The sequence below is a fragment of the Triturus cristatus genome, chromosome 10 (genome assembly GCF_964204655.1).
Source record: "Triturus cristatus chromosome 10, aTriCri1.1, whole genome shotgun sequence".
Classification (NCBI taxonomy): Eukaryota; Metazoa; Chordata; class Amphibia; order Caudata; family Salamandridae; genus Triturus; species Triturus cristatus.
The window spans coordinates 13,408,982-14,562,414 of NC_140593.1; the positions used below are offsets into that span (position 1 = coordinate 13,408,982).

At 46.2% G+C, this 1,153,433-nt stretch overlaps 1 protein-coding gene across 1 annotated transcript; it reads left to right on the forward strand.

Moving 5' to 3' along the window:
* The first annotated feature begins 237,216 nt into the window (after positions 1 to 237,216).
* On the forward strand, positions 237,217 to 933,161 carry LOC146788727 (vomeronasal type-2 receptor 26-like). Its single transcript, XM_085630946.1, has 5 exons — positions 237,217 to 237,269; positions 239,408 to 239,705; positions 503,024 to 503,863; positions 862,890 to 863,013; positions 932,254 to 933,161. Exons 1-5 carry the CDS (start codon positions 237,217 to 237,219, stop codon positions 933,159 to 933,161), a joined length of 2,223 nt encoding a protein of 740 aa, XP_085487072.1.
* Positions 933,162 to 1,153,433: the final 220,272 nt, after the last annotated feature.

The window sequence follows — 1,153,433 nt, forward strand, 5'->3', positions numbered from 1 at the left end:
CAACTTTCTGCACATCTCTTCTGCTGTCTACACCTCCCTTCTTTCTGTATCTCTATTGCTTCTATTTTCTGCACCTCTCTTGCCTATTTCTACGCCTCTGTTGCTTTTTCTGCACTTCTCATGCCTCATACTGTACCTTCTTCGATCTTTCTACACCTCATTTGCCTCTTTCTACACCTCTATTGCCTCTTTGAGAGAAGTGGAGAAGTGTGGCTCAATGATTAGAGCGGCAGACCCTGATGCAGAGGTCTAGCCCGGGACCAGGGTTCAATTCCCCGCCTCGGCAGGTCTTGGGCTCAAAAATTCCACGGACCTGATAATTCTCGCCTCGGTGCCATTCCAATCATGGAGTCCCACTCTGCAACTCTGGGCAATAGCTTGCTTAATCTCCACAACGGCCCCCACAACGCTAAGGATGCCTGGCCTCCACCTTGGGGGTGCCCAGGAGTGGACGCCTCACAGGGAAAGCCAGGATGGGTTCCACAGCGGTATTCGTACAAGCGCCGAGAGACCTCTGGTTAGTCGTGCGCTATACAAGTATCCATACATTTACATCTTTCTGCACTTCTCTTGCTTCTTTCTGCACCTCTCCTACTTCTTTCTGCACCCCTTTTGCCTCTTTCTGCACCTCCGTTGCTTCTTTTTGCACTTCTCTTGCTTCTTTCTGCACCTCTCTTGCTTCTTTCTAAACTTCTCTTGCTTATTTCTGCACCTCTCTTGCTTCTTTCTGCACCACACTCCCCCCTTTCTGCTCTCCTCTTTCTGAACCTCTATTGCCTGTTTCTGTATCTCTCTTATCTGTTTCTGCACTTCTCTTTTGGCACTTCTCTTGCCTCTTTCTGCACCCCTCGGCCTTTCTCTTCACCTCTGTAACTTCTTTCTGCAACACTATTGCTTCTTTCTCCAACCTTCTTGCCTCTTTCTGCACACCTCTTTCTAATGTCTGCATCTCCCTTGCCTATGTCTACACCTCTTTTACCTCTTTCTGCAGTTCTCTTGCCACTTTCTGCATACCTGTTGATTTATTCTGCACTTCTGTTGCCTCTTTCTACCTGCCTATTGCCTCTTTCTGCACCTTTGTTAGTTATTTCTGCACTTCTCTTGTTTTTGTCTCCATATCTCTTGTTCTTTCTGAAACCCCCTTCCCTCTTTCTCCACCTCTCCTGCCTGTTTCTACAACTATCCTGCCCCTTTCTGCAGTTCTATTGCCTCCTTTGGCACCTCTGTTGCTTCTGTCTGCACTTCTCTTACCTGTTTCTGCACCTTTCTGCCTGTTTTTGCACATCACTTGCCTCTTTCTACACTTCTCTTGCTTTTACTCCACATCGCTTGATTCTTTCTGCAACACTCTTGTCTCTTTCATCTCTTCTCTTACTTTCTACTGCACCTTTGTTGCTTCTTTTTGTATTTCTGTTGCCTCTTTCTGTTTCCCACTTGCTTCTTTCTGTACCCCTCTTGCCTCTTTCTGCACCTCTCTTCCCTCTTTCTGGATCTGTCTTGCCTCTTTCTGCACCAATGTTCCCTCATTCTGCACATAGTTTGCCTGTTTCTGCATCTCTCCTGCCTCTTTCTGCACTTCACTTTCCTGTTTCTATACCTCTGTTGCTTCTGTCCACACTTCTCTTGCCTCTTTATGCAGTTGTGTTTCTTCTTTCTGAACTTTGCTTGCCTCTTTTTGAAATTCTGTTGCTTCTTTCTGAACTTCTCTTGCATCTTTCTGCACCCTTCTTGCCTGTGTTGCACCTTGTTGCTTCTTTCTGAACTTCTCTTGCTTCTTTTTGCACCTCTCTTGCTTCTTTCTGCATCCCTCCTGCCTTACTCTGCACCCCTCCTCCTTCTTTCTTTTTGCGCTTCTCTTGCTGCACACCTCTTTCCTCTTTCTGCACCTCAGTTGGTTCCTTCTGCACTACTCTTGCCTCTTTCTACAGTTCTCTTGCCTCCTTGTGCACTTATGATTCTTCTTTCTGCCTTTTTCTTGCTTCTTTCTGCACCTTTCTTCTTCTTTCTGCACATCTCTTCTGCTTTCTGCACCTCCCTTCTCTCTGCACCTCTCTTGCTTCTATTTTCTGCAACTCGCTTGCCCCTTCCTGTACCTTTGTTGTTTCTTTCTGCACTTCCCATGCCTCTTTCTGCACCCTCTTCTCTTTTCATGCACCTCTCTTGCCTCTTTCTGCACCTCCCATGCTTGTTTCTGTACTTCTCTTGCCTCTTTCTGTACCTCTCTTGCTTCTTTCTACACCCCTTTTGCCTCTTACTGCACCTCTGTTACTTCTTTCTGAACTTATCTTGCTTCTTTCTGCACCTCTCTTGCTTATTTCTGCACCCCACTTTCTTCTTTCTGCACTCGTCTTTCTGCACCTCTGTTGCCTGCTTCTGCATCTCTCTTGCCTTGTTCTGCACTTCCTTTGCCTCCTTCAACACCCCTTTTGCCTCTTTCTGTAACCCTCTTTCTGCACTCTTCTTGCCTCTTTCTGCACCCCTGTTGTTTCTTTCTGCACTTCTCTTGCTTTTTCCCCACCTCTTTTGCTTTTTTTCTGTACTACTGCTGCCTCTTTCTGTATCCCTCTTCCCCTTTCCTGCACCTCTTTTGCATATATCTACAACTCTCTTGCTCCTTTCTGCAGTTCTATTGCCTCCTTCTGCACCACTGTCACTTCTTTCTGCATTTCTCTTGTTGTTTTCTGCACTCCTCTTGCCTGTTTCTGTACCCCTCTTTCCTCTTTCTCTACCTCCCCTGCCTGTTTCTGCAACTCTCTTGCCCCTTTCTGCAGTTCTCTTGCCTCCTTCTGCACCTCTGTCGCTTCCTTCTGCACCCCTCTTACCTGTTTCTGCACCTCACTTGGCTGTTTCTTCACCTCTCCTGCCTCTTAGTGCACCTCACTTGCCTCTTTCTTCTCTTCTCTTCCTTTTTCTGATATATATCTCTAGATTCTTTCTGCACCTTTGTTGCTTCTTTCTGTACTTTTCTTGCCTCTTTCTGTACTTCTCATGATTCTTTCTACACCCCTTTTGCCTCTTACTGCACCTCTGTTTCTTCATTCTGAACTTATCTTGCTTCTTTCTGCACCTCTCTTGCTTATTTCTGCACCCACTTTCTTCTGTCTGCACTTGTCTTTCTGCACCTCTGTTGCCTGCTTCTGCATCTCTCTTGCCTTTTTCTGCACGTCTTTTGCCTCCTTCAACACCCCTTTTGCCTCTTTCTGTAACCCTCTTTCTGCACTCCTCTTGCCTCTTTCTGCACCTCTGTTGTTTCTTTCTGCACTTCTCTTGCTTTTTCCCCACCTCTTTTGCTTTTTTTCTGTACTACTTCTGCCTCTTTCTGTATCCCTCTTCCCCTTTCCTGTGCCTCTCTTGCTCCTTTCTGCAGTTCTATTGCCTCCTTCTGCGCCACTGTCGCTTCTTTCTGCATTTCTCTTGTTTTTTTCTGCACTCCTCTTGCCTGTTTCTGTACCCCTCTTTCCTCTTTCTGTATCCCTCTTCCCCTTTCCTGCACCTCTCTTGCCCCTTTCTGCAGCTCTCTTGCCTCCTTCTGCACCTCTGTTGCTTCCTTCTGCACTTCTCTTCACTGTTTCTGCACCCCTCTTGCCTGTTTCTGCACCTCATTTGCCTATTTCTTCACCTCTCCTGCCTCTTAGTGCACCTCACTTGCCTCTTTCTGCTCTTCTTTTGCTTTTTCTGCAATATCTCTTGCTTCTTTCTGCACCTTTGTTGCTTCTTTCTGTTTTTCTGTTGCCTCTTTCTGTACCTCACTTGCTTCTTTCTGTACCCCTCGTGCCTCTTTCTGCACCTCTCTTCCCTCTTTCTGCATCCCTCTTGCCTTTTTCTGCACCCCATTCCCTCTTTCTGCACATCTTTTGCCTGTTTCTGCACCTCTCCAGCCTCTTGCTGCACTTCACTTTCCTCTTTCTGCATCCCTGTTGCTTCTGTCTATACTTCTCTTGCCTCTTTATGCATTACTGTTGCTTCTTTATACACTTCTCTTGCCTCTTTTTGCATTTTGGTTGCTTCTTTCTGAACTTCTCTTGCATCTTTCTGCACCCCTCTTGCCGGTATCATCACCCTGTTGTTTCTTTCTGCACTTCTCTTGCTTCTTTTGGCACCTCTCTTGCTTCTTTGTGTATCCCTCATGCCTTACTCCTCACCCCTCCTCCTTTTTTCCACACTGCTTTTCCCTCGTTCTGTACCTTCTTTTGCCTCTTTCTGTACTTCTCTTGCCTCTTTCTGCACCTCTCTCCTTCTTTCTGCACTTCTCTTGCTTCTTTTTGCACACCTATTTCCTCTTTCTGCACCTCAGTTGGTTCCTTCTGCACTACTCTTGCCTCTTTCAGCAGTTCTCTTGCCTCCTTGTGCATTTATGATTCTTCTTTCTGTATTTTTCTTGCTTCTTTCTGCACCTTTCTTCCTCTTTCTGCTCATCTCTTCAGCTTTCTGCACCTCCCTTCTCTCTGCAGCTCTCTTACTTCTAATTGCTGCACCTCTCTTGCCTCTTTCTGCACCTTTGTTGTTTCTTTCTGTACTTCCCATTCATATTTCTGTACCCTCTTCTCTCTTCCTGCACCTCTCTTGCCTCTTTCTGCACCTCACCTGCTTATTTCTGCACTTCCCTTGCTTTTTTCTGTACATCTCTTCGATCTTTCTGCACCCCTTTTGCCTCTTACTGCACCTCTGTTGCTTCTTTCTGAACTTATCTTTCTTCTTTCTGCACCTCTCTTGCTTATTTCTGCACCCCACTTTCTTCTTTCTGCACTCGTCTTTCTGCACCTCTGTTGCCTGCTTCTGCATCTCTCTTGCCTTTTTCTGTTCTTCTTTTGCCTCCTTCAACACCCCTTTTGCCTCTTTCTGTAACCCTCTTTCTGCACTCCTCTTGCCTCTTTCTGCACCTCTGTTGTTTCTTTCTGCACTTCTCTTGCTTTTACCCCAACTCTTTTGCTTTTTTTCTGCACTACTGCTGCCTCTTTCTGTATCCCTCTTCCCCTTTCCTGCACCTCTCTTGCATATATCTACAACTCTCTTGCTCCTTTCTGCAGTTCTATTGCCTCCTTCTGCACCACTGTCGCTTCTTTCTGCATTTCTCTTGTTTTTTTCTGCACGCCTCTTGCCTGTTTCTGTACCCCTCTTTCCTCTTTCTCTACCTCCCCTGCCTGTTTCTGCAACTCTCTTGCCCCTTTCTGCAGTTCTCTTGCCTCCTTCTGCACCTCTGTCGCTTCCTTCTGCACTTCTCTTCACTGTTTCTGCACCCCTCTTGCCTGTTTCTGCACCTCACTTGCCTGTTTCTTCACCTCTCCTGCCTCTTAGTGCACCTCACTTGCCTCTTTCTGCTCTTCTCTTGCTTTTTCTGCAATATCTCTTGCTTCTTTCTGCACCTTTGTTGCTTCTTTCTGTATTTCTGCTGCCTCTTTCTGCACCTCACTTGCTTCTTTCTGTACCCCTCTTGCCTCTTTCTGCACCTCTCTTCCCTCTTTCTGCATCCCTCTTGCATTTTTCTGCACCCCATTCCCTCTTTCTGCACATCTTTTGCCTGTTTCTGCACCTCTCCTGCCTCTTGCTGCACTTCACTTTCCTCTTTCTGCACCCCTGTTGCTTCTGTCTATACTTCTCTTACCTCTTTATGCATTACTGTTGCTTTTTTATACACTTCTCTTGCCTCTTTTTGCATTTTGGTTGCTTCTTTCTGAACTTCTCTTGCATCTTTCTGCACCCCTCTTGCCGGTATCATCACCCTGTTGTTTCTTTCTGCACTTCTCTTGCTTCTTTGTGTATCCCTCATGCCTTACTCCTCACCCCTCCTCCTTTTTTCCACACTGCTTTTCCCTCGTTCTGTACCTTCTTTTGCCTCTTTCTGCACTTCTCTTGCCTCTTTCTGCACCTCTCTCCTTCTTTCTGCACTTCTCTTGCTTCTTTCTGCACACCTATTTCCTCTTTCTGCACCTCAGTTGGTTCCTTCTGCACTACTCTTGCCTCTTACTGCAGTTCTCTTGCCTCTTTGTGCATTTATGATTCTTCTTTCTGTATGTTTCTTGCTTCTTTCTGCACCTTTCTTCCTCTTTCTGCTCATCTCTTCAGCTTTCTGCACCTCCCTTCTCTCTGCAGCTCTCTTACTTCTAATTGCTGCACCTCTCTTGCCTCTTTCTGCACCTTTGTTGTTTCTTTCTGTACTTCCCATTCATATTGATGTACCCTCTTCTCTCTTCCTGCACCTCTCTTGCCTCTTTCTGCACCTCACCTGCTTATTTCTGCACTTCCCTTGCTTTTTTCTGTACAGCTCTTCGATCTTTCTGCACCCCTTGTGCCTCTTTCTGCACCTCTGTTGCTTCTTTCTGAACATATCTTGCTTCGTTCAGCACTTCCCTTGCTTCTTTCTACAGCCCACTTTCTTCTTTCTGCACTCCTCTTTCTTTACCTCTGTTGCCTGCTTCTGCATCTCTCTTGTCAATTTCTGCACTTCATGTAGGAGAGTAGGATCTGCTTCACATGGGTACCCCCACTTTTTGCTGGTGTTTCACTGTCTCTCAAACTTAGTCTGGCTGTGGCCCTGCTAATCAGGACCACAGCCTAACTGCTTCCTCTCTAAAATGGTTTGCATGTACATTAGGTACATATCTAATTGGATTCTGGAGTGCATTATAAGCCCCAAGAATATGGTATACTATGTACCTAGGGCATAGGTACCTCAGAGGCCTACCAGGGGCTGAAGCATGTATTATGCCACCCCTGGGAAGCACTGCAAAATGGAACCACAGTTCTGCTACTGCAGGCTGGGTAAGGGTGTGCTTGCACCACTTACAGTGGTATAGGCTACCTATATCACTACCATTGCACACACATATAAAACCTATAAGTAACTCCTACGGCAGGCCTTAACAATCCTGAAGGCAGAATGCTTGGTTTTTATGTGAGAGGGTGCCCCTGCATGAGCAGAGCCCCTCTGCAGCGTTCGGAGTATCTCCACTGATGCTGTTTGTGGTGCAGCCTGACCATATACTCTTAAGTGCATTATAATCTTGCGGTAAATGCTAACTTTGGATGGCTACACGGAAACATGTTGTGTTTGGTGTCATATGCTTTGGAATACTACCCCCCCCCCCACCAGTTCTGGTGGCAGAGGTAGCATTCCACCCTTCTAGAGGGAGAGTCATGTTCACACTGGTCTAACCTGGTAGTACTTTCTAGAGCCCTGGCATCACAAAATGGATGCCTCTGCCACAGACACGGGTCTGGCCTCCTGCTGCTGACCAAAACCCCGGCAGGGGAGGTCTGGAGAATAGGTTTCCTGCCCCAGGGAGGTGTAACCACTTCCCCAGACATGCAGATGTGTATTGGGGCTGGGCGGGAGCACTCTCAGGTGCTTTGAAGTCCTGCACTGGGGGCACACTTGCTGTCCCTGTGCATAGTCCAGTTCAAACCAGGTGCAGGGGCTACCTGCCCTTGCTCTGGTATGAAACTGGACAAAGGAAATGGGTGTAACCACCCCTCTTTCCAAACCCTCCCATAGGTGGGCCCTAGAGTATGTCCAACCCCCAGAATTTGTATAAGTATGGGAACCCAGTCCTTGCAACTTTAGATTTCCATGGATGATACTCTGCAATATATATCCTGGACCTTTGACATTCTATCCTGACTAGAAGACTGACGAAAACTCCCTTGGAGTCAAGGAGTGACTCCTCTGCTTAGTAGGCACCATAGAAGCAACTGTCCTGTCTGCAATTCCGAAGCTCCCGCTAGACGCCGAAGTCTCTGCATCCCCAGAGGTGGATTTCCTGACTTCCCCGAGGCTACCCTGAGTCCACAGCAAAGCTGAGGCCCGTTGCTATTGTGGGTTATGAGGAACCATGACCCATGGGCACCACATACTATTGCTGGTACATCAACTTCCTGTTTATCCTTGAAGTTCTGCTTTGAGTAGCCCCAGCCTAGAGCACTGACGGCTCTGAAGATCTCTGGGCTCCACTCCACGAGTGACCCGTGGGCTGGGTTCCAGTGCGACCGTTTGAGGCTCCTTCGCGATCGCTAGCCCATTGGTTAGTTGGTCTCCAAGAAGGCAACTCCTGTTCTGCTTGGGCTTCCCTGGTTGCTCCAGACATGCCCTGATGAGTCCCTTAGACCTTGCTGGTCTGCACCATCGTCCTTCTTCTCTTTCTATAAGACTTACCGTTGCCAAGGCTTGTTGGGTCCAATCTGGTCACCAACACTGCAGCACTTGACAAACATTGTGGGACAGCTCGAATCTGGCTCGTGCACTTTGTCGATACCTCCTGGACCTCGTGGCTGAAGAGTCAAGACACCCATCAACTCACCTGAAGCACCCGACATCTCATCTGTGGGCATTGGTCCATCCTGCCCTCGGTCACTGGCAAGTGACCCAGACTCTGTCCTTTCTGCTTTCAGGTTCCTTCCATCCTAGATCCAGGCTTGGATCCCTTCGGACACTTCTCCCCTTCATGGCAGCAGCAGTTCTTCACCAGCTCCCATTTTAATCGACTACGCGATCCAACACCAAAAGACACCTATGCACCCGGCTTCCCTGGGTGAGGTAACACAAGTACTCCGGTGCTCCCGTGGGTGCTAGCCCTAGAACTTCTTAAGTCCAAAAGGGTTTGGTCCTGACTTGATTCTAAGGGTCTGTAATCTTTAATTTTCCAACCGCGACATTGCCCATGGAAGCTAACGGGAATCCATGGTTGTATTTACACACTGCACACAGTCCCCGTGGGTCCCCTGTGTCACTACCTTGGGTGGTTCCTTGGGGTCCCAGCAATTCTACAGGCTTTAGACCTTGTGTCTAGTTCAGTTGTGGTTCTTATACCACTTTATTGATATATTGTTTTGTACGCCCCTAGGGCCCAAATGTGTATTTGTGCTATTAATGTTGATTGCTAATTTGTTAATTAAGTACTTCGAACTCCAGTCTCATAAAGAGACTAGAGGGGTGTGTTTTATCTTAAGTACATATATTTTAAATATATACCTGGTGTGGTTGTCCTTCATTTGATCATTCAAGAGATTATAGACTGGTAAAACAAGCTGCTTTACATTCCTTCAAGACTTAGCCTGAAGGCTGCTCTCCATAGCTACCACTAGGATAGTTTTCAATAAAGGTTGTCTTTCATCTATTCACCATAAGGGGTTGGTTGGACTGATACAAGGTGCCCACTAGAACTAGTGGACAGCATATATCAGGCCACCTTCTCACACTGGACCTTCGATGTTCTACTTTGCTTAGAAGACTAAAGAAATCTCCTTTGGGGACAAGGAGTGACTCCCCTGCTTGACAGGCACCAAAGAAGCAACTGACAGGTCTGCGTCGCTGAAGCTCCCGCCGGACACCGAAGTCTTTGCATCACCAAAGGTGGATTTCCAGACTTCCCCGAGGCTCCCTTGAGTCCACAGCAAAGCTGAGGCCCGTGTCTATCGTGGGTGATGTGGAACCGTGACCCCTTGACACCGTGATATATTGCTGATCCATCATCATCCTGGTTTTCCTCGAAGTTGTGATTTAGGATTCTAGTAGCCCCAGTCTTTAGCATCTCCTGCACCAAAGATTTCTGGCCTCCACTCTACAAGTGACCCGTAGGCCAGTTTCCAGTGAGAACGCTTGAGGCTCCTTCGTGATTGCTAGCACATTGGCTTGTAGGTCCGCATGAAGGCAACTCCTCTTCTTATTGGGCTTTCCTCATTGCCCCAGATGTGCCCTGACTTACCCTTGCTGGGTGAGTTCCCCAGACCTTGCTGGTCTGCACCGCCATCCTTTCTATGATTCCAAGTGACTTGCTGTTGCCAAGGCTTGTTGTGTCCAATCTGGTCTCCGACACTGCAGCACTTGACATACTTTGTGGGGAAGCTCAAATCCAGCTCCTAGTTATCGTTGGTGCCTCCTGGACCTCGTACCTGAAAGTCAAGCCACCCATCAACTCACCTGAAGCACCCGACATCTGTGGGCATTGGTCTATCATGCCCTTGGTCACTAGTAAGTGACCCAGACTCTGTTCCCTCTGCTTTTAGGTTCCTTCCATCCTAGATCCAGGCTTGGGTCACTTCAGACACTTCTCCTCTTCACGGCAGCAGCACTTCTTCGCCAGCTTCCATTGAAAATCGACGACGCGACCCGACACCAAAAGACACCTATGCACCCGCCTTCCCTAGGTGAGGTAACACGAGTACTGCAGTGCTCTCATGGGTGCTAGCCCTAGAAATTCCTAAGTCCAAAAGGTTGTGGTCCTGAATCATTTCTAATTGTCCCTAATTTTTAAATTTCCAACCGCGACATTACCCATAGAAGCTAACGGGAACCCATGGCTGTGTTCACTCACTGCACACAGCCCCCGTGGGTCCCCTGTGTCACTACCTTGGGTGGTTCCTTGGGGTCCTAGCAATTCCACAGGCTCTAGGTCTTGTGTCTAGTTCAGTTGTTGTTCTTATACCACTTTATTGGTATATGATTTGGCACGCCCCTAGGGCCCAAACATGTATTTGTGCTATAACTATTGATTGCGAACTTGTAACTAAAGTAATTTGAACTCCAGTCTCATAAAGAGACTAGAGGGGTGTGTTTTATCTTAAATACATATATTTTAAATATATACCTGGTGTGGTTGTCCTTTCATTTGGTCATTCAAGAGATTATAGACTGGTAAAACAAGCTGCTTTGCATTCCTTCAAGACTTAGCCTAAAGGCTGCACTCCATAGCTCCCACTAGGATAGCTTTTAATAAAGGTCTTTAGCCTATCACCATAAGGGGTTGTTTGAACTGAATCAGGGTGCAGACTATCAGCATAGATCAGGCCAACTTCTTACACTACACTTGCCTTTTTCTGCACTTCTTTTGCCTCCTTCTGTACCCCTCTAGCCTATTTCTGTACCCCTCTTCCCTCTTCTTGCACTCCTCTTACCTCTTTCTGCACCTCTGTTGGTTCTTTCTGTACTTCTCTTGCTTTTACCCCACCTCTTTTGCTTTTTTTCTGCACTACTTCTGCCTCTTCCCTTTTTCTGCACCTCTCTTGCCTGTTTCTGCACCTCTCTTGCCTGTTTCTGCAACTCTCTTGCTCCCTTCTGCACTTCTCTTGCCTGTCTCTGCACCTCATTTACCTCTTTCTCCACCTCTCCTGCCTCTTTTTGTCCCTCACTTGCCTCTTTCTGCACTTTCTTTTACTTTTTTCTGCACATCTGTTGTCTTTTCTGCAACTCTCTTGTCTCTTTCATCACTTCTCTTTCTTCTTTTTGCACATTTGTTGCTTCTTTCTGGATTTCTGTTGCCTCTCTCTGCACCTTACCTGCACCCTTCTTCCCTCTTTCTGCACCTCTCTTGCCTCTTTCATCACCCCTATTCTCGCTTTATGCAAATCTCTTGCCTCTTCTTTCTATAGTTCACTTTCCTCTTTCAGCACCTCTGTAGTTTTTTTCAGCACTTCTCTTGCCTCTTTCTGCATTTCAATTGCTTCTTTCTGCACTTTTCTTGCCTCTTTCCCTACCCCTCTTGCCTCTTTCTGCACCTCACTTGCCTCCTTCGGCACTTCTCTAGCATTTTTTCTGCACATCACTTGTTTCCTTCGCAATACTCTTGTCTCTTTCATCACTTCTTTTGCTTCTTTTTGCACCTCTGTTGCTACTTTCAGCACTTCTGTTGCTTCTTTATGCACTTGTCGGCGGAATTTGCAAAGTTGCCTTTTGCAAAATTCCGCGAAATGACAGGAAATCTCTGCAAGCACGCAAAATTTTGCATGCTTTTGGAGATTTTGATGCGCCCGTCAAGTATCGCCTATAAAGTGGTGCTACTGTGTTTGCGTGAGAATAAAACCGACCTGGTCACCGTGTCTTGCTTTATTTATTTATTTATTTTTCATGTTTTCTTGAAAAAAAAATTCCCGCCCTTCTCCATCCAGACATGGGGGTAAATCGACTCCTGTTGAGTGACTCTTGTATACCACTGCCTGATATGGATGTCTCTTGCACAATTCTGTATAGCTGAGAGGGGTTGCACAATAATGCCTGCTGGCTGCGTCTACTTTACAATACTGTCTAATGCGGGCAAGTGGCTCTTCACAAGACCAACTGACTGATGAGGATGAGTTCTGACAATCCTGGTTGATGGAGCTGACACTTGAACAATACCGACTGATCGAGGGTGGCCATTACAAAAATGAGTAATGGATTTACTTCTGTGCAAAACGAATGTATTGGCAAGGAATTGTGTCCAGCAATTATTAGCATGGAAATGTTCTTGCAGAAGGAATTTAATGCATTTCATGGACTGTAGAGAGATGTTCTCAGCAGGTGGGAGAAGGACGATGGCTGAGTAAAAATAGGTGTTTATTCAATCCCCTTACATAAAAAAAGGGAATGAAAAATAACAAATCAATAGTGAGATGATTTATCAAAAAAAATGTCGCCCTTCTGAGGCCAGCCGTCTGTAGCCTCTTCTCGCGCCAGGTGCACTGAGCCTGACAGTGGAATCTGACTGTAAATCTCATTCTTTTTCACCCAAAGAGCACAGAGCACAAGAGTCTCTCTTTCAGCCCCAAAGGGCTCTCTGCTGGGCTGCACAAGGGATCATTTCCTGAAGGAGAACACATAGAGCAGAGAGGGGTAAGTGAGTGTTTGTAGGGCAGCAGGAAAGCAGAGGAAGAGAGAGAGGGAGGGATGGAGGGAGGGAGGGAAGGAGGGAGGGAGGCAGAGAAGTGGACACTCGGGCTCCTGCAAGTTTCTCCATGCAGATGCTGCAATTTGAAAGAGAAAAATGAAAGAAACAGACTGCTTTTCCAGCAACAGAGTTTCATTCGATGTTGTATTCATTTTACTGGGGAACAAATGGAGGAAGTTAGCCAGCAAGTCAGTAGGATCGAGATCATCGAGGTAGAGATGGACGGAAAGAAAGAGAGAAAGGGAGGGAGGGAGGGATGTAGGCAGAGAAGTGGACACTCGGGCTCCTGCAAGTGCTTCCTGGTGAGGTTTAAAAAAACCTCATGCCCCCCGAATTCCATTCCGCTGCGGATCGTGGAAGTTTTGACATTTTCGCATTCTGCGCAGAGTGCAAAAATGCAGAAATTTCGCAAGTTCCGCAAGTGCAACGGAATTTGCCGCCCACCCCTACTTGTTATACACCTCTCTTGCCTCTCCATGTCCTTCTCTTGCCTCTTTCTGCACCTCTATTGCTTCTTTCAGCATTTCTGTTGCCTATTTCTGCACTACTCTTGCCTCTTTCTGCACTTATTTTGGTTCTTTCTGCACTTCTCTTGCTTCTTTCTGCTCCTCTGTTGTTTCTTTCTGCACCACTCTTTCCTCTTCCTGTATCCCTCTTCCCTCTTTATGCACTGCTCTTGCCTCTTTCTGCACCCCGATTCTTTATTTCTGTACCTATCTTGCCTGTTTCTGCAACTCTCTTGCCTTTTTCTGCAGTTCTCTTGCCTCCTTGTGCACCTCTGTTGCTTCTTTCAGTACTTCTATTGCCTCTTTCTGTACCCCTCTTTCTTGTTTCTGCACCTCACCTGACTCTTTCTGCACCATTTTCCCTCTTTCTGCACCTCACTTGCCTCTTTCTGCACCACTCTTCCCTCTTTCTGCACCTCTCCTGCCTCTTTCTGCACCCCTGTTTCCAAGATCATGCCTGTGTCTGCAACGCTTGTGCCTCTTTCTGCAGTTATATTGCCTCTTTCCGTACCTCTATTGCTTCTTTTTGCACTTCTCTTGCCTCTTTCTGAACCACTCTTACCTCTTCTGCACTTATGTTGGTTATTTCTGCACTTCTCTTGCTTCTTTCTGCTCCTCCATTGTTTCTTTCTCTAATCCACTTTCCTCTTTTTGCACCCCTCTTCCCTCTTTATGCACTGCTCTTCCCTCTTTCTGCAACACGGTTCCTTCTTTCTGCACCTATCTTGCCTGTTTATGCAACTCTTGTGCCCTTTTCTGAAGTTCTCTTGCCTCTTACTGCATACTTTGTATCTCTTTCTGTACCTCACTTGCCTCTTTCTGCATCCCTCTTCTCTCTTTCTGCACCACCCCTGCATCTTTCTGCACCCCTGTTCCCCTGATCATGCATGTGTCTGCAACTCTCTTGCCTATTTCTGCAGTTCTATTGCCTCTTTCTGCACCTCTGCTGTTTCTTTCTGCACTTCTCTTGCCTCTTTCTGTACCCCTCTTGCCTGTTTCTGTACCTCACTTGCCTCTTTCTGAGCCTCTCTTGCCTCTTTCTGCACTTGACTTACACCTTTCTGTATTTCTCTTGTTTTTTTCCGCACTTTTATTGTTTCTTTCTGCAACTCTATAGTCTCTTTCATCGCTTCTCTTGATTCTTTTTTCACCTCATCTGCTTCTTTCATCACTTCTCTTGCCTCTTTATGTACCCCCTTGCCTGTTTCTGTACCTCACTTGCCTCTATCTGAACCTCTCATGTCTCTTTCTGCTCCTATCTTGCCTCTTTCTGACCCCTCTTGTCTCTTTCTGCACTGCTCTTGCCTCTTTCAGCACTTCTCTTCCTTCTTTCTGCACCTCAGTTGCTTCTTTCAGCACTTCTCTTGCCCACTACTGCACTTCTCTTGCTTCCTTATGTACCTTTCTTGCCTCTTTCTGTACCTCTCTTCCCTGTCTGTACCTCTCTTGCCTTTTTCTGCACTTTTCTTGCTTCTTTCTAAACCTCTCTTGCTTCTTTCTGCATCCCTTTTGCCACTTTATGCAGCCCTTCTGCTTATTTTGCTTCTTTTGGACTTTTCTTGCTTCTGTCAGTAACTTACTTCTTTCTGCATCCCTCTAGCATCTTTTGCACCCCTCTTCCCTCTTTCTGTACCTCTCTTGCCTCTTTCTGCACTTCTGTTGTCTCTTGCTGTACCTCTCTTGCTTCTTTCTGCAACCTTCTTGCCTCTTTTTGTATCCCTCTTTCTGCATCACTCCTGCCTCTTTCTGCACCCCGGTTCCTTCTTTCTGTACCTATTTTGCCTAATTCTACAACTCTTTTGCCTATTTCTGCAGTTCTCTGGCCTCCTTCTGCACCTCTAATGCTTCTTTCTGTAATTCTATTGCCTCTTTCTGTACCCCTCTTGCCTCTTTCTGAACCTCACTTGCCTCTTTCTGCACCCCTCTTCCCTCTTTCTGCATCTTGTTTGACTCTTTCTGCACCCACTCCCTTCTTTCTGCCCCTCTCCTGTCTCTTTCTGTACCTCTGTTCCCTTTATCTGCACTTATCTTGGCTGTTTCTGTAGCTCTCTTGCCTCTTTCTGCAGTTCTCTGGCCTCCTTCTGCACCTCTGTTGCTTCTTTCTATAATTATATTGCCTGTTTCACCCCTCTTGCCTCTTTCTGAACCTCAGTTGCCTCTTTCTGCACCCCTCTTCCCTCTTTGTGCACCTCACTTGACTCTTTCTTCACCCCTCTTCCCTCTTTCTGCTCCTCTCCTACCTCTTTCTGCACCTCTGGTCCCTTTATCTGTACCTATTGTGTCTGTGTCTGCAACTCACTTTCCTCTTTCTGCACCTCTCCTGCCTTTTTCTGCAAATAACTTACCTCTTTCTGCACTTCTCTTGCTTTTTTCTACACCTCTCTTGTTTCTTTCTGACACTCTCTTGTCTCTTTCATCACTTCTCTTGGTTCTTTCGGCACCTTGTCTGCTTCTTTCATCACTTGCCTCTTTCTGTACCCATCTTGCATGTTTCTGAGCCTCACTTGCATTGTTCTGAGCCTTTCATGCCTCTTTCTTCACCTCTCTTGCCTCTTTCTGCACCCCTCGTGCCCCTTTGTGCACTACTCTTCCCTCTTTCATCACTTCTCTTCCTTCTTTCTGCACCTCTGTTGCTTCTTTCAGCACTTGTCTTTCATACTTCTGCATGTCTCCTGTCTCCTTCTGCACCTCTCTTGACTCTTTCTGCATTTCTCTTGCCTCTCTCTGCACTTCTCTTGCTTCCTTCTTCACCTCTTTTACCTCTTTCTGTACCTCTCTTCCCTGTCTGTACCTCTCTTGTTTCTTTCTGCACCTCTCTTGCCTTTTTCTGCACTTCTCGTGCTTCTTTCTGTACCTCTCTTACTTCTTTATTCATCCTTCTTCCCCCTTTCTGCAGCCCTTTTGCCTCTTTTGGACAGTTCTTGTTCTGTCCGTACCTCTCTTGCTTCTTTCTGCATTGCTATAGCATCTTTCTGCACCACTCTTCCCTCTTTCTGTACATCTCTTGCCTCTTTCTGCTCTTCTCTTGTCTCTTGCTGTACCTCTCTTGCTTCTTTCTGCAACCTTCTTGCCTCTTTCTGTATCCGTATTTCTGCACCGCTCTTGCCTCTTTCTGTACCCCGGTTCCTTCTTTCTGTACTCATCTTTCCTGTTTCTACTACTCGTTTGCCTCTTTATGCAGTTCTATGGACTCCCTCTTTACCTCTGATGCTTCTTTCTGTAATTCTATTGCCTTTTTCTGTACCCCTCTTGCCTCTTTCTGAACCTCACTTGTCTCTTTCTGCACCCCTCTTCACTCTTGCTGCACCTCACTTGCCTCTTTCTGCACCCCTCTCCCCTCTTTCTGCACCTCTCCTGCCTCTTTCTTCACCCCGCTTCCCTTTATCTGCACCTATTGTGCCTGTATCTGCAACTCTCTTGCCTCTTTCTGCAATTCTCTTGCCTCTTTTTGTACCCCTCTCATCTGTTTATGCACCTCACTTGCCTCTTTCTGCACCTCTCTTGCCTTTTTCTGCACATAGCTTACCTCTTTCTGCACTTCTCTTGCTTTTATCTTCACCTCTCTTGTATCTTTCTGACACTCTCTTGTAACTTTCATCACTTCTCTTGGTTCTTTTGGCAACTCTTTTGCTTCTTTCAGCACTTCTCTTTTCTCTTTCTACTCCTCTTTAGTCTCTGTATGCACCGCTCTTGCCTCTCTCCTTACTTCTCTTCCTACCATCTGTACCTCTGTTGCTTCTTTCATCACTTCTCTTGCATTTTTCTTCACTTTTCTTGCCTCTTTATGTACCTCTCATGCTTTTTTCTGCATCCCTTTTGACATTTTCTGCACCACTTTTTTCTTCTTTCTGCACATTTCTTGCTTGTCTGTAACTCTCTTGCTTCTTTCTTCACCCCTCTTGCATCTTTCTGCACCCCTCACCCCTCTTTCTGTATCTCTCTTGCCTCTTTCTGCTCCTCTCTTGCTCCTTTCTGCACCCTTTTTGCCTCTTTCTGTATCACTCTTTCTGTACCTCGCATGCTTCTTTCTGTACCCTGTTCCATCTTTCTGCACCTCTCTTGCCTCTTTCTGCAACTCTCTTGCCCTTTTTCTGCAGTTCGTTTGCCTCCTTCTGTACCTCTGTTGCTTCATTCAGCACTTACTTGTACCTTTCTACACCCCTCTTCCCCGTTTCTGCACCTCACTTGCCTCTTTCTGAACCTCTCTTGCCTCTTTCCGCACTTCTCTTGCTTTTTTACGCACCTCTCTTCTTTCTTTATGCCACTCTCTTGTCTCTTTCATCCCTTCTCTTGCACTTTCTGCACCTCTGTTGCTTCTTTCAGCAATTCTCTTGCCTCTTTCTGAACCACTCTTGACTCTGTCTGCACTTATGTTGGTTCTTTTTGCACTTCTCTTACTTCTTTCTGTTCCTCCATTGTTTCTTTCTGCAATCCTTTTTCCTATTTCTGCACTGGTCTTCGCTCTTTATGAACTGCTCTTGCCTCTTTCTGCACCCCGGTTCCTTCTTTCTGCACCTATCTTGCCTGTTTCTGCAACTCTCTTGCCTTTTTCCGCAGTTCTCTTGCCTCCTTATGCACCTCTGTTGCTTCTTTCAGTACTTTTATTTCCTCTTTCTGTACCCCTCTTTCTCGTTTTTGCACCTCACTTGCCTCTTTCTGCACCTCTACTGTCTCTTTCTGTACCCCTTTTCCCCATATCATACCTGTGTCTGTAACTTTCTTGCCTCTTTCTGCAGTTCTTTTTATTTATTTTTATTTTTTATTTTTATTGAGATCAGGACAGGAGATCGGAACAACAAAAAAGAATAAAGATTAAAGTATCAGACAATCAAACAAATCAGACAAATCATACAGACAAATCAAAAAGGACATAAAGATACATATCGGTATTCCTGCCAGCATTGTCCAAGTCGACCAAATTACAAACAAATTTAGGTACATCAATCTTAACATAAAGTTGAGGAGACCCAGATTCTATCTATTTTTTGGAGAGATTTGTGACCTCTAATCCTAGCTAGAGAAGTTTCCATAGTATGAATTTCTTTGACAAGAAGCCACCACTCCATCACATGTGGTGGGTTACTTGAGATCCATGTCCTAGCAATGGTCAGTCTGGCACAGCCAATCAGAATATTGATAAGGTCAGTTTGTGAGGCTACAGATGAGAAATTTAACAGTGGAATGCCTAACAGTACATTAGCCAGACTTAGTGTGATAGGTTGTGACAGAATCTGAGCCATACCCTGGATGATTTTAGACCAGAATTCAGTAAGTCGAGGACACGTAAACATCATATGTTCAAGATTAGCAGCTGATAGGTCACATTTGGGGCACCTTGTCCGTTCGCTGTTGGAGCGATTGCTGGACCATTTTGAAATTTTTTCTGGAGTATAGTATAGCTGGAATATCGTTTTATATTGTTGTAGTCTCAAACTTGAAGACTGAACCGAACGGTTGAAACTGCTTAGTGAAGATGATATCTGATTAGCAGAAATATTCAAACCCAAGCGAGAGCTCCATTTTGCCGCAATATTCCCACAGTCGTCCGGTTTAAGCGAGGTTAAAGCTTTATAGCCAAGACTAATAAGTGATCTAACCTGATTAGAGTAGAAACAGTTCCAAATATCTGAATCTAAGATATTTAATAGCTTTATTTTACGTATTAAATAGTCGTGTATTTGAATATATTTAAACTGTTCAGTTAGAGGTAGTTTATAGATTGTTCTTAGTGTCTTGAAGGCCAGAAGACCGTCGTTACCATAGAGGTCCCCGAGTGTTTCTATTCCAGCGACTTTCCACATATAAAATATCCTATCATGAAATATCCCCGGAAGGCCAGGATTGGCCCATAGAGATAACTGAGAATGAAAAAGAGACGTATTACATTTAACCAGGATAAGTTGCCAAATTTTGACAGTGTCTCTGATAGTCTTGAATTTTACCCGTTTGAAATAATTTGGGTCGTTAGCTTTAGCTAAAAACATATTAGAACCCTCGCCTAAAGCAAATTGATAGCAAAAAGGTGCTTGCTTGTCACGGATGAGCAAGCAGCGAAGACGACTGAGGAAAGCAGAGAAAAAGTATAATCTGAAGTCGGGAAAGGTCAGACCCCCTTGATTAAAAGGTAATTTGAGAAGATTGATTGACCTACGAGCCTTCTTGTAACCCCATATAAAGCTGCTAAAGATCCCATCCAGCCGTTTGAAATATGTATTGTTGACGAGGAGAGGTATGGACCTAAATAAATATAGAAATTTAGGTAATATATTCATTTTAATTAAATTGATCCTACCGACCATACTGAGGGGGACCTTATGCCACTTTTTAAGAGTTGTAACAGTTTCTTTAAGGAGAGTCTCGTAGTTAAGTTTAATTATCTCGCTAATATCAGAAGAGATTTTAATGCCAAGATAAGTGGCAGTTCTACAGGTACCTACTATCTGAGTCGGGGGTTTGTGATTCACAATGACTTGTGTTTTATGTGAGTTAAGTTTGTAGCTGGAAACTGAACCGAATTTGTTAGCCTCCTCAGTGATTCCCAGTATAGCTGTCGGTATATTGGTTGAATAGACCGCAATGTCATCGGCGTACGCCGTAATTTTTAGCAATTTCTGACCGTGTGTGAAGGGGATAATATTGGAATTAGCTTGTAAAGCGACAAGAAAAGGTTCCAGCGACAACGCAAATAGCAAGGGTGATAATGGACACCCTTGCCGGGTGCCGCGAAAGATTGAAAAGCTAATAGAAGTTAGCCGAGCATAACAGAGCCTAGCCGTGGGGTAGTCGTAAAGAGCCTGTAGCCATTTAAGAAATTGGCCGTGAAAGCCCATAGTAGTCAACGTTGACCAGAGATATTCCCACCCCACTCGATCAAAGGCCTTTTCGGCATCCAAGAGAATCATACCGAGTGGGGTGGGTCTAAACCTGGCTACGTCGAATGCGGTGATAGCCATATTAATATGAGCAGTAGTATCTCTTCCCATGACAAAGCTGTGTTGATGAGGAGATACCAGATGAGGGATAAGTGGAGCTAATCGAATTGCAAGTACCTTGGCAAAAATTTTAGCATCTATATTGATAAGTGAAATGGGTCTGTATGACCCACATTGGTCCCCAGGTTTACCCTTTTTTAGAAAAAAAACAATCCTGGTGGTGTTCCAGGATTTAGGAGCCTCCCCAGTGATCCCAACATTACTGATCACATCAGCAAGTAATGGCATCATATCCTCAGAGCATATTTTGTAAATATCTAATGGGATAGTATCCTCTCCAGCGGCTTTGCCTGAGGGTAATGTAGCTATCGCTTTTCTAATCTCTAGCTCAGTGATATTTTCAGAGAGCAACGCCATGTTTCCAGTCTGTTTACCCTTAATTAAATAGGTATCCAAATATTCTTGAATCTTATTCAGAGCAGGCTGCTCATCTGGGGTATATAGTGCACTATAGAAAGCTACGAATTGCTGGAGAATCTGCTCAGGTTGGGTATAAACCATGTTATTTGGACCCTTAATTTCTTTTATAGATGTTCTAGACTTATCATCGGCGATTTTGTATGCTAAAATTTTACCAATCTTGTCACCACTCTCATATTGAGATAAGTGAAATTTATGTAGACTATTCATATTTTTCTCCAAGAGTCTGGTTTTGATGTTGAGCTTAGAGCGAGCTAGTTTTTGGCAAATATCAGATACATTTGATAGACCCTGTGTCAAAGCCTGTGACAGCTGTTTTTCAAGCATAGTTATAGTGTTACTCATAGCAGCCCAGCCACATTTATATAGAGAGTTCTGCTTTAGAACGAACTGCTGTGTAAACCCGCGTATGCTAGCTTTAACTGTATCCCAAACTATGCTGGGTGAAGCTGAGTTTATATTTATTGCAATAAATTCGCCTAAGTGTGCTTTCAATTTTGAGATATAGTCCTTATTGGACAGTAAGTGTCTGGGAAATGTAAATGTCCTGGGTTTCCGACTAGTCTGTGGCATACTGAATGTTAATATAATTGGATTATGATCCGAAGCCACTCTTGGACATAGCTCCATGTCGCTATTCTTTATGATATTGTCTGAGGCCCAAGCCATATCGATTCTTGAGCAGAGTTGGTGAGGTGCAGAATAATATGTGAAACCAGCAATAGAGGGGTATATTGTTTGCCAGACATCTTTTAGGTTATGAATACGACCGAGTTCAATAAGAGCGGCTCGGGAACGCCTCATCCTCTGAAATGCTCGATGTCTAGTAGTGTCAATATTATAATCCATAATGAGGTTAAAATCCCCCATTATGATAAGTTCTCCGCTGCTGTCCAAGAGTTCTATATTTAACCTGTCTATAATGAGAGGATCGTCAATATTCGACCCATAAAATACACAGAAAGTAAAAATATTATCATGCCAAAGTATTTGAGCAATAGCCCAACGGCCGGCTTTATCCACCTTAGTTTTGATTAATGCTATATTTAATCCTTTCTGTGTTAAAATGGCAACACCTCTAGTTGGGATACTGCATTCTGAATGCACTATCGCATCGTATCCTAACTGCCCAAGAAGTTTACGGTCTTTATAGGAGATATGTGTTTCGGTGAGCAAGGCTATCTGGGGCTTATAAAGATTGAGCTCTTCAGAGACAAGCCGTCTTTTATTCCTAGCATTAAGCCCCGCAACATTCCAAGCCAGACAACTAATTCTATGCGTCATTTCGACATGTTAAGACCCTTTGCCCATTTTTGATTTTTCGTACAGTGTTGCAGAGAAAAATTGTAATAACAAAATACCTTCCCCTCCGACCTGATCATTTTAACATTTTTACCCCCCCCTAACCCACCCCGACAGAACCATCCTCGGAGGTTCAGCATGGAACCCCAATCCCAGAGAGGAGGAAAACCTCTTATACCCAGCTGCCGGTGACTGGGCAGCGCAAAAGAGAGGCAGCAGCGGTGATCAACCTGCTAGACAAACAAACAGTGGATCTATCTTTATTTATATAAGTCTAGAACAATTAATATAGTATAATTGTGAAAGTGCCCCTACCACCATTTTCCCCTTTCCTTTCTTCTCCCTTTTTCCCTATCCTACCTTTTCCCTTTTCCCTTTTCCCTTCCCCATTCCCGTAATCCCTCAAACATTATTTGCTCCCTTCCTTTCTCCTCCTTCTCCTTTCCTCCATACCAGCCAACCATTTAGATTGGACACCAGCCTTGATAAACAATTTGAGCAATTTGAACAATCCCTGTCCTCATTCTCCCTTATTGAGGTATGTATATGGTATCCTAGGCCAACGCTTGACGCTGGAAGTCAGGTATTGGTAATCCCTAAAAAAAAAAATATATATATAATACCACTTTTTCCCCTGACTTAGTAATGAAAAATAAAGAATGAATCTCGTCTATATCTAAGGTGTTAGTTTGGAGAGAGCCTGTTCTGCCTCCTTCTCATCTGTAAATGTGTATGTCCGCCCACAATGGATGACTTTTAAGCGAGCTGGTTCCTGCAGAAAAACCTGACCACCCAGAGCCTTAAATGGATCGATAAGCTGACGTAGCCTCCAGCGTCTATCCATAGTACTTTTACTGAGATCAGATCTTACAAAGAAAGTGATATAATCAATCGTAACGGGGGAATTAGGCCTAGCTTTAAGTGAAACAGCCTGTCTAAGGAGAAAAATCCCAAAATTAATCACAAAGGGGCGAGGAAATTTGCTCGCCTTGTTAGCTGTAAAGAGAGGAAGTCTGTGAACTCTCTGGAGCTGGGAGTCCCAATCCCAGTCTGAGAGGTCCGGGAAGGCTTTCTGGAACAGTGACACCATATATGCCCTTGGGTCAGCCCCTTCAGACCCTTCGGGTATGCCAAATAGTCTGAGATTGAGACGTCTTTGTCTTTTTTCCATATCTTCTATCTTATCCTGTAGCTTTCCGATTTGTTCCTGGTATCTGTTAACCACACTCTGGTGACAAGCAGTTGTTTCTTCCACGTTCGAAACCCTTTGCTGTAAGGATTCTATGTCCTGAACAACCCCTCCCACTTTATTATTCAGATCCTAAATAGAATGCTGAATCTTGATATTATCCTCTCTTAGTTGAAGAAACTGTAGTTGCGTTTCCTTATGTTGATCAGACAGAGTCTGCAGGATGATATTGAGAGGAAAGTTTTGTTTTTCAGTTCTATCAGAGTCGAGGTCTGAAGGAGGCAGGAAGTTTGTGTGAACGGGAAGAGGGACATCCGAAGGAGTGAGAGCCAGAGTTTGCTTAGAGGTAAAGACATTGCTGATAGATGTTTGCTCCTGAGTGGATGCGATAGTGGAGAAGCCTAGGCCATTTGGTGAATTAGAGGCGGGCGGGCAAGAATCAGTGGATGCAGGGAGAGGGGGAGATGAGGAGATTGTTAATGAGTCCGCATGTACTTGAGATTGTATCGGGGATGTTTCTTTTGCTTGGTCTCCCAACAAGGAGCTGACACCAGACAGGCGTAGAGCCATCTTCCTGACATTTCCATTGGCCTGAATCCATTTACGAAGAGGGCTATTCTCGACTGTGGGCTTCCCTTGTGGCTTCCCTTGTGGTGGCAAAGTGATAGGGCCGGCTTTAAAAGCAACTGTGGTTTTACCCTTTTTTAGCTTATTTTTGGTCTTAGATCTCCCCTTTTTACGTGTAGTTTTTTTTCCAGTAGCGTCAAAGAGGGTGCAAATGGAGTCCTCCCTACTTCAAACACTCTGGTGGTCTCACCTCTGATTAACGAACCGCCGGAGCTTCCTTTGCTTACTCGCGCTGCCCCGGTTCCGGGGCTGGGCGGGTCGGAAGAGACTCCCTGCGACCTGGAAAATTCAGACCCAAGCCATGACAACGATGCTGAGTCTGATGAGGAACCTGAAATCTCCCTCAACTCTCTGTCAGATTCTCTTTCTGCAGTTCTATTGCCTATTTCTGCGCCTCTGTTGCTTATTTCTGTACTTCTCTTACCTCTTTCTGTACCTCTCTTACCTGTTTACGCACATCACTTGCCTCTTTCTGTACCTCTCTTGCCTCTTTCTGCACCTAAAATACTTCTTTCTGTACTTCTCTTGCTTTTTTCTGCACCTGTTTTGTTTCTTTCTGCAACTCTCTTGTCTCTTTCATCATTTCCCTTGGTTCTTTCGGCACCTCATCTGCTTCTTTCACTACTTCTCTTACCTGTTTCTGTACCCCTCTTGCATGTTTCTGCACCTCACTTGCATCTTTCGGAACCTCTAATGCCTCTTTCTGCACCTCTCTTGCATCTTTCTGCAACCCTCTTGCCTCTTTCTGCACTGCTCTTCCCTCTTTCATCACTTCTCTTCCTTCTTTTTGCACCTCTGTTGCTTCTTTCAGCACTTCTCTTTCTTCCTTCTGCATGCCTCTTGCCTCTTTCTGTACCTCTCTTGACTCTTTCTGCATTTCTCTTGCCTCTTTCTCCACTTCTCTTTCTTCCTTCTTTACCTCTTTTGCCTCTTTCTATTCCTCTCTTCCCTGATTGTACCTCTCTTGCTTCTTTCTGCACCTCTCTTGCCTTTTTCTGCACTTCTCTAGCCTATTTCTGTACCTTTCTTGCTTCTTTCTGCATCCCTCCTGCCACTTTCTGCAGCCCTTTTGCTTCTTTTGGACATTTCTTGCTTCTGTCTGTACCTCTCTTGCTTCTTTCTGCCTCCCTCTAGCATCTTTCTGCACCACTCTTCCCTCTTTCTGTGCCTCTTTTGCCTCTTCCTGTACTACTCTTGTCTCTTGATGTACCTCTCTTGCTTCTTTCTGAAACCTTCTTGCCTCTTTCTGTATCCCTCTTTCTTCACCGTTCTTGCCTCTTTCTGCAACCTGGTTCCTTCTATCTGCACCTATCTTGCCTGTTTCTGCTACTCTCTTGCCTCTTTCTGCAGTTATATGCCCTCCTTCTGCACCTCTGTTGCTTCTTTCTGTACTTCTATTGCCTCTTTCTGTATCCCTCTTGCCTCTTTGTGAACCTCACTTGCCTATTTCTGCACCCCTCTTCCCCCATTCTGCACCTCACTTGCCTCTTTCTGCACCCCTATTTCCTCTTTTTGCACCTCTCCTGCCTCTTTCAGCACCTCTCTTCCCTCTTTCTGCAAATCTCTTGCCTCTTTCTGTACCCCTCTTGCCTGTTTCTGCACCTCACTTGCCTCTTTCGGCATCTCTCTTGCCTTTGTCTGCACATAACTTACCTCTTTCTGCACATCTCTTGCTTTTTCTTCAACTCTTGTTTCTTTCTGACACTCTCTTGTATCTTCAGGTTCAGGTTTTAAGGTCTTTATTTCGATAATAAAATCATAAAAGACAGCAAAATCAGCGCATACAGTTTGGACCATGCTTTACAATCACCATATACTGTCCAGTTTACAAGTATTTATTTACACACAATAAAAACAATACATTAAAAAACCCTTGTTAAACATCCCATTTATATTTAGACAACCCGTCTATGTATTTTTTTTAAAAGTATAAAAACAGTAGATAAAACCGTCTTAAACACTATACAATATCCATCATTAGATAAAATATTTTAAATACAATTCATATGAGCAATCCTTTCTACCTGTTTTTTAGCTCTGATAATCCAAACCCAGCCAAGAAATTTCGCTGTGCTCACCACAAACAACTCTGAGGTATTGGTCTTTAATACCCGGATGGCCTCCGCAGACCTACTGCAGGTGAGGCGTTGGAACAGAGGTTTTATCCATTTTCTACGTGGGTCTTGATACATGGAACAGGCAAATAAAAGATGACCCTCAGTCTCCTTATGGCCAGGACACCACTGACAAAATTCGGTTACTCCAGAAGCCCAATTTTTAGTGAATGAATTCAAAGGCAGAGATCCCACCCGAAACTGATGGTAGAGTTTCTTGTCAAGAGGCCTGGTAATAATATCCCAGTAATTCTCGCGGGAAAGATCCAACTTGTTAGCCAGGAACCTTCCTGTTAGACTGGTAGAGCTAGAAGCAGACACTAGGGTTTGTCGAACTGAGGCCCAATACAATGCTTTAAATTCTTGTTTGGTGGGAAACACATTAGTTTCTGGAGACACCCACAGCTGTTCCAATCCCATTTCAACCAAAATGGTTTTTACCGTGCGTAGCCATGGTGATGAATACAAGCCCCAGCTAGGCCCGCAAGAGACAAGGGTTCGCTCTTCTGTAACGAAATCTATAAGGAAGTTGGCACGGAAACTGCAAAGTACAAAGACAACGTTTATTAACCCTTAAGGGTGGTCCTACAATCCACACAACACTCTTCAGTATTGCAAGGAGTAGCACACCAAACTTGCGTACACAGTCCCCTTTTATACACAACAGAGGGGCTCATGAGTGGGTGGATACCACATGAAGTCGAAGAACATTACCATTTAGGGTCATTCTCGATACTGAATCAATACATGGGCGGAGCTAACACACTCCTTAGGCCCGTGAAAACACATGGTCAAGCAAAGCTAATTATAACAGATGTGGTCAAGTCTGGGCATGCGCCAGATGGACAAGAGAGCTATTTATAACTGTTGCTAGGCAGATTACAAGAGCAACTAACACAGAGGTCGGACTCTCCTCGTGGTGAGCACATGGCAGCATGTCAATACAAAATGGAGTCCGGACTTCGGCCAACATAATGAGGAAAACACGATAAAAGGGAAACACTAATGTTTTCAGTGAATGCTTAATCACATTCTGCCTTAATTTACAACAGACGACCCTTTCAGCATTTACTGAAGACATCCGGTTTCCAAGAATAATCATCGTATATGTCAATTATCATCATTCCTTTAACCTCTTTAGCTAGACCCTTCTGGCGGGCAACATCGGCAATAGCTTTCTTATCTGGAATGCAAAATGAAATGCATACGGAACAGCACAATGGTCCACATTGAATACACATACAAAAAAGGAACAGAATTGCTACAATAATACAGAGACCAGTTAGAACCTTCCAACCCCAGGCAGTAATCAACGCCCAAAACCATCCAGAAAAGGACCAAGTGCCGTTTTCTGTGTGGATTTCAGCTGCTATTTTATGTAGCTTATTAATGGCGTTATAAACGGATGGCGTATGATCAGGGATGAACACACAGCAGCTACTTCCAATAATTTTACAGGCTCCTCCTCGATCAGCTAGCATCACATCCAATACCATACGATTCTGCAATGCAACAATCCTGGTTATTTGTAATTCTTCCGTAAGATTCCCAAGAGCAGCAGCAGTCTGATTAGTCACAGCTTCTACCACTCTTGTTAATCTCCGGATCTTCCTACTATTCAAAGCAGCTCCAACAAAGAAAAACAGTCCTAAGTTGAAATCAATATACTGTTGCAAACTAGTATCGGTTTGATCCACCTCATTAATAGATAGAGTACGTTTGTATCTATTTACAGTCACATTATTCAGCAATTTCAAATCCTTATGGTATGACGCGGGTGCTAGAAATACAGGAGGTAATAGGAATGATACATAGCATACCCCAGACCACCCAGCCGGCAAACGGTAATAACCTTTATTTCCACATACAAAATAGGTATTATGGGATGCTAGGAAGGTGCTATTATTTAACCCATCAATGTTTAACACAGTTATACAATCACTGACACCAACAGGGATAAAACCCACACTCTGGACACACAGGTCCGCCTGGGCTTGTGCCACTTGGATTACAAATTTTTCCTTCCCCACAGTGTCTCTGGTATTCGTGAAGATATAGGGAATGGATTCATTGTCCGGTCGGTACTCGTCCCATTCCCAAATTGTCCCATTCGCTTGTGGATATCCATTCTTGTCCTGATGGCATTCTTTATTAAGTCTGAAAAGCAATCGTCCCACTGTCGGTTTTCGAGTGGCAAACAACAGAGTGTACCATGCTCTACAAGAGCCATTGTGAGAGAAAGGAAGGGGTATGAATGGCGTACCTCCTTTCTTCTGATGGGCTGGCATCATCCCACATATCCAACAGTTCGTAGCATTTGTAGCAACGTGGGTGTGATGCAGCATCTGAATGAAAGTGTTATTCAAATAGGATTGTCGATGCTTCAACTCTTGGTATGGCAATGTGTAAAAGTAGTGCTCCGCAGGCACTGGAGTCGTCAACACAAGTGTCTCTCGGGCAGGAGTTGCCTCCTCCACAAACCATGTGGTTATACCAATGATAGCTACTGTTAGCATGAACCCCAGTGCACAAAGAATTTTCTTCTTCTCCATGTCAAAGGAAACAATACCCTGGTATCTTCCTGAAACTAAAAAGGTCTGTCAGAACTCTTCCCCTTGGGCAGCGGTTGATTTCTTCACCAGCGGGCCAAGACGGGTGTCACTACACTAATGCAGGGCTGATCCCCCCCCCTTGCCTCATCGGCTCTCCGTTTCACTAACCCAAGGGCCGTTCTGACAGTATGTCCCGGTACTGGAAACCTCACTTCCTTGGTCGCAGATGATATCGCCTTCCTCCAGAAGTCGTGTGGTCCGAAAAGAGCTCCTCAGTGTCGTTTGGCTCTGCAGCACGGCCTGTCTCTGCTGCTAAGATGTCTCGTTGATCGGTCAGCACGGCAGATTCCACCAATCCGGGCGGTACCTTTCGACAGTGCAAGGAATGGATCCAATTCTTCCTGTTCGAGACTCGCACTGCCGTCCTCGTGGCAAGAAGAACTTGCTCAGGTCCGACCCATCTCGGCTCCAAACTGTTCGTTCTGTCGAAAACCTTCAGCATGACATGATCCCCAGGCCGGAGACCATGTCCTTCACCGGTAGACCGATCAGGGAGCGCCTCTCGGACCTGTTGATGAATAGAAACCAAGTTATCCGTTAACTGTGCCAGATAATCACTCATCATTACACAAGGTACATCATACACAGCCTTAGGTCTTGGTGGACCCCAAATATTCATTGGGCGTCCAAATACAATCTCATAGGGTGTAAGGCCGGTTCGAGAGTGTGGCACTGACCTAATTGACAATAACGCCAGTGGCAAAGCGTCTGGCCAAGTCAAAAACGTTGAAGCTTGAATTTTGGCGATCTTAAGCTTCAGTGTACCATTATATTTCTCGACTAGTCCTGCAGACTGAGGGTGGAACACGGCGTGGAACTTCTGGGTGATGCCTAGGCCCTTCAAGACATACCTTATAACATCCGCTACAAAGTGAGGGCCATTATCACTCCACAGAAGTCTACAGACGCCGTATCGGGGGAAAAACTCTTTCAGCAATAGCTTCGCTGTAGTCATTGCAGTATTGTCTTTCGCAGGGTACGCCTCGACCCATTTACTAAAGGCGCAAACCACTACTAGAACATACTTCAAATTGTTACAGCGCTCAAGCTGGATGTAATCCATCTGCAGAACCTCAAAGGGTGCAGTGGGTGTCGCAAATCCTCCTGCTGGAGTTCGCGTGCCTTTCCCTGGGTTATACTTCAGACAGATCATACAGGTCTGCACCACCCTCTTTGCCGTGCTAGCAATCTCTGGATGCTCCCAGACTTGGGTAAGCAATTTCACAATTGCGGAAGCTCCAACATGTGCTAGCCCATGTGCCATCTGGACCATAGGTTGTACAAAAGCCGTGGGTAATTTCCATCTATCCATCTGCTTATTTCTCCAGCAACCCTCGTCATCCAGTTCTCCTTCGCTAGCCCATTGTTCCCGCTCTTTGTCAGAAGCGGTCTTTTGTATTTCTCGCACTTCCTCCTTCGCATCATGCCATCTCTCCACCTGTGACTTCACTACATACATGGCAGTAGTACCGGGCTGCATCGCAGTCTCCCGTGCTACTCGATCCGCTAACGCATTCCCTTCTCCAACCTTATCAACCACTTTCCTATGGGCGCTACACTTAACAATGGCAATTTTCTTTGGGTATGTCAATGCAGTTAAAAGATTGTGGACTAACTCCCCATGCATTATCTGCACCCCATGTGACGTTAGAAACCCTCTCTCCTTCCAGAGTAGGCCGAAATCGTGCGCTACTCCGAAGGCATAGCGGCTATCTGTGTAAACATTCACACACAATCCTGTGCTGAGCTCACACGCTCGTGTTAACGCTATCAGTTCCGCTGCTTGGGCTGATTTCTGTGGTATGCGTGCTGTCTCCACTATCGTCTGTAACGTGGTAATTGCATATGCTGCTGAAGTCGTACCATCTGGTAGCTTCAGGCATGATCCATCTACCCACAACTCTCCATCTACCTCTGAAAAGGGCGTATCCTGGAGATCAATACGACCCTTTGTTTGTTCCTCAGTCACAAGAATACAATCATGCGCTTTCTGTGCCTCAGGCTGGGTCTCGGGGTATGGCAACAATGTGGCCGGGTTTAATGTCACGCACCTTTTTAACGTAATGTGAGGAGCTAAAAGCGTCAACTCATATCCCGTTAAACGGGCACTGGTCAAATGCTGCGTCTTTGTTTGATTAAGCAGGGCATCAACAGCGTGGGGAACTAACACCAACAGTTTATGGGACAATACAATTCCTTCACTCTGCCGTATTGACACAGCTGTCGCCGCAACCGAGCGAAAACACCCCGGCAATGCTCGGGCGACAGGATCAAGTACAGCCGAAAAGTATGCACAAGGGCGCTGCTTGTCGCCGTGCATCTGTACTAAGACTGACAATGCACATCCATCTTTCTCATGCACATACAACGAAAAGGGTTTTGTATAATCAGGGGTCCCTAACACTGGTGCTGAACAAAGGGCCTGTCGCAATTGCTGAAAAGCAGCATCACACTCATCTGACCAAGGGATTGGGATAGGCGTGTCTTTTGTCAAGAGCGTTAGCAATGGCTTAGCTATGTGTGAAAACCCCAATATCCACTGTCTACAAAAAGAAACGAGGCCCAAAAATGCACGCACATCCTTCTGCGTGGATGGCCTCGGTGTGTCCAAGATGACTTGGATACGATCTGGTGTGAGTGCACGCCCCTCCTTAGACAAAAGGTGACCCAAATAAGTCACCTTTGGTCTACAGAATTGCAGTTTCTTCCTAGAGACCTTGTGATTGTGGGAGGCTAAAAAGGAAAGTAAGGCTATTGTGCTTTTCTCGCACAACTCCAGGGTGTCAGCCGCCAACAGGATGTCATCGACATATTGAATGAGGGCGACCCCCTCGAGTAAAACAAAGGAATCCAACTGTCGCTTCAAAGCCTGACTATAGATACTAGGGCTTTCTGTGTAGCCCTGGGGAATTCTACAAAAACGATAAGATCTATTGTTTAGTGTGAACCCAAAAAGAAATCGGCTATCAGGGTGAATGGGAATAGAAAAGAAGGCATTTTTCAAATCAATCACTGAGAACACGGTTGCCGTAGGCGGGACCAAGGTAAGCAACGTCGTGATATCGGAAACCACCGGGTACTGAGGTATCACGATCTTGTTTACCTCCCTCAAATCAATTATGAACCGATAAACCTTTGCATCCGTGTCCTTTTTCAGAATAGGGAGAATCGGACTGTTACAAATATTATAGGGAACTTCTTCCACTACTCCTACTGCGATCAAATCCTGCACAATCTGTATGAGAGCTTCCTCGCCCTCCTGGGAAATACGATACTGTGGGAGGCGTGGTAGCACCGCCCCCTCCTGGACACTAATGTGGACCGGAGGAATCACCATTTGTCCGACATCTGTGTCTGAAGTCGCCCATAAAGCTTGGGGGAGGGTAGCCAACAACGCATCCTCAGAGATCGTACACATCCGCCCAGATCGGGGGTAGTTGTCATTTAGAATCACCCTCACACCCTCAGGGGAACAACGAATTGTAGCCCTAAAGTACTTTAACATATCAAGGCCCATAATGTTATCCGGTGTGTACGGAGCAAGCAGAAACGGACAAGGCGCAGAAAAACAATCAACTTTAAATGCAAGGGGCTGTGAAAGAGGGCTTCGGGAAAGCGTACCGTCAAACCCTACCGATGTAACTATTGAGCCGGATGGGGGAGCCCCCGGAACCAAGTACCTAGACAATGCACTACGTGTCGCTCCTGTATCCACTAGGAACTGATCAGTAGAACCTAAAACCTCAGCCGATACATAAGGACCCGTCTGATCGACCGGCACCTCAACTGATTCGGACCCCCATCCTACGCATTCCTATGCATGCTGAGAATCATGATATCCTAAGCGATCGATGTCCGATACATGATACTGATGCTGGCGATCGAAAACATTTGAGCTATCTCGGTGCTGCCCAGCAGTGCCGAAACGGACATCATCGTTAGAATTTCCTCTAAAGTTCGAGAAGCCCCCTCTACCTCTCTGGCCACCCGGATTGTGCCCCTGCCGCGAAGCACGCAATGCTGGGCACTCCCTGGCCCAATGGCCCAACTGCTTACAGTACGCACATTGGTTCTTATTCAAATCAGATCGGCCCGAAGGGGGACCATAAGATCCGCCCCTTCCCCTATTATTATTACCCCGGCGGGGCGGGCCATATACTTGTGCTAACATCACTTTGGTTTTGAGATCTTTCGATTTCTTCTCCTCCTGGCCCTTCGCCTCGTGCTCTTGACGCTCATAATACTGAGCGATGGTCAGAAGGGCCGTCGGTGTCGCGGAGGACCAAGAACTCTCACTCGCTTTTAACCGGGCCGCAACTGCCGGCAGCAGATTGGCCACATATTTGTCCGCGAAAAGGTGGCGGCCTGTGTCGTCGGTAAGCGACTGGCCACTAAAGTCATGGAACGTTTCTTCGAAGCGCGTGAAGAAATCTGCAACTGACTCATCAACTTTCTGCTTACATGCCGCTAACATATTCCAGTCAATCTTTTTAGGGGGGATTATTGTTTTCAATTTAGCCACAATAGCAGCAGGGAGATCTAGAATATTCTGGGGTGGTTTCTGTGCGGGCTTCCGTTCCCTATCCTCATCCTCAAGCTCAGACCACCGGGCCTTAAAAGCAACTGCATCATCCACCTTTCGGACAGACCGCCACGTGTCCGGTGGTAGAATAAGGCCAAAGAACAGATCTATATCCGCTAAGGTCATAATGCAAGAATTCAAGGCCCCCTCGACTTCTTCATAGAAGGCAGCTGGATTCTTGCGGGGGTCAGGCAATGCATTCTTTAACGCCATAACATCGGCCCTATGCCAAGGAGTATAAACCCAATTATACACAAAATATCCCCTAGCATCGGCAGAGTTAATGTCCGAGCTAGTCCCTGCTCCTTTCGGAGGGACATACAAAGGTGCCGCCTCTCGCATCGGTTTAGCATGCACTACATTATCCTTATCTGACTGGGAGGCGGATGGGTGGCCCCCTGCCGCAACTGAATCCGACCGCTTCTCCTCCTCCGCTCGTTGGCGTGCTTTCTCTCGAAGGGCCAGCACCTCGTCCCGCAAGGCGAACAGCCGCCGAGCCGCCTCAGGAGCCTTAGAGGGAGAAAAAGCACCGTTACGTATTGCTCTGGCATCCGAAGACACTTCGTCAGGCTCAAAAACATGAGAATATTTTCGGAAAGCATTAATCACTTCATCCGCGAAATGACCCAGAAAATACACTTTATCTCTCTCCTGCCATGGCCCCCAAATTTGAAATAAGTCCTCCATGGATACCTTGCCTTTAAGCGCACGGAAGGAAATTTGCCGAAGCTCAGCCATTTGCTCGGCCGGCAGCATGGACCGTGTGTCTACCTTACCCAAAGCCGGGTCAGAATCTTGCGGCCGCGGAGCGGATGCGCCAACATAAGGGGGCGGAGAGCGATCTAGCAAATAAAAATCATCATCAGGATTATTAAGGACAGGATAAAGCGGCTGGCGAACAACATATTGACCCGAAACTTGCAGCCTACGCTCTTTCTCTTGTCTGTCCGTTTGCTCTTTGTCCTCCCGATGCTTCGCTTCCTGCGCTCGCATATGATCATTCTTTCGTTGCTCCTTATCAAACAGCGCTTTCTCACGTTTCTCTCGCTCACGCACTTCCTTCACCCATAATCGCACACACTCAAACATATCCTGACGAGCACGTCGCTTACACATACACTGTTCCACATACTCAATCTTACGTATATCAAACGATCCATACAAAGGCCATCGCAACTCAGGATCCTTCCTAGTATATTTCCTCCATAACGTGCTGTACATTATGGAAGAAAGACCATGCTTCACGTACATATCCCTATTAGGAGTCCCCTCTGGGGGAGCTGGAGCAGATTCCTCGAGGTTCAACCGGTTACCCAAACAGCAGCACCACTTACGGAGTGCGCTAAAAGCAGGCATGCTGGGAATAATGCAAAATATGCAGTATTATCAAGAAAAATGGCACTTAATCGTTGCGCCGTTCCAAGTTTACACAGCTCCGGAGAAATTTCTCCACATTACCTGCCTATATGTGTTGCAACGCATATATTTTCACAAAGACAAATTCAAAATATGACTAGTCACCATCAATCAAACTCAAATAGCCAGACCAGGCTTCAAAACTCGGAGCAAGTACCGTACAACGGTTCTTACCAATCAAGAGTCCAGGTTCCAACTGCCAAGCTCCACAATCGCCCAAACGGCTCTCACGGCAGGACCGACAGAAGAGGTCTCAGTCGATGACCGGCGCCACCCAGATGGTCAGCTCGGAAGAGAAGGAAGAAAAACCTCGGGATGCCAGGGCTAAGACGCCGCTGGCAGTGATCACGTCCCCGGCCAAACTCCTCACCTTCGTCGCGACCAGTCCTTCGAGCATCCGAGTCGCCGATGAGCCCCACGTTGGGCGCCAATTGATGAATACAAGCCCCAGCTAGGCCCGCAAGAGACAAGGGTTCGCTCTTCTGTAACGAAATCTATAAGGAAGTTGGCACGGAAACTGCAAAGTACAAAGACAACGTTTATTAACCCTTAAGGGTGGTCCTACAATCCACACAACACTCTTCAGTATTGCAAGGAGTAGCACACCAAACTTGCGTACACAGTCCCCTTTTATACACAACAGAGGGGCTCATGAGTGGGTGGATACCACATGAAGTCGAAGAACATTACCATTTAGGGTCATTCTCGATACTGAATCAATACATGGGCGGAGCTAACACACTCCTTAGGCCCGTGAAAACACATGGTCAAGCAAAGCTAATTATAACAGATGTGGTCAAGTCTGGGCATGCGCCAGATGGACAAGAGAGCTATTTATAACTGTTGCTAGGCAGATTACAAGAGCAACTAACACAGAGGTCGGACTCTCCTCGTGGTGAGCACATGGCAGCATGTCAATACAAAATGGAGTCCGGACTTCGGCCAACATAATGAGGAAAACACGATAAAAGGGAAACACTAATGTTTTCAGTGAATGCTTAATCACATTCTGCCTTAATTTACAACAATGGAATTCTCCGGGATCCCTCAATGGACCTAACTCTTGTATCTTTCATCAATTCTCTTTGTTCTTCCAACACCTCTTTTGCTTATTTCAGCACTTCTTTTGCCTCTTTCTGAACTTTTCTTACATGTTTATGCACCTCTCTTGCCTCTTTCTGCAGCTCTTTAGCCTTTTTCTTCATCCCTCTGTTGCCTCTTTCTGCACCGCCCATGCCTATTTCCTTACTTCTCTTCTTTCCTTCTGCACCACTGTTGCTTCTTTTAGCACTTCTCTTGCCTCTTTCTGCACCTCTCTTACCTCTTTCTGCACCTATATTTCCTCTTTCTGTATTTCTCTTGCCTATATCTGTACTTCTTTTGCTTCCTTCTGTAAATCTCTTATTTCTTTCTGTACCTATCTTCCCTTTCTGTACCTCTCTTGCCTCTTTCTGCACCCCTCTTGCTTTTTTGTGTTTTTGCACTTTTCTTGTGTCTTTATATACCTCTTATGCTCCTTTCTGCATCCCTCATGCCATATTCTGCACCCCTTTTGATTCTTTCTGCATGTTTCTTGCTTCTGTCTGAACCTCTATTGCTTCTTTATGCACCCCTTTAGCATCTTTCTGCACCCCTCACCCCTGTTTCTGTACCTCCCTTGCCTCTTTCTGCACCTCTCTTGTCTCTTTCTGCACTTCTCTTGCCTCTTTCTGCACCTCTCCTGCTTATTTCAGCAACCTGCTTGTCTATTTATGCACCTCTAATGGCTCTTGCTGCACTTCTTTTGTCTCTTTCTGAAAATCTCTTGCCTCTTTCTGCAACTCTCTTGCCTTTTTCTGCACCCCTCTTCCCTCTTTTTATACCTCCCTTGCCTCTTTCTGCATCCCTGTTGCTTCCTTCTACTCCTCCCTTGCCTCTTTCTGCACCCCTGTTCCCTCCTTCTACACCTCTCTTTCCTCTTTCTGCACCTCTCTTGCCTCTTTATGCACCTCTATTGTCTCTTTCTGCACTTCTCTTGCCTCTTTCTGCACCTATCTTGCTTCTTTCAGCAAGCCAAATGCCTCTTTCTGCACCTCTGTTGGGTCTTTCTGCACTTCTCTTGCCTCTTTCTAGAAATCTCATGTTTTTGAATGAAAGCATTACAATGCACACTTACTTAAATCTGTAATGCTCATCATCTGATTGTCCCCTTTATATCCAATTATATTCTGTCAATTTATGAAGACATCATCTGTAATAATTCCATGTACAGAGTACTTGTCTAAAATACATGACATGTGCACTGTGTTTTATCTCAGTTATTATTCACTTATATTTGCAAAGCTCCCCTCACTTTATCAGTGGTATTTTTGTTCAGATGTTGTTTAGTTCTTTGGGAATAATGTGTCTCTCGATTATTCTTTTTTCATTACCCTATGATACTGGGCTCTGAAATTAATACCATAGTGGATTGTAGACTTATGTTCTAAAAATCAATGTGGATGGGTTACTTCGTCACAATGGTGACGGATATCCCATCCGCTGAAATATTAATTCCATTATATCCTATGGGATTTATATATCGGGGGAAGGGATATCCGTCACTCTGATTACAGAGTAACCCCTCCATCGAGATCTAAATCAGGCCCTTCATTCCTTTTTAATAGAGGACTACCAATCCTACAATATTGACAAACTTCGCGCAATCCAGCAGCCGAGAAATTCTGTGATACCCTTCTATTGGTACAGTTAAATATCTATCCACTAAGTCCAACAAGCCCATCTCAATCCAAACGTAGTTCTATATATGACTCCTACTAATCAAATTACTAATTCTGATATCCAAGCTCAATTACCTGACCCCCTCCCCATATATTCGAGGGCACCAAATGTAATTTGGCAGAAAAAAGTATTAGAATACACAATCCTCTACTTTCACATTACTACAAACCAATGGATCTTGCTGCCATGGTCCCAAAACACTCATAGATTATAGCGCATACTGAACTCCTAATAATCTTGTTTACCATTAGTGTATTTCATAGACTCTCCTTCTCATGGGAGAGTCCTCATATTTGAATACTACCATACTATAAATCTACTCCATTGTTTCCTAGTGTGACACTTCTCTCTACCCATTAAACTTCTGAAAATCAAAACGACAGCCTGTTGCAAAATGAAAGCAATGCAACCCTAAGTCTACCCTTACACAACTCTATCTCATTTGAGACCATCCTCTTCTCTAAGGCAGATTTCCGTTTCTCTTAAAGAGTGCGCTAACAGCAAAACTGCATCCAACTGGTGGAAAATGTTTTCTTATTCAAAAACAGTTAGTCCCTATCAGTTGCAATCCTTGCCATAATAACTCTGTGATTTCCATCACTCCTATTGCGACTAACTAGCAGCTTATAACAGATAGCTACACACTACCTTTCTGTTAAAATTGTTTCATCAAAAAGTCTTATGAGTTGTCGAATCCAGATTAAAATACGCAACAACCTATATAAACAGAAGGAAACATATTTTTACTCAGAGTTTTCTCTGCTATTGAATGATCAAACCCTAACTTTATAATCATGATCTCTGTACTACTGGGGTACTTGCCCTCGTATCCGAAGTTTAGAAAGAATATATGTACATGCTTACCAAAAAAGAAAAAGGAACAAATATATATATTTGTTCAAACTGGGTTACCTGCTCCATAGGAAGATCAAACTGAAAGACTCCAATCATCATCTACAAGCCTGTTGCTCAGTTAGCTACCTACCACTTAGCTACCTGCCTTCATATCAGAAGTTGAGAAAAATATATATACATACTTTAGAATTACCTCCCTCTGCAACAATTTATTAATGTTCAAAAGCTCCAAAGGTACTAATCACCTAATGTTCTGTAACACTCAGTGTAGGAGAGTAGGATCTGCTTCACATGTATACCCCCACTATTTGCTGGTTTTTCATTGTTTTTCGACTTTAGTCTGGCTGGGACCCTGCTATTCAGGACCCAATCCTAGCTGCTTCCTCTCTAAAATGATTCCATGTACTTTAGGTACATTACAGATTGGATCTGGGGTGTCCTTATGAGTCCCTATCATATGGTATACTATGTACCCAGGGCATAGGTACTCCAGAGGCCTACCAGGGGCTGAAGCATGTAATATGCTACCCCTCGAAAGCCAGCCAAAATGCCTCCACAGATCTGCTACTGCAGCCTGGATAAGGTGGTGCATACACTCCTTACTGTGATATAGGTTACCTATATCACTACATATATACACACACATAAACCTATAAGTCACTCCTATGGCAGGCCTTAATAATCCTGAAAGGCAGAGTGCTTGGTTCGTATGTGAGAGGGTACCCATGCATGATCAGAGCCCCTCTGCAGCATAAGGAGACCCTTCTCTGATGAAGTTTGTGGTGCAGCCTGACTATATACTCTTAAGTGCATTATAACAAATGGTAAATGCTAACTTTGGACTGGCTGTACAGAAACATGTCATGTTTGGTGTCAAACAACTTGGAATCATACCCCCACTCCAGTAACTGGTGTGGGAGTATGATCCCACCCTTCTAGAGGGAGAGACATGACTGTACTGGTCTACCTGGTAGAAACCTAATAGAGCCCTGGCATCACAAAATGGATGCTGCAGCCACAGACACGGGTCTGGCCTCCTTCTGCTGACTGAAACTCTGGCAGGAGAGGCCTGGACAATAGGTTTCCTGTCACAGGGAGGTGTAACCACCTCCCAGACAGGTTTATGTGTTTTGGGGCTGGGTGGGAGCACTCTCTGAGTACTTTGAAAACCTGCACTGGGGGCACATTTGGTGCCCCTGTGCATAGTCCAGCTCAAACCAGTTCAGAGGCTTCCAGCCCCTGCTCTGGCACCAAACTGGACAAAGGAAATGGGTGTACCCACCCCTCTTTCCAAACCCTCCCATAGGTGGGTCCCCTGAGCTAGTCCAACCCCTTCCTTAGATATAAGTAAGGAACCTCTGTAAACAGAACTTTATATTACCCGGGATGAAACTCTGAAGCCAAATCCTGGACCTTTGATGTTCTGCTAAAGACCAGAGGACAATAGAAATCTTCCTTGGGGTCAAGGAGTGACTCCCCTGCTTGGCAGGCACCAATCAAGCATTTTGCCAGTCTGCATAATCAAAGCTCCCGCCAGACTCCAAATGGAAAATGCTATCTGTGGACTGGCTGGACGGAAACATGTTGTGTTTGGTGTCAAACACCTTGGAATCATACCCCCACACCAGTAACTGGTGTGGGACAATGATCCCACCCTTCTGGAGAGAGAGACATGACTGCACTGGATTACCCTGGATGAAATTCTGAAGCTGAATCCTGGACCTTCGACGCTCTGCTCAAGACCAGAGGACTGAAGAAATCTCCCTTGGGGTCAAGGAGTGACTCCCCTGCTTGGCAGGCACCAACAAAGCCATTTGCTGGTCTGCTTAATGGAAGCTCCCACCGGACTCCAAAGTATTTGCAGCCCAGGAAGAGGATTTCCAGATGTCTCAGAGGCCGACTCAAGTCCCCAGCAAAGCTGAGACCCGCAACCCTGGCGAGTAGCGTGGAACCGGAACTCCTGTTCACCATGCGTTTCTGCAAATGCATTGACTTCTTAACATCTCTTGAAGTCATGCTTGGGCTGCCTTATAGCTCCCACCTCGAGCACTGAATCCACTGAAGATTGTCGGCCTGGTTATTCCGAGTGACCAGTGGGCCGCCATTTTGTGTTTTGCCTCAAGGTCCTTTCGTTATCCATGGTCTGTTTACTGGTGGGTCCCTGAGGGGGTAACTTTGAATTTCCTTGGACTATTCTGTTTGCTCCAGTGGTGAGTCCCTCAGACCTTGTTGGTCTGCACTGAAGCATTTCGTTTCTTTCTGCGTTTGTTGCTGTTGCCAAGGCTTGCTGTGTCCTATCACGTCACCGATGCTGCAGCACTCGACATCCTTTGTGGGACAGCTCAAATCCAGCTCCTGGTCATCCTTGACACCTCCTGGTCCTCGTGGCTGAAGGGGGTAACTTTGAATTTCCTTGGGCTTCCCTGGTTGCTCCAGATGTGCCCCAACTCCCCACAAAGTGGTGAGTCTCTCAGACCTTGCTGGTCTGCACCGAAGCATTTCTTCCCTTTCTGCGTGGGTTGCTGTTGCCAAGGCTTGTTGTGTCCAATCCGGGCACCAATACTGCAGCACTCAACATCCTTCATGCAACAGCTCGAAACCAGCTCCTGTTTGTCCTCGACACCTCCTGGTAGACGTGGCTGAAGAGTCAAGCTTTACCTTCTTCGCCTGAAATCACCCGACATCGGTGGGCATCTGTCCATCGCCTTCCTGGTCACTGGCTAGTAACCCAGACTCTGTCCCCTCTGTTGTCAGTTTCTTCTCCTCTTCGATCCAGGCTTTGCATCTACACGGCTGCAGCACTTCTTTGCCAGCTCCCATTGAAATCGACGACGCGACCCAACACCAAAAGACACCTATGCACCCGGCTTTCCTGGGTGAGGTAACATGAGAACTCCGGTTCTACCAGTGGTGTTAGCTCTAGAACTTCCTAAATTCAAAAGGGTTTGGTCCTGACTCATTTCTAAGTGTCCCTAATCTTTAAAAATCTAACTGCGACTTTCCCCATAGAAGCTAACGGGAGCTTGTGGCTGTGTTCACACACTGCACACGGCCCCCCTGGGTCCCCTGTGTCACTACCTTGGGTGGTTCCTTGGAGTCACAGCGATTCGACAGGCTCTAGGCCTTGTGTCTAGTTAAGTCGTGGTTCTTATACCACTATTTTAGTATATGGTTTGGCTCGCCCCTAGGGCCTGACGTGTATTTGTGCTATTTTACTGTAATTATTGAAGTGTAACATGTGTTTTGACCTCTAGTCTCATAAAGAGACTAGGAGGGTGTGTTTAGTAATAAATATATATATTTTATATATATACCTGGTGTGGATATCTTTCATTTAGTGACTCAAGAGATTATAGACTGGTAAAACAAGCTGCTTTACATTCTTTCAAGACTTTGCCTGAAGGCTGCTCTCCATAGCTACCACTAGGATAGCTTTAAAAAAAGGTTGTCTTTAACCTATAACCAATAAGGGGTTGTTTGGACTAATACAAGGTGCTCACTATAACTAGTGGACAGCATATATCAAGCCAACTTCTCACACTCAGCAAATTCCTCATTGTCTCAAAGGTTGTCTTCATGTTAGTCTTCCATTAGGAATGGTTTCATTGTGTACATAGACGTTTGGCTAACCAATTGAACTACACCGTAGTTTGTAAATATTATAATTCTTCCAAAATGCATGACTATTAAATCACAGCTTCAAGAAACTACTTTGTGCTTTGATAGTCACTAGTGATGTGACCTTTTATCCTTCAGTTCCTATGAGTCAGTCTTAGTCCTCTGTAGTCCCCTTACTCTTTTCACGAAAGGAATGATTAACTTGGTTCAACTCCTCATTACGCTAAATGTCATATTTCATGAAAAAAATGACTGAATGTAGTATTTTTTGTAAAATCTGTTCTCTCAGAAGTTTTCATCCAGATACTCTCAGTGGAAACTGCCAAGTGGATACTAATACACATGTGCCTGTCCTAATGTAGACTTCTTTTGTATTCCATTAAATCAGCATGTACAGTTCACCGTCTACATTCAGACCATATTGTACACCCTGTAGCTTGTTTATCCAAATGGTTCCTGTGCTCTTAGTTTCTAGTCTAGGTCACCTTCACTCCAGTCTAAAGTTATGTGTTCTATACCCATGAAAAGGATACCATCTAATTGTGTCTATTTATGATTGTCTCTAAAGCTTATGGCTATGGTATATTTTGTTTCACAATTTTTGTTTGCCCTTATATGTTCCTTCCATTTAGTTTTGAGTCTCCTCATTGTGGAATCTATGTATATTTTGCTACAAATGCAAGTCATAGCATGCACACAGATACACATGTTGCAGTTGATAAAAGAAACAATATTTATGAGTCATTATTCCCTTACTGTCTGAAAAGGTATTTTTTTTCAATATGCTACATGTTTACAGCAGATACATTTACTGCATCTGTATGAGCCTTTAGGAGGCATTTCCAGTCTTCACTATTCTCCTTCTTTCTCTTTTGTCTTAGAAATGTTCTCAAAGTGGGCTCTTTTCTATAAACCACTACCGGATTAGGAGGCAAAAAGTTGTAAGATCCATGTCAAGGTTATACCAGTGTTTTTTCAGAGTCTTATATACCCGTTTGTTTCCTTCACTATAAGTGGTTATAAATTATACGGTGTTCTTATTCTGGATTGTTTTTTTTTAATTATCTTTGAGAAGTACCTTTCATAGGATATTCTGTTCTCGCGTTTTTGCTTTCTTGATTGCTCCCACATCATAGCCCCATTTTCGAAATCACTCGTAGATATCTCTTGCTATTTTAACATACTCTTTGGAATCACTGCAATTTTGGTTTGAAAGCAAGAATTCCCAGAAAGGTACATTATCTGTTTGCTTTTTTAAGTGGCCTGAATTTGCATGGATTTCGGTATTAATTGCTGTGGATTTCCTATATGATCTGTATTTTAACTTCCCTTCCACTGCAAATATATATATAAATGACTATATGTGAAAGTGAGAGATTGTGAGAGTGGCTGTATGGTTGAGTGTGTGGTTGTATCAGTGATTGTATAAGAGAGTAATTATGTGTTAGTATTTGTATAAATAAGTGAGGTGTTTAACTGTATAGGTGAGTAAATGGGTATGATTGATTCTTTGCATGACTGAGTAGGTGTGTGAGTAAGTCTATGGATGAGTGGCAGTGCTTGGGTGTATATATAGGTATATGTGTACATATGATACTGCTGTATTGATCAGTGATTGCTTGTATGAGTTACTGTTTAGGTAAATGAGTGGATGTGTGTATAGACCTAGGAATGAGTAAGTGAGTATGTAGTGAGTGGTATTGTTGTGTCTATGATTTTGAACATGGTAGTCTCTATTTTAGAGTGGGTGTATCAAAGGTTATATTAAGGTGTGAGGAGGTGCTTCAAATTATCACATGGGCATGAGTTATAGTTAGCTCTACTAACTATAACAGACAAATTTCTCTGGTTACGTACAAGTGAAATGTCCAACTAACTATAATGTCATTGAAACCTATGGGTTTTTCAATGAATTTCTAAGGTTTTTTAAATACTAATTTCTAACTATAACATGCCTGAAACCTATGTTTTTTTCAGTGAATTTCAAAGGTTTTTTAAATGCTAATTTCTAACTATAACGTGCCTAAAACCTATGGTTTTTTCAGTGATTTTCAAAGCTTTTTAAGTGATATTTTGTAAGTGTTATATGTAAAAAATATTTTTGTACCTATCTTGGTGGTTACGTGGATTCAAGCCGCCATATTGCTAAAGTCGTGGTGGTTGCGTGTTTGGTATGTGATGGGTGCGATGTGTCAGGCCTTGCATAATGTCACTTACGTATGCAGTCGTGCTGGGTGCGTGACTCCCGTAAAATGTTTAAATTTGAAAAGTTTATGTAGATAGTTTTCATATGTGTATGAAAGGAAGAGAATATCTAAACTAAATATTAAAATCACATATTTGTAATTCCAATAAAGGTATATTATTGATAAATATATTTTCCGAGAGTCGCGACTGATGCACGTTTGGTTTGCGATGGGACCGTGAGGTTCTGTAGCGATCCGAACCCGTGAATTCGGTATCGTAGTACTGACACGATTCTGGTACCAATGAACCGCAAATGATCCATTGTATACATGACAGTGTTTTCGCTGCGCAACTAGCATGAATTCACTGGAAAACAGGGTATTCTCTCGTAAAAGTCACGGCATCCATTTTAGTTACGGCATCCATCTTGTTTCTTGCCCTCACATAGTCAATGAACGGACGATGACCCCGGCAAGATCACCTTGTTAAGGACACGTAAGCTCGAGCCCAAGAAAGGCTGACGCTGCATGACTCGGCAGAATCAAGCTGCCTCCCTTGCTTGAGGCCAGTCCTGCTATACTGGTTCTCGTGTCCGTTGTTCTGACTGAAAGGCCGAAGACGATTGCTCTGCCCGTTTATGATCCATAAACACCTCTTATCCTACATTTCAATCCTTTGCACCTGGCACTGCTCCTTTCCTTCTGGGCTTTTACAATGGGGAGGTTACGATTTTTATGACGGGGAGGATCAAGTAGAGAATGGAGAACTGACAAGAGAGCCTGATCGAATACCGAAAACCTACAACTAATCATTGTTTGATATTTATTTATTGTCTGTTTGGGATACCGGGTTGGGCATGAGAAATATTCGTGTAATGTTGCCCCAAGACATTTTTCTTGTATTTAAGAAACAACCCACTTAATGCAATTTGAACAGTCTCCTAGATTTTGCCTCTGTGTGGTTCCTATGACTTCTGTGTCCCTGCAGTAAATAAACCTTGGTCTTTGACGCCGCCATCGAGAAGCCCGTGTCTCTGTTTATTTGTGCACCGGGACAGGGGGAACTCAGGGGTCTTCGGGTGTTGTTTCCCTGACACCCCTGGACTCTTAAAAGTCCAGAACCTCAATTTGGCGCCCAACGTGGGGCGACGTCATCCGGTACCGGTCCAAAGCCTGAAAAGTTCGAGAAGTTTCGTGTGAAGATTCCGGAGGGAGGTACCCCGCTTCATCGATCCCTGCATGTCGTAAAAGTGGCCCGACGATCTCTTCCACGAGGGTTCCCGTTCCCAGACGGCTACAGAGGACCGCTGCCTTGACTGTCGCCCTGTCTTGGACCCGAGGTGCAGACCTTAGTACGGCGAGACGTAGACGGGTTCTCCTTGGTGACGTCTTCCACATTTCAGTTAAGTATTAAGTGGGTTGTGCTCAGTCTGGTTATTTGGATACGTTTGTTTTGGATTTGTAGATTATCATTGGTTGCTCTTGTTAAGATAATCTCTGTATTTGGTATTGGTTCATTTTGGTAGGCCTAAGTTCTCTGCGCATTTTGGTTGGAATTTGTCTTTGTAGTCATGACTAAGGATAAAAATTGTTTCTTGTCCTTATTACGTTGCAACGGGGATTCACGGTTGGAGGATTCGTGTTCGGTTCCTCCGATTGGGACTCCTACATATGAGCTCTACTGTAAACATGGTGTGGGTCCTATTACATATAATGAAGTATGGGTCCGTTATACCAAAAAAGATGGTGTCCTTAGTTGGCCACCGCATGGTAGTTTCGAAACGTAAATTCTAGATAATTTAGAAATGAAGTTGTTCAAGAAAAAAGCCCGGCCGGCAATGTTTGATTCTTTTCGCGTATGGCGCAAAGAAGCCAAACAGAGAGAAATTAGGAAAACGAAGAAAGAACAGAAAGAGAAAGGGTTGACCTTAATGGAGTCTGCTAGGCAGCTGCATGTCAACGAGACCGAAAAAGCAATAGAAATAGCGAATAGAAACCATAATTTGGCGATCGATAAATGTTACCCTGTCTTGCCATCTTGTCCTGCTAAGCCGATAGAGGATCATGAAAAGGATCCCCTGTTGTCTTACCTGTTGAGTTCACCTCCACCGTATGCACAGGGTATTACAGCACCACAGTTACTACCTGTTGTACAGCCAGCTGCTGGTCAGCATGGAATAGGTGCTCCACTTCCTTTGAATCCAGCTCCTGTCTTTCCCGTGATCAATGATCCTACGGCACCCCCTCTTCCTGGGTCGCCTGTTCCGCCTTTGCCTATCGTTTCGCAAACTGCTTTACCTACTACTCCCACCCTTACTATTTCATCTGCTCCAGCTGCTCTGTTCCCGAACCCTGTAAACATTCTGACTCCGCTTTCCGTTCGTCGGAAAATAACCGACTCTGTAACTAATATCTTAACTCCTCTCTACAGGTCTTTAATTGGGACCCCCGTTTCTGACTCCATACAGAGACGTAGCCAGCTTCCTGGTCCCGAGGAACGAGACACGTTAGATTCGACAGCTCTTAGGTGGATGTCGAAAGCTGCGAAGTATGATGCACGAAGAGTGTTAGAAACATTTATGCAATGGAATGAACCAACTCAACGTTATGTTTTTGACGTGATGTGTTCTCTTGTGCGTGAAGAATGGGAAGATGATGACTTAGATACAGTCCCCTCTGATTTAATAAATATTCAGCAGAAATTCGCCGCAGGAATTGTGATAGGTTCAGAAGTAGGGAGAGCGATAGAATTGATTTTAGCTTATAGGGATGAGTCCCCTTTTCGGGCGACAAGAGACCCTGATGGTACACCGATAACTAGGAAAAGACGAGGTCAGTATCCGATGAGGGAAGTTCCGCCCATATGGCGCGAAGCAGTTGCCGCTGATGGGGCTAATAATATTGTAGCTGCCCCAGCACAATTCCAGAGAGTGTGGATACACATCCCTTGGAAACGGGCTGAAGTATTAGCAGTAAAGCAAGCATTACCAGACCCTCGTAAAAATCCTGCTGGTTATTACAAAGAATTAACGCAGACAGTCCAGGCGTGTATCATGAATTTGGCAGACATTGAAATGCTATTTGGTAATGTAGTGCCACAGCCTATATGGGCCAAGATTCGGCAAGAGAACCACCCAGTCGCCTTAGGAGGTGATTGGCCAGCTATCGTAGCGGCAGACGCACAGCAGGTTGGTGGAGCTAAACCTGAACCTCTGATTGCTGACTTACCTGGCAGAATAATTAATCTGATGAAAACGCTGATGCCAGCATTGCGAGTAAATTGGGATAAACTATCAGCATGCAAGCAAAAGAAGGACGAAAGTGTCTCTGACTTCTTCACTAGATTTGAAGAGACCTTCGTAGACCACAGTGGGCAAGATATGAGTACTGAGGGAGGCCAGAGATTGTTTGTCGATAAGTTCGTGTTTAATTTACTACCTGAGCTTAGTAACAAGTTAAAGGATTCAGAAAGTGCATGGGCAGTGTCGACGACAGCACAGATACTTGCAACTGCTCAGTATTACGAGAATAGAGAGAAAGAAGAGAAGGAAAAATCAGAAAAGAAAACAAAAGATTTAAAAACCAAAGTTCTTTTGCAACAGGCATATCCGCCTCGTTCGAATCAGTCAGATTCACAGCAGCGACCCCAGTTTCAGCAGCAGCTACAATTCCAGCAAGGGACGGCCCAAAGATTTAATTATAATTTTCCCCGACAACAGTTAGCATGGAATCAGTGTGCTTATTGTAAAAAGGAGGGCCATTATAAGAATGAGTGTCCAGTACTACACCCACAAACTAGTGGTATCCCAGCTCAGAGAGGTAATGTTGGGTTTATGCAAGCTCCTAGAGGTAGAGGGCGTGGTACAATGACACCACAGGCTGATTGCCAATCGAATTATTTTGACCAGCGAAATATACAACCTACGCAACCAGGTAGATCTCCACAGTATCATGTTGAAGATTACTACGATCATAATGAAGAGATCCATAGAAGCGAGCAATAGGAAAGCCGCAGGCAGAGAGAGGGAGTAGTATCAGTTCCAGTTGATCAGAGTGGACCTTATGTCGCAGTAGTTACCTCAGGCGTGGTCGAACCGTTTCTGCTGGATACTGGTGCGGCAAAAAGTTCAATCATGCGTGCAAAACTCCCTGGCGCACCTTTGTCCGGCTTAACGAACACTTCAGTAGGTTTCTCAGGCGCCCCTATTCACAATCCTGTGTCTAGTCCTTTATCTATCTCTGTTGGGCCATGCGAGCTAGAAGCACCCCTTATCCTAACAACCGGTTGTAATGAGAATCTGCTTGGTCTAGACCTGTTGAAACGCCTGCATGCGACGTTGTACTGTTCTCCTTTGGGAGTACAGCTCACATTAGGTAAAGGAGTCATCTCCCCGATGTACATGTCGATGGACAAGCTCCCACCGGAGCTGCGTTCTCTCCCTGATACTCTTTGGGCAACTGGACCTAACGATGTAGGCCTCTTGGAAATTCCCCCGTATGTGGTGAGTCTAAAAGCGAATGTTAAATTTCCACGAATCCCACAGTATCGGATTTCAAATGAAGGTGAACAAGCACTCTTGCTGATTGTGAAAGACTTGATACAGAAAGATGTAATAGAGGAAACGAGAGGAAATGTCTGCAATAGTCCTGTCTTGCCGATTTTGAAACATACTGACCCTTCCAAACCTCCAATCTACAGATTTGTGATTGACCTCAGAGAGGTTAACAGAATTGTAATTCCACAGTTTCCAGTGGTACCAGATATCACTGCATTATTGACGTTGATTCCTGCATCGGCATAATGGTTTACGGTGATCGACTTGAAAAATGCATTTTTCAGCATTCCCATAGCCGAAGAAAATAGAGACATTTTTGGTTTCTCCTTAGGAGGACGCAGTTTCAGATTCAAACGCGCTCCACAAGGTTATTGTGAAAGCCCTTCAATTTATAGCCAAGCATTAAAGAGTCAATTAGATGCTCTTGTACTTCCTCATGGTGTTGCTCTGATCCAATACGTAGCCGATCTTTTACTAGCCGCTGACGACAAGGAAACTTGCAAAGCAGCTACTATTTCTTTATTGCGTCATTTGTCAGACTTACATCACAAGGTGTCACCTTCTAAACTGCAATATTGTTGCCAAGAAGTGACCTACTTAGGTCATCTTTTGTCAAAGGAGGGAAGAAGGTTGACCCCAGAGAGAATCAAAGCAATTTCGCAGATGACTGTACCAAGCACACAGAGAGAAGTGCGTGCGTTTTGGGGTATTACGTCATACTGTAGGCAATGGATCCCAAATTTTTCTCTCATGGCAAAACCATTGGTAGCCCTGACTGGAAAAGGTGTTCCGAGCCCTTTGCCATGGTCTGATGAATGTCAACAGAGTTTCTCTGACTTACGTGATGCGCTGTGTTCAGCTCCTGTGTTGGGTACTCCTGACTACAGTAAGCCGTTTACACTATATGTCCATGAAAGAGAAGGTTGTGCATTAAGCGTATTAACACAACAATTTGGTGACAAACAGCGGCCTTGTGCATATTTCTCATCCACATTAGATCCGGTAGCCAGAGCATTGCCAAGTTGTTTGAGAGCTACAGCAGCAGCTGCAGTGTCTATTCGACAGTCTGCTGGACTAGTCATGAACAACATGTTAGTAGTTATGGTTCCACATGCTGTGGATACACTCATGAATCGAACGAAAACTCAGCACCTCACCAGTGCTAGACTATCAGGCTATGAGCTGACGCTTTTGGCAAGTCATATTCAGATTAAGCGATGCAACATATTGAATCCAGCAACGCTGTTGCCGATTGCCCAGGAGTCGAGTGATTCAGAACCCCATGATTGTTGTTTCAGAACTGAGGAAGAGACAAAAGGTAGAATTGATTTAAAAGATACTCCGTTATCAGACCCAGACGGCACGTTATATGTCGATGGGTCCTGCTTTAAACTCCAGAATGGTGATGTGACGGCCGCGTATGCAGTTACGACTTTGAGTACGATTGTTGAGACTGCAAGAGTGAGTCAGAATTCTGCCCAAGCAGCAGAATTAATTGCATTGACAAGAGCGTGTGTTTTAGCTGAGGGAAAGAGAGTGAATGTGTTTACTGATAGCCAGTACGCCTTCGGCGTTGCACATAGCTTTGGACGTCTCTGGAAAGAAAGAGGTTTTCTCACGTCCCATGGAACTAAGATCCAACATGGACAGCTAGTCAGCGATCTATTAGAATCCCTGACCCTACCGAATGAAGTTGCGATTGTGAAGTGCAGTGCACATCGAAAGATTACGGATGATGTTGGTCGAGGGAATGCGTTTGCTGATGAGGTCGCTAAAGAAACGGCCAAGAACATGATGAGCCGAATGTACGTTGCAACGTCTGCAAGATGGATTGCTGAATCAGGAATGTGTGAGAATACGATTGACAGTGTGAAAGCAATCCAGAATGAGGCTACTGAAAATGAGAAGAATGAATGGAAGGAGAAAACGGGTAAAATGGATTCAAGTGGATGTTGGATTGATCTGTCTGAGCAGCAACGTTGGATGTTACCCGATGCGTATGTACTTGCAGTAGTCATGATGGCACATGGAGCGGCACACATCAGTTCGAAAGGGATCTGTAAAATGTTAGCTCCAGTATGGAAGAATGATGGAATTACTAAATGTGCAGAAAGAGTTGTGAAAAATTGCATGGTATGCCTGATGCATAATCCTGGCAAGGGAACCCCAACCCCATCTGGCCATTTTGCTCCCCCTTCTTGTCCCTTTGAAGTGATTCAGTTGGATTTTATCCACATGGACAGGTGTAACAATCTCAAATACGTTCTAGTGGTAGTCTGTGCCTTCTCAAGATGGATTGAGGCATATCCGTTAAAGGATAACACTGCCATGTCCACTGCCAAAATCCTCCTCAAAGAATACTTCCCTAGGTATGGTATGCCACGGATTGTTTGGTCGGACAATGGAAGTGAATTTGTAGGGAAAGTTATGAAGAGTGTGTGTGCGGGCCTGGGTATTTCCCAGAAATTTCACAGTGCGAATCATCCACAGTCAGCAGGTTTGGTGGAAGGGTATAATGGCACCCTGAAGCTGAAACTTGCAAAAATTCAAGCTTCCACTGGTCTCTCTTGGCCAGACGCACTGCCTTTAGCTTTACTGTCCACCAGAGCGACTGTACACTCTCGAGTAGGGCTTAGCCCATATGAGATTGTGTTCGGCCGCCCTGCTAATGTTTGGGGAGTCCCTAGGCCAAAGGAATTCAAACAGATAGAATACCTAATGTTGATTGATTACCTTCATGATCTGACTGCTAAACTGAGCCTTATTCATCAACAGGTATTCGAATCCTTGCCTAAACTGCCGGAGAGTCCAGGCCATACGTTGAAACCCGGTGACTAGGTTGTGGTGCGGAACTTTGAACGTACCCGAAACCTTCAGCCAAGATTCGTGGGCCCGTTCCAGGTCCTCCTTGTAACCAGAACTGCAGTACGCCTGGCTGGCAGGAAAAATTGGGTATACGCCAGCCACACGAAGCGTGTCCCTCTTCCACTCCCCTATGACAACTGGGTTAGACAGGGAATTGGTGTATCCGAGACAGAACCTGTTCCTAGGCACATCCCTTTCACTGATGCAGAGTACCTAACGGACCATCCACGAACTGAAACGCAGAACTTTGACACCTCAGCAGAAACCGCTCCTTTGAATCCTGAACCGAGTATTGCACAAAGTGAACACTTGTCACCTGTGGAGTCGAACATTTCTGCACCTGTGGACCAGCTATTTCAAGACCAAACAAGACCTGGAAAGTACAGATATAATCTTCGTTCTCATGTGATGAACTGATGACATTGCATTACTACATGTCTGCTTGAAAACTGTAAAATTGTTTTGATCGCATTGCATCCCGTACAGTCAGGAAGTTTGCTTTTTTTAAATTTTTGTTTTTACTATCCTCTTACCTTGCCGTCTGGGTTACCGTAGGGTCGTAACGTGTGCCTTGTTTTAATTTACAGGGAATCAGACATTAGGTCGGTTTCTTCTGTTTGTCTTGGGAACTCCCAGGATAAACAGAGGTAAGTTTTTAACAGGTACAAACCATCCGTTGCGAACGGTTGTAGAAGATGGAGCTTCCTGAATTACGACGGGTTAAAGTCATAAATGTGCACAAGACAAAATGATATGACATATTGTACAGTAAATGTTTCCTAATGCAATGTGCTCTGACACTTCTGATTGTTTTTATAACTCTAGTAGGCGGAATTATTTTTGGTATTCAATTGATCTTTGCACCTGTTACGTCTACAGTACCTCCCCATATTTCTGTTTCCCCGACTATTGGTACTATTCATTCTTTCCACCCTTTTCCTGCTCACGAGCAAGCTCGACGCTCTGAGTTTATAAATAACACTTTCATTCAGCTCTTGCACCAACATCAACTAGTGGTTAACACAACAAACTGCTGGGTATGTGGCCTGATACCACATACCATGGACAAGGGCATCCCTTATTTGGTTCTGCCTTTCAGTTATAATGGATCATTCTGGGCATTTCAGACCATGTTCGCCTATGCTCTAGAGACCTACCCTCCACGACCTCCGCGTTCCACCCGGTATAACTCTGCTAATAGAGCCTTGGTAAAAGGAATCACTGACATGGTGAGAGATGTCAATAATACTCCGTACATTCCCAAGGATGAGTTGCGAGTTTACATGGGGTGGAACATTACAGAATATGGCATTACTCTGGGCGAGAACAAACGTAAGAGCTCAACTCCGATATGGGTCGTACCCCACCAAGGTCAGGTCTGTTTGCAAGGAAATGGGAGGAATCCGAAAGCTCGACTGGGGAAGAGTGACTGTATTGAAACATACGTGTTCCCGTCACAATCTTCCCCTGCATTCTTAGCCGCTAAGGTTACCTATTTTGTTTGACAAGACAGAGCATATACATGGCTGCCCGCTGACTTCTCAGGCTCATGTTATATCGCTCAACTGTTACCTCCGACATACACTGCTGCACGGGACTATCACAAAACGAGAGTTGTGAGAGGTGTCTTCAGTAAAGAAGATACTGCTGGCCAAGAGGCAGGAAACTTTTTCAAGGGGTTCCTCCCATTCTGGGGGCCTATGGCCAACAGTAGAAACTTACGCCAACTAACACGGGTAGTTGAATCCACCATCACTGAAACTGCGGGTGCCCTTAGTAATCTGACAGCTGAGCTTCAAGCGGATCGCCTCATGATGCTACAGAACCGTATGGTTCTTGATGTGTTACTTGCAGACCGAGGTGGGGTATGCAAGATGATCCAATCAAGTTGCTGCGTTTTTATCCCAGATAATGCGCCAACAGTATACAAGGCCATCTCTAAGTTACATAAAATCTCCGACTCCATTCACGTAGAGGAAGGTAACTGGTCACTAATGGGATGGTTCTGGAATCTGTTATCTGCATGGGGGTGGAAGGTTCTAATGGTCATTGGTGTTACGTTAGTATTTTTATTCTCGTGCTGTCTCATTATTCAGTGTGGCCCTGCCTTATGTAGCGTTTGTGTTTCATCATGCGTAAGAAGACCACCTGTATTCAGAGATACGCCACGGGATAGAGTAATGCTACAACAACATATCAGTGACCTAATGAACATAGAAATGGACTCTGACATAGAGTGAGTTATTGCCTATGTAAGGGCAAAAGGACGGTCTGAGGTTCTGTAGCGATCCGAACCCGTGAATTCGGTATCGTAGTACTGACACGATTCTGGTACCAATGAACCGCAAATGATCCATTGTATACATGACAGTGTTTTCGCTGCGCAACTAGCATGAATTCACTGGAAAACAGGGTATTCTCTCGTAAAAGTCACGGCATCCATTTTAGTTATGGCATCCATCTTGTTTCTTGCCCTCACATAGTCAATGAACGGACGATGACCCCGGCAAGATCACCTTGTTAAGGACACGTAAGCTCGAGCCCGAGAAAGGCTGACGCTGCATGACTCGGCAGAATCAAGCTGCCTCCCTTGCTTGAGGCCAGTCCTGCTATACTGGTTCTCGTGTCCGTTGTTCTGACTGAAAGGCCGAAGACGATTGCTCTGCCCGTTTATGATCCATAAACACCTCTTATCCTACATTTCAATCCTTTGCACCTGGCACTGCTCCTTTCCTTCTGGGCTTTTACAATGGGGAGGTTACGATTTTTATGACGGGGAGGATCAAGTAGAGAATGGAGAACTGACAAGAGAGCCTGATCGAATACCGAAAACCTACAACTAATCATTGTTTGATATTTATTTATTGTCTGTTTGGGATACCGGGTTGGGCATGAGAAATATTCGTGTAATGTTGCCCCAAGACATTTTTCTTGTATTTAAGAAACGACCCACTTAATGCAATTTGAACAGTCTCCTAGATTCTGCCTCTGTGTGGTTCCTATGACTTCTGTTTCCCTGCAGTAAATAAACCTTGGTCTTTGACGCCGCCATCGAGAAGCCCGTGTCTCTGTTTATTTGTGCACCGGGACAGGGGGAAGTCAGGGGTCTTCGGGTGTTGTTTCCCTGACACCCCTGGACTCTTAAAAGTCCAGAACCTCAACCGCGGTTTCTGGCCCCGCATTACGCCACGAACGTATGCAGTCGCGCCGGGTGCGCGACTTCCCTAAAATGTTTATCTTCTACAAGTATATATATATATTTTTGTTCTTTGGTGAATCTATCTGTTTGAGTCACTTCTTGCTTGGATATTTTAATATCATTGTATCCTTTGGGATCCAGATTTTTGCCCTGGCTGGCTGTTGTTTTCTTGTGATCCTTCATCTTCAAGTATAACTTTAATATGTGTATTAAAGGAAGAGATTATCTAAACGAAATCGAAAAATCCTATATTTCTATTGTTAAATATATTTGTGCCAGCTGAAGGTGCTAGCTAAGTGACACGCCCTCCTGGTATGGTGCTACGCGGCTTACTTGCACTTTTGGTGTTCACATGAGACTACAACGCGTCGCCCCCCCGGCGTTTGATTTCCACGTGGAGTTTATCACCAGTATGGGGAGAGAGGAGGCAAAACTGTTTGCCTGACAAGGGGGACACAGGATGGCTTTACCACCCCCAGGGCTGCGGCGGCATGTGGATACAGGCCAACACAGTTTGGGACATCACTTGGTGTTATAAGAGACCCCGTCATTGTATGGGCTCTTACGAAGGACTACGCTAACCAGAATGCAGCAGTGCGGATGAGGAGCGCCAAGTGCCTTGCACCTGTGAGGCATAGGAGGGCCAGTAACCATGTGTCTGGGAGTGGTCACAGGTGGAACAACTTCTAAAAGAACCCCCTGAACAGCAAAGAAACAATCTGGAATGGGCACTGATGAAGCCATTGAGGCGGAAACGCATCTGCCCTGCGTTTCCAGAGACACTTTAATGACAGCGCTTGCAAGAATATAAAGCTGTTCTTTTCTGACCCCCGGAGCAGTGTCACACTCTTTTCATAGGAGTGCCTGGTTGGTGTATACATATATATATATATATATATACATATATATATATATATTACCTACTGGCATTCGCCAGTAGGTAGTTATAGTTAGGACCTATTATCCATAGGAAATCCGCAACATTCTATTTGGAATAACTTTGGCGCTGGTTGACGAATCTTGTCAAACTTTTCAAAATTCGTGGTCCACTCCGGTCCGCTACAATCCTGAGAGACACGGGGTGATTCGTCAATCGGGGGCTGAGAAAAAAGGGGGGTCCCAAAACGTGTTTTCCCCATGTAATTTTCCATAGGGACAGTTAGTCGCAGCTACAGCCTGAACTGCTTAACGGAATTACACCAAATTTGGCATAGAGGTAGCCTTTGGTTCACACTCATGCCTTTTGGTTCAATGATGTAAATACTTCAGCAGTTCCTGAGATATTAAAAAGTAAAAAGATAGATATATCATGGGCCGCGGATCCTCCCAAGCACGAGCTTTATACTAATTGGCTGTCAACACTTCAAACCAGGAAGTGTTGGCAGCCATCTCGTGCCTCGGTAACCGAGGCACAAGAAAGAAGTGAAAAAAATGCAAAAAACACAAAAAGGGGGCAGGGTAGAAATACCCTGAACCCCTGGGCCTGCTCAGGGGGTCCCACAAGGACCCCCAAGACCAATTTAAAAAAATTGCGGGATGCGCTTAGGATGCGCGCATCCTGCAGTGAAAAAAAAAATTAAGCGCGGGATTCTGCGCTTTGTTTTTAATTAGCCCCCAAGGGGGCCAAGTCCTGGGGGCAATATGCATATTTAAATGGGGGGGCCAGACAGGCCCCTCAGCCCTGGGGACCGCCACCCCCGGGGCTTTAGTGAATTATGGGGGGGCTCTCACCTCTCCCCCAGCCCCAGGGACTGCCACCCCCAAGGCTTTAATATACATAGGTGGGGCTCAAAGGCCCCCCCAAGCCACTGGGACCGCCGCCCCCGTGGCTTCAAAATGACCCTGTGTGGGGGGGCTTGAGCCCCCCGCTACCTCCCCGTTACGGACCCCCATGCCCCAGGGACCACCACCCCCCGGGGCTTTAAATTAAGTGGGAGGGGGGCCACACGGCCCCCCTCCTGGAGCCTTGTTGTGGCCCTGGGGACCGCCACCCTCCAGGGTCGGCTCCTGCAGTGTCCCAGTGTGCTCACCCCTGGGACACTGTAGCTTCCTGCAGGGAAACCTGCTCTCGCTTCAATGAAGCAAAGCAGATTGGTTTTCCACATGGGGAGCAGCATGTTAGCTGCTCCCCATGTGGAAAAGCAATGCCGGCTCCCGCAGGAGGCGGGGAGCCGGCTGGGACCATGGGGGGTTTGGGGACCCCCCCACGGTCCCCAAAGGAGGTGGCCAGGCCCCGGGGGATGGGGTCCCCGGGGCCAGAAGTGGCCACCAGTACCCATCTGAAAAAGTTGAGGGTACATGATGATTTTGCAACAAGGCCTCTTTCTGCTCCTCTGTTTGTTCTTTCTGCATGTCTTCCTTTTTCCTGCACTTTTCTTCGTCTTTCTGGACTTCTTTTGCTTCTTTCTGCATTTCTTTTTCTTCTTTCTTCATGTTTTTTCTTCTTTCTTCACATGTCCTACCTCTGTAGGCGTAGTTAGAAACTAGCATTTAAAACATCTTAGAAATTAACTGAAAAAAACATAGGTTTCAGGCACGTTATAGTTACAAAATAGCATTTGAAAAACCTTTGAAATTCACTGAAAAAAACATAAGTTTCATGAACGTTATAGTTAGGAATTAGCATTTGAAAAACCTTAGAAATTCACTGAAAAAACCATAGGTTTCAGGGGTGTTATAGTTAGCTGGACATTTCACTCTTACAAAACCATTGAAATTCCTCCGTTATAGTTAGTTCTGCTAACTATAACTTGCGCGCCTGCAATCCTCTGCTGATGATGTCACATATTACATCATTCATGACATGGTCAGTGACATCACTTATGACATCACTGATGACATCACTGATGACATCACTGATGACATCATCCACGTGACAATCAGATACACCTCATCATACACTAGTATAACCTTTCATCGCTTACTGTAAAATACAGAGTACCATATTTGAATCCATTAACTCACCAATACAAGTTTCTAAAAACCCACTCATTGATTCCTAGATCTACACACAGATCTAATGGCTTACCTATAGATTCACTCATACATGCTGTCAATGATCAATGGAACACTATCAAATATACTTATACACCTATATCGACATTACACACCAGCACACATCCTATTCACTTATGCAGTCATCCTACTCACTTATCCAAACAATGGATCATACTTACATTTAGTCAGCTACACACTTCTACAATCACCACTTCATCTATTCATATAGATAGTAACTCATACTTAGTGTGTTATAAAATCACTGTTACAAGTATACAGTTAGCCATACAGTCACTTATGCAATCACTGAGTTTTATGTATAGTTATTTATATACAACAACTATCACATACACTGCCTTATATTTTTCTAGTTTGTTGGACTTGTACCATTGAGAGATATATTCACACAGTTTCATCACTATCCAATATATTTAGTGAGACACTATAAATTAGTCAAGTAAACAGTCAATCACACTGCTACTAAATCCTCCATCCAGATATTTATATATCCACTTATTCATCAATGCAGATTGCTATATATATAATACATATTTAAATAACAAACCAAACCACATTCACTGGATGATGTCATCAGTGATGTCATCAGTGATGTCATCAGTGATGTCACTGACCATGTCATGAATGATGTAATGCGACATCATCAGCAGTGGATTGCGGTTGCGCAAATGATAGTTAGCAGAACTAACTAGAACGGAGGAATTTCAGTGGTTTTGTACGAGTGAAATGTCCAGCTAACGATAACACCCCTGAAACCTATGGTTTTTTCAGTGTGTATATATATATATATATATATATATATATATATATATATATATATATATATATATATATCACCTACTGGCAGTCGTCAGTAGGTAGTTATAGTTAGGACCTATTTTCCATAGGAAATCCGCAACATTCTATATGAAATAACGTTGGCGCAGATTGACGAATCTTCACGCAATTTACCAAACTTTTGGCCAGCTCCGGTCCGCTCCTATCCTGACAATTTCACGGTGATTCGTAAAGCGCGGGCCGAGAAAAAAGGGGGGTCCCAAAACGCGTTTTCCCCATGCATTTTCCCATAGGACCTGTTGACGCAGCTACAGCCCGAACTGCTGAACGGAATTACACCAAATTTGGCAAAGAGGTGGTCCTCAGTTCAGACTCGTGCCTTTTGCTTAAATGGTGTAAATCCGTTCAGTAGTTCCTGAGAAATCCAAAATCAAAATCACATTTATATCTGGGCGGAGCCTAACCACACATCTCATCGTGAGATCTGATTGGCTGTCAGTACTTCATCCAAGAAGTGTTGGCAGCCATCTTGGGACCAATATACATGATAGCACCTCTTTAAAAAGCATTGCAGTTAATAGAAGGTTTTAAGACTTTAGTTACATTATAAATCATTTGTTGATGGTACCATACTCATTTTAGGAATTGTGGTGTGTTCTAAGTTGATTTTACCATGTGAAAATGCCTTCTGCTGTGATATCATGAATAATGTTTGACAGAAAACTATTTTCTTATGCTTTTCCGACAGAGGTTTGGAAGGTGATCTATAAGCTAAACTGAGAACATATTTTCTGTAAATTCACATTATCTTTCTCAGTCATGTGAGAAGGAAAGTCTGACATTCTCAGTAAAACATATACATCCAACAAGGGCAAAGACTGTCAGTTGATTCCTTTGTGTTCTACTGCATCTTCCCAGAGTGTTCTAAAGAACAAATAGAGCACTAAAAGTCCTACTTATGACAAACGTATTGCACACCTGAAGCCATCTTGATTGGAATAAAGTGGTAACTCTTAAAACATTTAATTTAAAAAGGAACAAAATGAGGGGGTTCATTTTGACATAAAAAGCTTGATTAGTGCTGCAGAAAGAAAAATTAGGGCACATTTTGAGTGACTTCTCAAATCCTCTTCTATTTCATTAAAAAATTCTGACATGCAGACTGAATCATGCACTTTCAATATCAGCAGCAGACTTCCCTGGTGAGCAGTAGCTTTACTACAGTGATCTAATAAGTATTTCCTACTGAGGAGACTGTAGTAAATGAGGAAATTAGGAAATTTCATAACAAATAAGTCTTCCAAAATAGCCACTAGAGACAAAAGAGCCCAAATGTAGCCCAAATATCACCCAGATGTAGCCCAAGTATAGCCCAATGACAGAATGTCCCAGACTGTTCTAATGAACAACTAGAGCGCTAACAGTCTTACTTAAGACAAATGTATGGCACACTCAAGCCATCTTGATTGGAATAAAGTGGTAACACCTAAAACATTTAATTTACAAAGGAACTAAATGAGGGGGGTCATTTTGCCATAGAAATTATGATTAGTGCTGCAGAAAGAAAAATTAGGGCACATTTTGACTTCTCAAATCCTCTTCTATTTCCTAAAAAAACATCTGACATGCAGACTGAAACATGCACTTTCAATACCAGCAGCAGACTTCCCTGGTGAGCAGTAGCTTTACTACAGTGATCTAATAAGCAACTAGAGTGCTAACATTCTGAATTTATGGCAAATGTGTGACACATCTGAATGCCTTCTTGATGGAATCAAAGGAAAAAAAACTGAAAGTATTTCCTACTGAGGAGACTGCAGTAAATGAGGAAATTAGGAAACTTCATAACAAATATATCTCCCAAAATGGCCACCAGAGACAAAAGAGCCCAAATATCACCCAGATGTAGCCCACATTTAGCCCAATGACAGAAGTGTGCAAAACACTTATTTTTTGTGCATTTGCCATTTTATATAGTGCAGACTTGTCAGGTATTGGATTGCTTTACATGAGCATTGGTTACATCACACAAGATCAAATTCATTTTAGTTGTAGACATGGGGAGATTAAGTGATTTGACCAGAATCACAGAATGTTGAGCTGAAGCAGAAACTCCAACCTGGTTCCCCAGTTGCAAAGTCTGCAGCTCTGGAAGTAACACCACATCCTCTCCCCTAAGTGCAACATTTAATCAAGTGGTCAACTGGATAAAAAAATTTAAAGATTACAAATAATTTAAATGTTCTTTGTCGCTATTTGAAAACTCAGAAAATATGTCCTCATTTTAGTTTTTTAGAGCACAAACCATCATTTTGATGCAAATAAGACCCTCTCGTATATGTAATTTCTAAAGGAAATGCTCTAGGTATTACAGTTTTGATTACATCAAGATGACGTCAGGCGTTCCACACTTTTGTAATAAATATAGAATGTTAGCAATCTAGTTGTTCATTGGGATACTGTTGAGAATCAGAGGCCAGGGGCACAGACTCTGAAAATTGAAGGCAGGTAGGAGAGTGCAGAGGCAACAATTTGACCACACTGGGTAGGCAGGAAGGGCAGTGGCAGCACAACAGACTATGGAGGGCAGTGGAAAGGGGGGCAGGGGCAACAAACCAACAATACATGACTGGCAAGAGAGGCTGTGGCAATATAATAGAGCATTGTGGGCAGAAGGAAGAGGCAGTGGTAGTACAACCATACATGGCAACAGACCCGTTTCAGCCACGAAACGTCCAATGTTTTTAAGCTCAAATGGGCTTTATTTGATCTGTCTCCTGTCTACAATCTCGTCTTTTTCAATGTAACTCAAAGGGGCAAACCAATACCCCATTTTTTTAAAAAAATCTCCCTCTTATCAAGTTGAAAATGTTCGCAAGTATGGTACATTGGATCATGGTAGGCAGGAGGAATTGGGGTAGGGACATGGACTCGGATAAATGAGAACAGGAGGGACATGGAGAGGTGCACCAAACTGACCCTACAGGGTAGGCATCAGGGTTTGCAGTAGCACAATCCATAGAAAGTAATAGGGAGGACGACAGGACCATGCACATGGACAGCAGAGAACAGAGGGGAAAGAGGCAATGGTAGCTAGCTGACCATAATGGACAGACAGGAGAGAAAGCTGCAGCATAACAGACCATAAAGGGCAGGAGGTACGGATCAGGGGCATTACAATGGAACAGACAAGCCAGGAGGGAGGGAATAGGGGTCTGCACATGGAAACAGAGGGCTGGGGCAAGGGGGCAGGGCAGGAGCAGCAAGATGACCATGGAGGTCAGCCAGGATGGGCACTAGAAACAAGACACACCATGGAGAGCAACAATGAGACCATGATGGCATACACACAGACCATTGAAGGGAGGTGGGAGGGGGTCAGGGGCAGCTAGCTGACCACACAGGGAAGGTGGGAGGGGCCATGGCAGCACAGAAGACCATGCATGGCAAGCGGGAGGGTTAGTGGCAGCACAGTGGCTATGATGGTCAAGAAGGAGGGTGCAGGGGCATGCACAAAGGAACATGGAGGATAGAATGGAGGGTCAGGACCTGGGCACAGACAAGAGAGTTCAGGGGAAGGGGCCTCACAACAGACTGCGCGGGGCAGGCAGGAGGAGCAGTTGCAGCACAACAGATCAGGTAGGGCAGAAGGGTGTGGCAGTACAATGGACCATGTAGGACAGGAGGAAGAGGATAGGGGCATGGCATGTGGACAAGCAGGGTGGAGGTGGCAGGGACAGGTTACAGTCATCTGACAATGCTAGGCAGGTGGGAGGGGAGCGGCAGCTCAACAGAAAACTCAGAGTAGATAGGAGTGGCAGGTCCATGGAACATGGTGGGCAAAAAGGATGGAGCAGGGGCATGCACAAAGACATCGGAGGGCAGGGGGAAGGAGAATAGGGGCAGCAATCTAAGCACAAAGGCTAAGCAGGAGGTCAATGATGGGCCATAGAATTGGGCAATGGAGGGCAGGAGGAGTGGACTGGTACATCATGCTAAATGGAGGGCAGAGGCAGCACATCAGACCATGCATGGCAGGAGAGAGGAGGCTAGTCCATGGATTCAGACAACAGAGGATAGGGAGGAGGTGGATGGGGCAGCAAGCTAACTGTTTAGAGAAGGTGGGTATTAGGAACTTTATTGTTTTTAAAATGTGTGTCTGTGCGAACTACTTAAAATATGAACAAGTATGCATCATAATCTCACTTTTATTCTGGAAGAAGAGGACGTTTGTGACTGTGACTCCGGGCTCACTTGGCAGAAACACCCCCTGACCCTCCACCCTCATCGCAAAATGTAATGCCCGTGAAAAGGGTAGGTGGACGCAGTGTTATATAGAACATAGTCCTGAGAGCACGATTGAAAATGAAAACTAGATATAGTCTATAGTATAAACTATGCACCAAAAAGTGTGTTATGAGATGAACCAGGCGTGAAATGTAATATGCAATACATTGTGCGCAATGACAGATTAATTGGAGAGCACGAGATAGCATAGGCACTAGCGCGCTATGCGATATGTGCCTTGGAGTGTAATATGCACAGGGCAGTGTTGTGTAACCTAACTAGTCTCTAAAGCTGTAATATAAAATATGTGCTGGGGAGTGTAAAGTTGCATATGCACCGTGACAAAGATATGGATCCCAGATTGTAATATGTATGGCATACCACTGTGCGTTATATCATAGGCATTGAGGAAGGCACGTTAGATGGGGCAATATAATCCGTGCAAAGGCAAGTGTGGCATGACATATTCACAGGGTGGTGTTACAGTACACATGGGCTGGAGAGTGTCATAGCTTATGCACTAGCTGGTGGAATACAACACAGAGGTGTGTGGCACTCGGCGGGCACTGGTGGGTGTAGCACAGCATTGGGCCCAGCCAGGAGCACGCTGTGACTCTCAAGTGAGGTTTGTCTCCTTTCCAGAGTGTAAAATAAAAAGTATTACACATTCGGCGGTGGATGTGTGTTTTATTAACCTTGAGGGGGGTTTCTTGCATAGTTTGGTCAAATTTTTGTCGAATCCCCTTTGAATGGCTTGGTGTGCGTGTGTATAAATTGTGCCCGTCAATAGCTACCCATGTTTGTATAAATAAACGACAAGGGTGTCTACTTGGAGAGTACCCACCGTCGGAGGTGCCGGGATTAGGCACGGTAGGGCGTCAGACACTTCAGAGCTTCACTAGCGGTGTAAATACATTCCACTTGGATTCATTGTATGCATAGTCGCCTTTTAATGAATATCACGCAAATCGTCATGGTGATAGATACATACGGTTTGTCCAGCATGTCCTAGGTGTTTCTATATATATATATATTTTTTAAATAATAAAAAACAAAGGCCGGCCCCGGGGGATGGGGTCCCCGGGGCCATAAGTGGCCTGAGGAGGGGGGCAACGCAGCCCCCTCCTAAAGAATAATAAAAAAAAAGGCCATGACCCGGGGGTTGGGGTCCCCGGGGCCGATTAAGGCCTTGGGAGGGCCAAATTAATTTTTATCAACAAAAAAAATTAGGATGCAGGCCCTGGAGGATGGGGTGCCCAGGGCCAATAAATTAGAAAAATAAGGGGGGCCACACAGCCCTCCTTCTTAAAAAAATAAAATAAATAAAAGACTGGCATCGTGCCGGAGGCCACGCCCCCTCCTTGCAACACTCTGCAAATATGCCCCCTGGCCAGTTGTAAGTTGGGGAATTAATTCCCCTTCAATACTGAGGGTCCCTGAGGGCCAACTCGCCCAACAGGTATCTCCATTATGCGCCAGGGAGCTGTGTTGCAGACAGGTGTTCTGAGGCCACGCCCCTTTTTACACCTCTATGCAACGCAGCTCTGTGGTGCTTACTGGAGGTACCTAGTGGGCTAGTTTGACCCTAGGGACCCTTAGGATTCAAGGGGACTTAATCACTCAACTGAGAACGGCCACAGGGCGCGTTTACACAGTGGTGAAGGGAGGTGACGGGGCCTGAGGTGACGTGTGCAAACACGCCCTGTGGCGCGTTTTAAGTTGGGGAAATAATTCTCTTTCAATCCTGAGGGACCCTGGGGGCCAACTAGCCCAGCAGGTGCTTCCAATGAGCGCCACTGCTCTGCGTTGCAGAGAGGTGGTGCAGGCCATGCCCCTTTTTACACCTCTCTTCAATGGCGCTTACTGGACGTACCTAGTGAGCTATTTTGCCCCTAGGGACCCTCAGGATTCAAGGGGACTTAATCTCCCAACTTAAAAAATGGCCACAGGGCGTGTTTACACAGTGGGGAAGGGAGGGGATGGGGCCTGAGGTGACATGTGCAAACACGTCCTATGGCATGTTTTAAGTTGGGGAAATAATTCCCCTTCAATCCTGAGGGCCCCTGGGGGCTAACTAGCCCACCAGGTGCTTTCAGTAAGCTCAACTGAGCTGCGTTGCAGAGAGGTGGTCCAGCCCGTGCTACTTTTTACACCTCTCTGCAACGCAGCTCTGTGGCGCTTACTGAAGGTACCTAGTGGGCTAGTTGGACCCTATGGACCCTCAGGATTCAAATGAACTTAATCTCCCAACTAAAAACGGCCACAGGGCGTGTTTACACAGTGGTGAAGGGAGGGGACGGGGACTGAGTTAACGTGTGCAAACAAGCCCTGTGGCACTTTTTAGGCTGGGGAAATATTTCCCCTTCAATCCTGAGGGACCCTGGGGGCCAACTAGCCCACCAGGTGCTTCCAGTAAGCACCACTGCGCTGCGTTGCAGAGAGGTGGTCTAGGCCGTGCCCCTTTTTACATCTCTCTGCAATGCAGCTCTGTGGCGCTTACTGGAGGTACCTAGTGGTCTAGTTGGACCCTAGGGACCCTCAGGATTCAAGGGGACTTAATCTCCCAACTTAAAACGGCCACAGGGTGTGTTTACACAGTGGGGAAGGGAAGGGACGGGGCCTGAGGTGACGTGTGCAAACACGCCCTGTGGAGCGTTTTAAGAGGTAGTTTTAATCCCCTGCCCTATTATATACTAAGGGCTTACAGAGGAGGTCATGCTAATCACAGGGGGACCCCACCACATAGTGTTCCCTAGTGTATGTATGTGTGAGTGTCTTTTAACATAGCACTGGCTCTAGGACTGGTTAGTCAGACTCAGTTACCACCAGAATCCGTCTGAAAAAGTTGAGGGTCCAGGATGATTTTGCAACAAGGCTTCTTTCTGCTCTTCTGTTTGTTCTTTCTGCATGTTATCCTTCTTCCTGCACTTTTCTTCGTCTTTGAGGACTTCTGTTGCTTCTTTCTGCATTTCTTTTTTTCTTTCTGTGCGTTTTTTCTTCTTTCTTCACATGCCCTATCTCTAAAGGCATAGTTAGAAATTCGCATTTAAAAAGCTTTGAAATCCACTGAAAAAACCATAGGTTTCAGGCACGGTATAGTTAGGAATTAGCATTTAAAAAAACTTAGAAATTCACTGAAAAAAACCATAGGTTTCAGGGGCGTTATAGTTAGCTGGAGTTTTCACTCGTACAAAACCATTGAAATTCCCCCTTTATAGTTAGTTCAGCTAACTATAACTCGCGCCCCCGCAATGCACTGCTGATGACGTCACATATTACATCACTCATGACATGGTCAGTGACATCACTCATGACATCACTGATGACATCTCAAATGACATCACTGATGACATCACTCATGACATCACCCAGTGAATGTGTGTTTTTCTGAAAATTACATATGTTTTATATATGTATATCTCAAGGTGGATGGAAAAATAAATAGGTATATAAGTGTCTAAATGGATGAACAGAATTACTTGAAATTTGGCAAAGAGGTAATCCTCAGGTCAGGCATGTGCCTTTTGCATATATGGTGTCAATCTGTTCAGTAGTTCCTGAGAAAATTGCAGTTAAAAGTACATACATATCTATAGGCGCGCACTGTGCGCGCACCGTGCGCGCACGGTGCCGTGCGCGAGCGTAATTCTGATTGGTGGTTACATGTCAGTCAACATTCGAATCGGTCGAAATCAGGAAGTGTCGGATGCCATTTTGTGTGTTGAGTGTGTGACAGGCAAAAAGAAAGGTGGAGAAGGTGAAAAGGGGGCAGGGTTGAGAGTTCCTGACCCCCTAGCCTTTGGCAGGGGGTCCCTGAAGGATCGCAAAGGGTAAAAAAAAGATATATTTTTTTTTAAATCGTGGCGTGCGCGCACGTTGTGCGCGCACGGTGTGCGAACGGTGCGCGAACGGTGCGCGAAGGGTACGCGAATGGTGTGCGAGCGGTGCGCGCACGACAGCAATAAATTCATAAAAAAAATAGAATTAAAAATAAATTTTAAGTGTTTAGATCATGGTTGGCTCTAAAAAGAGCTGTTGTGTTCATTGAGTGTTTTTTGGTACCTACAAGTAAGTACCGATGCACAGTCTAAAGTTCAAGAGGAAGACTCTGTTCCCTTCATCTGTAAAATGTACACCGTCTCTGAGGAAAGCAGAAACAGACTTATTGACGTGCTTTCTTGCTTTGTCAATCTGCGGACAATATTGGTTGGACCAGTTCCACTTTTGCCTTTGGCATATATTAGAATATACAAAGGTAGTTTGTGGAAAAAGCAACATCAATTGCACAAATGTGTCCTTAACAAGCATTTCCAGACCTACCCCAGTTAAAGTGCCTAGGTCATTTCCACCACAGTGCACAATTATGAGGTCAGGCTGTGGGAGATGTAGAAAGGATTTCACCAAAGGCATTAATTGGTGCCACTTTAACCCTCTCTGACCAATCCATTTAATGTCTACATTTGGCAAAGCAAGGTCTTTCACAATACCTCTTTTTCTGCATACTTTTCACTCCAGAGACATAGCTATGAACTACAATCCACACTGTGAACATCTTTCAAGGAGATCTGGATGCACTCAGACGGTGTCTTTCAGTAGAATAGCAATATGAAAAGAAAGATAGTTGTAAAATTGAGGCTTACATACTTTTTTTTTAAAAAAAAGAACTCATTGGCTGTTTCACACCATTCTACACTAAAAACTAGGCTGTATGTTTACATTTTTACAAGCATGTTTTGTATTGGTTCAGAAACATGTGTTTCCATAGAACATTACTTTGGATTTGCTGTTAGGTTTGAAAAGTCAAGCACTCTTGCGCTTTGGATTAGAAACTTTGTGTGCTGAACTTCTGACCTCTCTGCTCACACCAGTGTTCCATGACCTGTTGCTATGCTAGCAGGCAGAAGTCATGTTGGGGGTAGGGATCAATTGGAAAGGGTTGACATTTGAAACCAATAGAAATGTGTGCTTCTATTTGAAAAAATGTGGGAAGCACTGTGATTTGAAGTTAACATGTATATGTGTGAAAAAAGAGAGGGAAAGTTTGCCATTTACTGGTTCTGGTTAGAGGTGTACAGTTCAGAGATTCTGGCTCTGATAATCTGCTGTGTGAGTGCCACATTTCTTTCTCAACTAACTACTTTTAAAGGTGAGTTATGAGTTTGAGAGGGGATGTATGTGGTGAATTTTGATATAAATAATAGAAATGTGATTCTTCTTTTAAAGTTGTGTTTTACATTTTATGTTTTGGGAGATATTTAACTGCCTTGAACTTGTAAGATATTATGGAGTATGTCTTCACCATAAGTTAAGGTGTACTGGTATCACTCAGGAATTTTGTTTTGTGACTAGAATCACATCATTAATCTGTGTGCACACAGGAAATGTTGTCAGAGATTTAATTTGTGTTGGTCTGGTTCTGTAAGACTTGCATTCGTAGGAAAGGGGCAGCTTGTTTTCTTGAACTGTGATGGTTAGCATTCAGCCCAAATCAGTATCTCACAAATGAGAGGCCAATGCTAACACATTTGAAATCGACATGGTAGATTTTCCTTCCACTCCTGCAATGGGTGAGGTTGTTCCTACATGTTCAAAACTTCAATTAACCCTTACCACACATGTACACTCACATGCATCTCTCCAGACTTCATGCAGTTGTGCAAGCGTCCATGCAGATCTCTCTTGCACCTGACAATACACAGTCTCCAGAAGCACACTCTTAGCACACAGCCAGCTGCTTCTCCTGCACTCTCATACTTACTATTCAGAACTGTGTGGTATTTCAGGTAGCAGTGAGTAACGCTAACACATTCAACATCACCAAGGCTCATTTCCTTTGCTGTTGTCTAATCACTCACCCAGGTTACACATGCTCATGGTCTCAAGTAGCTGTTAGGACATGTGCTCTTTTCTGCTTCTCAAAACTATAAGGAAAATGTGTCAGGCTGTAACAGTAATTATCACTTGCAAAACCACAGTAGTAAATGTGCTTTCAAATTGCCAATCAAATATCGTTTTCTGCCTAGAATCACACCATGAGTCTGATTGCACACAGGAATTGTTGTCAGAGATTTAATTCGTGTTGGTCTGGTTCTGTAAGACTTGCATTCGTAGGAAAGGGGCAGCTTGTTTTCTTGAACTGTGATGGTTAGCATTCAGCCCAAATCATTATCTCACAAATGAGAGGCCAATGCTAACACATTTGAAATCGACATGGTAGATTTTCCTTCCACTCCTGCAATGGGTGAGGTTGTTCCTACATATTCAAAACTCCACTTAACCCTTACCACACATGTACTCTTACATACATTTCTCCAGTCGTCATGCAGTTGTGCAAGCATCCATGCAGATCTCTTTTGCACCTGACAATACACAGTCTCCGAAGCACACTCTTAGTACACAGCCAGCTGCTTCTCCTGCACTCTTATGCTTACTATTCAGCAGTGTGTGGTATTTCAGATAGCAGTGAGTAACGCTAACACATTCAACATCACCAATGCTCATTTCCTTTGCTGTTGTCTAATCACTCACCCAGGTTACACATGCTCATGGTCTCATGTAGCTGTTAGGACATGTTGTCTTTTCTGCTTCTCAAAACTATAAGGAAAATGTGTCAGGCTGTAACAGTAATTATCACTTAAAAAACCACAGTAGTAAATGTGCTTTAAAATTGCCAATAAAATATCGTTTTCTGCCTAGAATCACATCATCAGTCTAAGTGCACACAGGAATTGTTGTCAGAGATTTAATTCATGTTGGTCTGGTTCTGTAAGACTTGCATTCGTAGGAAAGGGGCAGCTTGTTTTCTTGAACTGTGATGGTTAGCAATCATCCCAAATCAGTATCTCACAAATGGGAGGCCAATGCTAACACATTTGAAATTGACATGGTAGATTTTTCTTCCACTCCTGCAATGGGTGAGGTTGTTCCTACATGTTCAAAACTCCAATTAACCCTTACCACACATGTAGTCTTACATACATCTCTCCAGTCTTCAGGCAGTTGTAAAAGCATCCATGCAGATCTCTCTTGCACCTGACAATACACAGTCTCCAGAAGCACACTTTTAGCACACAGCCAGCTGCTTCTCCTGCACTCTCATACTTACTATTCAGAACTGTGTGGTATTTCAGATAGCAGTGAGTAACGCTAACACATTTAACATCACCAAGGCTCATTTCCTTTGCTGTTGTCTAATCACTCACCCAGGTTACACATGCTCATGGTCTCAAGTAGCTGTTAGGACATGTGCTCTTTTCTGCTTCTCAAAACTATAAGGAAAATGTGTCAGGCTGTAACAGTAATTATCACTTGCAAAACCACAGTAGTAAATGTGCTTTCAAATTGCCAATCAAATATCGTTTTCTGCCTAGAATCACACCAGGAGTCTGATTGCACACAGGAATTGTTGTCAGAGATTTAATTCGTGTTGGTCTGGTTCTGTAAGACTTGCATTCGTAGGAAAGGGGCAGCTTGTTTTCTTGAACTGTGATGGTTAGCATTCAGCCCAAATCAGTATCTCACAAATGGGAGGCCAATGCTAACAGATTTGAAATTGACATGGTAGATTTCCATTCCACTCCTGCAATGGTTGAGGTTGTTCCTACATGTTAAAAACTCCAATTAACCCTTACCACACATGTACTCTTACATACATCTCTCCAGTCTTCATGCAGTTGTGCAAGCGTCCATGCAGATCTCTCTTGCACCTGACAATACACAGTCTCCAGAAGCACACTCTTAGCTCACAGCCAGCTGCTTCACCTGCACTCTCATACTTACTATTCAGAACTGTGTGGTATTTCAGATAGCAGTGAGTAACGCTAACACATTCAACATCACCAAGGCTCATTTCCTTTGCTGTTGTCTAATCACTCACCCAGGTTACACATGCTCATGGTCTCAAGTAGCTGTTAGGACATGTGCTCTTTTCTGCTCCTCAAAACTATAAGGAAAATGTGTCAGGTTGTAACAAAAATTATCACTTGCAAAACCACAGTAGTAAATGTGCTTTCAAATTGCCAATCAAATATCGTTTTCTGCCTAGAATCACACCATGAGTCTGATTGGACACAGGAATTGGTGTCAGAGATTTAATTTGTGTTGGTCTGGTTCTGTAAGACTTGCATTCGTAGGAAAGGGGCAGCTTGTTTTCTTGAACTGTGATGGTTAGCATTCAGCCCGAATCAGTATCTCACAAATGAGAGGCCAATGCTAACACATTTGAAATCGACATGGTAGATTTTGTTTCCACTCCTGCAATGAGTGAGGTTGTTCCTACATATTCAAAACTCCAATTAACCCTTACCACACATGTACTCTTACACACATCTCTCCAGTGTTCATGCAGTTGTGCAAGCGTCCATGCAGATCTCTCTTGCACCTGACAATACACAGTCGCCAGAGGCACACTCTTAGCACACAGCCAGCTGCTTCTCCTGCACTCCCACGCTTACTATTCAGCACTGTGTGGTATTTCAGATAGCAGTGAGTAACGCTAACAAATTCAACATCACCAAGGCTCATTTCCTTTGCTGTAGTCTAATCACTCACCCAGGTTCCACATGCTCACCTGACAATACACAGTGTCCAGAAGCACACTCTTAGCACACAGCCAGCTGCTTCTCCTGCACTGTCATGCTTACTATTAAGCACTGTGTGGTATTTCAGATAGCAGTGAGTAATGCTAACACATTCATCATCACCAAGGCTCATTTCCTTTGCTGTAGTCTACTCACTCACCCAGGTTACACATGCTCATGGTCTCAAGCAGCTGTTAAGACATGTGCTCTTTTCTGCTTCTCAAAACTATAAGGAAAATGTGTCAGGCTGTTACAGTAATTATCACTTGCAAAATCACAGTAGTAAATGTGCTTTGAAATTTCCAATCAAATATCATTTTTTGCCTAGAATCACACCATGAGTCTGTGTGCTCATAGGAATTGTTGTCAGAGATTTAATTTGTGTTGGTCTGGTTCTGTAAGACTTGCATTCGTAGGAAAGGGGCAGTTAATATGATAGGATTTGAAAAGCTCCAAAAAAATATAGTAATATATTTAAATTACATAAAGGTATTTTTTTTGTTTCTTTTAGGTATTGCTGAACAACACTGAAGTAAATTAAACATGCCTATAAAATCAAGAAAGAGAACAGAACAGCAAAAACATCTATATTTGAAGACAACTGGACAACCCAAATTAGTTGAAAAACTAAAAGAAAAAGTCTTCTGGTAAGCAGACTAAGGATTTTTAAAAAAATATCATCAAACAAAGAAAAAATGTTAAAAATGTATCCACTGCAAATAGTGTTTCAAGTAGAAAACAACAAGACAATAGTAAGAAAATACTAAATGCTAATGTACAATCAGAAGCAATAAAGAATGACTTAAAAAGAAAAAGAGAATTTCAAAACATTCGTAGAAAAATGTATCAGAGAAGAGTGATGTTCAATTTGCTGAAGGATGTGAAAAAATATAAGAAGCAAGCAAAATTTTATAAGAGAAAGAAATATTTTGAATCAATTGTTGCAAAGGCTTTGGAATTAAAAAGAAAACTATTCATTTTAATTTTGAACAGGATCCGTACATTAGATAAAATGGTCAATGTAATGAAGACAAAAAGCAAAAGGAAAAGAGTAGTGAAAAAAATAACTTTTGTAAAGTGTTATTAGGAGAATAGAAGCATAGTTCAAGTACTGAACCATTTTTTTATTGAAGAGAGTTATCTTCAAAGTAAGAGTTTGCTACATGCAGTTGACACCAGAGGTCGTGCTTATGAAGTTAAAGAAGGTTGTGTAATGGGAAAGGAGAAAATGGTTCCAAGAAATGAGGAAGAAGTGTTAGCTGATGAGGTTATGGGGAGACATCCTAAAGCCCCAGTGTACACTTGGAATTGTAGTAGTATTTGTACTGTAAGACAAGAATCTATTGATAAATTACGTGACTTTCTAAGAGAATATATTAAAAAAAAAGTGTTAAACAGAAGATTAAGTGGCTTCAAAGACTAGATCCATGCAGAGTAAGAGAGAATACTGGTTTGCAAGGACATTCTCTAGCTTGTCTTTCTAGGAAAGTTTGTCAAAGTGTTTTTCACCATTTTAGGATGCTGGCTGTTCATCATACTGAAATGAGAAAGTTTGTGAGAAGATTGTATTTTGCTAAAAGTCCAGCACTAAAGTTAAATGAGTTGAATAGGGCTCTGTTCCGTGGATCTGTATCAGATGTAGAGAAGGTTACTGATGAAATTCAGTTTTGTTACTTTGGTCCAGAACAAGAAAGTGCAGGAAATTACACAGTTATTGAAGAAAATGTGGAAGAGAATGTAGAACCCACTGTTAGTAAAAATGTTGAAGATCAAATGACAAAATTGACTATCATCTCTAATGAAAGACCAAATATTACTTGTATTTGTTGCCAGAGAAGCCATTATAAAACTCAAACAAGGAATGTTGATCTCTATAAAAAAAGTGAAAAAGAAAATAATTATGAGTGGAAGGATTTTGCTACATATTTGTTTCTGGAAAATTGTTTTGATTTGGGTGAAGATCAGCGTATTTGTAAATACTGCTATAACAAGTTAGAAGAAAATAAATTGCCAGCTAGAGCGGTACATAATAATTTATAATTGGTTGATATTCCTGCAGAACTTAGTGATTTAAATACGTATGAGTCTATAATCATTCCATGTGTCCATCCTTTTCATACTATAGTTCGTATGGAGCCCAAAACAGGTAAATTACCTCCTTCAGATTTACAAAGAGGTTTAAAAGGAAGAGTTGTCTATTTGCTGTTAGATTTGAAAAAAAATATTGAAACAATTGATGCAGATAGTTTGCAAACTGAACCATTAGTTATTCTGGTTAATGGTGTACCTACAAAGAATAAGAAAATTTGGCAGGAGCTAGTAGATGTACGAAAAGTACAAAGAGCAAATTTATATTTGAAAAGAAATAATAAGTACTATGAATCAATTTATATGGATGAAGATGAAGAAGTTTCACTAGGAGACACAGGAATACCAACTGGGCAAATTGAAAAAGTGGATAAGTCAAAAGAAGAAGAAATTTATGAACATTTCCTCTTCATTCTAAAAAAGTTATGGCAAACACTATTGATCAGTTTCAGGTGAAAAAAGCAAAAGGAACTCCCGTGAGTGTATGGGAGGAGAGCTTGGAAGCTCGATGTTTTCCCCAGCTGTTTCCTACAGGAAAAGGTGGACGATATGAAGAACGTCCAGTACAGATTCCTGCTTCTGAGTATCGGACTACAAGATTATATGCAGAAGATCCAAGATTTCGTCAAAGTATTCCTTATTTGTTCCATCTTTTATTTGAAAGTGACTTGTCTGCACTATCTTATGCAGTAAAACACATTTTAAAGAGTGGAGTACATGCACATAATGTGTCTGCAAAGGACTTTATGAACAAAGTGCAACAGCAAGATGATCATTTGGAATCTCAATTGATTAATCTGATGGCTTGTCAGCGTGGAACTAATGAATATTGGTACCGACGCCATGGAGAATTGAAATGTATGTTACGGAATTTAGGAACTCCTACATGGTTCCTTACCCTAAGCTGTGCTGAGTACGCTTGATTTTCTTCGAGAGGCAAATTCAAATATTGAAAACATCCAATACAAGACAGCAGGAGAATTGTGCTCATTGGATCCGGTTAATGTTTGCAGATATTTCAATCATAGATTTGATGCTATGATGTCCTTCATCTGCAATAAAAAAAATCCACCTCTTGGAGAAGTTGTGGAATTCTTTTGGAGAAAAGAGTACCAAGCAAGAGGTGCTCCTCATATTCATATGCTGCTGTGGATCAAGGATGCCCCAAAATTTGGAACAGATTCTGATGATGCAGTTTTAACTTTCATTGAAGAATATGCAACATGTGCTATACCTAAAAGCACAGAAGAAAAAAACTTAAAAGAGCAAGTTTTACGTTTCCAAAGTCATCGGTGTGGAAAATACTGTCGACGAAAGTACAAGAGTAAAGATAAATTCTACGCAAATTGTCGATTTGGATTTCCACGATCTGTTCTTTCAAAAGGAAGAGTAAACAGTTTTATGTCAGCTGTGCGACATAACATTACAAGAAAATCTCCGAAAAATACTTACAACCTAAGAAGAAAAGAAGAGTCAAAATTTATAAATGACTACAACCCAGTCATTTTATCCATGTGGAATGCTAACATGGATATTCAGTATATAGCTGACAATTCTATTGCTATTGCTCGGTATGTCACATCTTACATCACTAAATCTGAGAAAACGGAATTGAAAGAAATGTGGGAAGAGATTTCTCATGAGAAGACTGTCAGTAAAAAGCTATACAGTTTCAGTTTAAAGATGTTATCGCATCGAGAAATTGGGTCAAACGAATGCTCAGATAGATTATCATCTGCAAATCTGTACTCCAAATCCAAAATAATAATTTGGGTAAGTTTAGGCCTTGCAGGAATGCGAAATCGGGTACTGAAATCTGTTCGAGAAATTGAATATTTAGCAGAGAACGAACCGGAAAGTACAGACATTTTGAAAACAAATATGTTGGACACATATTACCCAAAAAGAAGTCATCATCTTGAGAACATGTGTCTCTATGAAGTGCTGCAGAACAAACTTTTTACACGGAATGCCACAGAAGACATCAACAATGGAAAATATAAAGTCATTGGTGAGGAAGGATGTTTGGTGAAACAAACAAAAGGAAGTTTGATTAATCACAGGAAGCTGAGTTGCGACTCTCCTGACAAAAAGGAATTTTACTACTTAGCACTTTTACAGCTGTTTAAACCATGGCGTTCAGAGGATGAATTACTTGGAGATTTTCACAGCTATGAAGATTCCTTTAATGCATGTAAAGATAGCATAGAATGCAGTACTTTCACAAATTATGTACAAATGTTAAATGAAGAAATTGAACAAGAAGCTACAATTGCAGCTGAAGTAGCTAGAGACAGTTCGCAAGACAGTCAAAGTTCTGGAACGCTCAGTCAAGATCCCCTAGGACAACCAATCGTAGAAAATGAAGCTGCAATAGCCATGCCTAAAGTGGAAACAGCTATGAATCAAGCTCAGGAGGATTTTATAGACTTACCAAATTTGGTACAACAACTGAATGATGAACAACAACAAATTTATGAAGAAGTCACAAAACAAATTGATCATGGATTACTACATGAAAATAAAGAGTGCTCCTGCACATCATTTGAACCAATCAGAATGTATATGAGTGGACAAGCTGGAACTGGAAAAAGTTTCTTAATTAAAGTAATTAGAAGCTACCTACAGAAAAAAACTGATTCACCTTTGTCTTGTGTTGTTACTGCTCCAACTGGGTTAGCAGCATATAACATAAAAAGGAATTACCTTATATCGTTTGCTAATGTTACCAGTAGAGCATGAGAACAAAATAGAATATCACAAGCTAACAGGAAAAGCATGTTTTGAAGTTTCAAGAGTGTTGAAGAAAATGCAAGTTCTCATTATTGATAAGGTAAGCATGGTATCAAACTTAATGCTTGCCTTTGTGCATTTAAGAATGCAGCAAATTCTAAAGAGAGACTATGACGTGTTATTAGGTGGAAAACATGTTATAGTTTTTGGGGATCTACTCCAGCTCACTCCAGTTAAAGGACAACCAGTATTTAATACTGTTACACATGAAGACACGAAAAAGTCATTAGGAAGTATAGGTGATGTGAATGTTTGCTCATTCTTTGAGTACAAAGAACTCATTACCAATATGTGGCAAGCAAATGATGATGATTATGCAAGTATTCTCAAAGATATCAGAATTTGGCCTACTCACAGAACATGGCAGAAAAGCTTTACAGAGTCGATTGCTATGTAATTTGTTTCCAACAGAACAAATCGTTCCAGAGAAAATATACAAGAAAATTGCATTGAAAAATACTGTAATCTGCTTAATGCCAACACTACATGAATGCTCTATATTCAATGAAGAACTTTTGAAATTGGAAAATGAAGAGATAATGAAAATGGAAGCAGTGGACAAAATACAGCATGAAGGAATAACTATTACATTGACAGGCTATTTGAAAACTAAATTGGATTCTATAGAGAAAAACATCGAAATCAGCTGGTTTAGAAAAAAATCTTTATGTATGTATGAACTGTAGAGTAATTTTAAGACGTAATTTGAATGTAGAAAAAGGTTTAGTGAATGGAGCTATGGGTAAAGTTGTGGGTTTTGTTAATTACCAGAAAAAAGATGGAATTGAAATTTTTTATTTTTTTATTTTTTATTTTTTAAGAGATCTTTTTATTTAAACCAATTCGGCAGTCAAACAGCATATAGACATTGGCAGGCGTAATCAGTTACAATAGGCACACAAATTATACATCTCAATACATGTATCCAACGGAGTATCCTGTTGATTAGGGGGTTACATGAGCCTCGTCTGCAGCTAGTCTGCTTTGTGGGGGACACACATCTCCTCTGTAGTGGTTCCAAGCTCCCCACACTTTACTCCACTTTCCGGGAAAACCCCTAGCCACATACACCGCCTTCTCCCTCCACATGCACCAGTCTAAATCCTCCTTCCACTTCCCCAGACCGGGTGGCTGTACCGCCCCCAACAATTGCGCAATGTTCTGCTTCGCAATCATGAACGCCAGCATAGCCCACTGTGTAGTGCACACGTTGAGGTCCGTAGGCTCCCAGACATTAAGCAGGCACCTACGTGCCTCTGGGTGGATGTCAATCCCTAGCATGGCCCGCATAATGTGGTGCACACCTCTCCAATACTCCGTTATCTGCTGGCACTCCCAAAGGGTATGGAAAAAGGTCCCTAGTTCCCCGCACCCCTGTCTACACTCCCCGCTTTCCGCCCTTCCCATACGAACCAGTCCTGGACCCGTTATGAATGTCCTGTGCAAAATATTGAGCTGGACCAGCCTAAGTCGGGCCTGTGTTGCTATCACCCTGGGGGAGGAGACCGCCTCCTGCCAATCTTCATCGTCTAATTCCAGGCCTTCGGCATTCCATCTTTCCATAAGGCGCACCAGCGGATCTTCCATGTTATTGATTAGCTTCTTATAAATAAGGGAGATGGTTTTCTCTGGGATATGTCCGTCTAGGACCCTAGCCTCCAATGGAGACGCCTCTGGCAGCGACCCACCCTCTGGGATCCTTGCCAACAACGCATGCCTGATCTGCAGATACTGGAAGTGCTCGGTGTCCGCCATGCCATACTGCTCCTTGAGGGCTGGGAACGATAGAACCGTACCCTGAACCCACATGTCCTTGATGTGCGCGATCCCTATAAGATCCCACTTGTCAAAGCCCTTGGATTTCCAAAGACTACCCAGTTTTTCGGAACTCCACAGAGGTGTGGCCTGTGTTAGCTTACCGTCCCATCCCAAATGCTTGTTGACCGCATGCCACACCTGGACTGCATGGGCAGTAGGGCCTGTCAACGGGAATCGACCCGGCCTAGCGTACAGCGCCCTAGTATAGTCTTCCCCCGGTATCTTCCACCTATCCATGGCATACCCGGGATCACCAGGGCCGCCATGTATCCCATGATTAATCGCAGCCAGCTGGGCCGCCCAATAGTACTTCCGAATGTCTGGGAGACTAATCCCCCCATCATACCAGTTCAGGGTCAGTTTGGTGAATGCAATCCGCGGTCTACCATCCCAAAGAAGCTGCCTCTGGAGGCCCTCAACCTCCTTAAAGTAGGACCCTGGGACCGGATCCATCGTGTTGTGGAGCACGTACAAGAAACACGGGAGCGCCATCATCTTGAAGAGGACGGCCCTCCCCAACATAGAGAGAGGAAGGGACCTCCAACTTGCGACATCCGTCCTGAGTCGCCGCAAGGGCGGGTCCAGATTGGAAGCAAACCGCCGCCCCGGCTCCAGGGACACATAAATCCCGAGGTAACGGAAGCTATCCGCAGCGATCGTAATTGGGCAACCCGGCGGTATCACTGGTGGATCACCTGCCAGCACATAAATGACCGACTTAGACCAATTAACCGTGTATCCGGAATATCTGCCAAAAATGACTAAGACGTCCAACAAGCAAATCAGCGACGCCCCTGGGGAGGCAAGGTAGAGCAGGACGTCGTCCGCGTATAGGGAGATCTTGTCTTCCCAGTCCGCGGTCCACTGCAGTCCCCGAATAGATTGGTTTTGCCGAACCCAGGCCGCCAGTGGTTGGAGTGCCAATGCAAAAAGCAGCGGCGACGGGGGCAACCCTGACGCGTGCCTCTGCCTAGCTTGAAGTCTGCGGACTTCCGATTGTTCACCACTACCCGGGCCATCGGTTCAGAGTACCCAAGACGGATCCAGCCCAGGAACACCGGCCCAAAACCGAATCTGCGCAGCACCGCAAATAGATAGGGCCACTCTACCATGTCGAAAGCCATGGTGGCCTCCAACGAGACCAGGGCCGCCACTTCCCGTATCATCGGCACCGTACTCAACACCCCATGCAGGTGGCACAGGTTAAGGGCCGTACTACGATGTGGCATAAACCCCGATTGATCCGGATGCACGAGCGTAGTGATTACCTTCCTTAGCCTCGTGGCCAACAATTTCGCCAGTATTTTAGGGTCTGCGTTAAGGAGCGATATAGGCCTATATGATCCGCGGTGTGTCGCCGGTTTACCCTCTTTGTGTATGACGACTATATTGGCGACCCGCTGATCATATGGAAGCCATCCCGCCTCTCTGCTGCACTCAAACATTGCACGGATGTGTGGGGCGAGTTTAGTCGCCGCCAGCTTGTACAGTTCAACCGGGATGCCGTTAGGACCCGTGGCCTTCCCGGAGCGCACCTCACGAATCGCCTGCGCCACCTCCTCATCCGTCAACTGAGACTCCATATAGGCCCCGTTTTCATCCGAGACTATGGGGAGCTTTACATCCCTCAACATCTCACTATTTTCTTCTTCTGTGTACGCCCCGGAGGCACTATAGATCGTGCGGTAGTAGTCAGAGAATGCATCGGCTATGGCCTGTGGCTCGGTGATAGGCTGCTCATCATCACCCTGCAGTTCAGGCACCAGACGTGAGGCCCACTCCCTCTTGTCTAGCCACGCTATCAGCTTACCAGCTTTCCCCCTAGTTCGTACACCCTGCTCTGGATCTTTCCGCTCTGAGCCTGCGCCCTATTTTTAGCAACAGCACTTAACTCTTCCTGCCGCAGTCTCAACCGGTGGAGGCCTTCAGGGGTCACTCCCCGGGCCATCTGCTCCTCTGCCCTCAGCACCTCTTCCTCCGCTCTCATCAGCTCGGCCTGCCTGTCTCTCTTCTTCCCGGCTACGGCTGAAACCATCTCCCCCCTTATGACCATTTTATATGCCTCCCACAGAGTCTGTGCAGAGTGCACCGTGTCTCCATTCTCTCGGAAGTAGGCGTCCGTGGCTTTAATGGCAATCTTGCGGACAATGGCATCAGCCAGGTGCCAAGGGTTTACCGGGGCTATCTTACCAGCTGCGAAGGTTCTCATTCGCATTTGGAGCCACACGGGGGAGTGATCAGAGATACCACACCCCAAGTGACGGATCTCCTGGACGGTATGAGCCTGTGACGCCGGAACCAGGATATAGTCAATACGAGACATACTACGGTGTACTCTCGAAACATGTGTGTACTGAGTCCCATTGGGGTTGAAGGTACGCCACCCATCTACCATTCCCGTTGTTTCCAGAAATCCGGACAGCCACTTCTGGGCGGGCTGCAAACCTCTCGGCGGGTGCCTGTCCATCTCCCCGGCCACCACTGGGTTAAAATCCCCACCTAGGACTAGGATCCCCAATGGGAGTGTCAGAAAAACGGAGCCCAGATCCTTAAAGGCATCTGCCTGCAAACCGGGTGGGACATATACGGAAAGAAACGTCGCCGTTCTCCCTTCCCACTGACCCGAGATCCCAAGATATCTACCACGGACATCCATCCATGTTGCCGTTATCGCGAATGGGAAGGAGTTCTTCACAAGGATTCCCACCCCTCGAGACCCAGACGTGAACCCCGAGTGCGCCACCATTCTGTACCCACAGGGCGCGGCAGTTATTCCCAATTAAATGCTACTCCTGAAGAAGGACCACATCCGGAGCGTGTCTCTTAACAAACTGGCTTACCATCCCTCTTTTCAGTCTATCCCCCAACCCGTTCACCTTCCAACTGAGGACGTTGATCCCCAGGTCTCGCTCAGTCCCCATTTCTCCGGTGTGTCCGATGTCCCTCACGTTCCGCCCACCATTCTGACATTGCCGAAAAACACAAAACAACAACAAACAAACTGTCGCCCTAAACCCTATCCCAAACACAACTAAACGTAGAAAGGAGGAGGTAGCCCACTCACCACCCCCAGGTCCCCATCGTCTAAAGAAGGTCTGCCCTCCGTGTCCATCAGGAGTCCATTGCTGCGCTGCCCAGCTCCCACTGTTCGAGTCCCTCCGGGGGTCCGCGACCCCCATACCTGATCACCAGGGTAGGGTCCAGAGGGCAGTCCGGCAGCTTCAAGCCTGCCCCGATACTCCCTCTTCCTCACCTCCGCGCCTGCCACCGGGCCCCCGATCACGCCGCCCCTCGATCCAATCCGCGTCCCCCTTAGGGTTGTCGAAAAACCATATCCTCCACTCACTCTCCACTCGTAATCGGGCCGGGAACATCATGGCATACTTAATCCCTTTATCCCGGAGCTGTTTCTTGACCCCCATGAAAGTCTTCCGCTGCTTCTGCACCAGTTCGGTGAAATCCGGGAAGAAGGAGAAGGTGGCTTTCTCATAACGGTGAGGGGGCGACTTCCAGGCTGGCTGCAGGATAGCGTCCCTGTCTCTAAAGTTAAGCACACGTGCAATAAGAGGACGGGGGGGGCGCCCCCGGCCTGGGGCGTCCACCCGGGACCCTATGCACTCGCTCTATGGTGAAAAACTTCCCAAGGCCCCCGGGCTTGAGGTGGTTAGGAATCAAGTCTTCTATGAAGAGATCCGGCGCTGGCCCCTCCGATTTCTCAGGAACCCCCAAAATTCGAATGTTATTCCGTCTAGACCTCCCTTCATACTCGTTCAACTTGCGCTCCCCCAATATACAGAACACCTTGAGGTCGCGGACCTCCCACTGGAGATCCGCCACATCTCCTGTCAGGCCGGCCGTTTTAACGTCCAAGGTCTTGACCTTCTCATTGACTTTGGTGAGATCCGCCCTGATCAGGTTGACTTCAATGGAGACCGTATCCAGTTTATGTTCCAGGGTCTCCATCTTACATTCAAGGGAGGATTTGACCCCACCTATGGCGCTCATCACGTCCTGTAGGGTCAGCTCCGGGGGGGGACCCCCCGACCCCCCCGGCCTTCAAAGGCTGGCCCTGGTCCACCGGCGGGTCCCTGGGCTGCGTGTAGCGATCCAACTTGTTTGTCTGGACCTGTTTAGCACCTTTGCTACTTCTGGGCTGGGACTTGTCGGGCTCCACTCTGCTCCCCATGACACCGGCTGGTCACTGCGACTCCTTTCCTGCGCCGGGGAGCGTCTTACTCTGGCTCGCAGCTCCGACACCGCCACAACACCCGTCTGCCCTCACTTCCCGCCGAGCCCGGCGCTGCACCACTCCGGGCTACGATGCCACTTGAAGATCCACCAAGGATGACCACGTCCAGTACCCCCGCAGCTCCGACGTGCCACGTCTCAGTATATACCAGGACCGGGGGGCGGAAGACCAGCCAGCCGGGCCACCCCTCCGGCACCCCCGACCACCTCGTCAGGGGTACGCCGCCGGCGCCACCAGGGGTTCACCTCCAACTCGGCCCCTCACTGCAGCAATGCTTATGCCGGCATGCCCAAGTGGCATGCTCCCTCAGGTACCTTACGCCCCCCGGGCAGCTCCGCAGGTCTTCTCACCGGGCCCCCGCCAGCAACAGGAGCGGTCCGCTATATTTTCTACCGCCAGCAGGGCGCCTCCATCCAGTGTGGCCCGAGAACTCTTCCTCGAGGCGCCTCCGTCACGGGCACCTCGCGAGTTGCACCGCGGCGCCTGCAGTCCACCGGCCCGCCTCTCCACTGCTGCCAGCGGGAGGCGGGCGAGGCCAGCACCCGCTGCAGGAGAGAGGCGCGGGACCTCCAGCCGCTCCCCCCAGCCAAGAACGGGCAGAAAAATTGGTTTCGCTTTCCGGCCGGGCCCTCCGGGCAGCGCCCCCGTCTTCCTCGCCTCTCCACTCCGCCTCCTCCACAAGTGAGCCCCCGGCTTGAGGGCTCGTGTAGGCCCACACGAACGGCGCAGGTAGCTCGGCCGCTCCGGGGGCTAGAAGGACCGCAGTTGCGGGACCGGGCACCACTTCCGCCACGGCGTCAATTCACGGACCGGGGGAACAGGATATGTGTCAGGATGGTGGGTCCCCGGGCCGGCGACCATGGAGCTCGGCGCTCAAGCAGCCATCTTGGTCCGACGCTTGGCTCCTCCCCGGAATTGAATTTTTAAAAATAAAATTTGATCAGATTGAAGAGGTTAAAGACATTAGTCATTGTTCAGTTTGTTTTTTGCTTGTGAAAGACTTATATGTACGTAGGAAGCAGTTTCCGTTTTCTCTAGCATATGCTGTAACTATTCACAAATCTCAAGGATTAACTGTAGATAGTGCTTTTGTAAACATTGGATCTAGTGTGTTTAAAGAAGGTATGGCATATGTTGCTTTGTCATGAGTGAAAACATTATCTGGTTTATTCATGATAGACTTTGATGACTCAAAAGTTAGTGCTGATGCAAATTGTGTAAAGGAGTATAAAAAAATGAATCAGGAATGTAGTAGTGTACCCAAACTGGGAATGGACCGCACATCAATTAAGTATCACAAAAACAGAGTAAAGACAAGCATAAATATAGATTCAAAATGTCAAGGGGTGCTTAAGCCAAAAGCACTTACTACCTAGAAGTGCTGTAGGCAAAGTGAAATCACAAATGCCAGAAAATTGTCCAAAAAGATTTGGCTTAGGCAGCACTCCCGTGTGTAACAAGCTAGGTCCTTTGTACTCCATATACATATGTGTAAAGGAGTATAATAGATTAAGAAGAAGCTATGCTCCTCATTTAGGTCAGTATCCGGTGTTTGAAAAGGAGAATTGAGAATATCTGTAATTAGGATGTACAGAAGAGAAAACAAAAGGAGAGTGATGTGATTGCAAGCAAAAAGAAAAAGGACAATGTTGAAGAGGTTGTTGGTTGTCATTTTGAAAATAGCTCTGGTGTCAACTGCTACGCTAATGTAGTGCTGAATGTTGTATTTTATCTTGAAAGTTTGCAAGAGCAGATAATACTAAATCATGAAAAAAGATTTTGTTCTCTGGTGAGTTTCCTCTATGAGAAGCTGAGTAATGATAAAACTAAAATAGAAAGTGCTTCTGATGTTAGAATTCTTATAGATGTGTGTTGTCAAGAATTCCTGTCATGCGAGGGGAGGAAAACGGTAACCAGCGTAAACGGACTACATCTCCCAGGATGCTTAGCGGTTGAGAGGTTATGTAAACAGGAGAGCTGTTACATAACTCAAGGAAAACACGCCCTTATGTAAACAGGAGAGCTGTTACATAACTCAAGGGAAAACACGCCCTTATGTAAACAGGAGAGCTGTTACATAACTCAAGGGAAAACACGCCCTTATGTAAACAGGAGAGCTGTTACATAACTCAAGGAAAACACGCCCTATAAAGGGAGGAACCGGGAGGTACAAGGCTGTCGGATATTGTGTTTACACCGACGTACCTGCTTCGTGAAGAGCAGTGTTCCGGAGTGGTGCTCCAGTAAGGCAAGAACGGAGGTAGGTCGAGTCGTTACTCCCTGGGCCGTGTCTTGCCCCATCGTCACCTGTGAAGGACCCGGAAGCTCTACCGGTCAACCATTGAGCTTCGCTTTTTGACTCGGCTGAGTCAAAGCGCAGTGGCGCTTTTGCTGGTTGGAGTCGTAACTCCCAGCCCGACCAGAGATACAGGGACTGCCAGCTGTAACGCACACCAGGAGGTGTTTGCCGCGTTACAGACTCGGAAGTCCACAGGATCGATCGAGCGGCTGCTCTCGGTTCAGTCTTCTTGCTTTTGATTGGGGTATCGGTGACGCATCACCAGGAGGTGACTCCGCGTCCCGGTGCAGTCTGAGGAAGAGGTTGAGCGGCTGCTCCCTTCAGGTAGAGACCCCGGCTGGGTGTTTCCCTGACTCCTCGATTCTCCCCAACACTCGTCGTGCCCCTCACAGCCTACCGATTGGCATTGTCGGCCATTTCATTTCTGCCCTCTGTTGGCATACGCCGGGATCGGCGTATATGCAGAGGACGGGTAGGACCATCCGTGCTGTGGGCTGGTAACGTACTTAGCCTGGAGGATTCCAGTGACTATAACTTTTGTTTATTCGTTGTATTGTTTTTGCCTTCATTAAAATAACTAACCCTTCACAAGTGGTTGCGTCCTCATTATCGTGTCTGTTAAACGATCCTGAGACGTTCAGGGCGTTACATGTGTTCTGGATGTACACAGTTTACACAAAAAGTACAGCAAGATGCACAGGAATTCTTAATGTATATGCTTATGGTACTGGAAGATGAAGGGTTAGAAATAGAAAATGTGTTTGGTCTCTCTTATAAATGGGAACATTGTTGTGAAAACTGTTTGAACACAAGCAGTAGTAATGTTGATTCTGAAAGGTTCATACATTTAACATTACATTTAACATTACCACAGAGTAAATCAGTGACTTTTAGTAAATTAGTTAAAGATGAAAATCACAACATGGAATGTTCTCAATGTAAATCAGAAATGTTATCAACGTTATTTTTAAAGAAATATGGACAGTATGTAATTTTAATGATGCAACGTTTTAGAGCTGATGGAACAAAATTGGACACTTTAATAAAGAAGTTTGTAGGAAATCAATTATCAATATCAGGAAAGACTTTTGTTGCAGTTGCAATAATTTTCCATGATGGACCTTCTATAACTTCTTGTCATTACACAGTTTATCTAAAATGTGAAAAAGGCTGGACACTGTGTAATGATTCTCAATTGATTTTCAAGCAACGTTTGCCTGCGGAATTACCAAACTCCTACTTAATTTTTCTAAAACCAAAATTTTAGATACAAATTGCAGCATCTGAAGAAACCATTATTTCGATTTTATTGGATTACCATTGGATATTTCACCTAAAAAGGATTTAAAAATTACCATTTGGCCCCATGGAAAGGTAACTGATTCTATTGTGGACTTCTTTGACAGATAATATTTTGGTGTATGTGCTTAAGCAACAAGATTTACAGATGTTATTTATTGTAAATATTTATTGTTCTTAGAAGATATTTTTAATACATATGTTACATTTCTATCAAGGTATGTTTTACTGAGGATAGATTCAGGGCTTTTTTAAACAATCTTTCAAATTGTTAATTTTTTTGCCCGCTGTTAAGTGATGAATGCAATTGATATCACTATTTTCAGTGAAAATCAATATATTCTGAAAACAGCAAAAAAAGGGCAAAAAATTAATTTTTTAAATATGAAAATATGTGTACTGTATTCTAAAATGTATTGATAAATATTACTACTTTTTTTCTTTTTTTTCAGATCGAGAAAGAAAATCTAGGAAATTGAATCCATTTTTCACTTTCATGCTCCCTTTTCTTCACTTCTCCTCACTCTGCTTTTCTCATTCCCCTTCCCTCTCTCTTCTTCCTTTACTGCTCTTTCATAACTCCCTCACTCCTTCTCTACTGCTCCCCTAGGTTTACTGCCTCCATCACTATTTTTTCAACCATGTTTCTCTCCCTGTCTCCATATGTCTGAGTTATTCTAACTGCCTTACTCCTTCTCCTTGCTCTCTGTCTCTGTTACTGTCTCTCTCCCTTTGTCTGTCTTACCCTTAATTTCCTTAACATCTCTGGGGCAGATTTACAAGCCCCCTGCGCCACTACTATGTCACTTTTCATGACATACTGGTGGCGCAGGGGCCTCCTCCATACTTACAAGGAGAGGAAAAGCCACCCTGCGTGACTTTTCCTCTCCTCGTAAATACAGCCACTTCACACGCAGCAATGTGCGTTGAAGGGGCATTCAATTGGTGTTGTTGTGGGTTTTCCCACACAACACCCATAGAACTAGACCAGATTTACGAGAAATCGTAACTCTGGAGATGCATGTGAATGCTACGCCACCCTAGAGGTGGCGTAGCGTGGCACACCGAGGAGAAAAGTTTTCATTTCTCCTCGTTTTTTCCTCTTTCAGTGCGTGCTGCATGCTACAGCACACATTGAAAGAGGAAAAAGCCTCTTGTAATTTTTTTTTTGCAGGAACGTGTCCCTTCCTGCAGAAGAACAATCTCCCCACCATGCAGGCATGCTTGCAGCATGGTGCAAGGGAGCCTGCGCCGGCGCATGGCTGCAGTTTATGCGCCAGCGCAGGGGAAGCATAGAGATGCGACATATTCTTGTAAATATGTTGCATCTTTGTGCTTCCAAATTAACGCAGCACGGCGCAGCAAAATTACTTGCTGCACCGTGCTGTGTTAGTTTGTTATAAATCTGCCCCTCTGTTTCTACCACTCCTCCTCTCTCTATCACTCATTTTCCATCTTTGTTAATTTTTTAACCTTCTCCGTCATTCTCCTTCCCCCACCTTCCCTAACTGTCACTATCCTTTACTCATAGTCACTCCTATTCTCCTACTTCACTTTCTCCTGTTTGTATCTCACACCCCTTCACCTTTTCGCATTCTTTCCTTCAGTCTCCCTCACTCTCCTTTGCTATATGTTATAGTTATAGTTAGCTGGACATTTCACTCGTACAAAACCATTGAAATTCCCCCGTTATAGTTAGTTCAGCTAACTATAACTCGCGCACCCGCAATCCACTGCTGATGACGTCACATATTACATCACTCATGACATGGTTAGTGACATCACTCATGACATCACTGATGACATCTCAAATGACATCACTGATGACATCATCCATGTGATAAATTACCACATCTTCTCACACCCTAATATAACCTTTGATACACCGACTCAAAATTTCAGAGTTCCATTCTCAAAACCATACATACTACAATACCAATGACTACATACCCACTTATTAAATCTTAGGTCTACATACACCTACACTCATTCACCTGTACAGTCACTCATACTTACAGTCACTCCATACAAGAATATCATATGCATTTATACACCTATATAGACACTCACACACCACCAATCATCCATTGAGGTACTCTCACACCTAGTCAGTCATGTAAATAATCACACTCCCATTTACTCACCTATGCAGTTATACACACTCAAGTTCACTTACTCATAAAAATAGTACCATATTCTAACGCTCTTATAGAATCATTGATACAAGCACACACTCATCCATACAGTCACTCTCACAATCACACACTCTCACATCTACCCATTTATATACTCTTACACACATATATACTTCCTTTCACATATGAACTTAGTCACAAATGTACCACTGAGATATACATTCAATCCCTAATACACCCATACATACATTCACTCAACCATACAGTTCATCACAGATGCACTCTTAAAACCATGCACCCACTGAATCACCCACTCACACATCTAGTCACAGAGTAACACACACCCTACCCACACAAACACTCAGGAACCCATATAGATACTCAGACAACCAATCAATAACCCATATAGACACTCATATAGCTATTTACAAAACCATGCAGTCACATATACACCAACACACAGACACATACAGACATTTACACAGTTTAGTCAGTAGTCTGCAGTAACATACATTTAATGACTCACGTATAGAGTCAGTTACGCACCACAGAAAATCATCAATTTACACACTTGTACACCCACTTATTCTTCAATAGGCCTTTCCCTATAAATATTAAACATATTAAAACTGTTTAGAAACACATACTCAATGGATGATGTCATCAGTGATGTCATTTGAGATGTCATCAGTGATGTCATGAGTGATGTCACTGACCATGCCATGAGTGATGTAATATGTAACGTCATCAGCAGCAGATTGCGGGCGCGCGAGTTATAGTTAGCTGAACTAACTATAACAGGGGAATTTCAATGGTTTTGTACGAGTGAAATGTCCAGCTAACTATAACATGTGTGAAACCTATGGTTTTTTCAGTGAATATATATATATATATATATATATATATCACCTACTGGCGGTCGCCAGTAGGTAGTTATAGTTAGGACCGTGTTTCCATAGGAAATCTCAAAATTCTATTTTGAATAACTTTGGCGCCGGTTGAGGAATCCTCACGAAATTTTCAAAACTAATGGGGCGCTCCGCTCAGCTCCTACCCTGATAGTTTCGGGGTGATTCGTCAAGCGGGGGCCGAGAAAAAAGGGGGTCCCAAAACGCGTTTTCCCCATGCATTTTTCCATAGGGACTTTAGTCGCAGCAACAGCCCGAACGGCTGAACAGAATTATGTGAAATTTGGCAGAGAGGTAGCCATAAGGTCCATGAAGTGCCTTTTGCAGGTTTGGTGTAAATCTGTTCAGTATTTCCTGAAAAATTAGCATTTAAATCAATATATATATCTGTACGCGCGCAGAGTGCGCGCACTGAGCAAGTCCTGAGCGCGCACCTTGCCGTGCCCGAGCGCACTTCTGATTGGTTCTTAGATGTTAGTAAACATTCGAATCGGTGGAAATCAGGAAGCGGCGGCCGCCATTTTGTCTCTCGCATAAAGAGGGGGTGATAAACAAAGGGGGAGAACTTGACCTCTCTTCACAGCAGTGTTCCATGACCTGTTGCTATGGTAGCAGGCAGAAGTCAAGTTGGGGGAAGGGTACATTTGGAAAGGGGTTGAAGTTTTCAACCAATAGAAATGTGTGATTTCATTTGAAAAAAAGTGGGAAGCACTGAGATTTGAAATTAACATGTATATGTGTGAAAAAAGAGAGGGAAACATTTTCATTTACTGGTTCTGGAGAGAGGAGAGAGGTGTAGAGCTCTGATATTCTGACTCTGATAGTCTGCTGTTTGAGTGGCACATTTCTTTCACAACTAACTAATTTTAAAGGTGAGTTATGAGTTTGAGAGGGGAAGTATGTGGTGATTTTTGAGAAAAATATTAGAATTGTGAATCTTCTTCAAAAGTTATGTTTTACATTTTGAGGTTTGCGAGATATTTAACTGTTTTGAACTTGTAAGATATTATGGAGTATGTTTTCACAATAAGTTAATGTGTACTGGTAAGAATGAGGAATACTGTTTTGTGCCTACCATCAAACCATGAGTCTGTGTGCAGAGAAGAATTGTTGACTGAGATTTAATTTGCGTTGCTGTTGAAAAGTAAGACTTGCAGTTGAAAGAAAAGGACAGCTCCTTTTTAATTGTGATGGTTAGGATTTAGCAGAAATCACTTTGAAAGAAAAGAGAGGAAAATGGTAGCACATTTGAAATTAGCATTAGTTCTGTAAGAATTGCAGTCCCAGGAAAGGGGCAGCCTGTGTTTTGTGCCTACCAACACAGCATGAGTCTGTGTGCATATAGGAATTGTTGGCTGAGATTTAATTTGTGAAGTTGTTGTTCTGTAAGGATTGCAGACCCAGGAAAGGGGCAGCCTGTGCTTTGTGCCTACCAACACAGCATGAGTCTGTGTGCATATAGGAATTGTGGCCAGAGATGTATTTTGTGTTGCAGTTGTTCTGTAAAACATGCACTTGCAGGAAAGGGACAGCTTGTTTTCTTCAAATGTGGTGGTTAGCAGTCAGCAGAAATCACTAAATCGAAAATGAGATGCAAAAGATACAACATTTGAAACCAATAGGGTAGATTTTCAAATCAAAATAGCAAAGGCACAGGTAGTTGCCATATATTCAAAACTGAAAATAACCCTTAGCGCACATGCACTGTTACATACATCCCAGCAGTCTTCATGCAGTTTTGGAAGACTCTTTGCTCATCTGTCTTGTACCAGACAATACGCAGTCTCAAGAAACAAACTCTTGGCACACACGCAGCAGCTTCTCTCACACTCCCATGTGTAGTACTCAGGTCTCTGTGGTGTTTCAGATAGCACTGTGTAACGCAAACACATTCAACATCATCAAGGCACATTTCGTTTGCTCTAGTGTAGTCACTCACCCAGATTGCACATGCTCATGGTATGATGTAGCTGTTAGGACATGTGGTCTTTTCTGCCTCTGTGATCTAGAAGGAGAATGTGTCAGGCTGTAACAGTAATTATCACTTGTTCTACCACAGTAGTAAATGTGCTTTGAAATTGCAAATCAAATTCTGTTTTCTGCTTAGACGCACACTATGAGGTTGTGTGCGCAGAGGAATTGTGGCCAGAGATGTAATTTGTGTTGCAGTTGTTCTGTAAAACATGCACTTGCAGGAAAGGGACAGCTTGTTTTCTTCAAATGTGGTGGTTAGCACTCAGCAGAAATCACTTAATCGCAAATGGGAGGCAAAAGCTAAAACATTTGAAACCAACAGGGTAGATTTCCCATTCAAAATAGCAAAGGCACATGTAGATGCCATATGTTCAAAACTGAAAATAACCCTTAGCACTCATGCACTGTTACATACATCCCTGCAGTCTTCATGCAGTTCTGGAAGTCTCTTTGCTCATCTGTCTTGCACCAGACAATACACAGTCTCCAGAAACACACTCTTGGCACACACGCAGCAGCTTCTCCAACACTCTCATGTGTAGTAGTCAGCTCTGTGTGCTGTTTCAGATAGCACTGTGTAATGCAAACACATTCAACGTCACCAAGGCCTCATTTACATTGTTCTAGTCTAATCACTCACCCTGTAACACATGGTCATGGTCTTAAGGAGCTGTTATGACATGTGCTGTTTTCTGCTTCTGTAAATGATAAGGGAAATGTGTCAGGCTGTAACAGTAATTTGGTACTATTCAGGAACACTGTTTTGTTCCAAAAAACATAGCATGAGTGTGTGTGTATACAGGAATTGTGGGCAGAGATTTAATTTATGAAGTTGTTGTTCTGAAAGAAATGCAGTCCTAGGAAAGGGGCAGCCTGTGTTATGTGCCTAAAATGATGATATGAGTCTGTGTGCACACAGGAATTGTGGGCAGAGATTTAATTTGTGAAGTTGTTGTTCAGTAAGAATTGCAGTCCCAGGAAAGGGGCAGCCTGTGTTATGTGCCTAAAATGATGGCATGAGTCTGTGTGCGCACAGGAATTGTGGGCAGAGATTTAATTTGTAAAGTTGTTGTTCAGTAAGAAATGCAGTCCCAGAAAAGGGGCAGCCTGTGTTATGTGCCTAAAATGATGGCATGAGTCTGTGTGCGCACAGGAATTGTGGGCAGAGATTTAATTTGTGAAGTTGTTGTTCAGTAAGAAATGCAGTCCCAGGAAAGGGGCAGCCTGTGTTATGTGCTTAAAATGATGGCATGAGTCTGTGTGCGCACAGGAATTGTGGGCAGAGATTTAATTTGAGAAGTTGTTGTTCAGTAAGAATTGCAGTCCCAGAAAAGGGGCAGCCTGTTGTGTTTACACAAATTATCCCTTAGCACACATGCATTGTTACATACATCCCTGCAGTCTTCATGCAGTTTTGGAAGTCTCTTTGCTCATCTGTCTTGCACCAGACAATACACAGTGTCTAGAAACACACTCTTGGCACACACGCAGCAGCTTCTCCAACACTCTCATGTGTAGTACTCAGCTCTGTGTGCTGTTTCAGATAGCACTGTGTAATGCAAACACATTCAACGTCACCAAGGCCTCATTTACATTGATCTAGTCTAATCACTCACCCTGTAACACATGGTCATGGTCTTAAGGAGCTGTTAGGACATGTGCTGTTTTCTGCTTCTGTAAATGATAAGGGAAATGTGTCAGGCTGTAACAGTAATTTGGTACTATTCAGGAACACTGTTTTGTTCCAAAAAACATAGCATGAGTCTGTGTGTATACAGGAATTGTGGGCAGAGATTTAATTTATGAAGTTGTTGTTCTGAAAGAAATGCAGTCCTAGGAAAGGGGCAGCCTGTGTTATGTGCCTAAAATGATGATATGAGTCTGTGTGCACACAGGAATTGTGGGCAGATATTTAATTTGTGAAGTTGTTGTTGAGTAAGAATTGCAGTTCCAGGAAATGGGCAGCCTGTGTTATGTGCCTAAAATGATGGCATGAGTCTGTGTGCGCACAGGAATTGTGGGCAGAGATTTAATTTGTGAAGATGTTGTTCAGTAAGAAATGCAGTCCCAGGAAAGGGGCAGCCTGTGTTATGTGCTTAAAATGATGGCATGAGTCTGTGTGCGCACAGGAATTGTGGGCAGAGATTTAATTTGTGAAGTTGTTGTTCAGTAAGAATTGCAGTCCCAGGAAAGGGGCAGCCTGTTGTGTTTACACAAATTATCCCTTAGCACACATGCACTGTTACATACATCCCTGCAGTCTTCATGCAGTTCTGGAAATCTCCTTGCTCATCTCTCTTGCAGCTGACAATACATAGTCTGCAAAAACACACTCTTGGCACACACGCAGCAGCTTCTCCAACACTCCCATGCGTACTACTCAGGTCTGTGTGTAATGCAAACACATTCAACGTCACCAAGGCCTCATTTTCTTTGCTCTACTCTAAACACTCTCCCAGGTTGCAGATGCTTATGGTATGAAGTAGCTGTTAGGAAATGTGCTCTTTTCTGCCTCTGTGATCTACAAGGAAAATGTGTAAGGCTGTAACAGCAATTATCACTTGATCTACCAGAGTAGTAAATGTGCTTTGAATTTGCAAATCAAATTCTGTTTTCTGGTTAGAAGCACACCATGAGGCTGTGTGCGCACAGGAATTGTGGCCACAGGTATAATTTGTGTTGCAGTTGTTCTGTAAAACATGCACTTGCAGGAAAGGGGCAGCTTGTTTTTTTTCAACTGTGGTGGTTAGCACTGTGCACAAATTAGTAAATCACAAACAAGAGGCAAATGGAAAAACATTTGAAATTAATGAAAAGTAAAAAAAAATATTTTAATGAATTATAATTACAAAAAGGATTTTTTTTTAAGTTCCTTGCAGGTATTGCTGAGCAACAGTGAAAAAAAATGCCTTTAAGGACAAGAAAGAGGAAAGAAAAGCAACAACAAGTATATCTGGACAAAACTGGGAAAAAAAAATAGGAGGAGAAGCTGGTGATGGCAAAAAGAAAAAGTCTACTGGTAAGCAGAGCAGAGATTTCTTAAAAAAGATTTTCAAAAAACAAAAAAATGGCAAAAATAACTGTAAAACAAACAGTGTTTTATGTACAAAGCAACAACACACTCAACAGCAAAAAAAAAGCTAATGTACAATCAGAAGTATGTCAAACTGATTTAACACGAAAATTAGATTTTAAAAACATTCGTCAAAAAATGTTTCAGAGAAGAGTGATGTTAAATTTGCTAAAAGATGTGAAAAAATATAAGAAAAAAACAAAATTTCTAAAGAAATTTTTTTTTATAGAAAATATTGTAAGTAAGGCTTTGGAAATAAAAAGAAAACTTTTTATTCTAATTTTGAATAGGATGCGTAGATTAGATAAATTAGTGAATGCAATGAAGTCACAAAGCAAAAGGAAAAGAGAAGTGAAAAAAAGTAACTTTTGTAAAGTGTTCTTGTGAGAATGGAAACAGTTCAAGTACTGAACCATTTTTTAATGAAGAGAGTTATCTTCAAAGTAATAGTTTGTTGCATGCAGTTGACACCAATGGTAGAGCATATGAAGTTAAGGATGGTTGTGTGATGGAAAAAGAGAAAATGGTCCCAAGAAATGAGGAAGAAGTAATGGCTGCTGAGGCTATGGGGAGACGTCCAAAAGCCCCAGTGTACACTTGGAACTGTAGTAGTATTTGTACTGTGCGTCAGGAATCTATTGATAAATTACGTGACTTTCTAAGAGAATATAGTAAAAAGAGTGTAAAACAGAAGATGAAGGTGCTTCAAACACTAGATCCATGCAGAGTGAGAGAAAATACTGGCTTGCAGGGACATTCTCTGGCTTGTCTATCTAGAAAAGTGTGTAAAAGTGTTTTTCATCATTTTAGGATGCTGGCTGTTCATCATACTGAAATGAGAAAGTTTGTGAGAACATTGTATTTTGCTAAAAGTCCAGCAGTAAAGTTGAATGAGTTGAATAATGCTCTGTTCCGTGGATCTGTATCAGATGTAGTGAAGGTTACTGATGAGATTCAGTTTTGTTACTTTGGTCCAGAACAAGAAAGTGCAGAAAAGGACACAGTAAATGAGGAAAATGAGGAACAGAATGTAGAACTCATTATTACTAAAAATTTTGAGGATGAAATGACAAAATTTACTATCACCTCTAATGAAAGACCAAATATTACTTGTATTTGTTGCCGCAGAAGTCATTATAAAATTCAAACAAGGAATGTTGATCTGTATAAAAAAAGTGAAAATGAAGATAATTATAAGTGGAAGGATTTTGCAACATATATATTTCTTGAAAATTGTTTTGAATTGGGTGAAGATCAGAGTATTTGTAAATACTGTTATAACAAGTTAGAAGAAAATAGAATGCCGACCAGAGCTGTACATAATAATTTAGAATTGGATGCTATTCCTGCCGAACTTTCTGAATTAAATACATATGAGTCTATACTCATTCAATGTGTTCATCCGTTCCAGACTATAGTACGTATGGAGCCCAAAACTGGTAAATTACCTCCTTCTGATTTACTGAGAGGTTTAAAAGGAAGAGTGGTGTATTTGCCCTTGGATTTGAAAAAAAATATGGAAACTATTGATGCAGATACTTTGGAAACTGAACCATTAGTAATTCTGGTTAATGGTGTACCTACAAAGAATAAGAAGATTTGGCAGGAGCTGGTAGATGTACGGAAAGTACAAAGAGCAAATTTGTATTTGAAAAGGAATAACAAATGGTATGAATCAATTTATATAGAAGAAGAAGAAGAAGATTTACAAGAAGACACAGAAACACCAACTGGTCAAATTGAAAAATTGGACAAGTCAAAGGAAGAAGAAATTTATGAACATTTTAGCATACATCCTCTTCATTCAAAAGAAGTTATGGGAGACACTATTGATCTGTTTCAGATGAAGAAAGCAAAAGGAACTCCCGTGAGTGTATGGGAGAAGAGCTTGGAAGCTCGATGTTTTCCTCAGCTGTTTCCTACAGGAAAAGGTGGACGATACGATGAACGCCCAGAATAGATTCCAGCTTCTGAGTATCGGACTACAAGACTATATGCTGAAGATTCAAGATTTCGTCAAAGTATTCCTTATTTGTTTCATCTTTTATTTGAAAGCGACTTGTCTGCATTATCTTATGCAGTAAATCACATTTTAAAAAGTGGAGTACATCTACATAATGTGTCTGCTAAGTATTTTATGGAGAAAGTGCAGCACCGAGATGATCATTTGGAAACACAACTGATCAATCTGATGGCTTGTCAGCGTGGGACAAATGAATATTGGTACCGACGCCATGGTGAATTAAAATGCATGTTACGGAATTTAGGAACTCCTACATGGTTTCTAACCCTAAGCTGTGCCGAGTACGCTTGGGATGATTTACTGGATTTTCTACGAGAGGCTGTCACGTGGTTTTAGGCCACTCCCTATTTACAGTGCTAAGTTAGCTAAATCACGTTAGCTGTTGGAAAGCCATCTTGTTGCTTTTGCTTCCTTTGCACCCGACACTGTTGTTACATGTTATTCATTTGAGAAATGCAGACTCGCTCTTGTCGCAAGTGAATGTTATTTATACATCCTTAACAGTTGCTAGTGCCCTTGGTCTGTACATCGAGTAAAGAACTGTTCTAGGACACTAGACCGTGCCGGCTGATTGTGTTCAGGGTGATCGTACCACTGTTTAGTCATAACATGCACGCAGCTGCAAATACCAGAAAGTCGGGGGCTTTAATATGACAGCGCAGCATATTGTGAGGGCATTCGATAGAAGAGCTGTTGCAGAGAACACTGAGCTGATCCTGTGATGTGATCCACCTAAGCTGATCTATACGGTATGGGGTCCCCTATGCAAGCCTATGAGACCTTCTAATAGTCTAATAATATTTTATTAGTTGCTAGAGAAAGGAGGGTGGTTGTTTTCCACTGTCATAATTAATATGATCGCTCCTTTCATTTTCTATGGAATTGTAACAATGCTAATGGTAATGATCTTAACCATTTGTCTGCTTATGTTAGCCAAAGTACTGTATAACAGGACTCGAGGTTTATGAATAAATTCTTTAAACTTTACTGTGTCTTAGTTATTCTGTTGTGGACTGATATATATGTGCAAACGGGTATTTCGGGTTCCCACCATTCCTGAGAATAACTAAGTCGCATGTTCTGGGTTGTCTATACATTGGGACCGCCGAGCTAAATCTCGGATAACTAATGTGACACTAAGCTAGTCGGATAAGGGGTTCTTAGTTCTGAGGGGAGTTTCTGGTACACCACAATTCTCTAAGGTTCTGGTTTCCTGCGCATAGTTCTGTGCATACGCAGAATCCCTACAACATGGCGCACCTAACGTTTGGTCTTAATATCTGAGATGCCTTAGTAGTGCTTTTTATTAGTCCACAACGCCCTCACTCTGGTTTCCGGATAACGGGAGTGACGGTTTAACCTACCTAGGTTTTAGGCTATAGGTTCTTTCAAGCTTGATAATAAAAAAGGTTACACTTATCTAAGCCCAAGTGCTACTAAAGACCTCGTTGTATCTTCTTTTTAGTCCTAATGGCGGTAGAAATTCCCGCTCATAGTAGGGTGTCTCTACGTGCTCATTTGAGGACGTACGGGGTGCCTGATGACGGGATGGCAGTGGTGTTTGTCGTAAGTGCAAGTGCCACTTACCCTTATGAGTTGTTTTACTCTTGGGTTACCTTTGAGGCTGTGGAAGATGTCGATAAAACATTCCACAAATACACTGCCACGCAGGTGCCTCTACATTATACCCCATATATGGCTTTGGAAATCCCTATTTCAACCTGGCAACACACTATTTGGTTTAATGGCGCCCTCCCCCACACGGTCACCCCGGCGAGACTGGGTCCTTTGTCTATTGAAGGAGCTACTTGGCCGGTGCTGGCCGGACATACACCTCATCCACGCTACCTGACGGTAGGAGTGGATAGCTTACGTATACTACACACTACCCTGATTACGGTCCATAGGGCGTTAGTGCAGTATGTGTCACGCATTGTACAGGTGGGGGAACCTGCAGTTGCGGGACACGGGGCTGATCACCATCATGCGGTTGTGATCAGTCCTGTAATGGTAAACGCGGTTGTTGGCAAGCGTCCCCAGAATAAGGATGAGTATCCTTATAGGCTTGCAGAAAAATTCGATCAACTAGAAGCCGTGTTTCCTAACACTAGTCCTGTGGAAAAAACACAGGATACTCACTATTACTTTGCGGAAAGAACTAGTCCCAGACATTGTCGATTGTGACAATTGGGGCAAGGTCTTTGCCGCGACCTATTCGAAGTGCTTCGGCACTACGTCTATGTCGGTACTACCTTCCGTTATCAAGAAAGTCCAGGAGGACCATGGTGCGGAAGCAGCTATTGAATTGGGAATGCGGCTTATCGACAGCTTTGATGTGGTATGTTCCATGATTATGGGAAATCTCAAAGGAGATGCCATGCAGTTTCAAGTGGGAAACATGATGGAACTAATTGCGGAAGAGGATAAGCCGAGGGAGTTTGCAAAAGTTATTGCAAAAGCCTATAGGATGGTTGGACGTAGTGCCCTAGGCGTGAAACCCGTCATCAAAATTCCTGATGTAGTACAGCACACTAAAGTGAGTTCATCTACAAAAGACGATAAACCCAACTTTCCAAAACAAAATTGGCGAGCTAAAAAACAAGAAAAACAGCAACAGAAACAGGAGACTCGTCCAGCGTCCCCAGTTCAGGCATATGTTGAACGCACTTATGATTTGCGTGATCGTTCTCGTATTAAGTCACCTGATAGGTTTCAGGTTCCTGACCAGCACTCTCCTCGTTCTTCACAGGAATCAGCGGCTTCACACTTTGGTGGCGGAGACCGTGGGAGAGGCCGGAGTGCTCAAGGACGTGACCAGCCCCGACAGGCGGACGTAAAAGGCAAGCAGGAGGATTCTGCACGTCCGCGTCCTCCGTTTCAGAAAAAGAAAGTTGCTGCTATCTCAGCGAAGTATGCCTCAGATGGTGCGGACACAGCTTCTGAACATGAAATGGGCGCTGACGCTGCTAGACAGCGCGGCGGAAGTTACAGTAGTGCGGGGAGCACTGCGTCCATTTCTGGAGGCGACAGCAACTAAAATCTATGTAACAGTAGAAACTGCTGATACTCGCGTAGCCCCCCCTGAGAGATTATTTGACGTAGTCCTCAATATTGAGGGTGACATACAACGCAAAATTAACGTGGTATTTTGGGATAATCTAACAACCACCTATGATATACTATTGGCAGAGAAAGATTGGCCCCCGGCTTTCGTTCTAAACGCTCCAAGGGGGGAAGAAGTCATTCTTCCTTCTTTTGGACACGTAGTGCCCAAGGAGGAGTCTAAGAAGTTGGCCGAGGAGTGGGCGCGGGTGCTTGCACCTGCGTTGTATCGTAATCAGGTGGGGTGGGATAAAAGTTCTACCCTCCATGAATTTCCATTGCGGTCCGACCCCCAGCCTCAACCCCAATACCCTATGCGTCGTGAGGCTAGGTCTCACGTCGCGGCTATCCTTGAACAATTGGAATATCAGGGAGTAATTGAAACGTGTGTGTCATCCATGAATAATCCTTTATTCACTGTAACGAAGCCTGACGGATCGTACCGCCTAGTTTTGGATTACCGGCACTTAAACTCGCACTGCCGGAATTGTGCGGTGCAAAATACCCATAGTTCAGCTCTCGTAGATAGTCTTGTGAGAAAAAGATTCAAAACCACACTCGACTTATCCAATGGTTTTTATTGCCATAACATATCCCCTCATAGTTATGAGTGGACCGCTTTTACTTCGGGTGGTAAACAAAAAGTGTTCAAAAGGCTACCAATGGGCTATAAAAATAGTCCTGGGGTATTTGCTGCCCGTGTGGTCTCTCTCTTAGAGATGGTAGACCCGGAGGCGTACTCGTACGTTGATGACATCTACTTAACAGACGAGGAGTTGCTTCCACACCTTGCTCGCGTGGACAACATAATTACTGTGTTTGCGGACTTTGGTTACAAGTTTAACTTTAAGAAGTCCCACATTGCCGAGTACACAGTTTTATTCCTGGGGTACGAACTCAACAATGAGGGCCGAGGCTTGGCTCCGCAGTTCCTTGAGAAATGCGCACGCCTTCGTATCCCTACGACACTGAAACAACTACAATCATTGCTGGGCTTTCGGAATTTCGTTCGTACCTACATTCCTGAATATGCCCAGCGTATCAAGACATTATATGCCTTGGTGCAACCAACTTTTACCAAATCTTGCTGGCTGCCAGAACATTCGGCTGCATTACACTCTTTGCAGTCTGACCTTCTTACTGTGAAATATTTACAAACTCGTGATAACCACACAAACCTGGTCATAAGAATTGTACTGGGTGTGGAGGGGTTCACATACTTGACATACAATGAAGGTGACACTGTCCCCATTGCTTACAAATCTCATTTATATACTTCGGCTGAAATGCGTTTCTCCACTGTCGAAAAAGTTTTGACAGCGGTTCAGATGGCAATCCTGAAAGAACGAGCGCTATCGCAGGGGAAACGCATGATGGTGGTGACACCATTTCCTGCCCTAGAGGCAGTCACTAAAGCAAGTGTGCCGAATTCTAAAGCTTTGCATCCAAGGTGGATACAATGGGCTACCTCCTTAGCCTCGCCTGACGTCGAATACATCTTTGATGCAGGACTACAGACTCAGGAGAGTTTGGAGTATGAATTAGTTCATCCGGCTCCACTTACATTGCGCCCTTTGGAGGAGTTCCATTGTGTCATATACACTGATCGGTCCGCGCAGCCCGCAACTGGATCAAGGCACGCTTATTCAGCGGCTTGCGCAATTGTTGTTGGTACTTTCGTGAATGGAGAATTCGTTCAGGATGCGGTGCATACGCAGACTTTGGGTGATTGTACCGCACAATTGGCGGAGCTTAGAGCTCTGGTGCTTGCACTGGAGTTTGCTGATTACAGAGTCACAACTCTTATAGTGAGTGATTCTTACTATTGTGTTCAATCTTACAACGACAATCTGATGTTTTGGATCACAAATGGTTTTCGTGATTCAAAAGGTAGCACAGTGAAACATAAAACGCTTTGGGCTAGGGTGGCTGAACTAAAAGGCAGTCGACCCCTTGTGAGTGTTATTCACACTCTTGGTCACCAATGAGTTGGCGTCCATGCTGTCGGTAACAGTTTGGCTGACGAGGCAGCTAAAACAGCAGTGGCAACATACTTAGTAGCAGCGGTTACAAGATCCAAAAGTAAGATCGATGATGACATCTTGGCAGCTATTGCTGCATCAGAGACTGGGACAAACTTCCCTAGAGGTTTCCCTTCTCGATACCATTATCACTTAAGTCCTGATAACGTCCCGTTAGTGAGGATTAATGATGTTGGGGATAGAGTTATTCCAAATTCGGACTGCAGGCCCGCATTGGTACAAGCTGCGCATGAGGGTGTTGCGTCAGCGCACGCCGGAGTGTCCGCAACTGTGTCACTGTTGCAACAGCGTTATTGGTGGTACGGTTTGTACAAACATACGCGGACTTATGTCCTCAATTGTGGTATTTGCCAACAAATAAAGCCATCTACGGTGGCGCGACCACCACAAACGCAGCTGCATATATCTAATCAACCACTAGCTTGTGTTTATTTAGATCACTGCGGTCCTTTTTCCTCTGACACTGCGTACAAGTATATCTTGGTTGCAGTAGATTCGTGCACACGTTTTCTTTGGGTGTGGCCACACAGGAGTGCTGACGCCCTGACTGTCATCAAAGCATTGCGTGTCTTTATAGGGAGTTTTGCATGTGGAACCCTTCACTCTGATCAGGGCCCTGCGTTCGCCTCTAAGGCTTACAAAGAAGCTATGAGAAGTTTGGGGGTCCAAGTCAAATTTTCGTCTCCATACCGGCCTGAGGGCAATAGTGTTGTGGAACGAATGAACCGTGACCTAAAGCAATCACTGACAGCCAGGGTGTTAGGTACTGGCAAAAACTGGCTAGCCCATTTGTATGACGTCCAACGTGCACTTAATAATCTCCCTAGAAGGTCTCTGGGTGGGAGGACCCCATACATGATGCTCTTCGGGGTTCGAATGTATGTCCCTGACCTTGAGGGTCTCGACATGGCGGCGGCGGCCGCGCCTTTTGACTTAGATGACCACTGTACTGTCTTACAGAATCTTCAAGAGACAAGAGACACTCTAGCAAAAGAGCACATATCCTCTGCGACCGAGGCTGGACTTCAGATTCCGGTAGTCGGCTGGCTACCCCGAGTTGGTGATCTGGTCCGTGAGAAGGTGGAGAAGAAGAAGGAGTTTGGACCCTCTTATCGTGCACCAGTGCCGGTGCTTGGAGTTGAGGGTACCCGCACAATTGTTTTGCCTCCACTTCCTGGTCACAGAGACAACAGGTACATTTCAGTTGACAATGTCAAGCTACACAGGGTGGCCGATACTCCATAGTCTGACACTTTCAGTTTCTTGCCCTTCCATGATGCGCAGTTCTGTTGTGGTTCCACCATGTGACATCGTGCCTGAGGTTGCCATTGAAATGCAAGTACTTTCTGATTCTGCTGTTTCACCTGCAGATGGTGCTTTGCCTGATGATCCTGAGTATTCTTATCCTGCAGACGTCCCTTTGCCCCTTTTGCATTCAACTGACATTGTCCAGTCTAATTCTTCCTTTGGAACTGAATCATTGACTTCCACTGCCCCTTCCAAATTTTCAAAAATTTTTGCCTGGTTCAAGAGACAATTTTTGGTTCCCCCCTGGATTTACATTTGGCTGGTGCTCATTTGCATTTTTTTATTCATGTCCATTGGTTTTGTGGTGGTGTTTTTTAGGCTGATAAATGGACACTACCTGAATGAACGTTCTACAATTAGATTAATTAATGGAACTTTGGCCCCACATTCATCGTCACACATCATGAAGAGGGACCAGACTTTTGTGAATATCACCGCCTGGCCTGTCCGTGATGGAATAGCATGGGATGCAGTAAAATTTCAAATTCATGGGCCCACGGAAGTGATTAATGTACCATCTGTGTACCGTGTTTCTATGGGTGATGTGGTTACACAGAACATTCGGTCTGATGATTGGGATGTAAAAACTATAGAGACACTGTTTTCTGATTTGAAATACTATGCCGCATTTGATGCTGAGGATTTGTATTTGAATACTGAAAACTATGCAGAGCAGTTTTGTTATCAACATTATGGTACCCATTTTCTTCATAGGGCTAACACATTTCGTAGTTTAGTCAACTTTACTCAGTGGGAACATTGCCCTGCCCCGGGGATTGGTAGTTCAAAAACATTGGTCGACAAATTTTCATATTTTTCGGATTTCGGTGTATCAAATAATGCATCCTTTTATTTTAAGCTTAAGGATGAACCTATTTCAAAGGTGCGTTTGACACACACTAAATTGTTGTTTTACAAGTCCTTTATGGACGATTTGGCAATTGGAGGGTATGACGTTTGGAAAGATGCTATTGATCTCAAATCGGTTTGGGGAACTAAGTCTTGGCAAGTACAAGGCACAGAAGCTTTACACCGTGCCTGCCTTATCCCAAACCACATGTTATTTTTAAATTCCACAATTTTTCAGACAACCTGTTTTGGATTGGCTATTTCTAAAAAATTACATTCCCCCTCAATCCCGGATCTGGGTGCTTATCCTGGTTGGGAGAATCACACAGATCTGTCCCTTACTATGTTGCAATCTTTTATTTCCAATTCCACCTTTAATATTAGTGCATTGGACCCTAAAGGTTGGTTGGTATGGCAGAAAAGTTCGGATACCTGTCAACGTATATTTTTTCGGGTTGATTCCCGGGTACATACAGGATAGAGTAGACCCTCGGTTTTTGTCCTCACACACTGTCACTACTTACTCGGTGGGTAAATTGTGTCAGTCATGGTTGCAACATTCCACTTTAGATTCAGTTAAATTTCACTTGTCACGTTTGCATGACAAAATTGATTTGAATGATTTTGTTAAAGGTCCCGCTTTGGGAAGATCCAAAAGATGGGTGTATGCTGTTTACAACGAGGTTTGTAAGTTGTCACAGATTGAGGCTGCTTCCAGGCTCCGTGCTATTGCCCAGGCCAATATGGAAAAAGTATTTGCAGTAATAGATAATAGTATTAATACCTTATCTTCGAGAATATATACATTGGATAACAATATTTCATCTGTTGTAGATATTGTCCAGGAAGATGTGTCTGTGTTGTATCATGGTCAAAATCAATTATGTTCGATTATGCAATTTGCCTGGACTTTGCAGACGTTAAAGGCGGGGAAAGTACCTTGGGATTATATGAATATTTCTTCTTTATTCCGCCCATTTAATCTGACAGCAAAGCAGCAATTCATGTCCATGAAAGATGCTGCGTATTCACTACTACATATAGAAAAGTTAGAACCATTGCCTTTTTCTGTAGCTGAGTCTAATTATGCTGTGTGGCTTATCCATGGGATGGTCACTCTGCCAATTTCTATGTATAGATTTAGTTCGTGCATGAAACATTATGCCTTAGGCAGATATGAAAGACTGGGTTCTGCTTTCTTGCATGAAGTCTGGTCTCTCCCATTCACATATCGATGTGAGAGAGACGGCAAAGAAGTTTATTTGAAGGGCGAGGAGTGTACGACTGCTCCTGATCATTCAGTAGTGTGTAGACATATCCAATTACATGGATCGTGTAATATGAATGCACCTAATTTAGCTTGCTTATTGAAGGGCATTCCTGTGCCAGTTATAACGCCGTCATTTACGCTGCTTGCTAATGGTAGTTATCTGCTTCTAAATAGTGAGGCTTGCTGTGGGATGTTAGCTGGAATTCCCTATATTGTTTCAGTTTCACGAAGGGTAGTTTGCTGTAATAATGTGCTTTTCCCACCCCCGCAAGGCCGACTGGATATATCCATCTGGCCGACGATTCCGACCTTGAAAGCAGAGTTCAATAGGATGAGCAGAATAAGGGCTCTTTTGTCTCAAAAGGAGGTTGCGTTGACTTCGTCACGTGAAACATTTCTCCTTCATGTGGCGAACACTCGCACGGAAGTTCAAGCTCTGTTGAATACTGACCTCCCCCTACATTTTGGCACATTAATACACACTATCTTCAATGCTTCTTCTACGACTGGTCTGGTACATTTTTTTAAAATGGTAGGCTCTGGCCTTGTGACGTCTTTCCAGTCTATCTTTGGTATAATACCGTCTATTTTCCATTCTATTTTTTCTGGGGTTTTCGGAGGGTTTCCTCTGATTCTCGCATTAATTGCTGGCATACTCCTGTTGGTCTGCGCTCTACGCTATGGATGCACGACTTGCGCTACTAGACCACGGATTCAGTCTGTTCCATCTGCGTAGCCGGATGTGGGAATCCTATGGGACTTTACCACTGGCTACCTTGAGTGTCGCTTATGGATTATCCTTCCGGTTCCCGTTTTTCACTTGTGTACAGCCTGTCTTTCACTGTCTCGAATGTCCGTTCCAATGGGCTCTGGATATGTGTCTGTCAAACTTGGTTCACCTGACCTGGATTATGATCGACTGATGTAGCCCTTAGTGGTTCATGAGTTTGACTGTTCTGGAGTCGGGTTTATGGCCTTGGGTGCGGCGCATGGAGTCCTTGGATTATGGGATATCGAGAAAGCAGCAGTTGACTTCCTGGCACGAAGTTACATCGAGATGCCTGCTTCTTGTCCACGTGGAGTGCTTGATGCTCATTTCCCTGTGGAACACGTGTGTTCTTTTACTTTGCTGAATTGGATGACAGCCAATTTTGCGGATGACTCAAATGATTTTCTACTGGAAGCTGTGGCTGCATATGCTGCTTATACTTTCCTAAATTGACTGCCGGATGGCGAATTCAATGGAGTGAATTTTTTTCTATCTTCTCACAAACGATCGTTAGCCTTTATGGACGATGGATTGTGTTTTTACAATTTTTTTTCACACTATTTTTTCTTCGATAAAAATTTTTTTTCCCTCTCTTTTTCTGAACTCACATTTCAAGCTCTTTAGTCTGCATCGTTGATCTTGAACTCTGCGTTCTGCTAAAATATTCTCCCCTGTTTATACAGTGGTTCGATCAAAGGGGGATGTCACGTGGTTTTAGGCCACTCCCTATTTACAGTGCTAAGTTAGCTAAATCACGTTAGCTGTTGGAAAGCCATCTTGTTGCTTTTGCTTCCTTTGCACCCGACACTGTTGTTACATGTTATTCATTTGAGAAATGCAGACTCGCTCTTGTCGCAAGTGAATGTTATGTATACATCCTTAACAGTTGCTAGTGCCCTTGGTCTGTACATCGAGTAAAGAACTGTTCTAGGACACTAGACGGTGCCGGCTGATTGTGTTCAGGGTGATCGTACCACTGTTTAGTCATAACATGCACGCAGCTGCAAATACCAGAAAGTCGGGGGCTTTAATATGACAGCGCAGCATATTGTGAGGGCATTCGATAGAAGAGCTGTTGCAGAGAACACTGAGCTGATCCTGTGATGTGATCCACCTAAGCTGATCTATACGGTATGGGGTCCCCTATGCAAGCCTATGAGACCTTCTAATAGTCTAATGATATTTTATTAATTGCTAGAGAAAGGAGGGTGGTTGTTTTCCACTGTCATAATTAATATGATCGCTCCTTTCATTTTCTATGGAATTGTAACAATGCTAATGGTAATGATCTTAACCATTTGTCTGCTTATGTTAGCCAAAGTACTGTATAACAGGACTCGAGGTTTATGAATAAATTCTTTAAACTTTACTGTGTCTTAGTTATTCTGTTGTGGACTGATATATATGTGCAAACGGGTATTTCGGGTTCCCACCATTCCTGAGAATAACTAAGTCGCATGTTCTGGGTTGTCTATTTATTGGCACCGCCGAGCTAAATCTCGGATAACGAATGTGACACTAAGCTAGTCGGATAAGGGGTTCTTAGTTCTGAGGGGAGTTTCTGGTACACCACAATTCTCTAAGGTTCTGGTTTCCTGCGCATAGTTCTGTGCATACGCAGAATCCCTACAACAAGGCAAATTCAAACATTAAAAACATTGAATACAAGACAGCTGAAGAACTGTGCTCATTGGATCCAGTTAATGTTTGCAGATATTTCAATCATAGATTTGAGGCTATGATTTCCTTCATCTGCAATAAAAAAAATCCACCTCTTGGAGAAGTAATGGATTTCTTTTGGAGAAAAGAGTACCAGGCAAGAGGTGCTCCTCATATTCATATGCTGTTGTGGATCAAGGATGCCCCAAAGTTTGGAACAGATGCTGATGAAGCAGTTTTATCTTTCATTGAAGAATATGCAACATGTGCTATACCTAAAAGCACAGAAGAGAAAAAGTTAAAAGAACAAGTTTTACGTTTCCAAAGTCATCGGCGTGGAAAATACTGTCGACGGAAGTACAAGACCAAAGATAAATTCTACACAAAGTATCGATTTGGATTTCCTAGACCTGTTCTTTCAAAAGGAAGAGTCAACAGTTTTATGTCAGCTGTGCGACATACTATAACCAGAAAATCTCCGAAAAATACATACAACCTAAGAAGAAAAGAAGAGTCAAAATTTATAAATGACTACAACCCAGTCATTTTATCCATGTAGAATGCTAACATGGATATTCAGTATGTGGCAGACAATTCTATTGCTGTTGTTCGGTATGTCACATCTTACATCACTAAATCTGAGAAAACAGAATTGAAGGAAATGTGGGAAGAGATTTCTCACGAGAAGACTGTCAGTAAGAAGCTGTACAGTTTCAGTTTAAAGATGTTATCGCATCGAGAAATTGGATCCTACGAATGCTCAGATAGGTTATCATCTGCAAGTCTTTACTCGAAATCCAGAAGAATAATTTGGGTAAGCTTAGGCCTTGCAGGAATGAGAAATCGGGTACTGAAATCTGTTGGAGAAATTGAATATTTGGCCGAGAATGACCCAGAAAGTACAGATATTTTGAAAACAAACATGTTGGACACATATTACCCAAAAAGAAGTCATCATCTTGAGAACATGTGTCTGTATGAAGTGCTGCAGAACTACATTTATTCACGGAAAGCCACAGAAGACATCAACAATGGAAAATATAAAGTCATTGGTGAGGAAGGATGTTTGGTGAAGCAAACAAAAGGAAGTTTGATAAATCACAGGAAGCTGAGTTGCGACACTACTGACAAAAAAGGAATTTTACTACTTGGCTCTTTTACAGCTGTTTAAACCATGGCGTTCAGAGGACGAACTACTGGGAGAATTTCAAAGCTATGAAGATTCTTTTAATGCTAGCAAAGACAGCATAGAATGCAGTACTTTCACAACTTATGTCCAAATGTTAAATGAAGAAAATGAACAGGAAGCAAAAATTGCAGCTGAAGTAGCTAGAGACAGTTCTCAAGACAGCCAAAGTTCAGGAACACTTAGTCAAGATCCCCTGGGACAACCAATCATAGAAAATGAAGCTGCAGTAGCCATGACTGAAGTAGAAACGGCTATGAATCAAGCACAGGAAGATTCAATCGACTTACTAAATCTGAAACAACAACTGAATGAAGAACAAAAAGAAATTTATGAAGAAGTCACCAAAAAAATTGATCATGGATTACTACATGAAAAGAAAGAGTGCTCATGCACATCATTTGAACCAATCAGGATGTATGTGAGTGGACAAGCTGGAACTGGTAAAAGTTTCTTAATAAAAGTCATCAAAAGCTACCTACAGCAAAAAACAGCTTCAAATTTGTCTTGTGTGGTAACTGCTCCAACTGGGTTAGCAGCCTATAACATAAAAGGAATTACCTTACATCGCTTGCTAATGTTACCAGTGGAGCATGAGAACAAAATAGAATACCACAAGCTAACTGGAGAAGCATGCTTCGAAGTTTCAAGAGTGTTGAAGAAGATGCAAGTTCTCATTATTGATGAGGTGAGCATGGTTTCAAATTTAATGCTTGCCTTTGTGCATTTAAGAATGCAACAAATTCTTAAGAGAGACTATGACGTGTTATTTGGAGGTAAACACGTCATAGTTTTTGGAGATCTTTTACAGCTCACTCCAGTTAAAGGACAACCAGTGTTTAATACTGTGACACACGAAGACACGAAGAAGTCATTAGGAAGCATTGGTAATTCGAATATTTGGTCGTTCTTTGAGTACAAAGAACTCACTACCAATATGAGACAAGCAAACGATGAAGATTATGCAAGTATTCTGAAAGATATCAGAATTGGACTACTCACAGAAGTTGGCAAAAAAGCATTACAGAGTCGTTTTCTACATAATTTATTTCCAAATGAAGAAATAGTTGCAGAGAAAATATACAAGAACATTGCTGAAAAAAATACTGTAATCTGCTTAATGCCAACACTACGTGAGTGCTCAATATTCAATGAGGAACTTTTGAAATTGGAAAAGGAAGAGATTAAGAAAATGGAAGCAGAGGACACAATTCAGCATGAAAGAATTACTTTTACATTAACAGGCAAACTGAAAAATAAATTGGATTCACTAGAGAAGAACATTTCCAAAACAGCTGGATTAGAAAAAAATCTATATGTTTGCATGAATTGTCGAGTGATTTTAAGGAGAAATTTGGATGTAGAAAACGGTTTAGTGAATGGAGCTATGGGAAGAGTTGTGGGTTTTATTAATTATCAGAAAAAAGAAGGAATTGAATGTTTAAAAATAAAATTTGATCAGATAGAAGAAGTTAAAGACATTTGTCGTTGTTCAGTTCGTTTCATGCTTGTGAAAGACTTATATGTACGTAGGAAGCAGTTTCCGTTTTCTCTAGCATATGCTGTAACTATTCACAAGTCTCAAGGATTGACTGTAGATAGTGCTTTTGTAAACATTGGTTCTACTGTGTTCAAAGAAGGTATGGCATATGTTGCTTTGTCACGAGTGAAAACATTATCTGGTTTATTTATGATAGACTTTGATGACTCAAAAGTTAGTGCGGATACAAACTGTGTAAAGGAGTATAATAGATTAAGAAGAACCTATGCTCCTCATTTAGGTCAGTATCCTGTGATTGAAAAACATGTTGCTTCTCGGAAAAGGAGATTTGAAAATATCTGTAATGTGGATGAACAGAACAAAAAAAAAAAGGACAGTGATGTGATAGCAAGGAAAAAGAAAAAGGACAGTGTTGAAGAGGTTGTTGGTTGCCATTTTGAAAATAGCTCTGGTGTCAACTGCTATGCAAATGTATTGCTGAATGTTGTATTTCATCTTGAAAAGTTGCTAGAACAGATAATAGTAAATCATGGAAAAAGATTGTGTTCTCTGCTGAGTCTCCTTTTTGAGAAGCTGAGTACTGATAAAACTGAAATAGAAAGTGCTACTGATGTTAGAAATCTTTTAGATGTATGTTGGGGTTCTACACAGTTTAAAGAAAATGTCCAGCAAGATGCACAGGAATTCTTAATATATATTTTGAGTGTACTTGAAGATGAAGGAGTAGAAGTAGAAAACTTATTTGGTGTCTCTTACAAATGGGAACATTGCTGTGAAAACTGTATGAACACATGTAGTAGTCATGTTGATTCAGAAAGGTTCATATTTTTACCATTACCAGAGAGTAAATCAGTGACTTTTAGTAAATTAGTTAAAGATGCCAATCACAACATGGAATGTTCTGAATGCAAATCTGACATGTTTTCCACGTTATTTTTACAGAAATATGGTCAGTATGTAATTTTAATGATGCAACGTTGTAGAGCTGATGGTTCAAAATTGGATACTTTAATAAAGAAGTTTACAGGACAACAATTATCATTTTCTGGAAAAACTTTTGTTACAGTTGCAATAATTTTTCATGAAGGACCTACTGTAACTTCTGGACATTACACAGTTTATCCTAAATGTGAAAAAGGCTGGACACTGTGTAATGATTCCCAATTGATTTTCAAGCAACGTTTGCCTTATGATTTACCCAATTCTTATTTAATTTTTCTGAAACCTAAATTTTGAAAACTAAAAACTGCATCTGAATAAAGCATTTTTGTAATTTTAAAGGATTATAATTGAAGATATCACTTAAAAAGGATTTTGAAATTTCTATTTGGCCTAAAGGATAAGTAATAAAAACAATTGTGGACTCCTTTGACAGAAATTATTTTGGCATGTGTGCTTTTGCGACAAGGTTTAAAGACGGTTTGTCTAGAAAAATGTTATTCATCTAGAAAAGTACTTGTAATATATATGTAATATTTCTAACAAGGTATATTTTAGTGAGGAAAGTTTTAGGGCTTTTTTTAAACAATCTTTCAGATTGTTTTTTTTTTGCCCGCTGTTAAATGATGAATACAATTGTTTTCACTATTGTAAGTGAAAAATAAAAAATTCTGAAAACAGCAAAAAAAGGGCAAAAAATTGCTTTGTAAAATATGTAAAAACATGTAATGCTTTTTGTAATGTATGATTGAATATTAATACTTTTTTTCTTTTTTTGCAGAACTGGAAAAAAAAATTCTGTTCCCTTGCAAAATACTTTTAAATTTTTTTTTTCAAATTTTTTTATTTTTTTAAAAAAATAAGTGAAAAATATTAGTATTACTCAATCCTCCCTTTTCATGCTTCCATTTCTTCACCTCTCTTTGTACATTAATTTTTTTTTTTTTTTTTAAATTTTAAAAAAAACCTTGGGTGCGCGCAGGGTGCGCGCACTCCCAAAAATAAATAAATAAATAAATCCCCCGAAAAAGTTTTTGGGGTTTAGTTTTTAAGTGGCTCTTAAAAGAGCCCTTGAGTTAATGGAGGGAAACAGGAAGAGAAAAACGAAAAAAAAGAAAAAACATCTATGGCCTACTGCACTCATGGGCATCAAATTTTCTCTGAATGAGATCAAGACTGGTCTCACACACAGAAATAAGTTTACCGCAATCAGTGCAGCATGTGGACAACCTCGCAAAACAAGGTGGTCCAAAACGAGGTGTGGAAGAAGGCAAAGGCACCACTGCAGAAGAAGTGCTCGGCTGAGCTGCCGAAGATGTGCTCGGCTGAGCTGCTGCAGATGTCGTCGGTTGAGCAGGTGGAGGGTTTGCTCCAGAAGCTCGACGAAAAGTCACTGGATGCATTTTGTCAACATGCCTCAACATAGTGTGAATGCTAAAAGAATATTTCTTGTTAGGATTCCCACGTGACAAGACTTTTTGACAAAGTACACATGTAACTTTAGGTGCATTTACCTTTTTTTGTCCCTCTGGAAAAGTGAAAAACTGCCATATAAAGCTGTCTTTCTGCTTCCTGCTCCTCTGCCTCTCAAGAGTGTCCTGGTCACTGTCTGAAGATGGTTGCTGTTCAGCCATTGTCTCTCAACAACAGAATAGCTCCTTCTCCAAAGGAATCAGAACTAATAATGTGGGGAGTAGGTGTGGTTTGGGAAGAATCTGGAACTGAAAGTACTTCAAACCAATCAAAAGTGATGATTCTTGATCACATGACTTGCCATGAGGGGATTGGGTGTGGTATTGAAACAATCAGAAACTGAAAGTAATGATAACCAATAAGAAGTGTTGTTTTATTATGCATATAACCCGAGGTGCGCGCACTGCGCAAGCTCCGAGCGCGCACCTCGTGATTACGCATGCACGAACACGTAGGTGCGCATGTGCATACGTCATATGCGCGTATGTAGCGCGCATACGTTGAACACGCGTATACGCGAACGTTATTGTGCGTAAATTAAGCGTATGCGGAAGTAAACCGCGTGGAGCGCGTAGGACGCACGCACGCATACGTACGTACGTACGCATACGTACTGGGTGCGCGCTCCCAGCGCGCACTATGACGTATATATGCGTACGTAAATAACGTACGACGGTATTCATAAAAAACGTACGAAACTGTACTTGAAATTTTTTTTAAAAAGCAAAAACAAATAAAAGAATACAGATAATATATAAATTGATACATAGGAATTTTATTTTTAAAAGAACATTTTTTTTTTAATTAAATAATTCAAAAATTAGCATTAAAAAAAACGTACAAATTCACTGAAAAAACCAAAGGTTTAACACACGTTATAGTTAGGAATTAGCATTTAAAAAACCTTGCAAATTCACTGAAAAAACCATAGGTTTCGCACATGTTATAGTTAGCTGGACATTTCTCTCATACAAAACCAATGAAATTCCCCCGTTATAGTTAGTTCAGCCAACTATAACTCGCGCGCCCGCAATGCACTGCTGATGACGTCACATATTACATCACTCATGACATGGTCAGTGACATCACTCATGACATCACTGATGACATCTCAAATGACATCACTAATGACATCACTGATGACATCATCATTGTGATGGAGTGGCAGACCTCCTCTTCCCTTAATATAACCTTTGATACACACATTCAAAAATAGAAACTACAATGTTCAAAACAATGGACATACCAATACCAGTTACAACGACCTATTCAGTAATTCTAAGATCCACATACACATACACTCATCATTCACCAACAGTCCTATACAGTCACTCATACATGTACTCACTCATCACATGTACTCACACACCTATACATCCTGTTACACAATGCCACTCATCCATAGAGTTACTCACACACATAGTCACTCATTCTAATAAAGAATCAAACATCCATTTATTTGCATATACAGTTATACACACACCACCACACTTACTTCTACAGAAACTTACACATACTTAGGTGCCGATTACGATCCGGTAAAAACCGGGTATGAACCGTCGGTCGGAGCGTATTCTCCGTCCGACTCGTACCCGGTTGTAAAACATTACAAACATGGAATTACGATTCGCACGGAAACACCATTTCCGTACGAATCGTAAAAAACACCGACCGACGAAAATATGCATACTAATGTGATCTGGGAATGCTGCGACGTGACGTCGGGACGCTTCCAGGCAGCGTTTCACGACCCAGGAATTACGATTCGAACCGACAGCAGTCCGGACGGCAAAATTTTTACGGCACCCAAAAAGTGCCGGAAATGCGAAGTACGGCGTGAAACGACCAGAGTAGGTGGCCCGGTAAGCGCCGTACCCCCCCCAGCCCCCGCATGTACGCGCCGTACCCCCCCCAGCCCCCGCATGTACGTGTCGAACCCCCCCGTGTATGTACACCCGAGTACGTGTCGAACAGTACGTGTCGAACCCCCACGTGTATGTACACCCGAGTACATGTCGAACTGTACGTGTCAAACCCCCCCGTGTATGTACACCCGAGTACGTGTCGAACTGTACGTGTCGAACCCCCCTGTGTATGTACACCCGAGTACGTTCGAGTCGTACCCCCACCCGTGTATGTACGGTGCGTATCCCCAGCGCGTAGCGCTGGGGGTACGCACCGTACATACACGGGTGGGGGTACGCCTCGAACATACTCGGGTGTACATACACGGGGGTTTGACACGTACAGTTCGACACGTACTCGGGTGTACATACACGGGGGGTTCGACAAGTACTCGGGTGTACATACACGGGGGGTTCGACACGTACATGGGTGTACATACACGGGGGTTCGACACGTACACGGGTGTACATACACGGGGGGGTTCGACACGTACTCGGGTGTACATACACGGGGGGGTTCGACACGTACTCGGGTGTACATACACGGGGGGGTTCGACACGTACATGCGGGGGCTGGGGGGGTACGGCGCGTACATGCGGGGGCTAGGGAGGGGTTCAACGCATACATGCGGGGGCTGGGGGGGTACGGCGCGTACATGCGGGGGCTGGGGTGGGTACGGCACGTACCGGGCACCTGTTTGGACGTCTCCATGGTTGTTATAGGGGTTCGGTGCGGACGGTCTTTTAACCATACGGTTGTACATTCGGACGCCCGGGACGGATCGTGATTCCCCGGTCGGACTTCGCTTTTCACGTTTGTACGGTAAATCGTCCGAGGACGTGTCGGACACTTTTTCCGACCCGAGGACGTGTGGGGAATTATTCCCAATGCGATTCGTATGGTCTTTTTCCCATGCGAATCGTGATTGCCAGTTCGTACGGCACTTGTACGATTCGTACGGTAAAAAGACCGGATACGAGTCGCACGGGGAATTTTTTTACCGGATCGTAATTGGCACCTTAGTCTTTTAAACAATCACTTATAGAAACACATACTTATTCATACAGGAACTCTTTCAATCTCTCACTCTCACATATACTCACTTCTATACACCAATAGTCACATATACTAGTTTAAATCATATGTAGTTACTCATAAAGACACTATTGAGACAGTCTATCACTCACTAACACACCCATGCACACACTCATCCACCCAAACAGTCCTGCACACATGCTGTCTTCAACACATACAAACAGTGAGTCACTCATTCATGCACCTATGCACTACGTAATACCCCCACCGAACCATACAGACACTCAGACACTCATACTGATACTCAAAAAACCAACTAATAACCTATATAGACACTCATGTAGCTACTCACCAACCCATGCAGCCACTTATACACAAAGTGAGAGACTGATACAGATATTTACACATTTAAACATTACTCACTAAGCCATGTATTCACTAAGATGCACTTAATCAGTCAGTTATACAATCAATTTTTCAAAAAGAAATCATCCATTTAGACACTTATATACCCATTTATTCTTCCATCGACCTTGAGATATACATATATAAAACATATGTAATTTTCAGAAAAATACACATTCACTGGATGATGTCATCAGTGATGTCATTTGAGATGTCATCAGTGATGTCATGAGTGATGTCACTGACCATGTCATGAGTGATGTAATATGTGACGTCATCAGAAGTGCATTGCGGGCGCGCGAGTTATAGGTAGCTGAACTAACTATAACGGGGGAATTTAATTGGTTTTGTATGAGAGAAATGTCCAGCTAACTATAACATGTGTGAAACCTATGGTTTTTTAGTGAATTTGCAAGGTTTTTTAAATGCTAATTCCTAACTATAACGTGTGTGAAACCTTTGGTTTTTTCAGTGAATATATATATATATATATATATATATATATATGTATATATATATATATATATATATATATATTACCTACTGGCGGTCGCCAGTAGGTAGTTATAGTTAGGACCTATTTTCCATAGGAAATCCGCAACATTTTATTCCCAATAAGTCTGGTTCCGGTTGACGAATCTTCGCGAAATTTTTCAGACTTTTGGCCACCCTCCGGTCCGCTCCTATCCTGAAAGTTTCGTGGTGATTCGTCAAGCGGGGGCTGAGAAAAAAGGGGGGTCCCAAAACGCATTTTCCCCATGCAATTTCCCATAGGACCTGTTGACGCAGCTACATCCCGAACTGCTGAATCGAATTACACCAAATTTGGCAAAGAGGTAGTCCTCAGTTTAAACTTGTGCCTTTTGCATAAATGGTGTAAATCTGTTCAGTAGTTCCTGAGAAAATTAGAGTTAAAAAGATAGATATATCTATGGCCTCGGAGGATCTGCGCACCCTATGCGCACCCTGAGCACACCCTCTGCGAGCCGAGCACGCACCCTCCCGATCATGCACTGAATGCTAATTGGCTGTCAAGTGTCTGTCTACATTCGAAACCAGGAACTGTTGGCAGCCATTTTGTGCCTCGGTAGAAACGAGGCTGATTAAGTAAGGGAAATAAGTGTGTGAAAGATGTAAAGGGGGCAGTGTAGAAATACTTTGACTCTCTAGTGTTGCTTAGGGGGTCCCAGAGAGACCCCCTGGGGCCCCCTTTTAAAAAAAAACAAACGGCAAAATGCGGGCAGGGTGTGCGGATACGGACGAAAAAAAAAAAAAATCGAAGTGCGGGCTTCCGTGCTTCCTTAATATTTAGCCCTGGGGGGCCAAATCCCGGGGGCAAAATCTGTAAAAATGAATGGGCGCCCCCGAGCCCCGTTGACCGCTATCCCCTGGGGCTAGCAAATAGACAGGGTGGGGGGGCTGAATGGCCCCCCAAGCTCCGTGGACCACCACCCCGTGGGGCTTTATTGTTTGAGGGAGGGGGGCTGTGTGGCCCCCCTCCTGGAACCCTTGAGGGCCCTGGGGACCGCCACCCCCCAGGGCCGGCTCCTACCGTGTCCTGGAGTGCCATCCCAGGACACTGTTGTTTGATATGAGAGGGCGGGAGTCTCCCATCCTCCCATAGCAATCTTTGTTTGGATTTTGAAAGAGAGAGCAGGGGAAACCTGCTCTCTCTTTCAAAATCCAAACAATATTGCTTTTCCACACAGGGAGCTGCATGTCAGCAGTTCCCCATGAGGAAAAGCAATGCCAGCTCCCGAAGGACACGGGGAGCCGGCTGGCTCCCCCACGGTCCCCAACATTTTGAATTAAACCCTGGGGGATGGGGTCCCCAGGGATAATAAAAATTAGTGATAGGGGCTATTTTTTATTTTACGGTAAAATTAGGAGTCGCGCATCCTAACACGTTGGGTGCACGATTTCTCTCGCATATGGTGCGCGGTTCCTAACGCGTTGGGTGCGCAGATCCAAGTAAAAAAAACTGAAATTTTGGGGAGATAAACATCAATCTTAAGTGTTTCGTTCTTGAGTGGCTCTAAAAAGAGCCGTTGTGTTCACTGAGAGTTTTTGTTACTTATAAGTAAGTACCTATACAGAGTCTAAAGTTGTTGAGGAAGACTATGTTTCCTTCATCAGTCAAGTGTACTCCATCTCTCCTATACATCTCTTGCATATGAAAGAGCAGATTGTTATTGTAAATGGACCCCATTCTATAGTCTCGGAGAAAAGCAGAAACAGATTTATTCACATGTTTCCTAGCTTTCTCAATCTGTGGACAAAAATGATTGGACCAGTTCCATTTCTGCCTTTGGCATATGTTAGAATACACAAAGGCAGTTTTGGGAAAAAGTTAAATCAATTGTGCAAAGGTGTCCTTCATAAGCATTTCCAGACCTACCCCAGTCAAAGTGCCTAGGTCATTGCCATCACAGTGAGCTATTATGAGGTCAGGGTGTTGGAGATGCATAAAGGATTTTACCAATGGCATCAATTGGTGCCACTTTAACCCTCTCTGTCCAATCCATTTAATTTCTACATTTGGCAAACCTAGGTCTTTGTGAATCCCTTTATTTTCTGCATACCTTTGGCTCCAGAAAATATAACTGTGTCCCACAATCCACACTCTAAGCATCTTGAAGGGAGGTCTGGATGCACTCAGATGGTCTCTGTAAATGAAATGGCAGTTTGAAAAGTAAGATTTTTCTAAAATGGTGGATAAGATGCAGTTTTGAAAAAAGACAAGAAATCATTGGTTGTTTGACAACCTTCTACGCTGAAAACTAAGGTGCATGTTTCTGTTTTTTAAATGCATGATTCTTATTAGTCAACAAAAACTGATTGAAAGGAACATTATATATGATACGCTGATATGTTAAAAAGTCAAGCACACTTGCTGTTTTGATTAGCAACATTGTGTGCTGAACTTGTGACCTGTGTGCTCAGTTCAGTGTTCCATGACCTGTTTCTATGGTAACAGGCAGATTGGGGGTAGGGTTCTAATTTATGTCATTTGGAAAGGATTGAAATGTTTAACCAATAGGAATGTTTGTTAGCTTTTGAATTAATGTGGGAAGGAATGTGATTTGATGTTTACATGTATATGTGTGGAAAATGAGAGGGAAACTTTGCCATTCTTTGGTTTTGCTGACAGGTGCACAGTGCAGAGATTCTGTATAAGAAAATCTGGTGTGTGACTGCTATACTTCTTAATCTACAAAACAACTTGAAAGGTGAGTTATTTAATTGTGAGGGGATGTATGTGGTCTATTTGCATTTTAATCAGACTAATGTATTTCTCCTGCTAAAGTTCAGGGAGTACTTTTTTGTCTACAATCTTATTGACATTGTGTGTGCATGTAGAAACCATTCTGTGATAAGCATTTGTGTTTTTCATATGTTTGCAGACAGATAACTGTATATTTTGGTAGAATTAGAAACCAGACATTGTTTATGAATTTGCAAAATGAGTCATGTTTCTACCCAAAAATGTAGCACTTGTAGATTAAGAAATGTGTTTTGGTATAGTGCAAAGGATAGTGTTGTTTATTTAGAATCACACAGTGAGTCTGTGTGAATTTAGGAATCATTTTTAGAGAAGGAGTTTGGTACTAATGTGTAGTAGAACATTTTCTGTAATGTGTGGAGTCACCTTAGATCTTGTAGACTAGTAAATGTATTTTGTACAAGGGATAGTTGGCTGTCTACAATCACACTGTGAGTCTGTGGGCATTTGGGTAAGGATTGTGAGAGAAGCATTTGGTAACATTGTGTATTTGCTGATAGATAACTGTTTTAAAACCTGTCATGTTGTCAAGTTTTAGTAGCATTAGAAGCCAGTCTTTGCTTATGCATTGATAAAATGAATCAGGCTTTGACACTAAAGTGCAGTACTGAAATATGTAGATTCTGTGCAGTCCCCTTACCCCTTCCACAGTAGTGAATGAGTTTTGGTAAATTCCTAGGGATAGTGTTGCTTGTCTAGAATCACACTGTGAGTCTGTGTGCAATTGGGTAACCATTGTGAGACAAGCATTTGGTAACATCGTGTATTTGCTGACAGATAACTGTTTTAAAACCTGTCATGTTGTGAAGTTTTAGTAGCATTAGAAGCCAGTCATTGCTTATGCATTCATAAAATGAGTCAGGCTTTGACACTAAAGTGCAGTACTGAAATATGTAGATTGTGTGCAGTCCCCTTACCCCTTCCAGAGTAGTGAATGAGTTTTGGTAAACTCCTAGGGATACTGCCGGTTGTCTAGAATCACACTGTGAGTCTTTGTGCATTTGGGAACCACTGTGAGAGAAGCATTTGGGTACTTCACATCTTTGCATACACATAACTGCTTAAAAACCTTTCCTGTTCTCAAGTTTTGGTAGAGTTAGAAGGCAGTCATTGCTTATGCATTCACCCAGGAACTGTCCTTGCAATACTGTAAACATTCAGTTAATATCTAAGTAGTAACGGAGTGAGGCAGGCCTTAGCACATGCGTTGATTCAAACGCTTATCCACTATGCATGCAGTCCTCTAACCATCTACACAGTTCTCTTTCACACCTTTAATTCCACAGTCAGTATCCATATGCTTCCAGCAAACACCCTGTCACTCTCCTTGTACTCCTCTAGTGACCCATTCAGCACCATGTACTAATCCATTCACTGCGCCAAAACCCAAACACCTATAAATTCACACAGGCAGTGTCCTGGCAGTACTCTAATCATTCAGTCAGTACCCAAGTGCTCATTCAGTGACCAGGCCTTAGCACATGGACTGCTTCAAACCCCTATCCACTATGCACGTAGTCCTCTAACCATTTACACACTTGTCTTTCAAACCTGGAATTCACCAGTCATTATCCATACACTTCCAGCAAACATCCTGTCACTCCCCTTGCACTCCTCTAGTGACTCAATCAGCACCATGTACTAATCCATTGACTGCACCAAAACCCAACCATTTATAAATTCACCGAGGCACTCTCCTTGTCAGTCCCCAGGTACTTATGTAGTGAAGCCTGACTTAGCACATGGACTATTTCAAAAGTCTATCCACTATGCATGCTTGCCTCAAATCACCTATATAACTATCTTTCACACCTTCAATTGCCCAGTCAGTATCTATATACTCTAATAAATATCCTGTCACTCTCTTTGCACACCTCCAGTGATTCATCCAGCACCATGTACTAATGTATTCACTGTGCCAAAACCCCAAAACTTAAAAGATTCATGCAGGCACTCTTCTTGCAGTACTCTAATGATTCAGACAGTACTCAGGTACTCACACAGTGACCCACGCCTTAGCCCATGGAGTTCTTCAAACGTCTGTCCAGTATGCATGCAGGCCTTTAGTCACCTACACACTTGTCTTTCACTTTTTCAATTAACTAGTCAGTATCTATAAACTCCAGTAAACACTCTTTCAGTCCACTTCCACACCTCTACTGACTCATCTGGCACTATGTAGTAATCTATTCACTGCACCAAAACACAAAAACTTAAAAAGATTAATCCAGGCACTCTCCTTGCAGTAGTGTAATGATTCAGTCAGTACCCAGGAAATCATGCAGTGTCTGAGGTCTTAGGTCATGGACTGATTAAATGTCTATCCACTTTGCATGCAGGCCTCTAGTCACCTACACACTTGTCTTTGACTTCTTTAATTAACTAGTCAGTATCTATATACTTCAATAAACACCCTGTCACTCATCTTGCACTCCTCCAGTGACTGATCCAGTACCATGTACTAATCTAATCACTGCGCCAAAACCGAAAAAGTGTAAAGTTTTACCCAGGCACTCTTCTAGCAGTAGTCTAATGATTCAGTCAGTTCCCAGGTACTCATGTAGTGAACCATGCATTACCACATGGACTGCTTCAAATGTCTATGCAGTATGCATGCAGTCTTCTAACCTACTATACTCTTGTCTTTAACAGATTGAACTCCCCAGTCAGTATCCATGTACTTCCAGCAAACACCCTGTCACATCCCTTGCACTCTTCCAGTGACTTATTCAGCACCATGTAGTAATGCATTCACTGTGCCAAAACTGAAACACTTATAAATTCACCCAGGCATGCTTCTTGCAATAGTCTAATCATTCAGTCAGTACCTAAGTACTAATGGAGTGAGGCAGGCCTTAGCACATGGATTGAGTCAAACGTGTTTCCACTATGCATGGCGGTCTCTAAGTACCAACACAATTATCTTTCAGACCTTCAATTTCCCATTCAGTATCTATAAACTCCAATAAACACTCTGTCACTTCAATTGCACACCTCCACTGACTCATTTGGCACTAAGTACTAATCTATTCGCTGCACCAAAACCAAAAAACTTAAAAAGATTCACCCAGTCACTCTGTTTGTAGTACTCTAATGATTCAGTCAGTACTCAGGTAGTTTTGCAGTGATCCAAGTGTTACTTTATAGACTGTTTCAACGTCTATCCACTATTCATGTAGGTCTGTAGCTACCTACACACTTGTCTTTCACACCTTCAATATCCCAGACAGTATTCATACAGTTCCAGGTAGTTTTGCAGTGATCCAAGTGTTACTCTATGGACTGTTTCAAACGTCTATCCACTATGCATGCAGGTCTAGCCACCTACACACTTGTCTTTCACACCTTCAATATCCCAGACAGTATTCATACAGTTCCCGCAAACACCCTGTCACTCCCTTTAAACTTCTCCAGTGACTTATTGAGCACCATGTCCTAATGTATTTACTGCACCAAAATACAAATACTTATAAATTCATCCTGGCACTCTCCTTGCAATACTCAAAACATTCAGTCAGTATCAAAGTACTATTGAACTGAGACAGTCCTTAATATATGGATGGATTCAAAGACGTATCCACTATGCATGTAGGTCTCTAATCACCTACACACTTGTCTTTCACACCATCAATATCCCAGTCAGTATCCATACACTTCTAGCAAACACCCTGTCACTCACCCAGTGTCTCTCCTTATAGTACTGTAATCATTCAGTCAGTTAGCATGTAGTCTTTTAGTGAGGCAGGCTTTAGGGCATGAACTGCTTCAAAGTAGTATGCACTATGCATGTAGTGTTTTAACCATCATCACACTTGTGCTTCAGGGCTATAGTTTCTTAGTCAGTATTTATATAAAATGTGTTTGTACAGTAATACATTTATTTGTGATTATTTTTTACAGATACTGTTTTCACCATTAAAATAGAGAAATCATGCCAGAAAAAAGAAGAAAAAGAAAAGAATAGAGACAGGAGAATAACTTGAAGAAACATCAACCACAAGTATTGAATGAACAACATAATGTGGCTAAAAAGAAAAAATCTTCTGGTAAAATCACAAAGCAATTGATTAAAAATGTTTGTAGGACCAAACAGAATATACAGAATGCTGAAACCTGTGAGAATGCTTCAACTAGAAAAAAAAAATCTAAATAAGACGAAAAGCAAAAAAGCAAATGGACAGTCAAAGGAGACAAAGTATGGTAAAAGAAGGCAAAATCAGTATAAGGAAATAAGCAAAACAATATTTTACAAGAGAGTAGTACATAATTTGCTGAAAGATGTGAAGAAATATAAAAAGAGAGCTCTATTTTATAAAAAGAAGAAGCATATTGAAACCATGGTTGAAAAGGCTTTTGAAGTAAAAAGGAAACTATTCATTTTGTTATTAAACAGAATTCGATCACTAGATAAACCAATCCATTTAATGAAGGCCAAAAGTAGGAGGAAAAGAGTAATTAATATTTTTAAAAAATGTGATTTTTTGGGGAGTAATGGAAACACAGTTCCAGTTGAGAGCCTTTCTTTAATGAAGAGAGTTATTTACAGAGCAATAAATCATTGTATGCAGTTGACACCAGTGGTAGAGGTTATGAGGTTAGAGATGGTTGTCCAATTGACAAAGAGAAAATGGTTGAAAGAAATGCAGAAGAAGTGATAGCCGATGAAGTTCTAGGGAGACGTCCTAAACACCCTGTGTACACTTGGGATTGCAGTAGTATTTGTAGTGTACAACAAGAATCTATTGATAAATTATGTAGTTTTTTTACAAGCATATAGTAAAAAAAGTGATAAACAAAAGATTAAGGTGTTGTAAGGACTAGACCCTTGCAGAGTGAGAAAAAATACTGGTTTACAAGGTCATTCTCTGGCTTGTCTTTCTAGGAAAGTTTGTCAAAGTGTTTTTCACCATTTCAGGATGTTGGCAGTACATCATACTCAAATGCGGAAGTTAGTGAGAAGATTGTATTATGCAAAAAGTCCAGCACTAAAGTTAAATGAGTTGAACAGTGCTCTTTTGCGTGGGTCAGTATCAGATGTGAAGAAGGTTTGTGATGATATTGAGTTTTGTTACTTTGGTCCTCAGCCAGAGAGTTCAGAAACTGACACATTAGTAGAACAAAATGTTGAAGACAATGTAGAACCTCTGATTACAAACAATTTTGAGGATGAAATCAAAAAGTTTAAGGTAATTTCAGGTGAAAGACCAAATGTTTCTTGCATTTGTTTTTGGCGAAGTCACTATAAAAATCAGACTAGGGGTGTCAATCTGTATTTAAAAAGTGAAATAGAAGATAATGATAAGTGGAAGAAATTTGCAACTTATTTGTTGGTAGAGGATTGTTTTGATTTGGGATCTGAGCAGCGTATTTGCAAATATTGTTATAAAAAATTAGATGAGAATAAAATGCCTGCTAGAGCTGTTCATAATAATCTAGAGTTGGTTGCTATTCCTCCAGAGCTGATATATTTAAATACGTATGAGTCTATTCTCATTCAGTGTGGGCACCCGTTTCAGGCTATTATTTGTATGGATCCTAAAACAGGTAAATTACCTCCATCAGAGTTACAAAGAGGATTGAAAGGAAGAGTTGTGTATTTACCGTTAGATTTAAAGAAAAATATTGAAACTATTGGTGTAGACCATGCCGAAAATGAACCACTAGTCATTCTAGTTAATGGTGTTCCTACTAAGAATAATAAAATCTGGCAAGGGTTAATGGATGTTAGAAAAGTGCAAAAGGCATCATTGTATCTGATAAAAAATAATGAGTACTATAGAAATGTGTTTGTGGGAGATGAAGAAATAGATTTAGCAGAAGATACTGAAACATTAAGTGGACAAATTGAAAAAGTGGACATGTCCAGATGTCAAGAAATCTATGAACATTACAGTGTACATCCACTTCATTCCAAAGAGGTGATGGGGAATACGATTGAGTTGTTCCAAATGAAAAAAGCAAGAGGAAGTCCCATGAGTGTATGGGAAGAGAGCTTGGAAGCTCGTTGTTTCCCGCACTTGTTTCCAACAGGAAAAGGTGGACGATATGATGAACGTCCTGTACAGATTCCTGCATCTGAATATCGGACAACAAGATTATATGCAGAAGATCCGAGATTTCAACAATGTATACCTTATATGTTTCATCTTCTGTTTGAAAGTGACTTGTCTGGACTTTCATATGCAGGGAATCACATTTTAAAAACTGGAATGCATCTGCAAAATGTAACTGCAAAGGATTTTATGGATAAAGTGCATCAGAGAGATGATCATTTAGAATCTCAGTTGATTAATCTGATGGCATGTCAGTGTGAGATTAATAAATATTGTACCGTCATCATGGAAACTGAAATGTATGCTACGGAACTTGGGAACTCCTACATGGTTCGTTACACTAAGCTGTGCTGAGTATGCTTGGGATGATTTACTTGAATTTCTTCGAGAGGCAAATTCCAATATAAAAGATATTGAATATAAGACACCTGGAGAATTGTGCTCTCTGGATCCTGTTAATGTATGCAGATATTTCAATCATAGATTTGAAGCTATGATGTCTTTCATCTGCAATAAAAAGAATCCTCCTCTTGGAGAAGTTGTAGATTTCTTTTGGAGAAAGGAGTATCAAGCTAGAGGTGCTCCTCATATACATATGTTGTTATGGATCAAGGACGCCCCCAAATTTGGAACAGATTCAGATGAAACAGTTTTGTCTTTCATTGAAGATTATGCCACATGGGCCGTACCAAATAGCAGAGAAGATAAAAACTTAAAACAACAAGTCTTACGATTCCAAAGCCATTGGTGTGGAAAATACTGTCGACGAAAGTACAAGTCAAAAGACAAGTTCTATACCAAATGTCGTTTTGGATTTCCACGTCCTTTTTTATCCAAAGGAAGAGTGAACAGTTTTATGTCAGCTATGCGACATACCATCACAAGAAAGTCTCCAAAAAATACCTACAACTTAAGAAGACGCGAAGAATCAAAATACATAAATGACTACAATCCAGTTATTTTATCCATGTGGAATGCTAACATGGATATTCAGTACATTGCGAACAATTCCATTGCTGTTGCTCGATATGTAACGTCCTACATTACTAAATCAGAAAAGATGGAATTGAAAGAAATGTGGGAAGAGATTTCTCACGAGAAGACTCTAAGTAAGAAATTATACAGTTTCATTTTGAAGATGTTATCGCATCGTGAAATTGGAGCATATGAATGCTCAGATCGGTTATCATCTGCAAGTCTATATTCCAAAAGTAGAAGAATCATTTGGGTGAGTCTAGGTCTTGCAGCAATGCGAAATCGGGTACTGAAATCTGTTCAAGACATTGAATATTTAGCAGAAAAAGAACCAGAAAGTACAGATATTTTGAAAACGAAAATGTTGGACACATATTTCCCAAACAGAAGTCATCATCTTGAGAACATGTGTCTCTATGAAGTGCTGCAAAACTACACTTTTAATCGGAATACTACAGAGAACATCAATGATGGAAAATATGCAGTGATTGGTTCCGAAGGATGTCTGGTGAAACAAAGGAAAGGAAATTTAATTATTCACAGGAAACTGAGTTGCGACACTGCTGACAAAAGGGAATTTTACTATTTAGCCCTTTTGCAAATGTTCAAACCGTGGCGTTCAGAACTTGAATTACTTGGAGATTTTCAGAGCTATGAAGATTCATTTAATGCTTGTAAAGATAGCATACAATGCAGTGCTTTATCAAATTATGTGAAAATGTTGAATGATGAAATTGATCAAGAAGCTACAATTGCAGCTTAGATTGCTAGAGACAGTTCTCAAGACAGTCAAAGTTCTGCTGCACTGAGTCAAGATCCACTAGGACAATCAATTGTTGAAAATGAAGCAGCAATTGCCATGAATGAGATGGAAACAGCAATGTATCAAGCTCAAGAAGATGTAATACAGTTAGGTAACTTGGAAGAACAACTAAATGTTGAACAGAAACAAATATATCAACAAGTGAAAGAGCAGATTGACCATGGATTACTTCATGAAAAGAAAGGGTGCTCATGTACATCATTTCAACCTATCAGAATGTATGTGAGTGGTCAAGCTGGAACAGGAAAAAGTTTCTTAATTAAAGTAATTACAAGTTATCTGCAGACAACAACTGAGTCACATTTGTCTTCTGTTGTCACTGCTCCAACTGGGTTGGCAGCACATAACATTAAAGGAATTACTTTACATTGTTTACTAATGCTACCAGTAGAGCATGGGAACAAATTGGAATACCACAAGCTATCTGGAGAAGCTTGTTGTGAAGTTTCAAGAGTCTTGAAGAAGATGAAACTTCTCATTATTGATGAGGTGAGCATAGTCTCAAACTTGATGCTTGCCTTTGTGCATTTAAGAATGCAGCAAATTCTTAAAACAGAGTATGACGTGTTATTTGGAGGAAAACACGTCATAGTTTTTGGAGATCTACTGCAACTGACTCCAGTAAAAGGACAACCGGTATTTAAAACACTTGCACATGAAGATACCAGAAAGTCTCTTGGTAGTGTTAGCAACGTGAACATTTGGACTTAATTTTAATACAAAGAACTGACAACAAATATGCGACAGGCAAATGATGCTGAATATAGAAGTAATCTTCAAGATATAAGAATTGGAATTCTGACAGAACATGGCAAACAAGCTTTGGAGAGTCGATTACTTTGCAATTTGTTTCCAAATGAAAATGTAGTTCCTGAGAAAGTATACATGAAAATTGCAGAAAATAAATCAGTGATCTGCTTAATGCCAACACTGCGCGAGTGTTCCATATTCAACGAAGAACTATTGAAACTGGAAAATGAAGAAATTATAAAAATGGAAGCCATGGATAAAATAGAGCATGAAGGAATCACTAATATTTTGATGGGAAAGTTGAAAACAAAACTGGATTGTTTAGGAAAAAAAATATCTAAAACAGCTGGTTTAGAAAAGACACTATATGCATGTGTAAACTGTCGGGTAATTTTAAGGCGTAATCTGGATGTAGAAAAAGGTTTAGTTAATGGAGCAATGGGTAAAGTGGTGGATTTTGTTAATTATCAGAAAAAATAAGGAATTGAATTTTTAAAAATTAAATTTGATCAGATTGAAGAAGTTAAAGAAATTGGTCGTTGTTCAGTTCGTTTTTTGCTTGTTAAAGATTTATATGTCCGTAGGAAACAATTTCCATTTTCTCTGGCATATGCAATGACTATTCATAAATCTCAAGGATTAAGTGGCATATGTTGCTTTGTTGCGAGTCAGAACATTATCTGGTTTGTTTTTGATTGATTTTGATGAGACAAAGGTTACTGCAGATGCAAACTGTGTAAAAGAGTATAATAGGTTAAGAAGGGTGTATGCTCCAAATTTAGGTCAATATCCTGTATTTGAAAAGCGTGTGGTTGGTCAAAAAAGAAGGTTTGAGAATATCTGTACTGAAGGTGTAGAGAAGGGAAAAGAAAAGATAATGTTGTGATTGCAAGTAAAAAGAAAAAGGACACTATTGAAGAGATTGTTGGTTATCAGTTTGAAAATAGTTCAGGTGTCAACCGCTATGCTAATGTAGTGGTCAATGTTGTTTTTTATCTTGAAGGTTTGCAAGAACAAATTATGCTGAATCAGCAAAAAAGATTTTGTTCTTTGTTGCATTCTGTTTATGAAAAATTGACAACAGATACAAGTAAAATCTGTTTCAGATGTTCATAATCTTTTGGATGTATGTTCTGGTTCTACACAATGTACACAAAATATCCAACAAGATGCTCAGGAATTTTTAATGTATATGCTTACCATTTTTGAAAATGAAGGTGTAGAAATAGAAAATATTTTTGGCCTTTCTTACAAATGGGAACATCATTGTGAAAATTGCATGTATACATGTACCACTAATGTAGACACTGAAAGATTTCTGTATTTAACATTACCTGACTGTAAATCAGTGTCTTTCAATAAATTAGTTAAAGGTGCAAATCAAAACATGGAGTGTAGCCAATGTAAATCAGAAATGTTATCCACATTATTTTTAACAAAATATGGACAATACATAATTTTAATGAGGCAACGTTGTATAGCTGATGGAAGAAAATTGGATACTTTAATAAAGCAATTTGTAGCAACACAACTATCAATATCAGGAAGGACTTTTGTAGCAATTGCAATAATTTTCCATGATGGTCCTTCCACCACATCTGGACATTACACTGCCTATCTAAAATGTGACAAACGTTGGACACTTGTAATGATTCCCAGTTGGTTTTCAAACAATGTTTGCCTAGGGAATTACCAAATTCCTACCTAATATTTTTAAAGTCAAAGTTTTAGGAAGATAATTCACTCTCTGAGGAATTTATTGTTATAATTAAGTAGGCTTACCATTGGACAATTTACATAAAAAGGAGTGCAAAAATACAATTTGGACTCAAGGAAAGGTGTATGTTTGAATTATGTCCTTTTTCGTGCTCATTGACTCGGTGAATATTTTAAAGTGGCAACATTTACAGTTTTTATAAGTTAAAGTTATAACATTTTGTCAGCCATAAGCATTTCATATATGTGTGATTTGTATTTTCTGGTATTTTACTGAGAATAGCATGTTGGTTTGTTTTAAACAATCTTTTTGATTGTTTTTTTTTTGCCCGCTGTTAAGTGATGAGTATGATTGAAATCACTATTTCTAGTGAAATTCAAAATATTCTGAGAACATCAAAAAAGGCAAACAAATTACTTTGTATAAATTATGCTGTGTTGTAAAAAATGTATTATTACATGTTATAACTATTTTTTCTTTCACAGATCCTTATTCTAAAATAAGCAATTTACCCCAATTTACATTACAAAAAAAATCTGAAAAAAATGTGTACCCTTTTTAATTTCTGTTACTGTGAAGGTAAGTTTAACTAAGTATTAATGTGCAGAATGGGCAGATCTGCAAGAAGCTACAAAGTTTGAACACGTTTTTAAAAACACTCTGTTTATACCTCTGTAGATTTGAAATCTCTCTGTCATCGGATATCATGTGACTTCCAAAAAATCAGATTTGAGTGGTTCATAATATTTCCCATTGTACCTATTGAAGGACCGCAATCATTTCAATCATTCTTCTTTGAGCATCTTTGCAGACAAAACTCTGTGCTTACCTTCTATCATTCGCAAGCAATTTTCAAAACAGAAATATGTCACTTTTTGTAACATAGTTATTGCGCAAGACACTCTTTCATATTTACAAAGAGAGGAAAAGGCACTCTGTGTACTTTTTCTACTCCATGTAAATACAACCTCATCATACACACCACTTTGCATTGAAAGGGTGTTCTATAAGTGTTGTTGTGTGTGATTGCACTGAAAACTCATAGAACAAGACACATCTCCAGATTTATCAGAAATCATGAATCTCGATATGTGTGTGAATGCTGCACCATTCGTCGATTGGTGTAGGAAAGCACAACAAGGAGAATTGTTTTCGTTTTTCCTCATTTTTTAATCCACAATGCAAGCTAAAATGTTCAGCATACATTGAAGGAGAAAAATGTATTTTCTGATTGTTTTTGTGCAGGAAGGTGTGTCTTCCTGCACAAAAACAAACACCACATGACACAGATATCCTTGCACCATGGTGCAAGGGTGCCTGTGTCACCACATGGCTGCAGTTTAGGCAGCCGTGCAGAGAGAAGCATAGATTTGCAACATATTTATGTACATATGTTGCATCCCTGTGCTTCGGAAGTACTACAGCTCACTGCAGTTAAAGAGGTTACTGTGTGAAGCTGCAGCACTTCCTCATAGTTCTGCACTTATACATTCACCATACGCTACTAATGCATTCATTCAGTCAATTACATACAACACATACATTCATCTAAACTTTCACACACTAACAAAGAAATATAGCTCTTTTTTTAAACCAGGAAAGTTAGTTCTTAGAAGAACTTTTTTTTTCTTCTTTTTTCTTTTATATTTTTGGGGTTTTTTTTGAACAATTTTTAAATGTGGGGGGTTTTTCTTCAATAAAAAGGAAAAACAGATCTGGAGGAACAAAACAATGAACTGCAGGACAAAAAAAATAAAACTAGCAATGATGACTCTAATTAAAGGAATTGACACACTGAAATAGAAAAATGTAGAAATCCAATGAAAATCATTAAACATAATAGCTTTAGAGATAAGTTATAGATAAGAATTAGCATTTAAAAAAACCTTTGAAATTCACTGAAAAAACCATAGGTTTCATGCACGTTATAGTTAGGAATTGGCATTTAAAAGACCTTAGAAATTCACTGAAAAAACCATAGGTTTCAGGGGTGTTATAGTTAGCTGGACATTTCACTCGTACAAAACCATTGAAATTCCCCCGTTATAGTTAGTTCTGCTAACTATAACTGACGTGCCCGCACTGCACTGCTGATAATGTCACATATTACATCACTCATGACATGGTCAGTGACATCACTGATGACATCACTGATGACATCTCAAATGACATCACTGATGACATCGCTAGTACACACAATATGAGGGTAGAGGCTATAGATACCGCACTTTACAAATGAATATTGTTTTCTATATAGGATTCTTACAGTGCAGAGAACCAAGGAACACTCCCCTCTATGTTCCTCACCAGGAACAAGTCCTGTCACAAAATTGCATACAAAGGGGTTCAGTACTGTTCAAAGAAATCAATAGGTATAAAAGAATATCCAAGGCGTCAATATGCTTTTCTTGAAAAAATCCTTTTCTTTATTGCATAATCACATAAGCATGAAGAGTCATGGTCACATAGACATGAAGAATCTTAGCCGACGCCTTTCATCTCTAAAAGAGAGTTCTTCAGGGCTAATAAAAAAACATACATAAAATGTAATTAACTTATTAAGAAATATCAACATATATACAATTACAGACAAAAAAAATAATTATATATACACCGAAACAACATCATCCAGTGACTGTGTGTTTCTGTAAAGTTTAAATATGTTTTATATATTTATAGTAGGCCTGGGCAAAAATTTCGTTCCGTTCGCGGAAATTGCGATAATTTGACATTTTTGCGTTCCGCGGAGAGCGCGAAAATGTCAAAAATTCCGGTTTCCGCAGCTTGGCGATAATTTGTTTCTTGCTCGCGCTGTAAAATGATACATTCTCGCGCGCGCGCGATCGCCTTACCTGAATCCCTGCGTTCGCCGACAAGTTTTCTTGATCCGGTCGCGTTCTCCATGAGATGTTGTATTGTTTTTAGCCATTTGCGCTGTCTCGCGACAGTTCGCGCCCGCAGTGACGTCATGCGTCGCGCGATCACGTCTTTCTTCTCGCGATCATGCACCGCGAGAACAACTCAAAACAAGATGGCCGCGCCCGCAAGCAACCACATGGGTAAGTTGGCGACCCGCAACCATGCAGAAAATCTCGCGAACATGCCGGAAAAAAACTTCCGCATCTTCGCGATATTTCTGCTTGTTTGGGATAATTTTAAACATTCTCGCGATAATTTGCGAAGGTTAATTCCGCAAATTCCGCCCACCCCTAATTTATAGGGAAAGGCCTATGGAAGAATGAGTGCGTGTATAAGTGTGTGAATGAATGATTTTGTAGATGCGTGACTGACTCTACAAGTGAGTGATTAAATCTTTGCAAGTGCGGACTAGTGACTAAACTGTGTGAATGTCTGTATCTATCTGTCTGTTGGTGCGTAAGCAGCTGCATGGGTTTGTGAACAGCTACATGAGTGTCTATATGGGTTATTGATTGGTTGTCTAAGTATCTGTATGGGTAGCTGAGTGTTTGTGTGGGTGGGGTGTGTGTGACTCTGTGCATAGATGTGTGAGTGGGTGTTTCAGTGGGTGCATGGTTTTAAGAGTGCATCTGTGATGGACTGTATGGGTGGGTGAGTGTATGTATGGTTGTGTTAGTGAGTGAATATATATTTCATTAGTACATGTGTAATTTACTACATATGTGAACAGCAGTATATATGTATGTTGGAGTACAGAAATAACTATAACTGAGAGTGTGTGACAGTGTGATTGGCTGTATGGATGATTGTATAAGACCATAAGAATTTGATAGTATTTGTATGAGTAGTTGAGCTTGTGCGTGTATAATTGTATAGGTGAGTAAATGGCAGTGTGATTAATTACTTGCATGACTGAGTATATGTGTGAGTAACTCTATGGATGAGTAGCAGTATGGGAGTGTCTATATAGGTGTATGAGTGCATATGATAGTCCTGTACTGAGTGACCATAAGTTTGAGTGACTGTACGGGTGAGTGAGTGGATGAGTGTTTAGACATAAGAGTCAGTGATGGAGAATCTACTTATTGGTGTTGGATTGTCTATGGTTTTGAGAGTGGCAGTATGTAATTTAGAGTGGGTGTGACAAGAAGCATCAAATGATCACTTGAATGACATCATCAGTGATGTCGTCAGTGATGTCATTTGAGATGTCATGAGTGATGTCATGAGTGATGTAATATGTGACATCATCAGCAGTGCATTGCGGAGGCGCGAGTTATAGTTAGCCGGGGTGATTTGTCAAGCGGGGGCAGAGAAAAAAGGGGGGTCCCAAAACACGTTTTCCCCATGCATTTTCCCATAGGACCTTTAGACACAGCTACAGCCCGAACGGCTGAACAGAAATACTTGGAATTTGACAGAGAGGTAGCCATAAGGTTAAGGAAGTGCCTTTTGCAGGTCTTGTGTAAATCTGTTCAGTATTTCCTGAGAAAATAGCATTTAAAAGCATATCAATATCTATACGCGCGCACCGTGCGCGCACTGTGCAAGCCCCGTGTGCCCACCCTGCCGTGCGCGAGCGCAATTCTGATTGGTTGTTAGATGTCGGTAAACATTCGAATCGGTCGAAACCAGGAGGAGTCGGCCGCCATTTTGTCTCTCGCAGTCTGAGGGGGTGAAAATCAAAGGTGGAGAACGTGAAAATGGGGCAGAGTGGACAGTTCCTGACACCCTAGCCTTGGTCAGGGGGTCACAGACGGACCCCCAAGCGGAAAAAAAAACCTTATTTTTTTTTTTTAAATCGCGCACTGCGACCCGTGGGTGCTCGGTGCGCAAAGCGCACCGAGTGCCCACAGAGCACGCACGGTTCGCAGTGCACGCTGGGAGCGCGCACCTCGCTATTTAAAAAAAAAATAATAATTTCCCTTGGGGACAGTGTAAAACCTGAAAAAAATAAATAAATATTACATAACTTAGCATTTAAAAAACCGTACAAATTCACTGAAAAAACCATAATGTAATATCTGACGTCATCAGCAGAGGATTGCGGTCGCGTGAGTTATAGTTGCCTGCACTAACTATAACGGGGGAATGTCATTGGTTTTTTACGAGTGAAATGTCCAGCTAACTATAACATGTGTGAAACCTATGGTTTTGTAAGTGAATTTGCAAGGTTTTTTAAAAGCTAATTCCTAACTATAACCTGTGTGAAACCTATGGTTTTTTCAGTGAATATATATATATATATATATATATATATATATATATATATATATATATATATATATATATATATATATATATATATATATATATATATATATATATATATATATATATATCCAAAACAAGAGTTGCCCCCAAGATGAAGCCACATCACAGCGTGTTAATCCATTTATTCCAAGGATTCTATCAGCCTGGTTACAGCACACAAATATTGCCAAACGCGTTTCGGGCGTGACACCGCCCTTGATCACTGGCATAGGAGACCCAACAACTCGAGCAGTCCACCTGAGCACAATTTAATGTCCCGCCCATGTGGGCGTGTGCTATAGATGTCATCAGTGATGTCATTTGAGATGTCATCAGTGATGTCATGAGTGATGTCACTGACCATGTCATGAGTGATGTAATATGTGACGTCATCAGCAGTGCATTGCGGGCGCGTGAGTTATAGTTAGCTGAACTAACTATAACGGGGCAATTTCATTGGTTTTTTACGAGTAAAATGTCCAGCTAACTATAACATGTGTGAAACCTATGGTTTTTTCACTGAATTTCTAAGGTTTTTTAAATGCTAATTCCTAACTATAACGTGTGTGAAACCTATGGTTTTTTCAGTGAATTTCTAAGGTTTTTTAAATGCTAATTCCTAACTATAACGTGTGTGAAACCCATGGTTTTTTCAGTGAATTTGCAAGGTTTTTTAAATGCTAATTCCTAACTATAACGTGTGTGTAACCCATGGTTTTTTCAGTGAATTTGCAAGGTTTTTTAAATGCTAATTTTTTTTTTTATTCTTCATTTTTTTCAAACATATTTTTAATTTAATTTTCTTTCATTTTATAAAGACTATGCTTAAATTTTTAAAATCCTTAAATATTTTTTTTAATATATTTTTTAAAATAAACATGTAAAATTTATTACCAGATTTTTTTTTTTATAGTACGCGTACCGTAAGCTTACGGTAAGCGTACGGTTTACGCAACGTCCGTAATCTATCTACGCTGCTTGCGTATAGTTACGCACTTTGCGTAGCCGCGCGTACTGCGCGTGGGACGCGTGCGCGCTTACGCAACACGCGCACGTTACGCGGAAGTACCGGGGAGTGACTGTTATGCGCATGCGCGCAAGCGCGTGTCTTTTTTACGCGCATGCGCACTTTTGACGTAAGCGTACCGTAAGCGCACCGTAAGCGTACGGTAGGTCATGTGATCTTGAAACACAACTTTTGATTGGTTGAAACTACTTTCAGTTCTAGAACTCTCCTACACCACACCCATTCCCCTCATTTCTGCTTGTGATCCCTTGGGAGAAGGAGCTGGTTTGTCTTTGGGATATGATGGCAGAACAGCAGAGCTCTTCTGAGAGTGAGGCTAGCACCAGCAGCACTGTCTTGAGGCAGAGATCGAGGAAACAAAAGCCTTCTTATGTTTGGGATTATTTTACTTTTCCAGAAGGCCAGCAAAAGGTGAATGCACCCTTAGTTACTTGCAAGCTGTGTAAGCGTGTACTTTCTAGAGGTAATCCTAACAGGAAGTATTCCTTTGGGAATCACACCATGAAGAGACACCTCCAGGATGTACACAGAAGGACACATGGTCATCTTTTTGGAGGTAACTCTTCAGAAAGACGAGCCAGTACATCCACAGCAGCTCAGCCTGGACCATCATCTGCAGGGCTGACTCCTTCTTCTGCAGGTCAGGTGAGCCCTTCATCTGTGGGGGGAGAATCTCCTTTTGCTGGCCCTCTGGAAATGAACCTTCGATTTCGGAAGGTTGATATTCATTGCACATTTTGTAAAGGTCTAATTTGTCATAGGGAGACCAGTGTTTCCCTAGTGAACAACAAAATAGATCAGCACATTTGTAGCTTTGAATGATTTTCCCATGCTTCCTTTCCTCTGTCCCTGCATGAACACAACGGTTCTTTTAAGAGCCAACCTTATCTTTCATCTTTTTTTTACATATGTTTTTTAAAACCTTTTTTTTTTTTTTTACCGTACGCGTACAGTGCGCGTACCTTTTTTTTATTTTTTAAAAAAAACACTAAAAATCAATTATCACATTACAAGGTCCTTGAGAGACTACAATTATTATTATTGACTTACCATACTCACTCAAAAAAATATTTATTCATTTGTTTTTTAAAAAAATAGTTTTAAAAATGGTTGTAGTTTTCGAAAATTTTCTATATCGATCTGAAAAAAAAGAAAAAAGTATTAATATTTTTTTAACAATTTATAATACAGTATACATATTTACATTTTTTTCAAAAAAATATTTTTGCCTTATTTTTGCTGTTTTCAGAATATATTGCATTTCACTATAAATTGTGAAAGCAATTGCATTCATCATTTTACAGCGGGCAAAAAAAAATAACAATCTCAAAGATTGTATTAAAAAAGCCCAGAATCTCTTCTCACTTAAACTTATCATTACAGAAATGCATATTATTCTAAAAAAATATCATCTAAAAACAATACTTATTTCTTTAAAATACCGTCTGATATGTTTGTTTCAGAAGTATAATCACAATATTATATCTCAAATAACTCCAAAATACATCTGATTTCATTTCCTTTAGGCCAAATAGTATTTTTTTTTTTTTTTTTGGAATAAATTTCCAAGGGAAATCCATTAAAATTCTAAAGTTTAATCTGTTCAGATCTCACCGATTCTCTGTAACATTTTGGTTCACGAAAATTTTTTGAATAATTTATTTAGTCCACAATAGAATTGCTTACTTTTCCACATGGCCAAATAGTAATTTTTTAAATCATTTTTGAAAAAATTTCCAATGGCAGTCCAATAGCATTCCAAAATTTAAAATGTGCAGAAGTTACCGATTATCTATAAATTATTGGTTTTTCAAAATTGCATTAAAAATTAAAAAAGTCCACATTACAATTGGTTATCTTTCCTTTAGGCCAAATGATAATTTTAAAAATATTTTTTCTACAAAATTGCAATGGTAATCCAGTAAAATGGTAAAATTATTTTGTCCAGATCTTGCCAAGTCTCTCTAAAATTTAGGTTTCAGGAAGATTAGATAGGAATTTGCTAAATCAAAAGGCAAACGTTGTTTGAAAATCAATTGGGAATCATTACACAGTGTCCAGCCTTTTTCACATTTTAGATAAACTGTGTAATGTCCAGAAGTAACAGTAGGTCCATCATGGAAAATTATTGCAACAGTTACAAAAGTTTTTCCTGAAATTGATAATTGCTGTCCTGTAAACTTCTTTATTAAAGTATCCAATTTTGAACCATCAGCTCTACATCGTTGCATCATTAAAATTACATACTGTCCGTATTCCCTTAAAATTAATGTTGAAAACATGTCAGAATTACACTCACCACATTTCATGCTATGATTAGCATCTTTAACTAATTTTGCAAAAGTGACTGTTTTACTCTCTGGCAATGTCAAATAAATAAACCTTTCATTATCAACAATAGAGCCACATATATTATAACAATTATCACAACTATGTTCCCATTTATAAGAGAGACCAAAAAAAATGTCAATGGGAACTCCTTCTTCTTCCACTACCTGAAGAAAATACATCAAAAATTCGTGTGCATCTTGCTGTTCATTTTGAGAAAACTGTGTTCGTCCTGAACATACATCTAAAAGTTTTCTAATATCAGTAGCACTTTCTATTTGAGTTTTATCTTTACTCAGCTTTTGAAAAAGGAGACTCAGCTCTGAACAGAATCTTTTTCCCTGATTTACTATTATCTGCTCTTGCAAACTTTCCAGATAAAATGCAACATTCAGCACTACATTAGCGTAGCAGTTGACACCAGAGCTATTTTCAAAATGACATCCTACAACCTGTTCTTCATTGTCCTTTTTCTTTTTGCTTGCAATTACATCACTCCTCTTTTTTTTCCTCTTCTCTATATCTTCATTACAGATATTCTCATTTCTCCTTTTACGAGAAACTACACGTTTCTCCAACACAGGATACTGACCTAAATGAGGAGCATAGCTTCTTCTTAATCTATTATACTCCTTTACACAGTTTGTATCAGCACTAACTTTTGAGTCATCAAAGTCTATCATGAATAAACCTGATAATGTTTTGACTCGTGACAAAGCTACATATGCCATACCTTCTTTGAACACAGTTGAACCAATGTTCACAAATGCACAATCTACAGTCAATCCTTGAGACTTGTGGATAGTTACAGCATATGCTAGAGAAAACGGAAACTGCTTCCTACGTACATATAAGTCTTTCACAAGCATAAAACGAACTGTACAACGACAAATATCTTTAACTTCATCTATCTGATCAAATTTTATCTGTAAACATTCAATTCCTTCTTTTTTCTGATAATTAATGAAACCCACAACTCTTCCCATCGCTCCATTCACTAAGCCTTTCTCAACATCCAAATTTCTCCTTAAAAATACTCTACAGTTCATGCAAACATATAGATTTTTTTCTAATCCTGCTGTTTTGGAGATGTTCTTCTCTAGTGAGTCCAATTTATTTTTCAGTTTGCCTGTTACTGTGACAGTAATTCTTCCGTCCTCAATTTTGTCCACTGCTTCCAATTTCCTGATCTCTTCCTTTTCCAATTTCAAAAGCTCCTCATTAAATATTGAGCATTCACGTAGAGTTGGCATTAAGCAGATGACACTTTTGTTTTCTGCAATATTCTTGTATATTTTCTCTGCAACTATTTCTTCCTTTGGAAATAAATTATGTAGCAGCCGACTCTGTAATGCTTTTTTCCCAACTTCTGTGAGTAGTCCAATTCTGATATCTTTCAGAATACTTCCATATTCTTCATCGTTTGCTTGCCTCATATTAGTTGTAAGTTCCTTGTACTCAAAGAAGGACCAAATATTTGTATTTCCAATGCTTCCCAATGACTTCTTCGTGTCTTCATGTGTCACAGTATTAAACACTGGTTGTCCTTTAACTGGAGTAAGTTGCAAAAGATCCCCAAAAACTATGACGTGTTTTCCACCAAATAACACGTCATAGTCTGTCTTCAAAATTTGCTGCATTCTTAAATGCACAAAGGCAAGCATTAAGTTTGATACCATGCTCACCTCATCAATAATGAGAACTTGCATCTTCTTCAATACTCTTGAAACTTCCAAGGATGCTTCTCCAGTTAGCTTGTTGAATTGTATTTTGTTCTCATGCTCCACTGGTAACATTAGCAAACGATGTAAGGTGATTCCTTTTATGTTATATGCTGCTAACCCAGTTGGAGCAGTAACCACACAAGACAAAGTAGAATCCGTTTTTTGCTTTAGGTAGCTTCTGATGACTTTAATTAGGAAACTTTTTCCAGTGCCAGCTTGTCCGCTTACATACATCCTGATTGGATGAAATGATGTGCATGAGCACTCTTTTTTTATATGTAGAAATCCGTGATCAATTTTGTTTTTGATCTCTTCATAAATGTGTTGCTGCTCTTGATTCAGTTCAAACTTCCTTTGGTTTGCTTCACCAAACATCCTTCTTCACCAACAACTTTATATTTTCCACTGTTGATGTCTTCTGCAGCTTTCCGTGAATAAATGTAGTTCTGCAGCACTTCATAGAGACACATGTTCTCCAGATGATGACTTCTCTTGGGATAATATGTGTCCAACATGTTTGTTTTCAATATATCTGTACTTTCTGGGTCATTCTCGGCCAAATATTCAATTTCTCCAACAGATTTCAGTACCCGATTTCTCATTGCTGCAAGGCCTAAACTTGCCCAAATTATTCTTCTTGACTTCGAGTAGAGACTTGCAGAAGATAACCTATCTGAACATTCGTAGGATCCAATTTCTCGATGCGATAACATCTTCAAACTGAAACTGTACAGCTTCTTACTGACAGTCTTCTCGTGAGAAATCTCTTCCCACATTTCCTTCAATTCTGTTTTTTCTGATTTCGTAATGTAAGACGTTACATATCGTGCAACAGCAATGGAATTGTCAGCTACATACTGTATATCCATGTTAGCGTTCCACATGGATAAAATGACTGGGTTGTAGTCATTTATATTTTTTGATTCTTCTTTTCTTTTAAGGTTGTAGGTATTCTTAGGTGATTTTCTTGTGATAGTATGTCTCACAGCTGACATAAAACTGTTGACTCTTCCATTTGAAAGAACAGGTCTAGGAAATCCAAATCGACATTTAGTGTAGTATTTTTCTTTGCTCTTGTATTTCCGTCGACAGTATTTTCCACACCGATGACTTTGGAAACGTAGAACTTGCTCCTTTAACTTGTTCTCTTCTTTGCTTTTTGGTATACCACATGTTGCATATTCTTCAATGTAAGATAACACTGCTTCATCAGTATCTGTTCCAAACTTTGGGGCATCCTTGATCCACAGCAGCATATGAATATGAGGAGCACCTCTTGCCTGGTACTCTTTTCTCCAAAAGAAATCCACTACTTCTCCAAGGGGTGGATTTTTTTTATTGCAGATGAAGGACATCATAGCCTCAAATCTATGATTGAAATATCTGCAAACATTAACCGGATCCAATGAGCACAGTTCTCCTGCTGTCTTGTATTCGATGTTTTTAATGTTTGAATTGGCCTCTCGTAGAAAATCCAGTAAATCATCCCAAGCGTACTCGGCACAGCTTAGGGTAAGGAACCATGTTGGTGTTCCTAAATTGCGTAACATGCATTTTAGTTCACCATGGCGTCGGTACCAATATTCATTTGTCCCACGCTGACAAGCCATCAGATTGATCAGTTGTGTTTCCAAATGATCATCTCGGTGCTGCACTTTCTCCATAAAATCCTTAGCAGACACATTTTGTAAATGTACTCCACTTTTTAAAATGTGATTTACTGCATAAGACAGTGCAGACAAGTCGCTTTCAAATAAAAGATGGAACAAATAAGGAATACTTTGTCGAAATCTGGGATCTTCAGCATATAGTCTTGTAGTCCGATACTCTGAAGCTGGAATCTGTTCTGGACGTTCATCGTATCGTCCTCCTTTTCCTTTAGGAAACAGCTGGGGAAAACATCGAGCTTCCAAGCTCTCCTCCCATACACTCACGGGATTTCCTTTTGCTTTCTTCATCTGAAAGAGATCAATATTGTCTCCCATAACTTCTTTCGAATGGAGAGGATGTATGCTAAAATGTTCATAAATTTCTTCTTCCTTTGACTTGTCCACTTTTTCAATTTGTCCAGTTGGTGTTTCTGTGTGTTCTTGAAAATCTTCTTCTTCTTCTTCTTCTTCTATATAAATTGATTCATACCATTTGTTATTTTTTTTTCAAATACAAATTTGCTCTTTGTACTTTCCGCACATCTACCAGCTCCTGCCAAATCTTCTTATTCTTTGTAGGTACACCATTAACCAGAATAATTAATGGTTCAGTTTCCAAAGTATCCGCATCAATAGTTTCCATATTTTTTTTCAAATCCAAGGGCAAATACACCACTCTACCTTTTAAACCTCTCAGTAAATCTGAAGGAGGTAATTTACCAGTTTTGGGCTCCATACGTACTATGGTCTGGAACGGATGAACACATTGAATGAGTATAGACTCATATGTATTTAATTCAGAAAGTTCAGCAGGAATAGCATCCAATTCTAAATTATTATGTACAGCTCTGGTCGGCATTCTATTTTCCTCTAACTTGTTGTAACAGTATTTACAAATACGCTGATCTTCACCCAATTCAAAACAATTTTCAAGAAATATATATGTGGCAAAATCCATCCACTTATAATTATCTTCATTTTCACTCTTTCTGTAGAGATCAACATTCCTAGTTTGTTTTCTATAATGAGTTCTGCGGCAACAAATACAAGTAACATTTGGTCTTTCATTAGAGACTATTGCAAATTTTGTTATGTGATCATTAAATATGTTACTTACAGAGGGTTCTACATTCTCTTCCACTTCTGCCTCATTTACTGTGTCCTTCTCTGCACTGTTTTGTTCAGGACCAAAGTAACAAAACTGAATTTCATCAACAACCTTCTCTACATCTGATACCGTTCCTCGGAACAGAGCCCTATTCAATTCATTTAACTTTATTGCTGGACTTTTGGCAAAATACAACCGTCTCACAAACTTTCTCATTTCAGTATGATGAACAGCCAGCATCCTAAAATGATGGAAAACACTATTGCACACTTTTCTAGATAGACAAGCAAGAGAATGACCCTGCAAACCAGTATTCTCTCTCACTCTGCATGGATCCAGACTTTGAAGCACCTTAATCTTTTGTTTTACACTTTTTTTACTATATTCTCTTAGAAACTCTCGAAATCTGTCAATAGATTCCTGACGCACAGTGCAAATACTACTACAATTCCAAGTGTACACTGGGGCTTTAGGACGTCTCCCCATTGCCTCATCTGCCATCACTTGTACCTCATCTCTTGGAACCATTATCTCCTTCTCCATTATGCAACCATTTTTTACTTCGTATGAACGACCTCTGGTGTCAACTGCATGCAGCAAACTATTACTTTGAAAATAGCTCTCTTCATTAAAAAAAGGTTCACTACTTGAACTATGCATCCACTTTCCTAAAAACACTTTACAAAAGTTTGTTCTGTTCACTACTCTTTTGCTTTTGCTTTGTGATTTCAGTACATTAACCATTTTGTCTAATGTACGCATCCTATTCAAAATTAATATGAATAGTTTCCTTTTTAATTCTAATGCTTTTGCTGCAATGGCTTCAATTTCTTTTTTTCTCTTGAAATATTTTGCCTATTGCTTATATTTCTTTACATCCTTTATCAAATTGGACATAACTCTTCTCTGAAACATTTTTCTACGTATCTCTTTAAACGCTGTTTTTCTGTTTATGTTAAACTTTTCAATTGCAGAAGGTATATTTGCATTAACTAAATTCTCAATTTTTTGCTGTTCTCTATGTTTTGTTACATTTTTCCGAGGACAGACATTTTGTACATTTTTCTTTGTTTTGAATATTTTGTTAAGAAATTCTTTTTTCTGCTTACCAGAAGATTTTTTCTTTTTCCCAACATGAGCATCTTCTACTAACTTTGGTCCTCCAGTTGTCTTCAAATATAGTTTTTTTTTTAGCGTTTTTTGAGCTCGAGATTTTGTAGGCATCTTAAATTTTGTTCACTGTTCTTCAGCAATACCTGAAAAAAACTAAAAAAAAAATCCTTTATTGTATTTAAATATATTACTACATTTGTTTTCACAATAGTCATAAAACAAAATTTCTTTGCCAATTTGAATGCACACAAACTGCTCTTTTTTTTGGGCAAGTGAAAATCTCTTTTACAAACTGTCACATTATGAAACCACTTTTCAGATTTTTTAAAAAGCCCATGTCCACAGTGCTACACTCCAGCAAGGGCAACCAGCCTTAGTGAAGCTCAATGTATTTGCATTACAGACTGAAACCTGAAAACCCCACTCGCTTGTAAATACTTTGCATGACTATACACGGCAAGCACATGGGTGTGTGCTAAGACTCTGCTTCTTCCCCAAAAAATTCGCTCCCCCTTTCCATCTAATGCAACTGTGAAATCACCAGAGCAAGACGCAATAAATCTCTGCCTATAATTCCTCTATGCACACAGAGTCATGTTTTCACATTAGTCCCAAAACGAAATTTCTTTGCCATTTTGAAAGCACACTTACTGCTCTTTTTTTTTCGGGCCGAGTGAAAATCACTTTTACAGACTGACACATTATGAAACCTTTTTTAAAAATTTATTTAATTGCACATGTCCAAGCTGTTTTTTTTTCAGACCACCACCATGTGTATTCTCTGTGTCTGCCTACACTCCAGCAAGGGCAACCAGCCTTAGTGATGCTGAATGTATTTGCATTACAGACTTAAACCTGAAAACCTCACTGGCTTCTAAATACTGTGCATGACTATACATGGCAAGCACATGGTTGTGTGCTAAGCCTCTGCTTCTTCCCCAAAAAATTCGCTCCCCCTTTCCATCTAATGCAACTGTGAAATCACCAGAGCAAGACGCAATAAATCTCTGCCTATAATTCCTCTATGCACACAGAGTCATGTTTTCACATTAGTCCCAAAACGAAATTTCTTTGCCAATTTGAAAGCACACTTACTGCTCTTTTTTTTTCGGACCAAGTGAAAATCTCTTTTTACAATTTGAAATCACTTTTACAGACTGACACATTATGAAACCACTTTTTTTTCTTTTATTTAAATGCACATGTCCAAGCTGTTTTTTCAGACCACCACCATGTGCATTCTCTGTGACTGCCTACACTCCACCAAGGGCAACCAGCCTTAGTGATGCTGAATGTATTTGCATTACAGACTTAAACCTGAAAACCCCACTGGCTTCTAAATACTGTGCATGACTATACATGGCAAGCACATGGGTGTGTGCTAAGCCTCTGCTTCTTCCCCCCAAAATTCGCTCCCCCTTTCCATCTAATGCAACTGTGAAATCACCAGAGCAAGACGCAATAAATCTCTGCCTATAATTCCTCTATGCACACAGAGTCATGTTTTCACATTAGTCCTAAAACGAAATTTCTTTGCCAATTTGAAAGCACACTTACTGCTCTTTTTTTTTAGGGCCAAGTGAAAATCTCTTTTTACAATTTGAAATCACTTTTACAGACTGACACATTATGAAACCACTATTTTTGATTTATTTAATTGCACGTGTACAAACTGTTTTTTTTTCAGACCACCACCATGTGCATTCTCTGTGACTGCCTACACTCCACCAAGGGCAACCAGCCTTAGTGATGCTGAATGTATTTGCATTACAGACTTAAACCTGAAAACCCCACTGGCTTCTAAATACTGTGCATGACTATACATGGCAAGCACATGGGTGTGTGCTAAGCCTCTGCTTCTTCCCCAAAAAATTCGCTCCCCCTTTCCATCTAATGCAACTGTGAAATCACCAGAGCAAGACGCAATAAATCTCTGCCTATAATTCCTCTATGCACACAGAGTCATGTTTTCACATTAGTCCTAAAACGAAATTTCTTTACCAATTTGAAAGCACACTTACTGCTCTTTTTTTTTAGGGCCAAGTGAAAATCTCTTTTTACAATTTGAAATCACTTTTACAGACTGACACATTATGAAACCACTATTTTTGATTTATTTAATTGCACGTGTCCGAGCTGTTTTTTTTTCAGACCAACACCATGTGTATTCTCTGTGTCTGCCTACACTCCAGCAAGGGCAACCAGCCTTAGTGATGCTGAATGTATTTGCATTACAGACTTAAACCTGAAAACCCCACTGGCTTCTAAATACTGTGCATGACTATACACGGCAAGCACATGGGTGTGTGCTAAGCCTCTGCTTCTTCCCCCCAAAATTCGCTCCCCCTTTCCATCTAATGCAACTGTGAAATCACCAGAGCAAGACGCAATAAATCTCTGCCTATAATTCCTCTATGCACACAGAGTCATGTTTTCACATTAGTCCTAAAACGAAATTTCTTTGCCAATTTGAAAGCACACTTACTGCTCTTTTTTTTTAGGGTCAAGTGAAAATCTCTTTTTACAATTTGAAATCACTTTTACAGACTGACACATTATGAAACCACTATTTTTGATTTATTTAATTGCACGTGTACAAACTGTTTTTTTTTCAGACCACCACCATGTGCATTCTCTGTGACTGCCTACACTCCACCAAGGGCAACCAGCCTTAGTGATGCTGAATGTATTTGCATTACAGACTTAAACCTGAAAACCCCATTGGCTTCTAAATACTGTGCATGACTATACATGGCAAGCACATGGGTGTGTGCTAAGCCTCTGCTTCTTCCCCAAAAAATGTGCTCCCCCTTTCCATCTAATGCAACTGTGAAATAACCAGAGCAAGACGCAATAAATCTCTGCCTATAATTCCTCTATGCACACAGAGTCATGTTTTCACATTACTCCTAAAACGAAATTTCTTTGCCAATTTGAAAGCACACTTACTGCTCTTTTTTTTTAGGGCCAAGTGAAAATCTCTTTTTACAATTTGAAATCACTTTTACAGACTGACACATTATGAAACCACTATTTTTGATTTATTTAATTGCACGTGTCCAAGCTGTTTTTTTTTTCAGACCAACACCATGTGTATTCTCTGTGTCTGCCTACACTCCAGCAAGGGCAACCAGCCTTAGTGATGCTGAATGTATTTGCATTACAGACTTAAACCTGAAAACCCCAGTGGCTTCTAAATACTGTGCATGACTATACATGGCAAGCACATGGGTGTGTGCTAAGCCTCTGCTTCTTCCCCAAAAAATTCGCTCCCCCTTTCCATCTAATGCAACTGTGAAATCACCAGAGCAAGACGCAATAAATCTCTGCCTATAATTCTTCTATGCACACAGAGTCAGGTTTTCACATTAGTCCCAAAACGAAATTTCTTTGCCAATTTGAAAGCACACTTACTGCTCTTTTTTTTTCGGGCCAAGTGAAAATCTCTTTTTACAATTTGAAATCACTTTTACAGACTGACACATTATGAAACCACTATTTTTGATTTATTTAATTGCACGTGTCCAAGCTGTTTTTTTTTCAGACCACCACCATGTGCATTCTCTGTGACTGCCTACACTCCACCAAGGGCAACCAGCCTTAGTGATGCTGAATGTATTTGCATTACAGACTTAAACCTGAAAACCCCACTGGCTTCTAAATACTGTGCATGACTATACATGGCAAGCACATGGGTGTGTGCTAAGCCTCTGCTTCTTCCCCAAAAAATTCGCTCCCCCTTTCCATCTAATGCAACTGTGAAATCACCAGAGCAAGACGCAATAAATCTCTGCCTATAATTCTTCTATGCACACAGAGTCATGTTTTCACATTAGTCCCAAAACGAAATTTCTTTGCCAATTTGAAAGCACACTTACTGCTCTTTTTTTTTTCGGGGCAAGTGTAAATCACTTTTACACACTGTCACATTATGAAACCACCATGTGTAACTACAACAAAAACAATTTCCATTTCTATTATTCATTTCTTAAGTTACCACATACATCCCCTCTCAAACTCTAAACTCACCTTTAAAATTAGTTAGTTGTGAAAGAAATGTGACACTCAAACAGCAGATTATCAGAGCCAGGATCTCTGTTGTGTTCACCTCTCTCCTCTCAGCAGAACCAGATAATGGCAAACTTTCCCTCTATTTTTCCACACATATACATGTAAGTTTCAAATCTCAGTGCTTCCCCCTTTTTTTCAAATGTAATCACACATTTCTATTGGTTGAAAACCAACCCTTTTCCAAAAGTACCGTGCCCCCAACTTGACTTCTGCCTAGTACCCTTCCCCCAACTTGACTTCTGCCTGCTACCATAGCAACAGCTCATGGAACACTGCTGTGTGCAGTTAGGTCAGAAGTTCGACACACAATGTTTCAATTCCACAGAGCAAGAGTGCTTGACTTTTCAAACCTTACAGCAAATCCATAGTACTGTTCTTTGGTTACACATTTTTTTGTACCAATACAAAACATGCTTCTATTAATTTTCACATACAGCCTAGTTTTTATTCTAGAATGGTATGAAACAGCCAATCAGTTCTTTTTGTTTTAAAAAAATATGTATGCCTCCATTTCCAAACTGTCTTTCTTTTCATATTGCCATTCTACTGAAAGACACCTCCTGAGTGCATCCAGTTCTCCTTTGTAGATGTTCACAGTGTGGATTGTAGGGCACAGCTATGTCTTCTGGAGTGAAAAGTTTGCAGAGAAAACAGATATGGTGAGAGACCTTGCTTTGCCAAATGTAGACATTAAATGGATTGGTCAGAGAGGGTTAAAGTGGCACCAATTGATGCCATTGGTGAAATCCTTCATTCAAATCCAACACCCTGACCTCATAATAGTGCACTGTGGTGGCAATGACCTAGGCACTTTGACTGGGGTAGGTCTGGAAATGCTTATGAAGGACACCTTGCACAACTGTTTACACTTTTCCCTAAAACTGCCTTTGTGTTTTCCAACATATGCCAAAGGCAAAAATGGAACTGGTCCAATCATTTCTGTCCACAGATTGACAAAGCAAGAAAGCACGTCAACAAATCTGTTTCTGCTTTCCTCCGTGACTATGGTATGGGTGCCATTTACCACAACAACTTGCGTTATGACATGCAAGACATTTATAGAGGAGATGGTGTGCACTTCAATGATGAAGGGAACAGAGTCTTCCTCTTGAACCTTAGACTCTGCATCGGTACTTACTTGTAGGTACCACTAAAAAAATGACTTCATAAACACAACGGCTCTTTTTAGAGCCCCCTAATATCTAAACACTTAAATCTGCATTTCATTTATTTTTTTATTTATTTTTTTACCGTACGCTTACCGTACGCGTACCCCGTGATTTTTTTTAAAATCAATAAATGTTTTTTTTGTACTTTTCTGTCCTTCTTTGACCCCCTTACAAATGTTAGGGGGTCTGTAACTCTCCTCATTGCCCCCTTTTCTTGTTTTCACTCTTTTTTTTTCAGAGTGAAACACAGAAAATGGCGGCCGCCGCTTCCTGGTTTCGGCCGATTCGAATGTTTACTAAGATCTAGGAGCCAATCAGAATCGCGCTCGCGCACGCCACCGTACGCTTACCGTAAGCGTACGGTAAGCGTACCGTAAGCGGGCTCAGATATATATATTGATTTAAAGGCTATTTTCTCAGAATCTACTGAACAGATTTACACCAAACCTACAAAAGGCACTTCCTTGACCTAGGGACTACCTCTCTGCCAAATTTTGAGTAATTCTGTTCAGCCGTTCGGGCTGTAGCTCGTTCTAAAGGTCCTATGGAAAAATGCATGGGAAAAACGCGTTTTGGGACCCCCTTTTTATCTCAGCCCCCGCTTGACGAATCCCCCCGAGACTTCCAGGGTAGGAGCGGAGCGTAGCGCCCCACCTATTTTGAAAAATTTGCAAGGATTCGTCGACCGGCGTCAAAGTTATTCAAAATAGAATGTTGCGGATTTCCTATGGAAACGTGGTCCTAACTATAACTACCTACTGGCGACCGCCAGTAGGTAATATATATATATATATGTAAAAAAAAGATGAAAGATAAGGTTGGCTCTTAAAAGAACCGTTGTGTTCATGCAGGGACAGAGGAAAGGAAGCATGGGAAAATCATTCAAAGCTACAAATGTGCTGATCTATTTTGTTGTTCACTAGGGAAACACTGGTCTCCCTATGACAAATTAGACCTTTACAAAATGTGCAATGAATATCAACCTTCCGAAATCGAAGGTTCATTTCCAGAGGGCCAGCAAAAGGAGATTCTCCCCCCACAGATGAAGGGCTCACCTGACCTGCAGAAGAAGGAGTAAGCTCTGCAGATGATGGTCCAGGCTGAGCTGCTGTGGATGTACTGGCTCGTCTTTCTGAAGAGTTACCTCCAAAAAGATGACCATGTGTCCTTCTGTGTACATCCTGGAGGTGCCTCTTCATGGTGTGATTCCCAAAGGAATACTTCCTGTCAGGATTACCTCTAGAAAGTACACGCTTACACAGACAACAAGTAACAAAGGGTGCATTCACCTTTTGCTGGCCTTCTGGAAAAGTAAAATAATCCCAAACATAAGAAGGCTTTTGTTTCCTCGATCTCTGCCTCAAGACAGTGCTGCTGGTGCTAGCCTCACTCTCAGAAGGGCTCTGCTGTTCTGCCATCGTATCCCAAAGACAAACCAGCTCCTTCTTCCAAGGGATCACAAGCAGAAATGAGGGGAATGGGTGTGGTGTAGGAGAGTTCTAGAACTGAAAGTAGTTTCAACCAATCAAAAGTTGTGTTTCAAGATCACATGACCTACCGTACGCTTACGGTACGCTTACGTTACGCTTACGGCAAAAAGTACGCATGCGCGTAAAAAAGACACGCGCTCACGCGCATGCGCATAACAGTCACTCCCCGGCACTTCCGCGTAACGTGCGCGTGTGGCGTAAGCGCGCACGCGTCCCACGCGCAGTACGCGCGGCTACGCAAAGTACGTAACTATACGCAAGCAGCGTAGATAGATTACGGGCGTTGCGTAAACCGTACGCTTACCGTGAGCTTACGGTACGCGTACTATAAAAAAAAAAAAAAAAAAAAAAAAAAATGGAAATAAATTTTACATGTTTATTTTAAAAAATATATTAAAAAAAAATATTTAAGGATTTTAAAAATTTAAGCATAGTCTTTATAAAAGGTAAGAAAATTAAATTAAAAATATGTTTGAAAAAAATGAAGAATAAAAAAAATAAATTAGCATTTAAAAAACCTTGCAAATTCACTGAAAAAACCATGGGTTTCACACACGTTATAGTTAGGATTTAGCAGTTAAAAAACCTTGCAAATTCACTGAAAAAACCATGGGTTTCACACACGTTATAGTTAGGAATTAGCATTTAAAAAACCTTAGAAATTCACTGAAAAAAACATAGGTTTCACACACGTTATAGTTAGGAATTAGCATTTAAAAAACCTTAGAAATTCAGTGAAAAAACCATAGGTTTCACACATGTTATAGTTAGCTGGACATTTTACTCGTAAAAAACCAATGAAATTGCCCCGTTATAGTTAGTTCAGCTAACTATAACTCGCACGCCCGAATGCACTGCTGATGACGTCACATATTACATCACTCATGACATGGTCAGTGACATCACTCATGACATCACTGATGACATCTCAAATGACATCACTGATGACATCACTGATGACATCATCCAGTGAATGTGTGTTTTTCTGAAAATTAAATATGTTTTACACTGATGACATCATCCTTGTGATAGAGTGGCAGACCTCCTCTCACCTTAATATAAGCTTTGATACACACATTCAAAAATAGAGACTAAAATTTTCAAAACAATGGACATACCAATACCACTTTCAACAACCTCTTCAGTAATTCTAAGATCCACATACACATCCACTCATTCACCAACAGTCCTATACAGTCACTCATACATGTACTCACTCATCATATGTACTCATACACCTATACATCCTGTTACATAATGCCACTCATCCATAGAGTTACTCACACACATAGTCACTCATGCTAATAAAGAATCAAACATACATTCACCTGCATATACAGTTATACACACACCACCACACTTACTTCTACGGAAACTTACACATACTTAGTCTTTTAAACAATCACTTATAGAAACACATACTTATTCATACAGGAACTCTTTCAATCTCTCCCTCTCACATATACTCACATATATACACCAATAGTCACATATACTAGTTTAAAACATATGTAGTTACTCCTGAAGACACTATTGAGACAGTCATTCACTCACTAACACACCCATACACACACTCATCCACCCATACAGTCCTGCACACATGCTGTGTTCAACACATACAAACAGTGAGTCACTCATTCATGCACCTATGCACTACGTAATACCCCCCACCGAACCATGCAGACACTCAGACTGATACTCAAAAAAACAACTAATAACCTATATAGACACCCATGTAGCTACTCACCAACCCATGCAGCCACTTATACACAAAGTGTGAGACTATCACAGATATTTATATGTTTAAACATTACTCACTAAACCATGTATTCACTATGATACACTTAATCAGACAGTTACACAATCAATTTTTCAAAAAAAAAACATCCATTTAGACACTTATATACCCATTTATTCTTCCATCGACCTTGAGATATACATATATAAAACATATATAATTTTCAGAAAAACACACATTCACTGGATGATGTCATCAGTGATGTCATCAGTGATGTCATTTGAGATGTCATCAGTGATGTCATGAGTGATGTCACTGACCATGTCATGAGTGATGTAATATGTGACGTCATCAGCAGTGCATTCGGGCGCGCGAGTTATAGTTAGCTGAACTAACTATAACGGGGCAATTTCATTGGTTTTTTACGAGTAAAATGTCCAGCTAACTATAACATGTGTGAAACCTATGGTTTTTTCACTGAATATATATATATATTATCTACTGGCGGTCGCCAGTAGATAGTTATAGTTAGGACCGTGTTTCCATAGGAAATCTCAAAATTCTATTTTGAATAACTTTGGCGCCGGTTGATGAATCCTTGCGAAATTTTCAAAACTAATGGGGCGCTCCGCTCAGCTCCTACCCTGAAAGTCTCGGGGGGATTCGTCATGCGGGGGCCGAGAAATAAGGGGGGTCCCAAAACGCATTTTCCCCATGCATTTTCCCATTGGACCTTTAGTCGAAGGTACAGCCCGAACGGCTGAACAGAATTACTTGAAATTTGGCAAAGAGGTAGTCCTCAGGTCAGGGATGTGCCTTTTGCATATATGGAGTCAATCCGTTCAGTAGTTCCTGAGAAAATCAAAAGTAAAATCATATATATATCTGGGCGGAGCCTAACCACACATCTCATTGTGAGATCTGATTGGCTGTCAGCACTTCATCCAAGAAGTGTTGGCAGCCATCTTGGGACCAATATACATGATAGCACCTCATTAAAAAGCATTGCAGTTAATAGAAGGTTTTAAGACTTTAGTTACATTATAAATCATTTGTTGATGGTACCATACTCACTTTAGGAATTGTGGTATGTTCTAAGGTGATTTTACCATGTGAAAAAGCCTTCTGGTGGGATATCATGAATCATTTTGAGAGAAAACTATTTTCACATGCTTTTCCCACAGAGGTTTGGAAGGTGATCTATAAGCTAAACTGAGAGCATATTTTCTGTAAATTCACATTATCTTTCTCAGTCATGTTAGAATGAAGTCTGACATTCTCAGTAAAACATGTACATCCAACAAGGGCAGAGACTGTCAGTTGATTCCTTAGTGTTCTACTGCAGCTTCCCAGAGTGTTCCAAAGAATAACTAGAGCGCTAACAGTCTTACTTATGACAAAGTTATGGCACACCTGAAGCCATCTTGATTGGAATAAAGTGGTAACATTTAAAACATTTAATTTAAAAAGGAACAAAATGAGAGGGTTCATTTTGCCATAGAATGTATGATTAGTGCTGCAGAAAGAAAAATTAGGGCACATTTTGAGTGACTTCTCAAATTAAAGAATTCTGACATGCAGACTGAAACATGCACTTTCAATACCAGCAGCAGACTTCCCTGGTGAGCAGTAGCGTTACTACAGTGATCTAATGAGCAACTAGAGTGCTAACATTCTGAATTTATGGCAAATGTGTGACACATCTGAATGCCTTCTTCATTGAATCAAAGTAAAAAACTGACAGTATGCCTACTGAGGAGACTGCAGTAAATGAGGAAATTAGGAATCTTCATAACAAGGTTCCCAAGATGGCCACCAGAGACAAAAGAGCCCAAATGTAGCACAAATATCACCGAGATGTAGCCCAAGTATAGCCCAATGACAGAAATCCCAGAGTGTTTTAAAGAACAACTAGAGCGCTAACAGTCTTACTTATGACAAAGGTATGGCACACCTGAAGCCATCTTGATTGGAATAAAGTGGTAACATTTAAAACATTTCATTTGCAAAGGAACAAAATGAGGGGGTTCATTTTGCCATAGAAATTATGATTAGTGCTGCAGAAAGAAAACTTAGGGCACATTTTGACTTCTCAAATCCTCTTCTATTTCATTAAAAAGTTCTGACATGAGACTGAAACATGCACTTTGAATACCAGCAGCAGACTTTCCTGGTGAGCAGTAGCTTTGTTACAGTGATCTAATGAGGAACTAGAGTGCTACCATTCAGAATTTATGGCAAATGTGTCACATCTGAATGCCTTCTTGATGGAACCAAAGTAAACAAGCATTGAAATTGCAATAGGTCTCGCCCTCGTTTAAGTTAAAGCAATTCTGTTTATAATTAGGTGGCTTTTTAGCTTTGCTTTTATTAGTGTTTTTCAAAATTTCATATACATACCATGCATATGTATGCATATATGTATATGTTTGCATGAATTTATATTTATATAGATATGCAGATTATATGTTTATATATGTATATATATATTTATACACATACATATATAAATGCATATGCATATATATGCATATATATGTGCATAGGTGTGCATGTACAGAGAGGTAGAGAGGTAGAGGTGTATAGGTAGAGAGGTAGAGGGTAGTAGAGAGAGAGGTAGAGAGGTAGAGAGTAGAGAGCGAGTAATAGAGAGTAGAGAGTGAGTAGTAGAGAGTAGTAGAGAAAGTATCAGGGAGTGAGTAGTAGAGAGTAGTAGAGTGAGTAGTAGAGAGTGAGTAGTAGAGAGTGAGTATTAGAGAGTGAGTAGTAGAGACTAGTAGAGAGTGAGTAGTAGAGTGAGTAGTAGAACGTAGTAGAGAGTAGTAGAGAGTGAGTAGTAGAGAGTAGTAGAGAGTGAGTAGTAGAGAGTAGTAGAGAGTGAGTAGCAGAGTGAGTAGTAGAGAGTAGTAGAGAGAGAGTAGTAGAGAGTGAGTAGTAGAGAGTAGTAGAGAGTGGTAGAGAGAGTAGTAGAGAGTGAGTAGTAGAGAGTGAGTAGTAGAGAGAGTAGTAGAGAGTAGTAGAGTAGTAGAGCGTGGGTAGTAGAGAGTGAGTAGTAGAGAGTAGTGGAGTAGTAGAGAGTGAGTAGTAGAGAGTAGTAGAGAGTGAGTATTAGAGTGAGTACTAGAGAGTAGTAGAGAGCAGTAGCAGAGAGCAAGTAGTAGAGAGTGTGTAGTAGAGTGAGTAGTAGAGAGTGAGTAGTAGAGAGAGTAGTAGAGAGTGAGAAGTAGAGATAGTAGTAGAGTAGTAGAGAGTGAGTAGTAGAGTGAGTAGTAGAGAGTAGTTGAGAGCGAGTAGTAGAGAATCAGTAGTGGAGAGTGAGCAGTAGAGAGTAGTAGAGAGTGAGTAGTAGAGAGTGAGTAGTACAGAGTGAGTAGTAGAGAGTAGTACAGAGTGAGTAGTATAGAGTAGTAGAGTGAGTAGTAGAGAGAGAGTAGTAGAGAGTGAGTAGTAGAGTAGTAGAGAGTGAGTGGTAGAGAGTAGGAGATAGCAGTAGAGTGAGTAGTAGAGCGAGTAGTAGAGAGTAGTAGAGTAGTAGAGAGTGAGTAGTAGAGAGTGAGTAGCAGAGAGAGTAGTAGAGAGTAGTAGAGAGTGAGTAGTAGAGAGTGAGTAGTAGAGAGTAGTAGAGAGCGAGTAGTAGAGAGTGAGTAGTGGAGAGTGAGTAGTATAGAGCGAGTAGTAGAGAGTGAGTAGTTGAGAGTGAATAGTAGAGAGTGAGTAGTAGAGAGAGAGTAGTAGAGAGTGAGTAGTAGAGAGTAGTAGAGTGAGTAGTAGAGAGTGAGTAGTAGAGAGTAGTAGAGAGAGAGTAGTAGAGAGTGAGTAGTAGAGGGAGAGTAGTAGAGTAGTAGAGAGTGAGTGCTAGAGAGCAGCAGAGAGTAGTAGAGTGAGTAGTAGAGAGTAGTAGAGAGTGAGTAGTAGAGAGTGAATAGTAGAGAGTAGTAGTAGAGAGTAGTAGAGAGAGAGAGTAGTAGAGAGTGTAGTAGAGAGTGAGTAGTAGAGAGTAGTAGCGAGTGAGTAGTAGAGAGTGGTAGAGAGTGAGTAGTAGAGTAGTAGAGAGTGAGTGGTAGAGAGTAGTAGAAAGTAGTAGAGTGAGTAGTAGAGCGTGAATAGTAGAGAGTAGTAGAGAGTGAGTAGTAGAGAGTAGTAGAGCGTGAGTAGTAGAGAGTGAGTAGTAGAGAGTGAGTCGTAGAGAGTAGTAGCGAGTGAGTAGTAGAGAGTGAGTAGTAGAGTAGTAGAGAGTGAGTAGTTGAGAGTGAGTAGTAGAGAGTGAGTAGTAGAGAGTAGTAGAGTAGTAGAGAGTGAGTAGTAGAGAGTAGTAGAGAGTGAGTAGTAGAGAGAGAGTAGTAGAGAGTAGTAGAGAGTCAGTAGTAGAGTAGTAGAGATTAGTCAGTCAGTGTCAGTCAATGTCAGTCAATGTCAGTCAGTCAGTCAGTGTCAGTCAGTGTCAGTCAATGTCAGTCAGTCAGTGTCAGTCAATCAGTGTCAGTCAGTGTCAGTCAATCAGTGTCAGTCAGTGTCAGTCAATCAGTGTCAGTCAATCAGTGTCAGTCAGTGTCAGTCAATCAGTGTCAGTCAGTCAGTGTCAGTCAATCAGTGTCAGTCAGTGTCAATCAGTGTCAGTCAGTGTCAGTCAGTCAGTGTCAGTCAGTCAGTGTCAGCTAGAGCAGCTCTGCTGACCTGGTTCTCTGGCTCTAAAGCAGCTCTGCTGACCTGGTTCTCTCTCTCTAAAGCAGCTCTGCTGACCTGGTTTCTCTGGCTCTACAGCAGGTCTGCTGACCTGGTTCTCTGGCTCTAGAGCAGCTCTGCTGACCTAGTTCTTATGCTACAGAGCAGCTCTGCTGATCTAGTTCTCTGGCTCTACAACAGCTCTGCAGACCTGGTTATCTGGCTCTAAGGCAGCTCGTTGACCCAGTTCTATGGCTCTGAAGCAGTTCTGCTGACATGGTTCTCTGGCTCTATAGAAGCTCTGCTGACCTGGTTCTCGCCCTCTAAAGCAGCTCTACTGACCTGGTTTCTCTGGCTCTGCAGCAGCTCTGCTGACCTGGTTCTCTGGCTCTAGAGCAGCTCTCTTGACCTGGTTCTTAGGCTCTAGAGCAGCTCTACTGACCTGGTTCTCTGGCTCTAAAGCAGCTCTGCTGACCTGGTTCTATGGCTCTAAAGCAGCTCTGCTGATTTGGTTCTCTGGCTCTAGAGTAGCTCTGCTGACCTGGTTCTCTGGCTCTAAAGCAGCTCTGCTAACCTGGTTCTCTGGCTCTAAAGCAGCTCTGCTGGCCTGGTTCTCTGGCTCTAAAGCAGCTCTGCTGACCTGGTTCTCTCCTATTAAAGCAGCTCTGCTGACCTGGTTTCTCTGGCTCTACAGCAGCTCTGCTGACCTGGTTCTCTGACTCTAGAGCAGCTCTGCTGACCTAGTTCTTAGGCTCTAGAGCAGCTCTGCTGACCTGGTTCTCTGGCTCTACAGCAGCTCAGCTGACCTGGTTTTCTGCACTCACGACGCACGCACCCGACTTCGCGAAAATATATTTAAAAATAATATAAGTTTCTTATAAGTACAAATATATTATTTTGATGAATATCTTACATAATCTCTTGCCTTAATATGTATATTAAAGACACATACATATCATTTTGGAACATACATTTTTTTTGCGGGAGTCGCGCACCCAGCGCGCCCCAGCACGTATATGATGTCACGTGGGACCCGCAAGCGTGCAAACATCTCGTACCATAATGCGCATGTGTCGCGAATGCACGGGAGCAGGAGTCGCAGACCGGTCGCATACCAATCGCGCATATCACGTGATATTAAATGTATATGATGTAACTGAAAAACACGCAGCCGTCGCACACCATACGCGGATCCTTCATGACTTTTCTAAAATGGCGGCTAGAATGCGCGCACCCACCGTGATGTGAACACTTTGAGTGCACGACTGCGAAAAAAATTGGAATTTATTTTTTAAAGAAAATGATATAAATATATTAAAATAAAAAATGAAAACAAGAAAATTAATCAATATTTCAGTTTTAATTAAAAAATGTTTTTTTGCAATTTTCAAACAAATATATGTTATTTAATGAATAAAATATTTATAAATAAACAGTTAAAAAACTGTAGAAAATCAGTACAAAAAAATAGATATAACTACTATCACACTTCAAAGTTAGCATTTAAAAAACCTTTGAAATTCACTGAAAAAAACCATAGGTTTCAGAGACGTTATAGTTAGAAATTAGCATTTAAAAAACCTTAGAAATTCACAGAAAAAACCATAGGTTTCAGGGGTGTTATAGTTAGCTGCCCATTTCACTCGTACAAAACCATAGAAATTCCTCCGTTATAGTTAGTTCTGCTAACTATAACTCACGCGCCCGCAATGCACTGCTGATGATGTCACATATTGCATCATTCATGACATGGTCAGTGACATCACTGATGACATCTCAAATGACATCACTGATGACATCATCCACTTGACAATCCGATACACCACATCATACACTAATATAACCTTTCATCACTCACTGTAAAATACAGAGTACCATATTTGAAACCATTGACACACCAATACCAGTTACTACATACCCACTCACTGATTCCTAAGTCTACACACACAACTACCCATTCAACAACAGAATCATCTATACATGCAGTCATTAATTAATAGAACACTATCAAATGCACTTATACACATATATAGACATTGACACATCAGCAGCCATCTTAGTCGGTTATGCAGTCATCCTACTCACTCATGAAAAAAATGTATCACACTTAAATTTACTCACTTACACAATTATCCAATGATACCTCATTTATTCAAACACATAGTAACTCATCGTTAATATGTTAAAAAGCACCATTACAATTATACACTCATTCATATATTTACTCACAATCACTGACTCTTACACAAACATATTTATATACACCAACTCTCACATACAATGCATTTTATTTTTTTACTTTGTTGAAGATGTACAACTAAAACATATATTCGCTCACCAACACACAAATAAATACACTCAGTCACACAAACAACTGTTTCCACATGCACTCTTAAACCCATATACCTTGTCAATCAACCATTCACACATCTATGCATAGAGTTACACACACCCCATCCAACCACACACAAACTTAGTGTCCCATACAAATACTCACCCAACTAATCAATAACTAATATACACACTCATGTACTTAGTGACCAACTGAGGCAGCATGTTATACAACAACAGAGACAGTGCTGCACACATTCACATAGTTTAGTTCCTAATCCATGTATTAAGTGAGACACTTTTAATTACTCACTTAAAAAGACAGTCAGACAGCTACTAAATCCTCCATCCAGACAGTTATATATCCCTTCAATCTTCAATACAGATTGGTATATATCTAATACATATTTAAATTTCAAACTAAACCACATTCAGTGGATGATGTCATCAGTGATGTCATCAGTGATGTCATTTGAGATGTCATCAGTGATGTCATCAGTGATGTCACTGACCATGTCATGAATGATGCAATATGTGACATCATCAGCAGTGCATTGCGGGCGCGTGAGTTATAGTTAGCAGAACTAACTATAACGGAGGAATTTCTATGGTTTTGTACGAGTGAAATGGGCAGCTAACTATAACACCCCTGAAACCTATGGTTTTTTCTGTGAATATATATATATATATGTTTTGAAAAGTTACCCCGCAAGGTGGAGGCACACCCAGGATAGCACAGGTCCCCAAGTGACAGCCTCTGCAATCTGTTGCTGCTACGCGTTTCAAGCCATAAGCCCTTCCTTAGGCAGCTGTGTTGAAAATGAAATGGCAAAACGACCACCAGCAATGCCCATCATTTATGTTTATTACTCCTTGATTACCCATCACGGAATTCTGGGACTGGTAGTCCAAACAAACAATCAGCCCGAAATCGGGTGCCATAATAATTCCTTTTCAATAAAACAATCACCTTTTGAGGAAACAAAGTCATGTGGGGAACATACAATTTCAGCCAGGCACTCCCGTCTCGCAATGCCGCTCGGTGCTCCGGCGGCGGGGAGCCCACACTCAATCTGTGGTGGTGCCGTCCGTGACCAGGGGTCGGTCACTGATATGTTTTGAAAAGTTACCCCGCAAGGTGGAGGCACACCCAGGATAGCACAGGTCCCCAAATGACAGCCTCTGCAATCTGTTGCTGCTACGCATTTCAAGCCATAAGCCCGCCAGTAGATATATATTATCTACTGGCGGTCGCCAGTAGATAGCTATAGTTAGGACCTACTTTCCATAGGAAAAGCGTTTTTTCTTTTCCCGATAACTTCGGCGCCGGTTGACGAATCTTCGCAAAATTTTCAAAACTTGTGGGGCGCTCCGGTCAGTTCATTTCTTCAAAGTTTCGGGGTGATTCGGCAAGTGGGGGCTGAGCAAAAAAAGGGGGTCCCAAAACGTGTTTTCTCCATGTTAATTCCCATAGGAAACTTTAGACACAGCTACAGCCCGATCTGCTCATCGGAATTACACCAAATTAAGCACAAAGGTAGCCCTTGTTTCAGAAACAACTCTTTTGTTAAATGTTAGTTCCTGAGACATTAAAAAAAAGAGGTCGAAAAATGCATTTCCCATAGGAAACTTTAGACACGGCTACAGCTGGAACTGCTGAACAGAATTACATCAAATTTGGCAAACAGGTAGTGCTTGCTTCAGAAAAGTGTCCTTTTTTTAAATGGTGTAAATCCATTCAGTAGTTGCTGAGAAAATCAAAAAATAAAAGTTTTGGTATTTAGAGGCAAAGAGGATCTGCGCACCCTCCCGATCACGAGCTTTATTCTAATTGGCTGTAAACACTAAAAACCGGGAAGTGTTGACAGTCTACAGAGTCACAAGAAAACAGGGAAACAAAGGTGAAAAAAAAGAAAAGGGGGCAGGGTAGAAACACCCTGACCCTAGGCCTGCTCAGGGGGGTCCCACAAGGACCCCCAGGGTAAACAACAATATTTATTACGTATTCCACATCGTTATAGGCCCAAGCTGCAGGTTTAGGGAATGTAACAGGCAGTGTAGTGCTCCCAAGCAGGATATAAAGCTATAAAATGTAACACGACCGTCAGTACCTTTTCAAAACAATGTATAGTTGTCGCTTATACCTTCAGCCTAGTCTGTGAAGCAATAACACTAAAAAGAAGGAGGGAAAATAGTACATAACATGAGGTATTGAGTGTCCCTCCCACAATAGCACAGAACTGTCAAAACTCCCTTGTAAAAACAACAAAATAGCAACAGAAGATTTCCGTCCAAACCCTGAGCGGAAGCGCTGGCATGATTCCATTGTTTGTGTGGGCGCTGGGAGGCCGGAAGCGCTGGCATGATTCCATTGTTTGTGTGGGCGCTGGGAGGCTGGAAGCGCTGACATGATTCCATTGTTTGTGTGGGCGCTGGGAAGCCGGAAGCGCTGGCATGATTCCATTGTTTGTGTGGGCGCTGGGAGGCTGGAAGCGCTGGCATGATTCCATTGTTTGTGTGGGCGCTGGGAGGCCGGAAGCGCTGACATGATTCCATTGTTTGTGTGGGCGCTGGGAGGCTGGAAGCGCTGGCATGATTCCATTGTTTGTGTGGGCGCTGGGAGGCCGGAAGCGCTGACATGATTCCATTGTTTGTGTGGGCGCTGGGAGGCCGGAAGCGCTGGCATGATTCCATTGTTTGTGTGGGCGCTGGGAGGCCGGAAGCGCTGGCATGATTCCATTGTTTGTGTGGGAGCTGGGAGACTGGAAGCGCTGGCATGATTCCATTGTTTGTGTGGGCGCTGAGAGCCCGGAAGCGCTGGCATGATTCAATTTTTAGGTCTCGCCTGAGCCAGCGCTTTAGCGCTGCTCTTGTGAGAGCTTTTGTAAATGGGGGATTTGAAAGTGCAAACTAGTGCTTTCAGGCCACCAACTACAGTGCATGTGCGCCGGGAGCGCCCACCATTTGGCAGCCTGCATGATCATTGAGCCGCACGGCTTCTGAGAACATCAAAGCGGCCGCAAAATGATTACTCTCACTTTAGCGGCCGCACGGCCACTTTGCATAGCCAATAGGTCTCACTTTTGGGACCTTATAAGTATTTAGTTATGCAACTATTGCATAGCTAAACACTTATAAGGTCCCAAAGGCGAGACCTATTGGCTATGCCAATGCTTGTTTTTGTGGGCGCTGGGAGGCCGGAGGCGCTGGCATGATTCCATTGTTTGTGTGGGCGCTGGGAGGCCGGAAGCGCTGGCATGATTCAATTTTTTTGTGGGCGCTGGGAGGCAGGAAGCGCTGGCATGATTCCATTGTTTGTGTGGGCGCTGGGAGGCCGGAAGCGCTGGCATGATTTCATTTTTTTGTGGGCGCTGGGAGGCAGGAAAGCGCTGGCATGATTCCATTGTTTGTGTGGGCGCTGGGAGGCCGAGCAGTGTCAGCAGTTTGTACCACGTTAGATGAGGTGAATAAAACCCCCATTTCCCAAAAGGGTGCTCCGGTCAGTTTAGCACCGCCGGGCCTGACAGCAGCGGGCACACAATTCAAAGGGACAATTAGAGCCAGCAAGGAGCCGTGTATTTGACTCCTGCCCCGGGGATGTGTTCATCAGGGGCGGTTTTATAACCACTGCCGGTACTGGCCCTTCTCATTTTGCGCAATCTCGTTACATGTGGCTCGCTTCGCTACTTGACTCGGGCCCCTTTAGGAATACATACTGGAAATCATGTTTGCGATCTAGTTTTATTGCCGAGCTGAAAACATTTAGTTAGACATCAAAGAAGCAGAAAACGCTGACACGGGGATCCTTAACACGCCAAGTCTATCCTCTTGATAGCTGAAGGAGGAAGAAATGCGATATTCTTTATTTACAACCGAATTTCGAACATTTTGCAAGGTGTCAAGGTGAAATGTGTTTAGATTATGATACATTCACTATCGGTAGCTCCTCGTTTGCAATGACACAATGCACGCTCAAACCTGACAGGCCAGCACAGTGGTTCCTGAGTGAGTCAATACTGCGTTCCCATCCTTTCCATCCCATACCGCTCTCAGATGCCTCACATGGCGGATCCTGGGTCGCATTCCTTTGCTCTCATGAATATTCATAAGGGATGAAGGCAGGACGCCAGACCCTTTCGTGACCGCTGCTTGTTCTAAGGCTGTGGTCTCAGATCAGAGGTCTGCCTTGGAGTTAGGCATAAGCAAACTTCACTTCCTCTTCCCAATCATAATGAAAACATTGATCGATGACATCATCCATAATGCAGCTGTTCGACTCAATAACGTACAAAGGAGAAAAGTCAACCAACACGGAAATCAGCTGAATTCTCCTCGTACCTAAACTTTCCACACAGTGTATTCTGAATCTTGTGCCCACCCGAGCTCATGCCCACACTCGTTCCAGTTCTTTGGTGAAAAGAACGGCAGGTTACATTAGCGTAGCTAGGGGGGGCTCGGGGGGGGCGGTCGCCCCTGGCGGCACTCTTCTGAGGCGGCGCGGTGGTGGAGGCGGCTGTGCCGCACACATGCTTGAAGCGCAAGCGCAAATGCTTGCGAACACTGCTGCACACACGTTTCCAGGCCGGCCTTGAGTCTCCTGGAGACGCAAGGCACGCTGCTTCCAGCAGGCTTTGGGGTTCGGTAAAACTGCTCACGGGCAGCTCTAGCTGCTAGTGACAATTTGACCACCAATCATCACGTCCTGCCGCCCGCGGCGTGTGCAGAGCTAGGGTCAGTTGCAGTTCGTTGGCTGCTAAGCCTGCTGCTAGCAATCGCTGTCTGGGGTTGATCTGGAGCTGTCCTCCAGTCAGTACACTGTACAGTACTGCAGCACCGACCGTCTCAGACTAGTGACGTCAGGCAGCTCAGCATAGTTGTTTTGTGCACGGGGCGCACCTCGACGCCGGGCGTGGCCCCTGCCTCTCCCTGGGCCCTGTGCTGCTGGGCAGGATGATTGCAAAAACAACAATTGATGGACAGAATGCAGAACAATGTCATACATTCACCCCAGTACAGAGATCTGGGCCTAAATCCATCGTTTTTTTGCTCACCATGCCTTTCCAGTTTGAACCCAGCCATATGCAAATCAGTCTTGACCCTGTGCCTCATGGGAACAATCCAGCCCGAACTGCCAAGCCAGGTCCTCCCTGGATTGGAAACAAGCATCCTAGGACCGGTTTCAGGGTTTCACCCCTCTTCAGCCAGGATAGCTTGATTCCAGTGGCATGGAGAGCACGGGACCCACGTCTGGGCATACCCTTCCCACTCGGGGTGACAATTGCAAAAACAACAATTGATGGACAGAATGCAGAACAATGTCATACATTCACCCCAGTACAGAGATCTGGGCCTAAATCCATCGTTTTTTTGCTCACCATGCCTTTCCAGTTTGAACCCAGCCATATGCAAATCAGTCTTGACCCTGTGCCTCATGAGAACAGTCCAGCCCGAACTGCCAAGCCAGGTCCTCCCTGGACTGGAAGCAAGCATCCTAGGACCGGTTTCAGGGTTTCACCCCTCTTCAGCCAGGATAGCTTGATTCCAGTGGCATGGAGAGCACGGGACCCACGTCTGGGCATACCCTTCCCACTCGGGGTGACAATTGAAAAAACAACAATTGATGGACAGAATGCAGAACAATGTCATACATTCACCACAGTACAGAGATCTGGGCCTAAATCCATTGTTTTTTTGCTCACCATGCCTTTCCAGTTTGAACCCAGCCATATGCAAATCAGTCTTGACCCTGTGCCTCATGGGAACAGTCCAGCCCGAACTGCCAAGCCAGGTCCTCCCTGGACTGGAAACAAGCATCCTAGGACCGGTTTCAGGGTTTGACCCCTCTTCAGCCAGGATAGCTTGATTCCAGTGGCATGGAGAGCACGGGACCCACGTCTGGGCATACCCTTCCCACTCGGGGTGACAATTGCAAAAACAACAATTGATGGACAGAATGCAGAACAATGTCATACATTCACCCCAGTACAGAGATCTGGGCCTAAATCCATCGTGTTTTTGCTCACCATGCCTTTCCAGTTTGAACCCAGCCATATGCAAATCAGTCTTGACCCTGTGCCTCATGGGAACAGTCCAGCCCGAACTGCCAAGCCAGGTCCTCCCTGGACTGGAAACAAGCATCCTAGGACCGGTTTCAGGGTTTCACCCCTCTTCAGCCAGGATAGCTTGATTCCAGTGGCATGGAGAGCACGGGACCCACGTCTGGGCATACCCTTCCCACTCGGGGTGACAATTGCAAAAACAACAATTGATGGACATGGCCATGTCTGAACTGGGGTGGCGTAGTGGGCAAAAGAACGATGGATTTAACCCAGATCTCTTGACTGGGGGAGAATGTCTGCATTGTCAGCATGCCGTCCATCATTTGTTTGTTGTAACGCTTTTCGCCCTAAGTGGGATGGGTATGCCCAGACGTGGGTCCCGTGCTCACTACGCCACTGTAGTCAAGCTATCCTGGCTGATGACGGCTGATAGCCAGAAACTGGTCCTAGGATGCTTGATTCCGGTACAGGGAAGACATGGCTTGGCAGTTCGGGCTGGACTGTTCCCATGAGGCACAGGGTCAAGACTGATTTGCATATGGCCATGTCTGAACTGGGGTGGCGTAGTGGGCAAAAGAACGATGGATTTAACCCAGATCTCTTGACTGGGGGAGAATGTCTGCATTGTCAGCATTCCGTCCATCATTTTTTTGTTGTAACGCTTTTCGCCCTAAGTGGGATGGGTATGCCCAGACGTGGGTCCCGTGCTCACTACGCCACTGTAGTCAAGCTATCCTGGCTGATGACGGCTGATAGCCAGAAACCGGTCCTAGGATGCTTGATTCCGGTCCAGGGAAGACATGGCTTGGCAGTTCGGGCTGGACTGTTCCCATGAGGCACAGGGTCAAGACTGATTTGCATATGGCCATGTCTGAACTGCGGTGGCGTAGTGGGCAAAAGAACGATGGATTTAACCCAGATCTCTTGACTGGGGGAGAATGTCTGCATTGTCAGCATTCCATCTATCATTTGTTTGTTGTAACGCTTTTCGCCCTAAGTGGGATGGGTATGCCCAGACGTGGGTCCCGTGCTCACTACGCCACTGTAGTCAAGCTATCCTGGCTGATGGGGGCTGATAGCCAGAAACCGGTCCTAGGATGCTTGATTCCGGTCCAGGGAAGACATGGCTTGGCAGTTCGGGCTGGACTGTTCCCATGAGGCACAGGGTCAAGACTGATTTGCATATGGCCATGTCTGAACTGGGGTGGCGTAGTGGGCAAAAGAACGATGGATTTAACCCAGATCTCTTGACTGGGGGAGAATATCTGCATTGTCAGCATGCCGTCCATCATTTGTTTGCTGTAACGCTTTTCGCCCTAAGTGGGATGGGTATGCCCAGACGTGGGTCCCGTACTCACTACGCCACTGTAGTCAAGCTATCCTGGCTGATGACGGCTGATAGCCAGAAACTGGTCCTAGGATGCTTGATTCCGGTCCAGGGAAGACATGGCTTGGCAGTTCGGGCTGGACTGTTCCCATGAGGCACAGGGTCAAGACTGATTTGCATATGGCCATGTCTGAACTGGGGTGGCGTAGTGGGCAAAAGAACAATGGATTTAACCCAGATCTCTTGACTGGGGGAGAATGTCTGCATTGTCAGCATTCCGTCCATCATTTGTTTGTTGTAACGCTTTTCGCCCTAAGTGGGATGGGTATGCCCAGGCGTGTGTCCCGCGCTCACTACGCCACTGTAGTCAAGCTATCCTGGCTGATGACGGCTGATAGCCAGAAACCGGTCCTAGGATGCTTGATTCCGGTCCAGGGAAGACATGGCTTGGCAGTTCGGGCTGGACTGTTCCCATGAGGCACAGGGTCAAGACTGATTTGCATATGGCCATGTCTGAACTGGGGTGGCGTAGTGGGCAAAAGAACGATGGATTTAACCCAGATCTCTTGACTGGGGGAGAATGTCTGCATTGTCAGCATTCCGTCCATCATATGTTTGTTGTAACGCTTTTCGCCCTAGTGGGATGGGTATGCCCAGACGTTGGTCCCGTGCTCACTACGCCACTGTAGTCAAGCTATCCTGGCTGATGACGGCTGATAGCCAGAAACCGGTCCTAGGATGCTTGATTCCGGTCCAGGGAAGACATGGCTTGGCAGTTTGGGCTGGACTGTTCCCATGAGGCACAGGGTCAAGACTGATTTGCATATGGCCATGTCTGAACTGGGGTGGCGTAGTGGGCAAAAGAACAATGGATTTAACCCAGATCTCTTGACTGGGGGAGAATGTCTGCATTGTCAGCATTCCGTCCATCATTTGTTTGTTGTAACCCTTTTCGCCCTAAGTGGGATGGGTATGCCCAGACGTGGGTCCCGTGCTCACTACGTCACTGTAGTCAAGCTATCCTGGCTGATGACGGCTGATAGCCAGAAACCGGTCCTAGGATGCTTGATTCCGGTCCAGGGAAGACATGGCTTAGCAGTTCGGGCTGGACTGTTCCCATGAGGCACAGGGTCAAGACTGATTTGCATATGGCCATGTCTGAACTGGGGTGGCGTAGTGGGCAAAAGAATGATGGATTTAACCCAGATCTCTTGACGGGGGGAGAATGTCTACATTGTCAGCATGCTGTCCATCATTTGTTTGTTGTAACGCTTTTCGCCCTAAGTGGGATGGGTATGCCCAGACGTGGGTCCCGTGCTCACTACGCCACTGTAGTCAAGCTATCCTGGCTGATGACGGCTGATAGCCAGAAACCGGTCCTAGGATGCTTGATTCCGGTCCAGGGAAGACATGGCTTGGCAGTTCGGGCTGGACTGTTCCCTTGAGGCACAGGGTCAAGACTGATTTTCATATGGCCATGTCTGAACTGGGGTGGCGTAGTGGGCAAAAGAACGATCGATTTAACCCAGATCTCTTGACTGGGGGAGAATGTCTGCATTGTCAGCATTCCGTCCATCACTTGTTTGTTGTAACGCTTTTCGCCCTAAGTGGGATGGGTATGCCCAGACGTGGGTCCCGTGCTCACTACGCCACTGTAGTCAAGCTAACCTGGCTGATGACGGCTGATAGCCAGAAACCGGTCCTAGGATGCTTGATTCCGGTCCAGGGAAGACATGGCTTGGCAGTTCGGGCTGGACTGTTCCCATGAGGCACAGGGTCAAGACTGATTTGCATATGGCCATGTCTGAACTGGGGTGGCGTAGTGGGCAAAAGAACGATGGATTTAACCCAGATCTCTTGACTGGGGGAGAATGTCTGCATTGTCAGCATTCCGTCCATCATTTGTTTGTAGTAATGCTTTTCGCCCTAAGTGGGATGGGTATGCCCAGACGTGGGTCCCGTGCTCACTACGCCACTGTAGTCAAGCTATCCTGGCTGATGACGGCTGATAGCCAGAAACCGGTCCTAGGATGCTTGATTCCGGTCCAGGGAAGACATGGCTTGGCAGTTCGGGCTGGACTGTTCCCATGAGGCACAAGGTCAAGACTGATTTGCATATGGCCATGTCTGAACTGGGGTGGCGTAGTGGGCAAAAGAACGATGGATTTAACCCAGATCTCTTGACTGGGGGAGAATGTCTGCATTGTCAGCATTCCGTCCATCATTTGTTTGTTGTAACGCTGGGCAGGATGAGGCATGCTGGGTTGCTTGCGCGCTCAGCGCCGCTGCCTGCGGCTGCCTGCCTAACGATGACGCAGAGTAGAAGAGCTTGGTGTTATCGGTGAGTGTCACTCCCAGTCTCACACTCCAGTCACTCTCACTCACACGGTGACGTGACTCGACTTGAGAGTTCATTATAGGCTCGTATATTTATTACAACTAATCAAGGTCCTAAAATATATGAAAACAATTCATTGCCCTTTGGCGGAAAAGGGAGGGAGGTGTAGATATTCATCAAGTGGCTTAAATGCACAATGTGTATTTCAAATCACTGGACCAAACTGATCCTAAACAAATCACTGTACTACGCTGTCGCTCATTTGTGAGTATCAAATCTGAGAGCACTTTGAAGGGCTGAGTTCTGGGTGTGTGCTATTCAACATCCCTTCTTACTGTGGTTTACCAGACAATTATGGTGGCGCGCATGCATCATTCATAGGGGCATCTATAGAGTTCACTTTACAAAGTGTCTGAGCCCTCTTGAGTCATTCATGACAGTGCTGCCAGGGCATTGGGTGGGTGGCGCGGTGGGGGGCTTAATATTTACATTCTTTCACTTTAAGCAGATGCCAATCCGGTGATGCAAAATAATGTATTGAAGCGACACACACAGGTTCAAGAAATAACCTCTTTAGTCTGAAAGAGCCTTCGTCTGAGCACCTCTGCTACTATCTGGCACTGGTTGGTTAATCTTCTGACGCACATGTGCACTGGGCTGCCTGGCATGGGCTGCCTGGCCTGGGCTGCCTGGCCTGGGCTGGCTGGCCTGGGCTGCCTGGCCTGGGCTGCCTGGCCTGGGCTGCCTGGCCTGGGCTGCCTGGCCTGGGCTGGCTGGCCTGTGTCACTCTGTGTGCACTTACTGCACTGTCTGCTGCCACAAGTCGCTTTGCTGCCCCGGCCCCAGCCTACAATCCTGTAACTCCTTGAGTTAGTAGCTGCTTTCTTCATCTTCAGGACGACGCCACGAGTGGACCAGGATGGTTCGGTTGACTGACTGTATCCTGCCCTAATATAAGTAAGTGACAATTCATTTTTATCTCTCCCTTCAGTCTCCCTATACAGTAGGAGCTTTGTCTAGGTTACGATTCATGCCACAGAGGGGTGTGGGTGTGTGTGCACTGACCGATGCGTCGTTCCATTTTTCAATGTATATTTTTATTATGTCGCTGTCCTTTTCCCCCACACCTCCCCCCCCTACCTGCCATGGGCTGCAATCTGGGGGATAGCCCCGGGTGCCAGAAACTCTAACTATGCCACAGGCAGGTTATAAGCTCCCAGTTTATAATGCATTAATTCAGCGGTTCAAGCTATTTAGTGTCGGCAGTGAAACATTTCATGTCATTTAATTGCTGTTAGTTAGGGTATGTCACAGTAATTTTATGTATCAATTTTGGAGGAACGTGCCCACGATAGCTTTAAATACAGCGAGCGTTACTCTGACGAACCCTCTATATTTGTTTTAAGAAAGGAATAACAAAAGCTTTGGCAAACAGCAAAGGCTGTCTGGGAGACTTGAAAAATGGTTATGATGAAGAAAGTGACACACTAAGATTCTACATTTGAGGGACTGTGGGTAGTATGTGGGAAATATTTTCTGAAAAGAAGTTGACCTTTCATAAAGCTGTAGGTAAATATCTGGAAAGCATTACAATCTTGAGTGTGTGGTACTATCTTGTCACTATAAACAACGCCATAAGAACAAAAAATGACATTAAAAAGGTTTTGGGAGAAATGCAACTTCTAATGATATCATAACTTCCTAAATGCGTGCATCAGTCATTTGATTCATGGAGCACACATTAAACCTTGCATGAATGACACACAACAAACGCACACACAGAACACACATGCAGGTACATACACCACACACAGCACAAGCGCACACACACACACATGCTGGCGCGCACACACAAAACACACACACAACAAATGCACACACACAGAACACACACACAGGCACACACAAATCACATGCAGCACAGGTCCCGGGGCAATATTTTATATATATGTGAAGTGCTGTCGGTAGCACTCCTTACTCAGACACCTGTGGAATACGAGAAAGTGAAGGGAGGCCATCTTATCTCCAAACCGGAAGACGCATCAGAGTGGAGGCTTAATCAACCAACCTGTGGAAGGGATGAATGAATGGGCGCGTCTAACTATGCAGCAATGTAAGTATTAGTGCCACTGTAAATTCAAGATGAGGGAGGCCAGGCATCAGAGTGCTTCCGAGCAAAGCGCAAACCCACGGCCATTCTGCAGAAGCGTGTTAACATAGACCAACTCCAACTAAGGAAAGGATGACAGGGGGCAGAGGGGGTCTGACGGACATCCTTTCATACACAGTCACCGAAAACAAACTCTTAACAGCGGCGCCCATAGGTCATTTACAATTAAGCATGTGCTGCTGCGTAATATCCAGCACGTGCCCGTGAATCCCAGGGGTGGTGACAGAGTACAAAGATTGCGGCGACTAGAATCCCGCTATATAATCGATTTACACACCAAGGTCCCTTATGGTTTAAATAGCGGAGAGGAACTAGCTGTACATCTGGGAAGTTAACTGTGACCTGGATTTCAAAACTGGTACTATGTAAATAATGTTCCTTGATAATTTATACTTTGATACATGAAATATTGCCGGAATTTTAACTTTGCTGAGATTTAGTCACTGCTATATTTTCTTCATGTTTCCTCTTTTTTTTCGTTTTCCTCCTTCCTCCCTTCTTTCCTCTTTTTCCCCCCTCTTTTCTCTTCTTTCCTTTCCATTTTTTGATGCACCAGTATTGAGAATAGGAGTGCTGCTTACGATATGAGCTCAATTGATTGATGTGATGATTTGTTGTCCGATGAAATTTGTTTAGAATATCGTCACAGTAAGAATTATTGCCAATACATGGCTTTATTATGATAGTGCAGTTCATTCAACAAATCGATAAACGGTTTTGTTAGTTGATAAAGTTGTTTTCGTATTGACGGGATTAACTTTAATCATTTGAACACATATGGAATTATACCATCTGGTTCAACCGACATCACATATAGTATTACTCATCTTGTTAAGATGTTTGATATTTAATCATTATAGTTAAAGCACACTGTTGATAATCAAAAAATGGAATGTATTTTATCAAGAATAGTGAATCTTTCATGTGATACATACCATTCTAAGATGGCCACCTTGTTGTATTGTAATAGCAAGGCGAATACCATCGTCATTGTTTTTGTCGCGATGCTAATGACGCTAATGAACTTAAATGCTGACGCGCGGCGTCTGAAATCAGACACTGATGAAGGAATCTCTGAAATGCGTCTGTCTTTCTGTTTGGTTCATCTGCTAACTAAACAAGAGCCGATACAAACCCCCTCCGTGAGTGCTTGACTTTGTTAACCACGACAAAGTTTGGGAAGCTGGAATATATATATATATGTCAATATCTCGCGCTGCGAACAACGCTAGAAACAGTCGCACTCAGGATAAATTTAAGCAGATAAATTATTTATTGACTTGACGCATTTCGACACACTGTCTTTGTCAAAAAGTCATACATTGGATAACGGGCAGCCATGTCTTTTTAAAGAAGCATTTCCGGGTTATCATCATAAACATAGAAGACATATTTACATCTATGTAGGTGTATCCTGAACACTTGTTGGAAGAAAGACAATATAATTCAAACAACAAAACTTTATCGTTAGTAATAAGCAACATAGTCACAAATTATTTTCTAAATAAGACAAATTAAGAATTCACGAGTGAATTAATTATAATTGCTCAATCAACAATAAATGGCTCGTATGTAAGAAAATACATGAATTCAAGCAAATTGAAGAAATGCCAAGTGGCATATATCTGAAAACAAACACTCGGGCCAGTGCCCGTGGCATATTGTATAAGTGTTCAGGATATAAAGTTTCAAAGGGAATGCAAATAAATCAAAGACCTAAAGTCAAGTCTGCCCATGATCAGTTTTAAATTAGAATCATAATAAATCAGTATCAGAATGGCTTAGAAGCAAACACCGGGGCAATAGAGAAAACACAACTGGGAAGGGGGATATAAGCCTAGATTAGGCATAATCAGACCCTGGTGTCTTAGCTGCATGTGCATAGTACAGACAATTAAGGATCTCACAGCCGTGAGGATCTAACGCAGTGGCGTCCTAATGTCGTATGTAAATGACAAATAGCACAACTACACAAAATTATAGAGAGGAGAGAGAAATTCAGCCTAGGTGGACATGGAGATCTTCCTCATGGTTGAGGCCTCCTGGAGTCTTGCTTTGTAACTTCACTATTGTACTCTGATTCCAGGCGTCGCCATTGACATTCCCGGTCTCCTCCTCTCGTGGATGACACAACCCTGTCAATGCCAAAAAATGAAATTTTAGTGCTAATATCTTTGACATTAGGATGTACCTGATCACAATGTTTGGCTATGGCATAAGACAAATCGCCATTTTTGATCGCGCGCAAATGTTCTAGAACACGCTTCTTCACCGGGAAGATTGTGCTTCCCACATAACGTAGGCCACAAATACATACCAAAACATAAACAACTCAGGTGCCAATTACGATCTGGCAAAAACCGGGTACGAACCGTCGGACGGAGGCTTTTTTCCGTCCAACTCGTACCCGGTCGTAAAACTTTACAAACATGCAAGTACGATTCGCACGGAAACACCATTTCCGTACGAGTCGTACAAAACACCGACCGACAAAAAGATACATACAAATGGGATCCGGGGAAAGAGCCGACGTGACGTCGGGACGCTCTCAGGCCGCGTTTCACGACCCAGGAAGTACGATTCGAACCGACAGCAGTCCGGACGGCAATATTTTTATGGCACCCAAAAAGTGCCGGAAAAGCGAAGTGCGGCGCGAAACGACCAGAGTAGGTGGCCCGGTAAGCGCCGTAACCCCCCCAGCCCCCACATGTACGCGCTGGACCCCCCCAGCCCCCGCACGTACGCACCGTACCCCCCCAGCCCCCGCATATACGCGCCGTACCCCCCCCAGCCCCCGCATGTACGCGCCATACCCCCCCCAGCCCCCGCATGTACGCGCCGTACCCCCGTGTATGTACACCCGAGTACGTGTCGAACCCCCCGTGTATGTACACCCGAGTACGTGTCGAACCCCCCGTGAATGTACACCCGTGTACGTTCGAGTCGTACCCCCACCCGTGTATGTACGGTGCGTACCCCCAGCACCGTACATACATGGGTGGGGGTACGGCTCGAACGTATATGGGTGTACATACACGGGGGGTTCGACACGTACAGTTCGACACGTACTCGGGTGTACATACACAGGGGGTTCGACACGTACTCGGGTGTACATACACGGGGGGTATGGCGCGTACATGCGGGGGCTGGGGGGGGTACGGCGCGTACATGCAGGGGCTGGGGGGGGTACGGCGCGTACCGGGCATCTCTTTGGACGTCTCCATGGTTGCTATTGGAGTTCGGTGCGGACGGTCTTTTAACCATACGGTTGTACAATCGGACGCCCGGGACGGATCGTGATTCCCCGGTCGGACTTCGCTTTTCACGTTTGTACGGTAAATCGTCCGAGGACGTGTCGGACACTTTTTCCGACCCGAGGACGTGTGGGGAATTATTCCCAATGCGACTCGTATGGGCTTTTTACCATGCGAATCGTGATTGCCAGTTTGTACGGCACTTGTACGATTCGTACGGTAAAAAGACCGGATACGAGTCGTACGGGAATTTTTTTTACCGGATCGTAATTGGCACCAAAGTCTGTATTGCAGTTTATAAAACAGCTGATTTTCCCTGTTTTACCATTAGCTAAGATGAATGTCTTAACATTTGTACTGCTGTTGCATGCTTTGCATCTCCCACATTTGTGGAAACCTGGAAGTTCTTTTAACCAGGTTCCACGTGGCCTTGACTTGATTGTGAGGTGGCTATGCACCAAGATGTCTCTTAGCGACTGGCACTTCTTGTATGTTATATTTGGTGTAGGACTGACCTTTTTACCAATAACAACATCATTTCTGACTATATGCCAGTGCTTTTTTACTATTTTGTGAATCTCCTGTGAGGCATGATTAAAGGTGGTAATGAGTCTTATCTCATGTTTATCACTGTTCTTTTCTTTAGGTAACAGTAGGCTGTTTCTGCTTATTTTCTCTGCTTTATCAGTTGCTATTCTGATAGTCCCACCATACTCTCTGTTTTTAAAGCGAGCCCTCATTTGTTGTGCTTCTCGCTCGAAGGCATTCATAGTGCTACAATTACGTTTAGCTCTTAACAATTCCCCATAGGGGATACTGTTCTTAAGTCCCGTAGGATGATGACTGCGTGCATGTAAAATGCTGTTACTGGACGTGGGCTTTCTGAAGAGGCTCGTATTTAATGTTTCATGTTCGACCTCCACTAGAATATCAAGAAATTCAATTCTTGTTTGGTCGGTTATGCTGGTAAACTGTAGGTTTAATTTGTTTACCGACAGGCCTTGGATAAAAATATCTAGAGAGCTTTGTTGTCCGTCCCATATTAGAAAAATATCATCTATATAGCGGGTCCTCATCATAACATTGTCGATGTATTGTATGTTATTATAATGCCACAAATGTTCCGCCTCCCACCACCGCATAAAAAGACATGCATACGATGGAGCAAAGCAACTTCCCATCGCGGTACCTGTATACTGTTCATACCAGTCATCTTCAAAGAGGAAACAGTTATTGTACAGACAAAATTGTAGCATATGCAATAGTATTTCGGTATGATCGTACATAGTGGTGGGTCTGTCCCTAAAATAGTATTTACATGCTTGTATGCCCAAATCATGTTCGATACAGGTGTATAGTCCAACCACATCAATTGTCGCTAAGATATACGTTTCCTTCCATGGAATTTCCTGTACTTTAGTTAGAAAATCCATGGTGTCCCTACAATATGATGGTAAATTCAGGAAATAAGGACAAAGAAAATAATCAAGATAAATAGAAGTGTTTTCGAGGAGACTCTGTTTGGCCGATATAATGGGTCTCCCGGCGGGATCTGTTGGGTGCTTGTGCACCTTTGGCAGCATGTAGAATACAGGAGTTACAGGTTTCTTGACCAGCAAAAATGAATACTCGTTTTGGCTAAGCATGTCATCCTCACGCCAGCCATTCAGAAATTTATGGTATTCTAAGATAGTCTTGTTGTATCTTGCCAGGCTGGATCTAAGGTAGCAACCTGAGAACTCAAGTTGCCTCTTAGCCTCTGTTCGGTACTTGTTAATGTCCCATAGGACCACGTTACCCCCTTTATCAGAGGGTTTGATAACAAAGTCAGTCGCTGCTTTTAAGGACTGCATACCAGTCTTTTGCGCAACAGTCAGATTCCTGGCAAAATTGTTGCCCTCATTTTTTCCAAAGGGACAACAGGTCAAGTAAAACAGCCTCATGAAATGTGTCTAATCCATCATGTAACGTTACAGGGTTAAATTTGGAAATGGGTTTAAAGTAATTTCTAGATCTTTTACTGATTTCCATGTCCAAACTCGATCTGTATCCCAATCTCTGGTACCAATTTGTATTTCCCTCATATCAGCCATAGTGTCAATATCCCGTATGGCTAAGGTGGTATCAGCGGGGGTCTGAGACATTGGACGCCTTTGTTTGGAAGTATATAACTTCAGTAGTTTTAATTTACGTAAGAATAAAAACAAGTCAATACGTGTTTTAGCAAAGTCAAAGTTTGCAGTTGAACAGAAAGAGAGGCCTAACTCCAAGACCGATCTTTCCTGGGGGGTCAGGGTATGTTGAGAAAGATTAATGATAGTAAAAATAGAATTTGGTTGCTCACCCATCACTTGTTTCTCTTCGATCGCCTGATGCCTCTCCCATGTGGCGTTAAATTGTCGCTGGCCTTCGCCCCCTCTCCTGATTCTTCTCCTTTGTCTTTTGCTCAGCCTCCTCCTTTTCCTCTTCCCCGTGTCGGTTTTTTGGTGGCACTGAGGCTTAGTTGCATAAAACGGTACTCCTCCAAAGATGTAAATGGTCCTCTTTGTAATATTGAAGTGGTATTCCTGTCCTCGTCATCAGACGGAGCGGCGGAACGTGAACCTGATGTTTCTGATTCTAGAACTTGGATTGTTTCCATTCTCTTGTAATCCTTCCTAATTGCATCATATTTTTTGCTGAAGGTACGAATGCGTCCTTGCGCATAATCATTTCTGTCTCTGATGAATTTCCACCGTTTCCTGACCTTAATTCCATCCTCATATTTTGTTAATCTGATCTCCATTTCCTTTATAAAATTCATGATTTCCTCCTGATTGGGCAATTTATTGAGTGCTTCACGGAGCTCTTTCAGTTCCTCCCCGATGAGTTGTAGCTCCATAGCCGCATATTTGGAAAGGAGACCAAGCATCTGTTTGCACGTACCTGCCATTAGGGCAGACCATTCCTCTAAAAGTTTAGGGTTGGGATATTGGTACGTGGGTGTGACCAAGATTCTGAGCCCCCTCGGGACATGTCCCACTTCAATATAGTTGTCGAGGGAGATAACTTCCCAACTGCGGTTAATCTCCTTTTTGCACAATTTTTCAAGCTTGGTGAGGTCTTGTTTTAAAGACCGATTTTCCCACTGTGTCTCCCACAGTCGGCCTCGTGGTATTCGCTTAATTTGCATCGTCAACCTCTAGGAAGATATATGTTCCAAAAAAGCTCAGAGCTTTTGAAGATGCACTCCACAAGGTAAGTTTGACAAAACCTGTTTATTCCATGAAGCGGCATTATGAAACCCAGTTCAATTATTCCACTGACGTGTTTCAGTGCTTCCAGCACCTTAATCATAGGGTTGGCTTGTAGGTGAAACAAAAACGGACTGCCTCATTTTAATACCCCTATGGCAGTCGCTTTTCAGCAAGCGGTATGCCGGGAAAGGTAGTCCGAATTCTTCCTCCTCGGTGAGGTCGTTTCACAAACAATGTTTAACTACCAAATATTTCAATTATTTTTGCAGGCCCTGGACGAACTTTACAACATTCATTTTTTTTTTGTCGTGGCATTGATTCAATGTTCCACTTGTCTATTAGTGGTGGAACGCACCTTTAGCAGGCATTTTTTTTATTGTGAAACAAGTATTGCTAGATGGTTATACACGGTGATTGTGTAGGTAAATTGAGGACAACTGCTGGGCGGCTTAGCCCCGCCCGTCTTACTCTGACGTGGCTTGGATTTCTTCTCGTGAAGCGAGACTATGTGTTTGAGCCAGCGTACGTATACGCATGTATTATGACATTGCATTACTATGTGTACATTTTATTTTTGTGCACATTCTGAGACTTTAACCATCGATATGTAAAGGAGATTATATTCTTACCGTTACATCACGGCTGCCAAGTTTCTGTTTATTGACATGTCCTCTTTTGATTTCTAGTGTTTGTACTCGTGCTAAAACTTAATTAACTACCGCATCCTATGTGCTCTTTTCACGTGATCAAGGCTGTTTACATTCGAAACGTGTTGTGGAATAAACTTGGATATACTAAACTGGTGTCCTGCCCATGATCCTGAGAGCGTACTTTATTTGGACTTTTTTCATTGGAGATAATATTGCCGGTACGCTCTGCTGCCGTGTACACCACTCTTTTCGGGTCCCTGCCCTCCAGAAGGAGCTACGTGTGTTTTTGAGATATATATATTACCTACTGGCGGTCGCCAGTAGGTAGTTATAGTTAGGACCGTGTTTCCATAGGAAATCTCAAAATTCTATTTTGAATAACTTTGGCGCCGGTTGACGAATCCTCGCGAAATTTTCAAAACTAATGGGGCGCTTCGCTCAGCTCCTACCCTGAAAGTTTCGGGGGATTCGTCAAGCGGAGGCCGAGAAAAAAGGGGGGTCGCAAAACGCGTTTTCCCCATGCATTTTTCCATAGGGACTTTAGTCGCAGCTACAGCCCGAACGGCTGAACAGAATTATGTGAAATTTGGCAGAGAGGTAGCCATAAGGTCCATGAAGTGCCTTTTGCAGGTTTGGTGTAAATCTGTTCAGTATTTCCTGAGAAATAAGCATTTAAATCAATATATATATCTGTAAGCGCGTATCGTGCGCTAACTGAGCAAGTCCTGTGCGCGCACCTTGCCGTGCGCCAGCGCACTTCTGATTGGTTGTTAGATGTCAGTAAACATTCTAATCGGTGGAAATCAGGAAGCGGCGGCCGCCATTTTGTCTCTCGCATAAAGAGGGGGTGATAAACAAAGGGGGAGAACTTGAAAAGGGGGCCGAGTGGGGAGATATTGACCCACTAGGCATTGTAAGGGGGTCACAGTAGGACCTTGTAGGGCAAAAAAAAAGATTTATATTTTGAAAAAAAATATCGCCGAGTGCGCGCACCCAGCGCACACCCGAAAAAAAACTTTTAAAAAAAAATAATAAAAAATCGCATTTAAGTGTTTAGATATAAGGTGGCTCTAAAAAGAGCCCTTGTGTTTATTGTGTGTTTTTTGGTACCTACAAGTAAGTACCGATGCAGAGTCTAAAGTTCAAGAGGAAGACTCTGTTGCCTTCATCAGTGAAGTGTACACCATCTCCTCTATAAATGTCTTGCATGTTGTAACGCAAGTTGTTGTGGTATATAGAACCATACCATAGTCTCTGAGGAAAGCAGAAATAGATTTGTTGACGTGCTCCCTTGCTTTGTCAATCTGAGGACAAAACTGGTTGGACCAGTTCCACTTTTGCCTTTGGCATATGTTAGAATATACGAAGGCAGTTTGTGGAAAAGCGACATCAATTGCACAAAGGTGTCCTTAATAAGCATTTCTAGACCTACCCCAGTTAAAGTGCCTAGGTCATTACCACCACAGTGCACAATAATAAGGTTAGGCTGTAGGAGATGTAGAAAGGTTTTCACCAAAGGCATTAATTGGTGCCACTTTAACCCTCTCTGACCAATCCATTTAATGTCTATATTTGGCAAAGCAAGGTCTCTCACCATACCTCTTTTTTCTGCAAATTTTTCACTCCAGAAGACATAGCTGTGACCTACAGTCCACACTGTGAACATCTTCAAAGGAGATCTGGATGCACTCAGGAGGTGTCTTTCAGTAGAAAGGCAAAAAGAAATGAAAGACAGTTGAAAAATGGGGGCACACATACTTTTTTTTATAAAAAGAACTCATTGGCTGTTTCAAACCATTCTACACTAAAAACTAGGCTGTATGTTTAAATTTTAAAAAGCATGTTTTGAATTGGTTCAGAAAAATGTGTGAGCAAAGAACATTAGTTTGGATTTGCTGTTAGGTTTGAAATGTCAAGCACACTTGCTCTTTGGAAATGAAACATTGTCTGCTGAACTTCTGACCTCTCTGCTCACACCTGTGTTCCATGACCTGTTGTTATGGTAGCAGGCAGAAGTCAAGTTGGGGGAAGGGTACATTTGGAAAGGGGTTGAAGTTTTCAACCAATAGAAATGTGTGATTTCATTTGAAAAAAAGTGGGAAGCACTGAAATTGGAAATTAACATGTATATGTGTGAAAAAAGAGAGGGAAACATTGCCATTTACTGGTTCTGCAGAGAGGAGAGAGGTGTAGAGCTCTGATATTCTGACTCTGATAGTCTGCTGTTTGAGTGGCACATTTCTTAAACAACTAACTAATTTTAAAGGTGAGTTATGAGTTTGAGAGGGAAAGTATGTGGTGATTTTTGAGATAAATATTAGAATTGTGAATCTTCTTCAAAAGTTATGTTTTACATTTTGAGGTTTGGGAGATATTTAACTGTCTTGAACTTGTAAGATATTAAGGACTATGTTTTCACCATAAGTTAATGTGTACTGGTAACAATGAGGAATACTGTTTTGTGCCTACCATCAAACCATGAGTCTGTGTGCAGAGAAGAATTATTGACAGAGATTTAATTTGTGTTGCTGTTGAAAAGTAAGACTTGCAGTTGAAAGAAAAGGACAGCTTGTTTTTAATTGTGATGGTTAGGATTGAGCAGAAATCACTTTGAAAGAAAAGAGAGGAAAATGGCAGCACATTTGAAAAAAGCATTAGTTCTGTAAGAATTGATGACCCAGGAAAGGGTCAGCCTGTGTTTTGTGCCTACCAACACTGCATGAGTCTGTGTGCATATAGGAATTGTTGTCTGAGATTTAATTTGTGAAGTTGTTGTTCTGTAAGGATTGCAGACCCAGGAAAGGGGCAGCCTGTGCTTTGTGCCTACCAACACAGCATGAGTCTGTGTGCATATAAGAATTGTGGCCAGAGATGTATTTTGTGTTGCAGTTGTTTTGTAAAACATGCACTTGCAGGAAAGGGACAGCTAGTTTTCTTCAAATGTGGTGGTTAGCACTCAGCAGAAATCACTTAATCGCAAATTGGAGGTAAAAGCTAAAAAATTTGAAACCAACAGGGTAGATTTCCCTTTAAAAATAGCAAAGGCACATGTAGATGCCATATGTTCAAAACTGAAAATAACCCTTAGCACACATGCACTGTTACATATATCTCTGCAGTCTTCATGCAGTTCTGGAAGTCTCTTTGCTCATCTGTCTTGCACCAGACAATACACAGTCTTCAGAAACACACTCTTGGCAAACACGCAGCAGCTTCTCCAACACTCTCATGTGTAGTACTCAGCTCTGTGTGCTGTTTCAGATAGCAATGTGTAATGCAAACACATTCAACGTCACCAAGGCCTCATTTAAATTGATCTAGTCTAATCACTCACCCTGTAACACATGGTCATGGTCTTAAGGAGCTGTTAGGACATGTGCTGTTTTCTGCTTCTGTAAATGATAAGGGAAATGTGTCAGGCAGTAACAGTAATTTGGTACTATTCAGGGACACTGTTTTGTTCCAAAAAACATAGCATGAGTCTGTGTGCGCACAGGAATTGTGGGCAGAAATTTAATTTGTGAAGATGTTGTTCAGTAAGAAATGCAGTCCCAGGAAAGGGGCAGCCTGTGTTTCTACCATTCCTCCTCTCTCCATCACTCTTTGTCCATCTATGTTAATTTTTTAACCTTCTCCGTCGTTTTCCTTCCCTCACCTTCCGTAACTGTCACTATGCTTTACTCATAGTCACCACTATTCTCCTACTTCACTTCCTCCTGTATGTATCTCACACCTCTTCTCCTTTTTGCATTCTTTCCTTCAATCTCCCTCACTCTGCTTTGCTCATTGACATCCTGACTCCCTTTCTCTCACTCCAGTTTAATGAATCCCTCCATCCCCTCACTCTCCATTTCTCACTTTCCCTTACCCTATTTTCTAATCCTCATGGCCGTAAAAAAAAAGAGAATTAAAAATCAAATTTAAGTGTTTTGATGGTGGTTGTCTCTAAAACGAGCTGTTATCTTTTTTGAGAGTTTAAGTGTAGCTACAAGTAAGTACTGATGCACAATCTAAACTTCAAGAGGAAGATTCTGTTCGCTTCATCTGTTAAATGTACACCGTCTCTTTTATAAATGCCTTGCCACTCCCCTCACAATTTCTTCTTGTTTCTTTCCAAAAGGAGCTGAAAAGGTATCAATTTTCCTTTTAAATTGTAGAACAGCAGTCTAATTCAGGGAGTGAGGAGGAGACCTGGATCCACTCAGAAGGTTTCTTTCAGTAGAATGTGTTTATGAAATGAAAGATAGTTGTAAAATGGAGGCTTACATTTTTTTTTATATTAAAAACAAGTCATTGGCTGTTTCAGACCACTCAACACTAAAAACTAGGCTGTATGTTTACATTTTTAAAAGCATGTTTTAGATTGATTCAGACAAATGTGTTCCCACAGAACATTAGTTTGAATTTGCTGTTACTTTTGAAAAGTTAAGCACTCTTGCTCTTTGGATTAGAAACATTGGGGCAGATTTACAAGCCCCTTGACCACTTTTGCGGCTCTTTTTCAATATTAAAAGTGACGCAACAGTGGCACAAGGGGCTTGTAAATCTGCCCCATTGTGTTGTGAAGTTCTGATCTCTCTGGTCACACCAGTATTCCATGATCTGTTGCTATGCTAGCAGGTAGAAGTCATGTTAGAAGTATCCATTTAAAAGAAAGGTGGAGAACATGGAAAGGGGGCAGGATAGAGAATTCCTGACCCCCTAGTCTTTGTCAGGGAGTCCCTGAAGGATCACAAAGGGTAAAAAAAACGATTATTTTTTTTAAAAAAAATCATAGGGTGCGCGCACCCTAAAAAAAATGGACAAATAGATGTAAAAAACAAGTTTTTGTGTTTACTTGTTATGTGGCTCTAAAAAGAGCCCTTGTGTTAATGTAGGGACAGAGGAAGAGAAAAACGAAAAAATGAAAAAAACTATGGCCTGGTGCATGAGTGCTGCTCTAATTTCCTCTCAATGAGATCAATACTGGTCTCACCCATAGAAATGAGAGCATGACAGTCTATGCACCGTGTATACAGCCTCCGAAAAGAAGGGCGTATATCCAGAGGTGTAGAAGTAGGAGAAGGCACCACCGCAAAAGAAGTGCTGGGCTGAGCTGCCAATGGTGTGCTCGGCTGAGCTGTTGCGGATGTGCTCGGCTGAGCTGCTGGTGGGTTTTCACTTACAGCTCGAGCATAAGTCACAGGATGCACTTTTTCAACGTGCCTTAACATTGTGTGAATACTAAAAGAGTATTTCTTATTAGGATTCCCACGTGATAAGGTCCGGTGACAAAGTTTGCAGGTGACTTTGGGTGCATTCACCTTCTTTTCGCCTTCAGGAAAAGTGAAAAACTGCCATATGAAGGAGTCTTTCTGCTTCCTCTGTCTCTGTCTCACAAGAGTATCCTGATCACTCTCAGAAGATGGCTGCTACTCTGCCATTGTATCACAAAAACAAAAACAGATTAGCTGCCTCTCCTAGGGAATCAGAAGTAATAATAACGGGAGTGGGTGTGGTGTTGGAAGAATCTGGAACTGAAACTACTTTGAACCAATGAAAAGTGTTGTTTCTTGATCACATGACTTGCCTTGAGGGGAGTGGGTGTGGTATTGGAAGAATCTGAAAGTGAAATTAGTATAAACCAATAAAAAGTGTTGTTTTATAATCACATAACTTCGGGTGAGCACTCCGTGCGCGCACGGCGGATCAAACACGCATGCGCGAACGAGTACGTGTATTATGCGCATACGATGCACGCATACGCATTACGCGCGCATGCGCGAACGTACTACGTGCAAATGTTACACGCACGCGGAGTACGTCTGTGTGCGCGCACGGAGCGCACACTATGATGTACGCATGCGTACGTAGATAACGTACGCATGCATACACGAAAAACGTACGCATGCGTACTGGGTGCGCGAAATATGACGTACGCATGCGTACGTAGATAACGTACGCATGCGTACACGAAAAACATACGCATGCGTACTGGGTGCGCGCACTATGACGTACGCATGCGTACATAGATAACGTACGCATGCGTAGGGGTGGGCGGAATTTGCGAAAGCGACTTCCGCAAATTATCGCGAAAATGTTTAAAATCTCCGCAAACACGCGGAAATATCGCGAAGATGCGGAAGTTTTTTTCCCGCCCGTTCGCGGTATTTTCTGCGTGTTCGCGGCTCGCCAACTTACCCATGCGGTTGTTTGCGGGCGCGGCCATCTTGTTTTCACTCTTCTCGCGGTGCATGATCGCGAACTGGCGCAAATGGCTAAAACAATACAACATCTCATGGAGAACGCGACCGGATCGAGAAAACTTGTCGGCGAACGCGGGGATTCAGGTAAGGCGATCGCGCGGGCGCGAGAATGTATTATTTTACAGCGCGAGCAAGAACCAAATTATCGCAAAGCTGCGGAATGCGGAAATTTTGACATTTCCGCGCTCTCCGCGGAACGCGGAAATGCCAAATTATCGCAAATTCTGCAAACGGAACGGAAATTTTGCCCAGGCCTACGCATGCGTACGCGAAAAACTTACGCATGCGTACTGGGTGCGTGCACTATGACGTACGCATGTGTACGTAGATAACGTATGCATGCGTACACAAAAAACGTACGCATGCGTACTGGGTGCGCGCTCCAAGCGCGCACGGTAAAAAAAATCCCCCCCCAAAAAAAGAATTAAAATGTATATAAGTTAATAGAAGATATTAACTGTGCTGTTTAACTTTATCCAAATAAAAAAAAAAGCTTAGCCATTCCAAATTAAAGGATACACATAATCTATAAATATATACATAGGTAACTTGTTCTAAAATAAATATATAAAAAATATAATAAAAAATTCATAAATTAGCATTTAAAAAACCTTTGAAATTCACTGAAAAAACCATAGGTTTCACACACGTTATAGTTAGGAATTAGCATTTAAAAAACCTTGCAAATTCACTGAAAAAACCATAGGTTTCAGGGGTGTTATAGTTAACTGGACATTTCACTCGTACAAAACCATTGAAATTCCCCAGTTATAGTTAGTTCAGCTAACTATAACTCGCGCGCCCGCAATCCACTGCTGATGACGTCACATATTACATCACTCATGACATGGTCAGTGACATCACTGATGACATCACTGATGACATCTCAAATGACATCACTGATGACATCACTGATGACGTCATCCATGTGATAAATGAGTGCATCTTCTCACACCCTAATATAACCTTTGAAACGCTGACTCAAAATTTCAGACGGACATTTTGAAAAGCAAAGGTAGTGCAATACCAATAACTACATAACCACTCATTGACTCTTAGGTCTATGTATATCTCCACTCACTCACCTGTACAGTCACTCATAATTACAGTCACTCCATACAGGGCTATCATATGCATTTATACACCTATATAGAGGGTCACACACCGCCTATCATCCATTGAGGTACTGACACACCTAGTCAGTCATGCAAATAATTAATCACAGTCAAATTTACTCACCTATACAGTTAAACACACTCAAGTTTACTTACTCATAAAAATACTAACAGATTCTGACGCTCTTACACAATTACTGATACAAGCACACACTCATCCATACTGGGACTCCCACAATCACACACTTTCACATATAGATAGTTATATACTCTTACACAGACATACACTGCGTTTCACATATTTACTTACTGACACATGTACAACTGAGATATACATTCCATCACTAACACACCCTTACAAACAGTCACCCAACCATACAGTCCATCACAGTTGCACTCTTAAAACCATGCACCCATAGAATCCACCACTCACACATCTATGCATATAGTCACACACACCCTACCCACACAAACACTCAGGTGCCCATACAGATACTCAGACAAGCAATCAATAACCCATATAGACACAGATATAGCTATTCACAAAACCATGCAGCCACTTATACACCATCACACAGACACATACAGACATTCACTCAGTTTAGTCACTAGTCTGCAGTAAGATACATGTAATGACATAGTTATAGAGTCAGTTACGCACCTAGAAAATCATCCATTCACACACTTGTACACCCACTCATTCTTCAACAGGCCTTTCCCTATATATATTAAACATATTAAAACTTTACAAAAAGACATACTCACTGGATGACGTCATCAGTGATGTTATCAGTGATGTCATTTGAGATGTCATCAGTGATGTCATCAGTGATATCACTGACCATGTCATGAGTGATGTAATATATGATGTCATCAGCAAGGATTGCGGGCGCGCGAGTTATAGTTAGCTGAACTAACTATAACTGGGGAATTTCAATGGTTTTGTACGAGTGAAATGTCCAGCTAACTATAACACCCCTGAAACCTATGTTTTTTTCAGTGAATATATATATATATATACATAACTTTAATTTGTGTATTAAAGGAAGAGATTATCTAAACTAAATAGAAAAATCATATATTTCTAATTGGAATAAAGTTATATTATTGTTGAATATATTTTCCTGAAGTCGCGCTGGGTGCGTGCTCGTTGCGCGCCCAGTGCGCAAACCCCATACGATTTGAAAGGAAAGCATCTTATTAGTTTACAAGGTTTTGTTTCTAGAATTAGAAGGACCCCCTCCCTTTTTTCATTCCTTCATCTACATCCTAGGAGACACTCCTGTTGTGTTTGCTAGCTACCTCGCACCTTTTGGGGGTGTTTTTTCATCTAAAAAATGGCTGCTTCAACTGATGTCAATTGGTGACAGAGGAAGAAGAAGAGATTAAGGAGGAAGTAAAAAAGAAGAAAGAATCTATTATTTGGGCCTTCTTCAGAATTCCTGATGGGGAGAAGAAGGTCAATGCTAGAAAAGTAAGCTGTACACTGTGCCCAGGAGTGCTCTCATGCGTAAGCGTTTTTTTTTTCCTGTGACACGTCCAGCATGCTCAATCATCTCCAGACACTACATCCTCAGCATCTGGCCCGCGAACAACATCGTCGCGCCCAGAAAGCTGTGCAGCATGATGACCATGATGCTAGACCAAGCACCTCTGTAGTAAACCGTGGATCTGACATTTGTCTAGAGTTTGCTAATCTTAAACAACTTTGCATCAAATGCAACGCTATAGTGTGTTTCGGCGAGCAGTCTGTTCATGCTGTGATTTCTGCAACAAGAAACCACAAATGTTTTTTTTTTTTTGCAAATTTGGGCACTTTGTTCTGTTGTTTTTCCTTTTTTTTAAAACACTTCAAAAATGTACAAAATAGTTAAAAAAACACAAACAAAATTATAAAAGTGAAAAAAGCCCAGTTCTCTTCAGAACCACCTATTCTGTTTAAAAAAGAGCAATAAGTGTATGGTAGTGCCTGGATGATTACATGGGTACATATGTAGAGCTTGAGTGACTGAAAGAGTGCATGGGTAGTGCATAAGTGATTGCATGAATGCATCACTAGTGCTTGTGTGATTGGATGAATACATTGGTAGTGCCTGGGTGATTTCATGAGTACATGGGTAGTCCCTCTGTGATTGGACACGTGCATTGGTAATACCTGACTGATTGCATGAGTGCATGGATAGTGTCTGGTGATTGGACGAGTGCATGGGTAATGCTTAGCTGATTGAATGGGCGCATGGGTAGTGCCTGCATAATTCGATAAGTGTATGGGTAATACCTGGCTGATTGTATGAGTGCATGGGTAGTGCCTGCCTGATGCGTAAGTACATAGAAAATGTGTGGTGATTGCATAAGTGTATGTGTAGTAGGGGTGGGCGTAATGTGCATAAGAGACCTACGTGGAGAGGCACGGAGAAGAAACCAATCTCCGCACTCTCTGCATAGTTCCCATGCGCAGTTCCCAGAAGAAGACGCGCTGCAGAAGGATCAGAGCCCGGGGACGCCGCCGACAAGGTAAGGTTACTCTTAACAATTGTTATTCTTTTTTTTTTATTGGAAGCAAAATTCAAACAATCAGTACATCTCTAATAATCCAACACAGGAGAAAAAAAAGAGCGTGGAGTAGAGAAAGCGTCAAATACTTCAGCAATACAAGATACAGTTGTAAAATGAAAATAAATAAATAAATAAAGATTACATGATCCAGAATGCATTTAGACAAAGAGATATATATAAAATATATAGACATCAAATCTATATGAAATCGTTTCTAGCCATTTAGTAATCGGGGACCAGATTTTATGGCCCCGTATTCGTTTCTTCAGGCCACATCTTTTGTGAACAGATAGTTCTAAATTATATAACCGGAGAATCCTTCCAATTACAAAAAGTAGGAGCATCGGCATTGATCCAGTGGGTGGTTATACATAGTCTCGTAATGGACATAGTAATAAAAAGAAAGCTAATTTGAGCACTTTCACTGGATATTCCTTCCGACTCACTCTCCACCCCAAAAATTACCAACTCAGGGGTCAATATAACAGGCATTAATAGAATTAGATTTAAAAAGTGATTAATGTCTTGAAAGAAAGCTCTTAAGCTGGGACATAAAAAAAACATATGAATAGAATCAGCCCCATATAAACCACACCGATTACAGAAGTTATATGAATTCCCCTGGAAGTGAGTCCATTTAGAGATTTTGGCAGGGGAGTAATACAACTCGAAGACAGACGAAAAATTTTGTGATTTCAAACTACCAGACAGAACTACTGAATTTGCCAATTCCAGTGATTTAACCAAATGTATGCCACCTTTATCTAGTTTCCTCTCCCAACGAGCACATTGCGATATTAAATCGTCGGGGGATTCCGTCAACAGGGTCTGATATATTACCCTGATACGTGATTGTCATAGAAGCATTTCAATTATGCTAATTGGACCTAGATTCGCCTGCCCTACTTGTAGTTTAGAACAAAGAAAACTCCGTATTTCTAGAAATTTAAAAAAATCATATTTAGGAAGGCCGAACTCCTTTTGTAAGAGAGTAAATAGCTTCAAGTTTCCGTCTAAGCTTAGATCACCAATAGTCATAATCCCCAAATCAGCCCATTTAAATGTAGTCCTATCCTGAAATATTGACGGTAGTAGAACATAAGCTGAGAAGGGGGTATATAAATTAATATTGAATATATTAAATCGTTTCCTAATTTTCTTCCAAGCAAAATATGCAGATTTGATTATCTTCAATCTAGTTTTCTTGTAATAGCTGGGTTCAAGAGTTTTAACTAATCTTTGTTCACCTAAGAGCATCTCATAAATTGTAGGGTTAGTAGCTTCAGATCTAATTCTTTTGGCGGTAACAAGTATCTCCTTATGCTGCAATAAAGCAGCCAGATGGTATAATAAAAAATCCGGCATACCCCAGCCTCCCCTTAATCTTGGAAGGGTCATCCATTTTATAGCCCTTCTAGGCTTTCGGTAACTCCATAAGAATCGACAACAGATCTGTTCAATTTTAGAGTAAAGAGAGGGTGGAAAAATTAATGGGATTGTTTGAAAAAAATATAAGATTTTTGGAAAGATAGACATTTTAATAACATTGCATCGACCATATAATGACAAATGCAGATGATCTAGTCTCTCCAGAGAAGTATTAATAATATTAATGATAGGTAATATATTGCATTCGGGAATACGGTCTAAATCCGGCATAATCCTGACCCCCAGATAGGTAGCCTCAGAGGTTATAATATCAAGGGGGCAGGATTTATCCGAATGCAGACATTGCATTTTATCCACGTTCAATTTATAACCAGAAAAATCACCAAACTGTTTAGCGCAGATATCCACAGTTGGGAGAGCGAGTCGTAAATTGCTGGTAAAAATAGCTATATCGTCTGCATAGGCCATAGTTTTATACAGGGTGTTGTTCACAATTACAGGCTCAATATTAGTTTCCCTTTCAAGTTTTTCTAGAAAAGGATCAATATAGAGCGAAAATAATAGTGGAGAGCATGGGCAGCCCTGCCGGGTACCTCTGGTGATATTAAGTGTTTGTGAATTTTGACCGGATATACGGATAGCTGCTTCTGGGGATGTATACAGAGCTTAAATGGCTTGAATAAATTCGGGTGAAAATCCTTTCCAGTGCAAGACAGACCACAGGAACCGCCAGGAGACCCTGTCAAACTCTTTAAAATAGGTTTTAACATTTGCCGAAATTTCCTGAAGAACTCTAAGGGGATTCCGTCCGGCCCAACTGCTTTACCAGTTGCTAAAGATAAGATCGCAGTCTCAATTTCATCCCAAGTAATTGGAGAGTTAAGAATCTCGTTTTGTTCCATAGTTACTTTATTCGTGGTTATTCCATTTAAAAATCCCATAATGCTATCAGTAGCAGCTTCTTCTTCGGCCTTTTAAAGTTGACTATAAAAGTTGTGAAATACCTTTAGTATTCCTTGCGGGGTATCCACAATTTGATTGTGCTTATCCTTTATTCTATTGATACCATTATTCACAGCTCTTTGTTTTATACGTTTAGCCAGAAGTTTCCCTGTTTGCTCCCCGAATTCAAAAATGTCTGATCGATATTGTATATATTTAGAAGCAAGTTCTTCGGCATAATAAGAGTGTATTTTGGTTTTAATAACAGAAATTACATTTGAACATTCGTCAATGCGTTGACCCGCACTAATCTTCTTGATAAGCTCTAGCTCTGCTATTGTTAATTTGTCTATCCAAGATTTTATCAACTCTTTGGTCTTCCTCTGGAGGTGTAAAGAAAAGCTAAGTGTTTCCCCGCGTAGAGCAGCTTTGAATGCATCCCATATAATGATTTCAGAAGCGGTGCCGTTACTGATATTAAAAAATTCGAGGACCCATTTGGCAATATGTTGGCAATAAGCCTCTTCCAGTAAAAGTTTTTTGTCAAATGTCCATGTATTTGTATGCCTAGGAAGACCGTATAGTGGCATCTCAATAATTAATGGGTTATGGTCAGAAATAAGTCTCGGATGTAGATTAATGTTGACTTTATCGGCTAACTGTTGTGAGCAAAAAAAATATTTAAGACGTACAAGTTTTTTATGTGGTGCTGAAAAAAAAGTATATCCGGGCTCTCTGGAGTTGTATCGGTACCATATATCCACTAAATCATACTCATTGACCAAGCCCTGTAGAGCCTTAAATGTTTTGTTCTTGCGGCCAGAATATGGAATGCTGCTGGTTAGATCAAAATTATGTTCTAAGTGAATATTGAAATCGCCACAGATAACCAGAGGCGACGGCCAGGTAGCAAGTTCAATATTGATATTGTTCAGAATTTCTGGGTCATCTAAATTGGAACCATATATGGAACAAATAGTAAAAAGAAAGCCACTAATATCTGCCACAAGGATCACCCAGCGTCCTAGCGGATCCTCTTTCTTACGCCTACAAATGATAGTCCCATGTTTTGCTAAAATTGCGACCCCACGAGTGTTGGTACCCTGATGTGTGCAAGCTAAGAGATCAAGGCCCAGCTCTCTAAGTAGGTTGCGGTTGCACCAAGAAATATTTGTTTCTTGTACACAAAGTATTTCTATTTGTAACCGCTTAATTACTTTAGTAAATAATTTCCTTTTTTTATTGTCGTTAAGCCCACAAATAATGATGGTACAGATTGACAATTTGTCTCTAGCCATTCTCAAAATGTAGTAATTGAATCTGCATTTGGCCAGGGTCAAAATTTCCCGTAGATTTTTTGAATATTGCTGAATTCATCATTATAAATGTTATTTCTCTGTTCGTATAAAGATGTACACACAAAAAAATATATAAAGCATGTCATTTGCCCCTTTTCCCCCGCCACCCCCAGACCCGGTGCCCTGCCCTCCGTGAGATCCCCACCCCCATCCCTCTACCCAAGTCACGAGGCATAGGGAAACCAGTCCCTGGTGATGACAAGCGAGACTCAGCCCCGACCAGCGTAAACCCCTTCCCCTCTCTAAGCTAAGGCTAACCAAACATTGTTACGATAAGTATTCCTAGCAAAGCTAAATGGAGGACAGAAATTCTTGAGCTTGAATCTCAGACATAAAAAAATGAGTTTGCCCATGAAAGATAATTTTTAGCCTTGCAGTGTTTAGAAGAAAAACCTGAGCCCTTTAGCTTGAAAAGCAGGTATCAATTGGCGCAAGAGCCATCTTTTCTCTACGGTAGCCTGACAAAAGTCAGGTCGAACAAAAAAATCGCAGCCTTTGGCCTTGCGCTTTTTATCAGTTCTAGCTAGATCATGTACTGCTTCTATAGCTACAAAGTTATTAAGTGAAATAAGGATCGCACGGGGTCTTTGCTCAGTTGATACATCAGTTTTCTTGCGGATATTAAAAGGGAAGCGATGAGCCCTTTGGATTTGTGTTTGCCATGTCCAGTGTTGGAGCTCAGGAAATGCTTCGGCAAAAAGTTCTACCACAAATTGTCGGACATCACCCCCTTCTTTCCCCTCGGGAATTCCAAGAATGCGGAGATTGTTCCATCTTGCACGATTTTCAATATCCGTCAGTTTCCACACAGTATCATCCTTGATGGTCTCAATTGTTTCTGTGTGTGATTTTTGGGAAATTAACTCATCCTCTAATTGGGAGATCCTCGTTTCAGCTTCCCCCATTCGAGTAGAGAAATCAGAACAGGACTTGGCAACTTGTCTAATAGAGTTTTGTAGTTTACGGTAAGCCCCCTGTGCTCTTAAGCTCTCAGATTTAGTTTCCTCTCTGAGGGCCATAATGGTTTGATATATTATAGGAAGCGTGACTTCGTCTTGAGCCAAAACCTTGTTATTACCCGCCAGTTGAATCTCTACTGGGATCCCATTGCTGTTCAATCTAGGCGAAAAGGAATAATCTTATGTCATAGAACCAGTTGCCCCCTTGAGTTGGTTTGCTGATACCTCAGAATCATGCGGTGCGGCAGTTGCACCTTAACCCAGCAGGGTTCTGTCATTCTCCTCCTCCCAGTGAGGGCTATTACAATCGCTTTCATCAGCCACAGAGTCATTGGCTGAATGTTCATCGTCGGAGGAATGAGAATAGTCTGAGAGGGAGTAGAATTTATCAGGCGCCTCCTCATCTTTATGGGTTAAAGACACTTCCTTACCCAAACTTGTTGGAAGCACAGACATGGGATTAAACTGGGAGTTACCTGAAGGGACTACAGTACCCACAATGCATTTGGTTTGATGTTCTAGGGTGCCCATACCATTATTATTATCTTGGAAAGTGCTGCAAACAGATTCAGGTGTTTCCAAAACCCCAACAGCAGTTAGTTCATCAATAGTATGTTTCAAAGGCTCCAGAGTCAGCTCAGATGCTGATAAGTCAGCTGATAGAATTGCAGGACTTTGCAGCGTCAGCTGAGGCACAGTTTGTGCTGCAGCGGTAGATACCGTGAATGGTACATTGATAGATGCAATCGCCGGGTTGCCCGAGTTCGCTTTCCCTTTCCCGTCACATTTAGGAAGTGTCTCTCTATGCTTAACTCCGTGGGCTTTGAACAGGGCGCGTACCATTTTGGGATTGTTCTTATTTATTCCCCCAGCCCCTGAGAGACCCCCGGCGGGAGTACTCACGGAGCAGCGTTTGGTTTCGGTATTCGCTTTGATGTCAGGAACTGGAGCAGAGTTCACTGAAGGACCGCAATTCTTTGATCCTTTCGTCCCGGCTTTCGACTGCATCTTTTCCAACACGTACACGCTGCGTGTAGACACAGAGACAGTGCTAAGGGCTTTCCAGGGCACCAGCTGGCACGGCAACGGTGCCTCCCAGAACCAAAGCCAAGATCGCCAAATCATGGAGTACAGATGGGCTTGAAGGTGAGGAGAGGGGGTTTTCACAGCCGGTAGAGGAAGCGAGTCAGCTCACACAGCCACAGCAGCAGCCGCCATCTTGCCTCCTCAATGTTCAACACAATTGTTATTCTAATGTATTTAAGGAGGGCGGGAGGCAGGAGGCGGGAGGCGGGCAGACAACTTCCATTATGCCCACGAGTGTGCGGAGATTTGCCCTTTTTCTCCACCTATTATCGCAGTAGGCAGAAGGGCAAATCTCTGCACATTCCATGGGTGGCACAGAGTTGTTCGCCCACCCTTAATGCGTAGTGCCTGCGTGACTGGACGAGCTCATGAGTAATACTTGGGTGTATGCATGGGTAGTGCATAGAGGAATGAAGCAGTGCATGTGTTAGTGACTGGGTCATTGCATGAGTAGATGATTAGAGTACTGCAAGGAGAATGTGTGGTTAATTTATAAGTGCTTGGATATTGGTGGAGTGTTTGGTTTTGTACATGGTAGTGGCTGGGGCTGCAGGAGTGCATGGGGAGTGACAGGGTGATTCCTGGACTGCATGGGTACTACCTGGTTAATTGGAGGAGTGAAGCAGTAGTGTGTCGGTGGTTAGAGTACTGCATGGATAGTGCACATGTGTTTGTAGCACTGCATGTGTTAGACCCTGGGTCATTGCATAAGTACATGGGTACTGACTGGATGATTAGATTACACTAAGGAGAGTGCATGGTGAATTTATAAGTGCTTGGTTTTTGGCAGAGTGATCGGTTAAGGACATGGGACTGGCTGGGTAATTGGAGGAGTGCACAGGTAGTAACAGGGAGATTACTAAACTGTATAGGTAGCACTCAAAGGATTGTAGAAGTTCATGAGTTAGTGCCTGGCTAATTGTATGAGTACATGGGTACTGACTGGATGATTAGAGTACTGCAAGGTTAGTGCATGGTGAATTTATAAGTGCTTGGTTATTGGCAGAGTGATTAGATTAGTACATAGTACTGGTTAGGTGATTGGACAAGTGCACGGGGAGTGACAGTGTGATTGCTGGTCTGCATGGGTACTACCTGGGTAATTGGAGGAGTGAATCAGTAGTGTGTAGATAGTTAGATGACTGCATGGATAGTATGCATGTGATTGTAGCACTGTATGTGTTAGTGTGTGGGTCATTGCATGAGTACATGGGTAGTGACTGGATGATTATAGTACTGCAAGGTGAGTGCATGGTGAATTTAAAAGTGCTTGGGTTTTGGCGCAGTGATTAGATAAGGACATGAGACTGACTGGGTGATTAGAGGAGTGCATAGGTAGTAACAGGGAGATTACTGAACTGTATATGTAGTGCTGAATGTATTGTAGAAGTGCATGAGTTAGTGCCTGTGTCATTGCATGAGTACATGGGTACTGACTGGATGATTAGAGTACTGCAAGGAGAGTGCATGATAAATTTATAAGTGCTTGGGTTTTGGCGGAGTGACTGGATTAGTATATGGTACTGGCTGGGTGATTGGAGGAGTGCATGGGAAGTGACGGGGGATTGCTGGAGTACATGGGTATTACCTGGGTAATTTGAGGAGTGCATGAGCAGTGTCTAGGTGGTTAGAGGACTGCATGGGTAGTACACACTTGATTGTAGCAGTGCTTGAGTTAGTGCATGGAACATTGCATGAGTACATGGGTAGTGACTGGATACTAAGAGTGCTGCAAGGATACTGCATAGTGAATATATAAGTGCTTGGGTTTTGGCAGAGTGATTGGATAAATACATGGTGCTGACTGGGTGATTGGAGGAGTGCATGGGGAGTGACAGGGGAATTGCTGGACTGCATGGGTACTACATGGGTAAATAAAGGTATGAATGGCCAGTGTCTAGGTGGTTAGAGAACTGTATGGATAGTGCAGAAGTGAATGTGGTAGTGCATGGGTAGTGTTGGGGTTACTTAATCTTACTTTTTTGATAGTAGATATGAAAATCTTTGAAACAATTTTTTCACTTGTTTATTATAATTTAAATTTAAAAAACATTCAAACTTTATAATTTGGGTCTGTAAAAGAGAATAAAAAATACAGTTATAATCTAATATGTTTTTGATCAAGATGAGGAAGGCTGGGTTTCTGTATCTAGGAGAAATGGGAGTAGGGGACATGGGGCAGGTAGAGAGAACCCGACTATAGGTTTCCCCCGATCAGATCACGTTCAAACTCACAACCGATTTAGCTGTCTAGATATGGTGGATTGACCGTTCGTGCCATAGGGTGCTGGCGCCACGAATAAAAACAAGAACAATGTAGTCAACAGTCAATTAGTACCTTTGAAAGAGAAGGAGCACTCTCTCCACACTAAAGTTTATCCAGAGGGAGGATTAGGGACTACTCATCTAACCTCTATTCCACCTTCTGAGTGGGTCAATCATGGAAGTAACCATGGTTTGAGCCAACTTCGGAGGATGGCCTCGGAAGAGGTTGCATACCTAAGTCCTTCCCCCGTGGCAGATAATTCCTCCTCCCTTAGGATTTTATCTTGTAATGTCGCAGGCTTAGCCAACAAATTGGACAACCCGTCTTGGAGCTCCTTCATTGCCCAAGAGACGTGGGCAAGAGAAGACATCACCCACACGGGTTTTGCAACATTCTCAACTCCCGCATCCTGGGGGGTAGAGGGCGCCCTTCTGGCGGCCTCGCAATATGGGTTGCCACCGACCTGGGTTGCAGGGCTGATGTACTTCCTACTAACTCGGCAGATATTCTTGCTGTATTGTTGGAATGACCAAATGCCCAAAGCCTCCTGTTGATTAATATCTATTCCAGGCCAATCAACATCACCCAAGAGTCACCCACTATTGGGGAGCTTGCTCTGTTTTTGAACGACATAGCAGAGGGCACCCCTTATCTCATAGGAGGAGATTTTAATTGCCACTATGAGCCCCTCTTGGGTACCATGGAAGGCCTGGCTATGGAGGAGGATCTCCTCTGGCATATACCGCCCCCGCAGGCTCCGGCTGCAAAAACATGGTCCCCCCTGGCCCTACAAATCACCTCTCTAACTTTGAAATACGGCTTGCGGGCATGCAATGGAAGGTTTAACTCCGATATTCCGGCAAGATGTACTTTTAACAGGCAGTGTAGCGAGTCTAGGCTGGACTACATTCTGGTCCCCTTGCCCTCCTGGTCGCATATTAAAGATTTTTGGGTTACCAACAGGGACGATAGCGATCATAATGCCCTCGAATTAAATTATAGCCATCCCGGTCCCACGGCTACGCGGGAACAAAGGGAGGCAACTGAGGAGACCCTGGTCCTTGGGAATAATAGGCGTAGTATAAAGTGGGAGTTAATATCTTTCCATCCGGCCAAATTACCCAATTTATATGCACAGGTAGTACCCGTTCTAGAAAAGGTGGAGGTGCTTATGATGAAAGAGACCACCGTGGACACCCATTTCAAATTAGGACAGCTGCATGCTGCCCTTGCTCAAACCCTCTCCGAATTTTTTACTAAAAAAATAACCAGGTCCAATGGAAAAACATCTGGCCCTCTCTGGTACAATGGGGCCAGCCGCAAGGCAAAAACTGATCTTCTTAGATCAATCAAAGAAGGAAAGGGTAGTGAGGACATCAGGGCGAGGCGATTGGCATACAAGTATTTGACCTCAAATGCCAAAAGTGAGTGGGAACATGATAAATGGATTAAACTTACCAACTCCCTGACCTGTGCGGACTCGCGCAAATTTTGGCGCTGCGTCAACACAGGCTCAGAGGAATTGACATCTGCCATAGAACCCAATATCTTACCTAAGATATGGCAGAACCATTTTCAATCCCTCTACAAATTACCTGAGGACGCCAGGGCAGAGCCTAGCCATTCCCACTGCCCCGCTGATACTGGCGAGCCGTTTACACTCAAGGAGGTACGTGTTGCCGTCCTTGGACTCGCATCAGGAAAGGCCCCAGGGCTGGATGGGCTGCCGGGTGATTTGTTTAAGCAGGAACCAGATGTATGGTCTCCCTACCTTATGACTCTCTTCAATGCTATTCTGGGAGGCATGGCCATGCCAGGTACTTGGCTGGGCGCAGAGATCATGCCAATTTTCAAAAAGGGCTCGCCTCTGCTCCCAGCCAACTACAGACCTATTAGTCTTATAGACGTTCCACAGAAGATCTTTGGCAGACTCATTCTAAATCGACTCCAGGAATGGATTGAAGATTCGGCGATCATGAGCCATTATCAAGCAGGTTTCAGAAGAGGTATTTCTACCACTGACCAAATCTTCCGTCTAAATCTTTTATACTGGAAGACGGTGCTGATCGAGGGCGGCAGCCTGTACACAGTTTTTGTGGATCTTCGCGCCGCCTTTGACCTGGTGCCCAGGGACAAATTATGGGCGGTGTTAATGGACCTGGGGGTTCCTACTGACATTCTCTCAATTTTGAGAAGATTGCACCACGGTAATTTTGCCAAGGTCAGATGTGGAAGAGGAGGCACTCTATCGGACGCTTTCCCCATTGACAAGGGGGTTAGACAAGGATGTGTCCTTGCTCCAACCCGCTTCTGTATTTTTGTCAACGGGGTTATAAATCATCTCAGCGCCCTGAGTAACATCGATGCCCCAAAGTTGGATGGCAGCAGGGTTCCTGCAATTATGTTTGCAGATGATACCCTGCTGCTTTCCAAATCCCCTATGGGTCTGCAACGGGTCCTGGATGGGTTCGTGAGTTTTTGTGTGGAACGCGGTTTGGAGATCAACGCTGCCAAAACGAAATACATGATCTTCAACCCGCCCCTTACCACACGCGCGAGCCCTACCATAGGGGCCTCTAGACTAGAGAGGGTCTATACCTTTGAATACTTGGGGATAATCATTAATCAGTCTATGACCTGGGACGCACACAAAACAAGGGCAAATATCAAACTGACTCAGTTGGTGGGTGGCATTGCCAGGATGACCAAAGGATTGACCTATAGGCCCCTAGGCCCTCGTATACAAATCTACAAAGTACAGGCTAGAGGGACAGTGATCTGGGGGCACACGCTAATGCAGAAGCTTCAGGTAACGGAGAATACTTTCCTCAGGCAGTTGGCAGCCCTGCCTGTAAGTACACCTCTCCTGCCACTTAGACTATATCTGGGTCTAAGACCGATTTCAGAAGAGTTGCCCCTTAAACCCCTAACCTTCTGGTGCAAAATCTGGTCTTCACCGGAACTCTCTAAATACAGAGCCGAGTTGGCAGAGATTTTGCGTCTTTGCAAGAATATACATATTCCATGGTTAAGTTATATAAAGCATACTTGTGAGTTATTAGACAGATCAGATATGTGGCACAACCCTGGAACAGCATGCCCCAGGGTCTCTCGCAAATTAATCTCGAAGGCTTATTACGAGCACTGCCTACGAGATGCTATATCAAACGTGCGGGAGGGGTCCCACACTGCCCATTTCTTGGCCCTCAAAGATTCATACTATCTAGAGCCGACTTTTAATGACATGGGCCCACCACTAACAAGGAAGCTTTTTATGCAATGGCGCTATAATACTCTGCCTCTTAGGGCGTACACGGCACATTGGGTACACTCAGTTCACACAGTCCTATGCCCATTTTGTAAGCACCAACAAGAGACAGATTTGCATGTTATATTTTTCTGCCCAGCGTACCAAAGACCAAGGATGTACTGGATTCGCCCTTTGCTTAGAAATCTGGGCTTTAGACAGTATCTCCCTGCCTTTAGAATATTGAAGACAGATCTTTCGGTTTCAATAGCCTTTGCTGTTGCTAAATTTTTAATGTCTATGTGGTTCATCCGTTTGCGTTATCTTAAATCACTTCAGTAGATGAACTAACTTGATGATTTATTTTAAACTGAGTAATTTCCTATTTATTTTAATGAAATATGAATACATCTATATTGTCATAATTTTATTGTATTTTCTGTATTATTTTAGGGTCTGAGAGACCGAAATAAAGATAAATAAATGAAATGAAATATGTTATAGCTTTAAGAACACAACATAATTCTACCATTACATAACATATTCAGTATGCCTTTTTTGCTGTTCTCAGAATCTATTGAATTTCACCATATACAGTGATTGCTCATCATGTACCAGCAGGCAAAAAAATACAATCAATAAGATTGTTAAAAAAAAACAAATCTGTGTTCAATATATTTACAACAAATTTAACGATCTCTTCACAATTCTTAAAATAAACATCCTCAATAACATTGCATATAATACAAAGATCAAATATATGAAATATTTATTTCTAAAACAATTTTGTAAATACAATACGAAAGAACAGAAACCATAATTGAATCAGCAATTCTAGATATCTTCTCTTTAGGCCGAATGATATTTCCGAAATCATTTGTATTGGGAATATTTAAAATAAACTTCTTAATTCATATTCACATCTTCCTGATAGGCCGAATGATGTTTCTGAATTTGTTTGTATTGAACATTTCCAATAATAACCTAATTAATTCCTGTTAACATCTTCCCAATAGGCCGAATGACATTCTCAGAACTTTGGAATCAAAAATATTAGATATGAATTTGGTAATTCATAGGGCAACCGATATTTGAATTGCAAATGGGCATCTGTAGGAAGGTGGAATCTGACTGCATGGTTGCCCCCACTTTTTCCTGGTGTTTTAATGGTTTTTGACTTAGTTTGGCTGGAAACCTGCTATTCAGGACCCCAGCCTATCTACTTTCTCTCATAAATTGATTCCATGTACTTTACGTACACTCCAGATTGGATTCTGGGGTACCCTTGTGAGTCCCTAGTATATGGTATACTATGTACCCAGGGCATAGGTACCCCAGAGGCCTACCAGGGGCTGAAGCATGTATTAAGCCACCCCTGGAAAGCCACCCAAAATGATACCACAGGACTGCTACTGCAACCTGGGTAAGGTGGTGCATGCACCCCTTACTGAGGTATAGGTTCACTACACCTCACCTATCACTGCACATACAAACCTATCAGTCACTCTTATGGCAGGCCTTAACAATCCTGCAGGCAGAGTGCTTGGCTATACGTGAGAGGGTGCCCAGGCATGAGCAGAGCCCCTCTGTAGCCTTCAGAATCTCTTATTCGCAGTTGTCAGTGGTGCAGCCTGACCATATACTCTTAAGTGCATTATTGCTTAAATGGTTAATGCTAACTTTGGACTGGCTGCACGGAAACATGGTGTGATTGGTGTCAAACACCTTGGAATCATACCCCCACATCAGTTCTTGATGTGAAGATATGATCCCACCCTGCTAGAAGTAGCGACATGGCAGTACTGGTACACCAGGTCGAAATCTAACACAGCCCTGGCATCACAAAATGGATGCTGCAGCCACAGACATGGGTCTGGCCTCCTGCTCCTGACCGAAACTCTGGCAGGGCAGGCCTGGACATTAGGTTTCCTGTCATAGGGAGGTGTTACCACCTCCCAGACAGGATTATGTGTATTGGGGCTGGGTGGGAGCCCTCTCAGAGTGCTTTGAAGTCCTGCACTAGGGACACAGTTTGTGTCCATGAGCATAGTCCAGCTCTGATGAGAAACTGGACAAAGGAAATTGGTGAAGCCACCCCTCTTTCCAAACCCTCCCATAGGTGGGTCCCCAGAGATAGTCCAACCCCTTCCTTAGGTATAAGTAAGGAACCTCTGTAACCAGAATTTTAGATATCCCTGGATGAAACTCTGAAGCTGAATCCTGGAACTTCAACACTCTACTAAAGACTAGAGGACTGAAGAAATCTCTCTTGGGGTCAAGGAGTGACTCCCCTGCTTGGCAGGCACCAATGAAGCATTTTGCCGGTCTGCACCTACGAAGCTCCCACCGGACCCCAAAGTAATTGCAGCCAAGGAAGAGGATTTCCAGACATTGTAGAGGCTGACCCGAGTCCTCAGCAAAGCTAAGACCTGCAGCCCTTGTGAGTAATGAGGAACCGGAACTACTGGCCAGTGGGTACTTTTGCAAGTGCATTGACTTCTCAACGTCACTTGAAGACATGCTCAGGGTTACTTATAGCCGCCATCTCAGGCAGTAGATCCACTGAAGATTGTTGGCCTAGTCACGCCGAGTGACCCATGGGCCAGAATTTTGTGTTTCCTCTCGAGGTCCCTTTGTGATCGCTGGTCTGTGGACTGGTGGGTCCCTGTGGGTCCCTGAGGGGGTATCTTTGATTTTCCTTGGGCTTCCCTGGTTGCTCAAGACGTGCCCTGACTCCCAACCAAGTGGTGAGTCCCTCAGACCTTGCTGGTCTGCACCAAAGCATTTCTTTCTGCATGGGTTGCTGTTGCCAAGGCTTGTTGTAGCCAATCTGGGCACAGACACTGCAGCACTTGACATCCTTTGTGGGACAGTTTGAATCCAGCTCCAGGTTGTCTTCGACACCTCCTGGTCCTCATGGCTGAAGAGTCAAGCTTCACCTTCTTCACCTGAAACACCTGACATCGGTGGGCATCCGCCTATCACCTTCCAGTGACCCAAACTCTGTCCCCTCTGCTTTCAGGTTCTTCTCATCTTCGATCCAGGCTTGGATCTCTACAGACACTTTGCATCTTCCCGGCAGAAACACTTCTTCGCCAGCTCCTATTGAAATCGACGACGCGACCTGACACCATTTGACACCTATGCACCCGTGTTCCCTGGGTGAGGTAACACAAGTACTCCAGTGCTCCCATGGGTGTTCACCCTAGAACTTCCTAAGTCCCAAAGGTTTTAGTCCTGACTCATTTCTAAGTGCTCCTAATCTTTAAAAATCGAACTGCAACTTTCCCCATAGAAGCTAACGGGAGCTCTTGGCTGTGTTCTCACACTGCACACGGCCCCCGTGGGTCCCCTGTGTCCCTACCTTGGGTGGTTCCTTGGGGTCCCATTGATTCTACAGGCTCTAGGCCTTGTGTCTAGTTAAGTCGTGGTCCATATACTACTATTTTAGTATATGGTTTGGCTCGCCCCTAGGACCTGACGTGTATTTGTGCTTATTACTGTCATATGTGAAGTATTGCTTATTTGTTTTGACCTCATGCCTCATAAAGAGACTAAGAGTGTGTGTTTAGAAATAAATACATATATTTTATATATATACCTGGTGTGGTTGTCTTTCATTTAGCCATTCAAGAGATTATAGACTGGTAAAACAAGCTGCTTTAACCCCTTCGGTGCTCATGACGGAACGGTTCCGTCATGAGCCACGGTTGAGCTGTGCTCATGACGGAACCGTTCCGTCATGACCACGCCCGCGCAGGAAAAGATCAGCACAGCAGGGGAATCCGTCCAGCATGGAAGGGGTTAAATTCCTTCAAGACTTAGCCCGAAGGCTGCTCTCTATAGCTACCACTAGAATAGCTTTCATTAAAGGTTGTCTTTAACCTATAACCAATAAGGGATTGTTTGGACTGGTAAAAGGTGCCCACTATATTTAGCGGACAGCATATACCAGGCTAACTTCTCAAAGCATCATTACAATTTGTCCATCCTTAATTACATTTTAAATACACAGTGTAGTGTCCAGATCTTGTAGATGCTCCATCATGGAAAATAATTGCTACTGCTTTGAAAGTTCTTCCTGAAATTGACAGTTGACTTGCCGAAAAATCTTTAATATTAGTTTCCAATTTTCTTCCATCTGGTCTGAAATGTTGTATCATTAAAATTACATAATTGTCCAAATCTTTCTACAAAATATTGTGATAACATTTCAGATTTGCACTGACTACATTCCATATTTTGATTTGCTGATTTTACTAATTTTTAAAAGACACTGTTTTACAATCTGGTATTGTCAAATATATGAATCTTTCAGTGTCTATTTCCGTGGTAGAATTAAAGGTACAGTCTTCACATTTATGTTTTCATCTGTAACGAAGTACAAACAGATTTTCCATTTGTATTCCTTCATCTTCCAATACTGCAAGCATAAACATGAGAAATGTATGAGCATCTTGCTGAACATTCTTTGTAAATTGTGAAGAACAACAACATATATCCAGAAGATTCCGAATGCCAGCAACTCTTTGGATTTTAGTTTTATCAGTACTCAATTTTTGAAAAATAGAATACAACAAGGAACAAAACCTTTTTTCTAGGGTTGAGCGGAATGTGCATAGTCGTGCTAGGCAAAGCTCCGCTAAATGGTAAAAAATCTCTGCGAGCATGCAAAAGTTCAGCGAACGCGCGGAATTGCTTGTTCCGCCTGTTCGAGATGCTTTTTTCCTGTTCGCGACCGCTGTTTGCATGCTCAGGGAGAAATATCTTGCGAACACGCATTTTGAAAGCGCAAACAAGCAAAAAATTCTGCGAAGCCGCAGATCACGGAATTTTTGGCAATTCCGCATTTTCCGCGGATCGCTAAATTACCCAAATTACACAAACTACTCAAGCAAAACAGAAATTACCGCCCAGGCCTACTTATTTCTTGATTGTCCATTATTTGCTGTTGGACATTTTCTAGAAAAAATACAACGTTCACCACTACATTAGCATAGCAGTTGATACCTGAACTATTTCCTAATTGATTTCCTGCAATCTCTTCAACAGTGTCCTTTTTAGGTCTCACCTGAGCCAGCGCATTAGCGCTGCTCTCGTGAGAGCTTTTGTAATCGGGGGATTTGAAAGTGCAAACTAGTGCTTTCAGGCCGCCAACTACAGTGCATGTGCGCCGGGCGTGCGCACCATTTGGCAGCCTGCGTGATCATTTCGCAGCCGCTTTGATGTTCTCAGTGAGCCGCGGGACCACTGAGATCATCAAAGCGGCCGCGAAATGATTACTTTCACTTTAGCGGCCGCTTTGATGTTTGATCGCGATCACTTTCGCGTCCGCACGGCCGCTTTGCATAGCCAATAGGTCTCGCTTTTGGGACCTTATAAGTATTTAGTTATGCAACTATTGCATAGCTAAACACTTATAAGGTCCCAAAGGCGAGACCTATTGGCTATGCCAATGCTTGTTCTTTCTGTTTGGAATCTCAACATTGTCTTGATTTTTTTTCTTCTTTCCAACTTCACTACAGAAATTCTCATATCTTCATTTTTGACCTACTACACACTTTTCATATACAGGATATTCACGTAAATTGGGAGAATACAGTCTTCTTAACCGATTATACTCACTTACACAATTTGCATCTGCACTAATCTTTCTCTCCTCAAAATCAATCAAATACAATCCAGATAATTTCTGACTCGGGACAATGCAACATATGCCATTCCCTCTTTAAACACGGTACTTCCATTTTTTACCAAAGCACTGTCTATAGTTAAAACTTGAGATTTTTGAATGGTGACCGCATATTCTAAAGAAAGAGGAAACTGTTTGCTACGAACATACAAATCTTTAACAGGCAAAAAATGAACAGAACCACGTCTAATATGTTTTACTTCTTCAATCTGATCAAATATAATCTTTAAAAATTCAATTCCATCTCTATTTTGATAGTTAACAAAATCAACAACTTTTCCATTGCTCCATTTACTAAACCTTTTTCCACATCCAAATTACGCCGTTAAATGACCCGACAGTTTTCACATACATAATTTATTTTCCAAACCATCAGTTTTAGATATAGATTTTTCCCAAAAATTCAATTTTATTTTTAATTTTCCATACAAAATAATAGTAGTTCCTTTGTGCTCTATTTTATCAATGGCTTTCATTTTTATTATTTGTTGTTTTTTCAGCTGTAAAAGTCCTTCATTGAATGTAGAACACTCTTGCAGTGTTGGCATTAGGCAGATTATAGATTTCTTTTCTCCAATTGTTTTGTATATTCTTTCCGGAACAACATTTTCATTTGGAATCAAGTTTGAAAGTAGCCGGCTTTGCAGAGCTTCTTTTCCATGTTCTGTCAATACACCAATTCTTATATCTTCCAGAATACTTCCATAATCTTCATCACTTGCCTGTCGCATATTTTTCATAAGTTCTTTGTATTCAAATTATGACCAAATGTTGACATTTCCAATACTTCCCAAAGATTTTCTGGTGTCTTCATGCACAAGTGTTTTGAAAACTGGTTGCCCTTTTACAGTAGTAGGTTGCATTAGATCACCAACAACTATCACGTTTTCCTCCAAATAACACATCATATTCTGTTTTTTAAAATTTGTTGCATTCTGCACAAAGGCAAGCATTAAGTTTGAGACCATGCTCACCTCATCAATAATCAAATGTTTCATTTTCCTTAGTACTCTTGAAACTTCTAAACAAGCTTCTCCAGAAAGCTTGTGATATTCCAACTTGTTTTCATGTTCAACAGATAACATTAGTAAACGATGTAAGGTAATCCCTTTAATGTTGTGTGCTGCTAACCCAGTAGGAGTAGTTACAACACAAGATAATGTGATTCTGTGGTTTTCTTTAAATAACTTGTCAAAACTTTAATTAAGAAACTTTTTCCTTTACCAGCTTGACCACTGATATACATTTCAATAGTTTTAAAAGATGTGCAGTTGAATTTTTTTTTCATGAAGTAAACCATGGTCGATCTGTTGTGTCACTTGTTCATATAGTTCTTTCTGTTCAATATTTAGTTGCTCTTCCAAATTTCCTAAGTTCATAATACTGTGTTGTGCTTGATACATTGCTGTTTCCACTTCACTCATGGTGATTGCTGCTTCATTTTCAAGCATTGGTTCTCCTAGTGGATCTTGACTCAGTGGAGCAGAACTTTGACTATCTTGAGAACTGTCTCTAGCAAACTCAGCTGCAATACTAGCTTTCTGTTCAATTTCTTCATTCAACATTTGGAGATAATTTGGAAAAACTGTGCATTCAATGCTATCTTTACATAAATTAAAATAATCTTCATAGCACTGAAAATCTCCAAGTAATTCCAGTGCCGTACGCCAAGGCTTCAAGAGTCGCAGAAGTGGTAAATAGTAAAATTGCCATTTATCAGGAGTATGGCAACTCAGTTTCCTATGATTAATAAGATTTCCTTTACTATGATTCACCAAACATCCTTCTGAACCAATCACTGCATAGTTTTCTTCATTTATGTTCTCTGTAATATTTCTCCTAAAACTGTAATATTGCAGCACTTCATAGAGACATATGTTTTCGAGATGAGGACTTCTATTTGGATAGTACGTGTCCAACATGTTCATTTTTTTTTTTTTTTTTTTTTTTTTGAAACCGTTTATTACAAGACTCAAAAATATACAAATATGGGCCTACAACCTTCCGGCCGGCCGCTAGCAATGAAAGGAGCATACGATATACATTTATAAAACACATGGTGCTGCGGCCGAGCATGCACAGGAAGTAACATCGTTGCGAGCCACACTGTCCAGACCCCACTATACGGTTCCATTTTAAACTTAAAGAACAACAAATACAAACAAACCCACAAGGCAATCCTCAATCGGAAATAGCAACACGTGCTCCCCTAGAGGGGGGATCCTAGCCATCCATAGGAATCTCAAGAGGGGGGAGAGATCAGAACTAGGGCTGGGTACACCTAATGCCCAGGTACCGGGGGGATGAGTTGGCTAAGGGGACGGGGCCGGCGACGGATCGGGCAATAACGGTGGAGCACAGATTCCCCCGCGGTAGGCGTTCCAGGGGCCCCACACTTTCACCCATGTCGCAGGCTTACCTCTCGCCACATACACCACCTTTTCCCGAAACATGCACCAATCCATATGTTCCTTCCAGGCCGAGACAGTCGGGGGCCTCTGGGATCCCCACAGCTGGGCAATATCACGCTTGGCAACCATGTACCCCAGAGTCGCCCACCACGTCTGCGGCACCGAGTAATCGGTAGGCTCCCACACATTCAACAGGCATCTCCTCGCTTCGGGCAACAGTGCCACATGCGTGACCACTCGCAGCACCTCATGCACACCACGCCAGAACCCCTCCACCTCCGGGCACTCCCACAAGATATGCAGAAAAGTCCCCAGCGCACCACACCCACGCTTACACAAACCGTCCTCAGCGTAGCCCATACGCAGGAGCTTTGGCCCCGTCATGTAGACCCTGTGGAGTATCTTGAGCTGGACGAAACGAAGGCGAGCCGGTATGGCCACCTCTTTCGGGGAGGCCACCGCGGAGATCCAGTCCTCGTCGTCCAGCTCCAGCCCATCGGCTACCCAAGCCTCACGAAGGGCAGTCAACAAGTCTGAGCGGTCGTTGATCAGTTTTTTGTAGATCAGTGAGATCGTGCTGTCAGGGACGTATCCATCCAGCACTCTATCCTCCAGGGGGGAACACTCCGGGATGGAGGCAACGTCCGGAAAGACGGAGCCCAGCGCATGCCGGACCTGCAAATACCGAAAGTACTCGCTGCCCTGCAGCTGAAATTCCGTCTGCAGCATCTCAAACGTTTTAAATCCTCCCCTCGTCCAGAGATCCCACACTTTGCTAATGCCTATTAAGTCCCACTTCTCAAAGCCCTTCGAGGTCCACAAGGAGCCCAACCGCTCAGACGCATATAGTGGTGACGCCCGGGTCAAACAGTCCTTCCACCCCATAGCTGCATTGGCCGCGTGCCACACTCGCACCATGACACGCGTGGGGCCCGTTAGGCGAGCGTCGGGCGCGCTAGAGTAGAGCGCTCGATTACGGTCACCACCTGGAAGTAGCATCCTATCCATTTCAAACGCCGGGTTTAAGGCTGGCCCATATAGGCCCTGATTAATCGCAGCTAGCTGGGAGGCCCAATAATACCGTTTAATATCCGGGAGGGCTATCCCCCCGTCATACCATGGGAGCGTCAGCTTAGCCAGGGCAATACGTGGCCTCCCGTCCCAGAACAGGCGGCGCTGCAAACTCTCCACTTCGCGGAAGTAGCGCGCTGGGACGAGGTCCATAGTGTTCTGCAACGCGTACAGGAAACGCGTCAGCGACATCATTTTAAACAATGCCGCCCGGCCGAGCGGCGAAAGCGGCAAACGCCGCCAGCGCGCGACATCCTCTTTCAGACGCTGGAGGGGGGGAAGCAAGTTCCGATCATACCGAGCCTCCGGGTCCAGAGTAATGAAGACACCCAGGTACCTAAATCCCTGCGGGGCGACCTGGATCGGACAGCCCCGCGGGAGGATAGGAGCCTCCCCGGAGAGAACATACACACACGATTTAGCCCAGTTGATGACCAGACCGGAGTTACGACCGAACGAATGCAAAACATCAACCAGTACTATGAGTGATTTACGTGGGGAAGCTAGGTACAAGAGGATGTCATCAGCGTATAGGGATACGCGGTCCTCATACTCAGGGGTCCAGCGGAGACCACGGATGGAAGGCTCCCACCGCAGCCACTCCGCCAGGGGCTCCAAGGCAAGTGCAAAGAGGAGCGGCGATAAGGGGCAGCCCTGCAGTGTGCCCCGGCCCAGCTCGAACGGAGCTGACACTCTTCCGTTCACCACCACCTGCGCCAATGGGCCCGAATACAGCAATTTGACCCAACTGATAAACCCTGGGCCGAATCCAAACTTCGCAAGCATCGCCCAGATATATGGCCACTCAAGCGTGTCAAATGCCATGGTGGCGTCTAAGGACGCCAAAATGGCCGGCTCCCGTATGAACGGGGCACGTGCGAGCACACCGTGCAAACGCCGCAGATTAAGGGCTGTGTTGCGATGGGGAATAAAGCCAGATTGGTCCTGATGAACCAAATCGCCCACCACACCGACCAGCCGATTGGCCAGTACCTTGGCGAGAATCTTGGGCTCCGCATTCAGTAGCGAAATGGGCCGATAGGATGTAACCCGGTCCCGAGGTCTCCCCTCCTTGTGGATGACCACGATTGTAGCCAGACGCTGGTCCAGCGGGAGGGAGCCCACCGAGTGTGCCGCCAGGAACATAGCCCGGAGGTGGGGTGCCAGCGTATCCGGTCGCAACTTGTACAACTCGATAGGGAGACCATTCGGACCCATGGCCTTGCCGGAAGCAACCGAGCGTATGGCGAGGGCGATCTCGTCGGAGGTGGGAGCGGCGTCCAACGACACCCTGTCATCCCCGGAAAGGGACGGCAGCGCGATATCACTGAGCAGGGCACGGGAATCCTCTTCCGAGCAGGGAGACACCGGGGAATACACCCCACGGAAATAATCCGCGAAGCAGGAGACAATTTCTTCTGGCTCAGTTACACACACACCATCCGTTTTCTCAATCAGCGGGACCACACGATTCGCTCTCTCTTTTTTGTCCAACCACGCTATAAGTTTACCAGCCTTATCACCCACATCATACAGTCGCCCCTGTTGCTCTCTACTGAGGCCCCTGGCCGCCTCCGTGACGAGGGCCCTATAGGCCGCTTGCTTGAGTTGGAGGACATGTAATGCGGCATCCATCACCCCACCTTCTAAATTACCCTCCAACTCGGCTATTTCAGCCTCCATCCGGGTCACCTCCTCCCGCTCGCGCCTCCGGGCGTGGGAAATAAGGGATAGGGCCTCCCCTCGGAGTACTGTCTTGAAGGCCTCCCATAGCGGTACAGCCGAAGGCACGGACCCCACATTCTCATCAAAATATCGCTGAAGGGATTTAATCAATTCAGCGCGAATGGTGGGGTCGCGCAGGTACCAAGGATTGATTGGGACCACCCTACCCTCACCCCTCGGAAAGACATCAAAGTGCAGTAGGAGCGGGGAGTGGTCCGAAATACCCCGTGGCAAATGGCGCACCTCTCCCACCCTCCCAACATAGGCCGCCGGGACAAGGACATAGTCTAGTCGTGAGAGACTACCATGGGCTCCCGAGTGGAAAGTGTACTGCAGCTGCGTGGGGTGTTTTAAACGCCAGCAGTCCACTAATCCAAATGTATCCAAGAGGCCGGGTAGCCACGCCTGTGCCCGGGGAGGTCCCTAGGGGGGTGACGATCCACAGACCCAGATACCACCGCATTAAAATCCCCCCCCACAACTAAAAGCCCCCCCGGAAGGCCAAGGAGAAGGCGCCCAAGGTCCGCAAAGGTGGTCGACTGCAGCCCCGGTGGGATGTATACTGACACAAAGACAACCACTTTGCCCTCCAGTCTTCCCACCAAGACCGTGTAACGTCCCCTGTCATCGTGGAGCACCTCATCAAGCTCCAACGGGAGCGAGTTCTTCACCATGATGCCCACACCCCTTGAGCCGGACGTGAAGCCCGAGTGAGCCACTAGGCGATAGCCACGCCGATTCATGGCGCAGAAGGAGTTGCCAATAAGGTGTGTCTCCTGCAGAAAGACTACATCGGGCGAGATTCGCTTCAAAAACTGCAGGACCACACCCCGTTTGATCCTGTCCCCCAGTCCATTCACATTCCAAGACAACAAAGTTAGTTCCCTACCCCCCATCATATACAGAAGCCATCATTCGTCCCCCGGAGAGCACTTTAGAACTAACACAAAAATACGTTTGCCTTGTGATAAAAACGAACAACACCCAATCCCTACCCACCCACCCCAACAGAACTCCCCCCTCCCTGCACCCCTGCATGAGCCCAAACAGCCCCCCCAACGTGCAGTGTGCCTGTCGCCCCATATATAGTTAGACTAACTAAACCCCCTAGAGGAGGAGGGAGAACCCCCAATAGACCCAACACAACCCCCATAGGAGGGGAACTTACAAAAAACTGACGCAGAATCAAAAGTGGCAACATTTTCGTCCAGAGTGAGGCCCAATATTAGACCCTCAGTCCCGATCCAGCGTGCTGTCTCCCCCCGCCACCCCCCCCCCGCCCCCCCGATCACGATCCCCGGGCAGAGTATCCAGCCAGTCCCCGGCCGCTTCGGGACGATCAAAGAAGTGAGTGCGACCATCCACCTCCACACGCAGCTTGGCCGGGAAAAGCATGGCGTATTTGAGGTTTAGGTCCCGAAGACGGCGTTTGACGCCTAGGAAGCTCAGCCTCTGCTTCTGGACCGCTGGGGTGAAATCAGGATAAAAATTAACCTCCATATTTTCAAGCTTGACCGGTCCATGCAGTCTGGAGGTTTGCAGGATAGCGTCTCTATCCCGAAAATTGAAAATCCGGGCGATGAGAGGTCTCGGAGGGGCTCCGACCTTCGGCCTTCCCCCGGGAACCCTGTGGGCCCTCTCCACAGCGAAGAATTTGCTCAGCCCCCGTGGCTGGAGATGGGTAGCAATCAGGTCCTCCACAAAGAGATCCGCTGCCGCCTCCTCGCGTCCCTCGGGCACCCCAATAATGCGGACGTTGTTCCTCCGTGCCCGACTCTCGGAGTCCTCCAGGCGTCGATCCATAAGCGCACTTGCCTGACTAAGCCGGCGCACCTCTGTTTGCAAGGCCGCCACAACTGTCGTTAGGCCCGATGCGGTGTGGGCCAAAGAATCTACTCGGTCGTTGGTTTTGGAAAGATCGGCCCTCACCAGGCCAACATCCACAAGGACCGAGTCAATCTTCTGCGCCAGTGTATCAAACCGCTGGCCCACCGAGGCCTTCATCTCGGCAATGGCGCCCATGACATCTCGCAGAGTCAGATCTGCGGGCAGGTCTGGGGCATCAGGAGGGCTCTCAGGGGACTTGCGCGGTCCATCGGGAGATCCCTTCTGGAGGGTATAACGGTCCATACTGTTGGCCTGATGGACGGCGCCACGCCGGGTCGATTTGGTCTTTGCCCGGTCTCCATCTTGTTTCGTGGCCATGGCCACCAGTCTCCCAGTCGCACCAGCCACGTCGTGTAGGGCAGGAAAGCAGGGCCACGAGCTCCGGGGGGGCCCCCTCAGAGCAGCGGGGTGGATCACAGCCGGCAGGCAGGCAGGGTCTCCCAGCAAGGCCACACCACACCAACACCAAGGGCTCCGCGACCCAACCTCGCAGAAACGACAAGGTGGTGCGAAAGCGAAAGCGAAAGTGCGGGGTACGCGAGTCGCCAGGCCCTGCCTGCCGCTGTTGTTCACTTTGTCACTGGATCACCCCACAGCGCAAATCCGGGGTCTGGCGAGGGGAAGGCCGCAAACCTCAATCGGTGCTCACTCCGGTGTCCGAGGTCCGATTCGGAAGCGGGAAACGGGTGCCACCTCAGCTCGGGTTCACCAACATAGTCCCCTCATCCAGGACAGGATAATTTCAGGATAATCGTAGGAGGTTGCGGAGGTCCTCGGGAGCCTCGCACCTACGCGGCCATCTTGGTTGCGCGCTAGGCTCCTCCCCCCAACATGTTCATTTTAATAATATCTGGGCTTTCCTCCGGTTCTTTACTGCTAAATATTCAATTTCCTGTATAGATTTAAGTACTCGATTCCGTGTTGCAGCAAGACCTAAACTAACCCAAATTATTCCTCTTGACTTTGAATATAAACTTGCAGAGGACAACCAATCCGAACATTTGTATCCAATCTCTCAATGGGCCAGCATCTTCAAACTAAAGTTGTACAATTTCTTACTAAGACTCTTCTTGTGGGTAATTTTTTCCCACATTTCTTTCAACTCTGTCTTTTCTGATTTTGCTATGTATGACGTTACATACCGAGAAACAGCAATGGAATTATCCTCAACATACTGGATATCCATATTAGCATTCCACATCGACAAAATAACTGAATTATAATCATTAATATACTTTGATTGTTCACTTTTTTTAAAATTGTAAGCATTTATGGGAGATTTTCTAGTGATGGTATGTCTCACTGCTGACATGAAACAGTTGACTCTTCCTTTGGATATTACTGGAAATGGAAACCCAAAATGACATTTGGTAGAAAACGTTTCCTTCAACTTGTATTTCCGTTGACATTATTTACCACATAGGTGAGTTTAAAACCATAAAACATGTTGCCTTAAGGTGTTTTCTTCTCTTGTTTTTGGTATAGCACATGTAACATAGTCTTCAATAACATATAAAACAGTCTCCTCTGAATCAGTTCCAAATGTGGGTGCATCCTTGATCCATAAAAGCAGATGTATATGAGGAGCACCTCTAGATTGATACTCCTTTCTCCAAAATAAATCAATAACTTCTCCAAGAGGAGGATTGTCTTTATTGCAGATAAAAGACATCATAGCTTGAAACCAATGTTTAAAATATATGCACACACTTACAGGATCCAAGGAACACAGTTCTCCAGGTGTCTTGATTTCAATGTTTTTAATATTTGAATTTGCTTCTCGAAGAAATTCAAGTAAATCATCACATGTGTATTCAGCACAACTTAGCATAACAAACCACGTATGGGTTCCTGAGTTCCTTAACATATATTTAAGTTCTCCATGACGACGATACCAATACTTATTAGTACCACGTTGACACGCCATCAAAATAATCAATTGAGATTCTAAATGATCATCTCTCCGATGTACTTTGTCGAAGAGTTCCTTTGCAGAATGATTTTAAGGATGAACTCCTGTCTTTAATATGTGGTTCACTGCAAATGAAAGTCCAGACAAGTCACTTTCAAATAAAAGATGAAATATATATGGGATACATTGTTGAAATCTTGGATCTTCAGAGTACAATCTTGTCTGAAATTCTGATGCGGGAATCTGTACTGGTCATTCGTCATATCGTCCACCTTTTCCAGTGGGGAAGAGCGGTGGAAAACAACGAGCTTCCAAACTTTTTTCCCAAACACTCATGGGGGTCCACTTCACTGTCTTCATTTGGAATAATTCAATAGTATTTCCCATCACTTCTTTGGAATGTAAAGGATGTACACTATAATGTTCATAAATTTCTTCAGTTTTGGACATGTCCACTTTTTCAATTTGGCCCCTTGAAATTTCGCTATCATCTCCTAAAAGTATTTCTTCTTCTTCCACCTACACATTTTTGTAGTAATCATTGTTTTTTATGAGATATAACGTAGCCTTTTGCACTTTGCTCACATCTAATAATTCTTGACATATTTTCCAACTCTTCATAGGAACACCATTAACTAGAATAACTACAGGTTTAGTTTCCTCTTTCTCTACACCAATAGTTTCAATGTTGTTTCTTTAAATCCAACTGTAAATACACAACTCTTCCTTTTAATACTCTTTGTAAATCTGTGGGAGGCAACTTACCTGTTTTAGGCTCCATATGAACAATAGCCGTAAACAGGTGCACATATTGAATCAGAATGGACTCATAAGTATTTAAATCTACCAGCTCCAGAGGAATAGCTACCAACTCTAGGTTAATATTGTAGTGTCTGCACTTCATACTTCCTTTCCCATAGTCTCCTGCCTAGCCCTGTAGAATGTTGTCATTCTTATGATGTGCTAAAATGCGCATAGCTCGAGGATTTCAGTTGAGAGTTAGGGCTGAGCTGGCACCATCCTGCTCCTGGTGGGGTTTTATTTCCTTTACTTTTACTTAATGAATGTACTCTTATCCTGTACCATCTTACTTTAAATAAACATACTGCATGAAATTATGTGGATCTTGAGCATGCTTCACCACACATTTTGGTGACGATTTGGACGATCTTCAGCCTCGTTCTGAAATGGACCTTCTATTAACAATCTTCAACCTTCTACCTACAAGGACTTTCAATTTCAAGCAACTACAAGATAATGAACTTCGACTTCTTCCTCATGCATACTGGCTAGCCCCACCAGTGACCAATCCACCAGTTGCCCTCTTCCTGAAACTGCCAGTCTCTTCTGTAATTGATGCCCTCTTGAAGCTAACATCCCAGACCTTGGTGTAATTTCCTGCCTAAGAAGAACACCTATTTCCTTCCTGATACCTTCGAAGTGTGTTTCTTCTAAGCGCAGTTTACTACATCAGCCCTCACCTTCCTGCTCCTTTTCCTCATGATTGCCTTCTACAGCAACTAACTACTTCTGCCTGCCTTCGGCATGCCTATCTTGTCTTCCTTCTTTATTTTTCCATCTTTATCCTGTGTTATGTTTTCCTTTTTCTCTTCTAAGTTTTTGTTCTCCTTTTTCTTACACTTGCTGTTCTGGTTTTGTGCCTCTTATATAAGTGTGTTTCTTAATGTTTCCTCTTAATGTTCTTCACTGTGTCATTATGTTATTGCTATGGTTATATTGTGTACTTTTTGATTGTGTTTGTAAAGGGGGAACATGTGTAGTGTCTGCACTTCATACTTCCTTCCCCATAGTCTCCTGCCAAGCCCTGTAGAATGTTGTCATTCTTATGATGTAATAGATTGCTGCATAACTCGAGGATTTCAGTTGAGAGTTAGGGCTAAGCTGGCACCATCCTGCTCCTGGTGGGGTTTTATTTCCTTTCCTTTCACTTAATGAATTTACTCTTATCCTGTACCATCTTACTTTAAACAAACATACTAAATGAAACTACGTGGATCTTGATCATCCTTCACCACAAATATGTGCAGCTCTAGCTGGCATTTTGTTATACTCTAATTTGGTATAACAATATTTACAAATACGTTGATCACTCCCCAAATCAAATCAATCTTCTACCAACAAATAAGTTGCAAATTCCTTCCACTTATCATTGTTTTCTTTTTCACTTTTTAAATACAAATCAACAGTCCTAGTTTGATTTTTATAATGAGTTCGTTGACAACAAATACAACAAATTACCTTAAACTTTGTAATTTCTTCTTGAAACTTTTCAGTACTACTATCTTGCATGTCTTCTTCAACACCTACTTCTATGAATGTCTCACTTTCTCTACACTCTTGTTCAGGACCAAAGTAACAAAACTCTATTTCTTCACAAACTTTTTTTACATCTGATACTGACCCATGCAAAAGAGCATGGTTTAAGTCACTTAAAATTATTTCTGGAATTTTGCGTATTACAATCTTCTGACTAATTTCCACATTTGAGAGTGATGTACTGCTAACATTCTGAAATGATGAATAACACTTTGACACACTTTTCTAGAAAGACAAGCCAGAGAATGACCTTGCAAACCAGTATTTCTTCTCACTTTGCAAGGATCTAGTCCTTGCAGAATCTTAATCTTTTGTTTAACACTTTTTTACCATACGCTCGTAAGAAATTTAGTTAAATATCAATAGACTCCTGTCGTATACTACAAATACTGCTACAATCCCAAGTATACATTGGGGGCCTCATTTATGAAAAGTGACGCATCACTGCGTGAAAACAGTGATGCGCCACTTTTCAGTGCGCCCTCCCTGCGACTCCAGTGATGCGTCATATTTACAGTATGACGCATCATGTCGCAAGGAGTCACAGATACGTCAGTATTTCTGACGTATCTGTAGGCGCAAAAGTGACGCATCGCTGGAGTGTGTCACAAAAGTGACGCAACTCCAGCAATGTGTCCTTTCACATGGGGCAAGCCCCATGTGAAAGGGCCTGCGTCAGTCGTACGCCTGCTGTGAGGCAGGCGCAAGAAATTGACGCATTTGCACACTAGAAGTGGCGCAGTGAAATCTCGTAGATTTCACTGCGTCACTTCTACGACCCTTTGTTGCGTCAAAACGCCCCCCTTGCATACATTATACCTGGCGCAGGTATAATGTGGCGCAGGGGTTTGCAAAGTGACGCATCTACCTAGATGCGTCACTTTGTAAATATGGCGCAACATGGCGCATGTTTTATGCCACTGGTGCGTCACAAAAAGTGACGCACCGGCGGCGCAAAAGTGACGCAGGGGCTCATAAATGAGCCCCTGGGTCTTTACTACATCTCCCTAGAACTTCATCAGCTATCACTTCTTCTACATTTCTAGGAACCATCTTTTCTTTTTCAATTGGACAACCGTTCTTCACTTCATAAGCACAACCACTGGTACCAACTGCATACACTAATGTATCGGTTTGAAAATAGCTCTCTTCATTAAAAAAATGCTCTGAACTTGAACTGAACTTCCATTCACCCAAAAAAATATCACACAAGTTATTTCTGTTATTTAGTCTCTTCTTTTTACTTTTGGCCTTCATAAAATGTATTGCCTTATCTAATGATCAAATTCTGTTTAAAACTAAAATTAATAATTTCCTTTTTATTTCAAAAGCCTTCTCAACAATAGTTTCAATCTGTTTCTTCTTTTTATAAAATGCTGATCTTTTTTTTATATTTCTTGCCATCTTTTAATAAATGAAGTGCTACTCTATTGTGAAACAATCTTTTCCTTATTTCATCAAATTGATTCTTTCTCCTTTCACCATAGATTGTTTTTTGAAAATGTGATTTTCCATTAATTTCCCCTTTTTTCTTTTCATTCTTCTTTGTTGTTGAGGTATTCTTCCTACTTTCTACATTGTGCAAACTGTTTCTAGTCTTTGAAAGTCTTTTGATACATTTTTTTGTTTTTTATTCTCTTACCGCAAGACTTTTCTTTTTTACCACATGTTGTAGTTCATCCAATTCTTGCTGTTATCTTTTCTCTCAATCATACTCTTTCTTTTGTTGCTTCCTCTTAACTGTTTTTTTAGTCATGGTAAGTCTTTTTTTAATGATGATGAAAAATATCTGGAAAAAAAGTAATATTTTAATATAAATCTATAAAATATACCATTCTATTACTAAACAAACACGTTCTACATAAAAACCATTTAAACGCTTTGTTTTGAAATCACAATGCATTTACTGCAGTACACAGGTACAACTGGATAATTGTAGGAGTGAATGAGTAGTGTTTAGGTGTTTAGAAGACTGAATGGGCAGTGGAATGAGGATTGTAATAGTGCATGTATTAGTACCTGAGTAATTGCATAAGTACATGGGTAGTGACTGGATGATTAGTGTACTGCAAGGAAAGAGGATGGTGAATTTATAAGGGGTTGGGTTTTGGTACAGTGATTAGATAAGGACATAAGACTGGCTGGGTGATTCGAGGACTGCATAGGAAGTAACAGGGAGATTACTGAACTGTATGGGAAGTGCACAGGTGATTGTAGAAGTGCATGTGTTTGTGCCTGCGTTATTGCATGAGTACATTAGAGTACTGCAAGACGAGTGCATGGTGAGTTTATAAGTGCTTGGGTTTTGGTGGAATAATTAGATAAGGACATGGTACTGTCTGGGTGATTGGAGAAGTGCATAACTAGTAACAGGAAAATTACTAAACTATATACGTAGTGCTTAAGGGATTGTAAAAGTGCATGAGTTACTGACTGGGTCATACCATGGGTAGTGACTGGATGATTAGAGTACTGCAAGGGGAGTGCATGGTGAATTTATAAGTGATTGGGTATTGGCGGAGTGATTGGATTAGTTCATTGTACTGTCTGGGTGATTGTAGGAGTGCACAGGGAGTGACAGTGTGATTGCTGAACTGCATGGGTACGATCTGGGTAATTGGGCGGATGAATCAGTAGTATGTAGGTGGTTAGAGGACAGCATGGAAAGTGCACATGTGATTGTAGCACTGAATGTGTTAGTGCCTGGGTCATTGCATGAGTACATGGATAGTGACTGGATAGTTAGAGTGCTGCAAGGAAAGTGCATGGCGAATTTATAAGTGCTTGGGGTTTGGCAGAGTGATTTCATAAGGACATGGGACTGGCTGGGTAATTGGAGGAGTGCATAGGTAGTAACAGGGAGATTACTAAACTGCATAGATAGCACACAAAGGATTGCAGAAGTGCATGAGTTAGTGCCTGGGTCGTTGCATGAGTACATGGATAGTGACTGGATGATTACAGTGTGGCAAAGAGAGTGCAAAGTGAATTTATAAGTGCTTGGGTATTGGCAGAGTGATTAGATAAGTACATGGTGCTGGATGGGTAATTGGAGGAGTGCATGAGCACTGACAGGGCAATGACTGGACGGCAAGAGTAGTGCTTAGGGGATTGTAGCAGTGCATGAGTTTGTGCTACTGCTTTTCCATTCTACAACTACTTTTAATATTACACCTAGCCAAATAGAAAGCAGGAATCATTCTCATGTCTGAAAACATGCATGGATATCTCTGTACCACAACACTACGTACACCTCATAAATTAACAGAACAAACTTCAAATTTAAATCAAACGCTAAAAATGATATGGCATATTTCAACAGTACCTCTCTAGAGACTTATGAAAAGCTAGTCTAATCACAAATACCTTAACTCAACATATGCAAGCAGAGACATACCTTACACACAACTCTATGCACACCTTAAAGCTTGACAGACTGCACTACCAATTTGAAAGTGACACCTAGAATTATGAGGTATACTATGAATGTACATGTGATTTTGGTGGAAAGCGCGATGGAGTCGTGAATCCCACCGAAATTATTTTAATATTGAAGCGCAGTACATGTGATTGGAGAAGTCTAAAGTTAGTGCATGTGCACTGCCTAAGTGATAGGAGGAGTGTCAAGCAGAGGAAAGCAGAGGAAAGATAAGATCCTAAGAGAACAATAGGATAATTTGGCCAGCGAGTTTAAACAACACAAATGGCTTTGGGGCATATGTTAAAAATATGAGAACCATGGGTTAGAATTTATCTCCTCTAAGCTGTAATATAACCAGTAGCACATTTTTCAAAAATATATACAGCTCCTACTCAGAATGAGGCCCATATAGATCTTCACGTTGCTACACGAGTCCAGATATCGATAACTGAAGTTGAGGATGCTATTGATCAAAGTCTAGGTAACTAGGCCCCTGGCCCGAATGGGCTTTATATTGATATTATCAAGCATTAACCGGAGTTTTGGGTACCACCTTTACTCAATGTTTTTAACAATCTAACAAATTCTCATATCCGCAAGACATGGTCAACTAGTATTATAGTCCCGATTTTTAAAAAGGGGGACAGGTCCAACCCTAGCTGTTACAGACCGATCTCTGTAATTGACAACACACTCAAGATACTTGAGTGGGTATTATTTAATAAAATTAGGAGCTGGGCTGAGGATGAAAGTATTTTAGATAAATGTCAGTTAGGTTTCAGAAGCAAATTGGGAACTGTAGAGCAATGCCTTAATCTAAATGTAATTATTGGCGAATACACGATAGCTCAACAGTCCCCAATTTACCTGGCCTTCATGGACCTCGCCTCAGCATTTGATTTTGTAAATAGATCACGTCTTTGGCTATGTCTTTTAAATTACGGGCTGGATGAGGCCTTAGTACACTTTTTGGGTTACTTACACAGGGATCTGGGGGCTACGGTGAGGATCAGTAGAGACGGGGCAGTATCAGGTAACATTGTGATTGACAGAGGCTCAGGCAGGGATGCGTACTGCCCCTCTGCTCTTTATCCTATATATTAATGAGTTGAATAATGAGTTGTCTAAATTGACTAAGGACGTCCCGTTGATCAATGGCAACAAGCTACCCTCCTTATTGTATGCGGATGATGCGGTCCTAATGGGCCACACACCCAATGCATTGCGCGTCTTAGTTGGGGGTTTTGTAGATTTTATGAATAAGCTGGACCTTTGTACAAATTAAAAAAAATCTTTTTTAATGAGTTGCGGCCCCAAAAAATATTCTGTCAATGTAATCAGCTCTGGTTCTGAAAAACTATTATGCACATGCACTTTTCCATATCTGGGCTTGGTATTTTCAGATTTTGGCTCTTGGGCTGCTCATTTGGCACATAGCAGGAGTACATTTTTAGAGGCTACCAACTCGATTCTGTGCTTCCCCCAACCGAGTAGAACTGCGGTAGTGTTACCCCTACTGAAAATATATAGAACATGGGGGCATATCATCAAACTGGCGCTAAAAAATTATCGCCGCTTTTGCAGCCGTTTTCGGCCGAAAAGCGGCGATAATTTTATCGCCTAATTAGCAAGGCCACGCTAACGCGTGAAACCTTGCTTTAGCGTTGGGATTCCTAACGCCCAGCTTTGCATCTCTAATGAGATGCAAAGTGGGCGTTCCTGACCTGACATGATATGAGAAATGTCACTAAGTGACACTTCTCCTATCATCAAGCCCCACGCTATGAAGCATAGCGGCAGGAAAAGTAGCGATAACCCCTGTTATCGCTACTTTCCTTACGCCTGCTTCAGGATTGACTTAGCCATGATATCCTATGGAAGGTGGACATCATGGCTAAGTTTGTGAGTCCCTATAAGCAAGCTAACGCCACACTACATGAGATTATCGCTGGGTTTCCAGCGATAATCTCAAGTTAGGCAGTTAGCGCCAGAAATTTTTATCTCTTTTGAGATAAGCCTTGCTAATAGCACGCTATCTCAGCAATAAAAATCCACGCTAGCCGGCGATAATTATCCTAGCGCTAAGTGCGCTTAGCGATAATTATCGCCGGTTGTTGCTGATATGCCCCTCAGTGTTTACCTACTGCAACAAATGGAGCGGAAATTTGGGGCCATGCGAACTGCAACAGCATCCAGGTAGAAGAAAATAGATTTTGTCGGAGAGTTTTGGGGGCGTCGATTTGTTCTTCTTCCTTTGATTGCCATCAGGAGTTAAAATTACCCTTTATTGAGGACTACACAAGGACACGTCCAGTCATTTTCTGGATAAAAGTATGGCAAAATCCAGCAGCCACGTAAACTAGAGACATCATAGTTGATTGCATTAATTGTGATAAGGGTAGTGACATACCATGGTTGGTGGCTGTCAAGGCTAGCCCGACCACTGTAAATCTGTCACACATTTTTACAGACCCAGGGAATATGGCAGGCATTAAAAAAAGATCATCCAGGGGGCCCTGTGCGAATACTATGATGACTTGAGTCGTAAGCCAGAAACTTTGAAATCCTCAGTCGCCCGGTACATGGTGGATGCCGATGGCCCCCCCACAAAGCTTCCAGCCAGTTATCTTTTAAAGATGAGTAAACGCTGGGAACGAATCTTGCTCTTTTGTCTTAGGGATGGCACTTTAAAATATTTACTTTGCTTCCCCTTAGGATTTAATATTAATCTTGAGCAAATGCTTTGTCCCTGTGGAAATCGTGGCAGCCAATCCATGGTATACTTTTTATTTTCTGTGATTTTTATCAAATATATAGCAAGCAGCTGCTGATCCCTTACTTTAAGGCTTCGGCCATTACTGATTTTAAGGTGGCATACAGAGATATTGTCATGCTCAATGGGGAAAATGTAACCCTTCATGTTAGTACCTTTCTGAGACTGGCTGTTCGCTCCCCTGCCTCTATGAGTACAGTATAAACAGTTTCAATCGCATGCCCGATATCTGAATTAATCAATATGCGGGCCGCATCAATATCTTGCTGTATGCATTTGATTGTATTATGTTATGTGTCAAAGTGTCTGCAATTTAATATTTCATGCTGTTATATTCTAAGTATTATATTGTTACTACCTGTGATCTAACAATTTAAATTATAGAACCATGATGAATTTGTTGCACTGACCTTTTGCACTATATATATATTTCTGTGTATTTATAGCACCGTGTTTATCGCACTCATTGTTTTTAACTTCTTATTTATACATGTACCGATTTAATGTTTTGCTGGTATTTTTTATTCTGTACTTTCATGGATATTTCTTTGTATCCGAATAAAGAATTGAATTGAATTGATAGGAGGAGTGCATAAATCCTGACAAGGTGATAACAGGAGTGCACGGGTAGTGGCTGGGTGATGATTACATGATTACAGAAGTAATGTCTGGGGATTAGAGGAATAAATAGTTAATGCCTGTTGATTCCATGAATGCACAGGTAATATGTGGGGCATTTTAGGAGTGCAAAACTAGTTCCTGGGTGATTTTATAAGTGCTTAGGTAGTGGCTGTGTGATCGAAGCACTTCAGCAGTAGTGGCTGAGTGATCGAAGGAGTGCAGTGGTAGTGCCTGGGTGATCGCATGAGAACAAGGGTAGTGCTTGGTTGATTGGAACAGTAGTAGGGTAGTACCTGGGTGATTACATAATTGCATAGGTAGGGCCTACGTGATTTTGAAACTGCTTCAGCACTGCCTAAGTGATTGGAAGAGTGCTTAGATCCTGACAGTGTGATTGGAGCAGTGCAAGGATTGAACCAGTGTATAGCTAATGCATTGATGAATCAGAAGAAGAAGCGTCTGGGAATTACACAAGTACATAGGTAATGCCTAGTGATTCCATGAGTGCTAGGAAAGGTCTGGGACATTTTAGGAGTACATACAAACTGCTTGACTGATAATATCTCTACAAATATAATACAAACCTCACTTTTAGACTGCCGCTTTACCATTCTACAACTACTTATAATGTTACACCGAACCAAATAGAAATCAGCAACCGTTCACATGTCTCTGCTATAAGTCTCACCATATTTCTGAAAACATGCATGGATATCACTGTACCACAACACTATGTAAACCTCATAAATTCTCAGAAGAAACTTCAAATGTGAACCAAACACCAACATTTTTGTGGCATATATCAACTGTACCTCGCTAGAGATTTATTAAAACTAGTTTAATCACAAATACCTTAAATCAACATATGCAAGCAGAGACATACTTCACACACAACTCCATTCACACCTTAAAACTTGACAGACTGCACAACCAATTTGAAAACGACACCTAAAATTATGCGGTATATTATAAATGCACATGTGATTGGAGAAGGCTAAAGGTAGTGCATGTGCACTGCCTAAGTGATAGAAGGAGTGCATAGATCCTGACAGGGTGATTGCAGGAGTGTAGGAGTAGTGTCTGGGTGATTGAACCAGTCTATAACTAATGCATTGATGATTACATGATTACAGAAGTAATGTCTGGGGATTAGAGGAATACATAGTTATTGCCTGTTGATTCCATGAATGCACAGGTAATATGTGGGCCATTTTAGGAGTGCAAAACTAGTTCCTGGGTGATTTTATAAGTGCTTAGGAAGTGGCTGTGTGATCGAAGCACTTCAGCAGTAGTGGCTGAGTGATCGAAGGAGTGCAGTGGTAGTGCCTGTGTGATTGCATCAGAACAAGGGTAGTGCTTGGATAATTGGAACAGTAGTAGAGTAGTGCCTGGGTGATTACATAATTGCATAGGTAGGGCCTACGTAATCTTGAAAGAGCATCAGCACTGCCTAAGTGATAGAAGGAGTGCATAGATCCTGACAGTGTGATTGGAGCGGTGCAAGGATAGTGCCTGAGTCGTTGAACCAGTGTATAGCTAATGCATTGATGAATCTATGTTTGCAAAAGTATGTCTGGGGGATTACACAAGTACATAGGTATTGCCTAGTGATTCCATGAGTGATAGGGAAATGTCTGGGACATTTTAGGAGTACATACAAACTGCTTGACTGATAATATCTCTACAAACATTTCACAAACCTCACTTTTGGGCTGCTGCTTTACAATTCTACAACTACTTATAATGTTTCACCTAACCAAGTAGAAAGCAGGAACCGTTCACATGTCTCTGCTATAAGTCTCACCATATTTCTGAAAACATGCATGGATATCACTGTACCACAACACTACGTAAACCTCATAAATTCACAGAACAAACTTCAAATTTGAACCAAATACCCAAAAGTGTGTGGCATATTTCAACTGTAGCTCTTTAAAGACTTAAAAACTAGTATAAACACTAATACCTCGACTGAACATATACACTTCCAACTTCAAAGCAACACCTAAAATCATGCCGGATACTACAAATGTACGTATCCACACACTGAAACAAAATACCATAATCAGTAATAAATGTTCCAAAATACAGATAATACTATACAGAATCTATATTAAACAACATTTAAATATATTACAACAAACTGTAGTAAACATTTCTACATTTAAAAATATACGTCAAATTTCAAAGTTTATGATTTATATTTTACCTTTAAAAACAAAGCCAACACATAATACAACTCACACATTTGTAACTCACCTTTCAAATTGATTTCTACATTATGAAATATCAGAAACTCTGAAAAGATTTTCCTATGCACATAATCAATGTAAGGCACTGCTCTTAGCAAAGGAAAAACAGTAATTTGCAATGTTTCCCTCTCTTTCTCCACAAATATACATCTAAATAACAAATCACATTGCTTACCAGAATATTTCAAATTCTAAAACACATTTCTATTGGTTACACACAAGAACCCTTGCCAACTGACTTCTAAATGAACTCAAATTGCTTCTGGAATTTTTTTGAAGTCGCGACTCCACTGTGCAATGTAAACGATGGCACTGCGAGTCCAAAAATATATTACAAATAATGTTACCACTTCTTTTTTAATAACACACCACCTCTAAAGATAGCAGTAACTTGGGAAATCTCACTGCAATAAGATGTTACTTTAATAATTATAAGAAATTCACATTTTAATGCCACACTTAACTGTCAAACCTACCCCCAATCTGCTTCATTCCTGTTTCCATAGCAACAGTTAATGGAACACTCAACTGAGCTCACAGGTCACAAATTCAAGTTTTCAAGTTCACCACACAATGTTTCAAATACACAGAGCAGGTGTGGTTGAATTTTCAAAATATGAGCTTATCCTATGTAATGTACCTTTTAAACTTTCTTTTCTAACCAATAAGAAACATGCTTCTTAAGGACAATAACATGCACCCTATTTTCGAATGTACAATGTTCTTAAACAGCCAATCATTTATCTTCCTTTTTAAAAACTGCATTTCGTCCACCATGTTAGATACCTCTCATTCTACCAACTGACTACTTCAGCTACAGACATCTTTTCCTTACAGACAGACTTCCCTTCAAGATGCTTAGTGTGGATTGTGGGACACAGCTATGTTTTTTGTTGCAAAAGGTATGCTGAAAACAGAGGTATTGACAAACACCTAGCTTTGCAAAATGATGAAATTAAATGAATTGGACAAAGAGGATTAAAGTGGCACCAATTCATGCCTTTGGTTAAAAACTTTTTACATCTCCAACCTCCTGACCTCATGATTGTCCACCGTGGTGGCATTGACCTGGGCACATTGACTGGGGTAGGTCTGGAAATGCTAATGAAGGACACCTTTGCAGAATTGATGTTGTTTTTCCCCTAAACTGTCTTTGTATACTCTAACATATGCCAAAGACAGAAATGGAAGTGGTAGATTCAATTCTGTCCACAAATTGAGAAAGCTTGAAAAATGTCAATAAAGCTGTTTCTGCTTATGTCAGAGACCATAGTATGGGCTCCATATACAACAACAATCTGCGTTTTGAAACGGATGGCATCTACAGGAGTGTTGGTGTACATTTCACAGATAAGGGAAACAGAGTCCTTCTCAACAACCTAAGGCTCTGCATCGGCACTTACATGTAGCTACAAAAATCTCCCAATAAACACAAGGGCTATTTTAAGAGCCAACCAGTAACTCAACATATAACTTACTTTTAGAAAAAATATCTTGATTTTTTTGCTTGAAGTCGCGCACCCACAGTGACTTCAGGAGCCGAGCACCTTTCGTGTTCCCAATAGGGGGCCGCGCAGAGAGCTGCATATCCTTCGTATACACACAAGGGGGCCACACTGAAAGTCGTGCTAGGGTCGGGACTCCAATTATTATTTTATTTTTTTTAAAAACATCCACTTTCACTAATTTACATTCGCCTTGGGGACCCCATCCCCTGAGGCATGCCCACATCTATGTGGCTTCCCTCCTGGGCCACTTTTGGCCCCAGGGACCACATCCCCCAAGGCCAGGCCTTTACTTTGGAGACTGTGGGGGGAGCCCCAATGCCCCCACGGTCCCACCAGCTCCCCGCCTTCTGGGGGAGCCAGCATTGCTTTTGAGCAAGAGGAGAATCCCCTTACTCAAAGCAATCTGCTTTGCTTCGTTGAAGCAAGAGCAGGTTTTCCTGCTCTCGCTTCAACAAAGCAAACCAGGGTTTGCTATGACAGGACGGGAGGTGTGCTCCCACCCTGTCATAGCAAAGAGCAGTTTCCGGAGGGTGGGCACCCGGGACAGTGCAGGAGCCTGCCCTGGGGGGTGATGGTCCCCAGGGCTATCGAGAGCTCCAGGAGGGGGGCCGCGCGGCCCCCTCCCAATGTGTTTGATGCCGGGGAGGTGGCAGGCCCCAGGGCTGGGGGGTCCATAACAGACCCACAAATTTAAATATTAAGTGCCCCTGGGAGGTGGTGGTCCCTGGCGCAGTGTGGGGGGCTTGAGCCCCCCACACACTATTTTATATTTATAGCCCTGGGGAGGTGGCGGTCCCTGGGGCTCAGGGGGGTCCCACGAGGCCCTCCCACTCATTTTTATTTCTACCCCGGAGAGGTGGCAGTCCCCGGGGCTGTGGGGGCCCCCACATGACCCTGCTCTGATTGATCTGGCAATGCCCCTGGGACCTGGCCCACCCAGAGGCCTAATTTAAATGAAGCGCGGGAGCCTGCGCTTCATTATTAAAATAATTTCGGTGGGATTCACGACTCCATCGCGCTTTCCGCCAAAATTATAGGGGTCAGGGTGTTTCTAACCTGCCCCCTTTTCTTGTTTTTTTATATTTCTTTTACTGTTTTCTTGTGACTCGGTTCCACCGAGTCACAAGATGGCTGCCAACACTTCCTGGTTTGGAGTGTTGACAGCCAATCAGAATGAAGCTCGTGCTCGGGAGGGGTCATGAACCCACCGCTGCCCTAGATATCAAAATGTTTTCTTTTTCTAATTTCTCAGGCACTACTGAACAAATTTACACAATTTAACAAAAAGGACTCTTTCTGAACCAAGGGCTACCTTTTTGCCAAATTTGGTGTCATTCCGTTCAGCAGTTCGGGCAGTAGCTTTGTCTAAAGTTTCCTATGGAAAATTACATGGGGAAAACAAGTTTTGGGACCCCCTTTTTTCTCAGCCCCACTTCCCGAATCACCCCAAATATTTTAAGACAGGAGCTGACCAGAGCGGGCCACTAGTTTTGAAAAGTTTTGTGAAGATTCGTCATACGGCGCCAAAGTTATTGGGAAAACCAAAAAAAACGCTTTTCCTATAGAAACTAGGTCCTAACTAAAACTACCTACTGGCGACCGCCACTAGGTAAAAAATAAAATAAATATAAATATATATATATATATATATATATATATTCACTGAAAAAACCATAGGTTTCAGGGGCGTTATAGTTAGCTGGACATTTCACTCATGCAAAACCATTGACATTCCCCTGTTATAGTTAGTTCAGCTAACTATAACTCACGCGCCCGCAATGCACTGCTGATGACGTCACATATTACATCACTCCTGACATGGTCAGTGACATCACTCATGACATCACTCATGACATCTCAAATGACATCACTCAGTATTGAAGGGGAATTAATTCCTCAATTTACAACTCGCCAGGGGGCGCGTTTGCACAATGGTGAAGAAAGGGGGCATGGCCAGAGGTGACATGTCTGCAAACAAGCCCGTGGCGTGTTTTAAGTTGGAGAATTAATTCCTCCTCAATCCTGAGGGTCCTTGGGGGCCAACTAGCCCACCATGTACCTCCAGTATACACCAGAGGGCTGCGTTGCAGGGAGGTGTTCAGAGGCCACGCCCCTTTTTACAGCACTCTGCAACGCAGCACCGTGGCGCTTACTGGAGGTACCTGGTGGGCTAGTTGGCCCCCAGGGACCCTCAGGATTGAAGAGGAATTAATTCCTCAACTTAAAATGTGCCACAAGGCGTGTTTGCACACATGTCTCCTCAGGCCCCCCTTCCCTTCACCACTGTGCAAACGTGCCCCATGGTGCGTTTTAAGTTGGGGGATTAACTCCCCTTGACTCCTGAGGGTCCCTGGGGTGCAACTAGCCCACCAGCTACCTCCATTAAGTGCCACAGAGCTGCGTTGCAGACAGGTGTAAAAAGGGGCGTGGCCTCAGAACACCTCTCTGCAACGCAGCCCCCTGGCGCATACTGGAGGTTTGTGGTGGGCTGCTTGGCCCCCAGGAACCCCCAGTATTCAAGGGGAATTTGTTCCCCATCTGCAAACGCACCAGGGGGCGAGTTTGCAGAGTGCTGCAAGGAGGGGGCGTGGCCTCCGGCGCAATGCCGGTCTTTGATTTATTTATTTATTTTAAGAAGGGGGGCTGTGTGGCCCCCCCTTCTTTTTCTAATGTATTGGCCCTGGGGACCCCATCCCCCAGGGCCTCCCCCTAATTATAATTGTTTTTTTAATTTGGAAGGGGGCCACGTTGCCCCCCTCCCGAGGCCTTAATCGGCCCTGGGGACCCCATCCACCAGGGCATGGCCTTTTTTTTAAAATTCTTTAGGAGGGGGGCTGTGTTGTCCCCCTCCTCAGTCCACTTATGGCCCCGGGGACCCCATTCCCCGGGGCCGGCCATTGGTTTTTTGTTTTTTTTAAATTTTGGGGTGTGGCTCCCCTGCCGGGCCACTTGTAGACCTCATCCCCCAGAACTGGCCCTCTCCGTTGGGGACCGTGGGGGGTCCCCAATCCCCCCATGGTTCCGCCGGCTTCCCGCATCCCTCGGGAGCCGTAATTGCTTTTCCACATGGGGAGCTGCTAAGATGCCCCCACACAGGTTATTTGTTTTTTAAAAAGCCCCGGGGGTGGCGGTCCCCGGGGCTGTGGGGGGCAGTGTGCCCCCCCACAATAACAATTAAGTAGCGGCCCAGGGGGTGGCAGTCCATGGGCTTGGGGGGCCTTAGAGGCTCCCCAACATTAAACTAAGAAGCCCCGGGGGTGGCGGTCCCCAGGGCTGGGGGGGCTGTGAGCCCCCCCGCAATTATGTTTGAAAAGCCCCGGGGGTGGCGGTCCCCAGACCTGGGGGGCCCCTTTGGGCCCCACATCCCAATTCAATTATTACCCACTGGATTTGGCCCACCCGGGGACTAAATAGTAACGAAGCGCGGAGCCTGCACTTCATTTTTTTAAAAAATTTTGGCCAAAATTCACGCTGGGTGCGCAAATCTCGCTGATTTTCTTTTTTAAATAAATGCTTTTTTGGGCCGTGGGGGTCCTTCTGGGACCCTCTGAGCAGGCCTAAGGTGTCAGGGTGTTTCTACCTTGCCCCCATTTTCTCTTTTTTTGCATTTGTTTTTCTGATTTCTTATGCCTCGGTTCTACCGAGGCACAAGAAAACTGCCAACATGAGGCACAAGATGGCTGCCAACACTTCCTGGTTTGGACTGTTGACAGCCAATTAGCATAAAGCTCGTGCTCGGCCGCGGCCCTAGATATATATGTGTTTTTACTTTTGAATTTCTCAGCAACTACTGAACGGATTTACACCATTTAATAAAAAGGGTTCTTTCTGAACCAAGAACTACCTCTTTGCCAAATTTGGTGTAATTCCGTTCAGCAGTTCGGGCTGTAGCTGTGTCTAAAGTTTCCTATGGGAGATCGCATGGGGAAAACATGTTTTGGGACCCCACTTTTTTCTCAGCACCCGCTTGACGTATCGCCCCAAAACTTTCAAGATAGGTGCAGACCGGAGTGCCCCACGAGTTTTGAAAATTTTGCAATGCTTAGTCAATAGGCACCAAAGTTATTTGGAATAGAATATTGTGAATTTCCTATTGAAAATAGGTCCTAACTATAACTATCTACTGGCGACCACCAGTAGATAATATATTCTCAACTGGTGGTCACTAGTAGGTAGGTAGTTAGGTCTGCTTTTCCATGAACAGAGAGTTTTTTGGTTTGCTAGTTTGGCCCAGTTTGTCGAATCTTCACAAAACATTCCAGTTAAAACCTTAATCCACCGCATCTCCTTCCTGGAACATTTTGGAGTGATCCATCAAGTAGCAACCAAAGTAAAAGGGGGTTCCAAAACTTAAACTCCTTGTGCATTCTCAATGGATTTCTTTAGACATGGCTAGATTGAAAACTTCAGAATGGAATTAAACAAAATTAGGATGAAAGCTAGATCTTGGAATGCATATTGTACATTTTATGACTTGGTGTAAATCTGGTTAGTAGTTTTTGAGAAATTTAGGGTAAATATAATTGTATATTTGAACGGTTGGGCTCGCAAGAGTCCCACAAGCCTCCTGCAAGAGCACAAATTCAAACATTAAGCCCTGTGATTGGTTGAGAGGACAGTTTTTCCTGTGAGCTTTCACCCTCTCATGGGAGCGAGAGGCTCCCACAAGTCCCTCAAGAGCAAGTGCTCTGATTGGCTGGCTGTTGGAATGTTAGAAATTAAATCGTGCGATTAGCTGTTTTCTGTTAAACAATTTGAGGTGTTGTGGAAATGGAGTAAAAAACTACATAAGGAGGTAGCAGAAGGCAGCAGAAGGCCACATCTCATAGAACTCTCATGAGATTGTAAATAGCAAAAATGATATAGCTCCATTCTTTAAAACCCTACTACACTCTATGCCACTCTACAGCACTCTATCCCCATTTACTTCACTGTCCATATTTATACTCAGCTCTATGCCCGTACACTCTATTGTACAACTCTCTTCTCCACTCTACGACAGTTTCCAACACTGTCTGACACAGCATTCCACTCTACTGTATGGCACTCTATTTTATTTTATAATAGTTTACTCAACTCTACACTGTGCCACTTTAATGTACGCCACTCCACTCAATACTAATCCATTATACCCTACTCCATGTCACCCCACTTGACTGTACATCACTCCATTCTATGCTATTCCACTATAGGCCACGTCAATCTTCTATGCTCCTCAGTACAGTACACTCCTCTGTCCAGTAGCCCATTGTGGGCTACACTATGGATATCTATTCTATGCCATTGGATGCCTTTCCACTCTACCCCACTCCACCATATGCCAATCCAGTCTACAGCACCACTACACTGTATGCCACGCCACTGTGCTTTTTTCCACTCTAAGCTATTTAACTCTATATCATTCCACTATAATCCACTTTACAGTAATCCACTGTATGTCACTCTACTGTACGCCACTCGACTGTATGCTATTACACTATACACATCTTCAATCTTTGAAACGCTAATGTATGGCATTCCACGGTACTACACTCCTTTGTACACCACTCCACTCTATGCTATTCCATTGCACCTCACTTCGCTGTATGCTATTACACTCCACTAAATCACCACTCCATTTGATATCACTCCACTGTATTGTACGCTACTACACTATATGCTATTATACACAACAGCACTTCACTGTACAATACTCCACTCTAAGCTACTCTGCTGTATGCCACTTCAGTCTATGCCACTCCACTGTACACCACTCCACTGCATGCTACCACACTATGATCTTTTTAATTATACTCGCACTCCACTCTTCACAATTCTACTGTATGTCACTCCACTCGATGCCACGCCAGTGTAGGATATCCCTCTGTATGCTTCACTAGTGTCCCATAGAGTCTTCTTATTTCTGAATATGCTGTATCACTGGACACTCCCTCATGTTCACCTTTGCCTTTATAACACTCACTGTGAAGTACTTATTGAAGTCATAGTTTTTAATCATAAACCATCAGTACACTAAGTAAGAGGCAAGTCAGTTGTCATTTTAATGCTGTAGGTGGTGCAGATTAATATAGAGTAAGTTCTGAGCAACATAAGAAATACCTTTGGGTCAAGTTATCGCAGTCTCTATATAATAAATGCAATTACTTACTGGCTGAGCTGTACAAAATGAAACCAGAGAAAGTGGATACATTGGAGCTTACCCACTTAAATTGTGTGATCTTAGGCATGTTATCTTACCAATAGCTGACCAGTATTCCTTTTCTCTTTTATTCTGTATAAAAGCCTTTTCAAACATGTGGGGTCATTCTGCTGGGGGCTGCAGGTCCCAAACGTCATTGGGGCAGAGGAGGAGACCTGCTTTATATTGCACCTGACTCTGCTTGCTTGTGCTATATGGAGTCATCTGTGCTCCCACAGTACAGGCACATGCAGGCCATACCGTGTGAAGCCCAGGCCAAGGGCAAGACCATCCTGTACCTCTCAGTGCTAGGAAGAGGCAGGGCAGGGCCATCCCCCTCATGTCCGCTTTGGGCTCTCTCGTCCTCTCGCCTTCTAGATGGGAATTTAATTTCCTCCACGGCTCATATGGCCCTGCATTTCTATGGGCAGGAGGAAGGCTGCAGAGTCCCTGCCTGGGAAAAGGACAAAAAGCTCAAACATCTCCTGGCCCAAAACTCCTACTCCAACCCAGAGTGCCCCAAAGCCAGAGGATATCAACAGGTTGATAGAGAACATTGAATCCATACTGGGGGGGGGGAAATTGAGATGTAAGTCCCAAGTAAAACCAGCTGGAAGAATTGTTCTCTTATTTACCAACAAACTAATACACGCTTTGCCAAGTCACTCAGGTGAACTCATTGGCGTGGACCCTGTTTCGACAAGTGCACTACAGGGGGACCCAGATATGTCTGCCATGGCCCATGGACCTCCTGCTCCATTGGCCCTTGCAATTGTTGTGACAAATAGATTTGTGACCCTTCTGGCCATCACAGCGCCTCAAATGTAATACCACAGCGGTTAGTAACAGAGGAGAGTGGGTGGTGTATCCTGCATGGGTGTCTGCAATGTGACCAAGGGCTCGCTATGACGGAGATTCTACAAATAAAGGTTATTTATTTGAAGGCCCAAGTGTCGGCTCCAGCCAATGAAGTAGGGAATTTAAAGAAAGTTAAATCTCCCAAAATAGCCTCGAGGATACAGCATGCCTGATACAAGCCCTAAACACACTTGTATATCTCTTCATGATAAGCGCAATCTGTGCAAAAATCATAAAGACACAGCGGTCCAGGTTAAAGGGAGCCCAAATAAGAGACAGCGAAACTCTGACACCACCCCCTATACTCATCAGTCAGCAACACCTACGCATGGGGAGAAGTAGTCCAGACCATCGATGTTTAATCAACAATCACACACATAGTGAATGCCAAACCGCAAGGGATGGTTTGTTTTTAGAGGAGGCAATAGAGCAACCTTGCTTGGACATCCAACTGTTTTTTTACCAATGTTTCAAAGTATCTGCTGGGGTAAGTGAAGGCAAGGATTTGTTTCAAAATAAATGCATACATTTGATTAGACACATACACAAATGTTTCTCTGTAATCCACTCTGACGTAGTACAAGAGATATGGTTCCACGACCCCTCAAAAACAAATTGGGATTACTTGTAGCTCAGAGTAAAACACGTGCAATTGTTGGAAGCCTTGTTGGGCATGGGGCCACGCAAAAATGTTTCCTTTGGCTCATCAATCCAGTACAAGCTTAGCCCACCCGTGAGCCACCAGCAGGCCACCTCGGTCTCCTCTGATATCCCACCCGGCAATGAGGCACTCCAGGCTTCCTTGATCGACTGACTCTCCTCGGATACCTCCCAGCCTTCTTGGTAGTGGAGATTTTGACTTCCATTCAAGCCCCTATGGCAGGGCATTTAATGAGCAGTGCCAGCCTCATTGAACCTCTAGGGAGGAGAGGGGGGTTGTCTGGAGTATGCATAGTTGAGTGTCTACCTGCCCTGGCATTTGAAGTTGACAATTACCTGAAACATATCAGTATCTAATCTTGGAATGTTGCAGGCCAAAAAACGAAATTGGGCAACCCAGATTGAGGACAGTTCATAGACCAATTAAATGTGTGTCTTTTTCAGGAGACATGGTGTGTGGAACCAGTATATATGGTGAGCTATTGACACTTTAGCATTCCTGCACCACTGCCAGGAAGTGGCCCTCCTTCTAATATGAGCTTGGCTCTCATTGGGTGCAAATACAAGGCTTCTCTGATTTTCAAGGCATTTGTGTATCAAGGAATGAGTGGGACCCTTATGCATCTATGATATCTACAATCGAGAGGTCAGATGGGTATTTAAGCATTTTTTTGGCCCATATAAGAAATCCTTGATCCAATGACCATTTGATCATCCCAGTGGATTTAAATACCACCATTTAGCCCTTGAATAGTCCAGATGAAACTCTGGTGAGACAGAGGATGAGGAATGGGGAATCCCATTGCTGGACATACCTCCCATTAAGAGACACACAGCGGTATCTTATAAGATGCTATCCCCTACACTAGCATGTGACTTGTAGCTCTCCAGTGGACACATCAAATCAGATTCCCATGAGCATCGTACATATATTATGCAAGGACACACTAGCAAGCTTGACTATTTGCTTGTATCCCTGCCTTTATGTGGTTGATATAAAGGAAGTAACAAGATTAGAAAGGCAGCCACAATGCTATTCATTGGACGATGGCTGAGATCACACTTCACCATTAGCCCCCTCCTTCATCCCTTAGTAGGGACTTTGGCCATGCCAACAACAGATAGTTATAAGTTGTTATCCATCCCGAGACCCTAAACAGTATAAACAGGGCCTTTCTGATTTACTTGGAGAGCACAGATAATGTCTTTGACTCAGTCACAAGAAACCAGGGCATCCACACCATACATAAGGATTTATGTTTCTTGGTTAGCAACCATTTCCAGTCCTATTATAGGAGGGCTTGCCCCTAATCCACAGCTAATGACTCTTGATTCAACAAGGATTACCAAAAGGAAACTCCGCTCAGCTTTAAAAAGTGGAAACTGTGATCAGATGGATGCAGTATAAAGCAGTGCAGCAGAGGCGCTGTAGTTTGTGGATTCCTATTTATGGGATCCTATTTCCGATGTAGTTAAGTCCACCGACTTCAGAATATTTTGGAAGCTAGTGGCCAAAGGTAGATGACCTGCAGGAACCGCCATGTCCAACCATATCCTGCGCCACTCCTGGTGGAAAGATTTTACATCACTCCATGAGAGAGTAGGGGAGGCAGATTTCCACATCCTGGATTTATGCAGTCAAAAGAGGCCTGGCCCATAATTGTACCTCACTATAAACGTTCAGACAACTAGGAGTGCAACAAGGAGTCTTATCCCTGAGAAAGCTGCGGACTGGACAGAATCCCCGGGGATCTCTTCATTGCACTTATCGACAAGTAGTTGAAGTATGTGAATAAACTTACTCAGGCACATTTGGGGGCCCACAAATTCCACAATTTTGGCTAGTGACTGAAATAGTCCCCATCCATAAGAAGGGCCCAAAGGACATTCCACTCAACTACAGGCCAATTAGCCTGTCAGACTCCTCCCAAAAAATATTTACAACGCAAATCCTTTTCTCCCTTGAAACCTGGATTGAAGAGGTGGGCACCCTTTCTCAGCTCCAGGCAGGGTTCTGAAAAGAAGTCAGTGCAATAGACCAGGTTTTCAGATTTATGACTAAATACGGGAAAATGGTGGCTATTCAGAAGGAGCATCTTTATGTCATCTTCATAGATGTAAAAACAGCTTTTGACTGAGGTTCCTGAGCCAAGGGGACTCCTGCTCCACCTCTTGACACCTGAATGTGTCTGCACTCGGATACCAGTGCACAAGTGCAGTGGGGGCAACAAGGAGAGCGCACAGGTCCGATTAGGGTCAGACGAGGGCTGTGGATTAGCTCCTACCCCCTTTGCTCTATACGTGAATGATGCTGTGGCCTCTACGGGCCAATGTAGGGGTGATGAGCCGCTGTTAGTTGGGTGTAGAACACTGAATATGTTATTTGCTGAAGATACCTTGTTAGTGTCAAGCTCCACAAGGGGTTTACAGGCTTTGATGAATCAATTTGCTGACGTTTGTAAGGATAAAGGCCTTCTAATCAACCTGAGCCAAACAAAGTGTATGGCCCTTAATCCTCACAGATCTTTCAGAGACGGATTAGTTTAGAAGTCGCCAGTTTGGAAAGGGTCTCCAAATGTGAATATCTGGGTATTAGGCTCCATCCACATGCCCTGGATCCCCCAGGTTAGAGAGTCATTTGTCCCTTCATGCCTCAAGGGTGTTAAAATGTTACCATCTTTCTAAAACTAGGCAGGTTTCACCTGCTTTAAACATACATCAATCAAAAGCAGTAGCATGCGCTCTGTATGGGGCCGAACTATAGGGGCCATCTGGGGCTTGCACCCCTGGCAACCGGAGAAAAAATCTTTCTTAGTTCACCCCTAAACCTCCGTGTGAGCACTCACACTTTTGGACACCGGAGTAAAGGCAATAACAAAGAAAGCTAGGTTTAGACCAATCACTCATAGGCAAAGACTGAGGTCCGCTCCAGCTCTGATTAGCCACTTTCAAGCCTTCCAAGGGATAAGGCTATACTTTCTTAAGTCAAGCATTTCCTGCTTATAAACCTTTGGGGCACGAAGGCTTGATTGAAGAAATCTGTATTGGGCGTGTGTATGACGAGCAGGGGTGCGTGACACAAGCGTAGCCGCCTCACCATCGATGTCATGGACCACGAGTTAACCTGTAAGGGGCAGATTTACAGGGCCCTTGCGCCACTTTTGCATCATTTTTAACATGGGAAAAGTGACACAAAAGTGGCACAAGGGGCTTGTAAATAAGCCCGTAAGTCTGGAGTATTGTTGGATCTTATCTCTGCACAAATAGCTAGGACAGCTAGGAAATTATGAATCCAATTCCACTTTTTCACTCTCTGTGTGCTGATGTTTGTCGAGAATGGAAGGTTGCCGCGAGCTGCGGCACTACGTGCCCGAGCTGCCTACCGGAAGGTGAGTTCTTTTTGTACCATTTCTTTTTCAGCCTGGGCTACCCACGCCCAGGGAGGAGTTGGCTCACACCAATCTTGGCATGAAACACTGTTTCATTGCTCTTAGGTTGCTGCCTGCTGAAACAAAACAGGCAATTGTGTGTGCATTAGCCAAGTAGCTTCATAGTAGTTGGATTATATGAGCAGACAAAAAATGTAAAACAACCAAAAAGATTCTTCCATTTACTACTAACGTTAATATATCCTTCCGAATCTGAAACTCTTATATATAGATGGATGGCTGCAATGAGTGTAACCCAACGAATTGACCAGGGAAACACTATGTTTTTTTTTGATAACCCTCACACACCAAATGCTCATTCGGTGTCATGCTTCATCATCAGGTTCTTCCCGCCCTGCTGCGGGACCGAGCATGCTGAGACCAACGGAAACGCGGGAGCACTTTTTTGTGAAACGCAAAGGGTCTCATGTAGGTAACATACTATTTACCGATTCATAAATACCGAATTTTACCGATTCGGTATTTAAGAATCGGTAAATAGTATGTAGGTAAAAAATCGGTAAACTTTACCGATTCGGAAAGTTTCGGTATTACTGATTCGGTATTTACCGAATCGGTAATGAGGCATACCTTCCCATTGATTCCTATGGGCCTGGAGGCCTATAGGAATCAATGGGAAGCCAATCACCATTACCGATTCGGTAATAGGGGGAGCATATACAAGGGTGGCAGGGTGTCACATTGACACCCTGTTGCACCCCTGATTCGTGCATATGTGCACATGTGGCGCACATACATGCCCTAAGGGCATGTATGTCTGCCACATGGCACTGTCATAACAGCGGAAAATAGATTATTGACAGGTATTCGATATTTATCACCAACCTATATTTGGTGGTAAATACCGAATCCTGAATACAGTCAAACACTCACTTGACTGCTCCCTACATATGAATTAAGGATTCGGTAATTTACCGAATCTGTATTTTACCGATCCATTACCGATTCAATAAATTACCGAATCCTTAAATCATGCCTCATACATATCAAATGCCTAAATACCGGTCGGTAACGGGATATTTACCGAATTTAGGCCGTTACCGACCGGTATTTAGCTACCTACATATGGCCCTATGTGTGGTGCAGATGTGAGAGAGGTAGGGTCAAAAGGATTAGTGGTGCTAGTTAAAAGTTATCTGGCTAGTAGAAAAAAATGATTTATTGCTTTCCATAGCTGGTAGCACTAAAAAGGGGAATGGAGGTGATCTATTGTAATGAGATATCACCTTGTAGGTCGAGATGTTTCGAAAGCCATCCCCTTGGCTTTCTCGTCAGGACCGTGAAAGATTCCTAGTCCACTCAAGCATAAATTAATAATAAATATTATGTGACTATCAATGTAAACTTCGCGCTCACCGGGGTAATACCTCAGAGGTATTACACCGGTGAGCGTGTAGCCATGATGACTGTCTGACTACAGATGCCCTCCCCTCCCGTGCATAGCTCACAAGGCTATAGATATTCTTGAGTAATATTAGTAGTTTTGAAATAGATTCCAAATAGGTATGGTTTTGCATGCATAATTGACCAGCATGTACCGAAGCAAGAAAAAGCGCTGCATGGAATTTTAACGAATGTAACAACAACTTTGCTTTTTGGCAATGGAGGCAAAAGTAAAAGGAACAGAACTCTGATGCCCTTGATGAGAAACCACCGCTCTTTAGTTGTGTTTTTTCAGGGCCCCAGCTAATGAAATCAAAAGGTCAGTTGAATTTTAATCCAGTTTCAGATACTGTCAGGACGCTCAGCATTATGTAGTCTTTGATCCGGTCAAAGAAGTTGGTTTGTTAAGTCTTATATAAATCTGCATATCATCTGCATGTTGATGGGAAGGGAGACTCTATGAGTTAAAGAAATCCACAAGAGTTTCCAGATAGAATTTAAAGGAGATGGAGGGGGTAGATCCTTGTGTAACCTCCAAGAGTGTTTACAGAGTACTAATCACAAGGGGATAAAAGGGATAATGAAGAGTGAGGTTGATTTTTATTTCAAAAATAGCAACTCTATAAAATTGAGAATATTATCTTCAAAAGCCACCTGCATAATAAGTAACTCAAAGTAATGTATTTTTCTTTCAGCCTTAACCACCGTTACTTTCGACATTTCTTCGCCTTTTTTTTTGCCATTGAGGAGATTAACAAGAATCCTGACCTTTTACCCAACATCACCCTGGGCTTTGAGGTCTTTAATTCATTTCTCAACGTGGCCCAAGTGACCCTAAGCACAATGGGGTTATTATCAGGAAGAGAAGATTCGGTCCCAGTCCCTAACTACAGATGTCGGTCGAGAGGGGTCCTGGCTGCTGTCATTGGTAACATGTTATCAACCACATCTGCTGCTATGGCAACCATCACTGGGCTCTACAGGCACCTGCAGGTAAGAAGAAGCTTACTTATATGACATGCCTTAGAAATTCTTTATTCTGAAACCAATACAAAGCGAATTTATGTTTCCTTTTAGGCATAATCTCCAATCAATCAATCAGACATTTGTTAAGCGTGATTACTCACACGTAAGGGTCTCAATCCACTGGGGGTTAGTAGGTTCCAGTCCATCAAGGGGGGCTGTCAGAGAGCCAGGTTTTGAGGTTTCTTGCGAAGATGGGGAGCAATGTTGTCTGTCTGAGGTGGAGCGGAAGGGCGTTCCAGGCTCTGGCAGCGAGGAATGGGAAGGAGCGGCCTCCCGATCTGGTCTTTCTGGTGTGGGGGACCACGGCGTAGGAGAGCTGGGCTGATCATAACGTCCTCTGGGGTTCGTGGAATTTGAGTCAGCTGTTCAGGTATGCTGGTCCGGTGTTGTGGAGGGCCTTGTGGGCATGGGTGAGCATCTTGAAGGTGACTCCAGCTTCGATGGGGAGCCAGTGGATTCTGTGCAGGTGCAGGGAGATGTGGCAGTGTCTTGGCAGGTCGAGAACCAGTCTTGCGGGTGCGTTCTGAATGTTCTGTAGCTTGCGGGTGAGGTTTTTGTTTATTCCGCATAGAGTGCGTTGCTGTAGTCGAGTCTGCTGGTGACCGGGGCATGAGTGACGGTCTTTCTGTGTTTTAGGGGGATCCATTTGAAGGTCTTACATTGGAGGCGGAGGGTGAGGAAGCAAGAGGATGAGACGGAGTTGATCTGGCAGTCCATTTTGAGCTTGGAGTCCAGGATGATTCCCAGGTTGCTTGCGTGGTCCGTGTCGGTGGGCGGGCTTCCGAGAGTGGGAGGCCAACAGGTGTTGTTCCAGGTGGTGGGGTTTGGGCACATGATGAGTACTTCTGTTTTGTTGGTGATTAGTTGTAGGCAGCTGTTTTTCATCCACTTGGGCAATGCTTCCATGCCTTCTCAAAAGTTGTGTCTGGTGGTATTAGGTTTGTTGGATAGGGAGAGGATGAGTTGGGTATCGTCTGCGTATGACACAATGTTGAGTCCGTAGGTTCTGATGATGGGGGCGAGCTGAGCCATGTAGACATTGAATAGCGTAGGGCTGAGGGAGGACCCCTGGGGGACTCCGCATGTGGTTGGTGTAGGGTCGGAGAGGAAAGGGGGGTGTCTGACCCGCTGTGTTCTGCCGAAGAGGAAGGAGCGGATCCAGTCCAGGGCCTTGTTTTGGATCCCTGCATCGTGGAGTCTGCATATTAGGGTGCAGTGAGAGACTGTGTTGAGTGCCGCTGAGAGGTCGAAAAGGATGAGGGCTGTTGTTTCTCCTTTGTCCAGGATGGGTGCGGATGTCAACTGTTGCAGCGAGGAGAGGGGTTTCCCTACTGTGTTTTTTTCTGAAGCCAGATTGGGAGAAGTTGAGGATGTTGTGCTCTTCGATGAATGTGGTGAGTTGGCCGTTGAAGGCTTTCTCGATGACTTTCAGTGGGAACGGGAGCAGGGAGATGAATCTGTAGTTTTTGAGGTCGGTGGGGTCCACCGAGGGTTTCTTCAAGACGGAGTTGACCTCGGCGTCTTTCCAGTTGTCGGGGAACGAGGCAGTTGCCAGGGAGCGGCTGATGGTGTGGCAGAGCATGGGTGCAATGGTGCTGGCGGCGTTGTTGAAAATGTGGTGGGGACAGGGGTCCATTGGGGCCCCGGAGTAGATTGACTTCATCATCTTCAGTATGTCTTTGGTGGTGAGGGCTGTCTAATTATCGATCACTGGCTTCAAGGAGTCGGGGTGGTTGGTGAGGGCTCAGTGTGTTGGTTGTCTTAGTCGAAGTTGTCGTAGATGCTCTTGATTTTGTGGTGGAAAAAGGTGCTGGGTTTGTCGCAGAGGTCTTGTGAGGGAGGGATGTCGGTGGACTTACTGGTGGGTTGGGCGAACTCCTTTATGATGTTGAAGAGTTCTTTGCTGTTGTGTGTGTGAGTGGAGATTCTGTCTTCAATCACTATTTTCTAGGCCTGGGCTAAATTTCCGTTCCGCTCGCGGATATTGCGATAATTTGACATTTTCGCGTTCCGCGGAGAGCGCGAAAATGTCAAAATTTCTGCATTCTGCAGCCTAGCGATAATTTGTTTCTTGCTCGTGCTGTAAAATAATACATTCTCGCGCACGCGCGATTGCCTTACCTGAATCCCTGCGTTCGCCGACAAGTTTTCCCGATCCGGTCGCGTTCTCCACGAGATGTTGGATTGTTGGTAGCCATTTGCGCTGTCTCACGACAGTTCGCGCCCACAGTAATGTCATTCATCGCGCGATCACGTCTTTCTTCTCGCGATCATGCACCGCCGCGAGAAGAGTGAAAACAAGATGACCGCGCCTGCGAGCAACCGCATGGGTAAGTTGGCGAGCCGCGACCACGCAGAAAATACCGCGAACAGGCAGGAACAAAACTTCCGCATCTTCGTGATATTTCCGCTTGTTTGCGGAGATTTTTAACATTTTCACGATAATTTGCGAAAGTCACTTTGGCAAATTCCGCCCACCCCTACTATTTTCCTAATTTTTCTGATGAGTTGGTGGTGGGCGTTGATGGCGGCTCTGAAGTTGTTGTGGGCGTCTATGGATTTGGTGTTCCTCCAGGTCATTTTGAGGTGGCGGCAAGTGCGTCGGGACTGTTGAAGTTCGGTGGTAAACCATCTGGTTTTCTTGGCATGGGTGTTGTTTTTTTTTGAGGGGGGCTATGGTGTTGGTGCTGTCGGAAATCCATCTGTGCAGGGCTCCGGCTGCAGTGTTGGGGTCGTCTTTTTTCGCTATGGTTAGGGTTGAGTTGCTGAGTGATGAGGTTAGCTGGTTGTCAGTGAGTCTGGTCCAGTTTCTTTGTGGGAGCATGTGCTGGTGTCTATGATGGTGGGTGTTCTGAAGGTAAAGTGGACGCATCAATGGTCAGTCCATGGGAGTTCGGTGGTATGGCTAAAGGTGATAGAATTTCCTGTTGTGAAGAGGAGGTCGAGGGTGTGTCCTGCTGACTGAATGGATTTGGTCACGATCTGTTGGAGTCCAATGTTGTGGAGGTTGTCCAGGAGGGATGTGGTGCTGGGGTTCAGTTGGTTTCGAGGTGGAAGTTGAGGTCTCCGAGTAGGGTGTAGTTGGTGGCCATGATGGCATGTGGGGAGATGATGTCCATGATGGAGTTGGCGACAGGTCTGCAGGGTCCAGGGGGTCGGTAGATGAGGGTTCCTTGGAGGTTGGTGGTAGGGCTGGCCAGTATCTTGAAGTGAAGGTGTTCCATCAGGTCTGTGGGCTCGTCGGGGAGTGTTCTCAGGTGGGGGGTGGATCTGAGGGTGATGTTGATTCCTCCTCCCTGGTGGGTGGGGCGGTCCTTCCTGGAGATCTTGTATCCTTGGGGAATGACGATAGCGATGTCCAGTTCTGAGGTGGAGTTGGTCTATGTTTTGGTGAAGAACACTAAGTCATGGGTGGTGCTGTCGAGGAGGTCCCAGACGTCGGTGGCATGTTTGTGGAGGGATCAGACATTGAGGAGGATGCATTGCAGGGACTTCGGTTTGGGTGTGGTCTTGCGGGTGGGTTGCGCCGGGTCCGTGGTCTTGGCGATGCTGCAGGTCTGCTGACAGTGGTGACAGCTGAAGGGTCCGTGGGTGTCAGCTGGTGATGCTAGCTTGCAGTTGTTGTTTCATCCTGGGTTGAGAGCGTGGAGTGCCTCTGGGTCATAGTGTCAGTGTTGCGGAGGTCCAGGGTTCCTGGCACTGGTCATGGTCGGGTCGCGGACAGGCGCATACAGGCCTACCTTTGGCACGCATTTGGCATGCCAGCGGCACACCCACGCAGCAGCCGCCATTAAGTAGGTGTTGGGGAGGGCTGGACAGATGGGAGGCCAGAGCGGGGAGAGGAGCTGGATTCAGCCGGTTACGTTGGTCGTGCTGTGGGGGTCACGGGGGCAGCAGCGGCACAGAAAAACAGGCAGAAAAAGGCAAAAAGAGAGGAAAGAGCAGAAATGAGGCAGTGAAAATTTCAAGAAAAGTGGAGGAAAGAAACAGAAGGAGAGTGAGAGGGGGAGATTAAATCAGTGAAAAATGAGTAAAAACTAGGGGTCGGCGGAATTTGCGTAGTCGCGCTACGCAAAGCTCCTCGAAACGGTAAAAAAAATCCGCAAGCAAGTAGAAATTCTGCGAACACACGGAGTTGCTTGTTGCGCCCGTTCATAATGCATTTTTGCTATTCACAAATGCTGTTTGTGTGCTCGGGGGAAATATCTCACGAACACGCATTTTGTACACTTAAACAAGCAAAAACTTCCGTGAAGCTACGGATCCCGGAACTTTTGGCAATTCCGCGTTCTCCACAAAATGAAAAATTACCCAAATTCCGCAAATTCTGCAAGCGGAACGGAATTTACTGCCCAGCCTAATAAAAACAGAGGAAAGACACAGAGGGGGAGTGAAAGGGGGAGATTGAACTCAGTGAAAAACAAGAGAAAATGAAGGAGAGACAGAGAGGGGGAGTGAAAGGGGGAGATTGAACTCAGTGAAAAACAAGAGAAAATGAAGGAAAGACACAGAGGGGGAGTGAAAGCGGGAGATTGAAATTAGTGAAAAATGAGTGACAACGGACGAAGGACACAGAAGGAGAGTAAAAGGGGGAAATTGAAATCAGTAAAAAACGTGTGAAAACTGAGAGAAAGAGCGGAGCGAGAGGTCCACTTGACAACCAGGGATGAGGCGCAGATAAAACCTGCGGGTGGAGGAGGGCCTCGAACACGAACACTCGAGAGTGCAGGGGCTCGGGGGAAGGCCGCACTTGATGGTGGAGCTGCGAGGGAGGGAGAGCAATTTCATGACAATGAAGTCTGTTTAAAGACTTTCAGTGGGTCTGGACACATGTGAGTCGGGACAGAGGGTGTTCTGTCCATCCACCTCCTCAGCTCTCAGTAGATCCCATGAGTGCCCAGGAGATGGTTCTCGTAGGAACAGCATGGATTATAAGAGAGGAAGGGGGAAGGATGCCTCTATAGTAGGGAGGTTTATATATTCATTATCTATTTATTTATTTGTAGTTTTGTATAGTGCTAGCATTACCTGAGGTTATCAGAGCACTTCACAGCAATACATGTTGGTAACAGTTCGCTTATGCAATCATTTGAGTTGAATTTAAACAAAACACTTCAGATTATACTCATTATGGTGTGTGGCTGAAACTTGCATTTTCTTGGGGAGATGGAGGGCTTTAAAGCTGCAGCCTCCTGTCCAGTAATATCCCACTGTCAACCTTACATTTAAATTTTGTTAAGTAAGCAGGGGGTGCAAGGGGCATGTATGATACAGGTTAAAATGCATGTTTGCCTTCACGCTCACCCCCTACAGATACACCTGTTTGCATCTTCCAGTTACAGTCCTTCACTTGCAGAAACAATCGCAATGGACCGCACTCCGCTAGCCCCTTCTCCGGGTCGCCCCTAGGGAAGCTGGTGCATGGAGTTCTTGAGTGGTTCACCCCAGTGGGTGCAAGTAAGTACTTGTTGGACTGATGATCTCTAGACCCGATACATGTCCCGGGTTTTAGAATATCGCCCGAGACATGGCTCGGGTTTCGGGATAACTTCCCTCATCAGTAGAGAAAATAGATAGGGGTGGAAGAGAGGGCCGCCAAGCAACCGTCAAAGGCCTCAGTGCCCGCACAGGCACGCAGGTGCGTCGTCCAGGAGCTCGTCAGCTCAAAGCTCGAGGGAGCCATTTTTAGAAACAATCGCAATGGACCACACTCCGCTAGCCCCTCCTCCGGGTCGCCCCTAGGGAAGCTGGTGCATGGAGTTCTTGAGTGGTTCACCCCAGTGGGTGCAAGTAAGTACTTGTTGGACTGATGATCTCTAGACCCGATACATGTCCCGGGTTTTAGAATATCGCCCGAGACATGGCTCGGGTTTCGGGATAACTTCCCTCATCAGTAGAGAAAATAGTTAGGGGTGGAAGAGAGGGCCTCCAAGCAACCATCAAAGGCCTCAGTGCCCGCACAGGCATGCAGGTGCGTCGTCCAGGAGCTCGTCAGCTCAAAGCTCGAGGGAGCCATTTTTAGAAACAATCGCAATGGACCGCACTCCGCTAGCCCCTCCTCCGGGTCGCCCCTAGGGAAGCTGGTGCATGGAGTTCTTGAGTGGTTCACCTCAGTGGGTGCAAGTAAGTACTTGTTGGACTGATGATCTCTAGACCCGATACATGTCCCGGGTTTTAGAATATAGCCCGAGACATGGCTCGGGTTTCGGGATAACTTCCCTCATCAGTAGAGAAAATAGTTAGGGGTGGAAGAGAGGGCCGCCAAGCAACCGTCAAAGGCCTCAGTGCCCGCACAGGCACGCAGGTGCGTCGTCCAGAAGCTCGTCAGCTCAAAGCTCGAGGGAGCCATTTTTAGAAACAATCGCAATCGACCGCACTCTGCTAGCCCCTCCTCCGGGTCGCCCCTAGGGAAGCTGGTTCATGGAGTTCTTGAGTGGTTCACCCCAGTGGGTGCAAGTAAGTACTTGTTGGACTGATGATCTCTAGACCCGATACATGTCCCAGGTTTTAGAATATCGCCCGAGACATGGCTCGGGTTTCGGGATAACTTCCCTCATCAGTAGAGAAAATAGTTAGGGGTGGAAGAAAGGGCCGCCAAGCAACCGTCAATGGCCTCAGTGCCCGCACAGGCATGCAGGTGCGTCGTCCAGGAGCTCGTCAGCTCAAAGATCGAGGGAGCCATTTTTAGAAACAATCGCAATGGACCGCACTCCGCTAGCCCCTCCTCCGGGTCGCCCCTAGGGAAGCTGGAGCATGGAGTTCTTGAGTGGTTCACCCCAGTGGGTGCAAGTAAGTACTTGTTGGACTGATGATCTCTAGACCCGATACATGTCCCGGGTTTTAGAATATCGTCCGAGACATGGCTCGGGTTTCGGGATAACTTCCCTCATCAGTAGAGAAAATAGTTAGGGGTGGATGAGAGGGCCGCCAAGCAACCGTCAAAGGCCTCAGTGCCCGCACAGGCACGCAGGTGCGTCGTCCAGGAGCTCGTCAGCTCAAAGCTCGAGGGAGCCATTTTTAGAAACAATCGCAATGGACCGCACTCCGCTAGCCCCTCCTCCGGGTCGCCCCTAGGGAAGCTGGTGCATGGAGTTCTTGAGTGGTTCACCCCAGTGGGTGCAAGTAAGTACTTGTTGGACTGATGATCTCTAGACCCGATACATGTCCCGGGTTTTAGAATATCGCCCGAGACATGGCTCGGGTTTCGGGATAACTTCCCTCATCAGTAGAGAAAATAGTTAGGGGTGGAAGAGAGGGCCGCCAAGCAACCGTCAAAGGCCTCAGTGCCCGCACAGGCACGCAGGTGCGTCGTCCAGGAGCTCGTCAGCTCAAAGCTCGAGGGAGCCATTTTTAGAAACAATCGCAATGGACCGCACTCCGCTAGCCCCTCCTCCGGGTCGCCCCTAGGGAAGCTGGTGCATGGAGTTCTTGAGTGGTTCACCCCAGTGGGTGCAAGTAAGTACTTGTTGGACTGATGATCTCTAGACCCGATACATGTCCTGGGTTTTAGAATATCGCCCGTGACATGGCTCGGGTTTCGGGATAACTTCCCTCATCAGTAGAGAAAATAGTTAGGGGTGGAAGAGAGGGCCGCCAAGCAACCGTCAAAGGCCTCAGTGCCTGCACAGGCACGCAGGTGCGTCGACCAGGAGCTCGCCAGCTCAAAGCTCGAGGGAGCCATTTTTAGAAACAATCGCAATGGACCGCACTCCGCTAGCCCCTCCTCCGGGTCGCCCCTAGGGAAGCTGGTGCATGGAGTTCTTGAGTGGTTCACCCCAGTGGGTGCAAGTAAGTACTTGTTGGACTGATGATCTCTAGACCCGATACATGTCCCGGGTTTTAGAATATCGCCCGAGGCATGGCTCGGGTTTCGGGATAACTTCCCTTATCAGTAGAGAAAATAGTTAGGGGTGGAAGAGAGGGCCGCCAAGCAACCGTCAAAGGCCTCAGTGCCCGCACAGGCACGCAGGTGCGTCGTCCAGGAGCTCGTCAGCTCAAAGCTCGAGGGAGCCATTTTTAGAAACAATCGCAATGGACCGCACTCCGCTAGCCCCTCCTCCGGGTCGCCCCTAGGGAAGCTGGTGCATGGAGTTCTTGAGTGGTTCACCCCAGTGGGTGCAAGTAAGTACTTGTTGAACTGATGATCTCTAGACCCGATACATGTCCCGGGTTTTAGAATATCGCCCGAGACATGGCTCAGGTTTCGGGATAACTTCCCTCATCAGTAGAGAAAATAGTTAGGGGTGGAAGAAAGGGCCGCCAAGCAACCGTCAAAGGCCTCAGTGCCCGCACAGGCACGCAGGTGCGTCGTCCAGGAGCTCGTCAGCTCAAAGCTCGAGGGAGCCATTTTTAGAAACAATCGCAATGGACCGCACTCCGCTAGCCCCTCCTCCGGGTCGCCCCTAGGGAAGCTGGAGCATGGAGTTCTTGAGTGGTTCACCCCAGTGGGTGCAAGTAAGTACTTGTTGGACTGATGATCTCTAGACCCGATACATGTCCCGGGTTTTAGAATATCGCCCGAGACATGGCTCGGGTTTCGGGATAACTTCCCTCATCAGTAGAGAAAATAGTTAGGGGTGGAAGAGAGGGCCGCCAAGCAACCGTCAAAGGCCTCAGTGCCCGCACAGGCACGCAGGTGCGTCGTCCAGGAGCTCGTCAGCTCAAAGCTCGAGGGAGCCATTTTTAGAAACAATCGCAATGGACCGCACTCCGCTAGCCCCTCCTCCGGGTCGCCCCTAGGGAAGCTGGTGCATGGAGTTCTTGAGTGGTTCACCCCAGTGGGTGCAAGTAAGTACTTGTTGGACTGATGATCTCTAGACCCGATACATGTCCCGGGTTTTAGAATATCGCCCGAGACATGGCTCGGGTTTCGGGATAACTTCCCTCATCAGTAGAGAAAATAAATAGGGGTGGAAGAGAGGGCCGCCAAGCAACCGTCAAAGGCCTCAGTGCCTGCACAGGCACGCAGGTGCGTCGTCCAGGAGCTCGTCAGCTCAAAGCTCGAGGGAGCCATTTTTAGAAACAATCGCAATGGACCGCACTCCGCTAGCCCCTCCTCCGGGTCACCCCTAGGGAAGCTGGTGCATGGAGTTCTTGAGTGGTTCACCCCAGTGGGTGCAAGTAAGTACTTGTTGGACTGATGATCTCTAGACCCGATACATGTCCCGGGTTTTAGAATATCGCCCGAGACATGGCTCGGGTTCCGGGATAACTTCCCTCATCAGTAGAGAAAATAGTTAGGGGTGGAAGAGAGGGCCGCCAAGCAACCGTCAAAGGCCTCAGTGCCTGCACAGGCACGCAGGTGCGTCGTCCAGGAGCTCGTCAGCTCAAAGCTCGAGGGAGCCATTTTTAGAAACAATCGCAATGGACCGCACTCCGCTAGCCCCTCCTCCGGGTCGCCCCTAGGGAAGCTGGTGCATGGAGTTCTTGAGTGGTTCACCCCAGTGAGTAAGTACTTGTTGGACTGATGATCTCTAGACCCGATACATGTCCCGGGTTTTAGAATATCGCCCGAGACATGGCTCGGGTTTCGGGATAACTTCCCTCATCAGTAGAGAAAATAGTTAGGGGTGGAAGAGAGGGCCGCCAAGCAACCGTCAAAGGCCTCAGTGCCCGCACAGGCACGCAGGTGCGTCGTCCAGGAGCTCGTCAGCTCAAAGCTCGAGGGAGCCATTTTTAGAAACAGTCGCAATGGACCGCACTCCGCTAGCCCCTCCTCCGGGTCGCCCCTAGGGAAGCTGGTGCATGGAGTTCTTGAGTGGTTCACCCCAGTGGGTGCAAGTAAGTACTTGTTGGACTGATGATCTCTAGACCCGATACATGTCCCGGGTTTTAGAATATCGCCCGAGACATGGCTCGGGTTTCGGGATAACTTCCCTCATCAATAGAGAAAATAGTTAGGGGTGGAAGAGAGGGCCGCCAAGCAACCGTCAAAGGCCTCAGTGCCCGCACAGGCACGCAGGTGCGTCGTCCAGGAGCTCGTCAGCTCAAAGCTCGAGGGAGCCATTTTTAGAAACAATCGCAATGGACCGCACTCCGCTAGCCCCTCCTCCGGGTCGCCCCTAGGGAAGCTGGTGCATGGAGTTCTTGAGTGGTTCACCCCAGTGGGTGCAAGTAAGTACTTGTTGGACTGATGATCTCTAGACCCGATACATGTCCCGGGTTTTAGAATATCGCCCGAGGCATGGCTCGGGTTACGGGATAACTTCCCTCATCAGTAGAGAAAATAGTTAGGGGTGGAAGAGAGGGCCGCCAAGCAACCGCCAAAGGCCTCAGTGCCCGCACAGGCACGCAGGTGCGTCGTCCAGGAGCTCGTCAGCTCAAAGCTCGAGGGAGCCATTTTGAGAAACAATCGCAATGGACCGCACTCCGCTAGCCCCTCCTCCGGGTCGCACTTCACTTGCAGCTGACCCATAGGAGGTGCCTTGAGGCAGTTGCCTCACATCACCTTATGGATGCCTGAGCTGGATGAAAGGAGATCCCTGGATGAAGGGAGTGATCTGGCTCAAGAGCCGGACATTCTGATAAAACACTGGCCATTGCTGTACCTTCAAGTCTGCCTACAAGCCTCCCTAATGGTGACACTTGGGTGACTGCACAAGAGCAAGCAGTTCAGTGCCTCTGTGCAGACAAGAAGGAGCTATTCCATCACAACCCTGATGAAGGATGCAAGAATGTCAATGAAGTGAGAGGCATCAGTGTCATGTATTTCATTAATGGCCCGCAGCAGTTGTGATAATGTTGTCCTAACTGTGCCAGTTGTAGGCTTTAATTTCCTTTGCGCATGTTACTATATAAATCCGCTTGCCTTTGTGCCACATTGTTCTTTCACACGGAACCTGCATATTTTTTGGCGTTCTGTTCTTTTCCTGGGATTTAGTCTGAGCACCACCTACAATGTCAAACAACAATGCTCCCTCCCCACTCACCTCACACCCTTGGTTGTAGACCTACTTCAGTGAAAAGGGATTTACAGTCATAAATTGGAAAAGCCAATCAATCGTGCTTTGCTGTTGACAACAACCAAGAAATTAAAACTTACAATACAATCATGAAGCATATGGGTCAAAGAGTGATGTGTGAAAACTGACAAGGGCTCCACAAAGTGCAATACTGGGCTGCATATCCTAGCACCCTATGATGCTAGTTTGCAAACTATGATTGTTGCATGTTTATAAGACTTTTCTGGGAATGGAGTAGGAAGGGACTGGTGGGCCAGTTGCCCCAGGCATGATTTCCAGCTGTACCAGCATGTATTTTCCATGGAGAAGCATGATTGGGCTATTCTCCAAGGGGAACCAATCACGCTTGGTTTAGAGGGTAGGTTTTTCCTTCCCTATTATTGCAGGTACAGTAAAGGTATAGGAGGGCAACAAATCATGTTCTACAGCAAAGATTTGTTGAGGAGGAACCGAATGACCATCACTTTGCCATCGCTTGTTCTAGCGTGCAATAGAGCTACTGTTCTTCCAGCCAGAACAACTTTTATTTCATTTGAGTAATTTCATCAGACTTGAGCTAAGTTCAACTGTACTCTCAGAGTTATCTAGAGCTCCTATGTCCAAATCACAAGTCTCCACAGAAGGTTGATCTAGATGTGTTCTCCACTTTACAATATTCACAGTTGTCCAATACATCCAACATGAAAATGTAGCCTACACGTGTTTCATCTATGTTAGGTACACCACTGACTTCATCAGGGTTATTGCAAATGATCTGAAGTCGTACAATCAAGTTTAATAGTTAGTGCCTTCCAATATCCACATTATTATCCATGGCTGACAACCCATATCACAGGGAATGGCTCCAATTAAAATAATTTATATATAACTTGTAATAATAGGTCTCTCACAAGAGTGTGTTCCAATCATTGGCCAACATATTTATCGATTATCTCAGCTGGCCCATTGAGTATCATCTCTTGGAATGTTGCAGGCATCACACCCAATCTGATAGACCCAGACTGGATGCAATACCTAGAAGACTTTGATAGAAGACTTTGAAATCTGCATGTTCCAAGAAAGCTGGGCCAGGGAATCTTACCCTTTACAAGCAGAGCTACAGAGGGATACAGCGCACGTCGCCCTCCACTCAAAACAAACCTGCTATACATCGGGATAAACATCATGAGCATCTCCACAACAAAATCTTGGTTCAACTGCTTCGGGGACAGCTTAAGAATGCTGTACACACTGGGTCCTATCCCTTACTTAAAAACATTTCTCACGGCCAACATTTTTGCCATCATATCCCAAAAAAAAATGTGTGAAGGAAGTGAAGGCCCCTCACGGAAACACCACCATAGGAGCTACTGACAGGTTCTCATCAGTGTGCTCCGATTATCATCATTGGCAATCTCCACAACCAAAACATGAAAATGTGCACAAATGAATTAAAAGTGTGAAAAAGGTAAAATACGAACCCCGAAAAGTATGTGTGTGCCTATCAACTCAGACCCCCTACTGTCAAAGCAAAGAAAAATAGTTTTTCTTGCTTCTACAACATAAAAACGAGCTAAACAGTCACTAGCACTACTGCCAATTTTAATCACTGCTGTGTGTTTGCTCACTTTAAAACCAAGACCTACTGTCACACTCCATCAGTTCATTATGAGAAGCCAGCACGTTTCATTGCCATTTAATAACTTTCTGGCAATTTCTTCAGGGCTAGGGGTCAATCCTCGCCACACTGTGATTTCAATAATGTACCCGGTGGTTGCCTACACCTTGCATACCAGCAGCCACCTTTCAAGGTATGTGTACGCGTCCAGAATACCACAATGTACTTATTACGGTTGCGCTCTGTCAGCTGCCCTTTAGTTAGCGTCTGTCCTAATCACTCCGCGCCCCACAAAAAAGGGTATATCACCTATCAAGCTAATGCCCTTCCCTCTACCCATGGAAGGGCATCTGAGTGGTTATCAATTTGTATAAAAATACACCTCAACCTCCATATTTTGAACTTGGACATAATCTCCCCAGATGTTCTGGGTTTAAAAATTACTCTTCCCAAGGAGAGCTGCTTATACATATACAATGTGTATTGCAGGCCTAGAAGCAGAAGCATGGAATCCCCGACTCTAGCCATCTTGCAAACGTCTGTGTGCTTAATAGTTCCAAGTGACCATATATTGATAGGGGGTGAACTCAATATACATTCCGAACCCATATATAGCTATGACAAGATTTTAGAATAGGAAGTTGAGAGTTGGGGCATTCCATCCCTTAATACAAAGCAGCTCGTTCCCAGTTCAGTCGCAGCATTGCAGGTTGTAAGCTTTACGCTGGTTGAGAGTCTGCAATGGCAGGTCTACCTCCAATTACAGGGAGCTCAGACATATAGGAAAGGCCAGTATCTTTAAAAAATAGATTACATCATGATCAGGGCTCCTATGTGGGACATGCTGGATAATTTTCATGTAGAGTCCAGGGCGGAAAGTGATCATTACCCCTTATGTCTCAAATTATGGTGTCATGGCACTCAATCCCATCCTATAGTTGCTTCACTAACTACAACCACAACACTGGCGAATAACCGCAGATCCGCTAACTTGCCTGCTTTACTAAATAGCACAGGAACCCTCAGAGAAATATATAAAGCCTTTGCAGAGGTGTTCCCATAAGACACCGCCCTAGCCTCTCTATGTGCTCCCACCACAGATGCACAAACTAAACTGCCACTAGCCTTGAAATCAATCCTGACCAGGCCCCCTCTAAAGAAAACAACACCAAAGTAGAAAGCAACCTACGGTACATAAAAACATGCCCTGAAGCAAAAAAGGCTTTAATAATTGCTCTAAAAATACTAATTTGCAAGAGGTGTGTGTTCTAAGATGCCTTCATAAGACACTAAGGGAAGCCCGGTCAGCCCGGTCAGCCTGGGAGGAAGCATGCTGGGAGGACCTTGTGATGGCTAAAATGGGGGATAATGCCCTCTTTTGGAAAATGATCATGATTGGAGTAGGACTGCAACTCCAGAGATAGACTGCCACCTGAACCCAGGGGCCTGGGTGGCTTATTTCTCCCATTTATATGAGCAACCCCTGATGGACACCCAGGCACAATCCACTCTTTTTATTGATCACATTAGTTCAGATCCATATTTTATGCCTGAGGAGACTAGGTTAGACATTCTCTCAATTAAACTTGGCACGGCCCCAGGTCCAGCTAAAATCCCTGGAGATGTGTTCCATCACGACTTGGCAGTCCGAGTTCCCTATTTCCATTGGTTGACTAATGCAGTAGCAGCAGGAGCCCCTATCCCTCACACTTGGAAAGGGGTAGAAATCATACTCATCTTTAAATCTTTAAAAAGGGGGAGCGGGGAAACTCAGCAAACTACGCACCAGTTAGCCTACTTCATACCCTGCAGAACGTCTATGCATGACAATTGTTAAGAATTATTAAGTAAACTTAACGATTGTATTCAGGAACTAGAGATCTTTTCCCCATACCATAGGGGAGTGAATCAAGGATGTGTTCTGGCCCCTACCCTTTTTTCTCTATATATTAACAACCTAGTGATAGCTCTCCCCCTAGGGAATATAGATGCATCTAAACTGCACTCCGATTTGCCATTGCCCCAGACCTGATGGACAACCAGCAGCTCTTGACTAATTTTAACTCTTTTTGTCTAGCTAAGGGCCTCGAAATCAATATCTCAAGAACCAGATTTATGACTGTTAGACCACACAAAACATTAAACAAGCTATCTCTCTTGGAAATGAAAATATGGAACAAGTATCGATATTTAAGAACCTGCAGAGAGGTGTAAAAAGGGTCGAGTCCTGGACCACCTCTCTTAAACGCAGCGCAGTGGCGCTTACTGGAGGCACCTGGAGGGCTAGTTGGCCCCCAGGGACCCTCAGGATTGAAGAGGAATTAATTCCGCAACTTAAAACGCGCCACTGGGCATGTTTGCACACATGTCACCTCAGGCCCCGTCCCCTCCCTTCACCACTGTGCAAACACGCCTGTGGCGCATTTTAAGTTGGGGGATTAAGTCCCCTTAAATCCTGAGGGTCCCCGGGGTCCAACTAGCCCACTAGGTACTTTCAGTAAGAGCCACAGAGCTGCATTGCAGAGAGGTATTAAAAGGGGCGTGGCCTGGACCACCTCTCTGCAACTCAGGCCTGTGGCGCTTACTGGAGGTACCTGGTGGGCTAGTTGGAATTAATTCCCCAACTTAAAACACGCTACAGGGTGTGTTTGCACACATGTCAACTCAGGCCCCACCCCCTCCCTTTACCACTGTGCATACACGCCCCGTGGTACGTTTTAAGTTGGGGAATTAAGTTCTATTGAGTCCTGAGGGTCCCTGGGGTCCAACTAGCCCACCAGGTACTTCCAGTAAGCGCCACAGAACTGCGTTGCAGAGCGGTGTAAAAAGGGGTGTGGTCTGGACCACCTCTCTGCTACCGAGCCCTGTGGCGCTTACTGGAGGTACCTGGTGGGCTAGTTGGCCCCCAGGGACACCCAGTATTGAAGGAGAATTAATTCCCAAATTTAAAACGCGCCACAAGGCGTGTTTGCAGAGTGTTGCTGGGAGGGGGCGGGGCCTCCGGCACGATCACGGTCTTTTTTTTTTTAGAAGGGGGGCTGTGTTGAAATAAATATATATATATATTTATATATATTTATTTCAAAATATATATATTATATATTTTGTATTATTCATTTCAATATATATATATATATGATATATATATATTTAAAACCCTAAACCCGCCCTGAACCCCAAAAATACCCCAGCACCCCAAAACCTAAACTCACCCTGAACCCTAAAATTAGCCCCTACACCCCAAAACCCTAACCCACCCTGACCCCTAAAAATACCTCAGCACCCCAAAACCTTAGACCCACCCTGAACCCTAGAGTTACACCTTACCACCCAAAACCATAACCCACCTTGACCCCTAAAAATACCCCAGTACCCTAAAACCTAATCCCACCCTGTACCCTAAAAATACTCCTTACATCCCAAAACCCTATCCCACCCGGACCCTTAAAATTTCCCCTGTACCCCAAAGCCTAAACGTACCATGAACCCTCAAAATACCGCAGCACCCCAAAACCTTATACATACCCTGAACATTAAAAATACCCCCTACTCCCCAAAATTAACCCATCCTGACCCTCAAAAATACCCAAGTACTCCAAAACCTGAATACACCCTGAACCCCAAAAATACCCCAGCACCCCAAAATCTTAAACCTACCTTGACCCCTAAAATTACCCCAGCACCCCAAAACCTAAATGCACCCTGAACCCCAAAAATACCCCAGCACCCCAAAACCTTAAACACACCCTGAAACCTAAAAATACCCCTACACCCGAAAACCCTAACCCACCCTGACCCCTAAAAATACACCAGTACCCCAAAACTTAAACACACCCTGAACGCCCAAAATATCTCAACACCCCAAAAAATTGAAACCCACTGTGACACATAAAATAACCCCAGCTCCCCAAAACCTAAATGCACCCTGAACCCCCAAAATACCCCAGCACCCCAAAAACGTAAGCCCTATGCCACCCTGACCCCTAAAAATTCCCCAGCACCCCAAAACCTTAAATACGCCCTGAACCCCAAAAATACCCCCTACACCGCAAAACCCTAACCCACCCTGATATCTAAAAATACCCTAGTACCCCAAAACCTAAACGCACCCTGAACCCCAAACATACCTCAACACCCCAAAAACTTAAACCCACCCTGACCCCTAAAATTTCCCCAGCACCCCAAAACCCTAACACACCCTGAACCCCAAAAATACCCCAGCACCCCAAAACCTTAAACGCACTCTGAACCCTAAAACTACCCCCTACACGCCAAAACCCTAACCCACGCGGACACCTAAAAATACCCTAGTGCCCCAAAACCTAAACACACCCGGAACCCCAAAAATACCCCAACACCCCAAAACGTTAAACGCACCCTGAATCCTAAAAATACCCCCTACACCTCAAAACCCTATACCACCCTGACCCCTAAAAATATTCCAGCACCCCAAAACCTAAACACACCCTATACCCCTTAAATACCCCAGCACCCCATAACCTTAAACGTACCCTGAACCCTCAAAATACCCCCTGCACCCCAAAACCCTAACCCACCTTGACCCCTAAAAATTCCCCAGTACCACAAAAACTAAACGTACCCATGAACCCCAAAAATACCCCAGCACCCCAAAACCTTAAATGGACACTGAACCCTCAAAATACCCCCTGCACCCCAAATCCCTAACCCACCCTGACCCCTAAAAATACCCCAGTACCCAAAACCTAAAAGCACCCTGAACCCCAAAAATACCCCAGCACCCCAAAACCTTCAATGCACCCTGAACCCTAAAAATACCACCTGCACCTCAAAACCCTAACCAACCCTGGCCCCTAAAAATACCCCAGTACCCCAAAATTAAACACACCATGAACACCAACAATACCCTAACACCCCAAAACCTTAAATGCACCCTGAACCCTAAAAACACCCCTACCCCTAAATCCCTATCCCACCCTGACCCCTAAAAATATCCCAGTACCCCAAAACCTAAATGCACCTTGAACCCCAAAAATACCCCAGCACCCCAAAACCTTAAACATACCCTGAACCCTCAAAATACCCCCTACACCCCAAAACCCTAATTTACCCTGACCCCTAAAGATACCCCGGCACCCCAAAACATAAATGCACCCTGAACCCAAAAAATACCCCAGCACACCAAAACCTTAAAAGCACCCTGAACCCTAAAAATACCACCTTCACCTCAAAACCGTAACTCACCCTGACCCCTAAAAATACCCCAGTACCCCAAAACCTAAATGCACCCTAAACCCTAAAATTACCCCCTACACCCCAAAACCATAACCCAATCTGACCCCTAAAAATACCCCAGTACTCCAAAATCTAAAGGCACCCTGAACCCTCAAAATACAGCAGCACCACAAAACCTTAAACGTACCCTGAACCTTAAAAATACCCCCTACACCCCTACACCCTAACCCATCCTGACCCTCAAAAATACCCCAGTACTCCAAAACCTGAATGCACCCTGAACCCCAAAAATATCCCAGCACCCCAAAACCTTAAACCTACCCAGAGCCCTAAAATTACCCCAGCACCCAAAAACCTAAATGCACCCTGACCCCCAAAAATACCCCAGCACCCCAAAACCTTAAACACACCCTCAAACCTAAAAATAACCCTACACTCCAAAACCCTAACCCACCCTGACCCCTAAAAATACACCAGTACCCCAAAACCTAAACACCACCTGAACGCCCAAAACATCACAACACCCCAAAAAATTGAAACTCACTGTGACACCTAAAATTACCCCAGCTCCCCAAACCCTATCCCACCCTGAACCCCCCAAAATACTCCAGCACCCCAAAACCTTAAATGCACACTGAACCCTCAAAATACACCCTGCACCCCAAATCCCTAACCCACCCTGACCCCTAAAAATACCCCAGTACCCCAAAACTTAAATGCACTCTGAACCCCAAAATTACCCCAGCACCCCCAAAACCTTAAAAGCACCCTGAACCCTAAAAATACCACCTGCACCTCAAAACCCTAACCCACCCTGACCCCTAAAAATACCCCAGTACCCCAAAACCTAAACGCACCCTGAACCCCAAAAATACCCTAGCACCCCAAAACCTTAAACACACCCTGAACCCTAAAAATACCCCATTTACCCCAAAACCCTAACCCACCCTGATCCCTAAATATACCCCAGTTCCCCAAAACCTAAACACACCCTGAACCCCAAAAATACCCTAGCGCCCCAAAACCTTAAACACACCCTGAGCCCTAAAAATACCCCATGTACCCCAAACCCTAACCCACCTTGACCCCTAAATATACCCCAGTCCCCCAAAATCTAAACGCATCCTGAATCCTAAAATTACCCCAACACCCCAAAACCATAACCAACCCTGACCTCTGAAATTACCCCAGCACCCCAAAATGTAAATGCACCCTGATCCCCAAACATACCCCAGCATCCCAAAATCTTAACTGCACCCTGAAACCTAAAAATACCCTTACACCCCAAAACCCTATCCCACCCTGATCCCTAAAAATATCCCCGTACCCCAACACCTAAACGCACCCTGAACCCCAAAAATACCTCAGCACCCCAAACATACACTTAACCCTAAAATTACCACTGGACCCCAATAACATATACCCCTACAGACCAAACCCCAAACTTACCTTATACTTACATGTAAAAAATATACGCTTTTACCATTCATTCATTTACAACTAATTTTGTTGTAAAATCATGTGTGGTAAAAGCATATAAAATGTAATGCCATGCGTTGTAATGGCATTACGGAAAATTGTATTTGCGTTGTCATGGTATGCGGGGTGATGGTATGCGGGGTATAATATTGGTTGTAATAGTTGTTTACCCTCCATCTCCCATTGAGCACTCCCTAAATACCGATGTTCTACGATGTAAACATAAAAAGAGTAGGAGAAGTAATCAGACTAAGGCCCCTTTTGTACTGGTATCAGGGTTTGTAAAGCACAGCTACTCACCTGTGAGGGTCTCAAGGCACTGTGGCAGGGGGGATACAGCGGATTTGACTGAGGGGCTGATTAGGATGTACCATATGGCTGTTAGGGTCATTGTCGACATTGCTATGTTATCATGAGCTCTGCTGTCTTGATGCTGCTTTTGCACACGTTACTACATGACTTTATTTTGCAAGACTGTTTGTGTCTTTCACATGAGAACCGTCTGCTTTCTGCGTTCTCTGCCTGTTCCTGGAGTTTAGTCTGAACACGGAGTGCAAGGTCGATAAATAATGCCCCTTGTTATTCTGTTCTGGTCAGTCATTAGCATTTAGACAAAACATGTTAAGCACAGCTGCGGCTGCTGGAACCCGGTCCCTTGATATCGTGGGTATGCATGTTGGGTTAAGACACACTTGGAGAGGGACTTTTCTAGGGAGAAGAGCTATACCGCTCCTATGATGTAGAAATACCATCTAGGCACTAAGGTATGGGGTCTGCTAACAAAGCCCAGAGATCTTCTTTTATATAATAAAACTTCTTCTTTCCAAGGGGAGGGTGGTTCGGCCTTATAGTCCTTTATCCACTATCTATGTACGATGATATCCCCTTTCATAATCTATGGGCTTGCTACAATGCTAACTGTATTAGGTTTACGCATTTTGTTTCTGGTAGTGGCTTGTATACTGCATTATTGAGCACTATAGTTAAAACAAACATTTTGAGCCATAACAGTGAATCTGTCAATTCTTATTGGGGACAAGCATGAGTGAGTGAGCGAAAGGGTACGTCTTGCTACCTCCATTCCTGAGAGAGTCGGTAGTGTTGTTTTTTGGGTTGTCTAATCATTTGTAGCTTCGTACTTATGTAGGAGAAAGAATGATGAACTACTATCTAGTCGGTTCTTGGATTTTGGGAGGTAAGAAGGCTTAGCCCCGTACCCCGAGGTCCTGTTTTCCTGCGCATAGTTATGTGTATGTGCTGAATCCCCGCAACAGATGGTAGTGAGACCGCCACCAACAGGCTGTCGGTGGCAGTCTCCCCATCATTTTAAGCAGCTTTCACACCCTCCATATTTTGATGGCAGGTTGTGTGCTGGCGGGCAGAAAGCCTGACCACCATGGGTCCTACAGTATCAATCAGTCCGATTGCCTGTTGGACCACTCCACATCCCCCAAATGGTGGCAGTGCCTACCAGGCACCGCCATAGGGATAACAATTGTCCCTTCCTGCCAACCTGCTCACTGCGGTTCATCTGCCATGAAAAGGCTTACGGGGAGGGACATTGGGCAGCCGTAGTGGGCCCCCCTTCAACTCCTCCTCAGATATGGGATCTGGGGGGAACCTACAAATCCCTGTATCATGTGACAGGCACTGCATGGTGCCTGTCACATAGAGCAGGGAAATGTAAAACAGAAGCGCAAGCCACTTTCTCCGGTCTCTCCAGCAGCCTTAAACAGCATCTTACACTTTCACTGTCAAAGTGAAAGATGCTGCTTAACGCTACTGGAGGCAGCGGAGTCAGACAGTTTGACCACATACAAATTCCACTTTAGTCTATGTTCTGTTGCTAGCATTATAGCAGTCTGCTATGAACTTCTTTTCTCTGTGGCCAGTATTGAAAAGACTAATTGCATAGTAACAGAGAAATTATTGAATATGCATGTGATTGCACTTCTGCAGTACAATCCGATTTTTTAAAAAACAGACCAACGTGAATAGGTTCCTACTGTGTGAGAGGGTAATAATTGGGGGCACCAGAATTATGTGGAAGTGGAGGGCAAAATATGCCGCAGGGTTGAGTAAATTATGTGGCAAGAAAAGGCAAATTACGAGGCACAATGCCACACATTTTGTGACGGTATTACTGCATTATTTTGCCATTTTGTAAACATGCTAACACTGTCTGAGCTTTGGCTCCACCTCATTAGTACCAGTGGAACACCTAAATATAGCAATAAGCAGCAGATAGGTGATCAGTCAGGCTTTGTAAAGGGCTTTCAGCAGTGCTGCAAGGAAATGCATGGGTTCTCGGATATCCACTTTCGGCAGTGCCACATACTTCAGTCCATGTTAAACTAGGATAGGCCCAGGTGATGTGACATTACATTAAACAAATATATGCCTGGGCCTCCGGGTGAACAACTAGGAGGAAAGATTGCGGGCTTTCTCCCCTGGTCTGTTTCCTGTTGTGAAAAGATTCCATTTTGTGTGGGGCATCTGCTTTTGGTGAATATCACTCCTGTGCACGAGTGCCTTCTCGTGGGCTCTTAGGTCTTCACGATCTGGCTGGGGAGCAGACTTATGCATGGCCCTGTGGGACATTTTAAGTCATGACTATGGTCACTGCAAAATATTCTAAAGGAAAACATCACAAAGTTATTGAAACATATCTGTTAAGGAGCGTAAATAATCGTAGCACAATAAAAATAACTTGGCTCTAAAATGCATTGAATGGAATCATGTTATGTGTTCTGGAGTGTTAATGTTCTTTCCAAATTAGTTATGAGATTTAATTTAAAAAACGTAATTTATGAATTTCAATCTTTTGTTACATATTGTTATAGCCTGCTTGCAGAGCGCACACATTCAAAATCAGTACGGATAACAGAAATATTTGTAGTGCGCAACACAAATGCTCAAATAATAATACAGATAACATTTTTAATAAAACAGATTGAGGTAGTTCGTTATTTTATGAGAGGTGTAATTAGATGTATAAGAATCACGATATTGGTCTTGTATATATGGGGGCAGATCTATATTGGAGATGCGCCACTTTTACGCCGCCGTTGCGTCACTTTTGTGACGCAGCGGCGGTGTAAACCCTGCGCCACGTTGCGCCATATTTACATCGTGACGTATCTATGGAGATGCGTCACGATGTAAAGCCCTGCGCCACGTAAAACCTGCGTCAGGTTTCACGTGGGCGTGTCGACAGAGGGGGGGGCGTTCCGTCGCAGGAACGCCCCTGAAAAGTGACTCAGTCAAATCTATAAGATTTGACTGAGTCACTTTCTCAACGCTGATGCGCCAAAACCCTGCGCCTGCTTGAAGCAGGCGTAAGGCTTGATGCACCATGTTAGGGAGAGGGTAGGTTGGAACAGTGCTAGAGTTGCGTCGCGCTTGCGACGCAACTGAAGCACTGCGCCAACCTTACGCCATCGGATGCGTCACGCATCTGTTTATTCCTGCGCCATGATGCGCCGCATTGTAAATGCGGCGCATCATGTGTGGCGCAAGGGTAAACTTGCGTGACGCATCATTCCTGGCGCATCCTTGCTGATTTGCAGGGATGCGCCAGGAAACATAAATCTGCCCCGAAGTTCTTAAAGAATCTTTTGTATTTTAGATGCCCCTGATGAAGGGAAATCCTGAAATGCATTGGGCAGTTCTCAATAAAGATGAGACGTGTGAAAGCTATCACCGCTCCTGTGTTTATGTGATCATCTCTGCTCTGGATTATGAATGGATAAAATGAATTGAAGAAAGAGAAAATTGGTGAAAAAATATTGAGTAAAAAGATTGGATTAAATTGAAGAATAAATTAATAATTTGATTCATTGGATTCATTCAAATACCCGGCTGTGCGGCTTGAGTTGGGTCCATTGTGTTCAGTTATAGTTACAGCACTATTGGGTGGAGCGCGAATCAAGCAGGCATGCCAACAATAATAAAATTCAGTAAAAAAACTTGGAATATAGGGTGTGCATCTCACTATTGTTGAATTCTCACAGTATGATTTTTTCCGTCCTACCAGTGAGTTTGCAACCAAGGACGTAAATGTTTTATGGAAACGTGGAACTATTGGTATAATATGCACATAAACACAAAGATAAAGTACACAGAAGTATGGCTTCTGGTCACAAACGACGATGAGAATCGTGAAGAGAACAGACATTTAGAAAATGAAAAATAGGACCTTTTTTCTAACGAACACTTGTTGTTTTTTTAACGAACACTTGTCGTTTTGAACACATTCGCAGTAATTAGTCAATTGTATATATTTTTTAGGGGTGATTATACTTAAGGTCATAAACCATTGACAATATATTATGCAAATTTAGTTAGTAAGATGGTCTTATTGTTATTTGGGTTGGGGAGAGTGCAACATAACCCTTAAAGGTTCGGAAGGATGCATTCTGGGTAATGTAGTATAGCTTGGTGAATTAAGTGATTGAGGGCGCGTCCGGAAGATGAAAAACCTGTGGTTTAATGCAGAGATTACACGTGACTAATCACCTGGTTGAAGTTGGGGAGGGGTGATAAAGCAGCCACATTTGATCGCAACATTTGAGCCCATCATGAAGGTGAAGGAGGTCCGTGCTGCAGCACCTTTAGAAATGTTAACATACTGATAGGAATTGAGCATGTTTGTTTTGGAAGAGTCGGCATGTTACAAGCTACAGTGGCAGAATTATAGACGTCATGCAATATGAGTCACGTGAGTAGATTTAGTTCCGAGTAGTTCCAGGACTTGAATAAACATCTCGAATAATTATGGGAGATATGATAGTTACGCTTTGCAGGTTTCAGTTTAAATGCAGTTTCTTCAGTATCATGTCCATTGTGCCGCTTAGATCCGGTTTGACTTTGATTGGCGAGTCTGAGAATGCTGGTTCTGGCTTTGCCTTCTTATACGAGGTTCTGCTTTCTTTGTCCGCCATTGCAAAGAGGGTTGAGGTGGGTACCTTTACAGTTACTTAGATGTTAAGAGTAGTGATGCTTCTGATTTCTTTCTGATGGCGTCTGATGATGTGGTGGGTTAGAGATTATTCAGAGTAAAGTCTGCTCTTAATAGGCCGCAGAAATTCAGCGTCAGGGAATTAATTTCGAGTTATAGAGGCGGCAGGGCGTAGAGGGTGTAGGGTCAAGACCAATTTTATGACAAAGTTAATCTATGGCATAGGCAGTGCACCCTGTGCAATGTGATTAGACACAGTAACGTGTTAGATAGCAGGAAAGGGCGATTGTCGCTTGACGCCTCACTTTATTGCTTCGCTTGATGTAGCGCCTTTATACTAAATAGTGCTGTTCAGTACTGCTTAATACTGTTATATAATTGTTAATGCTGGTGAATGCTGCTGATGCCTAATACTGTTTATGCTTAATACTGTTTACTGCTGCTTAATGTTGTTGGGCTTAACACCCCCCTCAGCGAGCTTCAATAGGCACCAGCTGTGCAGCAGAGCATTGTTGATCCAATTTGGCAACGGACACCCTCCAGGTCTTCATTGCATTACAAGCGTCGCCATCATCGACAACCCAGGCGAGGTCCGTTTGCTGCACTCCTCGTCATTACCATGTGGGTGACTGAAACCTTGTTATGATGTACATGCTGGTCTCCGTTTCAGATGCTGGTCTCCGTTACAGATATTCCCGCATAATCAGGAACCGCCGCTGCTTGTCGCTACCCCCTCAGAACTTCAGCATTTGCCCCGCCATCTTGGAAACAGGCTACTCGAAGTTTTTCTCCTCTAATGCCGGCGCTGTGGTTGACACTGGGTGGTGGGTGATGGCGGGAGGCAAATGCGGGCAATCAGCGTAATCATAGTCGCTCTTCGAATGTTAGTGTCGTAAACATTAGCACAGGCTGTGAGGTGAGGTTGAGAATGAGGTATGAATATCTGCTCACAGGGCGGCCATTGCAGGGTCAGGCAAAGCGTTCTGCTAGCTTGTGGCGCTGAGAGATTTAATCTTCCTGCTGCTGCAAAGCGGTTGCAATTTTAGCATATAGCACCCACCTTCAAGGCTAGAAGATCACACGGGTTGCTGTAGCGAAGCAGTGTAATCACGGTGTGCGGTAGAATCGCATCTTCTTGGTCGTTTTGGGCATCACCGCCATTTTGTGCAATCCAGGCGGGCTCCGCTCGTTTCTAAGTTGCCGATCTTCCGAGCAGTTAGAACGTTAGTACTCGGTCACAGAATGATCCCCACACCATTATGGGAAGAAGTCTGGTCTCCGCTTCGTTGTTTCTCGTTTTTAACCCCTGATTGCCGCCTGAATCGCTCCTCCGTTTTGCCGAGCGACGGGATTAGGCAGCCATTACCGCCGCCGTCCAAGCCGGGTGATTTTCTGAGGTTGATCGGCAGGGTGTTCCATGTATTGGAGATGAGGTAGTAGAAGGACATTCCTCTGGTTCTGGTCTTGTGGATTCGTGGTAGCCAGGGAAAGCTGGGCAGAGATGAGGAGTCTGTTGGGTATGTGGAATTTGAGACGGTGATTCAGGTATGCAGGTCTGGCACTGTGACGTGCTTTGTATGCGTGGGTGAGGAGTTTGAAGGTTATTCTTCTGTCGACTGGGGCCAGTGGAGGTCATAGAGGTGTTGAGTTATGCAGCGCCACACTGGAGAATGTTGAGTATTTGTATTCTGGACATTCTGGATTCTTTGGAGGAGATTCTTGGTTCTGAATTCTCGGTTGCCACCTCGGCTTAATTTAGGTACTACATCAATTACATAGTACCTAAAATGACTAAGGTTATTATTGTGATGTTGTTTAAAGTGATGGGCCATCAGATAAGTACGATCAGAATGTACTATGGCTCTTATGTGTTGTGGTATTTGTTTGTGTACTAATTTAGGGGCATATTATCAAGGACGGAGTTAAAATTATCGCTGGTTTAGCGGCAAAAAACTGCCGCTAAAGCAGCGATAATGGGCTTGATAATATGCCCATGAGAATTCCAATAGAAGCCCATGTTCACACCAGAACATGGACTTCTATTGGAATTCTCAAGGGCATATTATCAAGCCCATTATCGCCGCTTTAGCAGCAGTTTTCTCCTGCTAAACCGACGATAATTTTTAACGCCGTCCTTGATAATATGCCCCCCAGTGCTCCCAATGTAACGTAACTTACACGAACAATCAAGAGCATAAACTGCTAATTCAGTTTTACGCATGAGACATTTGTCAATCTTGACAGGTCTATCATGGAATGGGGATGGGTACTGGGTCATGTTGGTGCCAAATTGGCAAGCTCTACAGGAATTACATTTGTAAAATCCCTTTTTCGAATTCATTTGAAATGTCATCAGTGATGCCCTTTTCTTTTCTGCCCCCCCCCCCCCGAGTCCCAGAACCATGGCCAAGGGAAAGGGCAATGGAAAGGCCAAGGGAAAGACTGCTTGCAGTCACAGCCACGACCACCTTCCCTGCGGAAGGCGGCTCCCACATGGGGTGCAGCCATGGGCCTTATTTAGTGAGGCGGAGGTTGCTGCACTTGTTTTTTTTGTCCATGCGCCACCTCCCCTTAACCCTGGAGGTAGGCCTGGGTCTGGGTACGGGCTCCGGGAGCATCGCCAACGGTGGGCAAAGGTGCGCCGGGCAGTGTTTTGTTTCTCTGGTGTCCGGCGCACCGATAACCAGCTGACACACTGGTGGTCCGATATCCTGGACCAGGAACAGGACCTGCTGGACCTGCTAGAAGTGCAGGTCCCGGGGCTTGGTGAGTAGCTATTTAATTATTACTACTTTGTGTTCTTCTGCTCTGTGTTATATATTGCGAATATATATTTTTTCTGAACAGCAAAAATGCTGCTGCTTACATTGCAGGTAAATTACGTTTAAAAATCTGCTGTGATTGTTATGACATAGGTGCTTGGTGCTAACAATCTTACTTGTTTGCAACTTTGCGCTCGCTTGGCATGATTATGTAAGAGTTTACTTTAGAGAACTTAAGTTAGATAATGCTAGAGAGACTCTAGTCCTTTCTTTGTCCTCCTGCCACTAAGAAGAGATAGTGGTGGATTGATAGGTTTAGTTACTTATTAGTAGGTAATTTTTAGTGGTGTTCATGACGCATCTTCTGTCACGTCACGTGCTGCTGAGTGCTGCTTACCCCAGTCCTTAGTAGAACCTTTTGTAGTTTGTTTAGTGAGTGGTAATAGGCTTATCACTAGCAGAACATCAGCAGCAACCAACCAGCAATTTTAGTGTATGCCAAAATGTATGCACGTCCTTCATCAATGCATTTTTGAGGACCAAAATAAATGGAAATGCAGACTTAGTGAACAATTGGACCATCTGGAATAGGTGGGCTAGGTCAGGTGATACTTAGGCTTAGTTAGTATTCTGAAATCAGAATGGAACACTGGATTAGTGATCATAATAACTAGGCGGTCCATGAATCCCGCAATACTACTTATTGCAGTGGTTGTTACCAAAAATGTGTTTGGAGCGTTTTAAATTAAAAAAAACAACATTTTATTTGTTTCACACCAATCATTATTGTTTGTCTCTTTCTTTATTATATCTTACATGATCAGCACCTAGGGGCAAGAAGACGGGGTCAGACTCGGCGGGAGCAGGACAAGATGCCTCCCAAGGCCAGGACTGCTCCTCTACTGCGGGCTCTGCTGCTGGCCCCAGTAACTCCTCCAGTGGTTAATATTGATAATTATATTTCCCTAACTTTTACTGCACCGTATTTTTTTTGAAGTATTATTTTGGTTTCCTAATTCTATTTTTAACAAAATCTTCTTCGATATAGACTATCTGTTTCTAAATTCTTGTTATCCCTGCCTCTAACTGCTTCTGCTATGACTCTTGGTACTACTACGAGTAGTCTGTCTGTAGCTAAGCTTGCCCAGTTGGCCAATCTTTATTTAAAAGGTTTGAAATAAAACTCAGATTCACCAATAGCTCTAGCCACTGAGTCCAGTCCTTTGGGTTGTCCTCTTCTAGTCTTCTTAATTTTGAGGCTTTTCGACAATTCCCACCAACAAAATGCCCAACCAGATATTTTACTCTTTTTGATAGGATAGTACATACTACTACTGTTGTATGGATTCTGCACATACAGAACTATGCACAAGTAAATAGGCTGCTGGTGATGGGAGGTTGGACCTTCCTCACTCCCCAGAACCCACCACAATCCCCTGACCAGCTTGCTATAGTGTCCCATTAGCGCCCGAACCCCCGAAGAAACCCAATGATTAGACAACCCAGAACATAACACTCCCGACCTCTCTGAGTTGCAGAAGCAATGCACACCCTTTCGCTCACTCACTGGTGTAAGTCCACACCAAATACCACAGAGTCTATGTAAGTTCAAAAGATTTATTTTCAACTAACAAGCTCTGTACGCTGTTCTATAATGCAGTATACAAGCCACCACCAACAGCAAAATGCATAAGATTAAAACAATAAACATTGCTACAACCACAAGTCCATAGAAGACAAAAGGGGAAATCGTTCGCAGGCGAGGACCTAGTCACCTGTTTGCTGCTGTGGAGTTCTCTGATCCCTGGAGGAGCTGTGGGGGTATCGGGACTTTTCGCGCTTCCTTGCCTGAAAGGCTGTCACCCGACACTGGGACTGCGAGGCCCAGGGTGCTCGTGGACATCGCACCTGGCGCCTCTTCCCGGCCCCTCCCCTCATTAACTCTCCTTGAAAGCGCCTCACGGCCCCCGCTTCGCGGGAGCCGTTCGCAGGCGAGGACCTAGTCACCTGTTTGCTGCTGTGGAGTTCTCTGATCCCTGGAGGAGCTGTGGGGGTATCGGGACTTTTCGCGCTTCCTTGCCTGAAAGGCTGTCACCCGACGCTGGGACTGCGAGGCCCAGGGTGCTCGTGGACATCGCACCTGGCGCCTCTTCCCGGCCCCTCCCCTCATTAACTCTCCTTGAAAGCGCATCACGGCCCCCGCTTCGCGGGAGCCGTTCGCAGGCGAGGACCTAGTCACCTGTTTGCTGCTGTGGAGTTCTCTGATCCCTGGAGGAGCTGTGGGGGTATCGGGACTTTTTGCGCTTCCTTGCCTGAAAGGCTGTCACCCGACGCTGGGACTGCGAGGCCCAGGGTGCTCGTGGACATCGCACCTGGCGCCTCTTCCCGGCCCCTCCCCTCATTAACTCTCCTTGAAAGCGCCTCACGGCCCCCGCTTCGCGGGAGCCGTTCGCAGGCGAGGACCTAGTCACCTGTTTGCTGCTGTGGAGTTCTCTGATCCCTGGAGGAGCTGTGGGGGTGTTAGAAAAGGTAGACGGACCGGGAGGGTCGGCCGGGGTCAGGAGGAGAGGTCTCCGGGGAGAGCCGTCTCCAGCGATCGTACAGACAAGTAACTTCCCCCCCCGCAAACGAATATCACACACGGATAAGGTTCAGTGATCTTTATAGTCACTTATTTAAGGTACGGTGAACTGGTACAAGGAGGTCTGGACTCAGGGGTCCCCTCGATTAGAGTCTCGCAAGGTAGGGAAGGGGGTAGCGGGACAGTCTATTTACCAATCAAGTAGTTCGGTTGAGGTGATGATGAGCTCACAATCCTCGAGCTTGGTGGTTAGGTGGTATGGGCCGCGGCAGCGCCAGCAGGTCCCGGTGTGGATGGTCGATACAACGGGCCGCGGCAGCGCCAGCAGGTCCCAGGAAGATGAATGTTGCAGAAGGGCCGCGGCAGCGCCAGCAGGTCCCGGTGAGGATGGTCGCTACAACGGGCCGCGGCAGCGCCAGCAGGTCCCAGGAAGATGAATGTTGCAGAAGGGCCGCGGCAGCGCCAGCAGGTCCCGGTGAGGATGGTCGTTACAACGGGCCGCGGCAGCACCAGCAGGTCCCAGGAAGATGACTTGTTGCAGAAGGCCGCGGCAGCGCCAGCAGGCAGGACGATGGTTCACAAGAGCGGGCTACGGCAGCGCCAGTAGACCGTCAGGGTTGAGTTCACTCGGTGTCTCTCGACTCCAGGATACAACTGCCTTCCTGCTCCGGAGCTGCCTCTGTTATAGGGCTGGTGCCCTTTGATGTCCGGACCCTCGCACTTGGAGGTCGGAGGGTCCGGGATGAAGGTGTCCAGACACCCAGCAGGGGGTGGAGCCAGTGCCTGGGGGAGCTGGGGGCGATCGGCACCTGGCGGGGGAGAGCCCTTGACACTTCGGTCTCCCATTGACTTGCCAAGTGGTCCGCTCACCTCCTGGGCGGATAGTGGTGCCGGGATGTCGGGGCCGGCCAGGCCCGGGGTTAGGGTCGAGGGGAGGCCATGCGGCCGCGTGGTGCAGGGCCCAAGATGGCGGCTTGACCCGGCCGGGAAAGCCGGTGGGGCTGGACCCCGTGATGAGTAGGGGTCCGAGGGCAGAGGGTCCGTCGGGAGACGGAGTACAGGTGCTTGTCGCGGGGATATGCCAGGTGGGCCGGAGTTCGGGCCTTGTCGAGCGGGAAGGGAGCGAGCCGTCTGTGAGGCCTGTCCAACATGCGTCCCCCCCAGCTGAAGGCGGGGAGAGTCACCCATCTCCTTGGGGACTCTCTTCGTCGAGGCGGAAAAAGCGGGACAGGCCATCCGCGTTGGCGTGGTCTTGGCCTGGTCGGTGCTCCACGGTGAAGTCCATTCCCTGCAGGGAGATGGACCAGCGCAAGAGTTTTGGGTTCTCCCCCCGCATCTGCATCAGCCATTGCAGGGGTCGATGGTCGGTTTGTACCCGGAAGTGGGTACCGAAGAGATAGGGTCGGAGCTTTTTGAGGGCCCACACTACTGCAAATGCCTCCCTCTCGATGGTGCTCCAACGCTGTTCTCGGGCCAGGAGACGTCGACTGATGAAGGCCACCGGCTGGTCATGACCTTCGGGGTTCAACTGAGAGAGGACGGCTCCGATGCCGTGGTCGGAGGCGTCGGTCTGCACCACAAATTCCCGACTGTAATCGGGGGCCTGGAGCACCGGGGCGGTGCACAGGGCGGCCTTCAGCTCCTCGAAGGCCGCTTGACAATCAGGAGTCCAATTGACCCGCTTTGGCTGGTTCTTGGATGTGAGACCCGTGAGGGGCCCCACGATGCTGCCGTAGTCCTTCACGAACCGCCGGTAGTAGCCGGTGAGCCCCAAGAAGGCTCGGACCTCGGTCTGGGTGACGGGGGGCTGCCAGGACTGGATGGCAGCAATCTTAAGTTGTAGTGGGGCCACCAGCCCGCTCCCTACTTGGTGCCCAAGGTAGGTCACAGACCCTTGGCCAATCTGGCACTTGCCGGCCTTAATGGTGAGGCCGGCCCGCTGGAGGGCTTGTAGGACCTCTTGGAGGTGACGGAGGTGGTCGGACCAGTGGCGGCTGTATACAGCGATATCGTCCAGGTAGGCAGCGCTGAATTCTTCAAGCCCCGCCAAGACCTGGTTCACAAGGCGTTGGAACGTGGCGGGGGCATTCTTCATGCCAAAGGGCATGACCTTAAACTGATAGTGGCCATCGGGGGTAGAGAAGGCTGACCGTTCCTGAGCCCTGGGGGTGAGGCCGATCTGCCAGTAGCCCGCCGTTAGGTCGAAGATACTGAGGTAGCGGGCGGCCCCCAGCCGGTCGATCAGCTCGTCTGCTCGGGGGATGGGATGAGCGTCGGTCCGGGTGACAGCGTTCAAGCCCCGGTAGTCGACGCAGAATCTTAGTTCAGGAGCGGAGCCGGGGGCAGCGGCCTTGGGAACTAGTTCGACCGGACTGGCCCAGGGACTGTCCGAGGGCTCGATGACCCCGATCGTGAGCATCTTGGCCACTTCCTCCTGTATGCAGGCCCGTACCCGATCTGGTACGCGGTAGGCCCGGTGCCGGACAGGGGGGCTGTCCCCGGTGTCTACGTCGTGCAAACACCAGGGGGTGACCCCGGGGGTGAGGGAGAACAGGGCAGCGAACTGCAGCAGGAGGTTCCGGCAGTCCTGGCGTTGCTCCGAAGTGAGGGCGTCAGAGAGCCGGACCCCGTCCACGGAGCCGTCCTTCTCCTGAGTCTTCAGGAGATCCGGGAGGGGCTCGGAGTCTTCTTCCGTGCCACTGTCTGTAGCCATCAAGAGGCTTAGTTCGGAGCGCACAAAGTGCGGTTTGAGCCGGTTGGTGTGGAGGACCCGAAGGGGGTTCCGGGAGGACCCCATGTCGATGAGGTAAGTGACGGGGCTTTTGCGCTCGACCACTTTGAAGGGCCCCGTCCACTTATCTTGCAGGGCACACGGTTCGGTGGGGGACATCACCCATACTTGCTGCCCAGGCTCGAATTCAACGGAGGAGGCATTGTGATCATACCACCTCTTCATGTCCTCCTGGCTGGCCTCGAGGTTCGCCTTGGCCATCTCCCTGAAGCGCCGGGTCTGGTTTCGTAAGGCCAGGATGTATTTGAAGACGTCTGGAGGGGTCGTTAGGGGGGACATCTCCCAACCTTCCTTGACTAGGCTGAGGGGCCCTCGCACAGGGTGTCCGTATAGGAGTTCAAAGGGGCTAAAACCGAGGGACTTCTGGGGAACTTCCCGGTAGGCGAAGAGGAGGCACGGGAGCAGTACATCCCACTGGCGACGGAGAGGTTCTTCCAATCCCCCAATCATCCCCTTGAGAGTGCGGTTAAAACGCTCCACTAGTCCGTTCCCTTGAGGGTGATAGGGGGTCGTGAATCTGTAGGTGACCCCGCATTGTTGCCAGAGGGACTTCATGTATTTTGATATGAAATTCGTGCCTCGGTCGCTGACGACTTCTCGGGGGAAGCCTACCCGGGAGAAGATCCCCATCAGGGCCCGGCCAACCACTGGAGCGGTCACTGTCCGTAGGGGCACCGCCTCGGGGTAGCGGGTGGCATGGTCCACTAGTACCAAGATGAACCTGTGTCCTTGTGCCGTACGGGGGTCCAGAGGTCCCACAATGTCTATCCCCACCCTTTCGAACGGGGTGGTGACCACCGGGAAGGGTTGTAGAGGGGCCTTCAGCTTCCGGCCACTCTTCCCGCTGGCTTGGCATGTGGGGCACGATCGGCAGTGGTTCAGGACGTCATTCCTCATTTTCGGCCAGAAAAAGTGGGTCACCAGTCGACTGTACGTTTTATCCTGGCCCAGGTGTCCAGCCAGGGGGACATCGTGGGCTAGGTTGAGCAGAAAGTCTCGGAAGCGGAGCGGTACCACCAGAACTCGACCGGCCCCCAGCTCGGCGATTCTTTGCTCGCTGTAGAGCAGGTCGTTATCCCAGTAGACCCAGTGGGTTCCGGTGGTGTCCCCGGCGTTTTGGGTGCTGGCTTGTTGGCGGAGTCCCTCGAGGGAGGGACAGGTCTTTTGCTCTTGGCGGAACTGTTCTTGGGTGGGCCCCCCTTCTTGCCGCCACTGAGCCAGATCCGGAAGGTCCTGGGGTTGCGCGTCTTCTTCGGTAGTCTGGTCCGGGAGGTCGGACTCGCCGTTGTCCTCTACGGGGGCAACCGGGGGCGGAGGTGCTGGCCATTCGGTTTCTTCTGAACGGGGGGCGGCACGGCCGGCCATGGATCGGGTGGTTATGCAGGCCCAGTCCGGAAGGCCCAGCATCCCCAAGTGCTCTCTTCTCTCGACGGTGGCCCACGGGGAGCTCTCGAGGTCATTCCCCAGGAGGCAGTCCACGGGGGCATCGTCCCGGACCGTCACTTTCAGTAGGCCGGAGACCCCTCCCCATTCAAACGGGACGCAGGCCATCTTACACATGCTCTCAGAGTTATCTGCCGAGCGGACGGGGCAGAGAATGTTCGGCAGGATCTGCTCGGGCTTCACCAGGTGACAGCGGACGGCCGTCACGCTGGCGCCGGTGTCACGCAAGGCCTCGGCTCTCTGTCCATTAATGGTCACCCACTGACCGTATTTTCTGGTGTTGGCGGGTAGGGGAGCCCGCGGAACCATGTCTCTTCCCCCTAAGCATGCCAGGACCATGGCGGCCGGTTCCCACCCGTGCTGGTCCGGCTCACACTCCTCGGGTCCCTCCGACGACTGCTCTTCCCCCAGGGCAGCGGCAGCTACCTGGCGGGGCTTGGGTGTTTGGTTCAGCGGGCAGTTCGGATCGTTGGCGTAGTGGCCTACTCGCTGGCACCGGTGGCACGTGACGTTGGCTCGGTACCCAGGCCGCAACGGGGGGTTGCCCCGGCCGGCCGGAGGCGGGGTGCTGGCCACGGGTGTTGCTGGTAAGGCGTCTCTCCCTCGCCCCTGGCCCCCTCCTCCTCCCCGAGGACGGTGCTGGCCTTGGTTGCTTCAGTTCTGGTCGTGTGGCCCTTTCCGGCCCACCCGGGTGCTTTCCCACCGGTCAGCTTCGGCGGCGAGCTGCCGGGGGTCAGTCAGCTTACTGTCGAGTAGGTGCTGCCTGAGCTCGACGAAACAGTTGTTTGACAGGTGCTCCCATACCATAAGGTTGAAGAGTTGCTCGTAGGTGGTGACCTGACTTCCCTTGATCCAACCCTCGAAGGCCCGGCTGAAATAGTTCACGTATTCCACCCAAGTGGTACCTGGGATCCGGGTGCAATCTCTGAACCTCTGGCGGTACATCTCGGGCGTGAGGCCGTAGCGGGTGAGGAGGGCAGCCTTCATGTGGTCGTAGGACGACATTTGGTGATCGGGGAGCTGCAGCAGGGCATCGCGACCCTCGTTGATAAATCTCCCCCAAAGTCCGGCTCCCCAATCACTCCGGTCGATCCGGTGGGAGGTCATTGCGATCTCATAGGCTTTGAACCACTGTTGTATGTCGTCTTCTCGGACATACTCGCGGACCACATCCTTGGGGATGTGAACTTTTTTCTCGATTGGTCCCGGGGTGTGTGGTCGCTCAGGCACCCCCAGTTCCTTATTCTGTTTGCGCAGTTCTATTTCCGCCAGTTGGCGCTCGTGCTCGAGCGTTTTTTTTTTCTCTTCCAGCTCTCTCTGTCTCTGCTTTTCTTCTCGTTCCTCTCGAAGCCGCATATGCTCGAGGTTGAGTTTCTGTTCAGCTAACTTGAGCTCCCCATCCATCTTGAGTCGTGCCATCTCTAATTCGTGTAGTCTGACTCTGTCTCTTTCTCGTATCTCCTCCTGTGAGAGGCCCGTTCCCCGCTCCTCGGGAGTCGTGGCGTTCTCCTCTGGTGCGATGCTGTTTTGGTCTGGCGTGACGCTGCTTTGGTCGGAGGGTCTTGCGACCCCAGTTTCTGTCCACGACTCAAGAGCGCGCTTCAGATCATCCTTGGTACTCAGGCCGGTGGTAGCAATGCCAAGTTCTATGCAAAATTGTCTCAGTTCGCGGTGGTTGTATTCTTCTAATTTCTCCATTTGGAACTTCTCGGTGGAGCTGCTATCTTTGGTCGACATCGTGCTTTGTCGTGGGGCGAGCTACTCTCTGTACGATTACGCGTTGATTCGGATCGCGCCGCTGGCCACCAATGTTAGAAAAGGTAGACGGACCGGGAGGGTCGGCCGGGGTCAGGAGGAGAGGTCTCCGGGGAGAGCCGTCTCCAGCGATCGTACAGACAAGTAACTTCCCCCCCCGCAAACGAGTATCACACACGGATAAGGTTCAGTGATCTTTATAGGCACTTATTTAAGGTACGGTGAACTGGTACAAGGAGGTCTGGACTCAGGGGTCCCCTCGATTAGAGTCTCGCAAGGTAGGGAAGGGGGTAGCGGGACAGTCTATTTACCAATCAAGTAGTTCGGTTGAGGTGATGATGAGCTCACAATCCTCGAGCTTGGTGGTTAGGTGGTATGGGCCGCGGCAGCGCCAGCAGGTCCCGGTGTGGATGGTCGATACAACGGGCCGCGGCAGCGCCAGCAGGTCCCAGGAAGATGAATGTTGCAGAAGGGCCGCGGCAGCGCCAGCAGGTCCCGGTGAGGATGGTCGCTACAACGGGCCGCGGCAGCGCCAGCAGGTCCCAGGAAGATGAATGTTGCAGAAGGGCCGCGGCAGCGCCAGCAGGTCCCGGTGAGGATGGTCGTTACAACGGGCCGCGGCAGCGCCAGCAGGTCCCAGGAAGATGACTTGTTGCAGAAGGCCGCGGCAGCGCCAGCAGGCAGGACGATGGTTCACAAGAGCGGGCTACGGCAGCGCCAGTAGACCGTCAGGGTTGAGTTCACTCGGTGTCTCTCGACTCCAGGATGCAACTGCCTTCCTGCTCCGGAGCTGCCTCTGTTATAGGGCTGGTGCCCTTTGATGTCCGGACCCTCGCACTTGGAGGTCGGAGGGTCCGGGATGAAGGTGTCCAGACACCCAGCAGGGGGTGGAGCCAGTGCCTGGGGGAGCTGGGGGCGATCGGCACCTGGCGGGGGAGAGCCCTTGACACTTCGGTCTCCCATTGACTTGCCAAGTGGTCCGCTCACCTCCTGGGCGGATAGTGGTGCCGGGATGTCGGGGCCGGCCAGGCCCGGGGTTAGGGTCGAGGGGAGGCCATGCGGCCGCGTGGTGCAGGGCCCAAGATGGCGGCTTGACCCGGCCGGGAAAGCCGGTGGGGCTGGACCCCGTGATGAGTAGGGGTCCGAGGGCAGAGGGTCCGTCGGGAGACGGAGTACAGGTGCTTGTCGCGGGGATATGCCAGGTGGGCCGGAGTTCGGGCCTTGTCGAGCGGGAAGGGAGCGAGCCGTCTGTGAGGCCTGTCCAACAGGGGGTATCGGGACTTTTCGCGCTTCCTTGCCTGAAAGGCTGTCACCCGACGCTGGGACTGCGAGGCCCAGGGTGCTCGTGGACATCGCACCTGGCGCCTCTTCCCGGCCCCTCCCCTCATTAACTCTCCTTGAAAGCGCCTTACGGCCCCCGCTTCGCGGGAGCCGTTCGCAGGCGAGGACCTAGTCACCTGTTTGCTGCTGTGGAGTTCTCTGATCCCTGGAGGAGCTGTGGGGGTATCGGGACTTTTCGCGCTTCCTTGCCTGAAAGGCTGTCACCCGACGCTGGGACTGCGAGGCCCAGGGTGCTCGTGGACATCGCACCTGGCGCCTCTTCCCGGCCCCTCCCCTCCCCTCATTAACTCTCCTTGAAAGCGCCTCACGGCCCCCGCTTCGCGGGAGCCGTTCGCAGGCGAGGACCTAGTCACCTGTTTGCTGCTGTGGAGTTCTCTGATCCCTGGAGGAGCTGTGGGGGTATCGGGACTTTTCGCGCTTCCTTGCCTGAAAGGCTGTCACCCGACGCTGGGACTGCGAGGCCCAGGGTGCTCGTGGACATCGCACCTGGCGCCTCTTCCCGGCCCCTCCCCTCATTAACTCTCCTTGAAAGCGCCTCACGGCCCCCGCTTCGCGGGAGCCGTTCGCAGGCGAGGACCTAGTCAACTGTTTGCTGCTGTGGAGTTCTCTGATCCCTGGAGGAGCTGTGGGGGTATCGGGACTTTTCGCGCTTCCTTGCCTGAAAGGCTGTCACCCGACGCTGGGACTGCGAGGCCCAGGGTGCTCGTGGACATCGCACCTGGCGCCTCTTCCCGGCCCCTCCTTCTCCTCCTACTAAAGCCACGCCCTCCATCGCGCGAGCGGGACGCGCGCGGGTCGCAGTCCGGGGCGAAGACCGGGCGAAGACCGGGCAAAGAGCGGGCCGTTTGAGGCCGTTCGAGTACGGACGAGGGAGGGCGTGGGGCACCTCAGTCTGTCTGTAATTCACTACATACCAGGTGCTGTCGGTGACATTATGACCACGAGAGAAACCAGGAGCAAGAGTGCTATGGCGACGGGAAGGCCAACAGGTACATTGGATACGTACTTTGCTAAAGCTGGGTCCCTTCTCGTGGATGAGATTTCCATTCTTGAAAGACGTATCTCCCAAGAAATAGACTGGGTGAGGAGATCCTCCCTGGGACCCATCGCACATGCTGCCACCCCCGCCAAGCCACCAAGTCTCGCAACACTTCCGGCAGGGGGTGAAGCGGGGCTGCCTGCTCTTCTAGACCTATCTGATACCAACTGCTCCATTACCTCCTCCATTGACTGTGAAAATTCTGAGCATGCAGAGCTTAGCATCCTACCTCTCCCAAACTGCAAGGGCCCCTTAACACACACCACTGCTGAGGCAGCTGTCACTGAGCAGTCTATAAGCAAGACCCAGCCCACACAGCGGGAGAAGGAGGGAGCAATCCCGAAAACGGATAAAAGGGCCAACAAAACTAGGGGGGGTATTTCTAAAGCTACTAAAGTTAACCCTAGAGTTAGGGGAACTAAACAGGACATAGCTAGCAAAGGGCCGGCCTCATCCCGCAAACACGAAGCCATCCATCAACACACCCCGGAAAAAAATCCTCCTAGCAAACAAAACGCTGCAGGGATGTATGATAGTATGTTCTCTGATTTACGCACTCTTCTGAGGGAACTGCTTAATCCCCTAGAAGACCGTCTGGCCAACATTGAAATCTGCCTAATAGACTTGCGCAAGGGACTATTAGGTTTAGTATCAGACCAAAGAGCAGGTATGCATGCAGTAGGTGGGCACTCTAGAGGGGTTCCCAATGTACTTAACTTACCTTCAGATTCCATCATCGCGTCCCCCCTACCTCCGACAGCCACCTTATTGGAAAATGTGCAGCCGGCTCCTTTGCTAAAACCCGCCTCTGCACTACCCGTCACAGGATCTTCCAATAGGCTGAATTTATCTGGTACGGCCTCTGGTATTAATCAGGTAAAATCACCAAATGACGTAAGGAACCCCAAAGATAGGCAAGACAGTCTACAAGATCGGCGCAAAGTGGTTAATTTGCCTCCCGAGGCTGCAGCCTATTCTGTCGTCTTGAAGGGAGTACCCCCGTTTGAGGGAACCGCGCTGGAACCACACGACGCTTTACATAACAAGGTTACTAGTTGGCTTAATACTCACAGGCCACTGCCACCCAATATTAGGGGAGAAATTCTCATGGTCAGAAGAGTCCCTTGGATTGGCCACACCGATAAGAAATGTGTTGGTGACTGTATAATTGTAAATTTTAGGAACCCCAAAATCGTGTCCTATATTTGCAATTGGACCGGGAACAAAGGGTCTACATCTATTGAAGTGGTCCCCCCGTCATATTTTTATCCCAATACTTTTAAGCCAATTTTGACCATTGACAATGGTTGGACCCGGGTTGGACTGTCCACGGATGGCTGCAGAGTCAGGCCCACCCGTAATGCTTCATGCACAAACTTTGGTAACCTTTTTCATCCCAATAGATACAGCTGTCTTGAACAGACGGATTGACTCTCTAAGGGTCAGGGGCATGGCGTATGTGAAATAGATATCGCCATTCAAGAATATGGCGCCCCCCAACGGGTGAATTTGACATCTATTAACCCCCACGGTGAAGAAACTGAATCATCTAAAACTAAAATTGTCTTGGGTGGTACAAATAATAAGTTAAAATTGCCAGTTCCAACGCATCATAAATCAGACCCGAAGGAACCATCTACTGTGGAAACATTCCAGCCCAGTCTTACGACTGTACAATTGGATGTTGCTCCGCTCAAAAGTGCTGGAAGTGTCCCTGACCCGCTTGACATCCCTTTAAAGGTTCTCTCCTGGAATGTCGCTGGCATTGCAAATAAACTTGACACGAGCGACTGGGAGTCCCTGATAGCTAACAGCGACATTTGCCTCTTTCAAGAGACTTGGGCAAGGGAGCAACTATCTAGAGTGGGGTATGCTGTGTTCGAAATCAACGCGACTTGGTCAGGAAGAGGGAGGCCCTCCGGAGGGTTGGCGATCTGGGTGGCTAGTCACATTGGGTGTAATGCGGAGTGTTTACCGACGCATTCGCAGGACATCCAGTGCGTTCTACTCAGGTGGCCTAACGCTTCGAGCCTAGCAATAATCAATGTATACTCCCGTCCCACCAAGCTGGCCATGGAATCTCCCACACTTGACGATCTTACCAGCTTCCTGGCCACCCTCCCTAATGACTCTAAGATAGTCCTGGGAGGCGACTTGAATTGCCACTTTGAGCCCTTAGAAGGCCTTAAGGAAGGAGCCCTCGTTGCGGAAGACGACCTCTGGGGCGTACCGCGTTGTCAATCGCCATATGTTAAAATCTGGTCGCCCCTAGTAGTACAAATTCTGTCCTTAACGTTAAATTTTTCTTTAAGGGCATGCAATGGCCGCAGTACCTCAGATACACCCTCTGCATGTACTTTTAACAGGGTGAACCAAGAATCTAGGTTAGACTATATCTTTGTAGATATTAGTCTCTGGCCTATGGTTCAGGATTTTAGAATAATACCAAGAACGGACAGTGATCATAACGCACTTGTAATGTTTATGGCGCACCCTAAATGTGCTGATCGATCACTTGCCGCTAAGCCCAGCAAAGACCCCGGGAACTTGACAATTAGTTCCAATAGACGCAGGATCAAATGGGGGAAATTGGCGAGCTCCGAAGAGTCCCTAAGCAAGATTTTTCGGCTAGCACTCCCGAAGCTAATAGAAACGGACAATCTAATTTCACAGCCAAGAAATTTGGAATTCAACAAGAAATTAGCCCACATACATGAGGAACTGGTGGCCCTTTTAGGTGAGGTCTTTTACCCAGTGTTACCCCCAAGGAAAAATACAACTCGAACTTCAACCTGGTACAATGCATCTTGTAAAAAGGCTAAGTCCGAACTCCTGAAGGGCGTCAAAAAAGGTGCGGACAAGAGCAAACTTGCTGAGCTAAGACGAATCTACAAGAAAACAATGGCAGCGGCACGAGCCGAATGGGATTGGAATAAATGGCAGGATCTAACATCAGCACTGGAAGCGAAAGATCTGAGGAAATTTTGGTCCCTGGTAAATACTGGTATGCCAGACCCCAAAGCTGCAATTGAGCCAAATATTGCAGCATCTATATGGGAGGCCCATTTTGGCCAATTATACCAGGAACCACCCCAAACTGATGGTGGGAGGGACATGGTCTCTACTGTTGCTCCTGCCTTAGTACCAGCCCTAGAATTTACTCTTTCCGAGGTGGTCAATGTCATTCTAGCCCTTTCGAGGGGGAAGGCCCCTGGTCTTGACAGGTTGCCTGGCGATCTTTTTCGCTCATACGCAGACATATGGGGTCCCTATCTCCTTACACTCTTTAACGCTATTTTGGGTGGGATGGAGATTCCTTGTACTTGGCTGGGGGCTGAGATAGTGCCCATTTTCAAAAAGGGTTCGCCTCTGCTCCCAGCCAACTACAGGCCAATAAGCCTCATAGATGTCCCCCAGAAAATTTACTCGCGCCTACTCCTAAACCACCTTATGGAGTGGATGGAGGAAAATAAAATTCTCAGCCCTCTACAAGCTGGCTTCCGGAACAACACTTCCACCATGGATCAGATCTTCCGCCTCGTACTCCTATATTGGAAAACTGTGACCATTGAGAGGGGAAGGCTGTACATGGTGTTCGTGGACCTGAAGTCAGCTTTTGACCTGGTCCCCAGGAAGAAACTATGGGAGACACTAACGGGGCTGGGAGTTCCACCCCATCTTTTAAATGCCATTACTAGGCTCCATGAGAACAACTTTGCACAGGTCAGGTATGGAAGGACGGGTGCGCTGACATCTAAATTCCCAGTTCGTAGAGGGGTCAGACAGGGTTGTGTCCTTGCCCCGACCCTGTTCTGCCTCTACGTTAACAATGTAATTGCATATCTTGACAAGGTTCATGACAATGACGCCCCGTCTTTGGCCGGCAGGAGGGTACCGGCCATTATGTTCGCGGACGATACCCTCCTGCTGTCCAAATCCCCGATGGGGATACAACGGATTTTAGATGGCTTTGGCCTTTTCTGTAGCCAACATGGCTTGGAAATAAACACAGGGAAGACCAAATTTATGATATTCAACCCCTCAGCCAAAACTAGACCTAACCCATCCCTGAGTTCAGTTACACTGGAGAGAGTAAAAACCTTTCAGTACCTAGGGGTAACGCTGCATGAGAACCTATCATGGGAACCTCACGTAGCAATCAGTCGTATGAAACTTGCACAACTGTCTGGGGGAATTTTGAAGGTAGCAAATTCCTCCACCTACAAACCAATTAGCCCGGCAGTTGTAATGTACAAGTCACAAGCTAAAGCAGCCGCATCCTACGGTGGAGAACTCTGGGGCTACAAGGCGGGTACAGGAATTATTAATGCAGAAAACAATTTTTTAAGGCGTCTCCTGGCCCTCCCCCGAGGCACACCCCTTCTTCCTCTAAGAATGGATATGGGTTTACCCTCTATAAAAGAGGACCTGGAACTTATGCCATTAAGGTTCTGGCATAGGCTCTGGTCCACTGTTGAGCTTCTACACTATAGGCAAGAGCTTGTACATGTTATGAATCTGAACTCCTGCGACAAAATTACCTGGCTAGCCTCGATAAAGAAAGAACTCTATAGGCTGGGACTCCCCGAACTATGGGACTCGCCAGAGCAAGGCTGCCTTGGGGTCTCCCGCAAACGCCTTGCGGGTATATATAGGGAACAACGTTATGCCTCCCTGGTCTCGGCATCTAACAAAGGGTCCTTGACTGACCGATTTTTGACTTTCAAGGACCATTATCAGTTTGAGGGATTTATGGACATTATTTTTCCCATCCTATCTAGAAAATTGTTTATACAATGGAGGCTAGGGACTCTCCCTATTAAAACTTTTACCCACAACTGGACAATAAAGAATGATAAAATGTGTCCAGGGTGCTGCAACCATGATGAGGTAGAAACCCACATTTTGTTCTTTTGCCCAGCTTACAATAGACCAAGAAGATACTGGCTAGTCCCACTATGCAGAAATCTGGGCATTAGGAGTCATCAGCAGGTGTACAGAATACTGAAAACGAACACTGATCCGCATATAGTGTTTGCAGTTGCAAAATTTTTAATGGCTATGTGGCATATAAGGTCTAACATAAATAAGAACTGTGTTGTTTAATGAATTCCATTTCCTAGATGCCCGTAACATTTGTACATTGATTTTACTGCTTTTATCATGCTTGTATTTTTAGTGATGTTTTAAATGTATTGTGTGATTCTATCTTTTATGGCCTAATCGGCCGAAATAAAGAAATTTTGGATTGGATTGAAATCATGGTAACCACCCTCCCCTGGGTAGGAATATAGTTTATATAAAATTATAAATGAAGGTCTCTAAGTGAATTCTGGGGGACCCCTCACCTTGGAAGAACCTAGAAGTACTGGTTACATCATAAGCTCTGCAAAGCTCTGGTCCGTAGAAGGGAATCTTCCACCTGTTATGAGAAAAATGGTGCATGTTAGTATATTGCAAGCATTTCTCAATTGTGACAAAAAGTGTAGCATGTTATGGCTAAGCAATATGGACTGACCACCAAAAATTCCATAACAAAGTGGCTTATTTTTTTACCCTGCACGCAGTGCTCAGACAGTAGCAGTATGAGCTCATGTTGGCTCAAAGGCGTCTTACACAACAAGCTGTGAGGTAAGATGCGCAAAAATAAAAGACAGTTAGAATGGTTGTATGGCTCAGACTAACTTAGTAATGACTAGAATGACCCTAGGGACCATATAACACTACTAGTGTCTACTCTACTCTTGTACCTGACTTGCACTAGTGATGTATGTTGTATATGTATGTATTAACTTTTTTTCAATCTTGCTAGTGAAAAAGAATAAATAGGGGGAGGTGAATATGGCATCTAAAAAATATGTAATGTTTTTTCTGGGCGCACTACCAACCACCAGTGCCGGGGCCAGTGGCGATGGCGAAGCGGCCACTGAGGGAGCAGGAGATGTGGCAGTTGCAGGAGGAGCTGTATGGGGTTAGCCATCAGCAGTGGCGAGCGGTGGAAGTTATATTCCTTACTTATTGACATTACACTCGCTGCAAGAGTGTACACTGTACTATTGAGGGAGACTAAGTTGTTGTGAACAACAGCTGAAGAAGATGACCTTTACTTAGCATTAGCAATAGCATTAGCTGCAGGAGTTGAGTAACTAGTAATGGCCTCTTCTATCTGAGTTCAGGTGAGCTGTGAAAGTATTATGGAGAAGATTAAATGTCGGATCAGATGACCTTGGTGGATGGGTTAAACGAAAAGGGAAAGAAGGGTGGAAGGAGGAAGGACGGGCGAGATTAAATATTTATGACTGACAGAGAAGGATATGTAGGATGCATGCATAGGTGGCTGATAGGAATCAGATGCATGGGTGGTTGAAAGCCTGAAACTCCCACAAATGTTAGGCGCCAAGGAAGTGGGAGGATAGATAGGTACAACAATTGTTATATACTGTGCTTGCTCGTGCTACTGTTCCACTATGTGTAGAATTAATTTGTCTTACTGTTTTGCTAAGAGTATATTGTTACAATAGTCTTGTTTTTTCTTCTTGATATAGCTACTCCTTCCAAAGGGAAACCAGACAGGAAGAAGTTGGCAGCCATGGCCCGACGCTGGAAGCTAGAGGCCAATCAAACTGAATACCGGCGGCGGGTGGTTCTGGCGGAGGAAGAGGAGGCAGCAGCAGCTGCAGCCACCTCCAATGTCCTGGGCCTCAGCCAGTCCCAGGCCCCTCCAGTGTTACAGCGCAGCCATCTGGCAGCTGCACGCTGCTGCACTTCTTTATCTAGCACTGCAGCCCCCGTGTGGATGCAATTGTCAGGTATTGAAGCGCCACATGGCCCACTAAGAGGAGCGTAATAATGTCCTGGAGAAGTGAGCCCGCCGATGAGAGTTGAGACCCATTTTGCTCTTTTTTATTTCTTTTTTGGTGGGTGGAAATTGGGCATTGGGGATTATGGACATAGACAATTGGTTGGACCTTTTTGTTTCGGACATTGGTTGGGGTTTGGGAGAGGGGTTGGTCAGGTGTTGTTGTGGGATTTTGTACAAAGTTTATTTTTGTTAGGGAATTAAATTATATTTATAATTTACATACAATGTTGTTAATGTTTTGTGGGGGTTACTGTTTTACATCACACTGTTTCCTTGCTGCTGCAGGGCCACAGCCAGTGTTTGTTTTAAATAATTGGCTGATTTTGTAAGACACAACAAGATACATGTGGTACCCCTCACTGAGTGACTTGTCCTACTAGTACTGTCAGTCTCTCCTCCTTGTCTATGCATTCTGCAACTGGACTCAAGGGGTGTGTGAATCAATGAATTAATTTCCATTATTAATTATGCCTCCCCTAATCTTCTTCTCTTACCTGTGCTTGATGTTTAACTTAGGCACAGCGATGGCTGCATGGTGAAGAATGGTTTGGTTTTGCCATGGTTGTGGTGGTAGTAGTAGACACTTGCAGTAACATTTGCAAAAAAGGGAAAATGAGACAGTCAGTCGCCTGAGAGAGACTGCAGGAGGAGTAGTAGAACGAAGTACAGTACAGTAGACAAGAAGACTGCCAAACAATAATAATAATGATGATTAGCAATTCTAAAGTAAAATAAAACATAATTGTGGCGGGGATAGCCTAGTACAACAAGTTACAAATTGTAGTTGTGTCGAGTCACTCGACTAGGCCTACACTCGACACAAGCGTAACCTTTAGTGCTGCGATATGAACTTGGGCTATACCTTCGAAAGAACAAAACTTAATAAAGAAATTTGGAGAAAAAAAAACCTTTAGTGCTGTGTAGGAGGATGACAAATCCAATCAACGCCAGCAATTAATGATGATGGATTAGGTTCCTTTGGAAAAAAAAAATTGACCTTGCAAATATACTGATAATGGGTGAGCAAGCAGAAGAAGATCCTCGCCTCGCCTTGAAATTTAATTAGTGTTGCTTTCACCACATCCGCCCCAACAAACGTGTGATCAATTATTGGTGTACATTTAATTTAGTCACACCTCAATAAATCACACAGCCCGGGGAAAGAGGGTTAGGGTTTGATGAATGGTTGGGAAGGGGGGTTTTGGGGAAAGGTTTGACAAAGAAAAACACTACGCATGGACAAACAACAAAACACAATCTTGGCAGACAACCGTATCCATAAATCTGTTAAGGGAGAAAAATGAAATGCATGCATGATGATGATAACTTGATGGTTATTGATAAGCAGTACTTACTATCTACTACTAGAGAATTAGACAGTACAGGGCAGCAGTATATTATGCAATTTGCCTTGCCTGTCTGCCCTCAGAGAGACACAAATTACATACAGTTTCTGTTCTGCTGTACCGTGCTTACTTTAAAAGATAGCAAGGAAAATTAAAAAAGACCTGTAGGGATGAATTACAAGCAGAAAACAAACATAATAACAACACACATTCGTAATGATTGAAGATAACAAATTAATCAAATTATTTTAAAAAGATGATGAATGTTGATACTGTTACTGTATCTTATCCTGGTCAAATTGGGGAGTTGCATCTCAGCATTCCTCTTGGTCCTCCCTTCCAAGGCTGCTCCGTCCATCAATCTTGGGTGACGTCACTGCCTGCCTGGACGATGCGGGTTGGTAAGGTAAGTGTGAGTTGTTTTTCCCAGTATAGCACAGGGTAAGGGTCGGTCTGTAATTGTAGATGGAAAAACAAAAGGGATGTTAAAAAATCGAAGAGAAAAAAATGCATACATTACGGTGGAGTGCAACAAGAACACTTTCAGAGGTGGCATGGATACATCATGTCCATTCTGTTTCCATCATTAACCTAAAACAACAACAGGACCGAGCAGGCCCACGGCACCCGTGACCCATCCTCCATTTAGCGTACATTTTGACAAAGGCAGACAAAGCACATATACAGCCACATAGCATTTTCCAAATTAAGTGACTTAATCAATGCACCGCTGTCAGTCATACCACTACACTCGACTCTACCACTACACAGACATGTAGGTCTGCTGTGGTTGTTGTTGACTTGTTTACCTTTTATGCCACTCATGAAACGCCCTGACTTATTCCATCAATCATCTCTGATCCTACTGAGTGACTGCGAAGATATTATGTCACTGTGGTCATCATCATGGTGTTGTCCAACTCAGTGTGCAGTGTACAGAGTAAGTCCACATGCCATATTGAAAATGCAATGGATCGGCCTGCAGTAGAAGTGCAAGTTTGTTATTAAAAACAAGAAGGGAAACATTGACTTGAGTTACTTTTAGTGTGTAGATTAAATATTAGTACACAGTGAATTCACTTCATGCAAAACAAACAACAACAACACAAATCACTCAGTCAACGTCCAATGCATGCCATAATTCATTACCTGTTCCTTCTCATCTTAAGTTAAGGGGCAGTCTCTCACGACTCGGAAAGGAGGATAGCTATTGTAGGCATCATGTTCCGCTTGTTTTAGAGGGACTCAACAAGGCAACATTTTCTTTTTTCTTCTATTATTCTACATCCAATCATCATCTGGCTTGAGGGAAATGGATTTATGGCGAGTCAGGAGGATGGAGGAGCAGGATGCGGAGAAGTGGACTTCAGTTAAATGCAGACAGGTGCAACTCCATTATGGCAATAAAAAGACTAGACGACAGTGGTGATGGATTTGTTGTGATTCGAAGTTTCGAACCCGAAAGACAGACACACACAAATAAAAGTAAATAAGGAAGGAAGAAAGTAAGAATTTCAAGCCTAGTTGTCAGGGAAGTATAGCTCGTCCTCAAACTCTGGGGGTTCAACCAGAAGTAGGTAATCATCTAACACACTACTTCTGTCACCTAAGTCTCTCTCCTCATCTTCCTGCATTGATTCACGTATTGTGGAATTTGGTGGTATAAAGTGCTGATTTATTTTGATCATGATTAACCTCTCCACGGTTTTGGGTGAGAGACTGGTCTTTTTCACTGATACAATGACACTAGCAGCACTGAAAACACATTCAGAAGAGGCACTTGCGACAGGGCAAACCAGATAGTTTATCTCCAGCCTGCTGAGCACTGGCCATTGGCACCTTTTTCCATACCAATACCGCAATGGGTTTTGATCAATGTAGACCTCTGTTGGGTCATCCAAATAGGCCTGGACCATCCGCTCAGTGTTCAGGGGTGCTGCACTTTGTTTGGACTCTTTGGTCTTTGCATCAGCACTGGACTTAGCAAGCCCTTGCTGTAAATACCAATCCTGTGCCGATATTACTAGGGCTGATGACCCGGTTCTTGCTGTTGTCAATAGTGTTAGTGACTATTCTGAGCCAAAGGCACTTTTCTCAGGCTCTGAAGTAAATCTTGACACCGGATACCCTGCTGCAGTACTTGTGGAATTGAGTAGCGGGCCTTTAATTGACAGCCGTTCATTTTCAAAGTCACTGGCTGCCTCAGCTATCCAAGTTTTGTACCGGGCAACCTTCAGTTCTGAAGAAGGAATTACTGTTCAGTGCCGCTTTGTACCGTGTATCCAGAATTGTGACACAAATGTAATGTTTTTCTGACACATTCTTAGTTTGCACCCTTAGATTTTCAGCTAAGCAACGGGATAAGCTTTCCACCAACTCATATGCTTCATTTTTTTCCTCCACAACTATGTACGCTTCAAACACCTCCTTCAGCTGTTACTCTAGCATGTGCAACAACGGGTTAGCTTGGCCCATAGTACAGTCCTGCTTGCTGACTTCATGTGTGAAGACCTCAAAAGTAAGAAGCATCTCTGTTAGGCACTTAACTAGGCACCATTGGTTCATCTGAAGGGTCATACCTTTCACAGTAGCATCCCCTCTTTGCATAACATATTCATTGATTGGTCTGTACTGCTCAAACAGACGGTCAAGCATGTAATAAGTTGAGTTTGAATGTGTTGCCACCTCCTGGATGAGTGCTTTGACTGGCATTCTATAGACACATTGAATTATCCTCAGCTACTTCCGGGCTTTAAAAGAATGGCTGAAATGTGTGCATATTCATCGGCAGGTGGTCAGTAAGTTGCTTACTATGGCTTCTTTTTTTCAGAAAGTCTTGAACAATAATGTTAATGCAGTGCACCAAGCATGGGACCCTGACATATCTACCATCCTCCATGGCCTTAAGTACTGCCATTATCCGTGACAACAAAACCAATCTTAAGCCCTTTTGGGTGCATCCATTCAAAGACCTTGCTGTTAAAATCTTCTAAAATATTTGCAGCAGTATGAGATTTCTCCGCGCCGAACATGGCTACAGTTGCATGTTTCCGAGTAGCATGAAAAATCTCGGCAGTGTCAACAACACCTGCTTCAGATATCTTTTCTGTAACCTCCACAAAAGAGATCCAGTGTGCAGTGATGCACATGTAATCAGTGGCTTCGCAACTGGTCCACGTGTCTGTTGTCAGGTGTATATTGTGAACAGCACTCTGCTGCAAAATCGTCCAAGCAATTCTAGCACATCATGATGTAGAGCTGGAACAGCAACTGTGGCGAAATAGGACCAGCTGGGAACCTTCCATTTAAGGCAGATGGCTGACACAAATTCAAGGAAACCCACCTCTTCCACAAAAGGAAAAGGGAGAAGGTCTAGCGCTAACATTTTAGCCAGCTTTGCATTGTACAAATGTGCCATTGGGTGGTTACGTTTGTACTGCCCCTCCAACCTAAGCATGCTGTCAATGGTAAGCTGAATTACTTTCCTTTGTGGTGCAGCTGTCTTCTTGAACCCAGTTAGGCTCAACAACGCACTTTTTTTCATTGCAGTACTCTTTTACCTTGGTGTCTCAGTCTGACTCTGAGTCTGACTCTTAGTCTTCTTACTGCGGTCCCACTGAGATGTTGCTGAGGATGTTGGCGGTACCACTACACTGCTGGGGACAGGGCTAGAAATATCTCCCTCTTGTTCACCTTCCACCGCGATCATCATCCCCCTTTTCTACATCTACCTCCATAACTCTAAGGCTTTCTGGAACCTTCCTTTTCACTAGCCTTGTCTTGTGGCATGCATCACTCTCATACTGGGCTGGTGGCTTCCAAGTGGCATCTAGATCATCAGAAGTGAGGCTTGAAGAAGAAGTTGACGGACTAACCCTCCTTTTCCTTGCTGGGGATCTGGAAGACAATGGATCTTCTGAAAGTGTGGCTCGCTCCTCTTCGTCTGCAGGAAGCTCGATTTCCTGAACTGCCCTTACCTTAGGAGGAACAACTACTATTGTGGGGTGTTGTTGCGGCTGTTGTTGCGGCTATTGTTACCCACTTATCTGCTGAGTTTCTGCCTGCGTTGATTGGGTACTACTTTGCGATAATGACATTTCAATATCACTGCTAATTAGTAGACTGGCTACCTCTGCAACAGTCTTGGGCTAGGGCCTAGGTTGGTGGGGTGAGCCCGCTGATGTGGAGGTGAGGCTCCCAGCTTGGTCCCCAGACACCGCTGATGCAGGCCTCATTTTCAGTATCCAAAAAAACATCTTGGCCGGCACACTAGTCTTGGTAAGTGCCACTTCCTTCTTCTGTTCCTTCTTCTCACTGGCAACTTTCTTGGTACTGGCGGACTTGGGACCTTTCTTTGGGGCCATCTTCTTCCTTCCGATGTCAGCAGAATACTGGTGCACAAGTTGGAGAGATGTGTGTGGTCACACGTTAACGTGACGTGGTGTGCAGCAGAACGTCTGTCTGGCAGTACAACGGGTGATGATGACACCTCCTTCTCTGTCTTTTTGTGTACCCAAAAGCAAACAAGCTAGGAGAAGAACATCAATGAAATGTGGCATTTGTTGTTGTGGTTCAATTACTACTAGAACAAACAAACAAATATAATACGTTACTTAGTGTGTGGTGGTCACACTTGTTAGTTTTATATTATTACATTTTATTAACACAGTTTAAGTTATAAAAACATAACAGTGTAGCTATTTGTGAGATTTTGACAACAAGGGATTTCATGGTATACTGTGTACACTCAGGAAGGATAGGAAAGAAGAAGAACAAAAACAAAAATACAAGTGTAATGGAAGTGGAACCTGTTTGCCATTAATTTGCTCATCACATCATTCAGGGAGCTGCAGCTGGCAAAGGGGATGGAAGCAGTAACCAAGAGGAACATAGGAAAGACATAAAGGCATATATGGCAAAAGCAGCACACTACACACTACTAAAATACCACCAGAAATGGCCACCAGACACATGGAAATTCGCAGTAACAAGCAACAAGCAGGAGGCCTGGAAAACAATGAACTGAAACGGGCCTATAATAGCCAGGCAAAGGAGGCATGCAAAACAACACAGCTTTAATGCAATAAAATGCAAAAACGAAAATCTACAGGGCTAAACAGGGTGTGCAAGTTACACAACAAACACACCACATACACACAGCAAAGGCATTTATTTAACACACACCAAAAAAGTTAAATGCCCCCCCAAAAAAGACATTTTGCAATTCAATCCAATTCCATCCATGCCCTAAATGATGTTTAAATTCAACAGAACATACAGAAACAGTTGTTTCATGCACCCATCACTACATCTGAGCCTACTGGATGAAAGGCATATTGGCAGGCTGGGGCACAAGCTTGCAGACCTATGGCAAAAGCACACTGCCTGGCTTCAAAACGGCCACCAGCCACATGGCCAGGCCCACAACAAAAAGAAACTAAAGGGAAGACAGACAATGCATGCCTATGGCAAAAGCACACTGCCTGGCTTCAAAATGGCCACCAGCCACATGACCAGGCCCACAACAACAACAATTCTAGGACAAAAAGGAACAAAGGAAACACATGCAGGCCTATATGGCAAAAGCAGCACACTTATAACTACCACCAGAAATGGCCACCAGCCACATGGACAATCACAGTCACAACAAGCAACAATCAGGAGGCCTGGAAAACAATGAACTGAAACAGGCCTATAATAGCCAGGCAAAGGTTGGATACTAAACAACACAGCTTTTAATACAATAAAATGCAAAAACAAAATTCAAAAGGGCTAAACAAGGTGTGCAAGTTACACAACAAACACAACACACACACACACACACACACACACACACACACAACAAAGGCATTTATTTAACACACACCAAAAAAGTGAAATGCCCCCAAAGAACACATTTTGCAAATCAATCCAATGCCATCCATGCCTTAATTTATGTTTAAATTCAACAGAACACACAGAAACAGCTGTTTCATGTACCTATAACTACCTCTGAGCATACTGGATGAAAGGCTTATTGGCAGGCTAGGCCACAAGCTTGCAGGCCTATGGCAAAAACACACTGCCTGGCTTCAAAATGGCCACCAGCCACATAGCCAGGCCCACAACAACAAGAAATTAAAGGCAGGACAGGAAATGCAGGCCTATGGCAAAAGCACACTGCCTGGCTTCAAAATGGCCACCAGCCACATGGCCAGGCCCACAACAACAAGAAACCTGGGCCTAAAAGGAACAAAGGAAACACATGCAGGCCTATATAGCAAAAGCAGCACACTTATAAATACCACAATAATTTGCCACCAGCCACATGGACACTCACAGACACAAGCAACGAGCAGGAGGACTGGAAAACAATGAACTGAAACAGGCCTATAATAGCCAGGCAAAGGTCGGATGCTAAACAACACAGCTTTTATTACAATAATCTGCAAAAACTAAAATCCAAAGGGCTAAACAAGGAGAGCAAGTTACACAACAAACACACCACACACACAAACACAACAAAGGCATTTATTTAACATGCCCTAAATGATATTTAAATTCAACAGAACACACAGAAACAGTTGTTTCATGCACCCATAACTACCTCTGAGCATATTGTGTGAAAGGCCTATTGGCAGGCTAGGCCACAAGTTTGCAGGCCTATGGCAAAAGCACACTGCCTGGCTTCAAAATGGCCACCAGCCACATGGCCAGGCCCACAACAACAATAAATTAAAGGGAGGACAGGCAATGCAGGCCTATGGCAAAAGCACACTGCCTGGCTTCAAAATGGCCACCAGCCACATGGCCAGCCCCACAACAAGAAACCTTCATCTTTAGATAACAAAGTATGAATAAATATTCATAAGGCTACTTGGAAACCAGGCAGGGGCTATTGTCAGGAATCACGGGAGGTTTCCTCCCTCCACCTCCACAGTGGCTACCATTTTCTCTCTACAAACCCATCAAAAAGCAAGTAATCCCTTTAGTTGGAGTACTTGTTGGCACCGCAGAAATTCCAATATGGCTGCCAACATTCTGACACTGCAACTGCACACCGCTGTTTAGCAGTCTAGTGTTTCTAGCATCAACTGCCTGAGGAATGTTCTTCAACATTCCTCTGTGCACTTCACTGAGGAATTCAGAGGAAGAGCACCTGTTATCACAGCGTCGTGGAAGTTAGTCAGGGTAGTCGCGGTTCCACGGGGTTAGATTCGCCGGTCAACTTACATACTTAAAGAAAAGGTTAGCACGTTTATTTCTGTTTAATTTAAAACTAAAAATTCTGTGAGGAATTAAATAGGTCAAAGTTGGCGTGTTTATATGCAAGCCGGTAGAAAAGACCTTGTGGTATTTGTATTCCTGAGACATTTCTTAGTCAGTCTTCCTTGTCTTCTCCTTGCAGCGTCTGTCAGGAGATTCTGAGTTGGCCAAAGGTTTGTTGACTGGAATGTGGGCACTTCAAGCCTTCGTGCCGCATTAACAATGTTATGAGGAATAAGGTAGTTCAAAATTAGAACGCACCTGTTGGGAGCCCTCCTCTGACGGCTCTCGAGATATTCCTATAGCATTTTAAAATAAAAGAAAAGAATGCAAGGGGTTGCCTTTCGGCAGAATTTCTAGGAAACTTAAAATTAAATGCGAAGCCTAGAGAAATAAGACGCTTCGTTACAAAATCAGAAAGGGCATTATATTACTAGCTAAATATAGCTCAGTTTGTGGTGAGCTCGTTTGTTGGGAAGGCTAATGTAAAAGTGCCTTCCAAATTCGAAACTTCACATTATTTATCGAGGCTAGTTTAAATGCAGCAAAAGAAAAAATTGTATAACTGCAAGCACAAACTTAGTATATAGCGCCACCTGCTGCCCTAAAACGAAAGTTTTTTCCAGATTCTCTGAGTTACTAACTAGCTGGAGATTTGGAACCTGCTGATTAGAAGAAGGGTCAGGAATACATTCCTGTTACTCCAAATAAAGACTTCACGTTCAGTTCTTCACAGTGAGTAGGCCAAAAGAAAGAAACAATAAGGAACATATACAATTAGTAGATAATAGAAGTTCATACTCACCGGTTATTTCTCACCTCACGACAATGTAGATCAGGAGCTGAAGAAACCTGAAAAAAACAAGCGAGAGAACTGAGTGAAGACTTCTCATACGAATAGTCAACCAACAAGGAGAAGTAAGAAGAGGGGCAAGCTCAAAACTCCTTCCTGGTAAGATAAGTAATCCATTGTAAAATATAAAAGTAAGTTTAAGGTTTTCACAGAAATTTATGAATGTAAATGTTTAATCTAGACGGAGAGTAAGAAGTAAGACGAAGCAGTACTAGCAGAGTTTTGGATCTGTCTCTACTCTGTCCCAACCCCTTTCCCCCCTTTGAAACTTACCTGCGATGGAATTCTAAATGACTAGCAGGGGAGGTTCTGAGAGGGGCATTGGTACTTAGCGTCATTCTGCTCCTGTGTGATATACATAAATTGGAGGTACTGGCCTTGACAGAGTGAAGTGCCCACGTTGTCATAAGCACCCAAGCAGAATGGCGGAAGGTTTAGATTTAAAGAAATTAGGGCAGATTTTGAATAATATACAAAGAGACTTGGAGGCAGTCAGAGAGGAAAATAAAATATTAGGACAAGAAATTATAACTTTTAAAACAGGAGCCTCAGTCCAAAGTACTAGTCAGGGTACCACACCTTTCGGAATCACAACCTCAACTCTAGTACCTCGACCCTTGCCCCCACTCAAGTCATCCACTCCTTATCCCAAGTAATCCTCTAGCCCCTCCAGAAAGATTTAATGGAGACCCTCAAAAGGACCAAATTTTTTTGACACAATGTTCTCTCCATTTTATGTGCCGCCCCACGATTTTCCCCGATGCTCAGCCCAGAGTGGCATTCATCCTATCCTATCTTAGTGGAGATGCCGCCTCTTGGTCCATGCCATTGGTGACCAAGGATGACCCAATCTTATATAGTTTGGATGAATTAAAAAAAGAATTTCTTCGCATTTTTGACGAAGAACAGCCTCTCAAGCATCAGACCATGAATTGTTAGAGCTGAAACAGGGAAATTGGGAACTTGTGGCTTACCTGGCCCAATTTAACAAGTTAGTCGTAGAGGCCAACTGGCCCGAGGATAAAAAAGCAGCAGTATTCTACAGGGGATTGCGAGAGGAATTGAAGGATGCTCTATCGCAAATCCCAAATCGTCCCACAGACATTTCTGCATTGGTCGATTTAACCTTGGAGATTGATTACAGACAAAGTGAACAGAAAGGAGAACGTAAGAGGGAGTTTAGATCTAGTGTTCCCCACTTCGATCGAGTCAAGACAGAATCCATGAGGTCAGCAGAGAATACTTCAGGAACAGAGCCAATGCAGATCGGAGTAGTCAGAGGTCCACTCTCTAAGGAGGAAAAGGAAAAAAGAAGATTAAATAAACTGTGTTTGTATTGTGGCGGAAGTGGATATTTTGTTAAGAACTGTTTAAAAAGACATAAGTTGCCGACAAAGGAGAAGAGAAACTAGAGGCACCACAGGTAAGCGGAGTTGGACCTGTGGATGCGGATGGAACTACAACTCCAACAAGTCATCAATTGGCAAACACAGTACAAGTCTCTTCACCCCATCTGGTAATGGCTGTAACACTAAGGTTCAGGGGTAAAATTTTAACTGGAGTAATCGTTATGGTTGATTCAGGAGCTACTGGAAACGTTAGTGACCTCAAATTCGCTGGCCACATCGGTTTACAAGCTGTCAAAAAGGAAAAAAGCGAAAAGGTCCGTGCAGTGGATGGTACAGAGTTAACTTCCGGACCTATTACTAGTCACACAGAATTAGTACATATGACTACAGTCGAAGGTCACCAAGAAACATTGCAGTTTAATTTAATAGACGCCCCCCAATTTCAATTAATTTTAGGTCTTCCATGGCTAACCGAACACAACCCGTTGATTGACTAGGTAGCCCGAACTATTCAACTAAATTCAGACTACTGTACAAGCCATTGTTTTGAAAAATTTACAAATTCTACTGTACTTGGTGCGGTTACTCAGTTATGCACAAATGGCACTTCCGTATGTGTGATCCAAACTACGGAGATACCAAAACCATATCAAGATTTTGTAGACGTTTTTGATGAAATCAAGGCCGAGGCACTACCTCCCCATAGGCCTTATAACTGCCAGATCGACATGGAGCCGGGAGCTAACCTACCCTGCAGCAGAGTTTACGCGTTAACTGAGAAGGAAAATATCTACTTGAAGGAATATTTAACAAAAAATCTCGAGAATGGATTTATCCGACTGTCTCAGTCCCTAGTCTCTTCCCCCCTTTTTTTTGTTCCGAAGAAGGGGGGGGGATCTCAGGACTTGCATCGACTTTAGGGCAATCAACAGGATAACCGTCAAAAACCGATACCCATTACCTCTCATATCAGTTCTAATTGATCAAGTAAAAGAAGCAAAAATCTACACTCGTTTAGATCTACGAGGAGCATACCATCTCGTTAGACTCAGAGAAAGTGACGAGTGGAAGACCGCCTTCAGAACCAAATTCGGGCTTTACGAGTATTTGGTAATGCAGTACGGTCTTTGTAACGCACCTGCAGCGTTCCAGTACTTCATCGACGATGTTTTAAGCGAATTCATTGATCAATGTGTTATAGTGTACATCAATGACATTCTGATTTATTCAAATACGACTGAAGAACATCATGACCAGGTCAGAGCAGTTTTACAACGTCTACGAGAGAACTCTCTATACGTAAAATTGGAGAAATGTCTATTCAATACTGATACAGTGGAATTTCTGGGCTTTGTGTTATCGCCTAATGGAGTTCAAATGGATGCGCAGAAGGTGAAGGCAATAACTGACTGGAAATCTCCTACCTGTGTCAAGGAGGTTCAGAGTTTTATCGGATTTTCCAATTTTTACAGACGATTCATTCATGCGTTCTCTACTAAGATATTACCTCTGACTCGTCCTCTGAAGAAAGGCGTTCCGTTCCAGTGGTACGAAGAGGCGGAACAGGCCTTCCAGTTGATGAAAACCAGTTTCATTACTGCACCAGTATTACTCCATGCTGATCCCTCGGAACCGTTCTATTTGGAAACAGATGCTTCAGACTTAGCCATCGGAGGAATACTCTCTCAGAGGCATAAAGACACTGGACAATTGCATCCAGTGGCTTATCGGTCACGCAAACTCAACCCTGTGGAATGCAATTATACAATTACGGAAAAAGAACTCTTGGCAATTAAGGATGCCTTCAAGGAGTGGAGGCATTACTTAATGGGGGCTAAACACACTGTAACGGTGTTCACAGATCATCGCAATCTAAAATTCTTGCGATCTGCTCGTACTCTTACACCACGCCAGTTACGTTGGTCCCTGTACTTTGCGGATTTTGACTTCGTTATCACTTTTCGTCCTAGATCTAAGAATGGAAAAGCTGATGTCCTTTCTAGATTGGATACAGAGAATCAAACCCCAGTCATTGACAATCAACAAATCATACCTGATGACAAATTCATCTGAATGATTTCTTTGGAACCCTTTGAACAACATGTTCGAAATTCAATGTCAGACCTGGAGATGAAGACTTGGGCCTCAGACGATCCTCAACGTCTCATCCGTAATGGCCTTCCCTACCAAGGTTGCACTCTCTATTTACCCACCAAGGAACTCCAGTTGAAAGCAATGCAGGAATGCCATGACAACCCTCTCGCTGGTCACAAGGGAATTAAAAAAACCGAAGATTTGCTCAAGCAAAGTTTTTGGTGGCCCTTCATGTGTCGAGATGCTCGTCAATATGTTTTGAGCTGTGAACCTTGTGCAAGGGGAAAATCAGATAGGCAGGCCCCAAAAGGTCTCTTACAACCCATGCCCACCCCCCCATATCCTTGGCACACGGTTTCACTAGATTTGATTATTGACTTACCTTCATCTCATGGCTATGACACAATTCTTGTAGTTGTTGACACCTTCAGTAAAATGGCACATTTTGTTCCCTTCAAGGGGACACCTACTGCCAAACAACTGTCCCAACTTTTTAATCAACACATCATCCGCCTTCATGGGATTCCTAAAGTACTCATTTCAGACCGGGGCTCCCAGTTTCTCTCATTATTTTGGAAGGCTTACATTCAAGGTCTTAATATTGATCATCGCTATTCCACTAGTTTTCATCCTAAAACAGATGGTCAGACGGAACGCGTTAACCAAGAACTAGAACAACATCTCAGACTATATTTGTTAGATGAGGAGGGTGACTGGCCTGACCATTTATGGACTGCTGAGTACGCCTATAATAATGCCCTTAATGTATCCACAGGTTTCTCCCCTTTCTTCATAAACTCAGGCAGACATCCCAATTCCTATGCAAATTTTGATAATCTTCACATCCCTGCTCTTCAAGAGATTGCCCATCAGTTATTTAAAATCCATCATTCAGTGACCCAGAATTTGTCAATAGCAAAGGCACGTTACAAACATTTTGCTGATCGAAAACGTAGAGAACAACCTGGGCTTCTTGTTGGGGATTTAGTATGGTTATGTACTAAAAATCTCAGACTTAAGGGTCCCCGTAAATTTCAGCCCCGTTTTATGGGCCCGTACCCCATTGAAAAGGTCATTAATCCAGTCACTTATCGACTTTCTCTCCCTGGCACTACCAAAATTCATCCTGTCTTTCATGTATCTCTTCTAAAACCAATTCACCCGGGGTTGCGTAGACTTTCCCCTCCTGACCCTCTGACTCTTAATGGTGAGGCAGAGTATGAAGTTAAACGAATTCTAGACTCTAAATTAATTCGCAACAAACTTTTCTATCTCATTGATTGGACAGGCTATGGTCCTGATGAACGTTCCTTGGGAAAAGAGTACTGATGTCCATGCTCCTCGTCTAATTAAAGCATTCCATGCCAAATTCCCTAATACACCTCGTCAGGAGGAAACCCCGTTGGGAGGGGGTACTGTCAGGAATCACTGGAGGTTTCCTCCCTCCACCTCCACAGTGGCTACCATTTTCTCGCTACAAACCCATCAAAAAGCAGGTAATCCCTTTAGTTGGAGTACTTGTTGGCACCGCAGAAATTTCAACATGGCTGCCAACATTCTGACACTGCAACAGCACACCGCTGTTTAACAGTCTAGTGTTTCTAGCATCAGCTGCCTGAGGAATGTTCTTCAACATTCCTCTGTGTACTTCACTGAGGAATTCATAGGAATAGCACCTGTTATCACAGCGTCGTGGAAGTTAGTCAGGGTAGTCGGGGTTGCACGGGGTTACATTCGCCGGTCAACTTACATACTTAAAGAAAAGGTTAGCACGTTTATTTCTGTTTAATTTAAAACTAAAAATTCTGTGAGGAATTAAATAGGTCAAAGTTGGCGTGTTTATATGCAAGCCGGTAGAAAAGACCTTGTGGTATTTGTATTTCTGAGACATTTCTTAGTCAGTCTTCCTTGTCTTCTCCTTGCAGCGTCTGTCAGGAGATTCCGAGTTGGCCAAAGGTTTGTTGACTGGAATGCGGGCACTTCAAGCCTTCGTGCCACATTAACAATGTTATGAGGAATAAGGTAGCTCAAAATTAGAACGCACCTGTTGGGAGCCCTCCTCTGACGGCTCTCGAGATATTCCTATAGCATTTTAAAATAAAAGAAAAGAATGCAAGGGGTTGCCTTTCAGCAGCATTTCTAGGAAACTTAAAATTAAATGCGAAGCCTAGAGAAATAAGACGCTTTGTTACCAAATCAGCAAGGGCATTATATTACTAGCTAAATATAGCTCAGTTTGTGGTGAGCTCGTTTGTTGGGAACGCTAATGTAAAAGTGCCTTCCAAATTCGAAACTTCACATTATTTATCGAGGCTAGTTTAAATGCAGCAAAAGAAAAAATTGTATAACTGCAAGCACAAACTTAGTATATAGCGCCACCTGCTGCCCTAAAACGAAAGTATCAATTAAAGGTTTTTTCCAGATTCTCTGAGTTACTAACTAGCTGGAGATTTGGAACCTGCTGATTAGAAGACGGGTCAGGAATACATTCCTGTTACTCCAAATAAAGACTTCATGTTCAGTTCTTCACAGTGAGTAGGCCAAAAGAAAGAAACAATAAGGAACATATACAATTAGTAGATAATAGAAGTTCATACTCACCGGTTATTTCTCACCTCACGACAATGTAGATCAGGAGCTGAAGAAACCTGAAAAAGACAAGCGAGAGAACTGAGTGAAGACTTCTCAAACAAATAGTCAACCAACAAGGAGAAGTAAGAAGAGGGGCAAGCTCAAAACTCCTTCTTGGTAAGATAAGTAATCCATTGTAAAATATAAAAGTAAGTTTAAGGTTTTCACAGAAATTTATGAATGTAAATGTTTAATCTAGACGGAGAGTAAGAAGTAAGACGAAGCAGTACTAGCAGAGTTTTGGAGCTGTCTCTTCTCTGTCCCAACCCCTTTCCCCCCTTTGAAACTTACCTGCGATGGAATTCTAAATGCCTAGCAGGGGAGGTTCTGAGAGGGGCATTGGTACTTAGCGTCATTCTGCTCCTGTGTGATATACATAAATTGGAGGTACTGGCCTTGACAGCTATACACCACCTTCCTAATATCTACGCACAAGGTTCATCACACACATCATCCTCATACCCAACAATGGCCAACACAAGAACAAGGGACAAAGGGACTCTATATACTTGACTATATAAATACAGCACATCTTGCTAGCAGTAGTTAGAGGGAACTGAGACTTCCAGGCCGACACACTGACCAGAGACGCAGAGGCTCCTGAATGCAGACACTCCAGCTGACAGTGGTCTGAACATCCATTGCGGGGTGTCCAAATCGAGACCAAGAAGGGCTCTGACATTTCTCAAACTTCAGGTAATGGGTTTGACTAAATCCTAGAGGGATTCTTGGCTTTTACACCTACTCATATGCTAGGTACACTTAGGTACATCTAGATAGGCAATGTAGGAGTACACGCACTTTCATTATGCATTTTTATTTATTCATGCTAATTGCACAATCGTAGAACTGTACTATCCGTTTATATTCATAGTACAGCTAATCATATATCTCTGCGACTGTCTAATGGTTGTTACTAGGGGTGGGCGGAATTTGCGTTGTTACACTATGCAAAGCTCCGCGAAACGGTAAAAAATCACGCAGAAATTCCGCGAACACGTGGAATTGATTATTCGCGATGCTTTTTTCCTGTTAGCGAATGCTGTTTGCTTGCTCAGGGGGAAATATCTCGCGAACAAGCACTTTGAGAACGTGAACCATCAAAAAATTTCGGGCAATTCCACGTTCTCCGCGGAAAGCAAAATTGCCCAAATTCCGCAAATTCCACGAGCGGGACGGAATTTACCGCACAGGCCTAGTTGTTACAGCTCATATATTCTACACAAGAATAACAACTGTTCAATAAACCTTTTATTACAACACCCAGACTGTTTATTCTGTGTACCTCTGAGATAACCTAAATGTGCACGAGTGACCGAGCGAAAAGTAGTACATTTTTTCCATGGTCTTGAGAGATCAGGGTTGTCATGTTTTGAGGCTGCCAGAAACGAATCTCTCCCCGATAAGAGGAGGCACTAGTGGCACTGTGAGCTAGCATATATGCAAACAGGCTAACATACGCCATGGGGTGCTTAGAGTTAGTCTGTCACCAATCCTACAGTTTATGTTATCCAACATGCAGGTCCTGCATTGGTACTATAGGAACTACACGACGAGGCACCACCAACGTTGGTAAGGCACTTATTTAACAGTAGAATCTGAGTAGTTCAGTCATGCTAATTCTCAGAGACCCCTACTCTCAAACACCAGAGACATCTGGAGTGGGTGGGCACAAACTCCGACACAGCTGAGTAGGCAAAATATCCTCGCTATTGGCTGCTGGTTAATCAAGCTTGAAGGACATAGTGTCTTTAAAAAATGACTGAGACTGGAGCTGAAAATAACACAGTTATAAATCTACACCTCTCGAAGCAGAAAAAGAGGTGGATGGAATTCTGATTCCACCTAAATTCAGACGCACTATCACCCTGAGACTACTCGAACATGGTTTAAAACTAGGGCTGGCTTAGAAGTCTTTGTGATTGAAGCACACCAATGAAACAAAACAGAGGTATTCTATTTGTTTGTTACATTCCCAGACGCAGATGCTAGAACACACACTTTTCACTCTTACACAGAGGGAGATGCACCAGCGAAATATGGTCCCTGCGAGGACATAGAGGTTCCGCCCACGTACCAGGAACATTTTTACTAGTTTAAAGGCGTCCTACCCCACTTAAGAAACAGAGTAAGATTAGGCCCACTCGAAGAAGACGAGTCAACATGGCCCGTACTAGCAGGCTACACACTGATACAATGCCACAACCAGACTTACTCACACAACACAAAGATTTAATTAGAATCTATAGAAACTTGACTCAATACATCATGAGGACTTTCAGTTGGAACTAATGCTACTCAATCCCAGGGTACACCAACTAAAATAATTTCACAAAATTGCACGGGGTAATGGACAAAATGCCCACGAAACACGAACAAATACCATTCTGGGTAGTTCAGAAAATTCAGCTCCAAGCTGTATTTTCAAATACTAACATGTTTGAAAAACACAGAGGTGCCAACTACGATCCTGTAAAAACCGGGTACGAACCGTCGGACGGAGCATATTCTCCGTCCGACGCATACCCGGTCGGAACAATATACAAACATGGAAGTACGATTCGCACGGAAATACTATTTCCGTACGAATCGTACAAAACCCCGACCAACGAAAAAAAACATACAAATGTGATCCGGGAAAGCGCCGACGTGACGTCGGGACGCACGCAGCCTGCCTTTCACGAACCAGGAAGTACGATTCGCACCGACGTCATCCCGCGCGGAGAATATTTTCCGGCAGCCAAAAACTGCCGGGAAATCAGGACGACGCGAACAAGGAGTACCTGCACGCGACGGACAGACATGGACCCGAACCTACGTGTCATCCAGGCCTCATAGCAGTCGACCTCCTCTACAGGTTCTGACGCAGACGCCGTAGAAGGTCAGAACAACAAAGGGAGGGGGGAAAGGGGGGGCAGGAGCAGGGGCAGGCCACAAAACCCCCACCCAAGTCACACAGCACACATGCCCTGGACATACCTGACCCCCAGGCCCTGGTCACCACGAGGGGGTGTGGGCGTGTCCAGCAAAGCCAGCGCCCGCCACAACGGAAGTGGTTGACAACGCGAACCAGTAACACAACAATACAGGTACGTCCCGTACCCACGCCTTAAGAGCGTGGGTACGAGTCGTACCACGCCCACACCTACGTCACCCCAACAATGGCAGGACTGCTCGTACCCACGTGGCAAAGGCCTGGGTACGGCCCGCACAAGCATTCCGCAGTGTGGGTACGGATATGTACGGACCGTACCCCCACCCGCGTATGCATGGAGCGTACCCCCCACCCCAACAGTGTACGTACGGACTGTACCCCCACCCCCGTATGTATGGAGTGTACCCCCACCCCAACAGTGTACGTACGGACCGTACCACCCCCGTATGTATGGAGCGTACCCCCCACCCCAACAGTGTACGTACGGACCGTACCCCCACCCCCGTATGTATGGAGCGTACCCCCACCACAACACCGTATGTACGGACCGTACCACCCCCCGGATGTATGGAGCGTACCCCCCACCCCAACAGTGTACGTACGGACCGTACCCCCACCCCCATATGTATGGAGCATACCCCCACCACAACAGTGTATGTACGGACCGTACCCCCACCCCCGTATGTATGGAGCGTACCCCCACCACAACAGCATATGTACGGACCGTACCCCCACCCCCGTATGTATGGAGCATACCCCCACCACAACAGCATATGTACGGACCGTACCCCCACCCCCGTATGTATGGATCGTACCCCCCACCCCAACAGTGTACGTACGGACTGTACCCCCACCCCCGCATGTATGGAGCGTACCCCCCACCCCAACAGTGTACGTACAGCCTGTACCCCCACCCCCGCATGTATGGAGCGTACCCCCCACTCCAACAGTGTACGTACCGACCGTACCCCCACCCCCGGATGTATGGAGCGTACCCCCATCACAACAGCATATGTACGGACCGTACCACCCCCTGGATGTATGGAGCGTACCCCCCACCCCAACAGTGTACGTACGGACCGTACCCCCACCCCCGTATGTATGGAGCGTACCCCCACCACAACAGCGTATGTACGGACCGTACCCCAACCCCCGTATGTATGGAGCGTACCCCCACCACAACAGCGTATGTACGGACCGTACCTCCACCCCCATATGTATGGAGCGTACCCCCACCACAACAGCGTATGTACGGACCGTACCCCAACCCCCGTATGTATGGAGCGTACCCCCCCAACAGTGTACGTACGGACTGTACCCCCACCCCCGCATGTATGGAGCGTACCCCGCACCCCAACAGTGTACGTATGGACTGTACCCCCACCCCCGCATGTATGGAGCATACCCCCCACCCCAACAGTGTACGTACCGACCGTACCCCCACTCCCGTATGTATGGAGCATACCCCCACCACAACAGCATATGTACGGACCGTACCACCCCCCGAATGTATGGAGCGTACCCCCCACCCCCACAGTGTACGTACAGACCGTACCCCCACCCCCGTATGTATGGAGCGTACCCCCACCACAACAGCGTATGTACGGACCGTACCCCCACCCCCGTATGTATGGAGCATACCCCCACCACAACAGCGTATGTACAGACCGTACCCCCACCCCCGTATGTATGGAGCGTACCCCCACCACAATAGCGTATGTACAGACCGTACCCCCACCCCCGTATGTATGGAGTGTACCCCCACCCCAAAAGTGTACGTACGGACTGTACCCCCACCCCCGCATGTATGGAGCGTACCCCACACCCCAACAGTGTACGTACAGACTGTACCCCCACTTCCGCATGTATGGAGCGTACCCCCCACCCCAACAGTGTATGTACCGACCGTACCCCCACCCCCGTATGTATGGAGCGTACCCCCACCCCAACAGCGTATGTACGGACCGTACCCCCACCCCCGTATGTATGGAGCGTACCCCCACCACAACAGCATATGTACGGACCGTACCCCCACCCCCATATGTATGGAGCATACCCCCACCACAACAGCATATGTACGGACCGTACCCCCACCCCCGTATGTATGGAGCGTACCCCCACCACAACAGATAACGTACGGACCGTACCCCCACCCGCAAATGCATGGAGCGAACCCACACCTGTGTATGTTCAAAGCGTACATATCCTGATATAGGAGGGTTGGGTGCAGAGTCCTCCCAGCAGTGCCCAGACGCAGGAGGGGTGTGTGCAGAGTCCTCCCAGCAGTGCCCAGACACAGGAGGGGTGTGTGCAGAGTCCTCCCAGCAGTGCCCAGACACAGGAGGGGTGTGTGCAGAGTCCTCCCAGCAGTGCCCAGACGCAGGAGGGGTGGGTGCCTAACACTCCCAGCAGTGCCAAGACATAAGAGGGGTGTGTGCAGAGTCCTCCCAGCAGTGCCCAGACACAGGAGGGGTGTGTGCAGAGTCCTCCCAGCAGTGCCCAGACGCAGGAGGGGTGGGTGCCTAACACTCCCAGCAGTGCCCAGACACAGGAGGGGTGGGTGCCTAACACTCCCAGCAGTGCCCAGACATAAGAGGGGTGTGTGCAGAGTCCTCCCAGCAGTGCCCAGACACAGGAGGGGTGGGTGTTTAACACTCCCAGCAGTGCCCAGACACAGGAGGGGTGTGTGCAGAGTCCTCCCAGCAGTGCCCAGACACAGGAGGGGTGTGTGCAGAGTCCTCCCAGCAGTGCCCAGACACAGGAGGGGTGTGTGCAGAGTCCTCCCAGCAGTGCCCAGACACAGGAGGGGTGGGTGCCTAACACTCCCAGCAGTGCCCAGACATAAGAGGGGTGTGTGCAGAGTCCTCCCAGCAGTGCCCAGACGCAGGAGGGGTGGGTGCCTAACACTCCCAGCAGTGCCCAGACACAGGAGGGGTGGGTGCCTAACACTCCCAGCAGTGCCCAGACACAGGAGGGGTGGGTACCTAACACTAACAGCAGTGCCCAGACATAAGAGGGGTCAATCAATCAATCAAAGCATTTATATAGTGCACTACTCACCCAGAGGGTCTCAAGGCACTAGGGGAGGGGGGTCCGCTACTGCTCGAACAGCCAGGTCTTGAGTTGCTTCCTGAAGGCGAGGTGGTCCTGGGTCAGGCGGAGGTGGGTCGGGAGGGAGTTCCATGTCTTGGCGGCGAGGTAGGAGAAGGATCGTCCTCCTGTGGTGGCTCTTCGGATGCGGGGGACGGTGGCGAGGGCGTGGCCGGTCGATCGAAGCTGGCGTTTGGGAGCGTAGAAGTTGAGGCGGCTGTTGAGGTATCCTGGTCCTTGGTTGTGTAGGGCTTTGTGTGCGTGGGTGAGGAGTCGGAAGGTGATTCTTTTGTTGACTGGGAGCCAGTGCAGGTCTCTCAGGTGTCCGGAGATGTGGCTGCGGCGGGGGATGTCCAGGATGAGTCGTGCTGAGGCGTTCTGGATCCGCTGAAGTCTTTTCTGGAGTTTGGCGGTGGTGCCGGCGTAGAGGGAGTTGCCGTAGTCCAGACGGCTGGTGACGAGGGCCTGGGTGACCGTCTTCCTGGTCTCGGTGGGGATCCACCAGAAGATCTTTCGTAGCATGCGCAGGATGTTGAAGCACGACGAGGAGACGGCGTTGACTTGTCTGGTCATGGAGAGGGAGGAGTCCAGGATGAAGCCCAGGTTGTGTGCGTGGTCTGTTGGTTTGGGTGCGTTGCCTAGGGCGGGGGGCCACCAGGAGTCGTCCCAGGCGGAGGGTGAGGCTCCCAGGATGAGGACTTCCGTCTTGTCCGAATTCAGTTTCAGGCGGCTGTTCTTCATCCATTCGGCTACCTCTTTCATCCCTTCGTGGAGGTTGACTCTGGCGGTGGCGGGGTCGTTGGTGAGGGAGAGAATCAGCTGGGTGTCGTCGGCGTAGGAGATGATATTGAGGTTGTGCTGGTGTGCGATGTATGCGAGGGGGCTCATGTACACGTTGAAGAGGGTAGGGCTGAGCGAGGAGCCTTGAGGAACGCCGCAGATGACTTCGGTGGCTTCAGATCTGAACGGGGGGAGGCGGACTCTCTGTGTCCTGCCGGCGAGGAAGGAGATGATCCACTCCAGTGCCTTCTCCTGGATTCCGACGTTGCTGAGTTGCTGCACTAGTGTACGGTGGCAGACAGTGTCGAAGGCCGCGGAGAGGTCTAGGAGGATGAGGGCCGCTATTTCTCCGTTGTCAAGCAGAGCTCGGATGTCATCGGTGGCTGCGATCAGGGCGGTCTCGGTGCTGTGGTTGGCCCGGAAGCCAGACTGCGAGAGGTCGAGGGATCCGTTCGTCTCGAGGAAGGCGGCCAGCTGCTTGTTGACGGTCTTCTCGATTACTTTTGCAGGAAACGGGAGCAGCGAGATGGGGCGGTAGTTCTTGAGGTCGGTGGGGTCGGCTGATGGCTTCTTTAGTAGAGCGCTGAGTTCGGCGTGCTTCCAGCTCTCCGGGAAGGTAGTGGTGTCGAGGGAGGTGTTGATGATGTCCCGCAGGTGGGGTGCGATGACAGCGTCGGCCTTGTTGAAGACGTGGTGAGGGCAGGGGTCGGTAGGAGATCCGGAGTGGATGGAGTTCATTGTGCGGACGGTGTCTTCGGTGCTGATCGGGGTCCAGGCGCGGAGGGTGGTGGTGGGGGGCGGTGGTTCGGTCGTGGCGTGCGTCGGTTGGGAGCTGAAGCTGTTGTGTATGTTCACGATCTTGTTGTGGAAGTAGGAGGCAGGGAGTTGCAGAGGTCTTGCGAAGGGGTGATGTCGTTGTTTCCGGCGTTGGGGTTGGAGAGCTCTTTAACGATGTTGAAGAGTTCCTTGCTGTTGTGTGCGTTGTTGTCCAGTCGTTCCTTGAATGCGGTTTTCTTGGTGGTGCGGATGAGTTGGTGGTGTTTACGGGTGGCGAGCTTGAGGGCAGTCATGTTGTCCGGTGTTGGGTCTCTGCGCCAGGTTCTCTCGAGGGCTCGGCAGTTCTTCTTGGAGCTCTTGAGTTCGTCGGTGTACCATGGGGCTTTCTTGCTACCGGGTCTGCTAGGCGGGGTCTTCAGGGGGTGAGGTCGTCTGCGCAGTCGCTGATCCACTTCGTGAGGTTGGTGGCCGCTTGGCTGGGGTTCGTTGCGCTGGTGGGTGGGTTCTTGCTCAGGGCAGTTGCGATCTGGTCGGCTGTGATCTTGTTCCAGCTTCTGCGTGCAACCTGTTGCTGGTGATGGTGGGTCGTGGTCCTTCTGAAGCTGAAGTGGACGCAGTTGTGGTCCGTCCAGTGGAGTCCAGTGGCGTGGCTGAAGGCGATGTCCTTGCTGGATGAGAAGACGGGGTCGAGTGTGTGTCCGGCGTAGTGGGTGGGGGTGGTTACCAGCTGCTTGAGTCCGAGGTTGGCGAGGTTGTCCAGCAGGGTGGTGGTGTTGCGGTCATTGTTGTTCTCCAGGTGGAAGTTGAGGTCCCCGAGGAGGATGTAGTCAGCGGAGGGGAGGGCGTGCGGGCTGATGAAGTCGGCGATGTCTTCGCTGAATTGTGTGCGTGGTCCCGGGGGTCTGTAGATGAGGGTGCCTCTGAGGGTGGTCTTGGGGTTGATGTGGACCTGGAAGTGCAGGTGTTCGGCGGGTGCGATGGTGTCGTCGGTGTTGGTCGTGATGCGGATGGTGTTCCTGTGGATGATGGCAATGCCTCCTCCGGTGTTGTTGTTGATGCGGTCCCTTCGGATGATCTTGTAGCCGTCTGGGATGGCGATGGCGATGTCGGGCGCTGACGAGGCGTTCATCCAGGTTTCCGTGAGGAAGGCGACGTCTGGTGTGGTTGTGTCGAGCAGGTTCCAGAGCTCGACGGCGTGTCTGTGGACGGAGCGGGTGTTGAGCAGGATGCACTTCAGGTGGTTGCTGCAGTTGCTCGTCTTGGTCTTGGGTGGTGCTGGAGTGGTGCAGGTCCGGATGCAGGTGAACTTGCAGGAGTTGCAGTGGAAGGGTCCGTGGGTGCGTCTCGGGGTGGCTCGGTAGCATCCTGGGATTCGACCGGCGTTGAGTGCGTTGAGGGTGGCGGCGTTGTACGTCCGGCGGGTGGGCTGGGGTCTGCGGGGGCCAGGGGTCCTGGCGCTGGGCGCGGTCCAGGCGCGGACGGGTGCAGACGGGCTTACCTTTGGCGCACCTTCGGCGCTCATTCGGCGTGCCCGCTGCTCGTGCACGCTGCGCTTGGGCCACTCTGCCATGTGTGGAGAGTGGGGGGGCGGGGCGAGGGAGGGGCAGCTGGGAGGCGGGGAGCGGGACGGCGAATGGGGAGGGTTGCAGAGGAGAGGGGCGGGGAGCGGGGAAGTGGCGGGAAGCCCGGCAGGGGCCGGGGGCGCCGAAAGCACAGGGGGACAATATTACAGTACTAACAGAACGGGGATACAAAAATAAAACAGGGGGCTGACAAAACTACAATACTGAACCAGAGCGGGGATACAGAAAATAAAACAGGGGGCTAGCAGTACACCGGGGGAAACAGCGACGGAGTTACAGAGGTACAATCTTACCAGGAGCCGAAGCACAAGGGGAGACAGGAGGAACACGGTAACAGCGCGGCGCAGGCGGGGCAAGGGCAGCAATCAGCGGGTACAGCTGGCAGGGTCCCGGCTGCGGGCAGCGGCGGCACTGGAAGGAGCGAGGGGCAGCCTGGTCGCACTCACGAGGAGTGTGCGAGGTGCGTGGGGGTGACCGGCCCAGAGGGACAGAGGTCACTGCACAGCGCCTCGCCCGCCTCGTCCCATATGGTCCAGTGGGAGGGAGGGGCAGCTGGGAGGCGGGGAGCGGGGCGGCGAATGGGGAGGGCTGCAGAGGAGAGGGGCGGGGAGCGGGAAGGTGGCGGGAAGCGCGGCAGGGCCGGGGGTGCCGAAAGCACAGGGGGACAATATTACAGTACTAACAGAACGGGGATACAAAAATAAAACAGGGGGCTGACAAAACTACATACTGAACCAGAGCGGGGACACAGAAAATAAAACAGGGGGCTAGCAGTACACCGGGGAAAACAGCGACGGAGTTACAGAGGTACAATCTTACCAGGAGCCGAAGCACAAGGGGAGACAGGGGGAAAGCGGTAACAGCACGGCGCAGGCGGGGCAAGGGCAGCAATCAGCGGGTACAGCTGGCAGGGTCCCGGCTGCGGGCAGCGGCGGCACTGGAAGGAGCGAGGGGCAGCCTGGTCGCACTCACGAGGAGTGTGCGAGGTGCGTGGGGGTGACCGGCCCAGAGGGACAGAGGTCACAGAGGGGTGTGTGCAAGTCCTCCCAGCAGTGCCCAGACACAGGAGGGGTGGGTGCCTAACACTCCCAGCAGTGCCCAGACACAGGAGGGGTGTGTGCAGAGTCCTCCCAGCAGTGCCCAGACATAAGATGGGTGTGTGCAGAATCCTCCCAGCAGTGCCCAGACGCAGGAGGGGTGGGTGCCTATCACACCCAGCAGTGCCCAGACGCAGGAGGGGTGGGTGCCTAACACTCACAGCAGTGCCCCTGGAAAGAAAAGGGTGGAGTACCCACAGATCCAATGCCCACAGTCAGGTGCACAAAGATCCTGCAGTACATGTACCACATGTGTGCGAGGCTGGGAGTATACACATGCATAGCGCCGAAAAGAAAACATGTCCACATGAAGTCATGTCAACAGTCTACATACACGAGTACAGTTACCACCAAGGACGCCACGAATGATGCAGGTGGAGACATCGCTCAGCATGCATGGCCAAAGTCTAACGAGTCCGTCACACACCCAGCCAATGTAGACACAGCTCAGCACCACATATTGGAATGACCCTGCAGGGAAGATGTCAGGTTACACAGAGGAAGGAACACACCTTGGGACGATGTCACCATGCAGTAACTGCTTACATGAACAAAGTTATGTAGCCAACAGCTTGTGATGGCACACAGATACCAGGGTCCACCCTATGACCAGCACAAGACTACAATTCCCACACACCCAACACATCATCACCACCCAAAATAATGGAGCAGGTCCACCAACAGCAATACCAGATAAACAGTAGTGTACTAAGGAAAAATAAATTGCTTTATTCAGCATCCAAAAATCTGTTTGTCCCTTGAAAGTTCAAAATGTTCAATGCCCATAGGGCAATCCAAAGTTCAAATCCAGGTGGGGGACAAAGTGGGACGTGTGTCCCCTAGCTTGCCTGCACAGTCAGACTCCTTTGTCTTCCAGAGGGGGGGGCATCATGTGGGGGGAAGGACCAGGCACCGCAGGGACATGAGGGCGAAGGGTAGGCGTCGTGGGTGCAGGGATGGAGGACTCCACCACAGGGGGTGGGGCAGTGCCAAAGGCGGAGGACAGGATGGCGCCGCACACCTTAGCAAGGTCCTCCAGTGACTCCCCTGCACCCGAAGGAACCACAGGCCACAAGGAGGGGGGGGGCAGAGGGATGGGTCGCAGCGTCACTGGGGGAGGGTGTGGACAGGGGGGGGACTCAACTCCCCTGCCGGTGTCCTGCCTCCACCGCTTGCGGGGTGGTGCCACACTGGGGCTGATGGACAGACTCGCCAGGACGGACCCTGTATCGGACTTTTGGCCAGGAGAGCTGAGGGGAGGGGATTTGGAGGGAGTGGATTTTGTGGAATGCGGACTCCCACTCTGGCTGCGTGTCGTACGTTTGCCCCCCGACCCAGTGGGTGTGCCTACTTCACCCTGTGTGTGCGTGCCAGGAGGTGTGCGTTTGACCTTCCCAGCTGGTGTGGTGCCTGTGTCTGTTGTGGTGGGTGCATGCTGACGTCTGGGTGTACGTGGGACAGGCATGGGAGTGGGAAGTGTGGATGGGTCAGGGGTAGGGGGTTGGACGAAGCGCTGCAGGAGACCCACTGCTGCAGTCAGTGTCGAGTCAATGGACCTCAGCAAGTTGCGTTGGTCAGCCTGCGATGAGAAAATGCCCTCCAAGTATGCCTCCATGTTGTTCAGCACTTGGCTGTGGCCATGGAGGACATAAAGCATCGCAGCCTGACCAACCTGCAACTGCCGCTGGATGTCCACAGACTCGGCATTGGTGGCAGCAGTGGAGACAGGGGCAGGGGGTGCGGCGCCTGGCAGGAAGGAGACATGTGGTGACCGGGCACGCTGGGAAGGGACACGAGCAAGTGGGAGGCGGCTGATGGCAATGGAGGGGGCGGGGAGAGATGTTGTGCCGCTGTCAGCTGGTGGTGCAGCCTCCGCCCACTCGGAGAGCTCAGCCTCGGACCCGTCAGCTTCATAATCTGTGGTGGCACTGGACAGGTCCTCGGCCTCACTCCCCTCCGCCTCAGTTCCACACGATGTGCCAGCCAAGATGTCACCGCTGGCACTGGTGCTCGGTCCCTCCGCTCGGTCTGTGCTGATGTCTCCCTCCATGTCCCCCGACGATGCTGTGGGCAAGGTGAAGAGACAGGAATTAATCATACACCTGTATACATATGTCACATGAGTCCAATCTACCTAGGTTACAGTGCATAGCCTGAAAAGAAAGATGAGTAATATCTACAACACAAGGTACATATGTAGGCCCTGCAACACACAGTTAGTTGACCCACCATGCCACTGAAAAACTATGGAGAGCATGACACAATTGCAAATGACATGAAATAGATATTGACAGAGGAGCCAGCCTCTGGGGACAATCCAGCACTGCATCTGCACCACACAGCGTTGCCGAAAATAGGGATGAGCAGGGACCAAATCCATGAACTTGAGGCACATGCTGCATAGGTAATACTGAAAACATGCCCACCATGACTGGCTCACTGCACCTTGAGTGTATGTCCAGACAAACATCACACACTGGCCAGACCTAGCAAGGAGATTTCAGGTTTTGACATGTAGGCCTTGCCCGCACCAACCACCCCCTACATGAGACAATTTGTTGAGACACAGGAAGCACTTACATCTCTTAGTCTGGGTGAAATACACGTGGGCTGGAAAAAATCAAGATTGGACACAATACCCAAGGTGCGCCTGTCCAAATAATCATGTACAAATGGGCATCATCAGATGATTGTAACAAGACACACAGGCACTGGCCACCGTGAGTATGAACAAGGAAAATCAGGTCAGGCTGTACAGTGGACACATGCACTACATTTTACGTCAATATACATGGTGCCAGGGGACAATGGCACAGAGCACAACCTATGCTGTAGACACTGAGAGTGTCCACATTTAGTGATGACACACATGACACCTAGGAAAATATGCCCCAGGGGACAGTAGTGGCCACACAACTCCATGGTCCTGAATGGGAATGACTGCAACACACGCCACCATCCCTGCACTATGCACATCATGTCACAAGCCACAACATAGGACATGCGTGCTGTAAGGCATTACACTTGACAGACTAACTCCCATGTCTGGACTCAGCATCAGTGCCAACTGACATGGAACCCACAAGTACTGAACTGGACAGGGCACAGGCAAGGTCCCAAAAGCTGTTACACACCATCCCCACACATGATGCTACAGGCATTGGTCACTGTTGGACCCGGCCTCGTGGCGTGGTCCTTACCCCCGTGGATTGTGGCCGTTCCCCGCCCCGGCCTTCACGGGCCACCATTCCGAACTGCACCGAGACCCCTCATTCCGAGCCGCACGAGGTCGCATACCCCTCGGGGCTCCGCCATCTTGTTGGCATCCACGTGACTCTGTGCGCCAGCCGGCGCGACCCCGCTCAACCCGGCCTCGGCCCCAGCGAAGCCCCGACATCGAGGCACCAAGAACTGGCCAGGGGGTGCCACTGGAACCATTCACCGCCCCCGGCGGAGGACAGTATCGATGAGACCCCCAACTGTCCTCCCATCCCTAGGTGTGATCGCCCTGTAACTCTCTTGGGCCTGGCGCCTCTCCTGCTGGGCGTCTGGCCACCTCCACCTGGCCTCTCCGCCCCCCCCGGGCGCCAGGGTCCGGACATCAAAGGGCTCCAGACCTATATCTGGGGCAACCCCGCCACAGATCGGCAGTTGTATCCCGGAGTCGAGAGCCCTGCTGATTGAATCACGGCCGACCCTACGGAGAAGAACTCTTGCTTGAACTATCACGAGCCCTGCAGACTGCGTCGCGGCTCCTTCTTGTGGAAACCTTGAAGCCCCCCGGAACATCGGGGCCCTGCTGACGCTGTCGCGGCCCAACCTCGCTGAAACCTCCCTCGGAGCCCTGCTGACGACGTCGCAGCTCGAGCTGAGCAGAAACCATCTTGAGAGCCCTGCTGACCTGATCGCGGCTCCCCACAAACTGAACGCCAGAGCCCTGCTGACGCCGTCGCGGCTCGACCCCTCCGAGATCCGGAGGTCCTCCAGCTTGAGGATAAGAACTGGGCCCCAGGTACCCTCGTACGGAGCTCCTGCCAAAGACTGTCCCGCTACTCCTACCCTTTGAAAGAGACACTGAGACTTTTGGTGGATCCCTCGATCCCTTTCGTGTAAATATTGATCTCGTAACCTTTTTAATGCTGATAAAGAATTGCTCGTCTTGAGACAACCTCCTTGAGTCCTGTGTGGTGGTGTTACTGTGCTGGTACATGATAGGAGAAGGATCTCTCAGGAGGCTTCTCGGCAGCGCTCAGCTACTTCGTGCAGTGTGAGGGCCCACCCCCCTTGGTGGTCTCGCCGACTCCTCGGGGTCCGCCTTCCAACATTTGGTGGCCAGCGACGGGATCCGAGCCGAACGCAGTACGTACCAGCCAGTACCCACTAGCTACCCATCCAGTCGAACAGTAATCATGAGCAGCCAGGAAAACAACGCGACCACGGAGTTCCAGCCCGAACGGTTGGAGGAATATACGCACAAAGAATTAAAACAGTTCTGCAAGGACAAAGGCATTGCAACCACCGGCCTAGGTACCAAAGAGGAGATGCAGAAAGCTCTGAGGACCTGGCTGGAGGCCGAGGCAGGCCACTCCCAAGAAGAAGGTCCCTTGCCCCTGACTGAGGCCACATCAACCGCACTGACTCCGGCAACCGGAGGAAGAAAGAGCCTAGAAACCGGCCTCTCCGAAGAAGAAATACGAGAGCGGGAGAAGGTCCGGAACCACGAACTGGAGCTCGCACGACTGCGGCTGGACGGCGAACTCCAGCTGGCGGAAAAGAAACTGGCCCTAGAGCAGCTACGGCTTCAAGAGGAGATAGAAGAGAAGAGACGGCACCGAGAGTTGGAGGAAAAGAAACTGACCCTTGAGCACGAGCGAAGTCTCAAAGAGCTCGAAATCAAGGCCAAGAACGGGGGGACCAACACCCCCAGTACTAGAGACACCCTACCGCCTGCCGAGGCAAAGGTACATATCCCGAAAGAGGTCGTCAAGGAGTACTATAAGAATGACGACATCCAACAATGGTTCAAGGCCTACGAGGTGGCCATGACCACTCATCGGGTGCCCCGAAAGGACTGGGGCGCCGGCCTGTGGGGGCGATTCCTGAGTGAGGGTCGAGACACACTGCTCCAGCTGCCGGAGGAGGTGATGACCTCCTACGATCACATGATGGAGGCCCTGCTCACCCGCTACGGGCTAACCGCGGAAATGTACCGCCAGCGGTTCAGAGACCGCAAAAAGATCCCGGGTACCACCTGGGTGGAATATGTGGACTTTTTCAGCCGGGCCCTAGAAGGGTGGATCAAGGGTAGCAAAGTCACCACCTACGGGCAGCTGGTCGACCTCATCGTGTGGGAACATCTCTCCAACAATTGCTTCGTGGAACTGAGACAACACCTCCTCGACAGCAAGATGACCGACCCACGAAAACTCGCCGTCGAGGCCAATCGATGGGTCAACTCCCGGGTCCCCCGGAACTCAATGGGGGAGTACCAGAGGAACCCCACCGGACCCCCCCGCCAACGCGGTGGAGGGGGAGGGCCGAACAGGAACCGGGACCCCCCCGCCGGGGCCCCCAGGAGCCCCCCTCGAGGGCCACCGCAGCAACAACTCTCCCCGAGCCTAGCCCGAAGGGGGGCGACCCCGGCCAGACCCGGACCACGGCCACCAGTAACATGCTACGGCTGCCAACAAACCGGACACTATGCCAGCGACCCGGTCTGCCCCCTGAACCGAAGAAGCGGGGCCGGCGGGCCCCCGCCCCAACAGCTGGCGGCCGCCGCCCTGGGAGAGGGAGAAGAGGAAGAAGAAACCCTCGACCGAGGGACCACCGAATGGGAGCCGGCAGCCATGTCCCTGGTCTGCCTGGGTAGCCGAGAAATGGTGCCCCGCACCCCCATCCCAAGCAACTCCCAGAAGTACAGGCAGCAGGTCACCGTCAATGGACAACGGGCCGAAGCCCTTCGTGACACCGGCGCCAGTGTCACCGCTGTCCGCTGCCACCTTGTGACCCCCGAACAGATCCTACCCAATGTGCTGTGCCCCGTCCGGACGGCCGACAACAGCGAAAGCCTGTGCCAGATGGCCCTGGTCCCCTTCGAGTGGGGAGGGGTGACCGGCCTGCTAAAGGTGACGGTCCGCGATGACGCACCCGTAGACTGCCTCCTGGGGAACGACTTGGAGAGTTCCCCCTGGGCTCAAGTAGAGTGACGAGAGCACCTCTGAATGCTGGGACTATCCGACTGGGCCTGCGCCATCACCCGGTCCATGACCGCCCGGGCCCCCCGCTCATCCTCGGCCCCCGGTGCCGCCCAGCCCGAGGGGCTCGCACCACCCCCCGCCGGCGGCGAGGGGGAGGCGGACACCGACCCTGGACCTAGTGAATCCTCCCCCGAGGAGATTGCTTCCCCGTGCGCCCTACCAGAACTGGCACAATGGCGACACGAAGGGGGCCCCACCCGGGAGCAGTTCCAGCAAGAGCAGCAGTCCTGTCCCTCTCTCGAAGGGGTCCGACAACAAGCGTCCGCACAAACCAACGGGGACCAGACCGGCACCCACTGGGTCTACTGGGCCGAGGGCCTGTTATACAGTGAGCAAAAAGTGGCAGAACTCGGGGCCAGCCGCGTGTTGGTGGTCCCCCTCCGCTTCCGGGAGTTCCTGCTCAACCTGGCACATGACGTGCCCCTCGCCGGACACTTGGGGCAAGACAAAACTTACAGCCATCTGGTGACCCACTTCTAATGGCCCCGGATGCGGAGAGACGTGGACAACCACTGCCGGTCCTGCCAGACCTGCCAAGCCAGCGGGAAGACGGGGGGTCGGGTCAAGGCCCCCCTCCAGCCCTTTCCAGCCGTCAGCACCCCGTTCGAACGGGTCGGAATCAATATCGTGGGGCCCCTGGACCCCCAGACCGCCCTGGGCCACCGCTTCATCCTGGTCCTCGTGGACCACGCCACCAGGTACCCGGAGGCGGTCCCGCTAAGAACTATAACGGCCCCCGTGGTAGGCCGGGCCTTGATGGGGATCTTCTCCCGAGTGGGATTTCCCCGCGAAGTGGTGAGCGACAGGGGCACGAACTTTATTTCAAAATACATGCGGTCCCTGTGGCAGCAGTGCGGGGTCACGTACAAATTCACAACCCCCTATCACCCTCAGGGGAACGGACTGGTTGAGCGGTTCAACAGAACCTTAAAGGGAATGATCCAGGGCCTGGAAGAGCCCCTCAGGCGGAGATGGGATGTCCTGCTGCCGTGCCTCCTGTTTGCCTATCGGGAGGTCCCGCAGAAGTCCCTGGGGTTCAGCCCGTTTGAACTATTGTACGGACATCCGGTCCGCGGACCGCTCAGCGTGGTCAAGGAGGGCTGGGAGACGAAGCTCCAAGGCGCCCCCCCTGACGTCTACCGATACCTCCTGACCCTCCGAAACCAGACCCGCAAGTTCCGAGCCATGGCCGAAACCAACCTCGAGGCCAGCCAGGAGGACATGAGGCGGTGGTACGATCGGAACTCCTCTACCATCGAATTCGAGCCAGGCCAGAGAGTCTGGGTCATGGCCCCGGTTGAACCCGGCGCCCTCCAGGACAAGTGGACCGGGCCCTTCAAGGTAGTGGAGAAGAAAAGCCCCGTCACCTACCTAGTCGACCTGGAGTCCCCCCGGAACCCCCTCCGGGTTCTACATGCTAACAGGCTCAAACCCCACTTTGCCCGGACCGAACTGAGCCTGCTACTGGCGACCGACGAGGGGGGCGAGGACGACTCCGAGCCCCTGCCCGACCTCTTGCAGTCCAAAGTCCATGACGGATCCATCAAAGGTGTCCAACTCGCCTCTTCCCTGACCCCGGAACAGCGTGACGACTGTCAACAACTGCTGCAGGACTACGCAGCCCTCTTCTCCCTCACCCCGGGGGTGACCCACTGGTGCGTCCACGACGTCGACACCGGGGAGAGCCCCCCCATGCAACACCGAGCCTACAGGGTACGCGACCGAGTGCGGGCTTGCATCCAGGCCGAAGTAGCAAAGATGCTGGCCCTGGGGGTCATCGAACCCTCCGACAGCCCGTGGGCCAGTCCTGTCGTCCTGGTACCAGAGGCCGCGGCTCCCGGCCACCCCCCGGAGTTACGATTCTGCGTAGACTACCGAGCCCTGAATGCGGTGACCAAGACGGACGCCCATCCTATACCCCGGGCCGACGAACTCATCGACCGCTTAGGGGCCGCCCGCTACCTGAGCACGCTGGACCTCACCGCCGGGTACTGGCAGATCCAGCTCACCCCCGGCGCCCAAGAAAGATCCGCCTTTTCTACCCCGGATGGGCATTACCACTTTCGGGTGATGCCCTTCGGAATGAAGAACGCCCCGGCCACTTTCCAAAGACTCGTAAACAAGGTTTTGGCCGGGCTCGAGGCCTTCAGCGCGGCCTACCTAGATGACATTGCCGTGTACAGCAACCACTGGGCGGAGCACCTCCTTCACCTCAAAGCCGTCCTGGCCGCCCTCCAGCGGGCCGGGCTCACGATCAAGGCCAGCAAATGCCAGATCGGCCACGGATCCGTGACCTACCTGGGCCATCAAGTGGGAAGCGGGCAGGTGGCCAGCCAAAAATCGAAGCCATCCAGCCCTGGGAACCCCCCACTACCCAGACGGCTGTCCGGGCCTTCCTGGGTCTCACCGGATACTACCGGCGGTTTATCCGGGACTATGGGAGCATTGTTGGCCCCCTCACAGAGCTCACGTCCAAGAAGCAGCCCAAGAAGGTGCACTGGACACCCTGCTGCCAAGCAGCCTTCGAAACCCTCAAGACAGCGATGTGTACTGCCCCTGTGCTGCAGGCCCCTGACTACAGTAAGGAGTTTGTGGTGCAGACGGACGCCTCCGAGTATGGGATCGGGGCCGTCCTGTCCCAGGCCGATGAAAAGGGGCTCGACCGACCAGTGGCCTTCATCAGCCGACGGCTACTGCCCCGGGAGCAGCGATGGAGCACCATCGAGCGTGAAGCCTTCGCTGTAGTGTGGGCCCTTAAGAAGCTCCGGCCCTATCTCTTCGGTACCCACTTCCGGGTCCAGACCGACCACCGGCCCCTGCGGTGGTTAATGCAAATGCGGGGCGAGAACCCCAAGCTGCTGCGGTGGTCCATCTCACTGCAAGGGATGGACTTTGATGTTGAACACCGGCCCGGCAATGACCACGCCAACGCCGACGGCCTGTCCCGCTTCTTCCGCCTTGACGAGGAGAATCCCCAAGGAGATGGGTGACTCTCCATGCCTTCGGCTGGGGGGGACGCCTGTTGGACCCGGCCTCGTGGCGTGGTCCTTACCCCCGTGGATTGTGGCCATTCCCCGCCCCGGCCTTCACGGGCCACCCTTCCGAACTGCACCGAGACCCCTCATTCCGAGCCGCACGAGGTCGCATACCCCTCGGGGCTCCGCCATCTTGTTGGCATCCACGTGACTCTGTGCGCCAGCCGGCGCGACCCCGTTCAACCCGGCCTCGGCCACAGTGAAGCCCCGACATCGAGGCACCAAGAACTGGCCAGGGGGTGCCACTGGAACCATTCACCGCCCCCGGCGGAGGACAGTATCGATGAGACCCCCAACTGTCCTCCCATCCCTAGGTGTGATTGCCTCTCCTGCTGGGCGTCTGGCCACCTCCACCCGGCCTCTCCGCCCCCCCCCGGGCGCCAGGGTCCGGACATCAAAGGGCTCCAGACCTATATCTAGGGCAACCCCGCCACAGATCGGCAGTTGTATCCCGGAGTCGAGAGCCCTGCTGATTGAATCGCGGCCGACCCTACGGAGAAGAACTCTTGCTTGAACTATCACGAGCCCTGCAGACTGCGTCGCGGCTCCTTCTTGTGGAAACCTTGAAGCCCCCCGGAACATCGGGGCCCTGCTGACGCTGTCGCGGCCCAACCTCGCTGAAACCTCCCTCGGAGCCCTGCTGACGACGTCGCGGCTCGAGCTGAGCAGAAACCATCTTGAGAGCCCTGCTGACCTGATCGCGGCTCCCCACGAACTGAACGCCAGAGCCCTGCTGACGCCGTCGTGGCTCGACCCCTCCGAGATCCGGAGGTCCTCCAGCTTGAGGATAAGAACTGGGCCCCAGGTACCCTCGTACCGAGCTCCTGCCAAAGACTGTCCCGCTACCCCTACCCTTTGAAAGAGACACTGAGACTTTTGGTGGATCCCTCGATCCCTTTCGTGTAAATATTGATCTCGTAACCTTTTTAATGCTGATAAAGAATTGCTCGTCTTGAAACAACCTCCTTGAGTCCTGTGTGGTGGTGTTACTGTGCTGGTACATGATAGGAGAAGGATCTCTCAGGAGGCTTCTCGGCAGCGCTCGGCTACTTCGTGCAGTGTGAGGGCCCCCCCCTTGGTGGTCTCGCCGACTCCTCGGGGTCCGCCTTCCAACAGTCACGTGGATTAACTGCCAGGCTAGATAACCTTGTGAAGGAGTGACTACACACAGACCAGGGAACACATTGCAAGGAGGGGAAGGGAGGCAGGAGAGCACCGCTATACTGTGGGTAACAGGATATGCACAGCACATTTAAACCCTGGCAGTGTATCCATGCAACTGCGCACTTACAAATGCTGGTGACACAGAACAAACACACATGTACCTACCCCCTTCCTGCTGCTGCTTCTCCTGTAAGCGCCTGTCCAAGTCTGGAAAGACCACCGCCAGCACACGCTTGTGGATGTGGGTCAGACGGCGGCGCCCACGGTTCTTATGGGTCTCAGGTGAGTCCCCCAGCAGGACCCGTGCAATCCTCCGCGTCCAGCACCGGATATCCTGCCAGCATTTTCTCACCTGGGCCAGGCGCCGCTTGCGATCATCCGTCCTCCTCGCGGCACTGACGGCGTTCATCCAGATCTGCTTCTTGGCAGAGGCGCCTACCTGTGAGGATGAACAAGTGACACAACATCAATACACCTGGCACATGTCACAGATACACATATTAGAACAATTTTGCTGGTTACAACAAGGCATAGTATGCAGCCAACGCATTGCACCTTTGTCATAGGGACATTATCCTCTGGGGAAGGGCAAAAGCAGTACGTGCCATTGAAAGTACACAGGTGGAATGAGGGCAACGACACAATCAATGATCCAGGCTCACACTGTGCATCACAAGCTACACCAGGATTATGTGCAGCACCTCAAAGCAGTCACATGCCACAGGCCACTGACGCTGCCTCAGCAGAGTACACAGACACACACAGGCACAGGACATTCACCTGCAATTGGCAACTGCAGCTACAAACCTCACTCTGCACATGTGCCACTAGATTGGGTGGGGTTACAGGTGTGGGGATGGCTCATCACGGCAGACACACATCACTGTTCCGTGCACACAGCAGATGGCCAGGGTATACCCATCCCTCATGCAGCTGGGGTGCTACCCTCCACATATGCACCCACCCACATGACAGGGGACTCACACACACACCAATGTCCAGGGTACGAACACATCATGTGGACACTCTCAGCACAGCTGCAAGACACAAACACACATCTGTGGGTACAGTCACCTGTCACACTGGGGTGAACACAGAATCACATGAGGACTGTAGAAACAACATTCCATGGAGGATTAGAGAGGCATATTGTGGCAAGCACCATGCAGTGATTGTCACTGTGAACACAATGCAAGTGAGGACAGCAGACATGCACCACAGCATGTTCTGGCTGGGAGACATCAGGCATTCCCCCCCCTGGGACCCACTCTACAGTACAATGCATGTGTGTCACACCTGGACACAATGCCAGAAGTGACAGTCACATAAAAGGGACACAGTCTGTGCTAGTGCACTCAGCACTCATCTGATACCCTGGCCGGCCATACAGCAAGGGGTACTGTGGGAGGATGACATCCAGCAATGCCAGATTCTCCTCCAGGGTGAAAGGCTGGGCCCTCTCCACAGACCTTGACATGGTGCCAGGGAATCACGAGCAGCAGCAGTGTAGTAGAATCCAAATATATGCAGGCAAGTGCTCTCTCATGGGACCTGGGTGCCTTTTATCAGCCTTGCTGGCCTGTTGCATGCACAGGAGTACAGAGTGATTGGTCATTCACATTTGCATCCTATGTTTCCTCCAATCCCTTTAAACCTAGCACAGTCAGTGGGTTTTGTTTTTTTCTTCTTGAGCATGATTTCAACTCCACAACCACTTTGCAACAAAGTAGATTCATTCAAACCGACTTTTGCTGTGGACCTGCTGGAAAAAAATTCATACTTTAAACTTGGTCTCCATGACAACCAGCATGCATGTAGACCTTTATACTTGTCCCTCATGTGTCCCCTATGTAATTTGGAGATTCACACACAGGTACGGTGCGTTCCGGGGCCCTAGGGCACCCCAAATGCATAGCAACGGCCCCGTACAGGCGTGTGTACGGTCCGCATCACTATGGGAGTGCTGCCGTAGTCCTACCCATAGTGATAGTGAGAGTACGCGCATATGTACGGTCCGTATCACTATGGGTATGCATACGCGAGCACACCCATAGTGATAGTGAGCGTACAGGCGTGTGTACAGTCCGTATCACTATGGGTGTGCTCGTGTATGCGTACCCATAGTGATACGGACCGTACACACGCCTGTACGCTCACTATCACTATGGGTGTGCTCGCGTATGCGTACCCATAGTGATACGGACCGTACACACGCCTGTACGCTCACTATCACTATGGGTGTGCTCGCGTATGCGTACCCATAGTGATACGGACCGTACACACGCCTGTACGCTCACTATCACTATGGGTGTGCTCGCGTATGCGTACCCATAGTGATACGGACCGTACACACGCCTGTACGCTCACTATCACTATGGGTGTGCTTGCGTATGCGTACCCATAGTGATACGGACCGTACAAACGCCTGTACGCTCACTATCACTATGGGTGTGCTCGCGTATGCGTACCCATAGTGATACGGACCGTACACATGCATGTACGCTCACTATCACTATGGGTAGGCCTACGGCAGCACTCCCATAGTGATGGGGAACGTACACACGCCCTCAGGGCGAATGTACGGTGCCTTACACACATAACAGTGGTGACAGGCAGCACACAGAAAGGAATAGAGCTGACATACTTGTCCATGGATGGACATCAAGGCATTGTCTGGCCAGTACTACATGTGTGAGGCACAGGTGTGAAAGGCTGTGAGGTGGCACAATACTCCTGAGTTGTGAAGGCAATAGACGTATGATGAGAAGTGTACAGATGTTATGTGTGACGGTGCTATATGTGCCAGACATGCCCTTCACTCCTTTGACATGTGTGCATGTCGTACAGCACACTTGAGATGAGCGTCACTGGCGTGGCACAGTCAACAACACACGCACGTGTCCCCTGATGCCCGCTACAGGGGTTACCACACCAGACATGTCACTACCCACGGTGCACGATGTGACTATGTCATGTATGGGTGGTGTGTTCACATTAGCTTGATGTTGGTGTTCCCTCAAAAGCATCTGCTGTTGCTGCAACCAACATGTGTCTGTGTGTAGATGGACATGGCACACTGTTACGCACACCAGGCCACATGTGGTATCGGATGTAAGGTGTGTATGTATGCATGGGACACGGAGTAGCGTAACAATGACCTGTCTGCATCCTCTCAATGTATGTGTGGTCAGTCATGACATGTACACCTTCATGGCAAGGTGTGTTGGCTGTCCTAGTGTAATGTCATGTGACCTGTGGCTCTAGTGTTCCGCTACCTGTCTCTGCAATCAACATCCTACTTCTGCTGATATGTTGATGTATGTCACTCCTGTATTGCGTCTGGCTGTTCACTTACACTGGGACACAGCTAGTCCCATGCCATGGGATGTGGAGGTTCACAATCTCCGTGTGTAGCTGGGTCTTGGTAGGAGTGTCACCTGGCAGCCATACGTGTCCAGGGCATGTAGCACATATCTGACTCCCTATGTAGCATATGTGTATTGACAGATTAACATGTGCTCAGTACATATAAATTGTTGTTGTAGTGCACTCACTCTTCCTTGTCACTTCCAAATTACTGCAGAGCGCCGCTTCTTCCCTGACCTATTCCAGACTTGGCTGACATGCGGGAGAATGACTGTATACGCTGCTACCGCTTCCCCCAACCGTTGATTGAGGAGTTGACGGCAAGGCTGGCACCACACCTGCAACCGCTGCACAGGTATCCTACGGCACTGACAGCCAAGCTGAAGGTAATGGCAGCCCTACATTTTCTTGCCACGGGTACCTTTCAATATACCATAGCTCATGTTGGTGGCATGTCCCAGAGCATGTTCAGCCGTGTGCTGCATGATTTTTTAGAGCCCATGTTGCTTCACCTGGATGAGTTCATCCATTTCCCAACTCCTGAACTATTGACTGGTGTCAAGCGTGGATTCTATGCCCTGGGAGGGATGCCCCATGTCATTGGGTCCATAGATGGGACACATGTGGCTTTGTTACCACCACGGGCACAGGAGGTAGCATACAGGAATCGCAAGCACTACCACTCCATCAATGCCCTTGTGGTGTGTCTGTCCAACATGGTAATTTCACATGTCTGTGCTCGTTTTCCAGGATCAGCACACGATGCCTACATCATGAGGCGTAGCAGGGTGCCTGAAATGATGACGCAGCTGCGCAACGAACGAGCATGTGTTGTTGGTGGGTACACTCTGTCTGTCCTGTATTTTGCGTAGACTTCTAGCCCGACCGCTTCCCCTGTCCTACTTATGTCCATGTGGTTTCCATGTAGGGGACGCTGGCTATCCCAACATGCCATGGCTGATCACACCTCTCCGCAACCCCATCACGCCGGCCCAGCTCCGCTACAACACCGCCCATGGCCGGACAAGGCGAGTGATAGAGAGGACATTTGGCCTCCTGAAGAGCCGATTCAGGTGCCTACACAAGACCGGCGGTGCACTCCCATATGCCCCGGCGAAGGTCTGCAAAATCTTCATGGTCTGCTGCATGCTGCACAACATGGCAGTTGAGAAAGCTGTGCCACTCATCCTGGATCAAGATGATCAGGACCATTCACCCGTGGAGGACGAAGGGCTTGGCAATGGGGCTAGTGATGTGGAGGATGTGGTTCCACAAGAGGACATCCGGAGTCGCCTCATACGCGACTTCTTTGCTTAGTGGTGAGTACCAGTGTCTGAGTGTGCACGCATTGGTCCCCGTGGGGCATGTGTTGCATGTGTGTGTCCATCTGCATGTATGCCACATGAGTCAGAGGTGTGTGTGGATGTGTCATTCGAGTGATGGTGCCAGTGATGAGTGTATTTCCACAGTCATAATTGTGACCTAGCATGTTGTCATCCTTACATGTCTCGAGTACATGCACATGCAAGTGGATGTGCTTTTTGTTGCTGACTTCTTGTGTGTCTCTCATCCCCAGGTACTTGCGCATGCCGTCTGCTGGTTGCATTGTTGTGGCACTGCTATTCCGCATGGACACGTCATCGTGTGCTGACTCAGCGTTACACGCACGGACAAGTTTGGAAGTCTCCTTAGGGTAAGGGATGCATCAGGGGTGTATTGGGTGTGGCAGTTGTTCACGATGTGTGCACACTGCCCCTGTCGATGTTTGGTTCCTCTGCAGACATGTCGCATCAACATGGGACACATGACATGTAGGTGGATACACCTGAATAGATGGTCAGACTTGTTGACAGTCATCTGTAATGGGATAGTGGATTGTGATGATGGCATCAATGTGTGTAACACTGCCCTCAGACACATACGGTTTGTATTGGCTTGACATGGCGTGGGACTTCCACATCAGAGGATCTATGTTGTATGGCAGCCTCTCCGTGAGCAGCAGGGGGTGTTTAGCTGTTACCCGACACTTGTGTGCCAGTTCCATGGATATCAAGCATTTGTGGTGCAGAAGGGGGGTGCCAGTGTTGGACCCACATGTTACTCAACATGACCTGTGTATGTGTACTCCGAGTTGCCTCTGCATTCAGGAATACATAACTAATAAAGGTGTCCCTATGCCTCCAAGGTGCCTCTTCTCAGTCAATGCTGGTGTGTTGCCACGGTGCATACGGCATGTCTGGCATGGTTTTCAGTGATAGTGGCTATGTGTCTATGTGTAGAGTAGCAAGATGCATGCTGTTTGTCTGGGATTAGACTCTGTGTTGTGCATGATGTCCATGACTGTGTGGGTATTGTGACATGTGCCATCCCCATGCATCCAACGTTGGCCAGGCCACCATTCTCTGCATCCACCTCAAGCTTGCAGGACATGGTTCTGCCACCTGTCTACACATGCCTGGGTGCCCCCCAGGACACTCCACATGTTCCCTGACCTCTGTGCATGACTGTTGCTGTACTCACTATGTCTGTCGGCACGGTTGTGCGGCCACTCCCTCAGCTGGTTGGGCACATCACGGGTGTGTCTGGTGCTCCATGTCTGTCTTGCCTAATACATTGTGACCCATGTGTGTCCTGTGCCAGACTCAGGCCCCAGGGTATGGATGGTTGAAGTCATATGGGAACTCAGGCATGGTTAGACTTTTCAAGACACATGTACGGTAATAATGCAAAATGTAGCCATCATCTCTTGATCGTGTAAGTTTTTATTTGTTTTGGGGTACGTGTTGTAAGTTCACTGGGGGAGTTGGTATCCGTGCCATTGGAAATTATCAGAGTCGATGGCACAGTCTTTGTGAACATTGGTCAGACATTGACCAGCAAGTCCATGTGGCAGAAAATGTAATTTGCTGCTGTGCTGCTGTTGGGCCAGTGGGCCAGGTGCCAGGTGCCAGGCCAGGTGTCCTGGGAGATGGTGCTGTTGCGCCGACCCTTACGGTCTTTTCCGTGGATGACCCGCCCTCCTGCGGGGACCCTCAGAAGCAGGCCGTGACGATGTCTGGGATGCTCCGTCGGATGTATCCTCCTCCTCCTGATCCCTCCCTGTGGGTGGTGATGTTCTTCGCCTGGTGGCACAGGGAGGGTTGCCCATGTTGTCGGCTATCCGACGGAGTGAACGGTCAAATCCCGTGAGCACCGTCACAAGCTCAGCCTGTCTGTCCTCCATCCGCCCTTGGTGTCGCAGTAGACAGGCATGTTGCTCCGCATGTTGCTGGGCCTGCTGGGTCTTGATCTCCTCGAGGGTCCCCTTCATCTCATTGAGGGTGAACACAACCTGGCTCATGCCCGTGTTGTCCTGCCGGTATGTGTCCAGGATGTTTCGGACAAGTGAATATACCGGTTCCGCAGCCAACTGGTCAGGCTCGCGACTCCGCCATCCTCCACTCCCACCACCCCTGCCCACTTGCGCCTGGCCTGCCCTTGTGGGCACATCGGGTCTCCGGGACCCCTGAGGGGTGGCATTTGCATTGTCGCCTGCCTTCTCCTGGGTGCCCAGTACACCGTGTCCCTCCTGGTCAGCCTGGCTGCGTTGTGGTGGTGGGGCAGGGATCCTGGGTGTCTCCTGGGATGTGGCAGGAGTTGGGGTGGTGGTTGGCCCAGTTGTACCTGACGCAGGTGCTGCAGGTGGTTGGACACCAGAGGGGCCAGGTTGGTCGGGGTCATCCACAGAGTAGTGAGAGTTGTCGCTGCCGGTGGGCTCGTCATCCGGCAGAGCCAGGTCCTGTGAGTCTTCCCCCCCAGTGTTGGGGGATGATCCACGACGTTGACCTGTGTGTGAGAGAGACAATGTTATTATTGTTCCATGCAACATCCATGTTTCATTAGTTTCAACGTTTGCACATTTCCTCTGGGTATTTGGATATGTCTTGCATTCCACTCACAGTGCACTTGTGCATGGGTATGTCCCTTGTCCACAGCTTTTGAGACTTTACCTATGTGTGACACAGTCTTACTTGCTGCTTCAATTGTGACTGCAGTCAGCAGTGGAGTGAGCACGTGTGGCGAGCCATGCATTGGCGCCTTCCGTGTTGCACTGTACGTGGGCACATGGAGTTGTTCCACACACTTATATAATGCAGGTAGCTGGCGTTGTGCTCGTGCACAGGTTGAGACATGGCCCAGTGTTTTGCCATGGAGAAGAGAGGGGGATTCAGGCACTGGCCACCCTTGTCTACATGCACGCAGTCCACCTGCTGACAAGCAGACATTCCCACACCACCTAAGGCTGGATTGGTCTCCCTGTGTATCCCTTTCTCACTCCCTCTCTGTCCCCCTCTCCCTCCCTTCCTGTGTCAGCCTCCTCCCTCTGTCCGTCTCCCTGTGTCTTCCTCCCTCTCTCTCCCCCTCTCCCTCCCTCTGCGTGTCACCCTCTGTCACCTCAGCCCAGCTTCCTAGGCACACACTTTTTGAAGATCTTTGAATGGCCCTTGGCTTGTTCATGTGAGTGTGTTTGTGACCTCCAGGCACCCATTGGGTGTAGTGTCTGTGTCTGCGCTGCTGCTGTGGTGGTGTGTGCTGCCACTCTTTCACAGTGTTGGCTGTTCATTGGCTGCTGTCATGTGCAAAAAGGTGCCTTCAACCCCATGTCTTAATGCAAGGCCTCCGCCATTTGCAGGCAAGTCTTTCCTGTGTGGAGACACACTGTTTGGCTGGGTGTGACCTAGGCCATATGGGCAGAGGGCATTGTTGTCTGTTTCTGAGTTGCACTATGTGATTTTTGAGGCCCACACTCCCGCCATCCGGCTTACCGTGTCTTGTGTTGGTGTTTTCTGTGGCCTGTGACTTGGGATTGTCTAGCTGGGTGCATGGGGCATGGTGGCGCTAGTGGCATGTGCGTGTTTATGGAGTGTGGTTGAGTCATGCGATAGCTTTGGGGTGGTTGCGTGCATGATTGTGAGTTTGGTTGTGGATGACGTTCCCCCCATGTGAGGTGAGTTGTTTGTGTACTCACCAGGCTCTCAGAGTCCTTCTACTCCATCCACTGCCACCACCGGCAGTATGGCCATCACCCTCTTCTCCCAGGGATGGTATTGTACGCGTCTGCGGGGCGGCCCTCCTCCAGTGATGTTGGCCTGGGTGTGGTCCTCGGTCATTTTGGCTCGGACCCTCCTCCGCAGATCGTACCAACTGGCTTGGCATTCATGCCTGGTCCTTCTGGTGGCCGCAACAGCATTCACAGCATCGACAATCCTCTGCCACATGGCTGTTTTTTCGGATATGCTGGTCTGTCTGACTAATGTTCCAAAGAGGTGTGGCTTGACTCTGAGGATTTCATCAACAAGGACCTCCAACTCTCGGCTAGTGAACTTTGGATTCTTGTTAGTGGGCATGGTGAGGGGTGTGGGTGTGGATGGTTGTGGGGGGTGTGGGTGTGGATGGTTGTGGGGGGTGTGGGTGTGGATGATTGTGGGGGGTGTGGGTGTGGATGGTTGTGGGTGTGTGGGTGTGGTTGTGCAGGTGTTTGTGAAGGTGGTTGTGTGAAGGTGTGCAGGTGTAAGGTGTAGTGGAGGTTGTTGTATGGTGCAGTAGTTTCTAGGGGTGGGCGTAGTTCGAGAAGTAGCACTTCGCGAAGCTACGCAAAGTGAAGTTCGCACTACGCGAGCTACGCGTAGCACTTCGCGAACTGCGTAGTAACATGTTCGCACTGTGCAAGATGTTGTCCTCAATGATTGCACAGTGCGGACAAGCAACCGGCACTGTGCAATCATTGAAAATGGCATCTTGCACAGTGCGAGCTGTAGTTTTCTGCTGCTCGAGTAGATTTTTACTCGAGCTTCAGCTTTCTCAACGCGAACTGGTAGTTTCTCATCATGAGCGGTCGCGAGCATACGCGACCACTCGCAATGAGAAACCTGACCTCCTCGCGTTGGGAATCTCGCCGGGAGGTTTATTTTCCATGCTCGCGATCGCCAACTTGCAGTTGCTGATCGCGAACAAGGAAAAAGTCTCGCCGGGATGTCATTTTGCTTGCTCGCGGTCGCCAACTTGACGTTGAGGACCGCGAGCAAGCAAAAAATGACCGCAGCACTACGCAACACTACGCTACGCGTGTTCGCACTGTGCTACGTGCAGTTCGCGTAGTGCGAAGTAGCACGAACTTCGCAAACTACGCGAGCGTAGCGTAGTGCTTCGCCCAGGCTTAGTAGTTTCTCTGTGTGGTCTGGCAGCTGTGGGTCTGTTGCAAAGGATCATGGTTTGTGTGTGTTGGGCCTTTTTATTGGTCCATTTGTGGGTGTGGCTGTGTTTGAACTTTGGGTGGGTGGGTTATAAGGTGTGGTTGTGTTTTGGTCCTCTGTTTGGGAGTTTGGCAGTTGCAGGTCAGTGAATGTGTTGTATTTGTGCTTGTTGGACATGTTTTGTGGCTTTGTGAGATTCAAATGGAGTCTTCTTGTGTATTTTGACTTTGTCCTGGTTGTGTACGTGCGTTTTTAGCGTGTGTATGGTGTGTACATCGGCCATTTCATTGTACAGTGCTGTCCTTGTCTCTGGCTTGGTACGACTCGTACATGCGCGATGTTGGGTGTAGGTGCTGGTGTTGGGGCCTGGGGTGCGCTCCGTACTTAGACTGTTGGGGTCGGGGTACGCTCAATCCATGCACGGGTGAGGGTATGGTCCGTACGTACACTGTTGTGGTGGGGGTACGCTCAATCCATGCGTGGGTAAGGGTACGGTCCGTACGTACACTGTTGGGGTGGGGGGTACGCTCCATACATACGGGGGGTGGTACGGTCCGTACATACACTGTTGGGGTGGGGGTACGCTCCATACATACGCAGGTGGGGGTACGGTCCGTACATACACTGGTGTACATGCACGGGTGGGGGTACGGTCTGTACATTCACTGTTGGGGTGGGGGTACGCTCCATGCATACGCGGGTGGGGGTACGGTCCGTACTTACACTGGTGTACATGCACGGGTGGGGGTACGGTCCGTACATTCACTGTTGGGGTGGGGGTAGGCTCCATACATACGCGGGTGGGGGTACGGTCTGTACATACACTGGTGTACATGCACGGGTGGGGGTACAGTCCGTACATTCACTGTTGGGGTGGGGGTATGCTCCATACATACGCGGGTGGGGGTACGGTCCGTACATATACTGGTGTACATACGCGGGTGGGGGTAGGGTCCGTACATTCAATGTTGGGGTGGGGGTATGCTCCATACATACGCGGGTGGGGGTACGGTCCATACATTCACTGTTGGGGTGGGGGTACGCTCCATATATACACGGGTGGGGGTACGGTCCGTACATACACTGTTGGGGTGGGGGTATGCTCCATACATACTCGGGTGGGGGTACGGTCCGTACATACACTGGTGTACATGCACGGGTGGGGGTACGGTTCGTACATTCACTGTTGGGGTGGGGGTACGCTCCATACATACACGGGTGGGGGTACAGTCCGTACATACACTGTTGGGGTGGGGGTACGCTCCATACATACGCGGGTGGGGGTACGGTCCGTACATACACTGGTGTACATGCACGGGTGGGGGTACGGTTCATACATTCATTGTTGGGGTGGGGGTATGCTCCATGCATACGCGGGTGGGGGTACGGTCCGTACATACACTGGTGTACATGCACGGGTGGGGGTACGGTCCGTACATTCACTGTTGGGGTGGGGGTACGCTCCATACATACGCGGGTGGGGGTACGGTCCGTACATATACTGGTGTACATACGCTGGTGGGGGTACGGTCCGTACATACACTGTTGGGGTGGGGGTTCGCTCCATACATACGCGGGTGGGGGTACGGTCCGTACATACACTGTTGGGGTGGGGGTATGCTCCATACACACACGGGTGGGGGTACGGGCCGTACGTGCACGGGTGTATATACACGGGTGGGGGTACGGTCAGTACGTACGGGGGTGTACATGCACGGGTGGGGGTTCGGCACATACATACGAGGGCTGGGGGGGTGGTTGTGCACGTACATACGGGGGCTGGGGGGGTTGTTCGGCGCGTATGCGGGCACATGTCTCCATGGTTGCAATGGGAGTTCGGTGCGGACGGTGTTTTATCCATACGGTTGTAACATCGGACGCACGGGATGGATCGTTCTTGCGCGGTCGGACTTCACTTTTCACATTTGTATGGTAATTCGTCCGGGGATGTGTCAGACACATTTTCCGACCCGAGGACGTGTGGGGAAATATTCCCAGTGCGAATCGTATGGACTTTTTCCCATGTGAATCGTACTTGCCAGTTTGTACGGCACTTGTACGATTCGTACGGTAAAAAGACCGGATACGGGTCGTACAGGGAAATATTTTCCAGGATCGTAATCGGCACCAGAATGTTAACAATCTGCTTGCACATGGGGATAACACCACAGTTAGAGGATTGTACCACAGTCTTTGCTGCCATATATACCAAAACTAGGCCTGGGCGGTAAATTCCGTTCCGTTCGCGGAATTTGCGGAATTTGGGTAATTTCGCGTTCCGCGGAGAACGCGAAATTGCCCAAAAATCTGAGTTCCGCGACTTCGCGAAATTTTTTGCTTGTTCGCGTTCTCAATATGCGTGTTCGTGAGATATTTCACCCCGAGCACGCAAACAGCGATCGCGAACAGGCAAAAAGTATCGCGAACAAGCAATTCCGCGTGTTCGCGGAATTTCTGCGTGTTCGCGGAGATTTTTTACCGTTTCGCGGAGATTTGCGTAACGCGATTGCGCAAATTCCGCCCACCCCTAACCAAAACTCATGGTATTCCTTCATTAACGGTGATACCTGATGTATTGAGACAATTACAGAACGAGTACGGAGCAGAGCCTGCTCTGAACTTAGAGATGAAGGGCCCGATTCACAGAACTAACTTAAGACAAAATCCTAAACTTACTACCATTTTGGTATTCACAGAAGGCACTTACTCATTTTGGTATTCACAGAAGGCACTTACTCATTTCGGTATTCACAGAAGTTAGGAGTCCTAACTTTAGGACTCCTAAATGCCTTCTGTGAATACCGAAAGTCTTAAAATTAGGATTTTTCGCAGTTTAGTAGTAGTATAGTTAGGACTCCTAACTTTAGGACTCCTAAATGCCTTCTGTGAATACCGAAATTCTTAAAATTAGGATTTTTCTCAATTTAGTAGTCCTAAATTTAGACTTAGGACTACTAAATTGAGAAAAATCCTAATTTTAAGAATTTCGGTATTCACAGAAGGCATTTAGGAGTCCTAAAGTTAGGAGTCCTAACTATACTACTAGTAAACTGAGAAAAATCCTAATTTTAAGACTTTCGGTAGTCACAGAAGGCATTTAGGAGTCCTAAAGTTAGGAGTCCTAAACTTAGGACTACTAAATTGAGAAAAATCCTAATTTTAAGAATTTCGGTATTCACAGAAGGCATTTAGGAGTCCTAAAGTTAGGAGTCCTAACTATACTACTAGTAAACTGAGAAAAATCCTAATTTTAAGACTTTCGGTAGTCACAGAAGGCATTTAGGAGTCCTAAAGTTAGCAGTCCTAAACTTAGGACTACTAAATTGAGAAAAATCCTAACTTTAAGAATTTCGGTATTCACAGAAGGCATTTAGGAGTCCTAAAGTTAGGAGTCCTAACTATACTACTACTAAACTGAGAAAAATCCTAATTTTAAGACTTTCGGTATTCACTGAAGGCATTTAGGAGTCCTAAAGTTAGGACTCCTAACTTCTGTGAATACCGAAATGAGTAAGTGCCTTCTGTGAATACCAAAATGAGTAAGTGCCTTCTGTGAATACCAAAATGGTAGTAAGTTTAGGATTTTGTCTTAAGTTAGTTCTGTGAATCGGGCCCGAAGTTATTAAATAACTATGAACAGGTATCAGCCATAATACTGGCTAATATTAAAGGGGAAGCAGCGTCAGTGGCAATCTTCCAACGCCTAAGGGAGCTTGATCCTTTAGATCAACAACACGAACTACCCAAAATAATTGAAACTGCATACGCAGAATTAGGCAGAGACAGTTTGGGTGGGAAAGCTTTAAAACCACAACTGATGGGCAGTCCTGACAAGGACACTTCTAAGCAGAGACCTGCTTCTTCTTCTTCTAAAAAGAAGTGGGATAATAAAAAACAAACAAACTATACAGAAAAGAGATCTCAATCCTGAGGTAGATCTCGTCCACAGGAGCCCTCTGAAAAGAGGCACAACCTTAGGAATAGGGATAATATTAGGAAACCTGATACACGTTCCTCTCGTTCCTTTCAGGGCTCAATGAAAACTACTGAGAGAGAAGGACGGTCAGAACACAGAGAAGAGCGTAAAAAGTCCACAGACAAGCAACACGCTCAAGACTATACTTCCAAAAAAGAAGACAAGCCAAAATCACAACCTCAATTTAAGAAAACAAAAGTTGCAGGTCTGAAGTTCAGACATGCCCAGAATACTGAGGATGCAGCTTCTGAATGGGGAATGGGCTCTGGCGATGCTAGACAGTGTGGCAGAAGTAACAATAGCTTACCAGAACCTGATGGAATTTCTGGTGACAGCGGACTTGAATGATTACATGACAGTGGAAACACCAGACACCTGGGTGAGCGTCCTACATTAATTACACAAGATAATATTTCAGATGGAGGGGGACAAGCCCGGGAAAGTAAAGGGTCTCTTTTGGGAAAATCTGTCACCCAGGTATGGCATCCTATTAGCAGAACAAGATTGGCCGCCAGCATTCGTTATGGAGTGCCCAAGGAGAAAAAATATAATTTTTCCATCTTTTTCCGACTTCGTTCCGATACATCTTAAACATGTATATGCACAGGAGTAGGCAGTAGCCCTACCTCCAGCATTGTATAAAAATCATGCCATATGGGATGAGGACTCAACTCACCACATGATCCTGTTAAAAGTTTCACCAAATGCTCAGAGGCAATGCACTATAAAGCAAGAAGATAAAAAACAGGTCAGGGAGATCCTAGGTCAACTTGAATACCAGGGGGTGATCGAAAATTGTACCTCACCTATTAACAATACTTTGTTTCCCGTATCAAAACCAGATAATTCATAACATCTAGTTTTAGATTACAGACATTTAAACGCTTGCACAAAGACAGTTGCTGTCCAAAACACACACAGTGCAGTATCGATTAATAACATTGTGCGGAAAAAATACAAACTACACTTGATATCTCAAATGGATTTTTCTGCCAAAATACAGCACCTGAAAGCAGGTATTTGCCCGCATTCTCAGCGTTGGGGTCCCAAAGACAATTTTGTCAACTCCCCCAAGGGTATAAGAATAGCCCCGGGGTATTTTCACCAAGAGTAACTGAGTTACACCAACATTTTGATGAAGAAGCATTGTCCTATGTGGATGATATTTATCTTACAGGCGACGACTTAGAGAGACACTTGAGCAGAGTGAGAACAATTATTATGGGATTCACTTCTGAGGGCTACAAATGTAACTTTAAAAAAATCAAAAATAGCCCACCTCAGTGGCCTGTTTTTAGGATACGAGCTCTCAAGCGAAGGAAAAAAGTCTGTCAGCTAACTTTTTAGAAAAGTGTGCTCTGCTCCATCCTCAAACAACATTAAAAAAAATTGCAGTCAATCTGGAATTCCTAAATTTCTGCAGAACATACATTTTGGATTACGCAGAAAGAATATGGGAATTAGACCATATTAACGAAGAAAAATCACCAGCTGTGGTAGACAATGGTTTAACAACCTTGTCCTCCAAGATATATTCTTTAGGCAACATTGCGTCTTCTGCGATAGACATCCTAGAACAAGATTTGGCCATATTACAACATGGGCAATCTCAATTACGTTCTATCATGTCATTGAGCTGGATGCTGCAATCTTTGCGTACAGGCTTTGTGCCTTGGCGTTTTATAAATGGTACGTCTCTGTTTTCTGAATATAATCTAACAGATAAACAGGTTGAAATGGCACAAAGGGGAACAAAATATACAATCCTGCGTTTTGAAAAACTGGACCGACTTCCATTTACAGTAGCGGAAGCTCAATCTGCTGAACGGCTTGTCCATGGCCACATAACTCTACTGGTCACTACTATTCAGTTTCAAAATTGCCTTCCAGTGAAATACACTAATTTTTAAACACAAATCTCTCTTTACATTTCAATGAACTGGCACATTGTCACTTGTGGGCACGGACTTGTGACATCTTTTAAAACTATTTTTAGAGTAATACCAACTTTTATACATTCTATTTTTTCCAGTGTGTTTGGTGGGTTCCCGCTGCTGCTCATCTTGATTTGTGGCATTATAGTGCTGTTCCTGCTATTCACTGCAGTTGTAATTGAGCACATGCTACAGCACTTTGGAATGGTGCCCCTGGACATAAGGAGTTTTGTTTGACCTTCCGCTATGTTTACTTTACCTCTGTGCAACCTGTGTTTCATTGCATCCGGTGCCCCTTCCAATGGGGCCTGGACGTTTGCCTGGCTACGCCTCCATATGCTGCGCAGGATTTCAAAATGTTGATGAGTCCCTTAGTGGCCCATTACCGGGACTGTTTCTTGGGCATGCAAATTGTCCAAAACCCAGTGCTATGACCAGTGGCTGGAGATGATCCCTGTCCAATAGCACCGCGTCTTCTAGATCTCAGTATCATCAAAATCAACACAGGTTGTCCCAAGATGATCTTGTCGACTGCTGACATCGAAGAGCATCTTTGTTCTTGAGATCGGCTCACTTGGATGGTTGAACATTTTTCTTAGGAAAGCTTGGATTTCTTGTTGGAATAATTTGCTTTTCACTTGTCATCCCATGTCAGTGGCCCCGGCGAAATGCTGTAATTGATTTCAAGGATTAAAAAATATATATTTTTGCAATGGCCCGTGTCTGTACAACAATGTCTGAACTATTTTTTCAAACGCTTTGGATAGGCCTAAATCCTGATTTCTGTTGTCACTTTGATGCTGCCATCCTGACCAAGGGGAGGGTGTCATATGTCTCATGCAGCCCCACTGTTGTGTTTTCCTATGTTAGCCTCAGGACATTGATTGCTACACTTTGCAATGCACACGTTACTATACAAACATATTTAGCTTAGTTCCAAGCTGTACTTTCACTCAGAAACCACTGCTGTTTTTGCATTCTGTTCTTTCATGCAATTTAGTCTGAACACCATAGATAAGGTCAAACAAAAATGCCCCTGTTCAGGCTCTAGCAGCTAGACAAAACACACAATTGCAGTTATTGTTTGGGAACATGAACTCTGTCATAGGTATGCACAGACAAACAAATACACACAGAGAGGCCCATTAGTATAGTGGGCAGATCGCCAACCACCTGTATGGCGGTGGCGATCTGCCCACTAAAAAACACCGCCCGCTTCAAAATTCCCCCGCCATATTAACATGGTGGGGGGGACCCCGGTGGACGAAAAGACTGTCCGCCGGTTTTGTGCCCGGTCGCAGGGTCGACCAGGAGGAAAAAGAGCTAACATGGTGGCGGTGTCAGGGAGACACCGCCATCCATATTAGCATACATGCGGGCATGTGCCTTTGCCGCCACAGAAAGACAGGCGGTCTTTGCCATTGGGATTCTGGGGGGTGGCGGTGCACATGGGGGGTACCCACCTGCAGTTCCATGCACAACATGGCAGGCACCACATGGTGCCTGCCACATTGTACATGGAAGTGCATGACATGACTTCCTGGCATTGCGGCGGGCTGTGCTGAGTGCACCGCCCGCCGCAATGTTAGGAATGCAGGATGCACCTGCCAGTGTGGCGGGCGCATCCTAATGTCTGCAAAGGGACCCCCGCACCGATGGCAGGGGGTCCCATTCCCCGATAGGATGGCGGGCAGACAAAGTCCACCCGCCATCTTAATGACCCTCCTAGAGAGGAGATTGCAACTACACCTGAGATGTAGAATGCTCATCTGTGCATACTAAGGTATGAGGTCCACTGCAGATACCCAGAGATCTTCTAATATATCGTCACTTTGCTTCTGTAGAAGAGGAGGGCGTTTAGTCTACCCTGTCTAATATCATAACATCTTTTATGAATTATGAATTATGAATTACTTACTATGCTGACCATATTTGTGTTAGGCGTTTTCTTACTTATTGTGGCATGTATACTGCATACTACATATTTTAAACTTTTCTCAAGTCTCTGTCCGATCTTATTGTGGAAAACTACGAGTGTGAGAGTGAAAGAGTGTGTCCTATCACCATCATTCCAGAGAGGGTCGGAAGTGTTGTGTTCTAAAATGTCTAATCACTTGTCCCTCTATGAGTGATTAGGAGGGCAAATGAGACATTATACCTAGTCCGTCCTGGGATCACGGGTACTAAGGTTGCAGGATGACTCAGTCCCTGTCTGCAAAGGTTCTATGGTCCCAAGCATAGCTCCGTGACTCCACAGAATCCCTGAAACAGTTTGAATGCCGAGCACAGACCATTCAGGTGTAAGTGGGGCTGTACTCAGCTCCGCCCCATCCTGCCAGTTGCTGCTCCATTGAGGCACACCTAATCCCTTTATTGTGTGACTGTCTGGAAGTAATTCAATAAGTATAACTGTCAGCTGCACCCAGTAATGTGACTAAAGACAGGTTGCAGGCACAAAGGGCTAAGGGAAGGAAAATGCCACCTTTCTAAAAGTGGCAGTTTCAAACTTGTAATGAAAAATTCAACTTTACCATTAAGGAGGATTTATCATTACAGTTTCATAGGTATACCAAACATGACTTATCTACATGCTCCCAATTGGAAATTACACTTATTAAATGTAATGAGCAATCCCCACTGTTATCCTGTGGTGGATGTAGACCTCACAGTAACGAAAAACACATTTAGAGTGTGTTTCACTACCAGGGCATGCAAAATGTAATAGTACACAATAGCGGCCCATGCAGGTGAGCGCTTTGGGGTGGTGCGGAAAGGGCAGGGCAGTGGTGGGTGGGGGTGACAAACAAGGGGATAGGGAATATAAAATAAATATTTAAATATTTAAATAAGGCCACCTACCTTGCGCTCAAAGCATCTCCGGCTCAGCCCTGGTCCTGAGTTGTGCTGCTCTGTGGAATACAGCCTTTCCACTGCCATGGTCTGACTAGCCCTGGCATGTTTCAAAGCACTGACAGGGACCCCATTCACCTTGACCTGGTGGAATTGATGACTCCTACCCTTATGCATCACAAGTCTCCTACCCTTATGGATCACATTTTCCTCTGAGTTCACACCCCTACTAAGGGAGATAAGGGCATGATCTACTTCCTGCCCTGGAGTCTACCTACCCCTAAGGCCATATTGGCCAACCCTGTAGAGTTTTCAAGATGCAGAGGATTCTTACCATGAACTTGCACAGGAAAAGATGTTGCCTTTTCCCAACTCCATCTCAAGGATACTCTGGAGACCGTTTACAACTTGTCTCCAAAAGACCCCCAGGGGGGAGGGGCAGTGGATAAAATAACAAACAACAGAAGAGGCTGATTCAGGACCACTGATTTTTTCAATTCCTCTCTTCAGTAATGGTTCGCTCTGGATTGTTGTTGGACTGGGAATACCTGAGGAAACTAAACATGAACAATTACTGCAACCCCTTTTCTACTCTATTCTTTCTTGCGTTAATTATTTCCTTATGTGCTTCCAACCTACTCAGCATCCTGAAAGACTGCGCTTCTCTACTTTTATTTGTATTCAGTTCTTTATACTGTAGTAAAGTCTTTTTCTTTTTATTCAGTAAAGAATTCAAATGGTGTTATCCTGTAGTATATTTATTTATATATCACAATTTATGCTGTTTCTGATCCATTCTTATTCCTCATGAAGTGCCTATATGTATGCTAATATTCTACCTACCCAAACCTTCTGAAAGTTGCATTTCTCTTCAACCACTGTGTAAGTTCTTTTCTTATTATATTCATGATTGAATCTGAATAACTATTTTCATGTGTTACAGATATTGCTAAAATCGTCACATTTTACAGGTAAACTTTCTTTTTCTTATATTTATAAATGTATGTATATAAGTGCTTTAATGTGACTCCTTCTTAGAATTTCATGAAGTCTATATTTGGCCACTTAGCTTAATTTTCTTTTTCTTCGCAGAAACAGAGGAAAATGCTACTGAGGGTCTTCTCTTCTTGCTCAATTCATCCGAAGACACTCTGAGATAGATGGGAGGAGCAACGTTCGTGAGCGATGCCCAACACGGGTCCTCACTTCAGGAAATAACGAAGTGCGCAGACTCTGTGACTGAACAGTACAGGAGGTCCTACTCCAGATGAGAAACGGGACGGAACAAAAACCGAGAGCAGATACTGTCGAATATCTAGGGAATTCAAATGAGGACACGGAGCAACTTTGATAAGGTACTCACTCTAGGACTACTTCAATGAAGTTGGCTGTCACTAGGGAGCACATGCTTCACCACGATTGCAATCAGCTCGTGGAGAAAAACACTAGACTGCAATATGGGTAGGAGGGTCGGCAGCCATCTTTAAGTTTTTTTTATGCCACAACGTTTTCCAAATGAAGTCTTTGGTCTGATCTCCTCTCTTCTTGCAGCATTTCCTGATCAGTAAGGCTCACACAAATCTAGTTAGGGGATCTAGAGGTCTGACAAGAGGTTCCACCAGTGGGTGGTTTCTTTAGATAGACAGATTCTCCCTCCTTGTGTCCTACACGAGAACAATCAAAGCAGTGGTGTTAGAGATGGGGCGCACTGGGCCACTTTCTACTGGAACCTCCATCTTTCTTCTCGGAATGCGCATAGGAACCCTTTCCTTCACCCTCAGTCTGGGACTTGTCTGTGTCTCCCGTGACTTACCCCTGACTCTGCTGGGGGGAACCTGAAACACTATTCCCGGGTACCTTTTTGGACATTCTGGTGCTGACCCAGATGTCAGCCTCCTCAGCAAGCTTCCTGGGGCCAGTCAGCTTACAGCTAGGTGTTAAAACAGGTATCGAGCATGTGTTCCCTTAGAATTAGGTTGCACAGCTCAACAAATTCATTTACCTTGCTGACCCTTACCCAGCCATTCAGTGCCTTGCTGGAATAATCTAAGAAGTCCACTCAGGTCTGTTTTCAGAATTTGTGGCTGTCCCTGAACCTCTGTCTTTACTTCTCAGGAGTCAGCCCAAATTAGGTAAGTAGAATGGCCTTCATGGGGTTCATACTTGGGTTGGTCCTCTACCTCAAGTGTCAAGAATGTGTCCCTCCCCATCATGGGCATGTAGCGCCACAAGCTACATTCTCAGTACTTCTCTGAGACCTTGTGTGCTGTCAGATCTACTTTGTATGCAGAGAACCATTTCATTATATCATCTTTCACCACATAACTTACCACCAGATCTTTTGGTATGCACACCCTAACCTCTCCATTGTACACTGCTGGTACACTGCCACCAATATTGCTGGACTCCATCTGGTTTCCTTCAAGTACAACTTACCATCCCCCTCTCCTCCATGGACAGTCTCTTTTCCTCCAAGAGTCTCTCAGCCTTCAACTTCTCCAGTCTACTCATCATGTTTTGGAAAGGCAAAAGGGACCACTTGCAATCACAGACCTGTGTGCAAACACCTGGCACAGTTCATATCAGCCTTTTGTCCTGTAGTTGCCGATACAAAATACTGTTGAATTTGGTAATAGTTATGACATATTATCAGTGTTTGAGCACAGTGAACTCAACAGGCTGCAATACCTTATATTTAATCAACTAATAATGATCATAAAAAAGATTTTCTCTGATGGTAGAATGGGCCACACATGCCTTCAGATGGCAGCAACAGCATATTTAGGTACTTAGAAAACAAAATAAAGTGTTAGATTGTACTTCTCAAGCAGCAGTCAATCGAGAAGGTCTTGACTGCATTATATGTCTGCATTGTACAATAATACTTAGATAGCGCTTACCATCAACAGTCCAGCACGTTGAAACACTTGCCTGCGTGGTATGTCTGCTACTCCATGTAGAGTGAGTGGTCCTTGGAGGGTTTATTTGGAACACCACCGTGCATAGTAAGGTTACACCAGTGAAATATAAACTGACTTTTTTAAGAACACAAGTTTGTTTCTGTGGCAAGACAGATGAATGTTGTATTATTAGAGGCGTTTTTCTGAAAATGCATGTGAAATATAGCATTACATGATGTTGCTTTGACAATTTAAATGCAGATACAATAGCAATAGTCAATTCCTAAACCTATGACAGAGCTACAAGAATTCACTTTCCAGGCCAAATGGCATTCAGAGTGACACCTTTCGGATCAGCGTTTGTTCGGCAGCGCCATGTGAAAGATGCACTTTTTGAATTATTGGTGTAGTTTGATCCATCTCTGTATGTCCCTGAACACCAAACAACTGCCATTTAATGACGGCGCTCAGGATCGCGATCTGTCCGCACGTAACAGCGACCAACACAAACATTTATAAGACACACCGCTTATACAGGATGTTTCGACGCAGCCGTCTCTCTCCGTAAGAGGCTTGATAAGATTGTACAAATGCTTGCAGACTCGCATGTAAATAAATCTCGTTGTACTTTTCACAGTGGACTGAGGCTGTCCTGTCCTCAATTTCCTTTGGCAGCAAAGCAGTTCACAGCCTGTCTGAATCTTCCTGAGCCCTCAACCCTGCTGTGCTCTATCTTTAAGGCCTGATAATTGGCTTGTGTGCAGCCTACATAAAGGGGCTTGCTGAAAGTAGGCACTTTCAAATGCAAGCGTTAAAAGTCAAGCCATTTGTCAGGACATAAACTAACAAAAACACAGGGCCTGGTGGTAACAGATTCCATGTGTTGGCACTGACATGTTGCCTTAGGCTGTACTCCTTTTCACTGTAATCTAATCTTTGAGAAAGGAACTCCCAGGAGACCACACTTGCCTTTGGTGCACTGTGGTCTTGTTAACAGGCCACTGCACTGAGTTAGCACTGCGCAGGTATGTTACTAATGGTTATACTTAATAAGCAGCTACCTACATCATTTTCATATGAAGTCTCTTCATTGATGTCATAACTACACTTTCACAATTGAATAATTGACATTCTTACTTTCTCAAATGTGCTTCAAAATGCACCATTTGCCCACCTTTTTTTCCAAATTTACCCTGGGGGAGAACTCTCCCATGCCTCCCTAAAGGCAGTCGGGCTTGGTCTCTTCACACGCTCTCCACATGGCACTCCTGGAAATCTTTTATGCCACACCACTTTCAGATGTCACCAGCCACCAGAACTTATTTCCTGGATGGAATGAGAGGATGATGGAGACAAAATATAGGACAGCCCTAGACCCACACAGGTCCCCAGGTTGCATTCTCTTACAATATCTTCAAGAAGGAACTACTCACTGACATCCAGACTGGACTAGATGGTGTAGTGGGGTTAGACACCAAACCCTGGGGGGAGATACAGGTTCACATATTGCATTATCGATGGAAGAAACAGCAATAGGACAAGGAAAAGCAGGAGCAAGCCCAAAGAAACACCACCAAATTGATGCAACACAAATTGAAGAAGACCACCCTAGAAGGGGCCACTTTGGCAACTAGCATAAAGAAGAAACCACCAGTCTTAAAGGGAACTTCACCCCAAGACCCTAGGGGATATTCACCCAATCCTAGCGACTGGCGTCAGGGAAGCTGGCCACAGCCAAACCTCATGGAATGCCACTATTGTCACAGACCAGGTCAAATGGTCAATCGATGTCTCCTAGAAGCATACCACAAACAAAAAGGCATAATCCAAGGACAGCCCACATAAAATAGCCATCCACAAAAACAAGCCCAGAGCAATGCCATTACAGCTTGCAGTCAGCCCCAGGGAAATAAGGCTACCAGTGCCCCTCCACAGCAGGGATCAGACTGTTTGCCAAATTCATGTCAACAGTCACAGCAGACAGGGAGCCCAGCCAAGAAAGGTCCAGGCCACGGCTGCAGCACAGAGGGGGTACTGTTTGGGGAGGTACAGATACATGTACTTACCTACATCCATAACAGCTGTGTAGGGTGCAAACTACTAGTTCGATCAGGAGGCCACACCAGAGTTGCCATCCAGGTGCTTACAGGAGCCTAGGCCTCCCCCCACTATTGGTCTCCCATGGTGGGGCTGACTGACCACACCTGAGGGGAAGACAGTCTGACAAGGAAGCTAGGTGCCCCCCAAGCTGGTGCATAAAAGCCGACAACCAGGATCAATCATCCAAGTCCAACTTTGGGTGATCTACATGTGTCTTGCCAATTTCAAGGTTTTCTACCAAGTGGAGGCACTTTTTTAGTTCCAAAACCAGGCAAATGCTCCAATGTCGGGAGCCGTGTTCCGTACATGCATAGGGCAAAACACAGAAAAACACAATCACCCAATCCCAGCCTTTAGAGGAGAATCCATTGAGTTCATTAACATTACCCACATTGGACCAAGCACGACCAGTCTCTGTGGTACACCGACCCTCCATGCCGCCATGGAAAGGGGGGTGGGGATTTGCTTTTGGTGCCCATTGCGGACCCCAGAGGGGGTCGGGGTGAACTTGGGGGGTACCAATGGTACCCCCTCCATTTCCATACACAAGGTAGCAGGCACCGCTCGTTGCCTGCCACATTCTGTGTGGAAATGCACACCATGGCACTTTGGCATTGCGATGGGTGCTGCTTACAGCAGCACCCGCCAAAATGTGAAACATGCAGAATGCGACTGTCAGGGTGGCGGTTGCATCCCAATTAGCGGTGCAGGACCACAGCACGTCTGGCGGCTGGTCCCAGCCCCGCGAGGATCACCCACCATCCTAATCACCCCCATAGTTGTTAAAAATATTGTTTTTTTAGTTAGCATTATGTATTTTAGTATGTATTTTAAATGTATGTACTCTATGTTTTTTGTCTAAGTATTGCTTTTGTTTTTTATATATGTGTTAAATTTTTAGTAGTTATTCATTTTATTTTAATTTAATTTAATGTTGTGTTTTAGTTCTGTAGCGGGTTGTGGGTTTATATGGGATTAGGGTGGGAAGTAATTTCATTATAATAAATTAAATATAGATTTTTATTTATTAGTATTTATTTGATTTAGAAGTTATAGTGTTAATTGTGTGAATTAATTTATTATTAATTAATTAATAATTGGCTGTTAATTTTTATTAAATAATTAATTGGTAAATATGTTAATTGTGTCATTTTATAAGGAGCCGGTTGTGGGTTTATAGGGGAATAGGTTGGGAAGTAATTTAATTATAATTGAATTATTATTTTACATTAATTAATATGCATTTATTTAATATTTTATGCAGTTAATTGAGAGAAATATTTCATTATTCATTGTTTATTAATTGTTTGGTAATTATTAATAATTAATTGGTATTTATGTTAATTGTGTCATTTTTTTAGGAATGGTAGTGGGTTGATAGGGGAATACAGTGGGAAGTTATTTAATTTTAATAAAAGTATTAATATTTTTACATGATATTAATGTAATTTTTTTTTATAGTGTTAATTGTGTGAATACATTTATTCATAATTATTTAAAATGTGCTTTTTACTTGTTATTAATTAATTAATTGATTCATTGTTAAATAATTATGTTAATTGTGTTAAGTTTTTAGAAATGGGTGGTAGGGCTTATAGGGGAATAGGGTGGGAGGTCATTTATTTATAATTAATTAATTATTTTTTAATTAATGCTACTTAATTAATTAAAATTTAAATATAACAATTGTGCAATTAATTTGATGTGTGAGTTGTGGGGTTTATAGTGGTATATGGTGGGAAGTATTTTTTTTTATTAATTAATTATTTGTGGTGAATTCATATTAATTTCTTAATGTAAATTTAGTTCGGGAAATTGTGTAATTATTTTTAGGTGTGTGTTGTGTTTATTGGGGTAGAGGGTGGAAAATAATTTAGTTTTATATTAATTAACAATTATTTGTTGATTAATATTCATTTAATTCTTGATAAATATTTTTGGTAATTGTTTATTTTTATTTTGTTTGTGGATTTTGGTTCTATAGGGGTAACATTTGGTCAGTACATTAAGTTCTACCTTTTTAATTATGTTAATTATGGAGGTACACTTTTTTTAAATTTAGATGTGTGTTGTAAATTGTTTAGTGTTATAGGGCAGGAACAACAAAATATTTAATGGATGTAATAATTGATGTTTTTAATAAAAAATATTTTTTTTTACAAAATATTCATTTTTGTTATTTTTTTTAAATTGTTTTAAATTAATCTTTGTATGTAATCTTTAGATTTTTTACCATTATAATATGTTTATAAGTTTTCTATTCTTTTTAATTTTTATATATGTTTTGTTTTGTTGTTTTTTATTATCTTTTGTAATATAGTTGATATTTTGTTTGTTTGTAAACTGGAATAGTCCTCAGTTGGAATAGTAATTTATACCCCTCCGCTATCCAACACTTTCCCTACTGTTCCATTCGCTGCAGTATAAATAGAAATGTATACCACTCCACTATCCAACACTTTCCCTACTGTTGCACTCACTGGAGTGGGAATAGTAATTTGTTCCTCTCCGCTATCCAACACTTTCCCTTCTGTTGTACTAGCTAAAGTGGGAATAGTATTTTTTACTCCTTTAATATCCAACATATTCCCTACTGTTGCACTTGTTGGAGTGGGAATAGTAATTTTTACCCCTCCGCTATCCAACACTTTACCGACTGTTGCACTCATTGGAGTGAGAATAGTAAATTATTACCCTCCGCTATACAACACTTTTCCTACTATTGCATTCACTGGAATGGGAATACTAATTTTTACCTCTCCACTATCCAACACTTTCCCTACTGTTGCATTCGCTGGAGTTGGAATAGTAATTGTTTCCCCTCTGCTATCCAACACTTTCCCTACTGTTGCACTAGATGGAGAGGGAGTAATAATTTTTACTACTTTGCTATCCAACATATTCTCTACTGTTGCACTCGCTGGAGTGAGAATAGTAATTTGTTCCCCTCCGCCATCCAACACTTTCCCTACTGTTGCACTAATTTGAGTAGGAATAGTAAATGATTCCCCACCACTATCCAACACTTTCTCCACTGTTGCACTCATTGGAGTGGGAATAGTAAATTGTTCCCCTCCGCTATCCAACACTTTCCCTACTGTTGCACTCATTGGAGTGGGAATAGTAAATTATTCCCCCTCTGCTATCCAACACTTTCCCTACTGTTGCATTCGCTGGAGTTGGAATAGTACATTTTAACCCTTCGCTATCTAACACGTTCCCTACTGTTGCACTCGCTGGAGTGGGAATAGTAGTTTATACCCCTTCACTATCCAACATTTTCCCTACTGTTGCACTCAATGGAGTGTGAATAGTAATTTTTTACCCTCCACTATTCAACTCGTTCCCTACTGTTGCACTTTCTGGAGTGGGAATAGTGATTTTATCCCCTATGCTAGCCAACACTTTCCCTACTGTTGCACTAGTTGGAGTGGGAATAGTAAGTTTTACTCTTCGGCTCTCCAACCTATTATCTACTGTTACACTCGTTAGAGTGGGAATAGTAATTTCTACCCCTCCGCTATCCAACACTTTCCCTACTGTTGCTCTAGCAGGAGTGAGAATAGTAATTGTTTCCCCATTTCTATCCAACACTTTCCCTAGTGTTGCACTTTCTGGAGTGGTAATAATAATTGTATTCCTTCCGCTATCCAACACTTTCCTTACTATTGCATTCACTGGAGCGAGAATAATAATTTTTACCTCTCCGCACTCCTACACTTTCTCTAATGTTGCACTCAATGTAGTGCAAAATGTAGGTTTACAAAGTATCAATTATTTAGGTGCCGATTCCAATCCGTTAAAAAATGTTTACGTACGACTCGTATCCGTATATTTTTACGTACGAATCGTACAAGTGCCCTACAACCGGCGAAGTACGATTCGTACGTGAAAAATACATACGAATAGCGTCGTGGGAGCCGGACATATTTACGTGCAAATCGTAAAACAGAAGTCCGAGCGCGCAATTACGCACCGTACCGCCCGTCCAAATACACAACCGCATGTAAAAGACCCCGTACGGAGCGAACGCAGTAGCACACATGTACACGGGTAAACTTGTGCACGGATACGAGTTGTTTAGCCCCTCTCCCCCCGCATATGTCAGCACCGTACCCCCTCCTGTCCGCACTGTACCTCAGCCCCGCACCTGTATGCGCCACACCCCAGGTCCGTACCCCAGCCCTGTGCTGCACGTGCCGCACACCAGGCCCGAACCCCAGCCCTGCACCTGTACGCGCCGCACAACAGGCCCGTACCCCAGCCCCGTACCTGTATGCACCGTACCCCAGGACCATACCCCAGCCCCGCACCTGTACGTGCCGCACCCCAGGCCCGTACCCCAGCCCCGTACCTGTACGCACCGTACCCCAGGCCCGTGGTGCCTGTACGCGCCGCACCCCAGGCCCATACGCCAGCCCCGTACCTGTATGCGCCGCACCCCATGCCCGTACCCCAGCCCCGCACCTGTACGCGCTGCACCCCAGGCCCATACCCCAGCCCCATACCTGTACGCGCATCACCCCAGGCCCGTACCCCTGCCCCGTACCTGTACGAGCCAAAGGAGGTTGTGTAAGTTAAGGTGTAGTTAACTACACCTTAACTTACACAACCTCCTTCACAAAGACCCCCTCTTCACATTCACACCCACACTGTCACATTCACACCCACACACCCACAACCATCCACACCCACACCCCACACCATGCCCACAGACAAGAATCCAAAGTTCACAAGGGAGGAGCTGGACATCCTCGTCAACGAAGTCATCAGAGTCGAGCCACAGCTCTTTGGAACATTGGTCAGACAGACAAGCATAGCTGAAAAATCACGCATGTGGCAGAGGATCGTCGATAGGGTGAATGCTGTTGCGCCCATCAGAAGGACCAGGCATGAACGCCAAGCCAGGTGGTACGATCTGCAGAGGGCAGTCAAGCGGAAGATGAATGAGGAATGCGCCCAGAGTAACATCACTGGAGGTGGGCTGCCCCACAGACGGTACATTACCATCCCTGGGAACAGAAGGTGATGGCCATGCTTCCGACGGTGGAAGTACATGGAGTTGAAGGAGTCGCAGAGCCTGGTGAGTACACAAACAACTGACGTAACATGGGGGTAATGGCATCCACACCCCAACTACACCAAATGCACGCAACTACCGCCAAGCCCTCTCCGGACACAACCACACTCAAAAACCACGCTCATGCCACTAACATGTCCATGCCCCATTCACAAAGCAAGGCCATGCCATGTCCCAGGCTACACAAACCACAAACCCAAGACTGGATGTCCGGGATGCTGGGAGGGTGGGGCTCCCAAAACACATTGTGCAACTCAGAAGCAGACACCATTGCCCTCAGCCCATATGGCCCAGGTACATACCCATGCACCATGCCCAATGCACAGGGACTGGCAAAGTACTGACAAGGTAGCTGACACTTGGCCCTGCTGTATGCAGCACAAGGCCTTCCTGTGACCACTGTACACTCAAACACCAACTCCACAAGCTCATATATCTAGCACAGGAACTCACATTCACGTTCATGCCAGCATGCACCATGAGTGGACAGACACATCACCTGGGAGACCCAATGCCAAATCACACTACACACAACAGCTCCCCCGGTCACACACCCCCCTTACACAAGCACACACCCCTGGGGCAGACAACGGATTAACCCACTCTCACAATGGACATGTGACACAACAAGATCAATCCATAGCCAAATAAGCATCCTAGCCAAAATTCTACAGGTCAAACTCAGGAGAACATATCAATCTGTCCCTCACAATATACTCATCCACAAGTGGACATTGAGAGGAATGCTAGGCACATCTAACTACCTGGAGGAACTGTGCCGACTTGAATATGTATGAAACATGGATGTTGCATGAAACAGCATTAACATTGTCTCTCTCTCACACACAGGGCAACGTCGTGGATCTCCCCCCAACAATGGGGGGGAACAATCACAGTCCCAGACTCGGCGTGAAGATGATCCCACCGGCAGCGACGACTCTCACCACTCCGTGGATGACCCCGACCTACCTGCACACTCTGTTGCTCAAGCCCCTGCAGCACCTGCTTCAGGTACATCTGTGCCAACCACCACCCCCATTCCTGCCACGTCCCAGGAGACACCCAGAAGCCCTGCTCGCACTAAACAACAGAGCCAGTCTGACCAGGAGGGGCAAGGTTCTCCGGGCACCCAGGAGGAGGCAGACAACCCCGCAAATGCCATCCTTCAGGGGTCCCATAGACCCGATGTGCCCACAACGGCAGGCCAGGCTCGTGTGGGCAGGGGTGGTGGGAGTGGAGGCAGGCGGAGGCGCGAACCTGACCAGCCAGCTGAGGGAACAGGTATGTCACACATACGCCACATCCTGGACACATACTGGCGTGACACCAGGGGCATCAGCCAGGTAGTGGGGACCTTCACTGAGATGAAGGGGACCCTCGACGAGATGAAGAACCTGCAGGCCGATAAACATGCCAGTCAACAACAACACCAAGGACGGATGGAGGCAAGACTGGCTGAGCTCCTGGCGGTGCAAAGGGACATGAGCCAATCACTCCTTCGGATCGCCGAAAACATGGGAAACCCTCCCTGTGACACCAGCACCAGCCACAGGGAGGGAGGAGGAGGAGGAGAATTTGTCTGACGGAGCATCCCAAACATCGTCAAGGCCTGCATCTGAGGGTCCCCGGAGGAAGGTGGGTCGTCCACGGAAAAGACCGTGAGAGTCAGCGGACCATCCACATCTCCCAGGTCACCTGGCCTGGCACCTGGCCCTCTGGCGCAACAGCAGCACCTCATCCAATGATATTCTCAGCCACATGGACTTGCTGGTCACAGTCTGACCAATGATGACCAACACTGTGGTCTGGACTCTGATGACTTGAAATGCCAAGGATACCATCTCCCCCTGTGAACTTTGGATTCTATGCACCGGGTAGAGCACCTTATTTTATCTACCAAAACACGCACCCCACCGCAAATACATTTTTTTTTTTTAATGGGATGTTGCAGTCATTTTGCATTAGTGCACAACATATGTGTGTGTAAATGTCAAACTATGCCTGAGTGTTGAACTAACTCCACCCATCCACACCCTGGGATCTGAGTCTGGTACAGGACACACATGGGTCACAATGTATCATTCTATGCAGACATGGAGCACAATACTCACCCGTGATGGCCTCAAGCTGCTGAGGGGGGGGGCTTGCAATACTGTGCGGACAGACCTATTTGGAAGAGTATCATTAAGGCGTAGAGGTCATGGCTCATGTGGAGGTTCCCAGGGAGGGAGTCCCAGGTATGTTTGGCCAGGTGGGAGAACTATGTCCTACATGCCGGAGTACGGTGGGTATGAAGAATGGTGGCCAGGGCAAGGTTGGATGCACAGAGATGGCCCAACGGGGTCTCGGATGACAGACGTACAAGGTTGGTTCTGGGTCGGGGTTGTGGACTGCCTCCTGAGTGTGGGTGGGGAGTCTGAAGGTCATCCTGAGGCAGGTAGTGAACCATTGCAGCTATCTCTGGTAGATGGTGATGTGGCTGGGGCGCCGGATGTTGAAGCTGAGGTGTTCAGATGCACCTTGGATGTGGACAAGTTTCCCGGGAGTTTGGATGTACTTGCCCGTAGAGGGCAGGGCAGTATTTGACACGGATGTTGTCGTGAACCTGGGGGAATGTCTGTCTTTCTTTGGAGTGGATCTATCTGTGGATCATGTGCATAATGCAGAGGGTGTTGCAGCATGAGGTACAGATGCTGGGTATTAGTATGGCAAATGTGAGCGAGCAATACATGATGCACACCATCTTGTGTGCGTGGCCACTGGGTGCTTATGCAGGGCTCTTGCGGGTGGGACACAAGCAGTTGACCCAGCTGTAAGGGGACAATCCTCAGATGATCACCTCAGTCCTGTACAAGTCCAGCCTCAGGTGGCTCATGTTCAGCCATTTATCAATGGATCTCATGCATCCTTGTATATTGCAACTGGCAATATCTGCGTCTTTGGTGAGGGTGAGGAGCACCTGGCTGTCAATGGCATACAAGCTGATGATGAGGTGCTGTGTGCATGTGATGGTGGAGAGAGGGGTCCTGGACACATTGTAGATTGACACGCTGAGAGATGATACCTGTGCCATGTGCCAGATGACGACACCATACTATATGCTGAAGCCTTGAGTCCCACTCCCATGGCCTTGCTGGGGTACAGAGCTGGTGGGGAGTAGGAGGGACATGACCTGATTGGTGTGACAGGGCCTGGTAGGCTTGGCAGCACTGCGTAGGCAGTTGAAGTTGCACACTCATCATGCAAAGGTGTTGTGTGTGCGCTTAGGGTATGCCTGAGAGCAGGCGGTAGATTTGCGGATGGACATTGCTTGGAGGGTGGCTGCACCATCAGACTGTAGTGTGATGTGGGTCATGCAAGGACATGAGGGTTGTGCAATGTGCACGTTGCATGTGCTGACGGTCCAGCCTTTAGCACCGCGTGGCCACAACAGTGGCACAGACAAGCTGATCACAGCCAAATGAATGGGTCGAGGGAGGAAGGGAGGAGCATCTTTGAGGTGTGTGTGTTGCCAAATCTGGATACTTTGTGGGCCCTTGCTGCAGGGGCCGCGGCAGCAGGCGGCATGTCCTGGAAAATATGCCACAAGTTGCACACAAAGACAAGGATGTCAGAAAGGACAACTGCAACAGGCGTATGTAAAGGAAGGAGTGTCCGGTTTACCTTGGCACACCCAGAGACAATGCATGCACAATCACCAAAGATGACTGACACAGGATCAGGAAACTAAAGTCCGAGCTGAGCACAGGAGACACACCCTCAGCAGGTGTTGACGGCCCATTGTGGGGACCAACATGCCCAAATACATATACAACCATGTACTTCATACACAATAGAGATCATAATCCATGAAGAACTGCATGCATGTTGCTAAACTACACATGGACTCATATGCACAATCTTTGACAACTATGCCAGAGATGCTGCATGCAAAGTGGAAAGAGACCTGCATTGACAGAGATGAGGCACCTTGGAGTGTCAGGAACACCTTTATTAGTCAGGCTCACACTAAGGGAAATGCATCAATATGAACAGACTCACAGGTCATTTGGCTGACCATGTGGGACCTACACTGGACACCCCTTTCAACACACAGATGTGGTAAATCCTATTGAGCTGGTACACAAGTGAAGGGGCTGAGCCAAACACCCCCTGCTGCACACGGAGAGGCTGCAATTCCCCATTGAGCCTCTTATGGGGATGTCCCACACTATGTCCACCATTAGCATCCCGTATGTTCCTGAGGGACGTTTTACACACATTGGTGCCTTCATCAGAATCCACAAACCATTACAGATGACTGTCAGGAAGGGTGACTATCAATTCATGGGAGTCATGCTACATGTCATGTGCCCCATGGTTAGTCGACATGTATGCATGGTAACACAACATGCACAGGAGCAATCCCCACATATTCCAAACACGTACCACCCCCAAAATGCCTTGCTGCACTCCTTACCCAAAATGACTTTTCACCATGTCCGTGCATGGAACGCTGATTCAGCACACGTTGCAATACTCATGAGGAATAGCAGGAGGCCAACGATGACACGAGCAGACGACAGGCGCAAGAACCTGGGGATGACAGGCACACAACAAGTCAGCGAAAAGACAGTTATCCGCAGACATGGTCATGTACTCTACAGGAATAATGTTGTCACCATGCTAATTTAAAAATTAGTGTCTCAGCTAAAATGTGTGGAATGACATCATCACTCGAATTACACATCAGAACACACCTCTAAGTCACTTAGCATACAGTCAGCTGGACACACACATTGCAACACATGCCACACAAGGCTCAAAGCGTGCACACTCAGACACAGGGACTCACCATTATGAGAAGAAGTTGCGTATGAGCTGACTCTGGTTGTCCTCTTCCTCCTCCTCCTCACTTGCCTCGTGCCCAAGCCCTTCATCATCCAAAGATGGATGTTCCTGCTCATTGGGATCGAGGATGAGTGGCACTGCCTTCTCCACTGCCATGTTGTGCAGCATGTTGTGCAGCATGCAGCACACAAGGAATATTTGGCAGACCTTCACCGGGGCTTATGGGAGGGACCCGCCTGTCTTGTGAAGGCACCAGAATCTGCTCTTCAGGAGTCCAAACGTCCTCTAAATCACGCGCCTGGTCTGCCCATGGGCGTCGTTGTAACGGTGTTCTGCGGCTGTTCTGGGGTTGCGGAGAGGCGTCATCAGCCATGGCATGTTGGGATAGCCAGAGTCCCCTATATGGAAACATCATGTGAAGAAGTGTGTCAGGAGATGCCGTAAGATACAAAGATAGTGCTAACCACAGGACAAACAGAGTATACCCACCAACAAGACATGCTCGTTCATTGTGCAGCCGCAGCATCATTTCTGGCACCCTGCTACACCTCATGATGTAGGCATCGTGTGCTGACCCTGGAAAACGGGCACAGACATAGAAAATCAGCATGTTAGGTAGACACACCACAAGGGCATTAATAGAGTGATAATGTTTACGGTTGCGAAAAGCTACCTCCTGTGCCTGTGGTGGTACCAAAGCCACATGTGTCCCATCAATGGCCCCAATTACATGGGCATCGCTCCCAGGGCATAGAACTCACCCTTGACACCTGTCTATTGCTCACGAGTCGGAAAATGGATGAATTCATCCAGGTGCTCCAACATGGCTTCTAAAACATCATGCAGGACACGGCTGAACATCGTCTGGGACATGCCACGTACTGGTTGCAAAAAGATGTAGGGCTGCCATCACCTTCATCTTGGGATACCTGTGTCGCGGTTGGAGGTGTGGTTCCAGCAGCGCAGTCAAGTGCTCAATCAACCCTTGCGACAAGCGGTATTGTCTTATGCAGTCACGTTCCCTCATGGCACCCAGGTCTGGCATTGGTCGGGGGAGAGGCGGTGCCCTGCAGAAAATTGGAAGGAAGAACGAAGAGTGAGTACATAACAACATCAATGTCAATTAACTGAGCACATGCTCAACTGCTACTACACATCTGCTAAATACAGAGTCTGGTCTGTGCAATACATCCAGGACACGTATGCCAGCCAGGTGATACTCCTATGAAGACGCAGCTAGACCTGTTGATTGTCAAGGTCTACATTACATGCCCTGAAACTAGCTGTGGGCCAGTGTAAGTGAACAGCCAGAAACATCACAGGAGTGACATACATCCACATATCTGCATTCGAAGGATGTTATCTCATACAGACAGCTGGCGGCAAGCTAGACGCACAGGTCACATGTCATGAGAAATTTACATATCACACACATTGCGATGAAGGGGTACACTTGAAAAACGAAAACACAGACATGGAGACAACGCAGATATGTCCTCATGTCAGAAATTCATGTTCGAACAATCCTGACACACGTAACGTGTGAATCCACATGTGGCATGGTGTGCGTATATGTTTCCCATGCCCATATACACACAGACACATGTTGGATGCAGCAACAGCAGATGCAGTTTACGGAACACCAACAGCAAACTCATGGGAACACATGACACACACATGACATAGTCACATCGGGGCACGCTGGTAGTTAGATGTCAGGTGTAATTATCCGTGTCCCTGGCATCAGGGGACAGCTGCGGGTGTTGGTGACTGTGCCATACCAGTGAAGCAGTGCTTGACACATTTGTACTATATGCACACATGTGCAAAGTGTGAAGGGGAAGTGTGCCACATAGTGCCCCATCACACATGGCATGTGTACACAGGTCATCACACATCTATTGTGCTAAAACATGAGGAGACATGTGCCATATCACTGCCTGACACACATAGTCACTGCAAAAGAAGAACTGCTATGACAATGACTTGATGTACAGCCTTGTGCGAGTCTGAGACCTCCATTCCTTTCCTGTGCACTTCCTATCACCAGTGTAAGATGTGAAACGCACCGTACACACGCTCTGAGGGCGTGGGTACGGTCCGTATCACTATATTGGTGTTGGCGTAGGAGTACGCGTGTGTGTACGGACCGTACACATGTACGTGTACGACCAGTGTGTACACGTACGTGTACAATGGTAGTACACGGACGTGTACACATTGGTGGTACACATACGTGTACTACCGTAGTACACATTCGTGTACTACCATAGTACACATATGTGTACTACCATAGTACACGTACGTGTACACACACTGGTGGTACACGTACGTGTACACACTGGTGGTACACGTACGTGTACTACCGTAGTACATGTATGTGTACACACACTGGTGGTACGTACGTGTACACACTGGTCGTACACGTACGTGTACTACGGTAGTACACGTACGTGTACACACACTGGTGGTACACGTACGTGTACACACTGGTCGTGCACGTACATGTACTTCCGTAGTACACATACGTGTACACACTGGTGGTACACGTACGTGTACTACCGTAGTACATGTACGTGTACTACCGTAGTACACGTACGTGTACATACACACTGGTCATACACGTGTGTGTACTACCGTAGTACACGTACATGTACACACTGGTGGTACACGTACGTGTATTACCGTAGTACACGTACGTGTACACACACTGGTGGTACACGTACGTGTACACACTGGTCGTACACGTACGTGTACTACCGTAGTACACATACGTGCACACACTGGTGGTACATGTACGTGTACTACCATAGTAAATGTACGTGTACACACTGGTCATACACGTATGTGTACTACCGTAGTACACGCACGTGTACACACACTTGTGGTACACGTACGTGTACTACCGTAGTACACATACGTGTCCACACTGGTGGTACACGTACGTGTACTTCCGTAGTACACGTACGTGTACACACTGGTGGTACACGTACGTGTACACACTGGTCGTACACGTACGTGTACACACTGGTCGTACACGTACGTGTACACATATGTGTACTACCATAGTACACGTACGTGTACACACACTGGTGGTACACATTCGTGTACACACTGGTCGTACACGTATGTGTACTACCGTAGTACACATACGTGTACACACTGGTGGTACACGTACGTGTACTACCATAGTACATGTACGTGTACTACCGTAGTACACGTACGTGTACACACTGGTCGTACACGTACGTGTACTACCATAGTACATGTATTTGTACACACTGGTGGTACACGTACTTGTACACACTGGTCATACACGTACGTGTACACACTGGTCGTACACGTACGTGTACTACCAGTGCGTACACGTACGTGTCAAACGTACTGTGCAACTGGTGCCGTAGGGGTATGTGTGAAACGCACCGTACCTGTGTGTGGCTTGTAAAATTACATAGGGGACACATAAGGGACAAGTCTTAGGGCCTAAATGCATGCTGGTTGTCATGGAGACCGAGTTTCCAGTTTAAAATTTTCCATCAGGTGGCCAGCAGAAGTCGGTTGGAGACAATATACAATGTTGCAAAGTGGTTGTTGACTTGACATGATGCTAAAATTTTGAACCATGCAACGGCACTCACTGGTGTATGTTTAAAGGGATTGGAGGAAACGTAGGATGCAAATGAGTCTGACCAATCACTCTGTACTCCTATAAATGAAATAGGCCAGCAAGGCAGATATAAGTCAGCCAGAACCCATGAGAGGGCACTTGCCTGCACAACCTTTCATTCAACACCACTGCTGCTGTCTTTGCTTCCTCTGGCACCATGTCCAGGTCTGTGGAGTGGGCCCAGCCTTTTACCCATGAGGAGAATGAGGCGTTGCTGGAGGTCATCCTTCCACAGTACCCCAGCCTGTATGGGAGACCAGGGGAGCAGGTGAGTGCTGACTCCACTATCTTTGACTGTGCAACTTTTTTGTGACTGTCACTTTTGGCATTGTGTCCAGGTGTGACAGACATGCAATGTTGTTTAGAGTGGGTCCCGGGGGGGGATGGCTTATGTCTCTCATGCAGAGCATGATGTAGTTCATATGTGCACTCCTCACTTGCATTGTGATTACTGTGACATTCACTGCATGGTGCATGGCACATTGAGCCTGGCTAATCCTCTTTGGCATTTTTGTTCTATAGTCCTGAGGTGATTCAGTGGTCCCCCCGGTGTGACAGGTGACTGTACCCACAGATGTGTGTGAGTTGAGTGGAGCTGTGGTGAGAGTGTGTACGCCCCCTGGACATTGATGTGTGTGAATGTTCCTTGTCATGTGGGTGAGTGTCTATGTGGAGTGTTGCACCACAGCTGCATGGAGGAGGCAACTGCTCTACCAATCTGATGTGAGAAGGAAGCCGTGCTGTGTGTCTGACTTGGTGAGCTAGCCCCACACCTGTGACATCCCCCAGCCAAGTGGCACATGTGCAGAGTGAGGTTTGTATCCACTGATGCCATTGGCAGGTGATTGATCTGTGCCTGTGTGTGTCTGTGTACTCTGCTGAGGTTGCGTCAGTGGCCTGGGGCATGTGACTGCTTTGAGGTGCTGTCCATCAGCCTTGTGTTGCTTGTGATGCACAGTGTGTGCCATGATCAGGGAGTGTGTTGCACCCCTCATGCCACCTGTGTACTTTCAATGCCATGTAGTGCATTGGGGCTTCCACAGAGGCAAATGTCCCTATGACAAAGGTGCTATTAGTTGGCAGCATACTATGCCCTGTTCAACAAATCAAAGATGTTCAAATGTGTGTCTCTGTGACATGGAGCAGGTGTAGTGATGATGTCTCACTTTGTCATCCTCACAGGTAACCGCCTACGAAAAGGGGAGAATTTGGAAGCGGGCCGTCAGGGCCATGATAGCGGTTGAGGGTCGCAGTCGGCGCCTAGCCCTAGTGAGGAAACGCTGGCAGGACATCCGGTGCTGGACCAGGAAGATCGCCCGGGTCCTGCTGGGGGACTCACCACCACGCAAACACGACGGGCGCCGGCGCCTGACCCACCAAATGAAGCGTGTCTTGGCGGTGGTCTTCCCTGAGATTGATAGGCGGTTACAGGAGAGACAGCAGCAAGGAGGGGGTATGTACATGTGTGTTTGTTGTGCATCACCAGCTTTTGGAAGTGCTCAGTCGCCTGGATACACTGCCAGGGTTTATATGTGCAGTGCATATCCTGTTCCCCCAAGTCAACCGGTGCTGTTCTTCCTCCCTTCCCCTCCTTGACATGTGTTCCCTGGTCTGTGTGTAATCACTATTGCACATGGTAATCTAGGCTGCAAGTTTATCAAGGTGCACACTGCTTTCTGCATCATGTGTGGGGGTGGTCTGCCTATGCCCTGTCCTGTTCAGTCATTTGGGGGTCCATAATTGTTGGCACTGATGCTGAGTCTCAACATAGGAGTGTGAGGTTTCATATGAACAGACTTGCAGCATGCATGACCAATGTTGTGGCCTCAGACATGATGTGCATGAGTGGGAGATATGCATAGTGCAGGGACGGTTGCTCCTGTTACAGTCAGATCATTCCAGGACCATGGAGCCATGTGCCCACTACAGTCCCCTGAGACACCCTTGCCTCGGAATCATGTGTGTCATCCAACACTGTGCCCATTCTCTGTGTGTTCAGCATAGGTTGGCCTCTGTGGCATTGTTCCCTGGCCTCATTTGTATTTATCGAAAGTGTGCTACATGTGTCCACTGTACAGGGTGGCCCCATTTGGCTTGTGCATGCTCACACTGGGCAGTGCCTGTGTGTCTATGTACAACTATCTGTTGATGGTTGTTTGTCACAAATATGTGTGGGCAGCCTCACGAGGTGATGTTGATAACATTTAGGAATTCTTCAAGCACATTTTAGTGAACCCAGATTAAGAGGTGTAACTACTTGATCTGTCTGAATCACATTGTCTCAGGTATGGGGGGTTTGTGCGGGCAAGGCCTACATGTCCAAACCTTATGTCTCCTTGCCAGGTCTGACCTGTGTGTAATAATTGTCTGGACAGACACTCAACATGCAGTGACCCAGTCATGTTGTGCAGGGTTTAATGTTTGTGCTTTGCAACATGTGTAAAAAGTTAAAAGACATGGTTCCTGCTCATCCATTAGTGGCACCCGTGTGTGGTCCAGATGCTACATAGTTTGGTCTGTGTGTGCTGACATCTGTGTGGACAATCTTGGTTCCCTTGAGGGTGTCTCCTCAGTGCAGGTGCTCCTTATTCCGACACACTTGCAGGCCCATTAGCTAATGCATTGTCCTGTGTTTGGACATGTGTGCCACTCCACATGACAGGCAGTGGCTCAGATGTGTTGGCAACTGTGTCATCATGGTACGGATGGACATGTGACAGGTGGCAAGTTGTTAGTCAAGAAGTCTTGTACAGTGGCACTCACTACACTTGTCAACATTTCTCAATGTTTTATATGCTTGACCTTGATGTTTTGCTGTGAAGGACAATAATGTGCCTGCATGACAGATGTCTCCCAAGGAAGTGCACAAGACACCACCTTTACACTTTGCGGGGACACGCTGGCACGTTTCAAAGAAAGGCACAGTTCAAAAAACAGTTGTTTTGAGATCATACATATACATGTTCCCACAGTGTGGTTGCATTTGGGTTAGTCCTTGGTTGTTGCTGATACCAACTTATGAGTGTCAAGTCATCCAGACCACCGTGGTGCCATGTATATGTACTTACTGATACCGCATTTCTTCCTAACAGTGGCTTATTTGAATAAGGCTGGCAGCTCAGACAATGACTGTGTAAATGTAGTTTTGTGTGCACCTCCTTGTGTGACTTCTGTTATACAGGCACATGTGTGTTCTGTTCACAAAGTGGCACATTCACACATTCTAAACATGTCGATTGTGTAAAGTGTTGTGATTCCCAAGGAATCACAATGTATTTCTTTTGGGTTTCCAAAGTACTCACAGGTCTCTGAGTGTGGGGACACCTTCAGCATTGGCGTCTGTTATTTGGCCTTGGGTGCACCAATACTGTTTCGCTCACAGTGAACAAGAGGTGGCATGCCTTCATAGTCTTGCTGTGCTAAACTGTTCCCAGACACTAGCTTCTCAGTATATTTGGATTTCGAGTTCTTTGCTGTTGTGTCCTAATTTTCCTTGTTTCCAAGTGGCATGGTGGGTCAACCAACTGGGGAGTGCAGGGCTTACATTAGTGCGGAGTATTCTAGATGTTACTCATGATGCATTTCCTGATATGCACTGTGACCTATTTTGTTTGGACTCATGTGTCAGATGTATACAGGTGACTGATTCTTTTCTGTATCTTCACCTTGCCCATAGCATCATTGGAGGACACCGAGGGAGACACCGGCACGGACCTGGAGGAGGAATCCACCACTGGTGCCACCACTGCTGGCGAGTCGGAGGAAGCAAGTGGCACGGAGGGGAGTCAGGCGGAGGACCTATCTAGTACCAACACCGACTACGACGCTGACGGGTCCGAGGCTGAACTCCCAGAGGGGGTGAAGGCTGCTCCAACAGCTGGCAGCAGCACTACATCTGTCACCGCCCCCTCCATTCCCATCACCGCCCTCCCAGTTGCTCCGGTCCCTTCTGTCTGTGCTGGGCAACACCATGTCTCCTTCGTGCCAGGCACCGCACCTCCTGCCCCAGTCCTCCCTGCTGCCCTCACTGCAGAGTCTGTGAACATTCAGCGTCAGTTGCAGGTTGGCCAGACATCGATGCTGACTGTCCTCCATGGCCACACCAGACTGCTAACACAGATGGTGTCGTACATGGAGGGCATGTCATCGGCGATGTCTGACCAACGGATGTTGCTGAGGTCCATGGACTCTTCACTGATGGCAGCAGTGAGTCTCCTGCAGCGCTTCGTCCCCCCCTACCCCTGCACCATCCACACCACCCACTCCCATGCCTGTCCCAAGCACACCCAGACATTCACAGTCATGCACACCACCTGACACAGGCAGCACATCAACATGGAAGGGCAAGTGCACACCTCCTGTCAGGCACACTCAGGGGGATGAAGGCACACCCACTTGGTCTGGGGCACACAGGCATGCACGCAGCCACAGTCTGAGTCCGCATGCCTCACTTACCAGTCCCTCCAATGGCACTCCCCTCGGCTCCCCTGCTGAACAATCTGAGAAGGAGAGCTACTTGGCTGTGCTGGGCCTCAGCCCCACTGTCTCGCTAGCCCGCAAATGTGCAAGGCACTCCACGGGTAGGGGAGTTGAGTCCCCACCCCTGTCCACCCCCTCCCCCAGTAATGCTGCAACCCATCCCTCTGACCCCCCCCTCCTTGGGGCCTGTGGTTTCTTCGGGTGCAGGGGAGACGCTGGGCGACCTTGCAGAAGTGTGCAGCAACGTGCTGACATCCACCTTTGGTGCTGCCCCACCCCCTGTGGTAGAGTCGTCCGTCCCTGCACCCACCACACCTACCCTTCCCCCTCCTGTCCCTGTGGTGCCTGGTCCTTCCCCACATGACCCCCCCAGTTGACGAACCTGAGTGTTCTCATGTGCAGGCAAGCTAGGGGAGACGCGTGGCTTTGTGTCCCCCCCAAGGACTTCATATCTGGACTGGGCTATGGCCTTTGTAAATAGTGTCCTTTAATACCTTTTGATTTAATGCTGAATAAAGCATTTTCTTTTTCCTTTGAACAGCATTGCATATCAGGTATTGATGTTGGTGCTGATGCTCCATGAGTTGGGGTGGTGGTGATGTGTTAGGTTTCTGGGAAATGTTGTAGTGTGATGCTCATGGGGTGGACCCTGGTATCTGCGTGCCATCACAAGGTCTATGCAAAGAATCTTTGGTTGGGTATGCTCTTTGTGTTTGGAGACATTGTACCAAGGAGTGTTCCCTCCTCTGTGGCACCTGACATCTTCCCTGCAGAGAGTTGCACAATTGTTGTGTTGACCTGTGTCTACATTTCCTTTGTTGGTGACGGATCCCTTCAACTCTGGCCATGCCTGCTCAGCAATGTCTCCGGCTGCATCGTCTGTGCCATCCTTGCTAGTCACTGTACTTGTGTATGGAGTATGTTGAAATGCCTTCATGGAGAAATTCTCCCTTTTCAGCACCATGCATGTGTGTAATCCCAACCTAGCACACATATGGTACTTGTTCTGCAGGGTATTTGGGCACCTGACTCACAATTGTGGGCATTGTATCTGTGGTAACTCCACCCTATTCCTTCCATGAGAGACAACATCTTGGTGGCTGTCCCAGCACCTGTACATTCTTATCAGTCCTGGGATGTGCGTGACAGTGTGTGTTCCCTTTGGCTCTCTTAGTTTAGTAGGCATTGAAATGACTATAGAGTCTTGTGGCATGATCTCAGTGTGTGTATTGTGCTGCATCTGCCAGGGGTGGGTATGCATGTGTCATTTGTCCTCACACCCACATGTGGTGTGTCATGCAGTGGGGAAAAGACATCCATCCTCATGGGAGTGGGACACTGCTCTCACTGATGTTATGGCACTATCAACATATTCGAAAATTAGGGATGCGTACATACACCCATGGAGTTGTGGTCATCCGATACTGATGTACACACCCCCATGTCTCTGTCCAGTGCTGGGAGTGATAGGCACCCACCCCCATGTCTCTGTCCCCTTCTGAGAGTCCTCTGCACCCACCCCCATGTCTCTGTCCACTGATGGGAGTGATGGGCACCCACCCCCATGTCTCTGTCCACTGCTGGGAGTGATAGGCACCCACCCCTCACATGTCTCTGTACACTGCTGGGAGTGATGGGCACCCACCCCCATGTCTCTGTCCACTGCTGGGAGTGATTGGCACCCACCCCTCACATGTCTCTGTCCACTGCTGGTATTCCTCTGCACCCACCCCCATGTATCTGTTCACTGCTGGGAGTAATAGTCACCCACCCCATGTCTCTGTCCACTGCTGGGAGTGATAGACACCCACCCCCATGTCTCTGTCCACTGCTGAGAGTGATAGACACCCACCCCCATGTCTCTGTCCACTGCTGGGAGTGATAGGTACCCACCCCCATGTCTCTGTCCACTGCTGGGAGTGATGGGCACCCACCCCCATTACTCTGTCCACTGCTGGGAGTGATAGGCACCCACACCTCACATGTCTCTGTCTACTGCTGGGAGTCCTCTGCACTCCCCCCATGTCTCTGTCCACTGCTGGGAGTGATGGGCACCCACCCCCATGTCTCTGTCCACTGCTGGGAGTGATGGGCACCCACCCCCATGTCTCTGTCCACTGCTGGGAGTGATAGGCACCCACCCCCATGTCTCTGTCCACTGCTGGGAGTGATAGGCACCCACCCCTCACATGTCTCTGTCCACTGCTGGGAGTCTTCTGCACCCACCCCCATGTCTCTGTCCACTGCTGGGAGTGATAGGCACCCACCCCTCACATGGCTCTGTCCACTGCTGGGAGTGATGGGCACCCACCCCCATGTCTCTGTCCACTGCTGGGAGTGATAGGCACCCACCCCTTACATGTCTCTGTCCACTGATGGTATTCCTCTGCACCCAACCCCATGTTTCTGTCCACTGCTGGGAGTGATAGGCACCCACCCCCATGTCTCTGTCCACTGCTGGGAGTGATATGCACCCACCCCTATGTCTCTGTCCACTGCTGGGAGTGATGGGCACCCACCCCCATGTCTCTGTCCACTGCTGGGAGTGATAGGCACCCACCCCCATGTCTCTGTCCACTGCTGGGAGTGATAGGCACCCACCCCTCACATGTCTCTGTCCACTGCTGGGAGTCCTCTGCACCCACCCCCATGTCTCTGTCCACTGCTGGGTGTGATGGGCACCCACCCCCATGTCTCTGTCCACTGCTGGGAGTGATGGGTACCCACCCCCATGTCTCTGTCCACTGCTGGGAGTGATAGGCATCCACCCACCCACCTGCCCGCACCCTTGGTGCAGTACACTGCTCTCCTGGGCATACACTCACCCCAATATACTGGTTAGATGCTGAACCAGGCCCTATGACAACATTCGTGGCGTGTGTATGCCTAGTATCACTAATGTACTGTTGCCCTAGGGGTACGCGTGATGCGGTCCGTACACACGCTCTCAGAGCGTGGGTACGGTCCGTACCCCTACGTCACCACAAAAAAGGTGGTACGCCACGCGTACCCCTACATCACCCCAACAATGGCGGTATGGCCCGTACCCACGCCCTCAGAGCGTGGGTACGGTCCGTACCACCATTGTTGTGGTGACATAGGGGTACGCGTGGCGTACCACCTTTGTTGTGGTGACGTAGGGGTACGGACCGTACCCACGCTCTGAGGGCGTGGGTACGGGCTGTATCACGTGTACCCCTACGTCACCCCAACAATGTAGGTACGGCCCGTACCCACGCCCTCAGAGCATGGGTACGGTCCGTACCACCATTGTTGTGGTGACGTAGGGGTACGGACCGTACCCACGCTCTGAGTGCGTGGGTACGGGCCGTACCTACATTGTTGTGGTGACGGGACGCGTCCATGTCCACTTCCGTTGTGGCGGTACGCAGGCATTGGTGGATACGCCCCCCAAAGTGACCAGACCCTGGAGGTAATGTATGTACATGATATATGTGTTAAAAATTGGGTAGGGGTTAAGTTTCCTGCCCCTCGCACCCCCCTTTGCCCCTGGGTGTTGTTCTGACCTTCTGCGGTGTCTGTGTCGGTTTCTGTGCACCAGGTCGTAGGCTAGGAGGGCCGGGATGACACGTAGGATGGGGTCCATGGCTCTCCGTCACGTACAGGTGCTCCTTCTTCGCGTCGTCCTCAATTTCCCGGGAGTTTTTGGCTGCCGTAAAATATGAGCGGTGCGGAGTGACGTGGGCACGAATCGTACTTGCTGGTCCGTAAAATGCTGCCTGACCCCATCCGGACGTCACGTACGCGATGTCCCGGATCGGAATTGTGGGTATTTTTTCACCGCACGTAGTTTTTTACGATTCGTACAGAAATTGTATTTTTGTACGAATCGTACTTGCGGGTTTGTAAGGTGGTTTTACCGTGTACGAGTCGGACGGAAAATAAGCTCCGTACGACCATTCGTACCCGGGTTTTACAGGATCGGAATTGGCACCTTAATGTTTCAATTTATAATGTATTATTTTTTTATTAATTTTTCTGTTACACATGTATATATATATTTATAATTTTCTATATATTTATAACATTTTAAAATTAATTAAAATAAAATAGTTTTTAATTAAATATATACATTTATATAATATTTTATATATTTATGTTTATTTTTTTATTAAATGTATTACTTATAATTGTTAAAATGGACAAATACATCTAAATAATTTTTTTAAAGTTAATTTTATTATTTAATTAATTTTACATTATTTTTTATACATATAAAAAACAATATTTTGTACATCGATATTTTTTGCAACAATATTTACTTGATATTTTTGTACTTAACATGATAAATATAGGACGGTTGATATTTTTGACAACGATATTTATGTCCCGATACTGTGGTGGTCGATATTCTGTCAGTGATCCCATTCCAGCTACATGCAGAGACTAGAGGGATGCACACATGTCAACAAGTCCAACACCAAAGCACTCAATGTCAACACACTAAATTACCCCACCAAAGACTTCATCCAGGGCAAAAAGTCTACAACTGCAACTGATATATTCCAGATAGGTATTCCAATATAGGCTCAGGTAACATCGTAACCTTTCACCTACACTCTCCACTACAATTCACACATAACAATTCTTGGGGACTGACCTTTTACCTAGATACTACACTGGACAAAGAAAGTGGGATTTTCCCTGGTAAAAGCCTCATACATTATGCATGAGGATTCTTGGAAACTCAGATGGACTATCATCTCCTGTATAAAAACTATGTATAAAGTTATTTCCCAACGTCATCCTAAATCCTACAAGTGGCACAGCATGGTAGAACCCCCAGGGAGACTTTTGGGTATATAAACATCACATCTTGCAAAGACAAACAGAGAAGATCAGGACTTCCAAGCCGACACACTGACAAGAGACGCTGAGGCTCATGCATGCAAATACTCCAGCTCGAAGTGGTCTAACATCCCTTTGCAGGGTGAGCAACTCGAGACCAAGATGGGGTCCCGCAGTCTCTCACTTCAGATAATGGGGTTGACTTTTTCCTAGAGGGATTCTTGGCTTAACAGCTACACACATGATAGGTACACTTAGGTACATCTTGTTAGGGTAGCATCGTAGGTGTACACATTTTATTATCGTGTATTTTATATACATGCCTATATTCATGGTTATAGCAAAATGGTAGAAATCTACCATCCTTTTACTTTCGTAGGGCTTCTAATCATTTATATCTATTACTGTCTAATGGTTGTTTCAGCACAGCTATTGTACACTAGAATAACGACTGCTCAATAAATGCTTATTGAAAAACTTTCATATTGTTTATTCTGTGTACATCTCTGAAACCAAATGAGCAAGAGTGACTGAGCAAAAAGTAGGACACTTTTTCCAAGGTCCTGAGAGATCAGGGCTGTCATGTTCAATAGTTGCCAAGAACTATTCTCTCCTTGGTAAGAGGAGTTTCTAGTGGCACTGTGAGCTAGCTGGTACACAGGCCAACATACCCGGTGGGGGTTTCTGGAATCAGTTTGGAAAGCAAGCCCACAGTGAATATTGTCTAAAGGAGCAGATCCTGTTTAGGTTTTATAGGAAGTACACAACAAAACTGTGTACGGAAGTGAAAGCAGGCTAACTTCGAAGGGCCCTATTGAGTAATATTTTCCACAGCAACCACCGTCAAGATGGAAGGGAGAGAAGCCTTGTTCCACTTCTCTGACATACAACCTAATTGTTGAACTAGGCAACACCTCTCTGAAAATCACCTAATATTTAAACAAACTGTGTTTCTTACAATTGCACGCAGTCCATGCAAGTCAAAAGGATGCCGGCACCCCCATGCAAGTCAAAAGGATGCCCACACCAATTAAACAACACACCTTTTTTAACAGAGCAGCCCACAAGGGAAAGTACTGTCCCCACCCTATCAAGGAGAGAAAGGAAACAAGTAATAGTAGCACTAAAATTAACTTAAACTCATCATTCCACAAAAATGCTAGCACCTCATTCCACGGCCCACTAGAGAATGTTGCGCACAGTAAATCATAGAGTGTGCCAGGAGTAAGAAAACACATGAAAAACTGCCTAACAATGTGTTTTTTCCAAGCTAACCAATAACCCACAGCTGTTATCCTGCAAGTCTGCAATCTAACCAAATGTACACCATCATTGCAGCAGCTGCCACCTCTTCAGCTGAAGCTTCCAAAAGAAATTTCGATCACAGCCTCCAAAAGGGACTTCCACAAGCCAACCACTCAACAGCTCAAAGAACACAGACTACAAATTGACTTTACAGCCATTTTTTGATAACAAACTTTTTGCTCTTCACCAAGACCTCTGGGCACTAAGACGACAAACATCTCCCCCGAAAACGATCCTCAAGCCTACAAATGCTACCAAATTATGTACCCCTGCATTTTTGTACATACTCTGCTCGTGCGCACAGTCGGTCCCTGAAACTTGCCTAGTCCCATGACACCCTCCTTGTCATTCTTGCCACATATGCGCAGAGACCTCTTGCACCTCAATATATATATATATTTATATGGCAGTCGCCTGTAGGTAGTTATAGTTAGGACCAAGTTTCCATAGGAAGAACATTTTTTGTTTTGCTTATAACTTTGGCATCGTTTGATGAATCTTCATGAAATTTTCCAAACAAATTCTTTGTTCATATGAGCTCCTATGTTGTAAGTTTGGGGGTGATTCGTCAAGGGGGCCTGAGAAAAAAGGGGGGTCCCAAAGATTGCTTTGTGCTTTCCTGATGGCTCCTGCTACTCGCTTATGATTTAACAACATTATGTCCAGATGGAATCTCCAATTCTTCTTGTCAGAGAGTCTTACCCACAAATAATCAAAGGTTTTGACTCTCTCTAGCTGGGTTCCATCTAGGATAAGGCTAGTTCTAAACTGTTTGCAAGGGTTAAAGGCCAAGCAGAAAAGATGGAATCTATCTAGCAGCTTCTGTAGACCAGCGGGAGTTTTGGAGATGAGCAATGTATCATCGGCAAAGAGGAGGGTCGCGATTTTATCACCAGCCAGAGTGGGTGCGTCGGCAGGATCTCTCCCCAAAAAATCAACCACCTCATTCACGTACAATGAGAATAGGGTGGGAGCCAAGACGCACCCCTGGCGGACCCCCCTGCTGACCATGATGCTATCAGTAACTTGGCCCTGGGAGCCCCATCTTACACGAGCGTAATTATCCTCGTGTAAGCCAATCAATAGGTTTAGAATTTGTGGTGGGATGCCCATTTCTGCTAGAACTGACCACAACTTCCCCCTGGGTACCAAGTCAAACGCGGTCTTAAGATCAATAAAGGCAAGATATAGGCTGCCCCTACCAATCACTACCACTTTTCAGTAGAGGAGGAGCAACCGAAAAACCTGATCAATAGTCCCAGTATTCCTTCTAAACCCCGCTTGATATTGAGAAATGATACTGCCATCATCAATCCAATCCTGAATTCTATGTAGGAGAACCCTGCCAACCACCTTCTGAATTACATCTATCAGGCTTATAGGCCTGTAGTTGGCAGGGTCCTACTTATCCCCCTTTTTCTATCTTGGAACTACTTCGGCTCCTTTCCAGGAGTCTGGGACTGGTGCGCCCTTTGCAATTAAGTTGATCAAAAGCAAAATATAGTTAGCCCATCTGACTGGTTCTAATCGGAGTAAGTCACCCGGAATACCATCCGGTCCTGCTGCTTTGGCAGGAACGATGCAATTAATTGCATCTACAATTTCTGTGGTGTTGAAAGATATGGCTTCATCAGCAGGGTGTGGATAGTGGGCGTATTCTGCAAACTGCTAGTTAACCAAGGAATCCTGTTGTGAGTATAGTTTAGAGAAGTGGGCATGCCACTCTAAATTAGTGATATGGTTGGGTATTGGAACAGTACCTTTGGAATCAGCAGCTTTAATCAAATTCTAAAAGACTGTAGAATCCCTTGGGTTGCAGGCATCTTTAAGTGCCTGCCAATACGATTCCTCCCAATCACGTTTAGCATTTTTGATGGCGGCATTGTATTCTTTCCTAGCTTCTCTAATTTTCAAAGGAATTTTCCTTTTAAGGGCAAGAGATAAGGCTTTCCTCTTTATCCTACAACCCTTAGTGAACCAGGAGTTGAGCCCTTGTTTGTTTTTATATTTGGGATTAGGGAATTGCCTAATCTGAAAGTAGGAACTCATCTGACTGATAGTTGCTTCATAAATAAGAGTTGCCTTAGATGTTGCTAGTGGGTTTATGTCAACTGCCTCCAATTCCTTAGTTCTGATCGACAGGATTTCAGAAATAGACTGGATTTTAAAGTCTTGCCCAACAACCTTCGTCCACTTCAGGAACCTGCCAGAATTGGAGGGGACAACATCTTTAGTGAATAAAATAGGAGCATTGCTTGAAGCTTGCTCGGACCATGTCCAAGAATTCTTCAAGCGGCAGGACAGAAAATGATGGTCGCTATCCACTGTGGAGCCAATTACCATATCAGTAGATACATTCCAAAGGTGGATATCTAGTAGAATGTAATCAATGCGTGAGGTGAGCCCTACTCGATTGTATGTGTGGGCTCCTAAACAGTCAGATGGAGCTCTGCCATTCAACGCCCTCAAACCAAATTCTGAGGTGATAGCGTTAATTTGGATAGCCACCTGAGTCCACTTCTTGATGGGTACTAAGTCTAGGGAAGGTATTCCCCATTGGAGATCTTCATCTGCTGTCCCCAAGAGATCATCCGAACCCAAGGGTTCGAAGGTACAGTTGAAGTCTCCTGCTACCATGATTTTTGCAAGTGCATGGCAGCTGCTTAGTTTTTCCACAAGAAGTGAGAGGATGGGCGAAGTCTTACCCCCAGTTGTCCCTCTTACATAAACATTAAAAAGTTTGAGGGTTTCCCCTCCCTTTAATCCTTTTATAGTGAGCCACAGGATGTCTTGGGATGGAACTACATGTTGTTTTACTGTCCACCCCAGATCAATGCTGACCCACACAATCAGGCCACCGGATGGGTGCCCCTTTCCAGCATGCACTGCTGGAGTAAAGAAAGTAGTATACCCTGACTTATGGAGTGATGTCAAACTCCAAGTTTCCTGAAAAATACAGAGATGGTGATCATCAACTAAGCTACTCCAATGGGGCAATGATACTTTATTCTTGAGCCCTGCAATGTTCCAAGAAAGGATCTTTAAGGGAGTATTGCACGGCTCGGGTTCAGTAGCCACCACATCAGTAGCTATGTCATTCATCAATGTGGAAGAATTGATTGTTGATTGGTCGTAACCTGGAGCTTCCTGTCCTGCCTGGTCTGTATTAGTAAAAATGGCAGGAGCAGCATGGAGAGTCAATCCCCCTGGTGGTATAGAGTCTAAGGGTAAGTTCTTAAAAACATAGGGGTAATTAAGAGCGAGCCCTTCACAACCCCTTCGGCCTGGGTCAACAGTAGATCCTGCGCTATGGCTTCGAAAGATAGCCATGTGCGGTATATCATACAAAGAGGGATAGGGGCAGCCAGGCAAAGTATATTTGCCCTGATAAAGATGTTTATTCTGCCTCGGATTCTGGACAGGGGTAATGGGAAGTCAATCGATTTGTCTCAATGGTGAGGGAAGACCACACTCTAGAGGTTCCTGGTGGCAAACTGCTCTTTTCTCTACTATAGGTGGACAGTGCCTAATCTGTATTGAGGACGACTCAGGAGAAGATGTACAATACTCCAGCGCAAGCAGATTATCCGCCAGATCTACATTTGACAAGGTTAAATCAATATTGTCAAACGCCCTATTTGCAGATGGGCATCTACTTGCTCTTAATATTTCCTCCCGTATTATAGAGCGGCAGCCTCTGATATGCCGTAGCCAGTGAATAGACTTATTCACTAGCGATTCTCTACTCTCTAAACAACATGTGGGGTTTAGTTTAGGGACATTAACCATAAAAACAGTGTGCATTGCATTCATTTGGTCCCTATGATTAAAGGGAGGTAGGGGGTTCATTGGGACCCACAGTTTTAAGTGGGTCTGGGATTGAGAATAAGATGGTAAAATGGTACTCCTAGAATTAGGATATTTTTTAACTAGGGAATGATTCTCGAAAAAATTATTAGTACGGGGAGCTTGGGGTATATTGTGAGCATTATATTTATGGTCATACACACAATGGGGCACAGAAACCTGTACCATTCCTGGCCCTTCTCTCCCTTTCCCAGTACTTGGTATTGTGAAGGAGGGACACTCTAGGGTGGGTGGATGCTGGTTTGGGAGGCAGACTGAAGGAAAAGACCTGACTTTGGAGGTGAGTCCTGTAATTACATTTTTTAAAGATGCAACCTCGGCCTTAAGAGACTGGACGATTTTAATCAGATTATTGTCAGGGCATTTACAGAAACAAGTTCCATTTAGGTGAGTTTGAGGGAGCGAAATGGGAGCCGTAATTTCCACCGGTGTGGTAGTGAAAATGTCTGCTAAAATTTCAAACCTGAACAGGGTATTGGGATACCTGATTGGCTCGATATTAGGCTTGGAGGGTCAGCCTGTGAATCCAGGGCTATAGCTACGGTTTGTTTGTGGCCCAGGATCTTTAGTGATTGCTCATCGGATTTATATGATGATTTTTTAAACATTGGTGGTATGATAGTTGTCGAGGTGACTTTTGTATTAACTACTGTTGGGAGGAGAGCAGGCGGTTTCTCGATCAGAAGATCCTCACACTCTCTGACAAGGGTGTCTTTCCGATCCATGACACAGTTGTCAGCAGCGCTTTTGGGAATCTTCCTGGCCTTTTTTATCTTCCCTACACAAGTGTTAGAGCCGCTACCACCCCCAGCCCCCTCCATAGTTTTCTGCTTCCCCATTTTGACACCAAAAAATGTACAGCAGGCCAAAAGTACAATAAAAGCTATATTAACAATAACGTTTTGATTATTGTTCCTATTTTTTTATGGTTTCTAGGGAACGTGCATTTGTTCATATGTCTCTCAGTACTTTAACGAGACAGTCATGTGTTCACAGTACCTCTACAATATGTTCGGCTTGCTGAAGTATGAAAGTAGGCACAGCCCAGCCTCCTCCAGGCGATGACGGGCAAGGATGGGCCCGCCCTTGGCCTGGGCTTCGCCCGGGTGCCGCCCGCGCGCGTCCCGTGCCGCGGTGGATGCTTCGGTGCTATGAGCGCGTCTATCAGGTAGCTCCTCCCCTTCTCGTCAATGCCTGCAGCACCTAGAGCAGGAAAAAGGGATTCTGGGGGTTGGAGTCCACTAGACTCGAGTGGCCCTGGGCGATATCACTTTGCCTGCAGCGACGATCCTGGGACTCCCGTCCCACCAGGAGAACACAAGCAGCGATCCCCAATGGCAGCAGCACACGGAGCAGGCAGTCGGCACGTCCTGCACTGCGGTGGATGCTTCGGTGCTATGAGCGCGTCTATCAGGTAGCTCCTCCCCTTCTCGTCAATTCCTGCAGCACCTGGGCCGGAAAAAGGGATTCTGGGAGTTGGAGTCCACTAGACTCGAGTGGCCCTGGGCGATATCACTTTGCCCGCAGCGACGATCCTGGGACTCCCGTCCCACCAGGAAAACAGAAGCAGCGATCCCCAAGGGCATCAGCACACGGAGCAGGCAGTCGGCGCATGCGGAAGTAGTGTGAGTTTGTGTTTATACAACACAGGGAGTGGGAAGCGAACTATTCACCCCTACCAGTCTCAAGACACGTGGATGAAACCATGAGCTCATTGCTGTAAAGTCATGTGCTCTGTGTAGTATTCCAATGTAAGTCATATTAGAATGTTAGTATGTAATGCTACTAGAATGTAAGTATGTAATGTTAGAATGTAGGGCTGTCGTGAGGGGAATCTTGGGGAGTTTTTAAACGGTACTGGAGAAGATGGTTGCCTTGCTGTCTGCTCCTGCTGGTGGCTGTTTAAGCTGTCTTCTTTTCCTGCAATAAATCTACTTATTGGATTCACTGCACTCTGCCTCTTCACAACATAAATTTGGCGACGAGCAGGGGAAGGTAAAAAGAAGGGAACACTCAATAATATTTCCTTGCGTTCTGCTGAAGACCCGTATTCTTCGTGAAGTTGTTTCTACTCATCCCAGGGTCATGGGCTCATTGAACTATGTCATCCGACCTCTGGTAGGATTTATATTTTTTGATTTTGGGTGTCCTCTGCCTCTTCACTACACTCTGGTTGCTGTACTACACGTGTGCAAGTAGTGTTGGTATGCATTTATACTAATTCTGTAGTTATGCAGTAACCAATGCATCATGGCCTTATGGAGCGTCACCTCCCAGGCGCAGCTCATTCAATGTCTTGGGGTGTGCATCCGCAGGACATTTATGTTTGCTATTACAGGGCAGGAACATGGCTTCCACCCTGTGATAGCAAATCCTTGTTTGCCTCTTTGAAGCGAGAGGAGGAAAACCTCGTATCTCTTCAATAAAGCGGATCCGGATGGTAACAATGGAAAAAAAAATTAAGCGGGGTCTCAGCCGTTCATTTAAATGAGCCCCGTGGTGAGTAATGTTCCGGGGCCAATCCTATTATTATTATATTGCGGGGTCTCTGCAGCACTGGACACCTTAATCTCACATGTAAATTAGGCGCGGGAGGGCACAGAGACGTTTCGCAGCCTAGGGGATCGCCACCTCCCCCGAGTATTGTTTACTAATTGTTTGGGGGGCTTCCAGGACAACTCAAGTCCGGGAATCGCAACCCTCCGGAGCTTTACTTAGATATGCAGGGTGGGCCTCGCCAGTCCCTGAAGCCTCGGTGGCCCTAGGCAGTGCCTTATTGATTCTGCAATCACACGGGCAGTACTCATGGTGTTGTAAAGTGATACACTCATAGAACCCTTGCAGTTGTAGAATTACCCAGGCTTTATTTATGTAATAGTCTGTTGGTTTATATTGTGTAGGTGCACTGCAAAATTACAAATGTTTTCCCTCATAACCTCCTATCAAACGCTGATTTTCACAATAAACTACAGACAAGTGTTGTCAGAAAAAGAAGACCCATACACTCACTTATTTATTGGTAAAAAAAAATAACCTTTATTAAAACAAAACAAATAAATGGAAACACAACTTTATTCGAAAAAACAACAGTATAACATGACATACGTGGGTGGGACTCCTCCGGAAGCATCGCAGAAAACCTGCAAGACAAAAAAGAAATATAAGTATGCGTGCCATGTCCAAGAGAAAAAGAAAGGTAGTCAGAATGAAAGGAAGAAAGTGAGAATGGGACAGAGAGCGAGTGGGTAGAAGGGAGAAGAGGAGAGAGAGTCAAAAAACAGAGGAGGAGGAGACAGAGCATCAGGCTACTGCACCCAGCCCTCACTGTTCACCTCCTGTCACCCGTGTGTCTGGGACGCTGGGGTCCGCGAGAAAGAGTGCGTTCCAGCAAGTCCTTAAAATGAAACAGAGATATGAATGAGGCCAGAGATTACATTATTATCTACGACAACATTGCTTGCCTGCAACTGTGCACCCAGGCTGCTGCACCCCAGCCCCTTCCCCCGCACTGTGCTCAATTGCAGCTCCTGCGCACCGAGGCTTCGAGGCTCACCTGCCACAACCGATGTGTCCAACGATGTACCGGGGCAAGCTCCAAGTCCAGGGTGTCACTCTCTCAGGGTGGCACAGCAGGTCTCCGGATGGGGAAGGTGTCTTGATATCACGATGGAAGGCGTCAGCATGCCCAGGGCATCATTACGGGCTGAGCACCTGCTTTGCCCATTTTGGTGCCACTAACTCATTGTCTGAAAAGAGAGAAATAATATAATGTTGGAAACATCTTGAGGTAAATGAAGGTTTATTTCAAGCTTAATAGAGAACACCAGTTGAGTGCATCCTTCCTTCTTGAAGTACGATCTACCAACTGTTGGTGGTAATCATGGTTCAAAGAAGAGTTAGAGTGCATGAGAATACACAAGGTTAAATAATAATATGGTATGCCAACGTTCACATAAAAAGGAACAGAGCGCATGCTAGAAGCATAATGTGCACGTGCAATGCAGTAGCGCAAGCCTGTGTGCATTTACACTAGTAATCAGCTCACTACAGTGCCCCAAAAGCCAACGCCTCATGTCTGTGGGGCAGTGCTGCCTAATGGCTCAGGCCTACAGTACGGTCCAGCAGGTCCTTAAAATGAGACAGAGATGTGACTGAATGAGGTCAGAGATCACATCCTTACACACGGCAACATCTATTGCCTGCACCTGTGCACCCACGCTTCTACACCCCAGCCCCTTCCCCTGCGCTCAATTGCAGCTCCTGCACACCCAGGCTTCACTGCTCACCTGCCACCACCGGTGTATCCAACGTCATACCGGTGCAAGCTCCAAGTCCAGGGTGCCTCTCTCAGGGAGGCACAGCAGGTCTTTGGTCGGGGACGGTGTCTTGATATCACGATGGAAGGCGTCAGCATGCCCAGGGCATCATTACTGGCTGAGCACCCGCTCTGCCCATTTTGGCATCACTAACTCAGTGTCTGAAAAGGGAGAATTAATATAATGTTGGAAACGTCTTGAGGTAAATGAAGGTATATTTCAAGCTTAATAGAGAACACCAGTTGAGTGCATCCTTCCTTCTTGAAGTACGATCTACCAACTGTTAGTGGTAATCATGGTTCAAAGAAGAGTTGGAGTGCATGAGAATACACACGGTTAAATAATAATATGTTATGTCAACTTTCACATACAAAGGAACAGAGCGCATGCTAAAAGCATAATGTGCACGTGTAATATAGTGGAGCATGCCTGTGTGCATTTACACTTAGTAATCAGCTCACTGCAGTGCCCCAAAAGCCAACGCCACGTGTCTGTAGGGCAGTGTTGCCCGCTGGCTTAGGCCTACATTACGGTCTAGCAGGTCCTTAAATTGAGACAGAGATGTGACTGAATGAGGTCATAGATCACATCATTACGCAAGGCAACATCACTTGTTCACACCTGCGCACCCAGGCTGATGCAACACACCCTCCCACAGCACCATGCTCAATTGCAGCCCCTGTGCACCCAGGCCCCACTGCTCACCTGCTGTCTTTGTGTGTCCAACACGAAGGCCAGCAGGGTTCACAATTCAAATCGAGTTTTGATTGCCAGGATGGTGTACACCTCATGGATCCCTTTTTTTTATTGCGCATTGTGATATGTGAGGTGGATGCGGCCATATCACCTGTGGCAGTGTGGAAGAACTGGGACATGTGGCGTTGTCGTTATTCTATGTATATGTATGCAAAGTGGGCTGGGCTTGCGTACGCCAGGCCAGTGTAGGGGTATGAATAATTATTCCGGGGACCTGGGCATTGTTCAGTTCCTGCCTGGCCAGGAAGTGTACTTATGTGTGTGTCCCTGTTGCTGTTTTGACGTTGCACAATCCGCAATTTACATTAATGTAGCATGTATCGGAAGGGAGGCAACTATCGCTAATGAGATGCTGTCCAAAAGCATTGAATGGCCAACATCACATGTCTTTGTCAAGCTTGTGGATATGCGCAGACATGCATGTCAATGGTGTGCGGTACTATTGAAAGTGTTGCTATCGCGAAGTGCACATGTGTGAATGTGCTCGGATGGAGGGAGGATCTGCAGTTAGGCTATATCATACACAGGGATAATGCTCATTACAGTCAAGCAATGCATGCCAAACCTGAATCTGAAAGTCTCACATATGACGCACTACTATACTGGTAAAGCCTGACAACAGAGCATACTGCAACACAAATCTACACATTACTCTTTACTGTTTGTCACATGTGATCTAGGATGTGCACTCTACCCATGGCTGATGATACCCCTTTGAGCCACCAATATCCAGGCCGAAAGGCAGCACAATAACGCGCACACACACCAGGGGCATCGTGTAACACACATTTGTTTTTTGATGTAACGTTTCAGATGCATGGCCATCACACGTGGAAGGCTACTGTACAGAAAATGGATATTGATCAAGATGATCGTTGCTTGTTGTGTGTAGTATAAGATATGTGTACACAGCAAAAAAACATTTCAGAAAAGCTCTCTAAGCAGAAGAGGTGTCTCTCATCAAACGCTGTAGAGAGAATGACTAAAATATGTGGTGTCCTCCAAATGTTACAATGGGAAATGTTATGAATCAATCAAATGCTTTTTTATAAGGTCACATGGCAATCGTGCACCGAGCGTGCATGGAGGCTGCACAGGGCACGATTTTGAGAAAATATATTTACCATAATATAAGTTTACCACAGTTAGAAATATATAAATGTTTAAAATATTTTAAAATATCACTTGCTCTCATATACACTTTAAACTTATTTAGATATAGTTTTGAGACATAAAAATAAATGAGGGAATGGCCTACCCGGTGTGACACCATACGTCTATGAGGTAACACAGGGCCTGGCAGTGTGCACTTATCACATACGCAACGTGCAGCGGGTGCGACCCCATACGTACATGACGTAATGCGCGACTTGGTACTGCGTACCCGTCGCATACCAAAGTAGCAGCTGGCGCGACCTCATACGTATATGATGTTATGCGGGACGTTGTGCCACAAACCCGTTGGATATGAAATGAGCATCATTTACGAGTTTAGCAATATGGCGGATAGGATTCGCGTGCTGATGGAGCTTGGTACACTACTGGTACGGTACTCCAGTTTTCTCCCCAAAAAATAAAAGATATACGCATTTTTTTTGAAGATATAAAACATTACATAATTTTTAAAGTTAAAAAAAGGATAATAGAGTTCCAAAATATTAGAAAAAAATAGAAAAAATAAATGTTTTATAAATAATAAAATATGAAAATAACATTTTAAAAACTTTTGAAATGCACTGAAAAAACCATAGGTTTTACAGACGTTATAGTTAGGAATTAGCATTTGAAAAACCTTTGAAATTCTCTGAAAAAACCATAGGTTTTACAGACGTTATATTTAGGAATTAGAATTTAAAAAACCTTTTAAATTCACTGAAAAAAACATAGGTTTTACAGATGTTATAGTTAGGAATTAGCATTTAAAAAATCCTTAGAAATTCACAGAAAAAACCATAGGTTTCAGGGACTCACATAAAATCAGAGAAATTTGCCCATTATAGTTAGTTGAGCTAACTCTAACTCGCGCACCCGCAATGCACTTCTGATGACATCACATATTACATTGCTCATGACATGGTCAGTGACATCACTGATGACATCTCAAAATGGCATCACTGATGACATCACTGATGACATCATCCACGTGATAATCTGATGCACATACTGATGCCCTTATATAAACTTTGATACACCCACTCTAAAATACAAACGACTATTTTTGAAACCATACACACAACAATGCCAGATGCTAATTACCACCCACTATTTCCTAGGTCTATACACAGATCCAGTCACTTATAGAGGTGGGCGGCAAATTCCATTTTGCTTGCGGAACTTGTGAAATTTCGGCATTTTCGCGTTACGCGCGGAACGCAAAAATGTCTAAACTTCCGCGATACGCGGCGGAACGGAATTTGGGGGGCATGAGGTATTTTAAAACCGCACCAGGAAGCACTTGCAGGAGCCCGAGTATCCACTTCTCTGCCTCTCTCCCTCCCTCCCTCTCTCTCTCCATCTCTCCCTCCCACTCTCTCTCTCTTTCTTTTCATCCGTCTCCTCGATCTCGATCCTACTGACTTGCTGGCAAACTTCCTCCATTTGTTCCCCAGTAAAATGGATCCAAAATTGAATGAAACTCTGTTGCTGGAAAATAGGTCTGTTTCTTTAATTTTTCTCTTTCAAAGTGCAGCGTCTGGATGTAAAAAGTAGAGAGTGGGAAACTCTCCACGTAAAAAAAAAAAACCTGCTGAATTCTGGATAAAATCCATTGTTTACTTTTGTTTGTTTCCTTATGTGTGATATTTGTCACATTTGCATTGTGCTTGGAGGTGACAGAACGTCTCAGTGTGATAGATGCTCGCCGCTGACAAATGCAGTGATCCCAAGGTCACAAGTTTTACCCTTGCTGTCAGGGAGTGGAGCCATTTCTGCACTCCCAAGCAAACAATTACTACAGTTCTCGACTGTAGCTATTTATAGTGCCCGAGAGTGAAACCGCTACAGCTGCCTGGGAGTCTGTGGAGCCACCAATAGTGCCTGGGTGTACAGCCATCCCTAGGACTAAGGAGTGCAGCTGTTACCTGGGTCAGGGAGTCAATCTATCACGACTTCCAATCATCATTCATGCCTGAAAGTGAAATCTCACTAAAGCCCAGAAGTGCAGCCATCACTAGTGCCTGAAAGTGTCAACATTTGGGGATACCCGAGAGTTCAGTCCTCATCAGTGTCTGTGTGTCCAAATATCATTAGTGGCTGAGCGTGCCACCCTCACTAGTGCCTAGGAGTACAGACATCATTCGATACTCTTCAACTTCAGTCATCACCGAAACAGTGTACTGATGGGTTGTGAGTGCACTAATGGCTTGGAAGTGCACTGATGAAATGTAGTTTATTGGTGTCTGGCAGGGAGGTTTGTTGTGTACGAATGCCTAGGAGAGACTGTCAGCACTGGCACCCTGCAGTATGCTGACAACCTGGAGTTGCACAGACAGTTGTGCACGTGCTAGCTCTATGCAATACACTAGCTGATGTGAAATACAAAAGTGTCTGGATGTGCTCTATTTTTCTGACAGTGCATAGTTGTGTTGAGGTGCTTTAGTGTGGAGCTCACATGATTGCCCCAAACATCTCCTTGCTGAATGTCATTGCTCTAGCTTTTGGCAGTGCACAGTCAGGATCGATGCACGGGCTCCCTCAAATAGCCCGTAAGAGCGAGGTTCAACAACCCTCGGCAAATAAATAAAATAAATAAAGCAAGACACAGTGACCAGATTGGTTTTATTCTCACGCAAACACAGAGCGCCAGTTTACAGGCGATAATACTTTTGATGGGCGCAGCTAAATTTCTTGCAGTTTTGAGGAAATTTGCAGAAGGCAACTTTGCAAATTCTGCCCACCCTTACACTTATACATGCAGTTACTCATCAATACAGTACTATAATATGCACTCATACACCTATACATACAGTCACACTCCACCACTCATCCATAGAGTTACTCACACACCTAGTCAGTCATGCAAAGAATCAATCACATACCCATTTACTCATGAATACAGTTAAACACACATTAACTCAGTTATTTATACACACACCACATCACTTATTTATGCAGATACTAATACATACGTACTGTCTTATACAATCACTGATACAAGCAGACACTCATTTATACACCCACTCTTCAAATAACTTACTCTCACGTATAGTCATTTACATATTGCAACACTCACATATACTGCCTTAAAACATATGTAGTTATTCACACATATATCACTGAGACATTGATTCACTCACCAACACACCCATACACAGACTAACTTATCCATACCACCCTTCGGAGATGCACTTTTGAATCCATACAACCAGTGAATCACCGACTCAGACATCTATGCACAGAGTCACACACCCCCACCCACCCACACAGACACAGAAATTAGCATTTAAAAAGCCATAGAAATTCACTGAAAAAAACATAGGTTTTAGGGAAAGTTATAGTTAGTTTGAAATTTCAATCATACAAAACCATAGAAATGTCCCCGTTATAGTTAGTTCAGCTAACTATAACTCACGCCCCCGCAATGCACTGCTGATGACGTCACATATTCCATCACTCATGACATGGTCAGTGACATCACTCATGACATCTCAAATGACATCACTAATGACATCATCCAGTGACTGTGTGTTTCTTTAAAGTTTAAATATGTTTAATATATATAGGGAAAGGCGTATTGAAGAATGAGTGGGTGCATAAGTGTCTGAATGGATGACTTAGTAGGTGCGTGAATGACTCTATAAGTGAGTGATTAAACGTATCTTACTGAATGCATGGGTTAGTGAGTAAACTGTGTGAATGTCTGTATCCATCTGTCTGTTCTTGTGTAAGTGGCTGCATGGGTTTGTGAATAGCTACATGAGTGTCTATATGGGTTATTGATAGGTTGTCTGATTATCTGTATGGGTGCCTGAGTGTTTGTGTGGGTGGGGTGTGTGTGACTCTGTGCATAGATGTGTGAGTGGTTGATTCACTAGGTGCATGGTTTCAAGAGTATGTCTATGATGGACTGTATGGGTGGGTGAGTGTGTGTATGGTGTGTTAGTGAGTGAATGTGTATCTCAGTGGTACATGTGTGAGTAAATAAATATGTGAAAGGCAGTATATATGTGTGTTGGAGTATATAAATGGCTATAAGTGAGAGTGTGTGATTGTGAGAGTGGCTGTATGGATGAGTGTGTGCTTGTATCAGTGATTGTATAAGAGTGTAAGAATGTGCTAGTATTTGTATGAGTAATTGAGCTGGTGTTTGTATAACTGTATAGGTAAGTAAATGGCAGTGTGATTAATTATTTGAATAACTGACTAGGTGTGTGAGTAGTATATATACGCACATATATATAAACATACATACATACATTATATATTGCCAACTGGTGGTCGCCAGTAAGTAGTTATAGTTAGGATCTTTTTTCTATTCAAAAAGTGTTTTTTTCTTTTTTCAATAACTTTGGCACCGGCAGACGAATCTTTGCGAAATTTTCAAAATGTTGATCCTGCTCCAGTCAGCTCATATCCTGAAAGTTTGAGGGTGATTCGCCAAGCAGAGGCCGAGAGAAAAGGGGGGTCCCAAAACGGGTTTTCTCCATGGTATTTCCCATAGGAATCTTTAGACATGACTACAGCCCGAACTGCTGAAAGGAATCACACCAAATTTGGCAAAATGTAGCCCTTGGATCAGAAAGAGACCTTCTTTAAAATGGTGTAAATCCATTTAGTAGTTCCTGAGAGATTCAATAAATAGAGGTCAAAAATCAATTTCCGATAGAAAACTTTAGACACGGTTACAGCTGAAACTGCTGAACGGAATTAAACCAAATTTGGCAAAATAGTAGTGCTTGGTTCATAAAGCGACCTTATTTTTAAAAGGTGTAAATCCGTTCAGTAGTTTTTGAGATATTAAAGGAATTTTTTTTTTATATATCTGGCCGGGACCTAACTACACAAGCAAGAGCTTGGCTCTAATTGGCTGCCAACACTTCAATCCAGGAAGTGTTGGCAGCCATCTTGGTGCAATGCTTTTAAGGTCTCGCCTAGTGACGCAGCGCTTGTGCTGTACACTACACAAACAGAACTGCACTGCCCTAAACCCTAAAACACTACCCCAGCACGACTCTACAATGCCCAAACACCACTGCACTTCCCTAAAACCTGAAACACTACCCCCAGCATGACCCCCTACACTGCCCGAACACCACTGCATTGCCCTAAACCCTGAAACACCAACCCATGACACCCTACACTGCCCGAACACCACTGCACTGCCCTAAACCCTGAAATACCACCCCCAGCATGAACCCCTACACTGCCCGAACACCACTGCACTGCCCTAAACCCTGAAACACTACACCCATCAAGACCCCTACACTGCCTGAACACTACTGCACTGCCCTAACCCATGAAACATCACCTCCAGCAAGATCCCCTACACTGCCCAAACACCACTTCCCTAAACCCTGAAATACCACCCCCAGCATGACCCCTACACTGCCCGAACACCACTGCTCTGCCCAAAACTCTGAAACACCAGCCCCAGTATGACCCCATACACGGCCCGAACACCACTGCACTGCCCTAAACCCTGAAACACCAGCCCCAGCATAACCCCCTACACTGCCCAAACACTACTGCACTGCCCTAAACACTGAAACACCACCCTTCTGCATGACACCCTACACTGCCTGAACACCACTGCACTGCCCTAATCCCTGAAACACCACCCCCCACACGACCCCCATAAACTGTCCAAACACCACCTCACTGCCCTAAACCCTGAAACACCAGCCCCAGCACGACCCCCTACACTGCCCGAACAAAACTGCACTGCCCTAAACCCTAAAACGCCAGCCCCAGCACAACCCCCTTAAACTGTCCAAACACCACCTCACTGCCCTAAACCCTGAAACACCAGCCCCAGCACGACACCCTACACTCCACGAACACCACTGCACTACCCTAAACCCTGAAACACCAGCCCCCGCACAACCCCCCACACTGCCCGAACACCACTGCACTGCCTTAAACCCTGAAACGTGAATGAGAAGGATGTCCTTTGGACAGAGTGGATTAAATGCAAACAATAGTTCTTCCACAACAAGCCTCAATCAGTCTCTATTGTCACATTCATTTATCCATACTGAGGAAGATTGAAATATATATTCACAAATACATACAGATACAATATGTCATTAATAAAATTACACATCCGTGAAAACAATACATAGGACGTAGAACCCGGTACTTTCGTGTTTTGTATTCGTTAACTAGCGCCCGTGTTAGCAGATTGTGTAGTTTATTGATTGGTAATTTGTTTTTATTTAAGCTTACGGTTTATTAATGATGAATAATTATTTTATCAAATAACCCTTTTTTCTTTATTATATTTTGAACAACTAATAAATTAATCTGTGAAGCCAGATTTTTATAACTTTGTTTTGTTTATTTTCTGACAATATGTATTTCAATCTTCCTCGGTATGGACAAATGAATGTGACAATAGAGACTGATTGAGGCTTGTTGTGGAAGAACTATTGTTTGCATTTAATCTACTCTGTCCAAAGGACACCCTCCTCATTCACGTTTCAGGGTTTAAGGCAGTGCAGTGGTGTTTGGGCAGTGTGGGGTGTCGTGCTGGGGCTGGTGTTTCAGGGTTTAGGGCAGTGAGGTGGTGTTCAGGCAGTTTATGGGGGTTGTGCTGGGGCTGGCATTTTAGGGTTTAGGGCAGTGCAGTTTTGTTCGGGCAGTGAAGGGGGTCGTGCTGGCTGGTGTTTCAGTGTTTAGGGCAGTGCAGTAGTGTTTGGGCAGTGTAGGGGGTTATGCTGGGGCTGGTGTTTCAGGGTTTAGGGCAGTGCAGTGGTGTTCAGGCAGTGTATGGGGTCATGCTGGGGCTGGTGTTTCAGAGTTTAGGGCACATCAGTGGTGTTCGGGCAGTTTAGGGGGACCCCCTACACTACCCGAACACGACTGAACTGCCCTAAACTCTGAAACACCACCCCCAGCAAGACCCCCTACACTGCCTGAACACCTCTGCCCTAAACCCTGAAACACCACCCCCAGCAAGATCCCCTACACTGCCTGAACACCACTGCCCTAAACCCTGAAACACCACCCCAGCAAGATCCCCTACACTGCCTGAACACCTCTGCCCTAAACCCTGAAACACCACCCCCAGCAAGATCCCCTACACTGCCTGAACACCACTGCCCTAAACCCTGAAACACCACCCCCTGCAAGACCCCCTACACTGCACAAGCACAACTGCACCACTGCCCTAAACCCTGAAGCAACACCCCCAGGAAGACCCCCTACAATGCCAGAACACCACTGCCCTAAACCCTGAAACACCACTCCCCGCAAGACTGCCTACACTGAACGAACACCACTGCACTGCCCTAAACCCTGAAACACCAGCCCCCGCACAACCCCGCATACTCCACGAACACCACTGCACTGCCCTAAACCCTGAAACACCAGCCCCCGCATGACCCCCTACACTGCCCAAACACCAATGCACTAACCTAAACCCGGAAACACCAGCCCTGCATGACCCCCCCAAACTGCCCGAACACCACTGCACTGCCATAAACACTGAAACACCATCCCCCGCACGACCCCCTACACTGCCCGAACACCACTGCACTGCCCTAAACCCTGAAACACCAGCCCCTGCACGAGTCCCTACACTGCCCGAACACCAGTGCACTGCCCTAAACCCTGAAACACCAGCCCCAGCACGACCCCCTACACTGCCCGAAAACCACTTCACTGCCCTAAACCCTGAAACACCACCCCCAGCAAGAAACCCTATACTGCCCGAACACCACTGCCCTAAACCCTGAAACACCACCTACTGCAAGACCCCCTACAATGCCCGAACACCTCTGCACTGCCCTAAACACCAAAACACCACCCCCAGAAAGACCCCCTATACTGCCTGAACACCACTGCCCTAAATCCTGAAACACCACACACTGCAAGACCGCCTACACGGCCCAAACACCACTGTGCTGCCCTAAACCCTGAAACACCACCCCCTGCACGACCCACTATACTGCCTGAACACCACTGCACTGCTCTAAATCCTGAAACACCACCCCCACACGACTCCCTACAGAGCCCGAAAACAACTGCACTGCCCTAAAACCTGAAACACCAGCCCCCGCACAAGACTCTACACTGCCCGAACACCAGTGCACTGCCCTAAACCCTGACACACCAGCCCCAGCATGACCCCCTACACTGCCCGAACACCACTGACCTAAACCCTGAAACACCACCCCCAGCAAGACCCCCTACACTGTCCGAACACCACTGCCCTAAACCCTGAAACACAGCACACTGCAAGACCCCCTACAATGCCCAAACACCACTGCACCACTGCCATAAACCCTGAAACAACACCCCCAGAAAGACCCCTACATTGCCCAAACACCACTGCCCTATACTCTGAAACACCACACCCTGCACGACCGCCTACACTGCCCGAACACCACGGCACTGACCTAAACCCTGTAACACCACCCCAGCATGACCCCCTACACTGCCTGAACACCACTGCACTGCACTAAACCCTAAAACACCACCCCCAGCATGACCCCCTACACTACCCGAACACCACTGCACTACCCTAAACCCTAAAACACCACCCCCTGCATGACCCCCTACACTGCCCGAACATTCTTGCACTTCCCTAAACCATAAAACACCAGCCCCAGCAAGACTCCCTACAGTGCCTGAACACCACTGCAGTGCCCTAAACCCTAAAACACAAGCCCCAGCATGACCCTCACACTGCCCAAACACAACTGTACTGCCCTAAACCCTGAAACACCACACCCAGCACAACATCCTACACTGCGTAAACACCACTGCACTGCCCTAAACCCTGAAACACCACCCCCTGCACGACCCACTATACTGCCCAAACACCACTGCACTGCTCTAAACCCTGAAACACCAGCCCCCGCATGACCCCCTACACTGCCCGAACACAACTGCACTGCCCTAAACCCTGAAACACCAGCCCCAGCACGACCCCCTACACTGCCCGAACACCACTGCCCTAAAACCTGAAACACCACCCCCAGCAAGACCCCCTACACTGTCCGAAAACCACTGCCCTAAATCCTGAAACACCACACCCTGCAAGACCCCCTACAATTCCCGAACACCACTGCACCACTGCCATAAACCCTGAAACAACACCCCCAGAAAGACCCCTACACTGCCCGTACACCACTGCCCTATACTCTGAAACACCACACCCTGCAAGACCGCCTACACTGCCCAAACACCACTGCACTGCCCTAAACCCTGAAACACCACCCCAGCATGACCCCCTACACTGCCCGAACACCAATGCACTGCCTTAAACCCTGAAACACTACCCCCAGCACAACCCCCTACACTGCCCGAACACCACTGAACTGCCCTAAACCCTGAAACACCACCACAGCATGATCCCCTACACTGCCTGAACACCACTGCACTGCACTAAACCCTAAACACCACCCCCAGCATGACCCCCTACACCACCCGAACACCACTGCACTACCCTAAACCCTAAAACACCACCCCCAGCATGACACCCTACACTGCCCGAACACAACTGCACTTCTCTAAACCATAAAACACCAGCCCCAGCAAGACTCCCTACACTGCCAGAACACCACTGCACTGCCCTAAACCCTAAAACACCAGCCGCAGCACGACACCCTAGACTGACTGAACACCACTGCTCTGCCCTAAACTCTAAAACACCAGCCTCAGCATGACTCCCTACACTGCCCGAACACCACTGCTCTGCCCTAAACCCTAAAACACCAGCCTCAGCATGACTCCCTACACTGTCTGAACACCACTGCTCTGCCCTAAACCCTGAAACACCAGCCCCAGCAAGGCACCCTTGCACTGCCCGAACACCATTCCACTGCCCTACACCCTGAAACACCAGCCCCAGCATGACCACCTACACTGCCCGAACACCACTGCACTGCCTTAAACACTGAAACACCACCCCCTGCACGGCCCCCTATGTTGCCCGAACACCACTGCACTTCCCTATACCCTGAAACACCACCCCCTCATGACTCCCTAAACTGGCTGAAATCCACTGCTCTGCCCTAAACTCTGAAACACCACCCCCATCACACCCCCCTACACTGCCTGAACACCACTGCACTGCCCTAAACCCTGAAACACCACCCCCCACGACCCCCTACACTGCGTGAAAAAAACTGCTCTGCCCTAAAACCTGAAAAGACACCCCCCAGCACGACCCACTACACTGCCCGAACACGACTGCACTGCCCTAAACCCCAAAACACCACGCCCCAGCAAAACCCCAAACACTGCCTGAACACCACTGCACTGCCCTAAACCCTGAAACACCACCTCCAGCAAGACCCCCTACACTCCCCAAACACCACTGCACTGCCCTAAACCCTGAAACACCACCCCCAGCAAGACCGCCATGCTGCCCGAACACTATTGCACTGCCCTAAACCATGAAACACCACCCACAGCACGACCCCTACACTGCCCGAACACCACTGCACTGCCCTAAACCCTGAAATACCACCCCCGCTCATCCCCTTACACTGCACGAACATCACTGTTCTTTCCTAAACCCTGAAACACCACTCCCTGCATGACCCTCTACACTGCCTGGCCACCACTGCACTGCCCTAAACCCTGAAACACCACCCCCTGCAAGACTCTCTACACTGCCCGAATAGCACTGCTCTGCCCTAATCCCTGAAACAACACACCTAGCAAGTCCCCCTACACTGCCCGAACACCACTGCACTGCCCTAAACCCTGAAACAGCACCCCTAGCAAGTCCCCCTACACTGCCCAAACACAACTGCATTGCCCTAAACCCTGAAACACCACCCCCAGCAAGTCCCCCTACACTGCCCGAACACCACTGCACTGCCCTAAACCCTGAAACACAAACCCCTGCATGACCCCTACACTGCCCGAACACCACTGCACTGCCGTAAACCCTTAAACACCACCCACAGCACAACCCGCTACACTGCCCGAACACCACTGCACTGCCCTAAACCCTGACACAACACCCCTAGTAAGTGCCCCTACACTGCCTGAACACCACTACACTTCCCTAAACCCTGAAACACCACCCCCAGCAAGACCCCCTACACTGCCCAAACACCACTGCATTGCCCTAAACCCTGAAATACCAACTCCTGCATGACCCCCTACATTTACCGAACACCACTGCACTGCCCTAAAGCCTGAAACACCACACCCAGCAAGACCACCTACACTGCCCGAACACCACTGCACTGCAGTAAACCCTGAAACACCACACTCAGCACGACCCTCTACTCTGCCCGAACACCACTGCACTGCCCTAAACCCTGACACACAAGCCCCAGCACGACCCGTACACTGTCCACACACTACTGCACTGCCCTTAGCCCTGTAACACCACCCCTGCGTGACCCCCTAAACTGCCTGAACGCCACTGCAATGCCGTAAACCCTGAAACAACACCACCCAGGATGACCTCCTACACTGATCGAACACCATTGCACTGCCCTAATCCCTGAAACACCACCCCCTGCATGACCCCCTACACTGCCCGATCACCCCTGCACTTCCCTGAACTTCCCTGAACCCTGAAACACCACCCCCCAGCAAAACCCCCTACACTGCCCGAACACCACTGCACTGCCCCAAACCCTGAAACACCAGCCCATCAAGACACCCTATACTGCCTGAATATTACCGCACTGCCCTAAACCCTGAAACACCACCCCCAACAAGACTGCCTGCACTGCCCGCGCACAACTGCATTGCCCTAAACCCTAAAACACCACCACCAGCAAGCCCCCCTACACTGCCCGAACACCACTGCACTGCCCTAAACCCTGAAACAACACCCCCTGCACGGCTCTCTACACTGCATGAACACCACTGCACTGCCCTAAACCCATAAACAACACCCCTAGCAAGTCCCCCTACACTGCCTGAAGACCACTACACTACCCTAAACCCTGAAACACCACCCCCAGCAAGACCCCCTTCACTGCCCAAACACCACTGCATTGCGCTAAACCCTGAAATACCAACTCCTGCATGATCCCCTACATTTGTCGAACACCACTGCACTGCCCTAAACCCTGAAACACCACCCCCTGCAAGACCCCCTACACAGTCCGAACACCACTGCACTGCCCTAAACCCTGAAACACCACCCCTGCATGACCCCCTGAACTGCCCGAAAACCACTGCACTTCCCCAAACCCTAAAACACCAACCCCAGCACGACCCCTACACTGCCCGAACACCACTGCACTGCCCTAAACCCTGAAATACCACCCCCGCTCATCCCCTTATACTGCACGAACATCACTGTTCTGTCCTAAACCCTGAAACACCACTCCCTGCATGACCCCCTACACTGCCCGACCACCACTGCACTGCCCTAAACCCTGAAACACCACCCCCTGCAAGACTCTCTACACTGCCCAAATAGCACTGCTCTGCCCTAAACCCTAAAACATTAGCCCCAGTACAACCCCCTACACTGCCCGAACACCACTGCTCTGCCCTAAACCCTGAAACACCACCCCCTGCACGACCCCCTACACTGCCCGAACACGACTGCACTGCCCTAAACTCGGAAACACCACCCCCTGTACAACTCTCTACACTGCCCAAACACCACTGCACTGCCCTAATCCCTGAAACAACACACCTAGCAATTCCCCCTACACTGCCTGAACACCACTACACTACCCTAAACCCTGAAACACCACCCCCAGCAACACCCCCAACACTGCCCGAACTCCACTGCACTGCCCTAAACCCTGAAACAACACCCCTTTCAAGTCCCCCTACACTGCCTGAACACCACTGCACTGCCCTAAACCCTGACACACCACCCCCAGCAAGACCCCCTACACTGCCCGAACACAACTGCATTGTCCTAAACCCTGAAACATCACCCCCAGCAAGTCCCCCTACACTGCCCGAACACCACTGCACTGCCCTAAACCCTGAAACACCACCCCCTGCATGACCCCTACACTGCCCGAACACCACTGCACTGCCGTAAACCCTGAAACACCACCCACAGCACAACCCGCTACACTGCCCGAACACCACTGAACTGCCCTAAACCCTGACACACCAGCCCCAGCATGACCCGTACACTGTCCAAACACCACTGCGCTTCGCTTAGCCCTGAAACACCACCCCTGCATGACCCCCTACACTGCCCAAACACCACTGCACTGCCCTAAACCCGGAAACACCACCCCCTGCACGACCCCTACACTGCCCGAACACCACTGCACTGCCGTAATCCCTGAAACACCACCCACAGCACAACCCGCTACACTGCCCAAACACCACTGCACTGTCCTAAACCCTGACACACCAGCCTCAGCACAAACCGTACACTGTCCAAACACCACTGCACTTCCCTTAGCCCTGAAACACCACCCCTGCATGACCCCCTACACTGCCCGAACACCACTACCCTGCCCTAAACCCTGAAACGCCACCCGCAGCACGACCCCCTACACTGCCCGAACACCACTGCACTGCCCTACACCCTAAAACACCATCCCCAGAACGACCCCTACACTGCCCGAACACCACTCCACTGCTCTAAATGCTGAAACGCCACCCCCAGCAGGACACCCTACACTGCCCAAACACCACTGCACTGCCCTAAACCCTGAAACACCACCCCTGCAAGACTCTCTACACTACCCGAATAGCACTGTTCTGCCCTAAACCCTAAAACACCAGCCCCAGCACAACCACCTACACTGCCCGAACACCACTGCACTGCCCTAAACCCTGAAACACCATCCTCAGCTCAACCTCCTACACTGTCCTAACACCACTGCAATGCCCTAAGCCCTGAAACACCACACCCTAGCACAATCCCCTACACTGCGCGAACACCACTGCACTGCCCTAAACCCTGAAACACCACCCCCAGCAAGACCCCCTACAGTGCCCGAACACCACTGCACTGCCTTAAACCCTGAAACACCACCCCCAGCATGACCCCCTACACTGCCCGAACACCACTGCACTGCCCTAAATCATGAAGCACCACACCCTGCATGACCCCCTACACTGCCCGAACACATCTGCACTGCCCTAAACCCTGAAACACCACCCCCTGCATGACCCTCTACACTGCCCCAACACCCCTGCACCGCCCCAAACCCTGAAGCACAACTCCCAGCACGACCCCCTACACTGCCCGAACTCCACTGCACCGCCTTAATCCCTGAAACACCACCCCCTGTATGACCCCCTACACTGCCCGAACACCACTGCACCACCCTAAACCCTGAAACACCACCCCCTGCATATCCACCTACACTGCCCGAATACCACAGCACCACCCTAAACCCTGAAACATCCCCCCTGCATGACCCCTACACTACACAAACACCACTGCACCACCCTAAACCCTGAAACACCACCCCCAGTACAACCCCCTACACTACACAAATACCAGTGCACAACCCTAAACCCTAAATCTACCCCAAGCATGACCCCCTACACTGCCAAACATCACTGCACTACCCTAAACCCTAAAACACTACCACCAGCACAACCCTCTACTCTACAGAAACTCCACTGCAATACCCTAAAACCTAAAACACTACCCTCAGCATGACCCCCTACATTACTCAAACACCACTGTGCAACCCTAAACCCTAGAAAAGTAACCACCACCCCATGCCCAATCCCCCTTACTTTTCACTCCTTGTGGTCCCTCTCTCCTTATGGTTCCTGCTTCATGTCGTCTCTGAGGGGCGGTGCATATCGTTGTGAGGATACAGAACAGCCTTTGTTTCCTTACAACGACGTGTATCGTCTACAGTTTTTTTTAGAACTCATTGTCATTTACCATACATAACTGCATAGGAATGACTTTGTGATGTACAACGCATGTGTGGTAATGCATGCATTGTAATGGTATCGCAAAGTAAAAATTGTGTTGTAACGGCTGTTTACTGATCGAAGCTTGCCCCTGTTCTTCAGTGAGTCTTTTTTTGATAAATTAGGAGGAAGGAATGTGTTTTTTTTTACCGAAAAGTGCATTCCCGTCTGTTGTATTGTGATAGTGTCTGCTTGGCCTGGTTTCATTTCCGGTGAGAGAGTGGAAGAGTCTGTTTGGATCTAAAGGGGTTCTGCTGTTGGACGGGGCCGGCGTGACACATCATCAGAAAACATAGCTAATGGAAAGCGTTGTCCCCGAAGTGTGGAGCAGTGCCATGAGAGGTCAATGAGTGTGCGTCCCACCGCAGTATGACCGTACCGCGTGACCCATGTGCTGCCTCCAGTGTACGGAAGGCAGAAATGAAATCCATCACAGGTCCTCTTGAAGACCGTTGTAGCACTAATTCTATATTTTGGAACTAGGCATTTTAACCTTGTTGTTCCTGCTAGATACAAAGAGAAGATCCTGTGTTATTCAGTGCCCTTGTTACCTTTTCTGTGGGTAGTGGTGCTTGTCACTTCGCTGTCCCCGACAGTGCACACGACTGGGCTCCCCACCTCGTGTGCCATCTGCAGGGCCTCTGCCCTCAGATCACTGGTTTCGGTTTCTGGAGTGGCAACATAAACAGTTGCTCCCAAAGGCCTAGCCTGAACACTTAGGTGAATATCCCCTGCACTAGCATTCTGCAGAAATTCTTTCCTAACTCTCCCACGTCAATGACGATGTCATAATAGCACGGCTCCACTCGGGACACTGTATGACATCACAGGAGCCATAAGAGGACGTCGTCGGCGTGCTGATGACAGTTCCACCCATTTTTTCCATGCCACCGAGGTAAACAGGTGGACCGACATATTTTCACATGTATACATAGTATACTAAATATATATATAAATGCATAACCAATAAAGGCATAAAGAAATAGCAACAGATCAAGCATTTCTCACTATTGAAACATAAGCATGATTAAGACATATTAAAAACATTCATGCCAAACAGTAAAAGCATCTTTTTTGTAGAAACAGGTGGACAATGGGGAGGCAGATGGGACAGTGAGGAATCCACAGACAGATACTGTATCCACCAGAAAATGCGTTACCGAAGGTAAGTAACTTGCTCTTCTGATGGAAACTTCCGCCTGTTGATTCCTCACCATTTGAATAGAATCCTCAAGCCGTACCGCACCCGGAGGAGGGTGTCCACCTGACTAGACCAACAAATCTTTCAAAACAGACTGAGCAAAATGGACACCCCTCCTAACCTCCGAATCCAATAATAATCAAATAATTTTTTGTTGAAATATTATTAATAAATTTAGACAAACACTTAAAGGAAAACTTTTATTTATAATTAATTTAAAGATATTTCATACTTTACAAATTATGCAGAAGTGCACACAACTATCGTGTAGGGTACGCTAAGGGTGCGCGACTTCTGTATAATACATTTTTTTTAAAGTAATGAGTATAGTTTTCCTTAATAAAATTATTCACAATTTTTTAAATATATATATAGAGTTTTGACTAATTCATAATCATCTCACGGCCCGGCGAACTTGCTCCTTAGGGGTTGGAGCGTATGCAGGGACCCAAGGAGCCTTAAGGATTGTAGTTTGGCACACAGCGCTTTGCCTTGCAAGACGCCTACCCACATGGATTCATTTCTATTTCCCCACACAACACCATCCCAATAGTGAAGCATCTTGGGAGTTGGAGTGCCTACAGCGCTGCTTAAGGTGTGTGATCACATGATTGGTGGATGGTGCCTGTTCTTACCAATGAGAGGACTGGAAGACTAATGTAAGCGAGGGTGAGACTGTGTTCCTTCTCAACAGCGGCACCTGAGGAAGGCCCTACCGGCCGAAATGCATCATGCTTACCTGTTGCTCCAATAAATTGATTCCCCGTGGGGCCTCTTCCTTTCTCTCCGAGGGAGGTTCCTCCTGCTATATATATATATATATATATATTCACTGAAAAAATCATAGGTTCCAGGCTTGATATAGTTAGGAATTATAATTTAAAAAACCTTTGATATTCACTGAAAAAACCATAGGTTTCAGGCCAGATATAGTTAGGAATTAGCATTTAAAAAACCTTGAAAATTCACTGAAAAAAACATAGGTTTTCTGGGTGTTATAGTTAGCGGGACATTTCGCTCGTACAAAACCATTGAAATTCCTCCTATATAGTTAGTTGTACTAACTACATCTCGCGCACCCGCAATCCACTGCTGATGATGTCACATATTACATCATTCATGACATGGTCAGTGACATCAATGATGACATCTCAAATGACATCAGGGAGTGATGTCACTGACCATGTCATGAATGATGTAATATGTGACGTCAGTAGCAGTGCATTGCAGGGGCGTGAGTTATAGTTTGCTGAACTAACTATAACGCCGGAATTTCTATGGTTTTGTACAAGTGAAATGTCCAACTAACTATAACGTTCCTGAAACCTATGTCTTTTTCAGTCAATATATATATATACACACATATATACATATATATTTTACATTACCTACTGGCAGTCGCTAGTAGGAAGTTATAGTTAGGACCTAGTTTGTTTAAAATTGAGGAGGGTTAATAGTGCAGAATGCTTCGAGAGATCTTGTGCTAACTTCCTTTGGAGTTCAACTTCTGCTTTGAAAAATGTATATATATATATATACATATTCACTGAAAAAAACATAGGTTTCAGGGACGTTATAGTTAGTTGGACATTTGACTCATAAAACCTGAAAAATTTGCCTGTTATAGTTAGTTGAGCTAACTATAACTTGCGCGCCTGCAATGCACTGCTGATGACATCACATATTACATCACTCAATACATGGTCAGTGACATCACTCATGACATCACTGATGACATCATCCAGTGAATGTGTGTGTTAGACCTGGCACCTTGGCGTGAGTCTCCCTTCCACTTTTTTGTTGCTGTGCCTCATGTGTTTTGCTGGTGTTGGCTGCTCAGAGCACTGTGCCACTGCCAACCAGTGCCACAGTGCAAGTGCTCCCTATGTAAAATATATATGTTGGTTGGATTCCATAATTGGCTTATTTGGTTTACTGTCAGACCCCAGTAAAGTGCACCAGGAGTGCCCAGGGCGTGTAAATACGAATGCTGCTGGTGGGCTTGCAGCACTGGTTGTGCCACCCACAGAAACAGCCTGGTAAAATGTGTCTAAGGTCTGCCGTTGCAGAACCTGCGTGCAGTCTGGTACTGTCATGCTGACTGGGCAAGTGCACCTACTTGCTAGTCCCTAAACCAAGGGCAGGGTGTATTGTAAGCATAAGGTAGGATAAGCCCTGATGTGTATGGCATGTCCGAATAGTGAATTACAGCCATTTTCGTTTTTCACTATTGCAAGGGTACCTGTTCTCATAGGCCAGAATGGGCTGTTAGAATTGTTACATTCTATGATTCAGACCCAGGGAACATGGTAGAAAATCGAGTTTAGTATGCCTGAACTCAGAATAATAAAATACATCTTTTAGTAAAGTTTATTTTAATATTCTGTGTTTACAAATACCGCTTTTAGAAAGCTGGTATTTACTTGCCTAACCATTTCAGCCCACCTCTGCTATGATGTGTATCTGCTGTCTGGTTTCTGTGAGTGACAGGGCTGGGGAATCCCAGAGGGCAGGGCTAGGTAGCCTGGTGGTGAATAGAGAGATTGACATCCAGATGGGAGGGAGGAGTACACCTGGACTCTGAATAGGGCTGTGCTCTGCCACCACAATGCTGACTCCACCTCCTGTGGAGCGGCTGATGTCTCTGCCCTGCGCCCTGAATTGAAAGTCAGAGTCATGTCAACAAAGTGCTCAGGAACTGGTTCTGGCTGGGCAAAGGCCCCTCTACCCCAGAGGAACAAAGGAATTAGGGATATAAGTATTGGGACCCTGCTCCCAAGAAATTAGATCCTGCTTGACAAGAAGAACCTCTGCCTGAGGAGAAGGAACCGGGAAAGCTGTAAGGAGGAGTACTGTCCCTGTCCTGGGGGGCTGGCCCGCAGTGGTTGCCTTGCTGCTGAAGGAGAGGAGAAAGATTACCAAGAAACTTTATTTCAACTTGTGCTTTAAGATCTCCAAGGGCTTATGACTGAGCTTGCCCCCTGAACGAAGTCCCAGGACCAGTGGACTTCATCTGCCTCGCCATCCGCTGCTGGAAACACTGTTTTCAGCATCTGCCGAGGCCGGGAGCTGGGTATGCTCCGTACCGCCAAATCGTATCCAGCAAAGCCCCGTACCCGCTTGTTTCGCCTCAATCAATGCGTTCCACGATCCGTAGATCGCACCGTGACTGGCCGACTTCGCCGCTACAACGCTGTGCTCCCTCGAATCAACTGGTTGGTACGATTCGCACCCTGCGCTGAAGTTTAACGCTGTTGTTCGCATCGAAGGAGGGAGTACGCACCGTACGTCCGCTCTGCACCGCAGCCAAAGACTAAGAGCCGCTCCCACAGTTCGGCACGTACGCCGCAATGAACAGCCAAAGCACCGTACACCGTCCAGTCCCCTCAAGTAACGCAATTCAAGGTCCCTACGAACCGTAAGCTCGCTCCACGAAAGGAGGACATCGCAGCGTACAACGCATTGCTTTCACCGCAGCATCCGTGATGAACTCTCCAAAAACTAAGGTACTGTGTACGTTTCGCCCCGTAGGGTGTACGCTTCGCACCGGAGTGTCTGCAGCACTTCCAGACTCATTCTGTAGGCCACTTCATCCCCGTACGGGCCAAACCACGAAGAACAAAGCACACAGAACTTTTTAAATACACTGTAACAAAGAACTGTTGATTGCTAATAGTATTGTGGGCCTTTTTATCGTTATTTGGTCTTGTGCTAAGCCTGATATAAAATACTTATTTTTGATAATCCCAGTGTGGAGTCCATTTGTGGTGTTGTCACTATGTTACTGTATGTGGTCACAAATGCTTAAACTATAATGCTCTGAGATAGGCCTTGTCTGCTCGCGCCAAGCTACCTAGAGGGTGAGCAGGGGTTGTTTAGGAGTGTAACCCCATTACCCTGACTAGAGGAGAGGATCCCTGCTTGTCACAAGTACCTACCTGTGCCAACCAGAGGTCCCCAATTCTGTAAAGTTCAAATATTTTTCATATATGTCTATGACAAGGTCTATTCAAGAATAAGTCAATGTCAAAAGTGCCTGAATACATTATTTAGTAGATGCATGACTGACTCTATAAGTCACTGATTGAATGTATGTTACTGAATGCATGGATTAGTGACTAGACTGTGTGAATGTCTCTCTTAGTCTCTCACTTGGTGTGTAAGCAGCTGCATGGCTTGGTGAGTAGCTATATCAGTGTGAATATGTGTTTTTCATTGATTGTATGAGTATCTTTATGGGGGTCTGACTGTCTATGTGGGTGTGTGGGTGGTGTCTGACTCTGTGCATACATGTCTGAATGGCCGATTCACTGGTTCTATAGATTCAAAAGTGCATCTCAGAAGGGCTGTATAGATAGCTGACTGTGCGAACAGGTATGTTCATTAGTGAATTGATGTCTCAGTTGTATATACGTGAGTAACTATATATGTTTTTACACACTATATGTGAGTGCTGGGGTGTATAACTGACTACGTGAAAGACAGTGATTGCAAGAGTGTCTACATACATTAATGTGTACATGTATTAGTGATTGTATAAGAGAGTAAGTATGTGAAAGTATCTATATAAATAAGGAAAGTGATATGTGTATAAATAAGGCAGGTGTTGTGTATATATCTGCATAGGTGAGTACATGGGTGTATGATTGATTTTTGGCATGACTGAATAGATGTTTGTGTAACTCTATGGATCAGTAGCACTGTGTAAATGTATATATACGTGTATGAGTGGATATTATACTGATGTAATGATGAGTGACACCATGTATGAGTGACTGTATTGGTGTATATAGATAGAAATCAGTGGATGGATATCTAGTATCTGGTATTGGTGAGTCTATGCTTTTCAAAACTGTTGTCTGTATTTTAGAGTGTGTCTATCAAAGATTATATTACAGTGTGAGGAGGTGTGTCAGACTATCACGTGGATGTTGTCATTAGTGATGTCATCAGTGATGTCATTTGAGATGTCATCAGTGATGTCATGAGTGATGTCACTGACCATGTCATGAGTGATGTAATATGTGACGTCATCAGCAGTGCATTGCAGGCGCGCAAGTTATAGTTAGCTCAACTAGCTATAACAGGCGAATTTCTCTGGTTTTATATGCGTCAAATGTCCAACTAACTATAACGTTCTGAAACCTATGGTTTTTTCAGTGAATTTCTAAGGTTTTTAAAATGCTAATTCCTAACTATAACGTCTGTAAAACCTATGTTTTTTTCAGTGAATTTCAAAGGTTTTCTTTCATATTTTAATATTCATAAAACCAATATTTTTTCAAAATGTTTTTTAATATTTTGCAACTCTATCATCCTTTTTTAAAACTTTACAAATTATATAATCTTTTATATCTTCCCCACAAAATATGTATATATATATATTTTTTTTTTAGAAAACTACAGTCCTATACCGGTAGTCTACCAAGCTCGATAAACCCGCGAATCCTATCCACCACATTTAAATGATGCGCATTTTGTATTTGACGGGTTTGTGGCACCGTGTCCCGCGTAACAACATGTACATATGAGGTCGCGCCAGCTGCTACTTTGGTATGCGACGGGTACGCACTACCAAGCCACGCGTTAAGTCATGTATGGATAGGGTCACGCCCGCTGCGTGTCGTGTATGCGACGAGTGCATGCTGCCACACCCTGTGTTACGTCATAGACGAACGATGTCGCTCCGCATACGCCATTCCCTCATTTTTTTGGGTCTCAAAACTATATCTAAAAAACCTTAAAGTGTATATGAGTGCAAGCGATAATTAAAAATATTTTAAACAGTTATATATTTCTAACTCTATTAAACTTATATTATAATAAATATATTTTCTCAAAATCACATCGGATGTGGTCTCATTGCGCAATGGCTGCGCGATTGCCATGTAACCATAAAACAAAGCATTTCATTTGTTCATAACATTTCCCATTGTAACAGTTCGAAAATGCCACCCATTTTTGTCAATATCTGTACTGCATTTCATGAGTCACACCTTTTCTGCTTAGAGAGCTTTGTTCAAAACGTTTTGCAATATACACATATCTTAAACTAGACACAACATGCAACCATAATTTTCATCAATATTCATGCTCTGTAAAGGAGCCTTCCACCTATGATACCCATACACCTAAAAGTTACATTACCGAAATGTTCTCCAATACCACAGGTAACATGGTTGCATACGCTGTCCACAACACAACGTAATATAGTACGGCCCAGAGACAGTATCATGCATTGATAATGAACACACAGACACAGATAGATAGTGGAAGTGTATACGGGCACGTACACTCAACTCCTTTTTATTACCATGGTGAAATATCCAGTGACTTCTGAGCTGGATGTGTGTGCGGAAATTCTAAAGCAGCCTGCAGACAATGGTTGCTGCTAGCATAAACTACAACAGTAATCATTGGATCACACACAGAGATTCAATATTAAAAGAATCAATAATTTATGCTGCAGTGAGGTAGGGACAGTAGATGTGAAATAATTCAGAAATAATTCCATCGTAAAAGAACAACAACTTGTGGTATACTGACACACAATTAATAGATCTGAAATAATACACAAAAAGATTATATCATAAACACTCCATCAGTTCTTATGCACTCACATAACCACATCAAAAGCATTCAGCATGTGCACAGCCACCGATAATACGTGCTGTAGACAGGCCGTACTAGGAGCAATATCTGTTGCCATCAACACTGCATCATCTGCAATACCGACTCAAGCTGAATTATGAACACTGCTGTCTGCAGAGTAGGCCATAGAGAGCGGTCACAAAGGACCCACAGATACGTAAAGTGACTTCACCTTCCCAGTTTGTCATCAGCGAAGCAACAAAAAAGAGTGTGCAAAGCCTGCAATGATACATATGCATGGTTCAGACAGTACACACTGGAGCAACGTTTTTTCCTACAGGACTACCTCATCTACAATAGCGACTCAATCTCAATTGTGAACACTGCTGTCTGCAGTGTAGGCCAGAGTGAGCTTTCACAAGGGCCCACAGACACAGGGCATTCACTTGAGCTCTACAGTTTGCAATACACAAACTCAAAAAAACTTGTGCAGAGCCCGCAATGATGCGTATGAGTAGTGTAGACAGAGCACACTGGAGCAATGTATTTTCCTACAGGACTGCATCATCTACAATACCAACTCAATATCAAATGTGAACACTGAAGTCTGCAGTATAGGCCAGAGTGAGTGTTCAGAAAGGGCCCACAGTCACGTAGGATTGACTTGAGCTCTACAGTTTGCTACACACGAAGCAAAGAAAACGTGTGCGGAGCCTGAAATTATGAGTATGAGTGGTGCAGACAGGGCACACTACAGCAATCTCTTCTCTTACAGGACTGCATCTTCTACAATAGCAACTCAATCTGAATTGTGAACACTACTGTCTGCATTGTTAATTAAAAGCAGTACTCACACATACAACCATCAATACATTTTCTCACTCCCTCTTTACAAAATAAAACAACATAAATTACAGAGAACTCTACAATGAATAAATCAAAACAATTCGAATTGGGATTTCATCTCTCCACAGTCTACAGTCTAATTTCACTAAACCTATAATTGATATAAGAAAACTTCTTGAAGCAAGTATACAAAAACAATATTGTGTATGTTTCAATAGACGTTCTAATTACTTAACTACTGGATTCTGTAATTCAGCAATTGTTCCAGTGCGGAATCCAAAATCCTCCCTACGTCACAGACCAAAGATCACACTACCACATTCTATCCATACATTCACTGATGGGGCCCATAACACCAACATTCATACTTCAATGGTCTGTTTCCCTAGGAGGCGATTGATCCAAGCGCTGGCATGAAAGGAATATCTCTAACTCCAAAGGGAACTTAGATCTAAACCACTATACCTTACCGTTTACCTATATCCTTTTCATGCTATTCAACGGATCAACTAGTTGGAGAGGTTTGAGACTATTAATATCCTTATTACCTTAAATTAGACAGTTCTCTTCAATAAATGACACAACTCATTTATGATCAATAATAAACATTTTATCTAAATTAATAAGACCTGTAAGGAAATGTTATGCAAACAATTCGAATGACCATATTTACCTATTCTGGCTAAAGTCGTCCTCTAAGTCCGCCAGATTGTCTTGCAGTACGCTATAGTCCCAACGAAGGGTTAGGGACCATAGGAACAAACCCGTCAATCTATGCCCTTAATTGATTTCAGTTCATCAGGAAAATAGGGCAGCAATTCAGTTCGTCAGAAGTTCAAGAAAGCTGTCCTGCAGAGTCACCGTCTTCTCCGTCAGCATAACGTCAGGAAATCATGAAGGCAATCAAAAAGCGATGGCGATGGCCCTCTCTATTCTAGTATTTTATAGGAAAAAAATGTATAGAAATGTATCGAAAATAAGGATTTCAGTCCATCCGATTGGTCGGACAGGGGTCATCCACCCTGTTTCCCACACAGTTATGTCCATGCTGTCATTATACTTGTCAGTTCCGGTTCTTTAATAAAGTTCTTTGTTTGTAAGGTTGGCAACTTTCCCGGTGCGGCCTTGACGGGTACAGCTTGCCTGGGGTCGTGCTAAGGCCATAGTCGCTTGTCGTTTGCACAGGCGCACTTCACTCAGGACCATGCGAAGTCGCTCATGTCTCGTCAACTACGAAAGGCAGCCATCTTGTGGCAGGCCCAAATGGTCAACTTAAGCAAAGAAACACAAAAACGTAATTAATACATAGAAATAACTTATAAAATGTTATTCCCTCGCTAATACCTATATGTGTGTATATTTATCTAGGAAAAGCAACACTCATTGCGGTTTATACTCACATTTATAAAGCACAAATCACTAAAACATTACAAAAGCAACATTTAACATGCAATATTCTATTTATCTATCATTAGTATGCGTACATATTTTAGTTTACGTATTAATTAGGCCATGCAAATGCAAATCCCACGTGTAATTCATTTATTAATAAGGTTGATTAAAGATCACTTCAAACAACTAGTAAAATTATAATTAAGTAATTATTCTAATTAGTATAACATGCAAATGGAGAGGGTATACAAATTTTTGTATTTTTCCTGCTCCAGCAATCCCCTCTTTGGTGATTTTATCACCACAATCAATCAAAAAAAATTCCCTTTTTCATCTGAAATGTGTTCTTGCTCTTGTTCAAAATTCGGTTTCCTCAAATTCTTCTCTTTTTGCCTTTTTGTACATACTCTCTTTCCACTCTTCTAATGATATCTCCTCCAAATCTCTATCTGGATCTTTATCTTTTCTTTTTAAGTTTTCTCTTCTTATTCTCTTTTTAGTTTTCTTGTTTTTGCAACACAAACAACCTAATCTTATCACTAATAATATTGAAATTACACATGTTAGTGGAAACAATATTTTACCTATAAAAGTGCTACCTATTTTAACTAAGACATTTTTAATAGCTGATATCTTTTTACCAATTCTCTCCCAAACACCTTCAACCTCCAGTGGTACAATTTCTTTATGCAATTCAGTGATATTTCTAATATAGACCTTTAGATCTTTGCTTTCGTCTGGAATGTAAGTGCAACAATGTTGAACTTTCAGAATTCCACAGACTCCACCCTCTTTTGCCAAAAATATATCAAGGGCAAGTCAATTTTGCATTACCATAGCACACATGGCAACCATTTCAGTGTTAACCAATAAGAATCCTCCAGCGGTGCTTGTTGACAAGCGATCCACTACAGTTGATAATTTTCTAATTTTATTTGCATTCAGAGATATTCCCACTGCTGGTATCAATGCTCCAAAAATGTCTCCTACAATCTCTGCCCAAGACTCTCTCTTTCTACGTGTTATATGATTGCCTAAAACATGTTCTCCATCTTCTCCTCTGTCTATATGGAAGATTTTTGGAAATACCAGGCCTACATAACATGTGCCATACCAATGGTCTGGCAAACGATAATATGCCTTATTCCCACAGATAAAATATAGTCCAGGAAATACTGGATCTCTTCCACCTTTAAATCCCCATCCACCCATGATTCGGTATGTATCATGGCACTCACTATTACCTAAAAAGTAATTATCATATGCAGTTTGATTCCTTCTTATGCAAAATTTCCCTTTCTGAGGCCTATCCAAAGCTATTGTTGGCAAAGATTCGCCCTTCATCAAATGTTTCTCCATCTCTATGTCCCAAGCTGTTCTCTCTACCCTTCCTTCTTCTGTTTTTCTGTGCATTTTATGTCTTCTTTCCTCAACCATATCTAGAAATGTCTTTTCTTCTTTCTGAAAACTGCAAGTTAGATTATTCTTGAATACAGCTTCTAGTGTTAATTCATTCGTCTCTAAGAAAAATTCACCTAATACTTTAGCAGGTTTTACCCTATTTAATTTATTATTAGCAGGTATTAGTGCAAAAATGTTATCTATATCTGAAAAATAATATTCTAATTTACCTGTTTGATAAAACAAACTAGCTATTACACTACATGTTATTCCATATGTTACTGGAAGGTGATGATAAGTCACTCCTTCTGCAACTGTGGCTGTAACTGCATGCAGACGTAGCAGTCCCTTACATCCATCGTTTTTACATATTCATACAACAACTTCGAAAATACATTGTTAGAAAAATCATTTATGGATCTATCTTTGTGTAAATAATTTCTGTTTATTGCTGTCGGTACTACTTTTGGAATCTTCCCTACTCTGGTTTTACTCTCTTTATGTCCTTCTAATGTATCTATAGTAACTTTGAAAGATATTCATCATCATCATCATCATAGTCTTTATTTCGGTCACTATGGACCATAAAAGAATACAACATATATACACTTTATGAGTTAAATATTAAAGAGTTAGATTGAATAAATAAAAAGAAGTCCATAAAACAGTCATATAAAAAACATTTCAAATTTAACATGTGATATTCTTGGACATGATGAGTCGATTGCGGATAAACCACATAGCTGTCAAGAATTTAGCGACTGCAAATACCATTGGGGGGGATAGATCTGACTTCAGAATTCTATATGCAGGGTAATAGTTCCTAAAACCTAAATTTCTAAGGAGTGGGACGAGCCAATATTTACGGGGTGTGTTATACGCTGGGCAGAAAAAAATGACATGCAAATCATTCTCTTGCAAATGTGGGCATACTTGACAATTCACTGTAGTATGTATTTTAGACCAGTGTTCAGTATGTGCCCTCAATGGAAGAGTTCCATACCGCCACTGCATATTTAACTTCCTTGTTATTAATGGGCCCACGTCATCAAAAACGGGTTCTAAGTAATAATAATCTTTGATAACAAGGAAGTGTTTGGATAAGGATTCCTGGCGTGAGGACTCAGTTATAACCCGTAGCTTGTACTCGTAATAAACCTTTGCTAGGGATCTACGAGAGATCCTAGTGCAAGCATCTTCCGGGTTTGACCACAATTCCGGTCTCCCCAACATTTCAAAGGTGTGCTTGATGTATTTAAACCATGGTATTTGTAGCACTTTGGGAAGGCGCAAGATTTCTGCAAGTTCAGCTCTGTAACTAGATAGCTCCTGCGAGCTCCATATTCTGCGCCAGAAAGTCAAGGGTTTGAGTCCCAACTCCTCAGCAATTGGTCTTAGACCTAGGTCGAATCTTAGCGGGAGAAGTGGGGTACTAGTTGGCAGTGCAGTCAATTGTCTAATGAAATTATTCTCGGTTATCTGTAATTTCTGACTAGCTATATGCCCCCAGATGTCACCTCCGTATGTTACTGCCCCTCTTGCCTGAGTTTTGTAAATGTGGAGCGGTGGGCCGAGTGGTTTGTAAGATGACCCAGATAACATCCTACATATACCACCCGTTAGCTGCACCAGTTTTAAGTTCGCCTTGGTTATGTGCGAATCCCAGGTCATAAATTGATTAAGAGTGACCCCCAGGTATTCGAAGGTGGTAACCCGATCTAAACTGACAGGCCCTATCATTGGGTTAGGACGGGTTGAGAGGGGTGGGTTGAAAATCATGTACTTGGTTTTAGTCGCATTGATTTCCAAACCACGCCCCTCGCAAAAGTTCGTGAACCCATCCAAAACCCGTTGCAAGCCCATGGGGGATTTAGGTAGCAACAGGGTGTCATCTGCAAACATAATTGCAGGCACCCTGTTGCCATTCAACTTCAGGGCATCGATGTTACTTAACCCTGTCAGAAAATGTATGACCCCGTTCACGAAGAGGCAGAACAGGGTTGGTGCAAGCACACAGCCCTGTCTTACCCCCGCGTCCACGGGGAAGCCATCCGAAAGGGCTCCCCCTCTGCCGCACCTCACCTTGGCGAAGTTGCCCTGGTGCAGTCTCATCAACATTAACAAGATGTCAGCCGGGACACCTAGATCCTTTAGTACTATCCATAGTTTATCCCTGGGTACCAGGTCAAATGCCGCTCGTAGGTCCACGAAGACCGTGTACAGGGTACCACCCTCAATTAGCGCAGTCTACCAATATAGGAGGTTAAAACGGAAGATCTGGTCTATAGTTGATACACCCTCTCTGAACCCAGCCTGATACGGGCTCAATATCTCCCGCTCTGCAATCCATGCCTGTATGCGGTTTAATAGCAGTCTACTGAAGAGTTTTTGGGACACATCGATAAGACTGATGGGTATGTAATTGGAAGGGAGCAGAGGAGATCCCTTTTTGAATATTGGGACGATCTCTGCGCCCAACCAAGTGTTTGGAACCTCCATACCCCCAAGGATAAAATTGAATAAGGTCAGTAGGTACGGAGCCCAAACAATAGGTTCGTCTTTAAATAGGTCACCTGGCAGACCATCCAAACCAGGTGCCTTACCTGGTGCCAGCCTGCCTATTGCCTCTTGGACCTCAATTAGTGTAAATGGGGGCCCTTTTAGTTCGTCTCTCTCAAGATGGATTGGATTAGACCGAGCACCGTTGGGTACTCTATATAAAGACTTAAAATGATTTTGCCAAGCCGTGGCTGAAATGTTCGGCTCAATTGCACTAGACTGCATTTCACTTCCTGTATTCACGAGACGCCAGAATACACGGGAATCTCCTCGTGCCAAAATAGTTGTGAGTTTCTCCCATTTTTCAAGCTCCCATTCCTTTTTTGCGTGGCCAGTCAAATATTTATAAGCCGATCTCCTTGCCCTAATCTCCTGAATCTCCTTCCCCTCCTTTGTTGCAGCCAGGAGTTCGGTTTTAGCCTTACGGCATGTAGAATTATACCAAGAGGGGCAAGGAGGACGTCTGTTACTCCCTTGTTGGGTGGAAAAAAGAATGTCAGAAACTGCTAGTATTAAATCTTCGTGTAACGTGCCCCACACTTTCGAATTATCATCGATATTGTCTTGTTTTGTTAATGCGAGGACTTTTACAAGTATGGGTATAACCCGAGCATAAAGCCTAGGTAAATTCTCTGGATTAGAGACTAATCTCTCCCACTTCACTCTACGTCTGTTGCTCGTAAGAACTAGGCCCATCTCAGATGCCGAGCTCTGTTCCCTCCGGGCCTCATGAGCGGGGAGATTATATTCCAACTCCAATGCATCATGGTCACTATCCATCCTAGGGGATACCCGAAAATCTTTAATTAGTGATCACGATGCTAAGGGAACAAGAATGTAATCCAGTCTTGATTCCCTACCACCTCTGTTATATGTGTATTTTGGTGGGATATCTGATTTTATCCGACCATTGCAGGCCCGGACACCAAATTTTAAAGTTAGTGATGTAATTTGGACAGCCAAAGGTGTCCATACTCTTGGGCCTGGTGCCTCCAAGGGGGGTATTGACCAGAGCGCATCCTCCTCATCAGCCAAAGCATCTGATGGGCCGTAGAGTGGCTCATAATGGCAGTTTAGGTCACCTCCAATTAAAAAAGGAGTACCTGCAGGGATTTCACTTAAGACGTCCGCGATTTCCTCTATGGTACGTGATTCATGGCCGGAATTAACTGGTCGGGAGTAAAGATTTACCAAAAAAAGTTTATTTGAGTTTGGCCATTCAAGTAAAACAACAAGAATGTCCTCCTTAGTGAGTGGGAGTAGATCGGCCCTACATCCCAAGTCTACCGCCACCCAAATTGCAAGTCCGCCCGAAGGGCGCCCCTTACCCCCCCATTTCGCCTGTAGGGAGAATGTGGCATAGCCTACGTATGTCACCTCTTCACACGCCCAGGTTTCTTGAACCATACATATATCTTTACTCTGGACATACGTGTTCCATTCTGGGCAGTGTAGCTTATTAATCAGGCCAGCCACATTCCAAGATAATAGTTTTAGTGGGGGGGTAGTAGTGGTATCAATAAATTCATTTGGGGGAAGAACCCTACTTGGATGTTGGACCGGGAATATGCTAGTACGTGTGTCAATAACTTGGGAAATCTCTGGCTCCGCAACAGGAACTGAGGGGGAGGGCAATCAGCTTAACTGTATCATTAAAAGTGTCAACCTTCCCGATATTACCTTTCACATTAGGGGAGTGTATGCCCCTATCCTCTCTGTTACCCTTCCTTCGCTGTCAATCTACCTTATCTAATTTACTATATCTATTCTGGACGGGAAAATAGTCAAAGTACGATGTTCTAGTCTGGCAGGGGATTCTCCTTTCCCTTGTGCCCCACCAACTGCCTCTTCTCTGTACTAATTCCCAACCTCCCTCATCCTGATCTTGTGGTGAGGGTGGGTAGAAGAAAGATAATGGTAGAACCTGGATTGATGTCCCCCTGTCACGGTATGGCCAGTTAGATATATAGGAGACGGTCAAAGGGTCCCTAAAATTAACCAAGACACATTCTCCATCAATGGATTTTCTAGTGGCACCCAGCCACGGAACTCTTCTGACCATCAGGACCTCACTCCTTATTCCATCAGGGAGCGGTCTATTAATAGAGAGCCAGTTAATAATCTTGTTTTCAAGGGCTTCAGCTGGTTCTTTCATGGATTGTTTGAGTTCGGGAATTACCTGCCAAAACAATTGTGTATGGGCTAGCCTCTGGTGGTAAATTAATTAACCTATGCTTACTGTCATTACCGTTGCTCGGGCCCTCGTTTCCGGTCGTAGTCACTTTCTCCTTCACACTTCTATATGATGCCTGGCCGAAGGCCGGTAAATTGGATTGTAGGGAAGGGAGTTGAGTCTTTATGGGATCAGTGACAGGGCTCGGTTCTTTGTCTGGGGGGAGTATTTTTGTCATCTCATTACTATGGCTCATCCCTGTGGCTAGTGAACTGCTGTCTTTGGGACGGGTAGCTAATATATAAGCCATTTCCTTTTCAATGTTCTGCAAGGAAGTTTCGATCTTTCCTAGCCGCACTTCCAAAGGTTTCAACAATATCCTCATCAAGCTACGAATGTCAGAGAGGGTAATCTCCTCCTCTCCCGAAATTATACAAGTATTGGGGAATTTCTCACTTGACACATGTGATGGTGAAAGCCCATTTTTTTGCATTGTGGTTTGGCTTTTCTTAATTGTACCATTCTTACCCCCCTCAATTGGAATTGAGTTTTTAGCAATTTTCCGCTTTTTTCCTCGTGGACTCTGTGCCCTCTTCTTACTTTTTGGGATGGCTCCTTCCCTTTCCCCCAACTTATGCAATACAAGCTTATGAGGCCCGGTGTTTGTTCCCTCCTTGGCATGCAGATTGTTATTAGGAACAGTTTTAGTTTGGGCAGGCTTCGATGAGGTAATGGTATTATACTAAGATCTGCCGGGGACAGTATTGAACAGTCTATGTTAAGAGTAGTAGAATTACATAAACCGGCTATATTAGACATATCAATTGGTCCCCTACCCCCAGCTGCTGACAATCTGCGTTCAGATCTTTGTTCAGGGGTAATAGCTGTAGCTAGGGGGCCCAAAGATGATCTCCTTTCCCACTCATTTTCTTGGGAGATACGTCGTTCTAGAGAAGTAATGTCTTCAATTAGTAATGTTCCAGCCTTAGCAAAATAGGTGTCCAAGGTACATTGGGGCTTCCCGGCCGCCGCCGTGGTCTTACTTCTTGTCTCTCTCGAGGTCATTCTCCATGTGCAGATTTTCGGTAAGTGCAGAGGGACAAGGGTGGGCACGATACAGGGGGGATAGCCCAAGACCAATCTCGACCGATCTCGAACGGTCTCAAACGGCCCGCTCTTTGCCTGGTCTTCGCCCCGAGCGTCGGCCCGCGCGCGTCCCGCTAGCGCGTGGCCACAGGATATGTAAAATAGGGGGCGAGTATGGAGGAGGAGCTAGCGGGAAGAGGCCCTAGGTGCAGCGGTGATTACCTCGCTATGCACACTGGTCCTCGCAGTCCCGCCAGCAGAAAGGGTACACACACGGGCTCCCGGAGATGCAGGCAAAGTCCTTGGCAGGTGTGTAAATAGTCCCCAGAGACTCTGGACAACGCAATCCTCAGGTAATCAGCGGCGAGCGGCAAAGATATTACAAGAGCAAGTTTGCTCCATAGAAGCATTAGTAATCCTGTACAACAACAACACACTTTACACCATCTTCTCATGAAGGTACATCTACCTTTGCTACTTTCTATGTTAGCCATTTTGCTAAAATGGACCGTGTCTTTTGACTTAGCCTCTTCTATTCCACAACTAGTTTTCTAACCAAAGGTTCTAAACCTACTAGGTTCTACCAGTTCTATTTTCTTTGTTTTACTTTATTGTTTCTTCATCAGCAACTTTTCTTAATTTAATCAGTTTGGCATTTCATCGTCCTTTGCCTTCTCTTCATAATCGGGATACAGAATTTCCTAAACTTGCGTTTCTTCTTCTCCAATGTCGGATAAAAGAACTCTCAGGATTTCTGATTCTTCTTCTTTAACTACTTTTAGTACAGTCTCCTCTGGATTTCCTTGACTATCTGCCTCTTGCTTTCTGTCAGGCAGAGCCACATACGTCCATTCCGGCGACTTATACTTTTGGTTTGGTTTCTTTGTTCTTCTGTTTTCTCTAGTTATATTTGTTTCTTCTTCTTTCGACTTTTCTTGACTCGTTATTTCATTCACCTGTTCAGCTCTTGGTGAATTCACTCGAGTTAGTCGATATCGCAATCTCTTTATTTTGTTTGGCCATACATCATCTTTGGCAACTCTTTTCAATTTGATTCCTTTGTCATTGTTTTCATTTCTCCAAGCTCTTTTTCTTACAACTCGGCCTTCTAGAATTTTGTTTTCACTTTCTTCGGGTTCTGTCTCTACTTGATTTTTCTTTCCAACATTCTCTTTTTACACCACTTGTTCTGATTTCCCTACTTCTGTCCCTCCTCGAGTCTCCGGCACGCAATCTTCCTGCTGGCTACTTGTCCCTTCACCTAGCTGGATGTTGCAGTTCCCTACACCTCCTCGGTGGTCTTCCGCAGAAATCTGTCCCTCTCTCTCTGTACCTGTCCCTTGTTCATCTAAATTAGATATTTCAGGTGGAATTTCTCTCAGTCTCTCATTTGGGACTTCCTTTTCACTTATTCCTTTTATCGACTCTTCTTTATCTTTTTCTCTCATCTTCTTCTGTTCTTTTCTAGAGTCTTTCTTTCTCTGCTCGTCTTCAGAATCCGAGCTAGTATCAGAGATCTGCAGTCTCCTCCTCAGAGAGATGCTTCTGGGGACCAGTGATGAATTTTGCTCTGTTTCCCCCCTTTCAGAGTTTTTTCCTGCTTTTGGTTCTCCGACTCAGTACTTGATTCTGATTCGTCAAAGTACTCTTTTCCTGTGCTCTCCACCAGTTTGGAACTCTCAGAGTATTACTTGCATGAATCCAGTTTTTCAGTCCTGCACACTTCACTGCTGTGGTTGTTGTCAAGATGGCTTGTTTTGGTTTTCCCCACCTTGGGACCAAACAGTTTCTTCTTCTGTGGACCTTTATCCTTACCCAGTCCCCTGGGCTCAGATCATGCACTGGCTTTCTTTCAAGGGTGGTGGCATCCGCTCCAACCTGATGAAACACAGAATGAACTGCGTCAGCCAGGCCTTTACAGTACTCCAACACCATGTCATCAGATATTGTCATCAATTTGTTGACTGGAATAAATACGTGTCTCATCGCGCGTCCCATGATAATTTCATGAGGCCTCAGCCCTGTAGTTCTATCTGGAATGCCTCGGATGGTCATCAACACCAGAGGCAAGACATTGGGCCATTTCATATCTGTGGCTAAACACATTTTCCCTATTCTGTTTTTGATGGTACCATTCATTTGTTCAACCACACCTGAAGCTTCTGGTCGATAGGCACAGTGTAGTTTTTGTTGTACATTCAATGCTTCACTAATCAATTTTATGATCTCATTGTGGAAGTGTCCTCCACGGTCTGATTCAATTGTTACTGGAAACCCAAATCTAGGAATGAATTCTCTCAAAAGCAGTTTTGCCACTGTCATGCCATCATTTCTTCTTGTTGGAAATGCTTCCACCCACCTGGAAAATAAGCAAACCATGACTAACACATACCTCAATCTGTTACAAGGAGGCATTTCAATGAAATCTACTTGCATTCTGGTAAAAGGTTCTCCTTCTCGGCCTATGGTTCCTAGGCTTACTACTGTTTTTCTCCCAGGATTGTATTGCTGACATATTAGACATCTCTGGCATAGGCTTTCTGCTACAAGTCTGAATTTGGGGTTGTACCAGGTCTGCTTAAAGGACCTGATCATGGCGTCTCTCCCTATGTGTCCCTGGCCATGATACATCCGTGCCATGGTAGACATCATGCTATCAGGCATAACTGGTCTTCCATCTCTGTAAACCCACTCCTGATCTTCTTCCCTTGGGGCACATCCTGCTTTTATCCACTGTCTCATTTCCTCATCTCCTGCTTCCTCCTGCAATTGTCTCACTTCTTCCCATGTTCCTACAACGTTAGTAATCATCAAAGAGCAAGAAAATGTTTCTTTCTCCTTAGCCCGATTGATCGAATTCTGATTTCTGGCACAATATTGGGCAATGTCATTAGCATAGTGATTCCCTGTAGAGATATAATCGCTACCATGACCATGAGCTGCACATTTCACAACGGCCAATTGTCTAGGCAACTGTATCGCCTCAATTAATTCCCAACCACTTCAGCATTCTTGATTGGAGTTCCACTTGAGGTTAAGAAACCTCGGTGTAGCCATAATTGGCCAAAGTCGTGGACAACTCCAAAGCCATACTGGCTGTCGGTGATCACAGTCACTCTCACACTTTTCCCAATTTTACATGCTCTGGTCAGGGCCACTAATTCCGCCACTTTAGCTGATTTTATGCCATTTAAATAAGATGCTTCCAGAACCGCTGCATACTGCATATGCTGCACTCAGCACTCCTTCTTCTGTTCTCAAACATGATCCATCAACAAACATCACACAATCACTTTCTGACAATGGCACATCTTTTACATCTGGTTGGGGTTTTGTGCAAAAATCGAGTACATCCAGACAATCATGATCCACTTCATCTCTGACTTCTACTCTCTCTGTATCAGGCAATAATGTTGCTGGATTCACATTTAAGCATCTCACAAGACTCACATGGTTGCACCTAATATGACCTTTTCATACTTAGTCAGCCGACTATGTGTCATATACTGAGTACGACTCCTTGTTAAAAGGATCGCCACATCATGAGGTACATACACTTTCAATGGATATCCCATCACAATTCCCTCACTCTGTTCCAGACTTCGACATGTAGCAGCCACCGCTTTCAAACACCCAGGTAAGACTGCAGCTACTGGGTCAAGCATGGATGAATAATATGCAACTGGTCTCTTCAGTTTTCCATGTTTCTGTATCAACACAGAGAGTGCACATCCGTTTCTCTTACTGCAGTACAATTCAAATTCTTTCTCATAGTCAGGCATGCCTAGTGCAGGTGCTTCACACAACCCATCTCTCAATTGTTTGAATGCTGCCTTGTTCAAATCAATAGGATCCTTTACATCACTTCTTGTCAAACGCTCCAAAGGTTTTGCAATCAGGGAAAAATTACTTATCCACTGACGGCAATACCCTCCCATTCCCAGAAACATTCTCACCTCTCTTTGGGTCATGGGGGCTCTCAATCCTTTTATGATTCTGATTCTGTCTATCGTTATTTTTCTCAATCCTTTCTCAATGTTGTGCCCTAAATACTGTACTTCCTTTTTGCAAAATTGCAGTTTTGATAGTGACACTTTCAATCCTCCATCTGCTAGGTGATTCAATAGTGCTATAGTGTCAACTTCACAAGCTTTGCGAATCTTCGATGTCACAAGGAGATCATCTATATACTGCACTAATACTGAATTTTCAGGCATTCGTAGACTTTCCAAAGACTTTTTCAACAACTGCTTAAATATTGAGGGGCTTTCTGTATACCCCTTGGGATTCGACACCATGCCAAAATACGGTCTCCAAACCGAAATGCCAAAATCTGCTGACTGTCATGGTGTAATGGGATGGAAAAGAAAGCATGGAACAGATCAATCACCGTATACCATTTCTCATCATGGGAATCTGATACAATATCACTGATGGATTTGGTACAATTGGACAATATGATACAAAGATTTTGTTCACTTGGCTCAGGTTTTGCACTATCCTGAACTTCCCATTAGGCTTTTTCAGTCCCATTATGGGTGAGTTACATGGACTGCTCATTATTTCTCTCAGAATTCCTTGCTTAATCATTTTTTCTATTATTGGAGTTACTCCTTCAATAATTTCTGGTGTCAATTTATATTGAGGAACATTGGGATAGCTTACTCCTTCTTTCACAGTTAGTTTTATTGGATCTACATTTCTCATTAGTCCTACATCTTCTCCGGTAAAATCCCAAACTTCTGCTTTCACAGAATTTTTAAATTCTTTAGGCAATTCTTCTGGGTTGAATACAGCATAGGTTCCAACCGTATCATTTTCTCTATTGGCTAATGTCATTTTATACAATACATCATCATATGGTGTTTCAAATGCTATTCCATCGGGAGTACAAAATATAGTGCAATTCATTTTACACAGCAGGTCTCTTCCCAATAAATTTACTGGACTGGTGTCGCACACGACAAAGCGGTGCATTTCTGAGAATTTCCCTATACTGACTTTCACTGGTTCTGTAAGGTAAGTCTTAATCTGTCTGTTGGACACTCCAACTACTTGGATTGTTTCATCCGAGAGAGGAAGGTTCTTAACATCAGCTGATCTAACAGTTGATCAAGTAGCACCAGTATCAACTAGAAAAGTAATATTTTCATCATTAACTTTCCCATCCACAAATGGACCTGTCTGGTCTACTTCTAGAGTTGCGCCAAGTACGCACTCTTCTTCCTCCCTTCGGCACCGTCAATAGCTTTCTTCTGCATCGCTTTCATCGCGTTGCAGCCAATACTGCGAAACAGTGTGTGCGCGTTGTTGATTATTTACCTGTTCTTCATCGTAGAATCCCGTTTCATTACTATACTTCTGTGTGTTTCTGCTCTGTGGAAAGGGTGGTTTTGGCACCTGATTCTGTGGTGTAACAATCTGCTGCTGTTGCTGCAGTTGGCCACTCACCTCACTCTGCACCTGTGGATTCAATGAGGAATTTCCGTTATTAGCACTGGGGGGGTATTTACATTCGGATTTCCAATGCCCTAACCTACCGCAATTATGACATGGGAACTTCTTTTTAGCTTCTTCTATATTAAAATTTCCTTTTCCTTTTCCTGGACTAAATTTTTGTTTGGTTCCTGGGTTATTTGTTTGTTCTACTAATTGAGCTTCTTGTCACTCTGCTACCTTTACTTGAGCCCACATAGCCTTTTTTTTAAATTTCCGTTGCTTGGCTTCGATTTCATCACTAAAATATTTAGCATGTCTCAGTACTTCATCTATTTTCTTATTTTGCCAATCAACTGTATGCTGTTTTATCATTTCACTTATTTCTGGACATAAGCCAAATACAAACCTGTATACAAAATGACTCAAATCTTTCTCACTCAGATTCTCATCTCCACTAAATTGTTTAAAGGCCAGTATTAATCTTTCATATTAGGCATGTACTGACTCCTTACTTTCTTGATGTGTCCGGTCTATTTTTACCCAATCTGTTTCTTTAGGAGGTACTTTACATTACCTCAGGATCTGGTGCTCCTGTCTTTGGATCTCTAGGGTATTCTTGAGTTGGCCAATCTATCATCAGCTTGCAGTCTGTCCACAAGTCTGCTGGCACTATTATGTCAAATAGGCTATTCAGATCTATCCACAATACTTTGGACAATTTCACAAATCTGTCCACCTGTCTATACCACTAGGCGGGCTTCTTGCGTAGTCTAAGGAAATTATTGGTAAAAGACAAAATGTCCTGTCTTGTCCATGGAACATGTACATATCCTCCTCCTGGAATCGCTCTCATTGGGTATTCTGTCGCTACCCTTTCCTTTTCCCTCACAGGAAATGCGGTAATCATTTTGTCGGAAGCCTCATCACGTTTTCGGTACCACCTACTTTTCCATTTCTCCACGTCTCCCCACTTTCTCAATAAGACAATTACATCCTTTATCTGACTTATTCGTCCTGCGGTATTCAAATTTTCAATGTCCTTTTCAGTAAAATCAACTTGATAAGGTTTTTGCAATACTTTTACTTTTTCAAGGTCTATTCCCATTTCATTTGCTACTTCTCCTAACCTTTCATGTAGATTTTTTGCTCTCCATGTTACACTTTTGCACAGAAATAATAATTCCTCATCTTGGTAAGTCTTTAATTTGTCTGTAGGGATAGTTCCTACTATTAATTCTTCTAGTATCATTCGTAATTTGGCCACATCTATTGATTGGGATTCTTTATCTTTCTTCTGCAGGCCTTTTAACCATTCACTCAATTCATCTGGTGATAGTCCTACCTGATTCTCTGTATTATCCTGTTCCATATTCTTTTGTGGTTCTAACAATGATTTTTCTATCGCTCTATCCTTCTCGGGACAATTTGGGCTTATAAACGGATTGTTTGAGACAGTTGGTTCAATCATGCTTATTGTCTGTCTCCATGAACTTTCTTTCTGACCCTGTTTTGGTTGTTCAGTCTGCTTATGACTTCTATAAGGAACTGTCAGACAATGTTCACTATCCTTTTGTTGATCAAATATAGGTACTACTGGACCTATTGTTACCGGAACAGTTACTGCTTCCAGATTTTTAGTCAATTCTCCTATTTTCTCTGTCAATTCTAGGGTAGTTCTGGCCAATTCTGCTGAATTTTTTCACCATTTACTCTACTTTCTGTCTGCTTTCCTACCTCACTCACAGAGTTACTTTTCCCTAAATCTGGCGACATAGTCTCAGTCTTGATAATCCATAATATTTCTTTCATTGGGGCACTTGGTGTCAACCTCTCTGGCTCTGGACGATATGGTGGTGGATTTTTATAAAATACATCACCTAGAACATCATATTTTGACTCACTCACTCCATAATCTCTGTTTCCTACATTATGTCTTTTCTCAGTACACTTTCGCCCTTCATTCTCTCCTGTAGTTCTTACGGGAAATAACCCTTCAGTCATGTTAGCATTCCGCCACCTTTTCATTCGATCATCATGCGTTTCCTGTCCATACGGTCTACCAAACATAAACCTGTAACCTCTACCACTTCTCTGTCTTTCTCGTTCATGCATTTCATCCTCCCATTCAGTCAATGCCTCAAATTGCATCGGTCTAGGTTTTGGCTCTAAAGTCATCATCCTTTCTCTCAGGTTTCTCAGAACTGCCAAACTAAATGAACCATGTTCTGGGAAAGCCAAGATTCCATCGTCCCTCGTATACCTAACCCAGTTATCTAACCAGATACAAGTATGATATCCATATTTAGCAGCCATAAAGGATGCAGGAGTTTTCGGTGGAGGAAGTAACTGTCCTCCCCTAGTCACAATCGGTTTGTCCTTTTAAAACCACTTCTTGATTCTTCCGAACCATGTTTTCTTCTTTTCTAGCGGATTGTAATACATTTTCCTATCTTTCATGTATCGCTAGTCTCTTCTTACAACTGTACGCTGTCTTGTCCAATTGCAGCGCGACTCACACTAACGCACCAATCCGGAGCGTCTATGTCACCCCGCTGACTCTCCAATCCCAGCGCGACTCACACTAATGCACCAGTCAGAAACGTGAACGTCACCCTGAAATTCTCCAATCCTTAGCGCGGCATACACTGGTGAACCAATCAGGAGCTTTCTACGCCTCCAGACTGCTAGCCAATCCCAGCGCGGTCTTTCTGACGTCAGCAGCCGCTGCTCCTGCTCCTGCTTCTACTGACCCCTCCTTTACAAAATCCTTTCGGTAACTTTCTTAAACTTCCCAAATTTACAATTCTGTTAGTAACTACATAAAAACATCTCCATTGTCTGCTTCGCTAACCCAAGAACTGTAAAAAAAAACTTTTTCACAAGAATTCAGTCTTTCCTGAGAGCAGCGCTTACCTCTGCCCTTCTACGGAATCGTTACTTCCGTTGATAAAGTAGCACATCCCTCTATCTTACCCTTCTTTCAAGCATCAGTTAACCACTTCTCTAGAATTAAGACACCTAATTGGAGACCCAATCCTCCTGAGAAATAAAAACAGAGTTTCGCAATTAACCGGAATGCCTTTCCATTCACACACTTTCACACAGGAAAAAGTAGTACATTCACACAGAATTCTGTCTTTTCCGAGAACAGCGAACAGTCTGTTCTGCTACAGAATTATAACATTTGTTAACAAAGCAGTGCTTCCCTCTGTTTGGTCCTTCTATCAAGCTCAGAAAACACTTGCTACCTTTTCAGTGATAAGCGTTATCAGAGTACCTTCTGGTCTCCTGGTACCTAAGACCAAAATTTCACAGGAAACCTTTGCTGTCATACACACGTCTTTCATACAGAAAATGTCTCTAATGGCAACACACGACGATGCTACCGAATCGAACACAGACAATGCGTCGTGCAACTTCACTTGTCACACGTTTCTCCCGCGTACCTACGGGCAACAACAATTCCGTCTTTTCTGAGAGCAGCGCTTACCTCTGCTCTACTACGGAACTATTACAAACTTCCGACTTCCTACATCCCAAAAGCCGTGCAAACAACATAAACCACGACGTAACTCAACATAGAATGTTAGTACATAAATCAATCAATAATCAATAACCCATAAGCAATGTACAAGCCATAATCGCTAAACCTCAACAATAGTTAACCATCATCCTGCTACCAGAAAAACTGTTCCAGCGCGGAATCCAAAATCCTCCCACACGTCACAGACCAAAGATCACACTACCACATTCTATCCATACATGCACTGGTGGGGCCCATAACATCAACATTCATACTTCAATGGTCTGTTTCCCTAGGAGGCGATTGATCCAAGCGCTGGCATGAAAGGAATATCTCTAACTCCAAAGGGAACTTAGATCTATACCACTATACCTTACCGTTTACCTATATCCCTTTCATGCTATTCAACGGATCAACTAGTTGGAGAGGTTTGAGAATATTAATATCCTTATTACCTTAACTTAGACAGTTCTCTTCAATAAATGACACAACTCATTTATGATCAATAATAAACATTTTATCTAAATTAATAAGACCTGTAAGGAAATGTTATGCAAACAATTCGAATGACCATATTTACCTATTCTGGCTAAAGTCGTCCTCTAAGTCCGTCAGATTGTCTTGCAGTACGCTACAGTCCCAACAAAGGGTTAGGGACCATAGGAACGAACCCATCAATCTATGCCCTTAATTGATTTCAGTTCATCAGGAAAATAGGGCAGCAATTCAGTTCGTCAGAAGTTCTAGAAAGCTGTCCTGCAGAGTCACCGTCTTCTCCGTCAGCATAACGTCAGGAAATCATGAAGGCAATCAAAAAGCGATGGCGATGGCCCTCTCTATTCTAGTATTTTATAGGAAAAATCAATGAGAAATGTATCGAAAATAAGGATTTCAGTCCATCCGATTGGTCGGACAGGGGTCGTCCTTCCTGTTTCCCACACAGTTATGTCCATGCTGTCATTATACTTGTCAGTTCCGGTTCTTTAATAAAGTTCTTTGTTTGTAAGGTTGGCACCTTTCCCGGTGCGGCCTTGACGGGTACAGCTTGCCTGGGGTCGTGCTAAGGCCATAGTCGCTTGTCGTTTGCGCAGGCGCACTTCACTCAGGACCATGCGAAGTCGCTCATGTCTCGTCAACTACGAAAGGCAGCCATCTTGTGGCAGGCCCAAATGGTCAGCTTAAGCAAAGAAACACAAAAACTTAATTAATACATAGAAATAACTAATAAAATGTTATTCCCTCGCTAATACCTATATGTGTGTGTATTTATCTAGCAAAAGCAACACTCATTGCGGTTTATACTCACATTTATAAAGCACAAATCACTAAAACATTACAAAAGCAACATTTAACATGCAATATTCTATTTATCTATCATTAATATGCGTACATATTTTAGTTTACGTATTAATTAGGCCATGCAAATGCAAATCCCACGTGTAATTCATTTATTAATAAGGTTGATTAAAGATCACTTCAAACAACTAGTAAAATTATAATTAATTAATTATTCTAATTAGTATAACATGCAAATGGAGAAGGTATACAAAATTTTGTATTTTTCCTGCTCCAGCACAATCAGCGCCCAATCTAAATTGTGAACCGTGCGAACTGCAGTCTACACCAAATCCAGTGGTCATTCACAACTCACAGCCACATACCGTTGGATTCAGAAGCACGGAGTTGGTTGCACCTGATCAGATACACAAAAATCATCACAGACTTTAACTTATGTCATCCTCAATCATAGAATCAAGACCCCATTTCATTGTTTGCACCTGCTGTACCATAGTATACTCCACCGACTGCTGTCAACCAAGCCCAATAATCATGTGTAGCAGTTAGCTATGGAATCACAGACTGTGATGCACCTCAACACACAAACATCTGTAAAAAGTAAGCAGCAGGTAATATTGGACATCATCCATTGTGGGATCAAGACACCGTTCTACAGTTGGGACCTAAAGTTGGATGAACCTGATCGACGAGAGTACCTTCATCTCCACTCTCAAATGCAGTTCTAATATCGTCCATTGTGGAGTCAACACATCGTTCTACTTTTGGAACCTAGAGTTGGTTGTAGCTGGTAGAAGGGAATACCTCCATCTCCACTCTCAGATACAGTTCTAACATCATCCATTGTGGGATCAACACACAATTGCACTGTAGGGACCTAGAGTTGCTTTCACCTCATCAGAGGGGGCACACAGAAATCATCACAAACTGTAACTTCTAACATCCTCAATCATATAATGAAGACCCAATTTCACTGTTTGGACCTGCTCTACCACTGTTTATTCCAGCAATACCAGTCAACTAAGCCCAATAACCATGTGCAGCACTTAACTACAGAGGCACAAAATCTGATGCACCTCAACAGACGGAGTTCTGTGAAAAACCAGCAACAGGTAATATCGGACATCGTCCATTGTGTGATCAAGACACCATTCCACTGTTGATACCTAGAGTTGGTTGCACCTGGTCGAAGGGAGTGCCTTTATCTCCACTCTCAGATGCAGTTCTAACATCGTCCATTGTGGGATTAGGACACCGTTCCACTGTTGGGACCTGTTGGACTACTTTGTAAGTAGCATACAGAGCACTCCACGGTGCTGGGCCTCAGGCTAGGCGCTGTGTGCCTGTGTCGCGGTAGCCAGCATTGATCTCAGGAGCCTTTCCAGCTTGCAGACCTCGGCCAAGAAGCTTCCGCCGGCACATGGTGGGCCCTCTTTCACATACGGCAGTGTCGAAAGGTGAACTGTGAGGCAAATGTGCATCGCAGCGGCCATGACCCACCGTTGCTCACGGCGTCAGCCTCGTGGCGGTGTAAGCTACGTAGACCTGGCAGACACATTCCCATTCCGGAAGAGAACCACACCCAGCGAAACGTGGCTTTTATTCATACCCCTATGCTAGCCTTGCGTACGTCGAGACAGCCCACTAGGCTAAAGATTTGGGTGGGGAGGAGGCAAGTACGCACTATGTTTCCGTTTCACACTCCCTCTATAGCACACCCTATCAACCCTACAAACCTCACAGAGCTCCTACCCTCCTCTTTCCCACTTTTTTCTCCCTTCTTTACCCTTACTCGCTTCAACCGAATCACAAAATGGCGGCCAACACTTCCTAGTTGCAACCGCACGCAACGCTCGCAGCCAATCACCAGCAAGCTTGTGCTCGTAACGCCTCAGCCAATCAGATGGCCGAATTCCCAAATATCGTTATCTGTAAATTTTGATATTTCTCAAAAACTACTGAACGGATTTACACCAAATAAACAAAAGTGTGCTTTCTAGATCAAGACCCTTCTCCCTTCCAAATTTGGGGTAATTCCGTTCACCCATTCGACCTGTAGCCTTGTCTAAAGTTTCCTATGAAAATTAACATTGAAAAAACAAGAGGCGGGTAGGAGCGCTGTGAGCTCTGTGGGGTGGTTAGGGTATGCTATACAGGGAGTGTGAAGCGAAGTATTCACCCCTACCGGTGTGAAAGTGCTGTTTTGCCCAGAGTGAGATGGTGCTGTGGTGAGGTGCCGGTACAGTCGGGGATGAAACCGTGCACCTAAACCGTGAGCTGATAGCTGTAAACTGATTTGCTCTAGGTGCTGTAGCGTACTGGCCACTGTAGCATAGCTGTGCAAGTGGTGTTAGTATGTGTTTAGACTATAGCGGGAGTGGGAAGCAAACTACTCACTTCTACTGGTCTGAAGACTCAGGGATCAAACCGTGAGCCTAAGCCGTGAGCTGATTTCTGTAAAGTGATATGCTATGGCGGCTGTAGGATACTGGCCGGTATGGCATAACTGTGTAAGTATTGTTATATGAATGAGTAAATTCTATAATGAAAATAAAGTTAGGATACGATTACCAGACTGTGCCAACCAGTTCCTAAACAATGTCGTGTTTTTTGATCTTGATCGTCAGCTTGTGAGCAGAGGCTGAGGATGAGCTAATTTGTGTGAAAGGGCTTTGTGGATAACAGGCAGCCAGAGAGATGTGTGCACAAAGAATAGACAGGGTTTCAAAATGGATGTCGGGTTTCGGCTAATTTAGCATGTAAATAGCGTCTTTGCATAGGCCATACATCACCCTTCCCTGGTTAGGCTGGAGACGTAAGGGGCAGTAATGAAAACAGAGTTCAAATGCCTGAGCATAGTTAGAAAGTTATTATATGAAAATAGTTCAATTGTAGCGTATTAAAAAATTTGATAGGAAAAAGTCAAAAAAGTTGGAAAAAATCAATCCAAGGATAACGTGAATTTCTTACAAGTCTTGGAGATTGCAGTCTGGAAGTTCTTCAGTGGCTTGAGATGCATAATGTTCCAAGAGGCGATTGTTGCCATCGTGTGAGAAAAGCGAAGCGATCCAATTCATATCCTGGAAGGGACAGTAATGTTCCTCGAATGTTGGAGTGGCAGTTTGAATTGGCAGGCAATCTGCAATGTTGTCAAAGGTCGCACATTGCAGGAGATCTTTCGTGGCTGCGCAGGAATCCCATTCCGCCAGGATACCCTTTTGCGTTGCATCCACCATTGCTCCACTGCCCGAACAATCAAGTTCATGGTTTTCAAGATACTCCATTACCTGCTGGATATCGGGAGCGATTGGTGGGATGTTGGCAATGCATAGATCCATTCGCCAGTCGAATGGGCAAGTTTTGCAATAAAAAGATGTTTGCGCGCAGATTACATATGTGTAAATAAATGTCATGTTGTAGCTGGCTCCGATAATAGATAGAGGCAGGCAGCCGAAAAGTTGTTCCATTTTTTCACGGTATTGATGTAGGTTCACGTAGCGGCGTATTCTGTCGGACATGAGTGTTACCACAGGGAGCGAAGCCATTTTTTACAAGCAAAAATAGTAGTAGGATGGCAGCAAACAGTGCGAGAATTATGGGCACTGTTCCTGTTATTCTAGAGATGATTGAAGGAATGAAGTATTATACCAAAAACAGTTTGAAAGCCTGTGACAAGACCGGAAGAGACAGTGTTAAAAAAATGTGCCAGACCTTGAGTGTCAGATGTGTTGAAAATTGTGTAACAATTCACAAAGTGTAATGGAAGGTTCGCATTTTAAAGGGGCTGTATTTTACTTGAAGTTCGTGTTATCTGCAGTCGATACATTTCTTTTGCAGAAGTGAGGGACAATTCTGTTTGAAACAAAAGCACTGTAAGATTGCTCAGTTTAATGAAATCTGTTTTCAAAGTAGGTATTGAAGGCCAAGTTGAACAGTGGGAGCTACTTTGTGTGGGTGGGAATAGACATTGCCACAGGAAGTTACTCGTTTTGAAACAGTAATGGCATACGTTATGCCAGCTCACATTCCGTAGCAGTCCATGTTATTAAGAACCAGATAACTGCCATTAGAAAGCTGTGTGAATGTTGGTCTGATTGTGGGAGTTGGCGTGCTTTTAAGAAAGCACGCAAGATTGGGGGCTGTAAGCTTAGAAGCATCGTGCAGTTGGACATTCTTGCATAGTAATGAATGACTGCCATTGTGGTCGCATTTTTCACCTGTGGGAAAAACTTCTGTATCCTCTTTAAGACAGCGAAATGTAAATGGTAGAAACCACTGCTCGTGAATAAACGTGCTACCTTATATAATCACATACAACATGACAAAGAACATGTACACCTAGCAGACACAAAGACACTATGTACTGTCAGAACCGTGGCTAGCCATGTACAGAAACCAAACATGGCATGGCACCTCTGTCACACAATTCAGGATGCGGGGAGAGATGGGAGCAAAGTATATGCGAAGGTGGCAAGTAATTCTCGATTATAAAAGTATACAATGCAAAGTGTTGACGGGATGTGCTAGACAGACTTGAGTATGCAGAGCACAGACATGTACATGTCAACATAAACTGATGGTCTATTGAGTGAAGTGGACAGTGGACGCAATCATGATAGTACAGTCAGTAGGGAAGATTACAGAATGGTAGCGTTTACGTGCCTCTTCCCCCCCAAAATGTTTAGGGGAGTGGGCTGGCTCGCGGGACGCAAGGCTAGCGTAGGGGTATGAATAAAAGGCATGTTTCTTTGAGTGTGGTTATCTTCCTGATTGGCGAATGTGTCTTCCAGGTCTGCGCAGCTTACACCGCCACGAGGCTGATGCTGTGAGCGAAGGTGGGTGCGTGAACGATGCTCTCAGCCTGCTGGTACTCAGAAACCGTCATGCCCGCTGTGACGCATATATGCCCCACAGTTCACCTTTCAACACCGCTGTATGTGAAAGAGGGCTGACCACGTGCCGGTAGAAGGTCCTGGGCCAAGGTCTGTGAGCTCGGAAGGCTCCTGAGATTAATGCTGGCTACCACGACACAGGCATACAGAGCCCAGCCTGAGGCCCAGGAGCGTGGAGTGCTCTGTATAATAGTAACACAGTAGTCTGACAGGTAAAAACAGTGGAACGGTGTTTTGATACCATAGTGGATGAGCATGTTCGAACAGTGAAACAAGGTCTTAATCCCACAATGGACGATATTAGAACTGCATCTGAGAGTGGAGATAAAGGCACTCCCTTCAACCAGGTGCAACCAACTCTAGGTCCCAACAGTGGAACAGTGTCTTGATCCCACAATGTACGATGTTAGAACTGCATCTTAGAGTGGAGATAAAGGTATTCCCTTTGACCAGGTGCAACCAACTCTAGGTCTCAACAGTGGAACGGTGTCTTAATCCCACAATGGACGATGTCGATATTACCTGCTGCTTGGTTTTCACAGAACTGCCTCTGTTGAGGTGCATCAGACTCTGTGCTTCCGTAGCTAACTGCTGCACATGATTATTGGATTTGGCTGACTGCCGTCGCTGGACTACACCGCGGTACAGCAGGTCCGAATTCTGAAACGGGGTCTTGATTCTATGATTCAGGATGTCCGACGTTAATGTCTGTCATGATTTCTCTGTACCCCCTCCGATCAGGTGCAACCAACTCCGTGCTCCGAATCCAACGGCACGTGCCTCTGGCCTACACTGCTGTCAGCAGGGCTCACAATTCAGATCGAGTGGTGATTGTTTAATTACAGAATCCAGTAGGCAACTAACTACAACGTCTATTGAAATATACACAATATCCTTTTAGTATACTTGCTTGAAGAACTTTTTTTAGATTAGTTATAGGTTTACTACAATGACCAAATTCTTCTTGGTAGTTAAAAAGAACACTGAATAACAGTCTACACTGTGGACGGTAGAGATCGCAATTCAAATTGATTTGATTTATTTATTGCAGAGCTTTCTGTAATTTATGTTGTGTTTTGTGAAGAGGAAGTGAGAAAAAGTATGCATGGATGTCTGCTGACTACTGCCTTCAATTTACACTGCAGACAGCAGTTTTCACAATTCAGATTGGGTCGCTATTGTAGATGACGCAGTCCTGTAGGCAAAAAACATTGCTCCAGTGTGCTATGTCTGCACTACGCATACGCATCATCGCAGTCTCCGCATAGGCTTTTTGTTGCTTCATGTACTACAAACAGGAGAGCCCAAGTCAACGCCACGTGGCTGTGGGCCCTTGCTGAACGCTCTCTCTGGCCTACACTGCAGACAACAGTGTTCACAATTCAGATTTTGTCCCTATTGTAGATGACACAGTCTTGTAGGCAAAAGACATTGCTCCAGTGCGCTCTGTCCGCACCACGGATGCGCATCAATGCAGGCTCCGCACACGCTTATTGTTGCTTCATGTACTGCAAACTGGGCAGCTCAAGTCAACGCCACGTGGCTGTGGGCCCTTGCTGATCGCTATCTCTGGCCTACACTGCAGAGAGCAGTGTTCACAATTCTGATTGAGTCGCTATTGCAGATGATGCAGTGCTGTAGGCAACAGACATTGCCCCTAGTACGGCCCGCCCACAGCACGCATCATCCCTGGCTGTGCTCATGGTGAATGCTTTTGATGTGGCTATCTGAGTGCACTAGAAATGATGGACCCCTTATGATACAATCTTTTTGTGTATTATTTCAGATCTACTGCCTGTATCTCAGTATACCACAAGCTATGGTTCTTTTAAGATAGAATCTTTTGTAATTGATTTTCTATCTCTTTTTAAATGGAAATATGATTGTATAGTAGGATGGATTGACATATGGTTTTATGTGAATTATTTATACTGGTTTTATTAATCTTAAAATGTTTGTACGATCAAGTTGTTAACATTTTTTAGTATATGATGGAAATTAACGGTCCACAATATGAATTCAATTGATGTACTGTTGTCTTTAATGATTTGACAATCGAAATAAAGACTAAATAAACGAAAAAAATCTTTTGTGTATTATTTCACATCTACTGTCCTACCTTACTGCAGCACAAACTATTGACCCTTTATTATTGAATCTCTGTGTGTGATCCAATGATTACTGTTGTAGTTGATGCTAGCAGCAACCATTCCCTGAGGGCTGGTTTACACTCACCCCACACGCATCCATCACAGCCGTCACTGGATATGTGACCCTGGTAATAAAAAGGAGTCGCACGCACGTGCCCGTAACCACTTCCACTATCTATCTGTGTCCGTGTGTTCATTATCTATGCATGATACTGCCCCTGGGCCATACCACATTGCAATGTGCAGTGGACAGCGTATGCAAAGATGTTACCTCTCGCAGGGGGGAAAACTTTGGTTATGTAACTTTTAGGTGTATGGCTATCACAGGTGAACGGCTACTTTACAGAGCATGAATATTGATGTCGATGATGGTTGCATGTTGTGTGTAGTGTAAGATATGTGTACATAGCAAAACGTTTTCAAAAAAGCTCTCTAAGCAGAAGAGGTGTGTCTCATCAAATGCTGTAGAGAGAATGACTACAATGGGTGGCGTTCTCCAACTGCTACAATGGGAAATGTTATGAACTAATCAAATGCTTTTTTTTAAGATCACATGGCAATCGCTCACCCAGTGTGCAAGGAGACCGCTCCCAACGCGAGTTTATTACAGTTAGAAATATATAAATGTTTAAAATATTTTAGATTATCACTTGCTCGCATATACATTTTAAACCTATTTAGATATAGTTTTGAGACATAAAGAAACTAGCACACTGTCAGCGTTTAGGACGTATTTCTAAAAAGAAAGGCAAAACTGATTTCAACTGCATTAGGAACGTGTTTACACCAATCAATAAATGGTTGACCGGACGTGTTTAAGAGTGCATCGTACTGCACTATGAAGCCCAGCTGGGTGGAGTCGATGCTACATAATATATTACATAAATTAATATAAGGGGGCTGTTAACTTTGTTATTTTGTTTAGAGGTGGGGGTCTGTCCTTTAACTGAAGACCCAATAAGAGATGGCAGCTAACACTTGTTTGAAGAGGCGACCCCTTTCACTGGACCTATTTACCTCCTTTTCAGATATCTTATCCGTCACCAGCGGCCTCCGCCCATGTGAGAGACATTAAACCTCTGTTTGCACAGTCGGGCTGAGTGTCTGGTGTCAAAGGACGGCTGGTTATACAGCTGCTCGTTGACAGGTCCTCGGCACCCGCTTTGAAGAGAAGTGAGGCAAACACGCCTGCATCCTGCAGCCAGCCAGTCAAGCGTGGTTCGAGTCACTGCGTGCCGAGCCGGAGGCAGCCGCTGCACTACAGAGTAAGACTTTTGGCACGCATGCACACAATGTAAAGCAGGGCAGGCAAAAGAAAGTGTGAATGCAGGCAGCCAATCATATGAAAAAAAAGCATTTGCAAATGCAATAGGACTCGTATTTATGCTAGTCCTATTGCATTGTAAACAAAAAGGAGGGCGCAGAAGAAGGCAGTGGGTGGGGGGGTGGTGGAGGTCAGAGAAGTCACGGACTTTGGGAGGGAACAGGGGGAGGCACGGGAACAAAAGAGTTGGTGAAGTAAAGGGACTGATTGCCATGGAAGGATAAAAATAATGTCATTGCAGTAAGGAGAGGGACTAATACACCGGCAACCAATGAGAATGCAGCATTTCAGATTTGAACCAATCAAAAGCATGGGCAGAAAGTGGGCGGGGCTTCCCCCTCAATACTGTATACAGCATCTCTCAGCCAGACAGCACCTTCGCTGCCTAGGCGAAACCGAAAAATGAGGGAATGGTGTACCCGGCGCGACCCCACATGTCTATGACGTAACACAGGGCCTGGCAGCGTGCACTCGTCGCATACGGAGCAGGCAGCCAGCGTGACCCCATATGTATATGACGTAATGCGTGGCTTGGTACCGCATACCCATCGCATACCAAACTAGCAGCTGGCGCGACCTCATACGTATATGATGTTAGGCGGGACGCGGTGCCACAAAACAGTCGGATACGAAATGCGCATCCTTTACAAGTTTAGCAATATGGCAGATAGAATTTGCATGCTGATGGAGCTTGGTACACTACCGGTATGGGACTCCAGTTTTCTCAACCAAAAAAAAAAGTTATACATACTTTTTTGGAAGGTATAAAACATTACATAATTTTTAAAATTAAAAAAAAGGATAATAGAGTTCCAAAATATTACAAAAAAATAGAAAAAATATAGGTTTTATAAATATTAAAATATGAAATTAACATTTAAAAAACCTTCGAAATTCACTGAAAAAAACGTAGGTTTTACAGACGTTATAGTTAGGAATTAGCATTTAAAAAACCTAAGAAATTCACTGAATAAACCATAGGTTTCAGGGACGTTATAGTTAGTTGGACATTTGATTCATATAAAACCAGAGAATTTCGCCCATTATAGTTAGTTGAGCTAACTATAACTCGCATGCCCGCAATGCACTGGTGATGACGTCACATATTACATCACTCATGACATGGTCAGTGACATCACTGATGACATCATCCACGTGATAATCTGATGAACATACTGATGCCCTAATATAAACTTTGAAACACACACTCTAAAATACAGACTACTTTTGTTGAAACCATACACACAACAATGCCAGATACTACATACCACCCACTAATTCCTAGGTCTACACACACATCCAGTCACTTATACATGCAGTTACCTATCAATACAGTACTATAATATGCACTCATACACCTATACATACAGTCACACTCCACCACTCATCCATAGAGTTACTCACACATGTAGTCAGTCATGCATAGAATCAATCACATACACATTTACTCACGTATATAGTTATACACACCAACGCCGTTATTTATACACACCCCACATCTCTTATTTATGCAGATACTAACACATACTTACTGTCTTATACAATCACTGATACAAGCAGACACTCATTTATGCACCCTCTCTTCAAATCACTTACTCTCACGTATAGTCATTCATATACTCCAACACTCACATATATTGCCTTAAAACATATGTAGTTACTCACACATATACCACTGAGACAATCATTCACTCACCAACACACCCATACACACATTAACACAGCCATACAGCCCTTCCCAGATGCACTTTTCAATCCATACAACCAGTGAATCACCCACTCAGACATCTATGCACAATCACATTGACACACAGCCGCCCACACAAACACTCAGGCACCCATACAGATACTCAGACAACAAATCAATAACACATATAGACACTCATGTAGCTACTCACCAACCCATGCAGCCGCTTACACACCAACTGGGAGACTAATACAGACTTTCACACAGTTTAGTCACTAACCCATGCATTCAGTAAGACACGTTCAATTACTCACTTATACAGTCAGTCTTGCACCTACTAAATAATCCATTCAAGCACTTGTAAATCCACTCATTCTTCAATACACCTTCGCATATATATATATATATATAAATATATATATTACCTACTGGCAGTCGCCAGTAGGTAGTTATAGTTAGGACCTATTTTCCATAGTAAATCCACAACATTCTCTTTGGAATAACGTTGGCGCCCATTGACGAATCTTCGCGCAATTTTCTAAACTTTTGGCCAGCTCCAGTCCGCTCCTATCCTGAAAATTTCACGGTGATTTGTCAAGTGGGGGCCGAGAAAAAAGGGGGGTCCCAAAATGCATTTTCCCCATGCATTTTCCAATAGAACCTGTAGACGCAGCTACAGCCCGAACTGCTGAACGGAATTACACCAAATTTGGCAAAGAGGTAGTCCTTAGTTCAGACTCGTGCCTTTTGCTTAAATGGTGTAAATCCGTTCAGTAGTTCCTGAGAAAATCAAAATCAAATTCACATATATATCTGGGCGGAGCCTAACCACACATCTCATTGTGAGATCTGATTGGCTGTCAGTACTTCATCCAAGAAGTGTTGGCAGCCATCTTGGGACCAATATACATGATAGCACCTCATTAAAAAGCATTGCAGTTAATAGAAGATTTTAAGACTTTAGTTACATTATAAATCATTTGTTGATGGTCCCATACTCATTTTAGGAATTGTGGTGTGTTCTAAGGTGATTTTACCATGTGAAAAAGCCTTCTGCTGTGATATCATGAATCATGTTTGACAGAAAACTATTTTCTCATGCTTTTCCCACAGAGGTTTGGAAGGTGATCTATAAGCTAAACTGAGAGCATATTCTCTGTAAATTCACATTATCTTTCTCAGTCATGTGAGAATGAAGTCTGACATTCTCAGTAAAACATGTACATCCAGCAAGGGCAGAGACTATCAGTTGATTCCTTTGTGTTCTACTGCAGCTTCCCAGAGTGTTCTAAAGAACAACTAGAGCGCTAACAGTCCTACTTATGACAAACGTATTACACACCTGAAGCCATCTTGATTGGAATAAAGTGGTAATTCTTAAAACATTTAATTTAAAAAGGAACAAAATGAGGGGGTTCATTTTGCCATAGAAAGCATGATTAGTGCTACAGAAAGAAAAATTAGGGCACATTTTGAGTGACTTCTCAAATCCTCTTCTATTTCATTAAAAAATTCTGACATGCAGACTGAAACATGCACTTTGAATACCAGCAGCAGACTTCCCTGGTGAGCAGTAGCTTTACTACAGTGATCTAATGAGCAACTAGAGTGCTAACATTCAGAATTTATGGCAAATGTGTGACACATCTGAATGCCTTCTTGATGGAACCAAAGTAAAAAACTGAAAGTATTTCCTACTGAGGAGACTGCAGTAAATGAGGACATTAAGAAACTTCATAACAAATAAATCTCCCAAGATGGCCACCAGAGACAAAAGAGCCCAAATGTAGCCCAAATATCACCCAGATGTAGCCCAAGTATAGCCCAATGACAGAATGTCCCAGAGTGTTCTAACGAACAACTAGACCGCTAACAGTCTTACTTATGACAAAAGTATGGCACACTTAAAGCCATCTTGATTGGAATAAAGTGGTAACACTTAAAACATTTAATTTACAAAGGAACAAAATGAGGGGGTTCATTTTGCCATAGAAATTATGATTAGTGCTGAAGAAAGAAAAATTAGGGCACATTTTGACTTCTCAAATCCTCTTCTATTTCATAAAAAAATTCTGACATGCAGACTGAAACATGCACTTTGAATACCAGCAGCAGACTTCCGTGGTGAGCAGTAGCTTTACTAGAGTGATCTAATGAGCAACTAGAGTGCTAACATTCAGAATTTATGGCAAATGTGTGACACATCTGAATGCCTTCTTGATGGAACCAAAATAAAAAACTGAAAGTATTTCCTATTGAAGAGACTGCAGTAAATGAGGAAATTAGGAAACGTCATAACAAATAAATCTCCCAAGATGGCCACCAGATACAAAAGAGCCCAAATGTAGCCCAAATATCACCCAGATGTAGCCCAAGTATAGCCCTATGACAGAATGTCCCAGAGTGTTCTTAAGAACAACTGGAGCGCTTACTGTCTTACTTATGACAAAAGTATGGCACACCTGAAGCCATCTTGATTGGAATAAACTGGTAACACTTAAAACATTTAATTTAAAAAGGAACACAATGAGGGGGTTAATTTTGCCATGGAAAATTATGATTAGTCCTGAAGAAAGAAAAATTAGGGCACATTTTGAGTGACTTCTCAAATCCTCTTCTATTTCATTAAAAAACTCTGATATGCAGACTGAAACATGCACTTTTAATACCAGCAGCAGACTTCCGTGGTGAGCAGTAGGTTTACTACAGTGATGTAATGAGCAACTAGAGTGCTAACATTCAGAATTTCTGGCAAATGTGTGACATATCTGAATACCTTCTTGATGGAATCAAAGTAAAAAAATGAAACATTTCCTACTGAGGAGACTGCAGTAAATGAAGAATTAGGAAACTTCATAACAAATAAATTTCCCAAGATGGCCACCAGAGACAAAAGAGCCCAAATGCAGCACACATATCACCCAGATGTAGCCCACATGTAGCCCAATGACAGAAGTGTACAAAACACTTATTTTTTGTGTATTTGCAGTTTTATATAGTGCAGACTTGTCAGGTATTGGAGTGCTTTACATGAGCATTGGTTACATCATACAAGATCAAATTCATTTTGGTTGTAGACATGGGGAGATTAAGTGATTTGACCAGAATCACAGAATGTTGAGCTGAAGCAGAAACTCCAACCTGTTTCCCCAGATGCAAAGTCTGCAGCTCTGGAAGTAACACCACATCCTCTCCCCTAAGTGCAACATTTAATCAAGTGGTCAACTGGATAAAAAAATTAAAGATTACAAATAATTTAAAAGCTCCTTGTCGCTATTTGAAAACTCAGAAAATATGTCCTCATTTTAGTTTTTTAGAGCACTAACCATAATTTTGATGCAAATAAGACCCTCTCATATATGTAATTTCTAAAGGAAATGCTCTAGGTATTACAGTTTTGATTACATCAAGATGACGTCAGGCGTTCCACACTTTTGTAATAAATATAGAATGTTAGCAATCTAGTTGTTCATTGGGATACTGTTGAGAGGCAGAGGCCAGGGGCACAGACTCTGAAAATTGAAGGCAGGTAGGAGAGTGCAGAGGCAACAATTTGACCACACTGGGCAGGCAGGAAGGGCAATGGCAGCACAACAGACTATGGAGGGCAGTGGAAAGGGGGGCAGGGGCAACAAACCAACAATACAGGGCTGGCAAGAGAGGCTGTGGCAATATAATAGAGCATTGTGGGCAGAAGGAAGAGGCAGTGGTAGTACAACCATACATGCCAACAGACCCGTTTCAGCCAGGAAACGCCCAATGTTTTTAAGCTCAAATGGGCTTTATTTGATCTGTCTCCTGTCTACAATCTCCTCTTTTTCACTGTAACTCAAAGGGGAAAATCAATACCCCAGTTTTTTTTCAAAATCTCCCTCTTACCAAGTTCAAAATGTTCGCAACTATGGTACATTGGATCATGGTAGGCAGGAGGAATTGGGGTAGGGACATGGACTCGCATAACAGAGGACAGAAGGGACATGGAGAGGTGCACCAAACTGACCCTACGGGGCAGGCATCAGGGTTTGCAGCAGCACAATACACCACACAGGGCATGCGGGACGGGAGTGCAGCACAGCAATCCATAGAAAGCAATAGGGAGGGGACAGGACCATTCACATGGACAACAGAAAACAGAGGGGAAAGAGGCAATGGTAGTTAGCTGACCATAATGGACAGACAGGAGAGAAAGCTGCAACATAACAGACCATAAAGGGCAGGAGGGACGGTTCAGGGGCATTACAATGGAAAAGACAAGCCAGGAGGGAGGGAATAGGGGTCTGCACATGGAAACAGAGGGCTGGGGGCAAGGGGGCAGGGCAGGAGCAGCAAGATGACCATGGAGGTCAGGCAGGATGGGCACTAGAAACAAGACACACCATGGAGAGCAACAATGAGACTATGATGGCATACACACAGACCATGGAAGGAAGGTGGGAGAGGGTCAGGGGCAGCTAGCTGACCACACAGGGAAGGTGGGAGGGGCCATGGCAGCACAGAAGACCATGCATGGCAAGCGGGAGGGTTAGTGGCAACACAATGGATATGATGGGCAAGAAGGAGGGTGCAGGGGCATGCACAAAGGACCATGGAGGATAGAAGGGAGGGTCAGGACCTGGGCACAGACAAGAGAGTTCAGGGGAAGGGGCCTCACAACAGACCGCGCGGGGCAGGCAGGAGGAGCAGTTGCAGCACAACAGACCAGGGAGGGCAGAAGTGTGTGGCAGTAAAATGGACCATGTAGGACAGGAGGAAGAGGATAGGGACATGGCATGTGGACAGGCAGGGTGGAGGTGGCAGGGACAGGTTACAGTCATCTGACAATGCTAGGCAGGTGGGAGGGGAGTGGCAACTCAACAGAACACTCAGAGTAGATAAGAGTGCCAGGTCCATGGAACATGGTGGGCAAAAAGGATGGAGCAGGGGAATGTACAAAGACATAAGAGGGCAGGGGGAAGGAGAATAGGGGCAGCAAGCTAAGCACAGAGGCTAAGCAGGAGGTTAATGATGGGCCATAGAATTGGGCAATGGAGGGCAGGAGGAGTGGACTGGTACATCATGCTAAATGGAGGGCAGTGGCAGCACATCAGACCATGCATGGCAGGAGGGAGGAGGCTAGTCCATGGATTCAGACAACAGAGTATAGGGAGGAGGTGGATGGGGCAGCAAGCTAACTGTTCATAGAAGTTGGATATTAGGAACTTTATTGTTTTTAAAATGTGTGTGTGCGAACTACTTAAAATATGAACAAGTATGCAGCATAATCTCACTTTTATTCAGGAAGAAGAGGGCGTTTGTGACTGTGACTCCGGGCTCACTTGGCAGAAACACCCCCTGACTCTCCACCCCCCATTACAAAATGTAATGCCTGTGAAAAGGGTAGGTGGACGCAGTGTTATATAGAATATAGTACTGAGAGCACGATTAAAAATGAAAACTAGATATGGTCTGTGGTATAAACTATGCACCAAAAAGTGTGATATAAGATGAACCAGGGCGTGAAATATAATATGCAATACATTGTGCGCAATGACAGATTCATTGGAGAGCGCGAGATAGCATAGGCACTAGCACGCATTATGCGATATGCGCCTTGGAGTGTAATATGCACAGGGCAGTGTTGTGTAACCTAACTAGTCTCTAAAGTTGTAATATAAAATATGTGCTGGGGAGTGTAACGTTGCATATGCACTGTGACAAAGATTTGGATCCCAGATTGTAATATTTATGGCATAGCGCTGTGCGTTATAGCATAGGCATCGAGGAAGGCACATTAGATGGGGCAATATAACCCGTGTGAAGGCAGGTGTGGCATGACATATTCATGGGGTGGTTTTACAGTGCACATGGGCTAGAGAGTGTCATAGCATACGCACTAGCTGGTGGAATACAACACAGAGGTGTGTGGCACTCGGCGGGGCACTGGTGGTTGTAACACAGCATTGGGCTCAGCCAGGAGCACGCTGTGACTCTCAAGTGAGGTTCGTCTCCTTTCCATACAGTAAAATAAAAAGTATTACACATCCGGCAGTGGATGTGTGTTTTATTAACCATGAGGGGGGTTTCTTGCATAGTGTGGTCGAATTTTTGTCAAATCCCCTTTGAATGGCTTGGTGTGCGTGTGTATTAATTTTGCCCATCAATAGCTACCCATGTTTGCATAAATAAATGACAAGGGTGTCTACTTGGAGAGTATCCACCGGCGGGGGTGCCGGGATTAGGCACGGTAGGGCGTCAGACACGTCAGAGCTTCACTAGCGGTGTAAATACATTCCATGTGGATTCATTGTATGCATAGTCGCCTTGTAATGAATATCACGCAAATCGTCATCGTGATAGGTGCATACGGTTTGTCCAGCATGTCCTAGGTGTTTCTATAAATATATATATTTTTTAAATAATAAAAAACAAAGGCCGGCCCCAGGGGATGGGGTCACCGGAGCCATAAGTGGCCTAAGGAGGGGGGCAACGCAGCCCCCCTCCTAGAGAATAAAAAAAAAGGCCATGACCCGGGGGTTGGGGTCCCCGGGGCCGATTAAGGCCTTGGGAGGGGCAAATTAATTTTTTTCAACAAAAAATTAGGTTGCAGGCCCCGGGGGATCGGGTCCCCAGGGCCAATAAATTAGAAAAAGAAGGGGGGCCACACAGCCCTCCTTCTTAAAAAAATAAAAGAAATAAAAGACCGGCATCGCGCTGGAGGCCACGCCCCCTCCTTGCAGCACTCTGCAAACACACCCCCTGGCCAGTTATAAGTTGGGGAATTATTTCCCTTCAATACTGAGGGTCCCTGAGGGCCAACTCGCCCAACAGGTATCTCCAGTATGCGCCAAGAAGCTGCGTTGCAGACAGGTGTTCTGAGGCTACGCCCCTTTTTACACCTCTCTGCAATGCAGCTCTGTGGTGCTTACTGGAGGTACCTAGTGGGCTAGTTTGACCCTAGGGACCCTTAGGATTCAAGGGGACTTAATCTCTCAATTTAGAGCGGCCACAGGGCGCGTTTACACAGTGGTGAAGGGAGGGGACGGGGCCTGAGGTGACGTGTGCAAACACGCCCTATGGCGCGTTTTAAGTTGGGTAAATAATTCCCTTTCAATCCTGAGGGACCCTGAGGGCCAATTAGCCCAGCAGGTGCTTCCAGTAAGCGCCACTGCTCTGCGTTGCAGAGAGGTGGTGCAGGTCGTGCCCCTTTTTACACCTCTCTTCAATGGCGCTTACTGGACTTCCCTAGTGGGCTATTTTGCCCCTAGGGATCCTCAGGATTCAAGGGGACTTAATCTCCCAACTTAAAACGGCCACAGGGCGTGTTTACACAGTGGGGAAGGGAGGGGACGGGGCCTGAGGTGACGTGTGCAAAGACGTTTGTGGCGCGTTTTAAGAGGAAATGTAATCCCCTGCCCTATTATATACTAGGGGCTTACAGAGGAAGTCATGCTAATCACAGTGGGACCCCAACGCATAGTGTTCCCTAGTGTATGTAGGTGTTTTCACTGTATTCTGAGTGTCTTTTAACATAGCACTGGCTCTAGGACTGGTTAGTCAGACTGAGTTACCACCCGTATCCGTCTGAAAAAGTTGAGGGTACAGGATGATTTTGCAACAAGGCTTCTTTCTGCTCTTCTGTTTGTTCTTTCTGCACATTATCCTTCTTCCTGCACTTTTATTCTTCTTTGAGGACTTCTGTTGCTTCTTTCTGCATTTCTTTTTTTTCTTTCTGTGCATTTTTTCTTCTTTCTTCACATGTCCTATCTCTGTAGGCATAGTTAGAAATTTGCATTTAAAAAACCCTTGAAATTCACTGAAAAAAACATAGGTTTCAGGCACGTTATATTTAGGAATTAGCATTTAAAAAACCTTAGAAATTCACTGAAAAAAACATAGGTTTCAGGGGCGTTATAGTTAGCTGGACTATTCACTCATACAAAACCATTGAAATTCCCCCATTATAGTTAGTTCAGCTAACTATAACTCGCGTGCCTGCAATGCACTGCTGATGACGTCACATATTACATCACTCATGACATGGTCAGTGACATCATTCATGACATCACTGATGACATCACTGATTACATCATCCTTGTGATAGAGTGGCAGACCTCCTCTCACCCTAATATAACCTTTGATACACACATTCAAAAATAGAAACTAAAATTTTTAAAACAATGGACATATCAATACCAGTTACAATAAACTATTCAGTAATTCTAAGATACACATACACATCCACTCATTCACCAACAGTCCAATACAGTCACTCATACATGTACTCACTCATCATATGTACTCATACACCTATACATCCTGTTACACAACGCCACTCATCCATAGAGTTACTCACACACTTAGTCACTCATGCTAATTAAGAATCAAACATCCATTTACTTGCATATACAGTTATACACACACCACCACACTTACTTCTACAGAAACTTACACATACTTAGTCTTTTAAACAATCACTTATAGAAACACATACTTATTCATACAGGAACTCTTGCAATCTCTCACTCTCACATATACTCACTTATATACATCAATAGTCACATATACTAGTTTAAAACATATGTAGTTACTCATAAAGACACTATTGAGACAGTCATTCACTCACTAACACACCCATGCACACACTCATCCACCCATACAGTCCTGCACACATGCTGTCTTCAACACATACAAACAGTGAGTCGCTGATTCATGCACCTATGCACTACGTAATATCCCCCACCGAACCATGGACACTCAGGCACTCATACTGATACTCAAAAAACCAACTAGTAATCTATATAGACACTCATGTAGCTACTCGCCAACCCATGCAGCCACTTATACACAAAGTGAGAGACTGATACAGATATTTACATATTTAAACATTGCTCACTAAGCCATGTATTCACTAAGATACACTTAATCAGTCAGTTATACAATCACATTTTCAAAAACAAATCACCCATTTAGACACTTATATACCCATTTATTCTTCCATCGACCTTGAGATATACATATATAAAACATATGTAATTTTCAGAAACACACATATTCACTTATTCACTTGACGATGTCATGATTGATGTCAGCAGTGATGTCATTTGAGATGTCATCAGTGATGTCATGAGTGATGTCACAGACCATGTCTTGAGTGATGTAATATGTGATGTCATCAGCAGTGCATTGTGGGTGCGCAAGTTATAGTTAGCTGAACTAACTATAATGAGGGAATTTCAATGGTTTTGTACGAGTGAAAAGTCCAGCTAACTATAACGACCCTGAAACCTATGGTTTTTTCAGTGAAAATATATATATATATATATATATATATATTCACTGAAAAAACCATAGGTTTCACACACGTTATAGTTAGGAATTAGCATTTAAAAAACCTTAGAAATTCAGTGAAAAAACCATAGGTTTCACACACGTTATAGTTAGGAATTAGCATTTAAAAAACCTTAGAAATTCAGTGAAAAAACCATAGGTTTCACACATGTTATAGTTAGCTGGACATTTTACTCGTAAAAAACCAATGAAATTGCCCCGTTATAGTTAGTTCAGCTAACTATAACTCGCGCGCCCGCAATGCACTGCTGATGACGTCACATATTACATCACTCATGACATGGTCAGTGACATCACTCATGACATCACTGATGACATCTCAAATGACATCACTGATGACATCATCCAGTGAATGTGTGTTTTTCAGAAAATTAAATATGTTTTATATATGTATATCTCAAGGTCGATGGAAGAATAAATGGGTATATAAGTGTCTAAATGGATGATTTGTTTTTGAAAAATTGATTGTGTAACTGACTGATTAAGTGTATCTCTCACTTTGTGTATACGTGGCTGCATGGGTTGGTGAGTAGCTACATGGGTGTCTATATAGGTTATTAGTTGTTTTTTTGAGTATCAGTCTGAGTGTCTGTATGGTACGGTGGGGGGTATTACGTAGTGCATAGATGCATGAATGAGTGACTCACTGTTTGTATGTGTTGAAGACAGCATGTGTGCAGGACTGTATGGGTGGATGAGTGTGTGTATGGGTGTGTTAGTGAGTGAATGACTGACTCAATAGTGTCTTCAGGAGTAACTACATATGTTTTAAACTAGTATATGTGACTATTGGTGTATATATGTGAGTATATATGAGAGGGAGAGATTGAAAGAGTTCCTGTATGAATAAGTATGTGTTTCTATAAGTGATTGTTTAAAAGACTAAGTATGTGTAAGTTTCCGTAGAAGTAAGTATGGTGGTGTGTGTATTACTGTATATGCAAGTAAATGTATGTTTTATTCTTTATTAGCATGAGTGACTATGTGTGTGAGTAACTCTATGGATGAGTGGCATTGTGTAACAGGATGTATAGATGTATGAGTACATATGATGAGTGAGTACATGTATGAGTGACTGTATAGGACTGTTGGTGAATGAGTGGATGTGTATGTTGATCTTAGAATTACTGAAGAGGTTGTTGTAACTGGTATTGGTATGTCCATTGTTTTGAAATTTTTAGTCTCTATTTTTGAATGTGTGTATCAAAGCTTATATTAAGGTGAGAGGAGGTCTGCCACTCTATCACAAGGATGATGTCATCAGTGATGTCATCAGTGATGTCATTTGAGATGTCATCAGTGATGTCATGAGTGATGTCACTGACCATGTCATGAGTGATGTAATATGTGACGTCATCAGCAGTGCATTGCGGGCGCGCGAGTTATAGTTAGCTGAACTAACTATAACGGGGCAATTTCATTGGTTTTTTACGAGTAAAATGTCCAGCTAACTATAACATGTGTGAAACCTATGGTTTTTTCACTGAATTTCTAAGGTTTTTTAAATGCTAATTCCTAACTATAACGTGTGTGAAACCTATGGTTTTTTCACTGAATTTCTAAGGTTTTTTAAATGCTAATTCCTAACTATAACGTGTGTGAAACCTATGGTTTTTTCAGTGAATTTCTAAGGTTTTTTAAATGCTAATTCCTAACTATAACGTGTGTGAAACCCATGTTTTTTTCTTTGATTTTGCAAGGTTTTTTTAATGCTATTTTTTTTTTTTTTTCTTCATTTTTTTCAAACATATTTTTAATTTAATTTTTTACCTTTTATAAAGACTATGCTTAATTTTTTAAAATCATTAAATATTTATTTTAAATAAATTTTTTTAAAAAAAAAAGTAAAATTTATTTCCAGATTTTTTTTTTTTTTTTTTTTTTTATAGTACGCGTACCGTAAGCTCACGGTAAGCGTACGGTTTACGCAACGTCCGTAAACTATCTACGCTGCTTGCGTATAGTTACGTACTTTGCGTAGCCGCGCGTACTGCGCGTGGGACGCGTGCGCGCTTACGCAACACGCGCACGTTACGCGGAAGTGCCGGGAAATGACTGTTATGCGCATGCGCGCAAGCGCGTGTCTTTTTTACGCGCATGCGCACTTTTGCCGTAAGCGTACCGTAAGCGTACCGTAAGCGTACGGTAGGTCATGTGATCATGAAACACAACTTTTGATTGGTTGAAACTACTTTCAGTTCTAGAACTCTCCTACACCACACCCATTCCCCTCATTTCTGCTTGTGATCCCTTGGGAGAAGGAGCTGGTTTGTCTTTGGGATACGATGGCAGAACAGCAGAGCTCTTCTGAGAGTGAGGCTAGCACCAGCAGCACTGTCTTGAGGCAGAGAGCGAGGAAAGTAAAACCTTCTTATGTTTGGGATTATTTTACTTTTCCAGAAGGCCAGCAAAAGGTGAATGCACCTTTAGTTACTTGCAAGCTGTGTAAGCGTGTACTTTCTAGAGGTAAACCTGACAAGAAGTATTCCTTTGGGAATCACACCATGATGAGGCACCTCAAGGATGTACACAAAAGGACACATGCACATCTTTTTGGAGGTAACTCTTCAGAAAGACGAGCCAGTACATCCACAGCAGCTCAGCCTGGACCATCACCTGCAGAGCTTACTCCTTCTTCTGCAGCTCAGGTGAGCCCTTCATCTGTGGGGGGAGAATCTCCTTTTGCTGGCCCTCTGGAAATGAACCCTCGATTTCGGAAGGTTGATATTCATTGCACATTTTGTAAAGCTCTAATTTGTTATAGGGAGACCAGTGTTTCCCTAGTGAATAACAAAATAGATCAGCACATTTGTAGCTTTGAATGATTTTCCCATGGTTCCTTTCCTCTGTCCCTGCATGAACACAACGGTTCTTTTAAGAGCCAACCTTATCTTTCATCTTTTTTTTACATTTTTTTTTTTAAACTTTTTTTTTTTTTTTTTACCGTACGCGTACGGTAAGCGTACCTTTTTTTTTATTTTTTTAAAAAAACACTAAAAATCATTTATCACATTACAAGGTCCTTGAGAGACTACAATTATTACTATTGACTTACCTTACTTACTCAAAAAAATATTTATTCATTTGTTTTTTTAAAAAATAGTTTTTAAAATGGTTGTAGTTTACGAAAATTTTCTATATCGATCTGAAAAAAAAGAAAAAAGTATTAATATTTTTAAACCATTTTATAATACAGTACACATATTTACATTTTAAATTTCTGCCTATAATTCTTCTATGCACACAGAGTCATGTTTTCACATTAGTCCCAAAACGAAATTTCTTTGCCAATTTGAAAGCACACTTACTGCTCTTTTTTTTTTGGGCAAAGTGAAAATCTCTTTTTACACTTTGAAATCACTTTTACAGACTGACACATTCTGAAACCTTTTTTTTAAATTTATTTAAATGCACATGTCCAGGCTGTTTTTTTTTCAGACCACCACCGTGTGTATTCTCTGTGACTGCCTACACTCCAGCAGGGGCAACCAGCCTTAGTGATGCTGAATGTATTTGCATTACAGACTTAAACCTGAAAACCCCACTCGCTTCTAATTACTGTGCATGACTATACATGGCAAGCACATGGGTGTGTGCTAAGCCTCTGCTTCTTCCCCCAAAAATTCGCTCCTCTTTTCCATCTACTGCAACTGTGAAATCACCAGAGCAAGACGCAATAAATTTCTGCCTATAATTCTTCTATGCACACAGAGTCATGTTTTCACATTAGTGCCAAAACGAAATTTCTTTGCCAATTTGAAACCACACTTACTGCTCTTTTTTTTTTGGGCCAAGTGAAAATCTCTTTTTACACTTTGAAATCACTGTTACAGACTGACACATTCTGAAACCTTTTTTTTAAATTTATTTAAATGCACATGTCCAAGCTGTTTTTTTTTCAGACCACCACCGTGTGTATTCTCTGTGACTGCCTACACTCCAGCAGGAGCAACCAGCCTTAGTGATGCTGAATGTATTTGCATTACATACTTAAACCTGAAAACCCCACTCGCTTCTAATTACTGTGCATGACTATACATGGCAAGCACATGGGTGTGTGCTAAGCCTCTGCTTCTTCCCCCAAAAATTCGCTCCTCTTTTCCATCTACTGCAACTGTGAAATCACCAGAGCAAGACGCAAAAAATTTCTGCCTATAATTCTTCTATGGACACAGAGTCATGTTTTCACATTAGTGCCAAAACGAAATTTCTTTGCCAATTTGAAAGCACACTTACTGCTCTTTTTTTTTTGGGCCAAGTGAAAATCTCTTTTTACACTTTGAAATCACTTTTACAGACTGACACATTCTGAAACCTTTTTTTTAAATTTATTTAAATGCACATGTCCAAGCTGTTTTTTTTTCAGACCACCACCGTGTGTATTCTCTGTGACTGCCTACACTCCAGCAGGGGCAACCAGCCTTAGTGATGCTGAATGTATTTGCATTACAGACTTAAACCTGAAAACCCCACTCGCTTCTAATTACTGTGCATGACTATACATGGCAAGCACATGGGTGTGTGCTAAGCCTCTGCTTCTTCCCCCAAAAATTCGCTCCTCTTTTCCATCTACTGCAACTGTGAAATCACCAGAGCAAGACGCAATAAATTTCTGCCTATAATTCTTCTATGCACACAGAGTCATGTTTTCACATTAGTGCCAAAACGAAATTTCTTTGCCAATTTGAAAGCACACTTACTGCTCTTTTTTTTTTGGGCCAAGTGAAAATCTCTTTTTACACTTTGAAATCACTTTTACAGACTGACACATTCTGAAACCTTTTTTTTAAATTTATTTAAATGCACATGTCCAAGCTGTTTTTTTTTCAGACCACCACCGTGTGTATTCTCTGTGACTGCCTACACTCCAGCAGGGGCAACCAGCCTTAGTGATGCTGAATGTATTTGCATTACAGACTTAAACCTGAAAACCCCACTCGCTTCTAATTACTGTGCATGACTATACATGGCAAGCACATGGGTGTGTGCTAAGCCTCTGCTTCTTCCCCCAAAAATTCGCTCCTCTTTTCCATCTACTGCAACTGTGAAATCACCAGAGCAAGACGCAATAAATTTCTGCCTATAATTCTTCTATGCACACAGAGTCATGTTTTCACATTAGTCCCAAAACGAAATTTCTTTGCCAATTTGAAACCACACTTACTGCTCTTTTTTTTTCGGGCCAAGTGAAAATCTCTTTTACAGACTGACACATTATGAATCCACCATGTGTAACTACAACAAAAACAATTCCCATTTCTATTATTCATTTCTTAAGTTACCACATACATCCCCTCTCAAACTGTAAACTCACCTTTAAAATTAGTTAGTTGTGAAAGAAATGTGTCACTCAAACAGCAGATTATCAGAGCCAGGATCTCTGTTCTGTACACCTCTCTCCTCTCAGCAGAACCAGATAATGGCAAACTTTCCCTCTATTTTTCCACACATATACATGTAAGTTTCAAATCTCAGTGCTTCCCCCTTTTTTTCAAATGTAATGACACATTTCTATTGGTTGAAAACCAACCCTTTTCCAAAAGTACCCTGCCCCCAACTTGACTTCTGCCTAGTACCCTTCCCCCAACTTGACTTCTGCCTGCTACCATAGCAACAGCTCATGGAACACTGCTGTGTGCAGTTAGGTCAGAAGTTCGACACACAATGTTTCAATTCCACAGAGCAAGAGTGCTTGACTTTTCAATCCTAACTGCAAATCCATAGTACTGTTCTTTGGTTACACATTTTTTTGTACCAATACAAAACATGCTTCTATTAATTTTCACATACAGCCTAGTTTTTTTTCTAGAATGGTATGAAACAGCCAATCAGTTCTTTTTGTTTTGTAAAAAATATGTATGCCTCCATTTCCAAACTGTCTTTCTTTTCATATTGCCATTCTACTGAAAGACACCTCCTGAGTGCATCCAGTTCTCCTTTGAAGATGTTCACAGTGTGGATTGTAGGGCACAGCTATGTCTTCTGGAGTGAAAAGTTTGCAGAGAAAACAGATATGGTGAGAGACCTTGCTTTGCCAAATGTAGACATTAAATGGATTGGTCAGAGAGGGTTAAAGTGGCACCAATTGATGCCATTGGTGAAATCCTTCATGCAAATCCAACACCCTGACCTCATAATAGTGCACTGTGGTGGCAATGACCTAGGCACTTTGACTGGGGTAGGTCTGGAAATGCTTATGAAGGACACCTTTGCACAACTGTTTACACTTTTCCCTAAAACTGCCTTTGTGTTTTCCAACATATGCCAAAGGCAAAAATGGAACTGGTCCAATCATTTCTGTCCACAGATTGACAAAGCAAGAAAGCACGTCAACAAATCTGTTTCTGCTTTCCTCCGTGACTATGGTATGGGTGCCATTTACCACAACAACTTGCGTTACGACATGCAAGACATTTATAGAGGAGATGGTGTGCACTTCAATGATGAAGGGAACAGAGTCTTCCTCTTGAACCTTAGACTCTGCATCGGTACTTACTTGTAGGTACCACTAAAAAAATGACTCCATAAACACAACAGCTCTTTTTAGAGCTCCCTAATTTCTAAACTCTTAAATCTGATTTTTATTTATTTATTTTTATTTTTTTACCGTACGCTTACCGTGAGCTTACCGTACGCGTACCCCGTGATTTTTTTAAAAATCAATAAATGTTTTTTTTGTACTTTTCTGTCCTTCTTTGACCCCCTTACAATTGTTAGGGGGTCTGTAACTCTCCTCATTGCCCCCTTTCCTTGTTTTCACTCTTTTTTTTCAGAGTGAAATACACAAAATGGCGGCCGCCGCTTCCTGGTTTCGGCCGATTCGAATGTTTACTAAGATCTAAGAGCCAATCAGAATCGCGCTCGCGCACGCCACCGTACGCTTACCGTAAGCGTACGGTAAGCGTACCGTAAGCTGGCTCAGATATATATATTGATTTAAAGGCTATTTTCTCAGAATCTACTGAACAGATTTACACCAAACCTACAAAAGGCACTTCCTTGACCTAGGGACTACCTCTCTGCCAAATTTCTAGTAATTCTGTTCAGCCGTTCGGGCTGTAGCTCGTTCTAAAGGTCCTATGGAAAAATGCATGGGAAAAACGCGTTTTGGGACCCCCCTTTTATCTCAGCCCCCGCTTGACGAATCCCCCCGAGACTTTCAGGGTAGGAGCGGAGCGTAGCGCCCCACCTATTTTGAGAAATTTGTGAGGATTCGTCGACCGGCGCCAAAGTTATTCAAAATAGAATGTTGAGGTTTTCCTATGGAAACGTGGTCCTAACTATAACTACCTACTGGCGACCGCCAGTAGGTAATATACATATATATATATAAAACATATGTACACTTTACAGAAACACACATTCGCAGGATGATGTCATCAGTAATGTCATCAGTGAGGTCATTTGAGATGTCATCAGTGATGTCATCAGTGATGTCACTGACCATGTCATGAGTGATGTAATATGTGACATCATCACCAGTGCATTGCAGGCGCAGTAAATGCAAGATTCAATTCATTATTGTTGACACAGTTCACAAACTCATTCGCTGATTCAATGGACCCATTCCAAATAATGCAGATATCATTGATGAATCTCCACCAGCGTATAACATGAGCCACATACAGCTCACTGTGGGTGTGCCTAAGCACATGCTCCTCCCACCAGCCAACGTGTAAACACGCATAGCTGGGAGAGAAGCAAGCCCCCATGGCTACGCCCTGGAGTTGCTGAAATAGCTCAATATTGAACATAAAGTAGTTATCATGTAGACAGATCTCTATCATTCGTAACAGCATAACATTAAGGTGCCAATTACGATCCTGTAAAAACCGGGTACGAACCGTCGGACGGAGCATATTCTCCGTCCGCCGCGTACCCGGTCGTAACAATATACAAACATGGAAGTACGATTTGCACGGAAATACCATTTCCGTACGAATTGTACAAAACCCCGACAGACAAAAATAAACATACAAATGTAATCCGGGAAAGCGGCGACGTGACGTCGGGACGCACGCAGCCTGCCATTCACGATTCGCACCGACGTCATCCCGCACAGACAATATTTTCCGGCAGCCAAAAACTGCCGGGAAATCAGGACGACGCGAACAAGGAGTACCTGCACACGACAGACAGACATGGACCCGAACCTACGTGTCATCCCCGCCCTCATAGCAGTCGACCTCCTCTACAGGTTATGACGCAGACGCCGCAGAAGGTCAGAACAACAAAGGGAGGGTGGAAAGGGGAGGGCAGGAGCAGGGGCAGGCCACAAAACCCCCACCAAAGTCACACAGCACACATGTCCTGGACATACCTGACTCCCAGGCCCTGGTCACTACGAGGGGGTGGGGGCGTGTCCAGCAAAGCCAGCGTCCGCCACAACGGAAGTGCTTGACGACGCGAACCGGCAACACAACAATACAGGTACATCCCGTACCCACGCCTTAAGAGCATGGGTATGAGTTGTACCACGCCCACACCTACGTCACCCCAACAATGGCGGGACGGCTGCACCCACGTGGCAAAGGCCTGGGTACGGCCCGCACAAGCATTCCATAGCGTGGGTACGGATATGTACGGACCGTACCCCCACCCCCGTATGCATGGAGCGTACCCCCAATGCCAACAGTGTACGTATGACCCGTACCCTCACCCGCATATGCATGGAGCGTACCCCCACCCCAACCGTGTATGTACGGACCGTACCCCCACCCCAACCATGTATGTACGACCCGTACCCTCACCCGCGTATGCATGGAGCGTATCCCCACCCCAACCGTGTATGTATGACCCGTACCCTCACCCACATACGTATGGAGCGCACCCCCACCCCAACCGTGTATGTACGGACCGTACCCCCACCCCAACCGTGTATGTATGACCCGTACCCTCACCCACGTACGTATGGAGCGCACCCCCACCCCAACCGTGTATGTACAGACCGTACCCACACCCCGACCGTGTACGTACGACCCGTACCCTCACCTGCGTATGCATGGAGCATACCTCCACCCCAACCGTGTATGTACGACACGTACCCTCACCCGCGTATGCATGGAGCGTACCCCCACCCCAACCGTGTATGTACAGACCGTACCCATACCCGCGTATGTATGGAGCATACCCCCACCCCAACAGTGTATGTACGGACCGTACCCTCACCCGCGTATGTATGGAGCGTACCCCCACCCCAACAGTGTATGTACGGACTGTACCCCCACCCGTGTATGTATGGAGCGTACCCCCACCCCAACCGTGTATGTACGGACCGTACCCCCACCCCGACCGTGTATGTACGACCCGTACCCTCACCTGCGTATGCATGGAGCGTACCTCCACCCCAACCGTGTATGTACGACACGTACCCTCACCTGCGTATGCATGGAGCGTACCCCTACCCCAACCGTGTATGTACGGACCGTACTCACACCCGCGTATGTATGGAGCGTACCCCCACCCCAACAGTGTCGTGTATGTACAGACCGTACCCACACCCGCGTATGTATGGAGCGTACCCCCACCCCAACAGTGTATGTACGGACCGTAACCCCACCCGTGTATGTATGGAGCGTACCCCCACCCCAACCATGTATGTACGTACCGTACCCACACCCGCGTATGTATGGAGCGTACCCCCACCCCAACAGTGTATGTACGGACCGTACCCCCACCCGCGTATGTATGGAGCGTACCCCCACCCCAACAGTGTATGTACAGACCGTACCCCCACCCGTGTATGTATTGAGCGTACCCCCACCCCAACCGTGTATGTACAGACCGTACCCCCACCGTGTATGTATGGAGCGTACCCCTACCCCAACAGTGTATGTATGGACCGTACCCCCACCCCAACAGTGTATGTATGGAGCGTACCCCCACCCCAACAGTGTATGTATGGAGCGTACCCCCACCCCAACAGTGTATGTACGGAGCATACCCCCACCCATGTATGTATGGAGCGTACATGGCCAGACAGAGGAGGGGTGGGTGCAGAGTCCTCCCAGCAGTGCCCAGACACAGGAGGGGTGTGTGCCTATCATTCCCAGCAGTTTCCAGACGCCAGAGGGGTGTGTGCAGAGTCCTCCCAGCAGTGCCCAGACACAGGAGGGGTGTGTGCCTATCATTCCCAGCAGTGCCCAGACACAGGAGGGGTGTGTGCAGAGTCCTCCCAGCAGTGCCCAGACGCAGGAGGGGTGTGTGCAGAGTCCTCCCAGCAGTGCCCAGACACAGGAGGGGTGGGTGCCTATCATTCCCAGCAGTGCCCAGATACAGGAGGGGTGTGTGCCTATCATTCCCAGCAGTGCCCAGACGCAGGAGGGGTGTGTGCAGAGGCCCCCAGCAGTGCCCATGGAAAGAAAAAGGGTGGAGTACCCACAGATCCAATTGCCACAATTGTCAGTCAGGTGCCCAAAGACCCTGCAGTACATGTAACACATGTGTGCGAGGCTGGGAGTACACATATGCATACTGCCTAAAAGGGAACATGTTCACATGAAGTCATGTCAACAGACTACATACACAAGTACGAATGATGCAGGTGGAGACATCGCTCTGCATGCATGGCCAAAGTTAAAGGGGTCCGTCACACACCCAGCTAATGTAGACACAGCTCATATTGGAAACACCCTGCAGGGAAGATGTCAGGGTACACAGAGGAAGGAACACACCTTGGGACAATTTCACCATGCAGCAACTGCCTACATGAACAAAGAAACTTAGCTAACACCTTGTGATGGCACACAGATACCAGGGTCGCCCCTATGACCAGCACACTACTACATTTCCCACACACCCAACACATGAACACCACCCAAAATCATGGAGCAGCCCCACCAACAGCAATACCACAAAAGCGGTAGTGTTCTAAGAAAAAAAAATGGCTTTATTCAGCATGAGCAAAAAATGTTTGTGTGGATAAAGTTCAATATTTACAAAGCCCATAGGGCAGTCTGTTAGTCACAGCTGGATGGGGGACACAGTGGGACACGTGTCCCCTAGCTTGCCTGCACAGTCAGTCTCCTTCGTATTCCAGAGCGGGGAGGGCATCATATGGGGGGGAAGGACCAGGCACCGCAGGGACATGAGGGCGAAGGGTAGGCGTCGTGGGTGCAGGGATGGAGGACTCCACCACAGGGGGTGGTGCAGGGCCAAAGGCGGAGGCCAGGATGGCGCTGCACACCTTAGCAAGGTCCTCCAGCGACTTCCCTGCACCCGAAGGAACCACAGGCCCCAAGGAGGGGGAGGGGCGGAGGGATGGGTCGCAGCGCCACTGGGGGAGGGTGTGGCCAGGGGGGGGACTCAACCACCCTGACTGGGGACTCCCTTGACCGCTTTCCGGGTGGTGTCATTGTGGGGCTCAGGGACAGAGCGGCCATGAAGGAGTCTTTGCCGGATATGTGGCCAGGAGAGCTGAGGGGGAGGGATGTGGAGGGAGTGGATTTGGTGGAATGCGGACTCCCACTCTGGCTGCGTGTCTGACGTTTGCCCCCCGACCCAGTGGGTGTGCCTACTTCACCCTGTGTGTGCATGCCAGGAGGTGTGCGTTTGACCTTCCCTGCTGGTGTGGTGCCTGTGTCTGTTGTGGTGGGTGCATGCTGACGTCTGGGTGTACGTGGGACAGGCATGGGAGTGGGAAGTGTGGATGGGTCAGGGGTAGGGGGTTGGACGTAGCGCTGCAGGAGACCCACTGCTGCAGTCAGTGTCGAGTCAATGGACCTCAGCAAGTTGCGTTGGTCAGACTGCGCGGCTGAAATGCCCTCCAAGTATGCCTCCATGTTGTTCAGCACTTGGCTGTGGCCATGGAGGACATTAAGCATCGCAGCCTGACCAACCTGCAACTGCCGCTGGATGTCCACAGACTCGGCATTGGCGGCAGCAGTGGAGACAGGGGCAGTGGGTGCGGTGCCTGGCAGGAAGGAGACATGTGGTGACTGGGCACGCTGGGAAGGGACACGAGCAAGTGGGAGGCGGCTGATGGCAATGGAGGGGGCGGGGAGCGATGTTGTGCCGCTGTCAGCTGCTGGTGCAGCCACCGCCCACTCGGAGAGATCATCCTCGGACCCGTCAGCTTCATATTCTGTCGTGCCAGTGGACAGGTCCTCGGCCTCACTCTCCTCCGCCTCAGTTCCACTCAATGTGCCAGCCACGCTGTCACCGCTGGCACTGGTGCTCGGTCCCTCCGCTCCGTCTGTGCTCATGTCTCCCTCCGTGTCCCCCGACGATGCTGTGGGCAAGGTGAAGAGACAGCAATTAATCATACACCTGTATACATATGTCACATGAGTCCAATCTACATAGGTTACAGTGCATAGCCTGAAAAGAAAGATCAGTAACATCTACAAAGCAAGGTACAGATGTAGGGCATGCAACACACAGTTGGTTGACCCACCATGCCACTGAAAAACTATGGAGAGCATGACACAGTAGCAAATGACATGAAATGTAGTTTGACAGAGGAGTTGCCGAAAATAGGGATGAGCAGGGACCATATCCATGAACTTGAGGCACATGCTGCATAGGTAATACTGAAAACATGCCCACCATGACTGGCTCACTGCACCTTGAGTGTATGTGCAGACAAACATCACACACTGGCCAGACCTAGCAAGGAGATATCAGGTTTTGACATGTAGGCTTTGCCCGCACCAACCACCCCCTACATGAGTCAATTTGTTGAGACACAGGACGCACTTACATCTCTTAGTCTGGGTGAAATACACATGGGCTGGATAAATGCAAGATTGGACACAAAATACCCAAGGTGCGCCTGTCCAAATAATCAAGTACAAATGGGCATCATCAGATGATTGTAACAAGACACACAGGCACTGGCCACCGTGAGTATGAACAAGGAAAATCAGGTCAGGCTGTACAGTGGACACTTGTACTACATTTTACGTCAATATACATGGTGCCAGGGGACAATGGCACAGAGTACAACCTATGCTGTAGACACTGAGAGTGTCCACATTTTGTGATGACACACATGACACCTAGGAAAATATGCCCCAGGGGACTGTAGTGGCCACACAACACCACGGTCCTGAATGGGAATGACTGCAACACACGGCACCATCCCTCACTATGCGTATCGCACACTCATGCACATCATGTCACAGGCCCCAACATAGGACATGCGTGCTGTAAGGCATTACACTTGAGAGACTAACTCCCATGTCTGGACTCAGCATCAGTGCCAACTGACATGGAACCCACAAGTACTGAACTGGACAGGGCACAGGCAAGGTCCCAAAACCTGTTACACACCACCCCCACACATGATGCTACAGGCATAGTACACGTGGAGAAAGTGCCAGCCTACATAACCTTGTGAAGGAGTGACTACACACAGACCAGGGAACACATTGCAAGGAGGGGAAGGGAGGCAGGAGAGCACCGCTATACTGTGGGTAACAGGATCTGCACAGCACCTTTAAACCCTGGCAGTGTATCCATGCAACTGTGCACTTACAAATGCTGGTGACACACAACAAACACACATGTACCTACCCCCTTCCTGCTGCTGCTTCTCCTGTAAGCGCCTGTCCAAGTCTGGAAATACCACCGCCAGCACACGCTTGTGGATGTGGGTCAGATGGCGGCGCCCGCGGTTCTTATGGGTCTCAGGTGAGTCCCCCAGCAGGACCCGTGCGATCCTCCGTGTCTAGCACCGGATATCCTGCCAGCGTTTCCTCACCTGGGCCAGGCGCCGCTTGCGACCGTCCATCCTCCTCACGGCACTGCTTCTTGGCAGAGGCGCCTACCTGTGAGGATGAACACGTGACACTACATCAATACACCTGGCACATGTCACAGAGACACATATTAGAACAAATTTGCTGTTTACAACAAGGCATAGTATGCATCCAACGCATTGCACCTTTGTCAAAGGGACATGATCCTCTGGAGAAGGGCAAAAGCAGTACGTGCCATTGAAAGTACACAGTACATAGCATGTGTGTCACACCTGGACACAATGCCAGAAGTCACAGTCACAAACAAGGGACACAGTCTGTGCTAGTAGACTCGGCACTCACCTGATACCCTGGTCGCACATACAGCAGGGGGTACTGTGGGAGGATCACATCCAGCAATGCCAGGTTCTCCTCCAGGGTGAAAGGCTGTGCCCTCTCCACAGACCTTGACACGGTTCCAGGGAATCAGTAGCAGCAGCTGGGTCGTAGAATCCAAAGATGTGCAGGCAAGTGCTCCCTCATGGGACCTGGCTGCCTTATATCTGCCTTGCTGGCCTGTTTCATGCACAGGAGTACAGAGTGATTGGTCACTCACATTTGCATCCTATGTTTCCTCCAATCCCTTCAAACCTAGAACAGTCAGTGGGTTCTTATTGTGTTTTTTTTTAGCATGATGTCAACTCCAGAACCACATTGCAACAAAGTGGATTCATTCAAACTGACTACTGCTGTGCACCTGCTGAAAAAAATTCAAACTTTAAACTTGGTCTCCATGACAACCAGCATGCATGTAGGCCTTTATACTTGTCCCTCATGTGTCCCCCATGTAATTTGGAGTTTCACACACAGGTACGGTGCGTACCGGGGCCCTAGGGCACCCCATATGCATAGCAACGGCCCGTACAGGCGTGTGTACGCTCCGTATCACTATGGGTGTGCTCGCGTATGCGTACCCATAGTGATAGTGAGCGTACAGGCGTGTGTACGCTCCGTATCACTATGGATGTGCTCGCGTATGCGTACCCATAGTGATAGTGAGCGTACAGGCGTGTGTACGGTCCGTATCACTATGGGTGTGTTCGCGTATGCGTACCCATAGTGATAGTGAGCGTACAGGCGTGTGTATGGTCCGTATCACTATGGGTGTGCTCGCATATGCGTACCCATAGTGATAATGAGCGTACAGGCGTGTGTACGGTCTGTATCACTATGGGTGTGCTCGCGTATGCGTACCCATAGTGATAGTGAGCGTACAGGCGTGTGTACGGTCCGTATCACTATGGGTGTGCTCGCGTATGCGTACCAATTGTGATACGTAGCGTACACACGCCTGTACGTTCACTATCACTATGGGTACGCATAGACTTTACATGACACATGTAAGGTAATAATGCAAAATGTAGGCATCATCTCTTTATCGTGTAACTTTTTATTTTGGTATGACATGAGGGGCTTTCCGGGTGTGTGGAATCCAAAGTTCACTAGGGGAGTTGGTGTCCTTGCCATTGGAAATCCTCAGAGTCCATGCCACAGTCTTTGTCAACATTGGTCAGACAGTGACCAGCAAGTCCATGTGGCAGAGAATGTCTTTTGCTGCTGTGCTGCTGTTGGTCCAGTGGGCCAGGTGCCAGGCCAGGTGTCCTGGAAGATGGTGCTGTTGCGCTGACCCTCACGGTCTTTTCCGTGGACGACCCTCCCTCCTGCGGGGACCCTCAAAAGCAGGCCGTGACGATGTTGGGGATGCTCCGTCGGATGTCTCCTCCTCCTCCTCATCCCTCCCTGAGGGTGGTGATGTTCTATGCCTGGTGGCACAGGGAGGGTTGCCCATGTTGTCGGCTATCCGACGGAGTGAACGGTTAATTCCCGTGAGCACAGTCACAAGCTCAGCCTGTCTGTCCTCCATCCGCCCTTGGTGTCGCAGTAGACATGCATGTTGCTCCGCATGTTGCTGGGCCTGCTGGGTCTTGATCTCCTCGAGGATGGACACAACCTGGGCCATGCCCGTGGTGTCCTGCCGGTATGTGTCCAGGATGTTTCTGACATGGGAATATACCGGATCCGCAGCCAACTGGTCAGGCTCGCGCCTCCGCCGTCCTCCACTCCCACCACCCCTGCCCACTTGCGCATGGCCTGCCCTTGTGGGCACATCGGCTCTCCGGGACCCCTGAGGGGTGGCATTGGCGTTGTCGCCTGCCTCCTCCTGGGTGCCCGGTACACCGTGTCCCTACTGGCCAGCCTGGCTGCATTGTGGTGGTGGAGAAGGGATCCTGGGTGTCTCCTGGGATGTGGCAGGAGTGGGGGTGGTGATTGGCCCAGTTGTACCTGACGCAGGTGCTGCAGGTGGTTGGACACCAGAGGGGCCAGGTTGGTCGGGGTCGGGTTCGTCCACAGAGTGGTGAGAGTCGTCGCTGCTGGTGGGTCCGTCATCCCGCAGAGCCGGGTCCTGTGAGTCTTCCCCCCCCAGTGTTGGGGGGTGATCCACGACGTTGACCTGTGTGTGAGAGAGACAATGTTAATTTTGTTCCATGCAACATCCATGTTTCATTTGTTTCTAAGTTTGCACATTTCCTCTGGTAATTTGGATCTGTCTTGCATTCCACTCACAGTGCACTTGTGCATGGGTATGTTCCTTGGCCACAGCTTTTGCGACTTTACCTATGTGTGGCACAGTCTTACTTGCTGCGTCAATTGTGACTGCAGTCAGCAGTGGAGTGAGCAGGTGTGGCGAGCCATGCATTGGCGCCTTCCGTGTTGCACTGTACATGGGCACATGGAGTTGTTCCACACACTTATGTAATGCAGGTAGCTGGCGTTGTGCTTGTGCACAGGTTGAGACATGGCCCAGTGTTTTGCCATGGAGAAGAGGGGGGTTCAGGCACTGGCCACCCTTGTCTACATGCACGACATTCCCACACCCCCCAAGGCTGAATTGGTCTCCCTGTGTGTCCCTTTCTCCCTCCCTCTCTCTCCCCCTCTCCCTCCCTCTGTGTGTCACCCTCTGTCACCTCAGCCCAGCTTCCTAGGCACACACTTTTTGCAGATCTTTGAATGGCCCTTGGCTTGTTGATGTGAGTTTGTTTCTGATCTCCAGGCACCCATTGGGTGTAGTGTCTGTGTCTGCGCTGCTGCTGTGGTGGTGTGTGCTGCCACTCTTTCACAGTGTTGGCTGTTAATTAGCTGCTGTCATGTGCAAAAACACGCCGTCACCCCATGTGTTAATGCAAGGCGTCCGCCATTTGCTGGGAAGTGTTTCCTGTGTGGGGACACACTGTTCGTCTGGCTGTGACCTAGTCCATATGGGCAGAGGGCATTGTTGTCTGCCTCTGAGTTGCACTATGTGACTTTTGGGGCCCACACTCCCGCCATCCGGCTTACCGTGTCTTGTGTTGGTGTTTTCTGTGGCCTGTGACTTTGCATTGTCCAGCTGGGTGCATGGGGCATGGTGGCGCCAGTGGCATGTGCATGTTCATGGAGTGTGGTTGAGTCATGCGATAGCTTGGGGTGGTTGCGTGCCTGATTGTGAGTTTGGTTGTGGATGACGTTCCCCCCATGTGAGGTGAGTTGTTTGTGTACTCACCCGGGTCTCGGAGTCCTTCTAGTCTGTCCACTGACACCACCGGCAGTATGGCAATCACCCTCTCCTCCCAGGGTTGGTAGTGTACGGGTCTGCGGGGCGGCCCTCCTCCAGTGACGTTGGCCTGGTTGTGGTCGTCGGTCATTTTGGCTCGGACCCTCCTCCGCAGATCGTACCACCTGGCTTGGCATTCATGCCTGGTCCTTCTGGTGGACGCAACAGCATTGACAGCATCGACAATCCTCTGCAACATGGCTGTTTTTTCGGAAATGCTGGTCTGTCTGACCAATGTTCCAAAGAGGTGTGGCTCGACTCTGAGGATTTCGTCGACAAGGACCTCCAACTCTCGGCTAGTGAACTTTGGATTCTTGTTAGTGGGCATGGTGAGGGGTGTGGGAGTGGATGGTGGGGGTGTGTGGATGGTTGTGGGTGTGTGGGTGTGGTTGTGCAGGTGTGTGTGTGAATGTGATGAGGGGGTGTTTGTGAAGGTGTGTGTGTGAAGGTGTGCAAGTGTAATGTGTAGTAAAGGTTCAAGTATGGTGCTGTAGGTTGTCTGTGGGGTCTGGCAGCAGTGGGTCTGTTGCAAAGGCTCATGGTTTGTGTGTGTTGGGCCTTTTTATTGGTCCATTGGTGGGTGTGGCTGTGTTTGAACTTTGGGTGGGTGTGTTATAAGGAGTGGTTGTGTTTTGGGCCTCTGTTTGGGATTTTGGCAGTTGCAGGTCAGTGAATGTGTTGTTTTTGTGCTTGTTGGACATATTTTGTGGCTTTGTGCCATTCGAATGGTGTATTCTTGTGTTGTTTTGCTTTGTCCTGGTTGTGTATGTGCGTTTTTAGCGTGTGTACGGTGTGTACTTCGGGAATTTTGTTGTACAGTGCTGTCCTTGTGTCTGGCTTGGTACGACTCGTACATGCGCGATGTTGTGTGAAGGTGCTGGTGTTGGGGCCTGGGGTGTGCTCCGTACTTAGAATGTTGGGGTGGGGGTAAGGTCCGTACATACGCGGGTGGGGGTACGTGTCATACATACATGGTTGGGGTGGGGGTACGGTCCGTACATACAAGGTTGGGGTGGGGGTACGCTCCATGCATATGCGGGTGGGGGTACGGTCCGTACATACACTGTTGGGGTGGGGGTACGCTCCATACATACGCGGGTGTGGGTATGGTCCGTACATACACGGTTGGGGTGGGGGTACGCTCCATACATACACGGGTGGGGGTACGGTCCATACATACACTGTTGGGGTGGGGGTACGCTCCATGCATACGCGGGTGAGGGTACATGTCGTACATACACGGTTGGGGTGGGGGTACGGTCCGTACATACACGGTTGGGGTAGGGGTATGCTCCATACATACACGGGTGGGGGTATGGTCCATACATACACTGTTGGGGTGGGGGTACGCTCCATACATACGCGGGTGTGGGTACAGTCCGTACATACACGGTTGGGGTGGGGGTACGCTCCATGCATACGCGGGTGAGGGTACGTGTCGTACATACACGGTTGGGGTGGGGGTACGGTCCGTACATACACTGTTGGGGTGGGGGTACGCTCCATACATACGCGGGTGTGGGTACGGGTCGTACATTCACTGTTGGGGTGGGTGTACGCTCCATAGGTACGCGGGTGAGGGTACGGGTCGTACATACACAGTTGGGGTGGGGGTACGGGTCGTACATACACGGGTGTACATACACAGGTGGGGGTTCGGCGCGTACATATGAGGGCTGGGAGGGTGGTTGTGCACGTACATACGGGGGCTGGGGGGGTTGTTCGGCGCGTATGCGGGCACATGTCTCCATGGTTGCTATGGGAGTTCGGTGCGGACGGTGTTTTATCCATCCGGTTGTAACATCGGACGCACGGGATGGATCGTACTTGCGCGGTCGGACTTCACTTTTCACATTTGTACGGTAAATCGTCCGGGGACGTGTCGGGCACATTTTCCGACCCGAGGACGTGTGGGGAATAATTCCCTATGCGATTCGTATGGACTCTTTCCCATGCGAATTGTACTTGGCAGTTTGTAAGGCACTTGTACGATTCGTACGGTAAAAAGACCGGATACGAGTCATACGGGGATATTTTTTACAGGATCGTAATTGGCACCTATGTTGGTGGAAGATGATATTTCTTTTGTCGAGGTAGAATTTAACTGCATGTAATCCGTCTGAATGGCGTATGCTTGTGTAGAGGGAACAAATGTCCATGACAATGAATAAATATCCCTCTTGTCAAGGGACCGTTTGTACAGTGGATAAGAAATGGTCAGTGTCTTTGATGTATGATGGTAATTCCTCAATAAATTCATGGAGGAAAAAGTCCATGTATTTAGATATTTTTTCACAAAGACTGCTTTGGGCAGAAATAATTGGTCTCCCTGGGTTGGGCACTTGTTGTTTATGCACTTTAGGAATAAAATATAAAACAGCAGTGATCGGAAAATCAACTTTCAAAAAACTGTGTTCATTAGACCATCCCTTTTCCATTGTCCAAGTTCTTTGTGAATGGTGTCTTTTAGTTTTCTTGTATCATTGATTGTGGCCTTCCTATAGCAGAATTCATCGTTCAAATGACGGTATGCTTCCTGTAAATACTGACTTTTTGCCCATAACACAACATTGCCACCCTTATCAGCCTTAGTTATGATTACATCAGTGTTATTCTTCAATGTATTAATTAAGATAGAATATTGTTGATCATGATAAGATCGATGTTTACTGGTTTTCAATATTTTTTCATTCAGCACTTTAAGATCTTGGATGACGCAATCACTAAAAATGTCCAAAGCATCTTTTGGCATGAGTGGAAGAAAAGTGGAGTTTGGGCGAAAAGGGCTAAATGCTGGTGAATTTCCAGTAGTGCCTAGATTAGATAGTTGTGGTTGGGTTGCTCAATCAGCGTCATCTGAATTATTGACAAGAGCATGTATTGTTTTAAGGTTGGTCACATCACTGGCGGCAAGTTGTATGCTCGGTTTGTCAGAGATTGCAATGTTGGCAGCAGTGTTAGAGGCTTTGCTAAGTTTGAAGTGTTTCAATAATTTTAGTTTTCTTATAAACTTGAAAACGTCAATTCTGGTTTGAACATATTTGAAGCGACTTTTAGGGCCATCGCCAGTAGGTAGTTATAGTTAGGACCTATTATCCATAGGAAATCCGCAACATTCTATTTGGAATAACTTTGGCGCCGGTTGACGAATCTTTGCAAAAGTTTAAAAACTGGTGGGGTGCTCTGGTCCGCTCCCTGTGTGATTCGTCAAGTGGGGGACAAGAATAAAGGGGGTCCCAAAACATGTTTTCCCCATGCAATTTTCAATAGGAACCTTTAATCACAGCTACAGCCCGAACTGCTGAACGGAATTACACCAAATTTGGCAAAGAGGTAGCCCTTGGTTCACACTCATGCCTTTTTGTTAAATGGTGTAAATCTGCTCAGTAGTTCCTGAGAAAATCAAAAGTAAAATCACATATATATCTGGGTGGAGCCTAACCACACACCTCATCGTGAGATCTGATTGGCTGTCAGCACTTCATCCAAGAAGTGTTGGCAGCCATCTTGGGACCAATATACATGATAGCACCTCATTAAAAGCATTGCAGTTAATAGAAGGTTTTAAGACTTTAGTTACATTATAAATCATTTGTTGATGGTTCCATTCTAATTTTAGGAATTGTCATGTGTTCTAAGGTGATTTTACCATCTGAAAAAGCCTTCTGCTGGGATATCGTGAATCATGTTTGAGAGAAAACTATTTTCTCATGCTTTTCCCACAGAGGTTTGGAAGGTGATCTATCAGCAAAACTGAGAGCATATTTTCTGTAAATTCACATTATCGTTCTCAGTCATGTGAGAATGAAGTCTGACATTCTCAGTAAAACATGTACATTCAACAAGAGCACAGACTGTCAGTTGATTCCTTTGTGTTCTACTTCAGCTTCCCAGAGTGTTTCAAAGAGCAACTAGAGCATTAACAGTCCTACTTATGACAAACCTATGGCACACCTGAAGCCATCTTGATTGGATTAAAGTGGTAACTCTTAAAACATTTAATTAAAAAAGGAACAACATGAGGGGGTTCATTTTGCCATAGAAAGTATGATTAGTGCTGCAGAAAGAAAAATAAGGGCACATTTTAAATGACTTCTCAAATCCTCTTCTATTTCATTAAACAATTCTGACATGCAGACTGAAACATGCACTTTCAATACCAGCAGCAGACTTCCCTGGTGAGCAGTTGTTTTACTACAATGATCTAATGAGCAACTAGAGTGCTAACATTCTGAATTTATGGCAAATGTGTGACACATCTGAATGCCTTCTTGATGGAATCTAAGTAAAAAACTGAAAGTATTCCTACTGAGGAGACTGTAGTAAATGAGGAAATTAGGAAACTTCATAACAAATAAGTCTCCCAAGATGGCCATCAGATACAAAAGAGCCCAAATGTAGCACAAATATCACCCAGATGTAGCCTAAGTATAGCCCAATGATAGAATGTCCCAGGGTGTTCTAAAGAACAACTAGAGCGCTAACAGTCTTACTTATGACAAAAGTATGGCACACCTGAAGCCATCGTGATTGGAATAAAGTGGTAACTCTTAAAACAAGTAATTTGAAAAGGAACAAAATGAGGAGGTTCATTTTGCCATAGAAATTATGATTAGTGCTGCAGAAAGAAAAATTAGGACACATTTTGACTTCACAAATCCTCTTCTATTTCCTTAAAAAATTCTGACATGCAGACTGAAACATGCACTTTGAATACCAGCAGCATACTTCCCTGGTGAGCAGTAGCTTTACTACAGTGATCTAATGAGCAACTACAGTGCTAACATTCAGAACTTATGGCAAATGTGTGACACATCTGAATGCCTTCTTGATGGAACCAAAGTAAAAAACTGAAAGTATTTCCTACTGAGGAGACTGCAGTAAGTGAGGAAATTAGGAAACTATATAACAAATAAGTTTCCCAAGATGGCCACCAGAGACAAAAGAGCCCAAATGTAGCACAAATACCACCGAGATGTAGCCAAAGTATAGCCCAATGACAGATTGTCCCAGAGTGTTCTTAAGAACAACTAGAGCACTTACTGTCATACTTATGACAAAAGTATCGCACACCTGAAGCCATCTTGATTGGAATAAAGTGGTAACTCTTAAAACATTTAATTTAAAAAGGAACAACATGAGGGGGTTCATTTTGCCATAGAAAGTATGATTAGTACTGCAGAAAGAAATATTAGGGCACATTTTGAGTGACTTCTCAAATCCTCTTCAATTTCCTTAAACAATTCTGACATGCAGACTGAAAAATGCACTTTCAATACCCGCAGCACACTTCCCTGGTGAGCAGTAGCTTAACTACAGTGATCTAAGCAACAGAGTGTTAACATTCTGAATTTATGGCAAATGTATGACACATCTAAATTAGGCCTGGGCAGTAAATTCCGTTCCGCTCGCGTAATTTGCGGAATTTTGGTAATTTCGCGTTCCGCGGAGAACGCGGATTGCCCAAAATGCTGCTTTCCGTGACTTCGCGAAATTTCTTGCTTGTTCGCGTTCTCAAAATGCGTGTTCACGAGATATTTCTCACCGAGCATACAAACAGCGATTGTGAACAGGAAAAAAGCATAGCGAACAAGCAATTCCACGTGTTCGCGGAATTTCAGCGTGTTCGGAGATTTTTTACCGTTTCGCGGAGATTTGTGTAACGCGATTACGCAAATTCCGCCCACGCCTAATCTAAATGCCTTCTTGATGGAATCTAAGTAAAAAACTGAAAGTATGTCCTACTGAGGATACTGTAGTAAATGAGGAAATTTGGAAACTTTATAACAAATAAGTCTCCCAAGATGGTGCAATTTTTTTTTTTAGAGACTAATTAGGAGTCTCGTACCCAGCACTGGGCTCAGGCTGCCCCCTGGTGTGCATGCGCTGGGTGCGCGACTCCTAACGCGTCAAACACGTATATGACGTCACGTGCAAGTGCGTGAGCGTTGCGTAAAATAATACAAATGTGTCGCGTATGCACCTGGAGTCCCGTACTGGTCGCATAGCAATCACACAGGAAAATACTCACCCAATGCACATCCTACGTGAATCCTACACAACAATCCTAAAATGGCGGCTAGGTTCCACGCAGCGATTGAGAAAGGTACGCTTTGGGTGTGTGACTCCCCCCCAAAAATAGAAAAAAAAATTATATAAACATATTTTTAAACAAATAAAAACAAAAAAAATTAAAGTTTCGATATTTGAAAAAAAAATGTTTTTCCATTTATATTAAAAATATATAAAGTCATTTAAAAAATAATATATGTACAAATAAATAGTAAAAATAATGTAGAATATCAGTATCAAATAAATAAATATAACTATTATTACATTTAAATATTGTATTTTAAGAAATCTTTGAAATTCACTGGAAAAAACATTGATTTCAGACATGTTATAGTTAGCAATTAGTATTTAAAAAACCTTTGAAATTCACGGAAAAAAACATAGGTTTCAGACGTGTTATAGTTAGGAATTAGCATTTAAAAAACCTTAGAAACTCACTGAAAAAACCATAGGTTTCAGGGGTGTTATAGTTAGGAATTAGCATTTAAAAAACCTTAGAAATTGACTGAACAAACCATAGATTTTAGACATGTTAAAGTTAGGAATTAGCATTTAAAAAACCTTAGAAACTCATTGAAAAAACCATAGGTTTCAGGGGTGTTATAGTTAGCTGGACATTTCACTTGTGCAAATCCATTTAAATTCCTCTGTTATAGTTAGTTCTACTAACTGTAACTCACGCGCCCACAACAATCCACTACTGATGATGGCACATATGAAATCATTCATGACATGGTCAGTGACATCACTGATGACATCACTTATGACATCTCAAATGACATCACTGATGACATCACTGATGACATCATCTAGTAGATGTAACATGTGACATCTTCAGCATTGGATTGCGGGCGAGTGAGTTATAGTTCGTAGAACCAACTATAATGGAGGAATTTCAATGGTTTTGTACGAGTGAAATGTCCAGCTAACTATAACACCCCTGATACCTATGTTTTTTCAGTGAATATATATATATATCCATACATATACATACATATATACAAACATACATATAGATCTATAAACATATATATACCTATATACATATCTATATACAGTATCCCAGTAGTTATAGTTAGGACCTAGTTTCCATAGGAAAAGCATTTTTTGATGTGCTTATAACTTTGGCATAGTTTGACAAATCTTTATGAAATTTTCCCCCCAAAATTATTTTTTCAGATCAGCTCCCATCTTGAAAGTTTGGGGGTGATTCATCAAGGGGGGGCTGAGAATTAAAGGGTGTCCCAAAACGTGTTTTCTCCTTGCAATTTCCATAGGAAATTTTAGACAAGGCTACAGGTCCAACTGCTGAATTGAATTATGCCAAATTTGGCAGGGAGAAAGGTCTTGGTCCACAAAGCACGCTTATTTTTAAATGGGGTAAATTCGTTCACTAGTTTTTGAGAAATATCAAATTTTACAGATATCGATATTTGAGAATTCTGACATCTGATTGGATGAGGAATATGAGCACAAGCTTGCGGCACATTGTCTGTGAACGGTTGAAACTAGGAAGTGTTGGCAGCCATTTTGTGACTCCGTTGAAAGGAGTAGGGGACAAAAAAGAGAAAAAATTGCATAAGAGGGTATATTATGAACACTGTGGACTTAGTTTAAGCAGTCTGTATGGTGCACACACAGGTAGTGTGAATGTTTCGTAGACTGTGGAAATCACGTCCGCAAAACAGCGATAAGCGGTATTGCGGCACTGTTCAGTAGGCTGTGGAAATGATATCAGGAAAACAACAATGCGCCGTATTGCGGCCTTCCTTTAATACAATGCGCATTAATATTTACTTATAATGCGGTGTTCACTTTTATCACGGATAGTGTCACTTTGTTAGAGGAAATGTAATATTATGTGGGAGGGCATGTTCTGTCCCTGTGCGTGGAACAAAATTAATGTTTAATTGGCTGAGGTATGTGAGAAGTTGGCCTGGTATATGCTGTCCACTAGTTATAGTGGGCACCCTGTATCAGTCCAAACAACCCCTTATTGGTTATAGGTTAAAGACAACCTTTATTGAAAGCTATCCTAGTGGTAGCTATGAAGAGCAGCCTTCAGGCTAAGTCTTGAAGGAATGTAAAGCAGCTTGTTTTACCAGTCTATAATCTCTTGAGTATCTAAATGAAAGTTATCCACACCAGGTATCTATATTAAATATATGTATTCATTACTAAACACAGCCTCCTAGTCTCTTTATGAAACTAGAGGTCAAAACCCATAAGTTACACTTCAATAATCACAGTAAAATAGCACAAATACACGTCAGGCCCTAGGGGCGAACCAAACCATACACTAAAATAGTGGTATAAGAACCACGGCTTAACTAGACACAAGGCCTGGAGCCTGTAGAATCGCTGAGACCCCAAGGAACCACCCAAGGTAGTGACACAGGGGACCCACAGGGGCCGTGTGCAGTGTAAGAACACAGCCGCGAGCTCCCATTAGCTTCTATGGGGAAAGTCGCGGTTAGATTTTTAAAGAATAGGGACACTTAGAAATGAGTCAGGACCAACACTTTTGGACTTAAAAAGTTCGAGGGCTAGCACCCACGGGAGCACCGGAGTATTCGTGTTACCTAACCCGGGGAAGCCGGGTGCATAGGTGTCTTTTGGTGTTGGGTCGCGTCGTGGATTTCAATGGGAGCTTGCGAAGACGTGCTGCTGCCGTGAAGATGCAAAGTGTCCAAAGAGATCCAAGCCTGGATCGAAGATGAGAAGAACCTGACAGCAGAGGGGACAGAGTCTGGGTCACTAGCCAGTGACCCGGAAGGTGATAGGCAGATGCCCCCGATGTTGAGAGATTTCAGGTGAAGGATTTGAAGCTAAACTCATCAGCCACGAGGACCAGGAGGTGTCAAGGATGACCAGGAGCTGGGTTCAAGCTGTCCCACAAAGGATGTCAAGTGCTGCAGCATCGTTGCTCAGATTGGACACAACAAGCCTTGGCAACAGCACCCCTTGCAGAAAGAGAAGAAATGCTTCAATGCAGACCAGCAAGGTCAGAGGGAGTCACCACTTGTTTGGAATTCAGGGCACATCCGGAGCAACCAGCAAAGGCCAAGGAAAATCAAAATTACCCCCTCAGAGACCCACCAGTCAACAGACCAGAGATCGTGAAGGGACCTCAAGACAAAACACAAAATGGCAGCCCACGGTTCACTCGGGGTGACTAGACCAACAATCTTCAGTGTATTCAGTGCCTGAGGTGGGGGCTACAAGTAAGCCCAAGCATGACTTCAAGAGATGTTGCGAAGTCAATGGACTTGCAGAAATGCATGGTGACCAGGAGATCCGGTTCCACACTACTCAAGAGGGCTGCGGGTCTCAGCCTTGCTGGGGACTTGGGTCGGCCTCTGAGATATCTAGAAATCCTCTTCCTGGGCTACAAATACTTCAGAGTGCAGCGGGAGCTTTGATAATGCAGACCAGCAAAATGCTTTGTTGGTGTCTGCCAAGCAGGGGAGTCACTCCTTGACCCCAAGGGCGATTTCTTCAGTCCCCTGGTCTTGAACAGAGCATTTAAGGTCCAGGATTCAGCTTCAGAGTTTCGTCCAGGGTAATATAAAGTTTTAGTAACAGAGGTTCCTTACTTATACCTAAGGAAGGGGTTGGACTAGCTCTGGGAACCCACCTATGGGAGGGTTTGGAAAGAGGGGTGGCTACACCCATTTCCTTTGTCCAATTTTGTGCCAGAGCATGGGCTTGTCTATGCACAGGGACACCAAGTGTGACCCCAGTTCAGGACTTCAAAGCACTCTGAGAGTGACAGGAAATCTATTGTCCAGGCCTCCCCTGCCGGAGTTTTGGTCAGCAGCAGGAGGCCAGACCCATGTCTGTGGCTGCAGCATCCATTTTGTGATGCCAGGGCTCTATTAGGTTTCTACCCGGTAGACCAGTACAGTCATGTCTCTCCCTCTAGAAGGGTGGGATCATACTCTCACACCAGTTACTGGTGTGGGGGTATGATTCCAATGTGTTTGACACCAAACACGACATGTTTCCGTGCAGCCAGTCCAAAGTTAGCATTTATAATGCACTTAAGAGTATATGGTCAGGCTGCACTACAAACAGCATCATAGAAGGGTCTCTGAATGCTGCAGAGGAGCTCTGCTCATGCAGGAGCACCCTCTCACATAAGAACCAAGCACTCTGCCTTCAGGATTGATAAGGATTACCATAGGAGTGACTTATAGTTTTATATGTGTGTATATATGCAGTGATATAGGTAACCTATATCACATTAAGGGGTGCATGCACCACCTTACCCAGGCTGCAGTAGCAGACCTGTGGTGTCATTTTGGGTGATTTTCCAGGGGTGGCATAATACATGCTTCAGCCCCTGGTAGGGTTCTGGGGTACCTATGTCCTGGGTACATAGTATACCATACACTAGGGACTTATAAGGGCACTTCAGACCTAATCTGTAATGTACCTAAAAAACATGCAATCAATTTAGAGAGGAAGCAGCTAGGCTGGGGCCCTGAATAGCAGGGTCCCAGCCAGACTAAAGTTGAGAAACAGTGAAACATCAGCAAAAAGTGGGGGTAAACATGTGAAGCAGATCCTACTCTCCTACAAGGTGTTCCAACAACGAGCTTACTGTTCATTGGCTGTGAACCATTGAACATAGAAGTGTTGCCAGCCATTCCGTCCCCCTCCGTGGAGTAGCAAGGACATCTGATTGTCTCACATGTTCTAATCAGGACCTTCCGGAGCTTGATGTTTATTGGCTGCGAACCATTGAAAGTAGAAGTGTTGCCAGCCATTCCCTCCCCCTCCGCGGAGTAGCAGGGACATCTGATTGACGTGTTCCAAGCAGGATCTTCCCAAGCGTAATATTCACTGCCTGTAAACCATTGAAAGTAGAAGTGTTGGCAGTCATTCCCTCCCCCTCTGCAGGACACCATGGACATTTTATTGACTAAAGTGTTCCAAGTACAAGTTTGCCCCTTATTGGCTGGGAACGGTTCACTGTTGTCAGCCATTTTGTGATGCACTTCAAAGGAGTACGGGGAAAAAAGTATTAGAGAGGAGGGTAGGAACACTATTAACTCTGTGCAGTGGTCACAAGGTGGTGGACAGAGACTGTGAAGGTAAAAATTGTTTTTTATTTATTTTAAGGGACATTTATATAATTTGCGTGGGGCCTACAAATCATGGTGGGAAAATAATAGAGTGTGTTGCGGTCTTCTTTTTATTAAGTCAGGGGGTGGGATTCTACCCAAGAGCCCTATTTACTTATAATGTGGTGTTTACTTTTCTGACGGGGAGTGCTGCATCTTTGGAGCAAATATTATAATATGGAAGAGGGGTTGAAAAATCAAAGCGCGCTCGTTCTGAGTAGGCTACTTCTTGGGAGCAATGTTTACTTATAATGTATAGTTATAGTGCGGTGCTTAATTCTGTCACGGGGTGTGCTACTTCCTTGTAGCAAAATAGTAGGTGTGGTTGTGCTGCAAAAACTTTAGTCTAGGTTTGAAACAGTTTTTATAAAGCAATCACAAATATACTTTCTTAGGAAAGTGTAGCTGTATATATCAGAGGGGTGACAAATAAAAACGCAATTCATAAAATATCCCTTAAGCGTGGACACCCCGTCCCTTTTTTTGTTGCCTATAGTTTGTAAACGTGTTGCCCCATATTCTTGCTAATGTAAGAGCGCATCAGTTACTTTTAGATAAAGTAGAAAAGAAGTGCTACAAGAAACACTCCCGTACTACATCATCTCAGGTCACAACAACAATAACAAGTAAAAAACAGTTAAACACAAATAACGTCATTTTACATAGAAATGTACGCTTCATCAAAACATGAAATGAAGCACTATGTATACTATTTTTTTTAGGAACTACTATTTTATAAAACATTAGCAGTGTTACAAGCTGTGAGGTAGTAAGTTATCAACGGAATTAACTGTAGTATATGTTGTTAACTTCTTGCACAGATAGATCTCCAACCTCTTTGATCTACTATAAAGTCACAGCATTAAAATATACAGGGTGAGTTTATAGTATTCCACAGGAGAACAAGAATAAGGACCACAACAAAAAAATCTAAATTTTTACAATTTCTGTTCTGTAGAACTCGGGAAAGTTCTGTCGTAGTGCTTAGAGGTCGCTCACTGCTCCGCTAAGAGATCACGTACTCCTTTAAGAACATAGAGGATAGTAGTAGAATATACACTACTATTCCTATATATTCTATAGGGAGAAGGAGACAAAGCTCACCTGAAATGCCTGCTACTTAACTGCAGATCAGCGGTGAAACATGCCACGGACCTTGCATATCTCATCCTGGCTCAGGAACTTGACCTTCTCATCCTCACCGAAACCTGGCTCACTGACTCCTCGGGACCCATCCGTGACATTTTAGTCCCGCCCAGCCACAACATCATCAGACTCGATCATGGTAAGAAAACGGGTGGTGGCATAGCCTGTATCTACCACAGCTCTCTCTCAGCAAAACAATCCCGCTCAGCTAATCTCTCATCCTGTGAATATTTATGCGACCCTTGACCCTACCAGGTAGGTCGCTCCCCCTCCGCACAGCACCGCATGTGTGTCCCTGCCCCAGCTGCCGCTGCTGAGGAAGTTCGAGGTCCTCTTCCACCCGCAGGCTACCACCTGGGCCTCATCCCTGGTGGCCAGTGGTAGGCCGTAGGTTTGTTCATCTCCGCTTTTTTCCAATAAATATTGTATTGTATTGTATTGTAGTGTATTGTTTTGATTGTTTTCACTGTATTTCCTGTATTGCCTTCTGTAACACCCGTTTTTTGAGCCCTTTTGCCTTCTGTACCACTCGTCCCCCCTGTATTTCTGTGCCATTTTGCCTTCTGTAAAACCCGTTTTTTTTAGCCCTTTTGCCTTCTGTGCCACTCACTTCCCCCTTGTTTCCTGTGCCCTTTGCCTTCTGTAACACCCGTTTTCACCCATTTTCTCCCTCGTTTTTGAGCCCTTCGGCGCCACTCACTTCCCCCTTGTTTCCTGTGCCCTTTGCCTTCAGTAACACCCGTTTTTCCACTCGATCTTGTGCCCTTCCCTCTGTTCCCTTCGTCATCCCTCTCCTCCCCTGCCACTGTGTCCCCTGCGGCTCCACCCCCCTGACTGCCCATTCACTGCCCCCGCCTCCCAGCTACTCCTCCCTCCCAACTCCCCATATATACTGGCCGCTGCGCAGCCGCGCCTGGACCGCACCCAACGGCAGAACCCTTGGCCCCTGCTCCCGCCACGATGACCACTGCCGCTATGATGCCAGCACACTCCATGCTCTCAACCGTGGATGGACCCTCACCTGCTTCAAGGCCACCCCGAAACGCACACATGGTCCCTTCACCTGCCGGAACTGTAACAACTCCAGCCTGAGAGCCGACGAACCACCCGCTAAGAAAGACCGCACCCACCTGTGATGCATACTACTGAACACCCGCTCCGCACGCAAACACGCCGTCGAGCTCTGAGGCTTGCTCGACACAACATCCCCGGACGTTGCCTTCCTGACAGAGACCTGGTTGAACGACTCCTCCACACCCGACATCGCCATAGCCATCCCAAACGGCTACAAGATCACCCGCAGAGACCGCACCAACAGAGTCAGAGGAGGAATCGCCATCGTCCACAAGAACAGCATGAGGGTCGAGACTAGCACCGACGACGTGCTCAGCACTGCCGAACACATGCACTTCCATATCCACACAGAGTCCAACTCCACCCTCAGAGGCACCCTCGTCTACAGCCCCCCCGGACCCCACCCCCAGTTCAGCGACTCCATCACTGACTTCATCAGCACGCACGCCCTGACCTCCACCGACTACATCCTCCTCGGAGACCTGAACTTCCACCTTGAAAACAACAACGACAACAACTCCAAAACCCTAATCGATAACCTCGCCAACCTCGGACTGAAGCAACTTGTAACAACGCCCACCCACTCCGCCGGCCACATGCTCGACCCCGTCTTTTCCTCAAGACCGCATGTCTCTGTCTGCCACACCACCGAACTCCTATGGACCGACCACCGCTGCATCCATTTCACCTTCCAGAAACCCACCACAAACAGCGCACCTAATAGATCCCCCGCCGCTGCTGAAGCAAACTCCAACTACATGCAAACCTCGCTCTCAGCCCACCCACCGAACCCTCTTACACCGACGATGCTACCCACAGCCACAAACGCTGAATCGAGGACTGCACCAACACCCTTGCCCCACTGAAGAAACTCCCCCACAGAGACACCATCAAGAGGGCCAGCTGGTTCACCCCAGAACTACTAGCCTCCAAGCAAGCCTGTCGGAAACTAGAGAAGAAATGGCACAGCGAACAAACTCCGGACAACCGCGCAGCACACAAGGACACCATCCGCAACCACCACCACCTCATCAGGGCTACCAAGAGAACCTCGTTCAAAGACCGCCTCAACAACAATGCACACAATAGCAAGGAGCTCTTCAACCTCGTGAAGGAACTCTCCAACCCCAGCTCCAACACCAACGACATCCCGCCATCGCAAGCCCTGTGCGACTCCCTCGCTACCTTCTTCCACCGCAAGATATCAGACATCCATGACAGCTTCAACACCCAGACAGCCCCAACAGACAGCAACACAACAGACCCTCCGCACACCATCGACCACGACCCCCTGCTAGCCTGGGCCAGCGTGAGCATCGATGACACCATCAAGACCATGAGCACAATCCACTCCGGCTCCCCGTCAGATCCCTTCCCGCACCACGTCTTCAACAAAGCAAACAGCTCCATTGCACCCCACCTGCGCAACATCATCAATCTCTCCCTCGAGACCGTGACCTTCCCAGAGAGCTGGAAACACGCCAAGATCAACGCCCTACTAAAAAAAAACAAGGCAGACCCAAGAGACCTCAAGAACTTCCGGCCCATCTCTCTGCCCCCCTTTCAACAGACAGCTAACCTGATACCTAGAAGAAAACAGAATCCTGGACCCTTCCCAGTCAGGGTTCCACAGCAACCACAGCACCAAGTCTGCCCTCAGTGCCGCCACCTACGACATCAGGACAATGGCGAAACTGCAGCACTCATCCTCCAACACCTCTCTGCCGCCTTCGACACCGTCTGCCACCACACACTACGCTCACACCTCCATGTCGCAGGGATCCGAGACAAGGCTCTGGAATGGACCACCTCCTTCGTCTCCAGTAGAACCCAGAGCGTCCGCCTCCCCCATTCCGGTCCAAAGCCTCCGAGATCATCTGTGGCGTACCCCAAGGATCCATCCTCAGCATGACACTGTTCAACATTTACATGGCCCCGCTCGCACACGTCGCACGACTCCACGACCTCAACATAATCTCCTATGCCGACAACACTCAACTGATCCTCTCCCTCACCAAGGACCCCATCACCACCAAAGCCAACCTCCACGAAGGAATGAAGGCCGTCGCTGACTGGATGAAGACCAGCCGTCTGAAGCTGAACTTGGACAAGACGGAGGTCCTCATCCTCGGCACCAACCCTTCAACCTGGGATGCCTCCTGGTGTCCGACGTCACTGGGAGCAGGCCCGACACCCACCGACCACGCACGCAACCTGGGAATCATCCTCGAATCAACGATCTCAATGACCAAGCAGGTCAATGCCGCCTCCTCCTCCTGCTTCAACACCCTCTGCATGCTCCACAAGATCTACAGATGGATCCTGACAGACACAAGAAAGACAGTCACCCAGGCCCTCATTAGCAGCAGACTCGACTACGGAAACACTCTATATGCAGGAGCCCCGACCAAGCTCATCAAATGATTACAACGCATCCAAAACGCCTGGCACAACTGATCCTCGACATACCACGCCACGGCCACATCACCCCCACCTGAGGGACCTGCACTGGCTCACCATCAGCAGCAGGATATCCTTCAAGCTCCTCATCCGCGCACACAAGGCACTCCACAAGACCGGCCCAGCCTACCTCAATAGACGGCTCTCCTTCTACATCCCCAACCGCCAGTTACGCTCCGCCAACCTCTCACTAGCCACTGTCCCGCGCATCCGAAGAACAACCACTGGCAGGAGATCCTTCTCCCACCTCGCCACCAAGACATGGAACACCCTCCCACTGAGCCTACAACAGATGCAAGACCTGCTGACCTTCAGGAGGATGCTTAAGACCTGGCTGTTCGATCAGTAGCGGCCCCCTCAGCGCCTTGAGACCCTCCCGGGTATGTAGTGCGCTTTACAAATGATTGATTGATTGATTGATTGATTGATTGAATATAACTAGCAAGCACAGACCCATATGTAGCATCCACATCTTCTACCACCCCCCGAGACACAACCTCCAGTTCATTGAACAAACTATGGAATCCATCTCCTCCAACCTGGGTCGACACTCCCCCCAGATCTTCCTTGGAGACTTCAACCTCCACTGGAATGATCCACATGATCAGGCAGTTAACACACTCAAAAACGTCCTAACTGACCTCCCCCTGACCCAATTCTGCGACAGTCCAAAGCACAAACTTGGCTCGACCCTAGAACTTATCATTGCCAATCCCAACTCCATTCAACTCGACTCTAATCTCCCCTGTGACTGGTCAGACCATAACTATATCACCTTCCGTATCTTTGAAAGTTGGAACTCCACAAGATCCCAGCCGCTAAAACAAAAACAGTGGAAAAGACCGCTCCATACTACCAATATTAATGAGCTCATATCTCACTGTCATATCTCCCTTCTGCCCCCTGCCAACATGGACAACGTTCACGATCTCACTGAGCACTATAACACCATGTTGTCTGCCCTGAATGCAACTGCCCCCCTTCAACTAAAAAGCAAATCCATCAAAGACTCCAATCCTTGGTTTAATGACAGCCAAAAGATGGACAAACGCAGCATTAGATTAGCAGAACGTGCTTGGAGATCAGCTCTTTCCACTGATCTACTAAATAACTCTCAGACAAAAAAGGAGCAGATACAATACACTCATTAGAAAGGCAAAAGCAACCTTTTTCAAAACCCAACTTGACAAAGCCAAAAATCACCCGAAAAGACTTTTTGAGCTGATTAAGTCACAAACTAATAACACCTCCGGCCAATCACCTCACATCTACAGCCCTCAGCCAAACTGCGATGCCGTTGCTGACTTTTTCCTCGATAAAGCGAATAAAATCAATGCTGACCTCAACTCGGCTTTCTCCAAACTCCCACCCTCTCCTGACTCCTCCCTACCTGCCCCCTATTACGCGGAGCTGTCTCTCCCCCAAAAACAACGCTTCTTGGAGCCAATTTATGCCCTTCAATGACACTACCATCCTCAGCATTCTATTGACCCTGAAATCCTCAAATCACTTCAATGACCCCTCCCGCTTACTTCTTTAAAGAAATGATAAGAACATTAGTCCCGCTCCGGTCCAAGATCATCAATGCTTTGCTTCGCTTTGCTTTGCTTCTCCTAGGGGAGATCCCGGACTGCCTGAAGGCCAGCCTAGTTCTCCCTATTCTAAAAATAACCACAGCTGACCTTGAAGACCTTAATAAATATCGACCAAACACAAACATCCCTACCCTGGCAAAACTCCTCGAGAAATGTGTACATGAACAACTGCGCAATCACAATGACCAATTCCTACTCCTCGACCAATTCCAATCGGTCTTCCGGAGAGCTGGAAACACACAAGATAAACGCCCTTCTCAAGAAACCCAAGGCAGACCCAAACGACCTCAAGAATATCCAACCCATCTCCCTGCTCCCGTTCCCGGCGAAAGTCACCGAGAACACGGCCAACAGACAACTAACACACTTCCTGGAGGAGAACTACATCCTGGACCCCTCCCAATCCAGCTTCCACAGCAATCACAGCACCAAAACCCGCCCACATCGCCGCCACTGACGACATCAGGACCATACTGGACAACGATGAAACCGTAACCCTGATCCTCCTGGACCTCTCGGCCAACTTCAACACCATCTGCCACCCCACCCTGCACACATGCCTCCAGGACACAGGGATCCGAGACAAAGCCCTGGACTGGATCACCTACTTCCTCACCGACAGAATCAAGAGAGTCCGCCTTCCCCCTTTCTGATCCGAAGTCACCACGATCACCCAAGGATCATCCCCCAGTCCAATCCTTTTCAACATCTACATGGCACAGCTCTCCAACATCGTCCGAGCACACCACCTCAACATCGTCTCGTATGCCGACGACACCCAGCTGATCCTCTCCCTCACCAAGGACCCGGCCAATGCCAAATCCAACCTCCATGAGGGAAAGAAGGCCGTCGCAGATTGGATGAAGACAAGCCAGCTGAAACTGATCTCAGACATGACAGAGATCCTTATCCTCGGCTCCAATCCCTCTGCGTGGGACGACTCCTGGTGGCCGACCACACTGGAAGCTGCCCCGACACCCACCAACCACACACGCAACATGGGGTTCATCCTGGACCCAATGCTCTCCATGACCCAGCAAGTCAATGCAGTTTCCTCCTCCTGCTTTAGCACCCTCTGCATGCTACGCAAAGTATACAGATGGATCCCCACTGAAACCAGAAGAACGGTCACCCAAGCCCTCGTCAGCAGCAGGCTGGACTACAGCAACGCCCTCTACGCAGGAACCACGGCTAACCTCCAGAAGAGACTCCAACGCATACAAAACGCAGGCAACCCTTGACCCTGTTTTCAGGCAGGTCGCTCCCCCACGCCGCACAGCACCACCTGTCCCTGCCCTGTGCTCGCTGCCGCTGTAAGTTCGAGGCCCTGACTCAGCTGAGTCTCTCTGCCACCTCCGTGCCCCCTGTGCCCCGTTGTTGCCCTGCTTATTTTCTGTGCCCCACTGTTGTGACTTTTTCGTTTTTGTGCCCCTTTGTTGCCTTGTCTATTTCTGTGCCCCATTGTTGTGAACTCTTCGCTTCTGTGCCCACTGCTGCCCTTGTCTCTGTGCCCCATTGTCTCCCACCTCCTCTGCTCTCCACACGTTCCTGCCGCTGCGTCCCCTGTGGCCCCACCCCCTGCTTGACCATTCACCGCCCCGTTCCCGCCTCCCAACTTCTCCTCCCTCCCACCTTCCCTTAAAAGGTGGCCGCTGCGCGGCAGTGCTGCTGGCGTTCCAAAGGCACGCCTAAGGCAAGCCCGTCTGTGCCTGTCCGTGCCTGGACCGTGCCCAGCACCAGACCCCCTGGTCCCTGCGAATGCCACGAAGCCCGGCGCCGCTACGACACCAGCACCCTCCACGCAATCAACACTGGATGAGCACACACTTGCTTCCTGGCCACCCCGAAGCACACCACAGGACCGTTCTCCTGCCGGAGCTGCAGCTTCTCCAGCCTCCGAGCCGCCAAGCTGCCCAACGTGACAGGATGCAACCACCTCAGATGCATACTACTGAACACCTGCTCTGCACGTAAACACGCCGTCGAACTCTGGGACCTGCTCGACACATCCTCCCCGGACGTCGCCTTCCTGACAGAGACCTGGATGAATGGCTCCTCGGCACCCGACATCACCATAGCCATAACAGATGGCTACAAGATCACCCGCAGATATCGCATCAACGGAGTAGCAGGTAGAATTGCCATCATCCACGAGAACACCCTCAAGGTCTTAACCAACTCCGACGACACCCTCAGCACTGCCGAACACCTGCACTTCCAGATCCACACTGATCTACAGAACCCCCGGACCCTGACCTCAGTTCAGTGACTCCATCTCCGACTTCGTCAGCACGCATGCCCTCACCTCCACGGACTACATCCTCCTCAGAGACCTGAACTTCCACCTCAAGAACAACAGCGACACCAACTCCACCACCCTTATCGACAACCTCGGACTCAGACAGCTCGTTACAATGCCCACCCACTCTACTGGCCACACGCTCAACCCCATCTTATCCGCAAGCTCCCACATCTTCTTCAGCCACACCACCAAACTCCACTGGACCGACCACCGCTGCATCCACTTGACCTTCTGGAAAACCACCACGCACCACTGCACCCAACAGACCCCCCTCCACAGCTGGAGCAACATCTCTGAAGACCAGCTAAACACCGCCATTGCCCGAAACCCACCCAACGACCCTACCGACCCTGACACCGCCGTCAGCAACCTCAGACATTGGATCGACAACTGCGTCAACACTCTTGCCCCCATCAAGAACGTCTCCGCCCGCCTGATCCTCGACATCCCTCGACACAGCCACATCACACACCACCTGAGAGAACTGCACTGGCTCCCCGTCAACAAGAGGATCACCTTCAAGCTCCTCACCCACGCACACAAGCCACTCCATGACACTGGACCAGCATACCTCAACAGATGACTCACCTTCTACACCCCAAACCGCTAGCTCCGCTCGGCCGACCTCGCCCTCGCTACCGTCCCCCGCATCCGAAGAGCGACCTCCGGAACAGACCGTTCTCCCACCTCACCGCCAAGACATGGAATACCCTCCCCATCCTCCTACAGCAGACCCAGGACCTACTGACCTTCAGGAAGCTACTCAAGACCTGGCTATTCGAGCAGTAGCAGCACCCCCCCCCCCTAGCGCTTTGAGACCCTCACGGATGAGTAGTGCACTCTACAAATTTCTGATTGATTTCCGCACATCTTATCCTTGGACTCCCCCGCCATAGCCACATCACCACCCAACTGAGAGAGCTGCACTGGCTCCCGGTCAACAAGAGGATCACCTTCAAGCTCCTCAACCATGCCCACAAAGCACTCCATAACGTCAGACCAGCATACCTCAATGAATGACTGTCCTTCTATACCCTAAACTGCCAGATTTGCTCTGCCGACCTCTCCCTTGCCACGGTCCCATGCTTCCGCCGAGCGACCACCGGCGGCAGATCATTCTCCCACCTCGCCGCAAAGACATAGAACACCCTCCCCACCCACCTGCGTCAGACCCAGGACCTGCTGACCTTCAGGAGACTTCTCAAGACCTGGCTGTTCGACCAGTAGCTGCTCGCCCTAGCCCCCTTAGCACCTTGAGACCCTCACGGGTGAGTAGCGCGCTCTACAAATGTTTTGGTTGATTGATTGATTGGCCACAGCACTGAGACAGCCATCACTCATATAGTTGATGATGCCCTTTCTATGCTTGACCAGAATGAAGCCTGCCTTCTAATACTACTCGATCTCTCATCTGCATTTGACACGGTCCAACATGACAACCTACTTAACCTACTGGAATGTAGGATGGGACTCTTAGGCACTGTCCTCAAATGGTTTGCCTCCTTTCTCGACAACAGATCACAAAGAGTCAAATCCAATCAGACTCTCTCCAACTCCAGTCCCTGCACACTTTGTGTCCCACAAGGATCCTCACTCTCCACCACGCTCGTCAACCTTTTCATGGAACCACTGACTGCTATCCTCAAAGCCTCCAACATCCAATACCACATATATGCAGATGATACCCAATTTTACATGAAATTATCATCACCAGAAGATATCCAGTCTCTCAATGGCACCCTGCATAAAACCCTAAACTGGCTTACCTCCAACCACCTCAAACTAAACACACTCAAAACTGAATTACTCCTCATTTCACCCACTAAGCAAACCCTCACTGTGGTGAATTTCCTAACAAACCTCACCGCTCTCAACTGCATACCACACAGCATTGTCTCCACTAAATCGTTGGGGGTTGTACTCGATAATAATCTAAACATGCAAGACCACATTAGAGCATTGACCAAAGGAGCGAACTTCCAACTGAGCATCCTTAGAAAACTCAAACCTTACCTCCCACAAGATGACTTCAAATCGTCTGTGCAAGCACCAGTCATCCCTAAACTCGAATACGGCAGATCTACTCTATGTGGTCTCCCAAAAATCAATTTAGCCCCACTAAGAGCATCTCTTATTGCTGCGACCAGACTTGTCACTGGTTCCAAGAAATCCAACCGCATCAGGCTGGACCTGAAATCGCTCAACTGGCTCCTATTTGAGGCAAGGATCCAGCTAAAAATTGCCTGTATGACCCATAGAGCACTTCACTTCAATACCCCTTTCTACCTGAAAAATAAACTTGAACTATCTGGTAGTGCCCGGACCTCAAGGAGCACCAGCACGATGCTCCGTAAACAAAAGAAATTCAAAAAACTGAAAACTGAAAACCTACAAATGTACTTTCTTCGGCATTGCCCCGAGAATATGGAATGCCCTACCTGTTGAAACAAGATGCTTCTCTAGAAGCTACTCTCCTGTTGCCCTGCCTGTTTTTAGCTGACTTTGATACCAACTGGCCTCTCATAAGGACATAAATCGCCCTCCAATGTGTCATTGTTGTTTCCGAATATATCTTGTCGTAACTGCTACCTGGCCTCTGTCACTGCCCATTGTCGCCCTCCCTCTTGTCATTGTTGCCCTGATGTATATTACCTCATTTGTCTTAATTGTTCTCCCGCATTTATCGACCTGTGTCGTCCTCAACCCTTATGTGAAGCGCTCTGATACCCGCTTGGGTCATGTTCGCGCTATACAATACTTTAAATAAATCAATTAAAAAAAAAATGTGACTATGCCATAATAACTTACAACTCTGTAATATGTTTTTTTGTCGCAAAAGAAGAATCCAACGGTAGAAAACGGAACCTGCATCACAGGATGGACATGAGTAAATAACTCGCAAAAACAAAACTAATGGATCAACGGGTGTGTTTTATATACTTTTTGGTTATTGAGTATTCTATGGAAGGAACATGCGGCTCCGCCCATTTAGATGTCACGTTTTACAGTTGACACATGCTCATGTTTTCTCTGTTTAACTTGTGCACGTGTTGGGAAAAGTTACAAAATGTGAAGCAGTAAAGGTTTCGATTTCAAGCCTCACACATATAAGCTCCCCAACATACGTTGGAGAGCTTAAAAACTATTACCCGGCAAACTGTGTCATTTCCTTTCTCGTGACTAAAAACATCTATTAATTGCCGTAATTCTAAATAGAAGTTCAGAAAAGAAAAAAAATGCGTGCTAATATTTCTCATCACTATGGTTTTAAATTTAAAAAATGCCAGCATTTGTAAAGCGTACAGCTACCTCCAGAGAGGTGTCCCAGCGCTCAGGGCTTCGGGAAGATTAAGCAAGGTATTGCCCACAGTGACATAGTGGTGGGCTAAGGTGCCGCCGGAGCCGGGAATCAAACTGTGAAAGCTGTTGTTCAAAGTCAGGTATCATAGCAGCTGAGTCACACTTTTTCCACACTTATATGTTAATTAGGGCTAATTAAATTATAACTTATAACAGCCTACTGTTATAGTTTGTTTTTCACTACAAAAAGTATGCACTTCTTCTTAAAAGTCAGTCAGTCACGTACCTACTAAATCCTCCATACAGACACTTATACACCCACTCATTCTTCAATACAGCTTGGCATATATAAAACAAAATTAAACTTTACAGAAACACACAGTCACTGGATGATGTCATCAGTGATGACATCAGTAATGTCATTTGAGATGTCATCAGTGATGTCAGTGATGTCACTGACCATGTCATGAAGGATGTAATATGTAACGTCATCAGCAGTGCATTGCGGGGGGGTGAGTTATAGTTAGCTGAACTAACTATAACACCAGAATTTCTATGGTTTTGTACGAGTGAATTGTCCAACTAACTATAACGTTCCTGAAACCTATGTTTCTTTTCAGTGAATTGCTTTGGTTTTTTAAATGCTAATTTCTAACTATAACGTGCCTGAAACCTATGTTTTATTAGGTAATATATATATATAACCTAATCGCCAGTAAGTAGTCATAGTTAGGACCTAGTTTCTATACGAAAAGCGTTTTTTTGTTTTCCCAATAACTTTAGTGCCGGTTGACGAATCTTAGTGAAAGTTTCAAAACTAGTGGCCAGCTCCGGTCAGCTCCTGTCCTGAAGGGTTCGGGTGATTCATCAAGCAGGGGCCGAGCAAAAAAAGGGGGTTCCAAAACACATTTTGCCCATGTTATTTTCCATAGAAAACTTTAGACGAAGCTACAGCCTGAACTGCTGAACGGAATTACACCAAATTTGGCAAACAGGTAGGTCTTATTTTTTTGTTGAACAGATCTGAGCAGAAGAGGTGTGGCACAGCGGCCAGGGGTCCTGACTCCGGACCAGAGGGTTCACGGTTCGATCTCCGGCTCCGGTGCAGGTTAGCCCAGCACAATGTGACTCTGGGCAATAGCTTGCTTAATCTTCCCGATGGCCCCCAGCGCTGGGACATCTCTCCGGGGGTAGCTGTGTGCTTTACAAATGCTGGCATTTACATTTAAATCCAGCGTCATTCCTAGAGACTTAGTCGAATCCACTAGAATCTGGATACTGTTTAGTACAGTGATCATATTGGTCCATTCCTTGATCCTGGCAGAACCTTTAGGTGGGGAGATCAGAAGGCATTCTTTTTTCTGTGAGTTAAGCTTAAGATGATTGCCAGATAGCCATTCAACTGTTCTCTGCAGTGTTTCGTTAGTTATGTTGATCTCTTCTGGTGATGTAATCTTCATATACAGCTAAGTGTTGTCTGCATACATGTGGGAGGAAATGTTAGCCTGTTGTAATACTTCTGTTAATGGTTTGATGTACAGATTTAATAGTGAAAGGGGGTAGAGTTGATCCTTCTGGAACCCCAATTGAATCGAAGATGGTGGGGATAGCTTGTTGTTCACCAGGAATCTTTGTGATCTGTTCTCTAGGAAGGAATTAAACCATTTCTGGACTGTTACCGATAAGCCCACCCTATTCTCCAGGTGGTCTAATAATTTGGGATGGTTTACGGTGTCACATGCAGATGATAGGTCAAGAAGGACCAGAAAACAGGTTTTGTTTCGGTCGAAGGCAAGCAGAGCGTCATCTACTATGTGCAGAATAGCTGTTTCCATACTGTGATCTGATCTGAACCCTGATTGGCAGTTGTTTAGTAGCTAAAATTTGGTAATGTTTTGACTTAGTTGTTGTTGAGCACATTTTTCTAGTACTTTGGCTAGTAAGGGAATGGTTGTTACCGCCCGAAAGTTGTTTGGGTCTGAGGGGTTCTCAACAGGTTTTTTTAAGAGAGGGATGACCTGGCCAGTTTTTTGACAGTCAGGAAAAGATCCTTGGGCTAGCGATTCATGTATTAGTTTAGTCCAATAGGGGATGACCATGTGGTTGAATGTGGGCCCACATTTTGCAGGAAGAGGGTCATTGTAATGGTTATTCACTTTCAAAGTTAGTAAGCATTTTGCAATGTCATACTGGTCATGTAGTTCTACTAGTAGGGTTCTAGTACATATGCTGAGTTGTGCATTTGAAGTGGGTGATACTTCAACAAGACTCCTTTGAAATGCACAAGGGCCCTTCCATTCCTGCCCTGGTTCCAGACTCAGTACAGGGGGCGTTGCAGCTCTTTGAGTGGAGACAGGCAAAGCTCTATTCATGTGCAAGTGTCATCTCCTCCCTGCAATTTTGCTCAGGATGACCCAGCAGCCTGGTAATGGGCCATCAGAATGTGAGTTAAACATCTCAGCTCTCTTTGTATGTGACTATTTAGAAGGAATGCACACAGTCCAGCTGTCACCCACCCCAGATGTATCTTCAGAGACAGTTAGAGGTACAGAATGGTTAAAATAAGAAAATGACACCTTTCTAAAAGTGGCACTTTCAGACTTAGAATGTAAAAACCAAGGTTACCATAAGTTTGTGATTCTAAAATGTGAGTCAAGAGACACCAAACTTGAAATATCCATCTTGTCCCAATTGGAAATTACACTTATAAAATGTAACCCCAATCCCAATGTTAACCTATGGGGAATATAGGTCCTGCAGTAGCGAAAAATTAATTCAACATGTAAAAGTTCAACGTACACATCCTACTTTTTAAATACAATACACCCTGCCCTTGGGGCAGTCTACAGCCTACATTTGGTATGACTACTATAGCTCAGAAAGGAAGGTTTAGGCCTGGCAAGTAAATTATCTTGCCATTTTGACATGGCAGTTTAAACTATACACACAGACTCTGCAATGGCGGGCCTGAAACATGTTTAAAGAGCTACTAAAGTGGGTGGTACAATCATTGCTGTGTAGCATTTAATTTACAGGCCTTGGGCACATGTAGTGCACTTTATTTGGGACTTATAAGTAAATTAAATATACTAATTATGGATAAGCCAATGTCATGTTGTTTTAGAGATAGAGCACGTGCACTTTAGCACTGTTTAGCGGTGATAAAGTACCCAGGATCCTAAAGCCTGCAAAAATGTAGTCAGAAAAACTGGAGGTCAAAAAGCAAAAAAGTCAGTGGAAATTAGGCCAAGGATTCCAGGCTAACATGTGTACCCCTCAGCTGAAAATGGGGAGAGGTACCAACTACTGGGGAGTTCTCATTACTAAAGCAGAAGAACCTGGAGAGACGATTAGCATTTTAGTGATCTATTCCAGGATGATGCTCCACTGTAAAGTCCATTCCCTGTAGGAGGATGGACCACCTCAATAGTTTAGGATTCTCACTCCTCATCTGCATTAACCATCTGAGGGGCCCGTGGTCTGTCTGAACCTAGAAGTGAGTGCCAAACAGGTATGGCTTTAGCTTTGTCAGTGCCCAGACCACAACATAATCTTCCCTTTCTATTGAGCTCCACCTCTGCTGTATGGGAAGTAGCCTTCTGCTACAGGTTGATCTAGGCCCTGTTCACTTATTTGTGACAGCACAGACCCTACACCCACCATACTCTGAGGCATTTTTATGAATAATAAATTCCTAGAAGACGTCAGGAGCCTTGAGCATGGGTGCCATGCACATGGCCTCCTTCAGGGTGTCAAAGACTTTCTAGAATGCCTCTGTCCAGATCACCTAATGGGTCTGCTTCCTAAAAGGCAGCTCTGGTAATGGGGTAACAATGGTGTGAATCTCCTGTAATAACTATTGAGGCTTAATAAGACTCTACCCTCTGTTTTGGGTCTTGGGGGTTTCCTATCAAGAATTGTCTCTATCTTGGCCTAGAGGGGCTGCACCTTGCCACCTTGCAGTTGGTGACCCAAGTAGACCACAGATCCCTGCCATGTCTGGCACATACTGACCTTGATAATCAGGCCTGCCCTCTGCATAGCCTGAAGCACTTCCTTGAGGTGACACAGGTACTCCTCCCAACTGGAGCTGAAGACCGCAATAGTATCTAAGTAGACAGTATTGAAGTTCTCCAACCCAGCCAGGACCTGGTTGACCAAACCCTGGAAAGAGGCAGGGGTGTTCTTTACCCGAAGAGCATGACTCAGAACAAGAAGAGCCCTTCTGGTGTGGAGAACTCAGACCTCTCTTTTGCCCCTTGGGCAAGGCAATTTGTCAGCACCCAGATGTTAGGTCAATCATACGGGTGAACTTGGCAGCTCCAAGTCAATCTAGGAGCAGGAGTGGCCAGAACTCACAAAGTTTTACTCTACAGAATTCCACTGAGTTCCATAAAGACTCTGAGGATACCACAGAGTTCTGACCACCCCTAGCTAATTGATCAGCTGTATAACAGAATTCGGCTAGATTGCCTCTCTGCTTAAGCCCCTTGGCACCTGCTGCAGGAGGAAGTGTTCTCTAGTGAGCACCGTGCTGCAAACTATTAAACTGATGCAATGAGACCCTGTGGGAAAAAGGAATAAAGTCTCAGAGGGGAGGCTGTGGATGACTGAACAGGGGCATGTCGACCTTCAGTAAAAGTGGCGTTTGCCTTGTTTCTTCAGGGGATGAACTTAAGCATTAAACTCAAATATTAAAACCGACCTTGAGAACAAAACCAGATCCAAGGGAGGAGGTCAGAGAAAACACTCCCTGTCCCACTGTCGTGCAAGGCCCCCTTAAATATTAGCTCCACCAAGAAGAAGCCAGCGGTGATCACCAGCAAGAAGACGAACCAGCACATCCAACCCACGGCCCCAGAGCTGCGAGCTTACACTTCTCTCAATAGCTACAGCCAGAAGTGTAACTACCCCCTGCCACTGTCTGTACAGATACTATCACTGCAGTCCCAGCCCTGTGGGCTATGCATTGCGTTTCCTATGAGACTTACTCATATAATCGGATAACTAAACCCTGACCAAAGAGTGTGTTGCTGTGCTGTTAGCAAACTGCCACACTTCTATTGTCAAGTTATTTCTAGTGAAAAGGAAAGCAGTCTCGAAACAAGAAGCTTGCTGATTGGCGCAGAGGAGTGCCTGTGGTGCGATGGCTCATGAATCAGTGGCAGCAACCAAGGTATACAGTGTAACTCCAGGAAGTGCTTGCTGCGGCTGGAGCTCGGATAGGCTGAGCTCTAGCTGGGTGTCATGGGAAAAGACTTTCCCTGGTTAACTACTGAGGATCCTTGTAAGGTGCAGGAGTGATGAATCCAGGGTCGGTGATCCAATACATTCTGGCATGCACATGCTCTTCTTGTTGCCACTGTCTAGTGGTTTTTGCCTTTACAGAGGATCCATTATTGTCTCTAAAATAGTTATTTATTGTGGTGGACCAATACACTGAGTGATCTGTAGTCCTATACTAACTAACCCTCAGACTCCTTGCCCGGACGCCAGGCATTTGTACTTGAATTGGCCCATAGTCCTAGATGAGATTGTAAAGGCAGCAGGAGGCAGGGCACCCCTTGAAAGTCTTCTGAAAAAAACAAAAGTTAGGTTTTACCCACTTTTCTTTTCTACCTCCCTACTGCCTGCCCTCCCCTGCCACCTTCATCTCCTTCTCTCCGCCCACCGAAAGCTCCGCTTTCTACAGTAAACAAATTAAAGGAGTGCACTGCTTGCTGACCCATGAATTTGCTTCAGACACGCGCAAGATGAAATTCTGTGAACTTGTCCAGTATTTAGTGTGGTTTTGCCAAGAGTTTCAAAATGGAATTAATTACTAGGATTTTAACTTCAGTAGTGGTTATAATTCCCCATTACAAGAGAGACATGGAATTACTAAATTCCTCCAATTCTGCCTACCCCTATGTATGAGCTCATCAGTTCTGGTGATGGGGTGCACATGGTTCCTAGAGGCTGCATTAAGCCTTTGTTATTCCACACAGAAACAAAGTTCATATGTGACACCTGGAGGGGAAACCTTGGGGACCAGCATCACTGGCCTGGATGAGGGCTCTTTGTGGGCTCAATAACCCCTAATGGATATTTTGGAGACCTCTTCCTTAATACCCACACTAGCAAGAAAGCCAGCTGGTTCACCGAAGACCTCCAGGCCTCCAAGCGAATCTGCCGAAAACTCAAAAACTTGGATCTGTGAACGAACACCGGAAAGCTACACAGCCCACAAGAACGCCACCCGCAGACACCACCACCTCATCAGAGCCGCCAAAAGGACTTCCTTCAAAGACCGCCTAGACAACAATGCACACAACAGCAAAGAGCTCTTCAACATCAAGAAGGAACTCTCCGAAACTGCCCTCATCGCCGCCACCGATGACATCAGGACCCTGCTGGACAACAGAGAAACCGCGGCCCTCATCGTCCTGGACCTGTCAGCCACCTTCAACATGTTCTACCACTGCACACTACAAACACGCCTCTACGACGCCAGAATCCAAGAGAAGGCCCTGAACTGGCAGAATACAGAGCATCAGCCTCCTCCCCTTCCGCTCCGAAGCCACCGACATCATCTGCGGTGCACCACAAGGCTCATCCCTCAGCCCAACGTTGTTCAATGTCTACATGGTACCACTCGCACACATCGCATGGTGGCATGACCTCAACATCATCTCCTATGCTGACGACACCCAGCTGATCCTCTCCCTCACCAAGGACCCCCACACTGCCCAAACCAACCTCCACGAAGGAATGAAGGCTGTCGCCGACTGGATGAGAAACAGCCGACTGAAGCTGAACTCGGACAAGACCAAGGTCCTCATCCTCAGATCCACCCCCTCAGCCTGGGATGACTCCTGGAGGCCGACTGCACTAGGAACACACCAACACCCACCGACCACGCATGCAACCTAGGGGTCATCCTCGACTCTACCCTCTCCATGACGAAGCAGGTCAACGCCGTCTCCTCCTCCTGCTTCAACACCCTATGCATGCTTCGGAGGATCTTCAAGTGGATCCCCACCGAAAAAAGAAGGACGGTCACCCAGGCCCTCCTCAGCAGTAGACTGGACTACGGAAACGTACTCTACGCAGGAGCCCTGGGCAAACTCCTGAAACGGCATCAATGCATCCAGAACGCCTCCATACCCCTGATCCTCGACTTCCCTCACCGCAGCCACATCACACCCCACCTGAGAGACCTACACTGGCTCGTGGTCAACAAGAGGATAACCTTCAAACTCCTCACCCACGCACAAAAGGCACTCCACAACACCGGACCAACATATCTCAACAGCCGGCTCAGCCTCTACAACCCCACCCGCCAGCTCCACAGACCACGCCCTCGCCACAGTCCCCCGCATCCAAAGAGTGACCGCAGGCAGAAGATCATTCTCCCACCTCGCCGCCAAGACATGGAACACCCTCCCCATCCGCCTGCGGTAGACCGAAGACCTTATGACCTTCAGAAGACTTTTCAAGACCTGGCTCTTCGAACAGTAGGAGCTTCCACCCTCCCCTAGTGCCTTGAGACCCTCGCGGGTATGTAGTGCACTTTACAAATGCCATGATGGATTGAATGTTAGCCCTCACTTTATCAGAAAACCTGTAGATTTATGTTTTTACACGTGGGCTATCTCAAGTGTCAATATCATTGGTGCACCATGCAGTGAGCATTGGGGTAAGTGAGAAGAGAGAGGCAAACTGCCCCAACAACTGGAGGCAGTCTCTCTGTTTATCTAGGGCCAGTGTAGGGAAGAGGCTAACATGGTCCACTGACCCATCCGGCTCTTTGGAATATAGGAGGTCGGGAAAGGCTCACTTTCCTCTTTCACCCCATCATCAGTTACCAAGAGCATGTTAACCTGAGACCTCTCGGAGTGGCACTTGAGGCGAATACCATGCAGGACACTCAAAGGGTTCCTAGGAGTTTGGAGGTCCACCAGGTAGGTGACATCGCTCTTATAAGGCTCTTTCACAGGATGACCATACAAAAGTGCAAAGGGAGTAAAACCAACCCCTTTTTGCAGTACCTCCATGTATGCAAACAAAAGGCACAGCAGGAGCATGTCCCACGTATGCCTCATGGTGTCTGATAGACCCATCATCATTCCTTTCAGGGTTTGGTTGAACATCTCAACCAACCCTTTGGTTTGAGGGTGGTAAGGAGTGGGGAACTTTTAGGTCACCCAACATTCCTTCCACATTACCTTCATGTACTACAACATGAAGTTGGTACCCCCAAACAGATACCACCTCCTTGGGGAAACCCACAGGGGTGAAGATCCCCACTAGTGCACCGGCCATGACAGATGCAGTCACCATCCTCAGGGGAATAGCTTCCAGGTACCAGGTGACATGCTCCACCAAGATCAGAATGAATTTGTTGTCCATGAATCCAGAAGCGCAGTGATATCGATTCCCAGCCTGTCAAAGGTAAGGGTGGGCGTAGTGAGTGTAGTGGGGCTATGTGAAGCAGCTCGTAGTGTGCCCAAATCTACGCACACTACGCGCTCCGCGTAGCCCCACTACGTGCCACCTGCTTCCCTCCCGCCCTCCTTTTAAAACATACCCTGAATTTATAATAAATAAAAGTAAAGACACTTACCTGAAGCGCGGCGTCTCCGGGGCTCCCTCTTCCTGGTTTCTAACTTCTTCTGACAAATGCGCATGCGCGGACGCGCAAGCAGGTTCCCCAGTTCTGCCACTTCCTCCCTTGTAGGTACCATGGCTTCCCCCTCATGGTACCTACAAGGGAAGGAAGGTCAGTTATTCCAGGCTTCAGGTCCTTTTGACCACCCTCTTGGGCTGCCATGGACTGTGTGGTCAGACACACCCACTCATTCAACCCTAACAGCTTGACATGGAACCTAAGCTAGACCTCCTTCCAGGCATTATGCTTCTGGTGAAGAATGAATATGGAATCAACCTAGATCTGTGACTGGGGTGAGTGTCTAAAAAGGTTCAGTGCTCTATCCATCATTTCCTTGTGTTTTCTTTGTCTGTTCTAAGTTGGCAGGGTATGCCCAGACATGGGTCCCTTGCTCACTTTGCCACTGAATTCAAGCTAACCTGGCTGATGAGGGGTCTTACAAAATTGGTCCCACAAAGCTTGTTTCTAGTCCAGGGAATACCTGGCTTGGCAATTCAGGCCGGACTGTTCCCATGAGGAATAGGGTCAAGACTGATTTGCATATGGCTGAGTCTAAACTGGGGTGGCAAAGTGACCCAAAGAACGGTGATGGATTCTACCCAGAGCTATGACTGGAGGTGAGTGTCTAAAAAGTTTCAGTGCTACATCCATCATCTCCTTGTGTTTTCTTTTGTTCACCCTAATTTGGCAGGGTATTCCCATCATGGGTCCCTTGCTTACTTTGCCACTGGATATAAGCTAGCCTGGCTGGTGAGGGGTGTTATCTTAAACCCGGTTGCAGGATTCTTGTTTCCGGTCCAGAGAAGACCTGGCTTGGCAGTTTTGGCTGTACTGTTCCCATGAGGAACAGTGTCAATACTGATTTGCATATGGCTGGGTCTCAACTGGGGCAGCAAAATGATCCAAAGAACGATGATGGATTCAACCCAGATCTGTGACTGAGGGTGAGTGGCTAAAATGTCTCAACTCTCTGTCCATCATCTCCTTGTGTTTGCTCAGGTCATTACCCAGCAGACAATCCACAGGTCTAGACAGACTGATAGCTATCTTAAGCAGACCTGAGAAACCCCCATTCAAAGGGAACTAGAGCCTCTGGATGGTGGCTCTCACGGTTGTCAGCTGAAATCAATTGAACAAATTAGGAACCACCTGCTCTGAAGACACCAGATGACACCCAACGGTTGTCATGCTGGCTTCTGTGTCTCACAGAGCCTCCACCCTCTGCCCATTAGTGTTGACCAACTGACTATACTAGGAACCAGCGCTTACAACGCTGTCTCCACAACGTGCTACCTTTACAACACGGTTGTTACAATGACCAAGTTGTTACCATGCGTACATTATATCGCAAGTTGTTCAAACGACTTGCTGTAGGGAGCGCGCTGGTGTTGGATTTACAACCCAACACCTTCCCTGCTGTTGCACAAACTGAAGTAGGAATAGTAAATAATACTATTCCTAAGCCCAGCGCACCCCATACAGCAAGTCATTGTACCGACTTGTATGTAATGGTATGCGTGGTACAAAGCAGTCGTTGTAATGACCGCATTGTAAAGGCATGCACTGTATTTGCATGCATTGTAAAGAGACATATTCATTATACTTTCTAGTATTGTCAGGCATGTGAGTTCTCTGCACTTTCTTTCTGTCACCCAGGGACACTAGGGTAACCTCTGCACTATCCCCCAGACTATCGGGGACCATCTCCTCCACAAGTGATACACTAATCAACTCCAGTGACTGCCCTCCATTGGGCGGCTTGCCCGCTTGGGACACTTGACATTTCCCTTGAACTGCCCTTCCTGCTGACACTCAAAGCACTTCAAGGGTTCCTTCCCTCAGACTTACTATTGGGGAAGCACTTCTTCTTTTAAGTAAGGGAGTGAGAACCCTGACAAACATGACTTGTTTGTGGCCCTTTAGTGAACTCCTTGTTTTTGTGTTTGTCCTTCCCCTCCTTCTGGTGAGGACCCTGCCCCCCCTTGCAGTGATCCCCTCAGATACCTTCTTATGGACCCTGTTTCTCTCCCATCACTATGTCTCCTTAGCAAGCTCTGTCGGGTCAGTGAGTTTACCATCCACAAGGTGTTCGCACAGATCTGGGAAACAATGACTGAACAGATGCGCTTGTGCAATCACATTGTACAACCCCGGTTTAACCTTCACATCACTGTCCTTCACCCAACTATCCAGTGCCTTGAAAAAGGAATCCACACAATCCTCCTAGGTCTGTTGTGAACGGTTCTAACTATCCCTCAATTTCTGTCTGTACTTTTTGTGAGGCCAGGACAAACTTCTTGATTAGGGTCTCCTTCATGATGCGAAACCTCATCCTCTCACCCCTCTAGGGCCAGGAGGGTGACCCTCCCCTGACTATGAAAGTGCCTCCAGACACCAGCTCCCCAATTATTCCCAGGGGCCTTGTGCATCTGCAGAGTAATCTCATAGCCCTCAAATCATCTATCTATGTTGCCTCCCACCACAAAATCAGAAACAACATCCTTGGGAATGTGGACCCTTCTCTAAGTAGACACTACAGTATTGGAGCCACAACTGGACTTTAGTCGCTTAGCTTTGAAGTCCAGTTCCTTTAGGCTCCTCTCATGAGCCAATCACTCTAGTATAAGCTTCTCCTCCATGGCCAGTTTGAGCTGCTCCATTGCCAACTTTTTCATTTTCTCTTCCTCCTCCATAGCCAATTGCATTTGCTTTTCCTCTAAATTGAGCTTGGCTTACTCCAATCTGAAATTTTTCTCCTCACTCTGTCTTCCAGCTCCTCTGGGGTCAGGCCTTTTATATATACACTACCGCCTGCTCTGTGGGAACCTCCACACTGTTGACTCCCTGCCCCACAGGCAGATCCAGATTCGCCAGTGAATATACAATGTTATAACACATGTAATTACAACGCATGCTTTTGCAACAGTCTTTACATCACAACTACCATTACATTACATGATTTTACAACGCATGCCATTACAACACATTTTTTAAAACTACCATTACAACTCATTCCACTACAATGCATACCATTGCAACACATACAATTACAATGCATAATACTTTTAGGGCAACAGTAGGGTACGTGTTGGATGGTGTAGGGGTCGAAATTACTATTCCCACTCTAGTGAGTGCAACAGTAGGGTAAGTGTGGGATAGTGTAGGGGTAAAAAATACTATTCCCACTCCAGTGAGTGCAACAGTAGGGAACGTGTTGGATAGTGTGGGGGTACAAATTACTATGCCCATGTACCCTGAAATCAATACCACCCTAATACTAAAATCTCCATTACTTACCTTATAATGCGTTGTAATGGTATATGTTGTAATGGTATGCATTGTAATGGCATGCGTTGTAGTGACATGCGTTGTAATGGCTTGCATTGTAATGGCATGCGATGTAAAGGCAGTTGTGTTGTAACTGTTTCGTTGTAAAGGTAGGTTGTTGTAATGACTGCGTTGTAATGGATGTTTCCCTTCACCAGTGAATCCAGCTCTATGTCATAATCCTCTGTAACCGTATCATCTACTTCTGGGGTCACAGAGAAATCCTGGGCAATCTAAACATACCCTCATTGACTTTTATAGCTCTACCTTCTATGTGAAGCCCCTCATGGAAACCCTAAACCACTTGCAGAAGGTTTTGAGCTGGGGGCGGTCTAACTCTCCAACTGGTAGATAGTGATAGCACGTTCCTGAATAGGAAAATGTCTTTCGTTTTGCACTCAATCTCAGAGATATGATCTCTTTTGTGAAATTAAACTCGGGTAAATCGAAGTTTATTCAAGCATAACTTGGGTTTATTATCCGTTGTTCAAAATTAATGAAGTCAAAGAATTGTATTCATTCTTTATCAATGCATCATATATCCAACTGCCCAATGCATTTCGGCCTTTTTTAAGCCCTTCTTCAGGGGCGGTACTCTGAAAGGATAAGGTATAGGGTTCAGTGTATGTATACATTTTATAAACACTCAATAGAAAAGAGAAATCTTTGCCCAAACAATTATACAGTAGATGTTGATTGTAACAAACATAATCATGTTAAAGCAGTATTTAAAAATAATACGTTCGTGATAGGTAGAAAAACACAATACCAGTATGAGTAATTACCAAAATAGAGGCACGCTACACATCATGGTGATATGAAAATATCCACTTCTTTTACATGTTAAAACAACATACTGTGGTGTGCATTTACCAAAATCATAGGAAAAAGTGGAGCCGAAATGGACCAGGAAAGTTTGGGTGGTAGTGTAAGTAAAAAAATGAATAAAAATGAAAATGCCGTGTAGGGCAAAGAAATGTGGTGTGCTTTTGCCAAAATTGTGAGAAGAAGTAAAGACGAGATAAAAAGAGAAATCTAGATGGTGGTATGGGTAACAAAAATGCATGCAGCGTGGGGCCTTTTAAAAGAACTCAATCAATATCTGACAAGTAACGGAAGATCAAACTTACAGTTGGTATGGTGATGTATAGATTCTCCTGAAACCGGGAGAATCAAGTCGGAAACGCTCCGGTAAGTGTAATGGATGGTAATCATGTGATATATAGACATGTGATAAGGAAAAGTGCGGGAAAAGGTGAACTACAAAGAAGACAGACTTGTAGTTCCAAGAGGTCAATGAAGTTTGATGAAACTACACGTAATCATGTGATATGTGATAAGGAAAAAATGCGGGAAAAGGAGAACTACAAAGAAAACAGACTTGTAGTTCTAAGAGGTCAATAAAGTTGCACGTACAAACAATATCGTGGTCAACGAAAAAATAATAAACAAAAGTGAGTGCGGTTAAATCTGTAAAGGAATTAGGCAAAAAGTGAAAATGGAAAAGACAGCGTGTGGAACCGAAGAAACACATGTAATTCGAATGATTCGAACCAGAAGCGACAGTTCAAAAGATGTAGGATATTACCAAATCATGGAGCTTGTTAGGGGGCGTCAATGTAATTGTACAATGGTACATGTGTATAAGGTAAAATTAGTAAATAAAATAAAATAAAATGGCTGTGAGGTTCAACATGAACTGTAAAGTTACACAAGGTACTAGGGTATCACAAGTCGGGTGAAAGTTCAAATCTCCATTTTAAGGTGAATAAAGAAGACCTTAGTTACAGAAAACAGCCCAGATCATAACGTTCGTTGAGACCTTTCGGATGTATGGAATTCAGCTTGTGGATCCAAAATGTTTCTCTTTGTAATAGATATTTACTATTGTCACGTCCCCTCAGATGGGGAATCTGTTCAAGAACCAGAAATCGCAGTTGGCAGATGTTATGCTGATGCTGGTGAAAATGAGCTGCGATTGGTGATTTCGCCTGTTTGGTGCGTATATTGCTTTTGTGTTCATTAATCCGTATACGGATTTTTCTCTCAGTTTTGCCCACATAAACCAAACCACATGGACATTTCAACATGTAAATGAGATTCTGACTATTACATGTGGCTGTAACCTTGAGTTTAATCGTGTTGCCTTGTGAAGGGTGTTGGATGTTCGTACCTTTGATGATAGAGTTACAATTACCACAATTAAGACATGGTAAAGTACCTTTGAAGGTGCTGGTAGTAAGTTCATCAGCTTTAGACAATATTTGTTTGAAGTTGCGTGATCTTTGGTATGCAAATCTAGGTGATATTTCAAAAATGTTATTGAAATCCATTTCCATACTTAACATAGGCCAATACCTGAGGATGGTTTTTTTATGTTGAAACTTTGTGTGGAGAATTTTGACACAAATGTCATTCGTTGATCTGAAGTTTTTGGTGGTTTGGGTGAAAGAAACATCTGTCGGGTAGACTTGTTAGACTTCAAAATGGCGTTGTCAAGAACTTTGGTAGGATATTTTCGTTGTTCAAATTTGGAAATGCAAGCGGATTTGCTTGATTCAAACAATTCATTGGTACTTGAGATTCTTTTCAATCGTAGTAGTTGTGAGTAGGGCAAGTGATTCTTGAGAGATGGTTGGTGGAAACTATGAAAGTGCAGAAGGTTATTGCGGTCAGTAGGTTTAGTGTAAACTTCAGTAGTGAGGTGTCCTTGATGTAATGTGACCTTGGTATCCAGGAATGTTATCGATTCTTTGTTTATACAGTGAGTGAATTGAATTCATTGGTCAACTGTATTAAGTGATTCAATTAGTGATTCCAGATAATCAATTGAGCCATTCCATAAGATAAAAATGTCATCAATGTATCTTTTATAAAGGGTAAGATGTTGGGTCCACTCGTGTTTGCAAAGTATGTTGTCCATTTCAAAACGGTGCATGAAGAGGTTCGCGTATGTTGGGGCGGCACAATTGCCCATGGAAGTTCCGGAGCATTGGATGTAAAATGTTCCTGCCCATTCGAAGTAGCTGTGGTAAAGGGTGAAATGCATAAGTTCCATCAGAAATACTTTGAGATTCTCTGGTTTGTCTGTGGTCATTAGAAATGACTCGATTGCCTCAATGCCTTTATCATGGGGTATAGAAGTGTAAAGTGAGTTTACATCAATGGTACATAGGACGGTTTCCATGGTTATCAAATTTCGAATAGACTCCAGGATGTTGAGAAAATCAGTGGTGTCCTTAATGTAGGTAGTCATCGACTGAACAGAAGCTTGTAGATGTTTGTCCAAATATTTCCCTACGGGTTCATGTAGTGAGTTCACTGTAGACACAATGGGTCTGAATGGCGGTCTTGTGGCGTTTTTGTGCATTTTGGGGAGCATATAGATATAGGGTGTAGATGGGTTGCTTTTGATCAGATATGTTTTGTCTTCATCGTTGATAACTCCCTGTTCTAAAGCTGTATTAACGATGGTTTTTATCACAATCATGAAATCATTGGTTGGATCCGTTGGGGTAGGCATGTATGTTTCTGAATTGTTGACGTGCTCATTAACGTTTTTAGTGTAAAAGATGGTATCCATAATGACCAGTGCTCCACCTTTGTCGGCTTGACATATGGTAATCTCTGGTTTGTTTGCTAATTCTTTTAAGGCTTGTTGTTCTTTTTTGGTTATGTTAGAATATGCCTTTTTGTTGTGGTAGCCAATTTTCTTGAGTTCTTTATTGACGATTGTTTCGTAGGCATCCAATACTTTATGACTCATGGGTGCTGTAAAGGTGCTCCTGTTGCGAAGTCCCATTAGGGTATTCTTCCGTGGTACATCTGGAATGTTAAGGATGTTTCGAAAATAGTATTTAAGTCTCAGTAGACGCATGAATTTAAAGAAACTTATGTCAGTTTCTAATTGATTGGAATGGTAGGTGGGAACAAAGGAGGTTCCTTTTTGAAGTGTAGCAATCTGAAGTTGTGTGAGATTGTAAGAGGAGATGTTTATCACGAGGTTTTCTGACTGCGCGTGCTCTTGGCCACTGATTTTGTTGATGTTTTTCCTCCTGGATCTCCGGGTGGCCTTGTGCCTGCCTCTAAAAAATGAGATTGTCCCGAACTACTGGTTGTTGGGCCCTCACTGGCTGTGTGCTGTGGGTCTCCTGTCTCTGTTGATCTGAGATTTGGCTGTGAAGTTTGAGGTGTTCTGGTTGTCTTATCTCTACTGGATGAGTCATCGGAAGATGTAGTGTCTATGTCCGATCTTTGTCCTGTGTGTTGACGTTGTTGTCTTTTGTAAGCATAGGCTTCTGCCCATGTGTAGACCTCTCCTAATTTATAATCCGTACTGTCTTTTCTATTGAGTGTTTATAAAATGTATACATATACTGAACCCTATACCTTATCCTTTCAGAGTACCTCCCCTGAAGAAGGGCTTAAAAAAGCCCGAAATGCATTGGGCAGTTGGATATATGATGCATTGATAAAGAATGAATACAATTCTTTGACTTCATTAATTTTGAACAACGGATAATAAACCCAAGTTATGCTTGAATAAACTTCGATTTACCCGAGTTTAATTTCACAAAAGAGATCATATCTCTGAGATTGAGTGCAAAACGAAAGACATTTTCCTATTCAGGAACGTGCTATCACTATCTACGATTTGAATTCCCTACTCAGGGGGATTAATTCGTTTGCACCAACTAATCATTGTTTAAAATATTGACAAGGGAGAAATTTGGAGTGCGCAACTTCTGTCCAAGCTTTTCATATAACTCTCCAACTGGGCCATCTCACACTCCATGGTTGTAGGTGCAGATACAGGAACTCGAGTTGGAGACATTATTTAAGGAAAAAAATGCCAATCAGTGAGATTTGAAAAATTTAAAATCAGAAAGAGTAGGGAAAATATTCCAATGAGGATCAGAGACTATTGATTCAAATTGGTCGTATATATGCATGGTAGTGCGTAGCAAATTACTGTAAGATACTGCATAAAATGAAGTCCTATCCTCACCGCTGAACATCAATGTTATAAATTGCATTTCTGGTGGGTAGAAGTATGCAACCTGTCCACGCAGGTAACACAATCCTAGTCAGGGTAAGCCAGATACACACCCTAAATTAACCTGTGTACACCCCCTGATAGCTTGGCACAGAACATTCAAGCTTAACTTAAGAGGCAATGTGTAAAGTATTTGTGCAGCATTTCCAACAGTAAAACAGTGTAAGGCCCATGAAAAAAATCCACAACAGTTTTAGAAACATAGAGCTTAATTTGATGAACAAAACAAGACCAAAACAACAAAAATCCAATAAGTGGAAACACATTTATGAATTTTTAAAGAATATCTTGATTTATAGTACTTAGAGTCATAAAGCGCCATCCGGGGCTATCTGGTCGCATTGATCCAGGTCAAATCTGAAAAGTCAAGCAGACTGGAATGGAGCGCAGGTCAGATACAGGAGCCAATCAGAGCCCTTGCAAACACTACCTTCACAGAGAAAGCGTCAATGTCAAGGAGCAGCTGTGAAGAGTGGTCAGAAGCAATGTATTGGTATCAATCCAAAGGATTGTAGGAGATGTGTCAGTTCTGAGTTGCACGGTTTGGGTATGCTTCGGTGTTGAACCCCTGGCCTTGTTGTCAAGCTATGCTTTCAGCAGTGTAGAGTTCTTGAAGCAGAGATGCGTTAAAGGCAAATTCTTCTGTTCTGACCGGCGCATAGCAGATGGCACATGGATACTTGCATAAATATCCAGCAGGAAGCAGGGCAGGCACAGAACTGCCAGCAAGCAAGAGGGCAGGCACAGAAGAAAAGGAGAATTTGAAGTGCACAAGGTCCCTGCCCATCTTGCTCTGGCTTCAGACTCACTATAGTGGGGCTGGCCATTATTTGAGTGTGGACTATTCAGATGCAAGTGTCAGCTTCTCCCTCCCTTCTAGATCAGAAAGAACCATCTATCTGGTGAAGGGCCGAACGAATGTGAATGACACACCTCAGCTCCCTTTGTGTGTGATTGTCTAGACGGAATGTACAAAGCCCAGTTGTCACCTACCCAGACATGTATTTAGAGACAGGCAGAGGCACAGAATGGTTAAAGTATGAAAATGGCAACCTTCTAAAAGTAGCACTTTCAGACTAACAATTTAAATTCCAACTTTACCATAAGTTGTGATTTTAAATTGTCAGTCCAAAGACACCAAACGCAAAATATCTATCTTGTCCAAATTGGAAACTACACTTATAAGATGTAGTGAGGTACTCGCTAATCGCAATGGTAACCTAAGGAAAAGATAGGCCTTTCAGAAATTACAAAACAATGTAATCGTTTTTCACTACCAGGATATATAAAACTTAAAAGTATATATCTTATATGTATCAAAAAAGAACGTTTCGGCCTGGAATGTGGATTATCTTGCCAGGTCAACATGGCAGTCTAAACTGCACTCCCCGGCTCTGCAACAACAGGCCTTACACATGCTTAAAGGACTACCGAAGTGATTGGTACTATCGGTGCTGCAGGCTCACAAGTAGCATTTAATTTTCAGACTCAGGGCAAATGTAGTGCACTTTACAAGGGACTTATAAGTAGATTAAATTTGCCAATTGTGGATAAGCTAACGTTACCTTGTTTTAGGAAAACAGCACAAGCAATTTAGCACTAGTCAAAAGTGGTAAAGTGCCCAGAATCCTAAAGCCAGCAAAAATGAAGTCAGCAAAACAGGAAGTCAGAAAGCAAACAAGTCAAGGGGAACCCATGCCAAGGGTGCCAGATCAAACAAGTATTTAAACAGAATGACACCAAAACTAATGGTGTTACTTCTGTTTTGGATATGATATTGGTATTAGCAAACACCAAATGCAGAGTATGACCAGTCCTATGTGTAGGACCCTGTATGTGTTTATTAAGCCCTATTGTTTCCATAAAATCTAATCAAATCAGGTGTTTGTTAAGTGCGGCTACTCACCCGTAAGGGTGTCAAGGTGCCGGCGGGTGTGGGGGGTTCACAGGTTCCAGTCCATCAAGGAGGGGGTCTGTCGAAGAGCCATGTTTTGAAGTTTCTTGCAAAGATGGGGAGCGATGTTATCTGTCTGAGGTGGAGTGGAAGGTCGTTCCAGGCTCTGGCCACACGGAAGGAGAATGAGCGACCTCCCGATCTGTTCTTTTTGGTGCGGGGGACCACGGTGTAGGAGAGCTGGGCTGATCGTAGGGTCCTTTGGGGTGTGCGGAATTTGAGTCGGGTATTCAGGTATGCTGGTCAGGTTTCATGGAGGGCCTTGTGAGCGTGGGTTAGCATCTTGAAGGTGACTCTAGCTTTGATGGGGAGCCAGTGGAGTGGGCGCAGGTGCTGGGAGATGTGGCAGTGTCTAGGCAGGTTGAGGACCAGTCTTGCGGCAGCGTTTTGGATGTTCTGTTGCTTGCGGGTGAGGTTTTTGTTTATTTCGGCATAGAGTGCATTGCTGTAGTCGACCAGGGCATGAGTGACGGTTTTTCTGTGTTCGCGGTGGATCCATTTGAGGGTCTTACGTAGGAGGTGGAGGGTGTGGAAGCAGGAGGACGAGACAGACTTGATCTGGCGGTCCATTTTGAGTTCTGAATCCAGGATGATTCCCAGGTTGCGTGTGTGGTCCATGGGGGTGGGCGGGCTTCCAAAGGCAGGGAGCCATCAGGTGTTTTTCCAGGCATCTGGATTTGGGCACATGGTGAGTACTTTCGTTTTGTTGGTATTTAGTTGTAGGCAGCTGTTTTTCATCCATTTGGCGACGGCTTCCATGCCTTCTCGAAAGTTGTGTCTGGCGGTGTTGGGTTTGTTGGATAGGGAGTGGATGAGCTGGGTTTCGTCTGCATATGACACAATGTTGAGTCCGTAGGTTCTAACGATGGGGGCGAGCGAAGCCATGTAGACGTTGATGTGTACCATAGCTGTAATTAATTCAGCTGGTTTTTTGTCATCCCTGTTGTGAACTCTGAAGTTAAAGTTTTCTAGCACGAACAAATTGGAGTGTGTGATAAGTAGTGGGCTGAGAAAGTTCACTAAGATGTGATCAAAATTAGAATCAGGTTAGCATGATATCACTAGGTTATATTTATTGGCAGGCAGCTGAAAATTAAGGGCAATTAATTCACAGTTTGGCAGGGGAGCTAGAGAGAGTGGTGTTACCTTTATAATATTGAACCACAATACACCAGAGCACACCCGATCATTATATCTCTAATCCAACACAGAAGTCAAAGGAGGATAGAAAAAAAGAAAAAAATTCCCACACAAAACATTTCAGTTATGCCAATGATCAAATGTCCTTTCAATTGAGAGCCAGGCACAATCTTGAATAAGGTCTTTCCATTAATTTTTATTTCCACTTTTCAGAATACGCAGAACAGCAGCAGCCGACGCACGTTTCGCCCCCTGGGCTTTATCAAGGCCCTAATTCAAAAGTAGTCAGGTCCGATTCTTCTCGAACCTGCTTTGTATATATTGGCCTCCGTAATAAGAAGTTTATCTAAGCTAAGCTTAGCTGCCGGTCACAACTCTACACACATGCGAGAAGACTCAGAATGGACTTATCAAGGTCCGATTGATTTTATTAACGACAAAAAGATTGAAGTGGTCCTTGTATCTGTGGGGCTACGCACTGAAAAGGATCAAGCAGTTTGCAAGCAGATAAACTTCTTATTACGGAGGCCAATATATACAAAGCAGGTTCGAGAAGAATCGGACCTGACTACTTTTGATTTCGTGGCTTGATAAAGCCCAGGGGGCGAAACGTGCATCGGCTGCTGTTCTGCGTATTCTGAAAGTGGAAATAAAAATCTACGGAAAGACCTGATTCAAGATTGTGCCTGGCTCTCAATTGAAAGGACATTTGATCAGTGGTATGACTGAAATGTTTTGTGTGGGGTGTTTTTTTCTTCTTTTTCTCTAGTCTCCTTTGACTTCTGTGTTGGATTAGAGATATAATGATCGGGTGTGCTCTGGTGTATTGTGGTTCAATATTGTTCTAGGTGTGAGTTCCTAGGAAAGATGTACCCTGGTGGGTGGGTATAGTAACATCATATGAGCACCTCAAACAAATACTGTTGAATTGAATTATTTAGACTGATTTTCATCAATAGATGTGCAGATAATCAAGCAAACCCACAAGGCTCTGGAAATAAATTACCTTTATAGTATGCTTGAAGATCGCCATTGTCCCACCTCCTAAACTTCCCTTTCTTGGTACCTGTATCCCATATTCCTCGGGCAAGCCTTCCCAAATTCTGGATTTATGTCCGATGAGGCCCATGTTTCCATAATAATTTGAATATCTGTTCCTGTGTCCTTAAGTAGGAATTTAACTTCTATGGTGTCTTTATGGATTTAGACTTAGTGAGTCCACAATGGAAGACTCCCTTCCCTTTATATATATTGGCGCTATCTATATTGGTGGTTTGCCCTCCTGGATCGTGGCATTGTAACTGAGAAAAAGGGGGCCTCAGGGCAAGAAGCTCTTGTCTACCTTCTCCACTTTACCTGAGTGCTAAGGTCACGGAGAGCTCTGTGTTGTGAGGGAAAATCAGCATAGGGGCAGGCGGTGTGTGCGGTTGATGTGCCAATACGTGAGGACAGACCTGCCTTTATGGCATGCCCACTGGGTGCCCTTTACATGTGTCTCCAGATAATCTCCCAATTCATAGGGTGGGATATGCAGTGTACAAAATAAACTATACCTACCAAGATGGTATCTAGTGGGAGTGCTTCTGGTGGGGGGTAAAATAGGTTGCCCTGTCGCAAAGGCCTCACTTCAATCAAATGTGCAAAAGCGCGATCAAGCAACAGCGCAAAAGTCTATCAGCAGCTGGTTATTCTAAACAGGAATTGATTTTTAAATGAAAGTGGACTTGTTCTGGCTCGTAATTTCCAAGTGCAGATTTTTAGTGCAGAGCGTAAGAATTCCAGCAATTCACTTAGCAGGGAATTTTAAGGCTGTTTCATTAAAACAACTAAAAACAGCATACATCACAATCAAACAAAAATGTTAAAAGGAAACATTATGTAGATTAGTTTCTGCAGGGCGTCCACAGCCCATCTCCCATTAAATAGGGTGGGACGTACAGTGTGCAAAATAAACTAGAACACCTACCAAGATGCCATCTAGTGGGAGTGCTTCTGGGGGGGGGGGTAGAAACTCATAGGTTGAGTCCATATAGATTAAAGCAAAGGGTATGAACATATTTGATCCATTTCACTCTGAAGAGGTAGCAGACTTCCGGGAATGAGAAAGTACTTTGGAACTGAAGGGATGTGTTACAGTTACGCAAACTGCAGCACTTCTGTGAAAAACATCTTGACACACCCATAGCTTTGTAAAGTGTCCAATAGCTCATGTCCATATCTTTGTGAGGTCAGCCATGGTGCCATGGATCCAGTCTTCAATGACAGAAATCAGTTCTCATCCTTTTACCGCACTGTCCCCAATGAGATCCAGATCCACAAGCCACGCACCATCGGCAGTAATGTGTGTTCATGGAGGTTGGTGCAATATGTCTAATAGCTAATATTATGTCTTCCTCAGGTCAGCTATGGTGCCATGGATCCAATCTTCAGTGACAGACATCGCTTCCCATCCTTTTATCGCACTGTCCCCAATGAGATACACGAGGCACGCGCCATCGCCCAGCTGCTCCAGCACTTTGGCTGGACCTGGGTTGGGATCCTTATTTCAGATGATGAGAGCGGCAGGAGGGCTGGTGAGGAGCTGGAGAGAGAGATCACCAGGAGTGGAGGCTGTGTGGCCTTCCTACAAAGAGTCGGCAAGTCCTGGGACATTGAGCAGGATCAGATTTCTAAAACAATCAATGTTTCTTCTGTCAATGTGGTGATAGTTCACTGTTCATATGCTTACATGATTCCAGGCATCATAGAGCACTTGCAAGGTCTGCCTACTATAGTTTGGATCACTTCTGCAGTCACATCACATCTGAAAGATTTTATAAATTACTCTGGAATGAATATGTTCAGTGGTGCACTGGAATTTTCCATTCTTAAGGGACAGATTCCTGGACTGACAGATTTCTTGTACAGTGTGAACCCTTTAAATTTCTCAGACAATAACATGTTTGTGTGGCTTTGGGTGCTAACATTCCGTTGTTCTCCTGATTTACTGGATAGGACTTTTGCCTATGAATCCTACTTCCCTCATTGTACAGGGAACGAGACAATGAGAGATGTGGACCCCTTTATGTACGATGCTTATAATTTCTACATCACTTACAGTGTTTACACTGCGGTCTATGCCGTGGCTCATGCCTTACACAACATGATCTCATCCACAGCCCACTCAGGACATCCCTCAGAGAGTGGAAGTCTAGAGAAGGACTTCCAACCATGGCAGGTAGGAGAGTCACTTTCTAATTCTAAATATATATATGTCAATCAAATATAATATGACACACATAGTGCACATTTGATGTAATTCCCCAAGATATAAACACATTTTCCAAATTAGGCATTTTGTACAGTGTTGTTTGTCAGTATGAAGTCACTTCTGAGCCCCTGTCACAACTATTAAAGATAGGTTTATAATTTAAAGATAGTTTGCAGCTATTCATCAAGCCTTTGATGCAAACAAGTCCAAAGGCTTGATTTGAGATTACTGTACAGTACAAACCTGCATTTGTGTTTGAAAATAGTCATACAGTAATGAATGCAAGTGCTTTGAGCTACTTTGCGCCTCTTTGTTCGAATGAGGCAGCCCACCAATCCATGGATTTTGATGCAAATCACAATTCTTTTAGAAAGATAAACAAAACTTTTACCCCAAAATGTATGCCTGCTCGAAGAAGGAATACAGTTTAGGGAAACTTTTCTTTTCTCAGATCTCTTTCAACTTTGCATGTGTGATGAACTGTACAAATAGAAACTTCAAAAAGTGTTCAATTTGGCAAAAGCACAGTGTTTTTTACAGGAAGAGTCTCCTTCCAATAAACACTATGCTTACCATTAAGCCCACACCCTCACTAGTGCAAGAGCGTGTATATTGGCACAAGGCATCCTAAATTGTGGTATGATTGAGTGGAGCATTATCTTGCCCCAGACCGACCGCACAGCTGCATTGCGCCGCATTGGCAAATAGTTAATTTTTTCTCCATTATAATCCATTTTTAAACATCTATTCAATTCTTAATATATCTCCATATTTTGCGACTGATACTCCGAATCCACACGCGGGATGTTATGCCATTTTCAAGTTTCTTATGTTAAAGCTGTGCCCATCCGGACCTCTAGCTAAAACACGACAAAAGCAGGAGTTCGTCCAAAGCAGCGTTTATTTAAAACCCAATACATTTCGGGCTAAGAGCGCCCTTCGTCAGGGGATACTGTGAATAGCAATAAAACAAATATCCATCATTACAATGACCATAGATCAACATCTTATGTAATCACCAAAACAATCAAAAAATGTCAAAAAATGTCTGAACCCCTTATACCCTTTCACCCCGTCCTCAATATGAGCAATATGTATTAACACAAGTACCCCTCTGTTCTCATGGTGAACCAAGTTCTCTGTTCAGCCAATTTCCTTTGTTTCACCCCCTATATTCTGCAAAACAAACATCCGCCCTTTCTCTATGTAAATTTAGCTTTATATCACATCCTTGTTCACCCCTCACTTATCTACCCCTCCACATACATACTGCTTTCTCCTCATCCATTAATTAAACTCACCCCCCTTGAACCTTTTACTTCTCACACCTTCTCACTACATACTCCTCCACCTCAAACTCCTCAAACTCCTCAAACGTTTTCAATGATTGCGCACTGCCGGATGCTTGTCCGCACTGTGCAATCATTGAAAACGGCATCTTGCGCAGGGCGAACAGGGTACTACGCAGTTCGCGAAGTGCTATGCGTAGCACGCATAGTGCAAAGTGCACTTTGCGTAGCTACGCGCAGCTCTACTTCGCGAACTACGCCTAGGTTTATTTGAAACCAGGCTGGCACTCATGGTTGGCAATCCTGCCCTCCCTCTTCTAAAGCTTTTACATAATTCAAGACATTGCCCTTTCTGCCTAGTTTCTCCCATTTCTTTTAAACTAATGCTGCTGATTTTTAACACTGCACACTAAGGCAGTTATGTCCAGTCCTCAGTGTATGTGCAATGGCTCTTAAAACATGATAAATTGTCTAAATTCTAATTGACATATTTAGCTCCCTAATATACCAATGGCACGGGAAAGGTAAAGTATTGCTCGCGGACTGCAGCACCGTTTGTTCCATACACTAATTTGCACCCTTTAAATATGTAGGTGAATTTGTCAAAATAACCCTTTTTGACTAGTGGAAATATTACTTTTGAAAATTAAATGTCACTTCTAAGGCCATTTAGCCCACAAGGCAGAGTATCTGGTATTTAACAGTGCAACAAGAAAGGGTTTAATATTTGCATCTTCCTACACTGAATAGCCCCAAAACCTATTTTTACTATTAGGGCTGTACCTTTCCTATAAGAAAATACCAAAGCTAAAATAAAGGCATAATGCTAATAAGTTTGAATTGGGGGAAGCTACAGAGCTGCTTAAACAGCTATTTTTAATATGTAATAAAAAAAATCCAATGAAGTGGGTTTTTTAATAAATATTTAGGAAAAGTGATTTTTTTAAAGTTTCCTTTAACCTGCCTACATCTTTAGTAGGTTAATTAGCATTACCCTACTGGCAGTTGGCTTGCCCATGCCTTCCTTTAATAAGATCTGAAAACAGCTCCATCAAAGAGCCATCAAAAGCTTTGGCTTTGTTGAGAGGATATATTGTGATGAGGAAGGTGACTCGTCCCATCTCAGGAAGTTCAGCCAGAAGGATCTAAGAACTTAATTAATTTGAAATGGTGCAGATCAGCGAGTTTGGCAGATGGGTCAGCCACCAAATGTATGGCTGTTCATTAGCGTTTCCAAACTCTAAATGACCCCCACATCACACACTTATCAACTTGGTAACTCCTGACATCTCAATTATTACCCTCCAGCCTACCTCACTGACTCACCCACCCTCTTATATACTCAATCATTTGATCACTCATTCACTTTCCACTCACTGACTCAATTTCGTGCTTGATTTTTTACCCTCAACATGTCTTGAAATTAGCCCTTCAGTTGGATAAAACAAACTCAGTTTTGCACAAAAAGTAAAGTTCAGTGATAACACTCAAAGGAGTTTCCTTCTATCCAGCACCATGAAGGGATCTTTCAAACCTGCATGGGCAGTGTGTCATAAAGTAAAGTGCTTACAGTATCTTCCATGCCATCAGTCCCTGCTCACACTAAGCCCAAGTGGACCTAATGGCTGCCAAAGTTGTCAATGTTCTGGCTGAGGGAATTATTTCATAATGGACCCACAGATCAACATGGCCTCCATAGCAACTTTATAGACTAGCCCAGAGAAGAGCAGAAACAGGTTAAAGAATGGCCACTGCATTTGTCCAACATGCACCCCATTTAGAACATAACTCCCCAGTGTGAGACCAAAATCAAAAAGTATGGCTTAATAAAAAGAGAAAGAGAGAGCAGGAGAAAGAGAGAGAGTACATTGAAGTTGAAAAATTGTAGTTGTAATTCTTTCACAACAACCTCTGATTAAAGTAAAACATATCAAGCAACATATTATTTTGCTACTGGTGAGTCATACTAAGGAGTTAGTGATTAATAAATCTTGTCAGCAACTATTACTTTGCTTTCACCAAGAAAAGCACACAGATTGAAGTTCAATAATGGGACACTATGGGAGAGTTCTGGACAAGCTAGCTTAGTTCTGCTTCTCAAAAACAGTCATACAGGTCATGTTTTTTATCCAACACACTCCCTTTGATAAACACTCGTATATGTATGTATATATGAATGTATGTATGTATGCATGTGGTATTTCTTTATTGCAAGCCTATCCAAAAGACAGTGGAGCACTGTACAAAGTCATGGTCAAGCATGAAGTCAATAACTGATAGAAGAGGTGGCAGGTTTGTGGACTGTTATTGCATTGTGATATAGGGTTCTGTAAAGAGGTGATTCATCAACTCTTTCCCAAATTGGAAAAAGGGATGTTGTTTCTATCCTGTGTGCATAGATGGAAAAGACCTGTTGTCTTTTTTTCTTCCTTACACTTCTTAATCTGTAGTCTAATGGTGTGATGGCCCCAGGTGTGCTACGATCCACCAGAGATTGTGTCAGATGCGCTAACCTGAGCTATCCTGAACCCAGCAGGAGCGATGTTTGTAATTATTCTACCACGCCCCTCACTGTTATGTGGACTGCATTTCTGATGGCCTGTGTCACAATGAAGGGAATGGGGTAATGGGACAAAATAATAAAGAAACAAGATCACATCCATTGGTTCAATGGACACCCTTGTCTGTGGTTACCAAGTAGGCATGGTCCTTGATGTAATAAAAGGTGAGCATTGAGGATGTGGAGTACACTATAAGTTAAAGGTAAACATAAACAGAATTACCCACAGATCTTCACACCCAATGCAAGCACTCCACTGCGCACCCCACCCCACTCATTCCAGTATCTGTATCATGTGTTCATGCAACCACATCAACAGGTAGCAGAGGATCTTTGCTCAGGAAGATGACAGTTTGTTGCACTCAGTTAAGTCACTGAATAATCGCATGAAGAAGTGGAGCTCTTCTCCAATCCAAAAGTGCTGTGGGGCAGCTCTTACACGTGTTCCACAATAATGAACTGGCCAGACCTGGACATTGTAGGAAGCTGGGCATGAGATGCTGAGGGCAGTGTGATATGTGCTAGCAGTTACAGTCCTGTATATACAGACTTGTTACATTTGCCTAAAGCTGCTGTAGAAAGATTCTATTGTAAAGCATTAAAGATGCCCCCTTGGGGTTGTGTGACTGGCAGTGTGACTTACTGTACAGTTTTAGATGCACCGATGTTCACTACAGGTCCGTTGCAAAGGATGACATGCGTACATCCGCTGCAGACTCGTGAAACAGGATGACGACGTACACTGCAGGCTTGAGAAGCATAATGATTTGCTGATGTCCTCTGCAGAATCGTGACTCAGTATCAACTATATGCCATTATCCTGAAACTGCTCTGAAGATGCAATGGAGGCTGCACAGATTCCTGATTGCCTAGCATCTTGGTGTAGTCGGGGAGTGCCTTTATAGTCCTGGTCCAATTAGAATGGCTGATGAGTGGGGGACTCATTTTCTAGTTGTATAATCACAAGGCTCATACCATAACATGTTCTCAGTGACTATTTTCCTGATTGTATAATCATTAGGTCCAGGCTGGGTGTCTCATTTCCTGATTGTATAATCATCAGGTCCAGTCTGGGTGACTCATTTCCTGATTGTATAATCATCAGGCCCAGCCCATAATGCAATGATGTCACTATAAGAACTACACACAAACTATATGAGGTGAGAGTACATACACAATCAGAAGCACAAGTGGAAAGCCCACAGATACTCGACACAGATGCATATGGGTTATAAATGTGGGTTTATGGAGAGCACATTCATCAAGATCATACAGCGCCTGTCTAGGGATGCACATCACAATAACAAGCGTCATATATGGTGGTGTATGTCCACCTGACAGCTTGTCTGCATGATAAGTGTGGTGCTGTTTGTGATAGCTATGTAAATGATGGAGCTAGTTTTCATGAGTAGGTGGGCAGCCAAAGGGTACAGGTGGAGTTTCATCATGATTGGGTGATGTTATCATATTTCTAAAGACCATGGATAAGACATGATGCATCTTATTGAATGCTCTTAATGGGTGTCAGTGTGGAGTCTAGAAGGTCATGGAGTAGGGCATTACCACTATCAATATGTGAGAGTGTGTGGGCTTGAACATCAGTTCTGAAGTCACATTCTGGAAGACATGGTTTGACTTACTTTAGAAGAGAGAGCTGGTAGCAGGTCAGGATTCGATGTGTGAGGCATTGGCCTTTCTCTTCGGTTCTCTCAAATGTCTTTGGTAGTGATTGAGGGCTGTCTTGAAGGCGGTCTTGCCAGTCATGTCTTTTCTGCCATCTCCTTTCCAGTTGTTTCAGTGTACCAGTTAGCCTGCTTGTTGGATCTTCTGTAGTTGTTGTTGCTGATGGGAGAGATGCTGTTGGAGCACTTGGTGATCGATTGTTAAAGTTTCTGACTTTTTGGTCTAGGTTGTTGGAGGAGATGGAGTGGGTGGTGTTGAACGCATTGATCCATGTGTCCTTTAAGACTTTGTTCCAGCTGCAGTGGGGGGTGTTAGGTAGACTGGGGGTGAAGGTCAGTGAGCTGGTGATGCTGAAGTGGGTGATGGATTAATCGGTCCAAGTGAGTTTCATGGTGCGGTTGTACCTGATGCAGTCACTGATAGTGAAGATGGGGTCTAGCATGGGGTCTGCAGTGTGCATGGAGTCCTGGTTGAGTTAGGTTAGTCTGATCTTATTTATGCTGTTGCGGAGGTTGGTAGCATTAATATAATTGTGGTCGTCAAGATGGAAGTTGAGGTTTCCGAGGAAAATGTAGCTGTAAGAGTCCATGGCAAGGGAGGAGATGAAGTCAGCACTGAAGTTGCAGAAGGCTGGATGTGGTCCTGGACTATGGTACGTGAAGGTGCCCCTGATGGTAGTTCTGCTGTGTGCTTGGAGTCAGAAGTTGAGGTTTTCCATTGCTGGGATGATATTGTCATTTGTGGTGGTGCATTTGATGGTTTCCTTGTGTATGATTGTGTTCCCTCCATCAGGCTTGTTGATGTGGTGGTGGGTGAGCTTGCATCCTTTGGGTATTGTGGTGTTGATGTTGGGTGCAGAAGTGGGGTTGAGTCAGGCCTCAGTGCAGAAGAGGACATTGGGTGTAAGAGTGGAAATGAGGTCCCAAAGTTCAGTAGTGTGTTTGCATAGTGAGAGTGTGTTGAGAAAGGCTCATGCAAGATGGTGTTTTTGTTCAGATGGTGTCTGTGGTGTGCTCAGGGTGGGGCTGGTGAGTGGGCTGGTGTGTGTGTTATGGCATCCGATGTGGCAGTGGTTGGAGGTGAAAAATCCTAACATGGAGTGTGGGTCAGCACAGTGGCATTGTTTGCTATGGTGTCCAGGGTTGAGGATGTATAGTTCAGTGATGGTGTATCTTCAGGGGTGTCAGGGCCAGATGTCATGGTGCTGGGCACGGTCCAGGTGAGAACGAATACAGAGGGACTTACCTTTGGAGCACATTTACCATACCAGCTGTATGCCCTCTGCACACTTCTGCTGAGCAATTGCATTGTGGTCTGCATTAAGTAGGTCCTGGGGTGGGCAGGGCTTCTGTTTGCAGGAAGAACAGTGAGCAGGAAAACTCAGGTAGAGGTGGTATCACTGGATCAGGCTGGGACAAGGAGCAACTGTGTTGTCTGGGAGGTTAAAGTCACCCAAAATTGTGACGTGGACATGTCAGATGGATCATGTTGTGAGGAGATGTGAGAATTGGTAAATGCAGTCCTTGTTTTTCCTGTGAGGTCTATAGAAGAAATGGAAGGCACTATGAGTTGCAGAGAGTGAGAAATGTCATGTCAGCAGCTTTATGGAGTAGAGTGTTACTTGTTTGCCAAGGGAATAAGACCACCAGGATTGATAGATTCTTAAGTGTATAGTCCACACAATAGATGCTGTAACCTGTGTGAAGATGGACAACAAGCATATGCGAAGCTGTGGGTGTGTAAATGTTTCTGAGATGAATAGGGCATCATGCTTGTGACAGATATCCCCAATGTCTGTTGTGTAGAGTACTGCAGAGTGAGCGTTGATGAGCATGAGTTGGAATATGTGTTGTGTAGTTTGAGGGTGTGTGGAATGTATTGGATGTGTAGAATGGTGGGTCTATGTGATGTGGGAATATGCCATGTGAGAGTCCGGGTTATCTTCATCTAGGTACGCTTGTGTAGATTGGGAGTGTGGTGTGCTGGTTAAGGCACATGATGATATGTTATCGTGTAAGTTTAAATGGTAGAGAGGTTCTTAATTAAAGTCCTGGGATGCCTTGAAGAGTCGACTGAAAAGGGAGGAGGCAGAAAGTGTTATCAATTCCTGTACAGATGGATAATAGGAACTCCAGTGATGTCACTTCCTGTGCAGATTTCTATTAGTAAATGCAGTGTTTTCACTTTCTTTGATGATGGATGATGGGAAATTAATTCCTCTTGCCTGGTATCTTCTTTTATCAATGGTTTTGATGAGACACCAGTGATGCCACCTCCAGTGTGGATGGATAATGGGAAATCCATTGATAATGAATAATGGAAAAACAAGTAATGTCTCACTTTCTGTACAAATGGATGATGGGAAAAAATGTGTGGTGCATGGTGGACTGTGGTGCATGACTTCATATTTTGGGTGATTTTGTGCTTCCATGCTCAACTGTGGGTGAACAAAGCAAACATAAGGAGATGATGGATGGAGCGCTGAAACTTTTCAGACACTCACCCCCAGTCACAGACCTGGATTGAATCCATCATCATTATTTAGCTCGCTTTGCCACCCCAGATTGTACCCAGCCATATGCAAATCAGTCTTGACCGTGTGCCTCATGGGAGCAGCCCAGCCCGAACAGCCAGACCTGGTAATCCCTGGACCGGAAACCACAATCCTGGCGCAGCTTTCGGGGTTACACCTCTCATCAGCCAGGCTAGCTTGAATCCAGTGACAAAGTTAGCAAGGGACCTATGTCTGGGCATCGCCTGCCAATTTAAGGCAAACAAAGCAAACACAAGGAGATGATGGATGGAGTGCTGAAGATTTTCAGACACCCAGTCACAGATCTGGGTTTAATCCATCATCATTCTTTAGCTCACTTCGCCACCCCAGTTTGGACCCAGCCATATGCAAATCAGTCTTGACGCTGTGCTTCATGGGAACAGTCCAGCCAGAACTGCCAAGCCAGGTCTTCCCTGGACTGGAAACAAGAACCATGGTCCTGTTTTGGGGTAACAACCCTTATCAGCCAGGCTAGCTTGAATCCAGTTGCGAAGCGAGCAAGAGACACACGTCTGGGCATACCCAGCCAACTTAGGGTGAAGAAAGCAAACACAAGAAAATGTTTGAAGGATCTCTGAAACATTTCAGACACTCATCACCAGTCACAGATCTAGGTTGAATGCATCATCTTTCTTTAGCTCACTTCACCACCACAGTTCAGACCCAGCCATATTCAAATTAATCTTGACCCTGTCCTCAGGGGAAGAGTCCAGCCTGAACTGCTAAGCCAGGTCTTCCCTGGACCGGAAACAAGAACCATGGTCCAGTTTTGGGGTAACAACCCTTATCAGCCAGGCTAGCTTGAATCCAGTGGCAAAGTGAACAAGAGACCCACGTCTGGGCATACCTTGCCAATTAAAAATGCACATACGGGGTGTACTTTGGACAATAAATTGTGCCAGGCATGTATCGTTGAATTAATTGAGCCAAGTGCACTGTGACACCTCAAAGGGTCACAGAAAAGAGCCTGAGAGAGGGAAAGGGGGCAGCTGCTTCCCTCTCAATGTACAGATGCAGCAAGTTATATGGGCCATAGAGCCAGTAGTGTGCATGCAAACTCTGAGCTGCCCTATAGTATAGCTCCTGGTCTGGTGTACTCAACCACCCCATATTTATAGGCAAAGTATGAATGTCCAACTTAACCCAGGTTTTTTACCAACCCAGGCCAATCTAATCATTAGTGAGCATAGAGTAGCAATTAATGACCTCGCGAGTAACATTGCAATATTGTGAAACAGAAACAGGAACCTAGGAAGTATAACCACTGTCATTAGGGCTATACGCCCCATTAAAAATACCGTCAGCCTGATCCAGCAATCAACATCAGTCTCTAGTTTGTGAATCGCTGTGCCATAGTTATGGTTCATTACTATCTCCGGGTCCGTATGTATTTGGATGCCAAGGTGCTGCACTGAGTCAGCGAAATTCAAATGTCGAGGGACTCGTGGATGGAGTGAGAGGAAATAATATCGAGTTCTCCTAGATAATGCACAATCCAGAAAGGACATCAAAATGAGTCACCTCTCTGAGAACAGGAGAAAGATTCATCTCTGATTTGTGAATATACAACTAAGTGTCTTCCGCATGATCTTAAAGATGGGGTGGTAACCAGGAAAATACAGCCCCCTATGGCCATGATATTCTCTCAAAGCACAGGCCAGTAGCTCTGTAATATTCACATATAGCAAAGGTGATAATGGGCAGCCCTATCGCGTGCCTATAGTAATCATAAGAGGTCTGTAACCAAATTACCAATGCAAACCTGAGCCAAAGGGGCCATATTTAGCACATTCACTAATTGCAGAAATATTTCCCTAACTTCAATGCGGCGCAGGACAGTCCTCCTAAAGGCCCATTCCACGAAGTCGAACGCCTTTTTGGCATCTAAAAAAAATGGTAGCTGCCTTCACCTCAGGCTCAACGCGTTGTATTAAAAAGAATAGGGTTCTAAGATTAACCTTTATGCTATGGCCTGGCATGAATCCTGTTCAGGGCTGACTATAAATGGGACCACTGAAGCTAGTCTATTTGCCAAGATTTTAGCAAAAATCTTGGTGTCAACATTTAAAAGTGACAGGGGCTTATAAGAGGAACATAGGTTGAATTGCTTACATGGTTCAAAAGAGTGAAAATCAATTCTTCCAGCATTGAAGGTCGCATACCGTTAGCATCACCCATCTCCTCGTATAATGTAAATAAGTGGAGTATGAGCAATTCCTGATATGTCTTGTAAAAAAAGACAGTGAGGCCATCCATACCAGGGGCATCCGCAGCTCGCATGTTCTTTAATACCTCAAGGATCTCAGCAGGCTCCGGGGGGGTCATAAGGTGCTCTCTCTGTTCTGGGGTGAGACACGACATGAGTATGTGCTCCAAGTAATGAAGTATAGCCTCATAGTTGGCAGTAATTCATGAATTGTACAAAGCGGCATAGGATCTGCAAAATCTGTCCGCTATTTGTTCACTGTCATAGAGGGACTGTCAAGTTTTGTCTAGTATTTCTGTGATTTTTTTGACATCTCTCCTAGAACGCATCAGCCCTGCCAGAGTAGCTCCAGGTCTTTCACCTTCCCCATACACCCTAGCCGTTGAGTATTACCCATGTGTGTAATTTCACTGTCCACCATGTCATATTTCTCCTTAAGCTTGGTCTTGATGTCATGCAGGGTTTGGGGATCACTGTAACCTTGATGTTCCCTCTCTAACTGTGCAATTTCTACTTTCAATTTCATGAGTCTACCTCTCAAAGACCTGAGAACCCATACGTGCTTTGCAATGGTGACCCGCTGATAGAGACTTTAAATGTCTCTCAAACTGTCGTAAACTTGTCGACTGTGCCTATGTTATTATAAAGTTCTGCCTTAAAACGGGGTCTAATAAGGAATAGGGTGGGAAGCACCAGACGAATAGCTCAAATTTTCAAGGAGGAAGTGCTAAATCTAAAATTATTGGTGAGTGGTTATAGTAGGTCCTCGGAAGAGGATCACATTTAATTACTCTGGAAGCTAAGGTTTTGGACACTTACCAAAACCCAATGCGGGTGTAAATGTTGTGTACAGCCAAATAATGTATATATCCAGTGGTTTCTGAGAGCTTATGTCGATTAAATACAGTTGCTCCATTAAAACCAGGATCACCTTAGCCTTACTATTGCAATCACTGAGAAAAGTAGATGCAACAACCTATTCCTGCTCAGCGTCCACTGTGTCACTCTCCAATGACAGCAGCACCCACCACAATGTTGAAAATGCATGTTGTGCATTACAGTGCACTATGTGGCAGGTACCGCACGGTGCCTTCCATTTAGTGTACTCAAATGTAGGGGGGTACCCATGCACATACACCTCCCCCCATTGGGGGCCTGCAACAGGCCATCGAACATGATCTCCAACAGCCTTTTCATGATGGTGTCGCCGTCATGGAAAGGTTGGCTCACAGTCTGTATCATAATATGGTGGATGTGCCTGCTAGGCACCGCCACCATTTTATGCATGCAGACCGCTCCGCCAGGCATTCGGTCTGATTGCCTGTGGTTCTGTGGTGGACGGTCTTTCCGTCCGCCATGGTTGCAGTCTAGATCCCCCACCATCATAATGTGGTGGGGGGAAATTCACGGTCCGATGGCGGAAGGACTGCTTCCGCATGGCGGTGGTGGCGGTCCTTCCGCCATTGTAATGAGCCCCTTAGTCTCTGGTCCGGTGTCTGTACCTGAATTTAGTCACTAGTTGTTACTGCCGCCAGACACTCTAGATGATTTTAGCAAACTATTGTGACTTCTGTTGTGCTGTCTAGTAGAGTCAGAGCCCACTCTCTTCTGAAGCAGAGTCCTCAATATGTGTGTCATGTCTTTTATCTCAGCCACCTTCTTCTTTTCAAATTGAGGTTTTTGCTGTGGAAATTTTTCTTCCTGTTTTATTATGAAGTCAGAAGAGCATTGTGACTCCTTCATCTGTTTCACATACTCCTCCAATCTGCGCACTGATCGACCTCCTCTCTCCGAGCATTTTTTTGGATGACTCCTAAAAGGAAAAAGAAGGATGTGTATCAGTGGCCTTATACCTTTAAAGCTGTTTAATTGTTTCATGGTAATGCAAATTGTAGCTCATCTCAGAAGACTCCTGTGGAGGAGATTCACCTTGTAATTTAATCTTGTCTTTATTTTTCTTATTATCCCAGCAGTCTTTTAAAGACTCTGGTGCCTGTTTTGGAGTTATCCTTTTCAGAATTACACTTAATTTGTGGTTTGTTAGGCCTGGCTCCCAAATTATCCCAACCTCTAGATGTATAGGCTTGAGCAATAATACCTTTTGGCAGTTCTCACTCCTGATTCACTAATGGTATCTGGGTGAGACATTGCTATACCGCCAAATGCTGCTGCTTCCGCTTTAATAAAACTAGAAATAATTCAAGAGACTGCAGCATAATTGCTAATAAGTTTAATTCCCTGATCCAGGGCATGGGCTGCCCAGTATCCATTTTGAAATATGTGTAATCACCTCTAGCAAAACAGCTATTGATTTTGTATAAATAGCAGCAATTACTGTGCCCCACGTGGCACAGTTTTCTACCGGGGGAACCATCTCCAAAGGAAGGCACGTAGTGAGAATTCTATGTTTATCTTGGGGTCCTGTATGGGGAAACACTGCTTCAAGCTGATTTTTTTGTGCAACCCAGAACGGAATCTGCTCCGGTCTAAGGGGAACCTTACCTATAACTGCATTAACAGTCACTGGACTAATTATGGGCATCTCCAATTGTGGTTGTGCAGATTGAACAGCCCTTGCTGGGGTTGATGTTATGGCTCTCATAACAAATTGTATTAGTTGTCTGTATAGTGTAATTATAGCTGCATAAAGTCTACAAATTCCTGCTGTTGTGAGAACTCCTATCTGCAGATATGGTCTATAGCGGACTAGGACTGGCCATGTTACCTCCTCATTACTGAGGTTACCCAGTCTGACATTTTCTATTGTCTATGGTAGGGTACCTTGGATGAATGTGAAGGAATCGAAGGCAACTCAAAATAGTTTTTAAAAAGACATACTTCCACTATATTTTTTATAATATCAAGGGCTCACAATAACACGAGTGCAGGGTGAATATCATACAAATATTTCAATTATAATTAACAAGGTTTTAAAAACACATATTATTCCTTATCATTGTTGTATAAATTCATTTGTACACATATACATATTAGTAATCTAACTACTCAAACATCTCATCATTCATGTCCTCATGCATTCACCTCACCTAAACACTATAGGAACAAAACATAGAATCTGTGTAATGTAGGCTTATATTAGGTTTTGATAATGATTGCAGGCAACTTGACAGTACTTTTTATCAGAAGAATGCAGAGATTAAATGAATATGTAAGGAGAGTGGATTAAATATATGTGCATTTAGAATCTGCTAGTTGCTTCGATTTACCCACGTTTCAACACAATGTGAGGGAAATGTGTTTTTTTTTACAAAGTTTGAGGCTTGCAAGGAATTTTGGCTAACAGAACCCAGTGAAAGCCAGACAAGTCACCCCATCCTGGATTCCCCTGGGTGTCGACTTTTCACAAATGTATAGGTTTGCTAGGTTTCCCTAGGTGCCAGAAGAGCTAGGGTTCAAAATCTACAGCTAGGCACTTTGCAAAAAAAGGGTCAGTTTTCACTATAAAAAGGAAGTTTGTCCATGTTGGGTTTTGAGCCGATTCCTGTCACGGGCACTAAGCCTACCCACACAAGTGAGGTACCATTTTTATCTGGAGACTTAGGGTAACACAGAATTGGGAACCGCTTTTCAAGCCCTGGTGAGACGAATCCTGTAGCAAGACCGCCGTGAGGGGAACGGCCTGTCGTGGGGGAGCACGCTAACCCGGATTCTTGCATACTCCTGCCTATTCCACCGCCGTGAGGGAAACGGCCTTTCAGAACTACATTACCCAGCGCTCCCAGCCCCGGGCGTCTGCCGCTGACATCATCAGGCAGCGCCCGGGCTGCATTTAAACCACCGGAGTGCTCCGCAGTGCGGGAACCGCTTTTCAAGCCCTGGTGAGACGAATCCTGTAGCAAGACCGCCGTGAGGGGAACGGCCTGTCATGGGGGAGCACGCTAACCCGGATTCTTGCTTACTCCTGCCTATTCCACCGCTGTGAGGGAAACGGCCTTTCAGAACTACATTACCCAGCGCTCTCAGCCCCGGGCGTCTGCCGCTGACATCATCAGGCAGCGCCCGGGCTGCATTTAAACCACCGGAGTGCTCCGCAGTGCGGGAACCGCTTTTCAAGCCCTGGTGAGACGAATCCTGTAGCAAGAACGCCGTGAGGGGAACGGCCTGTCGTGGGGGAGCACGCTAACCCGGATTCTTGCCTACTCCTGCCTATTCCACCGCCGTGAGGGAAACGGCCTTTCAGAACTACATTACCCAGCGCTCCCAGCCCCGGGCGCCTGCCGCTGACATCATCAGGCAGCGCCCGGGCTGCATTTAAACCACCGGAGTGCCCCGCAGTGCGGGAACCGCTTTTCAAGCCCTGGTGAGACGAATCCTGTAGCAAGACCGCCGTGAGGGGAACGGCCTGTCGTGGGGGAGCACGCTAACCCGGATTCTTGCCTACTCCTGCCTATTCAACCGCCGTGAGGGAAACGGCCTTTCAGAACTACATTACCCAGCGCTCCCAGCCCCGGGCGCCTGGCGCTGACATCATCAAGCAGCGCCCGGGCTGCATTTAAACCACCGGAGTGCTCCGCAGCGCGGGACGCACGCGGGCAGCGCCCGGGCGAAGCCCGGGACAAGGGCGGGACCGTCTGAGGCCGTCCGAGGTCGGACTAGGTTGGGTTGGGCCAGGGACTCTGCCTGAAATTTCTTTTGTACTATTTATGTACCCACGAGTAGTGCGGTCTATACAGGGTAATCATAACATCTATCTGTATCCTGTGCTCTAAGTGTATTGATTATCTTAGCCACCTTATTGGTCTTACTCATGCCTGGGAAAAAACAAATCCCAGCAAATAATACTTTAGATAACTACCTGATCCAAGTTGTGGCTAAAATCAATAGTGACAGGAGATCCTCATTGGGATTGGATTCATCTAACCAATCCCATATGGCCGATAAAGAGTATGGGGATTCTTTGGCTTTACACAATAGTAGTGCATCCTGTGCGGCTCATGTCCCTCTATTCGATACGGACCCCATCCTGCCTAGTGGTGTAGTCGCTCTTATTGAAGCCAACAGCGATAGTGAAGGTGTGTCAGTGATATCCACCAACATAGAGTCCCCTCCTTCCATTATCCCTGTACCAGCTCCGAGGGTTACTCGGGGTAAAAGCAAGGTTACCCAAAAAAGAGGGGGTCTAAGATCAGGCAGAAATAAAATTGCAACCCCTTCGAGGAAAATATCAGAGGATGAGGAGGAGGAGGTTGATCTGCTCAGTGAAGCTCATGTTACCCTTTCTAACGCTCAATTTACTAAACTATGGAGTATGATGGATACAAAAATTAAAGGTATAGTCAAACCCCTGGTTAGTAAAATTGATAAATTAACTGCAGAGGTCAACAGACTAGGTGGTTTATTAGAGAAAACTTTGATGAAGGAAGGAAATAGTACTGAAGTTGTTGTAGAGCCAGTATTGAGCAAAACAACACTTGCTGAGAATAGGGGATCTGTCTCCAATCCTGTACCACTGCCTAAAGTACCTAGTGGTGCCTTTGTTGATCCACCCCCTGTTGCTCCCACTAATAATTCTAATATGGGGAAAGGGTCTTCCGAGCTTGTAGTTGAAGCCTCTCCATTAGTTCTTGTTCTTGCAAATGTTCCCCCTTTGGCTTCTGGGGAGGTCGAATCTGCCCCTTCTCTATTAAACAAATCTTTATCATGGCTTACTAAATAACATGGTAATAACACCTTGGGGGAAGCAACAATTAGCTGTTGAACTTGCTAATGCCAGAAGGGTTGAGTGGATTGGTGACAGCGTCAAGAGGTTCAGAGGGGATTGTGTTATTCTAACCTTCACTGACCCTGAGGTTTTATCAAATATCTTACCTAACATCTTGCCTCCACAGCGAAGGTCAACTTCAATTGTACCACTGACCCTGGACTTTTTCTATTCTCGGAAAGGAAGAGGTACGAACCCTAATATTCTAAGAACTAAATGGAATGTTGTGACCAATAGGAGTAGTAATGATGTTGGATTTCGTGAATGGGGTCTATGTGTGGAAAATAGGTTTTCTGCCCTGTCAAACCTGAATGCTTGTGATTGACAACCATCCCTCCGTTCATCTGAATCACCCTGTACTGATGAGCTGGGCCAACGAGAAGGTTCCCGTCCTGAGATTGTTAACTCGGAGGCCATAGCTGGTTTAATAACTGAAAATCTAATATATAATGGTTTAAATGATAATGCGATGAGTGTACTTACTCTTAGCCCTAAACCTGTAATGGCACATGATTCTGGAAACTTATTATCCTGGAATGTGGCCGGGCTAGGCTCAAAGCAGGGTTGCGGTGATTGGTTTAATTTTGTTAGTAATTTTGACGTTTGTATCTTTCAGGAAACATGGGCTTGTGACCCCGTTTTCGCTTTGGGGTACTTAAATTTTTATGTACCAGCTTCTAAGGGCCCTAAAGGGCGTCCGATGGGGGGCCTTACTATATGGGTCAAACAATCTTTAAAGGCCGTTGTAAAAAACGTAGAGACTGGTCAGAAAGATATTCAGCTCATTAGACTCATGAGTGATTTATCCTTATCCATCGATATTTACAACATTTATGCCAGAGGTGGAAACGTAGGAAAATCTGTGGTTCTTCTTGCCCTGTATAATCTCCTTGAGACACATTCAGGTGGTAAAAACATAATAATTGCTGGGGATTTAAACCGTACGTTTGAACCTCTAGATACAGGCGAAGCCTTTCTAGGTGCAGAGGAAGACAAACAATGGGACATCCCCCCATTAGATACCATCCCAGTAACTCGTTGGTCAGAGGATATTTTGGGTTTGAACGCAATGTGCCTTGAACAAGGATTAAGAGCTTTGAATGGAAGGACAAAGTCAGACAGAGTACCAGCTATGACCTTTGACAATGGGAGAAGCAAAAGTCGTATTGACTATATTATTTGTAGCTTTTCCCTTTGGCCTACTGTTAGAGACATGGTTGTAACAGAAATTCCAGAGAGTGACCATAATCCGTTATGTGTCACCCATAAATGGTGGCTGTCTGAATCCAACGCCTCTACTTTTCTGGATGATTACCTACCCCCGCTCATTGCCCCAACAAATGATATGCGTAGGCTAAGATGGACAAGTGTTAGGACAGACCAGCAAGCTATAGATAATATAGGAGCTGCGACCGAAAAGGCCATTATGGCCCTAGACGGCGAAGCAGGGATTACTACAAGTCAAGTTAATATTATTGAAGTACATGAGTCCCTTTTCCAAGAAATCAAAAGCTACTTCCTGAAACCAGTAAACCCTAAGGTGACCCGTGTTCACAGAGTAGCCGTATAATCATGCTTGTAAGGTGGCACGAACTTCTTTGGGAGCTGCAATCAAGAGTAAAAACCTGGGGGCTATCCGCTCTGCAAGAAAGTCATATAAAACTTGCATTACTAAAGCAAAAAAAGATTGGGATGAAGCCCATTGGGAAAAGCTGAAGTGTGCTAGTGATCGAAAAGATTCTAGATTATTTTGGCATATTGTCAAATGGGGGCAAGAAAGGCCTGAAGAGGCTTGCAATAATTATGTCCCGCAGGAAGCCTGGGTAAACTTTTTTAGTGATCAATATGCTAACAGGGTCCAGATTGTAAATAACATTAGCCCTATCTATATAACTTCTGAGGACAATGTCTTTACGACGGGTGAAATTCTGTCGGCCCTCAAAACTGTACACAGTGGACGTGCTCCTGGCATTGATGGAGTCCCTGCGGACGTTTTCTTAAACGACACTGATAGGTGGTGTAAATATATTCACTTACTAATAAACCACATAGCGAGGGGAGCAGCTATCCCGGCATCATGGCGGGGTGCTGTTATCATCCCTGTGTACAAAAAAGGTGACCGTTCCCAGCCTTGTAATTACCGCCCGATTAGCCTAATCGACACAGTGCAAAAAATCGTTGGGCGAGTGATTGTTAATCGATTGCTCGATTGGGCGGAATAATTTAATATTCTATCTCCATTTCAGGCTGGGTTTCGTAAGGCCACTAGTACTGTGGACCAAGTTTTTCGGTTCTAGCTGATTCAGTGGAGGACTGTGGTGCTAGGCGGGGGCAGTCTTTATGCGGCTTTTGTCAACTTGAGGGCTGCCTTCGACCTGGTACCAAGGGCGAAACTGTGGGAAGTACTTGCGGCCTTGGGGGTTCCAGGAGTCCTGTTGACTATGATCATGAGATTACATGAAGGCACCTATGCTAAAATTCAATGGGGTGGATACGGCAAAGACACTGCCGAATTTCCTGTTGAGCGTGGGGTTCGGCAGGGGTGCTCAATGGCACCTACTTTGTTCACCCTTTTTATTAATGGCATAGTCCCCTGTATCCAATCACAGGCAGTTGATGCTCCTTCTCTTGCAGGTGTAAAAGTTCAGATTTTAATGTTTGCCGATGACACGTTAATTTTATCTAAAACTTCAAGTGGATTGCAAAAAGCATTGGATATTTTCGATAAGTTCTGCGGGGATCACGGTCTGGAGGTGAACGCGTCTAAAACAAAACTCATGGTTTTTAATCCGTATCATAATTTTAAATCTAACATTACCATGAGTGGACGCACTCTTGAGGTCGTATCATCATTCACATACCTGGGAATCCTTATTTCTAATGATAATAGGTGGAACCAGCATCTAAATATTGCAACTTTGAGGCACAAGCAACTAGCTGGAACCATTATAAAGGAGCATAGGAAATCATTAACTAAACCGATCAAACCACCCCTGATCATATACGAGGCAAAAGCAATTGGGTCGGCATTATATGGGGCTGAGATATGGGGGCATGATAACCTGCAGGAGTTGCAAACCTCAGAGAATACATTTCTTAGGAAACTAACAGGTACTCCACAGAGTAGTCCGTTATTGCCTCTGAGATACGAGCTTGGAAGAAAAGAAATCTCGCAAATGGCCAAACTACGACCAATTCTATACTGGCGTAGGTTATGGACCACACCTGAGCTCACCCATTGTGCATCCGGGTTCACTGATGTTATTAGAGCAGATTGCTTTAACAAAATCAGATGGTTCAAATTATTAAAACTAGTACTATTTGAACTAGGCCTGAATGCACTATGGTCCGACCCAGCTGGGACATCATTCCCTAATAAGACAACCCTAAAAAATATTTTTTGGGATAATGTCGCTAATAAAAGTCTTCTCAGTATCAATTGTGGGGCCATGACTGTTAGTTTTCTCGAGGTTAAATTGTACCCCATGTATGAACTGTATTGGGATTACATATCCAAACCTTTGGATAGGAAATTGCTTTTTCAATTAAGGGCGGGCTCTCTTCCTCTTCGTTACCTAACATCTAAATGGAGGGAAGGAGGCCCTGCTATATGCCCAGCTTGTGGGGAAGGTAATGAAACGCTTGGTCACTTTTTGTTTTCCTGCAAACCATACTCTACTCCAAGGCGTGTTTGGTTGGCACCTATGTGTAGGAATCTGGGTACCAAAAGTAGTATGGTGGCTTTGCGCATAGTAAGATCGACTTCTTTAGCTTGGATTATAATCGCCACCGCCAAGTATTTGGGGTGGGCATGGACAATCAGGCAGAGATTGCTAGTCCGGTGATTACTCTCTGCCTAGATGAACAGAGACTGCTAGAGTATTGTCTATTCTCTGTTTAGTGTAATTTATCGTGTCATCTGGAAAAAACAATTTTAAATGATTCTTTTTAGAACAAAGATTTTATAAAATTATACTTAATTGTATTAACAACATTAATGAACTTTACACCTGTGAAATGTATGTCTAAATGGCTCTCTCATTAGCACAAAGATTATATAAATTGTACAGAATTGCATTATCTATAATAATGAATTTTATTATTGTGATTAATTTTATTTCATCTTTGAAAATAATTTGCATCTTTTTAAGAACTGTGCGTTTGTCAATATGACATCTCAGATTTAATTGTTTTTTATTATATGTTTGTATGTCTGCTTTTATGAGTAATTCTCGAATAAAGCACTTTTTGAATTGAATTGTAAAGCAACTGTTATTACCTATTGACTTTTAATGCATTTCTTCCTTTCAAATGAAAGACAATGTGCAAAATAGAAGTCACTTATCATGCTACTGTGGTTACTTACAATTTCGGAAATGTGTAAATAGCTACTGTTTGTAAACTCTATATTTTGTTCCAATTTCAGAAATAGTTATGTGTCTTTCATCCCGATTTTTCACTGTATATATTTTGCCAAATTAATTGCTATATACCCCGTACATAATAAACCATTGCAAGACGCTGCTCAGTTATTGGCTCTGGGTTACTTGGGTTCTTGGTGATCCTACACGTCATATATACCCCTGCAACCAGAAAGGTCTAGTGGATGTAACGGTATATTTGTTTCAAACATCTGTCATAATTAGAAGAAGTTACAGGTGAAAACGTTGGCACAAATGGCTGTTTTTTTCAACTCATTTTCAATTTTTAATATTTTCAACCTTTAGTTTCTATAAAGAAACCTTGAAGGATCTTCACAAATGACCCATTTCTGAATTCAGAATTCTTGACAAATTTTCTAAAATGTACAGCTTTCCAGGATCCATTATTGCGATCATACCCATTTCTACCATTAACTGAAAGAAGGTTGAAAGCACAAAAATTGCAAAACTAGGCTATGTCCCAGTAAAATGCCAAAACCGTGTAAAAAATGTTGGTTTTCAGACAAAAGTCTCTCAGTCCCTGAAATCTGGAAAAAATGTGATTTGAGCCCCACAAACCCTTTGTTGATACCATTTGCAAGGGGAAAAACAGATGATTTAATTTGCTGAACTTTTTTTCACAAAAAAAAAATGTTGCTGTATTTTGGATAATTTCTGGATCCCTTCCAGTGGAATACACAAACCCTGGTACCTTTAGAATTCCCATGATGTTGGAAGAAAAGGACATAAAAACAGTGACTCCCCAAGGAAATTTTGGATACAGATCTTATTCAAATTGACCAAGGCATTTAAAATATTTATCGAAGCAATGGCATTCTTGCATACAATACATGTACTAAAATGATTAATAGGACAGTGCAGAATAATGTTACCAGCATTATAAGTATGATGAAGAGAATAAACAGTTCAGCCATTGTACAATTGCTTTGATTCTATGAATACAGATAATTGTACTCCTACCTAGCACTGCCTATTCTCTAAAGTATAGGGTTTGAGGTCCACCAGAATACCTTAGAATGCTCTAACGCCCATTTACCTGTGGGTATGTGTCACCTGGTTGCCAGTTACAGTATAGAGCAGGCCTCTGCCCCTCCCAGGATGGTATTGACATTTTGCGTAGTGAACTTAGTCCTTGTACAGAATGTCTCAGGGCCTGATAATATGCTTTCAAAGAAATGTAAGTGTAAGCAAACGAATTTCTAAGAACATTATCCCATACGGCTGCGCAAGCAAATATGTGTTAAAAGTCATTGTTTAAAAAGGATGTCAACTTTAAATGTGAAAATGTAAAATGGAGGTGTTCTGCACTTGGGGCCTATGCACCCACACAAGAAGGCATGCCTACTGTAAATTAAGCCCTCATCTCCAGTGGCTGAGGCCCTCATCACATGTACATTATGGTCTGTGTTATCATCACATGCCAAGCATGGTAAATGTAAGCTGGTACTGCAAGTAAAACTGGCTCTGATGCATAGGCCACAAAGTAAGGCAAAGTACACTTTTTTTTAAAGTGCATATCTCTTTGTGTCTGAGTCAGACTCTGACCTTCTGTAGCTGCTGCTAGAAATGAGCCACAGAACTCACATTCCATGCACATGTGTGTGTTATTTGCAAATATAAAATCTTTAAAAAGAAATATTGAAAATAGATAACTGAAGAACTTTATCTATTGCTGCCAATAGGGCAAATGTTACCTGTGAGCCATTCACTGTTGCTAGCTGTGGCACTGAACATGGCAGGGATTGAAGGACCCCATTCCCCGGGGAATGGGGTCCTCGGGGCGAATATAACTTAATGAAAGTGGACTTTTTTTAAAGAAAAGTTTGGAGTGGCGATCCTAACGTGGCGCTGAGCACGGCCCCCTAGTGTGAACGCGCTGGGAGTGCGGCTCTCAGTGCAACCCCCTAGTGTGAACGTGCTGGGTACGTGGCTCTCAGCGCGGCCCCCTAATGAGAACGCGCTGGGTGTGCGGCTCTCAGGCCAGCCCCCTGGTGTGAACGCGCTGGGTACGCGGCTCTCAGGGCGGCACCCGTGTACTTCACAGCTCTTTAAAAGACCATTTACCTGTTAATGAGGCTTTGTGTTGTTTTCACCCCTTCTTAGAGCCCCTGCATCCCCACTCTGCCTATGACTGGAAGAATTAGCCCCCCCCCCGAAATTTTTATCAGCCCCCCAAAATTTGTCTCTAGCTGCACCCCTCACTGGCGTACGCCAGCTCTGCCGACTCCGCTTACGCTTACAGAATTCCATAGATTATATCCGTCATATGTCAATGATCCAGCTGTGGGGCTGGGAATATCTTGCAGACAGGATTCTGGGCCTTTATTACCAGTGCTCCACGGACCCAGCAGCTCGCTTTAGGGGATCCAGTGGTAGGGACTCCGGGGATCCAACAGTCAGAATTCGTTGATCCAGAGATCAACGACCTGGGAGGGTATCCACTGAATGAGAATGCAGTATACCACAATGAGAACTCCAAGCTCCTGGACTCAGTTTTCCAGGCATCCGTGCGGTATTCCCGCTAGCCAATGGCCCAGACTTTAGTGGGCGGGGTACTACTGCAAAGGCTGTGGGGGTCCCATAGCAAAGAAGAGAGGAGTTGGCCTAACAGTTAGGGCGGTCGACTTTGAATCTGGGGAACTGGGTTCGAGTCTCAGCACTGACGTTGAACATCCTGGACAAATCACTCAATCTCCCCGTGCCTAACAAAAACATTAATGTGTCCTCATGTAATGCAACTGGTGCTATGTAAAGGGCTCTGATACCCGATTAGGGTCAAGTTCGCGCTATATAAAACTCTGTAACATACAATAAAATAAAATAAAGGCGCGTGCCTCAGGAACCGGCGCGGTGCCTGCTCACTCTTGTGTAGCGTCAGCTCTCCCGAGGCTTGGTTTGCAATCCTGATGCTCCGCTGGGGTTGCCACTGTTTTGCAGCCAATTGGAACCAAGCTCGTGTTCGGGGGTTAGGCTCCGCCAACATATGTACATATCCAATCCCTAAGCACTTATAAATTCACCATACACTCTCCTTGCAGTACTCTAATCACCCAGTCTCTACCCATGTACTCATAGAATGATCCGGACATAGTTACATAACCAAGGTCTTCCCCACTGCCAGAGGTGACAAGGTTGCGTGCGCAGTCAACAGCACAATGTAATGTGGTAGGGCCCAGGGCCATCATGCATACATAATGAATACACTAACATAGTTAGATAGATAGTGAAACTGGCTGCGGGCACGTGCACCCGGACGCTTTTTGTTACCAGGATCACGTGTCCAGTGATGCCTGTGTTGGATGCGTGTGCGGTGAGTGTAAGCCAGCCCTCAGGGAATGGTTGGTGCTGGCAACAACTACAACAGTGATCTTTGGATCACACACAGAGATTCAATCATAAAGGGTCCATGACTTGTGGTGCACTAAGGTAGGGGCACCAGATCTTAAATCACACACAAAAGATTGTATCATAAAGGGTCCATGACTTGTGGTGCAGTAAGGTAGGGGCACCAGCGATGAGCATGCTCATGTAAAGAAATTGTTAATGTCCCTTCGGGATATTCCTGATGCCTGAGATGACATTCTTGTGTCCAGTGTCTACAGCACCAAAGTCAATCATAAAGAGTCCATGAGTTGTGATGCACAGAGTTACTGGCACCTGAAGAGCTCAGCGTGTGCGCAGCCAGTGATGATGCGTCGTCAAGGCAGGCCACACTGGATGCAATGTCTGTTGCCTAATGGACTCTGTAATTAATAAATGAAGACTCAATTTTAATTGTGAGCCCTGCTGACCGCAGTGTAGACCGGAGGCAGCGGTCAGCAAGGGTACATAGCCACATGGTGTTGACTTGAACTGCACAGTGTCAGTTGCACCTGAAGCACTCGGCTTGTGCGCAGGCAGCGACTCTGCAATTAATGAATCAAGACTGAATTTGAATTGTGAACCCTGCTGACTGCAGTGTAGGCGTATGGAACAAAAGATGAAATAAATATGGAATACAATGTCGAAATATTCGATCTTCTGAGTACGATCTTGTTGTACGATATTCAGATGCTGGAATCTGTACTGGTCGTTTGTCATATCGTCCACCTTTTCCAGTGGTGAAGATCTGTGGAAAACAACAAGCTTCCAAACTTCTTTCCCAAATACTCATGGGAGTTTCCTTCGCTTTCTTCATTTTGAAAAATTCAATAGTATTTCCAATCACTTCCTTTGAATGTAAAGGATGTACACTATAATGTTCATAAATTTCTTCACTTTTGGAGATGTCCACTTTTTCAATTTGGCCACTTGAAATTTTGCTATCATCAACTCAATCGGTTTCTTCTTCTTCCACATACACATTTTTGTAGTAAACTTCGTTTTTTGTTAGACATAACGTAGCCTTTTGCACTTTGCTGATATCTGCTAATTCTTGCCATATTTTTCGACTCTTCGTAGGAACACCATTAACTAGAATAAATACAGGTTCAGTTTCCTTTTTCTCTACAGCAACAGTTTAAAGTTTTCTTTTTCAAATCTAAAGGTAAATACACAACTCTTCCTTTTAAGCCTCTTTGTAAACCTAATGGAGACATACGAACAATAGCCTGAAACTGGTGTACTTTTGCCTAATGAATTCTGCCTCAATAAGGCCATATGGTGGTGACTTGTGGTGCACTGAGTTAGTGGAACCTGAAGCACTTAGTGTGTGTGCAGGCAGCAATGATGCATGGTCCAAGCGGGCCGCACTTGGAGCATTGTCTTTTGCTTACTGCACTGCTCCATGTGCAATCGCGACTTGATCTGAATTGTGAGCCCTGCTGACCGCAGTTTAGGCCAGAGGCAGCTGTCAGCAAGGGCCCACAGCCACGTGGCATTGACTTGAGCTGCACAGAGTTAGTGGCACCTGAAGCACTCAGCGTGTGCGTAGCCAGTGATGATGCATGGTCCGGGAGTGCCGCACTGGGAGCAATGTCTGTTGCCTTCTGGACTGCGTCTTCTGCAATTGTGACTTCATCAGAATTGTCAGCCCTGCTGACCGCAGCGTAGGCGGGAGGCAGCGGTCAGCAAGGGCCAACAGCGTATGTCCAGCCCTCGAGATGTTGTACTTGACGCTCCTGAAGTCCTGGGACCAGCTCCCTGGACACCTTGTTGCATATTTTGTTGTGCACGTCGCATCTGCTCCCATGCAAAATGTTTGGGGTGGATTGTCTAGAGGTGCTTGTACATGCTCGACATGCCACAAGTGTATTTTTTGTCACTACCTCTAGACAAAATGCGTGGACGGAGACTTCAACTGACCTTCCTTGCGTTGACTCTCTTTTCTCCATCTGGGATGGTGAAAAATGTCCACACGCTGGAGTCTGGTCTGTTTTTGGGAGTTGGTTCTTCTATCTCTTTTCGTCATCAGAAGTATGTTCTTGCTGAGGATTGGAAGAAGCCATTTCCAAATCTTTCGAAAAAACATCCCAAAAATGTACAGACTAGCTGCAGAAACACAACAGGTGTCTCTCCTGTGAAGCTGCAGAGAGAATGACTAAAATGGGAGGGGTCCTTCAACTGTTAGAATGGGAAACCTTATGAACCAATCAAATGCTCTCTTTTAAAGTCAGTTGGGAGTCAGACATTGAGCTGCACAGAGTTAGTGGCACCTGAGGCACTCAGCGTGTTATCAGCCAGCGATGATGCTTGGTCCTGGCAGGCCGCACTATGAGCAATGTCTGTTGCCTACTGGACTGCGTCATCTGCAATCGTGAATCGTGACTCGATCTGAATTGGGAGCCCTGCTGTCTGCAGTGTACGCCGGAGGCAGTGGTCAGCAAGGCCCACAGCCATGTCGCGTTAAGTTGAGCTGCACAGTTAGTGCACCTGAAGCACTCAGTGAGTGTGCAGCCTGCGATGACACATGGTCCGGGCAGGTGGCTCTGGGAGCAATGTCTTTTGGCTAATGAATTCTGCCTTAATAAGGCTACGTGGCAATGACTTATCGTACACTGAGTTAGTGGCACCTGAAGCACTCAGCATATGCACAGCCAGCGATGATGCATGGTCTGGGCGGGCCGCATTGGGAGCAATGTCTGTTGCCTACTGGACTGCGTCATCTGCAATTGTGACTCAATCTGAATTGTGAGCCCTGCTGTCTGCAGTGTAGGCCAGAGGCAGCGGTCAGCAAGGCCCCACAGCCACATGGCATTGAGTTGAGCTTTACAGTTAGTGGCACCAGAAGCACTCAGCGTGTGCGCAGCCTGCGATGATGTGTGGTCCGGGCGGGCTGCACTGGGAGCAATGTCTTTTGACTAATTAATTCTGCCTTAATAAGGCTACATGCCAGTGACATGTGGTGCACTGAGTCAGTGGCACCTTAAGCACTGAGCGTGTGTACAGCCAGCGATAATGCATGTTCCGGGAGGGCTGCACTGGTAGGAATGTCTGTTGCTTACTGGACTGCGTCATCTGCAATCGCGACTCGATCTGAATTGAGAGCCCTGCTGTCCGCAGTGTACATCGAAGGCAGTAGTCTGTACAGACATAACTCTGCAGTGCTGTGCCACTGGGTTCGCAGGGGGCCTGTGTCAAGGAGGCTGGCGGTCACGGCGGTGGCCTCGTGGCAGGTTGAGGGCCGGCGCTCTGGCAGATGCATTGGCCTTCCCAGAAGTGAACCACGCCCAGAGCCCCGGCCTATTTATTCACACTCCTACGCTGAAGTGGCGAATGTTGGACCAGCCCACTCCGCTTCCACTTCCGATTACAGGGGGGACGACAAAGCTACATGACCGAGGTCTTCCCCACAGCCTGAGGTAACATGGTTGCATCCACTGTCCATAACACTACAAGCACCAGCAGTATAAGTTCACATGGAGAGGTCTGTGCTCTGCATAGTGAGGTCTGTCCAGCACATCACCGCTACACTTGGCATTGTGTGCATTGTTATTGATGGGTGACTTGCCTCCTTCGCACATACTTGGTTCCCACCTCTCCCAACATTCAGCTATTGTGTGGCTGAGGGACCATGCCATTTTGGGAAGGTTGGCTGTCCTATTCTGTGCTGCCTCGATGGTAGTAGGGGGGTCCGGGGGAGGTCCTGGGGGGGTGGCGGTGGGTGTTGTGGCCTTCTTGGGTATCGGAGCTGTATGATCAGTAGCTCCATGACATGTGTTGGTCTTCAGATGTGGCTCTGGGATTGGCTCCCTTTCATACTGTAGGTAGTCATCCTGGTTTACACCAGTAAAAGGCAGAGGTTACATTCTTACTGATAACACGGATTATCACCTGTTTTTTTGAGATTTGGCTGGTCATTGAAAATATCAGTAGTGGTGTTTTCATGTTTTTTTGCACGAGAACGCCTACTCTGCATATTATTAGCGTTAGTTGTCGCTCGCATTCATGGCGATGTTTTTTGCGGAAGTTATCGCTGGTAAACTGGCGATATCGGTAGTTTTCACCAGGGTGAAAATGGGATGCTAATTCTTTCGCCACTTTTGCTGCGCTAAAGTGCCGATAACTCACCAATACGTCCTTGAGAATACGCCCCATAGTTTTTTTAAAATCTCTGGATTCCTGCACCCAGCTGCTTTTTAAAAAAAGAATAGTAATCATTTTTGGGCACTGGGGCTTTTTGTGGGATCCCCTGCTTTTTGTGGGATCCCCTGAGCAGGCCTAGGGGGTCAGGGTGTTTGTACTCTGTCCATTTTTCTTGTTTTTTATCTTTTTTCTTGTAATTCCCATGTAGCTACAACAAAGTCCTAATAAACATAATGGCTCATTTTAGAGTTATTGGCACTTTAGCGCAGAAAAAGTGGCAAAAGAATTATCGCCCCATTCTCAAGTTAGTGCACACTGCCACATTGCCCACAGGCTGACGGTACCAACACAGCAGACAATCAGCATCCTTACACAGACAAAGCTGCTGGCTGCGCTGCACCTGTTGGTCTCTAGTACCTTCCAACTAACAACTGCGAGAGTCGGAGACGTCTCACAGCCAGCCCTTTTAAACTTCCTCACATGTTTTGGATGCATGTCTTCAAAAGCAACGTAGGGCCTCTGTATTCGCACCACCCACTCATCCCAATTCGTAGTATTCCTGCAGAACCAACCCGAACCTGACACATTGCTTGACGCCTCGGTGCTCCAGATCCAACATTGTAGTCACTGAAACAGGGGTGCACCAGGTCATGAAGTCTAGTGATCAACAGTAGTGGAAAAAGAGGACTTTATTTGAAAAACATAAATTAACAGCACAAAAACATCAAACAACGAGTGGCATTGTCAACGGGGAACATCAACTTGTGGATCGACATAAGTGTAGATTGTCCTGGAAGTTCCAAAACACAGTATTCAGAAACCTGTTAGATAAATAAAGACAATGGTCAAGCGTTAGTATGGTCACAAACGTAGTATGGTACAATGTATTGCACTTGGACAAACCGGAATGCTTGCAGGTATGATCAATCCTGCACAAAATGACCATAACATAAGTTCTTGTGGTCGTAACATTCGTAGGAAACAAAAGGAACGTTACAACCACACAAACTTCTGTTACTGTCTTTTTAAACAGTATTTATCATACCTGTAAGCATCAAGGTTCATTTCAGTTTGATACACCTGCATTTTCACTTCACCCACACTGCGTAGGAACAGCTGGAGACCAAGCAAGGGAACCACACCATAGCAGGCTTCCTGCACGTGTTGGGGGCAACTGACTGCACACATGTGCTACTTGTGCCCCCTACCAACACTGCACACAATCACTGCAACAGAAACCACACGCATTCCAACAATGTGCAGGCAAAACTGGACCACTGGGGCCTGTACTCTAATGTTGTTGCATGCTTTTCAGGCAGTGTGCATGATTCCTACATCTTTCGCAAACATCCCAGCCCTGGTCCCCAGACCAGTCCTCCGCCCAGAGATGACTGCACGACCCTGCGCACCCAGATCTCAATGCTCACCTGCCACCACCGGCGTATCTTCAACAGGGCCCACCACATGCTGGAGCAACCTCCTCAGCTGTCGCTGGATTCCGCGGCACAGGCCCCCATGCATTCTGCTGCACCGCGCAGAGGAGTCATGCATGTACAGCCAGCTGCCTTTGGCGTACACATCCATATTTTCCGACTCTTCGTAGGAACACCATTAACTAGAATAACTACAGGTTCAGTTTCCTCTTTCTCTACAACAGTAGATTCAATATTTTTCTTTAAATATAAAGGTAAATACACAACTCTTCCTTTTAATCCTCGCTGTAAATCTGTGGGAGGCAACTTACCTGTTTTAGGATATATACGAACAATAGCCTGAAACGGGTGCACAGATTGAATCAGAATGGACTCATAAGTATTTAAATCTACCACCTCTGGAGGAATACCTACCAACTCTAGGTTATTATGTACAGCTCTAGCTGGCATTTTGTTATCCTCTAATTTGCTATAACAATATTTACAAATACGTTGATCACTATCCAACTCAAAGCAATCTTCTACAAACAAATACGTTGCAAATTCCTCCCACTTATCATTGTTTTCTTTTTCACTTCTTAAATATAGATCTACATTCCTAGTTTGATTTTTATAGTGAGTTTGTCAAAAACAAATACAAACACAATTTGGTCTTTCACAACAAATTACCGTAACATTGTAATTTCTTCTTCAAACTTCTCAGTGCTCCTATCTTCGACGTCTTCTTCAACACCTACTTCTATCAATATCTTACATTCTCTACACTCTTGTTCAGGACCAAAGTAACAAAACTCTATTTCATCACAAACTTTTTTTACATCTGATACTGACCCATGCAAAAGAGCACTATTTAAATCACTTAAAATTATTTCTGGAATTTTGCGTATTACAATCTTCTGACTAATTTCCACATTTGAGAGTGATGTACTGCTAACATTCTGAAATGATGAATAACACTTTGACACGCTTTTCTAGAAAGACAAGCCAGAGAATGACCTTGCAAACCAGTATTTCTTCTCACTTTGCAACGATCTAGTCCTTGCAGAATCTTAATCTTTTGTTTAACACTTTTCTTTACTATACTCTCATAAGAAATTTCGTAAAATATCAATGGACCCCTTTTGTGTGCTACAAAAACTACTACAATTCCAAGAATACATTTGGGCTTTAGTACGTCTCCCTAGAACTTCATCAGCTATCGCTTCTTCTACATTTCTAGGAACCATCTTTTCTTTTTCAATTGGACAACCGTTCTTCAATTCAATCAATCAATCAATCAATCAATCAGAACATTTGTAAAGCGCCGTAAGGGTCTCAAGGCGCTGGGGTGATGCTGCTACTGCTCGAATAGCCAGGTCTTGAGTAGTCTTCTGAAAGCTAGCAGGTCCTGGGTCTGCCATAGGAGGATGGGGAGGGTGTTCCAGTTCTTGCCAGCAAGGTGGGAGAATGATCAACCACCGGGGGTCACTCTTCGGATGCGGGGGACAGTGACGAGGGTGAGGTCAGCAGAGCGCAGCTGGCAGTTGGGGGTGTAGAAGGTGAGTCGTCTGTTGAGGTATGCTGGTCCGGTGTTGTGGAGTGCCTTGTGTGCATGGGGGAGGAGCTTGAAGGTGATCCTCTTGTTGAGGGGGAGCAAGTGCAGGTCTCTCAGGTGGGGTGTGATGTGGCTGAGGCGAGGGATGTTGAGGATCGGGCGTGCAGAGGCGTTCTGAATACGTTGTAATCATCTCAGGAGCTTGGCTGAGGTTCCTGTGTAGAGGGCATTTCCGTAGTCCAGCCTGCTGCTGACGAGAGCCTGGGTGACCATTCTTCTTCTTTCGGTGGGGATCCACCTGTAGATCTTGCGGTGCATGTGGAGGGTGTTGAATCAGGAGGACGAGATGGCGTTGACCTGCTTTGTCATGGAGAGAGTAGAGTCGAGGATGAACACCAGGTTGCGAGCATGGTCGGTGGTTGTTGGTGCTGTTTACAGTGCAGTCAGCCACCAAGAGTCATCCCAGGCCCAGGGGGTGGAGCCGAGGATGAGGACTTCTGTCTTGTCCGAGTTTAGCTTCAGACGGCTGTTCCTCATCCACTCGGCGACAGCTTTCATTCCTTCGTGGAGGTTTGTTTTGCCGGTGAGGGGGTCCTTGGTGAGGGCTAGGATCAGCTGAGTGTCGTTGGCGTAGGAGATGATGTTGAGGTCATGTAGTCGGGCGACGTGGGCAAGCAGTGCCATGTAGATGTTGAACAATGTCGGGCTGAGGGATGAGCCCTGTGGTACGCCGCAGATGATCTTGGTGGCTTCAGAGCGGAAAGGGGGGGAGGCGGATGCTCTGGGTTCTGCCGGAGAGGAAGGAGGTGGTCCGATCCAGAGCCTTGTCTCAGATCCCAGCATCGTGGAGGTGTGTGCGTAGGGTGTGGTGGCAGACAGTGTCGAAGGCGGCTGACAGTTCCAGGAGGATGAGGGCCGCGGTTTCGCCATTGTCCAGCAGGGTCCTGATGTTGTCGTGGCGGCGATGAGGGCAGTTTCGGTGCTGTGGTCACTGCAGAACCCGGACTGGGACGGGTCCAGGATGTTGTTCTCCTCGAGGAGGTGGGTCAGTTGTCTGTTGACGGTCTTCTCGATGACCTTCGCCGGGAACGGGAGCAGGGAGATGGGCCGGAAGTTCTTGAGGTCCTTAGGGTCAGCCTTGTTTTTTTTTTTAGTAGGACGTTGATCTCAGCATGCTTCCAGCTCTCCGGGAAGGTCACTGTTTTGAAAGAGATGTTTATGGCTTTCCGGAGATGGGGTGCGATGGTGGTTCTGGCTTTGTTGAAGATGTGGTGTGGGCATAGGTCTGACAGAGATCCGGAGTGGATGGTGTTCATGATTTTGATGGTGTGTCGTGGTCACTTATGTTGGTCCAGGAGAGCAGGGGATCGGTGCGGATGGTGGCCATGGCGAGGTAGTGTATGGAGTCTCATGCTACTAAGCTGAGCTGCTGCTGGACTCGGGGATGAAAGAGTGAGCCCAAACTGTGTGTCATATGCTGTGAAGTCATGTGCTCTGGCCGCTGTGCCACATCTTTGCAAGTAGTGTCAGCATGTAGTTATAGCTACTTGGAGGAACTTTTGATTCGAACATTGTAACTTGTGTGCGGTGCTTAGGGGGTGTTATATAGGGAGTACAAAGGTAAATTTGTGTGTATGATATGAATTTGTTATTTGGAAAGTGGAAAGCACTGACTCCTACAGCTCTGATGGCGCTGGGGGCATACGGTGAGGTGTTGCTGGAGTTGGGAATAAAGCTGATGAACTACTGATCCCTACAAATCCGATTGGCCGCACTCTGCTCGTCTTACCAGCATGTAGCCCCAAGGAAATGTGGTCCATGTAGTGGCGACGGCGATTACGCCTGTGTCAAAGTGTTCGAAGAAAGTAAGTGTCGCATTAGCCATCCCTGGACACGTGTTTCGAGGTAGTTGCCTCTCGTCAGCAGGGAGTAGGTGAGTGTGTGGGGTTGCCGCGTAGACTGCCAAAAAAGTATTATCGGGTAAAGTACCACTCATGGCGCGCAGGTGCTGGTCCAGGGCTCGTCTGCCCAATGGCTCAAGGGGGCCGTAATACAACAAATCCGATTGGCCGCACTCTGCTCGTCTTACCAGCATGTAGCTCCAAGGAAATGTGGTCCATGTAGTGGCGACGGCGATTACGCCTGTGCCAAAGTGTTCGAAGAAAGTAAGTGTCGCATTAGCCATCCCTGGACATGTGTTTCGAGGTAGTTGCCTCTCGTCAGCAGGGAGTAGGTGAGTGTGTGGGGTTGCCACGTAGACTGCCAAAAAAGTATTATCGGGTAAAGTACCACTCATGGCGCGCAGGTGCTGGTCCACGGCTCGTGAGCCCAATGGCTCAAGGGAGCCTTAATACAACAAATCCGATTGGCCGCACTCTGCTCGTCTTACCAGCATGTAGCCCCAAGGAAATGTGGTCCATGTAGTGGCGACGGCGATTACGCCTGTGCCAAAGTGTTCGAAGAAAGTAAGTGTCGCATTAGCCATCCCTGGACACGTGTTTCGGGGTAGATGCCTCTCGTCAGCAGGGAGTAGGTGAGTGTGTGGGGTTGCCGCGTAGACTGCCAAAAAAGTATTATCGGGTAAAGTACCACTCATGGCGCGCAGGTGCTGGTCCAGGGCTCGTCAGCCCAATGGCTCAAGGGAGCCTTAATACAACAAATCCGATTGGCCGCACTCTGCTCGTCTTACCAGCATGTAGCGCCAAGGAAATGTGGTCCATGTAGTTGCGACGGCGATTACGCCTGTGCCAAAGTGTTCGAAGAAAGTAAGTGTCGCATTAGCCATCCCTGGACACGTGTTTCAAGGTAGTTGCCTCTCGTCAGCAGGGAGTAGGTGAGTGTGTGGGGTTGCCGCGTAGACTGCCAAAAAAGTATTATCGGGTAAAGTACCACTCATGGCGCGCAGGTGCTGGTCCAGGGTCGTCAGCCCAATGGCTCAAGGGAGCCTTAATACAACAAATTCGATTGGCCGCACTCTGCTCGTCTTACCAGCATGTAGCCCCAAGGAAATGTGGTCCATGTAGTGGCGACGGCGATTACGCCTGTGCCAAAGTGTTCGAAGAAAGTAAGTGTCGCATTAGCCATCCCTGGACATGTGTTTCGAGGTAGTTGCCTCTCGTCAGCAGGGAGTAGGTGAGTGTGTGGGGTTGCCGCATAGACTGCCAAAAAAGTATTATCAGGTAAAGTACCACTCATGGCGCACAGGTGCTGGTCCAGGGCTCGTCAGCCCAATGGCTCAAGGGAGCCTTAATACAACAAATCCGATTGGCCGCACTCTGCTCGTCTTACCAGCATGTAGCCCCAAGGAAATGTGGTCCATGTAGTGGCGACGGCGATTACGCCTGTGCCAAAGTGTTTGAAGAAAGAAAGTGTTGCATTAGCCATCCCTGGACATGTGTTTCGAGGTAGTTGCCTCTCGTCAGCAGGGAGTAGGTGAGTGTGTTGGGTTGCCGCGTAGACTGCCAAAAAAGGATTATCGGGTAAAGTACCACTCATGGCGCGCTGGTGCTGGTCCAGGGCTCGTCAGCTCAATGGCTCAAGGGAGCCTTAATACAACAAATCCGATTGGCCTCCCTCGGCTCGTCTTACCAGCATGTAGCCCGAAGGAAATGTGGTCCATGTAGTGGCGACGGCGATTACGCCTGTGCCAAAGTGTTCGAAGAAAGTAAGTGTCGCATTAGCCATCCCTGGACATGTGTTTCGAGGTAGTTGCCTCTCGTCAGCAGTGAGTAGGTGAGTGTGTGAAGTTGCCGCGTAGACTGCCAAAAAAGTATTATCGGGTAAAGTACTACTCATGGCGCGCAGGTGCTGGTCCAGGGCTCGTCAGCCCAATGGCTCAAGGGAGCCTTAATACAACAAATCCGATTGGCCGCACTCTGCTCGTCTTACCAGCATGTAGCCCCAAGGAAAAATGTGGTCCATGTAGTGGCGACGGCGATTACGCCTGTGCCAAAGTGTTTGAAGAAAGAAAGTGTCGCATTAGCCATCCCTGGACATGTGTTTCGAGGTAGTTGCCTCTCGTCAGCAGGGAGTAGGTGAGTGTGTGGGGTTGCCGTGTAGACTGCCAAAAAAGTATTATCGGGTAAAGTACCACTCATGGCGCGCTAGTGCTGGTCCAGGGCTCGTCAGCCCAATGGCTCAAGGGAGCCTTAATACAATAAATCCGATTGGCCGCACTCTGCTCATCTTACCAGCATGTAGCCCCAAGGAAATGTGGTCCATGTAGTGGCGACGGCGATTACCCCTGTGCCAATGTGTTCGAAGAAAGTAAGTGTCGCGTTAGGCATCCCTGGACACGTGTTTCGAGGTAGTTGCCTCTCGTCAGCAGGGAGTAGGTGAGTGTGTGGGGTTGCCGCGTAGACTGCCGAAAAAGTATTATCGGGTAAAGTACCACTCATGGCGCGCAGGTGCTGCTCCAGGGCTCGTCAGCCCAATGGCTCAAGGGAGCCTTAATACAACAAATCCGATTGGCCGCACTCTGCTCGTCTTACCAGCATGTAGCCCCAAGGAAATGTGGTCCATGTAGTGGCGACGGCGATTACGCCTGTACCAAAGTGTTCGAAGAAAGTAAGTGTCGCATTAGCCATCCCTGGACACGTGTTTCAAGGTAGTTGCCTCTCGTCAGCAGGGAGTAGGTGAGTGTGTGGGGTTGCCGCGTAGACTGCCAAAAAAGTATTATCGGGTAAAGAACCACTCATGGCGCGCAGGTGCTGGTCCAGGGCTCGTCAGCCCAATGGCTCAAGGGAGCCTTAATACAACAAATCCGATTGGCCGCACTCTGCTCGTCTTACCAGCATGTAGCCCCAAGGAAATGTGGTACATGTAGTGGCGACGGCGATTACGCCTGTGCCAAAGTGTTCGAAGAAAGTAAGTGTCGCATTAGCCATCCCTGGACAAGTGTTTCGAGGTAGTTGCCTCTCGTCAGCAGGGAGTAGGTGAGTGTGTGGGGTTGCCGCGTAGACTGCCAAAAAAGTATTTTCGGGTAAAGTACCACTCATGGCGCGCAGGTGCTGGTCCAGGGCTCGTCAGCCCAATGGCTCAAGGGAGCCTTAATACAACAAATCCGATTGGCCGCACTCTGCTCGTCTTACCAGCATGTAGCCCCAAGGAAATGTGGTCCATGTAGTGGCGACGGCGATTACGCCTGTGCCAAAGTGTTCGAAGAAAGTAAGTGTCGCATTAGCCATCCCTGGACACGTGTTTCGAGGTAGTTGCCTCTCGTCAGCAGGGAGTAGGTGAGTGTGTGGGGTTGCCGCGTAGACTGCCAAAAAAGTATTATCGGGTAAAGTACCACTCATGGCGCGCAGGTGCTGGTCCAGGGCTCGTCAGCCCAATGGCTCAAGGGAGCCTTAATACAACAAATCCGATTGGCCGCACTCTGCTCGACTTACCAGCATGTAGCCCCAAGGAAATGTGGTCCCTGTAGTGGCGACGGCGATTACGCCTGTGCCAAAGTGTTCGAAGAAAGTAAGTGTTGCATTAGCCATCCCTGGACACGTGTTTCGAGGTAGTTGCCTCTCGTTAGCAGGGAGTAGGTGAGTGTGTGGGGTTGCCCCGTAGACTGCCAAAAAAGTATTGTCGGGTAAAGTACCACTCATGGCGCGCAGGAGCTGGTCCAGGGCTCGCCAGCCCAATGGCTCAAGGGAGCCTTAATACAACAAATCCGATTTGCCGCACTCTGCTCGTCTTACCAGCATGTTGCCCCAAGGAAATGTGGTCCATGTAGTGGCGACGGCGATTACGCCTGTGCCAAAGTGTTCGAAGAAAATAAGAGTCGCATTAGCCATCCCTGTGAGGTTCTGGACTTTTAAGAGTCCAGAGGTGTCAGGGAAACAACACCCGAAGACCCCTGAGTTCCTTCCTGTCTCGGTGCACAAAATAAACAGAGACGCGGGTTTCTCGATGGTGGCGTCAAAGACCAAGGTTTATTTACTGCAGGGACACAGAAGTCATAGGAACCACACAGAGGCAGAATCTACGAGACTGTTCAATTGCATTAAGTGGGTTGCGCCTTAAATACACGAAATATGTCTTTAGGCAACATTACACGAATATTTCTCATGCCCAACCCGGTATCCCAAACAGACAATAAATATACATCAAACAATAATTAGTCGTAGGTTTTCGGTATTCGATCAGGTCCCCTTGTCAGTTTTCCATTCTTTGCCCGATCCTCCCCATCATAAAAATCGTAACCTCCCCATTGTAAAAGCCCAGAAGGAGAGGAGTAGAGCCAGGTGCAAAGGATTGAAAAGTAGGATAAGAGGTGTTTATGGATCATAAACGGGCATGGCTACCGTCTTCGGCCTCTTAGTCAGGACAATGGTCACGAGAACCAGTATAGCAGGACTGGCCTCAGGCAAGGGAGGCGGCTTGATTCTGCCTAGTCATGCAGCGTCAGCCTTTCTCGGGGCTCGAGCTTACGTGTCCTTAACAAGGTGATTCTGCCGGGGTCATCGCCCGTTCACTGACTATGTGAGGGCAAGAAACAAAATGGATGCCGTATCTAAAATGGATGCCATGACTTAACAACAGAATGCCCTATTTCTCAGTGAATTCATGTTAGTTGCGCAGCGAAAACACTGTCATGTATATAATGGATCATTTGCGGTTCATTGGTACCAAAATCGTGTCAGTACTACGATACCGAATACACGGGTTCGGATTGCTACAGAACCTCACCTGGACACGTGTTTCGAGGTAGTTGCCTCTTGTCAGCAGGGAGTAGGTGAGTGTGTGGGGTTGCCACGTAGACTGCCAAAAAAGTATTATCGGGTAAAGTACCACTCATGGCGCGCAGGTGCTGGTCCAGGGCTCGTCAGCCTAATGGCTCAAGGGAGCCTTAATACAACAAATCTGATTGGCCCCACTCTGCTCGTCTTACCAGCATGTAGCCCCAAGGAAATGTGGTCCATGTAGTGGCTACGGCGATTACGCCTGTACCAAAGTGTTCGAAGAAAGTAAGTGTCGCATTAGCCATCCCTGGACACGTGTTTCAAGGTAGTTGCCTCTCGTCAGCAGGGAGTAGGTGAGTGTGTGGGGTTGCCGCGTAGACTGCCAAAAAAGTATTATCGGGTAAAGAACCACTCATGCCGCGCAGGTGCTGGTCCAGGGCTCGTCAGCCCAATGGCTCAAGGGAGCCTTAATACAACAAATCCGATTGGCCGCACTCTGCTCGTCTTACCAGCATGTAGCCCCAAGGAAATGTGGTCCATGTAGTGGCGACGGCGATTACGCCTGTGCCAAAGTGTTCGAAGAAAGTAAGTGTCGCATTAGCCATCCCTGGACACGTGTTTCGAGGTAGTTGCCTCTCGTCAGCAGGGAGTAGGTGAGTGTGTGGGGTTGCCGCGTAGACTGCCAAAAAAGTATTATCGGGTAAAGTACCACTCATGGCGCGCATGTGCTGGTCCAGGGCTCATCAGCCCAATGGCTCAAGGGAGCCTTAATACAACAAATCCGATTGGCCGCACTCTGCTCGTCTTACCAGCATGTAGCCCCAAGGAAATGTGGTCCATGTAGTGGCGACGGCGATTACGCCTGTGCCAAAGTGTTCGAAGAAAGTAAGTGTCGCATTAGCCATCCCTGGACACGTGTTTCAAGGTAGTTGCATTTCGTCAGCAGGGAGTAGGTGAGTGTGTGGGGTTGCCACGTAGACTGCCAAAAAAGTATTTTCGGGTAAAGTACCACTCATGGCGCACAGGTGCTGGTCCAGGGCTCGTCAGCCCAATGGCTCAAGGGAGCCTTAATACAACAAATCCGATTGGCCGCACTCTGCTCGTCTTACCAGCATGTAGCCCCAAGGAAATGTGGTCCATGTAGTGGCGACGGCGATTACGCCTGTGCCAAAGTGTTTGAAGAAAGAAAGTGTTGCATTAGCCATCCCTGGACATGTGTTTCGAGGTAGTTGCCTCTCGTCAGCAGGGAGTAGGTGAGTGTGTTGGGTTGCCGCGTAGACTGCCAAAAAAGGATTATCGGGTAAAGTACCACTCATGGCGCGCTGGTGCTGGTCCAGGGCTCGTCAGCTCAATGGCTCAAGGGAGCCTTAATACAACAAATCCGATTGGCCTCCCTCTGCTAATCTTACCAGCATGTAGCCCAAAGGAAATGTGGTCCATGTAGTGGCGATGGCGATTACGCCTGTGCTAAAGTGTTCGAAGAAAGTAAGTGTTGCATTAGCCATCCCTGGACACGTGTTTTGAGGTAGTTGCCTCTCGTCAGCAGGGAGTAGGTGAGTGTGTGGGGTTGCCGCGTAGACTGCCAAAAAAGTATTATCGGGTAAAGTAACACTCATGGCGCGCAGGTGCTCGTCCAGGGCTCGTCAGTCCAATCGCTCAAGGGAGCCTTAATACAACAAATCTGATTGGCCACACTCTGCTCGTCTTACCAGCATGTAGCCCGAAGGAAATGTGGTCCATGTAGTGGCGACGGCGATTACGCCTGTGCCAAAGTGTTCGAAGAAAGTAAGTGTCGCATTAGCCATCCCTGGACATGTGTTTCGAGGTAGTTGCCTCTCGTCAGCAGTGAGTAGGTGAGTGTGTGAAGTTGCCGCGTAGACTGCCAAAAAAGTATTATCGGGTAAAGTACTACTCATGGCGCGCAGGTGCTGGTCCAGGGCTCGTCAGCCCAATGGCTCAAGGGAGCCTTAATACAACAAATCCGATTGGCCGCACTCTGCTCGTCTTACCAGCATGTAGCCCCAAGGAAAAATGTGGTCCATGTAGTGGCGACGGCGATTACGCCTGTGCCAAAGTGTTTGAAGAAAGAAAGTGTCGCATTAGCCATCCCTGGACATGTGTTTCGAGGTAGTTGCCTCTCGTCAGCAGGGAGTAGGTGAGTGTGTGGGGTTGCCGTGTAGACTGCCAAAAAAGTATTATCGGGTAAAGTACCACTCATGGCGCGCTGGTGCTGGTCCAGGGCTCGTCAGCCCTATGGCTCAAGGGAGCCTTAATACAATAAATCCGATTGGCCGCACTCTGCTCATCTTACCAGCATGTAGCCCAAAGGAAATGTGGTCCATGTAGTGGCGACGGCGATTACCCCTGTGCCAATGTGTTCGAAGAAAGTAAGTGTCGCATTAGGCATCCCTGGACACGTGTTTCGAGGTAGTGGCCTCTCGTCAGCAGGGAGTAGGTGAGTGTGTGGGGTTGCCGCGTAGACTGCCGAAAAAGTATTATCGGGTAAAGTACCACTCATGGCACGCAGGTGCTGGTCCAGGGCTCGTCAGCCCAATGGCTCAAGGGAGCCTTAATACAACAAATCCGATTGGCCGCACTCTGCTCGTCTTACCAGCATGTAGCCCCAAGGAAATGTGGTCCATGTAGTGGCGACGGTGATTACGCCTGTACCAAAGTGTTCGAAGAAAGTAAGTGTCGCATTAGCCATCCCTGGACACGTGTTTCAAGGTAGTTGCCTCTCGTCAGCAGGGAGTAGGTGAGTGTGTGGGGTTGCCGCATAGACTGCCAAAAAAGTATTATCGGGTAAAGAACCACTCATGGCGCGCAGGTGCTGGTCCAGGGCTCGTCAGCCCAATGGCTCAAGGGAGCCTTAATACAACAAATCCGATTGGCCGCACTCTGCTCGTCTTACCAGCATGTAGCCCCAAGGAAATGTGGTCCATGTAGTGGCGACGGCGATTACGCCTGTGCCAAAGTGTTCGAAGAAAGTAAGTGTCGCATTAGCCATCCCTGGACAAGTGTTTCGAGGTAGTTGCCTCTCGTCAGCAGGGAGTAGGTGAGTGTGTGGGGTTGCCGCGTAGACTGCCAAAAAAGTATTTTCGGGTAAAGTACCACTCATGGCGCGCAGGTGCTGGTCCAGGGCTCATCAGCCCAATGGCTCAAGGGAGCCTTAATACAACAAATCTGATTGGCCGCACTCTGCTCGTCTTACCAGCATGTAGCCCCAAGGAAATGTGGTCCATGTAGTGGCGACGGCGATTACGCCTGTGCCAAAGTGTTCGAAGAAAGTAAGTGTCGCATTAGCCATCCCTGGACAAGTGTTTCGAGGTAGTTGCCTCTCGTCAGCAGGGAGTAGGTGAGTGTGTGGGGTTGCCGCGTAGACTGCCAAAAAAGTATTTTCGGGTAAAGTACCACTCATGGCGCGCAGGTGCTGGTCCAGGGCTCATCAGCCCAATGGCTCAAGGGAGCCTTAATACAACAAATCCGATTGGCCGCACTCTGCTCGTCTTACCAGCATGTAGCCCCAAGGAAATGTGGTCCATGTAGTGGCGACGGCGATTACGCCTGTGCCAAAGTGTTCGAAGAAAGTAAGTGTCGCATTAGCCATCCCTGGACACGTGTTTTGAGGTAGTTGCCTCTCGTCAGCAGGGAGTAGGTGAGTGTGTGGGGTTGCCGCGTAGACTGCCAAAAAAGTATTATCGGGTAAAGTAACACTCATGGCGCGCAGGTGCTCGTCCAGGGCTCGTCAGTCCAATCGCTCAAGGGAGCCTTAATACAACAAATCTGATTGGCCACACTCTGCTCGTCTTACCAGCATGTAGCCCGAAGGAAATGTGGTCCATGTAGTGGCGACGGCGATTACGCCTGTGCCAAAGTGTTCGAAGAAAGTAAGTGTCGCATTAGCCATCCCTGGACATGTGTTTCGAGGTAGTTGCCTCTCGTCAGCAGTGAGTAGGTGAGTGTGTGAAGTTGCCGCGTAGACTGCCAAAAAAGTATTATCGGGTAAAGTACTACTCATGGCGCGCAGGTGCTGGTCCAGGGCTCGTCAGCCCAATGGCTCAAGGGAGCCTTAATACAACAAATCCGATTGGCCGCACTCTGCTCGTCTTACCAGCATGTAGCCCCAAGGAAAAATGTGGTCCATGTAGTGGCGACGGCGATTACGCCTGTGCCAAAGTGTTTGAAGAAAGAAAGTGTCGCATTAGCCATCCCTGGACATGTGTTTCGAGGTAGTTGCCTCTCGTCAGCAGGGAGTAGGTGAGTGTGTGGGGTTGCCGTGTAGACTGCCAAAAAAGTATTATCGGGTAAAGTACCACTCATGGCGCGCTGGTGCTGGTCCAGGGCTCGTCAGCCCTATGGCTCAAGGGAGCCTTAATACAATAAATCCGATTGGCCGCACTCTGCTCATCTTACCAGCATGTAGCCCAAAGGAAATGTGGTCCATGTAGTGGCGACGGCGATTACCCCTGTGCCAATGTGTTCGAAGAAAGTAAGTGTCGCATTAGGCATCCCTGGACACGTGTTTCGAGGTAGTGGCCTCTCGTCAGCAGGGAGTAGGTGAGTGTGTGGGGTTGCCGCGTAGACTGCCGAAAAAGTATTATCGGGTAAAGTACCACTCATGGCACGCAGGTGCTGGTCCAGGGCTCGTCAGCCCAATGGCTCAAGGGAGCCTTAATACAACAAATCCGATTGGCCGCACTCTGCTCGTCTTACCAGCATGTAGCCCCAAGGAAATGTGGTCCATGTAGTGGCGACGGTGATTACGCCTGTACCAAAGTGTTCGAAGAAAGTAAGTGTCGCATTAGCCATCCCTGGACACGTGTTTCAAGGTAGTTGCCTCTCGTCAGCAGGGAGTAGGTGAGTGTGTGGGGTTGCCGCATAGACTGCCAAAAAAGTATTATCGGGTAAAGAACCACTCATGGCGCGCAGGTGCTGGTCCAGGGCTCGTCAGCCCAATGGCTCAAGGGAGCCTTAATACAACAAATCCGATTGGCCGCACTCTGCTCGTCTTACCAGCATGTAGCCCCAAGGAAATGTGGTCCATGTAGTGGCGACGGCGATTACGCCTGTGCCAAAGTGTTCGAAGAAAGTAAGTGTCGCATTAGCCATCCCTGGACAAGTGTTTCGAGGTAGTTGCCTCTCGTCAGCAGGGAGTAGGTGAGTGTGTGGGGTTGCCGCGTAGACTGCCAAAAAAGTATTTTCGGGTAAAGTACCACTCATGGCGCGCAGGTGCTGGTCCAGGGCTCATCAGCCCAATGGCTCAAGGGAGCCTTAATACAACAAATCTGATTGGCCGCACTCTGCTCGTCTTACCAGCATGTAGCCCCAAGGAAATGTGGTCCATGTAGTGGCGACGGCGATTACGCCTGTGCCAAAGTGTTCGAAGAAAGTAAGTGTCGCATTAGCCATCCCTGGACAAGTGTTTCGAGGTAGTTGCCTCTCGTCAGCAGGGAGTAGGTGAGTGTGTGGGGTTGCCGCGTAGACTGCCAAAAAAGTATTTTCGGGTAAAGTACCACTCATGGCGCGCAGGTGCTGGTCCAGGGCTCATCAGCCCAATGGCTCAAGGGAGCCTTAATACAACAAATCCGATTGGCCGCACTCTGCTCGTCTTACCAGCATGTAGCCCCAAGGAAATGTGGTCCATGTAGTGGCGACGGCGATTACGCCTGTGCCAAAGTGTTCGAAGAAAGTAAGTGTCGCATTAGCCATCCCTGGACAAGTGTTTCGAGGTAGTTGCCTCTCGTCAGCAGGGAGTAGGTGAGTGTGTGGGGTTGCCGCGTAGACTGCCAAAAAAGTATTTTCGGGTAAAGTACCACTCATGGCGCGCAGGTGCTGGTCCAGGGCTCATCAGCCCAATGGCTCAAGGGAGCCTTAATACAACAAATCCGATTGGCCGCACTCTGCTCGTCTTACCAGCATGTAGCCCCAAGGAAATGTGGTCCATGTAGTGGCGACGGCGATTACGCCTGTGCCAAAGTGTTCGAAGAAAGTAAGTGTCGCATTAGCCATCCCTGGACACGTGTTTCGAGGTAGTTGCCTCTCGTCAGCAGGGAGTAGGTGAGTGTGTGGGGTTGCCGCGTAGACTGCCAAAAAAGTATTATCGGGTAAAGTACCACTCATGGCACGCATGTGCTGGTCCAGGGTTCGTCAGCCCAATGGCTCAAGGGAGCCTTAATACAACAAATCCGATTGGCCGCACTCTGCTCGTCTTACCAGCATGTAGCCCCAAGGAAATGTGGTCCATGTAGTGGCGACGGCGATTACGCCTGTGCCAAAGTGTTCGAAGAAAGTAAGTGTCACATTAGCCATCCCTGGACAGGTGTTTCGAGGTAGTTGCATTTCATCAGCAGGGAGTAGGTGAGTGTGTGGGGTTGCCGCGTAGACTGCCAAAAAAGTATTATCGGGTAAAGTACCACTCATGGCGCGCAGGTGCTGGTCCAGGGCTCGTCAGCCCAATGGCTCAAGGGAGCCTTAATACAACAAATCCGATTGGCCGCACTCTGCTCGTCTTACCAGCATGTAGCCCCAAGGAAATGTGGTCCATGTGGTGGCGACGGTGATTACGCCTGTGCCAAAGTGTTCGAAGAAAGTAAGTGTCGCATTACCATCCCTGGACAAGTGTTTCGAGGTAGTTGCCTCTCGTCAGCAGGGAGTAGGTGAGTGTGTGGGGTTGCCGCGTAGACTGCCAAAAAAGTATTTTCGGGTAAAGTACCACTCATGGCGCGCAGGTGCTGGTCCAGGGCTCGTCAGCCCAATGGCTCAAGGGAGCCTTAATACAACAAATCCGATTGGCCGCACTCTGCTCGTCTTACCAGCATGTAGCCCCAAGGAAATGTGGTCCATGTAGTGGCGACGGCGATTACGCCTGTGCCAAAGTGTTCGAAGAAAGTAAGTGTCGCATTAGCCATCCCTGGACACGTGTTTCGAGGTAGTTGCCTCTCGTCAGCAGGGAGTAGGTGAGTGTGTGGGGTTGCCGCGTAGACTGCCAAAAAAGTATTATCGGGTAAAGTACCACTCATGGCACGCATGTGCTGGTCCAGGGTTCGTCAGCCCAATGGCTCAAGGGAGCCTTAATACAACAAATCCGATTGGCCGCACTCTGCTCGTCTTACCAGCATGTAGCCCCAAGGAAATGTGGTCCATGTAGTGGCGACGGCGATTACGCCTGTGCCAAAGTGTTCGAAGAAAGTAAGTGTCACATTAGCCATCCCTGGACAGGTGTTTCGAGGTAGTTGCATTTCGTCAGCAGGGAGTAGGTGAGTGTGTGGGGTTGCCGCGTAGACTGCCAAAAAAGTATTATCGGGTAAAGTACCACTCATGGCGCGCAGGTGCTGGTCCAGGGCTCGTCAGCCCAATGGCTCAAGGGAGCCTTAATACAACAAATCCGATTGGCCGCACTCTGCTCGTCTTACCAGCATGTAGCCCCAAGGAAATGTGGTCCATGTGGTGGCGACGGTGATTACGCCTGTGCCAAAGTGTTCGAAGAAAGTAAGTGTCGCATTACCATCCCTGGACAAGTGTTTCGAGGTAGTTGCCTCTCGTCAGCAGGGAGTAGGTGAGTGTGTGGGGTTGCCGCGTAGACTGCCAAAAAAGTATTTTCGGGTAAAGTACCACTCATGGCGCGCAGGTGCTGGTCCAGGGCTCGTCAGCCCAATGGCTCAAGGGAGCCTTAATACAACAAATCCGATTGGCCGCACTCTGCTCGTCTTACCAGCATGTAGCCCCAAGGAAATGTGGTCCATGTAGTGGCGACGGCGATTACGCCTGTGCCAAAGTGTTCGAAGAAAGTAAGTGTCGCATTAGCCATCCCTGGACACGTGTTTCGAGGTAGTTGCCTCTCGTCAGCAGGGAGTAGGTGAGTGTGTGGGGTTGCCGCGTAGACTGCCAAAAAAGTATTATCGGGTAAAGTACCACTCATGGCACGCATGTGCTGGTCCAGGGTTCGTCAGCCCAATGGCTCAAGGGAGCCTTAATACAACAAATCCGATTGGCCGCACTCTGCTCGTCTTACCAGCATGTAGCCCCAAGGAAATGTGGTCCATGTAGTGGCGACGGCGATTACGCCTGTGCCAAAGTGTTCGAAGAAAGTAAGTGTCACATTAGCCATCCCTGGACAGGTGTTTCGAGGTAGTTGCATTTCGTCAGCAGGGAGTAGGTGAGTGTGTGGGGTTGCCGCGTAGACTGCCAAAAAAGTATTATCGGGTAAAGTACCACTCATGGCGCGCAGGTGCTGGTCCAGGGCTCGTCAGCCCAATGGCTCAAGGGAGCCTTAATACAACAAATCCGATTGGCCGCACTCTGCTCGTCTTACCAGCATGTAGCCCCAAGGAAATGTGGTCCATGTGGTGGCGACGGTGATTACGCCTGTGCCAAAGTGTTCGAAGAAAGTAAGTGTCGCATTACCATCCCTGGACACGTGTTTCGAGGTAGTTGCCTCTCGTCAGCAGGGTGTAGGTGAGTGTCTGGGGTTGCAGCGTAGACTGCCAAAAAAGTATTATCGGGTAAAGTACCACTCATGGCACGCAGGTGCTGGTCCAGGGCTCGTCAGCCCAATGGCTCAAGGGAGCCTTAATACAACAAATCCGATTGGCCGCACTCTGCTCGTCTTACCAGCATGTAGCCCCAAGGAAATGTGGTCCATGTAGTGGCGACGGCGATTACGCCTGTTGTAGGAGAGTAGGGTCTGCAATCCTATGATCACCCAGATTTTTTGCTTTTGCTTCATTGGTTTACGACTTTCCCTGGCTGTGGGCCTGCCAATCAGACCCACAGCCTAGCTGTTCTCTCTCGAAATTAACACACATGTACATTAGGTGCATCCACTAATTGGAACTGGGCCGCCTTGTCAGTCCCTGTCTCAGCATACCACAGGTATCCAGGGCATCGGTGTACCCAGGGCCTACCGGGGGCTGCAGCATGTATTATGCCACCCCTGGATGGCCGCCCAAATCTGACACAACTGGCTGCACGACAGCTGGGGCAAAGTGGTGTAATCACCCGTTGCTGTAGGTGTAGTATCCCTACACCTAACCCTAAAATGGACACATGGATTCCTATCAGTCACTCCTATGGCAGGCCTTATCAATCCTGAAGGCAGAGTGCAGGGAATCATGTGGGACGGTGCTCTGGCGCGAGCTGAGCCCGTCGACGGCTTGCGAAACCAAGTCCTAATAGCCGTTCCATGATGACGCGGGCCAACTCCTTTGACATGCATTATAATCCTTGCGGTTATTTGCTAACTTTGGCATCGCATCACCTACACATGTCGAGTAAGGTGTCATACGAATTGGAATACGAACCCCTCGCCAGTTCTGGCGACGGGGTTAGCATTCCCCCCTTTTAGAGGGGCACGACATGGAAGTAACCTTGAACTCCGGTTAAAGTTGACTCAAGCCTCAGCATCACAAAATGGATGCTGCCACCAGACACAAGTCTGACCTCCTGCTGCTGGGAGACCTTCCAGCGAGGGGAGCTTGGACGAAGGGTTTCCTGTCGAGGGCGGTGTTAGCACCATCCCAGACAGGGTTTGTGTATCCCAGGTAGGCAGGGCTGAAAGGAAGGTGATTGCAAGTGGCACCCCGGTGCTCACTGTGCATAGCCCGGCTCAAACCAGTTTCGGGGGCACACCAGCTCCTGAGCTGGGGTGAAGCCGGACAAAGGATAGGGGTGTAACCACCCCCCTCCTGGCCCCATCCATAGGTAGGACCTAGTCACGGGCCAGCCCCTTTTCTTAGAATAAAGGTAGGAGCGAGTCCCCTTCCCAAATTGGATAATTCTGAATCTTGAACTACTTTCCACGAAAGGAACTCTTGACTATTTTCTGAAGACTCTCCCTTGTGGCTAAGGAGTAGCCACCCTGCACCAGCAGGCACCACCTAAGCGCTTGCGGTTTGCTGTAAGTCTCTCCTACGGATCAAGACTGCCCAGCTCGACGAGACCCGAGTTCCCTGCCATCTCTGACCTTTTACCTACATCATCAGCCCAGCTGAGAGTCGTAGGTGTGACGAGACCTGCGGGACCGGCCATCTTCAGAACCTGCACGACGCTTATCTAGCACGCCCACCGAGGGACCCTCGAGTGAGTGCACCTAGGGTTTGAGAAGCCCTAACCCTGAGCAGCTCCAGCACCGAAGTCTGCCTCCCCAGCATCCACGAGATCTGCGTGGGGGCCCTTCCACTCCTTGCTGTTCACCGCGTTGTCCGACCACTCACCGACCAGCTTGTGGCCCTCTTCACGACGCACCCCGATAGTTTCATCACCGGTCTGGTGGCTCCAGATTGGCTCTTGCTCCCCTTCAACAGAGGAGTACCCCGGACCCTCCTGGTCCACTCCAGACGTCATCTTGACTCCCCCACGTGGGCTTGCCACTGCCAAGACCTGCTGCCCCACTCCTGGGCCCAGCACCATCGACAGCAGACACCTTCGTGGGACAGCTCGCCCTCCATCCTGGTCGCCGCCGCGCCTCCTGGTCCGAGGAACAGCCGAGTCCGACGTCATCCACTCACCTGGTCGAGGTGACTTCAGCCGGTACCCTCCTGGTGCCCACACGATCGCTGGCTAGCGGTTGAGAACTGAGTCCCCTCTGCTTTCAGGTTTCCTTCATCCCCGATCCAGGCTTGGATCTCGCTGAACATCGTCACTGGTCGCCTGCCAGCAACTCTTCTTTCAGGCTCCTGAGACTACAACGAGGACTCCCGACATCTTGCCGAACCTCCCGCAGCCGCAGCCTCTGGGCTAGGTAACTCGAGCATTTCGGTGCTCCATCGCAGGTTCGCTCTACAAGTGTCCAGTTCCTTTTTCGTTTAGTCCCACTGATCGGATCACTCCGGAATCAGTAACTTTAGACTTTCTAACCTCTCCCATTCCACTTGCAGTGTAATGGCTTCGTGCCCTCGGGCATTTGTGTAAATTGTGCAACCAGAAGTATTTTCCTAAGAGTTTTGTATTGTGCTTAGCTCCCTGACTCATAAAGAGCCAGGGCAGTCTTGTTATAAGTAAATACCCCTTTATTTTCATAACAACTTGTGTGGTGTCCTTTCACTTGGTGTTCAAGGGGTATATGTGATGGTAAACAGCTGGCTTAACACGCCCTCTAGAGTTTAGCCTAAGACTGCTCGTATCCACGCTACTAGGATAGCTGGTCTATAAGGTTGACTTACAACCAATCATCAATAGGGGTCGTTTCGAATGATTCACAGTGATCACTAGAATAGTGAGCACTATATATCAGGCCAACTTCTCACATTGGTGAGCAGCGGTTGGGATTTGAGCTTGCTGTTGTTTTACCACACATGTATCCTAAGAATATCGAAGTGAAAGATCACATAAGTACCCAGGTACATATAACTTAACTTAGAATACTCCGAGTTCTACTGAACCGGCTGTTGTAGTGTAACAGGGCTTAGCACACCCTGACTACAACTCTTAGCAAGGGATCAGTAGGTAAACCCATAGTGTAGGTAGGTGCATCACTTACACCTCACTAGAAAAGCATGTCGGTCCACAGAGAGTCTGCGGAGACTCCCTTAGTGGTCAGTGACCCTCCACAGGTCGTGTCACGATATGCAGCTCTTAGCTTCAAGGAGATGAGACAACTGTGTGCCTCCAGGAAGCTAAACCAGGGTTCTAACCCTACCATCGCAATTCTGATAGGTCTCTTAGAGGCGTACGATGCTAGGAGGTCCTCTAACACAGGTCCCCCCAGTGCTGATGGGAACATGCCTCCCTTAGAGGGAACCCTCGGTGACCCAGACCTCGACCTCCACACAGAGGAGGAGGACGAGGAAGAGTTATCAGGAGACGAGGCAAACAAAGGTCCAGTGGTAGTCAGCAGGCTTACAAGGACCAACTTAAGCAGGCATGAGAATGGAACTGGGGGAGCCCCGGGCCCACGCTCAAGCAGGCCTAACCTTGGGAACGGACGAGCTAGGTCTCTCTCCAGAGGCTCTGGCAGATCGGTTCATACACATGTCTCGCAGGCATCTTCTCAGAGAGGAATGACGTCCCCTCAGAGAAGGGAGCATGAAGCGAAGATGAGGGAAGTCAATCTGAGGATCGAGCGGGAAGAACTTGTCCTCGCCAAAGAAAGACTTGCCCTGGCCCGAGAGCAGAAATTAAGTGGGTTAGATCCCACTGGTGGCAGCATTCTCAATAGAGAGAAAGACAGGGGTATAGACACTAGACACCTGAGTAAAATAGTGCCCCCCTTTAAACAAGGGGACGACATCCAAAAGTGGATAACTGCTTTGGAGAGGGCCTGCACTGTCCAGTGCGTCCCCCCAAGTCAGTGGGCAGTTCTACTGTGGCTTTCCTTTGAAGGTAAAGGAAGGGACAAGCTCCTCACTACGAGAGCTGAGGATGCTAACAACTACCAAGTCCTGAAAAACACACTGATTGATGGGTTCGGCTTAACCACGGAACAGTACCGGGTGCTGTTCCGGGGACACCCAGAAAATTCAGTCTCAGGATTGGACTGACTTTGTCGATTGTGCCACTAAGGCTTTGGAAGGCTGGTTGCTGGGTAGCAAGGTTACTGATTACACAGGATTGTACAATCTTATCATGCGAGAACAGATTTTAAACAACTGTCAGAACAAATTGTTGCATCAGCACCTTGTCGACTCGGATCTGACCTCTCCCCAAGAATTGGGAAAGAAGGCAGACAGATGGGTCAGAACAAGGGTCAAGCAGAACCAGAATCAGAACCAGGGTGGTCAGAAGAAAGCAGACCAAAAGGGTAGTAACAAGAATGAACAAAATGACCAGAAGTCTTCGACAGGTCCCCAACAAACCAAAGAGGGTGGGGGTCAGGCTTCACAGAAGAAGAAGACTCAAGAAGGCCAGTCAAAAAGGTGGTGCCAATACTGTAAAAGTAAGACTCACTGGTTTAGTGAGTGCACCAAGAAAGGAGGGCAAACTCCTGCCACTGCAGCCCCTAAGGCACCTGCACCCCCTAGTACAGTCAGCAGTGGTAGTGCGCCTCCCAAGGCATTAGTTGGGTTAACCTTGGGAACCGAGGGGAGTGACGACTTAGTCAGCACGCTCACTCAGGCCGTCCTTGTCTGTACAGGGGATATGGATATGTCCCCTGATGCCAGTCCCAATACTTTGGGCAAATACAGACAGACACCTTTGATCAATGGAAAAGTGGCTCAGGCCTACAGGGACACGTATGCCAGTGTCACCATGGTGACGCCTAACTTTGTGGACCCTGGACAGATCATGCTAGGTACCGATTACCTAGTGACCAATGCCAGCAACGTCACTACCAATCACAGTATGGCAGTTGTTGATTTCTCCTGGGGAGGGGTAAGTGGCCCGAAAAAGGTTGTGGTTAGTTCAGACCTCCCCGTAGAATGTCTGTTGGGCAATGATTTGGAAACGTCACAATGGTCAGAAGTGGAGCAGAGGACTCACATGGAAATGTTAGGCTTGCCAGCACATGTCCTTGCTGTGACCAGGTCACAGGCCAAAAGATGCCCCACTGAACAGGTACTGGATCCTGGAGGAACGGACCAGACACCTTCCAAGAAAAGTAGCAGTAAGGGTAAGGCTTCACCTTCCCCCTTGCCCCAGGTCGTGGATCAAGTCTCTGAGGAGGTTGACCTTAAAGAACTGAGGGAAACTGAGCCGAAAGAGCTTGAACCTGGCCAGGTTGAGTTTCTGGGCTCAGGGGGACCCTCCAGGGAAGTCCTGGGGAAGGCACAGTTAGACTGCCCCTCACTTGAACCCCTCAGACAGCAGGCTGCTGCTGAGGCTGCAGGGAACGCCACAGGTACCCACAAAGTGTACTGGGACGATGGACTCCTGTACTCCGAGGCAAGAGACCCCAAACCTGGCGCGACCAGGAGGCTGGTCATCCCCTTGTCTCTGAGAGGTTTCCTTCTTACCTTGGCCCACGAGATTCCCCTTGCAGGTCACTTAGGCCAGAATAAGACTTGGGACAGAATTGTTCCACACTTTCACTGGCCCCACATGTCTGAAGATACGAAGGAGTTTTGCCGCTCCTGTGTCACTTGCCAAGCCAGTGGTAAGTCAGGTGGCACGACAAAGGCCCCCCTCATACCACTACCGGTGGTGGGGGTACCCTTTGAACGAGTGGGGATCGACATTGTCGGACCAATGGAACCCCAGACAGCATCAGGGCACAAGTTTATACTGGTGGTGGTGGACCACGCCACCAGGTATCCTGAAGCTATTCCCCTTAGGACCACTACAGCACCTGTGGTGGCACGGGCCCTACTTGGAGTGTTCTCCAGAGTGGGCTTCCCTAAGGAGGTCGTCTCAGACAGAGGTGCAAACTTCATGTCGGGATATCTGACTGCTATGTGGAAGGAGTGTGGTGTCAACTACAAGTTCACCACACCCTATCACCCACAATGCATTGGGCTTGTTGAGAGATTCAACAGGACCCTAAAAGGGATGATTCACGGACTACCTGAAAAGCTTCGGCGGAGATGGGATGTCCTGATACCCTGCCTCTTGTTCGCCTACAGAGAGGTCCCGCAGAAGGGGGTTGGCTACAGCCCTTTTGAGCTTCTGTTCGGACATCCTGTAAGGGGACCCCTTTGTTTGGTAAAGGAAGGATGGGAGAGACCTCTCAGAAAGCCGGCATCAAACATTGTGGACTATGTGCTCGGTCTCCGCTCGCGGATGGCCGAGTACATGGAAAAGGCATCTAAAAACCTTGAGGCGAGCCAAGAACTACAAAAAGCTTGGCACGACCAAAAGGCTGTCCTGACTGTGTACCAGCCTGGACAGAAGGTGTGGGTGCTGGAGCCAGTGGCCCCAGCAGCACTCAAAGACAAATGGTCTGGGCCCCACACGATCATTGAGCAAAATTGAGAGGTCACCTACTTGGTAGACCTGGGAACTCCCCGGAGCCCCCACAGGGTGCTCCATGTAAACAGGCTCAAGGCATATGTCGACAGGGAGGGCATGGGCTTGCTCATGGCCACAGATGAGGGACAGGAGGAGGAGAGTGACCCTCTCCCGGACCTGCTCTCTCAGAACCCTGACGATGGGTCAGTAGATGGTGTTGTCTTTTGTGGCAACCTCTCTGGACATCAACAAAAGGATTGTAAACAGGTTCTTCAATCCTTTCGACATATGTTCTCTCTGACGCCCAGTCAGACCAATTGGTGTACCCATGAGGTCGACACTGGGGACAGTCTGCCCGTAAAGAGTAAAATCTATCGGCAACCTGATCATGTCAGAGACTGCATCAAGACGGAGGTGCAGAAAATGTTGGAGCTGGGAGTCATTGAACCCTCGGACAGCCCCTGGGCTAGTCCCGTAGTTCTCGTGCCGAAACCTCACACCCAGGGCGGTAAGAAAGAGATGAGGTTTTGCGTGGACTACAGAGGTCTCAATGCAGTCACTAAGACTGACGCCCACCCGATACCAAGAGCAGACGAACTTATCGACCGGTTGGCTTCGGCCAACTACTTAAGTACGTTTGACCTGACAGCTGGGTATTGGCAAATCAGGTTAGCTGACGAGGCCAAGCCCAAAACAGCATTTTCTACCCCGGGTGGGCATTATCAGTTCGTGGTAATGCCCTTTGGTTTGAAAAATGCACCTGCCACCTTCCAAAGGCTGGTGAATCGAGTTCTCACTGGGTTGGACGACTTCTGTGCGGCGTATCTGGACGATATCGCTGTCTTTAGCGCCACCTGGGAGGATCACCTGGTCCACCTGAGGAAAGTGTTAGAGGCCCTGCAAAAGGCAGGCCTCACTATCAAGGCCACTAAGTGCCAGATAGGGCAGACACAGGTTGTATACCTGGGCCACCTTGTAGGTGGAGGCCAGGTTCAGCCATTGGAGAGCAAAATACAGGCCATCCAGGACTGGGCTCCTCCAACCACCCAGACTCAGGTTCGAGCTTTCTTGGGCCTGACTGGTTATTACCGGAAATTTGTCAGAAATTATGGATCCATTGTGACCCCGCTAAACGACCTGACAAGTAAAAAGATGCCAAAAAAAGTTCAGTGGACAGCAAGCTGTCAGAAGGCATTTGATGACCTAAAGCAGGCCATGTGCACAGCACCTATCCTAAAGAGTCCAGACTACTCCAAACCATTCATTGTCCAAACAGACGCTTCGGAGCTGGGTGTGGGAGCTGTTCTATCTCAACTGAATTTTGATGGTCATGACCAGCCAATAGCTTTTATTAGCAGGAGGCTGACCCCCAGAGAGAAGAATTGGTCAGCTATTGAGAGGGAGGACTTTGCTGTGGTTTGGGCCCTGAAGAAGTTGAGGCCATACTTGTTTGGCACTCACTTCAAGATTCAGACCGACCATAAGCCCCTCTTGTGGCTAAATCAAATGAAGGGTGAAAACCCCAAACTACTTAGGTGGTCCATTTCCCTACAGGGGATGGACTTCACAGTGGAGCATAGACCTGGCACTGATCATGGCAATGCAGATGGGCTCTCCAGGTATTTCCACTTAGAGCAAGAAGACTCACCTGGTCAAGGTTAGCTTATTGTCCCAAAGTTTGGGGGGGGGGGTCATGTAGGAGAGTAGGGTCTGCAATCCTATGATCACCCAGATTTTTTGCTTTTGCTTCATTGGTTTACGACTTTCCCTGGCTGTGGGCCTGCCAATCAGACCCACAGCCTAGCTGTTCTCTCTCGAAATTAACACACATGTACATTAGGTGCATCCACTAATTGGAACTGGGCCGCCTTGTCAGTCCCTGTCTCAGCATACCACAGGTATCCAGGGCATCGGTGTACCCAGGGCCTACCGGGGGCTGCAGCATGTATTATGCCACCCCTGGATGGCCGCCCAAATCTGACACAACTGGCTGCACGACAGCTGGGGCAAAGTGGTGTAATCACCCGTTGCTGTAGGTGTAGTATCCCTACACCTAACCCTAAAATGGACACATGGATTCCTATCAGTCACTCCTATGGCAGGCCTTATCAATCCTGAAGGCAGAGTGCAGGGAATCATGTGGGACGGTGCTTTGGCGCGGGCTGAGCCCGTCGACGGCTTGCCGAACCAAGTCCTAATAGCCGTTCCATGGTGACGCGTGCCAACTCCTTTGACATGCATTATAATCCTTGCGGTTATTTGCTAACTTTGGCATCGCATCACCTACACATGTCGAGTAAGGTGTCATACGAATTGGAATACGAACCCCTCGCCAGTTCTGGCGACGGGGTTAGCATTCCCCCCTTTTAGAGGGGCACGACATGGAAGTAACCTTGAACCCCGGTTAAAGTTGACTCAAGCCTCAGCATCACAAAATGGATGCTGCCACCAGACACAAGTCTGACCTCCTGCTGCTGGGAGACCTTCCAGCGAGGGGAGCTTGGACGAAGGGTTTCCTGTCGAGGGCGGTGTTAGCACCATCCCAGACAGGGTTTGTGTATCCCAGGTAGGCAGGGCTGAAAGGAAGGTGATTGCAAGTGGCACCCCGGTGCTCACTGTGCATAGCCCGGCTCAAACCAGTTTCGGGGGCACACCAGCTCCTGAGCTGGGGCGAAGCCGGACAAAGGATAGGGGTGTAACCACCCCCCTCCTGGCCCCATCCATAGGTAGGACCTAGTCACGGGCCAGCCCCTTTTCTTAGAATAAAGGTAGGAGCGAGTCCCCTTCCCAAATTGGATAATTCTGAATCTTGAACTACTTTCCACGAAAGGAACTCTTGACTATTTTCTGAAGACTCTCCCTTGTGGCTAAGGAGTAGCCACCCTGCACCAGCAGGCACCACCTAAGCGCTTGCGGTTTGCTGTAAGTCTCTCCTACGGATCAAGACTGCCCAGCTTGACGAGACCCGAGTTCCCTGCCATCTCTGACCTTTTACCTACATCATCAGCCCAGCTGAGAGTCGTAGGTGTGACAAAACCTGCGGGACCGGCCATCTTCAGAACCTGCACGACGCTTATCTAGCACGCCCACCGAGGGACCCTCGAGTGAGTGCACCTAGGGTTTGAGAAGCCCTAACCCTGAGCAGCTCCAGCACCGAAGTCTGCCTCCCCAGCATCCACGAGATCTGCGTGGGGGCCCTTCCGCTCCTTGCTGTTCACCGCGTTGTCCGACCACTCGCCGACCGGCTTGTGGCCCTCTTCACGACGCACCCCGATAGTTTCATCACCGGTCTGGTGGCTCCAGATTGGCTCTTGCTCCCCTTCAACAGAGGAGTACCCCGGACCCTCCTGGTCCACTCCAGACGTCATCTTGACTCCCCCACGTGGGCTTGCCACTGCCAAGACCTGCTGCCCCACTCCTGGGCCCAGCACCATCGACAGCAGACACCTTCGTGGGACAGCTCGCCCTCCATCCTGGTCGCCGCCGCGCCTCCTGGTCCGAGGAACAGCCGAGTCCGACGTCATCCACTCACCTGGTCGAGGTGACTTCAGCCGGTACCCTCCTGGTGCCCACACGATCGCTGGCTAGCGGTTGAGAACTGAGTCCCCTCTGCTTTCAGGTTTCCTTCATCCCCGATCCAGGCTTGGATCTCGCTGAACATCGTCACTGGTCGCCTGCCAGCAACTCTTCTTTCAGGCTCCTGAGACTACAACGAGGACTCCCGACATCTTGCCGAACCTCCCGCAGCTGCAGCCTCTGGGCTAGGTAACTCGAGCATTTCGGTGCTCCATCGCAGGTTTGCTCTACATGGACCATAGTTCTTTGGGGCTACAGGCTGGTAAGACGAGCAGAGTGCGGCCAATCGGATTTGTTGTATTAAGGCTCCCTTGAGCCATTGGGCTGACGAGCCCTGGACCAGCACCTGCGCGCCATGAGTGGTACTGTACCCGATAATACTTTTTTGGCAGTCTACGCGGCAACCCCACACACTCACCTACTCCCTGCTGACGAGAGGCAACTACCTCGAAACACGTGTCCAGGGATGGCTAATGCGACACATATTTCTTCTCACTACTTTGGCACAGGTGTACTCGCCGTCGCCACTACATGGACCATAGTTCTTTGGGGCTACAGGCTGGTAAGACGAGCAGAGTGCGGCCAATCGGATTTGTTGTATTAAGGCTCCCTTGAGCCATTGGGCTGACGAGCCCTGGACCAGCACCTGCGCGCCATGAGTGGTACTTTACCCGATAATACTTTTTTGGCAGTCTACGCGGCAACCCCACACACTCACCTACTCCCTGCTGATGAGAGGCAACTACCTCGAAACACGTGTCCAGGGATGGCTAATGCGACGCATACTTCTTCTCACTACTTTAGCACAGGTGTACTCGCCGTCGCCAATACATGGACCATAGTTATTTGGGGCTACAGGCTGGTAAGACGAGCAGAGTGCGGCCAATCGGATTTGTTGTATTAAGGCTCCCTTGAGCCATTGGGCTGACGAGCCCTGGACCAGCACCTGCGCGCCATGAGTGGTACTGTACCCGATAATACTTTTTTGGCAGTCTACGCGGCAACCCCACACACTCACCTACTCCCTGCTGACGAGAGGCAACTACCTCGAAACACGTGTCCAGGGATGGCTAATGCGACACATATTTCTTCTCACTACTTTGGCACAGGTGTACTCGCCGTCGCCACTACATGGACCATAGTTCTTTGGGGCTACAGGCTGGTAAGACGAGCAGAGTGCGGCCAATCGGAATTGTTGTATTAAGGCTCCCTTGAGCCATTGGGCTGACGAGCCCTGGACCAGCACCTGCGCGCCATGAGTGGTACTTTACCCGATAATACTTTTTTGGCAGTCTACGCGGCAACCCCACACACTCACCTACTCCCTGCTGATGAGAGGCAACTACCTCGAAACATGTGTCCAGGGATGGCTAATGCGACGCATACTTCTTCTCACTACTTTGGCACAGGTGTACTCGCCGTCGCCAATACATGGACCATAGTTATTTGGGGCTACAGGCTGGTAAGACGAGCAGAGTGTGGCCAATCGGATTTGTTGTATTAAGGCTCCCTTGAGCCATTGGGCTGACGAGCCCTGGACCAGCACCTGCGCGCCATGAGTGGTACTTTACCCGATAATCCTTTTTTGGCAGTCTACGCGGCAACCCCACACACTCACCTACTCCCTGCTGACGAGAGGCAACTACCTCGAAACACGTGCCTAGGGATGGCTAATGCGACACATACTTCTTCTCACTACTTTGGCACAGGTGTACTCGCCGTCGCCACTACATGGACCATAGTTCTTTGGGGCTACAGGCTGGTAAGACGAGCAGAGTGCGGCCAATCGGATTTGTTGTATTAAGGCTCCCTTGAGCCATTGGGCTGACGAGCCCTGGACCAGCACCTGCGCGCCATGAGTGGTACTGTACCCGATAATACTTTTTTGGCAGTCTACGCGGCAACCCCACACACTCACCTACTCCCTGCTGACGAGAGGCAACTACCTCGAAACACGTGTCCAGGGATGGCTAATGCGACACATATTTCTTCTCACTACTTTGGCACAGGTGTACTCGCCGTCGCCACTACATGGACCATAGTTCTTTGGGGCTACAGGCTGGTAAGACGAGCAGAGTGCGGCCAATCGGATTTGTTGTATTAAGGCTCCCTTGAGCCATTGGGCTGACGAGCCCTGGACCAGCACCTGCGCGCCATGAGTGGTACTTTACCCGATAATACTTTTTTGGCAGTCTACGCGGCAACCCCACACACTCACCTACTCCCTGCTGATGAGAGGCAACTACCTCGAAACACGTGTCCAGGGATGGCTAATGCGACGCATACTTCTTCTCACTACTTTGGCACAGGTGTACTCGCCGTCGCCAATACATGGACCATAGTTATTTGGGGCTACAGGCTGGTAAGACGAGCAGAGTGCGGCCAATCGGATTTGTTGTATTAAGGCTCCCTTGAGCCATTGGGCTGACGAGCCCTGGACCAGCACCTGCGCGCCATGAGTGGTACTGTACCCGATAATACTTTTTTGGCAGTCTACGCGGCAACCCCACACACTCACCTACTCCCTGCTGACGAGAGGCAACTACCTCGAAACACGTGTCCAGGGATGGCTAATGCGACACATATTTCTTCTCACTACTTTGGCACAGGTGTACTCGCCGTCGCCACTACATGGACCATAGTTCTTTGGGGCTACAGGCTGGTAAGACGAGCAGAGTGCGGCCAATCGGAATTGTTGTATTAAGGCTCCCTTGAGCCATTGGGCTGACGAGCCCTGGACCAGCACCTGCGCGCCATGAGTGGTACTTTACCCGATAATACTTTTTTGGCAGTCTACGCGGCAACCCCACACACTCACCTACTCCCTGCTGATGAGAGGCAACTACCTCGAAACACGTGTCCAGGGATGGCTAATGCGACGCATACTTCTTCTCACTACTTTGGCACAGGTGTACTCGCCGTCGCCAATACATGGACCATAGTTATTTGGGGCTACAGGCTGGTAAGACGAGCACAGTGCGGCCAATCGGATTTGTTGTATTAAGGCTCCCTTGAGCCATTGGGCTGACGAGCCCTGGACCAGCACCTGCACGCCATGAGTGGTACTTTACCCAATAATACTTTTTTGGCAGTCTACGCGGCAACCCCACACACTCACCTACTTCCTGCTGACGAGAGGCAACTACCTCGAAACACGTGTCCAGGGATGGCTAATGAGACACATACTTCTTCTCACTACTTTGGCACAGGTGAACTCGCCGTCGCCACTACATGGACCATAGTTCTTTGGGGCTACAGGCTGGTAAGACGAGCAGAGTGCGGCCAATCGGATTTGGTGTATTAAGGCTCCCTTGAGTAATTGGGCTGACGACCCCTGGACCAGCACCTGCGCGCCATGAGTGGTACTTTACCCGATAATGCTTTTTTGGCAGTCTACGCGGCAACCCCACACACACTCACCTACTCCCTGCTGACGAGAGGCAACTACCTCGAAACACGTGTCCAGGGATGGCTAATGCGACACATACTTCTTCTCACTACTTTGGCACAGGTATACTCGCTGTCGCCACTACAAGGACCATAGTTCTTTGGGGCTACAGGTTGGTAAGACGAGCAGAGTGCGGCCAATCTGATTTGTTGTATTAAGGCTCCCTTGAGCCATTGGGCTGACGAGCCCTGGACTAGACTGACCGCTGCGCTAACGCTACGCTGTGATTTTAAAATTATTGTTGGTGATAAAAATAGAGTGTGAAGTTTTGTTGTTTTAAAAATTGTATTTTTCCTTCAACAATTGTATATTTGCTGCTGTGTCATCACTAAAATCTTTTACCTGCTCCCCCCCACTGACCGCATTGCCTGCACGTAAAATTTCGACAACACCATTCACCATTTGGGTGTTTGCATTCGTTCACGATCCCGACCGCCATCTTGAGAGTAGGGCTGAGACGCCCAAGACGGGTCCGAGGCCGCGCTCTAGTTGAAACGAGCACCGCCTACCACACCCTATTTAAAGGCCATTATGGTCGCGTGCAGCGTACACGCGCTGCGTCGCGCCGGAGGTGCGCCAGAGGTAAGCCCGTTTGCGCCCGTTCGCGCACGGAACGCAACGGACGCGGAAAATGCTGTTCCCCCGTTCACGGGTGAGTTTACCTACTCCCGTGAAGAACTCTTAAGATTGAACCCCAGCGCCAATACTCAACCCTTGCCCAAGCCTCATAACATTTGCAGAGGTCCAGAAACACTGTCTTGCGGTCTACTAAATGTTAGATTGCTTTGTAAACATCACGAAGAAATTGTGTTCCTTATCGAGTCCGAACATATCGATATACTTTTCATGACAGAGATCTGGACCAGAGCAGATAGTATGGTGGACCTGGGCCTAGCCTGCCCTCCAGGTTATAAAATCAAACATAAACCCCGAGTGGGAGCCAGGGGAGGTGGAGTTGGCATAATTTTTAAGGACTCCTTATGTCTCTCCCAGATTGATATCAAGGCCATCTTGGGCTACGAACTACTGGGTTTTTCCCTAAATAGTCAGGGAGGAGCCCTATACTCTGGCCTGCTGTGCTAGAGATCTCCGGCTGGCTCCTTATCAGAGGTAACAGGGCTCATTGACCTGTTCCATGATTTATTTAACTCCCACACCAGACTTCTGGTATTGGGAGATTTCAATCTATGGCCTGATGGACCAATGGATTCTGCTTTTAGAGACCTGGAGCAGGCCTGTAGTAATGTACAGCTGAAACAGCTAGTTACCCTGCCGACTCATTCAAAAGGTCATATTTTAGATATGATTTTTGCAGATGTAGGGAATGTAGCTTTTCAGAACACTCAACCTCAATGCTGGACAGACCATGCGTTGGTTCACTTCACCCTTTCTCTTCCCGTAGCCTCTATGAAGAAAGGCAGCTTAGGCACTGCTAGGGTGGGTAGACAATGGTCCAAGCTCGTGAAGCAGTCCACTCTGCCTGCCTTACTTCCGACGGGTTTTTCGTTAGGAGACAGTGTGGACGCGAGCTATAAAATGCTTAGTCAACGAATTGTGGCTTCGCTTGACTCATTAGCCCCGTTGCGAAAAATTAGAGACAAGCCCACTCCTGCTATGCCATGGTTTTCAGAGGAACTGCTCCAATCTAAACTCCAGTGCAAGAGGATGGAGCGTGCCTGGAGGAAACAGTATCGGCAATCTGATAGAGCTTGTTATAAGCAAACCCTGGCAACTTATAAAGCACAGATTAGATGTGCCAAAGCTAAATTCCTAGAGGACTCCCTATTGTCGGCGGCAAATAAATCTCAGGCGCTGTTCAAAATTGTCAAAGATCTCTCACGCCCCGCCTGTATTGCTAATGATGTCCCTGTTTCTCAATCTTTGTGTGACTCATTGGCACTGGCCTTTGAGGAGAAGATTGCTACCATCTTGAACAATCTCGCTATTTCATCAAGTTCCGTCACTCAGCCCTTGCCTACTCCCACTTTGACATCTGTCATGGAGGGTGATGTCGGTCCAGAACGTCTAAATAGCTTTCGGTTCCATCCTTTGAGGAATTTAGTGCTCTGGCTGATAGCGTCTCCTCTGGCTCTCCCCTTGATCCACTTCCCCAAAAAGTTTGGAAGTTATTTCGGGAACAACTCTTTCTTCCATTATTTGCGACCTGTTGTCAATCTCTCAGGTCTGCACGAGTACCGGATTGCTGGAAGTTGGCAGTGGTGTCCCCTCTTCTTAAGAAGGAAACTTTGGACCCTTCTTGCCCTGCCAACTACAGGCCCATTTCCCTTCTTCCTTTCCCAATTAAAATCTTGGAGAAATGGGCCACAAAACATCTTTCCAGCTATCTGGAGAGTAATGCTTGCCTGGATGCGGATCAATTTGGATTTAGACCAGCCCATGGGACAGAGTCAGCATTGGAGACTGTTGGAGGGAGGACCACCGGGGAGTCGGAGGGACGACTCCGGCACCTTCCTACTTCCAAGTTATAGCCGAGCGCCGCTGAGAAGCCTCCTAGGAGAGGTCCTTCTCCTATAATCGTACTAGGCTCAGTAACACCACCACACAGGACTCTGTATCAGTTGCTTATCTTGGTTCTTTATATAAACAAGGAGCACGGTCAATCTGTACAGTGGGATCGAGAGATCCAGTAAGAGTCTCGATGTCTCGAAAGGAATAGGGTAGCGGGAAAGTCTCAGTACCAACCAGGTACGGGGGAGGGTGCTCTGCGCCAGACCTTGGATGCTGTCTCAGAGCGGCTCGGACTTGGAGAGCCGCGACGGCGTCAGCAGGGCTCGGGTGGTAGTTCCGCTTGGGTCGAGCCGCGACACAGTCAGCAGGGCTCCGGTGGTAGGTCCGCTTCGGTCGAGCCGCGACGAGGTCAGCTGGGCTCTGATGGCAAGTTCAACAAGGTCGGGCCGCGACGGCGTCAGCAGGGCCCCAAAGGTTCGTAAAGGTCTTATAAGCACGATGGAGCCGCGACGTCGTCAGCAGGGCTCAGCAGGTAGTTTCAGGCAGAGTCTTTCTCCGTAGGGTCAGCCGCGATCCGATCAGCAGGGCTCTTGACTCCAGGATACAACTGTCCTCTTGTTGTCGAGTCGCCCCAGATATAGGTCGTGAGCCCTTTGATGTCCGGACCCTTGCGCCCAGGAGGGCGGAGAGGCCGGGTAGGGCGCGGCCAGATGCCCAGCAGGAGAGGCGCCAGGCCCCAGAGAGCTGTGGGGCGGTCGCACCTAGGTGTGGAAGGACGGTTGGGGGTCCCATCGATACTGCCCTCCACCGGGAGTGGAAAGGGCTCACGTGGTATCCCCCGGGCCAGGGGTGGGCGCCTTGATGTCGGGCCTCGCTGGGACTGAGGTCGGGTAGAGCAGGGTCACGGAGGTGGTCACGTGGAGTGACGTGTAATCCAAGATGGAGGAGCCCCGAGGTGCATGGGACCTCGTGCAGCTGAGAGAGGGGGAACAGGACCACGCCACGAGGCCGGCTCCAACACGCGTCCCCCCCAGCTGAAGGCAGGGAGAGTCACCCATCTCCTTGGGGGTTCTCCTCGCCGAGGCGGAAGAATCGGGACAGGCCGTCAGCATTGGCGTGGTCGTTGCCGGGCCGGTGCTCCACGGTGAAGTCCATCCCTTGCAACGAGATGGACCATCGCAACAGTTTGGGGTTCTCGCCCCTCATTTGCATGAGCCACCGCAAGGGCCGGTGGTCAGTCTGGACCCTGAAGTGGGTGCCAAAAAGGTAGGGCCGGAGCTTCTTGAGAGCCCATACTACAGCGAAGGCCTCCCGCTCGATGGTGCTCCACCTCTGTTCTCGTGGCAGCAGTCGGCGGCTGATAAAGGCCACAGGTCGGTCGAGGCCCTCGGCGTCCATCTGGGAGAGGACCGCCCCGACCCCGTACTCGGATGCGTCGGTCTGCACCACAAATTCCTTGCTGTAGTCAGAGGCCTGTAGCACCGGGGCAGCACACATGGCCGCCTTGAGGGCTTCAAAAGCGGTCTGGCAGCGGGGCGTCCAGTGCACCACCTTGGGCTGTTTCTTGGAAGTGAGCTCCGTAAGGGGGCCCACAATGCTGCCATAATCCTTAATGAATCGCCGGTAGTAGCCTGTGAGGCCTAAGAAGGCCCGGACAGTGGTCTGTGTTGCGGGGGGCTCCCACGCCCGGATGGCATCGACCTTCAACTGGAGGGGCGCTACCTGGCCACTCCCCACCTGGTGGCCCAGATAGGTCACAGATCCTTGACCGATCTGGCATTTGCTGGCCTTAATTGTGAGCCCGGCCCTATGGAGAGCGGCCAGGACTTTGCCGAGGTGTCCCAAGTGCGCGGCCAAATGGTCGCTGAAGACTGCAATGTCGTCGAGGTAGGCCACGCTGAAGGTCTCCAGCCCGGCCAGGACCTTGTTTACCAGCCTCTGAAAGGTTGCTGGGGCGTTCTTCATACCGAAGGGCATCACCCGAAAGTGGTAGTGCCCATCGGGGGTGGAAAAGGCGGATCGTTCCTGGGCGCCGGGAGTGAGCTTGATCTGCCAGTACCCAGTGGTGAGATCAAAGGTGCTTAGGTAGCGGGCGGCCCCTAAGCGATCGATCAGCTCGTCTGCCCGGGGCAGGGGGTGGGCGTCGGTCTTGGTGACTGCGTTCAGGCCCCGGTAGTCTACACAAAATCGGAGTTCCGGAGAAGTACCGGGGGCGGCGGCCTTCGGCACCAAGACCACCGGGCTGGCCCACGGGCTGTCGGAGGGCTCAATGACTCCGAGGGCGAGCATCTTGGCGACCTCGGTCTGTATGCATGCCCGGACTCGGTCGGGTACCCTGTAGGCGTGATGTCGCACAGGGGGGCTGTCCCCGGTACCCACGTCGTGTACGCACCAGGGGGTCACCCCGGGCATGAGAGAGAAGAGGGCAGCGAAGGGTTGCAGCAGCCTCCGGCAGTCATGGCGCTGTTCCGGGGTCAGCGTGTCGGAGAGGTGGACTCCTTCTAAGGAACCGTCTTGGCTCGAGGACCCCAGGAGGTCGGGCAGGGGCTCGGAGTCGCTTTCGCCCCCATCATCAGTAGCCAGCAGCAGGCTTAGTTCAGTTCGGGCAAAGTGGGGCTTGAGCCGGTTGGCGTGCAGGACCCGGAGGGGGTTCCTCGGGGACTCCATGTCGACTAGGTAGGTGACGGGGCTCTTCCTCTCAACCACCTTGAAGGGCCCGGTCCACTTGTCCTGCAGGGCGCAGGGGTCCACGGGTGACATGACCCAGACTTGCTGGCCTGGCTCGAACTCGATGGTCGAGGCGTTTGCGGCATACCAGCGCTTCATGTCTTCTTGGCTGGCTTCGAGGTTGGCTTCTGCCAGGGCCCGGAACTTCCGAGTCTGGTTCCGCAGGGTCAGGAGGTACCGGTAGACGTCGGGGGGGGCATCTTGGACGTTCGCCTCCCAGCCCTCCTTGACCAGGCTGAGGGGCCCTCGGATGGGGTGCCCATGCAACAGTTCGAAGGGGCTGAAGCCCAGGGATATCTGCGGTACCTCTCGATAGGCGAACAGGAGGCAGGGCAGCAGGACATCCCACCTCCTCCGCAGGGGCTCTTCCAGACCTTGGATCATCCCTTTTAGGGTCCTGTTGAACCGCTCGACCAGTCCGTTCCCCTGGGGGTGGTAAGGGGTAGTGAATCTGTAGGTGACCCCACATTGTTGCCAGAGGGATTTCATGTACTTTGAAATAAAGTTCGTACCCCTGTCGCTCACCACTTCTCGGGGGAACCCCACCCTGGAGAAGATGCCCATCAGGGCCCGGCCCACCACTGGAGCTGTCACAGTGCGGAGTGGGATGGCCTCCGGGTATCGGGTGGCATGGTCGACCAGTACCAGGATGAATCGGTGTCCTAGGGCGGTTCGGGGGTCGAGGGGCCCCACGATGTCGATCCCCACTCGTTCGAACGGGGTGTGGACGGCTGGAAATGGTTGGAGGGGGGCTTTAACTCGACCCCCAGTCTTCCCGCTAGCCTGGCAGGTCTGGCAGGACCGGCAGTGGTGGTCCACGTCTCTCCGCATTCGGGGCCAAAAGAAATGGGTCACTAGACGGCTGTAAGTCTTGTCCCTCCCGAGGTGTCCGGCGAGGGGCACGTCATGCGCCAGGTTCAGGAGGAACTCCCGGAACCGGAGGGGAACCACCAACACCCGGCCGGCTCCCAGCTCGGCGACTTTCTGCTCGCTGTATAGTAAGTCATTGTCCCAATAGACCCAGTGGGTTCCCGTGGGGTCCCCCGAGGCCTGGGCGGCCGCTTGCTGTTAGGCCCCCTCGAGGGACGGGCAGGCCTTCTGTTCCTGCTGGAACTGTTCGCGGGTGGGGCCCCCATCGTGGCGCCACTGAGCTAGCTCGGGGATCTCGCTGAGGGAGGCGGCCTCGTCGGGAGACAGTTCGGACTGCCCGGCCTCATCGTCGGGTTCCTCCGTGCCGGAGGGGGGTGATAGTTCTGGGCCCGTAGGCTGGTCGGTGGCCGCGGCAGCGGCGGGTTGGGCGGTCATGGACCGGGTGGTGGCGCAGGCCCACTCAGGCAGCCCTAGCATCCCCAGATGCTCTCGGCGTTCCACCTGGGCCCAGGGGGAGCTCTCTAGGTCATTCCCCAGGAGGCAGTCCACGGGGGCGTCGTCGCGGACAGTCACTTTTAGGGTGCCGGACACTCCTCCCCACTCGAAGGGGATCCTGGCCATCCGGCACATACTTTCGGTGTTGTCCGCGGTCCGGACCGGGCATAGGACATGTGGCAGGATTTGTTCGGGGGTCACCAGGTGGCAGCGGACAGCAGTCACGCTAGCCCCAGTGTCCCGGAGGGCTTCGGCCCGTTGTCCATTGATGGTGACCTACTGCTGGTACTTCTGGGTGTTGCTCGGGATGGCTGCTCGGGGCACCATTTCTCGGGAGCCCAGGCAGACGAGCGACATGGCAGCTGGTTCCCACTCGGGGGACCCGTCCTCGCGGTTTTCTTCCTCTTCTTCTCCTTCCCCCAGGGCAGCGGCGGCTATTTGTCGGGGAGGGGGCCCAGCGGTCCCGTTTCATCGGTTCACGGGGCAGGCCGGGTCGCTCGCATAGTGGCCGGTCTGCTGGCAGCTGAAGCAGGTCACTGGTGGTCAGGGTCCTGGTCGGGCGATGGGGGTCCCCCTTCGGCCCAGGGTCGGGGATGTGTGGTTGGCGGCTTGGCCTCGTGGCGGGCTTCTGGGCGGTTCGGTCGGGAAGTCTCGGCTGCGGTGGGACCCCCCTCCTCCGCCCCACTGGCGAGGGGGTCCCGTGGTATTCCGTTGGTAGTCCCCCACGGGGTTCCGGGGGACCCTGGTGTTGACCCATCGGTCTGCTTCGGCGGCGAGCTTCCGGGGCTCGGTCAACTTACTGTCCAGGAGGTGTTGCCTTAGTTCTACAAAGCAGTTGTTGGCGAGGTGCTCCCAGACAATGAGGTCGAACAGCTCATTGTACGAGGTGACCTTGCTCCCTTTTATCCACCCTTCAAAATCCCGGCTGAAGAAGTCCACGTACTCGACCCAGGTGGTACCGGGGAGCTTCTTGCAGTCCCAGAAGCGCTGCCGGTACATCTCGGCTGATAGTCCGTAGCGGGTGAGTAGGGCTTCCTTCATGTGATCGTAGGAGGTCATCACTGCGTCGGGGAGTTGCAGCAGGGTATCACGGCCCTCGCTGAGGAACCTCCCCCATAGGCCGGCACCCCAATCCTTCCGGGGTACCCGATGGGAGATCATGGCTACTTCGTAGACTCGGAACCACTGCTGGATGTCGTTGTTCTTGTAGTACTCTTTGACGACATCCTTGGGGATATGAACCTTTGGCTCGGTCAGTGGCAGGGCGTCCCGGGCCCCGGGGGTGCTGGTCTCCCCCGTTTTGGATTTCAGTTCGAGTTCTTTGAGGCTCCTCTCGTGCTCGAGGGTTAGCCGTCTCTCTTCGAGCTCCCGATGCCGTTTCTTCTCCTCGATTTCCTCTTGCAGCCGTAGTTGCTCCAGGGCTATTTTCTTCTCCGCTAGCTGGAGCTCGCCATCCAGCCGGAGTCGTGCGAGGTCCATTTCGTGTGCCCGGACCCTCTCCCGTTCTCGTATTTCTTCGTGGGATAGGCGGGCTTTGGGGATGCCTTGCCCCCCATCTGTCGGGGTTGTGGTCGGCAGGTTTTCGTCCCGGGCCGAGGTCCCTTCGGTGCGGGGTGGAGTGGCCTCGGCTTCGGCTCAGGCTTTCAGGGCTTTCTGCATTTCTTCCTTGGTGCCCAATCCTGTGGTTGGGATCCCTTTGTCTTTGCAGAATTGTTTTAGTTCTTTGTGGGTGTATTCCTACAGTTTTTACAGCTGGAAGGTTGCGACCACGGTTGCTTCTTGTCCGTCCATGGTTAGGTAGTGGGTGCGTTACTTGCTTGTACGATTGCGTCTGGCTCGGATCCCGTCGCTGGCCACCAAATGTTGGAGGGAGGAGCACCGGGGAGTCGGAGGGACTACTCCGGCACCTTCCTACCGCCAAGTTATAGCCGAGCGCCGCTGAGAAGCCTCCTAGGAGAGGTCCTTCTCCTATAATCGTACTAGGCTCAGTAACACCACCACACAGGACTCTGTATCAGTTGCTTATCTTGGTTCTTTATATAAACAAGGAGCACGGTCAATCTGTACAGTGGGATCGAGAGATCCAGTAAGAGTCTCAATGTCTCGAAAGGAATAGGGTAGCGGGACAGTCTCAGTACCAACCAGGTACGGGGGAGGGGGCTCTGCGCCAGACCTTGGATGCTGTCTCAGAGCGGCTCGGACGTGGAGAGCCGCGACGGCGTCAGCAGGGCTCGGGTGGTAGTTCGGCTTGGGTCGAGCCGCGACACAGTCAGCAGGGCTCCGGTGGTAGGTCCGCTTCGGTCGAGCCGCGACGAGGTCAGCTGGGCTCTGATGGCAAGTTCAACAAGGTCGGGCCGCGACGGCGTCAGCAGGGCCCCAAAGGTTCGTGAAGGTCTTATAAGCACGATGGAGCCGCGACGTCGTCAGCAGGGCTCAGCAGGTAGTTTCAGGCAGAGTCTTTCTCCGTAGGGTCAGCCGCGATCCGATCAGCAGGGCTCTTGACTCCAGGATACAACTGTCCTCTTGTTGTCGAGTCGCCCCAGATATAGGTCGTGAGCCCTTTGATGTCCGGACCCTTGCGCCCCGGAGGGCGGAGAGGCCGGGTAGGGCGCGGCCAAACGCCCAGCAGGAGAGGCGCCAGGCCCCAGAGAGCCGTGGGGCGGTCGCACCTAGGTGTGGAAGGACGGTTGGGGGTCCCATCGATACTGCCCTCTGCCGGGAGTGGAAAGGGCTCAGGTGGTATCCCCCCGGCCAGGGGTGGGCGCCTCGATGTCGGGCCTCGCTGGGACCGAGGTCGGGTAGAGCAGGGTCGCGGAGGTGGTCACGTGGAGTGACGTGTAATCCAAGATGGAGGAGCCCCGAGGTGCATTAGACCTCGTGCAGCTGAGCGAGGGGGAACAGGACCACGCCACGAGGCCGGCTCCAACAGTGACTGTGCTTGATGACCTCAGGACGCGTGCCGACCAAGGTTGGGCAGCCTTTTTAGTGCTGCTCGATATGTCGGCCGCGTTCGATACGGTCAGCCATGTGATCTTGCTCAGGAGGCTGGAGGAAGTGGGGGTGACAGGCTTGGCCCTTGATTGGCTGACGTCTTATCTGGATAACAGACACCAGGTAGTGGCCCTGCCACCGTTTAAATCTACTATCAGAAGGGTTGGTCAGGGTGTGCCTCAAGGGTCAGCCATCAGTCCTATTCTTTTTAACCTTTATCTCTGCCCCCTGATCAAGTTGATAAAGTCTTTTGGCATCACAGTCACCAACTACGCGGATGACACCCAACTTATCTTCTCGTTTGAGGGTAAGGAGGCGGTGTCACAAGAGATCTTTCATCGCTGCATGACTTCCACGGCAGATTGGCTGTGTCACAACTCTTTGAAATTTAATAGTTCAAAAACTGAGGTTCTACACTGTTCAACTGACCGCACTCCCAGGCCGCTTCCATTGAATTTCTGGCCACCATCCTTTCAGGGCACCAGTTCATCAGCAGACTGTGTGCGGAATCTGGGAGTTTTCTTCGGCTCCAACCTTCAATTGGATGCTTCTGTTAATAAAACAGTGGTTACGTGCATGGTGCTGCTCCGCACGTTAAGAAAAATTTTACCTCTACTCCCAGCGCAGGCAAGACCAGAGGTAGTGCGGAGTACCATCTTAAGTAGACTTGACTACTGTAACGCACTACTTCTGGGAGCTCCTGCGACTCTGGTGGGTAAACGGCAACGCGTGCAGAATTGTGCGGCTAAACTGGCTCTGTCACGCCGGCATGTGGATTCTTCCATCGCCGCGCTCAGGGACCTTCACTAGCTGCCGGTCTCTCAGCGGATCGAATTCAAAGCCCTTTGTATGGTATTTAGAGCCCTTCAAGAACAAGGCCCCATTCCTCTACAGAACATGTTCTCTTGGTATACTCCGTCTAGATCTCTCCGCTCTGCTACAGCCTGCTTGGTGGTAGCTCCAAAAATCCTGAGGACTCAGCTGGGAGGCCGGTCCTTTAGATTTATAGCAGCAACCTTGTCGAACTCTCTACCGCTGGCTTTGAGGAGCATGGGAGATCTCCCCTTTTTCAAGAAAGCCCTGAAAACTCATCTTTTTCCAAGAGTGGCGTAATTTTCTTACGCAGTGGATTGTTTTTTATTGTGCAGGTCCCATCAACAGTCTAAGCGCCACGATGCCCGCCGGGTGACAGTCATTGCGCTATATAAGTATATCCATACATACATACATACATACCAGCACCTGCGAGCCATGAGTGGTACTTTACCCGATAATACTTTTTTGGCAGTCTACGCGGCAACCCCACACACTCATCTACTCCCTGCTGACGAGAGGCAACTACCTCGAAACACGTGTCCAGGGATGGCTAATGCGACACATACTTCTTCTCACTACTTTGGCACAGGTGTACTCGCCGTTGCCACTACATGGACCATAGTTCTTTGGGGCTACAGGCTGGTAAAACGAGCAGAGTGCGGCCAATCGGATTTGTTGTATTAAGGCTCCCTTGAGCCATTGGGCTGATGAGCCCTGGACCAGCACATGCGCGCCATCAGTGGTACTTTACCCGATAATACTTTTTTGGCAGGCTACGCGGCAACCCCACACACTCACCTACTCCCTGCTGACGAGAGGCAACTACCTCGAAACACGTGTCCAGGGATGGCTAATGCGAAACATACTTCTTCTCACTACTTTGGCACAGGTGAACTCGCCGTCGCCACTACATGGACCATAGTTCTTTGGGGCTACAGGCTGGTAAGACGAGCAGAGTGCGGCCAATCGGATTTGGTGTATTAAGGCTCCCTTGAGCCATTGGGCTGACGACCCCTGGACCAGCACCTGCGCGCCATGAGTGGTACTTTACCCGATAATGCTTTTTTGGCAGTCTACGCGGCAACCCCACACACACTCACCTACTCCCTGCTGACGAGAGGCAACTACCTCGAAACACGTGTCCAGGGATGGCTAATGCGACACATACTTCTTCTCACTACTTTGGCACAGGTATACTCGCTGTCGCCACTACAAGGACCATAGTTCTTTGGGGCTACAGGTTGGTAAGACGAGCAGAGTGCGGCCAATCTGATTTGTTGTATTAAGGCTCCCTTGAGCCATTGGGCTGACGAGCCCTGGACTAGACTGACCGCTGCGCTAACGCTACGCTGTGATTTTAAAATTATTGTTGGTGATAAAAATAGAGTGTGAAGTTTTGTTGTTTTAAAAATTGTATTTTTCCTTCAACAATTGTATATTTGCTGCTGTGTCGTCACTAAAATCTTTTACCTGCTCCCCCCCACTGACCGCATTGCCTGCACGTAAAATTTCGACAACACCATTCACCATTTGGGTGTTTGCATTCGTTCACGATCCCGACCGCCATCTTGAGAGTAGGGCTGAGACGCCCAAGACGGGTCCGAGGCCGCGCTCTAGTTGAAACGAGCACCGCCTACCACACCCTATTTAAAGGCCATTATGGTCGCGTGCAGCGTACACGCGCTGCGTCGTGCCGGAGGTGCGCCAGAGGTAAGCCCGTTTGCGCCCGTTCGCGCACGGAACGCAACGGACGCGGAAAATGCTGTTCCCCCGTTCACGGGTGAGTTTACCTACTCCCGTGAAGAACTCTTAAGATTGAACCCCAGCGCCAATACTCAACCCTTGCCCAAGCCTCATAACATTTGCAAAGGTCCAGAAACACTGTCTTGCGGTCTACTAAATGTTAGATTGCTTTGTAAACATCACGAAGAAATTGTGTTCCTTATCGAGTCCGAACATATCGATATACTTTTCATGACAGAGATCTGGACCAGAGCAGATAGTATGGTGGACCTGGGCCTAGCCTGCCCTCCAGGTTATAAAATCAAACATAAACCCCGAGTGGGAGCCAGGGGAGGTGGAGTTGGCATAATTTTTAAGGACTCCTTATGTCTCTCCCAGATTGATATCAAGGCCATCTTGGGCTACGAACTACTGGGTTTTTCCCTAAATAGTCAGGGAGGAGCCCTATACTCTGGCCTGCTGTGCTAGAGATCTCCGGCTGGCTCCTTATCAGAGGTAACAGGGCTCATTGACCTGTTCCATGATTTATTTAACTCCCACACCAGACTTCTGGTATTGGGAGATTTCAATCTATGGCCTGATGGACCAATGGATTCTGCTTTTAGAGACCTGGAGCAGGCCTGTAGTAATGTACAGCTGAAACAGCTAGTTACCCTGCCGACTCATTCAAAAGGTCATATTTTAGATATGATTTTTGCAGATGTAGGGAATGTAGCTTTTCAGAACACTCAACCTCAATGCTGGACAGACCATGCGTTGGTTCACTTCACCCTTTCTCTTCCCGTAGCCTCTATGAAGAAAGGCAGCTTAGGCACTGCTAGGGTGGGTAGACAATGGTCCAAGCTCGTGAAGCAGTCCACTCTGCCTGCCTTACTTCCGACGGGTTTTTCGTTAGGAGACAGTGTGGACGCGAGCTATAAAATGCTTAGTCAACGAATTGTGGCTTCGCTTGACTCATTAGCCCCGTTGCGAAAAATTAGAGACAAGCCCACTCCTGCTATGCCATGGTTTTCAGAGGAACTGCTCCAATCTAAACTCCAGTGCAAGAGGATGGAGCGTGCCTGGAGGAAACAGTATCGGCAATCTGATAGAGCTTGTTATAAGCAAACCCTGGCAACTTATAAAGCACAGATTAGATGTGCCAAAGCTAAATTCCTAGAGGACTCCCTATTGTCGGCGGCAAATAAATCTCAGGCGCTGTTCAAAATTGTCAAAGATCTCTCACGCCCCGCCTGTATTGCTAATGATGTCCCTGTTTCTCAATCTTTGTGTGACTCATTGGCACTGGCCTTTGAGGAGAAGATTGCTACCATCTTGAACAATCTCGCTATTTCATCAAGTTCCGTCACTCAGCCCTTGCCTACTCCCACTTTGACATCTGTCATGGAGGGTGATGTCGGTCCAGAACGTCTAAATAGCTTTCGGTTCCATCCTTTGAGGAATTTAGTGCTCTGGCTGATAGCGTCTCCTCTGGCTCTCCCCCTGATCCACTTCCCCAAAAAGTTTGGAAGTTATTTCGGGAACAACTCTTTCTGCCATTATTTGCGACCTGTTGTCAATCTCTCAGGTCTGCACGAGTACCGGATTGCTGGAAGTTGGCAGTGGTGTCCCCTCTTCTTAAGAAGGAAACTTTGGACCCTTCTTGCCCTGCCAACTACAGGCCCATTTCCCTTCTTCCTTTCCCAATTAAAATCTTGGAGAAATGGGCCACAAAACATCTTTCCAGCTATCTGGAGAGTAATGCTTGCCTGGATGCGGATCAATTTGGATTTAGACCAGCCCATGGGACAGAGTCAGCATTGGTGACTGTTGGAGGGAGGACCACCGGGGAGTCGGAGGGACTACTCCGGCACCTTCCTACTTCCAAGTTATAGCCGAGCGCCGCTGAGAAGCCTCCTAGGAGAGGTCCTTCTCCTATAATCGTACTAGGCTCAGTAACACCACCACACAGGACTCTGTATCAGTTGCTTATCTTGGTTCTTTATATAAACAAGGAGCACGGTCAATCTGTACAGTGGGATCGAGAGATCCAGTAAGAGTCTCGATGTCTCGAAAGGAATAGGGTAGCGGGAAAGTCTCAGTACCAACCAGGTACGGGGGAGGGTGCTCTGCGCCAGACCTTGGATGCTGTCTCAGAGCGGCTCGGACGTGGAGAGCCGCGACGGCGTCAGCAGGGCTCGGGTGGTAGTTCCGCTTGGGTCGAGCCGCGACACAGTCAGCAGGGCTCCGGTGGTAGGTCCGCTTCGGTCGAGCCGCGACGAGGTCAGCTGGGCTCTGATGGCAAGTTCAACAAGGTCGGGCCACGACGGCGTCAGCAGGGCCCCAAAGGTTCGTAAAGGTCTTATAAGCACGATGGAGCCGCGACGTCGTCAGCAGGGCTCAGCAGGTAGTTTCAGGCAGAGTCTTTCTCCGTAGGGTCAGCCGCGATCAGATCAGCAGGGCTCTTGACTCCAGGATACAACTGTCCTCTTGTTGTCGAGTCGCCCCAGATATAGGTCGTGAGCCCTTTGATGTCCGGACCCTTGCGCCCAGGAGGGCGGAGAGGCCGGGTAGGGCGCGGCCAGACGCCCAGCAGGAGAGGCGCCAGGCCCCAGAGAGCTGTGGGGCGGTCGCACCTAGGTGTGGAAGGACGGTTGGGGGTCCCATCGATACTGCCCTCCGCCGGGAGTGGAAAGGGCTCACGTGGTATCCCCCGGGCCAGGGGTGGGCGCCTTGATGTCGGGCCTCGCTGGGACTGAGGTCGGGTAGAGCAGGGTCACGGAGGTGGTCACGTGGAGTGACGTGTAATCCAAGATGGAGGAGCCCCGAGGTGCATGGGACCTCGTGCAGCTGAGCGAGGGGGAACAGGACCACGCCACGAGGCCGGCTCCAACACGCGTCCCCCCCAGCTGAAGGCAGGGAGAGTCACCCATCTCCTTGGGGGTTCTCCTCGCCGAGGCGGAAGAATCGGGACAGGCCGTCAGCATTGGCGTGGTCGTTGCCGGGCCGGTGCTCCACGGTGAAGTCCATCCCTTGCAACGAGATGGACCATCGCAACAGTTTGGGGTTCTCGCCCCTCATTTGCATGAGCCACCGCAAGGGCCGGTGGTCAGTCTGGACCCTGAAGTGGGTGCCAAAAAGGTAGGGCCGGAGCTTCTTGAGAGCCCATACTACAGCGAAGGCCTCCCGCTCGATGGTGCTCCACCTCTGTTCTCGTGGCAGCAGTCGGCGGCTGATAAAGGCCACAGGTCGGTCGAGGCCCTCGGCGTCCATCTGGGAGAGGACCGCCCCGACCCCGTACTCGGATGCGTCGGTCTGCACCACAAATTCCTTGCTGTAGTCAGAGGCCTGTAGCACCGGGGCAGCACACATGGCCGCCTTGAGGGCTTCAAAAGCGGTCTGGCAGCGGGGCGTCCAGTGCACCACCTTGGGCTGTTTCTTGGAAGTGAGCTCCGTAAGGGGGCCCACAATGCTGCCATAATCCTTAATGAATCGCCGGTAGTAGCCTGTGAGGCCTAAGAAGGCCCGGACAGTGGTCTGTGTTGCGGGGGGCTCCCACGCCCGGATGGCATCGACCTTCAACTGGAGGGGCGCTACCTGGCCACTCCCCACCTGGTGGCCCAGATAGGTCACAGATCCTTGACCGATCTGGCATTTGCTGGCCTTAATTGTGAGCCCGGCCCTATGGAGAGCGGCCAGGACTTTGCCGAGGTGTCCCAAGTGCGCGGCCAAATGGTCGCTGAAGACTGCAATGTCGTCGAGGTAGGCCACGCTGAAGGTCTCCAGCCCGGCCAGGACCTTGTTTACAAGCCTCTGAAAGGTTGCTGGGGCGTTCTTCATACCGAAGGGCATCACCCGAAAGTGGTAGTGCCCATCGGGGGTGGAAAAGGCGGATCGTTCCTGGGCGCCGGGAGTGAGCTTGATCTGCCAGTACCCAGTGGTGAGATCAAAGGTGCTTAGGTAGCGGGCGGCCCCTAAGCGATCGATCAGCTCGTCTGCCCGGGGCAGGGGGTGGGCGTCGGTCTTGGTGACTGCGTTCAGGCCCCGGTAGTCTACACAAAATCGGAGTTCCGGAGAAGTACCGGGGGCGGCGGCCTTCGGCACCAAGACCACCGGGCTGGCCCACGGGCTGTCGGAGGGCTCAATGACTCCGAGGGCGAGCATCTTGGCGACCTCGGTCTGTATGCATGCCCGGACTCGGTCGGGTACCCTGTAGGCGTGATGTCGCACAGGGGGGCTGTCCCCGGTACCCACGTCGTGTACGCACCAGGGGGTCACCCCGGGCATGAGAGAGAAGAGGGCAGCGAAGGGTTGCAGCAGCCTCCGGCAGTCATGGCGCTGTTCCGGGGTCAGCGTGTCGGAGAGGTGGACTCCTTCTAAGGAACCGTCTTGGCTCGAGGACCCCAGGAGGTCGGGCAGGGGCTCGGAGTCGCTTTCGCCCCCATCATCAGTAGCCAGCAGCAGGCTTAGTTCAGTTCGGGCAAAGTGGGGCTTGAGCCGGTTGGCGTGCAGGACCCGGAGGGGGTTCCTCGGGGACTCCATGTCGACTAGGTAGGTGACGGGGCTCTTCCTCTCAACCACCTTGAAGGGCCCGGTCCACTTGTCCTGCAGGGCGCAGGGGTCCACGGGTGACATGACCCAGACTTGCTGGCCTGGCTCGAACTCGATGGTCGAGGCGTTTGCGGCATACCAGCGCTTCATGTCTTCTTGGCTGGCTTCGAGGTTGGCTTCTGCCAGGGCCCGGAACTTCCGAGTCTGGTTCCGCAGGGTCAGGAGGTACCGGTAGACGTCGGGGGGGGCATCTTGGACGTTCGCCTCCCAGCCCTCCTTGACCAGGCTGAGGGGCCCTCGGATGGGGTGCCCATGCAACAGTTCGAAGGGGCTGAAGCCCAGGGATATCTGCGGTACCTCTCGATAGGCGAACAGGAGGCAGGGCAGCAGGACATCCCACCTCCTCCGCAGGGGCTCTTCCAGACCTTGGATCATCCCTTTTAGGGTCCTGTTGAACCGCTCGACCAGTCCGTTCCCCTGGGGGTGGTAAGGGGTAGTGAATCTGTAGGTGACCCCACATTGTTGCCAGAGGGATTTCATGTACTTTGAAATAAAGTTCGTACCCCTGTCGCTCACCACTTCTCGGGGGAACCCCACCCTGGAGAAGATGCCCATCAGGGCCCGGCCCACCACTGGAGCTGTCACAGTGCGGAGTGGGATGGCCTCCGGGTATCGGGTGGCATGGTCGACCAGTACCAGGATGAATCGGTGTCCTAGGGCGGTTCGGGGGTCGAGGGGCCCCACGATGTCGATCGCCACTCGTTCGAACGGGGTGTGGACGGCTGGAAATGGTTGGAGGGGGGCTTTAACTCGACCCCCAGTCTTCCCGCTAGCCTGGCAGGTCTGGCAGGACCGGCAGTGGTGGTCCACGTCTCTCCGCATTCGGGGCCAAAAGAAATGGGTCACTAGACGGCTGTAAGTCTTGTCCCTCCCGAGGTGTCCGGCGAGGGGCAATTCATGCGCCAGGTTCAGGAGGAACTCCCGGAACCGGAGGGGAACCACCAACACCCGGCCGGCTCCCAGCTCGGCGACTTTCTGCTCGCTGTATAGTAAGTCATTGTCCCAATAGACCCAGTGGGTTCCCGTGGGGTCCCCCGAGGCCTGGGCGGCCGCTTGCTGTTAGGCCCCCTCGAGGGACGGGCAGGCCTTCTGTTCCTGCTGGAACTGTTCGTGGGTGGGGCCCCCATCGTGGCGCCACTGAGCTAGCTCGGGGATCTCGCTGAGGGAGGCGGCCTCGTCGGGAGACAGTTCGGACTGCCCGGCCTCATCGTCGGGTTCCTCCGTGCCGGAGGGGGGTGATAGTTCTGGGCCCGTAGGCTGGTCGGTGGCCGCGGCAGCGGCGGGTTGGGCGGTCATGGACCGGGTGGTGGCGCAGGCCCACTCAGGCAGCCCTAGCATCCCCAGATGCTCTCGGCGTTCCACCTGGGCCCAGGGGGAGCTCTCTAGGTCATTCCCCAGGAGGCAGTCCACGGGGGCGTCGTCGCGGACAGTCACTTTTAGGGTGCCGGACACTCCTCCCCACTCGAAGGGGATCCTGGCCATCCGGCACATACTTTCGGTGTTGTCCGCGGTCCGGACCGGGCATAGGACATGTGGCAGGATTTGTTCGGGGGTCACCAGGTGGCAGCGGACAGCAGTCACGCTAGCCCCAGTGTCCCGGAGGGCTTCGGCCCGTTGTCCATTGATGGTGACCCACTGCTGGTACTTCTGGGTGTTGCTCGGGATGGCCGCTCGGGGCACCATTTCTCGGGAGCCCAGGCAGACGAGCGACATGGCAGCTGGTTCCCACTCGGGGGACCCGTCCTCGCGGTTTTCTTCCTCTTCTTCTCCTTCCCCCAGGGCAGCGGCGGCTATTTGTCGGGGAGGGGGCCCAGCGGTCCCGTTTCATCGGTTCACGGGGCAGGCCGGGTCGCTCGCATAGTGGCCGGTCTGCTGGCAGCTGAAGCAGGTCACTGGTGGTCAGGGTCCTGGTCGGGCGATGGGGGTCCCCCTTCGGCCCAGGGTCGGGGATGTGTGGTTGGCGGCTTGGCCTCGTGGCGGGCTTCTGGGCGGTTCGGTCGGGAAGTCTCGGCTGCGGTGGGACCCCCCTCCTCCGCCCCACTGGCGAGGGGGTCCCGTGGTATTCCGTTGGTAGTCCCCCACGGGGTTCCGGGGGACCCTGGTGTTGACCCATCGGTCTGCTTCGGCGGCGAGCTTCCGGGGCTCGGTCAACTTACTGTCCAGGAGGTGTTGCCTTAGTTCTACAAAGCAGTTGTTGGCGAGGTGCTCCCAGACAATGAGGTCGAACAGCTCATTGTACGAGGTGACCTTGCTCCCTTTTATCCACCCTTCAAAATCCCGGCTGAAGAAGTCCACGTACTCGACCCAGGTGGTACCGGGGAGCTTCTTGCAGTCCCAGAAGCGCTGCCGGTACATCTCGGCTGATAGTCCGTAGCGGGTGAGTAGGGCTTCCTTCATGTGATCGTAGGAGGTCATCACTGCGTCGGGGAGTTGCAGCAGGGTATCACGGCCCTCGCTGAGGAACCTCCCCCATAGGCCGGCACCCCAATCCTTCCGGGGTACCCGATGGGAGATCATGGCTACTTCGTAGACTCGGAACCACTGCTGGATGTCGTCGTTCTTGTAGTACTCTTTGACGACATCCTTGGGGATATGAACCTTTGGCTCGGTCAGTGGCAGGGCGTCCCGGGCCCCGGGGGTGCTGGTCTCCCCCGTTTTGGATTTCAGTTCGAGTTCTTTGAGGCTCCTCTCGTGCTCGAGGGTTAGCCGTCTCTCTTCGAGCTCCCGATGCCGTTTCTTCTCCTCGATTTCCTCTTGCAGCCGTAGTTGCTCCAGGGCTATTTTCTTCTCCGCTAGCTGGAGCTCGCCATCCAGCCGGAGTCGTGCGAGGTCCATTTCGTGTGCCCGGACCCTCTCCCGTTCTCGTATTTCTTCGTGGGATAGGCGGGCTTTGGGGATGCCTTGCCCCCCATCTGTCGGGGTTGTGGTCGGCAGGTTTTCGTCCCGGGCCGAGGTCCCTTCGGTGCGGGGTGGAGTGGCCTCGGCTTCGGCCCAGGCTTTCAGGGCTTTCTGCATTTCTTCCTTGGTGCCCAATCCTGTGGTTGGGATCCCTTTGTCTTTGCAGAATTGTTTTAGTTCTTTGTGGGTGTATTCCTACAGTTTTTACAGCTGGAAGGTTGCGACCACGGTTGCTTCTTGTCCGTCCATGGTTAGGTAGTGGGTGCGTTACTTGCTTGTACGATTGCGTCTGGCTCGGATCCCGTCGCTGGCCACCAAATGTTGGAGGGAGGAGCACCGGGGAGTCGGAGGGACTACTCCGGCACCTTCCTACCGCCAAGTTATAGCCGAGCGCCGCTGAGAAGCCTCCTAGGAGAGGTCCTTCTCCTATAATCGTACTAGGCTCAGTAACACCACCACACAGGACTCTGTATCAGTTGCTTATCTTGGTTCTTTATATAAACAAGGAGCACGGTCAATCTGTACAGTGGGATCGAGAGATCCAGTAAGAGTCTCAATGTCTCGAAAGGAATAGGGTAGCGGGACAGTCTCAGTACCAACCAGGTACGGGGGAGGGGGCTCTGCGCCAGACCTTGGATGCTGTCTCAGAGCGGCTCGGACGTGGAGAGCCGCGACGGCGTCAGCAGGGCTCGGGTGGTAGTTCGGCTTGGGTCGAGCCGCGACACAGTCAGCAGGGCTCCGGTGGTAGGTCCGCTTCGGTCGAGCCGCGACGAGGTCAGCTGGGCTCTGATGGCAAGTTCAACAAGGTCGGGCCGCGACGGCGTCAGCAGGGCCCCAAAGGTTCGTGAAGGTCTTATAAGCACGATGGAGCCGCGACGTCGTCAGCAGGGCTCAGCAGGTAGTTTCAGGCAGAGTCTTTCTCCGTAGGGTCAGCCGCGATCCGATCAGCAGGGCTCTTGACTCCAGGATACAACTGTCCTCTTGTTGTCGAGTCGCCCCAGATATAGGTCGTGAGCCCTTTGATGTCCGGACCCTTGCGCCCCGGAGGGCGGAGAGGCCGGGTAGGGCGCGGCCAAACGCCCAGCAGGAGAGGCGCCAGGCCCCAGAGAGCCGTGGGGCGGTCGCACCTAGGTGTGGAAGGACGGTTGGGGGTCCCATCGATACTGCCCTCTGCCGGGAGTGGAAAGGGCTCAGGTGGTATCACCCCGGCCAGGGGTGGGCGCCTCGATGTCGGGCCTCGCTGGGACCGAGGTCGGGTAGAGCAGGGTCGCGGAGGTGGTCACGTGGAGTGACGTGTAATCCAAGATGGAGGAGCCCCGAGGTGCATTAGACCTCGTGCAGCTGAGCGAGGGGGAACAGGACCACGCCACGAGGCCGGCTCCAACAGTGACTGTGCTTGATGACCTCAGGACGCGTGCCGACCAAGGTTGGGCAGCCTTTTTAGTGCTGCTCGATATGTCGGCCGCGTTCGATACGGTCAGCCATGTGATCTTGCTCAGGAGGCTGGAGGAAGTGGGGGTGACAGGCTTGGCCCTTGATTGGCTGACGTCTTATCTGGATAACAGACACCAGGTAGTGGCCCTGCCACCGTTTAAATCTACTATCAGAAGGGTTGGTCAGGGTGTGCCTCAAGGGTCAGCCATCAGTCCTATTCTTTTTAACCTTTATCTCTGCCCCCTGATCAAGTTGATAAAGTCTTTTGGCATCACAGTCACCAACTACGCGGATGACACCCAACTTATCTTCTCGTTTGAGGGTAAGGAGGCGGTGTCACAAGAGATCTTTCATCGCTGCATGACTTCCACGGCAGATTGGCTGTGTCACAACTCTTTGAAATTTAATAGTTCAAAAACTGAGGTTCTACACTGTTCAACTGACCGCACTCCCAGGCCTCTTCCATTGAATTTCTGGCCACCATCCTTTCAGGGCACCAGTTCATCAGCAGACTGTGTGCGGAATCTGGGAGTTTTCTTCGGCTCCAACCTTCAATTGGATGCTTCTGTTAATAAAACAGTGGTTACGTGCATGGTGCTGCTCCGCACGTTAAGAAAAATTTTACCTCTACTCCCAGCGCAGGCAAGACCAGAGGTAGTGCGGAGTACCATCTTAAGTAGACTTGACTACTGTAACGCACTACTTCTGGGAGCTCCTGCGACTCTGGTGGGTAAACGGCAACGCGTGCAGAATTGTGCGGCTAAACTGGCTCTGTCACGCCGGCATGTGGATTCTTCCATCGCCGCGCTCAGGGACCTTCACTAGCTGCCGGTCTCTCAGCGGATCGAATTCAAAGCCCTTTGTATGGTATTTAGAGCCCTTCAAGAACAAGGCCCCATTCCTCTACAGAACATGTTCTCTTGGTATACTCCGTCTAGATCTCTCCGCTCTGCTACAGCCTGCTTGGTGGTAGCTCCAAAAATCCTGAGGACTCAGCTGGGAGGCCGGTCCTTTAGATTTATAGCAGCAACCTTGTCGAACTCTCTACCGCTGGCTTTGAGGAGCATGGGAGATCTCCCCTTTTTCAAGAAAGCCCTGAAAACTCATCTTTTTCCAAGAGTGGCGTAATTTTCTTACGCAGTGGATTGTTTTTTATTGTGCAGGTCCCATCAACAGTCTAAGCGCCACGATGCCCGCCGGGTGACAGTCATTGCGCTATATAAGTATATCCATACATACATACATACATACCAGCACCTGCGCGCCATGAGTGGTACTTTACCCGATAATACTTTTTTGGCAGTCTACGCGGCAACCCCACACACTCACCTACTCCCTGCTGACGAGAGGCAACTACCTCGAAACACGTGTCCAGGGATGGCTAATGCGACACATACTTCTTCTCACTACTTTGGCACAGGTGTACTCGCCGTTGCCACTACATGGACCATAGTTCTTTGGGGCTACAGGCTGGTAAAACGAGCAGAGTGCGGCCAATCGGATTTGTTGTATTAAGGCTCCCTTGAGCCATTGGGCTGATGAGCCCTGGACCAGCACATGCGCGCCATCAGTGGTACTTTACCCGATAATACTTTTTTGGCAGGCTACGCGGCAACCCCACACACTCACCTACTCCCTGCTGACGAGAGGCAACTACCTCGAAACACGTGTCCAGGGATGGCTAATGCGAAACATACTTCTTCTCACTACTTTGGCACAGGTGTACTCGCCGTCGCCACTACATGGACCATAGTTCTTTGGGGCTACAGGCTGGTAAGATGAGCAGAGTGCGGCCAATCGGATTTGTTGCATTAAGGCTTCCTTGAGCCATTGGGCTGACGAGCCCTGGACCAGCACCTGCGCGCCATGAGTGGTACTTTATCCAATAATACTTTTTTGGCAGTCTACGCAGCAACCCCACACACTCACCTACTCCCTGCTGACGAGAGGCAACTACCTCGAAACACGTGTCCAGGGATGGCTAATGCGACACATACTTCTTCTCACTACTTTGGCACAGGTGTACTCGCCGTCGCCACTACATGGACCATAGTTCTTTGGGGCTACAGGCTGGTAAGACGAGCAGAGTGCGGCCAATCGGATTTGAACTACTGAACCCTATTGTGAACTTTTAACGTGCACGTGCCATTGAATGTTCGCTAAAATGTTGCAAAAATATACTGTTACGTTAAAAAAAAATGAACTTTTAACCTGCAGGTGTCTTAGAAGGTCCTAGAAAGTGTGGTTATAAAATAGGTTGAACTTGTGACCTGTATGTGGCACAGAATAATAAGTAGCTTTTCGGAAGGAAAATTCAAAATTTACCAATGGAGGCATGTTTTGGAATGTCGTTGAAGGAATGAAAAATTCTGATTTGTTCTTTACATGTATTTATGTGTGGAGCGACAGAGAAATTGTGCCATTCCTGGTTTCATTCTTGATGAAGTCGGAGCTTTACATGTACTATGTGAGAAAGAAAGAATTGTATGCATGTGTCATACGTGTGTCATTTGAAATCTGGATAACAGAAATAAACAAGGTGTGTTATGTGTTTTATAGTATTGATTAAGTATTTGAGGTGATGTTTTTAATTTTGAAAGTATTTTTTATTTCAAAGTGATATAGTGTTAGTAAAGTGTGGTGTTTGATATTGGTTATGAAATATGCATAACATTTGAGCTGTTGTTATAAGTATTTTATATATGTTTAGGAATTGTTCACAGAGAAGAAGTGTAGTTTGTCATCTTTATAGGACTGTATTGTTTTGAAAATGAGGTACAGCGTTAATTTGAGTTTGTAATATATTAGGGGATATAAAGAAAATATTGTATGTTTGCAACTGATACTTTTTGTGGAAATAGTGGGGTTGGGGGTGGTGGTAGGAGAAATGTGTTATTAAGTTAAAAGCGATAAAACAAAATGCAGAAATGTTATGTGGGTAGGGTGTGGTCTTATTTTTGACACTGAGAGGTAGGTTTGAATGTAAGTCAGGGTAGGTTGTTGTACAGTGGGGCCGTGTACAGTGTTTGGAGATTACATGGAGAGGAGATGGAGTTAGGAAAAGTGATACGTTTTTTTTATATGTACGCATAGTTTGAATCATGTGATCCTAAGTTGAGATAAATATGAATATGGTTTTTGGTTTGCATTTGGGTATAGTGAATAGTTTTTGTAGTTTCTGACTAGTGAATAATAAAAAGGTAGATATACTAAAATATATGGTAGTAAACATATTAATTATTGTCTGTTCTTATGGAATAGAAATATTTGGGGAGTGCTTCTTTAGAAGAGATGTTTTATAAATGTGTGAGAGATAAAAAAATGTAAATGTGCGGTATATTTTCCGTATGACTTTGTTGACATTAGATAACTACATGTGATTATAAGTGATACTGTTTGTCAGGCTGTGTCGCTGTGGCGGATATATGTAGGTGTTGAAGTTGTTCGTGTTTTACTGTTGGTGAGCTTCACTATCCTTTTTGAGACACTCGTCAATTTATTCATTCCATTTAATATCTTTAATATAGATACAGTAAAGGGACTGTATATCAAAAGTTTGGGAATTAGAACTTTGGTTACTCTCCCCATGCCCTGCTATACACTCTACAGAGTGTTTAAACGGCTTTCATAACATATAGATGTCTAGCTAGTAAAGGTGCTGTAGTTCGACTGGGCCAATTTATAAACCGTGCTATGAGATGGTTTATGTTTCACCCGCCAATTTGCATGTTTGAATATTTTTTGCTGATAAGTGTTCCGGCAGAAACCTGTTAAAATTAACGTCGTATATGGTTATAGTGGCACTACTGGGAATGGTGGGGGTTTCTGTTTGATTTTTTGCGGTTAAGCAAGGGCGGGGGTGGGTGTGGGGGAGGTGGTTATGTTGCAGATTGAAGCACAGAATATAGTAACGTGCAGATGTCAAGCTACTAAAGGTGATCTAGTACCACTGGGAGCACTTATAAAGCGCCCTATGGCATGGGAAATATTTTAGTCGCAAATTTGCATGTTTTAATACATTTTACTGATGAGCGTTTCGGGAGCCATCTGTTGAAATTAAGCCTCTGTTTGGCTATAGTGGAGCTTCTACGTTTGCTTGGGCTCTTTCTTTTATTGCGTAAAGTTAAGCAAGGGCAGGTGTTGAGGTGGTGTAGTGGTACTGTGACTATTTATAAACCGTCTTATGGTATGGTGTATGTTTGAGTTGCAAAATTGTAAGTTTTAATAGCTTTTGCTGATGAGAGTTCCGGCAGACACCTGTTTACATTAAGTCTATCTATGGCTATAGTGGCGGTGACGGGAGTGCAGGGGCTCGTTGTTTGATTTCGTAAGGTTAAGCATGGTATGGGTGGGGGTGGGGGATGTGAGTATTTTGCTGATTATAAGACGAACATTTGTAACGTGGACATGTGTAGTTAGAAAAGGTAATGCAGTTTGAGTGGGCCTATTTATTAACCATGCTATGGTATTGTTTATGTTTTTCCTGCGAATCTGCATGTTTGAATACTTTTTGTTGATACGTTTTCTGGTAGACATGTTAAAATTAAGCCTGTGTATGGGTATATTGGTGCTACTAGGAATTGGGGGTTTCTGTTTGATTTCGTACTGTTAACCAAGGGCGGGAGTGGGTGTGGGGGAGGTAGTTATGTTGCTGTTTGAAATACGTAGGTACCAAATAAGAGGGATCAGAGGGGCGTTTTCCGCTCACAAAGAGTGAGTGGGAGGTCCAGACTGGTAAAGTGCCCCGGCAATGAGACTTTTAGAAAGAAGGCTACCAGTAGTTCCTCAGAGAGAAGAGAGGAGTGGAGGTGAATCGGTGAGAGAGCCTAAAAGGACTACATGTACACTATGTGTAAAGTGGGTAATCCTTTTGTTGGATTTTAATGCCCTCACACACCCTTTCAGGTGTCATGCTTCATCATCTGGGCTGCTCCTCGTCGGGCCGGCGGTGCAATGCCTAACGGGCTCTCTAAAAAGGGGCACTTTATCGGAGTTCTTTTAATCCAACAGCCGTCAGGTGAAGTGCGGGTGTGTGGGCCTGATTATTGTAGATACAAAAAGTGAGTTAAAACAGGGTCGAAAGTACCAGTATGGAAAATCAATTTATTCTAAAGGTCTCCTTCCCTGATTAAAAAGGTGTATGTAGCACTAGATAGAGTGTAATGTCTCTAGTTGTAGTGCATGGGATTGGTGGTCAACATGTTTCTCGCTCAGAGCTCGTGCGCTCGCGATTCGTCAGGACCTATCAAACTATCTACAATGGTAAGAGGGGACTATCTATAATATAACAATCTCCTAGTCACAGTGGGTCATGTGAACAAAAACTTATTTCTAAAATACCTGTTAAGGTCTGGTGCTACCTGTAGAAAAAACGGTACATTAAGTAGATCATTGTTGAGACATATAGCCACAGGTATCAGGAAATACAAATCAAACAAAAAGGCTTGCAAGGTGATTCATCTCCAACATAGTTAAAACGCAACAGTGGCGACTGCTGGTGCTTGAGCGTCAACAACTGCTCCTAAAAAGTGGTGTACCAACAAGGTGAACTATAGTGGCTAAACACCTATGTGGGACATTTAAAAACAATCAAAGCGGCAGAAAACATCATTGAACTCACCCTATTCAGTAGGACTGTAGACCACAACAGTGCTCGGTGGACTCAGCGTGAGGCGAAGGACCTCTACAAGTAGGTCTGAACTAAAAGGTGATAGCGAGCTTAAATAATGCAATAATCACAATTGATACATTTGGGGACATATGGCAATGTCAAGCTCTAGACATTCGCTGACTAATTAACCCCATGGTCAGGCTGTAATCCCAAGAGATGTGAGGTGAAAATAAAAATAAAATAAAAATTTCATGTGACTGAAGACTGTCAACTCGTGTTGCAGGGGTCTAGTATATGTCAGTGAGGTCCCAATTATACGTCACTAGTTCCTTGCTTTAGGACCCAGTAATTGTGGAGTTACAATTAAGGATGGGGAATCGGTCAGAGCATCGTTATTTCACCCGATGCAGACAGCCTGATGTCAGCGGGAGAGCCGCTAGCTCGCGCTGACATTACGAGAGTGTCACAAGCACTCTGGGAGAAGCTGAGGTAGTTACCGGTCTAAAAAATACGAAGACACGGCATCCGTGTATTAATACTTACATCTGCCCCGCTCACGCTCTGTCTCTGGACCTACCCGAGCCACCGAGTCTGGGAGGTGGCGACCTGGACGCTGGGTGAAGGTTAAATGCATCCGGTCATATCACGTGACAAGGTCACATGATCGGAACTAAATCTCGGTCAAGTAGCGAGGGGTTTATTTTTTCGAGCTGGGATTGTATATCAGTAAAGTATCGATGCGCAGTGTAATCAGTCTTAGAATGTCAAACAATCTTTAAATGTGAGTAAATTTCTTTCCATAAGGGAAAGAAGGACAACATTGTCGGCCATCTTGGTTTGGGAAGCGAGGTGTCAATAAAGTTATCTGCATTGTCTCAATTGAACGCAGAGTGGAGGCAGGATGCACAGACAACCTCAGTAGGATGTAACAACTGGTTGTGGTTGATAACGTGAACCTTGACATACACTAAAAAGCACACTCGTTTCAGCAATTGTTATTTAGTCTTAAGCATAAGTGAAGATCAGGACAGAAGAGTGAACTAGTTGCCAAGAGCATGCCACGCTAGAGCTTGAGGGCTCCCCAGGGAATATCATCGTTAAGCCCAATAACATTGGAAGACAGACGGTGTATCCATCTCTGTTCCTTCTTGAAAAGACTGTGTTGTGACAATTGAGGGTTGGTTTCTAGAATCAGCCATTTGACAGAGTCTGGGGAATGTTGTTTCTCTAGAAAATGGGCACTGATTTTGGTATTCTGTTTTTTGCACCGAAAATTGCTGCGATGTTCAGAGATTCGCAATTTTATTGGTCTAGTCGTCATCCCTATGTAGTACAGATTGCAGGGACATGTAAGGAGATAAATGCAATTACTGGTGTTGCAGTTAGTATGAGACCTCAATTCCCAAGTAAAAGTAGTATTAAGGGTGACTGCCTGTACATTCATATCTGTACATAAAACCGTCACCCTTAATACTACTTTTACTTGGGAATTGAGGTCACATACTAACTGCAACACCAGTAATTGCATTTATCTCCTTACATGTCCCTGCAATCTGTACTACATAGGGATGACGACTAGACCAATAAAATTGCGAATCTCTGAACATCGCAGCAATTTTCGGTGCAAAAAACAGAATACCAAAATCAGTGCCCATTTTCTAGAGAAACAACATTCCCCAGACTCTGTCAAATGGCTGATTCTAGAAACCAACCCTCAATTGTCACAACACAGTCTTTTCAAGAAGGAACAGAGATGGATACACCGTCTGTCTTCCAATGTTATTGGGCTTAACGATGATATTCCCTGGGGAGCCCTCAAGCTCTAGCGTGGCATGCTCTTGGCAACTAGTTCACTCTTCTGTCCTGATCTTCACTTATGCTTAAGACTAAATAACAATTGCTGAAACGAGTGTGCTTTTTAGTGTATGTCAAGGTTCAAGTTATCAACCACAACCAGTTGTTACATCCTACTGAGGTTGTCTGTGCATCCTGCCTCCACTCTGCGTTCAATTGAGACAATGCAGATAACTTTATTGACACCTCGCTTCCCAAACCAAGATGGCCGACAATGTTGTCCTTCTTTCCCTTATGGAAAGAAATTTACTCACATTTAAAGATTGTTTGACATTCTAAGACTGATTACACTGCGCATCGATACTTTACTGATATACAATCCCAGCTCGAAAAAATAAACCCCTCGCTACTTGACCGAGATTTAGTTCCGATCATGTGACCTTGTCACGTGATATGACCGGATGCATTTAACCTTCACCCAGCGTCCAGGTCGCCACCTCCCAGACTCGGTGGCTCGGGTAGGTCCAGAGACAGAGCGTGAGCGGGGCAGATGTAAGTATTAATACACGGATGCCGTGTCTTCGTATTTTTTAGACCGGTAACTACCTCAGCTTCTCCCAGAGTGCTTGTGACACTCTCGTAATGTCAGCGCGAGCTAGCGGCTCTCCCGCTGACATCAGGCTGTCTGCATCGGGTGAAATAACGATGCTCTGACCGATTCCCCATCCTTAATTGTAACTCCACAATTACTGGGTCCTAAAGCAAGGAACTAGTGACGTATAATTGGGACCTCACTGACATATACTAGACCCCTTCAACACGAGTTGACAGTCTTCAGTCACATGAAATTTTTATTTTATTTTTATTTTCACCTCACATCTCTTGGGATTACAGCCTGACCATGGGGTTAATTAGTCAGCGAATGTCTAGAGCTTGACATTGCCATATGTCCCCAAATGTATCAATTGTGATTATTGCATTATTTAAGCTCGCTATCACCTTTTAGTTCAGACCTACTTGTAGAGGTCCTTCGCCTCACGCTGAGTCCACCGAGCACTGTTGTGGTCTACAGTCCTACTGAATAGGGTGAGTTCAATGATGTTTTCTGCCGCTTTGATTGTTTTTAAATGTCCCACATAGGTGTTTAGCCACTATAGTTCACCTTGTTGGTACACCACTTTTTAGGAGCAGTTGTTGACGCTCAAGCACCAGCAGTCACCACTGTTGCGTTTTAACTATGTTGGAGATGAATCACCTTGCAAGCCTTTTTGTTTGATTTGTATTTGCTGATACCTGTGGCTATATGTCTCAACAATGATCTACTTAATGTACCGTTTTTTCTACAGGTAGCACCAGACCTTAACAGGTATTTTAGAAATAAGTTTTTGTTCACATGACCCACTGTGACTAGGAGACTGTTATATTATAGATAGTCCCCTCTTACCATTGTAGATAGTTTGATAGGTCCTGACGAATCGCGAGCGCACGAGCTCTGAGCGAGAAACATGTTGACCACCAATCCCATGCACTACAACTAGAGACATTACACTCTATCTAGTGCTACATACACCTTTTTAATCAGGGAAGGAGACCTTTAGAATAAATTGATTTTCCATACTGGTACTTTCGACCCTGTTTTAACTCACTTTTTGTATCTACAATAATCAGGCCCACACACCCGCACTTCACCTGACGGCTGTTGGATTAAAAGAACTCCGATAAAGTGCCCCTTTTTAGGGAGCCCGTTAGGCATTGCACCGCCGGCCCAACGAGGAGCAGCCCAGATGATGAAGCATGACACCTGAAAGGGTGTGTGAGGGCATTAAAATCCAACAAAAGGATTACCCACTTTACACATAGTGTACATGTAGTCCTTTTAGGCTCTCTCACCGATTCACCTCCACTCCTCTCTTCTCTCTGAGGAACTAAAGGCTGTTTGAAATACAGAATATAGTAACGTGGAGATGTGGAGCTACTAAAGGTGATATAGTACCACTGGGAGCACTTATAAAGCGCCATATGGCATGGTATGTGTTTTACCTGCAAATTTGCATGTTTTAATACGGTTTGCTGATAAGCTTTTCAGGAGACATCTGTTGAAGTTAAGGCTGTGTATGGCTATAGTGGTGCTTATACGTTTGCTTGGGCTCTTTCTTTTATTGCGTAAAGTTAAGCAAGGTCAGGTGTTGAGGTGGTGCAGTGGTACTGTGACTATTTATAAATCGTCTTATGGTATGGTGTATGTTTGAGTTGCAAAATTGTAAGATTTAATAGCTTTTGCTGATGAGAGTTCCGGCAGACACCTGTTTACATTAAGTCTATCTATGGCTATAGTGGTGGTAACGGGAGTGCAGGGGTTCGTTGTTTAATTTCGTAAGGTTAAGCATGGGTATGGGTGGGGCTGGGGGATGTGTGTATGTTGCTGATTATAAGAAGGACATTTGTAATTTGGGCATGTATAGTTAGTAAAGGTAATGTAGTTTGAGAGGGCCTATTTATTAACCGTGCTATGGTATTGTTTATGTTTTTCCCGCAAATTTGCATGTTTGAATACTTTTTTTTTATAAGTGTTCCGGCACACACCTGTTAAAATTAAGCCTGTGTATGGGTATAGTGGCGCTACTAGGAATGGTGGGGGTTTCTGTTGTATTTCGTACGGTCAAGGAAGGGCGGGGGTGGGTGTGGCGGAGGTGGGTATGTTTCTGATTAAAACACAGAATTTAGTAACGTGCAGATGTCGAGCTACTGAAGGTGATGTAGTACCACTGGGAGCACTTATAAAGTGCCCTATGGCATGGTATATGTTTTACCCGCAAATTTGTATGTTTTAATATGCTTTGCTCATGAGCGTTCCGGTAGACGGTTGTTGAAATTAAGCTCTTGTATTGGTTAACCCTGGGCGTAGTTCGCGAAGTAGCGCTTCGCGTAGCTACTCAAAGTGCAGTTCGCACTACGCGAGCTACGCGTAGCACTTCGCGAACTGCGTAGTACCTTGTTCGCATTGTGCAAGATGTTGTTTTCAATGATTGCACAGTGTGGACAAGCAACCGGCACTGTGCAATCATTGAAAACGACATCTTGCACAGTGCGAGCTGTAGCTTTCTGCTGCTCAAGTAGATTTTTACTCGAGCGGCAGCTTTCTCAATGTGAACTGGTAGTTTCTCATCGCGAGCGGTCACAAGCATACGCGACCACTCGCAATGAGAAACCCGACCTCCTCGCATTGGTAATCTCGGCGGGAGGTTTATTTTCGATGCTCGCGATCGCCAACCTGATGTTGCTGATCGCGAACAAGGAAAAAGTCTCGCCGGGATATCATTTTGCTTGCTCGCGGTCGCCAACTTGAAGTTGAGGACCGCGAGCAAGCAAAAAATGACCGCAGCACTACGCAACACTACGCTACGTGTGTTTGCACTGTGCTACGTGCAATTCGCGTATTGCGATGTAGGGCGAACTTCGCACACTACGCTAGCATAGCGTAGTGCTTTGCCCAGGCTTAGTATTGGTATAGTGTGTTTGCTAGGTTTGATGTGGCTCTTTCTCTAATTTTGTAAAGTTTAGGAAGGATGGGGAAGAGGATGGTGCAGTGTGCCCATTTATGAATCTCTTTATGGTATGGTATATGTTTTTCTGGCAAATTCCCATGTTTTAATACTTTTTGGTGATGAGTGTTCCAGCAGACAGGTACAAAAATTACACAACATTTCTGTGGATAAGACATCTTCGTGCTGATATACACTCTTGTACTGTTGTAGAAGGCTGATAGCGTTGATGTAAATTGTAGATTTTAATGGAAGGTTACACTGTTTGTTTGTTACTATGGTATAGTTAGGGTTCTAAGTGGGAGAAAAAAGTGGGGGTGCTCTAAAAGGGGGGACAAAGCTCTTAAAGGGGTGTGGGCTATGCATGTTGGGGGGTGGTCTAAATCAAGATAAGTATCATTGTGTGCTTTAGAAAATCCTCTCCAATTATCGTAGGTTCGGAAAAAAACATTGTTTAAAGGATTTCCCTTTCTTCTACAACATGGATAACCTAGCGTGATGTCTCCAGTTCTCAGTAGTGAGCAAAGAGAGGGCCGAAAATAGAGCCTGGTAGAGAGTCGTTTGGAGGCTGCCTGAACATAAGTGCCGGTCCCCAGACCCGGCCCAATTAAAGCGCAGTATCCGTGCATCCTAAGCACTGCGCCATTCAACCATCTTTTAATTGATGGATATATTCCTACTTATAAATATACATAAATCTGTTTGTCCGCTTACCTTAAGCATCTATGAGTGTACTCACCTATTGTAAGCACTGTGCCATTCATGCAGCGATACGACTATATATGCATAGATATATCTGTCCCAGAATCAATCCTAAGCATTTATCAGCCCACCCATCTATCATAAGTACTGGTCTTTGCATTCATTCATCCTTCCATCCATCCATACATTGATACATTGATCTATGTATCTATCCATTGATGCATCTGGCCATGCATCCACTCGCCCTTTATTCAACTATACGTTGTTATTTCCGTGGATCGTCCGCCCCGATCTTAAATACGATGTATTATACTCATCTAGCTACCCTCTTAATGCGTTGAAAAGGCTTGCGAGAAGCATTGACAGGCAGATTTTTTAATAAAGAATAGCAATGCTTTGAGTTACTCTTTGTGGAGCATACTTCAACACCGTTCTCTGGTAGTGTTTTAAACAAAGGTACGTCTAGCGAAAGAAATGTAAAAGAGCTTTTAAGTGTAATACGTTAATTTAGAAACATAAAGTTTTGTCGAGTTGTTTATAGATACACTGTTTTAAAGTGGCTGTGACTATACTGACAGACACTGAATACCTGTACTTCTTATATTTGAGAAAGTATACCAGAGAGCTAATTTGGGGTGGTGAGAACCTTGAGTTCTATATTTCCATGTGAAGTACAGTATAGGAATATAAAAGTAATTGGAATGCTTTTGTGTTCATATGAAAGAGGGGGTGTGAGAACTTAGTGAGGCAGGCAAAGTGTGTGTTTTCATAGCACTGAAACAAGACAATGTGTAAGGTGAGAACAGTGCTGGAGTTGCCGTGCTGTTGTTGTTTGCAGAGGCGCAACCAGAGGGAAATTCAGGGGGAGCCTAATTCTTTCAGCAATAGGCAGTGTGGGCATGTAGGGTTGTAAAAAGGGGTGAAAAAGAACAGAGTCTCCTTTACAAAAAAATGATGTTTTGAAGACCGGTGAAGTACTCAGGTGCGGCTCTGTGTGTGCGCCCGGGAAGCTGTGTCAGAGAGTCTGGGGCAATGGGCTTTGCGCGCCTGGTGGTCTGTCTGCTAATCACCCCACCATGATGTTGCTGGTGCGTTGCAAAAAGAGAAGGGAAATACTGAGAGAAAATGGCTCTCTTTAAAGGATTTCCCTTCTCCTACAATGCGAGTCACTTGGCATGATGTCTGAACCTGAAAGTAGTGAGCAATGTGCATGCTCTCACAGTGTCACTGCAGTGCAATAAAGAAAAAAAACAGATTACGTTGGTAAGGTCAGAAAATAGAGCCCTATAAAGACCCGTTTCGAGGCTCCCAAAAATAAAGTGCTGGTGGTCACATCCCCACAGACACCCCCTCCAGTTAAAGCCCTGGGTGCAGTGTTATGTTTGAGAAGTTGTTGATAAAATTTGATAGGCAATAATGGAAATTTTTGTGTGTGCTGTTTGGTTGATAATATCATTCTAAGTACATAGATTACAATTTTTAAAAATACTATTTATAAAGTTGTGTGCCGTGTGTTGCAGAGAAAGTGGTATAGGGTGGTGGGGTGTGGCGGAGAGGTGAAAAGTATGAGGTTGAGCAGTTATATATATATTGTAAAGGAGTATGTAAATAATGAAATAAATACTTGCTGTATGTTCTATGGCACTACTTGTCATCCTAGTGCTCAACTATTGTGCTCCATCACGTTTCAGCACTGGGTCTGGAAGTTGTTAGTGGAAGTTTTGCAATTGTATGTTTTTATTTTCACATACTGAAGAAATGTGAAAAATATTTAAATCTATATTTTGTTTTTCAGAAAATTATTTCGTTTGGATTGAAATTTGGAAATGCCTACAAGAAGTGAAAAAAAAGAAAAGAGAAGAAAAATATATATTTGACGAAAAGGAAAGATCTTGAAGTAGAAAAAAATGAGAGTAGTAGAGAAAGTGTTTGTTTGAGTAAAAGCAAAAGACAATTTTTGCAAAAAATATTACGAACATTGAGGGGCTGATTCCGATGCCAGGTCGGACAGCCATCCGAGAGCTGTCCGTAGCCTTAACATGCGACCGAAACGTACCCGTAGCCGGTCTGTCCTGTATAGGAAGTACGATGCGCACAACTGCCAAAAACACGACCGACATGTAGGCTGTGATTCAAGCTCCATTTTCCGTCCGAGCCGCAACCCCAAACGCCGAACTGAGTCAGCCGGAAGCAGTATCCATAGCAGTTTCCAGACTGACAAGTACGATGCGTACTTCCTATGCGCTGGACGGGTCGCCACGTACGGCACGTCACAGCATCCGGAAAACAGGCATATCAGCTACGATTCGCGCCACAACTCAATCCACGGCAACAAGACGGACCAGCTTGCAGCGGGTACGAGACGGAGCAACAAGCAGCATGTACGACACGAACACAACATGAATCCCATCGCGCAGGTCATACCAGTACTCTACACCTATGACCGGATCAGGAACCGACGCCGATGGCACAGGCGGTAAGTCAGACACCTACCACACAAACAAACGACACGTACCCGCAAAATGGCACACACACACAGGGGATCCACATCCTGGCCACTAACAACAGGCGACCATAGGGGTTGTATGGCCAGCACCACTACCACCCCCACCCATAGGGCTCATGTTGACCATCACTACTGCTACCCCCACTCATAGGGGACCTTTTGCCCAGCACTAATGCCACCCCCACTCATAAGGGGCCTGTTGCCCATCACCACTGCCACCCCTACCCATAGGGGACCTAGTGCCCATCACCCCTGCCACCCCTACTCATAGGGCTTATGTTTCCCATCACCCCTGCCACCCCTACTCATAGGGTACCTGGTGCCCATCACCCCTGCCACCTCCACTCATAGGGGACCTATTGCCCATCACTACTGCCACCCCCACCCAAAGGGGACCTGTTGCCCATCACTACTGCCACCCCCACTCATAGGGCTTATGTTGCCCATCACCCCTGCCACCCCCACTCATAGGGATTATGTTGCCCATCACCCCTGCCACCCCCACCCATAGGGCATATGTTGCCCATTACTACTGCCACCCCCACCCATAGGGGACCTGTTGCCCATCACTACTGCCACCCCCACTCATAGGGCCTATGTTGCCCATCACCCCTGCCACCCCCACTCATAGGGATTATGTTGCCCATCACCCATGTCACCCCCACCCATAGGACATATGTTGTCCATCACTACTGCCACCCCCACCCATAGGGGACCTGGTGCCCATCACCCCTGCCACCCCTACTCATAGGGGACCTGGTGCCCATCACCCCTGCCACCCCCACTCATAGGGAACCTGGTTCCCATCACCCCTGCTACCCCCACCCCTAGGATGAGTAATGCGCCTCACATCATTATACTCCAACATTAGGTATGTCAGCAAAATACATCCCCCCTAACATCATGACAACAGTGTGTAGTCTGTGACAAATGCCCACAACAGTGAATATGACTTTGAACATAATATGTAACTAACAGCACATGTGTGACCAAAAAATGAGTGTGGCCTACACAAGGCAAGCATCACTATAGCACTGTGTCAATGTAAAAATAACACCACCTCACTGTGTAGAACGAAAGTTAAGTGTGGGCTTCCAAACTGCAGCAGATGTCGAGCATTGTGGTGATGGGGTCTAATCCCCCCTTATCACAGTGACCAAAAGGTAAGTGTCATCATGGTCAAAGATGCAAATAACAAACAGCATGGATGATCCCTGCTCCCAACACATTAAACACTTCTGGGGCGAAGTAGTGGTTGTGTCCCATTCCCACAGAGATGTGGTGAGGCTAACATTTCTGTGAAATCATAACACACTCTCGGACATGTGCAGACAGGCACCACACATGGGGGCTGACAATGCATACAGTGTATAATGACACAAGAGCAGAAGTGACCATCTCAAAGCATACACACATCTCGAAAATAGACACACTAATCAAACAAACCTGTGGAGACTGTAGGTGGCAGCTCACAAACTCCCATTCCATGCCAGCAATGGCACCTAACAACCAGGATGAATGTGCACAATGATGTGATATGACTCACAGGGACAGCAGGGTAAATCACAGAAACAGCATCCAGACAATGCCCCACAAAAGTAATACCAATGCACTGATGCAGATGCACAATCACAAACAGGCACCCTCACACTGCACATCTGACACAACATATGTGTGTGTGTGTGTCTCAGTATCCCCAGGCAAATACACAACACATGATGGGGGGTCGAACCACAGTGACACAGATGTGGACACAGTGCCATACAAAAGTAAACCATCATTGGGACACCCTTAGTGGGCAGCACAGCAGACACATGTGACACAAGCTGGAATGAACACCAACTAACACAGCAAGAGACTGACACACAACAGCACTACCCCCAGTGACCGGATAATGGGGTGACACAAGCATGCATGACACCTCCACTGTGATGACAAAGGCAGATGTCGCACTAACTGGGAAACCCAGACATGTGTCCTTTACCACAAATGTACATCACACATACACAAACACTAATCACTCAGCATGGCCCCTCATCCATGGACAAACGGGAGCTAGGGGACCACCCATGCAAACATTTACATCAGTCCACCCTCAACACCACACACCCTGAACTGCAACAATGTGCATCTGTGAAGCCCACATGGACAGGTGACATTGCACATGCACCCATGATAAACACAGGAATGTTGGGAGGAACTAAGGTGCACAGACTCATCACACAAGGACAGTTTGCAACCCTGGGGAATGACAGACATACTACACAGTATGCGGTACATGGCCATGACGTCAAAGCACATGTAACCTTCAGAATACCTGCCACAGTCCCAGGACAATGCAGAATCCAAGGAGAACCACAAGGCACACATACTGATACCTGCCAACATGGCAGCCATGAACCCGACATGTGGGAGCAGTCACACACACATACACATGTCTCAATCACTGAAAGGTACCACCTAGGGACAACTACATGATATTGCAAATAAACAAGTGCCTCGGGGAACCATGACTGTGTCCCATCTGTGTCATCATCACCACTCAGAACTGACAAATCCCAATGATGATACACCAATTACCAGTAGTGTGTCATGCACCCACACATCTGGTATCCCATGGCAAAGTAGTGGGCTGAACCCAGTATCACTCAGCAAGCATCAACAACGGGAACATATCAAGGGAACACTGCCTGTGTATGAAAAGGGATGTGGAGTGGACACACACACATGTTCATACAACACACACCATGGGCCCAGGCTATGTCTCAGGACAACACACTTACTTGAGGGGACCGAATTCCTGTGGAAGACCAGCTGTGCCAAACATATTCACAGCACATCTCACTCATGTCAGCAGAACACGTGGTCAGTCAGCCATGAGTTACCACACAATGAAGACTCTGGTCACAACAGCCTGGGTACCTGAGTCTAGCCTAAGTCATCTGCACATATTCAAAACATATGTCTAGCAAGTTGCACAGAGGACCCAGTTGCTCCTATACCAATGATGCCCACACCTGTAGGTCCAGTGTTGATGCGCACAAAGTCTGTGAAATTGACAAATTGGACAATGGGAAGCACATCATATGTGCATGGGTGCAAGCCAGAGATGTGACCATGCAAATGAAATGTTCACAGAGATGTTCACAAACAGTTGATCATGACACACCCAGGTAGCTGCAAAGGATGACATGCATACCCACCAGAATAGGATACATATCTCATGGACCACATGGAGTACCTCACATCAACACATCAGTATTCAACATTGGAAACCAAGCATTACAGGTGCAAGGGCATGTTAAACAACATCATCATAATTTACAGCTAAATCAAGTTCACAGGGATAAAGAAAAAAGCTTTATTCAGCATATTAAAAGTTAATAATATTAATAATATAATCTTTATTCGTTTTTTTACAATTTTAAAAACCATAAAAGAACACTTTTTAAACGATACAATACAAAAAAAACACATGTATCAAAACATAAATATATGATGGTTAAAACCATTCAGGTATCGTATAGTCTCAGACCAAGGATTCACATAATTTTACTTCATCAACCTAAACTAAAACTAAAATCAGGCTCCATATTACAGGTTATTCCTATGTTTTACAATGCATCTTAAAAAGTTAAGGACATGATAACAGATCAGTTCGGAGTCTAACATTTGAAGACGTAACATCGCCGGGCGACATTGTTTTAGTCCCCATTGCTTTAATACAGGTAGTAACCAAACCTTCCTATGTGGATGATAAAATTTACAAAACAGAATAGTATGTATATTTGACTGTATTGATACTTCATCACAAGGACAAATAGTGGGGATCAAATCCCAACAGTTTCTATCGGGAAAAGAAACTAATCTGTAAAAGAAATCTAATCTGAATCTTGTCAGCAACATTCTATGATAGGTGCTAATCTGTAATGTTAAGTATGGTTGAATGAAATAGGTGGTCTGAATCAGATTGGCGTGAAGGGCCGATGGTTTTATTGCCACAGAAGTCAACCTTAAGGACTAATTTTTTCAGCGCCCTCTTTGGTATTTCGATAATTTTTTGGGGGTTGAGATAATATTTCTCTAAGCCAAGATCCTTGAAGAAATTTCTTACATAGGATAGCCATTTTATCTTTAGAGGGTGATCTACGGTCATTGAGTCTATCAAGATTTCCTGCGAAAAGACGTTATTATCAGAAGTCCAGATACGTCGCCAGAGCAATAGGGGCTGAATTCTTATCAGGTCCTCGAGGTGGGGTATTCCGAGCTCCAGGTGGAGAGCGTATACTGAAGTGCTCGTTGGTAAGGCTAAAAGAAATCTCAAAAAATTATTTTCAGCAACCTGAAGAGCACTGACCTCTACGGATCCCCACACTCCAGCTCCGTAGAGGGCAATCGTCTGGCATTTAGCTGTGTAGATTTTTAAAAGCTCCACTGGTGGCCTTTTCCCTAGTCTCTGTGAAAAACTTGTCAGGGACATTATCGCTCTTTTGAACAAGTGACATCTAGCCTCAACTGCTGATCTCCAATTGAGCCCGTCGTCAATCATTAACCCCAGGTAGCAATACTTAGTAGTCACCTCCAATTTTTGATCATTGAGATAGATGTTCTTTACTCGCTTTTTGGATCGACCGGCTACCATAACAAAGGTTTTTTTGACATTGACTTGTAGGTCCAGGCCACCCATAAACTCGACGTATCTATTTAGGGATTTCTGCAGTTCGCAAGGGGTGCGGGCCAAGATGACCGCGTCGTCCGCATAGAGCAAGGCAGGTATCAAACGCCGTTTTACCCGCGGTAGGTCCAACGCCCCCCTCAACATCTCCACCTCCAAACCATTTGTATACAAGGAGAAGAGGAAGGGGGCGAGGACACACCCCTGCCTAACTCCTCACTGCACTCTGAAAGGCGCGGTCAATTTACCCTTCAAGCCAAAACGTACCCTTGCAGAAGCCCCTGAATATAACTCTCTCATAAAATCTACGAGAGGGGGGTCCACTCCCATACATGTCAGGATGTTCCAAAGTTTTATGTGTGAGACACAGTCAAAAGCAGCGGATAAATCTACATAGACCATGTAAAGCGTTTCTTTTTTTGCTTGGCAATATTTTCCCATGATCAGAGTAAGATTATGGGCCTGCTCCACCGTTCCAAACCCCTCCCGAAATCCAAATTGAAGATCTGAAATAATATTTCCCTCCTCGGCCCACTGCCGAAGTCGTTCAAGCACAACTCTACCAACCACTTTGCCTAACGAGTCCAAGAGGGAAATGGGACGGTAACAGTTAACGTCTTGGCGATCTCCTTTTTTAAAGATTGGGACCATAATTGACTTTGTCCAGGAATCAATCAGCCCCACTTTTGCCGCTGCAGTACATACTCTAGTAAGGATGGGGGACCAGAGATCCGAATTAAATTTAAACAGGTCTACTGGAACCCCATCAGGGCCAGGGGCCTTCCCACTCTTACTTGCTCTCAGGGCCGCTAAGACTTCCGTAATGTCAAAATATAAGGAAATGGGATAGTCAACGTTTGGGAGAGAATGTGCTGAACCTTTGCTACCGGTTACTGTATCTTTAAAAATCTTGGAGAATTGAGCCACCCACGTATCTTCATCGATGGCCACTTCTATCTTAGGGCTGTCTAAATCCAGAAAAAATGGTGTTTTGACAGTACGCCAAAAGACCGAGCTATTCTTTGCTGCAGCACTGGAGTGTAAATCATCCCATAATTTCTTTTTTAGTTCAATAATTCTTTGCTTTCGTGCATTAACATATTGGCGCCCCAAGAATTGGATCGTTTCTGGAACTCTATCTGTTTTTTTTAATTCCTTTTTAAGATTGGCTAGGGCCGTGGTGCAGGAGTGATTAAACCAACCTTTGTTGGTTGGAAGTGACCTCCTTGATGTTGTGGTAAGAAGTTCCTTAATCTTCTCTAATATTTGTGTGAAATTAGTTAAAATTTCTTCATCAGATAACGATAGATCGAGGCAATTGATTATATTTATATAAGCCTCTTTTACCAGTTTCCCAGTAATTTCTTCTGGGTTGATCACCTCCCACTTCAATGTATACCCATTTGTCCTGCCTAGCTCCAATTTGTTTTGTGCGAGAGTTGTCGCTATGGCGTCCATTTCAGGTTGAGCTTTCATTCGATGTAGTTCTAATCTAAGAGCAGAATGATCGCTGAAAGTGTTTATTAACACCTCACATGATCTCACTCGGGGGGACAAACCTGACGAGAGAAAGATGTAATCTACTGTCGTACTATAGCCCCTACCCACGTACGTTGGTTGTAAGAGATTTGACCCTAGAACTAATTCATTTATTATTTCAAGTTCTAACTCCAATAACATATTGTTCATGGCAGTCCCCACTTTACTATGGGTAAAGTGCATAATAGGAGCGTTGTTTTCATCCACAATTCCACATCTGTTTTTTCCGACGTGTGGACATGGATGTATATTTAAATCTCCACCACATATGAAATGGACTGGGCCCTTACCAACTATAGAGTTATTTCTCAATTTCTCCTTAATATTGGCGATAAGAGACAGAAATTGCTCATCCTCAAGATTGTTGTACAGATTAAGCAAGAGGATGGGCTCAGTTTTTTGGGAAGAAGCTTTAACAGTTGGAAATTTGGGTCCGACGCGACCAACGATGTTTTAAAATAATTTACCGTATTGGCAATATATGTGATCAGCCCCCCTTTAGGTCTACCAATGCCACCTCCCGAAGCTGGCGTAAAATATGTTTGAAACCCAGGGAGATGAAGCTCCGTTAGAGACCAAGACTCCTGTAAACATATAATTTTCCCCTGTTCTAGGAAATGTACTACCGAGTCATCTTCAATTTTGGAGCGAAGCCCCGCTATGTTCCAGAAAAGAATAGATAGCGGGTGCGATTCTGCGTTAGTCGCTACATCTTGAATTGGACAATTCATTGTGGCATTAGATATTGAATGTGATGTACTATGGTTGATGGCTTTAGATGGAGTTAATGGTCAGTCAACCATTTCGAGGACACTAAATCTATTGTCCATTGGGATCCCAAAGCAGGGTTCCCTTTGAGTTGGTTCTCTGTTTAACATCCGCAGTGGGTGGGCACCCCATTCATCTCTTCCTCCACCCCAAAATCGTGGTCCCGGTATATGCCGGTAACCACCATGCTCGCGGAAGCGGGAACCCACTGTTTGCCATTGGTTAGAATAATTGTCATGAGCTAAGGCTGTTATTTCCCGGGGAGGAGCATTGTTATTTGAGAACTCCCTGAGAAACCTAGAGGGATAGAAGAAAGAGAGTCTCCTAGTTCCTATTTCACCATTAGTGTTTGGAAACTCCCAGGAGCATATGTAATCCGCCACCCAGGGATGTTCAAAAGAAATCAAGATGCAGTCTCCCGGTATCGTTTTCCTACTATTCCCCACCCAAGGGGTTCTACGGACCATCAGAATCCTAGACGACCCGGGTTCTGTGATGGGGCGATTATTGTTTAACCAGTACTGGACCTTGTTTTTCAACGACCATGTAGATTCCACAACATGATCTTCTAGCTCGGGTACTCCTGTCATAACTACAACGTATGGACTTGCTTCCGGTGGCAAGTCTACCGCCAATCTAGTTTTAGGGAATCCCCTCGTATCAGCTCTGCTGGTATCAGTTGTTGCTATTTTAGGAGCCTGCTTATTTAAGGTCAAAGTATTGATTTGATGCAACGATTTTTTCCCCCTAGGTGAAGGAATTTTAGGACCTGACGTTGGTGCTATCGGAACATTAACCTGCATAGAGTTTATATTAGTATTAACAGTAAGTTCTTCTGCTCTCTCTGTAATACGTACCTCGGAAGGTTGTACTTCAAAGGGAGACTCTATTTGAGAAGTTTCGTGTTTTTTTTAATTATGCGTGTGTGGCAGCTTTTGAGGAGGTGGCTTAGTTCCCCTCTTTGTCTTATCCCCTAATACTTGTTTAGGTTTTAGGATATTAGCAAGATGCTGTAATTGTTGCTCCATCCGGGACAGTCTTAATTCGAGTGGAGCAATAGCAATTTTTAAGAGCTCTGCTATGTTATTTATTAGTTGTGAGTTTACATTTCCACTTTGCGTGTTACTCGGGGGAAAATGAAAGGAATTTACTACGCTGGTGGAATCTGGACTGTCATGTAGGGACTGGTTGATAGCTAAGTTGTCAGGAGGGTATTCGTCTTGTGAAGGTGTTGTAGCTTTTACTTCGTGTTGGATACTAGAGTCATGATAGATTGAATTTTTTACATTTTTCTTTCGTTTCCTGATTGCTCCCTCCCTCCTGCCTCTGATGTTCCTTATTTCATCTGGAGTTATTTCGGGAATTAATTCTGGGGTCCTTTCTATGTCCAGGCTTAGTTGGAAGTCAGAAAGTTGAGAGGCCGATAGATCTACGTTATTTGGGAGGCTTCTCCTACCCTTGGAAATCGTCCCGCACCCCCCATTGGCCTGGACCTCGGGGGTTTTTGCATTCTTTAGATTTCCCATGGACGACCTTTTTGCCAATGCAAGATCTAGAGACTCAGGGCCCGATTCACAGAACTAACTTAAGACAAAATCCTAAACTTACTACCATTTTGGTATTCACAGAAGGCACTTACTCATTTTGGTATTCACAGAAGGCACTTACTCATTTCGGTATTCACAGAAGTTAGGAGTCCTAACTTTAGGACTCCTAAATGCCTTCTGTGAATACCGAAAGTCTTAAAATTAGGATTTTTCTCAGTTTAGTAGTAGTATAGTTAGGACTCCTAACTTTAGGACTCCTAAATGCCTTCTGTGAATACTGAAATTCTTAAAATTAGGATTTTTCTCAATTTAGTAGTCCTAAGTTTAGGACTCCTAACTTTAGGACTCCTAAATGCCTTCTGTGACTACCGAAATTCTTAAAATTAGGATTTTTCTCAATTTAGTAGTCCTAAGTCTAAGAGCCACCTCTTCTGGCAGTTGTTTATCCTGATGCCACAATGGGGTGCATGGTGCACACTTGAACACAATGTAGGATCACTCATAGCAAGTTAAATGCCATGGCACTGGGATGCCTGGAAAGTCAGTCAACACTATCTCCTATCACAGGGGCAGGACATCCAGACAACAACAATATGCACTGACTTACAATCCTGACTCAGGGGTAAAGCTAACTCTACAAAGGACCGTCACACTTGCCCATCCCCTGCAAACAACATATCCAGGACCCAGAAGATCCCACATCCTGCAAATCAGACATATGAGTCTCTTCAAACACAACTCCCTGTACATTAACACATCACAGTCTGCCATGCATGTAACCCAGCTGCTTGAAAGACACAGTTGCATACACCATTGTGTGCTGTCAGATGATCACACACCTATATGTCACACAGGTCTTGTCTCTCATAGTCACATCTCAGATGTCCTGCTGACCCTCTGAATCAACCCCAGTTGTACGTAACAACAAGCCACACCATAATGACACAGAGGCAGACACCTGAGGGTACATGCCACTAAGCACAACCTGTAATTTAATACCCAGGAGTGGGATTACAGAGTGTTTCTAAATGCCCTTGGGGAGGCATGACTGCCCAGGTCTACATGAAACAGTGTTTGGCCCTGGACAGTAGTCAGGTGGCTAAGCAAGTGTGACATACTTGATATACATACTCCTGAGGCCCCAAAATTGGAGTCCCCTGCTGCATGGGTTGGTTTGGAATAACCCAGACACATGTGGCAAGTCAGACCAGCAATTGGAACACATCTCAAGGGCACACACAGATCACATGTCAGATCTCAGGCATGAGGCAAACAATTGACCCACCCATGAAACACACAACAGAGGCACAGGAACAGTTGCTGTCCGGTAGATGAAGCATAGCTGACTGCATGGACACAGTGCCCTAGTGACACAAGCAACAGGCTGTAGGGGCCACACCTGTGGAACAGATGAGGAGGGTGCATCACACAATTGAGGGACCTGAGTATTGGACTACAAGACCTACGTAATGTGAAAGTGTGACCAGGCCAAAAGACTGCTATTTGCATGTCAGACATAGTACACAGATCAGGCATGGACTTACCCCCTTCCTGCTGCTGTCTGGCCTTCAGCTGCCTATCCAGGTCCGGAAAAACCACTGCCAGGATCCGGAGCATGTGGGGGGGTCAGGGTCCGGCATACGCCCCTCTGGTGCGGAGGTGACAGCTTCAGCTGGACTCTAGCTATCCTCCGGGTCCAGCCCCGAAGGTCCTGCCACCTCTTCTGGCAGTTGTGTATCCGGCCCTTGTAGACCCCCACCGAACTAACAGCCCGGGTGATGGTCAGCCATATCTCCTGCTTCTGGTGGGCATCAACCTTTGAGGATGACAAAGATAAAAGTACATTAACACACATGCCCCAGATTTGTGCTGCACACATTTGGATATACATGTCATCATCACAAAGGGAAATGAGTCACACAGGTAGTACAACCATGGGGAAGGACACATCACCTGCATGTCTGACATGTGAACAATGCCTGGGTAGTTTAAGCTTGCACTAATGCACTTTAGCAGCAAGACACCTGTTCATTACATGTACCTACACACTTTGGGTGATGAAAGTAGTCAGTGAGAATACTTGCCACTGGTGTACACACTGCTAGTCCTGCTAGTCAGACAACATGCATAATCAGGAAGACAGTGGACAGCACACTCACCTGCTCCCCTGGTGTCCCATAGAGCTTGCTGTACTCTCGAAGGAGCCCGTCCAGCAGGGCCTGGTTCTCCTCCTCAGTGAAGGCTGGGGCCCTCTCCAGAGTACGTGCCATTGCAGGAGCCAGAGGATGCAGAGACAGCAGCAGTGGTAGCAGGGATGTGGTCCAGTAGCATGTAGTGCAGGCAAGTGAGCTTCCTGGGTTGCAGGCAGCCTTATATCTGTGCTGCAGAGGCATAATCTGTGCCATGTGTCCCAAGTGATAGGTGCAACACGGTTGCATTCTATAAATCTGGTTAATCCATGGAATTGTATGACTCGTACACGCCTTCCGCATCGTTCAAATCTTCACCTTCATGAAACACTGGAAATTGCAACATTGTTGTAGGCATCCAACTGAATTTCTTGTGCACAACTCGTACGAGTTTTGAATCCGCATCCGTCTCCATGACAGTACAGAGCCAATGGGTACACCCGGCTCAGTCAACTGACTGTACAACACGTATTTTGAAAATACACATGCACCCGTCTTCATACGATTTAATGGCCAAGGCATATGCCTGTCTCAGACCATGACTGCTCGACGCATACGCATTGTCACCCGCGTCGGACATCATTGCAGTCAATGACAAAGCGTATGCACAACTCCGTCATGGACCATGCAATGCGTACAAATTGTCACCCTTGTCGGACATCATTGCAGTCAATGACAAAGCGTACTCACGGTCGGTCATTGACCGTGCAATGCATACGCATTGTCACCTGTGTCGGACCTCATTGGTGTGACTATTCTACGGATTCAACACACAATTACTAGCCAGGGACACATGAGCACACCTACCACATTACAGCAATTGCCACACAGTGTCCCATGGCATATAAGGCTGCATTCCCTGGGTGTTGGAGGGGGCCACATTTGGTTTGTTGGGTGGCACTTTTGTGCAGCCACTCCCAGGCTGTGCACGTGTACATGGGGGCAGAATCCTTTTTGTGTTGTGCCCATTACCACTATGATGTGCAATTGTACAGTAATGGGCATGAGTCACGGACACAGTTTTATGTTGGATATGTTTGGGCCATGTCACATACACCCTGAGTCCATGGGGTGATGGCACGTACATCACAATGTGACCTGTAGCCACAGTACTGATGTGCAACCACAGTCTGTGTACAAGTTGTGTCTCAGATGTGTCTGATCAAATGTGCCCAATGGGTGATAGTCTCCACATACATGTGGTATATGCATAAACCTTGATGGTGTGTGTGTCTAAGAGATGTACATGTAGGGCCTGCGGGAACAACAGTGACCACTACCTGTGGGACTCACGCTTGCCTTGTGGTGTGTACGTGATTTGCTATGTCCATGCCAGTGTCGATGTGGCAATACAGGGACCCTGGGTTTCTGCATGGCAAAGATCTGTGATGCCTGTGAGACATCAGGCCTCACTTGTCACTGTGGTGTGTGTTTGTAACGTCACAGCAGTACATAGGTCGGGTGACACAGCCAGATGATTGTCCATTGCACTACATGGGACTCATATGGACATGTAGAACTGAGATGTGAGGTTATGGTCATGTAGGTGACATGTGTGTCCATGCCCAACAGCACACACCTCAATACATTGTGAAATGTCATGATGTATCATGTGATATTGAGCCTGGGCATGGCCACATGGGTGGATGAACTGACAATCTTCCTTTGTGCATCTCTGTACTGCAGGGCACCAGTTGTCCATCGACCGTTCTCAGACCTTGCGACTGCATCAGACGGTACCGCTTCACCAGGCCAGTGATTGAGGAGTTGGCGGAGCAGTTGGTGCCACATCTGCTACCTGGCCGGACATACCCTACAGCACTGATCCCAGAGGTGAAGGTGATGGCAGCCCTGCACTTCTTTGCTACGGGTACCTTCCAGTACACTGTGGCTACTGCTGGTGGTATATCACAAACAATGTTTAGTCGGGTGCTATGCGATGTCTTGGAGGGGATGTTGCATTTCCTAGACCTATACATCAAGTTCCCGAGCCCAGCTGAACTCCCTGAAATAAAGGATGCCTTTTATACGCTGGGGAGGATGCCGAACGTCATCGGATCAATTGATGGGACAAATATGGCACTGATACCACCACAGGCACATGAGCAGGCATACCGGAACAGGAAGCACTACCACTCCATCAATGCTCTGGTGGTATGTGCTGCTGACATGTCCATCACACATGTGTGTGCACGGTTCCCTGGTTCTGCTCACGATGCCTACAGAATGAGGAGTAGTCGCATTGCAACACTGATGTCACAGATGCCAGCTCAGAATGTCTGGCTTGTCGGCGTGTACTGACTGTTTCTCATTGTGTGTGTTTGTCAATGTTGTATTCCACACTCCTCATCTACTCGTTTATTTTTGTGTGTGTAGGTGACTCCAGATACCCTAACATGCCGTGGTTGCTGACACCCCTCCGGAACCCTGTGACACCAGCCGAGCTGTGCTACAATGAGGCACATGGTCAGAGCAGGAGGGTGATTGAGCGGACATTCGGCCTCCTGAAAAGACGCTTTCGCTGCCTGGACAAGACCGGAGGGGCCCTCCCATATGTGTCCAGCAAAAGTGTGCAAAATAATCCTTGTATGCTGCATGCTACACAACATGGCAGTGTGGAAGGAGGTGCCACTCTTCCAGGATGACGATGACCAACCTCCGGCACCTGTGGAGGATCCCGGCCTGGGCCAAGATGCCAGTGATGATGAGGATGAGGGTGACGTCTGCTCACAGCTCATCAACAACTTCTTCACCTGAATGTGAGTTTCCAGGGTTTTTATATCAATGTATGGAGTTAGCCTGGAATGGGTTGTGGCTGCTCTGTTGCTTTGGTGTGCCCCTTGACCGGATGCATGCAGTGAAGTGTCCATTCAGGTGGTGTGTACTCCACAATAGGGTAGTACTGCTAACTTGTTTTTGTGTAGGTTTCTTGCAACATGTTTTGTGCATGTGTATTGCATTTCTCTCCTGTTCTGCTGTGCTTTTGACTGTGTCTTGTGTCTGTCCTTCACAGGGTACTTTGCCTGTTGTTTGGTCAACACTGACCCCCAACGCTCAGAATCCAACACCAGTGTGGAAGTTGTCAATTCCTATCAACTGATGTACCACACATCCCTGGACTTCAATTCTCTGACACTTTGTGACCTTGTGTGAGAAGGTGGCCTGATATATGCTGTCCACTAGTTCTAGTGGGCACCTTGTATTAGTCCAAACAACCCCTTATGGTGATAGGTTAAAGACAACCTTTATTGAACGCTATCCTAGTGGTAGCTATGGAGAGCAGCCTTCAGGCTAAGTCTTGAAGGAATGTAAAGCAGCTTGTTTTACCAGTCTATAATCTCTTGAATGATCAAATGAAAAGACAACCACACCAGGTATATATTCAAAATGTATGTGTTTAAGATAAATCACACCCCTGTAGTCTCTTTATGAGACTGCAGTTCGAAGTACTTTAGTTACAAGTGTTTAAGCATCTGTAAAAGCACAAATACACGTTTGGGCCCTAGGGGCATTCCAAACCATATACTAAAAAAATGGTATAAGAACCACGACTAAAATAGGCAGGGTGCCTATTGCCTCTAGAATCGCTGGGACCCCAAGGAACCACCCAAGGTAGTGACACAGGGGACCCACGGGAACTGTTTGCAGTGTGGATACACAACCGCGGGTTCCTATTACTTTCTATGGGGAATGTTGCGGTTGGAATTTAAAAGATTAGGGACACTTCAAATCGAACTAGGACCAAACCCTTTTGGACTTAGACATTTCTAGGGCTAGCACCCTCCAGAGTACCGGAGTACTAGAGTTACCTCACCCAGGGAAGCCCGGTGCATAGGTGTCTTTTGGTGTTGGGTCGTGTCGTCGATTCCAATGGAAGCCTGCAAAGAACTGCTGCTGCCGTGAAGAGGAGAAGTGTCTGGAGAGATCCAAGCCTGGATCTAGGATGTAAGGAACCTGAAAGCAGAGGGGACAGAGTCTGCGTCACTTGCCAGTGACCTAGGGCAGGATGGACCAATGCCCACAGGTGTCGGGTGCTTCAGGTGAGTTGATGGGTTTCTTGACTCTTCAGCCACGAGGTCCAGGAGGTATCGACGAAGTGCACAAGTCGGATTCGAGCTGACCCACAAAGTCTGTCAAGTGCTGCGGTGTGGGCGACCAGAAATGACCCAACAAGCCTTGGCAACTGCAAGTCTCAGGAAATCAGAGAAAGGAATGCGATGCAGACCAGCAAGGTCTGATGGACTCACCCAGTGAGGGTAAGTAAGAGCAAGTCTGGCACAACCAGAAATGCACACGTTAAGTGGAGTTGCCTTCCTGGGAACCTGCTAGCCAATGGGCTAGTGATCGCAAAGGAACCGTGAGTGGTCGCACTTGGAGGTGGCCCACGGGTCACTCATGGAGTGGAGACCAACAATTTTCGGTGCAGAAGGGGCTCAAGGCTGGGGCTACTTGGAGACCAAAGCACAACTTCGAGGATGACCAGGAAGGTGTTGTTGCTGCAAAAGTTCACGGTATCCAGGGGTCATGGTTCCACATTACCCACGATAGCCACGGGCCTTAGCTTTGCTGTGGACTCAAGGTAGCCTCGGGGAAGTCTGGAAATCCACCTCTGGTGATGCAGAGACTTTGGCGTCTGGCAGGAGCTTCAGCAATGCAGACCGGTCAGTTGCTTCTTTGGTGCCTGCCAAGCAGGGGAGTCACTCCTTGACCCCAAGGGAGATTTGTTCCGTCTTCTAGTTGAAATAGAAAGTCAAAAGTCCAGGATATATGTTTCAGAGGTTCATCCAGGGTAATCTAAAGTCCTAGGGACTGGATTCCTATGCTTATACTAAGTTTAGGGGATGGACTAACTCTAAGGCCCCACCTATGGGTGGGCCTGGGGTGGGGGTGGTTACCCCCTTCCCCTTTGTCCAGTTTCATGCCAGAGCAGGGGCTGAATGCCCCTGCAACCGGTTTGAACTGGGCTATGCACAGGGTCACCTTGTCTCAGTGTCTCAAAAGCATTCTGTGAATGCACCCACCCTGCCCCAATACACATCAGCCTGTCTGGGAAGGTGCTTACACCTCCCTGTGACAGGAAACCTATTGTCCAGGCCTCCCCTGCCGGAGTTTCCCCAGCAGCAGGAGGCCAGACCCGTGTCTGTGGCAGTGGCATCCATTTTGTGATGCCAGGGCTTTGAAAGAATTTAAGCGGGTTTAGCCAGTGTGAACATGTCTCTCCCTCTAGAAGAGTGGAATGCTACCCCCGCTGCCAGAACTGGCGGGGGGTTAGTATTTCAAAGTGTTTGACACCAAACACGACATGTTTTGATGCAGCCATTCCAAAGTTAGCATTTACTGCGAGGTTATAATGCACTTAAGAGTATATGGTATGGCTGTATCACAGAACAGGCATAAGGAAGTATTTCCGAATGCTGCAGAGGGGATCAGTTCATGCTTGGGCACCCTCTCACATAAAACCAAGCACTCTGCCTTCAGGATTGTCGAGGCCTGCCATAGGAATGGCTTATAGGTTTATATGTGTCTGTATAATAGTGATATAGACAGCTTATATCACAGGTTCCAGCAGCAGACCTGTGGTGTCATTTTGGAGTGCTTCCTAGGGGTGGCATAATACATGCTGCTGCCCCTGGTAGGCCTCTGAGGTACCTATGCCCTAGGTACATAGTATACCATATATTAGGGGCTTATAAGGCACTCCAGAATCCAATTAGATATGTACCTAATGTACATGAACGCCATTTTACAGAGAAAGCAGATAGACTGGGGCCCTGAATAGCAGGATCCCAGCCGAACTAAGTCATAATCCAGCAAAACACCAGGCAAAAAGTGGGGGCAACCATATAGTCAGATTCCACCTTCCTACATAGTGTGTCCACTGTCACGTAGAATTAACTTGCAACTATTGTGGAATAAACATGTTGCTGATGTGTAATGAACCTGTGCTACGCTTTGTTATGTGTGTTGTCTGTCTTCCCACATCTGACTGACATCTGCTTACCTCTCCTGTGGACTTGTTACCACTGACTGAAGTTGGTGTTGTGTCTGTGCATGCCAATGTGTTTCAGGTCAACATCATTGTGTGGGATGGGTGACATGGCCATGGTGAGTATGTGTTGCGGTGCAATGGTGGTGTGTCTCCCTCACATGTGTCACATCAGCATGACTCACCTAACGTTGGTCACATTGTAGCAGTATTTGGCATGCACTGTGTTGTGTAGCAGATCAACATCTCCATGACACATGACAAGTTGGAATCACAACAGAGGCAATTATGGTGTACTGGTGAGTTTATTTGCGAACATGTGTGAGGAAAGTGCACAGGATGGTGGGTGCTGTACATTGGTTTTGGAATCCAAAGTTCACATTAGAGTTGGAGGTGCTGGTAGATGAAATGTCCAGAGTAAAGTCCACAGTCATCTGCTGCATTGGACCAACATGAACCCTCCATGTCATGTGGGCGAGTTGTGTGCGATTGGACAAGGTAAATGGGTTGCGCATAAAGGACATTGTCCAGAACAGGTTTATTGGCCCTGGGGGATGTGCAGGGACATCTGCCTCTCACATGTCCCTCTTCGGATGACCCCTATTCTTCCTGGGGGGGAATCCTCAGGTGCATGCCTCTGCGGTGCAGGGGACTCTTCGCCAGAGTCCTCCTCCCTCCCTGTGGCGCTGGCAGATGGTGTTGCAACAGATGTAGTGGCCACACAGGGAGGTGTAGACAGGTTTGTGTTGATCTGGGGGAGGCATTGAAGTATGTCCCGAAGCACCGCAGTAAGGGCATCCCACTTGGCCTCCATGTGGGCATGGTGGGCAGCCTGATCCTGTTGCATGTCCTTGAGGATCCCGACTACATGACGAAATCCTCCGGTGCTATCCTGGTATGCATCTATGATGCGTGCCAGTTAGGGGTCATCGTGCAGTCCAGACCCCTCTGCAAGGCACGCCCTTGGCCTTCCACCCCTCCCAGCACCCCTATCCACACGGGCAGGTCCAGCGGCGGTACGCACAGGTGACACTGGGACCCCTTGCGTGGTGTTTCTGGTGGTGTTTGCTGTATCTTCCGGGGGGTCCTGTGTCCCTGTGCTGTGGGTGTTCAGTGGCCTTGGTCTGTCCGTGTTGGCGGGGGTGCCCTGTCAGTTTCCAGATGCTGGAGGTGTGGGTACAGGGGGTGCAGATGTTGGTACTGCTGGGGCTGCATGATGACTCGCACCGGAGGGGCCAGGTTGGTCGTCGTCATCCGAAGAGGAAAGAGACAGAGTCAAACCAGAGAGCTCAGTGTCCAACAGAGTCTGGGACTGGGAATCCTCATCATTTGGTGCTGGGTGCCCAGCACCAGCTGTGTTTGGAAGAGACACACAATGTAAGTTATGTTTCTACATGCATCGTTGGTTCACAAACATGACATTTTCTACTTTTCTAACAGATGCCTGCCTGTACACTGCTTTTTCCCAGCTTGTCACGGACAGAGTTTGATATTGTTGTTGCCCATTTCCCAGCATGGCCTTGTGCTCCCCACAACAGAGCTCAGTGTCAGACATCTTGTCAGTCCCTTCCCACTCCCTGTGGGGTGAGCATGGTTCAGTGTGAGCTTGCTGGGCCATGTGAGTGGGTGTGGAATGTCTGTGACTGCAACTCCCATCATGCTACTGGCTATACCCCCCTTCCCAGCATACCAATACTTCCCTCCTCTTGACTCTGCTTCCCTGTGAGGGGGTGGGACAGCAATGGCAAGATGGCTGACTGTGAAATCCTAGTGTTTGTTTGGCTACAAGTCCAAAGAGAGCCCCTGTGCTTCACACAGCAGCACCCAGTACGGTGTATCTTTTGCCAATATTTCACAGAGGTGTGGGTCAATGCATTCTACACGGTGAGTTGTGTGGAGTTTGTGTTGAGGGGTATGTGTGTCTCCACACGCTGGTAAGTATGTTCAGAGCTGTCAGTCCTCCTTCCCACCCGGCCAGACATCCCACCATGAAACGTGCTTCCATTGTAGGGTGTGCAAGTTGTCTTTCAGGATGTCAGTCAGTGGTGTCCTGCTTCTGATTTGCGCACATGCCCTAGCCAGGCCTTGTGCTCCCCAGAGCAGGGGCCAGTGTCAGCCATCTTGTTAGTCATTTTCCACTCCCTGTGATGTGGGCATGTTTCAGAGAGGTCTTGATGGGGGAGGGGGAGCATTATCTGTGACTACAGGCCCCGTCATGTTTTTGGATACACTCACTTCACCTGCATCCCCACTATTCCTTCCTGTCAGTCCTCTGCACTGTGAGTTAGTGTGTTTGTGGTGGCAAACTGTCTGGCAGTGTCGATTTAGCTTTGTGTCACTGGCTTGCTCTATTTGTTTGTAGGTTGGTGCATGTCATGACACAGTTCCAAGTCACTATGAGATGGCAGGTATTGTGCTTGTCTGACTGGCATACACATTTTGGCATGATCATCTATTGGCTACTGTAGCTTTGGGTGCGGTGCATGGTTTCACTGTCCCCTTGCCACACAATCTTGGGTATGTTGTTTGTGTACTCACCAGGCTCTGGTATGTCTGTTAGCCCATGGACGCTCTCTGGGAGTAGGATGTCCCGCACCTTCTCCTCCCAGGTCCTGAAGTAGACTATTTTGGCAGGAGGGCCACTGCCGGTATGCTGACTCAGGGCGTGATCTTTTTCTATGAGTTTCTTCACCTTCCTGCGCACGTCATACCACCTGTTCTGGATATCGTCCTTTGTGCACCATGCTGGTACTTGAGCATTCTCCTTGTCCACAATCCTCACCCACTTCTTTGTTTTCTGTGAGATGGGGGTCCTTTGGACCAATGTACCAAACAAATGTGGCTCTACTCTGATGATCTCGTCTACCAGCACTTCTAACTCACTATCTGTGAACTTTGGATTCTTCTTTGGGGGCATGTTGATGGGTGGTGGTGGTGAGCGATGTGTGTGTGAGGGTGAGAGTGAGGGTGGGTTGGTGTTGGTTTTGCTAGCTGTATGTGTGTGTGCTTTTGGATGAGGTGCTGATGGTGTGTGGGTTGTGTGATGAGTGAGTTGTGAGTGTGTCTGTGGTTGCTATGTAATGGTGTTTGCTCTGGCTGTGTCTCCTGTTTGCAAAGGATGATGGTAGTGATTGTAGTCCTTTCTATAGTTGGAGTTGTGGGTGTGTCTTTGTCCCAGGATTTTTTTATTTGATATTTATTGCCTTTGTCATTGCTTGTTTGGCCCTTTTTTTGTTTTTTTTCCTTTGGGTTTTCTAGGCATGAAGGAGATGTTCTTTTGACGGATACGGAGGCTGGTGTAGTCTCGTGCGGGCTTCTCCGCCTCGTTCACGTTGCCTATCTTCTGTGTTTCACACGCGTCGGTCGCGGGAACTCCATTACTTGTGGGCCTGGTTGTCTGTGTGTGTCGGTCGTGCGGCTTGGTCTCCGTGCGAGTTGGTCTGGTTTTACACGCATTGCATCATACTGCGCGGATCAGACATCGCGGGTACGTGTCGGTCGGGTTCATTCCGGGTTCGTGTTGGTCAGTGAAATTCACGTTGGTTTTCCGAACGGATCACTATTTTCCCTACGGCTCGGTCGTACGGCTTATATTCTGTACGTGTCGGTTGTGATTCACTCGCGTTGCATCGTACTGTACGGGTCGTAAGACGCCGGTCCGTGTTGGTCGGTATTCGGTCCGGGTCCGTGTCGGTCCGTTCGTTTTGCAGCCGGAAACGGAATGGGCCCCTGAATGAGAAAAACCTCACACAAAGCAAAAAGAAGAATTTTTCAAGTAAGGTGAAGCAGAGTTCAATTTCAAATACGAGGAAAAGGAAAGATGATGAAGAAATAGTATCTGGTACTCGGAGACAAAAACAATTTCAAGAAATTCATCAGAGACTTTTTCGATCTAGAGGATTCAGAATGTATTGAAAACATGCAGCAAATATAAAGAATGTTCCAATTCAAAGAGAAGCCATATCTGGGGGGGGGGGTTCCTTCTGGCCACCAACTATCCGGGATGAGGGGTAACATTTCTTCCAATGGGCAGAAATTCTGTTTTATCAGTGTTACATTGCAAATGGTTATCCCTCATCCACTGTATAACTTGTGATAGGCAGATTTTGAAGTTCACTTCGGCATCTGTGTTATCGTTGTCAAGGGAGACGATCATTTGGGTATCGTCAGCGTAAGATGTTACTTCGATTCTGAAGGAGCTTATAAGAGAGATGAGAGGGGCCATATAAATATTGAACAACAGAGGACTTAAAGAGGAGCCCTGAGGGACTCCTGTGGTTATGATTTTCTCTGTTGAAAGAAAGGGGCCTAGGCATATAGTTTGTCTACGATTGGTTTAGAATGATTTAATCCATTCTAAAGCAGTGCCTGAGATGCCGCCGTGTTCGAGTCTCTTCAAGAGGATGTCATGTGAGATAGTATCGAACGCGGCCGATAGATCAAGTAGGATCAGGACTGCTTTCCTTCCCTTGTCTGCTAGAGTTTTTAATGCCTCCGTGACCTCCAGAAGGGCTGATTCCGTTGAGTGCCTTGGATGGAAATCATAAGTTTCAAGCTATGGTGTCTTTTTATCTGTAATAAAAATAATCCACCTCTTGGAGAAGTTCAGATTTCTTTTGGAGAAAGGAGTATCAAGCAAGAGGTGCACCTCATATACATATGCAAGTATGGATCAAGAATTCACCTAAATTTGGAAATGATTCTGATGAAACAGTATTGTCTTTCATCGAACAGTATGTGCCATGCGAGATTCCAAGAGAAGGAGGAGATAGAAGCTTGAGACAACAAGTTTTACGTTTCCAAAGTCACTATTGTGGAAAGTATTGCAGAAGAAAATACAAGTCTAAAGGAAAATTATCCACCAAATGTCGGTTTGGTTTTCCCCGTCCAGTCATTTGTAAAGGAAGAGTAAATGTTTTTTTTTCTGTGAGGCACACAATAACTCAGAAATCTCCAAAGAATACCTACAACTTAAAAAGAACAGAAGTGTCAAAATATATCAATGACTACAATCCAGTCATTTTATAAATGTGGAATATGAACATGGGCATCCAGTATGTTGCGGACAACTCAATTGCTGTTGCACGTTATGTTACATCATACATAACAAAATCTGAAAAAACAGAGATGAAACAAATGTGGGACGAAATTGCAGAAGAGAACAGTCTTAGAAAAAAATTGTACAGCTTTAGTTTGAAAATGCTTTCCCACCGAGAAATTGGATCGTATGAATGTTCAGACCGCTTGTGTTCTTCAAGTTTGTTTTCAAAGTCACGAGGAATCATTTGGGTAAGTTTAGGTCTTGCCTGCAAACAAAATAGAGTGTTGAAATCATTGGAAGAAATCGAACAACTAGCAGCAAATAAGCCAGATAGTACAGACATTTTTAAAACTAATTTGTTGGACACCTACTATCCGAAAAGGAGTCAACATCTGGAACAGCTATGTCTGTACGACGTACTTCAACATTACAGCTTCAAAAGAAATGTTAAAGAGAATTTAAAAGAAGGAAAGTTTGCAGTAGTTGGATGTCATGGTTGTTTATTAAAACATGCAAAGGGTAATCTTATAAACCACAAGAAACTTAGTTGAGAAACTGCACATAAGCGAGAATTTTACTATTTAGCACATCTGCAGCTGTTTAAACCATGGCTGGCGAAAGTGAATTACTTGGAGAGTTTGACTGGTAGGAAGATTCTTTTAATGCTTGTAAAGATAGCATTTGATGTCCAATTTTCAATACATATTGAAACATGTTGAATGATGAAGTTTTACAGGAAAAGACTATTATAGCTGAAATAGCTCATGAAAGTACTCAAGATAGTCAAAGTAGTGGTCCATGTAGTCAAGATCCTCTTGGAAAACCAAAGCTGGAAAATGAAGCAGCGATTGCTATGCATGAAGTCGAAATTGAAATGCAACAAGCACACAAGGAGAATGTAACATTGGAAAAGTTAGAAGAACAAGTAAATGTTGAACAGAAAGAAATATATGTGCAAGTGAGAGAACGGATAGAACATGGTTTGTTGCATGAAAAAAAAGAATGTCTGTGTTCATCTTTTAAACCTCTTCTGATGTAAATCAGTGGTCAAGCTGGGCCAGGGAAAAGTTTTTTAATTAAAGTTTTGACCAGTTATCTTAAAAAAACTACTGGTTCACATTTACGTTGTGTGGTAACAGCTCCAACTGGATTAGCTGCACACAATGCTAAAGGAGTTACTTTGCATAGATTATTGATGTTACCTGTGGAGCATGATAATAAATTAGAATATCAGAAGTTGTCTGGAGAAGCTTCTTATGAAGTGTCAAGAGTGCTGAAGAAAATGAAACTTTTAAATATTGATGAGGTGAGCATGGCCTCAAACTTAATGCTTGGTTTTGTACACTTAAGAATGCAACAGGTATTAAAAACAGATTACGACGTTCTCTTTGGGGGCAGACATTTAATTGTATTTGGAGATCTGCTACACCTAACCCCTGTAAAAGGAGAACCAGTGTCTACATGAAGACACTAAGAAATCTTTTGGACGTATTGGAAATGTGAATCTGTGGTTACATTTTGAATATAAAGAACTCACTCAGAATAGGCTATAAGCAAGAGATGAAGATTATGCAAATATTCTAAAAGATGTAAGAATTGGTGTTCTAAGCAAACATGGTAAACAAACTTTTCAAAGTCGTCTACTAAAGAACTTGTTTAGAAATGAAAACACACCAGCAGAAGTAATGTACAAGAAAATGAGAGAAAAAAGTCTATAGTTTGCTTAATGCCTACAGTGGAAGAGTAGTATAGAGTTAATAGAGAGCTTATGAAATTGGAAAATCAAGAAATAGTTCACATTGAAGCTATTGATAAAACAGAGCATCAAGGAATAACAATTGTTCTTTCAGAAAAACTACAGACTAAAGTGTATTCTTTGGAAAAGTCTGTATCAAAAACTGCTGTCTTTGAAAAAAATGTAGATGTATGTTTAAACTGTCGGGTAATTTTGAAGCGTAATCTGAATGTAGAAGAAGGTTTAGTGAATTTAGCAATGGGGAAAGTTGTTGATTTTGTGAAATATCAAAATAGAAATGGAATTGAATATTTGAAAGTAAAATTTGATCAGATTGCAGAAGTAAGACAGATTGCACGTTCTGCCGCACGTTTTTTGCTTGTAAAAGACTTGTATGTTCGTAGAAAACAGTTTCCCTTCTGTTTAGCATACGCAATAACTATTCACAAATCACAAGGTTTAAGTGTAGATAATACTTTGGTAAATGTTGGAAAAACTGTGTTCAAAGAGGGAATGGTATATGTTGCATTATCTCGAGTTAGAACGTTGTCTGGTTTGTATTTATTTTTAATTTTGATGAGAACAAGGTTAGTGCTGATGTTAATTGTGTAAGAGAATATAATTGTTAGAGAAGGCATTATGCTCCAAATTTAGGTGAATATCGTATTCATGAGAAATATGTTGTGTGTTCAAAATGCAAATATGTTGAAGAGTTAACTATGGTTGAAAAGCAGAAAGAAAATCAACAGAAAAGAAAAGATATAAAGAAGCAGAAAATACAAACAAGTGATGATGTTGTTGGATACCAATTAGAACATGCTTCTGGTGTCAAGTGCCATGGTAATGTCATTCTAAATGTTATATTTTATCTTGAAGATGTTTGTGGTGAAATTATGGAAAGTCAGGAAAAAACTTTATGCTCTGCACTCTACACTTTATTTCAAGAACTGAGAACTGATAGAAGTAAGATTCATTCTGTTTCTGGTATTTGCCAACTGTTGGATTCATGTCCTGGATCTTTAACGTTCAGTGCTAATATACAGCAAGATGCACAAGAATTTCTGATGGTTATGCTTGGAGTACTATAAGATGAAGGAATTCAGATTGAAAGTTTATTTGGACTCAGTTACAAATGAGAACATAAATGTGAAGAATGTTTATTATCTTCAAGGACTATAGTGAACGATTTTTATATTTAACAATACCTGACTGCAAATCTGTACCATTTTCCAAATTAGTACAAGAAGCTGATCATGAGATGATGTGTTCTCGTTGTAAATCAAGAAAGCTATCTGCATTATGCCTACAAAGGTATGGAAAATATTTGATTATAATGCTGCAACGCTGTCGAACAAATGGAAGAAAAGTGGAAACCAAAATTAAAAATGTTGTTGCTAATCAAGTTTCTATTTCTGGAAGAACTTTTGCAACAGTTGCTATTGTTTTCCATGCTGGAAGTACTACTACAAGTGGACATTCTACAGTTTATTTAAAGTGTAATAATGGTTGGCGTCACTGTAATGATACACACTTGGAAATGAAACCGAGATTTCCTTATGAGTTATCCAACTCATACTTAATTTTTCTGAAACAAAGATTTTAGATACACTATTCGGTTTTAATGGGAAGGTGTATAGATCTTTGAGGAATTCATACTGGATGCTTTCAAAGTGAAGATTTTGATATATTGTCTGGCGTATTGGGAAAATGTGCAGAGAAACTATGTAATATCTTGAAGGTATTCATACTGGATGCTTTCAAAGTGAAATTTTTGATACATTATCTGTGTATTGGGAAGATCTGCAGAGAAACTATGTAAGATCATAAAGGAATTCATACTGAATGCTTTCAAAGCTTAAATTTTGATATATTGTCTGGCTTATTGGGAAAATGTGCAGAGAAACTACGTAAGATCTTGAAGGTATTCATACTGGATGCTTTCAAAATGAAATTTTTGATACATTATCTGGCGTATTGGGTACATTTGCAGACAATCTACGGAGTAAAGGTAAGCTTTGAACATTTGAAGTACTATTGGATGTATTATTTGTGTTGATTTTGTATTATATTTGAGAGAATTCGTTTTTTTTTTTAACAATGTAGTTTATTGGTTTTTTTTCCTGCTGTTTATGATGAAGCTACACTGGCATTACTGTGAGTAGTGAAGTTAAGTAGTAGCTGGTGACAGCAAAAAAAGGGAGAGAAATTGTTATCTGAATGTTATATTGTTTTGTATTATTTAAAAACTCATTGTAATTTGTGAAATGTATTACGTTACATAGTACTTTTGCAGTTTATTTTATGTAGTTGAAAAGTTAGAAAAAATAGTATTAATGACAAATACACAATAGTAGTTCGATATTTAAAAAACCTTTGAAATTCATTGAAAAAACCATAGGTTTCAGAGACGTTGTACTTAGAAATTAGCATTTAAAAAACCTTAGAAATTCACTGAAAAACCATAGGTTTTACAGACATTATAGTTAGGAATTAGCATTTAAAAAACCTTAGAAATTCTAACAAAACCATAGGTTTCAGGGACGTTTTAGTTAGTTGGACATTTGACTCATCTAAAACCAGAGAAATTCGCCTGTTATAGTTAGTTGAGCTAACTATAACTCGCGTGCCTGCAATGCACTGCTGATGATGTCACATATTACATCACTCATGACACGGTCAGTGACATCACTGATGACATCAATGATGACCCCCTAGCACTGCTCAGGGGGTCCCACAAGGACCCGCAGGGCCAAAAAAAGCATAGTTTTTAATCGTCGACATGCGTGCACCCAGTGCGAATTTCAGCAGAAACTTTTAAAAAGACAAAGCGCAGACTCACACGCTTCGTTATTATTTAGCCCCCTGGTGGGCGAAGTCCCAGGGGCATGTGAACATGTAATAGCAGGGGCCCAGGGAGGCCCTCGCAGCCCAGGGGACCGCCACGCCTGGGGCTTTCCATAAATATTTACGGAGGGTTCATGGCCCCCCACAGCCCCGGGGACCGCCACCCCCGGGGCTTTGTTTTATTTATGTGTAGGGGCCTCCAAGGTCCCCCAAGCCCTCGTGACCACCAGCCCCGGGGTTTTCCTTAATCATTTTGTGGAGGGCACATGGCCCCCCTGCTGCCCCAGGGACTGCCAACCCCTTGGGCTTTTATTTTTTAAATACCACCTGTGGGGGGGCTTGAGTCCCCCACACACCCCGGGGACTGCCACCTCCCCGGGGCACTAATATTCAAATTCGGAGGTCCGTCGCGGAAACCTGCTCTCGCTTCAATGAAGCAAAGCAGATTGCTTTCCCATAAGGGAAGCTGCATGTCAGCAGCACCCCTTGTGGAAAAGCAACGCCAACTCCCGCCGGAGGCGGGGAGCTGGTGGGACTGTAGGGGAATTTGGGTCCCCCCACAGTCCCCAACGGATGGGGTCGGCCCCGGGGTATGGGGTCCCTGGGGCCAGAAGTGGCCCAGGAGGGGGGCCACTCAGCCCCCCTCCCTATAAAAAAAAGGCAGGCTAGCCCAGGGGGATGGTGTCCCTGGGGTCATAATTGGCCTGAGGAAGGGGGCCACGTGACCCCCCCTCCGAAAAATAAAAAAAAGCAATGGCCAGGCCCCGGGGATTGGGTCCTGGGGGCCAAAAGGGGCATCAGGAGGGGGGCCAGGCAGCCCCCCTCCATAATAAAAAAAAATATTTGGCCATGCCCCAGGGAATGGGGTCCCCGGGGCCGGAATGGCCCATGGGAGGGGTGCCCACGCAGCCCCCTTCCCGTTAATATATATATATATTTTTTAAATGGGGTTCAGGCCCTGGGGGATGGGGCCCAAAAAAAGTCAAAAGAAGGGGGGCCACACAGCCCCCCCTTCCCCAAAAAAATAACAAAACACATGTGATAGTTCCGGAGGCCCCGGCCCCGCCCCCTCCCAGCAACTCTCTGCAAACGCGCCTTGTGGCGCGTTTGAAGTTGGGGAATTAATTCCCCTTCAATACTGGGGGTCCCTGGGGGCCAACTAGCCCACCAGGTACCACCAGTAAGCGCCACAGGGCTGTGTTGCAGAGAGGTGGTCCAGGCCACGCCCCTTTTTACACCTCTTTGCAACACAGCTCTGTGGCGCTTATTGGAGGTACCTGGTGGGTTTGTTAGACCCCAGGGACCCTCAGGATGCAAGGGGACTTTATACTCCAACTTAAAATGCACCACGGGGCACGTTTGCACACTGGTGAAGGGAGGGGGCAGGGCCTGAGGTGACACATGTGCAAACACGCCCTGTGGCTCATTTTAAGTTGTGGAATTAATTCTTCTTCAAACCTCAGAGTCCCTGGGACTAACAACCCCACCAGGTACCTCCAGTAAGCACCACTGCACTGCGTTGCAGAGAGGTGGGCCAGGCCACGTCCCTTTTTACAGCTCTCTTCAACATAGCTCTGTGGCGCTTACTGGAGGTACCTGGTGGCCTAGTTGGACCCCAGGGACCCTCAGGATTCAAGGGGACTTAATCCCCCAACTTACAACGTGCCAGGTGGTGCGTTTGCAGAGTGGTGGAGAAAGGGGGCATGGCCTACCTCTCACTAATCCCACTGTGTGGGGCTTACTGGAGTTAAAAGGTAGGCTACTTGGCCAATAAAGGACCCCCAGCAGTGAAGGGGACTTCAATACCCATCCAAGAGCGTGAAAGTGAGCGTATTTGTAGAGTGGTAGACAACGTGGGCATGGCCTGGTACAAGTACTTACCAGTGCTGCTGTGTGGGACTGACTGGAGGTAATAGTTTGGGAAGTTGGCCTCCAAGGATGTCCTTGGAGGCCAACTACCCCTCTTGTACGTCCCACACAGTGGGATTGCTAAGACGTCTTCGGAGGCCATGGCCCCCTTTCTCTACCACTCTGCAAACGTGCCTCGTGGCAGACTACGGGATGGGCGATGATGTCCAATTTAGTCCTGAGGGAGTTTGTGGGCCAAGAATCCCTCCTGGTACCTCCTATAAGTCCTATGCAGCGGAATTCCTGAGCGTTGGTTGGACACCCAGCACCCTTTCTCCACCACTCTGCAAATGCGACTACTAGTTAAAGTAGCATATTTCTGCACCTCTGACTTAGAGGTAGTTTAAATCCCCCTGCCCTATTATTTACTAGGGCCCTACAGAGGAGGTCATGCTAATCATAGGGGTACTCCAACGCATAGTGTATGCAGGTGTTTTCACTGTATTCTAAGTGCCTTGTAGCATAGCACTAGCTCCAGGCCTGGTTAGTGCGAATCAGTTAACACTAGTACTCGTCTGAAAACGTTGTGGGCACAGGATAATTTTGCAACAAGGTCTCTTTCTGCTCCTCTGTTGATTCTTTCTGCACATGTCTTGCGTCTTGCTGCACTTTTCTTCATCTTTGTGAAATTCTGTTGCTTCTTTCTGCATTTCTTTTGCTTCTTTCTGTGCATTTATTCTTCTTTCTTCACATGTCCTACCTCTGTAAGCATAGTTAGAAACTAGCATTTATAAAACCTTGGAAAATTCACTGAAAAAACCATTGGTTTCAGGCAAGTTATATTTAGAAATTAGCATTTAAAAAACCTTAGAAATTCACTGAAAAAACCATAGGTTTCAGGGACGTTATAGTTAGTTGGAGATTTCACTCGTACAAAACAATGGAAATACCCCATTATAGTTAGTTCACCTAACTATAACTCGTGCCCCCACAATGCACTGCTGATGACGTCACATATTACATCATTCATGACATGGTCAGTGACATCACTGATGACATCACTGATGACATCATCCATGTGATAATACAATGCACTTCCTCACACTCTAATATAACCTTTGATATACCCACTATAAAATACAGACTATCATTCTTGAAACCATCGACACACCAATACCAGTTACTATATACGCACTCACTGATTCCTAGGTCTACACACACATCCACTCATTCACCCATACAATCATTCTTGCATGTAGTCACTTATCAATACAATACTATCATAAGCACTCACAGACATACACAGACACTCACACACCACCACTCATCCAGATGTACTCACTCACCTAGTCAGTCATGCAAAGAATCAATCGCACTTCCATTTACTGACCTATACAGTTATACACACACCACATCACTTATTCAAACAGAAACAAATGCATACTTATTCTCTTCTACAATCACTGATACAAATACACACTCATCCATACAGCCACTCTCACAATCACTGACTCTTATGTATAGTCATTAAATACTTCAATTTTCACATACACTGCCTTTTATGGAGTTTCTTGGAGATGTACAATTGAGAAATCCATTCACTCACCAACACACCCATACACACTCACCCACACATACAGCTGTTTCCACATGTACTCATGAACCCACAAACCCAGTGAATCAACCACTCAAACATGTATGTACAGAGTGACACATTTCCCACACAGCCACACACACACTCGAGCACCAATACAAATACTCTGGTAAACAATCAATAACCCACATAGACACTCATGTAGTTACTGACCAACACATGCAGTAGCTTATACAAAAGCAGAGAGACTGATACAGATATTCACACAGTTTAGTCACTAACCCATGCATTCAGAAAGACACATAAAATAACTCACGTAAACAGTCAGTCACACACTTACTAAATCCACCATCCAGACACTTAAACACCCAATCATTCTTCAGTACACCTTGCTATATATATAATACATATTTAAACTTTAAAGAAAAACACATTCACTGGGTGATGTCATCAGAGATGTAATCAGTGATGTCATTTGAGATGTCATCAGTGATGTCATCAGTGATGTCACTGACCATGTCATGAATTATGTAATATGTGATGTCCTCAGCAGTGCATTGCGGGGGCGAGAGTTATATTTAGCTGCACTAACTATAACGGGGGAATTTCTATGGTTTTGTACGAGTGAAATGTCCAATTAACTATAACGCCCCTGAAACCTATGGATTTTTCAGTGAATATATATATATATGGGTACTGACTGAATGCTTAGAGTACTGCAAGGAGAGTGCCTGGGTGAATTTATAAGTGTTTGGGTTTTGTCGCAGTGAATGGATTAGTACATGGTGCTGAAAGGGTCAAAGGAGGAGTGTAAGGAGAGTGACAGGGTGTTTGCTGGAGTGTATGTATACTGAGTGGGGAATTGAAGGTGTGAAAGACAAGTGTGTAGGTGGTTAGAGGAATGCATGCATAGTGGATAGGGGTTTGAAGCAGTCCATGTGCTAAGGCCTGGCTCACTGCATGAACACTTGAGTACTGACTGAATGATTAGAGTACTGCAAGGAGAGTGCCTGGGTGAATTTATACGTGTTTGGGTTTTGACGCAGTGAATGGATTAGTACATGGTATCGAATGGGTCACTAGAGGAGTGCAAAGGGAGTGACAGGGTGTTTGCTGGAGTGTATGTATACAGACTGGGGAATTGAAGGTGTGAAAGACAAGTGTGTAGATGGTTAGAGGACTGCATGCATAGTGGAGAGGCGTTTGAAGCAGTTCATCTGCTAAGTCCTGGCTCACTGCATGAGTACCTGGGTACTGACTGAATGATTAGAGTACTGCAAGGAGAGGGCCTGGGTGAATTTATAAGTGTTTGGGTTTTGGCGCAGTGAATGGAGTAGTACATGGTGCTGAATGGGTCACAAGAGGAGTGCAAGGAGAGTGACAGGGTGTTTGCTGGAAGTGTATGGATACTGACTGGGGAATTGAAGGTGTGAAAGACAAGTGTGTAGGTGGTTAGAGGCCTGCATGCATAGTGGATAGGCGTTTGAAGCAGTCCTTGTGCTAAGGCCTGGCTCAGTGCATGAGTACTTGGGTACTGACTGATTGATTAGAGTACTGCAAGGAGAGTGCCTGGGTGAATGTATAAGTGGTTGGGTTTTCACACAGTCAATGGATTAGTACATGGTGCTGAATGGGTCACTGGAGGAGTGCAAGGGGAGTGACAGGGTGTTTGCTGGAGTGTATGTATACTGACTGGGGAATTGAAGGTATGAAAGACAAGTGTGTAGGTGGTTAGAGGACTGCATGCATAGTGGATAAGGGTTTGAAGCAGTTCAGGTGCTAAGGCCTGACTCACTGCATGAGTACCTAGATACTGACTGAATGATTAGAGTGCTAAAAGGAGAGTGCCTGGGTGAATGTATAAGTGGTTGAGTTTTGACACAGTGAATGGATTAGTACATGGTGCTGAATGGGTCACTAGAGGAGTGCAAGGGGAGTGACAGGGTGTTTGCTGGAAGTGTATGGATACTGATTTGGGAATTAAAGGTGTGAATGACAAGTGCGTAGGTGGTTAGAGGACTGCATGCATAGTGGATATGGGTTTGAAGCAGTCCATGTGCTAAGGCCTGGCTCACTGCATGAACTTGGGTACTGACTGAATGATTAGAATACTGCAAGGAGAGTGCCTGGGTGACTTTATACGTTTTTTTTTTAATTCTTTTTATTAAAAATCTTCATATACCATATATTGCAATACAGCACAGCATAGAATACATCCATTGGTAACTATACAGAAAAACAAAGAAAACAAAACAAAAACCCTATCTATCAATTATAATAGAAAATAGCTTGTGTGATAATTCATAAATCCTTCTTTCAAATAGGGTAATGTAAACAACATGGCTAAATTTTACTCCATTTGCTCTTTCCATCTCCGTATTGGATCCCAGATTCTCAAACCCAGCTGCCTCCCCTTTCTACCTTTACGCTCATAGATCCATTTTTCTAAATTATAGGCTGCCAAAAGATTGGACAGCCATTGATTCCTTATGGGAGGTGTTTTATCCATCCGTGCTCTCGCTATCACAAGTCGAAATACTGCCATGGCTACAAAAATAAAGTCTCGATTGATAGCATCACTATCTAAAATTATTCCCAGTAAAATCACAGTTGGTGTAATTGTAATTTGAATCCCGAGGAACATCCCCATGAATCCCTCCACCTCCTTAATCAGCGTAGAGAGGTGGGGGCAGATAGCGAAAATGTGGACTAAATCCGCCTGTAATTGATTACAACGTGGGCAATGAATCCCTAGAGTACCACCCCATTGTGTTATTCTAGCCGGTGTATGATGCAAGCAATATAGAGTTTTATAATGCTGTGATTGTAATGGTGCCGAGCAGAGCACTATACGTCCCAAATCCAACGATTCCTGAAAACAGGCATTCTCAATACCCAATTTCATAGCCCATTTATCGCCATATTTAGCAAGATCATCTGTTTTGCCAGCTACTAAACTTGCATAAAAACTGCGTATCTTGCAATCTCCCTCCTTCTCAATCTTATCTAGAATTTCATTATTATTAAACCCTATTGTCCCTCCTCGCTTATTATTTAAAAAACTTCTAACCTGCAGATATTTGAAAAAGCTCCTACTGTCTATTTGATATTTAGTTACTAAGTCAGCAAGCTGCACAATCCCTTCTGGACCAATAATATCCCCTATCCTCCTGATCCCATTATGTTCCCATGTTGCAAAGACCAAATCTGCGAATATCTCCCCTGGTACGGATTTATTCTTAAACATTCGGGTATATCTATTATACCTGCCCAACCCAGATTTTTTCAGGAAGGTCATCCAGATATTAACAGCTGCGATAACTGTCTTAAACCTTGTTCTTTTGAAGTAGGAGAAATCCGTACAGTTTAAAAAACAATTCTTGGGTGACTTTATAAGTTTTTGAGTTTTGGCGCAGGGAATGGATGAGTACATGGTGCTGAAGGGGTCCCTGGAGGAGTGCAAGGGGAGTGACAGAGTGTTTGCTACAGTGTATGTATACTGACTTGGGAATTGAAGGTGTGAAAGACAAGTGTGTAGGTGGTTAGAGCACTGCATGCATAGTTGATATGCGTTTGAATCAGTCCATATGCTAAGGCCTGGTCCCTGCATGAGTACTTGGGTACTGCTGAATGATTAGAGTACTGCTAGGAGAGTGCCTGGGTGAATTTATAAGTGCTTGGGTTTTGGCACAGTGAATGTGTCGTAAATAAAGTATTACGCACTCATAATTTCTATATGTATCAATATGATCATGCATAAAGCAAGAGGCTGAGTCTGTGGTATCAGGTTCAAAAGGGCTTTATTCCAATAACTCGAGTTATAGGGAGAATAGTTCCATCACCACAAGGGATCAGGAAGGGTCTTCTGCTCAGAATTCTCAGAGTACAGTATATATACATTCAATATTACACGTAAGCAGGAGCGCTTCAGGCAGAGCAAGAGAGAATGAGATAAGAGCATGTGGGTGTGTAAGTAGGCGTGAAGGTGGGCGTCCATGTGGGCGTCCACGTGATGATCATTGGAGAATGTCATAGGTGGGTGGATGCCTGGAGGGGGTTGCGTGATCAGCTGGAACTTTACTGGAACTTTGCCTTACTTGTGCTCAACTCGAGCATGACGTGTAACTGACGTGGGGAAGGGCTGCTGTGCAATCGGGGAGTCTGGAAGTGAGGCCTTCAGTGTCAGGACGACCAGCACATCTTGTATTATCTGATATCTAAAGTCTGGAGCAGGGACTGATTTGTGACATAGGTTGCCCATCACCAAGAGCCAATGTGGCATCTATTTCTTCATTTACTGCGTAGGCCTTACATGGGGGCTATGGGCTTTTCACTGACGTGAGCTTTGCAATCACACAAAAAGAGACAGAAAGGCTAGGCTCTCTCCTTTGCAGACGGGTCGTGTTTATTCCTCCTTCTCCAGGCAGGAATGTGGTTCAGTAGGAGTAAGCAGATAACTGTGCTCAATACTGTCTCGGCACCTCGGACAGGGCCCCTTTGGCTGAGGCCCAAGTGTGCAAGGCCAAGGATACGCAGCTGCAGCTCTCAGAGCGTCTGAGGCCTGAAACCTCTTTTCGGCTCTGGCTGAGCCACAAACATGGGTTTTCATGAAAATGCAGGAAAACATGATGCAAAACGTGTAGGCCTCAGTGCAGATTTGTCGTTTCTCTCATGGGAGACTGGATGATGGCAGGCCACGTTATAGCATAAGCATCATGATAGACAGGCCATGGAGGGGAAATGCATGGGTTACATGCATGTGTACATGAAGCGTTGGGGGGGGCACATAGGGGACACAATTTTTATTTCCTCATTCCCTCCTTGTCCCCTAGTGGGCCCTTCATGTCACATCTATTCTCATGAGACAGTCGATCTGTTCTTGCAGCATTATTTTTCCATTTTCAATGCTTTGTAAATGGGGATGTGGAACACATGCAGTAGCACACAGGCCGCAAATGGCCGGGCCACACTGCAGACATAGGCAACAACTGAATACCATTAGTAGTATTAACCCACAGACGGTCAACACTTTCCATCCCCATGCCGATATTACTCCCCAGAGCCAACTGGACCAAGTCCACGTGCCTGGATCTTGATGTATGCTTTGGGCAATCTTGTGGAGCCTTGTTATTGCTTTGTATACAGACGGTGCGTTATTAGGGATGAAAACGCAACAGCTGGAGCCGATGACCCTACAAGCCCCGCCCCTATCCGCCAGGATGACGTCAAGAACAAGACGATTCTGAAGAACGACCATTCTCATAGCAGACTGTTCCTGGGTCAAGTTCCCCAGGGCTGATGCAGTCTCATTTGCAACTGTTTCTAGAATCCTTGTTAACCTGCGGATAAGTTTACTATTCTGGACGGGACCTATGAAGAAAAAAAATCCTTTGTTGAAATCTGTATATTGCTCCCAAGCTGTCTCAGTCTGGTCAATGCCGGAGGAATCGAGCCCTCGTCTGTGTCTGATAAGTGCTAGTCGGAGATCTTGATGATAGTTCGATGGGGCCAAGAAAACGGGTGGTAAAAGAAATGATATGTAGCACGTCCCACCCCAGTCTAAGGGCAGTTGCACATAGGCTGTCTGGCCACAAATAAAGTAGGTGTGTCGTGATGCTCTGAAATAGGACTTTCTTTTGTCTTTAAACACTATTATAGTATTACACTCGCTGTGCCCCAAATGTACTGAGCCTTCTTTTCTGACACACAAGTTCCCTTTTACTGGCAGAACTGTAAGTGAGGATGGACCTAAATTGTGTATGGGCTTGACATTCAACACTATAAAGTCGAGGGTCGCATTTCCTTGCAGATACTCTTCATTTTCTAGATCTGTACCTTTCCTTTGGGGAAGACCTTCTTCATCTGGGAAACATGCTTCATTCATGACTTTATTCAAGTTACCCCATACCCAGTCGCCCCTACACTCCTTGTCTTGACATTCTTTGGCATCACCGTTGATGGATGTCAGTAAGGCAAACCATGCTCCACAAGATCCATTATGGGAGAACGGAAAAGGGAAAAGAGGCAACACTCCCTTCACCTTCTGATACGGGGGAAGTCGGCCACAGACCCAGCAGTCTGTAGCATTGCTAGTCTGATGTGAATGGTGCAGCATCTGAATAAAGGTATTGTTGCGTAAGGCAAGTCGATATGATAGCTCATGGGATGGCAGATCACTAAATGTGTGCTTTATGGTATCATTAGTGGAGGAGTGTAAGAGTGAGGCAATAGGAGGAAAAATAGCATGTAGTATTAAGCTGATACATATTATCGTGATGCACAGAAGAGATAGAAAAATCAAAGTCACTATACATCTACCACGTAATATTTTACAGTATTTGCTTTTCATCTTGCTCTTTTTATCATTATTATTGTCCGAGATCTTATGCAAGTCAGAATACATGTTCAACCGCTTCACCACCTAGTGGACTTAATTGATCAAACGGGGTCTGACTTTTTAGATCTAAGTTTAGCTTTGTACTCCTGCTGAGGAGTCTCCTCTAGTAAAGGGGGCTCAAAGTCTGAAAAGTTTGTGTCCTTTTTAAAAGAATTGTTATTCCCGAAGTAGCGTTTACAATGATGAAGATGCACCCATCCTTTCCTTCCTTCAACTTTAACGGCTGTCCTCGTTGTTAATAACACTAACTTCGGCGCCTTCCACCTCGGCTCAAGAGGGCTCGATCTATCAAAGTTCCTTATTAGGACATAATCCCCAGGAGCGATGGAGTGTTCCTTGACCTGGGTGTTGTCAGGGAAGGCGGCAGCAACCTGCGAACGACAAGAGAGTAGTGCAGACATCAAGGAAGCCAGGTAATCTGTCAGCATGTTACTATCAACATCAGTAATCTTTTTAGGCATTGGAGTGCCCCACATATTCGGTGGTCTACCAAAGACCACTTCATAGGGAGATAAGCCTGTTCTAGAATGGACTACCATTCGCATGTAAAAGAGGGCAACCGGCAGGGCTACCATCCAATCTACACCTTTGTCTGCGCAAATCTTTGCTAGTTTTATCTTTAAGGTCTGATTGTGTCTTTCTACAAGGCCTGCTGCCTCAGGATGTCGTACACAATGGAACTTCCAGGTATACCCTAACAGAAGGGACACCTGTTTCATGAGTTCAGAGGAGAAAGGCTGACCGTTGTCGGAATATACGACACGCGGTAATCCATAACGTGGGAAAAACTCTCGCACCAATTGTCTGGCGGTAGTTACAGCAGTATAATCAGGAACTGGATAAGCTTCTGTCCATCTTGTCAGTGAACATACTACTACCAGGACATATTTGTAACCTCTACATCTGTCCATTTGGATATAATCCATCTGGAGGACTTCAAAAGGGTGGTCAGGTGGATGGAATCCACCTTGTTCCATCGGAATGCCTTTACCCGGATTGAATTGGCAACAGATCATACATGTTCTGACCTTTTGTTTCGCTGCTGCACGCAGGTGCTTGTTGAACCATATATTCTGTAAGCTGTCTAGCATTGCTTTCTCTCCTAAGTGTGCAGGACTATGTGCGGTATTTATGATCACTTGTACCATTGAATCAGGAAGAAACCATGTTGTTTTGCCCTTAGTCATCCAACCCTGATCAGTCAGTACCCCTCCTTGTTCCGACCATTTCTTTAATTTGTCTAGAGTAGCATGTGTCTGTATGTCTTGTACATCCCTGGTAGGATCCCTGACTGTCATGGCTTTGGTCATTGATGGTGTCTGTGAGTTTGTCATGTCTAGTGGGGTCTGAGCTGTCTATTTAGCAGTTCGGTCTGCCAGATCATTGCCTTGAGAAATGGTATCTGTGGCTTTAGTATGTGCTTTGCATTTCAGGATAGCTATGGCTGTTGGTAAATGTATCGCTTCCAGAAGGGCTTGAATAAGGGGGCCATGCTGTATCTTGGCCCCGTGAGAGGTCAAGAAACCTCTTTCTCTCCACAGTACTCCGAAGTCATGGACTACCCCGAATGCGTATTGTGAATCGGTGTAAATGTTTACTCTCAAGTGCTTAGCTCTTATGCACGCTTGTGTCAGGGCGATGAGCTCTGCTGTTGTGCTGACAGTATGTCTATTCTTTTAGTCTCTATGATTTCAGTAGCAGTGGTCACTGCATATGCTGCCACTAATTCTCCCGCCCCCATCCTCATACATGAGCCGTCAACATAGAGTGTTAGGTCAGGGTCTGGGAGTGCAACATCTGTCAAGTCTTATCTTGGTTTAGTCACGGTATGTATCACTTCAACACAGTCATGTGGTGGAACGTTCTCTATACTAGAGGGCAAAAGAGTAGCAGGATTCAGTATGTTGCATCGTCTGATCTCTATGTATGGTTGAAATAACGTCAGCTCATAACCTGTCAGTCTCGCTACAGTCAGGTGTTGGGTTTGTGTTCGGTTCAAGAGAACCTCTACTGCGTGCGGTACTTGTACTGTCAGGGGGTGGCCCAGCACTATCGAGTCACTTTGTCTTATGGCTAAGGCCGTTGCTGCAACAGATTTTAGGCACGCAGGCAAAGCCTGTGCTACTGGGTCCAATGTGCTAGAAAAATAAGCACAGGGCTTGTGTTTTCCTGCATGATCTTGTGGTAGGACAGATAGTGCTGTTCCATCCCGCTCTGTCACAAAAAGCATAAAAGATTTGTTGTAATCAGGGATTGCTAAAACTGGTGCTTGACATAAAGCTCTTTTTAATTCTTCAAATGCCACAGTGTGTTCTTGTGTCCAAGGGAGGACATTAGTAGAAGCTGCCTCTTGTGTCGTTAACTGTATTAGGGGCTTGGCTATGTAAGCATACTGGGGGATCCACTGCCTGCAATATGAAGTGAGGCCAATGAATGCACGTACCTCCTTTTGTGTCTTGGGCTGTGAAAGGCCAGAAATCAATTGAATACGTTCTGGTGTCAGTCGCCTACCCTCCTTGGAGAGCAAGTGCCCAAGGTACGCCACTTGCTGTTCACAGAATTGTAGCTTCGAAGGGGACACTTTGTGCCCCTTGTCAGCCAGGAAGTGTAAAACCGTGAGTGATGCATCTTCACAGTCAGTTTCCGATCTTGCAGTGATGAGAATGTCATCTACATACTGTATCAGTGCTGTAGTGGTAGGCATATGAATACTGTCTAGTTGTCGTTTGAGTGCCTGACTGTAGATGCTAGGACTTTCCGTGAAGCCCTGTGGTGCTCTTGTGAATCTGAAGCTGCGGCCTTTTAAACTGAAACCAAAAAAATATTGGCTGTCGGGATGTATTGGGATACTGAAAAATGCGTTCTTCAGATCGATAACTGTAAAGAACGTAGCCTTCGCATCAATAGCAGTCAATAATGAAGAAATGTCCGGGACCACAGGGTACTGTGGCACCACACATTTGTTTAATTCTCGCAGGTCCACAACTAATCTATAGACAGGTGATGTATTGGGATCAGATCGTTTAAGAATAGGAAGAACAGGTGAGTTGCATATGTTTGAATCTGTCTCTACCACCACCCCTTGTGCAATGAGTTCATCGATTATTCTCAGTAACCCTACTTCAGCCTCAGGTGGGATTTTGTATTGTCTAATCCGTGGCAGCACTACTCCTTCCTTGAGGGTGACCTGGTGTGGTGTAATGTTCATGAAACCTACGTCAGTCGGGCCTTGTGCCCATAGGTGCTGTGGTACATTTCGGAGCCTGATGTCAATATCTTTCATTACAAAATGTCCTTTGAAATCACGTAAATACAGTCGCACTCCTTCTGGCGAGCAACAGATAATTGCTCCCAGTTCCTTTAATGTCTTTATACCAAGTAAGTTTTCTGGACATGATTTAGTAAGCAGTAAGTCTGTTGTATGTATTAGTGGACCAACTCCTAAAGAGACTGGTTCTGAAACCTCATTAATAATAGGCTTTCCTGAAAAGCCCAGGGATATGTTCTTTGAGCCCGAGAGGGGTGCCCCTGGTACCTCGGAATGACTGATGGTAGTTCTACTCGCCCCAGGGTCAATCAAAAACTTTTTATCTTGTCCTAGTAAACGTGCATGTACATAGGGACCCTCTTGGTCCACAGGACCTGGAATAAGGGGCAAGTCGAATTCCCTCTCTGGGCTGCTTCATTAATATGCTTGGTATTCTGGATAGTTAGTTTGAGCGTGTTCATACATTTGTGTTGTAGCGTGGGCTGGTGCAGGTGCATGGACAGGCGGTGGCGGCGGTGGAAACGTATCTGATGTCTGACGTGTGTTATTTTCCTTGGGAGGATAAGGACGTGGCTTTGTTTTACCTATAGCTATATTGTGTTTCAGGACTGCACATTCATTTACGAAGTGGCCTGGCTTCTTGCAATAATTACAGGTCCCACTAGTTTGTTTTGTGCTATTCTTGTTCGTGTTTGTGTTTGCCGGTGTCGATTGGGCCACCAGCATCTTCATCTTTGTCTCTTTCATGCGTCTCTTTTCCTGGTTCTGTTCTTCTCTAATCCTGTTCTGGTGATATTGTAACATCTGTAACATTTGGGAAGGGCTGTTTGCTTGCCAAGTACTCTCAACCTTCAGTACCCTATACTTTACCTCTGGTAGGGAATTTTCTACTAGTTTGCTCACGAAAAGATGGGGATATGAATCGCAACCGGGCTTAAGGCCACTATTGATAGCGAAACATTTCTCAAACCTAGAGTAAAAATCGCTAGTGTCCTCGTCTGGTTTCTGTTTACAGGCTGAAATAGCATCCCAGTCTTCCTTCTTAGTAACTAATAATCTAGGCAAAACTTGTACAAGGAGTTCAGGTAAGTCCTTAGCTCGGGGACCCAGACCAACCCCCGGGCCTCTTCCTTCTTCCTCTGTTTCCAACAGATCCCAACTAATCTTTTTCTCTCCCACCTCCCAGTCCTTTCCTTTAAGCTTCTCGTAAATACCAGCAGGCAATAGTAGTTTTAATAACTTTAGAATGTCAGCATATGTATATTCTCCTAAGCGTAGAATGTCTTTTAGTTCTCGGTGAAAACCCCCCGGGTCTTTATCATGGGAGGGCAACATTTTTTTCATTTCCAGTATCTCTAATTTTGACAAGGGGGTGTAGACATACACCCGTTGTAGCTCATTGTTTGCATCCTTTACAGGATGAACCTCTCGTAGGGGGTTCAGCTTGTCGTATAACTGTCCCTTATCCTGTGGTGGAGCGGGAAGTAGGGACCTAGTAACGTATACTATATATTTGTGTCGCTGATCCAGGATGACATTAATCAATTCAGTACCCATGTTCATCCATCTGTCTAGTATTATGTCGTCCAGCAACTTATACAATAGACCAGGACCAGAATATTGACTCTCATACAACGTAATCAAATGTTGGACCATGTAAACACCAGCTATGCGCTGTTCGTTTGGTGGGAGGCTCAAGAATGTCTGTGCTACGATATCATTATTATATGTATCGTATTGGGATACCCACAGGGTGGCTGACCGTGCTAATTCATTTTCGGTCGGGGTGAGGGGCTGATCGTTACCTAACCATTTATTCACCGCTTTTTCTGTTATTTGGAACAAACTTTCAAGGGAATATCTTTCTTTTATAGCCGTTCCCTGTTTACGGTGATTGAGGCCCTTGGGCCTCTCGAACCGCCGGGCATGGCCCACATATAGTACTCTGTCTTTGTCCCCTGCTTCATCATCAGAGGGTGACTCAGCCTTTTCGTTCGGTCCTGCTTTGTGTGAGGCTATTATTGCCTTTCGGATTTTGGTCAACATGTTGTCTGTCTGTCCTGATTTATCATGCTGACTGGCATCTATGTGATCACTCCAACCAATATACCAACGGTCTACGTCCCCGTCACCTTCGTCTTTTTCCCTGATCAGACAGTTAATTAGGAAGCGAAGGATATAGTTCTTAATAATTACTTTTCTGTTTTGTATGGCTTCTGCTATGCACTCAGGACCTTCCCCTGTTCTTATGAATGTGTACATTTTCTTTAGGTGTTTATCCATATCTGGTAATTTTTCCAAATCTGCGACTGCTCGTCTAAGCCTTAGTGAAAACACGAGCATTCTGCCCTTTCCTGGATCTGGATCATATATACATTCGGGGATGTCTACTTTTACTGTCGGCCCCCCTCCTGATGTTGTCCTGGATCCTCCCTCCCCGCCGTCCTCGAGCTCCTGGAGCTGGTCTTGCGTTGGGGGTGCAGGGAAAGATCCGTCCACGTATGCTGGTGGGGATTCCTCTAGGTAGGTGTTAATAAACGTTTCGGATGCTGTTGGTTTTATTTTTCGGGGTACTTGCGGTGGCACTCTAATGGGTCTTTCTACTGGGGTCACTCTTGCTAGTTCCTCTGAAAGGACGGGATAAATACCAGCAACAACAGTATTTCTTTCTCTTTCAGTCTGCTCTCTTTTTACCCGTTCCTCTTCCTCCTGTAATTTCTTTTCTTTGGCTTTTTCGGACTCCTGTCTACTTCTCTCTGCTTTGTGGAACTCTTTCTCTGTTCTTCTACGTGACTCCTTGCGCCAAAACTCAATGGCATCCTTCTGAGCAGGTCTACATTTTCTCTTCCATAGCTCCATAGCTCTTCCTCTACCTTCATAATGCATTCCGCATCCCACGTTCCCGTGATAGGCCATCTATACTTTGTCTCTAAATCCTTCGTGTAATCCACCCATAGTTCTAAAAACAACACGGCATCTAAACCATGCTTACAGTACATGAAATGTCCAGGTGTGTCTCTAGGCGGAATGTTAACTGGTTCCTCTAGTACACCTTTTCTGGTACATATCTTACGCAGTTTCGAAAACAACGGCATGTTGGAATGTAACCGAAAACAAAAATCACAATGACCCAAAAAACAAAAAATCACAATGAAACAAACTTACATAAAAACCTGACACATTCAAACCTAACTGAACCTGACTAAGACAATAACATTCATACAGTTAAATCGGTGCACCTGAATACTTGGATTACTTTAATTCTTTAATACTTGATGCATGCGCTTGAATACTTGAAAACATACCGGTCTCACAAGTGAGACACGTCTTTACCGTGTTCATTAAATGAACCCGTCTTTATGCAACCCCCATGAAAAACTCACCGGGAAGCAGAACTTGAAGGCCTCGGACACTTGACGCTGCGCAGGGAATGGCGTATCTCTGGTGGATCTCTAGAAGCCTCGGACACAGCTCTCTCGCAGGGTGGCCTCTGGGTCGGGACGATCCGCAATCCTCACCGCCTCGTATGGATGCCTGGTCGCAGTCCGTCTCCTTCGTTGGCCTGAGGGAGTTGGCGGGAAAAACCCGCGACGTGTACACTTGAAGTCCGTCACGGCTGTTGAAGGGGGCAAAACTGGACCTTCATCTCCGGCGCGTGGGGAAGGAGATTTGTCCCTATTCGGGCGCCATTAATGTCGTAAATAAAGTATTACGCACTCATAATTTCTATATGTATCAATATGATCATGCATAAAGCAAGAGGCTGAGTCTGTGGTATCAGGTTCAAAAGGGCTTAATTCCAATAACTCGAGTTATAGGGAGAATAGTTCCATCACCACAAGGGATCAGGAAGGGTCTTCTGCTCAGAATTCTCAGAGTACAGTATATATACATTCAATATTACACGTAAGCAGGAGCGCTTCAGGCAGAGCAAGAGAGAATGAGATAAGAGCATGTGGGTGTGTAAGTAGGCGTGAAGGTGGGCGTCCATGTGGGCGTCCACGTGATGATCATTGGAGAATGTCATAGGTGGGTGGATGCCTGGAGGGGGTTGCGTGATCAGCTGGAACTTTACTGGAACTTTGCCTTACTTGTGCTCAACTCGAGCATGACGTGTAACTGACGTGGGGAAGGGCTGCTGTGCAATCGGGGAGTCTGGAAGTGAGGCCTTCAGTGTCAGGACGACCAGCACATCTTGTATTATCTGATATCTAAAGTCTGGAGCAGGGACTGATTTGTGACATAGGTTGCCCATCACCAAGAGCCAATGTGGCATCTATTTCTTCATTTACTGCGTAGGCCTTACATGGGGGCTATGGGCTTTTCACTGACGTGAGCTTTGCAATCACACAAAAAGAGACAGAAAGGCTAGGCTCTCTCCTTTGCAGACGGGTCGTGTTTATTCCTCCTTCTCCAGGCAGGAATGTGGTTCAGTAGGAGTAAGCAGATAACCGTGCTCAATACTGTCTCGGCACCTCGGACAGGGCCCCTTTGGCTGAGGCCCAAGTGTGCAAGGCCAAGGATACGCAGCTGCAGCTCTCAGAGCGTCTGAGGCCTGAAACCTCTTTTCGGCTCTGGCTGAGCCACAAACATGGGTTTTCATGAAAATGCAGGAAAACATGATGCAAAACGTGTAGGCCTCAGTGCAGATTTGTCGTTTCTCTCATGGGAGACTGGATGATGGCAGGCCACGTTATAGCATAAGCATCATGATAGACAGGCCATGGAGGGGAAATGCATGGGTTACATGCATGTGTACATGAAGCGTTGGGGGGGCACATAGGGGACACAATTTTTATTTCCTCAAATGGATTAGTACATGGTACTGAATGGGTCACTAGAGGAGAGCAAGGGGAGTGACACGGTGTTTGCTGGAAGTGTATGGATACTGACTAGGGAATTGAAGGTGTGAAAGACAATCGTGTAGGTGGTTAGATGAATGCATGCATAGTAGATAGGTGTTTGAAGCAGTCCGTGTGCTAAGGCCTGGCTCACTGCATGAATACTTGGGTACTGACTGAATGATTGGAGTACTGCAAGGAGAGTGCCTGGGTGAATTTATAAGTGTTTGGGTTTTGACACACTGAATGGATTACTACATGGTGCTGAATGGGTCACTAGAGGAGTGCAAGGGAAGTGACAGGGTGTTTGGTCGAAGTGTATGGATACTGACTGGGGAATTGAAGGTGTGAAAGAAAAGTGTGTAGGTGGTTAGAGGACTGCATGCATAGTGGATAGGGGTTTGAAGCAGTCCATGTGGTAAGGCCTGGCTGACTGCATGAGTACTTGGTTACTGACTGAATGATTAGAGTACTGCAAGGAGAGTGCCTGGGTGAATTTATAAGTTGTTGAGTGTTGGCACAGGGAATGGATTAGTACATGGTGCTGAATGGGTACATGGCGCTGAATGGATCAGAAGAGGAGTGCAAGGGGAGTGACAGGGTGTTTGCTGGAAGTGTATGGATAATGACTAGGGAATTGAAGGTGTGAAAGACAAGTGTGTAGGTGTTGGAGGACTGCATTCATAGTTGATAGGGGTTTGAAGCAGTCCATGTGCTAAGGCCTGGCTCACTGCATAAGTGCTTGGGTACTGACTGAATGATTAGAGTACTGCAAGGAGAGTGCCTGGGTGAATTTATAAGTGTTTGGGTTTTGACACCATGAATGGATTAGTACATGGTGATGAATTGGTTACTAGAGGAGTGCAAGGGGAGTGACAGGGTGTTTGCTGGAAGTATATGGATACTGACTGGGGTATTGAAGTTGTGAAGTACAAGTGTGTAGGTGGTTAGAGGACTGCATGCATAGTGGATAGGGGTTTGAAGCAGTCCAAATGCTAAGGCCTGGCTCACTGCATAAGTACTTGGGTACTGACTGAATGATTAGTGTACTGCAAGGAGAGTGCCTGGGTGAATTTATAAGTGGTAGGGTTTTGGCGCAGTAAATGGATTATTACATGGTATTGAATGGGTCACTAGAGGAGTGCAAGTGGAGTGATAGTGTGTTTGCTGGAGTGTATGGATACTGAATGGGGAATTGAAGGTGTGAAAGACAAGTGTGTAGGTGGTTAGAGGCCTGCATGCATAGTGGATAGGGGTTTGAAGCAGTCCATGTGCTAAGGCCTGGGTCACTGGATGAGTACTTTGGTAATGACTGAATGGTTAGAGTACTGCAAGGAGAGTGCCTGGGTGAATGTATAAGTGGTTAAGTTTTGGCACAGTGTATGGATTAGTACATGGTGCTGAAGGGGTCACTATAAGAGTGCAAGGGGAGTGACAGGGTGTTTTCTGGAAGTGTATGGATACTGATTCGGGAATTAAAGGTGTGAATGACAAGTGTGTAGGTGGTTAGAGGACTGCATGCATAGTGGATAGGGGTTTGAATCAGTCCATATGCTAAGGCCTGGCTGTCTGCATGAGTACTTTGGACTGAATGATTAGAGTACTGCAAGGAGAGTGCCTGGGTGAATTTATAAGTTGTTGAGTGTTGGCGCAGGAAATAGATTAGTACATGGTGCTGAATGGGTCCCTGGAGGAGTGCAAGGGAAGTGACATGGTGTTTGCTGGAGTGTATGTATACTGACTGGGAAATTGAAGGTGTGAAAGACAACTGTGTAGGTAGTTAGAGAACTGCATGCATAGTGGATAGGGGTTTGAAGCAGTCCATGTGCTGAGGCCTGGCTCACTGCATGAGTACTTGGGTACTGACTGAATGATTAGAGTACTGCTAGGAGAATGCCTGGGTGACTTTATAAGAGCTTGGGTTTTGGCACCGTGAATGGATTAGTACATGGTGCTGAATGGGTCACTAGGGGAGCGCAAGGGGAGTGAGTCCTAGAGCCAGTGCTAAGCTAAAAGACACTTAGAATACAGTTAAAACACCTACATACACTAGGGAACACTATGCGTTGGGGTACCCCTGTGATTAGAATGACCTCCTCTGTAAGCCCCTAGTACATAAGTGGGCTGGAGGATTAAAACTACCCCTTAAAACGCGCCACAGGGTGCTTTTTCACACTGGTGAACGAAGGGAGGGGCTGAGCTGACATGTGCAAACAAGCCCTGTGGCTGTTTTAATTTGTGCAGTGGCGCTTACTGGAAGCACCTGGTGGACTAGTTGACCCCCAGGGTCCCTCAGGATTGAAGGGGAATTATTTCCCCAACTTAAAATGCACGACAGGGCGTGTTTTCACACGTCACCTCAGGCCCTGTCCCCTCCCTTCACCACTGTGTAAACACGCTCTTTGGCCATTTTAAGTTGGGAGATTAAGTCCCTTTGAATCCTGAGGGTCCCTAGAGTCCAACTAGCCCACTAGGTATCTCCAGTAAGCACCACAGAGCTGCGTTCCAGAGAGGTGTAAAAAGTGTAACAGCCTGGACCACCTCTCTGCAACCGCAGTGCAGTGGCACTTACTGGAAGCACCTGGTGGGCTAGTTAGCCCCCAGGTTCCCTCAGGCTTGAAGGGGAATTATTTCCCCACCTAAAAACACGCCATAGGGCGTGTTTGTACACATGACCTCAGGACCCGTCCACTCCCTTCCCCACTGTGTAAACACGCCCTGTGGCCGTTCTAAGTTGAGAGATTAACCTGGTGGACTAGATAGCCCCCAGGGTCCCTCAGGATTGAAGTGGAATTATTTCCCCATCTTAAAACCTGCCAAAGGGCGTGTTTGCACACGTCACCTCAGGCCACATCCCCTCCCTTCGCCACTGTGTAAACGTGCCCTGTGTCTGTTTTAATTTGTGAGATTAAGTCCCCTTGAATCCTAAGGGTCCCTAGGGTCAAACTAGCCCACAAGGTACCTCCAGTAAGCACCACAGAGCTGCGAAGCAGAGAGGTGTAAAAAGGGGTGTGGCCTCTGAACACCTGTCTGTAACGCATCTGCCTGGCGCATACTGGAGATACCTCTTGGGCTAGTTGGCCCTCAGGGGCATTCAGTATTGAAAGAGAATTAATTCCCTAACTTACAACTCACCATGGGGCGCGTTTGCACAATGGTGAAGGAAGGGGGCGTGGCCTGAGGTGACATATCTGCAAACACGCCCTGTGGGGCGTTTTAAGTTGGAGAATTAATTCCTCCTCAATCCTGAGGGTCCCTGGGGGCCAACTAGCAGACCAGGTACCTCCATAATGCGCCAGAGAGCTGCGTTGCAGAGAAGTGTTCAGAGGCCTTGCCCCTTTTAACAACACTCTGCAACACAGCTCCATAGTGCTTACTGGAGGCACCTGGTGGGCTAGTTGGCCCCCAGGGACCCTGCTAATGAAAAAAAAAACGAAGCGCGGGCTTCCGTGCTTCGTTTTGATTTAGCCCCTCGGGGGGCCAAGTCCCGGGGGCAATTTCTTTATTATAATGGGGGGCCCAGAGGGGCCCCCCAGCCCTGGGGACTGCCACCCCCCGGGGCTTTCATTTGATGTATGCGGGGGGGGCTCATGAGCCCCCCGCAGCCCCGGGGACCGCCACCCCCCGGGGCTTAATAAATAAATAAAATACCTGTGTGGGGGGCTCGAGCCCCCCACACGCCCCGGGGACCGCCACCTCCCCGGGGCACTAATTACTTAAAGTGGGGGGGTCCGTTACGGATACCTGTTGGGCTAGTTGGCCCTCAGGGACCCTCAGTATTGAAGGGTAATTAATTCCCCAACTTACAACTGGCCAGGGGGCGCATTTGCAGAGTGCTGTAAGGAGGGGGCGTGGCCTCCAGCGTGATGCCGGTCTTTTATTTATTTTGTTGAAAAAAATTTATTTGGCCCTCCCAAGGCCTCATTCGGCCCCGGGGGCCCCACCCCCTGGTCATGGCCTTTTTAAAAAAAATTATTTAGGAGGGGGCTGCGTTGCCCCCCTCCTCAGGCCACTTATGGCCCCGGGTACCCCATCCCCCGGGGCCGGCCTTTGTTTTTTATTATTTTTAAAAAATATATATTTATAGAAACACCTAGGACATGCTGGACAAACCGTATGTACCTATCACCATGACGATTTGCGTGATATTTATTAAAAGGCGACTATGCATACAATGAATCCAGGTGGAATGTATTTACACCGCTAGTGAAGCTCTGACGTGTCTGAAGCCCTACCGTGCCTAATCCCGGCGCCCCTGCCGGTGTGTACTCTCCAAGTAGACACCCTTATCGTTTATTTATACAAACATGGGTAGCTATTGACGGGCACATTTAATACACACGCACACCTAGCCATTCAAAGGGGTTTCAACAAAAATTGGACCAAACTATGCAAGAAAACCCCCTCACGGTTAATAAAACACACATCCACCGCCTGATGTGTAATACTTTTTATTTTACTCTCTGGAAAGGAGACGAACCTCACTTGAGAGTCACAGCGTGCTCCTGGCTGAGCCCATTGCTGTGTTACACCCACCAGTGCCCGCCGAGTGCCGCACACCTCTGGGTTGTATTCCACCAGCTAGTGCATATGCTATGACACTCTCTAGCCCATGTGCACTGTAACACCACCCCATGAATATGTCATGCCACGCTTGCCTTCGCACGGGTTATATTGCCCCATCTAACGTGTCTTCCTCGATGCCTATGTTATAACGCACAGCGCTATGCCATACATATTACAGTCTGGGATCCATATCTTTGTCACAGTGCATATGCAACGTTACACACCCCAGCACATATTTTATATTACAACTTTAGAGACTAGTTACACAACACTGCCCTGTGCATATTACGCTCCAAGGCGCATATCGCATAGCACGCGCTAGTGCCTGTGCTATCTTGCGCTCTCCAATGAATCTGTCATTGCGCACAATGTATTGCATATTATATTTCACGCCCGGTTCATCTTATATCACACTTTTTGCTGCATAGTTTATACCATATACTATATCTAGTTTTCATTTTCAATCGTGCTCTCAGGACTATGTTCTATATAACACTGCGTCCACCTACCCTTTTCACGGGCATTACATTTTGCGATGGGGGGTGGAGGGTCATGGGGTGTTTCTGCCAAGTGAGCCCGGAGTCAAAGTCACAAACGTCCTCTTTTTCCTGAATAAAAGTGAGATTATGCTGCATACTTGTTCATATTTTAAGTAGTTCACACAGACACACATTTTAAAAATTATAACGTTCCTAATACCCACCTTCTCTGAACAGTTAGCATGCTGCCCCATCCACCTCCTCCCTATCCTCTGTTGTCTGAATCCATGGACTAGCCTCCTCCCTCCTACCATGCATGGTCTGATGTGCAGCCACTGCCCTCCATTTAGCACGATGTACCAGTCCACTCCTCCTGCCCTCCATTGCCCAATTCTATGGCCCATCATTGACCTCCTGCTTAGCCTCTGTGCTTAGCTTTCACCCCTATTCTCCTTTCCCCTGCCCTCCGATGTCTTTGTGCATGCCCCTGCTCCATCCCTAGTGGGCTATTTTGCCCCTAGGGACCCTTAGGATTCAAGGGGACTTAATCTCCCAACTTAAAAAATGGCCACAGGGCGTGTTTACACAGTGGGGAAGGGAGGGGATGGGCCTGAGGTGACGTGTGCAAACACACCCTATGGCGCGTTTAAAGTTGGGGAAATAATTCCCCTTCAATCCTGAGGGCCCCTGGAGGCTAACTAGCCCACCAGGTGCTTCCAGTAAGCGCCACTGAGCTGCGTTGCAGAGAGGTGGTCCAGGCCGTGCCACTTTTTACATCTCTCTGCAACGCAGCTCTGTGGCACTTACTGAAGGTACCTAGTGAGCTAGTTGGACCCTAGGGACCCTCAGGATTCAAATGAACTTTATCTCCCAACTAAAAATGGCCACAGGGCGTGTTTAAACAGTGTTGAAGGGAGGGGACGGGGTCTGAGTTAATATGTGCTCTCTCTTCCAAATACCAAAGGAGCCCTGTCCTTTGCACCATCCTTTTTGCCCACCATGTTCCACGGACCTGCCACTCCTATCTACTCTGAGTGTTCTGTTGAGCTGCCACTCCCCTCCCACCTGCCTAGCATTGTCAGATGACTGTAACCTGCCCTTGCCACCTCCACCCTGCCTGTCCACATGCCATGCCCCTATCCCCTTCCTCCTGTCCTCCTGTACTCCATGGTCCATTTTACTGCCACACCCTTCTGCCCTCCCTGGACTGTTATGCTGCAACCGCTCCTCCTGCCTGCCCTACGCGGTCTGTTGTGAGGCCCCTTCCCCTGAACTCTCTTGCCTGTGCCCAGGTCCTGACCCTCCCTTCTATCCTCCATGGTCCTTTGTGCATGCCCCTGCACCCTCCTTCTTGCCCATCATAGCCATTGTGCAGCCACTAACCCTCCGGCTTGCAATGCATGGTCTTCTGTGCTGCCGTGGCCCCTCCCACCCTCCCTGTGTGGTCAGCTAGCTGCCCCTGACCCCCTCCCACCTTCCCTCCATGGTCTGTGTGTATGCCATCATAGTCTCACTGTTGCTCTCCATGGTGTGTATTGTTTCTAGTGGGCATCCTGCCTGACCTCCATGGTCATCTTGCTGCTCCTGCCCTGCCCCCTTGCACCCAGCCCTCTGTTTCCATGTGCAGACCCCTATTCCCACCCTACTGGCTTGTCTGTTCCATTGTAATACCCCTGATCAGTCCCTCTTGACCTTTATGGTCTGTTATGCTGCAGCTTTCTCTCCTGCCTGTCCATTATGGTCAGCTAGCTACCATTGCCTCTTTCCCCTCTGTTCTCTGTTGTCCATGTGCATGGTCCTGTCCCCTCCCTATTGCTTTCTATGGATTGTTGTGCTGCACTCCCGTCCCGCATGCCCTGTGTGGCGTATTGTGCTGCTGCAAACCCTGATGCCTGCCCTGTAGGGTCAGTTTGGTGCACCTGTCCATGTCCCTCCTGTCCTCTGTTATCCGAGTCAATGTCCCTACCCCAATTCCTCCTGCCTACCATGATCCAATGTACCATACTTGCAAACCTTTTGAACTTGGTATGAGGGAGATTTTGAAAAAAAACAGGGGTATTGATTTTCTTTTTTGAGTTGGATTGAAAAATAGGAGATTGTAGACAGGAGACAGATCAAATAAAGCCCATTTGAGCTAAAAAACATTGGACGTTTCCTGGCTGAAATGGGTCTGTTGGCATGTATGGTTGTACTTCCACTGCCTCTTCCTTCTGCCCACAATGGTCTATTATATTGCCACAGCCTCTCTTGCCAGTCCTGTATTGTTGGTTTGTTGCCCCTGCCCCCCTTTCCACTGCCCTCCATAGTCTGTTGTGCTGCCACTGTCCTTCCTGCCTGCCCAGTGTGGTCAAATTGTTGCCTCTGCACTCTCCTACCTGCCTTTAATTTTCAGAGTCCGTGCCCCTGGCCTCTGCCTCTCAACAGTATCCCAATGAACAACTAGATTGCTAACATTCTATATTCATTACAAAAGTGTGGAACGCCTGACATACCTAGAGCATTTCCTTTAGAAATTACATATATGAGAGGGTCTTATTTGCATCAAAATTATGGTTAGAGCTCTAAAAAACTAACATGAGGACATATTTTCTGAGTTTTCAAATACCGACAAAGCACTTTTAAATTATTTGTTATCTTTATGTTTTTTATCCAGTTGACCACTTGATTAAATGTTGCACCTAGGGGAGAGGATGTGGTGTTACTTCCAGAGCTGCAGACTTTGCAACTGGTTGGAGTTTCTGCTTCAGCTCAACATTCTGTGATTCTGGTCAAATCACTTAATCTCCCCATGTCTACAACCAAAATAAATTTGATCTTGTGTGATGTAAACAATGCTCATGTAAAGTTCTCCAATACCTGACAAGTCTGCACTATATAAAACTGAAAATACACAAAAAATGAGTGTTTTGCACACGTCTGTCATTGGGCTACACCTGGGCTACATCTGGGTGATATTTGTGCTGCATTTGGGCTCATTTGTCTCCGGTGGCCATCTTGGGAGATTTATTTGTTATGAAGTTTCCTAATTTCCTCATTTACTGCAGTCTCCTCAGTAGGAAATGCTTTCAGTTTTTTACTCTGATTCCATCAAGAAGGTATTCAGATATGTCATACATTTGCCATAAATTCTGAATGTTAGCACTCTAGTTGCTCATTAGATCACTGTAGTAAAGCTACTGCTCACCACGGAAGTCTGCTGCTGGTATTAAAAGTGCATGTTTCAGTCTGCATATCAGAATTTTTTAATGAAATAGAAGAGGATTTGAGAAGTCACTCAAAATGTGTCCGAATTTTTCTTTCTTCAGCAATAATCATAATTTCTATGTCAAAATGAACCCCCTCATTTGGTTCCTTTGTAAATTAAATGTTTTAAGTGTTACCAGTTTATTCCAATCAAGATGACTTCAGGTGTGCTATACTTTTGTCATAAGTAAGACAGTAAGCGCTCTAGTTGTTCTTCAGAACACTCTGGGACATTCTGTCATTGGGTTATACTCGGGCTACATCTGGGTGATATTTGGGCTACATTTGGGCTCTTTTGTCTCTGGTGGCCATCTTGGGAGATTTATTTGTTATGAAGTTTCCTAATTTCCTAATTTACTGCAGTCTCCTCAGTAGGAAATACTTTCAGTTGTTTACTTTGGTTCCATCACGAAGGCATTCAGATGTGTCACACATTTGCCATAAGTTCTGAATGTTAGCACTCTAGTTGCTCATTAGATCACTGTAGTAAAGCTACCACTCACCAGGGAAGTCTGCTGCTGGTATTCAAAGTGCATGTTTCAGTCTGCATGTCAGAATTTTTTTAGGAAATAGAAGAGGATTTGCGAAGTCAAAATGTGCCCTAATTTTTCTTTCTGCAGCACTAATCATAATTTCTATGGCAAAATGAACCCCCTCATTTTGTTCCTTTGTAAATTAAATGTTTTAAGTGTTACCACTTTATTCCAATCAAGATGGCTTCAGGTGTGCCATACTTTTGTCATAAGTAAGACTGTTAACGCTCTAGTTGTTCGTTAGAACACTCTCGGACATTCTGTCATTGGGCTATACTCGGGCTACATCTGGGTGATATTTGTGCTACATTTGGGCTTTTTGGTTTCTGGTGGCCATTTTGAGAGGCTTATTTGTTATGAAGTTTCCCAATTTCCTCATTTACTACAGTCTCCTCAGTAGGAAATACTTTCAGTTTTTTACTTTGATTCCATCAAGAAGGCATTCAGATCTGTCACACATTTGCCATAAATTCAGAATGTTAGCACTCTTGTTGCTTATTAGATCACGTAGTAAAGCTACTGCTCACCAGGGAAGTCTGCTGCTGGTATTGAAAGTGCATGTTTCAGTCTGCATGTCAGAATTTTTTTATGAAATAGAAAAGGATTTTAGAAGTCACTCAAAATGCGCCCTAATTTTTCTTTCTGCACCACTAATCATACTTTCTATTTCAAAATTAACCCCCTCATTTTGGTCCTTTTTAAACTAAATGTTATAAGAGTTACCACTTTATTCCAAGCAAGATGGCTTCAGGTGTGCCATACGTTTGTCATAAGTAGGACTGTTAGCGCTCTAGTAGTTCTTTGGAACACTCTGGGAAGCTGCAGTTGAACACAAAGGAATCAACTGACAGTCTCTGCCCTTGTTGGATGTACATGTTTTACTTAGAATGTCAGACTTCATTCTCACATGACTGAGAAAGATAATGTGAATTTACAGAAAATATGCTCTCAGTTTAGCTTATAGATCACCTTCCAAATCTCTGTGGGAAAAGCATGAGAAAATAATTTTCTCTCAAACATGATTCATTAAATCACAGCAGAAGGCTTTTTCACATGGGAAAATCATCTTAGAACACACCACAATTCCTAAAATGAGTATGGTACCATCAACAAATGATTTATAATGTAACTAAAGTCTAAAAACTTCTCTTAACTGCAATGCTTTTTAATGAGGTGCTATCATGCATAATGTATATTTTCTAGCGAATCACTCACCGCCTTCTGTGACTGGCTAAACACATGTGACCCTAACCTACGTTTCACACACAGTTCTGACAGATACCAGACCACCTTTCTAGATCTCGACATCCATGCAGTTGCAGGAGGACTCATGAGCAAAACACATTTCAAACCCACTGCACGTAACTCCCTCCTTCATTTTTCCAGCTTCCACCCTCGGGCCCTCCGTGAAAACCTCCCGTATGGCCAATTTTTGCGACTTCGCAGAAACTGCAGTGACCCCAAAGACAACAAAATACAAGCCCAAGACCTCTGCCATAAACTGCACCAACGCGGCTACCCGAAACACATAACCAAGACCGCAAGTAAGAGGGCCAGAAATCAAAACCGAGATGGTCTACTGACAACGTACCCCAAAGAACCTACCCCCCCTCCACTCACATGTGTCACCACTTACAACACGGTGACCAACAAGGTTTCCCAGATCATTAAAAAGAACTGCAAGATCCTCAACACAGGCCACCTGAAATGGGAACCTCCCCTTCTCTCAACTAAAAGAGCTAGATCCATAAAAGACACCATAGTATCTACTAGACCAGGGGTCCCCGTCAGACCTTCCAACACGGTGCTCAACGCCTGGGGCCTCCCCAACATCAAGGGGCACTACCCTTGCGGTAACTGCAGCGTATGCCATATCACAGAGACAACCAAACATCTGAACTTGGAACCTGGGAAGACATGTGTTCTGCTTGATTTTCCTGGCCTTCTTGTGTTAACAAGTGATTGAATGTGACTTCAGTCTCTTACCATTCAAGCCTAAGGGTTAGAGTAGTGGATGGAGCCTATTTACTAGGCACTTCAACATGATTCTGTGCTCTTTCCCATAGATCAGGGCTTGCACATATAGCCTAGGGGATAGATTCGTTAGTATTAGGGATAACCTGTCCTGTAGTGAGGGTATTTCATGGAGCCGTGCTGAATGCAGGCCTGGTAGGCCTCAAACGGGAGAGACTCCATCTTTCTTTCTGCTCCGGCAGCTTGGGATTCTTCTAGGTCACATGCAATGTTTTAGTTATGAGGTGTTATTCGCTTGGAGAGAACCGGTTCAGGCCGGCCCTTATCGAAGGATTGTATTTTTCTTCATGCCGAAGACACTACATCAGGCCGGCCGGCTGGGAACGTGTCCTTGGTACGGGGAGGTACAAGAATTTGGTGGGCGGCAGGTTACGGGCCGGAATTTTCCATGAGGAAATGCACCTCTATATTAGTGAAAGTTTGAGGCAGTTACATGTTCAGTCCGTAGGCGGCATCTAGCCGTTAGCAGTAGAGCTACTACTTATTCCAGGGAAGACAGACGCCATCTTGAAGGCGGAGAAGAACCGAGAGACAGATGCTTTCCTAACAGAATAGCCAGAGAGGAGAGAGTAGCCGATAAGGAAGAGGTCCCAGTGACTCGGAGAAGGGTGATTCCAGGCGAGCCGAGGCACAGACGAGAAGGGAGCCTAGATGACCACTGAGTGCAGGCTACATACTACTAAGGTGATGTCGACCCTTTCTTATTAGAGTGTACAACTTAATCTTTCACTTTTCTTTGCAGGTTATGTGTTATATCGTAATGTTATGTGATTGTATGTGTAATGAGTAATAAAGTATCCAATTTGTAGTGAACCAACATATGCTGTGTGTTCTTGTATAAGAGGGTAGCCTATTCTTCTAGTCAGCTGCGGCTACATGAACAGATGTTAACCCTGATCAGGTAAGTGGTAACTGAATAAGGGAAAGAGGAGCCCCTCAAACCTGAGAACAGGCTATGCCCGAACTGGCAATCCTTGTGTGATCTGATGAATAGTGAGACTGATTCCCTTTTTGTATTTTATGGTGATCATAGGATGAACTGTCGTATAAGACTGCCGTCTAGGTAGAGAGGTCTGGATTCGTAGGGGATCGCGAGGCCGCCAACTGTGCTGAGACTGCCGTCTGGGTAGAGAGGTCTGGGTTCGTATGGGACCGCGAGGCCGCCACTTGTGATACTGTCGTATGGGCAGAGAGGTCTGGGTTCGTATGGGACCGCGAGGCCGCCACTTGTGATACTGTCGTATGGGCAGAGAGGTCTGGGTTCGTATGGGACCGCGAGGCCGCCACTTGTGATACTGTCGTATGGGCAGAGAGGTCTGGATCCGTATGGGATCGCGAGGCCGCCGATTGTGCTGAGACTGCCGTCTGGGTAGAGAGGTCTGGGTTTGTATGGGACCGCGAGGCCGCCACTTGTGATACTGTCGTATGGGCAGAGAGGTCTGGGTTCGTATGGGACCGCGAGGCCGCCACTTGTGATACTGTCGTATGGGCAGAGAGGTCTGGATCCGTATGGGATCGCGAGGCCGCCGATTGTGCTGAGACTGCCGTCTGGGTAGAGAGGTCTGGGTTCATATGGGACCGCGAGGCCGCCACTTGTGATACTGTCGTATGGGCAGAGAGGTCTGGGTTCGTATGGGACCGCGAGGCTGCCACTTGTGATACTGTCGTATGGGCAGAGAGGTCTGGGTTCGTATGGGACCGCGAGGCCGCCACTTATGAGATCTTGGTATGCATAGTAGGAATTCCCTGTCCTTAGGTGATAGATATATGTGGTTGTAGGATTGTAAATAGGTTCTAGGGAGGGGGTAACATTCTGGCTGGGTTAGTGAGGCTCTGATGAGCGGGTTCTATCTGATCCGAAAACCCAAGCAGAACATTTGGCGTCACGAACCGTTTACGAAACCTGTGTGCGTTGTGGTTGTATTGTGTTTGCCTTTGGCGCGTGCGTGGTTTTGTTTGTATATTATTTGTATCTACCTGCGTATCATTTTCTTTTCTCTTTCTTCTTTTTCTTTTTCTTTTTTTCTTTCTTTTCAAAAATGTTTTCTAGAAAGTCGAAATCTACTTTTAAGTTGCCCGTTGATATTCCCGGTTGGGATTCAACGCCTTATGAAGCCTTAGCCCGTGAGTGGGCTGATTCTACTGGTTTGAGTGAGAATTGGAATTCTTTTTTGGAGCTGGCGGAGCCGGCTAATGTGATTACTTGCTTACAGAAGGCGCCGGTATCTAAGGGTGATGAGCTTCCCGTTTTAGGGCGCAGAGGTTGGATTGTTCTGTCTGCGTACAGGCTTCTCCATGAGAGGTTGTTGAAGTTGCAGAACTTGCATAAGGATTTGGAAGCGAACTTTGTTGAGATTCAGAATGCTCATACTTTGTTACGGTGTCAAAATAAGTTGCTTGCTGACAAACTTGAGACGTACCAAACTATTGCCGAGAGAGCGGCTGTGCGAATTGCTCGTTATAAATACAAGAATCGGCGTGGTCGGGTTTCAACGCGGAAGGTGCGTCTGGTCGTGGCGAAAGCCGGACTGGATTGGAATCCTGATGAATGGGATGGTAATATCTGGAACTCGAGTGATTCTCCTTCCTCGGGTGAGGAGTCTGCCAAGCACGAGTCCTCTCGCTCCGGCCGTGCTTGTAAATCTGCTTCTTGCGCCTCTGATGGTGCACCCCATGATTGCGCTCGTCCTTCGAGCGGGGTCGACGCTTCTTCCACTGATTGTTCCTCTACATGTACTGGTCGAGCTCCTTGTGATGCTCATCCCGCGGTCTCGGCGCATCCAGTTTTTCTACGGAAGGTGCAGCAGGCTCCCAGTGCTCCGAATGGTATTGCTTTGGACTCTTTGGAGGACTTTACTCAACAAGAAATTAGTGATATTTTGCAGCGATTTCGGCAACGAGTTGGTGAGCCCTTGCTCACATGGATGGTGCGCCTTTATGAACTGGGCGCTGCTGGCATTATGTTGGATGCTGGCGATTGTTTGAAGTTTTGTTCCTTGAGTTCGGATTCTACTGTACAGGATCATTTTCGTAACTTTAATGGTGGTGGTCAAATTTCTTTGCTTCAATTGGCGACTGAGGGTTGTAATCAAAAATATCCTACTGAGTCTGACTGGCCTGTGAATGACAAACCGTGGTATACATTGCGCGATGCTGCGCAACGTCTCAAAGAGGAGGTGATGAAAACGGCAATTTTTCTGAATACTGCTGACCGGTTGCTTGATGCTTTCTTGACATCTTCTGTGCGGAATCGTATTATTCGTTCTTCCCCTGTTGCTTATAAGCAGGTCATGATGACTTTATTGATTAATCAGACTGGTAACATGTTATCTGTGGTGCTGGAATCGGTACGCCAACTCGGTGAGTTGGGTGAGTGGTTTAAACCTGAACGGCAGTCCCGGCCTGACACTCGTACTCCTGGTGAAAATAAATTTACTAGACGTGATATGTTTCTTGCTCTTCTGGCTGATGGTGTGCGTAAGGAGGACGTTGATGGTGAGACTACTTCTCGTCTGTGGGAAATGTTTCGCAAACGTGGCTTGGATCGAAAGGAGGGTGCCCGGCGTGTTCGGACAACTGAGTGTGATCGTGGTTTTTCTGACGGTAGCGGTGATGATGACCGCCGTGGGCGCTCTGATCGTCGTGATGATCGACGTTATGCGCGTGATTTGTCCCCCCGTCGTGAGAGAGACAGGGAGAGAGAGGGGGAAAGAGAGAGGGGGAGAGATGATTATGTTAACAGCAGACGTAGAGATGATAGGGATCAATCCCCTGAGTTAAGAAGGAGAGTGGATCGACACATATTGGCCGATCGAAACCCGCAGTACAATGCAGGGAACAGTAATCCATTTCGTAATGGAGATGGATATGAACAGGAGGTATCGATACCTAGGAACCGTGAGAGTCTTTATCCTGATTTATCCTGGTACACAGAACACAATAAAAAGGACTAGGAAATAGGTCAAGCTACAGTACACAGAAGGGCTCACAGAGATAATAGACCCTATGTAGATATTGATATTTATTGGAGACATCGTAATATCCAAAGGGCCCGAGCATTGGTAGATACAGGAGCGGAGGCCACTCTTATTCATGGAAAATCAAAGAAGTTTAAATGTCAGCCTTTTACAATTACCGGATTAGGTGGAAAGGAAACTCCCGCAGTTCAAACCTTACTTGAAATGAGAATAGGTAGAATTCCTAGAAAAGAATACTCTGTATTAGTTGTGCCACTCTTAGAATTCATAATTGGAATTGATATTTTGAAAGGAATGACTTTGCACTTAGATGATGGATGTTACCAATTTGGAACTAAACATTATATATCGTCCAGGCCTGTACGGGTTGGTCGTTTAAGAATGCCCCCCATAAAAGTTCCTCAGGCGACAAAAGTGGTTCGTCAGAAGCAGTATCGTATTCCAGGTGGTCATGAAGAGATAAGTACCACTATTCAGGAGTTGGTGGATGCAGGATTTATAACCCCAGTTACTTCTGCTTGGAATAATCCTGTTTGGCCTGTACGTAAGAGTGATAATTCTTGGCGCATGACTGTTGATTATCGAGAATTGAATAGACACACACCCCCTTTGACTGTTGCAGTACCGGATGTTATTACCCTAATTGAAAGAATCCAAAAACATCCAGGTACATGGTATGCGTCCATTGATATTGCTAATGCTTTCTTTTCGATTCCGATTGCCCCTGAGTGTCAGGAACAATTCAGTTTTACGTGGAACGGGCGTCAAATGACGTTTAGAAGTCTTCCTCAGGGCTATGTGCATAGTCCTACGATATGTCACCGGCTGGTGGCAGAGCATCTGGCTGAGGTACCAGTTCATCCACAAATTCAGATATGTCACTATATTGATGATATTTTGATCCAAGTTGAATCACAAGAGGATGTTCAGACCCAATTGGATAGAGTCATTGAGTGCTTGCGTGAGAAAGGTTGGGAAATCAACCCGGATAAATTACAAGGTCCGTCCCAGGCTGTAAAATTTTTGGGTATTAATTGGCATGAAGGGCACCGAGAAGTGATCCCTCAGGTTAAACAGAAAATTCTTGATTTTGCAGTTCCGAGAAATAGGAAAGAAGCCCAAAGCTTCATTGGTTTGTTTGGATTTTGGCGCCAGCATATTCCTCATTTGAGTCAAATATTGGCCCCTTTGTACCAGGTCACTCGTAAAAAGAATGCATTTGAATGGGGTAAACCACAGCAAGATGCGTTCAGTCTGGCAAAAGAAGCAATTCAGCATGCTCTGGATTTGTGGCCTGTATGTGATGGTGATGTGGATTTGAATGTGTCTGTACAAGGCCTTTATGCGAATTGGAGTTTGTGGCAGAAACAAGGTAAGAGTAGAGTACCGTTAGGTTTCTGGACCAAAAAGTTACCTGATGCTGGTGAGCGTTATACACCTTTTGAGAAACAGCTACTTGCATGTTATTGGGCTCTGGTAGATACCGAGCAATTGACTTTGGGACATGATATAGTTTTGCGACCTGAAATTCCTATCATGCAGTGGGTTATGAGTTCGCCGAAAACTCACCGAATTGGACACGCTCAAGAGGCGAGTGTGATTAAATGGAAATGGTATATACAAGACAGGGCACGTGTGGGACAAAAAGGAGTTGCATCTTTGCATGAGCAGGTGGCACGGGCGCCATCAACTGAAACTGAAAATGAATGTTCCGTACCCTTAGTACAGGAGTCTCCTGTTAAGTGGGGTAAACCTTTTGATGATTTGTCTGCAGAGGATAGAAACCATGTCTGGTTTACGGATGGTTCAGCAAGGTTCATAGGGACGAAACGGCATTGGAAAGCAGTGTCCTATAATCCGATCACACAAAAATTGCTGAGTACAACTGGTGAGGGTAAGAGCAGTCAATTTGCTGAACTCTATGCTGTTTATCAAGTTCTGAAACAAGAGTTACCTGGCACATGTCATATTTTTACCGATTCTTGGTCTACTGCCAATGGACTGGCAGTTTGGTTACCGACTTGGCATTCCCATAGTTGGAAAATTCATTCCGAGGAATTATGGGGAAAAGAATTATGGCAGGAGATTTGGGAAATGCTCCCACAGAGTACTGTTACAATCTTCCATGTGGATGCTCATACCCCGATAGACTCTCTTGACAAATTCTTTCATAATATTGCAGATGAGAAATCTAAAATTGCTGAGGCAGTGGTGGACACGCAAGATTCTGATATTGCGGGATTGGCGAAATGGGCCCACCAGAAAGCAGGACACTTTGGAGAGAAAGCCACTAGCAGGTGTTCTGCTGATCGAGGAATTTATATTCCCCTAGATTTAATTAAAAATGTTATTCTACATTGTCCCATTTGTCAGCATATCAGGCAGCGCAAAGTGCCCCAAATTGTTAAAGGTCATTTACATCGCGGGAAATTGCCCGCTCAAATTTGGCAGATTGATTACATTGGTCCACTTCCTATGAGTAGGAATTGTCAATATGTTTGCACCATTGTTGATACATACAGTGGCCTGTTGGTGGCCCTTCCCTGTAAGCAAGCTACCCAATTGAATACTATTAAAACATTGGAATTGATTATGATGTATTATGGTGTGCCATTCCAAATTCAATCTGATAATGCATCCCATTTTCGTGGAAGATTGGTACAGGAATTCTGTGTGGAAAACAATATTGAATGGGTATTTCATATACCTTATTATCCACAGGCCTCGGGTCTTGTGGAGAGGTTGAATGGCCTGCTAAAAGACCAACTTCGCAAATTAACAGATGACAAGTATAAGAATTGGCGAGATTTTTTGCCTCAAGCGCTCTTGATTTTGAATAATCGTCCTTTTCTAAATGCTGAATCCCCACTTATGCGTTTGTTTCCTCCGAATGTTGATGCTAAACCTAACGAGATCAGAGAGACTGTGATGTACTGGGAGATTACTCCCGGAGCTTTGGCTCCATGCAGAGCGACCCCAGGGTCGGCAGGTTTAGACTTGCATGCCATGGATGACATCATTATATAAAGGAAAGATCGAGTCATCATTGAGACAGGTGTTGGTGTTCAGATACCACCTGGAAATTTCGGATTAATTGCCCCTAGATCGGGGCTGGCTGTAAAAGGCATTCAAGTGCTTGGAGGAATCATTGATAGTGATTATCAGGGAGAGATTAAGGTGCTCCTGCTGAATAGCAGTGAGGTTGACCTACTGATACATAAAACTGACCGAGTGGCTCAATTGCTAATAATGCCTGTCTTCAGTGGTGAGATGGTAAAAGGCACTGCCCCTACGTTGCTAACTGTACGAGGCCAGAAAGGTTTTGGCTCCACCGACAATCCTGGGGCCAGAGTTTGGGTGCAGTCGCCTAAGAATCCCCCTGAACAAGCAGAGGTCATTGCAACCGGTCAAGATAATACCATTTTAGTTATGAGACCAGGGAAAGATAGCTGGGAAGCAGTCCCGGCTGACAAATGTTACTTACGAGAATGAATAATGCCTGTATTTGATTCTCTTTCAGATCATTCTTTGGACTGTTGCTGCAGGATGTGTCGGCGTCGGACTGTTTTCGGGCTGGTGCGACGAGAGAGGAGGGATCCCATCAACCCGGGATGAGTTGAAAACCCGAGTGTCGCGTTCCTTTGCTGCGTGGGATTCGTCATCGAACTTTTGGACTTCACTAGCGAAACGGGTGACTAGCGCCCCTCATTTCTGCTTGACACCGATGAGATCAGTAAACGACATTTTGGCAACTTGTTTGGTTGCTGTCCCTGCATCGTTGGAGACTTTGAGTCATATTTTCAATATGTCAACCGCTCGCCCCAATGTTCTTCTGGGCGATTTTGCTACCCATCAGTATTGCCCCTTGTGTACTGAACTGTCAGATCCGCTACCCCCATCCAGTCCCAAATAGTTACTTATAATATCACACAAGGTGATTTGTGTTTCTTCCTTACGTGTAATCCTAGTGCAATTTCGGAATGTATGCATTTAAAATTGAAAGGTGCCACCTCATTCACCACTCATGAACGGACTTTGTGCTTTCAAAGGACACCAAAAATATGTACTTCTGTTCAGAATAACATGACTTGCAAGAGTATGGTAGTTGCCCCCAGTCATTATCGCACGATGTTACTACCTGCCGGATGGCTTTTCTCATGTGGTAATACTTCCTGGCCATATGTCCCCGCAAATATTTCTGGAGGCCCTTGTGCCATTACTAGACTGAGCTTGTTAATGTTTTCCTCACATCCCAATGCCAACTCTTGTGTGATCCGAGATACAGTGAGGTTACAGGAGAATTGTGACTCATCTTTGCATTTATATTCTAAGTATTGGTGTTCCTGCTTTGGCAGTTTATAATGCAAAATCTATTGAAAAAATGGCCTGCTGGATGGTGAAATCCATTAATAATACTTCTACAGTCCTGTCGGACATGCTATTAGACGCCCAGGGTGAACGAAGGGCTATCTTGCAAAATCGAGCGGCAATTGATTATCTTTTGCTTAAACATGGACACGATTGTTCTGATTTTGAGGGTCTTTGTTGTTTTAACTTGTCTGATCATACACAATCCATTCGAGCTCACATTAATAAGCTACATGACTTCACAGAAGAAGTTAGAAAACACATTGACCAGGGCTGGTTTGACTGGCTCTTTAATTGGTTACCTGATTTACATATGTTACGTCAAATATTAGGAGGTATTCTGATTACTATCGCCATTTTGATTTCCATCTGTTGCTTTATTCAGTGTATTCCTTCACTACTTCAATTCTGCACACTTGGTAATAGCCATAGATCAGTTAGTTTTGTTTCATATTATTCTTCCCCAGATGTTAGTTCTGTTTAATGAATGTATAATAGACTGAAGTCAAGGGTGAAATGTTCTGCTTGATTTTCCTGGCCTTCTTGTGTTAACAAGTGATTGAATGTGACTTCAGTCTCTTACCATTCAAGCCTAAGGGTTAGAGTAGTGGATGGAGCCTATTTACTAGGCACTTCGACATGATTCTGTGCTCTTCCCCATAGATCAGGGCTTGCACATATAGCCTAGGGGATAGATTCGTTAGTATTAGGGATAACCTGTCCTGTAGTGAGGGTATTTCATGGAGCCGTGCTGAATGCAGGCCTGGTAGGCCTCAAACGGGAGAGACTCCATCTTTCTTTCTGCTCCGGCAGCTTGGGATTCTTCTAGGTCACATGCAATGTTTTAGTTATAAGGTGTTATTCGCTTGGAGAGAACCGGTTCAGGCCGGCCCTTATCGAAGGATTGTATTTTTCTTCATGCCGAAGACACTACATCAGGCCGGCCGGCTGGGAACGTGTCCTTGGTACGGGGAGGTACAAGAATTTGGTGGGCGGCAGGTTACGGGCCGGAATTTTCCATGAGGAAATGCACCTCTATATTAGTGAAAGTTTGAGGCAGTTACATGTTCAGTCCGTAGGCGGCATCTAGCCGTTAGCAGTAGAGCTACTACTTATTCCAGGGAAGACAGACGCCATCTTGAAGGCGGAGAAGAACCGAGAGACAGATGCTTTCCTAACAGAATAGCCAGAGAGGAGAGAGTAGCCGATAAGGAAGAGGTCCCAGTGCTGTCTTGTTTTCTCCCACAGGTTTGCGCCGCAGTGTCCGCTATTGTGTTGACACTGTGTCCACACACCTTAGCGAGTGTGTAGGTAACTAATATTTTTAATTTTTTTCACCACGTGGCACATCACCTTTTGCCACTCACTACACACTGGTCCTGACGAAAGCTCCTTACTACTTTTATTCGTGAGCTGAAACATGTAGACCCACCACATAGCCAACTAACAGATAATTATTTCTCCATTTAGTTGCATCACATATCTTTTTAATCAATATCCTGAGCCGCCAATAATAAATCTTCTAATGGCAAGGATTCTCAGCGGTATTTTTTAATCATCACCACATCACATTTTTGCACCACACCAGCTCCGCTGTAGTCAGGCGTCGCAGCACAACCGGGGGGCATTCGGCCACCCGGTTGGGGCCCCAATGATGAAGCATGACACCAACCAGGTTGGTGTGTGAGGGGCCTTTTAACCCACTTGGAGGGTTCCCAAACATTGCTTCATTTTGACCGTACCACACTACATTGGGTTTGTCCACCTTTGACAAAGCTAATGTATATTGGTCCCAAGATGGCTGCCAACACTTCTTGGATGAAGTGCTGACAGCCAATCAGATCTCACGATGAGATGTGTGGTTAGGCTCCGCCCAGATATATCTATCTTTTTAACTCTAATTTTCTCAGGAACTACTGAACGGATTTACACCATTTAAGCACTACCTCTTTGCCAAATTTGGTGTAATTCCGTTCAGCAGTTCGGGCTGTAGCTGTGATTAAAGGTTCCTATTGAAAATTGCATGGGGAAAACATGTTTTGGGACCCCCTTTATTCTTGTCCCCCACTTGACGAATCACACAGGGAGCGGACCAGAGCACCCCACCAGTTTTGAAACTTTTGCAAAGATTCGTCAACCGGCGCCAAAGTTATTCCAAATAGAATGTTGCGGATTTCCTATGGATAATAGTTCCTAACTATAACTACCTACTGGCGACGGCCCTAAAAGTCGCTTCAAATATGTTCTAACCAGAATTGATGTTTTCAAGTTTATAAGAAAACTAAAATTATTGAAACACTTCAAACTTAGCAAAGCCTCTAACACTGCTGCCAACATTGCAATCTCTGACAAACCGAGCATACAACTTGCCGCCAGTGATGTGACCAACCTTAAAACAATACATGCTCTTGTCAATAATTCAGATGACGCTGATTGGGCAACCCAACAACAACTATCTAATCTAGGCACTACTGGAAATTCACCAGCATTTTTTCTCGGCCCCCGCTTGATGAATCACCGTGAAATTTTCAGGATAAGAGCAGAACAGAGCTGGCCAAAAGTTTGGAAAATGTCGCGAAGATTCATCAATCGGCGCCAATGTTATTCCATATAGAATGTTGCAGATTTCCTATGGAAAATAGGTCCTAACTATAACTACCTACTGGTGACTGCCAGTAGGTGATATATATATATATATTCACTGAAAAAACCATAGGTTTCACACATGTTATAGTTAGCGGAAATTTTACTGATAAAAAACCAATGAAATTTCCCCGTTATAGTTAGTGCAGGCAACTATAACTCACGCGACCGCAATCCTCTGCTGATGCTAATACTGTATTTAGACACTTATTTGCCCATGTCTTCTTCCATACATTTTTAGCTATACATATATTACAAATATTTTTTTTTCATAAAGACACATATGTCATCAGCAGAAGATTGCGGTCGCGTGAGTTATAGTTGCCTGCACTAACTATAACGGGGAAATTTCATTGGTTTTTTATCAGTAAAATTTCCGCTAACTATAACATGTGTGAAACCTATGGTTTTTTCAGTGAATTTGCAAGGTTTTTTAAATGCTAATTCCTAACTATAACGTGTGTGAAACCTATGGTTTTTTCAGTGAATTTGTACGTTTTTTTAAATGCTAAGTTACTTTACGCCATTCGTGGCGTGCGCGCCTACTTAACGCAGTTCGTTCCGTGCGCGCACGGTGCGCTTCGCGCACCGTGCGCGCACAGTGAGCACGCGGTGCGCTTCGCGCACCGTGCGCCCACTTTACGCAGTTAGTGCCGTGCACGCACGGTGGGCACGCGGTGCGCTACGCGCACCATGTGCCCACGTTACGCTAGATGGGCCATGTACGCACGATGCGCTTCGCGCACCGTGCGCACATGGAGGACATATGATGCACTTCGTTTTGAAAGGTAATATTTTAATTTTTCGTATATGTTATAAGCCATCCACAAATGGTGCCCTTCGGGCACCATTTGCACATGGGGTGGAGAGAGTGTGGATAATTTTTTTTTTTATTTTTTATTTTTTAATATTTTAGTTTAACTCTTATATAATAAGCCATGCACAATTAGTGTCCTTCAGGCACCAATTGCACACGGGGTGGGGAGAGTGTGGATAATTTTTTTTTTTTTATAATTTTTTACCGTACGCGTACGGTAAGCATAATCGGCAAAATTAGCGAAAAAATTAAAATTCCGTTTTTGGCCTTGGGGGATCTTTGAGGACTCCCTCAACATTGCTATGTGTGTGGCAGCTGTCTAAACATCCCCTTTACATGTTTTTGTGCTTTATATTTTAAACATCACTCTCAGTGCGAGAGAGAAAATGGCGGCCGCCGCTTCCTGGTTTCGGCCGATTCGAATGTTTACTAAGATCTAAGAGCCAATCAGAATCGCGCTCGCGCACGCCACCGTACGCGTACGGTAAGCGTACCGTAAGCGCACCGTAAGCTGGCTCAGATATATATATTGATTTAAAGGCTATTTTCTCAGAATCTACTGATCAGATTTACACCAAACCTACAAAAGGCACTTCCTTGACCTGAGGACTACCTCTCTGCCAAATTTCTAGTAATTCTGTTCAGCCGTTCGGGCTGTAGCCCTGTCTAAAGGTCCTATGGAAAAATGCATGGGAAAAACGCGTTTTGGGACCCCCCTTTTATCTCAGCCCCCGCTTGACGAATCCCCCCGAGACTTTCAGGGTAGGAGCGGAGCGTAGAGCCCCACCTATTTTGAAAAATTTGCGAGGATTCGTCGACCGGCGCCAAAGTTATTCAAAATAGAATGTTGCGGATTTCCTATGGAAACGTGGTCCTAACTATAACTACCTACTGGCGACCGCCAGTAGGTAATATATATATATATATATATATATATATGAAGACACAATCCAGGCACTGAGTTTAGTGGAACCAAACGTGCAGGAACGGACCACAAGGTGACTGCAGATTTCTTTATGTGTAATTTATTTCTCCCACAGCAACATGACGCGTTTCGACCGGGTCACCCCGGTCTTGATCACATGACATGCCGGAACCAAGAACCAATAGAGTGATTAAATACTTTCATTCAAAGGTATAGCCCACCCACTTATTGCATGAAACTAAACAACAGACTATATAATGCATAATTGTTGGAAAACACGTATTTACACATAAATATCAGTATAATATACATATATTCGAAAACAGTGTAACAGAAATATTTCATTTCAGAACAAATAATAGTTATTATATTAAATAAGTACTGAACAGGAAAATATATTAGTAATCTTTTTCTGAGATGCAAAATGCATGTTAAAATAAATGGCTAGTGTGCCCGATTACTAAGAAACACATGTATTGACCAACTAGAATAATGCTAATCTGTGAATATTGCTCATGTATGTGGTACAGTACCTTATGTGATAAAATTAGTGCAATATACACCTCAAGTGATAAAGCAAGTTTTACCATAAAAAATTACTATAAAAAATCATAACTATACTGGATGGACCTAGACGTTAAAAGTTCAGAATTGGCGTACATATAAAAAATATATGTTTATAAAGTGCTTGTGCAAAAATACTATGTGCAAAAATAGCTTACTAGTGCAGGAAGGAATAAATACAAAACAGAACAGATGCTGATATCAGAGAAAACAATGTATCTCTGAATGGAAATCGGAGAAAGAGAGTCAGTATGTATACATAGAATTCCATATGTTTGAACACAAATAATGTATATGTACGCAGAGGCATATTCTGTTGAAAAACAGTCAAATAAAGCAGCCCTGAAAAATAGATGTTCAGCATTTAAAAAACCTATATGCGTTCATTATGGATTTGCTCACTGAAATGGTATGTATATTTAAGATATGTATATTTAAGATGAACCACCATAACAATATTACCACTAGCTGTAATGGATCAATAATCAAGATTCCAATACCCCACAGACACTGAATAAAAAACTAGTAAAACCGGAGAACCAGTAAAACCAGTTAATATTCAATAAAAGTGAAGTCTTAAATCACAAATGGCAATCATGCTAAAATGGTATATACATATGTTAAGCTATAAATAAATCAATAATATAACAAAAGACGGAAACTCAAGATTAATTTAATGCAATATCAATACATTAAAGGAAGTTATATAAGTCTTCCCCCGTGTTAAGGCCATTGGTATCTTGGTATCTAACTGCAGGATATACTGACTCTCCAATTGGCACAATTTCTTTTCTCTGTTGCCTCCCCTTACCAAACGTGGGACTGCATCAATTACAAAATAATTAAGATCTTTTAAATTATTATGATTCACCAATTTGAAATGTCGTGCGACTGGATATGTAGGATCCGAATTCGCAATCGCACGCAAATGCTGCAGGATACGGTTCAAGATTTGTAATTTAGTACTACCTATATATTGTAAATGAGAAGTACATTCTAATACATAGACAGCATGGTCTGTTTTGCATGATTGTAAATAAACCTCTAATTTTACATGGAACAGGGGAAAAAGCATCCGAATATTCCTGTTTATTTATCCCAAATTTACAGGCTCTACAGGAACTACACTTGTAGAACCCCGTTCTGTTAGACAACCAATGCTTAGTTTCTATTACTTCAGGACTGGTTTTACCTAACGCATCTCTCATGGATGGTGCCCTTCTGAAGGCAATAGCAGGCGATATATCTAACTCAGGAGCCAATGTAATATCTGTTTGTAAAATAGACCAGCTTTTGTTTAGAATCTTTCTTATCTGTTTCTCTTGGCAGCTAAAAGTGGTTATGAGCCTAACCAATGGTTTTTTGTTTTCCCCTCTGGAAGTGTTTTCCAAAGTTATACATTCAGTGCCAAATGACTCAGCGGGTTTGCCATCTGTGTTCATAACTCTACTGATGGCATTTTGTAAATCATTGGTTTTATAACCCCGAGCCTTAAATCTTTGTTTGGATTCATTTAAACAATTGGCTAAATCAATTTCATTGCTGCATATCCTTTTGATTCGTAAAAACTCCCCATAAGGGATGCTTTTAATTAAGTGTTTTGGATGGGTGCTGCTTGCATGAAGTATTGAATTCCCTGCAGCGATTTTCCTATGTAACTTGGTGTGTATAGAATTGTCTTTGATATAGATTTCTACATCTAAGAATTCAACTTTTTGATTGCTAATAGTAGCTGTGAATTCAAGATTCAATTTGTTGTTATTAATTTCATTTACAAAAATTTGAGCTGATTCTTTAGCGCCCTGCCAAATTACAAAGACATCATCTATATAACGCCACCAATTGGTGACGTGAAGTGCTAGTGTATCTTTGTGTGTGTGCCCGAGGACATGTTCCTCCCACCAGCCCACGTGCAAACACGCGTAGCTGGGAGAAAAACATGCCCCCATAGCCACACCTCTCAGTTGTTGGTGCACTTCCTTGTTGAAAAGGAAAAAGTTATTAATTAGGCATAGTTCAATCATTCTAAGCATCATCTTATTATGTTGATTATACAATATGCTTCTATTTGCAAGAAAATGGCCAATAGCTTTTAGTCCATCACTATGGTTTATGCTAGTGTATAATGAGCATATATCCATAACAATAAAATAACAGTCAGCATTCCAGGTAACACCTTGTAGTTTGCTTAAAAAATGTCCAGTGTCTTTGACATATGATGGAAGACTTTCTACATACTCATGTAGAAAAAAATCTACATATTTAGACATTGGTTCTAATAACCCTCGTTGTGCTGAAATAATAGGTCGACCAGGTACAGGAATTGTTTGTTTATGAACCTTGGTAATAAAATTTGTGGGCGTTATAGGGTAGTCTGATTTAAGAAAACCATGTTCTTCCTTGTTAATTAGGCTTTCTCTTTTCCATTGCGCCAATTCTTTGAAAATTAGATCTTTTACCACTTTCAGTTCTTGAAAAGAAGCTTTTCTATAGCATGCTGGGTCATTAAGATGTTTCATAGCTTCCTTCATATACGCATCACGAGGCCACAAAACGATATTTCCTCCTTTATTGGCTTTATTTACTATTATTGCGTTGTCATCACCAATCTTGTGCATCAATTTCGAGTATTGCTGCTCTGCATAACTCCTCTTTTTGATCTTATGGGCTAACATTTTATTTAATTCCTTGAGGTCTTCAATAACAACCTCACCGAAGATATCGATAGCATCTCTGGGCATTATAGGGATGAACGTAGATGGTGGGCGAAAAGGACTTAGTGCCGCACTTGTAATAGCAATGCCCATAGGTTCAAGATCGTTTTGCGTATTGGAAGTATTTTCATCTGAATGACCCGCCAAATTATAAATAGTTCTTAAAGTGGAGACATCAGAAACCTTGAATTGATTACTGGGTTGAGTTTCAGTCACACGCGAAATTGCCATATCTGTCACTTTATTCGATTTGTGAAATTTGATTAGCTTAAGCTTTCTGATAAATTTGAAAATGTCAATACGTGTTTGTACATATTTGAAGCCATTCTTGGGGCAGAAGGAAAGCCCCAAAGCTAGAAGCTGATTTTCTGCGTCATTGAGGTCAATATTGGTCAGGTTGATAACAGTATTGGAAGTGGTGTTGGTATTGGGGTCTAGTTGTTCGTGCGTTGATTTCCCCTCCCTCTCCCTCTTTGACCTTTCTTGAAGCCTCCTCTGTTTGCGCCTCTGTTTGCGGCGCCTGTTCCGCTTGTGACATTGGCATTCTCCGGTAACCTCGGTCTCAGCGTGTGTCTGCGATCTTCTATCATAATCCCCAATTCCTCTGATGGTGCAAAGTTAGTTTGGGGATACAATGATGCTGGCTGATTTACTAAATTGCCATCATTTGAGTCGAGGCTACTTACAACTGAACTTGAATCTGTATCTGTAGTAGCCACATTTACATCATCCTGTACAGGAGCCGGTGATGTTTTATCGGACATTGCTTGTCTTTTCACGGTTTCAAACTTTTTTGCAAAAGTGAAAATTCGTCCACTTTCATAATCTTTTTGTCCTGTGCAAATTTAAAGACTTTCAGCAATTTGATAGTTTCCTCTTGTTTATCCAAACGTTTCTTGATGTCAAGTTTGCCTTTATGCACTAATTCATGTTGGCCCAATGCTTCCAATTCCAGGTTAACTACATCAATCTGTTTAACAATGTCAACTCTGTTGATTTCTGCATATTTTATTGACTGCCCATTCGTTTAGCATCAAAGGGTTGGGGTTTTCAAAAGATGGAGTGATGAGGACCCGCAACCCTCTAGGGACTCTTCCCACTTCTTTATATTTTTCTAGTGATTTCTTCTCCCACCATTTGGTTAGTTCAGTGCGCTGTAATTTCTCCAGTTTTTTTAAAAGTGTCTTTCCATCCTTTTTATCATTAATGACTTCGCTAGCACCAGTGTTGAAATTATTAGTTTCTGGCAAATCCGAAAAGAGAGCGTCAGCCACCGCTTCACGGTCCCGAAGCACGTCCGCTGCTGCCGCCATGGCGGTAATGAACTGGGAATTTGTTATACACTCAAGTGAAGGTAACGGCCAGAATATACTTGAGTAGCTCGTTCAGTCTCGTAAACCATTTGAAAATCTTTGCACCCGCTTAGAGTCTGTAAGTCTTTTAAAGTTAGGCTGCTTCCAAAGGCTCACCTCGGATTTAGAACCGGTTCCTTTTCGGCATCCTCCGACTCCTCAAATTTCCCTGGCTCGATCCTTCAGGCTTCGCAAAAATGGTAGTCGCCGTGTACTTCCTCCTTACGTGACCGCGGGGGGCTGGCCAAATATACTCCTTCCGGGTTGAATTACAAAACGCCACAGCCGTAGCCATAGCGATATTTGCTGCATTCACATATATATATTTGTTTAAACCAAAGCCAAAGGAGCTTACAGAGGCCCATTTCAGGAGAAGTTGCTTTAATCCAAGTACCACTGCATACATGCTCCTTCTAGTCCAACATGTTTCAGCGATACTGCCTTGAGTGGTCACAGATTGCCTCGCTGTAGGCATATTTAAATGTTACTAACCACGTGACTTGTTCAATCCCACAATGCATCAGTTCATGTAACGATGTTCAAACTGAGATAATACTCATATTGCTGGAACATAGAATATGTACTCACAACCATTTGATGCATTGGTTAATACTGGAATTAAAATGGAACAGTCTCGTAACATGTTTAAAAATACTTGGCATTACCTGAACTGCAAGCTTCTTTTCCTGAATGATCAATGGGGAGGTGCATCCCCATCAAATCCCTTCCAGCGCCTCAGCTGTTTTTGCTTTAGTAGCATCTCCCAAGTGGGTTTAGCTGCGGCGAGTGGGTCATGCCGCCTTATGAAACCAACAACAAGAACTCCAAGCAGGCAGCCCCGACCCTTCAGGGCGTCCTCACAGACGAGCACAGAGACTCTCGCCAATTCAATGTTAAAACCAAAGACAAAGGAGCTTACAGAGGCCAATTTCAGGAAAAGTTGCTTTAATCCAAGTACCCATGCATTCAGTAAGATACATTTAATCACTCACTAATAAACTCAGTCACACACCTACTAAATCCTCCATCCAGACACTTATACACCCACTCATTCTTCAATACACCTTGCCATATATATAAAACATATTTAAACTTGATAGAAACACACAGTCACTGGAGGATGTCATCAGTGATGTAATCAGTGATGTCATCAGTGATGTCATCAGTGATGTCATCAGTAATGTCACTGACCATGTCATGAATGATGTAATATGTGACGTCATCAGCAGTGCATTGCGGGGGACGAGTTATAGTTAGCTGAACTAACTATAAAGGTTGAATTTCTGTGGTTTTGTACGAGTGAAATGTCCAACTAACTATAATGTCCCTGAAACCTATGTTTTTTTCAGTGAATTTCAAAGGTTTTTTAAGTGCTAATTTCTAACTATAATGTGCCTGAAATCTATAGTTTTTTCAGTTAATTTCAAAGATTTTTTAAATGCTAATTTCTACCTATAACGTCCCTGAAACCGATCGTTTTTTCAGGGAATTTCAAAGTTTATTTAAATGCTAAGTTCTAACTATAATATAGCACTCGCCTTTTCAGAGTGGTGGAGAAAGGTGAGCGTGGCCTCCAAACACCTTTTAGCAATCTCACTGTGTGGGATTTACTGGAGGCAGTTAGCCCCCAACGTCAACCTTGGGGGCCAACTACCCCTTTTATTACCTCCAGTAAGTCCCACACAGTAGGATTGCAAATTTGTTATATCAGGCCCACCTCCTCCCTGCACCACTGTGCAAATGCGTCCCCTGGCACGTTGTAAGTTAGGGGATTAAATCCCCTTGAAGCCCACCAGATACCTCCAGTAAGTGCCACAGAGCTGCGTTGCAGAGAGGTGTTCTGAGGCCATGCCCCTTTTTCAACCACGCTGCAAATGTGGCTTCTGGCGCACTACTGCTCGGAGGATGAAGTCCACTTGTCTCCTGAGGTCCTCAGACACAAGTGGACCTCATCACCCCACCACAGTGCACCAAGAGGCGTGTTTGGAGAGTGGTGTAACAAAGGGGCGTAGCCTCGGACCACCATTCTGCAATGCAGCTGTGTGGCGCTAACTGGAGGTACCTGGTGGGCTAGTTGGCCCCAAAGAACCCTGTAGGAGAGTAGGATCTGCACTTATGTTGCCCCCACTTTTTTTCTGATGTTAACGCTGGTTTCTGGCTATAGTCAGGCTGGGACCCTGCTAATCAGGGCCCCAGTCTCTCTGTTCTCTCTAAACAACTTGGAGTGCATATTAGGTGCACTAATAATTGGATACTGTGGTACCTTATGAGCCCCTAGTGTATGGTGCCTTAGGTACCAAGGGCCTAGGTACTTCACAGGCCTACCAGGGGCTGAAGCAGGTATTATGCCACCCCTGGAAAGCAGACTAAATCTGACACCACAGGCCGGGGTGAGGTAGTGTTAGCACTCCTCACTGAGATATAGGTTCCCTATATCTCACCATACACACACATATAAACCTATCAGTCACCCCTAACGCAGGCCCTATTAATCCTGAGGGCAGGGTGCTTGGTTTACATGTGAGGGGATGCCTCTGCCTGAGCAGGGCCCCTCTGCATACCTCAGAGTCTATTCTCTGTGGCTGTTTGTGGATGCGGTTAAACCATAAATTCTTAAGTGCATTATAACTTTGCGGTAAATGCTAACTCTGGGATGGCTGCATCAAAACATGTCGTGTTTGGTGTCAAATGCTTTGTAATCATACCCCCACACCAGTATCTGGTGTGGGAGTATGATCCCACCCTTCCAGAGGGGTAGACATGTACCTACTGTGGTAACACGATAGAATCCTGAAAGAGCCCTGACATCACAAAATGGATGCCACCAGCACAGACACTGGGCTGCCCTCCTACTGCTGACCGAAACTCGCAGTGCAGAAGGCCCAACAATAGGCATCCTGTCACAGGGAGGTGTAACCACCTCCCAGACAGGATTTAGTGTATTGGGGATGGGTGGGTGCAGTCCTAGAGTGCTTTGACGTCCTGCACTGGGGAGCAGTGGGCTCCTCTGTGCATATGCCAGCTCAAACCGGTTCAGAGGCTACCTGCCCCTGCTCTGGTGCGAGACTGGACAAAGGGAAGTGGGTGTAGCCACCCACTCCCCTGACCCTCCCATAGGAGGGGTTATAGAGCTAGTCCCTCCCTTCCTTGTAGTATAAGTTAGGGAACCCTTGCTATTGCAAGTTAGATATCCCTGGATGATGCTCTGAAGATGAATCCTGGATCTTCGACGTGCCATTACCTTTGGAAGACTGAAGAATCTCCCTTGGAGTCAAGGAGTGACTCCCCTGTTTGGCAGGCACCAAAACTTTGAATCAATGGTCGCAAACTTTCCCGCTCCTGCCGGAGTCCAAAGTCCCTGCAGCCCTGGAAGTAGATTTCCTGACTTCTCAAAGGCCATCGTGAGACTCCAGTGAAGCTGAGGCAAGTGGACCCCACGAGTGACGAGAAACAGCAATACCCGTGTACAGTGCACTATTTTCAAGTGCAATCCCTCACGACATTCTATGAACTTGTGCTTTGGACCACGTATGATCCAAGCCTCCAGCATGATTTCCACTAAAGATCAGAGGCCTACCTCGTTCTGAGTGACCGTGGGCTCCTGTGAAGTGAATCCTCATGAGGCATTTCACAATCCCTTGCCCATTGGCTTGTGGGTCCCTTGAAGAATTTTCTACCAAACCAAAGGGATCCTCTGATTGCTCCAGGCCTGCCCTGTCTTACCCTTGCTGGGTGAGTCCCTCAGACTTTCTTCACTTTCTACAAGACTTGCTGTTGCCAAGGCTTGTTGGCTCCAATCCGGTTACCGACACCTCAGTACGCTGCAGACTTTGTGGGACACTCCGAATCCAGCTCCTGGTCATCGTCAACACCTCCTAGACCTCGTGGCTGAAGAGTCAAGACACCCGTGATCACCTGAAATCTACCGACGACTGTGGGCATCCATCTTCCTGGCACCGGGTCACTGGCAAGTGACTTTGAACACTGTTTCCTCTGCTTTCAGGTCTTCTTTCTTCTGAATCCAGCCTTGGATTCCACCGGACACTTCTCCTGTCTTCACAAGCAGCAAGTCTTCTTTGGCTCCCATTGAAAACGATGCCGCGACCCGACACCAAAAGACACCTATGCACCCGGCTTTTCTGGGTGAGGTAACTCCAGCACTACAGGGCTCCTGTGTGTGTTGGCTCTTGAACTACTTACCCTGTAAGTGAATTGCTTTTAGACTCTCCCGAAGTACCCTAGAACTTTGAAATTCCAACCGCGACTTGCTCCATTGATGTCAATAGGGAACCCGCGGCTGTGTTCTCACACTGCACAGGTCTCCCATGGGTCCTTTACTTACCTTCCTTGGGTGGATTAGTAAGGCCCCAGCGCTTCTGAAGGCCCTAGGCCTTGTCCCCTTGCAAGTCGATATTCCTTACCCTCTTTTTTAGTATATGGTCTGGTTGTTGTGAAACATTGATCTGTGCATATGTTCCTGAGTTCTAATCTCATAAAGAGATTAGTGGAGTGTGTCTAGTAATACATACATATATATTTTATATATATACACCTGTGTGGTGTCTTTTCCTTTGGTAATTCTAGAGATTATAAGGTAAAACAAGCTGCTTTACATTCCTCTGAGACTTAGCCTGAAGGCTGCTCTCCACAGCTACCACTAGGATAGCTTTCTTTAAAAGGTTGTCTTAAACCGATCTACCACAAGAGTCGAATTGAACTGGTGCAAGGTGGCCACTATAACTAGTGACCAGCATATGCCAGGACAACTTCTCACAAACCCTCAGTATTCAAGGGGACTTAATTCCCCAATTTAGAACTCACCAGTGAAATAGTGAGGGGAGAGGGGGTGATATCACACACTTACACCATTGGTAGGGTGTTAACTATTAAAGTAATCAGACTTTATAAAATATTTAAAGGCACCCATGAGCATGTAGGCAAAAACCAATAGATGTGTCATCCAGTTGGCTTTCTTCTGATTGAATTTGGATTGAAAATTGAGGATGAGCCACATATAGTTGAAATAGGGGCGGGGGGGCTTTAGACAGAGAGTATGCACATCTGCCCTTACTGTGTAATGCAGTTCTGACACCAACCACAGGATGGCGCTGTGTACAGATGTTTGTGATGAAGTAAAATGTATGTGTCTTGTAAAGCGCACTGCTGCCCTGAGGCGTCCTGGCGCTGTAGACCGCTGGGGAACCCGTCCTGGCTATCCCTGTGACATGGTCCCTCCAGGGTATCTCCAAGGTGAAACCAGGCATCCCCAGCGAATGTGGGGGGCCGTTGTGGAGATGAGGCAAGCTAATGCCCAGAGTTGCCGAGTGTGTTCCTGGTTAGAGTAGGTACCGAGGCGAGAATTATCGAGTCCGTTTTGACCCTGGTCCATGACCCTGCCGCGTCGGAAATTTAACCCTGGTCCCTGGCCGATTCTCTGCTTATGGATCTGCCGCCTCTAACCAGTGAGCCACACCTCTCCACTAGCTTGAGGGTGAGGTTTCTGGTTTTGTTATACAGTCACATTGTTATGAAGCTGACTGACTCTCTTGTGGTTTCTAGAGGTGCGTATGTTAAAATTCTTTGAAAGAAAAAAGTGTCAGAGCTGGCAGGCTCTATCAAAAGAACTATGTACCCGAGGAAGCTTTCAAAGGCAGAGTCGACAGGCAGTTTACTTCTAAGAACGTGCACCAAATGTGTTTTTCCCATTGTGCTGTACCTTTTCTGAGACAACTGGCTGAGACAAATGGAGGATTAAAAGTTGATAAACTGAACACCTCATTTCGAATCTACACCTTTCTTAAGGTGCCTCTTGGCAAAAGCAGGTGCTTTAAGTGTTTCACACGGACCTGTAAAGATTACAAGATTGGAGAGAGGATGTGATGTTACTGCCAGAACTGCTGACTTTGGAACTGGGGAACCAGGCTCGAGTCCCGGCATCAGGTCCTGTTCTGTGATTCTAGGCAAAGCGAAAAAGTATATCTGACCATGTGTAATGTTACTAGTGCTCATGTAAAGTGCTCCAACGCCCTTGGGCTGACTTTGCGCGATAATAAACTGCAGAAATAAATACACATAGGGTTATTTCAAAGGCGGCTTGTAGCAAACACCGAGGTTTCAGTTCGAGTGTTGCACATGCAACACAGCCATGCATAGAACGTGTGGCCAAGGGCAGTCCACTGGCATACTGTCTTCAGTGTCGAGCAAGGGAGCTATGCGTCTTAAGAGTCCAGGTTTTGGCAAGTCTTAAAGTACCTCTCAATACCCATCTGTGACAATGAGCGCGGCACTACACTGCCAGCCAGAGAAAATATGATGCTCGCATATTTTAAAGATGCTAGTCTGATTCATTGCAGCGCTTTATGATAACAAAGGGCCTCATTTATGAGGTTTTGCCGCAGGGAAGCGCAGCAGGCCTTCCTGCTGCCCTTCCCTACAGCAAAAGAAAAGGGCAGAAATGCGCCGTATCTATAAGATACGGCGCATTACTGTCCTTTTCTCCTGCGCCGGCGCACAGTGGGCTGCCGAGCGCCAACGCAGGCACCTTTGCACCATGGTGCAAGGGTGCCTCCCTGGCGGGGATGAATATTTTTGTACAGGAAGGGAAACCTCTCTGTACAAAAATAATCACAAGAGGCTTTTCCTCTTTCTACATGTGCTGCACAATGCAACACACATAGAAAAAAGAAAAACAAGGAGAAATGAATATATTTCTCCCCGTTGCGCCTCCCTTATGCCTCCCCTGGGGAGGCGTAAGCTTTTGGCGCTGCCTCAAATTTACGACTTATCGTAAATCTGGGGCAGTGTCAAAAGGCCATGGATGTTGCTGGAAACGCCCCCAGCTACACCCATTGCACACCCCTTTAACGCACAACACTGCATTAAAGGGACTGATATTTATCAGGCAGTATTAAGCCAAAATAAGTGGCTTAGTGCTGTCTGATAAATATCACACAGGCTTCTGCGCCATGCAACATCACAAAAAGTGACTTTTTGATGGCACAAGGGGTCTCATAAATGAGGCCCAAAGTGTGTTGTGGTACCATGTATCACATGTAGATTCAAATGCAGCAAAAAGACTACTTTATTTATTTGAAAATACTTTGTGTTCTTCTCCCCATGGGATGCGATAGGGCACTTTACAACTACCAGCAACCCACTGCTCACAGGTGGTTTGGGCAATAAATTAATCAGCCCTGCGGGGAATATGCACACAAAGGGGGAGTCAGGGAAAGGTTAACCCAGAGAGTTGGTGTCGCATTTCTTTCAGGCTGTCCTAATATAGCCAGGGCCACTGTAATTATGCCATAGTGTGGCTCCAGCGATTTTTGCATAATTACATATTTACAGCATTTGCCACATAATCTATTATCTGCTGCATAATCTGCAGATTTTAATTTTTTTTTAAATGTTTCTAACTCAAACGGTTCAAAAGCAAAAAATATTTTTTACAGTGTTGCCATGCTATGGAAGGCTCTTAGCATAGTGGCACTGGTCACCTCTCTGTTGCTTATTGCTATATTTGGGCTTTAAACTGATACCAATGCCCAGAGAGTGTTACCAAGTTTAAAAATGACGAAATAGTTAAATACTATATAAAATAAACTGCAGTATTCTGCTGCATAATTTGCCTTTTCTTGCTACATAATTTTCTCATACCTGCCACATAAATTAGCCTTCTCCTGCAGCATAATTCCAGTGGTGATGACTATAGCTCAGTGCAGGATGAACCTATAGAGACATAGGTGTTCATAACCTGGACTACGAATCAGTGCCTCCATTTAGACTCACAACTAGTTCCAGATATATGAGATAGGATTTGACTTAAAGAGGGAAGTGGAAGACCGGGCAAATGGTTTTATTTTTTTTTATGTGGGGTTTTTAAGTGTTTTCCATGGATGCATTTGTGGGAGAGGCGCTCTTAAATCGCTCCCCCACCCTTTTTTGACAGGTCGATGATATCCTATTTAAGAATTATATTAAATCCAAAAATGTGTTGCTCTAATTGCTAGCGACCATCTCACCATGGGCCTCTGTAGCACATTTGTGAACAATGTACCTGGAAAGTTAACTTCCCTCAGTGCACTTCTGTCGCAGCCGTTTCTAACTCTCAAGCAATCTTGCTAACTCCTTTGCCTTCGTTGAGAAAGGGTGCTTATGAGTGAAGTTCACTATGAGGTATAGAGTCGTTTCCAGAGGGGAGCCTCAGTGTTCAGTACTATGACATGGAGTACGGCACACAACATGCAGTACCACACACGAGTGCTAATGGGGCTCTGTCGGATCCTCAGTGTTCAATACTATGACATGGAGTACGGCACACAACATGCAGTACCACACACGAGTGCTGATGGGGCTCTGTCGGATCCTCAGTGTTCAATACTATGACATGGAGTACCACACACAACATGCAGTACCAGACACGAGTGCTGATGGGGCTCTGTGGGAGCCTCAATGTTCAATACTATGACATGGAGTACCACACACAACATGCAGTACCAGACACGGGTGCTGATGGGGCTCTGTGGGAGCCTCAATGTTCAGTATAATGACCTGGAGTACCTCACACAACATGCAGTACCACACACGAGTGCTGATGGGGCTCTGTGGGAGCCTCAATGTTCAGTATAATGACCTGGAGTACCTCACACAACATGCAGTACCACACACGAGTGCTGATGGGGCTCTGTGGGAGCCTCAATGTTCAGTATAAAGACCTGGAGTACCTCACACAACATGCAGTACCACACACGAGTGCTGATGGGGCTCTGTGGGAGCCTCAATGTTCAGTATAATGACCTGGAGTACCTCACACAACATGCAGTACCACACACGAGTGCTGATGGGGCTCTGTGGGAGCCTCAATGTTCAGTATAATGACTTGGAGTACCTCACACAACATGCAGTACCACACACGAGTGCTGATGGGACTCTGTGGGAGCCTCAATGTTCAGTATAATGACCTGGAGTACCTCACACAACATGCAGTACCACACACGAGTGCTGATGGGGCTCTGTGGGAGCCTCAATGTTCAGTATAATGACCTGGAGTACCTCACACAACATGCAGTACCACACACGAGTGCTGATGGGGCTCTGTGGGAGCCTCAATGTTCAGTATAATGACCTGGAGTACCTCACACAACATGCAGTACCACACACGAGTGCTGATGGGGCTCTGTGGGAGCCTCAATGTTCAGTATAATGACCTGGAGTACCTCACACAACATGCAGTACCACACACAAGTGCTGATGGGGCTCTGTGGGAACCTCAGTGTTCAGTACTATGACCTGGAGTACCACACACAACATGCAGTACCACACACGAGTGCTGATGGGGCTCTGTGGGAGCCTCAATGTTCAGTATAATGACATGCTCTATAACACACAAGAATGCTGGTGCCGGGTACTATAGCATGCAGTACCTCACACAATAGTGCTGTTGGGGCTCGGTGATACTGTGATCTCAAGTTGTCAACAGAGGTGCAACTAGAGCCAAATTTCGGGGGGGGCTACTAAAACGTTGAGGGGGGCTGACTCTTCCAGCAATATACAGAGTGGAGATGCAGGGGCTATAACAAGGGGGGGAACAACAAAGCCTCGTTAACATGCAAATGGTCTTTTAAAGACCTGTGAAGTACTCGGTGCGGCTGCGATAAGACGGTCGCCAACCCAGGAAGCTGTGTCAGCCCGGGCTGCCACACACGGGGGGGGGGCTGAAGCCCTTTGAGCCCAATGGGCGTTGTGCGCCTGCATGTCAATGGAGAGAGTCGACAGATTATTGTGGTGAGCAGGTAACAGGAAATGATGTTTCGCCATATACTTCTTCGGTGAAGGACTGAAGGTTCGTTGCTTGAACCAGGAGATGATTGAGCTGGTAAATGGTATGAACATGAGCCTTTTGTTTTCCCTGCAAAATGTATCTTTGAAAACGTGCGCCCGAATATCCTTGCAACTAAACCGTCATCAAGGATGAACTCAAACTTTTCAAACATAGTTCTATCAAGCACGTCTCCATCCTTCCCGTGAATCATAAAGCGCATGTTCTGCACCTTCGGCCCTGGCTCCAGTTAACTGATAACGTGCTTGAGGCAGAGAGAGTCGGGAATCCCTGCCTATCACATTGTACACAATATTTGCTGCTAAGATAATGTGTTATCATTGTTTCATGAGATAGTTCAGTTAGAACATAATACAATTCACACAAGGCTGCCTCGGGACCCAGTTCAGCAGCAGAAAACTCGGATACCACTTGTTTCCATCAGAAACTCAGCATAGAAATGCTGAAATAGAACTCATTGTTGAAATATCACTGGCCAGATCTACCCAGATATTTTTCCAAACATCACTCTGTGATCAGGCGCTGCACTCAGTATCTCTGTGATTACTTCTGCATGATGAGAATAGATTCAACCATACCCTGCCACACCTTCCTCTTCATTTATACAAAATAATGGGGTAACCCTGTGTCCCTCAGAACCTGGGTATATGTATTATACGGATACAATGGTTCTGTCGGGGAATTACAATTGCTTTGGGATGTTCACAATATAAATGCATTACATGTAACATGTATCCATGATTTAGGAAAAGCAATGACAACACCCAAGCAATACTTTTGAATCGATATTTTTAAGAAAGAATAATATATAATTAGGGCTACAAAAATACAATTGACAGAAATGTGAAGAAGAAGTGACATGTAAAGGTGAATACAAACGATACACTTAATACACTTAATATAACAAACACGATTGGGTAGAAGTAATTTTTGGAAGATTGAGTCCATATACTTGATCACATACGCATCCTGTTCATGTATGAATTGGTTTTGGAACTGAGACGTTGTGTGGACTCATGGTGTACGTCGACGTTTCGACCCTATGTTAGGCGCAAAATTTTAAAAAAGCGTCACGGCGGGTCTTCCTCGGGACGAAGGGGTAGAAGTGTAGCCCTGCGCAAAAATCAATCACTGCGCGTGAATTGGGCTTCTAATTAACGAAGGTCGGTATGAATTGACCTCCAGAGTGACACGGGTCATGAAAGTCTGGGAGGGTTGCCAGGTGATTAAATCCTTTAAAGCCAGTCGAGTAATTTTACATGATCTGGTGAAAAAGCATCTCTCCAGCTCTCAGTCCGATGCAGTTGACTGCTACACTTCTACCCCTTCGTCCCGAGGAAGACCCGCCGTGACGCTTTTTTAAAATTTTGCGCCTAACATAGGGTCGAAACGTCGACGTACACCATGAGTCCACACAACGTCTCAGTTCCAAAACCAATTCATACATGAACAGGATGCGTATGTGATCAAGTATATGGACTCAATCTTCCAAAAATTACTTCTACCCAATCCTGTTTGTTATATTAAGTGTATTAAGTGTATCGTTTGTATTCACCTTTACATGTCACTTCTTCTTCACATTTCTGTCAATTGTATTTTTGTAGCCCTAATTATTCATTATTCTTTCTTAAAAGTATCGATTCAAAAGTATTGCTTGGGTGTTGTCATTGCTTTTCCTAAATCATGGATACATGTTACATGTAATGCATTTATATTGTGAACACCTTCCTCTTCAACACATAGTGCATGACCACAGCCCTTGGCTCTTTGTCACCATGCTCTGCCATGCCTTCCTCTTCAACACATAGTGCATGACCACAGCCCTTGGCTCTTTGTCACCATGCTCTGCCATGCCTTCCTCTTCAACACATAGTGCATGACCACAGCCCTTGGCTCTTTGTCACCATGCTCTGCCATGCCTTCCTCTTCAACACATAGTGCATGACCACAGCCCTTGGCTCTTTGTCTCCATGCTCTGCCATGCCTTCCTCTTCAACACATAGTGCATGACCACAGCCCTTGGCTCTTTGTAACCATGCTCTGCCATGCCTTCCTCTTCAACACATAGTGCATGACCACAGCCCTTGGCTCTTTGTCTCCATGCTCTGCCATGCCTTCCTCTTCAACACATAGTGCATGACCACAGCCCTTGGCTCTTTGTCACCATGCTCTGCCATGCCTTCCTCTTCAACACATAGTGCATGACCACAGCCCTTGGCTCTTTGTCACCATGCTCTGCCATGCCTTCCTCTTCAACACATAGTGCATGACCACAGCCCTTGGCTCTTTGTCACCATGCTCTGCCGTGCCTTCCTCTTCAACACATAGTGCATGACCACAGCCCTTGGCTCTTTGTCACCATGCTCTGCCATGCCTTCCTCTTCAACACATAGTGCATGACCACAGCCCTTGGCTCTTTGTCACCATGCTCTGCCATGCCTTCCTCTTCAACACATAGTGCATGACCACAGCCCTTGGCTCTTTGTCTCCATGCTCTGCCATGCCTTCCTCTTCAACACATAGTGCATGACCACAGCCCTTGGCTCTTTGTCTCCATGCTCTGCCATGCCTTCCTCTTCAACACATAGTGCATGACCACAGCCCTTGGCTCTTTGTAACCATGCTCTGCCATGCCTTCCTCTTCAACACATAGTGCATGACCACAGCCCTTGGCTCTTTGTCTCCATGCTCTGCCATGCCTTCCTCTTCAACACATAGTGCATGACCACAGCCCTTGGCTCTTTGTCACCATGCTCTGCCATGCCTTCCTCTTCAACACATAGTGCATGACCACAGCCCTTGGCTCTTTGTCACCATGCTCTGCCATGCCTTCCTCTTCAACACATAGTGCATGACCACAGCCCTTGGCTCTTTGTCACCATGCTCTGCCGTGCCTTCCTCTTCAACACATAGTGCATGACCACAGCCCTTGGCTCTTTGTCACCATGCTCTGCCATGCCTTCCTCTTCAACACATAGTGCATGACCACAGCCCTTGGCTCTTTGTCACCATGCTCTGCCATGCCTTCCTCTTCAACACATAGTGCATGACCACAGCCCTTGGCTCTTTGTCTCCATGCTCTGCCATGCCTTCCTCTTCAACACATAGTGCATGACCACAGCCCTTGGCTCTTTGTAACCATGCTCTGCCATGCCTTCCTCTTCAACACATAGTGCATGACCACAGCCCTTGGCTCTTTGTCTCCATGCTCTGCCATGCCTTCCTCTTCAACACATAGTGCATGACCACAGCCCTTGGCTCTTTGTCACCATGCTCTGCCATGCCTTCCTCTTCAACACATAGTGCATGACCACAGCCCTTGGCTCTTTGTCTCCATGCTCTGCCATGCCTTCCTCTTCAACACATAGTGCATGACCACAGCCCTTGGCTCTTTGTCTCCATGCTCTGCCATGCCTTCCTCTTCAACACATAGTGCATGACCACAGCCCTTGGCTCTTTGTCTCCATGCTCTGCCCTGCCTTCCTCTTCAACACATAGTGCATGACCACAGCCCTTGGCTCTTTGTCACCATGCTCTGACATGCCTTCCTATTCAACACATAGTGCATGACCACAGCCCTTGGCTCTTTGTCACCATGCTCTGCCATGCCTTCCTCTTCAACACATAGTGCATGACCACAGCCCTTGGCTCTTTGTCACCATGCTCTGCCATGCCTTCCTCTTCAACACATAGTGCATGACCACAGCCCTTGGCTCTTTGTCACCATGCACTGCCATGCCTTCCTCTTCAACACATAGTGCATGACCACAGCCCTTGGCTCTTTGTCTCCATGCTCTGCCATGCCTTCCTCTTCAACACATAGTGCATGACCACAGCCCTTGGCTCTTTGTCTCCATGCTCTGCCATGCCTTCCTCTTCAATGAGTAGAGCATGGCCACAGCCATTGGCTCTTTATGACCAAGCCCTGACACACGCATCCTGTCACTGTCCACTGAATAGCACCAGTTATTGCCTTCATGGCCTGCCATCATGACCAACTCCTGCAACACCTATCACTTCAATCTGACCTGTCTGCCCAGTGCCAGCATCCAACGCTCTTCAACAGGCATGGTGTGGTCTCTACCACTGATGTCCATCTTGTATCACTAGCACATTCATTGCCTCAAACCTAGTGCAGCAGCTCTTTCCCTGCATGTTCTGTCTACATAACTAAACTGGACAATAAAGTTACCATGTGGTGCATTGATTTGGAACCTTTATGACCTGTGACCCACCAAAAAGGCTTTAATCACAACCGCCCGTGCAACAATGAAAGTAGCAGCTCAGTCAGGACCCTATTCATTCTACTGTAGGTATTATTGCAATGTGTGGTTATTTATTTGCTGTGTCCACTTTCTGTTTCTCTGTCTTCTTCCAGTTACATCATTACATGAGGGATCTTCACTTTAAAACTTCCTCTCGTGATGAAATCTACTTCGATGATCTCGGGGACCCACCCACGCACTTTGACATTTTTAACTGGTTTTACCATGGTCTCGGTAACTCTTCAAGAATCAAAGTGGGAAGCTTCCATGTAAGCCCTTCTGGGGAGGAACAACTCATCATTGATGACCGAGCCATTCATTGGCACCCCGACTTTAAGCAGGTAATGGCTCCTGTCTGAATTGGGAACAAACTTGGAAAAAAGGTGAGAACCACATGGATGTGCAAGAATGAGAATAATCAACAGAGAAGTAATTGTTGCCTCATTTTGAGTTTGTATCAGCAGGTGAACCACAATCTATCACGGTTCAGTTGCCCCACTTAACTCTCAGGCACATATTTACAAGCCATTAGCGCCACTGGAATGTCACTTTTTATATGCTCCGGTGGTGCTCTATGCAAGCCCATATTTAGAAGGCTGCGCTAAGCCATTTTGTATGGCTTACCAGTGCCTTGCGAATCTGGCCCTCTGCAACAGTTTTCTGCAGCAAAGGGACATGCAATGGGTGTTGCTGTCTGCGTTCCCAGCAACACCCATGGCTTTTTGACACTGCCCCAGATTTACAAGGATCTGTAAATCTAACGCAGCACTAAAAATGTGCCTTTTAAAAAGAGGACATAATGGAATGGAATGGAAAGGAATAATATTTATATAGCGCATGGCTACCCGGAGGCATCCAAGCGCCTGTGGTATAATGAGTAGAAATTCTTTTATTTCTCGTAATTTTTCCTATATAATATTTTGATGCACTGCAGCACAGCAAGCCTTCCTGCTGCGCTACTGTGCATCGAAATAAAAAGGTAGGAATGTGCAATATCTATGAGGATGCCTGCATTGATGCACGTCATCTCATTATGCACCAGTGCAGGAGAGAAGGATAGGAATCAGTATCTATGAGGGTGCCTGTGTTGATGCACGTCATCCCATTGTGCACCAGTGCAGGGGAGAAGGACAAGTATCAGTATCTACGAGGGTGCCTGCGTTGATGCATGTCATCCCATTGTGCACCAGTGCAGGGGAGAAGGACAGGAATCAGTATCTATGAAGGTGCGTGCGTTGATGCATGTCATCCCATTGTGCACCAGTGCAGGGGAGAAGGACAGGTATCAGTATCTATGAGGGTGCCTGCGTTGATGCACGTCATCCCATTGTGCACCAGTGCAGGGGAGAAGGACAGGTATCTGTATCTATGAGGGTGCCTGCGTTGATGCATGTCATCCAATTGTGCAGGAGAGAAGGACAGGAATCAGTATCTATGAGGGTGCCTGCATTGATGCACGTCATCCCATTGTGCTCCTGTGCAGGGGAGAAGGACAGGTATCAGTATCTATGAGGGTACCTGCGTTGATGCATGTCATCCCATTGTGCACCAGTGCAGGGGAGAAGGACAGGTATCAGTATCTATGAGGGTGCCTGCGTTGATGCATGTCATCCCATTGTGCACCAGTGCAGGGGAGAAGGACAGGAATCAGTATCTATGAAGGTGCGTGCGTGGATGCATGTCATCCCATTGTGCACCAGTGCAGGGGAGAAGGACAGGTATCAGTATCTACGAGGGTGCCTGCGTTGATGCATGTCATCCCATTGTGCACCAGTGCAGGGGAGAAGGACAGGAATCAGTATCTATGAGGGTGCGTGCGTTGAAGCATGTCATCTAATTGTGCACCAGTGCAGGGGAGAAGGACAGGTATCAGTGTCTATGAGGGTGCCTGCGTTGATGCATGTCATCCCATTGTGCACCAGTGCAGGGGAGAAGGACAGGTATCAGTATCTATGAGGGTGCCTGCTTTGATGCACGTCATCTCATTGTGCACCAGTGCAGGAGAGAAGGAAAGGTATCAGTGTCTATGAGGGTGCCTGCATTGATGCACGTCATACCATTGTGCACCAGTGCAGGGGAGAAGGACAGGTATCAATATCTACGAGGGTGCCTGCATTGATGCACGTCATACCATTGTGCACCAGTGCAGGGGAGAAGGACAGGTATCAATATCTGTGAGGGTGCCTGCATTGATGCATGTCATCCCATTGTGCACCAGTGTAGGGGAGAAGGACAGGAATCAGTATCTATGAGGGTGCCTGCGTTGATGCACGTCTTTCCATTGTGCACCTGTGCAGGGGAGAAGGACAGGAATCAGTATCTATGAGGGTGCCTGCGTTGATGCACGTCATCCCATTGTGCACCAGTGCAGGGGAGAAGGACAGGTATCAGTATCTATGAGGGTGCCTGCGTTGATGCACGTCATCCCATTGTGCACCAGTGCAGGGGAGAAGGACAGGTATCTGTATCTATGAGGGTGCCTGCGTTGATGCATGTCATCCCATTGTGCAGGAGAGAAGGACAGGAATCAGTATCTATGAGGGTGCCTGCGTTGATGCATGTCATCCCATTGTGCACCAGTGCAGGGGAGAAGGACAGGTATCAGAATCTATGAGGGTGCCTGCGATGATGCACGTTATCCCATCGTGCACCAGTGCAGGGGAGAAGGACAGGTATCAGTATCTATGAGGGTGCCTGCTTTGATGCACGTCATCTCATTGTGCACCAGTGCAGGAGAGAAGGACAGGTATCAGTGTCTATGAGGGTGCCTGCGATGATGCATGTCATCTCATTGTGCACCAGTGCAGGAGAGAAGGACAGGTATCAGTATCTATGAGGGTGCCTGCGTTGATGCACGTCATCCCATTGTGCACCAATGCAGGAGAGTAGGACAGGTTTCAGTATCTATGAGGGTCCCTGCGTTGATGCATGTCATCCCATTGTGCACCAGTGCAGGGGAGAAGGACAGGTATCAGTATCTATGAGGGTGCCTGCGTTGATGCATGTCATCTCATTGTGCACCAGTGCAGGAGAGAAGGACAGGTATCAGTATCTATGAGGGTGCCTGCGATGATGCACGTCATCCTATTGTGCACCAGTACAAGGGAGAAGGACAGGAATCAGTATCTATGAGGGTGCCTGCGTTGAGGCATGTCATCCCATTGTGCACCAGTGCAGGGGAGAAGGACAGGAATCAGTATCTATGAGGGTGCCTGCATTGATGCACGTCATCCCATTGTGCACCAGTGCAGGGGAGAAGGACAGGTATCAGTATCTATGAGGGTGCCTGCGATGATGCACGTCATCCCATTGTGCACCAGTGCAGGGGAGAAGGACAGGTATCAGTATCTATGAGGGTGCCTGCGATGATGCACGTCAACCCATTGTGCACCAGTGCAGGGGAGAAGGACAGGTATCAGTATCTATGAGGGTGCCTGCGATGATGCACGTCATCTCATTGTGCACCAGTGCAGGAGAGAAGGACAGGTATCAGTATCTATGAGGGTGCCTGCGATGATGCACGTCATCCCATTGTGCACCAGTGCAGGGGAGAAGGACAGGAATCAGTATCTACGAGGGTGCCTGCATTGAGGCACGTCATCCCATTGTGCACCAGTGCAGGGGAGAAGGACAGGAATCAGTATCTATGAAGGTGCGTGCGTTGATGCATGTCATCCCATTGTGCACCAGTGCAGGGGAGAAGGACAGGTATCAGTATCTATGAGGGTGCCTGCATTGATGCACATCATCCCATTGTGCACCAGTGCAGGGGAGAAGGACAGGTATCAGTATCTATGAGGGTGCCTGCTTTGATGCATGTCATCTCTTTGTGCACCAGTGCAGGAGAGAAGGACAGGTATCAGTGTCTATGAGGGTGCCTGCGTTGATGCACGTCATCCCATTGTGCACCAGTGCAGGGGAGAAGGACAGGTATCAGTATCTATGAGGGTGCCTGCGATGATGCACGTCATCCCATCGTGCTCCAGTGCAGGGGAGAAGGACAGGTATCAGTATCTATGAGGGTGCCTGCATTGATGCACGTCATCTCATTGTGCACCAGTGCAGGAGAGAAGGACAGGTATCAGTATCTATGAGGGTGCCTGCGATGATGCACGTCATCCCATTGTGCACCAGTACAGGGGAGAAGGACAGGAATCAGTATCTATGAGGGTGCCTGCGTTGAGGCATGTCATCCCATTGTGCACCAGTGCAGGGGAGAAGGACAGGTATCAGTATCTATGAGGGTGCATGCATTGATGCACGTCATCCCATTGTGCACCAGTGCAGGGGAGAAGGACAGGTATCAGTATCTATGAGGGTGCCTGCGATGATGCACTTCATTCCATTGTGCACCATTGCAGGGGAGAAGGACAGGTATCAGTATCTATGAGGGTGCCTGCGTTGATGCATGTCATCTCATTGTGCACCAGTGCAGGAGAGAAGGACAGGTATCAGTATCTATGAGGGTGCCTGCGATGATGCACGTCATCCCATTGTACACCAGTACAGGGGAGAAGGACAGGAATCAGTATCTATGAGGGTGCCTGCGTTGAGGCATGTCATCCCATTGTGCACCAGTGCAGGGGAGAAGGACAAGTATCAGTATCTATGAGGGTGCCTGCGTTGATGCATGTCATCCCATATTGCACCAGTGCAGGGGAGAAGGACAGGAATCAGTATCTATGAAGGTGCGTTCGTTGATGCATGTCATCCCATTGTGCACCAGTGCAGGGGAGAAGGACAGGTATCAGTATCTATGAGGGTGCCTGCATTGATGCATGTCATCCCATTGTGCACCAGTGCAGGGGAGAAGGACAGGAATCAGTATCTATGAGGGTGTCTGCGTTGATGCATGTCATCCCATTGTGCACCAGTGCAGGGGACAAGGACAGGTATCAGTATCTATGAGAGTGCCTGCGTTGATGCATGTCATCCCATTGTGCACCAGTGCAGGGGAGAAGGACAGGTATCAGAATGTATGATGGTGCCTGTGTTGATGCATGTCTTCCCATTGTGCACCAGTGCAGGAGAGAAGGATGGGTATCAGTATCTATGAGGGTGCCTGCGTTGATGCATGTCATCCCATTGTGCACCAGTGGAGGGGAGAAGGACAGGTATCAGTATTTATGAGGGTGCCTGCATTGATGCATATCATCCCATTGTGCACCAGTGCAGGTGAGAAGGACAGGTATCAGTATCTAAGAGGGTGCCTGCGTTGATGTATGTCATACCATTGTGCACCAGTGCAGGGGAGAAGGACAGGTATCAGTATCTATGAGGGTGCCTGCGTTGATGCATGTCATCCAATTGTGCACCAGTGCAGGGGAGAAGGACAAGTATCAGTATCTATGAGGGTGCCTGCGTTGATGCACGTCATCCCATTGTGTACCAGCGCAGGGAAGAAGGACAGGTATCAGTATTTATGAGGGTGTCTGCATTGATGCATATCATCCCATTGTGCACCAGTGCAGGTGAGAAGGACAGGTATCAGTATCTAAGAGGGTGCCTGCGTTGATGTATGTCATACCATTGTGCACCAGTGCAGGGGAGAAGGACAGGTATCAGTATCTATGAGGGTGCCTGCGTTGATGCATGTCATCCCATTGTGCACCAGTGCAGGGGAGAAGGACAGGTATCAGTATCTATGAGGGTGACTGCGTTGATGCATGTCATCCCATTGTGCACCAGTGCAGGGGAGAAGGACAGGTATCAGTATCTATGAGGTTGCCTGCGTTGATGCATGTCATCCTATTGTGCACCAGTAAAGGGGAGAATGACAGGTATCAGTATCTATGGGGGTGACTGCGTTGATGCATGTCATCCCATTGTGCACCAGTGCAGGGGAGAAGGACAGGTATCAGTATTTATGAGGGTGCCTGCGTTGATGCCTGTCATCCCATTGTGCACCAGTGCAGGGGAGAAGGACAGGTATCAGTATCTATGAGGGTGCCTGCGTTGATGCACTTCATCCCATTGTGCACCAGCGCAGGGGAGAAGGACAGGTATCAGTATCTATGAGGGTGCCTGCGTTGATGCACGTCATCCCATTGTGCACCAACACAGTGGAGAAGGACAGGTGTCAGTATCTATGAGGGTGCCTGCGTTGATACATGTCATCCCATTGTGCACCCGTGCATGGGAGAAGGACAGTGTTAGAAATGGGATTTCTGGTTGGCTAGGGCTTGCGCCAAAGCCAGGCAGAAACCACCACTCTAGTCAGGGCTGGGGAGTTACACGCCAAAGATAACCCCTGCTCACCCCCTTGGTAGCTTGGCACGAGCAGTCAGGCTTATCCCGGAGGCAATGTGTAAAGCGTTTGCACACGCACCCAGCAACAAAACCCAAGGCCCACCACAAAGGAAACTCCACACAAGGTATTATATAAAAAATAGCCTTTGTATTACACCACAACTCATTAGATAAAAATCACGCAATTTACACTGTGCCAACTGGCATGAGCAGAATTTACAGGGGACTATTTACACAAGACAGGGCCACAGGGGCCACTTTCAAAATTAGCACAAATCACCAAATGTAAATGTAAAAAAGTAGAACAAATAATAAATGTAGCGCACAACCAGTAGCCACTGGTAACAGGTAAGTACCACCTACGCAATCCTAAAACCTTTAGGTACACATCACGCAGGGGAACTGTGAACATACTAGCATCATTTCTACTAGAAAGAAAACAATCTCCTATGCATAAACACAGTTAGGCATAAACTTAGCATAAAGACATTGCGCAGGCGCAAAAGTTCACAATTAAAAACAACCTGTTGGACAGGCCACATGAAGGGCTTGCTCCCTCCCCGCATGACAGGGCCCGAGCCCCGGCCCTCCAGGTGTTACCCACAGAAACAACCCGCACCCCGTCCCCAGACGGGACTCCTGCCCCCGGACCTCTCTGTATCATGGGGCCGAACCACTACCGGCTCCCCCGCCCGGCCCGGCCGCCATCTTGGACACTGCACCACGAGGCCACGTGGCCTCAGCTCGACCCTAACCCTGGGCCTGGCCAGGCCCCGACATTCCGGCACCACCATCCACCCAGGAGGTGAACGGAGCACTTGGCAGGTCGATGGGAGAAAGAAGTGTCGATGGCTCTCCCCCGCCAGGTGCCGATCGCCCCCCAGCTCCCCCGGGCGCTGGCTCCACCCCCCTGCTGGGTGTCTGGACTCCCTCATCCCGGACCTCCCGACCTCCAAGTGTGAGGGTCTGGACATCAAAGGGCGCCAGACCTATAACTGGGGCAGCTCCAGAGCAGGAAGGCAGTTGTATCCTGGAGTCGAGAGACACCGTGAAGAACTCATCCCTGACAGACTACTGGCGCTGCCGTAGCCCTGCCTTGCGAACTATCGTCCTGCCTGCTGGCGCTGCCGCGGCCTTCTGCATCCTCCATCCTCGTCGGGACCTGCTGGCGCTGCCGCGGACCGTTGTAACTACCACCTTCACTGGGACCTGCTGGCGCTGCCGCGGACCGTTGTAACTACCACCTTCACTGGGACCTGCTGGCGCTGCCGCGGACCGTTGTAACTACCACCTTCACCGGGACCTGCTGGCGCCGCCGCGGCCCGTCCATCTAGAACGCCGAGCTCGAGGATTGTGAGCTATCGTTACTCGTTACTGAGTTACTCGTCTGTACGATCGCTGGAGACGGCTCTCCCCGGAGACCTCTCCCCTTGTCCTCGGCCGACCCTCCCGGTCCGTCTAACATTGGTGGCCAGCGGCGCGATCCGAATCAACGCATAATCGTACAGAGAGTAGCTCACCCCACGACAAAACCACAATGTCAACCAAAGAGAGCGGATCCACCGAGAAATTCCAGATGGAGAAATTGGAAGAGTACAGCCATCGTGAATTGAAACAATTCTGCATTGAACTAGGCATTGCTACCACCGGCCTGAGTACCAAAGACGATTTCAAGCACGCCATTGAGTCGTGGGCAGAAACCGGGGCCGCCAGATCCCTGGACCAAAACATTGCAGCATCAGAGAGGAACACCACGGCTCCCGAGGAGCGAAGAACGGGTCTCTCGCAGGAAGAGATCCAAGAGAGAGAAAAAAGCAGACTACATGAGCTAGAAATGGCACGGCTCAAAATGGACGGTGAACTAAAATTAGCCGAACAAAAACTGAACCTAGAACATCTGCGGCTCCGAGAAGAACGGGAAGAAAAACAGAGGCAGAGAGAGCTCGAAGAAAAGAGATTAGCGTACGAACACGAGCGCAAACTGGCAGAAATAGACCTACGGAAGCAGAACAAAGAACTGGAGGTGCCCGAGCGACCGCGCACCCCGAGAGCGACAGAAAAGAAAGTCCACATCCCCAAGGATGTCGTTCGAGAGTATGTCCGAGAGGACGACATACAACAGTGGTTCAAGGCCTACGAGATCGCCATGACCTCCCACCAGATCGATCGAAGTGACTGGGGAGCCGGTCTATGGGGGAGGTTCGTCAATGAAGGCCGCGATGCCCTGTTACAGCTCCCAGACCATCTGATGTCATCCTATGACCACATGAAGGCTGCCCTCCTCACCCGATATGGGCTCACACCCGAAATGTACCGCCAGAGGTTCCGAGACTGCACCCGGATCCCGGGTACAACTTGGGTGGAGTATGTCAACTATTTCAGCCGAGCCTTCGAGGGTTGGATCAAGGGAAGCCACGTAACGACCTACGAGCAACTTTTTAATCTCATGGTGTGGGAGCACCTCTCTAACAACTGTTTCGTCGAGCTCAGGCAGCACCTCCTCGACAGTAAATTGATAGACCCACGGCAACTCGCCGCCGAAGCTGACCGGTGGGAAAGCACCCGAGTGGGCCGGAGAGGGCCGCACGAACAGAACCGGAACAACCAAGGTCAGCACCGTCCCCGAGGAGGAGGAGGAGGCCAGGGACGAGGAAGAGACACCGTCCCGGCCGCTCCCGCTGCCAGCACCCCGCCCTCGGCCAGCCGGGGCAACCCCCCGATGCGCCCGGGGTTCCGAGCCAATGTCACGTGTCACCGATGCCAGCGAGTCGGCCACTACGCCAATGACCCGAACTGTCCACAGAACCAAACTCCGAGACCCCGCCAGGTAGCTGCCGCCGCCCTGGGGGGAGAACAAATCTCCGAAGAACAGGAAGAATACGAGCAGGAACAACAAGAGTGGGAACCGGCCGCCATGGTTCTAGCGTGCCTAGGGGGAAGAGACATGGTCCCGCGGGCTCCCCTACCCGCCAACACCAGAAAATATAGTCAGTGGGTGAACATTAATGGACGCCGGGCCGAAGCACTACGTGACACGGGGGCCAGTGTGACGGCCGTCCGCTGTCACCTGGTAAAACCAGAGCAGATCCTGCCAAACATTCTCTGCCCCGTCCGTTCAGCCGACAATTCGGAGAGTCTATGTCGGATGGCCTGCGTCCCCTTCGAATGGGGAGGAGTCTCCGGCATGTTGAAGGTGACGGTCCGAGATGATGCCCCCGTGGACTGTCTCCTGGGGAATGATCTTGAGAGTTCCCCGTGGGCCGCCGTAGAAAGAAGAGAGCACCTGGGGATGTTGGGCCTCCCGGACTGGGCGTGCGTAACCACCCGGTCCATGGCCGCCCGTGCCATCCCCCGACCAGAAGAACCAGAATGGCCAGCACCTCCTCCCCCGATCGCTCCAGTAGAGGACACCGACCATACCGACCCCCCAGAGCAAACCCCCGAAGGGCTCGCTCAGCCCCAGGACCTTCCCAACCTGGCTCAGTGGCGTCAAGAAGGGGGGCCCACCCAGGAACAGTTTCGTCAAGAACAGAAGACCTGTCCCTCCCTCGAGGGACTCCGCCAGCAAGCCCTCGCCCAGAGCGCAGTGGACACCACCGGAGCCCATTGGATCTATTGGGACAACGACCTATTGTACAGTGAACAGAGAATCGCGGAGTTAGGGGCCAGTCGAGTGCTGGTGGTGCCCCTCCGTTTTATAGACTTCCTGTTAAATTTGGCCCACGATGTCCCTCTGGCTGGACACCTGGGCCAGGACAAAACCTACAGCCGCCTGGTGACCCACTTTTTCGGCCAAAGATGAGAAACGACGTCCTCAACCACTGCCGGTCCTGCCCCACGTGCCAGGCCAGCGGGAAGAGAGGCCGCAAACTCAAAGCACCTCTGCAACCCTTCCCAGTTGTCACCACCCCGTTCGAGAGGGTAGGGATAGACATTGTGGGGCCCCTGGACCCCCGTACAGCACAAGGACATCGGTTCATCCTGGTACTGGTGGACCACGCCACCCGCTACCCCGAGGCTGTGCCCCTGCGAACTGTAACAGCCCCGGTGGTCGGCCGGGCCTTAATGGGGATCTTCTCCCGGGTGGGCTTCCCCCGAGAAGTCGTCAGCGACAGAGGCACAAACTTTATTTCGAAGTATATGAAGTCCCTCTGGCAACAGTGCTTGGTCACCTACCGATTCACGACCCCCTATCACCCTCAAGGAAACGGACTAGTCGAGCGGTTCAACCGCACGCTCAAGGGAATGATTGGGGGATTGGAAGAGCCCCTCCGTCGCCAGTGGGATGTACTACTTCCGTGCCTCCTCTTCGCCTATCGAGAAGTTCCCCAGAAGTCCCTCGGCTTTAGCCCTTTCGAACTCTTGTACGGGAACCCTGTGCGAGGGCCCCTCAGCCTAGTCAAAGAAGGTTGGGAGATGGCCCCCCTAAAGACCCCTCCAGACGTCTGCAAGTACCTCCTGACCCTACGCAATCAGACCAGGCGATTCAGAGAAATGGCGAAAGCGAACCTTGAGGCCAGTCAGGAGGACATGAAAAAATGGTACGATCAAAATGCCTCCTCCATCGAATTCGAACCTGGCCAACAAGTGTGGGTGATGTCCCCCACCGAACCATGTGCCTTGCAGGACAAGTGGACGGGGCCCTTCAAAGTGGTCGAACGCAAGAGCCCCGTCCCCTATCTCATCGATATGGAATCTCCACGGAACCCCCTCCGGGTCCTCCACACCAACAGACTCAAACCCCACTTTGTGCGCTCGGAGCTCAGCCTCCTGATGGCTACAGACAGTGGAGCGGAAGAAGACTCCGAGCCTCTCCCTGATCTCCTGAAGACTCGTGAGAAAGATGGTTCCGTGGACGGGGTCCGGCTCTCCGATGCCCTCACCCCGGAACAGCGCCAAGGCTGCCGGGACCTCCTGCTGCAGTTTACTACCTTGTTTTCCCTCACCCCAGGGGTCACCCCCTGGTGCTTGCACGACGTGGACACTGGGGACAGTCCCCCTATCAGACACCGGGCGTACCGCGTACCAGATCGGGTACGGGCCTGCATCCAAGAGGAGGTATCAAAGATGCTCACGCTCGGGGTCATCGAGCCCTCGGACAGCCCCTGGGCCAGCCCGGTCGTGCTGGTCCCCAAAGCTGCTGCCCCCGGCACCACTCCTGAGCTCCGATTCTGCGTCGACTATCGGGGCTTGAATGCTGTCACCAGAACCGACGCTCATCCCATCCCCCGAGCGGATGAACTGATCGACCGCATGGGGGCTGCCCGCTACCTCAGCATCTTCGACCTGACAGCAGGCTACTGGCAGATCGGTCTCACTCCCCGGGCTCAAGAACGATCCGCCTTTTCCACCCCCGATGGCCACTACCACTTCAAAGTCCTGCCATTCGGCATGAAGAATGCCCCAGCTACTTTTCAGCGACTGGTGAACCAGGTTTTGGCGGGGCTCGAGGAGTTCAGCGCCGCCTACCTGGACGATATCGCTGTGTACAGCCGCCACTGGTCCGACCACCTCCACCACCTCCGAGAGGTCCTGCAGGCCCTCCAACGGGCCGGCCTCACAATCAAGGCCAGCAAGTGCCAAATTGGTCAGGGGTCCGTGACCTATCTCGGACACCAGGTGGGAAGCGGTCTGGTGGCCCCTCTGCAACTCAAAATCGCTGCCATCCAGTCCTGGCAGCCTCCAGTCACGCAGACCGAGGTCCGAGCCTTCTTGGGGCTCACCGGCTACTACCGGCGGTTTGTGAGGGACTATGGCAGCATTGTGGGGCCCCTCACAGGACTCACATCCAAAAACCACCCGAAGAAGGTCAACTGGACCCCAGACTGTCAAGCGGCCTTCGAGAAGCTGAAAGCCGCCATGTGCACTGCCCCTGTGCTCCAGGCCCCCAACTACAGTCGGGAATTCATCGTACAAACAGATGCCTCCGACCATGGCATCGGGGCGGTCCTCTCCCAGCTGAACTCCGAGGGACTTGACCAACCGGTGGCCTTCATCAGCAGACGCCTCCTGGCCCGAGAACAGCGCTGGAGCACCATCGAGAGGGAGGCCTTCGCAGTGGTGTGGGCCCTCAAAAAGCTCCGGCCCTATCTCTTCGGTACCCACTTCCGGGTGCAAACAGATCATCGACCCCTACAGTGGCTAATGCAGATGCGGGGGGAAAACCCCAAACTATTGCGTTGGTCCATCTCCCTGCAGGGGATGGACTTCACTGTGGAACATCGACCGGGCCAAGACCACGCCAACGCAGATGGCCTGTCACGCTTTTTCTGCCTCGACGAGGAGAGTCCCCAAGAGGATGGGTGACTCTCCCCGCCTTCAGCTGGGGGGGACGCATGTTGGACAGGCCACATGAAGGGCTTGCTCCCTCCCCACATGACAGGGCCCGAGCCCCGGCCCTCCAGGTGTTACCCACTGAAACAACCCGCACCCCGTCCCGAGACGGGACTCCTGCCCCCGGAACTCTCTGTATCATGGGGCCGAACCACTACCGGCTCCCCCGCCCGGCCCGGCCGCCATCTTGGACACTGCACCACGAGGCCGCGTGGCCTCAGCTCGACCCTAACCCTGGGCCTGGCCAGGCCCCGACATTCCGGCACCACCATCCACCCAGGAGGTGAACGGACCACTTGGCAGGTCGATGGGAGAAAGAAGTGTCGATGGCTCTCCCCCGCCAGGTGCCGATCGCCCCCCAGCTCCCCCGGGCGCTGGCTCCACCCCTCTGCTGGGTGTCTGGACTCCCTCATCCCGGACCTCCCGACCTCCAAGTGCGAGGGTCCGGACATCAAAGGGCGCCAGACCTATAACTGGGGCAGCTCCAGAGCAGGAAGGCAGTTGTATCCTGGAGTCGAGAGACACCGTGAAGAACTCATCCCTGACGGACTACTGGCGCTGCCATAGCCCTGCCTTGCAAACTATCGTCCTGCCTGCTGGCGCTGCCGCGGCCTTCTGCATCCTCCATCCTCGTCGGGACCTGCTGGCGCTGCCGCGGACCGTTGTAACTACCACCTTCACTGGGACCTGCTGGCGCTGCCGCGGACCGTTGTAACTACCACCTTCACTGGGACCTGCTGGCGCTGCCGCGGACCGTTGTAACTACCACCTTCACCGGGACCTGCTGGCGCCGCCGCGGCCCGTCCATCTAGAACGCCGAGCTCGAGGATTGTGAGCTATCCATCATACCATCTCAGCTACCAGATTGGTAACAAGACTGTCCCGCTACCCCCTTTCCCAACCAAGAGACTAGAATCGAGGGGACCCCTGAGTCCTGACCTCCTTGTACCATTCTATCGTACCTAAAGATTGCTTATAAAGAACGTCAAAACCTTATCTTTGTGTGGTGTACATCTGTGGGGGGGAAGTTACTCGTCTGTACGATCGCTGGAGACGGCTCTCCCAGGAGACCTCTCCCCTTGTCCTCGGCCGACCCTCCCGGTCCGTCTAACACAACCCTGTACCCTAGGTGAGGGTACAACACAGCAAAACTGTCCCCAGGCCAACTTTGCCTCTCAGGGGCTCAAACGCCCTTTGTCCCGCAGAGTCAGGGCAAGGCTGCGCAGGCTGCACAAGCCAGGAGCAACTGAGCACAGCCTACACGTTGCAGCTGCCCACTAAGTGCTGGGCAGCTGAGAAAATGCTGGGGCACCCCTGTGCCTTTTGAAACATATGCCCTGCGTTGGAGCCTCTCTGGGCTCTTGAACAAATGATAGGGCCAACGTGGGAGCCTCACAGGGCTCTTCAACCAATGTGCCTCGCTGGACCCTCACAGGTTCTAAACAAACAATCTGCCCCCGTAACTTGGAGCGGCCTAGCGCTCTAAGATAAAGATTGCCCTTCTCATTGGAGCCTCTCTAGGCTCTTACACAATGTGCCAGTCGTCGTCGGAGCCTCACAGGCTCTTTAACACTGCAGAAATGCCCCCCGTACGTTGGAGCCTTCTCGGGCTCTTAACACTGCAGAAATGCCCCGCGTACGTTGGAGCCTTCTCGGGGCTCTGAAACAATATGCCCCCTTGGAGTCCTTCTGGACGGTCTAAAATACTGCCCTCGCAACAACGTGGGAGCGGCCCGCTGCCTTCAGGGGCCGTTCCTCTCAGCAAGAACAAATGCCCCCGAGTCCCCCTCCGGGACTGAACAAAGACTTGCCCCACACGTTGCAGCTGCCCGCTGTCAGAGGGGGCAGCTGGGAGACACCTTGCACAGGGGGCCGGCCACCGTCAATGTGGCCCGACACGCCCCCCCAACCACCGAGGACTGCACCCCACTCACCGGCTCTCTTCTCCTCCGGTCTCATGGGGACGGCGGCCGCTGGGCTGCACACGCGGCCCTCTTCTTCCTCCGATAGGCGGGGTAGGCTCCCGCCGAACCTCAGGCTCTGCTTCCTCTTGCTGCGGGGCTCTCCTTCACCGACGGAGGTGGGGTAGGCTCCCGCCCTCCGTCCGGACTCCCGGCTTACTCTTCTCTTCCTGGTCACCGTCCCTTCCGCAGCAGCCTGACTTCCTGAGAGCCCGGCCGTGGGGGTGATTCTAGACTACGGCAATAAGAGGGGTAGGCTCCCTCGTTATAAGAAATATACAGCGGGGTGGGCACCCGCCGTGAAATACAAAGAAATAAGCGGGGTGGGCACCCGCCAACGAGCACACCAATGCGGGGTGGGCACCCGCTATGAATCCAGGGCAAAGTGGGGGAATCCCTACGTCGGGGTTCCCTCCTAGGTTATCGTCGCGCCGCGCTGCTGCCCACCGATGCAGGCGTTTCTCAGCAAATTAGTATAGCGCTCCCCAGGCGCTTTGAGCAAGGTCCAGCAACAGAGTCCTGGCAAAGTTCAGGCAGGTAGGCAGGGGGCAAGGCTGGGCCAGGGGCCAGCTCACTGGGCCCTTCAGGTGGGAAGGCAGTCCCAAGTGGCGGTTCCTCCTGGCCTCCAGTAGCAGCAGCCCCCCTCAGATAGGATCCTGGAAGAGAACATTTTACTTGGGGTCACAGCCCCATTTTATACACAGGTTTACCTTTGTTTCAAGGTGCAGGGAAGGGGTGAACCAGTTACAACTGGTTCCTGAGCACTTTCTTTTGCTCAGCCCCTCTCCCTATTCACAGAGCAGGCCAGGGTCATCAGTCGCACCACAGGGGGCGGAGCCAGCATTGTGTGGGGAAAGCCCAGCCCTATTCAGGTCCTAGGTGTACTCCTCCCACCCATCTGGCTGCTGATCTCCCCATTCACCACTGGGTGACTCCTCCTGACTCTGGGGATTCCCTAGCCCATCACATGACCTCAGCCAGCCAATCACGCGACAGGCATTCACTGCTCATTTATGCCAGTGTCTAAAAGTTGCACTTCCATACTAGCTACATGGACACCGCACACATCATCGCACAGCATTTCATCACACGAGTCCGCACATACCAAACTCGCACCTGCACTCCCCACGCATCAGGAACTACCAGGGACACATACATTCCCCATGAATTCCTATGGGAGGGCAGGCCAACCTCACTACACGCATGCACTTTACCCTGGGACACAGTGGTAAAGTGCGCAGAAACCAAAAATCACTAACACCAGGTCACAATAAAAAACAAAAAGTTTCAGGGGTGATCCTGCCAGAAGGGCCAAGTCCAACACAACCCCCTTCCAGCCAAAACGCAGGGTAGGCCAATCACCACCGTGATGGTCTTCCTTGCTTGGGGCGATAACACACGGACGCAGGTCCGCAACGGCAGGGACACTCTCCGGTTTTACGCCACTCTGAATTCAGGTGGTTCCCTCTGAAAAAACTTGGCGGACTAACTGGGCTTCCCCACTGGTACTCCTCAGCTGTCCGCGGCCAGGACCAGGGCCTAGGCCACCCAGGTCCCACTGGTCCTTGCCTAACCACAGAGTGGGGGGTAGTAACCCCTGGCACATAGCAACCATTCTCCACTCTACCCCTCATCAGGGCAGTTCTAAACTGCCACTGATCCTCCAGCCTAGGGTCTGTACCCTGAAGCTGACCAAGCGTCACGGGCGAGGCTCTCCTCCCCCTACCTCTTCTTCTAGGGTTCCGCCCTCTCTTCCTCTGAGAGGCGACCTCGTAACGCAATTCACCTACCAGCTCAGGACCCCTCCCTGAGAACTGGTCTCCCAACCTAGGGTTTCACCCCTCCGGTTGCACCGGGGTCAGAGGTGGGCTTTCCCACCCTCTGCACCCCCTTCCAGAGTCCTGCTCCCTACCAACTGGGGCGGTACCACTGGAAGAAGAACCGGTCAGGACACTGGTTACAGTCGTCCTACCCTTCAGGTCAGGCTGATCCTGAACCTGGCCTCCCAACCTCTGGTCTAGAACCTTTGGTGGAATAATTGCCTGGCACTCCAGTCCTTCTGGGGATTCACACGCCATCCCCCTGAGGCTGACAGATGACCCATGCGTCGTGTGACTATCTGTCTGGCGCAGATCTCCCGTCCCCTGTCCACCTGACAGTGCGTGAATATCCCCCAGAACAGAAGTGGCGCCACCCGGGTCCCCCCAAGAAGATCTAGCCCAACTGGCTAGTCCCTGGTCCACTGGTGCATCCACTGGGAAACTCATCCCCCAATCACTCCTCCCGCTGGACTCCTGTACCCTCCCTACCGGAGCTGTACTGCCAGACTCTAGAACCACAGGAGCTCTGTTTACAGGCGCTCCAGGTCCTCTACTCACTAGGTGATCCTCCTCAAATGGACTAACCGGACAGCCTAGGCCCCCAACCTGGTGTTCCCTGAAGAAACCATCCAGGCTCTGAGACTGGGTTTCGGGCCTCTGGGGACTCGAAGTCACCCATTCACTCCTACTCCACTGAGATAGGCTGTGAGTCCCTCCACCCCTCTCACTACTCTGCGACCTAGCTGGGCTACTCTGAGCCTCTTCCCTCATACTGGACGGAAAGATACCTGAGCCACTACTGCTAGAAGTACTCTCCCATTCCTCATCAGAACCTGGGGCACTTTCCCAAAAGGTCTGCTTCCTTTGCAAGTTTCCATGGACTAGCGAACCCACACTCTAACAGGTGTTTGCGCAACCCGGGATAAAAACTACTGAATAGCTGCTCTTTGATAACCAGATCATACAGTCCGTCATAATCCCGTTTCGTGTTAACCTTTACCCAATCATCCAGTGCATCATCACATTCATCCAGAAACCCCTCCCAAGACTGGTGAGACAGCTTCCTACTGCCCCTGAATTTCAACTGGTACTTCTCCTCCTGGGAAACAGGTACCAGACTGGGGGAACTGGGACTGGGATGTCCTGCACTGGACTCTATATCGCTGCCACCACTGGACTCAACCCTCCCTGGGGAGCCCAGAAAACTAAGACTGCGCGCAGGGGATTTCTCCCTGGTGAAGGCCCTCTCAGCCTCCTCTATCCTCTCCTGCGCTAAGACCCTCTCGGTCTCAAACTTTTTCTCCTCCACATTGAGCTGTGCTATCGCCTTGGCATGCTCTAACCTGAGCTTCTCCAACGTCAGCTGATGCTCCCTTTCTTACCTCTTATCTACCCACTCCTCTGGGGACAGGAAAATGGATGGGGTGCTGCTCCTGACACTGGACCCAGCAAGGGACTCCCTATCTATGGGGTCTCCACTATCTACTGGCGTCCCTGTCAGGTCACTTTCTTCCTCCTCTTCAGATTCCTCAGGGCTCCCCTCAGACCCACCACCCTCTTGGCGTGTGGCCCGGGCCCTATCTTCCTCACGGCGCTCACGCTCCCATTCATCCTTTTGCCATAGGATCAGGTTGTCCCTCAGTTTGGACTGGGTGTCTGACTCACCCACCTCTATGTCTCTCTCCTCACAGAACCTGACCAACTCTAAAATACTGTATCTAAACAGACCACAGAAATTAAAAGCTGGCTGTGTAGTGAAGAGTATCCTAATACGTACATACATTGCTAAGTTAGCATACCCACGTTAGATGTTAGAAAGCAATCTTGCTGCTTTTGCGCACAACACTGCAGTTACATGTTATTGATTGAGAAACTGCTTGCTTGCGTTTTTTCCACACATGAGAACTGTCTGTTGTTAACATCCCTAGCAGTGAGCTGCGACCTTGGTCTGTACACAGTGTAACAGAAACAGTCTGGGTCGCTAGACAATGCATGTTTTCCATTTCAGGTTGATCGACTCACTATTTAGCCATAACACACATGCAGCTGCGAATACCTGAAAGTCGGGTGCTTTTAATATTGCAGGCAGCATGTTTAACACACATTCCGAAGAAGAGCCTTCCTGCGAGAAGACTTCATCTGCTCCTGTGATGTGATTTCACTAACCTGATCTTTGAGGTAGGGGGTTCCCCATTCAAGCCTAGAGACCTTTTATTAGTCTAATAATATTAGCTCATTAGCAAAGGGAAGGTGGCTGTAACCCACTGTCATTTATAATATGATTTCTCCCTTTATTTTCTATGGTATTGTAACAATGCTGATGGTTTTGATATTAATCATGTGTCTGCTTGTATTAGCCAAGGTACTGCATCTTAGGACACGTGGTTTATAGAATAAACTCTTTTTATTTTTACTGTGTCTTTGTTTACTCTTGTTGTGGACTGATATGAGAATAATATACGAACAGGTATTTCCGATTCCCACCATTCCTGAGAGTACACTGAGTCGCTTGTTCTGGGTTGTCTTTTCATTGGGACCGCCGAGCTAAACCTCGGATAACGAATGGGACACTTATGCTAGCCGTATACGGGGTCTGGGTTCTGAGGTGAGTTTCTGGTACACCACAATTCACTGAGGTCCTGGTTTCCTACGCATAGTTCTGTGTATAAGCAGAATCCCTGCAACATGGCGCACCTAACGTTTGGTCTATTAATTTGAAACGCCTTAGTAGTGCTTATATTAGTCCACGGCACCCTCACTCTTGTTTCCGGATAACAGGAGTGACGGATTCAGACCTACATATTACTATCGTACTAGGTTCCTTCAAGATTGATCATTAAAAAGGTTTCTGAACCCTTGTGCTACTGATTAAACTAGGTGTAGTTTGTCTTTATGGCGGTCGAAATAGCCACTCATAGCCGTGCAGCTCTGCGACGTCATTTGTCGCAGTATGGGGTGCCGGACACTGGCCCGGCTGTGATCTTTGTGGTAGGAGCCGATGCTGCTTACCCGTATGAGTTGTTTTACTCATGGGTGACTATTCCGGCGGTGAGTGAAGACGATAATACGTTTCATTCATATACTGCCACTGCCATGCCAGCGAACTATACTCCGTATAGGATACAAGAAATACCAATTTCTGCTTGGCAGCATCTTATTTGGTTTAATGGCGCCCTTCCCCATGCGGTTATACCGGCGAGAATGGGCCCTTTGTCCATTGCAGGGGCCACATGGCCGGTACTGGCCGGATTTACGCCTCATCCCCGCTACTTACAAGCAACGGTGGCTGAGTTGCGTGTACTCCACACAGCTCTTATTACAGTACATAGGGCTTTAGTGCAGTACGTGTCACGCAATGTGCAGGTGGGGGCACCTGCTGTTGCGGGACACCCTACTGACCACCATGCGGTGGTCATTAGTCCTGTTATGGTTAATTGGGTTATGGGCAAGCGCCCCCAGAATAGGGATGACTTCCCTTATTGGCTTGCTGAGAAATTTGACCAAATAGAAGCGGTTTATCCAACTACAACTCCTGTGGCGAAACACAGGATCCTTACCATTAGTTTGCCGAAAGACTTGGTCCCAGATATAGCTGATTGCGAAAACTGGGGCAAGGTCATTGCAGCGACATACTCAAAGTGCTTCGGCACTCCGTCTCTGTCAGTACTGCCCTCCGTTATTAAACGTGTTCAGGAGAATCACGGTGCGGAGTCTGCGGTAGAATTAGGGATGCGGCTTGTTGGACAGTTTGATTTGGTGGCTACTTTGATAATGGGTAACCTCAAAGATGATGCTCTGCAATTCCAAGTTCTTAATGAATTGAAGAAAGTAGCAGAAGAAGAGAAGCCGCGGGAGTTCGCAAGAATAATCTCGAATGCCTCTAAACAGGTTGGTCGTAGCGCTTTGGGCGTTAAACCAGTTGTGAAAACTCCCGATTCTAAGCAGCAAGGTAAGGCAGACTCGCCTGGTAAGGATGACCGCCCAAATTTTCCAAAACAAAATTGGCGATCAAAACAACAGGGAAAGCAGCAGCAGAAACAGGGGTCTCGGCCTGCATCTCCCGTGCAGTCAAGTAGTGAGCGCACCTATGATCTGCGTGATCGTGCTACTATTAAGTCACCTGATAGATTTCAGGTTTCTGAACAACGTTCTCCTCGTTCTTCACAGGAAACATCGGCTTCACAGTCCGGTGAAGGAGGCTGTGGCAAAGGTCGGGGTGCTCCGCAAACTCGAGATCAACCCCGACAGACTGAAGGTGAAGGCAAGCAAGTAGAGTTCGCGAGACAAAGACCCCCGTTTCAGAAAAAGAAAGTGGCTGCACTGACGGCGAGGTATGCCTCAGATAGTGCGGACACGGCTTCGGAACCGGACATGGGCTCTGACGCTGCTAGACAGCGCAGCGGAACTTACCATAGTGCGTCAAGCGCTGCATCCATTTCTGGCGGCGACAGCAACTGATACCTTGGTTGTTGTTGAAACAGCTGACACCAGAGTGGCACCCCCTGATAGACTCTATGAGATAGTATTACTTATAGAAGGTGACATACAGCGAACAATAAAAGGGATTTTTTGGGATAATCTGACGACCTCCTATGATATCCTCTTAGCGGAGGCAGATTGGCCCCCAGCTTTCATTTTAGACGCTCCTAGAGGGGAGAAAGTAATCCTCCCGTTCTTTGCGCACACAGTGCCAAAGGACCAGGCTAATCAGTTCGCTGAGGATTGGGCACTGGCGTTAGCACCAGCATTGTATCGTACTCAGGTGAGTTGGGATAGCTTGTCCCCTGCCATGAGATTCTATTGTGGTCCATGCCCCAGCCACAGCCCCAATATCCTATGCATTGTGAAGCAAGACCGCACGTCGCAGCAATCCTTGACCAATTGAAATATCAGGGTGTGTGTGTCACCTATGAATAACCCTTTATTCACTGTGACGAAGCCTGACGGGTCGTACCGTTTAGTTTTGGATTACCGGCACTTAAATTCGCATTGCCGGACCTGCACTGTACAGAATACTCACAGTTCGGCTCTCGTCGACAGTCTCGTGCGGAAAAGATTTAAACCCACACTTGACATTTCCAATGGTTTTTACAGCCATAACCTGTCCTCACTAAGTAGTCATGGGACAGCGTTTACCTCTGGCGGCAAACAGAAACAGTTTACAAGATTAGCCATGGGCTATAAAAACAGCCCTGGCGTCTTTGCCGCATGCGTGGTCTCTCTCTTAGAGAGAATAGACCCGGACGCATTCTCGTATGTCGACGACATTTATCTCACGGACGACGAGTTGACACCGCATCTGTGTCATGTTGACAATATTATTACGAGTTTTGCAGACTACGGCTACAAATTCAATTTTGCAAAGTCTCATATTGCGGAATATACAGTGTTGTTTTTGGGCTACGAGCTCAACAATGAAGGTAGAGGATTGGCTCCTCACTTTCTGGAGAAGTGCGCATGCTTGCGTGCTCCTACAACATTGAAAAAATTACAGTCTTTGCTGGGCTTTCTGAATTTCGGTCGAACTTATATTCCTGATTATGCCCAGTGTATCAAGCCACTTTATGCCTTGGTACAACCTTCTTTTTCGAAGTCTAGCTGGCAGCTAGAGCATTCAGCTATTTTGCAGTCGTTACAGGCTGATCTTCTTGCTTCAAAATACTTACTAACGCATGATAACCACACTAACCTGGTAATAAGAATAGTACCGGGCGCAGTGGCTTTCACGTACTTAACGTTCAATGAGGGCGATACAGTCCCCATTGCGTACAAATCTCACTTGTATACCTCTGCTGAACTGCGCTTTTCCACTGTCGAGAAAGTTCTGACAGCAGTACAGATGGCGATCCTTAAAGAACGCGCACTGTCACAAGGGAATTGCATGTTGGTTGTGACACCATATCCTGCCCTTGAGGCGGTGACAAAAGCAAGTGTACCAAATTCTAAAGCTTTGCATCCGAGGTGGATACAATGGGCCATGACATTGACATCGCCAGATGTCACTTACATCTTTGACGCCTCATTACAGACTCAGGAGTATTTGCAGTATGAGTTCGTTCATCCTGCCCCTCTGTCTTTGCGCCCGCTCGAAGATTACCATTGTGTCATTTACACTGACGGTTCTGTGCAACCGGCGATTGGATCGAAGCATGCTTATTCAGCGGCTTGCGCAATTGTCGTAGGTACATTCTTAAATGGTGAATTCCAGTCTGATGTCGTGCATACACAGTCATTAGGTGATTGTACCGCACAATTGGCGGAGCTTCGGGCTCTGGTGCTAGCACCTGAGTTTGCTGACCCCCGCGTCACTACTCTTATAGTAAGTGACTCTTTTTATTGTGTCCAGTCATACAACGACAATCTACACTTCTGGTCTCAAAATGAATATCGCGATACCAAAGGTAGCACAACTCAGCATAAAACGCTTTGGGTTCGGGTGGCAGATTTTAAAGAACGTCTGCCACTCGTGAATGTTATTCACACTCTTGGTCACCAACGACTTGGTGTCCATGCTGTCGGTAACAGCTTGGCTGACGAGGCAGCAAAAACAGCAGTGGCAACATACTTAGTAGCAGCAGTTACAAGATCCAAAAGTAAGATTGATGATGACATCTTGGCAGCTATTGCTGCTACAGAGAAGGGAAGTGATTATCCGAAAGGTTTTCCTTCTCGTTATTTTTATCACTTAAGTCCTGATAACGTCCCGTTAGTAAGGATTAATGACGTTGGTGACAGAATTATTCCCAACGCGGACTGCAGACCATCTCTGATACTAGCAGCTCACGAGGGCTTGGCGTCTGCGCACGCCGGCGTTTCAGCTACTGTATCTTTGTTACAACAACGTTACTGGTGGTTCGGTTTATGTAAACAAACGCGCGCTTATGTCCTTGATTGTGACATTTGCCAACAGATTAGACCTTCAACTGTTGCGCGGCCACCTCAAACTCAGTTGTACATCTCTAATAAACCGTTTGGATGTGTCTATTTAGATCACTGTGGTCCTTTGTCCTCTGATACTGCGTACAAGTATATCTTGGTTGCAGTGGATTTGTGCACACGTTTTCTATGGGTGTGGCCGCAAAGGAGTGCTGATTCACGGACTGTCATCAGGGATTTGCGTGTCTTTGTGGGAACTTTTGCATGTGGTACCCTTCATTCTGATCAGGGCCCTGCGTTCGCCTCTAAGGCGTACAAAGAAGCAATGAGAAATTTGGGGGTCCAAGTCAAATTTTCGTCTCCCTACCGACCTGAGGGTAATAGTGTGGTGGAGCGAATGAACCGTGACTTAAAGCAATCTTTGACAGCACATGTTTTAGGCACAGGCCGGAACTGGCTAGCCCATTTGTATAATGTTCAACGTGCACTTAATAATCTCCCTCGAAGGTGTCTGGGTGGGCGAACCCCACACATGATGCTCTTCGGAATCAGAATGTTTGTCCCGGACCTTGATGGTCTAGACATGGCGGCGTCAGCCGCACCCTTTGACGTAGATGATCACTGTGCTGTTTTGCAGACTCTACAAGAAGCCAGAGACACTCTATCGAAGGAACATTTGCCCTCCACATCTGATGCTGAGCTCCAGATTCCGGTAGTCGGCTGGCTACCTCGAGTTGGAGACCCGGTCCGTGAGAAGGTGGAGAACAAGAAGGAGTTTGGCCCCTCTTATCGTGCACCGGTTCCAGTGCTTGGCGTGCAGGGTACAAGAACAGTCATTTTACCTCCTCTTCCTGGTCGCAAGGATAACAGGTACATCTCTATTGACAATGTCAAACCACAGCGAGTGGCCGATACTACTTAGCATGACTCCAGCGGTGTCATGCCCTGCAATGCTGAGAAATTCTGTGATAGCCCCTCCATCTACCACCTTGTCTGATGTTGCCATTGAGATGCAAACAGTTGCTGAGCCCTTGATACAACCACCCGTTGGTGGTCTGCCTGAGGAGACTGAGTATGCTTATCCTACAGATGTGACTTTGCCAGTTTTGCAGTCAACAGCGATTGCAGAGTCACGTTTCTCCTTTGACATTAACTCAATGACTTCCAATGCCCCCTCGAAGATTTCTATTTTTGCTGTCTGGTTTAAAAGACATTTTTTGGTTGCCCCTTGGACTTATATTTGGCTAGTGCTCATAAGTATATTTTTGTTTATGTCCATTGGATTTGTAGTGGTATTTTTTCGCCTGATAAACGGACACTATCTTAAAGAAAGGTCTACAATTAGACTGATTGATGGAACTTTGGCCCACCCACTCCTCTTCACACATCATGAAAAGGGACCAGACTTTTGTGAACATTACTGCCTGGCCCGTTTTGGATGGAATTGCGTGGGATGCTGTTAAATTCCAAATTCATGGCCCTACAGAGGTCATCAATGTACCTAATGTATTTCGTGTTTCTATGGGTGATGTGGTTAAACAAAACATTCGTTCTGATGATTGGGACGTTCATGCCATTGAAGCACTGTTTTCTGATTTGAAATACTATACCGCATTTGATGCTGAAGATTTGTATTCAGACACTGCAAATTATGGAGAACAGTTTTTTTTTTCAACATTATGGTAATCATTTTTTGCATAAAGCGAATACGTTTCGCAATTTTGTAAATTATACAAAATAGGAACATTGTCCGACACCAATTTTAGGTAGCTCCTCCACATTGGTAGATAAATACACATATTTTTCTGATTTCAGTGTTTCCAATCCTTCCTCCTTTTATTTTAAATTGGCAGCTGAGTCTGAATCGAAAGTGAGGCTGACACATACTAAATTATTATATTCTAAATCATTTATGGATGAGTTGTCAATCAGAGGTTATGATCTATGGAAGGCTACTATTGATCTTAAATCGGTTTGGGGTTCCAAACCGTGGCGGGTTCAAGGAACAGAAGCTTTGCATCGTGCCTGCCTTATACCTAATCACATGTTGTTTTTAAATTCAACAATCTTCCAAACCACCTGTCTTGGATTGGCTACTACGAAAAAACTAAATTTTCCCTCTATTCCGGATCTGGGTGCTTATCCCAATTGGGATAACCAAACAGATCTATCCCTTGATGCGTTGCAGTCATCTATCTCTAATACATCCTTCAATATTTCTAAATTAAGTCCAGAAGGATGGTTAATATGGCAAAAGAGTTCAGATTCCTGTCAACATCGATTTCTGGGTCTGCAACCTGGATATACTCAGGTGCGCGTGGATCCTCGCTTTGAGTCCTCGCATACAGTAACCACCTACTCAGTAGGGAAGTTATGTCAATCTTGGCTGCAACACTCCACCTTAGCATCTGTTAAACTACATTTATCTAAATTAAATGACAAAATAGATTTGAATGATTTTGTTAAAGGCCCGGTGGGTGGCAGGTACAAACGATGGGTTTATGCTATTTACAACGAAGGATGGAAGTTAGCGCAACTGCCAGCGATCACACAGATATTCCAGGACTTTGTTTGTACCGGTGTCATAACGTTCCCAACAAATGCAGACTACTTTTTTTGAATGAATACCACAAATAAATGTTTTGGCAGGAAATTACCTGTTACACCAACTACCTTATCTTAAACACAGGTCGCGATATCCTGCAGAGCCATTCCTTTAATACAAACTGGCGCCACCTACAATTACATATTTAAGTGGATGAAAGACCGAAACAATTCACAGGATCAACTGTCGGTGGCTTTCCCTCGCCTGCAGCCACGTGTCCCAGCCTCCCGCTGACTGGCATGGGCATGATTTGTGATCATTTGTTTTCCTTCCCTATGTGTGTGGCCTAACTTAGCGCAACTGCCAGCGATCACACAGATATTCCGGGGCTTTGTTTGTACCGGTGTCATAACGTTCCCAACAAATGCAGACTACATTTTTTGAATAAATACCACAAATAAATGTTTTGGCAGGAAATTACCTGTTACACCAACTTAATGCACATGGAAATTGCTCTTACTAATTTTATATACCGCAAACACGACCTGAAGGTAGGTTTGGGAAATATTTCATTAAGGCATTACGTGCACTCCATATGTCCCAGCCACCCGCTGACAGGCACGGGCAGGATTTGTGATCACGAAATATGCACAGTGGCACAACAAAGTAGGCTGAGAGAAATAAAGAGCGTCAGTCAGATGGCTTTATTTACCTTATTTATGTTGCCAAGGCATGTGCTGATGACAGGCTTTCTGCCCAGCGCAGCCAACATCAGAAAAAGCAGGGCATCATTCCCATGTACATGTTTTAAAAAATATGTTCGAATGAGCTCTGCACGGCCATGTCTCCTTCTCGCACTGAAGAAGTGGTGCTAACAATGCCGGGCTTCTTCCATGTCCAGCTTTCCATTGGAGGCAGGCGAAAACAAATGTATTTGTGCCCTTTCAGCACAACTGTGCAAAGTGTGCAGTATTGATGGCCCTGCCTGCACTGGGTGTACGAAGGAAGTGTGCCGTGCCGCTAGCCCCTTACCTTCACGATGTGTGTGGCCTAACTTAGCGCTCCTGCCAGCGATCACACAGTTATTCCGGGGCTTTGTTGGTACCGGTGCCACAACGTTCAAAACAAAAGCAGACTACATTTTTCAAATGAATAAATGTATGTACCGGAAATTATCCGTTACATCTACTTAATGCATATGTAAATTGCTCTTACTAATTTTATATAGCGCAAACTCGACCTGAAGGTAGGTTTGGGAAATATTTTATTAAGGCATTACGTGCACTCCATATGTCCCAGCCGCCCGTTGACAGGCACGGGCAGGATTTGTGATCACGGAATCTGCACAGTGGCACAACAAAGTAGGCTGAGAGAAATAAAGAGCGTCAGTCACATTGCTTTATTTACCTTCTTTATGCCGCAGAGGCATGTGCGGATGACAGGCTTTATGCCCAGTGCATCCAATATCAGAACAAGCATTGGCATAGCCAAAAGGTCTCGCCTTTGGGACCTTATAAGTGTTTAGCTTTCAACATTTGTTGTTGCACTAAGGATATTGTGCTGCATATTTAAATACTTATAAGGTCCCAAAGGCGAGACCTATTGGCTATGCCAATGCTTGTTTTTTTAAAGTTGTGGGCTCTGGCCTTGTGACCTCCTTCCAAACTATTTTTGGGGTGATCCCGGCATTTTTTCATTCAATTTTTTCCAGCGTCTTTGGCGGTCACCCGTTGATTCTGGCGCTGGTAGCAGGAGTGCTATTATTGCTTTGCAAACTACGCAATGGCTGCGCTCTATGTACCCCCCGGCAGCCTGCCCCGGCTGCACCATCTTCGTAACCGGATGCTTGAACATTATGGTACGCTGCCATTGGTGACTTTGAGCCTGGCTTATGGATTGTCCTTCCGGTTTTCCTATTTTACCTGCGTGCAACCTGTGTTTCACTGCCTAGATTGTCCCTTCCAATGGGCTCTGGATTTGTGCTTAACCAACACGGTGTCTCCAGCCCCGGATTTTGATCGACTAATGAGTCCCTTAGTGGCTCATGAGTTGGACTGTTCTGGTGTCAGGATTATGGCCTGTGGAGCGGCGCATGGAGTTCTGGGGAATTGGGACATCGGAACGGCTGCCTATGACTTCTTGTCAAGGAGTTATCTAGAAGAACACGTCGGCTGCCCTCTGATGGTGCTAGAGGCTCCGCATGTTGAAGAACATGTATGTTCATTTTCCTTATTAAACTGGATGGCAGAAACGTTTAGAGGACGTGCCAACGATTTTCTGTTGGAAGCAGTTGCTACTTATGCTGCGTACACATTTTTGGATTAAGTGAACTGTCGCCCACTTTTTTTTTTCTCTAGTCTCAGACACCTGAACTTTGAAATTGTTTTCTCTCCCGTTCGCTGTCTTAACATTGCCGGGACTCAGGCAATAGCAGTTTTTTTCTTTTCTCCTTTTTTAGGTGTTTTTCTTTTTCTTTCGAACTTTCGCGGCACCGATATGTGGATTTCATTTGCGTGCACTTGGTTCTGCTCTATCGAACTTGAACTCTGCGTTCTCTGATTTCTTCCCTACTGGCTAGTTATTCGATCAAGGGGGCATGTAGTGAAGAGTATCCTAATACGTACATACATTGCTAAGTTAGCATAACCACGTTAGATGTTAGAAAGCCATCTTGCTGCTTTTGCCCACAACATTGCAGTTACATGTTATTGATTGAGAAACTGCTTGCTTGCGTTTTTTCCTCACATGAGAACTGTCTGTTGTTAACATCCCTAGCAGTGAGCTGCGACCTTGGTCTGTACACAGTGTAACAGAAACAGTCTGGGTCGCTAGACAATGCATGTTTTCCATTTCATGTTGATCGACCCACTATTTAGCCTTAACACGCATGCAGCTGCGAATACCTGAAAGTCGGGTGCTTTTAATATTGCAGGCAGCATGTTTAACACACATTCCGAAGAAGAGCCTTCCTGCGAGAAGACTTCATCTGCTCCTGTGTTGTGATTTCACTAAGCTGATCTTTGAGGTAGGGGGTTCCCCATTCAAGCCTAGAGACCTTTTATTAGTCTAATAATATTAGCTCATTAGCAAAGGGAAGGTGGCTGTAACCCACTGTTATTTATAATATGATTTCTCCCTTTATTTTCTATGGTATTGTAACAATGCTGATGGTTTTGACATTAATCATTTGTCTGCTTGTATTAGCCAAGGTACTGCATCTTAGGACACGTGGTTTATAGAATAAACTCTTTTTATTTTTACCGTGTCTTTGTTTACTCTTGTTGTGGACTGATATGAGAATAATATACAAACAGGTATTTCCGATTCCCACCATTCCTGAGAGTACACTGAGTCGCATGTTCTGGGTTGTCTTTTCATTGGGACCGACGAGCTAAACCTCGGATAACGAATGGGACACTTATGTTAGCCGGATACGGGGTCTGGGTTCTGAGGTGAGTTTCTGGTACACCACAATTCACTGAGGTCCTGGTTTCCTACGCATAGTTCTGGGTATGAGCAGAATCCCTGCAACAGCTCCATTTTGGCGGACGTTCTCAAGAAAAGATTACACAGGGAACCTAGGGGTCTGAGTTTAACACAGGAGTACACAATTCACAAAGGATTCAGCAAGCTCTCTATCCCAGAGAACTCACACTCACTTGTCTAGTGCCACACACCATTCATCCACACACAACCCCCCCCTCGGACTGGTAAGGCAGTTTCTACCACCCCTGATTCCTCATCCTGACCACACGTGACACAGGTACCAAACTCTGGGCGCAGGGCGGGGGACAAATGTAGTGGTCACAATTACACAATGATTCCTTCAGGAGAAGAAATAATGAAACTTCAAAAACAATAATCCCCAAAACATGTGATTACCTAAATGCAGAGTTTTGTAGTGCAGCCAGTCGTCACTGCAGTACTGCGCAAACGCAAGTCCTAATCCCACCGCTGATCACCAATGTTAGAAATGGGATTTCTGGTTGGCTAGGGCTTGCGCCAAAACCAGGCAGAAACCACCACTCTAGTCAGGGCTGGGGAGTTACACGCCAAAGATAACCCCTGCTCACCCCCTTGGTAGCTTGGTACGAGCAGTCAGGCTTATCCCGGAGGCAATGTGTAAAGCGTTTGCGCGCGCACCCAGCAACAACACCCAAGGCCCACCACAAAGGAAACTCCACACAAGGTATTATATAAAAAATAGCCTTTGTATTACACCACAACACATTAGATAAAAATCACGCAATTTACACTGTGCCAACTGGCACGGGCAGAATTTACAGGGGACTATTTACACAAGACAGGGCCACAGGGGCCACTGTCAAAATTAGCACAAATCACAAAATGTAAATGTAAAAAGGTAGAACAAATAATAATAATAATACCACCTACGCAATCCTAAAACCTTCAGGTACACATCACGCAGGGGAACTGTGAACATACTAGCATCATTTCTACTAGAAAGAAAAAAATCTCCTATGCATAAACACAGTTAGGCATAAACTTAGCATAAAGACATTGCGCAGGCGCAAAAGTTCACATTTAAAAACAACCCTGTACCCTAGGTGAGGGTACAACACAGCAAAACTGTCCCCAGGCCAACTTGGCCTCTCAGGGGCTCAAACGCCCTTTGTCCCGCAGAGTCAGGGCAAGGCTGGGCAGGCTGCGCAAGCCAGGAGCAACTGAGCACAGCCTACACGTTGCAGCTGCCCACTAAGTGCTGGGCAGCTGGGAAAATGGGAAACATATGCCCTGCGTTGGAGCCTCTCTGGGCTCTTGAACAAATGATAGGGCCAACGTGGAAGCCTCACAGGGCTCTTCAACCAATGTGCCTCACTGGAGCCTCACAGGCTCTAAACAAACAATCTGCCCCCGTAACGTGGAGCGGCGTAGCGCTCTAAGATAAAGATTGCCCTTCTCATTGGAGCCTCAGTCGTCGTCGGAGCCTCACAGGCTCTTTAACACTGCAGAAATGCCCCCCGTACGCTGGAGCCTTCTCGGGGCTCTTAACACTGCCGAAATGCCCCCCGTACATTGGAGCCTTCTCGGGGGTCTGAAACAATATGCCCCCTTGGAGTCCTTCTGGACGGTCTAAAATACTGCCCTCGCAACAATGTGGGAGCGGCCCGCTGCCTTCCGGGGCCGCTCCTCTCAGCAAGAACAAATGCCCCCGTGTCCCCGTCCGGGACTGAACAAAGACTTGCCCCACACGTTGCAGCTGCCCGCTGTCAGAGGGGGCAGCTGGGAGACAGCTTGCAGAGGGGGCCGGCCACCGTCAATGTGGCCCGACACGCCCCCCCAACCACCGAGGACTGCACCCCACTCACCGGCTCTCTTCTCCTCCGGTCTCGTGGGGACGGCGGCCGCTGGGCTGCACACGCAGCCCTCTTCTTCCTCCGGTAGGCGAGGTAGGCTCCCGCCGAACCTCAGGCTCCGCTTCCTCTTGCTGCGGGGCTCTCCTTCACCGACGGAGGCGGGGTAGGCTCCCGCCCTCCGTCCGGACTCCTGGCTTACTCTTCTCTTCCTGGTCTCCGTCACAGGAGCGAGGGTGGGCTCCTGTCCACTTCCTGTTTAGACCATGCCCACGTCCCTTCCGCAGCTGCCTGACTTCCTGAGAGCCCGGCCGCGGCGGTGATTCTAGACTACGGCAATAAGAGGGGTAGGCTCCCTCGTTATAAGAAATATACAGCGGGGTGGACACCCGTCGTGAAATACAAACGAATAAGCGGCGTGGGCACCCGCCAACGAGCACACCAATGCGGGGTGGGCACCCGCTATGAATCCAGGGCAAAGCGGGGGAATCCCTACGTCGGGGTTCCCACCTAGGTTATCGTCGCACCGCGCTGCTGGCCACCGATGCAAGCGCTTCTCAGCAAATTAGTATAGCGCTCACCAGGCGCTTTGAGCAAGGTCCAGCAACAGAGTCCTGGCAAAGTTCAGGCAGGTAGGCAGGGGGCAAGGCTGGGCCAGGGGCCAGCTCACTGGGCCCTCCAGGCAGGAAGGCAGTCCCAAGTGGCGGTTCCCCCTGGCCTCCAGCAGCAGCAGCCCCCCTCAGATAGGATCCTGGAAGAGAACATTTTACTTGGGGTCACAGCTCCATTTTATACACAGGTTTACCATTGTTTCAAGGTGCAGGGAAGGGGCGAACCAGTTACAACTGGTTCCTGAGCACTTTCTTTTGCTCAGCCCCTCTCCCTATTCACAGAGCAGGCCAGGGTCATCAGTCGCACCACAGGGGGCGGAGCCAGCATTGTGTGGGGAAAGCCCAGCCCTATTCGAGTCCTAGGTGTACTCCTCCCACCCATCTGGCTGCTGATCTCCCCATTCACCACTGGGTGACTCCTCCTGACTCTGGGGATTCCCTAGCCCATCACATGACCTCAGCCAGCCAATCACGCGACAGGCAGTCACTGCTCATTTATGCCAGCGTCTAGAAGAGGCACTTCCATACTAGCTACATGGACACCGCACACATCATCGCGCAGCATTTAATCACACGAGTCCGCACATACCAAACTAGCACCTGCACTCCCCACGCATCAGGACTACCAGGGACACATACATTCCCCATGCATTCCTATGGGAGGGCAGGCCAACCTCACTACACACACGCGCTTTACCCGGGGACACAGTGGTAAAGTGCGCAGAAACCAAAAATCACTAACACCAGGTCACAATAAAAAGCAAAAAGTTTCAGGGGTGAACCTGCCAGAAGGACCAAGTCCAACAGACAGGTATCAGTATCAATGAGGGTGCCTGCGTTGATGCACATCATCCCATTGTGCAGCAGTGCAGGGGAGAAGGACAGGTATCAGTATCTATGAGGGTGCCTGCGTTGATGCACGTCATCCCTTTGTCACCAGTGCAGGGGAGAAGGACAGGTATCAGTATCTATAAAGGGTGCATGTGTTGATGCATGTCATCCCAGTGTGCACCAGTGCAGGTGAGAAGGACAGGTATCAGTATCTATGAGGGTGCCGGCATTGATGCATGTCATCCCATTGTGCACCAGTGCAGGTGAGAAGGACAGGTATCAGCATATATGAGGGTGCCTGCGTTGATGCATGTCATCCCATTGTGCACCAGTGCAGGGGAGAAGGACAGGTATCAGTATCTTTGAGGGTGCCTGCATTGATGCATGTCATACCATTGTGCACCAGTTCAGGGGAGAAGTACAGGTATCAGTATCTATGAGGGTGCCTGCATTGATGCACGTCATCCCATTGTGCACCAGCGCAGGGGAGAAGGACAGGTATCAGTATCTATGAGGGTGCCTGCGTTGATGCACGTCATCCCATTGTGTAGCAGCACAGGGAAGAAGGACAGGTATCAGTATCTATGAGTGTGCCTACATTGATGCATGTCATCCCATTGTGCAGGAGAGAAGGACAGGAATCAGTATCTATGAGGGTGCCTGCGTTGATGCATGTCATCCCATTGTGCACCAGTGCAGGGGAGAAGGACAGGTATCAGTATCTATGAGGGTGCCTGCGTTGATGCATGTCATCCCATTGTCAAGCAGTGCAGGGGAAAAGGACAGGTATCAGTATCTATGAGGGTGCTGCGTTGATGCACATCATGTCATTGTGCACCAGTGCAGGAGAGAAGGACAGGAATCAGTATGTATGAGGGTGCCTGCGTTGATGCACGTCATCCCATTGTGCACCAGTGCAGGGGAGAAGGACAGGAAACAGTATCTATGAGGGTGTCTGCGTTGATGCTTGTCATCCCATTGTCCACCAGTGCAGGGGAGAAGGACAGGTATCAGTATCTATGAGGGTGCCTGCGTTGATGCACGTCATCCCATTGTGCACCAGTGCAGCGGAGAAGGACAGGAATCAGTATCTGTGAGGGTGCCTGTGTTGATGCATGTCATCCCATTGTGCACCAGTGCAGGGGAGAAGGACAGGAATCAGCATCTATGAGGGTGCCTGCGTTGATGCTTGTCATCCCATTGTGCACCAGTGCAGGGGAGAAGGACAGGAATCAGTATCTATGAGGGTGCCTGCGTTGATGCACGTCATCCCATTGTGCACCAGTGCAGCGGAGAAGGACAGGAATCAGTATCTATGAGGGTGCCTGCTTTGATGCACGTCATCCCATTGTGCACCAGTGCAGGGGAGAAGGACAGGAATCAGTATCTATGAGGGTGCCTGCGTTGATGCATGTCATCCCATTGTGCACCAGTGCAGAGGAGAAGGACAGGTATCAATATCTATGAGGGTGCCTGCATTGATGCATGTTATCCCATTTTGCACCTGTGCAGGGGAGAAGGACAGGTACCAATATCTATGAGGGTGCCTGCGTTGATGCATATCATCCGATTTTGCAACAGTGCAGGGGAGAAGGATAGGTATCAGCATCTATGAGGGTGAGTGCGTTGATTCATGTCATCCCATCATGCACCAGTGCAGGGAGAAGGACAGGAATCAATATCTATGAGAGTGCCTGCATTGATGCATGTCTTCCCATTGTGCACCAGTGCAGGGGAGAAGGACAGGTATCAATATCTATGAGGGTGCCTGCATTGATGCATGTTATCCCATTGTGCACCTGTGCAGGGGAGGACAGGTATCAGTATCCATGAGGGTGCCTGCATTGATGCATGTTATCCCATTTTTCACCTGTGCAGGGGAGAAGGACAGGTATCAATATCTTTGAGGGTGCCTGCGTTGATGCATGTCATCCCATTGTGCATCTGTTCAGGGGAGAAGGACAGGTATCAATATCTATGAGGGTGCCTGTGTTATTGCATGTCATCCCATTGTGCACCAGTGCAGGGGAGAAGGAAAGGTGTCAGTATCTATGAGGGTGCCTGCGTTGATACACGTCATCCCATTGTGCACCAGCGCAGGGGATAAGGACAGGTATCAGTGTCTATGAGGGTGCCTGCGTTGATGCACGTCATCCCATTGTGCACCAATGCAGGAAAGAAGGACAGGTATCAGTATCTATAAGGGTGCCTGCATTGATGCACGTCATACCATTGTGCACCAGCGCAGGGGAGAAGGACAGGTATCAGTATCTATGAGGGTGCCTGCATTGATGCACGTCATCGCATTGTGCACCAACGCAGGGGAGAAGGACAGGTATCAGTATCTAAGAGGGTGCCTGCGTTGATGCACGTCATCCCATTGTGCACCAGCGCAGGGGAGAAGGACAGGTATCTGTATCTATAAGGGTGCCTGCGTTGATGCACATCATCCCATTGTGCAGCAGTGCAGGGGAGAAGGACAGGTATCAGTATCTATGAGGGTGCCTGCGTTGATGCACGTCATCCCTTTGTCACCAGTGCAGGGGAGAAGGACAGGTATCAGTATCTATAAAGGGTGCATGTGTTGATGCATGTCATCCCAGTGTGCACCAGTGCAGGTGAGAAGGACAGGTATCAGTATCTATGAGGGTGCCGGCATTGATGCATGTCATCCCATTGTGCACCAGTGCAGGTGAGAAGGACAGGTATCAGCATATATGAGGGTGCCTGCGTTGATGCATGTCATCCCATTGTGCACCAGTGCAGAGGAGAAGGACAGGTATCAGTATCTTTGAGGGTGCCTGCATTGATGCATGTCATACCATTGTGCACCAGTGCAGGGAAGAAGGACAGGTATCAGTATCTATGAGGGTGCCTGCATTGATGCACGTCATCCCATTGTGCACCAGCGCAGGGGAGAAGGACAGGTATCAGTATCTATGAGGGTGCCTGCGTTGATGCACGTCATCCCATTGTGTACCAGCGCAGGGAAGAAGGACAGGTATCAGTATCTATGAGTGTGCCTACATTGATGCATGTCATCCCATTGTGCAGGAGAGAAGGACAGGAATCAGTATCTATGAGGGTGCCTGCGTTGATGCATGTCATCCCATTGTGCACCAGTGCAGGGGAGAAGGACAGGTATCAGTATCTATGAGGGTGCCTGCGTTGATGCATGTCATCCCATTGTCAAGCAGTGCAGGGGAAAAGGACAGGTATCAGTATCTATGAGGGTGCTGCGTTGATGCACATCATGTCATTGTGCACCAGTGCAGGAGAGAAGGACAGGAATCAGTATGTATGAGGGTGCCTGCGTTGATGCACGTCATCCCATTGTGCACCAGTGCAGGGGAGAAGGACAGGAAAGAGTATCTATGAGGGTGTCTGCGTTGATGCTTGTCATCCCATTGTCCACCAGTGCAGGGGAGAAGGACAGGTATCAGTATCTATGAGGGTGCCTGCGTTGATGCACGTCATCCCATTGTGCACCAGTGCAGCGGAGAAGGACAGGAATCAGTATCTATGAGGGTGCCTGTGTTGATGCATGTCATCCCATTGTGCACCAGTGCAGGGGAGAAGGACAGGAATCAGCATCTATGAGGGTGCCTGCGTTGATGCTTGTCATCCCATTGTGCACCAGTGCAGGGGAGAAGGACAGGAATCAGTATCTATGAGGGTGCCTGCGTTGATGCACGTCATCCCATTGTGCACCAGTGCAGCGGAGAAGGACAGGAATCAGTATCTATGAGGGTGCCTGCTTTGATGCACGTCATCCCATTGTGCACCAGTGCAGGGGAGAAGGACAGGAATCAGTATCTATGAGGGTGCCTGCGTTGATGCATGTCATCCCATTGTGCACCAGTGCAGAGGAGAAGGACAGGTATCAATATCTATGAGGGTGCCTGCATTGATGCACGTCATCCCATTGTGCATCTGTTCAGGGGAGAAGGACAGGTATCAATATCTATGAGGGTGCCTGCGTTGATGCATGTCATCCCATTGTGCACCAGTGCAGGGGAGAAGGACAGGTATCAATATCTTTGAGGGTGCCTGCGTTGATGCATGTCATCCCATTGTGCATCTGTTCAGGGGAGAAGGACAGGTATCAATATCTATGAGGGTGCCTGTGTTATTGCATGTCATCCCATTGTGCACCAGTGCAGGGGAGAAGGAAAGGTGTCAGTATCTATGAGGGTGCCTGCGTTGATACACGTCATCCCATTGTGCACCAGCGCAGGGGATAAGGACAGGTATCAGTGTCTATGAGGGTGCCTGCGTTGATGCACGTCATCCCATTGTGCACCAATGCAGGAAAGAAGGACAGGTATCAGTATCTATAAGGGTGCCTGCATTGATGCACGTCATACCATTGTGCACCAGCGCAGGGGAGAAGGACAGGTATCAGTATCTATGAGGGTGCCTGCATTGATGCACGTCATCGCATTGTGCACCAACGCAGGGGAGAAGGACAGGTATCAGTATCTAAGAGGGTGCCTGCGTTGATGCACGTCATCCCATTGTGCACCAGCGCAGGGGAGAAGGACAGGTATCTGTATCTATGAGGGTGCCTGCGTTGATGCATGTCATCCCATTGTGCAGGAGAGAAGGACAGGAATCAGTATCTATGAGGGTGCCTGCGTTGATGCATGTCATCCCATTGTGCACCAGTGCAGGGGAGAAGGACAGGTATCAGTATCCATGAGTGTGCCTGCGTTGATGCATGTCATCCCATTGTGCACCAGTGCAGGGGAGAATAACAGGTATCAATATCCATGAGGGTGCCTGCATTGATGCATGTCATCCCATTGTGCACCAGTGCAGGGGAGAAGGACAGGTATCAATATCTATGAGTGTGCCTAAGTTGATGCACGTCATCCCATTGTGCACCAGTGCAGGGGAGAAGGACAGGTATCAGTATCTATGAGGGTGCCTGCGTTGATGCATGTCATCCCATTGTGCACCAGTGCAGGGGAGAAGGGCAGGTATCAGTATCTATGAGGGTGCCTGCGCTGATGCACATCACCCCATTGTGCACCAGTGCAGGGGAGAAGGACAGGTATCAATATCTATGAGGGTGCCTGCGTTAATGCGTGTCTTCCCATTGTGCACCAGTGCAGTGGAGAAGGACAGGTATCAGTATCTATGAGGGTGCCTGCATTGATGCACTTCATCATATTGTGCACCATTGTAGGGGAGAAGGACAGGTATCAATATCTATGAGGGTGCCTGCGTTGATGCGTGTCTTCCCATTGTGCACCAGTGCAGGGGAAAAGGACAGGTATCAATATCTATGAGGGTGCCTGCTTTGATGCATGTCATCCCATTGTGCACCAGTGCAGGGGAGAAGGACAGGTATCAATATCTTTGAGGGTGCCTGCGTTATTGCATGTCATCCCATTGTGCACCAGTGCAGGGGAGAAGGACAGGTATCAACATCTATGAGAGTGCCTGCGTTGATGCATGTCATCCCATTGTGCACCAGTGCAGGGGAGAAGGACAGGTATCAATATCTATGAAGGTGGCTGCATTGATGCATGTCATCCCATTGTGCACCAGTGCAGGGGAGAAGGACAGGTATCAGTATCCATGAGGGTGCCTGCGTTGATGCACGTCATCCCATTGTGCACCAGTGCAGGGGAGAAGGACAGGTATCAGTATCTATGAGGGTGCCTGCGTTGATGCATGTCATCCCATTGTGCACCAGTACAGGGGAGAAGGACAGGTATCAGTATCTATGAGGGTACCTGCGTTGATGCATGTCATCCCAGTGTGCACCAGTGCAGGGGAGAAGGACAGGTATCAGTATCTATGAGGGTGCCTGCGTTGATGCATGTCGTCCCGTTGTGCACCAGTGCAGGGGAGAAGGACAGGTATCTTGTAGATATTGCGCATTCCTACTCTTTTCTTTTGACACACGGCAGCGCAGCAGGAAGGTTTGCTGTGCTGCAGTGTGTCAAACTATGGCAAATGAGGCTCATTGAAAGAGATCAAACAATGTGAGTTTTCTACCAGTAGAGCCTAAATATTCTCAAGTGGCAGCAACCTTTAACCTGATAGCTTGTCTTCCACTTGACCGCCAGCTTACAGTAGCAAATGCCTGTGCTGTATTGGGCAGAATGAAGGTCACAATGTTTCCCTGCCCTGGGCTACCATGTCACGCTTGGCGACCCATGGCAGGGAAATTGTCAAATGATGCCCACACTCAAGGACAAAATTCCTCAAATTGCAGGACCATTTACTTCATTGTTTTTCATGAAAAAACTGTTGCTTATGAACTATAATATAAAACACAAAAGTTTGCATCTTGCAAGTTCTTATGCCTTCAAAGCAAACACCACTGCAGTGGATGCTCTGAAGGCTTAGAGGTCCCCACCAGGAATGCGGGGGTCTCTAAATGCAAGTGGCAGCACTCTAGCAGAGGAGCAGAGAGTGTAGCCTTTGCTGACCTCATGGGTAAGCACATTTTCCACCACAGTCTGAATGGCAGTTGCCATGTGTGCAGGATTGACCACATGCTGATGACGTTGCTAATATGATCAAGTTTACTAACCACTTACAATGGTTGCTGTTAACAAATTAATTTACTAAGGGCCAGATGTAGGTGGCCAAATAGCGATCGGTAAAGATGAAATTAGCAGAATTCCAGCGTTTGCTATCGCTATTTGGCTGCGAGCAATGTAGGTGAGTTTAAACCTACTAGCAAAATAAGGAATCGCAAAATTGCGATTCCTTATTTTGCTCTTGCATTTAAGGAATCGGAAATTGAGATTCCTTAAATGCAATGTAAGTATCACAAAAGTAAGGAATCACTATTAGCGATTTCCTTTAAAAAAGCACTTTTTTGCTTTAAAGTGGCAGGTGGCACACATTCATGCCCTTAGGCATGCACATTTCAGGGGTGCCACAGGGTATCCTTTTGACACCCAGGCACCCTTGAAATAGCCCCCGCTATTTGCCATTCTTTAATAGCGAATCGCTAATAGTGAGTATCTTCCCATTCATTCTTGTGGGCCTTCTAGACCATAGAAATGAATTGGTAGGTATTCCTTATTAGCTAATCTCAATTTTCGATTTGTTATTAAGTAATGATAAGGAATCACTAATATTTTAGCGATTCCTACCTACATTCAATTTTGCGATTCCTTAATACCGTATCGTTAAAATTCGCTATTAAGGATTCGCAAATTTGATTTTACCTACATCTGGCCCTATGTGCCACATGTACAACCAATTCATTTTGTGACTCTCAAATCACAATTTGCAAGTTGCTAAATGAAAAGTACTATGTATCAGATACATCTAGCAATTCCCAATGGGATTGCAAATGACTTACCTCATTAATTTTCATGAGGTAGGTTGCAATTTGTAACCCATAGGGTATGGCCTGTGATCACAGGGATGGTGGGACCACTGCCTGCTCTTAAAATTTTCTTTTGCTACCATTCACGAGGGGGAAGGGGTCCCCTTACTACTTGCAACTAGCTAACCACCTACTTGAAGCAGGCAGTAAACTGCAAATATTTTGCAGTTGCAAAACAAGTGTACATACCCCTGTGACCAGCTGTGAAGAAGGGGCACCCTTGGCACATTCCTTCCTAATAACAACTAGCAAACCCTATTTTGCATGTCAGAAATAGGTTACTGTCTTGCAAAATAGGGTTAGTACATGGCAAAAGCCATTTTAGCGGTGGCAAATGGGCCGAATCTCCTTTTGCAACAGCTAAAAATGGTCGTATATGTGCCAACTTCTAGTCCTTGCAAAATACTCTTTCAATGAGCCATTTGTAACTGCATCCAAATTAACTTAATTACATAATTTTAAGCTTCAACTATGATTTTTAATGCTTAGCTAATATTTGTGAATCAATTCCTGGGCAATATCTTTAGCTGTCAAGCTTTTGTTTTATACCAAAGATCCAACAATTTGATGGGTGCAGGGAGAGTCCGGACCAGGGTGGATCTGCTCAGTTCTTTTGCAGAGATTCACCCAAGGAACCAGATCCTCAAATGTTTTGGAAACAACAAATTCTTGCAGTCGGAGATTTGGGGGGTTTGAAATTGAGAGTGCATAAGAATTATACTCTTTCTGTTTCTTAAGAAGTTTGTGTTTAGGTAATGTAAAGTGGTGATTTCTCTCCGAGGGCATGAGGATAACGTCCAGCAACGATCCTATGCCCTGTGTGACTGGAAGTAGCAGCTTTATTTTCTGTGCATTCTCTAGGATAGGAGGTGTTGATGGCACTGCTCACTGGCACATCAGGGTAGAAGTCTAACAGATTAAATACTGAGGTGCAATAGTCTGGTTGACTTCTCACAAGATCTGAGTGGACTGAGACAATGTGGCTCCTTGCCTCAAAGACCAGTCAGGACATCCTTATTAAAACACAAAGTTGAGCTCAGCATCTGGGTTGGATGCCAGGCAGCAGTTTTGTCGAAATAAAACAGGGTGGCTATCTGTGTGGTGATACCAAATACGAACAATGACTACTGCACTTTGGAATAGAGATGCATGTTATGATGTGTTATGATAAGGTTTTGTTATGCTATGTCATGCTATGTTATGTTATGTTCATTTGTATTGTGCACTAATCACCCATGAGGGGACTGAGCCGCTTGAGCAGACACGTAGGCATGTAGTCCCTGTGGTGTTATTCAAGGAATAAATAAATACATAACAGGGGGTACGTGTTCCTATAGGAAGTAACAATGTCAAATATAAAGTGTATGCGGAAATGATTCAATTAAGGAGAGGGTCTTCCCACATGGAAGTCTGAGCCCTGAAACACCCAGATGGGTATCATGATTCATCATGGGGCTTTGCTCCTGGTGGGGCCAGGACTGCAATTACACACGGGCCTGACTAGAGGGCTACTTGCAAGAAATCTTCTGTTTAAGCCGTATAGGTAAGTGGAGGTCTGTAAACCTAGGGGTGAGTGTATGTGAAGAGAACTGTGATTACAACTACCTAAGGAAATCAAGGAAGGAATTCAAAGAGCCAAGTCTTATCCTGTTGCGGAACTCAAGACGTGAGGGGGAGGCTCTGATGTGATGAGGGAGGTTGCTCCATGTTTTGTGGGATGTAAGAGAATGAAAGGTCTTCTGCTCTGCTTTTACGGATATGCGGGGTGTGTGCAAGTAAGAGTGAAGTAAAGTAGAGTTGTTTGGCAGGCTGGTGGACGTGTATGTGACTTTTGAAGTAAGTTGGTCCAGTGTTGTTTAAAATGTCTGTGTGCATGAGAAGATGGAATTAGATGTGCTTGTTCATGAGGAGCCAGTGAAGCTCTTTGAGGTGAAATGCGATGTGGGTGCGGTGTGAGAGGTTACATTTGAGTCTTGCAGTACTGTTCTGGATGATATGAAATCTGAGAATAAATTATTTGGAGATTCTGACGTATAGTGCATTGTCGTAGTCTAGACAGCTAGTAAAGCCAGCTAGCAAAGTGTTCTTGCATAACTGTCCTTCTGGTGTTCTGGGGCATCATCTTGAAGTCTTTCATAGTATATGTAGGATGTGGAAGCAGGAGACACTCTCTGCATTGACTTGTGCCATCACTGGGTCCTCTAGGAAAACCCCCAGGTTTTTTGCAGGGTTGGTAGATGTTGGTCCTAGCTCCAATGGGCAAAAGTTGTAGCCCCATGAAAAGGTCCTGGTTCCAAAGATCAGAACCTTGGTCTTGTTAGAGTTAAGCTTAAGACAGATGGTTTGCATCCATTCTGCTACCATGGTCATGCATTTGGTGAAGTTGGTTCTAGTGGCAGTTCTATTGCCCATCAGGGAGAGGATGAGTTGGGTGTCATCGGCAAAGGAGATGACGGTGATGTCTTGTGACTGGATGATGTTAGTGAGCGGTGCCATGCAGATGTTGAATTGGGTAGGGCTGAGGGACGATCCTTGAGGGACTCTGCAGATCAGGTGCTTGAGAATTGAGAATTGCTTGTTGATGGCTTTCTTTTGCAGCAAGGCAGTCTGTCTTTGGAAGCTGTTCCTGTTACATAATCAGTTTGACTTGGCTGGCTCAGGTACAGACACTGGGACCAATTCATCTGGACAAGGAAGAAAAGGCAGAAAATCAGAGAACAATATATTTTATCTTGGGGTAGGAGAACATCAGGCGTGTGATGTAGAAAAACAACCCAAATTCTAGCATGTGCTCATTTCGGTTCAGTTTACGTTTTTAACTAGAAGGCTCTCTTCTCTTAACACTCACGCTTGTCTACATTCTTGGGTCACACGTTTAACAAATACTGCTCTGGACCCCCAATCAAACAATTTAATGTGCTGATAAATTCATTTCAGAGACAGAAGTCAGTCTAGACAAGGTTGTTTCTACTATCAAACACAGCCTTGTAGGGAATGTCCTGGACCTGATGGTGTCTTTATGAAATTCTACATATTATGTTACAATAATTTATATTGCACACAAATCACCCCCAGAGTGTTATCTCGGCACAAGGAGCCTCCTGACACCATACCACTGTCACCACAAAAACTAGACCTAAAAGAGTTCATTTTTGAGTGATTTACTACATTTGAGATGATCCATACAGAAACATAAATGAAAAGGGAGAGCATTCCAGTAGAGAGGAGCTAGAGAGGAAAAAGCTCTGCCCTCTAAGCAAGACTTTTTAATCCAAGTGATTACAAGCAGCCTTTTTCCACGTGAGCAAAGAACCTTTTTAGGACTTTACAGAGTGTGCCTCGAGGTTAAGCATTGTGGGCCCTTCCCTATTAGGGCTTTGCGAGTCATACAACAGATCTTAAAGACAATCTTCTGACGAACTGGCAATCAATGTAAAGACCGTAAAAGAGAAGCAGATGAGGACCTTGCAGGAGCTTTGCAGATAAGAGGGCTGCTGTGTTTTGCGCCACCTGTAGTTTTGTCAACTAGGACTCATTGATAGAAGCGAGTAAAGCATTGCCATAATTTAAGTGACTCACCACTAAGACTTGGACAAAGGAAGAAGCGGGATGGCACTTCTTCACAAACGTAACATTTAAAAACAAAGTCCTGCAGTTTTGCAGACCGTAGCTTCCAAAGACAGGGATTGGCCCAGGAACACTCTAATATGTTTAACAATCATCTTTGTGGTTGGAGCAATACCGACTTCTTGTGACCACCAATTTGAAGCCCATAGGTTGGAATCTGTTAGAAATGGGGGTCTCTAGTTGGCAGAGATAGGTACCTTTGTCCAGACCCCTGGAGCGGAACCCCCTTGCTGAATTGTCAGGGGCACCTGTGGCAGGTGTCCTGCACAATTCACCCACCAGTTCAGAGGTTCTATCCTGCAACTCGGATCCCAGCCTAGGGTCTTTACCCTTAGACTGGGCAGAGCTTCAACTGCCTTCGGATCCTTCGCAAGACCTTCAAATGGATACACCCCAATACAGAAAAAACGTCACCCGCGCTCTCACAACAAGCAGACTGGACTATGGCAACACCTTCTACGCCGGAATAAACAGAACTCTCCTATGCAGGCTCCAAACCATCCAGAACACCACAGTCAGACTCGTCCTCGGAAACCCACAACACAAACACATGACCCAATACCTATGAGACCTCCACTGGCACCACATCAAGAAGAGAGTAACCTTCAAACTGCTCATGCATGCCTACAACTCACTCCAAAACATCAGACCCAAATACCTTAACAAGAGAGTTTGCTTCCACGTACCGAAGAGAAATCTCCGCTCCGCCGACCTCTCCCTCGTAGAGATGCACAACATCCGCAGAACCGGAACAGGTGGAAGAGCCTTCTCCTACGTCACAGCCAAAACCTGGAACGAGCTCCCAGTCAAAGTCAGACGTTCCCCCACTCTGAATGCCTTCAGGAGGAGCCTCAAGACCTGGCTATTTGACTGAATCGGAGCTGCCTCCTCCCCCCTGCACCTTGAGAGCCTCACGGGTAAATAACATGCTTTATAAATCCCTGATTGATTGATTGATTGATCTGTCTCCTTGCACTCCCGGTCCAGCTACCTCAGCCTCTTGTCACAAGTACGAATCAGATTCCTCACATCACGAGCCAATTTTTCCCAAAATGTTTCCTCCTCAGGGCCACTGCCCTCTTGGTATTCTGGCTGGGGATCCTCCCCCTCAGATTCCTCCTCAGAGTCATCTGCTAGTGTTGCTTCCCAGCGTAGCACCTCAGAGCTATGCAAGGCTGCCTCAAGATCCTGCCTTGTGGATCGCATCTTCACAGGAAGCCCCCTCTCATTACAGAATACTTTTAGTTCCCTCATCTTGTAGATGTGCAGGTGCCAAAAGTTGACTTCCATTTTGATAAGGCCCAACAGGTGCAACAATTAACCAGAGTTCCAACAACCAAATTACACCATATTCACCGCTAACCACCAATGTTAGAAATGGGCAGCTCTAGTTGGCAGAGGTAGGTACATTTGTCCAAGTAGGGACCCTTGCTTCTAGTCAGGGTAAGGGGGATCCACTTCTAAAATAACCCCTGCGCACCCCCTTGGTAGCTTGGCATGAGCAGACATGGTTATCTCAGAGACAGTGTGTAAAGCATTTGTGAACACATACCGTAATACAGTGAAAACACTACAAATGGACACCACAACAGTTTAGAACAAGCATTTGCAATGCAATAGGTCTCGCATTTATACGAGTTTAAGCTATTGGCATTGTAAATGACAATGCTTTTTATTTAAGTTTTTTTTTTTTAAAACATAAATAAAAGGCACTGTCATTTACAATGCCAATAGCTCAAACTCGTATAAATGCGAGACCTATTGCATTGCAAATGCTTGTTTATGTGTGTTTCCATTTTGACATAAACCTGTTTTCCATGTCATTTTTTTTTTTAATTAGATCGTGTTTAGAACTAGGCGGCTTGATAAAACAATCAAATATAACACCTAAACTAATTTTTTTTAAAACGACTGAAACGGTTCTAGAGGTCTAATCTGAAAACGGTTGGAAACGCAACACAAAAAAATAGCTGATAGCCACGAGTATTTTTTTTTAAGGAAATGGCTGACGTAACAAGCCTTAAGATGAAGCTTTGAGTAACGTCCTTTTTTGCATGTTTTAAGACGGACAGAAAGGCAAAACCTTATATCCCCAAAATACAGAAAGAAAATGTTGAGACGCCTCATTGTGATCATATCTATGAGAGAAATATGGAACACAATCGGTGTGCAAGCCTAAAATTAGCAGTGTATCCTTCAGTGCAATCGACCCCTTTTTGCTGCGACGGGGAAATACGCTTGTTTATTATGGGCACAAGAGACGGCACACGGGTTTTTATTCGGTGAATAAACAGCCACACAATTTAGATTTTATAACAGGGCAGTGGGTGAGCGGGGACATTTTTTTTGTTTCAATTGGGAGTGTGTTTATCATCAGTCTGAAGAGCAATACCCCAAACCCCACCGCCAGGCATGGTGGGTGGGTCCACTCCCCCTCTTTAGTTGCCATGTGAGATCTTAGGAAAATATGGCGATGTTCGGCAACATCAAAACTTAGCAAGAAAAAAAGCACGTTTGAGGGAGCAGTGGTAGGGCTGATAGAAGAGGAGGATTGGGAAGACTTTGTTTTAGTCACATCCTGAATTACTCATCGAGCTCATTACTATAAAGCGGGCAGATTTTAAACTGGGTACTCGACTAAAACAGAAACAGCCTCTTTTATTAGCAGATCCTGTGCTACGGATACTCACACGGATCACTGTAACATGGATTGTCACCAGTGAAAATGTACGTTTTTTGAGTCTGAATCACCCTATGATTCACCTTCAACCCTATCAGTGAAAGAGAAAAGAATTATGTTCTTTCCTTTCTCGAAGAAGAAAAAAATCCTTTTCCACAGTAGAAACAAAGGCTCGGTATTAGTTGTCCGGGGCCATTCAATGGTAGGGCCGTCATGCCAAAAAGCGATAATTGGCGGATGTTTATCTTAGTGGGACCCCACTGGCCTCCTGAAAGCACCAACATGTATTTTTCTTAAATCACACAAACCGATCTACCTCTCCTTCCTAACAAAGATGTCCTCGGCACTTTAAAAAAACAACAGTCTGTTTATACCCACAGAATTACCGGGGCATCGTCCAGCATTTTGAGAAAAAAAAAAATAAACAGCGTCGGAAAAGAAAAGCGCGACAGCAATGAGGGGCAAGCTGCCCCGGTAATCGCGATCACGATCACATCAAAGCGGCCCGCGAAAGTGAAAGCAAACGAGTGCTTTCAGGCCTCCAAATGGTGCGCGCGCCCGGCCAACGCACATGCACTGTATTTGGAGGCCTGAAAAGCCACTGTTTGCACTTCCAAAACTCGCTTACTATAAGTCTCGCCAGAGCAGCGCTAAAGCGCTGTCTCAGCGAGACCTAAAAATGAGTAATCTTTATCTAAACCAAACAAGACCAAAACGTAAAAAATCCAACATACAGTATTAAAAATATGACTTTCAAATGGTAGAAATATTTCAGTTCAAACCAAGTTGCAGATGCAACACTTTTTACGAAAAGTACCTTGAATGTGTCACTCACACAAACAAAAAGGGTCACAGGGAAGGTGATGCGTCTGTTCCTTACACTCAGGGAAGGTGATGCGTCAGTTTCTTGCTCTGGGGGAGGTTATGCGCTGGTTCCTTATTGCTGCCCAGGGGAGATAATGCGTCAGTTTCTTACTGGAGAGGAGGTGATGCATCGGTTTATTACTGCGTGGGGAGGTGAAGCGTCAGTTTCTTACTGGAGAGGAGGTGATGCATCTTTTTTTTACTGCGTGGGGAGGTGATGCGTCAGTTTCTTACTGCATCCCCAATGATGTGACAGACTGGCGCCTCAATGTGATGCAATGATCTGTGATGAGGCATGGGTTTTTGCAGCCGCACAGCAGGCCTTGCATCGGAATCGGTGTTGTGATCTCGGACTTTGGAGATCGGTGCACTTGATGTACAGTGCGGTAATTTCTCGATCCGCGGGAAGGCGCTGCGATGATTTCTTCTGCGATGCATGGGAAACAGGTGCGGACGCGTCGTGCTTCTCAAAGTTGTGTTACTTTTCCCTGCTTCCAGAGGCAAACAGCCTGCAGCGGTCCAAAACAATAGCAGGCACCTCTTAGCAGGAGCGAAATCCCAGCAAGGAACTTCAGGAGAACTGGTGGTGAAGTCGTTGTGTCCCTGAGACTTCAGAACAGGAGCCAAGCTCAGATTCAAGCCCTTGGAGATCTTTCTCAAGCAGGGGACACAGCAAAGTCCTTTCTCCTATCCTTGGCAGCAACTAGCCACTGCAGGCCAACCTCAGACAGCAAACAGCACAGGGGCAGTATTCCTCCTCAGCTTCTACAGCTCTTTTTCTTGGCAAAGGTTCCTCTTGATTCCCAGAAGTGATCTAAAAGTATGGTGTCTGGGACCCTCTTTTTATACAGTAAATCTCTTTGTTCTCTTCTCCTCCATTGTCAGTGTGAGTCCTGGCTCCAGACACACCAGAGGGGGGCAGAGCCATCAACGATCGAGGTCCGTGTCCTTTTAGTCCATGGAGTAGGAAACGAAAAGGAGCAGAGTAGTTTTACATATATATATATATACATATCGAGAGTACTCCTACGCCCGCAGCTTGGAAAGCGCCTGTAAGTCCACAGAAGGGAGCACGGACCACTGTTCGATGCTTGTGATAGTTGTTTATTTCACCCGAGGTAAGCCAGCCATGACGCGTTTTGACTCCGTGGAGCCTTGATCACATGACACGCCATGAAGTCACCTGCTCATTTAAATACATTTTTTTCTTTGGGCTCTCTCTTTTTGTGCTTAGTTACAACTTCCGGTCAAGTTTAAAGTGACAGTGCGACTTAGTGCAAATTTTAAATTTTCGTGAGGGGTTGGTTGGTACACATCTCGGTAAAATACCACGGTCTCAGTTAAATGTTATACATACACAGCCGTGTATGTGTGCAAACAGCCATTGATAACATCTGTTGTTAAGTGACTCATTAAAAGAATTGCGTTAAATACATAAATACATAAATAAATACATAAATATGTATAAATAACATTGTACACACATGTAAATATTTAAAAACCAAATATGTGGGTTTTGCTAAAATATGGGAGATAATTAAAACGAAAAAGAATGGATAAAACTTTGGACATATTAATCACAAATTTGTTTAAAATCCATCTATTGTTGGGTACACAATTTTGGTTTAAATACCATGTCTGTGTCTTATTATCTCTACATGTGTGCATTCCGCTATAATGAGTGGTGCTTTTATGTTGTTTTGGCTGTGAGATCTGTTATCTAACCCCTGGTTTATGAAATAAGTGAAAGAAAAAGAAGCGTAAAAAAATATATAAGTGCAAACATAGGCGTAAGTTATCTCAATTATTGTAAAAAGCCTTTCTACAGAAAATTGTTGATTTAAAATACACCTAAAAATGACAGTGAAAATATGTATATGTTAAAAAACAGGATAAAGATGTTGGGTATCCTGCCAAAAAAGGGGACTTCGTAGAGTAGTGAGGCCGCTCTATGTTACCCTATCTGAAATGCGTATCTCTTCTGTAGATTATTAGGGTAAAATAGACCGAGGTACAACAGAAAGTATCTGTTGTAAGCCAATAATATGTTAAATTGGAGAGATTCATGAGAGGCGATAAAGTCATGTGGATTTGGGGTGCAACCATGTAGTTTTAATCCACAGTTAATCTGTTTCAGAGATAAGTATACATGTCTTCTGTTGCGTTCAGGCCATTAGGGCTCTTGGAGTCTAGTTCTAAAATAAAACGAGTCTCCATTTGTCTGAGAATCCTTTCTTTGTTGCCACCCCGTTTGTTGAATGGCACACAGTCAATGATAAAGTATTTAAGAAGTTTAGGATTTGAGTGATGGTGTTCAGCAAAATGGCGAGCCACCGGATAGGTAGGGTCTTTATTGGTGATTGCTCGAATATGTTGCAGTACCCTTTTGTGCCCCTGCAGCTTAGTACTTCCCACGTATCTAAGCTTGCAGGGGCACTCCAGGATATAAACAACATATTCCGTTTTACAGGAAAGGGCTTTGGTGATAGTCTGTTCTTGATCACTGAATGCAGTCTTGTATGTTAGTGTGTTCACCCCGCATTGGCAGGCTTTACAACTGCTGCATTTGAAAAAGCCCTTCCGCTGACTGAGCCAGCTACCTTTAGATTTTGCAGTAGGATTATTCTGCACTAGTTTATCACGCATGTTGGGTGCCCTTCTGTTGGTAATCGACACTTTGGCAGGAACAGTGGGACCTAAGATGGGATCGTTCCTGATTAGAGGCCAACTTCTCTGTACAATTGTATTTATTTCAGAATGCTGTTTGCTGTAACCCAGTATCATCCGAAATTCATCTTTCTTGGGACAAAGTGTGGTGTTCGGTGTACATATTGATAATTCGTTAGAGTGTATTTTGAGGAGAGCTGCTCTGTCTACTGTTGCGCATTTGGAAATAGCTGCATCTCTGCATTTTTTGGAGTAGCCTCGTTGGAGGAACCTTATACGGCTGTTGTTTTGGGCTTTTAGTAGTTCCTCCTCAGTGCTACAGATTCTCTTTAGTCAAATCATTTCGCCGTAGGGAATACTTTGAACCAAATGTTTAGGGTGTAGACTTGTTGCATGGAGGACAGAGTTGACAGCTGTAGATTTGCGATGGATTTTTGTTTCAATACTACTATTATGTATGTAAATTTCAACATCTAAGAAAGTAACTTTGAAGGCACTGATGTCATATGTGAAATTTAGATTGATGTTATTAGTATTGAGCTTGTCAACAAAAGATTTTGCCTCTAACTCGGTTCCGTCCCATATTAAAAACAAATCATCAATGTAACGCCACCAACATTTTACATTGTTGTTAAGGATGTCTGAAAAGTTTCTGTGTAGGATCAATTCTTCCCACCACCCCATGTGGAGGCAGGCGTAGCTTGGTGAAAAACTTGCGCCCATCGCCACACCTCGTAGCTGTTGATAGATACAATTCTGAAATAAGAATAAGTTATTGTGCAGACAAAAGTCAATCATGTCCATGAGCATCTTGCTGTGGGCTTTGTAGATAGGTGCTCGCTTGTCAAGGTAGTATTGGACAGCTTTGAGACCGTCTAAGTGATTGATGCTTGTATACAAAGCTGTAATGTCCATTGTTATTAGTAGGTATCCTTCCTTCCACTTGAAATTGTAGATTTTGGTTAGGAAATCCCCAGTGTCTCTAAGATATGAGACGTGTGTTCTGTTAAACTGTTCCTTGCCGAGATGATGGGGCGTCCTGGTGATTTATTTGGATTTTTATGTAATTTTGGTATGAAGTAGATTTCTGGAGTTGAAGGTGAGTTGTTTCTTAGGAAGCCATATTCATCTTTATTGATCAGCCCCATACTTCTCCACGCCATAAGTTTGCTGTAGTAGCTCTCACAAGTCAACTTGAGTTTTAGAGGATCGCTTCTCCTATAGCATTGAGTGTCTGTGAGTTGGCTGAGGGCTTCAGTGTTGTAGTCTTCCTTAGACCAAATTACAAAATTTCCGCCCTTGTCGGCATTCCTTATATCAATGTCTTGATGACTAGACAGCTTTTTCATGAGTTGATTGTATTTGATGTTATGTTTTCGCATTTTGGTTTTGCTGTGCTTTTGATCTGATTTGTTGATCTTAAGGTTCAGATTTTTTAGACCCATGATTATTTGTTCGTGGTATACATCTATAGCATCCCTTGGCATAATGGGTACAAAGACTGAGCGTGGTTTAAACTTGGATGTTGGTTTTAATATTTCAGTATCTGAAGTCTTGATAGTTGCTGCTACATCTTGAGCATCTGTAGATGAGGCCAATGATTGTAAGTCTTTATATAGTGGCATGTCATCGCTTGTTAAACCATAGATTTGGGGAAATCCGCTGAGAGGAGGTGATGCTGTTGTTATGCTTTTGGGATTGGTTTCTTGCATCAAATGGTATTTTCTTAGTTTTAGTTTACGGATGGTTTTGTATACATCAATTCTGGTCGCCGCATAGTTAAACGAACTTTCTGGGCAGAAAGAAAGTCCCAGTGATAGGAGTTGTAGTTCGGCGGTGTTCAGGGCCAAGGATGTCAAATCGGTCACCGTGATGCTCTGCGTGAGTATTTGATCTTTGTCTATTCTCGATTCCACCTGCGAGTTTGATACCGCCTGGACGAGTCTCCTTTGCTGTGCCCTTCTCCTTTTTCTTCGTTTGATTGTTTTTTTGTTGTTTGTTGCGGCGGTCTTTTTGGTCGAAGTGTTTGTTTCCTCTCTTCGACTAAAAAATCAAGCTCCTCCGCGAGAGATATGGCCACAGGAACTCTTTTGTCTCGAATGTCTTCCTCTGTTTCACTTTCTATTGCAGAGCTCAAGTCTGATGTTGATGAGTTGACTTGATGTGTTCCCTTGTAATTTGTGGGTCTTGTTTGTGAATCCACATTAAATTTGTTTTCGTATTTTTTTGCGAAAGTGAAGATGCGGCCACATTCATAATCCGCTTTGCCGCGGTGATATTTATATGTCTTCCGTTCTCTGATCTTGTCTTCTTCTTTCTTTAGGTGTAGCAGCATTTCCTCTTTTAGTTTTTCAGATTCCGCTTTCTGGTTCATGTCCGCTATTTCGACGTTCAGAATGTCTATTTGTGTTTGTAGCTTAAGACGATCTGACTCGGCATATTTCACTAGCAGCATCACTAGTTTTTTGGAAGATTTAAGTTAGTTTCAGCCCACTCCTTAAGCATCTGGGGATCTGGTGTTTCGTAACTTGGGGCAATCAGTATACGGAGTCGTCGAGGAATTCTTCCGACGTCCAGATATCGCTGTAAGGAGCGGCCTTCCCACCACTTGCTTTGCTCTCCTTTCATGAGTTTCTCTAGGCTCCGGTATTTGTCGCGGAGACTTGTATTTCTGGTTGTTACTGGTGCATTATGGGCTATGTAGTTTGAGTCCGGCATGTTAGAGTCGTCAAACATAGCTGAAGCGGCAGCCTCACGGTCTCTTAGCGTGTCGGCTGACATTACCTCGGGTTGCTGATATATATATATTTTAATTATTTGTAGACTTGAGGATACGTGGAACTAAAGATCAGTACTATATAGTCACACTGTTCAAGTCTATGGCACACCCCTCTACCCAGTGTTAATGCGTATTGTGGAATACCACTCCTACCTCGCGGCTTCTGTCGGCACTCCTCGGGTCCTCCGACTTGAGTTGGTGCTGTCCTGCTTCGCCTGGCTGTGTAGGTTCGTGGTATCCACTGATTGTGTGTTGCTGGGGGGCTGAACCGACGATAATCCTCCCGGATTGGTTTTTGGTGTCTGTTACCAGACGGCATCTTCTTTGAGTGCTGTCAGCCCAGAAGCGAGGGGAGGTCCATGTGAAACCGGAGAAGGTTACAACTTCCGGTCAAGTTTAAAGTGACAGTGCGACTTAGTGCAAATTTTAAATTTTAAATTTTCGTGAGGGGTTGGTTGGTACACATCTATATGTATATAATTTTTTGGGTGGTAAAGTTATAAGTAGTACAGGCATATCGGTTTGAAATAAAAGACTTTTGTTGTTATGGCCTTAGTTCTATATATATATACGTTCTATATATATATATATTCACTGAAAAAACCATAGGTTTCACACATGTTATAGTTAGCGGAAATTTTACTGATAAAAAACCTGTGAAATTGCCCCGTTATAGTTAGTGCTGGCAACTATAACTCACGCGACCGCAATCCTCTGCTGATGCTAATACTGTATTTAGACACTTATTTGCCCATGTCTTCTTCCATACATTTTTAGCTATACATATATTACAAATATTTTTTTTTCATAAAGACACATATGTCATCAGCAGAAGATTGCGGTCGCGTGAGTTATAGTTGCCAGCACTAACTATAACGGGGCAATTTCACAGGTTTTTTATCAGTAAAATTTCCGCTAACTATAACATGTGTGAAACCTATGGTTTTTTCAGTGAATTTGCAAGGTTTTTTAAATGCTAATTCCTAACTATAACGTGTGTGAAACCTATGGTTTTTTCAGTGAATTTGTACGGTTTTTTAAATGCTAAGTTACTTTACGCCATTCGAGGCGTGCGCGCCCACTTAACGCAGTTCGTTCCGTGCACGGTTTTTATCAACTTTAATAAGCCCTGTACATTTGGTGGCCTTCGGCCACCAAAAGCACAGGGGGTGGGGTCAATGTGGATAGTGTTTTTTTTATTTCGATTTTATCATTTCATGTTGCCAAAATTAAGTTTTTTTTCGCAATTCATAAGCCCTGCACATTTGGTGGCCTGCGGCCACCAAAAGCACAGGGGGTGGGGTAAGTGTGGATAGTGGTTTTTTTTTTTTTATTTTTTTACCGTACGCTTACGGTAAGCGTACGGTAAGCGTACTCGGTGAAATTGCCGAAAAAAAAATAAAACCGTTTTTGATCTTGGGGGATGTTTGGGGACTCCCTCAACATGACTATGTGGGAGGGAGTTGTCAAAACAGCCCAGTAACATGTTTTTGGCCATCATGTTTGATAAATAACACTCAGTGCGAGAGACAAAATGGCGGACGCCGCTTCCTGGTTTCGGCCGATTCGAATGTTTACTAAGATCTAAGAGCCAATCAGAATCGCGCTCGCGCACGCCACCGTACGCTTACGGTAAGTGTACGGTAAGCGTACCGTAAGCGGGCTCAGATATATATATTGATTTAAAGGCTATTTTCTCAGAATCTACTGAACAGCTTTACACCAAACCTACAAAAGGCACTTCCTTGACCTAGGGACTACCTCTCTGCCAAATTTCTAGTAATTCTGTTCAGCCGTTCGGGCTGTAGCTCGTTATAAAGGTCCTATGGAAAAATGCATGGGAAAAACGCGTTTTGGGACCCCCCTTTTATCTCAGCCCCCGCTTGACGAATCCCCCCGAGACTTTCAGGGTAGGAGCGGAGCGTAGCGCCCCACCTATTTTGAGAAATTCGCGAGGATTCATCGACCGGCGCCAAAGTTATTCAAAATAGAATGTTGCGGATTTCCTATGGAAAAGGGGTCCTAACTATAACTACCTACTGGCGACCGCCAGTAGGTAATGTGTGTGTGTGTGTATATATATATCTATATTGCAGCCAGGATTTACGACAGGATTTTCCTATGCACTTCGTGCTTGACATCACCTTGAAAAGCGAACTGGAAGCTGAAAACAGTGGTAGTGGGATTTCCCTGTTGTGAACTGTAGCCGAGGTATGGAACTTTCCTTTTATAGCGTGTATTGCACTTGGGACACAGTTAAATCAGCGAAGTTTTGCCAAAAACGACATTGGGAACCAGTAAAGCTAAAAGGACAGAAGTGAAGCATTGTGGGAGATGAAGTCCCGAAAATAAAGTTAATATGAAATAAATGTGGCAACGAAGGAACACAGTGAACATAAACCACTTGGGGCTTTAGGATTAACCTAAAGAAAAATGAAAAGACTGTACTTACCTTCGCTACATAAAGAACATATAAATAATGGATGAAATTCTGAACACTTGAAAATGAAACTGTTCCTTTAATTTGGAAGAATTGTCCCTTCTCAATGTTTAACAAGTTACGTTTTTAAAAGCTAACGAACCCACCGTAATTGCAGCTAGTGGCATATGATTAAGAGTCGCATGACTCGAAACGCGTAATGCCTGTTTGTTTTTTTTCTTAAATAAAGAACTGGTGAACAAGCACTGTTGGTGTGGCCCGTTTGACGCTGCTGGAGGAAGCGCGCGTTTTCCTGAGGAGATAGATATATATATATATATAATTTTTGGGGTGGTTCTATATATATATATATATATGTTCTATATATTACCTACTGGCGGTCGCCAGTAGGTAGTTATAGTTAGGACCACGTTTCCATAGGAAATCCGCAACATTCTATTTGGAATAACTTTTGCGCCGGTCGACGAATCCTCGCGAAATTTTCAAAATAGGCGGGGCGCTACGCTCCGCTCCTTTCCTGAAAGTCTCGGGGGGATTCATCAAGCGGGGGCTGAGAAAAAAGGGGGGTCCCAAAACGCGTTTTTCCCATGCATTTTTCCATAGGACCTTTAGACACAGCTACAGCCCGAACGGCTGAACAAAGTTACTTGAAATTTGGCAGAGAGGTAGTCCTCAGGTCAAGGAAGTGCCCTTTGTAGGTCTGGTGTAAATCTGTTCAGTAGTTCCTGAGAAAATAGCATTTAAATCAATATATATATCTGAGCCAGCTTACGGTGCGCTTACCGTGCGCTTACCGTACGCGTACGGTGCCGAGCGCAAGCTCAAATCTGATTGGTTGTCACATGACTGTAAACATTCGAATCGGACAAAATCAGGAAGTGTCGGCCGCCATTTCGTGTGTTTCACACAGAAAAATAAAGGGAGATAACGTGAAAAGGGGGCAAGGAAGAGAGTTACAGACCCCCTAACATTTGAAAGGGGGTCAAAGAAGGACACAAAATTACGAAAAAAACATTTATTAATTTTTAAAAAAATCGCGGGGTACGCGTACGGTAAGCTCACCGTACGCGTACGGTAAAAAAAAAAAAAAAAGAAATGAAATGCAGATTTAAGTGTTTAGATATTAGGGGGCTCTAAAAAGAGCCGTTGTGTTTATGAAGTGATTTTTTAGTGGTACCTACAAGTAAGTACCGATGCAGAGTCTAAGGTTCAAGAGGAAGACTCTGTTCCCTTCATCAGTGAAGTATACACCATCTCCTCTATAAATGTCTTGCATGTCGTAACGCAAGTTGTTGTGGTAAATGGAACCCATACCATAGTCACGGAGGAAAGCAGAAACAGATTTGTTGACGTGCTTTCTTGCTTTGTCAATCTGTGGACAAAAATGATTGGACCAGTTCCATTTTTGCCTTTGGCATATGTTAGAAAACACAAAGGCAGTTTTAGGGAAAAGTGAAAACAGTTGTGCAAAGGTCTCCTTCATAAGCATTTCCAGACCTACCCCAGTCAAAGTGCCTAGGTCATTGCCACCACAGTGCACTATTATGAGGTCAGGGTGTTGGATTAGCATGAAGGATTTCACCAATGGCATTAATTGGTGCCACTTTAACCCTCTCTGACCAATCCATTTAATGTCTACATTTGGCAAAGCAAGGTCTCTCACCATACCTGTTTTCTCTGCAAACTTTTCACTCCAGAAAACATAGCTGTGCCCTACAATCCACACTGTGAACATCTTCCAAGGAGATCTGGATGCACTCAGGAGGTGTATTTCAGTAGAATGGGAAAATGAAATGAAAGACAGTTTGGAAATGAAGGCATACATATTTTTTTAAAATAAAATGAACTCATTGGCTGTTTCATACCATTCTACACTAAAAACTAGGCTGTGTGTGTCAATTTATAGAAGCATGATTTCTATTGGTAGAGAAAAATGTGTTACCAAAGAACATTAGTTTGGATTTGCTGTTAGGTTAGAAAAGTCAAGCACTCTTGCTCATTGAAAATGAAACATTGTGTGGTGAACTTCTGACCTGACTGTAGACAGCAGTGTTCCATGAGCTGTTGCTATGGTAGCAGGCAGAAGTCAAGTTGGGGGAAGGGTACTTTTAGAAAAGGGTTGGATTTCAACCAATAGAAATGTGTGATTTCATTTGAAAAAAAGGGGGAAGCACTGAGATTTGTAATTAACATGTATATGTGTGGAAAAAGAGAGGGAAACATTGCCATTGTCTGGTTCTGCTGAGAGGAGAGAGGTGAACAGAACAGAGATCCTGGCTCTGATAATCTGCTGTTTGAGTGACACATTTCTTTCACAACTAACTAATTTTAAAGGTGAGTTATGAGTTTGAGAGGGGATGTATGTGGTAAATTAAGAAATGAATAATAGAATTGGAAATCCTTTTGTTGAAGTTGTGTTTTTCAATTTGTGTTTTGGGAGAAATTAAAATGTAAGGAACATGTAAAATATTATGGAATAAGTTTGTACCATAAATTAAGGTGTACTGGTATAAATGAGGAATACTGAAACCAAAATTTCAACATGTGCACAAGCAGACTCTTTGCACACACCCAGCTGCTTACCCTGTAGAAACATGCATAGTATTCTCAACCGAGTGGGGTTTGAGGTTGCAGTCAGTAATGCAAATACATTGACCATCACTAAGGCTGGTTGCCCTTGCTGGAGTGTAGTCTGTCACCCAGGTTACACATGTCCCTGGTCTCAAAAAGCTGTTTGGGCATGTGCAGTTTACAGAATCTGAAAAGTGGATTGAAAACGTGTGAGACTGTAAAAGTAATTATCACTTGCCTAAAAAAAGAGTAGTAAGTGTGCTTTCAAATTGGCAAAGAAATTTTGTTTTCTGCCTAATATGAAACCATGACTCTGTGTGCAAAGAGGAATTGTTGACAGCCATTTATTGCGTACTAGTCTGGTAATTTTACATTTGCATTACTAGGTAAGGGGCAGCTATTTCTCTGCACAAGCAGACTCTTTGCACACACCCAGCTGCTTACCCTGTAGAAACATGCATAGTATTCTCAACCGAGTGGGGTTTGAGGTTGCAGTCAGTAATGCAAATACATTGACCATAACTAAGGCTGGTTGCCCTTGCTGGAGTGTAGTCAGTCACCCAGGTTACACATGTCCCTGGTCTCAAAAAGCTGTTTGGACATGTGCAGTTTACAGATTCTGAAAAGTGGATTGAAAACGTGTGAGACAGTAAAAGTAATTATCACTTGCCTAAAAAAAGAGTAGTAAGTGTGCTTTCAAATTTGAAAAGAAATTGCGTTTTCTGCCTAATATGAAACCATGACTCTGTGTGCAAAGAGGAATTGTTGACAGACATTTATTGCGTACTACTCTGGTAATTTTACATTTGCATTACTAGGTAAGGGGCAGCTATTTTTCTGCACAAGCAGAATCTTTGCACACACCCAGCTGCTTACCCTGTAGAAACATGCATAGTATTCACAACCGAGTGGGGTTTGAGGTTGCAGTCAGTAATGCAAATACATTCAGCATCACTAAGGCTGGTTGCCCTTGCTGGAGTGTAGTCAGTCACCCAGGTTACACATGTCCCTGGTCTCAAAAAGCTGTTTGGACATGTGCAGTTTACAGATTCTGAAAAGTGGATTGAAAACGTGTGAGACTGTAAAAGTAATTATCACTTGCCTAAAAAAAGAGTAGTAAGTGTGCTTTCAAATTTGAAAAGAAATTGCGTTTTCTGACTAATATGAAAACATGACTCTGTGTGCAAAGAGGAATTGATGACAGAGATTAAATGCGTACTACTCTGGTCATTTTACATTTGCATTACTAGGTAAGGGGCAGCTATTTTTCTGCACAAGCAGACTCTTTGCACACACCCAGCTGCTTACCCTGTAGAAACATGCATAGTATTCACAACCGAGTGGGGTTTGAGGTTGCAGTTAGTAATGCAAATACATTCAGCATCACTAAGGCTGGTTGCCCTTGCTGGAGTGTTATTGTGATTTTTACTTACAGGAAAGGGGTACATAGTATTTTAAGATTTGAAAAGATCAGAAAAAATATAGTAATATATTTAAATAAAATAAAGGATTTTTTGTAAAAAAATTTTCAGGTACTGCTGAAGATCAGTGAACAAAATTTAAGATGCCTACAAAATCCAGACTACGGAAAAACCACAAAAAAAATCTATATTTGAAGACAACTGGTGGACCAAAAATGGCAAAAAATTGTTTATGGAAAATATGTAAATATGTGTACTGTATTATAAAATGTTTTATTAAATATTAATACTTTTTTCTTTTTTTTCAGATTGAGAAAGATACTTTTTGAAAAATTGAACCATTTCTCTAGCAATTAAAATTAAATTTTAATTAATAAATAATTTTTTGAGTGGGTAAGGTAAGTCAGAAATTTCATGGTCCCTTTTTTCCACTTCTCCACAATCACATTTTCAGTTTTTCATTATAATCTCTCAAGCACCTTGTAATGTGGTAATTGATTTTTAGTGGGTTTTTAAAAAAAAAAAAAAATAATTACGCGTACCGTACGCGTACGGTAAAAAAAAATCAAAAAATATTAAAAAAAGTTGAAAGGTAAGGTTGGCTCTTAAAAGAGCCGTTGTGTTCATACAGGGACAGAGGAAAGAAAGAATGGGAATATTAGTCGGTAGGACAAATGTGCTGGTCTATTTTATTGTTAACTAGGGCAACACTGGTCTCCCTATGAGCAATTAGACCATAACAAGTGGCGCACCGCATTGTAACCCTCGCAAACCGATGGTTAGTTTCCAGAGGACCAGAAAAAGGAGATGCTCCCCCCACAGATGAAGGGCTCAGCTGACCTGCCGAAGATGGACTCGGCCCTGCAGATGATGGACTAGGCTGAGCTGCTGTGGATGTGCTTGGTTGACTTACTGAAGGGTTTCCTCCAGTATGTCGAGCATATGTCCTACCGTGTACATCATGAAGGTGTCGTAACATAGTATGATTCCCGAAGGAATACTTCTTGTTAGGATTCCCTCTTGAAAGTACACGGTCACAAAGCTTACAAGTCACTAAAGGTGCATTTACCTTTTTCTTGCCCTCTGGAAAAGAAAAATACTCCCATGTGAAAGAGCTCTTTTGTTTCCTCCTTCTCTGCCTGATGGTAGTGCTGCTAGCCTCACTCTCAGAAGAGGTCTGCTGTTCTGCCATCGTATCACAAAGACAACTCAGCTCCTTCTCCTAAGGGATCACAAGCAGAAATGAGGGGAATGGGTGTGGTGTAGGAGAGTTCTAGAACTGAAAGTAGTAAAAACCAATCAAAAGTGTTGTTTCTTGATCACATGACCCAACGTGCGCGTACGTTACGCTTACGGAGCGCTTACGGAGCGCTTACGGTAAAAGTACGCATGCGCGTAAAAAAGACACGCGCACGCGCGCATGCGCATAACAGGCACACCCCTTCACTTCCGCGTAACATGCGCGCGCAGCGTACGCGTTACGCGCCGCACGCGCGTTACGCACATCTACGCAAATTGCGTAACTGAACGCAAACGGCGTAGAAATCTTACGTACTTAAAGCAACACGTGCGCTTACCGTACGCGCACGTTAAAAAAATACTAAAAAAAAAAAGAAAAGGGAAAAAAAGATTCACTATGTTATACTACTATATCTTACCTGTTTAGTTTAAAATAAAGGTGAAAATAAAAAACATATTGTAGAATTTTTAAGATTTAACCATAGTCTTTAAAGAGGATATAAATTTAAAATAAAAATATGTAAGAAACATTGCAAAAAAAAAAAAACGTTAAATATAAGAATTAGCATTTAAAAAACCTTGCAAATTCACTGAAAAAACCATGGGTTTCACACACGTTATTGTTAGGAATTAGCATTTAAAAAACCTTAGAAATTCAATGAAAAAACCAGAGGTTTCACACATGTTATACTTAGCTGGACATTTCACTCGTAAAAAACCAATGAAATTCCCCCGTTATAGTTAGTTCAGCTAACTATAACTCGCGCGCCCGCAATGCACTGCTTATGACGTCACATATTACATCACTCATGACATGGTCAGTGACATCACTCATGACATCACTGATGACATCTCAAATGACATCACTGATGACATCACTGATGACATCATCCTTGTGATACAGTGGCAGACCTCCTCTCACCCTAATATAACCTTTGATACACACATTCAAAAACAGAGACTAAAATTTTCAAAACAATGGACATACCAATACCAGTTACAACAACCTCTTCAGTAATTCTAAGATCCACATACACATCCACTCATTCACCAACAGTCCAATACAGTCACTCATACATGTACTCACTCATCATATGTACTCATACACCTATACATCCTGTTACACAATGCCACTCATCCATAGAGTTACTCACACACAAAGTCACTCATGCTAATAAAGAATCAAACATACATTTACTTGCATATACAGTTATACACACACCACCACACTTACTTCTACGGAAACTTACACATACTTAGTCTTTTAAACAATCACTTATTGTCAGGGAAGCAAATACCGTCGCTACCCTCAATTTGCATCAGAAAAGATCTTGAGTGACGGTTAAACCCTCCTGCTGTAACGTTTGGACAAATGCCTATTAGAGATTAAGCGCACCATTTCAAGATGGCCGCTTGACTCATCAGAACTATCTAAGTACTGTTTGACGCACGGGATCTCGCGAGATACGAGGTTTCGTGCGTCAGCGAAGAGCGTTCTAATGCGCACTTCAATTTAGTCCTTTGTGAGAGAAGTTGTGTTTTGGGTGCACTCCGTAGAATTTGAGTAAATTCAAGTGTGCGTCACATGTTGGTGGCGAATTCTTCCGTAAGCTGCGGAAGAGGGATAGTGAAGAGAAAAATTCCGAGTTCAAGTATTAAGGGAATATTCCTTCACAGTCCGTCTGAGAGCCTTCAGTGAGTGAAGAGATAAATAATTTCCAGGTGTGAAAGAAGAAGTAATATTCCAAGAAGAACTTAGCAGCCTTCCTGCTCCGATGGGAAATCGTCGAGTTTAGGGAGCTTAAGAATTCGTTTCTGGACTTCAAGAAACAAGTAAGATCAACCGTTAAAGACTAGAAATTCTTGTACTCATTTGCTGAATGTAAAGAGACCACGCTGCCTGGCGTATTCCCCCCCCCTTCGTTATCTCCCCGCTTGCGTTCTTCCCTATACTCTCCTTCCTCACTTTCCTTTTACTTACCTTTTTGCGCGCTTCCCGTTGAAAGCCAAGAATTGCCTGTGGATCATCACATGAATCAGAACTATAGTCCATTAAGACTCTGTGATCAACCCGCCATTCACCAAGAGCAGTGCAGTCCTCGCTAGCAGTAGAACCCCCTTGATAATCATTCAGTCAGACTACACAAGGTAAGAGGATAGAAGGGGAGGCGAAGGAGTAAAGAGACCTGAGTAGAGAATAGGCAATCACCTGACTGAATAATATCTCTTTGTGCATTAGGTTGATAGAAACACATGCCAGAAGTAGTCAGCTGAATCCGAAGAGGAGCTCAAACTCCAGCAAACCTGGGTAGGGAAGGTAACAACAAGAGAGAACCGAAGCAGTCAGGTATTTAGAGTAAATAAGAGTTAAGTGATTTCTCCCTCTGTGCATTAGGTACTCCAGACAACAATATCAAGAATAGAAAAAGGAGTCCAGAAAAGCTCGAGTGTCTCTTCTTGTCCCATTCCCCTTTCCCCCTGCCTGGAGCCATTGTATTCTACGGTGCGTTCCGGGAGGCGGGCATTGGGAGCTAGCAGCGTTCTGCCTCCGTGGGAATTCCGACACAGCTTCTGACACTTATAGAAACACATACTTATTCATACAGGAACTCTTTCAATCTCTCACTCTCACATATACTCACTTATAAACACCAATAGTCACATATACTAGTTTAAAACATATGTAGTTACTCATAAAGACACTATTGAGACAGTCATTCACTCACTAACACACCCATACACACAGTCATCCACCCATACAGTCCTGCACACATGCTGTCTTCAACACATACAAACAGTGAGTCACTCATTCATGCACCTATGCACTACGTAATACCCCCCAACGAACCATGCAGACACTCAGACTGATACTCAAAAAAACAACTAATAACCTATATAGACACCCATGTAGCTACTCACCAACCCATGCAGCCACTTATACACAAAGTGAGAGACTGATACAGATATTTACATATTTAAACATTACTCACTAATCCATGTATTCACTATGATACACTTAATTAGTCAGTTACACAATCAATTTTTCAAAAACAAATCATCCATTTAGACACTTATTTACCCATTTATTCTTCCATAAACCTTTAGATATACATATATAAAAAATATTTATTTTTCAGAAAGACACAAATTCAATGGATGATGTCATCAGTGATGTCATCAGTGATGTCATTTGAGATGTCATCAGTGATGTCATGAGTGATGTCACTGACCATGTCATGAGTGATGTAATATGTGACGTCATCAGCAGTGCATTGCGGGCGCGCGAGTTATAGTTAGCTGAACTAACTATAACGGGGGAATTTCATTGGTTTTTTACGAGTGAAATGTCCAGCTAACTATAACATGTGTGAATCCTCTGGTTTTTTCATTGAATTTCTAAGGTTTTTTAAATGCTAATTCCTAACTATAACGTGTGTGAAACCCATGGTTTTTTCAGTGAATATATATATGTGTGTGTGTGTGTGTGTGTGTGTATTTATATATTCACTCAAAAAAACATAGGTTTCAGGCACGTTATAGTTAGGAATTAGCATTTAAAAAAACCTTAGAAATTCACTGAAAAAACCATAGGTTTCAGGGGCGTTATAGTTAGCTGGACTTTTCACTCGTACAAAACCATTGAAATTCCCCCGTTATAGTTAGTTCAGCTAACTATAACTCATGCGCCCGCAATGCACTGCTGATGACGTCACATATTACATCACTCATGACATGGTCAGTGACATCACTCATGACATCACTGATGACATCTCAAATGACATCACTGATGACATCATCCAGTGAATGTGTGTTTTTCTGAAAATTACATATGTTTTATATATGTATATCTCAAGGTCGATGGAAGAATAAATGGGTATATAAGTGTCTAAATGGATTATTTGTTTTTGAAAAATTGATTGTATAACTGACTGATTAAGTGTATCTTAGTGAATACATGGCTTAGTGAGCAATGTTTAAATATGTAAATATCTGTATCAGTCTCTCACTTTGTGTATAAGTGGCTGCATGGGTTGGTGAGTAGCTACATGAGTGTCTATATAGATTATTAGTTGGTTTTTTGAGTATCAGTATGAGTGTCTGAGTGTCTGTATGGTTCGGTGGGGGGTATTATGTAGTGCATAGGTGCATGAATGAGTGACTCACTGTTTGTATGTGTTGAAGACAGCATGTGCGCAGGACTGTATGGGTGGATGAGTGTGTGCATGGGTGTGTTAGTGAGTGAGTGAATGACTGTCTAAATAGTGTCTTTATGAGTAACTACATATGTTTTAAACTAGTATATGTGACTATTGGTGTATATCAGTGAGTATATGTGAGAGTGAGAGATTGCAAGAGTTCCTGTATGAATAAGTATGTGTTTCTATAAGTGATTGTTTAAAAGACTAAGTATGTGTAAGTTTCTGTAGATGTAAGTGTGGTGGTGTGTGTATAACTGTATATGCAAGTAAATGGATGTTTGATCCTTTATTAGCATGAGTGACTATGTGTGTGAGTAACTCTATGGATGAGTGGCGTTGTGTAACAAGATGAATAGGTGTATGAGTACATATGATGAGTGAGTACATGTATGAGTGACTGTATAGGACTGTTGGTGAATGAGTGGATGTGTATGTTGATCTTAGAATTACTGAATAGGTTGTTGTAACTGGTATTGGTATGTCCATTGTTTTGAAAATTTTAGTTTCTATTTTTGAATGTGTGTATCAAAGGCTATATTAGGGTGAGAGGAGGTCTGCCACTCTATCACAAGGATGATGTCATCAGTGATGTCATCAGTGATGTCATTTGAGATGTCATCAGTGATTTCATGAGTGATGTCACTGACCATGTCATGGGTGATGTAATATGTGACGTCATCAGCAGTGCATTGCGGGCGCGCGAGTTATAGTTAGCTGAACTAACTATAACAGGGGAATTTCAATGGTTTTGTACGAGTAAAAAGTCCAGCTAACTATAACGCCCCTGAAACCTATGTTTTTTTCAGTGAATTTCTAAGGTTTTTTAAATGCTAATTCCTAACTATAACGTGCCTAAAACCTATGTTTTTTTCAGTGAATTTCAAAGGTTTTTTAAATGCTAATATCTAACTATGCCTACAGAGATAGGACTTTTGAAGAAAGAACAAAAAACGGACAGAAAGAAAAAAAATAAATGCAGAAAGAAGCAACAGATGTCCTCAAAGACGAAGAAAAGTGCAGGAAGAAGGATAACATGCAGAAAGAACAAACAGAAGAGCAGAAAGAAGCCTTGTTGCAAAATCATCCTGGACCCTCAACTTATTCAGACAGATACTGGTGGTAACTGAGTCTGACTAACCAGTCCTAGAGCCAGTGCTATGTTAAAAGACACTCAGAATACAGTGAAAACACCTACATACACTAGGGAACACTATGCGTTGGGGTCCCCCTGTGATTAGCATGACCTCCTCTGTAAGCCCCTAGTGTACAATAGGGCAGGGGAGTAAAACTACCTCTGAAAACACGCCACAGGGCGTGTTTGCACACCTCACCTCAAGCCCCGTCCCCTCCCTTCCCTACTGTGTAAACATGCCCTGTGGCCATTTTAAGTTGGGAGATTAAGTCCCCTTGAATCCTGAGGGTCCCTAGGGTCCAACTAGACCACTAGGTACCTCCAGTAAGCACCACAGAGCTGCATTGCAGCGAGATGTAAAAAGGGGGACGGCCTAGACCACCTCTATGCAACGCAGCACAGTGGCGCTTACTGGAAGCACCTGGTGGGCTAGTTAGCCCCCAGGGGCCCTCAGGATGGAAGGGGAATTATTTCCCCAACTTAAAACGCGCCATAGGGTGTGTTTGCACACGTCACCTCAGGCCCCATCCCCTCCCTTCCCCACTGTGTAAACACGCCCTGTGGCCATTTTTTAAGTTGGGAGATTAAGTCCCCTTGAATCCTGAGGGTCCCTAGGGGCAAAATAGCTCACTAGGTACGTCCAGTAAGCGCCATTGAAGTGAGGTGTAAAAAGGGGCACGACCTGCACCACCTCTCTGCAACGCAGAGCAGTGGCGCTTACTGGAAGCACCTGCTGGACTAATTGGCCCCCAGGGTCCCTCAGGATTGAAAGGGAATTATTTCCCCAACTTAAAACGTGTCACAGGGCATGTGTTTGCACAAGTCACCTCAGGCCCCGTCTCCTCCCTTCACCACTGTGTAAACGTGCCCTGTGGCCATTATACGTTGAGAGATTAAGTCCCCTTAAATCCTAAGGGTCCCTAGGGTCAAACTAGCCCACTAGGTACCTCCAGTAAGCACCACAGAGCTGCAATGCATAGAGGTGTAAAAAGGGGCATGGCCTCAGAACACCTGTCTGCAACACAGCTCCCTGGCGCATACTGGAGATACCTGTTGGGCGAGTTGGCCCTCAGGGACCCTCAGTATTGAAGGGGAATTAATTCCCCAACTTACAACTGGCCAGGGGCGCGTTTGCAGAGTGCTGCAAGGAGGGGGCGTGGCCTCCGGCGCGATGCCGGTCTTTTATTTATTAAATTTTTTTAAGAAGGAGGGCTGTGTGGCCCTCTTATTTTTCTAATTTATTGGCCCTGGGGACCCCATCCCCCAGGGCCTGCACCCTAATTTTTTTGTTGAAAAAAATTAATTTGGCCCTCCCAAGGCCTTAATCGGCCCCAGGGATCCCAACCCCCGGGTCATGGCCTTTTTTTTTTTATTCTTTAGGAGGAGGGCTGCGTTGCCCCCCTCCTCACGCCACTTATGGCCCCGGGGACCCCATCCCCCGGGGCCGGCCTTTGTTTTTTATTATTTAAAAAATATATATATTTATAGAAACACCTAGGACATGCTGGACAAACCGTATGTACCTATCACCATGACGATTTGCGTGATATTCATTAAAAGACGACTATGCATACAATGAATCCACGTGGAATGTATTTACACTGCTAGTGAAGCTCTGATGTGTCTGACGCCCTACCGTGCCTAATCCCAGCGCCCCCGCCGGTGGGTACTCTCCAAGTAGACACCCTTGTCGTTTATTTATACAAACATGTGTAGCTATTGATGGGCACAATTAATACACACGCACACCAAGCCATTCAAAGGAGATTCGACAAAAATTCGAACAAACTATGCAAGAAACCCCCCTCACGGTTAATAAAACACACATCCACCTCCGGATGTGTAATACTTTTTATTTTACTCTCTGGAAAGGGTACGAACATCACTTGAGAGTCACAGCGCACTCCTGGCAGAGCCCAATGCTGTGTTACACCCACCATTGCCTGCTGAGTGCCACACACCTCTGTGTTGTATTCCACCAGCTAGTGCGTATGCTATGACACTCTCTAGCCCATGTGCACTGTAACACCACCCCGTGAATATGTCATTCCACACTTGCCTTCGCACTGGTTATATTGCCCCATCTAACGTGCCTTCCTCGATGCCTATGTTATAACTCACAGCGCTATGCCATACATATTACAATATGGGATCCATATCTTTGTCACAGTGCATATGCAACGTTACACTCCCCAGCACATATTTTATATTACAACTTTAGAAACTAGTTAGGTTACACAACACTGCCCTGTGCATATTACACTCCAAGGCGCATATTGCATAGCGCGCACTAGTGCCTATGCTATCTCGCGCTCTCCACTGAATCTAACATTGCGCACAATGTATTGCATATTATATTTCACGCCCCGGTTCATCTTATATCACACTTTTTGGTGCATAGTTTATACCATAGACTATATCTAGTTTTCATTTTCAATCGTGCTCTCAGGACTATGTTCTATATGACACTACATCAACCTACACTTTTCACGGGCATTACATTTTGCGATGGGGGGTGGAGGGTCAGGGGGTGTTTCTGCCAAGTGAGCCGGGAGTCACTGTCACAAACGTCCTCTTCTTCCTGAATAAAAGTGAGATTATGCTGCATACTTGTTCATATTTTAAGTAGTTTGCACAGACATACATTTTAAAAACAATAAAGTTCCTAATACCCACCTTCTCTGAACAGTTAGCTTGCTGCCCCATCCACCTCCTCCCTATCTTCTGTTGTCTGAATCCATGGACTAGCCTCCTCCCTCCTGCCATGCATGGTCTGATGTGCTGCCACTGCCCTCCATTTAGCATGATGTACCAGTCCACTCCTCCTGCCCTCCATTGCCCAATTCTATGGCCCATCATTGACCTCCTGCTTAGCCTTTGTGCTTAGCTTGCTGCCCCCATTCTCCTTCCCCCTGCCCTCTGATGTCTTTGTGCATGCCTCTGCTCCATCCTTTTTGCCCACCATGTTCCATGGACCTGCCACTCCTATCTACTCTGAGTGTTCTGTTGAGCTGCCACTCCCCTCCCACCTGCCTAGCATTGTCAGATGACTGTAACCTGTCCCTGCCACCTCCACCCTGCCTGTCCACATGCCATGCCCCTATCCTCTTCCTCCTGTCCTACAAGGTCCATTGTACTGCCACACCCTTCTGCCCTCCCTGGTCTGTTGTGCTGCAACTGCTCCTCCTGCCTGCACCGCGCGGTCTGTTGTGAGGCCCCTTCCCCTGAACTCTCTTGTCTGTGCCCAGGTCCTGACCCTCCCTTCTATCCTCCATGGTCCTTTATGCATGCTCCTGCACCCTCCTTCTTGCCCATCATAGCCATTGTGCTGCCACTAACCCTCCCGCTTGCCATGCATGGTCTTCTGTGCTGCCATGGCCCCTCCCACCTTCCCTGTGTGGTCAACTAGCCACCCCTGACCTCCTCCCACCTACCTTCCATGGTCTGTGTGTACGCCATCATAGTCTCATTGTTGCTCTCCATGATGTGTCTTGTTTCTAGTGCCCATCCTGCCTGACCTCCATGGTCATCTTGCTGCTCCTGCCCTGCCCCCTTGCCCCCAGCCCTCTGTTTCCATGTGCAGACCCCTATTCCCTCCCACCTGGCTTGTCTGTTCCATTGTAATGCCCCTGATCCGTCCCTCCTGCCCTTTATGGTCTGTTATGCTGCAGCTTTCTCTCCTGTCTGTCCATTATGGTCAGCTAGCTACCATTGCCTCTTTTTCCTCTGTTCTCTGTTGTCCATGTGCATGGTCCTGTCCCCTCCCTATTGCTTTCTTTGCTTTGCTGCACTCCCATCCTGCATTCCCTGTGTGGTGTATTGTGCTGCTGCAAACCCTGATGCCTGCCCTGTAGGGTCAGTTTGGTGCACCTCTCCATGTCCCTCCTGTCCTCTGTTATCCGAGTCCATGTCCCTACCCCAATTCCTCCTGCCTACCACATTCCAATATACCATACTTGCAAACATTTTGAACTTGGTAAGAGGGAGATTTTGAAAAAAAACTGGGGTATTGATTTTCCCCTTTGAGTTACATTGAAAAAGAGGAGATTGTAGACAGGAGACAGATCAAATAAAGCCCATTTGAGCTTAACAACATTGGACGTTTCCTGGCTGAAACGGGTCTGTTGGCATGTATGGTTGTACTACCACTGCCTCTTCCTTCTGCCCACAATGCTCTATTATATTGCCACAGCCTCTCTTGCCAGTCCTGTATTGTTGGTTTGTTGCCCCTGCCCCCCTTTCCACTGCCCTCCATAGTCTGTTGTGCTGCCACTGCCCTTCCTGCCTGCCCAGTGTGGTCAAATTGTTGCCTCTGCACTATCCTACCTGCCTTCAATTTTCAGAGTCTGTGCCCATGGCCTCTGCCTCTCAACAGTATCCCAATGAACAACTAAATTGCTAACATTCTATATTCATTACAAAAGTGTGGAACGCCTGATGTCATCTTGATGTAATCAAAACTGTAATACCTAGAGCATTTCCTTTAGAAATTACATATATGAGAGGGTCTTATTCGCATCAAAATGATGGTTAGTGCTCTAAAAAACTAAAATGAGGACATATTTTCTGAGTTTTCAAATAGCGACAACGAACTTTTAAATTATTTGTAATCTTTATTTTTTTATCCAGTTGACCACTTGATTAAATGTTGCACTTAGGGGAGAGGATGTGGTGTTACTTTCAGAGCTGCAGACTTTGCAACTGGGGAACCAGGTTGGAGTTTCTGCTTCAGCTCAACATTCTGTGATTCTGGTCAAATCACTTAATCTCCCCATGTCTACAACCAAAATGAATTTGATCTTGTGTGATGTAACCAATGCTCATGTAAAGCACTCCAATACCTGACAAATCTGCACTATATAAAACTGCAAATACACAAAAAATAAGTGTTTTGCACACTTCTGTCATTGGGCTACATGTGGGCTACATCTGGGTGATATTTGGGCTACATTTGGGCTCTTTTGTCTCTGGTGGCCATTTTGAGAAATTTATTTGTTATGAAGTTTCCTAATTTCCTCATTTACTACAGTCTCCTCAGTAGGAAATACTTTCAGTTTTTTTACTTTAATTCCAACAAGAAGGCATTCAGATGTGTCACACATTTGCCATAAATTCAGAATGTTAGCACTCTAGTTGCTTATTAGATCACTGTAGTAAAGCGCCTTGACGCCCATTGGGCAAAGTTTGCGCATGACAAAACTCATTTCATTCATTCACTGCTCACCAGGGAAGTCTGCTGCTGGTATTCAAAGTGCATGTTTCAGTCTGCATGTCAGAATTTTTTTATGAAATAGAAGAGGATTTGAGAAGTCAAAATGTGCCCTAATTTTTCTTTCTTCAGCACTTATCATAATTTCTACGGCAAAATGAACCCCCTCATTTTGTTCCTTTGTAAATTAAATGTTTTAAGTGTTACCACTTTATTCCAATCAAGATGGCTTCAGGTGTGCCATACTTTTGTCATAAGTAAGACTGTTAACACTCTAGTTAATCGTTAGAACACTCTGGGACATTCTGTCATTGGGCTATACTTGGGCTACATCTGGGTGATATTTGGGCTACATTTGGGCACTTTTGTCTCTGGTGGACATTTTGGGAGACTTATTTGTTAATCATGCTTTCTATGGCAAAATGAACCCCCTCCTTGTGTTCCTTTTTATATTAAATGTTTTGAGAGTTACCACTTTATTCCAATCAAGATGGCTTCAGGTGTGCAATACGTTTGTCATAAGTAGGACTGTTAGCGCTCTAGTTGTTCTTTAGAACACTCTGGGAAGCTGCAGTAGAACACAGAGGAATCAACTGACATTCTCTGCCCTTGTTGGATGTACATGTTTTACTGAGAATGTCAGACTTCATTCTCACATGACTGAAAAAGATAATGTGAATTTACAGAAAATATGCTCTCAGTTTAGCTTATAGATCACCTTCCAAACCTCTGTGGGAAAAGCATGAGAAAATAGTTTTCTGTCAAACATGATTCATGATATCACAGCAGAAGGCTTTTTCACATGGGAAAATCATCTTAGAACACACCACACTTCCTAAAATGAGTATGGTACCATCAACAAATGATTTATAATGTAGCTAAAGTCTTAAAACCTTCTATTAACTGTAATGCTTTTTAATGAGGTGCTATCATGTATATTGGTCCCAAGATGGCTGCCAACACTTCTTGGATGAAGTACTGACAGCCAATCAGATCTCACGATGAGATGTGTGGTTAGGCTCCGCCCAGATATATATGTGATTTTGATTTTGGTTTTCTCAGGAACTACTGAATGGATTTACACCATTTATGCAAAAGGCACAAGTCTGAACTGAGCACTACCTCTTTGCCAAATTTGGTGTAATTCCATTCAGCAGTTCGGGCTGTAGCTGCGTCAACAGGTCCTAGGGTAAAATGAATGGGGAAAAAGCGTTTTGGTACCCCCCTTTTTTCTCGGCCCCCGCTTGACGAATCACCGTGAAATTTTCAGGATAGGAGCGGACCGGAGCTGGCCAAAAGTTTGGAAAATTGCGCGAAGATTCGTCAATCGGCGCCAAGGTTATTCCAAATGGAATGTTGTGGATTTCCCCTGGAAAATAGGTCCTAACTATAACTACCTACTGGCGACTGCTAGTAGGTAATATATATATATGTATATAATTTTTTGGGTGGTAAAGTTATATGTAGTAAAGGCATATTGGTTTGAAATAAAAGACTTTCGTTATGGCCTTTGTTGTTCTGACATACAGCCTTTGTGTAGATGCCTCAATGTTTTTTTCAAAGTAGCTAACAGTTGAAATAAAAGAAAATGAAAATTGGTAGGAAAAAATGTTCAATTGTGACAACATTTTTATTTGTAACTTCTCCTCATGATGGCTGATTTACCAAAGTAATATGCCATTACATCTGCAAGAGACTTCTGTTTGTGGGGATATATAGGGTTTGTGGCTTTTCCAAGAACTCAAGGAACCCAGAGCCAATAACTTAGCTACATCTTGCAATGTTTTTTCATTATTTAATGAGTATAGAGAAATTCACATGGTAAAATTATAAAGAGTGAAAAATAGGTATCAAGGAAACCTATATAATAACAGGTGAATTAGAAGGCAATTCTCAAAACGTCTTCTTTCTTACTCACTGGCTTACATTTGGAAAGCACAAATGCAGAGAAACACAATTGGTAATATCACTTGTTCTACTATTCTATGTTCCCCTAAATCTTCTAACCCAAATGTTACCACACTTGGGTGGGTAGACCTAGTTTCTGCAATAAGAAACGTCCCAAAGCACAAAATGGGCACATCACATATTTCCACTGAAAACTGACCCTTTTTTTACAATGTGGCTAGCTGTGGGTTTTGGAACCTAACATTAGCAGGCACCTAAGTAAACCTAGCAAATCTGTGCATTTTTCAAAAGTAGATATCAGGAAAAATTCACAGTGGGGTGACTTGCTTGTTTCTCACCAGGGTTTCTTACCCAGAAGTCCCCGCAAACTCAAAACGTTGACTAAAAAAACTTTTTCCTGACATTTCTTAGATTGAAAGTTATGGAATGTTTAGGCAGAAACTGTCGTCCTACCACCTACACTCCCCCACGTCTCCCAATAAAATGGTGCCCCACATGTGTGGCTAGGGCTAGTGGCCGCAACAAGAAAGGTGGCAAAACATAACATAGACACATCACATTTTTCCACTAAAAACAAACCCATTTTTGCAAGTGGCAACCTGCACATTTTTGAAAACTAAACACCTGGGTAAATCCTTGGTGGGGTGACTTGCATACCTCTCACCAGGTTTTCTTACTCACTCTTTCCTTGCAAACTTTAAACTTTGACTAAAACTTCCTACCATCAACCCTTCCCCTACGTCTCCCAATAAAATTGGTACCTCATGTGGGTAGAGCTAGTACCTGCAACAGGAAAGGCCCCAAAATGGAACAAGCACACATCACATTTTTCCACTAAAAACTGATCCTTTTTTTGCAATGTGCCTGGCTGTGGATCTTAGGTCCTAGCTCAGATGACACCTAAGGAAACCTAGCAAACCTGTAAATTTTGCAATACTAGAGACCTAGGAGAATCCACGGAGGGGTGATTTGTGTTGATCCCTCCATGTTTTCCTACCCATAAGCCCTTGCAGACATCAAACTTTGACTAAAAACAGATTGTCCTCATATTTCTATAATGGAAAGTTCTGGAATCTGCAGGAAGCAACTACTTTCCTACCACCTACCATTTACCCAAAAATCCTAATAAAAATGGTACCTCACTTGTTCTGCTAGGGCTAGTTATTTATGACACAAAAGGCCCCAAAACACAACATGGACACATCACATTTTTCCACTGAAAGCGGACTCGTTTTTTTGCAATCTGCCTAGCCATGGATGTTGGGCACTAGCTCAACCACCCAAAGGGAAACAGCAATACTGTACATTTTTGCAAACTGTACCCCTAGGATAATTCATTGTGGGGTGACCTATTTGACTTCCACCAGGTTTTCTTACACACAAGCCCCATAACTATGTTTATTGAATTTATTCTAAAAAAACAATACTGAAAAGATTACAATACTGCAGTTTACAGTGTGCATTGAATCACATTAATATTCACAGCAATGTTGTTACAGTTTGTGGTACCTTACTCTGTTGAACCAAGAAGGAACAGGGAGAGAGAGGGGGAAGGGGGGAGGAGAGGCATAAGTGAAGGAAAGGAAGGAGAGGGAAGGGTGGAAGGGGAGGGGAGGGGGGAGCCACTCAGTCAATAATAACTAAGTGTATAATGACTTATAAAAGTCCCTAGTAGTCTCTAGTTGTTGCCTCAGGATCACTTTTGCAGGGATCATTTGTGCCCAAGACCAGCAGCTCAGAGTGGCCAAAGGCTCCAGAGGGGATATTTCCATCAAAGCGCCCTCTTCTGGGTTGGTAACAGTTGCATCACCTCGGTTCTCTATGCGCGTGCACAGGTATATCTCCAGAGGGTACCAGATATCTTTAGGTGTAGATTTTGCAGGCATCAAGTTCCAATAAGCTGATAGCTGTTCCTGACATTAGGCAGCGTCTTGAATCCATGTCACCTCCAGCGGCACTGGCTGCCTTTCCCTGTGCTTCGGAACTTGTACCTTTACAAGGAACAGGAGCATAGGCGTAAGTTTGCACATGTCCAACGGGACATCCTATACATTGCTTGGTAATGCAGCCCTCGGCGAGTGGTCCAAAGCAAATCCCGTGATTGCCACAATAGCATCAGAAACCACCTGACAGAATCTCTGCATGCCAGACCAAATCCATGCAAGAGGAAGGAAACGAGCACTGGGTATGGGACAATGCACACAGCTCGCCTCATCAATCAGGCCCATCTTATGCAGTCTTACAGGAGTTCAGTATAGGTGGTGCAGGAAATTAAAATGCACCCAGACACAGGCGATAGTTAGGGAAGAGGACATGAGATTGAGTGCAGGAAATGTTCCCTTTCTCTTCCGTGAGGGGGCTCCCCAGATCTGCTTCCCATTCTCCGCAGGCACGGGACTGACATACAGGTGCGGTAACCTACATCTTTGTATAAAGCCTTTTGACTAATCTCCACAAAAATGGGATTGTTATGGGTTGACTCAAGCACTTGAAATGTGGGGGAGTCTTGGGGAAAGAATTGTGCATCAACCTAATTGCCGCCCTGAGCTGGTTGTATGTAAATATGTCTAGCAAGGTCAGATCGGTGCCCGGAATGGCCTGCTGTGGTCTGCCAAAGATGCTTTCTGGATATATATCTTCTATGGAAGTTAGCTGCAGAGAATGCAACCTAGAGCGGGTGCCAGCGTTGCTCATGTTTGGTAAGGAGCAGCACAGTCGGGCTCCTGCCCTCAGCCTGGTTGAAATGCCGCATCTGCCTAGATAACACATACTGTTACCAGCACAGTCGGGCTCCTGCCCTCAGCCTGGTTAAAATGCTGCATCTGCCTAGGTAACACATACTGTTACCAGCACAGTCGGGCTCCTGCCCTCGGCCTGGTTGAAATGCTGCATCTGCCTAAATAACACATACTGTTACCAGCACAGTCGGGCTCCGGCCCTCAGCATGGTTGAAATGCTGCATCTGCCTAGATAACACATACTGTTACCAGCACAGTCGGGCTCCTGACCTCGGCCTGGTTGAAATGCCACATCTGCCTAGTTAACACATACTGTTACCAGCACAGTCGGGCTCCTGCCCTCGGCCTGGTTGAAATGCTGCATCTGCCTAGATAACACATACTGTTACCAGCACAGTCGGGCTCCGGCCCTCAGCATGGTTGAAATGCTGCATCTGCCTAGATAACACATACTGTTACCAGCACAGTCGGGCTCCTGACCTCGGCCTGGTTGAAATGCCACATCTGCCTAGTTAACACATACTGTTACTAGCACAGTCGGGCTCCTGCCCTCGGCCTGGTTGAAATGCTGCATCTGCCTAGATAACACATACTGTTACCAGCACAGTCGGGCTCCTGCCCTCTGCCTGGTTGAAATGCTGCATCTGCCTAGTGAACACATACTGTTACCAGCACAGTCGGGCTCCGGCCCTCAGCATGGTTGAAATGCTGCATCTGCCCAGATAACACATACTGTTACCAGCACGGTCGGGCTCCTGCCCTCAGCCTGGTTGAAATGCTGCATCTGCCTTGCCGAGTCTGCCAGCAGCTGGTTCTCATGCCAGCACCGAGGCGGTCGTGTTCTCTCTGAGGCCTAGGACTTGTGGGAACCCTGTCTAGATAGTTCTATATAACTAGGTGTGGAGTGCTTAAAAGCTACACGTGATAAGAACCTTACATTTAGGCTGCACATTGTAAACAAGAGCGGACCCTGGAACTGCTCTGGAGCTTTAAATAATCTAAAGTTGGGGGTGGAGGCACATGGGTGCCATCAATCCCGCAGCCTTACATGAATGGTCTGTGCCTACATTAGGAGGAGGTTCAGTGTTAGAGAGCATTATTTTCTCCAGATCTCTGGACTACCCACACTGACATGTTTTCAACTGTCCCGGAAGCAGTTACAGGTGATGATCTTGAAACACTTTCATAGACCCTTGAACAAGAACCTGTGGAGCGCCATCATGGCTCTGGAGCACTCAGGGTGTGCCACAGATAGGAGTGTAAACTAATTAAAATTCCCTGGGTGATCTCTTGTCTTTAATGCAGAGGTGCAGTGGTTCTGGGCCCAGCACTGTGCTTAATTTGTCCGCCCGTCAGCACTCGGCAATAGAACTGTGTGTGAAACAAGACCAGCGAGAGCAGCAGTCAGTCCCCGTTGACGAGAGCCAGCCTCTGCCCAGGAGACTGGCAGTCCCCATAGCAAATCCCGCTCCTCCTGATAACAGTGCTCCTTTTTGAGTACAGCCCTGCCAATCTGATGCCAGCTGTGCCTCGCCTGCCCTCCTCCAAACTCCCCCGAATCTACACTGCTCTGGAGGGCCGAGGTATCCTGCTGTTTATTTACTGCTGTGGAAAGCAACGTCCGAGGAAGTGCACCAAGGTTTAAAAAACTGTACTTTTTCTGAAACCTCTCTTATGACATACTATCCTGGTCTAGTACAGCAGCCTATTAAATGAATCTTAGCCTAATAATCTCACTTTCCTTGCGTTCATGCACTCTCATCATTACTGTACATTCATTTATTATTAGGTTGAGCTTTGATGACCTGTTATATCTCTTCTGTGGGGTTTGGCACAACCACCAATTGCCATTAGCTGTTATCTGGGTCATTTACAAATGCTGGCTTGTTATTGGTGCATTTCCTTAAATGTTCCTCCTTTGTGGGCTTAGCTCCCTCTCTGGCAATTTCACTAAGAGATTGTTTTGTTTGGCCATCACACTGTACAGCGTGGGATGGCCTCTCCTCTCCACTCCCTCACGTATGATTTATTTTTTAAGTCGAGCATGAGCCAGCGCGCATCCGCTGCTCTGTGAGGCTTCTTGTAAGTACTCTAAACTACTCCGTGTGCATCTGATTCCTCCCACATATAGGATTGGATTTTGCGTGTGTCTTTCAATAATGAAAAATGCAAATGGCTAAAGGCAAGTGCATGTCTCACCTTCTTTTTCAAAGTTCACTCCCACTGCGTTTTGCTCTTGGGATCGAGCAGCGGTGAGCAGGCCATTCAAAGGCACAGATTGCTTCTCCATGCCCCGTGTCCATCATGGCACACATCCCCTCTTTCAAGCCCGGTCACGTCCCGCACAGGGGTCAGGCTGGGCGGGCTCTTGAAGGAAGTGGCCCTTAGGGGCCACCCGGGTTACTTACTACCACCTGCTATGCCTTCCCAAGAATGAAGAGTCAGTCAGACAGTAGAGAATACAAACTTACATCTTTATTAGCAATACTCTGCAGAGGAGTCCATCATGACCTGCACCCTAGGATGTCTGTTGAGGGACTGGCCCCCCAACAGTCTACAGTGGATAATCATTCCTCCTGTGAACTCCCCAACCACACCCACAATGGAAAACTACAGGCCTGGGCCGAACATGAACAAAGAGACTCAGTAGGATGAGCTAACACCTGCCAGATGAGTACATGTTATTGGGGCTTCAAGGCCACGGTGCTGGGTCTCAGCATCTCCTAACTTGGGAGCAGAAACTACACATTTGGATAAGTGTGCGAGGGCAGAATGGCCCATTCATTATTAAGTCAGAAAAAAGCCTTGAGCAGAAGAGAAAATAATAACAAAATGCAGAGTTTTGCTGAGGCAAGCATTATGAGGAGTGAGGCCTAACTTGGGCACAGTCTATGAGTTAACTGAAGCCTGCACATTACGGGGATAACTCAGTGGGATGCATAAAGTGAATACAAATGGCGTCTATTTAGCCACACACTACTAACCTAATATAGCATGAAACTAGTGTGTTGCAGGGATGGGAATGTCAAGACTAACAGACCCTGTTTTTAGCGGAAGTGGCTAAATGCTTTATTTGGCTATCCGGTAGGGTCTTTACAAGTCTATGGGGGGGCAAATGCATAGGAACTCATGTGACAATCATTTAACACTGGAAAAGAAAGAAACACACTTAATATGAAAATACAACTAATACTCAAAGATGCCCTCATCTATAAGCATTGGATCCTGGACACCCTGCATCATCATAGTAGAGACTTTATTATCACGCCCTGAGAACCTAGGAGTATGGGTGAGCTTGGTCACGTAGTAAGTGCAACATGCAGGAAGGCACTTAATACATAACACCTGCAATAGCTATTAGGACAATTAGACCCCAGAGCCACCCTCAGAGGGGCCATGAACCGTTATCTTGGTGAATTTCTGAAGCAAGTCGGTGTAATTTCTGTATTGCAGAGTATACTGTAGGGGCGCTATCAGGAATGTATACGCAGCAACTGCTGCCAATGACACGACAGGATCCACCCCTATCAGTCAGAATGAAATCTAAAGCCATCTGATTTTGAAGAGCAACAAGTCTCGTAGCATGAAGTTCGACTGTTATATTGATCAGTATACCTGCAGTAGTAATAATGACTGCCTCAACTACTCTGGCAAGGCGACAAATATTACGGCTATTGAACATGGGATCCCAAAATGGCAGAATTCCTTTCATTATGTCATTAAATTGCTGTAAAGAGGTATCTGTCTGATTAATATTGTCTGTATTATCTATTCTCTTAAATCGGGGCTGGGACACTACTACGCTGTAGGCGATGAGTCTTGTGATAGTAGGGAGGGGCTATATAGACTGGGGAAAGGAGGTAGGAAAGGTAGCACCTTCCAGACCATCCCTCAGGGAGCAATACATAACCACGAGCACCACAAACAATATAAACATTAGGTGGTGGAATCAAGGGTGGACATTTGGGCATCCTCAATATGGAAGTGGTGCATTTACTGCCCCCCACCTCTATGTCGCTTGAACACAAAAAGGAGCCAGTACATCTACCACTGCCAGGGGTATGGGCTTATCTTTGGTGACATTGCGTGTTTGGAAGGATTGGTAATATTCTGATACATTGAATAGCGAAAACCTATCTCTATCCATCTGTGTTCTGTTTGCCTATTTACCTTGATCTGCGGCCCTGAGGCAAGAATTTAAGAACACTCGGTACATCCATCCATCTCCAGGGGAAACACCAGATAGGCACCTATGATTGAAATACACATTCATTGTCAAAGAACTGTGGAAATGTGGATTTTCCTGATCAGTTATGTCCCCTATCTTGGACCCCAACGGTTCTATATGCATGTTACAAGTACATGTATGTTCCCTCCAATTCCAGTTTCCAAGACGCAAACATATGTGCGTCCACCGTCAACATGTTCTCTGTCAGATCCGCCATCAATGGGCTGGATATTCGATTCCTAAGTATGAAAGGCCACCGACTTTATATGGCTAAGTTACTCTATTTTTACAGTTCAGGCAGAGTAGGCCCGATTCTGTCCTCAAAGCCTTTCCCTGCTTTCTGTCTCTGACAGCTTCAGCTTGAGCTCGCATCTGTATCCATGAACTTTGTCCTACTCCCTGTGCAGCTAACGGTGCCTGCCTCGGCCAGTTTCGCCTGCCTGCCAAGAAGCTGTATTTCACCTTCGAATTATCTACTTTGCTTTTCAGCCGATGCATTCCTGTCTAGTGATTTAGGTAAACATTTCCTTTAGCTCCCAAGCAAAGGACTCGGCCTTTCCGTCCTCATGCAAGTAATTCATAGCCCTGTCACCATGGAATATTCCCATCCTCTCGCATTCAGTGTAGACACTTAGACGCTTGTACACACACGCACAGTCAGTATAGAATAGATTCTGCCCGAGAGTCCTTCCTTGTGGATAACATAGTTCTCTAAACATAGGATGTTAGATATGATTTGGGATTAGGTTGACTTGACCCCCCAGACTTTTCGTCTCCACATATAGAGCTAAATGTCAAGTCCCCTTCACCCCCTAGTTGCACGTCAATTACACGTCATGCTGCTGCGCGCGCATCTATGTTAAGTATTATCTTATAGATCCACCTATGTATGATAATCAGAGCCAATCATGTTTCTTTTTGCTCCTTATTACGCCTAGTTTCGATTACGTATTTACTATGTCATTTCTCTTATCAATTGTTACGCCTTCTACATTCGTTTCATTGTAATGTATGACCTATAAAAGTTACTTCTTGTCAATAAAGTATTGTACTTCACTTCCTGAACCCTCGTGGTGACGGAACCTGAAGGCCGCCACTCGAGTCGGCCATTTTGGAATAAAGCCCATTCAGAAAACCTCTTATACCACGGATTCTGCCTCTTATTATTCTGAGCTATTTTACTTTATTTTAGATTCCGTATGAAATTCAGTCTAGGTAAAAGAATATTTACCACATAGTGGCGCCCGAACAGGGACACTTTCTCATCTCACGCGCCGGCGGTGCGTTGCAGGCCCGGTCTCCTGCCACAGCTGGACGGACCATAACGCGTACCAGCAGGATTTCCTGTAGCTCCCTCCGGTCAAGCGGGGGCGACTGAGGCTGCGATCAACCCAGACGAGGCGGTGAGAAGTGCGAAGTATCCCGACCAGAGCCTAGCTGAGAGAGCAAGATCCGAGGTATACAGAGGCCCACCAGGTTTTCGAAGTCCCGATGTCCAGAGGGTCCACTGTCCGCAGTCATCAAGTCCCGTCCATTCTCTGAGGCCTTCCGTTTCAAGGAGCTACTCGGTGAGTACCATCGCCGGGGAGGCGTGTTGACGCGCACATAGGTTGTGCCGGTCAAGACGGATTTTGGTACACAAATCCGGTCTGCACTGTTTAGCAGTGTATATGTACTGTTTAGCAGTATATCAAGTATTCCGAAGTATTCAGTTATTGTCAAGAATTCAGCTTGGTGATTAGTTATGCAGACTGTCATCATTGTCGGTCATTTTTTAAAATGTTTAATGTTTAATGTTTAAAGTGTTCAAATGTCTTGCATATTGTGGTATGAATGATTGTTCATTGTTCACTGTTCATTATTGTGTTTTTTTTCGTATTAAGTTAGTTCAAGAGTAAGTATCAGATCAGTTGTCAATATGCCGCTCTTCTCGAAGTTAAGACAGATTACTACTAGAAAAGGGGTGCTTGAAGAAGCAGTTCCTATTCCTCCTAGGGACACTCCAGGGCATTTTATGTATCACAAGCATGGCTTAGATGCCATATTATTTCTTGATTTATGGGTAGATTATACCAAGGGATTGCCAGAAAGTCAAAGGTGGCCCGCAGCGGGAACCTGGGATGCAGAGTGCATCATGAAAGTGGAGGAAGAGTTATGGAAAAGAAAAGTCAGACAGTCACAGAAAGACACTGTTGAGTTATGGCGTAAAGAATCTCATAGACGTACAGAAAAAGCACGTAGACAAGAAGAGAGGAGTAAAGAAAGTTCAAAGAAAGTTCAAGAAAATCTATTAATTGAGGAAGGTATCCGAGTGAAATCAGAACAAGTAGATAGACAAAGAAATGCTCTTATGAATGGTATGTATCCCCTTCTAGCCGAAGGACTACCTAAGGCTGTTCCAGAGATGCCAAAAGACTTGCCACCCCCATTATTCCCAATTAAGGTACATCCTAAAGGGCATCCCAGAACCGCAGAAGATGTTTTTCTTTCCTCATATCTAGATGACGCAGCTCCCGAGTATGCTAACCCCGCACCACATAGACCGTCTGGCGGAGGGGTCCAGCGTCAGGATCAGGTATCTGTCCCCGTGCAACAGCAAGTCCCGACACAAGCTCCGGCAAGCACATCTGTTTCCGCAACTGTCTCCGCAATCGATTCTACAGTGGTATCGACACCTATAGTTGCTGTGTCACGTTCGACGAATCCATTCACACCCGACGCCCCAGATGGGGCCACGGGAGGTGCTAGCAATACTTTTACGCCACCTAGAATAAATAAACTTGTTTTTCAAGAGTCAGCGCATTCACGTACACCCAAATTCGTAAGTGAACGTACGCTTAAGGAACTCCTTATAGATTGTAGATATGACCCGGTGGTCGGTAAAGAGGACGAAATGGTCCTGGCATCATTACGTATCAGACGAGCCGCAGAGTATTTAGCGAGGTTACCAGGAATGACTACGCATCTAGATAAAATATATAATTTTGTCCAAACAGGGCGAGACCCAGAATGTATTAACAGAGCTATGGAATTCCAGAAAGTAGAGATACAGGGGGAACTGTTACGTTTCCTCATAAACTGTATGATCAGAAATCAAGACCGACCGGGGGTAGACCCGAATGCAATGCTTATTCTTACAAGATGGAGCCAGAATATATCAGAAGGGAGACACGATAAGAAAAACTGTATAATAGCCATGTGCCGAAAAATCCGTAAAGAAATAGAACGTATTCATGAAGAAAGATTGGAAACAGACGAGTTCGAGCAAGATGAAGTGTCCGAATCAGGGAATTCCGCAAGACAGTCAGAGACCATAGCCTACGTAGGCAGAGGAAGATCCTGCAATAATACTAGATGTTTTTCTGATCCCATACACTCTGTATGTCCAAATAATAGCAGAACGTATCCGACGCCTGTAATAAATCTGAAATCTCCTGAACATTTGTTTCAAGCCGCAGATAAAATACTACGAGAACGAAGGGGTTACCACCTCCTCGACTCCATGGATGAGCAAGAATTAGCCAGATCAGCCGTTCACTGGATTGACAGTCCTGAAAAATACGGTGATGAGACCGTAGCACACACGTTTTTTAACCTCAGTGCAGATGAACAACGTTTAGCTGGAATCTATATGATTCAGCAACTCCTTATATTATATAAGAGCCAACATGCTGACCCTGGTCCTTTACCTGATATATTAACGGAACTACTCGCGAACAGATGGAGAGGTTCTAGTAACAAGTTAATTAAAGAAATATTAGTGTCACGTAAACAGTAGGTCCTTTTTGTAAGTCCGGATTCTTTCTCGCTGCCCCGCAAAGAAAGAACGCCGTATCATATGGATAGACAAAACCCCTTACGAGAAGTGCACCCAATAAAAGGCGAAGACAATCAGTTTCACCGTGTATTTGTATACACACCCATAACAAAAATTGAATTGTTAGAAATGAAGAAAGTAGTACCCAGTCATGACAAAGACCCAGCGGGTTTCCACCGAGAAATTAAGGACATGTTACTGATGGGAGAGTATACCTATCCTGATATTATGACGATATTAAAGGTGCTCTTACCTGCTGGCATTTATGAAAAACTGAAAGAAAAAGAGTGGGAAGTGGGAGACCAAAAGATAGATTGGACAGCATTAGAAACGGAAGAAAAGGCCCGAACTGCAGGTTCAGGGCTCGGGGATAAAGTTAAAGCATTACCAGGTTTACTAGTACAAGTACTGCCACGTTTATTAACTACGAAAAAGGAAGATTGGGGTGCAATCTCAGCCTGTAAACAAAAGCATGATGAAGACACAAGTGATTATTATGCCCGATTTGAAAAATGTTTTGGAATAAATAGTGGTATAAAAACAAGTAGTGAGTCGTATCCACATTTATTTGTGACAAAATTAGTAGAAAATGCATTACCTCCAGTAAAGAATAGAATATTGAAATTCGAGAGTACCTGGCAAAGTAACACTCCGTCACAAATGCTACAAATGTTACAGTATCATCACAATAGAATTAGAGATGAACAAGAGCACGAACAAAGACGTATGAAAGATACAAAAAATGAAAATGCTAGTGTCTCAGACAGTACCAGCTGAAGGACATAAAAAGGGTATGACACATTCCGATTCAGCAGGACCGGTAAAAGGGACATGCAATTATTGTAAGAAGCCAGGTCATTACGTACACGATTGTCCAGTTTTAAAACATAATATCGCCATAGGTAAAACACAAGAAAGACAACGGCCACTCAGACAGGATCAGAATGAACAAGGAGCTATGCAGCATGCCCAGGCCATGCCAGCCGCACAACAACCCATACAGTTTGTGCCAGCTGCACCACCGTTGCCTGCTACTGCCACACAAACCACAACACGACAAATGTATCAGACCGCACAGTATGAATACCCTGAGTATCAGCGTTATGCATGAACCAGCCTAGAGAGGGAAGTTGACTTACCCCTTATCGAGATTCCTGTAGATCAAGAAGGACCTTATGTACATAGTGAATTATTAGGTCAAGATAGAAAATTCTTACTCGATACAGGGGCAAGTCGAACAACTATAAAACGTAGTGAAGTTCCAGGGGCACCCCTCTCAGGCTCTCAGAATATCTCCCTTGGTTTTTCAGGAAAACCTATTGTTAATGAAGTATCACAGCCTCTTCCACTTACGATAGGACCCTTGACACGAACTACAGATTTATTGCTTACTAAATCATGCCCAGAAAATCTGTTAGGAATTAAAACTCTGAAAGCCCTAGGAGCCATAATATGTTGTTCTCCGGAAGGAGTAAGGTTGTTTTTACGTGATTTTAAAGGTCACTATGTGTCTAGAGACATGGATCCCCGACTACAGACTTTACCTACACATCTATGGGCACAAGGCCCTACTGATGTTGGTTGCATGAATATTACACCATATCGAGTCACACTCAAGGCAGGAGTGGTACTACCACGAATGCGACAATACAAGTTACCGCAGGATGCTGTAGTGGTTTTGCTGAAAATCATTGATGAGCTAATTGCCCAAGGAGTAGTTGTAGAAACAGACTCCAATGTATGTAATTCACCGATAATTCCGATTCTTAAACGAACTGATCCTACTGCTCCGCCAGTATACCGATTGGTCATTGATTTGCGTGAACTAAACAAGTGCATTGTGCCACAATTTCCTGTGGTCCCCGATATATCATCATTATTGACAGCAATTGATTCCGAAGCAACATTCTTTACTGTAATTGATCTCAAGAATGCCTTTTTCAGCGTCCCAATAGATCCGGAAAGCCAATATTTGTTCGGATTCAGTTTAAATGGACGTAGCTTTAAATTCTCACGCGCTCCCCAAGGATTCACAGAAAGCCCCAGCATCTACAGCCAAGCACTGAAACGAGAACTTGACAGTATCCACATGCCAGCCAAAACTGCACTGCTTCAATATGTCGATGATCTGCTGATCACCGCGAGAAGCGAACCCGAATGTGAAAAGGCTTCTCTGACAGTTTTACATTTTCTAGCCGACAAGGGGCACAAGGTGTCTCCTTCTAAGCTGCAATTCTGTGTCCAGCGAGTTATTTATCTTGGTCACTCGCTGTCCAAGGAGGGAAGGCAGCTTACACCAGATCGCATCCAGTTAATTGCTAACATGTCAATACCCCAGACACAAAAGGAGGTGCGGGCTTTCATAGGCCTCACTTCATATTGTAGGCAGTGGATCCCTCAGTACGCATTTCTAGCAAAACCACTCATTCAGTTAACCACACAGGAGGCAGCCACATCGACTGTCCTCCCTTGGACTCAGGAACATACACAAGCTTTTGAAAGCTTAAAGAAAGCTTTATGTCAAGCACCTGTTTTAGCAACACCATGTTATAGCAAACATTTCACACTCTTTGTTACAGAACGCGAAGGTACTGCCTTGTCAGTACTCACTCAGGAACAAGCAGGATCACGCAAGCCATGTGCTTATTTTTCCAGTACATTAGATCCCGTAGCTCAGGCTTTGCCGGCGTGCCTGAAATCAGTGGCAGCAACAGCTTTAGCAATCAGACAAAGCGATGCCATAGTGTTAGGACATCCATTGACAGTACAAGTACCACATGCAGTAGAAGTTCTTGTGAACCGGACGCAAACACAACACTTGACCATAGCAAGACTTACCGGTTATGAACTGACATTGTTTCAGCCACACATAGAGATCCGACGTTGTAATACATTGAATCCTGCTACCTTGTTACCTATAATTGGAACAGACCCACTAGCTCATGATTGTGTTGAAATTATTGAAATAAAGACGAAACCTAGACAAGACTTGACAGACGTTCCATTGTTAGATCCAGACCTGACGTTGTATGTAGATGGATCGTGCATGAGAACAAGTACAGGAGATTTAGTGGCCGCGTATGCAGTCACAACAGACACTGAAGTTATTGAGACAAACTGTATAGATACTTTGTCAGCCCAAGCAGCAGAACTTATTGCTCTAACACAAGCCTGTATTCAAGCCACAAATAAGAAAGTTAATGTATACACTGACTCACGTTATGCATTCGGAGTTGTACACGACTTCGGCGTGCTGTGGCGAGAGAGAGGTTATTTAACTTCCCATGGTGCCCACATTCAGCACGGATCCCTCATTCATGCCTTATTAGATGCAATACATCTACCCACTGCTATATCGATTATGAAATGTAAAGCACACACGAAGGTTACTGATATCATTTCTCAAGGCAATGATTTAGCTGACAGAACAGCTAAACAGACTGCTCAGACTCGCACATCCGACATGACAAAGCCAATAGTTCAGACACCAACACAGTGTATGACAATTAAGGATCCCGCACTTGACGTAATTGACATACAGACACATGCTACTGCAGAAGAATTAAAGAAATGGACTGAACTAGGAGGGATCCAGACAGATCAGGGATGGATGACGAAGGAGAAATCTGTATGGTTTCTTCCTGACTCTATGGTCCAAGCCATTATAGCTACAATTCACAGTCCGGCGCATTTAGGGGAGAAAGCTATGCTAGATAGCATTCAACACATTTGGTTCAATAAACATTTACGAGCAGCAGCTAAACAAAAAGTCCGTACCTGTATGATATGTTGTCAGTTCAACCCAGGAAAAAGTGTTCCCGTAGAACAGGGTGGATTTCAGACTCCTGATCATCCTTTTGAAGTGCTCCAAATGGATTATATCCAGATGGAACGATGTCGAGGATTCAAATATGTTCTTGTAGTTGTCTGCGCTCTCTCCCGATGGACTGAGGCGTACCCAGTATCAGATTACACGGCCCCGACTACTGCCAAACAGTTAGTTCGAGAATTCTTCCCACGGTACGGTTTACCACGTGTTGTATATTCAGATAACGGCCAGCCTTTCTCATCCGAATTAATGAAACATGTCTCACTTTTGTTGGGATATCAGTGGAAATTCCACTGTGTCCGACACCCCGAGGCAGCAGGTCTCGTGGAACGACATAATCAAATTTTGAAAATCAGATTGTCTAAAATATGTAAGGAGAAAGGTGTTGACTGGATAGTAGCCTTACCAGTTGCACTATTTTACATAAGAATGGTAGCACACTCTCGAACAGGGCTATCCCCGTATGAGGTGATCTTCGGAAGACCACCAAATATGTGGGGGACGCCTATACCACGTAAAATAACTGATGTTAATTGTAATATGCTGACAGATTACTTGGCTTCCTTGATGTCTGCACTACAATCTTGTCGTTCACAGGTAGCTGCAGCCTTTCCTGACAACACTGAGGTGAAACCCCATGACGTTGCTCCGGGTGATCTGGTGTTTGTGAGAAATTTCGACCGCAAGACCCAGTTGGAGCCCAGGTGGAAAGCACCCAAGCTAGTCCTGTTGACCACAAGAACAGCCGTGAAAGTTGAGGGCCGCAAGGGCTGGATACATTCCAGCCACATCAAGAAATTTCACGGACTATCCTCGGATATAGACACTGTGCCCTGCACTCCCTCACAGACTGATTCAAAACTTCCCTTTGTTGAACAGAATGACTCTCAGAACTATAAATTAAAGCTTAGGCCCAAACAGTCGAGCAATTTGATTGTTTAAGTCCTCTCCAAGGTGAAGCGGTTGAATTGTCTCTGACATGTATCCTTTGGACCTGAGTAGAGAAAATACCCGAGAAATGTTGAAACGACAGGCGTATTGTAAATCACTGCGTAGCTACTGTATGAGGACATTATTAATTCTGTTTTTATTGAGTTTTTTAATAATTATTACGAGTGTGATTTTGCACATATATTATCCTATTTCTAGACATGTTTATAATGTTGCTGCTGAACATTCTTTTAGTGACCTACCGCCACATGAATTATCTTATAGACTTGCGCTGCGCAATAACACTTTCATTAGTATGTTACATCATTCCCATCAGACTAGTAATGCCACTAATTGTTGGGTGTGTGGCCGACTCCCTCCCTATCAGAATAACAAAGGAGTTCTGCCTTTCTTTCCACATCCGTTCACACATAATGGCTCCTGTGGAGCATGGTTTAGTTTACTAAATTCCATAGACCCAGACACAGCAGTTTATCAACAACATTGGATATGGGGAAATCTGAATCTAGTTTTATTCAAAGTCTGTCACCCTAATAAGGAGGGTCACCCCAGTAGAACAGGAACTGATCTAGAAAATGAAGTGTATAAATTAGGTAATTTTACACCTAATCTTATGATTCTGAATGTCAAATCCGAAGTTGAACTAATTCTGCCCACTATGTCAGTATTTCCAGTTAAGGATGAATTATGTGTAAGAAAAGTTGGTTCCATACATATGGGCCATAGCAAATGCGTTACTACAGTAGAATATAGTGATCAAGGTAAATCTTCATTTAGAGCTTCTCGCCATTCTTACTTTATATGTGGTCAGACGGCATATATGCGTCTGCCTCTAGATTGGGATGGTACCTGTTACATAGCATTCCTTTTGCCACCTGTTTTCCTAGCTCCTCCTGATTATTATCGAAATGTTCATTTAGTACACAATAGAGAGCGAAGAGATCTCCCAGTTGTCGATTATACTGAGACGGCATGGGACAAGTATGTAGATTTCAATAAAGGTATCTTTCCCTATATAGGTACAATATCAAATAGTAAGCTGATACGTAGACTAACCAAGACTCTTGAAGCTGTAGTAAACGAGACTATAGCCGCCCTAGGGAATCTGACAGAGGAACAATCAGTGATGAGAATTGTTGTTCTCCAGAATCGTCTTGTCCTTGACGTCATCCTGGCCGATAGGGGCGGAGCTTGCAGGGTCATCGGATCCAGCTGCTGCATATTCATACCAGAAAATTCGCCATCTGTATATAAAGCTATAACACGCCTTCATAAGATTGTGAGCCAGATACACGAGAATCCAGGCACTTGGACGTGGTCCGGGTGGTTTTGGAGTGTGATATCAGCCTGGGGATGGAGAGTTCTATCATTCCTAGGTATTGGCCTTCTTATGCTCTTCAGTTGCTGTTTATGCCTGCAATGTGGACCAGCAATTTGTGGTCTGTGTGCCACATCGTGCATTCCATATCAAGGTTTTCGTTCAAAATGCCGGAAGAAGAAGGAAGAAGAAATGATGCTCCATGAGCAAATCGATGGAATAATGAAGATTGATATCTCTTGAAGGGCAAGTAGGGGACAAGGAGGGAATGTGGAAATGTGGATTTTCCTGATCAGTTATGTCCCCTATCTTGGACCCCAACGGTTCTATATGCATGTTACAAGTACATGTATGTTCCCTCCAATTCCAGTTTCCAAGACGCAAACATATGTGCGTCCACCGTCAACATGTTCTCTGTCAGATCCGCCATCAATGGGCTGGATATTCGATTCCTAAGTATGAAAGGCCACCGACTTTATATGGCTAAGTTACTCTATTTTTACAGTTCAGGCAGAGTAGGCCCGATTCTGTCCTCAAAGCCTTTCCCTGCTTTCTGTCTCTGACAGCTTCAGCTTGAGCTCGCATCTGTATCAATGAACTTTGTCCTACTCCCTGTGCAGCTAACGGTGCCTGCCTCGGCCAGTTTCGCCTGCCTGCCAAGAAGCTGTATTTCACCTTCGAATTATCTACTTTGCTTTTCAGCCGATGCATTCCTGTCTAGTGATTTAGGTAAACATTTCCTTTAGCTCCCAAGCAAAGGACTCGGCCTTTCCGTCCTCATGCAAGTAATTCATAGCCCTGTCACCATGGAATATTCCCATCCTCTCGCATTCAGTGTAGACACTTAGACGCTTGTACACACACGCACAGTCAGTATAGAATAGATTCTGCCCGAGAGTCCTTCCTTGTGGATAACATAGTTCTCTAAACATAGGATGTTAGATATGATTTGGGATTAGGTTGACTTGACCCCCCAGACTTTTCGTCTCCACATATAGAGCTAAATGTCAAGTCCCCTTCACCCCCTAGTTGCACGTCAATTACACGTCATGCTGCTGCGCGCGCATCTATGTTAAGTATTATCTTATAGATCCACCTATGTATGATAATCAGAGCCAATCATGTTTCTTTTTGCTCCTTATTACGCCTAGTTTCGATTACGTATTTACTATGTCATTTCTCTTATCAATTGTTACGCCTTCTACATTCGTTTCATTGTAATGTATGACCTATAAAAGTTACTTCTTGTCAATAAAGTATTGTACTTCACTTCCTGAACCCTCGTGGTGACGGAACCTGAAGGCCGCCACTCGAGTCGGCCATTTTGGAATAAAGCCCATTCAGAAAACCTCTTATACCACGGATTCTGCCTCTTATTATTCTGAGCTATTTTACTTTATTTTAGATTCCGTATGAAATTCAGTCTAGGTAAAAGAATATTTACCACAGAACGGTAACCAGTGTTTTTTTTGTCCAAGGACTCAACTTGGGAGAATGAGTGGATCAAACTAAGTAAGTTGAACCACCCCTCACAACTATTAACATAGGATAAGGGCATAGGCAGCAAGCTCTCACATTGATGCGTGACAGAAGGTAGCAACCCACACACCCAAAATGTCTTTGCATTATAAACAGCAAGCGTTTGGTGCAACGTCTGAATAAAAACATTATCCTTATAGGACTTCCGGTGTTCCTCTTTGTGAGGTGCTAAGGTACCAAAAATATGCTCAAGAGGAGTTTGCGTGGTTTTATCCAAGCATGCACAGGATATTTCTCTTCTAAGAAGAACAGCACCCCAAATACGAATTGCAGAGAAAGCAAAATGATTGCAACAAACACTATTTTACTCTTAGTGGACCAAGAGGACCAAACAGGCCCATCTGAAGTTGGACACAGAGCCGCAAATGGCTGCTCCTCATCAGGGATAGGATGACCAAAGGGATACATTTAGAAAACTTCATGGGAAACTTATATGTGTCATAAGGGAAAATAAATATTCACCGGCTAGGGCCACTATTGCAACAACAGTACCAGGGGGGCAAATGTCACCCAGCGTCCATTTAGAGCCTAGCCGGTAGGCTCCTATTGTTCATCAATGACGGTGCTATGAAGCACTACTACAGGGGAGCTGCGCAATCGCAGCCCTTGCTGAAAAAACAAATCCTCTTCTTTCAGGATATGGCACCCTCCCTCCTGGGCAAGTGCCCTCAACTATCCTGTCCAGCATCCAGGGCAGTGCACCAGTGTTGTTCACTCTATTCTAATACAGGTACCTTAGGCACAGCACCTGCGCTCTAAGCTCAAGTCCTTCCCTAACTCCTAGACTGTTCGGCTGGTGCACCGTTCTTCTTTCGGGGCCTCAGATTATATTTTGTTACTTCAGGCACTGTTTCATCAACAAAAAGGGCAGAATCTCAGGATCAGGTGGGCATCAAGACTCAGAGTCGGGTGTATTGGAAACAGAGTTATCCGAGGCAGCCCTTATCTCTGGGGGAATCGCCTCAGACAGGGCTGCGTCATTCTCTTCGTCCGTCCGCGCCCACCTTAATCGGGCATCAGAGAAGGGAATGAAGCATGGCACCCTCTCACATTCCTGATCAGCGATGTCGTCGTTGACCGAACGGTTATACGGGAGCGGAAGGGACACCCACTTCACATGAGATGCATGTATCCAGTGTTTTCTGACGTCTAAATTTACAGCTGTACAAGTGATGAGAAGAACGATGACAGTCCCCTTCCACCTCAGCTCCAAACAGCTTTTTCAATGAAATTGTTTAATTATTACATAATCTCCGGGCTGTATTCGGTGCCTGGGCCCGTCTGGTACTGGCTGTAATGCGGCATGTATCTGTTGGTGAAGAGAACGAAGATCTTTAGACAATTCATACAAATAGTCTACAAACAGGGGGTACTCTATCTCAGAAAAGCGCGTTGGTCTTGGGACGCCCCAGACATTAGCAGGGCATCCAAAGACAACTTCATAGTGGGACAACCCTGTCCTAGAATGCACAGTCACTCTGGTAGATAGTAAGGCCAAGGGTAACGCATCTGGCAATCTCAAACCAGTGCTTTCTTGAATCTTTAGTAGTTTCAGTTTGAGAGTACCATTGTACTTCTCAACCAGGCCTGCTGACTGAGGGTGGTTCGCTGCATGAAACTTCTGCTTAATAAGCAAGCCGTTGCACACCAATTCAATGGCCTTTGAATGGAAGTGACTTCCGTTGTTACTCCAAATCACGCGTGGCAATCCTTATCGCGGGAAGAACTCTTTTAAAATTAGTGGGGTAAGCTCAATCCATTTACTGAATGCTCAAATCACTGCCAGCACATACTTCAAGTTATTCACTCATTCCATTTTGATGAAATCCATCTGGTAAACCTCGAAAGGGAAGAAATGCGGTGCAAAGTTACCAGTGGGTGTAGGAGTGCCTTTTCCAGGATTATGATTTCAACACATTTTACAATGCTTCAGTAGGTGTGTTTCTGCCTTAGTGAAATTATCATTCTGCCATGCTGGGTCTAGTAGCTTGCATATTACTTTGGCACAGATATGCGCTGGGCCATGAGCCATGGTAACAACAGGGAGCACGTAGGAATTAGGTAGTAACCATAGCTGTTTCCCAGACAAGTCAGTCCAACACCCATCCTCGTCCAAACTAGGCCTGGGCCAAAATTCCGTTCCGTTCGCTGAAATTGCGATATTTTGGCATTTTCGCGTTCCGTGGAAAGCGCGAAAATGTCAAAATTTCCGCATTCCGCAGCTTAGCGATAATTTTTTTCTTGCTCGCGCTGTAAAACAATACATTCTCGCGCGCGCGCGATCGCCTTACCTGAATCCCTGCGTTCTCCGACAAGTTTTCTTGACCCGGTCGCGTTCTCCACGAGATGTTGGATTTTGATAGCCATTTTGCGCTGTCTCGCGAGAGTTCGCGGCCGCATTCAAGTCATTTTTCACGCGATCACGTCATTTGTCGCGCGATCACGTCTTTCTTCTCGCGATCATGCACCGCGCGAGTATGAGAAGATTGAGATCTCGAACATGTCATTCTACATCGCGAGCCAGAGAATGAGGACGCGGGCACATGAAATCGAACGCGAACAGGAGAAAGAGACCGCGAACACGTCATATCCAACGCGACAGGGACAAAGAAGAGAACGCGATCATATCGTTTTCGACACGCCGGCGGAAGTAATGTGAAGCTCGAGAACTCAACAACGTAAAATTTACAATTTGGAGAGGAATATCGGCTCTAGCAGCATGAAACCATCTGCAAATACTGATTTTGGATGAAAAGAACTCCTTACATTCACATTTGGCTTTCCTTTTTTGTGCAAGGAGTCATTTTTTTACAAGGTGGAGAGGGGGAGGAAGTGACACAGATTCTCCAACTTCCTGTTCCTGTCCAGCAGGCTCCTCCCAGTGCTTTGTCCATCTCCTGCTCATTCTGCCTTTGGATTTGGAGCTGGAAAGATCACTCTTTTTGTCTGCTGCATCATTGCAATTGGATTTCAGGATTTTTGGAATAGGATATTTTACAAGTAAGTGGTTGTTGTGTTTGATTGTGGGCATTGCAGTTGTTGTGTAACTACAATTTATTTTTGATAATTAATTATCATCATTCCTTTTTTTTTTTTTAATTTTTTTTAATTTTGTGGGTTGTAGTAGTAGGCCCGAGCTAGCCATGGGCATGGCCTCATGGGTGTGTGTGTGCATGATGAAGCAACTGTTCCTTTTGTTTTTTGAATATATTTCATTTTCAATCACATTTAGGGCATGGATGGCATTGGATTGAGTTGGGGAAGTGTGTTTTTTGGGGTGGCCTTGCTGATGTTGTTGGGCCTGGCCATGTGGCTGGTGGCCATTTTGAGGCCTAGGCCTGCAAGCTTGCCTGGCCTTGTCTGCCAACAGGCCTGCTTTCATCCACTGCTACCAGAGCAGGTAGCCACAGCTTTAGTAATCTACTGTTTTCTGTTTGCTCTGTTGAATTTAGACATCATTTAGGGCATGGATGGCATTGGATTGAGTTGGGGAAGTGTGTTTTTTGGGGTGGCCTTGCTGATGTTGTTGGGCCTGGACATGTGGCTGGTGGCCATTTTGAGGCCTAGGCCTGCAAGCTTGCCTGGCCTTGTCTGCCAACAGGCCTGCTTTCATCCACTGCTACCAGAGCAGGTAGCCACAGCTTTAGTAATCTACTGTTTTCTGTGTGCTCTGTTGAATTTAGACATCATTTTGGGCATGGATGGCATTGGATTGAGTTGGGGATACCTTGTTTGCCTGGACTTCGCCGTGGGCTGTTCCCTGCACCTGTGGTGTTTTTCTTCTGCCGCAGCTCCTCGCCGGACCCGCTCCGCGGGTCCCGCTTCGCGGTGTGGAGAGAGGCGCCTTGAGCATAGAGGGGCTCTGATCTTGGACACCGGACTCTGGGCTTTGGCAGGCAAGTACAGGGCTGCGAGCGGACCCGCAGGGACTCCAACTCCCAGGAGCCCCTGCGTGAGGTCAACCCACAACACCTGGGTCGCTCTCCCTGACTGCCACGCCCCCGCCCTAGCACTTGAAAGCAGCCCCCTTCCTGATCGACGTGGGATACCTTGTTTGCCTGGACTTCGCCGTGGGCTGTTCCCTGCACCTGTGGTGTTTTTCTTCTGCCGCAGCTCCTCGCCGGACCCGCTCCGCGGGTCCCGCTTCGCGGTGTGGAGAGAGGCGCCTTGAGCATAGAGGGGCTCTGATCTTGGACACCGGACTCTGGGCTTTGGCAGGCAAGTACAGGGCTGCGAGCGGACCCGCAGGGACTCCAACTCCCAGGAGCCCCTGCGTGAGGTCAACCCACAACACCTGGGTCGCTCTCCCTGACTGCCACGCCCCCGCCCTAGCACTTGAAAGCAGCCCCCTTCCTGATCGACGTGGGATACCTTGTTTGCCTGGACTTCGCCGTGGGCTGTTCCCTGCACCTGTGGTGTTTTTCTTCTGCCGCAGCTCCTCGCCGGACCCGCTCCGCGGGTCCCGCTTCGCGGTGTGGAGAGAGGCGCCTTGAGCATAGAGGGGCTCTGATCTTGGACACCGGACTCTGGGCTTTGGCAGGCAAGTACAGGGCTGCGAGCGGACCCGCAGGGACTCCAACTCCCAGGAGCCCCTGCGTGAGGTCAACCCACAACACCTGGGTCGCTCTCCCTGACTGCCACGCCCCCGCCCTAGCACTTGAAAGCAGCCCCCTTCCTGATCGACGTGGGATACCTTGTTTGCCTGGACTTCGCCGTGGGCTGTTCCCTGCACCTGTGGTGTTTTTCTTCTGCCGCAGCTCTTTCGCCGGACCCGCTCCGCGGGTCCCGCTTCGCGGTGTGGAGAGAGGCGCCTTGAGCATAGAGGGGCTCTGATCTTGGACACCGGACTCTGGGCTTTGGCAGGCAAGTACAGGGCTGCGAGCGGACCCGCAGGGACTCCAACTCCCAGGAGCCCCTGCGTGAGGTCAACCCACAACACCTGGGTCGCTCTCCCTGACTGCCACGCCCCCGCCCTAGCACTTGAAAGCAGCCCCCTTCCTGATCGACGTGGGATACCTTGTTTGCCTGGACTTCGCCGTGGGCTGTTCCCTGCACCTGTGGTGTTTTTCTTCTGCCGCAGCTCCTCGCCGGACCCGCTCCGCGGGTCCCGCTTCGCGGTGTGGAGAGAGGCGCCTTGAGCATAGAGGGGCTCTGATCTTGGACACCGGACTCTGGGCTTTGGCAGGCAAGTACAGGGCTGCGAGCGGACCCGCAGGGACTCCAACTCCCAGGAGCCCCTGCGTGAGGTCAACCCACAACACCTGGGTCGCTCTCCCTGACTGCCACGCCCCCGCCCTAGCACTTGAAAGCAGCCCCCTTCCTGATCGACGTGGGATACCTTGTTTGCCTGGACTTCGCCGTGGGCTGTTCCCTGCACCTGTGGTGTTTTTCTTCTGCCGCAGCTCCTCGCCGGACCCGCTCCGCGGGTCCCGCTTCGCGGTGTGGAGAGAGGCGCCTTGAGCATAGAGGGGCTCTGATCTTGGACACCGGACTCTGGGCTTTGGCAGGCAAGTACAGGGCTGCGAGCGGACCCGCAGGGACTCCAACTCCCAGGAGCCCCTGCGTGAGGTCAACCCACAACACCTGGGTCGCTCTCCCTGACTGCCACGCCCCCGCCCTAGCACTTGAAAGCAGCCCCCTTCCTGATCGACGTGGGATACCTTGTTTGCCTGGACTTCGCCGTGGGCTGTTCCCTGCACCTGTGGTGTTTTTCTTCTGCCGCAGCTCCTCGCCGGACCCGCTCCGCGGGTCCCGCTTCGCGGTGTGGAGAGAGGCGCCTTGAGCATAGAGGGGCTCTGATCTTGGACACCGGACTCTGGGCTTTGGCAGGCAAGTACAGGGCTGCGAGCGGACCCGCAGGGACTCCAACTCCCAGGAGCCCCTGCGTGAGGTCAACCCACAACACCTGGGTCGCTCTCCCTGACTGCCACGCCCCCGCCCTAGCACTTGAAAGCAGCCCCCTTCCTGATCGACGTGGGATACCTTGTTTGCCTGGACTTCGCCGTGGGCTGTTCCCTGCACCTGTGGTGTTTTTCTTCTGCCGCAGCTCCTCGCCGGACCCGCTCCGCGGGTCCCGCTTCGCGGTGTGGAGAGAGGCGCCTTGAGCATAGAGGGGCTCTGATCTTGGACACCGGACTCTGGGCTTTGGCAGGCAAGTACAGGGCTGCGAGCGGACCCGCAGGGACTCCAACTCCCAGGAGCCCCTGCGTGAGGTCAACCCACAACACCTGGGTCGCTCTCCCTGACTGCCACGCCCCCGCCCTAGCACTTGAAAGCAGCCCCCTTCCTGATCGACGTGGGATACCTTGTTTGCCTGGACTTCGCCGTGGGCTGTTCCCTGCACCTGTGGTGTTTTTCTTCTGCCGCAGCTCCTCGCCGGACCCGCTCCGCGGGTCCCGCTTCGCGGTGTGGAGAGAGGCGCCTTGAGCATAGAGGGGCTCTGATCTTGGACACCGGACTCTGGGCTTTGGCAGGCAAGTACAGGGCTGCGAGCGGACCCGCAGGGACTCCAACTCCCAGGAGCCCCTGCGTGAGGTCAACCCACAACACCTGGGTCGCTCTCCCTGACTGCCACGCCCCCCGCCCCACCTCCTTCTCTTTTATTTTTGCACTAGGATCCCGCTGCGCGGGAGCGCGCGGGAGGGCGCCGGGAGAAGCCCGGGACAAGGGCGGGGCCGTCTGTGGCCGTCATAGGCCGGAGTAGGCCGGGCTGGGCCTACCCTCTTGGTTCTGCCGTTTGCCATCAAGTCCCTAGCACTACAAGCTGATAAATTGCCACATAGCTATCATCACACTCTAAGATACCATGCCGTCCCCGGTAAAGGAAAGTACCCCCATAAGGCTGGCAGGAACAAAAAATATGACCTTAGAGAATTACTTTCCTCGGGCGGGGGGAGATGGGGACAAGGAGAACACATTAAGCCGGCTCAGAGCTGAGCGGAGACGCTCTATAGATAATTTGAAAGGTAGACCTCTAGGAGACTATCCTCCCACACCTAGCGAAGACTTGACACTAAATGAAGATGTTCCGATCCTGCTTAGGGATGTTACAAAAACGCCCCCAGTGGTACTTATGAGCTCAACCCCAGTGAGTAGCACAAGCCCAAGTAGGGGGACGATTGACTTAATTTCTCAACCGCCCCCAGCATCAAAGTCTAGGAAAGCCAAACCTAAAATAGCTGTAGCACAAGGGGTTTTTGGGCCCCCACCAAACAAACGTAGGAGGAAGTCGAGGGGTGCCCAGGCTAAAAACAAACCAAAGATCCCTCATTCTGATTTTGGGAAGTCATCCAAACCCTCCATATCAACTGTGACAACGGTGGCTGACTTACATTCTAAACCCGCTGCACAGGATGGTGTGGCTCCCGTCCTGACTAAAGAGACGGCTAGCGACATTGTTAATGCCCCCCTCTCTGTTGCTCCGCTGGGTAATTTGGAATTCCTGCTTAGGTCACTTTTGTTACCAATTAGTGAAAGTATCAAAAAAGTGGAAATCAGACTAACCATTCTTGAGGCTACACTAAGCAGTATGAAAAATCCGGCCAATTCTCATGAGAGGGCTCCTAAACCTATTGCCACCCCAACAGCTCCAAAAAGTGTTATGCATCTTGCTCCCTCACAGGTTGCAACTGCGGCCGCCCCACCACAAACCCAGAGGAATAACCCTGCCCCAAATAAGCCACCTAACCCCATAGGACCTATACCCCCTGCAAATGCTGTTCCCCCGGTACAGCCCCCAGATAGTGTTGCACCTACTCCACTAATGAAGCTTCCCCCCAGGCCACGTAGACCCAATTTACCACCAGAGGCGAATGACTTTACAGTAGTCATGGCGGGCGTCCCACCACTAGAGGCAGGTGAAGCCGAGGATTTCTGTGCTCTGAAAAGTAGGGTGATTAAGTGGCTAAATTTGAATAGACCCTTACCCGTACACTTAAGCAATGAGATCATAATGGTCAGAAGGGTGCCTTGGATAGGGAGAACACGCAAATCCATCATAGGGGATTGCATATTGGTGAGCTTCAGGGATGCTGGAACAGTTGCTCACATATGCCAGGGAAAGAATAGATCACAGGTAACAACAATTCAAACACTTCATGTGTCTTTCTTCTTTCCCCCCACCCCAGCCCCTGTACACGTGACCCGTTCATATGACAACTGGGAAAGGGTGGGTCGAAGGGGTGTTCATCACGAGTTCAATCCCAGGCCATTATTTAGCCGCCCAGAGCTACCCTTCCACACATTCAATCGGTTCCACTGCCTGGATGGTCTTGAGGGGGTAGATTGACAAAGAGATAATGGTATATGGGGTATAGGGGGTAGAGGGGTTCCAAATGCTGAGTGGGAGAAGCACAGCCCCGAGGCAAAACAAAAGTCATCAAGTTGCGCCCGGAGTTATGTGCTGGATGAACCTAGGGTTGTAGATATTGCATGTATAGGTGACGCACAGGGACCGGAATTGGGAAAACAAGTGCGAGAATCACCTGGTGGGTCACAGGGAGGAGGGGTCCAGGGGGGTGAGGCACTAAAAATCATCTCATGGAATATAGCTGGCCTGGCTGGGAAATTTAATAACAAAGAGTGGCTTGACTATATCAGAAAATTCCATGTAATTTGTCTGCAGGAGACCTGGGCCCAGGAGAATAATTTCCATCTGCAAGGGTATAAGTGTTTTTTTGTTCCTGCTCAAAAATCAAGATCAGGGAGAGCCATGGGAGGTTTAGCTATTTATATAGATCTGAGCCTTCCGGGAAGTTACACTTGCCTTGATTGGAATTCCCACAGGATTCAGGCAGTCAGGTTCACTGGGAAAGGTCTTAGATTTGTTGCAGTAAATCTTTATAACAACGAGATAGCGGGATCTAACATCTCTCTTGTTACTGAATTAGATAATAGGTTGGGCCAGGTCATAACAGGCCAAAAAAATGGGCAGCCACATGGGTTGGTGGTTATGGGAGATTATAATTGCCACTTGTGCCCGGTACTGGTCCAAATAAGCACAGATTGGTCCCGATGCCCTATGGAGAAGGGACCGCATTTCTCTCATACGCCGTTGGGCTCAGCTTTCAGAATCTTACGGTTTAAATATGACCTTGAACACACCATTAATATGGTAGGGATGCGGGAGGATGGCACACTCCCCCCCACATTTAAGGGTAGAGGATGCTCTTCCTTCATAGATTACATTCTGGTCTCAAGGTCCTTAATTAATAAGACAACTAGTGTAGGGATCGAATGGAGTGGCTTTAGTGACCATAACCCTCTTGTTTTGGAGCTGCAGTATATGGTGGGTCTAAGTATTAGAGTTCAACGCACCTTCACTGAGAGAGCAACAGACCAAGGCAGGAGACTAAAATGGGCTAAAATAGACGGGGAAAAGTTCTACAAGGGCCTGGTGGACGCAGGCATACTTGCTATTAATGATTGTTTGGACACAGAAGTCCGCGGACCGAGGATAATGGAAGCTTTCGACCAGATCGCTAATCTGGTCGATGGTTTGCTAAAGACTAGTGTCCCATTTAAGAACCACGGGAATCCCCGATGGTTCGACAAAGACTGCTCTAAAGCTTTGAGGGAGCTGAAAAGCTGCCTTAAAACTAAACCAAGGGTCCCCCACAAAGTTAAGGTGTGCAGAGAAATTTATAAAAAGGAAATTAAGAGGAGGAAACTTGCCTTGCAGGCGGAAGCATGGGCAGATTTACGAGAAGCGGGGGAAAGAAAGGACCTAGCAGGCTTTTGGAAAATAATTAATAACCCAACTTTCCAGGAAAAAGATACCCCGGATATAGGGGCCAATATTCTCCCAGAGCAGTGGGTCAACCACTATAGGGGCCTGTACAATCATGAGCCTGGTTCTACTGTAGACCTACCGGCCATTCCAACTGAGGCTCCACTGGTAGAATTCTCCATTAAGGAGATCATTGCAGGGATTGAGGGCCTGACCAAAAATAAAGCTCCGGGGCCTGATGGAATCCCCCCTGATCTTTTTTTGAGTAACATCGAACTCTGGGCTCCCCTAATGACAAGGGTTATTAATACTGCTATCATCTGTGGCCTGCCCCCGTCTTGGTCCACGGCAGTAATTGTGCCGATTTTCAAAAAGGGCAACAGGGATGACCCAAAGTGCTACCGCCCGATCTCCCTGATTGATGTGTCAGCAAAACTTTTGGGGAGGGCAATTCTTAATAGACTGTCCGAGTGGACCGAGGAAAAAAACATCTTCTCGGACACTCAATACGGATTTAGGGCAGGGAGGTCCACTAGTGACCAGTGCCTGAACCTTTATTTGCTGACTGCCAAGTATACCATGGCTAGTGATGAATCCATTTACATGGGTTTCATGGATCTGGCAGCAGCATTCGATCACGTCAATAGGGAAAAATTGTGGGGCATGATGCTTAGTATGGGGATAGAGAGTGGTCTAATTAATATATTGAGGGAACTGCACAGTGACACCACCGCCAAAGTCCGCTTTAATAGGGAGGGGGGGCTGACTAGTTCTTTTCCCTGTAAGAGTGGAGTCCGACAAGGCTGCATTCTTGCTCCCTTTTTGTTTTCCCTTTATATTAATAATTTGGAGCAGTTTCTGTTGGGTCTGAAGGCAGATTGCCCAAGGGTTGGGTCGCGTCATATTCCTGTTCTGCTTTATGCAGATGACGCGGTACTGATCGCACGGACACCAAGGAGCCTACAAATCCTGATTGATGGTTTTGTTAGGTTCATGAGTGCCCTGGACCTTTCTGTAAATCTGAGTAAATCCTATGTGCTCCTGGCGGGGAAAAAAACCACCTCTAAATTTACATACAAAATAGGGAGCCACATTGTGGAAGAGGTCAAAACGTTTCCATACCTTGGTGTAACATTCGATGGTGCCCTGCGGTTTGATACCCTGGTGGAGGAACGTTGTGGTAAAATGATTGCATCTAACGGGGCAATTGCTAGCTATGGCAGGAGGCTAGGAAGATGGTCCCCGGAACAGGTGATAAATCTGTACAGCTCAGTATCATGCTCCAAGGTAATTTACGGGGCAGAAGTATGGGGCTTTGTCAATACCACTAGTATCCAACGTGAAGAAAATAAATATCAGAAATCACTCTTGAGGGTACCACAAAGTACTGCTGGTTTGATTGCCCATAGGGAGCTAGGGAGACCATATATAGAAGATTTGATAAAATTGAGGCCTATTATCGCTTGGTTAAAAATCTGGTACAATCCTGATGCGACACTTAGTAGAGAAATCTTATCGGACTGCCTAAAAAGGGACAAGTGTATGCGCATCCCCTGGCTCCTTTATGTGAAGAATACCCTGGAGGAGCTATGTTTTGGGAACCTCTTTACTCATCCTGTAACTATTGTAGCCCAGAATAAACTGCATGTAGGGAGAATTTTTCTAGAGCGGAAAAACCTACGCAGAGATGAGGCTGAAGGGTGCAAAAAGACAGTGAGGGCCCATCACCTAGTGAAGAGCGTGGAAGGTATGGAGCCATACTTGTTCCTCATGTACAATGCACAGGATAGGTTCCTGATGTGCCGTTTCAGATTGAACCTTCTCCCATTTATGTTGGCATCACCAGCGGGGTTTGCTACATCAATAGAACAGAAGGGGCCCTGCGGCTGCGACAACAGGTCTCCGCAAGACTCCCTTCATTTTGTTCTACTCTGCCCCTTTTACTCAATGCCCAGACGCAGATACCTTGTAAATATTTTGAAAAATGCTAATTTGGTCCACGCTAGGGAGGCACTTGTATTCTTACAGAAAGCTGAGGAACCCCTAACACTGTGTAGTATTATGAACTTTATCAAGGTAGCACTTCGTTTAAGGCTTACTAGAGGAGAAGACTGAAATGTTTTTACTTTAACTTTTAAGTGTTAAATATGGCTATATTGTTGTATTTATGTTTTGTTAATTCACTGTACAAAGAACCCTGAAATGTTTAATGACTTTTTAACATGTAAATATGAGTGTGCTTTTATGGTGTTTTTTAATCACCGAATAAAGATTCTTTGACTTGAGTTGGGGAAGTGTGTTTTTTGGGGTGGCCTTGCTGATGTTGTTGGGCCTGGACATGTGGCTGGTGGCCATTTTGAGGCCTAGGCCTGCAAGCTTGCCTGGCCTTGTCTGCCAACAGGCCTGCTTTCATCCACTGCTACCAGAGCAGGTAGCCACAGCTTTAGTAATCTACTGTTTTCTGTTTGCTCTGTTGAATTTAGACATCATTTAGGGCATGGATGGGCATTGGATTGAGTTGGGGAAGTGTGTTTTTTGGGGTGGCCTTGCTGATGTTGTTGGGCCTGGACATGTGGCTGGTGGCCATTTTGAGGCCTAGGCCTGCAAGCTTGCCTGGCCTTGTCTGCCAACAGGCCTGCTTTCATCCACTGCTACCAGAGCAGGTAGCCACAGCTTTAGTAATCTACTGTTTTCTGTTTGCTCTGTTGAATTTAGACATCATTTAGGGCATGGATGGCATTGGATTGAGTTGGGGAAGTGTGTTTTTTGGGGTGGCCTTGCTGATGTTGTTGGGCCTGGACATGTGGCTGGTGGCCATTTTGAGGCCTAGGCCTGCAAGCTTGCCTGGCCTTGTCTGCCAACAGGCCTGCTTTTTCATCCACTAGGATCAGAGCAGGTAGCCACAGCTTTATTGATCAAGTGTTTTCTATGTGATCTGTTGAATTTTTAGACATCACCTTCCTGAGAGTGTAGTGTGGCTGTACACAGTACTAGTAGTATAACATAGCTGTAGTTAAAAAAAATTCATAAATGGCTAGACTATCTTTTGTTTGCACTAGTACAGTACTAAGTAACTGAACCACAAAAACAAATGCAACATTTCACTGATGTTCTTCTCCTGTCTTCTTTGCTTTTAGGTGCACAAAAGACAGAGTAGGAGGTGTCATCGGCATCACCTGGCTACCCGTTGTACTGCCAGCCAGACAGAAGTCCTGCTGCGCATCATGCCCACGTGTGACCAGAACTTGTTTTGCATCTGCCTCCTGCCTGACGTCGGAATAAGATGGCCCCAAAGAAAGGTACCAGGTCCAGTACCAAGAAAGTTGCTGGTGAGAAGAAGGAACAGAAAAAGGAAGTGCCATTAACCACGACTGGTGGTGTGCCGGCCAAGGTTTTTTTTGGCACCAAAGTGTTGTCCGGGAACCAAGCTGGGAGCAGCACAGCGGTCCAGCAACCCCACCAACCTAGGCCCAAGGGCTTTACTGTCGCAGAGGTAGCCAGTCTACTAACGGGCAGCGATGTTGAAGAAATGTCATTAGCGCAAAGTAGTACACAATCAAGTTCAACGCAGGCGCAAACTCAGCAGATCAGTGTGCAGCCGCAACAAGAACAGCAGCAGCAGCCGCCGCAACAAGAACAGCAGCAGCAGCCGCCGCAACAAGAACAGCAGCAGCAGCCGCCGCAACAAGAACAGCAGCAGCAGCCGCCGCAACAAGAACAGCAGCAGCAGCCGCCGCAACAAGAACAGCAGCAGCAGCCGCCGCAACCAGAACAGCAGCAGCTGCAGCCGCAACCAGAACAGCAGCAGCAGCCGCAACCAGAACAGCAGCAGCCGCCGCAACCAGAACAGCAGCAGCCGCCGCAACCAGAACAGCAGCAGCCGCCGCAACAGCCCACCATAGTAGTTGTTGCTCCTGACGTAGGGGCATTTCAGGAAATCGAGCTTCCTGCAGACAAAGCGGAGCGAAGTCAAACCACTGTTTCAGAACATCTATTGTCTTCCAGACCACCAGCAAGGAAAAGGAGGCTTAGTCCATCATCTTCTTCTTCAAGCCCCGCTTCTGATGATCGTGATGACACTTGGGTCCCACCAGCTCGGTCTGAGAGTGAAGTACGCCACAAGACATTGCTTCTGAAAAGGAAGGTCCCAGAAAAACTTAGAGTTATGGAGGTAGATGTAGAAGAGGGGGGTGATGATGTTGATGAAGACGAGCCAGTCATCACGCACATTACTGCCGCCCCAAAGGGATTGGAGACCGACATTCTAACCCTATCCAGAAAGGCTGCTACTGAGCGGGATATAGCACGGATCTCACCAACACAGGTTACACCACCACTACCTCCAGCTGCCATATTTTCCAAGGCCCGGCAGGGACCTACATCCAGCTCAACCACCTCAGTAGGAAGTGGTAGTAAAAGTCACAGTGTAGGTGGACAGGGTCACATATTTTCAAGCACCCCCTCAAGTTCATCTGGTGTTGAAAGTGGCACATCCAGCAGTGCCAGAAAGTTCTCCTCCCCAGTTTGGGACTTCTTTTCTGTTAGCGCCAAGGAGGAGAACGTTGCTATATGCGCAATTTGTCGGCAAGGTGTTCGGCGTGGTAAGCTTGGTACAAACTATGGTACCGGAGGACAAGCAAGTCATCTCAGAATACACCACACTATTGTGTGGGAGGATCACCTACTTAAGTTAAAAGAAAGTAGGAAAACTAAACCCTTTGAAGTTGGTCAGGAATCAGGGAGCGATATTATTGTGGTGGCAGGTGAAGAACAGGGAGGCATTTCTAGCCCTGTCTCCAGTAGTGCAGTCACTGCTGTGGTAACGCCCACATCCTCCTCAGTAACATCAGAGTGGCACCGCAGTAAGAGCCATACTCAGAGTGTGGGTGAGACACCAAGGCGACCGGCGAGTACCTCAATGAGACAATCTGTGTCGTTGAGCCTTAGTGGGTTAATGGCACCACTAAGGAAAGTAAGCCAGCCTACCATTGACAGCATGTTTAGGTTGGAGGGGCAGTTCCAACGCAACCACCCAACGGCACGATTGTACAATGCGAAGCTGGCTAAAATGTTAGCGCTGGACCTTCTTCCTTTTTCATTTGTGGAAGGGGTGGGTTTCCTTGAATTTGTGTCTGCCATCTGCCCGAAATGGAAAGTTCCAAGCCGGTCCTATTTCGCAAGAATTGCTGTTCCGGCACTACATCATGATGTGCTGGAATTGGTTGGACAAGCTTTGCAGAAGAGTGCTGTGCACAATATCCACCTGACAACAGACATGTGGACCAGTTGCCAAGCCACAGATTACATGTGTATCACTGCACACTGGATCTCTTTTGTGGGGGTTAAAGATCAACTATCTGCACGAGGTGTTGTTGAAACAGCTGCGATTTTTGAAGGTACTCGGAAACATGCAACTGTAGCCATGTTCGCCATGGAGAAATCTCATACGGCTGAAAACATTTTAGAAGAGTTTCGCACCAAGGTTTTGGAATGGCTGCAGCCCAGAGGGCTTAGTATTGGTTTTGTTGCCACAGATAATGGCAGTAATGTACTTAAGGCCATGGAACTTGGTTCCTATTTCAGGGTTCCGTGTTTGGCACACTGCATAAACATTATAGTGCAAGACTTTCTGAAAAAAGAACCCATAGTAAGCAATTTACTGTCCATCTGCCGAAGAATATGCACTCATTTTAGCCATTCTTTTAAAGCTCGGAAGCAGCTGAGGATCCTCCAACGTGAGCGTAGGATGCCAGTCAAGGCACTCATCCAGGAGGTGGCAACACGTTGGAACTCAACGTATTACATGCTTGATCGTCTGTACGAACAGCAAAGGTCACTCAATGATTATCTCTGGTACAGAAGCAGTGATGCTAGTGTTAAAGGCATGACCCTTCAGAAGGAGCAATGGACCCTAATTCAATGCCTGACTGAGATGCTGTCTCCTTTTGAGGTCTTCATACGTGAAGTCAGCAAGGAGGACTGTACAATGGGCCAAGCTATCCCATTGTTGCAAATGCTAGAGCATGAGCTGAATAATGTGTCTGAATCCTACAAAGGTGTAGAGGACAGAAGGCAAGCCCATGACTTGGTGGAGAGCTTATCCAGGCGCTTATCAGAAAATGTAAGGATACAAAATAAAATTTTGTCACAAGAACATTACATTTGTGCCACAATTCTGGATCCACGTGCAAAATTAGGACTATTCCTTTCTTTTTCCGACACTGATGTTGCCCGCTACAAAAGTTGTATAGCTGAAGCAGCCATCAAGTTTGAAAACGAAGGGCTGCTAATTAAAAGCCCGCCACATCAACCCACAACAAGTACTGATACTGAAGCAGGCCATGCAGAATCAAGTGCAACTTCGTCGGCTGAGGGCAGTGCGGTTGGCTCACAATCGCAACACTCACCATCACCATCGACTACAAAAACAATAACTGGATCATTCGGCCGAGTACAATCATTATCAGATTGGTATTTAAGGATGGGCCTTAAGCACAGTGCTGATGCACAGAAAAAACAGCACAAAAGCTTACCAGCAGCAACCCTGAACATTGAGCGGATGGTCCAGGCCTATCTGGACGACCCAGCAGAGGTGTACGTTGATCAAAACCCAGTGCAGTATTGGTATAGGAAAAGGAATGAATGGCCACAGCTCAGCAGGCTGGCGATAAGCTATCTGGCTTGCCCTGTCACAAGTGTCTCTTCCGAACGTGTTTTCAGTGCTGCTGGTTCCATTATAACCTTGACAAGGACCAGTCTATCTCCCAAAAACGTGGAGAGGTTAACAATGATCAAAATGAATCAGCACTTCATACCACCGAATTACACAATGCATGAATCAACAGAGGAAGATGAGGACAGCGGCTCAGGTGACGGAAGTATTGTGTCAGATGATTACCTACTACTGGAAGATCCCCCAGAGTTTGAGGACGAGCTATACTTCCCTGACAATTAGGCTCGCACTTACTGTCTTCCTCCCTTTTTTCCCCCTTTGTTTGTGTCTTTTGTTCCGGTTATAAACTTGTGAATCGCAACCAATGCATTATCACCGTCTTCTAATCTTCTAATTTAAGATACAAGTTTCAGGTGTCTGCCATTTGACACTACAGTCCTCAGAATCCAGCTCCTACGCTCGATCATACTGCATCTCCTGGTCAATTCCATTTCCCTCATGAATGATGATTGGATGATGGTAACAACAAATTCAAACTTTCCTCGTCCTTCCAAAACAAGTGGACCATGAATCTGATGACTTCTATAGCTATCCTCCTTCAGAGCCGAGAGAGACTGGCCATTAAGTGAAAATAAGATGCAACAGGTAATGATTGATGCCATGCATTGGCCGCAGAATAGCAGACTGAATGATGTAGATTTTGTGGTGTGTGTTGCGCATGAATCGATGTAATTGTGCACTGCCACTACTCAACTTTCTACAGAACACACTAGTAATTACTAATTTTCCCCTTCTGGCAAACAAGAAATGTGTACTTCTCCTGCATCTTGGTGATACATTGCTTTTAATTCAATACAGGAAGGGGACTCACTCAATCTGCGCAATGCAAATGACTGTGACTTAACAGCACCGTCCATCATGATGATGGCGAAAGAGACGGCCTGCAGCGTTAACGAGATGAGATGCAACAGGTAATGATTGATGCCATGCATTGGCCGCAGAATAGCAGACTGAATGATGTAGATTTTGTGGTGTGTGTTGCGCATGAATTGATGTAATTGTGCACTGCCACTAATCAACTTTCTACAGAACACACTAGTAATTACTAATTTTCCCCTTCTGGCAAACAAGAAATGTGTACTTCTCCTGCATCTTGGTGATACATTGCTTTTAATTCAATACAGGAAGGGGACTCACTCAATCTGCGCAATGCAAATGACTGTGACTTAACAGCACCGTCCATCATGATGATGGCGAAAGAGACGGCCTGCAGCGTTAACGAGATGAGATGCAACAGGTAATGATTGATGCCATGCATTGGCCGCAGAATAGCAGACTGAATGATGTAGATTTTGTGGTGTGTGTTGCGCATGAATTGATGTAATTGTGCACTGCCACTAATCAACTTTCTACAGAACACACTAGTAATTACTAATTTTCCCCTTCTGGCAAACAAGAAATGTGTACTTCTCCTGCATCTTGGTGATACATTGCTTTTAATTCAATACAGGAAGGGGACTCACTCAATCTGCGCAATGCAAATGACTGTGACTTAACAGCACCGTCCGTCATGATGATGGGGAAAGAGACGGCCCGTTAACTTAAGATGAGAAGGAACAGGTAATAAATGATGATAATTAATGGCATGCATTGGACACCTGACTCTGAGCTATTGGTCTTTGTGTTTGCGTTGTTTGTTGTGCACAAAGTGATGTCAAAGTGTACTAGTGGTAATCTATCTTTCTGTACACAATAAAGAATGACTCAAGTCAGTAATATTTATATTTCTACTCTTGTTGTGTTATAAAAATTACACTTGTACTGCAGGCCGATCTTCAGTCAGTAGAAGTATCAGAGCTGATGATGAAGTCAGGAGGATGTTTCATGAGTGGCATAAAACGGAAAAGCCTAAAGGTAAACACGTGAACAACAACCACAGCACACCCAAATGTCTGTGTAGAAGTTGAATAGAGTGTAGCGGTGGGATGACTGCAGTGCATTGATTTTACTAACTTTAACTGTAAAATGCTATGTCTGGAACGGATAATGTGCTTTGCGTTTGTCCAACTCTTTGAGAGAAAAAAAAAGGACTCTAAAGTGTTAATGTAGGATGTGCTAATAGTAAGCACTGTGGGCCTGATCTCTCCTGTTACTGTTGAAGGTCTATGCTGGAAACAGACTACAGTAGAGATGATGCATATGCATACATGCCACCTCGGAAAGTGTTCTTGTTGCACTACACCATCACTTGTGCATTTGTTTTCACTTTCTTTCTGAATATCCCCTTTGGTTTTCAATCTAAAATTACAGGCCGGGCCTTGTCCAAAACTTTGTAAAACATTACAATGCATATTAATTACCTTACCAATCAATCACCTTTTTATTCCAGCCGGGCAGTGGCGAGTGGTGAGGCGACACACCCAAGATTGATGGACGAGAGGAGCAAGAGGAATGCCGAGATGCAAAAAACCAGTCCACATTTTTGACCAGGATAAGACAGTAACAGTATCCACTTTTCACTTCTTTTAAATAATTTGATTAATATCTTGTATACATTCTTTACAACAGTGTGTTCTTGGAGTTGTTATTATCAATCATCATTACGTTTGCTCTGTGTTTACGATTCTTCACTACCAATATTTAAAATTTCTATTTGCTATCTGTTAAAGTATTAAGGCCGGAACAGAACAAGAAATAGAAGTGTATGTAATCCGGGTCTCATCATGCATGCATTTCCTTTTTATACCTTAACATATGGAATGGATATGGTATGGTAGTCTTCAATGATTGTCGTTTGTTTGTCTATGTATGCATACTGTTTTTCTATGTCAAACCTTTCCCAAAATCCCCCTTCCCATCCAATCAACGGACCCTAACCCTCTTCCCCCGGGCTGTGTGACTTATTGTCGAGGTGTAACTAAATTAAATGTACACCAATACTTAATCACACACTTGCTGGGGCGGATGTGGTGAAAGCAACACTACTTCAATTTCAATGCAGAGCGATGATCTTCTTCTGCTTGCCCACCCATGAGTAGGATATTTCACAGGTTATTTTATTTAACAAAGGAACATATACCTCAGCATGAATTGCCGGCATTGATTGGATTTGTTTGTTGTCATTCCTCATATACAGCACTAACTGTTAGACTGTAGGCATAGTCAAGTCGACAAAACTATAGTTTGTAACTCTGTCTAGTAGGCTATCCTCATAATAACCAGCATTCAGTTTTTTTGTCAAATATTTGAGCATATAATTGTTGCTCGGTAAATTCTGTGATGTACTTCATTCAACTACTCCTCTAACAGTCTCTCAAAGGCGATTGACTATCTCCTTTTCTTTTTTTGGAAATGCTGCCACCCTGCCAGTGTATACTACTACTACTATACTACCACCACCACCCCAATCATGGCATGTATGAAAAAGGAAACCATCTTCACCATGCAGCCAGTGCTGTGCCACAGTTGGACATAAACATCAAGCACCGGTAAGAGAGAAGTTTGGGGGAGGCAGAATCAATAATGGACATGTTGTCAATGATGTCAGTTTCAAACACCACTCCAAAGAATGCATAGTAGGACCAGTCAATGAGTGAGGTGTGTCGCATCTATCTGTTTGTGTCTTATACAGTCAGCAAATTATTGAAATCAAACACACGCTATGGGCGGCCATGCACCAGCAAAGAAACAGTGTGATGTAAAACAGTTACCCCACCTACAAAACATTAACAACATTGCATGTAACATAGAACAATATATTTAATTGACCCTAACAAATAAACTAAACCCACAAAAGCTAACCCACCCACCTCCCTAACCCCAACGACTGTCCATAGAAGTAGAGAACGCCCAAACGAGTGAAGAACGAACAGGAATTAAAAAAGGGGCAGTGACAGGGACTAACTGGTGGGGCGGGACTGGAGGAGGACACGAATCTGGTCCTCTAAATGGGCGACGCGGCGTCTAAGGCCGCGGCAGTTGCAGCCACAGTGGGGGGGGGGGGCACCGGAGATGACACGGTGGCAGCGGGCAGCCGCCCGGCGGTGGCGCCGTACCACTGGAGGGCGGTGGCTGGGGCCCGGGGCAATGGAGGAGCCTTCAGTAGCTGCAGCAGCCTCCTCCTCCTCCTCGGCTAGGACCACCAGCCGCCGGTATTCCTGCTGGATTGCCTCCAGCTTCCGGCGCCGTGCCTTGGCGGCCAACTCCTTACGGTTGACTTTCGGAGTTGCTGTGTATCAAAAAGAAAAAAACAAGACAATTGTAAAATATAGTCTTAATAAAACAGTAGGACAAGGTAATTATTTATACACATAGTGGCATGGTAGAGTAGCACTATAAAATAAAGCACAGTAGTACATAACATTTTAAATGTCGCCCGTCCTTCTTCCTTCCACCTGTCTTACACTTTTTAGTTGAACAGTGCACCAGGTGCTCTTCTCCATAAAACTTTCAAAGCGGAGTTGAAATCAGATAGATGAGGACATTGGTTACTCAATACTCTGGCTCCTAGTCCTATACCAATTAAAGGGAATTCTAGTCTTCTAGTTCACTCTTCAAACGACCCCAACAACTTATACTTACTTACGACATCGGATAGCGGGCGGACTTTGTCCGCTCGCCATCCGACTGCTTAAAAGGGTGGGGGTCCCGTGGGGACAATTAATTAGGATGATGCGCCCGGCACAGTGGCGGCCGCACCCTGTTTTTTTTTTTGCATTCTGGTTGGCTTTGCTGAAAGCAATGCTAAAATGTTGTGCTGCTTTTCCAAGCACAACATGAGGCACCCAAGCATACTCTGCAATGTCTGCATGCCTTTCCGTGGCGGACGGCAATGCCGCCACGCAAAGGCATTCCAAAATGCAGATTATATGGCTGGCGGTGTGTTAAGAGAGACACCACCGGCATATTGAACCCTTTTCCGCCTGGTCGACATGTGGGGGGTCTGAATAATTTCTACAGGGATGGCGGAGGTTTGCCTCTGCGGTGTCGGCAGTGAATTCCAGCCGACACGGCGGGGGCAATACACCCACCATCCTAATGGGGCCCTAAGTCACAACTGTACAGTATACATATACATACAGTACACCCTTGCAGTGAGTGTGCTGTCAAGTTCAACAATAGTTAAGGATTATGAATCTAACTTACCACCGCCTGCCACTGGTGCTGCCACTCCCCCTACCGCTCCTTCGTCGGTATCGGCAGCAACTGCCGCATCCTCTCCCTCCGCGTCGCCTTGTTCGCTGGCCCCGGCACTGGTGGTCGGTAGTGCACCTAGAAAACATTACACATTTATTAGGCGTCATATACACCTCCCCCCTATTGATCAGTAGCAAGGTTGAAAAATGAGTTAATACTAACATACATCACTAGTACAAATCATGTAGTAGTAGAGTAGACACTAATAGTTATATGATCATTGTAGCCTTTGCTTGATTAGCCCTAGCCATGCACATGTGACGTTACCTTTACCTTGCAGCTTCTTAAGACACCTTTGAGCCCACATGACCTGCCTCACACTGCTACTGTCTAGTCTACGCGCTGCGTACAAGCGGTCAACAAACATTAACAAGCCACTTTTTTAGGAACAACTGGTGTACTACTGTTACTGTTAGTCCATATTGCTTATCCATAGATGCTACACTTTTTGGCACGGCTGAGAAATGTTTGCAAGTTGCAATATACTAACGCACACCATTTCTTTTTTCGCATTACAGACGCAAGATTCCCCTCTACGAACCAGAGCTTCTGAACGATGCACCAACTAGCAGTACTAGGTTCCTTCACTCACATCTTCATTTATAAATGTATATAAACTAAATTTCTATGGGATGGTGGTGCTGCCTTCCACCACTGTTCAGTTATCATGATTTAATTCCCAACTGTATAAGTGTAACAATGTATATTGTTTTAATGTTATTGATTTGCCGGTTGGTGCTGCTAAGAAAACAGTGTACAGACCTTCTCAAATTGAAAAAAACATTTTAAACTTACATAGACTTGGTGGTATTTGGTGTGGAGTGGACTAACTTACACGAGTGAGCAAATTAAAGTAAGGGTGTGCATGTGAATTGCTTCCACGACAGAGGTTGGGTGTGTTAATGTTCTGGGTTGTCTACTTGTTGGTTATCTTGGGGGGAGGGTTCCGAGACCTAATAGTTATGACAAGACAGTACTATAGTCAAGCAGTGGAATTGTGGTGGGTGCGGAATTTCTGATTGAGGTGTGCAAGGAAGGTCCAACCTACCATCACCAACATCCTATTTTCTGGTGCAAATGTATGTGCAAGATCCCTACAACAGTGGTATGTCCTATAGGGTATCATATCAAAATATTAAGAAATCTGGTAGGGCTGTTGTTGCTGTGAATTTTCAAAGCCTAAACATCAACAAGAGTAAAAAGTAGTACAAGACAACGACCCAACGGATTGTACGAGCTACTGGTGAATATGAGTTTTATATTACAACCTTTCACAAAGAGTGGCACTGGCCAACTGGGCAAGACTAGCTACTACAGTACAGACAGACAGACTGATAGTATGTAGTAGTACTCAGTCATCATAGCGGAGGCAGGGATAAGCTTTTTGAAACCGTACAGATCGAAGGATAATTGGTGGTAAAAAAATAGCATTTGGAAACACACTATAGTTTGGGAGAAATGGGGCAGTAAAAGTTATGGAATAAGAAATATTATTAAAAACAAGAAGACTTACTGGGGCCAGCAGAGGAGCCCTCAGCGGTGTCCTCCTGGTGGTGTTCCTGTCCCGCCGACTGCCCAGTCCCTGCCCGTCTGCCCCTGGGTGCTGATGAACAGGAAAGATATAAGAAAGAGACAAACATTGATGGATGGTGTCAACTTAAGCAAATACAATATTTTTCAACAACGGTCAAAAAACACTTATGTAAACAATTGCAATAACTACATTGACCGATCTCATCTGGTCAACATGTAATATCGGGGGATTCGCAGTTCGAGTACTTAAGTTACGATTTATCAACAGTAATCCATTCTTCCATTCTGATTCCAGAAAACTAAGTTACAAGTAAGCCTAAGTATTAGTACAACATACCACCCAACCTAGCCCACCTATTCCAGGCATGCCAATTGTACATTAAGTATGCATTTCCACTGTATTCCTCAACAATGTGTATGATCCAATCATGGACACATGAACATGACTACATTTTTTGTATACACCAAATTTTGGTTTGATTGATGCTGATCTGCTACTGCTAAGTAACTGCAAAGCCTACCTCCACTCATTGAACAAACTAGAAAGGTTCTAAAGACTGCCGTACTAGCAGCACGTCACGTAACTGAGTGAGGGGGGTATCACGCATACCACTAACCAATTAGAAGCTCATACAAAGTACCTAAACCTATGTATCAATCCGCCCCTATCTATTAGTGACAGGACAAAGTAAGGAGTGGACGTGAGTCACTGTAGCATTACGTAACTTAATTTCTCTAAAATAAACTCGTAAAGAATCACGCTAAGCAAGCGCAAACGCAAAGCTGCAAACAAGTAAGATTAGTAGTAGCGCAGAAGAGCACCTGTGTCATAATCACAGAAGACTTTTAAACGTTATTAACCTGGAATGTATTGCAAGCAGCAACATTCTAGCTGGTTGGAAGGAAAAAAAGATATCCGCAATATATAACATAGAGCAGAAGAACAGACACAAAGTTGTAATAATTAAATAGGTACTCACCAAGCCCCGGGACCTCCACTCCTAGCAGGTCCAGCAGGTCCTGCTCACGGTCCAGGATGTCGGACCACCGGTGCGTCAGCTGTGCCTGGGTGCGCCGGACCCCAGAGATGCGCGACACTGCCCGGCGCACCTTCCCCCACCGCTGCCGACGCTCCCGGAGGCCGTACCCGGACCCAGGCGTGCCACCTGCTGCCAGGGTTGAGGGGAGGTGGCGCTGCACAAAGAAAATTAGTGCAGCCAACTCCGCCTCCCCAAATAAGGCCCGTGCATGCACCCCTTGTGGGCGCCGCCTTCTGCAAGGAAGGCGGTCGCGGCTCTGGCTGCGCCGGCGAACAGCCCTGCCCTTGGACATGGTTCTGGGGACGGGGCGAGAAAGAAAAGGTAAAATAAATAAAGGAGTAAAGGAAATAAATAGCGGGCAATACAAAGAGAAAAAGTAGCTAAAAAACAAAAAAAAAGTACACAAAAACCAAAAATATAGAGGCAGGAAAATAGTTAGAGAAATAATAAGTAATAAAGATCCAAAAAAAGTGGCTATAAACAAAGGATTGAAAAGATTTAGGGAGGATTGAAAATCAGGCCCCAGAACCATGCAATAGAGTGGAAAACAAGATGGCCGCGTCCATTGCGACCACGTGCGCAAGTTCGCGCGATATTTTCTCCCTGAGCAAGCAAAAAGCAACGCGATCAAGTAAAAGCGATCGCGAACAGGAATTATCGACCGCGAACATGCATTGCGCGACCCGGAACAGGAAGTAAACAACGCCAGAGGGCGGGACACGTGAAAACAAGATGGCCGCGCCCGTGAGCAACCGCATGGGTAAGTTGGCGACCCGCGAACACGCAAAAAATATCGCGAACAGGCGGCAAAAAAACTTCTGCGTCTTCGCGATATTTCCGGCGTGTTTGCGGAGATTTTCTACATTCTCGCGATAATTTGCGGAAGTTAATTCCGCAAATTCCGCCCACCCCTAGTCCAAACGACCCGTTCTCTCCTCCCACATTGCCAATTCATCTAGAGTCGCCTCACCATAGATTTCCCTGACATTTTCCAATGTGTCCCCGAGCATTCCATTGTCTGGGACCCACCTAGAGGGACCTGCAACAAACATCTTTTTCATCTTTGATCGAGCTGTCTCCTTAGCTGTCTGGTCTGCGAACGCATTTCCCCTCCCCACATCATCTGTGAAGGCTTTATGAGCGCTACATTTTACTATTGCTAACTAATCAGGAAGTGTGAATGTGGACAGCAATCTGTGTATCAATGAGATGTTCTGTATTCACCGTCCGTGCGAAGTTAAGAACCCTCTCTCTGACCAGAGGCGCCCAAATTATGGGCCACCCCAAATGCGAACTGGCTGTTGGTGTAGATATTAACAGCCAGTCCCTCACTCAACTCACAAGCCCTGAGAAGGGCACCCAACTCTGCAGCTTGGGCCGATTGATGTGGGATACGGGATGCCTCAACTACAGTGTGTAACATTGTGATTGCATAGGCTGGAGTGGTGGTGCCATCTGGTAGCTTGAAACAAGAGCCATCAACATATAATTCCCCTTGAGGTCAGATAAAGGAACATCAGTCAGGTCTATCCGTCCTTTCGTTACTTCCTCAGTCGGAAATAAACAATCATGGACATCATTGCCCTTTTCTTCCGAAGGGAGGGGTAGTAACGTGGCTGGGTTCAGAGTGGTACATCTTTTGATGATAATGTGTGGAGCAAACCAGGTCAGCTCATATCCAGTCAGACGTGCACAGGTAAGGTGCTTTGTCTTTGTCTTGTTCAAAAGCGTATCCTCAGCATGAGGTACCATTACTGTGAGATCAGTATCAAGGACAAGCCCTGCCGATTGTTTGATAGAAACTGACGTAGCAGCTCTCAGACAGCTCAGGAGAGTCTGTCGACGTTATCGAGCATGGCAGAGAAGTAGGAGCAGGGTCTCTGCTTACCACCGAAACCCTGTGTTAGAACAGAAAGCGTGCAATTGTCCGCCTCATGCATGTAGAGCACAAAAGGCTTCTGATAATCAGGAGTACCAAGCACAGGAGCAGAGCAAAGCGCAATCTTTAATTGCTTGAAAGCTTCCTGGCATGAAGATGTCCAAGGCAGGCGTTCATGCACATCTTTGGTGGTCAGGTAAAGAAGGGGTTTTGTTAGTAGGGAATAGATAGGGATCCAATGCCGACAATACAAAATTATCCCAATGAACGCGCGTACCTCGCGTTGGGTCTTAGGGACAGGCATATTAGTAATAGCAGCTATGCGTTCAGGTGTTAGTCTGCGACGCTCCAACAGTAGGTGACCTAAGTAGGTGACCTCCTGTCAACAATATTGAAATTTCAAAAGTGACTCTTTGTGTCCATGATGAGCCAAATGCAAAGATAATTTAACTGTGGCTTCTTTGCAACCATCCTCAGTGTCCGAAGCCACAAGGAGGTTGTCAACGTACTGCAACAGCACATTACGAGGGGGAAGCTCCAAAGAATCTAATTGAGCTTTCAAAGCTTGACTCTAAATACTAGGACTTTATGTATAGACTTGTGGAGCACAGCAGAATCTAAAGCTCTGATTGCAAACCCAAACAGATATCTGCTATCCATATGGATGGGTATGCTGAAGAAACTATTCTTTAAGTCCATGACAGAAAAGAATTGTGCAGATGGGGGAATCATTGTCAGGATCGTGATACTGTCTGGGACCACAGGGTACTGGGGAACCACAATCTTATTTACCTCTCTCAGGTCGATCACAAATCGGTAAATGTCAGGATGGGCATCAGAAGAGTCCAAGGGTGTCTTTTTAAGAATAGGAAGAATAGGGCTATTGCACACATTCGCCACTGTCTCCTCAACCACACCAGACTTAATCAAATCCTGAATATTTGTAATATGGCCATTTCTCCTGCCTGCGAGATCTTGTACTGGGGAATGCGTGGAAATTTGGCATTATCCTTTATCTGAATGGAGACCAGTGCGTTCTGAATCAACCCCACATCTGTGTTCCCTGTAGCCCACATTGTGGTTGGCACATCTTTGAACTCTGCAGGGAGGGGAACATCTTTTGCAAAGCATGCTTTGCACGGGCCACCTGTGATCCAATAGTCATGTATACACCATCAGGAGAACAAAACCTTTTCAACAAATCCAGTCCCAGCAAATTCTCCCCACAATTGGACATCAATAAAAATGGTGAATCAACCGCGAAGGGACCAACAGTCAATGCAAGAGGTTTGGAAATGGGGCTAACAACCGGCATACCTGAAAAATCCACCTAAACATTATCACAGACAGAGTTGCCCCCGGGACCAGTGAATGGGAAACAGAGCTATTCATAGCCCCTGTATCAACTTACCCCATTGATTTGCTCCATTTTTAACACCGGTCATTTCCCGGCATCCTGGAAAATAGCCTCCATTTTCACTTTGCTCAAAAAAACTAACTAAGACCCAAAAGACCCGAGCAATTTTAGACCCATCTCTCATCTCCCAATCCCGGGTAAGATGATTGAAAGGGCTATGAATGGTCAACTTAGCTTGTTCCTTCAGACCAACTCACTTTTAGACACCACGCAGTTTGGATTTCATGCTGAACATAGCACTGAATTGGCATTAATAAAATCCACAGACAAGATTAGGGAGGCTCTAGATCAGGGCGGCGCTGCCATACTTATCATGCTGGATCTCTCGGCCGCATTTGATACGGTCCATCATGAAGTCTTGACGGACCGTCTATCAGCGGTCGGAGTCCAAGGCAAGGATGGGACCTCCTGAAATCATTCCTAGCTAATAGAATACAAACTGTGGACCTCGGTAGAGACAGTTCTAAGCCTTTCTCTCTCCCATGTGGAGTCCCACAGGGGTCTACGCTCAGCCCGACATTATTTAATATATATGTCGCTCCGCAGGCAACCTTGATCAAATCTTTTGGATTCCAGTTGACCTCTTACGCCGATGACACACAAATTGTGTTGTCAATCCAAAAAGGGTCAGAGGCTGAGACTGCCACAAAATGTCATATCTGCATGTAGGCGATCGCAGCCTGGATGGCATCAAACTGCCTCAAACTTAATGCAGAAAAAAACGAGGTTTTATTATTCGGGAACACTGCCAACCTTTGGACACCGGACTGGTGGCAGACTACAATGGGTGGGCCTCCTGTTCCAGTGGAAAAGGCAAAAAATCTCGGAGTGCTTATTGACTCGAAACTTTCTCTTGATGATCAGGTTAGCTGGGTTGTTTCATCCTGCTTAAAATTCTCCGTAAAATCAAATTTGTCCTCCCAGAAGACTGCCTGAAAACTGTAGTCACTGCGCTCATTCTGTCATGGTTGGATTATTGCAACAGTCTCTACATTAACATCCAGAAAGAAACATCTGTCTAGACTCCAGATCGTACAGAATGCGGACGCCAGGATGCTCACTGGTCCACCCAGGTTTATTTCAGTAAGGGTAGGACTCAGAACTCTTCACTGGCTACCTGTGGCATTACGGATTCAGTTTAAGGCCATATGTATAGTCTTCAAAGCCCTTAATGGCATGGGCCCCGATTTCCAGAAACACTCAATTCAGTGGTATGTTCCGGGGAGAGCCTTGTGCTCCCTGCAAACTAAACTCGCTATTCTCCCCCGCTATAATAAAACCAGCTGGGGTGGTAGGAGTTTTTGCTACTGCGCCATTAAGGCATGAAACAGCCTTCCTCTCCATCTCAGGAACTCAACAGAGCTTTTTTCCTTCAGGAAGGGATTAAAAACTTGGCTATTTACCTAAATGATCCTCCCATCCAATTGTCATAGCTTCCTCTTTTGGTAGGTAGCGCATAGCGCCAGGACACCTCAGGGTAACAGAGCGCTTGAAAAATTTCAGTAACATCAGTAACATAACTGGAATTTTTTTTGTGGTGCCCTGTAGATCAGCAGTGACGTAGGGTCGGCGCTGATCTAGAGGCACCGGAACTGGTCCATTACCCTGTCCCTGGCTGTCCTAGCTGTGAGACAACCCAGTCACCTTGTCCATGTCATAGTCATCATGGGAGTACTGTCGGCTCCGAGGGTCGTCAAAATAGTTCCCGCTTTGCCTATTGCATGATGTATCCTCTGACTGTGTTCCCCTTCAGCCTCCTCCTCCTCCAGCACATCCTCTAAACCCTCAACCTCTCCTCTCTGCAACAACTCTGGACACTCATTCCGCCAATGTCCCTCCTGCTTACAATATGTACATTGGTTGAGCCCAAGGAGCGCACTTGAAACACCACCTATATTAGATCTGGGTAACCGCTGAGCCGAACGCGAACCTCTTCCTCTCCCCCTTGCAACCTGCTGCATCAACACTCTCGTCTTCAAATCCGTTGACTTTTTCTCCACCTTCTCTTTTTCCTCATTCTCTCTATGCTCGTAGTACTGTGCCATACTCAAAATCATGGACGGGGATGATGTTGTCCAGGTACTTTCCGAAGCCTGCAACCTGGTTGCAATCTCTGGAAGCAAATTAGTGACAAATCTGTTAATAAACGAACACCACCCTGCTGTGACAGGTCCTGATCACTAAAATCTAGAAACACTCCTTCAAATCTAGTAAAGAAATCAAAAAATCTTTCATCCTTCTTCTGACGACATGGAGTCAACTTATCCCAAGCCACTCTTTTAGGCAGGATAAGGGAGTGCATGTAAGTGATAATACGACCAGGTAAAGCTAGGAGCTCTGCTTTCGGCTTATTGCCGGGCTTGTGCTCCTTATTCCACGCATTGATCTCATCCCATGTACCACCTAACTCCAATGCATGATCCTGTGTATGTACCTGCCTCCATATGTCCACCACTACCAGTAGATCAAAGAACAATTCAATATCAGCTAACGTCATTACTGTGGAGGAGGCCGCCTCCGTCAATTCCTTATAATATGCAGTGGGATTTTTCCGGGGGTCTGGCAGCTGACTCTTTAGGGATAGGGCCTCACTCCTCTTCCAAGGGACATAGATCCATTGCACCTGGAACCGAGTATCAACCTGTGGTCTAATTACAGTGTCCATGGAGTCACGCATTTCTGGTATTTCAGGATGGTAAATGGGATGGACCTCCCTCATAGGGTGCTGTAGCCCCTATTGTCGGAACCTTTTGGAGCACTCTGCCACGGTACCCCACCAGTGTTGTTACATTGCCAAAACCTCATTAGGAGCCATACCTGTAGCATATACCCTGTCCCGTATGCCATAGATGATCTGCGGTGCAGCACACTGAAAACACTGTTCCTACAGTCCTATTAGCGTGGCCAACATGTGCTTAAGAGCATGCTGCTGTACAAAGGGTTTATATTCTCTTATCACACTCCACACATCTCCCACACTATAGATCGTGTTCCGAGCCCACTGAGCTGCTTGATTTGCCACCATTTGCTTTTCTTCATCACCCACAGCAAAACGCACCAACACTTTCTCCATGCGGTCTCGCTCTGCTGCCCAAATCTCTTCATGCATCCCACGCACAGGCGTCTCAACGTTTGACAGTATTTGGGGGTTTACACCCAAGGGGGAAAGAGCAGATGCAGAGACAGGTACCATCATGTAGGGAGACAGGGTTGTATGAGTGAAAGGGGGCGTAGCAGTTGAACCGGAACTAATAGACAGAACAGGAGAGCTTACAGGCTCCCGCCCCTGTGAATGGCATGGGTGGAGGAGAAGCAAATGGGGCCGGGGCTAAAGCAGTAGTGCCAGAAACAGACACACTATAAAGAGCGGCACTAGAGGCCGAAGACTGGTATATCTGTTCAGGGGCGTAAGGAGGTGGGGGGCGAGAATCCAATAGCTCTTCCTACAAAATCATCACCTTCCTCTCTAGCAACATAACATTTATCAGTCTGTAATTGGAGCTTTCTATCTGCACATTCTATACCTTTCTCTACCCTTTCCCTCTTATAGGCCACTGCTTTCTGTATTATAGTTTGCGTGTGTCTCTTCAGGGCCGCTTTCTCTGCACTCATACTGCGCTGCTTTGCTTCTTTCTGCCACTCTCTTAGAGAATCAAACATCGACTGACTGCTCTTTTTGGCAAACAATTTATCCTACAAGAAATTCAATCTCTGTTCATCAAAGGAGCAAGTAAGTGGCCACTGTAACTCAGCATCATCCCTCGTATATTTATGCCACAACTTGCTAAACATAATAGGGTCAATACCGTGTTTGACATATACGTCATAATTTGGAGAACCCTCCGGAGGAGCAGGCTGGCTCTCTTCCAATCGAGCATCAGTAGAACAACATCAACATCCTAAATATCCAGGCTTACTTAGACAAGGCATCTTAATATAAGACACATACACCGTTCCCAACGAACAAATACAACATCAACAAAAATAATAAAAGGAAAATAAAAAGAGAACAATTGTTCAAGAACGAAAACAAAACGGTCTGCAAACCGCCCACTGCAGTCCGGAGACTGTACCAAGTTCAAGAAGACAGGCGTTAGCCCCAGACCTTTTGCAATGAAAAAGAAACCAAATTACTGGTTGGTCTGGCAGACTGTTCGCAAACACACTGTATCTTAAAAAAAAAGGGTCCGCAAACCCACCAAGTTCAAACCAAATTAGCCCAAAAGACCGTACCAAGACACAGCCCGTTCAAGCAAGACAGTCAGTCAGGAGACTGTATCAAGACTAACCGTGGGCAAAGAACTCCACTTCGCCCACAGAGTGGGCGGAGTTTTGCCTGCTCTGCGCTCCATGAATTAGGCGGGGTAAGCAAAACTCTGCACACTCGTGGCGGAGCGGAGTTGGCCTCCCACCCGCCTCCCACCCGCTCTATTAACCCCTTCCCCGCTCATGACGGAACCGTTCCGTCATGAGCCACGGTTGCCGTGTGCTCATGACGGAACGGTTCCGTCATGACACGCCCGTTGGCGGCCGCTCCGCCTACGCGGCGCTGTTTCCCCGCCTGTGCGGGGGGACAACGCAAATGGGCGGAGTCATGACAGAACCGTTCCGTCATGAGCACAGGTCAACCGTGGCTCATGACGGAGCCGCTCCGTCATGAGCACAGGCCCGCCGCGCTGCCCCCCTGCCCCCCCCAGCGCTGCAGCGGAATGTCCGCAGCAGCGAAGGGGTTAACAAGTATGTGTAAGTGTAAAAAAACTATTTAAAGACTATGAAAACTCCTTACCTTATCTGCGGTGTCCCCGGGCTGCCCTCTTCCTCCATCATGACTTCTTTGTGAAAACTAGAGCCCTGCGAACATCCAAAGAAGAGGTAACATGGGAATCCCCCTCCGTTGGCAAATCAGGATGGATCACCTCCAGTTGCAAATGGAACCAGGAAGAAACCTTAGACGGAAAAGCCGGATCAAGCCTCAAAACAACCCAAGCCTGCAGGAACTGTAAATAAGGGAAAGATATGAGCAAGGCACCCAATGTCCCCAACCGACAAGCGGAGGTGATGGCCAACAAAAACACCACCTTAGCTCTCAATCACAACAAGTCGCATCCAACAAGGGCTCAAAAGAGGGCAACTGCAGACCCCGCAAAACAGTAGGCAAATCCCAAAAAGGCACGATCACAGGAGAAACCGTCCGACGAAGCTTACAGCTCTGAAGAAGCCGACTCACCAAAGGGGCAACAACCTCCAAGAAGGCCCCAGGACTCCGGCAAGCATGAACCGCCGCCAACTGAGCAGACAAAGTGGAAAGGGAAAGGCCCTTCAAAAAACCATAAAAAAGAAAATCCAACACAGATGCAGGATCAACCAGCACAGGATCCACCCCATGGGAAGAACAGCAAGAGACAAAAGAGCCCCGATGATGAGCATAGCATTAAGGGTCGAAGGCCGACACGACAACTGGATGTGACGAGCCACCACAGAAGAACAGCCTAAAGACACCAACGTCCACCGCTCAAGAGCCAGGCTGTCAACTGCAAAAAACAAGGACAAGGCAGAGACAGGAGCGGAAACTGAAGAGGAGCCGGAACCAAAGGAAGTCGTACAAACTGACACCCCGCCAGCCGCACCAGGAGAGGAAACCAAAGGCGGTGAGGTCAGCGGTTAGCAATCAACAGGACTGACACCCTCTCTCCCAAATCTTCTGCAGCACCCTCGGGAGGAGGGGAAAAGGAGGGAAGGCATACAGAAGGCCAGGGAATCGAAAGAGCATCCATCGTCCAAGCCTGAGGACAGATCACCTCGGAACAAAATCGGGGCAGAAGAGCGTTGTGAGGAGAGGCAAAGAGATTGATCCAGAGAGAACCCGAACCAAAGACAAAGAACTGGAACAGAGGAAGAGAGAGATTGCACAGAACAGGGGATGGAAAGTTGCGGCTCAAACCATCCGCATGAAAATTCAACTGTCCCAGAATGTATACCGCCCTCCAGGCCAACAGGTGAGACTCCGCCCAAGCACAAATCATTGAGGCCAATAGATTCAGAGATGCGCACTTGGTCCCCCCCTGACGGTTCAGGTAACAACGAGCCACCTGATTGTCGGTACGAACCAACAGATTTGTCCCAGGGAGATAAAAATGAAAGAACTGCACTGCCTCCCAGATAGCCACCAACTTCCGCCTGTTCGAGGAACGGGCGCTGTCCCTCTGAGACCACTGACCTTTGGCCTCTAAGGACCCCAATGTGGCCCACAATGCCAAAGACTGGCATTCGTGGTCAACAAAAGGGGAGGAGGAAGACAAAACCACACCCCCTTCTCCAGATTAGGAGTGCAAAGCCACCAGTCCAAGTCGTGAACCAGGGCAGGAGCGAGAGGAACCAGAGTCTCATAATGCACCCAGGAGGAGTCCCACTGAGCCAACAGATGAGTCTCCAAGGGCTTGAGATGTAGATGAGCCCAAGGAACCATAGCAGTGGTGGCAGCCATCAACCCCTGGACCTGCAACCAAACACGAGCCGGGGCAGAAGGACGACTCAACAGATCCCGCAACAGAGTCTGCAAGAAAGGATCCGAACAGGAGGAAAAAACACCACTCCCAGAGAGGTGTCGAACAGACTCCCGATGAACTGAAGTTTCAGAACAGGATCCAGATGAGACTTGGCCAGATTCAACTTTAACCCCAGATCCTGGAACAAGGTCAAGGTAGCCTCCACCGCAAGAAGAGCTTTAGGAAAGGAGGAAGTAGAGATCAAACTGAGGAAAATAAAAATGATGAGGCCTATGTGTCCCCATGTGCCCCCCCAACGCTTATGTGCACATGCATGTAACCTATGCATTCCCCTCCATGGCCTTTCTATCATGATGCTTATGCTATAACGTGGCCTGCCATCATTCAGTCTCCCATGGGAGAAACGACAAATCTGTATTGAGGCCTACACGTTTTGCATCATGTTTTCCTGCACCACATGAAACCCCGTGTTTTGTGGCTCAGCCAGACGCGAACAGAGGTTTCAGGCCTCAGACGTTCAGAAAGCTGCAGCTGCGTATCCTTGGCCTTGCACACTTGGGCCTCATCCAAAGGGGCCCTGTCAAAAGGTGCCGAGACAGTATTGAGCACGGTTATCTGCTTACTCCTACAGAGCCGCATTCCTGCCTGGAGAAGGAGGGATCAACATAACCCATCAGCAAAGGAGAAAGCCTAGCCTTACTGTCTCTGTTTGTGAGATTGCAAAGCTCACGTCAGTAAAAAGCCCATAGCCCCCATGTAAGGCCTCTGCAGTAAATGAAGTAAATGAAGAAATAGATGCCACATCGGCTCTTGGTGATGGGAAACCTATGTCACAAATCAGTCCCTGCTCCAGACATCAGATATCAGATAAAACAATATGTGCTGGTCGTCCTGACACCGAAGGCCTCACTCACTGAAGGCCTCACTCCTAGACTTCCCGGTTGCATAGCAACCCTTCCCCACGTCAGTTACACGTCATGCTCGAGTTGAACTCAAGTAAGGCAAAGTTCCAGTACAATTCCAGCAGATCACGCAACCCCCCTCCAGGTATCCACCCACCTATGACAAATCACCCATTATCATCAAGTGGACGCCCACATGGACGCCTACCTTCACACCTACTTACACGCCCACATGCTCTTATCTCATTCTCTTTTGCTCTTTCTCGCTTACGTACATTATGGAAATGTATATATACTGTACTCTGTGAATAATGTTTTGAGAATACTTTGAGACCCTTCCTGATCCCTTGTGGTGATGGTAATATTCTCCCTATGACTCGAGTTATTGGAATAAAGCCCCTTTTGAACCTGATACCACAGACTCAGCCTCTTGCTTTATGCATGATCCTATTGATATTCTGAAATTCAGAGAGCGTAATATTTTATTTACGACATAATGGCGCCCGAACAGGGACAATTCTCTTTCCCCACACGCCGGAGATGAAGGTACAGTTTTGCCCCCTTCCACAGCTGTGACGGACTTCAAGTACGTACGTCGCGGGTTTTCCCGTCAACTCCCTCAGGCCAACGAAGGAGACGGACTGCGACCAGGCATCCATACGAGGCGGTGAGGAACGCAGATTGTCCTAACCCAGAGCCCAGCCGCGAGAGAGCTGTGTCTGAGGTTTCTGGAGATCCACCTAAGATATGCCATTCCCCGTGCAGCGTCAAGTTTCGGAGGCCTTCGACTTCAAGTTCAAGTTCAAGTTCAAGTTCAAGTTCAAGTTCAAGTTCCGCTTCCCGGTGAGTTTTCTCATGGGGGTTGCAATCAAGGCGGGTTCTCACTTGTGAGACCTGTATGTTCAAGTGCATGCAGCTAGAGTTATAGGAAATAGAGATCTCAAAGTATTGAAGGTGCACCGATATAACTGTATGACTGTTATTTTCCTAGTCAGGTTCAGTTAGGTTTGAATGTGTCAGGTTTTATGTAAGTTTGTTTTATTATAGTTTTTGTTTCTACAGCGCTATTGTGATTTTTGTTTTTTGGCTACATTCCAACATGCCGTTATTTTCGAAACTGCGTAAAATATGTACCAGAAAAGGTGTACTAGAGTACTAGAGGAAGCAGTTAACATTCCGCCTAGGGACACACCTGGACATTTCATGTACTGTAAGCATGGTTTAGATGCCGTGTTGTTTTTAGAACTATGGGTAGATTACACGAAGGATTTAGAGACAAAATATAGATGGCCTATCACAGGAACGTGGGATGCGGAAAGCATTATGAAAGTAGAGGAAGAAATATGGAAGAGAAAATCTAGACCTGCTCAGAAGGATGCCATTGAGTTGTGGCGTAAGGAGTCACATAGAAGAGCAGAAAAAGAGTTCCACAAAATTGAAAGAAGTAAGGATGAATCTGAGAAAGCCAAAGAAAAGAAATTACGGGAGTAAAAAGAGAGCAGACTGAAAGAGAAATGAATACTGTCGTTGCTGGTATTTAACCCGTCCTTTCAGAGGAACTAGCGAAAGTGACTCCAGTAGAAAGACCCATTAGAGTGCCTCCGCCAGTACCCCGAAAAGTAAAAACAGCATCCGACAGGTTCATCGACACCTATCTAGAGGAACCACCACCAGCCTACGTGTACGGATCTTTCCCTGCACCCCCAACGCCAGAACAGCTCCAGGAGCTCGAGGACGGCGTGGAAGGGGGATCCGGGACAGCGTCAGGAGGGGTGTCGACAGTAACAGTAGACATCCCCAAATGTATATATGATCCAGACCCAGGAAAGGGCAGGATGCTTGTGTTTTCACTACGGCTTAGACGAGCAGTCACAGATCTGGAAAAACTACCAGATATGGATAAACATCTAAAGAAAATTTATACATTCATAAGAACAGGGGAAGGTCCTGAGAGCATAGCAGATGCTATACAAAATAGAAAAGTGGTTGTTAAGAATTACATCCTTCGCTTCCTAATTAATTGTCTGATCAGAGAAAAAGACGAAGGAAACGGGGATGTAGACCATCGTTATACTGGTTGGAGTGATCGCATAGATGCAGGTCAGCATGATAAATCAGGACAGACTGACAACATGTTGACCAAAATCCGAAAAGCAATAATAGCGTCACACGAAGCAGGACCGCACGATAAAGATGCTTTATCATCTGATGATGATGATACAGGGGACCAAGATAAAATACAATACGTGGGCCATGCCAGACGATTCGAGAAACCAAAAGGCCTGAATTACCGTAAACAGGGAACGGCTATAAAAAAGAGATTTTCCCTTGAAAATCTGTTCCAAATCACCGACAAAGCGGTGAATGAATGGTTAGGTAATGAACAGCCCTTAACCCCAACCGAAATTGAATTAGCACGATCAGCCACCCTGTGGGTATCTCAATACGAATTATATAATAATGATGTCGTAGCACAGACGTTTTTGAGCCTTCCACCGAATGAACAGCGCTTAGCTGGTGTTTACATGGTCCAACATTTAATAACGTTATATGAAAGTCAGTACTCTGGTCCTGGTATATTGTATAGGTTGCTGGACGACATAATACTAGACAGATGGATGAACTTGGGTACTGAACTGATTAATGTCATCTTGGATCAGCGACACAAATATATAGTATATGTAACTAGAACCCTGCTTCCCGTTCCACCCCAGGTTAAGGGGCAGGCATACGACAAACTGAACCCCCTACGAGAGGTACATCCTGTAAAGGATGCAAACAATGACCTACAACGGGTGTATGTCTACACCCCTCTGTCCAAATTAGAGATGCTGGAAATGAAAAAGATGTTGCCCTCCCATGACAAAGACCCGGGGGGTTTTCACAGGGAATTAAAAGACATTCTCCGCTTAGGGGAATATACATATGCGGACGTTCTAAAGTTACTAAAAGTACTTTTGCCTGCTGGTATTTACGAGAAGCTTAAAGAAAAAGACTGGGAGGTGGGAGAGAGCAAGATTAGCTGGGATGTGCTGCAAACAGAAGAAAATGCAAGAGGCCCGGGGGTTGGTCTGGGTCCTCGAGCTAAAGAATTGCCTGAACTCCTTGTACAAGTTCTGCCAAGATTATTAGTTACCAAGAAAGAAGACTGGGATGCTATTTCAGCTTTTAAACAGAAGCCAGACGAGGACGCTAGCGATTTTTATTCTAGGTTTGAGAAATGTTTTACTATCAACAGTGGCCTTAAGCCCGGTAGTGATTCATATCCCCATCTTTTTGTGAGCAAATTAGTAGAAAATTCCCTACCTGAGGTAAAGTATAGAGTACTGAAGGTTGAGAGTACTTGGCAAGCAAACAGCCCTTCCCAAATGTTACAGATGTTACAGTATCACCAGAACAGAATTAGAGAGGAACATGACCAAGAAAAGAGACGCATGAAAGACACAAAGATGAAGATGCTGGTGGCCCAATCGACACCGGCAAACACAAATGCAAACACGAACAAGAATAGCACGAAACAAAACAGTGGGACTTGTAATTATTGCAAGAAGCCAGGCCATTTCGTAAATGAGTGTGCAGTGCTGAAAAACAATATAGCGATAGGTAAAACAAAGCCTCGTCAATATCCTCCCAAGGACAGTAACACACATCAGACATCAGACACGTTTCCACCGCCGCCACCGTCCGTCCATGCACCTGCACCAGCCCGAGCTACAACACAAATGTATGAGCACGCTCAAAACAACTATCCAGAATACCAGGCATATTCATGAAGCTGCCCAGAGAGGGAATTCGACCTGCCCCTCATTCCAGTTCCTGTGGACCAAGCGGGTCCCTATGTACATGCACGTTTACTGGGACAAAATAAAAAGTTTTTGATTGACACTGGGGCTAGTAGAACTACCATTAGTCATTCCGAGGTGCCCGGGGCACCCCTCTCGGGCTCAAAAAGTGTATCCCTGGGATTTTCAGGTAGACCTATTGTTAATGAGGTTTCAGAACCAGTCTCCTTAGGAGTAGGTCCACTGATACATACTACAGACTTACTACTTACTAAATCATGTCCGGAAAACCTTCTCGGTATAAAAACATTAAAAGAACTAGGAGCAGTAATCTGTTGCTCTCCAGAAGGAGTGCGACTGTATTTACGTGATTTCAAGGGACATTTTGTAATGAAAGATATTGACATCAGGCTCTGAGACGTACCACAGCACCTATGGGCACAAGGCCCAACTGACGTAGGTTATATGAACATTACACCACACCATGTCACCCTAAAGGACGGTGTAGTGCTACCACGGATTAGACAATACAAAATACCACCCGAGGCTGAAGTAGGTTTACTAAAAATAATAGATGACCTAATTGCACAAGGGGTGGTGATTGAGACTGATTCGAACATATGTAATTCACCGGTCCTTCCTATTCTTAAAAGAACTGACCCCAATATACCACCTGTGTATAGATTAGTTGTGGACCTGCAAGAGTTAAACAAATGTGTGGTGCCACAGTACCCTGTGGTCCCGGACATCTCTTCGATATTGACTGCCATTGATGCGAATGCTACGTTCTTTACAGTGATAGATCTGAAGAACGCATTTTTCAGTATTCCAATTCATCCGGCCAGCCAATATCTTTTCGGTTTCAGTTTAAAAGGTCGCAGCTTCAGATTCACGAGAGCACCACAGGGCTTCACGGAAAGTCCTAGCATTTATAGTCAGGCACTAAAGAGACAACTGGACAGTATTCACATGCCTAGGTCTACAGCACTGATACAGTATGTCAATGACATTCTCATCACTGCACGATCGGACCATGATTGTGAAGATGCTTCCCTGATGGTTTTAAATTTTCTGGCTGACAAGGGGCACAAAGTGTCCCCTTCGAAGTTGCAATTCTGTGAACAGCAAGTAGCGTACCTTGGGCACTTGCTATCCAAGGAGGGTAGGAGACTGACACCTGAGCGTATACAGTTAATTTCAGGCCTTTCACAGCCCACGACACAAAAGGAGGTACGTGCATTCATTGGCCTCACTTCATATTGCAGGCAGTGGATTCCCCAGTATGCTTACATAGCCAAGCCCCTAATACAGTTGACGACACAGGAGGCAGCCTCTACTAAAGTCCTCCCTTGGACACAAGAACACACTGTGGCATTTGAAGAATTAAAGAGAGCTTTATGTCAAGCACCAGTTTTAGCGATCCATGATTACAACAAATCTTTTATGCTTTTTGTGACAGAGCGGGATGGAACAGCACTATCTGTCCTCACACAAGATCATGCAGGAAAACACAAGCCCTGTGCTTATTTTTCTAGTACATTGGACCCAGTAGCACAGGCTTTGCCTGCGTGCCTAAAATCTGTTGCTGCAACGGCCTTAGCCATAAGACAAAGTGACTCGATAGTGCTGGGCCACCCCCTGACAGTACAAGTACCGCATGCAGTGGAGGTTCTCTTGAACCGGACACAAACCCAACACCTGACTGTAGCTAGACTGACAGGTTATGAACTGACGTTATTTCAACCACACATAGAGATCAGACGATGCAACATACTGAATCCCGCTACTCTATTGCCCTCCAGTACAGAAAGCCTTTCCCCACACGACTGTGTTGAAGTAATACATACCGTGACTAAGCCAAGACAAGACTTGACAGACGTTGCACTTCCAGACCCTGACCTAACACTATATGTTGACGGTTCATGCATGAGGACAGGGGCGGGAGAATTAGTGGCAGCATATGCAGTGACTACTGGTACTAAAATAATAGAGACTAAACGAATAGACATATTGTCAGCACAAGCAGCAGAGCTCATCGCCCTAACACAAGCATGCATAAGAGCTGAGCACCTGAAAGTAAACATTTACACTGACTCCCAATATGCATATGGGGTAGTTCATGATTTCGGGGTGCTCTGGCGAGAAAGAGGTTTCTTGACCTCTCATGGGGCCAAGATACAGCATGGCCCCCTTATTCAAGCCCTTCTGGAAGCGATACATTTACCAACAGCCATAGCTATCCTAAAATGCAAAGCACATACTAGAGCCACAGATACCATTTCTCAAGGCAATGATCTGGCAGACCGAACTGCTAAACAGACAGCTCAGACCCCACTAGACATGACAAAGTCACAGGTACCATCAGTGTCCAAAGCCATGACAGTTAGGGATCCTTCCAGGGATGTACAAGACATACAGACACATGCTACTCTAGACGAATTAAAGAAATGGTCGGAACAAGGAGGGGTACTGACTGATCAGGGTTGGATGACTAAGGGTAAATCCACATGGTTTCTTCCTGATGCGATGGTACAAGTGATCATAAATACTGCACATAGTCCTGCACACTTAGGAGAGAAAGCGATGCTAGACAGCCTACAGAATATATGGTTCAACAAACACCTGCGTGCAGCAGCGAAACAAGAGGTCAGGCCATGTATGATCTGTTGCCAATTCAATCCAGGTAAAGGCATTCCGATGGAACAAGGTGGATTCCATCCACCTGACCACCCTTTTGAGGTCCTCCAAATGGATTATATCCAAATGAATAGATGTAGAGGTTACAAATATGTCCTGGTAGTAGTATGTTCATTATCAAGGTGGACCGAAGCCTATCCAGTCCCTGATTATACTGCTGTAACTACCGCCAGACAATTGGTACGAGAGTTCTTCCCACGTTATGGATTACCGCGTGTCGTATATTCCGACAACGGTCAGCCTTTCTCCTCTGAGCTCATGAAACAAGTGTCCCTTTTGTTAGGGTATACCTTGAAGTTCCATTGTGTGCGACATCCTGAGGCAGCAGGCCTTGTAGAAAGACACAATCAGACCTTGAAAATAAAACTAGCAAAGATTTGCGCAGACAAAGGTGTAGATTGGATGGTAGCCCTACCGGTTGCCCTCTTTTACATGCGAATGGTAGCCCATTCTAGAACAGGCTTATCTCCCTATGAAGTGGTCTTTGGTAGACCACCGAATATGTGGGGCACTCCAATGCCTAAAAAGATCACTGATGTTGACAGCAACATGCAGACAGATTACCTGGCTTCCTTGATGTCTGCACTACTCTCTTGTCGTTCGCAGGTTGCCGCCGCTTTCCCTGACAACACCCAGGTCAAAGAATACTCGATCGCTCCTGGCGACTATGTGCTGATCCGGAACTTTGATAGATCAAGCCCTCTTGAACCGAGGTGGAAGACGCCGAAATTGGTGTTGCTCACCACAAGGACCGCCGTTAAAGTCGAGGGACGGAAAGGATGGATACATCTCCACCATTGCAAACGTTACTTTGGGAATAACTGTACTTTCCAAAAGAACACTGACTGCTTGGACTTTGAGCCCCCTTTACTAGAGGAGACTCCGCAGCAGAAATATAAAGCTAAACTTAGATCTCATAAGTCAGAACCCGTTTGATCGATTAAGTCCACTAGGTGTGAAGCGGTTGAACATGCATTCTGGCTTGCATAAGATCTCGAACAAAGCGAACGAGAGAAAGAGCAAGATGAAAAGCAAATACTGTAAAATATTACGTGGCAGATGTATAGTTACTTTGATTTTTCTATCTCTACTGTGTATCACGATAATATGTATCAGCTTAATACTACATGTTATTTTTCCTCCTATTGCTTCACTCTTACACTCTTCGTCTAATGATACCACAAAACACACATTTAGTGATCTGCCATCCCATGAGTTATCGTATCGACTTGCTCTGCGCAACAATACCTTTATTCAGATGCTGCACCATTCACATCAGACTAGTAATGCTACAGACTGCTGGGTCTGTGGCCGACTTCCCCCATATCAGAAGGTAAAGGGAGTGTTGCCTCTTTTCCCTTTTCCGTTCTCCCATAATGGTTCTTGCGGAGCATGGTTTGCCTTAATGACATCAATAAACGGTGATGCCAAAGAATGTCAAGAGGAGGATTGTAGGGGCGAGTGGGTATGGGGTAACTTGAATAAAGTCATGAACGAAGCATTTTTCCCAGATGAAGAGGGTCTTCCCCAAATGAAAGGTACAGATCTAGAAACTGAAGAGTATCTGCAAGGAAATGCGACCCTCGATTTTATAGTGTTGAATGTAAAGCCCCTACACATGTCAGGTCCATCTTCAATTACTGTTCTGCCAGTGAAAGGGAACTTGTGTGTCCGAAAAGAAGGCTCAGTACATTTGGGGCACAGTGAGTGTGATACTATAATAGTATTCAAAGACAAAGGAAAGTCCTATTTCAGAGCATCACGACACACCTACTTTATTTGTGGCCAGACAGCCTATGTGCAGCTGCCCTTAGATTGGGGTGGGACTTGCTACATATCATTTCTTCTACCACCCGTTTTCTTGGCCCCATCGAGCTATCATCAAGATCTTCGGCTCACACTTGTCAGACACAGACGAGGGCTCGATGCCTCTGGCATCGACCAAACTGAGACAGCTTGGGAGCAATATACAGATTTCAACAAAGGATTCTTTTTCTTCATAGGTCCCGTCCAGAATAGTAAACTTATCCGAAGGTTAACAAGGATTCTAGAAACAGTTGCTAATGTGACTGCATCGGCCCTGGGGAACCTGACCCAGGAACAGTATGCTATGAGACTGGTCGTTCTTCAGAATAGTCTTGTTCTTGACGTCATCCTGGCGGATAGGGGCGGGGCTTGTAGGGTCATCGGTTCTAGCTGTTGCGTTTTCATACCTAATAACGCACCATCTGTATACAAAGCAATAACGAGGCTCCACAAGATTGCCCAAAGCATACATCAAGACCCAGGCACGTGGACTTGGTCCGGTTGGCTCTGGGGATTAATATCGGCATGGGGATGGAAAGTGTTGACCGTCTGTGGGTTGATACTATTAATAATATTCAGTTGTTGCCTATGTCTGCAGTGTGGCCCGGCCATTTGCGGCCTGTGTGCTACTGCATGTGTTCCACATCCCCATTCACAGAGTATTGAAAATGGAAAAATAATGCTGCAAGCACAGATCGACTGTCTCATGAAAATAGATGTTACATAAGGGGTTCACATGGGAACAAGGAGGGAATGAGGAAAATAAAAATTATGAGGCCTATGTGTCCCCATGTGCCCCCCCCCAACGCTTATGTGCACATGCATGTAACCTATGCATTCCCCTCCATGGCCTTTCTATCATGATGCTTATGCTATAACGTGGCCTGCCATCATTCAGTCTCCCATGGGAGAAACGACAAATCTGTATTGAGGCCTACACGTTTTGCATCATGTTTTCCTGCACCACATGAAACCCCGTGTTTTGTGGCTCAGCCAGACGCGAACAGAGGTTTCAGGCCTCAGACGTTCAGAAAGCTGCAGCTGCGTATCCTTGGCCTTGCACACTTGGGCCTCATCCAAAGGGGCCCTGTCAAAAGGTGCCGAGACAGTATTGAGCACGGTTATCTGCTTACTCCTACAGAGCCGCATTCCTGCCTGGAGAAGGAGGGATCAACATAACCCATCAGCAAAGGAGAAAGCCTAGCCTTACTGTCTCTGTTTGTGAGATTGCAAAGCTCACGTCAGTAAAAAGCCCATAGCCCCCATGTAAGGCCTCTGCAGTAAATGAAGTAAATGAAGAAATAGATGCCACATCGGCTCTTGGTGATGGGCAACCTATGTCACAAATCAGTCCCTGCTCCAGACATCAGATATCAGATAAAACAAGATGTGCTGGTCGCCCTGACACCGAAGGCCTCACTCACTGAGGGCCTCACTCCTAGACTTCCCGGTTGCATAGCAACCCTTCCCCACGTCAGTTACACGTCATGCTCGAGTTGAACTCAAGTAAGGCAAAGTTCCAGTACAATTCCAGCAGATCACGCAACCCCCCTCCAGGTATCCACCCACCTATGACAAATCACCCATTATCATCAAGTGGACGCCCACATGGACGCCTACCTTCACACCTACTTACACGCCCACATGCTCTTATCTCATTCTCTTTTGCTCTTTCTCGCTTACGTACATTATGGAAATGTATATATACTGTACTCTGTGAATAATGTTTTGAGAATACTTTGAGACCCTTCCTGATCCCTTGTGGTGATGGTAATATTCTCCCTATGATTCGAGTTATTGGAATAAAGCCCCTTTTGAACCTGATACCACAGACTCAGCCTCTTGCTTTATGCATGATCCTATTGATATTCTGAAATTCAGAGAGCGTAATATTTTATTTACGACAAAACAGTCATCAATATAGGGAAACACAGAGAAACCCCAATGCTGCAAAACCCCCATAGCAGGAGCCAATACCTTGGTAAAAGCTCTGGGAGCAGTGGAGAGGCAGAACGACAAAACCTGAAATTAGAAATGCATCCCTTGAACTGCAAACATCAGGAACCGCTGACTGGCAGGATGAACCGGAACGTGAAAATAGGCATCTTCTATGTCCAGAGAAGCCAAAAATTGCCCTCCTGGATGAGGGGAATGACAGACTGCAAGGTGACCATCAATCAATCAATCAATCAAGGGTTTATATAGCACACTACTCACCCGTGAGGGTCCCAAGGTGCTGGGGGGCACGGTTCCGGATCAGTCGAAGAGCCAGGTCTTGAGGTCCTTCCTGAACATGTGCAGGGTCAGGGAGTGTCTGATGTTCACAGGTAGCTTGTTCCAGGTCTTGGCTGCGATGTAGGAAAAAGCTCCCCCACTGGTTCTGTGTCTGCAGATGTCACCCATGTGAGTAAATTGCGACTTTCACTCAATGAGGAGGCTTCAGCTGCCCTCAAAACAACCAGTCAAAACCCGCTAGGGGAAGGCGAAGCTGGACCCGATGGAGGCCCGGGACCCCCCCGCCCAGTGCGAGAGCCCCGATAAGGGAGCAACCAGGATTGGTCACCCCAGGGTGGTAGACGGCCCTCCCAATCAGGGGGCATGTTAGTAAGCAGCGAGGGGGTTTGGGAAAGGAGAAAAGGCCACTCTGTGCACATACTCCCCCCTCACTGAAGAGAAGTAGACTTGAATCCCACCTACCTACTCCAGATGAAAGGTGGGCATCGCAGCCGCAGGGAGAGAGGGGAGGTGGAGAAAACCCTAGAATGATAGACAAAGGAGATAAATTGCTAGAGGGAGATGGAAGACTCACACAGCGTCCTTGGCATGCCTCAAGGCAAGGGCACTGAGGGAGCCAGTGGAGGATATAAGCCACATACAGAGTAGATGTGATGCTCCCGCTGTGCCCTTGGGATGCCTCATGGCAGTGGTACTAGAGGAGTGAGAGGTCAGAAATCAGCACCAGGCTTAATAGATGAAGTGCTCACATGGAGTCCTTGGGATGCCTCATGGCAGGGACTTGGAGGAGCGGGGAGGGGCCAAGAAGGCAAGCGGGACGGTACTTGCAGCCCGGTCTGGTCCTGACGGACACCCACCAAATAGGTAGCAAGTTGAAGCCTAAACCATGGAAACAGTGGCTCAGGTGGTTGGTCCCTGAGGGCAGACATTAAAAAAAGAATGGACTAAAAGGACTATGGGGTAGATTTACAAGCCCCCTGCGCCACCACTATGTCACTTTTTGTGACGTACTGGTGGCGCAGGGGGCTCCTCCATATTTACAAGGAGAGGAAAAGCCACCCTGCATGACTTTTCCTCTCCTCGTAAATATGGCCCCTTCACACGCAGCACAAGAAATCGTAAATCTGGAGTTGCGTGTGAATGCTACGCCACCCAAGAGGTGGCATAGCGAGGCGCAACGAGGAGAAATTTTTTAAATTCTCCTTGTTTTTTCCTCTTTCAATATGTTCTGCATGCTACAGCACGCATTGAAAGAGGAAAAAGCCTCTTGTGATTGTTTTTCTGCAGGAAGGTGTCCCTTCCTGCACAAAAACAATCTCCCCACAATGCAGGCACCCTTGCACCATGGTGCAAGGGTGCCTGCGCCGGCGCATGGCTGCAGTTTCTGCGCCAGCGCAGGGAAAGCACAGAGATGCGACATATTCTGGTAAATATGTCTCATCTCTGTGCTTTCCAAACTAATGCAGCACAGCGCAGCAAAATGACTTGCTGCACCGTGCTGCGTTACTTTGTTGTAAATCTGCCCCTATAACTTCAAACACAATATAAGTGGCAACAGAATGTTTTACATGAACATGAAATTGGCAATATGGATAAATGTTATGTTATAATAAACTACGACCTTTTAAGGCACCAAGCACGTGGTCACTGTTGTATGTCAGAGATTAAGAGGGACACAGATGGAAGGGTGGGGGAGGTGACTCGCCGTCTGGGAGGGGTTTTCATCGAGCTTTCCTCGGACCTTCCATATGTCCTCTATAGTGACGACAAGCCTTTGCCACTTTCGGAGGGAGATGAAAAGTGATGGAATGTGTGTTCTAGGTGCTCACTGAAGGTTAGACCGTTCTCTTTTCCCTGTGGAAAGGATGAGTCCACCCTAGTGTCCACAGGCTGCATAAGAAAAATAAGCAACAACTATCTCTTTGTTGTATAGAATATTGAAAAGGCTCCTCAGGCTTGTGGCAGAAGACTGGAGCAGCTGAGCTGGGAAAGCAGATTCGATCCTCTCCTTGGCTCAGTCAACATCCTGTCATTCAAAAAATGAAAAGTTTGCTGCTGTATAAAACTAAAAAATGAGTCTCTCAACTTACTTCAAAGGCAGTGACGAGTTGTGCTATTGCAAGGGTATCCAAAACCCAGTAACCCTACTCCTTAAATGCAAGGCATTACGTGAGTCGGGTTCACCTTAGTCTCAAAACCAGGCAGATATTAAAAACAGTAATTACAAGGTGTCGCTATCGGACGTTGTTGTAATAATATCCTTAACTCTTCAGAAACAAACACCAATCGGGAGAATAATAACTCTGAAAACTATTAAGGTAATGCAGTACTCCTCCCCAAGGCATCAATACAGAACATGCACACCGTGGCCCCGATGTCTCTGGTGCAGGTGTGCCGCAGCCTGGCGCTCTCAGCATGGCTGCACTCTTCCGATCTGAGGTGGGTTCACTTTAAGTTCCAAACTTACTGGATTTGTTTTTATGTTATTTTTTTAACACGTGCAGTGTTTTGAACAATGCAGTTCTTTCCAGTACACCTTTCCCAGAAAGAGCAACCCAGAGTTACTGTAGCAGTGACAACGCGGCCACCTCGCATGTAGTAAAGCTGTACTGGATTTGTTGTTAACATGCGCCCGTCTTCCACGTTTACATACAATCCCTTCCAGAGCAGACCACAGGACACATGCTTGCTTTATAAATACCATCTGCACTTTTAGTATATTTCGTATGGACACTTGTGTGGGTGGGACAAGGGCCTGTGGCTGTGAAGAGCCCAAAACATAGGGATTAAGAATGTTATATACAGATATCCCGGCACTCAGAAGTAGCAACTATTAATCATATTGGTATGTAACCAAAACAGAAACCATTGGATGTTATCACAGTATCACTGGCAACCAAACAGATATGGATTCATACAAAATGCGTACAGTTTTTTTTTTTTTATTTAGAAAAGCATTGTACAAAAAACATCACAATTCTAAAACAAGACCACGAAAAAAACGATGTTCCCTAAGTGAGTATAACTTTGAGAGACGGTTCATAAAAAGATAATTGTAGTTTCAAGGTCTTGATCCAAATGAGCAACAGCCGACACGTGTTTCGTCACGTCTTGTGACTTCTTCAGGGCTGTGAAGATAATAGCATGATCTTATTCACACTGAGCACATATATACAAAGAGTATACCCCAATTTGTTGGGAAATCTTTTCCTCAAGTCAGAAAAAAGGTGAAAAGAAAAAAAAAAAAAATAGGACCAGAAAAAGAAGGTACCGTAGAAAGATATACAGAAAGGAAAAAAACGAAAAAAATGAAAAAAGGGAGGAAAGAGTTTTTTTTTCCTCCCTTTTTATTTTCCAACCAAAATTAACCTCGAAATGTGAGAATATAAAAAAATGCGAGAAAGACCCATTAACACACCGTGCGCCAAGTTAATAATGGTCATAGGTGATGGCCAAGCATGATCATGCTCCCCTAATCATAATCGTATCACTAACCTCTTTCAAATGTTTTAAGGTTCCTATGTTATTTTGACAATTGATTTCCGATATTTTCTTCAATAGTAGGCAAGTGTTTCCAAAAGGTCTATAAGGAAAAGATATATATAGACTGTGTCTTATTATCAAAATTCCATAATAGTACTGATTCAGACATCAGAGTGTTTATTTATTGATAGTAGAAAATACCGGCACTTATTACCAGGTTTCTATAGACATCGTCCACCTATTTCTTACAGTTCAGTTTTTGAGGGAACTGTCAGCACAGCTAGTTCGCGAAATGTATCTCAAAAGAATGTTCTGAAAATAAAAAAAAGGATGGAGGAAAGTGGCCATCAGAATAGTTCATCCCATCATTCCAATAAATGATGGCATTTTCATTAGGATACTATACATACGTTATATCGTAAGTTGTGAAGTGTTCTCACCGCACGTTCGGCCCAAAAAGATCTACGGTATATTGCATTCTATCCCGTTGTTCGGTCTTCATTCCATATTTCATATGATCGTTTCTAAGTAATAAACGATGATTCCACAAAGGAATTATCTATCAAATATTCTATTAGAGCGGATTATTAGTAGTCATATCTATTATGACAATTACTATTCTTCTTTGAAAATTTAAAGCTATTCTTACTCATTTAATCTTTAGTATCACAATCACAGTCGTCAAAATCTCAGCAGGCTATGATAGGCCCTGTATGTGTACAACATATTTAAAAAACATATTACTTTCTTTCGAATTATTGAGAAATATAAGATTGTAATGTTTTGTATACAATAATGTCCATTGTCGTTCATCATTAGGAAATCCAAATGGAATATAATGTCATTATTCAGCCGGTCAGTGCCACTATCATAAGGCATTAGTGTCCCAGAATTTTTTCTAATGTTAATAGAGATAATAACAACTAACATAAGCAAAGATTATATATTAGTTGCAGTTACCGTTCGTGAGAGTCGGTACCTAGTCACTGGTCCCGATATTTGTTGTAACTACCTATACTCAAAAATGACACGTGTTGCATATTCAAATAGTTATGTCGGCAAAACCTAATCGCGACTTTTCTTTTGAATATCCTCCATTTCTTGTGGGGACACTACAAACGGCTCCAAAAAATGATCTTACTTGATCAATAAGCCAATTTACGTTTTACACAATATTAAAAACATCTATCCACATACGAGACTAGCAGACCGAACATTTCGCTTACCTCACAGTATTATGTAAAGTGTCAAAAGCATGGGCCCTGCGAGATACGTCCGGCAAGAGACCATGTTCGAGTTGGCGGTCTCGTTTTTAACACCGATCGAGAAACTGACGAGACCGGAAGTAACAATGTACGTCAGAAAATAGTCACCTTATCAGTTTCTATCACCCCATATTCAAAGCTAGTGTTACTAGACTGCCGAAGACGGAGGCCATATTAGGAGAGTGTTATAATGTGTTTATACATGGAAGTCAACCAAGTAAAACTGGATTATCAATTTTTTGAGATTCGTTCTCTATATATTTTTAATGATATTCATATTCCGTTTCAATATTAAGTAAGAGAACAGCATTGAAAAGAGTATGTGTCATGTGGAGTATTTTTATGAAAATGCTAAACGCGTACAGGACATGTCTAGAAAGTTTTTTACTCCTGCATCTAGAAAGCCATTCCCTCCACCTGTGTCATTATTTTAGAAATTAGAAAAAGTGTCAGAAAGAGAAAAACATATCTAAAGTGTGTGAATCCGAAAAGAAGGAAAAGAAATTGGTGACATTTGTTATCCATCATTTTTCATTACATCTGTAATTTGTTCATTGGAATACATTTGTTGTGACCACATGGTGTCATTACTGATTGTCACAAAACAAATACATTTATTGTGATCGTAAACATATCTAAAAGCAAAGAGATTTGCTTTGAACATTGAATTCTTTATGTCCCCCACAAGGACACAGAGTTGGTACCTATAGAATCTTCATTATCACTGGGCCCCTCATTTCTATTGTACAACAGATAGACCAATAATTCATTGGGCTAAAAACACATGCAATTCTTTAGCAAAATTGTGCCCCATTTCTACCGCTCGCAATTTAATAATCCACTGTGTCTCTGTCCTTCTCAGTGTCAGTATTCTGTCGCCACCCCTTGGCCCACTTGCAGTGTGTGAAATCCCATGGAATCTGATTTTTTCTATTTCCTCCATTGTGTGTTTCTGATTAAAGTGTACCGCAAATGGATAGCTACAATTGTTGTTTCGCACTGCCCTGACATGTTCTTGTATCCTTTCCCTTAGGGGTCGTATGGTACTTCCCGCATAAATTAGTCCGCAACAACAGATCATACAATATACCACAAAGTTGGTATTACAATTTATGAATTGTTTGATGGCATATCTTATTGCTGTGTTGTATTGAAATTCAATAGTTTTATTTGCTGCGAACTGGCAGATGATGCAGTTGGTACATTTAAAAAAAACAGCTGGTTTAGATGGTAACCAAGTGGTTGCCTTCTTTTTGGGAGGCAAATAGCTTGGACAGAGAAGTTCTCTCAAAATTGTACCCCTTCTGTGTACTACAGTGGGATTATTGGCAATGTGTCTTTCTATTGATTTGTCTAATCTCAAGATATGCCAATGTTTTCGAAAAATGTTATAGATGTGGTGACTATGTGTATTGAAATCAGTCACCAATGCGATCTTACGTTCCCTCTTCTTATTTTTGTCATTCTTTCCTGTTTTTAATAGGCATGACCAAGACTTTTTCTGTATTTTATTTTTGGCACAATCTAATATTGCCTTCAAGTATCCTCTGTTTTGGAGTCTTGACTGCAATTTTTGCAATTCAGTTAAGAACACTGAGTCTTCACTACAGTTCCTTTTGAGTCTAGTCATTTCCCCCATAGGGATTGAGTTTAATTGGGACTTAGGATGAGCGCTACCAGCATGCAGCACTGCATTGCAAGCTGTGGGCTTTCTGAACAGTCTTGAGACGATTTTATTGTCTTTTGTATATAGAATTACATCTAAAAATTCTATTTCCCGTTTTCTAATCTTGTGGGTGAATCTGAGGTTGTAAGTGTTATCATTTAGATGTGTCAGCAAATCTAGGAGGCATTGGTCGCCACCTGACCAGAGAATAAAGATGTTGTCAATGTAGCGACCCCAATAGACGATGTGTTCTGTGAGTTGAGTATTTGACATTTTCCACAAGTGTTGTTGTTCAAAATGACCCATGTAAAGGTTAGCATAGGACGGAGAAAATTTCAAACCCATGGCTACTCCTATCATTTGTTTGTACCAAATGTCCTGATGTAAAAAAACATTGGTTTCCAGAGTAAGGCATGTTAGATCTAAGAACATCTGTGTATGTTCAAAAAAAGTTGCATCTCTGTATGATAGACATTCTGCTAGAGCTTGTAAGCCATTATCCAGGGGTATGCAAGTATAAAGAGAGCAGACGTCCATTGTAACAAATGAGAGATCATTGGTCAATTCTACATCCTCTAATTTACTCAGGAGGTCCCCCGTATGCCTTATGTAGGAGGGGAGATCTGGGAACATTACGGAAAGTCCAAAAACGTCTTCATCTCATCCAGAATTGTGGGAGACCACCGGGTATCTCTAGAGTGGGGCCTCAGTCTGGCACTGCTGTCCCTCAAAAACTGTTCAGCATACAAATTAGTCTGCTCAACAATCTCACCCAAAAATACATCATCCATGAACAATTGAAAAAACTGTAGAGGTAAAAATGTTCCACAATCCACTCTACACCCTGCATCACCACTAAAGGCAGGCAACACTGTCTGCATCATGTTTGCATCAACCCAGAATCCAACACTTCCAATTGAAAGCCTTAAAGCCCCAGGCTGAAATCCAGATGCCTCTTGCACCATCGGCACATCAGTGTCCTCCTCTAAAACAGGCAATTCATCAGCACTGAGAGAAGCTTCATCTGCACTGAGAGTAACTTCATCATCCGATGATTCCATGGGGAGATAAAACTCACTGCTTGAATCTTCCCCTCCATCCTCTCCCTCAGACGCACTGTCAGTCTCATTATCCTGCTCAGAGGAAGATTCAAGAAGCAGACCAACCACCTGCTGAGCAGTCATTCTACGGCTAGCCATAATGCTTACTAATAAATGTAATTTGTCAAACAAGTCATAAAACAACAAACCCTTTGTAAGAAAGAAATAAACAAAATGAGCTTTATCACAAAGACCTATATACTCCAACACTATACCATTCACTTACCAGAAGCAGCTAGACTCACCACCACCTACTCTGCACAGACACATTAAGGACCAACAGTATCTCACGAAAAAAGAAACAAAAAAGAAAATTACACATAAGACACCACAAAACACGCTAACAGAAAAAGGACAAATGGCAGACCAAGGTCAAGCACATCCAGACCACATGTATAATAAATTTGAAAAAATGGTGCAATCACTCCCCACACCCACCGTCCGGAGGTGTCAGAAATCGCCAAGTTTTCAGGAAAAGAATGGAAGGTGCACTCTTTGTGAAGTCAATACACATGGATATTAATCTGTTCAAAGGGTACTTCTTTTTATTCAAATTGATCTTTAAAAACTGGCACACAGCCAACGCGTTTCGTTCCCGATTTTTTTGCCAGAGGGAACTTCATCAGGGCTCTTCTGTGTGTAGCTGGTCTGTAGCAGTAGCAAGTAGTTAAAGTAGATTTGAATCTTTTTTTTTAAAGTTTTATTAAAATCAGCATTGATAATTTCATAATTACATTCAAAGAAGTTTTAGTCAATATATAATCAATACATAAAGAATACCTCAATCAGACCCAATTGATTATTGGCGCCCATAGTGCTAACCCAAATTTCTTTTTTCTTCTGTCTTTAAGTTTATACAAAGCAATTTCCAAATTATACAAAGCTAACAGTTTAGCCTTCCAAATAGAGAAAGACGGTGAATCCGAACTTAGCCATTGGGAGGTGATACATAAACGGAAGACAGCCATACATAAAAGCAGAAACCCCTTCTCAGGTGTTGAACGCTTTCTGATATTTACCCCAAACTCATATCCAAATAACACTAATTGAGGTGTAATATCAACAAGCACTCCCAGAGCTGAGTTCAGAAAACATTTTACCTCCTTCAGCAAAGGGGCCAGTATAGGACATTCATAAAACATATGCACCGAATCAGCTGCCCTCAAGGCACATCGAGGACACACGTCCCCCCGACTAGTCTCCCATTTAGCTTTCTTCGCTGGGGAATAGTATAAATCAAAAATAGCCATATAACATTGACTTTTGAAACTACCTGATAAAAGAACGGCATCCACCAGGCCCAATACAAGCTTTAAATCAATGCCTACTACCCCCAACCTTCTATCCCAGCGTTGCTCAAAGTGTACAAGGTCATCCTGCTGGGTTGCCATTATAAGTTTAAATAGTTGAGAAATCTTACATCTCCCCTTTATAGACTCCAATATCGAGTTCTTTCCCAGACTAATACGCCCTCTTAAATTAAGTTTATCTAAAAAACTTCGAATTTGAAGATATTTAAAGGAGTCCGAGTATTGCAGCCCAAACTTCTCCTGAAGTTCACAAAACAACATCATTTGATTATTTAAAAAGAGGTCCCCAATAGTCCTAATCCCCTGAGTATTCCATCTCAGAATAGTTGAGTCGCAAAAGATTACAGGAAGCTTCCCTGTTGTTCCTAGAGGCATATAGCTATTATATTCCTTTAAAATAAACTGTTTACAAACTTTGCGCCAGACTGCAGCTGCAGCCCCAAAAATCTTAAAAACGGGTTCTTTTATAATAACTTGGCTCAGAGAACTTAGAAAATAAATACCTAGCTTCAGGTCCCATGATGAGCTCATATATAGAAGGAAAAACAGCTGGGTCGTTATACATCTGAGTACCAAAAAACAATATCCCCATATGCTGAAGCATCGCAGCCCAATAATAATAATGAAATTGGGGGATATCCAAACCCCCCCTTGCCCTTGGTAGATTGAGCCATTTAAAAGCTCCCCTTGTCCTCTTATAACCCCATATAAAACAAGAGCACATTCTTTCTATCTTTATAAAGATTGAATTGGGTAACAAAAGTGGAATTGTACGAAATAGATAAAGACATTTAGGGAAAACAACCATCTTAATAACATTGCACCTGCCATAGAGAGACAGGTGCAAATAATCCAAATTCTCTAACATTTTATTGGACGAGGCTAACATTGGGTCAAAATTTAGATTAACAATAGTTTGTACCTTTGAGGCAATTTTGATGCCCAAATAAACAGCCTCTGTCACTGTGTTAACACCTGTCAAAACCTCTGTACCCGTAAAAAGGACTTGTGTCTTTTGTAAGTTCAATTTGTAGCCGGAAACGGCACCGAACTCCAACGTCAAAATTTCAATACGTCTCATCGTTTTGACCACGTCCCCTGTAACAACAGCCACGTCATCTGCGAAAGCTAATACTTTAACAGATTCCTGCATAGGTTTAACTGACTTAATCTCTGGGTCTTGCTCAATTTTGATCAACAGAGGCTCAATATAAAGAGCAAAAAGAAGGGGAGAGCAGGGGCAGCCCTGACGAGTGCCCCTGTAAATCTTAAACTCCTCAGAACACTTCCCGGATATACGAACTGTCGCAGCAGGACGGATATAAAGAGCTTGCGCTGCCTTGATAAAGGATAATGGGAAACCTTTCCATATGAGAACCGCCCATAAAAAATCCCAGGAGACCCTGTCGAATGCCTTCTCGGCATCCAACAGGGCCACCCCGATTGAAGCTTCAGAGACCTGAGCCCAATCCAAAAGAGATATTATTCGGCGGACATGATCAGTAGTGCCTCTCCCCGCTATAAACCCGTGCTGACGTTGTGAGACTAGGGGTGCAATAACCTTCCCTAACCTTCTAGCAAGAAGCTTAGAAAAGATCTTGCTGTCTGAATTAATCAATGTAATTGGGCGATAGGAAGCCGGTTCAAGCGCATCCTTCCCTTTCTTTTTAAAGACTATTATGGTTGTCTTAGATCATGAATCCGGTATTATACCATTAAATGCCTGCTGAAATAGAGAGAGTAACACCTCGCGCAATTCAACCTGAAAAATACTGTAAAACTCCAAGGGGATCATATCCGGCCCCATCGCTTTCCCCTGAGGTAAAGATGCCATCGCCAACTCAGTTTCCTCCCAGATTATTGAATTAGAGTGCATATCCTTCTGGACCGACCCTAAACATAAAGAAGGGATTTCCCCCAGATACTCCCCCGAGTCCATAGTTTTTCATTTACATACAGCTTTTGATAGAAGTTTTTAAACACCTCCCGGACCCCAACCTCCGTTTCTTGTATTGAGCCATCTCTATCCTTGATTTTATCAATCTTAGTTTGCATCTGTTTTTGACGTAATCTATTGGCCAAAACCTTCCCCACCTGCTCCCCATATTCATAACATTCCCTTCAGAAAGTCTGATATTTAACGGCTGCTTCATCAGCATAATGCTGAAAAATTAGAGACCTCCGTATAGCCACGTTATTTTGGGATACAGAAGAGTCCGAACTGTCCTTAATCTTTTGAGCTAGCTCGCATTCTGCCATACTTAGATCTAGAATGCGTTGTTCCAATATATGCTTCATAGTTTTATGCTTCTGTACCACAAATCTCAAGGTTTCCCCCCTTACACCTGCCTTAAATGTGTCCCAGACCACTGTGTCTGGGGCCGAATTTTTATTAACTAAAAAAGAACTTGATATGATCCCGGTACTCCTGATCGAATAATAGTTTCCTATCAAAGGTCCAATTGGACATCGGAGAAGGCGCAACAGAAATTTCAAATTTTAACACAAGGGGATTATGGTCCGAGATTAGTCTCGGCAGCAGGGTAATTGAGGCTTTTTCCAATATCACAGATGAGACCCATATATAGTCGAGCCGAAACAGTTTATGGTGGGGAGCTGAGTAAAAAGTATAGCCTAGCTGTCCTTTATTAAGCCTGCTCCAGGCGTCGTATAGACCCTGATTCCTAGCTAAGTTATACAGAGTCCTATAAACTCTTGTCTTTCTCCCCACATACGATAAACCTGAATTAATATCGATTGACTCATCCAAATGTATATTTAGATCCCCACATAGTATGACAGGTTGGGCCCACATAGAAAGTTCCAGATTAAGGAGGTCATATATTTCAGGTTCGTCCAAGTTTGGCCCATAAACTGAACAAATAGTTAATACCTCCATATTTCCAAACATTGCCTCAATGATCACCCACCTACCCCACTTATCCTCCTTATATTTCTTACAGGACAGTACCCCCATCTTGCAAAGAATTGCCACGCCCCTAGTATTAGTAGATTGTTTTGAGCATGCAATCAGCTCCATCCCCAGTTTTTTAAGCCACGCCCTATTGGCCCAAGCAATGTGCATCTCCTGGAGACAGAGAATATCCCAAGAAAGTCCTCTAGCTATCTTTGCCAACACCTGCCTTTTTTTAAAATAGTTCAGTCCACAGATATTTAAAGTACATAATGATATAGTTTTCATTTTGTTCTTTCAAATTTGAACATTTACCCCCAGCTACATATCTGGACCGGGCCCCAGGTCCCTTACACATATCTTAAAAAGTACAAACATAGCTATGTTGCTAATTATTTTATAAAGAAAAACCTCTTGTCTCAAACAAAATAACATCAAAAAATATATCAATGCTGATTTTTTTTTACACCTCCCGTCACCACCCCATGCATGAACCCCCAACACCGCCCATACCCCCACCCCATACAACTTCCCCCCTCCCATCCCACCCCTACCCATCCCATGAAGCACTAGGACAATAGTCCCGGTAGATGAAGAGTCGGGCCACCCACCTCCCCCCCCTCGGCCCCCCAATATCCAAAACATTAAAGATGCTTAAATTATAGCCAAATACAATATATATTTCGACAAGTCCTAAGTCCGTGAAAGAAATAACTATAAATTCTGCAGAAATTCCTTAGCAGAACATTCTTCCGTGAACACTGACGACCGTCCCTTGACGACGACTTTAAGCTTCGCCGGATTTTGTAAGAAAACCTGCGCTCCTTTTCCTTGGAACTTCGGGATGAGCTGTCGGAGTCTCCACCAGAGGTCCACAGTTGCCTGACAAAAGTCCAGACGTACAAAGAATTCGAACCCCCTGGCCTGGGCTTTCTTAGTGGGACGGGCCATATCATAAAGAGCTTCTCGTGCCAGGAAATGATTTCATGAAATTAAAATAGCTCTTGGGAGGAGGTTTTCTTGACCCACCGGTTTCCTCTGATGGAATGGGAACCGGTGGGCCCTCTGAACCTCTACCTTCCAGTCCCAGCTAGTGACCTCCGGAAAGGCCTCAGAAAAAAGTTCGACTACAAACTTCCGGGGGTCTGAACCCTCCTTCCCCTCAGGAACCCCAAGAATTCTAAGAATATTACGCCTTAGCCTATTTTCAATGTCCGTGATTTTCCATAGGTAGTCATCCCTATGAACATTCAAAGCTGCAATCTCTTTTTTTTGAGACACCAGATCGTCCTCTAGTGTTGAAAGCCGTGTCTCGGCTTCTCCAATTCTTATGGCAGTATCTGCACATGACTTAGCAACCCTACGAAGGGAGTTCTGAACTTTCCTTAAAACATTCTGGGTGTGGAGACTTTCTGCCTGCGCCTCTGCTCTATGCGCCAAATAACATCATAGAGAGTGTCCAGTGTAACTTTCCGATGCTCTCGGCCGATAGGATCAGCAGTACCGGATAGTGGAGGCAATGTAAAAGGCTGAGTATTAATTTGGGGGTTAGGCGAGTTTAAATAGGCCCAGTTTGAGGAATCATCGGACCCTTGTAAACTCCCCAAGTATCACGACTTGCTGGCCGCACCAATCTGCAATCCTCAGGAGCGAAGCTATTTCTCACCTTCGCGGAAGAGATCGCAAGCCCCCTACAGTATTATAGCAGCAGGCTTACAGATACCCCCAGGGAGCGATGAGCAGACTCGGAACTTCAAAGGAACTTCAAAGGAACTCAGAGTGGGAGGGAACCATGGTATAGTAGTCAATAGTAGTTACTGTGTAAAAAGAGAAAAGAACAGGTTATTAATACTCTACTCCAGTTGTATAATGTACGGAATGGGAGGTATCAGAGCTATGCGACTAAGAGAAGGATTGTGAATGGTCTCCACTCACCTGTGGTAGTATAACGCAGGCCAAAGAGAAGAAACAGGAAATAGCGTTATAGTCCAAGAGAGGCCTGTGTTAATAATACTCTATTGTGGCTTCGTTTGGTGCTCTCCGTATTACAATCATACAGAGTGTCTTTTTCAGGGGAGCTGAGAGTAATGAATAATCACAAGTCCTTGTGTGAAGGAACGCTGAGTTCGAAGAAAAAAGGAAGGATATAACACAACTGCCAGCAGAAAATAATGGCGCCTCAAGTTGTAGTGCGCTTCGCGATGTGATTGCTAAATACGGCGTTCTTAATAAGAGTTCACCAAATGTAATCAATCTTCGTTTATCGAAGTCCTTAAAGTCTTTGAAAAATGAAAATGAAGGAAATCTTGCCAGCGAAACGTTTGTAGCAAGTGGCTCACCTAAATCAATAAGTTCTGTCTTTGTTCCGGTCTTTAAAGAATTCACTTATTATCCGGAGTGTAGCAGGGTGAAGAGCGATATGACGCCGGGGGTTTGTGGAGCTTCAGATACGCTGTCAGCGGCACGCAGGTTTACAATGTTGCAAGGTTTCAATGTAGCAAGGTAAGAGCGATCTGCTGTCAGTGGCACGTAGCGCTCCAAGGTTGCTGGGTGAAAGGCGATGTGCCTTCAGGGGCATGCAGAGTTTCAGAGTTGCAGTATATCCACAATAATCGTAGTAATCATCACAGGCAGGAATCACCACAGATTGGATTCGCAACAGGCAGGGTTCTCAACGGATCGAAGAAGCCAAGCAATTACGGAGAGAGGCGTTTCTCTATTTGAAGAGCTCGAATGCTCTGATTCGCTGTCAATCATCATGGGACCACTCGAGTGATCTGATTCGTTGTCAGGTCACATGGGACTACTCGAGTGATCTGATTCGTTGTCAGGTTGCATGGGACCACACACAATCACTCTCACCCTCCCAAGGCATTATGGTACTTGTAGTGAAATATGGAAAAGTGTGATTCTCTAAGTTTGAGACGTTGTGCGGGTAACACCAAGGCGGATAACTTTCCTCGAACACCATCCTCAGACATTTGCTTAGCTGCTAAACCATTGCCTGTCTCCTCTGCCCCTGAACTTCCCCCGTCTAACCAATCGTTCACCAGGCTTTCGACCGAAGAGCGGTCGGACAGAGAATAGAAGTCTTCTCCAATAGAGACTTTATCCAGAACTTCAATGCGGCATCCCCCGGCTTGCGCGGCACCTAATGTTGGTCCAGAGTTCCCTAGAGACTCACCGTGTTCTCTATCCTTCACTCGCTCAGTGACCTTCGCGCCCATGGAGATCTGATGTCCATCACCGGGATCCCCTTCACTTTGCAAGTTTATAGGAATCGTGCTCGGAGCCATCTGAGCCTGCGACAGAACTACAGCTCCCAAAATGCCTTTTTCTGGGTTCTCAACAACAGGCTCCGTGCTCCGACAGTTAGCCTCGGTTCCCGGTAACACTCACGTTAGTGCGACTGGCACTGCACCCACAGTCTCGAGAACAGATCTCACACAGCTATGGGCGTCCGAGACCAATACCGAGGCAGGGGGTTGCGAGCTGCTGAGGTGGATTTCCGATGCTTTAGCTTCACCCTCCTGTACAAGCTTCTTATTCACCCGGACTTTAAATAAAGCCGGGACTTTGGGCCGTACATCAGACGCTGGGGTTTCTTGCCCCCCCCGGGCACCTTGACCGGCATCCATATGACATGAGACCCCCTCCTGAGCCGCTGCGGGAGTCTTTCCAGCTCAAGCGCCTCCAGTTGATACAGGACGCGTCTTCACCTGTGAGCCGGACGGCTTAGGGCGGAGAGCCCGACTCGATCTCTTAGATGCCATGGAGCTCTGTAACCGGAGCTTCGACTCGGAAGGGGTCCCAAACTTTCCGGCCACACGGACACAACAACGATGAAAAAAGGTCACTTTGAGGGCAAGCGGTAGTCGCCAGAGCATCCTTCAACATTGCCCACGTTCACGGAAACCAGAATCACTGCTTCTCAGGTACGCATAGCATAGCACTCGGAGGCCAAGAGGAAGAGCGGCCCGCTCAAGCGGCCAAACGTTTAGCCGCCATCTTGCTTCTCTGACAAAGTAGATTTGAATCTTAAACGGCAAAATTGGCCTCAGAAACAATATGTATTGTAGTGTCTAATACCTCAGGTATATAATGTAATCAAGAGAATATAGAAGATCCAGTAAACGCTGTACCGTCCAAGGAATTTATTAAAGTGACAGCATACTGTATGTTCTATTAGAGCAACGTTATCTCCAGGAGCAGCATAATAACCGGCAGATCAATTTGAATAAAAATAAGTACCCTTTGAACAGTCCCTGTGGTGAAAAGTCTAGGTATTAAAATAGACTCTGATCTCACCATGGCTAGGCAAGTTACATCGGTTGTGGGGACATGCATTGGCCTCCTGAGGCAATTACGTAAACTTGTGCCCCTCCTGTCAACGACCTCATTGCAGATGATTGTGTCTGCTACCATTATTTCAAGGCTGGATTATGGCAACGCCTTGTACATTGGCCTACCATTAAACTTGATCAGTAAATTGCAGGTGGTGCAGAATGATGCAGCCCGTCTGATTTTTGGCCTGCCCAGAAGGGCGCATGCCTCTGACCTCCTTACCAAACTGCACTGGCTGATAATGAAGCAAAGGACCATCTTCAAAGGCCTCTGCATCACTCATAAAGCCCTATACGGCCAGGCCCCTGCATACATTAAGGAGCGCTTTCAAATATATACCCCGAGACGTATTCTGCGGTCCTCGGAGGTGGGTCTTTTAGTGCCCCCTCAGTTTAAACTCACCTCCAAGGGGGGCAGGGCTTGTTCGACTCTTCTTCCACATCTCTGGAATAACCTGCCGGAACACCTGCGCAAGGAGCCCGTTCTTTTGAAATTCAGGAAACTTCTTAAAACTATCCTGTTTAGAGAGTCATGAGAATAACACCTCACTTTTTCTTATGTTATTGCATGGTACTAGGACGCTATCTTCCTCTCCAAAGCGCGAAGAGACCAGTTGGTGAATCTGCGCTATATAAAAGTTCTTTAACATAACATAACATAACATTATCCGTGTGTATTGACTTCACAATGAGTGCACCTTTTGTTTTTTCCTGAAAACAACGCAAAACACATCACAAAGAATTTCATGCACAAAACACTAACTAAATATGCTGCTATTATGACACCACTTACAAAAAATTCATTCAATTTGAGTAAACACAACAAAAAGGTTTTTCTTACCAAAAAAAATGCAACTACGCAAAACTGCAGATCAACCCCTGCCGAAACCGCTAAAAAGAATCAAAAGCTTTGCACTAGAATATAAAGGAGAAAAAACACATTAGACAATCACAAATGCAAATAATGCACTAGTCCACACACTATCCACCAGCCAAGCAGAGGTGGTAGGTGGGCCTAAAATCATAAGGCCGATCTGCCCCCACAGGGAGCAGAAACAGCCAAATAATTCACCCTCATATAGGGAGAGCGACCCTTGCCCACAGGGTCACTCCCCTACACCAACATTTAAAAAGGCCTGGTGTCTAGTGGCTTCTGCCCTCCTAGGGGACAGATGGGCCTGAAAACATATGCCGATCTGCCCCCAGAAATGACCATAATAAATACCCCATAAAGGGGAGCAACCCTTGCCCAAGGTGCTGCTCCCAAACAACTCAAACAATCCCTGGTGTCTAATGGCTTCTGCCCCCCTTGGGGACAGATGGGCCTAGAATAACAAGGCCGATCTGCCAACAAGGGGGGCAGAAATGGCCGCAATAAATGATTCCCTTGCCTAAGGGGCCGCTCCCAAAAAACATATTTAAAACAAATATAATAATCCCTGGTGGCCTAGTGGGCTAACAGGGACTTCTTTATATATAAATATTAATTTGATCTGCCCCCACCAGGGGCCCAGACCACTAAAAAAAAAATGGTAGCCCCCAAGGAGAGCAACCTTTGCTCAAGGGGCCGCTCCCCGATACAAAGGCTCTTTTTAAATAAAAAAACTAAATACCCTGGTGGCCCAGTGGTCACATAATGTCTTTTTTGATTTTTTTTATAGATCTGCCCCCCCCCCCAAGGAGCGTTACAACAAAGGTCAAGACTGGTTTGCATATGGCTGGGGTCAAACTGGAATGGCATGGTGAGCAAAAAAACGATGGATTTAGGCCCAGATCTCTGTACTGGGGTGAATGTATGACATTGTTCTGCATTCTGTCCATCAATTGTTGTTTTTGCATTTGTCACCCCGAGTGGGAAGGGTATGCTCAGACGTGAGTCCCTTGCTCTCCATGCCACTGGAATCAAGCTATCCTGGCTGACGAGGGCAGAAAGCCCGAAACCGGTCCTAGGATGCTTGTTTCCAGTCCAGGGAGGACCTGGCTTGGCAGTTCGGGCTGGACTGTTCCCATGGGGCACAGGGTCAAGACTGATTTGCATATGGCTGGGTTCAAACTGGAATGGCATGGTGAGCAAAAAAACAATGGATTTAGGCCCAGATCTCTGTACTGGGGTGAATGTATGACATTGTTCTGCATTCTGTCCATCAATTGTTGTTTTTGCATTTGTCACCCCGAGTGGGAAGGGTATGCTCAGACGTGAGTCCCTTGCTCTCCATGCCACTGGAATCAAGCTATCCTGGCTGACAAAGGCTGAAAGCCCGAAACCGGTCCAAGGATGCTTGTTTCCAGTCCAGGGAGGACCTGGCTTGGCAGTTCGGGCTGGACTGTTCCCATGGGGCACAGGGTCAAGACTGATTTGCATATGGCTGGGTTCAAACTGGAATGGCATGGTGAGCAAAAAAACGATGGATTTAGGCCCAGATCTCTGTACTGGGGTGAATGTATCACATTGTTCTGCATTCTGTCCATCAATTGTTGTTTTTGCATTTGTCACCCCGAGTGGGAAGGGTATGCTCAGACGTGAGTCCCTTGCTCTCCATGCCACTGGAATCAAGCTATCCTGGCTGACGAGGGCTGAAAGCCCGAAACCGGTCCTAGGATGCTTGTTTCCAGTCCAGGGAGGACCTGGCTTGGCAGTTCGGGCTGGACTGTTCCCATGGGGCACAGGGTCAAGACTGATTTGCATATGGCTGGGTTCAAACTGGAACGGCATGGTGAGCAAAAAAACGATGGATTTAGGCCCAGATCTCTGTACTGGGGTGAATGTATGACATTGTTCTGCATTCTGTCCATCAATTGTTGTTTTTGCATTTGTCACCCCGAGTGGGAAGGGTATGCTCAGACGTGAGTCCCTTGCTCTCCATGCCACTGGAATCAAGCTATCCTGGCTGACGAGGGCTGAAAGCCCGAAACCGGTCCTAGGATGCTTGTTTCCAGTCCAGGGAGTACCTGGCTTGGCAGTTCGGGCTGGACTGTTCCCATGGGGCACAGGGTCAAGACTGATTTGCATATGGCTGGGTTCAAACTGGAATGGCATGGTGAGCAAAAAAACAATGGATTTAGGCCCAGATCTCTGTACTGGGGTGAATGTATTACATTGTTCTGCATTCTGTCCATCAATTGTTGTTTTTGCATTTGTCACCCCGAGTGGGAAGGGTATGCTCAGACATGAGTCCCTTGCTCTCCATGCCACTGGAATCAAGCTATCCTGGCTGACGAGGGCTGAAAGCCCGAAACCGGTCCTAGGATGCTTGTTTCCAGTCCAGGGAGGACCTGGCTTGGCAGTTCGGGCTGAACTGTTCCCATGGGGCACAGGGTCAAGACTGATTTGCATATGGCTGGGTTCAAACTGGAATGGCATGGTGAGCAAAAAAACGATGGATTTAGGCCCAGATCTCTGTACTGGGATGAATGTATGACATTGTTCTGCATTCTGTCCATCAATTGTTGTTTTTGCATTTGTCACCCCGAGTGGGAAGGGTATGCTCAGACGTGAGTCCCTTGCTCTCCATGCCACTGGAATCAAGCTATCCTGGCTGACGAGGGCTGAAAGCCCGAAACCGGTCCTAGGATGCTTGTTTCCAGTCCAGGGTGGACCTGGCTTGTCAGTTCGGGCTGGACTGTTCCCATGGGGCACAGGGTCAAGACTGATTTGCATATGGCTGGGTTCAAACTGGAATGGCATGGTGAGCAAAAAAACAATGGATTTAGGCCCAGATCTCTGTACTGGGGTGAATGTATGACATTGTTCTGCATTCCGTCCATCAATTGTTGTTTTTGCATTTGTCACCCCGAGTGGGAAGGGTATGCTCAGACGTGAGTCCCTTGCTCTCCATGCCACTGGAATCAAGCCATCCTGGCTGACGAGGGCTGAAAGCCCGAAACCAGTCCTAGGATGCTTGTTTCGAGTCCAGGGAGGACCTGGCTTGGCAGTTCGGGCTGGACTGTTCCCATGGGGCACAGGGTCAAGACTGATTTGCATATGGCTGGGTTCAAACTGGAATGGCATGGTGAGCAAAGAAACGATGGATTTAGGCCCAGATCTCTGTATTGGGGTGAATGTATGACATTGTTCTGCATTCTGTCCATCAATTGTTGTTTTTGCATTTGTCACCCCGAGTGGGAAGGGTATGCTCAGACGTGAGTCCCTTGCTCTCCATGCCACTGGAATCAAGCTATCCTGGCTGACGAGGGCTGAAAGCCCGAAACCGGTCCTAGGATGCTTGTTTCCAGTCCAGGGAGGACCTGGCTTGGCAGTTCGGGCTGGACTGTTCCCATGGGGCACAGGGTCAAGACTGATTTGCATATGGCTGGGTTCAAACTGGAATGGCATGGTGAGCAAAAAAACGATGGATTTAGGCCCAGATCTCTGTACTGGGGTGAATGTATGACATTGTTCTGCATTCTGTCCATCAATTGTTGTTTTTGCATTTGCCCCCCCCCAAGGAGGGCAGACCTAACCACAAAATGTTCTCTCCCAAGGGGAGCGACCCTTGCTCAAGGGGCTGCTCCCCGACACAAAGGCACTTTTAAATAAAAAAATAATTCCCTTGTGGCCTAGTGGTCACATAATGTCTTTTGTTTAAATTTTTTTTTTATAGATCTGCCTCTCCCAATGGGAGCTGACACATCCATGAAATGTTTCCCCCAAGGGGCCGCTCCTCAACACAAAAGGCCCTTTAAAAAAAAAAAAAAGCATTCCTGCTGCACGATTGCACCGCATGCGCAATCGTGCAGCAGGAATGCTTGAAAAAGACATTGGAGAAAAGGAAAACACTTTCTTTTCCTCCAATGCCTTTTATAAATCACCCCCCACCCTCCCAGAGGACAAACTCACCTCTGCTCTGCCAGACGCACAGGAGGCAAATGGCTTCCTGGGCGACCAGTTTCTTGTAATGATGTCAGCGTGTGAGGCACGGCGACATCATTACATGATGTGGTGGGGGTCCGGGGGGGGTAAAGCGGAAGGGCCTCCCCTTCGATTGCGGGTGGGGGCAGGTTTAGGGGCGGCCCATGGAGGGAGCACCAGCGCTTCCCCCGTGGGTGGGTGCTAGGACGGCCGGGAGCCAACCAATGCACACGCCCATCGTGACGTCAGACAGCTCACGGCGGTTCGCCGCATTGAAAGGGTCAAAATTCATTCTATCATTCAGCATAATTTCTAAGTATTTATACTGCTTTACTGATTCAATCAATAACCCATTGATTTCCCATAATTCCTTGTCCAATTTATTTGATCCTATCGCCATCTTTTTCATTTTTTTAATATACATTTGAAGACCATTTGTCATCTGCATATTGTAAATATTTTACAGCAAGGCCCGCAAAATTTGGTGAGTGGTCAATAACATTTTGCTGAGAGTATGGTAAACCGGAGATAACAAGATTAAAAAGGCATGGGACAAGTTCACAGCCCTGTTTGCGGCCACTATGTGTTTCCAAAGAGCATGTGGTACAACCTCCAACACCCAATCTGACCTGCAGCCATGTATTTGAGTAAAGAAATATGATCATATCTCGCAGCTGCTTCGGGGCGCCCCATGCTGATAGCTTTGCCCTAAGCAGGTTACGAGGATCAGAGTCAAAGGGCGCTTTTAGGTCCGCTGCTTCGGGGCGCCCCATGCTGATAGGTTTGCCCTAAGTAGGTTACGAGGATCAGAGTCAAAGGCAGCTTTTAGATCCGCTGCTTGGGTGCGCCCCATGCTGATAGGTTTGCCCTAAGTAGGTTACGAGGATCAGAGTCAAAGGCCGCTTTTAGGTCCGCTGCTTGGGTGCGCCCCATGCTGATAGCTTTGCCCTAAGCAGGTTACGAGGATCAGAGTCAAAGGCAGCTTTAGGTCCGCTGCTTCGGGGCGCCCCATGCTGATAGCTTTGCCCAAAGTAAGTTACGAGGATCAGAGTCAAAGGCCGCTTTTAGGTCCGCTGCTTCGGGGCGCCCCATGCTGATAGCTTTGCCCTAAGTAGGTTACGAGGATCAGAGTCAAAGGCCGCTTTTAGGTCCGCTGCTTCGGGACGCCCCATGCTGATAGCTTTGCCCTAAGCAGGTTACGAGGATCAGAGTCAAAGGCAGCTTTTAGGTCCGCTGCTTCGGGGCGCCCCATGCTGATAGCTTTGCCCTAAGCAGGTTACGAGGATCAGAGTCAAAGGCAGCTTTAGGTCCGCTGCTTCGGGACGCCCCATGCTGATAGCTTTGCCCTAAGCAGGTTACGAGGATCAGAGTCAAAGGCAGCTTTAGGTCCGCTGCTTCGGGACGCCCCATGCTGATAGCTTTGCCCTAAGTAGGTTACGAGGATCAGAGTCAAAGGCAGCTTTTAGATCCACTGCTTGGGTGCGCCCCCTGCTGATAGCTTTGCCCTAAGCAGGCTACGAGGATCAGAGTCAAAGGCAGCTTTTAGATCCAGAAAACAAATATAGAGCTTTTGTTTTTTAGATAAATAAAATTCCTTTACCGGGACTTAATTTGATACAGAAACATAATAAAATAGCTCAGTAAAATGAGAGGCAGAATCCGTGATATTAGAGGTTCGGAATGGGCTTTATTCCAATGATCGATTATAATCGGTTGCTCCAAGTTCCATCACCACGGGTGTTCAGGAAGTGAAGTACATACTTTAGTGACAAGAAGTAACTTTTATAGTACATACATTACAATGAAGCGAATGCAGTAGGCGTAACAATTGATAAGGAAATTGACGATTTACCTGCGTAACCGAAAAATGGGTGTAATAAGGAGTAAAAAGGAACATAATTGGTTATGATGTCACACATAGGTGGATCTATAAGATAATACTTGGCATAGATGCGCGCGCAGCAGCATGACGTGTAATTGACGTGCAACTAGGGGGTGAAGGGGACTTGACATTTAGCTCTACATGTGGAGACAAAAAGTCTGGGGGGTCAAGTCAACCTAATCCCAAATCATATCTAACATCCTATGTTTAAAGAACTGTGTTATCCACAAAAGAAGGACTCTCGGACAGAATCTATTCTATACTGACTGTGCGTGCGTGTACAAGCGTCTAAGTGTCTACACTGAATGCGAGGGGGTAGGAATATTCCATGGTAACAGGGCTATGAATTACTTGCATGAGGACAGAGAAGCCGAGCCTTTGCTCAGTAGCTGGAAGAATGTTTACTTAAGCTGCTAGACAGGAATGCATCGGCTAAGGAGTGAAACAGATAATTCGAAGGTGAAATACAGTTCTTGGCAGAGAATAGGCTGATGTCAGGCTTCGTGAGCCGCGCAGAGAATGAGACAAAGTTCATGGTCACAGATGCAGGCTCAGACTCGAGTTTTCAGAGGCAGAAAGCAAGAGGAGTTTGATGACAGAATCAGGGCCTACTTGCCTGGACTGTAAAATGGCATAAGTGAACCATATAAAGCCGGTGGCCTTTCATATTTAGGAATGGAATATCCGGCCTATTCATGGCGGATCTGACAGAGGACATGTTGACGGTGGACGCACATGTATTTGCGTCTTCATAACTGGAACTGGAGGGAACATACATGTACTTGTGACATGCACATAGAACCGTTGGGGTCCAAGATAGGGGACATAACTGACCAGAAAAATCCATATTTCCACATTCCCTCCTTGTCCCCTACTTGCCCGTTAAGAGATATCAATCTTCATCAATCCATTGATCTGTTCATATAGCATCATTTGTTCTTCTTTCTTCTTCCGTGACGAATGAAATCTTGGTGGTGGAATACACGATGTGGCACACAGACCACAGATCGCTGGTCCACATTGTAGACATAGACAGCAACTGAATAGTATGAGAAGGCCAATACCTAGGAAGGATAAAACTCTCCATCCCCAGGCTGATATCACATTCCAAAACCAACCGGACCAAGTCCAAGTGCCTGGGTTCTGGTGTATCTGGTTTACAATCTTATGAAGGCGAGTGATGGCTTTATATACAGATGGCGAATTTTCTGGTATGAATACGCAGCAGCTTGATCCGATGACCCTACAAGCTCCGCCCCTATCAGCCAGGATGACGTCAAGGACAAGACGATTTTGAAGCACAACAATCCGCATAGCAGACTGCTCTTCTGTTAAATTGCCTAAGGCGGAAATAGTCTCATTCACTACTGCTTCAAGTGTTCTAGTTAATCTACGTATCAGCTTGCTTATTAGTAACAGTACCTATATAGGGAAAGATGCCTTTATTAAAATCTACATACTTGTCCCATGCTGTCTCAGTGTAATCGACAATGGGGAGATCTCTCCGCTCTCTGTTGTGTACTAAATGAATATTTCTGTAATAATCAGGAGGAGCTAGGAAAACAGGTGGCAAAAGGAATGCAATGTAGCAGGTACCATCCCAATCTAGAGGTAGACGCATATATGCAGTCTGACCACATATAAAGTAGGAGTGGCGATAAGCTCTAAATGAAGATTTGCCTTGATCACTGAATTCTACTATAGTAGTGCATTTACTATGGCCCATATGTATGGAACCAACCTTTCTTACACACAATTCACCCTTCGCTGGGAATACTGACATGGTGGGTAAGACTAGTTCAACTTCGGATACGACATTTAGAATCATGAGATTAGGTGTAAAATTACCTAATCCATATACTTCATTTTCTAGATCAGTTCCTGTTCTTTTGGGGCGACCCTCCTTGTCAGGGTAGCAGACCTTGAGTAAAACTAGGTTCAGGTTTCCCCATACCCAATGATCTTGGTAAACTGCTGTGTCTGAGTCTATGGAATTGATTAAACTAAACCATGCTCCACAGGAGCCATTATGTGTAAATGGATGTGGAAAGAAAGGCAGGACTCCTTCATAATTCTGATAGGGAGGGAGTCGGCCACACACCCAACAATTGGTGGCATTACTAGTCTGATGGGAATGATGTAACATACTAATGAAAGTGTTATTGCGCTGCGCAAGTCTATAAGACAATTCATGCGGAGGTAAGTCACTAAAAGAATGTTCAGCAGTAACATTATAAACATGTCTAGAAATAGGGTAATATATGTGCAACAATATACTTGCAGTAATTATTAAAAGACTCAAGAAAAACAAAATTAATAATGTCACTATGCAGTGGCTACGCAGTGATTTACAATACGCCTGTCGTTTCAACATTTTCCGGGTATTTTCTCTACTCAGGTCCAAGGGATACATGTCAGAGACAATTCAACCGCTTCACCTTGGAGAGGACTTAAACAATCAAATTGCTCGACTTGTTGGGCCTAAGCTTTAGTTTGTAGTGTTCAGAGTTATTCTGGTCAACAAAAGGAAGTTTTGAGTCAATGGGTGAAGACACACGAGGTGGGCTGTTTACATCTGCAGGAAGTCCATGAAATTTCTTGATATGACTTGAATGAATCCAGCCTTTCCTGCCCTCGATCTTCACGGCTGTTCTTGTAGTCAGCAGGACCAACTTGGGCGACTTCCACTTGGGCTCCAGCTGAGTCTTTCGGTCGAAATTCCTCACAAGTATGAGGTCCCCCGGAACTACGTCATGGGGTTTCACCTCAGTGTTGTCGGGAAAAGCTGCAGCAACCTGTGAACGACAAGATTGTAGTGCAGACATCAAGGAAGCCAGGTAATCTGTCAGCATATTACAGTCAATATCAGTTATTTTGCGTGGTATAGGCGTCCCCCACATATTTGGTGGTCTGCCGAAGATCACCTCATACGGGGATAGCCCTGTTCGAGAGTGTGCTACCATTCTCATGTAAAAGAGTGCAACGGGTAACGCTACTACCCAGTCGACACCTTTCTCTCTGCATATTTTGGACAGTCTGATTTTCAGTATCTGGTTATGTCTTTCTACGAGACCTGCTGCCTCGGGGTGTCGGACACAGTGGAATTTCCACTGATATCCTAACAAAAGTGAAACGTGTTTCATTAATTCGGATGAGAACGGCTGGCCGTTATCTGAGTGAACAACACGTGGTAAACCGTATCGTGGGAAGAATTCTCGAACCAACTGTTTGGCAGTAGTCGGGGCAGTGTAATCTGAAACCGGGTATGCCTCTGTCCAACGGGACAGAGCGCAGACAACTACGAGAACATATTTGAATCCTCGACATCGTTCCATCTGGATATAGTCCATCTGGAGTACTTCAAAAGGATGATTAGGAGGATGAAATCCACCCTGTTCTACGGGAACGCTTTTTCCTGGGTTAAACTGACAACAGATCATACCGGTACGGACCTTTTGTTTGGCTGCTGCTCGTAAATGTTTATTGAACCAAATGTGTTGAATGCTGTCTAGCATAGCTTTTTCTCCTAGATGTGCTGGACTATGTATAGTGTTAATTATAACTTGGACCATTGAATCAGGAAGGAACCATACAGACTTTTCCTTCATCATCCATCCTTGGTCCGTTTGGATCCCTCCTAATTCAGTCCATTTCTTTATTTCGTCTGGTGTAGCATGTGACTGTATGTCAATTACGTCAAGAGTAGGATCTTTAACTGTCATACAATGTGTCGGTGTCGGGACTATTGTCTTTATCATGTCGGGGGTTTGAGTTTGAGCAGTCTGTTTAGCTGTTCTGTCGGCTAGATCATTGCCTTGGGAAATGATATCAGTAACCTTCGTATGAGCCTTACATTTCATAATTGATATTGCAGTGGGTAGATGTATTGCATCTAATAAGGCATGAATGAGGGGTCCGTGCTGAATGTGGGCACCGTGGGAAGTTAAATAACCTCTCTCTCGCCACAGCACGCCGAAGTCATGTACAACTCCGAATGCATAACGTGAATCAGTGTATATGTTGACTTTTTTATTCGTGGCTTGAATACAGGCTTGTGTCAGAGCGATAAGCTCTGCGGCTTGAGCTGACAAAGTATTTATACGATTAGTTTCAATGACTTCAGTATCTGTTGTGACTGCGTAAGCGGCCACTAACTCTCCTGTACTTGTTCTCATACATGAACCATCTACATACAATGTCAGGTCTGGATCTGACAATGGGACATCTGTCAAGTCTTGTCTGGGTTTCGTCGTGATTGTAATAACTTCAATACAGTCATGAGCTAGTGGATCTGTTCCGGTTACTGGCAAAAGTGTGGCAGGATTCAATGTGTTACAGCGTCTGATTTCTATATGTGGCTGAAACAATGTAAGTTCGTATCCTGTAAGTCGCGCTATAGTCAAGTGTTGTGTTTGCGTTCTATTTACAAGAACCTCTACTGCGTGTGGTACTTGAACTGTCTATGGATGTCCTAACACTATGGCATCGCTTTGTCTTATTGCTAAAGCTGTTGCTGCAACTGATTTTAGACATGCAGGCAAAGCCTGGGCTACTGGATCTAATGTACTAGAAAAATAAGCGCATGGTTTGTGTGCTCCTGCTTGTTCCTGTGTGAGTACTGACAAGGCAGTACCTTCGCGTTCTGTAACAAAGAGTGTAAACTGTTTTCTGTAACATGGCGTTGCTAAAACAGGTGCTTGACATAAAGCTTTCTTTAGGCTTTCAAAAGCTTGTGTATGTTCCTGAGTCCAAGGGAGAACAGTCGATGTGGCTGCCTCCTGTGTTGTCAATTGAATGAGTGGTTTTGCTAGAAATGCGTACTGAGGAATCCACTGCCTACAATATGACGTGAGGCCTATGAAAGCTCGTACTTCCTTTTGTGTCTTGGGTATTGGCATGTTAGCTATTAACTGAATGCGGTCGGGTGTAAGCTGCCTTCCCTCCTTGGACAGCGAGTGTCCAAGATAAATAACTCGCTGGACACAGAATTGCAGCTTAGAAGGGGACACCTTGTGCCCCTTTTCGGCTAGAAATTGTAAAACTGTCAGTGATGCTTTTTCACATTCCGGTTCGCTTCTCGCGGTGATCAGCAGATCATCGACGTATTGAAGCAAGGCAGTGTTAACTGGCATGTGGATACTGTCAAGTTCTCGTTTCAGTGCTTGGCTATAGATGCTGGGGCTTTCTGTAAATCCTTGAGGTGCGCGTGAGAATTTAAAGCTACGCCCATTTAAACTAAATCCGAACAAATATTGACTTTCCGGATCTATTGGGACGCTGAAAAAGGCATTCTTGAGATCAATTACAGTAAAGAATGTTGCTTCGGAATCAATAGCTGTCAGTAATGACGAGATATCTGGGACCACAGGAAATTGTGGTACAATACATTTGTTTAACTCGCGCAGATCAATAACCAATCGATATACTGGCGGGGCCGTAGGATCTGTTCGTTTAAGAATCGGAATTATCGGTGAATTACATACATTGGAGTCTGTTTCCACAACTACTCCTTGGGCAATTAGCTCGTCAATGATTTGTAGTAAAGCCACTACAGCATCTGGTGGTAACTTGTATTGTCGCATTCGTGGTAGCACCACTCCTGCCTTTAACGTGACTCGATATGGTGTAATATTCATGCAACCAACATCAGTAGGGCCTTGTGCCCATAGATGTGTAGGTAAAGTCTGCAGTCGGGGATCCATGTCTCTAGACACATAGTGACCTTTAAAATCACGTAAAAACAACCTTACTCCTTCCGGAGAACAACATATTATGGCTCCTAGGGCTTTCAGCGTTTTTATTCCTAACAAGTTTTCTGGACATGATTTAGTAAGCAATAAATCTGTAGTTCGGGTCAGAGGTCCTATCGTAAGTGGAAGAGGCTGTGATACTTCATTAACAATAGGTTTTCCTGAAAAACCAAGGGAAATATTCTGAGAGCCTGAGAGGGGTGCCCCTGGAACTTCACTACGTTTTATAGTTGTTCGACTTGCCCCTGTATCGAGTAAAAATTTTCTATCTTGGCCTAATAATTCACTATGTACATAAGGTCCTTCTTGATCTACAGGAATCTCGATAAGGGGTAAGTCAACTTCCCTCTCTAGGCTAGTTCATGCGTAACGCTGATACTCAGGATATTCATACTGTGCGGTCTGATACATTTGTCGTGTTGTTGTCTGTGTGGCAGCAACAGGCAACGGTGGTGCAGCTGGCACAAACTGTATTGGCTGTTGTGCGGCTGGCATGGCCTGTGCATGCTGCAGAGCTCCTTGTTCATTCTGACCTTGTCTGAGTGGCCGTGATCTTTCTTGTGTTTTACCTATGGCGATATTATGTTTTAAAACTGGACAATCGTGTACGTAATGACCTGGCTTTTAACAATAATTGCATGTCCCTTTTACAGGTCCTGCTGAATCAGAATGTGTCATACCCTTTTTATGTCCTTCAGCTGGAACTGTCTGGGAAACTAGCATTTTCATTTTCGTGTCTTTCATGCGTCTGTGTTCATGTTCTTGTTCCTCTCTAATTCTATTGTGATGGTACTGTAACATTTGTAACATTTGTGATGGAGTGTTACCTTGCCAGGTACTCTCGAATTTTAATACTCTATTCTTTACTGGGGGCAGGGCATTTTGTACTAATTTTGTTACAAACAGATGCGGGTATGATTCGCTACTTGCTTTTATGCCACTATTTATACCAAAACATTTCTCGAATCGGGCATAGTAATCACTAGTGTCTTCATCTTGCTTCTGTTTACAGGCTGAAATTGTACCCCAATCTTCCTTTTTCGTAGTTAATAAACGTGGCAGTACCTGTACTAATAAACCTGGTAATGCTTTAGTTTTATCCCCAAGTCCTGCTCCTGCAGTTCGGGCCTTTTCTTCCGCTTCTAACACTGACCATTCTATCTTTTGGTCTCCTACCTCCCACTCTTTTTCCTTGAGTTTCTCATAAATACCAGCAGGCATCAATACCTTTAATATTGTCATAATGTCGGGATAGGTATACTCTCCCATGAGTAACATGTCTTTAATTTCTCGGTGAAAACCCGCTGGATCTTTGTCATGACTGGGTACCACTTTCTTCATTTGTAACAATTCTATTTTCGATATGGGCGTATATACAAATACGCGCTTAAACTCGTTGTCCTCGCCTTTTATTGGGTGCACTTCTCGTAAGGGATTCTGTCTATCCATGTGATACGTGGTTCTTTCCTTGACGGGCAATGAGACATGCTCTGCGCATACAAAAAGAATATACTGCTTTCTTGATTCTAGAATTTCTTTAATTAATTTAGTACTTGCACCTCTCCATTTATTCATAAGCAATTCAGTCAATATGTCAGGTAAGGGACCAGGGTCCGAATGCTGACTCCGATATAGTATAATGAGTTGTTGAATCATATAAATCCCAGCTAACCTCTGTTCATCTGGGGTGAGATTCAAAAATGTGCGTACTACTGTATCATCACTATATTTTCCGGGACTGTCCACCCAATGGACAGCTGCCCTCGCTAAATCTTGTTCATCCATAGAATCGAGAAAATGATAACCCCTTCGTTCTCGGAGTAGTTTGTCGGCGGTTTGGAACGAATGCTCGTTAGACCTTATATTAATTATAGGTATTTGGAAATTCTTGTTATTATCTAGACATATCGGACGTATCGAGTCAGTATGACATCTAGTCTGATTTCTATCACAAGATCTTCCTCTACCTACATAGGCTATGGTGTCCGACTGTCCCGCGGGCAGTCCTGACCCTTCTTCCTCGCTTTGTTCGAACTCGTCTACCTCTAATCTTTCTTCGTGTAGGCGTTCTATCTCCTTACGGATCTTTCGGCACATGGCTATTATACAATTTTGCTTATCATGTCTCCCTTCTGATATATTCTGGCTCCATCTTGTAAGAATTTGCATTGCTTCCGGGTCTACCCCCGGTCGGTCTTGATTTCTGATCACACAGTTTATGAGGAAACGTAACAGTTCCCCCTGTATCTCTACTTTCTGGTATTCCATAGCTCTGTTAATACATTCTGGATCTCGCCCTGTTTGGACAAAATGATATATTTTATCTAGATGCGCAGTCATTCCTGGTAACTTCCCTAAATACACTGCGGCTCGTCTGATACGCAATGATGCCAGGGTCATTTCGTCCTCTTTACCGGGCACAGGGTCATATCTGCAATCTATAAGAAGTTCCTTCAGCGTACGGGCACTTATGAGTTTGGGTGTACGTGAATGTGCTGACTCTTGAAAAGTAAGTTTATTTATTCTAGGTGGCGTAGAAAAAATATTGGTAGCACCTCCCGTGGCCCCATCTGGGGTGTCGGGTGTGAAAGGATTCGTTGAACGTGACACAGCAACTACAGGTGTGGACACAGCTATAGAAGTAGCTGTAGGAACAGATGCAGAAACAGATGTGCTTGCCGGAACTTGTGACTCGATTTGTTGCTGTAGGGATACGGGTGCTGGATCTTGGCGTTGGACCTCCCTGGTATGCGGTCTATGTGGGGCGGAATTAGCATACTCGGGAGCTGCGTCATCTAAATATGAGGAAAGAAAAACATCTTCTGCGGTTCTAGGATGCCCCTTAGGGTGTACCTTAATTGGGAATAATGGGGGTGGCAAGTCTTTCGGTATCTCTGGAGTAGCCTTAGGTAATCCTTCGGCTAGAAGGGGATACATACCATTCATAAGGGCATTTCTTTGTCTATCTACTTGTTCTGTTTTCACTCGGATACCTTCCTCAATTAATAGATTTTCTCGAACTTTATTTGAACTTTCTTTACTCTTCTCTTCCTGTCTACGTGCTTTTTCTGTGCGTCTATGAGATTCTTTACGCCATAACTCAACGGCGTCTTTCTGTGACTGTCTGACTTTCCTTTTCCATAACTCTTCCTCGACTTTCATGATGCACTCTGCATCCCAGGTCCCCGCTGCGGGCCACCTCTGACTTTCTGGTAATCCCTTGGTGTAGTCTACCCATAAATCAAGAAATAATATAGCGTCTAAGCCATGTTTGTGATACATGAAGTGCCCTGGAGTATCCCTAGGAGGAATAGGGACGGCTTCTTCGAGTACCCCTTTTCTAGTAGTGATCTGTCTTAATTTCGAAAAGAGCGGCATATTGACAACTGATCCGATACTTAATCTTGAACACACTTAATACAAAAGCACAATAATGAACAACCATTCATACCACAATATGCAGGACGTTTAACACATTAAACATTAAACATTAAACATTTTTTAACCTTTAAAATAAACAACAATGGTGATCGTCTGCATAACTAACCCCCAAGATAATTCTTAACAATAACTAGATACTTCGGAATACTTGATATACTGCTAAACAGTACAGATACACTGCTAAAACAGTGCAGACCGGATTTGTGTACCCAAACCCGTCTTGACCGGCACAACCTATGTGCACGTCAGAAATGCCTCCCCAGTAATGGTACTCACCGGGTAGCTTCGGAAACGGAAGGCCTCGGTAACTTGAACTTGGACCGAACTGGACTCGACTCGTCGGACACTGGGCTTGACTTCGAACTGGTGGGTCTCTGTATACCTCGGATCTTGCTCTCTCAGCTAGGCTCTGGTCGGGATACTTCGCACTTCTCACCGCCTCGTCTGGGTGTTGATCGCAGTCTCAGTCGCCCCCGCTTGACCGGAGGGAGATACAGGAAATCCTGCTGGTACGCGTTATTGTCCGTCCAGCTGTGGCAGGAGACCGGGCCTGCAACTCACCGCCGGCGCGTGAGATGAGAAAGTGTCCCTATTCGGGCGCCATCATGTGGTAAATAAAATTCCTTTACCGGGACTTAATTTGATACAGAAACATAATAAAATAGCTCAGTAAAATGAGAGGCAGAATCCGTGATATTAGAGGTTCGGAATGGGCTTTATTCCAATGATCGATTATAATCGGTTGCTCCAAGTTCCATCACCACGGGGGTTCAGGAAGTGAAGTACATACTTTATTGACAAGAAGTAACTTTTATAGTACATACATTACAATGAAGCGAATGCAGTAGGCGTAACAATTGATAAGGAAATTGACGATTTACCTGCGTAACCGAAAAATGGGTGTAATAAGGAGTAAAAAGGAACATAATTGGTTATGATGTCACACATAGGTGGATCTATAAGATAATACTTGGCATAGATGCGCGCGCAGCAGCATGACGTGTAATTGACGTGCAACTAGGGGGTGAAGGGGACTTGACATTTAGCTCTACATGTGGAGACAAAAAGTCTGGGGGGTCAAGTCAACCTAATCCCAAATCATATCTAACATCCTATGTTTAAAGAACTGTGTTATCCACAAAAGAAGGACTCTCGGACAGAATCTATTCTATACTGACTGTGCGTGCGTGTACAAGCGTCTAAGTGTCTACACTGAATGCGAGGGGGTAGGAATATTCCATGGCAACAGGGCTATGAATTACTTGCATGAGGACAGAGAAGCCGAGCCTTTGCTCAGTAGCTGGAAGAATGTTTACTTAAGCTGCTAGACAGGAATGCATCGGCTAAGGAGTGAAACAGATAATTCGAAGGTGAAATACAGTTCTTGGCAGAGAATAGGCTGATGTCAGGCTTCGTGAGCCGCGCAGAGAATGAGACAAAGTTCATGGTCACAGATGCAGGCTCAGACTCGAGTTTTCAGAGGCAGAAAGCAAGAGGAGTTTGATGACAGAATCAGGGCCTACTTGCCTGGACTGTAAAATGGCATAAGTGAACCATATAAAGCCGGTGGCCTTTCATATTTAGGAATGGAATATCCGGCCTATTCATGGCGGATCTGACAGAGGACATGTTGACGGTGGACGCACATGTATTGGCGTCTTCATAACTGGAACTGGAGGGAACATACATGTACTTGTGACATGCACATAGAACCGTTGGGGTCCAAGATAGGGGACATAACTGACCAGAAAAATCCATATTTCCACACTACCAGCAAAGTGAGTAGTAACACGTGAGTAATCGTTGACTGCCCCCTGCAAAATCCGGTTTGGGAGATTGGAATTACTTTCCTTTTCATCATCCATTCCTCCAAGTCACTAAGTAGACCTGTGTAGTAATCACTCCACGCAGGTAGATGAAGTTCAGGAGGATTTATTCGTTAGTTACAAGATCAGTAATACAGCAGTAATTCAGCCCCACCAGGAGCAGCCAGCAAGGAGCTCAGGCCTTCTCCAGCTGTCTAATTCATACAACAACATTCTATGTTACGTCATCTCTAGAGCGTTCCACTGGTGGAGCAGTGGATGACATGTAAAGCATAATAACCACGATACTACAACCGGTTGCAAAGATTTTCCCCATACGTTGGCTAGTGCAGTCAACCTGTAATTGGCTGGATCGTCAGGTAGGCCACTTTTGTAAATTGGCTGTATTATGCTGTCGTGCCAGGATTTCAGGACCAAATTACATTTTACAATGTCTTTGAATAATTGTGATAAAAGTCTTGACCATAAGTCAACCTTGGCTTTAAACGCGGCTTTCAGGATCCCATTTGGGCCTGGCGCCCGTTTGATTTAATCTTACTTATCAATATTTTTACCATATCCTTCTGCGATGACTCAGACACTAGCATTTGATTGCCATAAGGATTTTCTTTTTCATGATCCTCGCTGCTTAAATTAGTTGGTGAAGCAGACGGATGACGTCCTAATCTGAGCCTAGTGCATTTACAGGAGAAGCCCCATACAGGGTGGAAATAAAAGACTCCCAATCTGACACAGTAATGTTAGCACTATTATTTCTCCTGTTGCCATAGTCAAGGTCATTAATTGTGCCACAAAATGCTCTCAAGTTATTGAATGTACTAGCATGGTGTAATTTAGCCCATAGACCTTTGTGATGTGCCCTGTTTGCCTCCCAGATCTCGTTTCTTTAAGCTTTTCTTAGGCGCTTTAATGTGCATAATTTAATAGATTTGATGACACTATTTGGTTGACTGCAGATTGCCTGGGAAGCTTTATTAAGTGCATCCTTTTGTAGATATAGCCTCTATGTATACCAGATGTTTCTTTTTGGCTTAATAGTATTCCCGCTAGACGTTGTTTTTGCTAGAAAGTAATCCACAAATAAAGAACAAAGACACGTCCAAATTTCAACTATTGATTTTTCATGTAATGCCCATTCAGTGTTAGTTGTGTCGTTGGATCTATATAGGCCAAAATCTCTTCTTGTTTTGCTGAGGGCCATGCCAGCCTTTTCAAATTATAAGCAATATGCTCTGAGTCAAGAGTTCTTGATTTTGATAAATGAGCCACTGCGAGTGATAATGTAATGGATTGGGGATGATGGTCACTTTCACTCTTGGGACCACTTGAAACCCTATAAGGTTGGTCGACAATTGATTTGAAATAATGGTATAAGCAATGATGGACTGTTTTTGTAAGTTTTTAAATGCATTTTTGTAACTGGGAATAAAACATCTTAGATAGAACTGTGTCTACCTTCTTTGAGTTCCCAGTAAACATGTGCATATTAAAATCTCCCAAAATATTAAGACTGATTGCAGGATATTAATAGGATAAAGTTGTAATTATTTCCCATAGGAGGGTAAGCTGTGTTGTCTTTACTACTCTTTTAATACTCAAATAAGCAGTTAGAAAAATAATTAGTAATTTAAAGTCAACCTAGATGCATAATAGCAAATCCAATTGGATTTCAAATACATGATAGCTGACATCCAGATCCAATGACACATAAATAGAACGCCCACCTTTTGCATGGCGATAAGCAGATGAACAACAAAGGGCTCATAGCACATTTTCCAAGTTACGTGTAACATTAAGATTTTAAAGTTCTGAATAAAATGTATTGTCTCTTGGTCTTATAACAGCATTGTTAGGCCATGAACATTCCATGAGCAAATGGTAATATTTGCCTGTTCTTCTATTTATCCAGGCTGCCAAACCTTCACCCTATCACATCAAGATTCTTATGAAGATTCCCTTTGCTGAGTGCTTTTGGGAGCAAGGCCCAGTCATCTCTTGGGGCTGAATATTTATTACATTCTTCACAGATTTGTGATCCCGACCTGCAGCTTGTGATCTCAATGCAAGAAGAGAACTCAGGGTTGCATAACGGACCTATTGCTCCTTTCAGAATATGATTGTTTCCCCCATGATATCCATTCGACATCAAGTTTTTGGGGATATATCTCTTTTCCACCGCCTTGGGAAGGAGCAGAGTTGGATATTGGCTATCTGTGCATCTTCTATTTATCAAATTGTAGATCATATTCAAGAATTCTGTTACTCATCTGCTCATGACGCCATATGGTTCAAGTTGCCTCAAGTATGGGAGTTTTAGCGTCCTGTTTGAATTCGACTGATTCTAAGGCATCTGATGTTTAGTTGCTTAACTCTGGGATTGAGGATAAGAGCTTCAGTATTTTGCTGCAATTTAAAATATGGTGTAGGCCCCTTGAGTCATACAGTGTAATAAAGAGTAGCTTTGTAGGAGAGTCAGTACAACTGTCCCCCGTTGGTTTCTTCATAGATCGATGATTGAAAAGTGATGTGATTGTAATTTGATTTGTACCCTGTGACCTCGAGTCTCTGACTGTCTTCTACAGATGCGACTTGACTGGGTTCACAGTTTCTTTCAGATTTAACTTCATATCAGTTTTTACCAGTCGGTGAAGAAAACAGTGAATATGTAGTTTTATTTTCATGCATGGCTCTTAAACTGCTTTGTTGTTTTTGCCCACCGCCGATAACTGAATGGCTCAATTTACTGATAGAAGCCTTTGCACAGAGCCATGTCCAATCTCACAACTATTTGAAACTTTTTCATTTTGGGGAAGTACTGGCTTGACCAGGGCATCCTTAAGAGAAACCTGCATATCCAAAGTTCACACATTTACGGTTCCTTTGACCCCTACTTCTACTGTGCGAGGCTTTTGTTCAGATGATTGAAAAATCTGATCATTTTCCTTTGGGATATGAGCTGTACTTAGGTTAGTTGGCATGAGTTTTTATTGATTCTATTGAGAGCTTTTCTTTGTTTTTTCCTTGATCTTTCAGTGAGAACAAGTGTTTCTGTGCTAGAGAATGATTCTGAATTATTTATCACAGGATCAGCCTCACCGATGTGCATTGCATTTTGTTGATTAGCTTTGCTTTCATTAGGAGCAGCCAGAGAGACTTGGGCGCTGTTAAAACCACTTCCTTGCCCTATTGTGGGGATGTTACTTCTTTTTTCCTCTTTAATAAATTGTACTCCTGGATGCTGAATGTGCTCTCGAGATTCATTGATATTAATGCCCTCATTTCCATCCATCTCCTTACTTGCTTTTCATGAGAGGCTTGTTTGTATGTTTGGGCATTCGATGCTTTGATGACACGGCTGTGGCTATGATTAATTACATTTCCTATCTCTGGTTTATTCTCAACTGACATTCGTTTAACTTCATCTAATAAAGAACCAACTATATTCAGTAAATTGGATATTTTATGTATGATGTGAGCACAGGTATAGGTGATCATTTGATTGTCTCTATCGGATTGAGCCCTTGCCACTAAATGTCTTTAGTTGAGTAATTTAGGATCGATCCATGCAACATAAAGGGCCCGAATATTCAATAGATCCACCTGGATATTCAATTTATCTGGGCTGTGGCTATAGCGTCCATGGTTTCAAGCAAACTGTCCCATATTTCTGAATGAACGTTTATAGAGTCCTCTTCTTGTCTTGTTCTCACAGAGAAAAGGGTGTCATATTTAGCTAATAATAATAAATCTGCAGAATTTAAAGGATTATTCACAGAGTCGGCGTTCTCTGGTTTGTACGGCATGTGAGCACATTCAAGGTCTATTACCTCAGGGATCAGAGCAGGGTTGAAGTCAAGGTTTGTTCTTCCTGTTGTAGGTGTCGGACTGAAGGGATCTATTTTAATTCCACTTTTCAGCCTTGAGGGCACTTCTGGTCGTGTAATTTGACAGTTTAGGTCCCTATTATGATTGGATTAGACTAATGTGCCTGTTGATAATATAAGGGAAGGCAGGAATACATCATCACCTGTGGTTGTCTCAGTGCCTGATGTAATATTAATCACCAGACTTAAGTCCAATTACGCTCTATCTGAGAATGCACCCTCATTATCAACATTTTCAGACCTTTTTACTGATCCGTTGCTATTATTAGTGGTTGCCATTGTCCAATTCCTGGTCCTACTGTCGATATTTCTAGACTTAAATGTTACAGCTGAGGTACAGGGAGCATGAACCTGGGCTTTTATGACCAAAGGGTGATAGCCCGGTGCCTGAGTAGAGGCTGCGTTGCTTACTTCAGATGGCTTTTGTGGTCTTGTTCCAACACCTGTATATTTTTGTTGTTGAGACTCCCCCAAAATGTTGTGGGAAAATAGGTGTTGTTAGAACTGATTTTATACAGCTTAGTTCTTTTGGTGTTGTACCTCTGTTCATTTTTGTTTGAATCCCGGGGACAATTTTACTATCCTTGATCTTCTTTGAGAATTTAAAATAATCAATGATGGATGAAAGAAAGGCCCCAGTACGATCATTTGGAAGATTCTCTTCACTAATATTTGGGTGCTGACCCATTAGAGGGCAGGTCACAGTTGGACATAGCAGATTTATACTTTCCCCAGTTAGTATGCCTGGCCCTCCACAAATTGTCTCAGGATCAACTTTTCCCAATCTTCTTTTCTGCTGCTTTGTCTGCTGTTGTAACGCTGCCCCACACAGGCGGGCGGCCCTCATGGTCCTGCAATTGTACTACTTTCGAGGCCTGGATACTTCTATGTTTTACAGTCAAGCTCAACAGAGAATTTCTGGCGTATGTTATATTTATTTCTGGATCTCCCACACTAACATTATCACATCTGCTCTGCCTCTCTTCCCATCGGATTCCTCACACTGAGTTATCACATCTTCCTCACATCTCAATCTCTTTGGACCCTCACACTGATAGTATCACATCTGCCCAGCATCTCTCACTCCCTGAATTGTTCACACTGATATTATTATGAGATGTACCACACATCTCTCACTACCTGGATCCCCGACACTGATACAATCACAGCTGCCCTGAATCTCCTCCTCTCTGAAATCCACAGACTAATATTATCACATCTGCCCTGCATCTCCTCCTCCATGGATCCCTCACACTGATGCTATCACATCTGCTCTGCATCTCCTCCTCCCTGGATCCCTCACTCTGATGCTATCACATCTGCCCTGCATCTCCTCCTCCCTGGATCCCTCACACTGATACAATCACATCTGCCCTGCATCTCCTCCTCCCTGGATCCCTCACACTGATGCTATCACATCTGCCCTGCATCTCCTCCTCCCTGGATCCCTCACACTGATGCTATCACATCTGCTCTGCATCTCCTCCTCCCTGGATCCCTCACACTGATGCTATCACATCTGCCCTGCATCTCCTCCTCCCTGGATCCCTCACACTGATGCTATCACATCTGCCCTGCATCTCCTCCTCCATGGATCCCTCACACTGATGCTATCACATCTGCCCTGCATCTCCTCCTCCATGGATCCCTCACACTGATGCTATCACATCTGCCCTGCATCTCCTCCTCCCTGGATCCCTCACACTGATGCTATCACATCTGCCCTGCATCTCCTCCTCCATGGATCCCTCACACTGATGCTATCACATCTGCTCTGCATCTCTTCCTCCCTGGATCCCTCACACTGATGCTATCACATCTGCCCTGTATCTCCTCCTCCCTGGATCCCTCACACTGATGCTATCACATCTGCCCTGCATCTCCTCCTCCCTGGATCCCACACACTGATGCTATCACATCTGCCCTGCATCTCCTCCTCCCTGGATCCCTCACACTGATGCTATCACATCTGCCCTGCATCTCCTCCTCCATGGATCCCTCACACTGATGCTATCACATCTGCCCTGCATCTCCTCCTCCCTGAAATCCACAGACTAATATTATCTGCTCTGCATCTCTTCCTCCCTTAAACCCTTGTACTGATACAATGACAGCTGCTCTGCATCTCATCCTCTCTGAAATCCACACACTAATATTATCACATCTGCCCTGCATCTCCTCCTCCATGGATTCTTCAAACTGATGCTATCACATCTGCCCTGCATCTCCTCCTCCCTGGATCCCTCACACTGATACAATCACATCTGCCCTGCATCTTCTCCTCCATGGATTCCTCACACTGATGCTATCACTTGTGCCCTGCATCTCCTCCTCCATGGATCCCTCACACTGATGCTATCACTTCTGCCCTGCATCTCCTCCTCCCTGGATCCCTCACACTGATGCTATCACATCTGCCCTGCATCTCCTCCTCCCTGAATCCCTCACACTGATGCTATCACATCTGCCCTGCATCTCCTCCTCCCTGGATCCCTCACACTGATGCTATCACATCTGCCCTGCATCTCCTTCTCCCTGGATCCCTCACACTGATGATATCACATCTGCCCTGCATCTCCTCCTCCCTGGATCCCTCACACTGATGCTATCACATCTGCCCTGCATCTCCTCCTCCCTGGATCCCTCACACTGATGCTATCACATCTGCCCTGCATCTCCTCCTCCCTGGATCCCTCACACTGATGCTATCACATCTGCCCTGCATCTCCTCCTCCATGGATCCCTCACACTGATGCTATCACATCTGCCCTGCATCTCCTCCTCCATGGATCCCTCACACTGATGCTATCACATCTGCCCTGAAGCTCTACCTCCCTGGTTCACTAACACTGTTGTTATCATATTTGCCCTACATTTCTCATTGCCTGGACTCTTCAAACTGATGCTATCACATGTGCCCATCAAAGCTCTCAGCCTCATGCATAGAATAAGATGGGGCAATGCCCCTAGATACCTCCAAACCCTAGTGCACACTTACATGCCTGCTCGCTGCCTGAGGTCTTCCACTCAAGGCCTTTTCTGTGTTCCCAAAACTCTCCGAGTAAGGATGGGAGGAAGATCTTTCTCCCTTTTAGGCCCTAAGCTTTGGAACTCCCTCCCACAATCTCTCCGTTTGGAAACCCGCTACATTCATTTCCGCAAAGCCATTAAGACCTGGCTTTTCAACCATTAACATGCTCCGGTCTCTTTCTTATGACCTTCTCCTGCCTTCATTATTTTGCTCCAGTGTTCTATAGCGCCGGGAAACCCTTTTTGGGTAGCTGTCGTGCTCAATAAGCCCAATAAATAAATACATAAATAAATCTCTTTCTCCCTAGGATCCCTCACACTGATGTCATCACATCTTCTCTGCATCTCTTAATCCCTGGATTCCCTCACACTGATGCAATTACATTCTCGCATCTTTCACTTCCTGAATACCTCTCACTGAACCTATGACATCAGCCCCTTATTCCTTTATTCTCTGATCTCTCACATGACAAACTACAAATTCTTTCTCAGTCCTCAAGATGTGTGATAATTCCGCATGTGCCCTTTGATTCTTCCCTGTTGATGTCTCACAGATTTCCCTCTCTTCCTCTCTCCAGATCCCTCACTCTGTCTGCAGTGAGAGTTGTCCTCCTGGATACAGGAAGGTCCCTCTAAAAGGGAAACCTGCCTGCTGCTATGACTGTGCCCTCTGCACAGAAGGAGAGATTACCAACAAGAGCGGTAGGTGATAAAGCACTGCGTGCCAACCAATGATCCTTTTCAAAGACCCAAATGAGAAGATGTGTAATTTGCTCATAAGTGTAAGTTACTTTGGCAAATAACCCTCTTCATTTGAAATATTTACTTTACATATGTTCACCATGTCAGTCACATGGAAATAAAGTTATGAGAACAGAATGATAATATTTTAGGATCTGCCAGAGCTAGAACTAGTCCATGGTCATCAATTAAACCACATCTCTTTTTTTATTATTCCCTCTCTCCCTCCATTCTCCCAAGCCAGTGCTTGCTTTGAGGTGCTGCGACTGGTACAGTCACACTAGGTGCCAATGTCAAGGAGGAGCCCTCTGCATGGCAGGCTGAACTGAGATAAGAGCATCCTGCAGAGATATTTGTGTGAGCAGCATTTTCAGGGGGTATTTACAACAGCATGATAACTGTTAATGCACTCGGAGTGATCTAAGATTTGTCTTTCAAAGTTTTGACTCATGAAATAGTGGCATAGAGGGTTAATGTTCCTGCTGCAAAGCACAACATGTGACATGCAGATCACAGATTCATATTTTATGTAGATAGTGTATTGGATTATTGTTTTTATCACATAGATCGTTCTGATACTTGGAGTTCAAAAGTGTCAATCCTTCAGATATAACACATTGAGCTATGAACCGGCCTCAACGTCTTGCATGCAAATTGAAAGGCAGAGGTTTAGAACCTAATTGTTTTCCTCCTCTCAATCCTTTGTTATTCCACCATTGCTTAAAAGGCATCCTGTGGGGAGCAATGCAATTTTATTAGCTTGACTCAATCATGCGTTACATTTATGGGCAGATTTAAAATGACTTTGTGCCTGGATTTCATTTTCATCACAAACTTGTGAACCTGATGCAAACTATTGTTTTGGGGCTTACTTTCCAGCACAAATACTAATTTGCACTGGACAGTAACCCTAAGTAACACAAAGAAGCACTCTGCATTAGTTAGGAAAGGAGGCAAACCATGGGTACCACATGAACTTTCCCATGCACTCACCCATAGATTTTGATTTCTATCTACTAACTTCAGTATGAAATAATTGACATAAATAAATAATGCATCCATGAGGCAGATTTGAAGTTTACATACATGCTGCACAGTGCAACACACATACAAAGTGGTACAGGGTCACACTTTGTCAAATATAGAATTTTGTGCTGGAAGGGAACCCTTCCAGTATAAAACCTAAGTTTGGCATCACCTGAACTCCTTTGCATATTGGTGCAAGTGTGTTTGCATTGGTGCAAGGCAGCCTAAGGTATGCAAACACTGGAGGAGAGAGCAACAGCATCATATATTTGGGCCCCTTCGTTTCTCCATGGAAATTACTATAAAATGTAATGCCTACCTGTGAGAAAGTCATCCTTTTTACCCCAATCACCCCCGTTGTTTGATTGATACTGGTGGTAACTCACTCTGATTGTGCCCTGGGCCATGCGAACCAGACCCAGGGCCAGTAGTCTGTGTAAAATGTACATAGTAATTAGGTGAAAATGCAATTAATATGAAAACCAACCTGAAAGCCCCTAGTATATGGTAGGGCATGTAGGTTTAGAGGCCGAGCAGAGCTGATGCACTTGAGTCTGCGTTGCTGTATTGTCTGCTGTCATTTTAAAGGCAGCTCTGCTTTATGGGCTGCCTTTAAAAGTAAATTATATGCAAATTCGACTTTGGAATTAAAGGTATTTCTAAAGTCTCAACTGGCTTACTTTTACATATGCTACCCCAAACGTCACCCATAGGTGCCCCAGGGGCAGGGTGCCCCAGGGGTAGGGTGCCTGACAACTATAAGCAGGAACATTATATAAGGATGTTTTATGTGCCCAGGTGAGGAAAAAACTGCCAATTTCATGTTTTCCCATCGTAGCACATGGGCTCCAACTGCTATTGATAGAAGCAAGTTAAAAATGTACTTCAAAATATTAAAGTGATTGCTAGAATAAATCCAACAACTTGCCATGGTTAGATTTATTATAACTAACACAGAAAATAAGTTATAGAACTATGTTTTCCGATGTAATAAAAAGCCAGCCTTCCAGCATTCTCTCCTGATTGACTAGCCTTTGACAGGCTACGCCAAGCTCCTCTGATGAAGTGTGAAGAAGCCGACATCGAGACATAGGGCATCTGGTAGGAGGAGATCTGCAAGCTGCAGAGCAAAAGGCAGGGTGGCCATTGAGTAGCTAAACTGGTCTTCAAAGAGTGAATGACAGTTAGGACAGGGCACAAGCTCAGACCCACTTCCTGTACTCCGAGCCAGACAGGAGCCCCACTAATTGAATTAGCAGAGGGACTTGAAGGTGAGGTTCTGGACTTTTAAGAGTCCAGAGGTGTCAGGGAAACGACACCCGAAGACCCCTGAGTTCCCTCCTGTCTCGGTGCACAAACAAACAGAGACGCGGGTTTCTCGATGGTGGCGTCAGAGACCAAGATTTATTTACTGCAGGGACACAGAAGTCATAGGAACCACACAGAGGCAGAATCTACGAGACTGTTCAAATTGCATTAAGTGTGTTGTTCCTTAAATACACGAAATATGTCTTTAGGCAACATTACACGAATATTTCTCATGCCCAACCCGGTATCCCAAACAAACAATAAATAGACATCAAACAATAATTAGTCGTAGGTTTTCGGTATTCGATCAGGTCTCCTTGTCAGTTTTCCATTCTTTGCTCGATCCTCCCCATCATAAAAATCGTAACCTCCCCATTGTAAAAGCCCAGAAGGAGAGGAGCAGAGCCAGGTGCAAAGGATTGAAAAGTAGGATAAGAGGTGTTTATGGATCATAAACGGGCATGGCTACCGTCTTCGGCCTCTCAGTCAGGACAATGGACACGAGAACCAGTATAGCAGGACTGGCCTCAGGCAAGGGAGGCAGCTTGATTCTGCCTAGTCATGCAGTGTCAGCCTTTCTTGGGGCTCGAGCTTACGTGTCCTTAACAAGGTGATTCTGCCGGGGTCATCGCTCGTCCATTGACTATGTGAGGGCAAGAAACAAAATGGATGCCGTATCTAAAATGGATGCCATGACTTAACAACAGAATGCCCTATTTGTCAGTGAATTCATGCTAGTTGCACAGCGAAAACACTGTCATGCATATAATGGATCATTTACGGTTCATTGGTACCAAAATCGTGTCAGTACTACGATACCGAATACACGGGTTCGGATCGCTACAGAACCTCAGACCGTCCTTTTGCCCTTACATAGGCAATACCTTACTCTATGTCAGAGTCCATTTCTATGTTCATCAGGTCACTGATATGTTGCTGAAGCATTACTCTATCTCGTGGCGTATCTCCAAAAACAGGTGGTGGTCTCCTCACGCATGTTGAAACACAAAGGCTACATAAGGCAGGACCACACTGAACAATGAGACAGCACGAAAATAAAAATACCAACGCAACACCAGTGATTATCAGAACCTTCCATCCCCACGCAGATAACAGACTCCAGAACCATCCCATTAATGACCAGTCACCTTCCTCTACATGAATAGAGTCAGAGATTTTGTGTAACTTAGAGATGGCCTTATATACCATTGGCGCATTATCTGGGATAAAAACACAGCAACTCGATTGGATCATCTTACATACCCCACCTCGATCTGCAAGTAACACATCAAGGACCATACGGTTCTGTAACGTCATGAGGCGATCCGCTTGCAGCTCAGCTGTCAGGTTACTAAGGGCACCCGCAGTTTCGGTAATAGTGGATTCAACTACCCGTGTTAGTTGACGTAAGTTTCTACTGTTGGCCATAGGCCCCCAGAACGGAAGGAAACCTTTGAAGAAGTCTCCTGCTTCTTGGCCAGCAGTATCTTCTTTACTGAAAACACCTCTCACAACTCTAGTTTTGTGATAGTCCGGTGCAGCAGTGTATGTCGGAGGTAACAGTTGAGCGATATAACATGAGCCTGAGAAGTCAGCAGGCAGCCATGTATATGCTCTGTCTTTGCAAACAAAATAGGTGCCCTTAGCAGCTAAAAATGCAGGGGAAGACTGTGACGGGAAAACGTATGTTTCGATACAGTCACTCTTCCCTAGTCGAGCTTTTGGATTCCTCCCATTTCCTTGCAAACAGACCTGACCTTGGTGGGGTACGACCCAGATCGGAGTCGAGCTTTTACGTTTGTTCTCACCCAAAGTAATACCATATTCCGTAACATTCCAACCCATGTAAACTCGCAATTCATCCTTGGGAATGAACGGAGTGTTATTGACGCCTCTAACCATGTCAGTGATTCCTTTTACCAAGGCTCTATTAGCGGAGTTATACCTAGTGGAACGCGGAGGTCGTGGGGGATAGGTCTCTAAGGCATAAGCGAACATGGTCTGAAATGCCCAGAATGATCCATTATAACTAAAGGGCAGAACCAGATAAGGGATGCCCTTATCCATGGTATGTGGTATCAAGCTACACACCCAGCAGTTCGTTGTGTTAACCACTAGTTGATGTTGGTGCAAGAGCTGAATGAAAGTGTTATTTATAAACTCGGAGCGTCGAGCTTGCTCATGGGCAGGAAAAGGATGGAAAGAATGAAGAGAAACAACAGTCGGAGAAAGGGGAACATGGGGAGATACTGTAGATGTAACAGGTGTAAAGATCAATTGAATACCAAAAATAATTCCGCCTACCAAAGTTATTAAAACAATCAGAAGTGTCAGAGCACATTGCATTAGAAAACATTTGCCATACAATATTTCATATAGTTTTGTCTTGTGCACATTTATGACGTTAACCCGTCACAGTTCAGGAAGCTCCATCTTCTACAACCGTTCGCAACGGATGGTTTGTACCTGTTAAAAAAAATTGCCTCTGTCTACCCTGGGAGTTCCCAAAGTAAACAGAAGAAACCGACCTTGTGTCTGGTTCCCTGCAAATAAAACAAGGCACACGTTACGACCCTACGGTAACCCAGATGGCAAGGTGAGAGAACAACAAAAACAAAAAGATAAAAAATTTAGAGCAAACTTCCTGACTGAATGGAATGCGATAAGATCAAAACAGTTTTCAAACAGAAAGGTAATTTTGCAATATCATTGGTTCATAGCATGAGAACGTAGATTATATCTGTACTTCCCGGGTCTTGTCTGATCTTGAAATAGCTGGTCTACAGGTGCAAAAATGTTCGAATCCACAGGTGACAAATGTTCACTTTGTACAACACTCTGTCCAGGGTTCAAAGGAGCAGTTCCTGCTGAGGTGTCAGAGTTCTTTGTTTCAGTTCGTGGGTCCGTTATGTACTCTGCATCACTGAAAGGGATGAGCCTAGGACCAGGTTCTGTCTCGGATACACCAAATCCCTGTCTAACCCAGTTGTCATAGGGGAGTGGGAGAGGGACACGCTTCGTATGGCTAGCGTGCACCCAATTCTTCCTTCCAGCTAGGCGTACAGCAGTTCTCGTTGTCAGGAGCACTTGGAACGGGCCCACGAATCTTGGCTGGAGGTTCCGGGTTCGCCCAAAATTCCGCACCACCACTTGATCACCGGGTTTCAACGTGTGGCCTGGACTCTCTGGCAGTTTAGGCAAGGATTCGAATACCTGTTTATGAATAAGGCTCAGTTTAGCAGTCAGGTCATAAAGATAATCAATCAACATTGGATATTCGATCTGTTTGAATTCCTTTGGCCTAGGGACTCCCCAAACATTATCAGGACGACCGAACACAATCTCATATGGGCTAAGTCCTACTCGAGAGTGTACAGTCGCTCTGGTGGACAGTAAAGCTAAAGGCAGTGCATCTGGCCAAGATAGACCAGTGGAAGCTTTAATTTTAGCAAGTTTCAGCTTCAAGGTACCATTGTACCCTTCAACCAAACCTGCTGACTGTGGGTGATTCGCACTGTGGAATTTCTGGATGATTCCCAGACCCGTACACACACTCTTCATAACTTTCCCTACAAACTCACTTCCATTGTCCGACCAGACAATCCGTGGCATACCATACCTGGGGAAGTACTCTTTGAGGAGGATTTTAGCGGTGGACATAGCAGTGTTATCCTTTAATGGATATGCCTCAATCCATCTTGAAAAGGCACAGACTACCACTAGGACATATCTAAGATTGTTACACCTGTCCATGTGGATAAAATCCAACTGAATCACTTCAAAGGGACAAGAAGGGGGAGCAAAATGACCAGTTGGGGTTGGGGTTCCCTTGCCAGGATTATGCATCAGGCATATCATGCAGTTTTTCACCACTCTTTCCGCACACTTAGTAATTCCATCATTCTTCCATACTGGAGCTAACAGTTTACAAATCCCTTTCGAGCTGATGTGCGCCGCTCCATGCGCCATCGTGACTACTGCGAGCACATACGCATCAGGTAACATCCAACGCTGCTGTTCAGACAAATCAACCCAGCATCCGCTCGAATCTACTTTACCCGTTTTTTCCTTCCATGCATTCTTCTCATTTTCAGTTGCTTCATTCTGGATTGCCTTCACACTTTCAATCATATTCTCACACATCCCTGACTCAGCAATCCATCTTGCAGATGTTGCAACGTCCATCCGACTCATCATGTTCCTGGCAGTCTCTTTGGCGACCTCATCAGCAAACGCATTCCCACGGCCAACATCATCCGTAATCTTTCGATGTGCACTGCACTTCACAATCGCAACTTCATTCGGTAGGGTCAGAGATTCCAATAGATCGCTGACTAACTGTCCATGTTGGATCTTAGTCCCATGGGACGTGAGAAAACCTCTTTCTTTCCACAGACGTCCAAAGCTATGTGCTACGCCGAAGGCGTATTGGCTATCAGTAAACACATTCACTCTCTTTCCCTCAGCTAAAACACACGCTCTTGTTAGTGCAATTAATTCTGCAGCTTGGGCAGAATTCTGACTTACTCTTGCGGTCTCAACAATCGTACTCAAAGTCGTAACTGCATACGCGGCCGTCACATCACCATTCTGTAGTTTAAAACATGACCCATCGACGTACAAAGTGCCATCTGGATCTAGTAACGGGGTATCTTTTAAATCAATCCTACCTTTTGTCTCTTCCTCAGTTCTAAAACAACAATCATGAGGCTCTGAATCACTCGACTCTTGAGTAGTCGGCAACAGCGTTGCTGGATTCAATATGTTGCATCGCTTGATCTGAATGTGACTTGCCAAAAGTGTCAGCTCATAGCCTGATAGTCTAGCACTGGTGAGGTGCTGAGTTTTTGTTCGATTCATGAGTGTATCCACAGCATGTGGAACCATGACTACTAACATGTTGTTCAACGCACAACCTTCTCTTTCATGGACATATAAAGTAAACGGCTTACTGTAGTCAGGAGTACCCAACACAGGAGCTGAACACAGCGCATCACGTAAGTCGGAGAAACTCTGTTGACATTCATCAGACCATGGCAAAGGGCTCGGAACACCTTTTCCAGTCAGGGCTACCAATGGTTTTGCCATGAGAGAAAAATTTGGGATCCATTGCCTACAGTATGACGTAATACCCAAGAACGCACGCACTTCTCTCTGTGTGCTTGGTATAGTCATCTGCGAAATTGCTTTGATTCACTCTGGGGTCAACCTTCTTCCCTCCTTTGACAAAAGATGACCTAAGTAGGTCACTTCTTGGCAACAATATTGCAGTTTAGAAGGTGAAACCTTGTGATGTAAGTCTGACAAATTACGTAATAAAGAAATTGTAGCTATTTTGCAAGTTTCCTTGTCATCAGCGGCCAATTAAAGATCATCTACGTATTGGATCAGAGCAACACCAGGAGGAAGTACAAGAGCATCTAATTGACTCTTCAATGCTTGGCTGTAAATTGAAGGGCTCTCACAATAACCTTGTGGAGCGCGTTCGAATCTGAAACTGCGACCTCCTAAGGAGAAACCAAAAATGTCTCTACTTTCCTCGGCTATCGGTATGCTGAAGAAGGCATTCTTCAAGTCGATCACTGTAAACCATGAGACTGAGGCAGGAATCAACGTCAATAATGCAGTGATATCTGGTACCACAGGAAACTGCGGAATCACTATTTTGTTAACTTCTCTGAGGTCAATCACAAATCTGTAGATTGGAGGTTTGGAAGGGTCAGTGCGTTTTAAAATCGGCAGGACAGGACTATTGCAGACATTTCCTCTAGTTTCCTCTATCACATCTTTCTGTATTAAGTCTTTCACGATCAGTAAAAGTGCACGTTCACCTTCATTCGAAATCCGATACTGTGGGATTCGTGGGAATCTAACATTCGCTTTCAGACTCACCACATAAGGGGGAATTTCCAAGAGGCCTACATCGTTAGGACCAGTCGCCCAAAGAGTATCAGGGAGAGAACGCAGCTCCGGTGGGAGCTTATCCATCGACATGTACATTGGAGAGATGACTCTTTTGCCTAATGTGAGCTGTACTCCCGAAGGAGAACAGTACAGTGTCGCATGCAGGCGTTTCAACAGATCTAAACCAAGCAGATTCTCATTACAACCGGTTGTTAGGATAAGGGGTGCTTCTAGTTCGCATGGCCCAACAGAAATTGATGAAGGACTAGAAACAGGATTGTGAACAGGGGCGCCTGAGAAACCTACTGAAGTGTTCGTTAAGCCAGACAAAGGTGCGCCAGGGAGTTTTGCATGCATAATTGAACTTTTTGCCGCACCAGTATCCAACAGAAACGGCTCGACCACGCCTGATGTAACTACTGCGACATAAGGTCCACTCTGATCAACTGGAACTGATACTACTCCCTCTCTTTGCCTGTGGCTGTCCTAGTACTCGCTTCTCTGAAACTCTTCATTATGTTCATAGTAATCCTCAACATGATACTGTGGAGATCTACCTAGTTGCGCAGGTTGTACATTTCGCTGATCGAAATAATTTGATGGGCGATCAGCCTGTGGAGTCATTGTGCCACGTCCTCTACCTCTAGGAGCTTGCATAAACCCAGCATTTCCTCTCTGAGCTGGGACACCACTAGTCTGTGCGTGGAGTACTGGACACTCATTCTTATAATGACCCTCCTTTTTACAATAGGCACACTGATTCCATGCTAACTGTTGTCGGGAAAAACCATAATTAAATCTTTGGGAGGTCCCTTGCTGGAATTGTGGCTGTTGTTGAAACTGGGGTCGCTGCTGTGAATCTGACTGATTCGAGCGAGGCGGATACGCCTGTTGCAATAGTACTTTAGTCTTCAAATCTTTTGTCTTCTTTTCTGACTTTTCCTTCTCTTCTTTCTCTCTATTCTCGTAATACTGAGCAGTTGCAAGTATCTGTGCTGTCGTCGACACTGCCCATGAACTTTCAGAATCCTTTAACTTGTTACTAAACTCAGGTAGTAAATTAAACACGAACTTGCCGACAAACAACCTCTGACCTCCCTCAGTACTCATATCTTGCCCACTGTGGTCTACGAAGGTCTCTTCAAATCTAGTGAAGAAATCAGAGACACTTTCGTCCTTCTTTTGCTTGCATGCCGATAGTTTATCCCAATTAACTCGTAACGCTGGCATCAGCGTTTTCATTAGATTAATCATTCTGCCAGGTAAGGCAGAAATCAGAGGCTCAGGTTTAGCACCGCCAACTTGTTGCGCATCTGCCGCTATAATAGCTGGCCAATCACCTCCTAGGGCGACTGGGTGGTTCTCTTGCCGAATCTTGGCCCATATAGGCTGTGGCACTACATTGCCAAATAGCATTTCAATGTCTGCCAAATTCATGACTCACGCTTGAACTGTCTGCGTTAACTCTTTATAATAACCAGCAGGATTTTTACGCGGGTCCGGCAGCGCCTGTTTTACTGCTAATACTTCGGCCCCGCTTCCAAGGGATGTGTATCCACACTCTATGGAAATGTGCCGGAGCAGCTGCAATACCATTAGCCGCATCAGCTTGAACTGCTTCGCGCCATATGGGTGGAACTTCCCTCATCGGATATTGACCTCGTCTTTTCCTAGTAATCGGTGAACCATCAGGGTCCCTTGGCGCTCGAAGAGGGGAATCATCCCTATAAGCTAAAATCAGTTCTATCGCTTTCCTTACTTCTGAACCTATCACCATTCCTGCGGCAAATTTCTGCTGAACATTTATCAAATCAGAGGGGACAGAATCTAAGTCATCATCATCCCATTCCTCACGCACAAGAGAAAACATCACGTCAAAAACATAACGTTGAGTTGGTTCATTCCATTGCATAAAGGTATCTAACACTCTTCGTGCATCATACTTCGCAGCTTTCGACATCCACCTAAGAGCTGTCGAATCTAACATTTCTCGTTCCTGGGGACCAGGAAGCTGGCTACGTCTCTGTGTAGAGTCAGAAACGGGGGTCCCAATTAAAGACCTGTAGAGAGGAGTTAAGATATTAGTTACAGAGTCGGTTATTTTCCGACGAACGGAAAGCGGAGTCAGAATGTTTACAGGGTTCGGGAACAGGGCAGCTGGAGCAGATGAAATAGTAAGGGTGGGAGTAGCAGGTAAAGCAGTTTTGCGAAATGACAGGCAAAGGCAGATTAGGCGACCCAGGAAGATGGGGTGCCGAGGGAACATTAACCACGGGAAGGACAGGAGCTGGAATCAAAGGAAGTGGAGCAACTATTCCAGGCTGACCAGCAGCTGGCTGTACAACAGGTAGTAACTGTGGTGCTGTAATACCCTGTGCATACGGTGGAGGTGATCTCAACAGGTAAGACAACAGAGGATCCTTTTCATGGTCCTCTATCGGCTTAGTAGGACAAGATGGCAATACAGGGTAACATTTATCAATCGCCAAATTATGTTTTCTATTCGCCATCTCCATTGCTTTCTCAGTCTCGTTGACATGCAACTGCCTAGCAGACTCCATTAAAGTCAAGCCTTTCTCTTTCTGTTCTTTGTTCGTCTTCCTAATTTCTCTCTGTTTGGCTTCTTTACGCCATACGCGAAAAGAATCAAACATTGCATGCCGGGCTTTTCTTTTAAACAACTTCATTTCTAGATTGTCTAGAATTTCGCTTTCGAAGCTACCATGCGGTGGCCAACTAAGGACACCATCTTTTCTGGTATAACGGATCCATACTTCATTATAAGCAATAGGACCTACACCATGTTTACAATAGAGCTCATATGTAGGAGTTCCAATCGGAGGAACCGACCACGAATCCTCCAACCGGGAATCCCTGTTGCAACTTAACCAGGACAGGAAACAATTACTACTGTTAGTCATGACAAACCAAAGACAAATTCCAACCAAAATGCGCAAAGAACTTAGGCCTACCAAAATGAACCAATACCAAAACAAAGATTATCTAAACAAGAGCAACCAATGATACTCTACGAATTCAAAAACAAACGTAACCCACTTAATACTTAACTGAAATGTGGAAGACGTCACCAAGGAGAACCCGTCTACGTCTCGCCGTACTAAGGTCTGCACCTCGGGTCCAAGACAGGGCGACAGTCAGGGTAGCGGTCCTCTGTAGCCGTCTGGGAACGGGAACCCTCGTGGAAGAGATCGTCGGGCCACTTTTACGACATGCAGGGATCGATGAAGCAGGGTACCTCCCTCCGGAATCTTCACACGAAACTCCTCGAACTTTTCAGGCTTTGGACCGGTACCGGATGACGTCGCCCCACGTTGGGCTCCAATTGAGGTTCTGGACTTTTAAGAGTCCAGAGGTGTCAGGGAAACGACACCCGAAGACCCCTGAGTTCCCTCCTGTCTCGGTGCACAAACAAACAGAGACGCGGGTTTCTCGATGGTGGCGTCAGAGACCAAGATTTATTTACTGCAGGGACACAGAAGTCATAGGAACCACACAGAGGCAGAATCTACGAGACCGTTCAAATTGCATTAAGTGGGTTGTTCCTTAAATACACGAAATATGTCTTTAGGCAACATTACACGAATATTTCTCATGCCCAACCCGGTATCCCAAACAAACAATAAATAGACATCAAACAATAATTAGTCGTAGGTTTTCGGTATTCGATCAGGTCTCCTTGTCAGTTTTCCATTCTTTGCCCGATCCTCCCCATCATAAAAATCGTAACCTCCCCATTGTAAAAGCCCAGAAGGAGAGGAGCAGAGCCAGGTGCAAAGGATTGAAAAGTAGGATAAGAGGTGTTTATGGATCATAAACGGGCACGGCTACCGTCTTCGGCCTCTCAGTCAGGACAATGGACACGAGAACCAGTATAGCAGGACTGGCCTCAGGCAAGGGAGGCAGCTTGATTCTGCCTAGTCATGCAGCGTCAGCCTTTCTTGGGGCTCGAGCTTACGTGTCCTTAACAAGGTGATTCTGCCGGGGTCATCGCTCGTCCATTGACTATGTGAGGGCAAGAAACAAAATGGATGCCGTATCTAAAATGGAGGCCATGACTTAACAACAGAATGCCCTATTTTTCAGTGAATTCATGCTAGTTGCGCAGCGAAAACACTGTCATGCATATAATGGATAATTTACGGTTCATTGGTACCAAAATCGTGTCAGTACTACGATACCGAATACACGGGTTCGGATCGCTACAGAACCTCAAAGGGAAGTGTTAAGGAAACTTAGCCATGCCAGTGTGTTGGCTTAGCCAGATCTTAACCTCCAGGGGATAATTTCTACATTTTGGATTTTAAAGGAATAGTGTTTCTGGGACAAGAATATGCCACACTTTGGAGGAAGGGGTCATACCTGAGGGTGGCACCCTGCCATCCATTGATCAGGGGTGCCCCCGGCTTATCACCCAAGACCACAATATGTTAAAAGAGATCCACTTGCATCATCTCCAGCAAGAAGAAACCAGTTGACTACCTTCAGCTGGACTTTAAAGGATTTGGCCAGGTGCATTGTGGGAAACATATTAACAACATCCCAAGGAGCAACTCAGAGCTTCTGTAACCTTGGATTTGTGTTTTTACCCTTCAGAACCCAAATGGTCAATCTGGAAGAAGATACAGAAGTTTGGAGAAGATTAGAGAATTTTTGGCAAAAATCTCCATAAAGGTGACCAACCCATTGACGGTAGTCAAGCCGGAGACGTCAAATTACGACCCGGCCTGAGATTCACAATTGCCCCACTGAAGCTCAGGAGCTTTTTGTCCTTGACAAGACTTCCAGTAGATAACCTATAGATCACGCTGAACCAAACATCTGTCAAACCCGGCCTGACAAGGTTCCTTGCTCGATGTGTCGTACTTTAGAATTTGGGACCGGGTAGGAGGCAGGGCCCTACCCCTGTCTATCCCGGTAATAGTGAACCGCGAATGGTTAATGCGGTATGTATAAGTGCTTTTTTGTAACGTTTTAGCTATGAATGCACTGTGTATACGCTATTTCACATCACTACGTGGGTTCCATTTTGTATTGGTGGCCATCTTATGGTTGCCCTCACATAGGCTATATAGCATGAAGCGAAAACGGGCCTTTTTGAGCACATGTGCCTTTCTTTGACTTTTCTGTGACCTGGGCAGCTTGGCTCCGCTGCCCCAGGTCAAACTGGTCTCACGAGTTCCCCGTCCTCTGGCCACCTGTGATTAGCATCAGGGCTTGACACACCATAAAGTCTTTTCATCCTACACAAGCCTCCAGCTAATCTCTTTCGCACCTGGCTGTTCCTGCTTTATGGCTTGTTTCCCAAAACAGGAGATGCTCATGTTTATTGGGGCCTATCGATATCTGATGTGGGATCTGAGCCTTGCTGTGTAAATAATTGCGGGCTGGCTTAACTGGAATGTGGGATGGTCATCATGACTCTGCCTTTTCGTTTTGTAATGTATACTTTAAATGACCATGCCATAAACCTACGAATGTATGCCTGAGGCAGGAAATTCTGTATTTAAGGAGAAGCCAGTTTCTGTGATTTTCAGCAGTCTCCTGAGAACATACACGCTGTTGTACTTCTAGGATACCTGTAATTGGTCTGCAGCCAATAAACTGATCTTTGACTTCACCTAGAAGACTCTGTGTTTCTGTAGGTATGAAACAGGAAGAACCCCGAAGTCATAGGGTGTGTTCCCCTGCACCGCTGGGCTTAAAATACCCAGTGCTTCAGTTGGCGCCCAACTCGGCGCGATTTCAGCGGTACCGGTCCAAGCCAGAGGTTCGTGAGGAGCTTCGTGTGGAAATTCTGGAGGAAGGCCGCCACTTCATCGACCCCTGCATGTCGACGTGGTCCGAAAGTCTTTTCTGCGAGGTTCTCCGCGTCCCGACGGCTACGAAGGACTGCTGCCCTGATTAATCGCCCTGTTTTGGACCCTTGACGATTTTTGGTAGAGCGAAACAATCGAGAGAGTCGTCTGGTGACGCCATTGATCATCGATATTCAGTTAAGTATAAGTGGAGCGTCTCCCAATTTGTTTGGTATCCTTCGGGATAATTTTGGTTTATTTGGAGTTTGCAAACCCCAAAGCCAGAGGACTCGTGTATTCACGAGACTATCGTAATCGATAATCCTTTGAAGTTGGGAACTAGACTAGTGAGCAAAGATGCCTGGTGCTAGTGTATTTGGAAGATTATTTTGTTTGGGTTGTGGAAGGGATTTCCAGTTAGAGGATTCATGTCCGGTTCCTCCAATTGGAACTCCAAATTATGAGCTTTATGTACAACATGGCGTGGGCCCCATTGCATATAATGAAATATGGATCCGATACACCAGAAAGGACGGTGTTTTAAAATGGCCCCAAAATGGTAGTTTCGATACAGATAGGAAGTAAAATTGTTTAAAAAGAAAGCCCGGCCGGCGATGTTTGATTCTTTCCGCCTATGGCGAAAGGAAGCCAAACAGAAGGAAATTGAGCTAGCGAAAAGAAATAAGAGAGAGAGAGGAATGTCAGTGATGCAAGCAGCTGTGCAATTTAAAGATAATGAGGAGGAACAAATGAGGGAACAGTTGCACAGACAGCGCAAACTAGGGATTGATAAATGTTACCCTGTTTTGTCACCCATTGTGCAAGATGACACAAAAGAGAATGAGAAAGATTCCCTAATGTCCCATTTGTTAAGTTCGCCACCCCCATATGCGCAAAATGCTACAGCACCTCCACAGCTTGTAAATGTGCAGCCTCCAGTAAATATGCCGCAAGCCTTCCCGCAGCCGCCAGCTCCTCTTCAGCTGGCTCCTATCCCTGCAGTGCAGCCCTCTCAAGGGCCGCCGGTTTTGTTACCTGTTACCCCCGCGCTTCCTGCAACTTTGTCTAACACGCCAGCGGTTTCCCCTGGCGCTCCTTCTTACACTACCCAGGTACCTGTATCTGAATCTGTTTTTCTTCCCTCTGTTTATCCCCCCGTTTTCGCCTCAACTTCTCCTTCAGCACGACAACGACTAGCTAATGTAGTTACTAGTCTAATGCCGCCTCTCTTTGGGTCATCTAGTGCGACTCCTGCCTTACAGCGTAAGCAATTGCGCAGTCAGCTGCCTGATTCTGACGAGAAAGAGGTGTTAGATCATCTGGCGCATAGGTGGATTGGTTTCCCTTCATGCTATGATGTGGAATCAGTTGTTGATGTGTTTCATCAATGGGATGCCCCGAAACAGAGGTATGTGTTCGAGAAAATGTGTGAAATTCTCTGTGAAGAATTGGATGATCATGGTAGAGATCCAAGCCCGCAGGAGTTGTGTCAAGTGAGATTCGATTTTGGGAAAGGTACGATTGTGGGCCCCGATGTCAATAAAGCAGTTGCGATCTTATTATCCTTGAGGAATGATGATTGTCAACAGCCGTTGTTTACACAAGATTTCCCTGTGGGGAGAAAGGGAAAAGCGCGACAATACCCTATGAGAGAAGTCCCTCCGGTATGGAAGGAAGCTGTTGCGGCTGATGCCGCTCATGGTATTGCTGCTATGCCAGCACATTTTCAGCGTGTTTGGGTACATGTCCCATGGAAGCGATCTGAGGTGTTAACACTCAAGCAGACATTGCCTGATCCCCGTAAAAACCCTGCAGGATATTATAAGGAGTTATCACAAACTGCAGAATCATGTGTCATGAATCTAGCCGATATAGATATGTTGTTTGGGAATGTTGTTCCACAGCCTTTATGGGGATCCATCCGTAATACGGATCATGCTGCAGAGTTAGGGGGTACATGGGCTAATATCGTTGCTGCAGACGCTAGACAAGTTGGTGGTGCAAAACCTGAGCCTTTGGTAGCGAAGCTCCCTGGTCGAATTATTACCTACATGAAAACTATAATGCCTGCGATGCGCGTAAATTGGGATAAACTATCCGCATGTAAGCAGAAGAAAGATGAGACAGTGTCTGATTTCTTTACCAGGTTTGAAGAAACGTTTATCAACCACAGTGGTCAAGCCATGAGCACTGAAGGTGGCCAACGGTTATTTGTTGATAAATTTGTGCAGAATCTACTTCCTGAGTTGTGTAAGAAATTAAAAGACACAGAAAGTTCCTGGGCTGTTTCCTCTTCAGCGCAAATACTGGCTACTGCACAGTATTATGAGAATAGAGACAAAGATGAGAAGGATAGAACAGATAAGAAAACGAAAGAACTAAAGACAAAGGTCCTTTTACAGCAGGCCTATCCGCCACGTGGAGGACAGAATAATTATAGGCAAACCCAAGGTATCTATCAGCAGCCCCAACAGTTTCAGGGTAATCAGCCAATGAACAGGTATTATCAACCACGAATCCCTGTAGGTCCCAACCAATGTTCATATTGCAAAGAGGAAGGTCATTTTAAATATAGTTGCCCTAAATTAATGCAGCGTAACAGTAATGCGTATGGCGCAAGAGCTAGAGGTGGTCAGCAAGCTCCTAGAGGCAGAGGGCGTGGAAATGCTCCCCAGAACGCGCGTCCTCTTCCACCACAAAATACCATAAATAGCTTTGATCAGCAAGCCAACGCGACTGGTAATACAGCTCAGTACTACATAAGTGATTATTATGCAGAAGATGACAATGTAGAAGATGATGATTACTAGGACCGCCGTAGACAGAGTGAGGGAGTTGTTTCAGTGCCAGTGGATCAGAGCGGACCTTATGTTAAAGTAACTACAGCAAATGTAACGGAGCCCTTTCTGCTGGATACTGGTGCTGCAAAGAGTTCAATCATGCATTCAAAACTCCCTGGCGCGCCTTTGTCTGGCGAAATGAATGTTTCAGTAGGTTTTTCTGGCGCCCCAGTTAGGAACCTGATTTCTAGTCCTATGTCACTTTCTGTTGGACCTTGTGAGCTAAAAGCACCCCTCATTCTAACAACAGGTTGTGGTGAAAATTTGCTAGGCTTAGATTTGCTAAAAAGATTGCATGCAACACTATATTGTTCTCCCTCAGGAGTACAACTTACATTAGGCAAGAAAGTGATTTCCCCGATGTATTTGTCTAAAAATGCAATGCCACCTGAATTGTCATCCCTTCCGGATGTCCTTTGGGCTACTGGACCCAATGATGTGGGTCTTTTGGAAATACCGCCATATGTGGTCACTTTAAAAGCCAATGCCAGATTGCCACGCATTCCCCAGTACAAGATCTCCAATGAAGGTCAGAAAGCATTGTTAGCAATTGTCAGTAATTTGATTAAAAAGGGTGTAATTGAAGACACAAGAGGCAACGTTTGCAATAGTCCTGTTTTACCTGTCTTAAAACGAACGGACCCTTCACAGCCACCCGTTTACAGATTTGTAATTGATCTTAGAGAGGTTAATAAGATTGTTGTACCACAGTTTCCAGTTGTCCCTGATATAACTGCCTTGTTAACCATGATTCCAGCCTCGGCTGCATGGTTCTCAGTAATCGATCTAAAGAATGCTTTCTTTAGCATCCCAATTGCAGAGGAGAGCAGAGACATTTTTGGCTTCAGTTTAGGAGGTCGCAGCTTCCGCTTTAAACGCGCTCCCCAGGGCTACTGTGAAAGTCCATCAATATACAGTCAGGCTTTAAAAGCGCAGCTTGATGCACTGGTTTTACCAAGTGGCGCTATCCTCATTCAGTACGTCGACGATTTACTAATCGCCGCGGATACTGAAAAGATTTGCAAAGAAGCTACATTGTCATTGTTGCGTCATTTGTCTGCCTCCCATCACAAAGTGTCTCTCTCAAAGCTGCAATATTGTCGACAAGAGGTGACCTACTTAGGTCATCTCTTATCGAAGGAGGGAAGGAAACTGACCCCAGAAAGAATTCAAGCCATTGCACAGTTGAGTGTGCCAAGAACACAGAGAGAAGTGTGTGCTTTCTTGGGCATTACTTCATACTGTAGGCATTGGATTCCCAATTTTTCCTTGTTGGCAAAACCTTTGTTAGCATTAACATGTAAGGACACACCGAATCCTATCCCATGGTCTGAAGAGTGTCAGGAAAGTTTTTTGGAATTGCGTAATGCATTGTGTTCAGCTCCTGTGTTGGGTACCCCTGACTACAGCAAGCCTTTTACATTGTATGTTCACGAGAAAGATGGTTGCGCATTATCAGTGTTAACACAGCCTTTTGGCGACAGACCGCGTCCATGCGCATACTTTTCGTCAACCTTGGACCCGGTAGCGAGGGCATTGCCAAGTTGTCTGAGAGCCACAGCCGCCGCAGCTATGTCTATTCGACAGTCTGCTGGCCTAGTAATGGATAACACATTGATTGTTATGGTTCCACATGCTGTGGACACATTGTTAAACAGGACCAAGACACAACACTTAACTAGTGCGCGATTATCTGGTTATGAGCTGACACTGTTAGCAAACCATATACACATAAAGAGATGCAACACGTTGAATCCAGCTACACTATTACCAATCCCAGCAGACCTAGATGAGATTGAGCAACATGATTGTCTGTTCAGAACAGAAGAAGAGATGAAAGGGAGAGTAGATCTTAAAGATACTCCCCTGACTGAGTGTGATGGTACTTTATGGGTGGATGGTTCGTGTTTCAAGCTTCCGAATGGTGATACGACTGCTGCATATGCTATCACGACTTTGCACACGATTGTGGAAACTGCGCGTGTGCCACAAAATTCGGCTCAAGCAGCAGAATTGATTGCCCTTACGAGAGCATGCGTGTTGTCTGAAGGAATGAAAGTGAACATATATACAGATAGCCAGTACGCCTTTGGCGTGGCTCATAGTTTTGGGTGATTGTGGAAGGAACGTGGGTTCTTGACTTCGCATGGAGCTAAGATTCAGAAAGGCAAGTTGGTGAATGATCTCCTTGAGTCGCTGACCCTACCATTGCAAGTTGCGATTATGAAATGCAGTGCGCACAAGAAAATCACTGATGATGTTGGTCGGGGTAATGCGTTTGCTGATGAAGTCGCGAAAGAAACAGCAAAAGATGTAAAGACTCGAATGTATGTTGCAGGCCCTGCCAGATGGGTTGGTGATGTTGGAATGTGTGAAAACACAATAGAGAGTGTAAAGTCCCTTCAAGCCGAAGCCACAGAGAAAGAGTTAAGCAAGTGGAGAGAAAGTATGGGTAAGTTAGATGAGAATGGTTGTTGGATTGATTTGTCAGAACATAGGCAATGGTTGTTACCTGATGCATATGTGCTTCCAGTGGTTACTATGGCACATGGAATGGCACATATCAGTACGAAAGGAATCTGTAAGTTGTTGGCTCCAGTATGGCAGAATGCTGGAATTCCTAAGTGTGCAGAGGATGTGGTCAAGAATTGTATGGTATGCTTGAAGTACAACCCTGGTAGGGGAACCCCAACTCCAGCTGGTCATTTTGCGCCTCCTTCATACCCATTTGAAGTTTTGCAGCTAGATTTTATCCACATGGAAAGATGCAACAACCTGAAATATGTATTGGTGGTTGTCTGCGCTTTCTCAAAATGGATAGAGGCCTATCCTCTAAAAGATAACACTGCTCTGTCCACAGCCAAAGCCCTTGTGAAGGAATTTTTCCCTAGGTTTGGAATGCCAAGAATGGTGTGGAGTGATAATGGAAGTGAGTTTGTGGGTAAAGTGATGAAGAATGTGTGTGAGGGACTAGGTATAAAGCAAAAGTTTCAAGCTGCAAATCACCCCCAATCAGCTGGATTAGTAGAGCGCTATAATGGCGCTCTAAAACTCAAACTGGCCAAATTCCAAGCGAGCTCAGGCCTTAAATGGCCTGACGCTCTGCCTCTAGCACTCCTGTCCACCAGAATGACCGTGCATTCACGAGTGGGACTTAGTCCCTACGAGGTCATTTTTGGCCGCCCGGCCAATGTATGGGGTGTGCCAAGACCGACGAAATTCAGTGAAATCGAACACCCAGTACTGCTTGATTACTTGTATGATTTGACGGTTAAACTGCGTGTTTTACACCAACAGGTGCACGATACTCTCCCTCCGGCCTCTGAGGCTGCAGGACACCCCATTGATCCTGGCACATGGGTGCTCATCAAACATTTTCAGCGGAAAACCAACGATGAGCCCCGCTGGATTGGCCCTCACCTCGTACTACTGTCTACAAGATCAGCTGTTCGAGTGAAGGGGAAGAAAAACTGGATCCATGGCGCCCATATCAAAAGGATCCCTTTGCCTCTGCCGTATGACCAGTGGGTCCAGGAGGGTATCGCTGACTCTGAAACAGACACTGTACCTCGTTTTGTGCCGTTCAGTGATGCACGCATAAAAGGCACAACTTCAGTGCAGGAAAGTGACGATATTTTGCAAGAAGCTGTGCCACCGTCAAATCGATTGGACACTGCAGAGCCTGAACTCTTGTTCCAAGATCAAACAGTACCTGGCCGTCTCCATTACAATTTAAGACCAAGGCCTATGGACAAATAAATATTCTTTTTCTTTTACCTTTTTATTTTTTGATAACCAGAGCTCTCCCATCTGAAGGACTTTCTTGATTTTTGTTTTTCGAACCACCATCCGGGTTCGGCCGCAGGGTCGGGGTGCCAAGACTTTGGGGTACAGGCCGGAGACGTTAGGTCGACGGTTCTGGTTGGTCTAGGGCGTTCCCTGGACTGACAGGCGTACTCCTCAGCAGAAGATACTCACCCGCCGCGAGAGGCACGATTAGAGGATGGAGTTTTGTAAGATGGAGAGACTCACTGAGGAAATGAACTTTAAAGCAAGAATATGTAAAATAATGAAGAGCAAACATTTTGTATTTTTATGCCTGTTTGTATTATGTAGTATGGTATTGTTTACTGTAGGATATGTATTCTTCTCCTCTCAAGAGCCCATTGCACCCACTGTACAGCCTATACCTCCTCCTACTGTCTCCTCACACTCTTTTCACCCTCTGCCTGAACATGAACAAGCTAGATGGTCTGAATTTGTAAACAACTCGTTTATCCAGCTCCTGCACCAGCACCAACTAGTGATGAATACAACCAATTGTTGGGTGTGTGGTTTAATGCCTGTTAGACCTGTCAGCCCTTTGGGTGGTCCCTCCTCATCATTATTTATTTTGTCCCACTTTTGCCTCAAACGCTGTTATAATTCTTCCTTTTTGGGAACCACCAGACTTTTTAGTGTTGATGCAGTGTCAGGGAGCCATTTTCCCTACCCCTGGAACTTCTGTCTGAGGGCCTGAGACACAAAATGGTGGCCACCTATTGTCACCTGTGACATCACCAGAACACACTAGAGGTTTCTGGAACCTTCTGCAACATTCTAGAACCCTGGGATAGAGGGAGGCAGTTTAGAATGTTGGGAAGCCATCTCAGGGAGGCAGTTGGCAGTTGGCACTTGACTAGAGAGGAGAGAGGACCAGTTCAGAAGGAGGTCGGAGTAAGGCAGCAGGGGTGGAAACCAGTGCTTGGAGTGGGGTCCAGAAACCCACCCTTGATGCTAGTCCCTACTGACCAAGACCAGCCTAGAGCCCTGTGTGGGACCAAGACCAGAAAAACCATCTTAAGGACCTACATATTGTGAAGAGGCCTTAAAGAAGAAGACCAGCAAGCTCCTGACCTGTTTAGCGGTGTCCTCCTGGAGTCCTGACGTCGAGAAGCCTGGAGACCTGAGGCCTGAGGTGGAGAAGCGGCGCTGACAGAAAGCAGACGTCGTACCCGGAGCCGTCAGAGGTCGAGAGAGGGCGCCGACGGAGGTCGTGGAGAGGCACCGGAGGTCGAGTAAGGAGTCACCTGAGGTCGAGGTGAAGCGCGCCGGAGGTCGGGAGTGGAGATCGCACTCCGGAGACGCCGGAATCTGAGGTGAAGTGTGCCGGAGGTCGGGAGTGGAGGTCGCACTCTGGAGACACCCGGAAGCGGGGAGGCCGTGACCCTGCGACGCCGGAAGGCGACATCGAGCCGGAGCAGCCCAGCGACATCGAGGCGAGGCCGCCCAGCAACATCGATCCGGAACAGCCCAGCGACATCGGTCCGAAGCCGCCCAGCGACATCGGTCCGAAGCCGTCCAGAGACATCGACCCGGCGCCGAGCGGAGCCGATCATCGTGAAAAGGGCAGTAAGTGGTAGAGGGGGCGTCTGAGGCCCCGTGGAGCCCTAAAAGACCATTCTAGGGGCTAGAGGGGTGTTAGAACCAGCCTGGGAGTGCCAGGAGTGAACTGAGACTGGTGCAGTGACCTCTGCGAGGGGTTGTGTATTTTGGGAGAGCCAGATCCTTAGGTTACCCTTATTCTACCTCAGTTCAGGCCCAGCCTTGACCAATCTAGGTGGGACACCCCCCATGTCATCCAAATGACCACAAGCTGTACTTGGGCAAAGTGAATCCAAACTACCTCGTGAAAGGGTTGTGAACTGTAATTGTCATTGATTGTGTTATTTAAGTTATTGAGGGTGCTTTATTTATTGACTTCCATTGTATTTATTCCTGACTGTATTTATGTGCCATCTGTATTTATTGCACCTATATTTATTCCGTGTTTATTTATGACCTGATCCTATTTATTGAAACCCCACTGTGGTATTATTTAGTTGACCTGCTATTTTCAAGAAAAGTCTTATGGTATTGTATGTATGTTTTGAAACCTGCAACTAAGCGAAAATAAGATAAAGACAAACTACTTTCTTTCATAATTTTTACGGTGTAGTGTCGTTTTTGGAACGGATGAACGCATGGTTATTGTGAGGGTGTGACGTATGCTTAACACGGTGCTTGACCCCCGACCGCTCGAGCCAAGCTACCACTGTGCTGGGAACCTGGTGACTGCTAACCCGGTTGCCCGGTTTCCAACATAAAATTGGTGTTCAGTGGTGGGATTGAGCTGTGCTTGCGTCTACTCGACAATAACTGTGGGTAGTCCATAGGCCTACACCGGGAGTTTTCTCTAAGCGGACTTCCTAATTTTGAGTTTTGTTTTTTCCAAATTTACTTCTGGTGGTGGGAGGAGGTATTACAAAAGGTACCCCCCTGCATAGATTCTGTAAGCAACTGTCTTCTAACCTGAGTGGGCAAAATGGAGTTTGTATTGGAGGATGTGGAAACTTATACTGTGGCCCAACTCAGAGAGTTTTGTGAGCGAGAGGGGGTGTTTTGTCCCCAAGGTGCAAAGAAGGGTGAACTCCAGACCAGCTTAAGGGCTTGGGGGGAGGCACGGCGAGAAAGTAAGGCTGAGAAGGAGGACAGGGATGGAAAGCCTGACAGCGAGGGGGCTGGTTTGTACCAACCTGAGGTGGGGGACCTAGTAGCGGGGACCAGAACACTTTCAAGGAAGGGCAGCAGTGTCTCTAGCCACGGCTTATTAGAAGCAGAATTCACTGACCGGAGGGAGAAAAGACAGCTCACATGGGATTTGGCGAAGCTGGAGAATGAAAAAGAGGAGCGGAGGATGGCTCACGAGTTGAGGCTCAGGGAGATAGATCTCCAGATCCTACGGGTCGGGGCACACACTGTTCCTAGTGGTGGCAGCGAAGAAAGAGAGGTCACCAGGGAATCCAAACCCTATTTGCCAAAAGACATAGTAGCTAGTTATAGTGCGGGTGATGATATCGCCAAGTGGCTAGCGGCCTATGAGATCTCATTAAGAGTCCATGGGGTTCCAGAGAAGTATTGGGGAGGGGGATTGTATAAATACATGCCTCCAGCTGGTAGGGATACATTATTGGCCCTGGAGCAGGATGAGCAGACCCACTACCCCACCATGAAAGTGGCGCTCGTAAGGAAGTTTGGACTAACACCCGAGAAGTATAGACAGAAGTTCCGTGGTAGCCACAAACTGGGCACACAGAATTGGGTGGATTTCCTGGACTATGCAAAGAAGGCATTAGAGGGTTGGATTCAGGGCAGTGAGTTGAGGGACTACGAGGGGTTGTTTGATTTGATGTTGAAGGAACACCTGCTCGAAAAATGTTTCCCTGAACTGCGTCAACACCTGGTGGATAGCAAGCTGACCAATCCCCGGAAGCTTGCTGAGGAGGCGGACATTTGGGCTAGTACCCGGGTGTCCACAAGGGGGACTGGAGGGGACTCTCAAAAGACCGGACAGGGCGCCCCCCAGAAGAAAGAGGGAGGGGAAAAGAAAACGGAGTTCTCTAAAGGCCCCCAAAATAGTTCCCAAGGGAAGGGAACAGGATTCACCCCTAGGGCTAACCCACCCAGAAACCCTAATCCTGTCCAGAGACAGCAGCCAAGGGTTGTCCATTGCTACGAGTGCGGTGGTGTCGGACACTATAAGGGAGATGTGAAGTGCCCGAAAAGACCACCCCCTCCCATCGGAGGAAAGACCCCCGGAGTAGCTAGTGTAGTGCTTGGGGAGGAGATGCCCTTAGGTAAGGGAAGGGAGTGGGCGGGTGTCACTTTAGTGTCCCTGGGAGAACGGGAGATGGTTCCTAAGATCCAGGTGCCCGCAAATACCACAAAGTATGGGCAGTGGGTCACCATCAACGGCCAAAGAGGGGAGGCTCTGAGAGACACAGGAGCCAGTATGACTATGGTACATAGCCAACTGGTGTCTCCAGAGCAGGTGATTCCCCATGTACTCCACCCCGCCGCGATGGCTGACGGCAGAATGGGCCACTATCCGGTGGCCGAGGTTCCATTTGAATGGGAAGGGGTTGCAGGGTTACTTCGAGTTGCCGTAAGCCCTGCCGTGCCAGTCGATTGTCTGCTGGGGAATGACATGGAGCATAATGCTTGGAAGGAGGTGGAATACCGGACTCATGCTGAGATGCTGGGTACACCTGACTGGGCCTGTGTCAGCACAAGGTCTGCGACTACCCGGAGGGGGAGTTCGTTTAGGCGGGAGCCTGGAACAAAGGCACTGCCGGCTGCCAATCAAGGGAAGAACCGAGGACAGGAGGAGCCTGCCTCGGCATCCGCGCCCCGTGTGACGGATAGGCCACCGGAGGTGGTGGACCAGGAGTCCGCGGAGGGGGATGTTACCAAAATGGAGAACCTACCCATCCCGGCCGAGTGGCACGTGGAGGGAGGGCCGACCAGGGAGGAATTCTGCAAGGGCCAGAATGAGTGTCCTACCCTTGAGGGACTGAGGCGACAGGCCGAAGCCCAGGCAGCAGGGAACGTTGAGGGGAACTATAATATTTACTGGGAGGATGGCCTCCTCTGCAGTGAACCCAAGGCACCCATGCACGGATCGTCACGGGCCTTGGTTGTCCCTCAACGTTACCGAGCCTTCCTTCTGGAATTGGCTCATGAAATCCCCTTGGCAGAACACCTGGGGAAAGACAAGACCTTTGCCCGTCTTGTCCCACACTTTTATTGGCCTCAGATGAAAGTGTCGTCCGACACCTACTGCCGGACGTGTGTGTCTTGTCAAGCCAGTGGGAAAAGAGGGGTGAAGCTGAAAGCTCCCCTGGAACCACTTCCTGTCATTAGCACCCCCTTTGAAAGGGTGGGCATCGACATTGTGGGTCCGTTAGATCCACCTACTACAGCTGGTCACCGGTTTATCCTGGTTTTGGTGCATCATGCCACACGGTACCCAGAGGCTATACCTCTGAGGACCATTACTGCACCTGTTGTGGCTAGGGCCCTGATGAGAATCTTTACCCGAGTGGGTTTTCCCAAGGAAGTTGTGTCCGACAGGGGGACCAACTTCATGTCAGCATACATGCGGGCGATGTGGAAGGAGTGTGGAGTGACCTACCGGTTCACCACTCCTTATCACCCCCAGACCAATGGTCTGGTGGAGAGGTTCAATAAAACCTTGAAAGGCATGATCAGAAGTCTGCCTGAAAGCCTGCGGAGGAAATGGGACGTCCTCCTACCCTGTCTATTGTTCTCTTACAGGGAAGTGCCACAAAAGGAAGTGGGCTTCAGCCCCTTCGAGCTTTTGTATGGGCACCCTGTGCGTGGACCTCTCGGCCTGGTGAGAGACGGATGGGAAAGAACTCCCAGAAAGCTTCCCCAGGACGTGGTGAGCTACATGCTGGCCTTCCGGAGCCAAATGGCTAAGTTGTGGAAGCAAGCTTCTGACAACTTGGAAGCCAGCCAAGCAGTGATGAAGGCGTGGTATGACCACAATGCTCACCCGGTGGAGTTGGAGCCTGGCCAGAAGGTGTGGGTGATCGAACCAGGAGAGCTTAGCGCCCTCCAGGATCGCTGGTCAGGACCCTTTGAGGTGTTGGAGAAGAAGGGTAAGGCTACCTACTTGGTGGACCTGAAGACCCCTCGTCAGCCTCTACGGGTGCTGCATGCCAACCGCCTCAAACCCCACCATGAGAGGCCCGAAGTCCTATTGTTAATGGTGACTGACGGGGCAGAGGACGTGGAAAGCGAGCCTCTCCCCGACTTATTTGCGTCTCAAGAAAAGGATGGGTTGGTGGAGGGAGTGATTCTCTCCCCGTCCCTAACTCCTGAACAGCAGGAGGACTGCCGCCAGGTCCTGGGGCAGTACTCTTCGTTGTTCTCCCTTGTTCCGGGTAGGACTTACCTGTGCGTCCATGACATGGACACAGGAGACAGCCCACCTGTGAAGTCAAAGATCTACCGGATGACAGACAAGGTGAAGGCCAGCATTCACAGTGAAGTCACTAAGATGCTGGAGCTAGGAGTAATTGAACCTTCCAGCAGCCCCTGGTCCAGTCCGGTGGTATTAGTACCAAAAGCTGCACCACCGGGGGCCCAACCGGAACTGAGGTTCTGTGTGGACTACCGGGGACTGAACTCAGTAACCAAGACTGATGCTCATCCGATCCCGAGGGCGGATGAACTGATTGACCGGCTGGGAGCTGCCCAATATTTGAGTACCTTTGACCTTACATCCGGGTACTGGCAGATCTCTCTGACTGATGGAGCTAAGGAAAGGTCAGCCTTCTCCACACCCAAGGGCCACTACCAGTTCTGCGTGATGCCCTTTGGGCTCAAGAACGCACCTGCCACGTTTCAGCGTCTGGTGAACCAGATCCTCGCCGGAATGGAGAGTTTCTCTGCTGCTTATCTGGACGACATTGCCGTCTTCAGTAACAGCTGGGAGGATCACTTGCGTCACCTGCAAGCTGTTCTCCAGGCCCTGAAACACGCTGGTTTAACGATCAAGGCCAGTAAATGCCAGATCGGGCAGGGGTCGGTAGTGTACCTTGGACACTTGGTGGGTAGGGGAGCGGTGCAACCCCTCCAGGCAAAAATCGAGGCAATCATGGCCTGGGAACCCCCCAAGACTCAGACTGAGGTCCGAGCTTTTCTAGGCCTCACCGGATATTACCGCCGCTTCGTGAAGGGGTACGGTACCATTGTGGCCCCCCTCACGGAGCTTACGTCCAAGAAACAACCTCGACGGGTAGTCTGGACGGAGGCTTGCCAGCAGGCCTTTGTGAAACTGAAGCAAGCCATGTGCGAGGCCCCAGTCTTAAGGGCCCCAGATTTTTCCAAGGAGTTCATTGTCCAGACAGATGCATCGGAACATGGCATTGGGGCAGTGTTATCGCAACTCAATGAAGAGGGTCTGGATCAACCCGTGGTCTTCCTATCCCGGAGACTGCTTCCCAGGGAACAGAAGTGGAGTGCAATAGAGCGTGAAGCCTTTGCAGTGGTATGGGCTCTGAAGAAGTTGCGACCATACTTGTTTGGCTCGCACTTCCTAGTTCAGACCGACCACAGACCCCTTCGTTGGCTGATGCAGATGAAGGGGGAGAATCCAAGTTGCTAAGGTGGTCTATCTCCCTACAGGGAATGGACTTTCAGGTGGAACATCGGCCTGGAGTGGACCACGCCAATGCAGACGGTCTCTCAAGGTATTTCCGCCTTAGTGATGAGAACTCCCAAGGGGTGGGTAGCTCTCCCCACTTTCAGCTGGGGGGGACGCGTGTTAGACCTGTCAGCCCTTTGGGTGGTCCCTCCTCATCATTATTTATTTTGTCCCACTTTTGCCTCAAACCCTGTTATAATTCTTACTTTTTGGGAACCACCAGACTTTTTAGTGTTGATGCAGTGTCAGGGAGCCATTTTCCCTACCCCTGGAACTTCTGTCTGAGGACCTGAGACACAAAATGGTGGCCACCTATTGTCCCCTGTGACATCACCAGAACACACTAGAGGTTTCTGGAACCTTCTGCAACATTCTAGAACCCTGGGATAGAGGGAGGCAGTTTAGAATGTTGGGAAGCCATCTCAGGGAGGCAGTTGGCAGTTGGCGCTTGACTAGAGAGGAGAGAGGACCAGTTCAGAAGGAGGTCGGAGTAAGGCAGCAGGGGTGGAAACCAGTGCTTGGAGTGGGGTCCAGAAACCCACCCTTGATGCTAGTCCCTACTGACCAAGCCCAGCCTAGAGCCCTGTGTGTGACCAAGACCAGAAAAACCATCTTAAGGACCTACATATTGTGAAGAGGCCTTAAAGAAGAAGACCAGCAAGCTCTTGACCTGTTTAGCGGTGTCCTCCTGGAGTCCTGACGTCGAGAAGCCTGGAGACCTGAGGCCTGAGGTGGAGAAGCGGCGCTGACAGAAAGCAGACGTCGTACCCGGAGCCGTCAGAGGTCGAGAGAGGGCGCCGACGGAGGTCGTGGAGAGGCACCGGAGGTCGAGTAAGGAGTCACCTGAGGTCGAGGTGAAGCGCGCCGGAGGTCGGGAGTGGAGATCGCACTCCGGAGACGCCGGAATCTGAGGTGAAGCGCGCCGGAGGTCGGGAGTGGAGGTCGCACTCTGGAGACACCCGGAAGCGGGGAGGCCGTGACCCTGCGACGCCGGAAGGCGACATCGAGCCGGAGCAGCCCAGCGACATCGAGCCGAGGCCGCCCAGCGACATCGATCCGGAACAGCCCAGCGACATCGGTCCGAAGCCGCCCAGCGACATCGGTCCGAAGCCGTCCAGCGACGTCGACCCGGCGCCGAGCGGAGCCGATCATCGTGAAAAGGGCAGTAAGTGGTAGAGGGGGCGTCTGAGGCCCCGTGGAGCCCTAAAAGACCATTCTAGGGGCTAGAGGGGTGTTAGAACCAGCCTGGGAGTGCCAGGGGTGAACTGAGACTGGTGCAGTGACCTCTGCGAGGGGTTGTGTATTTTGGGAGAGCCAGATCCTTAGGTTACCCTTATTCTACCTCAGTTCAGGCCCAGCCTTGACCAATCTAGGTGGGACACCCCCCATGTCATCCAAATGACCACAAGCTGTACTTGGGCAAAGTGAAACCAAACTACCTCGTGAAAGGGTTGTGAACTGTAATTGTCATTGATTGTGTTATTTAAGTTATTGAGGGTGCTTTATTTATTGACTTCCATTGTATTTATTCCTGACTGTATTTATGTGCCATCTGTATTTATTGCACCTATATTTATTCCGTGTTTATTTATGACCTGATCCTATTTATTGAAACCCCACTGTGGTATTATTTAGTTGACCTGCTATTTTCAAGAAAAGTCTTATGGTATTGTATGTATGTTTTGAAACCTGCAACTAAGAGAAAATAAGATAAAGACAAACTACTTTCTTTCATAATTTTTACGGTGTAGTGTCGTTTTTGGAACGGATGAACGCATGGTTATTGTGAGGGTGTGACGTACGCTTAACACGGTGCCTGACCCCCGACCGCTCGAGCCAAGCTACCACTGTGCTGGGAACCTGGTGACTGCTAACCCGGTTGCCCGGTTTCCAACATGAACAAGCAAGACGGTCTGAATTTGTAAACAACTCGTTTTTCCAGCTCCTGCACCAGCACCAACTAATGATGAATACAACCAATTGTTGGGTGTGTGGTTTAATGCCACATACCATTAATAAGGGTATTCCCTATCTAGTGCTGCCGTATAGTTACAATGGATCGTCATGGGCATTCCAGACCATGTTTCTCTATGCACTAGACGCCTACTCCCCGCGACAACCGCGTTCCATCCGACCTAGCACCAATAATAAAGCTTTAATGAAAGGAGTTGCCGATATGAGCAGAGATATCGACGCATACTCATCTATTCCCAAAGAAGAATTGAGAGCTTATGTAGGGTGGAACGCGACGGGGTATAGTATTAGTCTGGGTGAAAGACAGCGAAAAATCTCATCCCCAATCTGGGTCGTACCCCACATGGGTCGGTTCTGTTTGCAAGGTTATGGTCAGAATCCTAGGGCTCAACTGGGAAGAAGTGACTGTACTGAAACGTACACTTTTCCGTCACAGTTTTCCCCAGCGTTTTTGGCTGCCAAGGGTACATATTTTATCTGCAATGACCGAGCATATACATGGTTGCTCCCTGACTTCTCGGGCACATGTTATATTGCAAATCTGCTACCGCCAACATTTACTGCCGCCTCCGACTATCACAAGACCAGAGTTGTGAGAGGCGTGATTAGTAAGGAGGATACTGCCGGTCAGGAAGCGGGAGATTTCTTTTTGGGTTTCCTGCCGTTTTGGGGACCTATGGTCAATAGTAGGAACCTGAGACAGCTGACTCGTGTGGTTGAATCCACTGTTAATGTAACGGCTGGTGCCCTTGGTAATTTGACCGCTGAGCTCCAAGCGGATCGCCTCATGACTTTGCAGAACCGCATGGTTCTAGATGTCATACTCGCAGATCGCGGTGGGGTATGTAAGGTTATCCAATCTAGTTGTTGCATTTTCATACCAGACAATGCTCCAACAGTTTATCAAGCCATCTCCAAACTACATAAAATATCTGAGTCCATACACGTGGATAAAGGAGATTGGTCACTGGTGGGGTGGTTCTGGGAACTGATATCTGCCTGGGGTTGGAAAATTCTGATGGTCATTGGAATGATCTTAGCCATCCTTTTCCTGTTCTGTCTGTGCATACAGTGTGCTCCTGCGATATGTGGCCTCTGTGCTACATTATGTGTAAGGAAACCTGTATCGAGGGACGAGCTAAGTAATAGGATGATGCTACAGCAACATCTCCATGACTTCATGAATATTGACCTAGACTCGGATTGAAATGAGTATAGTTATTGCCTATGTAAGGGCAAAAGGAGGGTCTGTCGTACTTTAGAATTTGGGACCGCGTAGGAGGCAGGGCCCTACCCCTGTCTATCCCGGTAATAGTGAACGGCGAATGGTTAATGCGGTATGTACAAGTGCTTTTTTGTAACGTTTTAGCTATGAATGCACTGTGTATACGCTATTTCACATCACTACGTGGGTTCCATTTTGTATCGGTGGCCATCTTATGGTTGCCCTCACATAGGCTATATAGCATGAAGCGAAAACGGGCCTTTTTGAGCACATGTGCCTTTCTTTGACTTTTCTGTGACCTGGGCAGCTTGGCTCCGCTGCCCCAGGTCAAACTGGTCTCACGAGTTCCCCGTCCTCTGGCCACCTGTGATTACCATCAGGGCTTGACACACCATAAAGTCTTTTCATCCTACACAAGCCTCCAGCTAATCTCTTTCGCACCTGGCTGTTCCTGCTTTATGGCTTGTTTCCCAAAACAGGAGATGCTCATGTTTATTGGGGCCTATCGATATCTGATGTGGGATCTGAGCCTTGCTGTGTAAATAATTGCGGGCTGACTTAACTGGAATGTGGGATGGTCATCATGACTCTGCCTTTTCGTTTTGTAATGTATACTTTAAATGACCATGCCATAAAACTAAGGAATGTATGCCTGAGGCAGGAAATTCTGTATTTAAGGAGAAGCTCGTTTCTGTGATTTTCAGCAGTCTCCTGAGAACATACACGCTGTTGTACTTCTAGGATACCTGTAATTGGTCTGCAGCCAATAAACTGATCTCTGACTTCACCTAGAAGACTCTGTGTTTCTGTAGGTCTGAAACAGGAAGAACCCCGAAGTCATAGGGTGTGTTCCCCTGCACCGCTGGGCTTAAAATACCCAGTACTTCAGATGTCGAGAGAAAAAGCTTCAAAAAAGTAAGGTAGTCAGAAGGTAAAAACTTGCCAGGGCACTACCGCTAAGTGTATACAGGCGATCGTGGTTGGCCTGAAACTTTGACTTTGTCCCGGTTAAGCACAACCGGAGCACCCAAAATGGTGCTTTTAGCTTTTAGGCATTAGAAAGTGTTTATTCTTTAAAGATCAATGTCTCTGGTTTCCTACATTGTATTTTTCTTTTTATGGTGTCATTTTAATCATAAAAGTATTTCCTATTTTTATAAATTGGTGTTGGATTTTTATTGTGTGATGTTGCTTACTTATTTAACATATTGGTGTTTTTAAATACTATACACTCCTGTTTCCTAAGTTAGGCCTGCATGCTCGTAGCCAGCTTACAAGGGTTGATCAAGGGGTCATCTTTCCAGACCTTGACTGGACCTTACATTGTGATTGTAGCCATATTACTAGTGGTAGGTACCTACCTACACCTACTGATAAACTACATTCCAACCCTACCATTGAGGATGACACGTGACTCCTACATCTTTTAGTCATTATTGTTCTAAGTAACATTGCCTACTCATAGATTTACATACTTTTAAGGCTCTCTGTATGTAATGTAAATCACTAGGACAGTCTTCTTTGGGATGATTAGCGCTATAAAATAAATACATGTCAGGTGGGGGCTAAGGAGAGATGGGGGCACCATTGGCAGGTGGCAGAGAGGGAATGAAGAAGAAGTTATGATGGAGCCAAGCAACAATTGTTGCACTGGGCGACACTAATGATGGTGACGGCCCTCTCTCTACCCCTCAGTGAAAGGCCTTCTCTTCCTTTCTTTCAGTTTTCAGGATCATGGACCACTCACTAGACCCTCTTCCCCTGTCAGCACAGAGCACTCTCTGTACCTTTATGTTTGCTCTGTGCAGTGTGGTCTCTCTTCTTCCTTCTGTCCCCTCCTTGCAACTCATCTTTTTTATGTGTGTCTTTGTCAGTCTGTCGGCCAATCTCTCTCTCTCTGTCTCTCTACTCCTTCATACTCTGTCCTTCCTACTCGCTTTCTCTTTCCCCCAGTTCTCTCTGTCTGTATCCATCCATCTACATGTTTTCATTCCTTTTACTCTCTCTCTTCCTACACTGTTTGTCTCCATTTGGCTCTTTTGTTTCCTCTATCCAATGTTGTCTTCCCTTTCTTCTCCCAATTCTCCCTGTTTCTCTTGCATTCTGCTACTCTGTCTCTGTATTTTGTGCTCTCCTACTCTCTACATTGTCTGCCTTTCTCTTCATTTATGTTTTATCTCTTCTGTCTCTCATCCAAACCACCTATACCACTATACTCTCCATTAGATCATCTATACATGTGTGCATGAGACAGAGGTGAAGTTAAAAAAATACAGAGGTTTGAATTAGAGGGGGAGAAGCAAACACCTATAGTATCAAACAAACAGAAGAGATAAACTAAGAGAGACAGAAGGGGCCAAGGAGGGGCTTATGAAAATATCAAAGTTCAGGCAAAGATGTTGATACTCAGGTCAATTTAGGCCAATTCACAAGCTGCATTTTGTAGCACAAACAATAGTGCTGCTCACATAATACAAAGCACTATTCACCAACCTACATGCAGAGGCCTACGTCTCGGTCGCTCGCATTATTGAAATACCGAGACCTCTATCTCGTTAGAGGGGATCTCCATAAACATACATCTATGTTTTTGTTGTAAATGTGGATTAGGGGCAGGGAGCAATTACTGGAAAATGGGGAATACTTACTACAAACTGAGAGGGGACTAGAGAGGGTTAAGGAGGAGTTAAGGGAGGCTCAAGGCTGGGTTTAGGGAGGGACAAGCATTAACACTCAAATGAGTAAGGCCATTGCTATTCACAGACCTAGAGTAAACCCAGCACCACGCACAGCCAACTACTGGCACTGCAACACTCCTATAGAAATAATAGAGGCAGGGGCGTAAAATAACACTATACAGCAAATACTGTTAAAATAAATTATTGTATTTTTTATTTTTTTAATTATATATGTAATTTCACACTACAAACCATTTTCCCATGTGTTGTACACATAAGTGGTCCCACAAACACCCTGTATTCCACCCATTGGGTCAGGGTACGTATACCCTGACCCCTTCTATCACTCTCATTGTTTAATTTCAGCTTCCAGAGACCGTGTCCTGTTACATAACATGGTGGCCGGAACTTTCTATACAGGTTGCGGCCAGCCAATCACAGCATTCCTGTTGGTACATGAATTTGCGACTCATTGCAAAATAGGTCAGAAGGATTTGTGCCTCTGGATACACAAATTTGTTTTTACATCAATATCTCAAAGACTACTGAATGGATTTACACCAAATAACAAAAAAGACTCTTTCTGGACCTAGAGCTACCTTTCTGGCAAATTTGGTGTAATTCCGTCCAGCGGCTTGGGCTGTAGTCGTGTTCAATATCCCTATTGGAATTATCACGGGAAACACACTTTTTTTGCCACCCTTTTTCTTAGCCCCTGCTTGACAGATCCCCCCGTAAATTTCCATGTACAATATAACCAAGGGGAACATTTTTGGGGGAACATTTTGTGAAGCTTTTTCAACCTGCGCCAGAGATTTAGACAGGTCAAAAAACACTTTTTCCATGGAAACTTTCTCCAGAAAAAGTCCTTTTTGTTATTTGGGGGCATATCAGAAACAACCGGCGATAATTATCTCTAAGCGCACTTAGCGCTCAGATAATTATCGCCGGCTAACATGGATTTTTATCACTGAGATAGCGTGCTATTAGCAACGCTTATCTCAAAAGTGATAAAAATCCTAGCGCTAACTGCCAAACATGAGATTATCGCTGGAAACCCAGCGATAATCTCACGAAGTTTGGCGTTAACTTGATGATAGGGCCTCACATACTTAGCCATGATATCCACCTTCCATAGGATATCATGGCTAAGTCAGTCCTGAAGCAGGCGTAAGGAAAGTAGCGATAACAGACATTTCTCCAGTCATGTCAGGTCAGGAAAGCCCACTTTGCATCTCATTAGAGATACAAAGCTGGGCGTTAAGAATATGGGCGCTAATGCAAGGTTTCACGTGATAGCGTGACCTTGCTAATTAGGCGATAAAATTATTGCCGCTTTTCGTCCGAACACGGACGCAAAAGCGGAGATCATTTTATATCGCCTCCTTGCTAATATGCCCCTTGGTGTCAATTTTTTCAGTAGTTTTTTAGATATTACAGAAAAAACTATATCAAAGGTGCAAAATTTATTTTGTATTAATATAAAATAGTTTAACATTTGTTTAAATGTAATAATACATGTAACTTTAGGTGTTTAAAAAATGAATATATTTATATTAATTTTGTATATAATTTTGGGTAATATTTTACTACATAATAAATAAATATAAACATGTCACTTTAGGTAGGATTTTAAAAAATTAAATCTATGAAAATAAATCTATGTTATATTTAATATATTTCAATTATTATATATTTAGGTAAAAATTATCCTAATTGTGGTGCAGTATTACTTTATTTTTTTCTACTGAGAAAATTCATATTTAATTTTAAGTTACCTTAACAGTTACCATGGAAATATGTTTTAGATGTTTTTTTAAAGTTGAATATATTTGTTTTAAATTTCACTCTACTTTACCATGGGGAAATATCCACCCAGTGGTGAAGATTTCCGCCTATATGTGAAAAATTATTAGTTGTAACTTTCCACTTTAAAAAATGAGGCTCTTCCTCCATGCTTCATGGAGTGGGGAAACATAACTCTACACTATGGGGCCGATCGGTCAGAGCCTTTACAAGCCGCATCGTAATGGGACGCTCGGTTTTGGTTCTAGGTGGTCAGATAGTAATCCAGCTGCTCATTCTGGCTGGCTTTCAACGGCTAGTCTGAATCCCGCCAGGAATCTCAAAAGCGGGCCTTTCCACCCTTGAGATAATGATGCACAGTTTTCAGCATGGTTTCCATGCCGGCCTCTCCGACATGGAAACCATGTCAGAAAGTGTTTTGGAGGCCCACTACATGGCCCCCTTGGGTGTGCAGCCTCTGGTTGAGGGCCTTGTTGATCCCTGCACCCTATACAGGGATCAACAATGGTGCAGGGATGAACCACACCCCTCATTTACTCTTGGGAGCATGCATTAGAGACGGTTTACAGCCATAATGCATACACCTATAGTGAAATGTAGGAATGTGACTGAACAGTGTTCAGTTGCACACTAATTAGGGGGGTGGGACCACTGACCGGGTGTTGGTCGGTCCCAGGACCAAGTCAGGCGGAAGGAAGACTTACCGACATCGCAATAAGGCCCTATATAGTAAACATACACTCGGAAATGGTGAAAAGCCAAAAGAGAAATTTGCTACAATGAGTTAACTTGAACATGTGGATTTTCTCATTTGTGAATTTCCTACATTTGGTTATTCACCATTTCCAAATGTAATATTAATAAATATTAATTTTAAACAAACATTAAAGAAAAGAAACAACCTAGCAATTTTATTTTCAGTTACTATTTAGTAAAATTAATCACAAATACGGTTTAATTAATGTTTTTTTTTAAATGTTGATTTTTTTTTTTTAAATTACTGTTATTTGTTAAACTAATTACAAATGTAATTATTAATTGTGTATACTTTTTAGGACACATACGCACATATGAACATAATTTAAAAGTAAACATAATGTAATTATTTTAAAATTCTTTTTCTACTGGGTGTTTTATTGCATCTCTGCTACCATTATTTTCTATGGGAGTGGTTTGCACAACTTTGAGAGGCGTTGTGTGGAGCTAAACTTATTACAAGGCTTGGCTGGAGTTTGTTTGCTACTGTTGTTTATTTTTTTTGTACTTTTGAAAGTATCTTTTTTTTATTTATATACAACTGGGTGGAAAGCAGACACCCTACCACAACAAACTCAACATGAACTTGAGGGTTTATTACATCACTTGATGCAGTATCACTCCCTAATATCTCCAAGTCAGTCGTAAAGGGCCCAATGGTAAAAAGAAACAGATACTTCAGAGAGTAACAGTACATTGTATTATAAATGCAATTTAGATGCAGCCCAGACTCGCCCTGCGTACCTGACCACCTTCCTCATCAGAGCATGTCATCCATGACTTGTCTCCAAACTCCCTACACTTTGTTGAATTTCTTAGGACATCCCCGGCTTTGTACACAATTTTTTTGTAGCTCATACACCAATCCACATTGGTCTTGCAACTTCTCTTCTTCAGGACCTCACTACTAGGGTGGGTGATAAATTCTGCAAGGCTGGAGAATTTGCAGAGTTTTTCTCACAGCACATTCCACATGGAACGTGGAGTTCAGACAAAACTTTGTCAACTGCAGTGTGGTGGAGGTTTTTCTCATCCGCAGCTCCTCAACTTTAGGTTTTCATGAGGGTGAGAGAATTTGCATCCCCTAGTGAAATGATGTCAACAGAGGCAGTAGCAACAGGTTCACACTGAGAAAAGTGCCATCCCTCAACAAGCCCACACGAAGCTCACTCTCATTAACTGTAGATCACTCGCTAAACATAAGACAGAAATCTATGACTATCTCACAGACCACCAGCCTGAGGCCCTGTTTTCACAGAAACCTGGCTCAAACAAGACTCTGCCCCTGACATACTTGAGGCGCTACCTAACAACTATTGCATGCTGAGACAAGACCGCACCCTAAAATGCGGAGGCGGAATAGCTATAATTTTCCATCCATTCATCAAGTGCACGCTCGATAAAGCTCTACTAGGTAACGCGGAGGCAGCCCTCTTTAGCTTAACCCGTTGACCGCGGCGTAAAATTCGCCGCGGTGCGGGTGTTTAAGTGCGCGGGCGGGGCCGCTAGGCCAACGGATGTGCGCAGCACTACGGAGGTAGTGCTCGCGACGGCCGTTGCCCGACAGGCTAATGGAAAGGGTTAAGCAGAGCCAATGGGACCATAATGAATGGTCTCCTATCTATTGCCCACCAGAACCATCCAATGATTTCATAAATAATCTTATGGATCTGGTAACCCAGTTGGCGCTGAAATACAATAATCTCATAGTTCTAGGTGATCTCAATCTCCACATTGATGACCACCTCAAAACCGAGGCACAAACCTTATGCAAGGAACTTACCAGTATACAGCTCGAATTCAAATCTGCCGCGCCAACACACCACGCAGGCCACCTGCTTGACCCTATTTTCTCGAACCACACGGGGCTTGTAGTAAAACAACCTGTCCCTGTCCCATGGTCCGATTATCACCTCATTGAATTCTGTATACCTTTACCTCAACAACGCCCTATGGTATATAGCAATTATTGTGGGAAAATGTATACATGGAAAAATCGTTATGAAAGACACCTATGTATTTCTGAAATGGGAACAAATTAAGGAGTTTAATAACAATACATATTTGCACATTTTCGAAATTGGGAATACTCATACTAGCATGAGAATTATCGGTCATTTTTCAAAATGACTTATTTTTTACACAAAGTCCTTCATTTGGGTGACAGAAATGCATCAAAAATGAATAGGTAATAACAGTTGCTTTACAAATCTGAATTAGCCACAGTCTCCCATTAAAAATGGTACCTCACTTGTGTGGGTAGGCATAGTGCTCACAAAAGGAAATGGCTCAAAACCCAACGTGAACACAACATATTTTCACAATGAAAATGTACCCTTTTTTTGCGAAGTGTCTAGCTGTAGTTTTTGAACACTAGCTTTGCCAGCACCTAGTGAAATGTTGCAAACCTATACATTTTTTAAAACTAGACGCCCAGGGGAATCCAGGATGGGGTGAGTTGACTGCCTCCCACCAGGTTCTGTTACCCAAAATCCCTTGCAAACCTAAAAAATTGTCCAAAAAAACACATTTTACCAACATTTCTGTGGTGGAAAGTTCTGGAATCTGCGTGGCTCCACAAATGTCCACCCACCTCGCGTTCCCCAAAGTCTTACAAGAAAAATGGTACTTCACTTGTGTGGATCAGACTAGTGCCCGCGACAGGAAACGGCGCAAAACGCAACGTGGTCACACCTCAATCTCGCAGTGAAAAATGACCCTTTTTTGGCAAAGTGTCTAGCTGTAGTTTTTTAACCCTAGCTCTGCGGGCACCTTAGGAAACCTAGAAAACCTATACATTTTTGAAAACTACACACCAAGGGGAATCCAGGATGGGGTGACTTGACTGCCTCCCACCAGGGTCTGTTACCCAAAATCCCTTGCAAACCTAAATAATTTTCAAAAAAACATTGTTTTCCCCATTTCTGTGGTGGAAAGTTCTGGAATCTGCATGGATCCACAAATTTCCACCCACCCCGCGTTCCCCAAAGTCTTCTGAGAAAAATAGTACCTCACTTGTGCAGGTCGGCCTAGTGCCCGTGACAGTAAACGGCGCAAAACGCAACGTGGTCACACCTCAATATCGTAGTGAAAAATGACCCTTTTTTGGCAAAGTGCCTAGCTCTAGTTTTTGAACCCTAGCTCTGCGGGCACCTTGGGAAACCTAGCAAACCAATACATTTTTTAAAACTAGACACCCAGGGGAATCCAGGATGGGGAGACTTGACTACCTCCCACCAGGGTCTGTTACCCAGAATCCCTTGCAATCTTAAAAAATTGTCAAAACAAACACATTTTACCCACATTTCTCTGGTGGAAAGTTCCGGAACCTGCGTGGATCCACAAATTTCTACACACCCCGCGTTCCCCAAAGTCTTACGAGAAAAACGGTACCTCACTTGTGTGGGTCGGCCTAGTGCCCGTGACAGGAAACGGAGCAAAACGCAACATGGTCACACCTCATTTTCGCAGTGGAAAATGACCCTTTTTTGGCAAAGTGCCTCGCTGTAGTTTTTGAACCCTAGGTCTGCGGGCACCTTGGGAACCCTAGCAAACCTATACATTTTTGAAAACTAGACACCCAGGGGAATCTAGGATGGGGTGACTTGACTGTCTCCCACCAGGGTCTGCTACCCAGAATCCCTTGCAAACCAAACAAATTGTCAAAAAAAACAAATTTTCCCCACATTTCTGTGGTGGAAAGATCCGGAATCTGCGTGGATCCACAAATTTCTACCCACCCCGCATTCCCCAAAGTCTTACAAGAAAAATGGTACCTCACTTGTGTGGGTCGGCCTAGTGCCCGTGACAGTAAACGGCGCAAAACGCAACGTGGTCACACCTCAATATCGTAGTGAAAAATGACCCTTTTTTGGCAAAGTGCCTAGCTCTAGTTTTTGAACCCTAGCTCTGCGGGCACCTTGGGAAACCTAGCAAACCAATACATTTTTTAAAACTAGACTCCCAGGGGAATTTAGGATGGGGAGACTTGACTACCTCCCACCAGGGTCTGTTACCCAGAATCCCTTGCAAACTTAAAAAATTGTCAAAACAAACACATTTTACCCACATTTCTCTGGTGGAAAGTTCCAGAATCTGCGTGGATCCACAAATTTCCACACACCCTGCATTCCCCAAAGTCTTACGAGAAAAACGGTACCTCACTTGTGTGGGTCGGCCTAGTGCCCGTGACAGGAAACGGCGCAAAATGCAACATGGTCACACCTCATTTTCGCAGTGGAAAATTACCCTTTTTTGGCAAAGTGCCTAGCTGTAGTTTTTGAACCCTAGGTCTGCGGGCACCTTGGGAAACCTAGCAAACTTATGCATTTTTGAAAACAAGACACCCAGGGGAATCCAGGATGGGGTGACTTGACTGTCTCCGACCAGGGTCTGCTACCCAGAATCCCTTGCAAACCAAACAAATTGTCAAAAAAACCACATATTCCCCACATTTCTGTGGTGGAAAGATCCGGAATCTGCGTGGATCCACAAATTTCCACCCACCCCGCATTCCCCAAAGTCTTACAAGAAAAATGGTACCTCACTTGTGTGGGTCGGCCTAGTGCACGCGACAGGAAACGGCGCAAAACTCAATGTGGCCACACCTCAATATCTCAGTGAAAAATGACCCTTTTTTGGCAAAGTGCCTAGCTGTAGTTTTTGAACCCTAGCTCTGCGGGCACCTTGGGAAACCTAGTAATCCTATACATTTTTGAAAACTAGACACCCAGGGGAATCCAGGATGGGGTGACTTGACTGCCTCCCACCAGGGTCTGTTACCCAGAATCCCTTGCAAACCTAAACAATTGTCAAAAAAACACATTTTCCCCACATTTCTGTAGTGGAAAGTTCCGTAATCTGTGTGGATCCACAAATTTACACCCACCCCGCGTTCCCCAAAGTCTTACGAGAAAAACAGTACCTCACTTGTGCGGGTCAGCCTAGTGTCCACGACAGGAAATGGCACAAAACGCAATGTGGTCACACCTCAATATCGCAGTGAAAAATTACCCTTTTTTGGCAAAGTGCCTAGCTCTAGTTTTTTAATCCTAGCTCTGCGGGCACATTGGGAAACCTAGCAAACTTATACATTTCTGAAAGCTAGATACCCGGGGGCTTCCTGGGGGGTATGGCTTGTGTGGATCCCCCAATGTTTCCTTACCCAGAAACCCTTGCAAACCTCAATTTTAGCTGAAAAAATCCCTTTTTTCACACATTTTTGTGTGGGAAAGTTGTGGCATCACCGGGCTCACTCAAATTTCCTACCACCCAGCGTTCCCCCGGGTCTCCCGTTAAAAATGGTGCCTCACTTGTGTGGGAGGCCCAAGTACCCACGACAGGCAAGGGCCCAAAACTTAGTGTCTAGTTTTCAGAAATGTGTGGGTTTGGTAGGTTTCCCTAGATGGCCACCGAGCACGGGGCCAAAAACCCAAGTAAACCCCCTTGCAAAACCAGGTGGTTTAGAGATAGGCAATTTTGATGTCGCCTCACTAAGTTCTGAGCCCTTGCCTTTCGCAGGTACGTGGGCCTCCCACACAAGTGAGGTATCATTTTTACCGGGAGACCAGGTCAACTTTGGTGCAGGAGAACACTCCTTGAACACAACAAAAGCATTGAAAGTTGCTAAATTGAAGAGATGGATGGCCAACGTCTTATACCAAATGTAAGCCTTACGAATAGCAGTGTAAGGTTCCAACCTCTGATCTACTCTATTAACACCACCCATGTGCTTATTGTAGTCTAAAATGCACACAGGCTTGCACACTTCAGAAATCTGACCCCAAACAGCCACAGGTGAAGTACTCTCATCATGGATGGTAGTCAGCATGTACACATCCTTCCTGTCCACAAATTTCACAGCTAGTAGTTCATCACTACGCAAGGAACTGCACTGTCCCCTCAGAAGTTTTCTGCAAACAAGCTGTTTTGGATAAGCTTTACGGTTAGAGCGGATTGTGCCACAAGCAAAAGTGTCCACTTTGAACAATTCCTTAAACAATTGCACAGCAGTGTAGAAGTTATCAAGGTACAAATGGTGGCCTCTGTTAAACAGTCCTCTAGCAAGATCCCACACAATTTTCTCAGAAACTCTAAAAGTGGACGGACAACCAGGGGGGTCAATAGTGGAATCCCTAGCAGTGTACACACGGAAATTAAAAACATATCCTGTCCTACTCTCAGACAACATATACAGCTTAATTCCATAGCGTGCCCTCTTGCTAGGGATGTACTGCCTAAAAAACAAACGACCCTTGAACAAGACCAAAGACTCATCAATAGATATTTCTTTCCCTGGAGTATAGATCTCTGAAAATCGATCTACAAAGTGATCAAGAACAGGCCGAATCTTAAAAAGACGGTCACAGTCAGGGTGATCTTGTGGCAACGCCAAAGAATTATCAACAAAATGCAGCATCTGTAGCAAAAGCAAATACTGATCACGAGTCATAACTGCAGGAAATATGGCCGTTGCCATCAAGGGACTGGTAGACCAATATGAAGCCATGGACGGCTTCCTTATCAAACCCATCAATAAAGTCAAACGCAAAAACTTCTTCATTTCTTCCAAATTTGTGGGAGTCCACCAGGTAGCTTTAGAGTGGGACCTAAGATTGTCACTGTTGTCCCTCAAAAACTGTTCAGCATACAAATTAGTCTGCTCAACAATTTCACCCAAAAATACATCATCCATAAACAACTGAAAAAACGGTATAGGCAAAAAATGTTCACAATCCACTCTACACCCTGCAACACCACTAAAGGCAGGCAACACCGGCTGCACCATGTTTGGATCAACCCAGACTCCAGCACTTCCAGTATGAAGCCTAGCAGCCTCAGCCTGTGATCCAGATGCCTCTTGCACCATCGGCACAGCAGTATCCTCCTCTAAAACAGGCACTTCATTTGCACTGAGAGTAGCTTCATCTGCACCAAGAGTACATTTATCATCCAATGATTCCATGTGGAGAGAAAACTCACTGCCTGACTCTTCCCCTCCCTCCTCTCCCTCAGATGCACTGTCAGTCTCATAATCCTGCTCAGAGGAAGATTCAAAAAGCATACCAACCACTTGCTGAGCAGTCATTCTACGGCTAGCCATACTGCTTACTAATAAAAGTAATTTGTCAAACAAGTAAACAACAACAAACACTTTGCAAAATAAGTAATAAACAAAATGCACCTTTATCAGAAATACCTATATACTCCAAAACGATACCATTCGCTTGCCAGAAGCAGATAAATTCACCACCACCTACTCTGCTCAGACACAGCATGGATCAACAATATCCCACTAAAAAAGAAAGAGAAAAGAAAATTACAGATAAGACAATGCAAAACACATCGCAAAGAATTCCATGTACAAAACACTAACTAAATAGGCTGCCATTATGACACCACTTACAAAAAAATTCATTCATATATGACACAAATACTAATTTGGAGTATATACAACAAAAATGTTTTTCTTACCAAAAGAATGCAACTACGCAAAACTGCAGAACACCACTGTCGAAATTGGGAACAGGAATCAAAATCTTTACACTAGAATAAAAAGGATAAAAAAACATTACAATCACATATGCAAATAATGCACCAGTCCACACACAATCCACCAGCCAAGCTAACGGGTAGGTGAGCCTAAGATTATAAATAAAATATTCACCCCCATAAAAGTTGAGCAACCCTTGCCCTTGAGGGCACTCCCAAGCACTAAAATAAAAAAATAAAAAACACAGGTGGATAGTGGCTTCTGCCCCCCTTGAGGACAGATGGGCCTAAAAACATACTGCTATTCTGCCACCCAAAGAGGGCAGAAAAGACCACAATCATCCTCCCATAAAAGGGAGCGACCCTTGTCCTTGTTGGGCCGCTCAACAACATTAAAAAAAAACCCGGGTGGCCGAGTGGCCCTACAAATAAACAAATCAGCCGATCTGCCCCTCAGGGTGGCAGAAATGGCCAAATTAATACTCACAAAATGGGAGCAACTTTTGCCCAAGGGGCCAAGCCACACAAAAAAATCCCTAGTGTCTAGTGGGCCCAATTAAAAAAAACATGGCCATCTGGCCCCCTGCGAGGCAGACACAGCCACAAAGATTGAGTCCAAAGGAGAGTGACCCTTGCCCAAGGAGTCACTCTCCACAAATGAACTCCCTGGTGGCCTAGTGGGACCTACATTAAACAAGCATTTGCAATGCAATCGGTCTCGCCTTTGGGACCTTATATGTTGAATATAAAGTTAGACAGAGGTCATGATTGTTGGAAAATCCCCCTCCATCTGGGATACAACCTGGTGGCCGCAAACACTGGGCCCTATCCCTGAGCCTAAAACCGAGGATTAAAACCTAGCAGTGTGGCTTGATCCCAAACTCTCTTTTGAGTCTCAAACCAGAAAGGTGGCAGGGAGATGTTGCAGCACCTTGAAGATGTTAAAGAAAACCCTTGACTTCCTGCCGGTGTCAGCCAGGAAAACCATAGTCCACACTCTGGTGACCTCACAGCTAGATTATGGAAACGTTCTATGTCTGGGTGCAACAAAAGAATGCATGACATGCCTCCAACGCATTCAAAAGGCAGCGGCACGCCTTGTCCCCAATCTTCCTATTCGCTCTTCAATGACAATAGCCCGGGACTCCCTTCACTGGCTGCCGATCGAGAAAATAGTTCTTTTAAGGCCTTGTGCTTTTGCCACAAAAGCCTATAGGGGAAAGACCCCAGCTACCTACATGACTTCATCACCCCTTACAATCCCAGTCACCAGCTACGCTCAACGGGAGCACACTTACTTCAGATCCCCAGGATAAGGAAAGCTAGGATGGGCTACCTGGCAGCCCAAAAATTTAATACTCTCCCTCTCTGGCTATGTGTTGAGAAATCTGAACCAACCTTGAAAGTTGAAAACCTGGCTGTACAAACAGTAGCTCAATAGTCTTTAGCTTTCTTCTTGCAGATGTGCTTCTAGCACGGGGACACACCTTTTGGGGTAGCCAGGCGCTCTACAAATGAAGCATCATCATCATAATCATCATCATCATCATTCGAGTAGAAAATCAACTTGAGCTGCAGAAAGAAGAAGCACGCTCTGGTGCACCGTGTGGTGCCATTCACACTGAATTTACAATGTGGAACAAGCTCCCAGCGCTACAAATCAGCATAAGCAGCATGGCATGCCAAATTCTGAATGCTCACAGAACTCTGCATCATTACATAAAAACTCTCTGAGTTCCGCCCACCCCTGCTCACTACTCCACAACATGCAAATGATATCCTGCTCGGCTACCATACGAGCTGTACAGCAAAAGAGCAAGGCATATCTGTCTAAAGACTTGTTGCTCCATATGCCCAGGGCTACCAACTGGGGGGTCAGTTTGATCGTACAGTTTAAGACTCTGAGAGACACCTATAAATTCCCCCCCCAGTATTGCAAGAGGAATGGACAGTCCCACAAGATATGGACTATGGTCTCTCCATGTCGACAGCCTCTATTACAGCTGTATGATTAAATCTTCACCATTCAGAACAGTCGAATATAGCATGTTACTACACATGCTATTACATCGCGTTCCATTACAACGTGGTCGTTACAATGACCGCGTTGTTAGAACGCGATACCTTTACATTGCAAGTCATTAGATCGGCTTGTGGTAGGGGGCACGCTGGACTTAGGAATAGTATAATTTACTATTCCAACTCCAGCATATGCAACAGTAGGAAAGGTGTTGGAATAGTAAATTGTAGTATTTCTTAGTTTAGAGTGCCCCCTACACCAAGTCAATCTAATCACTTGCGATGTAAAGGTATCATGTACTAATAACACAGTTGTTGTAACAACCACGTTATAAAAGCACTGCAATGTAAGGGCAGCGTTGTAAACGCTGTTTCCCCTTATCGAGGGTATCTGCAGGTTGCTCCCTGAATCGTCATCCTCCATTTTACCGAGGACCCCCTCCCATTTCTCCCTGAGGCTATCCAGTGGGGGGTGCTATTTTGTAGTTGGGTGGAGTAAAGTTGAGACACCGCATGGCTGGTAAGGGGTGGGCCTAACACTCTGTACCGCAAGGGAGATTCACCTGGGGCCTCTATCAGGACCTCCACATGTGGGCGAAGGAGGTAACTTTGGGCCTCATTACAATGTCAGTTAGAAAGCATTCAGACTGACCCCTTGTCGGAATCGTTTCTGAACGACTCGGTTTCGCGGAGTCCGACCGATCAATTACGATGGTTCCAAACACTGTTTGGTCTGACTCCCATTGACTTCAATGGTAGCCTGTGTTCGGACAGACAGCACAGGCTCCCATTGAAGAAAGGGGTGGTGTGGAAAACCTTGCACCCTGTGGCGGGCACCCCATGGTTCAAAAGAGGGAACCCATGGGTACCCCCATGGGCCCCAACCTGAGGCCTCTGGGTGAAGGGGGGCCTGCTACAGACCCCCAAAGTCAGTATCTGACAGCAGTTCCATTGTAAGACAAACTGAGTCAGAAAGGCTGTCCAAATCCGACATCGTAATAAGTCCGTCAGAAACGCAGTCCATAGACCTATACGATTCAACTCGGAACAACTTGGTTTCTGCGAATGCCGGTTGGCACCAAGTCGTAATCGATCAGTTGGAAATGTTTCAAAGTCTGTCGGAAACATGGGGTCCGACTCCAGTTAGAGAAAATTAGAATGCCATTCTGAACCTTTCCGACCAACATCGTAAAGAGGCCCTTAGTTGTTGGCGTCTGAGGTATTGCCCATCTGGAGAGTTCATATTGGTTTTCACGTTCCTGGTATGGAATCATCTCCTACCCCCTCACTATGTCCCTCACCTAAGATATTCAAGTCAGTTCCCATTTGGCATGGCCATTCATCGCCCATAGCTCCCTAAGTGATCCGAGGTCCATAGGTTGTTCTCCATTGTCACTTTACCCCTCCCACCCAGGACGCTGGTGGCTTTTTTCTATGTCACTACCACCACGTGTGTAGGCACCAGCAGCAGAGATAGTTCCTTGTTGTCGTACAGACACCAAACATACATTTCTGGCTCTATTGCTCCCCTGTCTGCCATCACCAATGGCTCGTTTTGAGACACATAAACTCAGTCATTGATTATCTGAAGTTGGGTCACCCAGTAGTATAAGTGGGGTTCAGGGAGTTTTGTGTATTTCCTGCATGGCCCATTGTAATTTTCCTTAGGTCAGCCTACTCTGCACGTAGTGGGCCTCATTTTCTTTTGCACATGTTAATATAATAACACCCTTGCGTTTGTGTTCTTTTCTTTGCTTGAGATTTAGTGGTCCATTATGATGTTGGGCGGTGCTGGTGGTGCAGAAAAATGCTTTTTTCCACCCGCGAGCAGCAGTCCTCACATCCACCATATTAGCATGGCCAAACATACCCAATTTCCTGACCGCCGTGGTGCGACGCGCACAGCCATCAAAGTTCACTCGCCACAGCGGCTGTGGGAGCCAACGGAGAATCGTGCGGAATGACATCTGCCCCGCTCCACAAATTAGGATGTAACAAACAAGCAGACGCACGACAGCGGAGATACTGCCCAACCAGAGACGGCGGAAGCTCGACAGTGGAGCATGAAACCAGAGTCCCGGTCCACACCACCCGGTCATGACCGCCATGGATCCAGCAATACACGTCTTTCCGGTGCTGTACTTGCTACATCACCAGGAACTAATGGACCGCCACAGACACCACCGCAAGTACGCATTAACACAAACACAACACACAAAACATGGGCAGACACAGGGTCCAAATCCACATTAGACACCCTGGTGGGGACAGGGACACATCGACAATGGCACCCACACATCACCCACCTGCCACCAAGTCACCCCTCTGCATCCTGGACACACAGCTACCACCACCATGCAGCAATGTTCCGTTCACGTCACCGCAGCGGTGAACACAAGGGAATACATGTGCACAATGCAGAAGGCAGAGCCAGTGCCTGGCATGGACAGGGCACAAAGACCACAGGACCACACCCCCTTCCACCACACACTTGCATACCCCATGAAAGCACATGCCATGTGCCCCTACTGTGCACCCCATGCACCACACAACAAACAATCATGGAGACAGACACTGCAGGAGTGGCTGCACAGGAACACACAACACACAGCACAGTAGCACAGGGCCAGGGAAACATACACACCACCACAACACCACACTCAGGGAAACAAAAATCAAGGACAAGCACCAAATGAACACATACCAGGAATTAACATCCAAATGGACACACAGTCTGCATAGTCACACATACATACCACAGACTGACACACAGACACATACACACCCCACATGCCAACAGCAATGGAGCACAACAAATAGGGAAACCAAAGTGGGCTGCACACAAATGGAAAGCCATGGAGACACACAACAAGCATGTGTACATCACATGCAAGACAAGGAACAGAGAACAACACCCTCAGACCATCAAAGCACACATGGCTGGTACAGTCAGTGAGGTCAAACCACACAAACACAGGGAGACAGCAAGGCAAACCATGAATAGCACATGGATGAAAGGAAGGCCCTGAAGTCAAACTGTGAACAGCCACACATGTATACAACTACTTCACAGGAGTACACAAGCAGCACTACTCACAGGGCCCATTGACACACACCATGACTGAAAAACACCAGTAGGAATCTACACACATATCCCCCCTAACACCAGCACCACACAACACCAGTGACAAACACACTGCAGGCTGGCAATACTTGCCAGTCAATACACACACAAACAATCACACACCCTGGTGATAGCCACAAACATCACACACACAATGGGATGCCACAAAAATGTCTTCACAAAAACAACAGACACACACATAACCCAACAGAAACACACACAGAACCACATCAAGAACAGACATGCCCTGTGCAGCTAAACTGTGGAAAGGCAATGGGAGCACAGACACAACAAGAGTGCACAACCTCATCATTCAGGAACAATGCACAGACAGCATAACACAACACACACAAGAAGTGCACCATCACAGACCAAGACAGCCACATCAAACAAACAACAGATGCACAGGCACAAAAATCACATAGCAAACACAGCAAGACATCAGGGGATGCACACCAGGCAATGACAAGGCAACATACACACACAGCACTGCATGCACAACAAGCAGTGTATGCACACCAAGCATACCAGCCACACACAGACATCAGTCACAGAACAGCAACCCACACAACACCATACAGTACAGCACAAAGACAACAGCACACCCAGGAAGTGAAGCAAGAACACAGCCAACACACATACATCCAACACAACACCAACAGATGCACAAGTCTGGGACACAAAAGTGGACACAACTTTACCAGAGGACTGTGCAGCACACACATTTGAACTGCATAGGAGCAACCATGTCTGACAAACAGCACCAGAACATCATATACAACCCATTGGTGAAATGCCCAGAGTGACACATTGACCCTGGCCAAGCGACTGCACCACAAAGCACAGTGTCACAAATTAAGTGATGGGGAGGCACACAAACATGTAAACCAAGGGGATAGCTGATACCAAAGAGAAGTGTACTGCATGTCAGTAGGGCACATGGCAGGAGTGTACCATACACAAAGAGAGGGATTGCAGACCCACAATGGGTAGGCATCTGAAGCACAGATAGGGGATGGTATGACAATACACACAACATGCCACACTGGAGGCAAGAAGGCACCATGTGACAGCAATGCATGAGAAAACACAACCACAATGGCAGTGTGGAACAGCAGGTCTGCACAGTCTCCACAAACAGCAACAAGACACATGGATGTGCAACAAAACACAACACTGACTTGCCAGTCACACACTCTGCATAATCACAAGTGACAAAAACAACAAGTATGAGTCATACAGAACTGCAAGGACACACCAACACACTGTACAGTGCACAACATACAACTCACACATGTGCATACAACCACATCCACAGGGCTGAACAATCAAAACAACAGACATACAACTCCTGGGTGACACATGTGTGTAGTTGACAATGCAGGGGCATGCACACATCAACACTCCCGACAAACTCACCCCCTTCACACTGCACACTACCTGACCATCCACGAGCACAAATGGAAAGTAAGCCATGGGACTAGGATGACTGGACATCACAAGATAACCACACACATACACCACTGGGCACACATAAAGGAATAAGACACATACATGATGACCCTGGCCAGCCTGCCTACAATACTGTGTGCAAAAACCCACTCTGTGCTGGCAGTGCCCCCCAACCTGACATGTGTACAATATAGCCAACATGAACAAATTAAGTAAATGACAACTGCTAACCATTGTAGATTGACACCATTGCCCCCACAGGTATCTGGGTCAGGAAGAACTGAATACCCTGTCACCCCTGAAAAAAGAGAGTAAGTGAGCCCAAACATTGACTATGTTGAAGTGGCACACGGACCATGTGGCACAGTAAACCATATACACACAGCAAAAGAACTGTATTCAATAGGGACACTGATAAAATAGACAACTGGAGCAACTGTCTTTAGTCACATATTGCACAGATAGGCACCATGAGAACAGAAGAGCAAGGCACAAAATGGAGAGCATGTCCATGAGAAGCTGCCTAGGGAATGTGTGCGACTGTACCTTCCCATGGTCAGCAACACAGTCAGTGGGTAGCAATGTGCAGAACAGGCCTATGTGTGTGAGAGACAGGTGTGTGAGGGTGATTAACACTCAGACTGGGAGCTGGCTGTGTCTCGGGGACTGTTGGGGCACTTGACTGGGGAGAGAGTGGAACAGCTGAGGTAGAGCTATCAGTATCTTGGCAAGCCGGAGGGCTCCTTGGACCAGGTGGAGTGGTGGCACGTGGAGGTAGAGCCACGGTGTGGCTGGGAGATTGTGGAGGGGTGCCTTTCCACTTCTTAGGGATCCTAATTGGCTTGACTGACTCTGGATCAATGGGAAGTGGTGTGGACACAACAGGAACACTCACCACCAAAGCTGCATGAGGTGCAGATGCTGGCAGCCCCTCTAGTGAGGTGCTGGACCCAGCCGAATGCTTTGCCTGGCTTTGCCTATGCCCCCCCTTCCCCTGTTTACTAGGTGTCACCCCTACAGTGATCTCCTTCCCCTACTTCACTGGACTTGGAATGGAAGTCAAGGTGGTGGGTGAATCTGCCTTGGAGCCCTTCCTAGGTGTACCCTTTGCATGCACCACCTCCTTGGTGGGCACATACACTGTATGCTTCTCTTTGCGAGATGCTTTAGGGTCAGGAGAGTCCTTGGATGGGGATGCCTCTAAAGCATGCGCGCCTGAGGTCTGCTGCTTTGCTATTTGTCCCCTGGTGTCGCCTGACAGGCTTTTCTCTCTGTGCTCTGGGGTGGCTTTGGTCTTCTGTAGGGGTGGTGTCTGCGCCCAGGACTGCTTGGGTTGCTGCTGCTGTGTGCTTCGTGTGCCATATTGTGACTTTGATGTATGTGGATTGTGGTCACTATCATCAGACATGGTCACTGCCAGGGGGGCGGACAAAGGGACCGGAGCTGGACTGTGAGTATGTGCCTGTTGAAGGGCAGATGTCACTGTTGAGGACAAAGCCTGGACAGTCCGGTGCAGTGAATCCACATCAGAATGTATGCCCTGCATGAAAGCAACCACCTGGGCCAATTTTTTGTCGTGGTCAATGAAGGCATTGAGGAGAGATGTTTGGCCTACACACAGCTGGCACAAAAATCCCACAGACTCAGCACTGATGGCAGCAGGGGGGACAGGGGCAGGGGCAGCGGTGCCAGGAGTGAAGGACACTCTTCCCTTCTTACTGAGGTGGACACGGGCAGCACCAGAGGAAGTGGCTGGGAGGGTGGACACTGGCCGCTGTGTGGTGGAAGACGATGCAGAGTCCCCATTCCCTGTGCATGCCAACATAGATGCATCCCCGCTGGCATCAGATGATGTGGTGCTTTGATGACCAAATCTACATGTTGCACACCACCCTGTGCAATCACATTGTGCCAACTCACTATATAGACTCAAGCAGTGCATGGAAACTGGAACCTCAGGCATGAGTGAGCCATGTGATGACCACACAGCACAACACCCTACTTGTGGCTCTATTCAACCACACACCTAACTAGCTCTGAGCACACCTAGGGACATGATGGGGGCACACTACTTGTTGCCAATGATAGATCTGGATGGAACAGGAGGGGACAACACAGACACAGACTTCAGCATGACAGCCCACAATGGCCATTAGCCCATGCCACCCACCATGTTGTACTTTGGTGACAAAAGACTGGTCCACATTGTTGTCAGATGTCTAGGCCTCCCCAATCTGGGTGCATGCAATGGACGCATTGATGAAGGCACAGTCAGATCGGGCACACTGCCGTTCCCTCCCATGGGATTCCCAAGACTACCCCAATGCAGAAGAAACCTGAAGAGCACAACTCAGAATGCAATGTGATGCACAGCATCCAAATCACCTTTGTAAATACAGGTAGGGCAAATGCATGACACCGGCACCCAGCCCAGCAGCCACTTACATGCCATTGCATCACACTACCAACATCACATAGACCAGCACTGGCACAGGCTCTGAACATATGCAGCCACTACCAGCCAAAGTCACCCTCCCCAAATGCTAATCCCTGGCTTGCTGCTGATGCTCCTTCAAACATGCACCCCATTAGTGGTTTCATGCTGTGCCATGTCAAATGCCCAGTGCGAGCAAGCAGCCCCAAGGTCATCTCCGCCACGTTCTTTGCCAACCGGCTGATGTCGTCCCATCTCTTGTGGCAGTGGGTGCACCATCGGTTTGAGACCACCAGAGCTCACACCTTTGCTGCAGTGGCCCTCCACAGGGCCTTACGCTGGGGTACCATGAGCTGCAGGCGTGGGAGATGAGAGGGGGAAATTATCAATGACACAGTGTCATGTACCGACATCTATCAGTATAGCAGCAAGATACAAACTCATCACATATCCAACGATATGTCTACCAGAGACTAGAGTACATCTCACATGGTACATCTGCATGGGAAAAGCTGATGTAAAAGCATGCAGGTGTGAGGGGGAACACAGTCCGTGCACATCTCACACACATGCAGGATGCCTGCACTGAAACATCTATGTAGCCTGCCCACACCTCCAGTCCATTGTTGGCTTGAGCAACACATACATCACAAATCAACCTGTGTTTGGGGGTAGACTCAATGTGTCCAAGACTGCGCAGCCCTCAATGTCCCTACCATGTGAATAGATGACTGTGTCATGGATGTCACATTGAGGGACATGATCTCACAAATCCAAAATCCTCTTCACAGGGCCGGTCATGTGCAATCCACAGTGCTGAGATGGCCCATATCTGGAGTGCAATGTGAAAAGACTGATGTAATACTCTGTAAGTGAAGTGATGTGTCCTTGTCTTTGTGGGCGGGGACTGTGCTGGACAGCTGGGCACACACTGAGATGGACTACAGGGCCACACACAGCCATTCAGCCAAGCAATCACTGTCCTGACTCCTGCATGAACAACCTTCTGCGTCACTGTATGGCTGACAACACATCATAGGTCACTCATACATACATGTGCAGGCAGGCAAACCTGTGGCATTGGGTACACACACCTTCCCCCTGGAGACAGCATGTCAGGCAGTGCATGACACAACCCCATACTCCCAGGCACGTACTGCATCAGTCCAACCATATGTGTGCCACCCTGACCTACACCCCCACTGTTGAGGACTTTTGGGGCACCATATAGCCTTGGGTACTGTGTGAGCACCTCGTCCACCAGGACCTCCAGCTCCTCGCTCATGAAGGGACTGGCACGGATCATCTCTGGCCTTGCCATCACTGTGGACATGAGACAACAGCAGAGGAATTGGGTGGTGAGGGGTCCCAGGCAGCAGTCCCTGGATGCAGCAGCAGGTGAGGGGTCTGAGGCAGCAGTCCCTGGAGGTAGCAGCAGGCAGCAGGTGAGGGGTCTCAGGCAGCAGTCCCTGGAGGCAGCAGCAGGTGAGGGGTCTCGGGCAGCAGTCCCTGGAGGCAGCAGCAGGCAGCAGGTGAGGGGGTCTCAGGCAGCAGTCCCTAGAGGCAGCAGCAGGTGAGGGGTCTCGGGCAGCAGTCCCTGGAGGCAGCAGCAGGCAGCAGATGAGGGGTCTCAGACAGCAGTCCCTGGAGGCAGCAGCAGGTGAGGGGTGAATGGCAGCAAGCTCTGGGAGCAGTGGAAATGTGAGGCTCACTCCCACACATATATAGCCCCCTGGGGTCATTTAAAAGGTGCCAAGCTGCAGCAATTGGGGGTCCAGGTCTGCCTCTTTCAAATGCATCCAATGACCGCCTCTGCGGTGGCGGAGCACGCCCACAGCGATCTTCAAAATTGCATCATTCCATCACTACCAAGGTTCCCATTGGCTCTAGGACAAGCTCCATGGCGGTGACACACCGCAGGTGCATGGTGTGTGCTGGCGCAATGGTTCATCTTTCAAATGCACCCAATGACCGCCTCCGCGGTGGTGTAGCATGCCTACAGCGATCTTCAAAATTGCATCATGCCACCGCTATCAAGGTTCCCATTGGCTCCAGGGCAAGCTCCATGGCGGTGACACACCGCAGGGTCCCGGTTTTGCGCTAGCACGATGGTGCATCTTTCAAATGCATCCAATGACCGCCTCCGCGGTGGCGGAGCACGCCTACTGCGATCTTCAAAATTGCATCATGCCACCACTTCCAAGGTTCCCATTTGCTCTAGGACAAGCTCCATGACGGTGACTCACCGTAGGGGCATGGTGTGTGCTGGCGCAATGGTGCATCTTTCAAATGCATCCAATGACCACATCCGCAGTTGGCGGAGCATGCCTACAGCGATCTTCAAAATTGCATCATGCCACCACTATCAAGGTTGCCATTGGCTCTAGGGCAAGCTCCATGGCAGTGACACACCGCAGGGGCCAGGTGCGCGCTACCGCAATTTTGGCGATGGAGCATGTCGACCGCCATTTCCCCATGTCTCCATGACTATCACTACTGCACTTGTGTGAAAAGGGGGTGCTGGTGACACACCGCCTGTGCCAGGTGGTAGCTACCGCGATATGGGTGCCATACATTGACACGAGGCACTGCTATTCAGGTGGCGGAGCATGCGAACCGCCATTTCCCCATGTCTCCATGCCTATCACTACCGCACTTGTGTGAATGGGGGTGCTGGTGACACACCGCGGGGCCAGGCGGGAGCTACCACAAAATGAGTGCCATGCATTGACATGAGGCACTGCGATTCAGGCTGCGGAGCATGCCAACCGCCATTTCCCCATGTCTCCATGCCTATCACTAACGCATTTGTGTGTATGGGGGTGCTGGTGACACACCACAGGGGAGAGGCGGTAGCTACTGCGATATGGATGCCATACATTGACACAAGGCACCGCGATTCAGGTGACAGAGCATGCCAACCGCCATTTCATCATGTCTCCATGCCTATCACTACCGCACTTGTTTGAATGGGGGTGCTGATGACACACTGCCGGGGCCAGGCGGTAGCTACCAGGATATGGGTGCCATACATTGACACGAGGCACCATGATTCAGGCGGCAGAGCATGCCAACCACCATTTCCCCAATGTCTCCATGCTTATCACAACCGCAATTGTGTGTATGGGGGTGCTGGTGACACACCGCCAGGGCCAGGCGGTAGCTACCGCGATATGGGTGCCAATCATTGACACGAGGCACCGCGATTCAGGTGGCGGAGCATACCAACCTCCATTTCCCCATGTCTCCATGCCTATCACTACCGCACTTGTGTGAACGGGGGTGCTGGTGACACACTGCCGGGGCCAAGCAGTAGCTACCGCAATGAGTGCCATACAATGGCAATGGCCATCAGGCAAACATCAACAGTGCACAGTACCCACATGGTCAATGGCACATCATTTTGCACACGATGCCAATGTTCCATTTACTCCACTGGTGACTACACATGCCATGTTTGTGTGTGTGATTTCGTAGATTGGCCTGTACTCACTCACAAGTTACCTATGAATTTGATGGTCGTGTAGGCAGGACAGTGTCGTTCTGGACTCTACAGTGTATACATGTCAATGTGTTGAGGTGCAGTGACAATCACAGCAATGCTCGCCTCAATGAATGATGATCTATTGTGCATGGCCTCTCATGTCTGCTCATGGGCACATTCGTCATTCCTGCGCCGACTGTGGTCATTGTGTGGCAGATGTGTGCCAAGTTGAAATGACGCATGAAGGTGTGATAGGTACAGCATCTAGGTAGGAGACAGTGGGGTTGATTTGTTACACATATGCTAGATGCTATACTCCCAGTTGTGCCCATGTGAAATGTGACCATATCCCTATGTGCATTCACATTGACCAAGGTGGTGTTTGAGGTTTTTGTTTTGTGTAAGTTGACAGGTGTGCCCTTTGTGTAGCTGAAGGTGTCGCTACATGTAAGCTTGTCTGTCACTCAATATTGATAACAGTCTTTGTTATCTTTGTGTCATCCAGACCGTGAGATGCTGTGCCCATCTCATGATGTATTAGATTGACATGTGTCTACTTTCATCTCACATAGGAGGAGGCCAAATCTGATTTGTCACTTGACGGTGCTGGAGGACATGGGGGATGTGGCGATCATCCAGAAATGCCATCTGGATAGAGCCACCCTAAAAACCCTTTGTGATCTGTTGGAGTCCCACCTGCAGCCTCACCGGACATATCCAACAGCTTTCACCCCTACTTATAAGGTGATGGCGGCCCTGCATTTTTTGCCACTGGATCGTTCCATGAGACAGTGGCCAGCGCTGGTGGGATGTCACAACCGATGTTCATTATGGTTCTGCGTGATGTACTGTCCACCATGATGATATACAAGGACAGATACATCCATTTCCCCAGGGGTGCTGAATTGCCAGCTTTGAAGGGAGACTTCTATCCCCTTGGACACATCCTCAATGTTGTTGGTGCCATTGATTGCACCCATGTTGGGCTTGTGCCACCACCAAGTGAGCACATTTGCAAGAATCGCAAACCTTGCCACTCCATAAATGTGCAAGTGGTGTGCCTGGCAGATATGATCTTCTCCCACGTGTGTGCCAAATTCCCAGGCTCTGCCCATGACTCCTACATCCTGCGGAACAACATTGTGGCCCTCCTGATGGCTAATCTGCTTCCCGAGCGTGCATGGATTGTGGGTGAGTATGCCTAGTCGTATGGCGTGCTGGGTGTGTGACCTGCTGCCATCTGCCTCAGCGACACTGCAATGTATATTTGTGTTTCTCATACCTAGGTGACTCTGCATATTTCAACCGTCCCTGGTTGCTGAGCCCACTGTGGAAGCCCAGGACCCCAGCTGAAGGCCGCTACAATGAGGCACATGGGAGGACATGTTGTGTGGTGGAGTGTACATTTGGTCTGCTCAAGTCACGTTTCCGATGCCTGGACAAGACCGGAGGTGCAGTGGCATACTCACCCAGGAAGGTGTGTCAGATTGTAGTGGCATGCTGCATGCTCCACAAACTAGCCATTTGCAAGTAGATTCCCCTGCTCCTGGAGGATGGTGAGGACCCTAGGCCCCAGCCTGCAGACCAACCCGTGTCCAGTGATGAGGACAGTGGAGAGGAGGAAGGTGTTGACCTGCATGAACAGCTCATCACCTGCTACTTCACTTGAAGGTGGATGACAATGTACAACATATCCATTGTCTGTTGATATTGCTGTTGTCATGAAGGGTATGTGAGAATTGTAACAGCAGCCAGTTGTACACTCAGCAGCGGATGGCAATGTTTCTGGGACAGGTCATTTGGGAACATCTACAGGACGTGTATGTTGACACTTGTTGCCCATTGTGATGTGTGCATGTTGGGTTATCCTGATAGTAGGTGTTGTGTGATGTCTGTGATGCCACACCCAGACCAGTGAATGTTGTTCTGTTGTGTTTCCCTAGGTGCCTTCAACTTCTCCTTACCTACATACAGCCCATACTCCTGGTACATTGTGATCATGTTGAAAACTGTACATCCTGCAATAAAGACGGAGCAGACAAATGTTTGATTGATTGACACGACAACATGTGTGTAAGGATATATTATTTGCAATGGTGACAAGTGAGGGGTTGTACATTTCCAATTAGGTGGTGGTGGAGCAGTGAGCTGACAGTTATGGTAAATGAGATAATCGAGTAGTCACCACATTGATGTGGTGACCCAGTCCAAAAGACAGATGCCATTCACAAGGCAGTGTGGGGAAGGACAGTCCAAAAAGTCAATGCAGTGGTGAAGATGGTTGCCATCATGGCTGGCTCCGTGACTGGTGTCTGGCAGGTGCTTTGCCTCCAGATATTCCCAGGATCTTCTTAGGACGGCCCCTTTGTCATTTGGCAGGGGGGGCCTGCTTCAGGGCCAGTGGGGTCTGAGGACTCACCCCTCTCTGTGGGCGCAGGGTAGGATGGTGAACTGTCATCCTGCGGCCCACCAGAGGGAGGTAAAGGTGTTGATTGTGGTGCGGGCTTGTCCCTCAGTACCGCCACTTGCTGGCCCAAGAGGTCCACAATTTGTCTCATGCTGGTGTTGATGGACTTCATCAGCAGGAAGAGCTTGTGCAACAGTTTGTCCGACCGGCCCGTTCGTCCCTGGGCCTGTTTGTATGTGCCAAGGACTCTGGTGATGTGTTCCAGGGATTGGGTCTCAGCCTCTTGGTGTCTGTGGTTGACCATTCCCCTCCCACCTACCCTGCTGCCACGGACCTGTTGCCTCACCACTGTGGGCACCCATATCCTCTCCCTGCCCACTTCTGTCGGTGGTGTGGGGTAGTCATCCTCTGGGACAGGGAGGGTGTTGCAGGCAGCACTGGTGGTGGTGGCAGTGGCCACACAGGCCATAACAGCAGGGGTCTGCAGTGAAGTTATTATTACCACAGATGTGGTGGGGGTATGATAGGGTCCTGGGTAGGCCTGGGCGAAGCACTACGCTACGCTCGCGTAGTTTGCGAAGTTCGCGCTACTTCGCGCTACGCGAACTGCACGTAGCACAGTGCGAACACGCGTAGCGTAGTGTTGCGTAGTGCTGCGGTCATTTTTTGCTTGCTCGCGGTCCTCAACGTCAAGTTGGCGACCGCGAGCAAGCAAAATGACATCCTGGCGAGACTTTTTCCTTGTTCGCGATCGCGAGCATGGAAAATAAACCTCCCGGCGAGATTCCCAACGCGAGAAGGTCAGGTTTCTCATTGCGAGGGGTCGCGTATGCTCGCGACCGCTCGCGATGAGAAACTACCAGTTCGCGTTGAGAAAGCTGCAGCTCGAGTAAAAATCTACTCGAGCAGCAGAAAACTACAGCTCGCACTGTGCAAGATGCCATTTTCAATGATTGCACAGTGCCGGTTGCTTGTCCGCACTGTGCAATCATTGAAAACAACATCTTGCACAGTGCGAACATGTTACTTCGCAGTTCGCGAAGTGCTACGCGTAGCTCGCGTAGTGCGAACTTCACTTTGCGTAGCTTCGCGAAGTGCTACTTCGCGAACTACGCCCACCCTTAGTCCTGGGACCTGTTGCTCCCTGGCACACCAGATGGGCCGGCTTCGAGCTCATCTTCCAGGGAATCCTGGGAGTCAACTTCCGAGAGTCCATGTACCGGGGGAAGACTGGCTTTGCAGGTTGCTGGTGTAGTCCTCTGCAGTGAGTTCTTGGTCACCTGTGGATCAGATGGGAAATGGTCATTGTAGTGCACCCCACAAGCTTTGTGTTAGCTGTGTATCATTCACTTTTTGTACACTGCACAATTGACTGATCATCACATTGTTTACTATGTGCACTACTGTGATTCCTGACAAGATGCAGTGGTACATGCGTTACTTGTCCATGGTTTGAGGTGTCAAGGCATACCATGCGACCCGTGCATAATTCATGATTACAGGGACCTGTTGCCATCTAGGGACTGGCACAACATGTTTTTCATTGAGGACTCTTTGTTGATTTTTCTTACCTGGCAGGCGTCACATGGACTGGCCATTGTCATTTACTGCATACCTTTGTCCTGTCATGTGCATATCTTGATTTGTACCACTACACATGCTTTCGTATTTGTTGAATGGTCCTTGTTGCACTTGCCCCATGGTGATGCACATGTCAATAGGCGCCCACACTTCTTCTACATGTCTATTGGTGTGTCACACTTTGGTAGCTGTCACAGTTTCCTTAGATTACCTGTGTGCACACTGTGAGTGGCAATGGGGTAGGTGAGCATATTTGTGCAATGAGAGATCTGGTTTTGTCATATGGCACCATTTCTTTTGTGGCGAATGTGTGGGTGCACATACTGGCTACTTACCTGTAATGTGCTCACATTTGGCATTGTTTTGTGACACATCTGTGTGTGCATGGTGGAGGCCTACATCATGCTCAGTGGGGTCACAAGACAGTATAATATGTCTACCTACCTGTAAGTTTGTTTGGTGTACTGCAATGGCTTCCTACTGCTTCTGGGCGGAGGGAGGGCTCCATCCTAATGAGGTGTGGGACAGGGGGCATGGTGGGAGTGGGAGTGCAGGCCTCCTAACCCCAGACACCCTCCCAGGGAAGATGGTTACCTACCTGTAAGTTTGTTTGGTGTACTGCAATGGCTTCCAACTGCTTCTGGGTGGGGAGTGCTCCATCCTGCTCAGGTGTGGGAGAGGGTGCATGGTGGGAGTAGTGGTACAGACCTCCCACACACAAATACCCTCACTGTGAATGTGGCTACCTACCTGTAAGTTTGATAAGGTTAATGTACTGGCTGACACTTGCTTCTGGGTGGGGTGGGGGAGGGCTCCATCCTGCTCAGGTGTGGGAGAGGGTGCATGGTGGGAGTAGTGGTACAGGCCTCCCACTCACAAACACCCTCACTGTGAAGTTGGCTACCTGCCTGTAAGTTTGATGAGGGTAATGTAATGGCTGACACTTGCTTCTGGGTGGGGTCAGTGGAGGGCTCCATCTTGCTGATGCTGTGGGACAAGGGGGCCTGGTGAGAGTTGTAGTGCTGTCTGCCTGTACACATGCCCACATGGTAATGTTGGTAGCTACGTTTGGGGGAATGTGAGTGCGATCCATGAAACATGTTTTTGTGAGTGTATGGTGCAGATGGATGGAATTTGTCCTAGGTGGTGTAGCTTTGTAGTTGTGCAAGGCAGTACATATCAGTGCGGTGGTAGTCATTTGTTTGTACTTACCAGCCTCCACTCCCCCGGCTACTCCTGTGAGACTCTCTGGATGCAGTATGGCAAGCACCTTCTCCTCCCATGATGTGAATGCTTTTGGTGGAATGGGAGGGCCACCGCCAGTCCTCTGAGCCAGCTCAAGGTTCTTGCTTCTCCTCTCTTTGACAACCCTCTTCAGATCATGCCACCGCTTCATGATCTCCTTTTTGGATCTTGGGGTGGTCCCTACTGCATTGACGCTTTGGACTATCCTTGCCCACATTTGTGTCCTTGTGACTAATGGTTTCTTCTGGACCAGGCTACCAAACAGTTGTGGTTCTACTTTGACTATCTCATTTACCATGACTGTCAACTCACTCTGAGTGAATTTGGGCATTTTATGTGTTACCATGGTGTGTGGTATGCAAAGTGGTTGTGGGTACAGGAGTATGAGTGGTGGGTGTGGTTGTGATGTGTATGGTGTGTGATGTGCAGGGGTTAGTGGTGCAGGTGTGGAAGTGGTGGTGGTGCAGTGTGAGGTGTGACTAGTGATGTTGTGTTATTTGCCTCTCCTTTAAGCTGGTGTGTGCGTCCCTTCCCTGCTGGAGTATTGCAATGGATTGTGGTCAGGGAAGGGGCTGGTTTTATACTCAGCTATGTGGGTGTGTCCAAATGGAGTATTGCTGTCAGGTGTGGTGTGTGTGTTGTCCTGGGAAATTTATTTTTCTTTTTGCCATGTGATTGTGTCATTGGGGTGTATTTTGTGTATTTGGGGGGCATGGCTAGTTTGCTGTGTGCACTTTTTAGCCTTATTGTGGTTTTTTTGCTTCATCCGCCATAATTTTCACGGATCGTTCACAGCTTTGGCTGTGCTGCAGTTCCTCAGCTGGCTCTCCCATTCATTCCAGTGTGCAACCGAGGTGGTCGGAAACAGCAGTACGTACCGTGGGACCGTCGGGATATCCTAATTTCCCATGCGGTGTCTCCGCTATGCTTGCAGCGGGTTGGTGTTTTTCCAACACGTATCCGACCGCCGCAGATGGATTTTGGCAATCACTACCCGCTATGGGTGGTTTTTCTTTGCCCTGTTCCTCCACAGTCATTGTTGTTTGGCGGATCATCCTAATTTGGCCACCGGTTTTACCACGGTGCCGGGGGGGGGCGGTTGTTTTCTGCTTCCATGGTGGTCGGGGTGGTTTTCCGACCACCATCCTAATAGGCCTCTTAGTCTGAACACCACTTGCACGGGCAAACAACAATGTCCCTTGTTATTCTTTCAGGTGAGACACTAACACCTAGACATTGCATGAGAATGCCATTGTTTGTCAGTAAGCATGTCTAGTCAATAGATGAGCACTGGAGTCCAAAAACACACCTGGGGCAAGAGTTCTGAGACAAGAGCATTGCAGCAATTGAGATGTTGAATAGATGTGATAGAATATCGAGGAACAAATTTCGACTCACCATAATATCGAGTGAAAAATATCATGGAATGGAAATATCAAGTGCAAGAATATCGATTTGAAGGTAAGTAATATCAATTTTTAAAATATAGAAGTCATTAATATCATATCCATAAATATAGTCGTTAAAATTATTGTTTTTAAATAGTTATGTTTTAGAGTAGATATTTTAAATTTATGTGACATAATTATTTGGTTAGAAACAAAAGGAGGGACTAACGAGGCCGTTTTCCACTCACAAGGGAATGGGAGGTCCAGTAGGAACAAGGGCCCCTAGTACAATAATAACAAAGAGTGTTCCTATAGTTCCTCGAAAATAGAGTTGTATCAACGTGAAGGCTGGGGTGAGTTAAATGTACCATGTAGGCCTAAAGGGAAATCCATATGTTGGATTTAAATGCCCTCACACACCCTTGCAGGTGTCATGCTTCATCATTTGGGCTGCTCCTCGCCGGGCCGGCGGTGCAATGCCTAGCGGGCTCCCTAAGAAGGAGCACTTTGACGGAGATCTTCTATCCGGCTGCCGTGTAGGTGAAGTGCGGGTGTGGGGCCTGGTTAATGTAGATATCAAGTAGTGAAATTAAAAAAAGGTAAGGAGTGCCTGATGAAAGTGAGTTTTATTCTGATGGCCTTCTATCTTAGTTTAAAAGCGTGTGTACATGACACTTATACGACTTTAATGTCTCATGTTAAAGTGGCATGTAATTTGTAAGAGTCGGTCAACATGTTTCTCGCTTGGAGCAGTTATGCTCGCGATTCTTCAGGACCTTAATGGAAAAAGTTATCTACATTCATCAACCTACTTAGGTTAGGGTTTTATGTCAGTCTACGTCTTTACTTCCAGACTCAATACCTGTTAAGGTCAGGGGCTACCTGAAAAGGAGAAAGGTATGGTCAAGTAAATATACAGGTACTTTTAATAAAAACACTTGGTAAAGCCTTCAATGCGAGTCACACTCTATAGCTTGAATTAAAAGTAGTGCGATTTCGCAGCATATGTCACAGTTATTAATGATCCGCAGTCGTGCATCCCTCGGTGAGCTAAAGTGACTATTCACCGGTGTGGAACATCTAAAGAGGGTGGCACATGTCCGTGTAAAGTTGACTCACCCTAGTCAGTTACTATCCTGGCCTCAACAGTACTCGGTGGGCTTGTACACGTGTATCACTTCCTCAAGTTGATAGGACGGTGTTAGGCGAGATATACAACATTCATATGAACTGATGTGGTCGTATTAAAAACACAAAGAATAAACGTCAGAGCAGTAGTCTATAGATTCAAGATTCTATTGCAATAAGGTTATTAATTATTTTCATTAAAAAAAAGTGCATGGAATGTCAATGCCCCATGTCATGTCCTCATCGTAAGCCCTTTACTGAACTCGCCTGTTGTTTTATGGACAGCAGAAGAGTGTATAGTGGCACCAGGATGAGGGAAGGAGGGTGGGAGGGGGGTGTACCGGATGAGTCAATTGGGATGTAGGACATCGTCACCTGAAATTTATAACAAATAAAGTTAACATAATAGTTAGTGTCATGCAGGACCCCCATTAGAGTATGGTCATTTGGTGTTGACACAAGGTTTGGATCATGTTGTACACCTTGTGCCTATTGTATCTACTAATTATTGGGAGTCCATGCTTTACGATACCCTCTCCACCGAGTCCGGAAGGTGGCGTGGTGGAGAGAGAGAGAGGTAGGACTTACAGTTTCATGCTCAGAACTGAGTAAAGTATACACACAACAACAATTCTCTATATGTTGTCATGCTAGCGACGCTTCTGAACTCCATTTCAACATGGCAGCCAAAATAAAAGGCCTCCGGACGTCATGATGCCAGTATTTGACACAATGTTTACAAAAGCATCACATGACCCAATTGCGCGTCACATGACATGCCCATCGACATAAGTCCTACCTCTCTCTCCACCACGCCACCTTCCGGACTCGGTGGAGAGGGTAGGTCGATTTACGGTACACGGGAAGAAGACGCGTAAGTACTCAAACCAGCATAGCACTCTTGACTTTGTTTAGTACGTATATCTGCCACTACGCGTATCATAACATGGCAAACACGAGGAGATTACTTTCTTTTACAAAATAAACATAAGTTATGTCGACCCTCCCACATGATCAACAGCAGGTATCGTCTGTGTACTTAGGCTAAAATCGCGCACAATAATTCTTCCCCATGTGTACATAGAATCGCAACGGGTACAATGCGAGGAGGACACTTTGACTAACGTAACAATCGTAATGAGGTGTCCATAACCAATTCTCAAACCGGTCACATCGACCCCCTCGCAAGTGAACTCGCCTGTTGTTTTATGGACAGCAGAAGGCATATTTACAATGCCCCTGTGGCATTTTTACTGAGCGTCACTTTTGTGATACTACGGAGGCGCAGTGTGCCGGCCTATAGCTACAAGGCCAAGCAAAGCCACTCTGTGTGGCTTTTCATGGCCATGTCAATATGCATTAAGGCATTGACTTACTCTGCCTGAAAGGGACATTCCATGGGTGTTGTTGTGGGTGTTCCCACGCAACACCCATGGGTTTTGACACTGCCTCAGATTAACAAAATCGCGTAAATCTGGGTCAGTGTCAAAGCTAATGCCTTCCCAAACAGACGTAACGAGGAGAAATGTGTTCATTCTCTTTTTCCCTCTTTCTATGTGTGCTGCAATCCGAAGTATACCTAGAACGAGGGAAATGTCCCCTATGATGTCCCTTCGTGCCCAAAAATATTCATGCCAACAACACAGACATCCTTGCACAATTGTGAAAGGGTGCATGCTTTGGCGCTCGGCTGCAGTGTGTGTGCCAGCGCTGACAGAAAGGACAGGAATGCGCTACATCTTGCGGATACAGTGCATTCCTGCTCTTTTCTTTTGATGTAGAGAAGCACCGCTGGAAGGCTTGTGGCGCTGCCCTATGCCAAAATATTGTAAATATGTGCCTCAGACTTAGGGTCTTAAGTTAGAATTCAGATGTAAACTTAGACTTAAGGTCTGAACGTAGAATTGAGGTCTAACCTTTGATGTCAGGTCTAAAGATAGACTTCATGTCTAAACTTAGACATCAGGTCAGGTTGTGAATCTGGCCCCCTTCCTCTTTAGTTTACACGTGACTTGTTCCAGGCTACTTCAGTAAACCATATCACCATTAGAAGAATAAATTCAGAAAATGCCTCAAGCACCCCCTTCTGAAGAAAAGCTCTCGGGTGCACCACTCAGAACAGAGTATCCCACCTGTGTGGCAAAGGGACAGTCAACTCACAACATCTGTCAATCCAGGATATTCTGCACTATGGCATTCAAACATTATGGGAAGAATCGGTTCTAATTCGACTAGGATAACATATGCTTCCTCAAAAAAGCGGTACAAGCAAGCCTGGCTGAAGACGGCTGAAATGCCAGAAACTGGTCCTAGGAAGCTTGTTGCCGGTCCAGGGAAGACATAGCGTGGCAGTTCGGACTGGACTGTTCCTATGAGGCATAGGGTCAGAGTGATTTGCATATGGCCATGTCTGAATTGGGGTGGCAGAGTGGGCTAGAGAACAGTGATGGATCAAACCCAGATCTGTTGACTGGGTGTGAGTGTTTGATTGGTTCTGATTCTCCGTCCATCACCACCCCCTTTTGTACCGCTTTGTTCGCCTTAAGTTGGCAGGGTATGCTCAGACGTTGAGTCCCTTGCTCACTTTGCCACTGGAAGCAAGCAAGCCTGCCTGAAGATGGCTGAAATGCCAGAAACCGGTCCTAAGAAGCTTGTTTCTGGTCCAGGGAAGGCATGGCTTGGTAGTTCGGGCTGGACTGGTCCCATGAGGCACAGGGTCAGACTGATTTGCATATGGCCATGTCTGAACTGGGGTGGCAGAGTGAGTTAGAGAACGGTGATGAATCAAACCCAGATCTGTTGACTGGGTGTGAATGTCTCATTGGTTCTGATGCTCCGTCCATCACCACCCCCTTTTGTACCGCTTTGTTCACCATAAGTTGGCAGGGTATGCTCAGACGTTGAGTTCCTTGCTCACTTTGCCACTGGATTCAAGCAAGCCTGGCTGAAGATGGCTGAAATGCCAGAAACGGGTCCTAGGAAGCTTGTTTCTGGTCCAGGGAAGGCATTGCTTGGCAGGTCGGGCTGAACTGTTCGCATGACGCACAGGGTCAGACTGATTTGCATATGGCCATGTCTGAACTGGCGTGGCAGCGTGGGCTAGAGAACGGTGATGGATCAAACCCAGGTCTGATGACTGGGTGTGAGTATTTGATTGATTCTGATGCTCCGCCCATCACCACCCCCTTTTGTACCGCTTTGTTCGCCATAAGTTGGCAGGGTATGCTCAGATGTTGAGTCCCTTGCTCACTCTGCCACTGGATTCAAGCAAATCTGGCTGAAGACAGCTGAAATGCCAGAATCCGGTCCTAGGAAGCTTGTTTCCGGTCCAGGGAAGACATGGCTTGGCAGTTCGGGCTGGACTGTTCCTATGAGGCACAGGGTCAGACTGATTTTGTATATGGCCATGTCTGAACTGGGGTGACAGAGTGGGCTAGAGAACGGTGATGGATCAAACCCAGATCTGTTGGCTGGGTGTGAGTGTTTTTTATTGGTTCTGATGCTCTGTCCATCACCACCCCCTTTTGTACCGCTTTCTTACATTATTCTCAAAAAAGCAGCACTTTTTATTCTGAAAAATACTTAATAGGACTGATTCAAATTAGATTTGATCAAGCAACCATGGGGAATATTTACAAGGGGGTTGTGCCACTGGAATGGCACTTTTACGAATGTTCTGGTGGTGCATTGCCCTGCATCAGATGTATAAAAGTGGCGTTAAGCGTTGTAAATATGGTGCCCTTTTATGCAGGTATCTGCATGAAAGGGGTGTGCAATGGGTGTTGCTGTGGGTGTTTCACCGCAACACCCATCTTTTTTTGATGCTGCCCCAGATTTACATGGAGGCGGCGCCATGCAGCAGCTGGCATTAAAATGGCACAACGAGGAGAAATACTTTTATTTCTCCGTAGCTTTTGCATCCTGCAGCACACATAGAAAGAACAAAATGGCGTTATTGATTGCTTATGTCAGAATGTATCAGAGGAAACTTTGAGGGTGTGATGATTATCCCACAACTCATCATTCCAGGATCGGAAGTTAGACCTACACCTGCAATCAGGGTCTAAATGAGAGTAGTGGACTCCCGAATCTGAGGTCAAAGCAGCCCAGCTAAGCAAGATTCCCACCTCTCTGTAACATTCGCCGAAGACGCTCCCCCGACTTAGGACCAGTGCAAGAGGTCTGACAGCAACAGAAGAAAAATAATAACACCACAAGTCAGTCAAATTACAATCCTGCTAAGGGTTAGAAAGTCCACTTGTGTTTGACACGACAACATTCTGGCAAAAATTCTATGGATTTCATGTGTACATTTCCTCACAGCCTTTTGTTGTTTACAGTATGATATTTATCTATTTCTAGTTCAAAATCTGACAGAGGAAACCTTAATTAGAGAACAAAAGAGCTGTGCGTAGAGGTGTTGGGACGTCAAGATCGTGTCCACACTGCAGAGGAGGGGCCTTGATGTGAATCAGGATTATGTAAAATCAGGAGACTGGATTAAAACATTGAGCAATTCACATAATGTAGCCTAAGGGGCTGCATTTCCAACCCAGCAGCACCGGGGTACATACAATAAGGAGTCTTTTTCCAAGTAGGGGCAAGACTCTGACATTACAGGTGCTGCTAGATGACCCCTTCTCTAAAGATATTCTTTTATTGGCTCCGGACATGCCTCTGTGAACAGGAGCATCTTCCTGTTGCCTATGTGCATGACCCATTGCAGACTAATACATACATGTATGTGGATACGATGAGTGTATCCACACCCTACAGCCAATCACTTCAAAAATACTCTGCTACTGCTCCAAGGTTTGTGAGGGATTTTATAAGAAACTCAAGCTCTGTGGGGTGACTCCTGCAAGCTGACAGCTGCTCCTATGTGTGTCCTTCTTGACACCTCAATGGAGATTCCGGGTCAATATGCTTTTTTACTAATGACTTGCAAGGCCCAGTGTGCATGTTCCACAGACAGTACACCCACACACAGGTACACAGAATGACTCTACTGTGTCACATTCCACTCATCTCTACCTACTTGAAAGCATCTTCTGTAATACTGAAAAATTTTCTTTTCCTGCAGATATGGCAAACTGCTTAGCATGCCCTGAAGACCAATGGTCCAATCAGAAGAGAGATGCCTGCATTCCACGGGTGGTAGAGTTCCTGGCCTATGGGGATCAACTGGGAGTAGCCTTAACCTCCATTACAAGTTTATTTTCCCTCTTCACTGCTGGAGTGCTGGGAGTCTTTATCAAATACAAGAACACACCTCTGGTTAAAGCCAATAACAGGGATCTTAGCTACATCCTCCTCCTCTCCCTCCTGCTGTCCTTCCTCTGCTGTCTTCTGTTCATTGGACGTCCTTCAAAGACTTCCTGTCTCCTCCGGCAAACGGCCTTTGGGATCATTTTCACTACTGCTGTTTCTTCAGTTTTAGCTAAAACTATCACAGTGATCATCGCCTTCAATGCCACAAAGCCGGGCAGCAAGCTCAGAAAGTATGTGGACCCACGAGTTTCCAGCTTTTTGGTGCTCTTCTGCTCACTGGGGGAGGTGGTGATCTGTACTGTGTGGCTCTTCCTCTCTGCCCCATTCCCAGACATTGACACCAGATCAGAAACTGGGAAGATGATCTTACAGTGCAACGAGGGTTCTGTTGTTGCCTTCTACGCTGCGGTTGGTTACATGGGATTCTTGGCTCTTCTGAGTTTTGTTGTTGCCTCCATAGCTAGAAAGTTACCGGCTACTTTCAACGAGGCCCAGTTTATCACCTTCAGCATGCTGGTGTTCTGCAGTGTCTGGGTCTCCTTCATCCCAGCATACCTGAGCACCAAGGGCAGATACATGGTGGCCGTGGAGATCTTTGCCATCCTGACTTCTTGTGCTGGTCTGCTGGGCTGTATCTTCATCCCCAAAATCTACATCATCCTCCTTAGGCCTGAGCACAACACCAAGGAATATCTAATGGGGAGACAAGGGACCACCTGAGACTTACAGGACTGGGATAGTTGTATCTCACAATAAAGAGTGACAAATTATCGTTCTGCAACAATATCAAGTGCAGAATATTGGATAGCACTATATCGTCAAGGTGGGCATATATGTGTGTATTTAGATTTACTATTCTTAACTTCACCTCTATGGGCCTGATTAGGATGGCGGATGGACTCATGTGTAACCCATCCCTGTACTACGTGACAGGCACCATGCAGTGCCAGTTACTTGGTACAGGGATCTATTGGGGGGCACCTACATAGGTGCCCCTCCACACCCAAAGAAAAGGCCTTGGGGAATAGGGGGGCCCGCTACAGGCCCACAATGTCCATCCCATCCAGCCTTTCCCACCATGGGTGACCTGTCATGGAAAGGCTGGTGGGGAGGGACCATCCTAATCCCTACGGCGGTGCCTGGTAGGCACTGCCACCATTTTAGGCATTGGGAGGCCCTCCACCGACCGGTGGCCTCAAGCAGCCCGTCGGATGCATGGCAGTTGGTCTTTCTGCCTGCCTGCACCCCGCCCGCCATCAAAATATGGTGGGTGGCAAAGCAGTATAGGATGGCGGGGAGACTGCCACCGACAGCCTGTCGTTGGCAGTGTCCCCGCCATCCTAATCAGCCCCTAAATATCATGACAACATATATATGATCATGGCACATCGGTGTGGAGGTAAAACTATTAAGGGGATTTAAATCACCCTTGCGGTGCTCAAAAGGGTGCAAGGGCCACTCAAACCATAGCGAGGATTCATCAAGCCATGCAAGGCCACCTTACGTGGCCCGGAGTGGCATGATAGATCGAAAGTGATGCATCTCAAATTGATGCATTGCATTACTCTGCCTTGGAAGGGGTTCCATGGGTGGATGTATGGTTGTTCCCAAGTATCCCCCCATGGAATCTGAAGCATTTCCAGATTTACCAACACTAGTAGACCTGGGAATACATCAGAACTGCTATGCCTTCCCAGGTGAGGCGTAACAAGAAGAAATATCTGTATATCTCCCTGTTGCTTCATCTTTAATGTGTGCTGTACACCACAGCACACATACAAAGAGGAAAATACCTCAGGAGAATGTTTTTGTGCAGGAAGAGTCCCTTCCTGTACAAAAAGAACCTGCTCAACACACAGGCACCCTTGCACCATGGGGCAAGGGCGCCTGCATTGGTGTTAGCCAGAGCATTGTGTGCCAGCGCATGCCAGCCAGAGCATTGTGTGCCAGCGCAGGGAAATGACAGGAATTGTTAAGTATGGCACATTCTTTCCCTTTCTCCATCGCACAGTGCAGTGCAGCACTGATATCTTGACTTTCCAATGTACCCACCTTGACAATACAGCTGCAGACGCTGTCCTGACTTGATATTTTTGCAGGCCAATATTCTGCACTCAGTTTTGTGGTAGAAAATCCACTAGAGCGCAAAGTATAATGATCAAATAGGTGTCATGTTGTACTGGTGTATTGTCACAGTTCATAATTTACACACAAATAGCTTTGTGTTGTACACAGCAAAGTTTTGCTGACTCTAAAATGTGACCGTTAGTGAATACTTTATCAGCTTGTTGTTCTAGTGATCAAAGCTTTACTGTTGAGAGCGATGATTTTGATTTAATTAAATGTGTGCCTAACATTATATTTTTGCACTAAAAGTAAAAAAAAGCACTTTGCAAAACTGTATTTTCCTGTGTTGTCAGAACTAGGTGCAAACTAGGCCTAAACTCCATCCTGAATTCTAAAGCAGCCATGATGTGTGTTTTCATTTCTTCTCTCGTCGCATGTGACAAAATGTGCATCATGCGTTGACATGCTATTCTTGAGGGATGCCGGAGGAAGAATTTACTACATTTCAAGGCTCCTACTGTCTGTACTCCTGCAGTGCCCTTTACGGTTTGAGATTGTAAGTGTGTAAGTGGAACTTGATTTGTACTGAGACATCTGGTTGCGTTAGGGAATATTCAATTAGGGGTTGGTGTTGGGATGGTGTTAAATGATACAGCCTTACATTTTGTATTCTATTTCTCACCTTATGCTGACAGTGTGATTTTCATTGTGAAATTTATTCCACAAATAGTGATTTTGGATGTGTTCTATGTCTGGTTTGCCATGACTTTATAGAGCGGACTCACGTTAGTCTGTCTCCTGATTATGACGTAGAGTAGTTTACTCTGAGATTTGACTTCATGTCCTTCTCTTTGCTGCATTTGACTCAGCCTCATCCTAATTGCCTGTATTCATTTACCATGCATTTTGACTAACTATTAATTGTGGCTTCTGTATCGCACTTTATTATTGGACAAATCTTCATGGGTTCAAAGGCTTGTAGCAGGTTTATTCAATCAACAATGCTGATTTATTTAATGCCACACTGGTATCTGTCGGGGACATTGCCTCATATGTTTTTGAGGTTAACACCATCTCCGATCCTGCACAGGTGCTATATCTTAGATTATCTTATGAGATGACATCAACACTTTCTTGAACATGAGGTACATTAGACACTACCTTAACTGCATAGTGTTGCTGGAGGATGGCATGGGTTGCATCTGGAAGTTGAGGTTCAATCATGTTACAAAAGCATGAGACACAGCTGTCCAAGGGGATGAACCATCTGTGGTGCTTCATAAACCCAATAGAAGCTCTTTCATCTAAGCCTGTCTTAGGGGCTCATGCCATTGCTGCATGCTGGGGACTGACTGCCGGTAAGGCGGCAGTCCCGCTAAGTGAATTATGATGTGCCCGCCATTATGGGGGCGCATCCGGGGCCCTGACCATTGCGGATGGTTCTGCTAGTTGCAGCACCGTTCGCAATGTGAAAATGCCACATAGTGCATTTCCCTGCACTACGTGGCAGGCACCACACGGTGCCTGCCATTTTGTGCAGGGTAATTTGTAGGGGGGTCAGTGCTCAACCACCCTCCCCCCAAACAGAGGGGGCCCGCAACGGTCCCCCAAACCCAATCCCCGCCAGCCTTTCCATGAAGGCCGGTTTAAACACACATCATTTTAGGCACCCTGCACCATCCACCAGACCGATTGCCTTTGACGGTGAAGTGGCGGACGGACTTTGCATCTGCCGCGCTACCCACCGTCATCCTAATTGGGCAGTGGGAAATCGTGTGCGATGGCGGAAGGACCGTCACTGGAGCCCAGCAGTAGCGGTCCTTCCGCCATCGTAATTACCCCCTTAGTGAGGTGCTGAGTTGGCCAGCCTTAGTGAAGCACAGTTACCGCTTGATGATACTGTAGACCCAGGAGGACATTGAAATCACTGCCTCCTCCGCTCTTTCCTGATGACATTGGGTTGAACATCAAATCTAGTGACAAGTCAACTCATCGAGGCTGCAGAGTGTGACAACTATTGTCCAGGAATTGTGTATTCTTGCGCTTCAGTGTCACAGCACCTGCTAACTGTACTGCGGCTCAGTAACCATGAACCATGGTCTATCCGAAGAGCAACCTGGCAAGTGCTGCATGATGCTGTTCACATGCCACACTCGACCAAGCGCTGTAAGCGATAAATCCTGCAGTGACTCCCAACTGCAGTGCCTACTCACAGCATTGATTACACACACTAAACATGAGAAGTCACTGGGTTTGTAATGAAAACGGACTTACAATGGGTGGACCAGCAGACTCCCCACCTGGCTACCACCAGCGGGAATTGAAACAGTGGCACTGCTCATGTTGAGAGCCACTCAAAAAAGAGAGTAGCACTCTCTCTTTCCCTCTCTCCATCCCTCTTTTCTTTCTCTCTCTCCATCACTATTTTCATTCTCTCTCTCATCCCTCTTTTCATTCTCTCTCTCATCCCTCTTTTTATTCTTTCTCTCCATCTCTCTTTTCATTTTTTCTCTCATCCCTCTTTTCATTCTCTCTCTCATCCCTCTTTTCATTCTCTCTCTCATACCTCTTTTCCTTCACTCTCCATCTCTCTCTCTTTTCTCTCTACCTATCTCTATCTCTCTTTCTCTCTCCCTCTCTCTTTGTCTCTTTTTCTCCATCTCGCTCCCTTTCTCTGTCCCTCTCTATCCCTCCCCCTCTCCTTCTGGCACTGAATGGATCACAAAGAAGTGTAATTGTTCTTTGCAAAGGAACCCTATCTACTCATATTTGGATTAATCGATAAAGTGCATAGTGAATTAAAACCATTACACCAAAATGTATTTTAAAAACATCACAATGAGATATTTCCATGATAAAAATGATAAATGCTTTCAGAACAGCAATTTTTCATATGAGATCAGTAAGGAAAGTCTTTCCAATGGGGTAGCTGCTTAATTTCCTGTGTCGCTTTTACCTGTAATTGTTTTGCACTCACCAACTGGTCCTTTGCCGTCACCATAGACGAATGTGCAAACTTCACAACCCTTATGTTCAAAGCGATATTTTCAGGGTTGAGGGCCTGTATGAGTGCGTTTCTACAAGTTCTAACTCCGACTTGGTTAAAATAACCTCTTAAGAGTTTTTTTCCTTTAGGCAGGTAACCCCGGGCAAATAGTTAACAGGTGAACAATCAGCTCTGTACTCCCCCCCACAGCCTGAATTTGTCCCTTTATTTTGTCCTGGACCAGACAGGGATCTGATCCCGGGAGGACTGCTCACCAAAATGCAGCCGCATAAATGACAACTTTAAATGGAAAGGGTATGCTTGGCTGTAGTAAGACTGAGGTTTTAAAACTTTGTAGAAGTTAATAACTTGTCAGGTGTGCCGCTCCATGGCCAGAGTGCTTTGTTGTCCTAGAAGGAAAGTGCATTGGTGTTAGAATTGATATTTCTCTTAAATTATTTAGATGTTCAAGTTCCATATGATTTTTGCTTGGAGAGATTCTATTACATCGTTTAGATAAACATATAGCCCCTCTTCTGAGTTGCCTGAATATATTTCCTTTCAAGACTCGAGATGTCACAGTGTTGTTATCAGCCTGGTGGAAGGAGTGACAGATTTTCAAGAAGGCTTTCTTAATAGACTAGCAATGCTTTGTGAGGCCAAATTCAAGGCACAACTGGGCCTGTGGGGTGTGGTTAGGCAATATAACAACTGAGCAGCAGGTCTTAACTGGTAGTAGATCTAAAAAAAAAACATTTTTCCTCCCACAAGTTTGAAGCTATATGCTAAGGTGGACAGACGTTTGGCTACCATCACCTTATGTGGAGGACCAAGGATGGGATCATGCAAGGTTTTGCAAGCTGCCGAAATCCTGATGTTAAAGACGCAGACTTTAGCTCCATGGTCTCCCTGTGTGGGATGGAGGACCTAACAGAATAAAAACTCTCCAATATATTTATAATGTGAGGTGCACTCAAGGCGAGATTCGCCTATGGACCAGGCCCCTGGAGGTCGACATTTTTTCGTGAAATTTACTACTTTAGTTTTAGAGAGGGTCCCTTCTGTGTTTAAAATATTTTTTATTCAGTTTGTGATAACAGAAAACATACCAAAAAGAACTACGAAAAGGTACAAACGTTAATCTAATAAAACAATATGTAAGTAAATAAACATTATAATTTATAAATAAGCATCAAGAATATTTTTTAAAACTACCTATAACACAAAAATCATATCACTGTAAACGAAATTAAAAGGACAGCATCATAATTCTATATCTGCAGCTTTATAGAGCTACTAAGTTAAGAGTTAAGCCTAACCATAGAATTTTATACTATACTAACACTTACAAAAGATTCAAATTCAAATAATCATCAATTGGTTTCCAAACATTTTGATAATTCAGAGTATTATGAATGGTAGCAGATAATGTCAAATTAGCACCTCTTCTAGTAAAAATTTTCCAAGCCCACCGCCTATGAACTGATATTAATAAGGTATGTTTCTAATTAGTAGTAATTGTCTTTAAAGCTGTGGAAATTAAGAAATCAAAAAGTTTTGTATTCAGCAGAGACATTTTAGAGGAGAGAGAAGAGAATTTACAAAAAACTATTGTATATGATAACGTATCTGTAACATGCAATATGTGAGTAATTATCTGCCAAACTTCATCACAGATCTTCTTAACAATATGACAATCATATAACATACGTCTTAACAAACCTATTTTTAAAGAACAGTTTTAAATAGTAGAATTTATTTAAAATCGTGCATATAATTTTAATGGGGTCCATAGACAATTACAAATTATAAAGGAATTAGTTTGATATGAAGTTACAGGCAACCATTCCAAGACAAAATTCAACCAAATCTTACTTCATAAACCCAAAGATAAAGACAAATCTAATTCTTTATTCCAAAAAACAGATACAAAATTGATTATACCCCCACCAGAATTATAATTTTTTTTATATAACAATGACACCACGTGGGTTGAAGATGCAATTGTTTGGAGATAGACTTCTAAATCAGAAGAAACTATTGAAGGAAAGTCATTCAGGAATGAATGAAGAATAGAGTTACAGAGCAGTTCATATATAACAATATCTGACGGTTGCAAATGAAATCTTTGTTGTAATTCATCAAAATTCATCAAAACCTAAAAAGGCATTATTATAGTAAATATCTTTAATATAAAAAATACCAGCTCTGTCCATGAAATCCCAAAATTTGTGCCACGAGCTAATTTTAATGACGGATTATGCCACAAAGTTAAATTCAATGTATGTGAAAAAGAACACTGGAAAATATGATCTACATTATGTAAAATCAGTTTAGTAGATTCCAACATTTCTGATTTCTTTAACAAAGCAGAACAATTTGAAATTGTAATTAAAGCTGGTAAAGGAAATGGTGATACTACATTTTGTTCAATACAAAGCCATGAAGGTGAATTATTATGTTCTAAATGCGGTAACTAAAAAATACTTTGTTTTAAAATACAAGCTTTATGATACACAAGTAAATCTGGTAAACCAAACCCACTATTGTTTTTAGACAATTAATTAATTTAGAGAAATATTTGTCAATGGTCCTATAACATTTAAGAGGGAGTTGAACAGGTATCATTGAAAAAAGATAAAAAAGTTTAGGAGCCACAATCATTTTAATTGCATCCAATCTTCCTGACATAGATAAACACAAGGAGGACCATTTTTTTCTATACAATTTCAAATAGCAGTTAATAGGGGTTCATTTGCAAAAAGAAAAAGTAAGGGAGATAATGGCCAACCTTTCCTAGTTTTCCTAAAGAGGAAAAATGTATGGGAGAGTCGACCATTAATAAAAAGTTTGGCAGACGGACTAGAGTAGAGAGCTGAAATCATACGAACAAACAATGTACCAAAATGGAAAACAGACAAGGTGCAAAAAAGGTGTTGCCAATGAATTTTATCAAAAGTCTTTTCCACATCTAATGCTAGAACACCTGCTGAAAACGGCAATAATGATCCAGCATCAATTGCATGAAATATTAATTTAGTATTATTTGTTGAATGTCAATTTTTCATAAAACCATACTGGTCCACATGTATAATATGAGGAAGAACAATAGCTAATCTAGTCACAATCTTTTTAGCATAGAGTTTACAATCTTGATTTATTAAAGAAATGGGGCAATAATTTGTGACCAGAGAAGAATCTCTATCCGGTTTTGAGAGGATTATAATTAGCGCACCAGAGAACAACCCCGAAGTAGACCCGGTATTACTAGGATAGGAAAACAAAGAAAGCAGATGCGATGAAAGCTGAGGTGAAAACTCTTTATAAAAGTCTGCAGTAATGCCACCTGGAGATTTGTTTAACTTCAGAAATGTAATTGCTGAAATTATTTCATCTAAAGTAATAGAAAGATCCAATTTAGTTCCATCTTCTTGTGAAATTGTAAGTAAACCACAGCCTTTCAAAAAATGATCACTATGCACTATATACAGATATTGGTTTGATATCTAAATCTGAATAATATTGCATAAATTCATTAATTATGTAACTGTGAGATAAAGCAAATGAACCATTTGATTTTTTTTAATATGGAGATAGTTAGCAAGAGGTCTTACAGATCTATTGGCACCAAAGCAAAATTGACCCTTGTTATTAGAGATTTGAATGCCTGCTCTTTTGCTTAAAACAGAGTTCAATTCAAACAACATTTCTGCAATTGTACCTTATATTTGATGTTATTAGAGGTAATATATAGACGTTCATATTTGGCTATTTGTTTATCCAAATCTTTAATTTTAGTATTAAATAATTTATTTTCATGTGCCATAATGGAAGTAGTTTATCCTCTGATATATGATTAAATGCATCCCATTGATTAGTGATGGATGTCAACCCTTCAGAGTCGAATGAAAAATACTCATCAATTGCAGATTTTGGCTTATTTTTGTCATTAAGAACAATATTGGTATTCATGCACCAACAACCTTGACCATGTTGACAGAAGTTGCAAGATAAAATGCATGATATCAGAACATGTAGAGAAATATTTACATTCTGAACAGTGGGATTAGAAATTGAGGATATTGTACTATGAGAAATTAAAAAATAATCAAATGAAGAATAAGAATTATGTAGATTAGAAAATAAAGTAAACATCTACCATTTTAGTAGTTTTATCCCCTTGCATGCTGACGACGGCTCCCAGCCGTCGTGCATTACGGTGGGCGTGTGCGCACGACGGCTGGGAGCCGTTGTAATCCCGAACGCCGTTTATTTCTCCCACACAGCGGGAGAAATAAACCAGCACGCAAGGGGTTAAAGAAGGATTTGAGAGTGAAAAAAGCTTTTGTTGGACGGAGTTTGGTTTGGGAGATTCTATCCAGTAAAGGTTCAGAAATATGATTAAAATCCCCTCCAATGATCAGAGGATCATTACCCAATTTTAGAACTTCTGAGGTAAATCTGGAACAAAAATTAGGATCATCATTTGTTGGCCCATATACATTAATTAGGTGTAACACCTTATTGTCAATTTTATTATTGACTATAATTAAATGACCATCAGAATCAGAATGTTTATGCAAAATCTGAACATGTTATTTTTTTACTAAAAGAATCGCAACTCCATTTTTCCTATTGAGAGTCGGAGACGAAATAATAGAACCCACCCTTGTTTTATTCACGTAAGATAAAACTGTATCATCTACATGAGTCTCTTGAAGTAAACATATATCTGCTTTATACCTAGCTAAATAATCTTAAACCTAAGTGCATTTAACAGGGTGCTGTAAACCTTTAACATTACATGAAACAATTGTAATACTGTTCACGCTAGACATTATGAAAAAAGAACAAAGATAGATAAAAGGATTGACGAGTCAGATAGAATGAAAAAGAAATGTAGCTCTAAATCAAATAAAGGAAAGAAAAGAAGGACTCAGACTGACACAAAAAATAAACATTAGACAACATGGTAACATAAATAGTCCTCTTGAAATGCACACATGCATGCCAAGAATAAACATACATAACATGCCCTTATAAAATACTCTAATCAAAAGGCTAGCAAAACAGAAATTCAAATGTCATTGAGGTCAGGTATCCATCTCATTTGTTTCCATGGAGGACTGCGACTGTTGATCCAAAAAGCGACAAAGATCATCTGGTTGCTGAAAAGACTTAGAAGACCCATCTTTCCATATTTGCATAGTAGACAGATCAAATAAACCATATTTATAACCAGCATTTCTCAGTCTGGATTTAAGATCTGTGAATTCCTTGTGAATGTTGACAGTTTCCTTAGAAAAATCTTGATGAATAAAAATGTTATTCCCACTGACCATAAAAGAAGGAATGTCTCTGGCAGCCTTTTGTATCAAAACTAAATGGTGATGATGCAAAACTTTGCAAATCATTTGCAAAGGCTTCTCTTGTCTTGAATTACGATGAGAGGGAATTCTATGTGCCTTATCAATCTAACATTTTTCTGGAAATTTTATGCGTAAAAGACCAGGTAATAAGTTTTCTAAATATAACCTGCAGTCATTGCCTACTACATCCTCTGGTAAATAAACAATTTGCAGATTATATTGCCAATTGCGGTTTTCTAAGTCCAGTAATAATTTATTAATTGGTACTATTTTAGCTGCAATAGGTAGACGATGGTCAATTTTAGATGTATTATCCTGAATTGTAATAGCATTGTCAGAAATTTTCATGGAAAGACCAGCCATATCTTTTCGCAGATTTTTAATTTCAGCCATTATCTGTGGAGGAACGCACAGCTTGCAATTGCTCTAGTAAAGTAGATCATGAAGGCTCATTAATATCCTAAATAAGGGCTGTGCTGCAGCTACAACCAGCTGTGGGAGTGGCCATGCCACAGCTGTGCCCTTTCCTGGAAGTCACTCCACCCTCCTGACAGGAAGATTCAGCAGCACCAGCTCCCATGACACCGTAGGGCAGCTCACCTCATGTTGTTCCTCCCAATCATCAGGAAAAGGCACAATAAGGTAATAGCCAGAGAGTGCTTACCAAAAGAAACCTCCTCATTTTTTTCAAATTGGTAAAGCAAGCCTTATTATTCAGCGAATCGTCGATAACAGGCACACTACACTGCAGCTCAGCGGGAGGCGGCCATCTTGATCGGCACACTCGCACAACTGCTGAGACGTTCACTTCTAATTTCTTCTGCTGTGTATAAGAGAAAATGATGTTTAAAAGGCGCTGTAAGCCTACTGGGGTTAGATTCATTAGTAGCAAGTCATTCTCGAGCAAGATGTGCGTCGAGGGTGAACCACCAAGTTTTGGGGGTAATCTTTTAAGGTGATTAGAGCATCTGGTAGGTCTGAAATGTATATGTCGAACAACACTGGGGTAAGAACACACCCTGCTTCAAGTCCTTTGTTGTCTGTATCTTCTGTGAAGGTGTTGTACCATCTCCCAACTTCACCCTGAACTAGGTTCAATTTACAAAAGTTGACATGCTTTTAGAATATTGGTTGGGATTCCAGTTTGCTCTAATCACTGTCATGATAAGTCACATGGGACCTATGAAACGCGGCTTTAAATCCACAAAACAATTGAAAAACGTGGCTTTGATGGTAAGGGTGGATCTCATATGAATATTGAGGGCAGTTAGATTTGACAACGTGCCCTGCCATGTGTGGAAACCAGATTGATTCCACAGAATAAGGTCCAGGAAGTTGGCCCACGCTGCTAGGTCATGAAAAATTAGACTTGCAAAGTATATGGCTTCAAGATATAAGCTCATGATCAAGAATGCTCATCCCTCGACCCTAATAAATTGGACGCGTTATTGGTCCATGCCATGACTCTGGTGTCAACTGGTTCACCAGCACTGAGTTATATAAGAGATGAAGAGATTTAAGCCAGTATTCGATGTTGCATTTAAAGAGTGCAGTGTGCAAACCATTGGGGTCCGGAGCCTCGTCGTCCTTGCTCCCCCTAATGATATCTTCAACGGTTCATAAATTTTGTTCAGTTGGTTTTGTGGGCCCAGTGTCAACATCAGCCAATGCTGGCAACTTGTTTGTTTGATTACATGCTTATTCTTTAAACTCATTGTGAGCTGAAAATGTGAGACCTGTGCTTTTCCTGTCGTGCTGTATGAATGTAAATCGAGTACCTTATAGTTCTCTTGTAATAATTCACTGATCGGGTTGTGGTTCCTCAGGTGCAGATCCCATAACTCCTCAGTGACATTAAAGTTGCAGGATAATGATTTATTGATATCATTTATGATTTCCCAAAAGGCTTTTTTTTTTTTTTACTTGCACGGATGCTGGACCTGGGCCATCTTTTTTGGCTCTCTACAGAGCACACTTATAATTCTGGTACATAGTTCTCAATTTCTCCAGCTGCATTGTATTCATGGTATTCTTTTTTAGTTTAGGGTATACTCTGTTAAGTGACTTCCTTACTGAGATTAGCTGTTTGGTTACCCAAGGGTGAAGTTTCCCTTCGATAGTCACCCTCTTCCCTTGGACTTACAATACTTCTTTAGCTCGCCGTTAGTCTGGAATATTCCAGACTAAGGGCCTAATTTAAATTGTGGCAGATGGGTTACTTTGTCACATGCGGATAGTAAATTGTCATCCAGCCTTAGTTCTAAGAGGCGTCGACGTTTCGACCCGACACAGTGTAGGGGACCACTGAATGCCTCAAACACGGGCCTTCATCAGGACTAGAGAAGTGGGTGATGAGAATATCGCGACCTGGATGAAGGCGTCAACCAAGTTTGACAACAAATGCAGAAAAACATGAGTCGAAACAGGCCACTAGGCTCCATATCATCAGGTGTTAACCATCCACCTGGATAACAAAATCATCCAAGACTGCCCAACACAAATCATTTCTGTGGCCAACGTGAAATGAGACACAGATGCTGGATAAGACAATTGAATTATCACATAAAGACCACAAATGGAACCATTTCGAATGGCTCTAACCTACAAGGTGGACTCGCATTATCAAGAAGTAACCAAAAAAGCCATTGGCCACAGAAGTGATTTTTTGAACATTTACTATCACCATGTTGACAAAAGTAATGACTCAACTGTGCCCTCTATATGATAGAGATAATGCCATGCCTATACATTTGACAGGCGTGTAGATGCAGAAATACAATTAACAAAATGATCAAGAACCCTCAAATTCCTATCTTCTTTCATGCACACCTTCCCAGAGCACCATCCTATTTCTAACTCCTTACAATCCCGACCACTTATGTGATTGATTCAAATGTCTATGAATAAATTAGTAGGTTTTCCCGAAATTTCAACTAAAAACTGTTGATGTGCATATATGTGTATATGTCTTCTTTCCGAATTCAATTGTTTTTTGCTGCCTTTCCCAACAAGTGTTTTCTCATACATTGTGAAAATGTTTATTTCTATAATCACCCCTCTTTGTGGTGTTTGCCTCCCATGATTGGACCATTGTTTGTTTGTATCATGTATGAATGTACACAAGATGCACGGATCTTCATACATACTCTACCCTCCATTGTGGTCATCAAGTCCAATGGCTCTCAGTTCTTGCTTGATGGATTGCATTAAGGCCGAGCACAGTTTTGTTCATTATTTTGAGCATTTCCCACCAGGTTATTTGCAACCAGTAGTCATTCACTTTTGTGTGCATGGTGAAGACGGATATGGACCCTACCACTGATACTAGGGCACCAGTGAACAGTCTGAATTCCTCTGGAATGTCCTTGTACTGTGCCCAGCCAAAAGAATCAGCATGCTCCTTTCTATAGAGCCTGATGCAACAGAGTTGTCTTTTTCCTTAGCAGGTGTTGGTACTTTGCAGTGTTATAAAATTGTGATCACTGACCCCTTCATATGGTGTGTGTGAGGCGTTGAGTGTTAGCTGATTGCTTGGTATGATGTTGGGGTGAGCATACATCTGTGTTCTATTCTGCTTAGAGGTATGATGGAACTGTCAGACCTGGCATCCTCCTCTCCCTTGGACCATTTCTTATTTGGAAGTTACTTGGAAAGCTTTTAGGGAAAGGAGAAGGCAAATTATCATGGCATGGAGAGCCTGGAGCAGGGCTAAAAGCTTGTCAAAGTTTGCCAGAACTATGGGAATGAACTGGGACGGCTGGAGGCTCTAGTGAACCCCCTGTACTGACTGGGTGCTATGTGGTGCTTCGCCATCTGTCGGACCTCAAGCATGTGCTGTGGAGGCTATGGGATATTCACTATACCAAGCGTACAGGAAGCCTGACTCCTAACACTGGAGGACAGCTCTGTTTGTTAAATAAAAGGGGGCATCTATTTGGCTGGAGGCCACTAACATTGTTAGAACATTGTTCTAGGGACTACACAGCAAAGGCATTCCAGTCCCGGCTGGGTTTCTGAGAATGGGGACCTTTTTACTCGGTAATTGGAAGCCATCCGATTTGACTTGTGGATGTGGGGATCTAGGGGGCATATTTACAAGGCGGCGATAAAAATTATCGTCGCTTTTGTGGCCGTTTTCGGCCGAAAAGCGGTGGTCATTTTATCGCCTAATTAGCAAGGTCACGCTAACGCGTGAAACCTTGCTTTAGCGCCGGGATTCTTAACGACCAGCTTTGCATCTCTAATGAGATGCAAAGTGGGCGTTCCTGACCTGACATGACAGGAAAAATGTCGCTAAGCGACATTTCTCCTATCATCAAGCCCCACGCTATGAAGCATAGCGGCAGGAAAAGTAGCGATAACCCCTGTTATCCCTACTTTCCTTACGCCTGCTTCAGGACTGACTTAGCCGTGATATCCTATGGAAGGTGGATATCATGGCTAAGTTTGTGAGTCCCTATCAACAAGCTAACGCCACACTTCGTGAGATTATCGCTGGGTTTCCAGCAATAATCTCACGTTAGGTAGTTAGCGCTAGGATTTTTATCGCTTTTGAGATAAGCGTTGCTAATAGCACGCTATCTCAGTGATAAAAATCCACGTTAGCCGGCGATAATTATCCTTGCGCTAAGTGCGCTTAGCGATAATTATCGCTGGTTGCTGCTGATATGCCCCTTGGTTCCCACATTTAAACAGTGGTCAGGGAACCGTCATGCCCCCCTCATCAGACTGCCCCCCCCTTGGAGTGTGGCTGACTAGCCCTGTCCTGGGTGATGCACAGCAGATTGGGGCCTAGGCTTCAGTAGGCACCCTGAATGGCAAACTCTTGTGAGGATACCCGATCAACAGCACACATACCGCAGCCCTGAGTTTCCTGAATGCAAGTAAAGGCTTGAATCTCTAATGTTGTCTCATTTGCCTTTCTTTTGAGTTTTAGTACAGAATATGTTAAGGTGTATGCGGAATGGATGCTTGCATTGGGGGTATTACACTACTTCACATTTGGGTTCTACATCAGTGCAAAGGCATTGCTTCCCCGAGCAGTTACCCCTCCCTCCTGCGGTTGTGGTACTGGTCCTTGTTGGACCGTGTCCCTGTCTGTGGCTTTTGATGCCATGTGTTAGTCCAACTAACTGACCCTTGTTGTGGGGGTGAGGAAGTAGACTGACTTCCCTGCAGCTAAAGGTGCATTCAGGTTTTCTCGTTTTGTGGATGGAAATTTGGCTGGGACAGACCCCAGATCACCAACTACTGCTTCTGATATGCCCTTAGCCTGCATCTGTTGGTCATGTGGCCCATTCGGTGGAAATAGTGACATTCTATAGGTCTGGCTGCTGTCAACCTCCCTGATTTCTATAGTTATTGGTATATTAAAAGTCTCTGGATTATTGGGGTGGAGCCCCCTTATGAGCTGGTGCTTTTGCCATGTACTTCCATGGGTTGTATGTGCTCCATGCCTTTTTACTTGTTGATTTTTGACCATGTGGCTTGGGGCCATTTTGTGCAGCCAGCCAGTGTGCTTTTTCCACAGGCTTGCATGTGTTCATTGCTCTCCATGCCTCATGTTGCAGGGATTCTTCACAAAGACAGAACTATGCACAGGATTATAGGAAGTTGCTGTATAGGGACTGGGTCTTCCTACCACCTTAGTACCCAGGTGCCCAGGACCAACTAGCTATAGTGTCTCACTTGCTCTGCTCTCTTACTCACTCACAGAGAAATAAATGATTAGACATCCCAGAACACAACACTCACAGATCTCTCAGGAATCATGGTAACAAGACCGAACCTTTCGCTCGCACTCTTGTACTTGTCCACAATAAAATCTGACAGAGACATGAAATAGTTAAAATATTTATTTTAACTAACGTGCCATAACATGCAGTATACGTGCCACAACAAGCAGGAAAATGAAAAGTACAAATATAGTCAGCAAAGCAGCTAGTCCATAAATCATGAACGGAGATGTCATCATGGAAAGACTATAGAGCCTAACCTCCCTCCCCTTGCCACGGAGCAATATTATTATATGTTAGAAGAGCTCTGGGCTGTGTCAGCAGACCCTATACCTTAGCGTATCGATGGTAGATCTACATCATAGGTGCTGTCTCGCTCTTATCTCTGGAAAGTCCCTCTCCATGCATGTGCTACCTATTCGTGCATCCCACGAAAAAAAACAAAGTATGTTGTCCAAACAACAGCTGCATCAGTATGTTTTGTCTAAAAGCTACAGTCTGGCCGGAACAAAATAACAAGGGGCAATGTTGTTCGACCTTGCACATAATGTTCAGTCAAAATCCCAGGAACATGCAGAGAGCAAACACAGCGATGAGTTCTCAAGTGAAAGCAACCGAATAAAATATTGCAAAAAATAAAGACATGTAGCAACATGCGCAAAGCAGCAGGCATGCTGCAATATGCTCATGCTAACTTAGTGAAGAATACCATGTCCCAATGGGCGACGTGACACTCATTGGTCACTGATGTTGTTTGACGATGTGGCCTGAGGCTATTTTGTGCAGTCAGTCCGTGTGCTTTTGTCATAGGCTTGTATATATTCTTTGTTCTCCATGCCCCTTTGTTCACTGTTGTTGTTTGACCATGTGGCCGGCAGCCATTTTGTACAGCCATCCAGTATGCTTTTTCCATAGGCTTGCAGGTGTTCTTTGCTCTTCATGCCTCATTGGTCGCTTTTGTTTGACAATGTGCAGCCAGCCAGTGTGCTTTTATCATAGGCTTACATATATATTCTTTGCTCTCCATGCCTCCTTGCTTGCTGTTGTTTTTTGACCATGTTGCTGGTGGCCATTTTGTGCAGCCAGCCAGTGTACTTTTTCCATAGGCTGTAATGTGTTTTTTGATCTCCATGCCTCTTTACTTGCTGTTGCTGGTTTGAACATGTGGCTGGAGGCCATTTTGTATACTCAGCCAGTTGTGCTTTTGCAATAAGCTTGCATGTGTTCTTTGTTCTCCTTGCATCCGTGCTCACTGTTGCAGTTTGACCATGTGGCCGGCAGCCATTTTTTACAGGTAGCCAGTGTCTTTTTGACATAGGCATGCATGTGGTATAAGTTTTTTTAGTATGCTTGAGGATTATTGTAGTATATGTTTATTATGAATTTGATTATGATGAACAGTGCTTTATATTATATGTCGTTTTTTTAAAAATTGCACCTGCAACTTCTTGACTCCCAATAGGTTTCACCTACTCCCTTAGTACAAACATTACTAATTCATTTTTCATTCTTTGTATTTTAATGTTTACTTATTTGTTATGTTTGGCTTATTCTGATTTTTTTGTATTTAATTTCAATTATTGTAATTTTTTCACTGATTTTGTTGTTGCATTTTGCTTCCATTCATGATCCAGCCACCCGTTGGCTGCCATAGGCTTAAAGCCACACAACAGCATTCTTATTTTTAGGTATTATTCTATTTCCCCCGGGACCCTCTACCTGCTGTAGGGTAGGTGTACTACACAGACACTAGCATCATTCATTTTTTAATGATTATTCCTTTTCCCCGGACCACATTGCTTGCTCTTCGCACACTAGCCTTCATTGTTTAAGGATTATTTCATTTTCCCATGTACCTCCCTGACTGCCACGAGTGTCTCCTTTACAGTAGATGCACATAAAGCAAAGAGCTATATCTGTCTGTTCTGTTTTAACCTGATTGAAAATGAAAGATATGTCATGGTTGTGTGGTTTGACTTTAAAATGGTTGAATATATTATTGTTAATTATTATCTAAGTAACCAACCACACTAAATGATATTGTCTTTATGTATACCAATTCAAACTGCAACAACAATGCCATGCTTCACTAAATATTTTTCTTGCATGTAGGCTTTTAGGTGCACAAGAGAAGAAACATCACCTACAGTACTGCCAAACAGAATGCCTGCCCGAAACATGTGACCACACAACACGTGACGTCAGTCCTCCATCCTCTTCTACCTGTGCAGTCAGTGCCACTACCAACAGGCAGCTTTAAGATGGCTCCAAAGAAAGGTTATGCCAAGAAAGTGGCCAGTGAGAAGAAGCAGCATTCAACCACTGGTGTGGCAACCACAACGTTTTTTAGGAGATGTGTGCCTGCTGCACCGTCCTCTGAGGAAAATGCCAATGAACAGTGGCATTGAATTGGATTTATCTCTTTCGCAAAGTAGTACCCAATCATTTCAGGAAACAGCCACAGCCATCAATAGTAGATCTTCCTGAAGTTGGAGCAGAACAGGAGATTGAGCTTCCTGCCAAGCAAGAACCTCCTCTTCTATAATCATTGGCTCCCAGTTATTAGCAAGAAAAAGGAAGGGTACACCACCATATTCTCCAAGTACCCCTTCTGATGATGATGATGATCTGGACATGGACATGGCAAAATCCGAGAGACACCAGGAGAGGCAAGGGAAAAGTTTCTAAAAGCCCTAGAATTATGGAAGGGGATGAGGAGGAGGTTGATGACAAGACAGTCATTGTTATGGAAGCTGGCACAAAGGAGTTCGACATTACCCCTCCTATTCATCCTGCTCCAAGGGATGTGGCATAGGTACCTTTGCTAGCTCCCATATTTCTATAGCGCCTGCTGAGACCTGCACCAATACCTACCTTAGTAGAAGCATGCACAGCAGAGAGGCAATTGATGACATGCCACCCTACCTCCAGTTCTTCTTCAGGGATTGGCACTGGCACACTAAGAATGTACTCCACCCCAGTTTGTGACTTTTTGTTCACTTAGCAAGTAGGAGTACATTGTAACATGCTCCATTTGCCATGTGAATGTTCGTCAAGGTAAGCCTGCTACATACAATAGTACTGGAGACCAAACTACCCATATGAATAAACATCACAAAATCCGTTGGGAGGAGCACCTTAAAATATTTGTGGGATGTCATGAGGAAGAAGAGGGTGACAATTTTACACAAATCAGCCTTTTCCCGCGAAGTGCGACAGCATCACCCACCTCAGTGACCTCAAAATGGCACAAGACTCAGAATCAGATGGAGGCACCATGGCGTACACTGACTACCCCAAGACGGACATTGAGTCTACAACCTCCTACTTCTCTGAAGTCGTCTGCATCAGTGGCCCCAGAAAAGAAGAAAATCCAGGCCACTATCATGGGATAGTTTAGACAGGAGGGTCCCTATGACCACAACCACCCAACCACACATATGTGCAGCGGAAAACTGCAGAAATTTAGTGCAGCATCTCCTCTCTTTTTTTGTTGAAGGAGTGGGATTTTAAGAATTTGTGGCAGCCATCTTCCCCAAATGGAAGGTTCCAAGTGGGGCTATTTTGCCAGAGTTGCTGTTACAGCACTCCATCGTGATGTGCTGCAATTGGTTGCACAACCTTTTCAGCAAAGTGATGTTCACACTGTCCACCTGATGACAGATCTGTAGACCAGTTGTCAAGCAACCGATTATGGTGCCAATTCCGATCCGGTAAAAAAATTCCCCGTCCGACTCGTATCCGGATTTTTTTCCGTCCGAATCGTCAAAGTAGCGTACAAACTGCCAAGTACGATTCGAACGGAAAAAAGTCCATACGAATCGCATTGGGAAGATTTCCCCACACGTCCTCGGGTCGGGAAAAGTCACCGACACGTCCCCGGCCGAAAAACCCACCGTGCGGAAAAATAAAGTCCGACTGCGCAAGTACGATCCCTCCCGTCCTCCCCATTTCACAACCGTACGCAAAAAACACCGTCCGAACCGAACTCCCATAGCAACCATGGAGACATGTGCCCGCATACGCGCCGAACACCCCACCACCCCCCCCGCCCGCGTATGTACGCACCGAACCCCCACCCCAGCAGTGCATGTACGCCACGAACCCCCACCCGTGTATGTACGCCCCGAACCACCACCCGTGTATGTACGCACCGAACCCCCACCCCAGCAGAGTATGTACGCCCCGAACCCCCACCCGTGTATGTACGCACCCAACCCCCACCCCAGCAGTGTATGTACGCCCCGAACCCCCACCCGAGTATGTACGCACCGAACCACCACCCGTGTATGTACGCACCAAACCCCCACCCGTGCATGTACGCCCCCGAACCCCCACCCGTGTATGTACGCACCAAACCCCCACCCGTGCATGTACGCCCCCGAACCCCCACCCGTGTATGTACGCACCGAACCCCCACCTGTGTATGTACGCACCAAACCCCCACCCCAGCTGTGTATGTACGGACCGAACCACCACCCGTGTATGTACGCACCAAACCCCCACCCCAGCCGTGTATGTACGCACCGAACCACCACCCGTGTATGTACGCCCCCGAACCCCCACCCGTGTATGTACGCACCAAACCCCCCCCAGCCGTGTATGTACGCACCAAACCCCCCCCAGCCGTGTATGTACGCACCGAACCACCACCCGTGTATGTACGCACCAAACCCCCACCCGTGTATGTACGCACCACACCCCCACCCGTGTATGTACGCACCGAACCCCCACCCGTGTATGTACGCCCCCGAACCCCCCCCAGCCGTGTATGTACGCACCGAACCACCACCCGTGTATGTACGCACCAAACCCCCACCTCAGCCGTGTATGTACGCACCGAACCACCACCCCAGCCGTGTATGTACGCACCGAACCACCACCCGTGTATGTACGCACCAAACCCCCACCCCAGCCGTGTATGTACACACCGAACCACCACCCGTGTATGTACGCCCCCGAACCCCCACCCGTGTATGTACGCACCAAACCCCCCCCAGCCGTGTATGTACGCACCAAACCCCCCCCAGCCGTGTATGTACGCACCGAACCACCACCCGTGTATGTACGCACCAAACCCCCACCCCAGCCGTGTATGTACGCACCGAACCACCACCCGTGTATGTACGCCCCCGAACCCCCACCCGTGTATGTACGCACCAAACCCCCACCCCAGCCGTGTATGTACGCACCGAACCACCACCCGTGTATGTACGCCCCCGAACCCCCACCCGTGTATGTACGCACCAAACCCCCCCCAGCTGTGTATGTACGCCCCGAACCCCCACCCGTGTATGTACGCACCTAACCCCCCCCAGCCGTGTATGTACGCACCAAACCCCCCCCAGCCGTGTATGTACGCACCGAACCACCACCCGTGTATGTACGCACCAAACCCCCACCCCAGCCGTGTATGTACGCACCGAACCACCACCCGTGTATGTACGCCCCCGAACCCCCACCCGTGTATGTACGCACCAAACCCCCTCCAGCCGTGTATGTACGCACCAAACCCCCCCCCAGCCGTGTATGTATGCACCGAACCACCACCCGTGTATGTACGCACCAAACCCCCACCCCAGCCGTGTATGTACGCACCCAACCACCACCCGTGTATGTACGCCCCCGAACCCCCACCCGTGTATGTACGCACCAAACCCCCACCCGTGCATGTACGCCCCCGAACCCCCACCCGTGTATGTACGCACCAAACCCCCACCCGTGCATGTACGCCCCCGAACCCCCACCCGTGTATGTACGCACCGAACCCCCACCTGTGTATGTACGCACCAAACCCCCACCCCAGCCGTGTATGTACGCACCGAACCACCACCCGTGTATGTACGCCCCCGAACCCCCACCCGTGTATGTACGCACCAAACCCCCCCCAGCCGTGTATGTACGCACCAAACCCCCCCCCAGCCGTGTATGTACGCACCGAACCACCACCCGTGTATGTACGCACCAAACCCCCACCCGTGTATGTACGCACCACACCCCCACCCGTGTATGTACGCACCGAACCCCCACCCGTGTATGTACGCCCCCGAACCCCCCCCCAGCCGTGTATGTACGCACCGAACCACCACCCGTGTATGTACGCACCAAACCCCCACCCCACCAGGGAATGTTCGGACCGCACCCCCACCAGTGCATGTACGGACTGTACTGACGCCAAAAAAACACGTACTGAACCAGGACAAACCATATTTACACAAGGAGAGTCAAGTAGAGTTTCCCCACACCACCAAACATGCCCAACAACCCCACAAACATCACATACACTCACCTGCAACTGCCAAACTGCCAAACAGAGGCCCAAAACTCAATCACTCCTCATAACACACCCACACAAATTTCAAACACAGCCACACCCACAAATGGACCAATAAAAATGGACCACACACACAAACCATGAGCCTTTGCAACAGACCCACTGCTGCCAGAGCCCACAGACGACCCACACCACCATACTTGAACCTCACACTTGCATACCTTCACACAACCACCTACACAAACACCCCCTCATCACATTCACACACACACCTCCACTACCACACCCACACACCCACAACCATCCACACCCACACCCCCACAACCATCCACACCCACACCCCCACAACCATCCACACCCACACCCCACGCCATGTCCACCACCAAGAATCCAAAGTTCACAAAGGAGGAGCTGGAGATCCTTGTCGACGAAATCCTCAGAGTCGAGCCACAGCTCTTTGGGACATTGGTCAGACAGTACTTGAATTAATGTTAACTGTATGAAAGGCACTCTATTTGAGAAGATTCTTTGGAATAATTTTTGGGGTGCTTCCGTGAAGGGGCTGACTGTCTGGGCAGACCCTGAAGTAAATGTGTGATAGTGCAAGGAAAAGACTCTTGCTACGGAGCAACCTTCCCAGAATGCAAATGCTTATTTTTAGGTCTACTTCACTTAAATAATCAACCTTGTTTTTTGTATCTGATAGTTTTCATAAACAATTATATTTCACAAACATTGTCGTTCGCAATTGAATGAGTTTTACAAAACAACATTTAATTATTGTTCAAATCACAATAATTCCGTGCTCGCCCAATGCATTTCGGGCCGTATGATGGCCCTTCTTCAGGGGCAGATCTACAAAATGAAATTATAAACAATAAATCCAACAATATTTCTTTTTCCATAGGTGCAGACAACAACTCTAATATATCAAGAAAAAACATGCTATATGCAGCTGTACCATATTATCTCATCATCACGTTGCGTACTTGAAACTGATAGCGCTGATAAGTTATTGCAATCAGAACGACCTACTAGGAAAGATACCATTATGAAACCCAGTCACCCTAAGTGATAAAATAGTATACTCAAACGTTCGTGTGTGTGGGAAAAGAACTGAGGCTTAGCGTACCTGTTGACCATGTATGAATCACTCTCTGTGAGCAAAAAGAAAAAGAAAAAATACCAATACTTAAAACGGACTCTTAAAGTTTTAATTTAGCCAGACTCAAAACGGACAATGATCCTCGTGCACTAACCTTAAATTACTGACCACCTTGTAGACAAATATCCCCACTGGGTCAATCAGGCTCAGAAGAGATTGCTAAAAAAATCGAAATGAACCGATTAACATCCGAGAATCTCACATCTATACCTCTGTATATTCTCCAAATCGCCCAACGAGCACTCGCTCACCTGTTCCACAACTTCTTAAACGTAGACGCAACCAAAACCGCACAGGAACCCAGCTCGTCTGTCGAATCAATGCATATCATCCGCGTCTACCATATATGGAGCAATGGTCACTAACACAGAAAGGGGACTAAACTTGTCAACTAAGAAGGTTTAAACACGCGCCATCTTGGAATGGCATCTCACCTCTGGTGCTATAGGTACCGATGATAACCTCGCGTGATTCTACCAATGTCAATAAAAAACAAACCTACTGGTTTCTATCATGAAAAAAATCATTCAGAAGCCAAAAACGTTATAAATTACAAAATCGCCTAAATGACAAGTTGTAAAAAAGGAGAAAAGTGAATTATAGAACAAGAAAGAAAAGATGAGAAGGACGTTCTGATTTAACAACAATTTATGGGCAAGAAAATCAGACTGCATGACTCCATGATGTGCAATACGTGCATTCAATTGCGAACGACAATGTTTGTGAAATATAATTGTTTATGAAAACTATCAGATACAAAAAACAAGGTTGATTATTTAAGTGAAGTAGACCTAAAAGTAAGCATTTGCATTCTGGGAAGGTTGCTCCGTAGCAAGAGTCTTTTCCTTGCACTATCACACATTGGTCAGACAGACCAGCATATCCGAAAAAACGGCCATGTGGCAGAGGATCGTCGATTCTGTGAATGCTGTTGGGACCACCAGAAGGACCAGGCACGAGTGCCAATCCAGGTGGTACGATCTGCGGAGGACGGTCAAGAGGAAGATGACTGACAATCACAACCAGGGGAACATCACTGGAGGAGGGCCGCCCCCCAGACCGGTACAATACCATCCCTGGGAGGAGAAGGTGATGTCCACGCTGGCGGTGGAGGGACTACACGGACTGCCAGGACTCCCAGACCCTGGTGAGTACACAAACAACTCACCTCACATGGGGGGGATGCCATACACAATCAATCATGCATGCCACCCCCCCCAAGCCACCACCGGACACAACAACACTCCACAAACACACACATGCCACTAGCGCCTCCATGCCCCATGCATCAATCAGGGCCATGCCAAGTCACAGGCCACACAAAACACCAACACAACACAGGATGTGGTCGATGCTGGGAGTGGGGGCATCAAAACTAACATTGAGCAACTCACAAGCACACAACAATGCCCTCAGCCCATATGGCCCAGGGCACAGCCATACAAACTGTGTGTACCCACACAGTACTGTCTTGCCTGCAAATGGTGGCTGCCATGCAGGATGACATGGGTCTGAAGGCACAATTTGCACATAACAGCAGACAATGAAGATGCATCGCTCTGATAGAGTCTCAGCACACACCGCCACAGCAGCAGCCTACACTCAGACACACTGCCCAATGGGTGCCCGGAGAACAGGGACTAACTCACATGAACAAGCCAATGGCCATTCAAAGACCGGCTAACTGTGTGTGCCCAGGAAGCTGGCCTGAGGTGACAGAGAGTGACAAAGAGAGGGAGGGAGAGGGGGAATGAGAGGGAAGGAGACAGAGGGGGACACAGGGAGACAGACAGAGGGAGGGAGTAGGGTGACAGAGGGAGACCGACAGAGGGAGGGAGGAGGGTGACAGAGGGAGGGAGGAAGGGAGACACAGGGAGACTAAATCACCCTTGGGTGGTGTGGCCATGTCCACTCGTCAGCCGGTGGACTGTGTGCATGCAGACCAGGTCTGGCAGTGCCTCAACCCCCCCTTCCGTAGATGAAGACCGGTCCATGTGTCAATCTGTGCACGAGTCCATCCGTGCTGCAGGCACAGACCTAACCACACACCCAGTATACCCACCCACTGTGTCGGTAAGAACCCTGTCACAAATGCTTCAGTCCCCTACCTGCAACATCAAATTGCCTTGGCAAAACACCATTTGGCCACGTACAGTGCAACACGTAAGGCGCCTCTGCATGGCTCGCTACGCCCGCACACCACACTGCTGACTGTGTACCCAAATAGATGCATCAACTAAGATTGTGTCTCACACATGCGTAAAGCCCTGACAGCTGTGGCCAAGGGACATAGCCATGCCCAAGTGCACTGTGAGAGGAATGCAGGACAGATCCAACTACCCAGAGGAAGAGTGCCAAATCAGAAATGCATGCAACATGGATGCCACATGTGACACTGTTAACATTGTCTCTCTCACACACAGGCCAACGTCGACGAACACCCCCCAAAACTGGGGGGGAAGTCTCACAGGACCAGGCTCCGCGGGATGAGGACCCCACCGCCAGCGATGACTCTCACCACTCCGTGGATGACCCAGACCAACCTGGCCCCTCTGGTGTCCAACCACCTGCAGCACCTGCGTCAGGTACAACTGTGCCAACCACCACCCCCATTCCTGCCACATCCCAGGAGACGTCCAGGAGCCCTGCCCGCACACGACCACCCAGCCAGTCTGCCCAGGAGGGACACGGTCCTCCGGGCACCCAGGAGGAGGCAGGCGGCAACGCAGATGCCATCCCTCAGGGGTCCCGGAGACCCGATGCACCCACAACGGCAGGCCAGGTGCACGTGGGCAGGGGTGGCGGGAGTGGAGGACGGCGGAGGCGCGAACCTGACCAGGCAGCTCAGGACCCGGTAGTGTCCCAGGTCAGCAACATCCTGGATACATACCGGCGTGACACCAGGGGCATGGACCAGATTGCGTCCACCCTCAATGACATCAAGGGGACCCTCCAGGAGATGAAGACCCTGCAGTCCCAGCAACATGCCTGTCAACTGCAACACCAAGGAAGGATGGAGGATAGACAGGCTGAGCTCGTGGCGGTGCAAACCCAAATGACCGGTGTACTCCGTCGGATTGCCGACAACATGGGCAACCCTCCCTGTGGCACCAGGCGAAGGCCATTACCAGACACAGGGAGGGATCAGGAGGAGGAGGATTCATCCGACGGAGCGTCACAGACATCGTCACGGACTGCTTCCGAGGGTCCCCGCAGGAAGGTGGGTCGTCCACGAAAAAGACTGTGAGAGTCAGCAGAACATCACCATCTCCCAGGTCACCTGGCCTGGCACCTGGCCCTCTGGCCCAATAGCAGCACATGACATTCTCTGCCACATGGACTTGCTGGTCACTGTCTGACCTATGTTGACGAAGACTGTGGCATGGACTCTGACATTTTGCTACGGCAAGGATACCAACTCCCCCAGTGAACTTTGGATTCTACACTCCCGCTGTGCACCTCTTGTCATCCCCACAAACCCGTACCCCACCACAAATAAATTAATCACACTTACAAGATGATGCCGTGATTCTACATTATTACAATACATGTGTGTGTCGTACAGTCAAAGCATGCCTGATCTCAGAATTAACTCCAACCATCCAAACCGTGGGGTCGCAGTCTTGCCCAGGACACACATGGGTCCCAATGTCTCATCTGATACAGACATGGAGTACCATACTCACCTGTGCTGGGCCCAACCAGCTGAGTGGTTCCCGCACAACTGTGGCTACAGACACATTCAGGGGAGCAACAGTCATGCGCAGAGGTCAGGGATCATGTGGAGTGACCTGGCTTGCCGCTCCCAGGTATGTCTAGACATGTGTCCCTACAATGTGCAGCATGCTTGCGTCAGGCGGATGTTGAGAATGGTGGCTAGGCCAAGGTTGGATGCATGGAGATGCCAGAATGCAGTTTAGGATCACAGTGCCACATGGTTGTGTTGGGGTTGTGGGCTGCATCATGAGTGTGGGCCTGGATCGAGAAGGTCATCCTGCAGCTGGCTGTGAAACATTCCCCCATCCCGTTTGGACGTTGATGTGGCCTGGTTGCCCGACGCAGTAGCAGAGCTGTGCAGATGCACTCCGGATATGGACAAGTACCATGGGAGTCGTAAGGCACATGTCCGTAGACTGCAGGGTAGGATTCGACACGGATGTTGTATTTGCCCTGGGGGATGGTCTCTCTTGCCTTGAGGTGGATGGAACTGTGCATCTTGTGCATAATACAGTTCCCACTCCCTGACAAACCCCTAGCATCTTGTCACTCTACACATAGACACATATGCACCACCTATGAAAACTATGCCAGACATGCCACACGCACAGTGGCAACAGGCCACCATTGACAGGGAAGAGGCACCTTGGAGACAGAGGTACAAATTTATTAGTCATGTGTGTTGGAATGACAATGATACTCTGTCAACACATACACAGGTCATGTGGATGAACATGTGGGAGCAACACTGGCACCCCCCATTGCAACACAGATGCTGGTATCCCATTGACCTGGCACACAAGTGACGGATAACAGCTAAACACCCCCTGCTGCCACGGAGAGGCCGCTATACACCATTGAGGCCCTGATGGGGCAATCACACACCATGTCAACCCGGTGCAACCTGTATGTTTCCGAGGCCAGTGTTACACACAATGATGGCCTCATCACAATCCCCAATCCCCTGCCACATGACAGTCACCAAGTCTGACCATGGCTCCAGGTGAAGCCTGCCCCATGTCATGTTCCCCATGTAGGATCACCATGTATGCAAATGGAACACACATGAACCGGAGAAGTGCACACAGACTACAAACAATTCACACACCCAAAACGACGTGAGGCATCCCTTACCCTAAGGAGATTTCAACACTTGCCCGTGCATGTGACGCTGAATCAGCACATGTTGCTGTGTTCATGAGGAGTAGCAGGAGCACAACAATGCCACCAGCAGACAGCATGCACATGGACCTGTGGAAGAGAGACACACAAGGATTCAGCACAAAGGAGCACATCCGCAAGCATGTACTCAACACGTATCATGTTGTTAACATGACAGGTGACAATGATGACCCTCAGACAACATCCTTCCATTGCGCCATCACTTGAGTGACACTTCAATACACACCACTGACTCACTTGGCAGACATGCAGATGGACACACACATTGCAACACATGCCACACACGGCCCAATGCGTGCACACTCAGACACTGGAACTCACCACTAAGCAAAGAAGTTGCGTATGAGCCGACTCCGCATGTCCTCCACAGCCTCCTCCTCCTCCACATCACTTGCCCCGTCACCAAGGCCTTCATCCTCCACGGGTGGATGGTCCTGGTCATCTTGATCCAGTATGAGTGGAACAGCTTCCTCCACTGCCATGTTGTGCAGCATGCAGCAGACGATGATGATCTTGCACACCTTCACCGGGGCATATGGGAGTGCTCCGCCGGTCTTGTGGAGGCACCGGAATCGGCTCTTCAGAAGTCCAAACGTCCTCTCAATGACTCTCCTGGTCCGCCCATGTGCGTTGTTGTAGCGGTGCTCGGCAGCCGTGCTGGGGTTGCGGACAGGCGTCATCAGCCATGGCATGTTGGGATAGCCAGCGTCCCCTACAAGGAAACATCATGGACAGAAGTGTGTCAGCACAGGCAGTGAGATTGGAAGATGACGCCAAACACTGAACTGACAGAGTCTACCCACCAACAATACATGCTCGCTCGTTCCGCAGCTGCAGCATCATTTCAGGCAGCCTGCTACGCCTCATGATGAAGGCATCGTGTGCTGATCCTGGAAAGCGAACACAGACATGTGAAATCACCATGTTGGACAGACACACCACAAGGGCATTAATGGAGTGATAATGTTTGCGATTCCTATACACCACCTCCTGTGCCTGTGGTGGTACCAACGCAACATGTGTCCCATCTATGGACCCAATGACATGGGGCATCCCTCCCAGGGCATAGAACTCACGCTTGACATCTGTCAACTGCTCACGAATTGGGAATTTAATGTACTCATCCAGGTGAACCAACATGGCCTCTAAGAAATCATGCAGAACACGGCTGAACATCGTCTGGGACATGCCCCCGACATCAGCAATGGTATGTTGGAACGTACCCGTGGCAAGGAAATGTAGGGATGCCATCACCTTCAACTTGGGTGTCAGTGCACTGGGATACCTGTGGCGCGGGAGGAGTTGTGCTTCCAGCCGGCCAGTCAACTCATCAATCAACCGTTGGCTGAATCTGTAGCGGCGTATACAGTCCCGTTCATGCAGGGCAGCAATGTCTGGCATACGTCGAGGGAGAGGCGGAGCCCTGCAGTGAAATGGAAGGAACACCTAAGAGTGAGCACTGTACAACAACATCGTCAATGCACTGAGCACATGTTACACAGCCGATACACATATGCCACGTTGTGAGTCAGGTCTGTGCCACATTTCCTGGACACGTACGCCAGTCAGGTGACACTCCTACCAAGGGACAGCCACTAACGGAGGGGGGCAAGATCACGATGACATGGCATGAGACTAGCTGTGGGCCAGTGTAAGTGAACATGCACACGCATCACAGGATTCACAGACATCCACACATGTGCAGAAGTAGTATGCGTATGGTACAGACAGGTAGTTGGATGCGATATGCACTGGTCACATGTCATAGGAATAGGACAGGCCACACACATTGCCTTTGAGGAGTACATGTCGAGACAGAACATACATAGGGAGCATGTGGATATGTACTTGTGTTGATACTCCGTGTAGTTGCATACATACACACCTCATCGCAAATCACATATGTGGGCTGGTGTGCGGAACAGTGTGCCATGCCCATCGACACACAGACACATGTTGGCAGCAGCAACTGCTGATGCATTTAACCACACACCTACAGCAAAATCATGGAAAGACATGCCACACACATGACATGGTTGCAGCGTGCAACGCAGCCATACACATGTCATGTGTAATATTCCATGTACCTGGCATCAGGGGACAGGTGCGGGTGTCCGTGACTGGGACATGCAAGTGACTCATGGCTCCACTAGTGTGTACGACATGCACACATGTCAAAGGAGTGCAGGGGATGTGTGGTACAATGCGCACCATCACACACGACATGTGTACACAGCTCATCGTACATGTGCTTTGCCCACACCTCAGGGGTAAAGTGCCACATCACATCCTGACACACCTGTGTCACACACATGTGGTATTGCACAGACAATGCATTGGTGTCCACCCTTGGCAATACCTGTCCGCTCCATTCCTGTCTGTGTGCCGCCTGTCACCACTGACAGTTGTGAAACGCACCGTACATACGCTCGGAGTGCGTGTATAGGGTCCCTGGGCCAATATTGCCGCTGGCGTATGCGTACGCCACAGTAGTACGGACTGTACAAGCGCTTGTGCGGTCGGTATCACTGCTTGTGGGGTGCCCTAGGGCGTGGAACGCACCGTACCTGTGTGTAAATGTATGAAAACACATAGGGGACACATGAGGGACAAGTATAAGGGCCTAAATGCCTGATGGTTGCCATGGAGACTGAGTTAAATTTTTGAATTTGAGCACCAGGTGCACAGCAGAAGTCAGTTTGAAAGAATCTACATTGTTGCAATGTGGATGTTGACTTGACATCATTATCAAAACTGAAACCATGCAAAGCCACACACTGGGGTAGGTTTGAAGGGATTGGATGAAACGTAGGATGCTAATGTGACTGACCAATCAATCTGTACTCCTATACATGAACAGGCCAGCCAGGCATATATAAGGCAGCCAGGTCCCATGAGAGAGCACTTGCCTGCACATCCATTCATCCATGACCACTGCTGCTGATAGTGATTCCTCTGGCACCATGTCCAGGACTGTGGAGAGGTCACAGCCATTCACCCAGGAGGAGAACCTTGCCCTGATAGATGTGATCCTCCCACAGTTCCAGAGCCTGTATGGTCGACCAGGGGTTCAGGTGAGTGCAGACTCCGCTAGCTTAGACTGTGCCCCTTTTGTGTGACAGTGACTTCTGGCATTGTGTCCATGTGTGACAGACATGCACTGTTGTTTGGAGTGGGTCCCAGGGTGTGGAAGGCCTCATGTCACCCATGCAGAGCATGCTGTGTTTCCTGTGTGCACTCCTCACTTGCATAGTGCCTACTGTGACAATGAATGCAAGGTGCATGCCACATTCTGCCTGCATACTCCTCCTGGGGATGTTGTTTCCACAGTCCTGATGTGATCCTGTGTTCCCCCCAGTGTGACAGGTGTCAGTACCCATAGATGTGTGTTTGTTCAGTGTACCTGTGCTGTGAGTGTCCAAAGGCCGTGTTCGTCCCCTGCACATTGGTGTGTGTGTTAGTCCCCTGTCATGTGGGTGAGTGCATATGGGGAGTGTTGCACACAAGCAGCATGAGGGATGGATATGGCCTGGCCATCCGATGTGAGCAGGGAGCAGTGCTGTGTGCATGCCGTGCTGAGCCAGCCCCACACCTGTGACACCCCCGTCTACTGGCACATGGGCAGAGTGAGGTGTGTACCCGCAGTTGGCAATGCCATGTGATTGTCCTGTACCTGTGTGTGTCTGTGTACTCTGCTGAGGTAGCATCCGTGTGCTGGGGCAGGTGACTGCTGTGAGGTGCTGTACATAATCCTGGTGTAGCCTGTGAGGCACAGTGTGATCCCTGGTCAGTGAGTGTGTGGTACCCCTCATGCCACCCATGTGCTTTCACTGGCACGTAGTGCATTTGGCCTTCCACAGTGGATAATGTCCCTATGACAAAGGTGCAATTAGTTGCATGCATACCATGGCCTGTTCATAATGAGGATTGTTCTATATGTGTGTCTCTGTGTCTTTGCTCATGTGGATTAATGTATTCTCTCTTTTGCATCCTCACAGGTAGGCGCCATTGCCAAGGGGGAGATCTGGAGGGAAGCCGTCAGTGCCGTGAGGGGTACAGAGGGTCGGAGGCGGAGCCTGTCTCAGGTGAGGAAACGCTGGCAGGACATCCGGTGCTGGACGAGGAGGATTGCACGGCTCCTGCTGGGGGACTCACCTGAGAGCCGTAAGAACCGTGGGCGCCGTCGTCTGACCCACATCCAGAAGCGTGTGCTGGCGGTGGTCTTCCCCGATATGGACAGGCGCCTACAGGAGAGGCAGCAGCAGGAAGGGGGTAGGTACATGTGTGTCAGTTGTGTGTCCCCAGCCAATGTAAGTGTGCAGTTGCATGGATACACTGCCAGGGTTTGATTGTGCAGTGCGTCAACTTCTCCACAAAGTAGCACAGTGCTGTTCTCACTCCCTCCCTTCCCCTCCTTGCAATGTGTTCCCTGGTCTGTCTGTAGCCACTCTTGCACAAGGTTATTTAGGCAGGCAGTTCATGCAGGTGCCCTATGCTATCAGCATCATGTGTGGGGGTGATGTGCCACAGGTATGGGGACCTTGCGTGTGCCATGGCCAATTTCAGTCATTGTGGTGTCCATGTCACTTGGCACTGATTGTGAATCACGACATAGGGGTGTGTCTCCAAAATGTACAGCCTTCCAGCATGCATGTCCAATTGTGTGCCCTCTGACATGATGTGCCTGAGTGGGAGGCCTGCTAAGTGCAGGGACGGTTGCTTAATTTGCAGTCATGTCCATCCTGGACCATGGAGGAGTGTGGGCACTACTGTGCCCTGGGGCACCTCTTCCTAGGTATCATGTGCGTCATCCAACAATATGGCCATTCACTGTGTCTTCACCATGGGTTGGGTAGGGTGGCATTGTACCCTGGGCTCAACTGTTAGGACCTACAGGTTGCTACATGTGTCCACTGTACAGGGGGACCCATTTTGCTTGTGCATACTCACAGTGGGCATTACCTGTGTGTGTTGTTGAGACAATCTGATGATGTTTGCCTGTCAATGATGTGTGGACATGGCCACCAGGGGCTGTGTGTGTACAGTCATGAATTAGTGGAGGCCATGTGTTTCCATCCCAGAGTAAGAGGTGTACATACTTTCTCCGTCTCAATGAGATTGTCTCAGGTGTGGGTGGTTTGTGCGTACAAGGCCTACATGTCAGAAGCTTCATCCTCCTTGCTGGGTTTAGCCTGTGTGTGATGTTTGACTGGACATACGCTCAAGGTGCAGTGACCCTGTCATGTGTGGCCTGGTTTCATGTATTGCCTTTGAAGCATGCGGCAAGAGTAAATGGATATGATTCATGCTCATCCCTTTTTGACGACGCAGTGTGGTGCAGGTGCTGTGCACATTTGTCCCCAGAGGCTGGCTCCTCTCTAAAATTTCAGGTGCAGTGATTTGCTGTTGTGTCATGATCTCCATTGTGTCTCAGTGGCATGGTGGGTCGAAAAACTGTGTGTTCCATGGCCTACATGTGTACATTGTTGTGTAGGTGTTACTCCTGTTGCTTTTCAGGCTATGCAATGTGACCTATGTATATTTGACTCATGTGACATAAGTGTACAGGTGTCTGATTTTCTCCTGTCTCTTCACCTTGCCCACAGCATCGCCGGGGGACACGGAAGGAGACACTAGCACGGACCGGGAGGAGAGATTGAGCACCAGTGCCAGCAGTGCTGTCCTGTCTGGCACATGGAGTGCACGGAGGCCGAAGGGAGTGAGGCAGAGGACCTGTTGACTGCCAACACAGACTATGACGCAGACGGGTCCGAGGCTGAGCTCCCAGAGGTGGCGGAGTCTGCCCCCCCAGCTGATGGCAGCCCTCCACATCCCCCCGCCACCTCAGGTTCCATCACCGGCCTCCCACATGCTCGTGGCCCTTCCCTCCGTGCTCGGTCCCCACATGTCTCCTTCCTGCCAGGCACCGCACCCCCTGCCCCTGTCACCACTGCTGCGGTGAGTGCGGAGTCTGTGGACATCCTGAGGCAGTTGCAGGTTGGTCAGACTGCGATGCTAAATGTCCTCCATGCCCACACCCAGGTGCTGACCCAGATGGAGGCATACATGGAGGGCATGTCGGCTGCGCAGTCTGACCAACGGCAGTTGCTGAGGTCCATAGACTCCACACTGACTGCAGCACTGGATCTCCTGCAGCGCTGCGTAACACCCCCTACCCCTGCCCCATCCACAATTCCCACTCCCGTGCCTGTCCCACGCACATCCAGACGTCAGCGTGCACGCACCCCAACAGACACAGGCACCACACCACCAGGGAAGTCGAAGCGCACACCTCCTGTCACGCACACACAGGGTGAGGAAGGCACACCCACTGGGTCGGGGGGGAAACGTAGAACACGCAGCCACAGTGGGAGTCCGCATTCCACACAACCCACTCCCTCCAAATCCACTCCCCTTAGCTCTCCTGGCCAACAGTCAGTGACAGCATCATCCACTGCGAGTGTGCCCCCCAGCCCCAGGATGACACTACCCCGCAAGCGGTGGAGGCGGGACCCGGCCAGGGGAGTTGAGTCCCCCACCCTGTCCACACCCTCCCCCAGTGGCGCTGCGACCCATCCCTTTGCCCCCCCCCCTCCTTGGGGCCTGTGGTTGGATTGGGTGCGGGGGAGTCGCTGGGGGAACTTGCCGACGTGTGCAGCGCCATTCTGTCCTCCACCTTTGGCGCTGGCAACCCCCTGTGGCACAATCATCCCTCCCTGCACCCACAACACCTACCCTTTCCCCTCCTGTCCCTGCGGTGCCTGTTTCCACCCTCCCCCCTGATGCCCCCTCTTCTGTGGATGAAATGGACTTGTGAACTGTGCAGGCAAGCTAGGGGACACACGTCCCGATGTGTACCCCCCCCCCGGACTTTGCTGCTGGGCTGGCCCATGGCCCTTGTACATAGTGGACATTTTCTCAGATATATTTTCCTGCTGAATAAAGCCTTTTCTTTTGGTTTTGCACACTGATGCTTTCCTGGACTTGCTGTTGGTGCTGGTGCTCCCTGCGTTGGGGTGGTGATGATGTGTTAGGGGTCTGTGAAATGTTGGAGTGTGCTGCTCATGGGGTGTACCCTGCCATCTGCGTGCCATCACAAAGGTCTCTGCCAATGGTATTTGGTCATGTTTGCTCTCACTGTATGGTGACATTGTCCCAAGGTGTGTTCCATCCTCTGTGGAGCAGGCCATTTTCCCTGCAGGGTGTCTCCCAAATGCTGTGCTGTGCTGTGTCTACATTTCCTGGATGTGTGAGGGTTGCCGTTCAATATAGCCATGCTGGCTCAGCGATGGCTCCGCCTGCATCTGGGGTATCACCCTTGTAGGTCACTGAACTTGTTGATGGGGTGTATTGTCCTATGTCTGGGCACTGCTGGGAGTGATAGGTACACACCCCTCCTGTGTCTGGGCACTGCTGGGAGTGATAGGCACACACCCCTCCTGTCTCAGGGCACTGCTGGGAGTGATAGGCACCCACCCCTCCTGTGTCTGGGCACTGCTGGGAGGACTCTGCACCCACCCCTCCTGTGTCTGGGCACTGCTGGGAGGACTCTGCACCCACCCCTCCTGTGTCTGGGCACTGCTGGGAGGACCCTGCACCCACCCCTCCTGTGTCTGGGCACTGCTGGGAGGACCCTGCACCCACCCCTCCTGTGTCTGGGCACTGCTGGGGGTGTTTGGCACACCCCATTCTTATAGCAGGTTCGGTGCGTGCATACACGGGTGGGGGTTTGGTGCGTACATACACGGGTGGGGGTTCGGTGCGTACATACACGGGTGAGGTTTCGGTGCGTACATACATGGGTGGCCGGGTGGCCGGGTGGCGCTTGGGTGCGTACATACACGGGTGGGGGTTTGGTGCGTACATACACGGGTGGGGGTTCGGTGCGTACATACACGGGTGAGGTTTCGGTGCGTACATACACGGGTGGCGCTTGGGTGCGTACATACACGGGTGAGGTTTCGGTGTGTACATACACGGGTGGCGCTTGGGTGCGTACATACACGGGTGAGGTTTCGGTGCGTACATACACGGGTGGCGCTTGGGTGCGTACATACACGGGTGGGGGTTCGGGGCGTACATACACGGGTGGGGGTTCGGGGCGTACATACCAGGGTGGGGTGGGGGTTCGGTGCGTACATACACGGCTGGGGGTTTGGTGCGTACATACACGGGTGGCGCTTGGGTGCGTACATACACGGGTGGGGGTTTGGGGCGTACATACACGGGTGGGGGTTCGGGGCGTACATACCAGGGTGGGGTGGGGGTTCGGTGCGTACATACACGGCTGGGGGTTTGGTGCGTACATACACGGGTGGGGGTTCGGTGCGTACATACACGGGTGAGGTTTCGGTGCGTACATACACGGGTGGCCGGGTGGCGCTTGGGTGCGTACATACACGGGTGGGGGTTTGGTGCGTACATACACGGGTGGGGGTTCGGTGCGTACATACACGGGTGAGGTTTCGGTGCGTACATACACGGGTGGCGCTTGGGTGCGTACATACACGGGTGAGGTTTCGGTGCGTACATACACGGGTGGCGCTTGGGTGCGTACATACACGGCTGGGGGTTTGGTGCGTACATACACGGGTGGCGCTTGGTTGCGTACATACACGGGTGGGGGTTCGGTGCGTACATACACGGCTGGGGGTTTGGTGCGTACATACACAGGTGGGGGTTTGGTGCGTACATACACGGGTGGCGCTTGGGTGCGTACATACACGGGTGGGGGTTCGGGGCGTACATACACAGGTGGGGGTTCGGGGCGTACATACACGGGTGGGGGTTCGGGGCGTACATACCAGGGTGGGGTGGGGGTTCGGTGCGTACATACACGGCTGGGGGTTTGGTGCGTACATACACGGGTGGGGGTTCGGTGCGTACATACACGGGTGGGGGTTCGGGGCGTACATACACGGGTGGGGGTTCGGGGCGTATATACACGGGTGGTGCTTGGGTGCGTACATACACGGCTGGGGGTTCGGGGCGTACATACACGGGTGGGGGTTTGGTGCGTACATACACGGGTGGGGGTTCTGGGCGTACATACACGGGTGGGGGTTCGGGCGTACATACACGGGTGGGGGTTCGGTGCGTACATACACGGGTGGGGGTTCGGGGCGTACATACACGGGTGGGGGTTCGGGGCTTTTATACACGGGTGGTGCTTGGGTGCGTACATTCACGGCTGGGGGTTCGGGGCGTACATACACGGGTGGGGGTTTGGTGCGTACATACACGGGTGGGGGTTCGGGGCGTACATACACGGGTGGGGGTTCGGGGCGTACATACACGGGTGGGGGTTCGGTGCGTACATACACGGGTGGGGGTTCGGGGCGTACATACACGGGTGGGGGTTCGGGGCGTATATACACGGGTGGTGCTTGGGTGCGTACATACACGGGTGGGGGTTCAGGGCGTACATGCACGGGTGGGGGTACGGCCGTACTTCCACGGGTGGGGGTACGGTCCGTACATACCCCTGCCCACGCTCTGCGTGCCTGGGTACGGGCCGTACCCATGCCTTTGGTGGGTGGGTACGGTGCGTCCCCCCATTGTTGCGGTGCCGTGGGGTCCGCACCGTACACAGGCCTTGGGGGCGTGGCTACGGGTCGTACCACGCGTACCCCTACATGACCCCAGCAATGCTGGTACGAGCTGTACCAAGGCCTTTCTGACGTGGGTACGGGCCGTACCGCCATTGTTGGAGTGACGTAGGGGGACGCGTGGTACGTTCCGTACCCACGCTCTTGCGGCCTGGGTAGGGTACGTACCGGTTCGCGTGACCATCCACTTCCGTTGTGGCGGACGCTTGCGTTGCTGGCCTCGCCCCCACACCCTGGCAGTGTCCAGGCCCTGATGGTCAGGTATGTCCAGGCCATGTGTGATTTGGTACCATGTGTTGGTGTTGTGTGTCCTGCCCCTGCCCCCCCCTTTGCCCCTGGTTGTTGTGCTGACCTTCTGCGGCGTCTGCGGCGGTTCCTGTACGCCAGGTGGACTGCTAGGAGGGCAGGGATGGCACGTAGGTTCGGGTCCATGTCTGTTCGTCGCGTCCAGCTGCTCCTTGCGTGTGTCGTCCTGATTTCCAGGCAGTTTTTGGCAGCCGGTAAATATTTACCGTGCGGGATGACGTCGGTTCGAATCGTACTTCCTGGTTCGTGAAACGTAGGCTGGATGCGTACCGACGTCACGTCGGCGCCTTTCAGGATCAGAATTGTGTTTGGTTTCTGTTCGGTCGGTGTTTTGTTCGATTCGTACGGAAATGGTGTTTCCGTATGAATCGTACTTGCATTTTCGGATGGATTTCGCACCGGGTACGAGTCGGACGGAGAAAAGGCTCCGTCCGACGGTTCGTACCCGGTTTTTACCGGATCGGAATTGGCACCTATATGTATTTCACTGCACACTGGATCTTTTAAGGGCATTCAATGTCATGCAAGAAGTCTCAGGACTGGATTTGTTGCCAGTGGCAATGGCAGTAATCTAGTCAAGGCCATGTCAGATAGCGGCTATTTCAGGGTTCTGTACCTAGCGCATTGCATCAACCTGGTTGTGCAGGATTTTTTCAAAATTAAGACTGGGCCTGATTTAGATCTTGATGTGACTTCTGTCATCCCTCCGTGGTAGTGGTTTCAAGTACTGAGTCAAGCTGGTGGATTACCGCCATCATATTTAGATGTATTGGGGCTGAACCTCCGTCCGCAGTTGCAGAGTGTTTTCCGTTGCATAAGAGGTACACTGCTGACTGCGCTGTGGACTCCTATGATGGCTAACATTAATCAGTCACCTCCAGGCTGGCAGATTACCGCCGAGCATGTTAGGATTTCACAGCTGTGCTGGCGCTGTTGGAATGGATTCTAGCAGCACCTACCTGATGAACTGTGGCTACATGTGACCACCTGCATATCACATGATTTTTTGCCATACCACCACAAAACAACATTTTCCTGCAAGAAAAACTCATAGTAACACAATGAAACACACATCACACACACACTATTGACAATATACCCACATACACCACAACCACAGCAACCACCACAATAAAACAATCATCTAAACCAACACACTGACACAAAAGCACACCTACATACATGACAACACCAAGCAGAACCAAATAACCACACTCACATGAATATTACATACCAGCACAAAAACACACAACCAAATATTCACAACAAATACCCGACCAACATGCAACTGCCAAACATACAGACACAACCACATCACTCACTCCAGCTCCTTCTATCTCAACCAGCCAATCCACTCCCACCCCTCCTATCCTTACTCTTTCTTCCCAGTTCTTAAACTACCTTGTGTTGACCTCTGCCAGACCTAATCCCACCACTCCCAAGAAAAAGCCTTGAGGTGCCTTCTTGTGGCCAATAGATGCCCCTTCCGGTGGAGGTTACCCCTGGACTATATGCAGGAGACACGTTATGGGCCAGGAAAAAATGTATTTTCCAAACATCAGTCACGGTCACATATATGTTACATTGCCAAAATATTGTACTCAAGAGATATATTACAAGATTGATTTTTTTAGTTGAACTTCCACAAAGTGTGTCCAACATTGATTCATTCTGTATAATCCAGTTAGTTAATGGACTGGAACTGATGTAAGAGTGAGGTGCATATTCTGACTCACATACAATACTGGAAATACAACATTTCTCTGACATTTCCCATTGTAAAGTTCAAACATTGTTAGTACTTCCAATTGTGATGGCCTTTGAAAATGTTGTGCACACATTAATTTTGGAAATTTATAAAAATACTTTTGTTTTTATTTAAAATTAGGTGATGATACAGGTCTGTTCCATCTCATTTCTGACACAACTAGATTAAAAACATATGCATTTCACAAGTAAATAAAAAAAAAAATGAATAGGATATTTCAGTCAATGCATGGGCCCAGAGCAAATGTTAAGTGACAACTCAATGTACACAAGTAATGCGGATTGCTCACATTCGATTCCGGTGATCAAGTTGCAGCAGCAAAGGCATGACTTGTACGATTGGGTTCACAAAGGAAACAGAAGGGTAGAAGGGAAAAAGATAGGTTTTTACCTTATATGCCTTCCAATCTGCCAACTCAGGTGTGGAGGTTACCCAGCCACAATTGCCTTCGCAGGAAGGCACAACCTGATTGGCCTGGCTGTAAAACTTGCTGCGTTCCTGCCGCAGCCGCTGATTCCTATGGCGCCATTGACGCAGGTCTAAAGTGCTGGTGGAGAAGGCTGGACTCGGGCAGTTTTTTGTCTAATGACCCACCAGCATCTAAATTGAGTGGGTGGACCACCTAGACGGCAGATGGATTGTCTGTTGAAAAAACAATGGTTGGACCAATTGCACCAAAATCTAAATCTCGCCCATAGTCAGTAGCATACTGACCACCTGCAGAAGAATCTGCACTAATTGTATCCATTCTTTTAAAGCCTGGAAGAAGTTGTGCATTATTCATAAAGTACCAGTTTAAGTCCTCAGACAGGAGGTACTACCACATTGAAACTTGACCTAGTACATGTCTCAATGACTGTTTGAGCAATACAGACAGATCAATGACTTTGTCATTCAAAGAGGAGGGGACTCTATTGGGAAAAGTATAACCCTGGGTGGAGTTGCACTAGGCGAAGCTACACAAAGTGCAAAAAATCTCTGCCGCACTACGTGGAGCTCCGCAAGTGGTGGAGTACGGTAGAAAAATGCTGTTCGCAGTGATTGCACAGTGCTAGATGATTGTCCGCACTGTGCAATCATTGCGAACAGCACCATGCACAGCACAAGCCTACCATTTCTGCCGCTCGAGTAGATTTTTACTCAAGCGCCAGCTTTCTCAATGCGATCGGGTAGTTTCTCAACGCTAGAGGTTGCGAGCATACGTGACAAGTCGCAATGAGAAACCTGACCCTCCCCGCATTAAGAAATCTTGCCGGGAGGTTTATTTTCCACGCTTGCGCTCGCCAACTCAATGTCAGCGATCGCGAATGAGGAAAAATCTCAAAGGGCGTTGGATTTTCCTCGCTCGCGCTAGCCAACTTGATGTCGGTGAAGGCGAGCGAGGAAAAAAACTCTGCTCTGCTGTGCGAAACAGAGTTTTTCAGAACTCCATGAGCTCTGCGTAAGGCGGAGTGTGGGAAACTCCGCGAGTGGAGCGGAGTTCACCGCCCAGGGTTAGAAAAGTATGACCATGGATGTGGAAAAATGTGCCTAGTCAAATGCCTGCCAAATATGCTCCTCCCTTTTGAGGTTTTCACACAGGAAGTTAGCAAGAAGGACAGCATTATGGGCCAAGCTATCCCGCTGTTGCATCTGCTACAGGACCAATTAAAGACGGTGTCTGAAAGGGTTGCACTTGCAGGTGTGAATGAAAACACATGGGTGCATACTTTGGTTGAGAGCTAGGGGGCATATTATCAAGACAGGTGATAAAATTATTGCCGCTTTAGCGGCAGAAAACTGCCGCTAAAACGGCAATAATGGGCTTGATAGTATGCTCTATGGAATTCCAATTGAAGCCCATGCTAGATGTCCTTCACAACACAAGAGATGGTTTGTTGAGCAAGCCAGAGACTTGGAAGAAGAATTGCTGGAAATTACTAATGTCCCATTCCTAGGCATAACATCTGGGTTGACGTCTTCAACTTTCAGAGAGGACAGACTTGTCTCACAGAAGCCAAAACCAGCAAAGGCAAAGGAGGTTGAGCAAGTTACAGCACTAATCACCACTAAGAGGATGATCCAGAAGTTTCTGGATGACCCAAAAGAGGTCTATGTTGATCAAAGCCCATTGGTGTATTGGTATGCGAAGATGCACCAATGGCCAGTGCTCAGTATGCTCGCAATATAGTATCTGGCTTGTCTGGTAGCCAGTATATCTGCTGAGCATGTGCTCAGTAAAGCTTACACAGTGCAGCTGACACAGTTGGCTTTGATCAAAATGAACCAATATTTCATACCACACAATTGCACCGCTCCTAAAAGAGCACAGAAGGAGGAAGATGATTAGTCAGAGTGTTAGCTGACCAAATACTGGTTGAACCACCTGAGTATGGGGACAGACTCTACTTCATTGACTGAGTATTGCACCATAGTACTTTGTAAAAACAACACTTGATGAACAGAATGCAGAACAATGTCATACATTCACCCCAGTACAGAGATCTGGTCCTAAATTCATAGTTTTATTGCTCACCATGCCATTACAGTTTGAACCCAGCCATATGCAAATCAGTCTTGACCCTGTGCCTCTTGAGAAAAGTCCAACCCGAACTGCCAAGCCAGGTCCTCCCTTGACTGGATACAAGCATTCTAGGATGGGTTTCGGGGTTTCACCCCTCTTCAGCAAGGATAGCCTAATTTCAGTGGCGTGGAGAGCACGGGACCCACGTCTGGGTATACCCGTCCCACTCAGGGTGACAAATGCAAAAACAACAGTTGATGGACAGAATGCAGAACAATGTCATACATTCACCCCAGTACAGAGATCTGGGCCTAAATCCATCGTTTTTTTGCTCACCATGCAGCTGCGGCCCTTGGAGGGAGTTCTGTGGGGTGGAAAGGCAGGGCGGGGGAGGGGCAGCGTGGGGGGTACTAAACACCGGAATATGGATAATTGCAGGTAAGTAAACAAGTAAACAATTAAATAAATAAAACGAATTTCGTAGCGCATTTTGCGATGCAGGGCGAGCTCCGAAATTCATTTTAATTATTCAATTGTTTACTTACCTACAATTATCCATATTCCGGTGTTTAGTACCCCCCACTGTGCCCCTCCCCCACCCTGCCTTTCTGCCCCACGGAACTCCCTCCACGGGCCGCGGCTGTCACCATGTGTGAGAAAAAGCCATCTTTCTAGCATGGTATGCCCCCACTTTTTGTTGAATTGCTGATGTACTTTGACTGAGTGTGCCCTGGGCTCATGCCAATCAGGTGCCCAGGGCCTGTGTTCCTTCCCTAAAACTGCATTGAAGTCTAAACCCAATTGGTATCTCTGGCCACATGTCAGCCCCTTGTAAATGGTACCTTAGGTACCCAGGGCCCTGTGATCAGAGTAGGGCCCTAAGGGCTGCAGCACTTATTGTGTCACCCTTAGAGGTCCTTTACCCTGACACACACACACTGCCCTTGCAGGCTGAGTGTCCTGGTGCAGAACAAAACAGAGAGTCGACATGGCTGGCACACATCCCTGTGTGCCATGCCCACAAACACATTGCCCTGGCCTACCTCAGTCACCCCTCTAGCAGGGTGCCCTATGCCAGTGGTGTACCCCTACAGTACCCAGGTCCATTCCTGGGCACTGTAAGTGCAGTGCTGCCATTAAGAGTATATGGTGCTGGGAGATCGTCATCACGAACTCCACAGCACCATGATGGCTACACTGAAGACTGAGAAGTTTGATATCAAACTTCTCAGCACATTAAACCCACACTGATGGCAGTGTGGGATTTAATGTAAAATGCACGACAGAGGGCATCTTATAGATGCCCCCTGAAACTAACCATCAACCAGCGTCCTGACTGAGAGGCTACCTAGGCTGCCACCCAGCAGATATGTTGCTGGACCCCTGGGTAGAGAGCCATCCGCTCTCATGAGCCTGCAACAATGCACATCCTGATCGAGGTGCTAGGTCTCCTCTCCCAGGATGGGCAGGGGAAGCTTCAAAGGCATGCCGCCTTTGTGAGCTTCTCCTGGCCACTTGCTGTACTCAGCAACTGGCCCCCATCGGTTCTGACCCCCACTCTGGCGGGAAGATCGGTGGGAAAACCCAAGTGAGGAAAGGGGGAGTGCCAGCCTCTGCCAACCCCACCCCTCATGTGGGGGAGGCGAGGTGAGGCACAACTCTGGGCTCTCACCATATTGAGGATGGGGAGCCCTACCCAATCAGGACTAGGCTCCTGCCCCCCTCCCACTGGAGAGTGGCAGGTAGGGGGTGTACCGATCCCAGGGAAGGGACCCATTGGTCCCTGACATTTCCCTACCTGTAACGCCCCTAAATTTAGTATTTAGGGGCACCCTGAACCTTCCCTCCTCTGATCCCGAATCCGAAACAAGAAGAAGAACAAGAAGAAAGAGGAACTGCCGTGCAGCTGCTAACAAGAGGACGACACCAACTGACTTGACCCCAGCCCTACAGGCCTGTCGACCCTGGAATCTGCTCCTGCTAAATCCCGGAGTCTCCAGTGGTCAACAACCTTGAAAACTCCGGAGGACCTGGCTGCATTGCTCATCTAAAAGACTGGGACTCCTACGAGCAGTGGTTCTGCTCAAAACAAGCAACAACCCCTGGTGCCAGCCAGGAACCGTAAATCCAGCACACTCTGCACCCGCCGAGCCCGGCCTGTGCCTGAGTGAACAAAGACCACAAGGACATCCCCCTGCTGACTTTGACCAGGAATCCAGCACCCAAGGACCCTCCTCACGCTCCTGACGACGCCTGCAGCCTCAATACCAGAGACCCCCTCCAACTGCGACCAGCAGAGGGTAAGATTTCCCGATGCCAAAAGACGCCCCTGCACCCAGCTCCCTGTGGCCCCCTGTGCCCAACTCCTGGGTGCCTACCTAACCTACAGCTTCCCAACTTACCTCTCTAAGTGGTGGTCGCACCTGAAGAATCTCCGTCCCCGAGCTTGCAGCCTTTCTTCATCTTGCAGCTTCTCCATTGAAATACATTGAGCGCCCGATGGCTCAAAAGCACCCTGCACCCAGCTGCCCAAGTGCCCCTGGAAGTGCAGCATCTATCCTATTCTACTTCCCCACTTGCCCTGTGTAAGTGACCAGGAGCCCAGCCCCCACAGCCGCGTGGCCTGCCTGCTAGCAGCAACCAACCAAAGACCCCTTGCCTGCCATAGGCTAACATTGGGCCTAACTTTCTCTGTACCCGGCTGCCCCAGTGCCGCTGAGGGTGTAACAACTGTACATACCTGACCCTGGAAGACCCCTGAGTCTATGCCCAGAACCTTAACTCTGCCAGTCGAGTACTTACCTGAAAGCCGATAACCTACATTTTCATCATAGGGTAACATTGACTGGTTTTGCTTGGAAATTCTTCTAAGTGTCGAGTTTTGAAACTTTAAAATATTCACTAAAAATCGCCCGATCAACAAAAACAAAATTACTCATCTGTCAACAGGAGAGATCCCAGGGCTGGATCTTTGTGCCCAGCACTGACCCTACAAAGTAATTACAACTGTGATTTTCCAATAACCAAACTTTCCTCAATAGGATAACATTGCCTGGTTTCTGTCAGAAATTCTTCTAAATGTGGATTTTTGAAACATACAAATATTCCTTAAAAATCGCCTGTGTAACAAAAAAGATTTCCTTCAACTGTTTACAGGAGATGCACCAGGGCTGAATCCAGGATCCAGCCCTGAGTAAGAAAAACCGATGCAAAGTAATTTAAATTGCCTTTACTTTAAAATCCCCATTGAGCTCAATGTTATAATTGTGTTTAACTCGTGTTGCCTACTGCAACAACTGTAACTCTTGCATTTAAAAGTCTATTGCTTATTGAAAGTATTTAACTAAAGCACCTCATCCTGAGAAAGTATTGTGATACCTACGTGTGGTTCTAAAATAAAACTACTATATATTTTTATATACAAAACAATTGGCCTAGAGTTGAGACCATTTGCTGACTGAGTGTGTACAAACAAGTGCTTTACACTGTCCACTGATACAGCCTTACTGCTCGACCAAGCTACCACTTTGGAGAGTAAGGTTATATCTAACTTTAGCCTCTGCCAAACCTCTGGGGACTGAGGAAAATAAAAATTTATGAGACCTATATGTCCCCATGTGCCCCCCCACGCTTATGTGCACATGCATGTAAACCTATGCTTTTCCCCTCCATGGCCTTTCTATCATGATGCTTATGCTATAACGTGGCCTGCCATCATCCAGTCTCCCATGAGAGAAACGACAAATCTGTATTGAGGCCTACACGTTTTTCATCATGTTTTCCTGCACCACATGAAAACCCGTGTTTTGTGGCTCAGCCAGACCAGAAAAGAGGTTTCAGGCCTCAGACATTCAGAAAGCTGCAGCTGCGTATCCTTGGCCTTGCACATTTGGGCCTCATCCAAAGGGGCCCTGTCGCAAGGTGCCGAGACAGTATTGAGCACGGTTATCTGCTTACTCCTACAGAGCCGCATTCCTGCCTGGAGAAGGAGGGATAAACATAACCCATCTGCAAAGGAAAAAGCCTAGCCTTTCTGTCTCTGTTTTGTGAGATTGCAAAGCTCACGTCAGTAAAAAGCCCATAGCCCCCATGTAAGGCCTCTGCAGTAAATGAAGAAAATGAAGAAATAGATGCCTCATAGGCTCTTGGAGATGGGCAACCTATGCCACAAATCAGTCCCTGCTCCAGACTTTAGATACCAGATAATACAAGATGTGCTGGTCGCCCTGACACTGAAGGCCTCACTCACTGAAGGCCTCACTTCCAGACTCCCCGGTTGCACAGCAACCCTTCCCCACGTCAGTTACACGTCATGCTCGAGTTGAGCACAAGTAAGGCAAAGTTCCAGTACAATTCCAGCAGATCACGCAACCCCCTCCAGGTATCCACCCACCTATGACAAATTACCTATTATCATCAAGTGGACGCCCACATGGACGCCCACCTTCACGCCTACTTACACGCCCACATGCTCTTATCTCATTCTCTCTTGCTCTTTTTGCTTACGTACATTATAGAGAAGAATATATACTGTACTCTGTGAATAATGTTTTGAGAATACTTTTGAGACCCTTCCTGATCCCTTGTGGTGATGGTACTTTTCTCCCTATGACTCGAGTTATTGCAATAAAGCCCTTTTTGAACCTGATACCACAGACTCAGCCTCTTGCTTTATGGCGCCCGAACAGGGACAATTCTCTTTCCCCACACGCCGGAGATGAAGGTCCAGTTTTGCCCCCTTCCACAGCTGTGACGGACTTCAAGTATGTACGTCGCGGGTTTTACCGCCAACTCCCTCAGGCCAACGAAGGAGACGGACTGCGACCAGGCATCCATACGAGGCGGTGAGGAATGCAGATTGTCCTAACCCAGAGCCCACCTGCGAGAGAGCTGTGTCCGAGGTTTCTAGAGATCCACCCAAGATACGCCATTCCCTGCGCAGCGTCAAGTTTCAAGAGGCCTTCAAGTTCAAGTTCAAGTTCCGCTTCCCGGTGAGTTTTCTCATGGGGGTTGCAATCAAGACGGGTTCTCACTTGTGAGACCGGTATGTTCAAGTGCATGCTTCAAGAGTTATAGGAAATAGAGTTATCAAAGTATTCAAGGTGCACCGATATAACTGTATGAATGTTATTGTCCTAGTCAGGTTCAGTTAGGTTTGAATGTGTCAGGTTTTATGTAAGTTTGTTTTATTATAGTTTTTGTTTTTACAGCGCTATTGTGATTTTTGTTTTTGGCTACATTCCAACATGCCGTTATTTTCGAAACTGCGTAAAATATGTACCAGAAAAGGTGTACTAGAGGAACCAGTTAACATTCCGCCTAGGGACACACCCGGACATTTCATGTACTGTAAGCATGGTTTAGATGCCGTGTTGTTTTTAGAACTATGGGTAGATTACACGAAGGATTTAGAGACAAAATATAGATGGCCTATCACGGGAACGTGGGATGCGGAAAGCATTATGAAAGTAGAGAAAGAAATATGGAAGAGAAAATCTAGACCTGCTCAGAAGGATGCCATTGAGTTGTGGCGCAAGGAGTCACATAGAAGAACAGAAAAAGAGCTCCACAAAATAGAGAGAAGTAAGGAAGAATCTGAAAAAGCCAAAGAAAAGAAATTACGGGAGGAAGGGGAACGAGTAAAAAGAGAGCAGACTGAAAGAAAACAGAATACTGACGTTGCTGGTATTTACCCCGTCCTTTCAGAGGAACTAGCAAAAGTGACTCCAGTAGAAAGACCCATTAGAGAGCCTCCGCCAGTACCCCGAAAATTAAAACAAACAGCATCCGAAAGGTTTATTGACACCTATCTAGAGGAATCCCCACCAGCCTACGTGGACGGATCTTTCCCTGCACCCCCAACGCCAGAACAGCTCCAAGAGCTCGGTGACGGCGGGGAGGGGGGATCCGGGACAGCGTCAGGAGGGGTGTCGACGGTAAAGGTAGACATCCCCGAATGTATATATGATCCAGATCCAGGAAAGGGCAGGATGCTCGTGTTTTCACTACGGCTTAGACGAGCAGTCACAGATTTGGAAAAACTACCAGATATGGATAAACATCTAAAGAAAATGTACACATTCATAAGAACAGGGGAAGGTCCTGAGAGCATAGCAGATGCTATACAAAATAGAAAAGTGGTTGTTAAAAATTACATCCTTCGCTTCCTAATTAATTGTCTGATCAGGGAAAAAGACGATGGAAACGGGGATGTAGATCATCGTTATACTGGTTGGAGTGATCGCATAGATGCCGGACAGCATGATAAATCAGGACAGACAGACAACATGTTGACCAAAATCCGAAAGGCAATAATAGCGTCACACGAAGCAGGACCGCACGATAAAGCTGCGTTATCATCTGATGATGAAGCAGGGGACCAAGATAAAATACAATATGTGGGCCATGCCCGACGATTCGAGAAGCCCAAAGGCCTGAATTACCGTAAACAGGGAACGGCTATGAAAAAGAGATTTTCCCTTGAAAATTTGTTCCAAATCACCGACAAAGCGGTGAACGAATGGTTAGGTAATGAACAGCCCTTAACCCCGACCGAACTTGAATTAGCACGATCAGCCACCCTGTGGGTATCCCAATACGATTTATATAATAATGATGTCGTAGCACAGACGTTTTTGAGCCTTCCACCGAATGAACAGCGCTTAGCTGGTGTTTACATGGTCCAACATTTAATAACGTTATATGAAAGTCAGTACTCTGGTCCTGGTATATTGTATAGGTTGCTGGACGACATAATACTAGACAGATGGATGAACTTGGGTACTGAACTGATTAATGTCATCTTGGATCAGCGACACAAATATATAGTATATGTAACTAGAACCCTGCTTCCCGTTCCACCCCAGGTTAAGGGGCAGGCATACGACAAACTGAACCCCCTACGAGAGGTACATCCTGTAAAGGATGCAAACAATGACCTACAACGGGTGTATGTCTACACCCCTCTGTCAAAATTAGAGATGCTGGAAATGAAAAAAATGTTGCCCTCCCATGACAAAGACCCGGGGGGTTTTCACAAGGAACTAAAAGACATTCTCCGCTTAGGGGAATATACATATGCGGACGTTCTAAAGTTATTAAAAGTACTATTGCCTGCTGGTATTTACGAGAAGCTTAAAGAAAAAGACTGGGAGGTGGGAGAGAACAAGATTGGCTGGGATGTGTTACAAACAGAAGAAAATGCAAGAGGCCCGGGGGTTGGTCTGGGTCCCCGAGCTAAAGAATTACCTGAACTCCTTGCCAGACGAGGACACTAGCGATTTTTATTCTAGGTTTGAGAAATGTTTTACTATCAACAGTGGCCTTAAGCCCGGTAGCGATTCATATCCCCATCTTTTTGTGAGCAAATTAGTAGAAAATTCCATACCAGAGGTAAAGTATAGAGTACTGAAGGTTGAGAGTACTTGGCAAGCAAACAGCCCTTCCCAAATGTTACAGATGTTACAGTATCACCAGAACAGAATTAGAGAGGAACATGACCAAGAGAAGAGACGCATGAAAGACACAAAGATGAAGATGCTGGTGGCCCAATCGACACCGGCAAACACAAATGCAAACACGAACAAGAATAGCACGAAACAAAATAGTGGGACTTGTAATTATTGCAAGAAGCCAGGCCACTTCGTAAATGAGTGTGCAGTGCTGAAAAACAATATAGCGATAGGTAAAACAAAGCCTCGTCAATATCCTCCCAAGGACAGTAACACACATCAGACATCAGACACGTTTCCACCGCCGCCACCGTCCGTCCATGCACCTGCACCAGCCCGAGCTACAACACAAATGTATGAGCACGCTCAAAACAACTATCCAGAATACCAGGCATATTCATGAAGCTGCCCAGAGAGGGAATTCGACCTGCCCCTCATTCCAGTTCCTGTGGACCAAGCGGGTCCCTATGTACATGCACGGTTACTGGGACAAAATAAAAAGTTTTTGATTGACACTGGGGCTAGTAGAACTACCATTAGTCATTCCGAGGTGCCCGGGGCACCCCTCTCGGGCTCAAAGAGTGTATCCCTGGGATTTTCGGGTAGACCTATTGTTAATGAGGTTTCAGAACCAGTCTCCTAAGGAGTTGGTCCACTGATACATACTACAGACTTACTACTTACTAAATCATGCCCGGAAAACTTGCTCGGTATAAAAACATTAAAAGAACTAGGAGCAGTTATCTGTTGCTCACCAGAAGGAGTGCGACTGTATTTACGTGATTTCAAGGGACATTTTGTAATGAAAGATATTGACATCAGGCTCCAAAATGTACCACAGCACCTATGGGCACAAGGCCCAACTGACGTAGGTTACATGAACATTACACCACACCAGGTCACCCTCAAGGAAGGTGTAGTGCTACCACGGATTAGACAATACAAAATACCACCTGAGGCTGAAGTAGGTTTACTAAAAATAATAGATGACCTGATTGCACAAGGGGTGGTGATTGAGACTGATTCAAACATATGTAATTCACCGGTCCTTCCTATTCTTAAAAGAACTGACCCCAATATACCACCTGTATATAGATTAGTTGTGGACCTGCGAGAATTAAACAAATGTGTGGTACCACAGTACCCTGTGGTCCCGGACATCTCTTCGATATTGACTGCCATTGATGCAAATGCTACGTTCTTTACAGTGATAGATCTGAAGAACGCATTTTTCAGTATTCCAATACATCCGGACAGCCAATATCTTTTCGGTTTCAGTTTAAAAGGTCGCAGCTTCAGATTCACAAGAGCACCACAGGGCTTCACGGAAAGTCCTAGCATCTACAGTCAGGCACTCAAAAGACAACTAGACAGTATTCATATGCCTACCACTACAGCACTGATACAGTATGTAGATGACATTCTCATTACTGCAAGATCGGAAAGTGACTGTGAGAATGCATCACTCACGGTTTTACACTTCCTGGCTGACAAGGGGCACAAAGTGTCCCCTTCGAAGTTACAATTCTGTGAACAGCAAGTGGCGTACCTTGGGCACTTGCTATCCAAGGAGGGTAGGAGACTGGCACCTGAGCGTATACAATTGATTTCAGGTCTTTCACAGCCCACGACACAAAAGGAGGTACGTGCATTCATTGGCCTCACTTCATATTGCAGGCAGTGGATTCCCCAGTATGCTTACATAGCCAAGCCCCTAATACAGTTGACGACACAGGAGACAGCTTCTACTAAAGTCCTCCCTTGGACACAAGAACACACTGTGGCATTTGAAGAATTAAAGAGAGCTTTATGTCAAGCACCAGTTTTAGCAATCCCTGATTACAACAAATCTTTTATGCTTTTTGCGACAGAACGGGATGGAACAGCACTATCTGTCCTCACACAAGACCATGCAGGAAAACACAAGCCCTGTGCTTATTTTTCTAGTACATTGGACCCAGTAGCACAGGCTTTGCCTGCGTGCCTAAAATCTGTTGCAGCAACGGCCTTAGCCATAAGACAAAGTGACTCGATAGTGCTGGGCCACCCTCTGACAGTACAAGTACCACACGCAGTGGAGGTTCTCTTGAACCGGACACAAACCCAACACCTAACTGTGGCTAGACTGACAGGCTATGAGCTGACGTTATTTCAACCACACATAGAGATCAGACGATGCAACATACTGAATCCCGCTACTCTATTGCCCTCCAGTACTGAAAGCCTTTCCCCACATGACTGTGTTGAAGTAATACATACCGTGACTAAGCCTAGACAAGACTTGACAGACGTTGCACTTCCAGACCCCGACCTAACACTATATGTTGACGGTTCATGCATGAGGACGGGGGCGGGAGAATTAGTGGCAGCATATGCAGTGACTACTGATACTGAAATAATAGAGACTAAAAGAATAGACATACTGTCAGCACAAGCAGCAGAGCTCATCGCCCTAACACAAGCATGCATAAGAGCTGAGCACCTGAGAGTAAACATTTACACCGACTCCCAATATGCATATGGGGTAGTTCATGACTTCGGGGTGCTATGGCGAGAAAGAGGTTTCTTGACCTCTCATGGGGCCAAGATACAGCATGGCCCCCTTATTCAAGCCCTTCTGGAAGCGATACATTTACCAACAGCCATAGCTATTCTAAAATGCAAAGCACATACTAGAGCCACAGATACCATTTCTCAAGGCAATGATCTGGCAGACCGAACTGCTAAACAGACAGCTCAGACCCCACTAGACATGACAAAGTCACAGGTACCATCAGTGTCCAAAGCCATGACAGTTAGGGATCCTTCCAAGGATGTACAAGACATACAGACACATGCTACTCTAGACGAATTAAAGAAATGGTCGGAACAAGGAGGGGTACTGACTGATCAGGGTTGGATGACTAAGGGCAAAACAACATGGTTTCTTCCTGATTCGATGGTACAAGTGATCATAAATACCGCACATAGTCCTGCGCACTTAGGAGAGAAAGCAATGCTAGACAGCCTACAGAATATATGGTTCAACAAGCACCTGCGTGCAGCAGCGAAACAAAAGGTCAGAACATGTATGATCTGTTGCCAATTCAATCCAGGTAAAGGCATTCCGATGGAACAAGGTGGATTCCATCCACCTGACCATCCTTTTGAGGTCCTCCAAATGGATTATATCCAAATGGATAGATGTAGAGGTTACAAATATGTCCTGGTAGTAGTATGTTCACTATCAAGGTGGACCGAAGCCTATCCAGTCCCTGATTATACTGCTGTAACTACCGCCAGACAATTGGTACGAGAGTTTTTCCCACGTTATGGATTACCGCGTGTCGTATATTCCGACAACGGTCAGCCTTTCTCCTCTGAACTCATGAAACAAGTGTCCCTTCTGTTAGGGTATACCTGGAAGTTCCATTGTGTGCGACATCCTGAAGCAGCAGGCCTTGTAGAAAGACACAATCAGACCTTAAAAATAAAACTAGCAAAGATTTGCGCAGACAAAGGTGTAGATTGGATGGTAGCCCTACCGGTTGCCCTCTTTTACATGCGAATGGTAGCCCATTCTAGAACAGGCTTATCTCCCTATGAAGTGGTCTTCGGTAGACCACCGAATATGTGGGGCACTCCAATGCCTAAAAAAATCACTGATGTTGATAGTAACATGCTGACAGATTACCTGGCTTCCTTGATGTCTGCACTACTCTCTTGTCGTTCGCAGGTTGCCGCCGCCTTCCCTGACAACACCCAGGTCAAAGAATACTCGATCGCTCCTGGGGACTATGTGCTGATTCGGAAATTTGATAGATCAAGCTCTCTTGAGCCGAGGTGGAAGACGCCGAAATTGGTGTTGTTAACCACAAGGACCGCCGTTAAAGTCGAAGGACGGAAAGGATGGGTACATCTTCATCATTGTAAACGCTACTTCGGGAATAACTGTACTTTCAAAAAGAACACTGACTGCTCGGACTTTGAGCCCCCTTTACTAGAGGAGACTCCGCAGCAGAAATATAAAGCTAAACTTAGATCTCATAAGTCAGAACCCGTTTGATCGATTAAGTCCACTAGGTGGTGAAGCGGTTGAACATGTATTCTGGCTTGCATAAGATCTCGAACAAAGCGAATGAGAGAAAGAGCAAGATGAAAAGCAAATACTGTAAAATATTACGTGGTAGATGTATAATTACTTTTATTTTTCTATCTCTTCTGTGTATATGTATCAGCTTAATACTACATGCTATTTTTCCTCCTATTGCTTCACTCTTACACTCCTCCACTAATATACCATAATACACACATTTAGTGATCTGCCATCCCATGAGTTATCGTATCGACTTGCTCTGCGCAACAATACCTTTATTCAGATGCTGCACCATTCACATCAGACTAGTAACGCTACAGACTGCTGGGTCTGTGGCCGACTTCCCCCGTATCAGAAGGTAAAGGGAGTATTGCCTCTTTTCCCTTTTCCGTTCTCCCATAATGGTTCTTGCGGAGCATGGTTTGCCTTAATGACATCCATCAACGGTGATGCCAAAGAATGTCAAGAGGAGGATTGTAGGGGCGAGTGGGTATGGGGTAACTTGAATAAAGTCATGAACAAAGCATGTGTCCCAGATGAAGAGGGTCTTCCCCAAATGAAAGGTACAGATCTAGAAAATGAAGAGTATCTGCAAGGAAATGCGACCCTCGATTTCATAGTGTTGAACGTAAAGCCCCTACACATGTCAGGTCCGTCTTCAATTACTGTTCTGCCAGTGAAAGGGAACTTGTGTGTCAGAAAAGAAGGCTCGGTACATTTAGGACACAGCGAGTGTAATACTATAATAGTGTTTAAAGACAAAGGAAAGTCCTATTTCAGAGCATCACGACACACCTACTTTATTTGTGGCCAGACAGCCTATGTGCAACTGCCATTAGACTGGGGTGGGACGTGTTACATATCATTTCTTCTACCACCGGTTTTCTTGCCCCCCTCGAGCTATCATCAAGATCTTCGTCTCACACTTGTCAGACACAGACGAGGGCTCGATGCCTCTGGCATTGACCAGACTGAGACAGCTTGGGAGCAATATACAGATTTCAACAAAGGATTCTTTTTCTTCGTAGGTCCCGTCCAGAATAGTAAACTAATCCGAAGGTTAACAAGGATTCTAGAAACAGTTGCTAATGTGACTGCATCGGCCCTGGGGAATTTGACCCAGGAACAGTCTGCTATGAGACTGGTCGTTCTTCAGAATCGTCTTGTTCTTGACGTCATCCTGGCGGATAGGGGCGGGGCTTGTAGGGTCATCGGTTCTAGCTGTTGCGTTTTCATACCTAATAACGCACCGTCTGTATACAAAGCAATAACAAGGCTCCACAAGATTGCCCAAAACATACATCAAGACCCAGGCACGTGGACTTGGTCCAGTTGGCTCTGGGGATTAATATCGGCATGGGGATGGAAAGTGTTGACCGTCTGTGGGTTGATACTATTAATAATATTCAGTTGTTGCCTCTGTCTGCAGTGTGGCCCGGCCATTTGCGGCCTGTGTGCTACTGCATGTGTTCCACATCCCCATTTACAGAGCATTGAAAATGGAAAAATAATGCTGCAAGAACAGATCGACTGTCTCATGAAAATAGATGTTACATAAGGGGTCCACTAGGGAACAAGGAGGGAATGAGGAAAATAAAAATGTATGAGACCTATATGTCCCCATGTGCCCCCCCACGCTTATGTGCACATCCATGTAAACCTATGCTTTTCCCCTCCATGGCCTTTCTATCATGATGCTTATGCTATAACGTGGCCTGCCATCATCCAGTCTCCCATGAGAGAAACGACAAATCTGTATTGAGGCCTACACGTTTTTCATCATGTTTTCCTGCACCACATGAAAACCCGTGTTTTGTGGCTCAGCCAGACCCGAAAAGAGGTTTCAGGCCTCAGACATTCAGAAAGCTGCAGCTGCGTATCCTTGGCCTTGCACATTTGGGCCTCATCCAAAGGGGCCCTGTCGCAAGGTGCTGAGACAGTATTGAGCACGGTTATCTGCTTACTCCTACAGAGCCGCATTCCTGCCTGGAGAAGGAGGGATAAACATAACCCATCTGCAAAGGAAAAAGCCTAGCCTTTCTGTCTCTGTTTTGTGAGATTGCAAAGCTCACGTCAGTAAAAAGCCCATAGCCCCCATGAAAGGCCTCTGCAGTAAATGAAGAAAATGAAGAAATAGATGCCTCATAGGCTCTTGGAGATGGGCAACCTATGTCACAAATCAGTCCCTGCTCCAGACATCGGATATCAGATAAAACAAGATGTGCTGGTCGTCCTGACACTGAAGGCCTCACTCACTGAAGGCCTCACTTCCAGACTCCCCGGTTGCACAGCAACCCTTCCCCACGTCAGTTACACGTCATGCTCGAGTTGAGCACAAGTAAGGCAAAGTTCCAGTACAATTCCAGCAGATCACGCAACCCCCTCCAGGTATCCACCCACCTATGACAAATTACCTATTATCATCAAGTGGACGCCCACATGGACGCCCACCTTCACGCCTACTTACACGCCCACATGCTCTTATCTCATTCTCTCTTGCTCTTAATGCTTACGTACATTATAGAGATTTATATATACTGTACTCTGTGAATAATGTTTTGAGAATACTTTTGAGACCCTTCCTGATCCCTTGTGGTGATGGTACTATTCTCCCTATGACTCGAGTTATTGGAATAAAGCCCTTTTTGAACCTGATACCACAGACTCAGCCTCTTGCTTTATGCATGATCTTATTGATATTATGAAATTATGAGAGCGTAATATTTTATTTACGACAGGACTGTGGACTCTGTGCACACTGAACCTTACTTTGGTGCAGTATATACAGAGCCACTTTCTTACATCATGCCATTCCAGTTTGAACCCAGCCATATGCAAATCAGTTTTAATTCCAGTGGCATGGGGAGCACGGGACCCACATATGGGCATACCCGTCCATCATCTCCTTGTGTTTGCTTTGTTCGCCCTAAGTTGGCAAGGTATGCCCAGACGTGGTTCCCTTGCTCACTTTGCCACTGGATTAAAGCTAACTTGGCTGATTAAGGGTGTTACCCAGAAACCGGTCCCAGGATGCTTGTTTCCAGTTCAGGGAAGACTTGGCTTGTCAGTTCGGTCTGGACTGTTCCCATCAGGCACAGGGTCAAGACTGATTTGGATTTAGCTGGGTCTGAACTGAGGTGGCGAAGTGAGCTAAACAATGATGATGGATTCAACCAAGATCGGTGGCTGTGGGTGTCTGTCTAAAATGTTTCAGTGCTCCGTCCATCAACTCCTTGTGTTTGCTTTGTTCACCATAGTACTTTGTGCCAGGATTTATGCGGCCCCATCATTTTTAGTCACATGTATGGCTGGGTTTGAGTTGGACCAGTGTGAAGAGAAGAAACCTCCCCATTCCCCTCAGGACATTGGAGACAATGCCTGCCTCCCTCACGTGCATATCCTTTTTTTGCATCACTGAACGGGGCACCATAGGGTATATAAAGTAGGGGATGGGTAAAGCTTAATAACCGAGCAGTAGAAAGCTACTGAGGAGTACAGACAGGAGGAAATCAGCTACAGAAACATGAAATATAGAAAAAATAAATCTGGCCAGTGGTACACCAAAAGCAGCTGGGTGTGCCGAACTCCAGTTCACCTCCACACACATGGCCGCACCCCTCCCCATAGCAGCCGGCTCTCCTGCAGGTCGTACTCACTCTTAGACCTGCTGCCTGCAGTCACCATTGAAGAGAGAAGGATGCTGCTCAAAAAAGACTAGTGTGGCCACTTCCAACTCAGAAAAAAAGGCACAGGGCTGCGCCCTTTGGCAGCACGGACAACTGCAAGGCTCCCCCTTGTCCATGCTCTGTCATGGCACTGGGTGGGAGAAAAAAAAGAATAGGAAATAGAAGGCCCAGTACCATGCACAGAACAGGTAAAATGAATGTCTGTGTATGCCTGTGACCGCGTGGTGCCGTTTGTGCTCGCTTTGTAACAGAGCATGATACTTGCACCAATCAGCACGCACGAGCAACCGAGCACAACTCCGCCCATTCGCGGAGTAAGGCGGAGTTCTTGTGGAGTTTTTTAGTCACTCCAGGGGATTCTGCGAGTTCAGTCTAGGCCTACTTGCAATACATGAGTGTATTGTTTCTTCTCCAGGGGCTAAAGGACCTAAGAACGTTAAAATCCCAGTTGTTGCATTTTAAAAAGAGAATGATTAAAAACCTTGGTATCTAACTGTGACGACTGAAAATGCTTCCCCTGATCTGTTAAGGATAATGTGCCCACATTTGTAATAAGGGGTGCTGTCTAGTTACCCAACTCTTTGAGCACCAGAATCAGGGGATGGTGGTCACTGAATGGGTTGTGTTGAATGTTAAAAGAAGATATAGGAGACCAGGACAAAGATATAATCAATGATCTTGCGCATCTTCTACATTTATTAGTTGGAGGAAAATAAAAGTTAGTGGGATAAGACGTCTTGTCTAAGGTGAATGATGGACCATAAGTATTTAAAAGATCATTCATATTTCAGACCTTCTGGGGAGTGTTCCATATGCAATCCCTCCATAATCACACAAGTGGACAGATTTTGCGGTTCAGTGAGGAGTCTGGGCATAAATGGCAGTTAAAATCTCCAACAAAATAAGATTGTTCTGGGGGAGGCCTTCTACCTGTAGTGATACAAGGAGGCCACTTAGCTCTGATAGGCTGGAGGCCCCTTGCTTCTCCCTTTTAGCATTATAAAAATTAATTAATGTCAAACTAAGCGATCTGGCCACCACTAATTTGAGGCCCTGAAGTACTTTAGAATCTCATTTCAAAGGCTTCACAGACTCGCAGAGCCCAAGAGCTACAATGATGATTAAACCTCCGTTCGCTCTACCTGCTCTAGAGCCCTCTGCCGGGAGGAAGAAGGTCTTATAGCCCTCAAGAAAAAAGTTTTTTTCAACCTCCCAGGTTTCCTGAAAGCCAATGATGTTGAAGGATCTAACAATATAGATCAACCTGTCATCTGCAAATTTTGCAGCTCGGCCAGCCACATTCCAAGAACTCAAACTTAGACTTTTCCCAGTGCCCTGGTTATAATTTGAAAAGGAAACTGTGGTACCCTCAAGTTGGTCTATTAGCAGTTAAGCTAAAAGAATAGTGTCCCACATTTGGGTGAAGCGGTGGCTCAATGTTCGCTGTTCCCTGTCGGGTGATTCTTGGGGCATCACTGACTTTGATTTTAATAGTACTCTCCAGCTGTCAATCTAGATCATTGAGATCCACCAAAGGAGCATGTTATGTTATGTTATGTTATTCGCAATTTATAAAGCGCACGGGCACCCAGAGGTTTCATGGCGCTAGAGAAGAGTGAAGATGGTAAGCAATATCCTAGCCGTGTGCTTGTTTGAACAACCAGGTCATAACAGTTAGAAGTTATCTGCCACCCACCCTAGACCCAAGCACCCTTGCCATGGGCTGGGAAGTGACTGCTTTCTGCGGTATTATAGGCAGGTCTATATTAAAAAAAAACAATGGTAATGGCTTAATACCGGAATCATAAGAAAAAGACCAGGATGCGTGTCTCAGGCTATTTCGTGCCAGTTCTGGCTGTCTAAATATGACAATCAAGGTATCTCCCTGAAATATTTTCCTGAACAACCCTATCCAGGAAACCCTCATAGCCATCAAGATGTTCCTATGGTTTGCCACATTAAATCTGGTGTGTCTGCCTAGCCAGTGAGTAACTTTATTTGTCAATAAATCAGTAATTTTTTGCTTTAGGGGGTCCCAGAATTCCTCTATGTCCATCAGGTTAGTTCTTATGAGTTCTTCTCCCACCCCGCTCCAGGGAGCAGATTTACGTGCCACCTGCACCACCAGTACATCACTTTTTGTGATGGACTGGAGGTGCATTTCACTTCTCCATATTTACAAGGAGAGGAAAAGCCACCCTGCGTGACCTTTCCTCTCCTTGTAAATATGGCCCCTTCACACACAGCATTTTGCGTGGAAGGGGCGTTCCATCGGTGTTGCTGTGGGTGTTCACACTCAACACCCATGGAACGAGACACATTTTCAGATTCAGAAGGAATTGTAAATCTGGGAATGCATGTCAAATGTACACCTCCCCAGGGGAGGCGTAGCGAGGCTCAAAGAGGAGAAATATTTTCATTTCTCCCCATTTTTTCCTCTTTCAAAGCATGCTGCATTTTACAGCATGCAATGAAAGAGGAAAATGCCCCTTCCTGCACAAAAACAATCTCCCCATGACACAGGCATCCTTGCACCATGGTGCAAGGGAGCCTGCGCCGGCTCATGGTTGCAGTTTGTGCGCCAGCGCAGGGGAGAGCATAGGAATGCAACATATTTTTGTAAATATGTTGCATTCCTGTGCTTTGGATGTGCTGCAGTGTTGCACAGCCAAAGGGCCTGTGTTGCCAAGCTGTGGCACTTCCTTGTAGATCTGCCCCCAGGTATTTAGTGTCTCATCCAGCTTTTTGGCTCTATGTTTCCTCTTCAGTGCTGGGAGAAGATTAGAGACAAAAAAAAATGTGGCCCATTCTATCATGCGTCAGTGCCTGTTCTTGCAGTCCAAGATACTTGAACTGTGATTTTGCCACCGCTTGCTTGTAATAAACAGAAACAACAACTTTCCATTGATTCAATCACATTGCATGATGTGTCCAGTTCTTCACAGTAGGCCAAAAGGGTATTTGGGTAGTTCCTTGTCTCCTCTTCCTAACCTGCATGAAATCAATCTACATGCACTAAGTAGTCCTGATCATTCTTCTCCCTGGCCGGGGTCGTCCGATGCTTATATAGGATGTTATGTTATTGATTTTTATAGAGCGCGACTGTTACCCGTAGGTGTCCTGGCGCTATTAAAAAAGAGTCCATCCTTGGTCCGAACCGGGTAGGTGTAAAAGGTCTTTAGAGCGTAAATAGCCATGTCTTGAGGGCCTTCCCATATTCCAGATGATTAGTGATGTTTCTAAGGTTTAATGGAAGTGTGTTCCATTGCCTTGGTTGCTTTCACTAAAAAACTTCGTCCACCCCAGTTTGCTTTTTTTGCCCGTGGGACTGAAGCTAATTTTGCCTCTGAAGACCGCGGCATTCTTCTGGGAGTATACCATTGAATGTGCCTTATCAGATGGGAAGGTCCACTTCTGTGTAGGTATCTATGCGTGACGCACATGGCTTTAAACAGAAACTGTTTTTTTACTGGCAGCCAGTGAAGCCTTTTGATCTCAGCCGAGATTGAGGCATATTTAGGAATCCCAGAGATCAATCTGGCTGCTGCGTTTTGCAATAATTGTAGTTTTCTCAATAGTCCCTCCTGAATATTTAGGTATAGGCTATTACAATAGTCCAATCTTGATAAAGCCAGGGCTGAGATAAATATCCTTTGAGACTCTTTAGGTAACAGAGGCAATATCTTTTTACAGGACCGCAATGTGTGCGAAGTGGCAGAGACTACCGCGTTGACTTGATCTTTAAAGGAGAGCTTATTATCAATAATGATTCCTAAATTTTTTACTTTTTTCTTCATGGTGTTGGAAAAGGTCCCAGTGAATCTGGCCACCATTCTGGTGTCCAGAAATTTGGATCATTTCCAAAGAGCACCACCTCAGTTTTGTTAGAGTTTAGTTTGAGGCAGTTCTGGGCCATCCAGCTGCCTACTGCCGTCATACAATCCTTGAATCCAGATGCTGTACTCAGAAGTCCCCCAGGGAGTAGAGAGACCACAATCTGAGTATCATCCGCATATGAGGTAAGGTAGAACCCAAAGGAGTCTACCAGTGGGGCCAAATGTTTTACATCGATATTAAAAAGTGTCAGACTGATAGACGATCCCTGTGGAACACCACAAGGAAGGGAGAACGATTTGGCAGAGAAGTCTCCCAAAGTAAAAGTTTGTACTCTATCAGCTAGGAAGGACTTAATAAGTTTCCATGCTGTCCCTTTAACTCCAATCTCATGTAGCCGGTCCATGTTTTCATGCGTCTAAATGCCCACATGGAAGCTTGTCCAGCTGTTGTAGGGATCATGAAATCTGAGGCACTGCCTGAGGTGGTGAACGACTTATCTCCTCCACCAATGTTTTTGCAGCACGGTCCATAAACTTAACCAGTGCACAGTTTAAGTTTGTATTCCGTGGGTCAAAACATGCCAATACTGCAGCTCTCCATGATCTAACTTCCTTGTTGTTCCAGCCCCTTCATAGGAGGGACCTTCTATCCTTCATGAGGCTTGGGCACAGGCATAAAACATGAGTTATGTCTTCCCTATGATAGCCACAGAACCGACATGGTTCCTGAGTTTGATCTCTTTTCCATTTGGGAAGGTGACAAGACAAGGGTATAGCCCCTAATCTTAGTTTTAAAAAACAAAGTTTGGTGCGTGCACTGAATGGTAAAGTTAGATATCTCTGAGGTCCCAACTGATCATACGATCTAAGAGTCATCCAGCCGTGACTTCTTTTTGCAAGACTTGCCTTGTCTTCCAAAGAGGAGAGTCTTTTTGCGCTTATTTTTGCTAGTCTTTTAAACTCATTTTGACTAACGTGTAGATCCCATGCTTTGCTCAGACCTAAGATGTTTAGCCCGCTTGACAAGTAGCCGTGCCCCGCTAGCCATCGTTTTGATTCCAGGTTTGCCCAAAGATGTTGCGCTAGGCTGCCCTCCTTGGATATCCTCAGTTTATGGCAGCTCTCTAGGAAAGTCATCATTCTGCTCAGTGATTGTTTGCAAATTCCCAGTTCCAACCTGATTTGTGCCGGGGACGTATTTCCTGGCAGCTGGAAGACCGTCCTAAAAATGTTTGCAATAATTTTATCAAGTTGGCCACTGTCCAGTCCTTTTAACACCTCACTTCCGTATGTTAAGGTTGGAATAATTTTTGCCTGTGCCACCTGGAGTGTTGGAGCGAATGTTGGGCCGAGTAATTTCCTGTGGATAGAGCTGAGTGCAAATGCTGGAGCTGTTCCTTTTTTTTTTTGCTCTCCCAATTGGCTTTTGTATCTTCCATTGTTGTTGAAGAGGACTCCTAACTACCTTTGGCAATCGGTTTCTGTGATGCTTTCCGAGTTTAAGACCCATGCCAACTTCTTGGGCCTTCCTAGGCAAACCGCCAAGATTTTAGTTTTCTTGTTGTTTATCTGAAGCTCGTTCTTGATTGAGTATGCGGCAGTTGCATCCATGAGCCTTTGTAGCCCTATCTTTGTGTTGCTTAGGAGGACCACGTCGTCGGCATATATTAGGTTTGACAGCTGTAGGCTGCCTAATTTAGGAGCATGCAAATTGACTGTGTTTAAATTTTCTGGGAGATCCAATAAAAATAAGTTGAAAAGTGTGGGTGCCAAGACACAACCTTGTTTGAGTCCTTGCGTTGTTAAAATTGGTCGAGACAGTCTGGAACCGTCACCAATTTTGATCCTGATCCATGTGTCCTGATGTAGAAGCTGTACTGCTCTGAATAGTCCATTTGGAATGTTCAATAAGGAGAGCTTCTGCCATAGCTTGGCCCTATTAACCTTATCAAACGCCGATTTATAATCTATGAATCCCATGTAGAGCGATCTAGTGCTAGACTCTGCCTGATCTATCAAGCAGGAGAGAGCCATAAGATTAACCGTAGTGCCAGTGTCTTTTGTAAATCCAAAGTACTTCACCTCGTTATCGATTAGGGCAACTAAACGATAATTTTCTGGGGATTTTTTGTCACCTCCTTTGAAAATTGGAACGAGAATTGATCCTTGCCAAGAGGATGGGATGGGATTCTTTTCTAAGATGGAGGTGAAAAGTGGAGCTAGCTTGGAGGCCCAGAAGGCTGAATCTTCCTTAAACAAAGCTGGAGGAATGCCTCCAGGACCTGGGGCCCCATCGTTCTGACCCTTTTTGATCAGCTTTTCAATTTCGTCCTCCGGGACTGTACTGTGCTCAATGCTGTTGGAGTAATTTTGGCTGTCCATATGCTTTTCGGTTGCCAGGCCTTTATGAAAATGTTCTTCCATGTTTAGCACTTTGCAAAGGTGTTCCGGAGGCAAGTTAGCCACTGTTGCTACATTACTGCCCTCTGTGCCAATAACCTGATTAGGGGTGAAGGTTTGATGATCATTAAAGTGACTATGCAAAAAGAGGAACCACTCGGACTTGATGAGGCAGCTTTCTGGACGCGACCTCCAAGGCTGTTTATCATGCGCCAGAACCTCGCAGAATTGTTTGTCCTGATGTCGCTGTATAGTTTGGCCCAAAAGCAGTTCCAATCGGCCCTTCGGTGTTCTCTTTATACAGACTTTAAATGTCTTCGAGCTTCTCTCAGTTTGGTTATAGTTAGTGAGTCCATTGGCTTTATTTTTAGTTCCCGCCATAACCGGTTCATGTTTCTTTTCGCCGATCGTATCACAAGATCCCAAGAGGACGGCTGTTGGATCCCTGTCTCTTTTGCATGCGTTATTGGTTTTGCGTGTTTGTCAGACAACTTCCTCGCAAAGTTTATCCAATTTGCAATTTGATCTTCGGTTGTTATGGTGGTGTTCTCAATCATGTATTTTGCCTCCATTGCTACTTGCTTTAGGTTTTTGACCGAGCACTTAATTCGTTTTAAATTTATCGTAAAGCTTTCAAAAGATTGTGCCCCTGCCTTGGCATGTTGAGTCAGCCTTGTGCTAAGCATTATTTCTTGCGGGCTGTGGTCGCTTTCTAGTCTGTTGCCAAACCCGAAGCCGGAGATTTGCTCCAAGAGGGGAAGGCTGACTAAAGTATAGTCAATTAAGGATGCACCAGTTTTTGATAAAAATGAGAGGCCAGGTGGCTTGTCAGGAGAAAAACGCCCATTAAGGGCTCTGAGGCCAAGATGTTCTAAATTTCCTTGTAGGGTGCGGCCTTTCAGGTCTTCCATGGTCCATCCTGGATGGTCCTGTGATGGTATGGCCCAGTCGCATTCCTGTGATTTGGTTATCTCGTTTTTTTGTAGGTCAGACATTAACCACATGTTGAAGTCTCCAGATAGTATAATATCTGCATTCGAGGATCCAGATCTCATTCCCAGCACCGTCGTTATCACCTCATCTGAGAGGGTCTGCTGGAGCAGAGTTTTCTGTTGAAAATTCATCGGGTTTTGAAGCTTCAGTTGTCTATACGTGGTAAAATTAAAATTATTAATTTTTAATAACTAATTATTTTGTCTTTTGTAAATGTAGTTTTACTAACTAACATGAGTGGAATTAATAAGAGAAAACTATACGCGGGTATGTGCTATTGTGTTCTGCTTTAATAATAGATGTGCGTGTTTATTAAATAAACGTTGCTGTGTGCTGTTTATTTTAAAGCACAAAACGCTTTTGAATTAATGCTTTTCTTATGTCGCAAAGGCTAGATAATTACATACACGTAAGGGTATTAGTGGGGTCAACACTGTTTAATCACTATGCTGTGGTAACGTTGTTTTTGTCTCTTTTAATTAAGATTATGCGTTTTGGCCTGTTGTAAAATGGCTGACATTTGAAGCCTAGTCTCGAGTGAGAGTGTGTGATGAAAAAGGCCTTGCTGAATATGGATGCAAGTCATCTGACTACAAGTCTTCGCCTGGTTAAAATTTTCCGTGAGGACAGCAGCACTGGGCTGGCATCCAAGAAGCTTCTAAGTAACCTTGGAGGACAATGGAGCCGTAAAAAATGAACTCTGAGCGCAGCAGAGGAAATGTAGTTGTGAAAGGATACTTTAATATTCAAGTTCCTGGTCTGTATTTTTATTTTTGTGATTTTTCTGAGCGGAGATTTTTTCCAAATGTAGCGATGCTACATCCTTTTCCTTCTCGCTCTGCTCAGCGGTTCAGCGGATGCAGTAATAATAAATGTTTCTTTCTTTTGTCTGAATTATTATAAATATACTAGACTAGAGAGGGTTTGCGTCGTTGCGTTTGCCATCTATGCCACTTCTTCCCAAATCTGCGTTGGTGAGGATCGTTGCTGAGAGGACGATGTCTTGAGAGACTTTACTGAGAGACTTGTCCTGACCCATTCTGACGCTTAGCTAGAATAGGTAATTATGAAAAAAATGATTTTGCTATGATTGATTTACTTTGACTAATTTTAGATAAATTTTCATTATTAAAATATGGTGTTGGTGGTTATTTCTTGTCAATTATTGAGTATTTCCATTTATATTATTAATGTTTAGAATTATTGTTTAAATCAAGACTCAAGACAGTTCCATTTAGGTCTTATCGACCATGGTGCAGAAGCAGGGTGTTTAGAAGGATTTTCTTCCCACAGGTTTAATGGTAATAGAGTAATTGAGTGTATGTTAGTAAAATGGGCCCAAGTGTATGGTGAGTATATGTGCGTGTAACTGTGAATTTACTCTATCTGTGGAAGTAGGTAAGATTTATATACCCTGATCTGGATCAATTTCCTGGTAGCAGAGATATGATGGTTTTGGAGATTGTTTTGATCTGATTAGATTGCTTGTACATTGGCTTTTTGATTTATTGATTATTGATTGATGTTGATATATGTATTAATACTATATGTTGGAGTCGTCATGTTGAGTTCTATGTAGTGCTTCTGGAATTTGGGAGCTAATAGCAGTTCCGTAGTAGGGCAGAGGGAAGTATATGCTGCTCTCGGGAAAGACAGGATTGTTGGTCCTGTATGTATGCAGGAAAAACGTGTGACAATTGAAGTTGTTACGCGTCACATTGTCTGGTTCGGAATAAGTGACATCGTAGTGTGTTACTATTAGAAATATTTCTGGTATATAAGGAGTGCGTATGGTAGCGAAGGTTATTTGTGAAACTCTGGTCTTAAGTCCCAGGGATCCGTAAGGTTCACCGTTAAAGCTTATTGCGGGAGGAGTAATAGGTATTCTCTGAGCTTGCTTGAAGGACTGAGTAGAGGTAAGCTGCTTGGTTAACGTGTGTTATTATCCTGTAGTAGGGCAGATTGTTCGCTGTTCTCGGGAAGGTAGGATTCTGTGTGTATGTACTATATTTTTCTTGTATGAATGTGCGTGAATGTATAAGTATTTAGTTGATTGTAAAATTCTTTGGACAAGTCCTAGAGGAAACAGTTAATGCAAAGTAGAGGGATGTGCTACTGTGTCAATGAGATTCTTGTGAAATAGATTTTTCTTTACTATTCTGTGGTTAGCGAAGCAGACAATGGAGATGTTTATATGTTGTAACTAACAGATTTTGTAGAAAATTTGACACGAAGTCTACTGAAAAGTTTTTTGTAAAGGAGGGGTAGACGAGTGACAGGAGACAGGAGACAGAGACTGCAGCGACTGTTGACGTCATATAGACCGTGCTCTGATTGGATAGTGGATCAGTACAGTGCTCGCGCTGAGATTGGTGCGTTGGTGTGAGCCGCGCAAGGATTGGAAGGGATTTTAGTGACGTAACATTCCAGGATTGGTGCGTTAGTGTGAGTCGCGCTGTTATTGGATAAAATATCGTATTATTCAGTTGTAATACGAAAGGGATTAGAAAACTTTGGTAAACGTTAAAATGTATTACCAAGAAGAGAAAAAGAAAAAGACTTTGTTCGGAAAAATCAAAAAGTGGTTTGACAAAGATAAGGATGTTAAAACAAGAGAGGGTGAATTGTTACCTCCATCGAAAACGCCTGCATCCTTCATGGCTGTAAGATATGGGTATCATACTTGTATATGGTTGGAAAATTGGGTTAGGTATACCAAAGAAGATGGTGTTCTAGCATTTCCAGAACATGGCTCATTTAATTTGGCCGTGTTGAAAAATTTACGGGAAAAGATGTTGTGTCTTGACCCAAGACCAAGGCCGACACAGTTTGAGGCTCTGGTAGAATGGGAAGAGGAAGTACATGAGCGAGAAAAGCAGAGGTCTGGAGGACATTATAGGTATATGTTCGGAAGGAGACATGATCGTGAAACTCATCATGATCGAATGAAAAGATGGCGGGATGCTAGTATGTCAGAGGGATTATATCCCATGAGAACAGTTGAAGAAAGGGTTCCTGAGGCAGAAGCGAAAAGATATGGAGTTAGTGAATATGAGGATGAGGTCTTGAATGACATGATTTACAAAAGACCACCTCCATATAGACCAGAACCAGAAGAGAGTACACCAGTTGTTTCTCCAATAAGAGATACATTGCGTATCATTGAGACAGAAAATGTGACACCTGAGTTAAGAAGTGGTAATCCTTTCAGGGAAAAGGAGAGAGAGAATACGAGAGAATTAGCAAGAACGACATCGGAGTTGTCTGAAAAGATCAGGGAGCTGACGAGAAATCTGGAAGCTGTTACGGTGCCTGTAACAATAGGTCCAGTTATGCCTGTTTTTGATAAGCAGAGGATAGGTGAAAATGGTTTGGTGATTCCATATGTTGGAAATAAAATGACAAGTGTGGCAGGTCCTTCAGGAGATTCAGGAAGAAGGATAGAAAATGAAGATTCAAGAGAATCCAGACATGACACATGTAATGAAGGAGTGGATGCTAGTGAAGCTAGTTGTTCAAGAATGCCGATTTTAGAACCGCAGAAGAAAGTGGTTCCAGTGAGAAAATCTACTGAAATAACAGCTGAAGATTTGAATGAATGGATGAAAGTTCTTCAAAAAAGGGATAAAGACTCACAGGCAATTGATGTGGCTAGGTTACGTGTAGAATTGGAGGAGCTTGTTGCAGGGACAATTCCTACAGAAATTCTCAAAAATCATCATGATGGTGAATTGTTGTTCATGTGTAAGAATATCACCTGGAGAGCTAGAAATACACATGACAGATTGAGAGCAGTAGCGAATGAACAGGGAGTTGACATTGATAAGGTGAAAGCTTTGCAGAAGTCTTACAGGATGGATTTCACGGACAAAGATATTGAAAATCTGAATGGTGCTGGTAGAACAGGGCAGATTAAAGAAATGATCGCGTTATTGCGAAGATGGGGAGATGTAGAAAAGTGGAAGGATAGGTGGTATAAGAAAAGGGAAGAATCAGGAGACAGGACTTATTCAGTTATTAAAACTGCACAAACAAAGAGAGCGAGGGGCAGACAATGGAGGGGACAGCAAGCAATCTCCGCCTGCACCACCAGCCCCCTTTCACTCTCACCTTCCACTGTCCTTGAGCAAAGCTCCTGAGCTCCTGCACTGCACAAACAAAGAGAGCGAGGGGCAGACAATGGAGGGGACAGCAAGCAATCTCCGCCTGCACCACCAGCCCCCTTTCACTCTCACCTTCCACTCTCCTTGAGCAATGCTCCTGAGCTCCTGCACTGCACAAACAAAGAGAGCGAGGGGCAGACAATGGAGGGGACAGCAAGCAATCTCCGCCTGCACCACTAGCCCCCTTTCACTCTCACCTTCCACTCTCCTTGAGCAATGCTCCTGAGCTCCTGCACTGCACAAACAAAGAGAGCGAGGGGCAGACAATGGAGGGGACAGCAAGCAATCTCCGCCTGCACCACCAGCCCCCTTTCACTCTCACCTTCCACTCTCCTTGAGCAATGCTCCTGAGCTCCTGCACTGCACAAACAAAGAGAGCGAGGGGCAGACAATGGAGGGGACAGCAAGCAATCTCCGCCTGCACCACTAGCCCCCTTTCACTCTCACCTTCCACTCTCCTTGAGCAATGCTCCTGAGCTCCTGCACTGCGCAAACAAAGAGAGCGAGGGGCAGACAATGGAGGGGACAGCAAGCAATCTCCACCTGCACCACTAGCCCCCTTTCACTCTCACCTTCCACTCTCCTTGAGCAATGCTCCTGAGCTCCTGCACTGCACAAACAAAGAGAGCGAGGGGCAGACAATGGAGGGGACAGCAAGCAATCTCCGCCTGCACCACTAGCCCCCTTTCACTCTCACCTTCCACTCTCCTTGAGCAATGCTCCTGAGCTCCTGCACTGCACAAACAAAGAGAGCGAGGGGCAGACAATGGAGGGGACAGCAAGCAATCTCCGCCTGCACCACTAGCCCCCTTTCACTCTCACCTTCCACTCTCCTTGAGCAATGCTCCTGAGCTCCTGCACTGCACAAACAAAGAGAGCGAGGGGCAGACAATGGAGGGGACAGCAAGCAATCTCCGCCTGCACCACTAGCCCCCTTTCACTCTCACCTTCCACTCTCCTTGAGCAATGCTCCTGAGCTCCTGCACTGCACAAACAAAGAGAGCGAGGGGCAGACAATGGAGGGGACAGCAAGCAATCTCCGCCTGCACCACCAGCCCCCTTTCACTCTCACCTTCCACTCTCCTTGAGCAATGCTCCTGAGCTCCTGCACTGCACAAACAAAGAGAGCGAGGGGCAGACAATGGAGGGGACAGCAAGCAATCTCCGCCTGCACCACCAGCCCCCTTTCACTCTCAACTTCCACTCTCCTTGAGCAATGCTCCTGAGCTCCTGCACTGCACAAACAAAGAGAGCGAGGGGCAGACAATGGAGGGGACAGCAAGCAATCTCCGCCTGCACCACCAGCCCCCTTTCACTCTCACCTTCCACTCTCCTTGAGCAATGCTCCTGAGCTCCTGCACTGCACAAACAAAGAGAGCGAGGGGCAGACAATGGAGGGGACAGCAAGCAATCTCCGCCTGCACCACTAGCCCCCTTTCACTCTCACCTTCCACTCTCCTTGAGCAATGCTCCTGAGCTCCTGCACTGCACAAACAAAGAGAGCGAGGGGCAGACAATGGAGGGGACAGCAAGCAATCTCCGCCTGCACCACCAGCCCCCTTTCACTCTCACCTTCCACTCTCCTTGAGCAATGCTCCTGAGCTCCTGCACTGCACAAACAAAGAGAGCGAGGGGCAGACAATGGAGGGGACAGCAAGCAATCTCCGCCTGCACCACCAGCCCCCTTTCACTCTCACCTTCCACTCTCCTTGAGCAATGCTCCTGAGCTCCTGCACTGCACAAACAAAGAGAGCGAGGGGCAGACAATGGAGGGGACAGCAAGCAATCTCCGCCTGCACCACCAGCCCCCTTTCACTCTCACCTTCCACTCTCCTTGAGCAATGCTCCTGAGCTCCTGCACTGCACAAACAAAGAGAGCGAGGGGCAGACAATGGAGGGGACAGCAAGCAATCTCCGCCTGCACCACCAGCCCCCTTTCACTCTCACCTTCCACTCTCCTTGAGCAATGCTCCTGAGCTCCTGCACTGCACAAACAAAGAGAGCGAGGGGCAGACAATGGAGGGGACAGCAAGCAATCTCCGCCTGCACCACCAGCCCCCTTTCACTCTCACCTTCCACTCTCCTTGAGCAATGCTCCTGAGCTCCTGCACTGCACAAACAAAGAGAGCGAGGGGCAGACAATGGAGGGGACAGCAAGCAATCTCCGCCTGCACCACTAGCCCCCTTTCACTCTCACCTTCCACTCTCCTTGAGCAATGCTCCTGAGCTCCTGCACTGCACAAACAAAGAGAGCGAGGGGCAGACAATGGAGGGGACAGCAAGCAATCTCCGCCTGCACCACCAGCCCCCTTTCACTCTCACCTTCCACTCTCCTTGAGCAATGCACCTGAGCTCCTGAGCTCCTGCACTGCGCAAACAAAGAGAGCGAGGGGCAGACAATGGAGGGGACAGCAAGCAATCTCAGCCTGCACCACTAGCCCCCTTTCACTCTCACCTTCCACTCTCCTTGAGCAATGCTCCTGAGCTCCTGCACTGCACAAACAAAGAGAGTGAGGGGCAGACAATGGAGGGGACAGCAAGCAATCTCCGCCTGCACCACCAGCCCCCTTTCACTCTCACTTTCCACTCTCCTTGAGCAATGCTCCTGAGCTCCTGCACTGCACAAACAAAGAGAGCGAGGGGCAGACAATGGAGGGGACAGCAAGCAATCTCCGCCTGCACCACCAGCCCCCTTTCACTCTCACCTTCCACTCTCCTTGAGCAATGCTCCTGAGCTCCTGCACTGCACAAACAAAGAGAGCGAGGGGCAGACAATGGAGGGGACAGCAAGCAATCTCCGCCTGCACCACCAGCCCCCTTTCACTCTCACCTTCCACTCTCCTTGAGCAATGCTCCTGAGCTCCTGCACTGCACAAACAAAGAGAGCGAGGGGCAGACAATGGAGGGGACAGCAAGCAATCTCCGCCTGCACCACCAGCCCCCTTTCACTCTCACCTTCCACTCTCCTTGAGCAATGCTCCTGAGCTCCTGCACTGCGCAAACAAAGAGAGCGAGGGGCAGACAATGGAGGGGACAGCAAGCAATCTCCGCCTGCACCACCAGCCCCCTTTCACTCTCACCTTCCACTCTCCTTGAGCAATGCTCCTGAGCTCCTGCACTGCACAAACAAAGAGAGCGAGGGGCAGACAATGGAGGGGACAGCAAGCAATCTCCGCCTGCACCACCAGCCCCCTTTCACTCTCACCTTCCACTCTCCTTGAGCAATGCTCCTGAGCTCCTGCACTGCACAAACAAAGAGAGCGAGGGGCAGACAATGGAGGGGACAGCAAGCAATCTCCGCCTGCACCACCAGCCCCCTTTCACTCTCACCTTCCACTCTCCTTGAGCAATGCTCCTGAGCTCCTGCACTGCACAAACAAAGAGAGCGAGGGGCAGACAATGGAGGGGACAGCAAGCAATCTCCGCCTGCACCACTAGCCCCCTTTCACTCTCACCTTCCGCTCTCCTTGAGCAATGCTCCTGAGCTCCTGCACTGCACAAACAAAGAGATCGAGGGGCAGACAATGGAGGGGACAGCAAGCAATCTCCGCCTGCACCACTAGCCCCCTTTCACTCTCACCTTCCACTCTCCTTGAGCAATGCTCCTGAGCTCCTGCACTGCGCAAACAAAGAGAGCGAGGGGCAGACAATGGAGGGGACAGCAAGCAATCTCCGCCTGCACCACTAGCCCCCTTTCACTCCCACCTTCCACTCTCCTTGAGCAATGCTCCTGAGCTCCTGCACTGCACAAACAAAGAGAGTGAGGGGCAGACAATGGAGGGGACAGCAAGCATTCTCCGCCTGCACCACTAGCCCCCTTTCACTCTCACCTTCCACTCTCCTTGAGCAATGCTCCTGAGCTCCTGCACTGCACAAACAAAGAGAGCGAGGGGCAGACAATTGAGGGGACAGCAAGCAATCTCTGCCTGCACCACTAGCCCCCTTTCACTCTCACCTTCCACTCTCCTTGAGCAATGCTCCTGAGCTCCTGCACTGCACAAACAAAGAGAGCGAGGGGCAGACAATGGAGGGGACAGCAAGCAATCTCCACCTGCACCACTAGCCCCCTTTCACTCTCACCTTCCACTCTCCTTGAGCAATGCTCCTGAGCTCCTGCACTGCACAAACAAAGAGAGCGAGGGGCAGACAATGGAGGGGACAGCAAGCAATCTCTGCCTGCACCACTAGCCCCCTTTCACTCTCACCTTCCACTCTCCTTGAGCAATGCTCCTGAGCTCCTGCACTGCACAAACAAAGAGAGCGAGGGGCAGACAATGGAGGGGACAGCAATCAATCTCCACTTGCACCACCAGCCCCCTTTCACTCTCACCTTCCACTCTCCTTGAGCAATGCTCCTGAGCTCCTGCACTGCACAAACAAAGAGAGCGAGGGGCAGACAATGGAGGGGACAGCAAGCAATCTCCGCCTGCACCACTAGCCCCCTTTCACCCTCACCTTCCACTCTCCTTGAGCAATGCTCCTGAGCTCCTGCAATGCACAAACAAAGAGAGCGAGGGGCAGACAATGGAGGGGACAGCAAGCAATCTCCGCCTGCACCACTAGCCCCCTTTCACTCTCACCTTCCACTCTCCTTGAGCAATGCTCCTGAGCTCCTGCACTGCACAAACAAAGAGAGCGAGGGGCAGACAATGGAGGGGACAGCAAGCAATCTCCGCCTGCACCACCAGCCCCCTTTCACTCTCACCTTCCACACTCCTTGAGCAATGCTCCTGAGCTCCTGCACTGCACAAACAAAGAGAGCGAGGGGCAAACAATGGAGGGGACAGCAAGCAATCTCCGCCTGCACCACTAGCCCCCTTTCACTCTCACCTTCCACTCTCCTTGAGCAATGCTCCTGAGCTCCTGCACTGCACAAACAAAGAGAGCGAGGGGCAGACAATGGAGGGGAGAGCAAGCAATCTCCGCCTGCACCACTAGCCCCCTTTCACTCTCACCTTCCACTCTCCTTGAGCAATGCTCGTGAGCTCCTGCACTGCACAAACAAAGAGAGCGAGGGGCAGACAATGGAGGGGACAGCAAGCAATCTCCGCCTGCACCACCAGCCCCCTTTCACTCTCACCTTCCACTCTCCTTGAGCAATGCTCCTGAGCTCCTGCTCTGCACAAACAAAGAGAGCGAGGGGCAGACAATTGAGGGGACAGCAAGCAATCTCCGCCTGCACCACCAGCCCCCTTTCACTCTCACCTTCCACTCTCCTTGAGCAATGCTCCTGAGCTCCTGCACTGCACAAACAAAGAGAGCGAGGGGCAGACAATGGAGGGGACAGCAAGCAATCTCCGCCTGCACCACCAGCCCCCTTTCACTCTCACCTTCCACTCTCCTTGAGCAATGCTCCTGAGCTCCTGCACTGCGCAAACAAAGAGAGCGAGGGGCAGACAATGGAGGGGACAGCAAGCAATCTCCGCCTGCACCACTAGCCCCCTTTCACTCCCACCTTCCACTCTCCTTGAGCAATGCTCCTGAGCTCCTGCACTGCACAAACAAAGAGAGTGAGGGGCAGACAATGGAGGGGACAGCAAGCAATCTCCGCCTGCACCACTAGCCCCCTTTCACTCTCACCTTCCACTCTCCTTGAGCAATGCTCCTGAGCTCCTGCACTGCACAAACAAAGAGAGCGAGGGGCAGACAATGGAGGGGACAGCAAGCAATCTCCGCCTGCACCACCAGCCCCCTTTCACTCTCACCTTCCACTCTCCTTGAGCAATGCTCCTGAGCTCCTGCACTGCACTTTACTCCTGCACCAGCCGTCTGCTCGCCCACTTGCCACAGATGTTCTCTTCTGCTTTCTCCTGTTCCCTCCAGCTCCCTCCAGCTCCAGCTGACCACTGAAACTGTCTGTGTGTAACGGCAACCTGTCTCCGCTCACTGCTGGAAGGCGGAGCTGGAAGGTGCAGCCGCAAACGTTATCCCAAGAGGGGGGGAGAGAAGCTGGCGCAGACTCGTGGGACCTCTGTCAGCCGTACCCAGTCCAGAGGGGGCCTGGGGGTCGCTCTGGAACACATAAACCTGCGTTCCAGGCACCACACGCCGCGCTCTAGCATACAGCATACAGCTCACTGCAACTCTCCGGAACAGTGGTAGAAACAAAGAACGGCGCTTCAAACAGGGCGGAGACATTGAAAATGTCCTATGTGGAAAAATATCTATGGATGACATTATTACTCAAGCTCCATTTTTTGATGAAAGGGATCTTGTGAATGTTTCCAATATACTATCTTGATTAGAATTCTACTCAGTATTTGACTATGGGGATTTGTATTTGAATTCTGCAAAATATGGTGTCATGTTTTCCTACCATCATTATGTACATCTATCTTTACACAGAGCTAGTACTGCACATGTTGTTTTAAATTATACACAGTGGTAACAATGTCGAACACGACATGTAGGTAGTTCTAAACCATATTTAAAAACATTCACTTGTTTCTGAAAATGTTTCTACAGACCCAGTTTCATATCATTATAGGCTAACAACTTCCACACCAAAGAAAAATATGCTCATACAAATTAAATGTATTTATTCTGGCTCATTTATTTCACAGCCACCCCTGAAGGGTTATGAGTATTGGAAGGACAATATTGAACCTAAATCTGTTTGGGGTACATAACACTGGAAGGTCCAGGCAACTCATGCTTTATGTAGAGGTTCTCTGATAACTCACAAAATAATCATTTCAAACAAAACAGTACAACAGATATGTCTTGGTTTGGCTAATTCTTAAAACCTGAACTACACCTACAATTTCCACTAAAGCATGGCTTGCATTACATGGAAGATTAGCTTAATGAAATTCTGCAGAATGGAAAATACAAGTCTTCAGTTTCTGGCCAGTTGATACCAATGGCTGTAATTTCCATTTTTTAAACTCTTCCAAGTGGTTTAAAGCAAGAAGGCCAGACCCCTGATATAGTCAGTCACAACACTTGAGGATGCTCACAGGTTACTGGCTTGCCGTCCCTGATATACAACGGCCCACTGCAATAGGTAAGCCTCGTGGCACCTGCAATTGGTACAGTCCCACCCACCTTGATCTCACCCTTCTTAATGGCCCACTCTCCTTCATTTAGGCCACTCTGATTTTGAGACCTCTCCGCGGCTCAAACATTTCAAACACCTCCTTTAAGCTTTTAGTGCCTTTATTAGGTAAGCTCCTTTCCTCCATCGGCACCCCGCCAATCTCTACGATCTTCTCTTAGATCCACATCACTTGTCATTTGTCAATCAATCAATCAAAGAAATTTATAGAGCGCACTACCTACCCGTAGGGTCTCGAGGCGCTTGGGGGGGGAGGGGGGGGGGTGCCGCTACTGCTCGAACAGCCAGGTCTTGAGAGGTGGTCTTGGGTCAGGCGCAGGTCGGCCGGGAGGGAGTTCCAGGTCTTGGCGGCCAGGTAGGAGAAGGACCTTCCTCCAGCAGTGGTTCTGCGGATGCGTGGGACGGTGGCGAGGGCGTGGCTGGTGGATCGGAGGTGGCGTTTGGGAGCGTAGAAGTTGATTCGGTTGTTGAGGTAGCTCGGGCCTTGGTCGTGGAGAGCTTTGTGTGCGTGGGTAAGGAGGCGGAAGGTGATTCTCTTGTTGACCGGGAGCCAGTGCAGGTCTCTTAGGTGTCCGGAGATGTGGCTGTGACGTGGGATGTCGAGGATGAGTCTGGCTGAGGCGTTCTGGATGCGCTGGAGTCTCTTCTGGATCTTGGCGGTGGTTCCGGCGTAGAGTGCGTTGCCGTAGTCCAGTCGGCTGGTGACGAGGGCCTGGGTGACGGTCTTCCTGGTCTCCGTGGGGATCCACCAGAAGATCTTCCGAAGCATGCGCAGGACGTTGAAGCACGATGAGGAGACGGCGTTGACTTGCCTGGTCATGGAGAGGGAGGAGTCCAGGATGAAACCCAGGTTGCGTGCGTGGTCTGTCGGTTTGGGTGCGGTGCCCAGGGCGGGGGGCCACCAGGAGTCGTCCCAGGCGGAGGGCGAGGAGCCCAGGATGAGGACCTCCGTCTTATCTGAGTTCAGCTTCAGGCGGCTCGTCGTCATCCACTTGGCTACCTCTCTCATCCCTTCGTGCAGGTTGGCTCTGGCGGCGGCGGGGTCGTCGTTGGTCAGGGAGAGGATCAGCTGGGTGTCGTCGGTGTAGGAGATTATGTTGAGGTTGTGTTGGCGTGCGATGGCCGCGAGAGGGCTCATGTAGACGTTGAAGAGAGTCGGGCTCAGTGAGGATCCCTGAGGGACGCCGCAGATGACTTCGGTGGCCTCTGACTTGTACGGTGGTAGGCGGACTCTTTGTGTTCTTCCGTCGAGAAAGGAGACGATCCATTCCAGCGCCTTCTCCTGGATTCCGACGTTGCTGAGGCGCTGTACTAGGGTGCGGTGGCAGACCGTGTCGAAAGCCGCGGAGAGGTCTAGGAGGATGAGGGCCGCTGTTTCCCCGTTGTCCATCAGGGCTCGGATGTCGTCAGTGGCGGCGATGAGGGCGGTCTCGGTGCTGTGGTTGACACGGAATCCGGACTGCGATGGGTCGAGGGATCCATTCGTCTCGAGGAAGGCGGCCAGCTGTTTGTTGACGGTTTTCTCGATGACTTTGGCTGGAAACGGGAGTAGAGAGATGGGGCGGTAATTCTTGAGTTCGGTGGGGTCTGCAGTAGGTTTCTTGAGTAGGGCGCTGAGTTCGGCGTGCTTCCAGCTCTCGGGGAAGGTGGCGGTGTCGAATGAGGTGTTGATGATGTCCCGCAGGTGGGGTGTGATGACAGCGTCGGCTTTGTTGAAGACGTGGTGAGGGCAGGGGTCGGTCGGAGATCCGGAGTGGACGGAGTTCATCGTGTGGACGGTGTCTTCGGTGTTGACCGGGGTCCAGGCGCGGAGGGTGGTGGTGGGTGGCGTTGCTGCGGTCGTGGCGTGGGTCGGATGGGTGCTGAAGCTGTTGTGTATGTCCGCGATCTTGTTGTGGAAGTAGGAGGCGAGGGAGTTGCAGAGGTCTTGCGAAGGGGTGATGTCGTTGCTTCCGGCGTTGGGGTTGGAGAGCTCTTTCACGATGTTGAAGAGTTCCTTGCAGTTGTGTGCGTTGTTGTCCAGTCGGTTCTTGAAAGCCGTCTTCTTGGCGATGCGGATCAGTTGGTGGTGTTTCCGGGTGGCAAGCTTGAGGGTGGTCCTGTTGTCCGGCGTGGGTTCCCTTCTCCAGGCTTTCTCGAGGGCGCGGCAGTTCTTCTTGGAGCTCTTGAGTTCGTCGGTGAACCAAGGGGCTCTCTTGCTGCCGGGTCTGCTGGGCAGGGTCCTCAGTGGGGCGAGTTCGTCCGCCCAGTCGCTGATCCACTTCGTGAGGTTGTCGGCGGCCTGGCTGGGGTTCGCTGAGCTGGCCGGAGGGTGCTGGCTCAGGGAGGCGGCGAGCTGGTCGGCTGTGATCTTGTTCCAGCTTCTTCGGGCAGCCTGTTGCTGGTGGTGGTGGATCGTCGTTCTTCTGAAGGTGAAGTGGATGCATCTGTGATCCGTCCAGTGGAGTTCTGTGGCGTGGCTGAAGGCGATGTCTTTGCTGGATGAGAAGATGGCGTCGAGTGTGTGTCCGGCGAGGTGGGTGGGGGTGGACACCAGCTGCTTGAGTCCAAGGTTGGTGAGGTTGTCGAGCAGGGTGCTGGTGTTGCAGTCGTTGTTGTTCTCCAGGTGGAAGTTGAAGTCCCCCAGGAGGATGTCATTTTTCATGTAGGTAGACTCTGACCCAGCATCCAACTGCATAGACCTCTGCTGTCTGCATCCTTTACTCTCCTTGTACTTGGCCTGGACTTCTACTCAGTCTTCGCCTGAAACAAACCTCTTCCAAGTCACTCCGACCTAAATCTAGGTATTACTTTAACTATCTTTTGCTAGCAGCCCTCAAGCACTCTACCCACTGGCACTGTTTTCACAAGCGCTTCAACAGTGCATGCGTTTGCCACTTTTTAAATTATTCCTTGTTTTTCTTACACAATCCCATGCCCATTTTGCTTTCAACACCAGCACTTTACTGGCACTAGTTTCATGGGTTATTCACCACTCACCAAGCTCTCTACCGCATTGAGCGTTTTATCACCACACGTGTATGACTGTGACTTTTAGCAAATATTGCTCGTTATTGCGTAATTCTTTTACTATTGCTTCACAATTTTATACGTTCTGCTCGCTTCTCCGATATCATTGTACTCACGTGCAATCCTCTTACGTTGGTCTGACATACACTGCCCTCACCAGCACCCAAGTCGGTTTCAAGTTGTTTTCCACCCAAGCTAACTTTCATATGTCTCTTTTTCTTTTTTCATCCTTTATTCCCTCCTACGGTTTTATTTTTTAGAGGCAAAATATATACAGGCATACCGTTGTTAATGTCCTGATGATCATCCTATATCTTTTATAAGGATCAAAACGCAGTTGGCTTGTTGTACACCATATGCACCTCTTTATTTAATACTTATTATGTGTGATGGTATCTCCACTATAATTTGTTTGTCCTACCAAAATGTGTCTCATACAAACAATTTGCTCTGCCTGAGCTTTTTTGTTTCATGTTGTACGTCCGTCCCACTAAGTTGGATACAGGCTTGTGTCCAACTTTATTTGTTTCTTGCTGAATTTTGTGTATATTAAAAACACCTGTCCGGCTGGACAGCTGTAAAATATAGTACTGATTGGGTCTATATTTATTTCTTGCTCTCATTAATCCTTGTCTAGGGAACACTGTCTTTGGAAGCAATTGATTATCCAAGGTCCCTGACCAACCTCATTTGGGTTCCCTTGTTCTTCATAACATACTACCTATAGTGTATGCAAATTATGTCCAGCAATGGTTACAGCATCCCTCCTTCTCAGCAGTAAAAGACCACGTATCTCTTTTCTAGAAAATGATATGGATTTACTAGAATTTCTGCTTGGTTCAAGATCTCTTCATTCTAAACATTTTATATATGCCATTTATAATGAAATTTAGAAAGTTTCTCAACAAGAAGCTGCTAACCAATTAAGAAAATATTCATAAGGAAAATTGGGAAAGAGCTTTAGCTGTTATCGATAATTGCATGACTATATTGTCAACTCATAATTATTCATTAAATTATATAGTTTCATCTGTGTTAAATGTCACACAAAATGACATGTTTATGTTTAACGTGTCCAAAGTCAGTTGAGGTCGATTTTACAATTGAGTTGGATGTTGCACATTTTAAAATTAAATTGAGTGTCATGGAATTATTTGAATGAAGCTGAATTGCTTTGCCTTATAGTTTGACAAGTGTGAAGGAAATCATCAGAGGTGGGTGAAATGGCGCAGTTTCACTCCACAGAATTTTGTGAACTTACAGGAAAACTCCACGGACGCCTTGAATGGGTGGAAATTGGCAAGTCGTGTGGCTTGCGCTGATTTTGATTTGCATGCCGGAGAGCGCTGCTCCTTGAGTTCATTTCGCTGCTGCTTGAGTGGATTTTTTACTCGGGTGCCATCTTTTTCACTGCTAACGGTCTCAAACGCCTGCCACCGTTCGCGGTGAGAAAATCCCACCAGGTGCCCTCCCAGTACCCAAAATTGCAATAGGGGACGCCAATTCTTGCTCTTCAAGTTACAGTTGGTGAGTTTCATGGGAGAAAAGACTCTAACCATGCAGCGGTTGGTGACATTTTGGCTGGAACTCCAGGTCCCAAGCATAAAGCTAAGTGGGCAAAATTCCAACAGTTCCGCAAATAAATCTTTCTACCACTCCTAAAAATAACGGCTAGAAAAGAAACAACCTACACTATGCTTAAACTGAAACAAAGACCCTACTCCACCATCAAAAGCCTCCAAGAACAGCAGCAATAACATATGTACCGCCATAATCCTTTCGAATGCATGGGGTTACAGTTACGCACACCCGGGGATTCCAGGGAGGTATGGTTTTGCAAGGGGGGTCACCATATTTACAAAGCGAGCCCTAACGTAGGCCTAAAGTAGCCCATAGGGCAGGGTGCTGTGTCAGTTTGTAAACCCCTGTGCCACATTATACCTGTTCCAGGTATAATGTATGCAGAGGGGGGTCTGATGGAGTAAAGGGTCGTAGAAGTGATGTACTGAAATCCAAAAGCTTCCACTGCACCACTTCTAGGACACAAATGCGTCAATATCTTACGCCTGCTTCAGGGCAGACGTAAGACTGACACAGGCACATTTAACATGACACTTGCCCGTGTGTAATGACCCATTGCTGGAGTTGCGTCACATTTGTGACACACTCCAGGAATGTGTCATTTTTGCGCCTATAGAGACGTCAGAAATACTGCTGTATCTGTAACTCCTTGCGACATGATGCGTCATACTGTAAATATGACGCATCATTGGTGTCACAAGGAGGGCGCAATGAAAAGTGATGCATCGCTGTTTTCTCGCAGCGATGCGTCAATTTACGCAAATGAGGGCGTAAAGGTCTCTCTAAACACTGATGGAACAGCCCATAGAAGTGTCAACATCTAACGCAGCCCCTGCCCTCGGTGTATTTGCTACAAGCATGTCCCATTAAAAGAAGCATAGCTAATAATGCAGGCTAGGCCGGGCACCCCTTCAACCCTTTCTGAGAGATCCCTAGCCGCAATGCTCCTGTTGCCTTCGGGATACCCATTGGTAGAGTTTTTTTGCAGTGCCAGCTAACAACTTGGAGTAACGTATGATTAAGCACATAGGGCCCCATTTATGAGGTTTTGCCGTAGGGAAGCGCAGCAGGCCTTCCTGCTGCGCTTCCCTACGGCAAAAGAAAAGGGCAGGGATGTGCCGTATCTATAAAATGCGGTGCATTCCTGTCCTTTTCCCCTGCGCCGGCACACAATGGGCTGCCTGCGCCAACGCAGGCACCTCTGCACCATGGTGCAAGGGTGCCTGCGTTGCGGGGATGAATATTTTTGTACAGGAAGGGAAATCTTTCTGTACAAACCTAATCACAAGAGGTTTTTCCTCTTTGTATGGGTGCTGCAGAATGCAGCACACGTAGAAAAAGGAAAAACGAGGAGAAGTAAAGATATTTCTCCCCGTTGCGCCTCCCTTACGCCTCCCCTGGGGAGGCGGAAGCTTTTGGCGCTGCCTCAGATTTACAATTTCTCGTAAATCTGGGGAAGTGTCAAAAGGCCATGGGTGTTGCTGGGAACGCCCCCAGCAGCACCCATTGCACGCCCCTTTAACGCAGAACACTGCGTCAAAGGGACTGATATTTATGAGGCAGCATTAAGCCACAAAAAGTGGCTCAGTGCTGCCTGATAAATATCACGCAGGCTTCTGCGCCACGGAACGTCACAAACAGTGACGTTCCGATGGCGCAACGGGCCTCATAAATCTGCCCCAAAGACTGTAATAAGTGACACATTTTACAGGGATAATACCAGTGAAATGAGCTGAGCTGTATTTGGAATGTTGAACTAACATTACCTGCAGGAGGCGCACTTGCCTAAGAAGCAGCAAAGTAGCATTCAGCATTCATCGTCACAAGCGAGGACACCACGAGGCTAAGGTCACAGGCGGCATCTGCAGGCTGCGCTGACGTCACTGCCACTGTTTGCTTAATGTTCACCTCAATCTGCAGGATTGATGTGTACAGCGAGTCTGTGAAATAGAGCATGAAACGAAGGGGAAACTGAGTTTAGTGCAGGAGAGGAAGCAGGTGACCTCGAACAATCTGCAGCTTCAAACAAAGATACTTCCTCCTTCAAATGGCCCTTGGGGGCCTGGGAGAAACATTTAAGTTTCAGGTTCGTTTTGCAATCCCCTTCGTCTGTCGTTAGTGTTAAACTGTGCGATGACCACGAGAACAGGCAGAGGGCGCCACAGTCCTATAGATGTGTCTGGGACATGTGCTCCACCGGTCGCATCATACACGAACAAATAGGCGCAGTGAAAGTACTTAGGGGCAGATTTATGTTTCCTGGCGCATCCCTGCAAATCAGCAAGGATGCGCCAGGAATGATGCGTCACGCAAGTTTACCCTTGCGCCACACATGATGCGGCGCATTTACAATGCGGCGCATCATGGCGCAGGAATAAACAGATGCGTGACGCATCCAATGGCGTAAGGTTGGCGCAGTGCTTCAGTTGCGTCGCAAGCGCGACGCAACTCCAGCACTGTTCCGACCTACCCTATCCCTAACATGGTGCGTCAAGCCTTACGCCTGCTTCAAGCAGGCGCAGGGTTTTGGCGCATCAGCGTTGGGAAAGTGACTCAGTCAAATCTTATAGATTTGACTGAGTCACTTTTCAGGGGCGTTCCTGCGACGGAACGCCCCCCCCCTCTGTCGACACGCCCACGTGAAACCTGACGCAGGTTTTACGTGGCGCAGGGCTTTACATCATGACGCATCTCCATAGATGTGTCACGATGTAAATATGGCGCAACGTGGCGCAGGGTTTACACCACCACTGCGTCACAAAAGTGACGCAACGGCGGCGTAAAAGTGGCGCATCTCCAATATAGATCTGCCCCAATGTCATTTACCTCAGGCCGGTGTTGAGGTCCGAAGCTACGCTGCACAATGATGACGCAGTTCAAGGTTTTCGAAACATTCATCTGCAGCTTGTTTATAACAAAAGAAGGAAAAGTATTAAAGTATTAATGATCCAACGCGTCTTTTGTGGCAGGAAGGACACTCACAAAATGTCACGTCTTCAGGGTCTTCACATCATTTACAGTAAAAGCGGCTCCTGGATTTCACATATTCCAGAAGGCAATGTTCTTCAACAGTTAAAGGGCGTCAATGTTAGATCTGTTGAGAGCAAGAAAGCTTACATCCTCCCGGTTGTGGCCAAACAACTGTGTGGTGCTGAAGATGCGACGTCATATAATGATCCTACCAATTGCAAAAAGCCTGTTAAACGATGAATACGTCCTTCTGTCATCATTAATAGCGCTCTAAATTTTCCGTTTTTACAGATTTTTACAGATAAATACAGACACAAAACAATGTGTGTCTGTATTTATTTTTAAAAGCGGAAAAATACTGCAAATGGTGCTCGTTGTGAGAGACTCCCCATGCTGTCTGTCAAGGATTCCAGGCAAAAGCAGAGCTTTTAGGCAGCTTGGGGAGTTAACAAATAGGATGGGGTTTCCTTAAATACAGGCATATGTTAACATTTGGGGGCAGATTTATGTTCCCTGGCGCATCCCTGCAAATCCGCAAGTTTGCCCTTGCGCCACCGCAGATGCGCCGCATTTACAATGCGGTGCATCGTGGCGCAAGGACAAGCAGATACGTGACGCATCTGCCGGCGTAAGGTTGGTGGAGTGCTGCAGTTGTGTCGCAAGCGCGATGCAACTTCAGCACTGTTCCAACCTACCCCATACCTAACATGGTGCGTCAAGCCTTACGCCTGCTTCAAGCAGGCGCAGGGTTTTGACGCATCAGCGTTGGAAAAGTGACTCAGTGAAATCTTATAGATTTCACTGAGTCACTGTTCAGGGGCGTTCCTGCGACGGAACGCCCCCCCTGAGTAAAAACGCCCACATGAAACCTGACGCAGGTTTCATGTGGCGCAGGGCTTTACACCGTGACGCATCTCCATAGATGCGTCACGATGTAAATGTGGTGCAACATGGCGCAGGGTTTACGCCGCCGCTGCGTCACAAAAGTGACGCAACGGCGGCGTAAAAGTGGCGCAACTCCAACATAGATCTGCCCCATAGTTTTTAGTATAACACTAATATGTACCTGTGGATGTGGTGTTTTGTTATATGTGGCAGCTTAATTTGCGCAAATGCGACAGGAATCCATGTATGAGTGCACGTCTAAGAGTTCAATAAATGCCGAAATCTACCATTTTCCGACTCTATTTATTTCCAAAAGACTAAAAAAGGCTAAATACCAATATGATGGCCAAAATATAAGTCTGGATAAATACAGATGGAAATGTTAAAACAAATAAATCCCTTAAACCGGGACCCCTATTTTATTAATAAACAAACACATTAATTTTTCCTAAACCTTGACCCTCACTGACCAGACCGGCATAAATCACCTTCGTTGCCGGACAGCGGTCTGCCGATGAGAAAGCAGCGAGACGCAAGAGCCATCGCGTGCACCCTGGCTTGCCTATATTCCATCAATCAAGGAACATTTCTCACTTGCAAAAAGAAAGCATAAGAAAGGCTGAACCAAGGTACGTTTTTTGTAGAGTGTGGTGGATTCGCATTGGGTCACACTGCAAGTTCAAACCCCTCTCCCTCTCCCCTGGTCTGACCACTTCTTGGTTCCTCTCAAATTCCAACTCCCAGGGAAGATCTCGGATACTCCTCGCCCTCGGGTCCCGTCACGCCCATGGAAAAAACTAGACACTAGCTTATGGGAACGCTCTCTGGCCTCCACTCTACCCATAATCGACCTTGACCCTTCCAAAGCCGAAATTCAACTACATAGTTGGATTAGCAACTCGCTTAATACTGTTCTGCCTCTCAAAGCCCTGCCCCCCAACATGAAATCCTCCAGACTACCATGGTTCACTGAAGATCTACGTGAACTAAGACGGAAAGGCAAAAGGCTTGAACGCCAATGGAGAAAGCACTGGAACACAAAAGACAAAAGGGAATACAAAGCCCACATTAGGTTTTATAAAAATGAACTAAAAACGGCTCAGGCTGCCTACTTTGAGGACCAAATAGCAGCCGCGACTAACTCCGCAAAAGAAACCTATCGGATAGTCAAACTCCTCTCCAAAATACAGGAACCCCCTCCAGCGCCTGACCTGGATGGCTCAAAATGCAACCGGATGGCCGAATTATTTTCGGAAAAAATCCAAAAAATTCTCAACTCCCTCCCGACGGCGCCAACTGCACTTAGAGGCCCTTATCCTCAGGCCCCCCTAGACACCCCGAGGTTGCTCTCCTTCCCTCAAATCACAACCGAAACGTTTCTCAGCGTCCTGCACAAAGTCAAAAGCGGTGCCCCGGCAGACCCAGCTCCGATCAGTAAATTGAAGCTAGTTGCTTCCACCATAGCCTCTCCTCTCACCAACCTGATCAATGCCTCCTTCGAACATGGCACAGTTCCAGCAAACTGGAAAAAAGCCACTGTGAAGGCTCTCATAAAAAAACGCACCTTGACCCCACAGACCCATCAAATTTTAGACCGATCTCACTACTACCGGCGATGAGTAAAATAGCCGAGAGAGTAGCGAACCAACACCTCTCTGAGTTCCTAGAGACCAACTATCTCCTCCGCCAAACCCAGACAGGTTTCAGACCAGGACAAGGCACGGATACCGCACTGTTAGCCGTGGTCGAAGAAGCTAGGGGCATACTAGACGTAGGAGGATCAGTGGCAGTGATCCTCCTCGACCTGAGTGCCGCTTTCGACACGGTGGACCATGCAACCCTTGTTCACCGTCTTGAACTGATAGGTGTGGAGGACTCCGCTTTAGCCTGGATCTCATCCTTCCTTGAAGACAGGTCCTTCCAAGTCACAGATGGGCATGCCATCTCCAAGGCTCATGCACTCAAGTGTGGGGTGCCCCAGGGGTCCTCCCTAAGCCCAACATTTTTCAACGTATATATGGCTCCTCTCGAGGAGGTTGTCAAACCATTTGGGATTAAGTCAATAATGTACGCCGACGACACTCAGCTCGTCGTTTCCCTCAACCAATCAGACAACGCCCTCACCAATTTATTTAACTGTCTAGAGAAAGTTCACCAATGGATGTGCGAGTCCCGGCTGAAACTGAACGGGGAAAAATCAGAAATAATCCTTCTAGGAAACCCAAATAAAATCCCCTCTCCTCTTCCCTGGCCTCCATGCATGGGATCACCACCATCCCCAAAACCCGAAGTAAAAAGCCTAGGGATATGGCTGGACCAGGATCTCAGTTTTAAAACACAAGCAAGGAAAACTGCGGGAACATGCTTCGGCCTTATGAAGATGGCTCGAAAGATCCTCCATCTACTCCCCCCTCAATCCAGGAAGCTTCTGATGCAGGGACTGGTGAATTCCAGATTGGACTATGGGAATGTCCTATATCTGGGGGCCCCAGTCTCTGTAGTCCATAGACTCCAATGCGCTCAAAATGCGGCGGCTAGAACACTCACAGCAACCGCAGCAAGAAACTCGGCCAAGCCAGCCCTCAGAAGTTTGCACTGGCTTCCAGTCAAGGAACGGGTCAACTTCAAGACCCTGTGCATTACCCATAGAATACTGCACAACGAAGGCCCACCCATCCTCAGGTCTCTCGTGTCCCTTCAACAATCAAGCAGACAACTCCGATCCAACTCCCTCTCCCTGGCAAAAGTCCCCAGAATTAGGAAGGCCAGAACTGGTGGCCGCCTTTTTTCGTACAATGCCCCCAGACTTTGGAATGCTCTCCCACTCTCCCTGAGGCAGGAACATAACCACCTCAGATTTAGGAAAAAACTAAAAACCTTACTCTTTCCCTGAGCACTCCCCCACATAACTTCCCACCCTACAGGACTGTGTTCACTAGCGCCGGGATGCCTAAGGGTAGCTGCGCGCTCTACAAAACCCAAAATCAAATCAAATCAAATCAGGCTAGCTGCCTAAAGGCCTGGCCACAGGGGCGTGCCAGATTTCAGCAAACTAATCACTTTACAATCTCTTAAAAAGGCAGATTTTTCTCCTGTTATCCCACTATCGAATGCTCTCCCCAAAATTCTATTTTTGACCTCTTCCCCAGCACAAGATTGTCCTGAAACAAAACAGAAAATATCAATGGGATGTTTTTGCCCCACACATCTCTTTTTTTTGCTGACTACAGGGGTATTTACAGATTAGCAGGTGCAGAACTTCAAATAATAAACCATGGCCCAATCAGGAGGCAGCGGGACTCACATTGTTGAACCAAGCAGGTATGGGAACAGACAGTGTTTCATGAGGCTTAAGGCAAAACATGGACCACGCAGTGTTATTCCAAAAGAAATGTGATGGCTGCGGAGAAGCCACTAACTGGGACAGTGATGGAACATGTCTACTGCACCCTCTCTGCTCATCGCTGGTCTCAAGCTCCTTTGGAAGGCAAGACTGGGCAGCTGTTCAGAGACGAAGAACAACGTTACCCCTGCTGGAACTAGAGAGCTATGAAAGGGAGGAGTCCTGCAAACATCTGTCTCTGAGCTAGCTCTAACAGGGCACCATGCACAGGTATGTGGTAGTAGATTAGCTCACAAACCAGCTACAAGTATAGTAGAGAAGTGTCTGTGGCAGCGACATCCCGGCATTTCCATGCACTTTGTTGACAGTCAAAGGAGGCGCACTCGCCCAACTGGCTTGGAGCAACCACGTCTTTTGTCCGCCCCAAATAAAGGATGCTGCCATTATTCAGTTGGGGCACAATAGGTGCCATGAGCACAATTCTTTGAGCAGTTGCAGGAAGAATCCAGATACATTTCCAGAGCCATTTCAATGTGGCAAAGCAAGCACCAGACACTTGAGGCTTCTTAGAGAGATCGGAGTCCACTAAAACATGAAGGTTTTTTTACTTTGGCAGCAGGGACTAGGGTATCCCCCAAGGGGCCCGGCCAGTGCCGGGATCCCCACAGGGACAGGTTCCTTCCAAGCCCCAGCTGCTCCGTTTTAACAAGTTGCTGTCCATCCACGATCCCACAAGGGCCAAACACGAGTCATGATCCAGGTCAGATGATAAGGAGAACATGATTTGCGTGTCATCTGCACAGGAGAACAACATGAGACCACAGCATTCTACCAAGTCTGCCAAGGGGCAGACATCGATGTTGAGAAGTTCCGGGCTTAAGGTCAATCCCTGCAGGACCCCAAAAGTCACAGCACAACACTTAGACGAGGCACTGCCTGAGAAGTACCAAAAGGTTCGGCCCTTTAAAGAGGGGTGTAGCCAGGCGAGTGCCGTTCCCTGTAGCGGCATCCGTGCCAGCCTCAAAATGAGCCTATCAGTGGACACCATAGCGAAGGCAGCGATGAGATGAAGTGAACTCAGCGCTGCCGTCTCGCTCTCATCTAAGAGCCGCCACAGGAGTTCTGTGACCCCAAGCAGTGTGGACGCCCCACTCGGAACCATGACTGCGAGTCATGTAAACGCTTTGTGACTCCACAAAAGCAGAAGGTTGTTTACAAACTTGCTTTTCTATGATTTTAGCCAGGGTAGGAAGCAGTGAGCCAGGTCTATAATTGGACCAGATGAAAGGATCAAAGTTAGATCTCTTCGCAAGGGGATGACCGATGAATGACTCCCTCCTGCAATGAGCGGTTGAGGAGTCCTATCATGGGCTGCATAACATCGGGGTCCAGGAGAAAAAGTTTAGCTGGAGGAAGGCGATCATTGGGAGATCTTATGGTTCGCGCCAGGCGTACGATTGAAGATAAATCCAAAGGATCCCAAGGATCCTGGGCCTGGTCAGTGTTATTGATGGTAAAATCCTCAGGAGCCAATGGGGAGTAGCTAAGCAGCTGAGCAGGTTTCTCACTTGCCTCCCTGAAGGAGGGTTGGCTATTCTGTACTTTGCTCCCAAAAAAGAACGCTAGTTCCTCGCATTGACTCTGGGATCGAGTAGATACAGGGTCAATCCTACCAGGCTCAGCCATCTCATTAACTATTCTAAGACGTTTCTTGGGGCGATTTTGGACCAAAATGATCTGACGAGTAAAAAGTAGCCCGGGCCATCCTACACTGACTGTAGTTTTGTTTCAGAGCCGTGTTATATTTAAGCTTGGAATGGTCATCGTAGCTAAGTCTCCAAACCCTTTCCAGCCTCTTACAACCCATTTTTGCTGCTTGCAATTCCTTAGTGAAAGGACCAGGGGATGTGATCTGGTGGAGCAGTGGGTCTTTAAGGGCAAAAGGGGGTCAAGGGAGCTTCTGAGCCAATCATCAATTCAAGGCTGAATTTCTCAGAAGGCTATTGAAAGCCACAGTGGCCAACTTTGACCAAACCCTTATCGTACCCTGGGATCTGTCCCTCTCCCTAGCAGCCTCCTGATGCAAAAAAGCATCTGAAAGGGACTACCAGGTGATCCATCCAGAGAAGTGGAGCCAGAGGCAGGGAAATTAGATTTTGAAACACACTCCTGATGAAATTGTTTCTCCAGTAGCCTGTGTTAAAACATCAATCCTATCTCTATCAATAGGTGAGGATGCCCCAATACCATGTTCAATACAGGGGGACAGACAGCTGATACTTAACAGTGAGGAGAGCTTAGATGACATTGAAAAGGATACTGGCACTGGTAACTGTAATTTCATGTTCTGGAACGTCGCCGGTTTAAAATCAACGGCGAGGAATGTGGTATGGAACAATTTTGTACAGAGGTTTGAATTCATCTGCTTACAGGAAACATGGGCAGTGGCTATAAAACCCTACATACCCCAGCTATAACCTCATCACATGGAAGAGCTAAAGGGGGTCTATGTACCTATGTTTTGAATTTGATGAATTTAGGTAACATCTGTATGGTAGCGGAGGATTCATTCTATCATATTATAGGTATACCTGTGGAAAAAACCCGCACAGTAATACTAGTGAACTACTACAATAATGCGCCCCATGACCAAATAGAAATGATTATTAAAGCCATATCTTGCCATCTCTATAAGATACAGGAATCTGTAAGCAGGGACTTACTGGTAGTTTGGGGAGGGGATTTTAATTCTGGGTTATGTCACCATTCAGAAACTGGGAATTGTGGCATGGCATATGATATGGAAACGACATTCCCCCACTTCCCCCACTCAAGGTATGGTGAAAGCCTAAATGATATAGCGTCCCAATTTGATTTAGGATTTGCTAATATTTTGTGTTCTCCTCCTGTTACTTTTGGTCCAACTTTTAATGGTCGTGGAATTTTTTCCACAATTGATTTTCTCGCTAGAAATGCGCATGCGCGGGTGTCCGCGCATGCGCATTTCCCAGAAGAAATTAGAAACGAGAAAGAGGGAGCCCAGGAGACGCCGCGCTTACGGTAAGTCGCTTTACTTTAATTTATTTTTCATTGCTGATATTATTAAAAGGAGGGCAGGCGGGAGGTGGGTGGCGGGTGGCAGGCAGCTACGCTTCGCCCTCGGCGTGTGCGTAGCGCTGCCCTGCTTCGCCTACTTCGGAAAGTGCGAAGCAGGCAGCGCTACGTACACTACGTGGGCGAAGCGTAGTGCTACGCCCGGGGTTAATATGGGGGCACGTGGATGTTAACTCCATCCAGGTAGCTGAAAATATTTTCTTAAGGTTTTTATTGATGGTCCCAAATAGTACTTCCTCTTTTATATGTCACGCAGAACTAGGGTTGACATATTTGGAAGATGTTATAAAGATTCAACCGGTTCTGTTGTGGCATAGGGTCTGGACAATAGAGGAGATGAAGCTTAATCGTCTGATCCTCCCAGATTGCATGGGTCTGGATGGAGTGAAACAAGTCAGATGGTTGCTCTATGTTACAACATTTTTATATAATTTGGGTCATTAAGATTTTTACGATGAACCCTCTTCCATGCACAGGATAACAAGGAAGGATCTCAAAAAAGAGTGTTTAAGTTTTTTGAGTGAACAGCGGTTATGTGTAGAAATGAATAAAACAACGGTGCAGGCACATAACCTCATATTAACATCTTTACATTGCAACCATACCTAGACCTGATAACATGTGACTATGATCAATTTTTATTGATGCGATTTCGTCTAGGTATTCTGCACAGATCAATAAGCTTCCCTGATGTTAATGATTGGTCAAAAGAATTGTGTAATTGCCCATGTGATGATATTTCAGGACAATCAACCATTCATGTGGTATTCTTTTGTAAATTTTATTCAGTGCAGAGGAAATTGTGGATTATCCCTGTGTTAAAATCATTTGGTATGAGGCAATGCCGCCCAGCTTTCATGGCCTTACAACAGCTAGAGACAGTATTTGTGATAGCTTCTGTAACAACTTTAAAAAAAAATATTTTTAAATGTTGGAAATCGATTAAGATGTAATAACAAATGAAACAATGTCTTTTTAACTGGCCAATTACTTTTATTGATAATATAAATATATGAATTTAATAATTTTGATCTGTCTCTTACATAAATGTGACACTTTGCACTTTCGCTATACCCTTGCACCTTTATGCACCAGCACTTTTCCCCTAAGATGAATGTATTGCTCCTTGACTAGTTTATAATGTATTATTGTACTTAGCAAAAAAGCGGTTCAATGACTTCCGTATGGATTTCAACCATTTTAAAATGTACTTTATAATTTTCTTTTTATGTATTCGTATGAAATCGAGATGAATATGTATATATAGAAATGTTTTATAAGTGTATCCTTTTATGGTGAGATTTTTCCCACCGAATAAAGTTGAATTTGATTTTGATTTGATTTGATTTTTTATTTTACAGAAAACTGGATCCAACAAGTGCCCTGCTTGGTGGGAACGAATATGGTTCATAAGATTAAGATTTAATGCTCCTAAATCCTCTATAAGAGTGTGGCCGATAGTGCATAGAAATTGTAGATTACAGTCGCCTAGCAGCGTTAAGTTGGCTGATTTAAGTAGGAGAGAGTGATTTTGGGTGTGAGTTCCAGCGTAAATGAAACGGCTTCACAAGCCGGGATAGACAAGTCTTGTATTTTACATTTGTATATATTTTTAAATTCAATCGCTATGTCAAAATTACACAAGGACATATTTTGACCAATTAATTAGGAAAGTTTGGTATGTTTCATTGCCAATGATATCTGCCAATTTCATCAGGACACGAGGTCAATTCAACAGATAGTGACTCCGAATATGTGCATCTAGACCTACACGTAAGTATTCCTACCAGGCTATAACCAAAGTCCTCGGGCAGGTACACAATTATGGCGGTGGGCGTTAATCTTCCACTGTAGACTCAATGAACTCAGTAGGAAGGAATGGGCTGGTGTCCTACAGTCTGAGCAGTGATGTCCAGCTAGTACAAGAGTTGGTTCCATCTTCTTTGAAGATGAACTACTCCAAGAGCCAGCAGGCGAATAGAACTAGCACCAAAAATGGGCAGATTCTCTATCCATCTGATGTAGTTGTAATGCCATGTACAAACTCTAACTAGGGCAGACGTCTTGCATCCACCAATCTAAAAATCACCCCCTTTGTGTTCTGCAGCACAAAAAAGTTTGTAAAATGTGTGGTGTTTCTCATAGAATTTCACAAAGTCTTTGGAATTTATGTGTCACAATATTGATAAGGATATTGTCTTAGCTTTTAGGATAAAGTAAGTAATATGTTAATTTTTTTTATATTATAAATCATTTTTACGTTTGTAAATTGTCAAACCCCTACTCCTATCATGACATTGTTATGGTTTTTTATTAACTTAAACAATAAAGTGTCACAATATTGTACACCATTACTAAAATCCCACATTTCATTGAGAAGTACAACGCTCTCACCGTGATATTTTCCAGGATCTGGAATATCCGTAGTTATGCACCTTAATCCAGAATTATCAGTGCTGTTTCAGTCTCATGAGAGCCATTGCTCAGTTTTGCTTCAGAAAGTGAACGTTACATGTGTACCATACGTGCTTGTTTGGTTCTTTGGTATTAAGAATTTTCATGGCTATTCTATTTCATTCATATCCGCCTCATCTTGACTTTCTTATCTGTTTGTAGAAAACTTTATCAGTACAATGCAGATACGTCCTTCAATTTACACCTGTTATGTATCATTATATAAAGGAAACCGTCCCCCCTGCCGTACATTACAAGGGTAGTGCAAGTCACTGAGACATTCCGTAACCTTATAGAGCAATGAGGCATGAGGTTGGGTTTGTTTATAAGGTTATGTAACTGCAAGGCAACTTGCAATATCCTTATCCTTATCAGAAAGCCAGGGGGTAATTTATCCCATATAATACATGGTCACGCCATCACCTGTCCCACAAACCAATTAAACCCTTGGTGCGTAGCTCTTTCATATGAAAAAGTGAGCATGTTTGCAAACATATTGAATAAAAAGAAAACCTCTCATGCAAAATTAAACACACCAAAAACATGTTAGATATTTGTTTCAAACAGATATTGGAAGATTTCAATGCAGGACAGCTTTTAAAAGAAAGGCTGCAGTAGCTAAGAGTGTGTAGAAAAATGCACAAAGATTCTAGCCTTTCTCTAACTAAGGAGTGCAAAAAAGAAACATAATCTCTCTGCTTCTCATTGAAAACTATTAAAAATAGAGCAGGAGAAAGAAAAGCAATGTTTTGTTTTCGTGCCTTTCACCTCCGCTGCTAGCTTTGGCAGCAGCCATTGTGATGTTAGATGATGACTGTAATAACTTATAGTAGTGGAGTTCAGATGTCTTTTCTTTCTACCCGACGACTGAGTGTGTCACAAGTTACAGATTATAAAGAAATTAGAGACGTGCATTTATACAGGGATTACAGGCTGGATAACAGCATGGTGAAATTGACACATTTTCAAGTTTGCGGTTAGTGTCAGGACTGTGATTGTTTCTGGCTGGCATCCTGCAAAATTGGGTGAAGACGCACCGCCATTACAGTAGTTCTGCATCCTCAAAGTGCACAGAAAAGTGCTCCGGTGAAAGGCAGATATAAGCGCTTTTGCAGGGCGGAAATGGAGTAAAGGCTTGTTTAAGGAAATGTAGTAGAAGAGGGTGTCGTGTCATCATGCCTGGTGCGGCTTTGCGCCAAGGTCAGGCCGGGTTGTGGGCAGAAGGGGAGGAGCCGCGGGGAGAAGCAGCAGTTTCGGAATATGCAGGAGGAATAAAGACGTGTCCTTATATGCGCCCGTGTCTGTGTCTCCTTCCTGGGCGCGGGACACCAAAGTGGCGACGAGGGTGGGATGACCCCCCCCTCGTTCATCCTACAACTCGGGAGTTGAAGCCACGAGAGGAGCGCTGAGTAAATTAAATAGCACGCGAGGCAGGGGACCACACGTGCATGCAGCCTGAAGTGCCTGGGGGCCCAACGATTAGGACACCTCCACGGCCCCAAGGAGAGACAACTCAAGAGCAGGGGTAAGCTCTGCCACAGATGCCTCTGAGAGAAGTGAAGCATGCCTGCATGAGTCCCCTTCGGCGGCCATTTTGAAGTCAGGCAAGCCCCATTGATTAAGCCTAATCCTGATGCGGCGGCCATTCTAAAGTCAGGCAACTCACCGAAAAGACCCCTGAAACCTGCAAAACTGAAATTAAGAGGCCGCGGACACCACCAAGGCCTCGTAGAACTACATTTTCACCCCCACCATGTCAGACCCTGACTCCTCGCAGCGAGCGGTGCCTGGCCCTGCCCACAATGCCCCACCACCTGGACTGATACCCATGGGAGTATCGTACCTGCGCTTCCCTGAGCCACTACCATTGACGTCTGGTAGCAGCATGGGCCCCGCGTGGAAGAGCTGGCTCGAAGACTTCGAGGACTTCATGAAGGGGTCACAAGTCCGTGACCCCGACCAACAGCTCATAGCCCTACGCAATCTCGTAGGTAAAGACATTGGACAAATCATCAAAGACCTGCCGCCAACCAGCGCTGCGTCATATGACAATGTAAGAGAAGCGCTGAATAAGAAGTTCCTCCCCAAACGGATTCTAGATAATGAGCACTCCACCTTCAATCTCGCGTCTCAGGAGCGAGACGAACCCATGGGCGACTTCATCTCCCGCCTCAAGCGTCTAGTCCACTATTGTGAGTTCGACAACTTCAACACAGATGACGCACTACGTCTATGCATTATTGACGGATGTCAATCTGACTCCCTACGTCGCAGACTCTTGAAGAAACACTACACTCTAGATGAAATAGAGGAACTCACGCACATCAATGATCAAGCCGAAGAACATGCAAAGAAAATCAAGGCCAGTAAATCCGAAAAAAAAGAACAAGCACTCCGTGTACACTCTCACGCAGAACCAAGACGTCACTAAGACCGACACTCATCGGGGAGATTTGCAAGACAGCCTCGCGTGAAGTCACCCCGCCGAGGGACACAGAACAGTCACTCCCATAGACAACATCCAAAATGCTACCGGTGCGGCCAAGATTACCCTCACACGGGTCAATGCCAAGCCATTGGACAACAATGCCATCGACATGGGAAAGATAACCATTTTGAAGCCGCCTGTCAAGCTCGTCGCACGGAACCGAGACAGACCACACAGACTCCAGGATCCCGTCACCATGCAAGGGCTGCACAAGGCCGAAGAGACCACTCGACGAGCTCGTCCACATCCAGTACCCAGTCACATAGCTCCTACCGATCTCGGTGCTCAACATCCAGAGAGTCGTCCTCCATCACTCCGATATCACAAGACAGCGACGAATATGTATGAATGGTGGCAGACCCAGATAGACTGAAGAAATACCCGCGACTTCACATTTGAATAGGAAATCACTCGGCCAAGTTCGTTTTGGACACAGGTACATTTGCTCAATTACATCTGTGCCACTGAATACCAAAGCATGAGTCCCAAGTCAAAACTGGAACCAGCCACAGTGCGGGTCTACACGTGGATGTCCAGAGAACCACTGCCGTGTTTAGGGCGGTTTCCTACCACGTTGACCTACAAGGACAGGAAAATCCAAGCATACATTCACATGATCGAAGGCCCTGAAGCAGCAGGCTGCCTCCTCAGTTTACCAACGGCGGAAAGCCTGCAGCTGGTCGAGATCCTATACAAAGTAGACGACTCACCAGACATCGTCAACAAGTTCCCAAAATTATTCCACAGTCTAGGGAAGCTTGCCCATTTCAAAGTCAAGCTACACATAAATGAGCAAGTAACACCAGTGGCACAGTATCACCGGAAAGTGCCTTTTCACTTACAGCAAGCGGTGGATGACGAACTACAAGACCTCTTAAAAGCAGACATCATTGAGAGATCAACCGGACCCACTCCGTGGGTGTCTCCGGTTGTGGTCGTACCCAAGAGGGGCCAGGGCAACAAAGTACGCCTATGCGTCGACATGCGAACCCCAAATACAGCCATCGAACGGGAGCGACACCCAGGACCTCACATCAGAGACATGATCACACGCCTGAATGGAGCAACAGTTTTCTCGAAATTAGACCTCAACAAAGGCTACCATCAACTTGAACGGTCACATTACATCACGACTTACACCACACACCAAGGACTCGCCCGATATAAACGCCTCAATTTTGGAATCTCCTCTGTTGCGGAGATCTTCCAGGAGGCTTTCAGATGAGTAATACAAGACATTCCAAACGCCTTCAACTACAGCGACGACATCCTAGTATTCGGAGAGACACAGAAAGATCATGACAAAGCACTGGACCGGGTCTGTCATGCCCTACTCACCGTCAACCTCACACTTAACCAAGAAAAATGTGAATTTCACAAGTCAACTCAAAAGATCTACGGCCACATTTTCTCGAAGGAGGGCATGAGACCGGACCCTGACAAGGTGTCAGCACTCTCGGACACTCCACAACCTCACAATGTCAGTGATGTTTGTTTGTTCCTGGGGATGGCCAGCTACTGCGCCCGATACATCAGGGACTATGCCACAATTAGTTATCCCCTCAGAGAACTCACTCGACAAGGACAAAGCTTCCATTGGTCAGCTGCGTGTGACAGAGCGTTCTGCAAAATCAAGGCAGTTGTGACTTCAGCCATCAACCATGCCTATTTCAATACCAAACGAAAGACTGAAATCATGGTAGATGCCAGCCCTGTAGGGCTAGGGGCAATTCTAGCGCAATATGATGACGAAGCAGACCAACGGCACATCATCACGTATGCCAGCCGCAGCCTCACTGACACCGAAACAGCCAATTCCCAACTGGAAAAAGAAAGTCTGGCAGTTGTGTGGGCGTGTGAGCATTTCCACCTTTTTGTGTATGGTAAACATTTCACACTCATCACCGACCACCAAGCACTGATCACCATCTTTGGGAACCCCAAGGTGAAAAGGCCTCCGCAAATCGAACGGTGGGGCCTCCGTCTGCAAGACTATACATACACCATCATTCACAAACAGGGGAAGGCGGAGAATCTGACGGACTACATATCACGGCACCCCCAGACTCTGACGCAGGTGCACCACTCTGTGGCTGAAGAATATCTCCATTTCGTCATTGATCGAGCCTGCCCACCGGCCGTCCCACTTGAAGCCATCATCGAGGCATCGGCAAATGATGCCACAATAAAAAATGTCATGCATCGGGTTCGCACTGACTCATGGCGACATCTAGAGGATCCGAAGATCAGTGACACCATCAATATGCAGGAACTTGCGGCATTCAAGCACGTCAAAGATGAACTTTCCATCAGTGACATGGGCCTGCTATTAAGAGGTCAGATAATTGTCATCCCTACGCAGATGCGACAGGGAACTGCAAACCTGGCACACGAAAGACATCGAGGGGTAGTAGCCACGAAGAAAGCGCTGCGAGAGCGTGTCTGGTTCCCCTCCCTCGATCAGATCGTAGAGTTCACGATCCGAGATTGCCCACATTGTTAACTAGTAAGGCGCGAAGAACCACATGCCCCTCTGCAAATGTCAGACCTCCCAGATAGCGTCTGGCACCATGTAGCCGTTGATTTATTTGGCCCATTGAAGTCCAGAAAATACATAATTGTTATCATGGACGAATATTCCCGCTTCCCCATTGCTCACCAGATTTCCTCTACCAAAGCGACCACTGTCATACCTGCAATTGATGAAGCCTTTGCCGCATGGGGCATCCCCATGGTGGTGAATACTAATAACGGTCCACCATTCAATGGACAAGAATTCACAGATTTCGCTAGACATCTCAATTTCAAACACCGGAAAATAACTAACTTGTGGCCTCAGGCCAACGGAATGGTGGAGCAATTCATGGCCACCATTAAAAAGATAATACAACAAGCTGAGCTAACTCACCGGGATATCCAGCGAGCACTGAACGAAGTACTCCGAGCATACAGGACCACTCCACACAGCACCACAAACCAATGTTCGGCTACCCTGATGCTCGGGCGGACCCCTCGTACCTGGATACCAACCACAGACGCCATTACACAATCCAGAATCACAACTTCAGACCAAGAAACCCTGGTCGAACTGGATCGAAACAAGAAGGCAAAGATGAAGGAATACACTGATCACCGCAGACACGCCAAAACATCTGACATCCAAGAAGGAGACTGGGTACTAGTGAGACAAGAAAGAAAATCCAAAGCAGACAGCCGTTACCACCATCACCCACTACAAGTAACGCGAAGTAAAGGGACTATGGTCACGGCTGAGTCAGGAAACAAAAGAATGACCAGAAATGTGTCACATTTCAAAAGATGCAACCCAACAGCCTACACCTGGGCTCGGAGACCTGACTGGGACACGGACGTGTCAAGTCAAGAAGAAAGCAGTCATGAAGAACCCCTACGAACCTTGGAGACACGTGACCGGAGAAGTGAACATCCTCACAATCAATCACGACCCAGCCGACCCCGACGGGACATTCGGAAACCCCACCGACTCATTGAAGAACTATAACAGAGACGCTGAATTTCTAAACTACAAAAGGGGGAGATTTTGTGTCGTCATACCTGGCGCGGCTTCGTGCCAAGGTCAGGCTGGGTTGTGGGCGGAAGGGGAGGAGCCGCGGGGAGAAGCGGCAGTTTCGAAATATGCAGGAGGAATAAAGACGTGTCCTCAAATGCGCCCGTGTCTGTGTCTCCTTCCTGGGCGCGGTCTCCATATAAGGATTCTTTTCCCTTGTGTAAAATAACACGAGCAAATTTGTGTCACTTTAAGCTTGGTTTTCCACCTGGGGAAAATTATTCTATGCTGCACAACAAAGCACTCAAGTAAATATATTAATGAAAGTAGTTCAGTAACAGGTCAGGTTCAGTGAGGGATAATGATGCAACTGCTGACAGTTATTGATCACTTTGGATACAGAGAAACCACACAAGACCACAGTTCAGTTAAGCTAACAAATACCAAATGTAACTTAAGACAATCAGAGCCATTTACAAATGTTTTCACCCTGAAAATATATATAAATGTCAAAAGCAAAATCATGTCCAGGATCTCAAAGACATTTATAAACCCAAAAATATTTTGAAGTACAGAAAATTCTAAAAGCTGCAGTCACTGTTGCAATAGCTGTTACCATCATCCGGCGATAACCTGGATTCAGCAAATGTTCAGATAAGGAACAGTGGAGAGGCGAAACTAGCAGGTCAATGTGGCCCCACGCATGCACAGCCACGATAGGCAGTTACTGATAAGAGGTTAGGTTCACACCTTGTGCAGATGAATACATGCATTGATTTGCATGCAGGCATAATGTTAATGCATATAATAAAAATAGATCACAGACAGACACACTGCTACTGACATGTTTTCTAGTATGATCTCTTAAATATATTTTAAACATAATTTGGAGAAGTTGCAAAGGCATTAGATGTGTACTTCTGTTTAAAATAAAATACCACAGAGCCAGATTTTTAAAGATATGCCAATATGTGAATCTAGTGGAGTAGAATTGATACAGGGCCCAGTGGTAATAGAATTCAACGCATACAACAGTTTCCACTTTTTTCCACTTTTTTAAATAAAAATTGAGAAGTCTGGGTTTTGTTTCACAAGTGCACTTTTGTCCATAAAGGAATGTGGTATGATGCAAAACTGCAAATTTCAATTTCATTTATTCACAACAGGGAGGGAGTTTTAATGAGCCTCCATCAACAATTCTTTTGTTTATAAAAAAAAACAGAATGGATTCATTTAAGTCTACTGGTAGACAAATCCCTTTATGCCATCTAAAATTATTTACGAACAGCAAGTTCTATTTAGTAAAAGTAGTCATTTCGACACATGTGTATTGCCATACAATTCACTCAATTCGCATATGTGTACTATGAAACAACATAAGCAATTTTGAAAGTAACCCTGTTTCTTCCAGATAAACTGGGAAAGCTTTTACCTGTTCTATAGCTTGTGCCACCTGACAGATAGTGAGCTATCACCTATAGGCATTTTCATTTTCAGGAATGCACTATGCAAGTGTATGAATTCCTTAACTCACTCGCTCAGCTGCTGTCTTCTTAGCAAGCCGTTTTTAGCCTGGGCTTTGTTGTTACTGTGAGTCTTCCTGCACAGCTGAAAGCAAGAGTTGATGGTCCTATGTGCAAATATTCCTGTAGTTCACGCAATAGACAGTTTTTGCAGTGGCGTCAGTGAGTCTCTCCCACACAACACAGCATCCATCGTTTGTTTACGGTACGGCAGCCAAGGCCTGCAATTCTCTGTTGTGAGCTAGATGCCCAACACGGGGATGACACCTATTATTATTGCTACATTTTCACCTACAAATCATTGATTTCAGGTGTGTTCATCTAATGTAGCCTTAAAGCCCGCAGTAGCAGGCTCTAACAGCCATTAAAGGCCCACTCCAGCATGAAAGGCCATTAGAAGCCCAGAGCACTCCATTGTTTTCAATGGAGCTCCCAACATTCTAATGTTCTCATTTGTACAGTGCCACAGTTGTACTCAATCTCCTGTACAGATAGTTTGATCTGTCTATAGCCCAGACTCTTAACAGCATGTGATATACGACTCATCAGGCTTCTCCTTTTTCTTGAGCAATCATCTTGTGCCTTCCCCATTCAACATTATGACGTACCAAATATGGCGTTCAATGCTTTACAAAAAGAAAACAACAACTAATTAAATAAATAAACACATTTATACCTACAAGATTAGCCAGAGACTGTGCTTCACCAAATTTTGGATATGGAAAAACAACAGCCAACAATGAAAGATGGCTCAATTTCAAAAGACTAAAATATAAAAGTACAAGGGAAATCTAAAATCTTAGGCAGCGTCACATGGGAAATGTTGCTCAGAATCTAGCTGCGATTCAAGCTGCCAAGCGTAAAGAATAGGGAAAATGTATAGCAGGTTGAGTAAAATAAGAGGAATGAATTAGCATAGTTATAGGGATTTGAAATCAGCACCGGTGAGCTCAAATTAAACACACGCGTACCAGCCCAATCTTGATGCTGACCACTCCTTCTTTTAAATCCTGAAACTTCCACCCTGTTCACCAGTGGCATCTCTTTTTTTTGGGTTGTTAGTTTAATTGACAGTATCCACAATCTTCCATGTGGCTTACCCCACTGTTCAAGGCCTTCAGCCATGCACAGTGTGGGTTGTCCATGCAACATATTGTACTATGCCCTTTCCAACCCAAAACACTTCTGCATGGCCTTCAGTCATGCACAACATGGATTAGCCACAAGGTCTTTCTTACAGCCAGGTCCTGTACCTATTCCTAAACCCAAACACTTGTGCGGCAAACTCTGCATTGTATATCCTTCTGACTCTCATGGACCTTACCACATCCGAATGCACTGGGGGTTGTGCACTTTTGGCGTAGTTACAGATCCTAGCATGTGGTTAGGACCTACACCTTATTTCACACTGATGCAACCTTGTTGTGGATGGCCTTCGCTAATGTGTAGCGGCAGTTGGCTGCAGTATGTGTCCTACAGGCAAATCTAGGCGTTTAACCTCCGGTGTGAAGTGTACAAAAAGTGATGGATAAAATACTCAAATTAATCTTAGCCGCTGATAATTACTTGGCCCGCATCCCAGTCCATCATTATTTTACACACCATGCTATCTCAGTTTGGACCCAGCCAAAGGCAAATTAGTCTTGACCCTGCTCCAATGTGAACAGTCCAGCCCGAACTGCCAGGCCTGGTCCTCCCTAAACCATAACACAAGCAGGACTGGTTTCACCCTAGTTAGGGATCATCTGCCAGATCTAGCTTGGTTCTAGTGACATGGTGTGCACAGAAATCATGTCTGGGCATACCTGGCCCACTTAGGGTGACACACTACAGTATACAAAAAAGTGATGAATAGAATGCTTGAACTAATCTCAGCCACTGGTAATTACTCCGGGCCGTAACACAGTCCATTGTTATTTCCACACATGCTACCTCAGTTTGGAAGCAGCCAAATGCAAATCAATCTTGAACCTGTTCCATGGGGAACAGTGTAGTCCGAATTGTCAGGCCAGGTTGTCTCTAAACTGGAATACAAGCAACCCAGGACCGATTTCGCACTGGTTAGGGTCCATATGCCAGGTATCACTTGGTTTGAGTAACACACATGTGCACAGGACTCATGTTTGTGCATACCCATCCCTTTTAGGGTGAAACACTAAAGAATACAAAAAAGTGAAGGCTGTGTGGGCAATACCCTCTGCACGCAGGCTAGGGGATTGGGTTCAGGGACTAGTCGGTAGTCAGACAATGTGTCATTTGTGGGGAGCAGCACCTATTTGTCCTCATCAGACATTTCTTGAGGGCAACAAAGGGGAAAAAAAGCCCAAAGGGGCAAAGAGAAATAAAGAGAAGGCCAGAAAATCCACCACAAAGGAAGAAAGCAGAAATCTGCAAGAGTGACATAAAGGAGTGTGTCTGATGGATTAAAGAGGAATGAAGTGGGTCCAAGGCTGGGCACTGACATTTAACAGCACCAGATGCGGGCTCCTGAGCAGGGCTTTGGACACCGGTGCTCATACTTCTCCAAATTAAGCACTGTCCCAAGCTCCATGTTTCTCTGTCCCCAAGCTCCATGTTTCTCTCTCCCACCTGTGTTGCTTCCCCCTGCTCTCTGTACTGCTTCCCCCAATGGCACCCTCCGTGTTGCTCTACGCCCCCACACTCCGTGTTGCTTTGCACCCGCACCCTCTGGGTTGTTTCTGCCTCCATATTGCTTTGCCCCCTCAGTATTTCTTCCATCTCCATCCAGCCTTCTATGTAGCGTCTCCCAACCCATTCCCTCTGTGTTGCTTCCGCACATACCTCAAAAAAAGAAAAAATATTTTTGAAAAAATTAATGCCACCATCATTTTGAACTCACCTACAACATGACACTGGTGGACGCGTCATAGCACCTTACTTTTATCTATTCTTTTGCCATGTTGCACTGTATCAGGATTATGTACAGCATTTTTTAAAAAGCACTGGCAAGACCAACAGTCCCAAAGGCAAGACCTATCGGCTTTGCCAATGAGTGTTTATATTTACCATTGTATCCATCTAACCTTTCAACAATCAACCCTTTTCCTGATTCATCCACTCATGTTTCCACACATCCACTTACTGCCTACATGTCCATCCACCTATACCCCCCCTCTGTTCTCCCTCAATATGTCCAACCAGTCATGCACCCATCTATCTGCCAACACTATGCATCCATTCCCATGCACATTCATCTATCGACCTGGAGTATCCCATCATCCATCCATCCATCTTAGCTCATCGACATTTCCACTCGCCCACCTGCTCATAGCTCTCCACCCATCCACCCTCGGTGGCTCACCTTTCCGTCTAAATGTACAGAGTTAATATTTAACTTAACAATTAATAGGACATATCAATGGAAAAAGAGTCAACCCGGTTCAGAGCTAGATGTATCCTAGCAGAGCGCAGACATAGTATTTATTGCACACACTAATCTGTACTTTAACTACAGGAAAATGCTCCATTTCCAGGTAAACCACTGAAACGCAGTGTCCTGGGCACAGAAAGTGCCATTTAAAACGTCACCTTGTAGGGGAGCAAAGAATGTTAACTACACATTTCTAATCTGAGGGGCACATTTACAAGCCCTCACCACCGCCGGAGCGTCCCTTTTTTTGACAAACCGGTGGCACAGTGCCATTTTCCATATTTACAAGGTGGCGCTAACCCACTTTGCATGGCTTAATGCCACCTTGTAAATATGCCCCCTTCTACCTCAGTCCTCTGCGGCAAAGTGGCGTGCAATGGGTGTTACAGTGGGCATTCAACCGCAACACCCATTGCTTTTGATGTTACCCCAGATTTACAAGGCTGAGGCAGCGCCAAAAACGCACACCAGAGAATAACAGGCATTTGGATGGCAATACGAGGATACATGATTAATTTCTCCTAGTCTCTGCTCCTTCTACGTGTGCTGCATTTTGTAGCATGCATAGTAGGTACAAATCGCCATTATTGATTGCTTATGTGCCCCTTCCTGCAAATAAACAATCGTCCCTGCAGCGCAGGCATCCTTACAACATGGCGGCAGGGTGCCTGCAGTGGCGCTAGGCATTTTTTTTTTTGCACAGGCGCTAGGGGAAACACAGGGCTGCGCCGTATTCTTGCATTTCAAAATGTTGGAGCGTGCCGCGACCAAATTTGGCACAGCTCCGAGAACCGACATTTTATTGTAAATATGCCAGTGAGTTTCACATTTATTTAAAGAGCAGTTGGGTAAACGCCTAAGTATAGCACTGTGACGTTTCTGACAAAGGTTTGAATTAACAACACATGAATAAATGTTTCACATGTCCTCCGTTAAAAGCCTGTACTTGGCCTGAATGAGGAGTGAAACTCCTCCCAAGAGCTACACAATAGGTCAGTTTACAAGACCGGTAAACCTGAATGGGCAGGAATAACTCCTCTAAGAGCAGCAGAATATTCAGGGTTGGGGCTGTGGTCATTCTGTTGGCACAACAGTGTAGATATTGCTCGACAGGACTGTCTAAGGCACATACACAACGTTTGTACTCTTGAAAGTATCAAGCAGGACCATACAACAATTATTGTGTATCTTCTGTCTGAGGTCCTGACCGCAGAATTACAATGCGACTGCACATGGTGTGGTTACATACTCCCATTTGTCTATGGGAGCTTGTACTGCGGCTGTAAACAGTCCCTAGCACAAGCTACCATAGACAAAAGGAAGGATATGTTCATCCCTGCACCGGTGCCTGCCACCCGGTGTGCCTGCCACCCGGTGTGCCTGCCACCCGGTGCAGGGATGAACAGGGGAGCACCATAGATAGCCCCTCGGCCCCCAACTGGAGGCCCCAGGGTGAAGGGGGCCCTGCTAGGGGATCCTAAAGTAGCTTTCCAACAGGCTTTCAATATCGGAGAGCCGGACATGGAAAGCCTGTCGGAAACTGACATTGTGAAAACGATGTCCATAGGCATTACAAGCAGGCCTCCAACTGGCCGATGGGCTCCTTGAGCCTGTCAAAATCTAGCCTGAATGAGCGGCCTGTTTCACTTTCATCCGCCTGCATCGTAATGTGGCAGTTGAAGCTGAAACCTGCGATGAGACCCGAAAAAGCCTCCGACCTGTGGTCAGAGGCTTTCCGGGTCTCATTATAATGAGGCCCTCAGTGGGTACAAGTTAACTAATTCTGTGTGAATGAGTTGAAGTCTGATATGGATCTCAGTCCAGACAAAACCTCCCCAACCCAATGCAAGTGAAGAGTGTTGCAAAATGACCCCTCTATGGGTAGTTACTAGGCCTGGGCCAAAATTCTGTTCCGTTCGCGGAAATTGCGATAATTTGGCTTTTTTGAGTTCCGCGGAAAGCACGAAAATGTCAAAATTTCCGCATTCCGCAGCTTAGCGATAATTTGTTTCTTGCTCGCGTTGTAAAATAATACATTCTCGCGCGCGCGTGATCGCCTTACCTGAATCCCCGCGTTCGCCGACAAGTTTTCCCGATCCGGTCGCGTTCTCCACGAGATGTTGGATTGTTGGTAGCCATTTGCGCTGTCTCGCGACAGTTCGCGCCCGCATTAACGTCATGCGTTGCGCCATCACGTCTTTCTTCTCGCGATCATGACCGCGAGACAAGTGAAAACAAGATGGCCGCGCCCGTGAGCAACCGCATGGGTAAGTTGGCGAGCCGGGACCACGCAGAAAATACCGCGAACGGGCGGGAAAAAAACTTCCGCATCTTCGCGATATTTTCACGTGTTTGTAGAGATTTGTAACATTTTCGCGATAATTTGCGAAAGTGAATTTCGCAAATTCCGCCCACCCCTGGTAGTTACCCCCAATTTTCCAAATTGTTTAGGACTCACCTGCTGATAAACTTGAATTTTAACACTGGGACATTGTAATCTATTGCCGAAGGTATTTGCTCTGGCACCTAAAACATGTCAAACTTGGCTTAAAACTTGATTGGCCGATTTTACTTTCCTATTAAGGCCATAGCATATGGTGCAGAAAAACACCCAAGGCATGTAAAATTAAATGCCACTTGTGGACTGCAGCACCTATTTGTCATCCACAATATTTGCATTGAAAATGCAGTGCCAGGCTTACCCTGTACAACATGACTGCTGCAGTGTAAAAGCTGCAGTGAGGACTGTCAAAAGAATCGTTTTTAACAGATAAAGACCTCCCTTTTAAATACTAGTAAGTCACCCCTCATAAGCCTTGTAGCCTATAAGGCAGGGTGCATGGCATTTAAAAGTGACATGTAGAAAATTAATGTCACTATGGCCCTACAGTGATCAGGCCTCAAAACCTATTTTCACTGTGGAAGGATAGTTGTCCTATGTAGAAAACCAGAGTACAGATTAAAATAGTAATTATATCATCGCAGGAATCAAAATTTAATGGTGATGTTGAATTTTTTAATAACATTAAAGAAAAGTAACTTTTAGAAAGTTACTTTTCCATTCATGACCCTTCTAGATGCTAATAATTGGCATTAGCCTCTGACTGCCGGTCAGCCTGTACTTGGCCTGAATGAGGAGTGAAATTCCTCCCAAGAGCTACACAATAGGTCAGTTTACAAGACCGGTAAACCTGAATGGGCAGGAATAACTCATCTAAGAGCAGCAGAATATTCAGGGTTGGGCGGTGGTCATTCTGTTGGCACAACAGTGTAGATATTGCTCGACAGGACTGTCTAAGGCACATACACAATGTTTGTACTCTTGAAAAGTATCAAGCAGGACCATACAACAATTATTGTGTATCTTCTGTCTGAGGGACCCTGCTTTGTTTGACTATAATTCTGTCTCCTGTTTTGTAATAGGCCCGGGACTGCTTTAAACTAGGTTTTAGTGAAAGAAGTGATAGGACATTGGTGATTTCCCTATGACACTCCCATACACCCTCTAGTCCTTAGAGCCCAATTTTGGTGTAGCTGAAGACTTTGACCATTTACGCATTACCCTGGCATAAGGCATTGTGGACCTGTTTGCCTTACTGCAAATAGGTACGACTGAAAAAGTGACCCTGGAAACTTTTACCCAATTGGTTGGGGAGTGTTCAGGAAGGAGGCATCCCAAGCACTAGCTAAAGCCAGCCATTTATGTGGCACTGCACGGCACCCTCAGAAGAACACTTTGTGGATCTGTGGAAGATCAGAAGAGGACTGAACCTGCTGTCCGTGACCTGAGAAGAGGCCAGCTGGACCTGTTTGATCTTATACCTAGGACAAAGAAGTAGACTCCAAGACTCAGATGGCTGACCTCCTATGTGGTGCTGGGGACACAATAAGCTGAAAGATTCCTTTTCCTGGAAATGCCCAGCTGACGTGCAATTGGACTAGTACTGGACTTTGCTGTTGGCCTCTGCCTGATACCTGAGAGTCTCTATGTGCCTTCCTCAGAGGTCCTGGAAACATTAGAAGTGCACTCCTGTGGCTGTTTGGGCATCAAAAGGAATTTTGGAAACTTTTGAAAGCTTTTCCTCCACAAAACATTTTCTCCAGCTAGAAAAAACAAAGAACCTAAGACATGGAGATGTTCTAAAGGTATGTCACCAGATTTCCTCTACCAAAGCGACCACAAAAAACAAACAACCTAAGACATAGAGATGTTCTAAAGGTATGTCACCAGATTTCCTCTACCAAAGCGACCACAAAAAACAAAGAACCTAAGACATAGAGATGTTCTAAAGGTATGTCACCAGATTTCCTCTACCAAAGCGACCACAAAAAACATAGAACCTAAGACATAGCGATGTTCTAAAGGTATGTCACAAGATTTCCTCTACCAAAGCGACTACAAAAAACAAAGAACCTAAGACATAGAGATGTTCTAAAGGTATGTCACCAGATTTCCTCTACCAAAGCGACCACAAAAAACAAAGAACCTAAGACATAGAGATGTTCCAGAAGTATGTCACCAGATTTCCTCTACCAAAGCGACCACAAAAAACAAAGAACCTAAGACATAGCGATGTTCTAAATGTATGTCACCAGATTTCCTCTACCAAAGCGACCACAAAAAACAAAGAACCTAAAACATAGCGATGTTCTAAAAGTATGTCACCAGATTTCCTCTACCAAAGCGACCACAAAAAACAAAGAACCAAAGACATAGAGATGTTCTAAAGGTATGTCACCAGATTTCCTCTACCAAAGCGACCACAAAAAACAAAGAACCTAAGACATAGAGACGTTCTGAAGGTATGTCACCAGATTTCCTCTACCAAAGCGACCACAAAAAACAAAGAACCTAAGACATAGAGACGTTCTAAAGGTATGTCACCAGATTTCCTCTACCAAAGCGACCACAAAAAACAAAGAACCTAAGACATAGAGACGTTCTAAAGGTATGTCACCAGATTTCCTCTACCAAAGCGACCACAAAAAACAAAGAACCTAAGACATAGAGACGTTCTAAAGGTATGTCACCAGATTTCCTCTACCAAAGCGACCACAAAAAACAAAGAACCTAAGACATAGAGATGTTCTAAAGGTATGTCACCAGATTTCCTCTACCAAAGCGACCACAAAAAACATAGAACCTAAGACATAGCGATGTTCTAAAGGTATGTCACCAGATTTCCTCTACCAAAGCGACCACAAAAAACAAAGAACCTAAGACATAGCGATGTTCTAAATGTATGTCACCAGATTTCCTCTACCAAAGCGACCACAAAAAACAAAGAACCTAAAACATAGAGATGTTCTAAAGGTATGTCACCAGATTTCCTCTACCAAAGCGACCACAAAAAACAAAGAACCTAAGACATAGAGACGTTCTAAAGGTATGTCACCAGATTTCCTCTACCAAAGCGACCACAAAAAACAAAGAACCTAAGACATAGAGACGTTCTAAAGGTATGTCACCAGATTTCCTCTACCAAAGCGACCACAAAAAACAAAGAACCTAAGACATAGAGACGTTCTAAAGGTATGTCACCAGATTTCCTCTACCAAAGCGACCACAAAAAACAAAGAACCTAAGACATAGAGACGTTCTAAAGGTATGTCACCAGATTTCCTCTACCAAAGCGACCACAAAAAACAAAGAACCTAAGACATAGAGATGTTCTAAAGGTATGTCACCAGATTTCCTCCACCAAAGCGACCACAAAAAACATAGAACCTAAGACATAGCGATGTTCTAAAGGTATGTCACCAGATTTCCTCTACCAAAGCGACCACAAAAAACAAAGAACCTAAGACATAGCGATGTTCTAAATGTATGTCACCAGATTTCCTCTACCAAAGCGACCACAAAAAACAAAGAACCTAAAACATAGAGATGTTCTAAAGGTATGTCACCAGATTTCCTCTACCAAAGCGACCACAAAAAACAAAGAACCAAAGACATAGAGATGTTCTAAAGGTATGTCACCAGATTTCCTCTACCAAAGCGACCACAAAAAACAAAGAACCAAAGACATAGAGACGTTCTGAAGGTATGTCACCAGATTTCCTCTACCAAAGCGACCACAAAAAACAAAGAACCTAAGACATAGAGACGTTCTGAAGGTATGTCACCAGATTTCCTCTACCAAAGCGACCACAAAAAACAAAGAACCAAAGACATAGAGACGTTCTGAAGGTATGTCACCAGATTTCCTCTACCAAAGCGACCACAAAAAACAAAGAACCTAAGACATAGAGACGTTCTAAAGGTATGTCACCAGATTTCCTCTACCAAAGCGACCACAAAAAACAAAGAACCTAAGACATAGAGACGTTCTAAAGGTATGTCACCAGATTTCCTCTACCAAAGCGACCACAAAAAACAAAGAACCTAAGACATAGAGACGTTCTGAAGGTATGTCACCAGATTTCCTCTACCAAAGCGACCACAAAAAACAAAGAACCTAAGACATAGAGACGTTCTGAAGGTATGTCACCAGATTTCCTCTTCCAAAGCGACCACAAAAAACAAAGAACCTAAGACATAGAGACGTTCTGAAGGTATGTCACCAGATTTCCTCTACCAAAGCGACCACAAAAAACAAAGAACCTAAGACATAGAGACGTTCTGAAGGTATGTCACCAGATTTCCTCTACCAAAGCGACCACAAAAAACAAAGAACCTAAGACATAGAGACGTTCTAAAGGTATGTCACCAGATTTCCTCTACCAAAGCGACCACAAAAAACAAAGAACCTAAGACATAGCGACGTTCTAAATGTATGTCACCAGATTTCCTCTACCAAAGCGACCACAAAAAACAAAGAACCTAAAACATAGAGATGTTCTAAAGGTATGTCACCAGATTTCCTCTACCAAAGCGACCACAAAAAACAAAGAACCTAAAACATAGAGATGTTCTAAAGGTATGTCACCAGATTTCCTCTACCAAAGCGACCACAAAAAACAAAGAACCTAAGACATAGAGACGTTCTAAAGGTATGTCACCAGATTTCCTCTACCAAAGCGACCACAAAAAACAAAGAACCTAAGACATAGAGACGTTCTAAAGGTATGTCACCAGATTTCCTCTACCAAAGCGACCACAAAAAACAAAGAACCTAAGACATAGAGACGTTCTAAAGGTATGTCACCAGATTTCCTCTACCAAAGCGACCACAAAAAACAAAGAACCTAAGACATAGAGACGTTCTAAAGGTATGTCACCAGATTTCCTCTACCAAAGCGACCACAAAAAACAAAGAACCTAAGACATAGAGACGTTCTAAAGGTATGTCACCAGATTTCCTCTACCAAAGCGACCACAAAAAACAAAGAACCTAAGACATAGAGACGTTCTAAAGGTATGTCGCCAGATTTCCTCTACCAAAGCGACCACAAAAAACAAAGAACCTAAGTCATAGAGACGTTCTAAAGGTATGTCGCCAGATTTCCTCTACCAAAGCGACCACAAAAAACAAAGAACCTAAGACATAGAGATGTACTAAAGGTATGTCGCCAGATTTCCTCTACCAAAGCGACCACAAAAAACAAAGAACCTAAGACATAGAGACGTTCTAAAGGTATGTCACCAGATTTCCTCTACCAAAGCGACCACAAAAAACAAAGAACCTAAGACATAGAGACGTTCTAAAGGTATGTCACCAGATTTCCTCTACCAAAGCTACCACAAAAAACAAAGAACCTAAGACATTGAGACGTTCTAAAGGTATGTCATCAGATTTCCTCTACCAAAGCGACCACAAAAAACAAAGAACCTAAGACATAGCGACGTTCTGAATGTATGTCACCAGATTTCCTCTACCAAAGCGACCACAAAAAACAAAGAACCTAAAACATAGAGATGTTCTAAAGGTATGTCACCAGATTTCCTCTACCAAAGCGACCACAAAAAACAAAGAACCTAAGACATAGAGACGTTCTAAAGGTATGTCACCAGATTTCCTCTACCAAAGCGACCACAAAAAACAATGAACCTAAGACATAGAGACGTTCTAAAGATATGTCACCAGATTTCCTCTACCAAAGCGACCACAAAAAACAAAGAACCTAAGACATAGAGATGTTCTAAAGGTATGTCGCCAGATTTCCTCTACCAAAGCGACCACAAAAAACAAAGAACCTAAGACATAGAGACGTTCTAAAGGTATGTCGCCAGATTTCATCTACCAAAGCGACCACAAAAAACAAAGAACCTAAGACATAGAGATGTACTAAAGGTATGTCGCCAGATTTCCTCTACCAAAGCGACCACAAAAAACATAGAACCTAAGACATAGCGATGTTCTAAAGGTATGTCACCAGATTTCCTCTACCAAAGCGACCACAAAAAACAAAGAACCTAAGACATAGAGATGTACTAAAGGTATGTCGCCAGATTTCCTCTACCAAAGCGACCACAAAAAACATAGAACCTAAGACATAGCGATGTTCTAAAGGTATGTCACCAGATTTCCTCTACCAAAGCGACCACAAAAAACAAAGAACCTAAGACATAGCGATGTACTAAAGGTATGTCAATGATATAGCTATTGATAGATGTTGAATACAATGAGTAGGAACTAAATATGTTCTGTGTGCCTTTGGATATTTACTGTAGAGACGTCAGTGTTTGTCCTGTGATCACCCAGCATCTTGTTGCTGTGCGTGGGCGACTGTGGATAGGAAGAAGTGTAGAGAAATCCATCAATCTCATTGGGTCCATACTACTAGTTTTGTACTTTCTGACATATTGCCTAGCCCATATTATCACTCCAGCCTGAGAAATAGCTTCCAATACTAATGAATCCCAAAATTCTAGATACAGGAGGTGAGTTCAGTTAGAATGAAGCCTTACAATCAGAACTCATTGAAGTCAAACCAGAAATTGGTGCCATGCAGAAAGAGTTTGTTTCACCCACATACATACCCATTAGCAAAAAGGTATCATACATCTTGCATCTCTTGTGATATTTGCAGGAGATCCAAAGAAATCTAACAATTTCATTTTTATGTCAGACAATAGTATTTGCAAACAATCAAGCTCAAGTAGCATTTATTTTGTTATAGTTAAGTGAAGATATCTAAATTGCAGTCTTCCACTAGTAATGAGAAATGGTCCAGTGTTGTGCAATTATTTTGTTTTCTATGATAAAATGCAGAAATTGTTTCACAGAAATGTACATACTCCTTCTCTGGGTAATGAATGATTACATTTAAAACAGTGTAATCAAATATTGTTGAGATCTATTACCATATTTAATCACTTTGTGCTTCAGACTGTTTGACCTAATGAGAACAGAGAATCATTATTTTTTCACAGTCTACCCACTGTACTGAAGGATGCTCTGGCACAGGCAGTAGACTTTCCGCAGTTAGATAATCGTTTAGCTGAAAGCTGTTCAGAGAAAACAAAGGCAGAGAGTAAGATTTTAGTTGTATGTCTGAAGTTAGAAGAGAGTAAAAATTCAGACCTTCCTGTTCATAAAGAATTTGACAGTATGAAAGGCCCTATCTCAAAAGAAACAATCATTGGCATAGCCAATAGGCCTCGCCTTTGGGGCGTTATAAGTGTTTTGACAGAGCTATGGGCTTTGTTAATGTTTTTAATATGTGTTGTATAGTATTTTGAACGTTGAGCAGCATGTTTAAAAGTTATAAGTTATAATAAAAATGTGATATAACCATTTCTGGCACCTTATATATAACCTAAAAAATTCATTATACACAACTGAAGTATCGTAGGTTAGGTTTGCTTTATAAGGGTTGGTGTTAATAATTTAGTGCCTTGGTGAGTCCCGGAAACCACCAGCTCAAATTAAGCACAGTAGGTTACAACATGCAAAAAGCATATTAAACGGCACGCACAATAACAGCATCGCAGCCTATAAATAAAAGCTATATCAGAAATGTGTTTCACGTGTGCGTGTTATAAAAGCCAAAGAGCATGTAAAACATTGCGCACAATAACATCGCAGATTGTAATAAAAAATATATCAGAAATGAGTTTTACTTGTGCTTGTCATAATGCGTTTAAATATATCTTTAAATGGTGCTTATAAACAGCACTCCAAAACCTTTAGGTCCAGTTTGCACTGTAAGCGCCAGTGTTGACAATTAAATGTGCTGGGAGCGCAGGAAAACACCGGCTCAAATTAGCCCTGCTATAAAAAAAAAAGGAACAGATTAGGAGAAGCAAAAGTCATTGGGGAAAGCTATTGTGTAACAGGTGAAGATGCCGACTTTAGAGCTGGGGAACAAAGTTTGAGTCTTGGCGTCAGATCAACATCCTGTGATCCTGTGCCAATCACTTAATTTCCATGTTCGTATCAAAAGTTCTTATGCCCTTAAGTGGTATTGATAAAAATAACAGTCTTTGTTCCATAAAGTAATATGTCCTTAAGTAATGCTTATAAAAAGCACTCCAAAAATGCTGTGTCCAGTTTATGCTATAAGTGCCAGTGTTTATAATTAAGTGCTGTGGTGAGTTCTGGAAAGCATCAGCTCAAATTAAGCACTCATATAGAAAAAGTAACAGATTAGGAGAGGCAAATGCCATTAGGGAAAAACTATAACATAGCACTGAAAGGTGCCGACTTCAGAGCTAGCCAACAAAGTTTGAGTTTTTGCATTGTCCCAACATCCTGTGATCCTGGGCAAATCACTTAGGGCCATATCTAGGTAACATACAATTTACCGATTCATAAATACCGAATTTTACCGAATCGGTAATTATGAATCGGTAAATAGTATGTAGGTAAACAATCGGTAAAAACTACCGATTCGGTAAAATTCGGTAAATGAAACCGAATCCAAAATACCGGCCGGAATCATGAATCGGTATTTACCGAATCGGTAAATACCGAGGTGGTATTTACTGAATCGGTAAATACCGAATCGGATTTTACCGAATCGGTAATTCAAATATACATCACTTGATGAATCAGCCAATCCAGTGCAAGGCCAACCCCACCCAACCAGGAAGTGGCCACACCCAGGCAGGTGCACACAATCAACAGACTCTGGAGAGGCTGGGAGTGCAGAGCAGAGCAAGGGAGCCAGTGCCTGATTGTGAGCCTCAAACTGACAATGTCCAGCCAGGAGACAGAGAGAGATGGAGGGGAAAGGAGGAGGAAACAAAAATGTAGCCCTAAGGAACTGCAGGTACAAGTGGAGGAGGTTGTGAAGCAGCACCAGAAGCTGTTTGGAAAGCAGTCCCTGCAAGTGCCAGAGTCGGAGAAAAGGAAGAAGGTGAATGCAATCGGAGTGACCCCCAGGGACATAGACGTGCTGAAAAAGCGGTGGTATGACCTACGCATCGTCACCAAGAGGAAGATGGGGGAACTGCAGAAGGAGGCCAGCCAGACAGGAGGGGGAAGGAACAGGGCACCTGCCCTCACAGAACTGGAGGAGCTGGTGGAGTCCACAATAGAGCCCGAGAGTGTCGTGGGGATTGGGGATGCCGACAGCTTTGACAGAGCCGCCACCAAACAAGGTAAGACACATGCACATCAATGTGGCCCCCCCTACCCCTATCCCAACTCCCCAAGTGGGCAATGAGTATCCATGTGTTAGTGCATACTAGCAATGCATTATGGGAGATGTAGTCCGGGAAACCCCAACCATGAACTGAATAGCACAGAACAACAAGGCATGTTACACACATTAGCGAAGAGCAGGCAGAGGACAATGTGAGAGTGTTTCAGAATTGTATTGTGATGCTAGCAATGCAGGGCTTCAGGTACACTGAGCTGATGTTGCATTTCTGTCCACAGACGATACATTGCGCAGGACTGCACATGAGACGGGAGAGAGGGCACACCGGAAAGACAGATCAGGGAAGGCCACCACCAGTTCTGGCCAGAGATCAGCACCACATGCAGCCTCACCACCACAGCCAGCATCACCACCACAGCCAGCATCACCACCACAGCCAGCATCGCCACTCATGCTGGAGTCACCGGCATCATCACCGCCTGCATTGCTCAGGTCGAGAAGGCGTGCTGCTTCCAGGTTGCAAGTGTCGGAGTCCTCATCCGAAGACTGCAGGGGGCCGGAACCATCCACTGTGCCCCTGGATGGCAGCCATGCTAGTGTGCCCTCTGCCTCTGAGGGAGCACACACAGGTGCCAGACGTCGACGCAGGGCTTGGGTGCAGAGTCCACCACTACAGGGTGAGAGCCATGGAGTGTTCTCGGGGCTGGAGGCCACCATGGTAAAGATACAGCGCCTACAGGCAAGGGCAATGATGTCAGTGCAGCGGCAAATGCGGGGACTCCAAGATACATTTGTAAATATGGACAGGGGCATCAGCGCTATGGCTGAGGGAATGAGTGAGATGGCTGCGGGCATGCGGGACATGTCCCAGTCCGTCATGCTGCTGTGCAGTAAGTTTGATGCAGACAGAGCTGCACGGCGCCGGGAACGGCAGAGAAGAGACAATCATACACGGGCAGTCAACCGGCTGGCAACTGCCACTTCACTGCTCTGCAGGCGCTCTGTGGCAATGCAGGAGGGCCTGACGCACTGCAGCAATGACGTCTCAAGGGGGATGGTGAGGGTCACCAGTGCACTGGAAGTGCTACTGACAAGCCAGTCGGCCACAACTGGTGCTGGGGATGCTGTGGACAGCGTAGAAACCACCAGCAGGAGCAGCAATACCCCCCCTGTCCCAGATAGACGGAGGAGCAGCAGGCAGCATGGGGCTGCCACTAGCAAGGATGCACAACCAATGGCATCCCGCACTGTAGTGCGTGGGCGCCGACACTAATGCTGCCCAGTATAGCATGAGACATTTGGGTGAAGTAACCCTTGATTTGCAACTGGTTATTGCACAATATTGAGAGCACAGGTTTTTCTTTGTGTTGTGGCGTAGTGCCGCATAATTAAACTACGTCATGCCATCCAACTACTGGCTGTGTCTCCCCTTATTACTCAGAAATAGTTGCATGTGATCTCTGCCCGTCTCTCTCTCCCATCTGTTGCTGTTGCCACTCCAGCTGCGTTGGCCTCTGGCTGTGCAGACTCATCATCATTGTCCCCATAATCAGTTAGCTCCACCTCTGTACCTCTCTTCGTGGCAAGGTTGTGCAGCATTGCACAAGTGGCAATGATTTTGCAGCAAATGATGGGTGAGTACTGGCGTGCGCCTCCGCTTTTGTGGAGGCAGCGGAACCTGCTTTTCAATAGTCCAAACGTGCGCTCCACCACATTGCGTGTTGATTTGTGTGCCACATTATATCGTCTCTCACTCAGGGTTGATGGGTGTAGGTAGGGAGTGAGGATGAATGACCGCACGGCATATGCACTGTCGCCTAGGTGAGTAAGAGAGAACCATCAGTCACATGCCTCAATACACAATAATTTGCACTAAGTGTTAGGGAGCGTCACAGTGATTTACCTAGCAGGTATCCTTCTCCAAATTCTCCGGCAACCAGGCGTGTGTAGATCCCACTGTTCTGGAAGATGAAGGAGTTGTGGGTGCTCCCAGGAAACTTTGCTACGATATCAGTGATAATGTTCCCTGCATCGCAGGTTACCTGCACATTTATGGAGTGGGTGGACTTTCTGTTCCTGTATATGTGCTCAGTGGCTGCTGGTGGGCAGATTGGAATGTGTGTGCCATCAATACAGCCTATGACATGCGGGAACTGTGCCATCTGGTAAAAGTCTGTCTTGGTTTTCTGCAGTTCAGCCTGTGTGTTTGGGAAGCTGATGTAGTGTTGCATTCTCTGCATCATGGCATCCAGGAACTTCCTGAAGAAACGGGACAGGCAACTCTGGGATACACCGCCTACCGCAGCTATCACCCCCTGGTAACTGCCAGATGCAAGTAGATGTAGGCTACAGAGTACCTGCACATGTGGTGGTATGGCATGCGCCCTTCTTGTTGGCTGGTCCAGGAGTGGGTGCAGGTCCCTTATCAGGTCCATGATGGTTTGTGGGTGTAGCCTGTACCTTTCATGTATCTCAGCCTCAGTCTGTTGAAAGAGTGTGATGCGCTGTCTGTAAATGCGTTCCTCCTGTCTCCAAATCCTCAGACCTGCTGCCTGTAGATGTAGGCGCCTTGCAATCACATACAGAGCGGCCATGGTGTCCACGCTGTTGCATTTTGGGATTGCTGATATGCACTGTTGCTGATTACCACCTGCTTTAAATCTGTGTTAATTACCGACTCTTAAATACCGAATTTCATGGATTTCTTAAATACCAAATTTTCCTACATCTCTTTTCTCGTTTTACCACTTCATATTTACCGAATCGGAAAATATGTATTCGGTAAATATGAATCGGTAATTTAGAATTCGGTAAATATGAATCGGTGTTTACCGATTCTTATTTACCGAAACCTTCTTTTTGGCCTCCTACATCTCAATTGACTAAATACCGGTCGGTAACGGGATATTTACCGAATTTCGGCCGTTACCGACCGGTATTTAGCTACCTACATATGGCCCTTAGTCTCCACTTTTGTACCAGAAAATAATATGCCCTTAAGTTATGTTCATAAAAAGAATTCCAATATTTGTAGGGCCAGTTTGCTGTATAAGTGCCAGTGTTGTTATTTAAATGCTGTGGTGAGTCCTGGAATCCACAGGCTCAAAAAAAGCACTGGCGGTTACAAACTCAAAGCACCATATTAAACACCGTAAAAAATAAGAATATTAAGATCTAAAAATAATAAGTATCTCAAAACCCCAAACTCTGACTTGCTCTGCCTCAGCCCTGTCGGCCTTTCAGAAGCCATGTCCTGTCCTGATTTGCCTGGACCCCCTGAATCCATGACAACTCTCACCGTGGTTTCAAGATCCAGCAGGGAACCGTGGGGCTTATTAAAAAATAGAAAATATGAGTGACAGGGAGAGCGAAGGGGGAGGAAAGGTGATTTTAGAGGATGAAGACTTAAGATTTTATGCAGAAGGGAAAGGAGTAACATAAGCTGAGTGGTAATATAGGTACAGATAGGAGAAGCTACAGCATCATTACCAGAGAAGAGTTCAGCTGACCAATCATGGCCGCAGACCAGATGAAGAACAGGGAACACTAGATGGGCATTACTGCGGAGTGATTAAGGACGGAGCAAGATTGACCGCGAATGGAAGGGCGTGAGACTGACCGCTTATTACTGCAGACTGAACAAAGGGAACTGAGTGCAAGTGACTGGTGAGCACTACAGATTGCATGAAAGAGTAAGAGAGTGTCACATCATTCATGCACGCAGCAGAAGCAGCGGGAGTGACTGATCACTACTCCAGAGTGCACAAAAAATAGGCTGAGCACCAGACTGCGAAAAACACTGATGGGGGAAAGTGACCGATAATTACCAAGTAAAAACTGCCAAAGTCATTTCAACGGCATGCGGATCAGGTTAGCGCACACTGTAAAAACACCAAAACACTGCAGCAAGGCGGGTACAAAAGCATCTGAAACTAGCGCTGCCGTGCAGCCGCAAAAGTGAAAGTGACCGTAACATGATCCAAAACAGATGGCCCCATGCGCGCCCCTGCTCGCTCCCGCAAACTGGATGCCGTGGGAGGAATCTTTTACTGGAAAAGGTGGGACATGCACCCGCCTTTGGCCAATTGCGTGCTTTCATTTTTGAAAACCACATGCAAAGGCCAATACAATGTGTGGAAAATAGAAACACACACACACAAGTTTTCAGAAAAGCAGTAGTGATTCCAAGAGGCCCTCTCCTAGGGCAGCGCATGCGCGCTGTGCTAGGGTCCACCTAAAAAGGATAAGAATATTTACACAGAAGTTTTGCATGCACTGTGGAAGGGAATGCTATGAGTTAAGGACAGTCGAGGTAAACCTAGACTATCTAAGAATTAAGGATTTTTAACAATGCATACAGAAAGACAACAGCTGGCAGAAAAAAGTGATTCCTCACCTAAGGAAGGCGCTGCCTAGTCAAGTGTAGATTTTAAAGTAGTTCTAAAATCCCATGCAGTATTCTGCAGTTAATACGATTGTACCATTGAAAATGTCTTTGTCAAGTGGACAAGTAAATACGTTTTTAGAACTTTTAGATTCAGGAGCATCTGGAGTAGGGGTGGGCGGAATTTGCGAAATTAACTTTCGCAAATTATAGCGAAAATGCTAAAAATCTCCGCAAACACGCCGGAAATATCGCAAAGACGCGGAAGTTTTTTTCCCGCCTGTTCGCGGTATTTTTTGCGTGATCGCGGGTCACCAACTTACCCATGCGGTTGCTCAAGGGCGCGGCCATCTTGTTTTCACTTGTCCCGCCCTCTCGCGATACTTACTTCCTGTTCCAGGTCGCGCAATGCATGTTCGCGCCCGTTCGCGGTCGAAATTTCCTGTTCGCGACCGCTTTTACTTGATCGCGTTGCTTTTTGCTTGCTCGGGGAGAAAATATCGCGCAAACTTGCGCACGTGGTCGCAATGGACGCGGCCATCTTGTTTTTCACACTATTGCATGGTTCTGGGGCCTGATTTTCTATCCTCCCAAAATCCTTTCAATCCTTTGTTTATAGCCACTTTTGTTGGATCTTTATTACTTATTATTTCTCTAACTATTTTCCTGCTACTATATTTTTTGTTTTTGTCTACTTTTTTTTGTTTTTTAGCTACTTTTTCTCTTTCTATTGCCTGCTATTTATTTCCTTTACTCCTTTATTTATTTTACCTTTTCTTTCTCGCCCCGTCCCCAGAACCATGTCCAAGGGTAGGGCTGTTCGCAGGCGCAGCCAGAGCTGCGACCGCCTTCCTTGCGGAAGGCGGCACCCACAAGGGGAGCAGGCACGGGCCTTATTTGGGGAGGAGGAGTTGGCTGCACTAATTTTCTTTGTGCAGCGCCACCTCTCCTCAACCCTGGCAGCAGGTGGCAGGCCTGGGTCCGGGTACGGCCTCCGGGAGCGTCGGCAGCGGTGTGGGAAGGTGCGCCGGGCAGTGTCGCGCATCTCTGGGGTCCGGCGCACCCAGGCACAGCTGACGCACCGGTGGTCCGACATCCTGGACCGTGAGCAGGACCTGCTGGTCCTGCTAGGAGTGGAGGTCCCGGGGCTTGGTGAGTACATATTTAATTACTACAACTTTGTGTCTGTTCTTCTGCTCTGTGTTATATATTGCGAATATTTTTTTTCCTTCCAACCAGCTAGAATGTTGCTGCTTACATTCCAGGTTAATTATGTTTAAAAGTCTGTGATTTTTTTGAAACGAGTGCTCTTCTGCGCTACTACTAATCTTACTTGTTTGCAGCTTTGCGTTTGCGCTTGCTTAGCGTGATTCTTTACGAGTTTATTTTAGAGAAATTAAGTTACGTAATGCTACAGTGACTCTAGTCCACTCCTTACTTTGTCCCGTCACTAATAGATAGGGGCGGATTGATGTTTAGGTACACTACTTTGTATGAGCTTCTAATTTGTTAGTGGTATGTGTGATGCCCCCTCACTCAGTTACGTGACGTGCTGCTAGTATGGCAGTCTTTAGAACCTTTTCTAGTTTGTTCAATGAGTGGTGGTAGGCTTAGCAGTTACTTAGCAGTAGCAGATCAGCATCAATCAAACCAAAATTTGGTGTATACAAAAAATGTAGTCATGTTCATGTGTCCTCCATGATTTGACCATACGCATTGTTGAGGAATACAGTGGAAATGCATACTTAATGTACAATTGGCATGCCTGGAATAGGTGGGCTAGGTTGGGTGGTACGTTGTACTTAGGCTTAGTTGTAACTTAGTTTTCTGGAATCAGAATGGAAGACTGGATTACTGTTGATAAATAGTAACTTAAGTAGTCGAACTGCGAATCCCCCGATATTAAATGTTGACCAGATGAGATCGATCAATGTAGTTATTGCAATTGTTGTTTACATAAGTGTTTTTTTACCGTTGTTGAAAAATATTGTATTTGTTTGACACCATCCATCAATGTTTGTCTCTTTCTTATATCTTTCCTGTTCATCAGCACCCAGGGGCAGACCGACAGGGACTGGGCAGTCGGCGGGACAGGAACAACACCACCAGGAGGACACCGCTGAGGGCTCCTCTGCTGGCCCCAGTAAGTCTTCTTGTTTTTAATAATATTTCTAATTCCATAACTTTTACTGCCCCATATTTTTCCTGAACTATTGTTGGTTTCCAAATGCTATTTTTTCACCACCAATTATCCTTCGATCTGTACGGTTTCAAAAATCTTATCCCTGCCTCCGCTATGATGACTCTGAGTACTACTACTACTACATACTATCAGTCTGTCTGTACTGTAGTAGCGAGTCTTGCCCAGTTGGCCAGTGCCACTCTTTGTGAAAGGTTGTAATATAAAACTCATATTCACCAGTAGCTCGAGCCATTGAGTCCAATCCGTTGGGTTGTCGTCTTGTACTACTTTTACTCTTATTGATCTTGAGGCTTTGAAAATTCACAGCAACAACAGCCCTACCAGATTTATTACTATTTTGATATGATACCCTATAGGACATACTACTGTTGTAGGGATCTTGCACATACATTTGCACCAGAAAATAGGATGTTGGTGATGGTAGGTTGGACCTTCCTTGCACACCTCAATCAGAAATTCCGCACCCACCACAATTCCACTGCTTGACTATAGTACTGTCTTGTCATAACTATTAGGTCTCGGAACCCTCCCCCGAAGATACCCAACAAGTAGACACCCAGAACATAACACACCCAACCTCTCAGTCGTTGAAGCAATTCACATGCACACCCTTACTTTAATTTGCTAACTCGTGTAAGTTAGTCCACACCAAATACCACCAAGTCTATGTAAGTTCAAAATGTTTATTTCAATTTGAGAAGGTCTGTACACTGTTTTCTTAACAGCACCAACCGGAAAATTAATAACATTAAAACAATATACATTGTTACACTTATACAGTTGGGAATTAAATCATGATAACTGAACAGTGGTGGAAGGCAACACCACCATCCCATAGCAATTTAGTTTATATAAATTTATAACAGAAGATGTGAGTGAATGGACCCCTCACCTTAGAAGAACCTAGTACTGGTAGTTGTTGCATCATTCAGAAGCTCTGGTTCGTAGAAGGGAATCTTGTGTCTGTAATGCGAAAAAAGAAACGGTGTGCGTTAGTATATTGCAACTTGCAAGCATTTCTCAGCCGTGCCAAAAAGTGTAGCATCTATGGATAAGCAATATGGACTAACAGTAACAGTAGTACACCAGCACTTCCTAAAAAAGTGGCTTGTTAATGTTTGTGGACCGCTTGTACGCAGCGCGTAGACTAGACAGTAGCAGTGTGAGGCAGGTCATGTGGGCTCAAAGGTGTCTTAAGAAGCTGCAAGGTAAAGGTAACGTCACATGTGCAAAAATAAAAGCCACAAAGGTAAAATGGTAGCATGGCTAGGGCCAATTAAGCAAAGGCTACAATGATCATATATAACTATTAGTGTCTACTCTACTACTACCTGATTTGTACTTGTGATGTATGTTAGTATTAACTCATTTTTCAACCTTGCAACTGATCAATAGGGGGGAGGTGTATATGACGCCTAATAAATGTGTAATGTTTTCTAGGCGCACTACCGACCACCAGTGCCGGGGCCAGCGAACAAGGCGACGCGGAGGGAGAGGATGCGGCAGTTGCTGCCGATACCGACGAAGGAGCGGTAGGGGGAGTGGCAGCACCAGTGGCAGGCGGTGGTAAGTTAGATTCATAATCCTTAACTATTGTTGAACTTGACAGCACACTCACTGCAAGGGTGTACTGTATGTATATGTATACTGTACAGTTGTGACTTAGGGCCCCATTAGGATGGTGGGTGTATTGCCCCCGCCGTGTCGGCTGGAATTCACTGCCGACACCGCAGAGGCAAACCTCCGCCATCCCTGTAGAAATTATTCAGACCCCCCACATGTCGACCAGGCGGAAAAGGGTTCAATATGCCGGTGGTGTCTCTCTTAACACACCGCCAGCCATATAATCTGCATGCAGACATTGCAGAGTATGCTTGGGTGCCTCCATGGAGGGTACCTACCTATGCTATGGTACCCCCCGCCTTTCCAAGCAAAACGTGACAGGCTCCGTGTGGGGCCCGTCATGTTGTGCTTGGAAAAGCAGCACAACATGTATTTTTAGCATTGCTTTCGGCACCGCCAACCAGAATGTAAAGAAAACAGGATGCGCCAGCCACTATGCCGGGCGCATAATCCTAATTAATTGTCCCCACGGGACCCCACCCTTTTTAGCATGAGGATGGCGGGTGGACAAAGTCCGCCCACCATACGATGTCGTAAGTAGTAAGTATGAGTTGTTGTGAACGTTTGAAGTGTGAACTATAAGACTTGAATCCCTTTAATTGGCATAGGAGAGGGAGTATTGAGTAACCAATGGCCTCATCTATCTAATTTCAACTCCGCTTTGAAAGTTTTATGGAGAACAGCACGTGGTGCACTGTTCAACTAAAAAGTGAAAGACACGTGGAAGGAAGAAGGACGGGCGCGATTTAAAATGTTATGTACTACTGTGCTTTATAGTGCTACTCTACCATGCCACTATGTGTATAAATAATTAACTTGTCTTACTGTTTTTTTAAGAGTATATTTTACAATTGTCTTGTTTTTTTCTTTTCGATACACAGCTACTCCTAAACTAAATCGTAGGGAGTTGGCCGCCAAGGCACGGCGCCGGAAGCTGGAGGCAATCCAGCGAGAATACCGGCGGCTGGTGGTCTTAGCCGAGGAGGAGGTGGAGACTGCGGCTGCAATTGTGGAAGCCTCCTCCCGTGGCCCGGGCCCCAGCCACCACCCTCCAGCGGTACGGCGCCACTGTCTGGCGGCTGCCCGCCGCCACCGTGCTATCTCCGGTGCCCCCCCACTATGGCTGCAACTGCCGCACCCTGAGACGCCGCGTCGCCCGTTTAGAGGGCGAGATGCACCAGATGCGTGTCCTCCTCGAGTCCCGCCCCACCAGTTAGTCCCTGTTATCCTGGTCTGCCCCTTTTTTAATTCGTGTTCTTAAATCGTTTGGGCGTTACAGACTTTTTTCTATTATGGACAGTGGTTGGGGTTAGGGAGGGGGGTGGGTCAGCTTTTGTGGGTTTAGTTTATTTTTGTTAGGGTAAATTAAATATATTTTTCTATGTTACATGCAATGTTGTTAATGTTTTGTAGGTGGGGTAACTGTTTTACATCACACTGTTTCCTTGCTGGTTCATGGCCGCCCATAGCCTGTGTTTGATTTCAATAATTGGCTGACTGTATAAGACACAGATAGATGCGACACACCTCACTCATTGACTGGTCCTTCTAATACTTTCAGTCTGTCCTCTAGTCTATGCATTCTTTGTACTGGTGTGTGAAAATGAAATCATTGACAACATGTCCATTATTAATTCTGCCTCCCCCAAACTTCTCTCTTACCGGTGCTTGATGTTTATGTCCAACTGTGGCACAGCACTGGCTGCATGGTGAAGATGGTTTCCTTTTTCATACATGCCATGATTGGGGATGTGATGGTGGTGGTGGTAGCATAGTAGTAGTAGTACACAGTGGCAGGGCGGCAGCATTTGCAAAAAAAGAAAAGGAGACAGTCAATCATCTTTGAGAGACTGTTAGAGGAGTAATTGAATGAAGTACAGTACAGAACTTACCGAGCAACAATAATATGCTCAAATATTTGACAAAAAAACAGAATGGTGGTTAGGAGGATAGCCTACTAGACAGAGTTACAAACTATAGTTGTGTCGAGTCACTTGACTAGGCCTATAGCCTAACAGTTAGTGCTGTATATGAGGAATGACAACAAACAAATCCAATCAATGCCGGCAATTCATGCTGAGGTATATGTTCCTTTGTTAAATAAAATAACCTCTGAAATATCCTACTCATGGGTGGGCAAGCAGAAGAAGATCATCGCTCTGCCTTGAAATTGAAGTAGTGTTGCTTTCACCACATCTGCCCCAGCAAGTGTGTGATTAAGTACTGGTGTACATTTAATTTAGTTACACCTCGACAATAAGTCACACAGCCCGGGGGAAGAGGGTTAGGGTTTGTTGAATGGATGGGAAGGGAGTTTTTGGGAAAGGTTTGACATAGAAAAACAGTATGCATACATAGACAAACAAATGACAATCATTGAAGACTACCATATCCATATGTTAAGGGAGAAAAAGGCAATGCATGCATGATGATGAGAGACCCGGATTACATACACTTCTAGTTCTTGTTCTGTTGTTCCGGCCTTAATACTTTAACACATAGCAAATAGAAATTTTTAATATTGGTAGGGAAGAAACGTAAACACAGAACAAACCTAATGATGATAACAACTCCAAAAACACACTGTTGTAAAGATTGTATACAAGATATTAATCAAATTATTTAAAAGAAGATAAAAGTGGATACTGTTACTGTCTTATCCCGGTCAAAAATGTGGACTGGATTTGCATCTCGGCATTCCTCTTGCTCCTCTCGTCCATCAATCTTGGGTGTGTCGCCTCGCCACTGCCCGGCTGGAAAAAAAAAGGTGATGGATTGGTAAGGTAATTAATATGCATTGTAATGTTTTACAAAGTTTAGGGCAAGGCCCGGCCTGTAATTGTAGATGGAAAACCAAAGGGGATATTGAGAAAGAAAGTGAAAACAAATGCACAAGTGATGGTGTAGTGCAACAAGAACACTTTCCGAGGTGGCATGTATGCATCATCTCTACTCTAGTCTGTTTCCAGCATTGATCTTCAACAGTAACAGGAGAGAGCAGGCCCACAGTGCTTAGCATTAGCACATCCTATGTTAACACTTGAGAGTCCTTTTTTTCTCTCTCAAAGAGTTGGACAAACGCAAAGCACATTATCCATTCCAAACATAGCATTTTACAGTTTAAGTTAGTAAAATCAATGCACTGCAGTCATCCCACCGCTACACTCTATTCAACTTCTACACAGACATTTGGGTCTGCTGTGGTTGTTGTTGACGTGTTTACCTTTAGGCTTTTCCGTTTTATGCCACTCCTGAAACATCCTCCTGACTTCATCATCATCTCTGATACTTTTACTGACTGACTGAAGATCGGCCTGTAGTATAAGTAAAATTTTTATGACACAACAAGAGTAGAAATATAAATATTACTGACTTGAGTCATTCTTTATTGTGTACAGAAAGATAGATTACTACTAGTACACTTTGACATCACTTTGTGCACAACAAACAAACAACGCAAACACAAAGACCAATAGCTCAGAGTCAGGTGTCCAATGCATGCCATTAATTGTCATCATTCATTACCTGTTCCTTCTCATCTTAAGTTAACGGGCCGCCTCTTTCGCCATCATCATCATGGACGGTGCTGTTGTGTCACAGTCATTTGCATTGCGCAGATTGAGTGAGTCCCATTCCTGTATTGAATTAAAAGCAATGTATCACCAAGATGCAGGAGAAGTACACATTTCTTATTTGCAAGAAGGGGAAAATTAGTGTGTTCTGTAGAAAGTTGATTAGTGGCAGTGCACAATTACATAAATTCATGCGCAACAAACACAACAAAATCTACATCATTCAGTCTGCGACTCTGCGGCCAATGCATGGCATCAATCATTACCTGTTCCATCTCATCTTGTTAACGGGCCGTCTATTTCGCCATCATCATCATGGACGGTGCTGTTGTGTCACAGTCATACGCATTGCGTAGATTGAGTGAGTCCCTTTCCTGTATTGAATTAAAAGCAATGTATCACCAAGATGCAGGAGAAGTACACATTTCTTATTTGCAAGAAGGGGAAAATTTAATTCACCTTGAGTTAAGTTTAGTGTGTTCTGTAAAGTTGATTAGTGGCAGTGCACAATTACATAAATTCATGCACAACAAACACAACAAAATCTAAATCATTCAGTCTGCGACTCTGCGTCCAATGCATGGCATCAATCATTACCTGTTCCATCTTATTTTCAGTTAATGGCCAGTCTCTCTCGGCTCTGAAAGGAGGATAGCTATAGTAGTCATCTGATTCATGGTCCACTTGTTTTGGAAGGACGAGGAAAGTTTGAATTTGTTGTTACCATCATCCAATCATCATTCATGAGGGAAATGGAATTGAGCAGGAGATTCAGTATGATCGAGCGGAGGAGCTGGATTCGGATGACTGTACTATCAAATGGCAGACACCTGAAACTTGTATATTAAATTAGAAGAGTAGAAGACGGTGATAATGGCTTTGTTGCGATTCACAAGTTTATAACCGGAACGACAGACACATAAACAAAGGGGGAAAAAGGGAGGAAGACAGTAAGTGCGAGCCTAATTGTCAGGGAAGTATAGCTCGTCCTCAAACTCTGGGGGTTCTTCCAGTAGTAGGTAATCATCTGACACAATACTTCCGTCACCTGAGCCGCTGTCCTCATCTTCCTCTGTTGATTCATGTACTGTGTAATTCGGTGGTATGAAGTGCTGATTCATTTTGATCATTGTTAACCTCTCCACGTTTTTTGGAGATAGACTGGTCCTTCTCAATGTTACAATGGAACCATCAGCACTGAAAACACGTTCGGAAGAGACACTTGCGACAGAGCAAGCCAGATAGCTTATCGCCAGCCTGCTGAGCTGTGGCTATTCAGACCTTTTCCTATACCAATACTGCAATGGGTTTTGATCAACGTACACCTCTGTTGGGTCGTCCAGATAGGCCTGGACCATCCGCTCAATGTTCAGGGTTGCTGATGGTAAGCTTTTGTGCTGTTTTTTCTGTTCATCAGCACTGTGCTTACAATAGCCCATCTTTACATATCAATCCTGTAATGATGATTATTGTACTCGGCCTAATGATCCAGTTTTTGTTTCTGTAGTCGATAGTGATGGTGAGTGTTGTGATTGTGAGCCAACCGCACTGCCCTCAGCCGACGAAGTTGCACTTGATTCTGCATGGCCTGCTTCAGTATCAGTACTTGTTGTGGGTTGATGTGGCGGGCTTTTAATTAGCAGCCCTTCGTTTTCAAACTTAATGGCTGCTTCAGCTATACAACTTTTGTAGCGGGCAACATCATTGTCGGAAAAATCAAGGAATGTCTTCACTAGTCCTAATTTTGCACGTGGATCCAGAATTGTGGCACAAATGTAATGTACTTGTGACAAAATTTTATTTTTTATCCTTACATTTTCAGTTAAGCGCCTGGATAAGCTCTCCACCAGGTCATGGGCTTGCCTTCTGTCCTCTACACCTTTGTAGGATTCAGACACATTATTCAGCTCATGCTCTAGCATTTGCAACAATGGGATAGCTTGGCCCATTGTACAGTCCTCCTTGCTGACTTCACGTGTGAAGACCTCAAAAGGAGACAGCATCTCAGTCAGGCATTTAATTAGGGTCCATTGCTCCCTCTGAAGGGTCATGCCTTTAACACTAGCATCACTGCTTCTGTACCAGACATATTCATGGAGGGACCTGTGCTGTTCGTACAGACGATCAAGCATGTAATACGTTGAGGTCCAACGTGTTGCCACCTCCTGGATGAGTGCCTTGACTGGCATCCTAAATTCACGTTGGATGATCCACAGCTGCTTCCGAGCTTTAAAAGAATGGCTGAAATGAGTGCATATTCTTCGGCAGATGGCCAGTAAATTGCTGACTATGGGTTCTTTTTTCAGAAAGTCTTGCACTATAATGTTTATGCAGTGTGCCAAACACGGAACCCTGAAATAGGAACCAAGTTCCATGGTCTTAAGTACATTACTGCCATTGTCTGTGGCAAGAAAACCAATACCAAGCCCTCTGGGCCGCAGCCATTCCAAAACCTTGGTGTGAAACTCTTCTAAAATATTTTCAACCGTATGAGATTTCTCCATGGCGAACATGGCTACAGTTGCATGTTTCCGAGTACCTTCAAAAATCTCAGCTGTGTCAACAACACCTCGTGCAGATAGTTTATCTGTAACCCCCACAAAAGAGATCCAGTGTGCAGTGATGCACATGTTATCTGTGGCTTGGCAACTGCTCCACATGTCTGTTGTCAGGTGGATATTGTGCACAGCACTCTTCTCCAAAGCTTGTCCAACCAATTCCAGCACATCATTATGTAGTGCCGAAACAGCAATTCTTGCGAAATAGGACCGGCTGGGAACTTTCCATTTCAGGCAGATGGCAGACACAAATTCAAGGAAACCCACCCCTTCCACAAATAATAAAAAGGAAGAAGGTCCAGCGCTAACATTTTAGCCAGCTTCGCATTGTACAATCGTGCCGTTGGGTGGTTGCGTTGGAACTGGCCCTCCAACCTAAACATGCTCTCAATGGTAGGCTGGCTTACTTTCCTTAGTGGTGCTGTTTTCATTAACCCACTAAGGCTCAACGACACAGATTGTCTCATTGAGGTACTCGCCGGTCGCCTTGGTGTCTCACCCACACTCTGAGTAGGGCTCTTACTGCGGTGCCACTCTGATGTTACTGAGGAGGATGTGGGCGTTACCACTGCAGTGACTGCACTACTGGAGACAGGGCTAGAAATGCCTCCCTATTCTTCACCTGCCACCACAATAATATCGCTCCCTGATTCTGAATCCTGACCAACTTCAATGGGTTTAGTTTTTCTACTTTCTTTTAACTTAAGTAGGTGATCCTCCCACACGATAGTGTGGTGTATTCTGAGATGACTTGCTTGTCCTCCGGTACCATAGTTTGTACCAAGCTTACCACGCCGAACACCTTGCAGACAAATTGCGCATATAGCAACGTTCTCCTCCTTGGCGCTAACAGAAAAGAAGTCCCAAACTGGGGAGGAGAACTTTCTGGCACTGCTGGATGTGCCACTTTCAACACCAGATGAACTTGAGGGGGTGCTTGAAAATATGTGACCCTGTCCACCTACACTGTGACTTTTACTACCACTTCCTACTGAGATGGTTGAGCTGGATGTAGGTCCCTGCCGGGCCTTGGAAAATATGGCAGCTGGAGGTAGTGGTGATGTAACCTGTGTTGGTGAGATCCGTGCTACATCCCGCTCAGTAGCAGCCTCTCTGGATAGGGTGAGAATGTCGGTCTCCAATCCCTTTGGGGTGGGAGTAATGTGCGTGATGACTGGCTCGTCTTCATCAACATCATCACCCCCCTCTTCTACATCTACCTCCATAACTCTAAATTTTTCTGGGACCTTCCTTTTCAAAAGCATTGTCTTGTGGCATATATCACTCTCAGACCGAGCTGGTGGGACCCAAGTGTCATCACGATCATCAGAAGCGGGGCTTGAAGAAGAAGATGATGGACTAAGCCTCCTTTTCCTTGCTGGTGGTCTGGAAGACAATAGATCTTCTGAAACAGTGGTTTGACTTTGCTCCACTTTGGCTGCAGGAAGCTCGATTTCCTGAAATCCCCCTACGTCAGGAGCAACAACTACTATGGTGGGCTGTTGCGGCAGCTGCTGCGGTTCTTGTTGCGGCGGCTGCTTCTGTTCTTGTTGCGGAGGCTGCTTCTGTTCTTGTTGCGGCGGCTGCTTCTGTTCTTGTTGCGGCGGCTGCTTCTGTTCTTGTTGCGGTGGCTGCTGCTGTTCTTGTTGCGGCGGCTGCACACTGATCTGCTGAGTTTGCGCCTGCCTTGAACTTGATTGTGTACTACTTTGCGGTAATGACATTTCTTCAACATCGCTGCTCGTTAGTAGACTGGCTACCTCTGCGACACTAAAGCCCTTGGGCCTAGGTTGGTGGGGTTGGACTGCTGTGCTGCTCCCAGCTTGGTTCCCGGACAACGGTTTGGTGCCAAAAAAAATATTTGCCGGCACACCACCAGTCATGGTTAATGGCACTTCCTTTTTCTGTTCCTTCTTCTCACCGGCAACTTTCTTGGTACTGGACCTGGTACCTTTCTTTGGGGCCATCTTCTTCAGATGTCAGGCAGGATGCAAATGCACAACAAGTTCTGGTCACACGTGGACGTGATGCGCAGCAGGATTTCTGTCTGGCTGGCAGTACAACAGGTAGCCGGGTGACGCTGATGACACCTCCTACTCTGTCTTTTGTGCACCTAAAAGCAAATAAGACAGGAGAAGAACATCAGTGAAATGTTTGTTGTTGTGGTTCAGTTACTTAGTACTGTACTAGTGCAAACAAAAGATAGTCTAGCCATTTATGACATTTTTTTAACTAGAGCTATGTTATACTACTGTGTACAGCCACACACTACACTCTCGGGAAGGATAGGAAAGTTAATAATAACCACCAAAATAAAAATATAATGAAAGTGGGGTGGACCATTAAATTATTTGAGCATCTCAGCATCCATGGAGCTGCTGCTGGCAAAGGGGGAGGATGGATGGAAGCAGTAAGCCAAATAGCCAATAGGAAAACCATGCAGGCCTATGGCAAAAGCAGGACACTAATAACTCACAGTCAAAACACCAAAAAAGGCCACCACCCACATGGACACTCACAAGTCACAAACAAGCCGGGGGCCTCGGAAACACCAGGAGCTGACAAAAGGCCTATAAAAGCAAGGTAAAGGATGCATGCTAAAGCACACTGCTCTGCCTTTTTAATGCAACAAAATGGAAATACGAACATTCACAGGCCCCAAAAAGGTCTGCAGGGTGCATGCATTGCACACCAACCAACACACCAGACACATATAACAAAAGCATGTCTTTAAGACAACCAACATCAGAAAGGCCACCCCAAAAAACACACTTCCCCAACTCAATCCAATGCCATCCATGCCCTAAATGATGTCTAAATTCAACAGATCACTCAGAAAACACTTGATTAATAAAGCTGTGGCTACCTGCTCTGATCCTAGTGGATGAAAAAGCAGGCCTGTTGGCAGACAAGGCCAGGCAGCTTGCAGGCCTAGGCTTCAAAATGGCCACCAGCCACATGGCCAGGCCCAACAACATCACAAAGGCCACCCCAAAAAACACACTTCCCCAACTCAATCCAATGCCATCCATGCCCTAAATGATGTCTAAATTCAACAGATCACACAGAAAACACTTGATTAATAAAGCTGTGGCTACCTGCTCTGATCCTAGTGGATGAAAAAGCAGGCCTGTTGGCAGACAAGGCCAGGCAAGCTTGCAGGCCTAGGCTTCAAAATGGCCACCAGCCACATGGCCAGGCCCAACAACATCACAAAGGCCACCCCAAAAACACACTTCCCCAACTCAATCCAATGCCATCCATGCCCTAAATGATGTCTAAATTCAACAGATCACTCAGAACACACTTGATTAATAAAGCTGTGGCTACCTGCTCTGATCCTTGTGGATGAAAAAGCAGGCCTGTTGGCAGACAAGGCCAGGCAAGCTTGCAGGCCTAGGCTTCAAAATGGCCACCAGCCACGTGGCCAGGCCCAACAACATCACAAAGGCCACCCCAAAAAACACACTTCCCCAACTCAATCCAATGCCATCCATGCCCTAAATGATGTCTAAATTCAACAGATCACACAGAAAACACTTGATTAATAAAGCTGTGGCTACCTGCTCTGATCCTAGTGGATGAAAAAGCAGGCCTGTTGGCAGACAAGGCCAGGCAAGCTTGCAGGCCTAGGCTTCAAAATGGCCACCAGCCACATGGCCAGGCCCAACAACATCACAAAGGCCACCCCCAAAAAACACACTTCCCCAACTCAATCCAATGCCATCCATGCCCTAAATGTGCTTGAAAATGAAATACATTAAAAAAAAAACAAAAGGAACAGTTGCTTCATCATGCACACACACACCCAAGAGGCCATGCCCATGGCTAGCTCGGGCCTACTACTACTACCCACAAAATAAAAAAAATAAAAAAAGGAATGATGATAATTAATTATCAAAAATAAATTGTAGTTACAACAACTGCAATGCCCACAATCAAAAAGACACAACAACCACTTACTTGTAAAATATCCTATTCCAAAAATCCTCAAATCCAATTGCAATGATGCAGCAGACAAAAAGAGTGATCTTTCCAGCTCCAAATCCAAAGGCAGAATGAGCAGGAGATGGACAAAGCACTGGGAGGAGCCTGCTGGACAGGAACAGGAAGTTGGAGATTCTGTGTCATTTTCATTTCAAAACTTTATTCGATTCAGAACAAAGGAATCATAAAAGTCAAACAATTTCAATTACAAACATTATTTCAAAATCATTTTTTTTAAAAAGCATTCTCACAATTATAACACTAAACTGTTAAAAATTCATTAGCTAAAATAATCACAAATAAAACCCCAAGGCTGTTACTTCCAATCAAATTAGATGATTTCATTGGTTCTTCATGCCAGGGCATACATTAAAGTGCCGGTTAAAACAGATAAAAAATCAGAAAATCACGATGCAATAATATACAATATAGTTAATCAAGGGTCGGCTTCATCGTGCCAGATTTAGCCGTAACGTTTCCTGATCAGAAGTGACACCCGTATAAAATTTAGCATTGCACAGCAAACACCAGGTGAAGATAGAGATAGTAAATAATCATAGCCCTCTTCATAATGGCATGGTTGCTTTTCTTTAAGGATCGGCTTAATGAACCTGATTCTCGGGTCCTTATATAGGGAACAGAAAAGAACAATATGCATCGTGCTTTGGGTATCTTTGTCATTACAAGAACAGGGGGGCAGTCTCTCACACCAACCCCCCTGTTTAGGGAACGCAAAGAGAAAATGCAGGGTGTGTAACCTAAACCTTGTCAGGTAGAATCGCCATTGCACATGGTTTGTAAAGGATAAATAAAACTGGTGCAGCAAAGTAGCCTTAGGAGCATAAGGGCTAACCAGGGAATTCACAAACGGTGATTTCCAATAAGTTGTTTTGATTACAGCTTTGATGTTTCCCTGTATATTTTCGGGGTTGTCAAAAATATCACCCAGGCCTAACTTATGAAACATTTCATTTACATATGATAGCCAGGGGATCTGTTTCATGTTTGCCAATCTTAAACAATCCCGGAGGATATCTCTAGTAAGCTGTAAGTCCTCTGATTGCCATATTTTGCCCCATAACAATAAAGGGGAAAGGCGAATGGTGTCACTCACATAACTTAGACCTATTTCATTGTGAACAAATCTGTTTGAGGAGCCTGATGGAGTAGCCAATACACGCTTTAAAAATGTATTCTCCATAATCTGTAGTGAGTCAGGGCTTTCAGTCCCCCAAACTCCTGCCCCATAAGTAGCAACCGACAAACATTTAGCTTTATACAAAGTTTTTAAATGTATGACAGGTTTTTGTCCTAGTTTGCCACAGAAACGGAACAGACTCTCTATAGAGCGACTAGCACTTTGGACTCGGGTCTGCATTAACGGGGCCCAACTTAGTTTGTTGTTAAAAAGGTTACCCAAATAATTAAAGTTTTCAACCTTTTCAATGATAGAGTTGTTAACTACAAACTTTCTAGTTTTTGTGCCCTTTGGGCCACAGACCATGGCAAAAGATTTGGCAAAGTTTACCTTAAGGTCTAGGTCCAACATGAATTTGTGGAAGGCATCAAGACAGTGCTGCATACTGTTTCCTGTGAGTGTCATAAGTACCGTGTCGTCGGCGTAAGAAAGCATTGGAATGCTCCTGCCGTTGACCTTTGGAAAGTCATGACAGTTATCCAACAGGTATTTTTCCAGGCCATTGGTGTACACAAGAAATAGAAAAGGGGCTAAGATGCATCCTTGTCGAACGCCCTCAGTTGAGAGGATAGACTTAGTTTTCTCTCCCCCTGGCCCAAACCTTATGGCTACGGTAGTTGATTCATGAAGTCTACGGAGCAAGGTGACCAAGGGTTCCTCGAAACCCATGACCTCCATCATTTGCCACAACTTGCTCCGACACACAGTGTCAAAAGCACTTGAAAGGTCCATGAAGGCAAGGTGGATGGAGGATTTCCTTGCCTTCATGTATTTGCCTATGATCAGGGCCAGGTTCAGGCACTGTTCTACAGTACCTTTACCTTTCCTGAACCCATATTGGGAGTCCACAATAAGGCCCACCGAATCTGCCCAAGTTTCCAATCTAGCTAAAATGACCCTACCCAGTATCTTACACGATGCATCAATAAGTGAAATTGGGCGATAGCATCGGGGATCTGATCTATCGCCCTTCTTAAAAATTGGCACCACTACTGCCTCCTTCCATGATGCCGGAATACGGCTAATAACGACTGCTCTAAAAACATTTAATAACAGGGGGGCCCAAACCTTAATATTATGTTTAAAAAAGTCCAAAGGCACTAGATCAGGGCCGGGTGCTTTTAATGGTATGCCTTTCGACAGAGCATCTTCCACTTCCTGTAAGGTGAACGATGCACTCAGGGACAAGGAAGACTGAGAGACCACCAAATCCCTAACGTCTCCTGGTGATGGTTCATTGGGTAAAGTACCATGTGGGTTAAAAATCTTCCCAAAGTGTGATTCCCATGTTTCACATGCAATCTGCATCACAATGTTATCCTTGCCATTACTTGTAAAAAGGGGGCGATTAACAACTTCCCAAAAGAGCCTGCTGTCCTTCAATTCCGAGGCCTTCTCTAAATCTTCCCAAGCTTGGTTTTTTAAGTCCAGCTTCCTTGTTCTTATGGCTTCTTTATATGCCAGTCTGGATGCTCTAACCACTTCTATGTCCCTGGGTTTTTGTTTTAATGCCGCTTTCAAAGATCTGTGTGTTGCCGAGCATGCGGCATTAAACCGACCAAGCATTTTGCTTTTACCAATTGGTTTTGTGAGACGTTCGGCTACATACCCACATAAAGATTCAAAATTCCCTATAACCTTTTCAGGTGTAGTTGTAGGTGTTAAACATGCCTCGTACTCAGAGCTATATCTATTTAGGAACTCAGCCTCAAGACCTACCGCGTCTATTTTGCCCCATTTAAGTGTAATGCCTTTGTTCCTACTATACTTTACAGGTTGCTCCCAGACAGAGTGTTTAGATTTAATGGGACAAAGCAAGGATAAGTTTAGAGGATTGTGGTCACTAGCAGCATTAGCAATTACTTCCAACTTGTCAACATGATGGAGGTGTCCACTAGAGACAATTACAAAATCAATAAAACTCATCGTACCTCTACTGCCCTGAAACGTCGGTATTGGAGCAGAATTTGGACCAACCCAGGGTTCCACTATACATAGATCATTTAAAATAATGATGTTGTTTAGAGCGTCCCCCTGGGGTGTATGTTTGAAGTGTAACAAGGGTTGGTCATGAGAGTCACTTAAACCACACGCCTTCGAGTCCCCATAGGTGCATAATGAGCAGTTAAAATCTCCCACCCAGATGACAAATAATAGGGGTTGCTCGAGGCGTGCCCTGGCTATAGCCTCCTCCAAATTCAACATTACACTTGTCTCTTTATTGTCAAAGATGTTGTAATACCAATTAATCAGCAGCAATGGTTCAGGAAACAAATTGACCAACATTAACACTTGAAACCATGGGGAGTCAACTATCTTAGAAATTACAAGTTTACATAATTTTAAAGATGTTGCCATCATTAGGCCCCCTTTTGCCCTACCCGCTTGTGAGGGTATCGCAAGGGTATTAAAAGCTTGAAAGCCCTCAATGTTCTGAGTGGATCGGCTCCAAGTTTCCTGAAAGCACAGGATGTCATAGTTACCCACAAAATCTAGCCATGCCTCGTCCTCCAATCTTGAGGCGAGCCCAGCAATATTCCAGGAAATAAGGCGCATCCTTACCGCGCTTTGGTTTTGTCTACCTAATTCAGTTAGTACTTCCGGATTATGCCTTAAGATGATTGGACTTGATTCGCTTTCTTTAGTATGGCCAGCCTCAGGGACTTGGGGGTTGGATGTGCAATCGTCATCAACAGAAACATTTTCCCGTGGGTTATCATCACAGCTTTCACCCTTCTCTCTCTGGCTCGGCTCTCCTGATATCAGGGCATTAGTGTCGCCGGGAGAACTCAATGATAGTCAGTCTATCTCTTCCATCCCTGCAAGTGCATCAAAACGGTTTCTTAGGGGGATATTACTAGGAAACCGTCCTAGATAGTCTTCCCCTTGGAATCGTGGTCTTAGGTCATTATGCCGGGTTTGCAAGGAGTTGTTATTGTTATAAATTGATCCCCTAAAGAAACCGTCACACTGTTGCCGAGGGCCCCAGTTGTTTTGGATTGGCCAATCGGCTCTATTTCTCCGGGCCCACCCTGGGTGTGTTTCACTGTTTGATGTCTGCCCAGTGTTTTTATAAAGCAAAGTCGCGGGAGGAAGATACAAATTTGGATAAAAATATTCTAGACCTATACATTGAATATCCCCAGCTCTAGCAAATCTTGGTTTACCACAGATGATATCTTTTACCCAAGTATCACTGAAGTTGATCAGAATACAGTCCCCCTCTAGGTCCTTGTCACTTGGGCCCACCCAGGGAACTCTGCGTACGCTAAGTATTTTTGTTTTAGATTCAGGAGGGAGTGGTCTGTTATTATTGAGCCAGTATATTACATTGTTCTTTAATTCCTGGTTTGATTCCATTTTATTAAACAAAACTGGGGGTACTCCTGTGAGTATTGCCATAAAAGGAGCTGAATCTGGGGGCAAATTTATAGGTGGTGGTTTCCTTTTATGTGCTCTCTCGTTGTCATTGTATCCTGCAGGCCCCTGCAAAGGTGTTTGTTTTGACCCTTGGGTAGTTCCCTGTTTGGAAGTAAGAACTTCTGATGTTAATACTGTGCTGCCCATATTTTGGTTAGGGGGCCCCACAATGCCCGCCACTACAGGTTTGGTACGAGCTAAAAGAACAGGTTTTGTTCGTGCTAAGGGGACCGATGCAGCCTTAGGGTCAACAGGTATAAGTGTTTCGGATGGTTTGCTGGCATTTTTATTCTCTCCCCCTTTCTTTGGATTACTATTATTGGAGATACTGTTTTTATTATAGTTATTAGTACCCCCCGCCTCGAGTGATTTGTTTTTAGTTACTAGAGTTTCAAGGGAGTTAGCGTTAAGAGAGATAAGGTGTTCCAATTGGTCTAGTTTTAGATTAACAATTTGAATTTTCTCTAAAACAGGCAGCAAAAGCATCTGAACCGATTTCTCAATTACCCCCAAGAAACGATCATTATTATTGGTGTTAAATGAGAAGATTTTCTGTCCCGCGTCAACTGGGTGAGTGCCCTTTTGTTTGGTTAGATTTGTCGGGACTTTAGATGGTGCTGGCTTCGCTAACTTAGTTCTAGTTCCTTTTCTATGGTTTCCCCCTCTTTTACGTTTGTTCAGATTGTTTGGTTCCCGCTCACAATCTACTACGTGATATTGTATGTGGATGGGCCCATTACTGCTCAAGTTGCCGTCTAAGGCGTTATCCCCCGTAGTACCTGATGAAATAGGTATAAGAGTAGGTGTGGATGCTTCAATTTGGGAATCCCCTGGGTCTGCTGTCATGATTATCTGGGAGTCAGAAAGTGCCACTAGATTTGGGCTAGCCTCTAGGTTGCTATCTGCACTATCTGCATTTTTCTCGGGAGTGGGTGCTTTATTGGGTGTGATTTTAAAGGCAATATCTCCCAGGGATGAGCGTTTGCCTGTTATTAGATCTAAGGACAAGCGCTTTTCGGTAAGGGTTATTTCTTTTTCCAAGATAACAGTTGCCCGAGTTATAAAATCGTCTAAGGTTCCAGTGGCTTTCCCATTGTTCGTTTTTACAGTAACCTGTCTACCCTTCCCTGAATGCAAGGACATCATGTGGGTTCTAGGAAACAGCTAAATGAACAATAGTACTATAACTTACAATCAAACAGTTTAAAATAAGAGATCTGGGATGAAGAGGGAGAGCAGCCCAGATGGAGCGGGCATGGGTACCTGGGACTCCTAGAGAATGGAGTCACAGCCCACTTGCTCGCAGCCCTCAGCCCCTGTTTTACCCCAACAGCAGCTTTAGTCCAATGAGGAAAGTGCCCCTCTGCTCAGCGGAATCCGGACTGCGGGTTCCGCGAGACGTGGGCAAAATTGCGTTAAGCGACCTCAAGGAATCCAAGATGGCAATAACAGGTTTGCTAGGGGGTCCCAAAGAGTACGAGGTAAGCCGGTATTTGCTCACCCGGTCTTTGGGGACGGGGGTGGGGAAAGAGGGAGAGCAGCCCAGGTGGAGCGGGCACGGGTTCCTGGGGCTCTTGAAAAATTAGTCCCAGCCCTCTTGCTCGCAGCCCTCAGCCCTCAACCCCTGTTTTATCCCAGCAGAGGTTTCGACCGAAGAAAAAAAGCGCCCCTCTATGAGGCGATGCCCACACAGCGTGAAGGAAGTTGGAATTAATGTCAACAAGCAAAGAAGGAGGGAACAAAGGAGTGTAAAATGCTCCCACAATGAGAGGCAACAGAAAATATCACAGTACCTTAGTCAACAGTCCTAGTGGAAGGGCAGAGTCCAGGAACATACAAGTTAAGGGGGGTGGCCCTGCCCTGGCTCCAACTGGCGATGACGGGCAAGGACGGGCCCGCCCTTGGCCCGGGCTTTGCCCGGGCGCTGCCCGCGCGCGTCCCGCTCCGTGGGGCGCTTGGGAGGCTTAAATGCAGCCCGGGCGCTGCGATGACGTTAGCAGTGGGCGCCCGGGACTAAGCACTCTGGGGGTTGAAGTTTTCCAAGGGCCGTTCCCCTCACGGCAATGATGGTGGCAGTGTTCGTGGTGTCCGTGGTGCAAGGGGCGAACAGGTGAGCCCGTGTGACGAGCCGTTCTCCTCACGGCGTACTCGCACAGTAAAATAGATCACCACCAGGTCTAAAAGAGCGTCCCGCGCCGCGGGGCGCTTGGGAGGCTTAAATGCAGCCCGGGCGCTGCGATGACGTTAGCAGTGGGCGCCCGGGACTAAGCACTCTGGGGGTTGAAGTTTTCCAAGGGCCGTTCCCCTCACGGCAATGATGGTGGCAGTGTTCGTGGTGTCCGTGGTGCAAGGGGCGAACAGGTAAAATAGATCACCACCAGGTCTAAAAGAGCGTCCCTTCCTCCCTCTCTCCACCTTTTAAAAAAAGGACCCCTTGCACAAAAAAGGAAAGCCAAATGTCAATGTAAGGAGTTGTTTTCATCCAAAATCAGCATTTGCAGAAGGTTTCATGCAGCTAGAGCTGATATTCCTCTCCAAATTGAAAATTTTACGTTGTTGAGTTCTCGAGCTTCACATTACTTCCGCCGGCGTGTCGAAAACGACATGATCGCGTTCTCTTCTTTGTCCCTGTCGCGTTGGATATGACGTGTTCGGGGTCTTTTTATCCTGTTCGCGTTCGATTACACATGCCCGCGTCCTCATCCTCTGGCTCGCGATGTAGAATGACATGTTCGAGATCTCAATCTTCTCATACTCGCGCGGTGCATGATCGCGAGAAGAAAGACTTGATTGCTCGACAAATGACGTGATCGCGCAACAAATGACGTTAATGCGGCCGCAAACTGTCGCGAGACAGCGCAAAATGGCTACCAAAATCCAACATCTCGTGGAGAACGCGACCGGGTCGGGAAAACTTGTCGGCGAACGCGGGTTTCAGGTAAGGCGATCGCGCGCACGCGAGAATGTATTTTTTTACAGCGCGAGCAAGAAACAAATTATCGCTAAGCTGCGGAATGCGGAAATTTTGACATTTTTGCGCTTTCCGCGGAACGCGAAAATGGTAAAATATCGCAATTTCCGCGAACGGAACGGAATTTTGGCCCAGGCCTAATTTGGAGATCATATGAATATTACATTTGCTGGATCATTACAAATAGCGGTGATTATGAAAAAGATCCTGGAAGAAGATCCTGGAAGAAGTTAAGTCACTTGATGACTCCATTTTGGTATAGCTTCATACACACTTGAACATTTTTGTTTTTAATCTAACAAATGTTTCTCAGTTTAAAATGATCCCGGCAATGCTTTGGGTGACTTTGCAGCAATAACAGGGAAGCTAGAACAATGCAGCTGAATTCGGATTATGATCAATACAGCTGCTGAATCCTGTGTGTGTTGTGTGTTTGTACTTGTATAGCGCACTGCCACCCCCAACGGGGGCATCCTGGCGCTTTTACTCATACCGCTGTGGAACCCTTCCTGGCTTTCCATGTGAGGTGTCCACTCCTGGGCACCCCCATGGTGAGGCCAGGCATCCCAGCGCTGTTGGGGCCGTTGTGGAGATTAAGCAAGCTATTGCCCAGAGTTGCAGCGTGGGACCCATGATTAGAATAGGCACTGAGGCGAGAATATCCGGTCCACGGAATTTATAGCCCGAGACCCTGCCGCGACGGGAATCGAACCCTGGTCCCGGACCAGTGCTCTGCATCGAGGTCTGCCACTCTAACCATTGAGCCACACTTCTCCACTGCAGCTGCTGAATCCACACAGCTGCTGAATCCTTTAAAGTCACTCTTCCAATGCTTTAGCAGGAATGCAATACCTCAAGTTCTTGGTTGTGAAACTCCTTTACCACCTTGTTATAAACGTTTCAGTGATATGTCTGATAAGCAAACAGCAAGTGTATTACCTCCACAGTGGAATTATAATTATAAGTTTGATTTAGCCTCTGGTGCACCAATATTGTGTAGGACAGTATAAGCACTTCCTGAATCCGAGTCAGAACTTCTTGCACCATACGGCCAACGAAAAGAAACTGTAAGCCGTTGTCCCATTGCAACTACAGCCAAAGCTAAACCAAGGTTCCTTGACTATGCCAACATTTAAAGGAGGCGCATTCATCAGGTTTCTGAAATTGTGTAAAGGAACACCAGGTTATTACACGGGAGAGCAGGTTTATTTCAGGGGATTCCAGCCACTGGGCAGGTTTGTCAAGCAGCTTATTTGTCGCAAAATGTTTCTCTGGCAGAGCTAAAATATATACTCACTGACAAAGAGCTTTTGGCTGTTAAGAGGTCATTTGAGGAAAGGAGGCATTATTTGATAGAAGCCAAAGACACTGCAGAGGTTTATAAACTCAAAAAAGATCCAATGTTTAAAATCGGCTTGAGCAGTGACTTGCAGACAACTTAGATGGACCATGTTCTTTCAGATTACAATCTGGAAATCAATGATAGGTCAGTTTTCTATTAATGGTAACGCTGATGCCTTGTTGCAATGGAATAAGTCTGAAAATGAGAGTGAGCTGATGAAGTATCCACCAATAATGTTATCCTCAAAGGTGTCAAACAATCATTCATACCTTTAACGCCTCTCGAATCATTTTTGACAAAATTAGGTACAGAAACTGAATCTATAGATAGGGAGTTTGAAATCAAGCACAGAAGACAGACACGAGAAAGAAGGATTTTGTCATCAAGTGACATGCCTTGCCTTTGCCATCAGTTCAATTAAGACTAAGCTCAGACTCGACTTTATGATGCTAAAACTGCACAGGATCCTGGAATAACTAAAACATTAGCAGTAGTTAGGAGATATTTTTGGTGATAAAGTTCACAAACTGATGTGAAGCAGTATGTTCAGACATGTTCTATTTTTGTTCCAATAAAGTGCTCTTGGGCTAAACCTGTGAGCCTTTTGAGACGGCTACCTGTTCCGCCCGGACCTTAGCATACACTGTCAATGGATCTTATACTAAGGTTACCTAAAAGCCGAAATTGCACTGCAGTACTGGGGGTAATAGACTAACAAAAATGTGTCTTTTTATTTCAGTACCAGAACTGCCCACTCCAAGTGAGTTAGCACATCAAGAGAGAGACACATCCAAAAGTCTTACTTACTGACAGGGGGTTTCAGTTCAGCTCAAGACTTTGGTCTGCTTTGTGTAAAGAAATAGATACGAAGGTCTGTCTCTCTACTAGTTCATCTAGGTAGACGGGCACACTGCATGGCTGGGCCAGTGTCCTGAACAATATTTGAGATTGAAAGCCTTGCAACAAGATGGGGATTGCAGTAAGACATTGTGGTTAGCAGAATTCAGATACAACAATACTGAACATTCAGCTTCTAGGATGGAGTCTTCCTTTGTATGTACGGATATTATCTTTATTTATGCCAGTTCCTTCGGGACAGCGCTGTACATCTGATGAGAAAGGTAAACAAATCAGCAGAGTAAGCCTTAAAAAAGCTAAAGCTGAGAAAAAAATATATACTGAGTGTAAAAGAAACCCCTGTATCTAAATATGCTGTGGGTGATAACGTATGGTATTATACATAAAAGTGTGTGGTGTGTTGCTTCTCAAAGCTACTCGCAAATAAGCAAGATGAGAAGGAGGCTGGGATTGTTCCTAATAAACTAGTACCTTCACATAGTGTTCTGAAGTGGCAGTAAGGCAACATGTCAGTGCTATACAAAACTCCTTAAATAAATAAACCAGGGCAGAACTGGAGGGATGATTTTCATCTGTGCATGAATAACAGAGAGGAGTGATTTTGAGAAGGGATTAAAAAAAGAGGTTGATGGGAAAATGAAGATCTGATTGGAATTGCTATCTCAAAAGGAGATCCCAAAGGGAATCTCCAAAACTTAGCCTATTTTATTTTGGAACAACTAAATCAATATACCAGAGTCTGAAAAAGGTCTGTTGCTTTTATCTTTGTACTCCAATACCAATTTGGCAAGAAAAGTAAGCATTTATATAACATAGGTTAACAGAATTTTGCATCGATGCGGTATATCCCATCCAATATTTTCTTTTACACATATCATTAAGAGCTAAATAATAATAAATGCGTTGTCAGTTAATGCTGATGATTTGGACTCCGTATTGCACCTTTGCAGTAACTACCTACAAATATTTGCACCTTGATTCATCCTGGATCTCACCAGAGACTTTGGATATCTTCATACTTTTATAAGTAACGATGTGAAATTGTGTAAAACTTTTCATATCTTCTTCTGTATTTATGGCTTAAATGTTTATTCAGTAATGGAGAGGAAGTACAATACTAAAAAGATTACAATAATAGTATATTAGGGATTCTGATTTAAATGTATTGCATTAGGAGTACTGTGCTTTCAACATAAATTGATACAGCTAATGTAATGTGATTAATGTATTTTTATTCTTGTTTCAGGAGAGATTTTCTCAATTCAATTTATAATCTGTGTTATAGTAGTGAGCTAAAATATATTGTCATGATGTTGTTGCCACAGATTTTTTCATAAGGAATTGAAATATTATATTATCTTATATTGTCACAGACACCGTCACTTATGTGTAGAGAGGAAATTGAAACTGCAAAACGTAAATCACATGAATGAGCTACGAGAGGTCACCTGACTGGTGGTTTAAATAAATTGGTACATTTAATTAACATTTATAAATCTCTAGTATGTGGTAATGCATGTATAAAGGGCCAACAAATTAAATGCTGCTCGTGGGCTGCAGCACTCCTTGTGCTACCCACTAAAGTAGCACTGTAAAACATGTCTCAGGCCTGCTATTGCAGCTTGTGTGTGCAGTTTAAACCCTGCAATTTTGACTGCAATCTGCCTAAGAAAAAGTTAGGAATGGTCTTGTAATGACTTAAATTCTCTAAACGGTGCGTCATACAGTGAATGTCATTTTGTCTTAAACTAATGTACATGATTTTTGCACTTGTTCTTTGTATTGTTCTCTCACAATCGCGTTATAATTATTGCAGTAATATATATATTAATATATATATTTTCATCCTGAAGATTGATAACCCCTATACATTACACTGTTGCACCTAAATTGATTGTGTATCCCCCATATTAGCATGACATAAATGATGGATTCCAATTTCATCAAACTGATTAATTCCTGATCAGGGACACTTTTTAAACTCTGGCATATTCATTCAATTGTTCACACAATAAATATAAGATTTGGAATAATGTCTCTTGGGGATCCCCTTATGATAACTTATCTATGTACCAAGATTGCTGTAGCGGTATCTTGCTGCACTTAAGAATTATGTATGGATGGAATTGGGCCAAGAAGACTCCTCCTATAGAATAGAAATGATGCTTTTGGTGGTCACTGAAGAGGAGGATACGTGTAGATAGGACAGGGTAGCACTGCTTGAAGGTGTGAGCAGTAAATTAAATAAGTTGTGGTGACACTATGCAAGCAAGATTATCACCTGATTTAAACTGGTCACAAGTCCAGATCTGGATAACCTTGATTGGTTCCCAGAACAACCCTACAATATATTAATGCTGTGCAAACAGACTCACTGGATTTGGTCCACCACCTTTAGCTCTCTCTGTACAGGTAGTACAGAGGGGGTTACTAAATGTATGAGGGCCCTTTCTCTGGAGCTCACTCCCACTGACCTTGACATTCAAAGGAAATGTCCTGCCTTTTAGAAGAGGACAACATACCTAACTGTTCTGCAGACAAATGTGGAGTCATTCAGGAGCAATAAACTCCCCAATTTGCTAATATATCTCTTTTCACCCTACTGCCTACAAACTATTGGCCTTATTTTGACTTTGGCAGATGTGGTTTTACTCCTTCAGGGTGACAGAGTAAAATACTCTGTTGGCCTGAGGGAGTCCCTGCCTGCCCAGCGGACATGTCTGACACGTGACTGATTCAACATGACAGAGCCGCGTGGCAAGCCTACAATTGTTTTTTATTTTCTACACCAAAAACCCAAAGAGGGACTTTGTTTTGGAAAATAAAAAAAGCAATGCCCACCTGACATTGGAATTCTCTCCCATGGCAAGGGAGGCATTTTACAGTTTTCACGGTCTCTTACAACCAAATTTTACCCGGAGGTGATGGGCAGTAAAAACTGGCATGTGTTCACCAACTCTAAATCGGGTGGGCGGACACATGGCCTAACATCCGATGCCCCTTACTCTGTTGTGCTGTTGTAGGTTAATTTCAGTGGCAGAGACAGACTAGTCTTTGCCATCGATATTATGAAGGTTCGCCCGACTCTAAATGAGGCCACCGGACCTTCAGTTTGGAGGAGAGGGTACTTCGTCATCATTGCCCTCTCCGTCAAACTCTACACTGGGCCTTAAGTCTAGATCCGCTACTCCCAGCAAGGGCATTATCAGATGCCATTGGCCATCACAGCAGTGTGAGACCAGCCCCTCCAGGCCATTGCCCTGCACACCTTGAGGGGATTCTTATGGGCAACCAAACCACTTTGAAACATCAGCTAGCATCATAGACCACGTACAATAAAATGAAAAAACACATTGGATCAGATCAGATTAGTAAGGAAAAAAATGATACCCTCTTATATTGTCACAGACACCGTCACTTATGTGTAGAGAGGAAATTGAAACTGAAAAACGTAAATCACATGAATGAGCTACGAGAGGTCACCTGACTGGTGGTTTAATTATATTGGTACATTTAATTAACATATATAAATCTCTAGTATATGGTAATGCATGTATAAAGTGCCAACAAATTAAATGCTGCTCGTGGGCTGCAGCACTCATTGTGCTACCCACTAAAGTAGCACTGTAAAACATGTCTCAGGCCTGCTATTGCAGCTTGTGTGTGCAGTTTAAAACCTGCAATTTTGACCTGGCAAATAAACATTTTGCTAGGCCTAAAGATGCATTTTTCATACTTTTAGTTACCCTAAGGTAGGTCCTAAAGGCTCATAGGGCAAGGTGCATTGTATTTCAAAATTAGGACAAGAGTACTTTCCAAAATTGATTTTGACTGTGGAAAAAATAGCCTCCCACAGACTAGCAATGGGATACCTTATTACGTTTAATAAGTGATAGCTTCCATATGGGAGCAGCTAGAAAAACACTTCTTCTATTAATTTTCATTGTAATTTAAAATCCTTTTTAATGGTAAAGTTGGATTTTAAATTACTAGTCTGAAAATGCTACTCTGACATTTTCCAGCCTAAACCTAATGTGCATTTCTGTCATTGTCTAGGGTCACATGACTGTTAATGGCTCTCCAGTGGGTAGATGTGTACTCCTTCCAGGTAGTGGACAAAAGGGCATTGGGCGTGGGGAGGAGCGTTCCTTTCCTGATTAGGATGGCATGGTACTTATACTCAGCTCCTTCCTGGGCTTCAAATGTAGCCTGCGGCTGAACGCAGGTCTTCTGGACTTCAGAAGATGTGTATGCTGTTGCTGGCAAAGGCAGCTCACACTTGGGTCTGCAAGCCCTTTGTTTCAAAATACATATTGGAGTCAAACTCAATGGAAAGTGCAGAAACGACCAACACCACTTTTAGAGTAAGCCATAAGAGTGCCCTCCCTGCCCACAGGGTGACACTGGGGGAAAATGGCCCCTTCGAAACCTGAAATCAGAAGACTCCTGGGCCTGAGGAGACTCAGAAGATGGACAACCCTGCTGTCTGAAGCCTGTAGGAAGACTGGCCTGCTTGCCTTGAACCCAGGATCCCAAACGTGACTCTAAGGGTCGACTGGCTGAACTCCTGTGTGAGCTATAGTGAAACAACAAGCTTCCTGGGGCCATATTCTGCAACCTCTCTGCTTTTCTTGCTGACTAGTTCCAACTGGAACTGCCTTAGATTCTGATACTGCCCCCTGCTGGAATGAGTCCTAACCCCAAGGAGTGCCTCCGGGTCTTGGGCCATTGGCTGGTAAGAGTGTACTCCTCCTGTCCACAAACTGCAAAACATGAAAGAAACTTTATATGAATTTTCCCCAAAAGAACCAAAGGCTCATACCGGGACGTCACTGAATCCATAGCCACCATGAACGAAACGCTGGTAGGGTTCATCTGGGCAGACACCCCATGAAGAGTTCATCAAGTCATACAACAACTGCCCCAGCCTTAGTGTGAAAACAAATGGACTTCACCGAGGCCAATGCGAAAGCTGCATCGAAATGCTGATGAGACCTTCCCTGATGCAGACCCTGTGATTCGCCTACACCGAGCTCTTTGCGTCGACAACGCTCGCCCCGCATTTCCCACCAATTTGAAGTTCTGATGGTTGTCCAGCTCTTCGTGCCGATAATGACTGCCCCGTGGTTCCCACAAATGCGAAGATTCTTCCGAGGACTAGGACTTCACCAACTCGCTGTCAATTAACCCCTCTTCACATCCAGCCTGCAGCCAAACCCAATGACAACTTCCGTTGACGAGCATTTTTCTCCAAGAAAGTTTCTAAGTGCAAAGGTAAACTTTCCACCAGGATCTTGGGGGACAGAGCAGATGGGGCCCGTTGCTGCTCTCTTCTCCTGAGCTGGTGCACAAAAATGCTGCCTAATGCCACACACACACTGTTACCCCTCAATGCAAAGGTGTGTGTTTGAGCAAGGCCTGTGGTAGAAGGACATATGCATCAGATTTCAGATATTACTGGGTATCACTTTAGACAGAAGAGCTAAATTCTAGGTGACACAGACAGAAATTACAGGTTTTCTCAATAGCCAGAACTATTTGTCTGGCAACAATGAAGTCACAGCCCCTCTCTTCATACAATAGAGATATAGCTCAGGTAACAACTGCCTTAAAAGCTCAAAACCTAGACATCAGAGCAGGCTCACAGACTTAGTCATCAATCAGAAGAGCACTCTTAGGCTACAAAGAGTGCCCGAGACAGCAGGATTATCCCTCAGATTCCACTGCACTTACTGAATGACTGAATAAATGCAAACTAGATCTCTTGACTATGCTGTCCAAGATCACGCTGAGAGTCAGAAAGGAGTTGGTACTCCTTATTCAAGCCAAGTCACTCAGTTATTTGTCTACATTTCAGACTGCCCTGTCCACTGTCCTCACTACTCAGCCCATTTTCTGACGAGTTAAATATGAGTTAAATATATAACAGCTCTTGCAAAGTGCATCCATGTTTAGCCTCTGGGAAATGACACCAAAGGACCGTTAGTGCTGGACCAAAGCACCGCCTAATCTTACTTCCCTAAAACCCTATAGCTCGTTTTGCGAGTCTGATTTTTAGGTCTCGTCTGGCGAAAGCAGTGCATGCGCTGCTCTCGCCATGGGGAGCACCTTTTGTAATCGATTCAGCCAAAGCTGAATGCATGCGCGTCCAAATGGACAAAGATGGCTGCTCTCGCCATCGGCAAAGCTAAACATGCACGCGTAGGGACAAAAAAATGCACGTGCATGTGGACAGCCCGACGCCATCTTTGTGCACACGTGCGCGCATTTTTTTGTCCCTACGCGTGCATGGCGGCGTGCTTTCGCTTTCCCAGATAGGCTGAAGGGCCCGGCGGGAGTGCTGAGGAATCCGCCATGGCGCGCGCAGCCACCGCTCGACCTCAGAAGCTGGAGCGAGGCTTCCCGCGAGCACTGCTTGTTAATTGCGTGTCCCACTTTATTAGCCGCCCTGACCTCCAATAAAAGCTTTCTACGAGCGGGGAGAGTGCCCAAAACTCGAGACAGAGAGGCTGGTGTGGTAGCCACTTGTGCGGTTTCCTCAGGGTATGAGGCGGGAAACATTTATGCATTTATGGTAAGGAATGCATCTTGAAATTCAGGTAACCGTTAATGCCGACTGAAAGGCCTTACTGTTAGCGGTTTTATGTGCGGGGTAAATGTTATTCTGTGTATTTGCCGCATAGTGTCACGATTTTAAATCAACATGGTGGGTGCAATTTCATCAAGTGAGCAAGAAATGTTAGACATAGTGAGAGGTGACAAAAAACATACCTTTTCTTGGCTGACGTCACTAGTGCTTTTTGGACTGAGGACTGTCTCACAAAAACTCTTGAGCAGACAATTAGACTCTTGGAACCTTTTTCGACTTTGTGGTAAAATGACTGATGTGCACATGCATCAACATCCCGAAAAGCGATTCCTTATTAGCGAGAAATAAAGAATCGGTAATAAGGAATCGCTTTCGGAATGCATGAACAGATTCGGTAATTTTCAGCGATTCCTTAAAAATCGCTATTAATTACCGATTCCACAATAGCGAGTACACTAAACACCGAATAGCAATTTGCGAGTTCGGTATTACCGAAATCGGTATTAGCGATTTTGATAATAGCGAATTCGCTAAAAACGGGTCGCTCCGGGAGCGGGCTGATGACATCACTACCAGGAAGTCAAGCTGCCCCACCCTCATTCACTGGCCTGAGGAGCTCACAGGAGGAGGCACAGGACACAGGCTGAGGCAACTGAATCTTCTCTCAGAAAACATCCACCCTACCCTCATCCAGGATGGACAAGGATGCACCAGGCACTGTAGAAACTGCCAGGAAGAGGAAGAGAAAGTTCTCTGACAGGGAACTGGAGCACTTGATTGAGAGGGTGAGCAGCAAGCATGACAGGCTGTTCGGTAAGCTGTCCCTCAAGGTGCCCGAGGCTGAGAAGAGAAACATTTGGCTGCGCATCAGGGAGAGGGTGAATGCCGTGGGAGTGATGCCCCGCAGCATCGATGACCTAAAGAAGAGGTGAAATGACCTCAGGAAGAGGGCCAAGGAGAGAATTGCAGAAAGGATCAAGGAGGCAGCTGGCACAGGAGGGGGGCCATCCACAGAGCTTGTAAACACTGCCCTTGAGGAGCTCGTCGAGGGGACCATCAAGCCAGAGGCGGTTGTGGGAGTTACGCAGATGGACACCTCCGGCGCAGCCACCACTGAACAAGGTAAGATGCATGCCTGCGCCCATACTCTGCGTATCGTATACCCATCCCCATCCCCCCCAGCTCAATCACAGTGTGCAGGCAGAAGTGCACAACACATATGCCCTCACATCAGTATTGCATCATGGGAGTCGTAGTCATGTCAGCCAAGTGTGCATGTATAGTCATAAATGCAAAAATAAATCAGATCAGCAGTACAGACCCAACATAGAGTCAAATAATGTAATTCATAGTAGGACATCAATGCAGAATGACAAACAGATGTAGTTTCAAAAATAACTAACCATGCACTGTTTCACACACAGATGCATCTCCTGGGGATTCGGATGATAGTGGGCGCCTCATCATCTCAGAAACATCGGCTGATTCCGATGGTGACACTACGCAGGTGGGTCAATCCCCACCTCCTCCAGCAACAATACCACCACCACCACCACCAGCACCAACACCTGCGACAAAACCACCAAGACACAGGGCACAAGTCCCCTCCATGCAGGTGATGGATGCATGCCAGAGTCCTGCAACCACAACTGGGCGAAGTCCTACAGGTGCCACACCGCCAGCACCACCACCAGCACGTGGCCGAGTCACGCAGCGGCGCAGGTCCCTGCACAGTACTGCCTATGGAGCCGACCAGGCAAGGTACATTTATGGTGGCATCGAGGCTCAGATGCTGCGTGTTCAGCGCCTGCAGGGGAGACAGATGGGGACAATGAACCTAAACATGTCACGTCTCGCAAAACACATGTGCACTCTGACTGACGCAGTGCGGAACATGACCACAGTTGTGGCAGAGGGCAATGAGAAAATCAGTGAAGATATCCAGGAACTCACTCTTGCCATCCGAGCAGGACAACACAGTGAGCACCGGAGGCATAGACAGAACTTGCTCCGTTCCACAGCATCGACCAGGGCCATCACAAGGCTCTGCAACAGCACTGCTGTGTTGTCCCGCCGCTCCGTCTCACTGCAGGTGGACCTCGGCCATTACTGTGGTGACGTGGCAAAGGCCTTAGGCCAGGTGACCACTGCAGTGGAACACTTGCAGTCAGGAACATTCAGTGGCAGCAACTTGGGAGGGGAGGACGGCAGTGAGGCTGCTTCAAGTGTAAGCAGCGTCTCAGTGATGGAGACCTGCACCAGGAGGCGCAGTTCGCGCTGCTCCACAAGCACAGAGACACAGAGTGGTGAGGTGGAGGAGACATGCGATAGGAGGCTGGGCGTTGGTGGGAAGCGCCACTAGTCATTCTGTACAGCATCCCTGACCATGGTGGGGTAACCATGGCCCACTTTAATTTAACTATTGCACTCCCGTGACTACAACGGGCATGTTTTTTCCACAATAACAACTATAATTTGCATTTCTGGGTGACATTAGATAAATCAGTGCTCCTGTGAATTAAACAGTAGCACTACTAATGATATCGTTATGGCTCATTCTTACCTGGGTCAAAAATGATGTTGTGTGATGTATGTCCGCCTCCTTTGACCCTCAGCTGTGTTTGGAACGTGTGCCTGTCGGTGTTGTGCGGGTGGTTGGTCATCCCGGTAGTCGTCAGTCCTGTCCATCTCTATGGGTATCCCCCTTCTGGTTGCAATGTTGTGCAGCATGGCACCTACTGCTAAAATCCTGCAGCAGGTGTCTGGTTTATATTGCAAGGCACCACCAGTCTTATGTAAGATCCGGAAGCGACTCTTCAGAATCCCAAAAGTCCTCTCAATCACATTTCTGGTGCTTATGTGGGCCGCGTTGTAGCGTTGCTCCTGTGGTGTTGCTGGATTGATGTAGGGGGTGAGGATATATTCACGCAGGGTGCATGCACTGTCACCTAAAAGATGGAAGCAAAGACTTAGCGTCAGTTATGATGATACATGTGTGATGCTGATGTTATGAAGAGGTATGTGTACGTACCAAGCAGGAGTCCCTCTTCGAATTCTCCATTGAGTAGATGCCTGTGGATGCCACTGTGTCTGAATATGTAGGAGTCGTGCGTGCTCCCTGGAAATTGTGCCACTATGTCCGTGATGATGTGCTTGGCATCGCACACGACCTGCACGTTGATGGAGTGGTAGGACTTCCTGTTACGGAAGATGTACTCATTGGCTGAGGGTGGACAAATGGGGACATGCGTGCAGTCAATGCATCCTCTGACATGGGGGAATTGGGCCACCAGGTAGAATTCCTGTTTGGTGTGGTCCAACTGCTGTGGGGTTGTGGGGAAGCTCATGTGGGTATTTACCATTGTCAGCATAGCATCAATGAATTTACGGAAGAAGTGTGATAGTGCGCTTTGTGATACGCCTCCCGATACCGCAATGACCCCCTGAAAACTTCCAGAGGCCAGTAGGTGCAGGCTGCATTGGTCCGACGTGTCTGGTGCTGCAGTAGTGGTTCCAGGTCTGCAATTAGGCGCATTATCTTCGCACGATTGAGATGATACTTGTCGTAGACCTCATCCTCATTTTGGCCAAGCAATGTGATGTGCACTCTGAATACTCTCTCCTGGATCCTTCTCCTGCGCTGTGCTGCTGCATTTATTCTCATCCTCCTTGCACGTAGAGGGCTGCCATTTTGTGAAAGGAAACAGGGTCCCCAGGCCCAATTTGTATGGCTTTCTGATTGATTGCATCTGTGGCACACTTGGGATTTTTTATGAAATGTTTTTTTTTTTCTGCAACTTTACCTCCTGGTTCTGATTCCCCTTAATCTGCTCATGCTAAATAGCGATTTTTGGGATTTTCGGTATTTGCGACTTTTGATGCATTCATTAGTGATTCTTTATTTGCAATTGGCAAACGCCAGGCACTATTAGTGATTTGGGTATTCCGATTTTTAATTTTGCGATTCTTTATTTATCATTAAATATTTCCAATTGTAAGCAACAGGAGCGTAAATGGAGACAGTCGTATAATAGTGCAGATAGAACAGCTTATAAAAAGAGCAGGAAACTCTATCACTATCATATTAAAATTGCTAAAAAAGAGTACTATTCAAAGAAAATAATGGAGGCCAATTTAGATCAAAAGGCGATCTTCACAATGGTAAAATCTTTCACCAACCCCAAAGTGTTGCAGAAAGGATTACCTCCTTCAAAAACTTTGTGTAATGACATCTCAAACAACTTTGAAGAAAGGATTCTCAATATTCAAAAGAATTTTCCAATCACTTCCAGCAATAATGGGGATGGTTCTACTGAATCAGTTCCCAGCCCCAGTGCTCACTACATTAAAACCTTCAAACCGGTACCACTAGAATCAACTCACAAGGCCACTATGGCTTGCAAATCAGGTTCTCCTTTTGATGCATGTCCTCCCATGATCCTCCGTAAAATTATTGATATAGTCAACCCTGTCATAAACCAAATAGTCAATTCTTCACTAAGTACGGGCATTGTACCAGATGAGTGGGAACTGGCCCTGGTAAAACCTCTTAAAAAGAAACAGAATATTGATCCCTCGGTGCTCTCTAATCTCCGGCCCATTTCATTGCTCCCCGTGTTGGGTAAAATAACAGAGAAATTTGTACACAAGGAACTCAAGAGATTCATTGATGTAGCTAACATTCTCCATCCACAACAATTGGGTTTCCGACCGAAGCATTCAACTGAATCAGCCCTTTTGGAAGTTACTGAGGTACTAAAAATCTTAGCAGCCAATAGTAGCAAAGCAGTCCTGATCCTACTTGATTTATCGGCTGCGTTTGATACTATCTCACATGACATCCTTTTAAAGAGACTCGAACACAGCGGCATTTCAGGTACTGTTATAGAATGGATTAAATCATTTCTTACCAACCGTAGACAAGCGGTGACCCTAGGTACCTTCCTCTCAACAGAGAAAATCATAACAACAGGAGTTCAATATTTATATGGCCCCGCTCATCTCTCTTATAAGCTCCTTCGGAATCGAAGTAACGTCTTATGCAGACGATACTCAAGTGGTCGTATCTCTCGACAACGATAACACAGATGCCGAAGTGAACTTTAAATGCTGTCTATCGCAAGTAATACGATAAAACAGAAATTTTGCCCATTGGGAGAGATGTAACTTTCCTTCCGGATATGTGGTGGCCAGAGAGAACTACTCACCCACCAGATATGGTTAAAGTAGCTAAAAATCTAGGGGTACAGTTCGATACCGCGTTGTCTTTTCTCCCGCACGCGTCAACCAGCAGGGACCTGCTTTAGCCTAATAGGATCATTAAGGAAATTCTTTGATCTGATCCTGCTTCCGGCAAAGAAATCAGTAGCAGTTGCCCAAAATTCTCTCGAGTTTGGACTACTGCAACAGCCTCTTTGCAGGGGTGAATAAAACCACAATAACAAAACTGCACGTGGTCCAAAGCGCTGCAGCGTGCCTTGTCCTGTGGCTCCCACGCAGAGCGTCTGCATCAGCGGGGCTTAAATCTCTGCATTGGCTTCCGATTCATAAAAGAATCCTTTTTAAAATGATTTTAATCACTTATAGAGCCATGCTTAAACTAGGACCTAGGTATCTCTCAGCTCGGTTCTCCCCATATACCACCACCAGGATTCTTAGGTCATCCACAGCCAACCTCCAGAAACCGCCCACCTTCAGACAGATAACAAAACTGTTGCTGTCCTGCGGTCCAAAGCCTGGAACGCACTTCCAATCAACTTAAGATTACAGAAAACGGAATCTCAATTTGGGAAGGCACTGAAGACATGGATATACAACATTTTTGATGTCTGCTGCCTCGTGCTAATTTAACCGGAACATAGGCTGGTATCTCATAGGACCCTCCCTTATCGTCTATTCCTCAACACCAGGATACTCCTTGCGGAGTGACAGCTTGCGCTTAATAAATGCCAACTTACACTACATTACATAAATTTGGACAGGGTACTGGTGACACCACCACAAATTGACTAACATATCTTCGTTAATGTTGTCTGTCTACCTTTTGATCTGCTTTTAAAATACATGTCCATTGTATATAGGGTGAATATTGGTTCTCATGCCATGATGGAATTGGCAGTAAGTTTGGGGTGGCAATGAAACATGTTGCACATTTTTTTGTATTTAATCATGAGTGTGGGCGCATGACAATACAGATGGTTTGCTAAATTCCACAGATAACTCATTTTTCATTATTTTTGTCTTCTGCCTGTTTGAGGACCTAGGGATGTCATGAGATGTGTGACATACCTGGCAGGGATATACAGGCACACACACACACACACACACACACAACATTCTTCTCATTGTTTCTTGGTGTTGGTTCCTCCATTTTTGTAGGAAAGTGGCCAATGATGGGAGGGCTGCTCTGTCTCAGAGTCTGGGAGGGCTGCTCTGTCTCAGAGTCTGGGAGGGCTGCACTCTCTCAGAGTCTAGGAGGGCTGCTCTGTCTCAGAGTCTGGGAGGGCTGCACTGTCTCAGAGTCTAGGAGGGCTGCTCTGTCTCAGAGTCTGGGAGGGCTGCACTGTCTCAGAGTCTGGGAGGGCTGCACTCTCTCAGAGTCTGGGAGGGCTGCTCTGTCTCAGAGTCTGAGAGGGCTGCTCTGTCTAAGAGTCTAGGAGGGCTGCTCTGTCTCAGAGTCTAGGAGGGCTGCACTGTCTCAGAGTGTAGGAGGACTGCTCTGTCTAAGAGTCTGGGAGGGCTGCTCTCTCTCAGAGTCTAGGAGGGCTGCACTCTCTCAGAGTCTGGGAGTGCTGCTCTGTCTCAGAGTCTGGGAGGGCTGCTCTCTCTCAGAGTCTGAGAGGGCTGCTCTGTCTCAGAGTCTGGGAGGACTGCTCTGTCTCAGAGTCTGGGAGGGCTGCTCTGTCTCAGAGTCTGGGAGGGCTGCTCTGTCTCAGAGTCTGGGAGGGCTGCTCGGTCTCAGAGTCTGGGAGGGCTGCACTCTCTCAGAGTCTAGGAGGGCTGCTCTGTCTCAGAGTCTAGGAGGGCTGCTCTGTCTCAGGGAGGGCTGCTCGGTCTCAGAGTCTGGGAGGGCTGCTCTGTCTCAGAGTCTGGGAGGGCTGCACTCTCTCAGAGTCTAGGAGGGCTGCTCTGTCTCAGAGTCTGGGTGGGCTGCTCTGTCTCAGAGTCTGGGAGGGCTGCTCTGTCTCAGAGTCTAGGAGGGCTGCACTGTCTCAGAGTCTGGGAGGGCTGCTCTGTCTCAGAGTCTAGGAGGGCTGCTCTGTCTCAGAGTCTGGGAGGGCTGCTCTGTCTCAGAGTCTGGGAGGGCTGCTCTGTCTCAGAGTCTGGGAGGGCTGCTCTGTCTCAGAGTGTAGGAGGACTGCTCTGTCTAAGAGTCTGGGAGGGCTGCTCTCTCTCAGAGTCTAGGAGGGCTGCACTCTCTCAGAGTCTGGGAGGGCTGCTCTGTCTCAGAGTCTGGGAGGGCTGCTCTGTCTCAGAGTCTGGGAGGGCTGCTCGGTCTCAGAGTCTGGGAGGGCTGCACTCTCTCAGAGTCTAGGAGGGCTGCTCTGTCTCAGAGTCTAGGAGGGCTGCTCTGTCTCAGGGAGGGCTGCTCGGTCTCAGAGTCTGGGAGGGCTGCTCTGTCTAAGAGTCTGGGAGGGCTGCACTGTCTCAGAGTCTAGGAGGGCTGCTCTGTCTCAGAGTCTAGGAGGGCTGCACTCTCTCATAGTCTAGGAGGGCTGCACTGTCTCAGAGTCTGAGAGGGCTGCTCTGTCTCAGAGTCTAGGAGGGCTGCTCTGTCTCAGAGTTTGGGAGGGCTGCACTGTCTAAGAGTCTAGGAGGGCTGCTCTGTCTCAGAGTCTGGGAGGGCTGCACTGTCTCAGAGTCTGGGAGGGCTGCACTCTCTCAGAGTCTGGGAGGGCTGCTCTGTCTCAGAGTCTAGGAGGGCTGCTCGGTCTCAGAGTCTGGGAGGGCTGCACTCTCTCAGAGTCTAGGAGGGCTGCTCTGTCTCAGAGTCTGGGAGGGCTGCTCTGTCTCAGAGTCTGGGAGGGCTGCTCTGTCTCAGAGTCTGGGAGGGCTGCACTCTCTTAGAGTCTAGGAGGGCTGCTCTGTCTCAGAGTCTGAGAGGGCTGCTCTGTCTCAGAGTCTGGGAGGGCTGCTCTGTCTCAGAGTCTGAGAGGGCTGCTCTGTCTAAGAGTCTAGGAGGGCTGCTCTGTCTCAGAGTGTAGGAGGACTGCTCTGTCTAAGAGTCTGGGAGGGCTGCTCTCTCTCAGAGTCTAGGAGGGCTGCACTCTCTCAGAGTCTGGGAGTGCTGCTCTGTCTCAGAGTCTGGGAGGGCTGCTCTCTCTCAGAGTCTGAGAGGGCTGCTCTGTCTCAGAGTCTAGGAGGGCTGCTCGGTCTCAGAGTCTGGGAGGGCTGCTCTGTCTCAGAGTCTAGGAGGGCTGCTCTGTCTCAGAGTCTGGGAGGGCTGCTCTGTCTCAGAGTCTGAGAGGGCTGCTCTGTCTAAGAGTCTAGGAGGGCTGCTCTGTCTCAGAGTCTAGGAGGGCTGCACTGTCTCAGAGTGTAGGAGGACTGCTCTGTCTAAGAGTCTGGGAGGGCTGCTCTCTCTCAGAGTCTAGGAGGGCTGCACTCTCTCAGAGTCTGGGAGTGCTGCTCTGTCTCAGAGTCTGGGAGGGCTGCTCTCTCTCAGAGTCTGAGAGGGCTGCTCTGTCTCAGAGTCTGGGAGGACTGCTCTGTCTCAGAGCCTGGGAGGGCTGCTCTGTCTCAGAGTCTGGGAGGGCTGCTCTGTCTCAGAGTCTGGGAGGGCTGCTCGGTCTCAGAGTATGGGAGGGCTGCACTCTCTCAGAGTCTAGGAGGGCTGCTCTGTCTCAGAGTCTAGGAGGGCTGCTCTGTCTCAGGGAGGGCTGCTCGGTCTCAGAGTCTGGGAGGGCTGCTCTGTCTCAGAGTCTGGGAGGGCTGCACTGTCTCAGAGTCTAGGAGGGCTGCTCTGTCTCAGAGTCTGGGAGGGCTGCTCTGTCTCAGAGTCTAGGAGGGCTGCACTCTCTCAGAGTCTGGGAGGGCTGCTCTGTCTCAGAGTCTGGGAGGGCTGCTCTGTCTCAGAGTCTGGGAGGGCTGCACTCTCTCAGAGTCTAGGAGGGCTGCTCTGTCTCAGAGTCTAGGAGGGCTGCTCTGTCTCAGGGAGGGCTGCTCGGTCTCAGAGTCTGGGAGGGCTGCTCTGTCTCAGAGTCTGGGAGGGCTGCACTGTCTCAGAGTCTAGGAGGGCTGCTCTGTCTCAGAGTCTAGGAGGGCTGCACTCTCTCAGAGTCTAGGAGGGCTGCACTGTCTCAGAGTCTGAGAGGGCTGCTCTGTCTCAGAGTCTAGGAGGGCTGCTCTGTCTCAGAGTTTGGGAGGGCTGCACTGTCTAAGAGTCTAGGAGGGCTGCTCTGTCTCAGAGTCTGGGAGGGCTGCACTGTCTCAGAGTCTGGGAGGGCTGCACTCTCTCAGAGTCTGGGAGGGCTGCTCTGTCTCAGAGTCTAGGAGGGCTGCTCGGTCTCAGAGTCTGGGAGGGCTGCACTCTCTCAGAGTCTAGGAGGGCTGCTCTGTCTCAGAGTCTGGGAGGGATGCTCTGTCTCAGAGTCTGGGAGGGCTGCTCTGTCTCAGAGTCTGGGAGGGCTGCACTCTCTCAGAGTCTAGGAGGGCTGCTCTGTCTCAGAGTCTGAGAGGGCTGCTCTGTCTCAGAGTCTGGGAGGGCTGCTCTGTCTCAGAGTCTGAGAGGGCTGCTCTGTCTAAGAGTCTAGGAGGGCTGCTCTGTCTCAGAGTGTAGGAGGACTGCTCTGTCTAAGAGTCTGGGAGGGCTGCTCTCTCTCAGAGTCTAGGAGGGCTGCACTCTCTCAGAGTCTGGGAGTGCTGCTCTGTCTCAGAGTCTGGGAGGGCTGCTCTCTCTCAGAGTCTGAGAGGGCTGCTCTGTCTCAGAGTCTAGGAGGGCTGCTCGGTCTCAGAGTCTGGGAGGGATGCTCTGTCTCAGAGTCTAGGAGGGCTGCTCTGTCTCAGAGTCTGGGAGGGCTGCTCTGTCTCAGAGTCTGAGAGGGCTGCTCTGTCTAAGAGTCTAGGAGGGCTGCTCTGTCTCAGAGTCTAGGAGGGCTGCACTGTCTCAGAGTGTAGGAGGACTGCTCTGTCTAAGAGTCTGGGAGGGCTGCTCTCTCTCAGAGTCTAGGAGGGCTGCACTCTCTCAGAGTCTGGGAGTGCTGCTCTGTCTCAGAGTCTGGGAGGGCTGCTCTCTCTCAGAGTCTGAGAGGGCTGCTCTGTCTCAGAGTCTGGGAGGACTGCTCTGTCTCAGAGTCTGGGAGGGCTGCTCTGTCTCAGAGTCTGGGAGGGCTGCTCTGTCTCAGAGTCTGGGAGGGCTGCTCGGTCTCAGAGTCTGGGAGGGCTGCACTCTCTCAGAGTCTAGGAGGGCTGCTCTGTCTCAGAGTCTAGGAGGGCTGCTCTGTCTCAGGGAGGGCTGCTCGGTCTCAGAGTCTGGGAGGGCTGCTCTGTCTCAGAGTCTGGGAGGGCTGCTCTGTCTCAGAGTCTAGGTGGGCTGCTCTGTCTCAGAGTCTGGGAGGGCTGCTCTGTCTCAGAGTCTAGGAGGGCTGCACTGTCTCAGAGTCTGGGAGGGCTGCTCTGACTCAGAGTCTAGGAGGGCTGCTCTGTCTCAGAGTCTGGGAGGGCTGCTCTGTCTCAGAGTTTGGGAGGGCTGCTCTGTCTCAGAGTCTGGGAGGGCTGCTCTGTCTCAGAGTCTGGGAGGGCTGCTCTGTCTCAGGGAGGGCTGCTCTGTCTCAGAGTCTGGGAGGGCTGCTCTGTCTCAGAGTCTGGGAGGGCTGCTCGGTCTCAGAGTCTGGGAGGGCTGCACTCTCTCAGAGTCTAGGAGGGCTGCTCTGTCTCAGAGTCTAGGAGGGCTGCTCTGTCTCAGGGAGGGCTGCTCGGTCTCAGAGTCTGGGAGGGCTGCTCTGTCTCAGAGTCTGGGAGGGCTGCACTGTCTCAGAGTCTAGGAGGGCTGCTCTGTCTCAGAGTCTGGGAGGGCTGCACTGTCTCAGAGTCTAGGAGGGCTGCTCTGTCTCAGAGTCTGGGAGGGCTGCACTGTCTCAGAGTCTGGGAGGGCTGCACTCTCTCAGAGTCTGGGAGGGCTGCTCTGTCTCAGAGTCTAGGAGGGCTGCTCGGTCTCAGAGTCTGGGAGGGCTGCACTCTCTCAGAGTCTAGGAGGGCTGCTCTGTCTCAGAGTCTGGGAGGGCTGCTCTGTCTCAGAGTCTGGGAGGGCTGCTCTGTCTCAGAGTCTGGGAGGGCTGCACTCTCTCAGAGTCTAGGAGGGCTGCTCTGTCTCGGAGTCTGAGAGGGCTGCTCTGTCTCAGAGTCTAGGAGGGCTGCTCTGTCTCAGAGTCTGAGAGGGCTGCTCTGTCTCAGAGTCTAGGAGGGCTGCACTCTCTCAGAGTCTAGGAGGGCTGCTCTGTCTCCGAGTCTGAGAGGGCTGCTCTGTCTCAGAGTCTAGGAGGGCTGCACTGTCTCAGAGTGTAGGAGGACTGCTCTGTCTAAGAGTCTGGGAGGGCTGCTCTCTCTCAGAGTCTAGGAGGGCTGCTCTCTCTCAGAGTCTGAGAGGGCTGCTCTGTCTCAGAGTCTGGGAGGACTGCACTGTCTCAGAGTCTGGGAGGGCTGCTCTGTCTCAGAGTCTGGGAGGGCTGCTCGGTCTCAGATTCTGGGAGGGCTGCACTCTCTCAGAGTCTAGGAGGGCTGCTCTGTCTCAGAGTCTAGGAGGGCGGCTCTGTCTCAGGGAGGGCTGCTCGGTCTCAGAGTCTGGGAGGGCTGCTCTGTCTCAGAGTCTAGGAGGGCTGCTCGGTCTCAGAGTCTGGGAGGGCTGCACTGTCTCAGAGTCTAGGAGGGCTGCTCTGTCTCAGAGTCTGAGAGGGCTGCTCTGTCTCAGAGTCTGGGAGGGCTGCTCTGTTTTAGAGTCTGGGAGGGCTGCTCTGTCTCAGAGTCTAGGAGGGCTGCTCGGTCTCAGGGTCTGGGAGGGCTGCACTGTCTCAGAGTCTGGGAGGGCTGCTCTGTCTCAGAGTCTAGGAGGGCTGCTCTGTCTCAGAGTCTAGGAGGGCTGCACTGTCTCAGAGTCTAGGAGGGCTGCACTGTCTCAGAGTGTAGGAGGGCTGCACTGTCTCCGAGTCTGGGAGGGCTGCTCGGTCTCAGAGTCTGGGAGGGCTGCACTGTCTCAGAGTCTGGGAGGGCTGCTCTGTCTCAGAGTCTGGGAGGGCTGCTCTGTCTCAGAGTCTAGGAGGGCTGCTCTGTCTCAGAGTCTAGGAGGGCTGCTCTGTCTCAGAGTCAGGGAGGGCTGCTCTGTCTCAGAGTCTGGGAGGGCTGCTCGGTCTCAGAGTCTAGGAGGGCTGCACTGTCTCAGAGTCTAGGAGGGCTGCTCTGTCTCAGAGTCTAGGAGGACTGCTCTGTCTAAGAGTCTGGGAGGGCTGCTCTGTCTCTGAGTCTGGGAGGGCTGCTCTGTCTCAGAGTCTGGGAGGGCTGCACTGTCTCAGAGTCTAGGCGGGCTGCTCTGTCTCAGAGTCTAGGAGGGCTGCACTGTCTCAGAGTGTAGGAGGGCTGCTCTGTCTCAGGGAGGGCTGCTCTGTCTCAGAGTCTGGGAGGGCTGCTCTGTCTCAGAGTCTAGGAGGGCTGCTCGGTCTCAGAGTCTGGGAGGGCTGCTCTGTCTCAGAGTCTAGGCGCGCTGCTCTGTCTCAGAGTCTTGGAGGGCTGCTCTGTCTCAGAGTCTGAGAGGGCTGCTCTGTCTCCGAGTCTGAGAGGGCTGCTCTGTCTCAGAGTCTAGGCGCGCTGCTCTGTCTCAGAGTCTAGGAGGGCTGCACTGTCTCAGAGTGTAGGAGGGCTGCACTGTCTCAGAGTCTGGGAGGGCTGCTCGGTCTCAGAGTCTGGGAGGGCTGCACTGTCTCAGAGTCTGGGAGGGCTGCACTCTCTCAGAGTCTAAGAGGGCTGCTCTGTCTCAGAGTCTGGGAGGGCTGCACTGTCTCAGAGTCTAGGAGGGCTGCTCTGTCTCAGAGTCTAGGAGGGCTGCTCGGTCTCAGAGTCTGGGAGGGCTGCACTCTCTCAGAGTCTAGGAGGGCTGCTCTGTTTCAGAGTCTGGGAGGGCTGCTCGGTCTCAGAGTCTGGGAGGGCTGCTCTGTCTCAGAGTCTGGGAGGGCTGCACTGTCAGGGAAGCAAAAACCGTCGCTACCCTCAATTTGCCTCAGAAAAGATCTCGAGTGACGGTCAAACCCTCCTGCTGTAATGTTTGGACAAATGCCTACTAGAGATCATGCGCCCCATTTCAAGATGGCCGCTTGACTCATCAGAACAATCTAAGTACTGTTTGACGCATGGGATCTCGCGAGATATGAGGTTTCGTGCGTCAGCGAAGAGCGTTCTCATGCGCACTTCAATTTAGTCCTCAGTGAGAGAAGTTGTGTTTTGGGTGAACTCCGTAGTTTTTGAGAAGAATTCCAGAGTGCGTCACAGTTCGTGACGAATTCTTTAGTAAACTCAGAAGAGGCATAGTGAAGAGAGAAATTCCGAGTTCCAGTCATATTGGAACATTCCTTCACAGAGCGTCTGAGAATCTTCAGTGAGAGAAGAGACAGAAGCAGTAAAATTCCCAGAGAACTTGGCAGCCTTCCTGCTCGATGGAAAATCGTCGTGTTCCAGGGAGTTATTAATTCAAGCCCAGACGTCCAGCAACAAGTAAGGTCAGCTGTGAAAGACTAAAACTTGTACTAATTTGCTGAAAGTAGAGACCACGCTCCAGGCGTACTTCCCCCCTTCGAATCCCCCGCTTGCGTTCTTCCCTAATTTCTCCTTCCTAACTTTCCTTCACTTACCTTTTTGCGCGCTTCCATTGAATGCCAAGAATTGCCTGTGGATTCCATCACCAGAAGCAGAACTAGTGTTCATTAGACTTTGTGACCATTCCACTACTCACCAAGAGCAGAGCAGTCTTCGCTAATTATAGAACCCCCTTGTTAATCATTCAGTCAGACTACACGAGGTAAGAGAATAGAAGGGGAGGCGAAGGAGTAAGAGACTTAGGAGGGAATGGGTAATCACCTGACTGAATAATATCTCTTTGTGCAATAGGTTGATAGAAACACATGCCAGAAGTAGTCAGCTGAATCAGAAGAGGAGCTCAAACTCCAGCAAACCCTGGTAGGGAAGGTACAACAAGCGAGAACCCAAGCAGTCAGGTATTTAGAGTCCATAGAGTTAAGTGATTTCTCCCTCTGTGCATTAGGTACTCCAGACAACAATATCAAGACCAGACAGAAAAGGAGTCCAGAAAAGCTCGAGTGTCTCTTCTTATCCAATTCCCCTTTCCCCCTGCCTGGAGCCATTGTATTCTACAGTGCGTTCCGGGAGGTGGGCATTGGGAGCTAGCAGCGTTCTGCCTCCGTGGGATTTCCGACACAGCTTCTGACAGATTGAAGTGCCGTAAATTTCCCCACTTGGGCAGAATGGCTGAAGGTTTCAGTTTGAAGGCATTAGGGGAAATGTTGGAGGGAATTCAACGGGAATTAGGAGCCCTAAATGAAGAAAATAAGAATTTAAGACAGGAGCTGTTAATTTCCCGACAGGAAACCACACAACTGTCCCAGAGAGTTAGTGAGATCTCCACTGGAACTCTTCCCGCCTCGACCTTTTCTGGTAGTGCCCAACCAGCTCAAGACCCACACACTGTAGCTCAAGTAATTCATTCGGTTTCCCCCTTGATTCCTTTGGCCCCTCCCGAAAGATTTCATGGTGACCCTCAAAAGGCTCAACTTTTTCTAACCCAATGTTCTTTGCATTTCATGTGTCGCTCCACCCTTTTCCCTGATGCTCAGTCCCGGGTAGCCTTTATTCTATCCTATTTGGGGGGTGATGCCGCGAATTGGGCCATGCCTTTAGTTTCCAGAGATGACCCCTTCCTATATGATTTTGAACGTTTCAAGACAGAATTCCTTAGGATTTTTGATAGACGCAGAATTTCCCAGGCTACCGATAATGAGTTGTTAGAATTGCGTCAAGGGAACAGGGATCTTCTTACTTACCTAACTCAATTTAATAAATTATTGGTGGAAACCAATTGGCCTGAGGAGAAAAGATCAGCCCTATTCTATCGGGGTTTACGAGATGAGATTAAAGATACTCTGGCACAGATTCCTAACAGACCCACAGAATTCTCTGAGTTGGTAGATCTAGTTCTGGAAATTGACTTTCGAAGTTCAGAAAGAAGAGGAGAAAGAAAGACCAGAGAGTTTCGCTGGAACCTTCCCCGGTTTGACAGAGCAAGGCCGGATACGAGTAAGGGTCCGGGAGGAGCTGCAGAAAGTGAACCCATGCAGATAGGATCCGTTCGTGGGCCTTTAAGCAAGGAAGAAAAGGAACTAAGAAGACAAAAGAAGTTATGCATGTATTGTGGAACTCCGGGACACTTTGTGAAAGAGTGTCCGAAAAGACCGAAGACTGTTAGTCAGGGAAACTCTCAAAACCATCTGTAGGCGGAGTCGCTCAGGTGGCGCAAACGGAAGATCAGACTCCAGAAGTTCATCAAGTCATGAATACCCTTCAGACCCTGACGCCGCATTTAATTCTGCATATGACTTTGAAGTTTCGAGATCAAGAATTTGGTGGTGTGGCCATTATGATTGATTCCGGGGCCACCGGCAATTTTTGTGACATCAAATATGCGAGAAGGATGGGAATTTTGGCTGTGCGCAAGGAACAAAAGGAATCTGTTCGTGCAGTAGACGGGACCGATCTATCTTCAGGCCCAATCACACATCACACTGAGTTGGTGGAACTGATCCAGGTAAATGGTCATCATGAGATCCTTCAATTTAATTTGATTGACGCCCCTCAGTTCCAGGTAATTTTGGGTCTCCCTTGGCTCACATTACATAATCCAACGATAGATTGGGAGAACCGGACAGTCGATATGGATTCAATCTTCTGCTCTGAACATTGTTTCGACTCCCCATCCAAGAATTCAGAACCATCCTTGGCCACCTTGTTATCGTTTGCTGGAGAATCAATTGGGGTCATAGACACCTTAGACATTCCATCTGAATATGCAGAATTCCAAGATGTTTTCAGTGAAAAGGAAGCGGAACGACTTCCGCCACATCGTTCTTACGACTGCACCATTGAGTTGGAACCAGGAGCTGCGCTGCCCTGCAGTCGAATCTATGCGTTGACAGAAGCAGAGAATGGCTATCTCAAGGAGTACCTGGATCGCTATTTAGCCAACGGATTCATTAGACCGTCACAGTCTCCAGTATCCTCTCCGCTCTTTTTCATTCCGAAGAAGGAAGGCTCCTTGAGGACATGCATAGATTATCGTGCTATCAATCGGGTCACCGTCAAGAACCGTTACCCGTTGCCACTGATTTCCGTTCTCCTTGACGAGATCAAAGATGCTCAGATATTCACTAAATTGGATCTTCGAGGGGCTTATCATTTAATTCGCATGAAGGAAGGGCACGAATGGAAAACCGCTTTCAGGACCAAATATGGGCTATTTGAATATCAGGTAATGCCCTTTGGCCTTTGCAATGCCCCGGCAGCTTTTCAGCACTTTATCAATGACATAATGGGAGATTTGGTGGATAAGGTGGCAGTAATATATCTAGATGACATCTTGATATATTCCAAGAATACTGAAGAACATCCTAGGCACGTCAAGGCGGTTCTCGAAAGGCTACGTCAGCATCAGCTCTACGTCAAACTAGAGAAGTGTGCTTTTAGTGTGCAGACGGTGGAGTTCTTGGGATTCGTTTTATCCCCAGGAGGAATCTTGATGGATGCCAAGAAGGTTCAAGCGGTGGTGGACTGGCCATCGCCAAAAGATGTCAAGGAGATTCAGCGATTCTTAGGATTTGCTAACTTCTATCGGCGGTTTATCCAGGGATTCTCGCAAAAGATCATCCCCATCACCAAACTACTCAAGAAAGGAGTGAAGTTCAGTTGGACCCCAGAGGCAGAACAAGCCTTCGAATATTTGAAGTCCAGCTTTACCTCGGCACCCATCTTGCTACACGCAGATCCTTGTGAACCCTTTTTTGTGGAAGCAGATGCCTCCGATCAAGCAATTGGTGGAGTCCTGTCTCAGCGGCACAAATCCACTGGACAACTGCACCCCGTGGCGTATCATTCCCGGAAATTAAATCCAGCTGAAATTAATTACACCATCGCAGAAAAAGAGCTGTTGGCGGTGAAGGATGCGTTCACGGAGTGGAGACACCATTTACTCGGGGCTCGACACACTATAACAGTGTTCACAGACCACAAGAACCTTCAATTTCTCAAATCTGCAAAAACACTAACTCCACGTCAGTTGCGTTGGTCCCTGTATTTCGCAGATTTTGACTTTGTGATCACCTACCGCCCAGGGAGTAGGAATGGGAAGGCGGATGCCTTGTCCAGGATCCAAACAGAAGGAACAGAACATGTGGTAACTCCCCAACCCATCATTCCAGACACTAAGATTGTGTGCACACTATCTGTTGCGAACTTTAAGGAAGAGATCAGCAGACAGATGTCCGCAGAGCAAATGGCTGAATGGGCAAGTCAAGAGGAAGGAAGAGTCATCAAGGATGCCTTGCCTTATCGTCAGGGAGCTCTGTATTTGCCCACTGAAGAACTTCAGGAACAGGTTCTAAGAGACTGTCACGATCAACCTTTAGCAGGCCATAAAGGAACTTTAAAGACCATTGATTTAATCCAGCGCTATTTTTGGTGGCCAGACATGAGGTCGCGGATCAGGAGATATGTGGAGTCTTGTGGGCTCTGTGCCAGAGGGAAATCCAGTAGACAGGCTCCTCAGGGGTTCTTGCAACCGTTACCCACAGCAAAACATCCCTGGCATACGGTCACGTTAGACCTGATAGTAGATCTTCCTCAGAGTAAGGGTTATGATACCGTCTTAGTAGTGGTAGACACCTTCACCAAAATGAGCCACTTTATCCCAGCAAAAGGAGTCCCGTCGGCCCCAGAATTGGCTAAGCTTTTCAGAGTAAATGTTGTAAAAATTCATGGGGTTCCAAAGATCCTGATTTCTGATCGTGGCCCTCAATTTGTATCCCACTTTTGGAAGGCGTTTATGCGAGGGTTGGGTGTAGAAGTCCGACATTCTACCAGCTACCACCCAGAGACAGATGGCCAGACTGAAAGAGTAAACCAAGAGCTCGAGCAGTATCTGCGTCTGTTTCTTCTGGATCGGGGTGGTGAATGGGCAGATTTTTTATGGATGGCGGAATTTGCACACAACAACGCCAAGAACGTTTCAACAGGTTACTCACCATTCTTTTTAAATTTCGGGAGACATCCAAACCCCTTTTGTAATCAGGGAGATTTTGAAGTTCCAGCAGTTAGTAACTTGCTAATGGATTTGGCTTCTGCTCATAAGGCTGCGGAATCTAATCTGTTGAAAGCAAAAGAAAGTTACAAGAAACAGGCCGATCGACATCGAAGAAAAGCCCCACCTTATCAGAAGGGGGATTCTGTGTGGTTATCTTCCCGACATCTTGGATTGAAGGGAAATCGAAAGTTTCAACCTCGATTTTTAGGCCCATTTCCTATAGAACAAGTTCTGGGTCCAGTTACTTGCAAACTCAAGCTACCCAAGCAGTTACGGATTCACCCGGTTTTTCATGTGTCCCTCTTAAAAAAGACTGCTCCTAATCTCAGAGTAGACAGACCGCCCCCCCCTTTACAGATCCAAGAACACCTGGAATATGAGGTAAAGGAGGTGCTAGACTCTAAGAGGGTTAGAGGCAAGTTAGTCTACTTAATTGACTGGAAGGGTTATGGGCCAGAAGAACGAACCTGGGTACCAGCTAAAGATGTACATGCCCCAAGACTAATTAAACAGTTTCATTTGCGTTACCCATTAAAGCCAGGACCGATAAATCGGTCTTTGAGAGGGGGTACTGTCAGGGAAGCAAAAACCGTCGCTACCCTCAATTTGCCTCAGAAAAGATCTCGAGTGACGGTCAAACCCTCCTGCTGTAATGTTTGGACAAATGCCTACTAGAGATCATGCGCCCCATTTCAAGATGGCCGCTTGACTCATCAGAACAATCTAAGTACTGTTTGACGCATGGGATCTCGCGAGATATGAGGTTTCGTGCGTCAGCGAAGAGCGTTCTCATGCGCACTTCAATTTAGTCCTCAGTGAGAGAAGTTGTGTTTTGGGTGAACTCCGTAGTTTTTGAGAAGAATTCCAGAGTGCCTCACAGTTCGTGACGAATTCTTTAGTAAACTCAGAAGAGGCATAGTGAAGAGAGAAATTCCGAGTTCCAGTCATATTGGAACATTCCTTCACAGAGCGTCTGAGAATCTTCAGTGAGAGAAGAGACAGAAGCAGTAAAATTCCCAGAGAACTTGGCAGCCTTCCTGCTCGATGGAAAATCGTCGTGTTCCAGGGAGTTATTAATTCAAGCCCAGACGTCCAGCAACAAGTAAGGTCAGCTGTGAAAGACTAAAACTTGTACTAATTTGCTGAAAGTAGAGACCACGCTCCAGGCGTACTTCCCCCCTTCGAATCCCCCGCTTGCGTTCTTCCCTAATTTCTCCTTCCTAACTTTCCTTCACTTACCTTTTTGCGCGCTTCCATTGAATGCCAAGAATTGCCTGTGGATTCCATCACCAGAAGCAGAACTAGTGTTCATTAGACTTTGTGACCATTCCACTACTCACCAAGAGCAGAGCAGTCTTCGCTAATTATAGAACCCCCTTGTTAATCATTCAGTCAGACTACACGAGGTAAGAGAATAGAAGGGGAGGCGAAGGAGTAAGAGACTTAGGAGGGAATGGGTAATCACCTGACTGAATAATATCTCTTTGTGCAATAGGTTGATAGAAACACATGCCAGAAGTAGTCAGCTGAATCAGAAGAGGAGCTCAAACTCCAGCAAACCCTGGTAGGGAAGGTACAACAAGCGAGAACCCAAGCAGTCAGGTATTTAGAGTCCATAGAGTTAAGTGATTTCTCCCTCTGTGCATTAGGTACTCCAGACAACAATATCAAGACCAGACAGAAAAGGAGTCCAGAAAAGCTCGAGTGTCTCTTCTTATCCAATTCCCCTTTCCCCCTGCCTGGAGCCATTGTATTCTACAGTGCGTTCCGGGAGGTGGGCATTGGGAGCTAGCAGCGTTCTGCCTCCGTGGGATTTCCGACACAGCTTCTGACATGCACTGTCTCAGAGTCTGGGAGGGCTGCTCTGTCTCAGAGTCTGGGAGGGCTGCTCTGTCTCAGGGAGGGCTGCTCTGTCTCAGAGTCTGGGAGCGCTGCTCTGTCTCAGAGTCTGGGAGGGCTGCTCTGTCTCAGGGAGGGCTGCTGGGTCTCAGAGTCTGGGACGGCTGCTCTATCTCAGAGTCTTGGAGGACTGCTCTGTCTCAGAGTCTGGGAGGGCTGCACTCTCTCAGAGTCTAGGAGGGCTGCACTGTCTCAGAGTCTGAGAGGGCTGCTGTGTCTCAGAGTCTAGGAGGGCTGCTCTGTCTCAGAGTCTGGGAGGGCTGCTCTGTCTCAGAGTCTGGGAGGGCTGCTCTGTCTCAGAGTCTGGGAGGGCTGCTCTGTCTCAGAGTCTAGGAGGGCTGCACTCTCTCAGAGTCTAGGAGGGCTGCTCTGTCTCAGAGTCTGGGACGGCTGCTCGGTCTCAGAGTCTGAGATGGCTGCTCTATCTCAGAGTCTTGGAGGACTGCTCTGTCTCAGAGTCTGGGAGGGCTGCACTCTCTCAGAGTCTAGGAGGGCTGCACTGTCTCCGAGTCTGAGAGGGCTGCTCTGTCTCAGAGTCTGGGAGGGCTGCTCTGTCTCAGAGTCTGGGAGGGCTGCACTCTCTCAGAGTCTAGGAGGGCTGCTCTGTCTCAGAGTCTGAGAGGGCTGCTGTGTCTCAGAGTCTAGGAGGACTGCTCTGTCTCAGAGTCTGGGAGGGCTGCACTGTCTCAGAGTCTAGGAGGGCTGCACTGTCTCAGGATGACACCTTAGAAATTATTGAACAAGTTTTGGAGAGTCATCCCCGCGAAAACCAGACTCCTAACTCTTTTGTGATGGAATGTGCCAGATTGGCACTTAAAGAGAATTTTTTCAGCTATGAGGGTGATCTATACTGACAAACAACCGGTACTTCTATGGCCAGTACGTGTGCTCCCAGTATGGCCAATCTGTACATGTATGGATTTGAAACTAAGATTATCTTTGAGATGGGCAATCACTTTGTACAACGCCTGAAATTTTGGAGACGTTATGTAGATGATATCCTGGTCATCTGGGAAGGTGACCAGGGGTCTCTAGATTTATTCTCCCAATGGCTTAATGATCAAGACCCTAATTTAAGGTTTACTGGTGAATCCAGTAACAGTACTGTTTCATATCTAGACTTGCGATTGTACCCTAAGGATGGGATGATTCATACTGAATTATTTCAGAAGCCTATGGCAAGGAATTCTCTATTGAGCTATTATAGTTTTCATCCACTTGCTCTATTGAATAACCTCCCAATAGGACAGTTCCTTAGGGTACGCAGGAATTGCAGTGAAGTGTCTAGATACAGATACATGCACATAATCTGAGTGAAGAATTGCTAGCCAGGAATTACCCGAAGAAACTGATATATGGGGCAGAGAAGAGAGCACGTAATAACCATCGAGGAGCTCTCTTAGAAACATACAATAAACCTGAGAACAAAAGGATGGTCTGTGTGACCACCTTTAGTAACCTGTCAGATAATGTCAAAAAGGCCATTAATAAATCTTGGCATATTTTAAATACTGGGACACGTTTGTTGGAAAGACCTTTGTTTGCTTTCAAACGTAGTAACAATCTCCGAGATTTATTAGTACATACTAGGCCAAGAACTGATCAACAGGAGATGAGACAAACCACATTATGGGGTTCTGCACCAGTGGTAGGACATTTTCCATGTGGAACCTGTTCGGTTTGTCTGTTCACAAAGAAAACTACACAATTAGATCTAGGTCTCAACACCCCTTGGATACTATAGTCACATACCAATTGTAACACGAGTGGGGTCATTTATATGATCACATGTCCGTGTGCATTGGTATATATTGGTATGACCACCAGAAAAGTTAAGCTTAGGATGGTGGAGCACCGAAGTGCTTTTCGGTGCAAGAAAACTAATACACTTATGACCAGGCATTTCCTAGAAAAGACACACACTGAGGATAACTTTACATGGGTCATTATTGATAAACCGAAATATGATACCAATATGGGGCCTCTGGATAGAGTACTCCTACAGAGGGAAGAGAGATGGTTGTTCCGCATGAAGAGTCATATCCTCGGTTTGAATGAGGATATACCGTGGAATATATTGTGAAGGGAGAGAGATGTATACTCTAGAGTGTTGTTTGGCGACTGGCAATCTAGTTCTGTCTTTTGGTAACATGCTTATAACGATTAATGATATATAAGGGCTGTCATTGTTCTTGTATACCCCTTTTTATATCATTTCTAATATCGATTCACATCATGTGTATAAAGGATCAACTATTACTATATATCCCATAATATGTAATACTGGGATGAACACGAGTTACTGTATTGAGGTATAGTGATCCATGATATATAAGGATGTTGAATGTTTTCCTCTGAATTCCGTTTTTAAGAACAGTTGTGTGAAGGATAAGTGACCTACATATCCCATAATGCATCTAAATAGTACAGACGTGGTATTGAATAAAACATATTAAGATCGATTTTTAGGCAAAAGAATATCAGAAACATAATGATCAGAGTATTTTGTATAATAGTGTAGATTACTCTGGTGTTTCTAGATGTATTTAGAATCTTTAGTGATTGTGCCGAAAATACGATCCGTCAACCGGAAGTAATACATTTCACTTCCGGGTTGCAATACGCGACGCGAATGCAAATAAAGACGGGTTGAACTAGCTGATAACCCCCGTTCTTGTGGCCTCTATTATGAAGGGGTGATGCGGGGATATTTGGTGAGTGTGAATATAATCATAGCGGTAATACGCGGATGTCTTGCTGCTCGTGAAAAGAGACAGACGGAGGCGTGATACAACCGCGCCTAGGGTCCTCACACTAAAATACTTTAGTTCTGGGTTGTTAACTATTGGGATACAGGTCGATGCAGTGACTAGAGGACTATTTAGTTTTTTGGATATTGCAGTGTCACAAGAGTCATGTGTGTTATATTTAATGTCTGAAACACGAAGAATGTGAGACATAAGAAGGATTATATACCCTACTGTAGATTGTGTTGTATGAAAATGTGTGATAAATGGGTTGAGTTGTAGCAACGATGCCCAATCGCAGATGAGAATGATAAGATACTAGCTTTTGAGGTCACACACAATAGACAGTTTGAGTTCGTTTTCTGTTTTTTTATATATAATTGAAGCTGTCCCAAGACTGGTCTTTTATGTGATTTATTTTGACATGCAGGTACCCGCATACAGATAAAGGACCTGTACAAAGTAGAGACAGATTTTTTGTCTGCTATTGGTGAGAATAATGATTTATTCATGTGGTTTTCACTTTGGTGGTGTTATTTTGCACTATTTTCACGTGACACGTGGTTAATATGTTAACATTTTATAAGAATATGTTAATTACTAATAAGCGAATTTATTCATTACAGCAAGAAGACCAGACAAGAGTCGGTCTCGGCAACACTTATATTTTACATAAGTATGGTTTTTGTTATTCACATTTTTGCAGAGTGACAAGCTAAATGGTCCTGAGGAATGCCTGGAACTTTTGGTCCCCTGGGCAGAAACATGTCGACCTAGTTAGATAGGAAATATATATACTCCTATTGTCACACTGGTTTTAACTCCATCCATTGGGGATAGTTATTAAAGTTCTTTTTCCCATCATGAGATGGTTTTAATGCACATTTGATATTATCTTTGCACTCTGCCTCTCATTCACCTCTAACATTGGAGTGAAAAAACACCTCACGCTCCTCTCCAGAGGGAGAGTTGTAGCCCACTCAGTGTACCTTGCGGGCACTGTGTGTAAGAGGGAACCCAATGATGAAGCATGTCACCCAAGTGGTGAGTGAGGGTTCTCGTCTTTAAAAAGTAATGCTTACTGTTGGGTTAATGTGCATTTTTGTCATTCACATAGTTGTATAGTTCCCATTAGGATACTTGTTGTGAGTAGTATACCTCAAGGTGTCTACCACGAGGTGCAGGGATCAACAGGGGGCACATTTTGTGCCACCTCGGCCTCCAATAGGAAGCCCCCCACCCATGAGGGCCCTGCTGGTGACCTCCAAAGTCGAATTCCAACAGCATTTCTGTGTCAGAAACGCCAGCACAAAAAGACTGTCGGAATCCAACATTGTAATCCCTTAGGATTACTGGAGGCTTTTTGAATGGCAGATGGGCTCTCGAAGCCCGTAGAAGGCATTTGGAAATCCAGTCCGGATTCCTTTCCAACCAACTCCATCCAAACAGCTGATTACGATGCTGTAGAAACGGCTCCAACCTAGGGTCGGAGCTGTTTCCTACGGCATCTTAATGGCCCCTAAGTATGACTTTTTCAATTCAATTCAAAAATCTTTATTTGGATATTAAATATCCATAAAAGCACAGATCATATCATAAAAAGGGGAATATAACAATCCATTAACATGTACACAATAAAACAAATCATACTTGACAATCAACTTAGCATAAAAACATTTTTCTTTTTTCTACAAAAGACCCCATAAATCAATTAAATATTATAAGCCAATTACCTATATAAAAACAGGTTCCATCAAATTCATATTGATCCTAACCCCAACATCTACTAGTATTTCAATAAAAGCAGAACATCATAAGGCACACATTACATTTTGAGCGCGCACCGACAGATATAAAAAGGCGCCTAAACAAGCAGTTAGCTCGTCTTCATCTAACTTACGGATTGTTAGGCAAGCTTCCTCTAGGTATATAGGTAGAGTACTCATGAAGTGGAGTGTTGTCTGCCCACTGCTATCATCACATGGGCAAGGTAATTGATCCAGATTAGCACTATACCCCAAAGAAAAACACAGTAAAAATGTAACTGTGCCAGCCCTTAAATGAAACCATAATCTTCTCTCCCATCGTCCAATTGGCTTTAGGAGATAACTAGATTGGGTAATTGATTCATCCGCAATAGGCAAATAACATCCTATGGACTTTTTCTGGACCTCCCTTTTCAATCTTAGTGATCTGTAGTGATCATATAAAGCCCTCTGAATCACTTCTTTATTCATATCAACAGATTCATCCGGGTTTGTGAAAATCAGTGCATGGTTGATACTACTCAAACTATCGCTTACTGCAGCAAGCCATGGTATTATTTTCCCTTATCGCACTTAAGGCAGTCTACAATTATCTCTCTGGTCAGTACTTTCCGACAAAATCTTTTTTCTTCAAGTTGAATACTGTTGCACTTTGTGTGTCCCCATATCTCCGCGCCATATGTAGCCATTGGAATACACCGTGTTTTATACATTTTCAAAAGTTCCAGTATTATCCCTGTCTTTTTAGGCTGCGGTAGACTAATGATTGAATTAATAACTTTGGAAAGCGTATTCCTGCTATATGTCACATGGTCTGCCCAAGAACCATTGGCGGAGAAAACAAGCCCAAGAGAGGGAAAAGTGCTGGTGCAACAAAGTTTTTGATCATCTACGTTAATAATGTTTAAAAGATACTTTTTTGGCCCACAAGACATGATAATGATTTTTTTAAATGTGTACACAGATCTAGACTACCCATAAAATCCACAAATCCTAGTACTAAAATTCATAGAGCACTCAGTGTTCGTCCCATTGAAACAGCGTCATCAGCATGCAATAAGGTGGGCACTAATGCGCCGTTAATTTTGGAGACATCATTAGAAAGAACAATCAGAGATTTCTGCAAATTATTAATATATAAAATAAAGAGCAGGGGGGCGAAAACACACCCCTGTCTTACACCTCTGTTGATTTTGCTGTCCCCTGAAACTTCCCCACTCGTATTTATCCTTACACGAGCTCTCAGGTCCCTGTGCAAATATGCTAAAAAATTGACTAAACCTCATCTAAACCATATTCTAAAAGGATGGACCATAAACGGGATCTTGTAACAAAATTAAAAGCTGAGGTAAGATCCATAAAAGGCAAATATATATGGGTTTGCAGGGCTACGGTGTATTTCCCGATGATTAAATTGAGGTTCAAACATTGTTTCGACGGTTCCCACTTTGCTTCAAAATCCCAATTGGCACGATTGTAAAATACAGCCATCCTCTGCCCATGTCCTTATTCTGTGATAAAAGATCCTCCCTAAAATCTTCATTGTGTTATCTATTAGGGAGATTGGCCTATAGCAGCTAGGTTGAGATCGATCGCCCTTTTTAAAAACTGGCACAATAATGCTTGTAGACCAGGTACTTGGGAGTGGGGCATTAATTAGGTCATTAAAAACATTTAATAAAAGGGGCGCCCAGAACTCAGGTTTAGACTTAATCAAATCAATAGGCAGCCCATCAGGGCCTTGAGCTTGATTCCTCAAACTTCGGCTAACAGCATCTTCAACTTCCTGCACAGATATGGTGAGCGCGGGAGGATCTTCAAGCTCTGAAAATTCTTCGCTCTGAAGATACTAGTTGGGCGAGAGATCTCAAATTTTTAACTGCAGCCCAGAAAGCATTCCCATTATTTGAGAGGGCGGCCTCTGCTAGGGCTTCCCAACGCTCGTTCATAAGGTCTTCTTTCCTTTGTGAGACTGCTAACATATATTTTTTCCTTAAGGATTTTAACAAGGAGAAGTCTCTTGGGGTTTTTGATAAAGCTCCATGCAATGCCTCTTGACATTGGTTTCGATAACATAGATTTAATCCCTTCACAGAATTTAGCAAAGTCACCAACTACCACCAAGTTAGGATCTGGTAATGACAGACATGAATCGATGAGACTCGGATAGTCCCTAATCATCTTGGAGAAAAGATCTGTATAATTAACTCCTTGAAAAACCAATCCTAAATTATCAGTAGAGGGTGCCAAATTCTTTGCACCACACTCATTATCGTTTGGTTTTGGGGCAATTCTTAGTTCTATCATAATCGGATTGTGGTCGCCATGAATAGCAGGGACAACCATAGCTTTGATTGAACAATCCTCGAGAGTGGGAGAAATAATAAAATAATCTATAGTGGTGGCGCTACCCCTTCCCCTAAATGTTGGTTCTGGGAAGTCACAATTATAATTTACTTCAGCAATTTCCATCACGTTTAACAGGTTATGTTTATACAAGTGGTTGCGTAGTTCAGTACCCCTATTACATCGGCGTATTTTGTTGCTAGTCCCCATGGCAATAAAATTAAACAAATTGATAACATTTATATTAGGTACAGAATAAAAATCATTATTATAAAAGTTATTTAGGCATATCGACATTCCCCTTTTATATATTACCGCTTGAAATGTATCAACTTTGGTATCTAACACCTTTATAGTAACTCCAGCCGCGGTATTCACCCAGATTGAAAGGCCGCCAGATGGGCGACCAAGCTTTGGAGTGGGGGCAAGTGTATTATGGCATTAAAACCCATCAATTTATAGGTCTTTCTTGGCCCATGTCTCCTGAAACATAAGGATATTCTGCTCCTGTATTAGATCTAGCCACTCTGGTAAAAGTACTTCGACTCTAAACCTACAATGTTCCAACTTAGTACTTTCAAGTTACAATAATTAATTAACTTCACATTTATATCTATAAGGTGGCCAGCTTTGTTAGACAGTACATGATCTATAGGCTCCGGAGACTACTTATCTGTGTTCATCTGTAGATCAACTTTATGAGACAGGACATGACCCATTAGCTCGGGGGGATACATGTGTGTGTTCATTGGGGAATCTGCTTCGGTGGTTATCCAGTGCGGCATTAGTCAGTCCTAGCTATCTAAGTCAGACAGAGGTGAGAACCTGTTATGCAGGGTTGGGAAGGGAGAATTATTTGTGTGGGGCCCAGGAAGTGGCTTATAGAAATAGCCCAACAGTAATGTGCAAATATGTGTGGAATTAAAAATAAAATCTTCCCGTGCCCTCAAAAGTGATCTGGGTGGACTGCGAAAGTTAATCTCATTGCAGTCCCCCTCAATGTTCTTTGGTGACACCCCCACTCACCCAACTCTTCTAACCCTAATGATGTTATACATGTCTGACACCTTAAACCTCCTGTGTTTAGATAGTCAATCCACATATTTTTTTCATATTTGAAGACAAGTTTCCCCCTTTTCTTTTTTGAGAGCTGGTACACCTGCCAACACTTGGACGTATGGACAAGCCTCTGGTGGTAATCCCAAGACCTCCATGTTGGGATCATGATAACTCTTTTTCATGAAATTCGAAGAGCCATCACCTGACTTGGGGTTCTCTCTAGAAAAATGAATAACTGGGTCAGGCAGGCTACTAGAGGGCAAATTCTGAGGTGTCTGGATGTATTACATGTGTTAGTAACGTGGTACTGCTTTCCCCGGTGCTTCATTAGGCTTAGATAAAAAAAGATCCTTAAGTTTGCTACAAGTTACACATGTTACACATAAATTACCAGATGGAAAACCTGTGAGCAGAGCTGGTAATGAGATCAGAGAGTCTGGTCCTGAGCCACCTTCGGGGTCAATAGGTAGTACCCCCCCTTCAATGGCAGCATTCTGAGACGACTCCCTTTGACCACTTGTATTATTCACCACAGTTTCCAAATGATCTAAACGATCCCAAAGGGAAGTGAAGTTCCTATCTAACAGTTCCCTAAACCGTGCAAGAACTATGTCCAAAGCGGCATCTGCGGCAGCATCGGGTGTGACATCTCCAGGGAAACTCAATGTTAGTAGCGGGGGAACAATATCAGTCTGAGTACTAATGGAGTTAGTTTGTACTACCTCCGGCTGCACAACTCTGGACCCTTTCTGATGTTTTTGTTTCTGAGTGCACACACCCATATTTTTTTTTCCCAAAGTCACTCTCTTCTTTTCCTCACTATGGGGTTCAGAAATCCTTTCCCTTTAGGCTGTACTTGGTCCAACTAAGGTAGCCACAATGGGTATGACCAAATCAGATACAGAGTGGGCCTGGGAAAAACTTTGTGACAAACTCTGTGGATTCGTGGTCAGACAAGTTTGTAAGGCACTGCCAAAGGTAAAAGTAACCTGGTGATAAGCGCCTCTGCAGCGTAAAACAGTCTAAAGACAGTCGCCATTCCGACAACTCCATCTCACGAATGAGCATTGATTCAGCCGTGATAATAAAGGCATCCAAAGTCCCCTGTACTCCCTTAAATGTACTCATTAGGGAATCCAGATTTCAAGTGCTAAAAACCCTACAAAGCAGGAATTGTAATAATCAATAGGGGTTTATAACACTAACCGCCACAGTACCTGCTATCTGTGATGCCTCAATACACTGTCACACTAGTTGGATGTTAGATAGGGGGCCCAGCCAAGCCTCCTACGGGCCCGCCCTTGGCCCGGGCTTAGCCCGGGCATGTCTTGGGCATTCCCACACACGTCCCTCACTGCAGGAGCCCTGGACTGCTTAAAAGCACCTCCTGGCATGAAGGGAGGCCATCGGCTGCAGAGTCCTCACTGCTAAGAAGCATGGGAGCTGTAGTTCCTGCTCCCAGGCAAGGCAGAGTGGACTGGCAGCATGGTCTGGTACCGCTTACTGTAACCCTGAGCTGGCATTAAGAGTGGCAAGAGCGGCAGAAGGCAGGTAAACAAGGTGAGTTTGGGCTCCCGTGCTGCGGGAGCCTTGGAGCGCCTAAAAGCGCCTCCTGCCGCAAAGTGAGGTCGTCGGCGGCAGCGTCCCTGCTGCTAGAAGCCTGGCAGCTGTAGTTCCTGCTCCCAGGTGTGAGAAGTTGACCTGGTATATGCTGTCTACTACTTATAGTGGGCACCCTGTACCAGTCCAAACAACCCCTTATTGGTTATATTTAAAGACAACCTTTATTGAAAGCTATCCTAGTGGTAGCTATGGAGAGCAGCCTTCAGGCTAAGTCTTGAAGGAATGTAAAGCAGCTTGTTTTACCAGTCTACAATCTATTAAGTGCCTAAATGAAAGACATCCACACCAGGTATATATATAAAATATATGTATTTATTGCTAAACATACCCTCCTAGTCTCTTTATGAGACTAGAGGTCAAAACACATTAGTTACACTTCAAATATTACAGTAAAATAGCACAAATACACGTCAGGTCCTAGGGGCGAGCCAAACCATATACTAAAATATTGGTATAAGAACCACGACTTAACTAGACACAAGGCCTAGAGCCTGTAGAATCGCTGGGACCCCAAAGAACCACCCAAGGTAGTGACACAGGGGACCCACAGGGCCGTGTGCAGTCTGTGAACACAGCCGCAAGCTCCTGTTAGCTTCATTGGGGAAAGTCGCGGTTAGATTTTTAAAGATTAAGGACACTTAGAAGTGAGTCAGGACCTGTAAGACCTGGGGTCACCAAGCCCTAAGGGGGTAATGTGACTCAAGCGGCTGGGCACCCAAAGGCTTATGTGTAAAGCGACCATACAACACACGCATCCACTGAAGCAGGGAACGCACACAATAAGGGACGCCACACTGTAGAGTTTATGTAAATAACTCAAGTTTATCTAAGCAGTTCGATGTAAATGCAGTTCATTAGATGTCCATGGCATTTCATTAGATGTACATGCAGTTCATTAGATGTCAATGGCATTCTCCCCATAGGTTAGCATCTGTTTCACCAATATTACCTAACGGTGCTGTAGGCAGTACCTGATGACCTCAGCGTTATATTCACCAGAAATTCCCCCTGAGGCCCTAGGCCACACTTGTATACCTTAACATCCGTTGTAAGGTCTGGGAATCGTAGCGCCACACCTGGGGACTAGTGGGGACTCAGGGCAGACTTCACGGGCTTACCGCCACCCCTGGTACCCTCAGCGCCTCCGTGGGCGGTTACCGCGCTACTCGCACCCGTCAGGCCTCGTACACCTTTGAGCTTAAGAACCCAGCGCTACTCGTGATAATTGCGCATGGAATCCTTGTGAATAGAGCCTATGCACATAGCGCTACTCGTAATAATGAAGCATTGAACACTTTGGAGCAGAATCTGCAAACGTAGCGCTACTCGTAATAATGAAGCATTGAGCACTTTGGAGCAGAACCTGTAAACATAGCGCTACTCGTAATAATGGAACGTTGAACACTTCGGAGCAGAACCTGTAAACATAGCGCTACTCGTAATAATGAAGCATTGAGCACTTTGGAGCAGAACCTGTAAACATAGCGCTACTCGTAATAATGAAGCATTGAGCACTTTGGAGCAGAACCTGTAAACATAGCCCTACTCGTAATAATAGAACGTTGAACACTTTGGAGCAGAACCTGTAAACATAGCGCTACTCGTAATAATGAAGCATTGAGCACTTTGGAGCAGAACCTGTAAACATAGCGCTACTCGTAATAATGAAGCATTGAACACCTTGGAGCAGAACCTGTAAACGTAGCGCTACTCGTAATAATGAAGCATTGAGCACCTTGGAGCAGAACCTGTAAACATAGCGCTACTCGTAATAAGCAAGTCTCAAGTACTTCTGTGCAGTTCGTGAGGCACAATGCTCCTCGACAGCCTCGGAGGAAGGGGGCAATCCCTCGGAGGGGTGTCGAAGTCTTGAGTGAATGGGGGGAACTCCCACGGAGGAGAACCAGGGTCTCAGGGTGCGGTGCTGCTCCCGGCCTGTGGGGGCGCACCAGGTCCGGCCCAAGCCTCCCGGGCTTACCTTGATCTCGACGTCTTGAGGCGTCCCAACCAGCTCCGAACTCCGCAGTCGGTCCTTCCGTGACGGGGGCAGGCCACAGCCTCACACACCTCCACCAGCAGCTGCGACGGCAGTGACAGGGCCCCGGGCTTCTCCGCAGGCCTCGACATGATGAGGGGGCACACTTCAGGCTTCCGGGCCGCCGCGGTGAGCGCGCTCTGGTCCCCGCGCCAGGGGGGGTCAAATTAAGCGGAGAGCTCCGCGCTCAACGGAGATCGATGCAGGGGATCCCAGGCCAGGTCAGGGAGCGCAGGGGTCTCAGCGCTAGTACCTGGTTGATCCCCAGCAATTCTGCAATCAGCTTTGGCATAAAGCTTCAGTGGTCAGTTTTGACATGAAGTCTCAGCATTTAGTGTCAGCATTCAGTTGCTACCTGAGTTCTTGATGGCGCAGATGTCTCTGGCGCCCTTGGGAGGGTTCTGTTCCTGGGGGGTAGGGATTGAGTTGGCGACTAGGTCCTTCCTAGTCAGGCTGGGCAGAGGTTCCCTGGATCCTCCTACTGCTGGGCAAGATCAGTGGGCTTTACAGGATCCCTCACTCACTTAAGAGGCAGCACCTAAATCCTGTCACTCTCAGAGGCATAAGTCCCTGGCTAGGACCTACCGCCTAAAACTCTTGCGTGGATTCTCCAGCTCTGCTTTACCCCACTGGCTAACTAACCAGAAAAAGTTCCCTCCCTCACTTAAGTAGCCCTAGGTCAGGTGACCTCTAGCCAAGCAGGCAAAAGTAAAACCACACCTCCCTTCTAGAAGGTTCCAGCACATTCCAGGAGCTTCCCCATCCTACCTATGGGACAAAAAAGGCGGGCTGCTGTCGCAACATTGTTGTGGGGTTCCAGCCAGCTCCTGGCAGCTAGGGTGCTACTAATGAAGACCACTCTGCAGTAGCAGGGGCCTGTGGCAGCCATCTTGGGAGAAGGGAGCACCTGCACCTTAACACTGGTTGGCAATGAAAAGGCGCCCGGAGACCTAAGTCCAACATACAAATGAGGGTGGAAACAATGAGGCACGATCAAAAATGGAGAGGAAGACCACCCTAGGGCTGACAGGTCTAACAGGACCAAACCCTTTGGGACTGAGGAAGTTCTAGGGCAAACACCCATGGGAGCACTGGAGTACTCGTGTTACCTCACCCAGGGAAGCCGCGCGCATAGGTGTCAAATGGTGTTGATCGCGTCGTCGATTTCAAAGTCAGCTGGCAAAGAAGTGCTGCTGCCGGGAAGATGCAAAGTGTTCGAAGAGATCCAAGCCTGGATCTATGAGAGGAAGAACCTAAAAGCAGAGGGGACAGAGTCTGGGTAACTAGCCAGGGACCAGGAAGGCGATGAACAGATGCCCACTGATGTCGGGTGATTTCAGGTGATAGAGGTGAAGCTTGACTCCTCAGCCATGAGGACCAGGAAGTGTCAAGGATGACCAGGAGCTGGACTCAAGCTGCCACATGAAGGATGTTGAATGCTGCAGCATTGGTGCCCGGATTGGACACAACAAGCCTTGGCAACAGCAACCCATGCAGAAACAAGAAAGATGCTTTGGTGCAGACCAGCAAGGTCTGAGGGACTCACCGCTAGGTAGGGAGTCGGGGCATGTCTGGAGCAACCAGGAAAGCCCAAGGAAATTCAAAGTTACCCCCTCAGGTACCCACCAGTCAACGGACCAGGGATCGCAAAGGGACCTCGAGACAAAACCCAAAATGGCAATCCACGGGTCACTCGGAATGACTAGGCTGACAATCTTCAGTTCATTCAGTGCTTGAGGTGGGGGCTGTAAGTCAGGCCAAGCACGACTTCAAGAGATGTCAAGAAGTCAATGCACTTGCAGAAATGCACGGTGACCAGGAGTTCCGGTTCAATGCTACTCACAAGGGTTGCGGGTCTCAGCTTTGCTGGGGACTCGGGTCAGCCTCTGAGATGTCTGGAAATCCTCTTCCTGGACTGCAAATACTTCAGAGTCCAGCGGGAGCTTCGATGATGCAGAACACCATATTGCGTTATTGGTGCCTGCCAAGCAGGGGAGTCACTCCTTTACCCCAAGGGAGATTTCTTCAGTCCTCTGGTCTTGAGCAGAGCGTCGAAGGTCCAGGATTCAGCTTCAGAGTTTCATCCAGGGTAATCTAAATTCCTAAGGACAGGGGTCCCATACTTCTACTAAGGTAGGGGGTAGGACATACTCTGGGGACCCACCTATGGGAGGGTTTGGAAAGAGAGGTGGTTACACCCATTTCCTTTGTCCAGTTTCGTGCCAGAGCAGGGGCAGGTATCCTCTGCAACCAGTTTGAACTGGACTATGCACAGGGACACCAAGTGTGCCCCCAGTGGAGAACTTCAAAGCACTATGAGAGTGCTCCCACCCAGCCCCAATACACGTAAGCCTCTCTGGGAGGTGGTTACACCTCCCTGTGACAGGAAACCTATTGTCCAGGCCTCCCCTGCCAGATTTTCGGTCAGCAGCAGGAGGCCAGACTTGTGTCTGTGGCTGCAGTATCCATTTTGTGATGCAAGGGCTCTATTAAGTTTCTACCAGGTATACAAGTGCTGGCATGTCTCCCCCTCTAGAAGGGTGGGATCATACTCCCACACCAGTTACTGGTGTGTGGGTATGATTCCAAGGTGTTTGACACCAAACACGACATGTTTCCGTGCAGACAGTCCAAAGATAGCATTTACTGTTTGGTTATAATGCACTTAAGAGTATATGGTCAGGCTGCACTACTGACAACCGTAGAAGAGATTCCGAAGGCTGCAGAGGGGCTCAGCTCATGCCTGGGCACCCCCTCACATATAACCAAGCACCCTGCCTTCAGGCTTGATAAGGCCTGCCATAGGGGTAACTGATAGGTTTGTATGTGCAGTATATGGTGAACCTATATCTCAGTAAGGGGTGCATGCACCACCTTACCCAGGCTGCTGTAGCAGACTTGTGGTGTCATTTTGGGTTGCTTTCCAGGAATGGCATAATACATGCTTTAGCCCCTGGTAGGCCTTTGGGGTACCTATGACCTGGATACATAGTATACCATATACTAGGGACATATAAGGGCATCTCACATCCAATCTGAACTGTACCTAAAGTACATGGAATCATTTTAGAGAGGAAACAGCCTGGCTGCGGCTCTGAATAGCAGGGTCCCAGCCAGACTAAAGTCGAAAAACTGTGAAACACCAGCAAAAAGTGGTGATAAACATGTGAAGCAGATCCTACTCGCCTACACAACCCCCAAAAGCAGGGATATTAAACTAACCTTGACCAGTTTAGTCTTCATGTTCTAAGTGGAAATATCTGAAGAGTCCATCTGCATTGGCATGGTTTCTCCCATGTCTATGTTCCACTGTACAGTCCATCTCCTGTAGGGAATGGACCACCTGAGCAATTTGGGATTTTCACCCTTCATCTGTTTTAGCCATAAGAGGGGCTTATGGTCTGTCTTAACAATGAAGTGTGTACCAAACAAGTATGGCCTCAACTTCTTCAGAGCCCAAACCACAGCAAAGGCCTCCCTCCCAATGACTGACCAACGTTTCTCTCTGGGGGTCAACCTTCTGCTTATGAAAGCTACTGGTTGATCCTGACCTTCATCATTCAACTTTGACAGTACAGCCCCTACCCCCAACTCAGATGCATCTGTTTGGACAATAAACTTTTTGGAGTAGTCAGGACTTTGCAGAATGGGAGCAGTGCACATGGCCTGCTTCAGGTCATCAAAAGCCTTTTGACAGCTAGCTGTCCATTGAACCTTTTTGGGCATTTTCTTAGAGGTTAAGTCATTCAGGGGTGTCACTATTGATCCATACCCCTTGACAAATCTTCTATAGTACTCAGTCGGGCCTAAGAAGGCTCTCACCTGAGTCTGGGTGGTTGGAGCAACCCAGTCCATTATGGTTCGGATTTTGCTCTGCAATGGTTGAACCTGGCCTCCACCTACAAGGTGGCCCAGGTACACAATCTGACTCTGCCCTATCTGGCACTTAGTAGCCTTGATAGTTAGGCCTGCTTTTTGCAGGGCCTCCAAAACATTATTCAGGTGATCCTCCCAGGTGGAGCTAAAGACAGCAATATAATCTAGATATGCTTCACTATAGTCTTCCAGGCCTGTAAGGACTTGATTCACCAACCTTTGGAAAGTGGCAGGTGCATTCTTAAAACCAAAGGGCATTACCACAAATTGATAGTGCCCACTAGGGGTAGAAAATGCTGTCTTTGGCTTTGCATCATCAGCTAGTCTGATCTGCCAGTAGCCAGCTGTCAGGTCAAATGTGCTTAGAAAGCAACTTGGCTGAGGCAATAGTATCAATTAGCTCATCTGCCCTGGTGATGGGATGGGCATCAGACCTAGTGACTGCATTGAGACACCTGTATTCCACACAAAACCTCATTTCTCTCTTGCCATCTGTGGTGTGAGGTTTAGGTACCAGGACTACTGGACTAGCCCAAGGGCTATCTTTTGGACTTCTGTTCTTATACAGTCCCTGACATGGTCAGGTTGCCTGTAGATCCTATTTTCCACAGGCAGACTGTCCCCAGTGTCCACTTCATGAGTGTGGTGCAAATCGGAGCTTATGAATCCCCTCTACTTCCACGGACGGAGTGGTTTCACAGTCACACACGCACACACGCATCACACGCTGGTGGGGCCCATTACACCAACATTTAAACCTAAACCACCTTATCTGTGCCTTGCATAGGGGAAACACTTTTCAATATTATTAACCAATCTGCCTGTACTTTGAGGTCAATGTGACCAGCTTGTTGCTTGTAAACCTAGCGAGAACATTTCATACAATATGCAAATAAATTCAATAAACATAACAAGAAATAACCACCCGAGACAGAAATTCAAACAGATTGTTCATTTATCTAAAATTTTAAGAAAAGCCAATTAAATGCAAAATTAATTTCTCTCATATTTACCTATTCTGTCTAAATGTCAGATCCTAAGTGAGAACCGGTCCTCTGTAGAAGAATTAGAGTTTTCTGCCGTCATGCAGAGTCATCGTCCTCTCCGTAAGCATAGGGACCTCGGATCATCAGCTCGGGAAGAAGTGGCGCTAGACCTCTCTAGTCTGCTAATATTTATACTAAAATTTACATTCTATAAAGTTACAATTCTTTGTTCTCCTTTGTTCTCCTTGTTCCCAGAGTGCGTGGCCCCAGAGTGCCCGGTTCCCTCCTTCTATTTTGTACCTTAGAGTGCCTGCCTCAGAGACTGCCTGGTTGAATGTAATTCCACATTTTTTCTGTATCCCCGAGTGCGTGGCCCCCCCCTGTGCGCCCGGTGCCCCTGCTCGTTGTGCTTGTTTTTCTCTGCCTTTTTTCTCGTCCTTTTCCCGCCTTTCTCGTCATCCGCATCGCTTCTTCCCCTGTTTTCTCGCCACCTTCCCAAAGCCGTTTTTTCCTCGTTTTTCCTGCCGCCCGCCTCCCACTTTTCCCGCCGTTTTTGCGCTCCTCAAGCGTAATCCCATTGGCCCACCTACCCTCCCGCCTCCCAGCTGACCCCCCCTCCCCGGCTACCCCATATATGGCGGCCGCTGCGAGGCCGCGCAGCGGACGCGCACGGCGGTCGCGCCGCTGGCGTGCCGAAGGCACCCCTAAAGCAAGCTCGTCTGCGCCCGTCCGCGCCAGGAACGGGCCCAGCACCCATCCCCCTGGTCCCCACGACCCCCACCCAATCCGCCACCCCCGCCTGACCTACGACACCACCACCCTCACCGCCCTCAACCCCGGCCGCACGCCCGGCTGCTACCGCGCTACCCTGAAGCGGACCCACGGATCCTTCACCTGCCGCAACTGCCGCTTTACCTGCCTACGAACACACATCGCACCCGACAAGAACGACTCCCCCGGAAACAACCTCGACTGCATCCTGATCAACAACCGATCCGTCCACAGGCATGCCATCGAACTATGGAACCTCATCGACTCAACAAACCCAGACATCGCCTTCCTCACCGAGACCTGGATGAACCCCTCCTCGACACCCGACATCGCCATAGCCATCCCCGACGGCTACAAAATCATCAGGAAAGACCGAACCAACCGCACCGGAGGAGGCATCGCCATCGCACACAAAAGCTCCATCCGCATCTCGACCCATGTCGACAACTCACTCCCCGACGCCGAACACCTCCACTTCGCGATCCACAGCGACCCCAAGACCACCCTCAGAGGCACCCTCATGTACAGACCACCAGGACCACGCACTAAGTTCAGCGAAGACATCGCAGACTTCGTCAGCCCACACGCACTCCCGTCCACCGACTACATCCTCCTAGGGGACCTCAACTTCCACCTGGAGAACCACACCGACAACAACACCACCGCCTTACTGGACAACCTCGCCAACCTGGGACTGAAACAGCTAGTCAACACTCCCACCCACTACACCGGACACACACTCGACCCCATCTTCTCCTCCAGCAAACACATCTCTTTCAGCCACACCACCGAACTCACCTGGTCGGACCACAGCTGTGTCCACTTCAGCTTCAAGAAGACCACCGTGCACCACCACACCCAGCAACCACCAAGAAGACAGTGGAATCGAATCACCACGGAACAACTCACATCGACCCTCTCTCAGAAGCAACCCACCAGCACCACAGACCCCAACGAAGCCACCAACAACCTCACGAGCTGGATCTCCGACTGCGCCAACCTCCTGGCCCCCCTGAAGACCCAAGCAAACACCAACAACCACAAGAAAAGCTCCTGGTTCACCCCCGACCTCAAGGACTCCAAAAAAGAATGCCGCACCCTCGAGAAAACTTGGCGCCTCAACCGGACCGAGGAGAACATGTCTGCTCTCAAGAACGCCACCCGCCAACACCACCAACGCCTCCGCGCCGCACGAAAATCAGCCTTCCAGAACAGACTAGACAACAACGCCCACAACAGCAAGGAACTATTTGGCATCGTAAAAGAACTCTCCAACCCCGATGCAGAAAACAACTCCATCCCTCCCTCACAGGACCTCTGCGACTCCCTCGCAGCCTTCTTCCACCACAAGATCACCGACATCTACAACAGCTTCACCACAACCAACACGAACCCACCACTGGAACCCGCCACCGACAACACCACCATCCTCACCTGGAACCCAACCACCACCGAGGAAACCACCCGCATCATGAACTCCATCCACTCAGGATCACCATCCGACCCCTGCCCGCACCACATCTTCAACAAAGCCGACAACATCATCGCACCCCCACCTCCGAGACATCATCAACACGTCTTTCACCACCGCCACCTTCCCGGAGAAATGGAAACACGCCGAACTCAACACCCTCCTAAAGAAACCAACAGCAGACCCCACCGAACTCAAAAACTTCCGGCCCATCTCGCTCCTACCGTTCCCCGCCAAAGTGATTGAGAAAATCGTCAACGCTCAACTCACCACCACCCTGGAAATCAACGACTCACTCGAACCCTCACAGTTCGGCTTCAGAGCTAACCACAGCACCGAGACCGCCCTCATCGCAGCCACGGACGACATCAGATCCCTGACCGACAAAGGAGAAACCATGGCCCTCATACTCCTGGACCTCTCTGCAGCCTTCGACACGGTATGCCACCATACCCTGATACGTCGCCTCAGCAACGCCGGCATCAGAGGCAAGGCCCTGGAATGGATCATCTCCTTCCTCTCCGGAAGAACCCAGAGAGTCCGCCTCCCCCCCTTCAGATCCACAGCCACAGAGATCATCTGCGGCGTCCCCCAAGGATCCTCCCTCAGCCCCACCCTCTTCAACATCTACATGACCCCCCTGGCGAACATCGCACGAAAACACAGACTCAACCTCATATCCTACGCCGACGACACCCAGCTCATCTTATCCCTCACCAACAACCCCACCTCAGCTAGAACCAGACTACACGAAGGCATGAAGGAAGTAGCGAACTGGATGACAGACAGCCGGCTTAAACTGAACACAGAGAAGACGGAGGTCCTCATACTCGGCCCTACACCCTCCGCCTGGGACGACTCCTGGTGGCCTCCCGCCCTGGGCAGCACTCCCCAACCCACTGACCACGCACGCAACCTAGGCTTCATCCTGGACTCATCCCTCTCCATGACCAGACAGGTCAACTCGGTGACCTCGGCATGCTTCTACACCCTCCGCATGCTCCGCAAGATCTTCCGCTGGATCCCCACTGACACCAGGAAGACCGTCACCCACACCCTCGTCACCAGTCGCTTGGACTATGGGAACACTCTGTACGCCGGCATCACCATCAAGCTGCAGAGGAAACTGCAACGAATCAAGAACGCTGCCGCACGACTCATCCTGAACATACCCCGCCACCACCACATCTCTGGACACCTGAAGAAACTTCACTGGCTCCCAGTCAACAAGACGATCACCTTCAGACTCCTCACCCACGCACACAAAGCCCTGCACAACCTCGGACCAAAACTCATCAACCACCGCATCTCCTTCTACACTCCTCTGCGCACCCTACGCTCGACCGGACAAGCCCTGGCAGCCGTACCCCGCATCCGCAAAGCCACCGCCGGAGGAAGATATTTCTCTTTTCTGGCAGCGAAGACCTGGAACTCCCTTCCCAGCCACCTTCGCGCCATACAGGACCACCTCTCCTTCAGAAGGCAGCTCAAGACCTGGCTCTACGAGCACTTGCCCCCCCTTCCCCCTAGCGCCTTGAGACCCTTACGGGTGAGTAGTGCGCTTTATAAATGTAACTGATTGATTGATTGATTGGAAATAATGTCATCTTGGTACATTTTCGATATTGTGCGAGATTTTCTCACACCTAGATTGTCCCAAATAATGAATAGCAGAATTGAACGTCCATGACTAATTCGATACATCTACGGATGTCTCTACTAGGTAAATTTGTTTCAATAGTTGGGTTCATTATAAGTTCATGTGCAACATCTCCATCTTCCAGAGGCACTTGGCTGCGTTCCTGGACTTGTCATCATGTTTATGGCTTTTCAGTTCATCGGAGGTGCAAGGTCACAGGCAGAGCGAAGCCTTTTTGTAAATTTCCATCTACTCGAGTGCAGGCTGCAGAAGGTAGCCATTTTTGGGTAGGCCACATTGGACAACTTAAGCAAAAATAAACATAAAACAGAATTACTGCACGGAAATGATTATACAGTGTTATTCCCCTGCTAATACCCTTATGTGTGTGTATTTATCTAGCCATTTGCGACATCAAAAGCCATTAATGCATATTAATTTAAAGCGCAAACACAATAACATCACATAAGCAACATTGATTTCTGTCAGTTTGCTCACCAACTTAGTTCACTTATTATTGTAGCCATGCAATAGCATTCCCACGTGTAATTCTCTTATTAATAAGGTTGGTTAAACAACATTCGACAAACTTTTAATACTTAATAATTAATCAGTAGTACTTTTAGTTATAACATGCGAAAATGAAACAGGTATTCGGTTTTAAAGTAAAAACCCTGCTCCATCACTCCCCCCTTTGGTGATATATAATCACCATAAAAATCAAAACCTCAAAAAATCAATTTAGTTTCCCCTTTTGGAAGAATTCAAAATACCTTCTTGTTCATTTTTTAAACCCTTGTTTCCATCTCATCTTCCTTTTTAGTTTCTATATACATGTTTTCTCTTAGCTCTTCTAATTCTATTTCTTGTGGATCCCTTTCTGGTTTCTTTTGTCTCCTTTTAACATTTTCTTTTGTGATTTTCTTTTTATTTCTTCTATATCTACAACACATACATCCTAATCTAAGGATCAATAATGCAACAATTACACAGGTTAATGGAAATAATATCTTACCAAAAATGGTACTACCTATTTTAGCTATGAAATTTTTAATAGCAATCCTCTTATTAGCTATTCTAGTCCAGATACTTTCAGCTTCCAGTGGTACTAATTCTTCATGCAAATCAGTAATATTTTTGATATAGACTTTTAGATCTTTACTTTCGTCAGGAATGTAAGTGCAACAATGTTGAACTTTCAGCATTCCACAGACTCCGCCCTCTTTTGCCAAAAGAATATCAAGGGCAAGTCGATTTTGCATCGCCATAGCACGCAAAGCAACCATTTCTGTATTAACCAAAAGAAAGCCTCCAGCGGTGCTTGTTGACAAGCGATCCACCACTGTTGACAGCTTCCGAATGCCAAATGCATTCAAAGAAATTCCCACTGCTGGAATTAAAGCTCCAAAAATATCTCCTACAAGTTCTGTCCATGTTTCTCGTCTATAGCGTGTTAATAAATTAGTTTGTTCAGCATCATCTACTCTATCCATGTGAAAAATCTTTGGAAAGACCAGGCTAATATAACATGTACCAAACCAATGGTCAGGCAAACGGTAATAAGCCTTGTTCCCACAAATATAATACACTCCCGGGAAAACTGGATCTTCTCCTCCTCTAAATCCCCATCCGGTTGCAATAAAGTATGTATCATGGCACTCACTAGTCCCTATGAAATAATAATCATATTGGGATCTCTTTCTGGTAATGCACAGTTTTCCTTTCTGTGGGGCATCTATAGCCATAGTTGGACTGGCTCCATTTTTCAACTCCTTTTCTTTCTCAATATCCCACATTGTGTCACTCATTTTATGCCCTTCTGCTTTCTTGTGCATGTTCAATCTTCTTCTCTCAACCATGTCTAGAAAATTCTTCTCTTCTCCCTTCAAACTGCAGGTTAAATTATTTCTAAAAACATATTCTAAGGTTAATTCTTTGGTTTCTAAAAGAATCTCTCCTAAAGTGTTAACTTCTTTTGCAGGATTTAGTGCTTTATTCATAGGCAACTGCCCAAGAATATTATCTATATTAGACATATTGTAATCTAATTTCCCTAACTGATAAAATATACTGATCAACACACTACAGGAAATTCCATACATAGCCGGAAGATGATGATAAGTCACTCCTTCCGAAACAGAGGCAGGTAATTGCATGCAGACGTAGCAATCCCTTACTTCCATTGTCTTTACGTACTCATACAACAATTTAGAAAAAACATTGCTAGAAAAATCGTTAATTGACCTATCCTTATGTATATGTATATTGCTAATTCTAGTCGGTACTATCTTCTGTGAACTCTTCCCTATATTAGTTTTGTTCTCAATATGACCTTCTAAAGTGTCTATAGTGACTCTAAATGAAATCAGTAGAGCAAGCACGCTCCAAAGCAGCATTAATAAACCTGTACAGCAGCAGCACATGTTGCATCATCTTTTCAGAAAGGTACATCTACTTTTATTCTCAGTGTTAGCCATTTTATTAATTTGACCGTGTCTTTTGACTTAGCCTCTTCTACTCCTCTACTGCACTTTTAAGGGCAGCAAGTACCCAACAGATTATACAATCTACTAATTTTTAGTATTTCTTGTTCTTCTCTTCTCCAAGTGATTTTCCTTGGATTTACTTAATTTGGATTTTCATCACTTTTCACTGTCTCCTCATCATCATCATCAAACTGTATCAGGTCCTGAACATCCGTCTCTTCTCCAATGTCGGACAAGATAACTCTCAGGATTCCCACAGCTTCTTCTTCAGCAACCTCCTTCAGTAAAGCCTCCTCTGGACTTCCTTGGCTGTCCGCCTCTTCTCCTTGTTCAGGCAGTGCCACATACGTCCATTCCGGTGACTTGTACCTCTGGTTTGGTTTCCTTATTCTTTTAGTTCTCTCAGATATCTTTGTTTCTTCTTCTTTGTTGGGGTTTTGACTCGACACTTCGTTCACTTGTTCAGCTTTCGAAGAGTTAACATGTGTCAGTCTGTACCTTAGTCTCTTTATCTTATTTGGCCAAAGATCTCCTTTAGCATTTCTCTTTTGTTTTCCGTCTTTATTGTTTCTTTCTCCAAGCCAAGTTCTCTTTCTCAGAACTCGTCCTCCATGTATCTCATTGTCACTTTCATCAGACTCTGTTTCAGTTGCCTCTTGTCCATCAACAGTTTTCTTTTCTCCAACAACTTCCTTTTCTCCAACAGTCTCTTTTTCCACCAATTGAGATTTCCCTACTTCTGTCCCTCCTCGGGTCTCCGACACGCAATCTTCTTGCTGTCTACTTGTCCCTTCACCTAGCTTGTTGTTGGTGTTCCCTACACCTCCTCGGGGGTTTTCCGCAATCTGTCCCTCTCTGTCTTTGTCTGTCCCTTCTTTTTCTATATTTCTCTCAGGTGGAACTTGTCCAATTTCCTCTTGTGATTCAGGTGTCTCTTCTGTTGGAACGTTCTTTTCTTTTCTTTCTTTCTTTTTGTGTTGGTCACTGTCAATTGGAACCTCAGGTAACTCTTCTGAGTCTGAACTTGCTTCTGCAGTTTGCACTGTTCTCTTCAGAACCTCTTCTGGTGGGACGAAAATTTCCCTTGACTCACTTTCCCCACTTTCAGGATTCTTTTTCCTTCTTACTGTCTCGCTTTCTGCATCATCACTGGAATCTGATTCTTCAAAGTATTCTTTTCCAGTACCATCTCTTGGATTTGGAACACTCAATGTGTGACTTGCATGTATCCAATTTTTCACACCAGCACACTTCACAGCAGTCGTTGTGGTCAAGATGACTTGTCTTGGCCCTCCCCACCTTGGAACCAGGCAATTCCTTCTTCTGTGGACTTTTCTCCTTACCCAGTCCCCTGGGCTCAGATCATGGGCTTGCTTCTTTTCAAATGTGGTGGCGTCTTCTCCAATCTGGTGAAACACAGAATGAACTGCGTCAGCCAGGCCTTTGCAGTAATCCAAAATCATGTCATCAGTTATAGTCATCAGCTTGTTCACTGGTACATATGCATGCCTCATAGCACGTCCCATGATAATTTCATGTGGACTCAAACCTGTTGTTCTGTCTGGAGTAGACCTAATGTTCGACAGGACTAGAGGCAAGACATCGGGCCATTTCATTCCTGTGGCTAAGCACATTTTGCCAATTCTGTTTTTGATGGTACCATTCATTTGCCCAACTACACCAGAAGCCTCTGGTCGGTAAGCACAATGCAGCTTCTGCTGTACACTCAATGCTTCACAAATTAGACCCATGATTTCATTATAAAAGTGTCCTCCTCTGTCTGATTCAATGGTTACTGGGAACCCGTACCTTGGGATGAACTCTCTTAACAGTAATTTGGCCACTGTTATCCCATCATTTCTTCTTGTTGGGTACGCCTCCACCCACCTGAAGAACAAACAGACCAATACCAGGACATACCTCAACCTGTTGACTGGGGGCATTTCAATGAAGTCTATCTGCATTCTTGTGAAGGGTCCTCCCTCCCTGCCTATTGTTCCTAGGCTCACCACTGTTTTCTTTCCAGGATTGAATTGCTGAGATATCAGACATCTCTGGCAGAGACTTTCTGCTATCAGTCTGAACTTTGGACTGTACCAGGTTTGCTTAAAAGCTCTTATCATAGCATCCCTTCCCAGGTGTCCTTGACCATGATACATCCTTGCCATTGTTGATAGCATGCTATTTGGCATGACTGGTCTTCCATCCCTATAGACCCACACATGATCCTTTTCTCTAGGTGCACAACCTGCTTTCACCCAGTCTCTCATTTCTTCATCTCCTGCCTCATCCTGCAGCTGTTTTACTTCCTCCCATGTTCCCACCTCATTAGTAAACATTAAGGAACAAGAAGACATTTCCCGTTCTTTACTCCTGTTAATTGAGTGATTGTTTCTTGCACAGTATTGTGCTATGTCGTTTGCAAACTTGTTTCCCACAGTTACAAAATCTTCACCATGACCATGAGCAGCACATTTTACAACTGCTAGTTCTTTAGGCAGCTTTATCGCCTCTAGCAGTTTCCCAACCACTTCAGCATTCTTTATGGGAGTTCCACTTGAGGTCAGGAAACCTCTTTGTAGCCATAACTGGCCAAAATCATGGACAACTCCGAAGCCATACTGGCTGTCAGTCATCACAGTCACGCTCACACTCCTCCCAATCTTGCATGCTTTTGTCAGTGCCACCAATTCTGCCACCTGAGCGGATTTAACTCCTTTCAAGGGTGATGCTTCCACAACTTCTGATACTTTGCACACAGCATATGCAGCACTCAACACTCCTCCCTCTGTTCTCAGACAAGATCCATCCACAAACAACACATGATCACTTTCAGGCAGTGGCAGATCTCTTATGTCTGGCCTTGGCTTTGTACAATAATCAAGTACATCCAGGCAATCATGATCAACATCATTCCTCACTCCCACACATTCAGCATCAGGCAACAGTGTCGCTGGATTCACATTCACGCATCTCTCCAAGCTTACATTGGTTGCACCAAGAATGACTTTCTCATATTTAGTCAGCCGACTATGAGACATGAACTGTGTCCGGCTCCTTGTTAAAAGGATTGCCACATCATGGGGTACGAATACCCTTACAGGATATCCCATTATTATTCCTTCGCTTTGTTCCAGACTTTTGCAGGTAGCAGCTACTGCTTTCAGGCAACCTGGCAAACCCACAGCTACTGGGTCAAGAGTTGCTGAGAAGTAGGCAATTGGCCTCCTCAGACGTCCATGTTTCTGGATTAACACTGAAAGTGCACATCCATTTCTCTCACTGCAGTACAGCTCAAATTCCTTTTCATAGTCAGGCATTCCTAGGGCAGGAGCTTCACATAATCTGTCTTTTAACTCTCTGAATGCAGCCATTTCTTCTGGATTTAGTTCTAAGGGGTCTTTCACCTCACTTTTGGTCAATTTAATCAATGGTTTGGCAATCAGGGAAAAGTTACTTATCCACTGACGACAGTAACCCACCATTCCCAGAAACATTCTCACCTCTCTTTGTGTCATTGGGGCTCTCATTCCTCTAATGATTTTGATCCTGTCAATGGTCACTTTTCTCAGGCCTTTCTCAATATTGTGTCCCAGATACTGAACTTCTTTCTTACAGAACTGCAATTTGGCTGGTGATACCTTTAATCCTCCATCTGCCAAGTGATTCAGTAATACAATTGTGTCTACCTCACAAGCTTCACGTGTTTTTGATGCCACAAGTAGGTCATCAATATACTGGACTAAGACTGAATTTTCAGGCATTGTCAGACTTTCCAGAGATTTCTTTAGCAACTGATTAAATATTGAAGGGCTCTCTGTATACCCCTGTGGAATTCGGCACCATGCCAAAATCCGTTCTCCAAATCTAAAAGAAAATATTGGCTGGCTGTCATGATGCAATGGGATTGAAAAGAAAGCATGACACAACTCAATTACAGTATACCATTCTGCATCATAGGGAATCTGATACAAAATCACTGATAGATTTGGCACAATGGGACAACATGACACAACAATTTTGTTAATTTTTCTCAAATCCTGTACAATTCTGAACTTTCCATTAGGTTTCTTTAGTCCCATTATCGGTAAATTACATGGGCTGCTCAATATTTCTCTTAACACCCCTTGCTGGATCATTTTTTCAATTATGGGTGTTATTCCTTCAATTATTTCAGGTGTCAATCTGTATTGCGGTATGTTTGGGTAAACCACTCCCTCTTTTACAGTAATTTTTACTGGATCTACATTTCTCATTAGACCCACATCTTCTCCAGTAAAATCCCAAACTGCTGCTTTCACTGTCTTATTCAACTCTGGGGGTAATGCATCTGGATTAAATATTGCATATGTTCCCAAAGCCTCACATTCCCTGTTATCCATGGTCATCCTGTATAGAACATCCTCATCAGGTGTCTCAAAGGTTATTCCATCTGGAGTACAGAAAATAGTGCAATTCATCTTGCACAGCAGATCCCTGCCTAGCAAGTTCACAGGACTTGTGTCACACACCACGAATCGGTGCATGTCTGAAAATTTCCCTATTCTTACCCATACTGGTTCAGTAAGTAGTGTTTTGATCTGTGTGTTGGACACACCAACTACTTGGATTGCTTCGTCCGAGAGAGGAAGATTCTTTATATCAGCTGACTTGACAGTGGATCTCGTGGCCCCTGTGTCAACTAGAAACATGACATTTTCACCATTAATTTTTCCATCTACAAAAGGCCCTGCCTGGTCTATTTCTAGAGTAGCGCCAAGTACGCACTCCTCCTCCTCTCTTCGGCACCGTCAGAAGTCTCCCTCGGAGTCACTTCCCTCATTTTTCAGCCAATACTGAGAAACAGCGCTTGCACGTTTTGGTTTGATTACCTGCTCTTCATCGTAGAACCCCGATTCTTGGCTGTACTTCTGGGATCCTTTTCTCTGCGGCAAGGTGGTTTTGGCACCTGATTCTGCTGCTTATCAGCCTTCTGCTGTTGCCGATGCTGACCACACCCCTCACTCTGCACCTGTGAATTCAATGATGGATTATCGTCATTAGTAGATGGTGGATTCTTACACTCGGATATTCAGTGCCCTAATTTTCCACAGTTGTGACACGGGAACTTCTTTTTGGCCTCTTCTATGTTCCCTTTCCCTTTTCCTGGACCAAACTTGGGTTTGTTTACTGGGTTATTTGCTTGTTCAATCAATTGAGCTTCCTGTCTTTCTGCGACTTTCACCTGTGCCCACATTGCCTTTTCTTTTAACTTTCTCTGGTTTGCCTCAATCTCATCACTGAAGTATTTTGCATGTCTCAGAATCTCATCAATTTTCTTACTCTGCCAGTCTACGGTGTGCTGCCTTATCATGTCACTGATTTCCGGCCGCAAACCGTACACAAATCTATACACGAAATGACTCAGATCCTTGTCACCCAAGTGTTCATCCCCACTGAACTGCTTAAAAGCTAGTATCAGTCTTTCATAGTAAGCATGTACTGATTCTTTCAATTCCTGGTGTGTTCGATCTATTTTAACCCAGTCTGTTTCCTTGGGAGGTACCTTATTTTTCAAAAAAACCATAACCTGTTCATACTTCTTCATTACCTCCGGGTCTGGAGCTCCTGTCTTTGGATCTCTCGTAGGCCTGGGCGGTAAATTCCGTTCCGTTCGCGGAATTTGCAAAATTTGGGTAATTTCGCGTTCCGCGGAGAACGCGAAATTGCAAAAAAATCTACGTTCCGCAACTTCGCGAAATTTTTTGCTTGTTCGCGTTCTCAATGTGCGTGTTCGTGAGATATTTCACCCTGAGCACACAAACAGCGATCGCGAACAGGAAAAAAGTATCGCGAACAAGCAATTCCGCGTGTTCGCGGAATTTCTGCATGTTCGCGGAGATTTTTTACCGTTTCGCGGAGATTTGCGTAACGCGATTACGCAAATCCCGCCCACCCCTAATCTCTCGGGTATTCCTTAGTGGGCCAGTCTATGACTATTTTCCATTCTGCCCACAGGTCTGCTGGTACAATTATATCAAACAGACTATTCAGGTCAATCCACAGTACTTTTGAGAGCTTTACAAATCTGTCGACCTGTCTGTACCACTCAACGGGCTTTTCCCTTAGTCGAGGGAAATCATTCGTAAATGATAAAATATCCTGTCTGGTCCATGGGACATGTACGTACCCACCTCCTGGAATCTCTCTCATGGGGTAAGCTGTCACTGCCTTCTCTTTTTCTTTCAGGGGGAATGCCGAGTAAGTTCTATCTGCCCCATCCTCTCGCTTTCGGTACCATCTGTCTTTCCATTTCTCTACATCTCCCCATTTCTTCAGCAAAGCAATAATTTCCTTAAACTGTCCTGTTCGGCCTGCATTGTTCAGATTCTCAATATCTTTATCTGTAAAATCCACTCGGTAAGGCTTTTGTAAAGCTTTTACCTTGTCCATGTCAATTCCCAATTCACTGGCTATTCCTTTCAACCTGTCATGTATGTTCTTTGCTCCCCATGTGATGCTTTTGCACAGGAAAAGGATCTCCCCTTCCTGATAATTCTTCAGCGTTTCTGTAGGGAGTGTACCTACAATCATCTCCTCCATTTCCATACATAGCCGAGCTACATCAATTCCCTGTGATTCTCTTTCTTTCTTCTGCAAAGTCTTCAGCCAATCATTCAAATCTTCAGCAGTTATTCCCACAGATTTTTCTGCACCCCCTGGTTCTGTCATTCTTTGTGGCTCTAAGATTGATCCTCTGTTCCCTTCCACACATCCAGAATTCAAACTTGAGTTAGTCTGCACACTCAATTCTCCTCCACATATGGTATGTCTCCACTGATTTTCTCCTGTTCTCCACTGGGTGTCTCCTGCTCTCATTTCTACCTGTTCCGGAGGAACAATCAATCTATTGTTCACATATGGTACCGTCAAACCACTTTCGCTAGTCCTCTGCTTGTCAAAAATCGGCATAACCGGGCCTATTGTCACAGGCACTGTAACTGCCTCAAGATTTTTAGTCAGCTCTCTGATTTTCTCGGTCAGTTCAAAGGTAGTTCTTGCTAGTTCTCTGGTCTTTTCATCCTCAAGTTCATTTTCCCTTTCTATCTCTCTTTCTCTCTCTCTCTCTATTTCTCTTTCTCTCTCTCTCTCTCTCTTTCTCTCTCTCTTTCTCTCTCTCTTTCTCTATCTTTCTCAATCTCTATCTCTCTCTCTTTCTCTTTCCGCCAGAGAACAACTGCTTTTCAACTCAGGGGCCGTAGCCTCTGTCTTTATAATCCGCAGGGTGTTTCTCATTGGGGTAACTGCTGTTCCTACCTCCGGTTCTCGTCTATACGGGGGTGGTCTTTTGTAGAGCATGTCCTCTAAAACATCATCATCAGACTCATTTGCCCCATATCTCCTGGTCTCTACATTATGTTCTTTCTCTGTACACTTTATCCCTCCTAATTCCTCTGCCGTTCTTACAGGATATAATCCCTCGGTCATACTGGCATCACGCCACCTTCTCATTCGGTCATGATGGGTTTCGCGATCATAATTCCGCCCAAACATGTACCTGTAATTACCCCCACTTCTCTGCTTTTCTCGTTCATGCATTTTGTCTTCCCATTCAGTCAATGCCTCAAATTGCGTCGGCCTAGGCCGAGGCTCTAGATTCATCATCTGCTCCCGTGAGTTCCTCAGTATGGCCAGATTAAATGAACCATGTTCCGGGAACGCTAACACTCCATCATCCTTGGTATACTTCACCCAGTTATCTAACCAAATACAGGTATGACACCCATACTTCGCAACCATGAAGGATGCTGCGGTTCTTATCGGGGGCAGTAACTGTCCTTCTCTAGTCACTATATCTTTATCCTTGTCGAACCAGTTCTTTACTTTACTAAGCAAGGATTTGTTCTTCTTTTCCTCAGGGTGGTAATACATCTTTCTTATTTTCCACAAGCTGTACGATCTCTTATCCAATTGCAGCGCGACTCACACTAACGCACCAATCCTGGAGCGCCTACGTCACTGACTCAGTCCACGAATCCCAGCGTGACTCACACTAACGCACTAATCCTGGAGCGTCTACATCACTAACTCAGTCCGCGAATCCCAGCGCGACTCACACTAACGCACCAATCCTGGAACGTCTACGTCACCCTGTATGTCTCCCAATCCTAGGGCGGCGTACACTAACGCACCAATCACCGTACTTTACACCGTTCCAACCCACTGTCCAATCACAGCGCGGTCTCCCTGACGTCAGCAGTCGCTGCAGCAGCTTCTGCTCCTGTCTCCTGTCTCTCGCGTCTACCCCTCCTTTACAAGACTACTTGGTAGACTTTGTTTCAACTTCCACAAGTCTCTTAGTTACAACATACAAACATCTCCATTGTCTGCTTCGCTAGCCACAGAACAGCACAAGACCTTTCCCACGAGAATTCTGCCTTTCCCGAGAGCAGCCCTTACCTCTGCCCTACTACAGAATCGTTACTTCCGTTGATAAATTAGCACATCCCTCTACTTTACCCTTCTAACAAGCACCAATTAACTGTTTTCCTCCGGAATGCTCCTAAGAGTTTTACAATTAACCAGAATGCCTTAATTCAAACACTTTCACACCAGAAAATGTAGTACATTCACACAGAATTCTGTCTTTCCCGAGAACAGCGAACAGTCTGTCCTACTACAGAATTATATCACACGTTAACAAAGCAACGCTTACCTCTGCCCTGTCCTTCTAACAAGCTCTGAGAATACCTATTAACTCTCCAGTGGTAAGCTTTAACGGAATGCCATACGGATCCCTGAGACCTATCCTATGACCAGAGTTTCACAGATAACCTTTGCTATCATACACACTTCTTTCACACAGAAAATACGTTTCTAATGGCAACACATGGCGATGCTACCTCATCGAACCCAGACAATGCGATGCGCACCTTCAATTGTCACACGTTTTCCCCTGTCTGCATACAGGGTCAACAATCCCGCCTTTTTCCAAGAGCAACACTCCCTCTGCTCTGCTACGGAACTGTCAACGACTCCTTACGTCCCAGAAGCCATTCACAATACATAAAACTCAACACAACTTCAACATATAGTGTTAATACAGATATCAATCAATAATCAACAAGCCTATATACACGCAATTTCACCAGATCAAGACAAATGCTAACCATCATTCTGCTACCAAGAAACTGGTGCAGATCGGAGCTTATGAATCCCCTCTACTTCCACGGACGGAGTGATCTCACAGTCACACAGCACACACACATCACACGCTGGTGGGGCCCATTACACCAATATTTAAACCTAAACCACCTTATCCGTACCTTGCATAGGGGAAACACTTTTCAATATTATTAAACAATCTGCCTGTACTTTGAGGTCAATGCGACCAGCTTGTTGCTTGTAAATCTAGCGAGAACATTTCATACAATATGCAAATAAATTCAATAAACATAACAAGAAATAACCACCCGAGACAGAAATTCAAACAGATTGTTCATTTATCTAAAATTTTAAGAAAAGCCAATTAAATGCAAAATTCATTTCTCTCATATTTACCTATTCTGTCTAAATGTCAGATCCTAAGTCAGAACCGGTCCTCTGTAGAAGAATTAGAGTTTTCTGCCGTCATGCAGAGTCATCGTCCTCTCCGTCAGCATAGGGACCTCGGATCATCAGCTCGGGAAGAAGTGGCGCTAGACCTCTCTAGTCTGCTAATATTTATACTAAAATTTACATTCTATAAAGTTACAATTCTTTGTTCAGAACGGATGAATGGCGGAAATAATGTCATCTTGGTAAATTTTCGATATTGTGCGATATTTTCTCACACCTAGATTGTCCCAAATAATGAATAGCAGAATTGAACGTCCATGACTAATTCGATACATCTACGGATGTCTCTACTAGGTAAATTTGTTTCAATAGTGGGTTCATTATAAGTTCATGTGCAACATCTCCATCTTCCAGGGGCACTTGGCTGCGTTCCTGGACTTGTCATCATGTTTATGGCTTTTCAGTTCATCGGAGGTGCAAGGTCACAGGCAGAGCGAAGCCTTTTTGTAAATTTCCATCTACTCGAGTGCAGGCTGCAGAAGGTAGCCATTTTCGGGTAGGCCACATTGGACAACTTAAGCAAAAATAAACATAAAACAGAATTACTGCACGGAAATGATTATACAGTGTTATTCCCCTGCTAATACCCTTATGTGTGTGTATTTATCTAGCCATTTGCGACATCAAAAGCCATTAATGCATATTAATTTAAAGCGCAAACACAATAACATCACATAAGCAACATTGATTTCTGTCAGTTTGCTCACCAACTTAGTTCACTTATTATTGTAGCCATGCAATAGCATTCCCACGTGTAATTCTCTTATTAATAAGGTTGGTTAAACAACATTCGACAAACTTTTAATACTTAATAATTAATCAGTAGTACTTTTAGTGACAATATGCGAAAATGTAACAGGTATTCGGTTTTAAAGTAAAAACCCTGCTCCCTCAAGTGCACCAGGTGATCTGACTTGGAGTCAGAGAAAACATATGTCTGAACTGGCTGAGAAGTTTTCTGCAGTCAGTTTGCTGCTGGGCAGTGAGGCTGCCTGCCAAGGCTACACCATCAACTGAACCATCATCAGGGTTCTAAGAAAGCAGGTCAGGAGTGGGTCACTCTCTTCCTCCTGTCCTTCATCAGTAGCCATGAGCAAGCCCATGTCTGCCCTGGCAACATATGGTTTAAATCTGTTAACATGAAGAACCCTGTGGGGACTCCTAGGGGTTCCAAGATCTACCAAGTAGGTGACCTCCCCTTTCTGCTAAACAATTGTATGGGGGCCACTCCATTTGTCCTAGAGGGCTGCTGGGGCCACATTCTCCAACACCCACACTTTATGTCCTGGATGGTAGACAGTCAGTACAGCCTTTTGGTCATGCCAGGCTTTTTGTAATCCTGGCTAGCCTCAAGGTTTTTGGTTGCCTTTTTCATATATTCAGCCATCCTGGAGCAGTGATGAAGTACATAGTCCACTATGTCCTGTTTGGGAGGCTTGAGAGGTAACACCCATCCTTCCATAACCAGACACAATAGACCCCTGACAGGGTGACCAAACAAATGTTCAAAAGGGCTGTAGCCAACCCCCTTTAAGGCACCTCCCTGAAATGCAAATAAAAGCCAGGGCAAGAGTATGTCCCATCTTCGCCTAAGTTTTTCTGGGAGTCCTTTAATCATGCCCTTTAAGGTTTTGTTGAACCTTTCAACTAAACCATTACATTGTGGGTGATAGGGTGTGGTGAACTTGAAGTTCACTCCACACTCCTTCCACATAGAAGTTAAGTAACTTGACATAAAGTTTGCTCTCTGTCAGATACTACCTCATACTTTTGAGAATACACCCTAGAGAGCACTTGCCACTACAGGTGATGTAGTGGTCCTTAGGGGAATTGCTTCTGGGTACCTGGTGGCATGGTCCATCACCACCAGTATAAATCTGTGCCCAGATGCTGTCTGTGGATCCATGGGACCAACAATGTCAATCCCAACCCTCTCAAAGGGAACCCCCACCACAGGTAGTGGTATCAGGGGGGCCTTTGTGGTTCCATATGCCTTGCCACTGGCTTGGCAGGTTACACAGGATCAACAAAACTCCTTAGTGTCTTCAGACATGTGGGGCCAGTGAAAGTGAGGACAATTCTGTCCCAAGTCTTGTTCTGGCCCAGGTGTCCTGCTAGGGGAATATCATGGGCTAGTGTCAATAGGAAACCCCTAAACTTCAGAGGTATAACCAACCTCCTGGATGCACCAGGCTTGGGGTCTCTACTCTCTGAGTAAAGGAGTCCATCATCCCAATAATTCTTATTGATGCCATTAGCATTCCCAGCAGCCTCATCAGCAGCTTGCTTTCTGAGGGGTTCAAGAGAGGGGCAGGATTTCTACTTCTGGCTCAGTTCAGACCTGGAAGGGCCCTCTGTCCCCAAGAACTCAACCTGGTCAGGTTCAAGCTCCTCTGGGAGAGTTCCTTCTTCAGGCTCAAGATCATCTCCCTGAGGAGACTGATCAGTTTCCTGAGACAGGTGGGAAGGCACTGTCTTAACCCTACTGCTCCTCCTCTTGGGAGGCACCTGGTCCATTATTCCAGAATCCAGGGCCTGTTCAGTTTTAGACATTTTAGCCTGTGACCTAGTCACAGCAAAGACGTGAGCAGGGATCCCTAACATTACTGCATGTGTCCTGAGCTCCACTTCAGCCCAAGCTGAAGTCTCTAGATCATTGCCAAGCAAGCACTGTACTGGCAGGTCTGCACTTACCAGAACCTTCTTAATGCCAGTTACCCCTCCCCAGGAGAAGTTAATAACTGCCAGAGAATGGTCTGTTCTGACATAGCATTGGTCACTTGGTACATTTCACCAATTATAATCTGCCCAGCATCCACAAGATCTTTTGTCACCATGGTGACACTTGCTCCTGTGTCCCTGAATGCCAAAGCCTCTTTTCCATTTATTAAAGACTGTTGTCTGTTTTTGCTCAGGTTACTGGGACTCACAAAGGGGGACATATCCATACCCCCATCACAGACTAGAACAGCCTGAGTTGGAACTCTGACTAGGCCAGTGTCCATCTCAGAACCCAGGGTTAACCCTACTACACTCTTATTCTGAACATTACCACCACCATTTGTAGCTGTACTGAATGCATGAATGAATGAATGAACGAACGAATGAATGAATGAATTAGGAAGCATTTGTAAAGTGCCTGGTCACCCGAGGGCATCCCAGCGCTAAGGAGTACACTAAACCATGTTCATGACATATGAGGGAAAGAGAAAGGTCTCTAACTGGTTGCGGAAGTGCTGGTAGTTGGATTGGGAGCGGATGCTAAGGGGAATGAGATTCCAGAACTTGGCAACACTATGTCTAAGGTCGCTTAGAATTACTTTTCAGGGTCAGTGCTGGGCTAAAATATGCAGCCCTGTGTTCTCTCCTGATAACAGGTGAGTAAATCGGAATTTGTAGTTCAACTGATTTTAGAGGAATATTTGTAGGTTCCGAAAATGGACACTTAGAAAATCTTCTGGTGAAAACCACACAATGGATTCCTATGGAAGGAAATACAAGTTACTGGTAAGTACGCTTAGAATTACTTTTCAAAGTCAGTGCTGGGCTAAAAGATGCAGCCCTGCGTTCTCTCCTGGTAACAGGTGAGTAAATCGGAATTCTTAGTTTGGCTGATATTAGAGAATTTTTTGTACGATTCAAAAATGGACAATTAGAAACTTTTCTGGTGAAAACCACACAATGGATTCCTATGGAATGAAATACAAGTTACTGGTAAGTATGCTTAGAATTACTTTTCAGAGTCAGTGCTGGGCAAAAAGATGCAGCCCTGGGTTCTCTCCTGATAACAGTTGAGTAAATCAGAATTCGTAATTCGGCTGATTTTAGAGGAATATTTGTACGTTTCAAAAATGGAAACTTAGAAACTATTCTGGTGAAAACCACACAATGGATTCCTATGGAAGGAAATACAAATTACTGGTAAGTGAGTAAATCGGAATTCGTATTTCGGCTGATTTTCGAGGAATTTTGGTACGTTTCAAAAATGGACACTTAGAAACTTTTCTGGTGAAAACCACACAATGGATTCCTGTGAAAGGAAATAAAACTTACTAGTAAGTACGCTTAGAATTACTTTTCAGGGTCAGTGCTGGGCTAAAAGATGCAGCCCTGGGTTCTCTCCTGATAACAGTTGAGTAAATCAGAATTCATAGTTCAACTGATTTTAGAGGAATATTTGTAAGTTTCAAAAATGGAAACTTAGAAACTTTTCTGGTGAAAATCACACAATGGATTCCTATGGAAGGAAATACAAGTTACTGGTAAGTACGCTTAGAATTACTTTTCAAAGTCAGTGCTGGGCTAAAAGATGCAGCCCTGGGTTCTCTCCTGATAACAGGTGAGTAAATCGGAATTCTTAGTTTGGCTGATATTAGAGAAATTTTTGTACGTTTCAAAAATGGACAATTAGAAACTTTTCTGGTGAAAACCACACAATGGATTCCTATGGAAGGAAATACAAGTTACTGGTAAGTATGCTTAGAATTACTTTTCAGAGTCTGTGCTGGGCAAAAAGATGCAGCCCTGGGTTCTCTCCTGATAACAGTTGAGTAAATCAGAATTCATAGTTCAACTGATTTTAGAGGAATATTTGTAAGTTTCAAAACTGGAAACTTAGAAACTTTTCTGGTGAAAAGCACACAATGGATTCCTATGGAAGGAAATACAAATTACTGGTAAGTACGCTTAGAATTACTTTTCAGAGACAGTGCTGGTCTAAAAGATGCAGCACTGGGTTCTCTCCTGATAACAGGTGAGTAAATCGGAATTCGTAGTTCAGCTGATTTTGGAGGAATATTTGTACGTTTCAAAAATGGACACTTAGAAACTATTCTGGTGAAAACCACACAATGGATTCCTATGGAAGGAAATACAAATTACTGGTAAGTGAGTAAATCGGAATTCGTATTTCGGCTGATTTTCGAGGAATTTTTGTACGTTTCAAAAATGGACACTTAGAAACTTTTCTGGTGAAAACCACACAATGGATTCCTGTGAAAGGAAATAAAACTTGCTAGTAAGTACGCTTAGAATTACTTTTCAGGGTCAGTGCTGGGCTAAAAGATGCAGCCCTGGGTTCTCTCCTGATAACAGTTGAGTAAATCAGACTTCATCGTTCAACTGATTTTAGAGGAATATTTGTAAGTTTCAAAAATGGAAACTTAGAAACTTTTCTGGTGAAAATCACACAATGGATTCCTATGGAAGGAAATACAAGTTACTGGTAAGTACGCTTAGAATTACTTTTCAAAGTCAGTGCTGGGCTAAAAGATGCAGCCCTGGGTTCTCTCCTGATAACAGGTGAGTAAATCGGAATTCTTAGTTCGGCTGATATTAGAGAAATTTTTCTACGTTTCAAAAATGGACAATTATAAACTTTTCTGGTGAAAACCACACAATGGATTCCTATCGAAGGAAATACAAGTTACTGGTAAGAATGCTTAGAATTACTTTTCAGAGTCTGTGCTGGGCAAAAAGATGCAGCCCTGGGTTCTCTCCTGATAACAGTTGAGTAAATCAGAATTCATAGTTCAACTGATTTTAGAGGAATATTTGTAAGTTTCAAAAATGGAAACTTAGAAACTTTTCTGGTGAAAAGCACACAATGGATTCCTATGGAAGGAAATACAAATTACTGGTAAGTACGCTTAGAATTACTTTTCAGAGACAGTGCTGGTCTAAAAGATGCAGCACTGGGTTCTCTCCTGATAACAGGTGAGTAAATCGGAATTCGTAGTTCAGCTGATTTTAGAGGAATATTTGTACGTTTCAAAAATGGACACTTAGAAACTTTTCTGGTGAAAACCACACAATGGATTCCTATGGAAGGAAATACAAGTTACTGGTAAGTATGCTTAGACTTACTTTTCAGAGTCAGTGCTGGTCTAAAAGATGCAGCACTGGGTTCTCTCATGATAACAGGTGAGTAAATCGGAATTCGTAATTCGGCTGATTTTAGAGGAATATTTGTACGTTTCAAAAATGGAAACTTGGAAACTTTTCTGGTGAAAACCACACAATGGATTCCTATGGAAGGAAATACAAATTACTGGTAAGTACGCTTAAATTACGTTTCAGAGACAGTGCTGGTCTAAAAGATGCAGCACTGGGTTCTCTCCTGATAACAGGTGAGTAAATCGGAATTCGTAGTTCAGCTGATTTCAGAGGAATATTTGTACGTTTCAAAAATGGACACTTAGAAACTTTTCTGGTGAAAACCACACAATGGATTCCTATGGAAGGAAATACAAATTACTGGTAAGTACGCTTAGAATTACTTTTCAGAGACAGTGCTGGTCTAAAAGATGCAGCACTGGGTTCTCTCCTGATAAAAGGTGAGTAAATCGGAATTCGTAGTTCAGCTTATTTTAGAGGAATATTTGTACGTTTCAAAAATGGACACTTAGAAACTTTTCTGGTGAAAACCACACAATGGATTCCTATGGAAGGAAATACAAGTTACTGGTAAGTATGCTTAGAATTACTTTTCAGAGTCAGTGCTGGTCTAAAAGATGCAGCACTGGGTTCTCTCCTGATAACAGGTGAGTAAATCGGAATTCGTAGTTCAGCTGATTTTAGAGGAATATTTGTACGTTTCAAAAATGGACACTTAGAAACTTTTCTGGTGAAAACCACACAATGGATTCCTATGGAAGAAAACACAAGTTACTGGTAAGTACGCTTAGAATTACTTTTCAGGGTCAGTGCTGGGCTAAAAGATGCAGCACTCCGTTCTCTCCTGATAACAGGTGAGTAAATCGGAATTCGTAGTTCGGAAGATTTTAGAGGAATATTTGTACAATGGTGAAGGAAGGGGGCGGGCCTGAGGTGACGTGTGCAAACATGCCCTGTGGCGCGTTTTAAGTTGTGGAATAATTCCTCTTCAATCCAGAGGTCCCCTGGGGGCCAACTATCCCACCATGTACCTCAATTTTGCGCCAGGGAGCTGCGTTGCAGAGAGGTGTTCAGAGGCCACGCCCCTTTTTACAACACTACAACGCAGCTCCGTGGCGCTTACTGAAGTTACCTGGTGGGCTAGTTGGCCCCTGGGGACATCTGGATTGAAGAGGAATTCATTCCTCAACTTAAAACGCACCACAGGGCGTGTTTGCACACAAATCACCTCAGGCCCCGCCCCCTACCTTCATCACTGTGCAAACTCGCCCCGTAGTGTGTTTTAAGTTGGGGGATTAAGTCCCCTCTAATCCTGAGGTCCCCTGGCGGCCAAGTAGCCCACCACGTACCTCCCGTATGCGCCAGGGAGCTGCATTGCAGAGAGGTGTTCAGAGGCCACGCCCCTTTTTACAACACTCTGCAAAGCAGCTCTGTGGCACTTACAGGAGGTACCTGGTGGGCTAGTTGGCACCTAGGGGACCTTTGGATTGAAGAGAGATGAATTCCCCAACTTAAAACACGCCACAGGGCGTGTTTGCACAGTATCATCTCAGGCCCCGCCCCCTACCTTCACCACTGTGCAAACACTCCCTGTGGCGCATTTTAAGTTGGGGGATTGAGTCCCCTTGAATCCTGAGGTCTCCGGGCGGCCAACTCGGCCACCAGGTACCTCCAGTAAGCGTCACGGAGCTGCGTTGCAGAGGTGTAAAAAGGGGCGTGGTCTGATTACACCTCTCTGCAACGCAGCCCCCTGGCGTATACTGGAGGTTCCTGGTGGGCTAGTTGGCCCCCAGGGACCCCCAGTATTCAAGGTGAATTAGTTCCCCCTCTGCAATCGCACCAGGGGGCACGTTTGCAGAGTGGTGTAAGGAGGGGCGTGGCCTCCGGCCCGATCCCTGTCTTTTTTTCTTCTTTTTTTTAGAAGGGGGGCTGTGTAGCCCCCCTGCTTTTTCCAATTTTTTGGCCCTGGGGACCACATCCCCCTGGGCCGGGCCCTATCACCCAAAGCCTGCCCCCAATTTTTATTTATAAAAAAAAAAATCAGGAAGGGTGCTGCATGGCCCCCTCCTGAGGCCATAATTTGCCCCGGGGACCCTATCCCCTGGGGCATGGCCATTTAAAAAAAAAATTACAACATTTTATGGAGGGGGGCTGCATAACCCCCCTCCCAGTTCACTTATGGCCCCGTGGAACCCATCCCCCGGGGCCAGGCCTCCGTTGGGGGCTGTGGGGGGGTCCCCAATCCCCCATTGTCCCAGCCGGCTCCCCGCATCCTGTGGGAGCCGGCATTGCTTTTCCACATGGGGAGCAGCTAACAGGCTGCTCCCCATGTTGAAAAGCAATCAGCTTTGCTTCATTGAAGCAAGAGCAGGTTTCCCTGCTCTCGCTTCAGTGAAGCAAAGCAGTTTGCAATGACAGGGCGGGAGCCGCTAGTATCCTGCCCTGTCATTGCAAAGTACTGTTTCCCCGGGTGGGCACCCCGGGACACTGCAGGAGCCAGCCCTGGGGAGTGGCGGTCCCCAGGGCCTATTCAAGGTTCCAGGAGAGTGGCCGCGTGGCCCCCCTCCCACATTGACAAGTTGCCCCGGGGGGTGGTGGTCCCAGGGGCTGGGGGGCCTGAGAGCCCCCATCCCAAATTATTTCAAGCCCTGGGGGTGGCGGTCCCTGGGGCTGGGGGGGGGCTGCGAGCCATGTAAATACACACACACACATATATATATGCACTGAAAAAACCAAAGGTTTCAGGGGCGTTATAGTTAGGAATTGGCATTTAAAAAACCTTAGAAATTCACTGAAAAAACCATAGGTTTCAGGGGTGTTATAGTTAGCTGGACATTTCCCTCGTACAAAACCCTAGAAAGTCCCCTGCAATGCACTGCTAATGACGTCACATATTACATCACTCATGACATGAACAGTGACATCACTGATGACATCACTGATGACATCTCAAATGACATCACTGACCTGTGAACCCCAGGCCAGCACACGCCAGTTGTGCATGCAGAAGGATGCGTGCGTAGCTACACATCCAGCCTCACTGCCAACGCTGAGGTGACAGCACACTGTGATGTTGCCGGGCTCGTGCCTATCATGCTAAGACAATGACCACAGGGACACACTTACTAAGATGTGGGTTTGGGGGGCATTGGCGGTCCTGGAGTTGTTGAGAGAAGTCTTCTGGCCCTCATGGGTATCCCCGTCTCATGCTCATTGACTCTATGGCACCTGTGGGTGTTCTGGTGTGGCTCTTGGCTGTGTTCCCTTTCATGGTGCAGGTAGTTGTCCTGCTTAACACCAGCAGAAAGCAGGTGTAAAATCGCTGGTGCTAACGTGTCTTATCGCCGGAATTTGTTTCGCATTGCAATTGGTGTGAAAGTTGCGATGTGATTTTTTTCGTGTGCACAACAATATATGAACTGAGCAGTGTATCTCGTCAAGATCCAGCACCTGACGCACTATTCCCAATCAATATAAATACAATGAGATTTCTTAATAGATTTTGTGTGTACACTGTAAGTGCAGCCAATACCTCAGTGCAATTCAATACAATCAATCAATCAATCAATCAGTGACACTTATAAAGCGCGCTACGTACCCGTAGGGTCTCAAGGCGCTGGGGAGGGGGGGTGCCGCTACTGCTCGAACAGCCAGGTCTTCAGCTTCTTCCTGAAGGAGAGGTGGTCTTGGGTCAGGCGCAGGTCGGACGGGAGGGAGTTCCAGGTCTTGGCGGCCAGGTAGGAGAAGGACCTTCCTCCTGTAGTCGCTCTTCGGATGCGGGGGACGGCGGCGAGGGCGTGGTTGGCTGATCGGAGGTGGCGTTTGGGAGCGTAGAAGTTGACTCGGCTGTTGAGGTAGCTCGGGCCTTGGTCGTGTAGGGCTTTGTGTGCGTGGGTGAGGAGGCGGAAGGTGATTCTCTTGTTGATGGGGAGCCAGTGAAGGTCTCTCAGATGACCGGAGATGTGGCTGGATCGTGGGATGTCGAGGATGAGTCTGGCTGAGGCGTTTTGGATCCGCTGGAGTCTCTTCTGGAGCTTGGCGGTGGTCCCGGCGTAGAGGGCGTTGCCGTAGTCCAGTCGGCTGGTGACGAGGGCCTGGGTGACGGTCTTCCTGGTCTCTGAGGGGATCCACCAAAAGATCTTTCGTAGCATGCGTAGGATGTTGAAGCACGCCGAGGAGACGCTGTTGACTTGCCTGGTCATGGAGAGGGAGGAGTCCAGGATGAAGCCCAGGTTTCGTGCATGGTCTGTCGGTTTGGGCGCGGTGCCCAGGGCGGGAGGCCACCAGGAGTCGTCCCAGGCGGAGGGTGAAGAGCCCAGGATGAGGACCTCCGTCTTGTCCGAGTTCAGTTTCAGGCGGCTGGTCGTCATCCACTCGGCTACCTCTTTCATCCCTTCGTGCAGGTTGGCTCTGGCGGCGGCGGGGTTGTTGGTCAGGGAGAGGATCAGCTGGGTGTCGTCGGCGTAGGAGATGATGCTGAGGTGGTGTTTGCGTACGATGGCCGCGAGGGGGCTCATGTAGACGTTGAAGAGGGTGGGGCTCAGTGATGATCCTTGGGGGACGCCGCAGATGACTTCGGAGGCCTCTGACTTGTGCGGTGGTAGGCGGACTCGCTGTGTTCTTCCGTCGAGGAAGGAGATGATCCATTCCAGTGCCTTGTCCTGGATGCCGATGTTGCTGAGGCGCCGTGTTAGGGTGCGGTGGCAGACCGTGTCGAATGCCGCGGAGAGGTCTAGGAGGATGAGGGCCGCTGTTTCTCCCTTGTCCATCAGGGCTCGGATGTCATCGGTGGCGGCGATGAGGGCGGTCTCGGTGCTGTGTTTGGCTCGGAAGCCGGACTGTGAGGGGTCGAGGGATCCGTTCGTCTCGAGGAAGGCGGCCATCTGCTTGTTGACGGTCTTCTCGATGACTTTGGCTGGAAACGGTAGAAGCGAGATGGGGCGGTAATTCTTGAGGTCGGTGGGGTCCGCTGTTGGTTTTTTGAGTAGAGCGCTGAGTTCGGCGTGTTTCCAGCTTTCGGGGAAGATGGCGGTGTCGAAGGATGTGTTGATGATGTCTCGCAGGTGGGGTGCGATGGCAGCGTCGGCCTTGTTGAAGACGTGGTGAGGGCAGGGGTCGGTTGGTGATCCGGAGTGGATGGAGTTCATCGTGCGGATGGTGTCTTCTGTGCTGATCGGGGTCCAGGCGTGGAGGGTGGTGGTGGGGGGGGGTGGCAGGTCGGTCGTGGTGTGCGTTGGTTGGTTGTTGAAACTGCTGTGTATGTCCGTGATCTTGTTGTGGAAGTATGAGGCGAGGGAGTTGCAGAGGTCTTGTGATGGGGTGATGTCGTTGTTTCCTGCTCTGGGGTTGGAAAGCTCTTTCACGATGTTGAAGAGTTCCTTGCTGTTGTGTGCGTTGTTGTCCAACCGGTCCTTGAATGCTGTTCTCTTGGCGGCGCGGATCAGCTGGTGGTGTTTCCGGGTGGCCAGTTTGTAGGAGGTCCTGTTGTCCGGTGTCGGGTCCTTTTTCCAGGCTTTCTCGAGGGCTCGGCAGTTCTTCTTGGAGCTCTTGAGTTCGTCGGTGAACCATGGGGCCTTCTTGCTGGTGGGTCTGCTGGGCGGGGTCCTCAGCGGGGCGAGCTCGTCCGCGCAGGTGGTGATCCACTTCGTGAGGTTGTCGGCGGCCTGGCTGGGGTTCGCTGAGCTGGCAGGAGGGTGTTGGCTCAGGGAGGTGGCGAGCTGGTCTGCTGTGATCTTGTTCCAGCTTCTGCGGGCGGTGTGTTGCTGGTGTTGGTGGGTCGTCGTTCTCTTGAAGGTGAAGTGGACGCAGCTGTGGTCCGTCCATTGAAGCTCTGTGGCGTGGCTGAAGTCTATGTCTGTGCTGGATGAGAAGACGGCGTCGAGTGTGTGTCCGGCGAGGTGGGTGGGGGTGGACACCAGTTGCTTGAGTCCCAGGTTGGCGAGGTTGTCGAGCAGGGTGCTGGTGTTGTGGTCGTTGTTGTTCTCCAGGTGGAAGTTCAGGTCCCCCAGGAGGATGTAGTCGGCGGAGGGGAGGGCATGCGGGCTGACGAAGTCGGCGATGTCCTCGCTGAATTGCGTGCGTGGTCCAGGGGGTCGGTAGATCAGGGTGCCTCTGAGGGTGGTGTTCGGGTTGGTGTGGATCTGGAAGTGCAGGTGTTCGGCGCTGGTCAGGGTGTTGTCGGTGCTGGTCGTGAGACGGATGGTGTTCCTGTGGATGATGGCGATGCCTCCTCCCATCTGGTTGGCGTTGCGGTCCCTCCGGATGATCTTGTAGCCCTCTGGGATGGCGATGGCGATGTCGGGAGCTGAAGAGGCGTTCATCCAGGTCTCCGTGAGGAAGGCAACGTCAGGGGCTGTGGCGTCTAGGAGGTTCCAGAGTTCGATGGCGTGTCTGTGGACGGAGCGGGTGTTGAGCAGGATGCACTTGAGGTGGTAGCTGCTGGAGTTCGACTTTGCGGGTGCTGGTGCGAGGCTGGTCCGGATGCAGGTGAACTTGCAGGCGTGGCAGCTGAAAGGTCCGTGGGTGTGTCGTGGTGTGGCTTGATGGCATTCTGGGAGTCGGCCGGTGTTGAGTGCGATGAGGGTGGCGGCGGAGTACGTCAGGCGGGTCGGTCGGGCTCCTCGGGGGCCAGGGGTCCTGGCGCTGGTCGCGGTCCGGTCGCGGACGGGCGCAGACGGGCTTACCTTTGGCGCGCCTTCGGCGCACAATCGGCGCGCCCGCTGCGCGTGACCGCTGCGCGTTCGCACGGTCGCCATATAAGGCGAAGTGCGCGGGTGGGCGGGGCAGCTGGGAGGCGGGAGCGGGGAGGGATACAGAAGAAAAAGGGGCGGGGACAAGCGGCGGTGGCGGGAAGGGAGGGCGGGGGGTGGCGCGGTAGGCGGGCAACAAGGAAGGAGAGCGCACACTTTAAAATACAAACAGGCAAAAATAGATGACAAAAAACGGGCAAAACAGAGAAAACACAGATCGGCAAGACAAGCACAAATGCTTGATAAAACCAGGAAAAAGCGGCAACAGCACTCGCAGCGGCGGCAGCCGGCAAACGAGGCTCAACGAGGCAGCAGGGCAGGCAAGGGGCACACGCAGCAGCTGGTGGCCGTGCGGCGCGGGGGTGTCCCACAAGTGGGTCACACTCACCTGCGTCGCACGGTCGCCATTTAAGGCCAAGTGCGCGGGTGGGCGGGGCAGCTGGGAGGCGGGAGCGGGGAGGGATACAGAAGAAAAAGGGGCGGGGACAAGCGGCGGTGGCGGGAAGGGAGGGCGGGGGGTGGCGCGGTAGGCGGGCAACAAGGAAGGAGAGCGCACACTTTAAAATACAAACAGGCAAAAATAAATGACAAAAAACGGGCAAACAGAGAAAACACAGATCGGCAAGACAAGCACAAATGCTTGATAAAACCAGGAAAAAGCGGCAACAGCACTCGCAGCGGCGGCAGCCGGCAAACGAGGCTCAACGAGGCAGCAGGGCAGGCAAGGGGCACACGCAGCAGCTGGTGGCCGTGCGGCGCGGGGGTGTCCCTACAGGATTTTAGTATTTAGAATAAATCGGAAAGGTGCACCTCGTGTCTTTTTGCACGGGAACGGCTACTCTCCATTTCATTATCAGCACTTTAACGGACGTAAAGTTGAGATAAATCTAACACACTATACAGAAGTTGGTGCAAACTGCAGATATCACCAGTATTCCAGCGATAAGTGCCCCAAAATTTAACACCATGGTGGACTCCATCAAATAACAGTAATAAGAACAAGAATGAGTTACACAGCAGTTAAGAGAACAACCAAAAACATTTTTAATTTTTTTTTCAATCTTTATTTTTTATAATAATAAATATATAAACGATAAACTATTTTCAAACTTTATTTTTTTATTAACATAAATATAAACAATAAACTAATAAACAAAATGTAACAACAACAATACAAAGGTGGAACACTCCTGTGGGAACCACGGATGTCGACGACAGACCTGGAAAATCAGAAAGATTGTTAAAAAAACAACAACATGGTATTCTCAACAAAATACCACAAGAAACAAATCACAGATATATAAAATGCATACAGCTAACAACATTTTATAAGTTTAACTTACAAAAACTGTAAATGTTGCCGCTTTAAAATATTGACCGAATCTGAGGAATTTTTTTTGCAGAAGGCACCACCCCCACAACGTTTTTCTTCAGTGATGAGGACATTTTTTACTTTTTCCAAGGGGCAAACAAAGAGAAATGCCACCTACGTCACTCGCAAGATTTGCCAAAGAGTTCTGTTACGAGGGGATCCTAACAAAAAATACTCGTGCGGCACAGCAAGTATGATGAAACACCTAAGGATCCTTTATCCAAACAATCTTGCACGAGAAAAGTGCAAACAGATGAGAAACACTCCTGTTCTGTATCTGTAAAAAAGAATCACAAATAAATTATATTATTAACTTTCAAATTTATACTATTCCATTACTGTACAAACACATTTTATATAAAAACTGACTAAGAAACTATAGTCCTGAACCCCAAGTGTGACGATCGTTAAAACACTACATGCATAGTGCATGCTACTTTGAAGCAGTTCATGCCCTAAAGCCTACCTCATTAAAAGACTACATGCAAACTGACTAAATGATTACAGTACTATAAGGAGACACACTGGGTGAGTGACAGGGTGTTTGCTAGAAGAGTATGAATACTAACTAGGGAATTGAAGGTGTGAAACACAACTGTGTAGGTGATTAGAGGACTGCATTCATACTGCATAGGCATTTAAAGCAGTCCATGTGCTAAGGCCTGGCTCACTGCATCACTACTTGGGTACTGACTGAATGATTAGAGTACAGCAAGGAGAGTGCCTAGGTGAAGTGCTAGGCTTTTCGCACAGGGAATGGATTAGTACTTGGTACTGAATGGGTCACTAGAGGAGTGCAAAGGCAGTGACAAGTGCTGGACTGTATGGATACTGACTAGGAAATTGAAAGTGTGAAATACAAATGTCTAGGTAGTTAGAAGACTGCATGCATAGTGCATAGGGGTTTGAAGCAGTCCATGTGCTAAGGCCTGGCTCAGTGTATGAATACTTAGGCACTGACTGAATGATTAGAGTACTGCAAAGATAGTATCTTGGTGAATGTATAAGTGTATGGGTTTTAACACAGTGAATGGATTAGTACATGGTGCTGAATGGGTCACTAGAGGACTTCAAAGGGAGTGACAGGGTATTTCCTGGAAGTGTATGGATACTGACTAGGGAATTGAAGGTGGGAAAGACAATTGTGTAGGTGGTTAGAGGACTGCATGCATAGTGGATAAGGGTTTGAAGCAGTCCATATACTAAGGCCTGGGTCACTGGATGAGTACTTGGGTACTGACTGAATGATTAGAGTACTGCAAGGAGAGTGCCTGGGTGAATTTATTAGGGTTTGGCGCAGTGAATGGATTAGTACATTATGCTGAATGGGTCAATAGAGGAGTGCAAGGGTAGTAACAGGGTGTTTGCTGGACTGTATGGATACTGACTGGGGAATTGAAGGTGTGAAAGACAAGTGTGTAGATGGTTAGAGGACTGCATGCATAGTGGATAGGGGTTTGAAGAAGTCCATGTGCTAAGACCTGGCTCAGTGCATGAATACTTAGGCAGTGACTGAATCATTAGAGTACTGGAAAGAGAGTGTCTTGGTGAATTTATAAGTGTTTGGCTTTTAGCACAGTGAATGGATTAGTACATGCTGTTGAATGGGTCTCTAGAGAACTGCAAAGGAAGTGACAGGATGTTTCCTGGAAGTGTATGGATACTGACTAGGGAATTGAAGGTGTAAAAGACAAGTGTATAGTATGTTAGAACACTACATGCATACTGCATTGACATTTGAAGTAATATATTTGGTACTTAGAAACTGACTAAATAATCAGACTACTTCTAGGACAGTGCTTAGGTAAAACTTTTACATTTTCAGTTCTGCCACAGTGAACAGAACAGTACATGGTACTGCACCTTAGTGTCAAACCCTGACTCATTTTATCAATGCATAAGCAAAGACTAGCTTCTAATGCTACTAAAACTTGACAACATGAGAAGTTTTAAATTAGTTATCTGTCAGCAAATACATGATGTTACCAAATGCTTCTCTCACAGTGGTTCTCAAATGCACACAGACTCACAGTGTGATTCTAGACAACAACCACTATACCTAGGTGTTTACCTAAAATCATTCACTACTGTGGAAGTGGTAAGGGAACTGCACACAATCTTCATATTTCAGGACTGCACTTTTATGTCAAAGCCTGACTCATATAATCAAACCATAAGCAAAGACTGGCTTCTAATGCTACTAAAACTTCACAACATGACCGGTTTTAAAACAGGTATCTGTCAGCAAATACACGATGTTAAAAAATCTCTCACAATTCTTTACCCAAATGAACACAGACTCACAGTGTGATTTTAGACAAGCAACACTATCCTAGGAGTTTACCAAAACTCATTCACAAGTCTGGAAGAGTTAATGGTACTGCACACAATCTACATATTTAAGTACACCACATCAGTGTCAAAAAATGACTCATTTAATCAATGCATAAGCAAAGACTGGATTCTAATGCTACTAAAACTTCACAACATGACAGGTTTTAAATTAGTTATCTGTCAGCAAATACATGATGTTACCAAATGCTTCTCTCACAGTGGTTCTCAAATGCACACAGACTCACAGTGTGATTCTAGAAAACAACCACTATACCTAGGAGTTTACCTAAAATCATTCACTACTGTGGAAGTGGTAACGGAACTGCACACAATCTTCATATTTCAGGACTGCACTTTTATGTCAAAGCCTGACTCATATAATCAAAGCATAAGCAAAGACTGGCTTCTAATGCTACTAAAACTTCACAACATGACCGGTTTTAAAACAGGTATCTGTCAGCAAATACACCATGTTAACAAATCTCTCACAATTCTTTACCCAAATGCACACAGACTCACAGTGTGATTTTAGACAAGCAACACTATCCTAGGAGTTTACCAAAACTCATTCACAAGTCTGGAAGAGTTAATGGTACTGCACACAATCTACATATTTAAGTACACCACATCAGTGTCAAAGCATGACTCATTTAATCAACGCATAAGCAAAGACTGGATTCTAATCCTACTAAAACTTCACAACATGACAGGTTTTAAAACAGTTATCTGTCAGCAAATACATGATGTTACCAAATCCTTCTCTCACAGTGATCCCAAATACACACTAACTCACAGTGTGATTCTAGACAAGCACCACTATCCCTATGAGTTTACCAAAACTCATTCACTAAAGTGCAAGTGGTAAGGGAACTGCACACAATCTACATATTTCACAACTGCAATTTACTGTCAATGCCTGACTCATATAATGAAAGCATAAGCCATAACTGTCTTCTAATGCTACTAAAACTTGACAACATCATGGGCCCGATTCACAGAACTAACTTAAGACAAAATCCTAAGCTTACTACCATTTTGGTATTCACAGAAGGCACTTACTCATTTCGGTATTCACAGAAGTTAGGTGTCCTAACTTTAGGACTCCTAAATGCCTTCTGTGAATACCGAAAGTCTTAAAATTAGGATTTGTCTCAGTTTAGTAGTAGTATAGTTAG

Coding starts and splice junctions, on each gene's coding strand:
- LOC146788727 (XM_085630946.1), top strand. CDS start 237,217: ATGGAAGGTTGCCGCGAGCTGCGGCACTACGTGCCCGAGCTGCCTACC. Junction 239,706..503,023: donor GGCTCTACAGGCACCTGCAG/GTAAGAAGAAGC, acceptor TATGTCTAATAG/CTAATATTATGTCTTCCTCA. Junction 863,014..932,253: donor AGAGATTACCAACAAGAGCG/GTAGGTGATAAA, acceptor CTTTTCCTGCAG/ATATGGCAAACTGCTTAGCA.